The sequence below is a fragment of the Leptinotarsa decemlineata genome, unplaced genomic scaffold, assembly GCF_025532065.1.
Source record: "Leptinotarsa decemlineata unplaced genomic scaffold, Ldec_3_MD MMD2_tig00026328_RagTag_RagTag, whole genome shotgun sequence".
NCBI lineage: Eukaryota > Metazoa > Arthropoda > Insecta > Coleoptera > Chrysomelidae > Leptinotarsa > Leptinotarsa decemlineata.
This window is the reverse complement of record NW_027412688.1, coordinates 1095779-2244327: the sequence shown is the minus strand read 5'-3', so window position 1 is coordinate 2244327 and position 1148549 is coordinate 1095779. Positions and strand designations below refer to the sequence as shown.

The window sequence follows — 1148549 nt, the reverse complement described above, 5'->3', positions numbered from 1 at the left end:
TTCTTATGGAAAGGTTACTCCAATTTTTCGAGTCAAATAGGCTACTGTGTAATGCGCAATTTGGCTATAGACCTAACCGGTCTACTGTATTGGCTCTATGTGAATTTTATGAAGTTGTTGTGGATGCCTTTGAGAGTCGTCAGTTTTGTGAGGCGAGGCTTTACGACCTGTCAAGGACATTTGATACGATACGACATGATTTCTTGCTATTAAAATTGGAAAGATATGGGGTTAGAGGCGTAGCTTTGAAGCTTTTTTAGTCATATTTGGAGGAACGAAAGTATTTTGTGAGTGTCTCCGGTCGGAGATCTGCTGAGTACCCAGTTATATTTGGTGTCCCACAGGGCTCCGTTTTAGGACCCTTGCTATTTATTATATATTTCAATGATTTATGTATGAGTATTAACTCTGATGTGTCTTCCATTTTTTATGCAGATGACTCCACACTCGTTGTGAAAAATTTAAATAAAAGCAGTGCTTTACAGACCCTTAATTGTTCAGAACAGAATGGTTAAGTTTGGTTTCAATGTAATTTCCTTTTCTTAAATGAAAGTAAAACGCAGCATCTCAGCAATAAGTGTATTATATCTAAGAGACATTATATTGAAGGAAAGAAAATGGAAATTGTTTGAGAAAGATTGAAATTAACTTTTTTTTTCTGAACAGAAGCGTACTTTTTTTTATTTCAAAAATAACCGCATCAACCGCGAAGGGTTATTAGCGGAGATCACTGGGAAGTCTTGCTTCTTGTCTTTCATATTCAAAAACTGGGCACTCCAGGATAATGTGTTTCACATTGTTGATTATACCACAAATATCACTCTGCAGCAAATTCATTCTTCATAAGGTGGTGGTGTGTTTGTCTTGTGTGTCCGATTCTGAGACGAGTAAAAATCTTCGTTGGGCCGATTGGTAGTTCTGGAAGCGCCTGTCGGGATTTATCTCACGTAATTTATTTGATTCCATGGCCATCCATCTTTCTTTCTAAGTGTTTGCTATCAGTTTCTTTATGAAATTAAAGTAATCTGAGTGGAAAATTTGTTGAAACAGTGCTGCGGAAGGAGTAACTGTAACATTGCGAGCGACTGCATCGGCTTTTTCATTGCCTCTGATTCCAGTTTGGGAAGGTATCCAGATTAGTTTAATATAGTTTTGATTCTGCATTAGCTTGGATATCCTTTCCTTTATACGGAAAAGCAGTGAATTGTTTGGGTATAACTGTCTGATTCCATGGCGCTGAGAGAATCGGTGATAGTAACAGAGTTGCCTTCCAGTCTTTCACAGTGTGTTACGGCTTGATCTATGGCGTATAATTCACCTGTATAAACACTACAGATTGACGGCAAACGGTAGGCAAGCTCCGTATCTCTTGTAATGAGGGCTGCTCCCACACAATCAGAAGATTTCGAAGCATTTGTGTATAAGTGATTGTACTCTTTGTAGTTGGAGATTATTTCGTAGAAAGTTTTTTGGATAAAACTTGGTGTTATATCATTTTTCCTGTGGGTGGAGAGTTGGGTGTTACAGGATGGGATCTTTATGGTTCATGGTGGTGGAGAGCATAAACTAAGTGACATGACATTATTAGAGACTACAGGATTATTAGGAGTGTTTGACAGTTTTGCGTAGAGTGGTGAATCACCGTTATTACTTTGATTGAACAGAAGGGGAAATCAGTTACTGAAGGTATAGTGATAAGCGGGGTTGTTTTTATTATCAGAAATTCTTGCAGTATACGTCATGGTCATGTATTCACGACGAAGACCGAGATGCTGTTCTCCTCCTTCGATAAGTAAACTTTCCACTGGACTACTACGGTATGCTCCTAAGGCTATCCTAATGGCGATATGTTGAATGACATCTAGCTATTTAAGAGCTGACTCATTTGCAGTAGAGTAGGCAATACATCCATAGTCTATTTTAGATCTTATTAGCGCCCGATATATGGTTAATACAGTATTGCAGTCCGCTGCCCAGTGTAATTTGACAAGACCTCCATTAGGTTCAAACCATTTTGACAAGATTTCTTAACATTGCAAATATGGGCGTTCCAATTCAGTTTGTAGTCAAACGTCATCCCAAGAAACTTTGTTTCCTCAACGAATTCTAACTGCTGTCTATTAAGCGTAAAGTTTGCGAAATTAGCTGCTTGCTGTTTGGAAAATAGGAGGCATTTGGTCTTCGCTGGTGAAAATTGGAAACCTGTATTAAAGGACCATAATTCCAGACTTGATATTCCTCCTGAAGAAGTGATTCCAATGTTTTTATATTTCTGCCACTGACAAATAGGACTAGGTCATCCGCGTATAGCAGCCCCTTGACTGGGGATTTGATATTCTTCAATATGTCGTTGATGGCTATGAGGAAGAAGAAGGTGCCGCTGAGTGATGATCCCTGACGGGTTCCGTTTTTGAGGTACTTTTTCTCAGAGTCTATGTCATTAGCTCTCAACGAAAAGGATCTATTTTTCAAAAAAATTTCTATAAAAGCAAGTAGATTTCCTTGGATGTGCCACTTTTTCATCTGTTCCAATACGTTGCGATTCCAAACTGTATTGAATGCTCGATGAATATCGAAAAAGATGACTATAACCTTGTGTCGATTTGCGAAGGACTCTTGTATGGCTGACTGTAGGCTAAACAGATTGTCTGTTGTTGAGCGGTTTTTGCGAATTCCACTCTGTTGGGGAATCATCAGGTTATGCTGTTCGAGAAAAAACTGTAGTCTAGCGTTCAAAATCTTTTCCAATACCTTACACATTGTGGAGATAAGGGGAAATAGGTCTATGTAAGTCGGGATTAGATGGAGATTCATTCTGTTTCAGAAGAGGCAGTACAATAGAGTTAGACCGAGATGTGGTCTTTACATTGTAGTAATTATAGGCACAGATTAAATATAAATGTGGTCCCAATGAAGGATATAGATCGTCGAATGAGAAATCGAATTGGTTTTCTGTTCAGCTTTCACTGAAAACGGGTGAGTTGGATTTATCAAAGCGGTATGAGAATGAGAAAAATAAGTAGAACTCGTCTTAAGCTGTAAGTTTATTCAACATAAGTTAGGGAAACGCAACATCTGTATAACATTCAACATCTCTTTCTAAAGTACACAACATATACATAACCAATTGTGATTTGATGAGTTTATTGATATGATAGACATAATCATTTCAGAAATATTCGAGACGAGTTTGATTTTGTAAACATCTTTCAAGTGAGGGCTCGTATTTTTGAAAGTTGCTGACAAAACCATCAATATCGTTAAATTAAAATAAAAATATACATGAACATATAACATATACTTAACGCTAGTTTTTCTAGGTTCTCAACATGTACCTAGTAAATAATTGTTTATGTACAAAACAGTTCAAGAACGGCATAATAAATAAATATATACATCGTATAAAATAACATTGATTTCAAGTCCATAGTTAAGCGTCATATTTTCCAATTGAGTTCTGTGGCAGAATTACAAAACGGTTTCGTTCGTGCAAGTTCTAGGCCCGTTGACTATAGAATATCTCGAAGATCCATTTCTAGCATTGGCTCCGGGTTTCACAAAAAGCTCTTTGAATGTTTCTCTGAACTGCCTGGACATGCCGCAGTAGATAGCAAAGTTTATCGGGTAGCTCAAGATAATGAAAAAATTAGTGAATAATGTCAGAGAGTTGGCCATCTCGTAGTTGAGGAATTCAATATAGATGTTCGAAATGACGTGTAGACTCGTTACCACTGCCAGAGGGATTTCTACGATCAGAAATACTGTCACTACGACAATGAGCATGAGGGTGGTGCAGTTTGAATCTCTCAACTTTTTGCACTCGGTTTTTTGATTCTTTTTCGCGGAGAGTAACATGTCCCGCCGCTTCTGAGCTTGCTTCAAGGCTCTGAATAGCAACAAATTTAGAATAACTAGGGTTATGCACGGCAGAAGGTGGACGAATAGTATCCTAAATAAAAAGTAGGTTACGAAGTATCCATCTTCAGTGATGTAGTCCTTCACCCAGTAAGCTATTTCTCTCGTACACACCGGAACGGTTTTGTTGTGCCAAACGATTTCAATCTGAAAAAAAAACAAGAAAAATTTCAGCTTTTGTCAATGTCATTGAGAAACTATTTTTGTCGGACTTATGCGAAAATGCAAAGGTAGGTGAAATGAGTGACATTTGACAGTTTGGTTTGGTCTTCCTCAGTTTGAAGAAACTCTACAATCGCTTTTCCAAGCAATATACATTGATGGATGTAGGAAATCATAATGAATAAAAGAGAATTGAAACTTTCTATGATTATTATCACTTTTATTTGTAACTAACGTAACTGCAGTTTCGTCCTATAAGGACATTTTCAAACTTATACATTAAACTCCAAGCGTTATCATAGTGACCAAATTTCACTCAATTTGTGCTTTATATAATAACAATTTGAATATTATGACCTTCTACCTAGGTAATGACTAATGATTTAGCCGAGTTCAGGTGAAACCTAATTGAAAATTTAAACATCTGGAAAGAATATTTTACCTACTCATCAAATGGACATGAAGTAAACTAATTACAATTTGTGCTTCATATAATAACAATTTACATTCTTGGATCTATCAATCACACATGAGAGAATCGTAAAAGAAAAACGGACAATACAGGAAATGGCAGTCAGCAACGGTTTCTCCACCAGGCGAGAGATGTTGGTCGTTGTCAAAGGTGTAGAGCATTTCTACAAATACGTGTATGGAAGAAGATTTTTATTGAGAACTGACTATGCAGCTCTCAAATGGCTTCTGCAGTTTCAAAATCCCGAGGGCCAAGTAGCGCGCTGGATCGAGAGACTTCAAGAATTCTACTTTGAAATAGAACATCGAGCTGGGACTAGCAATAAAAACGCAGACGGAGACCATGCCCCGACGACTGTTTACATTACCTACAAGCAGAAGAGAAGGAAGCAGCTATTTGTAGAACTACAGCGGTAGATGACAACTGGGAGGACAATAAAATCAAGGAAGAGCAAGAGAAAGACCCAGATCTTGGTTTAGTCATCGGATGGAAGGAAAATTAATCAAAGAACATCATGGCAGGAGGTAGCAGGTTATTCGCCAGCGGTTAAGTCCTACTGGGCCCAATGAAACGCCCTTACCTTAGAAAACGGGGTTCTGAAGCGGGTGTTGGAGTCTGAAGATGGTGGAGAAGAAAGGCGCCAGACTGGGGACCCAGGAACATTTGACGGGAGGTGCTCAAAGAAATCCATAATGGAGTCATTGAAGGACATCTGGGAATAACGAAGAACCTCCAGTAAGTAAGACAATGGTTTTACTGGTTTAATTGTCAAGCCGACGTCAAGGACTGGTGCAGAAAATGTGCTGTCAGTAACGAACTTCGGATACGACCGAAAGCTCCAATGCGCCAGTATAACGTAGGTAGTCCTTTTGAGAGAATCGCTATTGACATCGCCGGCCCGTTCCCTGAGTCCGACCATCGGAACAAATACATCCTGTAGCCATAGACTATTTCAGTACATAGGCAGCCTATGCCCTGCCCAACCAGGAAGCCTTTACCATCGCTAACGATGTCGATTCGGTGTCCCATTGGAAGTGCATTCGGACTAGGGCTAAAATTTCGAGTCCAACCTGTTCCAAGAAATATGTAAACTGTTGGACATTCGAAAGATCAGAACCACAGCCTTACATCAACAGTCCGATGGAATGGTGGAACGAATGAATAAGACCATAAACCACCACTTGCCCAAGATAGTCTCTGACCACCAAAGAGACTGGGACTAGTACCTCCACCTGTTCCTGTTGGCCTATCATGTTGGCAGTGCACGAGTCAACCGGCCAAACCCCTGCCAGTATTATAATGGGCCGAGAGATGCGGCTTCCTTGCGATCTGAAATTTGGGACGCCGCCAGAACAAGACACTGCGGGGGAAGACTATGTCAGCAAGCTTCGGCAGAGAATGGACGACATTCATGAACGAGTCCGTCTGAACATCCGGAGTGCCAGCGATAGGATGAAGGAGGCCTATGACATCAAGGCGAATGCTGGAGGATTCGAAATCGGCGACCTAGTTTGGCTGTACAATGCCGTGGCGATGCCGTGGTTTATTACCGAAGTTGCGGAACACGTGGTCCGTACAAAATCATGAAGAAGATAAATGACCTCGTCTATCGAATCCATAAGCCACTTCGAGGAAAGCCTAGGGTCGTCCATTCCAATACATTGGCTCCTTATGCTGTAATTCACGACCAAGTTCGCGGCCTCAGACCACCAGAGGATGAAATAACGTTCCAGAAGTTCATGTTTTTATACTCGAACGGACAGACGGTCGTACATGGGGTAAGTCAAGATGAGCCACGATACCTTTTCAAAGTTACATTGCGAGAACAGAATCCTGCAGTCGGAGGAATGCTACAGTTGAAGAAGGATCAGAGAAATATTTTCTATTTGATGACCAAAACGCATTCTCGGGATAAACTGTCCTATGAAGATGTCTGCAAGAGTCTTGCCAGACTGAGGGACACGATGCCCGACCAGAATCTTGTGGTGTACGGTAACCATCTTCCACGACTGAGCATGAAGACTGTGGAGTGCTACTTCCATCGAATTTCACAGTGCAGATATGGGGAGTCCTGCAGGTATCGATACACGCCAAGGATGCCATTTCGGGGCGAAAACGTCTTTAAGAAGGGGGCAATGTAACGAATCTGAACCCGCCCCTGACCGATATGCCGGCCAGCGAACAAACACACGACATCACCGCGGAAGAATTCAGTCGGCAACCGCCGGTAAAACTCTAGTTGAGTGTCGAACCGACTACAGATTTCTAGAAAGAACCGTTACATTATATAAGCCCTGCTTCCCGACCCAAGAGGGCAGTTCAGAAAGTGAATCGAGCGACTAAACAGGAAATAAGCATCTAGATGTCTATGAGATTTTAGAAATAAGTAAACATGCTAATATTATGAACAAGGATGGTGGACCAATACCTAATAGAATACTATATATCTTGCTTGTTGAAATATTTTATTTATTAGATTTACCTGACTATTAGATGAGGCAACATTGTAAAATTAATTCAAGACAATCAAGACACAGTTACCTAGCAAAGGTATCTATGGTATGAATGAGAACAATGTAAAATTTATTTTCGTGAATTTATGCGAAAAGCCATGTTTCTAGCAGTTCAATCAAACTTTCATTTCTCTCCATTTCTCAGAATGATATTAGCCTGTTTTCGACGGAATTGTTGAATTAGACTTCTAAATTATCTCGACACCAAATTTTTCTAATTAAAATGTAAATGAGCAATTTTCCGTTGATTTCTCAGATATATAAGGGTGTATTTCACGCATAGCTGAACACAAGAATTAACAGGATGCTGACTACGCGTCAAATCTGTTAGCACTTGGAATAATGTTAAGAATCAGTTTTCTGCTTCAATTTCTTTGCCAGTTTGTTGGTGTCGAGGCTTATAATGGGCCTTAGTTGACAGACTCCTTGAACATTTTATTCGTAATGTATATCACAGGGGTGACTATTCAGAGTTTTCTTACTCCAGTTCATTCATCATTCATTGAGTTCAGTGATTTTTTGATACCTACTATAAGCCCTTGTAAATACAAACTTTCTAAGGAAACTTGTACAAGGGACTATAATTGTAATGTAATTCAATATTAGACACGGTATTAGCCAGAGAGTAAAAGCAACCTTTGAAATAGGCTCAGTTTATAGTCCAGTCATTATAGTAAGTTCACCTCGGAATTCGAGATACCCAGCTGTAAGTCTGTAAATACTTGTATATTGACACCCAAAAAGTTGTCTCAAAACCTACATATGGTAGGGTGTAAGCAACTATTAAATTTTAAGGTCAAAGGTCACAAAAATGGGTTTTTTGCGCTTTTTTTGGAAATATCTCATTTCCTATGGGTTTTTTGCTATTTGTATTTATTATAAATATTGTAGAATACAAAATTCTCTACAAATTTTGTTTGAAAAGTTTTATATACGGTGAACCGTTTTCGAGATAGAGGGCGGAGAGCACGCGGTCACAGCATCACTTCAGGTCAACCGGTGCCTCCGGTCGAAAACGCACCATATATAGTTGATGAACTATCGGTAAATCAATGATTATAAATATTTGTCAATTTTTATCAACTATTATATTAAATTTTATAATTTTTTTCCTAACTTATCCACTTTTTATTCAGTATTAATTTATTTAACAACACTTACCTGCCCATGTAATTGCAGAATTGTTAATGAAAATATAGGAATTATATTTGAATTTTAACCTAATTAATATTTATAACTTCTTACATGATGAAAAAAAAAACAAATAAATTATGAATTAATCTTTTTATCAAAAAATATCATTGAATACATTTATTTTTATTGAAAGTAAAGAAATGGAATAAAGGGTACAAAAACTACAATTTATAATTTTAATCATCTTCTTCCTCTTCATCGTCGTCTTCTGGCTGCTGGTAAATTTCAAACTGGTCTTCATTATCGTCTTCAACGACATTTGTCTCAAGTTCTTCCATGATTTCGGGGTCAAAGGTTCCACCTTCGTTAATGTCGCTCTGATATGGTAGAGCATTGAGACAAGCTTACCCATTACATTGGCCACAAGCTAAAGAGCATTGCAAACCCGCTTTCCTGCATCCGCATCGCGAACCACAACCACTCTTGCAGTTGCAGAAAATTGTATTTAGCAAATCTTCTGGAGCAGGTGGTGAAATTGTCATGATAGGCTCCAGAAAATCGTTTCGCATTGCCCAACCCCATACCTGGGGTTCCAAATCATGTCCTAACCAAGTTTGAACTTGATAATATACACGGTTGAAATGTTGATGAGCAGCTGCACTTGTTGGTGGAATATTTGAAAGTTGCACAGGTTTATTAAGTTTTGTAGACTTGACGTAATGCATATAACGAAGATGATCGAGACTTTTCACAGATTTCGGAGCATTATAGACTGCCAATAAGGTTTGAGTTCCACTCTTTAATAATCTCTGGGCCGAACAATTTTCTTCCTCAAATGCTGCAGCTAGTTCATCCAAATTTGTCAGTTTCTCAAAAACTTTTAAAAATGATTTTTTTCCCTTTTTAAAAAGCACAGAAGTTGTGTCACAGCCACTTAATGCGTGCATAAATAAAATATGTTTTTTAGAATGAGGATAATTATCAAAACTTTTAGTCGAGTATATCTCCGTTTTTACATTACCTTTCCCAACTTTTTTAAAGGAAATTTCTTGTTCGTAAGACAGTGTACGCCCAATTAAAATGACAAGTAAATCAATATCTTGTCCTATTATAACTGCAGTTTTTTTAGACTTTGATTCTTCAATTGCAGTTTCAACAATAAGAACATCCGCATCATCTCTGGCTTGTTTAGTAGTAATATTTGCAGCTTGTAATTTTTCATTTAACATATTAATGAACTTATCTTTGTTATTTCGATTTGACGTAGTGGAAGAATTTTTAAATTTACTGATTTTAAAGAGGCACTAAATTATTTTCTATTTAAAATGTCATTAGTGTAAATGGGAATGTAATTATATTATGATTTAAGTTTTTCTCTTAATTATTTTTTAATTTTTGTAAACGGTTATCAGTATTATTGAATAGATATAGATTTAATGCATGAAGAAAATGATAAAATATAATATAATGATTAATAAAAATTGACAAATATTTATAATCATTGATTTATCGATAGTTCATCAACTATATATGGCGCGTTTTCGACCGGAGGCACCGGTTGACCTGAAGTGATGCTGTGACCGCGCGCTCTCCGCCCTCTATCTCGAAAACGGTTCACCGTATAAAAAATTTTTTCAAACAAAATTTGTAGAGAATTCTGTATTCTATAATATTGATAATAAATACAAATAGCAAAAAACCCATAGGAAATGAGATATTTCCAAAAAAAGCGCAAAAAACCGATTTTTGTGACCTTTGACCTTGAAATTTAATAGTTGCTTACACCCTACCATATGTAGGTTTCGAGACAACTTTTAGGGTGTCAATATACAAGTATTTACAGACTTACAGCTGGGTATCTCGAATTCCGAGATTCTTACCTAATTTAAGCTTAAATGACTGGATTATTAGGAGAAGGAGGAGAGTAGAACCTAAATCCAAATGTGCTGTTTAGCGAAATTATGCGGTAAAAAGGTCATTGACTGTACTAGAATTGTTCTGCCCTGGTACATACATCATGTATCAGTTATTAAAGTAATAAACACTGCCTACTTTGAAAGTAGGTTCCAAAGATTTGCCACTCGATTCATGGGGTCTTCCCATATTCCTTCGATATCTTTTAGAAGGTTTACATGAGGACCTCAATGGAATTACTGAGAAACCTAAACCAATCTTAACGGAGATCGACGAAAAATTGAGCGACAGCGGAAAAGCGCAAGAGTCCTGGCTGAGATACTTGAACATGAACAACTCTAAGATTGTAGACAATTTCGTTGGTCAATTAAAATCTACTATGAAGTGTAAACACTGTGGATTCTCATCAGTAACCTTCGATCCTTTATGGGATTTGTCTCTCCCTATACCACAAAGAACTAGCCAACTGAGTTTGTCACAATGCTTGGATTTCTTCACAAAAGAGGAAACCCTGGATGGAGATGAAAAAGCAACCTATTCGAGGTGCAAGGAAAGAAGAAAATACACAAAGTCCCTTCTAATCCATAAGTTTCCCCGTATTTTAGTAATTCATTTAAAAAGATTCTCTCCAACGTAAGGATTCATAGACAAATTGAATGTTGCCATTGAGTTTTCTTTAGAAGGATTAGATATGAGCAATTATGTAGCAGACAATGTGACTCCTTGTCGTTACAATTTATATGCACTTTCGAATCACAGTGGGACTACTTACAACGGGCATTACACAGCATATTGCAGGCACCCTTATAGTGGCACGTGGAATGAATACAATGATTCACACGTGTCCAAAATTTCACCAAAGTCGCTTATGAGTGAGGAGGTATATGTCCTCTTTTATGAACAGGAGGGAACAAAGCAGCACTTTGAGGTGTTTTTTTTCTCCTCTCTTGTAATAAGCTATATTCTGTTATTTGATTTGTATTTCATGATTCTTCTGATGATAAACATTGTTTTGTTAGAATAAAAATATTTCTCCATGTTGTACTTTGTTTTGATTTGTAAAAATCAATGAAACAACTAATTAGTTGAAATACACTGTACAAATATGGTGAGCAATGAAAAATGTAACTGGAATATGTTGATGACTTTTTCAATTATATTATATATATATATATATATATATATATATATATATATATATATATATATATATATATATATATATATATATATATATTACATATGTTATAAATAAAAATTGGTGTCAGGTCTTGATGCAAGAAGATAGATCATGGGCTGAAAAAATCCGGGCCTAAGAAAGAAAACGAGTTTTTTTCTGTTCAAAATTGACTTTATTCATCAACGTAATCTCCATCAAGAGACACATAATAATTCCAGTGCCTCTGTAATAATTCAATAAGCCATTTTTGTGTAACGATTTAACTTTTGCCTCAAAATAGGCCTCAGTTTCGACAATAACCTATTCATTCGAGCGAAATAATTTACAGGTGAGCATTTTTTTGAGGTCTGCGAATAGCCAGTAATCGCTGGGAGCAAAATCTGGTGAACGCGGTGAATGTGCGAGCAATTCAAAGTTCGATTCATGTAGTTTTGCTATTATTTTGATTGACTTGTGACACGCTGCATTGTCTTGATGCGCAGTAGATCAGCCGGCGGAGTGGGGCGAGAGCCCATTAACATCGAGGAACTCGAGTAGAGAACATCGTGTAAGTAGGATATGATTTGCAATTATATAACATCAATTATCTTATCATTATTTTCCACCAGAACAAAAGGAGGAATTGGAGTTTCCGTTCTCTACTGGTAAATGTGTAGTTGTCAACACTTGCCGAAATTTTTTAAGCCAAAATTCTTTTCCCGATTGTACTTCCTGATAAAATTTTGCAGTGGACAGTTACCATCTTTCTTTATCGTTCGCGCATTTCGGAGGAACAGCTAGATTGGCGAAGCTGCACGTGTATAAAATTGATATTGGAACGTTGCAATATCAATATACGATAAAAGAATAAGTTGATATTCTTTACTTCATACGAATGTGTTTCTAAATTAATATCGAAGCTCGCTGTATATTTCTCAAGGGAAAGACACTCGGTTAGAGATGCCCCTGTACACGTATTATGTATTGCAACAAAGCACTTTTGAAACTATCACAAAAATTGAAACAGAGTGTGTCTCGAAGGAGCCATATCCAAACCCACAGGAAAATATTCCGCAAATGGAGACAAATATGTTGCCGGAAATGGTGCATTTGTGCAGTAATGAGAAAACTGTTTTATTTTTTAATATGGAATAGATATGAATTGCTCTCCTGATGTTCCTTCCTCCATAAAATTAATAGCACTACAACGAAACGGTCTTACAGTTCACGGGGATGGTTTTCTAACTCTGTTTCACGTTGTTCATTTTAATTTCAGGGTGAAAATAAAGTAGAAAACTAATTCAAAGTATTGTGAAATACTCACGTTTGCGAAAATTCCCTTTTTTTAAGCGATTTTATTTTTTTTAAGGTCAAAACAAGCACTACAGGAAAATCCCTTAGGTGCTCTAAAAGCGGTACCTGTGCGGAAGTAGCCATTCACATTTGATTTGAATCGCTGGAGAGTACATTCATTCGGAAAAACGTTCTCAGAAATTTTATTTCGTTTAAACGCAGCTCTCCGAATGAAATAGTTTTTAAACAGTGAAGGAAAAAATTCAAAAAAATGTTAAGGCTGTAAGAAATACAAATTTTAAGCTGGAAACCATAGCTTGTTACCGTTGTTGACAGCAATTTGTTTGATAGAACTAGTTTTAACTCAAAATTACTTTTTCGGCAACAGTCTGAGAAGTAACCACTTTCCTGACCCTTTTTCTTTAGTATAGTAGCATTTCTTCGACCTAGTACTATAAGTATGTACTTTCAGGAAGAATCACGTCGTTGTTATTGTAAATATGAAAATCTTGGTAGGTATGGTTTTGATAAATGCGGTTGATCATTACCATAGCAGCGAAATAAAAACTGGCAACTATTTGACGTGAAATTAGTTGATCTTTTAGTTTTTGAAAGTTTGCGTGGTTTTCCAATTCAGCATGTGTTCAAGTTCAGTTAGAATAGCTAGTGAGCTGGATTTTTTGGTATTTCTCAAAATTTCGAAGAATGAACAAGAAACTTTTTTTCTTCATTTGTCAGCGGATGTTCTTGCAATTCTGGAACCCTTAGATACCAGTCGAGATGATGGTAAACGACAAGATGGTATGTCTCTCATACCTTGGAAATACGATAAACCTGTGGTATGGGACTTCACTTGCGTTGACACGGTCGCGGCTTGTCTGGCGAAAAATTGAAACGAAAAAAATACCAAAATCTTGGTTTCACACTTTTGGTGTTTATGGCCCGGAGTCTCTGTTATTCGTTGATGAGCTCGGAAGGAGAATAGGGCAAGCAACGAAAGATCACCGTTCTACCTCTTTTTTGATAGAATGAATTAGTATTGCTATTCAACGTGATAATGCTGCTTCGGTCCTTGGAACATAATTTTGATGAGATCAAGCATAGTCCTCATTTCAGTACGGAACTGAAACCTCTTCGAAACAAGCCGAGATATGTGGATATTCATCAGTCTCCTATCAAGGTTAATTCGCAAGTGATTGCTCCACCTTCTTCTTTTTCAGTGCGGTCAATGGACTTAGGTCATTTTTGCCCCTCAAATATGAGTTGCAGTCCTCGTGGTTCTGGTTCCCTTTAAGTGGATGAGTTTCATGAAGCAAGAGCCGAATCGATCCCTCTACGAAACCCTTCATCACTTGGAAGGATTGATCGCAGCTTGAGAAATGGTTCTTATGCAAATTATGTGAAACATGTTCTTCCTTACGAATCAGTAGACAGTTGTCCTGAAAACTCTGAAAAGCAAATTGGATTAGATAATTTAGGAAACATTTGCTACATGAATAGCATTTTACAAGTGGTGTTCATAACGAATAATTTCAAGAACGAGATTTTAATGATGAACGAGAATGTTTCCTACTTATTCACCAAACTCAAACACCTGTTCATGCAGCTGCAGTTTAGTAAGAATGTATCATCTTCCCCTTCAACCGATTTCCTGGAGTCTTTAAGTCCACTAGATACTCGTTAGGATAACAAGAATATTGTTCAAAAATTCTCGGGGATCTTGCTAAATACTCTTCGTGAGCAAAACAGTAGCAGAATCAATACTACTGACCGCTCTGGATTGACAATTTCAAAGAGAACATTCAAAAAGCAAATTTAAAAAAGTTACATCTCGAACATTGTAATTTAGAAGAAAAACGAGCAATAAAAAGCTTATGTTACAAATACCGAGATATTTTCTATAATGATAAATTACCTCTAACCTTCACAAATGAAATTCGACATAAAATAAATTTAACAGATGAAACTCCAATTTATACAAAAACTTATAGATACCCCGAAATTCATAAACAAGAAGTTAAAACTCAAATTCAAAAAATGCTACGGCAAGGTATAATTCAACCATCAACATCACCCTTTTCAAGCCCTATTTGGATAGTTCCAAAAAAATCAGACGTCTCAGGACAAAAAAATGGAGATGAGTAATAGATTATCGTAAACTGAATGAACGAACATTAGACGATAAATAACCTTTACCAAACATTAACGTTATTCTCGACAAATTAGAAAAAAGTCATTATTTTACCACATTAGACTTAGCAAACGGTTTTCACCAAATAGAAATGCACCCTGATGACATACAAAAAACTGCTTTTTCAACAGAAAACGGACATTACGAATATAAACGTATGCCTTTTGGATTAAAGAATGCCCCCAGTACCTTTTAACGAGTAATGGACAATATATTACGAGGTCTACAAAATGAAACATGCTTAGTATATTTAGACGACATAGTTATTTCCAGTACATCTTTACAAGAACATTTATAACGCCTACAAAACGTATTTGAAAGACTAAGACAAGCTAATTTTAAAATCCAATTAGACAAATCAGAATTTTTGAGAAAAGAAACCAGTTATTTAGGACATGTAATAACGTCAGACGGAGTAAAACCAAACCCCGATAAAATTGAAGCTATTAAATCCTGATTCCGTACAGTCTATCTCGTCTTGTGTTTGTGAATCTGGAAAACTCCTCATTTGTTAACTTTGTAGTAAATGTTCAAGAGGTAGCAAAAACGATTGTGAATTTCTGGAACTTCAACTAGCTAATATGACTAATAACCAGTCCATGCAAAGCTTATTGTTAAATTACTTGAAAATGGAACTTTTCAACAGGTGATGATCGACTGTATTGCTAACCATACGCCAAACTAAGTGACTGTTATAAGAAAACAAGTATAGTTGAGGCACCAGTCAATCTAATAATAACACTGATGATCTTCAAACATGACTCAACCTCTGACGTGAGCACCAAGCTCTTACGAAGGTTCGAAATAGACAAAAACACTTCAATCTAGCAGACCACTTTTATAATATTCATGCAGTCATTGTTCACTGTGGTTTTGGCGTTGAATTTGTTCATTATTACGCCTTGGCAAAGACGAAACGGACTGGTTTAAGTTTGACGATAGTCATGTCACTGAGTGTTCTGGCGATGTATTGAATTTATTAGAACCTTTGGAGACACCCTGCATTTTATTTTATGAGAGAGAAAACTTTGGCAGATCAAGATCTTCAGATGATGTGGTGTTGCAGGTTTTTCAGGGTTTTCCTGCAGCTGAAAAAGCAAATGCGCCACTGGAATCAATGAAGTCGCCTCACATTTTCAATATGTAATTACTAATAAATATGTCGCTTACTGCGTTTCAGCACAACATTTTCCCGGCTTACCACACATGAATATTAGTCAAGAAATGCAGTAAGAAATCTTAAGAGACACTTTTCAAGGCAATACTGTCATTTTGTTCCAAAGAGAGTTGGAATATTTCACAATCGATGACAAAAGACATGATCTCATGTAAAAAAAATATGTGTTGATAAAAATACTTTCATGTAGGTATGAACTTCATTCTAAGAAAAGTTCCAGTACCTATGTTAAAAACACAATTTTTTATGACGACCCAAAAAGTACAATCAAAGAGGAAAGTCCCGTCTTGTTAGTCGTTTTGACACAATAATAAATGAGTGAGAAATAAATAAATAAAATTAAATCAATAAGAAATAGTTATTACACTGCTTTATAGCTTTGTCAGGTGCTAGAAAACGTTGTAATGAACCTATAGAGCTATGTAACTCGTTATGGGTGAATATTGGATATACTGCATTTTTGACTAGTAGGGCAGAATTTTGACACTAACGAAATTAATCGACTAATTGGCGCTTATTTGGAATAAATCGAAATTCACTGATATATCACAGTTTTAAGTAGACTTATAAAAACGGACAAATCTTTTGAAACCACCTAACATGTATTAGGCATCGTTTCAAGTGTTTAAAACCGAATCTCTTACCGACAGCCTTGAGATGAAAGAACAATGCAAGTTTGCGGATGAAAGGAAAAATACTAACCGTTCCATATTCCGTGTCGAAAAATCGAAACCCTTGATGGAGAGCGGCGAAAAACATAATGTTGGCCAGGCACTTGTACACGTTCGGCAAAGTACAGAATTTTCTCGCCAAGGGCGCGTGGCATACGTAGATGTACCTCTGGACTGCCAGGGCCAAGGTCAGCCATATGCTCGATGTGTGGAACATGTTTGGGATTATCTGAAATTGAAAAAAGTTGAAATAGTTTATTCTAAAATTCGAAATTTTCAGTCGTAATTTTAAAATCACAGCTCTAACATTATTTACAATAACTGAGGACATTTGGTGCAAGATTTTTCACTGTAAAACAGCTTCCTCAGGCGAGAATGTTGAATAACTCATCAAATACAACAATTTTATACTCTACAATGGTAGTTACTACCTAAAGTTCAATCAAGTAATTGATTGGATCAATTACTAAGATTATATACAATCTATAATTTACTGAGTTCTAGTCTCCTCTGTTTTCTAATAGTAAAAAGTAATAAATACTCATTTTAAATCCAGAACGCCGATAGAGTGCTCAAACCCAGTTTTGTTATTTCGTTATGATTTGCCATAGACGGATCAGGCGGGCTTATGCTACTTTACCGGGTTCATCCTATTTTTGTATCGCTTACGGGTCGCAAACAAAATATTTTATGAGCGTCGGGGTCGTTTTCTTCCTGCATTGGTGTGCGTTTGTTGAAACTTATAGCTACTTCAATTTTTTATGGATAAATTTCATTTATTTACAAACATCACTTTTATTTGAAGATTTTAGGTGTAAGCAAACATTATCGTGTGTTAGTACCAGATAAATCCGATTAATTTTCGTCGAATGTTATTAATAGAGGTTCTATAATTTCCTCAAATGAATGCTCAATACAATTTTGCAATTTAACGGAATCGACATTCTGAAAGGACGATCAAAAGAGTATTTTAACATTTTTTTATTGTAAATGTAGTGTTTTTTCTAACTCAACCCTTTACTTGAGCCCAAACGAGTTCATTGGCATAGTTCACAATGATGAGGGAGAGATGCATAATAATAATATTCGGTGTTTGTGCCATCTTGTCGACCAGATATTCCATGAAACAAGCCTAATTTGAACATACTAGAGACAGTGGTTTTTTTTGACCGTACTTACATAGTAAATGGCATTTTTTGTGTCGAAGCAACTAAATGATTTACGTTTTTTTCCATACATCGGTTGGGTATTCTTTCCACTTTCCTGGAATGAAAACCTGCATTATCAAAAACAATAACAGAGCTAGGTGGAATGAGGACTAATATTTGCTCTTCTTCTTCAAACACATCGTCATTCCATTATCGCCATAATGTTTTGTCTCAAACATCAAAAAATCTCCCTCAACCAAACGATCAACAGTTCCAATCTGGGTAATAATCAGTATCTTTCCTTTTTCATAAGGTGAGTTCAATTCGAAAGACCAGCCATCTGAAAATGCTTGGCGTATCCTTGAAATGTTTTTGTCGTGCCACATCTTTCTAACGGTATATCTTTTGTTAAGCCAAATAATCCAAATAATCAATTATTCTTTTCTCACGTCAATACTCTCTTATCTGCCTTATGTAATGTCTCCTCCAGCAAATAATTTAATCACCTTCGACTGGGACCCGACTTTCTGTTTTATTTGTCCCAGTTGAAGTTTTCCACAATTTCTCTCTGCCCATCATAGAAAACATACTTTTTCTTTTTTCAAGGTTCCCATTATTCTGTCTAGAGTCAGCATTTATTTCTCAAAATAAAATGAATGTACTGTTCTTCTACTTGCAAGTTTGAATGATGATGATGACTTTGAAACTCACGTCATTTGCGAATACTATTGTAAATCATTCCCTGAGAAAAATAACGCGGGGCGCCGCTGGTCATCTTAAATCAATTGTGACGTGTTCAAGATCGCGCTCGACTCGACTGGTGCTTCGCGATTATTCTCGGTATCGCGTCGCTTCGAGAATAATTCTACATACTTCCTAAGACTTCCATTGCCATATATGAACACTACCTATTCGCATGTCAGGGAAGTCGAGTGGACAGTGCGGTGCGAAGTGTTCCAATAAGGCGATAGACGTTTGAGTATTTGTTAGAAGTTAAAGTGTTTGATTGTATTCGTCAGATTAGCAGCTAAATAAAGTACAGTGTAGACAAACCTATGGGGAAAACGTAACAATACATTTCCATCAAAGTATCAACAATATACGAGGGATTTTGGTGTATGAGAGCGTGATATACTTTAAGAGTAATGAACTTTCCGTTATCGGAGAAAGAACATTTGCTCATTTCCGTTACTGGAAAGAAAACTGAAGTAGCCATGTTAATTCACACAATAAGCATAATTTTCTGGAAACAAAACTGACTGCGACGTGAGAGATTTATCATTAATTCATATTCTTCAGACAATCTTGACGTGATACTCTTTTATAGAGAAAATTGAAAATATCTCAGGTATGCATGATTCAATCAATCAAGCTGTGCAGATATGTGATACATTATTGAGTGCTTTTGATAGAAAGTACTTGTAATTTCAATCGATATTGAAAAACAAAAATAATTTTGGGTATTTAATTTATAATAAATTTAATAATTATCAATGCAAGTATTCCGTATTTTTGTTACTCACCGTATATGTACAAATAAAAGTATTTCGAGATTTGTTACATCAAATCGTACCACATTGAATGTTAAAAATAAATACTACATTTTTCATTTTTTAACCGACCTTATTACGTACGCCTATGGAACATATACTTGAAAATGATTCATTACTCCGCTGCTTAAGAAAATAGACAATAGTAAGTCTACTTTTGAATTCTTTCTCAGGCCTTAATTGTTTGTTCGCTTGTGATGACGGAGAAGTGGAAAGCCAAAAAGCTTCTCCCCAAAAATTATCCCCTCCTAAAAATATCCTCGTTTCAGTTTGTACATCTTTGTCATTCTCCGTTATATTGCAGCGAAATATAACTCATTAGTCTATCTTTATGTCGCTGTGATTCACCCCATGCCTAACGCGGTCTCGCTTCCTCCCCCTGATGCTCTTCGATGCATGCATAGCGCCTAATGGACCTGGTGATTTGGTAACGTCTATCCATCATAATCAAAGCTCGGGTAAACTACAATACGACTAAATGGGGAACTAGCAGATACAGTTATGTAGCTGTGGTAATTGAGACGAGGTTATCCGTCGGGTGACGAGGATCTATGATGAAGCAATTTCTGCGGCACCACCTTGTCGAAACGGATGTGAGAAAAGGAAACTCAGGATCTGAGCAAGTATAGCGCTTGCAAGATTTTGGAAATAATGATAATATGAATAATAATGATTGACCATAACATTTGGTCAGGCTATGCTTCACCATAACATCTGGTTAGGCTGGAGTGAGAACACGGTTGGTCACTTACAAAAGAGGTATACCTATTTCATGGCAACTCCCCCAGTTCCCTTCTCTTCTGCAATTATCCTTTGCGCTCAGAAATACTCGAGGATATAACTGTGGCAACTCCGGACACCGAAAGCACAAGGTCACCCATTTGTTTTATAATGATGATCCTAAACTTTATGCCTTTGTAGAAAAGGATCTCCATCAGTCCTTGAGGGTGGTGGAAGAGTACACGCATGCTATCGGTATGAAATTCGGGATAAACAAATGTGAAACGGTCTATCTCAAAAAAGGACGATGCGGGGACTACGGAGAGGATGTGCAGCTCGTAGATGGAAGCATGCCGGAGAGACTTATACTCACCTCGAGGTGGAACGACGCCACTCACAAGAAGTAACAGCAGTGAAGAACTCTATCCGCAGCAAGTATCCGGCAAACTCCGACAGATCCCGGTCTTACCCTACTCGTTTGGAGTAGTGAAGTGCACTTGGAAGGGGCTGTATCAACGTTGAGACTCGAAAAATGATGCACCTCCATAGGAGTTTGCGTCCCAAATCGTCCGTTCCACGGACTTCCTCCGACAACAGGGGGCCGTGACATTTTGTATTTGTATTCAGTATCATGACAAAATGATACTGAATGGAGCCTTTCGAATAATGAGGAGTTCGGATCGCTTCCTCTGAATTGTCCGTGAAAAAGAGAGAGCAGGAATTGGAACATTTCTCTTTAGGGCTGCTGCCCGAGCGACTGATGAACTTGGTTTAGAGTTGGCACCCGTTCAGCAGAAAACCCATATGCATGCGCAAGCATGCGATAATGCATGGGATTTCCTTCAACAATATTGAAGACTTCGGACCTATCAAAACGCCTGACCTTCGCTTTCTTCAGGTCGAGTGGGCTGAAGTCGAAAAATGAGGGGTTCATCACGGTCTCCAGGATGGTGTCTTCAACACCTTATACTACCGCAAACGCGTGATGGATAATGAGGCTCCAGACACAAGGTGCAGGCCCTTCTTCACCATCAGAGTAAGATGATATTTATCGTGGAGTTTCAGCTCTCAGCGAGACAAAAAGAGGAGGAATATCGAATTGAATATTGAGGTTTTCTATTCAAACTCCACAGACTCTATTCTAATCACCCTGTCAAGATGGTTGTTTTGATTATTGGAGTCGTTGGTGGAATGATGCACTCTCTACCCACGAATCACAAGATCATGCTGGCTTGCCGTACTAAGGCAGAAATCTTAGCCGGAAAAATTCAGAGGGCTGCCATGCTTTGCTCACTAGGCTTGTTTAGAGCACATGATTCTTGGACCCAATGATCACTTACCCTACGGTCTGGAGAGTGGTCACTGGTTGATAACGCTGTCCCACCGTTCCAAATTTATTGAGGCTTCGGAGGAAAGGCCTGACCAGCGCAAACTTAGGTTAAAATAATATTAATAATAATGTTTATCTACCATTTATGACATATTGAGTATTTATGGAAAGTCACGATGATCAATATAGCTTGCGTGGTCAGAGTATTGATACTAGATTCAAGACATTGAGTAAAACGGAATAGTTACAAATGTAAATGTATAGGTACGATTGAAAGTAAGAAAAATTCGAAATACGAATAACTCATGTAGATCAACAGATAATAAAATTGGAAGAAATAAACTTAAAATAATGAGGCGAACTGTTTCTTGTCGGTCACTAATGTTTAAAATACTGCAAGATCGGAGTTCGTTATTGTGTCATTCAAATTGATAGCACTTGCATTTTATCTACCTTATATTTATCGGAGCGATATGTCAGTGACCAAATCATAATTTTCCAGAAGTGGACAAAGAACAGTTATTCTATGAATATTCAACTGATATCCTATGGATATCTCACGGGTATTCTGTGGACAATCCAATGGATATCCATAGGATATCTGGATCTGGACATGAAACGGATATCTTGTGGATACCCGTTAAGTAGTTCATGCAAAGAAGTAACACTTTTAGGCAAAAACTGAAAGAAAAAACCCTATTTCATTTGATATTTATAAGAAATGAATGCCCGATCAAATAATGAATATGTGTTAGGTGTAGTTCTGTAATTGCTTTTCTTATTTTCACCTATAATATTAGTTCAATTCATTAGTATCAGTGTCAGTTCCTCGATGTCTTTTTGATTGATTACTACATGTTTTTTGAGCAGGAATTATTGAAATATTTCAATTGGAGTTGCTCATATTAACGGTTGTAATGTAAGTAGCTGTTAAGAACTGGATGAGTACAGTTATTTGGTACTGAAAAATTATGATCAGAAACAAATTTTATGAAAAAGCAGGACGTGAAGTTCCAAAACTGAATGATTGAGAAAACGATTCTTCTACAGGCTGTGATTTCCGAGTTTCCTAGCATACAGTATACATTTATTTTCTATTTTTGTCAGTCGATATACTCTTAATCTTGTACTCTTCAGGGTCTGTGACTTTAACCATGAAGTTTCAGTAGCAAGTGTACTTCGAAGTCACGTGGCCCGAGAACATTCTCAAACCTTACATTGAAAAACTCTTCAATTTCCATCTTTTTAGTATTTACATGCAGGGAGTGATTTTGAAGATATATTAATAGACAATTCTAGAACAGTCCCGAATTTTCGAGGATATTCGAGAAAATACATTATGTAGAATGTTCGGGAATAGTCTGGACGTTGGAGAACATGCTGAAACATTCCAGGTCATTGTGAAACTTTTCAAAACAATTTCGAATGCTTTTGGAACTTTGAAGATCATTCGAAGCAGTTTATATATGGGAGTAGCTACCAACAGTTGGAGTAGATATAAAGGATGATCCTTACGCTAAACAAAAATACGTCCTTGTCGCAGTGGTTTCCAGACCGCTTGAATTTATTTTCTCAATAGTTTTGATTTTGCAATAATTCCTAAGATATTGATTTGAATTGTATAATATGAAGGGCAATTATAATGCTTATGATAAGCTTAGGGCAACGAACGTATTAATTTGATAAAACTAAATATCGTATCTGTCTAAGTAGCTTTTCAATTACCACATTTCATGTGAGCAAAATTTTGAACAATAAAATAGGTATAGTAAGCTATCCATAATAGATAGACATATTCCATCGCGGACTTCCTTGTGGATCTATGAAAGTTTTGAATTGTTTTATTATATATCGTAGAGATTAGGCAGCGTTTTTTTTGAAAGCTCATGGAAAAGCACCACAGTCCGGATCTAACGAATAAAATCATCATATTTCAACCAACTTACACAAAACATCAATGAAATATGCATATAAACCTTTGTTTTGAACCATTCCGTTCTTTGGTGAACGTCATATGAAAATTAGTCAGTTATTTTTGAGTTTATGGCGTTCAGGCAGACCGACAAACACGGTGGGGACTTTAATTTTTAGTTTGTATTGATAAGTTGTACCAATTCAATTGAATTCTTGGGATTATAGCTTGATGAAATTCTATAACGGTCATGGATTCCTTCGAAGGAAATGCCGGAAAAAGTATAGCTGGACTTCGAGGTCCATTTCAATGCACCTAAAACTAAACATTCTATTAAAGAACTAGTTGTTATCCTTCCACTAATATGCTTTACCAATTTTTTTTATAGGAACATCGAACTCTACATCAAGCTACATCATCAATTAAATCGTCAACAGTATATCTGTCAGTTCTGCGACGTGCCAGACACGATGAGTTAAATCGAGAACCAAAAAGTGCTTTCCGTTTCGAGTGAAGCAACAAAAGGCGAAGGCAAAATTGTTTATTCTGCGGAACGAGTCCAGTTCGTGAAGAAGTGTCCTTTCGAACCGCAACGAAAGTAAAGAGGGTGAGTGCCGCTCATTCGAAGTCAATTAAGTTTATCTCTGAGGAATGGAAAGCCCTGCTCGTTTTTGTTGGTTTAGTTTGATGGAGCGACGTTCTTTGAAAGGATTCATCTAATCAATGGTCCTAATTGATTGTCTATTGTGCACACAATTCGACGGGACAGGCAAAGCAGTTGGCAATCTTGGGGGGGGGTGATTATCAAACAAATCTTTTGATAACCTTTATGATCCAGTCATCTTAGTCAAGATTAGGAAAGTACCCCGGAATTTGAGATACCCAGCTATAAACTCGTATAAACTTGTATTTTGACATCCTAAAAGTTGTCTGAAAACCTACATATGGTAGTGTGTACGCGACTATTAAAATCCAGAGTCACAAAAATCAAATTTTTGCACATTTTTTTGGAATATCTCGTTCCCTATGGGGTGTACACCATTTGTATTCGCTATCAATGTTGTAGAGCAGGGGTCTCCAAACTACGGCCGCAAACGTCTTGTATATACTTGGAGTAACTTTGAAGATGTTTCGATTCATAGTGTCGTTTAATGTTATAGTCTTTGAGAACAGCTATGGTTTCATTACAAATTAAACATAGCGCCTTATTACTGGACTCAATCACAAAATACTGAAAGTTCCATTTTTCTTGGAACGTTCTGGATTCACTGACGATTTTTCGCTTCTTTTCCATACTAACAAATCACACATAAAAACAATGAGTCAAATCAAAATACTTTTATTGACGAGTGTTACTTTATTTCACAATAGACAGTTTCGCTTCCTTCGCCTTTCCTACGCAGACTAACTCGCAGTTGTTTGATCCTGTGAAGTGTGATCTTTAACTCGCAGTTGCGCCGCTAGCCTTTTTATATGCAGTTATTACTGCCATCTCGAGGTGATTGAAATACACTAGCTAGAACCAGAACTTTCTCGAACCAACGCGGTAATTCCAAATATTTAATTACGCCTAATGCCACATAGCGGGTAGCTGAAAAAGATAGTACATAGTACCACTACTCGCCACTAGATGTCGTTAAGTGTCACAATACACAATAATAATAGAAATGCAAAAAAGCATAAGTTTGCTTAGGTCACGCACTTTGCGACTACCTTAGTCTAGTTAGTGGCAGAAATTGGCCCTTGGAAAAAACTGAAAAAATCATTATGGCCCGAAGGCTTCAAAGTTTGGAGACCCCTGTTGTAGAGGATTGGATTCCCTACAACTACCACTACGTGGTAGGAGATCATAATGAAAAGAGAAATGAAAACTTCTATGTCCTCTTAGATACTAAGTTATTTACACGGAATCAGAGAAACGAATCACCACCAACATGAATCTCTCTTGCCCTAAACTGTATGGCCTGATAAAACACATAAAGAGGATAACCCCATAAGACCGGTAGTTTCGTATATAAATAGTCCGGTAAGAGAACTAGGAATACGTCTCAACAAGTTGTTCAAAAATATTACCAATTTCGTCCCACCTCACAGCATTAAAAATTCACTGACTTTAGTAGGAAACATAAGAAACCAAACCACGCCACATAATTCAATTTTAGTTTCATTCGATGTAGAGTATGTTCTCCAACATACCGTACAGCGGGTGTAAGCCCCTCATTTTAGACATATTAGATCAAGCCAAAGTGGACCATATCACTTCTTTTGAAGTTTCAACGGCTTTCGATGTGTGTCTAAATCAGAGCTACATCGAAACAGAGATAGAGAAACAGATAAATTTCTTAGACCTGGCCATTACACACAATCAGAATAAATTCGACTTCAATGTTTTCAGAAAACCTAGCTATACAGACATCACCATCCCAAGCGATTCTTTCCATCCAGACAGTCATGAATTAGCAGTCTACAACTCAATGTTGCACAGAGCATTCGCACTGCCTTTGTCTGCTATCTAGCTAGGGAAATTGATACAATTACACAGATGAAAAGTGATAACTGGACTTATTCCTCCGAGATCTGACTATTTATAGGTCATTCAAGTGCTTTCACCTATCCCCTCTTCATTGGTTTTAGCGGGAGATGACCGTTTGGCGGGAGTTGGCCGTTTTCCGCTTGATTAGAGGTTTCCATATGTTACGTATCTCTACGCTAGCTTGGCTAAATGCATTGTTGGACAACATATACGCGGCTTCTTTGAATTTGCTCCTGAATCAGTGTTCCTCCTTGTGGATGATTTCAGCTTGAGCCCACTTGATGTTATGTTGTTGAGTGCAAACATGCTCTGCTATTCCGGATTTGCTGGTTTCTCCTCGCTGTGTGTGTTTCTTGTGCTCAGCAATGCGAACTTTCAATGGCCTCTTAGTTTCACCGATGTATGATTCTCGGCAATCGCAGAGTATCCGGTAAATGCAATTCTTGGAATCGCAGTCCGCGTTTGGTGGCCTGGTTTTCGTGAGGCTGCTACGGATAGTGTTCCCAGATATGAAGCAGGTCCTGATGTTATACTTGGACCCAATCCTTCTTATCCTTTCCGATAATCTTCTGATGTAGGGAAGTACAAGTACTTGTTGTGGAGGCTTCTTTTTCTTATGGAGCTTAACGTGTCGCTCGAGTGGGAACGACACCTGACCGAAGCGATATTTTCGACAGTGCGTACATTGCGATGATGCAAAGGCCTGACCACATCTGTAACGCTTCAGGTCTCTTTGAATTCCTCTATAACTTTACCAATTTCTTGCATTATAGGTCGACTATGACGACCATAATCATCCCCTAATGCTCGAAAAGTGGCCAAGTTTGAATCAATACATTTGTAGTGAGTTGCAAATATTTTAACGCGTTCTTCGGTTGTTGAACGATCCGTATTCGTGACAAAGCTTTCACTTAATTAATGACACTTCAGATGAAATATATTCAGCAGCTGACAGCCTTACCGGCCGGCGGTTTTAGAACCACTAAATAGATAACTCTATGGGCAGCGATGACGTTGTGATAAGGAAAGACTCCTTACAAAAAACTTGAACGAGTGTGATTCAATTCCCAACATGAGCTTAGTATTCCTGAAACTCTGTTTAGAGCCATGAAAATATATTTCAAATCTTTGTGCCATGTATAGATCTTTTCAGTGGTCCGCGTCTGGAATTAATTCCTGGTGGTTCCCCATGACCTCGATGGTCATTAACATTCTCTAGAATGTTTCGTTGAAGTAAATATGCACAGGTTTCTCGAATGCCAATTGTGAATTTTCCGTGTGATGAAAAACTCTTCCAAGTCAGTAACTTTCACCAAAGAGCTAACTAAATCATCTGGCAAACAACAGATAATCCAGCGCGAAGAAGTTGACAATTCCCTAAGTACTTGGAAAAGCATCACCTGATTGAATTTTCTTGAATTATTTGTGTTTGATGTCGCTCTAGCTCGACGAAGTAGAATATTGACAATAGCAAATTAACAACGCGTGTTTGAGAGTTAGGAACTTCAATGGCTCCAAAGGAAAATTCTTGTATCTAGAGCGCCCGCTACCATTCCAAATAAATAACTCACGTCTCGTTTTACCAGAAAGTGGAAAATCTGGAACTTTAAAAGTTTCTAAGTCTGCTTTGAAACTATTCCAATTTCGATTCAATCGAGAGAGAATTTCCAGCGAAAAGCAAAGGAATAATAGTTATTTATCACAGAATATTATCGAGTCGAATGCAGAGGAAGTGTGGAGTTGGCTGGATTTGTTTTATTTCTCCTCAGCTTCATGCGGTGTGAAACTCGGATATTTCAATATTGTTTTTCCTAGATTCACTATACTGTGCATTTTTTATTTCTTTGTTTTTATCTTAGCAACGACTAGTTTTATACAATTTTAATGAGAACAGTATGTATACAGGGTGTAACTGAATAAGTGTAAAACATTCAAGGAGTTGATTCCTCATCGATAAAAAGATAGGATCCCTCATATAAAGAAACTTCATTGGAGCATCCCTTGTTAAGATCCTTCCCCTTAAAGGGGGTACATAAAATTTGTATAACAATTTTTTTCACAAGCACTGAAAAAGTTACAATATTGAAATTAACCTGACGTTTTGTACTACCAAAAATACACTCAGCAGCCATAAATTTATTTGGTTTACCCCATGGTTGTAAGGGGTGGAAAACGCAACCCCTAAAATTTATTTCCAATGTAACTTTTTGTCTTATTATTTGTTTACCATTTAAAAATTCATTTCCGATAGCCTGTTCCATTCTGAACAAAAAATGTCTCGTGGGTTTTTTGTCCAAAAGAAACAACTACAGAGATACATCGTTATAAATGCGAAAATACGAAACTAATCTATCTAGTAGGTCGCTATTAGCGATAGTGACAATTAAATTGGTAGGACGCTGTCAGTTTGTGAATTTTCGAAATTGAATTAATACTAATTGTGTGTTGTTGTTCTGTTCTTAATTTGTCACTTTAATAATTCACTTGTTATTAAAATGGCATACACAAACGAGGAAATGGCTGATATGCATTACGTTTACGGTCTGTCGCAGGGGAATGGGTTAGAAGCTTCTAGAAGATATGCTGAAATGTATCCTCAACGGCAGCATCCTTCCCATAGAATATTTGCTCGACTTCATCAAAGATTACGAGAATATGGTTCATTCGACAAAAGAACGCAGGATTGTGGTCGCCATCGAGAAGTACGAACACCACAGATTGAGGAAGCAGTACTTAATTTGATTGAAGAACAACTTACTACCAGTACTAGAAAGATTGTTTTCCAGATAAATGTTGATCATATGACGGTATTTCGAATTTTAAACGAGCAACTCTTATACCCTTACCATCTGCAACGAGTACAGGTACTGTTACCGCGAGACTTTCCGAACCGTCTTGAATTTTGCAATTGGATGCTGGAAATGATTAGAAGAAATTGTGACTTTCTGAAGATGATAGAATGTAGTTTTTCTCAGGACAAGATTATTAATTTTCATAATTACCACATATGGGCTGATGAAAACCCTCACGCTATTGTCGAAACTAACCATCAAGAACAGTTTTCTCTCAACGTGTGGCTCGGAGTTATTGGGGATGATTTAATTGGGCCTCATTTTCTACCTCCTCGATTAAATGGTGAGGCATACGTTCAATTTTTAGGAGAAGTGCATCCAGTACTGCTGGAGGAAGTTTCTTTGGGCGTCAGAAGGGATATGTTTTTCATGCATGATGGGGCTCCCGCCCATTTTAGTCAAGTAGCACGTCAACATTTAACTGAAACATATGCAAATCAGTGGATAGGTCGAAGAGGACCACAGAACTGGCCCGCTCGATCCCCGGATCTCAATCCTCTCAATTTCTCTATTTGGGGCCATTTAGAGCATGTGGTTTATCGTACTCCTGTTCGCGATGTAGAGGACTTAAGAAACCGCATCATCGATGCGTGCAGGGTAATCAGAGATATTCTAGGAATATTTGAGCGAATACGTGGCTCAATGCGCCGACGTCTAGACGCATGCGTAATGTCTGAAGGTAGACATATTGAACATTTACTATGATTTCTACATGTGTGTTTTGTTATTAATACATTAGTTTTGTTTATTACCCTTTAATCGTTTAATGCAGGTACTAACTACAAAATAATAATAAATCCAGTTCGTATTTATGACGATGTATCTCTGTAGTTGTTCGTAAAATAATTTTTTGCTGCGAACTGGCTCATTTAGGGCAAAAAACCCAAGAGACATTTTTTGTTTAAAATGAAACAGGCTATCGTAAATAATTTTTCAATGGTGAACAAATAATAAGACAAAAAGTTACATTGAAAATAAATTTTAGGGGTTGCATTTTCCACCCCTCACAACCATGGGCTGAACCAAATAAATTACTGGCTAAGTATCTTTCTGGTAGAACAAAACGTCAGGTTAATTTCAATATTGTAACTTATTTAGTTATCTTTTAGATATCACTCACAGGATTCCTACACAATATAAATAATGAAAGAAGTAAAATTTCACCTACATGGAACACTATCATCCTCCCTGGTAGACACCCGGATGTTTCGCCGCAAGACAGTTGCCTTATTGGCTCTTCAGTACCAAATACGGATACCATTATGAGAAAAAAATACTCAATTCATGAAATTACGAATTGTTGTCACGGATTTGATTGAATCCATCATTTTAAACCACCAAACAGTGCATAGAGTGCTTGAAAAGATGGTAGTCGGTTGGTAGGTAGTTGGGAGAGATGAATACTTCAAAATATTATTTCGAACTATTCATTTGTTTATACATATGTATCTCTCCTCAACACAGTCTTCAGATACGTTTTGATCTCTGTTAGAGTATTGGTACCTGGGATGTTTCTTCCTCGCTTGGGGCTTTGTTCACGAGATGAAGCTGTTACTAGTTAACAATCTTTCTCTTCGACGAAGGTTTCATACACGCAGTCGAGCCGTGCTGAAATCAATCGCGCCTCAAGCACACTGCTGTTTGTATCGGATCTATTCTGCACTGATGAGAGGTAGTACCTCGAAACCGGTCCCTAGGTGATTAACTCGATTGATTTAGCCAGAGATACCTCTGTGAGATCTTGCATAAATGTCTGTCGGATATAATTCAATATCCAGCGCGGTATTAGTCAAGGAAGTAGTTGTTATTGATTTGAAATCCCTGAAAGAATCAATGATATTGGTATGAATAGGTGAAAATAACAATTATATTAAGCAAAAACCCTGAAATTGAATTACAATGAAATAAAATACAAGCAACAATTAAAAATTGAACAAAAAAAAATTAAGAGATTTCAAGCCGAGTTACTTCACGACGTTTCGATTGTTAGTAACGACAATAGTCTGTTGACAATAGTGGTGTTGACTGGACTTATTTCATCGAGAGATGTCCGTTTTCTGCTTGAATGTGAGTTTCCATATGCTGCTTATTTCTACGTTTGCTTGTTGGACCACGTATATGCGGCTTCTTTGAATTTCCTCCTGAACCAGTGTTCCCCCTTGTGGATGATCTCAGCTTGAGATCACTTGATGTTATGTTTATGAGTCCAAACATGTTCTGCTATTCCCGATTTACTGGTTTCTCCCCGCTGAGTGTGTTTCTTGAGCTCAGCAATGCGAACTTTCTATGGCCTCTTACTTTCACCGATATAAGATTTTCCGCACCCGCAGGGTATAGAGCAAATGCAATTCTTAGAGATGATTTTTATAGTGTCTTTCTCGAGACCTTCTTTCGTATCACAGAGCCCGAAAACACGGTCTTCTGGAGTATTGATGATTCCTCTTTTAGTTGATTGATGGTGGTTGGATTCGTGGTTCAGATAATGTCCCGTGTGAGTTGCAGATGTTTCCCACTTAGTGTCGGTCCTCTTCATCAATACCTCTAAGAATGGCAATTCGTTGTGGACTTCCCTCTCCATCGTTGAAGTGATGGAAGGTCTTACACTGTTGATGTGCTTCAGGAAGGTGTCTATTTCTGTGCTCCCATGGTTCCATAGAATGAAGGTGTCATCAACGTATCTCAACTAGTCTCGGGGTTTCTTGTGGGCTTCTTCAATAGTCAGAGTTTCAAACCACCCAATATAAATATGTTGGCTTTAACTGGTGAAAATGTCGATCCCATTGGCAGTCCCTCATTTCGCGTAAAAAATTCGTTCTTCAGTTGGGAGTAGCAGTTTCGTACACATCATCCTAGGAATTCTTGGATTACTTCTATAAGTAAGTTCGTTCTATCTTCCAGGTCTACGCTTTGGATAGCTTCCTCTGTATGAGTTGTATTTCTTCAACAGGAATGTTGGTGTAAAGGCTCTCTACGTTGAATGTTGATCTTGCCCCTAGTAGTTCGTCAAAACGCTTTGAATTATTCACAAAAGATGAAGTCTTTCCTGGTAATTGTTTCATTATTGGCAGCAAAAATCCGGACAATTTTGAGTAGCTGAATCTCTGGAGTTAATGATCGGTTTGAGCGGAACACCCTTCTTGTGGATTTTGTGTAGTCCATACAAGTGAGAAGGCCTACTGTGGTGCGGTGTTAGCGATGATCGCTCCTTTTTCGAAAAATATACACCAAGTGGATTTTTTTTTTATTTTTTTTTATTGTGATGTCCAGTGAGTAAGGTCAGACATTCGTGCTCCCGATTTAATCTAACTCTAACGCAGAAACCTATTCAAATACCTAAAAAGTGAATATATATTGTGTTTTAATCATAGTTTCAAATAGTGTGATAAATAAATAAAGAAAAAGCTGGAAAATGGTCCTCACGCGAGATATTGCCGAAGAAATAAGGAATTCCGTTAACAGTGCCATAAACAAATCGCTAAAAGATCAGGCATTTATAAAAAGTGTAGCAGATAGGGTATCAGAGGCGATCGTAAAAAGTGTAAATGAAAAAATTTCCGAAATAGTAAAAAGAATGTCCGAGATTGAAACCCGACAAACTGAGCTAAATCAAATGTACGAGGAGGACTTGAAGAGTCTAAAGGAAAAAATTGAACGCATTTCAAAGGATAAGATTGACTTGGAACTCAAGTTAGATAACATGGATCAAGAAAACCGGAGTAGTAATTTGCTATTACAACTTATTGAAAAATTATATTGAACACATATACTTGAAAGCTCCATTCTCCAGGAATATCAAATGTATATAAAATGTCTGACAGAATAAAAAATCTCCTTTTAAAAAAAGGATACCTATCACAACACAAGCGCATTTGCGCTTAGGTGAAAGGTCCCAATATATAAAAGGGGATAAGAAATATTTATATATTATTATTATTAATTTTTTGGTATTATTACTTGAAGAACTGACCCAAAATCCAAAAAGTATCATGTCGAATCGATCGACCGTTAACAAAAAAATTTGGTGCAAAACCTTATTATCTACCAATGTTATTCATCGCCTTGCAAATGCAACATTGTGGTTGGTTTTTAAACAGAAGCGAGGAGGTAGTTTTCCGTTTCATTTCTCATCGTTTGGTGAATGTTTCCACCCCGATCCAATTGAGAATATGTCTGGAAATATAACATAACATTCAGAATCCAATTTCCTTTTTCACGTTGCGGAGAAATTTGCATGTTTCATTTTGTAGCATGAGAGTGATAATAGTTTAGATAAAATTTACCCCTCTGATTCAAGAGTAGCTATTATTTTTAATACAACATTAACTCGAGAAAGAGAGTTTTTTTAACGATATATTTAGGTTTACTACCTTTTTTAAAGCCAGTCGATTCTGAATGATATTCAAAACTTGTGAATAATATTTGAGTTTCATTTTTAAGAACTGGAGAATGTTTGTTTCGACTAAAATTTCTTGAAACTCTATAAAAAACTATTTGACGAATGCAGTTGTAAGTAGAAGGTTGCTTCCTTTTCACAAAAATTTTATCCGATTTTCAAAGTCAAAGTCAATATGCTTTATTTTCCAAAGATACATAATTTATTGATAAAACTTGTTCCCAAATAACTAAAAAATACGTCAAGAGAATGAAAACTTTTGCTACTTAGGTATAACCTGAGTTGTCTGCTGAACCTTGCAAATACAGTGTGTAACAACGAAAGCTTAACAGAGCCGTTTTTGAATATAAAAAGTAAGATTTTTAAAAAAAGCTCGGACACGTCGATTTCTAATTAAAGGGGGACACCTTTCAGACTAATCAGATTTTTTGTAGTACGCACCCCCTCAGAGGGGTGCGTCCGACGACCCTTATTTAGATAGGAGAAGTAGGTCGAGTGGCACCTTGTTTCAAAGGTCTTTCGAATACCTTTACATCTCTGTTAAAAGAACATTTTTGTAACGATTAGTTTCCGAGATAATTTGTAGATTTAAAGGTATTTTTATTGAGTTCAACTCTTTTTAAAATACATCAAATTGTTTTTAAGGTACAATTTACGTTCAGAACTTTCATAAAAAAAATAAATTTTTGCTTTTTATGACAACCTGCTAATACGTGTCCATTTGATTTCGTAAAAAAGTAAGAATTATTCGTTTATTACGAGGAGATTTTTTCGGGGGATGGGGTTGGTTACCACCCTTACATTTTAGGTAAATTGAGTGGCACCTCCTTATGAAGGTTGTCTTTTGACGTGGATATTTTATGTTTCTGATAAAAAAGTGGATCATACTAAAAACTTACCTACACAACGAATACAACCTGCAGATTTCCTTGAATGCTGATGACACAGAAAAGTTTAAAAAACTGTTTTAGGGTTAATAAATCCCAGTAATTGTTTTTAAAGCACACACAAAAAAAGGAACACCTAATAAGGGTAACTCACATAGGAAATTTAGAATAAATGTTCAAAATGTGCGCCATTTTGCTCCATGCAACAATAAAGATTTTGTTCGAATTTTGCTCTTACATACTTCAACATCTCAGGAGTTATAACTCGGCATTCATCAATAATTCTACGACGTAATTCATCCAAATTGGCCTGCGTAGCATACACTTCAGACTTCAAGTATCCCCACAAAAAGTAGTCCAGTGGTGTTAAATCTGGTGATCGTGCTGGCCATTCAATTGGACCTCTTCTGATAATCCATTGTCATTCAAAATGATTATTCAAAAAATTTCGAACCTGCTGGGCATAATGGGGTGGTACACCGTCTTGTTGAAAATGGATAAATTCATCTTGACATCTTGGATCCTGTTCAATTATTTCAACTATACGAGGTTGTATTGCCTCTTCAAGAAGTTGTAAATAAGAATCACCGGTTAAATTTCCATCAATGAAAAATGGACCTATAATATAATTGCCTAATATTCCGGCCCAGACATTAAACTTATGGTGATGTTGGGTATGTATTTCTGCGTATTGTCTTGGGTTTTCATCCAACCAATAACGGCAATTGTGACGGTTCAAGCAATCATTTGAATAAAATGAGCTTTCGTCCGAAAAACAGATGTTATAAAACAGCTCGGGATTTTGCATTAATCTCTCACTCATGCCCTCACAAAACTCCTGTCTTCGGTCAAAATCATCCTCATTGAGTTCATGAACGAGTTTAATTTTGTAAGGATGGAATTTGTGGTTTTTAAGGATTCTCCATGCGCTCATATGGCTTATTCCGGCCATTGTTGATAAACCTCTGGTACTTAACCTGGGATTGGCGATGACTTGACCAATCACTCCAATCGCATTATCGTCATTCACTACCCTTCTCTGAACATTTCTTTTCCTATTTAAAACCGAACCTGTCTCCCTAAATTTGTGACCAAATCCAGAAAGTGATTTCTGCTTAGGTGTTTGGCAGGGTTTTCCAAAAAATAAAGCAATAACTGAAACCCTTTCAGCAGTAGTGTAAGGCATTTTTAAACAAATAACAATACACGACCCGTTTAAACAAAACAATCGAACGATGTACTAATGAAAACTGGAAGAAGAGGAGTGGGTATCGATTTTAAAAAAAGGATTTTATTTAACAAAAAACTGCTCGAAATTTTTTTTATTTAGGCATACAAGTTACTGAGTGGTCTGTCTAATGTATTATTAACATGGCAATTTTAACTTCAAATTATCTCGAAAACTAATCGTTACAAAAATTTCCTTTCAACAGAATTGTAAAGGTATTCGAAACACCATTAAAACAAGGTGCCACTCGACCTACTTTCCCTAAGGATCGTCCCTAAGGATTCCCTAAGAATAAGGATCGTCGGACGCACTCCTTCGAGGGGGTGCGTACTACAAAAAATCTGATTAGTCTGAAAGGTGTCCCCCTTTTAATAGAAATCGACGTGTCCGAGCTTTTTTTAAAAATCTTACTTTTCATATTCAAAAACGGCTCTGTTAAGTTTTCGTTGTTACACACTGTATAGCGATGGATTTTAAGTTTTCTGGTAACCAATTATACTCTATTAGTCCAGTCCCCGACAGAGGTTTCAGGAGAAGTTGGAAAAAATTTGAATTATGTTAGGTTAGGTTTAATTTACTTGACAGGCGGATTAGCGAAAATATTTATGGCGACGGATCATTTTGAAGTTAATTAAAAAGATTTGTGGAAGAAAAATAATCACAACTCATCATAAAATTTTAGGCGTGCGAACTTGTCGATTCGTTACTTTCACTACGAACATTCGCGATATTTTTATTGGGGGTATATTTCGCCCGGTAATAAAACGCAACCAGATTCCAAACGGAATTTTTATACGAAGGATCTCATTTCTTAGCAATATTCTGTTTCGATTCCGGGTAATAAAACCTGGGCAACTACAGATTTCGAGATAGCAGACCACGTTTACGATCCTTCACGAAAGGACGAAAATTGAAAGAGGTGAAAGGTCAAATGCGTACATCCATTGATCCTTAAAAAACACCTGCCGCCGTGAGGATTTTTGTGAGAAAATAAGTGATCAAATTTGATGAAAATGTACAGCTTTCAACGAAACGACTTTGCGATATTCTCGCCTGTTTCAGAGGCACTCAAAAGCAACATTCAGTTCACACTCGAAACAGAGATAGAGAAACAGATAAATTTCTTAGACCTGGCCATTACACACAATCAGAATAAATTTGAGTTCACTGTTTTCAGAAAACCTAGTTATACAAACATTACTATCCTAAGCGATTCTCTGCATACAGACAGTCATAAATTAGTAGCCTACAATTCAATGTTACACAGAGTATTCTCACTGCCTTTGTCTGAAGAAAATCTAGCTAGGGAAATGGATACAATTACACAGATAGGTCATAATAATGGTTTCACTATCCAGACACTATCCAGAAGTCAGAAAACAAAGCCATAAATTCACTTACACATTATTATATCCTCAGGTCATACAACGGGAAATCAAGAAATGGGTAACTCTAACATATTTTCAAAAAAAGAACAGAGATAATTGCGGATTTCTTCAGGAAAAACAATGTGGAAGTGGCATTCACACATGCCAGGTTATCTGATTTCCTTTTCAATGCCAAAGTTAAGGTGAACAAGTTGGAACTTCACAAGCATACACATTGCGGCTGCAACCTGTTAAATGATCAAATCGATTTAGTTTACTCACCGGTTTTCAAATTAGCATATCCGCATTATAAATTGTAATTTTCAGGCTCAATCAAAGCAAGTACCTCTATTGTTGGATGGTACTTTAGCAATAGACTTCTAATACATTGATGAACTTATGCGACATTCATTGCACTTTGTGACATAATTATTATTTTTATTTATATTTATATGTATATTCTTTTTCAGTTGTACTATGTTTATGAGAAGGTATATTCTTTTTTTTTTCTTCTGGAGGGACCAGTTTTTGTCACTGGTCCCTTGACGTGGTTGCGTGGAAGAGCGCTATTCTATCTTTCTCAGAAGATAATATATACGATGCCATTTGCTACATAACATCAATCAACCTTGTTCTTTGTAACTGCTTTTTGTGTAGCAATAAAAACATTTATTATTATTATTATTATTATTATTATTATTATTACCTACAGGGGTGACATATAAGGGCTAATGTAATAAACCATTGTTAGTTTAAAGTATAAGTTTAAAAATGTCCTTAGAGGACGAAACTGCAGTAACGTTAGTTACAAATAAAAGTGGTAAAAAACATAAAAAGTTTCAATTCTCTTTTCTTCAATAATTAGTTCACTACTGTACATTTCCATTCCCCTTGTATTCCAAAATAAAAAACATGTTTATACTCGGAAGAGTATATGTACGACACATCAAACGAAAAATCATATTAGAAAACCTCACCTTCGATATTCTGTGAAAGTCACGCATAACATTTTAATTGGTTCACTTTTCGAATTTTCCAATTCCACGCGCCCTGTTTCCATAGTCTGCAAAGAAATGACTATCAGACTGACTTTTAATATAATTTCTCTTTCGAAGAGAGCATTCGGCTGTGGAAAATCATCTCGGGAAGAAAATCGAATACGTTGTTTCAGGAGTGAGAAATTGGAAGCAAATTGCTGTGTAAACATGAACGTACGTCTCTCCTCTGACGTCTATTGCAGCGTCGAGGCACGTTTTGAGAAAAATGAGGCGAACCTGTGGCTATTCGTGTCTTGATGAACGACGATTACCAAAGAAAATGACGGTTATTATATTTTTTGTCCCGAATCGAAATAATAACGAAATATGCTGATCTAGAGTTGCTGCCATTGTTAGAGTTGAAAGTCACCTCTTTCACATTTCGAACGCTGTGGATGTTGTTTCGGATTCAAACTTCTGTTGCTGAATTTTTGATAGATCTTCATTTCATTATATAGAACAACCCCTTAAAACTATTCCAGGGTTTACACTATTTAGAATTTCCTCAGCGGCCAGGGAAATATCATTTGTTGAAAAGTGATTCCTATATGCAGACGTAGGGTACCAATGACGGGTATTAACCTCCCCCACCACTCAACTTTGACCTTGAATGACACACAGCATTGAGCTATGTGCTGTCAATGAGCGTGAGGTTTGACCTTGAAACTCGACTCTCTCTTCGATACATGGCATTGAGTTTGGGTTGAGTCATATGACCTTGAATATATCGAAAGTGTAACCCTGACTCCCTTCCTTGATGAATTATATATAAGCTCAGAATATCATGCTTCCACATTTGTTGACATCCAATATCGTCGAAGGGGGTGAACATATTTGATATTTTTGAACTGTTATATTATCACATTTTGAAAATGGATGATTCGAAATTTGATATTGAGAATATTAATTTAATGATTATTCAACAAAGTGAAGTTTGAGAGCGGAGACTCAAAACATCATTGTTCATCGATAAGGGTAATGAAGTTGAAGAAATACTTTCCACACAATATATTAAATTCATCCGAATAGTTTCATTGGATGAGGAAGGTAATACTTTTTTCAAATCATAGCTTTTAAAACGTGTCACAGACCAATTAACAAAAGACATATCTGTATCTGTAGAGTAGGGAGGGTGAGTGTAGGCCCACGCACTTAGGCCACATGTGACCCATCGTACATCCTCCCGAAGAGTTGTCCTCCTAGGTCATCGTCCATCCTGTCCTTTCCAGGAAGGTAGACAGATCGCTGGAAGACATCTCCTTTATATCGGCAGGTGTAGGCCAAGACTCGCCGAACACACACTCTCTTATTGACGATAACTCCGGGCACTCGCACAGGACTTGCCTGGCAGTCTCATCCTCCTGTTCACACATCCTGCATAGAGGTGTGTCCACTAGTCCCATATAATGGAGGTGTTTCCTTAGTTGACGGTGGCCAGTCAGAAATCCTACTTGTTCTGTCTTCACCAGTTTTTTTATTTCATTTTTTATTTTCATTTTTTTCTCTTTGTGTATTTGTCTACTGATGATTTTCACTCAATTCACAAAATTTGTATTTAACGCGAAGTTCGGCTGTGTTTTCTGTTCTGATTAAATATATGGAGCGCTCCCCGTATCAATATATTCAGTCGGTCGCTGAAATAGCAGCAGAACAAAGGGAATCGATATATAGACTCGCTACAGAAAGCATCTCAGGTGTTTCGACAACCTACTCAATTAATTAAGAAAGTTGCTGGCCAGCTAGTGTTGTGTGATCCAACGGCTTCTTACGATCATCTTCCTGTAACCAGAAGTCTCTCTACAAGCCGCTACTATAGCCGATATATACTCAGGTGAGAACCACAGCCACGTAATCTCTCTCGCTCTTTTTTTTGTGTCCTGAACAAAATTCTATTGGGAACTTTTTCAAATCATAGAATTACAGTCCACTTATCTAATGAAGCTACATGTTTTTGGTCCTTCGAGCCGGATTCCAAGGCTGGAACTGTGTGGAGCTGTACTTCTTTCTGATTCGTTTGCTTTTGTTGAGTCCTCTTTCAACCAAGAAGTTTCTATCGACAAGATTGTAGCTTGTTCAGACTCTTCTACGGCTCTGTATTGGATTCGTTCGCCCCCTCATGGATGACAAACATTCGTTAGTAATCGTGTTAGCCATGTTCAAGAACGGCTTTCGCCAGATGTGTGTTATTATGTGCCCTCTACGGATAACACAGCGGATTGTTCTTCAAGGGGTTTACTTCATTCCCAGCTTGTCAATCACTCATTATTGTGGGCGGGTCCACCGTGGCTATCACAATCAGATGAATTTTGGCCTTCTGCTCTCAACTCAACTCAACTTCCATCACGCTCTGAGGCTGTCTCCGAAGAATATAAGATTTCTCTTAAAGTCCAAACTGAGGACAACTTCCTAAATGGTTTGTTAAAAAATCATTCTTCGTTACCTAGAATTCAACGTATTTTTTCTTATGTCCTTCGCTTAATACACAATGCTCGATTAATTAAAACTCAACGCTCTTTTTCTCATCTCACCTCGATTGAAACCCATCAATCTTTGCGTATTTTCTAAAAAACTTTTGAATTTGGCGAACAACGCACCTTTGTGTAAATCATTCCACAAGCTAAATCTCTTTGTTGATAAAGATGGTCTCATGAGGGTGGGTGGTCGACTCATTCACTCTGGCCTCATCTATGATAAAAAACATCCAATTCTTCTGCCTAGTCGGCACCGACTCACAGATCTAAGAATTGAAAACACTCATAAACAATATCTACATCCTGGTATGCAGACCCTCCACATCCTTCTTCTTTAAAAATTTTGGATTTTGTCAGCCAAGAGAACAATTCGTCGATGTATCACTAAGTGCCTCATTTGTTGGCGTACACATCCCACGGAAACTCAACCTCCCATGGGTAATCTACCTCTTCTCAGGGTTTCTAAACTTAAACCCTTCTCTTGCGTGGGAATAGATTATGGAGGTCCATACTCGATATCAAAATTCATAAGGCCTATATATGTTTATTTGTGTGCTTTGCCACTAAAGCACTGCACATTGAGTTGGTGTCTGATCTTTCCACCGACACATTTATAGCAGCCCTAAAACGATTCATGTCCCGTCGCGGTCAAGTGTCATATATATTTAGTGATAATGCGACAAATTTTGATGGTGCTTCTCGGATCTTCATGGATCTCATGAAAGTTGAGACACAAGAAGAGCAAATTGAATGGAAATTCATTCCACCATCTAGTCCGCACTTCGGAGGGTTATGGGAAGCTGGGAATAAATCGGTACAATCTCACCTTTGTAGAATTCTTGGCGACCAAATACTCACTTATGAGGAGTTTAACACATTACTGATTCAAATAGATGCTATTTTAAATTCAAGACCACTGTGCCCTACCAGCTCCGATACTACCAACGATCTTCTAGCTCTTACTCCAGGTCACTTCTTGACCTTGGAGCCGTTAAATTGACCTCCTGATGATGACCTATCACAATTAGCTCTGAACCGTTTGTCTCGTTGGCAATTAATTCAGAGACTCTCCATCAAGACTTTTGGTCTCGATGGTGATCCTGGCAAGACTGCATCCTTTGATTCCATCCCATCTGTTTAAGGATTGAGCATGGGTGTAACATTTGACTAGTTCCGCAATTGTCGAAGTCATCAAGCCGTAGGTGCCAAACAAAAGACATAATTTTCGAATGGAACATAAATATGATATTTTGGTCCTGTTAGTATTTTCAATAATTTTACCATTCAATTCGTTTGTATTTCATTTGCTGTTCCAAATATTTCGAATCTATTGACACCATTCCAATCAATGGAAGTCAATACTTGTGATATTCATCAAGAATATGGTCACCCACTTTCAAACTACAATAAATGTATAACGAGCGAAGAAATTTTCTTCTGTAGGCAGTCTTGAATCAAACTAGGTGACGGTTTTGCAAATATGGATAGTTGAAAGAGAGGGAATTCAAATGAATATGACAATCTTGAAGTGGCTCAATAAGTTATTAATAAGACCCCGACAGAATAAGAGTTTATAATCAACAAAAAATTAGTTGGACAGATGATTAGAGCAACCAAAGATTTTCACAGCTAAAAATTTTCCACATGAATTGAAGTGAAAAATTGAGAAAGCACACAAACAAAAACAGGAGACAACGTCCTCGTCTATCATCTGATACCGAGAATGACTCGAGAATCTGAAATGGAGCGGAAAATATTCAGCATGCCGTATTTTTCCAATTGGACTTTTTACCCCGTTTGCGAAAACTAGACATATCTTCGGTCACGAAACGAGATTTATTATGAGTGAATCAACAAATTTTCTGCAAAGATAATCCTTTTCGTGTCTTGAATACTGAGCACTCGAGAAATTTTCGAATAATGGTGACGAGCTAATGTTTTAATATGATTCGTTGAAACCATTCGAGTTTACACAGAAGGATGAGTTGTGCTTGGAAACCTCGAATAATAAGTTTTAGTCATGCAACTCCCTAATTTTCATTCTTTGCGAACAGAACATTGTTTCAAATCCCGTATTTGGAGATATAAAAATGGAATAATCCTCTCGATTATTTTCTTTGTTATCTGTTTGTTTTTCTGTTTGTCCTTTGATCAACCTGTCTGTCTCTGCCGTATATGAAATTCTTCATTTATGATTCTTCTCTCCTCAATGGGGTGGTTTGGACGGCAGTGTTGTCAACTGGATGAACTATAAAGTCGCTACACACGAAGCAAAGTTTTGCTATACTACCTCATATTCCGTAACGCTTGTAAATCAGTTCGCGCATGCGCCCAATCCAAAATTGAATACTACAGAACTTACAGTTTGTGTACCCTCCAGATGCACAAAACTGGAACTGTCAGGAATCAGGATCTTGCTCACTTTCAACCGCTCAACTCAATAGATGGTACCTAATTTTCCAAATTTCAGCAATTCATTTTTGTAAGGTGTCGTCTCAACCAAATATTTTATAGCTTGAAATGATGATTTTGGAATTGAATTTATTATAGAAGAGCATTACCCCAAAATCAATAAAAACCGAATAAACATCACATCACAAATTTGTTATGTTCACATACGTAGTCAGTTCCGTTCCCGTCAACTTCAACTGTAGCAGCTCTTTCGCTCGAGTTGTTGTTTTCCAAGGAGCATTGCCACTTGCCACTTTTTTGCCGAAGCGGCCATCGTCAATTTTTTTCCACATCGTATGTCACTCCGCCACACCTTTGCTATAAGCTGTTAGCCCTACTAACTCCGTAATTTGTTTCGGCTCACGCGATAACGTTTTTTTGCTCACGTCGTCTGTTATTTTTCACTATTCTTGGACCCTGTAGTGATAATTCTTTGTATTTGGGCCCTGTATGTTGTCATCGAATAGGTCTTCGAATTGCTCCTCGAGATAGTCCTCAAGCTGGTTGTTTATTTGGTCCTCGTTATGCATTTGATCATTGGTATCCGAATTGTTACTGGAATACGTTATGAATTTTTATCAATTATCATCCGATTCCATCTCATATGTAAATTGTCAAAAAAACGATTCATTTACCAAAAATCAACTGGCAATAAGAGATTTACTGGGCGATGACATAAAAGAAAAATGACAGTGAACGGAGTAGCAGATAAAATATATTCCTGTCAACCTTAATAATATGAAAATGAAGAATTATCCGAATTACGAAATATATGTTATTGAAATATACATTTTTTTACATCTTGTCAGACGCTGATATTACAGCACTAGTATTGTCTAAAAATCAAAGTTCACGCACGAAAACGTTCATGATTTGTTCCCGAAATGGATGGATATGACGAAATGCAAAACTATAACATAGAATATAATTTTGGCTTATTTGGTACAGGAATCTGCAACTGCCAAATCATCTACCTTGTGGAGCATGTACTATGTTGAAACGTACCGTTTTAGTGAAGAAAAATTTAAACATAGTCACTCTCCTAAAGGTTACCGCTTCTTTTGAAAGGAAAAATGTTGGTTGTAGAGTAAAGAAATCACAAGTCTTCAACAAATTCATCAGAGACGTGAATAATGAAACATATATAATGTAGAAGGTGATTCTAACAAACTATTACGATTGTGGGATATAAAAGTATCAACTTGATTTGCTTTTTTTTTTAGGTAGCAACAATTATTGGGTTAGCCGGTGGGTGTAGACGATAAGAACTAACAAAATTGTCAATCGAGCTGATAAAAGATAAGAAAGACATGTTGCTTGCCAAATGCCAAAACTTTTGTTGTAATTGCGTAAGAAAACCTGATGTTGTAAATACAATATTTATCTTTACGGCCGGATTATTCGCGATTTACAAAAAAGGAAAATGTTTTAATTAGCCTGTTGGTGTTTTGGGAATCTCGGATTAAATCTCGGATTACAATCGTAAAAATTACGCAGGCCTCAGCATTTGGCAAACTTTAGCAACTTTAATTGTTTATATTGGAGGAAACATCACAAATTTGAAGAGGCACGGTAGCTGGAATTCTACTAATGTCGCTAAAGGATATATAGACTTACACTTAGAAAATAATTGAAACTGCCAAGACCATTTGAAAATTATCAGACGAAAACCATCAATGTGAAATGGTAATTTCAATTTCTTGTTCAGACTTCAACGAAAGGCATTTAAATTACTCCACTGTTATTATAAATAACATGTTATCATAAATAGAAACTGAAATGTTTCTGTTAGTATGTATCTTCTGTGTAAATTTCAATATAAAATATAAATTGAAATATTCGAAATTTTATTCTACAAAGAAATGTAATAAAGAAATTAATATGTTATCCTACACGGTTGCAGAAAAAATAGTGTACGTAACACGCACGAAAACAGATTTTTAAACTTCCAGGGCACTCGCCTATGGTTCGAACTAGAATTTTGTGTACTGCTCTACAAAACAGTATTTTCCGGGCTTATTACGTAAATTACTATTTCATGTTTTGTCATTATTTCACGTAACGTAGAAACTGTGGTAAATAGAATTTACTTGACTTCCATTAAAATTTTTGATGTTTGAATTAATAATTCAATTTTCATTCTCATTAACTCGAATTTCATCCAGTTAACCATTCGTTTTGTTTCAGTTATTCGGAATGAATTCCAAAGGGAGAAAAATATTGTTTTGGGAATTGGAATGTCGGCAACATAAAACACTCAATTTCCTGCTTTTGATCTTGCATTGCTTTGAAGCAATTACTGGTTCACTACATTCTATGGAAAATATTCCGGGAGCATATTTAGGTTTAGGTACGCTACTAATTATTGTCGTGATTTTAATTTTTCGTCATGGATAAATTTCATGAATATTTGAGATCTGGATAAGGGTGCAAATATGTTTAAATTAGAAGTGTTGAAAATGTGATACTGAAATTTTGTGTTTAATAACTCGAACATCCCCTTTTGCTAAAAGAGTCGCTACGTCGATGTTTGGGAGATACAGAAATCTCGAAAAACTTGACTTTCGATGTGTAAATGTGTGTAACTTGTATATTTTCAGTAGAGATATATTTTTGTATCAAGATGGAGAAGTATAAAGCCAAAATTTTTCTTTCCCTAAAATGATACTTTCCTAAAAATATATCCCTTTCGAATTCAACAAGATTCCTATAGCTGGGATTGAAATTGCTTATTTTTAAAATTGTATTGACGTGTCTAAAAACTGTGACAAAAATTAGTATTATTATTATTATTGGATAATAGTTTCAACTGTCAACAACGATAATAATTTACAAGGTACAGCTACTGGACTGATTCATGGCCGGTGGGAGAAATCTTAGATATATACTTATTGTATTAAGGGAGGGACTTCTCACCGGCCAGGACTCAGTCCAGCAGCTGTAGATATTATCCACTATAATATTTTGAAAAAAACTGCGAAAACAAGCTTTTTGTCAGGTCTATCTCACTTCAAGAAACAATAATGAGCGTCATTGGACATTGTTCTTCTTTGGTGAACCCACCAGTAACATCGCTCGTTTTTCAAAATAGACAGATTTGGATAGACAAATAATAATATAAGCACATTCATTAAAAATAATCAAGACAGCCTCGGGTAGATCAGGAGTACTTAAGATGACTTGTGGTTCTTGCCCAAAAACTGATATTGGTCAAACGGGAAGAAGCTTTTACCAAAGAATAAAAGAACATCTCAGTAGTCTTGAATATGTAGACAAATTATACATCTGAAAATCTTTTGACAGAGGGTTAAGGATATAAAGTAAAGAAAAGGTTTGGAACTCAATCTTTTGTAATTTTAGGGAAATAATAGATTTAAGAGTTCTGAGAATTCACTGAATGACCAAAAATAATTGAGTTCTTCCACTTTTCTATGAAGTGAGCAGGCGAAAGGTTATTTTAATGAAATTGTTAATATGTGAAGCACAGATTGATTGATCAATGGATGTGCTGGAAAGTTGGTATGATGCATGGTATGGGGCATGCACTGCGTGCATCGCACGCAGTGGATGCAAAGATGCTGTTGACGAAAAAAGAAGAAAAAATATTTCCAAAATAATTTTGGAAGATCTCAAAGTCACCATCTTGAAAAGGGAAAATCATCAACAGCTATATAACATAGCGTTATCGGAGCGTTCCGAGAACGAAATTGCGAAAAAAACGGTGATATTTGAAAAAAATCAAAGTATTGTTTCATCAAGGCAATGCATCGTGACATGAATCAATGTAAACGAAGAGAAAGTTGCATAAATTTGGCTTCGAATTGCTTCTGCATCCACCGTATTCTCCGGATCTAGCCCCCAGTAAGTCTTTAATGTTCTCAGACTTCAAGATAAAAATCTGATGGAGAGGTAATCGTCGAAACTAAGGCTTATTTTGGTGCTAAAGACAAATCGTACTTCAAAAATGGCATCGAAAAATTTTATGACCGCTGTAAAATTTCGGAATCTTTGCTAGCCGCAAAGCGACCAAAGTGCAATTGACTTCTTACTAATAAATTCCGCATCGCATGACAAAACGTAAATAAATTCACAAGGTATAATGTATATTGTAGAAAGTATTGAAATATTCAGAATCAGAATAACAATAAGATTTTGATATCTGTTTTTAAAATCGCCGCCATTATCATCACGACTATATCAGATTTGCCATTAAACAGTGTAAAAATACAGTGGTAGGAGGTAGGTATGGTGTTAATTTGTATTCGGCATACCTAAAGTAGAAGTTATTGTTACGAACTTCCTGAAATTAGAAATTCCATGGGAACCACCAAAGATACTATAAACTTTTTTCGGGAATCAGTTTTGAGGAGGAAGTTGATACCTAATATTTCTAGACTTTGCGAGACAAGATGGAGTGAGAATCACAAAACCATCAAAGTTTTTCAAGAAAATCTTCTAATAATTCTGGAAGCCTTACAAACATTATCTCAGGAAGGAAATAGTGCAACTCGGAAAAGTGCCTTTCAACTGCATGCGGCTACTTCCAGAATTTCTTTCATTCTCAGGATTATGTTGGTAGCCAAATACTCGGCTTTGATGAAACCCGTTGTCAACGTACTCCAATCTGTAGCTTTGTAGGTTTTTACTTTCAATTCAAAACCACCGTGAAAATCCGGAAAAAGTAACAGACGAAATTATAAAGGAAGCTACTGCTGGTGCGGAGAAAGTCGGACTGGAGGAGGGCATTACATCAATGCCCTGTATTACGGGGAAACAACGTCATAGAAACAATCATACAGCAGAAAGCCTTACAGAATATTCGGAAAGGTCTTCAGTGATACCATAGTTGGATTCAATTATCACCTCCCTTGAAGTACGTTTTGCTGAAGAAAACACGCCATTATTCGCAGATCCAAGTTACACCTGGCGCAGATGCAAAAGATGACAACTGAAAATCTGAAATTGTGAATCTATTGCCCAGTTTTATGACTTACCGAACATAAAGAATGAAATCAAACTTTGGCAGCAATTGTGGCACGATGGGCTTAATCTAACAAATCTTACACTTGTTGATGTCTTGAAAGAAACAAATTCCTTCTTTCCCGAAACGGAAAAAGCATTGAAAATTTTGATCGCTATACCATACACGACCTGTACAGTAGAGCGATCCTTCAGCAGCCTCAGAAGACTGAAAACATGACTAAGAAGCAGAAGATCACCTTAATGGTCTGGCCACGGTGAGTGTACACAGAGGTATAATAAATAAAAACCTGAATAATTTTAATTATAAAGTGGTTGAGAAATTTGCAAAAAATCCCCGCAGGTTGTGTTTTAAAACCCTTTCGCTGCGTCAAATGAATGCATACCGCTGACCGATGCGGCAATGGTTTTTCAAAACTAAACTCGATATTGGTTTAACCATTGTTTTTTATATCTGTATTAGAACCGACTTTAATAAATTTGTCCTGAATTTTTGCAAGACGCGCATGTGTGCTGTACGCAGTTTTCGAAGAATTTCTTTTAAAAATGCGGAGGACGCATTAGTGCGCTTGATAAACATTCTTGTAAATCAAATACAAATTTTTTGATACAAACTCAAATTTTATTCATAAAAACAGGAATATAAAACTGTAAAATGAAAATATGCAAATTATTAACTTTTTTTGTGAAATGATGTTTCTCTATATTGAAACATGATATTCCTTGAAACAAATGCCTAAGCAGAGGCCAGTGTTAATCGGGATATTCTACACAATTCTTCACGAATCATCTTTTTATTGCCAATCCGACATTTTTTTCTAAGAGTTTTTCCATGTTCATTACGAAACTCAATTTTTTAAGGTATGTGGGTTACACCTGAAAAAGTTTCTGCTTCTTGACATTTTTCTGGTAGGTAACAACTTTTCAAGTAGTGACAATCGAAACTTGTAAAATGATATTTTCCTATTCTTTCCATGGTGCTTATTATAAAATTTATGAGCATTTTGCAAATATAGCTGAAACATATGCATGCCAATTTTTTTATATCAGTCTTATTATCTGCCTGTCGGCAGATAATAAGACATTTCAGAAACATTTTCAATTCGAACTTAAAATATTAATTTCAAACCACATATTTATTATGTAATGTATCTTCTTACTGTTATCTACATCATATTCGTCCTCATACTCATCATCTAAATCTGAATTATATAAAAACTGCATCATTTCCTCAACAGTCAGTTTTTGTTCATTTTTCACTCGCACAGTCTTACGTCTTTTTACACCTGAAGGAAGGCCCAGCTTTATTTATATCATCCATTATAATGCAAATACAAACAATTAATTTTATAATCACAATGAACAGACTCGAAACTAAAAACCTAACCTAAACATTAACTATGTGAATTACTGAGGCGCGACGCCATCTATAAACAGTAGTTAGCTTTAAAAAAATGCGGACAAAGTTTGCTCAATCTCCTGAAACTGCGTCACATTTTAAATATTGGATAAATCCTGTGTAAATATACACAGGACGCTCAAGAGCGCCATACGCATTTTACAAAGAACTGAGAAGGCGCGCATGTGCGCTTCACGCAGCGAAAGGGTTAATTATATATTAGTTTGTTGAAATAAATAATTATTACTGTGTTTGAAAGTTTGATTTAGTTATTGTACTGTTGAGGGCTTGTAGAGTTTTATACATTGCTATCAGAACCGTTCTTATTACAATCGCCAGCGAGGCAAAGACTTTGAAAATTCAACGTTTTATGCTTTCGACTGTACCAGGCAATAATATTGCCCCATTCCCCCCCTCCCCCCTTAGTCGGCGACGCCCTTATTTTCTTCTGTAAGATGATTTGAATATGTGGAAATTGTTTTCTTATTTGCATAGCTCATATGATGATCCTTGATTCGATTCCTGAATGTTCTGCCATTTTGACCAATATTCACCTTAGGACATATTCCACACTTTAATTTATATACCCCTGATTTCTCGAACTTGGAAGTTTTGCCTTTATTATTTTTTGCAAATCAAATTGTAGTTTAATTAAATTCAAGGTGTACTTTAGTAAATTACTATGGACCTTCATCAAGTAAGGCCAAATCACCAAATCAATCATAAAAAAAATTAAGTCAGTATGAAAATGATTTGGGAAAGATATTGTATAGCGAAACACGTGTCGCGGTTTTGCAAACTGTCCACTGAAAATCTCCCAATGAAGTGTAATTTGAATAGATAAAGATGTTTATAAAGTATTTGCCGATTCCATCTCATACGTGAATTTTCATCATAACGATTCATTTGTCAAAAATCAACTGAAAGTAAGAGATTTATTGGGCAATGACATAAATGAAAAACGACATTGAACCGGAAAGACCGTCAATTGCCAATGAAGGAATCCAGTGTCAACCGCATTTATCTTTTTTCCTGGCGAGCTTGAAATGGGATGTCAGAAACCCGGATCGTTCTTTTTTTGCACGTTTCTTATTATTGTACGAAAGCGCAGAGAAGAGAAGATTTTATCTCTTCCAGTTCAGGTTTATATACGCCGGTGTCATTTATACTTTTCGCTTAGAAGGGGCGATTTCCACGTTAACGGCGATGCCATATAAAAGAAGTTATTCGAAAGAGAAGCTTCCAAGAGATGATACGGCATTTACGGAAATCTACACGCCTCCTTGAAGTATCTTGGAAGCTTGAATAATGTGCATTTTAGTTTTCGGATAGAAAGGATTGAAGGCGTCTCAAATTTCGATTGAATACATTCTTCTCAGATCTCCTGATGAACAATTCAGGAGACCAGAATATATTTTCATGCTCAAGAGGTTTCTTCCCATTTTATGCAATGAACAGCCATATTACTGAACAAATTTATTATTTTATAAACAACTGATAATAATCGTCTTTATTGTTTCACAGCTGTAGTTACATACAAATATTCAAATAAATTACAGTGCTAGTTGCTGATATAACAAAAGGCGAAGTTCAACTTAGTTAGCACAAGTGCTACTGAGTTGTTCTTCCACTCAACCTCAAAAAGATTATACCTAAGCTAAGACAAAAAGAAAGTAGTACATGAAAAAAAATTGGGATTTTTCAAATATCTATTAAGATGCTGGAGAAGATGTCCATTACTGAGACTTCTGTATCTGTATCTGTAGAGTAGGGAGGGTGAGTGTGAGCCCACGCACTCAGGCCACACGTGACCCATTGTACATCCTCCCGAGGAGTTGTCCTCCTAGGTCGTCGTCCATCCTGTCCTTTCCAGGAAGGTGGACAGGTCGCTAGGAGACATCTCCTTTATATCGGCAGGTGTAGACCAAGACTCGCCGAACACACACTCTCTTATTGACGATAACTCCGGGCACTCGCACAGGACATGCCTGAGAGTCTCATCTTCCTGTTCACACATCCTGCATAGAGCTGTGTCCACTAGCCCCATATTATGTAGGTGTTTCCTTAGTTGACAGTGGCCAGTCAGAAATCCTACTGTAAGGCGTAGATTTTTCCTGGTCATCGCCAGATATTTCTTCGGCGCCAGCTTCCCAGGGTCGCCCAAGGTGATCCTGGCAAGATTACATCCTTTGATTTCATCCCATCTCTTTGAAGATTGAGCATGGGTGTAACATTTGACTAGTTCCGCAATTGTCGAAGTCATCAGGCCGTGGGTGCCACTGGGTCCTAAAATTCTTAGTCCAGCCGCTTCCTTGCCTAAAGAGTCGGCAATGCGATTACCTTTACTCCAGTCGTGCCCTTCAACCCACCTCAGGATAATGTTATTATCTACCGAGGCTTTGGCTAAATCTTGGTTGCACTCTAGTGCCAGCCCTGAAGTAACACGCTGTTTGTTCAAGGCTAAGGGTGCTTGTCTGCTATGAGTGTAGATTGTTATGTTTTTGCCAGAAATTCTTTTCTTGGTTATTTCTTTTGTGGCGATTGAGATACCAGCCAGTTCTGTTTGGACCACGCTGGTATTTCTTCCCATTCCCCACTTAATCCTTAGGCTTAGTGATCTGGAGTACACTCCACATCCTGAGCCTTCTTTAGTTTTTGAGCCATCTGTATAAATTCGTATTGCATTTGTAGCATCTGACTCTGTGTTCTGCTTAATTTGTATTTTGTAAGGTTTATTAAACACAAACCTGGATTCAATTGCATCACTTTTTGCCTGCAGCAGAGGTTGCGCAGTAAACGCTTCCCGCCATAGGCCCAGCCTCAGTTGACCCATTCCTACTTCGAGGTTTACACCACACGTGCGCAATCGTACCATGGCCATTAACGCAACCTCCTTAACGTACAGATCCAGAGGGGTCAGACCCGTGATTAATTCCATTGTCGCGGTTGGTGTTGTTCTCATGGCTCCTGTGATGTTTAAACAAGCCAGTAGCTGTATTTGATATAATTTTTGGATGGCCGTTGCTTGTAGAACTTTCGGTCCCCATGCAATGGCTCCATACATTAAGATAGGTCTTATTATTGCAGTGTAGATCCAGGCGACTACACGGGGTGAAAGATCCCATGCGCGTCCCACTGTCCTCCGACATTGCTCATAAGCCACGTATGCTCTTTTTGCTCTACTCTGTAGATGAGAGTTCCATGTTAGCTTCTTGTCGAGGATAGTACCAAGGTATTTCACGTCTTCAAAGAAGTTTAGTTTGCTTTTGAAGATTTCGGGAGGTTTTAAGCCCATTAAACTTCTTTTCCTGGTGGAAAGGACCATCTCAGTCTTCTTGGGATTGATCGACAGTGAGTGTTCCTTACACCATGTTTCTATTAATTTGAGCCCATCCTGCGCTCTATCGCACAGTGTGTTTACAAATTTGCCGGTCTGCAAGATAACTATGTCATCTGCGTATGCAATTGTGTAGAATCCATTTTTGTTAAGGTGATTAATTTGGGTATCCAGAACTATGTTCCAGAGAAGGGGTGATAAGACCCCTCCCTGTGGACATCCCCTCATGACCAGTCCTTTTACTGTGATGTCTTCTACATTAATACTTATTGCTCTGCTAGAGAGCATCTGGAGTATCCATTCTCCTACTACCAAAGGTACATTCCTGGAGTGTAGTTGCTGGGTAATTGTTGGAAAGGTACTGAGACTTATTCTGGTCTAAAAATGATGAAAAATGTATAGGGTTGAGCAGTTTATACTTAAAGTTGGCTATCGAACAGAAGGAGTTTGAATCTTTTCCGCAAAACAGAAAGTTCTGAATTTCTTATTTCTTTTGGTAACATGTTGATTACTTGGCATATGTTATAGCTTAAAAATCGCTTGAAAAATTCAGTTTTAAAACTAGGTGGGGTAAAAGTACCCTTAAATCTGATGTTCAGATTGTGAACATCAGTACAAAAAGTGATTTTCCTGCACAGATAAGGCGGCGTTTTTGTTTGTATAATTTTGTTATATAAATTAGCAGCATTCAATATTCGTCTATTTTCCATTGTGATCCACCCCGATTTCCGTAACTTATGGGATATTCTTTGATATTTCCTAATTCCTTAAATGAGCCGTAGACACGAGTTTTGTATTTTCTGTATTTTCTGAGCATACTGTTTGGTTAAACATGGATCATATAATGTATCCGAGTAGTTGAAGCGCGATAAAACCAGTGCATCACAGAGAGTTGTTTTCGTCTGTTTCGTGAGTATGTGTCTGTGTCCATAAATAATTTTCAACGAAGAATATGCCAGTTATATTTGTTTGTTTGAATGTTTCTCAAACCACAAGTCAGAGTCGATTATAACTCCAGATTTTTGCATTCATTTGTGGATTATAAAGGAACATTATCAATCGTGATTGTAAGAGATTCACTTGTTTTCTGGCGATTCTTTTTTGATCCGAAAAAAATGATATTCGATTTAGTGGCATTTAGTGGTAGACAGTGATCTCTTGCTAACTGAACATATGACTCGAGATCATAATACATGCGTTTTTTACACTTCGAGGGAGAAAGCTGTGATTTCATTTGTGGAAATTGAATGAGATTGAAACGGATAAAAAATGTTTTGTTCGTTTTGATGTCCTGTGTTCATGTAGCTCCATATCTCTACTGTCTCGTCGTATGAACTGATCAATAGAAAATGTACTTCACACATTGATGCTGTTCAGTTTTTTTTGCCTCTTTTCAAGTCATTACTATAAGATGTTTCCGACCAATTTTTCTCAAATTGAATCAAAGGCGCTGCTGAAACAGCCTGAAAAATTTACCAATTAACCAAGTATTTAGCAATAATAGTGTTATTGAATCAATTGAGAAATTTCGTTCCGAGGATTTTAGCCTCGAAGAGGATTCCCGAAGTGGTCGAGCTACAGTAATTCAGGACGATGATCTGAAGACCCTGGTATAGACTGATCCATCATAAACGTTTATGATTTTTATCAACAGGCAACGTCTTTCTTCCATACAATGGTTTTGATGATATCACAGCCCTATTTTTTACCTCATTCTTGAATTTATACATCGATGACTCTGAAACTATCGTCATATGTGAACAGATTTCCATTCCTTGAAGCAGTTCTGACATACACGTTTTGGTATGTTCTTCAGTTTTCTCAGCGATTCGATTTTCGTACTCGTCAATCGTCGCAAAACGTCACAAATCTGGTGAATACGGTGGGGCATGATAACGGTGCTGTTTTTATCGAAAAACTTACGAACAAGCATTATGATGATGCAAAAGCCATGAGTGGTTTTTCTTCAATGTCGAATGTTTTCTTCCTATTGCTTCTCACAAGCGGTACATAACTTTAGTACTCCTTCATTGACCGTACGACCATGGCAAGAACTCCTGATGCAGTACGCCATGATAATCAAAGAAAACAGTGAGCAAAACCTTGACATTTGATCGAACTTGGCGTTTTTTTTGGTCTTGGCATTCCTGGGCTCTGCAACTGGGACGATAAGACTTTGGTTCCGATGTCATAACCATGGACATGATTTGTCACCAGTTATAGCTCTTTTGAACAACTCTGAATCCCACTGACGACATTCAACAACTTCTGAGTGACGCTCATGCGACAGTTTGGCAGTTTTTTTGGTCAAAATTCAGCAAGATGTGCCCGGGGCGTCCAGGCCGAGCATTGATAACCACATCTCGACTTTCTGTAAGAAGCTTGTACCGGAAAGCTTGTACAGTTGGAAGGACCCATACCCTGAATCGCTACGACCAATCAGCCTTACATCCTTACTGTTGAAAGGACTTGAGAGGATACTGTGTGTGTCCGTCCAGTATTCTCCCTGAATAATCCCCTGAGTAACCACCAATATGCTTATCAAACCAGCAAATCGACAGATTCAGCATTGAACAACCTTGTAAAGAAAATATCCCAATCCCTTGACAACAAGGAGATTGCGGACGCTGTATTTCTTGATATTGAAGAAGCATTCGACAATGCACTACCTAACTCTATAGGATCATCTCTGGCTGGGAAAGGTATAGAATCGGCCATAACTGGCCGGATCTATGCCCTGCTGGTAAACAGAAACTGCAACTACGACTCTTCGAAGCGAGGTCATTAGGTTCATGGTCGCCAGAAGCGCCTTGGTCCCTCAAGGTGGGATACTATCTCCCCTTCTGTGGTCGCTCCTGATGGATAGTCTGCTTGAAGCCCTCTATAGAAGGAAAGTAAATCTGCAAGCTTATGCAGGTGACCTTGTCATCTTGGCAAGGTCCACGTCAAGATGGCTAGCTTGTATTATCCTCCTAAGCACGATGGACGTTGTTCACAGTTGGTGCCTGAGGAAGCAGATGTCTATCAACCCCAGCAAAACTGTGATAATCCCATTTACCAGGAGGAGAAAATTACACGACCTAACGCAACTTTCCCTCATTGATGAGGTCATTCCATTCGGAACATGGGTGAAATATCTTAGCTGTCCTTGATGAAAACTCACCTGGAACGCTCACTTGGAAAAAGTTTTACACAAAGCCAGACTGTCTCTATAGAAATGTCGTAGGATTTGTGGTGAAACTTGGGGTTAAGGTCCCAAACAAATCCTTTGGATTGCAATTGCCTGGTGGCCGAAGGCTTTACAGAAAACGGCCCAGGCGAAGCTCTGTGACAGGCTTGTCTGGCCATCAGTGGTTCCATCAGTACAACATCGTCAGCGGCCATAAAGATCCTTCTAGATCTACCTCTTCTCCACATTTTTCTGGAGAGAGAGGCGAGATGGACTACATTTAGACTTGTGCACATTGCCAATGGCACAAATCAATTCAATGCAGAGTGCAACAGACTGCTGGTTGACACTGGAAGTCACAGTATTCTGGAAATGACCTCTGACTTTATACCTCCAACTGTCAACTACGAATTGCCTTATAAAGTACTATTTGTGAGTAGAGAGGATTGGATCCTCCAGGAGAAGGAAATATCAAGAGCAGATAGTTGTTGGGTCACAGACGGATAAAAAACACCTTCCGGTTCTGGTGCAGATATTTTCAGTCGCAGACCCAGGACAACGATATCAACCTGCCTAGGAAGTATATGACTGTATTTCAAGCGGAAATTGATGATATTGAATTGTGTGCGGAGAGATTTGAAGAATCCAACCTCATACATAAGTCAATAAAAATATTCTTGAACAGTCAAGCGGCGTTGGAAGCTTTTGGCTCCTACCGAGTAACGTCTAAATTGGTAGCAAATTTTCAAAAAAGACTCTCCCCGATAGGACGATTCAACAGGTTGTCTCTGGTCTGGATTCCTGGCCATACTGACCTGGAAGGCAATGAGGCTGCTGACTTTCTTGCAAAGGAGGGTGCGACAAGCAGTTTCATCGGACCAGAACCTGTCATTGGCATTGCTTTAGGCTCTGTCAAACAAAAATTGAACACCTGGATGACAAGAAGAGTTATGGACTTCTGGCAGAATCTTCCAGGATTGGCTCACTCCAAGGCGTTTGTTAACCCTTCGAAGCTTGATATCAAACAGTTGTTGGATCACAGTAGGGATGAACTACGATGTCTAACAGGTTTCTTACGGGTCACTGTCATTTGAATCATCATATGCAGAGACTCGTGTGTGTCGCTTCTATTTGGAAAATGATGAAATAGCGGAGCACAAACTTTGTGCCTGCCCCGCTGGAGACCGCATCAGGTGTTTAGAGTTCGGTAGAGCCGTACTCTTATCATGTGACCTGAAAGACCACTCAACAAACGAACTAATCGGCTTCGTTAAGAAGCTGGGTTTATTGGGTCGATCATAGGTGTGAGCCACAATAAAACCTTGCGGGTTGCGCAGTTACCGTATGCCTTTTTCAACATTTCAAGTGTTTCTGAGAACTTAGTTTCATGTTTTACAGTAAATTTGATGCAAATTTTTTGATCCTATTTTGTCGATAGCAGAAAATCGCCAGACACTTCTAATTTTTATACGTCTCACCATCAAACTGAACATGTTATACAGCTGAAACTATGAACAAATGTTGGAAACGAGTGTACCAACATATAGAAACGAAAAATCGCTAATCGAATGTATGAAATTTGAACATTCACCGTACATATTCCAATTCAAAACAAGAGGGTTTTACACATCCACCCCATTACTCCCCTTCCACTGATATTCAAGTCCCACTCTGTTATCATCCAAATCTAAATATCAAACCACATTTTCCATTTCTATTCTCGGTATATCCGATCGAGATAATTCCTCGGGGATATTACCGTTTCCCGTTTGAGGGCTAATGGAAAAAGAAAAAGGAGGGATGATAGGCTCACATCTACGACTGTGCTTGACCTTTAGTCCTTAGTTAAAAACATGGATGGCCTGAAATAGGCATTATTGAAATATCCGACAGTTTCGACATCCGATGCCCAGGTCTTTATTACCCGAAAATGCCCTTCAATGTTATCGGGAATCCATTCGGAAAGAAGTTTATCTTCTGTTCTTTTTCCGGAGTTTTTCTTTAGGTGCCCCAATGTTCCTGATCAGAAAAGTCAGCCGTTCGGTCGGATAGCGCCCGGTTAGTCATTAGTTCGGATTAACTTGTTTTGGAAGAGAATGGAACTCTTGGAAGTCTTTATAATCAATTGAATACATCAATGGAAATCAATCAAATGTGTATCATTATATGTTAGGAATCACACGTTAAAAGGTAAGACCTCGTTAATCCTTAGCTCGCACAAGTTTCGACTTCTGAGGGTTGTCGTTCGTAGGGGTGCGACAGCTGGTTAACGGAAAAACAGATTTTAAACAGATTATATATATGAGGATTTGTGTCTCAAAATACGTTAGTTTACTTTAGAACTCGCAGTGTATCACACAGAATAATTTCTCCACTCAAAAGTACTAACACGATATTCAGTACACGAGTTCCTCGATGTTAAGTCCATACTCAGAGGTGCAGCCTAATTTGCCAAGCTGTACTAGATTATTTAGGCTAGCCGTACACTGCCAATTTTTGATCTCGGTGATTGAAATGATCAAAAATGATATCTTTGAGACTGCTTGAGAAACATATAGGGTTCATCCATTGATTAGCACAGGCTGACAGATATATATATTTTTTTGTTTGACATACTGAAACTTCAAAAAAATATTTTTATCTATATCTATAGTGTTCCATTTTGGGTCCTAATCTGACTGCTTCAATAAATACTTTGATGTCTAGCGATTTATTGCTGCGAGCACAATATTGCAACTTTGGCAACTGGTGAATCAAGAGCAATTTTTCAATTACCAATTTGCGGAAACGGCAAAAATTGAGTCCTCAGGAAAATCGAACATATTGAAGTTTTTCACTTGTCGCCTTGCAAGAAACAATGTTTTATTTTCGTGAAAAGTTACTCGACTGAAGTTAACAGTGAGCAGTTGGCCTTATTCATCTAGACTAAAATGACGCTGAACTGAAGGACGAATTCTTTACGCAAGATGGTGGGCAACCAATGGGATCGCCGTCTTCACCAGTTATAGCCAACCAGCGGCGGCTCGTCAAAGGAGAGAAGGGAGGCTTAGCCTCCCCATGAAATTTGAGGCTATTCATGGCAATAAATTGAAAGATAATGACAAATAATTATGATTATTTTTATCCTAAAAGCTTGGGTATCATTACTTTACCATTAATTTTTAATATAAATACATAATATGCCAGATGAAACACTATCATTCACTACGTAGTACGTACCAGACTGTATCCTGCATCAACGAACCTCGAACGCACCGCCCACGAACGAATAACGAAGAAACCATCAACCCGAAATAATAAATACCATACGTTGATACGTTGCAAGGGAGCCAAGCCTCCGACTGCTTTAAAAAATACAAGCACCGCGAGACCGATCCAGCCAGCGACATACGTCACGGTTTGTAATTTCAGTTGCAGAAATTATAGCGTTAGAGGAGGCTAGCCTCCAGTTGGTCTTCGTTAGTGTACGACTGCGTTTTGATTCGGACGGGATGCCGTGACGGACCAGGACTGAAAAATATTTCGGTAAATCGTTTTAGTGTTTCTTGATGATCAGTTTTATATGTGTAATTTACGGCAATATACAATTTTTGTTTGCATTTATGCAAATATTACTTATTTTGCTCTAAATAGGTGCGGTACCCCAAAAAATTTTCGCGCCTCCGGCGGGCTTTTCTGTGTGTATATAGTTTTTATGACTTTAGCCTCCCTGTTCTTCAATGCACGAGCCGTCACTGTAGCCAACATATATATGGAGTGGTTTGAAACTCTGACCATTGAAGGAGCATACAAGAAGCTCTGAGTCTGGTTGACGACACCTTCACAGTATGGAACCATGGGAATACAGAACTAGACACCTTCCTGAAGAATATTAACAGCGTAAAATCTCTCCTTCACGATAGAGAATGGAGTCCATAACAAATTGCCAATCTTAGACGTATTGGTAAAGAGGACCGACACTCACACGGGACAGTATCTAAATCATAAACCCAACCACCATCAATGAATTTCATTAGCTTGGACGTCCATTGTCTCATTACACATAAAATTATTTGAAATAGCTGAAAATAACAATTACCTATATTACGTGAAATAAAATACAAGTAAAAAATAGAACAATTCGACAAAAAATATTAAGAGATTGCAAGCCAAGTTACGTTTCGGTGTTATCCACAATTATATTCAGGTGATGACTGGACTATACTTTCATTTATCTCCTCTTTTCGCTTCAACGGTTTAGCTTGGCGAATTTCCTCCAGTGTTCCTCCCTGTGTATGTTGGGTACAAAAATGCACTGCTATTCCGGATTTGCTTTTGGCTGTGTATGTTTCTTGTGATTGGCACACACAGGGTATCAGGTAAATGACATTCTTGGAATCGCAGTCCGCGTTTAGTGGTCTGGTTTTCGTGAGGCTGCTACGGATAGTGTTTCCGTATCTGAAGCAGATTCTGATGTTGTACTTGGACCCAATTCTTCTTTTCCGTTCCGATAATCCTCTGACGTAGGAAAGTGCAAGCACTGGTTGTGATGGCTTCTCTTCCTTGCTAGGCTCTTGCTGTCTTTTTGCCAAAGTCTGTTCCACCATCGCCTTGGATCCAAGTACAACATCAGAATATGCTTCAGATCCGGAAACACTATTGGTAGCAACCTCACGGAAACCAGGCTACCAAACGCGGACTGCGATTCCAAGAATTGTATTTACCGGATACCCTGTGAGTGCGGAAAATCATATATTGGTGAAACTGAGAGGCCATTGAAAGTTCGAATTGCAGAGCACGAGAGAAACACACAGCGAGGAGGAACCAGCAAATCTGGACTAGCAGAGCATGTTTGGACATCAAGTGGCCCCATGCTGAGAGCATCTACAAGGAGGAACACTGGTTTAAGAGAAAGTTCAAAGAAGCTGCTTATATGTTATCCAACGATGCATTCAGCCTAGCCAGCTTAGAGACACGCATCATATGGAAACCTGTGAACTGGTGAAGCGGAGAGAGGGAAGGGGGGCGGAGAGAGAGAAGGGGGGATAGGTAACCTATGAGTATAAATAGTCATCTCTCGGTGGAATAGTCCAGTCATCACCTGAAAAAGAAGATACTAACAATCGAAACGTCGTGAAGTAACATTTCATTTTGATTTTTTTTACTCAGAGGTCATTTTTATCTTTAAGCCTGATTATTTTATTGGTTTTATTGTATGTTCATTTCACGTTTTTGTAGTAAATCTGGAACGGTTTTACTATTATTATATAAACATATCCCACTGAAACATCTACGGGTTTATAGCCGAGTCACCAGTAAATTAATACGTCATTATCTGTCTATCAACCCTTGGTAACCCTTAAGTTATTGCCGTATTTGTTTTATCCAAATAAAATTTGGCAGCTGCTGTCACCAGATGCGAGTTTCTCCACATCAAATTTTGGATGTTAGGCAAGTCCGAAAGAGGTTTGAATTTTGCATCCTGCAATAGGAGGAGGTCTTTAGTTGCAGAGAAAAAAGATCTTAAAACATTTGCAGACACTTCCTTTCAAGAGGTTACTATGGTAGATTTTGAAATAAAAGCCTGCTTGAAATCTTTAGAAGACACTATATTCAATAATGAAGGAAAAAAAATAACAAAATATTCAAAAAACAAAAGAAATCAAAAAAACAATAACCATAACCAAATCTCGAGAAAACTCAATTATTGTGCCTTCGCCGGAAATTACTATAATATACGAGAGTGAGGAAATACTCCAACTAGGCCGATGATTTCTGACTGCTAAATATTTATAATTTATATTTATATTAGGTCCACTCTGTATACAAATTTATCATAGCTAACCCCTTTCCAGAATAATAAAATGGTGAGTACACATTTATATTCAACTCACCGCTGCATTTTTCCTGCTCGTCCCCTACTGGAACTTTTGCACTACACGCTCATTTATTCCTACGTCAGAATAAAAGACGCTAATCGCCTGTTTTTGAAGATTATGAAAAATTAAAGATTCCACCCAGAAAAACTATCTCCCAAAACAAAATACCGCTCTCAATCGACCGTCACGAGAACCCTTCAAACTCCCAAATTTTCGAACCTCCTCAAAATTCACGAAGACTTACTTCCCGAAAAAAAAACTTTCGCACCACTCTAAAGACCGCTGCCTCAGGCGAAGAGCTCCCAGAACTCTTCATCATTTTTCCTTTCAAAAACCAGGAAGAAATCACGAGTGCTTCGTCCCCCCTCCTGTTTCTCAAATCGTTCTTCGTAACCGTCGTCCACGTGCAACGTAGGCCATTAGAAAACATATCTCGATGATTTGACAAAACTTTCAATGCTGGGATATTGATATGCACGTAATTACATCTTGAGCTACGTGACAAATAAATCTGACTTTTCAAAACACTCCGATGAATATTGTTTAAATAAACACTCTCGGTCCTGCCGTAATTTACATTCATGAGAGACAGATCCGGCGTTTAAAAAATCTAAATTGAAGAAATCTGTTTCCTAACGAAGTTGGAATTTATATTACCTAGGTACATTGCTTTCGATGGGTATTACATTTTATTGCTTGATATTTCAGCTATTCATTCTAATTTTATTTATTCTTTCCTAGATTTCGAGTTATATCAGAATTATAAATGGAATTCCGAGCTAGAATAATTTATCATGAAATACTGTTACAAACTTTCGAGTAAAATAATGCTAGTGTGCGGCTACACGTGAATTGAATGTCAGGAAGAAAAAACGGCTAACCTCAAAAAGCTTGGAAAATAGGTTTGCTGGAGTTTACTACGACCATGTAAGCATACTACTGATCACTCAGTGTTTTTTCAAAATATTTATTCGAAGACGTAAATCCCTCGTGTACCATCCATGCTTCCGTCGACGAGCCATGTTTTTTCATTCACAATAATATTGACAAGTCCTCACGAATTTGGATCGCTTGATGTTCTCGTCCTTCACGCGTTCGCGAAACAAAATATTTACAAAAGGATATTCGATTCCGCGATAATCAGTTGAATTAGGAAAATGTCTCGTTCGACTGACGTCGATGGAACACAAACTTGAATTTTGACAGACTCGTTAGAAAAGTGGAGCGGATGAATTAAACAGGTCTGGTGTTATTTTTGGAAGGAATGTTCCAGAGTGTCTGATCGATAATCTGTATATTGAAAATAAAAGGGTGCAGATTCCATTATAGCTCTTTCAGACACTTCGAATAGTAACACACAACTTTTATGAATTTTTCCAAAATTATTTCTTTGATGTCGTGCCTGCCTACCAACGTATCTTGTCGGCGTGAAGTCTAAATTGATCCTTGATAGTTCGTATTGGACCATCTGGCGTGAAATGAATCTACTGAAAACACTTTGCCAACACCAGAACAAAATTACGGTCTCTCGACGCGCGTTTGGCTAACCAAGTTTGCGTCCTCAGGAGATCATTATGACTAAATTTTAGTACTATGCTAGTGACCAAACTATTATCACCCATCTATCTGTTATTGTTCCTATGCTGAACTACCTTTTTTTAATACCTCTTTTTCATTTAGAATTATTACGTATAATACCAAACAACGGGCTTTTCTAAGTAGGACCTTTGCCGCTATTCATAGAACTCATTTCACACTTTTCGATTTCCAAGCTTTCGAAGGTATCCAGAAACTTGTTGTCATGTACCGGTATCAACAATTTTAACATTTCTCACTTATTCTGTGGTCGTTCTTTATATTATGGTGTCATGTTGTGGGGAAATTCAACGCATGCCAGTAAAGTGTTTATTATACAGAAAAGAGCGCTGACAGTTATGGCTAATGCTGAATACAGAGATCATTGCCGTCCGCTATTTGTCAGGTATGGTATCATGACAGTGCCTTCATTATATATCTATCATACTCTTCTTCACATTCATAAACATAAAGACATATTCACAACCAGTTCGGATTTCCATACTTACAATACAAGAACAAAATACATTTTACTTGAGCCTCGATATCGTCTAGATAAATCGGATAGGAATTCCCCCAATATTAAACTTTATAATAAATTGAGAAGACAAGAAATCTTGACAGGATGAAATTTAAATCTGCGATAAATAAAATCTCTTTTATAATACGGTTTTTACTCTGTTAATGAAATATTTGATTAATGATTACTCTATATAGCCAGCTAGTCTAGACATTAAGGTCAAACCCTCTCATTTATTTATATATAATGTATATGTGTGAATTTTGTGTGTTGTAATGTTATACAAATAACTGAATTAATGCCAGAAGTATACTTGTTTTTCTAATCTGAATGTTAGATTACTATTTATATTTTAAATCTTTTATTGTAACCTACTACTAAGGAACTGACTTGCTATACAGGGTGTTCCTTAAACACATGCTAATATTCAAGGAGGTAATTCTTAGACCCATTTTAAGGAAAAAACGTCCTATGGACGTATGTCCTAAACGCCTCAACTTTTGAGATACAGGGTGGCAAAGGTTTCAAAAATAATCAGTTTTTTAATAATAAGAGAGATAATTTTTTAGACATCTTTGGCATATTTGGTATATATGTTCCATGCCTCAAGGCGCATTTTCAGATGTACAATTTTCTTAATTTTCTCTGCCAGTGGCGTACGTACGAGTTTTGAAATGTATATTTTTGGCGAAAAAAATACTACGCCACTGCTTTATCTTGAATTAAAAATTATTTTTAAAATCTCCATACATTTTTGAGTACATTTGATTTGCTGGGTTTTCTTTCTCCGACGCATGGTTTTCGCTCAAAAAATTAAAAATCGCTTTACTTAAGGATAAATTCCTTAAAAATCTGATGCGGTATCGTGCATCGACTGAAAGCAAACTAAGAGATCAGATTTGTTGCAAAATAATTGAGGATCTAGAAGGTATTTGTTTGTTGTCAGATGCACTGTTCTCAATTAAAATTACGTCATAACGCAGCACCGCTTAATAATTTTTGAAAACATAAATTTAGTTATCCTGGAATAAATGACTTGTAGTAGAATTTATTTACTGCACCTCTTGGAAATATGGAGTTTGTCGATATGTGATTTCTTTTAAAGATTAAAAGCAGAAAAAACAGCGTACCCACCATAGCAATAAAAAACGAATTCTCTCTATGTACAAACGTCAGTAGCTAATATTGATGTTGGTTTAAAGTAAGGTGTTGGTGTTAAAAACTGTCACAGCGCGTTTTGATTGATTTTGAAGTGTTATTGAAGTTATTTTGGTAGTCCGCTGTTTTTCTGAATATCAGTAAATATGGTAAATTATACGAATGCGGAAATGACGCAAATACATAACGTATATGGCCTTGCCGATGGTAATGCAACAGAAGCCAGGCGCATTTATCAGGAAAGATATCATAATCGTGCCTTACCAGATAGCCGAACCTTTTCAAATATTCATCGTCGACTTGGGTAAACTGGTAGTTTCAAGAAAGGGACTCCGGAAGGTAGACCTCGTGTAGTAAGAACTCCTGAAATTGAGGAAGCGGGGCTGCAAGAAATTGAGGAACATCCTGAGACGAGTACGAGGAAGATCGCTAGAACTCTGGATATTTGTCATCAAATTGTTTGGCGTATTTTGGTTGATTTTTTGTTATACCCATACCATATTTCAAGAGTGCAGGCATTACTCCCCAGAGATTTTCCACAGCGTGTGAACTTCAGTCAGTGGTATCTATAAAGTATTGCACTAAATCCGCAGTTTGAGACACAAATTTTGTTCACAGACGAAGCAAATTTTTCTCGGAATGCCATTCAAAATTTCCATAACAATCATGTGTGGGCTGAAAAAAATCCCCATGCAATAACCGAAACCCATTTCCAACACCAATTTTCGGTTGATTTATGGGCAGGAATTATAGGTGATCATCTAATAGGCCCATTTTTTCTACCAGGACGCCTTGATGGTCGTTTTTATTTACACTTTCTCGAAGAAGACTTACCTGGGTTATTGGAAGATGTGCCACTTGCGTTAAGGAATCGAATATGGTACATGCACGATGGCGCCCCTGCTCATTTCAGTGTAATTGTCCGAAACCATTTGAATACAGTTTATCCTAATCGTTGGATAGGTCGCGGAGGACCTCAGCAATGGCCAGCAAGATCCCCCAATCTCAACAGTTTAGATTTTTTTCATGGGGTCACCTTAAAACTCTTGTGTATAAAACTCTCGTTAATACTTCAGAAGATTTAAGAGAGCGAATAGTTGCCTCGTGTGAAACTATACGAAATACGCCGGAAATATTTGAACGGGTGCGTAATTCCATGCGTAGAAGGGAGGAAGCATGCATACTAAGTGCTGGTGGCCACTTCCAACAATTTTCATAATCAGTTTTGGTATTATTACTAATTAACAAATTTGTGCTATTCGTTTAGACTTACTGTCACAAAATAAAACTCGTTTTTGTGAAAAATCAATTTTTTTGCAGATTATGTTTTCAAATATTATTAGGGAATTGGTAATGCGTTATGAAGCAATTTTCAGATTCTCATTCATTTTAGAATTGATCTAATTTCTTAATTTGCTTTCTGTCGATTTTTATTTTTCTGAGTGAAAATCATGCGTCGGACAAAGAAATACCAGGAGATCAAATTTTCTCAAAAATAAATGAGGATTTTAAAAATGATTTTATTTTGAAAAGAAAGCATTGGCGTAGTACTTTTTCCCCAAAAATATTCAATGCGAAACCCGTAGGGATGCCACTGTTTGAAAAAATACAAATTTGTGTACATCAGAAAATGCGCCTTGAGGCATGGAACATATGTACAAAATATGCCAAAGATGTCTACAAAATTATCTCAGTTATTATTAAAAAACTGATTATTTTTGAAAACTTTGCCACCCTGTATGTCAAAAGTTAAGGCGTTTAGGACATACGTCCATAGGAAGTTTTTTTCTTAAAATGGGTCTAAGAATTACCTCCTTGAATATTAGCATGTGTTTAAGGAACACCCTGTAAATGTACCTTTGTTTTATCTATTCACAGACCCCAAAAAAATGCCCACCGGTTAAAAATTCCGCTCGAATGAAGAGGTGATTGCTGAAACTAAGGCCTATTTCGAGGCAAAAAATGAATCGTTCTACAAAAGTGGTGTAAACATATTAGTACGGCGCTGGAATGGTTGTGTGGCTGTTGATGAAGACAACGTTGATGAATAAAGGCAACTTTGAACAAAAAAACACATTTTCTTTCTTAGGCCCGAGACTTTTTAGCCCATGTGGTAAGATCAATGACATCTCTCTTTACGAAGACGCTATCTGCGGGATCCACACATAACTCAATCATCGAATATTCAAGAGGCTCTCCAAGATGATCAGTTGCAAAACCAAGGTTCGACATCGATCGCTGACGAGATTCCTCCTCTGTCTTTCCCTTTTTTCGTGAGGGGAGATGTCATCGATCTTACATGTCTTCGATTTGGTCACGAAGAACGAGTGAACTTCTATACTCACCTCATGCATTACGTTCCAGGTATAACACAACCTGCCTGGTCCCAGAGGCTTGTAATGGTTGCCAAAAGTGTACATGTATATCAGCCACGGAGCCGGCACCAGCAGCGTGAACATATCACAGAGGGCCATGGCCATCAGCACCACATTCGTCGGGGTCCTCATATGCCTCTTGCTCAACACCACGACAATGAGAGTATTGGCAACGATCGTTATGACAAACAAGAAGGGCATGACGTAACCATACAAGGGCACTGCGTAGCCGATGGGCATTTCCTCGGTGATGTTGATGTAACTAGGTGTGAGGTTGGAGGCTGGAGTTGCCCATTCCAAGGTGGCGTTGAAAGTGGTGTTTTCCGCCATCGTTTTTGACACTCGACAGTTAATCAGGGAAATTACCGGAGAGGAATTTGTAGTTCGTCATCGCGTTCAGGGCATTTTTATTCGGTTTATTCTAGATTAATCAGGAGACAGTTAGCGTAACGTCGAGTTTTAATTGAGATTAAACGACCTGAATCGCTGGATTATTAGCGTGGAACGAGGTAGTTTAATTCGAGATAATCGGGTTACGCGGAATTTTAATCACTTTCCTTTCAGGTCTTTCTTCCATGTATCCGCTCTCTGATGCTATCTGAAACAAAACAAAAAAATTACAGGACTCCTTCGGGATTATGATTCATTTTTAATATAAGCGAGTGGTTCGAAGAACTATTTCAGAGTACGAGGTGAGCAAGGTGAAAATTCTACAGAAATTTTGTACAAAATCAGATTTTTGGAAATCGGTTTTTAGCTCACTGCTATTTCATTACCATACAATAAATATGTCGTAGGGGTGCGACAGCTGGTTAACAGAAAAACATATTTCAAACATATATATTTACGTCAATATGAAGGAAACCGATGCCTGGATTTTTATGGCATTGAATTGAACCTGGTTACTCTCACGATTACAATTTGTTCTAATGAATGAAATATTTATTTCCCAGCCTTTATTGCACAAGCTTGCGCTTGTCACTTGATGAAAAAGCTATTGGAATGAGAATAATGAACAGAATTCATTGAATAATTCCATTTATTACATTTTTATATCATTTGGTAATTGTATCAAACTCCTCGATATCCAATAATATTCAATTTGCTATGTCAAAATCACTATGAAATTTCACATTTCATTTCGATCTCATTGAAATGAATGTTTTTTGTTAATCCATTCAATTAATCATTTTGTGTCAGAGTGATTATATGTGAAATGAATCCATACATAATTACATGGATTTCCAAATGAATATATTCCTAGGTGAATAAATTGCATGTTCTATACAGGCTGATTCACGGTGGATGGCACATTAGACGTTTCTGGTGAACCAGACAACGGATCACTTTGAAAATTTAATGGAGGGCATATTCGAACATTCTCTAGCCAACTAAAATGTTTTCGACAATGCGGTGTTGCCGATTCTATTAGAAAGCAGTAGCAACTTTGATTTTTCAAATGGAACACTCTATATATAATATTATTTTTGGAATCTCCAACAATTGCCCGACAACTTTTCTCAATATTTCCCTATACCTATCTGTTACCGTTTTCGAAATAAAAATTAATTTCAATTTTTTTCTTCGAAAATCATGACTTCTAAAAATGCCGATATCTTTAAGTTAAGAAGTACTATGATATTGAAATTTGGATACTTGGACACTTCCCACACGTCAGCCTAATCTCCGTGACTTCAATACAGGGTGGTAAAAAAATACAGTTTTTTAGTTTGCTTGAAAAAGTTGCTGAAATTTAATTATTTTAAATGGAACACCCTGTATATTATTAAAAATTCGGAAAGCTGCTGAAATTTGCTTTCTTTCTATGTATATCATACCTATACCTAACTAGTCAAGTTTCGGACTTATGAACATTTATTTGTGAAAATGTCCCTTCAGAATGGTATTTCCATTCGGTATTTGGTAAGCAGGCCATGATTACTATTTGACAGTAGCGTTGTGACATTTTCTTAATAATATCGACATTTTCGTCACTTCAGAAGTTGCAAATATCTTCAAAACTATGGAACAAAACTATTCAAACGAAGTTCTTATGAATTTGTTCATTATTTTTGGACAGTGTGACAAAATTATCAGCAGAACATGTAGAAAGTTCAATGAAATGTATCCGAATCTACCGCCAATGAACCTCAAGAAATTTATACGAATTCAGAACAATTTCAATATGTTTGGATAAACTTTAAAAAAGCACCAAGAAACTTGAAATATTGATATGAATAATTATAAAAAGTAAAACAATCATGTGGAATATTTCAAAATATGTTCGAATCGCTGGCCGTTCACTTCCAAGCACTTTAAAATGCGGGTGTTGACTGCTTTCGTGGTGGCAGATCTGATTTCATTGGGATCCAAATCTTCAAATGTTTGGGCAATCCTTTCTAACAATTCATCTCTCGAACGCACGGGTATTTTTTAAACTTTTTCTTTAAACATTTCCCACAAATAAAAATCTAATGGATTGAGATCGGGTGATCTCGCTGGCCAATTCCGTGGTCCCAAGCGCCTCATCCACCGATCGTCAAATAGTCTATCCAGTTCTGCGCTCACTTCTCTTGTGCAATGTGCAGGAGCTCCGTCTAGTTGGTACCAACAGTTTCGATGATCTTCGAGTGGCAGATTATCCACGAAACTGTCTACAGTATTCTCCAAAATATTCAGGTAGCTTCTGGATGTTAATGACTCCTCGTATATCACGTACCTCAATTTGTTGTCCATCAACATGCAGAAGACATTAAAACTAAATTTTTCTTGAAATCCGGCTTCTTTTGTGACGTGAGGATTTTCACTGGACCAATAATGACGATTTTTTCTATTGAAAATCCCTTCTCTCGAAAATTTCGATTCATCAGTCCAAATAATTTTATTTAAAAAAAGTGGATCTTCTTGAATGCGTGTCAACAACATTTCACATAATTCTACTCTCTGTTGAGGATCTTGAGGCTTCATTGCTTGAATTTTGGTGAATTTATAATCATGCATTTTATGTCTTCGCAAGATTCTTTGAACCGATGAATATTTTATACCCAAATCTTCTTCAGCACTTCTTATCGATGACTCGGGAAATGCGTGAAAATATGCTAAGACATCAATCTGGTTGTCTTCGAAAGTTACGGGTCGAAGCAAGTTTCTTGGTGCTTTTAAAGTTGATCCAAATGCATTGAAATTGTTCTGAATTCGTATAAATTTCTTGAGGTTCATTGGCGGTAGATTCGGATACATTTCATTGAACTTTCTACATGTTCTGCTGATACTTTTGTCACACTGTCCAAAAATAATAAACAAATTCATAAGAACTTCGTTTGAATAGTTTTGTTCCATCGTTTTGAAGGTATTTGCAACTTCTGAAGTGACGAAAATGTCGATATTATAAGGAGAATGTCACAACGCTACTGTCAAATAGTAATCATGGCCTGCTTACCAAATACCGAATGGAGATACCATTCTGAAGGGACATTTTCACAAATAAATGTTCATAAGTCCGAAACTTGACTAGTTAGGTATAGGTATGCTATACATAGAAAGGAAGCAAATTTCAGCAGCTTTCCGAATGTTCAATAATATACAGGGTGTTCCATTTAAAATAATCAAATTTCAGCAACTTTTTCAAGCAAACGAAAAAACTGTATTTTTTTACCACCCTGTATTGAAGTAACGGAGATTAGGCTGACGTGTGGGAAGTGTCCAAGTATCACCTAACTCCAAACCAAATTTCGATATTATAGTACTTCTTAAAAAGATATCGGCATTTTTAGAAGTTATGATTTTCGAAGAAAAAAATTGAAATTAATTTTTATTTCGAAAACGGTAACAGATAGGTATAGGGAAATATCAAAAAAAGTTGTCGGGCAATTGTTGGAGATTCCAAAAATAATATTATATACAGAGTGTTCCATTTGAAAAATCAAAGTTGCTACTGCTTTCTAATAGAAGCGGCAACACCGCATTGTCGAAAATATTTTAGTTGGCTAGAGAATGTCCGAATATGCCCTCCATTAAATTTTCAAAGTAATCCGTTGTCTAGTTCACCAGAAACGTCTAATGTGCCATCCACCGTGAATCAGCCTGTATATACCACTAGAGTGATCGATTCATGGATGTGCTTGCATATCAATTGAAAGTTGGGTAATTTTGCATAATATATTGTTGCACAGCCAACCTGGAAAAAGTTGTTTCAAGAAGAGAGGATGGACAGTAATACATGGAATGCAAGATCCCAAACATAAAAACAAAACTTAAAAGGCATGGTGTACAGGGCGTTCCAAAGAAAACTTGACTACCCCTGTAAGTCAGCAATTGAACGTGTAATCGAAAATTTCAAAGAACACGTCAATTTTTTGATTTCTAGAGGGACTAATTCCGATATGAAAATAATACCCGAAACTTCATCCCTTGCGGTCAGCAATTACTGTCCCTATTTTTTTCAATAGTTGACCACTGTCACTTCTTCCCAAATTATTATTCAGCCATCCTTGTTCACTGTATTCCAATATGGTTTATTCTGATGAAGAAAGATCAGAAATTGTTGCAACCTATTATCGGAATAATGAATGTGCTAAAGCTGCTGCAAGAATTATTGATACGAATCATCCATACCACAACTTGAGCTATCAATACGTTAAACAGTTAAACACAGAACTTCAGGTTCTGTTCACAACAGAGAACATGTCTTGTCTTGTCAGAAATGACGGAGTTGAAGTTGCAGTTTTAGGACATGTACAAATGGATAATCGACAATCTATCAGACAAGTAGCTAGAGCGTCTGGTGTATCAGCTACTAGTGTTTTTCAGAAGATGATCCTGATCGTCGACTTCAGTTTTGTGAGGTGTTCCTTGAGAAATTCACCAATAACCCAAACCTATTACGAAAGTTCTTTCATGTTGGACGGTGAAGTGAATAAACATAATTGTCGTTACTGGAGCGATGAGAATCCCCATTTGGTGATGGCATTCTTGATAATCATATTGTTGGACCATTCTCATTGAAAGTAATCTCAATGGAGACATATACTTAAATCTATTACAAGACTGTGTAGATCCTATGATTACACAAATTTCAGAAAATGGTGACATTTAAAAAAAAATTAAATAACATTCCAGCAGGATTGTGTACCCCTCCATTTTGATGTTGGGGTGAGACAGTTTTTGGACGAACGTCTTCCAATGCGTTGGATGGGCGGTCCACCGGAGTGGTCAGCTAGATCAACTGATTTCACACCGATGGACTTCTTTCTGTGGGGACACCTGAAGTCAAAAGTGTACTCTATTAAGCCTACAAATCTAGCAGACCTGCGACAGAGAATTGTTTGGGAACGCCGTTTGCTGAATCCGGACATCTTGAATAATGTTATACGGAACGTTTTCAGAGTAGGGTTCATTATTGTATGGACTCAAGTGGATGTTATTTTGAACAAATTATTCGTTAATTTTGTTTCCAACGATATTATTTGTCGTTGATTTCCTCATTGAAATGAAAGACAGCGAATTTTCTGTTTTTTCTTTAATAAAACGTTCAACATTTAATTTATCAATAACGAATGAACCAATTTCAAAAAAATTACAGAGGTAATAGAGGGACAAGAGACCTTTTAAATGATGAATCACTCGATTCCCCCATGCCATTGACAGAAATAGGGGGGTAGTTGCTGACCGCATGGGGGTGAGGTTTCAAGTATGATTTCTATATCAAAAATAAGATAAGATAAGATAAGATGAGATAAGATATTTATTGACCTTTGAAAATTACAAAATTGTTTATGTGATAAATTCACAACATAATTGTGTAGGTACGTCAAGACTGAGGTGTAGATATAAAAATGTATATAAAATTTGTGAAGCTATGTAAGTAAAATTTGTGAAGCTGTAAAAGTGAGATAATCCTAGAAACTAGGCTTTATGTAAGATAGTACGTTAAATAGACAGTACTAAATATTAAGTCCATATATAGGAAAAAACATCTTCAATATTATAAAGTGGATTTACAAGAAATGATTGTTTTAAGTAGTGTTTCAATTTTTTTGTAGTGAATGTCTTCCAATCCACCGGTATAAGGTTATATAGTTTAATTGGTAGATAGTCAGTCTGCTTCATTGTTTTAGTGTAGTTCACTCGAGGTAGTCTATACAATTCTTTATTGCGGGTATTCTACTTATGAATTTCACTCCTCGTAGTGTTCGCATTTTTGTTTTGGTGTATCCACAAGATGGCTTCTGTAATATATATATATACATGAAAGTGTTAAAATTTGCATTTTGATGAACAATGGTTTGGCATGTTCACTAGGTCTAGCCTTAGACATAGTTCTAACAATTTTTTTTTGATTTATTAATAACTGGTGGCACGCTGAGCTTGTGCCCCATAATAAAATCCCATACATTAAGTGGCAGTGAACCATACCGTAATATACAGTTTTCAGCACTTCAATTGATACTATTTCTCTGAGATTTCTAAATAAAAATTGACTTCTGGACAGCTTTTTTTGCAATTTTTGCAATTTTGCAATTTTTGCAATGTGTTCTTTCCAGTTCAGGTTGGAATCTATGTGAAATCCTAGTATTTTGACTTCACCTCGTGACAGTGTCTCACTTGACATTCTATCGATCTCTTCTAAATTCCTGCTTCTGATTAAAAAAGTTGAGTCATCTGCGTACATAAATACATCTGCGATGTCTAAAAAGGTTGGCAGATCATTCATATAGACTATAAACAACAGTGGCCCCAGGACTGAACTCTGAGGTACACCATGTTTGATTTGTATGGTTCTGGAGGTCACATTATTGTAGGATATGTATTGTTGTCTGTCCGTAATGAATGTTTCAATGAGTCGAAGAGCTGGTCCACGTATCCCGTATTTATAAAGCTTTTCTAATAGGATGCCATGTGAGACACTTCTTATGCCACTGTATACGATAGTGATATCATCAACAAGAATAAAGTAGAAAACAAAAACTCCAACTCCATACGGCCACTGGTAAGGTTACATATTGAAAAACTCTGCCGTGGAAAGCCATCCTTTGCAAGTCCACCGTAAATTTCCGTTTGTTGTAAATAGCAGCTATAATCTCCAAGGAATTATGTCCTTGGATAGACAGGCAGTTAACCCAAATGACACGCGAAGATTCAATTCATTTTCTAAAGGTCAATGACGATCAGTAAGGGTGAAACTCGCATTATTTGGTTGTTATTCGAAGTTTCCCTAGATAAAGAACAGCTGCAGAGAATATTTTACATTCAACGGATGTCGCGACAGATATATGAGTACATTGCCTTGAAATGTACAGATTGTAAACATTCCGCAGAATGTATTGCCCAGAAAAATTGCTGTAAAAGTATCTTTGTTGACTTTTCATGAAAGAGGAATTGTCCAGTTATCCTGAAGTATATCTCGTTACTGAAGGAATCTTGAGGAAACTGTGTCGTTTTAAATAATAAAACAATTTGCATTTTTATGTGCATACGTTATTTGGTCATCTTTTCTTGACAGCAACATTTTCTACATATTTTGAAGTTGAGGGTATATTCACCCCAAATTTCTGGAATATGGTAAGAAGTAATATGACCGAAGTTTCTTACATACTTACTTCGAATATTTCAGAAAGAATATATGGTAATTTTATATATTTTTTCGTAAAGAGTATGCAGTATGAACGAAAAATAGTCGGTCGTTGTAAATAAAACTAGAATTATTAGTGAACTGATGAACACTTTCATTTTATATTTGGAATAAATTGGCCCATTCATGATAATTACAAATCGCAATTACAAAAAGTAGTTTCCTCAGTTGGATCGGTACTCCACACTAATTTACAATACAATATATACCAATTATTGACTTTAATTATTAGAGATTACTAATTGGTAACAGATAAATATAAGAACAGGTATCCAGCAAGTACAAATCAGGTAAAAATTATAGTCATCTACTAATGATTCGAATAATTCTGAGAAATTTTTCATAAAAAGATTAACTTCTTGTTAGCCGTTTGATAAATAAATACTTCAAAAAGGCAAGATACATAGAAATATGATGCAATATTTAATTTTTTTCAATTGGAAGCGTGTAAAGTATCAAGTTAGAAAGAGAAAACCATTGTCTTTTAAAAATTCGAAAGTAGAAATCAATTTGGCATAGGCCGCTGAAGCATCAAGTCAATACAGTTGCAGGTGTTTTTAAAGTAATGATTTATGGAGATGAAAAAAAAATTGTCATCTTTATATGAGTATAATTGAAGGAACAAGTTATTTAGATGACCGCAAATGAGTTAACATTGACAATGTCTCAAATACGAATGAATTTGACTCGAATGATTCACAATGAAAAAACTAATGTGCTTCATTTAGATTTCACAATAAAAAAATTGATGTGAATAATTCACATTAAACAAAGAAAAAACTGATGTTAATCATCGACATTTCATAATAGAAAACAAATGTAAATCATTTAAGTGGAATTCATTCATATTTACCCTTAATAGACAAAAATTGGGTCATTCATAATGATTTGCAGTTACTCAAATAACTTTCTCCAACTATTCTTATAGGTTAGGTTAGGTATTTTTCTGAGGAATACTTTCAAATATGAAATTATTTTGAGTCAATGCAGTGAACAGATGGAATGTATTTGCATAAAATCAAACGTGGGTAGGAATAACTTTATAGCTATCGGTATTGTTTATAGGCCACCTAATTCGAACTTAACATTATTTTTAGACGAAATTGAAGGAATATTCACCAATATATATTCAAATTACACAGATATAATATGTTTAGGTGATTTTAATATCAAAATGTTAGATCGCAGTTCAAATAACTCAGAGAGGTTTCAGACGGTATTAGAAATATTTAATTTCTGGCAGGTTGTTTCGGAAAGGACAAGAATTACAGGAACATCTTCTTCACTGCTAGACTTGATAATTACAAATATTGATAAACTTATGATGCACTGTTTGGAACCTTTGGTGTAATAATGAATATTACAGGAGTTTTTTCCCAACACCAAATCGTTATTTTTAACACCTCGACACGCGTTTCGATCACCAAGTAATCATCTTCAAAGAGGAAGATTAAAACTGGAAACTAATGCGAGCTAGCCCTATTTATGCTATATAGGTATCCCATACAGGTAAACCATCCAGGCGTACCAACCATACAGGTATTATTTTACAATATATGTTTATATAAAACAATTTTCAGCTATATAAAGATTAATTTCACAATATTGCCTATCTAAATTTATTTTTGCAATGTGTCCTTATGTATTGATCAGTAAACCCAACAACCCAATGAACTGAAACCATTCCATAGACTTCAGTTCATTATCATCTTTCCTTTTTTTTTTCTTTTCTTTCTTCTTTTCTTCTCTTCAAGCCCTGATTCATTTACTTTTGTACATTTTCGGCATTGGTGGAAGAGCAGACGCGAATGCAAATTCGCGGTCTGAACCAAAATATATTTGCAATCAAATACAAAGTGTTTTTATTTTTCTCTCTCTTGTATTTCGTTTTTTGTTATTATCTTGTATTTTGATGGGCAATAAACTTATTACTATTATTATTTTTTTTCACCATAGTGTGCGCTGGTCAGGCCCTATCCCCCGAAGCCCCGATAGATTCAGGAGGGCGTGCCAGCATTATCAACCAATAACCACTCCCCACACCGTGGGATAAGTGATCATTGGGTCCGAAAATCATGTGCCCTGTGCAAGCGCAGTGAGCCAAACAGGACAGACTGCATCTGTGCCGGTATGATTTCTGCCTTAGTGCGGCAAGCCGGTATAATTTTAAGATTCGAGAGTAGAGAGGGTATCATTCCACCAAGGACTCCAATAATCATCTTGACAGAGAGATCTGAGAGTCTGCGGAGTTCGAAGAGAAAATCTCGATATTTTATCCGTTTTTCCTCCTCTTTTCTGACGACATTCGTCTCGCCAGGAGATGAAAACTCCACGACAAATATCGTTTTGCTCTGGTGGTCGAGAAGGACTACATCAGCCTTATTAGCTTGTATGAGCCTGAGAGTGGGGAACGAATAGTTCCAATGAATAAATTCGGCACTTCTCGTTCCCCACAACGGATTCAATATCCCCCGGAGCGTAGGGCAACACCGGTGTCTCGTCAATACCGTAAGAGTGCCGTAGATGGTAATATAGCACTCTTAGGGCCGCGTTATGTCGATGGATATAGGCATATGCATATGCTGGACATGCTGATAGCAATTGCATTAGGGTTTCGGGCGCCTCGCGGCAGGCTCTGCATCTAATGTCTACCGCGACTGCGGTAGACTAAGGTGTTGAAGACACCATCCTGGTAAGCCATGATGAACCCCTCAGTTTCCGACTTCAGCCCACTCGACCTGGGAAAAGCGACCGTCAGGCGCTTCGATAAGCCAAGGTCTCCAATGTTATTGAAGAAGACCCCATGCATTGGCTTATCCTTGTGTCTCCGCAGAAGTAAGGTGTTCTCTGCGGCTTTTATATGAGCTTTTTGCTGAACGGGTTCCATTACGGGTTATTATTATTATTATAAATAGATAACAATTTTTTGATGAGCCTCCAATATTTATATTATTATCTCCCTAGTTAAGTAACTCCTTTAGGACACCTATAACTGTACAGAATTGATACTCCAGCGGCGTAGGCTAAGTTGATCTCTTCTTTTAATTTCTCAAATGACAACTGTTTCAAACCTGATTATAAACACGTTTTCCATAAAAAAAATCGATATAAGATTGTATCATTGCAACAAATATTGTAGTTTTCACATCATTTTCTATTTATCTTGTCTTTTTCAGGTATTTGTTCATCATATTATCCGGTTTACTTGTTTGACAAAAATTTTGGGATTTCATATTTCAACAATCAGTCACCATTCTCATTGACACTGTAAGTATTAACAGTTCAAAATATTGGGATTATAATGTTACAACAGTACATTCATTCGTCAATTTATATTTTTTCAAACGCCAGCGTCTTCTTTGGTTTGTACGATAGGTTGCATTTTACGTTTCGGGATTTGACAACCCTAGTGTTACAATCTGGCAACTGACAGCTCTATCGTAAAGTTGGACATTTTTGAGCTTATACGTACTTTACAACTTTCGACGTGGATTAACTCAGCAACAGTGCAAGGATGAACTTGATTCAATTTTTGGCAAGCTCCATCAAGAACCAGTGTTTATCGATGGTATGGGAATTCAATCGTGGTCGTAGTTCACTCCACGACGAATTTCGACGACCAAAATCAGTTATTGTTCCGAAAACCATTGATGAGATTGAGACAACCTTAGGCATTAGTGGGACCAGCATACATTCAATATTGCATAAACATTTGACTGTCAAAAAAATTTGTTCGCGTTGGATCCCACACAATTTGTAAATCACTCAAAAAATACGATGGCGGTGCTTCGAAACACGTCTATGACATCGTGACAGGTGATGAATCCTGGATTTACGCGTATGAGCCCGAAAGTAAACAGCAATCGACCATATGGGTGTTTCAAGACGAGCCAAATCCAATAAAAGTTGTTCACGCCCGAAGCACTTCCTAGCAAATGGTCCTCTGTTTTTTCGGAAAAACTGGACATGTCGCAACCGCACCACTAGAACAACGCAGAACAGTCAATTCTGAGTGGTACACAACCATTTGTTTGCCAGTTGTCTTCCAATAAATCTGGAAAACCAACCGCCGAAGACGGATCACTCTTCACCACGACAATGCGAGCTCTCACACATCGGCTCAAACAACTGCATTTTTGAGCACCCAAAACATCGATTCAATGAGTCATCCGCCGTATAGTCCTGACTTGGCACGGAATGACTTCTTTTTATTCCCGCACGTAAAAAAGGAACTGAGAGGTCAACATTTTTCGACACCTGAAGAAGCGGTTGCTGCAATCAGAATGCATATTTTGGAAGTACCTCAATCAGAGTGGCAAAAGTGCTTCGACAATTGGTTCAAACGCATGCAAAAGTGTATAGATCTTCATGGGGAATATTTTGAAAAACAATAAAGTATTTTCGATGATTGATATTTGTTTTTGTTCTCTAATCCCGAAATATAAAAGGCAACCATCGTATACATTCGTATTGCTTTGTAGCATCTGACTCTGTGTAGGTACTGTTTCATTTGTATTCTGTAGGGTTTATTAAACACGAACCTGAGTTCAATTGCATTACTGGCTGAGTATATTAATAATAACAAAATGTTTGTTATCAGGATGTTATTTACACTCTTCCGACAGAAACATACAACTATCTATCTGATTCGTTGTTGATGAAAAAACATTAAACTAACCAACCTTCCAAAATTGCCTTTTGAAGCTTTTAAATTCAGTCCTCTCAACAGTTGCTCCGTACAATACGGCGATTTATATCACGAACCATTTGGTATAATGCCACATTTTCTGTGATGCTGAACACGACAGATAATGTCATAGGAGGTCAGACAGCTTCAGTGTCCGCTTCTGGAATCAGGTCAGCGCTTTATTGGAGGAGGTGAATGTATCGGAGAGCTCCAGTTTCGGAATGAAATGCTTGAAAGTATACCCTTCTTTCTCATAAATTTTCTCCCAGCTGCACGAGACAAAAGGGTGTCCGGATATTGTTTTTTAATCTTTAATAAGTATCGATCGAGTTCAGAATCTCCTTCTTGGTTGAACTGAGTCAGGAATACGGAATTCTGAAAAGAGTGCAACAGAATTTCTGATTGTGAAACCGAAGGTATGTTTCTCGAAGTTGTTTTGTAATTCTCATCGTGGACGAACAGTTTCTAGACGGTTTGCACCAAACGGACTCGCCTGCAACTAATTTCGTTTTCAAAAACAGTTCGGCTTCAAAAACAAAATCGAGTTCCACCAAACAGACAAAGACTAGTTAGAGTCGCGTGTTTTGTTGTGACTGATTTCTATCGTTTCTACGGAGGAAAATTAAATCTCATTATTGTTCGAAGTAAACAACAATACAACAAATCAATGAAAATAGCTTAGATTTAAATAATGTTTCCACATAATGTTGAATTTCCACTAAACGGACAAAACAACAACTTGAGTTGTCAAAATAACAGAAAATTTCTAAGAATTTGTGTCGCAAGCAACTGTTTCTGTCAACAATGAAATGTTTCGTCGGCAGGCGGGAAGATTATTATTATTATTACATATAAATAAAAGCAGAGGACAAAGTCCTATGTGAGCCTAAAAACGAAGGATATCAACAAGTTAATACAATGCATGCAAAAAGAAAAGAAAAATAATTAATATATGCATAGAGCCGATTAAGCAAATAAGCAAATGTCTATTTCGTTTTTGAAACTGTTCACTGAGTCGGAATTCATAACATCGTTGGGTAAGTTATTCCATGTTTCGATAATACGATTCACCATAAAAATTGTAACCGTAATCGTTGAAAACAAAAAGTTCTTTCTGATTAGCATAGTTATACTTAGCTATACGGAAAGATATGTCGACATAAAACGACTTGCTGGACTATATGTGAAGAGCAAGATCACTTGCATAAACAACGAAGAGGAGCGCGCCAAGAACAGATCCCTGGGGAACTCCACTTGTGACTTGTCTGTGCGAAGAAAAAGAGTGACCCACTTTGACCGTGAAAGTTCTATCTGTCATGTAGTTTCCAATCCATAGGTTTAGTTGGCCTCGAATACCGTGTGTGTCAAGTTTGTGCATTAGGTCGAAAGGTTTCGGTGTTTTGTCTGTGTTTTGTGAACTGTGGAAATGTTCGGCGACATTATTACTTTATTTTTACCCAAATTTCAATTATCGGCACTGGGTAGGCTATTTTTATTGATTTTTGAATTGTTGTTCATCATTTAAAACAAGAATGAGATTGAATTTGCTAGTCTCAAGCGAGTCCGTTTGGTGGAAATCCGTATTAGCGAACTCAGTTGAGGAAAACAAAGACAAAACACCGAAAACTTGATCATTCCGTCTGCCAACGGGACATTTCATTGTTGATGAAAACGTCGACCGCGACACAAAGTCTTGGAAATGTTTTTATTTTTTTATTATTTTTGTTTTGCCGAAATCGATAGAGTTGCTGTTTTGTCGGGAATATGTCCGTTTGATAGAAATCCGCCATTATGAATTGATTTGAAATTCAAGCATTATGAAAAAGAAAAAACTACCTACCCAATGACTAATAATTTTACAAGCAAAAAACTCGTTAATACAGTTTATTGTATGATTTTCACTATAAAGGGTTTTACAAAAACCACGACACGTGTTTCGCTCAAACGTTAATCATTATTAACGCTTGTATAGCTTAAACGTTAATTTTCATTAACGTTTATATAGCGATACACGTGTCGCGGTTTTGTAAAACCCTTTATAGTGAAAATCAAATAATGAACTGTTTTAATGAGTTTTAATATGGATTTCCATCAATTATCGGCCAGTTAGTTCTATTCAATTAATTTCACAAGCGTTCAAGTATACAATAATTGAAAATTTAAACATTATAACAAAATCCTACCAACTCATTAATTGGACATATAATACACTAATTACAAATTTTCACATTAGAAAACAGATTCAACTGAGGGGAAAAACTCATTCATCCTACAATTTCTAGGCATTACAAAATATTGAGTTTCAAACCTCCCTAGTCCAAATGTAGACTCTTGGTGGGATTCATGTTCCTCTGCAGAAGATAGTTAGCAAATGTGGAATTGGCCTTCACGTTCAAGAAACCACTCTTATGTTCTTTGATTCTTTGGGAATATGTCCTCCCCGTTTGACCAGTATAAAGTTTGGAGCAAGAACCACAAATCAATTGATATATATGTTGTCCTACGTTCTATATCCTATGTCCTTTGCCATTTATCATATAGACTATGTCATTTATCATATGGCCTATGTTCCATATCTTATGTCCTATGTCCCATATCCCATATCCCATGTTCAATGTCCAATGCCTCATGTCCAAATGTCCTATGTCCTATGTCCTATGTCCTATGTCCTATGCCCTAGGACATGATGACATTCAGTTCCCTCGAAAAATTATTTTCTGGATATTGAAATATAGTCTGTAAAGCATACCATTGAATGCCGCTACTTTATGCTGATAGGGTTTGTGTCAAGGAATTATGTATGATAGTGTTCATATAAATGGTTTGTGAAAAATTGCAAAATCGTGTTTATTATTTATTTCAGTTTCAATTTCAAAACTGATAATCTGCATTTAAGGCACATATTCAAGTCACCTAAAGCTCGTCTGTTTTTTAATATACCGCTCGACTACACAATCGTTGTACACGGTGACATTCAGTTGTTTCTGGAGTACAACATTTGAAAAGGGAGTATAGTTCATTGAAAAAACAATTGAAAATCCATTTCGGAGAAGCTAACGAAGTAACACAAAGAATATTCAAATTGTGGAGCATGTACTATACATTGAAAAGTACCATTTGAGTGAAGAAAAATGTAAACATAGTCATTTTTCCAAAGGTTATCGTATTTCTTCGAGAACAATTGGTTATAGAGTAAAGAAATCAGACGTCTTCAACAGCGAGGACACCAACAAATTCATTAAGGAAGCAAATATTGAAACAAATCTAATGCTTAAGGTAATTTTGAAATATTACAATTATAGGATATGGAAGAATCAACTTAATTTGCTTTAATTCTAGGTGGCAATAATTTTTGCGTTAGTCAGTGCGTGTAGATGGGAAGAACTAACAAAAATGTCAATTGATATAATAAACGACAAGAAAGAGATGTTGCTTGTGAAAATACCTGATTCCAAAACACATATTGAGATGAATTTTGTTGTAATTGGCATAACAGATCATTCGTCAATTACAAAAGAAAAAAATGTTTGATTCCGCTTGTGGATATCCACAGTTTTGGGAAACTGGAATTGGAAATTGTATAATTTTTAAATTTGCACAATTCTGAAAATGACACAGGCCATAGCATTCGTCGAACTTCTGCGACGTTATTTGCTGATAATGGTTGAAACATCACAAATTAAAAGAAACACGGTGGTTGGAAGTCTACCAATGTCGCTGAAGGATATATAGACAAGTAAAGTACAAACAACATTGAAATTGCATAAATTGCATGACCATTCAAAACTTATCAGATGAAAACAATCAGTGTGAAACGAAGAGTTTAATTTCTTGTTCTGATTTCAACATAAGGCATTTGAATATTCAAAGCATTTCAAACAAATTGAATCCTTTCATCAATCATGAATACTACTATAAATAAGAAATAGAATGTTCTGTTCGAATCTCAATATTCAATACGAATAAGAATAAAAATGTTCGAAATTTTGTTCGACAAAGAAATATAATCAGGAAATGTATCTCATTGATTTGTTATTCTACACAGTTACCGAAAAAATAGCACACATTTTTTCGGCAACACGTCCGAAAACAGTTTTTTCGGACTCGTAGAATTCCAGGATCTCCTACGGCTCGTCCTAGAATTTTGTCTAACCGTCCAAAAAATAGTATTACCGGACGTGAATAACTATTTCATTGACTTTAAATTCACCTTCCAAAGTCTTTGCGATTGAATGTGATTTGATGTCATATTTCTAACAAAATCATAATGGAAATGTAGCTGATATAATCCTTAATTAGACATGCAAGTTAATTTGTAGTTGGGGCATATTCATTACGAACATAGACATTTCCATAATATGACGTATGTATGGTGAAACGTGTCATTTTACCAGACATTCAGGGTAACAATATTATTTGCTGTTGATTTTGTGCAGATTTGAAACAGCTCATTTGGTTTGTTAATTACATTCCTGTTGAACACGGAAGTATAATATAGAATTTAATCGAATGTTTACTACGGATTGATCATCTGTATTTGGCAAGTGGTTTTAACAAAAGTTGTTTGTGTAGTATCTGATAAACATGGAAATATCAAATTACAAATAAGTGAAAATCACAAAAATCTGGCAGAGTCAACCAATATTTGTTGGAAAAAGGAAACTATGACATCGTCCAACAAATGGGGAAATGCCTATTACAATACAAAACTATACCTCAAGTTCTTGGTTTGTCCCAAAAGTTACGACGAATCGGTTACAGAAGTTATATAGAAATAACTCAACTACTAATAAAATCTATTTTGGCATGAACAGAATCAAAGAATACAGCGAAAAAGACCTTGTTCGTGTGAATAAAGTTATATAGGAGAAATTTCAAGACTACTGGGATTAGGAAGAAAGAACATCGTGAATATATAAAGAAAAGACAGATAACGGGATCATAGTTGGGGAAGAATATCTTCGAATCAACTGGTGGTCTCACGATACCTGAACTACTGTACATGCTGTTTTTAACAGTGCATTGCCTTGGGATGTGTGGGTTGAGCAAACCGGCCATCGGATGCCTGATTCCACGTAGCCCCGCTGGATACGTGAATGACAGAATCACTTGTGGTTCTGTTTGGTGGAACTCGATTTTGTTTTTGAAACTAAACTGTTTTTGAAAACGAAATTAGTCGCAAGCGAGTCTGTTTGGTGCAAACCGTCTAGGAACTGTTTGGCCACGATAATAATAACAAAACAATCTCGAGAAACATACCCTCGGTTTCACAATCAGAAATTCTGTTGCACCCTTTTCAGAATTCCGTACTCCTGACTCAGTTCAACCAAGAAGGAGATTGTGAACTCGATCGATACTTATTGAATGACAGAATCACTTGTGGTTCTGTTATTTTCTAACTGAATGGCATTCCAACGATGGCTTGATCCCAAGGTGTGTGTATCCATGCCGAAAGAATGAATGACACTGAGCCTATCAGCTGTCTCTACGGAACCTTCAAGATACCGAGCGCCCTCTCGTCGTAGCATCGCCCTGTCACGGTAATGCGGGGCACTGCCGTGATTGACCTTCTTTCCCTAGCTACTCGTGAGACCTTTATGAACAGAGTGAACTCAAAAATTATTTCTAACGCTGAGTCTATAGAGGAGATGGATGTAGAGTTTACGACTCCAACTGACCTCTCTGTGAATTTAGTTCAGGAGCGAGAGCTTTTCAACTCCCCAACTCCTGATCCAATAACTGAACCTAAAAAAATGGTTTGGTGGTGCAGCCAGGAAACGACTGAGTCATCTCCTCAAGAGCGGGGTACCTTATAAAACCTCCTTGCACCAAATTCTTGAGCGGCGGTTGCACGGTTGAATCCAACGCATCGTCAGGTGTAGCTGACGATGCGTTGTCGCGGGAATCAAGGTGGGAATCTTGCGCCTTGAATGGCCGACTACCTCATTCACCCTCATAACAACCCAGGTGGGGTGTGTCAGACCCCAAATTGAAAACTTTTTTTAGAAAAAACTAAATTTCAAATTTTAGAACTTTCCAAAAAATAGCATTCTCTGAAGTATATTTGACTACAAAAACGATAAAAAACCGGTTTTCATAAAGATTTATTATGAAATATTGAATAAAAACAAAAATTATTGAATTTTTCTTAAGTAAAAATCACATATATTTCAAAAAACTTTCAAAATAATACAAACAAAGAAAAATATATTTTTCTGGCAGAAATCAACTGCAAAAGAAAATCAAAATTTACGCTGTTTGTTTCTTTAGAAAAATTTCACTATGCGTTCAAGTCAGCACAATTTTGGCAAAAGCTCCTTACATGGTCCAAACATATGAATAGTCCACACGTCTCACAACAATACTTTGTCTTTCTGTCTCTGCTTCTCGGGCAAATTTGACAACGTCCTTTTCCACCAATATGTCTTTGTGGAGTTGGTTCAGCAGGTTCCCCAAGAATATCAAGTATTTTCATTCGTAAAAGCTTGGTTAGTGTGGATTATTTTTTCTAACTTCAACTGTAGGTTTGATAAGTTCGCGTCCTTCCAAAAAGAGACGTCTTTGTAGAGTATAATTAATGGTGTTGAACTTTTATACAGTTTGGCTATTGATCCTCAAAGGCCATCTCCTGCAATTTCTGGCAACGGTATATCGAGTGATCCAACGAAAAGTATGCACCTTGCTTTTCTTCTTTTTTTGTAACTTAACGCAAAAATGCTCGGACAGGTCAATTTTGCTTTTGAGAGGGACACATTTTAGATGTATTTTTCTACCCGTGCCTTTAACCGCCTAGCGAGGGTGAGTAACAACCCTAAAATTTTAAGTAGAAAGTGGGGTCGAGTGATATATCATTTGAAAGGGCACACCATTCTCTTTCCAATGATACCTAATTTGTTGTATTTACTTGAATAGTTATAAAAAAAGCAAGAACATTTACTCGATTTGAAAGGGTTATATTTTTAGGAGTGATTAATTTTTTGGGAAAGAAAGTTTCTGGCTTTCTACTACTCCATCTGATACAAAAAAAATGGATGAGAGAATCTTCCAAAGAAAGGAAGGATTAATCAATTTGAAAATAAGGAGGACTTTCTTTCAGTTTGTGTCTGAAAGTTACTTCTTTGCATGATCTACACATCCAATTTACTCGATATTTTTGGTGTTAATGAAAATGCGGATAAAACGGCATTTTTATCACTACTACATTCCTCAATTTCTCTCGTGCGTTTTTTGGTTCAAATAACAACAGCAGATAAGTGTACAAAAAGAATTTAGGCAAACGTTCATTGATTCAGTTCGGTTGCTTTTGAAATTATTTCAACTGTACTGTAAAAATGGTTTATTCCATTCCTGAACGAGTTGAAATTTTTAAACTTTATTATCAACATAATAGTTGTGCTAGACTTACTGCTCGCCTCTTTAATAACAGTCATCCCGGGAAAAATGTGAATGATTCGTACGTTGCCAAGTTAGTCCAAAAGTTTGTCGATACCGGATCTGTCTGCAATGTGAAATACCAGCCACGGAAACCGATCAGAAATGAAGCAGTGGAAATCGCTGTTTTGGGACATGTAGAATTGGATCATACTCAAAGTACCCGTCAGCTTGCTGCAGCCTCAGGTTTCTCCCGTTCGTCCATAATACGGATATTAAAAGCCTATAAATTTCATCCGTACAAAATTAAATTAGTAAAGGAACTCAATGAAAATGATCCTGATAGAAGGCTGCAATTTTGTGAACAACTGAGCCAGCTACTAATTGATGATCCGCACCTATCATTCAACACGTGCTTTTTCGATGAGAGTACATTTTTTTTAATGGAGCTGTGAATAGGCATTATTGCCGTTACTGGGATGACAGTAACCCACACTTATTCCGAGAGGTCCATACCCAGTACCCTCAAAAAATCAATGTCTGGTGTGGCATATTAGGTAGTCATATCGTAGGGCCACTTTTTATTCCTGGGAATTTAACTGGTGAGGTCTACCTGAACATGCTTGAAGATACAATTGATCCTCTCATAACAGAAAAACCTAATTGAAAATGACCAAAATCATAATGATGATCGGCTTCATTTCCAGCAAGATGGAGCACCTCCTCACTATGTTGCTCCGGTAAGAGAGTTTTTAGATGACCGGTTTCCTTGACGGTGGAATGGAAGGAGAGGCCCCATCGAATGGCCTGCCAGGTCACCTGATTTATCGCCTTTACACTTTTTCCTTTGGAGACACTTGAAAAATAAATGTTTTGCTACGCAGCCCGAGTCCATAGAAGATCTTCGCCAACGAATTATAGCAGAGTGCAGAAGTATAACACCTGATATGCTACAGAATGTTAGGAATAGATTTGAACAAAATCTGGCAGAATGCAGAACTTGATCGAAGACAGTGATTTTTTTGATGTTATTAACCAGAATGGCATTTAGTTTTAAAAACTTCATTTGTGTAAAATTACTAATAAATCAATTCATTTTCTTGTCTGAGTTGTAATGTTGTTTATAGGCTTCGATTTCATTTTATTTGTTAATTTGCAATTTGTCAAGAATATGTCCCTTTTTTATATATGTTTTCTTATTGAATATTTATGTTATTTGTATAACTGTATGATCCCTCAAAAGTGTGCGATTGGAATATGATATTTAAGCAAAGATTAGCAAAGAAAATTTAGTTCTCTATCACGTTTTGTTTTTTATCACATGCTTTTTCAGGATAATATTTATGATTTGCAATTGCTTCAAATAAACCAATCATAATAATGTAATGTATTATTTAGTTTCTTTCCTTATCATTTATAGCTGTTCATATTACAGATGAGATACTTTGGATTCAAGTAACTAAATATATCCAAATGAGAGGGACAGTTTACAAACAGAAGCATAAGTTCATATTTGATGAAGTAAATGAGTTTGATTCATACAAATAGAAGTGTTTCAATGAAAAATGCTTCTCTTCAAAGAAAAACAATTAATTTCTCATACGGATACATTTAAATAATGTTCCAAGTAAACATATCATTCTCTCAAAACCCAAAACAGTTTTACTTCGAGATTAATTTTGCTCAGACTAAAGAATGCATATTTACTTCTCTTGAGCTAATGTGATTATTACTATTGAAATGTATGCACAATCTTGGTGGAATATTTTTTTTTTACTTAAAAGAAGCGTTTATTCAGTCCATTTGAAATAATGATTCAAATTCAACTTGAGAGAATATGTTTCTCAGTTTGAAAAAATATTTCTTCATGAATATAGGAGAGCAAGATTTCTTTAAATGGAGATAATTTTCTTCACTTTGAGATTTTCATTTATACTGTGTAGAGAAACAGTCAGCAGGGGTCGCAGGTCAAAACACGATCAGTTGGAGCTATTTATATTCATCCACCGAATTATACACACGATAATATCATTTAGAAGAAACACAGATTACTTTTCATCCCGATATTTCCAGGGGATCGGTATCTGCGCGGAACAATTGATTATATTTTGTCGTTTGAAGTCTTTACACTCAATATTTCTTTATATTTCCTCTTCATATTCAAAATGATGGATGAATATCATTATATCATTATAACTTTCCAATAAAATAAACACGATGTCAGTTTCTGTCTTTTTTCCATATATTCTACTAACGGTAGGACGGCAGCCGGTGGGTGCTTTGCTTCATTTACTCAATCGACCGCTGTGTGAATCGGTGGTTCAAGCCGCAGGCCGGACAATATATTTTCACTTGCTATCGTTCAACTCGTGTTAGGAATCACACGTTAAAAGGTAAACCTCGTTAAGCCTCAGCTCGCACAAGTTTAGACTTCTGAGAGTGGTCTTTCGTAGAAAGGCAACAGCTGGGTAATAGAAAAACAGATTCTAAACAGACAGATTTTTTTTTTGAATCAACATCAGTTATTCTGAAATATTCTCAAAATACAGTTACTATTTTTTATAATTTCATGGTGTTATTTAGATGCGTATTAAACTTTATCGTTCACTTTATGAAACATCCGAACAGAAATAGTTCGTGTTATCTACCCGTAGATCAAATATAAAATGTTTATAATACCCTAAATTATTAATGGTGTTCATTATGAATTTTATGTAACCCAACTCAGCTGAATCAATAACACGGTTAATGTTCGTGACCAATATCGAGTTCAATATATATATCATGTCTGGCTATAAAACTGATCAGGAATTTGTGATGATTGCGGGAGAAATTATGTATAGTCAAAAGTCATGGAACTAAAATATAATCGAACTTCAGTTAAAACAACTGCCACTTTATAATTTGAAAAGAAAAAAATTACAAATACTCACGTTTCTGAAAGTTCTCAGGTCTAGGCGTTATTTTTTCCGATATACGAAAAAAAGTCTGTTTTTCATTTGGAAAATCTTGGACAGTATCATGATGACAATTTCACATCACGAACTATGTTTGGCGCAAACTAACCTGAATTACAGTTCATTTCTTTCATGTCCCCTCCCTTTAATTTTTTGAGCAAGTCAACTAAAAAAATTGAAATTTGGGATAATTCAATTAATGCATGAATAAATATTACTGGAGTGTTTTCCCAACACCAAATCGTTATTTTTACACCTCGACACGTGTTTCGATCACCAAGTGATCATCTCCAAGAGGAAGATAAAACTAAAAAACTACTCAAAACTAAAGCTACTTATACTAATCAGGTACATCATGCAGGTAGGTAATCAGTAATACCACCCATACAAGTGTACCACCCTAAATTAATTTTACAATTGGCCTTTCTATTATTTTACAATATGTCCTTATGTATGTTTAAATGGTACAGCTATATATAGAACAATTTTCAGCTATATAAAATTAGTTTCACAATATTGCCTATCTAAATATATTTACAATGTGTCTTTTTGTAGTAATCAGTAAACCCAACAATATTATTTCAACAAGCTATATAGTATGCTATTTGGTATTGGTCCGTTATCGCTATTCATAATATTATTATGTTCACTTATTTCTACACTTTCATAGGCATCTAGTTGCCTGTTGTTGTTAACTTGTCTAACTAATCTTAAAGAACTGAAGTCTATGGAATGGTTTTGTTGCAAAATATGATGGGCGACTGCTGATTTTTCAGGTCTTCCATATTTTAAGTGTGCTATGTGTTCCTTATATCTCACTTTATAGATCTTTCTGTCTGTCCATAATATTTTGCATCGCAGTCCTTACATTCAATTTCGGAAATTCCAGGCTTTTCCGAATTCTCGACTTTGTTTTTTGGACTTCCCAAAAGGCTCTGCAGTGTATGCCTTGTTTTCAATTTGGGATAATGAAATTAATGCATGAATACTTTATTTTGAAGTAAAATTGACAGATGAAAATTTCAAGATGGCGACTGGACGCCATCTGGAAAAGGGGGTTTTGTGACACATCTTTTTGAAGCTCCTGACAAATGCTTTACAACCCTAAAATATAATATCAAAATCTTCAAACAAAATGGCGAAACTTTTAATAATTGCCTGAATACATTGTCATTTAACTTCATGATATGAGGTAATAAGCGTGAGGTCAGTTCAGAAGATACTCCAAATGGTTGTCTTGAACTTCTTGACATATGAACAGCCTATCCGATATATCACGCCTAACATTTTCGGATACGGTATCGTCTATACATCTACAAATATTCATTATTCTCTGCCGTATATCCAATATTGAAGCAGGTTCAGTTTCGTACACTTTTTGCTCCAAATAGTCCCAAAAAAAGTCCAAAGATGTCAAATCTGGCGAGCGGGCTGGCCATTCTGTAGGACCTCGACGACCAATCCATTGATCGGGAAAAGTAGTATCCAAATAGTTTCCTACTTGTCTGGAGTAATGTGGTGGTGCTCCATCTTGTTGGAATACAATATCCATATCGAATTCATCAGGATTCGCTTCGACAATTTCAGTAATGAGAGGGTCAACAGTAGTTTCCAGCATATTCGAATTGAGTTCCCTTGTTGAATTTCGATCAATAAATAGAGATCCTACAATATGGTTTTCCAATATTAACCCCTTCTCAACACGGTTTTAGAGAAAAATTCTCCACCGAAACTGCTACAATTGAACTGATACTATTTATTTATGATGGATTAAATAGTAAAGATTCTGCGATAGGTATATTTTTTGATCTTACATGTGCATTTGACACTTTAAACATCACTTTTGTGGAAGTAAAGCTGGAAAAACTTGGAATTCGAGGAAATATTCAAAACTGGTTAATTTCATATCTATTTGATAGGAAAATTATAGCGAAAGTTAATAATGTGTGTTCCTCAGAAAAGGACACCTTTCTAGGAACACCGCAAGGTAGTGTTCTTGGTCCCATGATCTTTCTTCTTTATATAAACGATTTAACAAATTTTTGTATCTCGAGGAAAAGTTTTCTTATATGCTGATGATACGTCCATTATATGTAGAGGGAAACACTAGATGCAATTAATGCTTCATATGCTGTCATACACGAATTTGAGTCGTGGTGTTTCAGAAACAGGCTAATTATTAATTATGATAAAACCGTATGTATGTTATTTGAATCTAAAACAAATTCAATCGATTCAAAAAATATCAAAATTCACAAAAATAATCATGAGCTGAAAATAAGCAATGAAACAAAATTTCTGGGAGTCACCCTAGATGAACTCATTGCTTGGACTCCACATATAAATAAGTTATGTTCTCAATTGAGTTCATCATGTTTCGCCATTGATACATTAAAATATGATTTAGACAAGGAGTATCTGATAAATGTGTACTACGCAATATTTCATTCTAAGATTGCCTGCAACATAATTGTCTGGGACCAAAGTGTTGATGTGCATAGAGTGTTTGTGATACAAAAACGAATTTTAAGAACAATTTTTAGACTGAAGCCAACAGAAACTTGTAGGGGACTCATTTAATAAAAACAATATATTACCAGTAGTGGGAATATATCTTTATAAATTATTGAGTTATATCCATATCAACAAAAGTAATTTGAAAACAAATGCAGAATTTCACAATTATTCCACTCGAAATAATTCAAACCTCCGCATTGCTAAATTTAATTTGCCTCTCTATAAAAAATCGCCTTTATATGCAGGTGGTGACTTATATAATAAAATACCGACTGATTTTAAATCAATTAAAAGTCCTTCAGAATTTAAAAGACAATTAAAATTATTTCTCTGCAGAAACTGTTTCTACAGTATTGATGCATTTTTAAACTACCAGCAATCTGTTTCCAATATTTAATTCCAATTAAAGGTAGTTGCACTATTTTTATATCTTAAGTTATTACCCTTATTATTATTTGTGTTTGATTGTATTGTACTATTTTTTGACACGTTCTATCCAATCTTTTTTGGCTAACAGAATAAATTTGTATTCTATTCTACTCTATTCCTGCACAAACGTTAATTTTTTCTGGATATTGGGTATGTGTTTCCCGAAAAACTTGACGGTTGGAATCACTTTAATAAGGGCAATTAAGTCTGTGAACATTGCCGTTTGAAAAAAATGTACATTCTTCACTAAAACAAATATTGTGGAGATACGTAGGATGCCTTGCAAATGTTTCCGTCATGATTTCGCAGAATTCTGTTCTTTGATCAAGGCCATCTTCAGTTGATTGGTGTACCATTTTAATTTTGTATGGATGATACCTAAGTATTCCTCTTCAAAAGTCTCCACGCAGTAAAAGGAGACACCTCACAAACAGTAGACTGTTCAGGATTTATTACCATCTCACCAATCATTTGCACTTGCTGTTCTTCCGGAACGGATGACCTGGGGGTTTTTGTTATGTACACTACCGGTAGTTGTGAATTTGCATACAAGTTCTCTCAAACAAGACGATTCGGAAAATGTTCTTTGAAAATCCTTTCGGTCTCGTGATAGTTATGCGTCGCACCGTAGATAAAAATCGCTTCAAGTTTTTCTTCCAATCGACCATTTTGGAGATTGTTGTCGTGGTACCTTTCTACTGGTAAAACCGAAAACTAGATGAGAATATTCTAACAGAACAATGATGTTCATTGTCATACTGATATACTACATTTTTGTCCTTTTTATAAACAAAAAACAACTTTACAAACCTTATCGGGTTGTTGAAATTGCCATATGGCAGATAAAAAGAAATATTTCTAGAAATATCGACATTAATGTGTTTGTCTTCAGGAAATGATTGAATGTTCCGCCATTTTGTAGTAGGTGAAGATATTGACTTCATATTCTAGGGTTGTGAAGAATTCGTCAGGAGCTTCAAAATGATGTATCACAAGATCATATTTCTATTAATTTTTTTCCCAGATAGCGCTCAGTCGCCATCTTGAAAGTTTAATCTGTCAACTTTACTTCACAATAAAGTATTCATGCATTGATTTCATTATCCCAAATTTCAATTTTTTGAGTTGACCCGTTCAAAAAATAACATGGGGGGGACATTAAATAAATGGAAAGTATGAACAATATGTGACGGGAATTTTCAGTATGCTGGACACCGTCATATTGATATCATGAAGAATATGCATAAGAAAAAAAAAAGGTTTCACTACGCACACATCATTTTCACTCAACCAAAGCTCAGGAAATGTTTATTGAAATTCACACAAAAACTTTCAGTGTTGTTCTTTGGTATCCATGTTGAAAATTCAAGAAAATTGTGAAAATCTATCTATTTTATCTATCAATACTAATAGAAATGTTGAAGTTTGTGAGGATGTATGTATGTTTGTTGCTCTTTCACGCCTAAACGACTGAACGGATTCAGATGAAACTTTACATAAATACAGATTATACATCAGAATAACATATATAGGCTACAATTTACAAAGGTTTTGTGTGATTTTGGTCATAATATAACGATAAGTATTAGGCAAGTCGAAAAAACTCTTGCTCCCTGAGAACTATCTTGGCGTGCGCTGCCTATACCGTTGGAGTTACATGCAGATAATGTACCGAAAGATTGATTATCTTGAATAGTTCTGAATTACACGTCGCAACTACTGTAAGATGACGGGCGACGATGCGCGGGAGTAGAGGTGCGGTCTAAGCAATGAAGCGCGATCTCCGAGAACGCGGGCAGACGCGTGAGAGCAGACGTCGTTGACGGTTGTGATAGTTTTGCGAATTCCTCTATAAGTGTCATAATTCGATTCTTGAAGCTATTCATTACTTAATGCTGTTGGCATATTTTTTCACTTCCTGTATTTTGAAAGTAAAAATATTAACTACCAGCTGTTGCCTGCTCTTATATTAACGTACAGCCGAAGTCTAGAATCTAGAATCTTGATATATGCAGGTAGGTTCTTTGTACAGCATCAAGCATCAAGAAAGGCAATAAGGAATTTCCTCCCTCAAGGGGGAAAAATGGGGGTCACAAATTGTATTGAATTTCGTCAGTTTGGAAGTTGGATACCGGAAGTTTTGGGTCATTGAAAAATATTGTAACTATTTGTTTAAAATGGTATGTGACGAAACTTAATGTGACAAACCAAATTCTACGCGGGGAAGCCGCAGGCAACAACTAGTTCAATAATAATTCATCTCAAAATTTGAACGTTGCTGGAAAGTTTTTTGTTTTTGAATATTTACCAGGAACAAAACAAAGTAACAATTTGAAACTAGATCATCTTGAGAATTGCACAAGAACGAGCATTGAGATATGCAAAACGCGAATCAATTCCTTTTCTTCCGAGCAGACTTGTTTTCTCTCAATTTGTATCCTCTTCAAGTAAATCTGAAAGAAATTAATATGGAACTCAATCCGATAATGTGTAGATACATTTCTTGTCCAGATTTTTCTATTTATGTAGAAGAGAAAGCAGAACAGCACTATGGATAATATTTATAATTTTCACGGCTTGAGTATATATATATTTTTTTACTATATGGCAGTTATTCAACATTGAAATCAAATATATCAAAGAAATCGCAACATTTCGCAGATATGTTTATCCACGAAATATGATTTATAGCTCATAACTCATATTTTGTTTATGAACTGCCGGTTGGTTTATATATTCCTGTAGAGTATTTCATTATTGAAATTTGATATCTTAAAATCGACGATATAACAAGTTTGTAAGTCACCCGAAGGCTTATACATTGTATGTTGTATTAGTCGGTTTTTACGAAAACCCTTTATAGTGAAAAATCATACAATAAACTATTGTTTTAATATGGATGTTCATGAAGTATCGGCCAGTTCTATTCAATATATTGAGCAATAAAACCTGAATGAAAATACAATACAATGAATAAAATAAACGAAATACCAAATAAAAATTACTACAGAGTAAAATTAAATATAACATTCAAAGGATAAATAAGCAATAATTAAAATAAAATTAGAAAAAAAATCAAACCAAGTTACTTTTCGACGTTTCGATTGTTAGCATCCACAATCGTCTTCGGGTGATGACTGGATTATTACTTCGAGACTATTTTAAGGTCATTCGAGCCCTTTTCTTATCCCATTTTTTCTCTTTCCACTTCACCGGTTTGGTGGAAGTTGACCGTTTGGCGGGAGTTGGCAATTTTCCGCTTGACTATGGGTTTCCATATGTTGCGCATCTCTACGCTAGCTTGGCTGAATGCGTTGTCAGATGCATCTTCTTTGAATTTCCTCTTGAACCAGTGTTCTTCTCTGTGGATGATCTCAGCTTGGGACTACTTGATGTTATGTTGATTTCTCCTCGCTGTGTGTTCTTCTTGTGCTCGGCAATGCGGACTTTCCGGTAAATGCAATTCTTGGAATCGCAGTCCGCGTTTGGTGATCTGATTTTCGTGAGATTGCTATGGAAACCAGACTACCAAACGCAGTGGTATGACATAGAGCTAACACTGTTTTGTTCAGTGTTGTAGACTTGAGTATGGTTCCGAACTAGATCATACAGATTTCACAAACTACACCTAAACGATTTGATCTCCACAAACTTCATTGAAAAAATATATCACAACATGTTTAGCTTTTTCAAGTGATTAATGCTCATACAGAAAGTGATCATACAGATCATACAGTTAAAAGAGTTTTATCAACAGGCACCTTCGTGAAAATACTGTCAGCATTGAAATTTACCAAAATATTATCAGCTTGTAGTGTTGAATATTACTGATGTTTTTTCCAACACAAACCGTTATTTCAACACCTCGACACGTGTTTCGATCACCAAGTGATCATCTTCAAGAGAAAGGTCAGTTTGACCTTCCTTGGTTCTCATTTTACCCCGTTTTAACTTAGCAAACCCCTTTTCAACAGTTGATTTTCCTGGTGCGGAGTTCGAATGTTGTTTGTCGGGGCAAACCTTGGCTTCAACAGTATATTTTCCGACAGATAGCAATAATTTATCAACACACGGATTTTTTTTTATCCATTTTCTTAAAGCTAACGCAAGTTGCTTCACTCAAAATGTTCTGTTACACAAACTAATAGTCAGCTGTAAAATGTGTACACGTGTCATTTGAAAGTTGAGGTTAACTAAAAATCATATGAATTTAATTCTAGTAGCGCCATCTGTGTGATAGCCTTCGAACTTTGAGCCCACTTGATACAGTCCACTGAACATAATTCAAAATGTCTGAAATTCAGGTTGCTGGTTTTTGTTATGGCAATCTACTTGTGAAGAGTACACTTTTTTTTAGATTCTGTAAAATTCAATCTAATACATGCAGTTCATTTTTGGGAGAACATTTACCAAACAACTTACAATATTCTACGTAAAATATTGTACGTACCTAATCATCATAGTCGCCGAACCATAACTTTAAATCCCTTTGAGAGCTGAACTAACGAAATCGTAGATTTGAAAACATGTGAACGAAAATTTATATCTATAATCTTGCATATAAATCATTCCAGTATACGTACAAATGTAAACTGCTCGTATTGTCCCGGACATAATATAACAAAACTAGAACATTACAACACGTACGGGGTATTTTCCACACACGGAGACTCCGCAAACCAAATTACTGGAACCACAAATGGTAAGTTGAGACATGGATTTTCCGGACAAGATGAAAAAGGTGGAATCATGAAACGCAAGAGATATGAAATGATATCCTTGCTTAGAGCAGAGCGTATACGAGTATGTATGAATTATTACCCAAATAAAGTTGTCTGAGTAAATGAATAAAAGATGAGCGTTATGTATCCAGTAATAAAAGACACGCGGTGACACTGGAGTGTCTGATGTATTTTTCATTACATCGTGATGCATTTTTATGCAATGCAATCTTATAATGGGAAACGAAAGTCTGTTTTGTGATACACAACTGATACGGAAAAATCAAAATATCGAAATGAATTCAACAAGGAAGGTTTCAACGTAGTCAGATTAGGTATAGTGTTGGCAAAATTCATGGACATTGAAATTATCGAATAAAACAAATTCGTATTGAAAAAACTGATTTACGAAAAACATTTTTCGTAAGTGCATAAATTGGTGCCCTGTATTGTGAGTCACTTGAAATATCTAAATGCAACTTATGAATTCAGTATACCCCTGTATAAGGATTATAAACACTATTCCTCGTAACATTATTTTACGCTTGAGAAAGCTATGGTATAGCGAAACACGTGTCGCGGTTTTTGTAGAACCGATTATAGTGAAATTAATTCTGGAGTTCCACAAGGTTCTGTGTTAGGTCTCATTCTTTTCTCATTATATTTTAATGACCTCACCAAGGTCAATATTTCTGGGAAGTTCACCTCATTTGCAGATGACACTACTATACTTTCGAATAATAAAAACACTTGTGAGTTGCACAAAATAATCTCTGCCGACTTAAAAAAAGTCAGAAATTGGTGTGATTCAAACATTTTATCTTATAACTTGACTGAAACAAATTTAATATCATTTAGATGCTCAATCACTTTGAAGACAGATCACTGGAATCTATATATATCACTAAATTTCTGGGAGTGTTCATTGACCAAATTTGTGGATCATGTTAAACAACTCACTAGAAAAGTCTCCTCTGGCTTTTATGCGTTTAGTTTGATTTATAAAGATTTGGGGTTCAGCATTGCAAAAATGGCGTACATAGATTCTCACTTACGCTATGGAATACCGTTTTGGGGAGCATGAAGTCCAACTCCATTCAAAAGTCTACTAATTTTACAGAAAAAGACAGTAAGATATATAGGAAACCTTAAACCAAGAGACTTCTGTAGAACCTTCTTCAACAAACATAATATTCTAACGGTAACTACATTATTTATACTGGAATCTGTGAGTTTGATAAATGAGCATATATCAAATTTTGCTGCATCCTCTTCCCATTATAATACCCGAAATAGCAGCCATACTCTGAACCTCACTGTGCCAACTAAAAATATCACCAGACTCCATATTTTACAACGGTGAAAAAATGTACAATCTATGGACATAAAATCTGCCAATATAAATGACTACTACTTCAGGAAGTTAGTCAAACAATTTCTATCTGATAGACCCTATTATACTGTGGATGAATATTTTAACGATAGCTTTTAATTGACTCACTCATATTTTTTTATCTTTATTTATTAAGAAGCTCCTAAGTTGTTACTTTTTATGTCTACTCTTTTATAAACTTTACTGTTACTCTTTTGTGTATACATATCTTTTATATTTTTATTTTAATTTCATTTGGTATGTATTGCATTTTTTCAAGTATCTACTACCCAAGTTTTGCCTACAAGATTATTTTTTATGATAATGAAGCATATTATCATTATTATATTATCATACAATAAACAGTACTGGGTATTCATAGGGATTTCCATTAAGTATCGGCTTGGTACAATTTCAGTGCTTGCTAATGAGCAACTGAGGCATATCAATATATCTCTTCCGCCAACTTCCCGAAGAATTTTGGTAAACCTGGCAACGTCGCTTGATATGAACATGACATTATTGACAGGTGACAGGGATGTGTGAATGTCATTTCACAATACGTTCTCTGCTTTGTAATTCGCTTTAACTCCATCAATAACTATGAATATCTATCTTCTCCATTTATTTGATTCATAGGTGAGTACTGTTTATGAACACTTGTTCAAGTTGTCATGTATTATTACCGTTGAAGAGAAGTGGTAGGCCGTGGTCGAATGTACCATATGTTTCGTCTGTCTGCAACATCAGTGGCATATGCATTGATTGCGAGGACGAAGGTTATGACTCTAAATATTCTACTTTGAACAGATGAAACAAAGTTCACAAAGGCATGCAATAGAGATTGGGAAAGTTTTATGATCTCAGTGTTGTTAATGGTGTTGTCAAATATCAGGTGAAACTGGAATCACTGGTGTAGAATGAATCTAAAAACAACTACTTTTACTAAACTCCAGAACTGTAACGTACTTTTCTCGAAGTGCTTTTCACTAACCAAGTTGGAGTCTTTAGGAGATAAGAAAATAGGCCGTTGACTTTTGAGTTTGAGGTGTTTACATGACAGAATGGTACTGGATATAGTATGTAAAGTCACCAATAGTTCGGATCCCCTTCTCTGCATGGTCAGTGACCACGAAAGAGAAGTAATTGGAACATTTCTATACCGAGTTCATCAGCTGCCCGAGCAGCTGATGAACTCGGTATAGCTGCCCGAGCAGCTGATGAACTCGGTATAATTTTGGCTCATCAAAGCGCCCGACTTTTGCTTTCCTCAGGTCGAGTGGGCTGAAGTCGGAAACTGAAGGGTTCATCATGGCTTGCCAGGATGTTGTCTTCACCACCTTATTCTACCGCAGTCGCGTGATGGGTATAGAGATTCCTGACACAAGGTGTACGACCTGCCGCGAGGCGTTCGAGACCGTAATGCACTTGTTATCAGCATGTCCAGCATATGCGGTCTCGGCCTATATCCATCGACATAATGCGGCCCTAAGAGTGCTATATTACCATCTACGGCACTCTTACGATATTGACGAGACACCGCTGTTGCCCTACGCTCTGGGGGATATTGAATCCGTTGTGGGGAACGATCCGTTCCCCACCCTCAGGCTCATACAGGCTAATAAGCCTGATGTAGACCTTCTCGACCTCCAGAGCAAAACGATATTTGTCGTGGAGTTTTCAGCTCCTGGCGAGACGAATATCGTCCGAAAAGAGGAGGAGAAACGGATAAAATAATGAGATTTCCTCTTCAAACTCCGCAGACCGTATACAGACTACTCTGTCAAGATGGTTGTTCTAATTATTGGAGTCCTTGGTGAAATGATGCCCTCTCTACTCTCGAATCTTAAAATCATACCGGCTTGCCTCACTAAGGCGGAAATCTTAGCCGGACAGATGCAGAAGGCTGTCATTCTTGGCTCACTGCGCTTGCTCAAGGCACATGATTCTCGGACCCAATAATCACTTACCCCCACGATGTGGGGAGTGGTTGTTAGTTGATAATGCTGGCGCGCCCTCCCGAACGTATCGGAGCTTCGAGGGATAGAGCCTGACCAGCGCATACTTCGGTATAAAAAAAACAATAACATACTTTATTATCATTAAGAATGAATTTTGTGGACAAAGCTTGTGAAAAATAGGTTACTCAAATTTCTGTTTAATTCAAGTGATTGAAACTGATGAACAATTTGCGTAAATTTCCGTTGAGTTGTGAAACTGGCAACTTTACGATCGTAGTACTTATTACGTCATGAATTGGCGGCACAATAGTCATGTTTGAATGTCTCACGTAATTGAAGGGGTTTCGAACGTCGTTCAATCGAATATTACATAATAATTACATAGAACAACTAGATATAAATTTCATTTCATGCTTATAAATTGAGATAAATTGATGCGACATCTTCTCCAACGTCTCGACCTAAGCTCCACCAGCTCCAAATATATCAACAAGAATGATGAACTCATTCGGGTAAAGAATGTCTGGCGATCCTGGAGAAACTTTAATCGGCCAGTCCCCGAAATGTCCTCAACGATTCGATTCGAAGTTTCACTTCCTCCGACGAATTTCTCCGAAACTTACTGGATGAAGTAATAGACTTGTTTTGTCGGCTGCTCGGAAGATGTTCCAGAGCAGTTTCCAAACCGCTACTGTAGAAATACGTTACGGTGCACGACACTTTTTGTGTGCATGCATAGCAGAAGAAAGACTTTGGTTTGGTTGTATTCATTATTCAGAAACCAAGTTAGCTTTCCTGATTTCTCCACTTCCTCACTTGTATCGTGACCATATCTGCCGCGGTATAAAAACCTGCGGACCACGGCCAATAATTTCGAAAACATCGTATAATTTTTTAGACACTGGCCATGAAAGGTCTTATGGAAATGGGTTCGTGATTACAAAGGTCGTATAGCATAAATAATATATATTTTATCTGTGGTTAATTATATGGCAACATAGAAATTTGGATACAAATAGATTAAATTTGACTCTACATGACACATATTGCATTTCAATCACGTTTTCATACTCATATAGTACCAATGATATATGTGAGAGGGAGCTATAGCTTCCCCAAGCGCTTTCATACTCACAGCGTTTTCATATTCATAGCGTTTTTTACTCATTGAGTTTTCTTAACCATGGCATTTTCATACTCAAAGTGTTTTCATACTTAGAGTACTCATACTCATGATCAAACTCATAGAGAACTCATACTCATGTATGGAATAGAAAGTTATAGCTTTCTCAATCATTTCTCACTCATAGTATTTTTATATTCATGGTGTTTTTTACTCATAGAAAATGAAACTCTCGGGGCGGTATAGCTTCCTCAAGCGTTTTGATACTTGTAGCATTTTCATACTCCTGGCGGGGTACGAATATAATGAATATATTCTGAAAATGAAAATGCTTGAGGAAGTTATAGTATTCTCGAGAGTTTTTATACCCATAGCGTTTTCATACTCAGAGTATAAAAACGCTCGAGGAAGCTATAACATCCTCAGGCTTTTTCATACTCACAGCGTTTTTATATTCATAGAGTTTTCATACTCAGAATATCAGAATGCTTGAGGAAGCTATAGCATCATCAATAAGTTTCACACTTATAGTACTTTCATACTCACAGCGTGTTCATATAATAGCGTTCCCATATCCATAGCGTTTTCATACTCATAGCGTTTTTATACTAAGATTATTAAAACGCTTGAGAAAGCTATAGCATCCTCACGGGTTCTCATACTCAAGAGTTTTCATACTCAGCGTATAAACTCGCTATAACATTCTTGAACGTTTTCATACACATATCGCTGTCATACCCATAGAGTTTTCATACTCGTTGCGTTTTTATACTCAGATTATGAAAACACTTGAGGAAGCTACAGTATCCTCAAGCGTTTTTATACTCATAGTTTTTTCATACTCAGCGTTAGCGTTTTCATACTCAAGAGTATGGACACGCTTGAGAAAGCTATGGCATCCTCAAGCGTTTTTATACCCATAGCGTTTTTATACTCAAGATTATGGATACGCTCGAGGAAGCTATAGTATCCTCAAGCGTTTCCATATCCATAGTGTTTTCATACCTATAGCGTTTTCATACTCAAGAGTATGGACACGCTTGAGAAAGCTATAGCATCTTCAGTGGTTTGCAGACTCATAGCGCTTTCTTACTCAAGAGTATGGACACGCTTGAGAAAGCTATAACATCCTCAAGCGTTTTTATACCCATAGCGTTTTTATACTCAAGATTATGGATACGCTCGAGGAAGCTATAGTATCCTCAAGCGTTTCCATATCTATAGTGTTTTCATACCCATAGCGTTTCCATACTCAAGAGTATGGACACGCTTGAGAAAGCTATAGCATTCTCAGTGGTTTGCAGACTCATAGCGCTTTCATACTCAAGGGTATGGACACGCTTGAGGAAGCTATAGCATCTTCAGTGGTTTGCAGACTCATAGCGCTTTGATACTCAAGAGTATGGACACGCTTGAGAAAGCTATAGCATCCTCAAGCGTTTTTATACCCATAGCGTTTTCATACTCAAGATTATGGATACGCTCGAGGAAGCTATAGCATCCTCAAGCGTTTCCATATCCATAGTGTTTTCATACTCAAGAGTATGGACACGCTTGAGGAAGCTATAGCATTCTCAATCGTTCGCAGAGTCATAGCGCTTTCATACCCATTGCGTTTTCATACTCAGATTATAAAAACGCTCATGGCATTTTTTATTATATGTAAAATCACTGTCGTTTATTTGTACGTCAGTCTTCATTAGTTATCACATGTTTCTCGAGTCGGATTCTTTTTTATTTCGAAAGGAACTCAGTTCGTCTTTTTACAGTGACTTTCACAGTTGTTTGGTAAAATAACAGTTTTGAAAGCATCGTGTTTTCGGTTCTACTATTTTTCGATTCGGTCGAAGACGCAAACAAGGAATAACAAACTTTGGGTAAACACATTCAACTTTGAATGACAAACTTGGAGATTTGCCGTTCTGAGAGAAATAATGAGGTCATTATACACGATCAAAGCGAACTTAGATCAAGAAAGTCATGATATTCATTTTTGGAAAATTGATTTCACTTGAGGATTATTAAAGTATGTGGTTTGATCGCCTATGAAATATTCGCGAACAAAAAGTTTATGGAAAAAACTTTTTTCGCTTTTCATTTTTCTATATAATGAATAGAATATAATAATAAAATCTGTCGAGGAAGTTCAAAAATGAAGAGAATCAGTGAAGAATGATGTACCTATGTCACAGCTTTCTTCTTATATGTCTGTCTGTCTGATGCGTTTTCCATGTTTATTTTTGTTATCTTCTTGTTATCTATGATTTAAAATCATGTTTACTTTTGTGGTCTTTTCTGGTTCTCAATCGTTTCTTCTCAATTTTGATTGGGACAATGAGCGGATTAACATATTGGCTGTGGGTAAACTGTTATATGAATCAAAATCAATTAAAAGAGCGTATTTTCAACTCAGTAGATTAGATTAGATTTCTTTATTTCCTTCATTATGACGAACATTTACATTTCGTATAGGAATTGTCAAAGCATATACACATATTCAACATAAAACAAGTAAATAAATAAATACGAGGTGAAACAAATACAAATATTCAGATAAAATATGAGTAATTATGAGGCAAAAAGATTAAAATATTCATTAAGTTTTGGGAAACAATGGTCGAAGAAAAACGACTTCAGTCTATTTCTGAATTTCGTTGGGTTTTTGGTGGTTTTTATTATATTTGGTAATTGATTGAAAATTTTAGGTCCCAATAATTTATCATATCATATCATATCACTTTTCGGGGTGAAATCGGTTTTGTTCGTAAACACATAGACGCATAACTCAAAAATATATATACACACTAGAGTTAAAAGTTTATATATTTTAAAAATTATTTGCAGGAATCTCTGAGAAATATTAAATATACATCGAAGTATTGCTTTTTGTGCAATAAAAACATTCTTGCTCATTGTTGAGTTGCCCCACAAGCAAAAACCGTAACGCAACCTGGATTCAACCTGAGCATAATAAACCTTCATTAGTTGGTCTTTATCGAGAACAACCCTCAAATTTCTGAACATATAAGTTACTGAGCTTAACTTGGATACTAGCTGATCACAATGGGCATTCCAATTTGAATTTTCATCGATATGTATACCTAGAAATTTTGCAGTGTGAGTACTTTGCAGGTTTGTGTTATTGATATTCAGATCAAGTGTTTCGACTTTGTTATGGTAATTATGAAAAAGAATTACTTGAGTTTTTTTGGTATTTGAAACTAGATCTTGATTTTGAGATATCTGGAAGTCAGAGTCATAACATTTTCATATTTATTAAGTAAGACATCTGTTCGTTTATCAGATATAAGTAACGATATATCATCTGCATAGGCATGAAATAGGGGGTATGAAATTTCTCTATCTATATTGTTTATATACAGTATGAAGAGAATCGGTCCCAGGATGGATCCCTGTGGCACTCCAGCCTGAACCGTTTTCATTTCGGATGTGGAAGAACAGATATTATCATTATTTCTCTCTCCTTAGAAAGTTTCTTACATTTTTTGTCAAAAGTCAAAACTTTTTTTTCCTAAAAACTAATCTCCCCTGAAAATATACTCCTATATATTTATTTATTGAATAGGTATGACCGATAATTATCGAATGCTAGAATTGATTTTGTCCTCATTTGGAAAAAGTTTTAAGAAATCTCAAGACGTTGGAGATCTGAACAAAATTAACTGGACTACAAGAAAACCTCAAGAAAGTGATAAGAAATTGGCAGAAGCAATTAGGTTCGTACCCTTAATGGTTTGATCGATTATTTACAGACATCAGTTTATGTTCGAAAAATCCTCCGAATTGGATCTAAGTAGGTCGAGTTAACGACAAAAGGAATTAAATTGGTCGACTAGCGATATGCTTTGGGCAATATGACTTTTCTATGGAAATATTATCAAGAAACTTGATGTCAAGATTATTCAAATGGATTTAGTTCAAAACGGCCTATAAATTGTTGAGTTGATTAAAATATTCTTGTCACTTATGAATGCGTTTGAAAATATTCTGACTAGTTCCAAGGTGCTATTGAATATTCATCGTACCATGATCTTAGAATTCACAATGCCAGGCATTGTTGAATTTTATTTTTTAAATAGATAATATAAAAAAATCATCATATTGCTGAATGAAGGATTGAAAACCCTTGAAATGAGGTATTACACGCATCCTCGTTGTGAAAATTTAAAGTATTATGTTGTAAAAAAGTCATTTTTAATATAATTTATTCAACTAGGCATTTTATGAACGTCTAATAGACCCACTGACTTTGGACCTATGAACGCACTGTATATTTCACCCTGTGATGTTGATTGAACAACGCTAGCGCTGATAAGAGATGATAACAATAGTAATAATACCAAGGTAAAAAAAATGTACACAAAGGAAAATACAATGGGTTTGGTGAAATCCCGAAGCGGAGTTTAGGAGACAAGCGTGTGCAACACGACGAATCCTGCTCTTTCATTCAACTCCTTTACAATATACAATAACTTGAATTTTTGCAGTTTATGCGAGACTTTAGTTGCACGATATCTGTTTTTCATACAGCCAGTTACGAGCCTGAAGCTCGTAACTGGCTGTTGTAATGAGTGTAGATAGAAAAACTGAACGATCTCTCAAACAGTGCCTTGCTGTGGTGGGGGGGGGCAGTTATTGTATTTTTGTGTCGGATATTCACTTCATGTTCATTTTGACGAATTCGAACTTCATCATAAAGATACTGCGGTGATTTGTTACTGTTTATATTCTGAAATAAGGTTAAAGACTGCAATAAGAAACGATTCATTGACAGCCATTGCGACTGAGAAAGCTTATGACATAAATGCTGGAACTTACAGATGCCACAGATGTAGCGTAAACAAGAATTTTGGACTTTTTGTATCCTGCACGAATCGACAAGAGACTGAAGTTCAATTTTCTTCGATCTTGTTGAACATGGAAAAACTTCTTCCGAAAAATTGTTCCAGAAATCATATGACAAACAAATTGAAACTGTTTCATAACTCAGTTCAGTGTCATTGCTGGAATAAATGTATCCTTGGAATTTTTGAATTTCAAAAAGGATAATTTTCTTAAAAAAACTGGAAAACAGTTGTCGTTTGAAGTGTTCAGAAGAAAATATTTTATACACTACGGAATTTTAAGTATTTTCGACTATATTCATTATCATGTGGGTTGAAAAATTAGTTTTTCGAAAGATTGATGATAGTAAAGAAATGTATCCGTTCAAGATGTTAATATGAAGTACCTTGCTGGGAAACCTTTGCGGCTGAAAAAATAATGACCTGTCACAATATTTACATAAAATTTAGTGCATATGAATCAGCACTCAAGTAAATTCAGTTAAAATAGGAAACAGTTTTTCTCTTCTCTGGCATTTATTCAAATACTATGTAGTTAATTGTTCAAACTGTGTTTTTTAATAATACTGAATAGCAATACAGTGTGTCCCTGAATTAACAATATTCTAAGACTTCTGAAACAGGTCAATTCTTCGATATCATTTAATTTTTTTTAAATCACAGTTCAATAGGTGGTTAACATGCCTACAAATAATGACAACCCTAATAACATATTTATGTTTGATGTACGTCTCGTTCGTGAAGTCCAGGAAAGTCCCACAGAGGTCATCTTGAATAACTTTTTTCGAGATCAATTCCCCCAAAACCAAACTGATATTTTTGCACTCGACGCGCGTTTCGCCAACAAAGTTAGCATCCTCAGGAGAAGAAAACTGATACCTAGTCTAGTCTGGTTAGTCCTCGTATACTAAAATTTGTTACCTGAGGTTGTATACCTGAAGTCCAATATGGAATTTCTTGGTAATTAACTACCTGCAAGTTCTTAGTAATTATTTCCTTCCTAACAGAAGATTAAAAAGCGGGGTAAACGGGATGGGTCCGTTATCGCTATTCATGCTGTTCGCAAGCTGTTCTAGGCACTCCTAGAAGGAGTGCCTAGAAGATGACAGTACGACCAGTTGTCGAAAGCGCTCGCAGATAATATATATATATATATATATATATATATATATATATATATATATATATATATATATATATATACACAGGAAAAGTGTAGGGATATTTCTAAAAATGCCAATAATTTTTTTTTAGATCGCTTTAGGAAAAAAAAGTTGACGAGTGATTATTAAACGAATGTAACTTACAACAAAATGTATTAAATGGTCAAAAATACTGAGTGCGATTATATAAGCAAAACAAAAAAAAATATGGCTCTTCTTTGGCACCCCAAAAAAAATCATAATACAAAAAAAATTGGAATCAGTACAAAGTATGGCCTCCACGCTGGTTTATTACGGCCCTACATCTATCGTGCATCGACAAAATGAGATTGTCAATGTCTTGTTGAGGTACATTTGCCCATTCAGCGATTAAAAGCTCTCTGAATTGAAACGTTGTGTGAATGTTCCCCATATGCGGAGTAATTCTTCGTTGAAGCATGTCCCACACATGCTCGATAGGATTCGGGTCCGGTGATTGTGCTGGCCATGGCAATACATCAACTCCTTCGTTGGTGAGCCAGTCAGTCACTTGACGCGCGACATCTGGACGAGCATTATCGTGCATTAGGTGGAAGTTTTCACCAACAGCACCAGCAAACGGACGGAAGATAGGTAGAAGAATGGTGTCGAGGTACTGTCGAGCTGTGAGGAAGCGTTTTGGAAAAACGAGATCGGTTCTGCTGCCGATCATGATTCCGCCCCATAGCATTACTGTACCACCTCTGTATGTGTGGACTTCCTGGACGTGTCTCAAACGTTCATTATTTCCAGGTCGTCTCCGCAGTCTTACTCGACGAGAATCTGGATGAAATCCATATCTGGATTCGTCTGTGAACAAAACTGGGGCCCAATCATTTGCATCCCAGTTTTGATGTTCTTGACACCACTCTAATCTTCTACCGCGATTGCCTCTCGACAAAGGTGGACATCTAAGTGGTCTTCTGTTGTGGAGATCTGCTTCATGCAGTCGATTTCTGACAGTATTACGACCAATAGTGCGTCTGCTGCAACACGTTAACCAACTCAGGTGCTGTGATTGTCGGTTGTCTTCTTGCGGTTAAGACCAAAAATCGGTCTTGAACTGCAGTTGTAGCGCGTCCTCGCCCTGGATGTTGTTCGGCTGGACTGCCAGTTTCACGGAAACGCCGCCACAATCGACTGATAACACTTTGGGAGACCCCTAAATGAAGAGCTACATCATTTTGTCACATGCCACCTTGAAGAAGCCCTACAGCTCTATTCATCTCAGCCAATGGTGAGTGATGGCGTTCCATGTTAAAGCACAATATTTCCAGTTCAATTGCTGAGCAAGAACTGCATAGAATGTACAAACTCGACACTTTCAGATTATTCATTTTAGCCGAAAACCTACAGTTTGTAAAAAACTTGATGAAAGATAAGTTACCATTTTTGCAGGCTTTGTTCAACCCATAGAAATCTACAGGTTGGTCGAGTGTACCAATTTAATCGAAATTAAACGACCTCATGCATTTATTTTTATATTTAGTATGTTATAAAAATATCCCCAGACTTTTCCGATGTATTAACAAAAACTTCTTTATTTTAGGTTTGAGGAAGCTATTCTATAGCGAAACACGTGTCTCGGATTTTGTAAAACACATTATAGTGAAAATCTTGCGTCAGTAAACTGATGCGAATGTCACCATAAATTATTTTTCAAATTTGTTGTGCTTCCATAATTAGGGAATGGATCGATTTAGTCTGTTTTGTTATTTTACTCGTATTTTAAAATTAGTCTTGATTTTATCAATATAATTAAGCTGAACTTGGTTTCACCTCTGCTTGTTTTTCATTAAAAGACCAACACTTTATCAAAACAATGATTATTTGGCAGGCAGCTAAAAGATAACCCTGTGATAAGCACAAAACAAATACTCGTTACTTGCAGGTCTCTGTGCTAGTCGTCGATCTATTTCATCATGACGAAGAACACGTTAGAAAACCTACAAGCCTGGTCAACAATAGTTGCTGACACAGCTGACTACGAGGCCATAAAGAAATTCAAGGTAACAGATGTGACTACAAATCCGTCGATCATTCTACAGGTTGCAACTCTGCCTCGTTACGAACATATTCTGAAAACAGCTGTTAAATTAGGAAAAGAGACTGGAAGAACACTGGAAGAAAGAATTGAAAATGCCTTCGACATGGTCCTTGTGCTCTTTGGGAAAGAGATTCTGAAAATAATTCCTGGAATAGTGCACATTCAAGTGGACTCGAGATTGGCGTTTGACACGGAAAGCTGCATCCAAAGAGCTTTGAAAATCGTGAACCTGTTTGCTAAAGAAGGCATACCAAAAGACAAAGTCATGATAAAAATTCCTGCTACTTGGGAAGGCATTCAAGCAGCCGGAGTCCTGGAGAACAAACACAGGGTGAATTGCAACCTAACAACGATGTTTACTTTGGTACAAGCTGCAGCTGGTGCAGAAGCAGGTGTGACTTGCCTGTCGCCTTTTGTAGGTCTTATCGGGCAGTGGTACCAAGAGCACGAAGGGGGACCCTTCGTCCAAGACCAACACCCGGGAGTAACTGCCTTAAGTAATATTTACAACTACTTCAAGAAATTCGGATACAACACCAAAGTATTGGGGGCGTATTTCCTGAAAGTGGAAGAGATCAAAGCTGTGGCTGGTTGTGATTTGGTGACAATACCACTCGAACTGCTTGCAGAACTTACTACCAGCAACGATGCCGTGCCTAGAAGAATCGGTGGAGATTCCGCTGTGCCACAGTTTTTGGAGAAAATGGAAGTATCCGAGTCTAAATTCAGACAGATGATTGACGAAGATCATATGGCGTCAGCTCTTCTTTCTGAGGTGGTGAGAAAATTTTCGACTGACTGCGAAGAGCTGGAGAATATCATCAAGAAGATGTTGGTTGCCTCAGTAGTTGAATAATTCAGTATTCCGAAGTCGAAAATTCGAAATGTTTTTATTCGTGACATGTTGTTCGTTGTTTGGCTTATATCAAAAGAGTATGTAAGATAATCACATAATTATAATCAATTATAATTACAATATGCTGTTGCAAAAATGAGAAGGACATATTCTACGTTGATTTGAATGAGAGATACCTGTTTTTTTTTTCTAAAAACGTATTGATCATTATAACTATGGGTATTGTGATTTTTTTTTTTAATTATCATTCATTGAGCACGAAATGTTAGCTGGAGAAGCTAAAAAATGTTACACTCATGCTAAAGTAATATACAGGGTGTTCCTTAAACACATGCTAATATTTAAGGAGGTAATTCTTAGACCCATTTTAAGAAAAAAACTTCCTATGGACGTATGTCCTAAACGCCTTAACTTTTGAGCAAAGTTTTCAAAAATAATCAGTTTTTTAATAATAACTGAAATAATTTTGTAGACATCTTTGGCATATTTGGTACATATGTTCCATGCCTCAAGGCGGATTTTCTGATGTACACAAATTTGTATTTTTTCAAACAGTGGCATCCCTACGGATTTCGCATTGAATATTTTTGGGGAAAAAGTACTACGCCAATGCTTTCTTTTCAAAATAAAATAATTTTTAAAATCCTCATTTATTTTTGAGAAAATTTGATCTCTTGGTATTTCTTTGTCCGACGCATGATTTTCACTCAAAAAAATAAAAATCGACAGAAAGCAAATTAAGAAATTAGATAAATTTTAAAATGAATGAGAATCTGAAAATTGCTTCATAACGCATTACGATTCCCTAATAATATTTCAAAACATAATCTGCAAAAAAATAAATTTTTCACAAAAACGAGTTTTATTTTATTTTGTGACAGTAAGTCTAAACGAATAGCACAAATTTGTTAATTAGTAATAATACCAAAACTGATTATAAAAATTGTTGTAAGTGGCCACCTGCACTTAGTATGCATGTTTCCGCCCTTCTGCGCATGGAATTACGCACCCGTTCAAATATTCCCGGCGTATTTCGTATAGTTTCACACGAGGCAACTATTCGCTCTCTTAAATCTTCTAAAGTATTAACGGGAATTTTATACACAAGAGTTTTAAGGTGACCCCATAAAAAAAATCTAAACTGTTGAGATCGGGGGATCTTGCTGGCTATTGCTGAGGTCCTCCGCGACCTATCCAACGATTAGGATAAACTGTATTTAAATGGTTTCGGACAATTACACTGAAATGAGCAGGGGCGCCATCGTGCATGTACCATATTCGATTCCTTAACGCAAGTGGCACATCTTCCAATAACCCAGGTAAGTCTTCTTCGAGAAAGTGTAAATAAAAACGACCATCAAGGCGTCCTGGTAGAAAAAATGGGCCTATTAGATGATCACCTATAATTCCTGCCCATACATTAACCGAAAATTGGTGTTGGAAATGGATTTCGGTTATTGCATGGGGATTTTCTTCAACCCACACATGATTGTTATGGAAATTTTGAATGGCATTCCGAGAAAAATTTGCTTCGTCTGTGAACAAAATTTATGTCTCAAACTGCGGATTTAGTGCAATACTTTGTAGATACCACTGACTGAAGTTCACACGCTGTGGAAAATCTCTAGGGAGTAATACCTGCACTCTTGAAATATGGTATGGGTATAACGAAAAATCAACCAAAATACGCCAAACAATTTGATGACAAATATCCAGAGTTCTAGCGATCTTCCTCATACTCGTCTCAGGATGTTCCTCAATTTCTTGCAGCACCGCTTCCTCAATTTCAGGAGTTCTTACTACACGAGGTCTACCTTCCGGAGTCCCTTTCTTGAAACTACCAGTTTCCCCAAGTCGACGATGAATATTTGAAAAGGTTCGGCTATCTGGTAAGGCACGATTAGGATATCTTTCCTGATAAATGCGCCTGGCTTCTGTTGCATTACCATCGGCACAAGCAATTGCTTGGGCCTGATAGACCCGAAGCGTCCACTGCAGGCTTTTAAACAGATCTGGAGAACATTTGTGTTTTAGATGATTGTTCACGTTCAATGTTTTGGACAAAGATTTCATGTTCTTGTGGTATTTTTCTGTTTTATTCATTTTCTATTGGTAGAATTGAAATATGTGATGTAATAGTACGAATAAAAAAAAACATTATTATATTATATTATCATATTATATTATTATAGGTGATAAATTGAAAAGTTATGATATAAAATATCACTCCCATTGATCACAGTTATCTTCAATGATATTTTTTGTATTAAAATGGAGAACCAGAGTAAAAAGTAATAGTTGTTAGATAATGGAACTTCATTACTGGAAAATTGAAGTGATTTCCAAGACATGGAAGCTGCAATCCTCCTATTCAAATAAGGAACCTTACATAGGCTCAACTTAATTTCGCATACGATGAAGGATATTCAGATCTACCAGACAATTCCCAAAGAGTCATAAACTGAGTTAGCGTTGACGAAGCGTTGGGGTGTCATGCATATTTTTAATAAAACCTTTTTTGCCTCGTAAGCAGACAGCTTGGCAAAAAGAAACCAATAAGGAAATAGACGTCTCAGGAAGCGCCCATCTCACTTCTGAGATGAATAACAAACCTGCATATTCCACACGATGAATCCCAAAGTTATGAAAATAAAGTGCGCGGGACAAGTTTACCCCGGAGGAAATATTTGAACGCGAGAGACATGTGAAAATCCGGAACTCAACCTTTATGACTTGAGACGAGAACATTTCTTTCACGGGGAAAGTGTATTATTGTCGGGTGTAGATGATGTTCCCATTATTTGATTTTTCGATGTTGTCTTCAGTGAAGAAAACGCCAATTTTTTAAAAGAAATCAAAATGAGGCAAAATACATACGTATACGGTTATGAATATTTAGAAACGCTTTGTTTTTTGATCAAAATGTGGTTTATTCATCAACGTCATCTCCACCAAGAGCCACAATCATTCCGTCACCGTTATGACCTTTCAGTACCGCGTCGAAAGAAGGTATTTTTGTTCTTTTTAGAAAGAAGCGTTTCGTCTGCATCTGCAGTAGACATCTTCAGTGGTGTAGACAATGACTGCAAGAACAAAGTCGATATAAGGTACCTATGCGGCCGAATAGGTACCTTGTTACGATCGGAGTTTCAGGAGCAGGTTCATTCGTAAGTACAGGGTGTTAATTGAGTATGTTCCACAAATTCAACAGACAATTCTATAGGTAATTTTAAGACGAAATGTTCATATGAACATGGGTCCATGGGTCCATGGGTCCATGGGTCCATGGGTCAACAGGGTGTTGAAATAAAAAAATAGTTATTCGTAAATATCTTAAATATCCGTTACCTAATTTTGTTGTAATTTGGCAATGGTATTTATAATATTAAGGAGCTAATTTAGCCCGAACGTGATTCAGTTTATTGAGTCCAGTGGCGTCTCGAGCGGGATTTGAACGAATATTTTTGACTTAAAAATGTAGGCCACTGACTTTTGTGCAATTTTTATTATTTATTTGAATTAGGCAGTTATATATACAACTTTATAGTCTCATGGATTTTTTTCGTATCTTGCCTAGTTTTTAAGAAAAAAAAGTCGACCTAATTGCATATCCCTGGACCTCACAAGGAATAATATGGGGAATTAGATGTTTCTTTCGGAAATTATTATTTTTACAATTTTTCATTACTAATTATGTAACAATAACAAAAAATATTAAATAACATTAACATCTAGACTAACGAATTACACTGAAATAAGTGTTGGAAATGGCCTCCTTCGGCTTCAATACAACCGTCTAGCCGTCGCATCATTGAATTTCTCACTCTTCTGAAAATACCATAAAAAATAGCCAAGGGTTGGATTGGAAAACGATTGCAGCATTTAATAAATAACTTGACAGTTGTTGTCAACTTTATAAGCTTTTAATTTATAATTGTTATGAAAAGTGTGTTTAGTGGTTATTTTTCGAACCATTTTTGTAAAACATGGTTCAATTTACTAAAAATGGAATGGCAGATATACATTTTTGTAATGAAATGGCTCACGGAAACTCGAATGCCGCAAGACGCATTTACCATGAAAGATTTCCTCAGCGTGTAGTGCCTAACAGAACTTTTGTATGTCTTCATGCACGACTTTCTGAAACAGTCAGCTTTAAAAGATCGATGGTTGTCATTGAGAGGCCTGCAATGGTACGAACAGTTCAAATTGAAGAAGCTGTTTTGAATGAGATTGAAGTAAATCCTCATACCAGTACTCGGACAATAGCTGAAGAACTGAATATTACCCATGTCACAGTGTGGCAGATTTTAAGAGCCCAGCAGTTATATCCCTATCACATGCAACGTGTGCAAGCTCTATTGCCCAGAGATTTTCCTGTAAGACTAGCTTTTTCTAAGTCGAATATTGTTTACAGATGAAGCTTGTTTTTCTCGCAATTCAATTAATAACTTCCACAACAATCACATTTGGCTCGAAAACAATCCACACGCCTTGATAGAAAATAATTTTCAAGAACAGTTTTCTTTTAATATTTGGGCTAGAATTGTCGGTGACCATCTCATTGGGCCTTACTTCCTTCCACCTAGACTTAATGGAGAAGAATACCGAAGGTTTTTAGAATGTGTGTTACCTGGACTTTTAGAAGAAATTCCAGTAATGAAAAGATTCCGTATGCGGTACATGCACGATGGTGCTCCACCACACTTTAGTGTAGTGCCACGGCAGTTTTTGGAACTAAATTACCATAATCGCTGGATTGGGAGAGCAGGCCTACACCCTACTGTACCCTAGTTCATTTGATATCACTCTAATAGCATAACATCCATAACATCCACTAGATACTCTTTTAGAGTATGGGATACATGTTCTTCAAAATTTAATTCATTGTCTAAGTGAATGCCTGAGAATTTAGTGTGCTGTTTGTTTTCTATGTAGAGGTTATCCAAATTCAAATCGTCTAGTATTCATTGGAAAGTAACTAATTTTGTTTTGTTCAGGTTGACGCACAAGGAATTCGCGTTACACCAGGCTTGAATTTGTTGAATATCTATTTTAATCATATTTGATAGCTGAGTAATTTCTTTATTACTCCATATAATAGTGGTATCTTCAGCAAATACAATAAATTGTCTTACGATGTTAATGGTTATCAGGTCACTTTCCATTTATTAAAAACAACATCGGTCTTAAAACAGACCCCTGAGGCACTCTATGTTTTATGTCACTGAGATCAGACTGATAATTTGATGTTCGAACAACCTGTCGACGTCCTATCAAAAATGAACCAAACCAGTTCAAATTTGTTCCTCTTATCCCATAATGGCTGAGCTCCCGTAGCAGTGTCTTATGATCAACGAAAAAATGGCATCTGTGGCATTTTTCGAACTTTCAAAACCGAACTGAAGGCTAGATAGCACACTGTTCATTGATAAGAAGGACGTTAGTCTTTTTTTCACTGATCTTTCAATAATATTTGAAAGGGTCGATAATGAAGAAATGGGCCTGAAATTTGTAATGGAATAATCATAGCTATTTTCAAACATGTGGGAAATATACCATACCTGAATTATTTATTAATGCATTCAAATATTTCTACAGACACTCCATCCATACCCGCCGAAATTTTATTTTTGATTTCATTGATTTTCTGTATAAGCCCATGTACATACGTATCTGTAAAAATAAAGTTTTCAACAACATTTATATTTTTAATGTACTCCAAGTGGTTACAGCTGGCTTTTATGTTCTCTTTTAGTTTTGCACCAATAGAGCAATATGAATCATTGAGTTCTTTTGGAGCTAGGTTACTTTTGATGAGATTGGCCTTATTTTATTTCTTATCTTCTTATATTTCTGAGGCCTTCGACTGTGTGTGGCATGAGGATTTTCTGGCCAAACCCCGATGCTATGGCTCTTCAGCTTCCTCAAAGAATGTTCCCTGCAAGTGGCCGTCTATGGATATCTGTCGAATACTTTCAAAATCAACGCTGGTGTTCCCCTGAAACCCACATTGTTTGCAACCCTCTTTCTATTCATATCGACGACTTATTGAAAAAAAACAAGAATCCAATATATCACTTTGCTCATTTGTCTCATCATTCCATTTGGATTCCAGGCCATCGGGTGCGGATGCACATCTCCAACAGCAGCAGGAGGTTGTATATCTTGATGAGGATCTAGAAGTGATTTCGAAAATTGGTGTTGATGAGTTTGTTGGAATGGACACCAATATGTCTTGGCACACTCATGTCGCTGGAATTGCAAAGGCTGCTTTTGAAAAGCTCGGAAAACTGTTCCGAATGAGAAAACTGTACACTCCTCAGCAACTGTTGATGCTTTATAAAGCTCAGATCAGACCTTGTTTAGCTCCGCCCCGAACCTGCTGGAATTCATTCAGAAAAAAGCCACCCACCTGATTGGAGATGCGAACAATATTTGCAACCTTCATAGTCTGGAACATCGTTGAATGGTTGGAGATTTGTCACTCTTTCGTAGATACTTTCACAAAAGGTTTTCAATTGACTTGCCACATTTGATTCCACCAAGAGCAGTACATATCAGGAATACGAGACGAACTGTAACTGCTCATCGTTTTGAGGTTCAACTCAGTACATCTCAAACTTCACTCATCAAGAATTCTTTCATTTGGATAAATGCTTTTATTTGGAATACATTTCCTGAGAACGTTTTCCAAATGTATTAAAAGAAGTCCAATGTGAATCGCTACTTTCGCACAGGCACCGCTCTTAGAACACCTCAAGAATGTTCATATAGTGCTTGTGTTTTGTCCTCGAAAAATATATGAAAGTAGTTCTTCTGAAAATATTTTTCTTTCGTGTAATTCAATGTTTAAAGTAGTTTCGCGAGTTCAGTATTTTCAGTTTGTGTCTGAAATTTACTTCTTCGCATGACAAGGTGCACACAAATGTGTGTACTTTGTGAAGAGTTCATTTCGAAATTATTTGCTTCCTTCCTTCATTTGTAAGACTTTCACATAATTCCATGTATAAAGATGGAGAATTGAAAAGCCGAAACCTCTTCGTCCCAAACAATTTCTGAGTGTCATCATGACCTTTCTACCAACACTTGAATATGGAGTACCACAAGGAACGGTTTTAGGTCCAGTACTATTCTGTATATATGTGAACCAATTATTTTCTATAGGATCTTCAGGTGAAATAACTAGTTTTGCAGATGACACTGCGGTTTTCTACTCTGGGGAAACCTGGCTTGAGGTCAAAGAACAAGCAGAAAAAGACCTGGAAATGATTAAAGATTGGTTTGATTACAAACAACTTTCCTTAAATTTCAACAAGACATTTTTCTTACTTTTCTGTAATTATAAATCTTCCTTGCCACAATATCAATTCATAACTATTCAAAATACATTCAGAATATCTTCAACGACAAATATAAAATACTTAGGAGTTTTAATAGATTCTCATTTGAGATGGAACTTCCATATAAATTATTTGGTGAAAAAATTAAGAACTATTCTTTATAAGTTCCGCCAACTTAACGACAGATTGGATCTGAAACAAAAAAAAATAGTTTATTATAGTCTGGTACAAAGTCATTTGACATACTGCCTAATAGGATGGGGAGGAGTATCCAAAACTTACCTGTATCCATTAAACGTAATACAGAGGAAATTCTTAAAACTAATGTTGAACAAGTCTCTCCGCTATAGTAGTGACAAGTTGTATGAGGAATCTGGGATGTTCGACCTAAGACAATTATTTTATAAGACACTTGTGCTAAATCAATTCAAGGAAAAGAGAAAACTAAGTCGGCCGAGCCATGAGTATATCACACGTCACAAAAATAAATATATTATACCATATGCATCCAAGAATGTAGGTCAGAGGTCTTATAATTTTCTGGGACCAACTGTATTCAACTCCCTACCAGATAGCATACATTCCCTAGAATCATTTTCACATCTGAAAAAAGCGGTCGATAAATTAATTAGAAGCCAACCTCGTGAGAAAATTGGTCAAATATTTGATGATGCCATTTGAAATGTTCTATTCGAATAAAAAAAAAATTACTCACCGTTACGCTCTCGCAAGACAATTTCCAACTTGTAAGAAATTTTATTTACACGTCCCATGTGATCTATTTCATCCTTACACGTGTCCAATTGTTTTGTGATCCGAATGATTTTTCTTATACATGTGATTCATTTTATATATAAAAGTCTCGGATGTTCTTATGATTGTTATAATGGTTATTTTAATCTATTTTATTTATACCACATATGATTACTTACACGTCTACAAAGTTTTTGAATATTCTGTATATATTTATTTCACCCTTTTGTTAACCTTATACTCATTATTAATTTTAGTATCTGAAGTTATAAAAATTTATTTACACCACGCACAAGCAACACCTGTTGCTTCTGTGGGTTTCCCAATGTTTATTTGCAAAATGTATAGCCTTATTATGGTTGCTGTTTTTCTTTTGTGTAAATAAACGATGATGATGATGACTTCAGAAGAAAATGACATGAAGTATTTGATAGCTTTCTAGATATATCCTGTGCTTTACATAGTCATCATAAATACCTCATTGGGATCAATCAACCACAAACTCATTTCAGTTTCGAGATAATTCTAAATGTTGAAGCAAAAGAAGTTTGAACCGCTCGTAGTTTGACACTACAAACAGTAACGTCATATCGTGAGATTTTCAAGACCTTGAAAAATGATTTCATCGTTCAAAAAACCACGATCACCTTTTCTATGTTGGATGAACATGAAAATCAGGCAGATTTATCTGAATGTAAAAAAAAAGTGAAATGATAGCAGAGCTCCAGTTTTGATCAATGAAAAATATCTAAAAATACACGTATTTCTTTAAACAACTGAATTCCGGATATTTATATGACAATATTCTGTCGGGAAATTATTAAATTCAGCGTAAACCATCCAAGGATTGGAAATTCCCTCTGGGCGAATACTTTATTTCATTGATGTTCTCTGTTTTGGGAATAATTCATCTCGCATTCGAAATACAAGCACATTGTTCCCAGAGGCACGGTTGCTTCCCAACCAAGACAAAATCAGGACAGGTTGATTGTATTATCTACCAGTAAGCACATAAATAAGTCTCGTTTTGCTTTGCTCGACGAAAGGACAATGCATCAGCCTTTGTTTTATCAACCAGGTTGAATTTAAATGAATATTTTTGAAGTTCAATGGTTCTGTACAAATCTTTCGTCTACCATTGTTTAGTTATGATGTATAGACTCAGGCATGCTGGGGATTTTGATGGCTAGTCTGTTTCACTTTCACAGTCCATGAATAAACATTGATCAATGAAATATAAAAGTACCGTTCAATTAACCATTAGTGACTGAAATTTGAAAAAAATCTGCTTTTCCATCAACCAGCTGTCACCTCCCTACTAACGACAATTCTCAACAGTCGAAACTAGTCGCAGAGTGCCAAATCTGGTGAAAACGGTGGCTGAGGCATGATTGCGGTGTTGTTCCAAAGTGTATTCACGTAAGAAGTTTTTAGTTGTTATTTCAGTTCGAATGAAATTATCCAATTTGATCAAGCATACTATGTATTTATCACAATGAACTCACATGTTCTCGTAAATGTAAAAAAAGTCATAATATCTCAAATATGACATTCGAAATCATTACATGAAGTTTTTGAGGGCAAATCGGAATATCTTCGGCAGAGGAAGTATCTATGTTGGAGCGCATGATGGCCAATAACTAGAGTTTATTCAATTCAAACCCATTCCACGTCCCAATCTCCAGATTGCAATTTTCCGGTCATGAATGTAATGATGTGGCGTCACGTCGGTGAGAAATTGCACTGAGAAGTCTCTATATTCTTTATCGATTCCAGTTTAAATTTCACTAGTTCGGACTTCAATTGTCTACTATATAAAATGATTTGAATTACATGAAACAACTAAAAAAGAAGAATTAAAAATGAGTAGCTGAAATTAATAATTATATTAACCAAAATAAACCTGAAATGAAATAATAGCGAAATGAAATACAAGTAAAAATAGAACAATTGAATAAATAAAAATAAAGAAATGAAAAAATGAAAAAAGGAAGAAAATAAAAATAAAAAAGTGAATAGATTCCAAGTCACGTTAGTTCATGACGTTTCGATTGTTAGTATCTACAATCGTCTTCGGGTGATGACTGGACTGATTCCTCCGGGAGATGACTATTTATAGGTCGTTCGAGTACTTTCACTTATCCCCGCTTTCCATTTTCCGCTTCAGTGGTTCCGTGGGAGATGACCGTTTTGGCGGGAGTTGGCCATTTTTCGCTTGATGATGGGTTTCCATATGTTGCGTATTTCTACGCTGGCTTGGCTGAATACGTTGTTGGACAACATGTAGGCGGCTTCCTTGAATTTTCTTCTAAACCAATGTTCCTCTCTGTGCAAGATCTCAGCTTGGGACCACTCGATGTTGTGTTGATGGGTCCAAACATGGTCTGCTGTTCCTGATTTGCTGGTTTCCCCTCGCTGTGTGTGTTTCTTGTGCTCGGCAATGCGAACATTCAATGGCCTCTTATCCTATATTGGTGAAACTAAGAGTTTTCCATATTTGCTCCGGCATCCACGTACACCTCGGCCATACCTTCGCCGAAGGTATGGCCGAGGTCAGTGATTCTACCATGGCTGTAGAGCGGATGAATGCGATACGAGTAAAGAATAAATGGGTGGCTGTGATTCAGAGAATGATTGAGACAGGGAGAGAAAGAGGGGCACAGACCCAGTTCGTATGGCGCAGGGGCCATCAGAGCGGTAACCTGGGTGATAAGAAGGCACATGAAGAGGCAACTCGAAGCCTCAACGTTGAAAGTGTCACTTGGAATGTGAGGACAATGGATAGTTAGAATGAGGAGAGGAAAAGGATAAAACAGCGCATTATGGAAGAATGGCAGAGGGAATGGGAAGACGGAACGACTGGGCGGCTGTTATACAGATACTGTGGAACAGTCGGATTTGAATCGCTCAATGTGTCGAGGAAGGCTGTCCAACTGTTCAAGGGGCATGGAAACTTCCCGGGTTACCTAGCCAGGTTCAACCTGGGACCTGAGGTTCAATGCCCCTGTGGTTATGGGAGCTTGAAACGGCAGAGCACGTGCTTGAGAGATGCATGGAAGGAAAGAAAGTCGGATGGCGCGAATGGAAAGAGCGACTCGAGTGAGAAAATGAAGGAATACACTTCAGGGGGTGAATGGAAAGAAGAGGGAATGGATTCACGTTGCGAATGAATGGATAGAGAGTGTGTGTGAAAGGAAACAATGAGAGGCAAACTGCCGAAAATAAAACTTGAGAGAAAAGCTGTTGAACGGTTCGCTCCCCGGTCCTGGTATGGACTTGGTGTGAGAACCCAAATTGTTGTTAGTTTGTGGACGCTAGACAATGTAACATGTAGGTTATGACACACAGGACAGTATCTGAATCAGAAATCCAACCACCATCAATCGGCTAAGAGAGGAATCATCAAGACTCTACTAGACCGTGCCTTCGGGCTCTGTAATACAAAGGGAGGTCTCGAAAGGGAAATAGGTATCATCAAAAACGACCTTCAACGGAATGGTTACTCCAGAGTGATGGTAGAACAGACTTTAGCTAGAAGACAGCAAGAGATACACAAGGAAGAGAAGCCTCCACAACCAGTACTTGTACTTCCCTGCATCAGAGGATTATCGGAAAGAATACGAAGGATTGGGTCTAAGTATAACATCAGGACCTACTCCAGATCTGGGAACACTATCCGTAGCAGCCTCACGAAAACCAGGCCACCAAACGTGGACTGCGATTTCAAGAATGTCAGTTACCGGATACCCTGCGAGTGCGGAGAATCATACATCGGTGAAACTAACAGGTTATTAAAGTTCGCATTGCTGAGCACAAAAAACACACACAGCTAGAAGAAACCAGCAAATCCGAAAGAGAGCATGTTTGGGCTCATCAACATAATATCAAGTGGGCTCAAGCTTCAATCATCCACAAAGAGGAACACTGGTTTAGGAGAAAATTCAAAGAAGCCGCGTATATGTTTTCCAACAACGCATTTAGTCAGGCTAGCGTAGAGATACATAACATATGGAAACCTCTAATCAAGGGGAACACGACCAACTCCCGCCAAACGATCAGGTCCCGCTAAAAACCAATGAAGCGGAGAGAGAGAAAGAGAAAAGAGGGGATAGGTGAAAGCACTCGAATGACCTATAAATAGTCGGATCTCGGAGAAATAAGTCCAGTTATCACTCGAAGACGATTGTGGAGACTAACAATCGAAACGTCGTGACATAACTTGGTTTGAAATCTTTTCATTTTCATTTTTAATTTTTTGTTAATAATAATTTTCATTTTTTTAATTTTCAGCTTTTATTAATATTTCAATTTTCTTTTTTGTTTGTTGTTTGGTTTTATGTTGTTTTTTTGTAATTTCAGTTTTTTTGTTCAAATAAAATTGTTATTTTCGGTTAATTTTTTTAATATTTTTTCCGGAATTTCAAATCAATTTATATTTTATTAGACAATGGAAGTCCGAACTGATGAAATGAAGGTTTTTGTTAAAGTGTTGTTGATAAGCCCTGGGCCCTGGATAACGTAACGAGTAGATTGGGATCGTTATATTTATCAGCCTTTTGTTTTTGATAGCCTGCTATTCATTGAAGAATATATAGGAGATCATTATTAGCTAAGTATACTTTTAAAAAATGTAACAATTTAAGTTTTTGTTGAAAGTTTATTGTAATTATGTTGATTTAGGATATAAATTGAAACCCCGCTGGTTTCGTCCTTTCGTGAGGCCGACGTTATGCGTCGACTGCACGATGGGGGGGGTGAGTTCAGAGGAGTAGGGGTTCCCTTGACAGCCAGATCAGCGAAAGGCGATGGCGGTATTCATGTTTCCTTCATCTACCGGGGCGTAGTGCACCAGGAGTTCATGTCACATGTTCGTATGTCAATAAGAAGTAGAACACTGATGTTATGCGTCGCTTGCGAGAAGCAATACGAAGAAAACATCCGGTATTGTGTAAAAAACAATGCATGGGCTTTGTATCACTGTAATTCACCTGCTCGTATTCGTACGAGCAGATGTATTACAGGTGCTTGTTCGTAACTTTTTGGTTAAAAAACACACCGTATTCATGCCTCAGCCACTGTGTTCACTAGATTTGGTACCCGCAATTTTTTCCTGCTAAATATTTTTTAAGAAAATAAAAGTTCACGTTATTTTTTTTGACAGATCTCGTGTATACTGTCAAATATAGAAAATAATCATGAAATAATTCAGATTCATTTAAGTAAATACATAAATTGAAAGATATTCCAACCTCACTTCAATATTTTAACACAAGAACACTCAGTATTCAGAATTCCATCTTTTATTATTTCAAGTTCATAGACATCAAAATTGATCCGATCACAGGATATGGAATATAAAACAATCTCCAAATACGCAAACTTGGCATAGATTGCATGCTGTGCATTTTACCTCTGTACAGTGACCGGATCAAAGTCGCAATGTCAGCGTATAGTTCTTTATAAATATTGAGGGAGGTCAAGATCATTAACAGACAACAGACAGTATTCAGTATTCATTTGAGTATCGATTGATCATCAGCAATGCAGCACATCTCCTTCTCTTCAATCCTGCTGGGTGGCAGTATGATGTAAGTTTCTTGGTGTTTTAATGTATTTTCTTATTAACATTTGAGTGTGAGTTTATTTAAAGTATTTTTACCGTTTTCTTCTACAATAAATATTCAATTGAGTTTTAAATGAGTTCTTTCATTATTTTTGGATGAATGAATGAATGGGTGAAACAGCAAATAAAAATCCTCTCGTTAATAGCCAAGCGAGAACTGAGTTGCGACAATACGAAAGTAAAGTGGATTCATGAGTTCCATCCATTTACACAAGAAATTCAAGTGATATCCAATTAAAGAGGTATTGAACAAGTTTAGAACAAAATCTGTTATTCCGTAACGCCTCTAGAAATTATCATAAGTTGCCATTATAAATGAAGAATTGTGCAAATTTAGAGAAAGATTGAAAAATGTATTAAATTTTTTTACTGAATATCATTGAATTCTGAATAATAGTTTGATAACTTTATTGAAATATTCATTATAGCTCTTTTCTTCTTTCATCATATCGACTTTATACAGACATTATTTGGAAATGCTATAATTTCATAATTAATGAAACCAATTAGTTATAATGATCTGTTCGTATTGTTCTATTTGATATTGGTATTCAGTAGCTTTATAGTTCAATAAATTCGAGTGCTCCATAAAAAAACGTTTTTCAGCGAGTCTAGGTGGGGTTTAACGATCAGAAAGATGTTATACTGTCTTACGATCTCTTAGAAACATTCTGAAACAATTTCTGATTCATACGCTCATTTCGTGATTCGGCATTCATCCACGTCAGCCATTAATTTTAATGTAAATGTAAATGAAGTCAGGTTGCTCTCGACTCCTGTAACAAACGACAGATTGGCAATCTACCTAGCGACAGAGAGAACCTGCACTAATCACAAGGTAGATTGCCTTCAATATTCCTGGAGACAACCACTTGGGAGTCGCATCGAGGAAAATTTTATTCGGACACTCAAGACTTGGAATGGAAAGAGGAAAAAGGGAAGTGCTTGGGAAAGTATGACTGGCAAATTGGGAAGGACAGATAAGGAGGGGAATTTTAATGTAAAGTGAACCAGTCGCATTTTGTGTCGTTTTCAGAAGATTCAAACAATTCGTAACCTTATTGTATTATACTTGCTATTTTTCATTTTCAGATTTCAGTAAATTATATGAGGCGTGCGTTTCCATAACTAATTACATCCTTGTTTCACTAAAATTGAGAAAATGGCGACAATACCTTCTTTGACAGCTTTGACACATAATTGTAGTGGATCAAATCTGATTACTTTCAGTAATACCTACTATGATATTAAAAAAATAGTACGTTTCCAAAACTAGCTACATTCTTCATAAACACTGTTACAAAAGTGTGTAAATCCACTGCCGTAAGTGTTGTTTACAAGGTGCGTCGATCCAATAGTATTATGTTAAGGCTGCCATACACTGCAATGTTGCCAGACAATTTTAACCGTGGCGAGTAAAATTGTGCGTGCAAAATTGCAGTGTGTGGCGTAGTACTGACAATCTTATTCGGCAATTTGAATTACGGTCGCCACCATAATTTTACACGTACGTGTCAACAGGTTCGTGCAAGTCGACGTGTGTGTGGGCATAGCAATCTTAACCGTCATTCATCGACAGCGAAAACTCGTTTAAAAAGGGTGTGTTTCTTGCAAAAATACTTCAAACATGGATACAAGAACTTGCAGCAAAGATTTTGTAATAGAAACTGGAAAGTAAACTGCAAAGAATATAGCAACAAAATAATGAAAAACAAAGCGTACCAGGAATTAGTGACGAAAGTACAGCAGGTAGACCTTGATGCGATGAAGGAGACTGTTAAAAAGAGAATAGATTCCATGAGAGGATCAGTAAGAAAAGAAAGGAAGAAAGTAATAGATATAAAAAAATCCGGCGTAGGAAGTGATGCAGTATATGAGCCACATTTGTGGTATTTTACACATTTCCAGTTTTTAGAGGACCAAGAAGTTTCGCGTCAGAGCCAATCTAATATTGAAAGTGATCAGGAACTAGCAGAACAGGAACATTTACAACAGGTGATAATAAAAATATATGGGGTATTTTCTATGTTTATGTAAGGAATTGTTAATTTTTTTGGAAAGAAACCGAATATTAATTTGTTAATTGTAATACCAACAAATTGAACAGTTATTTGGGTTTTCACAGTTTGAAAATGTTGGAGATAAAAAAACTGGTTAAACTGAAAATAAGGTGATTTCAAAGAAGTATAATGACAAAATTGTTTTTATAGACAAAGAGCGAAGCTAAACAATGTGGTAACGTTGAAACTAAGATTGTTTGAAGGTGCTTGACAATGTTTCTGTATAAGAAGAAATGTTTAGGACTTCCATTGTCCAAAACGGAAAGGCATGAATTCTATGCAAGAACAGATGAAATTAAATTACTGTGAAATTATGAAGTGCTGAGAATGAAAACTTCTGAAATAATTAAACGACATGTTGAAAATAGAATAACTAAACTACGTCTTTTTGTAACTTCAATAAAGTTAACAAATTAATATGTGAAAATTGCTGTCTTTTTAGCAGCCAATCTTTGGACCACCTGCGACGTTTTTTTCTATTTTACCTTTTTATTACTAATGCCGCTGCCACTGCCAGTTTATGTGCTCGTTTCATCGTGTCGCTGTCCAAACTACCTGCGAACTGGCTTTGTGACCTGACAATATATGAACGCTTCGTCCCTACAATTTTGCACGCACAATTTTACTCGCCACGGTTAAAATTGTCGGGCAACATTGCAGTGTATGGCGGCCTTTATTCATTGCATGCTACAGTTTCAGAACTTGGTAGATCCTGTTCCTTTGTGCACGGTTTCTTCACTGTTTACGTAAACATACGATTTTTGTCAGTAGTTGTTTGAAAGTGAAGCAGTCTTGTTGTGATTTAGTGTGTTTGCGGTTTAAAAATAAAGCTAAGATTCCAGAGCTCCTTGGGAATAAAGTGCAGGTCAAAAAAGAAAAGCTTTCCGATGTCGATACACTGTTAAAAAATATTATGGTCGTGATTGGAGAAATGCCGCAGAAGATGATTTGTCATTTTATGAACGTGTTCTTACTATTATACCAGATGATGATAATAATTCTGACGCAAATGTTGTTCCAGAAGAGTTGAATATTACAGAAGATGAGGACTTGCAAATTTAACCTCTTGAGGGATATAAGCACATATGTGTACATTTGGTTCAAAGTCGATTTATATCATAATATTATTGGTTCAAATGTGCCCGGAGGCAACAGTTTTGGCGGTTTGCCTTATTTCTTCCTTATTACGCATATGCAATATGAGTCAGATTCGCTTCATACTACCTGTTGCCGGCTAGGAGGGTTCCTGCATGTTTTGAGGTTATATTCACCAATTTACCTCTTCATTTCATCAGCAACATAATTGAGTTTTGGAGAAATAAAAATAGGTAAGTGTTTCGAGAACTTGTTAGCTAATTATTCATCATTAGAAACATGTAATTGTGTTGGTATTTTCAACCGTATGCTCGATGGAGTATATGGCCGCATATGTGTACATTGTGCAAATGTGTGCTGAATGTATAGGTTTGAAAAAATATCAGGTATTGTATATAATCTGTTTTTATTCCAGGCAGGAGATCATAATGAGTGACGAAATACCTGTAAAAACATTTTATGGAACGAGTAAAGGGTCTGTTCGTATTTTGGACTCTATTCAAAATCCAAATAATTCCGTTGGACGAAATTGAATTCGTGGAGAATGATTATTCAGATGATGATTTTGATGTATCATTTAGTGTGCCTCACCGTCCTACTGAAATCGAAGATGATGTTTCAGAGTCAAGTGAAGATAGTGAATATGATTTGCCACTCAGTGAAATAGCTAATAGATACAGAGTTAGTTCCGTTTCTGCAACTGATGCTATCCAAGAACCTCTCATATGGTATTCTGGGAAAGACAATGCCCATAAAGGGAAGGCACCAATATTTCAAGGTCAGCACCTCATCAATGTTACGGGAGATACACCATATGCATTTTTCTCAAAACTATTTCCAGAAGAAATATTTGATCTCACAACTAAAGAAACGATACGTTATGCGGTCCAATCAGAAAAACATTCATTCAATGTCACTGTGAGTGAAATGAAGCATTTTTTTGCCATAAATATTATCATGACGTACATAAAGTATCCGGCATATCGCATGTACTGGTCTTCAACTCCAGGCTTAGGTTTTGACCTTATTGCTAATGCAATGTCTTTGAAATGATATGAGGAAATAAAGCGATACCTACATTTTCTAAATAATGATGAGATACCAGAACATAATAAAGATTGCTTCATCAAGGTACGACCCTATCTGGATATTTTGGAAAAGTCATTTGCTGGTGCTGCTACACCTACAGAATACATGGCAATTGATGAGATGATCATTCCATTCAAAGGAAGAAGTAGAGCCAAGCAATATATAAAATCCAATATTCAAATCCAAAGTGGTATTCCTTATACTGGCATTAGGATTATTTTCGAAATAATCTAAAATGGTTTGATCATTCCTATCATTCCTGTTTCGTCTTTGTACAGGATTAATTTTTTTAACATAATTTCTGATACTGCACCAGTTTCATTGAATATTTTATTTATTTTATTTATCGTACCGCAGTTAATACGAGAACGACCTGGATGTCTCTCATTGAATACTCTACAAACCTCTCTAGCACTTCTAACGTCATCTCCCGAAAAGCGTACAATTTCAATTTCCTCTCTTACGCTCAATCTTGCAGCCATGACACAAAATAATTCGAAGAACTGTAAGGTGAATATTGTTGACAATAGTACATTCAAATCTTTCTCAAGTGTCAAACTGTAATATCATTTCCATGACAACTAAGATTCAAATTGAAATATTAGGTGAAATATCGTAGTATGCCCTGAAACTTTATCAAACATTTCAAATTTTGTCCCAAGGTAGACCTTTCAGTACTTGACATTTAAAAAAAAATTATCAAAATCGGTTTACAACTTCAAATTTTAGGGGGGTGTTTCCATTAAAAATGGGTCACACTGTATATATATCATATGATCATCATATGATAATATATATGATGATGATATTATATACTCTAAGCTGAGATGGCCAGTATCCTTGGCTCAATACTATGTCAAATAGGTGTGATAGAGGTTTTGAAATAATATTTACCATGCATTTGAGAGTTTTCGGACTTCTATTTTCAAATCCAGGTGCCTTATTATTCTTCAAGTTCAAAATCAAACTTTTCACTTCGTTCTCAGAGGTTTCTTCAAGGAAAAATGAGTTTGGTAGTCGTTTCTCACTATTCAATTCTATATTTGAGATATTTTTCGCTAATTTTCTACCGATACTTGTGAAATGTTTAACGAAAGTATTCGATATTTCTCCAGCTTCTTTCATTCCTGTTTCATTTGAAAATGTCCTTATAGGACGAAACTGCTGTAATGTTAGTTACAAATAAAAACATAGAAAGTTTCAATTCTCTTTTCTTCATCATGATTTCCTGCCACGTAGTAACGGCTACATCCATCAACTCTCGCTTCTATTTATTTTTTTTTGTAATATTTATTCTTTGCTTGTTTCATCATGCCGTTTGATTTATTTCTGTAGTTTTTGAATTGTTGAAATATTACGAGGCTATCTTTATCACGTAGCCATTCTTTGTACATTTCATTACGCGTGTTTATGGAAAAACTTGGTTATAACTTTCCAGGAACCACTGACAAAAAGCCATGCGGCGTTCAAAATCTCCTGATTTGAGTTGATGAAGTCTTCTGGTCCTGTATGGCTTGAATTTATATTTTTTCGAAATCATCCTGTTGGCCGCCGTTCGGCCTGTTGATATTTTCAAATTGCGTGTTGAAGAGCGCCTTTACTGCTTAAATCAAAATTTGGCAGCTACCAGTAAAAATTTGCATTCTGTTTTATCGCCTCATCGTCCAAAACCAACTTGATCAAATTGTGGTTTCAAAGTCTACATAAAAAAAAACCTGAAAGCTCTGTATTTCAAAGATGATTCCAGCAAAACATAAAGTGTGCTATATTTCTGGAAACGTAATTTTAAGCTCTATTAAAATATGCAGGAATATATAGGGTGTCTCATCCATAACTAACTATTGATATATTATTTGAAAACGTAAGTTTTTAAACCATTGAATTCTACGGGGGAAAGTGCTTTGGAAATGTTTTCATAGAAACAAGAAATTTCTGACAGAAAAGAATTATAGAAACTTTCTGAAAATGCACATTTTTGAAAGTTTCTCTTCAAAAGTGTTCAATTTGGCGCACTCTGTACACCGCTGTACTTAAAAAAAACTTTTGTCTATTACAGAAAGCATATAATATAGTCTGACATTTGCCAAACATATGAGGCTACAGATATTCACCTGAGGAAATTTTCAACAGTATTTTCTATACCTATTTGAAAAAACTGAAAATGATTTGGTATTGATGTTTCGAGTGGAAATTCCATTCTGTATCAAGTTTCATTGCAAACAGTCACATTTGAGAAGATATATGTTTCGATTATCACCCAACCTAACACCACTTCAGTAACTCATGAATGAACTTTAAGTGAACCACCTCATCGAATTGAGCCACGTGTACTGGTCCAAGTTTATTGCTAGATAGCACGTAGGAGATGACGTCAACGTAGACCACGAAATGTCAACGTGCTGTTCAACGGTTGATTGCATAGAGAAATTAAACTAGATTCGACAAAGCCTGATCGTTTCGATCGACACGTGATATATTTTCAATCGAGAAGGGTATATTAATGTTTTTGTCTAGTATTTACCCTGTCCGGGTGAATTTACTCTGAAAGGGTAGACTTGTATGATTTTAGTTGACATCAAAGATTTTGGTTGAGTGAAAATTAGTAAGAATAATTGGAATCTCTTGTGTGAAATGAATTTACAACAACAAGTCATTGTACAAGGTGTGGAAAGAGATTCAATAACAATAAAATAGGGTATTCCTCAGAGATCCATACTGGGACCACTTTTCTTTTTGATTTATGCTCACGATATAAAACCGTATCTTCATTTCCTTACGATGGTACACATATTTGCATATGCAGACGACACCTTTTGATTGAAGCAAACGCTTCCATAGTACTTCCAGAAAAAACTGAATCGGTCTATAAAAAAGTAATTACAGGGGCTACTAAAAATCATGTACCACTCAACATCTATAAAACAATGTAAATGAAATATTCGTTAGGTTATATGAATGACACTCTCAGTATATTTAAATATGACGAATTGGACGTTACATCCTGCTCAATAACAAAAATGATCGGTCTCACTGTAGATCACAAACTTACGTGGAATCCACATAGTGACCTACTCTCAGATAAATTGAAAAAAAAATGTTAGGCACCAAGATTCATGCGAAATCTCTGCAGCAAGGAAGTTTTGCTGAGTGTATACATACTATGCGACCATCAATTCTCACATAATATACGGAATTCTAAACTGGGAGATGGGAGTTTTTATACTCCAAAATCATTGATGATCTAGAACAGGGGTCTCCAAACTACGGCCCGCGGGCCAAATCCGGCCCGTCAGTTTCATCAATCCGGCCCGCGACAGCCAATGATTTACTGTCATCAATCTGGCCCGCGACAGTTAAAGATTACCTAATTGTTGTTACTATTGCTGTGACAAGTTGAAGAAGAAAACACAGAATGATAATTACTCGGTTTTATTTTCTTGCAAGGTTTAAGTTTAAGCATATTGATAACAAACAAGTAATTGAAATGAATCACAGTAAAACAAAAAGACTAATGAGATTTATGTAATTGTGATTTTCATCCGACAATACTTGGTAGTTGCGGATCAATTTTACTTGTACCAATTATCAAAAGAAATTTAAGATGCTCATCGGTTAATTGAGATCTGTAAACATTCTTTGTGTACTTCATCTTGGAAAACGTTTTCTCACACAAGTAAGTAGTACCAAAAACAGAAAATAACCCACGAGCAAATTTATGCAAATTATCAAATTGTTCCAGTGGAAGACTCTTATAAAATTCCAACGAAGATGAATTTTGATATTTGTTCTTAAGCATATCACTGCACCGTAAATCAATAATTTCCATTTGGACTTCCGGAGACAAGGTTTCAATGTCAGAATCAAAAGGATTTTGAAAAAGCTTAATTTCATTCGCAATGACATCAAAATTTGAAAAACGAGTATTAAAATTTATCTTCAAAGCACTCATAGTTTCGATTGCAAAATTGACGGGAAATTCAGTCTCTGTAGTGTGGCTGAATATTTCACATGTTTCAAAATGTGTGAAACAGTTTTTACGTAATTGCGATTGAAATAGTATTATTTTCTGCCTGAAGGATTCGATATTGGTGTATAAATCAGGGAGAAGCTGATTTTCTCCTTGCAATCTCAAATTCAGTTCGTTCATATGATTTGTCAAATCGACATAGAAGGCTAACTTCCACATCCATTCACTATTTTCTAAATCGGCAAAAGGGCGCTGCTTATCATTTAAAAAAATTTCGATCTCTGCTCGAAGTTCAAAAAAGCGCTTAAGGACTTTTCCGCAACTAAGCCAGCGTACGGCAGTATGATATGGTAAATCATTTTCTCCAATCTGTTGAATAAACTCGCGGAATTGTCGGTGATTCAGCCCAGTGGATCTGATGAAGTTAACAACTGATATGACTGGTTTTAGAACTTCAGACATATCCAAACATTTTCCGCACAAGGACTGTTGATGAATGATACAATGTAAGACTAATGGTTTTGAACAACCATAATTTTCTACGGCCTCTGACAAAAGTGTAACCACTCCTTTATTTTTACCATACATATTTTTGCTTCCATCAGTTGTTACAGATTTCAAATTTCACCATCGAAGGTTCTTTTTATTGATGGCATTTTCAACTCAATATCAAGAAGTTCTTCATATACTTCATAGCTTTCATCAACTCCGCGAATAAAAATCAACACCTGAGCAGTATCTGACACATCCGTTGACTCATCCAATGCTAGAGAAAACCGCTCATGGTCTCCATTTTTGTCAGACAGTTGAGATGATATATTTTCTGCGATGTCTTGCACCCTCCGAGCCACGGTGTTTGCTGACAAACTGACACTTTTAAATAAATTCACCATTTCGGGGCATATTTCTTCGGCTACTGCAATCAAGCATTCTTTTATCATTTTTCCATCGGTGAATGGTTTGCCACGTTTTCCACACTAAGAGCCACACTAAAACTGGCGCAGTATTCCCTTTGGTGAACAAAGATTGCTGCGATTTGAGTCCGCGTTTCAAAGCTTTAAATTTTTCCTTCCGCAAACTTCCTGTATACTTGGAGTAACTTTGAAGATGTTTTGATTCATAGTGTCATTTAATGTTATAGTCTTTGAGAACAGCTATGGTTTCATTACAAATTAAACATAGCGCCTTATTACTGGACTCAATCACAAAATACTGAAAGTTCCATTTTTCTTGAAACGTTCTGCATTCACTATCGATTTTTCGCTTCTTTTCCATAGTAACAAATCACACATAAAAACAATAAGTCAAATCAAAATACTTTTATTGACGGGTGTTACTTTATTAATAGACAGTTTCGCTTCCTTCGCCTTTCCTACGCAGACTAACTCGCAGTTGCGCCACTAGCCTTTTTATATGCAATTATTACTGCCATCTCGAGGTGATCGGAATACACTAGCTACAACCAGAACTTTCTCGAACTAACGCGGTAATTCCAAATATTTAATTACGCCTAATGCCACCTAGCGGGTAGCTGGAAAAGATAGTACATAGTACCACTACTCGCCACTAGATGTCGTTAAGTGTCACAATACAAAATAATAATTGAAATGCAAAAAAAGCGTAAGTTTGCTTAGGTCACGCATTTTGCGACTATCCCAGTCAAGAAATATAGTTAAGGGCAGAAATTGGCCCTTGGAACAAACTGAAAAAATCATTATGGCTCGAAGGCTTCAAAGTTTGGAGACCCCTGATCTAGAATGGCAACAGTCATGAAGAGATTCCTTCAAGAAATTGAGAATTCCCACTCTTGCTGGTTTATTTTTACAGGGTAAGTCAGAATAAGACCGACAAACTCCGACTACAGATTCCTCACCTCATTTTGAGATGAAAAGTCTCTATCAAGGTCTCTAAAATAAAAAAGGAGTCAGCAGCCTCATAGCCGCCCAGGTCAGTGTGGCCAGGAATCCACACCAGAGACAATTTGTTGAGTCTTCCTATTGAGGAGTGTCGTTTTTGGCACTTTGCTACCAATTCAGACGTTGCTCGGTAGGAGCCGAAATTTTCCAACGCCGCTTGATTGTTCGACGGGGGTTACGCCTGTACCAAAAATTAAATATCTGCTTTCAAAAATTACTAAAATACAGGGGTGTTTTCATCTTCAGTGTGTTATACTACATATGGCAGCTGTATCTCCAGGACTCCATCCGCTATTTGAGAATAACCTCAAGTTATTTTCTGAAATTGCCTTTTGTAGTGATACCATGAATTTCCAAAGTCATTGGACAACATTACAAACTGGCGTTGCTGAAATGAAAGTGAATATCATCTATGTATAACAACACTGATTGAGACAGATGCAAGGGCTTTATCTCAAATTCGTATTCTCCAGATAATAAAGTACTTGATTGAAGCACTACTAGATCTGATCAAATACTGGCGTCATCCACATTTCCGACTGAAATTGAGAATATTTTAGATATAACTGATTGAACCAGTTGAGCTGTGAAGGTATTTAAAAGTGTTTCTTATAGAAAAATTACTGAAAATTTCAATTGAAACTGAAGAAAACTAAAGACATAAACTTCAAATATTCAAGCCAGTAGTGGATATACTTACACAGTAGGTTGAATGGACTGACGCATATCAGAAAACAACTACTCCACTGGCTAATACCACGAACGGCGTTGGATTATATCCGACAGGCGCCGGTGCAGGAATCTTCACAAAAAATTTCCTGCATATGCAATTGAATATGCGAAATTGAAGGTCCACTCTTTCAGTTGTATTGCCAATTGCATATGCAGGAAATTTTGCTGTGAAGATTCCTGCACTGACGCCTTTCGGATACAATCCAACGCCGTTCGTGGTATAAGCCAGTGAAGTAGTTGTTTTCTGATTGGCGTCAGTCCATTCAACCTACGGTGTAGGTATACCCAAGACTGGCTTGAACATTTGAAGTTAATTTTTTTAAATTTGCTTACTGCCAGTCTTCAAGCATAGTCCACTGACTAATAAGAATGAAACTGAAGAGTAACAATAATTTTGGGTGTTTCTAATTTCTATATTCCATATTTTTGTTTCTCACCTCATACATACAACACTGAGTATGTTTGAGAATGTTTAAAATTGATACATTTTCTGATTTTCAACCGACTGAATTATGTACGCCTATGAAACAACCACTTGAAAATGATTCATCACTCCGTTGCTTAAGAATATACTATAGTCATCTGATTATGTTACCTTAGTTCGCGAAACGCACTTCAGGTGAAAGTATGATTGAACTGGTTAACTGAATTTTTTTTTGACAACCTAGAAAATGAAATCCACACCAATTGGCTGATTAACAATTTTTCGTACTGGTACAGATACTCGTATGTAGATGATATTTCAGTCTGTTTACTGGTGAAGCAGTGAACAGGCAGATGGGTAAGTTCATTGAATTTGTAAGGGTTGCCTTTTATATTTCGGGATTAGAGAACGAAAACAAATATTAATCATCGAAAATCACTTTATTGTTTTTCAAAATATTCCCCCATAAAGATCTATACACTTTTGCATGCGTTTGAACCAATTGTCGAAGCACTTTCGCCACTCTCATTGAGGTATCTCCAAAACATGCATTCTGAATGCAGCAACCGCTTCTTCAGGTGTCAAAAAACGTTGCGGGAATAAAAAGAAGTCATTCGGTGTCAAGTCAGGACTATACGGCAGATGACACATCAAATAGATGTTTTGGGTGCTCAAAAATGCAGCTGTTTGAGTCGATGTCTGAGAGCTCGCATTGTCGTGGTGAAGAGTGATCGGCCTTCGGTGGTTGTGTTCCTCATTTCTTAGAAGACAACTGGCAAACAAATGGTTGTGTACCACTCAGAATTGACTGTTCTGCGTTGTTCTACTGGTGCGGTCGCGACATGTCCAGTTTTTCCGGAAAAACAGGCGACCATTTGCTACCCATACAGTCTGCTGCTGTTTACTTTCAGCCTCATACGCGTAAATCCACGATTGATCACCTGTCACGATGTCATAGACGTGTTTCGAAGCAACGCGATCGTATTTTTTGAGTATTTCCTTCGACAAATCGACACGAGTCTTTTTGAACGATTGACAAACTGTGTGGGATCCAACGCGTACAAATTTTTTTGACAGCCAAATGTTTATGCAATATTGAATGAATGCTGGTCCCACTAATGCCTAAGGTTGTCTCAATCTCACGATAAGTCACATGACGATCTTGCAATATCAGTTCGCGCACAGCATCAATGATTTTTGGAACAACAACTGATTTTGAACGATCTTCACGGAATTCGTTCTGGAGTGAACTACGACCACGATTGAATTCACCATACCATCGATAAACACTGGTTCTTGATGGAGCTCCATCGCCAAAAATTGAATTGAGTTCATCCATGCACTGTTGCTGAGTTAATCCACGTCGAAAGTTGTAAAAAATAATCGCACGAGGCAGATCAAACTGATCTTCCTCTTGAAGATGATCACTTGGTGGTCGAAATATGTATCGAGGTGTTAAAATAACGGTTCGGTGTTGGGAAAACTCCAGTAATATTAATTTAACGTTGGTTTGCTGACTTCAAACGTGGTCGTAGAGACACCGATGATGCAGTAGCAGTGGACGTCCAAATGAGGCAGTAACACCAGAAAACATTAAAAAAAAATCACAGAATCGTTTTGAATGATCGAAAAGTGAAGTTGCGTGAGTTAGCTGACATTGTAAAGTATTCAATAGAACGTGTTAGCTTTATATTGCATGAGAAGTTGACTATGAGAAAGCTTTGTTCAAAGTGGGTGCCGCGCGAGCTCACTGAATGATTTAGTTGACACTGGAATGTGCTTCTGGGATTTTCAAATCGGAGAATAACTCCGTTCATATTCCGGTTTGTTTACCTGTTTTATTTATGAAAAAGTATTTTTGAACGCTCGCGTTCACGATATCCACGAAAATATATTTATATGATAAGTAAATCATATTTTATTACAATCAGGGCGTATGCCGTTTCTCCATCTCCATAAAAAATACATTAGAGATATAAAATTTGCTAGTTTATGAGTCGCCATGACGTATTCAGGCTCCACGGGTGTGATTGTGGACGTAGAAAAAAGCTACAAAAATATTTCGGGAAGGACTTTGAATATTTAAGGTTGAAAAAGTATTTCGGTGTAACATAAATGCCCAACTTGACAGCCTGACATTGATATATGATACGGAACTGTTAAATGACTCGTTTTTACGTTGAGTTTCAGGGCAGTTTTTTTTACTTTGCATATGGCAGTGCAAAATTCAAAGCAGTACATATTATTTATTTTTGAAACCACTCATAAATTTCATATTAATTATGGCTAATTTAGTGTTTTCTGAAATACAGTTCTACCTAGGTTTCAACAATCTGAGTATAAAGATTGATATATAATGAAATTTACTTGAAACCACATACATTTTCTTGATCTCATAAATATTATGGCGATCCCGGTATTTCTTTTCAAAAAATTACCTCCTGATAACTTTTCAAAAAATTAAACATTATTACATTTTCTACCTCTTTGCTGATCCGTTGATGGAATTCAACGGAGCAGCCTTATGGATTAAATTCAAATTTCAGCTATCACCAATCTGGTATGATGATGGTATTCGTTATAAAAAAAAGTCTGTTCTAATTCATGAGAGGTTATATAACGCTTTTTTTTAAGCTGATCCCACTATTGCTATCACTGAAACGCTAAGACCTACCAGGTTGGTTAATTTGGGCCAAAGTTTCCTATTTCGCAAGAACTAGAGTCATTTTTTTCAGATCGAGAATATCAGTCGTTTTTGAAACTAGTATTGCCGAATTTGGTTTTTTGACTCTACCGCTCCCACTTCGAATGATACAAAAAAACTCAATGGTATTTTCAGTACTGTTTAATATTTGTTATAATCTGATGTAAACCAATTTGCAATGCAACGTTTGGTTCATAAAAGTTCATCATTAACTTAATTATTTTAAATGTGGACCACTAGTTTTTCTCAACGATTTTATTAGCCACTCTAATAAGAAATTCAGCTATGTATTAAAATGCATAGTTGAGGTTGCTTCCAGATTTTGTCTACAGATGGCGCTGTGGGACATCCTACTGAATCAACTGCATACACAGCTTATAACTGGTTGGTTTGTTTATTCGGGATATCCACTTGGTTCAATCCATCTAAATTGACCCTCCCGGTAATAACAAGGAACCAGAACTCACAAACCGGTCTGTCGGTGGTCATACCGACCAAATGAAACTCGTTTCAGCTTTATATATATGTTATTTCTTCGAGTAAAAATACAAAATATGAATACATTAACACATGATTTTGCACCAGTAATTATTTCAATTCAAATAACTCTACAGTGATACACAATCATTAAGAGCTCTAATTTAAGAAAACATCTCCAATTCAGAAAATCTATCAAATCAATTAGAAATGAAAGAAAAAGTAGAGGACCCAGATTTGACCCCTGGGGTACCCCTGATACAACAAGGTAATCAGATGATGTTCAACCGTCATAGCATACTGAACTCTGTCTCTCAAGTATGGTAAATAAAGCATCAATTCATTCCAAAGTTTTCCAGTTTTACAAAAATGAATGTTAACAGAAATGTTTGAAGTCATCTAACGATACATATTTGGAATTACAATTTAGAAAGATATATTCGTTGAAAGTGAATATATGAAGATGAATCAGAAGATGATATATGGTGTATTAACAAAACTGTTCGTTAATAATTAAGGGCTAGTTTTTTTAACAAAATTGTTCGTTAATAATAACACAGCATAACGGTAAGTTTGTTCAATCTGGGGGTTAGGTTAGGTTAGGGGGACCTGGAAGATAGAACAAACTTACCGATACAAGTAATTATGGAATTACTAGGATGCTGTGTACGAAACTGCTACTTCCAACTGAAGAATGAATTTTTTACGCATGATGAGTATTTTTGATAGAGCTTGAGGACATAACAAAAAGTGCAAATTAGAACTGGGGCATTACTTTCAAGAGGACAAAATATGTATAAATTGATGAGTACTACAATATTTTCCATCGAAAATTGCGTTCTTGTATTCAAACTGCATATTTTTTGAACGATGACGAAATTTCTCAAAATGAAATGTTTTCCCAGTGTGAATAAAAGCATTATGAAAGTTTCAATAGAGCTACGGTCTGCTCTGTGTTTTATTTTTCCTTGTCGTGCCCAGTTCCATGCAGGTGCCTCATTTGGCGAAATCTACCTTATATATGACCCATGTCTGTCGGTAACATCTCTCGTGTTATTCTGTTCCAGACGATTTGGTTTCTCCGCATTCACCTTTGACAATATATTCGGCATGTTTCATTTCGTGAAAGGATGAAGGAAATTTCGATATTTCATTCAACTCTAAAACGAATCGGAAGTTGAAACTTTCTGCGAGCTTTCTTGTACTATAGACGTTCTGTTATAGATCTTTATAGAGATTGTATCCTTTTTGTCACGTCCATGTGCTTCAAGGATTCGAACTCTCTTTGTGTGCAGCACGGGAAATTGGCAATATCCCGACCGATTCATAGAAACTCATTTGTGAGCAATGCATAAGTTGTCAATGTCATACACCTGCCTCAAAAGTCACCTTGTAATCGATTGAGAATTCTGGGATTTTTAGAGATATTCGAAACCAAATATGTTAACGACGATCTGAATATACATTCGTTTTATTCTGGCCATATTAAAAGTTAGGTATTTGTGATTGCTCGTTTATATTCAGAGGTATAAAAACCAGGATGTAATTATCAGAAAAAACTTGGCACGCTACTTTTGTCAAAATCATGAAAGTGCTTCTGTTTATGACGTTCGCATTTCAGCTCGAAGCTTTCATTTTCATCAGCCGTTAAAGATGAAAATCATGATTCTTTTTTATTTGAACAAATTAACTTTTTTGTTTTATTGAGTTTCCTAACTAATTAACTCCCGACTTCGATGTACCTTCTATTTTTATCGTTACACTGATTACTTTTCATTTTGTCGCAACCGTTCCTTCGATTTGTATTCAGTATTATCTTAGATTTTTTATGATAGTTACTTCAATGAGGTATTAACTCCAAGTTGAATCGAAATACTTGGTTAATGTTTTTGGGAAAGAAAGTTTTTGGCTTTCAAGGGTTCTTGATACAAAAAAAGGATCAGGGAATCTTCCAAAGAAAGGAAGGAAGTAATCAATTTGAAAATAAGTAATTCTATAAATGGATGTGTAGATCATGCAAAGAATAACTTTCAGGCACAAACTGAAAGAAAGTCTTCCTGAAACAGCTACTTTCATATAAACATTGTGTAGACATTTCGTGTAGAAAGAAAAAAAATCTTTCGAAACAAATACTTCTATATGAACACTGAATTATACAGAAGATACTTTTCTCTACTCAGTTTGTATTTCAAACATTCATTGTGAAATAAAAATTAGATATCATTCACATGAGTTCTACTTTAAATGAATGATAACAAATTACACTTACATGGAACACTGTCATCCTCACTGGTATACATCGATGTTTCGCCTTAAGACACTTGCCCCAAGGCTCTTCAGTACCAAATTGGATAACATTATAGAAAATACACACAATTTATTCACGAATTACGATTTTTAATGTCACGGAATGAGCTTGATCTGCTTATGTCATCGATGACATCGTAATGACATTCATTCACCTATTTGATTTAATCCCAGCCAAGAGGAATCTTATTTGAATTGAAGGGGTTATATTTTTAGGAGTGATTAATTTTTGGGAAAGAAAGTTTTTGGCTTTCTACTACTCCATCTTGATACAATAAAAGGGATGAGGGAATCTTCCAAAGAAAGGAAGGAAGTAATCAATTTGAAAATAAGTAACTCTATACATGGATGTGTAGATCATGCAAAGAAGTAACTTTCAGACACAAACTGGAAGAAAGTCCTCCTGAAACAGCTACTTTCATATAAACATTGAATTACACGAAAGAAAAAAAATCTTTCGAAACAAATACTTCTGTATGAACATTGAATTATACAGAAGAGACTTTTCTCTATTAAGATGGAGTAGTAGAAAGCCAAAAACTTCCTTTCCCAAAAATTAATCACTTCTAAAAATATAACCCCTTCAATCCACTTGCTTAATGATAATACTACACGGTTTAAAACAAAGTCGCATGCCGCTGTCTTTCCGTATGTATGCTTACGATAGGTTGCCTTTTATGTTTCGGGATTTGGCAACCCTAGTCTCGCAATCTGGCAACTGACAGCTCTATCGTAGAGTTGGATATTTTTGAGCTTATACGTACTCAGAATGTTTTAACATAGGCGCGCAATTTGTGTTATTTACAGTAACTTAAAAAGATTCATCTCGGCCCAAAAATGGAATTGAATCGTGAACATTTTCGTGCGATTATTTTTCACAATTTTCGACGTGGATCAACTCAGCAACAGTGCATGGATGAACTTGATTCAATTTTTGGCGATGAAGCTCCATCAAGGACCAGTTTTTATCGATGGTGTGGTGAATTCAATCGTGGTCGTAGTTCACTCCACGAAAAATTTGGTGAAGGTCGTACAAAATCAGTTGTTGTTCCGAAAACCATTGATGCTGTGCGCGAACTGATATTGCAAGATCGTCATGTGACCTATCGTGACATTGAGACAACATTAGTGGGACCAGCACACATTTAATATTGCATAAACATTTGATTGTCAAAAAAGTTTGTTCGCGTTGGATCCCACACAATTTGTCAATCGCTTAAAAAAAGGCTCGTGTCGATTGGTCTACGGAAATGCTCAAAAAATACGATCGCGGTGCTTCGAAACACGTCTATGATATCGTGACAGGTGATGAATAGTGGATTTACGCGTATGAGCGCGAAAATAACTAGCAGCAGGTGTTTCAAGGAGAGCCAAATCCAACAAAAGTTGTTCCGCACGGAGCACTTCCAAGCAAATGGTCGCTCGTTTTTTTGAAAAAACTGGACATGTCGCAACCGTACCACTAGAACAACGCAGAACAGTCAATTCTGAGTGGTACACAACCATTTGTTTGCCAGTTTTCTTCAATGAAATCAGAAAAACCAACCGCCGAAGACGGATCACTCTTCACCACGTCAATGCGAGCTCTCACACATTGGCTCAAACAACTGCATTTTTGAGCACCTAAAACATTAATTTGATGGGTCATTCGCCGTATAGTTCTGGCTAAGCACCGAATGACTTCTTTTTATTTCCGCACGTGAAAAACACATGGTTCTAGATGGTCATGCATCACAAATGTGATGCATGAACATCTAGAAAAAGTACAACAGGACGTTGAATATTGGTGTTTGATAGATAAGGGTCGAAAACATTGGCAAAATATTCAAAAAACTGTTCACGCTGCATCCATCCACTGTCACTTTTGCCAATGTTCCAATTTATAGGCGCTGCCTCCAAAACTGATTTAGGCAAGCGATCATACTTGAAAATTATTAATGAAGGAGCCATTTGACCTGCAGCGTTTACTGTTAGTAAAGTTGTAACATTGTCTTTCTCAGACGTTGAAGTTATGTCATAGGTGTTTCTTCCCTTTTCTCCCAAAATCAGTGCTCCTTTTGGTGACAAAAACAGAGCGGTTTCGTCCATATTCCAGACTCGTTCTGGATGACTAAAAACTTCAATATCTTCAAATGAGTTCTTGACTTCGGCAAACCAAGCCCTAATCTTTTGTTCGGTAACCGCAGCGCAGGCTTTGTTAATATATTCCGAGTGTTTTTGGCTTATTTGAAGATGACGTTTCAAGAAGGATTCGAACCATTTCCTTCCTGGTTCATTGTTTTTAAAAGGAGTTTCTAACGGGTTCTTCTCCAATATTTGCTGAATAGAATACATTAACCCTTCCTTATTAACTGGAAACCTATGGCTTGCGTTGGTCAATATCCACCTTTCAAGTTGGTCTTCAATGTCCTTCCCTAAACACGAATTCGTTTTCAAGGTACTTTTTATTAGTAGTTGTCTAACGTTCTTACCTAGAAAACATTTTTTGACAACTTTTTCCATCTTGGTCGAAGTTTTTCCACTTAATTTATCACGCGAGGTTGTTCTAGGCACCCCAAAACTCTTGCTGGCCTTTGCCACCGCCGTTCCATCTTGTTCGACTGCTTGAAGTGCAGGTGCAAGTTGTTTTTCTGTGTATTGATGATCAGGACCTTTATCCCTTTGTCCAAAATTATGGTCCTTTGACCTTTTTTTTTGTCGGTGTTGTCGTAAATTTTATTTCGTGTACAAGTTTCCTAAAAGTTTCTTTACCCATTTTTGGGACCAATCCATGATCGCTAAGTGCCTCCAGAACTATTTGTAGTGTGGGCAGCTCATTTCTGAAAAAGAAACTGTGAATAGTTCTGCGTATACTGGTTTTGGCTTCTTCATCAACTGTGATATTTTTTTTCGTCCGCTACTAGTTTTTGGCGTTTGTACGTCCCCATGAATTTCTGCTTCTCTTAGTATTTTGTAAATCGATGATTTTGGTACACCGGTATAATCAGAGCACATATCAACTAATTTATCTTTTGTAATTGTGGAACTTAATGATGTAGAAATGCCCGGTTGGTTATTCGGAGGTACACACGTAGAATTACAGCACATATGCACAAAGTCATCTTTTGGTGGCTGATCATCTCTTTCAAGACAGTGAAATACTCTCAGTACAATTTGTTTTTCTCTTACTGACCGAGACTCCGACCGTTTTACCTTTTTCGACGTGGAAGGCCCGACCATGTCTCCCGTTTTTTGAGTAGTTTGAGAACGGTGTAGAAATATAATTATGTAACGCTTAAACACTTATTAGCACTATTATTTTCACCAATTGTTATCACAATACGTCGATTGCTGACTAACTTAACTGTAAAACGTACGATTCACGCTGTATATTTCACAAACCAATGATACGCTCATGGCTGCAAGTAAATTAGTGAGGACTGCAATGATGAGATGGAAGTTACGGTAAAGTAACAAAGACAGAAATATCGTTGCGTACAGCGTTGCTACTAGTTGTAATAAATATCTAACACTATACAGAAAATAATGAATTTTAACTGATCAGTAATCAGGAAATGTAATAGTATTACTCATTACAAGCTCATTACTGATTTTTGTCATAAATAATACCTTTTAATCGTATTAGTATTGTGTATTATCTATAATTTGCCACAACCTCCAACTCTACTGCTTACTATATTTTGATTCTGCTATAAACTGGTAACGTAAAATTTAGATATGACAACGCGCTTTACTCTCAATCATTATTGGTTTTACTATAGTACTTATTTCAATAGATTCATTGGTATCTCAGTACTTAATTAAAAGCATGAATCTCATTCAATGTCAGATTCAGTATTGTCATTCCTTACACACAGGCAGATCATTTTGCCTCGTAAGATGTATTTTATTTGTTCACCGTTCATTTCTATATGTACATGTATATTTACTGTAAACAATCTTAAAAAAGTGAATAAATACATAGTATAATATTGGGACGCCTGAGGATGCTTTCGTATAGCAAAACAAATGTCAAGGTTTTGAATACGTTCAAGTGAAAATCTTATATTGATGTATTGTTTTGACTACTTCATGATGTACTAATGTATTTCCATCAAGTATCGGTCATGTTTCTTAACATGAATGGTGTTCAGATGGTGAGGAACGATTTTTACTAATAATATCAACTGATAATCAGTACTCTTTGAGTTTGTCAAAAACACCCAGATGCAGAGCAAAATTTTGTATTTTTTGAATCATCCAGTTATAAATATTCAGCCAAAATTACTGAATTAGAAATTGCTAATGTGATAATTCCCTAACGAAACATTCATAAGATATTTCCTGAGGTTGATGGAAAACTTCCGCATAAGATCCTGAAAGTATAGTATTATTTTCCATTTCCGTGTTCGCAGAAGTTCCAGTATACTATCAAAGCGGTAGTGAATCTAACAAATTTCGACACGTACTAAACCGTTCTTATTTCACAATTGATTCTCCACTTCATTTACATCCATTGTATCCAGAGACAAGGAAATATCGTTTCGTATTGTAAATTCCCAACCCTTACTCTCGCCCTTAAATCTTAATATACCCAAAACTTGATAAATCTCCAAGATCTTATTTCATCATCAATATCAGGCGTGGCTGTTAAAATTTATTAGAGTTCCCGAACAAACCATGTACCCTAATCAAAATGGATAATGCTATATATACTCCAGGGTACTTTCAGTTATTCATCAAACTGACGTCAATTTATCGTTCGAGATGATGCCGAAAAGAAAGCTTCATTATTCATGGAAGAATTCATCATTTGTATCTGTCGCATATGGCCAGTCACCTTAGTCAAAATCACTCAAAATTTGAGGCAACCGGCTATAAACTCGACTTGACATCCTAAAAGTTTCACAAAACCTACATATGGTAGGGTGTACGCGACTATTAAAATCTAAGGTCAAAGGTCACAAAAATCGATATTTTGCAAAAATTTTGAAGCATTTGAGATACTGCTGAATTTGGGACGATTTGCAGAAGCATTTGAAAAAAAACTGTGCGGTTCGAAGATGAAATTCAAATTTTGCTGGCAGTCTATAATGCTCCAAAAACGTTGAATAGTATCGATCATCTTCGTTATGCAATTACGTTGTGCTTTCAGCAATGGTGGTTCGTTGAAGCACCAATAATGAGTGAAACACACTTTGAATGATTCTAACTACTATTATTATTATGAAACAACTAGAAATACAAATCAATTCAAAGAACTAAGATTTTAAAAAAAGGAAAGAAGAAAAAAAAAGAGAAGGGAAAAAAAACACATCAAAGGTGCTGCTTCGTTCCCTCCTGTTCATAAAAGAGGACATATGCCTCTTTGCTCACAAGTGATTTTGGCGAAATTGGGAACACGTGTGAATCGTTGTATTAATTCCACGTGCCACTATAAGGGTGTCTGCAATATGCTGTGTAATGTCCGTTGTAAGTAGTCCCACTGTGATTTGAAAGTGCATATAGATTATAACGACAAGGAGCCACATTGTCTGCTGCATAACTGCTCATATCTAATCTATCTGAAGAAAAGTCAATGGAAATATTCAATTTGCCTCTGAACCTTTCCGTCGGAGAGAATCTTTTCAAATGAATTACCAAAATACGGGGAAACTTATAGATTGATAAGGACTTTGTACATTTTCTCCTTTGCTTGCACCTCGAACATATAGGTTTTTCATCTCCATCCAGAGTTTCCTCTTTTGTGAAAGAATCCAAGCAATGTGACAAACTCACTTGGCCAGATCTTTGTTGTATGGGAAGGGACAAATCCCAGAAAGGATCAAAGATTACTGATGAGTGTCCACAGTGTGTGCACTTCATAGTAGATTTTAATTGACCGACGAAATAGTCTACAATCTTGGAGTTGTTCATATTCAAATATCTCTGCCAGGACTCCTGTGCTTTTCCGTTATCGCTCAATTTTTCGTCAATCTCAGTTAAGATTGGTTCAGGGGTCTCAGTAATTTTGTTGAGGTCCTCATGTAAACCTTGTAAAAGATATCGAAGGAATTCGTGGGCGTCTTGATGGGCAGAACCCATGTATCGAGGGGCAAATCTTTGAATCTGATTTTTGAAGTAGACTGTGTTAATTACTCTATCAGATGAATCTTCTGACCATAATTCCTTGATAACTTCTGCGAACGATTTGACTAAAACATCTTTCATACTAGAAATACTAGTATTGATATCTTCCATGTATGCATCTTTTTTTAGGTATTCCAGCAACCATCTCGTGTTTGATAAACATTGGATTATACTGTTCATGAAACAGGTGTTTCCAAGATTTTTTAAACCATTGAACCCAAGAGTTTTGATTGAAGAATGTATCACCGATCTATTGTTGCAACTTACGTTTGCCACTACTATCTTCTTCTGAGTAAACACGGATAGGATGATTCACCCCTTCATTGAACTGGTAGGATAAAGAATTCGAAGCAGAACTGCTCAAAACTGAATTAGATATTAGTTCGGCCAGAGGACCAAACTCAGCCTCTTTTAGAGTTCCCACTTCCTTTTCTGTCAAAGCTTGACGGTTTTGCGGCGAGTCTTCCACCAAACTGCACAACTCCAGTTCTTGCACTGTCTGTACATGCCAATACATTTTGTTCATGGGAAACATTGATAATTCACTTAGGGTTTTCAATTGAGGAATTGTACCTAAACATGAAGCTGCATTTCCTCTTTGAATCAGAATGCTAATTTTTTGAATCAAGAAAGGGGTAGCTCTTGGGTCATTTGTTTCTTTGGATATCTAACTACTTGAACTCAACAAAAATGAAAGTTATTCGTACTTTTCTATGCGTTTTATTCAACTGTGGCACCTAGCCACAAAATGAACTTATGGTTTCAACATTACTAAAGTTTATATAGAAAAGCTATGACATTGTCAAAGGCAAATAGATAAAATACGAGAAAAACTCTTATTACGCTTAGATAGAGCAATCCGACGTTTCTATTTGGAGAACTGCATTTATGTGGAATAAACTGTCTGAGAATTTTTCCAAATGAATTCAATCTCCAGCGAGTCAAATCCAACGTGAATCAATTATTTCGCTCAGGCACCGCTCTTAGAGTGCCTTAAGGATTTTCCTGCAGTGCTTGTATTACGTCCTTAGAAAACCTACAAAGTAACACAATATTAGTATTTTGGACAGTTTGAAATGCAATTTTCAGGGGATTGGAAATTTCAATTCTTATTCCAATTTTTCCATCTTGAAAACAATGTTTTTTTTAATGTGCGATGATTGAAAAAAAAAATTAAACGTCTGTCATGCCATTCCGTTAAAGATCATTCAACAACACATTCACGCAACTTTTATATCCTTCACTGTATTTCACAGTTTAGAAACACCTGGAGTTGAAATTTCTATATGCCAGGATGACAGAAACGAGGACGAAACGAGTTTTATTGTTCCGCGGTTGAGTTTCAATTACCCTCAACAATGGTACCCATTCAATAAAAATTGTTATTGGACAGGAGATTGAATCTCGTTCGGATGATGGGAATGGAACTTTATGGTTGTGAATATGATTAGTGCTGGACTAAAAAAAAAAGTGTTGAAAAATTCTGGAATTGTATTCGATAATCGAATTTGCCAATTCCACAGCATTCAATGTGTTGTGACTGTTCTGGATAGAAAATGATGAGAGCCTTGTATTGTGACTGTTCTGGATAGAAAATGATGAGAGCCTTCGAATAAAACATGAGGTTTTTTATTGGCATTGACCAAATTTTGCAATATTGATATATAGAGTGTGACAATTTGCGATGGAATCGGCCAGTACTTGATGAAAATCCATAATGTATTCATGAAACACTTCATTGGGAGATTTTCACCAATCAGTTTTACAAAAGCACAGCATGGGTTTTGCTATACGGCGCTTTACGGCTGCTTCAGGCATTTCTAAGTTTCTAACTAGATTAGATTAGATTAATATGGGGCTTCTGTGCTGAACAGCCATTACACTGCGACCTTTGCAGGTCTATTGTGTGTGCCCTCATGTATGCTAGAGTTCCTTGTCTGGGCCCGTCCTTGTAACTAGACTCCATAGGCCAGACCTCAAGTTCCCCATATATTGAGAGGGTTGCGGTTTTTCCTCTACTAATGTTGCAAACTTTATCCTTGACAGACCTTCGCAATAGCATAGTATGTGTACGGAGGTTTCCTCATCCTCTTGGCAAAGCCTGCATAGGGCTGTGTTCTAACTAAGTAAAATCTACATATTCAATGCTTCATAGGTTCAGCGCATAACTTTAATGTCCCCCCTCTCACCTTTCATTTTTTGAAGGGGTCAACTCACAAAAAAGGAATTTGGGATAAAGAAATTAATGCATGAATACTTCATTTTGAAATGAAATTGACAGATGAAACTTTCAAGATGGCGACTGGGCGTCATCTGGGAAAAAAATTGAATAGAAAGGGGGGTCTTGTGACACATCATTTTGAAGTTCCAGACGAATACTTCACAACTCTTGAATATGAAGTCATTATCTTCACCTACTACAAAAAGGCGGAACACTTAATAATTTCCTGAAGACAAACACATTAATATCGATATTTCTAGAAATATTCCTTTTTCATCTGCCATATGGCAATTCTAACAACCCGATGATAATAATAATAAAAATAAATATGCTTTATTGTCATAAGGGCAACTTGTTGACAAAGCTTGAGCAATAGGACAATTTATATAACTTATTAATATAAGTAAAATCGCAAGTCATAGTAGATAATAAAGAAATTTCGTTCAACTAGTAAAATAAGAACATAAGCTCGAGCAATAAGGACAATTAAATATAACTAATCATTCACTCTCATTAATTAGCAACAGAGAATAAATGAAATTCCCGAACAAGAACTGGGTTTGGATATCGTCTCCTCGAGCAGAAATTCAAGATAAGTTAGGACAATGCTAAGGCTAATCTGAAGTATACGATACGCATTTTCTTCTGCTTCCTCTCGTACGTAAACAACGGAATGGCTGTATCTTTCAGTTTATGGGCTTTACTTATTTGAATGAAGGAACATAGCGCTGATGAGATTAGCATCACGAATATTACAACACCCAATTCAGTTGTCCCTTTTTGTGCGCCCGTGAAATAAGTTTGGCGATGGGTTATTCCACTGAGACCATCAATAATAGGATCTCGAAAACAACAAAGTGATGTTGGAGGATTGGTGAGATTTAGGTTGTAGAGAAACATTATATGAATTTACAGAAATAGATGCATCTATTGCTCTACTTTCAACTGTACTGAGTCTACTTTGAACTGTAATATATCAGTGAGTCTTCAATTTAATCGAAATTAGGGGGTAATATTCGACCATAAATTAACATTTGGTTGACATATTTCACGAAAAGTTTCAGATTCTTTGAGAGCTTATGGTTTCACTGTTAGAAATTGCAGAAACTTTCATAGTATTAAAGCTATGAAGCGGTAGTATTTCACATACATTCTATGAGATTCATAACATGGCCATTGAAAAAGTTTAAAGAAAATTTTGTAAATTTCTTAATTTTCAGAATAGAGGGTTCTTACCCTGAGAGAGGTATTAGTAATGATGTCACATATGAACGTTTGGAACTTTTTAGTTTAGGGTTTAGAGCATCGCAGAAAATGTGCATCGCTCATATTTTTATTCAAATTAATCAATGAGAGAGAGTTGACTGTCCTAAATTTTGGAACAAATTAACAACTTCAATGTACCACAGCCAGTTTCGAGATCTCCCTCTATGTTTAAACCTCTTAGAGCTAGAACTAACATTATGCTCAATTCTCCAATATATATTATGTGTATGAATTTCAATAGCATTTGATCCCATTGTAATATATTTTACACTAACCTTCATAACATTATTAGAATTACAAACGTTTACTTGAAGTAGGTGGTTAGAATTAGTATTCTTTTTTTCATTTTATTTTTCGTTGTTCATGTGGAGTATTGTGGATATGATTTTATATTGAACTGTGAATGGGTAACTGTTGGACAATATTATTATTATTTTTTCACTGTAGTGTGCGCTGGTCAGGCCCTATCCCCCGAAGCCCCGATACATTCGGGAGGGCACGCCAGCATTATCAACCAATATGACCACTCACCACACCGCGGGGTAAGTGATCATTGGGTCCGAGAATGAAGTGTCTTGAGCAAGCGCAGTGAGCTAAGAATGACAGCCTTCTGCATCTGTGCGGCAAAGATTTCTGCCTTAGTGCGCAAGCCGGTATGATTTTAAGATTCGAGAGTAGAGAGGACATCATTCCACCAAGGACTCCAATAATCAGAACAACCATCTTGACAGAGTGATCTGGATAGAGTCTGCGGAGTTCGAAGAGAAAATCGCGATATTTTATCCGTTTTTCCTCCTCTTTTCTGACGATATTCGCCTCCACGACAAATGTTTTTGGTCTGGTGGTCGAGAAGAACTACATCAGACTTATTAGCTTGTATGAGCACGAGGGTGGGGAACGAATAGTTCCAATAAATTCGGCACTTCTCGTTCCCCACAACGAATTCAATATCCCACAGAGCGTAGGGCAACATCGGTGTCTCGTCAATACCGTAAGAGTGCTGTAGATGGTAATATAGCACTCTTAGGGCCGCGTTATGTCGATGGATATAGGCCGAGACCGCATATGCTGGACATGCTGATAGCAAGTGCATTAGGATCTCGGGCACTTTGCAGCAGGCCCTGCACCTTGTGTCAGGAACCTCTATACCCATCACGCGACTACGGTAGACTGAGGTGTTGAAGACACCATCCTGGCAAGCCATGATGAACCCCTCAGTTCCCGACTTCAGCCCACTCAACCTAAGAAAAGCGAACGTCAGGCGCTTTGATAAGCCAAGGTCTCCAATGTTATTGAAGAGACCCCATGCATTGGCTTATCCTTGATTCTCCACAGAAGTAAGATGATCTCTGCGGCTTTTATCTGAGCTTTCTGCTGAACGGGTTCCAACTCGGTGACAGAGTTGTGGTTACCTCGTTCAGAGTCGAAAACTATATCGAGTTCATCAGCTGCTCGGGCAGCTGCCCTAAGGAGAAATGCTCCAATTCCTGCTCTCTCATGGTGGCGGACCATGCAGAGAAGGGGATCCGAACTCCTTTACAGGCTGTATCCAGTACCATTCTGTCATGTAGACACTCCAAACTCAAAAGTCCACGGCCTCCCTGTTGTCGGGGGAAGTACAACCGTGGAACGGACGATTGGGATGCAAACTCTTATAAAGATGCATCATTTTTCGGGTCTTTACGTCGAGTTGCTACAGCTACTCCCGAGTCCACTTCACTACTCCAAACGAGTAGAGTAAGATTGGAACGGCAAGCATATTTGTTGTAGCAACTTTGTTCTTCCCCGACAGTTCCGATGACCAGATCTGTCGAAGTTTCTGCTGATACTTGCCGCGTAGAGAGTTTTTCACTGCTGTTACCTCTTGTGAGTGGCGTTGTTCCACCCCGAGGTAAGTATACATCTCTCCGGCATCCAGATGGTGTAGGATGCTTCCATCTACGAGCTGCACATCCTCTCCGTAGTCCCCACACCGTCCTCTTTTGAGATGGACCATTGCATATTTGTCTGCGCTGTTGGACACTATTATTATTATTATTAATTTTATTATTATTATTAATAACATAGCCACAAGTCCAATAATTCCGTCAGCAAAGAAATTTTGTGTTCGATTTTGTTGAAGTCGACGAGGGCCGTTTTTGTCTGGTCTTGATTGGTAAAGATTGTACCGTTGAGAAAGTAATCATAGTGTTCGAAAAGATAGTAGTCATTTGGCGAGAATTCTGGGCAGTATGATGGCTGAGGCAGAACTTCGATGCTCAATTCGTTCAACTGTTGGACGGTGATTTTTGAAACGTGCAGACGCGTGTTGTTGTGAAGCAAGACCTGTTCTATTGACAAGTGCCGGTTGCTACTAACGCAATTCGGTACAGTTTGTCGGTTTTCTCACGATACGACAGTGCTGTGATGATTTAGACCGGTTCCAGAAAGTTATAGTGGATCACACCAGCCGCTGATCATCATACAATAACCATAATCATTTCTGGTGGGCTTTTGCCTTCGTGAAGTGCATGGGTGGCTCACCGGTGTCCAACCACTGTCTTGAACGCCTCCTGTTGTCGTAGAGGATCCACTTTCCATCACATGTGACAATCCGATACAAAAAAAGATCGTTCTGGTTCGCGAAAGCAAAGAAGAACTAACCTCGAGACGTTACAATTTCTGTCGATCGTGGGGCACCCACTTCTTGAGCTTTCGGCCTTCTTAACATGATTTGAACCATCAAAAATCGCATGGGAGCTGACGAACAGTTGACTGAATGCAAATTGCAAAGAACTTCAACGAACTTCAGGGAAGCTATATCAGCAGTGACGTCAAAATTTTTGAATTTTTTTCTTAATGGGTCTGCTGGGTCCCAAATTGCCCTTATTTTTGTACACAGAACTTATTACGCCTTCCTCCCTAGCTAGGCTACCCGGCTGGAATATCAAACACGACTGATTAGGTTGGATAGACGCCTGGCGTACTTTTGGATGATTTCTGGAGGTTAGATGGTAGTGGGGGCCACTGCGGCTATCGTCGTTCTGTTACTCACGTTTATAAGTAGCAGGATGTTCGCCAGGCAGTCATCTACCATCCTACCAACCTTCCTGCAGTGCGGCCCTAGCTGTCTGAACCACTGTGCATGCTGTTTTTGGCGAGAGCATTGGCTTGGGATGTGGAGGTTGGGCAAACCGGTCATCGGATGCCTGCTTCTACGTATCCCCGCTGGATTCGGGAATGACACAATCACTTGTGGCATCCCAACGATTGCTTGATCCTGAGGTGTATGTATCCGTATCGAGAGGATGAATGACACTGAGCCTATCAGCTATCTCGACGGAACCTTTGAGATACCGGGCGCCCTCTCTTCGTAGCATAGCCTTGTCACGGTAATGCGGGGCTCTGCCGTGATTGACCTTCCTTCCCTAGCTACTCGTGGGACTTTGATGGACAGAGTAAACTTTATTTCTGACGCTGAGTCTATAGAGGAGATGGATGTCGAGCTGACCTCCCTGTAAATTCAGATCAAGAGCGAAAGCTTCTCAATTCTCCTACTCCTGATTCAATAACTGAATCTAAAAAAAAAGGTTTGGTGGAGCAGCCAGGAAACGACTGAGTCGTCTCCTCAAGAGCGGGACACCTTATGAAACCGTCTTGCACTAAATTTTTGAGTGGCGTACGCAGAATCTGTCTCAGGTGCAGGAATAAATATCCCGTGAGCGGGTTAGCAAACGTAATGATTCATCAAAACCAGAGGTGAAAAAGCCCTGTACGATTGAATCTAGGGCATCGTCAGGTGTAATTGACGTGCAGAAAACCCTCATTTGCAGCAGAGCACATACTTTGTGCCTGCTCCGCTGGGGACCAAATCAGGTTTTTAGAGTTCGGCAGAGCCGTACTTCTACCATCCGACCTGAAAGACCACTCAGCATAAAAACTAATCGGCTTGTTAGGAAGCCGACTGTTGGTCGGGCGGGTTGCGGTGGAGAGTCGAATAGACCCACTCACTTTTAACCTAACCTAACCTAACCTAGAGAAGCTGTGGTGGATATTTGAACTATGTTATATTCCACACATAATGGCATCAATAGGTCTTTCAAACGAACAAAAAAATTTTATGATATTTCATATATGTGATGCCCTGTTTGGAACTTTTGGTGTAGTAATGAATATTACTGGAGTTTTTTCCCAACAGCAAATCGTTATTTTTAACACCTCGACACGTGTTTCGATCACCAAGTGATCATCTTCAAAGAGGAAGACTAAACTAGTAACTAACGCGAAGCTTACGCTATTTATGCTATATAGATATTCCATAAAGGTAAACCATCCAGGTGTACCACCCATACAGGTATACTAACCTAAATTAATTTTACAATTTTGCCTTATCTATTATTTTACAATATATGTTTAACTGTTATAGCTGTATATAAAACAATTTTCAGCTATATAAAAATTAATTTCACAATATTGCCTGTCTATATTTATTTTTGCAAAGTGTCCTCATGAAGTAATCAGTAAACATTATTTAACAAGCTATATAGTATGCTCTTTGGTATATGTCCGTCGTCGTCATTCATAATATTATTGTGTTTACTTATTTCTACACTCTCATAGGCATCTAGTTGCCTGTTGTTGTTAACTTGTCTAACTAATCTTAATGAACTGAAGTCTATGGAATGGTTTTGTTGCAAAATATGATGGGCGACTGCTGATTTTTCAGGTCTTCCATATAAATTCTTTATTCAGCAATGAAACTGCTAATACAATACATCTATAATCAAATACGACACCACAATGTGTTAGTCCACTAAACTCAGGAATAAAATTTCAATGTATGAATACTACAATAATTATACAACATCTACTTAAAATATCACAGTTGTTAGTCAATATAAAACACAAATAAAATACAAATATAGAATACAAAAAAAAGTTTATACAGTTAAAATTTATATTATATAAAGACTAGTTCATTCCCCCAATAGATGACTCTTCAACTTTCTTTTGAATAATGCAAGAGTGCTACATTCTTCAATATTTTCGTTCAAACTATTAAAAGCTAACATTCCTGCATGGTAAATGGATTTCTCAGTACACTTTTTATTTTTAACTCCTACATATATGTTATTACGCGTTCTTGTATTTTAGTAATGATGATTCTCATTCTATTCAATATGCCTACTCAGGTATGTCGGTGATAGGTGATTATTCATTTTATATATCATTATCATTGAATAGTAATATATGAGATCTGTCACAGCCATCCATTGCAATTCCTTCAGCATTGCTTTGATTGGTGTCTCTCTTGGTTTTCTTAATATAATCCTCATGGCTCAGTTTTGCTGTTTTTGTAATCTATCGATTTCATTTTTATTGGCAGTATATATTATCGACGCACAAAATGTAAAATGTGGTAATATAAGTGTGTTATATATTATAATTTTTGTAGATTTTGTAAGTGTTGACGAAATCTATCCATATTTTAAGTGTGCTATGTGTTCCTTATATCTTAATTCAATAGACATTTTTGTCTGTCCATAATATTTTGCATCGCAGTCCTTACATTCAATTTCGTAAATTCCTGACTTTTCCGAATTCTCGGCTTTTGGACTTCCCAAAAGGCTCTGTAGTGTATGACTTGTTTCAAAAACCACCTTCATACCTAGTTCCTTGAAAATCTTTCCAAAGTTCTTCATATATTGGTGGTATGGAACTGAGATGTATTTATATTGGTTTTTGTCCTTTCTGAAAGTCGAAATTTTGTTCATTCTTAACCTAAACTTCTTCTTCCTTATTATGTCATCTACAATATTTCACAAATAAAATACTGATTTCATTTTGTAGAAACCTCTATCGGCTCATTTCATTAGGTTTCACAATCAACCTGAAAAGTATTTATAAGGTTTTTTGCCCCGAACAAATAGTATTACACGCAATCAGAACCCCTCGTGAAAAAGTCCAGCCGAGATGATTGCATTATCTGTCATTGATGTTTTTGTTTACGCCGTTTGCCTCCATTTGTCACCGAACTATGCCTGGAGAATAATTAATGAAAGCCTGTCCTCCGACAAGAAAGGATTGCGGTTTGCTCGGCTGTAATTGATTTCATTCAAATTCCAACCCCAATAAAACGCCCCCGTGGATACATATTGAGGTGTAACGAGTGCAACTTGATATATGATAATCGGCAGCTTTCGCGCAATATTTAAATTGATCTGGAATCAATAATGCAAATTAATTCAGGGCTCGGCATTTGTTTCGATAATTCATAATATTGGATATTTACGAGGATTCATTGATTTCTAGTTAGTTTCCTGGAAACAAAATGTAATAAATGTTAATTGTCAATGCAAACTTTGATTTGCCACAGCTGTTATAGCAGGGTTTATAATACTTTACCGGTCTATCATATTTTTGTATCGCGAACAAGAGATTTCTATGAGCGTTCGGGTCGTTTTCTACTTGTAGTGGCGTGCATTGGGGTATTTCATTGAAAATACTTGTTGAAACTAATAGCAATGTTTATTTCTGTCTGTTCAAAACCTGTTTTTCTGTTAATCAGCTGTCGCCCCAATAAGAACGACAATTATTATTGTTTGAAAATCTAATTCAAGATATTCACATAATAATAAGTATCTGGTTGTTTTAGAGGATTTGTTCGTTTCATAAAAGTTGAAATCATTAGTGTGTATGATTGAAACGATCTTCAATTTGTACTAAAGGCGTTATTTTTGAAGGCTTATCATTTATTTTCATGAAGAAAATGTTTTATATACACACGTCATCAAGATAATGATCTTATACATGACAAATTCATGATTGAGCTACTGGTATAATCTTTAATTCAAAAACCAAGGAAAAAATCTGTTACTTTCGAGTTGTTTACATAGCATCAATGAATATATGCAGACATCGCTTCCAACTGTTTACTATTAAACTCCAACAGAAATCAAAATTATTCTGAAGATTGTAACACGGAGAGATACACGTTTTAACGTTTTGTCTCTTTCCAGCCTATTACTATATGATGTGATTTTCGGCAGATTTTTCTCTAGGAATTCAATTGAAGCAAAGCGCAGCAGAAAGGGGCAGAAAAATTAACCAGGCATTTGGCAATGATAGAGTTGATGAACGCAGTGTTCGACGTTGGTTTGAGAAATTTCGTTCCGGAGATTGTAGCCTCGAAGATGAGCCCGTAAGTAATCCAGGGGGAGCTTTTGAGGGCCCTGGTGGAGACTGACCCACCACAAACGGTGCGAGGAATTTGTAAAGAACTGGGCGTTAGCTCCCGTCCGTTTTTTGATGGTTGAAAACGTTTTGGAAAGGTCAAAAATCTCGAAAAGTTGGTATCTTACGAATTTCTGTGGACTGTCACCACAGAAATTTTCACGTCTCGAAGTATGTTTTTCTTTGCCTTTGGGCAACCAAAACGGATCGGATCATCACGTATGATGGAAAGTGGATCCTCTACGATAACAGCAGCCATTTAAGACAGTGGTTGGAGACCGATGAGCCACTCAGGCACTTCCCAAAGACAACAATCCACTAAAAAAGAGCATGATTGCTGTATGGTGGTAAAAAGATGATGTGACTCCCTATAACTTCTTGCAACCTGCCAAACCATCACAGCAGGGTCCAATTGTGAAGAAATCGACAAAATATACAAATAATTGCATCTGCAGCAGCTGGCGCTTGGCAATAGAAGAGGTCGGCATACTCCCCAGACCTCTCACCAACCAACTATCATCATTTCAATCACTCCGATAACTTTGTCACCGGAAAATCCTTCGACAATCAGGACCAAGCAAAAATGGTCTTCGTTGACTTCATCGAATCCCGAGTACAAATTTTCATGCTGACGGAATCAATCGACTGGTTTGGCGTTGCCAAAAGTACACAAATTCAAATGGCGCTTATTTTGTACAAATTTAATGATTATTTACTGAGATATTACAGTTAGAATTGGACACATAAAAACGGACAAAACTTTCAGAACAACCTAACTAAAAAACCCACATTCGATACGGAGAACATAATTATTGAACACCAACACGGTGTTCATAATAGTGGCAGATCTACCACTATGTATTTATTGCCTCATCAACATTTTTCCATCAATAACATAGAGGATAAACACCACGTTTACTCTATTTATTCTGATTTCTCTAAAGATCAATCAGGGTCAATCATTATCTCCTCATGTCTAAGTTTCTAGTATTAGGCATCAATGGTAACATGTCAAAATGGATAAAGAGCTGTATGTTAAATATTCTGGTTCCATATCATCACGAATTTCTGTAACGTCTGATGTTCCTCAAGGATCGCATATGAGCCCAATAATCTTCATTCATTTTGTGAACGATGTATCGGATGTCGTACAAGTTTCAGACGATCTCAAACTTCATAGGGTAGTAGATAACTTTTGTGATGCAGTACTGTTACAGCTAGACTCAAATAACTTATCTCGTTGGTGTGATATGAACATTTTTCAAGTCGTCCTGGAAGGCCAATCAATTTTTGGTGTTGCTGTTTCATAATTTCATAATTTGTATTACTTTATATTTAATTTTTTTTTCATTTGAAAACAGTATGCTTCATATAAATATGAATAAATGTTAGCAAATAACTTTCTCAAGAACTGAGAAACATATTGTACATTTAATGATAACCAACAGCGTTCGGGACTTGTGAGTGTTGTTTGCTAACAAGGTAACCATCAGACGTCATATTGATCAATGTTTCCAAATTATTCAAACTATTGGGATTTGTTCAACAATATAGAGACACATTTTTATAAATACCTTCAAAATATTGTATTGTTATTTGGTAAGCTCTGTCTTGGAAAGTAATTGCGTGATACGGAGTCCTGTATATCAGGCAGATATATCTAGGATTGAGGAAGTACAAATTAATTTTCTGATGTATTTCATCAGTTTGGACTTCCATTGTCTAATATAATATAAAATAAATTGATAACCCCGAAGAAATAAAAAAGATTAACCGAAAATAACAATTTCATTAAACAAAATACTGAAATTACAAAAAAATAACACAACAACCAAAAAAATGAAAATTTAAATAATTATAAAAGCTGAAAAAATTGAAAAATTAAAAATATTATTAACACAAAATGAAAAAATAATGAAAATTAAAAGATCTCTAACCAAGTTGCACACACAATGTTTTGATTGATTGAAATCTTTCAATTTCCATTATTTTTTCATTTTTTGTAAATGATATTTTTAATTTTTCAATTTTTTCAGCTTTTATTAATATTTCAATTTTCATTTGTTGTGTTGTTGTTGTATGTTATTTCTTTGTAATTTCAGTTCTTTGTTTAATAAAATTGTTATTTTCGGTTAATCTTTTTGATTTTTTCAGGGTTATCAATTCAATTTATATTAGGTATCTTAGACAATGGAAGTCCGAAACACCAGGAAACATTGTTAACCACCTTCAAACAAAAATAAATTTCTGAGAGCATATGCATCTGAGCTCAAATATCAAAAGCCCGATTATGAGTTACTTCGATATTCTGCCACTTTTGAATTTATCTACTTTGGAGCACCGTCGAGGTGAAATTGATTTAAGACTTCTTCATAAAGTTCAGAAAGTTTCAAATATTGATATGAACTGTCCATTGTCCATTGTAACGCAACTGATTGACTTCAATGTGAATTCAAGAAAAACCATAGTGTCGAAGTTGTTTAAAGTTCTTCACCATTTTACTAGCTAGGGCTTAAATGAATCCATTACTAGAATGCTTAAGCTAGCAAATAATAATAGCATGTATATAATAAAAATAATAGCTTTATTCGTACATAAATACATTAAATATTACAATAATTTGAAACAGTGACATTAAGAAATGCAGTACAAACAAAGACAGAGAAACCGACTAAAACCAAAGTTGTGCGTGTTACGAAATGCATAATTAATGAGCTGAATTGAATACATAAAATAGTTAGAAGTATATACCAGATAATTAAGTTACGGTATAATGATAGGTATATTGATTTCATTCATTCTTAAATTCTTTCAAAAATCAGGTTAAATGTATTGACCTACTATGAAGTAACTACTGATTAATACTATTATTAATTCATTTATATTTTATATTCTTGGTATTCTATATTATTGCTCAATTGTCTATTTCACTCTCACACTATTTATATGTTTATTATAAAATGGCAAGTCCGTGAATAGATGAATAAATTAATAAATGAGTAGTCTTAATATTTTGACACTTATCGACGCCAAAGTAGCTAATGGAACTAGTCCCGTCAACTTCCTCTAGCCGGGCTACGATTTCCGTTTCCGATTTACGCGAAATTTTGTAATTTTCCCCTCAATCCGATATGACCTCCAACCCCAATAAAACTCCCCCACTGGAACAAGGTATAACGAATGCAACTTGATTTATGATAATCGGCAGATATCGCGTGATATATAAATTGTGACGGAATTAATGACAGAAATCAATTTCGAGTTTGACATTGTTTTGCTAGTTCGGTACGTGTATCGGATATTTATATCCTACTGTGTTTCCAATTACTGATAACAATGTCACGCTGATGAGTCGAACGTTTGGAACATTTGGAACAGATCTTCCTCAGCTTTCACGGCTGGCGTCAATGTTTTGATTGGCTTTCGGATTTTGCGATGGTTTTCTTTGGTTATAATCTTGACGTGTCAACTGCTGCCGTGTCATTTATAGTGCTGATTTTTTCGCACTTTCTGTAATGGCGGGAAGTATGCGCGTATCCGCCATTATAAAAAGTGACAGCTTCAGTTACAGTTGACATGTCAAGAAGAGTACTTCGACCACGCGACTGAAAATGACTGCCGCAGTTGCAGTTGAAACGTTTGGATATTATAACCGAAGAAAACCATGGCAAAACCGGAAATCACATAAAATAAATCTTCCTCACATGCAAAATCGAATGTATTAGGTTGTTTCAAAAGTTTTGTCCATTTTGATGTCACGTGTGATGGAAAGATGATCCTCTACGACAACAGGGGAGACCTTCGGGACAATGGCTGGATACCGATGAGCAACCCAGGTACTTCCCAAAGGCGAAAACCCATAAAAAAACCATGGTCACTGTAAGGTGGTCAGCGGCTGGCGTGATTCACAATAACATTTTGCAACCAGGGCAAACTATCACAACAGAGACTCAATCGTGAGAAAATCGAAGAAATGTACCGAAATACCTGGTTGATTCACACTCGACCAAAAAAACCCAGCTTCTACACGAAGCCGATTAGTTTGTATGGTGAATATTCTTTCAGGTCACATGTTGAGACTACGGCTCTGCCAAACTCTGGAAACCTGATTCAGACTGGAGGCAATTTGTTAAGTCTTCCTATCGAGGAGAATCGTTTTTGGTAATTTGGTACCAATTTAGACGTTGCTCGGTAGGAGCCAAGAGCTTCCAACGTCGCTTGAATGTCCGAGAATATTTTCATTGACTTGTGTATGAGGTTGGACTCTTCCAATCTCTGCACACAATTCAATAGCGTAAATTTCTGCTTGAAATACAGTCGCATAGGTTCCTAGGCAGGTAGATAACTCTGTCCTCGGTCTGCGACTGAAAACACCTGCACCAGAACCGGAACGTGTTTTTGATCCATTTGTGGACCAACAACTATCTGCTCTCAATATTTACTTCTTCCGGAGGATTCAGTTTTCTCCACTTGGGAATAGTACTTTATAAGGCAGTTCGTAGTTGACAGTTGAAGGCATAAAGTCAGAGGTTATTTCCAGAATTATGTGACTTCCAGTGTCAACCAAAAATCTGTTGCACTCTGCATTAAATTGATTTGTGCAATTGGCAATGTGCACAATGTGCAGTCCATTTAGCCTCTCTCTCTAGAAAAATGTGGAGAGGAGGTAGATCTAGAAGGATCTCCATGGCCGCCGACGGTGTGATACTGATGGCATTGATGGCCTTTTCACTAATGGTGTACCGGTTTTTTAATTTTCGAAAAAATCTAGATATTTTTAGGCTATATCTGAGATAATAACTGGAGTGTCAGTCTTATATGAGGCGAATTATATTTATACTGATAAATGACTTGAGTCATTTATGTAAAATCTAAGTAATATCGGCCCCAAAACTGACTCCGGTGGTACGCCCAGTTATCTCTAATTCCTCCCACTCTATAGTGATATCTTTTTTCCTGGAAGTGGAAAACAGTACTCTTTTGTTTCGGGTCACAAAATATTCGTTTTCGGGCTTTGGTTCCATCTAGTTGACTTGCAGTGAAAGCTGCAGTGAATGACAGATGACGAATCTCATTCGGCGGCAGTTGTCAAAGGTAGGCTTTGCCTTGTAAATTGAAATGAAACTAATAATAGACGAGTTGAACAACAAGTGGAATGTCAATGGAATTTAAACGATACAGATAATGAGGAAGATGGGTGAAAAAAGTGCGAAAATGACAAAATGAAAAAACAGTTTTTCAACCAAGTTACTTAACAACGTTAAGATTGTTAGAACCCATTAATGTCTTCGGGTGATAACTGTTGGTGTGTTCTGTTTAGAGAGTATAGGGAGGTTCTTATCGAGTTGAGTATGGAGGGATGTAGAAGAGCGTAGCTAACTCATGTTTCTCCTCGTATGTAAAAGCATAAAAATCTATATGTTCAGGAGAATTTTCACTGAAGTACAGGAAATATTTTCTCAAATTATCACAGGATACATTTTCATAGCCTTGAAGGAGTGTCTACCAATGAAATAATTTTTCATTTGCTTTCTTCAACACAGCCGATTGCTGTGCTTTCGAGAGCTTTGGAAGAGGTACACCAGTTGCTCTCCACTCAGACAACGATTATTTTGAATGCGGAGTGAAGTAATGGATCTATGTTTCATCTATTGTCATATATCGACGCAAAAAATCGAATTTTTCACATTTGAACATGACCAAACACTGCTCAGAATCGTCGTTTTCGTTTTTGGTCAACAGTAAGCTCGTGCAGCACCCACTTTGAACAGAGCTTTGTCATAGTCAAATGCTCATGCAATATAAAGCCAACAAGTTGTTTTGATATTTTTACAATTTCAGCTAACTCATGCAACTTTACTTTTCAATCATTCAAAACGATTTTGTGGATATTTTTATGTTTTCTGGTGTAACTGCATGATCTGGACGTCCACTGCTTTCTGCATCATCGGTATCTCTACGACCACGTTTGACGTCAGCAAACCAAGGTTTAATTTTTGTTTCTGATGGAGCGGAGTCCTTATCACACTTTTTAAGCCATTGATTCGTTCAAACGTTATTTTTCCCATCAAGAAGCAATGAAAAATCAAAACATGAAAAAATGTTTCATCCATTGTTTTGAATAAACAAAAATAGTATCACTCTTAGCACAATAACTCACAAATTTATGAGTGAAACATCATGAAATTTCAACAGTTTTCTTTTGAAGATTAGTACTAACTGGAAAAGCGATGAATGCAGTCAAACTTGCGCCATATATGTGTTACGCCCAAGACTTTTTAGGCCAGGTAGTAGCTTCACGGTAATTACAATGAATCTCTACGTTGAATTCTGGGCGTAATGAATAACTAATGTTTCATTGTCACAGCTTCCATTATATCACATTATACGATTTGATTATGAGAAATGAACGGATTTCCTCGAGAGTTGCGGAAACCTCGAAACAGGATAAACATTAGCAGTTCGTAGAAGTTGTCACCCCATGCCATAACCATTCTAACCATAATTCAGCCGCGCCTTAGAATTACCAAAACATATCATAAACAACAACATATTCGAAGTCAGTTGTAGAAGTTATACAAACTTAACGCCCGTTTGTACCCTCATCCGCAGTAACTCTGCCATTGTAAGGCTCTAATCGTTGAAAAAGTTTCCATTATTTTCTGTTAGCAAAGATTGGATGATAGCATCGCAATAATATTGGTTACAGTGAAACGTGAACGGAATATTTGAACAATTATTATATAATCTTCAGTTTCCATACCAGATTTGCTCTTATCTTGTCCTCTGTTTGACACCCAGATATTCCTGACTTCCTCAAAGTTACTCAGGAAAAACTCAAAATTAATTAAACTGATGATATGAATTGTTCAATGGTTGTTTCAAAAGTTTTGTGCGTTTCAATGCCATGTATTTTTGTAGCTCCATATCTCAGTAAATTTGTCGTGGCATATATTGGCCACTCTATACATTGATGCTGTTCTTTATTCCAAATTTTGATTTTCTGCCTATTTTCAGCTCATTGCTGTATGATTTTGTTGAGCGATTTTTGGCCAATTTTCATCTATGAATTCAAAGTTCGATCTCCCTCTTGAAGATAATCACTTGGTGATCGAAACACGTGTCGAGGTGTTGAAATAACGGTTCAATGTTGGGAAAAACCTCTACTAATATTCAATTAGTTATTTAGTCGAAAGAAATATTACACTACATACATCCGTTGTTACCTGAAATTGAAATAAGGACTGAGGAAACCAAAATTTCAAGAAACGAAAGGTATCTAGCATCTTTTTAACCATCAGTTTATAGAGGCAAGTATAGAATCTTGTTTCTGGTGGGGGACATTTCATTTAGGTGGGGGTCAAAACAATTTTTCCTTGTCTTTTGAACTCGCACTTCCCTATTTGTACTACTGCAAGTGTATAAACATTTAAGTATACAGGTTGCTATGGACAACACAGTGCTTTTATGCAGTGGCTGTCTTCAGAAGGTGTCAGCTTTCCATTGTTAATGAATAAAAAACCATTTCCAATGATATATAAGTGAGTCTAATAGGTGACTCAAAAAACTGCAGACTGAAACCTGTCTTTTTGTAGAACAAACAATTAAAATTAACTATTCAATAAAGAAAAACCAACATGAAAGTTGAATAAAATCCCTTCAAAAAAGACTCTTTGGATTCTCAAGGTGGTTTATGAATATTACAGATTGTGCTTCCTCTTGAAAGTCAAACAGATGTGTCTGTGTTTGTGTTCCAATATTTTTTTAGAATCTGGAATACAGAATACAGGATCTCTATACTCCACATTTCGTTTCTGTCATGAAAGCCGTGGAAGTAAATTGTTTCTTCGTAGATTCATGAATTTTAAATTTAAATAGAATGAATTTCACTACGAATAAATTTCATTTTTGTGACTGAAGAGCAATTTGGCACAGAGATACTTCAATTTGCAAACCTTCCACAGAGTTATTGACAAAAAAGTGAACCGTTGTGTACTAACGAAGTCGGTCCATATGTTTTCCATTACAATTTCCAAAGAGCCTCTTGAAGGTCATGCAATTTCCTTTGAAAACAATGGTAACTGTATTCTCCAGCCACTCAAACGGAGAGGGAGAGATGAGAAACGAAATTGGATTCATTTTATTTGTTTTCATGTCTTGTTATTCATGCGAACATTCATACAGTTACTCAGAATCCCCGTTTTATGATCATCCAAGCAATAAAGAAATGTCGCAAAGTGTCGTAGACTGGAATATATTTTAATTAATGTTAGGATGTTTATACAATTTTAGTACGACAACAGTATTGCTTGAAGGTTGTTTTTTGTAGGGAAAAATCCCGCAAAATCCTTATGAAATTTGGGTTTCAGTGGATTTTTTGAATTCTCAATATGATGTAGTCCATGTGCTTCTCAGGCAATGTTACCATTGGGCCAACCCTAAAAAATGAGCAGTTTTGCTGCTAGGGGTCGTTAAAATCACCCCTTTCTCAGAGTAAATCGGAAACGACATTTCCACCAGTTTCATTGAAGATAGTCTTGCATATAAGTATACTCTTTAAAAAAATCTTCCCCCCTCTTCCCCCCACCACCTATTACGAAACGCAAAAAAATTATATCTGGATTATTCTGAATTGCAGCGTCGGATATTTGAATGTGTTTGTAGTGGAGGTGTCCCTGAAGATCCTCCATCTTCTCCCTTCTAGGGTCGAGGAGATCTAAGTTTTCGGCAACACTTCGTTAACTTCAAGTGTTGCAGGTAAACTTACAACATGCCAAGGTCGCTTCATACGTCCTTGGTAAAAACGTCAAGGACGAATTAATTCCCCTTGCTTTCCTACAGGAACCATGGCTGAGTAACCCGACTGAGCTACATTCCTTCGAAGCTTGATACCGAACAGTTGTTGGACTACAGTAGGGATGAACTATGATGTCTAACAGGCCTTCTTACAGGTCACTGTCATTTGAATCATCATATTCAGATACTCGGATTGATGGAAGACAGTGTGTGTCGCCACTGTTTGGAAAATGATGAAACAGCAGAGCACATACTTTGTGCCCGCCCCGCTGTGGACCAAATCAGGTTTTTAGAGTTTGGCAGAGCCGTACTCCAACCATATGACCTGAAAGACCACTCATGATACAAACTAATCGGCTTTGTTAAGTAGCTGGGTTTATTTGGTCGAGTGTGAATGGGTGTGAGCCACAATAAACCTTTGCGGGTTGCGGTGGAGGATCAAATAGACCCATCCACTTTGGACCTAACTCAACTTAACCATTGAAGCCTTTTCTGGTGTTCCCCAGGGGAGCCATTGTGGACCATTTATTTTCAATATCTTTATTGATGATCTTATTGCCCACATTACTGATTCAGAGGGATTGTTATTTGCTGATGATCTCAAGCTATACCTTGTGATTCAATCATGTATTAATTGTCTGAAACTTTAAGATGATGTGAACCATTCAGCCAATTAGTGTAGGAATAACTGCTTCGAACTAAATCTTAACATGTGTTTCAATCATTCTCAGGCACCAATCACATATGAATACTGCATAAACTCTTTGACCTTGAATCAAGTTGATGAATTTGGAGATCATGGTGTTATATTTGATGAAAGTCTCATCCCATATGGATAAAATAACTTTGAAATCACTTAAACTTCTTGGATAGTATGATTACAAGCACAATTAAAATCATGTATTGTTCATTAATTAGGTCACATTCACAGTATGCATCCATTGTGTGGTGTCCCTCTTACTTAATGTACTAAACGTCACTAGAAAGGGTTCAAAAGTAGTGCTGCCTACAAAATGGGCGTTCAAATGGACCAGCGACATAACTACATTGATATTCTTTCTACACTACAACTAACCAAATTGAAAAACACGCGGTTTCAGGCTTACCTTATATTTCTATTTGAATTATTGTCAGGCCAAATTGTCAGGCTAATACCTCAGAACTCGATTATTTACTCACTCCTTGGATGTCTTCAAAAAGTCTGCAGTCAATTATGTGTTTAGTCTATAGATTCATGCTTGTTATTTATTTTTGTTATATATATATATATATATATATATATATATATATATATATATATATATATATATATATATATTTGGTATTTATGTTTGTTAGTTTTTAGTGCTGTTGTTAGTTATAATTGTTTTACTTAGCATTTGGTTTTGAAGTTGCTTTTTATTTTATATATTTCAATACTCGTACGAATTTTGTAACTGTTTTTGAATTGAAGTATACCTACTTCTATACATGTATATTTAACAATGTTGTAACTTAGAGTTTTCCCGTTAATACCGAATAATAAAATAAATATAGCATTGCGGACAAGTTGCAAGATGTTGTGCAATAATTGAAAAAAAAACGCAATCGTTTTATCTAGGAAAAAATTCATATCAACCTTATTTTTAGAATGATATAGACAAAAAAGTATAATATACACAGAGCCACCTACACTTTCAATTTATTTGACATTATCTTACATTCAAAAAAAGATCCACACCTTCTTCACAGTCTGCCTGTCATTGTTCGTTGCAATTTTCTGGTTGTATAAATTCACAATAGAAGCCACGTATGAAGAGCTCCATGAAAATCAATACAGGTAAGTTTTTTATCCTTAACCATAGTAAATATTTGAGTATGACGATAAAGATAAGGATTCCTTCATATATACGAGTATGTTGAATCATTATCATTATCAATTTCAGAGATATTTGTACGTAAATATGGTTCTAATTTATATCTGTCGTAGTTTCCATGTACTATATGGTACACTAAATGAATTGCATGTGTACTTTGTCGGCTGGTTTCAATCCATTGGAATCTGTTCATTAATTCAGATAAGAAATAGCAAATAATAGTTTATTGCCCAGGGTTTGTATCAAATATAGAGTACAGCTCAGTGAGAGAATTTTTAATGTTGTGACATGTGACGAAATTCGTAAGAGAACTAGGAATACGGCCCAACGAGTTGTTCAAAAATACTACCGATTCCACGTCACATCATTGAAAATTTGCTCACTTTAGTAAAAACAATAAGGTATCAACCCACGTCACATTATTAAATTTCAGTTACATTCGATGTGAAAAGTATGTCCTCTAACATTTTAAATATATTAGATCAAGCCAAAGTAGACCATGTCGCTTCTTTCGGAATTTCGACAGCTTTCGAAGCATGTCCAAATCAGAATCACAGTCCAATAAGAAATTTTGTAAACAGGATTCAGGTTTACTAATGGCTCACCCCTTAGTCCACTTTTAGCAGACATATTTATGAACAGCTTGAAGACCACTATAGTAAATTCCCACCTCATCTGTTTCAAAGGTATTACACGGCAACTGAACTAATTTGTGACATATTTGAATAATCTTAATAGAAACTTACAGTTCACATTCGAAAGAGAGGCAGAAAAACAGGTTAATTTCTCAGACCCGACCATCACACATAATCATAAAAGAACTGAGTTAAATGTGTTCAGAAAACCGAGCTATACAGACATCAGAATCCTAAATGATTTTTCTATCCCGACAGTCATGAATTAGCAGCCTACAATTCATTTCATCAGTTCGGACTTCCATTGTCTAATATAATATAAATTGATTTGAAATCCCGAAAAAAATAAAAGATTAACCGAAAATAACAATTTTTTTAAAACAAAAAAAACTGAAATAACAAGGAAATAACATACAAGCTACAACCAGAAAATAAAAAATTTGAATATTAATGAAAGCTAAAAATTAAAAAATATTATTAACAAAAAAGATGAAAAATAAAAATAAAAATTAAGAGATTCCAAACTAAGTTACGTCACGACGTTTCGATTGTTAGTATCCACAATCGTCTTCGGGTGATAACTGGACTTATTCCACCGAGATCTGACTATTTATAGGTGATTCGGGTGCTTTCACCTTTCACCTATCCCATCTTTCCTCTTTCCGCTTCATTGGTTTTAGCAGGAGATGACCGTTTGGCGGGAGTTGGTCGTTTTTCGCTTGATAAGAGGTTTCCATATGTTACGTATCTCTACGCTAGCTTGACTAAATGCGTTGTTGGACAACATATACGCGGCTTCCTTGAATTTTCTTCTAAACCAGTTTTCCTTCTTGTGGATGATTTCAGCTTGAGCCCACTTGATATTATGTTGATGAATCCAAACATGCTCTGCTATTCCGGATTTGCTGGTTTCTCCTCGCTGTGTGTGTTTCTTGTGCTCAGCAATGCGAACTTTCAATGGCCTCTTAGTTTCACCGACGTATGATTCTCCGCACTCGCAGGGTATCCGGTGAATGCAATTCTTAGAATCGCAGTTCGCGTTTGGTGGCCTGGTTTTTGTGAGGCTGCTACGGATAGTGTTCCCAGATCTGAAGCAGGTCCTGATGTTATACTTGGACCCAATCCTTCTTATCCTTTCCGATAATCCTCTGATGTAGGGGAGTACAAGTACTGGTTGTGGCGGCTTCTCTTCCTTGTGGAGCTCTTGCTGTCTTCTAGCTAAAGCCTGTTCTACCATCACTCTGGAGTAACCATTCCGTTGAAGGTCATTTTGATGATGCCTAGTTCCTTTTCGAAACCTTCCTTTGTATTACAGAGCCCAAAAGCAGGGTCCAGTAGAGTCTTGATGATTCTTCTCTCAGTCGATTGATGGTGGTTGGATTTCTGGTTCAGATACTGCCCTGTGTTGCCAAACGAAAGCCTTCAATTCAATGTTACATACATTCTCTTTACATTTATCTGCTAACTATCTAGATAGGGAAATCAAAACCATGGAACAGATAACAGATATAATAGAATAATGGTTTAAATACAGACACAATGCATAAGTTAGTCAGGAAACAAAACCTCAAATTTACATTCAGAATAATATACCTCCAGTTCAGACAATCAGAAATCAAAAAAATTGTAACTGCAACATGTGTTGGTGAAAGATAATGGCGGGATTTTGCAGTGTTTTCAGCTGATAAAATGTTAGGCTTCATTTTAAGGAATGGTAGGGAATTTGCAGATTCAGCAACTCTGACGTTACTTTTAAACTGTTATGTGCGCAGCAAATTAGAATATGGGGTATCAATATGGTATCCCCATGAGAGCCAAATGAGTTCTATGAAACGTGTTCAAAGGAAATTTTTGAAATATTTATATTTGAAAAAATTTTGTATTTACCCAGACCGTAACATTGATTACCCTATACTTCTCAATGAAAGCAATTTCATCTCACTGAATACTAGACGTGTCATTCTAACAATAACGTTCCTGTATAATTAATTCACTACATAATAACATAAGCTGTAAATTCCTGCTAGCAAAAATTCCGTTTACTGTACCTCGACTAAATAGTAGGCACTTGAAGGTATTTTACTGTGATCGTGCTAGAACAGACATATTAAAGAGATCGCCTGTTTCAATCATTCGCAATAATTTCAATCTGATATGTGGTTCATGTGACATTAATGTATCTCCATTATCTATTATAATAAATTGTATTATGACATTTACTTACAATATGTAACATTTTTTTTCTCTCTTGTAGTATCTAATTCTGCTAACACACACATGTGAATGTACATTTCTATGACATTTAGAACTTTTCTCTTTATTTCACATTTATCCAGTTTATACATTTCCTGTTATTGGGTGTACTTATACCTGTTAGAAATAGAGAACTATCTATCTATTTATGTATCTATTATACGAAAATTATACTATATATACTATTATAAAAAGTAGCCACTCTGTATGTCAACAGCATTGTCTTTCTTTATTGAGTCTATTCGGTTTCATCTTCCTAGTCTACGCCAAAACTCATTCCGAGAACTTCCATCTTCCCGAAACGAGCGAAAAGTGGCTTCTTTCTAATTTTACCTTGTACCTTGCATCGAAGGAAAGTATCGGTTATCAAATTCTCAAGAGAACGGTGTTGTGTTTCACCAACTCCTCAGAAAAATGGAGAATGATATGAGGACGAAATGTGTCAGAGAATTCTTTCTTGAGACATTGCTATTCATACATTCTGATGTCGTGGTGTGAAAAATAATTCGACACGGGGGAAATGTGAGATATAAGCTACTAGAGCGTCGTTGGAAATCGAAACAGAGTGGCGGGTCTGGAGTTTGAATAGGAGTCATCCATCAAAGGTTTTTCATATCATTGGCCAGCTTGTCTTCACGCCAAAGTAAAGTAAACTGAAAGTAAATTGAAGTGAAGTAAGTTTATTGACTACGTTACTTACTCAAATATGTTTATAGCAAGTCATTTACAATCAAAATGAATCATAAATTTTGGACATCACAAACAATTTGAAAAATTACCTAAAATATTTTGCAGTCAGAAAAAATATCTACCATACAAATTGATGGATGTGGGTCGCCACAGAGCATGCCTCTAGAAATTCTACCACAAGTTTAATCAGTACTTTCAGTTAAGGTGCTCTTTCGAATTTTGACCATTGAACGAAAGTGCTGTAGTATTAGCGCATCTAACATCATAATGAAGCACAATTATTCAGAATCTGCTCGCAATTGAATAAACTGTTTGAAAGGCAATAATAACTCGAAATAGTAGCGAATAACATATGAGAGATACTGAATGTAGATGAATGGAATACTGAATACGTGTGAAGAAAGATCGATAAAAATCACATTCAGTTTTACATCACCAGCATGGAAATTCCGGAGATAAAGATATCAAAAAGGCAAGTTACGTAATTCTTGGATTGTAATTGGGCTAGCTGCACTTAATGGAAAAATTATAATCAATAAAAGAGGATTTACGTTTCTTCAATTAGGTTTCTTTTTGGGAAAATATTACATCAAATTCCAAACAGTGGGAAGCGTTGAAAAGAGAAATCGATGAATTTAAAATGAAGTATAGGTTGACCCCTGATCCTGAAATTTGAGGGTTGCATTTCACTCCACGAATGGGGTGGAAGCGACAAGGTTATTAACAGTCGCGAAATATTTCCCGTTAGATTTTCTTTTAGAGAAATTTGCCTTCTTTCCGATCACCCCGTTAAGATGTCAAAGATGTAACTGACGAGTTAATTAGAGATAATTTGTGATGTCAAAACACGATTCTCTTTAAATTCTGCACGATTCAGTACAATGGATTCTTGACAGCGATATGACAGAGCATCGCAGTTACTTCGAAATCACGTAGTCTTCATTTCCACCCTTTGGGAATATTCGAACATGAAATATCATGATGAGTAAAGTTTGTTTTATGAATTTTGATAAGAGGAGAACCCAATTGAAGTTTCATGACTTGGATATAGAATGTACACAATCGAGCAGAATAAACAATTCGGAATGAAGAAAAACAAATGATCCCGAAAATAATTGGAAATAATTGGAAAGCAAATGGCAGAGGAATGTCGCTTCAAACATCTGAATATATTCGGTTGTTCGCTAAGTAAAAAGAAACGATACAGTTTAACAATCCTGGTTATACGACACCCGCAGAAAAAATGGTCATGTTATTCCCCAGACACTAAAATCAATTTTCCAACACTCATATACTTATGTGGCTCCGAAACTGTATAATACTGTTTCTGAGTAGATTCGTACTTTTTGAATGACTCACTTGTTGAAAAGAAAAATGAAAACTATTCGTTTTTTCTCAACCTATGATAGTAGTTTTCGATTTTGTTGACAGAAAAAATACTTGAATTCAATGTACATATAATTACTATTATTTCAATTAGGAAACCACACACTATATCGATTTATTAACATTATATATTTTAATGTGTTTCAATTATCATGCCATTTTTTCACTAGTATATAGGTATGCATGTATTAATGTGTGTATGTAGGTAGAGGTATAATCATCATAACTTGTCAACTCAGCCAGTGTTCAATATATTTCCATTAATTCAAAAGTTTCACATTTATTTCACATTTTGTAACTGAAATTGCCACTAACGATAGGTAATCCTCTCTTAAACTCTCATATATCTTTTTTACTATTGGTAATTTGATAGGTTTAACCTTATATCTGTATATTATATCTGTGTTTCACCACTTTCTTGGAACTGTATTGTTCCTGTTATGCGAAGCAAGTGCTTTTGCACTTATCGTCATTTTTCTTTATTCACCTATTTTTTTTCACCGCAGTGTGCTCTGGTCAGGCCCTTTCCCCCGAAGCCGCGATACATGGGGTAAGTGATCATTGGGTCCGAGAATCATGTGCCCTGAGTAAGCGCAGTGAGCCAAGAATGACAGCCTTCTGCATCTGTGCGGCTAAGATTTCTGCCTTAGTACGGCAAGCCGGTATGATTTTAAGATTCAAGAGTAGAGAGGGCATCATTCCACCAAGGACTCCAATAATCAGAAAAACCATCTTACCAGATTCATCAGGATAGTCTCTGCGGAATTCGAAAAGGAAATTTCGATATTTTATCCGATTTTCCTCCTCTTTTCTCATGATATTTGTCTCGCAAAGAGCTGAAAACTCCACGACAGGCTTGAATGAGCCTGAGGGTGGGGAACGAATAGTTCCAATAAATTCGGCAATTCAACGGATTCAATATCCCCCGGAGCGTAGGGCAACACCGATGTCTCGTCAATACCTTAAGAGTGGCGTAGATGGTAATATATCATTTCAGGGCCGCGTTATGTCGATGGATATAGGCCGAGACCGCATATGCTGTACATGCTGATAGCAAGTGCATTAGGGTCTCGGGCGCCTCGCGGCAGGCCCTAAACCTTGTGTCAGGAATCTCTATACCCATCACGCGACTGCAGTGGACTGAGATGTTGAAAACACCATCCTGGCAAGCCATGATGAACCCCTTAGTTTCCGACTTTAGCCCACTCGACCTGAGAAAACCGAACGTCGGGCGCTTTGATAAGCCAATATCTCCAATGTTATTGAAGAAGACCCCATGCATTGGCCTATCCTTGTGTTTCCGCAGAAGTAAGGTAATCTCTGCAGCTTTTATCTGAGCTTTTTGCTGAACGGGTTCCAACTCGGTGACAGAGTTGTGGTCACCTCGTTCAGTGTCGAAAACTAAACCGAGTTCATCAGCTGCTCGGGCAGCTACCCTGAAGAGAAATGCTCCAATTCCTGCTCTCTTATGGTCACGAACCATGCATAGAAGGGGATCCGATCTCCTGACGACTTTACAGGCTATATCCAGTATCATTCTGTCATGTAGACACTCCAAACTCAAAAGTCCACGGCCTCCCTGTTGTCGGACGATTTGGGATGCAAACTCCTATAGAGATGCATCATTTTCCGGGTCGTCGAGTTCATACAGCTCCTCCAGAGTCCACTTCACTACTCCAAACGAGTAGTGTAATATTGGAACGGCAAGCATATCTGTTGCAGCAACTTTGTTCTTCCCCGACAATTCCGAAGACCAGATCTGTCGAAGTTTGTGCTGATACTTGCCGCGGAGAGAGTTTTTCACTGCTGTTACCTTTTGTGAGTGCCGTTGTTCCACCTCGAGGTAAGTATACGTCTCTCCGGCATCCAGATGGTGTAGGATGCTTCCATCTACGAGCTGCACATCCTCTCCGTAGTCCCCGCATCGTCCTCTTTTGAGATGGACCATTGCACATTTGTCTATCCCGAATTCCATACCGATAGCATGCGTGTACTCTTCCACCACTCTCAAGGACTGATGGAGATCCTTCTCTCCAGAAGCATCAAGTTTAAGATCATTCATATAAAACAAATGGGTGAACTTGTGCCTCCGTGTCCCGGGGGTGTCACAGTTAAAACCTCGAGTATTTCCGAGTAATGAAAAAAGTGACCTACTTGCAAGAAATTCAACAAAGAGTGAAGCACCCCCTGTACGAATATAATTGTCCAATCCGATTTCAAAAAAAAATTGTGAGGAACATTCTGATAAATACTTGGCAACAAAAATGGAACACCAATGGGTCAAAGCTGAAGGAAATAAAGTCGTCAGTAGGACAATGGAAATACATACCAATGCCTAGGAAACATCATATCATCCTCACAAGACTTCGTATAGGACACACAAGGCTCACCCATGGGCATATCATAGACAAAACTGAAGAACTACACTGTGATATTTGCCAGACAAAAAACACTGTTGAACACATTCTCCAAGAATGTCCATTGTATTACCAACAAAGAGAGGACAATATCGCGCAAATCTTTGGAGAATATAGTGCAGTCGAAAATGTGATAAACTTTTTAAAACAAACTAATCTCTTAAACAAAATTTAGTACCGTTACACAGTATCAATGTATTCACTAACAATATGAATGTCTTTAATAACTGTAATAGTTGATGAGACAATAAATGAAGCTAATTAAAAAAAAAATTCTGAGCGAAACGGATAATGGCAATAGTGAGATGCAGAAGAGAAGGGGACTGAGGGAATCACCCTGAAATACACCCCTTCTGAAAGTAACCCACCCTGTTTGGACTCTTACTTGACAAGATGTTTTGGTGAAGCGCGTTCGCCAAAATAGTATCAGTTGTTCAATGCATCTCACTATTTTGTTGGGTACCGCAAGGAATCTGAGCAAATGCACAAATTGTTATTATTATTATCATTATATTGTGTGAAACCTTTCAAATGAATGAAATTATTATTATCATGATATTAAAAGTAGTCAGATCCACCGTACTTTCGTATCCAATAAAAAAATCAGTGAAGGGAACTTTCAGACTCAATGAAATATTTTTGAAAGATTCAAAAAACTTTGGAAAATACGTTTGTGTACAATTTTTGGGAAATAGAAAATAAAGAGAATGGTAATGAGTATATGATAAAAATATAGAATAGATTATTGTGGTGAAAAGTTCTGGTAAAGTAAATCATGAATATTGATCAGTATACTCAACTGTTTCAAAAACTGAATCTCCCATTTTTTCATATATTGTTTATTCAGTTTGACTTTTTCTTGGTGTGACTTCATGAAACGATAGGAACACAAAAGTATATTTCTTCCTTTTAAATTTGTTCTTTAATTACTAAAAAATGTATTTGTCTGGGGCAAAATGATATATCGTTAACTTTGTTTATTTCAAAAGACAGGGAATTCGAGAAGTTCCACTCTTTCCAGAAATCAAAATACTCTCAGAAACTCACTCTTAAGTTCACGTCTGAAGATGAAATGAACATTTTTTAAAATTTTTCCCAATTCATTTTTCATTAATTTTTTGAACAATCTGTCAGTTGAAAATAATTTTTATTTCAGGTACTGCAAAATATCATTTTTGATATAAAAACTAATACTGTAACTACTTTAATTTGAGTATATGAAATCTGTCTCAGATGAAAAATATGTAACATTCAATAAAAAATTGATTTACGTGTAGAATAAAACATCAATGAGACACACTCAGAGCAATTGCTTTTACTGATGGGATCCAATTTGTTTGAAATACCTTTTACTGAAGTCAAAACAAGAAGGTAAAGTTTACCTTTCACATTGATTATAATCACCTGATAATTTTAGAATGGTTCTGGAAATTTCAATTCTGTTTGTAAGTGAATTGCCTATATATATCCTTCAACAACATTGGTAGATTTCCAGCCACCGTGTTTTTCCAAACTTGTACGTTGTCCACCAGTATCAGCGAGTAACTTCCATGAAGTTCGACAAATACTATGGCCTGTGTGAGTTTTAGGATTGGGTGAATTTTTAAATTCCGCGTTTCCTAATCCGAGAATACCAAAACTGTGGATACCAACAGGCTGAAACGTGTGAAGAGAGACAGACCCATTTGAAATATTACAATATTGAAAAAAGTCACAATTCATTTATGATTATTTAGTTTCATTTCGTTGCTCTGGTAGCAGTAAAATAAAGGTATCATTCTTATTGTACGAACTTTTTAGTGGTTAGCATCATTTTGAAATGTTAGTATAGGTATTTTCCAAACTAGCACTTTCTAAACTGTTGCCTAACTTACCCAGTTCGTATTTTTCATCAAAATTTTGATTCCCAAATTCGTGAATGGCCAAAATAATATAATTAAGAAAAATCAAAATAATCTATGTGAGCTCACTATGTTATTCAACCGAGGAATCTTAATACTTGTTTGTGAAGCATTACTCGCATATACAAATAAATCATTCCTCTGAAACGGTGGCATTAAAACTGGAATCAATAAATTGCCGAAAAAAGGTCCATCGGTACATCAAACGAATATTATATCGCCAATAAAAATTTCCTGGAAAGTCATATAACATAAAAATTACGGGTGATTCTTGAGTAGTATTTTCATTATGGCCGTAAACTGATATTCTGGCGATGATGATTGTTGAAAGAGTTTTCAAGAAGTAAAACTCGGATTCATTAAACTTCACAAACTTTGATCGTTGACTTGCAAGAACAATGGAATCTATTTTGAGACGAAATGCGACCCCATGCAAATTTCTCTTTTATGTGAGTGTGCCCTAAAATTTTAACGAAGCTACTCGGTTTCATCACAATTGAATAATTCATCACCAAACTATGAATTTTGAAGTACGGATTCATTAATTGTGAGTCCTCTGATGTTGATACCCCCTTTATTACTTGTTGATTTTTCTGGTGGGTTGGATAGGGCGAGTCAAGTTCGAATATCACATATTTCAGTAGCTCCATATATCAATGGTGTTACGAGGGTAGTCTGGAAAGTTTCCTGTTATGTAATAGTTGTTTGAGAGAGTTGATATGAGTAGATACAATTATGTCAAGTTGATTGTCTAACCTCATCCATAGAAACCTTATAAAAATCCCATTGGTATTTATGTTTGATTTTAATTGTCAGCTGTTTGATGATATGGCCTCAGCCATAGTTCTAACAATAAAAAAAAAAGTATTAATGATGGCACGCTGAGCTTGTGCCATAAAACCCCATACATTAAGTGGCAGTGAACCATACCGTAGTGTACGGTTTTCAGCACTTCAAGTGATGATATTTCTCTGAGATTTCTAAATATAAATGGACTTCTGAACAACTTTTTTTGCAATTCCTGAACGTGTTCTTTCCAGTTCAGGTTGGAGTCTATGTGAAATCCTAGTATTTTGACTGATGAATCATTTGATGTATTTTTTTAAAGTTATTTCTTCAGTTTTTTTTTCATTCAAAGATAAAATAATTGCGTTGAAATAAGCTTCACCTAGAGACAGTGTCTTACCTGACATTCAGTCTATCTCTTGTAAATTCCGGTTTCTGATTTAGAAAGTTCAGTCGTCTGCGTACATAAATACATCTCCGATATCTGAGAAGGTGTCCCCAGGACTGAGCCGTGAGGCACACCATGTTTGATTTGTATGATCCTGAAGGAAGGATATGTATTGTTGTCTGTCCGTAATGAATGTTTCAATGAGTCGAAGAGCTGCTCCACGTATGGTGCTTGATGACCGCCGAATTGAATTAAGAGAGATAGCAAAGTTTATGAACTTGTCAAAAGGACGTGTTTGAACATATTTAATTATTATTTAGGCATAAGAAGGCGGTCCGCGCATTGGGTGCCGCGTTTGCTCACGTTGAGCCAAAAAACATGTTCGAATGAACATTTCCGACGCTCTATTGACGCAATAAATTTTGGCACCGATTAATTACTGTAGATGAAACTTGGATACACCAGCATATGCTCGAAACAAAAATATAGTCCCAGCAGTGGACTGCAAAGGGGAAATCAACTTCAAATAAAGCAAAAACCTGCCAAAAATAGTTATGTAGTTATTTCAATCGATTATCTTCAAAAAGAAAAAACCATTACAGGAGTACACTACGCATCATTACATGACAAGCTGAAAGTAGAACTTGCGAAAAAACGGCCACATTTGCAGGAAAAATCCTGTTTCACCTGGACAATACATCGTCTCACACCTCAGCGGTTGCCATGGCGGAAATCCACGAATTACAGTTTGAACTGCTTGTCCATCCGCCTCACTCACCAGATCTAGCACCAAGTGACTTTTTTGTAACATAATCGAAAAATTGTGCCCGGAGTAAAGGAAACTAATGGAACCGCACTGACGGTTTTTTTTCACGCCTGATTTTGAAACCGCGACCGTGCCAAAATTTGTAGTTCATAGAACTATTGGAGCGCATACATTTGACGCGGCAAACGCGGCGGTTCTGTCATTATTCGGCACACCGCCATGAAGGGTCGTCGCTCTTCTGGTGAAATACATAAGCAATATTTTTTATTCATTTAAGTAATGTGTGGACGTTCAATTTGCAAAATTTTATCACTGGCTACTGACATTCAATAGTAGTTGAAAACTTTCTCATAATGTTTTCTTTGATCTTGATACTTTTTGTAAAACAAACCTTTCTTAAATCTTCTGTTATTCAGTGGATGAATCCAATACTTGCGAAATTTTTGATGACGTTTTCCTTTTCTACTTCGCACTATTAGAGCTAGAGCAACAATATATATACATCTCTCTTGAAATCCCCCTTCAAACTGGCCAGTTTCACGGTTTTTAACCGTAGTGTGTGCTACTGAGGTGGTTTTGCGGTTTACCGCTTGCGGGAAAAAACCGTAGTGCGGCCTCAGCCTTAGGTCGGAAATTTTCCAGACCACCCTCGTATGTTGGCAAAAGCATAATGATTCAAATGGCGCTTATTTTGATTGAAGTGAATAAATATTCACTGAGATATTATTGTTTAAAGTAGACTCGTGAAAATGGACAAACTTATGAATTATTGCTTTCTTTGCTGTTCTCAATAAAATAATTTTTTATCACTGACCATCATAAATCTGAAATTCCACGAAACCCTCAGTCGAGCATTTCGAATAAATTTTGTTGCGGTGAGGAATGTTTTTTCTTCTCCATTGCTATTTTTCTTTCACAAAACAAGCATTTCCCGTTCTGGACGTTGCAGAACAGTTGTTTCCAACTAATCATTCACAGTACATTAAACGAAAAGTTTTTTTATATCCTCTGTGAAATATGCCTGTATAACTGCTCAACTTAATACTTATTTATATTTGAAAAGCAAATCCGCACTTCCATAATGAGGAATGCGAGATTCATGAGACTAAATGTCGGATTCATGTGCGATAAATCAGATAGACGCTTCGCAATATCCGTTGAGAGTTGAAGGATTTTGAGTTATATGTTCAAAGTTGGAAAAATGTGGAGCAGTCGGTTAAAAAAATGAATGAATAAGGTTGTCAACTATAAAAAAATTCTGTGGATGAGCTAGTATTTATTATTGAGATGTTAAATAATTTTCTTGGAAAGTATGTTACTTCATAATAATAATAATAATAAATGTGTAACGCAGGACTCGATACAATATAAGCGTAACCTCTCTATGACCTGGATCGATTACCGTAAAGCATTTGATACAATTTCGCATGAGCTCATCTTGCATTTGTTCAGATGCCTTGCGGTACCCGACAAAATAGTGAGATGCATTGAACAAGTGATACCAGTTTAGCGAACTTGCTTCACCGTAACATCTGATCAAGCAAGATTCCAAACTTTCAGAAGGGGTGTATTTCAGGGTGACTCCCTCAGTCCCCTTCTCTTCTGCATCTCACTATTGCCATTATCCGTTGCGCTCAGAAATACTCGATGGTATAACTGTGGCACCCCCAGAAACCGGAGGCACAAGGTCACCCATTTGTATTATATGGATGATCTTAAACTTTATGCCTCTGGAGAGAAGGATCTTCATCAGTCCTTGAGGGTGGTGGAAGAGTACACGCATGCTATCGGTATGAAATTCGGGATAGACAAATGTGCAATGGTTCATCTCAAAAGAGGACGATACGGAGAGAATGAGCAGCTTGTAGATGGAAGCATCCTACACCATTTGGATGCCGGAGAGACGTATACTCACCTCGGGGTGGAACAATGCCACTCACAAAGGGTAACAGCAGTGAAAAACTCTCTCCGCGGCAAGTATCAGCAGAATCTTCGACAGATCTGGTCATTGGAACTGTCGGGGAAGAACAAAGTTGCAGCAACAAATATGCTTGCCGTTCCAATCTTACTCTACACGTTTGAAGTAGTGAAGTGGACTCGGGAGGAGTTGTATCAACTAAACGTAAAGACCCGAAAAATGATGCATCTCTATAGGAGTTTGCATCCTAAATCATCCGTTCCACGGTTGTACTTCCCCCGACAACAGGAAGGCCGTGGACTTTTGAGTTTGGAGTGTCTACATGACAGAATGGTACTGGATACAGCCTGTAAAGTCGTCAGGAGTTCGGATCCCCTTCTCTGTATGGTCCGTGACCATGAGAGAACAGTAATTGGATCATTTATCTTTAGGACAGCTGCCCGAACAGCTGATGAACTCGGTTTAGTTTTCGACTCTGAACGAGGTGACCACAAATCTGTCACCGAATTGGAACCCGTTCAGCAAAAAGCTCAGGTAAGAGCCGTAGAGATCACCTTACTTCTGCGGAGACATAAGTATAAGCCAATGCATGGGGTCATCTTCAATAACATTGGAGACCTTGGCTTACCAAAGCGCCTGACGTTCGCTTCTCTCAGGTCAAGTGGGCTGAAGTCGGAAACGGAGGGTTTCATCATGGCCAGGATGGTGTCTTCAACACCTCAGTCAACCACAGTCGCGTGATGGATTTAGAGGTTCCTGACATAAGGTGCAGGGCCCGAGGCGCCCGAGACCCTGATGCACTTGCTATCAGCATGTCCAGCATATGCGGTCTCGGCCTATATCCATCGATATAACGCGGCCCTGAGAGTGCTATATTACCATCGCACACCGGTGTTGCCCTACGCTCCGGGGGATATTGAATCCGTTGTGGGAACGGGAAGTGCCGAATTTATTGAAACTATTCGTTTCCCACCCTCAGGCTCGTACAAGCTAATAAGCCTGATGTAGTCCTTCTCGACCACAGAGCAAAACGATATTTGTCGTGGAGTTTTCAGCTCCTGGCGAGAGCCAGGAGCACAAAAAAAGGAGAAAAGCAAAGTGCATACTTTTCGTTGGACCACTCTGTATATTAAATCACAGCAAAGTTCCATTGTAATATTCATCAAGATTGTAGTACGCTTTAGTTGCAAGGGCATCTTTAACAAGATTTCTGAATTTTTTATAGCTTTTTTTCTTTCTAATTTCGTAAGTAAAGTTTTCTATAATTTTGATAAATTAAAGAAAACTTTATCTGGCTTGTTTTTGGAACAGGAAGATGTATTTTATTTTCAGTTACTTGCCGGGTTATGTAATTTGTATGTTCCGGACCTCTAACCATATTAAGTTTTTTGTAAATCAGGCAAACAGTTTCCAGTGCGAAAATACAAGTAACTGTAAGATTTTTTCCCTCAAAAATAATGGTTTGCATGACTCACGCACTTGCATAACTCACCACCTTGCATTAGTATCTAACCGCTCGCTTTTGCAAAACGAACACTGAATGAAAAAGTTGTTGACTGCAAAATCCCTGGAAGGCAACACCATATCTCAGGTGGGACTTAATCAGGGAATGATGTACCATTTTTGTTGTAGATGAACTCGGTTAATTCGAAACTATTCGAAGTGCATAACATCTGATGCCAATTTTTTATTCAAAGCTGAAATATTTGGATCAAATTTCAATTTGTTATCCATGAAGATTCCCAGGCATTTTTGGGTTGGTTTTCATTCTCAAGAATTTGTCCATTCAAGTATAAATTTGTAATATTACAGCTGAAGGTGAGTAGGTTTGTTTTTTTTAATATGGAAGCACAAGTAGTTTGCGCCACACCATTTTTTCATAACTTCTAAATCCCTAAAAATAGTTTCTTTCATATTAGAAGTATTTTTTCCATGCCAAAGGAGCGTGGTGTTATCCACAAAGATCGTAAAAATTCCTTGGATTGAGAGAGTAACAATGTCATTTACATAAATAAGGAAAAGAATCGGGCCCAGCATTGATCCCTGTTTTCTGATAGGCGCATAAATTGGGCTGAATTTGACCAATGTCATGTGTTATATTGACTTTGAGGACTGCTGTGGTTTCTGGCTTATTCGCATACACCTGTTACTTTCGCTCGTGCATAATATCCAATATAGCATGAGTTATGTGGCCCGTCCTGTTGAAACCAAATGTTGGTGTCTAAATCATTCAAGGCAGACCAAAACAATGGTAATATTTGTGTTGAATGCTACATCTGTGCATGGTGATTTTTGCAAAACATAATAAAAAAAATTATCAATTTGACAGATGTAGCTTCAACAAGATGGCCGTTATCAATTGTCAAAGTCGTTGGGAAATTATTGGGAAATACTTTTTTACATCAAGGAATGCATATATGATGCATTCCTTGATGTAAAAAAAAAGAAAAATCCCTGAAATTATTTTACTCCTACTGAAGTGATAACAGAAAATGTAGAGAATGCTTATCCCTTCTGTTGTGGCAGTTTGAATAAGTCCATGTTTCGATATTTATCTGGATACGAGTATGTTGATTTTCTGTCCTCTCTGTTTTTCAATGTCCCATCTCCACTATTCCAGTGGTTTTACGTTCCATATTGAATTCGATTTTTATATTGAGGGAGTTTACGTGTGTGTAAAATTCTTGACTTGAGAAATTCACATCACGGAGCCACATATTTGTTTATAGAAGACAGTACCCCACTGAGAGTTCGTCGATATCAGAAAATAAATCAGAAAAAAAACATTTTTAGAACAACAGAACAAGTTTGCGTCGTGATAGAGGCCGAATTTCACTTCTAAGTTAGTCTTATTCACCTCATCACTGGGGCAATGATGATACTCTCTTCAATTATTCAATTTTCAAAGGCGTTTAGGAGTCTGTTGTCATATACCAATTTTGAACATTTTTCACTCTGAAAAAGTGGTTAGTTCGGTAACAGGTATAATTTTTTCTTAAAAAAATGAAACAAACGTTTGTTTGTTGTTGCAATGTTTTTTATTTTAATTTTTTAAATATCTATCTGATATGTCTGATGGTTTTTAAAATAGTATTATCATCAACACGAACAAACTACTTTTCGAGACCTGAAGAAGAATTTGATTAAATTCGAAACGTCGGTAACAATACAATTGATTTTTTTAAGAAAAAATTCTTCCTGTTACCCAACCAACCCCTTTTTCAGAAAAAATATCGGTTCACTGAACTAGTTAACTGAATTGTTCAGTCTTCCTGCAGCCGTTCTACAAAGAATGTTGGACAACACTGGTCTATGTAGACGAGTATGTGGAACATGATCTTTGAAACGCGTTAGTTCACGCGTTTCAAAGATCACGCCTTAGATCACGCGTTAGTTCACTTGGTTTGACCTACATACTTTTTCTGTCACAAACCTCACTGTTCATTTCGTAAATCACTTGCTTTTTTCCATCGCCCTGTCTTTCTGGTTTTCCAACACTTGTTGGAGTATGATAGCCGTTTTGAAAGCCACTTTTACGTTTACTTTTTTTACACACCAACTGGTAGTTATCGAATAGAGTAGCAGTTATTCTCAATTAGATGAGTGATTCTCACTAAAGTTCACCTGAATTCTGCATCAACACACATCAACTTTGGTTCTGCCACCCTGTTCCGGCTAAAATCCTCTGTAATTAACTCGACCTGTTTGATGTGAATAATGTTCCCTTCATCATGTAAATATCCTTATCCCTGATAACTGCCTACCCTAGCAAATGGTTGTCGGAGTTGCTTTGTTTCCTGTTCCCTTAAATATGGAGGAAACTTTGTTTGACATCTGTCTGGGGTTGGTCGACAATGAAGTATTACCTAGAATAAGAGATTTCACCAGAGCCAAACGTCCGATCAAATGGTGGGGGCATTGTTTTTGACAGATTGTTTTGAGTAAAATTGGATATCGTTCAGACATGAAGTGTTTATCTGAAGAAAAGTGGGAAAGAGCCATATTTCTATGAACAACATTCGACATCATTTCTCCAAGTCAGAGGGAGGTGTATGGAAAATATCAGTAATGAGTCGGTTGGTGTGAAATTTGATAGTTCTACCAAGACAGTAAAAATATATAAACGCCTAAAATGGAAAATATTTCTGAATGGAAAGGGTATATTTCTAGGAAAGATTGATTTTTATGAAAGAGGGGTTCTACTTCTCCATATTTATACAGAAAATGTGGAAATTCTTCATGAAGATTTAACTTAACTTCATTCACAATAAAAACAGTAAAAGAAAAAATATATATATCTGTCTGTCTGTCTGTTTAAAATCTGTTTTTCCGTTAATCAGCTGCCACCCCCTCTCTGCTGCCACGACAACTCTCAGAAGTTGAGAAACTTGTGCGAGCTAAGGACTAACGAGGGCTTACCTTTTAACGTGTGATTCCTAACACGGAATATATATATATATATATATATATATATATATATATATATATATATATATATATATATATTTATTAGAAAGTGCAATTTCTTGAGCCCTTGTATGTATTTTTGATTGATTTTCTTGGGTTATTGGTCACATGTTAAAATAAATTATACGAAAAGAAAGACTTCAATTAAACGTTTCGCCTCTGGCCAGAGGCATCTTCAGTAAAATTCTTTTTTCAATCAGTGAAGGTGGGTAACATTTTTCAGTAATTAACAGCTGGAAGATAAATAATAAAAAACATATTAAATTGGGTGTTAAGGATTCAAGAAAGGAGGGTTACATACCTTGGCAAGTATCGCATAATTCATTATTATATTTGGGTTTTTTTCACATTATCATTTTAAAAATTCATGTTATAGTTGATGGAAAACGGTGTGTCAAATATATATATATATATCAGTGCGTGTCTCAGTTCTGCAGGATATTGAATATAAAATTTTGTTTTGCGATTGGGTCTTTTTTTTTACATTTTGTTGGAATGTTTATTTGCTATGTGTAGGGGTAATAGGGGTAGTTTTATTATGAAGTGTGGTAGAATTGTTAGGATATTTTTGAAGTTGAAGAACTGTGTGGTAGATTTGGCTGAGGTTGTTGATATCTGTTCTATTGTTTATAGTGTTTGGTGATTTTTTAATATATATCATTTCTTTTATAGTTATTTTATCATGGTTGTGATCATACGCTAAAACTTTTGGTGCCATTAAAATTTGAGTTGTGGTTATCAGTAACAATATGCTTGTTTAGAGCAGTACTAGAAGTTTTCATATGTGTGTCCATTTAGTCGGTTATTTAATAATTGTGACATCATCCCAATGTAAACTTTATCGCAGTCAAAACATGAAATACTATAAATCAAGTTGGATTGTTTCATTACAGGAACTTTGCTTTTTAGTGACGTGAAAAGTTTTTTCGTTAGGTTATAAGATTTGTAACATGTTTGTATGTTTTGTTTTTTAAGGATATTGACTATATTTTCTGATAAGCCAGGAACGTATGGTATGGCGGTGAAGGACACAGGATTTTTATTTATAATGTGTTTTGGACTGATTGAAGACTAACTGAGAAAAAACCAAGAAAGTACTTGATAAAAATGACTGCATAAACGCAAGCGAAACATAAGTGGAACCACCTATTGGTGTGACACCCAAGTCATCTTGCCAAGTTTTTATGTCAGTATTGGTGGTTTGACCAATCAAGTGACAACTGAGGTAGCGGAAATTTGGGAAGCTAACCTGAAATGCCATCGGAAAACAAATCCACATGTTTCTAGAAATGATATAAAATCTAGAAAGGTTAATACAGTCAAGCTGATGGAAAATAATTCCATGAAAATCAAAAAATGAATAGATAAGTACTTTTCGATCACTCCCATATTGATTTCAATTCAAGAGCCACCGGTAGACAGCTGTTTCAGCCTATTGGGCATCGTCAGTACATACATGACATAAAAACTTGTCAAGTTGACTCGGGTGTCACACCAATAGGTGGTTCCACTTATATTTCGCTTGCGTTTACGCAGCTATTTTTATCAAGTACTTTCTTGATTTTTTCTCATTTTGTCTTTTGTCCAGGACCGCCTGCCCGGTACTGACGCTGCCCAATAGGCTGAAACAGCTGTCTACCGGTCGGTGGCTCTTGAATTCAAATCAATATGGGAGTGATCAAAAAGTACTTATCTATTTATAATACAATTGCATGGAGTGAACAAGTGATTGAGGATAAGTGCAAAGTACTTGTTTCATTGAAATTAAGAGATAAATAGACAATAAAAAAGGAAAAATATATGTATAAAAATTATATAATGATAAAATTTTATAAATATACAACTCTTAAACTAATATATAAAGTCAGCTAAAATTCTATAAAGAATACACAATTCAAATGATTCAAAAAAGTTCAATGACATACATTGATTTTGTCCCACAAGGGTTCAAATAGTTAGGATAACATTTTTCTTTTATTTTCATTTATATATTTCTTCAACTTTTTCTTGAAGTTTTGTTTACTTTTACATTTTTTCAGGCAGGGTATTATAAATTTTTATTGAAAAATAAGAGTATGCTCTTTGAGTTGGAGATGGAGAAGTAGAAAGCCTAAACTTTTTTATTCAAAAAATAACGCCGTTACGCCACGTAACGGCGTAACTTCCAGTCATTGGAGATTATCTCAGAATGTATAAACCTCTGAAGTAGCTAACCACTTGCGTCAGCGAAACGTCGGGAAGAAATTCGAGAAATCCACGGCTTTCAAACCCGATAAATAGTGTCACTGATAACTTTGACTGCGGAATCCTTAACCATTCTGTCATTATATAATTCATTCAAATATATATTGAACAATATAGGCCCTGAAACTGTACCTTGTGGAACTCGAAATTCTATTGTTTCAAAGTCACTAAGATGGACGTTCATCTTTACGTATTGATTTCTATTTGCCAAATAGTTTTTCAACGTCCCAAACTTACTCGTTGTATGAATTTGAGTAGTTTTTGATAGCAAATACTTCAGCTAGACAAATATGCACAAACATGGATGACTTCGGTCAAGTGTTCGATAGATTTTTGTGGTTAGTGCTTCAATTGCATCATCCGTGGATCTAGCTTCTCCAAGTCCATATTGTCTAGGCGAAATAATTTCATATTTGTCCAGGAGTTTTTAAATTCTTACTTTGATTGTGGATTCCAGTAATCATCCGAGATTAGATATAAGATATATCAGCTTATAGTTATTGCAGTTTGGTTTGTCACCGATTTTATACTGGTTCGATCAAGAAATTTTTCGAATGATTTGGCCAGTAGCGGAGCTTCAAAATTCGATTATAAAAGTGGTATAGAGGTTCAGATATGATATTCCAATACATTTGAGCATTTTGCCCTAATGTTGTCAAGTCCCGGGGCTCTGTTCATTTTGAGTTTTGAAATAAGGTTTTGGGTTACAGTCTGAGTCGTTTCTTCGAAGAAAGTTGAATTACACAACCGATTTTTTTCAAGTATACATGTTGTGTTCAATTTTGTTTGCCAAATTTTCACCAATTGTAGTAAATTGTTTAACAAATATATCTGATATGTTTTCTGCATCGTCTATGATTCCACTAGTTTTTGTTTGCAGTTATACAATTTCATATTCTATATTTCAATTGAAAAGGGAATATTTTTAGGAGAGATTAATTTTTGGCTTTCTATTTTTCTATCTTCATACAAAAAAAAATGTGGGAATTTTACAAATGTTTCTAGTTTTTCCTGATTGCTTGTATCGATTTGTCAATCTTTAGTTTGTTTCACCAACGTGCTCAATTTGTTTCTATATGTTCTGAAAGATTTTTTTTTTTGATAGCTTCTATCAATTTGCCAATTTTCATACAAATCATTTCGCTTCTCTATAGAAGATATTATTGCACCTGTATCCCATTTCATTTTCTCATTAGATGCTCCCGATTTGACAAATTTTTTATTTCCATGTGTTACTCATTGGATCTCAATAATGATGATTTCAGTTTCATAGTCTACATCCCCAGTATTATAAAATTCATATTGATTTTTTCCATATCGGCTTTTAATTTCTCGTAATCAATAATTCCTCTATCTTTCACTTCGCGATTGATTTCAAACTGAAAAATAATTTTTCAGTTTGCATTTTGCATTTTTCAAACATTTGGGTCCTAAATTGGAGCTTAGTGGAAAATCTGGTCTAAATATTGATTCGTTGTTATTCTTGAAACAAATATTGAATTACGATCATTTGCTGAGAAATTAGTGAGGGAAAAAATAGTGACATATATTTGATTTTTTTGGCATTTGGAATATTGAGATAGGGATCAACACATTTTTTCTATAGGCAAAATTATCGAATACAAATTACTAATGAAATTTGTCAAAAATGTTTCGAATTCATGTAGTAGCTTTAGGAGGTGAACACCTTCATCCAGCTGTTTTTTTTTTAACTTTTTTCTGATTGTGGGAGGTCAAAACACTCGAAAAAGTCAAGCAAAAAGATTTCCCATAAAAAGTATACAATACATGGATTTTCTCATCAACAAACATCGAAACAAATTCAAACTCACCTTCAAGAAATTTCCCCTAACACCAATTCGGAAAATTCTGTGTGCCCCGACAAACCAAGTTGGAAAATTCTGCCCGAACCAACCGCAATCTGAAAAACTTTCTTATTTCCACCAAATTAATGGGACACGGGACCGCGTCGCTGAAACTTTCGAATAGAGAAGACGTCGCGACGCTGCTGGGGTGGCGTCCAACCGCGACGGTAGTGCGCACCGAATTGATGCCTAGAGGAGTTTCCAGTTTGCGGGAGCCGGAGCGAAACAGGTGGCTATCGGAAACGGAAGGATAACAAATTGCGTTTATCTTCGAGGCAAGAATGGTTTTAATCAGTTGACCGATGAGGTAATGTTTAGAAAATCGAGAGGTTTGTTGTTAGAGATCCGAAGAAAACAAAGGACTGCGAGTGATTTGAATTTGACTTGGTATCTTTCCAAGACATTTTCTTTCAAATTGTGATTTCCTGTACAGGACGGTTCATCGAGAACTTAACCCTCCAGTAGACGCGTGGTTGAGAAGGACGGGAGCAGTCGCGCGGATCTCAATAGTGATCCAATCAAAATATGACGTATTTTCAACTCTTTGTCATGTGTTGTAACTTTTATGTTCGTTTTATCAACAATTTCATCCATCCTCATTGAAAAGTTATAATTTTGTGTTAATTTTTTTTATTAATTTGCGGCAAATAACATATTTTAATAAACTTTGTAATTCTTCAAGGAACAATTCAAACTTGGTGAACATTGCTTCATGAATTCAAATCTTATGGTGAAAAACTTGAATATATTACACTGAATAAATGATAGGTATATAATTATAACCAAGAGTCTTGATGCACAGTTTTTATATCTTGAGAGACGTACTTACCAGAAGAAATCTCCTTTTACTTTACAATTCCCTAGCTGAATCTGTAATGACCTACTGTATTACAGCATGGGGTGGGGCCTTGAATACTACACTTGATTCTCTGCAAAAAACACAAAATATTCTTCTAAGAATTATTCTGAAAAAAAATAAACGCTATTCCACTGACATGCTATACCAAGAATCACAGGTCTTGAATATAAAACTGTTATTTACTCACCAGTGTTTAAAAAGAATGTACATCAGACACGAAACATCTAACCAGAGAAAAACTGGAATAACCAGATCCACTAGTAATTTGAATCTCAGTATACAACTTTTCAGAAAATCTTTAACGCAAAGATCTTTCTTTTTCTTCGGCCCTAAATTCTTCAACTGCATTCCGATTGAATTGAAATGTATTCGAAAACTAGAACAATTCAAAAAAGAAACATATTCTACAATTTTCAAACAAATTTTATAATATAATGAATAATAATTTAATATGAACCTTACCTTTAAAAACTATCTGTTCTCCTCTGTAACTGACCCTGCTTGAAACGGTTTGGAATCCTCACCATTTGAAACTTATATTATATAATTATTTGTTATTTTTCAAAAAAAGAAAAAAATTCATTGAATCTATCATGTTAATTTTTCTACTAAATTTTTTCTCTACTCAATGCTTAGTTATTATCATAAAATGTACACTTTTTTAGAAAGCCTATAGATCTAGTACATGGCAGAACAGATAAACATATCTAGGCTAAGTTACTGGATCTGAGACTTTTGAAAAACACGATATATTACATGTAAATATATAAACTGTACTTCAATATATCAATATATCAATATCAAAAATTTCATTCATGCCGGCAATTAGCGCAAACATCATGGCTATGTGGAGGGCACACCCAGTTATGACATATCGCGGCGCTGCGTCTTGAATTTTTGTTTCGGGCTTTTCCACAAAGGTAGCATCTTCTCATGGTACCTGATGGTACCATGAGCTCTTCAATTCCAAGAAGGACACGACCTCATCTTCTCAGCTCCTTTGACAAGGTTTCAATTTGGGTTCTTCGTTCTATTTAAGGTTTTATAAGCTGCCATGCAATCTTTTCTATAAACTCTATTTTCACTAGTTTTCGATATCCTTCATTTGCAGAGTAAATACAAGCTGCATTTAGTGCTGCAATATCAAGCAAGTAATAAAAAATCACTAAAGGCCAGCGTCTGCAGTTGCGGCTGATATCGTACTTTGCACACAACTGATCTAATAAATCAACTCCTACTTTTGTTGTACTGGAGGTTTTTCCCAACACCAATTTTTTTTTTTTTTACACCTCGACACGTGTTTCGATCACCAAGTGATCATCTTCAAGAGGAAGATAAAACTAATAACTACTCAAAACTAAAGCTACTTATACTAATCATGATGTACCTGATTTATATATAGGCATATATTTATAGATAGGCAATATTGTGAAACTAATTTTATATAGCTGAAAATTGTTCTATATATAGCTGTAACATTTAAACATACATAAGGACATATTGTAAATAATAGAAAGGCCAATTATAAAATTAATTTAGGGTGGTACACTTGTATGGGTGGTATTACTGATTACCTACCTGTATGATGTACCTGATTAGTATAAGTAGCTTTAGTTTTGAGTAGTTATTAGTTTTATCTTCCTCTTGAAGATGATCACTTGGTGATCGAAACACGTGTCGAGGTGTAAAAATAACGATTTGGTGTTGGGAAAAAACTCCAGTAATATTCATTACTACACCAAAGGTTCCAAACAGTATATCACAAGTTTCTTCGGACAGTAAGAGACAAGAGTCATATTTTTCTGGAATCCAAAAAGAGAGGTGTTCGGCTTTCTCTCTTTGCAGGGTAGGGACTCCTTCAGAATATTGGTTTTATTTTTTCTGAGTGTTCCTACATAAGACAGTGTTTTCTAAAACAATGAAAGAACAAGATCAATACTGGAAAACCAATTATCGCCAGTAATATTACGGCCTGATCCCTCTACTGGCTTGACTAATCTCAAGACGATTTCTTTGGCAGAATTCTCAATACAGTACGGTCCATCCGGTTGCTTTCCACAGTACACTTCCAAATTAGATGTGTAAGCAGTTTTTGCATCAACGAGAGCAAATATTTTAATTCCATATTTTGCAGGCTTGCTTGCTTGTCGAAACTGACAATCTCCACGTAAAGTTAGAAGTTGTTCGTCCACAGTCAAATATTCCCCTGGAGAATAGTGTTTCTTGAAGTTGGGAATGAATTTTTCTAGAACATCCCTTATTGGGGACAATTTGTCAGTGATTTTTCGATTTTCCCTATCACGAATATCATCCATTCTTATGGCACGCATGAGAAATCGAAATCTTTTGACGCTCATGGACAAGTAGCAGGCTTCGATACCACTACCTCTTGAATTATCCCAAAGTTGGCATACATTCTGTCTGCTGCACCTGAGGGCTCCAATCAAGAAGAGAATTCCAATTAGTGCATCTCTATCTCTGGTGAACTTCGATTTCCGAATTGTGATGTACGTGTTCTTACATGTAGTTATTATGCGAATGATTTCATCATCTAAAAATAACTTCAGGCAATCATATTCTGAATCAGCTTGTCTTGCAATGCCCTTCGGTCCTGGAATATGGGTGATAATATTATGTGAACGAGTACGCACCGCAGCGTTCAGTTTATGTTTACCCTGGTTTTCCTATTTTTTCCCAAATAAAAAGGTCTTGGTATGGATTCGCTCAGGAATTGATCATCATTTTGCATACTTGCAGGGTCAGCTTCTTGGTCGGACTCAGAATTGTGGTCACTGAATTCCAGATGATCGATTTCACCATCAGATTCGCTCTCGAAGTGATCAGAGTTCGGAGCTTCCTCAAACCATTGCAATAGCAAATCATTACTATGGGGGTCGATATGCCCTACTCTCACACTTTTTGCCATCTGCTGAAGTTGAAAAATAAATTATTTCATGGAAAGAACAAGAATATGATAATAATAATAATAATAATAATAATAATAATATGTCTTTATTCATCGTAATAAAAATAAACAGTAGAAAGATATGATGAAACATAATATGATGAATGGGCGAGGTTCAGCTATTATAGCTGCTTTCAAACCTAACCTTTCAAACTATAAAAGAATGCATGGTATCGTAAATAAATAATAAATTATTATAAAATAAAATAACTATAAAATAACACAAAATGATAAAATCGCGATATGGTAAAACAACATCTGGGAAATCGAAACCTATTTGATAAGCATAAGGACAGTATTGTGGTAACTTATTGACTCGTTGACATTAGAGCTTTGAGTCTTTTTTTAAAGTTCTTGAGAGGTAACTGTTTGAAATCTACAGGTATGGTGTTATACAATTTAGCTGCCATGTATGAGAAACTACGTGTAAAAATAGCCGAATTATGATTGGATATAAACACTGTTATTGTTGAAAGATAGTGAAATGAGTTTATCACGAAGATAGGGTGGAGTTACGGTTTGCAATATTTTATGAGTGAACGTGAGAAGGTGCAGTTCTCTCAGGGCATTAAGTTTCAGCCAACCTGAATTGTCAAAGGATGAGCTTATGTGATCGTATTTACGGATTCCATACGAAAATCGAATACAACTATTTTGTATTTTCTGAAGACGCCGATCATCAGTTTGTAGTAAAGCTGGTCCGTAAATGCTATCACAGTAGGCCAGTCTTGAGAGTATCAGAGACTCACAGAGGCTGAGTTTCAAGTTTTTAGACATCACAAGTCTGTTAGGATATAACTGCCTCAAAATATTGAAAGAAGACTTGCATACATAATTAACATGTTTTGTGAATCTAAGTTCGGTGTCAAGCCATAAACCTAAATTTTTACTTGCCTCTACAAAAGGGATAGCGTGATTATCGATGTGAATAGATAGAGATTCACGCACCGTACTTCTTCTATTTTTTGGTCCGAAAAGCATAACTTGCGATTTATTTGGATTGAGTTTTAAATTGTGTGCACAGAATATATCAAATAGCGATTTAAGATTTCTATTGATGAGTTTTACGACCTCTTTGGTTTCATGAAAACTGAAAGACGTATATAGTTGAGTATCATCGGCGTAGTGGTGAATTTTGCATGTCTGTATGTATTTATGGAAATCACTTATGTAGAGAGCAAAAAGAAGTGGTCCCAACACTGAACCTTGTGGTACTCCATATCTCCTGACCAATGGAGTAGATTGTTCACCATCCAGTATGACATTTTGAGTCCGTTCTGATAAATATGTGTCTAAAAGAGTTACTGCGCTGCGAGAAAAACCAAAAAACTGAAGTTTTTTACACAAGATAAAAGAATCTACGGTGTCAAAAGCCTTGCTGTAATCAAGCAAAATGAGACAAGTGAATTTTTTTCCATCGCATGACTTGAAAATATCATCAGTGATAAGGGTCAGTGCTGTTGTTGTACTAAATTGTGGGCGAAACCCCGATTGCACGTCAGAAATGAGATTTTTCTCCACAGAGTAGTTGGAAATTTGATCCTTCATTATCATTTCCAGTGCTTTCGACATATTAGGAAGTAGGCTGATGGGTCGAAAATCAGACAATTCGGTGGGATTGCTACATTTTGCTAGAGGGGTAACTCTGGCATGTTTCCATATAGATGGAAATCGACTTGTTGTGATAATGGAATTGAAAATAAATGTAATATGAGGCAGTAATTGAGGTATCACCAGATGTAACATACGGATAGAAATTTTGTCACAACCTACAGAACTACTTTTGGTTTTATTTAAATATCTTCTGACTGTTTCACTATCAATAGTTTTGAAGGAGAAATCATTTTCAGATATCTGTGAAGCATATCTCCCGCAAAAATCAATTTGATAGTCTGTTTTATTTACAATGGGTGCATTTGTAAAATGTTCGTACAGGAGTACTTTTATCACGAAGTATACTGAGCAATCTAAGCGTACTCCTGGTAGCCCTCGTGTTTGACTTTCTCAAGACATGATTCAAATATGCAGCTTTTTCACGTCGCCAGGTGTCCTAAGTCTCTTAAATCTTTGAAAAGCTTTATTCTTGAGCTTGAGCATCTGTTTGATATTGTAAGTGATCCAGGGAGAAGGCGGCTTGGTTGCTCATATAGTACGGTGAGGAGCATGAATATTGAAGAGATATATCAAATTGGTATTCTAGAAAAATAGCATATCCTCAGCATTGTCCATTGTATAAATTGTATTCCAATCAACAGAATAAAGATCATCATTGAAGGAGGTGATATCAAAGTTTCTGAAATCGCGATATGTTACATATTTCACATAATCAAATTTCAGTAAATTAATTTCACAAGTAAACGCCATATGATCTGAGATCCCTTCTTAGTCCACAACATCTGTTGATACAATATGTCGTGGATTATTCACGATCAAAAGATCTAGTAATGTTTGGCTGACATTAGTTACTCTAGTTGGTGATTTTATTGAATTGAACCAAATTGAATGACTCCAATACATTGCTCAATAACTCACTCTTTCTATCATGTGTCAATAAATGTTTAGATCCCCAACTATAATGAGCATATCACTATCGGGAAGATAATTTACAAAATAATCTTCTAGTTCTCTTAGACAAGTTGTAATGCTGGCGGAGGGAGGACGGTAAACAACTGATAAGACGATTGACCTTCGATTCAGTTTGATACTTATCCAAAGTTGTTCCAAATATGGACTAATATTTGAAGGCAAAAGTGTGAAACTAAACTGATTTTTTATGTGGAGAGCAACACCACCTCCCAATCCATCCCTATCTGCATGTATAAATTTATAACCTTTAATTTCAAACCTATCAAGATCACTACGTTCATTGAGCCATGTTTCTCCTATGGCAACAATATCATTATCACAGTCCAGAATATGTTTATGCAAAATATCAAAACCGGTCGAGAGAGATCTAACATTAACATGTAATAAACTAATATTTTTCAGCATCAATAATAAATTTATAATCCAGCGAAATATCAAACAACAGTAGACTTGAGAGGAAATAATTGACATATGTAATTTAAATGAAAATTTTTTGACAAAAAAATTATCCTATCAAATTTGTCTATTTCTAGTCATGTGTGTCGAAATAACCAATGAAATCATCATTACACTGATAACTACCCATGGATAGTTTTCACGGGTAGTTATCCCTTATGTCATGACATTGCTAAGCAACCAACACAATAAAGTTGTTTGACATTTCAGTAATTCAATTTATTTCGAAAATGTCACTTCCTCGCTTTGGTGTTCAAAATGATGCGGCAATTGACAAAATCATTGAAGAAAATACACCAAAAAATACTGTCAATAGTAAAAAATACACTTGGAAAATATTTATGGAGTTTTGTGACGCCAGAAAATATGAATTGGATGGAAATCGTACTCTCGAAGAGCTTGCATTAATACTCAAGGATTGGGCGATTAATATGAGAAAAAAGGATAGCACAGAGTTTAAGGAGGCTACTGTTAAAACCGTATGGAATATAACAAGCAAATTATTACAAGAAAAGTATTACAAGGAGTATAATATCATGCTAGACCCCTTTAAAAGTGTTGCATTCAAACAAGCGCGGAATGCACGCGACGCAGCACGAAGAAATTTACAAACAGATCCCACTAAACGCAAAACAAGCTCAGTACCATTAACTTCAAATGAAATGAGTAAAATTATAAACTTTTGGGATGAAAATACCCCTATAGGACTCCTACGCAAATTTTATCACATAGCAGCGGTGGAATTGGCTTGGAGAGGTGGTGAAGGTGCTGCTTGCTTAGTTGATTATTTTCATATCGAAAAGGACAACAATGGATCTCCAACTAATAGGATAGAATATAATCCAATTATCAGTAAAACCTGCCAAGGGGGTACAAAGAACTGCGCCTCTAGCAAATGGTTAGTTCAAAATAGTGATAACGCCTTCGGCGTCGGGATGTTACCAAATAACGTGCTTTCGAAAACTGTGATAAAATTATTTCGTTAGTTATCAATGTCCTTGGGATATTATAGCTGAGAATTGTTCAATGTATAAGAATATCATCTACTTTTTTTCAGTCGTTGATCGCGTTCTGGTCCTCTCAATATTTTTGTTGCTAATTATATTATGCGGCAGTGGTTGCTTCTTACTAGCTCCTAACGATGACAATTTACTGCCAGTAGCAATACTCGGTGACTCTAACATCTCTAATATCACAATTCATTACTCACCTGAGATCGTCACGTAAGTACTCTCGCGGATTATAATGGTGATCCAACGAATATGCGAATTTTTCACAATGTCTCACAATTGATAAATATTTCATTTATTTATAATTCGTAACCAGTAAATTCTGAAATTCAAATTTTGCTTCAATCGAAATAGAAAGTAATCTTCAAAAATAATACTCACTCATCACAAGTGTGACAATATTACAATATTTTACAAATAAGTATATGAGAAATTCCAGCTGCGTGAGATAATTTCGATTTTCTGACAATTTTTTATTGCACCATCAGTATTACAACGCGACGTAACGTAATCAAACACTAATTAATAACTTGAGATTTTCATCAGTGACCATGAATCTTCCGGAAGGTGTTCTGAAGGTTATTGAAAACCAGCACTCCTCATAAACAAGATTGGGGGTATAAACTGTTTAATGTCCCTTCTTTAGTGTCAAATCGAAATAATCTCCATCAACTAAGTTTATTGCCAATAAAACGCCGTTCCAGTTCTTTGTATCATTATTTTCTTGAAAGCTTTCAAATATATTGAGAAAGTTGTATTTCAACTCGGATGGAGATAATGAGCTTTCCCAAACTCTAAAGAAACGTGACAAGGAGACTTTGGAGTGTGATAGATGGAAGAATATAAAAAAACTCGTTATACTTTCAGTTTGTTATAATTGCATCCACTGAATAGTTAATTAAGTCTTAGAAGTAATTATTTCTTAAAATTTTGATTTAGAGTAATTCTTGAAACCTCGATTTTTTTCGAAAAACTATCTTCAACATTGGAAATGATGATGTACTATGAAGATCTGTCTGTTTGTTTTTCCGTTAATCAGCTGTCGCCCCCATACGAACGACCACTCTCAGAAGTTGAGAAACTTGTGCGAGCTAAGGACTAACGAGGTCCTACCTTTCAACGTGTGATTCCTAATACTGAAAGCGTTTATGTTTGGAGCCTTCGCATACGACTTACGTCATTTCAAATACATCATTATTATTTCTCAAATGTTCCAAGTTCGTTTTTGTTTGATTTCCAATATACGACTAGATAATGGTAGCTTCAGTAGAAATCAGTTCTTCCAGAAATAAATATCAGTCACCATGATGTGTTTTTTAAAAAATGTCGAGTTAAAATGAATTTCGAAGTAAAATACATTTTGAGAAGACTGTCGACCCCTCACGCCGGTAACTAGGCTGGATGTCAACGGCCATATCAATTAAACAAGAAGGAGCTGACTTCAGGGTGTAGGTTTTTCGTGTCGGTATGCTCTTATCATTTTTCCCTAATGCGCCAAAAGAAATATAACTTCAAATAAATTTCGGTAGAAATATATCCAGAAAGATAGTACCAGAAAAGAAACCTGTTCAGGAAATCAAATGAAAATGTTTGTAATCAAGACAGCTTCGGTGAACCTAGAAAAATTCAAGTAAGATAACTTATCTGGAGCAGTACATATTTTTTATATTACTCTCTGAAAAAAAATGGATATTTTTCAAATGAGAGTTTATGCTTCCAAATAATCTTGTCAAATCGCTTCAGAGCAAGAAACTCCCAAATCTACAGTGATGAGCTCTCTGCGACTCCTAGACGATCTAGGACATATTATTTACGTCGGCCTACAAATCGATGTTACGGTAGTTCCTCCAGAATCATCAACATAGGGCAGAAAACTTTTCGACCCAGGACACCTTCACCAGGTCGTATTGCTCGCTTGAATTATATATCGATTATCTTGAAAGGTGTAATTGGAATGTTCTTAGTCGAACTCAAATAGATGGTTTTCGTTGACCTTAATATCGATATTACGTTGGTTTCTCCAGAATTCCCAACATGTGACAAGAAATCTTTCCAATACGACCCTGGACACCTTTCCTGCGTATTGTTATACGCATTCCTTTTGAAGACGTTTTTCAAGTGTTATTGGCTGAACATTGACAAATGATTTGTTTGTTGGCTTGTATATCGATATTACGTTGGTTTCTCCAGAATTCTCAAGATGGGTCACAAAACTCTTCAATACAACGCAGGATAATTTTTTTCATAGGGATTATTACCCACTTCAACTCCATACTCATTTTCTTTGAAGACGTTTCTCAAATGTTCTTAGCCGAACTTTGACAGATGATTTTTGTTGGCCTGTATATTCATATTCCGTTGATCACTTCAATTCTATACCGATTATAAAAAACTAATCAATACAGTTCATTGTATGATTTTCACTATAAGAGTTTTACAATAATCGCGACACGTGTTTCGCTATACAATAGCTTCTTCAAGCATAAACTCAGAGTTACTTCTAAATTACACCATTTTATACTTTAACCTAGTATTCGTTTATCTGAATAATAAACCTACCTGAAAATGTCAGGTATGAATTCATTAACAATATCAATACATTTTTCGAAAATATACTTGTGAATATACCTAACTATTTTTACTTGCGAATGAACAGATTCAATAATGGCGAATTATTCAATTCAGTTTTATCGTTCATAAACTGTTGAGAGTTTTTGTATTTGTTTATTTCCATACTCTACAACAGGTTGAGTTTCAAACCTTTCTCCTAGAAATGGAGGGGTTTGTATTCATGGTTGAACTCATGTCCCTCTGAGATTAAATGACTGGCATATGTGTAATTTATTTTTCCATTCTGAAAACTATGTTTGTGTTCCTTTATGCTTGCTTTGAACGTTCTTCCAGTTTGACCTATATATAACATCGGACATGACCCACACGATAATTTATACACTCCGAATTTTTCTGAAACTGAACTTTTATCTTTGTTATTTTCAATGTGCATGCCTAAGTTGTTGGTTTTGAAAGCAGTTTTTACACCTTTGCTGTGCAAAAAATCTGAAATATTTGTATTGGGTTGGCCTAAGTAGGTTGAGGACCTATAACTTTTATCCTCTTCTCTTCGAATTGGTTAAACTTCTTTCAAAGCTTGAGTTTTCTGGTAATAAATAATGTATCAGACCGCTATCGTAATCATTGTTGGCGGCTATTTGCTTTATTATATTCAGTTCTGAATTGAAATTCGCTTCTGACACTATGGGTGAGTGTACGAATTATGAATGATAATATCTGTATGTGCTGGTTCACGATAAATTGAAAAATCATGTTTATTGTTAACTTTTGTTATTGTCGAGCCCAAAAAATTTATAGATTCGTCCTGTTCCATCTCCATTGTCAATGTGATAGAACGGTGGAGATAATTGATGAACTTCAAAAAGCTTGTCAACTCTCTGTTCGTTCCCGTGAAACATACCACGATATCATCCACATATCTATACCAATACACGAAACTTCTAACCAGTGGGAATTGATGCAGATATCGCGTTGATGTGGACATGCTACGCCAATAAACATATTGCTACAGAAATTTTAAAATCTGAAAAGATGCGTAACGGTAAGTTCAATTCGAAGTTGAAATTAGTGAAATCCATGAAAGAGAAATCGGCAGAAGATACGCGAGCTGATAAAGGCAAAACGGTCATAGCCATGAACAAAGAAAAATACGTGGAAAAAACTTTAGACTTTCTGAATGCTGGCATGTACGATAGTCTCAGAAACGACCCCACCCATTTATAATAGAAAGAAGTCAAGAAAACTTTGAAAAATATTCATTGTGTCATAGATGAAAAGGAAAAACTCCGATAGTTAGTCATGAACCCACAAGCACCTAAATTGTATTCGTTGATCAAATTACACAAAGATAACTACCCGATAAGACTGGTAGTTTCTTTCGTCACAGCTCCGTTAGTTGAAATATCCGAAAAACTCATTGCAATTATTCAAAACAACACCAATTTCAAAGCAAAGTTCATTTTGGGGAATTCATACCATTTGATCAATGAAATTCAAGATATCACACTCCCGGATAATGACAAATTGATTTCATTCGATGTAAAGAATATGTTTTCCAGTATCCCTCCGAATGAAACGATTACTGTGGTGGAGAATTTATTGGACAAAAACTCTTATCAATCCGGTAGTGAAAAATCAAATATTAGACTTGCTTACGGTGTGTTTGTTACAGAATTACTTCCAATTCAATGAAATGTTTTACTCGTCCTGCCAAGATTTCCAACCTGGCAGAGATTTTCATGGACGATTTGCCAAGTGATCAACCTGTTACCAAAAGAAATAAGAAATTCAAAACTTTCTGTTTTTCGGAAAAGATTCAAACTCCTTCTGTTCGAAAGCCAACTTTAAATATAAACTGCCCAACCCTATACACTTTTCATCATTATGAGACCAGAATAAGTCTTAGTAATGGACGTCCTCTCCAGCATCCTAATAGATATTGGACCAATCCCAATTTTTTTTTATGTATTGCTTTTTTCTTTGTTTCAGCTTAGGTAGAATTTTTTTGAGGTCGAGTGGAAGAACAACTCAGAAGCACTTGTGCTAACTGGGTTGAACTTCGTCTTTTGTTATGTCAGCAACTAGCTCTCTAATTTATTCAGATATTTGTATGTAACTATAGCTATATTAATAACTATATTAACTTTCAGTTTATGCTTGAAGAAGCTATTGTATAACGATACACGTGTCGCGGTTTTTGTAAAACCCTTATAGTGAAAGTCATACAATAAACTGTATTGATTAGTTTTTCAATATGAATTTTCATCAAGGATCGGCCAATTCTATTAAAATATACCGATTCTCTAAGAAGATGTTCTTCACCAAACTCACACATATTGTTTTTGTTGGTCTTGATATCGATATTACGGGACAAGAAATCTTCCCAATACGACCCAGGAGACCTTTCCTGGGTCGTACTGCCCACTTTAATGTTAAACGCATTCCTTTTGAAGACGTTTCTCAAGTGTTCTTGGTTGAACTTTGACAAATGATTTTTTTGTTGGCTTGTATATCGATATTACGTTGGTTTCTCCAGAAATCTCAAGATGATACAAGGAACTTTTCTAATAGAACCCAAGAGGCCTTTTCTAGGTCGTTTCTGCTCACTTCAATTCCATACCGATTCTCTTTGAAGGCTTCCTTCTGATATTCTCAGCCATACTCACACAGATGGTTTTTGTTGGTCTTATAATATCATTCACAATTTGATCCAGGAGACACTCACTGGGAGATGTTGCTCGCTTCAAGATGTGCAAAAACGAGAAAAGTGTAAACATTTGAATGATACCTTGATCGACATAGAATTAACCCTCACCCTTCGTAAGAAAAAGTCCTGCAAAGCATGAAAGAACCCGGTAATATTTCGTTTTTCCTCATTTCCATCGGTTTTCTAGGAGAAGCAACTGCAGAAAATGAATATATAAGTGAGGGTTTTCAAATGAACTTGAATAATTGAAGTATCGCTTTCGGTAATGAAAAAAAAAATCAATATCGAGTACCGTTCAATGGTTCAGTTTATTGAAAAGATTGGGATCGGAGCCGTCTGTTTCTATTGACATAATTCGTTTGACGAGAAAGAAACCAGCTATATGATTTTGAATTGATACAAGCATTAAAAAATGTAATATCATCTTTGATGTTTATTCCGATTGCGTGCCGTTTTTCAGTTGGAAAGAATTTGAATATTTAGGGTTTTTATTCCGTGTCCATTGCGTCTCAGTTTACGGTTTATCTGAATGTATAAGCAGGGGCGTACGTAGAGAAAAAACCACTGGAGTTAAATTGCAACCGAAAAAATGTTCTACCTCAAAAATTGAATTAACTGCTGAACTATCAACTCGAATTATAACTATCGAGAAGTATTGAATAGGCCAAAATAGTACCTACAAATTTCCATTCAAAGTTATTTTATATGTGTACGGAAATGGGAAAAATGATGAAAAATTTTGAGCAACTGAAATCTCGTTGAAAACGAGCAAAGGGACAATTTTATGTCAAATGAAACCATGATAAACATCACTCTGGATGATCTGATTATTGTTTCAGACGATGAAGATGGTGGTAATCTATCCGGAATGAAAATATCTCCTGATGAAAACCATGATAGTAGGCAGAAAGTCATATTATGATCTTTAGGCAACCAATCTCCGAGCATATTATATGAATTTCATGTATGTATATAGTTATTATCAATATTGCAAGCGAAGTTTTTTAAATTATCTACCTGCTACGTTTCATAATCATTTTTAGTAACTATGCATTCAATTATTTTAAGTTCATCCATTTCCTCTTACACTTCATTGATCTCTAATGAGAATGTACGTATCTATTTTTTGCCATTATATATCTCACATTATATTTCAATTATTTTTCACCTACACTCAAGAAAGACTATGGGTTCTCGTTCTCTACTGGTATATGTTTTATTATAATAAGAATAATACGTCTTTATTCACCATAAATGTACAATTATAACACATAAAAAGAGGAAAAAGAAATGAACTTTCAGTATAAAGGTGAATAGGTGGAGTGTCAGCCAAGGCTGTTTTTCTGCTCAACGTGTAATAGCAATAATTAAATAACAATAACAAAAGTAAGTTGAGGTACCAGTCATAATATCAGAAACTTTATGCAACCGCTGTAGAAAATTCCTTTTTGTAGTGCCAAGATCGGGAACGGACAAAAGACTAGACAGTTGAGTAAGTCTTCAGTGTTTTATTGAGTTTTTTATTGTATAAGATATAAACTCACAGGGTAGTTGATTGTAATGTTGAGGTGCAGTATACGAGGAGCGGCGGGTGAAAATTAATGTTTGGGAACTAAGACTGAATTTTTATTATTTTTTCATTTTTTGTTAATAATATTTTTAATTTTTCAATTTCTTCGGCTTCTATTAATAATTTAATTTTTATTTGTTTGGTTGTTGTTGTATGTTATTTCTTTGTAATTTAATTTTTTGTTTAATAAAATTGTTATTATCGGTTAATCTTTTTGATTTTTTCAGGGTTATCAAATCAATCTATATTATATTAGACAATGGAAGTCCGAACTGATGATTTACACCACGAAACATTGTCAACCACCTTCAGATGAACTGTTCCGTGTGGTTAAACTATTTATTGTTGAGAATATTCTAAACCTCGTCAGTAAGTAATCAGGTTGACGAGATATCAAAATTTTATGTGTGTTCGTGCAGTGTTCTGAATTTCTCAACTGTTAACTATTCTGGTTCTTTCATGGCTGAAGATATACGGTCATATTTCCGGATACGAACGAAAAACGTACATGGCCGATGAGAAGACCCTCCTTCAAGATGTGCAGTAGATGTGCCTAAATATGTTATCAGTCTGTTAGATCATTCGAGCCGTAAACGTTAAATTCCAAACAAAAATTTCTATTTCGTTTCCTAATACTTCCTTTGTCACCGACCGAAACTTTACGCAGATACGATTTCTCACACCGGCCACGACTGAGTTCGGTAGCTGTAGACACTTATTCTGAATACGCTGTAGACAAAAAGTAGGTAGATAAATACTGTCGCAATAAGAAATTTTCGACATGATCAGTATTGTCTGAGTTTGAAGTTTGTGCTGAGCAGATCACGATTTGGAAACAGCTGCCTGAGGACGTTCTAAGAAGTTTGGTTCAGATTGCTGACATGTTCATCGAAGCAAAGTTCTTTATCGAACAATAATCCTGAGCTCATCTCGGCCAGGGAGGGAAGTATTTTATTTTCGATGCGAACTTGAAAAGTGAAGTTGATGAGCTCTCTGTTTCTCTTGGGTCCAAACATCATTATTGTAGATTTATTAGGATTGGGCTTGAGCTTATGGGCTGTAGAAATGTCAAAGACGGCCTTGAAGATCCCCATTATTTATGACTAGGCAGAGGAGAAATCACGAGGCGTAAAAGAGAAATATAATTGAGTGTCATCAGTATCGTGATTTTTATTGTATTTCTTTACAAACTGATAAAAATCGCAGATATACAAGCTGAAAAGTGAGGGCCCAAAGATAGATCCTTGTGGTACTCTCTTTGGTGCCGGTAGAGTATCCGATACTGCAGATACTTTCCTAAGAGTGTTACTTCTTTCAGAGAAAAACCAATGTAGACAAGGTTGTCACGTAAAATCTTGTGATTAAGCCAAATTTCATCCCCCAGTTATAATTCCTGTTAAAAGTAGGTACTGGACAGTTACTATCTCCCTTTATCGTTCGCCCATCTCAAAGGCACAGTTAGATTCGCCAAGTTGTACCGGAACTTGTCCACCTCTCATTCACGATCGCAGAAACAAACTTTTGAAAATCAAAACCGGGAAACGGACCCTTGTTTGCCTTTATAAGAATTCGAATCACCCATTTATTCATGCATTGTTCACATTCCGTATCTCTCCACCGGGGGGTCGTTGATGTAATTCATAGAGAGCCCTGCATGAAATTTCCACGTCGCGATCCCATGATATATCTCCGAGCAAATATTTCACAACCATAAAGCAATGAATGAGAGAAAGAATCCTGCAAATTATAGTTTCGGGCCACGGGAACCACTTTTTAAAAAGACTTTATTTAGATTTACAGACTTTATTGTACAGAAGTTACTCTGACAATCGTACTAACAGAACTGACTCTTCCTTCAAGATGGCTAGCTTTTATAAGTTTATTATAACTTAGTCAGCATTTGATGAATAAGCATAAAGTAGGGTTTTATATACATAACTCCTCCATCCCTAAGATGAAAATAATACATTAACATTATTTTCATCAACATTTTCTAAATGAATATTTTCTTGTTTATTTTTCCTTTTAAAACATTTGAATTTGTTCTTATATTTGGAATATAAAATAAAATATGTAATAAGTATTATAACTATGAATATACAAATATACATTAAAGTATAAGAAGTGCTGTCTTCTTCTAAGGCTTCTAGTCGATGTAATTGGGTTTTTTCAGCAAGGTCCTGAAGTCGGGTTAGTTCGTCGAGGTTTACTCTTTCAGGAACTTTCATAGGGTTATTCTCAGGATGTAGCTGGATAGTATCTATTTCGGGTAACTGTAGAGGGTTTCCTTGAACGGAAGTGGCGTCGTTGGAATAAACTTCGCCTCTAACAGTGAGGTTACATTTATGTGGGATATGGATCAACTGTGGTTGTCTGATATTTTCGTATCCATGCTCCTTACAATTTTTCTCAATCATGATCTTATCAATGGGAATAATAATCATGTAGGCATCGTTGACAGGTTCTATTATGTCCTGGTCTAATTGAATTTGAATCGTCTGGCATTGATGATCGGTTTTACCAATTAGTAATTTCGGTAAACAATCTTCTTTTGAAATTTGGTTGTCAACATGGTATATGCAGGTATTTTCAATTCTCGTACAGGGTTCATCTTCATAATGATGGTAAGTCGAGTTAAGAATTATATAGGGTTTTAAAGGAACGATAGCTTGGTTGAGTATTGGAATTGGGAACAAATGGAAGTAATCATAAACATTTTCAAGAAGTATCGGAAAATGAATTGCAAATATAATAATTCCATTTTTATAATTAATTTCAATTTTTAGTAATTTATTATACGACTGAATGTTTTTAAAGTTTGGTAAACTGCCTTTGTAAAGGTTTGACATTATTTTTAATAATTCTTCGATATCAGATAATGGTAATATCGTGCTATGAATAATGTTTAATTCTGCAAATAAAATTGAATCTTCAATGTTATTAAGTATTGATAATATAATTTGACAATCTATTATCATTGTATCAAGAGAATTTTGAAGTCTTAAGAATAGCGTGAACTTATTCAGATTTAAGACAATACTTTTTATTTGTTCGTCAATTAATTGTTGGTTTTTAACAATCTGCTGTAAGCTATTCGTAGTTTCATTCATAAATTTTCTTGTGATAGTTAGGTAATTTTCTAAATCATGGTGAAGCATGTTCTGATTCTTTTCCAAAGAGAAAATTGCTTTATTATATTTTTCTGCATCTTCATCATCTAAAGTACCAAAGAGCCATTTACTTGTTCTGCCTACTATATTAATAAGTGCCCTTTTCGATCGATTATTTTCTTGAGGTTTAATATTGATTAATTTCACTTTGATTGTGTCTAGCAAATAATTCAGATGATTATACATGTGGTGTAGTTGTGGGTATAAAGGGTCTTTGATCAAGATAAATTCTGCGATTGTTTTTGTATTATTATTTAAGATGTTTAGGGGAGAATCAAATTGTTTTAAGTCAATGTATTTTATAAACGTATGTTTTTGTGTAGTGGATCTTGCTTTTCCAAGGGAAAAGGGAAGGATAGGGTTATTTATCCTCGTCATTATTATGTCTTGTCCTGTCGTCGCAAGGATTCCGAGAAGTAGAAGGTATAACGTTGTCATCTGAAACAATTTGTTTCTTAATGATTTTTCTTTGTGGCTTTAACTTACTTTTATGGTATTTTGATTTAGAAGTTTCAATTTTGAAGTTACTATCTTTTTTTGGTTGAATTTCCTTATATAAGGGCGATAATTTATTTCGAGGAGTTTCTTTAAGAAAAGTATTTTTATCAATTTCAATTTCTGGGGGATCATTTCTGTTGGAATTTACTTTAGATAGGTTCTTGGCTTTTTCATTGTTTTGTTCTACTATTTCTTTTAATATTTTCATATTTCTTGAATGTTTTTCTATATAGTTTGAGGTTATCTTTTCTAACGTTACATCATAAGGGCTCTGGTGTTCTACATTACCTTTAATAATTTGGAAGGGTGTGAATTTAGTTGCGGAATGGACAGTATTATTATATCCTAGAATCGCATACAACATTTGTTTTGTTATTGGTCGATTAGGAAATTCTAATTTTAAGGTTCGTATTTCCTCAATTAGAGTAGAATGAAAACGTTCTACCGGACTATTACTGTTCGGGTTTTTTGGGGTGATGTAATGCAACATAATTTTATGGAGTTTGCAAAAATCTTCAATCAAGTTATTTTTAAATTCTGTGCCAGAATCGCAGGTTATTTTATTTGGAATACCGTAATGAGATATGAATTTTAATAAACCATCTAAGATGTCTGTCGCATTTAGTTGTATGGGGTATGCTTGTGCAAAGCGCGAAAAGCTGTCAATAATTGTTAGGAATTTTAGTCTATCAAGTGATAGAACATCAACATAAATATGTTCAAACGGGTATTCTCCAATTGGTGTTGGGTTAAATTTTATGACATTAGGGTGCCTTTCGTATTTTGATTTTTGACATGTTACGCATGTATTTACGTAGTTTGTTATATCTTGAATCATATTAGGCCAATAGTATACTTTTGATAGAGACAGTTTTGTTTCATTTATGCCTCTATGTGTAGTTTTTGTTTCATGATGGTATTTAATTTTTTCTTGTTGTTCATTTTTCTTCAAAATGTCTTTCAATAGTATATTACTTTGAACAAGTTTAAAGGCTGAGTTTCTAAAATGTTTTTGGATTATCGGAATTATTACATTCTTTAATTCCTCTTGAAATATTATACCATAAACAGTATTAGGTTTCAAATATTCTAAAAAGATTTTTACTATATCGTTTTCAATGTTTCTAGTAGATATTACGATTTTTAAACGTGTCTTATCAAAGGGTTTAGTTATACTTACTTTTGGTGAAATTATGTCGTTACTTTGAACTAAGAATATTTGATTTTTAAATTTATTTAATGGTTGCTCTGATATTGGGATTTCTAAAATTGGGTCTTCTTGCGAAGAATGTTGTGTTTCATTTGAGTGTTTTATTTTCGGTTCTTCTTGTTGGGCTGGTACGACTATTATGTCTGAAAGTATTTTAATCTTCTTTTCCTCTGGGAGTTTTTGTTTTTCTTTAGCTGGTTGAAAATGTCCTGTGTGGTAATTTTCGGGTTGGGGTTCTTCTCTTGATTGATGTTTTTCGACTTCTTCATTGGCGAGTTCATCTATTTCTTGCACTATTTTGGCAATTTCATCAATCTCAGGGTTATCGTTTTCATCTACGCAATATTCTGCGAAATCTTCTAAACGATCTTCTTCCGTATCGAAATTTCCTAGTAAAGAATAATTTTCTAATGGATGTAGTTCAATTCTGGATAGGGCATCAGCAACAGAATTCTTTTTTCCTTTTCTATGTATGATGTTATATTCATACTCTTCTAATCTTAGGCGCCATCTTACTAATTTTGAAGAGGGGTCTTTTAAATTGAATAACCATTGGAGTGGTTTATGATCGGTAACAATCGTAAATTTTCTACCAAAAAGGTAAGGTCTAAAGTATTTGGTAAAATTGACAATTGCCAATAATTCCTTTTCTATAGTTGAATAATTTTGTTCTGCGGGATTTAAAGTTCTTGAGGCATACGCGATGGGTTTATCTTTACCTAGAGGGCCTTGTGATAACACAGCTCCAATTGCTACGTTAGAAGCATCGGTTGTCAAGATAAAAGGTTTACTAAAATCGGGATGTTGAAGAAGAGGTTCATTAGTTAAAACTTGTTTACATTTTTCGAAGGTTTCTAGGAATTCGGCAGAATGAAGGATTTTCTCTCCTTTTTTTAGACATTGAGTTAGCGGTTTTGTTAATTGCGCGAAATCTTTAATAAATTTTCTATAATATCCTAGCAAACCGAGGAATGATTTAATATCTCTAGCAGTAGTTGGTATGGGAAAATTTTGGATTGCTTTTATTTTATTCGGATTGGGTTTTATACCGTGGGGTGTTACAATATGTCCTAAAAATTCTACATTTTGTTTTAAGAATTCCGATTTGTCTAATTGTACTTTCAATTTAGCTTCTCTTAATACTTTAAAGACTTGTTTTAGATTAGAGATGTGTTCCTGAAGGGAGGTCGAAAAAATTATTATATCGTCCATATAGACGAGACATATTTTGTTTCTTAGGTCTTTCAAAACGTAATCCATAACGCGTTGAAACGTCGCTGGAGCGTTCTTTAATCCAAACGGCATTCTGACATATTCGTAATGGCCGTGTTCTACGTTGAAGGCTGTTTTGTCAATAGAATTTTCTTCCATCTCTATTTGGTGAAATCCTGAAGTTAAATCTAGGGTAGTGAAGTAGTTACATTTCCCTAGTTTATCCAGTATGTCCTCGATATTAGGAATGGGGTATCGGTCATCAATCGTTTTTTCGTTCAATTTCCTATAATCAACGACAATTCTCCATTTTTTCTTTCCTGAGGCGTCCGCTTTCTTCGGTACAATCCAAATAGGGCTACTCCAAGATGATGATGATGGTCGTATTATTCCGTCATTCAACATTTTTTTTATTTGTTTATTTACTTCTTCTTTATGGCAATGAGGAAACCGATAGGATTTAGTGTGTACTGGTATTTCGTCTGTCGTTTTAATTTCATGTTTTATTTTGTTTGTGAAAGAAAGTTTAGTATTCTCATCATGAAATATGTCTAAAAATTCTTTGCAAACTGTTAAAATTGCGTTTTTTTCTTCCGTGTTCATATGGTCGGTCCTAATTTTACTTGTTATATCAGTTATGGAATTATTATTATAATTTTCAGGTAAGGCTTGTTCAATATTATAAAATTCAAATTGTTCTTTATTTATTTGGTTGGATGGGAACGGTTCATTCATTGTTATAGAGATAGTTTTATTAGTTTTATTAAAAATTTCGAAAGTTGCGCGATAATTTTTGGCATAAGTTATTGTTTCAGGTACGTATAGTTTATCAATAAATCCCTCTGGAATTATTATTTCTCCTTCACTGATATCGACAGGGTATTTCTTTATTAAAGTTTCATATGGTGGTATTTCGATAGTAAAAGAAGTTTCGTGAGGCTGTCTATAGTAGAAAGGGATTTGTACAATTTCATTTCTTAAGATTTGATTGCTAAAATCGATATTTAAGTCAAGATTTTTAAGTTCTTTTAAACCTAAAATTCCATCAAAAAATTCATGAAATTGGAATAAAATATATTCCGTTTCATAGTTGCTTTGAAATTCTTCAAAAGCTGGGATAATAGCTTTATATTGAATTTCTTTTTCACCTAATGAAGTTTTTAACTGAGAGGGTTCTCTAAATATTCTGTCTGGATAATATTTTTCTACAATAGATGGTCTTAACATGGAAGTATGACATCCGGTATCAATTAGTAGTTTAATAGGGGGATTTTGGATTTGTATATAAGGTAATCCATTTATAGAGCCTGAATAAAGTTCTATTATACCGTCTTGTTTATCGGAGGCGGTTTGTAAAAATTTTCGTCTTCGTATTCAGTGTTTGAGTTAGTTATTTCAGTCGTTTCTTGGGGAGTAAAGTAATATTCATTTAATTCATCAGTTAATTGATATTGATCTGGAGGGTGTTGGTCTTCAATTGGGTATTGGTCTTCGACAGGGTATTGGTTAATGGGGTAACCTAGTGTCATGTCGTATTCATTGTCATCATTATGGTTGTAAAGTTCTTCACTTATAAAGGTTTGTCTTGGGGGTTGCCTAAAAGATCGGTTATTTGCTGGGTGGTAAGGCATATTTGATCTACTAACCGTAGGATTTCTAGAAGTAGTCGACATTGGTTGAATGATTCTAGTATCAGGTTTATTTGTTGGTTTAAACACATTTTGGGGTGGTCCAAACACTTGTTTATTCGTTAAAAATTTATGTTGAACTTGTTTAGGTTGGATATTTATGGGTTGGCTTGGAAATTGTGGTTTTTGGTTAAATTGTTGATAATTATTAAAAGGTCTATTTGGCATTTGACTAGTAGAAGGTGTAGGATTTCTAAAGTTAGTTTGTTGAAAATTTTGTAAGTGTGAATAATTTTGTACAGGGAAATTACTATAATTTGGTTTTATTTGTTTTGGTGGGTGTTGTTTTTGAACGTTAGTGCTTGAGCGGTTCTGAAAAACCATATTTTGTGTTTGTCTAAAATTTTCATCTTCCAAAACTAAATTCATTGCTTCTTCAAGGCTATCTGGTTTTTGAACAATTACTTTATCTTGTAATCTAATAGTTAAATTTCTCATAAATACTTTCAAAGACTGTGATTGATATTGACGAATATATATCGCTTTAGTCTGTGGGTCTATAGCGGCAATAGAATTAATTTTAAAGATTAATTTACTTCTCAGTACTTGTATTCTTTTCGCAAAATCGAGGGGGTGTTCGTTTCTATTAGGGACAAGTGTAAAAAGTTGTTGTTCAAGGTTATCTAAATTTTGTCTATCACCAAATGTATTTCTTAATTCATTTCTTATTGAAATCCATGTGTTTAATTCCGTTCTTGCACCAATCAATAATTGTGCTCTATCTCTGAGTTTACCAATAATAATACTCAAGATACACTGATTTAGTGTATCGTCAGCGCTATAATATTTATTATGAAATTTGTCAATTGCATTTATAAAAATTTCGAGGGTGTCTGGAGATCCATCATACAAAGGTATGGTGTCAGAATAAATTTTAAATAAAGTATAATTAATTTCGGTGGACATATTTGAAACGGATAGAGAGACAAGCGACTGTACTAAATCTTCAATTTCAGGATCGGTCATGTGTTATTGTCGCGATCTTATCGGAAAAGATTGCTCAGCGAATCTATTCAAGATAAAAGTTTGCTTTCTTCATTTATTCAGAAAAGAATCACGGTAATAATATTGCGAAGTTTATCACAAGAATATTTCTGAAGCGTCGTTGTGTGTGTGTGAAATTAATACTCTCTTTATATCAGCGTGTGATATAAATAGATTATTTTCTGTCTATTAAGCATATGATATAAGTAGCAGCAAGTTATTCTTTAGCTTCTTTGTTTTACTATTTAGTGAACACTATGCATTTATTGTTTGCTATGAGTGAGGAAAGAGAAAAATGATTTGAATGTATGAAATTTTGATTCGGCGTTTTTCACTTAATTGCTTCAATTTAAATCAGTATTTAAATTGTCTTTCTTAATCTACGTGACTTCTATAGTCCTGTCACCAATTTCAATTGCTATAAGAGAAAATGATGTCTGTTTTCGTTTTTTTTGATTATAATAATCACTTTTCCGAAACTTCCACAAATATTTACGATAAAGATTTTAAGGAAATTTTGGAATCAGGTAGGAAAACTCGACTTACCTCGATGGTGTGTCAGTATTCTTTCCTGGAGGACTGTAGTAGCTGAGTCTGACGATCCGGTCCTTTTTGTGGGTGGTTGGTGGACGAAGCTGGTTTTTTTGTAGTGGACAAACAGTTGGTACTGAAGAAAATTCAGGATCGATTTTCTTCCACTATCCTACCGACTGCGCCAATTATAGTTTCGGGCCACGGGAACCACTTTTTAAAAAGACTTTATTTAGATTTACAGACTTTATTGTACAGAAGTTACTCTGACAATCGTACTAACAGAACTGACTCTTCCTTCAAGATGGCTAGCTTTTATAAGTTTATTATAACTTAGTCAGCATTTGATGAATAAGCATAAAGGAGGGTTTTATATACATAACTTGCATGTGATTCGGCGATTCTTTATTTAATCCTAGTTCGAGGATAAAATGAGAGGTTTGTTGATCTCGCAAAGTCATAAACTTCCGCGAAAAACGCTGAAAATAGTGAATCTATTATTCTGACAATGAACAACTACGTCTGAGGTCGTTTTTGAGTTTTGGTTTGTTTGTTGGATATTGCAGATTATTCCACCGTGGACGGGTTCATGTTCCAATGAAATTTTGCAGACGAGGCTTGTTTGCTGTTATATGATGCAAAAAAAGAGATCACTTCTTAACTGAAATGCTTTTGTATTATGAAATTATTTCTTCTATTGATGAAACTACTCAAACGATGGAAATATTTAAATTTGGCGAATGCGCCAACGTTTGTCCAAATTTTTTCGCGGTCAAAGATGTAGAGGGATCCTTAGATTATTAGACCGTTATTTTTTATCAAAAATGTTTTAAGGCATGCTTTTGTATCATGCAATTATTTCTTTTATTGATGAAACTACCCAAACGATAGAAATATTTAAATTTGGTGAATGCGTCAATGTTTGTCCAAATTTTTCCTGGTCAAAGGTGTAGGGGGACCCTTTGATTATGAGACCGTTGTTAATGAATCAACAATGTCTCAACTGGAATGCTTGTGTTTTATGCAAATATCTCTTCTCTTGACGAAACTATTCAGACGATAAAAATATTTAAAAATGGCGAATGCACCAATGCTTGTCCGATTTTTTTGCCGGTCAAAGGTGTAGAGGGAGCCTTTGATTATTAGACCGTTATTTTTTATCAAAAATGTTTTATGGCATGCTTTTGTATTATGCAATTATTTCTTTCATTGGTGAAACCACCCAAAAGATAGAAATATTTAAAATTGGTGAATGCGCCAATGTTTAACCAAAACTTTTCCTGGCCAAAGGTGTAGAATGAACCTTTGATTATTATACCGTTATTTTTTAAATAAACAATGTCCCAACTGGAATGTTATATTTTATGCAAATATCTCTTCTCTTTCTGTTAACTATTCAGACAATAAAAAAATATTTAAATATGGTGAATGCGCCAATGCTTGTCCGAATTTTTTGCCGGTCAAAGGTGTAGAGGGAGCCTTTGGTTATTAGACCGTTGTTTTTATAAACAATTTCTTAACTGGAATGCTTTTGTATGATGCACTTATTTCTTTTACTGATGAAACTACCCAAACGACAGAAATTTTTAAATTTGGTGAATGCGCCAATGTTTGCTCAAACATTTTCCTGCTCAAAGGTGTAGGGGGACCCATTGATTATTAAATCGTTATAAATGAATCAACAATATCTCAACTGGAATGCTTGTGTTTTATGCAAATATATTTTCTCTTGCTGTAACTATTCAGACAATGAAAATATTTAAATATGGCGAAGGCGCCAATGCTTGTCCGAATTTTTTGCCGGTCAAAGGTGTAGAGGGAACCTTTGATTATTAGACTGTTATTTTTTATGAACAATGTCTCAACTGAAATGCTTTTGTATTATGCAATTATTTTTCTTCTATTGATGAAACCACTCAAAAGATAGAAATATTTAAATTTGGCGAATGCGCCACGATATTTTTTATGAACAATGTCTTGACTGGAATGCTTATGTTTTATGCAAATATGTTTTCTTCGATGAAACTATTCAGAAACTAAAAATATTTAAATTTGGCGAATGTGCCAATGTTTGTTCAAATTGTTTCCCTGTCAAAGGTGTAGAGGGAGCCTTTGATTATTAGATCGTTATTTATCACAAACATTGTCTTAACAGAAATGTTACTGTATTATGCAATTATTTCTTCTATTGATGAAACTACTCAAACGATAGAAATATTTAAATTTGGTGAATGCGCCAATGTTTGCCCAAATTTTTTTCCGGTCAAAGATGTAGAGGGATCCTTTGATTATTGGACCGTTATTTTTCATCAAAAATGTTTTATGGCATGCTTTTGTATCATGCAATTATTTCTTTTATTGATGAAACTACGCAAACGATAGAAATATTTAAATTTGGTGAATGCGCCAATGTTTATCCAAAATTTTTCCTGGCCAAAGGTGTAGAATGAACCTTTGATTATTATACCGTTATTTTTTAAATAAACAATGTCTCAACTGGAATGTTTATGTTTTATGCAAATATCTCTTTTCTTGCTGTTAACTATTCAGGCAATAAAAAATATTCAAATATGGTGAATGCGCCAATGTCTGCTCAAATTTTCTACCAGTCAAAGGTGTAGAGGGAGCCTTTGGTTATTAGACCGTTATTTTTATAAACAATTTCTCAACTGGAATGCTTTTGTATTATGCACTCATTTCTTTTACTGATGAAACTACCCAAACGACAGAAATTTTTAAATTTGGCGAATGCGCCAATGTTTGCTCGAAATTTTTCCTGCTCAAAGGTGTAGGGGGACCCTTTGATTATTGAATCGTTATGAATGAATCAACAATGTCTCAACTGGAATGCTTGTGTTTTATGCAAATATCTCTTCTGTAACTATTCAGATGATGAAACTACCCAAACGACAGAAATTTTTAAATATGGCGAATGCGCCCATGCTTATCCGAATTTTTTGCCGGTCAAAGGTGTAGAGGGCGCCTTTGATTATTAGACCGTTATTTTTTATGAACAATGTCTTAACTGAAATGCTTTTGTATTAGGCAATTATTTTTCTTCTATTGATGAAACCACTCAAAAGATAGAAATATTTAAATTTGGCGAATGTGCCAATGTTTACCCAAAATTTTTTTCCTGGCCAAAGGTGTAGAATGAACCTTTGATTATTATACCGTTATTTTTTAAATAAACAATGTCTCAACTGGAATGTTTATGTTTTATGCAAATATCACTTTTCTTGCTGTTAACTATTCAGGCAATAAAAAATATTCAAATATGGTGAATGCGCCAATGCCTGCTCAAATTTTCTACCAGTCAAAGGTGTAGAGGGAGCCTTTGGTTATTAGACCGTTATTTTTTATGAACAGTGTCTTAACTGAAATGCTTTTGTATTATGCAATTATTTTTCTTCTATTGATGAAACCACTCAAAAGATAGAAATATTTAAATTTGGCGAATGTGCCAATGTTTACCCAAAAATTTTTTCCTGGTCAAAGGTGTAGAGGGATCCTTTGATTATTAGACCGTTATTTTTTATCAACAATGTGCTGAGGAATGCTTTTGTATTATGTAATTATTTCTTTTACTGATGAAACTACCCAAACGATATAAATATTTAAATTTGGTGAATGCGCAAATGTTTGTCAAAATTTTTTCCCGGTCAAAGATATAGAGGGATCCTTAGATTATTAGACCGTTATTTTTTATCAAAAATGTTTTAAGGCATGCTTTTGTATCATGCAATTATTTCTTTTATTGATGAAACTACCCAAAAGATAGAAATATTTAAATTTGGTGAATGCGCCAATGTTTGTCAAAATTTTTCCTAGTCAAAGGTGTAGAATGAACCTTTGATTATTATACCGTTATTTTTGTTTAAGCAAATATCTCTTCTACGGATGTAATTATTCAGACAATAAAAACTATTTAAATATGGTGAATGCGCCAATGCTACTTCATTGATTCTTCTTTCGGGATTGTTTCCCCTAACTACCTGAAAATTCATACTCAATCAACGTGAATACTTCTAAAGTCGCCCAGTATCTAGAAACATTTCTCAACTCTCCAAGGTGACAGTTTTCCACCGTGTATATAGCTGTTTATTCATAAAAAGACACCAACTAGATTATAAACACTGACTGTGGCATTTGAGAAAACCGCAAAAGGAAGAGATAAAAATAAGTTACTCTTCCACTCCGACATGTAAGCTGTATTAGCAGATCTGTTGAATACAACTACATTCAGCTTACTTTCTTGATTAATTTCACCATGACGAAAATGATATTATTGTTCATCTTATCGATATCCGTCGGTGGAGAATCAAAACAGTTTTCGAGGTGTGAATTCGTCAACGAGTTGATAAAACACGGTGTACAAAAGTGGCAGTTATCAACCTTAACTTGTATAGCTATGTGGGAGTCTAGACTGTATACCGGATATGTCGATTATGAACAAGGAAAACATGGAATTTTCGGAATAGGTGATAACAAATGGTGTGCGCTAGCGAAACATATGGACAGTAGCTGTGAAATTAATTGCAGACGTTTGAGAGATGACAGATTGGATGATGATATTGATTGTGCTCTTCAGATTTACCAGGAAACCAAGGAATCGACAGGAATGGGGTATGGCGCATGGGATACTTATTTGAGTCATTGTGCTTGGGATAACGAGAAATATGTTAAACATTGTTATTGATTTTTTTAAGGTATTTACCGTATGTTACTCATTTCATTTGTATATTTGCCGCAATGCTAACAATGAAATATTTTATTTCATATAAAAGTGATTGAAATAATAAAACCGCAAATACTTCATTACCCGATGGAAAAAATCTTGTTGACAAAGCTAGTGGATGAAAGATAAAATAAAATATATGAATGTCCTATGACTCTAAAAATGTAAATGTACTCCCTGTACTCCAAATGAAAGACTCGAAAGTAGGTTGGAAAACTCTTACGAACCTGAATGTCTGCTCAAGTTCAGAAAATTCTATTCCTAAGCATTAATCTAACCCAAATTTTATGAACGAGTTTTTTCTACCTATCTACTAAATGTAACCAGTAACTGTGACGAAAAAATAATATTTTTCAGTAAATCAGTTCAAGATCCACAATATGATTTTGTATTCAGTTTGATCACTATTGAAGAGATCAACAATATCTTGCGTAATATTTGGACTTAAGCTTTTAGAACATATAGTGTAAACGCGGAAATGTTGAAATGTTGCAGTCTTTTCATAGATAGATATATTGCCCACATAATAAATTGCTGCATTGAAAAATCATATTTTCCTGTTGTATGGAAGAGCATACCTATTCAAAAAAAAAATCTTAAATGTTCTGCTGATTTGAGAATCATAAGCTTACTTTCAGCTCTATCTAAAATTTTTGAAAATTTTCTTTATTCTCAAATTTATGATTGATTCATTTCAAAAAATTCACTTCCTGATTGTCAATGAAGTTTCAGACCTGAAAGAAATACTGAGACGACTGATATTCAAACAGCCTATGATCAAGGTTTAGGTTTTTTTTTGTTACTTGACTTTGCCAAAGCTTCCGATACCATTATTCATGATTTGCTTTGTTCTAAATGGAGATATCATGGCTTTGATAATAAATCAGCGTACTTAATGTGGAATATCCTCCTCAGACGTTCTCAGAGAATATTGGTTAATGATACGAACTCATCCGAACTTGATATTTTTTCAGGTGTTCCGCAAGGGTCTATACTGGGCCCATCACTTTTTATTATATATACTGCAGATATTTCAAATAGAATAGAAAACTGTAAAGTTCAATCTTTCGCAGATGATACACAGCTTTAGCTCAGTTTTCGAACTGAAAATTTCAAGTCTGCAGAAGAAATGATAAACAATGAATTGAATAAAATCAAAGTACCTAGCATCAGAACAACACAACTTGAAACTCAATTCTAAAAAATCCAGAGTGTTATATTTCGGTAGTAAAAATAATATGAACTTCTTGAAGAATAGTTTGGAAATCTGTAACTCAGCCAGAAATCTTGGTTTAGTATACAGACATGCGTTTTTCTCAGCACATAAAAAATTTTATTCGTGAATCTTCCGCATCTCTGAAACTTATTTACAGTAATCGTCATATTCTCATCTTCAAAATGAAGCGAACGTTGTGTGAATCACTTGTCCTGAGTTACTTTTACTATTGTGATTTCCTTTATGGACCATGTCTATGAAATATGAACATATTTCACAGAAAATTGTTGAATGCAACTGGCTCAATATGTACAATAGAAGACAGCTCCACATCACAGCATTGACCAATAAATTCATTCTTCGAGTCAAAATACATTCACAAAATATCAGATACAAATCATCCCTGACCATGCCTCAGCACGAAACTGCATTTTTTCAAAGGTGTTTGTCTTGAATACCATCCAAATGTATAATAACACTGGTTTACAGTGGTTTTGTTGCCCTAGATATAAGATTGATTTTGGGTGTATTCATACTCACAATTCATGAAATTATCAATGGTTTTGTAAGATTTGTTCTCGTTTTCTTTTGAATATTTATTTTCATTTTACATTACAAAAATTCGAAAACAAGAAACAAAATAACAGATGTATTTATAATCTCAGTTTTATTTGGAAAAAATATGATATTTGAAGTAAATAGTGAGGAAAATTTCGGAAACATGTTATATTTCCATGAAACGCCTTTTGAGAGCTTTTCTTTTATAATTTTTCAGAGGACAATCTCTTTTTGAAGACCAGCAGTAATCGGCCATCATGTGACAATCCCATCGACCCTGATATCTTTCTTCCATTACTTTTAGATCCTGGTGGAAACGCTCTCCCTGCTCCTCACTATAATTTCCTAAATTATCTGGAAATTTATCCAAATGGTTGCGAAGATAGTGAAACTTGATACTCATATCTGATCCTAGAATCTGAAAGTTTGTCAGCATATTTTGTACAATTTCTACATAATTTGGTGCTTTATGGTTACCTAGGAAATTTTCGACTACTAACACAAAACATTCCCAAGCTTTACTTTCCGGAACAGTCATAACTTTAATAAAATCAGTGTCTTTCATCAATTGCCATATTTGAGGACCATCAAATATTCTACCTTTCAACTTTTCCATACAAAGTTATGGAAATTTTCTACGAATATATTTAAAACAATCTCCTTCCTTGTCCAAAGCTCTTAGGAATTGTTTTATCATTCCTAACTTAATATGCAATGATGGAAGTATAATTTTGGCTCTCTTATTACATTAGCTCTACCGACAGTTAAAGAATTTCTTTCAGGCCAAACATCTTGTTCCCAATAACGTTGCTTTGCTCTACTGTTCCACATACAAATGAAGCAAGGGTATTTCGTGTATCCACTTTGCTGACCAAGTAAAAAATTAACCATTTTTAAATCCACACAAATCGACCATTGATGCTCCGAGTAATTGATTTTTTCTAAAACTAATTTGACATTTTCATATTCTTCTTTGAGTTTTGTAGAATGGGCAATTGGAATTGATGCAAATTTATTTCCATTATGCAGTAAGACGCATTTTGAACTTCTTTTACAGCTATCAATAAAAAGATGCCACTCAGTAGGTTTGTAATCTTTCAAACCCATGTCCAGAAGCAGTTTCGCAATATTATTACAGTATACCAATCCTTCATTTTCATCAAAAAATTGTAATAGCTCACTTTCTCGCGTTCTGTACTTTGTAATTGTAACTGTCGGTGCCAATTCTGATCCTTGTTTTGATAAATTTAGATCACGTATTAAATCACTGAGTTCATTTTGAGAAAACAACTTTGGCGTAGATGTTTCACCCTCCCATTCACTTCCACTGGTAGACTGATTCGATTTCTGTGAATTTGGCAATATCATTGTTTCTGAGGGCATGCGAATCACTTTTGAAACATAAATAGGCCGAGGGAGATTTTCACTGTGTAAAACAGGACATTTTGTAGACTGTAAGTCTGGATATCCCATGATTTATCTAATGTGTCCATTTAAAAACCGAAATATTCAGCATAAGTTTCCTTAACAAAGTCTGTAATATTTCTGTTTTGTTTTTTGATATATAAATACCACAAATATAACAGAATAAATCACTACTATATTTGCACTTCCTTACTGACAAACTCATGTTCAAAAAGACAAGATAAATATATTAGAACGGACACTCAACAATTGAAACAAAATATTAACATATAACAACTTATCCAGATTTCCGTGTTAGTACTTTAATATTTTCAAATAACTGAGAAGTGGGGATCACGTGATGTTTGTACGCGCAAAGAAGTTGCGCAGAAGCCTAATCATGACTGAGAAGCCTAATCATGACTGAGAAAATAAATTTTTTCTACTAACAAGCCGATTATTATTAAAAATACAAGATACGTAAAAAACATGAAAAATAGAGCACATTCAGTACTTTCATAAATATATTCGTGATTTAGGCACTCGAAAACATAAACATTTGCAAAAATATCCAGGGCAACACAATTTTTTTTTGTAGAGCTGTGTAATCTGCCTAATGAATTTAAATTATATAATATAATTAAGTTCAAATATAAATTAAAGCATCATTATGGACACCAAACTAAAGTATAACAAACTTTGAATAACAAACAACAAACAATGGTTGAAACAAACATACACATGCTAGGTTAAAAACCTCGTCAAACTGTAATAGGGCCTACTACTCAAAATTTTCTTAAGTATTCTTCTGTAATGATTGGTATCAATATTTGTCCCTTTACAGTAATTCGGCAGATGATTATACATCTCCACATCTTTGTAAAATAAGGAGTTTTCGACCAGAGAGTTGCAAGGGATTGGTAATTTTGAATTGTTTTGTATTCTCTGACGAGTTGAATAGTGAAAGGTAATAACCTCAAGTTTCTCCAGATATTTATCAATCAAACAAAGTGTCTCCAGAGTAGAAAGAGCAACAACCGTCAATTTTTTTCATCTACGAACAGTTGGCTGTATAAGTCACGAGATTTAGCTTAACACAAGTAGCGTATAGCTCTTTTCTGTAATATACTCCAGTAAATTGAGGCTACACATACACCAAAGAGGTTTATCCCACCTTAAGTGAGACTCTATCAAAGCGTGATATGCTGTTTCCGAAGTATAAACTCCCAGTTCCTAAGCAATAACTCGCAGTGCATAACAGCCGGTGAAAATTTTGCTTTTCATCATTCTGATGTGAGGATCAAGTTCCAGTCCATCGTCTACATGGTGTTTCGAATTCGATCCTTAGCATTGGGATCTCGGAAACTATGAGAGATACGAAGATGGTTGATTCGGAGCAAACTTACGCATTCATTTGACTAACAATATGCCGTTGGGAAAGTTCTGAAATTCAGAGTACATTCGGAGATATCCGGCTTTATTTTTCGGAAGATTCGAAAATAAATTGCATTTCCACATCGCCACTTTTTCCTTGATACATAATGGTGTTTTCAGATTTGCTATTCGACGTTTCTTTTTCCGGCCACCATCATCAATTTTATTTTTTCCAATGAGCGCTATATTGGATTTTCTCTGTTTTGAATAGATTCAAATTTTCATTTTTCAATGATGTACCATAAGTTATCATTCTTTTTCGAAAAATTGGAGATATTGAAAAAAATTAATTCTCATCATAATAGGCTTTGTTGACATTTTGTTATTATATTTTTGGCGAAAAATGGCTTTACGAATGATACAAATACGATAGGAACAGTGTTAGGACATCGAAATTGTATTTAAACTTGTATTCCGAAAGACGACAACCACATCAGACTATGTTCAAGTTATTGGATCAAAATCTCACCAAGTTTGGTTCGTTTGAAAAGCCAATGAAAAAATACGGAGACAGAATCAACAATGAGAATTTGATAAAAGAGGTTATAGTGAGCCAAAAGTAGATCATCCAAATAGTCTTCGAATATCGACATTAAAAACTGGTGATAGGTTTCTCCATTCAGAATTCCGTCAAATAAATGGTGACCCAAAATTCTATCTTTGTTAATTCTTGCCCACACGTTAATACTAAATCGCATTTGAGGTCGAATTTCTCGGAGAGGTCGGAGGTTGTTTATGCTCCAAATATGTTCGTTATTTCGGGTGAATATCCTACAATTCGTAAAAATGCTTCAATCTGTCTAAATTATATCTTCCAGGAAAACAGGCACTTATAAAATTTCTGAGATATGTGTATTTTGTATAAAGTTTCTTTAGTTTCCTGGTCCATTCTGTCTCCGCATTTTTTCCTCGGCCTTTCAAATGAACCAAACTTGGTGAGATTTCGATCCAATAACTTGTCTCTAATCAGGCGAATGACTCTTCTGGATGGAATCCAGCCGGAGCAAACCCTTCTGCCACACACGGTCAACGGCCTTAAAAATATCATGCGCAACAACTCTTGACTCTATATGTTTCTCAATTGCGTTATTCCAAATATGGGTGACGTACGCCTGTTGATTTTTGTTTACTTTCACATTTCACTGTAAAAATGTTCATCACAAAGCGTTCTATAAACTGGGACACGTATTTCGTTATAGAATAGCTTCCTCAAAAGAGAATGTTCATTTGTTCGTAAAAAAACTTTGAGAAATAAAGTCGATAAGTGATTCTGAGATAATTGAAAGTCGGATTGATTTTTTGTATTGCATATTCCAAGTCCTATTGAATTGGGAAAAAGGATGAAACAAAGCAGGTCAATTGTGAGCCAAATAAAAGCTTACAACATTTCGTATAAAAAACAATTTCAAGTCATTCAACAAACCCAGTGTTTTGTAGTATTTATCGATATGGTTATGGTGGAAAGTGGTGTAAACATACAGATATCAGCTCCAATAAAACAGCCGCTTCCGGCTATAGATAAAACACACTTCGCAGTTGAGATGTCCGGAAACGAACCCGGAAAGATAATGCGTACCATTTCTCGCACGCGATTTGTTTCTATAGTTGTGATAATACGAGTGTATGCATGACCGTCATGATTTTGATGTTTTATCGAGCGTTGCGAATGACCCATTACCCGCATTTTATCACCTCTGAATGCCAGTTTGGATTACGGAGGCGTTATCACTGAGCGAGCTGCTATAACTCAGATAAATGCTGTAGTATCTAGGAGTGAAGTGATGCATATAATGGAGACTGGGAGACTTTTTCAGTTGTCACTGTTTTTCTAAACAGACTTTTTTGTTTGAAAAAAATATTCATATGAAAGGCAAAATTTCTAAATCAAAAATTGATTACATATTTACCAACTGCACCAACTCAATAACCAGGGCATATACAGTGTCACCATTAAAGTGCGCACCATATGGGAAACATTTTTTTCGAAAAGTTTCAATGAAGTTTAACTTCCGCACTTGTTTGTGCTTTGAATTTAATTTAAAATGATGCGGCCAACTGTGACCCACTGACGTTCAGTGTTCGTCAAATTCAACTTTTTTTTTTTGGAAAAAAATGAAAAAGTGCATTTCTAGATCGAATTTAACAAAAAGTTACTTGAAAAAGTTGTGTCTACGGCAATTTTATATCCATTTGCCAAATTTTATGCAACTAGGATGAAGTTAACGTTTTGCTCATTTTTGACAAATATCCCCTTTATTTTAAAAAACAAGTTCGGTTAATTGTCATTATTTCATATATACATAACAAACTCATCATGGAGTTTAACTTTTCTGATACATTTTTACTTATACGGACATTTTTAGAGAGAAATTGAAAATTTGCTATAAAAATTTCAACATGACTGGTGCAAAGTTTCAATCACTTGGCTATTTTCTTAAACAAACGTCAGTACCATCAATTTTGAAAAAGCAGACACAACTCAAAAACTGCAATAAGTATTAATGAAATTACTAGAGTTGAAATTACATTAAAATTTCAAAATTCAGTATTTACAGATTATTTATAAACACTAACTAGGGCGGTCAACGTTTTCAAGATATTTGAAATTTTTTTTGGGGGAATTTTTGTTAGTGATGAATATTATTATTTTTGAAAACAAAATTGTCTGTTGAAAAACATTTTTCATTGCTTGAAAACGCATTTGTTGATTAACTATTGTTTTTTGCTACTAAATATGAATAATAAGGAAGGATTTCTTTTTCATTCGTAATTTCTATTTCCTTTTGATATTCCGGAAAAAAAACTTTTTTTTACTTATATTTTTTCATGTATTTAATAAACAGTTTGTTTTGAAGAAATTAGTTCTCAACATATATTTTTTTAATATTACCAAAAAACAAAAACAACCATGTGTCACTTTTTGTGAAAAAAAAGAAAAATAATAAGAAAATTGTAAAAAATAGGGATTGTTTTCACAGAATCACAGATTAATCATGCTAAAGATTGATTGCAATTAATAAAATCCAGCAGCAAAAAATTTGAAGTTGTTGAAATTGAATCTACCGATTTATTTGAATTTTCTTTCCTTTGATATTGAGGACCAAGGACCCTGACGGCCGTCAATTCAAATGGGGGGAAAATATATGGTTGCGGTATGGAAACGAGTTGGAATAATCGCCTACAAAGATAGTTTGGACAGGGAAGGTGAATTATAATATATAAACATGAAAAGAATATCCTAATCCTAATATCTGATAATATCCCCATAATATCATAGCAACCTCTGCCTATTTCTGAACAAAAGAAAGATGATTTAGTGTCTTTGTTGCCCTTGGTACCAGATTTTTTTTTTAGATTATCAAGGACGATTCATTCTGGACGAATAAAATGAAACCAAAGTTGGAAAATTTTTACAACAGTTGCCTCCTGCCCTAATTGATAGATCCTAGATACCCGCGGAAATTGGAAATTCGCAATCCACCACGTCAGTAAACATACCGTTGAAAAGTCTAGTTCACAAATGCTTTTTGGGTCAAAACTTTTTGCCGGCTCCTAAAAGTATGGTTGAAGTGTCATTCGATTCAGAATTTTTTTCTGTTTGATGATATAGGTGCATTTTCGAAACTAGAAGGAATTTTATTACGACCAATGTAGGACAACCTTTGTTGAAAATGAAATGATTCTGGCAATAGCCTCATGATAATAATAGAATAATAAAACATCGTTCACCATTGAAAATATTTAAACGATTAATTAATCTCCAAACGTAAAACAATTACGTATTCGAGTCGCAACAACATTAACTTGTCGATTTGCGTAATGAATATATCCCTCAAGATAGAAGGAGGCGTCCCTTGTTCAGTATGTCTGTGATTGTAAAAATACGACCGCCTACCATATTCTCAGACATTTACCGTTGGATGCAGTTCGAGGGTCCAGTTGCAGGTATGAAGCGCTCTTAAATGTCGATAAAGGGTGATTTATTGCTGTTTGGTTGGATCAAATTTTGATGCATTTCAATTATATTTATTTTCTCGTCACATTAAGGTTCCACGAACTTTTTTTCATCGTTAATCTCACGTCAACATTGTTAGTGTGAGGATAAAAATTCTACAAACGATATGAATTTAAAATGCCACCCTGGATTTACCATCAAATAATAACGTTGCATATTCATTAGGGTTAAAAAAAATGCTAAGCCACATATTTATGTTCGAGGTTCGTGATATCACCCAAATGGCTGGAGATTTCTGGTTAATCTGTCATTATACAGACATAGATTATGAATTACATGAAAAAAAACTCGATGAATGTATCCTGAGTTACAGTACCCAGCTTTCGAAACTGTGGATGAAGCAGGAGCAACTACTTACCATTTTATATCAGACAAGAAGAGCATTTTATTGTTAATATAACATGTAATCCTCTTTCATTTCGAGACAAAATAAAATAATTCGTTATAATATTGTTCTTCTTTCTAAGGTCTGCAGAAAAGTCCGGGATGGGATAAGTATATCTTTAAAAGATGGCTATCGAAGTTATCGAAGAATCAATGATCAATATACAGGTCGTTTTTTTAACTGATCTCACTAATGCTATCTCGGAAACAGTAGGACCTACGAGGATGGTTGAATTGGACGGAAGTCCTATTCTGGGGAACTAGAATAATCGTTTTCCAGATCAGGAATATCACTGGTTGTTTTTGAAATATTCGTCGAAAACTGAAATTGTCGAATGTCGTCTTTTGGCAAACAAACTTGCATTTCAGTTTCATATTTGTTATAATCTGGTGTGAACTGATTTGTAATGCGACGTTTCATTCATTAGATTTCATCATCATAAATGAAGACCTCTAGTTTTTTTCTTCGATTTTTGTAACCACTGTAATAACAATATCACCTATGTATTACAACATGTATTTTCCGGCGTTTGTCTTCAAAAATAATTTTAAATAATAGTATTATAATGGAGAGAATAGAAATGAAACTTTATATGTGTTCTCCACTTTTATTTGTAACTGACGTTATTGCAGTTTCATCCTATACGGATTGTTTATTGTATATGTTTGAAAATGTCCATATAGGACGAAACTGCAGTAACGTTAGTAACAATTGATAGTGGTAAACAACATAGAAAGTTTCATTTCTCTTTTCTTCATTATGATTTCCTACCACGTATTAACGGCTACATCAATACATTTATTTAATAGTACTATAGTCTCAGAAAAGTAGAAACCAATATCAACCTATATCAACTACACATAGATAGATATATAGATAGATAATATAATATAGATAATATATTTTTAGGTTGTTTTTACAACATGAGATATGTCAAAAAAAAGAAAAACAAACAACAAGTACAAACACATCAACAATAGTCAATTTCACACAAAAGTTAAAACATATTGGATGGATACATATTAAAAACAGTACATACAGGCTGATTCACGGTGGATGGCACATTAGACGTTTCTGGTGAACCAGATAACGGATCACTTTGAAAATTTAATGGAGGGCATATTCGGACATTCTCTAGCCAACTAAAATATTTTCGACAATGCGGTGTTGCCGCTTCTATTAGAAAGCAGTAGCAACTTTGATTTTTCAAATGGAACACTCTGTATATAATATTATTTTTGGAATCTCCAATAATTGCCCGACAACTTTTTTCGTTATTTCCCTATACCTATCTGTTACCGTTTTCGAAATAAAAATTAATTTCAATTTTTTTCTTCGAAAATCATGACTTCTAAAAATGCCGATATCTTTTAGTTAAGAAGTACTATGATATCGAAATTTGGTTTGGAGTTAGGTGATACTTGGACACTTCCCACACGTCAGCCTAATCTCCGTTACTTCAATACAGGGTGGTAAAAAAATACAGTTTTTTCGTTTGCTTGAAAAAGTTGCTGAAATTTGATTATTTTAAATGGAACAGCCTGTATATTATTGAAAATTCGGAAATCTGCTGAAATTTGCTTTCTTTCTATGTATATCATACCTATACCTAACTAGTCAAGTTTCGGACTTATGAACATTTATTTGTGAAAATGTCCCTTCAGAATGGTATTTCCATTCGGTATTTGGTAAGCAGGCCATGATTACTATTTGACAGTAGTGTTGTGACATTCTCCTAATAATATCGACATTTTCGTCAATTCAGAAGTTGCAAATACCTTCAAAACGATGGAACAAAACTATTCAAACGAAGTTCTTATGAATTTGTTTATTATTTTTGGACAGTGTGACAAAATTATCAGCAGAACATGTAGAAAGTTCAATAAAATGTATCCGAATCTACCGCCAATGAACCTCAAGAAATTTATACGAATTCAGAACAATTTCAATGCATTTGGATCAACTTTTAAAGCACCAAGAAACTTGCCTCGACCCGTAACTTTCGAAGACAACCAGATTAATGTCTTAGCATATTTTCACGCATTTCCCGAGTCATGGATAAGAAGTGCTGAAGAAGATTTGGGTATAAAATATTCATCGGTTCAAAGAATCTTGCGAAGACATAAAATGCATGATTATAAATTCACCAAAATTCAAGCAATGAAGCCTCAAGATCCTCAACAGAGAGTAGAATTCAAGAAGATCCACTTTTTTTAAATAAAATTATTTGGACTGATGAATCGAAATTTTTGAGAGAAGGGATTTTCAATAGAAAAAATCGTCATTATTGGTCCAGTGAAAATCCTCACGTCACAAAAGAAGCCGGATTTCAAGAAAAATTTAGTTTTAATGTCTTCTGCATGTTGATGGACAACAAATTGAGGTACGTGATATACGAGGAGTCATTAACATCCAGAAGCTGCATGTAGACAGTTTCGTGGATAATCTGCCACTCGAAGATTATCGAAACTGTTGGTACCAACTAGACGGAGCTCCTGCACATTGCACAAGAGAAGTGAGCGCAGAACTGGATAGACTATTTGACGATCGGTGGATGAGGCACTTGAGACCATGGAATTGGCCAGCGAGATCACCCGATCTTAATCCATTAGATTTTTATTTGTGGGGAATGTTTAAAGAAAAAGTTTACAAAATACCCGTGCGTTCGAGAGATGAATTGTTAGAAAGGATTGTCCAAACATTTGAAGATTTGGATCTCAATGAAATCAGATCTGCCACCACGAAAGCAGTCAACACCCGCATTTTAAAGTGCTTGGAAGTGAACGTCCAGCGATTCGAACATATTTTGAAATATTCCACATGATTGTTTTACTTTTTTATAATTATTCATATCAATATTTCCAATTTCAAGTTTCTTGGTGCTTTTTTAAAGTTTATCCAAACATATTGAAATTGTTCTGAATTCGTATAAATTTCTTGAAGTTCATTGGCGGTAGATTCGGATACATTTCATTGAACTTTCTACATGTTCTGCTGATAATTTTGTCACACTGTCCAAAAATAATAAACAAATTCATAAGAACTTCGTTTGAATAGTTTTGTTCCATCGTTTTGAAGGTATTTGCAACTTCTGAAGTGACGAAAATGTCGATATTATTAGGAGAATGTCACAACACTACTGTCAAATAGTAATCATGGCCTGCTTACCAAATACCGAATGGAAATACCATTCTGAAGGGACATTTTCACAAATAAATGTTCATAAGTCCGAAACTTGACTAGTTAGGTATAGGTATGATATACATAGAAAGAAAGCAAATTTCAGCAGCTTTCCGAATTTTCAATAATATACAGGGTGTTTCATTTAAAATAATCAAATTTCAGCAACTTTTTCAAGCAAACGAAAAAACTGTATTTTTTTACCACCCTGTATTGAAGTAACGGAGATTAGGCTGACGTGTGGGAAGTGTCCAAGTATCACCTAACTCCAAACCAAATTTCGATATCATAGTACTTCTTAACTAAAAGATATCGGCATTTTTAGAAGTCATGATTTTCGAAGAAAAAAATTGAAATTAATTTTTATTTCGAAAACGGTAACAGATAGGTATAGGGAAATATCAAGAAAAGTTGTCGGGCAATTGTTGGAGATTCCAAAAATAATATTATATACAGAGTGTTCTATTCGAAAAATCAAAGTTGCTACTGCTTTCTAATAGAAGCGGCAACACCGCATTGTCGAAAATATTTCAGTTGGCTAGAGAATGTCCGAATATGCCCTCCATTAAATTTTCAAAGTGATCCGTTGTCTGGTTCACCAGAAACGTCTAATGTGCCATCCACCGTGAATCAACCTGTATAGAGACTGGCTTGAACGTTTGAAGTTCATTTGCTTCAGATCAAATAGTTGTTTTTTAGGGCGGCTTTCTCCTGTGAAGTCTATACGATATAAAGTGACTATACAAAGTTTTTATTTACCTCTATGGCAGAACACTCAAAGTGCAATTCAAGTGAGTTGTCAGAGAAATATGGGATGAGTTTGCATTTATTTGCATTATAAAATTCTGATTTAACAAAAACAGCAGTACCACCATGTTCACTTTGGGTTCTACAAAAAATGGATACTAGATCATAACCTGCTATCTTTGAATTGAAGAGTTCATCTGTACACATCCAATGTTCAGATACACAGACAAATGTTGGTGTATGAGTTTCACAGTATATTTCAATTACATTTATTTTATTCAGTAGACTTTGAGTATTCACATGAATCAACTGAAGACTGGATTCCGTTGAACTGTTCAAACTGTTCTTAGAGTTTAGGGCGAAGCTGGTTTCTGAAAATTTTCAACTTGTCTGCGGTTATCCAAGAAACATTGACACTTCTTGAAATTAAAGCGGCTAAAGCAAATATTTTATGGCCAGAAATTTGGGTCATAGACTTGATCATGTAGCTTTGGGTCGAGTCCAACCATGAAGGCTTGATTATCAGTTCTGGGATTTTCAATGTTGAGCTTTTTTACATACACATTAGTGGTGTGGGCATGTTGTTGATGTATTTTCTAATATTGTCTGCTTCTATTTTATCTGGAACTTTAGAAATAAATAACCAAATTTTTCTGACATCTTCTATTCCTTGTAGGTTTTCGTCTCCTTGACCACTACCAACTTCATGGGCTTTTTACGCTTAGATAACTCTTTTCCAAGTCCTCAATGTAAGTAGAGTTGAACGCCCATGCACTCCAGAGGGTTTTATATGAATATGGAAAAAATGCTCATATCTTTGTAGGGGGTTCATTTTGAAATTGAATGCTTTCTCATTTCCTTCGGAAGCATCTCTTCGGAAAATATACCCCTTTTTGATTTGAACAACATATATTCATTTCGGTGATGGCAGTTCATTAATTCCAACTCACATATCTACTTAAACATTAGCTGTCAATGCAAATTTTTGCCGGCACCAAGAAGTTTCTCATTTATTACCAGAGCCTTGTTGTCAGTCGCTCCGACTGGAAAACCGTGCCCTACTAATTATTTCTTCACATAAAGAGTAATTCATCAATCCCCTTCTCTCTATCAACACGTAATCAAAAACTCATTTTCGCAATGCTCTAATCAAACAGAAAGCCGTTTTGTCCTGGATGAAATGACGAGAAACAATGTAACGACGATTGAAGTCCACTCAACTGAGCTATGATAATTTCAATTCGACCTTTTTCAGTTGAATGGAAATGTTCTTTCTCCACTCAGGATCTATCTATCTCTGTATTTACATAATGCTATAGCTGCTAAGAGAACAAATGGTTCGTTTTCTCGAATATATTATGACAACGAGGGACCTATTAATGAATTTGATTGTTCCGCAGCATTGTGATGGTATTCATGGATGAATGCTCATACAGGGTGTAACTGAAAAAGTGTAAAACATTCAAGGAGGTGATTCCTCACCGAAAAAAGATAGGATCTTTCATATAAAGAAACTTCATTGGAGCATCCCTTGTTAAGATACAGCCCCCTGAAGGGGGACATAAAATTTGTATAACAATTTTTTTCACAAGCACTGAAAAAGTTACAATTTTGAAATTAACCTGACGTTTTGTACTATCAAAAAGACTGCGAACTGAACCAATCCGCAGCAAAAAATCGTTTCATGAACCACTATAGAGATACATCGTCATAAATGTGAACTGGATTTATTGTTATTTTGTAGTTAGTACCTGCATTAAACGATCGAAGGGCAATGAACAAAACTGATTTATTAATAACAAAACACACAACATGTAGAAATCATGGTAAATGTTTAATATGTCTACCTTCAGACATTACGCATGTGCCTAGATGTCGGCGCATTGAGCCACGTATTCGCTCAAATATTCCTGGAGTCTCTCTGATTACTCTGCACGCATCGATGATGCGGTTTCTTAAGTCCTCTACATCGCGAACAGGAGTACGATAAACCAAATGCTGTAGATGGCCCCAAATAGAGAAATCGAGAGGATTAAGATCCGGGGATCGAGCGGGCCAGTTCTGTGGTCCTCCTCGACCTATCCACTGATTTGCATATGTTTCAGTTAAATGCTGACATGCTGCTTGACTAAAATGGGCGGAAGACTCATCATGCATGAAAAACATATCCCTTCCGACGCCCAAAGGAACTTCCTCTAGCAGTACTGAATGCACTTCTCTTAAAAATTTAACGTATGCCTCACCATTTAATCGTGGAGGTAGAAAATGAGACCCAATTAAATCATCCCCAATAACTTTGAGTCATACGTTAAGAGAAAAATGTTCTTGATGATTAGTTTCGACAATAGCGTGAGGGTTTTCATCAGCCCATGTGTGGTATTTATGAAAATTAATAATCTCGTCCCGAGAAAAACTACATTCGTCTGTGAATTCTATCGTCTTCAGAAAGTCACAATTTCTTCTAATCATTTCCAGCATCCAATTGCAAAATTCAAGACGGTTCGGAAAGTCTCGCGGTAACAGTGCCTGTACTCGTTGCAGATGGTAAGGGTATAAGAGTTGTTCCTTTAAAATTCGAAATACCGTTATATGATCACCATTTAGCTGGAAAGCAATCTTTCTAGTATTGCTAGTAAGTTGTTCTTCAATCAAATTAAGTACTGCTTCCTCAAGCAGTGGTGTTCGTACTTCTCGATGGCGACCACAATCCTGCGTTCTTTTGTCGAATGAACCATATTCTCCTAATCGTTGATGAAGTCGAGCAAATATTCTATGTAAAGGATGCTGCCGTTGAGGATATATTTCAGCATATCTTCTAGAAGCTTCTAATCCATTCCCCTGCGATAAACCGTAAACGTAATGCATATCGGCCATTTCTTCATTTGTGTATGCCATTTTAATAACAAGTGAATTATTAAAGTAACAAATTAAGAACAGAACAACATTACACAATTAATTCAATATCAAAAATTTACAATCTGACAGCATCATAGATTAGTTTCGTATTTTGGCATTTATGACGATGTATCTCTGTAGTTGTTCCTAAAATAATTTTTTGCTGCGAACTGGTTCATTTTGGGCAAAAACCCAAGAAACATTTTTGTTTAGAATGAAACAGGCTATAGGAAATGTATTTTTAAATGGTAAACGAATAATGAGACAAAAAGTTACATCAGAAATAAATTTTAGGGGTTGCGTTTTCCACCCCTTACAAATAAATTTTTGACTGAGTGTCTTTTTGATAGTACAAAACGTCAGGTTAATTTCAATATTGTAACTTTTTTAGTGCTTGTGAAAAAAATTGTTATACAAATTTTATGTACCCCCTTTAAGGGACTGTATCTTAACAAGGGATGCTCCAATGAAATTTCTTTATATGAAAGATCCTATCTTTTTTTCGATGAGGAATCACCTCCTTGATTGTTTCACACTTATTTATTAAAACCCTGTATATGAGGAGTTTGAGAACGATTGGAAGGGAGAAATAAAAAATAGTTCTCCATCGTGAAGAGAGTGTTAGAGATTCGCCGACGTCATACATGAAACCCCTATAACAAAACCAACCTATTTGTCCAGCATTGTTTCGTCGGGGCAAAAAAATATCTGGAAAATCGAGAAAAAATTAGAGGTGAAATCAGGCCATTTGACCGACAATTTGACCGACAATATTCAGCATGATCAAGGAGTTAGAACTTCCACGGGCGGAGACGACTGTGTCAAAGCTACTTTGCAGGTTGTTTGTGGTCTACAGGTTTTATGCCTTTCGTTTCGTCTGCTATTGCGGTAGACATCAAAGGCGATTCGGTAATGGTCAAACTGCTGGAGTTATTCTCAAAGCAAAACCTATAATGCTGATATTTGTCCCCGATTTTATATAATCATAGGAGGGGGTGGCTACGTTTCTCTTATTCAGATCTACGAGTCTTGTTAATGTATAATTGAGGATAGGTAGCCAGATATTATTGATGTTCATTGCATTGTCCTTTCTATTGCTACTATTCCTGTGGCAAATTTTGGTATGAAGCGTGTGGTAGCGAAGTTCGTTCCGAAGTTGCTGAGTTTTGACCAAACAAAATACCGTATCGTGAGCATCGCCAGAAAGTGTTGAATAACATCAGTGGCGATCCAGATTTGCTCAAAATGGTCACAACTAGTGACGAATCATGGATATATGGTTATGACATTGAAACTAAAGTTGAATCGTCCCAATGGAAGAGACCAGGAGAGCCAAGACCAAAGAAAGCACGCCAAGTTTGATCTAATGTCGAAGATTTGCTCACTGGCTTCTTCGATTACCTCAGCGAAGTGCATCAGGGGTGTCTACCAATGTCAATGACAATGAGAGTATTTTCTTGAAGTTAAGTTCCGCTCGCGAGAAGCAATACGAACAAAATTTCTAGTATTGTGAAAAACCAAAGCATGGCTTAAGCATCAAGATAATGCACCTACTCACCGGTCATTGCTTATACGTGAGTTTTTGGAAAAAAAACAACACCGCAATCATGCTTCAGCCACCATATTCACCAGATTTGTCCCTCTGTGACTTTTTCCTGTTTCCTAGATCAAAGAGATGCATGGAACGATGGTGTTTTGCGACGATGGATGAGAAAACCGCTGGCACAAGTGTATTATATCTGAGTGGAACTACTTTGAAGAAGAAATTGAAGAAGAAATTGATGAAGTCGGAAACTAAGGGGTTCATCATGGTGTCTTCAACACCATCCTGGCAACCCGTCCTGGTGTCTACCGCAGTCGCGTGATGGGTATAGAAACTTAAAGCTCCCATAAGAGTGCTATATTACCATCTACGGCACTCTTATGGTATTGACGCGACACCGGTGTTACCCTACGCTCCGGGAATATTGAATCCATTGTGGGGAACAAGAAGTGCCGAATTTATTGAAACTATTCGTTCCACACCCTCAGGCACATACAAGCTAATGAGCCTGATGTAGTCCTTCTCGACCACCAGAGCAAGACGATATTTGTCGTAGAGTTTTCAGCTGCTGGCGAGACGAATATCCTCCGAAAAGAGAAGGAAAAACAGATAAAATATCGAAATATTCTCTTCGAACTCCGCAGACTCCATTCAGATCACTCTGTCAAGATGGTTGCTCTGATTACACAACACAACAAAGTTTTTGTTTCGGGGTTGAAATTAGATGATTTTAATGTATTTCCACGTGTTAAAACCGAAAGTGACCATAAAAATTATATATTAGCTCTTGTTTTCAAGATATAGTATCATTATATCATATATATGTATATTGAGTTTTCAACAAATGAAATATTTCATCACCAACAGTTGGTACACATGTTTGTTTACATAACACCCCTCTCATCAGCTGTTCTTAAGTAGTAAACATAACCTATGTGAGTTTGTCAATTGTACGCACGTGGTTGCTATTAAAATTATCGTGTGAAGTTGATTTTTAAATTAATTTAAGTGCTGATCTGAAATGCCTCGAAAGTGTGTGAATTCTGTCCATAGATTTTGCTATATATGTGGTGAAATAACATTTAAGGCTCAGAAACGTAAAATGACACCTATCGTTAAGACAGCCTATGAACATTATTTTGGTGTGAAAGTTGGGGACCAAGATAAATCATGGGCTCCTCATATATGTTGTAATTGTTGTTCCGTCATATTGCGAGAGTGGCTGAAAAATAAAAACCGAGCAATGGCTTTTGCAGTACCTATGGTCTGGCGTGAGCCTACCAATCATACAGACGACTGTTATTTCTGCTTAAATCCTCCCATTAAGCAAGGTTTATCTATGAAGAAAAGAGGAACGGTTAAATACCCTAATCTCCCATCTGCTCTTCGGCCTGTACCACACTCAGACAATTTGCCAGTCCCTTCTCCACCCCAAAACTATGAAATTTTAGAGGAAGGTGATGAAGACTGTTCAGAAGGAGCAACCCATCCTTCTACATCCTATGACCCTGATTTTGAGGTAAGCGATAGGTCTAGTGATCCGCACAGAGTTAGTCAAGCAGAGTTGAGGGACCTTATAAGAGATCTTCGCTTGTCTAAGGAAAAGGCTGAGCTGTTAGGGTCAAGACTACAACAGTGGAATCTTCTAAAACATGATGTTTGATGGACTGCTTGAATTTGGATCACACTCCATCTGAATGGAGACTGTTTATAGACTCTTCAAAACTAAGCTTAAAAGCTGTACTTCTGCATAATGGAAATCAGCTACCCTCTATTCCTATAGGTCATGCAGTTCACATGGAGGAAACGTATATAAAAATGAAAACACTTCTCCAATCAATCAAATATGAACAACACAAGTGGCACATCTGTGGTGATCTGAAAGTCATTGCTATACTCCTAGGAATGCAATTAGGGTTCACCAAGTACCGTTGTTTTTTGTGTCTGTGGGACAGTCGGGATAGAAAATCTCACTATAAAAAAATGAACTGGCCTACACGAGACCTAAACCCTAATGAGAAAAATGTAGTTTACGAGCCTCTTGTAGATCCTAAGGATGTTCTCCTTCCGACATTACATATTAAGTTGGGACTAATGAAAAACTTTGTGAAGGCCATGGACCAGGAAGGACAAGCTTTTAAGTACTTGAGAGCAAAGTTTCCCAGGTTGAGTGATGCTAAAGTCAAGGAAGGCCTCAAATACGTGAAATCGTAAATGATCCTGCTTTTGACATGATTTTAACAGGAAATGAAAAAAGAGCCTGGGAAGCCTTTAAGGGGGTTGTACATGGGTTTTTAGGTAACAAAAGAGATGATAACTTCACAGCATTGGTTAAAGAGCTTCTTCAAGCTTACCACCAACTTGGATGCAACATGTCCTTAAAAATTCATTTTCTTCACTCTCATCTTAATTTCTTCCCACAAAACTGTGGAGCTGTGAGTGACGAACATGGAGAAAGATTCCATCAAGACATTGCCTTAATGGAACAGAGATATCAGGGCCGTTGGAATGAAGCAATGCTTGCAGACTACTGCTGGTCTGTATGTAGGGATGCTCCAGAAGTGTTTCATAAAAGACAAGCTAAACGACAGCGATCTTACAATCAATCGGATGGACTGAATTGAAATTTGGTGGTACAAACTTCTTTTATTTGTCAAAACACTAAGAATAATGTTTTTTTTTTATTAATTTTGTACTTGAAATATTCTAAAAGAAACATAACAATATTGTTTTATGTACTTTCTCTTTTCACGTATAGTATAACTACTCTTTGAAATTAAGTACTGTGTATGTCAAAAACCAGAGCTAATAAAAATTTTTCATTATTATTTTCGTTTTTATCACCCCAAAATTAGTAGAAATTGACTAATTTAGTGTAGGAAACATTCAAAAAATATTTTTTTGTTGTGTTGTGTTATTGGAGCCCTTGGTGGAATGATGCCCTATCTACTCTCGAATCTTGAAATCATACCGGCCTGCCGCACTAAGGCAGACATCTTAGCCGGACAGAAGCACAAGGCTGTCATTTCGTGGCTCACTGCGCTTGCTCAGGGCACATGATTCTAGGACACAATGGTTCCCACGGTGTGGGAAGTGGTTGTTCGTTGATAATGCTGGCGCGCAGCTGAAGTGCAATTATCTTCAGTTGCTTAAGTGAATACAAATTGAATTGAATGTGTCATAGATTTTTTTCTAACTTCAATACAAGATTTGTTCTTGCTGTGCGTAGGTATTGATACGAGTTGAATGGGTTTTGCTATCAGTAAAATTGCGATAGTAGAGACATACCCAGTCTGTTGAGTTTGGCAGCAGTTTGTACGAAAAAAAATATTTTCTAAGGAGATGAATTGGTTGCTGTCTAGAAAAATTTTGTTGATAAAATGTTTTAGTGGATTTTGAAATTTTTTTCGAACCTTTTCGAGAGTGTATACATGAAAAAATGGAACGGTTATGGCGCATTATATTAATAAAAATCATACAAATGAGTAATAAAAAAATCTGGGGGCACTTATATTCGCGAATCTTTAACAATGTCTCTTACTCGAGAAAGCTATTGTGAAGCGAAATATCCGTCGCGGTTTTGTGGAAAAAACTCATTATTGAGTTTTGATATGGATTTTTATCAAGTGTCAATTAGTTCCATTCAATCCGTAAAATACAAAGTTCAAAACTATTCATAACCAGAAAGTAGAGAAAATTTACACCATTTCACTGAAATGTCTGTTGCTTTTTATTTCTCTGTTGAATTTTCAATTGCAGAAAGCAAATATGTGAATGAAGGTTTTCCTATTTTCCGAGAAAATAGAGTCGCCCGTTACAATTTGCATACAAAGCGAGTTACATGTTGCTCTGGTCCAGCTGTTGAATAATTGTCAGTGAATTAATATCTCATTTTGCTACTATTCCCACCCCCAAAGACTTCGTTTATCCAAACTGTATTTTGTTGTTACTAACTCTTGTGGATGGGTTCAAGTTATAATTGCTACATTAACAATGAATTCAAAACGGCGAGTGTGGCAATTTATCATTTATATCTAGTTAACAACTTAAATGCGTACCAAAAAACAGTGACAATTAATAACGTTTATTTCTGACCGGGATATTAGAAGCTTATATCGGCATAGTTATGCTATCAATAAAGAGGGTCATAACTCCCTTGGGACATTATAGATTTTATAATTCCCTCTACCTTTCACAAGTAAAAATAAATAGAAATGAAAACTGAACCATATTTTATTTATTCACGTCATTACAAATAATAAATGTACAATTTTGAAATGTTCCCTGAAAATTACTTCCGCCACTGGAAACAATTTCTTCTTTTGTATGGCTGGAGCTTCTGTTCACTACAGTCGAGGTACCTGCCTCTTCTGATGACAAAGTAGACAACATACGCGCCGTTTTATTTCTCAATTCGATGATATCCTCGAAATACCCCTCCGCCACCGTGGAACTTTTCCAACCTCCGTGTCTTTTTAAGTTAGTCATAGTTGCTCCTGCATTGGCTAGAGCAGTAGCAGAAGTGCGACGAAGGCAATGTCCCGTATAGGAAGATGAGTTTGGCAATCCTAAATACATTGCGATTTTGCTGGGGATTTTCCCAAACATGTTTTTTCCAATTGGCTGAGATGTACATTAATTTTGTCGGAAGCTCAAATAAAATCGTTCAATACCTTTAGGACGCAAAGACATATAAAGTCTTAATAAAGGCAAAGCGGAGAACTCTTTTTCATCCACAACTGTAAATTTCTTCGATACACCAGTTTTACTTTCCGGTACGTTCACCACCATAACGGAATCCCGGTCCTCTATATCCGATATCTTCATATTCAAAAGTTCCTGACTTCTGCATCCTCCAAAATAACCCATAATCAAAACAACCGATAACAAAAAAAAGAAATAAATACACACAAAAAGGAAAATAAGAAAAAAATTACCTTATGCAATAAATGAATATCATTAGGAGCGTCCTTTAGGAATCTGATAACATCTTTAGGAGATAAAACAGCAGACTTTTTCGGCTTATAACTCTTACTCTTCCGTTTCAAAAAAGCCTGTAGTTCATTGAACTTGGTGATATCTCGTTTCTCATGTATAGTCACCATCGATTTTAGTATTGACCATTTAGTCCATAAAGAATTCGGACTATACGTTTCTGACTGAAACGAATAAACACAATTACTACCAAATCTACCGAAAAACATAGAAAATTCCTTACCAGTTCTTGAAAATATGCCAGAAATACAGTTTCAGTGACATCTTTTGGCATAACATTTTTCCGTGTCAGCCAGTCCAGATATATCTTGTATTCTTTTTGGTATACGGCTTCACTTTTCGATGGAATTAATGATTCTCTTGCTTGTTCAGCTTTTTTCAAAATATCCTCCATTATATTTGGGGTAGAAAACACGTTTTCACCGCAAACACAGCTTGATAACAAAGTTCTGTTTATAAACAAGTAACTTAGCGACAACCTAGCAACAAGAAAACTCTACTATAATCAACGGTACCTGATTCAAATATACCGGGAAGGTAATGAATTGGTACATTTTTCCGTTTCAAAAATGAACAAAATTTTATTGAAATCGGTCAGAAATAAAATTATCTGTGTACCACGGGAACTAATGAGCCTTAATAAACTCAGGCAATTGCTGTCCCTCGGGCCAGAGGCCCTCGGGACGCAAACTTTGCCATCGGTAATTAAGGCCCACCTAATTCCCCCGATACATAAATAACTATTATGTGTTGACAAACATTTCGATAATAAGCGGTAGAAGTCGTTTAGTGATTACTTTAATAAGCGTATAAAAGTATAAAAATGGTTCACAGAATTGAAATGATTATAATTTATGAAGAAGTTGGAAAGTGCGCATTATGTGCGGCATGTCTTTTTGAAGAAAGACATCCAAATTGTAATGTAAGTCACAAGTATGTGTTTGTTTTGGTGAATGAGTTTTACGAAACTAGTTCAGTAACAAATGAGAATAACCCATTATTTCTTGAAGAAAACTTAACTGGCAATCTATACTTGAGTATACTTGAAATGCTTGAAGGAACTTTCAATCCTATCACAACTCACGAGCTAATGAACTTTTGCAGAAGGTTCTGTTAGATTTCTTGCAGGACGGTGATCCACTCCATTATTTTCTTTCCATTCGACAGTGGTTAAACGACAGATTTTCGGATAGATAGATTGGCAGAAGGGGAGCAGTTTAATGGCCTCCGAGATCACCAGATTTAACACCCTTAGATTTTTTTCTTTGGGGGCATCGTGAATGCGTTGTTTAAAAAACACAACCTTCTGACATTGAAGAACTCAAAAAAAAAGGATTACAGCAGCATGCCAGTCAGTTCCCAGTAAAGTTTTCCATAATGTTAGAGGTAAGTTCGAAAACAGAATTTGTTACTGCTTAGAGCAAAATGGCCAACATTTCGAACACTTTATAAGATAAGCGTAAGTAGATTTCATGTTTGAAATGTCTTTCTGGCAAATTAAATTTCATTTCGTAAAAGGCAATAACCAATAAGTAAAAAATCCCACGCGTAATACATTTATTTCTGTTATTCAAGGGTTGGAACAGTACCATCTACTCTTCTAACCATTTTTATTATAAATCAATACAATAATTCATCTTAGAAATTGCAAATTTTAACTGAATGTATGAGTTTAGAACCCTATTTTTCGGAATATGCTCATCAAAAAATTATGAGACAGGAAACCATCGGAAACAGAATTGAACGCCAATCAAAATGATGTGACACTTAACCCCCCTTCCTATTTAAAATTCTAAGGGTAACATCTACCCCTCTTTGGGGCTGAACCAGGGCTACAAATAGTCCTTGAAAGTGTCCCCGTTGACAATTCAATTCCCGTTTTTTTTCGTCTGCTGACGGTGACCTTAGCAATTCAAGATACGAAAAGTTGTTCCATCATATTTATAGATACATGCTCAAATCTCAAAATGTTTCTATAGACAAAAATCTGATCTGATCAATTACTGAGTCTAAACGAGCCCAAATTCCTTCACCTCCAAAACGTAACGAAGATCTACAATAACAACCCAGAAATTCAAACATCATCCACTACATTCTGCCTAATGCCTGGAAAGGACAGGATGGACGATAACCTAGGAAGACAACTCCTCGAGATGATGTACAATGGGTCACATGTGGCCTGAGTGCTGTGGGCTTACACTCACCCTCCCTACTCCACAGATACAGATATATGATATGTTTGAGTAGAGAAGGTTAACATGAAATACCTTTCAAACAAACATCAACCCTTCATTCCATTCGAAATTCAAGGAATGAATCGCACAAACATTTCTGATTGTCATCTGAGAGACATTTTCCTTGCTTCCATGGTTCCAGACTGTATATCATTACTATTGTCAAAGTCTGATAAACAAGAAATATTTCTTCAGTATCTCTACCAACTCGATCAATACAACCATCATCTCTTTGTTTGCAGACCTATGCTCTGAGACTTCGGTGAGAAATGAGAATCTGAAGGAGTCGGTCAACTTATATACCTACAGTAATCCCCTGCCAAGGTTCACCACTCCGTGAACTGAATTGAAAGGGTGTTGTTAACCTCCCTCATACGTAAATCTCGTTTTTCCCACACATCCAATTTTGTCGCCAACTGAATTCCCATTCGAAGAAAAACAAATTATGCAAACAGCGGTTAGCGGTGGAACGTTTACTTCTGAGGCAAACAACGTTTTTGGTATTGAGTCTTTGGAAGTACACTTCGAATTTGAATAAGTCAGATGTAATTAAAATCTCCAAGGAGTAGAAGATGTGAATTGGGGATGTTTCGGAGAGGTCCTGTTCTCTGGAATAATTCAGAATTTGAATTTTCCATTTATTTTTATGTTTAGGAGAATCGGCCATAAATTGAAATGGAAGGTGAGTACTTTCATCTGAAATGTTTTTTTCTGAGGGGAGTTGTTGAAGTATGAAACAAGTTCATTATGACAATGTACTTTTCAATTAAGTCAAAGGTTATAATTGTCAGACTGTTTAGCTTCATTAATAACAGTAGCATGGAATCAACAGTTTTAGATTCCTTGAAAGCAACAATAAGGACATTGGAAATCTCTGGGGAATGGTTAGGAACATTTTTGGACTCAGCCAAAGCTTTTCATCAAGTTTCACATTCGATATTCTGCAGAATTATTTGTTTCAGAGAACTCAATATGTTTGGCGGGAAACGTTTTATTGACTGCTGGAGTCATATCACCCAATTACTCAACCAGTGATCAGTTAACTTGCCAACCGACTACAAATCAGGACTTTCCACGTCACAACTACAGCCTACGGCATCGTATAAATAGACAAGCATTGACAGGGATTACTTCAACTGCGTTGAAGTTAGTTGGCCATCAGATACTCCCCCAGAATGTGGAAGCATGCGATCGCCATTATGATCCCAAAACAGGGTCACAAACAGCTGTTCTCACAGAACTATCGCCCTATCAGTCAACTCTCGTCGACGGCTAAGCTGGCTGAAAGAGTCGTCCTGCAAAGGCTCAACGTTGAAGTTGAGCACTTGAATGTTCTGCCTAACGAAAAATTCGGGTTCAGGAGAGAACACCCCACCGAGCTACAGGCTCTGAGACTGGTTGAAAATACTATCGAAGAGATAAATAGCAATCGTAAAGTTCACATCGTCTTATTAGACATCTCGAAGGCCTTCGACCGTGTTTTGGCAGGAAGGCCTTCTGCATAAGTTAATCGCGTTCGACCTGATCCGGTGGATTCGGGGAATACCCGGATCAGGTGGATTCGGGGAATCTCTGTCTGACAATAGAGAGATCCTCGCTGGAGTGCCTAGGGGACTGTGGCATTCCACGCTGTACTCACTTTATACCAGCGACCTTCGGAGGTCCGAGCGTGTGAATGTTTCTCTTTACGCTGATGATACGACTCTCCTCTCATCTTCCATGGGTTGGGAAGCTCGAGATCATCTACATGCAGCATGCAGTGGACGTACCCGAGTGCTGGTACTTCGATTGGAAGATCCGAGAGTGAACCTTGACAAGACTCAGGCGATAAACATGGAAAGAACGATATCTTCTTCGGCTGGGAAAGTGGGAATCTCTGAAAGGGAGATCGACTAGCAAGCGCGGGTGAAGTACTTCGGCCTTCTAATAGACCGTAGGCCCACCTAGAACCCGCACTTCAAATCCGTGAAGGCGAAGATCGAGGGAGGATCAAAAGTCTGTATCCTTTGATCAATAGAAAGTCTAAAATGAGCCTGAAAAACATTATGATCTACAACACGATTTCAAGCCTGTCATTATGTATGCTTCAGGCGTCTGAGGACAACCGGCTCCGAGTAATATCTCCAATCTGGAGAAACTGCAGGATAGGTTGATACGGATGATTGTGAATTCTCCGTGGTTCGTGCGGAATGAAGCCATCCGCAGAGATTTTCAGCTGCCTTTCATTCAGCAGTCCATTCAGTCGAGGAATCGGCAAGTTTTCGATGGTGCGGAAACTCACGATAATCCGTTAGTTAGGGAAGCTATACCGGGTGTCAACGAATCTATTAGACAAGTCATAACTCCTAGACTATTAGGTGTATCAAAACGAGATTTGGTACAGATAAATGGTATGTGGAGAGGAGAGTTTTCACATATTTTTCACTTTCCGGTCACTTCCGGTTTCAGCGGAAATGGCTCCGGTTCTGAATTTTTAAATGGAACACCCTGTTTATTGTAACATTTTTGGATTTCTGGGACAATTCTGGATCAGAAACTGACATTTCCGGAAGTTTTTCAGCCTACTTGATTTTTTCAGAGTCACTTTTAAAATTGCATCTAGGTGGCCATGATCGGACGTAAACTAATCTATGGACCTCAGGTGATATCAGAAAATTGCAATAGCGGAGTTTTAGTGACTAGTGTGTTGAATATGAATGAGACAAGTTTACAAAATAACATTTTCGTGTCTAACTATTATTTTTCAAATGGCGACCATTTTTTGACAAGCACTTTCCGAAAAAAGGATTTTTTGACAAATCTAACGATACTAATTTATTTGCGATTGGATTACAAATAAGAACATAAATTAAATATTACCAAGGAAAATACTCGATACAAATTCATTTACTTTTGTCAAGGGTGCCATGGATAGGAATGATGCATAATATTTTGCGGTTATTTCCATCAAGTCCACTTTGGAGAACAAAACGCTCACCTAGGTTATGACAGTGACATAAGCTTTATGAGCAGAAAGTAGAAGTTTCTCTTGATTTTCGTTAATTTTAGTTTAATTTTTCGTCGAAATAATGTATACTCAAAGTGAAAAAGTGGATATGTTGTTATTGTTTGGAGAATGCCACAGAAATTCAAGGAAAGCTGCTGAGTTGTATGCTCAGAGATATCCCAATCGGCAACACCCATCTCATCAGTATTTTCCCTATGTTGAGAGTCGTTTTAGGCAAGAGGGAAATCGAGACGCAGAACAGAGGTTTGTCATAAATGAAGAGACTGAGATTAACGTTCTTGCTATGGTAGAAGTTGACAAAACGGTTTCTTTAAGAGAAATTAGTAGAGAAATGCAGATAAGTCACGAATCAGCAAGAAAAATACTGAAAAAGCACGGATATCGAGCATTTAAATATCAGTTACATCAACATTTGTATGCTGACGACGGCAATAGAAGAGTAGTATTTTGTGATTGGTTGCTTCAAAATCATAGAGTTAACCCAAATTTTATCAACTTCATTCTATTTTCCGACGAATCACGGTTTACAAATAATGGCATGTTTAATAAGCAGAATTGTCGGTACTGGGCCCAACAAAATCAACATGCAATGAGAGAGGGCAATTTTCAAGAAAGGTTTGGCGTCAATGTCTGGGCTGGTATCGTTGGAAACAGAATAATTGGTCCAATATTGTTTCAAGGTCAGTTAACAGGGGTTAGATACTTGGGTTTTCTTCAAAATGAAATCGAGGATCATCTTAATGATATGCCTTTAGAAGTTTTACGGCAAATTTACTTCCAGCAAGATGGAGCACCACCCCATAATAGCAGAGACGTACTTGATTTTTTAATAGAGCATTTTAATAATAGAGTTATTGCAACCAACGGTCCAGTACGGTGGCCTGCCCGCTCACCGGATCTGACTGTGTTAGATTTCTTCATTTGGGGATATGTAAAAGAAAGGGTCTACTATGCAACAGCCCCAGCCACTCTCGAAATCTTAGAAGAAAGGATTCAACAGGCATTTAGAAGTATATCGCCTCAAATGTTACAAAACGTGTTGAGAGAAACAATTGAACGAGCTGAAATGTGTCTTGAACAAGGAGGGATGCACTTTGAAAATTTACTATAGTGGAATTTTCAAGAACTTAGGATATTGCAAAAAATCTAAGTGCATCGCTGAAATTATTAGTTAAATTTGTTAAATTTGTTGATCCAATCGCAAATAAATTAGTAACGTTAGATTCGTCAAAAAATCCTTTTTTCGGAAATTGCTTGTCAAAAAATGGTCGCCATTTGAAAAATAATAGTTAGACACGAAAATGTTATTTTGTAAACTTGTCTCATTCATATTCAACACACTAGTCACTAAAACTCCGCTATTGCAATTTTCCGATATCACCTGAGGTCCATAGATTAGTTTACGTCCGATCATGGCCACCTAGATGCAATTTTAAAATTGACTCTGAAAAAATCAAGTAGGCTGAAAAACTTCCGGAAATATCAGTTTCTGATCCAGAATTGTCTCAGAAATCCAAAAATGTTACAATATACAGGGTGTTCCATTTAAAAATTCAGAACCGGAGCCATTTCCGCTGAAACCGGAAGTGACCGGAAAATGAAAAATATGTGAAAACATTCCTCTCCACATACCATTCAACTATACCAAATCTCATTTCAATTCTCCTAATAGTCTAGAAATTATGACTTGTCTAATAGATTCGTTGACACCCGGTAGACTCTGCTGTAGACGACACCTCCCGATACAGAAGGCCCCGACACTCTGTTGAATGAGGCCCTCGTATCCTCTGTTAACGAATGAACAATTTTCTCATCTAGACACTCCAGCCAGAAGAGAGGTACTGATATCTCAGGACATTCATGCCACCATCTTGAACTCAGTTGTGTACCATTTGTCCCTCTGACATACGCCAACGGCAAGGGAAGGGAGCCAGGCTCCATCTCAACTAAATCGAAGATAATCGAACAGTGGGATGACTTCAGTTTCATGTTTACCTACCAGATTTCCTCTCTGTTCGAGACAGAGGATGCTTATGCTGATAACGGCCGCCCTCAAAGATGACAGGTGGGTCGTGGTCGCCCCCGGACGAAACTTCTGTTTACTATGAGCTGGAGGATCTTGGCTGAATGCGCTTGAACCAGAAGCAACGACTATAGAAATTAGAAACAGAAAAAGAGAAGTTCATCCACCAAGCAAAACACATGAATATGGCAAGTGGAACCCGTGGGTTGGGCTACCTATTGGGTACGTCCCCAGGTGGCGGATAGGGGAACGGCCAGGGGACTGGAGGCCCTGTCCGGTCATTGGCAGAAATAAGTAGGATGAGGGGAACTAAAACCCCCCCCAAAACCTCGCCAAAACATGCCACCGTGGACCAGCCTACACAAGCTAAGCCCGGCCGTACACGGACCACATATTTGCAGTTGAGGCAACCACAAAATTGTGGCCACGTTGACTGCACTTCGCGGTTGACCCAACCACATTTCTGTGGTCGACTTACGGTTATATAAACCGCACTTGCAGTTGAGACAACTGACATCTATATTTCGTGGTGTCAGTGCCAGTTTCAAAATGGATTTCGAAGAAGCACTACTACTTCTTATTTTGGGGAGAAGGAGAAGACGTAAAAAAGTACGATCGCTTTGGTACGATCGCTCCGGCAAGACGAAAAAGATTTTTCCGAAGTAATGCACATTTCAGAATGTGCATTACTTCTTTTGATGAATTAATTAGAATTTTGAAATCAGAAATTGAATGCTGTGAACCAATATGAGAAAAAGTACAAGACGGTGTACGCGGTTGGTCACGACTGCAAGTTTGTGGTTAGTGTACGGCGGATGCCGCGATGACATCTCAACGGAGATCAGCAGCTAGTTGACTGCAGAAGCCCGTTTTGACTTTTGTGAACGTTTGTATACGTGTAGTATAGTACTTCTTATGGGCGGCTTGAGTTCGCTGGAACGAGGCTGCAAGTGTGTGGTCGATCCGACCACAAAATGTGGCTCGTGTACGGGCTCTCTAAGATGTAAGGAATCGTGTCGACAGCTGAATGACTGCAGGGTGATATGCAGTTACGAACGATCCCCTTGGGAAACTGAGCGAAACCCCATTGTAATTAGCCTACCACCCCAATCTACCGCTTGGAATGAGGCTGAACATTACCTCCAACAGCAAGGGCACTTCCTGTGGCGGGCGCCAAGAGCTCCGCCTTGAATAAAGGCAAGGAACCGGCTGCCCCTGCAGGAAAGCTTCCACACTTGTGCACGTCCTCGGAGGGAAACCCAAGAAGGTTGAAGAAGCCGCGCAATGACAGTAATGTCGCTGTACCTTCCAAAACCTTCGTGGAGGCCACCGTAAGATAACTCAAGGTTGTCAAAGAGAGTGTGTGTTCGGCGAGTCTTGGCCTACACCTGCCAATATAAAGGAGATTTCTCCTTCTGACCTCTACAGATACCAAAGATATGGCAAGTGGGATCTTGCCGAACCGTCGTGATAATGTCAAAGACGAACGGATATACACCTGGAATGTGATACCATCCGTGGAGGACTACGCCATACGTGAATGCCATTAAGACTACAATAGATAAGAACTTTGAAAAATCCCCAATACCTACAAGTGAAATGGGTTTATTCGATTTAAGCATATTCTGTGATGATTTGGCGTGGTTAACTTTTCAAACTATAGAAGATTGAACACCTACCAAAACAACAGTAAGATAAACTACAACCACCTTCAAACAAGGTAAATTTCAAACTTTTAATATCATTTAGTGTACACAACCCACATTCATCTTACTTTTCGAATAGTCCACTATTCCTTGACGAAATTATGATCACAACACGGCTTTCTCCACGAAAACGTGTAGTGAAGATAATTTTTGAACCAGTTTCTCGAATTACCCGATTTCACCATTGCATATTTCCATTACTCATTCTATTGTCATTTTTTTTTTCACATTTTCACATTATTTTCGTGACACAATTGTACTATCACTAACATTTATTATCAATAAATCATTAGAAAAGGGTGTCTTTCCTGAAACTTTCAAACTATCGATTGTTAAACCAATCTATAAAAATGGCGAGAGGAGTGAAGAGACAAATTACAGACCAATATCCCTTATTCCTTGCTTAGCCAAGATATTAGAAAAAGTTGTGAAAGTCAGGCTTAATAAATTTCTTTCAAAATATAAACTTTTGTCAAATTCTCAGTACGGTTTTCGTGAGGGAAAATCCACGCAAGACAATTGCCATTGTGTCAAACAATATTTATGACTTCCTAGATAAAGGAATTCCATCGATTGGTGTATTCCTAGACTTAGCCAAAGCATTTGATACCGTGGATCATTCCATTCTTCTGGACACACTTGAAGATTTGGGAATAAGGGGTACAGCACATTCGTTTTTCAGAAGTTATTTGAAGAACAGAAAACAGAAAGTACGAATACAAGATAGTGAAAGTGAAGAACAAGAAATTACATGTGGTGTACCCCAAGGCACGGTATTAGGGCCTGTACTGTTCTTGATATATCTGAACAATATTTTTCAATTGGAGAGAAACGGAAAGATCGTTAGCTTTGCGGATGATACCGTCATAATATATAATGACAATAATTGGTATGAACCTAAATTAAAAATTGAAAATGACCTGACAGAAATAAAATTGTGGTTTGATCATCGCTTATTGTCAATCAATTTCAACAAAACAGTTTACTTACCCTTCAGTAGCTTTGAAAATGCACTCCCCACCTTTGATATCATGATCCAAAAGAAATATAAAATAAATCAAGCCAAAAATATCAAATACTTTGGTATTGTATTAGATTGTCACTTTAAATGGGACCAACATGTGAGATTTCTGACTCAAAAGTTACGCTGTATCCTGTATAAATTCAAACAACTGACGCAATATCTCAATATCAAGCAGAAAATAATGATATATAAGAGTTTAGTAGAATCTCATTTGAATTATGGAACCATTGGTTGGGGGGGTCTTTCGAAAAGTTATTACAATATACTGGAAATCTCGCAAAAACGGTTCCTCAAAATTCTTCTCAATAAGAATAGAAGATATTCTAGTGACTTGCTGTTTTGTGAAGCTGGTGTTGATGATGTTAGACAATTATATTACATACAAGCAAATCTGAGACAATTTATATACAAATCTGAGTTGATAATGCAAAACCATAATTACTCAACTAGGCATAAATATAATTACAAATCACCCCTTATGTATAAGTCGATCGGGCAAAAAAGCTATCTATATCTTGGGCCTAAGTTGTTTAATACATTGCCAAATGATATTAAAAATGAGGTCTGCGCACACCGTTTCAAAAAAACTCTCAAACATTATGTACAAAATACAAGCGGAAACTATTTTCATGAAATTATAGAGAGTTAAATCAAATAGGCAATGGATTAAAATAAATAGAATAAAAAAAAGTATAATAAAAGTAATGACATTTTCACCTTTGAATTCTTCAATGTATATATTTTAGTATGTTTTTGCTTTTAGATTTTAATTTTAGATCATTTTATTAGATGAACTTATACACTCTGTGTATGTATATTTCGTTTCAATTAGTAATGTCTTATGTGTTTCTTTTAAAACTTACAAACAAGTACTTGTACTTCGTAAGCTGTAAATTTATTCACCGTTAGTTTTAGAAATTTGTTTTGAAATTACAATTTTGTACTATCATCCTTGTACTATTATCCTTGTGTGTGAATAAATATTAATATTATTATTACAAGTTCGACACAGAAGTTACGCATTCAAGTCACACTTATTTTGAAATGCGAAATGAAACTACCAAAATTCTGTTCAAGTTTCGCCAACAAACTGTAATTGGTTGAAAACGCTGCGAGTCACCGACACGAAAGAAATGGCATGTTGTCGAACAATTTTTATAAGGGAAAATATCGCATCTAGCAGTCTGAGCATGGTTTGGCACGTGCAGAGGAAAAATTTATTTAAGTACATTTTCTCGCATTCGCTATAAAAACGAATAGGTTGGAGCTGCAAATAATTCATTTCTTTTTAAATTTCACGACTGCTTTACATGTTCTTGCCGATTGTATCAGACGAAGTGTTTCTCCCTCTGGTGTATATCTCTCAGTTATTTCTCTTTATTTTTTGCTTGATTGCATGATATAGCGTGAAAATTATAAATGAATGAATAATTGCACAGTTGAGTTGAATCACTTTCTAGCTATTGATTTCGTACTTGTTCGATAAAATAAATGTCGAAACAGTTCATTGAATCAACAATAAATTTTTACAAACTAAGTTGAAGCAATTTCTTCATATTGTGTTTGTGAAGCAAGACGTCGGATCTAGTAAACAACTTAATCATAGACATTCTCAGCAACATCTCAGCAACAAGCGGAAACATTCTATTATTTTTGTTGAGAACAATAAAATCTTCCACGTGCTTCGAGTCTAGACTAGAGTCTTCCTCATCGATATAAAAAAGTGCGTCAGCGCGACGTAAGTCTGTACAGTCGAGCAATCGAAGCTATACGGTCGGCGAAGGATTCTAGTTGTACTGAGAAATAGTGTATGTGAAGTATAGTGGTTATGCAGGTATTGTGCATTTGTGTGTGTGTCGTGCGCTAGTTAATTTGCAAATGAAGTTGATAGATCTTCAATCGCACAGTATTCAAAAAGAATCAAAAAGGTTGACGCTCTTACATTTTATACACAACATTGCGAAAGTTTGTATAACTATCCTGAATTAAAAAAGCACGCATTCTATGCACGTTTAGTACTACTTATTTATGTGAGAAGATGTTTTCCGCCATCAAAATAAATAAGAACAAACATAGCACAAGACTTACGAACGAACATCTCTAATCTATTATTGAAATAAGTAAACGAATATGATACCTGACACCAATGAGCTTGTCAAAAACGAAAGAAGTCAGACACCTGGATCCTCAAGTTCAATATAGTTACCCTCTTTTATAACTTTGATATAATTTTTATTAACCGTATGTTATATACTAAATAACTGAATGAATAAAATATTATAATAATTCAGTACAATTTTTTATTCGAATCTGGTCCGATATTGAAGGAGCATTTGACAATGCACTTTCATCGTATCTGGCTAAGAAAGGTAAACAAAACTGCAACTATGACACTTCAAGGCGAGGCCATTAGGTTCAGGGTCACGCCCTCAAGGTGGGGTACTATCTCACCTTTTGTAGTTGCTCCTGATGGATAGTCTGCTTGATGTCCTCAACAGAAGAAAAGTAAATCTGCAAGCTGATGCAGGTGACCTTGTCATCTTGGCAAGGTCCATGTCAGGAACGGTAGCTTGTAATATCCTCCAAAGAACGATGGACGTTGTTCATAGTTGGTGCCTGAGGGAGCGGATGTCTGTCAACCACAGCAAAACTGTGATAATCACCTTCACCAGCAGGAGAAAATTGGATGATCTAACGCCACTTTCCCTCAATGGTGAGGTCATTCCATTTGGAACGGAGGTGAAATATCTTCCACCTCCTTTGTCCTAGATAAAAAATCACCTGGAACGCTCACTTGGAAAAAGTTTTACACAAAACCAGACTGTCCCTATGGATATGTCGAAGGATTCGTGGTTGAACTTGGGGTTTAGCTCCCAAACAAATCCATTGGATTCATGTGATGTTTATCCGACCAATGATTACTTACGGTACAATTGCCTGGTGGCTGAAATCTTTACAGAAAATGACCCAGGCGAAGCTCTCTTCTTCCAAAGGAAATAAGAAAGAAAGTAATGATTTTCAGAATAAACAATCGTTAGGTGAAATGAAGATTGAAGTTGTTCAATAAAACATCAACCAGAAAAAGCAACTGTGAAGCGAGATCAAATCTCCTGCTAGTTGCCACATTTTTCTTCCTCGTGTGAGAGAATGCATCCTTATTGATTGTGATTTTAATTGAAACAAACTACCTCCGGATATTTTCAGTAGGTTAATCTTTAACGAGCGCTTCTCTGTTTTTATTCTCGGGAAGAACGGCGCAATGCCTCTGATACCTGTGCGAGTTTTATTTCTTGTCCTCCATCATTCATTATTCTCCCAGTTCCAGATATAAGACACGATCAATCTTACTTTCCAGGCTGAAAATTGAGCGTAGTCAGGTAGTTGAAGATTGATTTATCCGAAACTGATTCCACGCACCGAATTCAATCGGTGAACTGTGATATTTCTGAAACTTAACACAAAGTTGCGATTGAGTTCATAGATTAATATTTTGCTTCAGTCATTTCCGCCAGTTCAGTAACAGACTTTGTAATTGGAAAATTTGAATAACGATCAATAACATCAAAGTCCTGATATGAAATTGAAAATGGGAATCCATTGTTTTCGCAATAAGTTCCCAAAAATTGTTTGACGATTTTGTTTTATTCCTAGGAGAAGGATGTATACCAATGGAAATACTACATTTCAAAACATTGATTGAATTTTGTTCACTTCGATAATAATTAGTTTATATCTGTGCTATGAGATCTGTTAAATGAATACGAAAGTAGCATTTTTGTACAACTGTCATTGAAAGTGTCATTTTTAATGTCACGAGTATTAAAAGAAGATATTTACAAAGTAGCCTGTTAAAAATATATTTAGTGTTAAAAGTATCTTCAACAAGATTTTTGTCGACCAAATGGCAATAAATAAAACATAAATATTCAATTTCTAAGGAAGTTTTATTATGACCAATAGATATAGGTACAATTAAATTCTGTTAGAAATGTATTATATACATTAATTGAATTATTATTATTATTATTATATATGAACATTCACATGAAAAGTACAATTGGAACAACTGCTGATATTAATACTTTTCGATGTTGAAAAGCCTTGTAATATATATATATTTGAACTATCTGAGTTGACAATTTCATGGGCATTAACATTTAATTCTTGAAGTGAAGAGAACGATGCTGTAATGCTGGAGCTAATTGTTGGGATTATTTTTTCAGCAAAAGCCTTTTTAGTTAACTGACAAGAGATGTCGAAATGTGTTTCTATTGACATATTAAATGTATCTATTTTATTATGAAAATAGGACAGTTGTACAAAAAACTTTGTATGATATTTGTGTTAATAGTAAGTTTTATTCTGTTCGTGAAACTGCTCAACTCGCTATGCTCGTTTGGCAAACTTTTTCATTCACAAAATAAAAGTAATACAAATATTTATATCAGGTAATGATTGTTTTATTTACTATTCCGATTCTAGTTTTCGAAAGACATTCACATTTATTTATTATAAATTGTTTAGTTTGGTGCTCTATGATATTGCCTTATTGTCACATTTTTGCATTTTATTCACTTTTCTGGCGTGACTGTAGCTAGCGCATTATGAAAGTTGTTTTCACATCAGCAAATTTAAATGTAGTATCATGCTCCACAACATTTTTTTATATCAGCCCAAATCAATTCCATGGGATCAAATTCGCAGTGATATGGTCTTAATCTTAAAATAATTTTCTTTAGAGCTTCAGTCATTCCATCAATGATGCATTTCTCACATAATTTCTATGCCCATTAACTAATGCTAAAAACAATAGAGACGAAACTTTGGTGTCGGATAAATTCAGGAGTATACAAGTTGACTTGGACTCTTGTCCAGAGCTGTATATTGGCCAAACAGGGAGAACATTTTCCCAAAGAATTGAAAACCATAGAAATAATTTTGTAAATAGTAAGACCAACTCCACATTTGCGAACCACCTTAAGCGGAAGGACATGAGTTCAATCATGAATACGACGTGTTACATTTGAAAGATAAAAGTTCGAAACTCAATGTTCAAGAATGTTCAAAAATCAATAATTCGGATAACTTACTGAATGACCAATTAGAATCAGATGACTCCCCGTTACTGAATTAATTTTTCAAAAGTGGAAACTGGTACATAAGCTCAGGTAATTCAATTCATCACAAACTCAGGTACACATAAAACATCAAATGGCCAGGTAAAACTCAGGTACTTGGAATATAGGTACTTCAAAGTGTAAAATTAGGTATGTAAAGCATTGAATATGTAGAATATAGTTAGTAAAGACACGCCCGAAGAAGCCATTGTATGGGAAAACACGTGTGGCGTTTTTATAAAACTGTTTAGAGAAAAGCTCACAGTGCAGTGTTTTTTGAATACGCAATATGCTGTAGTTGAGATTTTTTCCAGTTTCCTAGAACCAGTTTCCCAGACCAAACCAATTTTTAAAAGATTTTCCATCCATGTCTTCGTATTGTTTTGGATTCAAAAGCCTACAGTGTCTCTGAAACTAACCCGTCATCACCTCCAATATAGCAAACTATCAGCCTATTTTCTTTCCCAATAATCGAAAAGCATTTCCAATGCTGTAATATAAACCAAGACAAATAAACCAGCTCAAGATGGCAGTCATCCTGATGATGCCGTGCAATGAAAAGTCTGAATATCATATCGATACAATGTACATTCAGTTATTTCTCAGCCGAATAGATACTAAAACTGTCAAATATACATATGACAGAAGTGGAAGAATGAAAATTATCTTATACGATTATAATTTACCTGATGGTGTTTTCAATCGTGTAAAAATGCTCATCTTGAGGAAGTGACAGAATTATCAACTCAAATTTTTGATTTGGTATGTCTGGCATTCACCCAATTCTCGTCTACGGAATAAATCTTTCTATTTTCATTGCTGTAGGATTTGATTTTTTTAATGATTAACTACCCAGGTATTTTTATTCATTTATTTATTTATTTATTCATTTATTTATTTACGGCAATGCCTTTTTTTACAAGATAATCAACAAGTTCATACATATGTATTTAACAGTAATATAAGCTAGGTTTAAAGAAAAAATATATAAAATAAAATAAAAAAATCGTAAAAATAATGAATTACCATCTTTTTTCACAGTCTTTTTGAATATTTTCAAAGAAGAATTAAAAAATTCTAAATCTACACTGTATGGATTTGCAATTCTCAAAATTCTACCTATAGATTCATTCCGGCCATAGTTGGTGCGACAAAAGGGTACTTTGAAGATAATCGAATTTCTTGTTCTCCTTGGATTCACATTTAAAGTTATAAGTTCGACAAGTTCCGGGGAATTGATGCTACCATTGATTATTTTATGAATTAGTGTAAGGTCTGCTTCTAATCTTCTATGAGCCAGAGTATTCAAGTTAAGAATGTCCAATATAATTTTATAATCATAATCATCAATATGATATCCCAGTTTATGTGCAGAGTACCTTGAACACTCATTTTGAACACTTTCAATCATATCAATATCCACATGATATGAAGGGCACTAAATTGTGGAATTGTATTCGATTATATTGATCTAACAATTGAACAATATATGATTTTTATTGAAATGAGAGATAATTCATTAGCAGATATAAGAATGAAACATTTTTAACGCTTTAGAAGTAACATTTGCAATATGGGCTTCAAATTACATTTTTGGGTCGAGAGTGATTCCTAAATATCTGACTGTGTTTGTTGTTTTCAGTTCTGATTGATTGATTTTGTATGGCCAGTTAATGGGATTTTTGTTTCGAAAAAAAGTGAATTTTTGACATTCGTCTACATTTAATTGCAGTAGATTTATATAACACCAGCGAACACAGTTAGATAAATCGTACTGTAATAATTTTGAATCAGTTGAGTCATGAATAACTTTAAATATCTTCAGGTCATCAGCAAACAAAAGAAATTCACTATAAAGAATAACATCTTTCAAGTCATTTACAAATAAGTTGAAGAGCAATGGCCCTAAATGAGAACCCTGTGGTACACCCGATGAAACTGTGATTGAGGAAGATACTGAGTTACCATATTTTACAAATAGTACTCTGCAGGCTAGATAATTTCCAATCCATTTCAGAATGTTTTTTTGAATAGCCAAAGCGTTTAGTTTATGCAACAACAAATTGTGGTTTACTCGGTCAAATACCTTTGACAAGTCTGTGTAAACAGAATCCACCTGGTGTCTATTTTCGAAGGCGTTTATTATACAGTGTTGATAAATTAGCAGATTTGTGCTGGTAGATCTACCACTACTGAATCCATGTTGTTGATTAATGATTATATGTCTACAATCCCATGTTAGTTTTTTTGTAATTAGGCTGTCTAACAATTTGGGTAATTCTGATTGATTACAGACTGCTCGATAATTTTTTATATCATTTTGTGATCCACTTTTATAAATAGGTTTCAAAAAACTGTTTTTCCAATAATCTGGAAAGATTTCAAGGAAATATTGAATATCACGTGAATTGGTTTGACCAGGGTAAAAATACATTTTTTGAATAGGAGTAGCGGAATTCCATCAGGACCTGTAGACAATTTCCAAGGTAATGATATGACTAGATTTATAGCGTAATAGTGTGTTTGAAGATGATTGACTATGTTTTTTGATGAATTTCATTAGTTCGAACTTCCATTGTCTAATATTATATAAAATGATGAAGAAAAAAATACTGACACCTGCAGAGAACCTTCCTCAAGAAGCAATATACAAAAATTATCCGACAAACCATAGCATCGAAGTTTGGCCAGCAAACCCTCATACCACACACGGTCAAAGACTTCTGAAATATCAAGTGCAACAGCTCTTGACTCTCCATGTTTCTCGATTGCTTAATTCTAAATATGAGTGACATACAATAAAAGGTCGCCTGTTGATCTTATTTCCGACAGCCATATTGATGATCGCTCGAGACATGTTTGAGTATCAAACAAGCATTTGAACAGTACACTAAAAGTTTCGGTATATGCTCGAGATGCAAACACACATGCATGTACTTACTATATATTTGAATGAAACACTCAAACTACAAGTTATGGTATTTAAAAAGGTGCAATTCACCCGTGGGTTGGGCTACCTATCGGGCGCGTCTCCAGGGGGCGGATAGGAGAACGGCCAGGGAACTGGGGGCCCTGTCCGGGAATCCAATATGTGGCCTTACGGAGGGGATCGCCGGACTCCTGGTCAGTTGGAGAAATGGATAGGGTTAGGGGAACTAAAACTCCCCAGAAGCATAAGCGAAACATGCCACCGTGGATCGCGCCGACAACTGAATGACCGCAGGGTGAAATGCGGTTACGAACGATCCCCTTGGGGAACCGGGCGAAACCTCATTGTAATCCTCTGGTAATGTGGGCTCTGCCACATTACCAGAGGTATTGGACACTAGGAAAATATAATAGATATGTCACCAACTGAAAACTAACAAATAGAAAGGTTGAAGCCATTTTAAAATTTCACTTCTGCACTCATGAGACTGTTAAATACATTGTTTATGTTTCGGAATTTGATATTTTTACTGCAAATGGAATTTTATTGACAAATATATAGCCTATTATTAACAAAATTTAAGCGCGCCACTCATTTATAAATGTTTTCGGTAAAATTATTAATTATACAAAAATTCACTCTGTCGACGTATTAATTTTCTAGTCGCAAACTTAATTCACTTCATTCTAAATAATATAATGTTATAATATTTATGTACTCTTCAGCTGTAAATATCACTATATGTGCGGTATTTCATATTTTCAACTCATCTAATTTCAGTATCCCGGATCGCTATCATTACAAATGACGTCGTTCTATAAAATGAATTGGTATCAGTAGCAAGCATTTCAACGTATTTTAGCTACTATGTTACCCCTATAAAACTGTTAAGAAACACTTAGTTCTGGGAGTGATGGTATTGCGGCAGAGTCGGACTACTTTTAAAGCTTTAGGTTTTTACAAAAGTGCTAGTATGAATAAAAGATTTCTCACATATAGTTTGGATAAATATTATCTGTCTTTAATTTTTTGACTAAAAAGTTTCTTTCATAGATTATAAAGGCTAAACGACGGGTTTTAACCATTATCATAACCTTTTCCTGATTTTCGCAAGAAAAAATTGAAGCACTAGGTTAGGTGGGATAATTTAAAGTGTTTTATTAGTATTTCCAATATACAGGGCGACTCAAAAAGCTTCCAGAAAGTTTTTTTATGGAACATAAGGAGTTACTTCTGAATACTGTCTGTGAAGCATACTTTGTTGTACCTGAATTTGTCATCATTTAAAGAGTTGTAACACGAAACTGCTTCACTCAGAACAAAATATCCAGGTTTCCTAAATAGATAACTAAAAACTGAAACTGCAAACCCTTTGTATTTTACAGTCTTCCAAATTGTGAATAATAAGGTTGAGTTACTAAACCCAATGCCTTGAAAATATTGAATTTACTTATGGGGTACCTATATTCAATAAAAATCAAATATTTAGAAGTTGCTGAAGAACTAATTTCCACCACGACATCGATGGTGCCCCACTTGAATAACTTAACAAAAATATTCTTACTAAATACAACTAAAATTTTGAAGAATTTTCCGAAGCTGTGATTAGGAATAGATGTCAGCTGGTTGTTTTTAAATGCTGCATTTTATTCTTGGTGGCAGCAAATATATATTAGCAAAAGCAATTTGATTTTATAACAGTTATGTTAGTGTTGTGGAATTGTAGTAAATATACCATACTATAAAATAGTTGGGAAATTATCATTGAAGTGACAATATGGTAATGAAAATAAAATTGTGTCTGAAAGCATTTTAATAAAATAATTTCATTAAAGCTACAAAAAACAGTTATAAAATAAGCTTGAAATAGTTTCATAACTATCATAAAATGTCGCAGAAAAGTGTTATAAAACTGCTACAAAACAATTCACTTTTATAGGAAAATAAGTTTTATAATTTAGTTGTAAAAACGTTTCTGTGACAAATTCCTGACTATTTTATAATGGTTTTTTAATTTTATTTCATAAACATTTCTTTGACAAATTTATAAAACACTTTTATTGCCTACAACTGTATTGTGTTCACCGATCATCTAATACAATCAAATAGCATTTTGGAAGTAATTATAAAATACTAATAAAATAAAACTGTTGCAACACCATGGAATTATAAAACAACTTTGCTGGTTGGGATATAAGGTGCAATTCAAACAACACAATTTAACGCAATGAAATGAAAGCAACGACGATGCACTTTGCATCTGAGTACGAATCTGCATCAACAGTAAAGAGCATTTGTAGCAGTTTTCATCAACTGAAGACGCCAACTAAGTTGGCGGGAAGAGTTTCGCGGTTTTGATGTTTGAAAAAGGTGCTTGTTGCAGAACATGGACACTTTCTTGGAATCACCGGTAGGTTTGTCCGTATCAGCATCTCCACTACTTGATAATGACTTCGGATGAGAATGATTTCAAGGTGAAAAACTCGAAAAATATTCCAATAGCAAGATAATCCAAATACTCACGAAATAGAATAGATTCGGGAACATCGTAAAAAGCGAATTATATTCCGTATGCCGCCCCCTCGCTTAAGGAGGACCAAACCCGTCGAAAAGGGATAGAACAATAAGGAAATGAATTCGGTTGACTTTTTACTATAATAACAGATCCCCCCATTAAACAAGGGTTTAGCTGCCGACGCAGTAAAAATAACGGAAAATATAATGCTCTTCGGGCTATTTGCCTTCAATTTAGTGCGTCCTCGCAAATTTTAACGTCGAGTCCTTCCAAAATGTCACAGCTCATAAGTGGCGTAACCCAATTTATGCCGCAGACTTTAAACGTTATCCAGGCGTGTCAAATATTTCAGCAAACGCGATATTTTTATGAAATTTCAGGCTTAGAGTAAACTTACTGACATGTAAACTCATGTCAGTAACCTTCAACTAGACTTTGATACTTTGAAAACGTTGCCAAAATACGTGAGGACAATATTACTCATTTTGGAATATTTAGGAAGTGAGTTGTAATCCTCAGTTCTGATGAAATTTTTTTTCTGGCTGTTTTTTGGGTGTGTAACTTTCCACAATCTGGAAAAAAAACATGTGCGTCTCGGGACGCCTCACAGAAGTACCTCAAACTAATTTCACTTCAACTATTCAATATTGGAATTGTTTTACTTGAGAAATGCTTAGGTTATTACCCTAATTTTATATTTACAGGGTGAGATAGACAAACTCAGACTATCGATTTCTCACGTCATTTTACGATAGAAAGTTTCTATCAAGGTTTGTTCTAAAATGCATCATCCCCTCTGAGATACAGGGTTTTTTAATATCGTAAACCAGTGGCGTAGTTACGATGGTATGTGAACATATTTTCCTCCGTATTTTCTTTGAACAACTGAATTGAATGAGCATCTGTATAGTAGGGGGGGGGATAGGCCCACAGCATTTAGACCCATTGTACATTCTCCCGAGGAGTTGTCCTCCTAGGTCATCGTCCATCCTGTCCTTTCCAGAAAGGTGGACAGGTCACTGGAAGACATCTCCTTTATATCGGTAGATGTAGGCCAAGACTCACCAATCACACACTCTCTTATTGACGATAACTTCGGGCACCCACATAGGATATGTCTGACAGTCTCATCTTCATGTTCACACATCCTGCATAGAGGTGTGTCCACTAGCCCAATATTATGGAGGTGTTTCCTTAGTTGACAGTGGCTAGTCAGGAATCCTACTGTTAAGCGTAGATTTTTCCTAGTCATTGCCAGATATTTCTTCGGCGCCAGCTTTCCAGTGTCGCCCAAAGTGATCCTGCATCCTTTGATTCCATCCCATCTCCTTAGGGATTGAGCATGGGTATGACGTTTGACTAGTTCCACAATTGTCGATGTCATCAGGCTGTAGTGCTACTGGTTCCTGAACTTTCTTAGTCTAGCCGCTTTTCTGGCTGAAAAGTCGGCAATGCGATTACCTTCACTCCTGTCGTGTCCTTTAACCCACCTCAGGATAATGTTACTATCTACCGAGGCTTTGGCTAAATCTTGGTGGCACTCTAGTACTATCCTTGAGGTAACACGTTGTCTGTTCAAGGCTAATAGGGCTTGTCTGCTATCGGTGAAAGAAATTCCCTTGCTGGTCATTTCTTTTGTGGACATTGAGATACCAGCCAGTTCTGCTTGAACCACGTTGGTATTTTTTCCGATTCCCCACTTGATAAATGATCATTTGACATCAGTTAGGCTCATTGATATTTGATCTAAAAGTCAAAACATCCCATTTGCCTAAAAGTGAAGGTTTCTGAGATATTTGCGAAAAAACTGAAGATATATCCTGAGAATAGACATAATATCCTGTGTGCAATAATCGCATGATGCATAACATAACATAACATAACATAACATAACATAACATAACATAACATAACATAACATAACATAACATAACATAACATAACATAACATAACATAACATAACATAACATAACATAACATAACATAACATAACATAACATAACATAACATAACATAACATAACATAACATAACATAACATAACATGATATAACATAACATAACATGATATAACATAACATAACATAATATAACATAACAAACATAACAGTACACAACACAACACAACACAACACAACACAACACAACACAACACAACACAACACAACACAACACAACACAACACAACACAACACCACACCACACCACACCACACCACACCACACCACACCACACCACACCACACCACACCACACCACACCACACCACACACACCACACCACACCACACCACACCACACCACACCACACCACACCACACCACACCACACCACACCACACCACACCACACCACACCACACCACACCACACCACACCACACCACACCACACCACACCACACCACACCACACCACACCACACCACACCACACCACACCACACCACACCACACCACACCACACCACACCACACCACACCACACCACACCACACCACACCACACCACACCACACCACACCACACCACACCACACCACACCACACCACACCACACCACACCACACCACACCACACCACACCACACCACACCACACCACATCACATCACATCACATCACATCACATAACATAACATAACATAACATAACATAACATAACATTACATTACATGTAATTACATTACATTTCATTACAATACATTACATTACATCACCAAAAACATAATGATTGGAAAATATTTTCCTAGAAAATTCAGTATGAAATGACTTATGAATTAAAAGTACTAATTTTCAGTTTTTTGCAAATATCATAGGTTTTAACTCCCATTTAACAGGTTGCTTTTGTCAGTTGATGTTTCAAAATGTATGGTCACATATCGGTGAATTTACGAAATCGATCCGTTCGAATAATATTACGAATGAAAAAACGGAGTCTGTCGGTCTCATTGTGATTTACCTGTTCTATGTTATGGATACTCCTAACGATAAAAAATTATCAAGAGGTTGAAAATAATTATTTCTGCCCAGGATGTTGATTGAGTATGTACCATTAATTCAACAGACGATTCTTTAGGTAATTTCAAGACGAAATGTTCATATAAACATGGGTCCGCAAATCCTTCGTTCTCAAGATACAGGGTGTCAAAATAAAAATAAAAAAAAAGTTATTCCTGAATATCTTAAATATTCTTTACCTAATTTTGTTGTAATTTGGCAATGATATTTATAACATTAAGGAGCTAAATTAGGTCGAACTTGATTCAATTTATCAAGTCCAGTGGCGTCTCGAGCGGGATTTGAACGAATATTTTTAACTTAAAAATATACGCTACTGACTTTTGTGCAATTTTTATCATCTCCTTGGATTGAGCAATTAGAAATACAACTATCTTTTTTGTCTCTTGAATTTTTTTCGTATCTTGATCAGTTTTTAAGAAAAAAAAGTCGACCTTATTGCATATCCCTGGACCTCACTCACAAGAAATAATATGGTGAATTAAATGTTTCGTTTGGAAATTATGATTTTTACAATTTTTCATTACTAATTATGTAACAATAGCAACAAATATTAAATCAAAAATTATAACTTCAAATTATCACGTTGATGAATGAACCTTGATCAGTGCACCAAGTTTGAATTTTTTTCTTCGGGAGTTTTATAGTAAAAAAGTATTAAATTTTTTTTTCGTTCTTTTGACACTGTATCTCAGAGGGATGCATTTCAGGACATGCCTTGATGGAAACTTTTCATCTCAAAATGAAGTGGAGAAGCTGTAGTCGAAGTTTGTCGATTTTATTCTGACTCACCCTGTATATATTAATATAATAATGTAAGGTTATTTATCAATGAAATCTATTGTCAATTGTTTCATGTATATACATATATTATAGCTTCCATTAGCTGATCAATACTTTTGTATGTATACATAATGATATGTATATGTATGTATACATAATGATACTTATAGTGTACATACACAAAATTAGTATCATCATTTTCAAGCCATCTTTCACATAATACAAGAAAATGACGTGTTTGCTGGTTGTATTTCCATAATAATGTCAACAGTATATGTCTAACGCACACTGAACACTGATTGTCTGACCAACGAGAGAGGAGGAGCCTGCCTTCCGCTGACGTATGCGTGAGAGAAAGGGAAGCCAGACAAACTGCCGCCGTTACGCGTTAGGTAACGAAGCAGTTTACTCTCCCATTTATAGTTACCAAAGCTGTATCAATAGAAAATCTGCTGAAGTGTTATGAAAGGCGACCGAATCTGGTGCATATTATCATATGCACCATTTTAATTGACAATATTTCACATGAAGAATTAAATGGAGATTGAACCGAATTGTGTAATATCACAATATTATTCCTTACACGGATGGAATTTGAAAAACTTACATATTCTATTGATACGAGTCATACATGTAAATCGGTTTTCCAAGAGATGCAGATAATAAAAGTTCAATACGAACTGAGTATCGAACCGGGGACCGGAAAACAGTAAACGACAAAAACGAGTAACAAAACTTTCCATTATCGGCTTCGACAGAGTTGAAATTATCCTCATTGAAATTCGAGTAACATTATATTTTCCTTTCTTCCGAGGGATAAACTTAGTTCATATTGCATAGACACGAAGTTTGCAAACCCCATTTGAATGAAGGGATACAATTTATAACTATATTCACGGTGTAACGAATGCATTTCCTTTGCGGCTATATTAGATTTCATTTCAAGTGGACCAAGAAAAAGTAGATTTATGAATGGTTGTTCCTTAAATTCAACCATGTTAATTATTATTTTCGATCATTCTGCTGATAATTATATTCCTTAAAGACCTAAAAGGAGAAACTTCTCTCAAATAATTTATTTGGTAATGGGGGATTAAAATAATCTTTGCGTTTCAACTATATATTATAAACATCTGTTTCTTATCTTTCTATTTTTTTCAACTAGACACGAAGAGGTATAACCATATGATATATGCAAAAGAAACTGCTGAATGTTATTAGTTCGGACTTTCTTTGTCTGATATTATATAAAATGATTTGAAATCCCTGAAAGAACTGAAAAAAAAAAATCAAAAATGAATAACTGAAAATAACAATTATATTAGGCAAAAAACCTGAAATGAAATTATCACCTGAAGACGATTGTGGATAATAACAATCGAAACGTTGTAAAGTAACTTGGCTTGGAATCCCTTAACTTTTCATTTTTTGTTCAATTGTTCTATTTTTACTTGTATTCTATTTCACTATCATTTAATTTCAGTTTTTTTTGCTTAATATAATTGCTATTTTCAGCTATTCATTTTCGATTCTTTTTTTTTAGTTCTTTCAGGGATTTCAAATAATTTCATATATTATCAGACAATGAAAGTACAAACTAGTGAAATTCATCGTGAAACATTGCCAATCACCTTCAAACAAACGTAATTTTCTGTTGCTAATGTGGAGCTATTCCACTCGAGATAACGTATGATATAAATGTTCTTTCATATACAAAAAATCTCAGGCAGAATTTTTTGAGTCTCGAGTTTATCACGTAAAGTTGATCAATGTCTAGACTCAAAAGTCGCAGTAATTGGCGTATAATAGAACAAGGGTTCCTTCAATTTTTAATTTAGCAGCTGTCGATTAGCGAGTAATATTTTCAGTTGCCTTCAGTTGTCTCAAAATCGTTGACTATCAGGCTGATTACCTGTGGTTTTTTAGAATACACATATAAACAATGACTTGGTATCCATGAATTTAAAAAAAATGCAAAATTTTCGAAACTACCACACTCACAAGAATTTACTCATAAACACAAGCAAACAACAACTTGTTACACAATTTGAAAAAAAAGTGCAGTATTTTTTAAGTAACCGCACCCACAACAACTTACTGGGAATTTTTTCTGCAGAAGTTCTACTTCATTGTTTGTGGAATCTGGGACAGATATAACCACGTTAAAAAGCATGGTGGTTGGAGATCATCAACAATAGCCGAAGGTTATATTGAAGGCTTTGTAGCTGCGAAAACAAATGTTACTGAAAGACTTTTACGGGATCCCAAAAACAGAATATCGTCGGTTTTAGCAGTACTTCACAAATGAATGACAAAGGGCAAAACAAAGGGCCAATGTTGGAGAATTGTTCGCATGTTACTATAAATTACCACAATTTCATCTACTTTCATTTTCGCAGTGATCTTTGTTAAATTCGTTAGTTCTGTGTTTTGATTTATTTATTTATTGATGTTGGAGTTGAAATTACAGGGAAATTCAGAATTTTGTCGTTTTTTCAATAAGTATCTGCCTTCATTCTTGTTTGAACGGGAGCCTATGTGAAGTATAGAATAGAGTAGAATAGAATTTATTTCACTACATTACATACAAAAATGTTTGTAGCAAGTCAATACAATCAATTGAATTCAAACGCCGGGGCACTAGAATATAAGTAATGTATAAATAAAAACATATAGATTATAAAAGTTCGATAATGTTACTTAGTTGTCAAAGTAATCAAGTCATGGAAGATTCACGTAAGTGTTTCAGATATTCATCTACAGAGTAGAAACAATGTTTCAAAAAAATACTTTTTCAGAGCTTTTTTGAACATGGACAAACTAAGATTTTTATACTCCTTGGGTAGGTTATTATAAAGCGAATAATCAAGATTATTTTTTTGAGATTTATTTAATCGAAAATAATTCGTTCGAATTTTATCGGCACGCCTGGTATTATAAGTGTGAATATCCGACTGTTTTAAGAGACAGTTCGACTTTTTCTTCATTTCAATAAGCTCATTGAACAAATATATACTTGGTAAAGGCATTATTTTCATCTGAATAAATATGGGTTCGCAATGATCTCTAAAACCGGCATCTGCAATAATTCTCATTGCTTTTTTTTGTAGTTTGAAAATTTTTTCAGCACCAGTAGAGTTACCCCAAAGAAGGACACCATAACTGATAAGGGAATGAAAAAGAGAAAAATACGTTGTCATCGGCGTGCTGAAGCTGACAAAATTTTTTTTTGACGAACGATGAAAAGTGTAGTACATAATTCACTTTTAAGCTATTCAACATGACATACCCAGCTGAGAGTGCTGTCCAAATATATATCCAGTAATTCAACACTGTCAACATTATATGTGGCGTTGCTGCTTGAAAAATGAAGACTCTATGATTTTTCACTATTTAGTTTGAGACTATTTGCCGAAAACCAATTTTCAGCCCTTTCATCCACCTCTTTGGATATTCTTGTGAGTTCTGATAGTTTTCTATCTGAATATATAAATTTCGTATCATCGGCAAATAGTACGGTGCTGAATGGTTGCATGAATTTACTGATATCATTAACATAAATTATAAATGGCAGGGGTCCTAGTACTGACCCCTGCGGAACGCCATACTTTACATGTTCAAATTTTGAAACTTTGTTGTTTATATTAACGGCTTGATATCTACTTGACGGTTATGATTTCATAAGGGAAAGTGCAACTCCCCTCACTCCATAATAGCTTAGTTTTTCTAATATTATTTCATGAGAAATGCAGTCAAAGGCCTTTGAAAGGTCACAGAGCTCAATTGCTGTGAGATTACCTTGCTCAAGACCCTTGACTACATTAGTGACTACGCTAAGAACAGCCTGAGCTGTAGAACAATTTCTGCGAAAATTTTTTGCCAAAAAAATTATCCTATCAAATTTGTCTATTTCTAGTCATGTGTGTCGAAATAACCAATGAAACCATCATTACACTGAAACTTTTTTGCCAAAAAAATTATCCTATCAAATTTGTCTATTTCTAGTCATGTGTGTCGAAATAACCAATGAAACCATCATTACACTGATAACTACCCATGGATAGTTTTCACGGGTAGTTATCACTTATGTCATGACATTGCTAAGCAACCAACACAATAAAGTTGTTTGACATTTCAGTAATTCAATTTATTTCGAAAATGTCACTTCCTCGCTTTGGTGTTCAAAATGATGCGGCAATTGACAAAATCATTGAAGAAAATACACCAAAAAATACTGTCAATAGTAAAAAATACACTTGGAAAATATTTATGGAGTTTTGTGACGCCAGAAAATATGAATTGGATGGAAATCGTACTCTCGAAGAGCTTGCATTAATACTCAAGGATTGGGCAATTAATATGAGAAAAAAGGATAGCACAGAGTTTAAGGAGGCTACTGTTAAAACCTTATGGAATATAACAAGCAAATTATTACAATAAAAGTATTACAAGGAGTATAATATCATGCTAGACCCCTTTAAAAGTGTTGCATTCAAACAAGCGCGGAATGCACGCGACGCAGCACGAAGAAATTTACAAACAAATCCCACTAAACGCAAAACAAGCTCAGTACCATTAACTTCAAATGAAATGAGTGAAATTATAAACTTTTGGGATGAAAATACCCCTATAGGACTCCTACGCAAATTTTATCACATAGCAGCGGTGGAATTGGCTTGGAGAGGTGGTGAAGGTGCTGCTTGCTTAGTTGATTATTTTCATATCGAAAAGGACAACAATGGATCTCCAACTAATAGGATAGAATATAATCCAATTTTCAGTAAAACCTGCCAAGGGGGTTCAAAGAACTGCGCCTCTAGCAAATGGTTAGTTCAAAATAGTGATAACAATGCTTGTCCTGTCAGATTATTCATTAAATTATTATCAAAACGAGGAACAAATATCAAGACAAATAGACTATTTTTAAGGCCAAATCGTCACTGGAAGACAGGAAGCGATAACTGGTATGACAATATGCCTCTGGGTAGAAATATAATCAACGGATGGACGAAATCTTCTGCTGAAGCAATTGGCTTGGATACGAAACAGAGGAAAATAACCAATCACTCTAATAGAGCAACTGCAGTCAGTCAACTAGCTAAGAGTTGAATTCAAGAACAGCAGTTGTTGAAAATTACTGGGCACAATAATGGAAATTCCATAAAACCTTATTTGAATATTGATCAGGAACATCATAACCAAATAATCAATAGTATGCGTGGAAACACCTATGCAGTAACCGAGGCAAATACAGCAAGATCAACGGAATATAATTATACGAATTGTTCTTTTAATAACTGTGTGTTCAATAAATAATTTTGTTCGAATTGCAAAAAATTTTCTCACCGAATATCCCTCGAACATTGATAAATAACTCATAATTTTATCACAACTTCCTCAAGCACGTTATTTTAGGTAACATCCCTCCGCCTTCGGCGTCGGGATGTTACCAAATAACGTGCTTTCGAAAACTGTGATAAAATTATTTCGTTAGTTATCAATGTCCTTGGGATATTATAGCTGATAATTGTACTATTTATTTCATCGGAGTCTAAACATTTAGATTTTTTTAGGAAGATTATTACATCTCGAACGTCTTCTTCAGTGACTGGACCAAGAAAAAACGAGTTACAGGGCGCTGGAAAGTTTCTGAAGTTCAGAACTTCTTCCTCTGTCACGATTGGAAGAGACTTTATGATGTTTTCAGCAACACTAGCAAAGTAGTTATTGCCATAGTCGGGGGTTATATTTCATGTAGAAGTACTGTTTTGATCATTTCTTTCAAAATTTATCACTTGCCAGCATGATTTTGATTTATTTCCCGATAAACGTATGAAATCATCATAGGCTAATCTTTTAGAATTTTTTAGTTGAGTTTGAGTAATAAGTAATAGATATGTTAAGTTAATCAGTTACTTTTTAACGCCTAGGCAAAAATCATTTCAATGCCTAATGCCTTCAGAAATCTCAATTATGATCGATGGATTTCAGTTAAACTGCTAATTGGAGAAAAATAGCGTTTCAACTATTACTTCATTTCGTAATACTAAGAAATCTAATGTTTCTGATCAAAGGTTTATTTTTAGTTTACCTTTGTAGTTGAATACAATTACCTACGCGACGATGGAGGTTTATTAAGGATAATAGGTGTTGTTTCGAATAAGTCAGTCGAGGAATTATTCAAAGGCAGAGAAGGGGCGATTACCGCCACCCAATTCCGAATTTGAGAACTAATCCAACTCCCAGAAAACCCTTCAAATGTTGAATTCATCATTGTTTGGCGGTAAACTAATGGTTACTAATTGTATTCTGAGCTGCGATTAATTTGAAATATACCGTAAACACTTCGGGCGTATTAGCCGAAGCCAACTAAATTACATGTCTCCGTGGAAATATGAATGCGAGTTTAATACTGGATTTCACGTGAAATTCTGTGTTTTTCAGGGCAGGCGTATTGAAAATTAATTTGTTTCAGTTTGGTCATCATCGATACAGAATTTACGCACAAATTCATACCAGGTATGATCAGAAAATAACGGGAATTTTGAAATTTTACTGGTTTGAAGAGTTCCATTGTCATTATTTTATAAATATGTTTGTGTACATTGTCTTGAAGTATGATGGAATTTTCAGATGTACCCAATAAAACAAATGAAAATTGAGAAGCTCAGAAATTCATGAATAACTAGCGATATATAGATAGATAGACAGATAGATAGTTTGTTTGACTATGTATATGTAATAAACATTTGTAGCAAATCAGGTGATAAGTCAAACATTTCAAATTGAATAATACCTTAATACAATAAAAAAAAACATTAACACTACAGTATAACGAAAACACAAAGCACCAAAAAGGGGAACAATAATTTTTTTTAAATACATTATTACAAGCAGCACTGTATAATAAAATACAATAAATTTTGAAAGATATCATCACACGCACTTTCTTAAAGATAAATCCGGGCATTATCATGGAAGCAGCAATATATTTATCTATACTATAAATGCCTTCAACAATGAGAATTTTTTATGCCTTTTTTAAAACGTGTCTGTGATAAGTTCTGGACTGCACTGGGCAAGATATTGTATAGATTAACATCTAAGGAATTCTTGGAAGATTTCTGTAGATTGAATTTAGCAGGTCGTATAAAAATTAGCACCACGTGTTTTATAGTCATGAAAGTGGGAGTTAGTTAAAAGAATGCCCTTGATTTTATGTACCTCCAGCAGTGACTGAAAAACGAAAATCGATGGAAGAGTCATGATTCCCAATTTTTTGAACAATGGAATACATGTGTCCTGATATTCAGCATTAGGAATTATCCTTATTGCTTTCATTTATGTGTTACAAATATCTTTCCAGCAGAAGTAGATTAACCCCAAAGAAGTGTTCCGTAGCTAATGAGTGAATGGAAAAAGGCACAGTAGACAGCAAGAAGAGTGTCAATAGAAACAAATTCTCTCAATTGCTTCAACAAAAACAGATATTTGGATATTTGGATATTAATCAAGGATGAAATGCTTCAGAGAAATGTTCTATCTGATCAGCAAGAATGGGGAAATTGATGCCCATAGCATGATTATCAATGAAACAAAATTAAAAGAACATAAAAAACAATCAAACAAAATGAAATTGACTATTTTCCTAAAAGAAATGGGAATGCTGCCAATAAAACGAAAGAGACATGGAAAATAATCAATTGTTAACTAGGGAAGGTAATGCATTTCCACGCTAAAAAAAGCACTACTTTAAATTTCAATTCAAACTGCCCACTTGAGTTATTTGCTCACTTCTTTTCAAACACTACTACATCCATTACAGCCACCCACTCTCTGGTATCTGTAGAGTAGGGAGGGTGAGTGTATACCCACAGCACTCAGGCCACATGTGATCCATTGTACATCCTCCCGAGGAGTTGTCCTCCTAGGTCGTCGTCCATCCTGTCCTTTCCAGGGGAGTAGACAGGTCACTAGGAGATAGCTCCTTTATATTAGCAGGTGTAGCCCAAGACTCGCCAAACATACCTTTCTTGGCAACCTTGAGTCTCACGGTGGCTTCCGCGAAGGTTTTGAAAGGTGCAGCGATATTACTGTCGTTGTGCGGCTTCTTCAATCTTCTTGGGGTTCCCTCCGTGAAGGTGCACAAGTGAGGAAGCTCTCCTGCAGGGGCAGCCGGTTCCTTGCCTTTGTTCAAGGCGAAGCTTTTGGCGCCCGCCGCAGAAAGTGTCCTTGCTGTTAGAGGTAATCTGCTATGTCCAGCCTCATTCCAAGCAATAGATTGGGTTGGACATTTCTGTTCATCCCCAGCCACCGCCTTAGATTGAGGTGAGCACTTCTGTCCAGCCTCGGGATTGGTTTTTGTTTCTGTTGTTTGTTTTTGTGTTTGTTTATTTCATGGTCCACGGCTGGTCCACGGTGGCATGTTTTGCAAATTATTCAACGGATCAACCTGAAAATTCCACAATATGCATAAGTCAATATGACCTACACGCCTAAAATATTTTAGACGAAGCGGCGTTGTCGCTTCTACTATAAAGTAGCGGCTACTTTGATTTTTCAAATAGAACACCCCGTATATAATATCATATTACGATTCATTATCACTTTGTCAACAAATTCATATACTATTTCCCTATACCTATCTATTACCGTTTAGAAGATATAAATTAATTTCGATATTTTTTTACCCAACATGAACTTTTATAAATGCTGATAATCTTGAACTCTGTTGCACGAAAACGATCAAATTTGAAATGGAGTGGAGTGATACTATGAGGATCTTCACTCCGAGTCATATTTTCATTTGCCTCATACAGGGTCTTCAAAAAATGCAGATACATTGATCTCATGAAAAAATGAGTGGAACTCAATTTTTTCATAAGGAACACCCTGTATATTTCAACATTTTTGAGCTCTACATCCAATTTAAGATTAACTTTGTTCAGATAATACTATTTCTATTTTGAACCGTTTTCGAGATAAACTGTTTCTAACGGAAATTGACATGGTTTCCTTGTTCATCACTCATTTTTGTAAAACAGATTTCGTTTGATGTTTCTCAATTAGTCACAGATAATACAATGAAAAGATAATTATTAAAATACTCCTCAACCATCGAATGAAACAATAGTTTTATTAACGCTGAAACACGAACCGAAAATAATAAACCCATAAATTTATGAGTTAATTTAATCGTCAGTGTATTTCAGAATATGTTCAAACACATCTCCACCTCTACTTAAACAAACATGTAATCTCTTCAAAAGATTGTCGTGTTTAGCGCTTCTGATCAAATCTGGAGTCAAACTATTGAAAGCAGTTGTAACTCACGATTTCATATCTTCCATTGCTGTTATTGGAGTAGAGTAAACCATATTTTTAATGAAACCCCACACGAAATAATCTAATGGATTGTCATCTGGTGTTCTAGGAGGCCAACAAAAAGGTCCATTATTATTACCAATCCATCTGTCTTCAAAGATTTCGGTTAAAGCTTCTCTGACTGAATGAGAATAATGGGATGGAGCACCATCCATTTGGTACCATAAACGTTCTCTTCCTGGTCTATTATTTAAAATCATTTGAATTCCATTCCTCAGTAAATCTTCATTTTTTTATGCATTCAAATTATCATCATAAATCTCGATATAAAAAATTGACTCATTCTCTATGGCACAAAATACATTGAATTGCCATCTTTCTTGAAAACCCCTTTGGAGGACAACATGGGGATTTTCTGGCGCCCAATAATGACTGTTGTGTCTATTGAAAACTCCATTTTTTGTGAACTTGGCCTCATCTGTCCATATGATATTGTCAAGGAAATGTTCATCCTCTTGAGTCTTGACAAGTAACCATTCAAAAAATTCCACTCTACGAGGTAAATCAGTCTCTTTCAAATATTGGACACAGTAGAACTTATAGGGATGTCATTTATGCTTATTAAGAATTCGACAAATTGTCACGTAGGGTATACCTATCTCCCTTTCAGCCTCGTGCAGAGAAGCATTTGGAAATGCATGAAAGTATCCCAAAACTGTTATACCATTGTCATCATCATCCACTTTACGAATGATTTTTGGACGGAAGCTTCCATTCAACCTACAGTTTTTTAGTAGTCGATTTATCACATTATCATTCGGCTTCGGAAGTTGTGGATATCTTTCATGAAATATGTACTCGGCATTTTCTACTTGCAATTCTATTGCACTCACCATAAATTATTAATAAATTCAAGAAATCTTCATTACTGTAACCTAATCTTGACATTATTCTATTATAATTGGTAGCTATCACAATCAGTCAAACCCACCAACGAAAGTCTGACGTTAAATAATTGGTTTACTTATTTTTCCAAAGCACACTATTAAAAAATATCAATGTGTACTGTTGTACGTTAGAGACCAATACCTCAATGTATACAAATTGTAACTTTTTCTAAGGTAGGTACATACCAATTTCGAATTGACTGATCTGAGACAGTTAAAAAACTGGATCAAAAAGAAATATTACTAAGCATAAAAAAAAATGTTGAATATCCAAAATAAGTGATGAATTCAAAAAAACGAGCAAGAAAACCACGTCAGTTTCCGTTTGAAACAGTTTATCTCGAAAACGGTTCAAAATAGAAATAGTATTATCTGAACAAAATTAATCTAAAATTGGATGTAGAGCTCAAAAATGTTGAATTATACAGGGTGTTCCATTTGAAAAAATTGAGTTCCTCTCATTTTTTCATGACATCAAAGTATCTGCATTTTTTGAAGACCCTGTATGAGGCAAATGGAAATATGACTCGGAGTGAAGATCCTCATAGTATCACTCCACTCCATTTCAAATTTGATCGTTTTAGTGCGAGAGAGTTCAAGATTATCAGCATTTATAAAAGTTCATGTTTGGTAAAAAAAATATCGAAATTAATTTATATCTTCTAGACGGTAATAGATAGGTATAGGGAAATAGTATATGAATTTGTTGACAAAGTGATAATGAATCATAATATGATATCATATATGGGGTGTTTCATTTGAAAAATTGAAGAAGCCGCTACTTTATAGTAGAAGCGACAAAGCCGCTTCGTCTGAAATATTTTAGACGTGTAGGTCATATTGATTTAAGCATACTGTGGAATTTTCAGGTTGATCCGTTAAATAGTTTGTCAGAAACGGCTAATTAACGCTCATCATGAAAAGCCCTGTATACCACTCATCACATCAATTAACAACCACTATGCAAAAACGTCTTCCTCAAATCAAACGTTTTGTTCAATAACAACCTGTTTCTATGTGAAATATCAGACAGTCTTGAATTCGCCTGGACGATAATAATCCGCTGATGGCCTCCATAAATAACCCCTGCTCAGCATGGTGGTTAAATAATTTGGTGAAATTGTTTTGTTTACTTCAATCCTAATCATAATATCATAATATAAGACTGGCTCTACCTAGCAAGTCAATATTTGCCGGAGGTCTTCCTAGTCGCTTCGGGGAACTGAAATTATGCCATTCTTGTTAACGAAATCAAAATTCCATGAATATGTATTGCATGTAAGCTGTTGATTGTAATAGACTGTTTTGGACCGGAAACAATATGCAGAATGAACTTCAGGAATAATTACCTGACGAGCAAGCAGACGTGAATCTGAATCTGATCTGGAGGAAATTTTTTCAACCCTGTGAGGATAAATAATAATAATAGTAAAAACGGCTTTTATTGATGCTTCCATACAATTACAACCAATCAAATGGCAAGATTCAATACCTACGGATGATAAATCATCATAGAGATTGCTCTTACATTCAACAAAAACGGAAAAAAGTATGTTGTCAAGAATAGGGCAAATAATATACAGGCTGTAACATAAGTACGTTTAAATATTCAAGTGACGTATTCCTGAGACAAATTTAAGAAAAAAAGTCTCTATGAACTTGTGTCCGAAAATGCTTCGTTTCGGAGATACGGGGTGTTGAAATTGATATTTTGTTCGCTTTTTGAAAATAACTCTTGCAAAAAATAAGTTATTTGCACGAAATTCAGTAGCCGGGTTTTTTTGACGTGGAAAATCATAATTTCTTATTAATTTCCACGTAACATCTAGGGGGCACTGCATACGCTGTCATTTTTTGTTTCAAATCGCCCTAACTTTTGGTACTTTCCATGAAAAACCCTAATTCCCACACCTTTTCCAAGTAAAAAAGGTACACTTCCTCAACAACACTGGAGATGATCGTTTTCGAGATATTTACATTTTCTAAATCGATGCATATTACTTATAGCTCCTAGGGCGCTAAGCGAAGTTGCTGAGAACATTGCAAAAACTAAGTATGTCGTGGATCTCGTCAAAATAAACAAATTTTTTTTATAAAATGTTCAACAAAGAATGATTCGTTTTCGAAATACAGATTGTTGAAATTCTTCAGAAAATGGTAGGTTTTTGTCATAAGTTTTTTGCAGTTTCAGTTATTTTCATCAAACTCTATACGCATTATAGCCGTACAAACTTTTTCTTAACTCTGCATTATCGAACTGCTTATTCTGCTTGTAATAAAACAATTCGGAGAAGTACTATGTTATTTATTAGGAAAATTAACATATAAAAATTGAACGAAACCACTATTACAACAACTGTTCTTAGTGACAACCACCAAGCTTCTGCTCTCCTCATCAAAGAATTCCGCACCCGTTGTAAAATGCCCGGAGTGTTTCTTATCGTTTCGCAACTATGATGTGATCCCTCAACATTTCCTCGTTTTTAGGTGTCCCCAAAAGAAAAAATTGACGGAATTGAGGTCCGATGACGTCGGAGGCCAATGCTCAGGGTCCCTTTTTCCTATCCATGTTTGGGGATATGCTACGTCTTAGAAAATTCTTGATATCACTCTAAAATGAGCAGAAGCTCCATCGTGTTTAAACCAAGAGTGATTTCGGAGACCAATGGGAACATCTTCCATAAGTTGGGGAAGCTTGTGTTCCAAAAAATGTAGACAAGCATCTCCATTCAAACGTAAGGGAAAATAGTGCCTAATTAAATTATTCCCAATTATGCCTACCCATACATTAAAAGAGGATCTGTCTTGGAAATGAGTTTGCGTTATCGCATGTGGGTTATCTTCCGCACAGATGTGGTTGTTATGGAAGTTGATGATATCATTTATTGAAAAATTAGCCTCATCTCTGAAGAGGATTCTCGATAAAATTTGCGGATGTTGTTCAACTTTTCTTTGAAGCCATTGAGCAAATTAGATACGTGGTTGGAAATCACGTAGCGTAGGTACCTGGACACGCTGAATATGATAAGAATATAATTGCTGTTCCTTTAAAATTCTGTAAACTGTCATGTGACTCACATTTGAAGTTTGACTAAGTTTTCTTGTACTTGTCTCTGGATGTTCACTAATTTCTTCGAGAACCGCCTCCTCCAATTCTACAATTCTTGTAGTCCTTGGCCGTCCTACTGCAGAATTTGTTTCAAAGCTTCCAGATTCGGAAAGTCGCCGGAAAAGATTCGCAAATGTCGCTACACAAGGAGTCACGCGTTAGGGATACCTTTCCTGATAGATGCGTCTGGCCTCGCTTGAATTTCCGTCAGTCAAGCCAAATGCAAAAACCATATCAACCATTTCAGCATTCGTAAAGTCGGGCATGGTACAAAAATCATTTATAAATTCTGAACTGTGAATTTGTCAATTAATAGTTGAAAATGTGACAGTGAACTCCTATTTTTATGAACAAACTTTCATAGCCTACTCGATTTAATTAACTCAATTTGCAAGCGGAAAGTGACAAAATTTAATGAAATCAAATTTGGATATAAAGTAATATGCATCGATATAGAAAATTGTAAATGTAAATATCTCGAAAACGATCACCTCCAGCGTTGTTGAGGAAGTGTACCTTTTTTACTTGCAAAAGGTGTGGGAATTAGGTTTTTTCATGAAAATTACCAAAAGTTTACTGTCAAAAAAGTTAGAGCAATTTGAAATAAATAATAACAGCGTACGCAGCGCCCTCTAGATGTGACATGAAAATTTATACAAAATTATAATTTCCCACGTCAAAGAAACCTCGGCTATCGAATTTCGTGCAAATAACTTATTTTTTGCAAGAGTTATTTTCACAAAGCGAACAAAAAAATTCAATTTCAACACCCCGTATCTCCGAAACGAAGCATTTTCGGACATATGTTCATATGAGACTTTTTTTCTTGAAATTGTCTCAGGAATACGTCACTTGAATATTCTAACGTACTTATGTTACACCCTGTATACAGAGAAGCACAAAAAAATAAAGTATATCTTAGATTAATGAAGTAATATCATATGATAAGGATAGTAATAATTGTAGGGAACTGAATATATTTTTATTTATGATTTCATTAATGATTTTCTATGGCATTTTGAACGAATTTCATGAAATTGAAATAAACATATGTTACAATCAACATGAAGCATTGTCAACTACCGAATATCAATTCATTATACCAAGCACAAAGCACTGCTCGTTACGTGCATCGAAGTCAACAAAACAAACATTAACTCATGCCATTTAAATTTATTTCAATCAATACGATGTTGGTAATCACAAATAAAAGGTTTCTGAAAGCATACGGAATTGCTGGATGTGATACGTCAACAAACTGCTGGAGAAATTCATTTCGTAAACTCATTCGCAGACTGAACCTGTTGTCAATATTGAATGAGCCACGGATTGGATGGGTGTCTGGAGAATCATTAAAATGTTCCCTTGGTCCAGTCATCTTGGTCAAAATTATGTAAGTCTCCCGGAATTTGAGTTATGTAGCTATTAACTCGTATATACCTGTATGTTGACATCCTTAAAGTTGTTTCAAAACCCAAATGTGGTAGGATGTACGCGACTCTTCAAATCTAAGGTCAAAGGTCACAAAAATCTTTTTTTGCACATTTTTTGCGAATATCACGTTTACTATGGGCTTTTTGCTATTTATATTTAATCAACATTGTAGAGTTTATGATGTACTATTTGGAACCTTTGGTGTAGTAATGAATATTACTGGAGTTTTATCCAGTGTTGGGAAAAAACTCCAGTATTATTCAATATTCTAGAGGATGAAAACCCCTACAACATTTGTTTCAAACAGAATGGAGAATACGCCGTTAGAGCATCATTCAAGGTCAACCAGTAGTCCTGGTCAAAAACATATGAATACATAATTATCAGGAATTTTCATTTCTTGATAACTATTACATCACATTCATTAAATCAATATCTATATATTCAATAACACTTATAACCGCTTCTTAAAATGAAAAAATTATTGAAAGACGAACTCCAACTACATTTCAATTATATTCTCAAACAGAAAAAAATATTTTCAAAGGCATTCGAGAACCTGCCCAATTTGGATCAATTGCAGTAGTATTTGAAGAAGAAAACTTCCCGGTTCGAAAATTATCTGAGAATTGAATTCAAATCTTGTTGGAAGTCTATAATGCTCCAAAACAATACGTCAAGTCTACGAGCCAGTGCAGTTATCAAATATTCCACCAACAAATACAGCAGCTCACCAACATTTCAGTTGTATTTACTACCAAGTTAAGAGTGGATTGGAGAAAGCTTTGGATCGCCAGGAATAGGGTTGGACGATACGTAACAAATTCTTGGAACGTATACCGACAGTTTCAGCACATGCTCCAGTGGACTTACCCAACATAATATTCGGCAACTGCAAGAGTGATTGTGGTTCGCAATGTGGATGCAGTTTGTGGCCAATGTATCTGTATCTGCAGAGTAGGGAGTGTGAGTATAGACCCACAGCACTTAGGCCACATGCGATCCATTGTACATCCTCCCGAGGAGGTGTCCTCCTAAGTTCTCGTCCATCCTGTCCTTTCCAGGAAGATGAACAGGTCATTTGGAGGCATCTCCTTTATATTTGCAGTGGTAGGCCAAGACTCGACAAACACACTCTCTTTGGCAACCTTGAGGTGTCTCACGGTGGCCTCCGCGAAGGTTTCGAAAGATGCAGCGACATTACTATCGTTGCGTATCTTCTTCAACCTTCTTGGGGTTCCCTCCGTGGAGGTGCACAAGTGAGGGAGTTTTCCTGCAGGGGCAGTCAGTTCCTTGCCTTTATTCAGGCGGAGCTCTTGGCGCCCGCCGCTGGAAGTGCCCTTGCTGTTGGAGGTTGAGTGGGGGAGAAAGAGGGTACACTTATAGTTACTGCCACTCCTGCCACCTTTGTTCTCTTTCTCCTTCTCGCCCCGACACCGCGAATGCGCTTACGCTTTGGCCTTTATACTACATCACGAGGTGATCTGCTATATCCAGCCTCATTCCAATCGATAGATTGGGGTGGACATCCCTGTTCATTCCCAGCCACCGCCATAAATTGAGGTGTGTATTTCTGTCCAGCCTCGGGATTGGTTTTTGTTTTTTCTTTGTCTGTTTTTGTTTCATTCATGTGTGTTCCCATGAGTAGCAGGGGAAAAGTTGGTCACTCTGGCAGAGCCCCGCATTACCAGAGGAAGGCTGATTACAATGAGGTTTCGACCAGTTCCCCAGGGGGAACCTCAGCTTGGATAGGCTGATCCACGTTGACATGTTTTGCAAAGGCTTTTGAGAAGTTTCAGTTTCCCTAGCTCTACTCATTTCTGCCTCTGACCAGGAGTCTGGCGACCCCGTCCATAAGGCCACATTGGCTTCCCGAGCAGGGCCTCCAGGCCCCTGGCCGTAACCTAACCCGCCACCTGGGGACGCGCCCGATAGGTAGCCTTACCCACGGAGTGGCCAGTGTAATGGAAATGCTAGTCTCAATGCTTCACCAAGTCAGAGCGATGTCAATGGGGACAGAATCTTTCATCCCGAAATCATGAAAGACCTGGAGATAAATGTGTTGAAGACGATAAAGAAAAGGAATTTGAAATACTACAGCAATCGAAAGACGACGATGAAGAAGAAGATAATTTGAATGATAAGTTGTAGTTATTCCCAAAGTTCTTCTTGTATTGGTGGTATGGAACTTAGATACATTTATCATGAAGGTAATATTGAGGTCAGGAATGAACGAAATATCGACTTTTAGAAACGACGAAAACCAAGATGAGACACAGGTATAAATAAGAATCACATTGTATGTATATTTAGTTTAGTCTTCCTCTTGAAAATGATTACTTGATAATCAAAACACGTGTTGAAGTGTTAAAATAACGGTTTGGTGTTGGGATAAAACTACAGTAATATTCATTGCTATACCAAAGGTTCCAAACAGTATATCACAAATTAATAATTATTTCATGAACGATTTGATGTTCACAAACTTAATTTTTGAAAAATATCACATGCATTAGCAAAACATGTGGTATTTTTTTTAAATTAAGTTTATGGGAATCAAATCGTGAGGTATGAAATGAAATTTACTATGGATCTTCATGGAATAACGGCCTAATCAATCAGAAAAATGATAATTATGTATTTATCGATGACTAATGAACAATTTTAAATGGAGTGTTTTTGATCGCGACTACCGGCGACTACTGCCCTCTATCTCAAAAACCATTCAACGTAAAAAAATGTTTGAAAGAAAAGTTGTAGGTAATTTAATCTTCTACAATACTGATACTGAATACAAATGGTGAAACATCCATAGGAATCGGGTTATTTGGAAAACATGTGGAAAAAACCATTTTCTGTGACCTTTGACTTTAGATTTCAATAGTATGGTACACCCTACTATATGTAGGTTTTGAGACAACTTCCACGATGTCAAAATACAAGTTCATATGACTTCATAGCTGGGTATATCAAATTCCGAGGTGAACCCACCGAGATAACTGGACTATCTGCTTGTTTGCTTCAGATATGAGGTTAGATAAAATCTCAACGTCGAAACACGTCTGCGAGCGTTTTTTAATTTCATAAGTTGCGACAGTTTTACCCACGCTTTACATAAATGAGAAGCGTCCAACTTTGAGAAAAGACATGTTGATGTAAAGGGTGGAAAAGAGCGCATTGTTATGTCCTTGGATTTATCCTACATAACCATACCACTCATTTATTGATTTTAATGGTTCTAGACGTGACGTGACGTTTATAGTGGGAAAGGTTTGTTGGTTTACAGGATGGAATTATTTCAGGAATATAACGTTTTGAGTATAAATAGATCCTTCTTCAGGAAACTTTTACAATTGATTTTATGAAATATATTTGACACAAGCTTTATCACTGTTGTCGTTTGATGAAAATCAACTGATCGAAATAACAAACACAATTATACAATGTTTTTTATAAATCAATATCTGACCATTCCTCTTGTCGGAAGGTCATTTGTGAAAACCTGGTCAAAATAACTGAAGGAAATGATGAATTCTAATATATTTGGTGAAACATCAATTATTCTATATCATCAATTTAAACTTTGACTTTGATGTCACCTTTAGAAAAAATCACGGAATTGAAAAGAATATTAACTGTAAATCCCACAATGATAAATGAAGGAACGAGATATTATCATTCATTGTTTCACATCATTATCGATCGTATCATCATGTGATACGTATGTCATGAAAAGCACTCTACATGTGGTTCATATACATTTTTCATGCTATATTGACAATACCAGAACCTGTGCGGTGTAATTCAGACATTCGAAACTGATTTTCATCCAAATACACACGATATTTTCCAAATATTTACTTTTTTGCTGGTTTTAATGCCTGACGTTTCTTCCACTACTACATTATTACAACGATTATAGCGATCATACAATTTTTTGATACCATTTATCGAAATGGTTTCAAATACTATCACGGTTTGTATTTGGTCTCAAAATAGGTGACGATTACCTCTCCATCGATGCAAAAAAATTTTTCAGAGAGCATTCTCTTGAGGTCTAAGAACAGGGATTAGTCGATGGGGGCCAGATATGGAGAATACGGTGAATGTTTTCATCGATTTGTGACACGGTATATTGTCTTGATGGAATAGCACTTTCTTCTTCATCAAATGGGGCAGTTTTTTCGTGAAATGATCCTGCAAAAGCTCCAATAATGATATGTGATAATTGTTTTACATGTTTTTTTCCTATTCAAGATAGTATATGAATATTATACCATGCGCATCCCAAAATACTGACACCATAACATTGCCAGCCAAGTGGTACATCTCTGCACATCTTTTTTAGACTAACAAAAGTTGCTTCACTCAAAATGTTCTATTTCACAAACTGACAAAATCTCACAAACTCACAAAATTTCTACCCTTTGCAAGATACGAAAATCAACTAACCAACTATAATGAATTATTGGGAAAGAAAGTTTTTGGCTTTCTACTACTCCATCTGGAGTGGTAGAAAGCCATAAACTTTCTTTCCCAAAAATTATTCACTCCTAAAAATATAACTCCTTCAATTAATGTAATGAATTAATACTGAATAACTACGGAAAAAAATAGAATTCTTAAGAACAGACCATATTAAATACCTGGGAGTCACAATTGATTCACATATCAGATAGAATGAACATTTCAAAGAAATAACTTAATCATTGAGATGTTTATTGTATAAATTCAAGTACTTGAGATCCGTTCGCGATATCAATCACCCCAAAATGATATACTATGCATTGGTACAATCTAGGCTTCAATATGCCATACTCAGTTGGAGTGGCATATTAGACATCCACCTGAAAAAAGCTGTGGTATTACAAAAAAAATAATTAAAATTATGTTCAATAGAAAGAATGACTATCCCTCTAATTATATTTTTGTAGATTCAAAGATACTTGATGTACGACAGTTATATATGTATAATATAATATTGTATATCTTCAAAAATAAAACATCTCTTCAGCAAATTGGTCATTATTAAATACTTCCGATATAACAAAAGGTAATGTACAGCTAAACACAACAAAAAAGCAACACTCTCACAAATACCACAGTGCAAACATTTTCAATTACTTACCTGATCTGTATAAAACATACATTCATAAAATATATATATATATATATATATATATATATATATATATATATATATATATATATATATATATATATATGATGCAACTAATTTTCCTTTATTTTGAGTATTTCAATAATAAATTCTACAAGAAGGATTTGAAGCTTTATATCTTCTATTATTTCGTCTAGTGTGAATAGGTGTGAGTCATAATAAACCCTTGCGGGTTGCGGTGGACGGTCGAATGGACTTACTATCCTTGGACCTAACCTAAGTAATCAGGTTTACAAAATATCAAAACTTCAGGTGTGTTGATGCTGTCAGAATAAGTACGATAGCATGAAAAAAAGATAAGTGTCTTTAGTACAAGGTATCTCTCGTACATGGTATCGACCGCACTTTGTATTCTAAAACAACTCAAGGAAACTTGACAAGCATTTAGAATTGTGAGCTATTCATAGATAAATAGTGAAGTTTCCTAGATAAACAATACCTAACACAGATACATATTTCGGAAATAAAGCACCCGGTATATGCATGCCGAAGTGTTATCTTTCTGAAACGAATGTTTTTATCTTTATTTTTTTATAATTACTTTTTAGATAGCGGCGTGTGATTTCCCTACAAAGGAACCTACAAATATTTAAAGTCGCTGTGTTCGATTATTTCGGTGCTTTCTGTTTGTTTGCAAAAATTTATATAATTTCATGTGTTTACCTGATGTCTGCTTTTAGAAAAATATGGAGCTGTTAGGTGAGTGACTCAAAATTCAATATTTGCTGATTGTTTTCACCTCGTACCTCGACCTTTTTCGAAATATCATTTTTCCGATGTAGCATATGTTGAGTTATACTTTATATTTCGTAATTATCATATTTTTTAGAGAATTTCGTGAAAAACTTACTGAAGAAAAACATCATTCAGAATTATAAAGCCAAGAAGAACGACGTTCGACAGTTTTACATTGAAAATTACCGAAACAGAGCAGGATGTAGTTTTCACATTTTTTACCAGCATTTGTGGCAGTTTTGGTACATCAAAAATAGCACAAAAAAGAATTTCTGCTTTGATGAGGCATGGATCAAATATTTTGAAGAACAGATAGCAAGTGAGTTGTTGTCACTAGTTGTTACTAGTCTGATTTTCTTAAGACAGCCAGTGTGTAAAATGTGATTCATGAATGTCAGAAAACAATTATTTATTTTCTAATATTAGATTGTTTAACAAAAGTTTTGTCCGTTTTTATGAGTCTACTGGATTCTGTAACATATCAGTGAATACAATTTCAGTTTAATCGAAATGAGTGACATTTCAATCAGTGCATTTTTGCCAACGTGACACAAGTCGATCAATTCTGTCAGCTTAAAGATTGGGTGCCCGGGATTCGGTGAAGTCGACGAAGGCTGCTTTTGCCTGGTCCGACCAGAAAGTTATCGAAGAGATGGAACAGTAAAAAATGTCGAACTGACAACTTGCTGAATTGCATTTGACACACATGTTATGCAGAGGTGAACGTTTCAGAACGTTTTGCAGAATATGCGGGTCAATAATTAAACTATTGACCAGTTTAGAGAAAAAAATTGTGGAGTGACAATCACGACGGCAACTCAAGCTATTCATAGCATGTCTAGCTAACAATGCATCATGTGGAAGTCCAATTAGTGGATAGATCTTGTCTGTTGTATAGGAGAGAAATTTGAAGAAACGACGTTTTACTGATTCATCTTTCCCTCTATACAACTGAAGAGCATAGCATAAGGTTTTCGATGTAGATGGATCCGAGAAATCGTGCAATAAATGTATACATTCTGTTTGAAGCAGACAGAGTGCTTCATTGTGTGGTTCGAATGAAAGTTTTGTGTCGGAGATAACACCTAGATTGGTGAATGTGAGAGCTCGTTGAAGTGGAATATCGTTTATCAAATATTAATATGGAAATAGATGATTTTCAGTACGTACATCATTACATTTCATTTACTCGAGTTTGAAGGAAGATTGTTGCGGAAACAGCATTGCTCAACACGTTTCAGATTGAGGGAGAGTTGAAGACTTTCCTCGATGCCATTGATGATCCACGTATATCAAACAGTTGATGTCAATAGCCTCAACTATGTCGTTTATGAAGGCGTTGAAGAGAAGTGGACCTAGGTTGCTTGCTTGTGGAACACCCGAGGTAGCTGCATATTCCACAGACTCGAAGCCATTGGATAAAACATAGTGACGCCTGTCAGTGAAGTATGCTTAAAAAAGTTGGATCAGGGTCAGAGAAAAGCCATACCTGTACAATTTCGATAGTGGTAATCCGTGATCAAGTCTGTCGAACGTCTTAGAGAAGTCCGTATTTATATCAGTCTGGGATCTCCTATCAATAGTTCCAGAAATATATTGGGTGACATTGAAAAGGTTGGTAATTGTCGAGCGACCGTTCATGAAACCATGTTGAAGTGCCTGAGTGTCGAAACACTGTCATGAACGTCTCCTGTTGTCACAGAGGATTCACTTTTCATCACAAGTGACGATCCGAACCAAAACAGGATCGTTCTGGTCGCGCAAAAGTATAGAAGAACATACCTGGAAACGGGATAGTTTCTGTCGACCGTTCAAATCGGGGGCCACCCACTTTTCGAGCTTTTTGACTTTTCCAATATGTTTTTACCCATTAAAAACCAAATGGAAGCTGACACAGAGTTCTTCTGCCATCCCACACACCATTTGTGATGGATCATTATTTTTTCGGCTGGGAAAGTGATGTCGACTCTTTTTTGGGATAATTATGGAATTATTTCAAAAAGAAAAAACCATAGTGCATACACCGCATCATTACTTGACAAACTAAAGGCAGGACTTGCAGGAAAACGGTCACATTTACGGAGAAAAAAAATTACTGCTTGACCATTCACCTCACTCCCCAGATCTAGCCCCAAGCGACTAATTTTTGCTCCCTCATCTAAAAATTGCGCACGGAGATCAACACATTTTTGTCAAATGAAGAGGTAATCACCTTAGTGAAAATTATTTTGTAGAGTACTATTTGAACGGGTTAGAGAGATGAAATCATCGCTGGAAGAAATGTTCAGAGTTGAAAGGGAGCTTTTCAGGCCACCTTCGTAACATCACCCTTGACGATCACCCTTGTTTAAATAATAACTCATATATTCCTAATCCCAGTATATCAGCTTCGATGATTTTCCAGAAAATTTCAAAAATTCCCCCCAAACTCAGTTCATGTCCTGACGGAATTCCAAATATTTTCCTAAAAAATTGTATATACTTACTCCATTACTCATCCTCTGTACCTTCTTTTCAAGAATTCCTTAGATCAGGCAGTTTATCCAAATCATTGGAAACACAGCTTTATTATTCCAATTTTCAAATCGGGTGACGAGGAAAATATACAAAATTATCGAAGTGTGTCCAGCCAGTCATCTATTCCAAAATTACTTGACAGTATAATTTCAGATCAACTCAACTTTTCATGTAGGGAAAGATTGATCAATAACCAACATGGCTTTTCTCGAAATAAGTCTACTGTTTATAATCTTCTCATCTACGAGCAAAAAATATTGAATGTCTTGGAGAGTAGAGGTCAGATGGCATCCATCTGACCTCTACACACCATATACACTGACTTTTCTAAGGCTTTTGACAGAATAAATCACAATATTCTATTGAAGAAAATCGGAAATTTTGGTTTTACAGAACATTTGGTAAATTGGTTTGGTAGTTTTTTGGCTGGTCGTTCACAACAGGTTAAAATTGGAGGATGCAAATCGAGTGATATATTAGTAATATCTGGAGTGCCACAAGGATCACATTTTTCACCCCTGTTATTGAATATTTTTGTGAATGACAAAGGATGCTGTTTAGAGAATAGTGAATTTTTGATGTTTGAGGATGAAATGAAGCTTTTCAGATCGATAAAATCATACAACGACCAAATTCTCCTTAAAGATGATCTAGATAAAGTTTATGAATGGTGTGTTATAAATAACTTATTTCTTAATGTAAATAAATGCCATTTTATTACTTTCTCAAGAGTTGGTAGGAAATTCGATACATCATACAACATAACTGATCATCACTTAGAATACACTTCCTCTATAAAAGATTTGGGGGACATTTTTGACGAACAACTCAAATTTGTAAACTATATAAACTTAGTGAGTGTGAAATAATCCAAAACACTGGGTATTATTTTACGTCATCGTTCAGGATTTTCCATTGAAGCATTAAAGAGGATTTATTTAGCTCTAGTGGTGTCTAAGTTAGAATATGCATGTATCATTTCGTTTCCATTTTACAATGTGCACTGTGTGTCTCTAGAAAGAGTGCAATATAAATTTCTGAGATTTTGTTCTTTCAAGTTAGGTCTTCAAATACAGTACCATGACAACTCGAGTATATTACAAGAAATGGGGCTTAAACTATTGCAAACCAAAAGAATTCATGCACATCTATGCTATGCATTCAAGCTGCTCAATGGACTAATAACTTGTCCTGAATTACTTGAATCTGTCAACATTCATGTTCCAAACAGGAATCTTAGACACAGCCATTTATTTCATACACTTTCATAATACAAATTATGGCAATCATACACCTTTGGAAAGAACCCTAAAGTTAGTAGATGACAAAAATATCAATATTTTTGGTGTCTCTTATGGTCGTTTTAAACAATAATTGAATAATTTAAGTTTGTAATTGTTTACATCAGGTAGCAACAAAGTTAATTTCAATTCTATATCCTAAAGTATTTTATAATGTTATATAGTTGTGTGCTGCAGAAACATTCCGTAGCGTATTAGTTTATATATTACATTTTTATATAGTTTTTTTTTCTGTGGAATTTTTACGCTGTAATGGAGTTTATCTCGTATGAATAAAATAAATAAAATAAATAAAATAAATAAAATAAATAAAATAAATAAAATAAAATAAATAAATAAATAAATAAATAAATGAATAAAATAAATAGATAAAATAAATAAAATAAATAAATGAATATAATAACTTGGTTAGCGAAACACTCGTCAAGAGTTAGTATCTTCGTCTTGGTTGTGGTGTTTTCCATAGACTTTTCATTAACTTCATCATTTCAATTTCTTATTACAGATGAAGCTGCTCGAGAAAGAGATGCCCAGACGGAACGATACATAAATGAACGCAGATGTCTTCTGTGCGATGTCAATTTCGAAGATGAGACATCGCACGAACTCCACTTACAGTGCGACAGACATAAAATTCGACTCGAGTACGTCAAACACAAGGAAAGGTACGTATTTCATTACAGAGGCATAATAAAAAATGTGAAAATAAATCATTTCATTACTGATTGTCCGATGTTTTCGGTTTATTAGCCGTGGTCTGTGTATCGCAGGTTGCGCATCGCCTTTGATAATGTCTGCCACAGTAGTAGACGAAACGTCGGGTATAAAACCTCCAGACCACTGCTGATGAACCCTGAAACACCGGAAAATTTGTTTTCTGTTTTGAGTTATGCACCTATGATAGTTGCTAGTTTATAGCATCATGAAAGATTTAACAAAAATTATTATTTTCAATATTGAAATATTTTCTAGGATCTCTTTCTCACCTTGCTAGTTTTTTTGGTGGATATTTGTACTCGTTTTCTTGTTCTTTTTATTTGTCAGAAAATAATCGCATTGCGGTATTTCTGAATCAAGGGTAATGAAAGTTAATTTTGCTGTACTTCAATTTCGAGCTTTTTCCTATTTGCCATTTATGTATTGAGTTTTCAGAAATATACTGACAATTCTATAATTCATAACTACACCTGCGGCACGACAGGAGTGGAGGTAATCGCATTGCCGACTCTTCAGCCAAGGAAGCGGCTGGACTAAGAATTTTAGGACCTAGTGGCACCTACGGCCTGATGACTTCGACAATTGCGAAACTAGTCAAATGTTACACCCATGCTCACCCATGGGATGGAATCAAAGGATGTAATCTTGCCAGGATCACCTTGGGCGACCCTGGGAAGCTGGCGCCGAAGAAATATCTGGCGATGACCAGGAAAAATCTACGCTGAACAGTAGGATTTCTGACTGGCCACCATCAACTAAGGAAACGTCTCCATAATATTGGGGCTAGTAGACACACCTCTATGCAGGATGTGTGAACAGGAAGATGAGACTGTTAGGCATGTCCTATGCGGGTGTACGAAGTTATCGTCAATAAGAGAGTGTGTGTTCGACGAGTCTTGGCTTACACCTGCCGATATAAAGGGGATGCCTCCCAGTGACCTGTCCACCTTCCTGGAAAGGACAGGATGGACGATGACCTAGGAGGACAACACCTCGGGGCATATACAATAGGTCACATGTGCCCTAAGTGCTGTGGGCCTACACTCACCCTCCCTACTCTACAGATACAGAACTACACCTGCTTTTGATGAGTTTTGTACAATTTCTTCAATGCCAACAATCACTAGAAATCATGTGAATGTGTATAGTCCGCCAGGACTATACACATGCCCTTACTTAGTCCGCTAGGACTATACACATCCGTCTTCCAGGCGGAAGTGTATAGTCCTAGTGCTATCTTGTGGTGTGCAAAGTTCAATCAATATTTTAACAGAGAGCAAGAGCGCACTAGGGGCTCTGACAAACCCGAAGGTGACATCAAAACTAGTCTGGAATGCCATGAAGAACTGAATGAACTTGCAAATAGGAACAAATCAACTTTGTACTGGGTGCCAGGGCATTCAGGAATCACAGGTAATGATTAAGCTGATGAATGCGCTAGACACGGATCATCAACTTCATATATAGGTCCTGAACCAGCTCTGGGGGTACCAAAATCATTGGTACGAAACCGATTAGGACATAGACCAATAAGAAGCACACAGATTACTGGACAGAAGTACCTGGCAACAAACACAGTAGAACCTTCATTTGGGAACCGTCCGAGAAAAGTACCGAAGAACTACTTCAATATAGTAGGGATCGGCTCTGAATAATTACAGGGTTACTAACCATTCATTGTCCGCTTAGAGGAAACCTGAATAAAGTGAGGCTGTACAACGGAGACCTCAGCTGCAGATTATGCAACGAAGGGACAGAAACACTGAATCACAGGAGGCAGGCAATATATGGACGTACAAAATTACGTCCGGATGACGAACATCCAACACGGAACCTGTACAAACTAGTACAGGGAACGGGACTGATGGAATGGGAGAATAAACGCAATGAGCCCAAGAGGCTGCAGTGTTTTCTGGAGACTTGGACTAAATGGACAAGTCAGACAGCTCCCAAGGAACCAAAAAAAAGCATCTCCCTCACAAAGATCATCTATGAGATCGACAGAGAACTCACTCCCCGAATATCAAAGATAAACGAGGCTCCCAAAGACGGTCAGTTGCAAGGCCAAGCTTCGACTTCGACCGTCGACAAGATTCGTCCTTTGCCTTACACTTTGTCGCGTTATTGATACTAGATTGAACCAACAATGCTGAATGACATTGTGGTCCAGCCTAGTACTACTTATTAGACCTATCACCGGTCGGAACAGCACTGTCTCGTGATGAATCATGAATGCACCGTGTGTTAGCTTTGGTTTTTGAATATATTAAACACATACTTTAGCAGGATGAAAATGATAATTGGCAGTATTTCACTTCGAATATTTCAGGATTATCATAAAGTAGTATTCATGATAATGAATCATCGATACGACTCATGTTCGTCTCCTTATATTTTCGAAAAGATAACGAAAATGGTTGTTATCTATTTGGTGCATATCGACGAGTTGATAGTTGATCCGATTGTTGATCGAAAGTACATACACTGTCTGTTCAAAAAATTAGGTAGTTTTTCAATTTCCTCTAGAAATATTTATTTTTCCATCAATTTCTATTTTGTCTTCTCCAAAGTAGTCCTCCTTAGATGTAATACACTTTTGCCAGCGTTTTTCCAATACTCTACGCAGTTCTGATTTGCTCTCTTGGCGTTTTGGTTTTTATCTCTTCAGTTGTCGCAAAATGCCGTCCTATCATGGATCTCTTCAATAGTCCGAAGGGGGAAAATCTGGTGAATACGGTGGCTGAGGCATGATTACGGTATTGTTTTTGGCCAAAAAATTGCGAACAATCAATGATGAATTAGCAAGTGCCTTATCGTGATGCAAAATACATGATTTATTTTTCCACAACACCGGAAAATGTCTTCGCATTGCTTTTCGCAAGCGGTGCATAACTTCATGATAATTCTCTTTACTGACTGTACGACCATATGGCAAGAACTGCTGATGTTCTACGCCATGGTAATTGAAGGAAACAGTGCTTAGGTTAGATCCAAACCCGCAACCCGCAAGGGTTTATTGTGGCTCAAACCTATTCAGACTCGACCAAATAAACCCAGCTTCTTATCGAATCTGATTAGTTTGTATGGTGAGTGGTCTTTCAAGTCAAATGGTAAGAGTACGGGTCTGCCGAACTCTGGAAACCAGCGGGGCACACACAAAGTATATATTCTGCTGTTTCATTGTTATTGAGGTAGTCGGATAGTCAAGATGCAAGATTTTCATCTTGATACCCGCTACACCTGACGATGCCTTAGATTCACTCGTGCAGGGTTTTTTCGCCTCTGGTTTTGGTGAGTCATCACTTGAGCGCGAACGGTTGCTAACCTGCTCATGTGGGGTTTGTTCCTCCACTCGAGACAGATTCTATGTACGCCGCTCAAAAATTTTGTGCAAGGTGGTTTCATAAGGTAGCCCGCTCTCGAGGAGACGACTCAGTCGTTTCCTGGCTGCACCACCAAACCTATTTATCAGGTTCAGTCATTGGATCAGGAGTTAGAGAGTTGAGAAGCTCTCGCTCCTGGTCTAAAGTCACAGGGAGGTCAGTTGGAGTCGCAAACTTGAAATCCATCTCCTCTGTAGACTCAGGTCAGGAAGAATTTTTAGGTTTACTCTGTCCATAAAAAACAGTGAGTGGTATTTGGTCGAATTTGGCGTGGTCCTGGCTCTCCTGGGTTCTTCCATGAAGACGATTGGACCGATATGCCAACATTCTCAGCAACTTCTCTAATGGTGGTTCTACGATTTTCTATAACAATTTTCTTCAGTTTCTGAAAATTTTCATCATTTTTCGATATGCTGGGGCGTCTTTGGCAGGCGTCGTCATTCACATCGTCTCGACGTTTTATGAAAAGCTTGTACCAGTTGTGAACATTTTTCTAACTCGCAGTGTAATTACCTTTTGCCACTGTCAACATTCCAAGTGTTTTTGAACACTCAAGTTATGATGCGAGTTATTTAATTATTTTTTTTCGACAGCAAAAATTCGCTGAACACATAAACCACTTAGAGCTTGTCAAATCGAGAAAAAGACTTGAGAAATTTTTCTCTGTCTCTTCTTTTTCTCTCACTCTCAGTGTCTTCTAACATAAGAAGATCTAGTGGAAGGGACCATAACGGAATTTAGAAAGCTCTTCCTACATTTGACAATCTGTATAACTTTTATACCTCTGACGAACAAACCAAACATGCTAAACAGCTGGAACTATGAGCATGTTCGGGGCGAGTGTAAGAACATTTAAAAATAAACAAAAATCGCTAGTCGTAGCCCGCTTGATTTGAACATTCACTTTATTTTTGCACAGTCCACGTATATGAGATGAGGTACTGAATATCCTGATAAAATTAAAATTCTGTTGAGTGACTGATTGAAACTAAAATTAGAAGTGATCATATACCACTCCTTTATCAGGAATATCGCAATCAAAAGTTTACGATTTTAACTAATTGTTTCCGGGAGTGGCCACACATTCTATGAAACATTCTAATTCTGAATGAGATTTTCAAAACCATTGTAAATAGTGACAAACGTGAAGGCAGTTTTTAACCCTCACCTATACTGGTTTCATTACAACAAACCCTGAAAACCCAGATAGCACAAATACGTCTTATGGACGTTTTTGAAACGTCCCGCTTGGACATTCAGGACATCCTCAAAACGTCCATTTTACGGACGTGGACATCTTATGGACGTCCTTGTAACGTCCATTGTTAATAATCAGGATGTCTTTAGGACGTCCATAATAGGACATTACAGGTCTTCAAATGGACATTTACAGAATGTTTTTAGAACGTCCATTTGAGAACATTTCATGGACATAATCAGAAGCTCAAAAAGATGTTCACAGAATGTTCTATTTCTTTCTGTCATGCGTTTCTGTAGGCTATAAATTATTTATTTTTTATTTATTACGTCATGTTATGCATGACTTCGTGTTTTATGTATCAATTTTGGAATTGAAAATCACATAATATAATTCCTAAAACTCCATTCTCGAGATATCAATGTTTGAAATTGTTGAAATTGTTCTTTGATATGACCTATATGACCTTGATACCTATATGTTGGATAACTTCACTCACAGTTGGCATTACCTTCAAATGTTCTACTGCTTATTGATGATTTAATAATGTTATAACAACGTCTTGCTGACGTTTTTTATATATACGCCGTCTTATATAATCATTTCATTATAATATATCCCGATTTTTTATTGTTTCTCATGAAATAATACAATGCGAACGTGAATCCAATGGAAATTTAATGAATTACCGAGAATGGATGTTCTACGGACATGTATTTCTGGACATTTCGAGGATTTACTAAACTAGACATACTTGAAACGTCCAGACTTGGTCCTGGACATTCAGACGATAAATGGACATGCAATGGACGTCTTTAAAACGTCCTGTACTATCTGGGACTATACCATAATGTGATTGCCCATAGATTTTCACCATCATATGCTTTTCAACAGACACAAAATCAGTATTTACATAATTTGAACCTTCATCAATCAAAAACCTTCTCCGACCCGAATAACCCTAACCCCACTCAATGGACCACCCCAAAAATTCTCATTGATACAAACATTAACCAGTTCATATAAAATAACTAGTACTATGTTGCTGTATCGCTGCTGTTTCAATGTTTTGACAGAATCAGAATCAATGAGCTTAGGCGTGCGCAGCGTTATAGAACAGTGCTTTCAAAAAATTGTTCTACAGCGCATCTAGTGGCGAGTTACAGAAAAATTGATAGCCTAAAAACCTTCTCTATGGAAAACTGCTTGTACATGTCAAGTTTCATCACGATCGGTTGAGCGATGTGGAAGTTCATCACTTACCAACCAACCAACCAACCAACAAACATCAATTTTTATATATTAGATTCATACGAAATACAAGGAGTTTGACCCAATCTAAACAGAAGACGGCGTAGGAGCCGCTTTTACCAGCCTTCAGTCTAGTTCATCATTCAAACTTCCCCTTAGAAGCTCAGTGTTTACTGGGGAACTTTACGCCATATAGAAAGCATTGCAGTTCGTAGAGAAGAACAACTCCATTAAATTTTTATTTATGTCAGATTCTTTAAGTGCCCTGGTAGCAATCAACCAATTATACTCCAATCACCCCATCATTCGTCGTATAAAAAGGTGATCAGTCATAAAATTTATATAGGAAGCAAAAAGGCTGACTGGTTGGCTAAAGAAGCCACTACCAGTCCTTTAAACAGTACAAAAAGCTATGTTGTCCATACAAATCTGAAACTCTCCTACAAGAAAATCCTCACTGAACTATGGCAAGATCAATTGAATGGGTCTTGCAGTAAACTTGCCAAAGAAAATCAAGTGTTGACCATATCTTAACAAAGTGTGTGCTGTATTCCAACGAAAGACTTACTCATGGCATACCGCCTTCAATCAACAAAGCATTAGGACCTAAATGTAATATTGAAAATATTGTAAAATTTTTAGGAAATGTCAACTTGTTCAACCTTATACCCTGCAACTGATGCATTGTTCAGTCGCTAATAACCCTGAAGGTTGATGCGAGTTCAAATAAAGTTGATAAAAAAAATTCTCTTGAGTTTCGTTTGATTTCTACACATCTGTATCTGAGTAGGAAGGGGGTGAGTGTAAGCCCACATTACTTAGGCCACATGTGACCCATTGTACATCCTCCCGAGGAATTGTCCTCCTAGGTCATCGTCCATCTTGTCTTTCCAGGAAGGTGGACAGGTCACTTGGGGACATCTCCTTTATATCGGCAGGTGTGGGCCAAGACTCGTCGAAGGCATACTCTCTTATCGACGATAACTTCGGGCACTCGCATAAGACATGCCTGACAGTCTCATTTTCCTGTTCACACATCCTACATAGAGGTGTATCCAATAGCCACATACTATGGAGGTGTTTCCTCAGTTGACAGTGGCCAGTCAGAAATCCTACTGTCAAGCGTAGATTTTTCCTGGTCATCGCCAGATATTTCTTCGGCGCCAGCTTTCCAGGGTCGCCCAGGGTGATCCTGGCAAGATTGCATCCATCGATTCCATCCCATGTCTATAGGGATTGAGCATGGGTGTAACATTTGGCTAGTTCCACAATTGTCGAAGTCATCAGGCCGTAGGTGCCACTGGGTCCTAAAATTCTTAGTCCAGCAGCTTCCTTGGCTGAAGAGTCGGCAATGCTCCTGTCGTACCCTTCAACCCACCTTAGGATAATGTTATTATCTACCGAGGCTTTGGCTGAATCTTGGTGAGACTCTAGTACTAGCCCTGAGGTAACACGTTGTCTGTTCAGGGCTAATGAGGCTTGTCTGCTGTCAGTGCAGATTGTTATTATGTTTTTGCCAGAAACTCCTTTCCTGGTTATTTCTTTGTGGCGATTGAGATACCAGCCATTTCTGTTTGGACCACGCTGGTATTTTTTCTCATTTCCCCACTTAATCCTTAGGCTTAGTGATTTGGAGCACACTCCACATCTTGAACCTTCTTTGGTTTTTGAGCTGTCTGCATATATGCGTATTGCATTTGTAGCATCTGACTCTGTGTTCTGTTCCATTTGTATTCTGTAGGGTTTATTAAACACAAACCTGGGTCCAATTGCATCCACACATATCCTCGTGATCATTTTTACTTCATTATATCCTAAATGATGGATTTTGCTTTCAGAACGGTCATCAAATCTTCAGACGAATTAGTCCTCGAAATTATGGAGACTTGTACTGAGAAAAAGTCATCGTTATCCATTGAAACTAGGCCAAAGACAAACATTGAGGTTAAAATGAATTTAATGAACAAATCGTCATCTGTAATGACTATATTGGAAGTTTTTCAAATGAATCCACATGTGACGGATATCACACTCAGTACGCAAGTCGAAAGAGAGATTGTTTTGGCGCCTTCCCAAAACACCGTTGTTTCTTTAAATGGGTATTTTGAAAATAGTGCCTCGTTCACCTTTCCTCTCATTATAGTAATCAAAAATGGAAATGGCACAAAGGAATTCATCGTAAAAGAAATTGTGAGTAAATATGATTATTTTTTGTTGAAGTTCAGTTTATAGTTTTGGGTTTGGGATTTCGTAGAGTAGGAATAAAAGTTAATGAAGAAATTGGTACAGACGATCTTATATACATTTGATCTTTTGTATACTCCATACCAGAAGAAACAGAAGATATCACATCAGAATTTGAAATGTTTGGAATGTAAAATCATGGAAGTTATCAGAACCTGTTTCCAATAGTATCACCACAAGACCTCGAAATGTTGATGAAAACATGAAGAAACATGATTTCGTTGGATTAGTTGCTCGACTGCATACTCTTCGGAGTATATCAGGCTATTTTTCCACAAGGCAATTTTATTCTGAAGACATCCTTGTCGCATCAGGCTGTGGTCTCCTATGAAAGCGACCACAAGCGATGTCTAGCTTCTTCCGACAAGTTACGCGACAAGTTACGCGACAAGTCTCGTGACAAGTTACCGGGGAAGGCCAGGTAACTTCACCGGTAACTGGAGGCCCTAAGGTGTCTAGGCTAATTGCCATTCCTCTCGAGAAACCATTTGCCTAATTTTTCCTGCCTTGACCGTCGTTCCAGCAGGTAACCCCAGATGGAGGACCAGCCGAGAGGGCTAGTATTTGTGGTGAATTAGACTATGCCTCTTATGGTGGTCAAGCAGATGGCTAGCTCCTTGCGGCAAACCTTCGCGAGTAGGCCTTTCTTGGCAACTGAAGGCCCTAAGGATCCCAGGCTATTTACCTCCCGATGACCCCGTTGCCCAATTTTCCCTACCTTGTCCGTCGTTCCAGCAGTTAAGATGTCCCCCGAAAAGCGACCGGTTAAGGGTGGTAGACTTTGTGGTGGGTACAGCAAAAAAGGTCCAAGGGCTATGCCTCTTATGGTCTGTAGGCTGATGGCTTGCTCCTTGGGCCGTGACTCCGCAAGAAGGCCTTCCCAGGTCAATGGAGGCCCCATAGGCTCAGGGTAATTTCCACTCCTCCTGATGAGCTATTTGCCTAATTTTCCCTACCTTGATAGTCGTTCTGGCAGTTGAAGCTTTTTCCCGAAAGATGACCAGCCAGATTGCTAGACTTTGCGGTGAATTCCAGGGTATGTTAAAGAAGGTCCTGGAGCTATGCCTCTTATGGTCCATAGGCCGATAGCTAGCTCCTTCCGCCAAGCTTCCTCAAATAGACCTTTTTGGTAACTAGAGGTTCTAAGGGTCCCATGCTAATTTTCGGTCTCCTCGATGACCCAAATGCCTAATTTTTTCTACCTTGATCGTCGTTCCGGCAGTTGAGGTTTTTCCCAAAAGGCTACCGGCCAAGAGTGCTAGACTTTGTGGTGATTCCTAGGGTGAAGCATATAAGGTTCTGGGGCTATGCCCCTTATGATCCATAGGCCAATAGCTAGCTCCTTGCCCCAAGCCTCCTCAAGGAGACCTTTCTGTTAACTGGAGGCCCTAAAGGACCCATACTAATTTTTGTTCTTCTCAATGACCCGTTTTCTTGATTTCCCCTACATTGAACGTCGTTCTGGCAGTTTTTGTTACCCTCGAAAACGGACCGGCCAAGAATGCTAAACTTTCTGGTGAATCCTAGGGTACGGCAAAAAAGGTCCTGAAGCTATGCCCATAATGGTCGAAAGCCAGATCATCTCAAATATCTAAGCTATAAGCGACTGCTACCACCGTAGGGAATTCCTTATGCTGTGTTTGAGCAAGAATAGCCACCAATACGTCGCGTATTCTTTTCGATTTTATTGAATCGAATTATTGAATTGAAGAATTGTTAACTTTTTTTCGTGAGGTTATCTAAATCGATAAAGTGTGGCAGTTCATTCGTAATCGCGAACTTTCGTATCTTTTCATCGTATTGTTGAGTTTTATTTGATTTACATATTCATTTGAGTTGACTAAGCATTGATACTAGTTACAATCATAATCATAATATTGAATTGAAATTTCATGGCTGTAAGTTTTATCGCCGTTGGGAAGAAACGTTTCGTCACTGTTAAGCTCCGTTTGTATGTATAATATCTACAGATATATTCAAGTTGAAAAGTTCCCAATTTTTGGTAATACTTTGAGTCGCCTCAAATATTCTACCTACTAGTGAACAATCTCTATAAAAAAAATGACATTTGTTTCAGCCAATCGAAGTTATTTCAGAATTCTCACATCTGAAAGGAAATTCAAACTATACTTGGAAGAGGGTCAAAAATATACCAATTCCTCAAAGAAAAGAATCAATAATCCCAGGGATAAAACCGGATCCGTAAGTCAACGATATTTTTTTCATGAATTGAGTTATTGACAAAGAAAAATTCAAAATGGATTCAGTATTCTTAGATGGAAAATAGGGAAATATCATAAATTTAGTGCAAGAGATCACTCCTCAACTTGACAATGACGATTGACTATATTTTTTCTTGAATATTCATTGAAAAATAAACAACGAACATTAAAGAAATTGAAAGAAATTCGAAGCTTCTCTTCCTTTTTTTTGAGTTCATGATGAAGAAATGCTAGTGATAATAAGAATAATGACATACAAGTGAGGCCTGAAGGGCGATAAGAGGTATCGACGCCTAAGACAGATCCTTACTTACATTAAATTCAAATGCAAATATATATAATCGTATTTTTATTTCTTTGAAATAAGTTTGCTTTTCTATAAAATAGAATCTAATATCTATGTATTTTTCATAAAGCTCTCATTTATACTTATGTGTGGTGTGTTATCTGATTATTGAATCCGTGAATCAGAAAAAATATCAACATCTACAAAAATTTTTGTTTATTTAGATCTTTCCATATTTTTTCTACGTATAAGTTGGAATGATATTTGATTACTCTTTCACATAATTCACAAATTTCAACAACACATTCATAGGGGAATCAAAATACCTAAAACACCTACCTAATTGAAGCATAATTGAAGTTGTTTTTATTAGAAAATAAGCAATCAATGCACTGATGACAATGTGATAATCTCTAGACACTTTTTACTAAAAATCCCACTATATAAATAGTAACACGCTTGCCAACTTCAGACAAATTGGCTGAAATCAAGAAATTTCAACTAACTAGAATCTTCAATAACTAGATTATATTCAATATTATTTGTAGTTTTACTTATTCGTTGGATGGCAGATCAACAATTCAATATAGATATTTGTTGAAAAAATTTCCACTTAAACTATCCCTCAATTCCAAATAGCTCAAAATTTTTTTGTATATACTTTTGGACTGCTGGATTAATATTGCACCCCCCCATCCTGGCTGAAATTGTAAATTGAAAGATATTTCAATGAATTAGCATATACGCGATTTATGAATCACGACTGACACGCTTGGATTTATCTTACCATAAGTTTACCAAACTTCAGTCGTCACATCGCGATTTTAGTGCTCATTTTCTTGATTTCTACCTCCATGATATCAGTATACTTTTTTTGTCTCGAGTTATTGGCAAAAATATATTGATAATGAATCTACTTTTCTAGGATAAATTTTATGGAAATGTAAATTTAGTCACTTTTCAATTTGACAATAATAACTGATTATATTCCTTTCTATGTTCATTGAGGAATAAACTGTAAACATTGGTAAAATGGAGCCAAATTCGAGACTTTTTTTTGCTAGTTCCTGATGAAGAGATACTATAATAGTGATAATAACAATGATGATATATCTGTTTCTTTCAATTGCAGGTGAAAATATATGTGAAAAAGTTGAGTGCAAATCGGTAATTATGAAAAATGAATCGTTTCGTATGTAGATTTTTTAATTTTAGTTGAGATTGAATAAGTATCTATATTTTCATTCGAAAGATCAGTAGCAATATCAAATACACCTAATAAATAACTTGAATACAGCCTGAACAATTATTTGTAAAAACAAATTTCTCATTTTCCTGTTTCTATTCGCTTCCTAGCAGTGTAGTTAACAAAAATACTTTTTACATACACCAGAATAGAGACAACACGTTTTTCCACGCCTGACATTACGACGACGTGAACAAAAATATTGGCTATTTACAGGTATCCCACGTATTACAAGGAATCCTTTCTTCTGCAACCTTTCAAAATATCGCCTTCTTTCGAACTGCAGCTGACGGACCTGATCAATGCCTTTCCCGATTTCATCAAGAAAGGAATTCCCCTATCACAAAATCGTCCCTACGATGTATATTGCTCCATCCTGAAAATCTGCCCAAGGATTACTAAGGATAATTATCATGCGACGTTATCCAAGCTACTGGACATTGAGGAACATCAAATGAAAATTGACATCAGAGACTTTGATACAAAATCCGAACTGACAGTTGTGAAAGGAGGTTCTTTGTATAATCTGAAGGTAATTTACATACGAATTTATTTGGTTCATTATACTTTTGATTTGATATTATTTAATTTTTCCATATTATATACTATAGTTTCAACTCGATTTTCCAACAGTTGGTTCAGTGAGAAAATTCTGTAGACAAATTCTGGATTGCCCCTAAAATTGTACTGTGTGAAACACCTCCCTCAATATGCTTTTCCCAAAACGTGAATTCACATAGGCTACCTTCTGTTTAAGAGTATGCTTGGCATTCTGAAAAATGCATTATAAAAATTTTTGACATAGAATCGATTATACACACATCGGAAAAGTCTAGGGATATTTTTATAACATACTAAATATCATAAAAATGAATGCATGAGGTCGTTTAATTTCGATTAAATTGGTACACTCGACCACCCTGTAGATTTCTATGGGTTGAACAAAGCTTGCAAAAACGGTAACTAATATTTTATCAAGCTCTTTACAAACAGTAGATTTTCGGCTAAAATGAATAATCTGAAAGTGTCGAGTTTGTACATTTTATGCGGTTCTTGCTCAGCAATTAAACTGGAAATATTGTGCTTTAACATGGAACGCCATCACTTACCATTGGCTGAGATGAATAGAGCTGTAGGGCTTCTTCAAGGTGGCATGCGACAAAATGATGTAGCTCTTCGTTTGGGGGCTCCCAGAGTGTTATCAGTCGATTGTGGCGGCGTTTCCGTGAAACTGGCAGTCCAGCCCAACAACATCCAGGGCAAAGACGCGCTACAACTGCAGTTCAAGACCGATTTTTCGTCTTAACCGCAAGAAGACAACCGACAATCACAGCACCTGAGTTGGTTAACGTGTTGCAGCAGACGCACCAGGTAACCATTGGTCGTGATACTGTCAGAAATCGACTGCATGAAGCAGATCTCCTCAATAGAAGGCCACTTAGATGTCCACCTTTGTCGAGAGGCAATCGCGGTATAAGATTAGAGTGGTGTCAACAACATCAAAACTGGGATGCAAATGATTGGGTCACAGTTTTGTTTACAGACGAATCCAGATTTGGATTTCATCCAGATTCTCGTCGAGTAAGACTGTGGAGACGACCTGGAAATAATGAACGTTTGAGACACGTCCAGGAAGTCCACACATACAGAGGTGGTACAGTAATGCTATGGGGCGGAATCATGATCGGCGGCAGAACCGATTTCGTTTTTCCAAATCGCTCCCTCACAGCTCGACAGTACCTCGACACCATTCTTCTACCTATCGTCCGTCCGTTTGCTGGTGCTGTTGGTGAAAACTTCCACCTAATGCACGATAATGCTCGTCCACATGTCGCGTGTCTAGTGACTGACTGACTCACCAACGAAGGAGTTGATGTATTGCCATGGCCAGCACAATCACCGGACCCGAATCCCATCGAGCATGTGTGGAACATGCTTCAACGAAGAATTTCTCCGCATATGGGGAACATTCACACAACGTTTCAATTGAGAGAGCTTTTAATCGCTGAATGGGCAAATGTACCTCAACAAGACATTGACAATCTCATTTTGTCGATGCACGATAGATGTAGGGCCGTAATAAACCAGCGTGGAGGCCATACTTTGTACTGATTCCAATTTTTTTTGTATTATGATTTTTTTTCGGGGTGCCAAAGAAGAGCCATATTTTTTTTTAATTTGCTTATATGCGCACTCAGTATTTTTGACCATTTAATGAATTTTGTTGTAAGTTACATTCGTTTAATAATCACCCGTCAACTTTTTTCCCTAAAGCGATCTAAAAAAAAAATATTGCAATTTTTAAAAATATCCCTAGACTTTTCCGATGTGTGTATTTTTGATATCTTTGACAGATCGGTTCATTATTTCATCATGAGTCACTGTCAACTATAGTTTCGACTTGATTTATGAACAGTTTGTGCTTCCATAAAAAAATACTGCATCTGCACAGCACAAGATCTTACCTTTACTAGCCTGTGAAAGAATTTCGTAAATGAATTTTCTGATTGCTCTCAAAACAGTACCATGTTGAACCCCTCCCTAAGTATTTTGTTGCTAAAAACGTTCCTGGCAGTGTTGAAAAATTAGCTTTGAAATTACTCACAACCTCATTTTGCATTCCGAAAATTTTTGATATCGATTATATTTTTGTTATGGTTGACACTTCGGTCCATCAATTTTATCGTGATCCATTTTCAAGTATAGTTTCAACTTCATTTCTAAACAGTTTCTGCTTTTATAAATAAAATTTATCTGCAAAGTAGGAGATCTCGCCTTTACTGTCCAATGAACGAATTCCGTTAACAGATTTTTGATTACTCTCTCATTATTTTGTTGCTCAAATCGTCAGTTTTTATTGTCTATTTTCTGTTGAAGAGTTAGCTTTGGAATAACTCACGAAAGTAACCTCATTTTGCATTTTGAAAACTGCATTCTGAAAATTTTTGATATCGCATGAAATATACTTTGTTATTGTTGACATTTCGATCCATTCATTTTATTGAGAATCATGAACATGAACAATTTGTTCTTTCATGAAAAAAAGTGTATCTGCAAAGCACAAGATCTCACCTTCACTAGCCAGTAAAAAAATTCCGTAAACGATTTCTGGATTGTCCCCAAAACTGTACCGTGTAGAACACCTCTCTCAATATTTTTTGCTCAAAATATCACACTGTATTCCTCCTGTGAAATAAATCACGGAAATAACCCATATCCGCATTCCGAATATTTTGGTGTCGCTGCAATAATTTTTTCGTTCAATAGGTTCCAGGTCTTGCAGAAGCTCGGCCATCTCTTTTGGTACACGATTCGGTGTACATCAGAGAGAACAACAATGATTCATACAAATTTCAGGGAATTGTGCATAAAGTTTTGGAAACATCAGTGAACTTAGGATTGAATCGCAAGTAAGTGGTGAATTATTTTTTAACACGCTTTCATTATTAGCTTAACCTGTATGTATGCATGCATGTATGTTTGTTTGTTTGTAACTCCCAAGCTCGGGATTTGACAGAATTATCGACATTATTGCTTGATCCATTCGCAGGCAGATGGCGCTGTACGTAAACTCCTTGATCCGGAATACAAAAATATCAATGGTCACTCTTCTAAACAATATACGGTTTATTGATCCTAAAGTTTAGATAAAATAAATATACTTCAAAAAGACTAAAAAACATGATTTTATAAAATACGAAACTGAAAAATAAATATAGTTTAAAAAATGAAAAACACGATTTTGAAGAACATCAAGCTTAAAAGTTGAAAATATTTTTTTAAATGAGCTTAAAACAATAACGAACGAAATATTTTTTGTACATCAAGCGCCTGTCGATGTTCTTTAAAATCGTATTTTTTAGTTTCTTAAACTATATTCAGACCTCACAGGATTCAGACCTCAGCATAGTACCACCATGGCTCTTCTGTCAATTACAGACGATATTTTTCAAGCTGCAGATGAACAGAATCTGACCTGTTTAATACTTCTAGATTACAGCAAGGCATTTGACACTCTAGATAATCTAGATCATGAGATATTGTGTGACAAACTTGTCTACTTCGGTTTTTCTCGGAAAGCAGTGTCTCTTAGAAAACTATCTGAAGAATCGTACGCAAAGAGTTGTTTTGAATGAAGTTATTTCAGATGCTCTACCGGTATTAAAGGGAGTGCCTCAAGGATCTATCCTTGGGCCCTTGCTTTTTAGCTTGTATATTTGTGACTTGTATCTGTCCGTAAAAAAATGCAATATACATCACTATGCAGACGACACACAGTTATATTTCTCTTTTTCGCCTGGCGAGTCCACGTCTGTGCTCTGTTATATATTAATAACGACATCCAAGCCATCTTTGACATTTCTACAGCCCATAAGCTCCAGCTCAATTCTGACAAATCCGCAATAATGATGTTCGGAGCTAAGAACAACAGAGAGCTCACCAACTCTACTTTTCAAGGTCGCATCGAAAACGAATTACTTCCCTCCGTGGCCGAGATAAAAAATTTAGGATTGTGGTTTGATCTGGAACTTCGGTTTACTGAATATGTCAACTACCTGTACCAATCCTCCTATAACGTTCTCAGACAGCTTTTTCCCAATCGTGATTTGCTCAATACAAATTTTCAATTCAGACCATGCGAGTCTCCGGTTATGTCAAAAATTTCTTATGGCGACAGTATTTATGGACCTGCTTCAAAGCAATCGGATGCTCTCCGACTACAGCGTATTCAGAATAGATGTCTACGTTTCTCGTTTGGTATACGGAAATACGACCATATATCCACAGCAATGCAAGAATGAGGATGGTTAAATGTTGAGAAACTTAGAACTCTACACCATGCCATGATGGTTAAATCTCTGAAGAAGCTAGCCACTCGCGCCAGCGAAACGTCAGGAAGAAATTCCAAAAATCCACGGCTTTCAAACTCGAAAAGAAATGACACTGAAAACCTCAGCCGTCTAAACCTAAACAATTTTGACTCTACACCTTCTTACCAACACACATAAAGTTTTGAAAACTCGACAACCTGATTACTTACTGAATAGGCTTAAAATATTTTCTACGATTAACAGCTTTACTACAAGGAACAGCTCAGTTCTGGTCATTCCCAAACACAAATCTTCCATCTTCACCCGCTGCTTCTCGTATAATGCACCCTGCGAATTTCGATCATACACCATTGAAAACTTTGAAAAAAGACTGAAGACTTACCTAACTCTTCAGCCTCTTATTCGTTCCCGACCTTGGCATTTCTGAAATGAATATACTAAAGTAAAAAATAACTAATTTTTTGATATCGTAACTCGACTTGATTTCTTTTTTGTATTTATATTATTTAATTATAGTTTCTCCCAGGTTGAGTTGAAAAACAGCCTTGGCTGATACTCCGCCTATTCACCATATACTGGAAGTTTTTTGTTCCTTGTTTTCGTTCCTGCATATTGTTTTATTTCATTTTATTTTTGTTTATTCCATTTGTATTTTAATGGTGAATAAAGACGTATTATTATTATTATCATATCTATAATGTAAAGGTGGTTGACAATGTTTCGTGATGTATTTCATCAGTTCAGATTTTCAGTGTCTAAGATGATATAAATTGATTTGAAATCCCCGAAAGAATGTATAAAAAATTAGAAACATCAGCTGAAAAAAATAGCGATTATATTGCTGAAATTACAATTGAATAAAATACAAGCAACAATCAAAATATCAAAAAATATTATCAGACTGATAACAGTTATCGCATGAAAATAATCAACTCGGTCAAGTTATGAAAGTTCGTTACATTTTGAGCGATTTTTGTTGATAAAATCATTAATGATATTGTCGTAAGTAATTTTGTACATTCATTCTGAATCTATGCACAAAAGAGCTAAAGCGTTTGATTTTCCTTGGCTCAAGGTCGATCTTAGATAATTTTTTACCTCTTTAAACAAGAAAAGCTTCTCTCAATTCGTCGCTGATGTACATGAGGCCATACGAAGGGCTATGTCCAAGTTCGGATGAACGTTCACAAAAACGAAAATAGACTTTCTTATGATGTAGAATCTCATTTTACCAAAATGCTTTGCAGAGATATTTATGTGTTACGGGCAACGTGATTAACTGGGCTTTATTAATAAGGACCGGCCATTATTAATAATGGTGGGCAAAGTCATTAATTTATCACTTTGACCGGCCATTATCAATAATGCCCGACGGTCCGTGGTCCATGTAATAAGTCAGTGTTTAAGATAGCTTGAATTTATCACTTTGACCGGGCAGTATTAATAATTCTCAACTTCTAGCCGGGCAATGTGATTAATTGGTACACGGCAAACTCCGTCATAGCCAATCTCAAGATTCAGTAGAATGAGCAAATCAGGATATAGAAAAGATGGTATTTACATGGTTGGAGACAAATGAAAGCACGAAATGGTCGGAAGGGATAAGATTCGTGCAGTTCATGAAAAATAGAGCTTACCACTACGGCATCGATCGCAGTCCTTACGAAATTATGTTTGGTTGCAAACACAAAGTAGGTTTAAAATCAGTATTGCCCTCATTTGAAGGTTTACCGTAGATAGTGAGTAAAGATGACCTTGAGGCAATGTGAAAAGATGGTGATTCAGGTGAAGGTCAAAACTCAGCCGCTGTTACTGGTTCTATTTATGTTACGATTGAACCCGAACCCAGTTCCAAACTGGAACAACAATCTGATGTTATTCCCAGAAAATCAGCAACCTACTGTTGACATAATAAATGAAAACCCTCGACCAGATGATCAACAGACTTCTGAATTGGAACAACATTCTACCGATAGTCTACCAGAAAATCAGCAACCCACTGTGAGTGTGGGCATAATAAATGAAAACCCGCAAGCAGCCGATCAACAGCCTTCTGCCAATGTGAGCAATGATAATGAAAAGGCTGCATCTTTACTCAACGCAAAATCAAACGAAATTAGGACGGCTCGTAACTCAGCTAAAGAATCACTTGATAAGCAAGCCGAAAAAATTTGGCGCGTTCAAATGCAAAATTTCCTATTGCAGAAATACGCCAAAGCGTTCGAGTAAGGATACCAGATTTAGATCGAGCCAAGACGGATACTCGTAACATAATTGATAAGTATAATTATATCTGTCGAAAAAAAGAAACTTCACAAACTTGGAACTAAACACGGTATTTTAAACCAAATGTACTCCAGAAATGAGTTTACTGTGTGTAAAGAAAAGTTCATTTCGATCGACGATGTTCCAAAAGTTGATGTAACTCTTCGAGAACGTGCTCGAAGAGACTCTCATTTTGACGGACAAGGCTTCCAGCATTGTAACTGTAGTGGTGACTGCAATACAAAATGTTGTAAATGCAAGAAATCAAACATTCTTCGCAATTCTAAATGTCACAAAAGCTCATCTTGCAAGAATGAATAATTCTAAACTCAATAACTTTCTTGGGCAGTCCTTGATTATTAAATATTCCTGTTGATTTTTGTTTACTCATTTCAAACTATTGTTCTTGAGTCATATTTTTATCGAAATAAAAGTAGGTTGCTACTGATGTAACTACTTTTTTACCTATTTATTTTTTAATTAATATGTTCAAAAGTTTATTTTTTGTTAACTTTTCATGAAAATTTTGTAATTTTTTTTATTTTATAAACAAAAACATTAGGTACAGTTCACCTACTTCATTACCTTGCCCAAGATAGGGTGGACATTATTTATAATGGCCGGAAAAAGTGATTATTCTTGCTGTTTTAATCACATTGCCCAATTGCGTCGAGCATTATGAATACAGACCGGCCATTATTAATAGTGTCCGGACTTATCTAAATGTCCGTAACATATGCATTCCCAAACAAACTCAGTCTTATTTGAAGATGATTGACAATGTTTCATGATGAATTTCACTAGTTCGGACTTCCATTGTCTACTATATAAAATGATTTGAAATCCCTGAAACAACTAAAAAAGAAGAATTGAAAATGAATAGCTGAAAATAACAATTATATTAACCAAAATGAACCTGAAATGCAATAATAGTGAAATATCATACAAGTAAAAATAGAACAATTGAATAAATGAAAATAAAGAAATGAAAAAAGAAAATAAAAAGTGGAGAGGTTCCAAGTCACGTTAGTTCACGACGTTTCGATTGTTAGTATCTACAATCGTCTTCGGGTGATGACTGGACTGATTCCCCCGAGAGATGACTATTTATAGGTCGTTCGAGTACTTTCACTTATCCCCGCTTTCCATTTTCCGCTTCACTGGTTCCGTGGGAGATGACCGTTTTGGCGGGAGTTGACCATTTTTCGCTTGATGATGGGTTTCCATATGTTGCGTATTTCTACGCTGGCTTGGCTGAATACGTTGTTGGACAACATGTATGCGGCTCCCTTGAATTTTCTCCTAAACCAATGTTCCTTTCTGTGCAAGATCTCAGCTTGGGACCACTCGATGTTGTGTTGATAGGTCCAAACATGGTCTGCTATTCCTGATTTGCTGGTTTCCCCTCGCTGTGTGTGTTTCTTGTGCTCGGCAATGCGAACATTCAGTGGCCTCTTAGTTTCACCAATATAGGATTTTCCGCACTCACAGGGTATCCGGTAAATGCAATTCTTGAAATCGCAGTCCGCGTTTGGTGGCCTGGTTTTCTTGAGGCTGCTACGGATAGTGTTACCGGATCTGAAGCAGGTTCTGATGTTGTACTTGGAACCAATTCTTCTTATCCTCTCCGATAATCCTCTAATGTAGGGAAGTGCAAGCACTGGTTGTGACGGCTTCTCTTCCTTGCGAGGCTCCTGCTGTCTTTTAGCCAAAGTCTTTTCTACCATCGCTTCGGAGAAGCCATTCCATTGAAGATCATTTTTAATGATGTCTAGTTCCTTCTCGAGACCTTCCTTCGTATTACAAAGCCCAAAAGCACGGTCTAATAGAGTATTGATGATTCCTCTTTTAGTCGATTGATGGTGGTTCACATACTGTCCCGTATGAGTGGGTTTTCGGTATACAGATGTTTTCCACTTAGTGTCGGTCCCCTTCACCAAAACGTCTAAGAATGGCAATTTGTTGTGGATTTCCTTCTCCATTGTGAAATTGATGGAAGGTCTCACGCTGTTGATGTGTTTCAGGAAGGCGTCTGGTTGAGTATTCCCATGGTTCCATATTATGAAGGTGTCGTCAACATATCTCAACCAGACTCGAGGTCTCTTGTGTGCTTCTTCAATGGTCAGAGTTTCAAACCACTCCATATATATGTTGGCTATGACTGGTGAAAGTGGCGATCCCATTGGCAGTTCCTCATCTTGTGTGAAGAATTCGTCCTTCAGTTGGAAATAATGGTTTAGTACACAGCATCCTAGTAATTCCATGATTACTTCTATAGGTAGATTCGTTCTCTCTTTCAGGTTCCCGTCTTCGGATAGCTTTCTCTGTATGATTTGGAGTGCTTCTCCGACCGGAACGTTGGTGTAAAGGCTTTCTAAGTCGAAACTAATTAGTTGATCTTCCCGTGTGACCTCAATTGACCCTAGTAGTTCGACAAAATGCCTTGAATTCTACACAAAAGACGATTTTTTTCTTGTAATGGTTGTATTAAGGGAAGTAAAAATCTAGACAAGTTATGAGTAGCCGAATCTATGGAGCTGATGATCGGTCTAAGCGGAACGTCCTTCTTGTGGATTTTGGGTAGTCCATACAAGTGAGGGGGCTTACTGTGGTGCGGTGTTAGCGATGATCTTTCCTTGTCCGAAAAATAGACTTGGTGTTTTTTCAAAATCTGGTACAACTTCCTTTCGTTTGATGCAGTAGGGTCCCGTACGATCTTTGTGTATCGTCCCTTCTGAAGAACCTCTTCTATCTTCTGTTCGTAGAGAACGGTATCCATTACCACAGTAGCGTTTCCTTTATCTGCAGGTAGGATCTTGATGGTGTTGTCTCTACGTGGGCCGTTCAGAGTTCTACGTTCTTCATTGCTGATGTTAGATGTTGGAACTGGTTCTCGATCTAGCTGTTCTCTAATTTTACATCTGAACTCTTCTGCCTCGGTCTGGTCAATAAGGGAATTGGTGAATTCCACTGCAGTAATTATCTCCAAAGTGGGCACAGATGTTGGCGTAATGGCGAAATTTAGGACTTTTCTCAACAAGGATTCCTCTATTCCCGTGAGCGGGCGGGAACTCATGTTGATGACTTTGGCGGCTTCATAGTTGTCCTGTTTTCGGTCTGTATTTGGGCATTGTTTCCTCACTAACTTCCCCCACTTTCTGTTGTGGGTATTCTCCATGCGGATCTTCAAGCACGTGCTTTCAATCTTGGCAAAGATTGGTCCATGCTCATCTTCCAATGTCTCTCTTCTTCCTTTTTCTTTCTTTATTTTTATTTATCCAATTGTTCTTTTTTTACTTGTATTTTATTTCACTATTATTTCATTTCAGGTTTATTTTGGTTAATATAATTGTTATTTTCAGCTATTCATTTTCAATTCTGCTTTTTTAGTTGTTTCAGGGATTTCAAATCATTTTATATAGTAGACAATGGAAGTTCGAACTAGTGAAACTCAGTCTTAGTCATCAGAATACACTTCTGAGGACAGAGCCTTGTTTGTAAGGGTCGATGATGACAATTCGCTCATTTCAGTCAGAAATGGAAACTTACCATTGAAATTGTAGTACGCCTTCTTCCTTGTTCCTAATTCAGAAACGAGTCTGTCAGTGATGACGAGAAATGTATCAACCCTAAAAGTATCACTCGCTGAATGTGCAATGACATACGACAGAGGAAAGTCATTCGCAACATTTGTTGCAGACTTCTATCTGTAAACAGAAAACCGTCATGCCAAAATCTTTTCGATTTCCATGATGTAGCAAAAAAAATCGGTCCCCAAATTTGCCGCCCCAGATATCTGCCACCCTAAGCTCAACCCTTCTCAGTCTGCAACTAATCGATTGAATAAGCAATATTAGTTTTCATAACATCTAATATTTTCCAGTTTTTCGTTTTTGTTTTCGAATTAGTATATCAAATGCAACACGTGTACCCAGTAATTATCAGAAATTCCGCCTGTCTATCTGCTTCGAAACCAATTATTTCTGTAACAGAAGCGTTCGTGTGAATTTAGACGGCATAATTACTTCAAAGTTAATATTAGGATTATCATAAACAGACTTTCACATCGACGATTTCATCAGAGAACTGCATCCACTCCATTTGATGTTGTTTGACGTTGATTTAGTATATTTCACAAGGAACGAGGAATTGAGTTTATTTTCCAACTTGGGATTATGTAGAATGGCTGTGAAAGAATACCTGAATGAGACAGCAATTTTCTTTCTAGGGCATTTATTTTCTGAATTACACTCAAAAATATGCAGCAGAATAATATTTGTTTATTCAGCTAATGCATGAAACGAAAAGAGAAAGTAGTTCTACAAAACAATTCATTGATGATATTATTTCGTCTGTCGCACATTAAAAAAAAAATCGGTAATGAAAATAGTGAATACAACTTTTGTATTGGAAACTAGAGATTGAAATCATCATCATTCATCAAGATAGATATCCAAACCAAATATCAACGTTAGATTATCTTCGAACAATTAATTGAAACGCACATAATCATTATTGCAATTATTGCAATCAATTAGATGTTAGTCGCTTACAGTTCAAACACAAAACATTATTTCATTTGAAGTGACACAAACTAAATGTTTCTTGAACGTATGACGAGTCATTATGAAATGAATTAATGAAATTATGGTACCTCAATCACTGATTCAGACGTTAATAATATCTGAAATTTTCAATTATTGAAAACTGTAATAACGAAATATCTGGGATATCTTTGATTCTACAGTCTATTTTCTTCGAAATAAGGTGTTCAACTTCCAATTCTATTTGGATATCAACCGTTGATGTATATCAGGAATATCTGTCATATTTCTACAACCACTGATCCCTGTATAAATAATCTAACAGCACTCTATAATTTTTCATTTCCATTGACATGTATCTTCAACGAGATTTTGTAGCTTTCGGTAACTACTAATTGAAACTTCTTCTTGCAGGTTTTCCCAATCCTTCATTGATAATAAGAAGTACTTCATTGAATTCGGTTTTAACAGACGTTCAATACGAGTGGAAAAACAAGCAGTTCACCTCGCAAAGGAACACGGAATCATTCCATATTTTTATCCAACACATCCAGAATCTAACCAGTCGGATTATTCACACGAGTAAGAAACATGGACGTTATGATGTCACCATTTTATTAATAACTTGATTTATTTTCAGTATTGCTTTTTATTACATTGTTGGAGAATTTTTGAGCTTCCACAATATGATGTGGATTGCCATCATGTATCGATCAGTTTCATTCAATGTTTAACAAAAAGTGTTAAGGATTTTATACAAGATGTCCTACAAAGTTGGTTGGACAAACGTTTTCTATTTTGGGATACTAGAATAATTTCTTTCCAGAACGAGAATATCAGAAACTGTTTTTGAATTATTCGCCAAAAACTAAAATTGTTGAAATTATTTTTTGGGCTCTACCGCCTCCATTTTGAATGATATAAAAGGAGGCAGAGGAACTTTCAATACTGTCTCATATTTTTCATGATCTGATATGAACCAACTCGTAATATGACTTTTCGTTCACTAGATTTCATCATCAACTTTATTTTTTGAATATGGACTTCTAGTTGTTTAATCGATATTTGTAGCCACTGTAATAACAAATTCAGCTATGTATTTCACAATGGATATGATTTCTGACGTTATTCATTAAAAACAAGGTATTCGGCTCAACTTTTGTCAATATTGACGAATTTAAAAAACAATAAGAAGGGGTTGCATGGCTATAACTCTACAAGTCCTGGAAAATTGTGATAAAAATATTGTTTTAGAAACGACGTACGCTAATTTGAAAATTTAATGAGATATCGTGAACGACAAAGATGGTTAGGACTATTTTGACATTATATTTTTTCTGTTTGTTAATTACTCAGTATATTACATATCCTTTTGATATGTGGAATTTATATACAGCTTTGAGTTCTAGACCGGAAACATATATATGTACCTACTTTATTGAGATAGCTCAGAAAATAATTCATTGTAATACATAGCTGAATTTTCATTAGAGTGGCCACAAAAATCGATGAAAACAACTAGAGGTTCCTATTCGAAAAATAAAATTGATGATGAAATCTAATGAACAAAGCGTCGCATTGCAAATTGATTGAAACAAATATGAAACAGCATTGAAAGTTTCTCTGCCTTAATCTCAATTCATTCGAATTTGAGGTGGTAGAGCCAAAAAACGAAACTCAGCAACTCTATTTTTGGCAAATTATTCAGAAACAACTACTGATGTTCTCGATCTGAGAAAATATTATTCCAGTTTCCCAAAGTAGCAAACTCCTGTCCAATTTAACCATCCTTGTAGGACTTGTACGTACTTGTAGGTCTTGTACGTCCTTGTAGGTCTTACCAATAGTGGCACCAGCTGAAAAAATGTCCTGTGTATACTTATCTTAACGCTTCGGAGACCAAAAAGTTACTCATTCTTCAGAATTAGAACACCAACTATACCTTACAATTTTCTATTACTGAATTCATCTTTTTTTCAAACTTCTTCGACAGATATCGATGGAGATTTGGAAATAATAGTTAGCAGAACAATCTGAAAAACAATTGCAATAAGTTTTTCCAAACTGTAGAAGTTTGAAAATAGCACGATTAACCTCCAATTGGAACAGGCATATTCATATGATGGAGTTGGCTGATACTTGATTAAAACTGTAAAACTATTTAGTGAAAATCTTACAATGAAGTGTTTTTTGAATACGACTGGCATATTCATGAGAGATATTCGTTTTTGGGAAAAGAAAGGTTTTAGTTTTCTACTTCTCCATATTCATTGAAAAAATGTGGCATACTTCCGAAGGGAGGAGGAAAAATGTGTACACCATGCACAGAAGTTTATTTGAGGCACCAACTGGAAGTAGTTGTTTCAAAAGTACTTTTCCTTTCGTGTAGCTCAATGTTCATATGAAAATGATTGTTTCGGAAGGACATGTTTTTCAGATGGCATTCAAAACTTCTTTACCTGAGCTACACAACTTTGTATATAATTCATCATGAACGTAATGGTTTTTTTTCTATGGAAGTTTCTCACATTTTTTTGTATAAAAATGAAGAAGTAGGAAGCCAAACATTTCTTTCTCAGGACACGACGATCATAATATGACCAATGAGAAAGTTAATGACAAAATTATCGACAAAAATATGTAATATGAAATACATATCTCTAAACAAACATTTTGGCTGAAAAGTTGGAAGGCTGACATAAAAAAAGTCATTCGATGAAATTTGATTTTGTTATTCGATATAGTTACTCGATAACGTTTCTATAGTATGAATTGTCTTTAGCTTTAAAATTATCCCCACTATCAACGATTTTCTCTTCATTGGCGCGAGATTTTTCCAGCGAGCGTTCTCTTGAGATTCGAGAACAGAAAAAAGTCGCTGTGGGCCAGATCTGAAGAATACGGTGGATGTAGTCCAAGTGCAATTCATCTTTTCTATTGATTTGTGACACGGTGCCTTGTCTTGATGGGACACCTCTTTCGTTTTCTTCGAATAGGTCAATTTTCCGTGATTTCTCCCTTCAAACGCTTCAGTGACGCTATGTAATAGTCGCTGTTGATGATTTTTTCTTTCCTTGCCGACTGCTGCGTCTTTGCACACTTTAGAGTCGGTTTACCATATGCAGTCCACTCAGATGACGATCGTTTTAATTCTGGTGTGAAACGATGGATATATCGATGTATAAATTCGGGTTTTTTATGGTGGAACAGCTTCAAACACTACTCAAAATCATCAACTCGATATTGTTTGAATGCTTCAACAACACATATAATTCGTTCCCATCAATTTTCTTCAAACTAACAAACGTTGCTTTCCTCAAAATGTTCTATCTCACAAACCAATAGTCCGACAGCTGTGAAATTTATACACGAGTCATTTAAAGCTCAGGGATAACTGAAAATCATGTGAATTTGATATTAGTATTACCATCTGTGTGAAAGTCTACAAACTTTTCAGCCCACTTAATATTACAAAAATCTATGGCAAACTCCATTGACAACCCTTCAAGAGAGTTGTATTATTGATGTGAACTAGAAGGTTGCCCAGTCTCCCCATGTATGAAGTTCTCCGTTAAAATTTCTATCATTTCAGAATATGGAGGGTAAAAAAGATCAATGAATAACTCTGGTTTCCTTCCAGAAAATGATTTCAAATTATTATTTCAGTATTGTGTTCTTCAATCGAGATTTGAATGAAGAACAAAAGGCAGCAGTGCGGAATATTCTGGCCCCCAAATCCGTGCCGTATATAATTTTTGGACCCCCAGGAACCGGAAAAACTGTAACAGTTGTTGAAAGTGTCCTTCAGGTTAGTTTCAGAATATAAATTCAGAAAATTCAGGCAGAGTAATGATAAAAATTCAAGTATGTGCTGCCATTTCATCGTTTCATCACATGTGTTAACGTAGCACTACAGCTATCCCCTATTTACGAAGTTATACAGGGTGTAACTGAATAAGTGTAAAACATTCAAGGAGGTGATTCCTCATCGCAAAAAAGATAGGATCATTCATATAAAGAAACTTCATTTTAAGAAATGTACCCACTTAAAGGCGGTACATAAAATTTGTATAAAATTTTTTTTCACAAGCACTGAAAAAGTTACAATATTGAAATTATTCTGACGTTTTGTACTACCAAAAAGACACTTAGCCAATGATTTATTTGGTTTACCCCATGATTGTAAGGGGTGGAAAACGCAACCCCTAAAATTTATTTCCAATTTAACTTTCTGTCTTATTATTTGTTTACCAATTAAAAAAATCATTTCCGATAGCTTGTTTCATTCTGAACAAAAAATATCTCCTGGGTTTTTTGCCCAAAATAAACCAGTTCGCAGCAAAAAATTATTTTACGAACAACAACAGAGATACATCATCATAAATGCGAACTGGATTTATTATTTTGTAGTTAGTACCTGCAGTAAACGATTAAAGGGTAATAAACAAATTTAATTTATCAATGACAAAACACACAACATGTATCAGACATTACGCATGCGTCTAGACGTCGGCGCATTGAGCCACGTATTCGCTCAAATATTCCTGGAGTCTCTCTGATTACCCTGCACGCATCGATGATGCGGTTTCTTAAGTCCTCTACATCGTGAACAGACGTACGATATACCAAATGCTGCAAATGGCCCCAAATAGAGAAATCGAGAGGATTGAGATCCGGGGATCGAGCGGGCCAGTTCTGTGGTCATCCTCGACCTTTCCACTGATTTGTATATGTTTCAGTTGAATGCTGACGTGCTACTTGACTAAAATGGGTGGGAGCCCCATCATGCATAAAAAAACATATCCCTTCTCACGCCCAAAGGAATTTCCTCCAGCAGTACTGGATGCACTTTTCTCAAAAATTGAACGTATGCCTCACCATTCAATCAAGAAGGTAGAAAATGAGGCCCAATTAAATCATCCCCAATAACTCCGAGCCACACGTTGAGAAAAAACTGTTCTTGATGGTTAGTTTCGACAATAGCGTGAGGGTTTTGATTAGCCCATATGTGGTAATTATGAAAATTAAAAATCTTGTCCCGAGAAAAACTACATTAGTCTGTGAATTCTATCGTCTTCAGAAAGTCACAATTTCTTCTAATCATTTCCAGCATCCGATTGCAAAATTCAAGACGGTTCGGAAAGTCTCGTGGTAACAGTGCCTGTACTCGTTGCAGATGGTAAGGGTATAAGAGTTGTTCCTTTAAAAATAGAAATACCGTCATATGATCAACATTTAGCTGGAAAGCAATCTTTCTAGTACTGGTAGAAGGTTGTTCTTCAATCAAATTGAGTACTACTTCCTCAAGCTGTGGTGTTTGTACTTCTCGATGGCGACCACAATCCTGCCTTCTTTTGTCGAATGAACCATATTCTCTTAATCGTTGATGAAGTCGAGCAGATATTCTATGTGAAGGATGCTGCCGTTGAGGATACATTTCAGAAGCTTCTAACCCATTCCCCTGCGACAGACCGTAAACGTAATGCATATCAGCCATTTCCTCATTTGTGTATGCCATTTTGATAACAATAAGATAAGAACAGAACAACAGCACACAATTAGTATTAATTCAATTTCGAAAATTCACAAGCTGACAGCGTCATACCAATTCAATTGTCACTATCGCTAATAGTGACCTAGTAGATATATTAGTTTCATATTTTCGAATTTATGACGATGTTTCACTGTAGTTGTTCGTAAAATAATTTTTTGCTGTGAACTGGTTTATTTTGGGCAGAAAACCCAAGGAGACATTTTTTGTTTAGAATGAAACAGGCTATCGAAAATGAATTTTTAAATGGTGAACAAATGATAAGACAGAAAGTTACATTGGAAATGAATTTTAGGGGTTGCGTTTTCCACCCCTTACAACCATGGGGTAACCCAAATAAATTACTGGCTAAGTGTCTTTTTGGTAGTACAAAACGTCAGGTTAATTTCAATATTGTAACTTTTTTAGTGCTTGTGAAAAAAATTGTTATACAAATTTTATGTACCCCCTTTAAGGGGCTGTATCTTAACAAGGGATGCTCCAATGAAATTTCTTTGTATGGAAGATCCTTTTTTTTTCGATGAGGAATCTGCTACTTGAATGTTTTACACTTGTTTAGTTACACCCTGTATATCATAAATAAACTTCCAACATTCTTTTTTTATTACATTCTATGATCTGTTGTTACTTCCCAAGTCATACTGCAATATCTGTGGGATTTGAAAAATGTGTTCTGGAAGTTTGAATGAAACCATTCATATTCCTATGACTTGATTGGTTATGATTTTGGAAGCAAACTATTTATAACCTCTAGACGGTTTTAGCTCTTTGTCAATGCCATAGATGGCAACATTGAAATATTTGTAAATGTTAACTTATATTTGGGCAATTGATTCCAATTTGTGGTGTTACCTCGTACAACTGATTATACCTATAGTGCGTTGAAAAAGCGCTGCCTGGTGGAACACGAAGACTCAATTTTTGAACTATGATTCGATATAATCGTCTTTCAATATTGCGATTGATTTTTTGACGGCTTGGCTCTGCAAGTGATTCCCACAGGCAACTTTATTTATCTTGGATAAGCAAGGCTGGCTTATATATTTCAATTCAGAAACCTTTTGATATGGAGACTATATTGTGAAAAAATTGTTTTTGATGAATGTAATGATACTTCAGTTGGTCATTCATTTGGAGCAGACATGCCTTCAAGGAAGCATTTCTTGAAAACGATAGCAGGTTGATCAGTTTTGAGAAGATTTGTCAATAAGGACTTGGCTATAGAGTTTCACGTAGAAAATATTTTCTAAATAAAAACCCATAACTTCAAGAGTATTATGAGTAATATATGCGTGAAATCACCAGGAATTGTTCAAGACATTTCTCTATTCTATATGAAAATCAAACTCTTTCTGGCGAAATAGGAAATTCGAAAAAAAAATGGTATTCAAATCTGTCCTGGAGAATTCAGGTTCTTTCAAAAGTATTGGCACGCACAAATGGAGCGTGGGATGGCGAAAAAACTATGCGCCAGCTCCCATGTGGTTTTTGATTATTTCAAACGTATTGGGAAGATGAAAAAGTTCGAAAAGTTGGTGGTTAATCAGCTGTCGCCCCCATACGAACAACAACTCTAAGAAGTTGAGAAACTTGTGCGAGCTAAGAACTAACGAGGTCTTACCTTTTAACGTGTGATTCCTAACACGATTGCGCAAACATCCCAGCTTCAACCAGATAAATTCTCTCAAGAAAAATATCTGGTCGAGGCGGGAATTGAACCCACGGCCTTCCAATCGTGAGTCGGGCGCACTACCCCCGCGGCCAATTCCTGATCATCACGTGTGATGAAAAGTGGATCCTCTACGACAACAGGGAACCCTGGCACTTCCCAGAAATGAAAACCCACCAAAAAATATCATGGCTACTGTATGGTGGTCAGCGGCTGGTGTGATTCACTATAACTTTCTGCAACCGGACCGAAGCACCATAGCAGAGTCCTATGGAGCCGGTACTGGTCAACAACAACGTCAGTCCGCACGTTTCACAAACCAAACGGATTGAGCTCCGTAGTTCTGCATCACCCATCATATTCCCCAGATCTCTCACCAATCGACTATGAGTTTTCCAAACACTTCAATAACTTTTCCACTGGTAGAATTTTTACCAAACAAGACCAAGCAAAAACGGCCTCCGTCGACGTTATCGAATCCCGAGCTTCCATTTTTTATGCCGACGCAATGAATTGACTTGTGTATTGTTGGCAAAAGTGTACTTGCTGATTCAAATGGCGTAAATTTCGATTAGGTTTTCACTGAGATATTACGGTCCAAAGTAGACTCATAGAAACGGAGAAAACTCTTGAAACAACTCAATATAACCGAGTACATCGGTCGGTCAGTAACCAAGCGATTCGACGTGGGTGCTTTGTTCACTCACTCGAATTGACTGCCGGGTTGGTCGGTGGTTCAAGCCCTAGTCTGAACGATCGATCTTCACTTGCTGTCGTCCAACCCGTGTTAGGAATCACACGTTGAAAGGTAAGGCCTCGTTAATCCTTAGCTTGCACAAGTTTTGACTTCTGAGGGTTGTCGTTCGTAGGGGTGCGACAGCTGGTTAACGAAAAATCAGATTTTAAACAGCTTTTTAAACATCACAAGTTTTATTTTGCATTTTCTACTTAGTTTGTTTCCTCTAGACCTTATCAATGAATTATAGTCCGTTCATAATTTGTTGATAGCTCACTGCAAGTTTGACCCTCATTAGAGAACTGAAATACAGAGAGGACAGCTAATATGATATAATAACACCAAACCAAACTAAAACTGGCAGTTGTTTAAGATGTTTTCGACTAACCCACCTTGTATCTGAAGAAATACAATACAGCTATAAAACTTTTAATTCGATTATGTAGGTATTTTGAGTGGAAATGAGTGACCAGTGTCGTAGAGTATATGATTAAAACATTAGTTACTTCAAATAAATAAATATATTAATATTCTTAAACTGTAGGTACTGTAAACTGTATTTTTGTTTTAAAAAAATTTCTTTATTTTATTCAAAAATAATAAGTTACTTGCAATTTGTAAAAGATACATTCATTTGATTAATACCTATTTTTAAATTATATAAACTACGATTACTTACAAAACTATTCAAATTCAAAATAAACAGGATCATCTTCGGAATCCGAGTCGTCTTGCAGGTTAATAATTAGCGGTTGTGTCTCTACAGTCGCATCAATTATATTGTCAAGATCCCACATTTTTTGTTCTTCTTCTATTGCATGTCTTACTGCATCTCGCCAATTTTGTTCTGTAATATGTTTTAAAGACTCATATAACAATTCACGTACAGCTTGTATTTTATATGACGTATTTTTTCTAGCCACATAGCTTTTCATTTGTGCCCAAATGAGTTCAATTGGATTCAATTCGCAGTGGTAGGGTGGAAGTCTAAGGACTGTGATGTTTCATCTTTCCGCCATTTTGTCAACTACGTATTTCTTGAACTTAGATTTGTGTTGCCGGGCAATTTTTAAAAGTTCTGCTTTAACCATTCCATCTTCGTAAGGCAGGGACTTATTCCGCAGCCAGTCAATGATATCCTGTTTTTTCCACGCAGTCGTTGGAAGTCTTTCAACTAGTCGTGAATGATAAGGTGCATTATCTAATACTATAATTGAGTTTGGTGGTATATGTTCAATCATCTGCTCAAAATACTCTTCGAAAACATCAGCTGTCATCTCCTCGTGATAGTCTCTTGTGCTTTTGGATTCAAATTCCAACAAACCATGCTTAGCAAATCCTTTTTCACTGCCAATGTGAGAAACTATTAATCTACTGCCTTTACCAGAGGGTGGGGAAATACCATTAGACCAACCTTCCATAAAGGCTTGCCTGGAGCTTGATATATTTTTATCTGTCCAAATTTTTGTGAGAGTATGACCTGCGTTTACCCACGTTTCGTCCTGATAGTAAATTGGCCTTCCTTCAGACCGAAATTTTCGTATAGATCTTAAATACTTTCTTCCCCAACATATTATCTCTTCCCGGTCAATCAAAAGTGATTTTCGGTCTGATTTCTCCCACCGGAAATTAAATTCTTTTAAAACTTGCCACAATTTGGTTCGTCCGACATGAGGCAAATCCGGGTCGTCTCTAACTTCTTGTAAAATTTTGTTTTAGTTGGGTATTTCTTTTTTGTAAAAAAAATCGTGAATTTTCCTTCGAATACCATTTTTGGCAAATTCATCAATTTCAATAGGTTTTCTCCCCCTCTTTAAGTATTCGTTTGTATTTGGGTTAGCTATACCTTTTTTTTTCTTTCTGATAGGAACCTATATATTGTTGACTCCCCTACGCCCGTCATGTTGGCACAACTCTTGATTATGTTCTGAACAGTGTTTGTGGGATTCTGAGAAACCAGAGCATCGTGAACGTTCAAAACAATAGTCTTCTCTCTTGGTGAATAGACAGACTTACTGACTGTACGCAACAGTACCGGTGTAAAACTTGATGATGTTGATGATGATGATGACGAAGCCATCGCAAGCAATCAAACAAAACAAGCAGGAACGAAAGGTACGTATATGTTTGTAGGAATATGAAAAAAAGTTACTCACGCACTGCACAAAATTCGCAAAATAAATATTAGAGACGTTAATTACTGCCGTAGACGCCGAAACACCAACGAGCCGTAAATTAAATGCGATTAAAAAATGTACTAAACCAAAAATTATTTTCGTTCGTAACAACTTCACCCTTTCAAGGCAAGTTTCGAATATAAACTGAAGCTTTATATTTAATGAATAAACACCTCAGGAACCTCCGCCTATGATTTTACGAGTTTTACGACCGTTTTATGACTTGGGCCCTCATTTTGTGCTATCGACAAATTATGAACGGACTATAGTTGTTTTGGTCACAATTGAATATTCTTACCTACATATGGAAATTCGAAGATCCTATGCACATATATTTGTTCATCAGTCTTTCATATGACTTCTACAATATCATAAATTTGATCTGAATAGGATAAAATATCATTATTATTATTGCAGATTTGGAAAAATGAACCGACCTCCAAAATCATGGTTTGCGCCCCTTCCAATGCAGCAGTCAATGAGGTAGCTGCTCGGTTGGTTGATAAAATACCCCAAATGGACATTTTTCGTCTCCTTGGGAATATTTATGGCCACTCAGCTGACAAGAAAATGGATAAACTCAAACCGATCATCAATGTTCAGGCTGACGGCACATTTTACATGCCGTCTATGGACCAACTACTCAAATACAGGGTGTTAGTGAGCACTATAGTAACAGCAGCAAAGTAAGGAACTATTTTACGATATGACTATACATCAATGGCGATGAAGTGGAGGCGATGATATCTTCCCTCACGTAGACTCCATCTCCAACTAAATTTTTCAATATCAAAGAAAAACGAGGCTCCCAAGAAGTGACTCGTCCTTCTGACTTTCACTGCAGGGCAGCTAGTTGCAAACTACAGCCCAAACACAACTGATTAATGGGAACAATCTAAGACACGCAAAGTTTGGTATTATAGACCTGCTGAGTGGGAAGATCTTCAAGACCATTTCCGAAATTTCCCCTGACTGGATGTTTGTTTCAGGTCTAATGATCCATCAACTTGTGCTTCTGAAGTCACGGAACTTATTCTAACATCCATGGCTGCATATATTCCTTTTTCAATGAAACGAACTTCTGACGGCAAACCTTGGTTCAACAAAAATTGCGAGCAAGCTGCGGCCTCCAAAAATATCGCCCACTGGCAGTGGTAGCAAAAATTCCGGTGCCGAAAACCGTACTAGGTTTGTTAATGCTCGCAACAGCTGCGAACTCAGAATAAATGAAAACAAAGAACTTCACAATCAGAGAATTAGGGATAAACTGCTTGCCAATCTCAACGGGTCTAGATACTTCTGATTGGTAGCTAAAGCTGTTGATCAAAACTATACAGTGTCACCGATAAAGTCCGCATCAAATGGGAAACTTTTTTATTTATCGTTTTATGTGAAATTTGATTTTGGCAGTAGATTTTGCTTAAGAAATGATGTCAAATGGCGTCTACAAAATAGGTCACGTGATTTCCTTAACCTGTCAAAATTGACATTTTAAAAAAGAAACATCGAAAAATGACATTATTCTTCAAAATATTCAAAAATATCAAAGGATAAAAACATTTTCTTTTGTAATTTTATACCCACGCACCAAGTTTCAAACCCATAATGAGTATTTTATATTTTCACTATTTTTCCGCATTCCTGCTTTTTCTACTTATCAAAATTTAAGCACACCTGTACTCATTTATTTCAACTAAACTCGTCACCGAATTCCTTTTTTTGTAATATAATAATATTTTGAGAGCCTCTTTGATGTTAAAAACAAATTTTGAAAAATAAAAGTTGTCAAACTTGATGCAAAGTTCATCTAGTTTCAACGTGGCTTTCCAAACTATACAGTACTTGAGTTTTTTAATGAGCAAATGGCCTCACAATATGAATTAGAACAAAACGGAACATTAGGAAACAATATCTTAGAGTGTTTATTGTTTTTTTAACAAAAAATACAGTGGAATTTAATCTTAATTAAAAGGAACTGAAAATAAACATGTACCTATACCTAATAGCAAAAAAACACGAAAAAAAGACCAAAAAAACCCCACAAAAAAAATCTAGTGGGGTTAAATCTGGCGACCTAGGCGGCCATATTTGCTCCATATTTCGCCCAATAACTTTGCCCCTAAACATTTCTAATAGTTTCTCTTTGACTTGTCTTGAACTATGAATAGAAGCCCCGTCACATTGATACCACAGACTGTGTCTTATTTCAACCGGCATATTGTCTACTATATCACTGATCTCAGTATTTAGAAATTGCAAATAATCCTGAGAAGTTGAATTGTGTCTAAAAGAAAATGGTCCCATTACCTGATTATTTAAAACACCGCACCACACATTTGTTTTAAATGAATATTGGTCCCGACATTCTATCACAAAATGAGGATTTTCCTGAGCCCACCACCTACAATTCTGGGAACTGACTACGCCGTTCGATGTGAAGGTAGCTTCGTCGGTCCATAGGATTTTGTAAGGAGATTTTCTGTTTAATTCTACTTCTCCTTGGTACCAGAAAGAGAAATCTAGTCGAACATCAAAATCTCTTTCCTTTAAGGTATTTATAAATTTGGGTTTGTAGGGTTTGAATTCATTTTTATTAAAATTGCTCTTACGCTTTCTCTTTTAACGCCAGTTCTATCTACAATATTGGTAATACTTGATTTTCCCTGTTCGATAACATCCAGGTAGACAGCCAACTGAACCTCATCATTATTGCGTGATGGACTATGACGTTTTTTAAAAGTATTTTCAACTGAACCAATCAGTTTAAATTTTTTTAAAATCCTACTTACAGTGGATTGCTGTACATGTCTACCAGGATGTCTTGCGTTAAAAATATCAGCCACTTGTCGATGCAATGTGTTTTCACCACAAATTAGCACAATTTCAATTTTTTCTTGTAAAGATAACATATTATTTTAATTTTCTTACATTACATTGAACTAACGGGCATTAATTTATTCAGTGACAGTGACGTTTTCTAAAACACATTATGTAGTTTCATATTTTTTCACAGCCTACCCAGTTTTTTTAAATTAGTGTTGTTAGCGGAGTAGGTAAATGTAAATACTATGAGTTTTTTTATTTTATTGAATGGGCTTCAAGAATCACGAAATGATATTTCCTAATGTTCCGTTTTGTTCTAATTCATATTGTGAGGCCATTTGCTCATTAAAAAACTCAAGTACTGTATAGTTTTGAAAGCCCCGTTGAAACTAGATGAACTTTGCATCAAGTTTGACAACTTTTATTTTTCAAAATTTGTTTTTAACATCAAAGAGGCTCTTAAAATATTATTATATTACAAAAAAAGAAATTCGGTGACGAGTTTAGTTAAAATAAATGATTTAGTACAGGTGTGCTTAAATTTTGATAAGTAGAAAAAGCAGGAGTGCGGAAAAATAGTGAAAATATAAAATACTCATTATGGGTTTGAAACTTGGTGTGTGGGTATAAAATTATAAAAGAAAATGTTTTTATCCGTTGATATTTTTGGATATTTTGAAGAATAATGTCATTTTTCGATGTTTCTTTTTTTAAATGTCAATTTTGACAGGTTCAGGAAATCACGTGACCTATTTTGTAGACGCCATTTGACATCATTTCACATAAAACGATAAATAAAAAAGTTTCCCATTTGATGCGGACTTTATCGGTGACACTGTATAAAACCCATCGCTAACTCAACAGATGGTTCAATTACAATAGCAGCCATAGAAAAAGCGAATGTACTAGCTGAACAATTTGCGTCCCACTCCACAGTCGATTTATTGGAGAAGGCACCACAATGTTTAGTCTGGCAAATTTTGAAGCAGCTCAATATCAACAAGGCGTCTGGTTCTGATGATGAACCCGTCATTGTTCTTTGAGTGCGCAAATGAACTCGCATCAGTATTTTGCAGACTTTTTAACCTATCTTACAAGAAAGAGGTTTTGCCTTAATGTTGGAAGATTGCTTTGCTATCAGTGATATCAAAAATCTCAAACAAAGCCGTGAACCACCATATCCTTAAATATTTGAAAGGCTTCAACATCTTCAGCGATCATCAATATGGCTCTCCGAAACAAAGCAATCGAGAAACATGGAGAGTCAAGAGCTGTTGCGCTCGATATTTCTAAGGCCTTTTTCCTTGTATGGCATGAGAGTTTGCTGGCCAAACTTTGATGCTATGGCTTGTCGGATCATTTCTGTGTATGACTCTTCAGCTTCCCGACAGAATGCTTCCTGTAAGTAGCCGTTAATGGATATCTTTCGAATACTTTCATCATCAACGGTGGTGTTCCCCAGGGATTCATATTGTCTCCAACCTTTTTTTATTGTATACCAACGACGTATTGGAAGAAACCAAGAATCCAAAATATTGCTTTGCTGATAACAGCACACTTGTCTCTTCATTCCATTTGGATCCCAGGACATCAGATGCGGATGCAGCTGGAGTGTGGGGACGGCTTAAGAAAGTTTTCTCTTTTCGAGCGGAGACGAAATGGCATCCTATTCCCGTCCTGGCATGTGCCAGTCCGTTGCCTGTCTTACAGAGCTCCCCCACCCCCACCCATAAGAAACTATAGAAAGAGAGGAGAGAGAGGACGTCATGTTTTCGTCCTGGCATGTTCTCGTCCTGTCGCAGTGTGCTCCTTGCATTAGGCTTGTCATTTAAGGGCAGTTGGGTCCAGCAATGTATTTGTGGTTCTGTCTAGCACTACTGATGAGACCTATGGCGGGTCGAAACCGCATTATCTAGTATTGTGTTCGGGACCTGGTTTTCAGCTAGTTGCTTGCAGTGAAAGACATTTGACGAATCTCGTGGAAAGTCGATATCAAAACCTGGCTTTGCAGTTGACCGCCTCAGGGAACCTAGTTCATCGTTGATCTTTGGTGATTGAGATATATTATGGCAAGTCGAAACAGAGCTGTCTTATGTAGAGTCAAAAATGCTTTTTGTTTGGGCCCTGGTTTATAATTAATAATAGCGAAGTTCATTTGTCAAGTAAAAATACATGTTATATCCAGTAGAATGAACGACCAAAAAACCTGTTTCGAAAATATTGACGAAATGAATATGATAGAAGTTTGGTAAAATGTTGGAATGAATCAGTGATAAACCTCTCTTGAATAATTTTGATATCATTGATTTCTAATTGTTTCAAGTCTGACTAGCTTTCTTCTTGGTAACTGGTAACTGCAACTAGTGGATGTTGGCCTCATCATTGGATGTTACTGAATCATTCGAATATATGTTGAATTACAAAAGTCCCAGCACTGTTCCTTGTGGAACACCATATTGAACTTTTTTGTATTACTCATCTGGAAACAATTATCCAGGATTGTCAACGGAGGCGTTCCGGATGGACACTTCAGTTACGTCTTCATAGACGAGAGTGGGTATGCAACAGAAACCCAAACGCTTATTCCAATCGCTGGAATTTTGTCGAATGCAAAAGGAAAGGGGAAGGTTAATGGAAAAATTGTTCTCGCCGGAGATCCCAAACAGTTAGGCCCACTTGTGCACTCAAATTTCGTCAAATATTGTGGATACGGTAAGTAGATTTTATTTTTTAGCATTACTCGTGCAATGATTTGAAAATTTGTGATTGAATTTACATGTAATGCACTGTTTGGAACCTTTGGTGTGGTAATTAATATTGCTGGAGTTTCATCCTAATACTAAACCGTTATTTTCAACTCATCGACATGTCAAACTGATTACATATTCAACATTGTCCTTATGTATACCATAGATACCTTTACTGAGTACAGGTGTCCTAATTTTCCTGAATCAATTTTACAATTCAATAGAAATCAGATCGACTGAACGTTTTATCTATTCCACTAGTAGGTGACTTCTATTCTAAAAATTACGAAACTTTTATAAACTTTTTTGGGCAATATTCATATTTTAGTAGAGCATGTGATATCAACTTCGTGTTACTGCAGAATATACATTAGAACAAGGGTCTCCAAACTACGGCAGGCGGGCCAAATCCAGCCCGCCACTGTCATCAATCCGGCCCGCGACAGCCAATGATTACCTAATTGTTGTTACTATTGCTGTGATAAGTTGAAGAAGAAAACACAGAATGATAATTACTCAGTTTTATTTACTTGCAAGGTAAAACTTAACGACAGAAATGATGACAAAGAAAACTTAACTTAAGTATCTAAGTTTGAGCATATTAATTACTAACAAATAATTGAAGTGAATCACAGTAAAACAAAAACACTAGTGAGATTTATGTAATTGTCATTTTCCACCGACAATACTTTGTAGTTGTGGATCAATTTCACTTGTACCAATTATCAAAAGAGATTTAAGATGCTCATCGGTTAATTGAGATCTGTAAACATTCTTTGTGTACTTCATCTTGGAAAACGTTTTCTCACACAATTAAGTAGTACCAAAAACAGAAAACAACCCACGAGCAAATTTATGCAAATTATCAAATTGTTCAAGTGGAAGACTCTTATAAATCAATAATTTCCATTTGAATTTTCCGGAGCCAGGGTTTCAATGTCAGAATCAATAGGATTTTCAAAAAGCTTAATTTCATTCGCAATGACATCAAAATCTGAAAAACGAGTATCAAAATTTATCTTCAAAGCACTCAAAGTTTCGATTGCAAAATTGACGGGAAAATCAGTCTCTGTAGTGTGGCTGAATTTTTCACGTTTCAAAATGTGTGAAACATTTTTACGTAATTGCGATTGAAATAGTATTATTTTCTGCCTGAAGGATTTGATATTGGTGTATAAATCAGGGAGAAGCTGATTTTCTCCTTGCAATCTTAAATTTAGTTCGTTCATATGATTTGTCAAATCGATATAGAAGGCTAACTTCCAGATCCATCCACTATTTTCTAAATCGGCAAAAGGGCGCTGCTTCTCATTTAAAAAAATTTCGATACAATGTAAGACTAATGGTTTTGAACAACCATCATTTTCTACAGCCTTTGACACAGGTGCAACCACTCCTTTATTTTTACCATACATATTTTTGCCTTCATCAGTTGTTATAGATTTCAAATTTCTCCATCGAAGGTTTTTTTTATTAATGGCATTTTCAAGTCCCTTAAAAATATCTTCCCCAGTTGTCGTGCCGTGAATACTATCAATATCAAGAAGTTCTTTCATAGCTTTTATCTACTCCGCGAATAAAAATCAACACCTGACAGTATCTGACACATCCGTTGACTCATCCAATGCTAGAGAAAACCACTCATGATGTCCATTTTTGTCAGACAGTTGAGATGTTATATTTTCTGCGATATCTTGCACCCTCCGAGTCACGGTGTTTGCTGACAAACTGACACTTTTAAATAAATTTACCTTTTCGGGGCATATTTCTTCGGCTACTGCAATCAAGCATTCTTTTATCATTTCTCCATCAGTGAATGGTTTGCCACGTTTTCCGATTTCAAGAGCCACACGAAAACTGGCGCGAGTTGCAGACTCTTGTTCAGTATTCGCTTTGGTAAACAAAGATTGCTGCGATTTGAGTCCGCGTTTCAAAGCTTCAAATTTTTCCTTCCGCAAACTTTCTGTATACTTGGAGTAACATTGAAGATGTATCGATTCATAGTGTCGTTTAATGTTATAGTCTTTGAGAACAGCTATGGTTTCATTATAAATTAAACATAGCGCCATATTACTGGACTTAATCACAAAATACTGAAAGTTCCATTCCTCTTGGAACGTTCTGCATTCATTGTCGATTTTTCGCTTCTTTTCTATACTAACAAATCACACATAAAAACAATAAGTCGAATCAAAATACTTCTATTGACGGGTGTTACTTTATTTCACAATAGACAGTTTCGCTTCCTTCGCCTTTCCTACGCAGACTAACTCGCAGTTGCGCCGCTAGCCTTTTTATATGCAATTATTACTGCCATCTCGAGGTGATCGGAATACACTAGCTAGAACCAGAACTTTCTCGAACCAACGCGGTAATTCCAAATATCTAATTACGCCTAATGCCACCTAGCGGGTAGCTGAAAAAGATAGTACATAGTACCACTACTCGCCACTAGATGTCGTTAAGTGTCACAATACACAATAATAATTGAAATGCAAAAAAGCTGAAGTTTGTTTAGGTCACGCACTTTGTGACTATCCTAGTCTAGAAATATAGTTGGGGGCAGAAATTGACCCTTGGAACGAACTGAAAAAATCATTATGGCCCGAAGGCTTCAAAGTTTGGAGACCCCTGCATTAGAACATTTCGAAATATTTTCCAAAATCATCACTTTGGAGAAGACATTGTCAAAAATTCACCCATAATGGAAAACCGCAAGAGGGTAGGTTCTTAACTCATCGAATGGGCCTTCAAAGAGATATTAATCAAGTCAACTTTACTATTCAATGAAAGGATAATCTAATAGCAATTCCTACTCCCATGATCTTTATTACTTCGGAGTTGAACAAGTTCAGACCAGAGATAACTCTTTCCAAATTTTCATATTGCTACCGATTAGAACCCAAAATGATATCACGGAATGGTTTCTTTAATTATTTCCTCGAATCTCAACTTTATGGAAGTCCTTGATTTGAAGGATCGGATCGGCAATTATTAATTAGTCCTTACGCAATTTGACGTTACTTTCAATCAAGAACAGTGAAACGATTTATTATATGCTCAGTCGAAGCCTTAAGTTCAGTGAACTGTCACTTGGAATTGGAACACGACCCTTGTCTTGTTCATTTGTAGCTACAGCTACATACAGAGTGATTCACTTTAAAACATATACGAACAATGTTCAAAATTGAAATTGAATGTTTTTGCTTCACAATTTCTCACCGTTTTTGTTCACATACCCTACTTTTCCTGAACTTCAGAAGTTCCCTTTTCATCCCTCTCGTGAACTGTAGAACGGGTTCTACAGCAGACAGATCAGGAGTATATAACGCGGGCTAAGAAAGAAAACATATTTTATTTCATTTGAAATTGGCTTCATTCGTCAACGTAATCTTCATCAAGAGCCACACAATCATTTCAGTTCCGTTCTAACATTTCAATACCCCTTTTGTAGAACGGTTCATATTTTGCCTCAAAATAGGCCTTAGATTCATAACCTATCCATTCGAAGCGGAATTTCTCACCAGTTAGTATTTTTTTAAGGTCTGCTAACATTCAGTAGTCGATGGGAGTCAAACCTGGCAATATGGTATACGCGGGAGCAATTCGAAGCCCATTTCATGCAATTTTGCCGTTATTCCCATTGATTTGTGACACTGTGCATTGTTTCGATAAAGCAGCACTTCCTTTTTATCTAAATGGGTAGTTTTTCGCAATTTCGACCTTCAAACGCTCCAATACTCACTATGTAATACTTATTGTTGATGATACTTCCCTCCTCAAGATAGTCAATGAATATTACACCACGCATATGCCAAAATACCGAGGTCATAACTTTTCTATCCGATTTTTGGGCTTATGAGCACTTTGGACGAGGTTCGCCAGTTGCTTCCCTCTCAGATGAGGATCGTTTTGATTCCAGAGTGAAGCGATGGATGCATGTTCCATTCATTGTCGTACATCGACGCACAAATGTCGGTTTGTTATGTTTAAACATGGCCAAACACTGCTAAGAATCATCAAGACGTTCTTGTTTTTGGTTAACAGTGAGCTCGCGCGGCACCCACTTTGAACAGATCTTCCTCATAGTCAAATGCTCACGCAATATGAAGCCAACACGTTCTTTTGATATCATCATAATGTTAGCTACCTACCAACGACCTGACGACTTCGACAATTGCGGAACTAGCCAAACGTCACACCCATGCTCAATTCCTAAAGAGATGGAATGGATCAAAGGATGCAGTCTTGCCAGGATCACCCTGGGCGACCCTGGGAAACAGGCGCCGAAGAAATATCTGGCGATGACCAGGAAAAACGTACGCTCAACAGTAGGATTTCTGACCGGCCACTGTCAACTAAGGAACACCTCCATATTATAGGGCTAGTGGACACAACTCTAGGCAGGATGTGTGAACAGGAAGATGAGACTGTCAGGCATGTCCTGTACGAGTGCCCGAAGTTATCGTCAATAAGAAAGTGAGTGTTCGACGAGTCTTGGCCTACACCTGCCAATATTAAGGAGATGTCTCATAGTGACCTGTCCACCGTCCTGGAAAGGACAGGATGGACGATGACCTAGGAGGGCAATTCCTCGGGAGGATGTACAATGGGTCACATTTGGCCTAATCGCTGTGGGTCTACACCTACACTCACCCTCCCTACTCAACAGATACAGAATATCAGGTTACTCACGCAACTTCGCTTTTCGATCATTCAAAACGATTTTGTGAATTTATTTTGTTCTCTAGTGTTACTGCTTCATTTCGACGTCTACTGCGTTCTGCATCGGTGTCTCTACGACCACGTTTTGATTCGGCGAATCAACGTTCAATTCACAACACAACAAAGTTTTTGTTTCGGGGTTGAAATTAGATGATTTTAATGTATTTCCACGTGTTAAAACCGAAAGTGACCATAAAAATTATATATTAGCTCTTGTTTTCAAGATATTATATTATATATATATATGTATATTGAGTTTTCAACAAATGAAATATTTCATCACCAACAGTTGGTACACATGTTTGTTTACATAACACCCCTCTCATCAGCTGTTCTTAAGTAGTAAACATAACCTATGTGAGTTTGTCAATTGTACGCACGTGGTTGCTATTGAAATTATCGTGTGAAGTTGATTTTTAAATTAATTTAAGTGCTGATCTGAAATGCCTCGAAAGTGTGTGAATTCTGTCGATAGCTTTTGCTATATATGTGGTGAAATAACATTTAAGGCTCAGAAACGTAAAATGACACCTATCGTTAAGACAGCCTATGAACATTATTTTGGTGTGAAAGTTGAGGACCAAGATAAATCATGGGCTCCTCATATATGTTGTAATTCTTGTTCCGTCATATTGCGAGAGTAGCTGAAAAATAAAAACCGGGCAATGGCTTTTGCAGTACCTATGGTTTGGCGTGAGTCTACCAATCATACAGACGACTGTTATTTCTGCTTGACTCCTCCCATTAAGCAAGGTTTATCTATGAAGAAAAGAGGAACGGTTAAATACCCTAATCTCCCATCTGCTCTTCGGCCTGTATCACACTCAGACAATTTGCCAGTCCCTTCTCCACCCCAAAACTATGAAATTTTAGAGGAAGGTGATGAAGACTGTTTAGAAGGAGCAACCTATCCTTCTACATCCTATGACCCTGATTTTGAGGTAAGCGATAGGTCTAGTGATCCGCACAGAATTAGTCAAGCAGAGTTGAGTGACCTTATAAGAGATCTTCGCTTATCTAAGGAAAAGGCTGAGCTGTTAGGGTCAAGACTACAACAGTGGAATCTTCTAAAACATGATGTGAAAATATCTCAGTACAGACAGCGTCAAAAAGATTTGCTTCCTTTTTTTGAGAAAAAAGAAAACCTCGTAGTTTGTTCTGATGTTAATGATTTGATGGACTGCTTGAATTTGGATCACACTCCATCTGAATGGAGACTGTTTATAGACTCTTCAAAACTAAGCTTAAAAGCTGTACATCTGCATAATGGAAATCAGCTACTCTCTATTCCTATAGGTCATGCAGTTCACATGAAGGAAACGTATATAAATATGAAAACACTTCTCCAATCAATCAAATATGAACAACACAAGTGGCACATCTGTGGTGATCTGAAAGTCATTGCTATACTCCTAGGAATGCAATTAGGGTTCACCAAGTACTGTTGTTTTTTGTGTCTGTGGGACAGTCGGGATAGAAAATCTCACTATAAAAAAATGAACTGGCCTACACGAGACCTAAACCCTAATGAGAAAAATGTAGTTTACGAGCCTCTTGTAGATCCTAAGGATGTTCTCCTTCCCCCATTACATATTAAGTTGGGACTAATGAAAAACTTTGTGAAGGCCATGAACCAGGAAAGACAAGCTTTTAAGTACTTGAGAGCAAAGTTTCCCAGGTTGAGTGATGCTAAAGTCAAGGAAGGCATCTTTATTGGGCCTCAAATCCGTGAAATCGTAAATGATCCTGCTTTTGACATGATTTCAACAGGAAATGAAAAAAGACCCTGGGAAGCCTTAAAGGGGGTTGTACATGGGTTTTTAGGTAACAAAAGAGATGATAACTTCACAGCATTGGTTAAAGAGCTTCTTCAAGCTTACCACCAACTTGGATGCAACATGTTCTTAAAAATTCATTTTCTTCACTCTCATCTTAATTTCTTCCCACAAAACTGTGGAGCTGTAAGTGACGAACATGGAGAAAGATTCCATCAAGACATTGCCTTAATGGAACAGAGATATCAGTGCCGTTGGAATGAAGCAATGCTTGCAGACTACTGCTGGTCTGTGTGTAGGGATGCTCCAGAAGTGTTTTATAAAAGACAAGCTAAACGACAGCGATCTTACAATGAATCGGATGGAGTTAATTGAAATTTAGTGGTACAAACTTCTTTCATTTGTCAAAACACTAAGAATAATGTTTTTTTGTTAATTTTGTACTCAAAATATTCTAAAAGAAACATAACAATATTGTTTTATGTACTTTCACTTTTCACGTATAGCATAACTACTCTTTAAGATTAAGTACTGTGTATCTCAAAAACCAGAGCTAATAAAAATTTTTCATTGTTATTTTCGTTTTTATCACTCCAAAATTAGTAGAAATTGACTAATTTAGTGTAGGAAACATTCAAAAAATATTTTTTTGTTGTGTTGTGATTTATTATTTCTGATAGAGCGGAATCCTTATAACACTTTTCAAACCATTGCTTTGCTTAAACGGTGTTTTTCCCATCAAGAAGCAGTGTGAAATTGAAAACGAAATTGTTTTCGATCCATTGTAGTGTCACTCATAGCAAAATAACTCACAAACTTATGAGTAGAATATCATAAAATTTCAACAGCTTTCTTCTGGAGGTCAGTTCAATCTTCCTTTTGAAGATAATCACTTGGTGATCGAAACAAGTGTCGATAACGGTTTGGTGTTAGGATAAAACTGTATATTTGTGAAACGAAGAGATTCTTTTTCCCAAGAATAAAAGAGCATAATAGTTTTTTCAATGTGAAATATTTGAGATGAACTTCCAGGTATTGAAATCACTCATGCTGCTGTCTAGTTTGATAGTAAGTTGCTCAGCATTTTGGCATGTCAACTGCGGACCTTTCTAACACATGCAGGAGAAGTTCACGAATCTTTACTCGAAACAGTAATAGTTCCAATATTGAGCCGTGAGGCACTTCAAAATTTCTATCATCCAATTATGATCCTCAATTTTGAAGTTCAACTAGTAGCGTATCACGGCAAACAAACCAGTCGAAATATTCATTGAAATCATTTGTATTTTAGCAAAGTCGATGATTGAAAGATTGCTGGACACGTGTGATATATATGCAAGAGGGACAGACGAGTCATATGACCCGCGTTTCGTGACGAAACTCATCAAAAATTACAGGTCGCACAAAATCATTCTGGACGTACCAAACAGGTTATTCTACCACAACGAACTGATTGCTGCCGGCGACGACTTCACCAAATGTTTCATCGGATGGGAGCATTTGAGAAATGAGAATTTCCCAGTGATGTTTCAACATGTGGAAGGCGTTGACGAAAGAGAAAAGGATTCTCCTAGGTAATGATTTTCAATTTTTACAATTCATAAAGTATGTTACGATAATTAGGATTTTCTCTGAGACTGATACTATTTTTATAGAATGATTTGTCTATAGCCACAACGATTATCTCTTCATCGGCGCCAAATTATTTCCCAACGAGCATTATTCTGAGGTCTGAGAACAGAAAAAGTCGATAGAGACCAGATCTGGAGAACACAGTGGATACGGAAGCAATTCGAAACCCAATTCAGGCAATTTTGCCATCGTTTTCATTGATTCGTGACACGGTGCATTATGCTAACAAAACAGCATTTTCTTTTTCTTCAAAAGGCGCCGTTTTTACGCGATTTCGTCCTTCAAACGCGTATCTCAAAATACTGATAACATAACCACGCCAGCCGACTGTTGCGTCTTTGCACGCTTTGGAGTCGGTTCACCACGTGCTTTCCACTCAAATGACAATCGTTTCGATTCTGGTGTGAATTGATGGAGCCATGTTTCATCCATTGTCAGATATCGTTGCATAAATTTCGTTTTTTTTTTTGTGGAACAGCTCCAAACATGTATGTATGTATGTATGTATGTATGTATGTATGTATGCATGCATGCATGCATGCATGTATGTATGTATGTATGTATTTATTTATGTTTTTTTCAATAATAAATCGTCGTTTTTCCCGTCACAGAAAAAAATTGTGTATTATACACGGGAAATGTATACTTGTATACTAAATAACTATTTCGTTCGTTATTGCTTCAAGCTCATTTTAAGAAAATGTTTCTAACTTTTCAGTTCGATGTTCTTCAAGAGCGTATTTTTTTAGTTTGTTAAACTATATTTATCTCAGTAACAGCGCTATTTTTGCTTTTCAGGAGGTCATGAACGTCTCATGTAGGTACTTAATGCTCGATACAGCGGGAAATATTTATATTTACAAAATGAATTGAACTAAATAACTGATTGAGAGGTTTCCCAAACAAGAAGACCAATGAATAAACGATTAAACTGAAAAAAAACTTCATAGAAAAGATAACAAAGATGAGCGAATCCGTTAGAAATTCGCACGACAACGATAATATTCATCCTTCCTTCAATTTTGAGTTAATTGCCTGTCGATTCATTAAGCCACCCAGTCATGTTCAAAATCTTCTAATTATCAGAATTTCTACCCGATATCAGATCGTCGAGTGTTGATTATTCTGATGAATTGAGTGAGTCTAAAAGCAAACGAGAAAAATGTTGAAGTATCATTCGAATTTTTCGCGTTAATGGCTCTTCGGTCAAATTGAACGATTTTGCTAACGTATAAATTGTTTTCCATTAAGAGATTAATTTTTATCAATTAAAATCGAGAGGGTAGCTCTTGATGAATACTTCTTGAAAATTTGCTAATGGTTTATTACACTGTTCCATATTGGAAGTTGTTTCAGTGAAAGCGATATTTTTGTTTGCCTTTCTTCTTCTTCTTTTCTTTTTATGATTCAAAATCTATATAAATACAAAACTTTTGTGTTGGATATATCAGTATTATTTCAGTTGACTTGTGGTTTTTGCTCAAAACTTTATATCTACCAAACGAAGAGAACTTTTTCCAAAGAATGAAAGAGCATAGTAGTAGTTTCTTCAATATGGAAGCAAATTTTACATTTGCCAGCCATGTTTTGATAGAAATGAGTGTCCATTCCAGTGAGTTTGTTTTGTTCGTGAAATTCTTCTGAAATGAAGATGTACATCGGCAGCCAATGTCTAGAATCCAAATGGAATGACTAGACAAGGGTACTGTCGTCAGAAAAGTATTATATTGAAGTCTTGGTGTTTTCCAATAAGTCGTTGATATACAATAGACAAAGGTTTGGAGACAAGATGGTTCCCTGGGGAACAACGGTATTGATGGTGAAAAAATTCGAGAGATATCCATCGACAGCAACTAGCAGGTAACGTTCTTTCGGAAAGGTGAAGAGCCATACAGAAAAATGATACGACAAGCCATAGCATCAAAGTTTGGCCAGCAAACCCTTATGTCACATACGGACAAAGGTGTTTGAAATATCAAGCGCAACAGCTCTTGACTCTCCATGTTTCTCGATTGCGTTATTCCAAAACTGGCTAACATACATAATCTCAGTAGATGTATTAAAAACAATAAAGACAAAACTTCGTTGTTGAATAGATCAGGAGTATATAAGCTGACTTGTGGCTCTTGTCCAAAACTGTATATTGGACAAACTGGAAGAACATTTTACCAAAGAATTAAAGAGCATAAAAGCCGTTTTATGAATAGAAAGACCAATTCCACATTTGCAAACCACCTATTAGCAGAAGGACATGAGTTCAATCAGGAATACGATGTGTTACATTCAGAAGAGAAGAGTTTGAAACTCAATCTTCTAGAATGTTCAGAAATAAATAGATTCAGGAATTCGGGTAATTTACTGAATGATCAATAAGAATTAAATAACTCTCCGTTACTGAATATTTTTTCAAATGTGGAAAATGGAACATAAGTTCAGGTAATTAAATTCATTACAAACTTAGGTAAAAAATCAGGTACTTGAAATTCAGGTACTTAAAATTCAGGTATATATAACATTTAATGTGTAGAATTAGTTATTAAGACACGCCCGAGGAAGCCATTGTAGGTATGGCGAAACACGTGTTGCGTTTTTGTGAAACTATCTAATGAAAATCACACAATAAAGTGTTTTTAGAATACGTCTACGCCTATTGATCTTTGTTTCCGAAAGTCATATTGATGATCGCTCAAGATTCCAAAGCCTTCTAAATATCCAAGGATATATTGGTTCACGGCTTTCTCTATGATTTTTGATATCACTGAGAGCAAAGCGACTGTTCTATACTTATTTGGAATAAAATATTTCGTTTAATTTCAGCTTTTTCAATATCCAGGAAATAGAAGAAGTCGTAGGATATCTGGGAAAATTGGTGGGAAACCGTGTGAAAGGAATGCAAATCACACAGGATCATATCGGTGTTATAACTCCTTATAAAAAACAGGTAAAGTTGCTGACTAACTGAATGTTAATTTACACTTGTGCCTCGAAATAAAAAATGGAAATCGCAGATATATTTCAGAATATCAAATCAGATTGATGTGAAAATTTTAGAATTTTAATAATATTTATTAAAAAACCTACAAGACTACCAGTTATAACGTTGAATTGAGTGATTACTTTATTTTATTCAGATCATTTCACAATGGATTCAAATGAATACTCACTTGAAAAAAAACAAATGATTGCCGGAAAAAAGTCAGCTTAAGAACATGGAATTGTTTAATTTAATAGTTAACCTCTTTTAAATAATTGAAAAATAGTTAATATTGATTACATAAAGTCCCCACTAACAAGTCTGCATCTCGTGAAAAAAAAAACCATTATTTATTAATTTCTCATATGAATTGATTATCCATATAAGTTGGTTTATTAACTACAATACCTACTTTATTTGTCAGAATACTCCCCCCACTAACTTTAACTTCAAAAAAGTGACTTTCTTCTTCATCAAAGGAAAATTATGACAAACATTTGAATGTTGTGCATAGATTCGCAAAGATATACGAGGTCAGTCAAAAAAATAAGGTGAATTTCTCAAAAAAACGTTCATTCATCAATTTCTATTTTGTCCCTTTCAGCGTTTTTTCCAATCCATGGAACAGTTCTTATACACCCTTTTTGGTATGTCCTTTAACTCTTTCAGCGAGTCGGTTTTCACTTATATATCCATGATTCGTCATTAGTTATAACTAGTTATTTTTTTGTCAAAATTTAACAAAAGTGGAACGAACTTTGCTTCCATACGCTTTGTAGCGTGTGGATTCTCAACAGCTATATTGTGATCATATGTTGGAAACGATTGTACCAACATAATAAATTAAAAAGTGGCTAATCGATCGTATGGAGACCGCGAAATTCGAACATTCACCTCGTATACTGTCATCGGGTTGTAGGTGAAACTTAATTTTCTTTCGCAGGAAATAAATGGCAAACAATTGAAAATAACGTTTCTCTATTCAATGCAAAAAACAGGTAGTGAGTTGACGTGGAATTTAACGGGTCCTTATTTATTTCGAGACGATAGGAACGGAAGTATCCTACTATATCTACATTCCTCCTTGTTTGTATAAGTACCTTTCACTCTTTTTCATTCATTATCATACTTTCAAGCGTTTCTTGTCAATCGAATATCAAAAATGTAAGTATTGAAGAGATTTCAGACATCAAAAAATACAGTTTGTTCAACATCTGTTTAAAAAATCTGTTCAAAATATTTTTTTCCGGTAACCAGCTGTCGCACCCTTACGAACGACAACCCTCAGAAGTCGAAACTTGTGCGAGCTAAGGATTAACGAGGTCTTATCTTTTAACGTGTGATTCCTAACACGGGTTGGACGATAGCAAGTGAAAATCGATCGTTCACACTAGGGCTTGAACCACCGACCAACACGGCAGTCAATTCAAGTGAGTGGACAAAGCACCCACGTCGAACCGCCTAGCTACCGACCGACTGGCATGACATGACTGACATATGTCGGTACTCGCTCTTAGGTTTTGTTCATTTTGTATCCACTTCGCCCAAAAAAAAATGACAATTATAAAATGAATCCTAATATGCGATCTAAATGTTCATGAAAAAATTAAGACATTTGAAATGTCTCTACGAATAATACACTTTTTTGAGGAATATTTTCTATAAAAGTTTTCGAAGAGGTGCAAATTTTTTAGTGTTACATAAAATATAAAAAATATTTGCAGAGAAGTTAATATTTTATGATGGAATTGAAGTTTGATAAAATGATATACCAAGACATTTGGTGAGACAGTAAAATACACTTTTCTGATTCAATATCTTCTTCTTTGGTCTATCAATTTTTGTCATTTGCTGATTCTGAATTTTTTCTTTCAGGCTGAAAAATTACGAAAAGCGTGCAGCATAAAACAATGGAACAGTCTGCTTGTGGGATCAGTCGAACAGTTTCAAGGAAAGGAGCGGCTCGTAATAGTAATATCGACGGTTCGATCGAAAAACGCCAACAAATTCGAAGAGATAGATAAAACGTGCCAGTTGGGCTTCCTGAAGAATCCAAAGGTGAGAGTTTTTTCACGAGACGAGACAGATAATTGCACTCTCAATAGAGTTCATTAGGGGTGTATCTCTATATCTGTAGAGTTCCCTCTGTGGGGGTGCACAAGTGAGGGAGCTTTCCTGCAGGGGCAGCCGGTTCCTTGCCTATATTCAAAGTGGAGTTCTTGGTGCCCACCGCAGGAAGTGCCTTTACTGTTGGAGGTGGAGTGGGGGAGGAGGAGGGTGCACTTATACTTGCTGCTCTATTTCTCCTTTTGGCTTCGGCGCTGCAAATGCGCTTACGCTTTGGTCTTTGAATTACATCACGAGGTGATCTGCTATGTCCAGCCTCATTTCAAGCGGTAGATTGGGATGGAAATTTCTGTTCATCCACCTTAGATTGAGGTGAGCACTTCTGTCCAACCTCGGGATTGGTTTTGGTGGTTTCTGTTTTTGTGTTTGTTTTATTCATGTAAGTTCCCGTGAGCAGCAAGGGAAGAACTGATCACCTCTAGCAGAGGTAGGCTGATTACAATGAGGTTTCGCTCAGTTCCCCAAGAGGATCGTTCGTGATCGCATATCACCCTGCGGCCATGTTTCGCAAAGGCTTTTGGGAAGTTTAGTTCCCCTTGCCTCACTTATTTCTGCCACTGACCGGCGACCCCGACCGTAACACCACATTGGCTTCCCGGGCAGGGCCTCCAGTCCCCTGGCCGTTCTCCTATCCACCACCTGGGGACGCACTCGATAGTTAGCCCAACCCACGGGTATTAGGTTGATAATTCGTAGCTTACACGAAATGAACCCATCATAAAAAAGAGTTTACAGACAGGAATAGATCTAAACGTACAGCTTGAAGAATAAATCTGTTCTCTGAATATAGGATGCGCAGTAGGTCAGCCGGTAGAGTAGAGCAAGAGCTCATTCACATCGAGGAACTCGCGTGGTGTCGTCGATTTGAATTGTGAGTTATTTATCGTCTTTGAGAATGCATTTGAGTAGTGAACGAAGTTCTCGGTGGACAAAAGGGAAAAATTCTGAACAACGTATTGAGATTTATGCCAGCGGAAACAACAGCAGATGAAATAAAAATTTTTCTCGCGAAGGTATGAAGTTATAGTGATAATGAGTGAAATTGTGACCAATATTGTATTTTGACTCTGAAGGTACAAGAACGAGTAGCTGAAGCCAAAGGGGTTTGCGTGTGAACTGTACAAAAAATCAAATCAGAGATGGAAAAAATTGAAAATGTTGGGAAAAACACATATTTTCAACACCAAATGGAAGAAGATGTTTGAAAAATTCCAAAATTGTGGAATGATGCATGCATGAATAATTTCCATATCAAAGAAAATCGAGTTTCTATGCTTAGGCAACTTCATGAAGTCATCCTCTGAACATTAATGTACATGTGATCATCACAACGAGATGACCTTTCCTATTAGTCAGTGGGCTTGAAGACAGGCAGTAAACATATCTGAAGAAATCAACTTTGAATGTTCAAGCCTGTCTGGGATATACCTACACGGTGGGTCGAATGGATTGAAGCCTATCAGAAAACAACTACTCCACTGGCTAATACCATGAATGGCATTGGAATATATCCGACAAGCGTCAGTGCAGGAACCTTCACAGAAAATTTCCTGCATATGCAATTGGCAATACAACTGAAAGAGTCAACCTTCAATTCTGGAACGGGCACACTTGCAGAACAGTTTCGGGCTGTTAGCCCACTCGTCAGTGCAAGGTAGTATCTATCATCAACATAAAGTCGATGATTTCCGGTAATTGAAAATTGAATTCCATCAGAGTATCATTCCCCGAACAACAAACAACAGGTTTGTCATCGCCTCATCTGCCTGTAAACGAGGTAACCAACCGCATATCCGAAATTTGCCCAGTTCCTCGTATAAGAAAAAAACCATTTCACACATAGTCGGTGGGCATACTAGAAGACTGGCTATAAATTAAATCATCATATTTTCGCCAGAAATTGAGTTGAAAATTCGCACCAAGACACTTCAAAGTATCATGACGTCGCTTGTGACGTCACGTTCGAGTACACTACATGTAAACACTAGAGGCTCGTCTATAAATTTGATGATAACTGTTATTAAATATAAATTCAAAAGTGTATCGGTGGTGTGCAGTCCATCAATGTACTAATACATCAATATAAACTTCGAACAAGTTATTTGTATTCGTCACATACAAAGAAAACGAAATACTTTACTCAAATTTGCAAAACGAGATTCAACGGGAATATTGCTCAGTACTCAGCTTTTTAAGTAAAAACGTATGTATCAAATTTGTAGATGATGAACTAGTATTATCTTGGTCTAAGATTAAATTCAATAATCGACAAACTTTTTTGAGGTTAGGTTTTATCTTTCGTATTTTTCACTCTTGTTAAGTTACCTTTTAGTGTGCACCGTTTTACTTCGCGTACATAACATATTTGCACCATTGCCGTAAGATGCCCCAAAGGACCTAAAATAACTAGATCAATGTGTAAGCGTGTGTTATGTACGTCGTTTTAGAAACTTCATTTCAATAGCATATCCTCTAATATTAAACTAAAAGTATCTTTCAAACGCTTTGGACTCATTTTCATTATATGTTTTGAAAGATTATTGTTGTACTTATATAGAAGTTTCAACATTTCTCAATTCTGCCGAACAAAAGTCTTTGTTCGATGCCAGAAACTCTCCCAGCATCAAGCTGTCGATTCTATACTCTGTCCATCTAAGCAACATAGTGCTCCAAAACACTATCATGCATAGTGGACGTGATCTCCCACACAAGGCTGCTTGTACAGAGTCGCACTCAGGAACGACCGAAATTTTGTATTTTTTAATAATGTGCGGCTGGGTATAGGAATTTTTTTAGGTGAAGTATAGCAACACAAATTTGCAGTTTATTAAGCCGTATCAGTACTTGGGTTACTTTGTTTGTTGGATGGATATAGTTTAGACACATTACCGCTGTTTGCTTTTGTAAATCATGGTTCCACGGTTCACATTATTTCAATTTTGATTCAACAACACAAATAAGGAAAACAGTCACTGTAAACAATATTAAGTCGTGAAAAAAATAAGAAAAAAACCAGCGACGAGTGTTACTCGTACTAATCTGAAGAAATGAACTTTAAACGTTCAAGCCAGTCTTGGATATACCTACACGGTAGGTTGAATAGACTGGCGTCTATCAAAAACAACTACTCCCCTGGCTAATACCACGAACAGCGTTGGATTATATCCGACAGGCGTCAGTGCAGGAATCTTCGCAGAAAATTTCCATGTACAATTTTTCATATACAATTGGCAATACAACTGAAAGAGTCCACCTTCAATTTTGGAACGTGCACACTTGCATACCGGTTTCGGACGCCTTAGCCACTCGTCAGTGCAAGATAGTACCATCATCGACCTAAAGTCAATGATATTCCATAATTGAAAATCATCCCCCCATGCCCTCTACCGGGTTGAGTGCCCTAAAGTAGAAGCTTCCCCCCTCAGCTATTTAGCGAGGAGAACCTACTACTCCACTCCATCCACCCCTGCTCTCCGAGAGATCCTTAACTTACTGATGGGCACTTCAGGAAGTTTGATATCTGACCACTTTTGGTCGAACGTCAGTCTTTAGGTGCAGTGGGGCCCCCAAAAATTAACCGGCGGCTATTGTTATTAGCGTCGAGCGAATTGAAAATCGAAATCCTTTCAGAGTATTTCATTCCTCGTCTTGAGTTGGAGCGAACATCAAAAATATCACTCCATCTAGTGGACGACGTACTAACCAACTGCATATTCCATCGATGACGGTCACTATCTTGCACTGACGAGTGGCTAAGGAGCCCGAAACCGGTCTAGAAGTGTGCATGTACCAAAATTGAAGGTCGACTCATTCAGTTGTATTGCCAATTGCATATGCAGGAAATTTTCTGTGGAAATTCCTGCACTGACGCTTGTCGGATATAATACAACGAAAACAACTACTCCAGGGGAGTACTTGTTTTCTGATAGGCGTCAGTCCATTCAACCTACTGTGTAGGTAAATCGGAGACGGGCTTGAACATTAAAAGTTCATTTCTTTAGAGATGGGTGTTGGAACAGTTTTAATAATGATAATAATAATAACTTTATTCGTGTTTTCGATCATTTACATGATATTAGATATGTCATAAATAAAGAATATGAAAATTATATAAAATAATAATAACGGTCCACAGTATAACATAGATCGTACACTTAAGATAGACACTTAACTATATACATATATAAAAAATAAAACAAACACAGATACACAATATCTGGTTTGTTGAAGGAGATACACAAAAATGTTTCATACAAAAGTTTTAGGAGTTTATGAGAGCTATATTTTGATATAATTTTTAAATATACAGGGTGTTTGGTGTAGGTGCTACAGACCAAAATTCTATTTTCTTAAATAGAACGCCCTGTATATCATTACATATTCAGATGCTACGTTAAATTCTGATATCATTTCATGTTTGGTTTTTGAAATTTGGTTACGGCGTTGTTGAGTTATTGCTTCAAATGTAAAGTCTTGAGAACGACTATTATTTTTAAAAATATCTCATACAATTATTCTCTCTGCATCAGATCACATGAAAATTATTCAAAATTTTGGGTGTTCGAAGTAATGGTTTCAATTTTGAGTTGTGGAATTCAGTCAGGAATCATTTTGAATATGAAACAATTGCGAAATTGAAAGAGGTGTATTCGAAAACAAATTTTTAATTGATAACAATGTAAATAATATAACTTGATAAATCATTGCATAAGAATGGTAGGTACCTAGAAATAAGTCATAAAAATTGTTCAAAGTGATGCCCATTAGATATTATACAGGCTTCGAAACGTCGAATCACTTCTCTCGTACAAGTCGCTCTTATAATATCAGGCGTAATATCAAGCGGTGATAAATCTGGAGAACGAGCCGGCCACCGAATTGGACCCTTATTACCAATCCATCTATTTGGGTACGTTCTATCCAGATATTCAGTAACAACCTGTGAATTGTGAGGAGGAGCACCATCTTGTTGCCACCAAATTCCTTGTCGTTCTGCTATGGGAATATCTTCCATCAACTGGATCAAATCATTTTCTAGAAAATGTAAATATCGCAATCCATTGAGATTTTCATTGAAAAAGTAAGGTCCTATGATGCGGCCATTGAACAATCCACACCATACATTACTACCCCAAGTAGTTTGAAAATTACTTTCGCGGACCCAGTGGGGATTTTCTTGAGACCAATAGTGACTGTTATGTCGATTCACAACTCCATTATTGTGGAATCCCGATTCATCGCTCCACAAAATTTGACTGAATATGTTAGGACTTTCATGTAATATTACCTGAATACAAGCAATGAATTCAAGTCGTCGTTCAAAGTCCGTGGGTTTCAAACCTTGTACCAACTGAATTTTGAATGGGTGGTATTTATTTTCTTTCAGAATTCTCTGTACATTAGATTTACTCACACCGACTTCTTCTGCAAGAGTACGGATAGAAACATGTGGATGAATAATAATATAAGCCAACACATTGATCTCTAAATCTTCAGTTCTAACAGATCACGTATGATGACGATGCTTTATAGTAGAAGGAAATGACCCAGTTCGCAATTTCTCTACAACTCTCGAAAAAGTAATTCGTGACGGAATGGGTCTGTCTGGAAAACGTTCTTGGTATAGACGTTGTGCTTGACGGCAGTTTTTCTGACATTCTCCAAAAATTAATAACATATCAATGCAATCACTTGGACTAAACGCGAAAGGCATACTGGAGTTTTCGCACAAACAACACAGTTACTGTTTTGCAAAGAATCACTGAATCGAACTGACAAGTAGATACATTTCAACAACATTTGTTACTATGGCATCAACAAGCATAAGCTACTTGATGAAATTGTGCAATATAAAGCAATTCACCCTCAAGTTAGTCACATTCTCAAGAATTTCAATATTATATTCAACTGATATCGATATCGTATCGTAGAGGTGAGAATGATGGTTTGTATTCAGTAGTAGTCTAGTTCAATTTAATAAAAGATATAGACTGGATTCGTGTACGAGTAAATAAGTTTTTTTGAAACTTTATATTTAAGGAAAAGTGCAATAACTCAACAACGCCGTAACCGAATTTCAAAAACCAAACATGAAATGATATCAGAATTTAACGTAGCATCTGAATATGTAATGATATACAGGGCGTTCTATTTTAAAAAATGTAATTTTGGTCTGTAGCACCTACACCAAACACCCTGTAATTATATTTAAAAATTATATCAAAATATAGCTCTCATGAACTCCTAAAACTTTTGTATGAAACATTTTTGTGTATCTCCTTCAACAAACCAGATATTGCCTGTCACATAAAATGTGGGACACCCGGTATACATAAATATACATAAAAGTAAATTCATCTTTAACTAGGGTGAAAGAAATGCAGTGCAAGCAATAATCATCATAACAGAGTATCCCTTTCTAAGAATTCTTCTACGTTATAATATTCCTTATTAGTTATTAGCTCCTTTATTTGTTTTTTGAATGGTATAATATGCAAATCTTCAATTTTTTGAGGCAACGTATAGAATAATATTATGCCATTATATGCAAGTGATTCCTTGAATGTCGATGTTATGTTTTGGGATAGTTAATAAATATCTATTTCGTGTTGCATAGTTATGAACTATCGATTCATCTCTCAGATTGATACCGAATTTGCCGTTAGAAAACGTTGTGGTGGATCGATAATGCATCATATCGTGATGAACGAATCGAACAAAAAGCTGATATGCAATCATGGTTATCAGAGGGAAATATTTTCTTTGGCTTCAGGGTAAAGTCCAAAAAAATCGAGGAATTTTGTCTGCCCTACAAAAAATACCGTTCAAAGAATGGTGAACTTTTTCTAGACTCATTTATTTTTGAGATTGTTAGAATCCAAAAAAAAATCGAGAAATTTTGACTGCCCTACAAAAAATTCCCTTCAAAGAACATATTACCCTCAGCAAAATTCGACAATTTTTTCAGATTTATTTTATTTTTTACAGAGATTCAACGTGGCTCTGACGAGAGCAAAAGCTTTGCTAATCGTAGTTGGCAATGCGAACGTTTTGAAAGCCGACACAAACTGGTCCAGTCTGATCAAATATTGCGTGGACAATAAATCGGTAGCTGGAAAACCGTTCCAAATATGATGCAATTTAGAATTGATCAGAATGAATGGAAAGAGGAATTCAGTGAAATGAGTCGTTTTTAATGGATTGCTCTCAAGTGTTTTGTACTGTATTATTGTTCGTATTTATTAACAGTGATTTTTATTGTATATTATCGTTTATGTCAGATCACTAGTTTAATATATTCATGAACTTTTTGCTCATTTTATTATTATAATAATGATTCACACATCATAAAAACTACAACAGCACATATATAACAACTTGTTGATGTCAGAAAAGCCTTCACGGGGCTGGCCTATAAAGAGTTTCAACATTGATTATATTGAAACATAACTGACCACTCTGACACTGTAACAATGAGTTCCGCCAGCCGATTGCAGTTAAATCTGATTGGCCAGCGTGGGACGGCTTGTTTATTTCAGCCAATAGATGCAATTGTGCGTGGTGATCATGCTATGATCACGTATTCATCTTTGTTTGGATTGCTTTCTTGTTGGATAGATATAGTTTGGTGTAGTATCACATCCATTCGATGGATTGATGATTTTTTCATAATGTTCACATTTTCAATACCTGACTTTTCAAAATTACATCACATAAAGTCATCATCTTTGAAAATATGAACTTCTGAAAAATCACAAGACAAATTTTTCCTCTGTTATCCCTATTTTTCAGTTTTTTCCACATTTCTTCAAGGGTTGTCCTTGTACTCGCCCGAACCGAGCTGAAGGGTAGTTTCATTTCAAATAAATAGCTTCGAGGGAGTGACCGTGCCAGTAGAGAAGACAATATATCCTGCGCAAGTTAATTCCCTTAATAATTCAGTGTGGTGAATTATTTCCCACGAAAAACCCCATTTCCTGAAAAAAGAACAGCTGGCACACCATCTTAGAGGCGTCTTAATAAACTTTCCTTGGTATACGTCAGGAAAATGGCCGCAAAAGACAATCGATAAATTGAAAATGAAGCTGGGGAATCGAAAGAAATGCTAGCGGGAGTATATAAATCGTTTATTTCTGATTTCCAGGTGGAAATAATTGAGTGGCCACGATTAAGAAGCTCGTTTTGAAAAATCTAGCATTGTCAAGAGAGCATTTGAAGGTTTCCTATTGGTTTCAAATAATGGAATGGTGAATTAAAGAGGTATATTTTTAGAAGCGATTAATTTTGGTGAAGGATTTTGGCTTTCTACTTTCCCTTCTATATGCAAAAAATGAATGAAAGTTCCTGATCTTGTAATGTTATATAGATTGGTGCAGAAGAGGCAATTTAATGAGTCATTTGTTGTTCAGTGTCAGCTGCGATGACGAAATTTTCGTTACTTTCCTCACAATAGGACTCTGCTGTGATGGTTGGCCGGTGACCACCATACAGTGACCATGGTCTTTTTTGGTGAGTTTTTCCTTTGGGAAGCGCCTGGGTGCCTCATGGGTGTCCAACCACTGTCCTGAATATCCCCTGTTATTGTAGAGGATCCACTTTTCATCATACGTGACGATCCATCATACGTGACGGGGGGTCAACTCCCGCCCGTTTGACAGACGAACCTTTCAAGATGGCGACTAGGCTCCATCTGGGAAAAAAATCAAATGGAAAGGAGGGTTTTGTGACACATCTTTTTGAAGTTCTTGACAAATGCTTCACAACACTTGAATATAATGTCAATATCTACAACTACTATATAATGGCGAAACTTTTTATAATTGCCTGAATACATTGACATTCAACTACATAATATGAGGTAAAAAGCTTGTGGTCAGTTCAGAAGATGCTCAAAATGGTTGGAACAGTAACGTCAATATCTCTACAAATATTTATTATTCTCTGCCGTATATCCAATATCGAAGCAGGTTCAGTTTCGTAGACCTTTTGCTTCAAATAACCACATAAAAATAGTCCAAAGGTGTCAAATCTGGCGAGCGGACTGGCCATTATGTAGGACCTTACGGCCAATCCAACGAGCGGGAAAAGTAGTATTCAAATAGTTTATTACTTGTCTGGAGTAATGTAGTGGTGCTTCATCTTGTTGGAATTCAATAACCATATCGAATTCATTACGATTCGCTTCGACGATTTCAATGATGGGAGGGTCAACACTAGTTTCTAGCATATTCAAATACAGTTCCTCTGTTGAATTTTGATCAATCAATAGAGGTCCTACATTATGGTTTCCCAATATTCCTGCCAAACGTTAATTTTTTCTGGATATTGGGTATGTGTTTCCCAGAAAACGTGAGGGTTGGTGTCACTCCAATAATGGCACATTTGTATGTGAGCATTGCCGTTTGGAAAAATGTACATTCGTCACTGAAACAAATATTGTGGAGATAGGTAAGATGCCTTGCAATGGTTACCGTCATGATTTCGCAGAATTCTGTTCTTCGATCAGGGTCATCTTCAGTTAATTGGTGTACCATTTTAATTTTGTATAGATGAAACCTATTCCTCTTCAAAAGTCTCCACACAGTAGAAGCAAACACGTCATAAACATTCGCGATGGATTAAGTAGACTGTTCAGCTCTACTAGTGAAACCGAAAACTAAATAAGGATATTCCAGCTGAACAAAGATGTTCATTGTCATACTGAGATTTTTTGATGTTTATATAAACAATAAATAACTCAACAAACCTTGTCGGGTTATTGGAGTTGCCATATGGCAGATAAAAAGGAATATTTCTTGTCGCCATCTTGAAAGTTTCATTTCTAAATTTTTCTTGAAAATAAAACATTCATGCATTAATTTCCTTATCTCAAATTTCAATTTTTTGAGTTGAACAGATCAAAAAAAAGGGGGAGGACATTAAAGAAATGCACTGTATATGGAGTAGTTTTGAACTCTGATCATTGAAGAAGCCCACAAGAAACCTCGTGTCTGGTTGAGATACGTTGACGACACCTTCATAATATGGAACTGAACTAGACGCCTTTCTGAAACACATCAACAGCATAAGACCTTACATCACTTTCACAATGAAGAAGAAAGTCCACAACGTACTGGTGAAGAGAACAGACCCTGAGTGGAAATAATTTGTGATATTGATGACTTATTTATTTTGTGGAAAGTCATCTTCAATTAGATATAGGAATAAAATATTTTGCCCAATTTCCACTTACTTAATGTATTGATATTATTAAGACCAAGGTTTCGGTTTTTACACCATTCTCAAGTGTTCTAACACTACTGACCTAAATAGAAATATCGGAGTATATATATCTGAGAGTAGGTAATAAGATATATACCTACATTCATTAATACCAACTACATAAACTCCAAACTGTGATGAATTGCGTTGTCATCCTTATACATTCAAAAGTGGAGACCTACACAACGAACAAACAGATTTGTTTCCGTAAAAAAATTTATGGACAGATGAGGCAACGTTCTCTTCAAATGGAACGGTAAGTTCTCAGAATTGCCGATGGTGGGCCCAAGAATATCCCAATTTCACAGTTGAATGTGGTGATCAGTATTCCTTTAAAACTAATGTTTGGTGTGGGATACTTAACGACCAAATAATTGGACCATTTTTCTTTGGGTAAAATTTATCATACGTTGGTTATCTCAACCTTTTAAATAATGAGGTTAGTGAAGTTTTAGATAATATGCCTTCAAATATTAAATACGACCTATGGTATCAGCTTGATGGCGCACCAATACATCACACGGTTGCTGTAAAACAGTCCCTCCAACAAATGTTCCGAGGCAAAGTTATTGGACGTAACTGGGAACATTATTGGCCACCTAGATCACCCGATTTGACGCCTTTAGACTTTTTCTTGTGGGGTTACCTGGAACAAAAAGTGTACCGAAGTAGACCATTTACTGACATACAACATCTGGAAAATACCATTCGCGAGTGCCGTGCAAATATAAATCCCCGATTCATTAAAAATGCAGTTACAGATGGTGCGCACTTTAATGGTGACACTGTATATGTATATACCGAAAACCCACTTACACGAGACACTATCTGAACCATGAATCCAACCACCATCAATCGACTAAAAGAGGAATCATCAAGACTCTATTAGACCGTGCTTTCGGGCTCTGTAATAAGAAGGAAGGTTTCGAGAAGGAACATATTTAATGGAATGGCTACTCGAAAGCGATGGTGGAACAGACTGCCTAAAAGACAGCAGGAGACTCGCAAGGAAGAGAATACGTCCTTGCACTCCCTACATCAGTAAGGATAAAAAGAATTGGGTCCAAGTACAACATCAGAATCTGGTTAAGATCTGAAAACACTATCCATAACAGCCAGGAAAACCAGGCTACCAAATGCAGACTGCGATTCCAAGAATTGCATTTACCGGATACCCTGTGAATGCGGAAAATCCTATGTCGGTGAAACTAAGAGGCCATTGAATGTTCGCATTGCCGAGCACAAGAAACACACACAGCGAGGGGAAACCAGCAAATCAGGAATAGCAGACCATGTTTGGACCCATCAACACAACATCGAGTGGTGCCAAGCTGAGATCTTGCACAGAGAGGAACATTGGTTTAGAAGGAAATTCAAAGGAGCCGCATATATGTTTTCCAACAATATATTCAGCCAAGCTAGCGTAAAGATAGGCAACATATGGAAACCCATAATCAAGGGAAAAATAACCAACTCCCGCCAAACGGTCATCTCCCACTAAACCGGTGAAGCGGAAAAAGGAAAGCGGAGATAAGTGAAAGCACTCGAATGACCCATAAATAGTCATGTCTCGATTTTATTTTCAAGTTTTGTTCAATTGTTCTAGTTTTACTTGTATTTTATTTCACTGTTGTTTCATTTCAGGTTTTCTTGCTTAATATAATTGTTATTTTCAGCTATTCTTTATTAATTCTTTTTTTTTAGTTCTTTCAGGGATTTCAAATCATTTTATATAACATTAGACAATGGAAGTCCAAGCTAATGAAATTCATCAACGAATTACGTAGTAACCTTACCTCTTCTTGGATATTTATTTTTCTTCACCTACTTCAGTAGATCCAATAAGTTTTCCGAAGACTCTGCACGTTTAACTCCTGAAATTAAATTTATAGAGCTCCATGCGTCAACATAATCTTATTTTTGTAATTGCTGTTTTTTGGCAGCTACTCCGGCAGAATACGAGAATTGATAAAAGGTTGATACTTGCGAAAGCTTTTACGCCTAAAGTAATATTCTGTTCAGGCGGGCAGAATTATGGGGAAAATATCTTCCTCTCGCCAAAGACATTTTAAGTCCCAATTTACATAGAAATACGACGTTGGCATATCATACTCGCCCTGGACCGAAAAATATTTATGCAATATGAAGGAAAAAAATTTTGATGACGTTAGGAATTCGTGAGTTCATAAAGTCTCGAGCTCATCGATAAAGGGTATGGTGATTACAATAGTTCTTATCTGAGAAATATTTGAGTGATATTGGTGGTTCCTCTAAATCAAAAAAAGAGTTCCTAAGTTCAAATAAATTCAGCTCGTGTTTGAAGAAGAGTTTGAGGAGTAATCTTCGTTAAGTGGTATGTATTGGAAATTATATCTTTGAGTCCACTCGCATAAAATCCGGCGTTCCCCAAGGGTCACATTTGGGTCCACTACTCTGCAACGTTTACTTTAATGATATTTCAGAATGTGTCACCTTTTTTGAAACTTCCTCATATACGCTGACGATCTGAAAATATTAAACACAGTCTCTAATTTGAATGATTATCTGCTGATACAAGAAGACCTTGACAGGTTTGTGAAATACTATGAAAATGAGGCACTCTACCCTAACCTTCGCAAATGCTATCTTAATGCATTCGGTCGAAATAATGCATCACATTTTGGCTACCATCGTCTTCAAAAATGTAATGACGTAAAGGACTTGGGGATGATATCTGACTCTGAATTGATATTCGATCATATCTCATATTACTACGTATGTACATAGCTCTGTGAGCTTTGTCTCAACTATTTGATATTATATCATGTATGTATATATAAATTGAATCGGAATCTTTGAAAATAAGCTCATAGATTACACCAACAAAAATATTTTAGAGACTCACCGAGTAACTGTAATTTCGTGTATCGAGAATTGAACCTCAACAGTATTTATTTGAAAGTGGTTTACAATGTTTCATGGTGATAAATTGATGGTGGAACAGACTCTAAACAGAAGACAACAAGAGCCTCACGATGAAGAAAAGCTGTCACAACAAAATTATTATACCCCTTTCAATTCAAATGAAACACTAATTCTGTGAACTTCTATTTTTCCCCTTGGAGGTGGAAATTCCTGATTTCCTTTCTTGATGCTTATTCACGCTATACAAAGAACCTACCTGCATATTTCAAGATTTTAGGTTCAGTAGCTTTGGTTGTACGTTAATATAAGGGTGTCGGTCAATCGATAGGGACCTACTTATGCAATATTGAATAGCATCAGCAAAAAACTGAAAGGTTTAGAATGAAATGCATTGGTAATACCACTAATCCTACTCCTACTGATATAAATGCTTTATGAGGATGGATGAATGTAGGTAATGTGTGTGTTTACGGTCTTTACATGTTCACACTTGAACAGCTCATCGGATTCAAATGTTAGTTGATATATGGATATACTACAACAATTTTCAATTGAAGGTGATTCATTAGCCACGTCGCACTTGAAGTGACCAACTCTGAAAATTGTTATAGTATAGATCATGACACATAGGGTAGGTTCCCACTATAACGCAGGTAAAACAGCGAGGAATAGTTGGTATTGAATAAATGGCTACCTATTGAATGTCTGACACTTATTTTAATGTACAGCCGAAGCTACTGAAGCTACAATTTTGAAATATGCAGGTAGATTCTTTGTATAGCGTAAATAAGCATCAATAAAGAGAATCGGGAATCTAAGGGAGATAAATAGGTGTTCAAAGATTATATTGAAATACGTCAGTTTTGAAGTTGGAAACCTGAATTTTTGGGTTAATGACCATCCAAATTCTACGCGAGAGAAGTCGCGGGCTTCTCTCAAAGGTGTATTTTAAAAAAAGTATCCAATTCAATTGTATTTATGGCTCAGTGTTTTGCATATTATTTTTTGATTTGCGTAATACTTATCGTTATATTACAGCCAAAATTACACAATATCTTTGTGAATTGTAGCACATATGTTATTCTAATGTATAGGATCTATTCATGTTAAGTTTCATCTGAATCAGTTTAGTCGGTTAGGCGTGAAAGAGCCACAAACATACATACATCCATATTCCCAAACTTTCACATTTATAATATCAGTATAGATAGATTTACTGAAGTGAATTTCTCAATATTTCCAGCCACCTGTATCTTCAACAGACGAATTCCAAGACTGCTTCCATAGTACAAATAACCAAGTAGGAGTATAACAAAGTTTTAACGAAATGTCTGGAAAGATAAACTTTCCTAATCGGCTCAAAAAGTCAGACGAAACATTTATTACCTTCGAAGTTTTGTATTGGAACGTGCAGTCTGAAAGCGAAGGGATGTATAAAATTGCGTTTTTTCCCTTCGTTTATTGTTGCCTTATCCATTTTGTGAGGAAAATAAGTCGAAACCTTTGAGAGTTATTCAAAAAAGTATATCGGGGATCACATTCGATTTACATCACGGTACGTAGGATAAAGAACTTTTCATGAAATGATATTCAAAGAATATTAACTTCCACTGCTTTCGGAGAGGCTGAAAGAAATCGGGGGCGTTCAAATATTGTTACGGTATGAACTTTTCAATTATTTATTCATTTATTTATTCATTTATTTATTACCCAAAAAGGCTATTTCAGCCTAATTACTTGGATAAATAAGGTGAATTACAAATAATAATAATAATAATAATAATTTATTGGAACTATTCAGGCTCATACAAGCTAATAAGCCTGATGTAGTCCTTCTCGACCACCAGACCAAGATGACATTTGTCGTGGAGTTTTCAGCTCCTGGCGAGATGAATATCGTTAGAGAAGAAGAGGAAAAACGGATAAAATATCGAGATTTTCTCTTCGAACTCCGCATACTCTATCCAGATTACTCTCTTAAGATGGTTGTTCTGATTATTGGAGTCCTTGGTGGAATGATGTTTTCTCTACTCTCGAATCTTAAAATCATACCGGCTTGCCGCACTAAGGCTACGAGAAAAGCAGGCTGTCGAGTATTTTGGAATAATAAAAGTGTAACGGTTTCGTGTCCTCGAATTACTCTGTGATTTGAAAGTTTTATATCTTTCATAAATATAATTTGGCTTTTTGTAAATGAGAAATTCATGTGTATTGACGGGTAGGTGAAGCTACCAGGTTTTAGCAATCGGTAACCAACCTAACTCCTCGAACTTGGGGAATATATGGTCGAATTTTCTCACACCATTAGAAAGGCGAATGGAATTGTTTTGTATTTTTTGTTATCGATTTACATCAGTTTGTATCAAAGCAGGCCCGTAGATTATATCGCAATATGCTAATCTAGACAATATGAGGGTTTCGCAAAGTTTCAACTTCAATTTGGAAGTCATAATATCTCTACTTTGATAGAGTTGGCGTAAGATATTGTATGAGCTACGACAAAGTGAATTTATATGTTTGTGAAATCTCAGATCATCATCTAGCCATAAACCCAAGTTCTTGCTTTCTATAATTGTTTGTAGTAAGTCTTGTCCAAGTTGGATTTCAATTCTTTCTTCAATTTCTGATGACCAATTCTGTCGTAGTTGGTGCTAATGCTTGACGCTGATAATTGTTTTTATTATTGTCATTGGAGTCTGGTTTCATTCCACTTGAAATATATGTGTATGTCTGCTCTTTTCAGATACACTTGGGATCAATTTGATATCCAATACCAACAATCAAGCATCTCATGTACTTCAAAAATGTCAAAAATTTCATCTCAATACTGTATCTTTGAATTTTTTGGATAATACCGTATTTATTGCAGCCTTCGGCAAAGGCCGATTCACAAAAATTCACTTCCGCTTTCTCCCTATTTGGGAATCAAACTCCTCATTCCAGGACATTTTATTCAATTATCGTCACTGCGAATATTGCTTCATTGAAGTACTAATTCATCTTAGTCAGAGTTTTTGATTCCATGAAAGAATGAAGTTTTCCTCGCGAAGTTTTGACAAAGTAATTTTACTTTAATAATTCACCAGGATGGATTATATCACTTTGATATTCATGAGTTCAGACTTCGTTTCAAAAGACAAGACCAATACTAGATTAATTTCATCCTTGCTCCGAAGTTTTGATGAAATTTCATTATATCTCATTATTTACCTTTCCAGAGGCAATATTTCGATGGGATGCGTATAATGAGCAAGAAAATATACAGTATTCGCCAAGTTTGGCTGTATTGTATCATATTGATTTTTTCATTGACTTGGAAATTTGTTTCGGGCTTGGGAATCCACTTTCTCCCTAGTAAAAAACAATTCTATTGAAACTATTTTTGTTATCACATATAGTCAGTGAGCATATTTGAATACTGGCTATAAATCAAACCATCTGAAGGAAAAATTCGTTCAAGGCCAGTCTCAACTCCCTACTGACATAGACTCACACCACAGACTGACACCTATCAGCTACTTTCCTGGCTACTACCACGAAGGACTTTGGATTATTATATCCGACAGATGTCAGTGCAGAATTCTTCACTGAAGTTATTCCTTCATATGCTGTTGGCAAAACAATATTGGAACAATAATTGGAACAAACTTGCAGACCGGTTTCGGGCTGTTTGGGGACTCGTCAGTGTCTATCACAGACAGGCTATAAAAAGCATATGCAGGAATAATTTCAGTGAAGAATGCTGCACTCACACATGTTGTATATAATCCAAAGCCCTTCGTGGTATTAGCCAGGGAAGTAGTAGTTTTCTGATGAGTGTAAGTTCATTAACTTACAGTGTAGGGAATTGAGACTGGTCTGAACGGATTATTCTTTTAGATCAGGGGTTTCCAAACTTTGAAGCCTTCGGGCCATAATGATTTTTTCAGTTTGTTCCAAGGGCCAATTTCTGCCCTTAACTATATTTCTTGACTAGAATAGTCACAAAGTGCATGTTCGAGAAAGTTCTGGTTCTAGCTAGTGTATTCCGATCACCTCGAGATGGCAGTAATAATTGCATATAAAAAGGCTAGCGGCGCAACTGCGAGTTAGTCTGCGTGCGTAGGAAAGGCGAAGGAAGCGAAACTGTCTATTGTGAAATGAAGTAACACCCGTCAATAAAAGTATTTTGATTTGACTTATTGTTTTTATGTGTGATTTGTTAGTATGGAAAAGAAGCGAAAAATCGACACTGAATGCAGAACGTTCCAAGAAAAATGGAACTTTCAGTATTTTGTGATTGAGTCCAGTAATAAGGCGCTATGTTTAATTTGTAATGAAACCATAGCTGTTCTCAAAGACTATAACATTAAACGACACTATGAATCGAAACATCTTCAAAGTTACTCCAAGTATACAGGAAGTTTGCGGAAGGAAAAATTTAAAGCTTTGAAACGCGGACTCAAATCTCAGCAATCTTTGTTTACCAAAGCGAATACTGCGCCAGTTTTAGTGTGGCTCTTGAAATCGGAAAACGTGGCAAACCATTCACCGATGGAGAAATGATAAAAGAATGCTTGATTGCAGTAGCCGAAGAAATATGCCCCGAAAATGTTGATTTATTTAAAAGTGTCAGTTTGTCAGCAAACATCGTGGCTCGGAGGGTGCAAGACGTCGCAGAAAATATATCATCTCAACTGTCTGACAAAAATGGACATCATGAGTGGTTTTCTCTAGCATTGCATGAGTCAACGGATGTATCAGATACTACTCAGGTGTTGATTTTTATTCGCGGAGTAGATAAAAGCTATGAAGTGTATGAAGAACTTCTTGATATTGATAGTATTCACGGCACGACAACTGGGGCAGATACTTTAAGGTAGTTGAAAATGCCATTAATGAAAAGAACCTTCGATGGAAAAAATTTGAAATTTATAACAACTGATGGAGGCAAAAATATGTATGGTAAAAATAAAGGAGTGGTTGCACTTGTGTCAAAGGCTGGAGAAAATGATGGTGGTTCAAAACTTCTAGTCTTACATTGTATCATTCATCAACAGTCCTTGTGCGGAAAATGTTTGGATATGTCTGAAATTCTAAAACCAGTCATATTAGTTGTTAACTTCATCAGATCCACTGGGCTGAATCATCGACAATTCCGCGAATTTATTCAACAGATTGAAGAAAATGATTTACCATATCATACTGCCGTACGCTGGCTTAGTTGCGGAAAAGTCCTTAAGCGCTCTTTTGAACTTCGAGCAGAGATCGAAATTTTTTTGAATGAGAAGCAGCGTTCTTTTGCCGATTTATAAAATAGTGAATAGATGTGGAAGTTAGCCTTCTATGTCGATTTGACAAATCATATGAACGAACTGAATTTGAGATTGCAAGGAGAAAATCAGCTTCTCCCTGATTTATACACCAATATCAAATCCTTCAGGCAGAAAATAATACTATTTCAATCGCAATTACGTAAAAAATGTTCCACACATTTTGAAACATGTGAAATATTCAGCCACACTACAGAGACTGAATTTCCCGTCAATTTTGCAATCGAAACTTTGAGTGCTTTGAAGATAAATTTTAATACTCGTTTTTCAGATTTTGATGTCATTGCGAATGAAATTAAGCTTTTTCAAAATCTTTTTGATTCTTACATTGTGTGTTGTGTTTTTGTAAAACTGTGTAGGGAAAATCTCACATCAATCACCCACATAATCGTACACTTGAATATTCACATGACATTAGGGACACTCTGTATATTGAAACGGAACTGATTGAACTTTTATATATCTCATATATTATCGCATGAGATAATTTCAACAAATTGTAGGTAGTAGAATTTCTTCTGCAACAATTATTCGGCAACATCTTCTACTCGTACAATAAACGTGTTGTAAACATTTCATCTGTGTCGAAATCTCATTTTGAGTTCCCAGAAAGCATAAACCAGCTGATTCAACTTGATAACCCTCACTCATTTCCTAACAAAAAAAAACAAATGAGGGTAATTTTTCTTTTAAATCTGAATGAGAAGCTGATTGCATCTCTGCATCTCGAGACGGCTCACAAAAATGTAACTGATGAAAAAGAAATATGGGAAATGGATAGAAATCACAGTGATTCAAATACTCCCCGTCTCATAATAAGATAAATTGTCGATACAGGAAAATATGGAACTCCCCTGCTTCTCTGATACGTTTTCCAAGATCCGTCTCTCTCATGTTATAAATTGGCCTCGACAGATTTAACGAAGTTATCCAACATAGCCTTCTTTGAAAACTGAACGGATTATTCAAGATCCAATTTATATTTTGGCGATAAAAAGAGCTACTTCAATGTCGATGAACGACTGGAGGTAGGTTGGACGTGAATGGAGTTCTGAAAAAGTATTGAAGGAAGGGAGATCAGAAAAACACGAATTATTTTTTCCATCGTGGGCCTCATCTCTTTGAGGCGTTCATCAGTCCAAGAAACGAATAAAAATGATTACCACAGTATTAGGTATTCGCAGATTTTCTTTGTTATTCAAATTTTGATTGATGACTTGTTCATTTTGTGATAGTTCATGATCACTCTAATGAAATTTATAAAAACATTTATGTCTGATTTCCATTGTTTAATTTATATTTACGACCACTTTCGGGTTTTAGGCCATTATCAAATTTGAAACTAACGTGGAATGAGAAATTTCACTGAAGGTCGAAAGTAGTAATACTAATGCAGTTCTAGATATAGTCTCAACCTTTAGCAGTAGGGGTGACGTATGTTCGAAAAGAAATACATTTAAAATTTGTTTTGTTCCGTTAACCAGCTATTGCGCCCCTACGAACGACAACCATCAGAAGTCGAAACTTGTGCGAGCTAAGGACCAACGAGGTCTCATATTTTGACGTGTGATTCCTAACACTGTTTGGACGATAGCAAGTGGAAATCAACCGTTCAGCCTGTTATGTGAACCATCGACTCACACATCATCCAGTTGACTGAGTGATCAAAGCACCCACGTCGAACCGCCCAGCTACCGACCGGCTACGTGAATAGTTGGCGGGTTGACTGTCCTTGTTCATCTTTCACTGCCTGAACAACTGTGGTATACCTAACTACAGAGGAGATGGATGTCGAGCTCACGACTCCAACTGACTTCCTGTAAATTCAGATTCCAAATCAGGAGCGAGAGCTCTCCAACTCCTGATCCAATAACTGAACCTAAAAAATGGTTTGGTGATGCAGCCAAGAAACGACTGAGTCGTCTCCTCTAGGGCAAGGTACCTTATGAAACTGCCTTGCACCAAATTCTTGAGCAGCGTACGCAAAATCTGCTCTAGGTAGAGGAACAAACCCCACATGAGCAGGTTAGCAAACATTTGAGCTCAAGTAACCAGTAGCAAAAAAGCCCTGAACGGGTGATTCTGAGGCATCGCAAAAACCCTCATATGAAAAGGTTGTTGCGGGTATCAAGGTGGGAATCTTGCACCTTGACTATCCGACTACCTCATTAAAGATGAAACAGCAGAGCATTTGTTTTGTGCCTGCCCCGCTGGGGACCGAATCAGGTTTTTAGTGTTCGGCGGAGCCGTACTCTTATCATCTGACCTGAAAGACCACTCACCATACAAACTAATCGGTTTCGTTAAGAAGCTGGGTTCATTTGGTCGAGTGTAAATAAAAAGCACGCCAAGTTCGTTCAAATGTCAAAGTTTTGCTCACTGTTTTCTTCAATAACCGTGACGTAGTGTATCAGGACTTTTTGCCACATGGTCGTTTGGTCAATAAGGGTTATCATCTTGAATGTATGCGCTGTTTGCGAGAACCAGTACGAAGAAAACGTCTGGTATTGTGGAAAAATCAATTCATGGTTTTTGAAACGCGATAATGTGCTTGCTCACTCGTCATTACTTGTTCGTAATTTTTTGGTCAGAAACAACACCGGAATTATACCCCCAACCATTGTATTCAGCAGATTTGCCCCCATGCGACTTTTTCCTATTCCCAAGATTGAAGATACCTATGAAAGGACGGCGTTTTGCGACGATTGGGGAGATGAAAATCGAATCGATGAGAGAGCTCAAGGACATACCAAAAAGTGCATATCAGAGCATCCTGTGTATGTTCATGAACGAATAAAGCTTTCAACGATACGCTGGATGGAATAAATATCTGGAAGATGAAAGGAAGTATTTTAGCAATTCGAAATGAAATTTCTATGGAGTCATTGAAATAACGCAAATTTGTATTGAATAAATGTATCGAATCGAATTCGAAACCAGCAGAACTGTGTGCATTTACCCTGCAAATAGAATGAACTCAATAAAGGATGCACTTTCATCTAGTCAATTTTATGTTTGCTTTGAAACAGTTAATATCAAAAATAGGTCAAATGCTTTGTATTTCAAATGGAAATTCATTACATGTTTTCCACAGAGAAATTCTCATTTTTATTTTGCCAATTTGTATAATCGTTTCAGCAGTGTCTGTTTGTAGTTATATGGAAATTAGTTATCGCTTTCCAAAGCACTTTTTTCTTTGATCTTTGGAAAATTCCAATCATTTTCTCTTTCTCTCTCTCCCTGTTGTTCAATAGTCGTTGCTTCCCAATGATGAGTTTTGGGAAATAAAGAATTTTATTAGTGACAATAATGATATCTACAATATGTGTTTTCCTGACGAATCTTCGTTTTATTAGACATAGTACTAGTAGTTTTTTTCAGGCGAGTGGAAAAATATTCGAGAAAGACCGGATTTTTACCGACTAAAAACTCACTCGTGAGTCAAGCAGGCTACTCTGGAACCGTCCTCTGGCATTACTTCAAAACAGCAGACTATAGTGATGGTTCAGGGCTATTCCTTTTTCTTCAGCACTTCATCATCATTCATTTTGTTCGTTTCTTTTCTTTGTCCTGTGAAATCTACCAGGACTTCATCCACATATCTATACCAATACACTTAACTTCTCACCAGTGAGTTAAAGTTCAATTCAATGCCACAAAAACCCAGGCATCACTGTCCAAAAAGAGACAATTCCGCTTTCTGTTTCGATGAGTTTGTTGGGGGTTGGAATGGACACCAATATGTCTTGGTACAATCATGTCGCTGGAATTGCAAAGGCTGCTTCTCAAAAGCTTGGAACACTGTTCCGAACCAGAAAACTGTACACACCTCAGTAAATTCTGAAGCTCAGATAAGACCTTCTTTGGAATATTGGAGCTCTGCCTCTAAGCGTACCCTGAAGCTGCTAGATTCAATTCATAAAAGAGCCATTCGCCTATCATATGCAACCTTGATAGTATGGAACATCGAAGATAGGTTGGAGATTTGACTCTTTTGTATAGATGCTTTCAAGGGAAGTGTTCAAGTGACTTGGCACATTTGATTGCACCAAAAGCGTTTTGAGGTTCAACTCAGTACAACTTGAGCTTCACTGCTAAAGAACTCTTTCATTTGGAGAACTGCGTGTACGAGGAATAAACTTCCTAAAAACGTTTTTACAAATAAATTTAATCTTCAGCGATCCAAATCCAACGTGAATCGCTACTTTTGCACAGGCACCGCTCTGAGAGCGCCTTGAGGATTTCCCTGTAGTGCTTTTGTTCTGAATTTAAAAAAGATCTGAAGTATGTGCAACACATATCGGTTGAAGAACGCAGATGATTACAATTCAAATCTTCCGTATGATATTTCAGGCAGATATGGAAAAAATATATCTCATTAACATTAACTTTTTATTTCCAACTGTTGCTGTCAATGATGTACCAGCATCATTGTCAGTAAAATTTCAATTGAATTTTTCACACCAATTTCAATAAAAATATTTATTTTCTGTTTTATAATCAATCTGTTTATAGCGATATTTGAAAATTCACCATTCTAAAACTCCAGGTATATATTTTTCTATCAGGCTTTCATAGTACGGCCACAATTTTTCAATATCTGGAACGTCGGCACTCTTGGTATACAAATCATAGGTGCTGAAAAATTCAAACATAATTCAATACAGGGTCTGAGCAGTCTTGAAACGAAAATATAGAAGTTGGAGAATGGACAACGAAGTATTGTGTTTGATGACTTTGGATACTACAAAATGATCTTAAAAAAGCATACCAGTAACAATTCACACATTGAAATAAAAATTACGTTGACTGTTCAAAAAACAAGGTGAATTTTCAAATTTCGCGCGATACGTACATCCGATTAGCGATTTTTTTATGTTGGTAGAGGAATGGTTAGGTTACGTCCAAAGTGAGTGGGTCTATTCGACCCTAAACCGCAACCCGCAAGGGTTTGTTGTGGCTCACACCTATTCTCACTCGGCCAAACAAACCCAGCTTCTTAAGGAAGCCGATTAGTTTATATGGTTGGTGGTCTTTCAGGTCAGATAGTGAAAGTACGGCTATTCCGAACTCTAAAGACCTGATTCGGTCCCCAGCGGGGCAGGCACAAAGTATATGCTCAGTTAATGAGGTAGTCGGATAGTCTAGTTGCAAGATTCCCACCTCAATACCCACGACAACCTTCCCATATGAGGGTTTTTGTAAAACCTCATTTGAGCGCAAACGTTTACTAACCCGCTCATGGGGGGTTAGTTTTCCCACCTGGGACAGATTCTGCATACGCCGCAGCTTTCGCTCCTGAACTAAATTTACAAGGAGGTCAATTGGAGTCGTAAGCTCGACATCCATCTCCTCTGTCGACTCGGACTTGAACTAAATTCACAGTGAGGTCCGTTAGAGTCGTGAACTCGACATCCATCTCCTCTGTAGATTCGCTCCTGAACTAAATTTACAGAGAGGTTCGTTGGAGTCGTAAACTCGACATCTATCTCCTCTGTTGACTCGCTCCTGAACTGAATTTACAGGGAGGTCAGTTGGAGTTGTGATCTCGACATCCATCTCCTCTGTAGACTCGCTTCTGGATTAAATTTACAGGTAGGTCAGTTGGAGTCGTAAACTCGACATCCATCTCCTCTGTAGACTCGCTCCTGAACTGAACTCACAGGGAGGTCCGTTAGAGTCATAAACTCGAAATGCATCTTCCATAGACACTCGCTCCTGAATTAAATTTACGGGGAGGTCAGTTGGAGTCATAAACTCGACATCCATCTCCTCTGTAGACTCGCTTCTGATCTAAATTTACAGAGAGGTCAGTTGGAGTCGTAAACTCGACATCCATCTCCTCTGTAGACTCGTTCCTGAACTAAATTTACAGGGAGGTCAGTTGGAGTCGTAAACTCGACATCCATCTTCTCTGTAGACTCGCTCCTGGATTACATTTTACAGAACTCGACATCTTTCTCCTCTGTAGACTCGCTCCTGAACTGAACTTACAGGGAGGTCCGTTGGAGTCATAAACTCAAAATGCATCTCCCATAGACACTCGCTCCTGGATTAAATTTACAGGGAGGTCAGTTGGAGTCGTAAACTCGACATCCATCTCCTCTGTAGACTCGCTACTGGATCGAATTTTACAGAACTCGACATCCATCTCCTCTGTAGACTCGCTTCTGATCTGAATTTACAGAGAGGTCAGTTGGAGTCGTAAACTCGACACCCATCTCCTCTGTAGACTCGCTCCTGAACTTAATTTACAGAGAGGTCAGTTGGAGTCGTAAACTCCACATCCATCTCCTCTGTAGACTCGCTCCTGAACTAAATTCACAGGGAGGTCCGTTGGAGTCGTAAACTCGACATCCATCTCCCATGGAGACTCGTTTCTGGATTAAATTTACAGGGAGTTGTGAACTCGACATCCATCTCCTCTATAGACTCGCTCCTGAACTAAATTTACAGGGAGGTCCGTTGGAGTCGTGAACTCGACATCCATCTCCTCTATAGACTCGCTCCTGGATTAAATTTTACAGAACTCGACATCCATCTCCTATAGAGGAGATGGATGTCTATATAGAGCTAAGTCTATAGAGACTTAGCTCTATAGACTTAGCACGGCAGAGCCCCGCATTACCGTGACAAGGCGATGCAACGACGAGAGGGCGCCCGATATCTCGAAGGTTCCGTAGAGACAGCTGATAGGCTCAGTGTCATTCATCCTCTCGCCACGGATACACACACTTTAGTATTAAGCCATCGTTGGAATGTCATTCAGTTAGGGAATAAGAGAACCACAAGTGATTCTATCATTCCCGTATCCAGCGGGGCTACGTGAAAGCAGGCATCCGATGGCCGGTTTGCTCAACCTCCACATACCAAGCCAATGCACTACCAAAAACGTACAGTGGTTCAGGCAGTGAAAGATGAACAAGGAGAGCCAACCCACCTGGTAGAGGTATGAAAATTAGAAGTATTTTGTTTGTTCGGCGATTTTCTGCGATCGAAAAAATAGATCAGAACACTTTGCATCAATTTTGTGTGAAAAATGGAATAAACATGGAATGAACATCGCTCAGGAATTGTTGAATGACGTCGATGGCGACCCAAATTTGCTTGAAACGGTCATAAGTGGTCACGAATCATGGCTATAAAATCGAAACCATAGTCCAATTGTCCCTCTGGAAAAGCCCAGGAGGGGGGGCTACTTTGGTAAATAAAATATTTAAATATTTTTGAGAAAAGTGAAATTACACTTCATTTTTTGAACAGGCAGCGTATTTACTGTTTGGGCATATTGAATGGAAACTAACATTGAAATATTTTATGTATCTTGTCGGAATTTTTTTACAATACTCTTTATATGTCTGAATATGCGATAAATGACTATCATTTATTTACATAGATTTGATTCCTGAACAATGAAACCAAAGAGTTGATAATGTCCATTCTTCTGATTTCTCTTCGAAACGCGTTAAAACTATATTCTGGATATTCAGTCGGACCGACGTCTTCTACATAGAAACCATCGACTTACTTGAATTTGAGAACCCACTTTTTGGTTTCTTCATCTTCTGGAGCGAGGAGATGTTGGTAATCGCCAGAAGAGTGCCATGGATAAAAACTGTGGTATCTTATCATTGCGAGAGCTTGAGGAGGTAGCTTCGTTTTGTTGTGCAACAACATTCTGTATAAGTACTCGTCATGGCCCCAAGACAGAATCAAGTTGTCCAGTCCACAGTTTGGTTCGTATATTCCATATTTTGTACTGTAATGATACTACAATTGGGTTTGATGGCAACATTAGCTTTATCAGGGTCAAAACCAATATATGTTTGGGATAATTGAGTAAAATACGATATTTTTAGCGACATTCTTTAGGTATTTTTACCTTCCACAATCTGAAAAATATCAAAATTGAAAACTCAGTGATTAGTGAAAGACTTTTCACGAATGTACCCGTAGATATAGTACAGTACAATTCCATAATAGCAGGCACTGAATTTTCAGAAATATTATTGCAATAAATCAAAGGCACTGTTGTCAAGGTTATGATTCTATAAATTTTATCATCATTTCTCCTCATCTAGTTAATATAATTTCCGTATGCCACTGCAAGAGAGAAATTAAGGCAGAAACGTCAGTTATTTTAGAGAATATAGTTCCTACTATTTTGGAATTTCAGTAAAGAATACTTCAAATTGTCAAATTATACGAGAAATTTGGGCAAATTCGGATATGTGGTTGGTTACCTCGTTCACAGGCAGATAGGGCGATGACAAACATGTTGTTTGTGGTTCGCTTTAGCATAGTTCGAGAAATTTTGCTCTGAAGAATTTCAATTTTTACGAAACCGGTCTGCTGATATCCCGAAACAAAAATTCTACGCTTGAAACTAAGCAAATGGATTGCTCTTAGATATTTGAGTGAAATCCATCCAGAATCTCGAAAGGACGGACTTATGTGATCATACTTTCGGATACCGTAGGAAAATCTGACACAACAAATAAGTGTTTCACAGAGACTCAACTTCAGACTTTTTAATAAAAGGTGTCTACTTGGAAAAAGTTGTCTCAATACATTGAATGACGTTTTACATAGATGTCTCACATGCTTCGTGAATCTCAAGTCTGTATGTAACCACAAGCCCAGATTTTTACATTCATTCACAAAAGGAATTATGTTATTTTTGACACGGATCAACTATGCCTCACACAAAATATTTCTTTTACTTTTGGGACCAAATAACATGATCTAGGATTTCTTTGGATTGATAGTAAGAATATGCGCACAGGATACATCATATAGAGTTTTAAGGTTTTTGTTAATATTTTCATTTGCGAGTGTAATATCTTTAAAGCTGAATGTATTATACAATTGAGTACCATCGGCGTAGTGATGTATTTTACCAAAACTAACAATTCATGAAAGTCTCTTATATAAATTGCGAAAAGGAACGGTCCCAGAACTGAACCTTGCGGTTATGGACAATAAAGAAGCATCCAAGGTATTGAATGCTTTACTGTTATCAAGTATCTCACAATCAACTTGTTATTCACGAGTTTATATAAAAACATGACCACAGTGATTTTTTCATCCATTAGAACCTCCAAGTGAAATGTAATTATAAGATATTCTGATCAGTGAGCTCATTTTTCATAGGATAATGATAATTAATAACGGTGCAGTTTTCTAGGAACATTTCTTGGAGTTTACTCACTTGTATTTAGGGTTTTTTCCATCAATATTATTTTTGAACGATGTCTCTCTATACACAATATTATCGCTCCATTCACAGCCAACGACAAAAGTATCTCCCACAACACACCATTGTGGTTCATCGAAAAATGCCAGGACCTGAAATTTCAATAACGAATTATTACTCTTTAGTAAAAATACCTTGGTACTATCCTCGACAGGAAGCTAACATGGAACTATCATCTACAGAGCAGAGCAAAAAGAGCATACGTGGCTTGTGAGCAATGTCGGAGGACAGTGGGACGCGCATGGGGTGGTTCACCACGTGTGGTCACCTGGATCTACACTACAATAACGTGAGATGTATTTTTTGTGTTCAGATTGAGAATTGGGAATTTTTCTCTTCTTTTTCAATGAATTTCTTCATGGGTTCGCTGTTGGTGATGAAATTAGAAAATTATTTCATTTCATTTATACCCTGTTATCAAATTATGTCTTTCGATTCGTCAATATTGATGGAAGTCGAGACAAATACTTTGTCTTTGATGAAGAAGGCCGGGAAATACGTATATTGTAATACATAGCTGGATATGTTATCACAGTGGCTACAAAAATCGATGAAAAATCTAGAGATCCGTATTAAAAAAAAAGAAGTTGATGAAGAAATCTAACGAACGAAACTTCGCCTGCAAATTGGTTGATATGAATCAGTTACAAAAGTTCATCTGTCTCTTTTTGTATCGATCGAAATGGAGGTGGTAGAGTAATAAAACGAAATTTGACAATTCTAGTTTTTGGTGAATACTTCAAAAACAACCACTGATAACTCTTGATCTGAAAATAGATTATTCTTTTTCCCCAAAAATAGCTAAAAAAAAAGGCATGTCTACCTTTCCAGCATCGTGAATTAGTCCGGTTAGATGAAACCAATCATCGTCCGGATAGTCCTTGCGAATCCTTTCTGCAGTTTGGAAAGCGTGGACGATATTTGGGATGTTGACGTCAGGATCACTTTCATCTACCAAGTCATTCAGTTTCTCCAGAGCTTCCCTCATTGTATATTTGAGGTGGTTAAATTTGGTATATTTTTCAATCTTCGCTGAAACAAATATGAACTGTTTGGTAAATCTTGATGTTTTATAATCTGTTGAAATCTGTTTTCCCGTTAACTAACTGTCACCCCCCTACTAACGATAACTCTCAAAAGTTGACCTATAGATTAACGAGGTCTTACCTTCTGGCGTTTGATTCCTAACACATCTTATTAAGAGAGTCATAGTTACGACCGCACCGGGGGGCCTGGGGGGCCGGTTAGGCCCCCCAGACGCACCCTGGCGTTGGATGCGATCGGGTGTGGAGGGGTGGATTTTTGGGAAATCCTTGCGGGTACCGCCCCTCACCCCACACCAACAGTATTTCGCAGGTCTTCCTCCCGCTCACCGAACCCGGAGTCGCCTCCTTACATCTACTTAGTGTGGCTAACCAAGAGACAGGACCATCGGCAGCGTTCGACCGAACGTTCGTACAAGTTAACTAAGCTCTTCTTTCGCCAGAGAATGCTCGCGTGGCACACCTGGCCCCGCCAACCATGCCAAATCAGTTGGGAATATGGTCCCGGAAGTGGCCGGTCGGGGTCCTAAGCTCGGATACTAGTAGCTCCGTCCAACCGGGGTCCGACACCTCAAGCGTCTGCCTTGGTGCCCTCCAAGACTAGACTCGGATACTAGAGCCCGGAAGGACCGCGAGCCCCGACACCTCGAACGCTCGGATCCGTACAGAAGCAGGCGAGGATCACGAAACAGCATAAGCCGTCCAGTGCCTCGGTATGGGGCTGCAATGCACCCATGAATTGATTACCGCAACCCTGTATCCCTTTACCCGCTAGTGGAGCTGCTGCCCCTAAGAGGCCAACGCCAGTTGGAGATGAGGCTCGCTACCTACCCCCTAGAACTCATGTTAGGAAAGTTCCCTCTCCAACGTTTGATGAGTAACCGTCGAGGACTCTATCGAGCATCCTCTACCACACATCATATGTCGAAGATGTCGCGCCCATTACCCGTGTAGGTGCGGGATAGGGCGGTTCATCAACAACTTTTGGGTGTACGCCGTGTGGTCTGCACCGCATACCCTTACGTTACCCCGAGGGGCACTCATGTTAGGAAAGTTACCTTTCCAGCGTTGAATGAGTAACCGCCGAGGGCTCTTGCGAGGCACCTCTCCCACACATCTAGCTTGAAACCGGCCAACGCCTGTTACCCGCAGACGCGGGATTGGGTGGTTGACCGATAACTTTACTGGGTGAGTGCCGTGTGGTCTGCACCGGGGGACTGTCAAAAACCCATAAGAGAGAGACAGTGATCCCCCGCCACTCACCCCGAGAACAAATTTTCAAATTTTCATACTACAAACAAAGGGCGTGAAAATGATGAAACTGATCATAATCTAATTCATGTGATCGGATTGACCGTATTAAGGTTTTCAAGTAAAACATTTCATTGTGAGGTTTCACTGTACAATAGCTTTCCAGGGGTGTTCATACTGTCTAAATTCTTGATTATAGTATATAATACATAATATTTTCAAAAATATTTTTTCAATAAAACGAAAATATCGTTGTTAAATTTGTGATTATATATATTTTATCATCGTTTTTCCTCATCTGTTTATTATAATTTCCGTGTGCTACTACAAGAGATAGATTAAGGCAAAAACATCAGTCATTTCTGAGAATTTAGTGCCTACTATTCTGGAATTATAATAAAGTGCTTCATAAAATATAACGTTTTGAATCACATGATCTTCTACCAACTCAATGATTAATAATTTCACCAACGTTTAGGTATGAACTGAATACAAATTCAAACATTTTGAAAACAAATTGTACCAACTCATCGGATGAAATAATTCTGAATCCAATGTGACCTTTTGCGCAAGATGGCGAACTGCCAAGATGGCGGACTAGCTATTTTGGATGCAAAACTGCGACATGAGTATTGAATAAAATAATTTACTGAAAAAAAAACACAGCAATGAAATGATATTATTCTGCATTGAATACCGACCACCTAAAGATGATGGGCTCATTATTGTTTTTGCAGTCACATGATATGAGTATGGAATGGAAGAGTTTACTGTAAACAAGACAAAAAATTGAATGAAGTCTCTCTAAACTCAACGAAGCGGATCACCCAAGATGATGGACTAGTTATTTTTACGTACCCTCATGACAGGAACAACAAAACAAGGTTGAAGGAAAAAAATTAAAATGGCGGAGACATCCGTCATTTCGATTTCAAATATAACTCGGCAGAGGTAAGGTTAGGTTAGTTGCTCGAACAAATGTTGTTGGAACCGACCAATGAATAATGAATCGTAAAATGAAATGAAAATAATAGAAATATGTCCGGTGATGAATAAAAAATGAAAAACAAATCATTAGTATAAAAATCGAAAAAACAAGTTTTATTTGCATGCCCTAAAAACAAAAAAAAAATACGTTACACATTTTATATGATATACAAGCTTGTCGCAAGTTCACTCCCATTTTTTTGAAAGAAATGCTAATGTCAAGGTTGAAAATAAATTAATTCCGCCACAAGCTTCATACCATATAAATTGAATAATGTAATTAATGTGATTAATTATTCCGTACTACCTTACAATGTGCTTTTGTAGGGAAAAGGGATTAATATCAGTCGACCATTCATTTCTCAAAAAAAGATAATACGTATGCCGTATGGTCTTCGACACACATATTCAACGCTACCATCTATATACATTTATAATTGTCTGCTTTTTGTAAAGAAGAAGGAGTCTGAAATTGAAACTTATGTAAAGTGCCACAATTACTCAACAAAAAATGGAAATCTAATTAAACTGCAGCAACATCGTACAAGATTGTTTCAAAAATCACCCTCTCTAGCAGGCTCCAAGTTATTCAATTGTCTGCCTTCAAATATAAAGACTATCCCATTATTGTCTACTTTCAAACGGAAAGTTAAAGAGTACCTTTTAGAGATATGTTTTTATTCATCAATGAGTATGTAAACGAAGTGAGTGACACTTCATTTAATTTGAATTTGCCGCGTAATAACTTTGATGTATAGTTTATCTGTGAACTCTTTGGAATCTATGGTTCTGTGGGTCACATGTCTCCATGTGATGAATATGTAGGTTAGTTATGTTGAAGAAGATATTGCAATTCAAAAAATTAATAGGAACTGGTGAAGCAATAGCTTTAAATGTTGTTTCTCTTTTCAGGTTAGTTTGAGATTAATTAATGTTGGAGAATGTTTTGTTGAAAATGTAAAAACTGGTTTATGTAATAAAATCCTCTTCTCTTTTCAGAGCAACTCAATTTTGGTTATACTTTTACTGTTCCACAGAATATCCAAGGATAATTATAAAACCCATTAAAAGTATTTTGAGTATACTTCCAAATAATTGTTATTAATGTACTGTAATCTCTATATATTATACATCTACATGTTTTTTTTTTCCACCGTAGTGTGCGCTGGTCAGGACCTATCCCCCGAAGCCCCGATATATTCGGGAGGGCGCGCCAGCACTATCAACCTATGACCACTCCCCACACCGTGGGGTGAGTGATCATTGGGTCCGAGAATCATGTACCCTGAGCAAGCGCAGTGAGCCAAGAATGACAGCCTTCTGCATCTGTGCGGCTAAGATTTCTACCGTAGTGCGACAAGCCGGTATGATTTTAAGATTCGAAAGTAGAGAGGACATCATTCCACCAAGGAATCCAATAATCAGAACAACCATCTTGACAGAGTGATCTGGATAGAGTCTGCGGAGTTCGAAGAGAAAATCTCGATATTTTATCCGTTTTTCCCCCTCTTTTCTGACGATATTCGTCTTGCCAGGAGCTGAAAACTCCACGACAAATATCGTTTTGGTCTGGTGGTCGAGAAGGACTACATCAGGCTTATTAGCTTGTATGAGCCTGAGGGTGGGGAACGAATAGTTCCAATGAATTCGGCACTTCTCGTTCCCCACAACGGATTCAATATCCCCCGGAGCGTAGGGCAACACCGGTGTCTCGTCAATACCGTAAGAGTGCCGTAGATGGTAATATAGCACTCTTAGGGCCGCGTTATGTCGATGGATATTGGCCGAGACCGCATATGCTGGACATGCTGATAGCAATTGCATTAGGGTCTCGGGCGCCTCCCGGCAGACCCTGCACCTTGTGTCAGGAACCTCTATACCCATCAAGCAACTGCGGTAGACTGAGGTGTTGAAGACACCATCCTGGCAAGCCATGATGAACCCCTCAGTTTCCGACTTCAGCCCACTCGACCTGAGAAAAGCGAACGTCAGGCGCTCTGATAAGCCAAGGTCTTCAATGTTATTGAAGAAGACCCCATGCATTGGCTTATCCTTGTGTTTCCGCAGAGGTGAGGTGATCTCTGCGGCCTTTATCTGAGTTTTTTGCTGAACAGGTACCAACTCGGTGACAGAGGTGTGGTCACCTCTTTCAGTGTCGAAAACTATACCTAGTTCATCAGCTGCTCGAGCAACCGCCCTTAAGAGAAACGCTCCAATTCCTGCTCTCTCATGGTCACGAACCATGCAGAGAAGGGGATCCGAACTCCTGACGACTTTACAGGCTGTATCCAGCACCATTCTGTCATGTAGATACTCCAAACTCAAAAGTCCACGGTCTCTCTGTTGTCGAAGGAAGTTTAACCTTGGAACGGACGATTTGGGATGCAAATTCCTATAGAGATGCATCATTTTTTGGGTCTTTACGTCGAATTCATACAGCTCCCGAGTCCACTTCACTACTCCAAACGAGTAGAGTAGGATTGGAACGGCAAGCAGCAACTTTGTTCTTCCCCGACAGTTCCGATGACCAGATCTGTCGAATTTGGGCTGATACTTATCGCGGAGAGAGTTTTTCACTGCTGTTACCAAAAAAACATTATTATTACTATAATTGATGGGTTTGATTTATTTTGAAGTCAATTTTTTTTTGGAGCATATAAATGAAAGTTTGTTTCGAAATTATACTTCTCAACATCAATTTATTTATAATGAGAAGTATCAGAACTGTCTCTCTCCAAATAATTTAGATATGTTCAAAAATGGTGTTCAACAGTTTCAAAGTAGCTTATAACTTCAAGAAATGAAACTAACTTATCACTTCTTGTTATTGTTAACCATTTCCTAACAACAATAATTTCTAATAATAAAAAAGTTTGTTTAAAGATGTTACAGATCCTCACCTTTCACAAAGTCGAAAGTTTGGTTTGTATGCATATCCGTGTAGGTCTTCCTCACTCTTTCTTTGATAGGATCATTTTCATCTACAGAGTAGTCTCTGAATTGTCCAACAGGTTTCGAAGCAAACAACGGCTCTGGCCTCATAAGTTCAGATGGGTCTATTAGAGAAATTGGGTTCGTATTCTGAAAACATAATAGCAACTCAGCCGAATGTATAGATTTCAAATTGAAAGTCATCCTATGTAAACAAAATGTGAGTGAGGGCGATGACATCATCGATAACAAGTAGATTTGTTTAATTGCCCTTCATTATTTTGTTTGGTAACGATGAAATTGATAATAAGGGTAGATCTTACTTGAAGTGATATGAAGTTCCAGGTAGATTTTGTGATTATTGAATTATGTCAGTAGACATGAACTCGAAATTATCTACTCTAGTCTGCAAAATATATAGGTTTTGAGTGTTTTAATAAAATGGATTTTGAAGAAAATTGTTATGGAGAATCGTCAAATCACGTCGCATGACCTTCGCTCAAGAATTGTTGAATGATCATGGGTGTTGTGGAAAAACAATTCATGGCATTTACAACTCAAGCACTTGTTTACTCATCATTGCTTGTTCGTAATTTTATGGCCAAAACCAACACCGTTATCATGCTTCAGCCACCGTATTCGCCAGATTTCACTCCCTTTAATTTTTTTCTGTTTCCAAGGTTGGGGAGACCCACGTAAAGAAGGAGATTAAAACCAAATCGCAGAAAGAGCTCAAGGAAATATCAAAAAGTTCTTATCATAACTGCTTCGAAGATTATAAAGGACATCGGATGAAACATAAGAAACAACGACATAAAAACATAGAAAAGTAAAAAAAACGGGAATCGTATGTATGTAGTTTGAGAAAAACAAGTTATTATTGATATACGCAAAATGGTATAACTTGCGGAAATGCAGTTACGCTTCGAAATTTGTCTCAACAACTCAGCATCAATGAACAATTCTATTTTATTAAAACACTCAAAACTCAAATCATTAGGAGACTAGAGCAGAAAATTTCGAGTTCATGTCTATTGATATAATTCAATAATCACAAAAACTACCTGGTACTTTATATTATTTCAAGTGAGATCTACCCTCATTATCAATTTCATCACTAATTATCATTATATTTGAAGGGGACAAAATACAAAATTGATGAATAAATTAATGTTTTGTGGGAAAAATTTAAATTCACTTTATTTTTTAAACATACTTCGTATACAGGGTGTAACATTAGTACGTGAAAATATTCAAGTGACGTATTCCTGAGACAGTTTTGAGAAAAAAAGTCTATAAGTCTATATCTCGAAAACGGTCACCTCCAGCGTTGTTGAGAAGGTGTACCTTTTTTACTTGGAAAAGGTGTGGGAATTAGGTTTTTCCATAAAAAGTACCAAAAGTTCACTGTCAAAAAAGTTAGGGCAATTTGAAATAAATAATGACAGTGTACGCAGCGCCCTCTAGCTGCTACTTGAAAATTGATACGAAATTATGATTTCCCACGTCAAAAAACACCGGATACCGAATTTCGTGCAAATAACAGATTTTTTGCAAGAGTTATTTTCAAAAAGCGAACAAAAAAATTCAATTTCAACACCCCGTATCTCCGAAACGAAGCATTTTCGGTCACAAGTTCATTTAGACTTTTTTTTATTAAAATTTTCTCAGGAATACCTCACTTGAATATTTTAACGTACTTATGTTACACCTTGTATACTGTTTGAATATGTTTAAAATCTGTTTAAAATTTATTTTTTCGTTAATCAGCTGTGGCCCCCATACAAACGACACCTCTCAGAAGTTGAGAAACTTGTGCGAGCTAAGGACTAACGAGGTCTCACCTTTTAACGTGTGATTCCTATCACATTTTATATTTCAAATATCTAAATGTGTTAATGTGTTAGTTAATACGCGTCTCACAATTTTGACTAGTCTGATATATTCTTTATGAAGAGTGTGTATTATTATTTACTTTGTGTTTGAATATTATGGATGAAGTAAAATATTTTTGTATGAAGATGGAGAAGCAGAGAGCCAAAACCCTTTTTTTCCAAAAGTTGATCCCTCCTGAAAATATAATCCTCTCAATTCAAATAAAAATTTGTTTTATATTTCTATTTCAATTAGGAAGTGGATGACATTCTAAGCTCTCAGGTTTTTTATTCTTTTCTTTCTTTCTTTGTAGATAAGATAATTGTAGAAACATATAAAAATACAGTGAAAGTAATATAAAAAGAAAAACATAACTTACTTTTCTTTATGATTTGAAAATTCACTTAGTGAATAAAAATGTCTTTAATAAAAATGTCTTTAATTGTTTTTAAACTTTTTGTTATCGGGAATATCTTCAATTTTTCCTGGAAGGTGGTTGAAAGCCATTGCTCCGGCTTATCTTGGCGATTTTTTGTATTCCGTAAGATTACATTTTCTATTATGATGCTTGTATCTTCGGCATACATGAATGGCTTACCATGTTCAATGAAACGGGGCAAATCATATATAGGTACATATACATATATATAGGTACATAGATACACTATGTATGTATGTGTATATATCTGTATACATATTTATTCATATGTATAAATAAAACAAATTTCAGTTATATTAATGTATTACATAAGTTTTCGGTATAGAGGTCGGTACAGAGATCATAACATGGAATACTAGATTTGTATATTTTTTCAGTGTGATTAAAAGTTATTATTATTATATTATTATTAGATAAAAATTTTTGACTAGTAATAGTCTTCAAAATTTGGATGTTTAGAATATAATAGCATGATGTAGAAGTTGTTAGTTAGTTATTGAGGTTTTATGAATGGTAAATGCTACAACCAACTGATAGTTTCATCACATTCAATAATGATATTATGTACATATACACTGACCAGTTATGGAAGATATTATTTCACTTATGAAAGTGAAAGTAAATTACCACAATAGGCACATTTTATGGGTGACACTGAGTATTTGGAATTTGTGTAATTAAACATTCGTAAATATTTTAATTTCTTGTAGTTATAATGCATACAAAACCATAAAACAGAAAAATTCCATTGAAAATATTCTGATGGACCAAAAAAATACACCAGTAACAGAAAAACTGCGTTCTATTATTCGCAAAAAGGAAGCCAATTAACAATCTCCTCTCAACTTACCAGAACTCTCATTTTGACGAGCTTTCTCAACCACAGTCACGAATCAAAAAGCGATGAGTTTTTAATTGAAGGAAACGATTTGTTGGTATCGCTAAAGAAGATTAACGATATTTTATCTTAGCAATTTCGCAAATGTCATTCAAAGGTCAAGACTAATTTCAATTGAACGAGTCATTGAAATAACCTCTGATCAACCCACAAATCGGGCGTGTTTTTCAGTGGATGATTGTGAAATTGTGGCGTCAATCAATACTAAAAATAGTTTTTTTTAAAATGTTTGTTTTTTTTATATTGTTTGAAATCAAAACGAATGCGTTGTAGGACTCAACTGTCCTTGAAAGACAAGCCTGATGTGAATATGTAACGTTGACGACGTTCCTCACCACCAAGACAGTTGACTAAAAAAACTGGGTTTGGTTTTTTGCAAGTATCTCATTATTATGAATTATGAATTATAATGTTTTTAAAAAACATCATAATTCATAATATAATTGATCTAAAGTGAAATTAATAAGCTTATGTTATTGATAAATATACGTCGGTTGAAAAGTTATAAGATGATCAATGATGTTTTTCAATTTCGAACCTGACTGAGTAAATCGTGGGTGTAAAATTGAATAGTAAAAATATTTTTTATTTTTCAAACAGGACCTGAGACCTTTTAAAATTTGTTATTTACCAATTATGTTGTTGATTAACTGATGCATAATTAACTAGATAATCATGATAACATTTTATTGACTACGGATTATTTTTCATGTATTCATCTGGTAGGTGTTTTAATTTTTTCAACTCTTGATTTTTATATTCAATAGATTAAAAAAATTGGACATATTTTGAACCATGTAGGAAATTATAAATATTGATCCTACAGTTCCAGAAGGTTAGATTTTTTTTGTTGAATTTTCTTCTCTTTTTGAATCATTTTTCGAATTCAAAAAATATGAAATAGTTTGTGAGATATTTGCACAATACCAAAACCCATATTTTTTCAGTTAATTGCAGATGCAATTTTTGCAAACGGTACTTGATTTTTTTCAAAAAACATCTACGAGCTAGTCCGAATCGAATGTTATTCGGAGGCGGGTAAAAAAGTTTGACTTGGAAGGCAAGGTATTACTAAATACCAAATTATTGATTTTGAGGTGTTGTGGTACTACTTTCGATAATATGGAATAACGTAAAACTAGCCAGAAAGGTCAAACATGTATCTCTGATATTGCATTAATACAATTACTCAATACTTTATCTCACCTGATAAGAAGGTCAACATTTTCCATCACAAGCATAATGTGACGCTACATCAGGTTGACTAATAATCAATAAATAATAAACTCGTAAATTATTGAGTAGCTCGTTTCTGTTTATTTACACAAAGACGAAAACCAAGTGAAGATTATGAAGCATCTGCTTTGAAAAACTCACTTTACTTTTCAATTGACGTTTTTGTGTTTGCTGAAAAGTAGAAATTATCAACAATTGGTGAATTAATATTGATATTTTCCTTAAACAAATGAAAATAAAAGAAGAGGAGATGGAAATCGAATAGCCGAGAGAGCTCAAGGACACACCAAAAAGTGCTTATCAGAACTGATTCGTTATTATTATACCTGAAGGGGACTATTTTGCAGGGAACAAAATAGAAATTGATGAACAAATGAATATTTTTTGAGAAAAATCAAAACTCACCCCATTTTTGGAACGAAACTCGTAGATCATGATTAAAATAGGTACTATAATAGATCTTTGGAAGGCACCATCACAACAACGAAATCGTATTACTTGTTATTACACACTGTAAACTACTAACTAGGTAATTTTTCATGATATCCAAACAATAAGTATATTCTTTGATAATACCAAGAGGTGCTGATAACTGATTGTGTCAAATGCCTTGAAATAATCTATCAAAACCAAACACACAATTTGTTACTATCCTAACTGAGATTCGGTCGAAAACCAGACTGACAAATATATAATATTCGGAAGTCATTAAGATAATGACCCGTCTGAAGTTTAACGACTGCACAGGGGAAAGGTTATTCATATTTTGTGGATCAGTTGTTTTTGACAGGGAAACAATCTATCACATTCACAATGGAGATGGAAAAGGACGACTCTATAAATTTGACAATAACAAAGGTTAACAACAAACATGATTTTTCAATTTATCGTAAACCGGCACATACAGATATTATCATTCTCAATTAGTCCACCCACCTGTATCAGCACAAAGTAGCAGCTTTCAACAGTATGCTCCACAGACTTATGAATATGCCCTTGTGAGAGGCGAATTTCAATAAAAAACTGAACATAATAAAACAAATAGCCGTCAACAATGATTACGATAGCAGTCTAATACATTCTTTATTATCAAAAAAGTTATACAGCCACGCTTTGAAGGAAGTTTACCCAATTCGGAGAGATGAGGATGAATGTTACAGAACCTACTCAGGCCAACCCACTATGAATATTTGAAATTTTCTGTACAACAAAGGTGAAAATATTGCTTTTAAAACCAACAACAAATCAGGCATGCACATTAAGAATAACAAAGATAAAAGTTCGGTTTCAAAAAAATCACGAGTCCATAAATTATTTTGTGGGACATGTCCGATGTTTTATATGAGTCAAACTGGAAGAATGTTCAAAGCCCGCATCAAGGAACACAAAAATAGTTTCCAGAATGGAGAAATAAATTCCACATATGCCACTCATTAAATCTCACTCATTTAATCAACCATGAATTCAATCCCCTACATTTCCTGTAGAAAGTTTCGAAACTCAACCTGTTGGAGAGTATGGAAATGAACAAATTCAAAAACTCTCAATATCTAATGAACGATCGAACTGAATTGAATAATTTACCATAATTGAATCTCTTTATTTCCAGGTAAAGATACTTGAGTATATTTACGGTACTTTCGAAAACAAATATTTATATAGTTACTGAATTCATACCTGCCCTATCCAGGTAGATTCATTAATTAGGCGAACGAGTAGGTAATAGGTTAGAGTATGAAATGGTTGTACTTTGGAAGTAACTTTTAGTTTTTGCTTTAGGAAGCTATAGTGTAGCGAAACACGTTTTTGTAAAACCCTTTACAGTGAAAATCATACAATAAACTGTATTATTTCATCAGTTCTGACTTCCATTGTCTAATATAATATGAATTGATTAGAAATCTCTGAAAAAAAAATAAAAAATTAACCAAAATTAACAATTTTATTAAAACAAAAAACTGAAAATCACTAGGAAATAACATACAAGCTACAACCAGAAAATAAAAAATCGAAATAATAATGAAAGCTGAAAATTAAAAGAATATTATTAACAAAAATGCAAAATAAAAATGAAAATTAAAAGATTCCAAACTAAGTTACGTCACGACGTTTCGATTGTTAGTATCCACAATCGTTATCACCCGAAGACGATTGTGGATACTAACAATCGAAACGTCGTGGCGTAACTTGGTTTGGAATCTTTAGATTTTTATTTTTCATTTTTGTTAATAATATTTTTTAATTTTCAGCTTTTATCAATATTTCAATCTTTTATTTTCTGGTTGTAGCTTGTATGTTATTTTCTTTTAATTTTAAGGTTTTTGTTTTGATGAAATTGTTATTTTCGGTTAATTTTTTTATTTTTTTTCAGGGATTTCAAATCAATTTATATTATATAAGACAATGGAAGTCCGAACTGATGTCAACCACCTTCAAACAAACGATAAACTGTATAAATTAGTTTCAATACGTACTTTCATATTCTATTCAATTAGAGAAACCGTCTGTGATTTTTTCCGAAGCGCTGCCAGAAAAAGTTTTTTCAAACCCAGTTAAATTCTATATGTCGCTATATGTATTGCTTTTTGAAGAATGCTGTCGCAGTTTATATAAGTTAATTGATGATGTTTCAAACTATTATATTTCCACTATAGTTGTAGTTTTTGTTCTGTCAATATCATGTATCAGACCTAATCATTCACCGCTTTTACTAACCATTAACAAGATTCACCAAGAATACTTATGATTAACACTGTGATACTGCAGAGGAGTCACTAAAGTATTTGGAAAAGTCTTAGCCAAGTTCTTGACACTGTTATTTTTGTGTCTTGAAAAAAAGTCGTTACTGTTCACTTAGAAATACTATTATTGTTTCAGTACAAAATCAACTGAATGCAGAGGATTGATTATCCGATGGAATGCATAAACGCATAACTATGTTTGCGGCCTTATTACTAAACACTATATTGATAAGTACGGAAGGAAAATCCTATTACGTCATTTACTTCCAATTATGAATGAAAAAGTAAAACTGAAACGTTTTAACCTATGATAGGTGCTAAAACTATTATGCGTTCACTTGTTTTCAAATTATTATCAACAAGCTACATCATTACCACGTCTATCAACATAGTTTTTCATTTCACAAATATTTGTTTTGTTTCATGTTTCGGAATTTGAGTTTTGTCCATTAATGAGCATTTTTTGGGTCTACTCCGATAAACCAAAGTTAATTCCTAATTTTGGCTTATTTTATGGAGAAATCTGGAACTGTCAAATCCTCTACATTGTGGTGTATGTAGTATATGTTGGAAAGTTCCATTACAATGTAGAACAATGTGAACATAGCCACTTTTCCTAAGGTTAGGTTAGGTTAGGTTAGGTTAGGTTACCGTCACTTTGCATCTCACCTAACCCGATTGTATCAAGATTAATACAGAAACAATTCATTTTCGGTGACGATCTAACCTATAACCTCCTTTATAACTGAAATTATTCCTTCATCATTTCTCGACGGTGCGGATTTAAAATGTTCTACTTCTCTGAACTGCACCGGTATGTAAAATTTATGATCTCATTCCTCACGGAGGTGAATTTATGCGCTACGAATGTTGTCATCGTTCTGAATGCTCATGTATTAAAAACAGAGATCTCTGTTCTTTATTTCCCGCCAGTGACTGTCTCATATATATCTACGGTAAACGAGAATCCTTCTTTTGTTGTACAGGCGCACCCCCAGGATCGATTAGGTGGAGCGGAATGACGATGGCCATTTTGGTGGAAATCTGAAAGGAATAATAGGGGATACTGTGACATGTGGCTGCTACAATTTCGGGGAATGCAGTATATTCAATAGAAACAGTACAAAAAAGTAATGCACAACTTTTTCAAAAACTCTTCCTTACGAATAGTCATCGATGATTCTTTTCTTGATTTGATACACTTTCATCACATGAGAACTAAAGAACTGTCTTTCGAGATGCGTTTTGCCAACCAAGTGAGCATCATCAGCAGATACAAAAACTAAATGTTAGAAACGAAAAATATGGAAAGAGACAGCTACAAAGGTTGCAATCCAAACAGATTTCAGTAATATCCTGTTATTGAAAACCAGAGCCCAATCACAGATCATTTGAGATTCAATACCTCGTAGCACTGTTTCGACCTAGCATAGGTCTCATCAGAGTTGCTAGGCTGAACGACAAATGCATTGCTTGACTCAACTTTCCTAAATGGATAGATTTCAGGCAGAAATTTGCTGAAAATTTTCTCCTGAAAGTTTTCTCTAATTTAAAAAAAGTAGGAACTAATAGGCTGTTTGGAATGGGATCTTTATCATCGTTTATATTCCTCGTGCCGCACTTTACTATTTCCAGGCTCTTGAAACCATCCAAAAGTTTAGTGTTATGTACTGATCTCAAAATTAAAGACACTTTCAGTTATTCTATAGCCGATATCCAAGACGTGTTGAAGTGCTGGTAGTCTTCCTATAGACATCGAATTCTAGATCCCATCTAGATCACTAAGACTTCCAAGAATGGTAACTTCTCTTTGTTTCAAATAAGTTCCATACGTTAGCTCAATATTTGTGGATCTTCTGCCAGGAGTTCTCTCCTTTAAATTCATTTGTGTTAAAAATCGCAAATATGGGGTCTTTCATTATCCGCTTCATATCTGGATTGGTATCGTCCCAAATTCGTCAATTTTGTTTGTTCGCTTTTCTTTGAAAATTTGAGTAAGTTGTCATCTACTGTAGGTGCAGGGTGTTTGACAGATTCAGCTTCAATAATGTGGGCGTTCTCATAGAAATATGTACTGATAACGCCGCCAGTCCAAAATCCACCTCAAACAGTGACTTTTTTGGGATACATTGGACGCTCTTGGATGTCATGTGGATTGGTTACGTCCCAAATTCGACAATTTTGTTTGTTCACGTACTCGTTCATCTATAAATGGGCAATATCGCTGAAGATAGCTTTTCGTTGAAAATTTGAGTGAGTTGTCATCTACTCCAGATCCTAGTCAGCGAACACACCTCGTTGGCCTGTGAGCGACTGCTTTGAATTCTCCTGCACACTCTCACAGACAGCCGCGATGTTTTCAGCAGATCTTACGCTTCGTCTACGTACGGGTGTTTGACAGATTCAGCTTCAATAATATGGCCATGTCGGAAGACCCTGTACATTGTCTACATATCGAATACGTGTCTGTGGAAAGTAATATAATAACTACTTTTTTGTTTCCAATTCAAATGTGCTCTTGAACAAATTTCATCCTCCATTGCTGTGCTTTCATGACATCTGTACAAACGGTTTTCAACTGGAAGCAATTATGTTCCATGAAGATTTTACCTTCCATAATTACAAGTAGTTATGTTCAACCTAGTTACTGTAGATTTTCTCAATTAATATTGCAACTGATTTTGACTTTCCAAAGATAATGTATTATTTATGTTAAGACCTTACGCTTCTCTTGATTACCTTTTCAAATTCTCTCACAGACTTGGTTATAAGGGATATTTGGCAATGCTTTGTTGCATGTAATCTATTATTATTATTTTTTCAGTATCAATGATATTATTTATTGAAAAAGCGAATGGTTCTAGTTTTTGCTTCGACATAATGAAATCTGGCGACTTTCTCATCTTCCAAATTAGGAATTATATCTCTGTCTTATTGTTTGTTGGTGTCGTGAGTGTAAAAAGGAACTGGAATGTTTCATTTCTACTATTTATGATCTGCAATCCTATTTAGTTCTTGAGCAAATTTTGCATATTGCTAAAGTTGAATTCATTAGATATAGCGTTATTAGATATATTGTATCACCGTATTCTTCAATATATTATTAATATTTCTGCTATTAATTGTCACATGTCAAGAATTCGGCATGTGATGACAAACAAATCAGTTTTTTAAGAATGTAATAGCACTTTTACAAAGGCACCGCTCTAAGAGCGCCTTTTCATGTAGTGCTTGTGTTTTTTCCTTGAAGAAAAAAGGTGCCAAAGAAAACCAATATGTTTCGGTACAACCAAAACGAATTCATAAACTTTTCATTTGACCGTCAAACAGGATAACCCTGTATAAATCAAGGTTCCTATGTCAAAGATTAAACAGACATAAAAGGACATGCACATCGGAATACGTCATAAAGCTCATCCCCACGTAGAAAACGCTTTCATAATGTGAAACCAGGTGAATTATTAACTTGGATATATAATACTCCTTCTTTGAAACGCCTTTTTTTCTGCTATGCCACTATCGTCGAGAGGTCTTTGAGTGTATGATCTCAAGATTTTTCCTGAAGCTTTCAGCAAGAGTTGAGTGGAGGCAACTCGCCTCGTCTGTGCATTTATTAGATCAGTATGCAAATATACTGCAAGCGTCAGCTACAAGTCATCAGTAGAAAATCTCTCAATGGAAAGGTATTTTCAAGAAAATGAATTATTTGTAATTGAAAGGAAGATAATGATAGCAAATACATTGTCATCTCATGTTATATACAGGGCTTGCCAATGGAATCGGCACGAGACATTTCTATCAGGGAACACCTTGTGCTACATCTAATGTTTTAGGACATTGACATACTCCAAATTTCAAAACTCCTTTGATATCTGTCGACCTGACCTCGGATGTTATGAACTGTATCATAGTAGCGAATATCATTCAGATTAGAGGAACACAAACTCGCACCTCAGCCCGCTCTATACGAGCATCACTTCGATGGTCATAACATCTTCTTTAAAAGTTGCAACAGATTGCCAGTATATAGCACCAGAAAACCAGAATCATATGGGCAGCAATCAATATTGATAACATCGGCACTCTGAACAAACGATATGACGCACACTACCTATCAGCTGCATTGGAAACCACCATATCCAAAACCAAGTCCAGTGCACCACCAATAGCAATCACACCACCCCGAACAATAATCAGCTAATTACCCCACCATTCACCGACCAATGAGAACTCTCCACGCCACAACCACAGTCTACGGCAACGTATAGATAGACAACCATCGACAAGAATGGCTTCAAACCGACATGTTTCATGACCATCTCCCAACAGTGACCATAGGCTACTTCAATGCGATATCGCGTGAATGTGACCGTAGGAATGAAAGCCAAAGAGGTCGGAAGCTTGCACTTCGAAGACACTACGGTAGTTGCTCCAGAGGCCCTACACTTCACCCCCAAACGGGTCCCAGACATACACAACGTCATCATATTGGAGAACATCGCTTTCTCGGAGATGGACTCGCTAGACGAAGTGTTATCTGACCACATTCCTATCCTTTCCACAGTAGGAATAGGTGAAATGGAATCAGAGAACTCAACGAACTTTACTCGAATGCTACCACATGGCTGTAACAGGCGATCCTCCAGTTCATGAAGAGAACCGCTCGGGAAGACCCAGCCAAGCGCTTCAGTCTACAGGACCAGATAGCACCGGAAGTAATGAAGCTCATCAGGATCAGAAGACATCAGGAGAGAAGATACCAACGAACACTTGCTCCAATGGACAAAAAGTGAAGGCACAGAGCCGCAGAATACTGCAGCAAGGTCTGCGTTCACTTCCAGACTAACAATGGAGAAACCATCTGGCAGAACTCAGCACCGATGATCAGTCTGCATAGAAAATGCAGAAAGTCCTGAGGAAGGGCTGCCGAAAACCATGCCTACCAATTTACGGTTGGCAAAGTATCGTATATTCGAATCAAGAGAAAGCAGAATCATTTGCTGACAATTTCGAAAGACAACAATTCAAACAGACGGCACCCAGAATGAGACGACGCTCGATCCCTGGATCTCACATTCCTCAAGGAAGTAAGAGGCATCGCAAGAGGCCTCGCTACCCGGAAAGCCCCAGGCTCGGATCAAAATCTACTCGGGAGCTGAAAGCCCTACCCAGGAAGAGTATGGTGGCCAATAAGGTTGACTACATCTATGAGCAAAGTGGCAGAACGCGTCATACTGAAAAGACTGATGGACCAAACCAACGAACTGAGAATCCTACGGGATGAACAGTTCGGCTTCAGGTCAGAACCTGAAGCAGAGGTACCACGCCGATATTCCTAGACCTCTCCAAGGCTTTCGATAGAGTTTGGCACGACGGATTCATGGCTAAACTGATGATAAGACTAATCGATTCTTTTTAAGCAGACCGATAATGCCAATGCAGAGTAGGACAGGAACTCTCCACCAGGTGATTTCTGGAATCAAGAGTCCCACAAGGCGCAGTTTTATCATCACGCTTCTTATCAGTTTACACGGCAGACGTGCTCAAGCCAGAAAAAACTTCGACAAGTAGGTGTTATATACGTACGACATTGCTCTACTGGCGAGATCCCTCAACCAAGCATCAGCTACAGGATACTTGCAACAGCAAGCAGGCGGATTAAAAAGTGGGCCAACCTCTGAAAGATCAGTATCAATTCTGACAAGAATCAGACGATACTATTAACCTGGGGGAAGGTGCATCCGGAAGGACACACCGTGTTCAACGAATAGGAGATTCCGTGGACTATCAGTGAGATACCTGGGAATCACCCTCGTCAAGAAACTAACATTCAGGTCCCATATCCAAAAGAGGTTAATTCTTGCGAAACCTACTCGACAAAAAAGCTACCCCATCACAAAACGCAGAAGGAACATGAATATCCAAGACTATCCCACTCTACATCATTTTGTATACCCCCACTGTCTGGAGCCAGGGCGCAGAAACATACAGATGCCAAAGCCAAATGTTTATGAACACCTGGAGCCCAACTGCGACTCTGCGCTGGGTTGGACTCTACGACGCACTGAATAGAGACGACCCCAGATTTAGTGAGATACTAGCAGAACCAGAGTCCACCTCCGAGAGTGACCGTCTAGCGGCTCAGGTAATTATTAAGATGTTATCACAATTCCATAGAAACAGGGGGCCATCAGGCATATGTCAGATGTCAATCCTGCTGAAGTGCCAAACAGCAGGTTGAGGACCACTCGGAAGTGAGTGGAGGAAGATGGAACTGAGAAATTAGATTCTATACACCGAAATCGTTTGAGAACAATTTATCTCAGGGCATCAACATCCCCGGGGACGTGGTGGAATGCTTTCAGGTACAATTTCAGCTACCAAGCAGGTCACATGAATATCGTGAGTGGGATCTTGCAGAAATGTCGTGATGATGTCAATGACGAATAGATATACACTCAGGATGAAACTTAAACACATGTTGATATATGCATATATGTATGTATATATGTTTATATATTTTTCAATTTATAACTTGACAATTATGTGATCACTTACACTGAAAACTTTTGGCTTTACCTTTGTTTGTGAGTTGAACTTATTGACAGTAAAGCAATCAATTGATAAATAAAATACTTTCTCTAGAAAATACAGAATTCAAAATGTGCAAATGAGCTATATATGAACTAAAGATATTTGAATAAGATCATACAGCCAATACCATCTTTTTGCTGAAAAATATTCACTCCAGAATCATGAAAATATTTTGCAAGACGTCTTGAATTCTTGATATGCTTTAACGCAGAGATTCAACCATCAAGAGGGTGAATGCACTGTCAACAGTTCATTCAAAGTTTACAATGACTTGGCAAGGCGCATTTCAGAATAACCTCTTGCGGATTAATGCTAAGACTTTAAACTATCATTGTTGAAACTCCGGAACAGCTTTAGCCTTACACATAATAATTAATGGACTTGGTCGGGGAAGTGTTTCATGGTAACACGTTATCGTCGAGAACAAGCAGGATCAAATAATCAACACAAAGTTTTAGCCAGGGTAGGACTGTCACAAAAACGAAAATGCTTCAAAATATATGACATTGCAACGTCTACCTAACTAGCTACACTAATATGAATGTGACAGTTTCTGAGGATGGATGTATGTAGATATGTATATATGTTTGTGGCTCTTTCACGCCTAACGAATCAACGGATTTAAAGTAAATACAGTGTATATATCAGAATAACATATATAGGCTACAATTTACAAAGGTTTTGTGTAATTTTGATCATAAAATGAAGACAAAAATTCAATGAAGTAATCCATGGACTATTCTAAGGATATTTTGTTCCTTGGTGATTTTCGATACGGCGCTTTGTTTCGAAGATATGGAGCGAAAAAGAATTTCAACAATAACAATTTATTACAAAAAATTACATGTATTGTTTCTTAATCTACAAAAATTGTTGAAAATGATTAATCCCTCCCCCTCGTATGCAAGAATCAAATCTCCTTTTCATCCCGAACTCTTCCAAAAACACCATGAATGTTTCTGATTGCGTTACATCCAGCAAACTGAATGTCTGCAGCCGTTTGTAGTGATCGGAATGTTAATAATAATAATAATAATACTTCATTTTCCATGTAGACAATATACATTGTATAGGAATAGTCAATGAAAGAAGTAAAAATGAAGACAGAGTATAAGAAACATACAAGTAGAAAACATCACCTTAAAACTAAAATACTAATCTAATCTACTAATCTAAAAATTCATTCAATGAATAAAAACATTGTTCAATTAAGAAACCCTTCAAATTCCTCTTAAACATCACAAAATTATGTTCTTCCCTTGAATGATCGGGCAGCATGTTGTTTTTGCATCCTTCAACCTGCCTTAGAAGATGGTGCAATAGTTGGTGTCTTTGCTGTAGCAGCAAAAGATACCGGAGTTCTTTGCACATCAACAAGTTCTTGGTTACAAGCAACTGTCAAAACAGATCCAGAGCATTGATCCTTAATTGATGGACCTGCCAAAGGAGATGTATATCCTGGAATTATAGCCAGACCATCACACTGCGCATCTTCGAAATTCTGAACATTTGGGTCTATATTTTCAGCGATTTGTTCCGATTCTTGTGCCATCAGCAACGCTGCCAGAAAATCTTGATCAGTGAGAACATTCGAGTTCAATGGATAAAATCCCGTGGCTCGAATTCAATCGCAGTTTTAGCAGTTTGAAGGTCTTCTTCGGTCCAAGCCGCTTTAGCGGTGTTCCTGTGACGATTTCTTGACATATCTACGGTCGTTTTCTAATAAACTTTAAATTAAAAAAAAAACATACACAGTTGTTGAAAATTTATTGCACCTGAACAAAAATTAGATCTGCGCTATTGCAAATGAAAAAACGCACTTTACTATCCTAAGACGGGGGCTCACTGTTTGCAACGCTGTCTGTTAGAGGTCTCCCCTCCTCGCGCTTCACGCAACGTGTGTGTTGCTGCTTTCCTCATTTTTTTGCCGCATGTTTAATAAACACCCTGTAAAAAATATAAAAAAAGAAAGTAATGCAAATGATGAAATCACGATTATTTTGTGAATGTACATATATATTGCAGCTACCATAAGCCAATTGTTAGTTTTGTAGGAATGAATAATGACACTAATAATGTACAAACACAAAATTAGTATCATCATTTTCAAGCCACGTTTCACGTAATAAAAGAATACAACCTGCTTGCTGGTAAGATTTTTATGATACTGTCAACACTACATGTCTAACGCACACTAAACACTGATCGTTTGTCCGACGAGAGAGGAGGAGCCTGCCTTCCGCTGACGTATGCGTGAGAAAAAGGGAAGCCAGGTAAACTGGCACCGTTACGCGTGAGGTAACGAAGCGGTTTACCCTTCCATGAGAAGTTATCACTTCAAAAATATATCGGTCAGACTGAACGAGCCAGTAAAACTCGTTTTAAAGAATACGTAGCACATATGCGATTTCAAAGTCAGGTGAAGATGCCAACTTGGTTGGTAAAATGCGCGTCTAGAAGAGGATTGCATTTATGGTGATTGGGGAAAGTACTTGTTTCGGATATACACCTTGTAGGTATTTATGATCTCGCCTCGTCAATAACAAATTTCCTCCTGATAATGAAGTTTTTTTTGTCGACGCTAATCAGAGAAAATTAGAAAACCTCCCCGTTTCTTTGAACCCCAGACCAGAAATTACACAAACCATCACTGTTCAGGACATGACACCCAACACAAAAATCTCTGGAATTAATTAGTAATAGGAGTGTATCATCCGCGCTCAAATAAATTTCAATTAGTCCTCTGTTGGCATAGTTCTGAACCGAGAGTTTCAAGTTTGGCGGAATTTGAAATAAATACCTTTATACACTTGACGGTGCTAAACACACAATTAGACTCGACGTAATGAGGTAATTTCTTGACATGATGAATTGTTTCCTTGAAACTGTATACCTATGCGGAGAAAATATATGTTCCTCCTGATGGGGGTGATATATATTAAATTATTCTCCAGTTGTTCCAGTTTAATGGAAGGTATCTGTTATTATTATTCAACATTTTGTGTGGTTTCACTTTGTCAACTCTGTGTCACTTTAGTCATTTGTTCTCCAAATCACCCATCATCCTCTCCAAGTCTTCTCATCAGCATAATATTGATGAGAATATTTTCTCATCATTACATTCTCATTAGACTTGACGTGATGAGATAGTTTCCTACCATAATGAATTGTTCCTTGAAACTGTATACCTTTCCGGAGAATGATATATTTTCCTCTTGATGGAGGCTATATAAATTGAATTTTATTTTTTCTGGATTCTGATGATGAACTTAAGTATTTTACAGATTTGATGTTACTTATATTGGATACTGTTGCGCCGGAAAAAGAAAATAAAAGAAAGGAAGGTTCAACAAGCAGGAGATAAAGCTCATACAAAATTTTAAAATACTAAGAACGTTACTGATTGGAACTATTTTAAATTACTGAGTTTCAATAAGGTTATGAGTGGTAACCATAATAGTAAGATATTAGGAAAAAAGAAATAGAAACTTTTGTTTTATTCAATTTTACGTATTATTGATTGAGGGGTAAATAATAAATGGATATTAAAATGCTATTTGGGTTCTTGTAGATATATAAAAAACATATGTGATGCACTGTTTGAACCCTTTGATGTAGTAATGAATATTACTGGACTTTTTTCCAACGCCAAACCGTTATTTTAACACCTCGACACATGTTTCGATCACCAAATGATCATCTTCAAGAGGAAGATTGATCCTCCTCTTGTGTTGGGAAAAAACTTCAGTATCATTCATATAAAAACAGTTTATGTAGAGGCAAATTCCAATAATTGTGATATTCTGAGAATAGTCTAAATATTCCAAAAAAAACAGTAATTATATATTGTTGTGAATAATGAAAGAATATTATTCCATTTCGGTTCTTATAAATATAGTCAAAGTAGATAGTGAAGAAATTAATTTGGGTAATCCGATTATTCTGAGAGCGAAATTCTAAGAAAAAACAACATAAATTTCATTGTGAATAATAAATTAAATTTAAAATGCCTTCAAATATCACGACGAATGAATTAATAATGATAATTTTAGGCATACGATAAATAATTATTTTATCTGAACCCAACAAAAAATAAATAATAAGTTCAATAGAAATAAGTCACAATCACTATTTTCTTCTTCAGTTTCGGAACTAAAATCTTCACCTATATTTATAATCAGATTTTCCGTAACTTCGTCAATGATAGGTTCTGCTCCCAAAAATTTTTCTTTCCATTATTTTGCGTGATCACAGCTTTTTTTCCACTCTTCAGCACTAAATTCGTCCAAAAAAGTTGCAAATGTTGGACATCCCTAACAAAGAAAGACAATTTTTTCCCACGTATTGCTTTAGAGATGCCCATACTCATTCAATGGGATTCAAATCTGGGTGGTAGGGAGTTGATCATAAGACACTATGGCGATGTTCAGTTGAAATTTCATCTATCTCGAACGTTTCAAAATTTGGCTTATGGAGATTAATAAGGGTGTACAAATCAGGTTTTACTATATTCGTGTCAAAAAATATTCTTAGACCTTAACCATTCTATCATATCTAGTTTTCTACTGTTAGAAGAACCATTCTATCATATCTTGTTTTCTACTATTGGAAGTCGATGCTTTATCTTTCTGAACATTGTGTTAAGGCGCAATATCAATAACCACGACTAAATTTGGAGTTAGGTCCATCAAAAAACAACTACTCCCCTGGCTAATACACGAAGGGCAATGGATTATATCTGGCAGGTGTCAGTGCAGGATTTTTCACAGAAGAAATTTCTGCGTATGCTGTTGGAGATGAAATTGCCTGAACTGATTTTCAATTATGGGAACAGGCACACTTGCAGACCGGGTTCGAGCTATTTGGTCCCTCGTCAGTGCAACATCAACATGAAGTCGATAGTTTTCCATAATTGAAAATCGAATTTATTTCAGAGTATCATTTCTCGAACAAGGCTGAAGCGAACGGTAAACAACATATTTGTCATCGCCACATCTGCCCGTAAACGAGGTAATCATATCGGAATGGCCCAAGTTCTCGTATTGGTAAAAAAAAACACATTTAGTAAGGGGTCATACTTGAATCGTGGCTTGAACCAGGAGAGTGGTTTTCTGATAAGTGTTTGTCTATTAACCTACAGTGTATGTAATTTGAGACTGGCCTGGACGAATTATTCTTTTGTATGATCTGATTTACAGCCAGTCTTCAAGTATGCCCCCTTACTATATGTGAACCAGTCTTTTTTTTAATCATAAACGAATTCTATTTTGATGCCGTATTTCATTAGCTCCATGTAATAGTTGTGGGTAGAGACATAAAATGTGTGATGAAAACAACCCTTCGAACCAAACCCTAAACCCTGAAAAGTTTTCACTGATTTCATTTCAAGATAATACCTAATTTCAAGATAACGGAACAGTTTTACGTTCACCACAAACTTTCGACAATAAAACAGAGACTATTTTTATGGCCAAGTATCAGTCTCCAGGCCAGCGTCTGCCCGTCTATATAATAGTTATAAAAAATTTATTGAAACTAGAGACGTGGATGGTTGCGAAATTAAAATAGCCGCACATTCAACGCTTTCAGGTTGATTATATCAGTGGTTTTATAGCTGACAGTAACGTGATGAGGAAACGTGAACTATTTAAAGTTAATTTTCTGAAACAAAAATGGGTAATCAACAACTAAATGCACAGGAAACCCAATCCTCAATTATCAAAGATAAATGAGGCTCCCCAAGGCGGTCAGTTGTGAAGCTTCGCCTTTCCTGTACTGCAAGGCAAACTAGTTGTGAGATAGAGCCCGAACACAACGCATATTCATGACTCTCAACACCAGACAGCGTAGTTTCGTCCCGCCATACGTCTCATCAGTGGTGCTAGGCCCAACCCATTGATGGCGTCTTCGTAAGGGAAGATGTCATGGTCCTCACTTAATTTCAGGCTTAGTCTTTAAGCACAGTTGATTTCAGCAATCATTTATAGTTCAGCCTAGCACCACTGATTGGATTTTGTGCAGCAGTTTCTCTTTTGTGTTATTTTTTTTTTCCACCGTAGTGTGCGCTGGTCAGGCCCTATCCCCCGAAGCCCCGATACATTCGGGAGGGCGCGCCAGCATAATCAACCAATGACCACTCCCCACACCGTGGGGTAAGTGATCATTGGGTCCGAGAATCATGTGCCCTGAGCAAACGCAGTGAGCCAAGAATGACAGCCTTCTGCATCTGTGCGGCTAAGATTTCTGCCTTAGTGCGGCAAGCCGGTATGATTTTGAGATTCGAGAGTAGAGAAGACATCATTCCACCAAGGACTCCAACAATCAGAACGACCATCTTGACAGAGTGATCTGGATAGAGTCTGCGGAGTTCGAAGAGAAAATCTCGATATTTTATCCGTTTTTCCTTCTCTTTTCTGACGATATTCGTCTCGCCAGGAGCTGGAAACTCCAGGACAAATATTGTCTTGATCTTCTGGTTCCCCATAATAGATTTAATATCTCCCGGGGCGTAGAGCATCACCGGTGTCTCGTCAATACCGTAAGAGTGCCGTAGATGGTAATATAGCACTCTTAGGGCCGCGTTATGTCGATGGATATGGGCCGAGACCGCATATGCTGGACATGCTGATAGCAAGTGCATTAGGGTCTCGGGCGCCTCGCGGCAGGCCCTGCACCCTGTGTCAGGAACCTCTATACCTATCACGCGACTGCGGTAGACTAAGGTGTTGAAGACACCATCGACCTGAGAAAAGCGAACGTCAGGCGCTTTGATAAGCCAAGGTCTTCAATATTATTGAAGAAGACCCCATGCATTGGCTTATCCCTGTGTCTCCGCAGAAGTAAGGTGATCTCTGCGGCTTTTATCTGAGCTTTTTGCTGAACGGGTTCCAACTCGGTGACAGAGTTGTAGTCACCTCGTTCAGAGTCGAAAACTATACCGAGTTCATCAGCTGCTCGAGCAGCTGCCCTAAGGAGAAATGCTCCAATTCCTGCTCTCTCATGGTCACGGACCATGCAGAGAAGGGGATCCGAACTCCTGATGACTTTACAGGCTGTATCCAGTACCATGCAAGATGCAAGATGCTTGTGTTGTTCTTTTGAACGGGATAACATGACAGGCTCGGTCATATTTTGACAGTAGGTATCGGTTTGAAATGATTCATAAAGTTTTTATTTTCATGTTCATAAGTTCATATTTTCATGTAAAAATGTGAGAAACTCTTGCAAATCCAAAAAAAACCCCCTGGGATATATGTAACATTGTAGAAATCACAATATTTTTTTTTATCAAATATGACATTTACCATTTCACTTTTTTCAAAGTCAAAGTACCTACACAAAAACATTTTTATGAAAAAAGGTTTATTCTCTATTTTAGTGAATCAAATCCTCATCTCGTATTTACTTAAAAAAGTATTTACTTTTTTACGTTAAAATAAACTTGTCGCAATATACTTCACAACCTTCGATAGCTCAGTTGGTAGAGCGGTGGACTGTAGTGGAACATATTATAGTAGACATCCATAGGTCGCTGGTTCAAATCCGGCTCGAAGGATTTTTTTTTCTTACCTCGAAGAATTTTATTGACATATAACTATAAATATGTTTTTTATATTTCTATCACGATAGGTGAAAAAAATTCGAACAGAAAAATTCCCACAGTATAATAATTTGCCTTCCATGTTTTATGTCTGAATTACCTACAAATGGCTAAAAATGTGGTCGAAAGTTAAATTGACTGCATTATTCGTTGACATTTGCACCAGATCTGCATTACTTTTTCTTCAACGATTTCTGATGTGGACTGTACGAAAAGTATCATAACCTTCAGCCAGTAAATATGAACCACCAAGTTTTCATCGAGTGTATTATCGATGTATCATATCGGTCGGTAGCCAATCGGTTCGACGTGGGTGCTTTGTTCACTCACTCGAATTGACTGCTGTGTCGATCAGTGATTCAAGCCCCAGGCTGAACTATCGATTTTCACTTGTTATCGTCCAACCCGTGTTAGGAATCACACGTTTAAAGGTAAGACCTCGTTACTCCTTAGCTCGCACAAGTTTCGACTTCTGAGGATTGTCGTTCGTAGGGGTGATACAGCTGGTTAATGGAAAAACAGAACCCAGATGGGTTCTGCCCTCTATCTCAAAAACGATTCAACGTATGAAAAAATGTTTGAAACAAAAGTTGTAGAGAATTCAATCCTCTACAATATTGATAACAAATACAAGTAGCATAAAACTCATTGGAAACGAGATATTGGCAAAAACGTGCAAAAAGTCGTTTTTTTTGACTTTTGACCCCCATTTTTTTAAGTTGCGGCCGTCGAATCATATGTGAATTTTGAGAATACTTTTATAATGCCAAAATACAAAGTTTATACAAATTTACAGGTGGGTATGTCAACTTTCTAAAATACAGGCCTAAATCGACCTAAAATGACTGGACAATTAATAATTTTTGAGAAAATTTAAGTTCGCCTTTCAAACCCACAAGCGTAAGGATGTGCAATGCAATTTATGAAACAACTAAAAACTTTGCTAGGATAACAATTTGGGAAAACGAAACACTACACCTCTCGTGATCGTTCCCCCCATCTCAAGTATTTCTATTTAGAAACTTCCAAACTCCACACGTGGTAAACAACGTCTGTTCATGATTTTACATATTCATAGCTTTCATACGATAATGTAATTCTATAAGGAGTAAACATGTCTTAGGAATTTGGTTGACAGAGTTTCCATTAGCAGCACTTTGACGTAGATAGTCTGAATGTAAATGAGAGTGAACGAGAACGGCCAACAACTCATTGGATTGTCGGATGGTAATCGGGTGGTGGAATTCAATGGCGTATCCAAAGGAAGGAAAAGGGGTGAATTATCTTTAAGATCCATAGAACCCATTAATTATATTCCAATCCGAGGTTCAGTGAATGTATAAACAGTTTGGGATTGTGTTGATTTGCAAAGGGACATCGACAGTATTTATGAATGGAGCATCACAAATTGAAATTCAATATTAACAAATGTAGCATCATCACAATAACTCGTTTGAAGGATCCTGTTGTTTTTGATTATACAGGGTGTTAATTAAATATGTACCATAAATCCAACAGACGATTCTTTAGGTAATTTTAGGACGAAATGTTCATATAAACATGGGTCCGCAAATCTTTCGTGCTCAAGATACAGGGTGTTGAAATAAAAATGAAAAAAAAGTAATTCGTGAATATCTTAAATATCCTTTACCTAATTTTGTTGTGATTTGGCGATGGCATTTATTACATTAAGGAGCTAATTTAGCCCGGACGTGATTCAATTCATCAAGTCCAGTGGCGTCTCGAGCGGGATTTGAACGAATATTTTTGACTTAAAAATGTACGCCACTGACTTTTGTGCAATTTTTATCATTTCTTTGGATTGATCAATTAGAAATACAACTTTTTTGTCTCTTGAATTTTTTTCGTATCTTGCTTAGTTTTTAAGAAAAAAAGTTGACCTAATGGCATATCCCTGGACCTCACAAGGGCTAAATGTTTCTTTTGAAAATTATCATTTTTACAATTTTTCATTACTAATTATGTAACAATAACAACAAATATTAAATAACATTAACATCTAGACTAACGAATTGCACTAAATTAAGTGTTGGAAATGGCATCCTTCGGCTTCAATATAACCGTCTAACCACCGCATCTTTGAATTTCGCGCTCTTCTGAAAATACCATGAATAATATTCAAGGGTTGCCTTGGAAAACGATTGCAGCATTTAATAAACAACTAAACAACAAGAGCTTATAAAGTTGTTGTCAACTCTATAAGCTTTTAATTTATAATTGTTATAAAAAGTGAGTTTAGTGGTTATTTTTCGAACCAGTTTTATAAAACATGGTTCAATTTACTAACAGTGAAATGGCAGATATGCATTTCTGTCATGGAATGGCTCACGCAAACTCGAATGCTGCAAGACGCATTTAACATGAAAGATTTCCTCAACGTGTAGTGCCTAATAGAACTTTTGTATGTCTCCATGCACGACTTTCTGAAACAGGCAGCTTTAAAAGATCAACGGTTGTCATTGGGAGGCCTGCAACGGTACGAACAATTCAAATTGAAGAAGCTGTTTTAAATGAGATTGAAGTAAATCTTCATAACAGTACTCGGAAAATAGCTGAAGAACTGAATATTACCCATGTCACAGCGTGGCAGATTTTAAGAGCCTAGCAGCTATATGCCTATCACATGCAACGTGTGCAAGCTTTATTGCCCAGAGATTTGCCTGTAACACTAGCTTTTTTTAATTGGTTACGCAGTAAAATAAAAAGAAATCCAGGTTTCCTAAGTCGAATATTGTTTACAGATGAAGCTTGTTTTCCTCGCAATTCAATTATTAACTTCCACAACAATCACATTTGGACCGAAAACAATCCACACGCCTCGATAGAAAACAATTTTCAAAAACAGTTTTCTTTTAATATTTGGGTTGGAATTGTCGGTGACCATCTCATTGGGCCTCACTTCCTTCCACCTAGACTCAATGGAGAAGAATACCGAAGGCTTTTAGAATTCGTTTTACCTGGAAAGAAATTCCAGTCTTGGAAAGATTACGTATGTGATACATGCACGATGGTGCTCCACCACATTTTAGTGTAGTGGCACGGCCATTTTTGGATGAAAATTACCATAATCGCTGGATTGGGAGAGCAGGCACATACCCATGGCCACCTCGCTCGCCCGAAATAAACCCCTTAGATTATTTTCTCCAGGGACACCTTAAATCTATGGTATACAAAACTGCTATTCAAAATGAAGAGGATTTACGGAATAAAATCATCAATTCATGTGACATAATAAAGAATACGCCAGGTATTTTCAGAAGAGTGCGAAATTCAATGAAGCGGCGGCTAGACGGTTGTATTGAAGCCAAAGGATGCCATTTCGGACACTTAATTTAGTGCAACTCGTTAGTCTAGATGTAAATGCTATTTAATATTTGTTGTTATTGTTAAATAATTAGTAATGAAAAATTGTAAAAATGATAATTCTCAAAATAAATATTTAATTCCCCATTTAATCCTTGTGAGGTCCAGGGATATGCAATGAGGTCGAATTTTTTTTTCTTAAAAACTAAGCAAGATACGAAAAAAAATCAAGAGACAAAAAGTTGTATTTCTAATTGCTAAGTCCAAAGAAATGATAAAAATTGCATAAAAGTCAGTGGCGTACATTTTTAAGTAAAAAATATTCGTTCAAATCCCGCTCGAGACGCTACTGGACTTAATAAATTGAAACACGTTCGAGCTAAATTAGCTCCTCAATGTTATAAATACCATTGCCAAATGACAACAAAATTAAGTGAAGGATATTTAAGATATTTACGAATAACTTTTTTTATTTTAACGCCCTGTATCTTGAGAACGGAGAATTTGCGGACCCATGTTTATATGAATATTTTGTTTTAAAGTCACCTGACGAATCGTCTGTTAAATTTATGGTACATACTTAATTAACACCCTGTATGATGGATGGGGAAGTCCTCCACAGATGTTCTGAGGTTAGAGATCTTGGGATAAATTACAATAGTACCTTATCATTTGCCAAACATATTCAAAATATTGTTAAATCGTCAAATCGAATGTAAGGATTCATTATTAGACAAACTTGGGACTTTACGAATAACAGCACTATAAAATCATTATTCTATTCACTTGTGAAACCTAAATTGGAATTTGCAAAAATAATGTGGTCAGGTGAATATCGGTCCACAATAAATTGCTCAGGTATTTATATTACAAACAATACCGTATTAGGGCTGACTATGAAGTTATCAGATCCAATAAACTTAGACATGACTTCAAAGTTCTCTCTTTAGAAACTATGAGATCCCTCACCATGATATATTTTATGTATAATGTAATGAACAGCAAGATGAATGCACCAGGAATCCTAATATTACTGAGATTCAATGTCCCAATTCAATGTAGAATGCGGAGAACTTATCCATTCAATATTCCGTTGGTGGTTGCAACGAACAGATCCCCTTTCGTGACAATGTCTAATACATGTAGTGTGCTTGTAGATTTAGATTGGACTCTACCTCAGGGAGAATATCGTAAAGCAACATTCGATTATTTCTTGAATACATCTGTTTGATACGGTATACAAATTTATTATAATTAGTATTTTCATCTGTTCGTGAATATGATGTTCTATCCATTAGCTAGTTTACATATATTATTTTTATTATCGTTTTTATTGCACAACCATATTCAATAAAAGAGTACACATATAGTTCATTGCTATTCAACCAAAGTTTTTGAGTAGTTACACCATCGACTTTCATGATCATAATTATTAAAATATAAAGATTATTTTATATTCATTATCTATGTACTTTGTATTTGTATCCAAATAGAATTTTGGTCTATTTGGATACAAATGAATAAATAAATAAATAATGAAAATATTATATGAGGTGACGCAGAATTATTGTTCAAGAATAATCACTAGAATCTTCCATTAATCAATCAATCAATCATATATTTCATTCAGAGTCCCTATTGGGTATAGAACATGTCAATCACAATGAACAATAAAGAAGTTCTTATCCTGAAAAAGAAACATATAGTTTTACAATCAATAGCACAATTGCAAATATAAAAAAAACATATACTAATTCATTATTATTTCATATTGAAATACTCAGTGGGATCGTAAAAAAAATTAATTTGTAAATATTTTTTATGGAGCTTCGGAATCTGGATAGTGTGGTCTCATTTCTAATATTTACGTGCAACTTATTGTGAGCCTTTATATCCGTGGAAATTGGTCCCTTTGACACCAGATCGAGATTGTCAAGTCTGGGACAGATATTGCTGCTAGCTATAGTTTGATATTGGTGTACGTCATTATATCTCGGAAGTGTATTTCTGGTTCTGTAGATATAACATACCACCTCCAGTAGATACAAGTAGACTAATGGCAGGATATTCAACTCTGCAAATAGAGGTCTACAGGAGAGTCTGTTTGACGTTTTCATTATAGCTCGTATTGCTCGTTTTTGTGATAAAAAATACCTTGTGCTACCGGCATTGCTATCCATAGCATTATGCAATACATCAAATTTTACTGACAGTAGTTCTTATCGACATGGTTACGGATACACCTAATTTGATAAGTTTTAGTGGTTTTAATACCAGCAATGAGAAAGTGTACTATAGAATTCTATTATTGATTAATTGAAGAAAGATTTCCTTGCAATTTCATATCCCTGAAAGTAAATATATCCTTCAAATAGACTCTTTCTTCTATTTTTTTATTGAACATCTCTAAATGATCAACACACAGCTATCAGTTTTCACCTATTCAGTTTGAAAACTTGTCCAACTTGTCCTACTCTGTACGAAATAATTTGCGCCTGCGTATAACAAAATTAATTATTCAAAGTTTTCCTTGACCCGATTAGTGTCAATACGAACCCCACGTTACAATAAATAATACTAACATTATGATATTAATTATGTTGCAATTTCCTAATTAGAAGTTTATTTTCCAAGTTTAGGTAAGTTATTTATGGAATACTCTGCCAATTAAATAAATCAAGTATATTTATGTAGTCTGCCTACAGAACTAAAATGCTATAGTGCTAAGAATGTTTTTTAAAACTACCGCTATAAGGACCTTGGAGATCAATGAACGGAATTCAACTTTCCATCTTCCAATCTATACGGCGATCAATCCAAAGAATTATATTATTTCACAGTAACATGCCTAACACACAATAAAAATGGTATTAGAATATATAATGGCGAGTTTGTTGCAATATATCGTTTAAATATTTTAACACCTTGTTTGAATGGTCTCGACATGATTGTTTTTCAAATGTGAGTTGACTGTGGGTGCATTATTTTCGAACAGGCGTTTTCTGTATATGATAGAAATATATCAAGGTTGAAGTCAAAATCACGAACTAAAAATTGACATTTCCAGATTGCTAGTGAAATCTCGAGTTTGAAATTGTAACTTCGAAAGTCAAAATTAAAGAATGAAGTTCAAATATCGATTGTGAAATTATTCGAAATTAAAGTGGAAAAACTGGTTCTGAAGCTGAATTTTGGAGTCCAAGATGAAAATTCAGGGATTGAAGTGGAAATGTCAAGATCAAAATTGAAAAATCGACGTTAATTCGAAATCACCAAAAAGTGGAAACTTCGAGTACAGGTCAAAATTCCGGACTTTAAAAATCCATACTCAGAGTTTGAAAAAGAAGTTTGGAAACCTCTAGGTTTATGTTGAAATTTCCGAAAATTGCATAGAACTCGCCAATACAATACGGTTTATTGTATGATTTTTACTATAAAGGGTTTTGAAAAAACCGGTTGCAATTTCGGTTTTTGTAAAACTCTTCATAGTGAAAATCATACAATATACTGTATTAATTAGTTTTTTTTTAATTCCCAGACTGAATATAATGAAAGCATTCACAAAACGAAGCTTTGTGAAATAATGTATAGTAATGTCTTTGGGCTCTGATTTTATCTATTTGTCTCAGAGTGGAAGTTGCAGTAACTATATTTTTGAATTTAATTACAGAATATCTCTGTCATAATCTCCATCAACAACAACAACAACAATGCCAAAGATAAAGTGGATAAGTTGGAGAAATCTGGAGTTTATAAGCTTGAGTGTCCGGAGTGTAATAGTGTATGTGGGATAATGTAGTCAAAATTTGCAAAAACGGTATGCTGAACATGAAAGGTCCTTCAGACTAGGTATTTATGATTCGACGTTCTCAAACCATTTCTTGGCATGCAACCACAAGTTCCCGAATCTAGACTATACGGAAATGTTGCACTATGGATGGAAGGGTTGCAAACTCAATTATTTGGAATCCTTGGAAATTCACAAGCATAAACATTGCGGGTGCAACCTGTTAAATGATCAAATCCTTTGATTTAGTGAATTTGTTCCATGTTAGAGACTCGCACTGTATAACACCACTGTAGGTAATAATAGAGATACTTAGTTTGATTGAGTACCTGCATTTTGTTTACTGGTGACAATGTGGATATGCTTATTTGAAAACCGGTGAATAAACTAAATCGATATGATCATTTAACAGGTTGCACCCGCAATGTTTATGCTTGTGAATTTCCAACGATTCCAAATAATTGAGTTTGCAACCCTTCCTTCCTTACGGAAATATGCTCAGAAACGTCGATTAGTATATCAAAGTGCCCTCATTTTCATACAAAAAATTATTATACAGTGTGTCTCAAATATAAGATATAACTTCATCGATAATTTTTTCAAATGACAACCCTGTATTTTTAATGACTTTTATTGAAGACTTTTTCTCATGGGGTTACTTGAAGATAATGTTTGTTAAATATATTTTAAAGAACGAGGAATAAAAAATTTAAATTTGGCAGGCATGTGCAACTTGTTGAACCCTTTAATAAAAGTCATTAAAAAAAACAGGGTTGTCATTTAAAAACATTATCGATGACGTCATACCTCATATTTGAGACACTGTATAATTTTTTTTGCATTCGAATAAAGGCAATTTAAAATACTAATCGACGTGTCCGAGCATATTTCCGAAAGTAACACCTTTGATTTAGTGAATTTGTTCCATGTTAGAGACTCGCACTGTATAAGAGCTGTGATCAATCATTGTAAGTTTAATGTATAAGTTTGAAAATTTCCTTGTAGAACGAAACTGCAGTGACGTCAGTACAAATGAAAGCATTATGGTTTCCTACCACGTAGTAACGGCTACATCCATCGATTTATCAAAAAATAACAATACACCATATTCTATTCATCATAAAACAATTAGATTTAATTCATTATAACCTTAAAATCAACAGTTCAAAACTAACTTTTCAAAACGCTCAAAAGTGCAAACTCGTTTCCTTCTTTTTATAAAAGAGGATGTATGCATCTCCACTCACAAGCCATTTTGGTGAAATAGGTGACACGTGTGAATCATTGTATTTGTGCCACGTGCCAGTATAGGGATGTCTGCAGAATGCTGTATAATGTCCGCTGTAAGTAGGCCCAAAAGTGCATATAGATTATAACGACAAGGAGTCACATTGTCTGCTGCATAATTGTTCATATCTAATCCATCTAGAGGAAATTCGATGCAACATTTAAATTGCCTCTAAATCTTTCTATGAGAGAAAATGTATTAAACTGATTGACTAAAATACTTGAACACGTCGGTTTTTCATGTTCATTCAAAGAGTGAGTTGCGAGTGAGAAGTTGATGAGTAAACATCAAAGTTATAGAGCAGTGACAATTTTCAGCATTTAGATACGCTATCGCCTAAAAAGTATTTTAGGACGATAAGCAATGGAAGAACTATTAAATAGAATTCACCAGTTCCGTAGGAACTATTCCAGACACACGGTTCTCGCGTTGATGGCGGCAATACTAGATCGGTATGACGTTTCCAGTATAGAGCTGGCAAAGTCATACAAATATTTTGAAAAGATAATGGAACAAAACATACTAAACCGCAAACCCAAATATTACCAACTCTTCGAAGCCCTGCCAAGCTACGAAGAGGAAAGATACGATCCAGATTTCGACGACCTCCCTTCGGAAGAAGAAGAAATCCAAGATGAAAACATGCCTGAGCCCCGCGTTGAAAAAACAAAAATCCCGGCTACTGAAAAGGTACAAACTCAGCAGCCGAAGAAGAAAAAGACAAAAAGCGACCGAACAAATCCTGGAAATTCCGATGACGTCACGACCAGTACGTCACAGGTACAGGATAAGCCGGAAGTGTCTAATCCGAAGACAATACAGGTAGCCCAAAAGGATAATCCCCCAACAAACATTGAAAACACACCCGAACAGATGGATTTGGATGTAGAACAAAAGGTCGAAGAAGCCCCGGTAACAAACCAGGGGGAAACAAAAACAAAAAATGAGAAACCTCCGCCAATTACCATACGAGCGAAAGACAAATGGAAAAATTTCAATACGATAACCGCCGATAACAAAATCCCTCGACAAAGAAAAGATACCTTACCACACATATTCGGTACAAGCCGAGAAACCGTTAAGAGTTGTTTTCCGGGGAGTCCCAGAAGCCCTGGAAATAGATGATATCAAAAAAGAACTGCAAGGGAAAGGATTTGAAATCATTTCCATCGCTCGTATGAGTAAAGCAAACAAAAAGCCCATCCCCTTCGTACTAGTACTGGTCCCTAGAAACCAGGCTAACATATACGATATTAAGGAAATCCAAAAAGTCCGCGTTACCGCAGAAACACAAAGGCCACGTAATAGAGCAGGACAATGCTACAGGTGCCAAAAGTTCGGGCACACACAGCGGAACTGTAAAGCAGTCCCGGCCTGTGTAAAGTGCGCCGGACGGCACTTGACAAATGAGTGCAAAAGACCAAAAACTCCCTGATGCGGTGCTTCAACTGTAAGGGAGAACATCCAGCTAGTTTTCACGGGTGCCCAGAACGCCCCGAAAATAAGAAAAAGGCCTCAGATGGGCCTACAGACGAAAGACAGCCCCCAAACCCGAGGACAGTCAACCGAAATAGAGTCAGAAGCGGAACCTCATACGCGAGAGGCGTATCAACTAGAGAAAATTCCTGCAACTCTCCCGAAGGTCTCCCAACGGCCTTAGGGCAACTGCGGCCTTAGGGCACGAAATTTCCGGTTCTACAAGCCATGCTCGCCGGAAATATATATATATATATATATATATATAAAAAAAGAACATGTCTTAACGACAAAAAAAGGACAACAGAAGACGCTGCGACTTCTGACAGTTTGCTACAAGCTACAAGAAGGTGATAGAGACTTGTACCTATTACCCTAACATAAGAAAAACATGAACTAGACTAAAGAACAATTAGCTGAAAGGGTAGGGGGCCTTTGGTTCGGATACCTGACTTAATAAAGACAATGCAGGATGTTCATTCAAAAGTTTCCTCTCTTGTGAAGAATATCATCTGTAACTCCTTAGAGAATTTCTTGAATACAAATCAGTTTTATACTCTACCAATTTGTCACCAGATTTTGAATGTCTCACGATGGAGACCCGAACTAGTTCAGTCTTTTGGTGAAATTATTTTAAATATCAACTGAGCTCCATATTTTCCTTAATCCATCATATCTACTATCGATCGCGAAGCAATTCCATTGTCTGTTCGAGTTACAAGTCGCTACTGGTAACAATAAGGTTATCTTTTCTTCTTCCATCCATCATACGTAATTGGAGAATTGCAGAAATATCATCCGAGTTTTCTTAATTCAATTCTTGTTTGAAGTAATAATCTGTCATGTTGTTTTTGCGTTTCTCAATGTTTCATTTTTGAAACGAAACCACCGGGCCGGATAATCTCTCGTGGATGTTTTGTTTGTTTCGCGTTTTTCAATTTGTTTTCACTGTGGATGCTAGCAATTTTCACAGGGTAAGCAATACCTGGAATAATCCGGTGAATTATTCGGGCGATTATTTCTATTATTTCAGGATAAGAAGGGAGTTCTGAAAAATGAAAGAATTAAAATGAATTTTTGAATTATTCATCAAACGGGGTAACATGTTTTCTGAACCACGTTCATAGAATTTTCATTATATACAGGGTGGGGATGATGTTAGTGGTCTTCATCTGAGAAACTCGCATCAGTATGAGGTTGTTTCAAAAGTCTTGTCCGTTTCGATGTTATGTGATTTTGTAGCTCCATATCCCGATGAATATTCATTCCAAATTTTGATTTTTTCCAACTTTTCAGTTTTAAACTATTTGCGGAGATAAAACTGATATGAGTAACTATAGACCTATTTCCTTAATTTCAAACCTCGCCAAAATACTAGAAAAAATTTTTAAAACTAGATTGAGCAAATTCATTAACAAATATGGATTACTTTCAACAATACAATACGGGTTTAGGGAGGAAAAATCTACCCAGGACGTAATTCAGGTCTCAACTGCTGACATATACAATGCATAAGATAAAGGTACTCCATCAATAGCAATATATATAGATCTCACAAAGGCTTTCGATACCGTTGAACATTCCATTCTTCTACGAAAACTTGGGGACATAGGTATAAGAGGTTCATCATATAAATAAATTATTAAAGAATTATCTAACAGACCGAGGGCAAATATTGAAATTCAAAGGGAAAACGAGTCGGAAAAAATCCATTACATGTGGAGTACCCCAAGGAACGCTACAATAATAATAATAATATGTATTTATTCACTTTATTAAGATTGTTTACAGTAAATATACATGTTCATATAGAAATGAACAGTGAACAAATTAAATACATCTTATGAGGCAAAATGATCTGCCTGTGTGTAAGGAATGAGAATACTGAATCTGAGATTGAATGAGATTCACGCTTTGAATTAAGTACTAAGATATAAATTCAAAATAGCTACAAACAAATCAATACACAAAATATATCCACAATCGTGGAAGTAGGTATTTGAATTTATATTTGTCTATGTATTTCTGCTAGTGGTATATTCTTGACAAATAATTCAATCTTTGTCATGAATTTTTCGAGATTTGTTTCGCATCTTAAATTTTCAGGAAGAAAACTGTAGAGTTTTGGTCCTAAATACCGGAAGGATTTCCGCCCAACTGATTTGAGCATTAATGGTATGACGATACTATTATATCGACGTGTAGCATATTTATGGTGATAAGTAGTTATTTCTTTTTTGTTTTTGTGCTGTACAGCAGTAATATTGATGAAAAACAGCTGTCTGGGATCAACTATTCCAGATATTAATTAAGTAGATCGCTAAGGTAGTCGTAACCTTTCCGTAGGATACATCTGATAAATCTCTTCTGCATAACCTCAAGGGAATGAATAGCTGTTTAAATGAAGAAGGTCTCATGAGCGTTTATTATGCATTGGTATATTCCTTCATTAGTCATAATATTATAGTTTACTCGCTACTGGTAGCAGCAGAGTCTTCATAGCACAGAAAAGAATCATACGATTGATATTCCACCTGAGTTTTTGAGAATCTTGCAGAGATGTTTTCAAAGAAAAGAGAATTTCGACATTCACGAGTATCTATTTGTATAAATTATTAAAATTTGCCTACATTCATAAAAAACATTTTATTCAAAATGCGGATGTCCACCTTGAGTAGTGGTGGACACCCGTCAAAGAAACCAATTCAGATTGGAAATTGCCAACTACTCGACCTATAAAAAATCCCCAGAATATGCTGCGGCAAACTTTTTTAACATGCTACATAATGACTCGAAGAATCAGCCAAACCTGTTCAGATTCAAAACAAAATTGAAATGTTATCTGTTATCTAGGGCATTTTATAATATTTCTGAATTCATTTCGGACTGTCAATGAACAGTGTACTACCTACTTTCAGTGTTGCTTGGTTTGGAAATGTTTTCAAAGTGTTTTATCGTTTTATTATTTCAACATTGTTCTGTTTTGACTTATCAATCCAATGTAAATTGGTGTATGATCAAGAAATGTCTATCTATCTATCTATCATATCAGAAACACTCAACGGTCTGTGGCTGCTCATCGTTTTGAGGTTCAACTCAGTACACCTCGAATTTCACTGTTTAAAAACTCTTTCATTTGGAGAACTGCATTCATGTGGAATAAACTTCCTGGGAATATTTTTTCAAATGGATTTGATCTCCAGCGATTCCAATCCAATGTGAATCGCTAAGTTCGCACAGGCACCGCTCTAAGAGCACCTTAAGCAGTTTCCTGTAGTGCTTGTGCTTTGTCCTTGAAAAAATATTGAATTTGTTAAGGACAATGTTAATGCAAATGGTAATTTGAGCTGCATGCTTTCACTCTCAGTCTTTAAATTTGTTTTTTGTCAGTTTCGATGCATAGATACGGATCAGTTCGATAGTTGATATACATTTTAGATTATTATTGATGAAGTTTTCATTGAAAGTTTCCTAATATGACTGATAACGAGTCCGGGCAAAGCTTATTGTTGAATCATTTGAAAATAGAACTTTTAACGGGTGATGATCAACTGTATTGTCAAACATATGCCAAACTAACTGACTATTATAAGACAACAAGTATAGCTGAGACACCAGTCAATCTAATAATAACACTGATGATCTTCAAACATGACTCAACCTCTGACGGAAGTAGTCAAGTTCACATGTACTTTTTTTTGTAACATTTTTCAGCCCTGTCCAAAAATTACGAACAAGGTGTCATTCGATTCGTATTTTTGCCTAGAAAGTTTAAGTAAAGGTATGAAAACGCGCCGATGAAAATTACAAAAGTTATAAACAATTAAGTGAAAAAAAATGGGGCTTCATTTTTTTCTTAATATCTCGGAAAATTTTCAAAATTTTGGAAATTTGAAAAAAGATTTAAAAAGACCAATGAATTTGCATAAAAAAAGTCTCGACTCCCGAAACTGTATCTCGATTATTTATAATTTTTACAGAGCTCTGAAAATAGAGCCAAAAGCGAGTAGTCTGGCTTCCGCGCGTCTTTCGTCACTCTGACATAAAAACAAAAAAAATTATTTGAACATATTAAATGTAAATATTAAGGAATGAAAAAATTCATGTAATGTTGGGATACATCAATAAACAATAATCCGCAGTCAAAAATTTTTTTTCCAATTTCAACGTTAATTATAAATTTGTTAATTAATAACTTTTTCTGAATTGAAAGTTAATATAAAAATTCCTATAATTATCAAACTAATACCCTGGCATTTTTTTCCTTTGGTGAAGTTATCCTTAAAAGGCAAAAGAATAGATTACCGTCGCCAAAATAAAAAAATTGTTATTTTCTATTTTTTTATTGACAATTGAAAATTATAATTTTATAAAAAATACATTACAAAATTTTTATTTTTTAATTTTCCATTGTTTCAATGTCTTATGGCTAAAAACTAATTAATAATATAATATGAAAAATAAAAAAAAAATTGTAGTGTATTTTTTATAAAATTATAATTTTCAATTGTTAATAAAAAAATAGAAAATAACAATTTTTTTATTTTGGCTACGGTAATCTATTTTTTTGTCTATTAAGGATAACTTCACCAAAGGAAAAAAAATTCAGGGTTTTAGTTTAATAATTATAGGGATTTTTATATTAACTTTCAATTCAGAAAAAGTTATTATCAACAAATTTATAATTAACGTTGAAATTGGGATAAAAATTTTTTGATGGCGGATTATTGTTTATTAATGTATCCTAACATTACATGAATTTTTTCATTCCTTAATATTTACATTTAATATGTTTAAATAATTTTTTTTGTTTTTAAGTCAGAGTAACGAAAAGCGCGCGGAAGCCAGACTACCCGCTTTTGCCTCTATTTTCAGGGCTCTGTAAAAATTATAAATAATCGAGATAGAGTTTTGGGAGTCAGGACTTTTCTTACGAAAATTCATTGATCTTTTCAAATCTTTTTTCAAATTTCCAAAATTTTGAAAATTTTCCCAGATATTAAGAAAAAACTAAAGCCCCATTTTTTTTTCACTTAATTGTTTATAACTTTTGTAATTTTTATCGGCACGTTTTCGGACCTTTTCTTAAACTTTCTAGGCAAAAATACGAATCGAATGACACCTTGGTCGTAATTTTTGGACAGGGCTGAAAAATGTCACCAAAAAGAGCTAAATCGAGTACATGTGAACCAGACTAAAGCACCAAACTCTTACGAAGGTTCGAAATAGATGAACACTTCAGTCTAGCAGACCACTGTTATAGTCTTCATGCGGTCATTCTTCACTGGGGTTCTGCTGTTGAATTTGGTCATTATTACGCTTTGGTCAATGACAAAACGGACTGGTTTAAGTTTGACGATAGTCATGCCACTAAATATTCTGGCGATATCTTGAATTTATTGGATCCGCTGGAGACACCCTACATTTGGAGTTTTATCAATACAAATTTTTACGGATTCCTACCTACCTACTGCTACCTCATCAATAGGATCTGTCAATTCCGAAACAATTTTGTAACGACACATTTTCTAGTCAAGTAAATTTCGAGAAACCATAATTTTCCCAAGTGATTGCAAGAAAACGAGTTTTTGCATCCCAGGTTGGTTCTTCGATCAGTTTCTGCTCTTTCTGAAAATAAGCGGATATTTCAAATCGTAACAACCAAGGGAAAGTCCTTTTTCGATTTCTTTGTTCGACCTTCTTTATCCAACAAAGGAAACATGAAAACAACAAAATGCTCTCCCCGTTATTCTCCAGGACAGCTTACTGTCCTGAATACTTCTAACGAGATTTTCTTTCCAAAAAGCTTTTCTAGAATAAGCCGACGCTGATGTTGATGGAAACTAACAACTAAATTAATGTCTTAGGAAACATTTTTCATATTTTCATAACTCTTCACTTTGAGAATCCCAGTCATTAACCGCATTAGCTTATTCGAAGTTCAAGTGTGTAGATATTTGAAAATTCATCAAATCACCATAAAAAATTTATGTGCACTAAATATACCATACTTTTCTTAGGTGATATAAAAATTATTCAGCTCGATTCATATTTTCAGTTTAAATAACTGAAATATAAATATTTTTCATTTTGCACGAAGCTGAGTACTACTCTTACATGGGCTGAAAAGTCTTGAGCCTATTATATAGATGGCGCTAGTGGTATTGTAGCTAGTACTAACCTCCAAAAGAAAGCAGTTGAAATTTTAAGATATTCTACTCATAAGTTTGTGACTTATTGGGCTAAGGGTGATACTTTTGTTATTTTCAAAACAGTGGATTGAAAAAATTCGCGTTTTAATTTTACACTGTTTCTTGATGAGAAAAATACCGTTCAAGAAAAGCAATGGCTTTAAAAGTTTTATAAGGACTCTGTCCTATCAGAAATAAGAATTAAACGTTGGTTTGCTGACTCAAAACGAGGTCATAGAGACACCGATGCAGAACGCAGGGGACGTCCAAATGAGGCAGTAACACAAGAAAACATAAAAAAAATCCACAAAATCGTTTCGAATAATCGAAAAGTGAAGTTGTGTAAGTTAACTGATATTGTAGTAGTAGTTTATTTGACCAGATTATGTAGTTTATACATTTATGGCAAGTTACAGCAAATATATTAGTTAAATTAAAATTAAAATATATATATATATATATATATATATATATATATATATATAATTAAAAGAACAATTTACGTCTAGTAACAGATTATCAATATATAGTATAAAATTTAAAATTTAGACATGTGCAATATATATTAAAATACAATAAAATACAATGAAAGATCATGATTAACCATACTTATGATAGCTCATAACATAACATAAAGTACCTAACTGAGTCCATATAATCATCGGTACTGTAAAAGCAATTGTCAAGTAGGTAGTTTTTAGGACTAATTTAAATTTTTTGAATTCCAATATTTTGACAGAGTGGTGGAGAATGTTATATAGATTCAGATTTAGGGACTTTCTGCGGCTTAAAGATAACCTGTGATGACGAGTATTTAGTAAGTCAACTGATCTGGTATTGTGGTTATGGATGTCGGAGTTTTTTAGTAAAGTATCTTTATTGCGATGTATTTCTAGCAGAACAGTATAAATATATAAAGTAGGCAGAGGCATGATACCCAGACGAATAAAAAATTGATGGCAGTGGTCTCTGTATCCCAGGTTAGCCAAGATGCGTATGGCTTTTTTCTGGCATCTGAAAGCAGCAATTGCGTTAGTAGAGTTTCCCCAAAGGAGAATACCGTACGAAAGTACAGAATGAAAAAGGGAAAAGTAAGATATTCTCATAATATAAGGGTTCGTTACACGTTTTAACCTTCTCAGAACGAAGAGAGCACAAGATAATTTGCGAACAGCAAGGTCAAGATGATTTCTCTAGCTTAATTTGTCATCAATCGTAATGCCTAGAAACGATACATTTGCCCCCTCGCTATAATTTGTATTTGTGGAGACAATCAAATTTTGGGTTTTTCTTTCATTCAATTTGAGTTTATTCTTCGTGAACCAAAGCTCAGCTGATTTTTGTACTGTGATGACGGAGTCTTTCAAGTTAGTGTAAGACTTGCTTCAGCAAATAATTGTTGTGTCGTCAGCGAATAGAAAACATTTAGTAGGTGCCATGGCGTGGCATAAGTCATTTATATACACAATAAATAAGAAAGGTCCCAATATTGAACCTTGAGGGACGCCATGCTCGATTTTTTTGAAATCAGATTTTATATTGTTTAGCTCAACACACTGAAATCTGTTTGTAAGATATGAACGAAGGAGTTCCAGAGTAGTGCCCCTTATGCCATAATAACTTACTTTTTCAATAAGTAGGGAATGTGAAACGCAATCGATGTAAAGATATCACAAGAGCGTATTGGCTTTATATTGCATGAGCATTAATCGCCTTGGAGTGAGTCAATCCTGGAAGATTCTGCCAGAAGTCAATACAACTTTTTGCACCTTCCTTTGCAAGGAAGTCAGCAGCCTCATTGCCTTCCAGGTCAGTAAGGCAAAGAATCCAGCAGAGACATCTGTTGAATCTTCCTATCGAGGAGACTTGTTTTTGGCAATTTGCTATCAACAGGACTACAATGGGACCCTGTAGCAGAAAGTTATAGTGTATCATTCCAACTGACGGGTTGACTGTCCTTGTTAATCTTTCACTGCCTGAACCACTGTGCATGCTGTTTTTGGCGAGTGCATCAGCTTGGAAAGTGGGGGTTAAGCAAACCGGCCATCGGATGCCTGCTTCCACGTACCCCCGCTGGATACGGCAATGACAGAATCACTTGTGGTTTTGTTATTCCCTAACTGAATGGCATCCCAACGAAGGCTTGATCCTAAAGGTGCGTATTCACCAAAAAAAGAGCACGAGCGAGCATGAGCGGGCATTCGTGTATGTTTGCTCGTGTTAGCTCATGATCGCTCGTGTTTGTTCGACATATTGATGTCTCGTCCACACCAGAGCGAATATATTCAAGTTCGTAGTCGTAGTTGATCCATCGAGCAGTGCGTACGCGGTAAATATGTCTAAAGGTGCGTATTCGCTAAAAAAACCAGCACGAGCGAGTATGAGCGAACATTCGTGTATGTTTGCTCGTGTTCGCTCATTATTGATTATTGATGCAGAATGCTTGTTCACTCTTGTTCGCTCTTGTTCGCTCGTGCTCGCTTTTTTGGTGAAAACGCACCTTTAGGTGTGTGTATCCGTGCCGAGAGGATGAATGACACCAATCCTATCAGCTGTCCCTACGGAACCTTCGAGATACCGGGCGCCCTCTTGTCGTAGCATCGCCTTGTCACGGTATTGCGCCGCTCTGCCGTGATTGACCTTCTTTCCCTAGCTACTCGTGGAACTTTTAAGGACACAGTGAACTTGAAAATTCTTTCTGACGCTGAGTCTACAGAGGAGATGGATGTCGAGCTCACGACTCCAACTGACCTCCCTGCAAATTCAGATCGAAAGCGAGAGATTCTCAACTCTCCAACGCCTGATCCAATAACTGAACCTAAACAAAGATTTGATGGTGCAGCCAGAAACAACTGACTCGTCTGCTCAAGAGCGGGATACCTTATGAAACCGCTTTGCACCAAATTCTTGAACGGCGTACGCAGAATCTGCCTCAGGTGGAGGAACAAACCCACCATAAGCAGGTTAGCAAACCTTAGCGCTCAAGTGATTATTCACCAAAACCAGAGGCGAAAAAGACCTTCACGGTTGAAGCTAAGGCATCATCAGGTATAGCTGACGTGCAAACACCCTCATATAGGAAGTTTACCGCGGGTATCAAGGTGGGAATCTGGCACCTTGACAATCCGACGACCTCATTAACGATGAAACAGCAGAGCATATACTTTGTGCCTGCCCCGCTGGAGACCGAATCAGGTTTTTAGATTTCGGCAGAGCCGTTCTCTTACCATCTGACCTGAAAGACTACTCACCATACAAACTAATCGGCTTCGTTAAGAAGCTAGGCTGTGTTTATGGTCGAGTGTGAATAGGCGACAACAAACCCTTGGGGGTTGCGGTGGAGGGTCGAATAGACCCACTCACTTTGGACCCAACCTAATTTAACCATCACATTAGCCGCTGACTACTATACAGTAACCATTTTTTTTTGTTCGCCTTTTGGGAGTACCTGGATGGCTCATCGTGTCCAACTATTGTCCTAAATGTCTCCTGTTGTCGTAGATGATCAACTTTGCATCACACGTAACGATCTGGACCAAAAAAGAAGAACAGACCTCAAAACAGACCGTCTTCATCAAGGTCCTCAAATCCTTGTCCTCAAATCCTGTAGATCTACCACTTCTGGACTCATCTTCGTGGCTAACTGAACCAATGTCGAACAGTGCGTTCATTGCCAAATACCTGGTTGATTTTTAGGACTGTTTCGGCAGTGCTTTAGTTCAATTTGAATTCGTAGAGAAAAATTGGCTGAAAATTGTCCTACATCATATAGTAATAAGATTGAAGAGAAAAAAGATTAATTTCGAAACAATTAACAGCATCAATGTATGTACGACACAGCAGAATAAATATTTATTGAGATATGGAGCAACAAAAACACATGACTTTGAAACGTACAAAACTTTTGGAACAACCTTATAGACTAACCTATTTTGTACTCACATTGTTGTTTGAAATAAGTTTCTGGAAGAAGAAGTAGCTTTTTGTACTAAAACACTATTTACCCAACACTGCTACTTTTTAGCTTCAAGTAATAGCCAAAAATATTCTCGGACAATCAAGGTGCATTGGTAGCTCTTGGCTCCTACCGAGCAACGTCTACATTGGTAGCAAATTGCTAAAAACGACTCTCCTCGATGGAAAGACTCAACAGATTGCCTCTGGTCTGGATTCCTGGCTATTCTGGCCAAGCTGCTGACTCCCTTGCAAAGGAGGGTACTGCAAGCAGCTCCATCGAACCTGTCATTGGCATCGCTTTAGGCTCTGCCAAACGAACATTGAACCCCTGGATAGCAAGAAAAGTTATGGACTTCTGGCAGAATCTTCCAGGATTGGCTCACTCCAAGGCGTTTATTCACCCTTCGAAGCTTGATACCAAACATTTGTTGGACTACAGTAGGGATGAACTATGAAGTTTAACAGGCCTTCTTACAGGTCACTGTCATTTGAATCATCATATGCAGACTGGGACTGTCAGAGGACAGTGTGTGTCGCCTCTGTTTGGAAAATGATCAAACAGCAGAGCGCATACTTTGTGCCTGCTCCGCTGGGGACCGAATCAGGTTTTTTAGAGTTCGGCAGAGCCGCACTCTTACCATCTGACCTGAAAGACTACTCACCATACAAACTAATCGGCTTCGTTAAGAAGCTAGGTTTATTTGGCCCAGTGTGAATAAGTGTGAGTCACAATGAACCCTTGCGGGTTCCGGTGGAGGGTCGAATAGACCCACTCACTTTAGACTTAACCTAACAGCCAAAAGAAGCGGGCCCCTTCCCATTCCATGGAGGAAAATCAGTCTCCTCTCATCCCTGACAACAGATTAGAGAGAATAGTGGACAATTTCTTTGCCTCGGACTAGGAACTATCCCTGCTTGCATAGCTTTTATGCATCCGTCTTCAATGCATATGAATTCATGTTCCAAAATGTTAACACATCGATGGAGAAACATGTACCCTGAAATGATGATTTCATTCCAAAATCTAGGTCAAAAACAAAACCTATTGATAACAACACAATAAATATACAATGCTGAAAGAGACCGCCTCACGTATTCCTTGATCTTCTTTGGAATACAAATTATATTCCAAAGATTATATAAATTCCAAAAGAATTTACTCATGCTTTAGTCGTTTCGAGGTCTGCAATATGAAGGTAAGAGTGATTTTACTTTCAATAGTTGGTTTCTTCGGGTTCGGTGTGTTTTTCCACAGCAATAATAGTACTAACAATGTCGTTCTCAAATTCAGAAGTGTTTCAATTTTTTTCTGTGAGCCAGGACAGTTGATTAATTGATCTTTCAACTGCCACATCAATGGATTACTGGGGCTGCGGAGAGAAATTGATATTATCAATAGGTAGAATTTAACTTTTTTTTCTACAACTATGAATACACTATTTCTGAGGTACGTTTTGTTAAGCTATGTGATGTTATCCAGCAATTGTTGGTGATATCACGTTTTTGAAAAAAGTTCAGGTATTGAAAAAATTCACGAAGAACAAATTACATACCAGTGGAATGAAGTAGCTATCCGAGACAAAACAGTAAACAAGTTTTTCGAATGGCTGATGTCTTTACAAAATGATTTTCACCAATGAACTTGGTATAAAGAATCAGTACTGAATGCAGAACATTTTACACAGAGTGCTCAATTAGTGTTTAAATTAATATCTTACTTTACATATGAAATTTGCACCTGTGGCATGAAATGGATCTATTAGAAACTGTTTCATTAGGTTGTTTGCCAACGTAACATAAGTCAATTAATACAGTCAGCATAAAAAGTGGGTGCTTGGATGCTCGGGATTCGATGAAATCGATGAAAGTTTTTTTTCTGGTTCTCGTTGACGACGAAAATATTTGTGACTTCTCGTTGCCTTTCTGCATTTTATTTATCTTATTTTAGTATCTGAATGTTGCACATTTAGCACAGTACCATGTGCTAAATGTAGTTATATAAGCTTGACGATTACCATACAATGTAATTTTTGTCTAAAAGGTATTATGATTATTATTATTATTATTATTATTATTATTATTATTATGTTTTTTGTGATAGTTAAACAGTTGGATCTAGTTCTGGCTAGCTGAGGCTACATATTGATGGTTGTGCCATTGAAAGCTAAGTAAAGTTTTCGATTAGAATATAAATTCAAAAAGAGTTATTCTCGTGATATAGGAAATTTTTTCCTGTGAGGAAAATGGATAGATAGATAGATTTTATTGATCCTTTTTGCTACATAATGTGTAGACATGGGATAAGTCATAATTGTAGTTGAGTTATAAACATGCCAGTCCTGATGTCGAAAGAAATACGATCACTCATTGCTTACTTCAAGTGTAAATTTGTCTACTGTGTAAAAATCCTTTTCTGATGAATAACATTTCAATTTTTTTTATTGAAGATATGAGGAGACAGTCTTTATATCATTTGGCAGTAGATTGTACATTCGAATGCCGGCAAATTTAGGAAATTTTTCATATTTTGCGTTTGACGTTTTCGTGTTATGATCATATCTTCTCTTCTTATGTTATAGTTATGCATATCTGTTTTTGTTTGGAGAAGTTCTTTATTTTCATGTACAAATGTTAATGTTTTAAAAACGTACAGACTTGCAACTGTCAATATTTTATTTTGTTGGAATATCTCTCTACATGGAGTTCTAAACTTATGATGCACTGTTTGGAACCTTTGGTATAGTAATGAATATTACTGGAGTTTTTTCCCAACACCAAATCGTTATTTTTAACATTCGACACGTGTTTCAATCACCAAGTGATCATCTTCAAAGAGGAAGATTAAAGGTTTTAATCTTCAAAGAGGAAGATTAAAGGTTTTAATCTTCAAAGAGGAAGATTAAAGGTTTTAATCTTCAAAGAAGAGGAAGATTAAAGGTTTTAATCTTCAAAGAGGAAGATTAAAACCTTTAATCTACCTCTTTGAAAATGATCACTTGATGATCGAAACACGTGTCGAGGTGTTAAAAATAACGATTTGGTGTTGGGAAAAAACTCCAGTAATATGGAGTTCTAAAGTCTAAATTAAATATCAATCTCAGCAGCGTTTTTTGTTTTATAAAAATCCTGTCTGATCCAGTAGCTAGTCCCTAGACCTGAATTTTATCATACATACGAGTGAAATTTGCCATAATAAAATGATATCAGTGAATTTGTATCTAATTTGCGCTTAGGAGATTTTATCAGGTAGTATGATTGATTAAATTTCTTGCATATATAATCTATATGTTCTTGCCAAATGCGGAGTAAGTCAACCATTATTCCTAAGAATTTTGTCGAGCTGGCCAGTTCTAAAGGTTTATTTTGGAAACCAAGATTGAGATTATGTTCTCTTCTCGATGAATTCGCAAATTGCATGTATACTGTTTTGTTTTAGTTCACAATGTCTGTTCTTGTTACACCACCCATTAAATTCGATTAGAACAGCATTTATTATTTGTGTCATATCGTCAGATGTTTTACTGGAAAGAATGATAGACTTGTCATCTGCGTGGAGGAATATTTTTCCATGACTTATATTAAGAGGTAGATCATTTACATATAATAAAAAAATTAATGGACCAAGAACGGTGCCCTGAGGGATACATGGTATTATTCTGCTTTACCTGGAAACATCTATTCCCCAAAAAAGAAACAAGTAATTGATTTATATTACCACGAATCCCTAGGTTGAAGAGTGCGCCTACTATAAATTTTAAGTTCAAAGTGTCGAGCACAGACGAGCACAAAGGCAGAATGCGTGATCCAGTCCATGCTGAAATTCCATAATAGTAGGCACTACATTCTCAGAAATATTCCATTAAAACGAAAACATTGTTGTCAGGTTGTGATTCTATATATTTCATCAAATGAAAAAATATAAAGAATCACAACCTGATAACAATGTTTTCGTTTTGATGCAATATTGCATGTTTAGTATGTATCATTATGTCAGAAGCAAACAGCATTACCAGGTTTTTAATCAGCATATTGCTAAAATTATAAATTTCAGTTGAATATAAATATTCCATTTCTTGTTTTATTATTGGTGATGTCATCTATTATCAGTCTCATGAGATATTATTCAGTATTTTTCAATTCTTACAATGGCATACAAAACGTAATTTTATTCTCTGAGTTCACAGAGCTCATATAATATGTCATAATATTTTTCACATACGATCTGATTTGGGTCTTGTAGTACACAACACAGTTCCAAGCTTACAATCACCACTGTACTTCAAAATCAGAATCATGCTTTCAAATACAAATTTGAGCAAATGTTTATTACTTTCAGATCCTACTCAATATCCTCCTGACTCTCAGCGTCGTTTTATGTGAAGTTCCTCCACCATATCCTGCTAGGGGATTTAGACCAAGCCCACAATTTTTCATACCTCCGCCTAGCCAAACACAAACACAATATGGACCACCGCTAGATGTCAATCCAGTAAAAGTGATAGTCAGACCGCACAATTCGGCCCAAAGGCAACGACCTCAAAGTCAAGCGGAACTAGATTTTCTTAATAATTTAAGAATAGTTAATAACCAGCTTGAAGTCACATATGGTGTTCCAAGTAAACAGGAACTGCCCAGTTCACAGTATGGACCTCCATATAATAATAAGCAAGTATCCAATCCTGCAGGCAATAGATTTCAGAACAACATAGCTGCCAACCAACCACAGGTAATCTATGGTCCACCAAACAGAATAGAGCCGCTACGACCTACTGACAACAGGTTCCAGAGCAATATAGTTGCTAACCAACCACAAGTAACATATGGTGCACCTAATAGAGTGGAACAATCACAACCGCAGGTAACCTACGGTCCACCAAACAGAATAGAGCAGCCACGACCTACTGACAACAGGTTCCAGAGCAGCATGGTTCCAAACCAACCACAAGTAACATATGGTGCACCTAATAGAGTGGAACAATCACAACCGCAGGTAACTTACGGTCCACTAAACAGAATAGAGCAGCCACGACCTACTGACAACAGGTTCCAGAGCAACATAGTTCCAAACCAACCACAAGTAACATATGGTGCACCTAATAGAGTGGAACAATCACAACCGCAGGTAACCTACGGTCCACCAAACAGAATAGAGCAGCCAGGACCTACTGACAACAGGCTCCAAAGTAATATAGTTCCAAACCAACCACAAGTAACATATGGTGCACCTAATAGAGTGGAACAATCACAATCGCAGGTAACCTACGGTCTACCAAACAGAATAGAGCAGCCACGACCTACTGACAACAGGTTCCAGAGCAATATAGTTGCTAATCAACCACAAATAACATATGGTGTCCCAAATAGAATAGAGGAGCCACAAAGTCAATATGGAATACCAGATTCTAAAGACATTGAAACATTTGAAAGGACTCGTCAAGTTGAAACACAGCTACAAAAAATTAACGAGTTGAACAACATACCTGCAATCCAATATTTGCCAGTAAGAGAAGCTACCAGTTTCAAAACCTCGAATCTAAATGAAAATTCTGCTCAGCATTTGCCAGTGAGACCATCTACCGATTTCAGAAATGAAGTACTGAAACCGTCACAACAATATCTACCTATAAAAGCTGCAACTAATTTTGGAAACAGCTTTCAGCAATCCCAATATACCTCAACAACTGAAAACTCTAATATCAATGATCGATACCTGCCACCGCAGACCTATAACTCTCCACAAGAGAAAAACCCTGGTAAGGTAACTTTCCTAAATAATTTCGATGTAACTCCCTATCAAGTCCCCAAGGAATCCGGCCAAAGTTTCCAGAATAACTTTCCCACCACCAAAGAAAACCGTGAATCTGTTTCAAATAATGCTGAAGCACCTAGTCAAGCAAATCTCCCATCGCAATACTCCCCCCAAAGACCTGCTGCTCCCAATTTTGATATAACCCAGGTCAAAGTGAAGTCTTGGAGTAAGGGTGTCAGTGGAAATAACAACAAACTAGAACCCGGTTTGACATCAACGAATGAAAATTCTGACCAGAGCGGATTTGTAGGAGATTCAGTTACTGATAGATATTTGCCACCTTCAACTACTCCAAGGACAGTGGTACGAAGGCCAAGCCGTCCAACTGTAGCACCAATTCCTACTACAACACCACAGGAACCTGAGGAGGTGAGATTTTGATCAGAGATATTAGCTCACGGCCTTCAAACCCGGAAAATATTAACACTGAACATTATATTCGTTTTTAAAAATATTTCATGTACCTTGGTGAAGCTTCTTCCCTTCCATTATATTTTTTGATAGAGTAAAGCTACCAGATATATCAATCGTGGTGATATTATCATTAACATATGACAGAAACGTAATAGGGCCTAGCACAGAACCTTTTGGCACACCAAATCTAATTTCCCCTGCTCTCCGGGAATAATTTCTTTTTTCTATGGATATCTTCGGATATTTCATTTTTAAGATTGCCAATGATTGATTTTTGTCAGTCCCAATAACAGGATAGTAGAATATGACATTTTCAAAGTAGGATGTTTTCATTAGAGGGCCGGAGAAAAAGTAAACTAATTTTATGCTGTTGTTCTCCTTCATCAAGCAATTTATGTTTTTCTATTTTTCAGACTACACCATTCAACGACCAATCAGATAATCCAAACGTCGCTATAGCAACTGCTGTTGCGGGACTACCAGGAGATCAACAATTCTATCTACTTCAACCTGATGGTCGTCTTCAAAGGGTGTTGTATCAAAGAACCCGCGAGGCAGGAGATCAGAACTACGAATATACAGCGAATTATCATTTCCAAAACATTCAAGCTGATCCCAACGTAGTTTACTCACCGCTCATCAACTTTGGATAATTTATATGTGATTCCTTGTGATATGTTAGTAGTTATTTCATGAAATAAAAGTGAAACTCTTGTTATCTGAGGGACTGATGATTTCTATGAGATTTTTCTCTACCTTGTCCATTTTGTTTCGACGTACCAAGGTGGTATTTTCCTTTAGCAGACTACAATATCTCTTATTTTCCAGCGTTCAATGGCGAATGTACGTTCGATAGTTTAACTAAAGTAAATCGAAATCATTTACTTAAAATAATTGTCGATTTAGGACAGTTTGGTTTTCCGTTACTTCGTGAGACGTACAAGTTTCAGCGGTTATCTCACTCAGAGTCAGACGATGATCTACATACACATTGTCTTGTTTTTGATATAGTAGATCCACCGTAAGTTGTATGCAACATTTCCAGCGTTACGGCACACGAAGTTCTAATTGCAAGACAAAATTTGAGACAAATTATTTGCTAGATACTTTTATCCATTGTTTTTCAATGCCTTTCGGGGTATTAGCCAGGTGAATAGTTGTTTTCTGATTGGTGTCAGTCCATTAACCTACTTTGGTGGTGAGTCGAGACTGGCCTGAACAAATTGTTCTTTTACTTAATTTACTTAAATAACAAATTGAGAACTCTGAGCAAACTAAATGACGAATGGCACTAAAATTTCGCGCGAGTACAGAAACAGATGTGTCAACCTAGTTAAAAAAATAATTTTGAGATTCCCTTCACGCGGGCTTTTTAAATGATCGATTCCCAATTCTTTTTTGACAGAGTGTAAGCGTAAATTGATATTTTCATGAGCAAAAGTGACACATTGCAAGATGAATATGGAAGACATTTTTTTATGTCACGGAAAGTTGTAGATATCAATCTCATTACCTCTCGTCTAAGCAACAAAAACTTTCGGAAACTCCCTGGCATATTCTGAAAACATGATATCAAAGTTGATGAGAGAATTAACCATAGGAAAGTACACCTCTATAGATCCAAATGTATCCATAGTTTTTCTAATGTTTGAATGAATAATTTACAGAATTACGTATGTTTCAGACTTATTTCGAGTGTAACTATCCTAGGATGAATTTTCTTCACCTTCAAGGATTCAAATGTATCCATAGTTTTTCTAATGTTTGAATGGATAATATGCAGAATTAATTATCTTTCAGACTCAATTCTAATTTAACTATCCTAGGTTGATTTTCTTCACCTTCAAGGATCCAAATGTATCCATAGTTTTTCTAATGTTTGAATGAATGATATGCAGAATTAAGTATGTTTCAGACTTGATTCTAATCTGTTTAAAAATCTGTTTAAAATCTGTTTTTCCGTTAATCAGCTGTCGCCCCCACACGAATGACAACTTTCAGAAGTTGAGAAACTTATGAGAGCTAAGAACTAACGAGGTCTTACCTTTTAACGTGTGATTCCTAATACGGTTGCAGAATCATCCCCGCTTCAACCAGATAAATTCTCTCGAGGAAAATATCTGGTCGAGGCGGGAATTGAACCCACGATCTTCCGATCGTGAGTCGGGCGCACTACCACCGCGGCCAATTCCACAACAAAATGTAATGTAACAATTCTAGGTTGAATTTTCTTCACCTTCAAGGATCCAAATGTATCCATAGTTTTTCTTATGTTCAAATAGATAATATGCAGAATTACGTATGTTTCAGACTTATTTCTAATGTAACTATCCTAGGTTGAATTTTCTTCACTTTCAAGGATCCAAATGTATCCATAGTTTTTCTAATGTTTGAATGAATAATATGCAGAATTAATTATTTTTTAGACTCAATTCTAATGTAACAATCCTAGGTTAAATTTTCTTCACCTTCAAGGATCCAAATGTATCCATAGTTTTTCTAATGTTTTAATGGATACTTTGCAGAATTACGTATGTTTCTGACTTATTTGCAATGTAACTATCCTAGGTTCAATTTTCTTCACTTTCAAGGATCCAAAGGTATCCATAGTTTAACTAATGTTTGAATGAGTAATATGCAGAATTACGTATGTTTCAGACTTAATTCTAATGTAATAATCCTAGGTTGAATTTTCTTCACCTTCAAGGAGTTTCGTAGAGTTTCTAAAGATTTCTAATTGTAATCGGGATAGTCGAGTAATTTATACCAAATCATTTCCAAGGTTGGTACTTCATTTTTTTGGTATATACCATAAATTATTCGCCGAATCACATCTTTTGTAGCACCATCAACGTTTGCGAATTGTTTATTCCTTTATTTTCGTTTCATTACATGGTCAATGACATCCCCTATTTCAATGACTCGAGGAACTGTCGAACGAACTGTCCTTATTTTCAAATTCCGGATCTCTCTCGATTGACACAGATTCCTCACACGTAATGTTATCATTTGTTTCAAAAGGTCTCCAGAAAGCCATATTAATGAAAGTACTCAAAAACACTAAGATTTTCACAAAAATCGGTTTAAAAGATGAGATTGGAACCTTTGGTGTAAAAGTTGAAAACTTTTTCTGGAGATCAATTACCCTTACACCAAACTGATATATTTGCACTTGACGCGCGTTTCGCTAACAAGGTTAGCATCTTCAGGAGAAGCAAATTGACACTGAATCTAAAGACAAGGGTAGCTGTTTATATACCTAAAGTTTTTTGGTCCGATGTGGACTTTGTTTGTTAAATGATGATTATACTAATTGATTTTTCGGTAATTAACTAGTGGAACCACTACCTGCAAATTAATTTGCCCGCTTTTTAATCTATTGTTGACAAAAATATCAGTTTGGTGTTAGGGTAATTGATCTCTAGAAAAAGTTTTCAAAAATCGGTTTGCAAAAACCACTCACTACCTCACCTAACCCCACGAACACACGGCACTGATAAAGGAATATTGTGAAACGGACATAAATTAGTATTCAGCCAGTCCAGCTAGCCGAGCCTTTATTCCTCAACTAGATTTGATAGCACGTTTACTAACTATCTGGGCGACTAGGGGCCACAGGCATGAAATGTTAATAACTGTACCAGGGACGCTGTAAACATAAAAGCACTGGTAGTATATACATTTCCCATTTGCCGGGCAGTGATTATAGACTCCCCTCGTAGAGCTCTTATTTTTATTGCCGTTCCAATTGGGAATGGATAGACTATAACTAATGACTTTTAATAAGTCTAAAATCAGAATAAATGTATTTACGAAAAAATCAATTTTGTTGTAAAGAAGCTTGGTTGCTTTAGGTTATTTTTTTTATTATGGCTCCAATCTGTCGAACAGTTTCCTAACAAAGTATTTATAACAGAGGATATCTAGCACCCCACACTTTTCAACAACAAATCTAATTTTTTGTGAATAGGTTTATTCTGATTTCAGACTTATTGAAAGTCATTGGTTACATCAAGTCATAGGATTTATTATAGATGTTGAACACAATCTTAAATTACTTTTGAATCATTTTTTAGTTTGTGTTGCTATTGAAGGGCATTTCTTTAGTTTTGTTAAAATATTATTTATTTTTCATTTTTTAGTTTGGATTGCTATTTCAAGCCCATTGATTGCTATTTAATATTAAATATGCAGGCATGCGCAGAGAGCGTGGTTGTCTCACTTGCTCTTACATAGAGACTGTGTAAGGAAATTATTTAATCATGGCTATACTGATCGGTATAATGAGATGAACTTATGAAATCATTTTATTGTCACCGATTCTTGATAAATGTATAAAGTTTAAAATACATCTGTCTTTTAAAGTTAGTCAAAATCGAGTCCAAAGGAGTCAGTTACAAACAAATATAAAAGTGAAGCTAATAAAAAGCGTGTTATAAATGTCAAGTGATCTTCCAATTGCAATAATTCCTATTGACATAAACTCTCAGTAAGACTTAAAATTCATTTTATTACAAAAATAAAGTTTGAACAATTGACTAATAAAAAACCTACTTCATCGCTAGTTGAACATTGTATACAGATGTGATTCCCAGCATTTCAACCACGATAATTATGTTGTTGTGTATCTGGAATGACAGAGTCAACAAATTTCCTGAAACAAAAAATGTTTTCATTCGCCACAGAAACTGAAATATAAATGATCAAAATATAAACTTCATCGACATATTTACATTATAATCTCGGGTAGTTCGGGGGCTCTATAAATGAATTTATGGTCATATCCATATTTTTTGTCAAACGGGTGGAACTCTATTTTCCCCTGAGTTGCTGTTCTGCATCGTCTGGCCGCCTCATAGAGCTGAAAAATAGTGAAATGAGATGAAAATAGTCGTTTCTGCAACAGTTCTTTGCCAGAAATCAAAGTAAGTCTAGAGACTGTATCGAGGAGAGATACATACCTATAAGAGAATAAATATTTCGAAAATTAATCTCCAAACATTCATACAGTGCATTTCTTTAATGCCCCCCCTCTTTTATTTTTGGAACGGGTCAGAATAGCAAAATGCATACCTTATAACCTAGTGAAAATGGAACTACATGGTCATCTTCAGCATGTAAAATAAGAATGGGAGCGTCTACTTCACAAATGAACTGGTCAGTTTTGAAGGTGAATCCATTCTCCTGCATCGGCTGAATAACAGTGTAGGAAAACCACGGTAAATTCCGGAAAATCTGCAAATTTTCAGGAATCAGGCATGTTGAAAAATAAGGCTTATGTAAAACATGGGCTAAAAAGTCCCGGGCCCTAAAAAGCCCGTTTTTTTTTGTTCAAAATTAACTTTATTCATCAACGTGATCTCCATCAAGAGCCACACAATCATTTCAGCGCCGCTCTAACACTTCAATACCACTTTTGTAGAACGATTTATCTTTTGCCTCAGAATAGGTCTCAGTTTCAGCAATGACCTCTTCCTTCGAGCAAAATTTCTTACCGGTGAGCATTTTTTGGAGATCTGCAGCCAGTAGTCGATGGGAGCTAAATCTGGCGAATATGGTGGATGTGGGAGTAATTCGTCCAATTCATGTTTTGTCTGACTTGAGATACGGTGCGTTTTCTTGATGAAACAAAACTTTTGTCTTTGCCATATGCTGTCGACCTTCAAACGCTATATAATATTTACTGTTGATGGTATTTCCCTTCTCCAGATAGTCCAAAACCTTTCCAGCCGATTGTTGTGCTTTCGTGTGCTTTGGACGAGGATCACCAGTTGCTCTCCAGTTGCTCGATCGTTTTGATTTAGGAGTCAAATGATGGATCCATGTTTCATCCATTGTCACACATCGACGCAAAAATTCCGGTTTGTTATGTTTGAACATCACCAAACACTGCTCAGAATCATCAAGACGTTATTGTTTTTGGTCAACAGTGAGCTCCATCGTTTTGAATATAATAAAAGTAGTGCCACTCTTAGCACAAAAACTCACGAAGTTATGAGTAGAATATCATGAAGTTTCAACAGCTTCATTTTGAAGGTTAGTTCTAACTGAAAAAGCGGTGAATGCAATGATACCGGCGCCATCTGTGTGTTGGGCCCGAGACTGTTCAGCCCATGTAGTATAAATATCAATAACGATATTTTCATGTGATATACCTACTTTAGCTAAAGGAAATTTACTAATCTCTTCCTTCATGTTATTGAAGGGAGCTTCTAATATCACACCGGCGGGAACTGATCCTTTTCTTTGTAGATTCGCCATCGACTGAATTGCGATGCTAGTTCCCAAAGAATGACCCCATATAAACAAACGGCCAGTAGTTCTATGGGACACCCATTCGTAGATGTTCACGCTGTCTCTCACCAAATTATCTTCAGAAGGTTCTACATTTGATGAATCTCCATAACCTAGAAATATATCGAACAATATCGATTCTGTGTAAGTTTTTCAAACTTTTGGGAATCATTTTGTACGGTGTGGTAGGAAAATGTCATATCAAAAAATCAACACGGCTTCCAAGATATAAAAATCGTGTATAACCAATCTGACTTGTATGTCACAGTTCTTGGCAGATGCACTCGATAAGAGATAACAAGTTGATCTCATTTATTTTGACTCACAGAAGGCATTTGATCAGACTGATTCGGAAATTTTGATTCATAAACCCAATCTATCTGGCTTTACTGCTAATCTGAATGAGCTTTTTAGATCTTATCTATTCAATAGTTTTCAGTATGTTGAAATTGATGGCCATGAATCGATAAACTATTTAACCACATAAGAGGTGCCACAGAGTTCCAATCTTGGACCATTGCTGTTTTTATCGTTGATTAACGACCTATCTCGACCTGGTCTCTATTTATATAATAATAATATTTTAAAATCTAATTGACAGCATACATTGTATGGGATTCGTCGGATACACTGAAATCATTTTACCAAATTGAAATACATTGAGAAGTTAATGAATATAAATCATTTTCATCTGTCAGTTTCAAACAAAAAGTAATCCACAGAAAAAATACACTTGTTTTCGAGCATATAATTCTTCTGACGAGTATTTATTTGGTGTTTGTTTCTAACAAGTTCATTTGAATAAACATAAACGCAAAGTTCAAAGATAAAGAAACTTAGTAGAGTTATTAGCCTGGATTTTTTTAAGAAAGCCACACACGAATGGGTACTAGATACTTTTGCAATTGTTCTGGTGATTCTTTTTTGTACCAATAATACTTCATAAGCATAAGAGGACCAGCCCTAGGAAATTATTCCATATCGTAAGTCTGTCTGTCTCTATTTGTTCATAATAAACAAAAATAAGGTGATGCCCATCTAGGACAGTACCTACATAGTTTCTTAAGCATGTACACCAGTGTATGCCCTGAATACACATGTTGAGTTGAGAGCATTTTTTGTTTTGATAATTGTGAAAGCTGATGAATCTTGTTTTAGTGCTATTCAGAAATAAAACAGGGTACACTTTCACTCTCCGACACTCATCAATGGTTTCAGGTAGAAATTCGTGGGAAATTTTCTGGTGAAATTTCCCGCAAATTTTATGGAAAAGTAAAAAATTAACTGTTTGAAATGCGACCTTTGTCACTGTTCAAAGTTCTCATGCTACAATTTGCTATTTCAAGAGCATCCCTACATATGTGATGCGTGTTCTTTGAAAGGAGTTTTGATGGCTCGATTTGTCTGTCCAATATATTTTTTGTCACAGTCCTCGAAGATTATTTCATATATCCCCGACCTTTCACTTTCCACTATCCTGTTTTTAGGCTTACCTGACATTTGTTGAAGAGAGCAAAAAGTTTTGAGGCTACTTTTACGTTCATTTTTTAAAACGGATAATCGACAAATATAGTAGATGACTTGAATGGGCAACATAAATTCGAAGAGAATTTTCATGAATCTTCGAATAGTGATTTACATTACCCTCATCAGAAAGTCTTATTCTCACATGACACACATAATTTAATTATAAAAATAATGACTGCGACTGTGATTCTTAAGATGTAGTAAATTTAAAAAAATTGGGGGGCGCTAAAAAATAATAAATTCTCAAAGTGGGCGGTAGACAAAATAAGTTTGAGAACCTCTGCTTTAAGAGGTTAAAAAAAACTGTATTCAAGCATGAAATTTCTGATAATAAGTGCTTGTTTCGAACTCATTGTATGCCAGAGGATCCAGTTTTACTTTTTTATTCACCCACTTACTTCTATAATCAAAAGCAATTACATGAAAATGCTTCCGCAGAACTTTGTAAAGCTGCACTCTATGATCGGTCAGTCTGGTACCGGCATTTCCGTGATGATAAATGATGACGTCCTGGCAATTGCCCAGTATTTTCTCGAAATATTCATCAGTTTTGTCGCTCGTACCAACCAAATTTTCGGGTAAAATCTGCCAAACGCCAAGCGTCACGTTGTCATTTGTCGAAAGATAAAAATTTCTTGCGCCATCCAAGCCATATGCACTTGGATGTTTATAGTCTGCGTTGGACGGAACACGAACTGAAAAAATGAGATAACTAGTGAAGTAATCAATATACGAGGTATGTTCAAAAAACGAAGAGAATTTTAATTTTTCTCAAAAAAAATTTTTTTTATTAATTAATATGCCATTAGATGCCGTGTCTCGGCATCTAATGGCCATTGACACGGGGTCTGTGATACATTTGGTTAAATAATAAAACAAAACATAAAAATCAGATTAAATAAAACAGTCGACAATCTTGGAGGAACTGTATCACGACACTGAGCTGGTTGAAAAAGATTTATTCACTCATCAATTTCTATTTTAACGTTTGTTTGAAGGTCAATGACAATGTTTCATGATGAATTTCACTAGACTTCCATTGTCTAATATATACAAAGTCTATTTTTTGGACAAGGAAAGCTCATCGCTAACACCGCACCACAGTAAGCCCCCTCACTTGTATGGAATACTCAAAATCCACAAGAAGGACGTTCCGCTTAGACCGATCAGCTCCAGATATTCGGCTACTCAAAACTTGTTTAGATTTTTACTTCCCATAATAGAACCGTTACAAGGAAAAACATCGTCTTTTGTGAAGAATTCAAGGCATTTTGTCGAACTACTAGGGTCAATTGAAGTCACACAGGAAGATCAACTAATTAGCTTCGACGTGGAAAGCCTTTACACTAACGTTCCGGTCGAAGAAGCACTCCAAATCATACAGGGAAAGCTATCGAAGACGGGAAGACTTATTGAAGTAATTATGGAATTACTAGGATGCTGTGTACGAAACTGTTATTTCCAACTGAAGGACGAATTCTTTACACAAGATGAGGGAATGCAAATGGGATCGCCACTTTTACGAGTCATAGCCAACATATATATGGAGTGGTCTGAAACTCTGGCTGTTGAAGAAGTCCACAAGAAACCTCGAGTCTGGTTGAGATATGTTTACGACACCTTCATAATATGGAACCATGGGAATACTGAACTAGACGCCTTCCTGAAACACATCAACAGCATGAAACCTTCCATCAATTTCACAATGGAGAAGGAAATCCACAACGAATTGCCATTCTTAGACGTTTCGGTGAAGAGGACCGACACTAAGTGGGAAACATCTTATACCGAAAACCCACTCATACGGGACATTATCTGAATCACGAATCCAACCTCCATCAATCGACTGAAAGAGGAATCATCAAGACTCTACTTGACCGTGACATTGGGCTCTGTAATACAAAGAAAGGTCTCAAAAAGGAAAAAGGCATCATCAAAAATGACCTTCAACGGAATGACTACTCCAAATTGTTGGTGGAACAGGCAGAAGCTATTAGACCGTGCTTTCGGGCTCTGTAATACGAAGGAAGGTCTCGAAAAGTAACTAGACATCATCAAAAATGATCTTCAACGGAATCGCTACTCCAAAGCGATGGTAGAAAAGACTTTGGCTAGAAGACAGCAGAAGCCCCGCAAGGAAGAGAAGCCGTCACAACCAGTGCTTGCACTTCCCTACATTAGAGGATTATCCGGTAAATGCAATTCCAAGAATTTACCGGATACCCTGTGAGTGCGGAAAATCCTATATTGGTGAAACTAAGAGGTCATTGAATGTTCGCATTGCCGAGCACAAGAAACACACACAGCGAGGGGAAACCAGCAAATCAGGACTAGCAGACCATGTTTGGACCCATCAACACATCGAGTGGTCCCAAGCTGGGATATTGCACAGAGAGGAACATTGGTTTAGGAGAAAATTCAAGGAAACCGCATACATGTTGTCCAACAACGTATTCATCCAAGCTATCGTAGAGATACGCAAAATATGGAAACCCATCAGCAAGCGAAAAATGGCCAACTCCCGCTGAACCAGTGAAGCAGAAAAAATGGAAAGCGGGGATAAGTGAAAGTACTCGAACGACCCATAAATAGCCATCTTTCGGAGGAATCAGTCCAGTCATCACCCGAAGACGATTGTAGATACTAACAATCGAAACGTCGTGAACTAACGTGCTTGCAATCTCTTAACTTTTTTATTTTCATTTTTATTTTTTTAATTTTTGTTTAATCGTTCTATTTCTAATTGTATTTAATTTCACTATTATTTCATTTCAGGTTATTTTTGCTCAATATAATTTTTATTTTCAGCTATTCATTTTCAATTCTTCTTCAGTTGTTTCAGGAATTTCAAATCATTTTATATATTAGACAATGGAAGTCCGAACTAGTGAAGTTCTATTTTGTTTCCTTCCCAGTAGTCCCCCTCAGATATAAACAGCGTTTTCTCAATCCTAGAAGAAGTTCTGATATACACTTTTTGGTATGTCCTTCAGCTACCTTGGCGATTCTGTTTTTGTCTCATCAATCGTCGCAAAACGCCGTCCTTTCATTGGTCTCTTCAATCATGAAAACTGAAAAAGTCGCAAGGAGCCAAATCTGGTGAATACGGTGGCTGAGGCACGATTACAGTGATGTTTTTGGCCAAAAAATTACGAACAAGCAATGACGAGTGAGCAGGTGCATTATCCAAAAGCTTTGAGTTGTTTTTCCACAATACTCGCTAGCGGACATAACTTCAAGATACTACTCCTTATTAGCCACGACAATGTGGTATGAATCTTGATGCACTACGTCATGGTATTCCAAGAAAACAGTGAGCAAAACCTTTCCTGGGCCCTTTCATTTGGACGATTGACCTTTGGTTTCAATGTCACAACCATATACGTGGGTGAATTAAATATAAACGAGACTTTTCGACCTTCAGGCATAATAGTGGAGGGAGAGCGTTCCCGCTATGTTTGTTGTTGGATTGGTTTGTCAGGAGTAGGGGAAGCACGTGGGCTCGCCTCCTCCACCCTCTCAGTGTCCATCGTGACGATGTCGGAGCAAGAGGTACATTCGCCAATTGCGCAACGCGTTGTAATCAAGTTTCTCGCCGCAGAAGGCGTAAAACTGACCGAAATCTTGAAGAGACTGATTGCCCAGTTCGGGGAAGAGACACTGTCGCGAGCCAAAGTGTTTGCATGGCATAAACAGTTCGTGGGAGGTCGTGATTGTGTTGAAAATGAGTCATGACCACAGACCTCGCGCTAGGATTACAGCGAACAACATCAGCAGTGTTCGAGGGCTTATTGTAGATGATAGACGTCGTACTACTTCTGAAATTGCAAGTGAGGTCGGGATAAGTTATGGGAGCACTTACTTCGCTACACCCGAGTCTAAAGAAGCGAGTATGAAGTGGAGAAAACAAGGAGAACCTAGACCAGTGAAAGTCAAGTCACGTTTGTTGGCTGGTAAGGTGTTGGCTACCGTTTTTTTTACCAGCGTGGATTGCTGTATCTCGATTTTTTGCCCGAGCGCAGGACAATTAATGCGGCCTACTACTGCGACGTAATGAGTAAAGTCCGACTTGCATATCGCCGCAAAAGACGAGACCTATCGATCAAGGAAGTGGTTCTTCTCCATTACAATACTCGCCTCCATACAGCAGCCTTGACTAGGGAAAAATTGGAGCAACTGGGGTGGGAAACATTAGAACACCCTCGTTAAAGTCCAGACGTGTAACCCTGTGACTTTCTTGTGTTTGGCCCTCTCAAGAAAGCTTTGGGAGGCCAAAGATTCGAAGGTGATGCTGAGGTTGAAGCCTACGTGCGCAATTGGCTGCAGACACGACCTGCATCTTTCTACGTGGAAGGAATTGGAAAGCTGCCTATGCGCTGGGAAAAATGTGTTTCCAAATCAGGAGATTATGTAGAAAAATAAACTATATTCTTTTTTGCGTTTAGGATAAAAATAAATTACTAAAAAAAAGTCTCGTTTATATTTGATTCACCTAGTACCCATGTTGTTACCACTTTAAGCACATCTGGATCGCCGTTGACGTTATTATACAATTCCTGAACGATGCTCATGTATCGGGTGTTTTTATCAAAATTCATCAATTTTGAAACGAACTTCGCAGCCACACGCTGCATGCCCAACATTTAAAAAATGCCTGGCATTAGCCAACAAATATGCCGAAATCGTCAGTAACTCAATTCCATTTTTCATAAAAAATTTTATGCAAATTCTTTGGTCCATTATTTGTCGATACCAGAAAATCGCAGAACATGCAAAACACTTCCAAACAGGCTATACAGCGGAAACTGTGAAAATATTTTTGAGACGAGTGTACCAACATAAAAAATTAAACAATCGCTAATCGAATGTATAGAGTCCGCGAAATTTGAACATTCACCTTATTTTTTGAACCGACCTCGTACAGATATATTCGAAATTCAAGAAAAAATTACCGATTTTCAATATTCATTGACTGCTTGCCAATGAAGTTGTGTATACAGGGCAAATATTCAAGTAAGCAGAAAAGAATAGAAGGAGACAAACATTATTGTCATTGTGAAACCTTCTTAAGACTCACCAAAATTTAAAAATACAACATGGCTTTGCAACTTGTAGGAGTATCTAAAAATCAACGGGAATATCACGAATATCACAATGAATATCACAATTAAAAGCTTGAACGTTGTGCATGTTACTCTGAAACAAAAAAATGTATTATTAATTGATTGTTCATGAACATCTGCCTATAACTAGAAAATGTATTTATTTCAAACTAGTACAGAATCTATATTAAACATAATATTAATGCCATACTAATTAAAAACTCAGTTGATGAAAAGTAGAAAAAACATTGTATATCTATTTAAAAGCCAAACACAATAAAACAAATCCCTCATTTGTTGAACTATCTGACTTAAGTAGCCATCTATTGGAAAATGTGGCAATGTTTTTTGTATTAGATAACCTTTATAGGTGGTCCACCTTAAATGATACCGAACGTCGACAGTTTTTTGTATGGCATGGGCAGCGTGCTATAATTATACTACCGACGTTCGGTAACTATTTAATTTTTATACCATTCGAATTGACTTCGTAAACACTGTACTTGAAATGCAATAGCAGGAGAGCCCACGATGCAAAATGGGATTTACTCGAGCGTCATTGAGACATATTAGGTTGCAAAGTTCAGATGATAAAAAGAAAAAATGTTATATAATATAAATCTTTTCATCGGTGGGGGAAGCGGCTATAGATTTTTAAAAAAGTAAAAAAATACTGTTGCATGGACATACTCGAGCGCGTCAGATATTGATAGCAACAATGTCCTACGTATTTTTAATAATGTTGGTATGTTAATCTGATCGTTTGCATGATGTGGGTGGTTGTCCGTAAGGGTTAAAAGTGAAAAGAAAACAAATTTAATCGAACGCGTCAGATTTTCTAAGGGGGTGTTAAGTGCAACAAAAGAAAAGCTCTCTTCAATAACCTGACGACTTCGATCTGACTAGAAACTCGCGGCTATTATTATGATGTGCAAAAAAAAATCGCTATTTTGAAATACTCATGCGCGTCAGATTAGGATATATATGGTTCATCTTTATGTTTTAGACGTGCTGTCTCATAATCTGACGATTATCTAGAGGGATTCGCTTGATCTGACAAAAATAATATTTTTTTAAATTTTTTTCAATTCATTGAACTTAATTAATTGAAAAGCTCAGGAAATAGCGGAGAGAGAGAGTAAAAGATAGAGAAAAAGTGAAAGAGGAATAGAAACTCGAAGAGGGAAATATAGGTATCACACAGCTGCATGCATTAAACTTTATCGACGAATTTTTGTTATTTCGGCTTGCGGAAATCGTCAGATTATATATTTTTCGTTATCCTTGAATTATTTCCTTCACAATATAAAAAATTAGCTACGCTCGAGAATGTCGAAATGACGTTATTTTTTTACAACTTTGCTGCCCTCCCCTTTCTTTACGTCACTCTCAAATTATCAGTTTACTGGAATGTACACTTTTTAGCAGATAAATAACTCACCCTACCTTAATCTGACGTGCTCGAGAATTTCTGATGATCAATTTTTTTACTAATCTGATCCTTTATCCCTCACAGGCGGCTAGTCTAGGTATCCCCCTGTATATTAATCTGCCACGCTTTAGTAAATCCCGAAATCCCCGCTCCCCTATTACAAATTTCTGTTACTCATTAAAATTTGAGAATGAGTCTTCTGTTCAGTATATTCTGACGAATATTGGCAAAACGCAATATAAGCTGCTTTGTTAGTATTTTTACACGATTTCTCTACATTCATTATTCATTGAAAGACGTATAATTGATACCAAAATATGAAAACTCCAAATATAATACATGAAATAATTTCAATGAAAAGTGCACCAAATCTTTATATATTTAAATAAAACCTGAGCAAGTTTCTCGTAGAAAAAACTACAACATTTATGAACTTTGAGGTTTTGAGTATTTACATGTAATCATAGTATGATATATGATATTGTAGTTATACGACGACTGACGTTTTCCTAGTTATGAAGATATTTTCGCATAATTTCATACTTTTCAGCAAATGAAATAAATATTACTTTTATTATTATGAATCAATTTCAAGTGAAACAAATACCTCTCACTTTTTTGCACACAACTGGCCTTTCTGAAATTCTCACTGATAATTCTATACTTTGGAGAAGTTGAAAGCAATTTTCTGAGGCACCTATTACGAATCATATTCGCGTAAAACACATAAAAACTAACTGAAAACTGTTATCATTACGAGTATAATTTCTACGACGACAACCGATTAGAATGCGGAAAAAATAGAACAAAACGATAACCCTTTTATCTCCAATAATATTACAACGGTGTCGTTTCAAAGTATGAAAAATTGAAGGCAGAAAAAGTGAAAAACTTTTCTCTCACTCTTTATCTTATTTTGAAATTATACTTTCAATTTAGTGAATTTGTATAAAAGCTTGTCTTCAAACACGATTTTTTATTCAATTGTTCAATCTGATAACACGCTTGGTTTCATTAAAATCGGCGAAAGTACTTTTGAGTTGTCAATTGAAGAACAATATTTTCAATACGATTTTGACACCCCGGAAACAAAACGAGTTGAGACACACGTTCATATGAACTTTCTTCAATGAAATATGACAAGTCATCACCATCTGAAATTATTGATATTATTTAAGATACACCCTGTAGTTTGGTTTGCCATCGCTTCATGGTAATTTTAAAGTGAATTTCAATGTATATTTCATTTCTGCAGTTGTATAGTGTTTTATAATCATATCCTATGAAGTATATACTTACATGTCTATGCAATAGAGAATAAAAAATACTAAAGGGCAAATACTGCCTATGAGGAGATTGGTAGCTACATTTTTGATGGTCCCACCCATTATACTGCGTTCGTGTAGTTGTTAAACACTAAAATACAAATTTTATTTTTACAAATTGTCACGAAATTGTGAAAAGGATCGCGCAAACCAAAATACGAAGCAATTTTATCAAAACATTTCCGAAAAAACATGTGAAACGTGATTCACTTGACAGAAAGTAGGATTTAGGTTGTTCCTGCAGAGTGTTTTTGGTTTTTTTTTGGAACATGAAATGTACAAGGTGAACCTATGCGACTGTATATGTGTTAATAACAGGTGTATCCAATTAACAAAAAAATATAAAGAATATACAGTGTGTAAAAGCCAAATGGAGTAAATTTATTATTTCGGTTACGGTACATATTTAAAAAAAATCCGCCTTGTCAACTTGTTTTGTATGTTACAGTATTTGTCAGTATTGTCAGTATTTTAATTTGCGTTTGAAGTTCATTAACTTCAAGTCTGACAAATGGTTAGAATAACGGAAATGCATGAAATAACAGTTATACGAATGATTGGTTATGGAGGAACCCGAACAAACAGGAAATAGCTCGCATATTCCATGAGAAATTTCCTAATTTACCGCCCATATCTCAAGGAACATTGAGCAAAATAGAGAAGCAGTTTCGCGAGCTTAGTCATGTGGGGCAGATAAAAAAAGCTTCTGCCAATGCAATGAGTGATGAACTCAAATTAGATGTGATGCTTGAGTTTGAGGAAAACCCACATACATCGAGTAGACAGGCATCCACAGCATTCAATGTTAGCCATACATCGATAGTGAACATATTAAAAGAAAATAAAATGCATTCCTATAAAATGATACCTACTCAGGAGCTCATAGAAGACGATTTTGATAGAACTTATTTTTGTGATCAAATGATTGACATGTTGATTAACAATATCATCAAAATAGAGGACGTTATGTTTTCTGATAAGTGAACTTTGTCTCTTAACGGTCATGCTAATCGGCAAAATTGCCGCTACTGGTCAACGGAAAATCCTCACTGGATGAGAGCAGAACTCACGCAATACCCTCAAAAGGTTAATGGTTGGGCATGGATTGTAGGAAACTCTATCATTGGTCCCTTTTTTATTGAGGGCAACTTGGATGGCGATAATTATTTGACACTACCTCAAAATGATGTCATTCCCAGTTTATCAAATTTACATCCTGATCCAGGAAACCCTCAAGTTCCAGTGAATACGATATGATTTCAGCAGGATGGAGCACCACCACATTACCAAGTTAATTTCCGGTAATACCTCGATACATTTCCCAATCGGTGGATATGGATTGAATAACCAGCACGATCACCTGATCTTGCATCATTAGATTTATTTTTATGTGGATATGTAAAGAGCAATGTGTACAAATCTAAACCTTCAGATTTGAATGATTTAGGTCGGTCACGCCTGATATATGCTAAATAATGTTAGAAGACAGTTTTATTTGAGATTAGGATGTTGACAAGACGTTCGCGGTGCACATTTTGAACATCTACTTCTTCAACATCCATAGTTCTTTTTCGTTATCTGCATTTCATTACGTTTTGCATTAGTTTTTTAATGTACTTTATGGAATTTCGGTAACCACATGATTTTAATTTATTTCATCTTAATTGTTGCAATAAACTTGAAAACGATAACATTTTTGAATATAGAATGAAGAGATCTTTTAAAACGATACATCACAAACATATACTTCCCATTTAAAAAATTGGGGGTTGTACCTGTCATTCGAAGGGGGTTGAATAGGGGTGGCATTTTTACGTTGAAGGATGTCAAATTATAATTTAAATTTGACGTCAGAATGTCATCGTCAATTCTTCCAGGTTTGGAGTCCAGCTCCCCTACCCTTTCGACTAATTGTTGGTCTTGAGAGGGACCAATGGGTTCATGACTGATTGATGACGGCATGAAGTCCTTAGACATCAGTGCCGCCCTTCACGGGATACCCCTACCTGGCTGGGGTGGGATGGATGAGAAAGTTATTCATCCGTTAACGGGGGACATGAGGGCCTCATTCGACAGAGTGTCGGGGCCTTCATCGGGAGGAGTCGTCTACAGCATAATCTGTGGCTTCCCTAACTAACTAAATTTAACGTGTTTCGAGAATGTTTTTTAAATATATACAGAAACCGCGTGTGCGCACATGCGTGCGCACGCATATATACAGTTTTAAAGCAATTAATATTTTCAAATTAAATCGAAATCTTTGTTCAATAAAAATTTTCAAAGCATTGTTAAACTTTATACCTTTATTATGAATCGAATTTTGCCCCATATTTGATTTCAAATTGCCTAAATATCTTATCAAATTACTCTGTTGATACTATCAATTTCAAAAGTCAGATTTGAATGCTTGTGCTTATTTTTGACCAAATGAATGAAGGCACATAATTTGAATTTACATAAGGATAACTTGAAAATACACTTTCAAGTTTGTATCAACATTTTTTAATTGGTTTCAATAAGGAATTTGTTGCCACTCCCCATACTATTATCAGATATTGAATTTTTGAATATACTAATAAAAAATAAATCAATTTGAGGTATTTTAATGGTACAGAATTTCTTATTTTGAATGAAGTTCTAGTTATGGGAGCTATTCACCTTATTATTGTTTCAATATGTGGTCTCCATGATGAATTTTCATCTAGTATGAGACCAAAAAATTTTGGAGGGTATTTAATATTTTCATTATGGAATTTGACTGCATCTCTCAAAACAATTGATATAGACCTGCTTGATATAATCATAAACGAATATTTCTGAGAATTCTGTGAAATTTTATGGCATTGAAGCCATAATGACATCTGATCAACGTCTTTTGAAACATCAATTTCAATTTCTTGTACACTATTTCCATTGTAAATTAAAGTGGTTAGCAAATATTTGTAAATCACCAAATAAATTAAATTCAATGTAGGCAAAGAATTGAAATAGGTATAATAGGTTACCTCGTTCACAGGCAGATGGAGCGACGACAAACCTGTTGTTTGTTGTAGTCTTCAGCTTAGTTCGAGGAATGATACTCTGACGGAATTCGATTTTCAATTATCGGAAATCATCGACTTTATGTTGATGATATACACTACCTTGCACTGACGAGTGGCCAAACAGCCCGAAACCGGTCTGCAAGTGTGTTCCAATAATTGAAAACCTATTGCGGCAGTTGTATTGCCAACAGCATATGCAGGAATAACTTCTGTGAAGAATCCTGCACTGACACCTGTCGGATATAATCCAACGCCCTTCGTGGTATTAGCCAGGGGAGTAGTTGTTTTCTGATAGGTGTCAGTCCATTAACCTACTGTGTAGGGTGTTGAGACTGGCCTGAACGAATTGTTCCTTTAGATGATTTGATTTATAGCCAGTCTTCAAGTATGCCCACTGACTATACGTGAAAGATTTTTTTCCTTTTACGAGGAATTGGGCAAATTTGGATATGCAGTTGGTTACCTCGTTCACAGGCAGATGGAGCGACGACAAACCTGTTGTTTGTTGTAGTCTTCAGCTTAGTTCGAGGAATGATACTCTGACGGAATTCGATTTTCAATTATCGGAAATCATCGACTTTATGTTGATGATATACACTACCTTGCACTGACGAGTGGCCAAACAACCCGAAACCGGTCTGCAAGTGTGTTCCAATAATTGAAAACCTATTGCGGCAGTTGTATTGCCAACAGCATATGCAGGAATAACTTCTGTGAAGAATCCTGCACTGACACCTGTCGGATATAATCCAACGCCCTTCGTGGTATTAGCCAGGGGAGTAGTTGTTTTCTGATAGGTGTCAGTCCATTAACCTACTGTGTAGGGTGTTGAGACTGGCCTGAACGAATTGTTCCTTTAGATGATTTGAGGTATATAAGAAAAAAACGAGTCCAAGTATTGATCCCAGTGGTACCCCACATATTATTTTTTAACTAATTATGTAGCCATAGACATATTTCTACCTATTTGATAAATAATTTGGAAACCTATTATAAACTAAACCTCGGATATCTATTTTATACATTATTTTCAGAGGAATTTTATAGTCTACAGTATCGAATGCTTTCTTTAGGTCTAATGAAAGAACACCTTTTTGGTTCAAATCTAAATCTTGCTGGAATTGGATTATGGCATCTAATACTGTAGATTTTGTGTCACCATTTTTTTGAAATCTGTATTCAATCTGGAATGTGCTGATTTCTCAATAATTTTAGTTGAAACCGGAAAAACTTTATAATTAGGAATCCTTATAATGAGTAATAAAAACAATTAATACATTATTGTTACACAACACAAAAATAGAAGCATACATTGACACAATGATACAATTTATACAAGAAAATAGGTAAAATAAGTATACAAAAAAATCAAAAGTCAACATATTTCTTTAATTTTCTTCTTATTTCATTCAACAGAACCTCAATCAGGCATGCGAAAATTTATGTTTAGTTGAATTAGGTCATACACAAATTGTGGTGTGATTTATGGATGTATTCAACACTCAAAAACTCACTTTGTTTAAATACAATGTAAAATAACGTTGAACCTTTGACAACATTATTTTGGCTCACCTTCTTATAAATCTCCTTTTTGGCAACCAGAGCATCCCTAATATCTTACAGAATACAGGTGGAACTGCAAATAATCATTTTTTATTTTATGAAATACATTTCCATGAGTGCTGAAACGAAATAATTATTTGAATATCACTTGGCTGGGTGTTCTTTGAATACAATATCATACAGGGGGAAGCAAAGGAAAAGTGTCCACCTTACTTTTCAGGTTTTAGTAAAATTCAATGAAAGAATGCTCAGACACGTTGATTTTACTGTCGGAGTGAAGCGATTTTGTGTATCCTAATCTTTGTTAGTTCCAAACCCTGGACCGGTGGGCTTAAGAGAGGTCGAGTAATACCTCGTTCAAAAGGGTACACAATTATCTTTCTTCGCAGTGTTGAGAGCCGTAGAACAATGATTTTGGAAATGATGAAACAAAAAATTCAATCTATTTTAATAAATTACATACCTACTTGCATGAAACTTCAATTTTTCCCCAACCCGATACCTTTATCAGAAGAAATTTCCATACCATATTATTTGCATTTTTTTGTTACAATATTGTTATCCAACCAAAACGCTATTTATAATTGTTCATTGTTCTTGATAAGTACTGAGTAATAAAAATATTTTTGTCTTAAGGTTAGGTACTGATTTGTCTGAATACTAACCTTTTTCTATACAACCAAGCAATGCCAACTAATCGAACATCACTATCAGGGTAATATATTGTGAACTGAACTGATTAATTGAATCAAATATTAATAACGTAAACATTAACCAAAAGTTTCAAAACGTCACTTTTGTCTTCTGATTTGAAAACATAATTATTCAGGTTAGTTCGGTCACGTTAAAAAATAGTTATTCTTTGTTCTAAGAACTCCAAAGCATGGGTTTCTCAGACAAAACAGTTTTGAGTCCTTAAATTTGTGTAAATGTATAATGACAGATTCTGGTAGCAATAAAATAAATATGACGAGCCTCAAGACTTGAAAATTGTTCGATTTGGAGATTAACGAGGTCCTAACTTTCAATTTTTTATAGCTAGCATGGATCAAATATATGGATGGATGTTCATAGTCGGCAGAATGTAATATCAGTTGTATCATAAGACTTCTATCCATGATAATAATTCAACAATTTTCACAAACATGTTTTTTTCTAGGTGCGTTTCGCTAATACCGTATCTTCATCGGTCAGTTTCTTCATAATTCATAAGACTTCAGTTTCAGTTGGGAAGGTGCATTCTCCAGAACGTCAATATTAGAACTGAGTTAATCCCTCAGCTTTCACCAATCGTTATTTTCTCTCCAGTATTCCACGTTCAGCGTTTGATGTCACAATTTGTTGGATACACTTGCGCCCAGTGAGTTGAATATCGTTTTCCAATGATAAACTAGTACACATTTATTGTATTACTATTCTATATTAATATATCAGAACACAGATACACACTGAAATGAAAATAGTACCAGATTTACCAATGGAAAACACTGGCACATAACAGTTTCTGCCAAGTAAATGTCATATTTGTAAAATGAAAATTCATTTTGCTGTCATCTGTTGTTTTGGAATGCTAAGCATTTATATTTAAATTGATATTTTTCATTCCATAACTTTTGAAATGGATATAAGTTCTCAACTCTTGAAAGATATCAATGTTCCTACAAATCAAAGTAAAGTGTACAAAGATGAATGCGTATTTTCATTCGATAATCCAGTGAGTTAAAAAAAAAGAATTGTCAGGCTTAGGTTATATTTAATACTTTTAGGAAACAGATACTGGGCTTTATGTCAGTTTAACAACTTTCATTGGATTGGGTCGCAATCATGTAGAAAGATATTACAGAAAGACCGGCCATGCTGTTTTCCTACATTTGAAAAGAGAAAAATATGAGGTTTGTACAAAAAAAATTGTTTTGTTATCAATGTTAACTTTGAAGGGGGTTAATATCTTCAGTAACAAATACCACATATTTAAAATGTCAGGTTTCATCACTAACACAGGGCGATGGACCAGAGAAGAAGATAACCCGCTTAGCAATAGGGGTGGAGGGAGGATTTGATCCAGATTCGGCGAAAAAGAAATTTGAATATGAGGATTTGTATAGCGTAGTCATTCTTCCAAATTTCACATCTATTCAGTGGCCCAACAATGAACTACCAGAAATAGTAAGTACTTTTTGTATATGTGTCAGTACAAGTAGAATTTATGAAATCAATAGAGTTACTTAAAGCTGAGTATTGATGTACCGCAGGGTTCAATAATGAGAACCTTACTGTTCATCCTTCACCGGAAGTCATTACATCGCTTATGTAGATGATTTTCATACAGTTACTCAAATTGATGTGTTGGAGGCTAAAATCTGCCTCAGACATCATTTTATGAATCTTGCAGTTTTAAATTTGGTGCGTTTGATTTTGAAAAGTCTGTTTTTATTTTCAAAACATCTAGAAAGATCATTATTCAATTTTTTACTAAATCAAATGACTTGTGGCAATTTGGGAATTAGATGTACAGTTTGTAAAGGTGAATCAGTATATTTTTGTCATGTGAGTTGAACCTGTGTAATGAAATAGAATAATTCAAGGTAAAATCTTCAGTCCAAGCAATCATCGATCTACCCTCAGCTAGTAAACTAGCAGAACTAGAAGCCCTCAGTGGAACATGGGATGGAGAATCCCGCATAGTTTCAAAACATGCCTCTAATTTATCACAACTAGACAATGGTAAAAAAATCCCGCCAACGGGTTGGAAATGCGAAAAGTGTGATAAAACTGAAAACCTCTGGTTGAACCTGTCGGACGGCTCCATTTTGTGTGGCCGGAAGTTCTACGACGGATCAGGAGGCAACAATCATGCCATGGAACATTATAATGTCACCGGTTATCCTCTGGCTGTCAAATTGGGGACAATCACGAAAGAAGGGAAGGCCGACGTTTTCAGCTACAGTGAAGATGATATGGTTGAGGATCCTGATCTCATCAAGCATTTAGCACATTGGGGTGAGTCCTTTCTCTTTAAGAAATCAGTTATCTATACCCCTGAAAATCAAAATAGTTTATGAAATTCATTAAGGTCATTACTTTTAAATCCCTATTCTTCAACTACAGTCTTGAGTGTTACAAATTTTATTATTCACTTCGGTCATATTTAAATTCAAGGTATCAACATTGCTAATATGGAGAAGACTGAGAAATCAATGGTGGAATTAGAGCTAGAGTTGAATCAGAAGACAAACGAATGGGCAGCTCTCCAAGAGAGCGGCGGTCCTTTAAAGCCACTTTACGGTCCGGGATTCACCGGAATGGCAAATTTAGGCAATTCATGCTACTTGAACAGTGTTGTACAAATGCTGTTCAGAATCCCCGATTTCGTTCACAAATACTATGATGGAGCAGATGAAATATTTGATAAAGTTAATGGGGATCCAGCTGAGGATTTTGGTGTACAAATGTAAGTGTGAGATTTTTGCTATTGTTTGAGCCGGCTGAAGAATAAATTCTCTTGAAAGATTGCTATTTTAACTAGAAGAAATATGTGTTTATAATAAGACTAACGGTTATTGTGGCTTTTTTTTTGGCTCCCCATTGGATAACTTCATTTTTAAATAAAGGATCTTTCGTTCTTAATGAGATCCTTGAAAAAAATTGGGAATGAAAAATGAATGTCAATTAAATGATCTATCTGCATAATAATCAATCAATACTTAGATTTATTATGTAAAGCACAAGTAAATAATTAAATTACAGTAGTAATAAAATAGATGAATGTATAATGGTGATCAGACTTACAGCTAAGGAAAAAAAGATTTTTTTTAAATTCGTATTCAATTTTTTTTATTTGTTTTCAATCAAGTTTTGTTTGTTGAACATTCATTTTTCTATGTTGTTGATTATACAGCCTTTTATACGTATAATTTTTATTTGTTTGCTCATACAATTTTTTATTGTAAGTCAGTAAAATATTTAAGTTTCTTTTTTATCACTCGCTTGACTGTACTTTGTATGAAATTGACATAGGTTCAAGAAATGATATTTGGAATCTGTTTTTTCGTTAACCAGCTGTCGCACCCCTGCGAACGGCAACCCTCAGAAGTAGAAACTTGTGCGAGCTAAAGATTAACGAGGTCTTACCTTTTAACGTGTAATTCCTAACACGGGTTGGACGATAGCAAGTGAAAATCAATTGTTCAGATTAGGGCTTGAACCACCGACCAACACGTGAGTGAACAAAGCACCCACGTCGAACCCCATAATTGAATATGGTAGATTGAAATATATGCAACAGAAGTAAATACATTTGAGGTATTTTGAAACAATAACAGTACTCCTAGAAGTTTTGATTGAATTTTTAACATTTCGATATGTGTATTCCAATAAAAACTTATTATTTATTACACAACTTATGCAGTCGGTTGTGTCTTGCAGAAAAGGGCTATCAGGTACTTATGTAAAGCGAAATGGTGGAATTCATGTAAACCCCTTTTTCGAAAACATAGAATTCTTACGGTTATTTCAATATTTATATTGGAAACATTGTCAATTATACATAATAATAGGGAGAACTATGAATCTACGGCTACAGTCACATACCACCACATATTACGCAATTGTTTTCCACGACCGAGCGTACCAAAGAACAGTACAATATTTTGAAGGTATTTATAGAAAATTTATCTATGGATCATTGAACAAATCTCAATAATTTGAGTGATTTAGATATGATGTGATCAATATCAACTTTAAACGGTACTTTGCTATCAAACAACACTCCTAAGTCACGCTTTTAGTCAACGTTAGATTAGTGTTTTTGATTTTATATGTATATACAATAGGTTTCACAGCTCTTGAAAATGTTATTTGATAACATTCATTTATATAAAGCATTTTTTTCATAACACCAACGAGATAGTCAGTATGTCTTGATGGAAAGTGTTCTAGTGCTTAACCTGTTGATTATGGAGTACCTCAGGGCTCTATCCTTGGCTCAATTCTGTTCTCTCTATATATATCTGACTTCCATAAAATAATTGATCATTGCACAGCTCCTCATTATGCAGATGACACTCAGTTATATTATCGATTTCCTCCAAGTAACTGGCAGGTGGCAATGGAAAAAATTAACAGCGATCTACAAAAGTTACTGGATCTATCTATAGCCCATAACGTGAAATTGAATTCTGAAAAATCTCAGCTGATACTTTTTGGCCCGAAACACAAAATACAGTAAATTGAAGGAAGAATTGAAATCCAATTTGGACAAGACCTATTAAAGACAATTACAGAAAGAAAGAACTTGGGTTTATGGCTAGATGCTGATCTGAGATTTCACAAACATATAAATTCACTTTGTCGTAGCTCATACGTATCTAACGTCAACTCTATCAAAGTAGAGATATTATGACTTCCAAATTGAAGTTGAAACTTTGCGAAACCCTCATATTGTATAGATCAGCATATTGCGATATAATCTACGGGCCTGCTTTGATACAAACTGATGTAACTAGCTTACAAAAAATACAAAACAATTGTATTCGTCTTCCTTATGGTGTGAGAAAATTCGACCATATATCCCCCAAGTTCGAGGAGTCAGGTTGGTTACCGATTGCTAAAACCTGGCAGTTCCACCTACTCGTCAATACACATAAATTTCTCATTTACGAAAAGCCAAATTATCTTTATAAAAGATATAAAACTTTCAAATCACAGAATAATTCGAGGACACGAAACCGTAACACTTTTATTATTCCAAAACACTCGACAGCCTGCTTTTCTCGTAGTTTTATTTACAACTCTATCAAACAATATAATGCTCTGCCCAGTGAATTTAGACACTACTCCATATATAATTTCAAGAAAGAGTTGAAAACATATCTGAAGTCTTCTGGATAGATAATATATTCATGTTATGCCTTGCTCATATGGTTTTCCCTTTGTCTCACCTTTGTGTATGTTTTGCTATATTTTACCTTATAAAGCTAAATAGATTTTTAATATTTACTTTGTAATTTATAACCTTTGTTTTTTCTTAGTCTCACAAAGATTCATAAACTACTCACTTACCAATGTATACTAGGTATATATTTTTATATAAAACATGCTATCTTAAGTTGTAAAACAGTCTCTGGTGAACTTCCCCCTTTCATTGATTTTTGTATTTACTTCTTCTTTATAAACAATGTATGTCAATGAATAAAGCCCATTCATTATTATTATTATAGTTATTTAAGTCTATCTGTAATAGTTCTGCATCACAAAAGTTATCTACAACCCTGTAAAGTTTGAGATCATCTGCAAACATTGAATAATAGCTGTGGCGTGTGACATCCGACATCTCGTTTACAAAATGAATGAAGAGTATTGGGCCTATATGCCATCCTTGAGGGACACCAGACGTTACAGGAACTTGTGATGATATGGAACCAGGATATTTAACATACTGAATTCTATTATCCAAATAACTCTTTATCAATTTTGACATGTTACCATTGATGCCTAATGCTAGGAGCTTAGCTTAGCCATGAGAAGATCATGATTTACCCCATCAAAGGCTTTAGAGAAATCAGTATAAATAGAGTCAATTTGGTGGTTTTCCTCTAGGTTATTCAAAAGAAAATGTTGATAAAGCAATAAATTCGTAGTGGTGGATCTACTAGATATAAAGCCATGTTGACGTTCATTTATTATGTTTTTCGTATCGAGTGTCAGTTTTTTAGTTATCAAACAATCCAGCAACTTGGGAATTTCATATTGCTTGCTCACTGGATGGTAGTATTTAATATTTTCTCTATCACCAGATTTGTGGATTGGAGTTAGAAAACTTTGCTTTCAGAATTCAGGAAAGATTCCCACCTTATTTTTTGAGCAGAGTTGTAAATATAGTTCTGGTTAATTTGTAAATAATTGGGTTGACCTGTGAATAAATGAATAAATAAATGAAATATTGTGATCAACTGTGGCAGATCGAGAGAAATCATTCTAAAAATTGTGTGGAGGAAGTTTGTCCTGAAATTATTCTTTTTCAAAAACATTTTTGAACTTGCTTCGTCAAGGGTAATTTTTCTGCAGGGCCAAACTTGGATACGGCCTCTTGTCAGGAAAATACTCCGTTCCTCCCTCTCCGGGATCTCCCGTTGATGCTGATCCTCCGGGCATATCTCCTCTGATGTTCAAAACGCTAGTCGGCAGGGGGCACCCAGAGTTCTCTACAAAAAAGCAGCAGGACGCGCAAGAGTTTCTGCTCCACTTTCTGACATTGTTGGAACGCCACACGAAGAACCAAATGAATCCCGGGGAATGTTTCAAGTTCCAAGTAGAAGAGAGGTTTCAATGCGGAACAAGTAAGAAAGTCAAGTACTTGACCAGGTCTGAGATGATTTTGTCGTTGTCTATACCGATGGATGCTGCGGTTAATAAAGAAGAAGTAAGTATAAATTCTATTCGTAGTATATTGAAAGTTGCAAAACAGTTTTATATTGAAGATAACGTTACTGAATGTGAAATTTGCCAGGTTGAATCTAAAGCAATTGAACTTCAAAGGTTCAAAAGCCAGTCTCGATATACCTACACAGTAGGTTTAATGGACTGAAGCCTATCAGAAAACAACTACTCCCCTGGCTAATACCACGAAGGGCGTTGGATTATATCCGATAGGCGTCAGTGCAGGAATCCTCACAGAAAATTTCCTGCATATGCAATTGGCAATACAACTGAAAGAGTCGACCTTCAATTCTGGAACGGGCACACTTGCAGACCGGTTTCGGACTTATTAGCCACTCATCAGTGCAAGATAGTGACCATCATCGACCTAAAGTCAATGATATTCCACAATTGAAAATCGGAATTCTGCCAGGTTAATGAAATTTGTAATCTGTAGGAATATTCTTCAATCTCAGTTATTCTTCGAAAGACATATTTTGGTGCAGGAGTCACTGTTGATTATTTTATTAGATAATCTCAAAAATGAACCTGAATCACTGAAGGATTTGTTGAAGTGTAATAAAGGGCAAACTGAAAAATCTTCCCCAAAAATTCACTGCGTAATATAAACCATAGAACAGTTCAACAGGTCAGTAACTTGTAATCATAAATTTTCTCTTCTAAATAAATAATAATAAATGTCATTTATTGGTGAATACTAAAGGGCCATCGACTGAAGTCTTTCAGCCAGTGTACAATTTTTAAATATTTGCAGTTATTTTTACATATGCTTACATAATAGAGGCATAGCAGAGTTCAAACATCATATGAACAAAATAGATTGGACACAATTTTACTTATCTGACAATCCAAATATCTTAGCTAAATTTTTGTGTGATAACATAACGTATGCGATTGAAGTAGCATTTCCTTTAAAAAAAGAAAATAAAAAAATTCATAAACCAAAGTGGTTCACAGACGATCTGAAAAAATTGAGAAATTAAGTGAAACAAAAAAATGACATTTATAAAATGACGGGGAATCCAGAATCAAAACACTGTTATATTTTAGCAAAAAAAGACTACAGAAAAAAAATAAACAAATCTAAAAGGGAGGTGTATGATAGTGTCCTCACAAATAGTAAAAATGTTTCAAAAACTGCCTGGAAAAGAGTAAATGAGAGCAGAGGGAAATCCACTTTCAGTAGTGAAAGCACGTGCCTTACTGCGGATGATTTCAGTGAATATAGTGCAACAATGGTTGACAATATTATTAAAACAATACCTCCCACCGATCTGAGAGGTGAGGAACTTTTGAAAATTAATGTAAAAACAGCGGTATTCCTGAGACCCACAAACGAGAATGAAATTTTAAAACTTTTGAGAATCTTAAAAAATAGTAGCAGTATGGATGCTTACAATATCAGTGCGAAAATAATGAAACTCGTTCCTGAAATCTTAGCAGAACCTCTTGCACATCTGATAAATATTTGCTTGGTAAAGGGTGAGTTTCCATCACACTTAAAACTGGGGAGAGCAACCCCTATTCTAAAGAAAGGTGATGCTAATAATTGTGACAACTACAGAGTTATAACAATAACTCCTATAATTTCAAAAATAATAGAAGCTATTATCAAGGACAGAATAACCAATTTTTTAGAAAAGGGAAAACTCCTAGATGATCATCAGTATGGTTTTCGTTCTCTCAGATCAACTTCTCAAGCTGTCACTGACATAGTGAACCCGATAGTCAAAAATCAAGATGTAGGGATACATACACGTGCAATCTTATGTGACCTGTCAAAGGCATTTGGTAGTGTTTCTCATGATATTTTGTTGAAAAAACTCCACAAATATGGAATACGTGGAACAGCATTAGATCTCATCGAGTCATATCTAAAAGACAGACAGCAATATGTATCACTAAATAATAAGACATCAAAAACTATAGAAGTCAAACATGGGGTGCCACAGGGCTCAGTGCTAGGTCCCCTATTATTCATCATATATATAAACGACTTACCAACATTTATTGATACTGCTGATGTTTTTATGTATGCAGATGACTCTACTCTTTTGTTACAGGACAAAAACTTAAGCGCAATAGAACGTAAGTCAGAGGAAACATTATTGAAAATGGAAAACTTTTCAAATTCAAACGTTAGTTCCTAAACAAAAATAAAACAAAGAACATCACTTTCACGAAAAATAGGCAAGCGCTTGACGATGAAACAACAGTTAAGCTATTGGGTTTTCATGTTGATGCTCAACTGAATTGGAAAATACATATAAATTAAACTCAAAAAAAGCTATCCAAGGCTATATTTGTTTTGAGAAATCTCAGGGAAGTACTATCTAGTGAAGTATTGAAGACTGTGTACTATGGCATGGTACATTGCCATCTTGTGTATGGGGTTCTGTTGTGGGGAACAAGCCCGGCTTGTCGTCAACTATTGGTGAGCCAAAAGAAGATTATAAGAACCATGGCTAATTTGGGCAACAGAGCTCACGCCAAGCCAATTTTAATTTAAATAAAAATCTTGACATTACCTTGTATATATATATATAATGGGGACAATTCTATGGATACATCAAAATAAAGATAAATATATTTCGGGAACAGATCTTCATGGACATGATACGTAAAATAAAAATCAATATAGAATGTCAAAAGTAAATAAGGAAAAAACAAAAATACAAACTGAATATTTGCCAATGAAACTGTACAAGCAAATACCAGTGGAATGGAAGTATTACACAACTAAAAAATTAAAATACCCACTAAAACAATCAATGCTGCTGAATCCACTATATGATATAAATAATATATTCCTTCATTCATGGTTCTAAATACTAATATTTTTGCATGTCAAGAGTGTGGACTACATATTTTGTGATAACTGCTCATATATGTATAAATGTGACTGATTTTATATATGTAAATATCGAATTTTTCATATACTAACATATTTTTTTATTATTAAATAGTTTTTGTAGTTTGTGCCGTACCTAAACAAAAAACAGTTGTGTGACTACTGTAACATACTGTTTTTCTGTGAAAATTTTCAAAGGTGAATAAATATCTTATCTTATCTTATCTTATCTAGATTTGAGGTACATTATATTTCTGACAAAAAAAAAACTATAAATTATGAGAGTGGAGAGTGATTTGATATTTTCCCAAATACATAATTCCTGTAGGGTCTCCAAGTTAGTTTCATTCTTGGCAAAGCGGTTGCCTAGGTCTGATAGTCTCTTCTTTACAGGCTTCACTTTTGTAGTTCTATAAAGCAGTGCGTTTGAGGGATTGTGTAGTATGTTCTGAGGGTGACGCATTTTAGTAATACTCCTTAGTGTAGATGTTTCAGCTGTTGGAAGATTTTTTTAATGCAGGATTAAGACAACTTGAATAAATTACATATGCATATTCGAGAAGTGGACGACAGATCATATTATATATTTTAGTTGCAGTTTTAGTGTTGATTCCTCTTTTTTTAAATGTCAGACTCCAAAAGTGTTTTCCTCTATTGATGCATTTCTTTTCAATCATTTTTGTATGGCTGTTCAAGTTGATTTTGTGGTCAGTGTTAACTCCCAAGTATTTTACTGATTGCCTGCTTCTTACCATTTCGTTGTTGATGTTCATTGTTGGTAGTCTCCTGAAGGGTCTCAATCTCCATTTATTGAACCAGAACCAGAATGAGTTCTGCTGTTCTATTGCTGAACAGTCGAGTAACACAATTCATGCTCCATATGATCCATGGAGCCTCAAAGTTGATAAACGAAGCAATAAAATCAGGAATTTTTCCTGATTGCCTTAAAATTACTAAAGTGATCCCAATACCGAAAGAAAAAAATGCCGAAGAATTATGTAAACTGAGACCCATCTCAATACTTCCCGTAATCGGCAAAATATTTGAAGCAGCTCTGAAATTGCAGTTAGTAGAACACCTTGAGGTACACAACATCATTCCAGATTACCAATACAGTTTCCGGAACGGAAAATCAACCACGGACGCTGTAATGCAGCTGGTAGATAAAATCGTCGTAGGATTTCAGAAATGTGTCCACACAGGAACAGTGTTCTGCGATCTTCAGGCGGCATTCGATTGTGTGTCACATGAAATTCTGCTTAAAAAATTGGAGAGGTTCAAATTTGAGGAAAACTCAATTAACCTTGTTAGATCATACCTATCGGAACTTAGACAATACGTTTTTTTGAATAATAAGGCATCTGATACCAAAGAAATAAAAAACGGAGTCTACCAAGGTTCGGTTTTGGGACCAGTTCTATACTTGATTTATATGATTGATTTCAAAACTGAAGGTGACTCTGAGATTACGCAATTTGCTGACGACACGTCATTAACGTTCCAAAACACAAATTACGAGGCTATAGTTGAAGAAATGAAAGTAGCAGAATCGAATGCTAATAGATGGCTGACAAATAATAAATTAAAATTGAATATAAATAAAACGCAACATTACTTTTTTACACACAAACAACTGCCTATGACCAAAATGAATCGATTAAATTTCTTGGATTCCAAATGGATCCAAAGCTCTCTTGGGAAAAACATATAGATTTTATTTGCAAAAAATTGGCAACGAGCATTTATATTATAAGAAGTTTAATGGGCATCTCATCTATTGAAACCATTATCACTGCTTATCATTCACTTTTTATGTCCCATGTATCTTATGGTCTAGTACAGTTTGGACTGCAAAGAAAAGTTTTGCGAGTTATCTTCAAACTGGGTTATCAAGAAGACGTTAAAACAACATTTATTAATAATAAATTATTTACATTGCCTTCTCTTTACATCTATTCATGTATAAATTATGTAAAAAAAAATCCTCACTTATACCTGAATCAAAACGATTTTCATTCACATAACACCAGACAAGCACAACAGATTAAAATTGAATTCACAAGACTAAATCGCTGCCGTTATTCGAAAAATTATTATGGTCCTATTTTATTTAACAAACTAACGGAAGATATAAAAAACTTAAATACAGCCTCGTTTACAAATTATATGAAGAATATCTGCCTGGAAAACGACTTTAGGTCGATGCACTGATGAGTGGCTAATAAGCCCGAAACCGGTCTGCAAGTGTGCCCGTTCCATAATTGAAGGTCGACTCTTTCAGTTGTATTGCCAATTGCATATGCAGGACATTTTCTGTGAAAATTCCTGCACTGACGCCTTTCGGATATAATCCAACGCCCTTCGTGGTATTAGCCAGGGGAGTAGTTGTTTTCTGATAGGCGTCAGTCCATTAAACCTACTGTGTAGGTATATAGAGACTGGCTTGAACGTTTGAAGTTCCATTTACTCTAGATTTGTTTACGGCCAGTCTTCAAGCATAGCCCACTGACTAATAAGAAAGTTTATCATTTGACTTCAACACCAACTAATATTTTGAATTTACAATATACGTAGACTGTGATATTTATATAGAAATTGTTCACATCTCATTTCCTTATTTGTTTATTTTTTATTTATTCATTTAGTGTTTTTATGATATTCTTATGGTATATGATATTTGACAAAACCTTATAATTCTATTGTTTTTTTTTATGGCGAATAAAGTATATTCTATTCTTCTATTCTATTGGTCATCTTAGAAAATATCAAAATTCATGATAGTCTTATTTTATATGACACTGACCTTAATGAATTGTTCAAGACACTTCATGAGATTAAATACAAACACGGCCGGATATGATGATATTTCCGTTAAGATTCTCTTGAATTTACCACTCAATGCTCTAGAAACTTTGGTCGCCCTTATTAATACCTCATTCAGAAACGGCTCATTTCCTTCTTCCCTGAAGACTTCCGTTGTCATTCCACTACATAAAGGTGGCGATTTAGATAATCCCTCCAATCTGCGTCCTATTTCCTTAATACCGGCTTTAGCAAAAATAATAATAATCATTTATTGATGCTAATATACAGCAGTATTTACACAAGTCGAAAAAAAAAGAAAAAAAAATACGTTATTAGATAAAAATTTACAATAAATGCATATAAACAAGTATACTTGACAACTAACACTTACAGATATAAAAAAAAATGATGAAAAATGATACACAGACATTGTTAAAAAGAATTAAGTGATTTAATGCATGTCCCTAAATTATTGAGAAATTAGTCAAAGTACGTTTAGATGAATTCTTAAAACTGCACTGTATTATAAGCAAAAACCAGTTTGGGTTTCAAGAGGAAAAAGATACAAATGATGCTATCTTCTCTTTTTTATATGAAATTTAGTCTGAATTGAATGCTGGTGAAGTAGCCGCCGCAATTTTTTGCGATATTTCAAAGGCGTTTGATTGCGTTAATCATAAAATGTTATTAAAAAAAACTTCATAAATATGGATGTAGAGGAGTAACGAACACTTGGTTCGAATCATACCTTTCATGTCGGTGAGTGAGGGCAACGGAACTCGCGGAGAACAGGGCCATTGAATCTGGTGTACCACAGGGTTCTGTGTTAGGCCCTATTCTGTTTGTTATATATGAATGACATATCTATGATTAACATATCTGGTAGTTTCACTCTATTCGCGGATGATACCAGAATATTGTGGAAAGAAAAAAACTCAATGGAGCTAAATAAAATAATATCATTCGACTTGAAGAAGATGAAGAGCTGGTGCGATGCAAATTTACTCTCTCTAAATGCATCCAAAACGAATATAATATCATTCAAATGTTTGCTTGATGACATTTCAATAGACGCTGACGTATTACAAAATAAATTAAACACAAAGTTTCTCGGTGTATTCATTGATAATAGGCTGAAATTTGATGAGCACCTTAAACAACTGAAGAGTAAGATCTCCTCAGGATGTTATGCAGTTAGAGTGGTTTCAAATGAGTTGGGTTTCCATGTCGCAAAGACCGTTTACCATGCACTTGTTGAATCTCGACTACGTTATGGAATACCTTTTTGGGGAGCATGCAACTCATCCCTTCTCTCTTCTGTATTGATATTACAGAAGAGGGCACTAAGATGTCTCTGTAAAGTTAAACCCAGAGAATCGTCCAGGAATTTGTTCACTGCCAATAAAATGTTAACAGTCATCGCACTTTTTATCTTAGAGACAGTTTGCCTTATTTATAAACATAAATCGAAGTTCAACTTTGCTTCTACTCCTTATGCTACTCGCAATAGCAATAATACCTTTAGACTTCCCATCCCAACTTCGAATTTAATCAAGGATTCCATATACTACAATGGTGGTAAATTGTTCAATCATTTACCATTAGAAATGAGATCTGCAAATTTAAGCAACATTCATTTCAAAAAGGCGGTGAAGAACCTACTTGTGGATAGAGCCTTTTATAGTTTGGAAGACTATTTCAGCGAATCCTTTTAATAATATATTACTAATATTTTTACTACTATTGTACTTTACTTTACTTTATACATGGTGGTATTTTGTTTTTTATGTACAGGCTGATTCACGGTGGATGGCACATTAGACGTTTCTGGTGAACCAGACAACGGATCACTTTGAAAATTTAATGGAGGGCATATTCGGACATTCTCTAGCCAACTAAAATATTTTCGACAATGCGGTGTTGCCGCTTCTATTAGAAAGCAGTAGCAACTTTGATTTTTCAAATGGAACACTCTGTATATAATATTATTTTTGGAATCTCCAACAATTGCCCGACAACTTTTCTTGATATTTCCCTATACCTATCTGTTACCGTTTTCGAAATAAAAATTAATTTCAATTTTTTTCTTCGAAAATCATGACTACTAAAAATGCCGATATCTTTTAGTTAAGAAGTACTATGATATCGAAATTTGGTTTGGAGTTAGGTGATACTTGGACACTTCCCACACGTCAGCCTAATCTCCGTTACTTCAATACAGGGTGGTAAAAAAATACAGTTTTTTCGTTTGCTTAAAAAAGTTGCTGAAATTTGATTATTTTAAATGGAACACCCTGTATATTATTGAAAATTCGGAAAGCTACTGAAATTTGCTTTCTTTCTATGTATATCATACCTATACCTAACTAGTCAAGTTTCGGACTTATGAACATTTATTTGTGAAAATGTCCCTTCAGAATGGTATTTCCATTCGGTATTTGGTAAGCAGGCCATGATTACTATTTGAGTAGCGTTGTGATATTCTCCTAATAATATCGACATTTTCGTCACTTCAGAAGTTGCAAATACCTTCAAAACGATGGAACAAAACTATTCAAACGAAGTTCTTATGAATTTGTTTATTATTTTTGGACAGTGTGACAAAATTATCAGCAGAACATGTAGAAAGTTCAATGAAATGTATCCGAATCTACCGCCAATGAACCTCAAGAAATTTATACGAATTCAGAACAATTTCAATGCATTTGGATCAACTTTAAAACCACCAAGAAACTTGCCTCGACCCGTAACTTTCGAAGACAACCAGATTAATGTCTTAGCATATTTTCACGCATTTCCCGAGTCATCGATAAGAAGTGCTGAAGAAGATTTGGGTATAAAATATTCATCGGTTCAAAGAATCTTGCGAAGACATAAAATGCATGATTATAAATTCACCAAAATTCAAGCAATGATGCCTCAAGATCCTCAACATAGAGTAGAATTTTGTGAAATGTTGTTGACACGCATTCAAGAAGATCCACTTTTTTTAAATAAAATTATTTGGACTGATGAATCGAAATTTTTGAGAGAAGGGATTTTCAATAGAAAAAATCGTCATTATTGGTCCAGTGAAAATCCTCACGTCACAAAAAAAGCCGGATTTCAAGAAAAAATTAGTTTTAATGTCTTCTGCATGTTGATGGACAACAAATTGAGGTACTTGATATACGAGGAGTCATTAACATCCAGAAGCTACCTGAATATTTTGGAGAATACTGTAGACAGTTTCGTGGATAATCTGCCACTCGAAGATTATCGAAACTGTTGGTACCAACTAGACGGAGCTCCTGCACATTGCACAAGAGAAGTGAGCGCAGAACTGGATAGACTATTTGACGATCGGTGGATGAGGCGCTTGGGACCATGGAATTGGCCAGCGAGATCACCCGATCTTAATCCATTAGATTTTTATTTGTGGGGAATGTTTAAAGAAAAAGTTTACAAAATACCCGTGCGTTCGAGAGATGAATTGTTAGAAAGGATTGCCGAAACATTTGAAGATTTGGATCCCAATGAAATCAGATCTGCCACCACGAAAGCAGTCAACACCCGCATTTTAAAGTGCTTGGAAGTGAACGGCCAGCGATTCGAACATATTTTGAAATATTCCACATGATTGTTTTACTTTTTTATAATTATTCATATCAATATTTCCAATTTCAAGTTTCTTGGTGCTTTTTTAAAGTTTATCCAAACATATTGAAATTGTTCTGAATTCGTATAAATTTCTTGAGGTTCATTGGCGGTAGATTCGGATACATTTCATTGAACTTTCTACATGTTCTGCTGATAATTTTGTCACACTGTCCAAAAATAATGAACAAATTCATAAGAACTTCGTTTGAATAGTTTTGTTCCATCGTTTTGAAGGTATTTGCAACTTCTGAAGTGACGAAAATGTCGATATTATTAGAAGAATGTCACAACGCTACTGTCAAATAGTAATCATGGCCTGTTAACCAAATACTGAATGGAAATACCATTCTGAAGGGACATTTTCACATATAAATGTTCATAAGTCCGAAACTTGACTAGTTAGGTATAGGTATGATATACATAGAAAGAAAGCAAATTTCAGCAGCTTTCCGAATTTTCAATAATATACAGGGTGTTCCATTTAAAATAATCAAATTTCGGCAACTTTTTCAAGCAAACGAAAAAACTGTATTTTTTTACCACCCTGTATTGAAGTAACGGAGATTAGGCTGACGTGTGGGAAGTGTCCAAGTATCACCTAACTCCAAACCAAATTTCGATATCATAGTACTTCTTAACTAAAAGATATCGGCATTTTTAGTAGTCATGATTTTCGAAGAAAAAAATTGAAATTAATTTTTATTTCGAAAACGGTAACAGATAGGTATAGGGAAATATCAAGAAAAGTTGTCGGGCAATTGTTGGAGATTCCAAAAATAATATTATATACAGAGTGTTCCATTTGAAAAATCAAAGTTGCTACTGCTTTCTAATAGAAGCGGCAACACCGCATTGTCGAAAATATTTTAGTTGGCTAGAGAATGTCCGAATATGCCCTCCATTAAATTTTCAAAGTGATCCGTTGTCTGGTTCACCAGAAACGTCTAATGTGCCATCCACCGTGAATCAGCCTGTATACTGACGCTCCTATTCATATGTACGAATTGAAAGATTTTATTTATTTATACATATGTCCGTTTATTTTTTATTTTTTAGTGTAACAAATTATAATATAATATTGACTTACCATATGTACCTAATGTACCAACAAACGGTTAATAAACTATTATTATTATTATTACAGTATGCATTCTCTAGGAAAGAGAAAATGGTTGGTTTATGTTGCATACAAATTGATTATATTGATTTCTTTCAGGAGAATTTACATTAAAACATATGATTATGATAGTGCTTGCACTTCTAGGTTTCTGCATATGAGGCAAGGAAAGCTGAAGCGGAAGCTAAAGGCAAGAAATTGGAACCCGATTCTATTGTGCGTCCGAGAATCAAGTTTTTCTCTTGCCTAGAATCATTCACCCAGTCGGAAGTTATAAACAACTTCTTCAGCTCAGCAGTCAATGAAAACGTTACGGCGAGAAAGTATGCAAGCGAATGTCCTCTGTTTTTCAAATAAAAACCAGGTTATTGTTTCAGAACGACAAGGTTATCTTCGTTCCCGGACTTTTTGGTGATTCATTTGAAGAAGTTCACGTTACGCGAAGATTGGGTGCCAATTAAATTGGACGTGTCCATCGAGATGCCTGATGTTTTAGATATATCTCCATTACGGGGTGGAGGACCGCAGCCAGAGGAGGAACTTCTTCCTGAACCTCAAGTTCAGCCCGTCCTGCCCGCTATGGACGAAAATGTATTGTCCCAACTGGCTGACATGGGTAAATATCGACAGTTTTCAGTAATGATCATCATACTTGTTGTGTACCAATAACGAGAAAAGATATCACAACTTTCCTGAAGATATCTGAAGAAATTAACTTTAAATGTTCAAGCCCGTCTCAGATATACGTACACAGTAGGTTGAATGGACTGACGCCTGTCAGAAAACAACTACTCCACTGGCTAATACCACGAACGGCGTTGGATTACATCCGACAGGCGTCAGTGCAGGAATCTTCACAGAAAATTTCCCGCATATGCAATTGGCAATACAACTGAAAGAGTCGACCTTCAATTTTGGAACGGGCACACTTGCAGACCGGTTTCGGGCTCCTCAGCCACTTGTAAGTGCAAGATAGTGGCCATCATTGATCTAAAGTCAATGATATTCCATAATTGAAAATCGAAATTCTTTCAGAGTATTTCATTCCTCGTCTGAAGTTGGAGCGAACATCACAAAATGTCACTCCATCTAGTGGACGAGGTACAAACCAACTGCATATCCGAAATTTGCCCGATTCCTCTGAATAAGGAATGTTCGCTCCAACTCAAGACGAAGAATGAAATACTCTGAAAGAATATCGATTTTCAATTATGAAATATCATTGACTTCAGGTCGATGATGGTCACTGTCTTGCACTGAGGAGTGGCTAAGGAGCCCGAAACCGGTCTGCAAGTGTGCCCGTTCCAAAATTGAAGGTTGACTCTTTCAGTTGTATTGCCAATTGCAATTGCAATGGGGAATGTTCCTCAATTTGGGTTATTACAGTAAATGCAAGTTTGAATAAAATAAAGTTGAGTTTAACTAATGGGTTTTTCAAATTCACTTCGAAAAATATTCAAATTGATGTTTCAAATGTTGGGTTTTAATTTTTAAAGGGATTTGTTTCTAATTCACATATTGGCAACAGTGCCTATATCAAGTTGAAATAATTTATAGGTACCTGGATATTCTACTTTAAAAAAGGAACATTATCTTTATAAATCAACAATTAAGGCAAAATATAAATTATAGTTCAATACCACCTCCACAAGCCACATTAACAACAGTTGTTTTGTTATTTATTTATATAGAGGAAGATAGGTTAGGTGCACAAAATGTCATATGTCACAGAATGTCTCGGAACTCGGAACATAAGTAAACAGAACAGCACGCCTCTGAAATATGTCATCTTTGTTTGTCTCATACAGGTAAAAGATTCAATGTCCTTTATTAGCTCTAACCGATGTTGCCAAATTGTGAAATAAAAACGAATCCCTTTAAATGTTGAATGCATTATTTCATTCCTCTTTTTTTAAGTATTTAAATAATTTTTTAAAGAATAAGGTTGAAATGATAAGTTTAAAATGCGTTGTTTTAGAGCTCTTTCATGAAAACCACTTGATTTTCGTCAGGAGGAACATTCTCCCATTACATATGACAAGGATTTTCCTGTAGTGCTTGTGTTTTTTTAAATTCCACTAAATTTTATCATTATTTTCATTCCTCAATTTTCTAGGATTTCCTCCCGAAGCATGTAAAAGAGCAGTTTATCACAGCGGTAATTCTGGCATGGAGGCAGCCACTGCTTGGATCATGGAACACATTGCTGATTCAGATTTTACAGATCCGTTCGTTCCGCCCGGTATGGAAAATTCTCAGTTCGTGCCAAATCCCGATTCGCTGTCTATGATCGTTTCTATGGGATTCTCCCTCAGCCAAGCGACCAAAGCACTCAAAGCGACTGATAATAATGTTGAAAGAGCGATGGACTGGATATTTTCTCATCAAGAAGAACTCGAATCTGTCTCTTCTCCGGCCGCTCCCGAGTTCAGGGATGGAGAAGGAAGTAAGTGATTTGACAGTTGCACGAAGTGTGTATTGTTGTTATTTTTCGATGATATTGAGTTGTAAAATCGCATAGTTGCATACTGAAAGCTGTTTAACTGATTTTTCAATAATAATAATAATCTTTATCAATCCCAAGAAACAAGATAGTTTATATCAGGGATAAAATTTAAAATAATGATTAAATAAATTATTTCAATATTAAATATCAGTTAAATATACAGCACATAAATACATAAATACAAACACATATACATACATATATAAATTTTCAAATTATAATGGTAATTATCTCAATATGAGTATTCCAACAAAGAATTTCATCAATGTATAGTCCTAAAAATTTTGTGTTTTGACAATATTTAATCATTTTGTTGTTAACAGCCAAATTGTCTTTGTTTGTGATTTTGTTCTTAGTTATCAACATTAAAGAACATTTTTCATAATTCAAACTCAGTTTATGATAATTTAACCAAGAAGTTAGCAATATAATGTAATTTTTCATGTTATTGTAGACATCTTTAGTATCACTAGAAAAATAAAGCAATGTTGTGTCATCCGCATATAACTTAATATTTACTTTCAACAATAATTTTGAAACAGAATTTATGTAAATCAAAAACAAAACTGGACCCAAAATAGACCCTTGTGGAACACCACAGGTGATCATTTTCAAAGAACTGGCATTTTTACTTAGACACGCAAACTGTTTTCTGTTAGACAAATAATTTTCAAACCATCTATGAATAATTCCTCGAATACCAATACTATTCAATTTTTTCAATAAAATATTATAATTAACTGTGTCAAATGCCTTTCGCAAATCGAGTCTCCCACGTCAAGCCGTCATCTAGGTGCAAGCTAAGGAATTTCACATTTTCACTATGTTTTAAAGATGAATTTGTTATTTCTCCTGTTCGCACAAGAATACTATGAACATGTATGTGACCAATCGGACTAAAATACATCAAATCTGTTTTAGAGATGTTTAATTCCAGACCATTAGCAATGCACCAAGTTTTCATTTGACTAATGTAATATGTTTTTTTTTTTTTTTTTTTATATTGAACTCCATATTTGATTGAACAAAATCTCTAAAATAGAGTTCATGAAATTGCAAAAGCTACAATGACATTAGTATCGAGCGGGATAAGAAATATGTATTTTTTTTCAGAGTACAAATTGATTGGGTTCATTTCACACATGGGAACTTCTACCATGGTGGGACATTACGTGGTTCATCTTCTGAAAGGTGGCCAGTGGGTTATATTCAACGACAGTAAAGTAGCCTTATCTGAGCATCCACCAAAAGACCTGGGCTATATGTATCTATACGAAAGGTTGTGATTTTTTATAACAAGTGCTCTGATTATATATTATTGTAGCTTAATTAATTTGCAACACCAATAAATTATTTGAACTGGTAGTTTTATTATTTATCTCGACCAAATGGCAAAACAATCCTTTACAAATTACACAACACAACAAAAAATATTTTTTGAATGTTTCCTACACTAAATTAGTCAATTTCTACTAATTTTGGGGTGATAAAAACGAAAATAACAATGAAAAATTTTTATTAGCTCTGGTTTTTGAGATACACAGTACTTAATCTTAAAGAGTGGTTATACTATACGTGAAAAGTGAAAGTACATAAAACAATATTGTTATGTTTCTTTTAGAATATTTTAAGTACAAAATTAATAAAAAAAAAACATTATTCTTAGTGTTTTTTCAAATAAAAGAAGTTTGTACCACCAAATTTCAATTAAGTCCATCCGATTCATTGTAAGATCGCTGTCGTTTAGCTTGTCTTTTATAAAACACTTCTGGAGCATCCCTACACACAGACCAGCAGTAGTCTGCAAGCATTGCTTCATTCCAACGGCCCTGATATCTCTGTTCCATTAAGGCAATGTCTTGATGGAATCTTTCTCCATGTTCGTCACTCACAGCTCCACAGTTTTGTGGGAAGAAATTAAGATGAGAGTGAAGAAAATGAATTTTTAAGGACATGTTGCATCCAAGTTGGTGGTAAGCTTGAAGAATCTCTTTAACCAATGCTGTGAAGTTATCATCTCTTTTGTTACCTAAAAACCCATGTGCAACCCCCTTAAAGGCTTCCCAGGCTCTTTTTTCATTTCCTGTTAAAATCATGTCAAAAGCAGGATCATTTACGATTTCACGGATTTGAGGCCCAATAAAGATGCGTTCCTTGACTTTAGCATCACTCAACCTGGGAAACTTTGCTCTCAAGTACTTAAAAGCTTGTCCTTCCTGGTCCATGGCCTTCACAAAGTTTTTCATTAGTCCCAACTTAATATGTAATGGGGGAAGGAGAACATCCTTAGGATCTACAAGAGGCTCGTAAACTACATTTTTCTCATTAGGGTTTAGGTCTCGTGTAGGCCAGTTCATTTTTTCATAGTGAGATTTTCTATCCCGACTGTCCCACAGACACATGTGAACTGCATGACCTATATGAATAGAGGGTAGCTGATTTCCATTATGCAGAAGTACAGCTTTTAAGCTTAGTTTTGAAGAGTCTATAAACAGTCTCCATTCAGATGGAGTGTGATCCAAATTCAAGCAGTCCATCAAACCATTAACATCAGAACAAACTACGAGGTTTTCTTTTTTCTCAAAAAAAGGAAGCAAATCTTTTTGACGTTGTCTGTACTGAGATATTTTCACATCATGTTTTAGAAGATTCCACTGTTGTAGTCTTGACCCTAACAGCTCAGCCTTTTCCTTAGACAAGCGAAGATCTCTTATAAGGTCACTCAACTCTGCTTGACTAATTCTGTGCGGATCACTAGACCTATCGCTTACCTCAAAATCAGGGTCATAGGATGTAGAAGGATGGGTTGCTCCTTCTAAACAGTCTTCATCACCTTCCTCTAAAATTTCATAGTTTTGGGGTGGAGAAGGGACTGGCAAATTGAGTGTGGTACAGGCTGAAGAGCAGATGGGAGATTAGGGTATTTAACCGTTCCTCTTTTCTTCATAGATAAACCTTGCTTAATGGAAGGAGTTAAGCAGAAATAACAGTCGTCTGTATGATTGGTAGGCTCACGCCAAACCATAGGTACTGCAAAAGCCATTGCCCGGTTTTTATTTTTCAGCCACTCTCGCAATATGACGGTACAAGAATTACAACATATATGAGGGGCCCATGATTTATCTTGGTCCCCAACTTTCACACCAAAATAATGTTCATAGGCTGTCTTAACGATAGGTGTCATTTTACGTTTCTGAGCCTTAAATGTTATTTCACCACATATATAGCAAAAGCTATCGACAGAATTCACACACTTTCGAGGCATTTCAGATCAGCACTTAAATTAATTTAAAAATCAACTTCACACGATAATTTCAATAGCAACCACGTGCGTTCAATTGACAAACTCACATAGGTTATGTTCACTACTTAAGAACAGCTGATGAGAGGGGTGTTATGTAAACAAACATGTGTACCAACTGTTGGTGATGAAATATTTCATTTGTTGAAAACTCAATATACATATATATATAATATAATGATACTATATCTTGAAAACAAGAGCTAATATATAATTTTCATGGTCACTTTCGGTTTTAACACGTGGAAATACATTAAAATCATCTAATTTCAACCCGGAAACAAAAACTTTGTTGTGTTGTGTTATTATATATCAGCTTTGAGAGCTATTCCTGTAAGTATGCAGAGGAAGTCATCAGAAAAGAATTCGCAGCATTTCTATAAAGCGCAACATGGCGTTGTACTAGAAAAATTTGCAGTAAACTTTCAGCTGTTCTCAATGAGTGGTTCAAATCAAGATGGGGCAAAGGGATGCAGTTGGTGTGCTACAAGGATCTCTCCCTGGACTGGAACTTCTCTCATTGCGTGATTACTCAATAAGTCATCATCTGAAAAGTGATACAAAATTTGCTGAAGCAGCCAATCTCATAGGTTTATAGTTTGGATTGGATTCAGTTGGTGAAAAAGCCTACGTGGATTGTTCGAAAAATAAGGTAAATGTTCAAACTTCCCGGGTTGCGTACATTCGATTAGCGATTTTTTTTATGTTCGTACACTGATTTCTAACATACTTTCACAGTTTTAGATGTTTAGTTTGTTGGTGTTTTGCGTGTTCGTCGATTTTCTGCCATCAAAATAAAATGGATCAAAGAACTTTGAATGAAATTTTGTGTAAAATAAGAACTGAGTGCTTGAAAACACTTGAAGTATTGTCAGTGGCATACGGTGATTGTACTCTGAGTGAGAAAATTAAGAAAATTGTTTATGAGTGGTACAAGCTTTCGTATAGAAGGTCGAGAAAATGTGAGAAACGATGCTTGCCCTAGACGCTTCAGCACATTAACAACCGATGAAAATGTAGAGAAAGTGAAGAAAATAGTAATGGTTCATGCCACGCAATTTTTTTTTTTTTGTAAATTCTGGGTGTGAAGCGTTTGACAGCGAAATCTGTTCCAAACTTGCTGAATTTTGACTTAAAACGTCGCATGAGCAACGCTCAGGAATTGCTGAATGACATCAACGCAATCCAGATTTGCTTATGAGAGTCATAACTGGTGTTCATGGGTCTCTTCGATCTTGGGAACAGGAAAGAGTCGCAGGAGTCCAAATCTGAAATATACGGTGGCTGAGGCTTGATTACGATGTTGTTTTTCGCCAAAAAATTACGAACAAGAAGTGACGAGCGAGCAGATGAAATATGGTGATGCAAAAGCCATGATTTGTTTTTCACAATCCGGCTGTTTTATTTTTGTATTGCTTCTATCAAGCGGCGCATAACTTCAAGATAATATTCCTTATTGTGAGAAAAACCTGGACATTTGATCGAATTTGGGGTTACCATTTTGTCAATGGCTCTCCTGGCCTCTTCCACTGGGACAATTGGTCCTTGGTTTTAATGTCATGACTATACATCTATGATTCGTTACCAGTTATGACTTTTATGATGGAATTGGCCGATCGTAGATGAACAAGCTTGGTCCGAACACGCTTCAAGATCGTGCATCCCTGGTAAGTGTTTCACAGAGAAACTTTAGTGAGTGGAAGAGAGAAACGTGTGACGTTATCGACGCATGACCTTGAAGTGTGCTGGGGCCAGGTTTGTTCATCTACTGCCGTTACATGATGAAAATCCATAACGTATTGAAAAAAAATGAGATTTTTACTAAACAGTTTAACGCAACACTTGTTTCGACATTCAATACAAGAAGCCGGGAGAACCAAGACCAGAAAAGAACGCCAAGTTCGATCAAATGTCTAGGATTTTTTCACTGTTTTTTTTTTCATTGCTGTGGGGTAGCGCATCAGAAGTTTTCGCCACATGATCGTACTGTCAATAAGGAGTATCATCTTGAAGTTATGCGCCGTTTGCGAGAAGCAATACGAAGAAAACGTCCAGTATTGTGGGAAAAAAATAATGGCTTTTGCATCACGATATTGCATCTGCTCCCTCGTCATTGCTTGTTCATAATTTTTTGGCGAAAAACAATACCGTAATCATGAGTCAGCCACCGTAATCATACTTCAGCCATCGTAATCATGCCACAGCCACCGTATTTTTCAGATTTTGGCTCCTGCGACTCTATTCTGTTCCCAAGATCGAAGATACCCATGAAAGAAGGGCGTTTAGCGACGATTGAGGAGATAAAAACCGCTGAGAGATCTCAAGGACATACCAAAAAGTGTATTTTAGATCTGCTTCAAGTATTGGAAGAAATGCTGGTACATGTGTATTATATCTGAGGGGGACAAAATAGAAAGCCAACATGTATTACTAAAGAACCATCAAAATTTGTGAATATCTGCATTAGCATAGCCGACTAAATTTCGTTCCGGAGATTTTTAGCTTCGAAGATAAGCCCCGAAATGGTCGCCTGACCCTTCGCAAATGCTGCGCGGAAGAACTGGATGTTAGCTCCAATGCGGTTTTTGATGGTTCAAAATGTTTAGGAAAGGTCATGAAGACTGAAAAAATGGTGCCTCACGATTTGTACGATCGACATGTTTCGAGGTCTGTTCTTTGCTTCTGCGCAACCAAAACGATCTTTTTTGCATCGGATCCTCACGTGTGATGAAAAGTGGACTCTCTACGACAATAGGAGACTTCAGGAAAACCATGTACTTCCCACAGGGAAAAACGCACCAAAAAACATCATGGTTAGTGGGCCAAACCATCACCGAAAATTAAACTAATTGAGCGTTGAAGTTCTGCTTCAGCCACCATACTCCCCAGACCTCTCGTCAACCGACTACCATCTTTTCAAGCACTTCGATCTCTTTCTCACTTATAGACTATTTGCCAATCAGGATCAGGCAATATTAATGCTGAAGAAACTAATCGAATTGTGTTAGTTACGTTGACAAAAGTGCACAAATTTGTATAGTTATGTTTTTAAATTGATTGCTTCCTTTCTTTCTTTGGGAGATTCCCACATTTATTGTATCAACATGAAGAAGTAAAAAGCCAAGACTTTTCTTTCCCAAAGAATTGAAATGTTTGAAATTTTATTTTACAAAGAAATATAATAAAGAAATGTGTTTCATTGATTTCTTATAGTTGCCGAAAAAATAGTTTACGCAACACGTCCGAAAACAGTTTTTTTGGACACGCAGATCTCCAGAAGTCGCATACGGCTGGTCTTAGAATTTTTCTACTCTTCCAAAAACACTATTTTCAGATTCATATCTAGCTCGAATAGATAGTAGATAGCGAGGTTTCTTTGAAAGTTATTATTACAACTAATTCATTGTTCCCGTCGTTTTAAGCTATTTTGTATTTTCATTACCAAGTGATTTAAAAACATTTTTTCCATTTCTATGACCGCTATAAAGTATTTCCATATTTTTGCATATATCTACTATAAATATGTTACTTCATACTTTTCAAAATAAAAATATCACTATCCATTTTGTACGTTCCGCCGTGTATAAAAATAACTAGAAACGGAAGTTGAACACGAACACGCTCATCATCATTAAAATAGAATGATACATCTATTATAACAAAAATATATATCTTAACTTTAACCTTGTATAAACTTGTAAAATAGGCTGATTTCTTTTAATAAAAAGACTGCCGGAACTAGAAAATTCAATCTGGCTTAGAGATTTTGGTTTTCTCGTGGACATTACAGAGAAATTAAACGAACTTAATTTGCAGCTTCAGGGGAGAGACAAAGAACTAGCGGAAATGATTTCTGATATAAAAGCATTTATCAAAAAGCCGGAGTTTTGAGAACAAAACCTAATTAACAGCGATGCCAAGCATTTTCCTATTCTTTCGAAAAAATATCTCAAAATCCATTAGAACCCTATGACAACAAATATCATGTGAAAATAATTTCTGCCCTGAAGAATAACTTCAAAAATCGTTTTAAGGATTTCAATGAAATGGCTTTAGTAGCGCAGTTTGTTGTTTCACCCTTTATGGAAATTGATATCCAACAGTTTGCAATTTGTGTTATGCAGAACTTTGGCGAAGACATCGCTGCAACAGAAATGGAAGTCATTGAGTTTCAAAATGATTTAGCCTTTAAATCGTTAGTCTCAAGTACTGAATGTATCTGGAATATTGTAAGTGAAGACAAAAATTCAGTTCTATGCCATGTTGCCTTGAAAGTGAAATCATTATTCAGTTCAACCTATTTGTGTGAATCTTCTTTTTCCAATATGAAATTAATAATAACAAATATCGCAATCGACTTTCAGATGAAAATTTGGATAATTGTATTCGAATGGCTGCATCAAATTATACTGCAAACACATCAACAGCGTGAGACCTTCCATCAATTTCACAATGGAGAAGGAAATCCACAACGAATTGCCATTCTTAGACGTTTTGGTGAAGAGGACCGACACTAAGTGGGAAACATCTGTATACCGAAAACCCACTCACACGGGACATTATCTGAACCACGAATCCAACCACCATCAATCGACAAAAAGAGGAATCATCAAGACTCTATTAGACCGTGCTTTTGGGCTCTGAAATACTAAGGAAGGTCTCGAGAAGGAACTAGACATCATCAAAAATGATCTTCAACGGAATGGCTACTCCAAAACGATGGTAGAAAAGACTTTGGCTAGAAGACAGCAGGAGCCTCGCAAGGAAGAGAAGCCGTCACAACCAGTGCTTGCACTTCCCTACATCAGAGGATTATCGGACAGGATAAGAAGAATTGGTTCCAAGTACAACATCAGAACCTGCTACAGATACGGTAACACTATCCGTAGCAGCCTCACGAAAACCAGGCCACCAAACGCGGACTGCGATTCCAAGAATTGCATTTACCGAATACCCTGTGAGTGTGGAGAATCCTATATTGGTGAAACTAAGAGGTCATTGAATGTTCGCATTGCCGAGCACAAGAAACGCACATAGCGAGGGGAAACCAGCAAATCAGGAATAGCAGACCATATTTGGACCCATCAACACAACATCGAGTGGTCCCAAGCTGAGATCTTGCACAGAGAGGAACATTGGTTTAGGAGAAAATTCAAGGAAGCCGCATACATGTTGTCCAACAACGTATTCAGCCAAGCCAGCGTAGAAATACGCAACATATGGAAACCCATCATCAAGCGAAAAATGGCCAACTGTCGCCAAAACGGTCATCTCCCACGGAACCAGTGAAGCGGAAAATGGAAAGCGGGGATAAGTGAAAGTACTCGAACGACCTATAAATAGTCATCTCTCCGAGGAATCAGTCCAGTCATCACCCGAAGACGATTGTAGATACTAACAATCGAAACGTCGTGAACTAACGTGACTTGGAATCTCTCCATTTTTCATTTTTATTTTCTTTTTTCATTTCTTTATTTTAATTCATTCAATTGTTCTATTTTTACTTGTATTTCATTTCACTATTATTTCATTTCAGGTTTATTTCGGGTTAACATAATTGTCATTTTCAATTCTTCTTTTTTTGTTTCAGAGATTTCAAATCATTTTATATAATAGACAATGGAAGTCCGAACTAGTGAAATGCAACAAGTACGTACTAGTAATATTAGTTATTTTGTTATTAGTTTATTATTAGTACCTATGTTATTATGTATTACCAGTAAAATATTGAAATAAATACATATAATGATAAATTAACTCTGGATTATGTCATTTACGTTGCCTTATGTGGCTTCCGTGTGGATAGCTCGCTGTTTATTCCAAAATTAACAAAGTAGCTCAACACATTGAAGAGGTTGGCGACCACTGAATTAGATTGTTTGGAAATAAGTATAGACGTATTGTCCGCATACAATGTGAGATGTATGGATGGGTTCACTTCAACGATATCATTTACATGTATTAGAAACAATATTGGGCCCATTACTGACCCCTGAGGAACACCTACACTGATGTCAAGATACCCTTGCCAGGGTAATGCGGGGTTCTGCTGTGATTGACCTTCTTTCCCTAGCTACTCGTGGGACTTTTGTGAACAGAGTAAACTTAACATTTTTTTCTGATGCTGAGTCTACAGAGGAGATGGATGTCGAGCTTACGACTTCAACTGACCTCTCTGTAAATTTAGATCAGGAGTGATTCTTCAGAAGAGATGAATGTTGAGCTCATGACTCCAACTGACCTTCTTCTAAATTTGGATCAGGAGCGAGAGCTCTTATATGGGAAGGTTGTCGCGGGTATCAAGGTGGGAATCTTGTACTTTGAGTATCCGACTATATCATTAACGATGAAACAACAGAGCCTGCCCCGCTGGTGACCAAATCAGGTTTTTAGAGTTCGGCAGAGCCTTTCTCTTACCAACTGACCTAAAAGACCACTCACCATATAAACTAATCAGCTTCGTTAAGAAGCTGGGTTTATTTGGTTGAGTGTGAATTGGTGTGAGCCGCAATAAACCCTTGCTGGTTGCCATTAAGTGTGGAATATGACATCATTCAAATGCCGCCTCGGATTCTTACGGTGGCACGGATCCGAGTGGTCCAATTTTCAACGACTCTTCCTCATAGATCCGGCTGAATTTGAGCGATGGCCTGTGTTATGTTCACCTTTAGGGCATCGGTCGATTGTGGTTTATTTGCATAGACCTGCGACTTCAAGAAACCCCAAAGGAAAAAGTCTAGCGGGGTCAAATCGCATGACCTGGGTGGCCAATTCACCCAATTTACCCTCAAATCGTTCATGCAAAATGTCAATCGTGGCGTTTGCTGTGTGGCACGTAGCGCCGTCCTGCTGGAACCACATGTCGTCTAGGTCCATATGGTTCAATTTGGGCCATAAGAAATCAGTTATCATCGTTCTGTAGCGCTCGCTGTTGACGGTGACCGCCTCACTAACGTCGTTTTCAAAAAAGTACGGACCAATTACGCCGCCGGCCCAAAATCCACACCAAACGGTAACTTTTTGAGGATGCATTATCACCTGGTGAACCTCGCGTGGGTTGGTGTCGGCCCATATACGGCAATTTTGCTTGTTAACACAGCCGTTCATCCAAAAATGCGACTCGTCACTAAAGATGATTTTTCGGCCAAAATTGGGGTTCTCTTCCAAACGATTCGAAGCCCAGTCAGCGAACAAACGGCGTTGTCCATGGTCATGAACTTTGAGCTCCTGAGTCAGTTGGATCTTGTACGGGTGTAGGCCCAAGTCCCGACGCAAAATTCGCCAAGTTGAAGTCTGCGAAAGGCCGAGTTCTTGTGCATGGCGAGGAATAGACTGCCTCGGGTTCTGCTGTACACTTTCACGGACCGCGGCGATGTTCTCGGCCGATCTTGCGTTCCTTGAACGTACGGGTGTTGGCTGATTGTTTACTGAACCGGTCGTCTCAAATTTGGCCACCAAACGTTGAAGAGTCGACTGTGAAGGGCCACAACGTCTACCGTAAAATGTACGCAATACGCGCACCGTTTGCGTTAACGAACACTCATTTTGATAATACAGTTTTATCATTTGAACGTGCTGTTCAACCGTGTAACTTGCCATGATGATTTGGCATAAGCAACTGAATACTAAACAAAAGATTTGACAGATGTCACCAAAACAAAATGGCCGCCACGGGGCGCCAAAATCTACCCGCGCCAATTGAAAAACCCTTTATTTGAAACGAGGAAGTTTCTGCCGACCACTGGTAATAACCGAAACTGTTACAGGCAACACTATTATTTTCATTCTATCATACAATCGACAAAGGCAACTGCAGGATCTTCACGATCCTTGCGAATTTTTTATCAGAACAACTGTGCTTTTCAGTATCAGACAACAGTTGATCTAGTGAAGTCGTTGTTTTTATTCGGCCTACAATAGCTTTTTTCTGACGACATTATGCGACAACTTACCCATTCTTCAAATCTGTGATCGAGTTTCATAACTGAATACCTCAGTAACTGTCATTTCATTAACTTTCTGGCACCACGCGCAGCAATGAAATGAGGACCGGCAATATATACGTCTCATAAAAAACTATTCTGGTAGTTGTATCAAATTTTTTTGAATACGTTCCAACATGGGGTCCAACAGTAAACGTGATACCGAATTATACCATACATCAGACGATAAGAAAAACATTATCGAGGAGTCAGTGGATCTTTTAAGGTGAGTAAATGATTGTTTTAATAATGATAATAAATCGACTTGATTCCGAAGAGAAGGCGAATTGTCAGCAATTGCCATTTTACATGTTTTCTAACCCACTATGTATTTTATGATAATCGGGATAATAATATTCGAAATTTCAATTCTGGTTCAGTTTTGCGAATGTATATTTCAACTCATCATTCGAAACTACGAGGTCTGGTCAAAAAATCACCTGAATTTTCAGTTTTCTCAAAAAATCAATTCATCAATTCCACTTTTATCCCCAATTTTGGGAATTTTCATCACAATTTTTTCAGGTATATGTGCTCTGATGAAAATATAAATTTTCATTCATTTGTTAAAACCATACTTGACAAGAATTCTACTTCATAGTAAACACTAATTTTTCAAATTGAGAGGGTATTTTTTAGGAGAGATTGATTTTTGGTAAAAAGGAGTTTAGGCTTTCTATCACCTCATCTTTATACAAAAAAAGTAGGTAGGATACTTGCAAAGGAAGGAAGAAAGCAATTAATTTCGAAATGAACTATCCACAAAGATGTCTAAATCATGCATGGAAGTTAGTATCAGAAACAAACTGCAAGAAAAATCCCTCTCGAAACAACTACTTTTCTAATAACAATGAATTATATACAAAAACACTTTTTCCTATTCAGTTTCTACTCCAAATATTTGTTATGGAATTGAATCAGATATCATTCGCAGGATTCCTATACAATATGAAAGAGGTAAAATTTCACTTACATGTCAAACATCCGATGTTTCGGAATAAGACACTCACCTTTTTGCATCTTCAGAACAAATATAGGTAACACTACAAGATAAAGCACTCAGTTCATTTATAAAATTACATATATATATATATATATATATATATATATATATATATATATATATATATATATATATATATATATATATATATATATATATATATATATATATATATATATGTAGGACAACTAGAACACCTCGTTCTTTACAGCATCACCTTTAATAATATCTACCGCAATTGTAGACCAAATGTCAGGCATAAATCCTGCAGACCACGGCCAAAAACCCCGCAAAACAACCTTGAGATAATTATCTATTGCTGTGGAAGTCAACAATCATTGGTTGTGGCTTCATTTATGAAATTCGTACTTGATATGTGTTGTTAAAGAGATTTTTTTCATTTATAATCTGGAACACTATGTCAAAAATAGTTATTAGTTTTGGATAGAACAGCTTTTTCCATAAAAACTTTCTTCCTACTCGAATGCTTCAAATTTTTTTAACTTGTTATCTCAATCTCAGAGCCTACATATTTATGAATCAGTAATTTCAACCGTACCAATTTTCCGAAATTTCCTTACGTGAAGTTCAAATTTTCTCAATCTTTGAAAACTATGAGGCAGTGTATTTTTCCTGAATCAACCAATAAAAAATCTCTCATACGAACTCAATCGGGAGATACAGCATATATTATTACATAAGCAGATTTGACTTTGCGGGATATAATCAGTTCGCAAGGTAATAATAAATAATTATGGTCTGTCACGGTATGTTCGGTTTTCTATAGTGGACCAATGTCAACGTTACAATACATGGAATTAGATGGAAATGATCTGAGATACTTAGAGAAGTGTATAATCCTTTTTGACAGGAGCGGATCTCGAAATTTATTGACAGGGAGGTACAGTTGAGATGAATTTTTCACCATAAATAAATAAAAATTAAGATGTTTAGTGGCAGCTCTTCTATTTAAATAAGTTAAGAGGACTCGTGCAGGAATTTGGTTATCGGTTACAGTTTGGAAATGGACAGAAGTGTATGATTGGCTTAGGCCATATAATTTGCTGCGTTCAAGAAAAGGGGCGCCCGCCCCCTGATTGAATCCGACACTGCTTCTTGATGCACATATGTCTGCCACGAAGTACCCAAAATAGATTGGATGAGTCATATAAAAGTTTGAGTTAGTACATCAGTTCTGAATGATCAAATTCATTGTTAATTAATGATTTTTCTCATACTTATTAACTTTGAGATCACCCTATATGTCATATAGGAAACAAATGAAAGAAACAATCAAAAACATATTTTGTTTCAATAGATATGGAACAAGTAACATGAAAGTTCAAGTATGTATTAGATTGTTTCAAAAGTTTTGTCCGATTTGAAATCATTTGTTTTTATAGCTCCATATCATCTATTATCTATGATATTTCCTTATCCGCCATGGTTTTTGAATACTCATTGGATTTGTGACACAACCATCAATGTCATATTATCCCTTTTTGTTATTTGCTTTACCGGGTGACAATGAAATCATTGTAAACAGCGCTTTCTGTTTCTGGGGTGAGGAATTTAAAATTCAGAAAAAACGTATAGTACTTCGAAGTCTTTTTTCTAATGAAAACAATAGAAATGAACTCATGTCGATAATTTTGAATCGAATAATATAATTTTTCAAATAATTTGTACATGGCTCTCTTTTCAAAGAACATGTGAGCAGTTCCTTTCAAAATGATGCCGTATAGGAACCGTTATCTCTAAACTTAATATTGCAGCACTCGCACAAGTTTCAACTTCTGAGGGTTGTCGTTCGTAGGGGTGCGACAGCTGGTTACTGGAAAACAGGTTTTAAACAGATTTTTATGACGTCATCTATGGAAATATTGTCAAGCATCTTGATATAGTGAGAAGCAAACGACGATTTCTGCTGAATTTTTCAATGAAAACAACTTGAAATTTTTCTGTAATTCACGAACTCATTTGTCAATACCATTTTTTACCTCATTTATCTACCTTTTTCTTAACGCTGCCATGTATTTTCATTTTCGAAAGGTCTGTCTATGTTTGACAAAAAAAAGAACACTATCATTCGAAATTTAGATATTCATGGTTATGGAACAAGAAAAATGGAACATTTTCATTTAAATTAAGCAAAAAGAAAAATGAATTATTGTGTTCCTAATCATTTCGGCCTCACAATATTTAATAATCTCCCAGAAGAATTGAAGTAAATGGGTAGGTAAATAGTTTTGATTCATACATGAGTTGAAGAACTTTTTAATTGAAAATTAATTTCATAGTTTATGTGATTTTATAAAAATTAAAAATTTGTGATTAATTATGTGTGATGTAAATTTTAGTGTTAGTGTATTTTATTTATTTTTATTTTTTTGATGTAAATTTTGTAAAATTTTATTTCAATTTAATGTACTAAGTTACCTACCAATTGACAATTATAATACATGCAAGCCATGTTGAAAAATGGAAATAAATATTGATTGATTTCAAACCTCAATAGAAAGTAGTATTTAACTTCACTTCAACATTAAAATGTAGCTCTTGTACGATAAAAACATGTCAAAGATACTATACGGTAGATTTTTCTGAGCCAGTGAGAAAGTGAAAGTTACAAAGATTCCTGCTTTATCTTGTAAAAAAATGGTTAATATCGAAAATAAAAAATGTATTTTCGCACTGGCACTTTTACTTTCAGTTATCGATACCTACACATCAATTATTTCGGTTTTCTTACATTTTCTACTCCAATTTACAATTATTTTCGCCTTCTATTTCGTCCTTACTGTTTTGAACTCTTGGCATTTTTTCGATATTTCGTTTTTGTTCTCAAGCTTTCAAATTTGTACGTCTGTACAAAAAATTCATCGCCAGGCCTACTTCGTATATTCGTGTCGTTTATTATTTATTATTGAAATCTGACACTTCGATGTGTCGAGGTGACAAACATAAAAAATACAAGAATATTTTCATTCCTGAGTAGTAAATATTGACAGTCTATATAAACAAACATGAATTTTATTCATTATTCTGTGATAGCGATAAGGAACATTTTGCTATTGTTGTTATCGGCGGGTATTTCTAAGAACGATGATCGCTTCCATAATCGGTATTAATAGCTTATTCCACTATACAACCATCGATTCAAAAATTCCAGAATTGGAAATTCCAGTATTAAGTATAATATTTCGCTGCGCCCTTATGACGGCATTTCGGCGCCCTGGGGAACAGCGGCGCACACTTTGGGAATCATTGGGTTCAACAGAATCACTGAATTCAATCGCAAAAATCATTAGTTCAGGAGAAAAACAAGATATTCGAATGAAACTAAGCCGATGCCTTGTACCGCTCTCAAAATATATTCATCAATTTCCGTTTTGTCCTCATCAAACGAGCCCCCCTCAGATTTAATACACTTGTGCCAGTGTTTTTTTCCAATACTCGGAGCAGAGTTTTGATATGCTTTTCTTGGTATGTCCTTGAGCTCTCGGTTTTCATCTCCTCAGTCGTCGCAAAAAGTCGTCCTTAACTCCTGATTCACTAAGTACGTCACAGTAATCGAAGGAACAGTGAACAAAACTTTGACATTTGCTCGAACTTGGCGTGCTTTTTTTGCTTCTGGCTCTCCTGGGCTTTTCCATCGGGACGATGGGACTTTGTTTTCGATGTCATAACCATATATCCATGATTCGTCACCAGTTATGACCCTTTAAAGCAAATGTGGACTTTATTCAACAACTCCTTCTTTGATCAAAAATTCAGTAGTATATGTTCCGAGAGGTAGCAAAAATGTATGTGAATTTCTGGAACTTCAACTAGCGTTTCCCAATATGACTAATAACCAGTCCGTGTAAAGCTTATTGTTGAATCATCTGAAAATGGAACTTTTAACAGTTGATGATCTACTGCATTGCCAAACATGCGCCAAACTAACTGACTGTTATAAGAAAACAAGTATAGCTGAGGCACCAGTCAATCTAATAACAACACTGATGATCTTCAAACAAGACTCAACCTCTGACGGAAGCATCAAACTCTTACGAAGGTTCGAAATAGATGAACACTTCAATCTAGCAGACCAATATTATAATCTTCATGCGGTCGTTGTTTAGTGTGGTTCTGGCGTTCAATCTGGCCATTATTACGCCTTGATCAAATACGAAACGGGGAATCAAATAGGTTCGGTTGGGACGTAGTCAGCAACAAGAACCACCGGAAAACGCGTTATCACAATTTATTTTACAGAGTGTAGGTACATCAACAAGAGACAACCCTTAAAGGAGATATAAATTTAGCATACCTAGCAGTACCCAGCCACCAAACAAGCAGCCAAACTAATAATAATTGTCGATTACATACCTGCATGTAACAAGTAGAATATATAATAATAATAATTATAATAATAGTTATAATAACAGAAGAGGCTGACATCTGGCAAATCAACACCGCCGTGTATAACGTCGTCCAATCGTGTGTCTCGCACGTCGGCGAGACAACACGCGTCTCGTATCCATTGTGTGATGGATTACAGGGCGGCCAACAGGCCTTTCACGCCCGCAGTGCGGCGAATAGCCGCCGATCTACGACGTATCGCGGAAAACCTTAGGTTCCGCGAGAAACCTTCTCGCTTATTTCAAGAGCCTCCACGTGTTGTGGATAATCCGCCGACCGCTGATCAGGTGGAATCCTTCTGGAAGGATATCTATGAACACCCGCAGCCACTCAACTTAGACACTCCAGCCCTAGCTCAGTTCGAAGCTTTCAACAGAAAACTTTGACAGCCTGAGCCCAATGAACTGCGCAATCCGATAACTCCGGATGACGTTCGAAAGGCCCTTGTTGGTTCCAAGAACTTTGCTGCTCCAGGCCCAGATGGGCTGAACACTTAATTATTGGTGGAAAAAACTACCAAGTACCCACCGCCATCTGGCCAGAGTTTTCAACTCATGACTGGATGGAGAGCAGCCGATTCCGGATTGGTTTGTCGAGGGGCAGACCGTTCTTATCCCCAAAAGCGGAGATTTGTCGATTCCTAAGAATTACAGACTTGAATTCGTGTTATAAGTTGTTTACAAGCATCTTATACACACGAATACTCACTGCAGTTGACCGAGTGTTCGAACGGATATATGAGCAGAGAGGGTCGAAGAGAGGAGTCGCTGGATGTAAAGAGAACCTGCTCATCGATAGATGTGTAACGCAGGACTCGATACAATATAAGCGTAACCTCTCTATGGCCTGGATCGATTACCGTAAGGCATTTGATACAATTTTGCATGAGCTCATCTTGCATTTGCTCAGATGCCTTGCGGTACCCGACAACATAGTGAGATGCATTGAACAACTGATACCACTTTGGCGAACTCGCTTCACCATAACATCTGGTCAAGCAAGAGTTCAAACAGGGTGGGTCACTTTCAGAAGAGGTATATTTTAGGGTGATTCCCTCAGCCCCCTTCTATTCTGCATCTCACTATTGCCATTATCCGTTGCGCTCAGAAATACTCGAGGGTATAACTGTGGCACCCCCGGAAACCGGAGGCACAAGGTCACCCATCTGTTTTATATGGATGATCTTAAACTTTATGCCTCTGGAGAGAAGGATCTCCATCAGTCCTTGAGGGTGGTGGAAGAGTACACGCATGCTATCCTTCGGGATAGACAAATGTGCAATGGTTCATCTCAAAAGAGGACGATGCGGGGACTACGGAGAGGATGTGCAGCTCGTAGATGGAAGCATCCTACACCATCTGGATGCCGGAGAGACGTATACTTACCTCGGGGTGGAACAACGCCACTCACAAGAGGTAACTGCAGTCAAAAACTCTCTCCGTGGCAAGTATCAGCACAAACTTCGACAGATCTGGTCATCGGAACTGTTGGGGAAGAACAAAGTTGCTCCAACAAATATGCTTGCCGTTCCAATCTTACTCTACTCGTTTGGAGTAGTGAAGTGGACTCGGGAGGAGCTGTATCAACTCGACGTAAGGACCCGAAAAATGATGCATCTCTATAGGAGTTTGCATCCCAAATCGTCCGTTCCACGGTTGTACTTCCCCCGACAACAGGAAGGCCGTGGACTTTTGAGTTTGGGGTGTCTACATGACAGAATGGTACTGGATACATCCTGTAAAGTCGTCAGAAGTTCGGATCCCCTTCTCTGCATGGTCCGTGACCATGAGAGAGCAGGAATTGGAGCTTTTCTCCTTAGGGCAGCAGCCCGAGCAGCTGATGAACTCGGTATAGTTTTCGACTCTGAACGAGGTGACTACAACTCTGTCACCGAGTTGGAACCCGTTCAGCAAAAAGCTCAGATAAAAGCCGCAGAGATCACCTTACTTCTGCGGAGACACAAGGATAAGCCAATGCATGGGGTTTTCTTCAATAACATTTGAGACCTTGGCTTATCAAAGCGCCTGACGTTCGCTTTTCTCAGGTCGGGTGGGCTGAAGTCGAAAACTGAGGGATTCATCATGGCTTGCCAGGATGGTGTCTTCGAAATCTTAGTCTACCGCAGTCGCGTGATGGGTATAGAGGTACCTGACACAAGGTGCAGGGCCTGCCGCGAGGCGCCCGAGACCCTAATGCACTTGCTATCAGCATATCCAGCATATGCGGTCTCGGCATATATCCATCGACATAACGCGGCCCTAAGAGTGCTATATTACCATCTACGGCACTCTTACGGTATTGACGAGACATCGGTGTTGCCCTACGCTCCGGGGGATATTGAATCAGTTGTGGGGAACGAGAAGTGCCGAATTTATTGGAACTATTCGTTGGCTCATACAAGCTAATACGCCTGATGTAGTCCTTCTCGACCACCAGACCAAAACGATATTTGTCGTGGAGTTTTCAGCTCCTGGCGAAACGAATATCATCAGAAAAGAGGAGGAAAAACGGATAAAATATCGAGATTTTCTCTTCGAACTCCGCAGACTCTATCCAGATCACTCTGTCAAGATGGTCGTTTTGATTATTGGAGTCCTTGGTGGAATGATGTCTTCTCTACTCTCGTATCTCAAAATCATACCGGCTTGCCGCACTAAGGCAGAAATCTTAGCCGCACAGATGCAGAAGGCTGTCATTCTTGGCTCACTGCGTTTGCTCAGGGCACATGATTCTCGGACCCAATGATCACTTACCCCACGGTGTGGGGAGTGGTCATTGGTTGATTATGCTGGCGCGCCCTCACGAATGTATCGGGGCTTCGGGGGATAGGGCCTGACCAGCGCACACGACGGTGATAAAAAACAAAAAATAATGAGCTTTATTCATTGACATATATTGTTTATAAAGAAGAAGTAAATAAAAAAATCAATGAGAAGGCGAAGTTCAACCGAAGCTGTTTTACAACTCAACCTAGGGGATAGCATGTATTATATAGAAATATAAAAATAATTACCTAATATACATTGGTAAGTGAGTAGTTCATGAATCTTTGTGAAACTAAGAAAAAAACAAAGGTTATAAATTTCAAAGTCAATATTGCGAATATATTTAGCTTAAATAAGTTAGAATATATAGCAAAACATACACAAAAGTGAAACAAAAGGAAAACCATATGAGCAAGGCACAACGATTATGTCCATAATCGTTGAGCAAGGCATAATATGAATATATTATCTATCCGATAACGTTCGTTATCACCAGAAATCACGGGTGTCACATTGAGTTTACTGACAACTCCAAATGCGAGAAATGTCTCCCAAATACCCACGAAAACTTCTCTCTTGCGGTTGCGCTATGCACGACTACATCGATAAGGCCAGCAGTGCTGTGCCTCAACCAAAGGTACCGGTACCCAAGGCATATTGTCACATCTGCCCCCATTTAAAAGGTCCAAGACTGTCGTTTTTCAAATCACTGCTCGAGGACACAGGAAGAATACATTTTTTAGGTATCAAATATCATCTTTAGATGAAGGATATGAGCAAAGCCCATCGTTATGATTCTCTGTTATCTGCTAAGCTGGAGGCGATCCAAAAGGACTCTCTGGGCCGTTTCTTTCTTCGAGAGGGGCTGTTATTCATCCAGAATCAGGAAAGTAATTTTTTATGCCCTCCTTTGGCCAAGCTAACTGACTTCGTCAATTATTATCATGAATATCATGTTCATTTTGGAGTTTACAAAACTTGGTGCTTTTTGAAAGCAAACTTTTGGTTAGCCAACCTTCATGCTCACGTTAAACGTATTATAAAAGCCTGCGAAGTATGCCAAAAAGCCAGATTTCAGTATTGCCCAGACCCGCTTTAGAGGCGGTATTTTCGGAAAAGCCAAATGACTTTATTTCGGTCAACCTTTTCGCTCCTCTCCCAAAATCCAGAGGTGGTGTGACTTTCGTCTTTGTTATTGTTGACGTATTCTCTAAGCTGGTGACTCTTCAGTGATTGAAATGGGCTACAACGACTAGCATGTTGAATCGGCTAACCCTGCACTATTTTGTACAGATGGGAAAACAGTCTCGAATTTTGAGTGACCATGGAACACTCGGAGAATTTTTGACAGGTGAACAGATACTCTCATGTTGAATTATTCTTTGCCAGGGAAATTTTGCAGAAACGGGCAGAAAGACGTGCAGCTTGTTTTACTTCGAGGCCTTATCTGCTTCTTAAGGCTAACCCAATTTTGTCCGCGGTCCTTCAGGAGACCAAAAAGCTCATGTTGCAATTTGAGGGACCCTTCAAAATCAAGAAGGTTTTGAGTTCTAAGACATACGTACTAGTTCATTGCGACTCTGAGGTGGAAAGAGGCAAATTTCATATTTGTCACTCGAAATGTATTCTTCCTGGGGGGCAGAAGTGACAATATTCCTTGAGTACCGGTACCTTTGGTTAAGGCATATTTTCACAACGGACTGGTTCAAGTTTGACAATACTAGTGTCACTAAGTGTTCTGGCGATGTATTGAATTTATTGGAACCTCTGGAGACACCCTGCATTTTGTTTTATGGAAGAGAGGACATTGGCAGGTCAAGATCTTCAGATGATGTGGTGCTGCAGGTTTTTCCAGGTTTTTCTGTAGCTGAAAAAGCAAATGCACTACTAGAATCAAGAAAGTCGCCCCGGAGCTCCAATTATTTTTTGCTGTTGTTTTATAATTTCAAGATTTGGTTTTTCTGTGATGAATGATGTTTTGGAATAAATAATTAATCTACGGTGAAGTAAATAAGTGAAAAATCCATATTTTGTGATTTTTCAAAGCACTTGATTACGTTGATTACGTAATACTTTAGATTTAGAGGCCCTACTTATCAGTGATTTCAATCCTATTGATTAATCAGGAATCAAATTGTGTGTGAGGACTACAGAGTCTTTCAATTTGAAAATTATTCGTTATGATGTTCTCCAGGGGTTCGTTGTAGGTTCAATTTTCTTTTTATTGAAAGTGATTGGATATCCATATATCAGGTAGATTCACATTATTTGTCGATGATACTACCATCATCTGGCAGAGTGGTGGACCGTGAGTTTCGAAGTGTAATGTACTTTTTTAATATTCAAGAGTTAATCTGATTACCTTTGGACAGTCACTTGATGATTCAAATAGCAGACAATCAAAATGGTAACTACAAAGTATTCACACCTGCCATATGATTAGGACTGACTGTACAGAGACAGTAAGCCAAAATCCATATTTCACCATTGGGAAAAAATCACACCTGGAAATAACTACCGGCAGAGGGAATTTTTGCCTTCTGGAATTGCAGCAGACTTTGAGATTTTGATTCATGCGTTCTAATTCTTTATTGATGTCTCGCGTTACATTCTTTTTTCTGTAAGCTCATTTCCTGTTGATAAGAGCTTGCTTCACGGAAACATGTACATAATTGATTTCGATCTGTTGCAAGATGTGTCTAAACAATTTATTGATTCAATAACAACTGAGCAATCAATTCCTGCGAGTTAACTTTTTGATTATTGTTTTGTGATATCAGTAGTATGATGAATGACGATTGGAAACTATTGTTATCCTAATTGAAAAAGCAAAGTTTCACGCAAATACGTCACACTATTGGACTGAAGTGGATATTTTCCATTGAGTGTTAATCATTTCAATTTAGTTTGATCATGATGGATGATGACTGATAAACAAATTGGAAAAGAAGAGATGAGCACTACTTAACTCAATACTCGTTGGGAAAGTTTTTGAATGATTTGAGGGTGCTCACTTCCTTGCTGATGATTCAGAACTGACAAGTATGAACGCCACCTTTTTCAATTTCAGAAAAAGTGTTGATCCAGTCGGTCGGTAGCCGGGTGGTTCGACGTGGATGCTTTGTTCACTCGTTAGTCCTTAGCTCGCACAAGTTTCGACTTCTGAAGGATACTGACGCGTTGATAAACGACTCCGAACTGATTGCATCTGCGAATAAGACATTTTTAGCCGTGAATACAGAAACTCGGTTGCAATCTTTTTGCCGCGATTGATGAAAACGCGAATAAGGAAACCGTGATGTGTGTTTTGAAAAAATGTTTAAAATATGTTTTTTCCGTTAACCAGCTATCGCACCCCTACGAACAATATAGAACGCGATGGAAGACATACAGAAATGTAGTGTATTTAATGTCTTAATGTTTTTTAGGTATAGGTACATGTTTATTTTCAGTTCCTTTCAATTAAGATTAAATTCCACTGTATTTTTTGTTAAAAAAACAATAAACACTCTATAGTCTATTTCAAAAGAGTGTAGAGTAATAAATCATGAAGTGTCATAAAATTTGCCTGAATTTCGTTGTCGTCCATGGGCGTAGGCAAATCTTAGGATTATTAAACTTAATAATTAAAGTAAATTAAAAATTACAGACATAGATAATAATAAAAGGGCATTTTTGGGAAGTAATTTGGTCTAAAACTAAGTACCTACATGTATTTAGGTAAGTAAAATTTCTTAAAAAAAGATTAAGATTAATTTTAGTGGTTCTTGTAAACTTATTTAATATGCAATTTGGGTTCATATACTTGAGCATGATTTCTCAAAAAAGGGTTAACACTTAGTTCCGAGGTGCCATGTCATTATAATAATCCCTTTTTGACCCTGCCCACCAATCATGCAATACCTATTAAACCCAGGTAATTAAGAAAAAGGGTTTAAATATATTGTAATGGTGTCTTAAACATTCGAGTTATAATAGTAATTGTTACTACACCAATTAAACGTACAGTGATATTGTGATATAGAAATAGTGAAAAAGTTATAAAATGGGGACATTTACTCCAAAGAAAAGAAGTGTAAAAAATTCTCCGTTATCTGTTTGCGAAAAAGTTATAATTTTAAATGTATATGATTGCATAAAACACGATCACCCTAGTTTGTCTGTGCAAGAAAGTGTTGAGCGATGTGCCCGAATGACTGGAATTGGACAGTCCACGATTTTTAAATTATTGCGAGAAAGAAAGATATCAGGCCAGGTAAGTCCATGCAAGAGAAAATCAGGAAGACCAATAAAAATCTTAGATGAAGACACCAAATGTGACATTCGAAGAAAAGTTCATTCGTTTTATTTTAAAAAGGAAATACCCACTCTTGAAAAAATATTTATCGAGATAAGCCAAGATAACGATATTCCTTTGATATCCAGAAAACTTTTATGGAAAACTTTAAAAAGTATGAATTTTGCCTGGGAAAAGCACAATCGAAAGGCACTATTACTGGAAAGTGATGAAATCGTTTGCTGGAGACGAAAATATTTGACAACTATAAAGCAGTACCGCAGAGAGCAAAAGAAAATTTTTTATCTTGATGAGACGTGGATAAACGAAGGTTATATAGTCAAAAAAATGTGGCAAGATAAAAATATAACAAGTTCTCGCCAAGCTTTCATAGAAGGCCTTTCGACGGGTATTAAAGTGCCTTCGGGAAAAGGGAAGAGGCTTATAATTGCTCACATTGGAAGCGAAGACGGATTTTTAAAAGAAGGTTTGTTAAGCTTTGAGTCGTGCCGGACGGGAGATTATCATGAGGACATGAATTCGGATGTCTTCGAAGACTACTTCGGGGAAATGTTAAAATTTCTTTCAGCTGATTCGGTCGTGGTTATGGATAATGCAAGCTACCATTCAAGGCGCTTAGAGAAGGTACCAACTTCAGCTTGGAGAAAGCAAGAAATTATTAACTGGCTGTCAAATAAAGGTATTCAGGTTGAAGCGAATTCAGTAAAGAAGGAACTACTAGCCATAGTAAAACAACATAAATCTCGCTTCATGAAATATGCCGTAGAAGATGTAGCAGAAAAGTATAAAGTAACTGTGCTGCGCCTACCGCCATATCATTGCGAATTAAATCCTATAGAACTTATATGGGCACAAGTTAAAGGATATGTTGCAAGGCACAATACCACATTTAAAATGAAAGATGTCAAGGTATTGTTTGATCAAGCCATTATGGAAATCACATCAAAAAACTGGCAAAAAGCAATCTAGCATGTTTTAAAAGAGGAAGATAAAATGTGGGAACTGGACAACTTGGTCGATCAGGTGGTTGACCCTATAATTATAACACCAGGGGATGATGACAGTTCTTCGGATGAAGACTATACTGATGTAGAATAATTTAATTGAATTGTAAATATACTGTAGCGGGATAAGCAATCTGGACAGAGACCAGTGTATCAGTGACAGTGACACTTTTGCTTAGGTTAGGGTTTAGAATTAAGGGTAGTCTGAATAATTATTTTCTCGGAAGGTTCTCGAAAATTGTACCTAGTAATCTCTAGAACATTCAATTAGGGTATAAATAGAGTGTTGTTAAACGTTGAGGGAAGTTCACAGTTTTAGTATTGTTCAAGTGTCAAATTGTAATAACGTATCCAGTAAAGTTCTTGTCGTTTTTGTGAATAAATTGATTTAAAGTCCCCACAAGTGTTTCAATACGTAAAGTTCGTTCGTGTGTGTTTGTGAGTATTTCCCGATTTCGGTTCGTATATATTTTATTGTTACATTTTATATTTTTTTAATAACACTGTTCTGCTGTATTAAATTTTTATTTCCTTTAATATAATTTTTATGAATGCATATTCTTTTGGCAATTATCCCACTAGCGCGCCTCTGGCTCAGTATTTATCCGTCGATAACAATGGACAAATCCCTTAAAACAGGGTGATACCTACCTGCTCTTTATGAAACGACATAATTTTGCAATGCGGACTAGGGAAGTGACAGAATTTATTGACGGATCACCCTGTAGCGCTTTTGAATACTTAATGAGATTTTATTACTCTACACTCTTTTGAAATAGACTATAAGATATTGTTTCCTAATGTTCCGTTTTGTTCTAATTCATATTGTGAGGCCATTTGCTCATTAAAAAACTCAAGTACTGTATAGTTTTGAAAGCCCCGTTGAAACTAGATGAACTTTGCATCAAGTTTGACAACTTTTATTTTTCAAAATTTGTTTTTATCATCAAAGAGGCTCTTAAAATATTACTATATTACAAAGAAAGAAATTCGGTGACGAGTTAAGTTAAAATAAATGATTTAGTACAGGTGTGCTTGAATTTTGATAAGTAGAAAAAGCAGGAGTGCGGAAAAATAGTGAAAATATTAAATAGTGGATATAAAATTACAAAAGAAAATATTTTTATTCTTTGATATTTTTGGATATTTTGAAGAATAATGTCATTTTTCGATGTTTCTTTTTTTAAATGTCAATTTTGACAGGTTAAGGAAATAACGTGACCTAATTTGTAGACGCCATTTGACATCATTTTTCAAGCAAAATCTATTGCCAAAATCAAATTTCACATAAAACGATAAATAAAAAAGTTTCCCATTTGATGCGGACTTTATCGGTGACACTGTAGATACTTTCACGGGAAGTGATTTTTCATATTCATTCTCTTGAATCAATCTTGAATTGACCCTGTGCCTTGATTAATTAATTTCAGGACACTCTGTGCATTCAATAACTGTTTATTATTTTGCTACTTATTAAGATGGGTTGATTGGTCAACACTTTATTATTTTGAATCAATTTGACATTGGGATGAAATTTATCAAAAAGTAATGGATTTAATGAAGTTTCATTTATTTATAATTGTTTCAATATACACAGATCAGTTGAAACAAATTGTTACTGAAACCTAGACAATTGTAGTGAGCTAGTTGGTATTTTCAGTTCGTAGTGAATTATATCTAAGTGTGTATTGATATAAAAAATCATGAATAGTTAAATTCAAAATGAGGGAGAGGAAAATTGAAAACGACGAAATCAAAAACGAAAAAGATGACCAATTGTGAGTATCCAAAGTATTGCATCAAATGGGCATTTTTACGTTTATTTGAAAGTGATTGACAAGGTTTCTAGATTAATGTTACAAATTCGTATGAAAAGGTGTCAACAGCTTCGAAATTTATGTAAGAACAAATCAAATAAAAATGAATGAAAAATTATTGAAAATGCTGAATATAACCAGACAAAAATATTGTCGAGAGAGAAAAAATTAGTGGAAATGAATAAGTAATGAGTATAAAAAATAAAAAATTGTATGAACGCCATTTTGAAAAAGAATATTATCACCTGAAATGAAAATGAATCAGTTAAACAATCTGTTGCTTGTCAATTCTATACAAACGATGGAAATGGAAGGAAAAATATGGTGAAATAGCTGAAATTCATGATAGAGAAATGATAAAGTGTAACCCTCTTCCTGGACAATGGATTTCAAACTTCCGTTGTCCAAATTTTTCATCCATCGAACCCCTTGAACATCAATCCTTGAACACACTGTATGTCCCCTATTAGTGACTTTCATGAATTTATCAGCAATGAAACCTCACATCGGTAATGCCAACCTGTTTTTTTGAAAAGATAATTTCACTTATACTTCCCCTTTTTTTTTTGATTGTCAGAGTTTATCCAATTCTAAATATCTGGATTTTTTTGGGTGACTGCTATATGTTTTCGAAACTTATGTAGCGTGTGGCAACAAAACCAAAACAAATCGAATAATTTTAAGACAAATTTGTTGGAAAAAAAATGCAAAAACGGGTCGATTTTTCATTTGAGGCAAACATGTTTCTCAATTTCACTAGTTCGGACTTCCATTGTCTACTATATAAAATGATTTGAAATCCCTGAAACAACTGAAAAAGAAGAATTGAAAATAAATAGCTGAAAATAAAAATTATATTAACCAAATCAAACCTGAAATGAAATAATAGTGAAATGAAATACAAGTAGAACAATTGAATAAATGAAAATGAAGAAATGAAAAAAGAAAATAAAAATGAAAAGTGGAGAGATTCCAAGTCACGTTAGTTCAGACGTTTCGATTGTTAGTATCTACAATCGTCTTCGGGTGATGACTGGACTGATTCCTCCGAGAGATGACTATTTATAGGTCGTTCGAGTACTTTCACTTATCCCCGCTTTCCATTTTCCGCTTCACTGGTTCCGTGGAAGATGACCGTTTTGGCGGGAGTTGGCCATTTTTCGCTTGATGATGGGTTTCCATATGTTGCGTATTTCTACGCTGGCTTGGCTGAATACGTTGGACAACATGTATGCGGCTTCTTTGAATTTTCTCTAAAACCAATGTTCCTCTCTGTGCAAGATCTCAGCTTGGGACCACTCGATGTTGTGTTGATGGGTCCAAACATGATCTGATATTCCTGATTTGCTGGTTTCCTCTCGCTGTGCGTGTTTCTTGTGCTCGGCAATGCTATCATTCAATTCATTGAATTCAATGAATTGAATGAGAGGGTGCCCGGTATCTCGAAGGTTCCGTAGAGACAGCTGATAGTCTCAGTGTCATTCATCATTTCGGCACGGATACACAAACCTTAGGATTAAACCATCGTTGGGAAGCCACTCAGTTGGGGAATAACAGAACCCCAAGTGATTCCGTCATTCCCGTATCCAGCGGGGCTATGTGAAAGCAGGCATCTGATGGCCGGTTTGATTAACCCCCACATCCCAAGCCAATGCACTCGCCAAAAACAGGCAGTGAAAGATGAAAAAGGACAGCCAATCCACCGGGAAAGAACTAAGTGTGACAAATGGTGAAAAAAAGAAATTCATCGTTGTGACTCACTGCGTAACTTTTCATTATGGCGTCCTCTTGTGGGAAAAACATTGTCAGCAAGTAACTCCAGTAATGCTTCAAAATGTGAGACGTTTCGAGACCATCTTATACTCATGTATGACAGTCAATAGAGATCAGTTTGAGCATTTATTGTGAATCCAATGTTAATTTTTTCAGTTTTTGTTATCTTTTTGACTTGATCACATTATCTTTCAAATGAACTATCAAATTTTCAACTATGGAACACTTTTCTTCGCTAGAGGACGCCAAAGTGAAAAGTTACGAAGTGATTAGTTTCATAGATGAATTCCCTATAAAATTATATTTTGAAAGTGTCAAACTTGGTAATTTCACTATTTAAATTTTAGGTTGAGAAGGTATGACAGTTAAGGTTATGATAGAAAGTTGAGTTGAATTTGAAGTTGACCTGTTTATGCATTTTTTCTTAACGAATTTGTCATTTTGGTGCCTTACACTATTTATTTTACCTCTTACTTTTTGTTTCTCCAGTTCATTTGACGATTTTAACGTGGGTTTTAATCTCGCCATGAAGGTTGTTTCAGTTTATGAAAGTTGTTTCAACTTTCCACGCTTTTGATGAAATCATAATAGTGATATAATACCATTTGATAAACAATTCACAATTGATGTATTCAATGATTCGATCTAGAGCCATTGCTCCTAAAGGCCCTGGTTTTGAGTGGGAAGATTTAGAACAACAGTATATTAACTTCATGATATTGACTTCAATTTGAAATTGAATGAAATACAGGCCATTTTTTTAGAGCTGATCCTCACTACTGTTATGTTGAAAACGGTAAGACATACAAGTTTTCTGTTTTGGGGATCTAGAATAATCTCTTTCCAGATGGAGAATATTAGTAGCTGTTTTTGAAACATTCACCAAAAACGAGAATTGCCGAATTTTGCTTTATGGCTCTACCGTCTTATTTTCAATGATATAAAGAAAGCATGGAAACTTTTAATACTGTTTCATTATCGTTATAATTTGATGTAACCCAATTTGCAATGTGACGTTCGGTTTATTAGCATACATGTTTGTTTTCAATACGGACATGTATTATAATATATAGCTGAATGTACCAACAACTTAAAGAATTAACAATATTTCACTATCACAAACTAATTTATTTACAACACTTAGCAAATAACGCTTAATTTATTTCCACTATTTGAATTCCTTGTTTACCCGCTCGATTCACTTTCTGGACCATACTGCCCTCTTGGGACGAGAAGCCGGCCTTATATATCGGTAACGATCGTTCTAGAATTCTATAGTCGTTTCGGGAGAAGCCGGCCTTATATATCGGTAACGATCGTTCTGGAATTCTATAGTCGTTTCGTCACTCAACTAGAGTTTTAACGGCGCTTGCCGACTTCATTTCTTTTGCGGTAATGTTAGCTGGCCGACATATCGGTCAGGGGCGGCTTCAGGTTCGTTACAATATGGTTGGCTATAAAAATCGATGGAAAAAACTGGAGGTCTGTAATTTGAAATATAGTTGATGATAAAATTTAACGAACGAAACGTCGCATTGCAAATTAGTCTATATCAGATTATAACATCATTTGGAGTTGAGGCGGTAAAACCAAAAGAATTAAATTCGACAATTCTAGTGTTTGGCAAAATCAACCACTGATATTTTCTAGCTGAAACAAAAAAATCTCTATTTTCTCAAAGTGGGAACCTTTGTTTCCAATTCAAACGACTTCGTAGGTCTTGCTGTTTCCGAGATAGCAATAGTTGGATCAGTTGAAAAAAACGACCTGTATAAATGTTGGATTGAATGTTAGGTTAGCTAAGTGGCTAACCAAAACTATTGCACTGAAAAAAGCTGGCAAAACGAGTTGATAATTCTCCATCTTTTTCTCCTTTCAGAGAAGAAAAGAGTGATGAAAAATCAGATGCTCCCATTTCGTATCTTCGGTTGGTGAGTAGATTTTAAAATTTTCTCGAAGTTTTTTTTTCCATATTCAACGAAAGTCATTTTTGTGGAGGAAAAATCAGTTTTTCATCGACCTTTTTTTGGATATTTGTTACCTTTCACAATCATACTATTAAGGCTTTCCTAATTGCAATATAATTTTCAGCGATAGTTATTCACATAATGGTACTAGATTGACATAAATAAATTACTGTTATATTATAGATATAGAACTACAGACATCTGCAGATCATAGATACTGATGTGGTTAATCTTAGAAGTTTTTATTCTATTATGAACAAACTGTACTAACAGCAGACAAGCCCTATTAGCCTTGAACAGACAACGTGTTACCTCAGGGCTAGTACTAGAGTGCCACCATGATTTAGCCAAAGTCCCTCGTGAGATGGCTTAAAGAGCGCGACAGGAGTAAAGGTAATCGCATTGCCAAGGAAGCGGCTGGACTGAGAATTTCAGGACCCAGTGGCACCAACGGCCTGATGACTTCGACAATTACGTAACTAGCCAAATGTTACACCCATGCTCAATCCCTAAAGAGATGGGATGGGATCAAAGGATGCAACCTTGCCAGGATCACCCTGGGCAACCCTGGGAAGCTGACGCCGAAGAAATATGTAGCGACGACCAGGAAAAATCTACGCTTAACAGTAGAAATTTTGACTGGCCACTGTCAACTGAGGAATCACCTCCATAATATGGGACTAGTGTACACAACTCTAGGCAGGATGTGTGAACAGGAAGAGACTATCTGGCATGTCCTAAGGAAGTGCCCGAAGTTATCGTCAATAAGAGAGTGTGTCTTCGGCAAGTCTTGGCCCACACCTGCCGATATAAAGAAGATGTCTCTCAGTGACCTGTCCATCTTCCTGGAAAAGTCAAGATGGACGATGACCTAGGAGGACAACTCCTCGGGAGGATGTGAAATGGGTCACATGTGGCCTAAGTGCTGTGGGCTTACACTCACCCCCCCTACTCTACAGATACAGATCCTATTATGAAACTTTGTAATGGTTATAAAGTACTGAACTTTACTGACGATTCATTCCCACAAGTCTGGGGTCAATTTAGTGATGGGAAGTATGTTACATACCGTGAACATAATGAGTTAATTCGAGAAAAAAGAACCTAACATTATCCATTCAATTTACCATAATACCTATCTTCAAGAGGACCAGGATTAAGGCACTAGGATCTTTGAAACTCCAGACTGAGGAAGTACTATTGTGGGGGGAAGTTAACTATTTTCGAATGATACTAGATTCTATAATCATCTATAACCAACTTCACGCAGCTTCAAAAAGGCCAGATGCCTCAACGAAAAGAAATGGACAATACACAAGGAATACTGATTCGGTGCTCAAACTAAATGAGCGGGCCAATATTTTCAGGAACAGTGAGACTACACTTGGGGTAGTGATGAGCCCAAAAGACTGGTCTGGGAATGAGCAATGAAAATGCTGATGAGTGTGCTAGATAGGGATCACCAACTTTGTTGAAGACCACAAATTTTAGGGGTATTAGACCACATCAGGAAATACACCAATAAGAAATCCTGAGAAGAGAAGTGGGAAACTTCTTGAACCATAAGGGATCATCTCAGAATAATTACAGAGCAATTCATTGGACAATGTCTATTTGGGGAAATCTTCATAAGAATTGGAGTAGATAATCAAGACCACAGTTCCAGACAAAGCAACAAGAGAACAGTGACAGCTTGTTATGTCTTACGCAAATGTCACTGGGTCAGAAAGACAAGCAAAGGACCTGTACAAAATAGTATGACAGGATTGTTAGAAAAGATGGAGAAATAACACAATATAACTATGAGGAAACAGCGTTTTCCAGAAACATGGAAGAAATGGACAAGTCACATGGCTACCAAATAGTTGAAAATAATTGAAAAAGTGGTGAAAATGGCTGACAGAATCGAGCTAGCACTAAATAATTTCCAAAATCCGTTTTATGAATGATTTTCAATGAAATAACTGGCGATTATAGATGGGAAAAATTTTTGAATGAACGAAATAACATATATTCAGCACATCTTCCAATAAAGTAATTTCAAGGAAATCGGCATTTCATGTCGAAAATTTTCAACGGTATGAGCAGTTTTTTGTCTTTTGCTCACTACGGAATGTTACAGGAGATAAAAATTAAGAAAAACTATTTGTGAATGTTTTCACCATGAAATTCTCAAAACTTGTTTGAGGATATTTGTACTCATATACACAAATCATTGTAAACAAAAATTAATTTATTTTCTGCTCCAGTATTCAGTTGAGGTTGATTCTGTTTTCAATTTCAGTTTCACTTCTCGACGCCACTGGACAAAATATGCATATTCATCGCTTCAATATGTTCGATAATATCTGGAGTGATGCAACCGTTCATGATGATATTATTTGGAGATATGACTGGATCCATAGTAGCCTATGCATCGTCATCGTATGGAAATATTACGGAAGAAGAAAAATCCATTTTTGACGAAACCTTGAGGAGAGATGTCCAATTTTTCGCCGTTAATACTGCAATTATCGGCCTGGTGACCATAGTTACTACTTATTTATCTGTCGTGCTTTACAGTTATAGCTCTGTTAGACAGGTGAGCTATACTACTTACTCATCTTCCGTGTTCTTCAGTTATAGCTCTGAAAAACTATATGAGCTATACAACTCACATATTTATCGAGCTCTACAGTTTAAGCCTCGTTATATAAGTGAACTTTACTATTTTTTCATTGGTGACCTACATTTATAGCTCCGATAGATAAGAGAGCTGGCTTAATCTAAAGATGAAGCTTCGTTAGACAGGTGATATTACGTATATGACTTGCTCTATAGTCAGACTGGTAATTTATAATACTTACTTATCTGTCGTGCTCTACAATTATAGCTACGTTAGACAGGTGAGCTATACTTCTTTCTTATCTGCCGTGTTCTTCATTTATAGCTCCGCTAGACAAATAAGCTATGCAACTCACTTATTTATCAAGCTCTTCATTTTTAGCCTCGTTAGATGATAAGTGAACTATACTATTTTTTTCATTGGTGCCCTACATTTATAGCTTCGATAGATAGGAGAGCTGGCTTAATCTAAAGATGAAGCTTCGTAAGACAGGTGATCTATATTACTTATATGTCTTGCTCTATAGTCAGACTGGTGACTTATACTACTTACTTAACTGTCGTGCTCTACAATTATAGCTCCATTAGACATATGTGCTATGCTCCTCACTTATCTGTCATGCTCTGCCTTTTTATCTCCATTAGAGGAGTGAGCTATATGAGTAAAACTCACTTATCTGTTTCGAACTACAGTTATAGCTCCGTTAAACAAGTAGGCTATACTACTTACTAATTTATGCTCGTGCTCTAGAATTATAGCTCCGTTAGACAGGTGACCTATAGTTCTTACATATCTGTCGTGATCTGCAGTTATAACACAAGTGAGCTATATAACGCACTCATCTGTCGTACTTCACAGTTATAGCTCCATTAGATAGGTGAGCTATACTGCTCACTCATTTGCCGTGTTCTTCATTCATAACTCCGCTAGACAGGTGAGCTATACTAATGTCGTGCTCTGTAGTTATAGTTATGTTAGACATGTGAGCTATACTACTTACCTATCTGTCGTGCTTTTCAGTTATAGCTCCGTTAGACAGATGAGCTGTACTACTTACCTATTGGTCATGTTCTACAGTTATAGCTCCGTTAGACAATTGATTTTGAGCAAGTGAAATTTTCCAGGTTTTCGCCAGACAGTAGTTAAAAGTAATCAATTCATAGATTCATATGACTTCGTCACTCTTCCTAGAAATTACAGCCATAATATCAACATTGAAATTCGGAATAAGAATGAGTTATTCTTCATAGGTTTTTACCCCAAATATATTTTTCATAAGAGCTCTCAAAAAGACATATTAATGAAACTCCTTTGCTACAATTCGAATCACTTGATGATAATAGATCATTTTTCAATTGGAATGATTGGTAACTTGCCTCGAATTTGAGTTATACAGAGGGTCAAATAGAATTTTGACCTCATCTAACCTAAACTATACAGAGTACTCTATAATTCCCTTGATTTTTTCATTTCAAGAGTTGATTATCACTACCATATTTGAGTTCCCTATCTTTTTTGTGGTAGAAATCCTAATATTTGTAATGTATTCTATATTTTTCCAGGTATACGCATTGAGAAAAGCTTTTTTGGAAAAGTTTCTGAACCAGGATATAGAGTGGTTTGATAAAAATAAAACTGGCGACTTTGCAACTACCTTTACACAGTAAGTACGGTTACTTATTTGCAAATGTTATAACTAGGTATTTCGCAAAAATTATTGCATTTTCTTTGTTCAAAAATTTGGTAAAAACATATCTACAATTTTCATATAAATAATACTATGAACAAGAATAAGAATGTCTCTGTTAGTTCCTATCTTCTGTTCGAATTTCAATATTCAATACAAATAAGAATTGAAGTGTTCGAAATTTTGTTCGATAAAGATATATAATAAAGAAATGTGTCTCATTGATTTGTTATTCTACACAGTTGTCGAAAAAATAGTGTATGCAACATGCCCGAAAATGCACGCAGTCTAGTCGTAGAATTTAGTTTACCTGTCCAAAAAATCAGACTTTTTACGTAAATGACAATTATATGAATAAGAACGTGAAAAAATGATAATGAAAAGAACCACGTCACAAAATAGATATGACAGATAGATATTCTTTCAATTTTGTAGGTTTCAAAGATTTTTTATTTACAGGAACATCGCCAGAATTGAAGAAGGTATAGGCGAAAAAATTGGGGTATTTCTTTATTTTGAATCGAGTTTCGTGGCTGGAATCATTATGGCTCTCGTGAAGGGCTGGAAATTAGCTCTAGTCTGCATGGTATCGCTACCAATATCCACCACCATCATGGGATTGATAACAACGGTCAGTATGATACAGCTTATTGTCGAGAAAAATAATCAAAATGGTTTCATTTCGCATTACTAAAATAAGAGCAACAATATGATGAGGTAACAAAACACGATGATGTGGTTCCGTATCTTAACCAATTTTGAAAATCTGTGTGAAATCTGTTTCTTCGCGAACAAGCTGTTACTGCTTACGAACGGCAACCAAGGATCAACGAGGACTCACAGTTTGAAGTGCGATTCCTGTCGCGAATATCATAATCATTTATTAGACAGAAGAACAATCAAACTTTGTCTGAACAAAAAGTATACTATTTCCTGAACCTTATTAATCTATTGGTTGTTCCAAAAGTTTTGTCCGTTTTTATGAATGAATCGAAGAGTTTTTTTATAAAAGTGTATAATCATAAATCCTTATTGGAAAGCGGTTTCGACTCTCGTCATCATCAGTGCTCACCTGAAAGTGAGTGATCTAATTGGAAAGAAAGTTTTTTGTTTTTTTTAAATTTTGTGGTTATGAATTTAGGAAAACTGATTGATGATTACTTACGTGTCATGCAACAGGAAGTATGGAAAACAAGGACATAGTACATTTGTAAGATTTGATTTCCACAAAAAAAGCCTAATATAAATAATATAGATAATGATGTTTATAGCAAAGTCAGTAATTCAATTATTTAGGGCACATCAATCATTACTTTGCCTTAGCAGAAATTGAACTCTTTGAAGAGACTCTAACTCCGAAAAAAGACTTCAGCTTTATTTACAATCTTCTGGAGCTTTATTTTTCAGTTGTGCGTTCTAATTGATAGTTGAGTTCTCATGTTCTTTACATCCCAGTTTCAATTCTCTCGGTGGTTTGAACCAAGTTTTTCCCACCTTCAGTGTAGTAGAATAATTTCCTTCACAAGCAAGCATGATTATTCTAAATTTCTTATTGACTGCTTGGTGAAACTGCATTATCCTCGAACATACTTTCAGCCAACAAATGAGCTCAAACAATATATTTTTCAGGTTTCAACAAAGTTCTTTCAACAAGAAATGGATTCCTACGGATCCGCAGGTGCAATAGCTGAAGAAGTCCTCAGTTCTATAAGAACAGTAGTTGCTTTCGATGGCCAAAAGAAAGAGACAGAAAGATATAACAATCATCTCATCCAAGCTAAGGATAATAACATCAAACGAGGATTATTCAATGCCTTGAGCAACGGTTGTTTATGGTTCTTCGTTTATGCGTGTTATGCTTTATCGTTCTGGTACGGGGTCGGGTTGATACTCGAAGAAGAAGATCTACCACCGGAACAACAGGTGTATAATCCGGGTAATATGGTGTCAGTGAGTATTTCTTGAATTTTATTATTACTAGTTATTGTTTTGACCAAGGAATTTGGTGTTCCTCAAGGATCAATGCTTGGGATCCTACTGTTGATAATCGATGGAGCATAGTTTGCCATAGTCTTCATTTTCAGATACCCTGTGTTATGTGCCCTATATCATTCCATGATGATTCAATCTAAGTTTGCACTGGTTAGGCCCTACCTCCCGTAGACCCGATACATTTAGGAGGGCGCGCCAGCCTGAGCAAGCACAGTGAGCCATGTATGACAGCCTTTTGTATTCGTACGACTAAGATTTCTACCTGAGTACGGCAAGCAGACATGGTTTCGAAATTCGAGAGCAGAGAGGGCGTAATTCTACCAAATAATTCAATAATCAGAGCAAACCATCCGGACAGAGTGGTATGGATAGAGATTTTATCCGTTTCTCTTTTTCTTTTCGGATGATATTCGTCTCGCCAGGAGCTAAAAACTCCTGACAAATATCGTCTTGCTGTGCTAGACGAGAAGGATTATATCAAGCCTATTAGCTTGAGTTTGAGGGTGAACAACGAATAGTTACAATGAATTCGGAACTTCTCTTTCTCCACAACGAATTCAATATCCTTTGTAGGGCAGGCCATCAACGGTGTATCGTCAATATCGTAAATGTAGCACTCTAAGACCCATGTTATGTCAACGGATGTATGGTGAGACCCCATATGCTTGACATGCTGACAACTGCATCAGAGGCTCAGACCGACCGCGGCAGGTCCTGCATCTTGTATCAGGAACCTCTATACCCATCATAGCCCACTGCGGTGGACTAAGTTGTTGAAGGTGCTATTTTGGCAGGTCATGATGAACTCCTCAGTTTGCGACTTCGGCCCACTTGATGCGAGAAAATCGAAAGTTGGGCACTTCGATGAGCCAAAGTCTTCAATGTCGTTGAATAAGACACCATGCATTGGATTATCCTTGTGCTGCCGCAGAAGTGAAGTGATCTGTGCGTTGTTTATATGGGTTTTTTCCTGAATGAGTTTGAACTTGGTGTCAGAGCAGTGCTCATCTCGTTCAGTGGCCCGAGAAAACCGAGTTCACCAGCTGCTTGGTCAGCTACACTGAAGGGAAACGCTCCTATTCTTGCTTGTCCATGGTCACGGACCATGCAGAAAAGGGGAACTCCTGACGGCTTCACAGGCTTCATCCAGTACCATTTTGTCATGTAGACACTTCAAACTAAAAAGTCCACGGCCTCCCTATTGTCGGGGGACGGACAACCTTGAAACGGGCTATTTTGGATGCAAACTCCAATGGATGTGCATCATTTTTCAGTTCTTTCCGTCAAGTTAATAAAACTCCTCCCGGCTCAACTTCACTACTCAAAACGAGTAGTGTGATATTGACACGGCAAGCATAATTGTTGCAGCAACTTTGTTCTTCCTCAGTTCCGATGACCAGATCTATTAGAGTTTGTGCTAATACTTGTCACGAAGAGAATTCTTTACTGCTGTTACCTTTTGTGAATGAAGTTGAGAGTGGTGTATACGTCTCTTCTGCATCCAGATGGTTCAGAATGCTTCCATCCATGAGCTACACATTCTTTCCGTATTCCCCGCACCGTCCTTTTTCGAGATGCATCGTTGCACAGTTGTCTATTCCGAATTTCATAGTCTGCGTTTACTTTTTCAACACCCTCAAGGACTGAGATCCTCTTCTCCAGAGCAAAAAGTTCAAGACCATCCATATAAAATGAATGGGTGACCTTGTGCCTCCGGTTTCCGGGGGTACCACAGTTATACCTTCGAGTATTTCTGAGCACAACAGATTATGGCAATAGTGAGATGCAGTAGAGGAGAGGACTGAGGGAATCGCTCTGAAATACATCCCTTTTGAAAGTGACCCACCCTGTTTAGACTCTAGTCAAACCAGATGTTATGGTGGAGCGGGTCCACCAGTGTGATATCAGTTCTTCAAGATATCTCAGCGAATGCAAGATGTCTTGCGGTAAACGATGCAGACCATAGAGAAGTCACGCTTGAACTGTATTGAGTCCTGCGTTACACATCTATCCATGAGCATTTTTTTTATATCTATCTATAAGATGCTAGTAAACACCAACGGAGTTAGGCATGCTATCAGTATGTAATTCTTTGGAATAGACGAATCTTTTTTTTGGAGATGAGAACGGTCCGGAATAGGTTGCTCTCCTTCCAGCCATGAGTAGAAAACTCAATCGGTGCTTGGAGGTTTTTTGCACTAATAAGTGTCTATCCCATCTCAGTATGAAGCAGCGAAATTCTTGGGATCCACAATGACTCTTTGAACGTCATCCGGGGTTATCGGGTTGCGTAGTTAATTGAGCTCAGGCCGTCGAAGCTCTCTGCTAAAAGCCTCGAACTGCGCTAGGGCTGAAGTGGCTACGGGTGTTCATAGATGCCCTTCCAGAAGGACGACCAGCGGTTGTTGGATTATCCACAACTCGTGGAGGCTCTTGGAAGTAGCGATACGTTTTCTCGCAGAAACTGAGGTTCTCCGCGATACTTCTTGCTCGCCTCACTAGTGACATTTTCAGTGCCCTATATCATTCCGTGATTATTGATGATTCAAATCATCATTGTTATTATTTCAGGTATTCTTCTCTACTCTCATAGCGACCTGGAACTTTGGTATGGGAGCCCCTCTGTTGGAAGTCTTCAGTGCGGCTAGAGGAGCTGCACAAAAAATCTTCTTTGTTTTGGATAGTGAACCAAAAATTGTGAGGAACCAAAACGAGGGGATAAAACTGAGAAAATTTCGATCAAATATCACTTTTCAAAATGTATTTTTTAACTATCCCACTCGACCAGATGTGAAGGTATGTATTCTAGGATTTTAAAGTAGTAACAGTAATTTATTTACATGATAACGATACTTTACTCGATATATTTGAATATGGCTCAGATGGGCAGTGTTGCTAATTCCAAACTGAAATTGGGATCAAATCATTTTGAAGAATATCATGAATGCCAGTCAATCTTCAATTTGTATTACTATCAATAACGAATGGTTTGTTTAGAGTTCTTGAAACCTTGCTGCTGAACAGAAAAAACCTACCAAAATTACTTTTATATGTTTGCACAAATGTCTCTATTTTCTCATCGCACTCATTTGTATTCCTGACACCATAAAGTGTTTTATGTTTTTTCCAGATTCTCCAAGGACTAAACCTTCAGATCAATTGTGGAGAAACCATAGCATTGGTTGGTAATTCAGGCTGCGGTAAATCAACGTGTATTCAGTTGCTTCAAAGGTTTTATGATCCTATTGTTGGAAATGTGAGTAAATACTTGATAGTCAGTGTCACTATTTTTCGAGTTTGAAAGCCGTAGATTTTTGAAATTTCTTCCTGACGTTTTACTGGCGCGAGTGGCTAGCTTCTTCAGAGGTTTAACCATCATGGCTTGCTGTTCGATGACTAACTTTTAGGCTTCGTCAGGCTTTGTCAGGTAATTAGTTGTATTGGTACCTGTACTTGTACCTGCACTTGTACCTGCACTTGTACCTGTACTTGAACCTGGAACATTAACAATCTTGCTGCCTGTTGTCATTCTGTTCGTTATTCTCGAATTCCTTAAAATGGGGTTCCATATTCGTATGAGGTTCACCGCTTCTTCTTTTCTGTTGAAATTCTCTGTGTGTTTGTGGATCTCTATTGCCTCCCGTACCAGTCGGCTATAGTATCTCTGGTTGGGAGCAATTAGTTCTGTGTTTTCAAACAAAAGTATGTGGTCTCCTTCACTAAGCGCGTGTTCTGTCACAACTGACTTGTCCGTTTGGCTTAGTCTGCAGTTCCTTTTATGCTCTTTCAGTTTTGTTCCCTTGGATCTTTTGGTGGTTCCGATATATACCTTCGGTCCGTGACCCTAGGGATAAACGGTAGATATGCGCGTGCAACCATCTGATCCTTTTTCGCTTTTTCAACCATGTTGCTCTTTGGTTTCATGGCTTTCCTGATCTCGGAGGCACTGTATCCATTCGACATCAAGGTCACTTCGAGGTATTTCAGTTCCCTCTCCAGATGTTCTGGTCCACATATTCTCCGAGCCCGTTCCGTAAGAGTGGAGATGACTGCTGGTCTTTTGGCTAGGATGATGGTGCGATAGTGCGTGCAAGTATATATCTGTGTGTGTCGGTTATCGATACACTTTGTTGTGGGTTAGTCTTCTACCACATCGTACTACTAGTACATCAGGGAAAGCTATCCGTTGGTCCTGCTCAATCTCCATGGTGAATTTTATGCTAGGGTGTTGGGCGTTCAAGTGGTTCAGGAAACGGTCTCATCCAAGTACCGTTTCAAAGTCCTTACCGGACAGAAACGGAAAAGCGACAGTCGCCTATTGATTGACGGTAACATCATTTCCGACCCTTCAGATAAAACCAGTGGCGTAGTGTGGGTGTCGGCTGCCCGGGGCGGAATACAATTTTGCCGCCCTCTTAATATATACAGACAAAATAACTCCCAATGAGTTTAATATATATTTCACTACAATTGCTAATACTATCATTGCAGAACTTCCTATTGATAAAGACAACATCTCTTTAATATCGCTTGACAATACATTGGAACCCCGTTCATCAGGTTCGTTTATGTTTACACCTGTTGCCAATTCGGAAGTTTATAATGCTATTCACGAATTAAAAAACTCTAATTGTATCGATATCTATAATCTCAACAGTAAAATAATTAAGGCGCTTTGCGATCTAATTGTAGAACCTCTTACCTATTATTTGTTCAATGCTAGCAAATAAATTAAAAATTAGTAAGGTCATTCCAGTTTTTAAAAAAGGGGACAAGAATATCATTGAAAATCATCGACCCATCTCTATGGGTCTATGTTAATCAAAAACAGGTTATATTTCTATTTTGAAAAACGCAATCTCTTGAATCCTGATCAGTATGGTTTCCGTAAGTCTTGCTCTACTGTACAAGCAGTTGTTCGTGTGGTGGCTTTGAGAATAGTCAGCAGAGCGCTGTAACTCTGTGTGACTTGAGTAAAGCATTCGACTGTGTCTCTCACCATTTACTACTTCATAAAATGAATGAATATGGGGTTAGAGGTGTGGCTCTCTCCCTTCTCACATCGTATTTACAAAATCGAAAGCAATATGTCGACCTAGGAGACAATGGAACGTCTAATTTAGAGCCTATAGTAAACGGTGTTCCGCAAAGATCTGTGCTGGGACCTCTCCTATTTATAATATTTTTTAATGACCTTTCCTTCCAAGTTCTGCCCCATAAATGTGTTGTTTATGCCGATGACACATCTATTGTCTGCTCAGGCAAAAATTGCAAACATTTATTGAAAATCTCTGAACTTGCTGAAATCCAAGCTGAAAAATGGTTCAATGCGAATCTTCTCAAACTTAATATGAGAAAAACCCAGAGACTGATATTTTCTTCCAATAACATGCTTTTGGAAGGAAAAACAGCCCAATTACTTGGTATAACTTTGGATGACTTCCTTAATTAGACATGTCATATTGATTAATTAAATACGAAATTATCCAAATATCTGTTTCTGTTGAGGCAATTGAGAAAATTCGTTTCTATTGATACTTTTCTCGCTGTCTACTATGCCTTTTTCCTCTCGTTCATCAGCTAGGGGACACTTTGGGGTGATTCTACTTCTGCTGGAAAGATATTTGTAACACAAAAAAAATCAATAAGGATAATTTCTAATGCTGAATATCGGGACACATGTCGTCTATTGTTCAAAAAATTGGAAATCATGACTCTTCCATCGATTTTCATTTTTCAGTCACTGCTGGAGGCAGTGACTGAAAAGAGTGTTTGGGAAAAGTGCTTGTTTTGCATTTATTTCACGCGAGAAATTGCAGTTCCACCAGTTCCAAATACAATTTTCAGATCTTCCTTGACGACATCGACATACGAGATCTAAACCCCAGCTGGTTGAAACAAAAAATTGGCGTCGTTAGCCAGGAACCAGCCTTGTTTGCTACTTCGATTGCAGAAAATATCCGGTATGGTAAGTTGACCGCTACTCAGGCAGAAATAGAAGAGGCAGCTAAGAAAGCCAACGCTCACAAGTTCATCTCAAGCCTACCGCATGGTTATCTAACAATCATCGGTGAAAGAGGAGCTCAGCTCTCTGGAGGACAGAAACAACGGATTGCCATCGCTAGAGCTTTGGTGAGGAAGCCTGAAATACTTCTTCTAGATGAGGCTACTTCTGCTTTGGATACCACCAGCGAAGCGGAAGTCCAGGCAGCTCTGGATTCGGTGAGTTGAAAGAAGAAAGTAATTGAAAGTTAGTGACGAGTTGCTATAAGGTTCAGCTCAGAGGTTGTGGGTTTGAACCTTGTCTACCAAGATAACGACTTTCATTTCTATATGTTCGATTAGTGGAATTGGAATGTACTAGGACTCATTTACACTTTTAGCACTCACTCTTTTCACGTCTTATTTTTATTGTATGTATCTATTCACGAGGCAAACCTATTTTTAGATCAGTGGCGAGTGTACAACAATAATAGTGGCTCATCGTCTATCAACCATCAGAAACGCGCACAGGATAGTCTTCATAGCCGACGGAGAAGTCAGAGAGATAGGAACCCATACTGAACTGATGATGAAGGCAGGTGCATATTACAGCCTGGTGAATTCTCAAGGACTGACGGACACGAGTGAAATGCAAGGTAAATGAAACTTCTATCGTACAACCTTATATCTGAGACTGTTTTGAAAGTTCTCCGAACTGGTAGAACAATAGTTGAAAGAACTTTGTCTAACGACTTTCCTCTCTGTATGTTCCATGAGTGCGTCTGGCTAGCATCTGTGCTACTTTCACCGTTCTTTGTTTTTTCTCCAGATGTTGACAGATGTATTGTTTCACCTCCTAGGTCCTAGGTCCTCTGTTTTGGTCCTATTGGATAATCCAACTAGGGTAATTTCGGGTTTATATCCAACCCTTTTTTTGCTTTTATCTTTTTTGCTGGTATCTTTTTGGCAACACTGTTTTTGATAGATCACGCGTGAATCGTGTCTTGTGTCATTGTCAAACTTGTTCAGTTTGGTCAATATTTAAACTATGAATCGACTTATGAATGAACAACGCTTGCAAACTAATGAATTTTATTATTAAAATTCATGCACGGGGAAGAAAGTGCATCGTGCACTTCTTCCGATTCATGGGCAGTTTCGTCGACCTACTGAGGAAGCTGTTCGAAAGCGTGTGACTAAATTTCGAACCAGTTCAAATTATTGGACATTAAATCATCAACACGCATACGTAGAGTGAGGACCGAAGAAAATATTGCGGCTATATCTGCCAGTATTCGTGATGACCGTGAAATGTCGATTCGCCGTTGTTCGCAGCAATTGGACCACTGTTACACCACTACGTGGAAAATTGTGCGGAAGGATTTGGGTGTAAAACCTTATAAGATACAGCTGGTGCAAGAATTGAAGCCACACGACCTCCCACAACGTCTAACATTTGGTGAATGGGCTATGGCAAAGTTGGAGGAAGATACACATTTTCATCGAAAAATTGTGTTCAGCGACGCAGCTCATTTCTGGTTGGATGAATTGCAAGAACTACCGATGCATCCCGAAAAAGTTACTGTTTGGTGTGGACTATGGGTCGGTGGCATCATCGGGCCGTACTTTTTCAAAGACGACAATGGCCGGAACGTTACTGTGAATGGCGAGCGCTACCGTGTGATGATTGACGACTATTCGTTGCCCAAAATGAAAGAATTGGACATGCCTGACATGTAGTTTCAACAAGACGGTGCCACATGCCACACGGAACGCGAAACAATGGCCCAATTAAGAGCCGCAATTAGCCGCCTAGATCGTGTGATTTAACGTCTTTGGATCATTTCTTGTGGGGTCATGTTAAGGCTCATGTCTACAGGGATAAACCAGCAACGACTGACGCTCTGGAAACTAATATTGGAGCATTCATGCGTGAAATACCGGTCGATATGTTAGAGAGAGTGTGCCGAAATTAGACCTTGCGCATGGGCCATCTAAAGCGGAGCCGCGGACAACATTTGCATGAAATCATCTTCAAACATTAAATTATATTGATCGTTCTATCGATTCCAATTAGGATTTCATGAATTTTTTTAAATTTTTTGTGTTGTTTTGAAAATCAAATCCTATACCTTTAAATAATCACCCGATAATATCATATTCACCAGGCCTGTGTATTTCTCCACCCTAGAGTTGTGGACTTCCTAGCTCCTCTATCTTGGTGAAATAGCCGAATTGAATATGCTTATAAGTCGTTCTTCGTTGATCCATCTTGATATAAAATTGAATGTGCTTCGGTGATTCAAATGTAATAAAATTCAAGACTTGTTACTTGCGTCTACTGAATATTTTCTTTTTACTTACCTTGTGGAGTTGACATCTCCGCATGGAAAGTTCAAATGTTGCAATCAAGTACTATTGCTGATGTTACTTCGAAACAGTGATATCTGCTACTATAATATGTCATGAAAGCATTGCTATGGGGCTCCGGCCTCACCCAATTCTGATGACCATGAGTTTATCGAAAGTAGAAGCAATATTTCTGTTCCAAACTATCAAGTTCTGGAGCATTTGGTTTCAAAATTGATGTGCATCGAAGAGGGATAAATACACTTTGGAAATTAATATTTCTAAGGAATAGTGAACAATTTTGGTTCTTTGATTACAGGAGATAGAAGACTGAGTAAGACCTTGAGTTGGTCAAATAAATCTGAACATGTGAATGAAGAAGAAGAAATCGAGGAGGAAGTATCTGTAAGTTATTTTTTCGTTAATTTCTTCAACTCAACACCTTGGTAATTATTTATTTTTTCGAGGAGGAACAAACTCCAAGGCAAGGTGTGCTGATGAAAGTACTTAAAATGTCTGCACCAGAGTGGTACTACATTGCCATAGGATGTACTGCCTCCATCCTCACAGGTGCATCCCTACCAGTTTATGGGCTAGTCTTCGGAGACATAGTGGGAGTAGGTATTTTCGCTGAAGTTAATGCCCTTTTGATTGGATCATTTGTAACACGACGCGACGGCGAGATAAACGTCCAGCGCTAAAACAGCAGCTCAAAACATGAGTACCTGATTCATTCATAAATGCACCAAATGGTTGAATTGATTAATACGACTAATCGTCTCTGATTTTCATATTTCATCCTCGTTTTTGTAGGTTTTAGCTATTGAGGACAACGAAAAGGTCAGATCAGAAACGAATATGTTTTGCCTGTATTTCCTGATACTTGGAATAGTTACTGGACTAGCTACGTTATTTCAGGTAAATTCATTAAATCAACAAATATATTAGACAGATTTACTCAGAAGGAAATGTGGATTACAAAAATGATTGTTGAGAAAGCAGGATCATAACGGTTTACTCTGCCAAATGATTCATTGCAAACCTCACAACTCACTAGAAAAGTTGCGACCTTACCTATGAACGTTTTTTCTCAAAATAATTCCAAAATCATTCTCGATATCATCATGTTAGTTGAAGCCACTCTGTATAATATTTTTGTATACAGTGCGTTAATTTTAAAACTTACAATGGTCTATATCTCACGAACGCAAGCTGATATCGAAAAATGTTTGAAACAGTTTCTAGGATAGTAAGGGGGAACTGAAGTGACATGAAAGAGAACTCACCCCCATCAACCCCCTAGACCCCACCCACCAAAACACAAAAAGTTCAAATTGCAAACTCCTACTTGTGATACATCATTGAAAAGACTATAAAAATACTATCCAATGGTATAAATAATAATTGTACAGGGTGAAACAATAATTGTGAAACTCCGGCTTGAATGAAATATTTAATGAGGTTTTTGTTGTACTGCAAATTTATTAAAAATGTCAATTAAGTAAATGTTCAATGTGGGTTCCATTGTTTTGTAAACAATAATACAGCCTATTTTCAAATTCTTCACGAACTTTGGCAAATGTTGACAAATATACATTGTGTAGGAGCCGTCAGTGATAAAATCTTAGGTACTACTTACAAACTAATGGGACATGTACTCTTCAATAGTATAAAAACTATGAGAACATAAAAAATATTTCAAGCGATATTTGAATTCGGCTTGAGACCTGCTCTCCTTTATATTCATTGGCAAATGGTTGAATATTCGGGGAGCCATCAGATTTGGTGAGTTATAAGCCAGCTTTGTTGTGGCATATGGTACAAACAAATTATTATTTTGACGAGTATTCACATTGCGGATACATCTATTCATCAGAAAGATTTCATTGTCATTTTTATAATACATGTAAACACAGTTAAAATATAAACAAACAAGGCAAAGTTAGAATATTAAAATTAACGAAAAAATTTTTGCAGGAATCCCTAATTGACAATCCTGTTATGGTTCTCAGTATTCTTTTTTGCACTAGGAATACCTCATTCCAACGTGACGATAATCCCCAGAAACATAGGCCATATCTGAGTCTGGACTCAACTTGAGCATAATACAGCGTCAGCAACTGACTAATATTTAACACTTGTCCTAAATTTCTGAGCTGAAATGTTATCGAATTCAACTTCTTCATTGAAAATTCACAATGATTATGCCAGCCTAAACATTGGTCGATATGAAGTCCCAGGAACTTTCGGTGCCTGTCGTTACAGAATCTCCCTTCACATTTTAGTTTCGAAAAACTTCAGCACATTTCTCTTCCAGGTCAGAATCAGACCTATCTGAGACGATAATACAAGTGTCATCAGCGTACATTATTACTGTTTCTTCCGTATTGAGTTTATCAAATCATTTATATAAAACAGAAACAGTATTGGGCCTAATATGGATCTTTGTGGCACCCCTAGGTCCGTACAAATTATATCAGATCTCATTTTATTAACTTCTACAAACTGTTTTCTATGAGAGAGGTAATCCGATAAACAAGACAGCGGAAGACCACGTATGCCATACTTGTACAGTTTATCCTTTAGAATTTGATGATCTACACAGTCGAATGCTCTGCTGAGATCACAAAATATCCCAACAGGGCACTCTCCTGCATCGAGGCATTTGATTATTTCGTTATAGGATGAATGTATTGCTGTTATGGTTGATTTCTTATTTAAAAATCCATGTTGATTTATGGCAAAGACGTTATTATTATCACAGAACGGTATCATTCGATTGAAGAAGGCGTATTCAAAAATCTTCGAAAAGCAAGATAGGATTGTCACGGGTTTGTAGTTTTCCAAGGATTGGCAACAATTTTTTTTATGGATTGGAATAATTTTTCCCATTTTAAGAGGGTCGGGAAATGATCCAGTGGTAAAGGATAAATTCACCAAATAGACCAATGGCCTCATCAAGACTGGTAGACATTTTCTCAAAACAAACATTGGGACCTCATCAAAGCCGGAAGGATATTTATTTTTCAATTTTTTTTGTAAAAGGCTATATAGTAATGGCGCGACAGGCTTGCGTAATTCTTTCTCACAATTCACCAAGTGACGCAGGTTGAGTTTTATAAACAACTGACTTGGGGTGGCCCCACAGAAAAAAGTCAGGCGGTGCCAAGTCTGGGGACTTCGGTAGCCACTCATTGGGACCTCTCCTTTCAATCCATTTGTTCGGATAATCAGTATCCAACCAGTGCCTAACTGGAGCTGCATAGTGAGGAGGTGCTCCATCTTGTTGGAAGTGCAGCAAATCTTCATCTACAGCTAGGTTGCCTTGGTCGTCCCTTTGGATCTCTAATTCATGCATAATTAAAGGTTCGATGGTGTTTTCCAGCATATCGGGATAAATGTCGCCACATAAATTGCCTGGTATGAACAAGGGACCAATTATAGCATCGCCTTATATTCCTGCCCAAACATTCAGTTTTTCAGTATATCGAGTGTGACCTTCTCTGAATCGATGAGGGTTCGCATCACTCCAGTACCAAGAGTTTTGTTTATTTACATTACCATTCAGCATAAAAGTACATTCATCACTGAAACGAATATTTTTCAACATTTTCAGTTCAACGCGAATTCTTTCAGTCTGGATCATCATCGCCTAGTTCTTGAAGAATTTGTGTTATGTACGGGTGAAACTCATGTAATTTCTACACCTTTCTAACCGATCATGCGAAACTCCTGTCACTATAGATACTTGACGTGTTCTCCATTGCAAAATTTTCAAGGATCTCAATTTGGGTTGCGTCATTCAGTAATCTTGGGGCATTCCTTTTTTTATTTTGCACTGATCCCGTTTCTCTGAACTTTTCAGCTAAATCGCGGACGTACACGTGACTTACATTTTTGTCCGCATGCCTTTCATGAAATATTTGAGCTGTTTTTGAATAACAATGGTTCTGGGAGGCAAATATGAAAATTATCTCCACGCGCTCAGGTATACTGTAAACCATCGTGACACTGACAGAACCCAAAAAACAGATCTTTTCAACTTGTTTTGCAAAAACGGCATATTAAGTTTTTATTTAACAAAAAAGTGTTGACGGACACTTTTAAAATAATAGTCCGGGAGGATAAAAAAGTCATAGTAAGCCGGTTGATATTAAAGTTCGTGCAGACTTTGACAATAGGCTGTATTATTGTTTACAAAACAACGGAACCCACTTCGAATATTTACTTAATTGACATTTTTAATAACTTTGTAGTTCAACAAAAACCTCATTAAATATTCCATTAAGGCCAATGGTTCACAATTATTGCTTCACCCTATACAATTATTATTTATACCATTGGATAGCATTCTTTATAGACTTTTCAATGATGTATCACATGTAGGGGTTTGCAATTTAAACTTTTTGTGTTTTGGTGGGTGGGTAGGGAGTTGGTGGGGGTGAGTTCTCTTCCATCTTTTTTCTATCCTAGAAACGGTTTCAAGCATTTTTCGATATCAGCCGTCGTTCGTGAGATATAGCCCATTGTAAGTTTTAAAATTGACACACTGTATAATAGTGTTATGTAACAAGTCCCGAGAATAAAGTTTTTCTGGACAAGTAGACAAAATTCTAGGACCAGCCACTCCTGGAAGTTTTTCATTACACAAAAACAATGACAACAACCTAATCCGGTAAGTACTCACTTCCCAGACTAAGTCGGAAAATTGCTACTTTCTCAAAGAAAAATCGTCCGGGAAGTGGGTTCTTGCCGGACTGTTGCCAAAAAAAAAAACAATTTTCTCTGATCTGTAATCTAACTCAGATGTTCTCTTTCACTGTGGCATGTGAGAAACTGACATTGAGGCTGAGGAAGAAGACATTCGAAGCCATGTTGAAACAAGAAATGGGGTGGTTCGATAGGAAAGAAAATGGCGTTGGAGCTTTGTGTGCCCAACTTTCTGGAGATGCTTCCAGCGTCCAAGGGGTAAGAGAAATCACTGTTCGTGAATTGTAAGTGGTTGACGTTAATGTTTTTCAGGTAGCCGGTGTACAGATTGGCACGTGCATGAACTTTTTATCAACATTGATTCTAACTGCAGCCTTCTCGTTTTATTATGAATGGAAACTGACCCTCGTGCTGTTGTCTTTTTGCCCATTCATATTCTTTTCCATATATTTCGAACAGAAATCTCTGCAGGCGAACGCTCTGAAAAATCAAAAAATGCTTGAAAAATCTTCGAAGGTAATAATTTCATAATTTTATATTGAAGTTCTGCATTATTTTCCAATAAACTTTGATTCAATTAGAATAAAATAATGACAACCCACATGAATACCTACATATAATAGTGAAAAGTAGTATATGTACGTGGCTTCTGTGTTATAACCAAAAAGAGAGAGAGAGAGAGAACGCTTGTCTCTATCTCTTTTGGTGCCGATCCTCAACAAAACTTTTCTTGAATGAGTCAGATTTGCTTGAAAGAGTCATTACTGGTGACGAATCATGAGTTTATGATTATGACATCGCAATACGAAAAAAACGCCAAGCATTGTGAAAAAATCAATTCATGGATTTTGCATCATGATAATTCACCTTCTCACCCGTCATTGCTCGTTCGTGCCTTAGCCATCATATCAACCAGATTTGGCCCCCAACAACTTTTTTCTGTACCCAAGATTCGAGAGACCCATGAATGGAGGTAGAAACCGAATCGCTGAGAGAGGAAAAACCAAAAAGTGCATATCAGAACTGCTTAGAGGTTTGGAAAAACGCTGGTGCAAGTGTATTATATCAGAGGAGGACTGTTTCCAAGGAGACAAAATAGAAAATGATGAATATTTCTTGAGAAAATTTGAATATTCGTATATGTAAGAGTCTACGATGTTATTACGTACAAAGGCTCAGCAATTCTCACTATTTTTGACGTATTCAAAAGACACTCTACTGTGAAATTTTCACTAAACAGTTTTACACAGTAAAGACACGCCCGAAGAAACCATTGTATGAAGAAACACGTGTGGCGTTTTTGTAAAACTCTTAGGAGAAAATCTCACCATGAAGTGTTTTTTTAATTAGTAAATTATGGATTTTCATCAAGTACCGGCCAATCTCATATCTCAATATTTTTGGAACTCATATTGCTGATCAAACTGGATCAAAGGCTTCTTGTATGTGCCCCCCAAGCCACCTCCGGGGTTGAGTGCCCTGAGATAAAATCTTCTTCACACGGTTACTGTGTGCAGAGGCTTGAATCTCGTCCATCCACCCCTTCTCATCCTTCAGTGGACCTCAACCTGCTGATGGGCACAGCACAGCAAGACTAACATCTGACATACTACGGTCGAAAGCCAGCCTTTGGGTGCTTCCACTTTCTAATCTATTATTTTATTGAATCGAGACTTTACTTGAATGTAATTATTGCATGGGGCCCCCAAAAACTAACCGGAGACGAGTGTCTTCAGATCGCGAACAAGTGTTTCTCAGTGTATCTGCAAAAGGAATGAGTTTGAAATCTGGTTAGAAAGTTTTTATACTCACCGGAGCTGCCTGGTAGCGACTCTCGGAGTTGGTATCTGATTCCTTGTATGTACAACAGGACCATGACTGTGTTATTTCCCTGGTGAGAGAGTTCATTTATTTTGAGGACCAGCCAAACGACCTAAGAGGTTCTGTTGCGATCTTTCCTGTAGTTGAAGTGTTTTTCGAAATGAGCTCTATCCTTTCATTCAGGCAGAGAAACCTTTAAATAAATCAAACGAAGAAATGGATCCGTAGTTTTCAGTAATATTCTTTGTTATGCATTTTTTGTGAACGTAAACTATCTCCCAATAACAATAGTAGTGTGAAACTTGCTTGAGGGTGTGAAACTCTGACTAGAATTCGGAAAAATATCTTGGTTTACTGTGACACCACTTCTTCTGAATGAAGACCCATTTTGTCTGTAACCCTCTTTTTTATTGTATATCAACGACTTATTGGAAAAAACGAAGAATTGGATATTATATTGCTTTGCTGACAGCACACTTGTTATTCCATTCGGAGTCTACTTGTGTTTTGTCCTTATATACTCATATTTTCTCAATTCTTCTCTTGATGTTTCTAAACTGTTAAATAGCGTCTTAGCCTATACCAACTGATATTTGGAATGTTTTACAGTTAGCCGTGGAAGCCATCGCCAATATAAGGACAGTTGTATCTTTGTGCTGTGAGTCTGTTTTTTTGGAACTGTACGTACAAGAGCTTCAGCCATATCAAAAAGTTGCAAAGAAGAAATGCCATTTCAGAGGTTTCGTAGTAGGCATTGCCAGAAGTCTTCTTATATTTGCCTATTCAGTGGGTATAGTTTATGGTGCCAAACTAATAATCGATAGGGAGCTGGATTATGCTACTGTTTTCAAGTAAGTATTCAAATTTTTACCTGATATTTCAATGTACCAATTATAGAATGGAAAAAACCGTTTCATTGTACTTCATTATAATTTTTTATAATGAAGGGGTCCAAATCTGGTGGATATGGTGGCTGAGGTGTGATTACGTATCACTTCTCGCAACCGGCGCATAACTTTTGGATAATATTCCATATTGACCGTTTGACCGTGGAGCCAGAACTCCTGATACACTTTGCTACGGTGATTGAAGAAAACAGTGAGCCAAACTTTGACATCTGATCGAACTTGGCGTGCTTTTTTTGTTCTTGGCTCTCCTGGACTCTTCCATTGGGCTCATTGGACTTTGGTTCAATGTCGTCGGTGATTTTTGAGAGGTATAGGATTTGATTTTCAAAACAACACAGAAAATTTGAAAACATTGATGAAATCTTTATTGGAATCGATAAAACGATCAATATATTTTAATGTTTGAAGATGATTTCATGCAACTGTTGTCCGCGGCTCCACTTTAGATAGTCCGTGCGCAAGGTCCAATTTTGGTACACTCTCTCTAACATATCGACCGGTATTTCACGTATGAATGCTCCAATATTAGTTTCCAGAGCGTCAGTCGTTGCCGGTTTATCCCTGTAGACATGAGCATCAACATGATCCCACAAGAAATAATCCAAAGGGGTTAAATCACACGATCTAGGCGGCCAATTGACGAGCCCCAAACGTGAGATAAACTGTTCACCGAAGGCGGCTCTTAATTGGGCCATTGTTTCACGTGCCGTGTGGTATGTGGCACTGTGTTGTTAAAACCACATGTCAGGCATGTCTGATTCTTCCATTTTGGGCAACAAAAAGTTGCGGTAGCGCTCATTTTCACAGTAACGTTCCGGTCATTGTCGTCTTTGAAGAAGTACGGTCCGATTATGTCACCGACATAATCCACACCAAACAGTGATTTTCTCGGGATGCATTAGTAGCTCTTGCAATGCTAGTGGCTGTTCTTCACTGCAGATGCGGCAACTTTGCTTGTTAACGTATCCATTCAACCAAATGTTAGACGTTGTGGGAGGTCGTGTGGCTTGAATTCTTGCACCAGCTGTATCTTATAAGGTTTTACATCCAAATCCTTTCGCAAAATTTTCCACGTACTGGATTAACGGAGGCCCAATTGCCGCGAACGAAGGCGAATCGATATTTCACGGTCATCACGAACACTGGCGGATACAGCCGCAATATTTTCTTCAATCCTTACCCTACGTATGCGTGTTGGTGGTTTAATCTCCAATAATGTAAACTGGGTTCAAAATTTAGTCACAAGCTTCTGAATAGCTCCCTCAGTAGACCGACGAATCTACCCATATATTGAAGCTCAGTGAAGAAAGTGCACGATGCACTTTCTTCACTGAGCTTAAATTTTGATAATAGAATTCAATAATTTGCAAGCGTTGTTCATTCGTAAGTCGATTCATGGTTAAATTATAGACCAAACTGAACAAGTTTGACAAAGACACAAGACACAATTTACGCGTGATCTGTCAAAAACAGTGTTGCCAAGCAAATCCAGAGCGCCGTTGCCGTCATTCCACAATTCCTGAGCGATGCTCATGCGACGGTTTTTATGGGCCAAATTTAGCAATTTTGGAAAGAATGTCGCTGCTACACGCTTCATACCTGAAATTTCTGAAAAAAACTGTATAGCATGAGCCAACCGATATGTTGACAATCTCAGCAACTTCTCTAATAGCGATTCAACGATTCCTCACTTTCTCAGCATTTTCACCGGTTGTTGATGTGCTGGGGCGTCTAGAACGAGCGTCGTCATTCAAATCTTCCGGATCTTCTGTGAAAAGTTTGTTCCACTAGTAAACTTTTTTCTGACTCAGAGTACAATCATCGTATGCCACTGTCAACGTTTCAGCAGAACTGTCAAGTTCTGCTGAAACTGTGAATATACATTCCAGGCGAGTGTACCAACATAGAAAATTTAAACATTGCCGAGCCCGCGAAATTTGAACATTCACCATATTTTCTGAACAGACCTGGTATGCTGATCAAAATCGACACAATATCAACACACCGTGATAGTAAAGGCGATGACATTACTCTTTATGAAGACGCCATGTATGGGATCGATAGCAGACTCAATTCTTGAATATCGAAAATAAATGGGGATCCCGAAGGCGGTGGTTGCAAAGACATGCTTTGTCTCTGACTTCTAGTTTCATTCAACACACTGTGACGTGAAAATGAGTCGAGGACTCAAATCTATTCCTGAAAATTCAACGCAGTTAGATTTTCCAGTTTCATCATCGTTATCCCTGATCTCTTAGTCAGATGTTGGATTATGTTCAATTCGTATAGACATGTATTGGATTTTACTTGCATTGAGGAGTGATGAATGGTTGAATGGCCAGCCAGAGAAAATTCAAAATAGAGTTGACTGTGTTTTTAAGAATATTTTCATCCTCTTCTGTGAAAAAAATAGAGTCATCTGATTCCAAACTCATAAATTTTTAAATTGTATAATGTCATTGAATCATCTGGAATCCCACCTGAATCCAAATTACTGAAAAAACTGTGGCCGAAGGCTTTACAGAAAACGGCCCAAGCGAAGCTCTCTGTTTTACAGAGACAGGCTTGTCTGGCTATCAGTGGTGCCATCAGTATCCACACCGTCAGCAGCCATGGAGATCCTTCTAGATCTACACCCTCTCCACATTTTTCTGGAGAGAGAGACTAGATGGACTGCATACAGACTTGTGCACATTGCCAAGTCGAATCAATTCAATGCAGAGTGAAACAGACTGTTGGTTGACACTGGAAGTCACAGCATTCTGAAAATGACCTCTGATTTTATGCCTCCAACTGTCAACTACGAACTGCCTTAAAAAGTACTATTCCCGATTAGAGAGGACTGGATCCTCCGGGAAAAGGAAATATTAAGAACAGATAGTTATTGGTTCATAGATGGATAAAAATAACTTTCCGGTTCTGGTGCAAGTGTTTCTAGTCGCAGATCCAGGACAGATATATCTACCTGCCTAGGAACTTATGCGACTGTATCTTAAGCGGAAATATACGCTAATGAATTGTGCGGAGAGATTGGATAAATCCAATTTCATACACAAATCAATAAAAATATCCTCGGACAGTCAAGCGGCGTTGAAAGCTCTTGGTCCCTACCGAGCAATGTCTAAATTGGTAGCAAATTGCCAAAAACGACTCTCGTCGATAGGAAGAATTAACAGATTGCCTCTGGTCTGGATTCCTTGCCATACTGGCCTGGAAGGCAATGAAGCTGTTGACTCCCTTGCAAAGGAAGGTGCTACAAGCAGCCTCATTTGACCAGAACTTGTCATTGGCATCGGTTTAGGCTTTGCCAAACAAACATTGAACACCTGGATGGCAAGAAGATTTATGGACTTCTGGCAGAATCCTCCAGGATTGGCCCACTTCAAGGCGGTTATTCACCCTTCGAAGCTTGATACTAAACAGTTGTTGGACTACAGTAGGGATGGACTACGATGTCTAACAGGCCTTCTTACAGATCTCTGTTATTTGAATCATCATAGGCAGAGACTCGGACTGTCGGAAAACAGTGGGTGTCGCCTCTGTTTGGAAAATGATGGAACACCAGAGCCCTGCCCCGCTAGGGATCGAATCAGGTTTTCAGAGTTCGGCAGAGCTGTACTCTAACCATCTGACCTGAAAGACCACTCACCATACAAACTAATCAGTTTTGTTAAGAAGCTGGATTTATTCGATTGAGTATGAATAGGCGTGACCCAGAATAAACCCTTGCGGTTTGCGGTGAAGGGTCGAATAAACCCACTTACTTTAGACCCAACCTAACTGACTGAAGAAACTGATTGATATTTTATGGGGTCTCCAATGAGGTAAAAGTTTTCACAAAACGCTAGTTTTCATTAGTTTCTTTCAATATTTTTTTCATGATAATTTCAGAGTCTGCGAAGTCATGATTTTTGGATCTTGGTCTATTGGAAACGCTATGTCAATAACTCCAAATTTCCAGAAGGGTCTTGTTGCGGCTTCTAGGATAATTGCATTATTGGAAAGAGTTCCTCTCATTCGGAACATCATCAATCCAGTGAATTGTGCGTGGGTAAGTTCCAAATTAATTTTTCATCAGTTTCTATATTTGAACATGTTCATTGAAGAAAACAAAATCCGAACTGGAGGGCCAACGTCGAATGAGTACTGAATATTCCGGCTGCTTTTGCGTCAGTGGTCAGCATCGACTGACTGGCGAGCTACTTGCTCACTCTTCTTTATAATTTCACAGTTTTGGTGTAGTTCATTCCAAACTTACAGGTGAAGACCTAGTGGCTAGTACTGAATCATTCATTGGGGTATTGCCACAAGAAGAAGCTAAGGAGATGAAAAGAGAATCTGCGCGTATCTTCCAGTACGCCAAGCCACCAACATCGAACATCAGCACCAAAAAACTCTCTGTAGATTAAGTCATTGCCACGGCAGTTCCGAACACATGACTGCCAATAGAAAATACTCGATCTACTTGAGCCACCAACCTTCAAAATGCTCAAGTACAACCCTACATCCAAGATACTGATGGAAACCAATCAATACACCAAACATTTTTCAGTTCTAACTGAAGAGAAGTGCCAACTGCGGGATTTTAGAGTCTTACCGCTTAGTCTCTACGACCTTCCTAAGATTCACAAGCAAAATCTTTTCCTTCGTCCAATTTTTAACGCCATTAGTTCATCTACTCATCCTACTGCGATTCACCTTGCGAATCTACTGCAATAATATGTAGGAAAACGATAATCTCACATCAAGGACTTTAAGGAGAAAATCAATAATTTGGTCCTGGTAGATGTCGATGCAGTTTGTCTCTTCACCATGGTCCCAGTCGAAGAGACGTTTAGCAAATTGAACAAATTTTTTCGGAGGGGAATGCAGTTCTTTTTGACCATGTTGTAACAGCAAATCATTGAGGATTCAATAATCCGCTGTAAATTTATTTGCGAACGGCAGCTTTTGGCCGGAAAGCAATATAGGTTCGTTGAAAGATTATTTTCGTCAAATTCAAATTAACATTGGAGTGGGCGCCACCAAAATTTGTTGAATTACAAGTAGCAACCATTTATAAAGCTGAGAAATTAAGTGGGAATAATTGATGGGAACGTATTTTTGTGAAGTTTGGATGTGAAGTAATAGCATAAATAGTAAACAACTGAAATAAAGACCTCTGTGATATAGAAATCGAAGATATTTTTGGTGAAGACTGAGAACTCAATTTTGCAAGATGATATCACATCATAATCGAAACATGCTCACCCATAGTACTATGCATCAGCTCACAACATTATAACATCATAATCACGGTTTTATAGAGATTTATATGTAACACGTCAACTATAGGTTTTTTTTATAAAAATTTGGAATAGGTTCAGAATAACATTATGAGTTAAAATAAATTAAGTTTTGGTCCTTTTTACATAACAGTAAAATAGATGTAGTACACTGTCTAGCTCGACACCAACAAGAACGTTTCCCCCACAATTTTAGAAAAGGAAAAGATCAGAAAGATCTGTTCTTCTAGCCTCTAGCCGAGTTGGACGTAATAGCATATGCAACAGCAAAGTGATTAGATTCACTATTTTCAACATAAACTACTTATTCGCCTGATGTCGTCCTACAACCCTACAATCAAATTTTAGTTAAAGAAAAGCTACCTTTTGTGTTAGGTTTCTAACAGAATATTATCCAATTCATGGGGCTTCTCAAATGCTTACCTCTAAAGAGGATAGGCAACGGTTTATCTATCAAAAACCGGGAGCCTCGTGGTTTGATTGAGCAAAAAACTGGAATGTCCAGGGCTAGTTTACAAAATAGCCAAAATATTATTCTACTCAATTCAGGAAGGACAATTATCAACTTCAGCAGAAAGAAGAATTCAAATCCAAAAACTGTGTCCCTTGGCACATCTGCCTTCGCAGGAAAAAATATCGAACTGAAGCCTCATCCTTGAAAAGAATCGTGCTGGGTTTGACGAATCGAATACCATCGGTCTTCGGACAAATGGAAGGTGAGATATTTAAAAGTCCGCAATAATTGGGAGCTGGCAACTAACCATACACAAAAGTGTTTGAATGATGTCCTGTATAAGCTGACGTCTCTTTTGGATTTATTTCAAAAATTATAGAAAATAAAAGTAAGACAAACTAAACGCTACAATATTCTCAGATATTTTCAGTGGAATAACTGTTTCTATCAACGAATGAATGGAGTCGTTATGAGAAGTACACTCAGCTGGTTGCAAATTTCTACAAGGATATTCTTGGAAAGAAAGAGCTCAGCACTCCTCCATAAAAACCTATCTGTTGGTTTCGCTACGTTCATAACACAGGTCTGCAAAAAAACTTTTCAAAAAATTGTTTTGATTTCGTTGACTGATCTTTATGTAGTTTTTTGCGCTGATTTGAAAACTGACATTCATTTTTATCTATCACCTATGGTTTGCCTACAAAATAAGGATGAAATAATTGAAAAAGTACAAAAAAACGAGGGATTGTAGATTCATTTTTATTATTTTAACATGAAGTGAAAGCAAAAACAATGCAACATAGCTAAACTAAGCATATTAGTGATACACAAGTGTTTGCAAAGTGATTATGTCTTTGTAAAAACGTTTTCTTCTTCCGTCAAAGCTTCTTTTGGCACTTTTTCGGCTGTGTTCTTGTGAATTTTCCCTTTTTAACATCCAACAGTAGTCTGCCATCATGTTAACATTCCACCGACCTTGGTATCTGCGTTCCATTTATTTTATGTCTTGATGGAACCGTTCTCCTTGTTCCTCACTTACAGCTCCTAGATTTTCGGGAAAGTAGTCCAGATGTGAGTGAAGGAAATGGACTTTGACACTCATGTTGCAACCCAACATTTTGTAGTTTTGTATCAATTCAGCAACCAAAGTTTTGTAGTTTGTTTTTTTTTGTTTCCAAGAAAGCCTGTTATAACAAGTTCAATTCTAAGCATTTTTTTCTTTCATTTCCATTTCAGTGACAAAACTTTCATCTTTTGAAAGTTTTTTTATGTCAGGCGCAACGAAGACTCCTTCTTTTAGTTTAGCATCGGATAGACCAGGAAACTTTTCAGAAAGATACTTGAAACAATCTCCTCCTTTGTCTAATGCTTTCACAAACTGTTTCATTGGCCCCAATTTGATATGAAGTAGTGGAAGTAAGATTTTTTTAGGATCCACTGAACTTTGTTCTTCAACATTTTCAACTCCAGAAATAAGACCCTTTCTTATTGGCCACACCTGCTTGACATAGTGTTGTTTCCTGTCACGGCTATCCCATTCACATAGGAAACATGGAAACTTAGTGTAACCACTTTGTTGACCTCGTAACATTGAAATAACTTTCAAGTCTCCACAAATGGTCCACTTATGATCAGAGTAGCTGAGCTTATTAAGAACAAATTCAAGATTTTCGTAGCATTCTTTCAAATGGAATGAATGTCCAACAGGCACACAAGCATATTGGTTCCCATTGTGAAGAAGTACAGCTTTCAAACTTCTTTTTGATGAATCGATGAAAAGTCTTCATTTCTCTGGTTCATACGTTATGTTGAACATTTCCATGACGCCGGGTACATTGTTGCAGAAAACTATGTCACCCTCTTGTGTAAGAAAGGGACAAATTCCCATTCTCTAAATCGGTACCATGAAAATGAAACACCGGAGGCTAACATATGTCTTTCTTTAAGTCTAGACTCTAAAACTTCTGCAGAGTCCTTTGGGAGGCCCAGATTTCGTACTAAATCGTTCGAGTCTGATTGAGAGAAAAATTCAGATTCAATTTACCGCTTATATATGCTATACAGGGTGTAACTAAATAGGTGTAAAACATTTGAGGAGGTGATTCCTCATCGAAAAAAAGATAGGATCTTTCATATAGAGAAATTTCGTTGGAGCATCCCTTGTTCAGATACAGCCCCTTAAAGGGGGTACATAAAATTTGTATAACAATTTTTTTCACAAGCACTAAAAAAGTTACAATATTGAAATTAACCTGACGTTTTGTACTACCAAAAAGACACTTAGCCAGAAATTTATTTGGTTTACCCCATGGTTGTAAGGGGTGGAAAACGCAACCCCTAAAATTTATTTCCGATGTAACTTTTTGTCTTATTGTTTACTATTTAAAAATGTATTTCCGATAGCCTGTTTCATCCTAAACGAAAATTGTCTTCTGGGTTTTCTGCCCAAAATAAACCAGTTCGCAGCAAAAAATTATTTTAGGAACAACTACAGAGATACATCGTCATAAACGCGAAAATACGAAACTAATCTATCTAGTAGGTCGCTATTAGCGATAGTGACAATTAAATTGGTATGAGGCTGTCAGTTTATGAATTTTCGAAATTGAATTATCACTAATTATGTGTTGTTGTTCTGTTCTTATTTTGTTAATTTAATAATTCACTTGTTATTAAAATGGCATACACAAATGAGGAAATGGCTGATATGCATTACGTTTACGGTCTGTCGCAGGGGAATGGGTTAGAAGCTTCTAGAAGATATGCTGAAATGTATAATCAACGGCAGCATCCTTCACATAGAATATTTGCTCGACTTCATCAACGATTACGAGAATATGGTTCATTGGACAAAAGAACGCAGGATTGTGGTCGTCATCGATAAGTGCTAACACCACAGCTTGAGGAAGCAATAGTTAATTTGATTGAAGAACAACCTACTTCCAGTACTAGAAAGATTGCTTTCCAGCTAATTGTTGATCATATGACGGTATTTCGAATTTTAAAGAAACAACACTTATACCCTTACCATCTGCAACGAGTACAGGCACTGTTACCGCGAGACTTTCCGAACCGTCTTGAATTCTGCAATTGGATGCTGGAAATGATTAGAAGAAATTGTGACTTTTTGAATTCATAGACGAACGTAGTTTTTCTCAGGACAAGATTATTAATTTTCATAATTACCACATATGGGCTGATGAAAACCCTCACGCTATTGTCGAAACTAACCATCAAGAACAGTTTTCTCTCAACGTGTGGCTCGGAGTTATTGGGGATAGTTCAATTGAGCCTCATTTTCTATCTCCTCGATAAAATGATGAGGCATACGTTCAATTTTTAAGAGAAGTTCATCCAGTTCTGCTGGAAGAAGTTCCTTTGGGCGTTAGAAGGGATATGTTTTTTATGCATGATGGGGCTCCTGCCCATTTTAGTCAAGTAGCACGTCAGCATTTAACTGAAACATATTCAAATCAGTGGATAGGTCGAGGAGGACCACAGAACTGGCCCGCTCGATCCCCGGATCTCAATCCTCTCAATTTCTCTATTTGGGGCCATTTACAGCATTTGGTTTATCGTACTCCTGTTCGCGATGTAGAGGACTTAAGAAACCGCATCATCAATGCGTGCAGGGTAATCAGAGAGACTCCAGGAATATTTAAGCGAATACGTGGCTCAATGCGCCGACGTCTAGATGCATGCGTAATGTCTGAAGGTAGACAAATTGAACATTTACTATGATTTCTACATGTCGTGTGTTTTGTTATTAATGAATCAGTTTTGTTTATTACTTTTTAATCGTTCAATGCAGGTACTAACTGCAAAATAACAATAAATCCAGTTCGCATTTATGACGATGTATCTTTGTAGTTGTTCGTAAAATAATTTTTTGCTGAGAACTGGTTCATTTTGGGCAGAAAACCCAGGAGACATTTTTTGTTAAGAATGAAACAGGATATCGAAAAAAAATTTAAAATGGTAAACAAATAATAAGACAAAAAGTTACATTAGAAATAAATTTTAGGGGTTGCGTTTTCCACCCCTCACAACCATGGGTACTGGCTAAGTGTATTTTTGGTGTTACAAAACGTCAAGTTAATTTCAATATTGTAACTTTTTCAGTGCTTGTGAAAAAAATTGTTATACAAATTTCATGTACCCTCTTTAAGGGGCTGTATCTTAACAAGGGATGCTCCAATGAAGTTTTTTTATATGAAAGATCCAATTTTTTTTTCGATGAGGAATCACCTCTTTAAATGTTTTACACTTATTCAGTTACTCCCTGTATAATGCAGAAACATCGGACTAAAAAACCATTTAATAAGAAAATTTCAGGTGAAATTTGTGACTTATAATTTTTTCACTATTTTTTCCATAATCTGCACACAAAATACTATTGAAATCACTAGTTAAACATCCTGCAATTTTTTCATCGCAGACCTGTGTTATTTGGAAACACAAAAAATTAATATTTGAACATTTTGTATGCCACTGTCATTCATACGTGCATCTAGTTTACCATGGAAAAGGAAAACGAAGAAAAGCTTCCATTCTTGTTTGTAAGGAATATTACTGCGGTTCTATCCCAACACCAAATGGTTGTTTTTCAACTCCTCGGCACGTGTTTCAATCACCAAGTGATCATCTTCCAGAGGAAAGTTATTGTCTGTAGTGTAGTATGTATGTATGTAGTGGTCAACAGAAAAACTGACGGAAATAGGTCACACAGTTTATCACAAACCTACTCATACTAATCGATATCTCAACAAAAGCTCAAACCATGATTTGTGCCACCAGGATTTGTAAACCACATCATCTTGGAAAACTTCGTCATCTAGACCTAGCTTCACAAGCCAATGGTTTCACAGAGCACAGTTCACAAGAACTCGGCCTTTCGCAGATCATAACTTGGCGAATATTGAATCTGAACTGGGCCTGCACTCATACCAAATTCAACTGACCCAGGAACTGAAGGAACACGATCATATACAACGACATGTGATCTGGAGCAGTCACAATTTGGTGTGGATTTTGAGCTGGCGGCGTCATCTGTCCATATTTGTTTGAGAACGACGTTGGCCAGGCCATCACAGTCAATGACGAGTATATAGGCTGATCATTACCAACTTCTTTTGACCTGAATTAGACCACCTGGACACCAACTACATGTGGCACAGATTATGTCACATTGGATATTCTACACGGACGATTCAAAGGCATAGTAATGTCACGTGGAAGTGGCCACCGAGATCGCGTGTTTGACTTCGTTAGACTCTTTCTTGTGGTTTTCTTCAGTCGCAGGTGTATGCGAATAATATTTCGATAATATCTCACACACACTTTGTTTCATCTGAATTCAAAAATAGAGAACGCCTAATGAAAGACCCTTCGCAACCACCAGTGGTAGCCACCAGGTACTTAAGGTTCCATTCAACAACCAGCCCGAATTTTTTTCTTTTCAATCGTGATTCCCGGCGTGAAGGCCTATGTTTTCATATGCATTTTGATACTTGAGAATTCTTGAACATTCAACTATTCAGTCATAGAATTATAACATAATGAAATCAAGTAATGTAGGCTTCAATATGTTTTGGACTTTTTTCAGGATAATGAGAATATAGAGTATTCTCAAATTTACTTCTCATATCCCACGAGGCCATCTGTATCAATCCTCAATGGACTCAACCTGTCGATACTGGAAGGAAAAACTGTTGCATTGGTAGGAGCCAGCGGTTGTGGAAAATCTACAATTATCCAGCTTCTAGAACGATTCTATGACCCAGCATACGGAGATATTTCTATAGGAGGAGAGTACACCAAGAAGATGGACATCAGCTTCTTGAGGTCTCACTTGGGAATAGTTTCCCAGGAGCCGAACCTTTTTGACAAAACCATTGCCGAAAATATTGCCTATGGTGCAAACTACAGAGATGTTAATATGGACTCCATAGTGAAGGCTGCAAAGAGTGCGAATATCCATAGTTTCATCACTTCTCTACCATTGGTGAGAAAGAGTCGTTACACTTGGTTTACTGAATGAATTTGAACTTGTTGAATTGCAGGGTTACGAGACTAAAATCGGCAGTAAAGGAACTCAGCTGTCCGGAGGCCAGAAACAGAGGATCGCGATAGCCCGGGCCCTGGTTAGAGATCCGAAGATTCTGCTTCTAGACGAGGCTACATCAGCGTTAGATAACGAAAGTGAAAAGGTGAACAATTGTAAATCTAATTTATCGATGCTGTTGTGTACGGGTTTCTATTCCTGACGTTTTATCTACAAGCGCGGTGATCACTATCAAAAGCGATGAGGTATCGGAAGCAGTGTTCTAGTTGTTTCAAAGCTCGAGTCTCTGATGGTGGACATGTAGCTGAGTTCTTATTATTCATTTCAGCTGAACAACGTTTATTAGTAATAATAATAATACCGTCTTTATTATCTTCTAATACATTCAAATCAAATTAATCATGTACAGTTCATTTATTATAAGAAGACAAAAGGCGAAGTTCAATTTACATGATGACAAGTCATCATTCAATTGCTCTTCCACTCAACCTCAAAAATGTCGCCTAGTACGCAAAGGAATAAACAAAAAGAATTTTTGAATATCTTAAAATGTTATGACTATTTATAGATTTGTAATAGGTAGGTAGCTATTGGGTCATTAATAGTTTGAAGATAATAAGAATCGTTTGAAATTGATATTAAAATGATTGAAGTCATCTCGTTTCATGGGCTCGGGAATGTCGGCCTTTATACCTTACATTAAAATTATGCACATCAGTTCTAAAAGTGATTTTCTGGTGTAAGTAAAACGGCACTTTACTATTAATTATTTTGTGAAACAAAGTTGCAGCATGTGTAACACTCTCCTGTCGTTCATATTTAACCAGCCGGTATCCTTCAGTTTATGTGATATTCTTTCTCTTCTTCTTATACCAAAAACCTTCTGTATCTTTTTCTTGAATTGGTTGGTTAAACATGGACCATACAAAACTTCAGCATAATTGAATATAGATAAAACTAATGATTCGCACAAATTCGCCTTCACCTTCATGGGTAGGAAATTTCGGTGTCCATATATAATTTTGAGTAAATAATATGCACGCCGAATAAACTGATTAACCTGGCTTTCGAATGTCAAGTCCTTATCTAAAATGATGCCCAGGTTTTTGGCTTCTGGGACAACCCCAAGTACATGATCATTTACTACTACTTTCACAGCCTTTTGGTCCGAAAACAATAACATTGGATTTACTATAATTTATATTTGAGCAGTGATCACAAGAATTTTTCACAAATAATTTTAAGTCACTATTTGAGTACACGCATTATCTATCATTACAGGTGAGAAGCTATAATACAACTGGGTATCGTCTGCATACAAATGTATATTACAAAATTTTAAACATTTTGCAAGTTGAGATGTGTAGATAGCAAACAAAAGGGGTCCCAAAATAGAGCCCTGTGGCACTCCACATATCAACTTCAAATATTGTGAGCTGTTTCCTTCTATGGTAACCTTTTGTTGACGGTTGGTGAGATACGATCTGATTAGTGATATAGCATTTTTAGAGAGTCCTATATAGCCAAGAATTAATAACATTAAATCGAAGTTAATAGTATCGAACGCTCTACTGAAATCAAGAAGTACCAATACTGTATTATTTTTTTCGTCACGTGCTCTAATAATATCGTCCACTATATGCAACAAAGCAGTTGTACAACTATGTCCTTTACGAAATCCGGATTGAGTTATTGGAAGTATAGAGAAATTGTCAATGTGTTCTTCACTACTTAAAGTCAGACCTCATTTCTTTTGATTTTCTATCCTTATGATCTTGGAAAGTAACTCTTAATTTCCGGCGCTTCCCTCGTGTGATTTGTTCTTCATCTGCAGTGGATTGATTCGCAATATTATTCAATGTTAATACATTACGTCTTCGCTGTGAATGAATATTGCTGACTTTCCTTTTATTATGACAATAATTACTTAGAGGACACAATCATAAACGTCATAATCTCTATTATCTTCGCGCAAAACATGACAACTGTCACAACCTAACAAACCCAACGTCATCAATTTATCAAATCCTAATTTTCCGAATGTTTCAACGGCTAGTCGGACAAAAACAAATACAAAAAATACAAACTTTGCGACTTCAATGTATGAATAGGATTTTTTAATTTTGAGAATAGTTCAATCCTGAAACAAGAACGTTCTGCAGTTGTTGGTAGTTTCATTTCAGAACCCAGGCAATGTTACCACCTGTTCCATCGGTTCCTCCAGACATATATACAGGGTACCCACCAATTCTAGGTACGACATCCTCGCAAACGTAGGTAAATATTCTCGTTTGTACCTCACTTCAAGTTAATCAATATGACCGAATAAAAGAAGGAGAATGCTCGACATAACTTGGTCTACCTAACTGCAAAATGAATAAATTCAACAAAATTAACTATTATAATGGAATATAAATAAGTGTTAGAATTTTGGCTCTGATTGCTCAGAGGAATCCTAGACCTGTGGAAATAGAAAATACAAAATTAAATTATTGGTATGTTACAACCTACAAGTTGTAATTGACAAAAAGGTTCCTTTCCTATTCACATTGGCTCGCAAACATTATAAAATAAAATCTTACAACGTAGGTATTTAGTTATTTCTCACTTCATTGATTGTGTTACGTTTCAATTTAGCACTAGATCAAACTGCTCTTATGTGACCTTTCAAAACACTACGTTACCTTTTAAGATCTTTATTCAAAGGATATTAACAATGTAATTAAGTTACAAGTAGATTTTATTCATTTAACATCATAGTAATGGGAATCTTCCGTTCTATAGAAAACCATACCTGAAATGTACAAGAATATATGTATGCTCCCTGACTAACTGCTTTGACCAGTACTTACACATTCTCCTCTTGCCAATCGACGTTGGAGATCCGAAAATTCCTCGCTAGGTTGAAATAGTTGTTATTGTTTGTTTCTCAGTTTACTTCGCCTATCATTTTTCAGCCGTTGTCTGCCTTATTCTCTATACCTTCCCAAGAATATTTCTTGCATAGATTGTTATTCATCACTTCCAAAAGGATTACTCACATATTAGAGCCATATCGCCTGAAAAACAATACTAGTTAGCTCTGGTTTCTGAATACTGTTTGATATTTTCGGTAAATATTCTGCATAAGATGAATGTTCAAATATTCGTACTGAATGGTGAAGATGTGACGACTTACCTTATATGTTTCTATTCCATCGCATAAATAAGGATTGATAAATAGTTGAAAATAGGTTGGAGTGAATATTTTTGTAAACATTCTATTACAAGGTTAAGAGACAGCTGTTGGTTGACATCTGCCGAACTTTCGTAGTGTCGTTCCGACGACTTACACCGAACTAGTTCTACAGTTGTTCACGGGTGAGGGATTGATCGGTTACTCGAGTTGTCAAGGGTTGTTTTAGGGTTGCATTGCTTTGAGAAGGAGTTTTGATGGGTCATGGACTTGTTGATATTGTCTCAAGTGGCTGTGGAGGAATTGATAGATGTATGATGTTGTGCACATCGCCCCCTTGGTGCTTGTAGGGTAGGTTGGACGCACTGTGGCAACAACTGGTTAGCTGTCAGATGTGGCAGTCTCTTAGTATTCGGAAGTTGGCCTTCGATGAGCTTGGTTCCTGGTTCAAGCGTACCATCAGACTGATTGTAGGATATATATGGTTGTATTTGTGCCATCCTTCACGGGGATTATTTCTACAAGTCAGGATTGTATAGTGGAAGACTGATTGGTCATTTTGGTGGGGATATTTGCAGTCTGAAACTTAAGCTCTTTTGAGGATTTGTGGTGGTTACCGAACTCGTGCCAGGTGGAAGGATTTCCGAAATTAGGTATGTCTGAATCACTGTCGCATCTCTCATGTGGTCTTAGCTATGATATCACTTCTTCAATTCTACAACCTTCGTTTCTCGTCTCTAGATTCATAAGAAACAGAAGGCCCTCAGTCACTCATCAAGTCCCAGTAGGACTTCCGTGCAGAGCACCGCACACGAAGAAACGTATAGAAAACCCCTTGGCCAGGGTAAGAATTTTACCATTAAATGTGTTTTAAATGATTTCAGTAATATTTGCTCCCAGCGTTGTCATTCAAGTGAATATTAGTTTTGAAGAGAGGTTTCAACACTCATTCAATTGTCTTGATTTTTACGGGTCATATGGTTATACAGGGCACCCAAAAATATACTCTTGTTATCTTGCTACTTTGCTTAATGAAAATATACCAGGGGTATTGATTAGTCAAATAGTCCTATTGAATGGGGGTTGAATCTCACCTTGTTTTTATCTGATTCTGATTGAGAATTTTCTTTCGTAGGGTTTTCCTGTTTTCCGGTTTTCCTGTCTTCCGGTTTTCTTGTTTTCCTGTTTTCCGGTTTTCTTGTTTTCCTGTTTTCCGGTTTTCTTGTTTTCCTGTTTTCTTGTTTTGCTGTTTTCCGGTTTTCTTGTTTTCCTGTTTTCCGGCTTTCTTGTTTTCCTGTTTTCCGGTTTTCTTGTTTTCCTGTTTTCCGGTTTTCTTGTTTTCCTGTTTTCCGGTTTTCTTGTTTTCCTGTTTTCCTGTTTAGGTTTTTTTTTTCCTATTTTCTTCTTGGGTCTTATTTGGTGATCTATTACTGGTCCAGCTTGTCGTGCCCTACAGGGTGATCTATCTTGGTGGTGCTACAGGGTGATCCATCTCCGCCGTACTACAGGGTGATCCACCTCCGTCGAACTACGGGGTAGCCCAACACCATATACCGGGTGGCCCAAAAGGAGCACGCAAGTTATAATTGATTTATTTGAATATTTGTGCTATACTGAGTTATTTAAATGATTGTTTGCCCTTCTGTTTATTGATACCTGTTTGATATAGTGTTTGTTTATCGTTTATTGATTAAGAGTTTGTTTATTGATACCTGATTGATATAGATATTTGTGAAACGGAAATTGAGGTATTTTCGTCCTTTCACGATTGCTTGTTGACACCGATGCGCCTACGCCTGAGCTCTCGCGACGCAAACGAGATTGTCTTACCTACCGATACTAGTATTTACGATTTCACCTACTCAATTTTCGTAGTAGTTTTACTTGACGTATTGTAGTTTCTTTTGAGCGTCGTTACTACCGTAATTTATGGCTGATTGAATTCGTGGTATATACACCGCGCTCTTGTATTGACATTTGAACATCGCGTAGTAGTGTGAATATTGCATTGTTGTCTTAGAAGCGTTGTTGGTTAATACATGTAAGTTAGGATTACTGAATAAATCATATTGGGGATATTTATCTTTTATTTTCAATATTAATTGGTAAGTTATTTATATTGTGAGTTACTTAGGGTATCTGGAGGATTAAATTTACCTGGCGCCCATTGAGATCTATTTGAAATTTGCTAAGTTGTTTAACCCACTCCCGTCTCCACTGTTTAGCTCAGCCGCGGATACCCATCTGTCTTATTTGTTACCGACAGATGATTTAGTCTCCTCTTGTGGTTTGTGAGTTGACAATTGAATCCTCCGACATAAAATGAATTTAATGGAACATACTGAGATGAATAATAGTTTTAGATATTTCTTAATGATGCTAATTTAGTCAGCAAAACGAGGGCTTTGAAGAATATGTATTTGTATTGTTGTCCAACATCAAAAATAACATAATGTTATTGATTGTCTGACTGTTCCTTCCTCATTTCAGATTGTTCAAGAAGCTTTGGATAACGCTAGAAAAGGTCGTACCTGTATAACCATCGCTCACAGATTAACAACCATTCAAGATGCCGATGTTATTTGTGTACTCAAAGAGGGATTCGTTGCAGAAATGGGAAATCATAAGGAACTTCTAGAAAAACGCGGACTGTATTATAAATTCTATAAATTACAAAGTGGCCAAATGTAAAATAAAATGAATGTCTTTCCTTTCTCATCTGGAGACTTATTGCAGATACAGTTGTCACTTTACTGAATTGAAAATAAAGTTTCAATGGATGGAGTTGAATTCAATTCCTGAGAAAAATAAAAACTTTCAGATTAGGGGCAAATTAGATAGTGGAACAAGTCCGATTAGCCATAGTTTAGGAAAAATGACGCTCAGATCCGTCGATATTTATTTTGAGCGGAAAATTTGATTTGACATTGATTTTGACATCGACATTGATACTGACAAATATTCTTGAACATAGTGACAGTTACAGTGACCATAAACTGACATAACTATTCAAATAAACACAACAAATTAAGTATCATTGGAAAAATAATTTTGTGCCCTTTCAAATGATATATCACTCGACCCCACTTTCCATTTAAAATTTTAGGGTTGTTACTCACCCTCGCTAGGGGGTTGAGGACACAGGTAGAAAAATACATCTAAAATGTGTCCCTCTCAAAAGAAAAATTGACCTGTCCGAGCATATTTGCGTTAAGTTACAAAAAAAGGAGAAAAGCAAGATGCATACTTTTCGTTGGACCACTCTGTATAGTTATTTCAAGGCATACAGTGATACAGAAGCCAAACAGTTTGGACATTTATATATGCCTCCAAATCCATTTTTACAAAGTATCATTCATCTAGAGACAGAATTTCCTTATCATTTCTATAATTTATGTGCCAGCTTTAAACAATGTTTTCAAAAATCAACATTTCTCACCCTTGTGATCATTTTCCTTAGGATTATTTATTTTCGCTTTTCACAAGTGTAAGAATTTATTATTCTTTGGATTTTGCCAATAGAAATTTGAAAACAAATGTTGCAAAAATCAAAAACTCACCATTGTGAAAAACCTTCAATGGATCAGCATAAGTTTTTGACCTGAATTGTATAATCTTACTTTACAAAATATACGTTTATTTCACCACCTTGTCTTATTTTTCATCAATTCCCAAACAGTTCACAATCATATGAGATATTTATTGTGAGCTCCTCGTAGTAATGATGAAGTCAGATCATGGTCACACATTTTTTGATCAAACCTCGTGCAGAGGTGCACAATAGCTCTCAACCTACACTCTCCTTCCCCGCCACATGCCAGCAAAAAATAGAATCTCAACCCGAAACATCAAAGAGGCCGACGGAAGTGAATTTACTTGTGTTCACTTCTATACGGTGCTTCTGTCTTCTCTGCGTTTCAAAAAGCCAGGAAGAAATCACAGATTCTTCGTTCCTTCCGTTCCTCAAACCGTTTTATTTAACAGTCGCCCGCGTGCGACGGTGGTCGCCAGAAAAACCCATTTTGCTGAATAGACAAAACTCACGATTTCAATGCTGGGATATTGATATGCCCATATTTACATCCTCAGCTACGTGACAAATATATCTGATGGTGCATCTTTTCAAAACACGCCGTTGAATAGTGTTTATATAAACACTCTCGCTCCCTCGGCCATAATTTTACATTGTATCAGAGATAGATTCTGAATTAAAGAAATATGTCTCTTCCCGAAGTTAAAATGTATATTAACATACATAGCTTCCGCTAGGTCTAGATATCACAGTTTTATCCATTTTCATAAAAACGCTCACATCAACTGACTCAAACGACTGTTACATAACAACTGCGCGTCCAAAACATCGAAAACTTTGGTGAGTAACTGTAAACAGATGAACAACGAAAGTCACTAGCTTTCATTTACGAGTGTTGTCATCTTCCTGTTGATGTCGGAAACTTTCCAGACTACCCTTGTAGTGGTCATACAGCTCTTCAATACCATGTTTATAGTACGATTCGTTTTTAGCCTCAACATAGGTCTCAGTTTTGACGATTACCCCATCATTGGAGTTGAATTTCTTTCCAGCGAGCATTCTTTCGAGGTCTGACAGAAAAAAGTCACTGGGAGCCAGATCTGGGGAATACGGTGAATGCGGAAGCAATTCGTAGCGTTGGGTGTGATTCAGGAATAATTTCACCTAGAAGTCAATTTCATGGCTGTCTCCATTATCGCTGTTGTAAAATTCTGTTTTTGCGACCTTGATTCAAAATTCTTTGTAGGAAATGATAATAAATAACTATTTCGTTTCTGAAGAGAAGTTTCATTTTGAGATACCCAATAAAGCATTTTGTTTTTCTAGCTTCGATCTACAGCAGAATTTTAACAAAAACAATTGGTAGCGGTGATTTACGTGGCGTGAACGTAACGAATACAGATACAGCGATCTATTTGAAAAGCAAAGAATGAAGGTTGTGGTGGAAATTTTGCATGATATCTACCTCTACTCCCCAGAATATTCATTAGATTTCGTTATTACCTTTCCAAATGATTATATGGTTTATTACATATTCATGAGAACTCGTGGCAATTCTATATTCCACAAATTATTGATACAGAAATAGGAGTGACTTACGAATAGTGTATCAGTCACTTCAAATAGACCCAGACACTAAGAAAAGAAATAAGGTATGTATATATATCATATGTAACTCAATCTTTCTAAGTGTGTTTACTTCAAATGAACTGTATGAAATTAATTATGAGTGAAATAAAGTAATGTGGTCAATTTAGGTGGTCAGCACATATAATGCGTTGTATGCATCAGTGATGTCATCAGAAATTTTAATTTAGAAAATCGTTGAATTTGTGGAATTTCTTGATACTTTCGATTTAGAACGAGCTCAATGACAAAATTTCTACGAATGAAATTGCAATATGAACATGAAGCCCATTAAGTATAGTGTAAAAATTTGAACATAAAATGTCGGATATCTCATCATCGAATCTTTGTTGAAGAGTCTAAAATTCTACCTCAAATGCGATCGGGGTTCAGACCTGGTTACACTTGTATGAGTGCACTTACAAATATAACGAATGACATTGTCAAAGGTATTGATGAAAATAAAGCAACTGTACTCATCCTTCTGGACTTTTCGAAAGCATTTGCTTTGATAAACCACAGAATTCTCCTATCTAAACTTCACTTCTTAAAGTTTGACCAAAATGCTTGCAAACTTACTACTTCATATTTATCAAATAAACTTCAACATGTTACTTCGAATGATAAAACTTCTAATTTTGCTCATGTATCATGCGGTGTTTCCCAGGGTAGTATTTTGGGTCCACTTATGTTCACCTTATTTACTGCAATATTTCATGACGCTCTGCAGCACTGTAACTACCACATGTATGCTGATGACACACAGATATATAAAACCTTCAAACCAGATTATGTCATGCAAACTAACAGAGAAATGTATAATGACTTACAATATTCAAAAGTCATATGTGGTGAAAATCTACTCAAAATGAATCCTCAAAAGTCATGTGCTATTTTGTTCTGTAATGACAATGTCAGGAATGATATATCTTATAATCTTATACTGAGGATGGGAAATGACACAATACCTTTTAGTGAGAGTGCAAAGAACTTAGGTTTGATACTAGATCAAACATTGAGATTCAAAGAACAGGTTAATATCATGTTGAGAAGAAGTTACACTAGCTTTAAGATTGATTACCCTCATAGACACTATTCTGGCCAAGATGTAAAAAATGCTGTGTGATTCCCGAAATTTTCAAAAGCAAACTAAACTTCTCTGAAGAGGTGAAATACGGTACTATCCTCGACAGAAAGCTAACATGGAACTCTCAGCTACAGAGTAGAGCATATTTGGCATATGACAGTGGGACGTGCATGGGGTCTTTCACCCCGTGTGGTCACCTGGGTCAACATTGCAATAATGAGAACTATGTTAACGTGCGGAGCTATTGCATGGGAACTGAAAGTTCTACAAGCAACGGCCATCAAAAAATTATATCAAATACAGCTACTGGCTTGTTTGAACATCACAGGAGCCATGAAAACAACACGAACCGCAGCAATAGAATTAATTACGGGTCTGACCCCTCTGGACCAGTACGTTAAGAAGGTTGCGTTAATGGCCATGTTACGATTGCGCACGGCTGGGATAAACCTCGAAGTAGGAATGAGTCAATTGAGACTGATCCTATGGTGAGAAGCGCTTACTGCGCAACCTTTGCTGCAGGCAACCAGTGATGTAATTGAACCCAGGTTTGTGTTTAATAAACCCAACAAAATACAAATAAAACAGAACACAAATGCTAAGAATGAAATAGGCATATATACAGGGGGTTCAAAAACCAAAGAAGGCTCAGGATGTGGAGTTTACTCCAGATTACTAAGCCTAAAGATTAAGTGTAGAATGGGAAAAAATACCAGCGTGGTCCAAACAGAACTGGCTGGTATCTCAATCGCCTCAAAAGAAATAACCACGAAAAGAATTTCTGGCAAAAACATAACAATCCGCACTGACAGCAGACAAGCCCTATTAACTTCTAACATACAACGTGTTACCTCAGGGCTAGTACTAGAGTCCCTCTTCTCTCTCTCAACTTAGCGGGAAATGACAGTTTGGCGGGAGTTGGTCGTTTTTCGCTTGATTAGAGGTTTCCATATGTTACGTATCTCTACGCTAGCTTGACTAAATGCGTTATTGGACAACATATACGCGGCTTCCTTGAATTTTCTCTTAAACCAGTATTTCTCTTTGTGGATTATTTCAGCTTGAGCCCACTTGATGTTATGTTGATAAGTCCAAACATGCTCTGCTATTCCAGATTTGCTGGTTACTCCTCGCTGTGTGTGTTTCTTCTGCTCAGCAATACGAATTTTCAATGGCCTCTTAGTTTCACCGATATATGATTTTCCGCACTCGCAGGGTATCCGGTAAATTTAATTCTTGGAATCGCAGTCTGCGTTTGGTGGCCTGTTTTTCGTGAAGCTGCTACGGATAGTGTTCCCAGATCTAAAGCAGGTCCTGATGTTATACTTGGACCCAATCCTTCTTATCCTTTCCGATAATCCTCTGATGTAGGGAAGTACAAGTACTGGTTGTGGAGGCTTCTCTTCCTTGTGTAGCTCTTGCTGTCTTTCAGCTAAAGCCTGTTCTACCATCACTCTGGAGTAACCATTCCGTTGAAGGTCATTTTTGATGATGCTTAGTTCATTTTCGAGACCTTCCTTTGTATTACAGAGCCCAAAAGCACGGTCTATTAGGTCTTGATGGTGGATGTTTTCCATTTAGGGTCGGACCTCTTTACCAATACGTCTAAGAAAGACAATTCGTTGTGGATTTCCTTCTCCATTGTGAAAGTGATGGAAGGACTCACGTTGTTGATGTGCTTCATAGTATGAAGCACATTCCATAGTATGAAGGTGTCGTCTACGTATCTCAACCAGACTCGGGGCTTCTTGTGGGCTTCTTTAATGGCCAGAGTTTCAAACCACTCCATATATATATTAGCTTCAATCGGTGAAAGTGGCGATCCCATTGGCAGTCCCTTATCTTGCGTAAAGAATTCATACTTCAGTTAGAAGTAGCAGTTTCGTACACAGCATCCTAGTAATTCCATGATTACTTGAATCGGTGAGTTTGTTCTATCTTTCAGGTCCACATCTTCAGGTAGCTTCTTCTGTATGATTTGAAGTGCTTCGTCGACAGAAATGTTGGTGTAGAGGCTTTCCACGTCGGAACTGATCAGTGGATCCTGCTCTTTGACTTCGATTTCCCCTATTAGTTCGACGAAATGCCTTGAATTTTTCACAAAGGATGATGTTTTATCTTGCAGTGGTTTGATTATTGGTAGTAAAAATTTGGACAAGTTCTGAGTGGCTGAATCTCTGGAGCTAATGATCGGTCTGAGCGGAACATCCTTTTTGTGGATTTTGGGTAGTCCATACAAGTGAGGGGGCTCACTGTGGTGCGGTGTTAGCAATGATCTCTCTTTTTCCGTAAAATAGACTTAGTGTTTTTTCAAAGTCTGGTACAACTTCCTTTCAATTGTTCGTAGATATCAGTGTCAATTTCAACAGTAGCGTTTCCCTTATCTGCAGGTAAGATCTTGATGGTGTTGTCTGAACGTAACCCGTTCAGGGCTCTTCCTTCTTCATTGCTGACTCACCCAGCCTACTCTACAGATACAGATATTGATCGTGAGAATTTTTCAGATTGTTTCCCTGTATTTTTATATGCACACAAAAACGTCGGATTGATATGACACGTATTTTGTATAATTACTCAGAGTAATCAACAACACGAAACAATCAATGATAAAGTGCATTTTTTGGTGAACAGACGAAACAGCTGTTTCCATTATCGTATATTCAACAGAATTTGTGAGTACATTTGAAACGAAGTAAAATATTTCATTCACATTTTTCCACTATTCTCAGACCTTCTTCAGGCCATTAACTGTTTGTCTTCTTCCTTGTTAGTCGATCGTGATTATCATAACTTTTCTTTTTCAAAAAAATAAATCATTCGGTGAAAAATATTATTGTTGTTGTTTTTATGTCCATCTGGCATCAGCAAAATAATCAGACCAGAAAAACGCAGCAACAATTTTAACAGTCACTTACACGAATAATTTTCAATTTTACGTTTCCCTACTACTTCATTCAGAATATTCTGTCGATTGAGATGAGATTAAAAGTATAAATTGAAACAAAATTTGAATAGAATGAAAATAACGAAAATGGTCATTGATAAATAAATCCGTATGATTGGTCGAAGAAAATTAAATATTTACTGAGATATGAAGCTACAAATACACATGACATCGAAACGGACAAAACTTTCTGAACAACCTATTAGATACTTCACATAGGAGAGTCCAATATCTTCTGTTCTATTAACATTATAATCAATTTCGCATACGTTAAGTCTACTTTGAATTGTTTAACTTTCTATAGAAAACCAAAGTTCCTTTTCTTTTTTAGAATGAAGTACCGACCAGTATTAGGAAAAAATGTTCCATTCCATAGATTGGTAAGTTTATAATACAAAAGGAATTTGAAGTTTCTGCACAATATTGATTGAAACTAATTTTAACCAAAATAATATCCATTTGTATTAGTAGAAGATCTGTTATGTAGTGGAATAATGAATTTATTGTTTAACGTATTTCAAAAACACTTCATTGTGTGATTTTCACTAGACAGTTTTACAAAAACGCAACACGTGTTTCGCCATACAATGGCTTCCTCGGGCGTGTCTTAATGCTTCTGCTTGATTCTTAATGCATTAAGACACGCCCAGGAAGCCATTCATGGCGAAACACGTGTTGCGCTTTTTTAAAACTGTCTAGTGAAAACACACAATAAAATGTTTTTAAAATACGTTAGTTATGGATTTTCGGCCGATTCCATCATATAATTTATTGTTTGATGGTGATGAAATGAGTCATAGCATACATGAGAAAAAAATCTTCACCAAATCTAAGAGAGTTTTTACTTTGATATTACCGATGACAATATTCAAGAGTGAATCATTTTGGGCTTATAATATAAACTTACTAAAGCAAATTGAAAAGTTGCGTGAAATGACCTCTGATGAATCTAACAAGTAACTGACAACATATACAGGGCTATTCAAATTCGTTTCTGTACATGGGGATATCGTTAACGATAAGAGATAGAGTGTCGGTGAAATTATGGCGAAGTTGCGTATTTTAGAGACCTATTCAATGATGTGAAGAAATTGAATATTGCCATTTTGTTTCTGGAGATATACAGGAAAAACCAAAAAATTCCAAATTATTTTTTTGTCTATATCTTCTTTATTCGCAGACTTATTGAAAATCTATGAAAAATTGACTTCGAATATTCGATTATAATTGTGTAAATTATTCCCTTTTAAATTACGACCCTGGAAATTGGTTGACTGAGTTGAATAAAAACACAATAGCAACTTTCACGTCTCCCTATGTATGGTAGAGTTTATCGAGAGTTTTTTTTCATTTTTAGGTACCTATTCATATTATTTCCATTGTTCTGAGTGTTTTCTACAATGAACTTCGAATAAGAAAACCTTCTATGATTATCTGAAACATATCGACAACAAAAATATATTATATGTGTTTTGATAAGCAGAAAAAAAAATGGTAGTAATAATAACATCTAAAATGAACACTATAATCATAATGGAAATTTTAATGAAATAAGTAATTTATATACACAAAAAAAGTTATTGTGCAATATATGTTCGAATTGGAGTCCTTCCATCTCGAGACAAATAATGGGAAAATAAGATGGTCTGCAAGATCACCAGATGTTACTATTTTGGACTATTTTCTATGGGGGACATTAAAAAATAGGATTGACGCTGGCAGAGAGATAAAAAATGTGGAAGACTCGAGATTGAGGATTTTGAATGATTTCGCAACAATGCAGCAAATAAGTGTATTAAGGGCAATAAATAATATGAAAAACCGAGTTTAAAAATGTCTCGAAATGGACTCGAAATGGACTCCAATTCGAACATTTATTGTTCCAATAAATTTTTTTTTGGTACCTATATAAATTACTTCTTTTCATGTTGTTGTTGTTGTTGTTGTTGTTGATGTTATTATTACTATCATTTTTTTTTCTGCTCATTAAAACATATACAATATATTTTTGATGTAGATATGTTTCAAATAATCATAAAAGGTTTTCTTATTCGAAGTTCATTGTAGGAAACGCTCAGAGCAGTGGAAAAAATATGAATAGGTACCTAAAAATGAAAAAAACTCTAGAAAAACTCTACGATACATAGGAAGACGTGAAAGTTGCTATTATGATTTTATTCAACTCAGTCAACCAATTTCCAGGGCCGTAATTCAGAAGGGAATAATTCACACAATTATAATCGTATATTACCGAAACATCACGAAATATAAAAGTGAATTCCATTTCTCAGTAAGGAGTGAACGTTTACGATCCAAAAACTACAACAAAAAATACATGTTTGTAGTTAAAAATTCAAATAAGGGGGTGGCCCAAGTCAGATGACACTCTGTATAAAAGATTCATGGATATATTCTGAAAGCCCACATCAAGTGCCAATAGCAAAATGTGGACAGATTTTCAATATGTCTGCGAATAAAAAGATATAGGCACAAAAATAATTCGGGAATTTTTGGTTTTTTCTGTATATCTCCAGAACCAAAAGAGCTACATTAGATTTCTTCACATCATTGAATAGGTCTCTGAAATACACCATAATTCAACCGACACTCTATCTCTTATCGTTTACGAGATCACCATGTAAAGAAACGAATTTGAGTAGCTCTGTATATGAAAGACTAGGTGCAAGACTAGGTTGTAACAAATTCCATTTCCGTCCAAGTTGAGAAAGATATGAATTGAAAACTGTGGGAACGAACATGAACAGTGACGTAATTTTTCTCGAATTGAAAAAATGTGTTCCAATAGTAAACAAAAAACTCAACGAGTATATAAAAAAGCTACAAGAAATATTGACGAATTTCAAAAATATATTTCAAAACTTGAGATATTTCAAATCGTCTCTTAATTTTTTTTTTGAGTTCACAATTCAAAGTGAGTTTTCCATTCCCAATATAATCAAGACTCATAAAGCATCTGAACAGTTACAATCGATATTGATGCAAAAAACTCTACAATTGAAATATGAGTCGACGCCGATTAATAAATTTTGGAAATAAGTACTAGAATCGAAGTAATCTAAAGATAAAAAGGCTAATTATCGAATTATTTTGGTGATCAAAACAACGTACTCATGTGAATCATTTTATTTGATTTTGAAATTCGTGAAACTCAAACACAAAGATCAGTAATAATTAACCAGCATTATTCATATGTTTCCAATGAATATAGTTTCTGTATTGCATACCTCTTAACTAGGTATTTAATTGCGGCTCACAAAAAATTTAAAATTTTCGAAAATGGCTCGAACTCTCAAGAAGGTTGGCCTACTCCTGATCTATGATCTGCTTCAGTGAAGATCTATACTTTAATGTCAAAGTTTGCGTTGACCAGTGTAATCAATTATATTCCATGAATACCAAGAAAAAAGACTTGGGGAGCTCTCCAGGCCACAAACAACGAAGTACCCTTGATCTTGCAATTCAGTGATTTTTTAAAGTACAGGAAAGTTTTTTTTTCCAGTTCAGATTTGCAACATCACTCGATATACTTTGTATGCTGATAGGTTCTATCTTTTCGTTGGTATCTGCTCTCTTCGAACCATATTTGATCATACTTTATGGTGACTTGACGGAAAATATACTGGAATATATCAGATCGAATAATGGCACCTCAACAGAGAAAGAGCTCGTGGAGAGAAAATTAACGGAAGCAACTAAACACTTTGCTATGAATATCTCAGCTAGTGGTGCTGGAATAATAATTTCCACGTATTTAACATCTATTTTATTCAGTTATGCTGCTGATCGACAAGTAAGTGAAGTTTTCAGCTCTCAGTTTTTATTTTAGTATGTTCAAAGTTTCAATTTCGTATCTAACATCTATTTTAACATCCATTTTATTCAGTTATACTGCTGATCGACAAATAAGTGAAGTTTTCAGCTCTCAGTTTCTACTTTAATATGTTCCGAATTTCAATTTGGAATTTAACATCTATTTTATTAAGTTATGCTGCTGATCGACAAGTAAGTGAAGTTTTCAGCTCTCAGTTTTCACTTTTATATGTTCAAAGTTTCAATTTGGAATCTAATATATATTTTAACATCTATTTTATTAAGTTATGCTGCTGATCGACAAGTAAGTGAAGTTTCCAGCTCTCAGTTTCCACTTTGATATGTTCCATGTTTCAATTTGGAATCTAACATCTAGTTTAACATTTATTTTTTATATTATGCTGCTGATCGACAAGTAAGTGAAGTTTCCAGCTCTTAGTTTCTACTTTAATATGTTCAAAGTTTCAATTTGGAATCTAACATCTACTTTAACATTTATTTTATTGAGTTATGCTGCTGATCGACAAGTAAGTGAAGTTTTCAGCTCTCAGTTTCTACTTATATGTTCAAAGTTTCAATTTTAAAACTAACATCTATTTTAACATCCATTTTATTCAGTTATACTGCTGATCGACAAATAAGTGAAGTTTCCAGCTCTCAGTTTCTACTTTAATATGTTCAAAGTTTCAATTTTAAAACTAACATCTATTTTAACATCCATTTCATTCAGTTATACTGCTGATCGACAAATAAGTGAAGTTTCCAGCTCTCAGTTTCTACTTTAATATGTTCCGAATTTCAATTTGGAATTTAACATCTATTTTATTAAGTTATGCTGCTGATCGACAAGTAAGTGAAGTTTCCAGCTCTCAGTTTCTACTTTAATATGTTCAAAGTTTCAATTTTAAAACTAACATCTATTTTAACATCCATTTCATTCAGTTATACTGCTGATCGACAAATAAGTGAAGTTTCCAGCTCTCAGTTTCTACTTTAATATGTTCCATATTTCAATTTGGAATCTAACATCTATTTCACATTTATTTTTTATATTATGCTGCTGATCGACAAGTAAGTGAAGTTTCCAGCTCTTAGTTTCTACTTTAATATGTTCAAAGTTTCAATTTGGAATCTAACATCTATTTTAACATTCATTTCATTGAGTTATGCTGCTGATCGACAAGTAAGTGAAGTTTTCAGCTCTCAGTTTTCACTTTAATATGTTCCATGTTTCAATTTGGAATCTAACATCTATTTTATCATTTATTTTTTATATTATGCTGCTGATCGACAAGTAAGTGAAGTTTCCAGCTCTCACTTTCTACTTTAATATGTTCAAAGTTTCAATTTGGAATCTAACATCTATTTTAACATTTATTTTATTAAGTTACGCTGCTGATCGACGAGTCACTGAAGTTTTCAGCTCTCAGTTTCTGCTTATATGTTCAAAGTTTCAATTTTAAAACTAACATCTATTTTAACATCCATTTTATTCAGTTGAGCTGCTGATCGACATGCAAGTTAAATTTTAAGCTTTCAGTTTCTACTTCATTATGTTCAAAGTTTCAATTTGGAATTCAACATTTGGACTGAAAAGTTCACAGGCTCACACGAAAAAAATAATTTTGATGAAATTTGATTGTATGATTCAATAGAGTTGCCTCCGAAGGCAATTGTAGCGGTTATACAATTACTCGATATCATTTTTATAGTACAATTTGTCTTTAGCCTTAAAATAAGCCTCAGTTTCGACTATTACTTCTTCGTCAGCTCTAAGTTTTTTTTAGAACAGAAAAAAGTTTTTAGGAGTCAGGTCTGGAGAATATGGTGGATGCGAAAGCAATTCGAAGCCCAATGTCACGTACCAAAATCACAAAACAAAAAAATTATCGTTCTCCCCTAACTATTAAATAATAATTTCTAATGGACGCCCAAGAGGCATACGCAGAAAATTGCATGGTAGCTAATTTGGGTATAGTTCCCAGAGGGAACACACAGATTAGTTATGACTGCAAACCTCAGAAAACCTTTGGTTCGTTTATTATTTTGTGTATCCTTGAATTTCAAAAAAAAGGCACAGACAGATTTGATATAAAAAAATCAACAATATCATATTACCTAAATAACTGAAGTTGTATTAAGCGTTATTACCCATACAGCACTCAATTTTCTTTCAAATGGGGCCGTTTTTCCGCGATTTTGTTCTTCACAAACACCACAATAAGGTTATGTAATAGCTGCTGCCAATAGTTTTTCCCTTTTCAAGATATTTGATGGATATTATAACATGCGCGTTTCGAAATACCGATACCACAGCCTTGCCGGCAGGCGTCTTTGCACGCCTTGGAGTCGGTTTGCCACGTGTAGACCACTCAAATTACGATCGTTTTGAATCAGGTGTAAAATGATAGGGCCTTGTTCTATACATTATCACATATCACATAAATTCCAGTTTTTAGGGAGGAAGAGCACTGCTCAGAATCAGAATCAACTTCACTTTGCGGTCATCCTTGATTATTTTGTGGACTTTTTTGATGATTTCGTCGGTAATAGCTTCTTTGGGGCGTCTACTCCGTGCATTGCCCATTGTGCGGACTTACCTCGTTTAAACTCAGCAAACCAGTTTCCAACGATGGTTTTTTCTTGGTGAAAAGTCCGAATAATGTTTATCAAGTCAAGCCTTTGCTTCAACAGTACGTTTATTCGTCAATAAGAATTTCTTCATCAATACATGAAATTCCTCTTCATTGAGTTTCTTTAAACTAATAAAATTTGTTTCACTCAAAATTTTCAAAATCATACAAACCAATGATCAGACAGCTGTGAAATTTGAACACGTGTGTATATGGTTTCAATACTAGCAGCGCCATCTGTGTGTTAGCTTCCGAACTTCTGGTGTTCAGCAACGTTTCATTTCAATGAAACTTTTCCCAGCTCCTTAGCAGATAACCACTTTTTTATCCAATGTAGGCACTTTTAAAAATTGATTTATTTGTTTTCCAGATATTCAAACTGAGGCAGGTTTTATTGGAAAAGACTGTACATAAAGACATTAGTTGGTATGATACTCATCAAACTGGTGATTTTGCTACTGTATTCACTGAGTAAGTAACTGACAAATGTTTTTCCCATCATAAGCTGCGGTGCGTTAAATTCATCATCACCAAAATGTTGCCTTTGCTATCGTAGTAACATGATGAAGACTGAAATATTGGAACTTGAATGACACCCAATAGTGTAATCCATCCATCTGGCAGAATTGTGAAATTTGACATCCTCAAATATTCTCTATTTATAAAAAACCTGCGACCTGGGTTCTGGTATCTGGTATCTGTGAGTGTAGACTCACAGCACTTAGGCCACATGTGACCCGACCTGGTCATCGTCCATCCTGTCCTTCACAGGAAGGTAAACTGGTCAGTAGGAGACATCTCCTTTATATTGGCAGGTGAAGGCCAAGACTCGTCGAACACATACTCTCATTGGCAACCTTGAGGTGTCTCACGGTGGCCTACTCCAAGGTTTTGGAAGGTGCAGCGATATTAATGTCGTTGCGCGGCTTCTTCAACCTTCTTGGGGTTTCCTCCGTGGAGTTGCACAAGTGAGGGAGCTTTCCTGCAGGGGCAGCCGGTCCCCTGCCTTTATTCAAGGTGGAGCTCTTGGCGCCCGCAGCAGGATGTGCCTTGCTGGTGGAGGTGACCTGCTATGTTCAGCCTCATTCCAAGCGGTAGATTGGGGTGGACATTTCTGTTCATCCCCAGCCACCCAGCAAGTAAAGAGTTGGTCACCTATGGCAGAGTCTCGCATTACTAGAGGTTGACTGATCGCAATGAGGTTTCGCCCAGTTCCTCAAGGGGATCGTTCGTGACCGCATATCACCCTGCGGCCATTCAGCTCCGGCACGATTCCTTACCCCTCAGCTTGGGTAGGCTGGTCCACGGTGGCATGTTTTGCAAAAGCTTTTGAAGGGTATTTGCGACCTCATCCGTAATACTACAATGGCTTCCCGGACAGGGCCTCCAGTCCCCTGGCCGTTCTCCTATCCACCACCTGGGGACGCACTCGATAGTTAGCCCAACACACGGGTGCGACCTGAGTTACCTCAGCATCAAATACTACTGAGACAAAATGTCTAGACCTGCTTCATGCTGTCAGCATAATTCCTGCTCTTCCTCAACAGGTCATTGAGGCACAATAGGAACTTTCTGATAAGCGTTATCAAAATTGAACCATTCGATTGTATGAGTGTTAGAATTGCGAACAATGTGAAGTTTCCAAAGCGGTTACAGTTACTAGCTGGAAAAATTTGGAAATATTGCAACTGGCAAGTATTGTACGTGTACTGTTCAAACTATGAGGTGAATGTTCAAATTTATTGGGCTACAAATATTCAATTAGCGATTGTTTCATTTTTTTATGATGATACACTCATCCTGAACAAACGTTCATAGTTTCAGCTGTTCAGTATATTTTTTTTGATGGTGAGAGGCATAAAAGTTGGAAATGTTTATTTCCAAGAATAAAACACAAACACTGAGTTGAACCTCAAAATGATGAGCAGTCACTTGAACACTTCCCATGAAATTATCTATGGAAGAGAGAAAATTTTCCAACCTTTCTTCGATGTTGCACACTATCAGGGTTGCAAGTAATGTTCGTGTCTTCAATCAGGCGGATGGGTCCATTCTGGATGGAATTCAGCAGCTTCATGGTATGCCTGGGTGCCGAGCTCCATACATGAGAACAATACTCCAAAGAGGTCTGATCTGAGCTTCATAGAACATCAAAGGTGCTGAGGAGTCTACAGTTTTCTGATTTGAAACAGTGTTCCAAGCTTTTGAGAAGCAGCTTTTGCAATTCCAGTGACATAATTATGCCAAGACATATTGATGTCCATTTTAACCCTCTAACAAACTTATCGAAGCAGAAAGCGGAATTGTTTGTCGTGACATTATTATGTCCAGTTTGGAAACATTTATGTGTTTGAAGAAAACTGATGCCTGGGTTTTTGTGGCATTGAATTGAACCTTGTTATTTTCACTTCCATTCGAAATCGCTTCTAGATCCTCATTAAGATATGCAACCTCCTGCTGCCGGTGAAGATATGCATCTGCAGCCTATGTCCTGAATTCCAAATGGAATGACGAGACAAGTGTGCTGTCGTCAGCAAAGCAATTATTGGATTATTGTTTTTCACCAGTAAGTCGTTGATATACGTGTTTGGCGATTTTCTGGTAACAAAAAAAATGTCCATCAATTTTTTTTGAAAAATGGAATTGGGCGCTCAAAAATACTTGAGATGTTGACAGTGACATATGGTGATTGTACTCTGTACAAATGGTACAAGCTTATGAAAAATCGTGTCGAATTACTATTAGAGTAGTTGCTGAAGATGTTGGAATATCGGTTGGCCCATCCATGCAAGTGAATCTTGACCAAAAAACCATCGCATAAGCATCCCTCAGGAGTTATTGAATGAAGTCAACAACTATCCACATTTGCTTGAAAGGGTCATGACTGGTGACGAATCATGGATATATGGTTATGACATCGGAACCAATGTCCAATCGTCCCAATGGAAAAGGCCAGGAGACCCAAGATCAAAAAAAGCAGACCTAGTTCGATCAAATGTCAAGGTTTTGCTCACTGTTTTCTTCGATTTCCGTGGCGTAATGCAACAAGAATTCTTGTCACATGACACTGAAACGGGAAAACTTTTAAAACCAGTGAAGAGAAGCAGATGCTTCCTCGTAACTTTTTTGAACCATGGTTTGTCCTGAAAAACGCATCAATGAAAATCAAATATATGCATGCATTCTTGAGAAGTATAGTCTCAATTACTTCAGAATTACTCACAGAGGATCATCAGAATTGAAACAGTCGACATACAAGAAAGAAGTTTGGGAATCTTTTTCCATTCAGCAAATCTGAAGTGACATAATTTGGGCTGTTTGGGATGATCTTCATCAGTTATTGGTGATTTATCGACAACTGAAATGAGGATTCAGAATTGTTCACGAATATAGATCCAAAAAAGTTGGAAATTCTCTATTTCTGTTTTCAAACTTGATTTATTCAACATATATCTTCTAGCAATCTCACTAATTCACTTTTTGATATCTGCAGAAACGTTGCCAAGTGGGAAGACGCCATCAGTGAAAAATTTGGAATATTTTTATATCATGAGTCAGTATTTGTGGTCTGTCTCATTGTAAGTCTCTTCAAAGGATGGAAACTTGCTCTGGTTTGTTTTGTTTCTTTGCCGCTAACAACTTCATTGATGAGCTGCATTTCATGGGTTCGTATGCACTTGAGAGATATGATTTATTCTTTGGCATTTAGTATCAACTGAAGTGTGTTCGATAGAAAAAAAAAATATAAAAGTTTTTTGAATTTAAGAAGCTTTTCATGTGAAATCGACAAGTGAACTTAACCAAAAATATAAGCATGAATAAAATGATATACAAGTCAATATACAAAACACAAACATACAAACATATAGAAGGTGTAACAAAAAGTTAGGTCATTAATTGAACAACATATTCTGTGATAAGAAATGACTCTATTGGATATAACTTACTGTAACAGCAAACCATTGAGAAATCAATAATCTGCTGTACATTTATTTGCGAACGGCAGCTTTTGGCCGGAGAGCACTATGAGTTCGTTGAAAGATTATTTTCGTCGAATTCAAATTATAATAATAATAATAATAATGAACTTTATTGTCCAAAGAAGAAATCTTGTTGATAAAGTTAGTAAATAAATATAAAAGAATACATAAATATCATATGAATATAAAAATATAGATAAAATATAATGTAAACCTAAGTATAAAAACACTGAATGAAAAACCACAAACAATGGTTGAAACATACATACACATAAAACATGCTAAGTTAAAAATGATCGGTATAGAACTCAATCAAACTGTAATAGGGTCTACTACTCAAAGGAGTCCTTGACCAGAGAGTTGCAAGGAATAGGTAATTTTAAATTTTTTTGTACGCTCTGACGAGTTGTATATTGATGGGTGGTAACCTCATGTTTTACAAGATGTTTCTTAATCAAACACACTGTCTCCAGAATAAAAAGAGATACAACCGTCAACATTTTTTTATCTATAAACAGTTGCCTGCATGAGTCACGAGGTTTAGCTCTGCAAAAGTATCGTATAGCTCTCTTCTGTGATACAAATACAGACCTCAGCAAATTAAGGCTACACACACCCCAAAAAGGTATACCGTACCTTGAGTGAGACTGTACCAAAACGTGATATGCTGTTTTTGCAGTATAAACTCCCAGTTCTCTAGCAATAACTCCCACTGCATAACAGCCGGTGGAAATTTTACTTTTCATTTTTCTGATGTGAGCGTCAAATTTCAGTCCACCGTCTATATACAGCCCCAGAAATTTAGTACACTCTCTGTTCTTAATTATAGCGCTCGCTACAAATAGATAAATTCTGAAGTGAACATTAGAAAGTCATAATATTTGTTTTCGAAATATTGAGGGAGAGTAGATTGGAAGACTTGATTATTTGTATATCATGAGCTATTGTCTCATTGAGTAAATCTATATCTATACCTTTACTGTGCCACAATATAGTGGTGTCGTCAGCGAAAAGAGTGAATGTTCCAGATATACTTATGTTCATCAAATCGTTAATATACAACAGGAACAATATGGGACCGAGAACCGATCCCTGTTGTACACCAGTATTTATTTCAATACTGTTTGAACATTTAATCGTTTTCACAATCTGACTGCGACCATTGAGGTACAACTCAAACCACCGTAGAGTTATCCCTCTACATCCATAGATATTCAGCTTTCGTAGCAGTATTTTATGATCAACGCAGTCAAACGCTTTTGTAAGGCCACAAAATACTGCTGCAGCAGCATCTCCATATTGGAATACACCTCAAACAGGAAAGAGAATATTGCGTCATGTATGCTCTTGTTGCTCTGGATTCCTGATTGATTTTTCCTTATAATGTTATGGCGAAGGAGAAATTCATTGAGCCTTTTCTCAACTAGTTTTTCAATTATTTTTGCCATAGTAGGAATGAGAGATATTGGTCGATAATTTGAAGGATCATCTACAGAGTTACCTTTATATAAATGAATCACTATCGACAATTTCAGAAAGGATGGAAACCTGCCATTTCTGAATGAATGATTGATTAGTGATACAAGAGTTCTGAGCGCTTCTATCGGAAGATTTCCAATAATTTTGATTGAAATTTCATCATAACCAGGTGTTGATTTATTCCTTATATCACCAAAAACTTCAAACAGTTCATCAATATTCGTAGCATCCAATTGAAGAGAGTCATTGATTGAAACATTTTCTAAATTAATCAGTGGATCATTTGGTAATTAACATTGGAGTGGGCGCCATCGAACTTTGTTGAATCAAAAGTAGCAATCATTCATAAAGCTGGGAAATTAAATGGGAATAATTGATAGGAACGTATTTTTGTGGAGTTTGGTTGTTAAATAATAGCGTTATTAGCAAACAACTGAAATAAATACCAGTTTATTGAAGTTATATGAAACAAAAGGCTTCTGTGATATAGAAATCGAAGATATTTTTGGAGAAGACTGAGAACTGCAAGATAATATCACATCATGATTGAAAAATGCTTACCCATAGTACTATGCATCAGCTCACAACATTATAGCATCATAATCATGATTTTTATAGAGATTTATATGTAACACGTCGTGAAATAGGTTCAGTTGAAATAAATTATTAAGTTCTGGCCTTATTGGTCCTCTTCACAAAACAGTGAATTGGATGTAGTACACTGTTTAGCTGGACACCATCCAAGGACGTTCCCCCTACAATTGAAGATAAGAAAGGTTCGTTCTTTTAGTCTCTAGCCGAGTTGGACGTGATAGCATATGCAACAGCGAAGTGATTAGATTCACTATTTTCAACATGAACTACTTATTCGCCTGATGTCCTACAACCCTAAAATTAAATTTTGGTTAAAGCAAACCTAACACAAAAAGGTATCCAGAGAATTATTCAATTTCTGGGGCTTCTTAAAGACTTACTTTTAAAGAAGGTAGGCAACGGTTTATCTATCAAAAACCGGAAGCCTCGTGGTTTGATTTAGCAAAAAACTGGAATTTCCAGGGCTAGTTAATCTCGGTTTTTCATATTATTTATTGCCGTTATTACACTCATTTGCTGCATTATTGCGAAATCATTCAAAATCCTCAAGCCAGAATATTATTCTACTCAAGTTAGGAAGAGCAATTATCAACTTCAACAGGAAGAAGAAATCAAATCCAGAAACTATGTCCCTTTCACAACCGCCTTGACACATCTGACTTCACAGGAGAAAATATAGAACTGAAGCCTTTTCCTTGAAAAGAATCGTGCTTGGTTCTACCAATCGAATCAAATACCATCATCTTGATGATCAGTTTCGACAATAGCGTGAGGGTTTTCATCAGCCCATATGTGGTAATTATGGAAATTAATAATCTTGTCCCAAAAAAAACTACATTCGTCTGTGAATTCTGTCGTCTTCAGAAAGTTACAATTTCTTTTAATCATTTCCAGCATCCAATTGCAAAATTCAAGACGGTTCGGAAAGTCTCGCGGTAACAGTGCCTTTACTCGTTGCAGATGGTAAGGGTATAATAGTTGTTCCTTTAAAATTAGAAATACCGTCATATGATCAGTATTTAGCTGGAAAGCAATCTTTCTAGTACTGGTAGTAGGTTTTTTTTTCAATCAAATTGAGTACTGCTTCCTCAAGCTGTGGTGTTCGTACTTCTCGATGGCGACCACAATCCTGCGTTCTTTTGTCGAATGAACCATATTCTCGTAATCGTTGATGAAGTCGAGCAAATATTCTGCCGTTGAGGATACATTTCAGCGTATCTTCTAGAAGCTTCTAACCCATTCCCCTGCGACAGTATTAATTCAATTTCGAAAATTCACAAACTGACAGCGTCATACCAATTTAATTGTCACTATCGCTGAAAGCGACCTACTAGATATATTAGTTTCTTTTTTTCGCATTTATGACGATGTAGTTGTTCCTAAAATGATTTTTTGCTGCGAACTGGTTTATTTTGGGCAAAAAACTCAAGAGACATTTTTTATTTAGAATGAAACAGGCTATCGGAAATAAATTTTCAAATAGTAAACAAATAATAAGACAAAAAGTTACATTGGAAATAAATTTTAGGGGTTGCTTCTTCTACCCCTTACAACCATGGAGTAAACCAAATCAATTTCTATTTTTTTGGTAGTTCAAAACGTCAGGTTCATTTCAATATTGTAACTTTTTCAGTGCTTGTGAAAAAAATTGTTATACAAATTTTATGTACCCCCTTTAAGGGGTTGTATCTTAACAAGGGATGCTCCAATGAAATTTATTTATATGAAAGATCCTATCTTACAGTTACACCCTGTATAGATTATGTTTTCCTTTGGGTACAAGAGAGAATCAAAGACTTTCTTAGCAAGTGAAAAATTGAATATACAAACTGGAAACTTCTCACTGATGAGGTTCATTGTTAATTCATATACTACAATGTAATCTGTATTGAATAAATGTTATATCTAAAGTACTCTATTTGGCTTTTCTTGATGTTCAAGAAATTCATTGAATTGCTGCATTTGTGTATAAATAATAGAATTTTAAAAATTACTAGTTGAGTTTTTCACTGGGTTTCAATTTCCAGATCTCCTCAAAATTATCACAACAGGAAATGCAATCGTATGCTGAAGCAGGAGCTGTAGCTGAAGAAGCTTTCAGTTCCATAAGAACTGTATTTGCTTTCGATGGTCAGAAGAAAGAAATTGATCGATACAATAAACATTTGATGGATGCTAAAAAGAGTAACACGAAAAAAAACATTTTCAATGCTTTCAGCAACGGCCTCATGTGGCTCTTCTTCTATTGTAGCTATTCGTTATGTTGGTGGTATGGCATCGGTTTAATTCTGGATGAGAGATATCTACCAGAAGAGGATCGTGTGAACACCCCTGGAAATATTGTTACGGTGAGTGCTGATATTTTCAAGAGTGAAAATCTATGATGGAAAAATATCATGGAATTGTCCGATACTTGATGAAAATCCATTATAACGTAAGCAAAAAACACATTATGTGTAGCAGTATTGTAAACTCTCAAGTGGAAATCTCACATTGAAGTGTGGTCTTTGAATACGTTGAAATAGAAAAAAATAATTGTTAAAAAAAATGGTGGCCCAGGTGTTAATTTCAGTGGCAGATTGAGGAATTGAAGATGAGAGCGACTAGAAAGAAATCTACTATGATGATCCACTCCACGTATAGCATCTATTGAAGGATGACGATGTGAAGTGAAATGAAAAAAAAAACAGATTTATTCAAGTTAATTCTGGTTAGTTGATTTTCTCTAAAAGCTGGAAAATCACTCATGCATGTGTTGTGAAGGAATCTGAAAATACAACGTTCAATCAACGGTTACAGGTTCATATCCTTTCGATAACAAACTATGGCGACTCTTCTCTGATAGTCTTATATACCTAGTCGCTTTTTATCATCACAGAAAGAACACAATATTCAAACCACTCACGTGGATTACTGACTTTTCGATCCACAGTTATTTTTCTCAGTATCTAAGTGCAAGGATAGACAATCTTGAGTGAGTAAATGCGATCTATATAGTAACACCTTGCCTCATTCAGAAACATACAAAATATGTAATGAGTAATTTTTGCTGGTATCTTTTTGGCAGCAGTGTTGTTCAGTTTGGTCTATAATTTAACCATGAATCGACCTACGAATAAACAACGCTTGCAAATTATTGAATTTCATCAAAATTCATGCTCGGTGAAAAAAATGCATCATGCACTTCTTCCAATTCATGGGCAGTTTCGTCGACCTACTGAGGGAGCTATTCGGAGGCTTATGACTAAATTTCGAACCCAGTTTACATTATTGGACATTGAACCATCAACACGCATACGTAGAGTGAGGACCGAAGCAAATATTGCGGCTGTATCCGCCAGTGTTCGTGATGACCGTGAAATGTCGATTCGCCGCCGTTCGCAGCAGTTGGACCTCTGTTACTCCACTACGTGGAAAATTTTGCAGAAGGATTTGAGTGTAAAACCTTATAAAATACAACTGGTGCAAGAATTGAAGCCACACGACCTCCCACAACGTCTAACGTACGGTGAATGGGCGCTGGCAAAGTTGGAGGAAGATCCATATTGGTTTCACGTTGTGTTTCACAGACCAATCCGGTCTGTGACATTTTTGACTGGGGTTGCTTTGATGTTCTCCTGCTCAAATTCTCTTTAACTATACCCATTATGTTTGAATGTATTTTTTGGGTGATATAGTTCTACAGGCACACCCTCAGGCTCACCGATACGTGGTGCTCTCTCAACCAACGTTTTAATCACCCCTCGCTTTTGATGTGGCTAGTGGTTCTAATTTTTGTTCAGGTGATATCCTTTATGTTGAATTTTCTCAAGGCTCACTGTTTCTAGAAATATGTATTGTTTTGTGTAGTACATTGAATGTTAGGTTTTGTTGTGTTTCGATTTGTATTTGTTCCTTGATGAGTGAATTATATTTGTTGAATTTATAGATGTTTAAGTTTTTCCAGATGTCCATACGGTTTCCTTTATTGACTTGTTTCAAGAGTTTCATGTTTTCTGAGGATGGAACGTTCACTTTGAGGTTTAAGTAGAGCCTTGAATATGATAGCACAACCAGCTATCGAAAGCGCTCGCATATAATGAATTGAAGTTATGAAGCTTCAAATATATATATATATATATATATATATATATATATATATATATATATATATATATATATATATATATATAAATATATATATATATATATATATATATATATATATATATATATATATAAATATATATATATATATATATATATATATATATATATATATATATATATATATATATATATAAATATATATATACAGCAAAGACACCCTGTACATATATTGAAACCCACAGCTTTGATCGGAAATAGGCAAATAAGAGTGGTAAATTCAAATATTAACATTCTTACATTGAAACGAAAAACTGATAACCGATATAGGTTAGAAAGAAATGTCAGATAAAATTAAATTAACATCTGTGATGAAAAAACGGAAAAGGCATGATAAAACATATATTGAAACCCACAGCTTTGATCGGAAATAGGCAAATAAGAGTGGTAAATTCAAATATTAACATTCTTACATTGAAACGAAAAACTGATAACCGATATAGGTTAGAAAGAAATGTCAGATAAAATTAAATTAACATCTGTGATGAAAAAACGGAAAATGCATGATAAACTAATTGTTATTATTTAAGAATGATGTAAAATTCAAAATTTATTATTGAAAATCACTTCCTCAGAAACTGACATGGAGTGATGCTTTTGAAAAATATTTATATTTACATAAAAGAGATGTTAACTATTGTTGTACGAAACTATAAGAAGGAAATGTATCTAAATTCAAGAGCCAATGTTAAATTAGTAGAATAGAATATTTTCCTGAAAAAGAATTTGAAAATTCGTATATGTGAAAATTGATAGATGGTAACTAGGGGAACGAGATAGATTTTCAAATGTTTTATCAACAAGGGGATTCTTCTTGAGGCAACGAAAGAAACGCCACGCTAAATTTTTCTCTCCGTAAAATTTGAATTATATATTATATGAATTAAGAATTAAACAGAATAGTAGTGAATACTGATTAGTAATAATAAATTCAGTAAAAAAACCTACCTGTCCAGCCAAGTCCAGTAACAAATCCATGAGTTCCAGCTTCACAGAAATATCACACCACACACACACCAGCGTTGGAGGAAAGTAAGGTATTTACTTAAACCATTCATAAAAAATATATGCATATATTAATGAAAAGACCTACGAACTGAATAAGACAATAAAAAGTACTTGAAATCAGAACCAGAAATTGGACTCTGCCGAATTACAGGGACCTGCAATTCATAAACTGACAATTATCACACTTGTATATATATATATATATATATATATATATATATATATATATATATATATATATATATATATATAATTTTTTAATTCAATTTATTTTTACTTTGATAATTAAAAATGTTCTACATTTTTTAATATCAATTGTGTCTTTTTCCAAATTCATTCACAGGAAAATCTACAAGAAAAGTCAAGTTTCGGTAAGTAATTGTTGTGTTTGTGCCTGAATCCACCTGACAGGTTGAGAAATTTCTCTATACACTGAGGTATAGGATTGAAACTCAACATAAGAGTCGAGCCGAGTAAAATTTTCATCACAAGTAATAATAATATTAATAAAAATTAAAAAAATTTAGAAATTTTTTAACAACCCAATATCAAATTCAAAATCATTCAACATTATCATTTTTCATCTTATAATATATATATATATATATATATATATATATATATATATATATATATATATATATATATATATATATATGTATATATATATTTATATATATATATATATACATTTTTTAGAGATAATTTCATTTATTCAACAGATTTCCATAACAACAATGATCGCTTCTTGGAACTATCAAACCTCTGCACTATTCATTGAGTTATTTGCTGCAGCAAAAGGTGCAGCCAATAAAATTTTCTTCATACTAGACGAAGATGAACCGAAAATCAATAAAATCGAAGCTACTGCCATCAAACTAGCAAAATTTACATCAAGTGTCAGATTCGAAGGAGTTAGTTTCAAATATCCGGCCAGACCAGAAGTAGAGGTGAGTATACTGTTATGGAACACGGAATAATGAAGAATATTATTAATAAATCCTATATCCAGAATATTTTGTTTTCGAATATAACAGGGAATGAATCACAAGAACAGTTGGCAATGGTTGATGAATATTACTTCATATTGGATGACTTTTTCTTTCCATTCAGCTTCATTCTTGAATTGATGCCTGAGACATGTACCTGATCTGGTACATGTCTCAGGCAGACTATTTTCTATTTACGAATGAAAAACATTATTATATTCAAGGTATTGCAAGATTTCAACCTGGATATCAAATATGGAGACACGGTTGCTCTAGTAGGAACTTCTGGTTGTGGAAAAACAACCTGCGTGCAACTTCTACAACGCTTCTATGATCCTGATGAAGGAAAGGTAGGATACCTAGATTAAGAGTCAAATGACCCTTCACAATGTGTTCCTGATGAAGCTACTATCAATGCTCGTAACTATCAATAAAAATTCCAAAGTTCACCATTGTTTTGAATGAGCCTGAATACATTCATCTATTGTGATCAATGGTGAATATAATTCAACTATTACAAAGTTTTTTTTCTAGATTTACATCGACAAGAATGATATCAAGGATATTGATATATCTTGCTTAAGACGAAAAATTGGTGTTGTAAGTCAGGAACCCTCCCTCTTTGCCACAACCATTTTCGAAAATATAAGGTTCGGAAAACTATCAGCTACCCAGAGCGAGATCGAAGCAGCTGCAAAGAAAGCCAACGTTCATGAGTTTATAGTAAATCTTCCACGTGGATACGAAACTATCGTTGGAGAACGAGGGACTCAACTTTCTGGAGGACAGAAGCAAAGAATCGCGATCGCAAGAGCCTTAGTGAGACAGCCTGAGATATTGATACTGGATGAGGCTACATCTGCTTTGGATACTACCAGCGAAGCTGAAGTTCAAGCTGCTCTTGAGAAGGTTAAGTTGCACAACTAAATCACATGAAGTAGAACACCAGCGTATCAATATCATCTTTGTTTTTGATAATTCATTCATGAACATGCTGGTCAGTTTGAATTATAATGATTCGGTAGAACTGTTGGTGCCAGTAAATTGAATCTCAGGCTTTCCATTATGAGTAAATGCCTCATTGATAATCTTTGAAAGCGTCACTATGAAAAAATGAACCAAGTGTTTTATACCAACAGGTCAGCGGTGAATGTACAACAATTATAGTAGCCCATCGTCTATCCACAATAAGACGTGCTAATGTTATAATTTTTATTTCCAACGGAAAAGTTGTCGAGAAGGGAACACATTGTGAACTGATGGCAGCTAAAGGAGATTATCACAAAATGGTGCTAGCTCAAGGGAAAAACGAAGAACAAAAAGGTTAGTTTCCACCAATGAAGACACAAAAATTCATTTTCGTCTCTCATTAACTAGGCAACAATGTGTTATCTAATACACATTTAGATAAATTGTAACAAAAATAATTTTCAAAGAATTAATGACTTTTTTGAATTATTCCGAAAATTTTAGTAATGATAGTAATGCTAATTTATTCGTCCTTCAAATATGGCCGTTGATAAATATCTCTCCAATATTTTCACTATAAACGCTGGTGTTCCACATAGATCCATATTGTCTCCAACCAATCAGACAGCTCAAATTTCTTTACCAAAGTTTGATAGAATCACACCTTAAATATGGAATAGTCCGATGGGGAGGGGTTTCTAAAACCTATTTAAAGCTACTTGAAGTAACGCCAAAGCGATTTCTATAAATGCAACTTTTCAAAAACAACAGATACGCAAGTGATTCTCTGTTTAAAATCTGTTTTTCCATTAATCAGCTGTCGCCCCCATTCGAACGACACCTCTCAGAAGTTGAGAAACTTGTGCGAGCTAAGGACTAACGAGGTTTTACCTTTTAACGTGTGATTCCTAACACGGCCACAGAATCTCTCTATGGAGAGTTTGAGATTTTTGATATCAGACAAATATTCTTTTACCACATCGCTACAACTCAGTTCTTCAATAAGACAGAACTCATTAAACCTTCTCATACGTATACTACGAGACAAAAAATGATTATTTAGTGCCTTTCGCTTTGAAATCAATAGGCCAAGAATATATCAAAAATAGGATCAATATTTATCACCAAAAGTATTTAATCTCCTTTCCGAAACACTGCAAAACGAAACTTCAGCATTCAGATGCAGAAAAGATCCAAAACTATTTATAAAACAATCGCCTCGTCATTATATTCGGTCAATAATTGAAAATTGAAAGTAATTTTAGAATACATAATGTTATTCTAAGTGCACTTAGTAACTGTATATCAGTATATTCGAGTATTTTGAAGACCTTAAAGTTCATATTTTTTTGTCTCGATATTTATTATTCAACATTTCACATGTTCACACTTTTATACAGGTCTTTTTTTTAGCTGATACCACTATTGCTATTTCGGAAACGGTAGGTCCTACAAGGACGGTTGAATGAAGAAAAAATTTACCTTTTTAGGGATACAACACAATGGTATTTTCAGATCCATTTTCAATAATATAAAAAACTGATAAACAAACTTTTTGCTTTATTTCATGTGCTTTATAATCTGGGTGAACTCATTTTTCAATGCAACGTTTCGTTCATTGAATTCCATCATCAATTTTTTTTACGGACTTGTATATTGTGTTATACATTTTCCTAGTCATCATAATTACAAATTCGTTGATATATCACAACATCTATATTTTCCGATGTTTCCTCCCGAAACCACATCCTCACTATTTTTTATTAATAGCTCGAATTTCCGATTGTTACTGAAATCCTGAGTTCTCCTGTCGATATGGTCGTTCATTGAGATTATAAATATTTGTATTCACTGAAATCCAACTAAATTTCTGTCAGGGTCGTCTTGAAAAAGAGAGACCAATAATAATCTTTGTATCAATACCAAGCCATTCATAATTACCAAAAGTCTTTTGAAAACTTGTAGCTACCCAAAAATTCCTGTTCAGAAAATGAGGATATCAATAAGAATTAACTAATAGAAATACTATATTAAAAAAGTCATAGATGATTTTCACGAGAAACATGATAAGCGATCATTTCTTTTTCTGAAGTAAGCCATGAAATACATGAATGTGAATGTCAAGTTAATAGTCACACTCAAAATAAAAGTTATTCAATTCGTTGAGCTACTTTAAGTGAGAAACATGAATATTTCCAATGACGAAAAAGTGGATATGCTTTTTGTTTATAAGAGATGTTTGAGGAATGCTACCAAATCTCTGGCAATGTATCAGGAATTGTATCCTGAACGACGACAACCTAATCATAGATATTTTCAACGAATCGAAAATACTTATGGATCTTTTGAAAAACCCTCCGAAAGAAAATGTACCGGTTACTGAATATGGTGGCAATAATGAGATCGGCGTTTTAGGTGAGTTCAAAGAAGATTCAAAAAAATGATAAAGTGACATCATTTTGATTCAGGATTGATAGAAAATAAAAAATTGAGAACAAGGAAGTATCTCTGAGGGAGATTGCTCATAATTCGGCCATATCCACTACGTTTGTACGAAAAATTTTGAAGAAAAATAAATTCAAGCCTTATCGAGTCAGGAAAGTTCATCATTTGCGTTTAACGGACTTCAACAGGAGAAAAGTTTTTTGTAGATGGCTCATTAGATAATTTCGCCAAGACAATGAAATTTGTAAAAAAAAATGTGGTGTACATTTACCAATAACGTATGGTTCAACAGTAATATACATTATCATTGGCGACAAAAAAACTTATGGCTTGTTGTTTTTGATAATAAAATCATTGGCCCCCACTTTTTTGAAACATCTCTGACCGGGAAATAATACTTGGATTTCTTATCAGGGACTCTAATATGAGTATTTCCAACACGACGAAGCTCCACCACATTGCGGTAGAATCTGCAGAGATTTCCTCAATACAACTGTGCCAGGAAGTTGAATAGAAAATAATGATTCTATTGAATGGCCACCACGTTCACCGGACCTTTCTCTTCTGGATTTTTCGTTGTGGGGCTTCATAAAAAACAAATTTTGAAAATATTGAAGAATTGAAAGATAATTTGAACATTTGATGCGATATCACGTGAGACGGTAACATAAAAAATGTGACGTGAGATATTCCGTTATGGTGTTCATTTCCTATCACTTATTATTTCGTTACTTTTAATTTCGCAACTCTCTTTTTGTTAATGTGATGTATTAAGGATACTGTTAACTATGTGTTTCAGTAATACTTTGATATTTGATTTCTCATTGAATGAAAAAAGTTGAATGATAGAATATTGATGATGTGGTTTCGGGAAGAAACGTCGGGAAATATAGATGTTGAGATATATCAATTTGCAATTATAATGACTACGAAAATGTATAAAACAATATACAGGTTCATATTTTAAAAAAAATGTTGATGATGGAATTCAATTACCGAAACGTTGCATTGAAAAATTAGTTCACTCAGATTATGAAGCACATGAAATAAAGCAAAAAGTTTGTTTGTCATTTTATGATATTATTGAAAATGGAGGCGGAAGAGCAAAAAAATAAAATCTGTCATTTTCAGTTTTTTGCAAATATCTCAGAAACCATTGATGATTTTATAGATCTGAAAACACCAGTATGTTGCATCCCTGAATAGGCAACTTTCGTTTTATTTAACCGTCCTTGTAAGATCTACCGTTTCCGAGGTAGCAATAGTGGTATCAGTAAAAAATATGGACTGTATATATAAAAACACATTTGAAAGTCTTTTACATTATTAACTCCTAGAAAGTTCAAAACCAATTATAATATATATATATATATATATATATATATATATATATATATATATATATATAAATCGATTTAATTCGTGAGGTTGCAGTCAATAGCTGGGCTGTTACAAAGAAAACTCTTTGTTATATGTCAAGCTTTCGGTATATTTCACACCTTCGTCAGGACAATAACGTGAGAATAAAATATAAAATGGTTCAAAAACAGGTAGAAAAACATTAATAAATGACAGTTAATAAAAATTATGGCTGACAATGTCAAGTTGACTAGATTGTCAATTGACAATTGACATTGTCAGCCATAATTTTTATTAACTGTCATTTATTAATGTTTTTCTACCTGTTTTTGAACCATTTTATATTTTATTCTCACGTTATTGTCCTGACGAAGGTGTGAAATATACCGAAAGCTTGACATATAACAAAGAGTTTTCTTTGTAACAGCCCAGCTATTGACTGCAACCTCACGAATTAAATCGATTTATAGTTAATCCAGTCACTAATTATTCTGTTATATATATATATATATATATATATATATATATATATATATATATATATATGCAGTATCTATAATTCGTAATTATATAACCTGCCATTAATGTAATGCGAATAAGCGTACATTTTATATGAGAGTGTGTGTATTTGTGTAAATTTATTTTATGGTAGACTGCATTAATAATTATACTCAGTTTACTCTCACAATAATTGTATACTTGATTTTATTGTTAGTAATTTTAGTATAGAGTACTATACTAAAATCGAATAATTTGTTTGTATATACTCATGATGTATATGCCCACACATAAGCAGTACCTACTGCTTCCGTGGTATATTCTTGTTTATTCACAATAATGCTGCATTTGTTAAATTATACTCTGTAATTATTCTTCTTTTGTGAACAAAAAAAAATAGTTCAAACAATAGTGTTCCATTTTTTAGAAATGTCCACAAGTGTTGGAGGAATGACTATTCAGGAAAAATTGCAACAAATTGATACAAATGAAGAACAAACATGTGTGAGTTATACTTTCAGTGAATTCGTCAACAAAAACTCATAATGAATGTTTCATGTATACAGGAGTCAAAAGAAAAAGTTATGGGGTCAATGTCGAAGATTCTCGAAATGTCTCGACCAGAGTGGAAACAAATAGTTTGCGGATGTTTTGGATCCGTGGTAAATGGTATCACTTTGCCACTTTATGGTATTTTATTTGGATCTATGATTAAGGTACGTCTTATGGTACTGTAAATTCACAGGATCTACCAATTCACTAATGATATTTGCTACGCAGAAGTACAAGCACGTCATTGCGCAACCTTCTTTAACACCTTTTCACAACGATCGCGCATAGTCGAAAACCAGGTTTTTATGTAGGTACTTGCTGTATTGAGGATACCTAGGTAATATATCCATAAATACAATGACATGCTCTGTATTGTCATGGCGGACAAATATTAATACGTAGCTATAGTTTTTTAATAAAATATGCTTATTATTGTTCAACGAATCCTATCCAATCTACTGGAGAGGATGTTATCCTGTTCCTGTTGAACTGAACAGTTGTTTCTGTACAGTTCAATGATAAATAAAGGGGAATATTATTTTTTGTTAAACATCAATTATTTAAGTAATCGAAATGTGAAATTAGTGTAAGCCTCAAATAACAAATAAAAATATTGTCGGTAGATAGACAGATAGTATGTGAATATTCACCATTTCAGGTACTGTCCAATGTTGACGATGAAAATGTCATCACACAGAGAAATCGTATTTGTTTATATTCCTGCATCATTGGTGTAATATGTGGATTATCACATTTCCTTCAGGTGATATATCAACAGCTTTTTTTCCCAACCACTTAATGAATATTTTCAGCATTTTTTCTTGTCTTCGGCCAGTGAAAACCTCACACTGCGAATTAGAAAAATGGCATTTCGTACCATGCTGAAACAGGAAATTTCTTGGTACGACAGAACAGAGAATAGCGTCGGTTCACTGTGCTCAAAGTTATCAGGAGATGCATCTAATGTGCAAGGGGTATGATTATAGTGTATTAAAAAACTATTCGATTTTGATGTTTTCATGAAAAGCCTGAAGTTCAAGCATTCACAAGGGTGTAAAGGCTATTTTTCGGGGTTTTTGGCCGGGATCTGCAGGTTTTTGCCTGATGTTTCGTTAACAACTGCGGTAGCCATTATCAAAGACGATAAGGTAACGGTCAAAGTACTTGAGTTCTTCTCAACGCCAAACTAAAATATTGGAATTTGTATTCGGTTTCATATCATCATTGTAGGCGTGGCTTAGTTTTCCTCAATCGAATTGAATGACCTTGTTATTTACAAATTAGAATAGGTAGCCACATTTTACTAATGTTCATTGCCTCTTCCTTTCTATTGAAATTATCTGTTTCTGAATTTCCATATAGAGAGGCAATAGACATTCTGAAATACAGGGGCAATTTCAATAAAAAGAAAGAGACAATGAGCATTAGTGAAATCTGGCTACCTGTCCTCAATTGAAAACACATAAGGAAATTCATTCCGGTTTAGAGAAATTAAGCCACTCTCAACAAATCCACAACTCAGACTGCTTACAAGATTGTGAATGACATACTGGAGGGTCTTGACTTTATGCGACTTGCCCAAAGCTTTTGAATGTGTATTACATGCGATACTCATCGAGAAATTGAGTCATTTTGGATTGAGAGGTACCATTTTGAGTCTCTCCAGCTCCTCTCTGGAAAACAGGTATCAATGTGTTTATTTAATAATGACAAATCCGACATTGAACCGACACAACATGAAGTACAACAGGGTTCGGTACTTGGACCTCTTGTATTCATTGTATACATGTATACATATATTCATTTCGGTAAACTGTATAACTGGCAACTTGGGTTATACAGTTTACCGAAAACCCACATACACCAATCGCTACCTACAAGCAGCATCACACCAACACCCTACCCAGCTACAATCCGTAGCCAACACGTTAATATCCCGCAGTTTCCGCCTAACAGAACCAACAAACAGGGCAACAGAATTGAGGGAGACAACAAAGGCTCTGCGACAAAATGGCTACGGACCAAAGATCATTCAAAAGGCCGTCGACAGACAAAGAAGAACCAAAAAAACATCCACTAGATCGACAAAAGACTCTCCACACGACAGACAATCTGTGACACTACCTTATGTCAAAGGTGTGACCGACAAAATCGGGAGAATACCAAGACGTGAAAACATCCGGACAACCTACAAACCGCACAAAACGATATCCAGTTGGCTGCCCAGACCGAAAGAGAGAATTTCCCTAGAAAACCAAGGAGTATATAGCATCACATGCGAGGACTGTGGTCAACAATATATCGGTCAGACCAACAGACGTATATCTGCCAGAACCCAGGAGCACAAAAACTCGATAAGAACAAAACAAACCTCCTCTGCCCTCTTTCAACACCATCTACAAACAGGTCACAAGATTAATTTTGAGTCCACAAAACAGATAGCACAGGTGCAAAACCCAAGAATTCGACAAATCAGGGAAGCTATCGAAATCGAAAAGCAAGGCCTCATCAACAAAAGGGATGACTCACTAAACATCCCAAGGATTTGGAAAACAATAATTAAAAACAACCACCAAAGACAACTACAAATTGATAATGGACCATCGCAGGTAGGAGAACCGCCAGAAGCCATTAACAACCCTCAGGTAGAAAAACAGGTAGGAGAACCGCCAAAAGTCATCAACAACCCTCAGGTGGAAAAACAGGTAACCAATCCATACAACTTACGCAAGCGAAGCCATATAAAAACACCACAAGAAGAACCTAACATCAGTTACACCTCTCGAAGCGAAGCAGTAACTCGTGGCGAAATGTCGACTATCGAATAGTACACAACGGAAAAAACAACACATCATATTCTACCATCCTTGAATATTAATATATTACTATATAAAAGGGGCGAGCTGCCCCTTTTGAATTAAGTACAATGATAACTTCTACCTGCAAAGTTCAGGCCTCCCAATGGGTTCACCATTGAGCCCCTTATTAGCAGACATTTTCATGGACAACTTCGAAAACACGTGTTTCCTGAAGAATGCCTTATCCCAAAAACACATTTTATTCTGGTTCAGATATGTGGACGATATCCTTGTGGGTTTTGACGGCTCGAAGAGACAGATGAACCAGTTCGTGAACTTCCTTAATACTCTACACGATAAGGTAAAATTCACGGTCGAAATAGAACAAAACAACAGCATTAACTTCCTGGATCTCACTATTATAAAACGAAATGATAAACTTAGTTCAACATCTATAGAAAAAACACCTTCACGGACTGTACAATGCCGATGGATTCTTTCAGTCCATTATCGGCCTTCTGATCTATGATACATAGAGCATTTATGATACCATCATCAGAGGAGGCTTTTCAAGAAGAAATTAAGATCATAAAGCAAATAGTATTTAACAACCATATTCCCGCCAACTTAATTGAAAAACTGATCTACAATAAGAACAATAAATTGATCATGAAGGAACTATACCTAAATCAGGAAGAAAATAAAGAAGGTGAAAAATATGCTAGCATAAGTTATTCAGGAAGCTCTCAGAAAATATAAGAATAATTTAGTAAAAATGTTATTCAACGCAAAACCCAAAAGGGATAAATGGAAAAAATCAGGGGCATATACAGACTAGAATGTGGGTACTGCTCAACAGCTTATACAGGTCAGACAGGCAGAAACTTCGACATAAGATACCGAGAACATGTATTATCAGATAAAAAATCAGCCATATACGGACATCTAAAAGAAACAAACCATACAATAAGTAGAGGAAACATGAAAATTTTTCATACATGTAACAAAGGAAGGGAGAAGAATTTATTGGAAGCGTTGGAAATAAATGAATTGTACAAGGACCCCAAGTTCATAACGCTCAATGACCAACTAGATCTATGCAGCTCGCCCCTTTTGAATTTAGTAATTTTAGAATCCCTCCAATAGTTAGGATCCATCTAATAGTTGTGATATTGGTAACGTGTTAGGTCAGATACCTAGAGCAGATACCTGTCCACACTATTTAAGACGCAACTTGAGAATTTGTGGTAGTTACTTGAAAATTGCCTTATAAGCCGAAACCGGTCGTAACGAATAAATAAACACAGTAGAAAGTAGACAAAAGTATTTTCTTCATTCTATACTTCTTTTGTGTTCAACATTATTTTCATTGCAATATATATACTGTGACCTGCCAAAAATGTATTTATTCATAAGATGGTTGAATAATACTCTACTCTATAAAATCAGAGACGAATCCCAACATTAAAGTTTCTGCGTCGAGAACAAATAGAGCATTTAAGTGTTGTCTCATTGCTTCTGATAATATCTACCGCAGTAGCAGACGAAACGTCAGGTATAAAAACCTCCAGATCACGGCTAATAAATCCGGAAACATTCCACAATTTGTTAGACACCGGCCGTGAAAGTCTAAACATCATTTCATTAGATTAATTGTTGTCAACATAGTTGTAACTCGAAAGAAACTAATTTTCATATTTATAGGCTGCCGGGGTACAGATAGGATCGTGTCTTCAATTTCTAGCGACATTCTTGTTATCCTGCTTCTATCCATTGTACCTCAATTGGAAGTTGGCACTTGTTTTACTATCCTTTTTTCCACTCATTCTCCTTTTTGTGTTTTTGGAAAAAAAAATCATTCAAAATGACGCAAAGGAAAACCAGAGGGTCATCGAAGAGTCTACGAAGGTAAAAACCAGCTCTCTTATTATATGATTGTTTCATAAAAACATAGTTTTACTCTGATTCAACAAAAACAGTTCTTCCACATCAGAACTATAACAAATCTAAAGCAAATGGAACTTCAAACGTTCAAGCCAGTCTCTATATACCTACACAGTAGGTTTAATGGACTGACGCCTATCAGAAAACAACTACTCCCCTGGCTAATACCACGAAGGGCGTTGGATTATATCAGACAGGCGTCAGTGCAGGAATCTTCACAGAAAATGTCCTGCATATGCAATTGGCAATACAACTAAAAGAGTCGACCTTCAATTATGGAACGGGCACACTTGCAGACCGGTTTCGGGCTTATTAGCCACTCATCAGTGGCTTGAACTGGCTTGAACGTTTGAAGTTCCATTTGCTTTAGATTTGTTTATTGCCAGTCTTCAAGCATAGCCCATTGACTAATAAGAAAGTTTTTATTCCTTATTTAGAGGAATCGGGCAAATTACGGATGTGCAGTTGGTTAGTTCCTCGTCCACTAGATGGAGTGACATTTTTGATGTTCGCTCCAACTTCGGAAGAGAAATGAAATACTCTGAAAGAATTCCGATTTTCAATTGTGGAATATCATTGACTTTGGGTCGATGATGGTCACTATCTTGCACTGATGAGTGGCTAATAAGCCCGAAACCGGTCTGCAAGTGTGCCCGTTCCATAATTGAAGGTCGACTCTTTCAGTTGTATTGCCAATTGCATATGCAGGACATTTTCTGTGAAGATTCCTGCACTGACGCCTGTCTGATATAATCCAACGCCCTTCGTGGTATTAGCCAGGGGAGTAGTTGTTTTCTGATAGGCGTCAGTCCATTAAACCTACTGTGTAGGTATATAGAGACTGGCTTGAACGTTTGAAGTTCCATTTGCTTTAGATTTGTTTATTGCCAGTCTTCAAGCATAGCCCATTGACTAATAAGAAAGAACTATAACAATATTCTCGACGCGCATTTCGTCAGCCAAGTTGCATAATCAGTCTATGATTTGTATAGTTCAAGTCAAAATATAATTTCTTGTCTGAAGATATAGAAATCTCATAAACAAACGTCAACTGACTATTTACTAACAAAGATTTATTATCAATTTCACTAAAAAAAAGGTTCATAAAACCTAGACACGACGAATGTCTAAATGCCAATAATCCACGAACCTGCAATGTTTATTTTTTATTGGAAATTATCATTAAATGTTCAATATTTAATTCATGGAAATTGAAAAAAAAATCATAAATTGTATTTTAACTGCAAAAAAACATTTTTCAGTAGTTTTTTTGTTATACTTACTTTGTATACTTATCCATCTAAACCATATCAATAGAGACCTACCTACGATCTCATGCTAAGTACGCTACGTGAATCGCTATTATTTTTGCTGATTACTTATTTCGTTATGTGTGCTCAAGTATCTATGTCATCTTTAACTTCCCGTTTTGTTGTACAATCCAGTGAAGCTGAAGAAAGAACACTTCAAGAAAGGGCCCTTTCAGAAGCAGGAATTTGTGCGAGGAACTCGGTGAGTTCGCTTTATGCCACAATTCTTACAGTCCACTCTTGTTTTCATTTTAATTATTTATTAAGTATTCGAAGACGCGACAAAATAGTTTTCGAGGGTATGCGAAGTAATTTTGATGCAAAAATAGGTCAGAAAAGATATTCACTGTGCAAGACAGGACATCTGGTGCACTGCAAATTTGGATATTGCCACGTTTTACTACATGGGCTGAAAAGTCTCAGGTCTAACACATAGATGGCGCTAATTCCATTGCATTCACTGCTCAGTTAGTAGCAATCTTCGAAAGGAAGAGTGACATAAGACTCAGGCGATAACCATGGGCAGATTGTTATCTTCTGCTGCCAGAAAAGTGAGAATCTCTGGATGGGATATTGACTGGCAAGCGCGGGTAAAGTACCTCGGCCTTCTAATAGATCGTAGGCATACTTGGAACCCGCACATTACGTGCGTTAAAACAAAGACCGAAGGTCGGATAGCTAGTCTGTACCCTGATCAACAGGAAATCAAAATTGAGTCTTAAAAACGAAATTACTATCTACAATACAATGTTCAAGCATGTCATCAGGCGTCTGGTAACAAGCGGCTCCGTCTAACATCTCCATCCGCGGTTCGTGCGGAACGAAGCCATCCGCAGAGATTTGCAGCTACCTTCCATTCAGCAGTCCATTCAGTCGAGGAATCGGCGAGTTTTTGATGGTGCGGAAAGTCACGAAAATCCGTTAGTTAGGGAAGCTATAGATAGAAGACCCCTCACGATATAGAAGGTCCCGACACTCTGTCGTATGAGGCCCTCATGTCCCCCGTTAACGGATGAATAGATTTTTCATCCGTCATACCCAGCCAGGTAGGGGTACCCCGTGAAGGGTGGTACTGCCCTTCGTACCGCCAATATCTCCTTAGTCATGAACCCATTTGTATTTCTGACAAATCAGCTAAAACGGTAAGGGAGCTGGGCTCCAACCTGTATGAACTGAAGACGCTTGGTCAGCACCAAGAATGACACTACTTTTATTATTTTCAAAACAACGGATCAAACTCAATTTCATGTCTTGATTTTACACTGCTTTCCGATAGGAAAAAGTACCGTTCAAGCGAAGCAATGGCTTGAAAAGTGTTATAATGACTCCGCTTCATCATAAACAACAATTAAACGTTGGTTTTCTGACTTCAAACGTGATCGTAGAGACACCGATGATGTAGAATGCAGTAGACGTCCAATTGAGGCAGTTACATCAGAAAATATTTTTTTTAAAATTACAAAATCGTGCACTTGATCAACAACAAAAACGTCTTGACGATTCTGAGCAGTGTTTGGCCATGTGGAATTTTTGTGTCGATATGTGGCAATGGATGAAATATGGATCCATCACTTCACTCCGGAATCAAAACAATCGTCATCTGAGTGGAGACCAACTGGTGAACCTCGTCCAAAGCATCCGAAAACACAACAATCAATTAAAAAGGTTATGACCTCAATTTCTGGAGTGTGCGTGGTGTCGGAAAAACGACCCCATTTGAAGAAAAACAAAGTGCCGCTTCATCATGGCAATGCACAATATCACAAATCAATGAAAACGGTGGCAAAATTGCATGAATTGCAACTAAGGACGAATTCTTCACGCAAGATGAGGGACTGCCAATGGGAATGGAGTGGTTTGAAACTTTGGCCATTGAAGAAGCCCAGAAGAAGACCCGAGTCTGGTTGAGATACCTAGACGACACTTTCATAATATGGAACCATGGGAATGCAGAACTAAACACTTTCCTGAAGCACATCAACAACGTAAGGCCTTCCATCACTTTCACAATGGAGAAGGAAATCCATCCAGACGTATTGGTGAAGAGGACCGACACTGAATTTCTGAACCAGAAATCCAACCACCCTCAATTGACTAAGAGAGAAATCATCAAGACTCTACTAGACCGTGCTTTTGAGCTCTGTAATACAAAGGAAGGTCTCGAAAGGGAACTAGGTTTCATCGAAAACGACCTTCAACGGAATGGTTACTCCAGAGTGATAGTAGAACCGGCCTTAGCTAGAAGACAGCAAGAACTCCACAAGGAAGAGAAGCCGCCACAACCAGTACTTGTACTTCCCTACATCAGAGGATTATCGGAAAGGATATGACATCTGGACCTGCTTCAGATCTTGGAACACTATCCGTAACAGCCTCACGGAAACCAGGCCACCAAACGCAGACTGCGATTCCAAGAATTGTGGATACCCTGCGAGTGCGGAGAATCATACATCGTGAAACTAAGACGCCATTGAAAGTTCGCATTGCTGAGCACAAGAAACACACACAGAGGGGAGAAACCAGCAAATCCGGAATAGCAGAGCATCTTTGAACTCATCAACACAACATCAAGTGGACTCAAGCTGAAATCATCCACAAAGAGGAACACTGGTTTAGGAGAAAATTCAAGGAAGCAGCGTATATGTTGTCCAACAATGAATTTAGTCAAGCTAGCGTAGAGATACGTAACATATGGAAACCTCCAATCAAGCAAAAAACGACCAACTCCCGCCAAACGGTCATCTCCCGCCAAAATCAAAGAAGCGGAAAGAGGGAAGAGGGGATAAATGAAAGCACTCGAATGATCTATAAATAGTCAGATCTCGGAAGAATAAGTCCAGTTATCACCCGAAGATGATTGTGGATACTAACAATCGAAACGTTGTGACATAACTTGGTTTGAAATCTTTTAATTTTTATTTTTTCATTTTTTGTTGATGATATTTTTAATTTTTTCAATTTTTTCAGCTTTCATTATTATTTCAATTTTTATTTATTTAGTTGTTGTTGTATGTTATTTCTTTGTAATTTCAGTGTTATGACTAATAAAATTGTTATTTTCGGTTAATCTTTTTGATTATTTCCAGGGTTATCAAATCAATTTATATCATATTAGACAATGGAAGTCCGAACTGATGAAATGCATGAAATGGACTTCGAATTTTTCCCTTATATACCATATTTGCCAGATTTTGCTCCCAGCGACTACTGATTGTTCTCAGACCTCAAAAAAATACTCATCGATGAGAAATTTCGCTCAGATGAAGAGATTATTGTTGAAACTGAGGCTTATTCTGAGGCAAAAGATAAATTGTTCTACAAAAGTGGTCTAGAAGTGTTAGAGCGGCGCTGAAATGTTGTGGAGCTCTTGATGGAGAGCAAGTTGAGGAATGAAGCGAATTTTGACCAAAAAAAACGCGTTTTCTCTCTTAGGTCCGGGACTTTTCAGCTGAGGTGTTATTTCGATTGAAACCTTTAATGTCTACTACGCATAAATAGCAGTCATTGAAATGTTTCTTGGGCTTGATCCAGATTATAGGGATACCAGAATTCAACCCGTTTCGTTTTTCTTGCCACAACAAACTTCAAGATTCGCACATGATATACCTCATGAGGAACCAATGGCTCATCTAGTTTTTCAATATGAAGTCCTGTTGAATTAGATTCCATTAAGTGATTATGTTTTGTCCTCGTTTATTTATGTTCTATTGATTAAAAAAAATTATGTATAGTTGCTATAAATAAAGTTAATGTTTTTGCTGTAGCTGAAATTCGCCCACAACTTTATCATTCATATAAAAAGTACTCTGTGTTGAATTAGTTCCTACAACAGGTTATGGGCCCAGAGTACCTTGCTCTGCATATCTGAAGAAAGTATAAAGTATTTGCTGCATTTTCAACGAAAATAATACGCTACACGGTTCCGGGCTCTGTTATTATCTAGAAGAGTGTTACAGTTCCGATGAGTGGGAGATTGTTTTTGGATGCATTGAACATCAGAGGTTTTATCTTCAGCTGTCATTTTAAATTTATAGTTTGCAGTTGAGGCTATCACCAATATAAGGACAGTAATCTCTCTGGGATGTGAGCCAGTGTTCCTTGATTTATTTCAGAGGGAGCTCGTTATCTACCAAAAGATGGCACATATAAAATCCCACATTCGCGGGCTGTTCCTAGGATTTGCACGCAGTATTCATTTTTTCACTTATTCGGCAGCTTTCACGTATGGAGTGAACCTTATAGAGACAAAGGAGATAGAATATGATAAGTTGTTCACGTGAGTACCAAACATTTTTTTGTCTTGAAGATATTCACTACCTAGTTCACTGAAAATGATATGAAAGCCCGAGCAAAATATTTTTGCCTGTTTTAAAAACATATTACACTTCAAACAAACATGTCTGAGCTTTCATTGATTTCCATATGGAACCAAAATAAAAAATTGGAATTTAATATGCTTTTTGATCCTTCAAAAGCCAGTTTTTTTCAGTATAGCGCAAGTTACCTTGTCTGGTGCATGGTCCATAGGAATTGCCCTCTCTTTCACTCCTAATTTTCAGAAGGGTTTTTTGGCAGCTGGGAGACTATATTCTCTGCTGGGAAGGGTTCCGACCATCAAGAATATCGTCAACGCTGACAGAAATATTTGGGTGAGTTTATCTTGATGTTATTTTTTTCTCCAAACAATAGTGAGTTTTTTTGCATTCCTCAGAAAATAGTTTCAGTTTAGATGTGTTCTATCAAACATGAGGCGAAAATTCAAGGGACTATCCTTGGATTATTCTAGAGATATTTTGTTTTATATGATTTTTGATAGAGCGCTTGTTTTCGAAGATACGCAGCGAAAAAAATTTCGACATAACAATTCATTACCGAAAATTGTATGTAATGTTTCTAAATCTACAAGAACTGTTGAAAACGACTACCCCCGGCTCAGATGCAAGAACCCAATCTTCTCATCATCAACTCCCGAAGTCTTTCAAAAACACCAGGCTCGTTTCTGATTGCGTTACACCCAGCAATTATCCGATTTCTCAAATCTTCTACATCTTCCACTGGAGTAGTATAAACTAATGACTTCGGGGGGCCTCATAGTAAATGATCCAAGGGGATTCAGTCCTGTGATCGAGTAGGCCATAAGTGAGGTCCACCTCGACCAATCCAGCGATTTCCGTTTGTTACTGTTAAAAACTCTCAAGCCAATATGCTAAAATGCACCTCATATGGATTTTCTTCAGCCCAAACATGGTTATTGCGGAAATTCTTCATGGCATTTCTATAGAAATTGGCTTCATCGGTAGAAAGAATAAGCGTCAGTAGTTGAGGGATTTGAACCAATGTGCGCAAAAGTCATTGACAAAATGCAACTCGTGGTAGAAATTCTGCAGGAAGAAGTTCCTGAAATCGTTGTATGTGGTATGGGTACAACAAATAGTCTCTAAGAATGTTCCAAATCGTCCCGTTACTTAAATTTAAATCATTTATTAATAATAATAATAATAATAATAATAATAAATCGGCTTCATTGATAATACAAAAAAAACAATACAAAGATATATTTGAAAATGAAAATAGTTTACAGGAGATTCTGGTACTCCTTGGCGAAGTCTAGCTCAAAGCTACTCTAACTCAACCAACAAGCACCAATCCATAATGCACGCAAACATACAAAAATAAAAGCAATTAACAGTGATGGTACCACGGAATGAGAACCCTAAATAAAATAATAATTTGTGATTACCTTCTAAAGATAGTTGATAAATAATTTAATTGAATTGATCTGTTGTCTAAAAAGTAAAAGTTGACATTACTGACTATCAAAGATATCATTTTTATATTTGTATTTGAATTTCCTGATATTGAATCTCTTCAATTGCTCAGGCAATGAATTATAGAGTTTTACAGCACCAAAAAGAAATGATCTCTGAAACTGTGCAGTGCGATGTTGTGGCATAGTTAATTTGTTTTTATGTCTGATGTTTCTTGAGTGAATATTTTCACGCAGAATTAGTTTTTGTATTAAAAGAGGAGAATGGGGAAGGGTGATCAATTTATGGACAAAACAACCCAAATGATGAATCATACGGTTTTTCATATTGAGCCAGCGGGAGTTTTTAAAGGCTTCAGAAATTGAATCATACTTACGAAGTCCATAAATTAGGCGGCAACAAGAATTTTGCACTTTTTGTATTCTTTTTTTATCTGAGTCATATAAGTATAGCCCATATATGAAGTCACAGTAGTTGAAATGGCTTAGCACCAAACTATCACAGAGCATTCTTTTTAGAGGTTGGCTCAAAATAAAACGATTACAGTATAACAGTTTCAATGACATATAAGCTTTTTTCATTAAATTTTTAACATGACTAGTAAATCTAAGATCAGTGTCAAGCATGACCCCTAAGTTTTTAGCTGTATTGACAGGAGTCAAGATAGTATAACCTAGTTCTAAACGGAAATTGTTTTCTGCAAATTTACGATTCTTCTGCGATCCAAAGTGCATCATCATTGTTTTATTAGGATTAATTTTCAAATCATGTTCACTTGATAGCCCATTGATCAAATCAAGATCAGTGTTGAAGAGATTTTGTGCCTCAGCACACTCATCGATTTTAAAGTGCATGTATAATTGTATGTCATCAGCATACGCCTGTATTTTACATTTCTTGATGGACGAGATAATGTCAGTAGTATAAATGATGAACAATAAAGGTCCCAAAATGGAACCCTGTGGTACTCCTGATAGAATATCAAGAGGTAAGGAGTGATGACCATCAACAACAACTTTTTGAGATCGACCAAGTAAATAAGACCAGATGAGAAATAAGGCAGCACTATCAAAACCATAATATTTGAGTTTCATGCAAATCAGCTCATGATTGATGGTATCGAATGCTTTCGAAAAATCTAGTAGTACCAGAGTGCTAATCATTCCCTTATCAATTTTTGGACTAGAGGTACCTGTATCTACTATCATGGCGATCACATCCTCTTCTACTCTTACCATTCTTACTGTCATTGGTTTTCCTGGTCCTCCATTTCTTTTCAATACTTCTGTTTCACGAAGTCGTTGATGTTTTTCTGTAGAGCACATTACGATAAGAAAATCGTTCACTGTTCAACCGCCTAGCTTCTAATGAATGGCCATCGGCAAGTCCATAAATGAAATGCATGTCAGCCATCTCCGCGTTACTATAGCCATTCATGATAGAGGACTTCACTCACAAGAATTAATAATAATAATGATAATAATAATCAGAAGGTTTGTTCTGGTTCTGCGAAATACAGGTTCTAGGACGTCACTATCATGCGCAGTTGATATAGAGCGTTCTGGTTTATTGAGGATAATTTTGGACTCTTGAATCCTCTGTTCTGATTTCGACTGCGAAATGATCCTTAACTGTTTTGAACCGTCCCGAATCATTCTTGCTCTCAAGGCTGAACTGTTGAGAACTGTTCCCGTTGCTCATGCGCATTCATCTGGAAATTTGTTTGGGCTATTTGCTAGGATGTTTTTTTATTTATATGATTTGAATAATTGATGATTGAGGGTAGATAACATTTGAACTGACTATAGGGATACGCTACGTAACAAAATGGACATGATTAATAGTATTTTCTCGTCTTCATCTCTTCATATATACGATAGGTGGCACAGTGGTCTCCTCAAAAGCGTTCTGGTTCAAACAAGTAATCCAGTCATTTAAGCTTAAATTAGGTAAGAATCTCGGAATTCGAGATAACCAGCTGTAAGTCTATGAATACTTGTATATTGACACCCTAAAAGTTGTCTCAAAACCTACATATGGTAGGGTGTAAGCAACTATTAAATTTCAAGGTCAAAAAAATCGGTTTTTTGCGTTTTATTTGGAAATATCTCATTTCCTATGGGTTTTTTGCTATTTGTATTTATTATCAATATTGTAGAATACAAAATTCTCTTCAAATTTTGTTGAAAAAAATTTTTTATACGGTGAACCGTTTTCGAAATAGAGGGCGGAGAGTGCGAGGTCACAGCATCACTTCAGGTCAACCGGTGCCTCCGGTCGAAAACGCGCCATATATAGTTGATGAACTATCGATAAATCAATGAATATAAATATTTGTCAATTTTTATTAACTATTATATTATATTTTATCATTTTCTTCATGCATTGAATCTATATCTATTCAATAATACTGATAACCGTTTACTAAAATTAAAAAATTAGATTATTAGAGAGTGGAACTCAAACCTTATTGGCAGTCTATAATGCTCCGAAATCTGTGAAAAGTCTCGATCATCTTCGTTATATGTATTACGTCAAGTCTACAAAACTTAATAAACCTGTGCAGCTTTCAAATATTCCACCAACAAGTGCAGCTGCTCATCAACATTTCAACCGTGTATATTATCAAGTCCAAACTTGGTTAGGACATGATTTGGAACCCCAGGTATGGGGTTGGGCAATGCGAAACGATTTTCTGGAGCCTATCATGACAATTTTACCAATTTTGCTAAATACAATTTTCTGCAACTGCAAGAGTGGTTGTTAGCGATGCGGATGCAGGAAAGCGGGCTTGCAATGCTCTTTAGCTTATGGTCAATGTAATGGGCAAGCTTGTCTCAATGATCTACCATATCAGAGCGACATTAACGAAGATGGAACCTTTGACCCCGAAATCATGGAAGAACTTGAGACAAATGTCGTTGAAGACGATAATGAAGACCAGTTTGGAATTTACCAGCAGCCAGAAGACGACGATGAAGAGGAAGAAGATGATTAAAATTATAAATTGTAGTTTTTGTACCCTTTATTCCATTTCTTCACTTTCAATAAAAATAAATGTATTAAATGATATTTTTTAATAAAAAGATTAATTCATAATTTATTTGTTTTTTTTTCATCATGTAAGAAGTTATAAATATCAATTAGGTTAAAATTCAAATATAATTCCTATATTTTCATAAACAATTCTGCAATTACATGGGCAGGTAAGTGTTGTTAAATAAATTAATACTGAATAAAAAGTGGATAAGTTAGGAAAAAAATGATAAAATATAATATAATAGTTAATAAAAATTGACAAATATTTATAATCATTGATTTATCGATAGTTCATCAACTATATATGGCGCGTTTTCGACCGGAGGCACCGGTTGACCTGAAGTGATGCTGTGACCGCGTGCTCTCCGCCCTCTATCTCGAAAACGGTTCACCGTATAAAAAATTTTTTTCAACAAAATTTGTAGAGAATTTTGTATTCTACAATATTGATAATAAATACAAATGACAAAAAACCCATAGGAAATGAGAAATTTCCAATAAAAGCGCAAAAAAACGATTTTTTGACCTTGAAATTTAATAGTTACTTACACCCTACCATATGTAGGTTTCGAGACAACTTTTAGGGTGTCAATATACAAGTATTTACAGACTTACAGCTGGGTATCTCGAATTCCGAGGTGAACTTACTATAATGACTGGACTAAAGTGTCCGAGACTATTTCGGACTGTTTGAGATTTTTTGTTTGTACGCACCATGTCTTGCGAAGTTTACAAACAGTTTCGGATGTTAGAACCAGAACAAACCTAGAGTAAAGTCTTTCCTATTATCAAATACATAAATGCATAGCTCTAAGATAAATAAACTTACTCTTGTTAAAAGTCTGAAGTGGGAAGAGATATTTCTACATGAGTATGTACAGGGTATCCTAGCAATGAGTCGCAGAACCTTTTTTTGTACCAAGAAAACATCTTGTACTAGTGTGGATCCACCCCAAAGGAGGAGGAACTCATATCGTATTCATGAAGCCACATGAGCATGATATAACATGAGTATTTGTTCACATGTGAGTACATCTCTGAGCTGACAAAGAAAATTAATTTTTCTAATCAGATTATTACAGTGAAATTTCCAGTTTACACAATTGTGATGCCTGAAAATGTTGCTTTGTCAGTGTAACTTAATTTTTTACTGTTAGCTAACTGTTATATCAGAAATATTTTTCTGAACGTGATGATACCTCATGATATGTGTTTTCTTAGTATTGAAGAAAAGTGAATTTGCGCTACACCACGAAGTTATATTACTCAATAATCGTTCACACTCCTCAGCAATAATATCATCTTCTTCATTCAAGATCAGTATGGATATATCATCTGCGTAAATAACAAAGTGTGCATCTTTAGCTGAAGTGTCAATTTCGTTAATATAAAAAAGGAACAGAATGGGCCCAAGTACTGAACCTTGGGGAATTCTCTTTAAAATATAATGCTGAATGCAGTCAAACGCCCTGCTGAAATCACGAAAAATTCCAACCGGGCATTCCCGGCCTCCAAAAAATGAACAACCTTTCTGTAAAATGCTAAGGGGCACTGTAAGTCGACTTCATTTGGCAAAATCCATGTTGATTTACAGACATCAGGGCATTACTCTCAGTAAATTTCATCAATCGTTCCATAAAAGCATACTCAAGAATTTTTGAAAAGCTGGAAGGCACGATAACGAGTCTGTAATTTTCCATTAATAGACAAAATAGACAAATAGACAAAGTCGACACATACAAATGATCATATACGAGACATACTATTCAACAGGATTGTTAGATTCTTCATAACTTGGTAGGTCCAAGTTGATAATTTTGAAATTACCAAAATTGTTCAATATTCTGCTTGAAAATAATCTTGCTTTCAGAAAATGTTAGCATTATCATTTAATCAATTGTTTTTTTCAGAATGACGAGACCGTGAATTACACTGGAGTAAGTTTTTCTTACCCTACAAGATCTCTAGTTACTGTACTGAATTCGTTGAACCTTTCCATTCCTAAGGGCAAGACGGTAGCTCTGGTTGGCCCCAGTGGTTGTGGAAAATCGACCATTTTGCAATTATTAGAAAGATTCTACGACCCGACAGAAGGAAAAGTAGTAGTTGATGGAAAAGACATCAAAATAATGGATTTGAATACTCTCAGATCACAACTTGGTATCGTCTCCCAAGAACCTAACCTCTTCGACAGAACCATTGCCGAAAATATAGCTTATGGCGTGAATCACAAGGATGCTACCATTGATGAAATAATCACTGCAGCTAAGTCCGCCAATATACATAATTTCATTACGTGTCTGCCACAGGTACATCAGTTAACACCAAGCTGCTGATTTATTCACTATCTCAATTTGTAGGCATATGACACAAGGCTGGGATCCAAAGGAACTCAACTTTCGGGTGGGCAGAAACAAAGAGTGGCTATTGCACGTGCTTTGATCAGGAAACCAAAAATCTTGTTATTAGACGAAGCAACATCTGCATTGGATAATGAAAGTGAGAAGGTAAAGAACGAATCTTGATGAATGAACACAGTTACCAAGCAGCAAAATTTTTTTATAATTTCATGGTGCTGCACCAGTTTTATTTTGTTGGTATTTCATTATCACTTCCGAAATGCTAATTGATTATATTGGACGAGCCGTGAATATAATACAGTTGTAGGCAATAAAAGTGTTTTATAAATTTGTCATAGAAACGTTTATAAAATAAAATTATAAATACGTTATAAAATAGTCACGAAATTATCACAGAAACGTTTTTGCAAGTGACTTATAAAACATAGTTTCCTATAAAAGCAAATTATTTTGTAGAGACTTTTTCAAGATTATTTTGTAACTGCTTCCTATAGGTTTAATAAAATTATTTTATTGGAATGCTTTGAAACATAATTTTGTTTTAATTACCATATTGTCACTTTGATGATGATTTTCCAACTATTTCATAGTATGCTATATTCACTACAATTCCAAAACAATCAAATAACTGTTATAAAATCAAATTGCTTCCGCTAATATATATTTGCTGTCTCCAAAAATAAAATGCATCACTTAAGAAGAACCAGCTTACATTTATTTTAGAGGTCGTGTAATGAAGTATAGTTTGTCAAGTTTGATTTGTCTAGCGTCCCAATATCTTTATACCTAATAAGGTCGTGTAATATTTGTCATTGGAAAAAAATTAAGGAAACTGGTTCGTGTCAGACGAAGATTCACGTAACCTAGTGCTTCAATTTTGTTCTTGCTAAAAACAGGATTATTAATGATTCAAATCCGTCGATTTAAGTGGAGCACCATGTTTATATACACTCAAATCACTAGCTCGAAACTACTTCGAAATTCAGCCTTCATAATCGATGAAAGAATCTTCTTAGCCAAAACATCCCTACAACATCCCTATTCAAACAATACGTGAGAAATTGAGCCTTCATTTTTATAGAAATCTATAGCTTTAAAAGTAGTCCGACTCTGCTGCAATATCTGCTGCAAGTCCTAAGACTTTCAGTATGTTGAAATGATATGAGTAATAAACTCAAAAAATCAAACACCGCCTTTGTGGGAATTAGTTCCACCCTTAACCCTAATTCGACTCTACTATTATTTTTTAAATCTTTACAAATCTAACACTGCATATTTTATCAAATTTACCTACGATTATTCTTCAGGTCGTGCAAGAAGCTCTCAATAACGCTAAGAAAGACCGAACCTGCATAATAATCGCTCACAGACTCACAACTATACAGGATGCCGATATCATATGTGTCATGAAAGAAGGTTCTGTTGTTGAAATTGGTACGCACTTGGAACTCCTGGAAAGAAGAGGACTGTACCATAAATTCTATTCTTTATAGAGCGGTCAAAAATGAAAGTTGTTGTTTCTATTAATTTTGGATTAAAAGGTGTCTGTGTATGTTTCATCCAAAATATATTCAATGTTGTTTACATGAAAGTGTATTTCACATGTTTCACACCTCAGACCGCTCCTTTTCCCTCTTGTATGAATGATATGTCGATTATGAAAGCACATCAAAATTCTCAATACAATGTCGGTCGGTAGCCGGGCGGTTCGACGTGCGTGCTTTGTTCACCACTCAAATCGGCCGCCTGTTGGTCGGCGGTTCAAGCCCCAGGCTGAAAAATCGATTTTCACTCGCTATCGTCCACCCCGTGTCAGGAATCACACGTTAAAAGGTAAGACCTCGTTAGTCCTTAGCTCGCAGAAGTTTCGACTTCTGAGGGTTGTCGTTCGTAGGGGTGTGACAGCTGGTTAACGAAAAAACATATTTTAAACATATATTCCGAATATTTATTGATATATTGTAATTTCTCCGTTGTTGTCTGTGTCGGAAAAAGTTGAGAGGTGAGTTCAGGAAACTATAGAGATCAGTTTCATAGTTCATATTCATTTTTCATTATTGAAAATGAATTTTTTGACAACGTTTCGAACTCAATTCAATTCTTCTTCAGGGCCACTGAACCAGTTAATTAATCTATTATTACTATTATAGAAGTAAAACTTCGTAAATGGAAAAATAAATATTTTCGTCATTTCAATGTTCAACAGGTTACAATCAAAGTGCATATTGTTGAAAATGCGACTCGAGAGCTATGTGATATTGTTCACCACTTTTTTTTCTGTTTTTTTTTCATTTTCTTTTTTTCTCTTTGTGTATTTGTCTATTGATGATTTTCACTCAATTTGAAAAATTTGTATCAATCGCGAAATTCGGCTGTTTCCAATTCCGATTAAATATATGGAGCGCTCCTCGTATCAATATATTTGGTAGGTCGCTGGAACAGCAGCAGAACAACAGGGACTTGATATATAGACTCGCTACAGAAAGCATCTCAGGTGATTCGACAACCTATTGAGAAAATTGCTGGCCAGCTAGTGTTGTGTGATCCAACAGGTTCTTACGATCATTCTCCTGGAATCAGAAATCTCTCTACAAGCCGCTACTAGAGCCGACATACATTCAGGTGAGAACCATAGCCACGTAATCTCTCAGGCTCTTTTTTTGTGTCCTGAACAATATTCTATTGGAAACTTCCTCAAATCATTTTGTTCTGCTGCTGTTTCAGCGACCGACCAAATATATTGATACGAGGAGCGCTCCATATATTCAATCAGAATAGGAAACAGCCGAATTTCGCGATTAATACAAATTTTGCAAATCATATATTATACTTACATTCCACTTATCTAATGAAGCTACAGATACAAAAAAATATATGAAATGGTTCAACAGACGGGAATATCCATTAAAGGTGAAAAATATTACTGGAGTTTTTTCCCAACACCAAATCGTTATTTTTAACACCTCGGCATGTGTTTCGATCACCAAGTGATCATCTTCAAAGAGGAAGAGTACAACAAGTCATACATTACAGTGCCTTTTGGGAAGTCCAAAAGACAAAGTCAAGAATTCGGAAAAGTCTGGAATTTATGAAATTGAATGTAAGGACTGCGATGCAAAATATTATGGACAGACAAAAAGATCTATTGAAGTAAGATATAAGGAACACATAGCACACTTAAAATATGGACGCCCATCATATTTTGCAAGAGAATCATTCCATAGACTTCAGTTCATTAAGATTAGTTGGACAAGTTAACAACAACAGGCAACTAGATGCCTATGAGAGTGTAGAAATAAGTAAACACAATAATATCATGAATAACGATGATGGACCTATACTAAAGAGCATACTATATAGCTGGTTGAAATAAAATAATGTTGTTGGGTTTACTGATTACTACCTAAGGACACATTGCAAAAATAAATTTGGATAGGCAATATTGTGAAATTAATTTTTATATAGCTGAAAATTGTTTTATATAAACATATATTGTAAAATAATAGATAAGGCAAAATTGTAAAATTAATTTAGGTTGGTATACCTGTATGGTTGGTACGCCTGAAAGGTTTACCTGTATGGGATACCTATATAGCATAAATAGGATTAGCTCGCATTAGTTTCTAGTTTTAATCTTCCTCTTTGAAGATGATCACTTGGTGATCGAAACACGTGTCGAGTTTTTAAAAGTAACGATTTGGTGTTGGAAAAAACCTCCAGTAATATTCATTACTACACCAAAGGTTCCAAACAGTGCATCAAAAGGTGAAAAAGTTTAGGCCTGCAGAAGTATACCGAATATACATGAACTGGGAAGGAATATCGTGTCTTTGTATATCTGAATCGAGATGAAAGTAAATTCAATTTCGAAAGATCTGCCCCACGGATACGTGGTTCAGACATTTCCTAGAATTCTGTCAAAGAAAAGATAATGCGGACTTTCTCTGATAACTCTTCTATTCTTAACAATTCAACTCCACAATATTAGGTTGTTTTGAAAGTTATATCCGTTTTAATGCGTCTTCTTCAAACTGTTATATCTCAGTGAGTAATAATACAATTCAATTAAAATGAGTGCCATTTGAATCAATGCACTCTTGTCAAAGTAATACAAATCGAATAATATCGCCATTGTTACAACTCTGGATTCGCTGAGGTCCACGAAGGCTGTTTTCACCTGGTCCTGATTGGCAAAGGTTCTACAGGTGAGTTCATCAAAGTGCTTGAAAATATGGTAGTCGATTGGCGAAAGGTCTGGAGAGTATGGTGGTCGGACGGTGATTTGTAAAACTTTTCGAACATGTGTGTTGTTTGTTTGTAGGTAGAAGTAGGTAATCATTTTACGCTTGAGAAAGTTATTGTATGGCGAAACACGTGTCGCGGTTTTTGTAAAACTCTTCATAGTGAAAATTATAAAATGAACTATATTAGTGAGTTTCAATATGAATTTTCATCAAGTATCTGCCAGTTTCATTCAATTCTCGAATTCTGTCGATGCAAGGAAATGCGATTTCCATCGGGTCAATAAACCCCCAAATAAAGGTGGATGCGCCGGAAGAAACCTCGACAGAGCACATGCACTCTTCCTCACAAAAAACCGGCGTGCGTCTCCAAACAATGTTTATCCGATAACCGTGTACAGAGGGTTGCATAGCGCCGGGCGCGTGCGTCTCACGCCTTCGATTCCAATCCTCGACAGCGGACGGGACGCGTCTTGGCAGTGTTGCCAATAAAAAGAAAAATACGCAAGATCTGGATATTTTCAGTATCTTCGCACATTTATATAATTTGAAGAACATACAAGAATAAATCACCCTAAACTTATATGGATTTTCTGAAAATTAGTTTCTGGACATTCAAAAAATTCATTGTTTCTGAATCACAACCCATTGAACATTGTTATAAGATTCATGAACAAAATAGCATTATACATATAGATCAATTCGTTGTGAAACTATATATAGGTCAGCACTGTGTAGCATTTCTTGCACATAAACTATACCAACTATACTTTCTAATAGTAAAAAGTAATGAATGCAAAACGCTAACAAGGTCTACCCAATTTTGAATCACAAACCAAATTTTTTATTGGCGTTCGGGTCGTTTGCAGTAAACAATAACTTCAACTCGAACATTATTCATTATATCCTCGAAAAAAAAACGTTTCAAACAGTCCAATAAACAAGTAGTCTTCCACATTGAAAATAACACACCCACAAAACAATCCCTTATATATAAAAATCATCAGATGGAATAAAAATATTACTAACAAAGGAAAACATTAACTTATCCTGTTAACCCTATGGGTCACAACAAGTCACACATAGACAGGGATAAAAGATCAGGTGTCTATAAAGTAACATGCGGATCATGTCCAAAAGTTTATATAGGAAGGCTTTCAAGCAAGAGCTTTCAAAACGAGAATCTTCGAACATAAAAGAAGTTCTAAACTGAAAAGAACCAATTTCAGACATAAATCCGATATTATTTCAGCTTCTACTCTACAGAGATAATGAGTTTAGCTTGTTCATAAGCTTGCCAAGATATTGCCAAGCTTATGAATTGGTTTTCTTAATAATATTTTCAGAATCCATTTTTCAATTATTTCAACAATCTTCACAATCTTCACAATAGGCCCCTCTCCAAGCTATTATGCCATATATCAGTTGGGTTTCCACTTATGTGCAATACAGCATTAAAAGATGTTTTTCTTACAGAATATTTCTTAAGTATTTAAATTTAGACAATAGACTTCTGATTTTTTGCACTAACTGAGTCCCATTTCAGATGAGTGTTTATCAATCCACCGAGATATTTTATTTCTGTAGCTTGTGTGATTTTCACGATGTTGTTTTCGCATCTAATTTCAAGGGGCTGGAGACTGGGTGAATTTTTGGTATGAAAAGGCTAGGAATTGTGTTTTAGAACGATTTATAATCATAAAATAGTTTCATATTTAGCCAGTCAATGAATGTTTTAAAGTCATTTTATGATTTAGTGATGGGGGAGGTCCAACTTTCAACTTCGTAAAAAACTTGCCGTGTCGTGTGGGTAGCTTATAATTGCCCCTTTCGTGTGGAGATTTAACAGTTCATTGGGAAACAATGTGAAACGAATGGGACCAATTATTGTGCCTTGAGGTACCCAACTCACAGATTGCTTTCTCGAAAACATGATAAATAAATTGTGTTCAGCATACTGTATAGCTGGGTATCCTAATGATATACTCGCATTGAATTCATATTGAGTTTACTAGCCGTGGTTAGCAGTTTTTTCGTCCTGACATTTTGTCTGCACCTGCGGCAGACACTGGTAAAGGAGATACGGCAATAATGGTGATAATCTGATCCATTTGTTTTCAAAACTGTTTTCATCGAACTGTAACTTAGATAGCTTATTTCAAAGTCAAAATTCAAGCATGCGTGCATCCTCCAGGAGTTTATGTTCCGCGCTTTTCGATCGAATCCTTGACATCTCCCTCGCGCGGGTTGGCAACACCGCGTCTTGGTTATGTTGCAATAAATACGTAACAGCATAAAGCACCGCGAACGTTATCATGTGTAATTTTCGAACCATTATCAACGCGTTATCAACCTTGGACTGTAACCCAGACCGCGGCAGTTTGTAGCGCTGCGATGCAGTAATGTCTCGTCTCAGAGCCAACTATTTTAGTCGAAATTGACTGCGTTGGCCGGCCGCGCTAGAACTTTTAGTCCCGCATCCGCGTTTCCAGCGGCCGTTTTCGAGAGAGAGAGTGCTGAGGGGTGTCCGACACCGCTCAAAACAAACCGCCAAAATTCCGCGATCAATCTACAATTTCAGTGATAGTGATAGTGAGATGAGTTACAAGGATCGGGGCTCACCGATACTACTGGAAAGTGGTCTTAAGTCGTTCCTGGGACATCCCGGCCACAATTTCCCTCTCATAAACGGTGAGTCGCATTCAAAAAATCGCCTCGTGTAGCGAGGAGATCGATGATAACGTCGGAAACCGGTCCGTGGACCGATCGAGCATTAAACCACTAGCGGATTGAGATGTTTTAATTAATGAATATCAGTTTCGGTTAACCAAACATTGTCTTAATAATTTCGTATCAATGTAATGGTTCCAGTCACATGTTCAATAGTGGGTTTCGCATGCGCAGAGCGACTTACCTGTGTCACATTACTCTAGGCAGCGTGAACGCTGACGTAAATGGATTTTCTTCATTTCCTGAAAGGGGTTTTGACAAGGGAGAGGAAGGTTTTCAACTTTTGGGCGAATGTACAAAGGAATGACCAACGTTTTGAGCATGAAACAAGTCAAGGAAAACTTAACTTCATTCAAACAGATGGAGCTTCACAATAACCAACTTTCCTGTATTGATAAATGTTGGGTTATGTTGTTTAATGTGTTGAATTGCAAGTTGCACAAGATAAGTTTTTGGAATATTTAGAGAACCCACAAAATGGATCACTGTTCTAGCAGGATTTCCTGATTTATCATTCCATTGGATAATATTGCACAACTTTGAAAATCATCATCTTTTCAAACCATAACCTTTCTTTTCCATGCCTCAATTCTCAAATGACTTGTTCTGATCTCAATCTTCCTGGAATATGCTAGGAATGTTCTACAATTTAGGATATAACCTTCAAGCAGTTGCTTTTGAGGATTGTGGAGATGCTATAACTTGTTTCACAATATAGGATACTTGTTGTGTTTCTCGAAGGCTGTTTAACTCGTCCCAAATCTGCAAGTGCAGTATCATAAGGTTATTTCGGTTTTGATCTTTCCTGACAGAAGTTTCAACAATAATCTTCCTTGTACTAGGAAGATAAACACCCATTTATATTGAAAACACTTTAAAATTTTTTTACTTACATACTTGACAGATAACAGCAAACAACGAGTAAGTTTTCAGAGAAATTGGATGATCGTGAAACCAGTGAAGTTCAGTAGTGTGTTGCAGATCCAGGATGTCTTATTCAGTCGTCGATACATCTGAGCATTGTTCTGATAAGGTGGTCTATATCCTGTTGGGGTATCTCATTTCACCCGACTTCTAACTCATGTCTAAGTGCTGTCAAAGTCTGTGGGGGCTGTTAGCAGTATGCGACCAAGATAGATAGATAGATAGATAGATATTTCACTACGGTATATAGGTACATTAGTAGCAAGTCGGAAGTACAGCATGTAGATGAACATCATAAATGAACATAAAACAGTAACAGTAAATTATAGAGAAAAAACATTATCAAATAAAATATACAGAAAAGTAATTGAATAAAATGTACATACAATTTCACAAAGAAAGTAAATATAAAATAATAAACATAGTATATTATAAAAATTCTTCGAACACTGATGTTGTGGCAATATATTCCTCCGTACTATAAAAACTTTTTTTCATTAGATAGTCCTTGACGTGCTTTTTAGAACTTGGCAATGGTGAACTTATGATACTAGATGGCAGAATATTACATAGATTGACATCGAGTGAGTTCTTAGAGGATTTTTGTAAATTGAACTGGTGAGGTCTCACAAGATTAGCTCCACGAGTGTTATATAAAGATAGATGGTACCGTCATAATGCCTAGTCTTCTGAAAAATGGCCTGCATCAATCACGGAAACCTACGTTCAAAATAATTCTAATTGCACGCTTTTGAAGCGTAAAAACTTTTCTGACATTGGAGGAGTTACCCCAGAGTAGAGTTCCATAGCTAACGTGAGAATGAAAAAATTCATAATAAGCTGAAATGAGAGTCTCTATGTTAACAAAGTTTCTCAATTGTCGAAGTGAAAATAAATATTTCGAGAGCTTCTGGTTTAATACCTCTATATGAGGTGACCAGTTCATAGCATCGTCAAGAGTGATTCCCAGTAAATTGACAGTTTTGCCCACACAAATATTATTATTAGTCGAGAACATTATTTTTTGTGTTTTTTCCTCATTAAGTTTCAGTAGGTTTGAATTGAACCACGATTCAGCTTGTTTTTCTGCAAGTTTCATAGCTGCGAGCAGATTCTGACAGTTGTTGTCAGAGCACAGAAATCGATGTGCCATCTGCATAAATGACACATGTTTAAGGTAATAATCCATAGAAGAGATCGTTGACATAAATTATGAATAAGAGAGGCCCCAGCACAGACCCTTGAGGAACTCCGAGCTGAATCGGCTGTAGATCAGATATTCTGTTATTGCCTAGATCAACGAGCTGTTTTCTATTCATTAAATAAGATGGAGAAAGTGAAAGTGCTAAAGCTCTGACTCCATATTCTTGTATGAGAAACGCAGTCGAATGCTTTACTCAAATCACAAAGTGTCACAGCACTGTGATGACTCTTTTCAAAACCATCAACTAAATCCCTCACAACCCGAGCTACTGCTTGAACAGTCGTGCAGATCTTTCGGAAACCGTATTGGTTAGTGTTTAGAAGATTGTTTCCTTCAAAATAGAGGTATAACCTTTTTTTAGGATTATCTCGAGAATTTTTCCAAAAATGGGAACGATGGAAATGGGACGGTAGTTTTCAGTAAGATTTTTATCACCTTTTTTGAAAACTGGAATGACTTTACTGATTTTGAATTCGTCTGGGAAATATCCTTCGCTAATACAAGAATTGTAAATAAACGTAAGAGGTTCCATCAGATATGTGCATGTTTCCTTTATGATCTCACTATTAAGGTTGTACACATCAAGACAATTGGAGTTTTTTAGCTCATTTATAGCATTGAAAACTTCAGATGAAGTGATGGGTTCGAAAAATAAGGATCCAGATAAGGAAGGTTTGAGACCATTATCAAGTGATCTCACAGAGTTTTCGTTAACTTTGTGTGGTAGTTGACTTACTATGGTTTCGGCAATGGTGGTAAAATATGAAGAATATCCCACACATGTTCGATCGGTGAAAGATTGGGCGATCTGGGTGGCCATGGTAGGCAATTGATGTCGTGTTGATCTATGAACTCTGGAGTTACTATAGCCACATGCAGACTAGCGTTGTCTTGTTGAAATATGAGGTTCTCGATGGTCTCAAGATATGGAAGGAGATGAGGCTCCACTACTTGGTGAATGTAACGAATAGCTGTCATGTTGCCTCTGATAAAGACTGAAGGAGTCCTACTAGCATATGCAATAGCACCAACAGTATGGTAACATGCCTGTCCACATCTAACTGGAGATCTCGTCTTTCACAACGACGCCTTCTTCCTCTTGCTCGTCCATCGTGCATACCCAAACAAAAGCAAGATTCATCGCTGGAAACTACGCGGTTCCACTGTTGATCCCAATTTGTTCTGTCTCTGCACCAGTGCAATCGGATTCGTTGATGCTCGAGAGTCGGTGCCAACACCTAATGGTAATAATAAAAAAACAGTCCGAAACTTCTTATTCGCCGATATACTGTGCGCATTTCAACAACCCTTTCGTGTTCTTCAAACCAATTGATCTACTAGAAATGAACCGATCCCTAAGAACCAAAAGTCTTAATCTACGATCCTCAGGCGCTGTTGTTCCCCTGCGACGACCGGTGCCCCCAGCTCTGTGTTCTTGGTGTTCTTGGGTCCATACCTGATGACATCTATAATATTTCTCCAACTGAGAAACCTGCCTCACGTCAGCCAACAATTCGTCCTGTCTCAAAATTACTAAGTTGAGGAGTAAGACGAAGTCTTCGCACTCGAGACATAGTGTTACGAAACACTTTAAAACAAACTCTCTAACAGTTAAAGCATGAATAAGACTAAAAGTTGGAGAAATGGTGAATGCTCACACAAAAAATTGTTGAAAAACTGCTCAGAATAGCTTCAGATACGGCTCAAATTTTACTGGCTTTTTACTGGCATCAATATGAATACACGTGCAAAACATTATTGAAATTTCCAGTTTGTGCATTAAGAAACTTGAGTTTCTAACAACTTAACCGTGCCACACAGTCCCCCACGGCTCTGAGGATTGATTCTCAACAGCCCCCTACGACTGTGAGGAATCTATTTCATAGACCAAAGCTTCGGAAAGGATACACCGAAATATGCCCCGTGGGATCCAATAAAAACAATAGATTATTGAAATATTTTTAATATAAATGGGTTTTGCCGTGGTCGTCTCTGGTTACAATTTGCAAACGTTCTAACTGCAACTGCGGCAGTCATCTTTCAGTGGCGTGCCAGATCTTTGGTAGATATGTTCTCTCTTCCTTTCTGTTGAAGTTCTCTTGGTGTTTGTGTATTTCTATGGCTTCCGAATACATTCTTGTTGACGACGTTGCTAGCCGGTGTTTTCAAAAAGTATCTTGTGTTCCTCGTGAGACAGTGACAGTTAAGTGCAGACTTCTCGGTCTGTCCCAATCGGCAACTCCGCTTCTGCTCGACTTGACGGTTACTGAACCATTTTCTGAAGTAATTGGTTGAGTACTGAAGCAAGTGCTCGGACTGTAATCTGAGTAGGTACGTTAATAGTACTAAATTGGAAATATTTGGAGCAGATTGAAATAATGAAACAGGTACTGATTATAATTGTGATTCCTTGGTGATTGTGGTAGTGGACGGGGTACTGATAACGTACTTGGATGCCATATGTTATCACAGGCCATTGTACTGAGTCATTAATGTGTGAAAGTTCATGTGGAAGTTTAGACAGAAATGTGAAGTGAAGGCCCCTTTTCTTCGCGCCGGTATCCAGGCCGGATTCGGTTAACCACGTAAAGGGGGCCATATATGTGAATTTCAAAACCCAAAAGTCTCCCGAGGGGAAGGCCACTCAAAAAAGAAGTGCAAGACAGCTGCGCCCCCCGACGGAACTCCTGTCAACTACTGAGGAGAATGGCCAAATGAGCCAGAATGGAAAGGGAATAAGATACAATAATTGTAACAATACTGAAATTCTGAGGATTTGGAGATGTACATCTGCTGAAAAAGTTATCAACGTCCTTTTAGACATCTATAAATAAAAAAGAACTGCAGCGGATTCTCTTGGCTGATTGCAATTTCAACTAATGATAATGTCACCGTTGACGAGTTTCTTCCTCAAAACAAACCGTTTCCAGTTGTAGGCGCGATGAATCGAGCGTCTAAGCTAATAAGCACCACAAACTGTAAAATTAAGTCGTTAAAATAATATTGAGTTGGTTTTCGTGTTTTGTCTATTTTTATTGCGAGCACATGAGTTTTATTTTTATCAGTGCTACTGACGTTTGCGCTTTATCTGCGGCCTCGCTTCTCATCTCAGTATTTTACGCTCAATTCTGATGATTGATATCGAATGTACGGATTCCGATGGAATTTGTATTTCGGTCGGATGTATTTATGGTTCAATAATATTGGGCGCTTCCTCACTATCGGATGCTGAAGCGATGACAATTTTTATTTCACCAGAGAGAAAATACAGAGAGAGGCATCGAAAAGAGAGATACTGACAGTGAAAAAACGTTTCGCAAACATACGGAAGCACATCAAGTTTGTTTTTTGGGATTCGATGCAGAAACCTTGGCAAACCATATTTTCACTGAGCTGAAGTACAATCCCTAATTTCTCAATAATAATAATATTTTGTTTTTTCTTTTGTTTTTGCACAAACATCGTCAACAGAAGACTTTCAGAATAGTAGTAGGACACCGATAAACCACCAAAGGCAAAAACTCACCAAAAAAGACCATAGTTATTCTATGTTGGTCAACGGCTGGTGGAAACTTTCTGCATCTGTATCAAACCATCACAGCAGAGTCCTATTTTGGGAAAATTGAACGTTGAAGTCCTGTCTCACCCACCATACTCTTCAGAACTACGTCAACCGACTACCGTCTTCCCAAGCACTTAGAGAAATTTCTCACCGGTTGAGACTCCTCCAATCCGGATCAGGCACAAACAGCCTTCGTCGACTTCATCAAATCCTGAGCACACAATTTTTATGCTGACGGAATGGATCAATTTGAGTTACATTGTGAAAAGTGCACTGATTTATATAGCGTTCACTTTGATCTAAACAATCTAATAATTGATTTATGTAGTAATGAGTAACTTTTGAAGAACAGATGTCTGTTCTGTAAAAGATACATTAAGTATTCATAAATGTAAAGGGCGTATGTATTGTTATTATTAAAAGCTTTTATTTAACTTGACTTGTATGTATGTTAACAAATCTTGCAAGTTTAATTTGACCCGGTATCCGATCGACCTGAAATTTTGCAGCTGGTCCAGAACCGATAACAATGCATGTTATTCATAAACGTGACCTGATGCTGCTGCCAGGATCGGCTCCGTGCGAGAGATTTCCTCAGTGGTAAATAGGAAGGACACGACATTTTGTGTACGCATTCGTTTATGATATAGGCAGTTGGTAGGCCTACCATGAAATAGATGCCACATCCAGGATTGGCTTCAATAAAAAAATATACGATCATTACGAAAGTCCATCTATAAAACGGAGAGTCCTTCAACAGAAAAACTTAAGGAACGGGAAAAACTATTATTAGGATAAACTATATTCTATATAAATAGGTAGGTAGGTACCTACTCCTCCGGCATACCTTATAGAAGAATCAGTTTGTTATATTTCTCAGTCTATTCATTTCATTGATGGCGTCATTATTACATGGCCGAGTCCCAGTTAATTTCGAACAGTCCTAACAGTCCTAACAGTCCTAACAGTCCTGCATTTTGTGAACTGTACAAGCCCACGATAAAACAATTGGCAACATTTCACGTTCAGCTGATATTTAGCTGGAAATTGCACAGATTTCAGTTGAATAACGTGGATCCCATCTTTGCCGGAGTCGATACGGACTGATGGAATGTCCGTGTCATATCGTTGTGCTCTCCGGAAACAGGGCCATATAATTTCTATTATATGATATCATTATATGATGGCATCTCCAATTCATCCTCCAAGTTTTCCTGCTCAGCTTCTTCAAAAGCATATTGCCAATTGTTAATTGTTTCATGCTGGGCTTGTACAATTCATAAAATGCAGGATAGTAATAGTTTTCCACGTTCCTTAAGTTTTTCTGTTGAAGGACTCCGTTTTATAGATGGACTTTCATATTGACCGATAACTATCGATTGAAACTAAAAAATATAAAATAAAATAATAAGAAACTTTTGAAACAAGCTTTTATTTAAGTGCCCTAAAAAGATCAAAATAAAATTTTAAATCACATTAAACACATTCATTCATGACTTTACAGAATTGAAATTATAATAAAAGCTTGTCGCGACAAGCAATTTTGAAAATGCTTGTCATCCAAAATGAAATGACAATAATTTCAAATCGATAACATTTACCATTGGCAAAATACGTGACTGCGAAACTGCGTCTTTGTCGGAAGCTAGTGTGACATCACAAGATATGTGCCATTGTCCATACAGCGTCCGAACCTTGTCTGATCTGTTATGAAGCGAAGCGTTTAATATTTGAGGTGACAGGTGAACTTTTTTATGGTCACAGAATATGTTTTTTTATCAAATTCAAATTGAAGGGGCTTCTGATGTTGAATTCTTATTTTTTGCAGCAATGAGAAATGAAATTGAAGTGATGTATGTTAGTGTATTGGTGTGTTGGGGTGATAAATAGTGTTTCATTCGCCCTGTTCATAAATAGTTATGAATGAAATAATTTCAATATCACCTCGGAGTAAATTTAATCACACCAAAATAATATTCATAACTGAAACAAATTCTTAGCTATTTGCAAGGCACTATTAAATTCTCTATTTTTTGGTAACATCTACAAACAATTTGGAACAACACTGCTACCTATTTCTCAATCAGAATGACGGCATTTCATTTATTTACTCCAATGTTCTTATCATTTCTTGGCACTAAATTAATTCTACTTCATAGATACGTTCTCCGGAAAGGAGTGGCTTCTCCACACAGGATCTTAATTGAATGAAACCAAACAAGTGTTGATAAAAATACCACGAGAAGGTTTCATATGAAAACACGAGAAAAGCATCCACAACAGAATTGCTTATTACGGGGTGACGAGAACATTATTCATCCAAACAAAGTGATACTGAAAAAAACGATTTTCTGAAACTCAAAAATGGCAGGTTGATCTAAATACTTCAAACTGGACTTGAAACGTCTGAAAGGCTGACTGATAATAATAGTTTTTCTTGTGAGTGTGAGTAAAATCTTTCATATACAAGTATTACGTTGTACAAAGTAGACCAATTTGGACACATTTAAAATGGAACTCCTGTTTTCAAACTAGATAGATGAAAACTGATGACTGTGTATGAAAGTTGAATTTTATGACAAACTCAGTGGTGGAAACCGCATATTGATATCTGTCATCGTTTCTGAGTTACAGCATGTTTTAGGAAAATGTGCATTATCAAAAAGTTGCCTGTAACTTTTTTCCTGTCAAAAATTTCTTGTTTCTGAAAAAATATTCTCCAAGCACTTGTTTACGTAGAATTCAAAGGTGTAAAAAACTCATTTTTTCAAATGAGATATCAATAGTTATGAGTGGAAAACTATTTTTTTCAATAAGACACCCTGTACATATCTGCATAATTCAATTGAACAGTCATCATTTTTCATCTATTCAGTTTGAAAACAAGAGTTTCCCTGAATTTCATTAGTTCGGTTTATTGTCTGATATTATATGAAATGATTTGAAGTCCCTGAAAAAATTACTAGGGTCAATTGAAGTCACACACGAAGATCAACTGATCAGTTTTGACGTGGAAAGCCTTTACATCAACGTTCCGGTCGAAGAAGCACTCCAAATCATACAGAAGAAGATATCCAAAAACGGGAACCAGAAAGATAGATCGAATCTACTAGGATGCTGTGTACGAAACTGTTATTTCCAACTGAAGGACGAATTCTTTATACAAGATGAGGGACTGCCAATGGGATCGCCACTTTCACTAGTCATAGCCAACATATAAATGGAGTGGTTTGAAACTCTGGCCATCGAAGAAGCCCACAAAAAACCTCGAGTCTGGTTGAGATATGTTGACGACACCTTCATAATATGAAACCATGGGAATACTGAACTAGACGCTTCCTGAAACACATCAACAGCGTGAGACTTTCCATCACTTTCACAATAGAGAAGAAAATCCACAACGAATTGCCATTCTTAAACGTATTGGTGAAGAGGACCGAAAATGGGAAACATTTGTATATCGAAAACCCACTCATACGGGACAGTATCTGAACCACGAATCCAACCACCATCAATCGACTAGAAGAGGAATCATCAAGATTCTGTTAGACCGTGCTTTCGGGCTCTATAATACAAAGGAAGGTCTCGAGAAGGAACTAGACATCAACAAAAATGATCTTCAACGGAATGGCTACTCCAAAGCGATGGTAGAAAATACTTTGGCTAAAAGACAGCAGGGGCCTCGCAAGGAAGAGAACCCGTCACAATCAGTGCTTGCACTTCCCTACATCAGAGGATTATCGGAGGGGATGAAAAGAATTGGTTCCAAGTACAACATCAGAACCTGCGTCAGATCCGGTAACACTATCCGTAGCAGGCCACCAAACGCGGACTGCGATTCCAAGAATTGCATTTACCGGATACCCTGTGAGTGCGGAAAATCCTATATTGGTGAAACTGAGAGGCCTTCCGAAGTTCGCGTTGCAGTGCACAAGACACACACAGCGAGGGGAAACCAGCAAATCAGGAATAGCAGAGCATGTTTGGACCAATCAACACAACATCGAGTGGTCCCAAGCTGAGCTAGCGTAGAGATACGCAACATATGGAATTAGTTAACTAATTTATTATTACAATTATTATTTATTTATTCATCTCACCTGCAAAATATTTAATTCATTGCCCGATATATACAAACTCAAGGGTTTATAATATATTATGATCAAGATAGTTTTACTTCATATCTAAATCAACTATTCTATATGAATTATTTCATTTATATCATTCAATTCATGTTATTCAATATATTTCATGTTACTCGTATAATTTTGATATTGTATGTTCTCATCTAATTATATTTTATCTGTTTGTTAGTTGTCTTCATTTACTCATTCCATTATTCACTCGTATTCCATGTTATATATCAATATTATTAGCTCTACTTGATTTATTTCATCTGCGTATTTTTATTATTCTATCTGTTGTATATATTTGTCACTTATTATTTCATTTATATTTTTATATTTACATTTCTATTTATATTTATATATATTTTTATATTTACAATGTTATCATTGTATATAGTTACAACTATACTTTGTGTAACCAAATGACTAGGAAACCTATGCGCAACCTCAGAGTCATCAGTGGGTTCTTCTGATTCGTTTGGTTACATTTTGTGCAAATGTTTAACACGTTGCTAATTTTATTCAATACTTTTGTTTATAAGGGACATTATGTGAATGATCTTTTAAATAAATGTATTATTATTATTTATAATTTTTTCTTCAGATTCATTATTTATGTTCGGTTTGAAAATTGTACAAAAAAAAAATCATGTTATTCAAAGTTCAAATTCGAAATTAGTTGTTTCGGATATATTTTTTCCAGGTTCATTTCTGGAGATGACAGTTGTTTTTCGAAATTCATGAAGAAAAAATCATCCTCATGGGTTTCGAAAAACCTGCAATCAAAATAGACTATTGATGAATGTTCTCTTTAAATATCCTTCATTTCGATATTTAGACGAAATTTCATCTGTAATAAGCCTTAAAGAGATATGATAGTGAATACATTTAGTAAAAACCATTTTTCGACACTCTAAAACTAGTGCACTTTTTCCAACCAGATTTTCATGGTCGCTCACACCCTACTATGTGTAGGTTTTGAAACAACGTGAAGAATGTCAAAATGCAAGTTTACCAAGTTTATAGCTGGATTTCTCTAATTCTGAGATGTTTTCAATTGAGATGACCGAAACATGTCGCTGGAATTGCAAAGGCTGCTTCCCAAAACTTTGGAACACTGTACCAAATCAAACCTAAGTAACTCTTGATGCTTTATAAAGCTTAAATCAAACCTTCTCTGGAGTATTGTTCTCATGTATGATGCTCCGTCCCCAAACATACCCTAAAGCTACTGGATTCCATCTAGAAAAAAGTCATCTGCCTGATTGGAGAAGCGAACCTTGCAACCTTGATAGTTTGGAACATCGAAAAAAGGTTAGAGATTTGTCTCTCCTCTATAGATACTTATATTCGATTCCACCAAGAGCGGTACATATAAGACGGTCTATGGCTGCTCTTCGTTTTGAGGTTTAACTCAGTACACCTCGTACTTCACTGTTCAAGAACTCTTTCATTTGGATAACTGCGTTTATGTGTGATAAACTCCCTCAGAACGTTTTTCCAAATGGAATTAATCTCCAGGGATTCAAATCCAATGTGAATCGCTACTTTCGCACAGGCACCGCTCTTAGAGCGTCTCGAGGATTTTTCGTAGTGCTTGTGTTTTGTTATTTAAAACAAATATTTTGAACCAGACCGATGAATACACGATTTACATGAAAATAATCACTGATTGGTACTCCAAAATATTCTCGTGTCTAAAGTTCCAATCATACTCCATTGCAAAGATCAACGAGTAGAAAAAATGTAACTGTTATTATTAATAACAAAATTGTAGCGGGTTTAGGTCGAAAAAACTGTGACCTATTTTTGTGAGGCACCAAAATTTGGAATTTAACCTTCTCTCCAGTGATAGCAGTTAATCCATGTCTAACAACAACAGATAGAAGTAAACTATATATAAATAAACGTGAGAACTACGATTCTGACTCACATATCTATGAAAAGATAATTGGGAAAATATTGCGTCTTATCTGTGAAAAAATATTTAAAAAATCCATACTGTTAATTTAAAATGAACTGATTAATCGGTTGACAAAAAATTATTTTACTGAGTACGTTTCTTCAGCTGCACGATAGAAAGAAGTGCTGGAGATAGATATTGTAATGATCATATCAATAGTGAATAGGAGATTAGAAAGAGGTACCAAAACAAATTTTGCTACATTGGTAGACTTCCCGCTACCGTGTCTCTTCAAATTCGTGATGTTTTCACCATTGTCAGCAAATAACGTAGCTGAAGTTCGACGAATGGTATGGCCTGTGTAATTTTCACGATTGGGTGAATTTGAAAATTCTGCGATTCTCAATTTTGAAAGTCGTGGATTCCAACAGGCTGAATCGAACATTTTTCTCTGCTGTAATTCACGAATGATCTGTTACGTGGAGTACGGGATGGCCCTGAAGATGAATATTGCAGGTTTTCTTGCTCAACCACGACAAAAATTCTGTTAATATGAGTTTTGAAATCGGATATTTTCTCAAGCTACATGTCTTCCTTGTCATGTTTTAGATCAAATGATATTTTTATTAGTTCTTCTCGTCTACACGCACTAGCTACCCAATAAGTGTTACTATCTGAAATATTTTGTTGAAATTACCTTCAGTATTAGTTATCCTTGATTTTCAAACTAATTTATTATATTTTCTTCTGGTTCTCCCACTTTTCGTCGTGAAAAACTATTTAAACTTGTTCTTTAAGTGTTGTTGAAGTTCAAGTTCATGAATCAATCTTTTTCGAGTGAATCCATGAATCTCATATATTCATACGAAGAAACATATTATTCCTGGTGAGATATATTAAATTATGTATAAACCATTATGATCGTGTTCATTTAGTATAATCTCTTTCAGCTATTCAATTGAATATATAAACTGAAGTTGAAGTTATCTATCAATGTCTTTTTAATACCAATTCACCTGAAATTTCTACTTTCTTCCATAGTAATGGTATCTTTTTGGCAACACCGTTTTCAACAGATCACCTGAGAATCGTGTCTTGTGTCATTGTCAAACTTGTTCAATTTGATCTATAATTTAACCATGAATCGACTTACGAATAAAAAACGCTTGCAAATTATTGAATTCCATTATCAAAATCAATGCTCGCTGAAGAAAGTGCATCGTGAACTTTTTTCAATTCATGGGCAGTTTCGTTGGCCTATTGAGGGAGCAATTCGGAAGCTTGTGACTAAATTTTGAACCCAGTTTACATTATTACCCAGTTTACATATTAAACCACCAACACGCATACGTAGAGAGAAGACCGAAGAAAATATTGCGGCTGTATTCGCCAGTGTTCGTGATGACCGTGAAATGTCGATTCGCCGCCGTTCGCAGCAATTGGTCTCTGTTATTTCACTACGTGGAAAATTTTGCGAAAGGATATGGGTGTAAAACCTTATAAGATGCAGCTGTTGCAAGAATTGAAGTCACACGACCTCCGACAACGTTTGTCTGGTGGTGGTGAATGGGCGCTGGCAAAGTTGGAGGAAGATCCACAATTGATGAACAGTTTATCTCACGTTTGGAGCCAGTCGATTGGCCGCATAGATCGTGTGATTTAACGCCTTTGGATTATTTCTTGTGGGGTCATGTTGAGGCTCATATCTACAGGGATAAACCAGCAACGACTGACGCTCTGGAAGCCAATATTGAAGCATTTCTACATGAAATACCGGTCGATATGTTAGAGAGAGTGTGCCAAAATTGGATCTTGCGCGTGGGCCATCTAAAGCGGAGCCGCGGACAACGATTGCATGAAATCATCTTCAAACATTAAATTATATTGATCGTTATATCGATTCCAATGAAGATTCCATCAATTTTTTGAAATTTTTTGTGTTGTTTTGAAAATCAAATTCTATACCTCTCAAAAAATCATCCGTTATATACCTATAAAGAGAAAACAAGTTCGTAAGTTATAAATTTGCATAAAACCTAGGCCGTCGACCGAAATCCTTCAACCTAAGTTTGAATATTTCCATCATATTTATAAATTCGACAAACCGATTACACGTGACAAAAATGTTTATTTTTGATTTTTCTCTGACCTTACCGCACGAAGCAATGAAAATGTGTGATTTATTGTGAGGATCACCCAAAACATCACCGCTGAGATTTATGGATTTTTCATGGTTATTTTTTCGTTTTATAGAAAAAGGAATTGTGTCGAGGTACTATTTTCACTGTTTGAATAGCTGGAACAAAACTTGAGTTATTTCCATCTATTCTAATAATAAATATGTCTGCGTTGTATTTTCGAACTCATAGCTTCCATTCAACTTCCATAAATTTTGCTGAGGGTGGAATCGACTGAATGTTATGATTTAACCGTTTCTCATTTCTTTGTTTCTCAAAAATCGAATACTTTCAGACACTAGATAGTTTTTCGACTATCAGTGTGACAGAAAATCTCTTCTCTATTCTACAAGATCATTTCACATGATCAATAATAATTTCTTGGCATGTACCTTTCAGTCTCTCTGTATCAAGTTTTGTACGTTTTAATGTCATGAATTTTTGTAGCTCCAATGAATATTAATTCTTCCATGTCGTGATATACAGCGTGACTCACGGTCGATGGTAGGTTAGACGTTTCTGGAAAACGCAAAGCATGATTTTTCTGAAAATTTCACCTCTCACATATCCTTACCTGTTCTATCGATCTAAAATATTCTCAGAATTGCGGCGTTGCCACTTCCATCAAAAAGTCCTAGCAACTTTATTTTTTGAAATGAAACACCCCGTATATTAATACATTTTTGGAATCGCTCTGGTATTGTAATACTTTTTTGTCAAGAATGTCCTATACCTATCTCTATCTGTTTTCGAGATAAAAAATAAATTGTGCTGAATATGGTCCAAAACAGCCTTAATTGAAATTAAGTACATCAGTACTCCCAATTCATGAAAAGTTGATATTTTGATGATAGTTTGGACAAACTCGAAATATTCAAATAACACCAAGAAATCGACTCCATATCATACAGGGCGTGCTAAAATCACTATTATTTCCATTGTGCATAAAAGTAGTCAAAAGTTCATTTTTTCAAATGAAACCTCCTGTATATTACTCGGTAAATTGAAAGATGATGAAAAATGCTTCAAGATGATATATCATGTCCCTATACCTAAATCGTCAAGTTTTCTCAATAAAGTCGCTTCTTCTAGAAACATTATTTTTTTAGAATTTGGATTTAGGTAGCAGTGGAATTATCAAGCTTATAGCAGTTCGGTTACTTTTATAAGTAATTTACAAAGTGTTAAAACGGTGTTTCGAATCATCTTCCAAAATGAATGCAAATACCGATTATTCAAACGAAGTTCTTATGAAATTATTTATTATACACATGAACAAAGTGATCAATTCATTGTCATAACGTGTAAAAAATTCAACCAAATGTATCCTGAATTAACACCAATGAAGGAGAGGAAGTGTGTAAGGTTACAAAATAATTTCCTTAACTATGGAGGCGATCGTAGAATTAGATCAAGATATGCTGCTGAAAACAAAACTAATATACCAAAGTTTTATGAAAAAAAAATACATTAAACCGCCCATAGAGTCGAAGTTTCCGAACATTAAGTGGAATACGGTGTGGAAAGTAATCGGAAATTGTAGAATTCCGTCAAAGTGGAGATCTGCTGTTTACAAAGCGATAAATGGAATATACCCGGTAGGTTCTAAAACTTTACGTCATGGCCTTAGCGACTCCAATTTGTGTTCGAAATGTGACGATATTGACAACATATCGCACCGTATTAAAAACTGTCTAATCTCGAAGGTCCCATGGAAATGGTGCTATGAGCATATAAAAAAAAAGTTTCGCCTGTGTAACGATAGTGGCGATCCAAGAGAGATATTTCAAACTTCCTTCAAAAGGGAAAAAGATACAAATGTGTGGCTTTGGATATACAGTGCTTTACTGTATAACAATTTAGAAAGTTTCAAAGATTTGACTGGTTTTATAGATACACTTCGAAGAAGTAGGTGGAATATGATACAGACTGGTAATATTGTTGATTTTTCTCATAAAATTTATTTCTTTTAATAAATTCTCACACTGTGATAATAGTTAAGTGCTACTACTACTATTGTACTACTTTTATGAATTGAATAAAGTGTTTTTTTTTTTTTAAAAAAAAAAAAAAAAAAAAAAATGGCTGGGATTGAAAAAAAAAACAAAAAAAAAAAACTATGGCTCAAAGTTTCCAGGGAACAAATCTACCAAAAATCAGTCATTTCTAGATAAAAAGTAAGATTTTGTGGGCTAAAACATGTGAACGTACAGACAATAACAGAATAGGATGATTCAAAATAACAAAATTGTAAACAAAATATCACATTTTCACAATAAATGCTGAAAATGTTGTCCATTACATTCTAAACACTTTAAAATGTTTTTTGTATGCGATTTGTGGTTGCTTTTTCAATTTCCTGGGGATCCAGATCTTCAATACTCCGCACTATTCGCCGTGGCAATTCTTCTTTGGTAGGCACTGGAGTACTGTATACCCTTTCTTTTAAAACACCCCATAAAAAAGTCAAGTGGCGTGAGATCGGGTGATCTCGGTGGCCAATCCCACGGCCTTAAACGCCTAAACCAACGATCGTCAAAAAGTTCGTCAAGATTCCTGGAAACTTCCTGGCTGGAATGAGCTGGCGCTCCGTCCAGTTGAAACCACTAATTCCTATATTTCTCTGAAGGCAAATTTTCAATAAAATCGGTTACAGTCGTCCTTAATATTTGGAGATATATCTCTTCATTCAGTGTGTCTTCATAAATAAAACAGCTAATTTTATTGTTCTTCAGAATACAGAAAACATTCAGGTCAAATTTTTCTTGAAAACCCATTTCTTTTGTAACATGAGGATTATGATCAGCCCAAAAATGTTTATTTCTTCTATTGAAAATATCATCCCTCGTAAATTTTGATTCGTCGCTATAAATTATTTTTGACAAAAATTCCCGATCTTCCTGTGTATGAATCAAAAGGGATTCATAAAAATGCATTCTACATTCGAAGTCTTCTGCTTTTAGAGCTTGAACTTTGGTAAATTTATACGGATGCATTCCGTGATTTTTCAAAATTCGTTGTACTGAAGCATGTGATACACCTAAATCTTTTTCTGCACTGCGAATGGAAGCTTCTGGATATGCATAAAAATATGCCAAAACGTTAACAGTATTGTCCTCATTTGAAGTAACAGATTTTGGTAATGTTGAAGGCGCTTTTTACATGGAGCCATAGTTAAGGAAATTATTTTGTAACCATACAAACTTCCTCTCGTTGTTCATTGGTGTTAATTCAGGATACATTTGGTTGAATTTTTTACACGTTCTGTCAATGATTTGATCACTTTGTTCATGTGTATAATAAATAATTTCATAAGAACTTCGTTTGAATAATCGATATTTGCATTCATTTTGGAAGATAATTCGAAACACCGTCGATAACTCTTTGTAAATTACTTATGAAAGTAACCAAACTGCTATAAGCTTGATAATTCCACTGCTAACGTCTAACCTATTATCGACCGTGAGTCACGCTGTATAATAATCGATAAGAATAAAATACAATTTTGAAACTTTCTATGTAGGTAGTAATAGAGGTTAGGTTAGGTTCGGTCCGCAACCCGCAAGGGTTTATTATGGCTCACACCTATTCACACTCAACGAAGTCGATTAGTTTGTATGGTGAGTGGTGTTTCAGGTCAGATGGTAAGAGTACGGCTCTGCCGTACTATAAGAACCTGATTCAGTCCCCAGCGAGGCAGACACAAAATATATGCTCTGCTGTTTCATCATTTTCTAAACAGAGGCGACACACACTGTCTTCAGACAGTCCAAGTGATGATTCAAATGATAGTGACCTGTAAGACATCGTAGTTCATCCCTACTGCAGTTCAACATATGTTTGGTGGTGAATGAACGCCTTGAAGTGAGCCAGTACTGGAAGATTCTGCCAGAAGTCCATAAATCTTCTTGCCACCCAGGTGTTCGAAGTTTGTTTGGCAAAGCCCAAAGCGATGCCAATGACAGGTTCTGGTCCGATGAAGCTGCTTGCAGCACCCTCCTTTTCAAGGGAGTCAGCAGCTTCGTTGCCATCCAGGCCAGTATGGCCAGGAATCCAGACCAGAGACAATCTGTTAAGTCTTCCTATCGAGGAGAGTCGTTTTTGGCAATTTGCTACCAATTCAGACGTTGCTCGGTAGAAGCCAAGAGCTACCAACGTCGCTTTACTGTCCGAGAATATTTTTATTGACTTGTGTGTGAGGTTGGATTTATCCAATCTCCCCGCACACAATTCAATAGCACAAATTTCCGCTTGAAATACAGTCGCATAAATTCCTAGGCAGGTAGATTTCTCTCTCCATCTGTGAACCAACAACTATCTGCTCTCCATATTTCCTTCTCCCGGAGGAATAGTAGAGGTACTTAGCTTCATTGAGTACCTGAATTTTGTTTACTTGTGACAATGTGGATACGCCAATTTGATCGATTTGATCATTCAACAGTTTGCACCCATAATGTTCATGCTTATGAATTTCCCAGGATTTCAAATAATTGAGTTTGCAACCCTTCCCTGCATAGTGTAAAATTTCCTTATCTATTAGATTCGGGAACTTGTGGGTGCATGCCAAGAAATGGTTTGAAGATGTTGAATCATTTTTGCCTAGTCTGAAGGACCTTTCATGCCGTTTTGAAAAATTTCGACCAGATTACACTCCGGACATTTAAGCTTATGAACTCCAGATTTCTCCAACGTGTCCAGTTTATCTTTAGCATTGAAAAGGGAATCAGATAACTTGGCATGTGGTCTGAATGCTGGGCATGTGGTCTAAACGTGGTCTGAAACCCGCAATTATCTCTGTTCTTCACCAATATAAGTTGGAGTTACCTATTTTATTGATTTCTGATTGTTTGATCTGGAGATATATTAATCTGTATGTGAATTTGCGGCTTTGTTTTCTAACTAACTTCTGGAATGCATCTGCGTTGAAACCATTATTATTTCCTATCTGTGTAATTATTTCAATTTTCCTAGCTAGATTATTAGCAGACAAAGGCAGTGAAAATGTTCTGTGCAACATTGAATTGGCTTATGACATCTTCAGCACCAAATCTGGATAACATCATAAGATAAAGCACTCAACATGATTAATTTGGTTCAAGACCAATATTAAGACCATTCTGAATTGTTGTAAGTCTGGCCTTTGTATTTAAACATATAAATTCATCCTCCTTTACTCAAGTCTTGTTATCATTCCAATTGAGAAAAGAACGACAGGAGGTTACACAGTCGTTTCACACCCAGAGAATTTATCAGAGCGATCTTCTCTAGTCCTGCCCAAACTCACCTATAATGAGCAGCGATAAATTAAAAATCGTGGAACTACTTTTGGCCACAGCCCAGGAATTTCTTGTGACGTATTTGCTAACACTGCGATTCCGAAACTCCTAAATAGTCTGACTAATAATAAACAACCCGAAAATAATCTATTAATACCCCAGCCATCCAATTGTGAGTCTCTCCAGTCTACTGGAATCGGTAGTTTAGAATATGACCGCAAATGCTTGTTATTCCATTATATTCATTTTATAAAATTACTACAATTCCAATGTATTGTACAAGGTATTTCCAAAATGCGTGCTCAGGACCTAATTTTATAAACAAAAGGTTATGTGAACAAAGCTGCAGTAATGCATTGTTCCCCTTTTCTTATATTATTTGTAACACATTTTTCAATATATCATAGGTAATGATGTCTTTACTATCTGATGACTCTTACAATGATTTTTGGCATATGTACAAACAGGCTTCAAACCTAACGATATGAAATTATTCAATTATTCTGCCACTTTCCTCATTAATTTGATCATAATTATATATATATATATATATATATATATATATATATATATATATATATATAAATGCATGAGGTCGTTTAATTTCGATTAAATTGGTACACTCGACCACCCTGTAGATTTCTATGGGTTGAACAAAGCCTGCAAAAACGGTAACTAATCTTTTATCAAGTTTTTTACAATCTGTATTTTTTCGGCTAAAATGAATAATCTGAAAGTGTCGAATTTGTACATTCTATGCAGTTCTTGCTCAGCAATTGAACTGGAAATATTGTGCTTTAACATAGAACACCATTACTTACCAAAGTGTTATCAACAACATTTAAGTGAAATATATTCCTATTTACTTTTTATAGACAAAAATTGGAATTCCTTCAAATACAACTCATTTGACATTACTTAAATTCATTTATCAACCTATTAACAAAAATTATACAACAAAACTCTTTCTTCTGGAGGCAACTGTAACTCTTTGATTAATTGCACCAGCGGCAAATGCCAAGTCTACTTCTTCTTCAAAATTTTAATAAATTGACAAGTGATGTGTTTCTAACCTAAGATCACCACGTTCATTCTCAAATTTAAAAATAAAATATATATATATATATATATATATATATATATATATATATATATATATATATATATATATATATATATTGTAGCTTTCACTTAATTCATATGTCTTGTAATTTTACAGTTGTTAAGTGTTTTTATCATGATCACAACGTTCATATTTTAATTTTAACTCAACTCAATTGCGACCAATCTCACTAACATTGTAAGTATCCGTCTGTTAACTTAAGTTCTGTATTAATTCAAAATCTATCATCTTAGCTCCCTGATGATGACAATAACCATTGTCGAAATATTGGAAATATAATGTTATAAGAGTACACTTGCGCTTTGCTGCTATCCCAAATAACTCCAAGGAATTGTTCGTAACTAGTCAGCAAAGACTACCTCTCTCTCTCTATATATATATATATATATATATATATATATATATATATATATATATATATATATATATATATATATATATATATATATATATATATGATGAGCTGTTTTCTCGGGTATCGCTCCGTGTTCTGTGTATTTTCTCCCCATAAAGATTATTTTCACAACGTTTCGGCAAAGTCTCATTTGCCATCTTCTGGTGATGTCAGAACACGGAGCGAAACCCGGAGCGAAACAGCTCATCATACTTTATCCGTAAGAATCTTCGAGTTAACATATATATACAGGGTGTCCCTGGACTTCCTCTTTTCCTCTCGGGAATGTATAGATGGGGTCAAAATATCACCAGTACTTCATATAACTTTTTTTCCTAAAAGTCTTCGTAACCAAGTTACGGGCCCTCGAAGTTACAAAATGAAAAATGTTTTTCTTTGATAACTTTTCAAGTGAATATTCAAAATCATCCAAATTTTGGTAATTGACTGAACAAATGAATTCCGTCGATGAGCTTTCATGCAGGAGTCAGTTGTTTTGCTACAAAGTCAGGAACGGACTACCCCCGATGGTCCACACCCCAAAACTTTGAAATGACAGATATTTTTCAATATTTTTCAACAAAATAAGGTTACTTGGACAATTTTATGAATAAAAGTGCTCGTGTGGAAAGTCGATCGGAGCAACGAGTCTTGATAAAAATGTAGTTCTACTCGACGACATCAAACCCGCTCGTCCACCATTATTTGAAATGAATAATTATCAAAGCAGAAATAATAATGATAACGTTAATTCAACAACATTTATAACAGGAATAATACAAAGTATGCTAAAATGAAGTCGTAAACAAAAAGTACAGTACCTATATGGAATTTTAAGTCACAATTGTGATAGCAGATATTTTTTCAAAAGAAATATCAAGTTCTGTAGATTCGTGGTGTTTTTAAACTAACAAGCTACTCTACTATGAAATATCGAATTCATTCCATATTTTGTATGTACATAATACGTGTGGAATAATCACGTTTCGTGTTGATCAGTTATCTGAATCTCATGAAACTCAACATTCGAATGTTTCAAAATCTTCTTCACAGCGAAACTGTTGAGGAGTTTCACTGATAATTATAATTTTATGGGAGAAATTCTTTAACACGAATCTAAATTTAGCTGAAAAAACGCACATCGGAAAAAATATTTACTATACTAATAAAAAGCAAACAAATGAACTACAAAAACGGCTGCACATGATCAGGTTAAAAATATCCAGGGAATAATTATGTTCCATTTCTTTCACAGATGTTGACAAAAAAACCTTTTAGAAAGTTTTGATAAAAAATGAGAAACTGGAATGCGATTTTGTTTTGTTGAGTGGTGCGTTGTCATATGACTATCATTGTATTGTCAATATTCTATAGGATATTTTGAATTTTTTTGATATGGCCGAACAGTTTACATTCAATGAATATGCAGATATGCATGTATTTTATGGACGAGCATTTTGTAATGCTGCAGAAGCTCGTCGTCTGTATTCCGAGCATTTTCCCAATCGAACGGTACCGTCAAGAGAAACATTCGAGCGTGTCGATCGCAGCTTGAGGGAGACAGGTATGTAATAATTGATAATTAATTTGAGCACGTTGTTTTATTTCGATATTATTGTAGGTACAGTTTTGCCAAAACGAGGTGGTGAGGGCGCTCCTAGGACTGTACGTACCGTTGTATTGGAGGAAAATATTTTGGAAGCCGTCGCTGATGATCCTTCAATGAGCATCAGAAATCTATCAGAACAGTTCCATACATCCAAGTCCACTATTCATAGAATAATTAGGGAACAACTGCTCCACCCATTTCACATCCAGAAGGTACATGCCATGACACCTCAAGATTCTCCAGCACGACTGGAATATGCCAATTGGTTCATGGATAGGCAAAGAGAGGATATGACTTTTATTAATCGAGTTTTATTCACTGATGAAGCAGGTTTCAGTAGAGATGGAGTTATCAACTCTCATAATCTCCATATATGGGCCGAAGAAAATCCCCATAGGATATTGCAAACCAAACACCAACGGAAATCCAACGTGAATGTTTGGGCTGGTATCATAGGAAACCATCTTATAGGACCATTCGTTCTACAGGACCGATTGAATGGAGAACGTTATTTGGAGTTCATTCAGAACGATTTGAATGGACTTTTGGAACATGTTCCATTGCAAACCCGAAGAGATATGTGGTTTATGCATGATGGCGCTCCTCCTCATTTTAGTTTGATTGTGCGTGACCATCTGAACCATATTTTCCACAATAGATGGATTGGTAGAGGTGGGCCATATTCATGGCCATCGCGGTCTCCGGATTTAAATCCATTGGATTTCTTTCTGTGGGGGCATCTATAAAGCCTTGTTTACGCTACACCTATTCACACAAGAGATGCATTGTTGAATAGAATAACATTACATTGTGAAGCCATACGAAACGACCCTGGAATGCTATTTCAAGTACAGAGAGGGTGTCTTCGCAGACTAAGAAAATGTATAGAGAGAGAAGGTGGTCATATCGAGCAGTTTCTGTAGCGGATTTTTCATTTCTGTTTGCTCTTGAGGCTCTTGAGTTTCGTTAGTTGAACGTGTTTGCATTATAAAAATTCGTTATGAACATTTTACCTATCAGTTCCATTTTCCTTAAAACCTAATATTTTCGAATATTGGTAGACATCTCAGGATAAATGTTGTTGAATTAACGTTATCATTATTATTTCTGCTTTGATAATTATTCATTTCAAATAATGGTGGACGAGCGGGTCTGATGTCGTCGAGTGAAACTACATTTTTATCAAGACTCGTTGCTCCGATCGACTTTTCACACGAGTACTTTTATTCATAAAATTGTCCAAGTAACCTTAATTTGTTGAAAAATATTGAAAAATATCTGTAATTTCAAAGTTTTGGGGTGTGGACCATCGGGGGTAGTCCGTTCCTGACTTTGTAGCAAAACAACTGACTCCTGCATGAAAGCTCATCAAAGGAATTCATTTGTTTAGTCAATTACCAAAATTTGGATGATTTTGAATATTCACTTGAAAAGTTATCAAAGAAAAACATTTTTCATTTTGTAACTTCGAGGGCCCGTTACTTGGTAACGAAGGATTTTAGGAAAAAAAGTTATATGAAGTACTGGTGATATTTTGACCCCATCTATACATTCCCGAGAGGAAAGGAGGAAGTCCAGGGACACCCTGTATATATATGATCAAATCTCTATTCTACTTTGCCAAGTTTTCGCTTCTAATGGGAAGCTTCTTCAGGGCCTATAATTTATTGAGTTGTTGGTTTTTTTTGCCATCGAAAAACATTACAATTCATACTTACAGTAAAAATGAGTTAAAAACAATGAATTGAACATATAAACTGACGGAGAAGGTTGAACATGTATAAGATTATTTTGGGTTTGACAAATGTCATACTTTCACATAAATGTGAACCACCTTCTGTACTGTCATCTTCTCAACTGAACTTGTCATCCTGTCGTCTGCCTCTTTATACGGTCCGAACGTCTCAACTCAGGTATTTCCGGTACTTTAGGTAAATTTGCCTGTATTTGTTCTGCATCAGGTACTATTCTTTGTGTTAGATCTTCTCTAGGAATGTGTATGGTTTTGTTTAATAATTGATTTCATTTTTCATAAACCTACATGATTTTTTTATTGGTAGTAAAAGAATAAATACAATTGTCTTTCATTCAGCTGTTCGAACTGACTTCGTATAGACTATGAATTACAAAAATCAATTGAATCGTTTGGTGAAGGCCCTTGAATGGATACTACTTTGGGATTTTTCAGGAGTTCACCAGAAGTTTGAAACCTCCACCATAAATTATAATTTTAGCGAATCATACCAGGACATTTTTCGTAAATCAGGGCCATAGTAAGATCCCTCTGCGCCCTGCAATATCGAAAAGTCACAAGTTTTTGAAAAATTCAAAACTGTTGATTATTGCAATATACAAACACTAGCTAAACTTGAATTTGAAAATGACCTAACTATTGGACTTTCAAGGAGTTGTAGAACTTTATTTTATTTATAGAATTGATGTAATCAAAAAATGAAAAATTGATATAGTATCGAAAGTAAATGGCGTAATTGGCCAGAGGCAAGGCATATGGCAGTTGCGAGCTAGATTTGTAAGTACATGCCTGTTATTTGTTTGTAAATAACCTGAAAAAATGTTTCTATTAGCATGGCTTTTCTTGTACTTGATAAATTGTACTAGATTGAAAGGGAGGTCAATTTTTCAGTTTCGGGTTTTCACTGTTTAAATGAATGTTAACAGTTTTGAAATCTATGGAACAACTGATGAAATAAAATTGTCCGTTTCACTTTCTATCACACTTGACGATCTGATCCAGAAAAGGATCATTTTGTTTACGCAAAAGTGAAGGAGAACAGACTTAGAGAAGTGACAATTCCTGTCAGATCGTGGGGCACCCATTTTTCGAGCTTTCTGACCTTTCCAATTAGTTTTAAACCAACAAAAACTGCATGGGAGCTGACACCCAGTATTTCCGTCATCCCACGCACCGTTTGTGATGGTTCAGTCTCAACCAGGGTCATCAAATCCACGTCCTGGATTACTGTATGTCAACCACTTTGGGGCTCATCTTCGAGGCTTATGATCTTTGGAACGAAACTTGGCACATCAACGTCCAACGACATCACATGAGCTGAAATAATGCGGAACATATTCAGAAAAAAATATAACAGCATCAATTCGAAGAATTCCAAATTCTCTATCTATCAGTATAAACCACGACACAGTAGAATAAATATTCAATGAGATATATAGCTACAAAAACATATGAAACAATTTTGTCACAATTCGATGCTGATGTGACGTGGTATTAGGCAGGTCAGTAAGAATTATTTAACAAGGTTTCCAATTGACAATTGTTTACTAGAATAATTAACGAATGCCGGTTAGTTCTGTTCCTAATAAACTATGTTAACATATGCGGCGTGGTTTTAATGAATGATGACATGTTTTACTTACGCGTGACGATACCGAAGATAAATAGTTATGTTGTGACATCTCAGGTTTCTCGCTGGTCAGTTGGAACACAGAAATGATGAATGTTACACTTTGGACTGGATATTTCACGAAAAATCAGATACACAGGATGTCCTATTTTGATGTTTCCATCGTGATGTTTGCATAGGCAAGACAGTTATCGATGAACGCTCTGACAAGTCGATTTCATTTTCCAAAAATTAATTTCTTGGAGCTGATGTAATACCAGTTGAAATATTTGACTTCTACCAAAGTCCATTCCCGAATTTCAAATTCTCTTTCACAAATTCAAGAATTGGTATTATGAGGCAAATTTTGAAAACCACATATTTGGCATACTTCATAACAATATACAGTGTGACCCACTATTTTCTTGGTTATAGAAAATGATGCCAAAGCCGAATTCTAAATGAAGCAACTTGTCAAGGCAGATTGAAAAAAATGTGATTATCAGATATTTTCAAAATAACTTTCTGATTACTTTAAGAATTGTTTCAATAAATTAATTTTGAATTCAATGGAGACGCAAAAGGCCTCCAAACTGAATTTTATACAAAATTTCAGTTCGAGTGTGTGTGAAAAGCGTTTTTGATGATTTACATAAATATTTCCATAGCATTTTTCCATAAATGTTGTTAATGATAAGGTTCGAAATCTTTTTCCCTCCCTGTGTGTTTGAAAAAAAAATATTGGGCATTACTAATGACATTATTCAGTAATTCAAGATGTAATATCAATTTGTTTAGTAGCATACGAGGACTGTTCAAAAAATAAGGTGAATATTCAAACTTCGCAGGCTACATAAATTAGATTAGCAATTTTTTTACAGAAAACGGCCCAGGCGTAGCTCTATATAATAATAATAATAATAAATATGCTTTATTGTCTCAAGGGCAACTTGTTGATAAAGCTTGAGCAATAGGATAATTCATATAACTTATTAATATAAGTAAAATCGCAAGTCATAGTAGATAATAAAGAAATTTCGTTTAACTAGTAAAATACGAAAATAAGCTTAAGCAATAAGAACAATTAAATATAAGTGATCAATATAAATAAAAATCAAGTTAAGAAAATAATTAAAAAAAAGTTAGCGAATAAACTTAAAAAATAATCAAGTTATATTATAACTTTTCGTCTAAAATCCACACATGATACATGGTCATACCATAACATATACAATAAACATGCTAAAAGGTGTCTACAAGTATTCTTGTAGACTGTAATAGGGCTTATCTACTGAAATTTTTTTTACAGCCTTTCTAAAACGCTTGCCTGTAAAAGGTCGCTACATTATATGTTGATTTGTGTTTTATCACTAAGCATACTGTCTCCAAGATGAGAAGTGCAATGACAGTTGATATTTGATTATTAGTAAATAGTTCTCTGCAAGAGTCTCTTAAAACTTTGTGTTTAATTGTGACACAACTAGAAATACAAATCAATTCAAAGAACTGAGATTATAAAAAAAGGAAAGAAGAAAAAAAAGGAAAGAAAAAAAAAGAGAAAAAAAAACACATCAAAGGTGCTGCTTCGTTCCCTCCTGTTCATAAAAGAGGACATATGCCTCATTGCTCACAAGTGATTTTGGCGAAATTGGGAACACGTGTGAATCGTTGTATTCATGCCACGTGCCACTATATGAGTGTCTGCAATATGCTGTGTAATGTCCGTTGTAAGTAGTCCCACTGTGATTTGGAAGTGCATATAGATTATAACGACAAGGAGCCACATTGTCTGCTGCATAACTGCTCATATCTAATCCATTTGAAGAAAAGTCAATGGAAACATTCAATTTACCTCTGAACCTTTCCGTCGAAGAGAATCTTTTCAAATGAATTACTAAAATACGGGGAAACTTATAGATTGATAAGGACTTTGTACATTTTCTCCTTTGCTTGCATCTCGAACACATTGATTTTTCATCTCCATCCAGAGTTTCCTCTCTTGTGAAAGAATCCAAGCAATGTGACAAACCCACTTGGCCAGATCTTTGTGGTATGGGAAGAGACAAATCCCAGAAAGGATCAAAGATTACTGATGAGTGTCCACAGTGTGTGCACTTCAAAGTGGATTTCAATTGACCAACGAAATAGTCTACAATCTTGGAGTTGTTCATATTCAAATATCTCTGCCAGGACTCTTGTGCTTTTACTTGGTTATACCTTACAGAGGTATCTTACAGCTCTTTTCTGTATAATCAATATAGAAGACAAGAGGGTTGGACAACATGCCCCCCAAGAAGTTATCCCATATCGAATTTCGGAGTCAATTAATGCGTAGTAGGTCGTTTTTGCAGTACTGAAATTCAACCCCTTAGAAACTACCCTCACTGCATAACACCCAGAGGAAATTTTACTTCTGAGCTGTCGGATGTGTTCATTAAACTTAAGCCTATGATCAAACAATACACCCAAAAATTTTGTGTTAGATTTATTTTGCAGAGATAGGCTTGTCTGGCCATCAGTGGTGCCGTCAGAACCACACCGTCAGCGGCCATTGAGATTCTTCTAGACCTACCTCCTCTCCACATTTTTCTGGAGAGAGAGGCTAGATGGACTGCATACAGCCTTGTGCACATTGCCATATGCACAAATCAATTTAATGCAGAGTGCAACAGACACTGGAAGTCACAGCATTCTGGAAATGACCTCTGACTTCATGCCTCCAACTGTCAACTACGAACTGCATTATTCATAAAGTACTGTTCCCAAGAAGAGAGAGCAGAAAGTTGTTGGTTCACAGATGGATCAAAAACACCTTCCGGTTCTGGTGATGGTGTTTTCAGTCGCATACCCAGGACCTATGCTTAGGAACCTATGCGACTGCGTTTCAAGCGGAAATTTACCCTATTGAATTGTGTACGGAGAGATTGGAAGAATCCAACCTAATAAACAAGTCAATAAAAATATTCTCCAACAGTCTATTGGCGTTGAGAGCTTGACTCTTACCGAGTGACGTCTAAATTGGTAGCAAATTGCCAAAAACGACTCTCCTGAATAGGAAGATTCCTAGATTTCTGAATTCCTGGATTCCTGGCCATACTGGCCTGGAAAGCAATGACACTGCTGACTCCCTTGCAAAGAAGGGTGCTGCAAGCAGCTTCATCGGACCAGAACCTGTCATTGGCATCGCTTTATGCTTTGCCAAACAAATATTATACACCTGGATGGCAAGAAGATTTATGGACTTCTAGTAGAATCTTCCAGGATTGACTCAACCCAAGGCGTTTATTCACCCTTCGAAGCTTCAATTCAATTCAATTCATTTCAAATATGCTTTATTGTCTGAAGAATAAATTCTTATTGACAAAGCCTTGTGCGAAATATAAATAACATATACATGAAATCACAAAAGTATCATAAAAGTAAAATCACTGAAAGTAAGTGATAACATGAACTGAAAAGAGACACATAAATGATAACAAACGTTCAGGATATAAGAACATGGCCAATAAAATTAAATGAATCAATTTAAACTGAATTGAATAAACTCAAATCAATAAAATACCGTAGATGTTACAGTTAGTCTTCTCAATTAAAATTATCATCGTAGAATTCTGCTAAGCTATAATAAGGTCTCACAGAAAGCAAGTCTTTCAACTCTTTCTTAAGAGCTCTAAGGTCATTTATGGTTCTTATAGCTTCAGGAAGGTGAATGAACATTTTGAGACCGTTGTAAATAATAGAATCTTTAACTAGGGTCGAAGAAGGCAGCGGTAATTTAAAGCTGAATCTTAGCCTGGTTTGATACATTGGCGCGTCCAAGTTGTTGAACAATACACTATTTTCGAAAGGAAGGCAGATTGTCTCATATATAAATAAGGAGACCACAGTTAGGAGCCTGTTAGAGGCACAAAGAGGCCGACAAGATTCCCTAGGCTTGGCTTTGCGTATGCATTGTATTGCACGTTTCTGTATTAGTAATACTGATTGAAGGCATGTGGTAGAACACACACCCCAAAAGTAAATACCATAACGAAGATGTGATTCAAGAAGGGAATGATAAACCATTCTAGCTTCTACAGATTCGAGCTCAAATGCAGTTACTCGTATTGCATAACATCCAGAGGAGAGCTTCGATTTCAAAGTATCTACATGTTTGTTGAATTTTAAATTACTGTCAATGAACAAGTCAAGGAATTTAGAACTTGGTACGTTGTCAATATGAATATTATTTAGATGTACGGCTGGAATCTGGCAACTATAGTACACAACTTTTTTTTTATAAATTCAAGCTCAAGAGATTTGAGTCAAACCAGTCTTTCACTTTCGTGATGTCATTCTCAACAACTTCATACAACGTATGGTTGTTAGGAGCATGCCATAAACTTGTAGTATCATCAGCAAATAAAGTAAATTTTTCTTGGATGTTTATGGACGATATGTCATTAATATAAATTAAGAATAAAAGTGGGCCCAGTACCGAACCTTGTGGGACGTCGCAAGTAATTTAACCTTCATTTGAGTATGAAGTAGTTTTAACCATCTGGGTGCGATCTGCTAAGTATGATTCAAACCACTCAAGACTTATTCCAGTTATACCGTATTTACTGAGTTTCTGTAAAATAATTTTATGATTCACACAATCAAATGCTTTGGATATATCACAGATGAACGCAGCCACTGTTTCTTTATCATTTATGTTGGAATAAACATTCTAAAGAAAAAATATGGCATCGGAAGTGTTTCTTTGCTTTTGGAAACCAAACTGGCAATCACTTTTTTTTTCATTCAGAAAGCAAAGGAGTCTTGTTTTGACTTATTTTTCTATCAATTTAGCTATTGCGGAGATTAGAGAAATTGGACAAAGACTTGATGGACCATTGATGACTTCTCCCTTTGGCAGTGCTAACACAATCGACTTCTTAAAAAAAACTGGAAAGATTCCTTCTCTAAATAAATTATTTATTAGACTAACTAATATATCGACCTTGATACCAAATAGTTGTTGGACTACAGTAGGGATGAACTACGATCTCTCACAGGCCTTCTTAGAGGTCACCGTCATTTGAATCATCATATGTAGAGATTCGTACTGTTGGAAGAAAGTGTGTGTCCCCTCTGTTTGGGTAATAATGAAACAGCAGGGCACACACTTTGGTTTTTAGAGCCGTACACTTACCATCTGACCTTGAAGATCACTCACCATACAAACTAATCGGCTTCGTTAAGAAGCTGGGTTTATTTAGTCGAGTGTGAATAGGTGTGAGCCATAATAAACCCTTGCTGGTTGCGGTGAATGGTTGAATAGACCCACTCACTTTGGACCTAACCTAACCTATGCGCCGCTTGCTAGAAGCAATACGAAGAAAACGTCCGGTATTGTGGAAAAACAATTCATCACTTGCATCACGATAATGTTCCTGCTCACTCGTCATTGCTTTTTCGTAATTTTTTCACCAAAAACAACACCGCAATCATTCCTCAGTCATCATATTCACCAGATTTGGTCCCCTGCGACTTTTTCTTTTCCCCAAGTTTGGAGAGACCCATGAAAGGACGGAGTTTTGTGACGATTGAGGAGATGAAATCTCCTTCAGGAATCGCTGAAAACAACTTCAAGTATTGGAAAAAAAACGCGGATACAAGTGTATTATATCTGACGGAGACTACTTTGAAGGGAAAAAAATAGAATTTGATGAATAAATAAATTCTTTTTCAGAAGAATTATTTGATGAAAATAAATAACACAATCCATAATAATAATTATGTAGTTTCACATTAAATTTGATTACAAAGCCGTTTCGCTACACGGTAACTCCATCAGTCATATTGTAGATAGTTCGATGTACCAATAACCGATGAAGCTACCTTATAGCTATCGCATTTTGAATAAAATTTATTGAGAAAAATCCATAATTATTATCATGGATAGTGATTTGAATCAATTTATAAGTTATAATACCGGGAAAACCGTTTACTCAGGTGAAGGAATTTTGCGGTTTGAAACAAGTTGCTCATTGTCATTTTTATCAACAACAGAAACCGCAAGAAAAATTCCATATGTTAGGAAAATGAATATTTACTTTTTTTCATACTGGGTGAACTAATATATTGTAACTTAATCTTCATTATTTGTGTTTTCACTTTCGAGGCTATTCTAGTTGACTTCAGATACTCATGATGTCAAATCAAATGTTATGAAATGCAAGAGATTTAAATGTTATCAGAACTCAAAACATATAGAGACTGAATAACCTTGACTAGAACGATATATCAGGATACAATTTTGCAATGATATTAACTAATCCATATCCAGAAATTCATCGATGGAAGAATATTGCATCAACGTTACTGATAACTTTTATAAATGAAGTGAAACACAAAAAAAAAACATATGAAATCATAATATCTATTATTCTAATATTTGGCTCATATCTGATAGAATTTATAATGATAAACTAGACTGCGTGCTGCAAACGCTGTTGATTTGGACCTACGCTGATGAGCCTAAAATATTCAAAATGAAAGAAAATTATAGAGACTGATTAAACTTACGGTATGGGGTGAATTTGATATTTGACTTTTGTTCCAACAATAGTATGAATCTTAACATTGCTAAATGTCATGTACCAGAGTGGACCCAGGTATACCCGGCCTGCCCTAGGGATGACAGTAGTTGTTTGAAAAATATCACTGTATTAGGAATTGAACAATCTATAAAGCATATTTTTCAAGTTTGAAGACGCTGCGTTGTTTAGTATTCGTTTGACAGCCATCAATAGCGAACGTTTTCGGTGAACTTGTGAAAATAGAGAAAATTGGTCGTCGTAATGATAATAATAATAATTTTTATTCGCAATAACAAAATACATGTACTAAATTTCAATCATTCACAGATTTGCAAATTAATTAGTTCAGTCATTTAGGTTCTGGCGAACCTGTCTTTGACAATTAAGCGGTGAAATACTTCATAGCAGAAACATGGTCCATCTTTTGTTTCATCAGGACAATTCACCAGCTCACAACTTGAAAAAATGACTCGGTGGTCAAAGATTTTCCAACGATGAAAAAGTGATTTCGGAAGTTAATGGCTATTTTGTAGAGCAAGACAGTTCTTATTATAAAAACGCTATCGAACTTATTGAACGTCGTTGGAAAAAGTGAATTGAGCTCGTTTCCAGTTTTTTCTCAAAATTTTTGTGTACGACTTGTTGGACCAGGTACTTTTGGAACCACCTTTGTTATTGTCTTTCTCTAGAAAGAAAAGTCTGAAAAAAACTCACCTATGGAATTTATAATAATCCCATTAGTCGATTTATTGAAATGAAATACCTTGGCAATAATTTTGATCAAGAATTCACTTTTGTTTCACATACACTGTGTCCGTAAAGTATGGAACAAATTCATTTTTAGCTAAACAGGTCATTTTAAGAAATAATCCTGAAACACGTCGATTTTTGATGTTAATTTACCGTATTTTAAAATAATAATCTAATATACAGGGTGAATTACGTTCGAGTAATGACGTCACCGTCATTTTTTTTAAATGGAACACCCCCATTTTGTCTCAATTTTCGGATTACTCTAGCTGAGCTGATTCCAAAAATGTATCACATGTTGATTCCAATTGGTACAGGGTGGACAAAAATACAGTAGTTGTGTGTGTGCTAATAAAGTAACGCGTAACATTCTTCATTAGGTAAATTAACAATATTATCAAAAATACTTATTGTCTAGCGGACAGAATATGCTGCAATACATGACTTTATATTAAATGTTTGAACTGCAGCCCTTGCTGTATTTGACAGTAACCCAAACGGTGTACAAATTCTTGTTGAACTTTGTGTATGGTTTCTTGCGTAATATTGTTTATTTCTGTTCGACTGGTGACCTCGCTGGCCATTCAGTAGGTCCACGTCTACCAATCCACCTGTTCGGAAAAATTTCATCTACGTACCTTCTAACATCTACAGCATAATGTGGAGGTGCACCATCCTGTTGAAACCATAAACTTTCATCAAAACCTCCAGTATTACGTCTGCTGGGAAATAAATTACGTAAAGTAGGTACGAGATACCCCCTTAAAAACTCAAGGTACTTTGCCCCGTTTAAATTACCTTCGATAAAGTAGGGTCCAATGATTCGATTTCGTACAATTCCAGCCCATACATTTACCTTTTGAGGGTATTGTGTATGATGCTCATGCATCCAGTGGGGGTTTTCTTTTGCCCAGTATCTACAATTCTGACGGTTAACCTCACCATTTAACGTGAAAGTGGACTCATCAGAAAAAATAATGTTTTGTATCAAGAGAAGGTCTCGGTGACATTTATCCATCATTTCTTCGCAAAATTGGAGTCGTCTATCGGGATCATCTTCGTTTAATTCTTGCACAAGTTTGATTTTATAAGGATGCCATTTTTCAAGCTTCAATAGTTTGTGTACCGTTGTTTTGCCAACACCGATTTCGCGACTAACTTTACGAACAGAAGTGTGCGCATCTTCTTCAAAACTCAGTAAAACATCTAATGCTGTATCAGCATTTGCAGGGGGACGATCTGATTTGCGTACATTTGCAACCGTACCAGTTTCTCGAAATTTTGTTTCCAGCTTACTGACTGTTGAACGCGTTATAGGTCTTTCTGGATATTTATCATTAAACAAATTGGACACTTCCATCTGAGTTCGCGATCTGTCTCCATACCCAATCATCATAAGTATTTCAATTCTTTGTTTTACACTTAACTCCATTTCTACTTCTAATTAAATCCAAGCGCAATCATTCGAATATTCACGAATACCAAAAATATTGTAGTACTAAACTGTCACTGAACATCAATAAATTACTAAACAAATGATGATATTTCACAAAAAACTAGACGACTATGTTTTTTATAAATGTAGATAAGAAATAATTTCTTTCATATTCTGTCTGCTAGACCACAAGTACCAAACATGTTTGGAAACAGCCCATTATTATTACTCTAAACATGTAGCAAACTACGGGGTGTTACATTTAAACCAATTGCCGCTAGACAATAAGTATTTTTGATAATATTGTTAATTTACCTAATAAAGAATGGTACGCGTTACTTTATTAGCACACACACAACTACTGTATTTTTGTCCACCCTGTACCAATTGGAATCAACATGTGATACATTTTTGGAATCAGCTCAGCTAGAGTAATCTGAAAATTGAGACAAAATGGGGGTGTTTCATTTAAAAAAAAGACGGTGACGTCATTACTCGAACGTAATTCACCCTGTATATTAGATTATTATTTCAAAATGCGGTAAATTAACATCAAAAATCGACGTGTTTCAGGATTATTTCTTAAAATTACCTGTTCAGCTAAAAATGAATTTGTTCCATACTTTACGGACACAGTGTATAGACCAAGATGTTTCGTCCGCTAGTCGAATGTTGGGGTTCATTGTGGGAAACACTAGAGAATCCAGAGATATGGAGGTAATAACCACGCTATTCTGTGCTTATGTGAAGTCCAAACTTGAATATGAGGCGATGATCTAGTATTCCATTCATAATTCTCATATACATCAAATTAAAGCTGCCCGAAGAAAGTTCTCAATATTCTTTTTTTCTCGCATTACAGTAGTCAAAGGTCGCCGCGTTACAATGTACATTACATTGTAATGTAATCAGATGAACATCTATCTGTGTTTCATTCGCGTTTCAAATGAAGTTTATTCAATTCGTATGCCGAATTGGAGTTGGAATTTGATGGTATTGCTCAATTATATCCGATAATGAATGATATTGAATAAATAAATTCGAAAGACTTATCTTCACGATAAATCTACCTGACGGATGTGATAGGGAATTGCCCCCTCGATTAGGTTGTTTTCAAAGTTTTGTCCGTTTGAATATGATGTGTTTTTGTAGCTCCATATCTCAAGGAATATTCTACTGTGTCGTTCTGAATTTTGTACCTGTTGAATGAGATTGATTGGCTAAAAATACGTACCTAATTTATGCTTTATATAATAATGTAATTTGACTGAATTATTCTCAATTGGTGCTTTATATAATGAAGCACGAATTAAGAAATAAACATTCTTTGACAGCTCATCTTTAGCCAGAAAGTATCTCTGTTCATTATATGAAAATCCCATCGTTTTTTTAACGAAAAATTAAGTGAAATAAGCGCTTTCCTCTACACCTTTTGTTAGTTTTCTTCTTTTTTATATGTTGGTTTACATTTCATATAGTATTCAATAGGATTATTGTCAAATACATGTACCGTCTTTTGTAGGTAGGTATTTACATTTTTTATGATGCAACTCTTTTGTCTGATACACCCCTCACATTCTGTTTTTTTGTTTATTTATTTTCTATTTTTATGGTAAATGAATTGAAACTGGAAAACTTTTGTCAACTATTCGTTCTTGGTTGAGTGGAAGAAGAACTTCGCCAAGTAGGTAACTGAATATCATTTATTATTATTATTCTAGAGAAAGCTCATCAATGTTAGGCCTGGAATGTTTATAATAAATCTGTTTGTAAATGCCCGTTCAGAAGGGTTTCATTAAATCAGAGCAGTGAGTACTTAAAACAATGAATATGATGTTCTTCATCCTCACTTGGGATTGCTTCAAAAGTATAATTTTGTGAGCAGTGGTGGTTTTAGCACCTGAGCGACGGTATTATAACCCTATTATAACAATAACAAAAAAACTAGTATATAGATGCTGTTCATTATTTTACGAATTTAAATTTTTTGTGACTCTTTTCAGCTTATTAGTACTATACAGATACAGATAATTTATTCATCGTTAAAGTTTTTTACACAATGGTACAAAACTTATCAGACTAGTCAAAACATATATTATTAAAAGTCATAAAAACATTATAGGACTCATATGAGAATATGAAAAACTCACAGACAATCTTTATATACATACAAAACTACTACTAGCATCAAACAGTGGGGTACTCCTTGTTGTTCTGAAGGTATCTTGCCAAAGATCCTATTAAAACGGTTTAGAAATAGAATTCCTTGGTATTTTGGAGAATTCTGTCCCACACTAAGCCTAGAGAATGGTAAGCGAATATTATATTGTTATATGAAGTTGTTGAGCGATTTTCAGCTGATTTTTCTCTACGAACTCAAATTGAACCAAGGAGCTGTCGAAATCCTTCAAAAAATCAATCAGTTATTTGGCAATAACATGTTGGTTTGCCAAATTTCGTTTCTGAAGTCATAGCCTCGAAGATGAGGCCCGAAGTGGTCAACCTATAGTAATCCAAGGAGAGAATTTCGGGACCCAGGTGGTGACTGACCCATCAAAACGGTGCTTGGGATGGAGGAAAAACTTAGCGTCAGCTGTCATGCGGTTTTTGTTTGTTTTTAAAACATATTGGAAAGGTGAAAAAGCTCAAAAAGTGGATATCCCACGATTTGAATGATCGACGATTCGAAGTATGTTATTCTTTGCTTGTGCATAACTTTCTCACCAATTAGGAACAGGCAAAAGCGTCTTTCGTTGTCAACCAACTCGTGTTACCTTGGCAAAAGTGTACTCATTCAAATAACGCTCATTTTGATTAAATTCAATAATTATTCACTGAGATATTACAGTCCAAAGTAGACTAATACAAACAGAAAAAACTTTTGAAACAACCTAACATAAATGACAATAATACCTCTCTCATTCAATCAAATTCAACTGAAATTTGCCAAACATCTCCCTAAGCATGATATCGCTTCAAATCAAGGCCAGATAAGCCGGTTCATAAAGCAAACAACTGAATATCACCCATTTCGTGATTTCAGTAGTTTTGATCCCTGTTATCATAGAACTTCCAATAACACCTTATTATCATGTATCAGTCGGATGTCTAATGTCTGTCTGTTGAAATCAATTATTGTGAACAATTTCTCTCGATTCCGACAGATCATTCTTTGTTTACTTTCCAGGTTGATGAACGATATGTTGTTATTCAGAAATAGGTTATCCATGTACCTACAGGGTGGCAAAAAGAAAAGGAAACAAAGCTGTTATCAGGAAATATGGCAGCTTGAATTTTAAAAATTTCACTTAATGTTTATGTGTGACATCGTTCTTTTATTGGGATTTCAAGGTGGAGAAAGTTTTGGTGAAATTTCTTTTTCGGAAATTTATGCCAATCTTGTTGGTCTTCTTGAGAAAAAAGACAAATTCTGTTCTGTATGTAGAGTAGGGAGGGTGAGTGTATGTCCACAGAACTTAGGCCATCTAACTAAAAAGTTAAAAATATTTTTTTTAAATAAGCTCAAAATAATATCTGACGAAAAATACTAATATTATTGTGAAAAAATCGTGGGCGCTCTGTGCTATATTTTTTGTATATCAAGCCGGCGTCGCTTTTTTCACAATAAAACTAGTATTTTTCGTTCGTTATTGTTTTAAGCTTATTTAAAAAAAGTAACTTTTTAGTTTGATGTTCTTTAAAAGCTTGTTTTTTAGTTTTCCAAACTATATTTATTTTGATTTTCGCAACATCTCGATGCTGGAACTTCTTCCTGTATTCCTTTTGATTTTGTTCAGACGGAATCCTAAAAACAATCATACTCAGTGCAAATTCTGTGATTATCAAACGTGATCATTTGGAAAACGTTGTTCAGGAAAAATTAATTAGGAAACCTTCAAAGTTATGTGCCACTTTCTAATTGAGATTCCAATTCAATTTTCAAGGAGTTGAACCACAGGGGCTGATAATATATCTTGAAACTTTCATACCCGACGTTTCTCTTTGATTTTTCATATTTTCTACAAGGAAAATATAGCCATGAACAAATTGAATTTGTTTTTGGCAAGTTATGGAGTATTTTACAACGACTAGAAGTAAACTCATTCTTGACCTCTCAGAAAAAAATTCTGCTTTGTTCGAAATACAAACAGTTATAACCAAAGAACTGGATCAATGATCAGTTCTAGCAAAGCCAAATACCTTTCAGTAACCTCTCAACCTCTCAAAGTTACGCAATAGAACAGATGAAAATAAATTTTGCATCACTGAAAAACAAATAAGGAGTTAACCACAAAAATCACTGTACAAATTTGACTGAACGCCTCCATCTTGTTGATAGACGAGAACGACGTTCTTCAAAACTATATAACGTGGCAGCCTCAAAAATCATTTGTACAACAATTTGTCACTTCAAGGCAAAAATTCAACACGGTTTTGAGTTCCTGCAGGTTTCTGCCACACTCTCCACTTCAAAAAAACCTTCCCAGAAACAGAAATTCGCACTAGCTCCGCCATTTTTGTTGCTGCATCGTTACGTTTTGCACAAAGTGCATAATATAAATTTGCAGTGTCACATGCACCGACTTTGCGCATGTTTTCAAGCCGGTAACTTCTGCTATCCTGCTAGCAGGATGCACCAGAATGCGCTTACGTCACAGAATGCAATAAAAGTGCATCTGGTAACCTACGTAACTGCCTTGACAAAGCAGGCGCTGTTCAGCAGAGCACGGTGCATGTGCAATGAATGTAGGTCAGTGGAGCAGGAAGGTGGATGGTTTTATGCAAGGAGGAACGGGGATTTTTACCGCGTTTTGGGATGAAACTTTTTTTGACTGTTAATTATCAGTACTGAATGCAGAATTGTAATATTTGTTTAACGACATCACATTGTGGACAATATTTGTCGCAAGTTGTATGAAAAGATGTAAGCTGTGGATATGAAATATGGAAATGCGAAGACAATTAGACAATAAGGTGAAAGTATATAATTACGGAGTATTAAGGCGTCTATAATATTTAGGAAGATTTCACAACACAACAAAAAAATATTTTTTGAATGTTTCCTACACTAAATTAGTCAATTTCTACTAATTTTGGGGTGATAAAAACGAAAATAACAATGAAAAATTTTTATTAGCTCTGGTTTTTGAGATACACAGTACTTAATCTTGAAGAGTAGTTATACTATACGTGAAAAGTGAAAGTACATAAAACAATATTGTTATGTTTCTTTTAGAATATTTTAAGTACAAAATTAATAAAAAAAAACATTATTCTTAGTGTTTTGACAAATAAAAGAAGTTTGTACCACCAAATTTCAATTAAGTCCATCCGATTCATTGTAAGATCGCTGTCGTTTAGCTTGTCTTTTATAAAACATATAACTTTTATATACATATATCTTTTATAAAGATATTTTCACATCATGTTTTAGAAGATTCCACTGTTGTAGTCTTGACCCTAACAGCTCAGCCTTTTCCTTAGACAAGCGAAGATCTCTTATAAGGTCACTCAACTCTGCTTGACTAATTCTGTGCGGATCACTAGACCTATCCCTTACCTCAAAATCAGGGTCATAGGATGTAGAAGGATGGGTTGCTCCTTCTAAACAGTCTTCATCACCTTCCTCTAAAATTTCATAGTTTTGGGGTGGAGAAGGGACTGGCAAATTGTCTGAGTGTGGTACAGGCCGAAGAGCAGATGGGAGATTAGGGTATTTAACCGTTCCTCTTTTCTTCATAGATAAACCTTGCTTAATGGGAGGAGTTAAGCAGAAATAACAGTCGTCTGTATGATTGGTAGGCTCACGCCAAACCATAGGTACTGCAAAAGCCATTGCCCGGTTTTTATTTCTCAGCCACTCTCGCAATATGACGGAACAAGAATTACAACATATATGAGGAGCCCATGATTTATCTTGGTCCCCAACTTTCACACCAAAATAATGTTCATAGGCTGTCTTAACGATAGGTGTCATTTTACGTTTCTGAGCCTTAAATGTTATTTCACCACATATATAGCAAAAGCTATCGACAGAATTCACACACTTTCGAGGCATTTCAGATCAGCACTTAAATTAATTTAAAAATCAACTTCACACGATAATTTCAATAGCAACCACGTGCGTACAATTGACAAACTCACATAGGTTATGTTTACTACTTAAGAACAGCTGATGAGAGCGGTGTTATGTAAACAAACATGTGTACCAACTGTTGGTGATGAAATATTTCATTTGTTGAAAACTCAATATACATATATATAATATAATGATACTATATCTTGAAAACAAGAGCTAATATATAATTTTTATGGTCACTTTCGGTTTTAACACGTGGAAATACATTAAAATCATCTAATTTCAACCCCGAAACAAAAACTTTGTTGTGTTGTGTTTTCAGCTATACAAGGAAGTTGAGCGATATAGAAATTTTTTAGAAGATGAAAAGGTGTTTATAGATTGGATATATACATAATTGCATTAATTTTTCATGTGATTCTTGATATTTTTTGGAACATCCTGTTTGTCCATAATTGCGTAACAAAATTTCGCTTTGAACTTGATTTTGTGAATGGTTGCGCCTAATTATGGGATATTTATGAATTAAGTACTCCTGTATCTACCAACAAGAAAGTAACTGGGTTTATGCGTAAAAATAGACAAAACGAAATGTACTTTCAAAATAATCTATTCATTCAATTTTTTTCCAAATAAAGGAGTGATTTCATTTGTAATACTAAGTAATTACAGTAATTTTCCCAAAAAAAATTTCATGCACCTTAGTCAAAGTCAGAAAAAGAAAAGACACCTCTTTTGTTGACAGGAACAGGACAATCAATTTTTTTCACTTCTTCTTCAGCATCATATGCTTTTCAGGCCAACACTAACACGTTCATTGAGATGGCCACTGACTCCACAAGTGTTCAAATTCAGTAAATTTGTGGTTTCCTCAATGTTTTCAAATACGTTAATAAATTCAATGGATTTTTTGAAAATTTTCTGTTACTGTACCTGCGAAGAGATATTGACATTACTCCAGCTTATAAATCTGATGCGTTAATAGAAGACTTCAATACTTTTGCATAATCCACAGCATTTTCATTGAATGGTTATAGTCTAGTCTTGCGAAAACCACTTTTGATTATATTCGGTTTTGGACTCTCTATAATGAATTTTTCAAGAATTGACCCAAAGTCTTCTCTTTTCAGGCGATTGCCATTATTTTCCATTCGCCAAGAATACACATTTTCGCTCCAAGCATTCTTCAAACTGTGAAATACTGCGAAATCCATAGGTTGAGATATATGGGGGGAACTAGGCAAAAGTGCAACTGAAATTATTCCATTTTCTTACAAAATTCAGTCAGGTGAAGAGATAAATGAGAGACATGGCCATAAAAAAATAACACAACTGCTTTCTTTATATTCGCTTCGATCAAAAATGGATTATGGAGTGTCTTGACACGCCCGAAGAAGCCATTGTATGGCGAAACACGTGTGCGTTTTTGTAAAATTGTTTAGTGAAATTCTCAAAATAAATTGTTTTTAGAATAAGTTAGTTATGGATTTTTACTTTCAGAAAATAACGAATTCGGGACAAAAGTTGAATATTTTGTACATTTTTCTATAATGAGTGAATGATGGTCAATTTATCATTTACATGTTAAATATTTATATTTCTTTGGAAAAATACTGTTATTAAATGATAATAAATACCTAATATTGAGTAATTGGATCAACTCTCATAAACAATACTATATCAATTTGATGTGTATATTTTTCATTACATTTATCTAAATCATTACAACTTCCGACGGAGATACACTTATTCAAAATACTCCACCATTGTTACTCTTTACGAAACAAGCAAACTTTTCAATAGATTCAACTGTAGTTCCTAATAAACACAAGAAATTAATAATCTCCATTTTCCCTTATTGCGTGATACTCCCGGAATATGGGTCACCAATAACAAACTAATGTACATTATTCCGGGAGGCAGAATAGCAACGATATCTTACAAACTGCATCATGATAATTATTAATAACTATATATATTCAAAATAGAAAAATGTTTTTATGATATAAAAATATATAACTTCATTAACGAAAAGTAAGTTACAAATGAACGTTGATTTTAGTGCAATCCCATGTGAATATATTTTCTTAGATTTTTATAAAAAGGAACAGCTTCATTCATAATTTATATATGTATTCAGAAAATGAAAATCATATACCTTAATTATATCGCAACGAACTACGGTTTTCCGTCATTTCAAAACAGAAAACATTTCAATTATCCTGAAAGCAATTTGAAAAGCAAAAATAATTCATCCTGATTTTTTTTTATTACGGCAATGTTACTGGAATATGGGTCACCGGTAACAATCTGAAGTACATTATTCCGTGAGCTACAAAATCAAGGTTATTTAAAAAAAATCATAATAATAATCGAAAATAGCTATAATATTTTCCGTTTATGAAAAGTATTCAGTAATATAATTTATTTATATTGAAAATACTCACACACAACTCACTTGAAGTCTTATGAAAATCAGCCACCTTACTCTTCAATGAATGAATGAAAATCGTATATTTACAAATTATTTACAGTTTTTACAATTTTGTGTGTGTATGTGTTTGTGTAGGGCCTGCTATAGGCTTATGCCTCTTCAGGGTGAGTGAGTTATGTGTGTGTTTTGTGTTTTATGTTGGTGTTTGTGTTGTGTTGTTTTTGTGTTCCAGTTTTCTTGGTTGGTTTTTATGTTGATCCATGTGGTAGTCCGGGTTCATTGCGGTGGTCGGTGGTCCAGATGTTGTGACTTGGTACGGGTTTTTGGGCCGGGGTTTTGCGTGTTTAGGATTTCGGTACTTTCCGGGGCGCTGTCAGGTGTCCGCTATCTGTATCCCAGTGGGAAATCCTCTAGGATGTCCCGGATCGGCTCCGGTGGGTCTTCCATCGCTCCCAGGAGTCTGGCTGGGGGAAAGGGGAGCTTTTTCCTAGGTTTCCTTCGGGATCCTCCACGGGGGATCCATGGCGATGTGAGCGTATCGATGGCATCGGTGTTGTTGCTGCTCATCGTCCTGGTCGCATATCGTCCTCGGAGTTCCTGAAATCTTTGGTCGATTGGTGTAGTATTTATGAGATTGTATAAGTGTAGGGAAGGGTATCGGTAGTGCAGGTTGTGTATGTTGCGTAGTATTCGTCGTTCAGTCGTAAGGATGCGGTGGGACAGTCTCGGAGGAAGCGTACAGTATATCATTGCTTTGTAGTCGAGGACTGGTCTTATGAAGGTATTATAGGTGTGAAGCAGAGTTCTACTGTCGCATCCCCCAAGTTTTCCTCTCAGAGCTTTTAGAAGGTTAGCTCTCTTCTTACTCGTCAACAGTACGTCTGCTCTATATAGCGGTCCACTCGACGACTGACTGACTACTATGTCGTTGCCGAAAGCAATATAAGGTTGTTGTTTTTGCAATAGGGCTCTTTTGCTTCAAGGATAGATATAGTTGATGTATGGTAATGGAAAGTCACATTATATTTTGTGTATTTCTTATTTTATGGCAAAAATCAAAAACTTCCGTAATTACTTACTACTTACTAATAATGTACTTTTACCTTAAATATCCTTTGAAAAACTAAAAACCATGCTTTTGAAGAACATCGAACTGAAAAGTTATAAATATTTTTTTTCAAATAAGCCTAATACAATAACGGACGAATTCTCTGCATTTTCTCCAGTCTGTGTAAAACAGACTATCATATCCCTTTTTTCATAATTCTCATACTTAATTGCGACTGAGTTTGAAAATTGAACGAAAACCAATAATTGAAGAGCGTTTTCACTGCTTAAATCAAAATTTGACAGCTACCAGTAAAGATTTGCATTCTGTTTTATTGCCGCGTCGCGTCGTCCAAACCCTACTTTCAAAGATGACTTAAGCAAAAATTCAAGTGTGCTACATTTTTCAAATGTATCTTCCTGTATATTTCAATATAACTGAAAATATGCATGAATATACCGGGTGTCTCAAAGAAATAGTTTTCCATCAATAACTATTGATATCTCATTTGAAAAAATTAGTTTTTTACATCATTGAATTCTACGTCAAAAAGTGCTTCGTAAATGTTTTTATAGAAATGAGAAAATTTTAACAGGAAAAACATGCTGTAACTCAGAAACGATGATAGATGTCGATATGCGATTCTCGCCCTTGAGTTATTCATAAAATTTGACTCGAAGTCAAAGCCATCAGTTTTCATCTATTCAGTTTGAAAACAGGAGTTTACGTTTAAAGATGTCCAATTTGGCTTACTCTGTACATTAGATATCAGGTTATTAAAAAAGATTTCTCGGTTTGAATATCATGTACTTTTGTAGTTCCATATCGCAATAAATATTTATTCTACTGTGTCGTATTATGCACTGGATCGATAGGGAATTTTCTATTCTATATATTGATGCTATTAATTTTCCCCAATTTTTGCTTCCTTCAGCCAATTTTTCTCTGCGAATTCAAATTGAATCATAGCGCTGCCGAAATAACTCAAAAATCAATCAGGCATTTGACAATGATGGAGCTGATGAACGCACTGATCGACGCCAGTTCGCGAAATTTCGTTCCGAAGGTTTTAGCCCCAAAGTTGAGTTTCAAAGTGGTCGAGAACGAGAATTCGATGACCCTGAAGGAGACCTACCCATCACAAATAATAATAATAATATTTATTTGTGGTTCCTTATTACATAGATAGATAGATAGACATATACTTTATTGTCCAAGAAAATACAATCTTATTGACAGAGCTTGTTGAAAAATCTGGTATCTATAGCACTTCAAACAATAAAAGAATACAATAAATATTCAATCTATAAAAATGATAAAAAAAACTACAAATAAGGCTAGAAACAACATCTACGGGAAGGGTACTATTGATCTTAGTTCTAGCCTTGAAGAAAAGAAAACTAAACAAGAGAAAAAACAAAGAAAAGAGAAGAGAAAAAAAGAGGAAGGAGAGAGAGGGAAGAGGGAGTGAGAACATGTTAAATTTATTACTGAACATTTTTTAGAAGTATAAAATCTATGAAATCAATGGCTATCTGATTGAGCAGCGATGAGATATTTTTTGTAACAGCACTTAAATGAAGAAACTTCACTTATTTTATATTTTTGTGGAATATTATTATACAAACTATATACAGTGTATGATGGAATCGGCCGATACTTGATGAAAATTCATAACTAACGTATTCCAAAAACACTTTATTGTGAGATTTTCACTAAATTGTTTTACAAAAACGCAACACGTGTTTCGCCATACAATGGCTTCATCTGGCGTGTCTTTCAACTAATTCTACACATTCAATACTAAATATATATATATATAGTTTATGGAGTACCTGAAATCAAAGTACCTGTAAACGAAGTACCTGAATTTTAAGTAGCTGATATTTTACCTGAGTTTCTAACGAATTAAATTACCTGCACTTATGTTCCATTTTCACATTTGAAAAAATATATTCAGTAACGGAGAGTTATTGAGTTCTAATTGATCATTCAGTAAATTACCCATATTCATAATAATCAGTTAGCCAACAATTTTTTGTACTGGTACAGATACGTAGATGATATCTTAGTATGTTTTACTGGTACAGATAGGCAATTAGGCAAGTTCATTGAATATGCCAATTCCATCCACCCGTCAATAAAATTCACCACTGAGAGGGAGGTAAATAATTCAATAAATTACCTGGACTTAACCATTACGAAAAATAACAATAAACATGAGTTTGCAATTTTCCACAAACCATCGTACACGGACATTATCATACATAATTCCTCCACACACCCGTACCAGCATAAAGTTGCTGCATTCAATAGTATGCTTCACAGATTATTGAATATTCCACTGTCTGATAGGGATTTCCAGAAAGAGCTGAATTTGATCAAACAAATCGCGATTAATAACGGTTATAAGGTAGATATTGTAAGCTCCATTCTTTCCAAAAAACGACAAAAGCAAGCCATGGATCTGGTCTACCCATATTCAAGATGCGATAACGTTAGTTATAAGACATTGACATATGTGGGGGAACCAAATAGGAATATTGCCCGTTTTATGAAGAAAGAAGGCGTAAACGTTGCTTATAGAACGAATAATAACCTAAGTAAATTTATTAAAAACAATAAGGACAAAACTTTGGTGTCGGATAGATCAGGATTATATAAGCTGACTTGTGGCTCTTGTCCAAAACTGTATATTGGCCAAACAGGAAGAACATTTTTCCAACGAATTAAAGAACATAGGAGTAGTTTTGTAAATAGAAAGACCAATTCCACATTTGCAAACCATCTTTTAGCAGAAGGACATGGGTTCAATCATGAGTACGAGGTGTTACATTTAGAAGAGAAGAGTTTGAAACTTAATCTTCTAGAATGTTTAGAAATCAATAGATTCAGGAATTCGGGTAATTTACTGAATGATCAATTAGAACTCAATAACTCTCCGTTACTGAATATATTTTTTCAAATGTGAAAATGGAACATAAGTGCAGGTAATTTAATTCGTTAGAAACTCAGGTAAAATATCAGCTACTTAAAATTCAGGTACTTCGTTTACAGGTACTTTGATTTCAGGTACTCCATAAACTATATATATATATATATATATATATATATATATATATATATATATATATATATATATTTAGTATTGAATGTGTAGAATTAGTTGAAAGACACGCCAGATGAAGCCATTGTATGGCGAAACACGTGTTGCGTTTTTGTAAAACAATTTAGTGGAAATCTCACAATAAAGTGTTTTTGGAATACGTTATATACAGTGTGACCCATTTTCAATGGAAACACCACCCTAAAATTTGAAGTTGTAAACCAACTTTAATAATTTTTTTTTGAAATGTCAAGTACTGAAAGGTCTACCTTGAGGCGAAATTTGAAATGTTTATTAAAGTTTTAGGGCATACTACGATATTTTTTCTTAGTCGAAAATCGGGATTTTTTATTAGTGGTTTTTTTATTGAAAAAATATATGTATGGTAAAAATAAAGGAGTGGTTGCACTTGTGTCAAAGGCTGAAGAAAATGATGGTGTTTTCCGTTCGTTATTGTTTTAAGCTTATTTAAAAAAAAATTCTAACTTTTTAGTTCGATGTTCTTTAAAAGCGTGCATTTTATTTTTTTAAACTATATTTATTTTCAGAAACTATTTTTTCTCCTGGTTGAATTCAGAAATCAACTGGCTACTATTCATCATTTAAATCCTAAGGAACTCATAACCTATTATACCAGTCAATTAAAATAACTATCCTTTCACTCGAAGTCAGCCTCATGTTAAAATTTTTAAACTAATTTCAATCATTATCGAGGTCACCAGCGAACTCTACATTCGTTAATCAAGACTCTCACAAACAGCACCTTATAAATAGGCAACTATTTATACGGTATCCGCGCTTTGTTTGTTGCATATCTGAAAGTATCAAGAGACTACTTCGGTAAATGAATCAAATGTATAAGGAAGTTCTTATTTAATTCTCACAGATCCTTACTCAAGAACGAAACCACCTCACGCTCTTTTCATTTGAGTGGGATGATTGAATGTCAGGGACTGATTCAAGAAATTTCAGAACTAGTTTTGAAAGAAATAAATGAATCTTGCACAAAGATTGCAAGAAAATGAAGAGGTGAACTCAGTGGCGGTGCGTGGGTATCGGCCCCCCGGGGAGAAAGACAATTTTGCAGCCCTCTTGATTAGGTATTTCAATTCGATGTATACTATACAATTATATATACAGGGCTATTCAAATTCGTTTCTGTACATGGGGATCTCGTAAACGATAAGACATAGAGTGTCGGTTGAATTATGGCAAAGTTGCGTATTTTAGAGACCTATTCAATGATGTAAAAAAATCGAATATAGATGTTTTGGTTCTGGAGATATACACGAAAAACCAAAAAATCCCAAATTATTTTTTTGCCCATATCTTCTTTACTCGCAGTCATATTGAAAATCTGTCCACATTTTGCTATTGGCACTCAATGTGGGTTATCATAATATGTCAATGAATCTTTTTTATAGGGTGTCATCTGACTTGGGCCACCCCCTACTTTGAATTTTCAAATACAGACCTGTATTTTTTGTTGTAGTTTTTGAATCGTAAACGTTCATTTCATACTGAGAAATTGAATTTTATTTTATATTTCGGGATGTTTCAGTAATATTTTATTATAATTGGGTGAATTATTCCTTTTTAAATTACGGCCCTGGAGATTAATTAACTGAGTTAAATAAAATCACAATAGCAACTTTCACGTCTCCCTATGTATCATAGAGGTTTTAGAAAGTTTTATTTTCATTTTTAGGTACCTATTTATATTTTTTCATATTTTCATTGCTCTGAGCGGTTTCTACAATGATCTTTGAATAAGAATACCTTTTATGATTATCTGAAACATATCAACATCAAAAATATATTATATGTGTTTTGATGAGCAGAAAAAGAAATGATGGCAATAATAACATACGAAATGAACACTATAATGGTAATGAAAATTGAAATGAAGTAATTTATATAGAACACAAAAAAATAATGGCGCAATAAATGTTCGAATTGGAGTCCATTCCTTTCGAGACATTTTCGAACTCGGTTTTCCATATTATTTATTGCCCTTAATACACTCATTTGCTGCATTGTTGCGAAATCATTCAAAATCCTCCATCTGGAGGCTTCCACATTTTCTATCTCTGTGCTAGCGTAAATCCTATTTTTCAATGTCCCCCATAGAAAATAGTCCAAAATAGTAAGATCTGGTGATCTTGCAGGCCATCTTATTGGCCCATTATTTGTGTCGAAATGGAAGGACTCCCAATTCGAACATTTATTGCGCCATTAATTTTTTTGTGTATATAAATTACTTCATTTCAATTTTCATTACAATTATAGTGTTCCTTCCAGATGTTATTATTGCTATTGGATCGTCACGTGTGACGATCCGATCCGAAAAAGAATTGTTTTGGTTGCGCAAAAGCAATCGTTCAATCGTTCAAAACGTGAGGTGACTTTTCCAATACGTTTTGAACCATCAAAAACCGCAGTTCTGCCGCCATCCCACGCACCGTTTGTGATGGGTCAGTCTCCAGCTGGGTTCGGGATTACTATAGGTCAACCACTCTATTCAGAATATCATAACTTTTCATATTTTGTGTAGACGTTCAAGATCTGGCAACATTTACTGTCTTGTATTTGTATGAGAATTGTATGTTTTTCATTATCGATCAACTGCATCACCCTTATGTATGTAGGTATATTTCTGACCCTTGCCACATGTGAGGTTCAGATATTTTCAAGTGTGCGAATCAGCACATCTAATATATAAAAATGGATGTTTGTTGGTTGGTTGGTAAGTGATAAACTTCTACATCGCTCAACCGATCGTGATGAAACTTGACAAGTCTGAGTATTTCTCATAGAGAAGGTTTTTAGGCTATCAATTTTTCTATAACTCGCCACTAGATGGCGCTGTAGAAGAATTTTTTGAAAGCACTGTTCTATAACGCTGCGCACGCCTAGGTTCGTTGATTGTGATTCTGTTAAAACATTGGAACAGCAGCGATACAGCAACATAGTACTAGTAGTAAAATGGAATACAGTCCACGAAGGTTGAGTTGTTATCATCTAATAAAGTGAACAATAAATACAGACAGCAAACACTGGAGTTTCTCTTGTTTAGAATAACTGGAGTTCGAATTCAAGGAGATAAACACCAACACACTTCGAGGCTCATCTTTGAGGCTGAAATATCTCGAACAAAATTTCGCAGACCAACATCTAACAGTGCGTTCATTAACAGCACCACATCATCTGAAGATCTTGATAAAGGTTAGATCATTATGACACTTACAAAATGTAAAGCTTACTTAAAATTAATAAAATAACAACAAATTAGGACTGTTTTATTGAAATCAGAAATTTTCATTATAGTAGATATTTCTGCAGGTCGTAGTATGCTTTTGACATGGGGAAATCTTCTACTGCCTTTCTAAAGTGATTAAGATTTTTCAAAACTTTTAAATATTCCGGTAGATGATTATACATTTTCCTAGTTTCATATATAACTGAATTTCTGTAAGAGTTGTTTTTGTTATTGGCATGCTGAAACTGTTGCTTCGGGTGTTTACGTAAGTGCGAGTCAAATTGATGCTTGAAGACTGTTTCATATGAATCAAACATGCTGTTTCCAAAATGAAAATACTAGTTATGGTAAGAATTTTTTGGGATTCAAACAACAATCTACAGTGGTCCCTTGCCTCTGCCCTACACAAGTACCTCATGGCCCCCTTTTGTTGGACAAAAACAGATAATAATAATAATAATAATAATAATCGTCTTTATTGTTACCCAGCTGTAGTTACATACAAATATTTAAATAAATTAGAGAGCTAGTTGCTGACATAACAAAAGGCGAAGTTCAACTTAGTTAGCACAAGTGCTACTGAGTTGTTCTTCCACTCAAAATTCTGGCTACATAAACCCCAAAAAGTTATGCCATATCTAATATGAGATTCAATGAGGGAAAAATCTAGCAATGACTGGATCAATTTCGTTTGACACCACTCTGATTGCGTAGCAGCCTGATGCTAATCTTTTTTTTTTGGTGTCGTAATATGGTCTTCAAATTCAAGTATATCATCAATGTGCATGCCCAGAAACTTAATACATGATTCATTTTGCACCACAACTCGATATTTCTTACGGTTTTTTTTCCTGCAAGGAGTTGATGGAGGTAACGAGTACGGTCCTGTTTTTATCGGAAATAACAATTCCGCGCAGCTTCCCCGGTCGCCATGGTAACGAATCAATCGCACCGCGCTCCACGTGACTTGGAACTCGTTTCGAGACATGTGACCGCCTCCCTCCGACAGATGATCTCGAATCCTAATAATACATTTTGTTTTATAATTGAGAAGTGTTGAATGCATCGTGTTTCGCTTGCTCTAGGCAGATGTCCAAGAAAATGGGAATTTCTGTTGAAAAGGATTATGGTCGTAACTAGCACGTTGTTTGAATTTACGATTTTTATGGGGAACCTTGAAGTGCTCGTCAATTCTGACCACGTTCGACCGTGACCGTGGATATGAAATTTTTTATGGGAGTTTTATGGTTTGTGGACTAGGTTCGTTCTCTACCAGTAGAAAAACTCGACATGGGAAGATATATTTTATTATGAAACAATCTCTAAACTGATATTTTTTCCTCGAGAGATATTAAAACCAGTGTACTATAGTACCATAGGGAGAGATTGAAGGAATCCAACCTAATACAAAAGTCATCAAAAATATTCTCGGACAGTCAAGCGGCGTTGAAAGCTCTTGGCTCCTACCGAGCAACGTCTAAATTGGTAGCAAATTGTCAAAAATGACTCTCCTCAATAGGAAGACTCAACAAATCGTCTCTGGTCTGGATTCCTGATCATATTGGCCTGGAAGGCAATGAGGCTGCTGATTCCCTTGCAAAGGAGGGTGCTGCAAGAAGCTTCATCGGACCAGAACCTGTCATTGGTATCGCTTTAGGCTTTGCCAAACAAAGATTGAACACCTGGTTAGCAAGAAGATTTATGGACTTCTGGCAGAATCTTCCAGGATTGGCTCCCTTTCGAAGCTTGATACCAACCAGTTGTTGGACTACAGTAGGGATGAATCACAATGTCTAACAGGCCTTCTTACAGATCACTGTCATTTGCATCATATGCAGAGACTCGGACTGTCGGAAGACAGTGTATGTCGCCTCCGCCTCTGTTTGAACAATGATGAAACAGAAATGCACCTACTTTGTGTCCACCCCGCTAAGGACCGAATCAGGTTTTTAGAGTTCGGCGGAGTCGTTCTCTTACCATCTGACCTGAAAGACCACTCACCATACAAACTAATCGGCTTCGTTAAGAAGCTGGGTTTATTTGATCCAGTGTGAATAGGTGTTAGTCACAATAAACCCATGCGAGTTGCGGTGGAGGTTCGAATAAACCCACTCACTTTGGACCTAGTCTAACCTAACTAGTCTGTCCAATTTGCAGTACAGCGAATAGTTTGCTTTTGCATCTTCAAACAGTAGAGTTACATATTCAGTCTTTGAGAAGAGTGAGTGAAAGACAATAGTATCGATAATAAAGTCATGGTGCTTAACCTACAATACCTCATTTTAGGCCCGAGGTGTTGTGTGGGATTTGTTGGTTTGACTAAGTACATGTTTAAACGAGAGTGATTTCAGTTGTGTATCTTTAGTAGAGAAAAGTTAGTGATTTACACATTCTTTTGTATCATTTGTTTTCATAATTTTCCTCATTCTATTTCAAGATAGTATCAATATACGCAAAAGAGTGGTACCTGGCCAAGAAACTGAGAACGTAATGAGTACTTTTCAATAACGGGAATGCAAGTGGCTCTCCAGATTATAAAAAAGTTGTTCATGAGGAACCTATGAGAAATATATCTATTTGATTTTCATTCCAATTTTGTTTTGCCACTTTCAAATAGTGATAATGCGTTCCAGATATCAATAATGAAAGACTGGCTGATGCATTGTTGGACAAAAATCAGGAAAACTCTTCTGGTGAGCAAAGTTTGGATAACTTCAAGTAAGTTAAATTCAGTGGAGAACCCATCATACTACTCATTTAAAATACTTCATTTGTGGGTTTAGTTTTTGAAGTGAGAAACCTATATCTCGCTCATTTCTTCATGTAATACATTTTTTCTTTTTCACTGAAATGATATATTTATTATTTTCCAATTAGTGCTGATGAATTCACAGAATTGTCATTTTAGTATACATTTTTTTGAGAGTAGGAACATCCAAATTTAAAAACATTTCTAATATTTGTAACATGAAAATATTTAGGAATATTTTATTCAGTGAATAAATATCTCGAATTTGATTTTTTATTTTTAATATTGGTAGTGTTTCTAGTTGAATATTTCAGTGTGTATTATTTTTGGAATATATTTGTTTATGAATATTATGTGTCTTATTACTTGTGTGGCTCTCGCATAAATAAATATATATATATATATATATATATATATATATATATATATATATATATATATATATATATATATATATATATATATATATATATATATATATATGATGAGCTGTTTTCTCGGGTTTCGCTCTGTGTTCTGTGTATTTTATCCCCATAAGGATTATTTTCACAACGTTTCGGCAAAGTCCCATTTGCCATCTTCTGGTGATGTCTGGTTTTTTCAACTAGACTGATTGGTTCGAACTCTGTGTCTCAATTTATAGGGATGGATGTTTCCCTTTAGCTGCGTTGCTGCCACTACCTGTGTTTGCTCGACTACCTGTTTTGGTCTTATTACCTGAGCTGCCTCTCCTGCCTCTGTTATTGTACCTGTATTGTCATGTACCGAGTTTTGCTTCTGGGGTTGAGCGGTCTGATTGCTTGTGCGAAGCGATAAAACGGATCTCCATGTTGATGGTAATCTTTGCGCATCATCCCTCTTGTTCATATTATTAGGTCGTTTTTCAATTTCGATAGCCTCTCTGATTGTTCGCGAGTAAAAGTTTTCGTTGCTTTCTAGTATTTTTGTGTTATCGAAATTGATGTTAGGTCCTGTCTGTCTGAAGTACGTGTTGGAAGAGAGAAGACGTGGTGACTTTTCCCTTCACTGCTAGTTTGTGTTCATCTTTGCGAATGTTGATTCGTCTGTTGGTCTGGCCGATGTAAGTCCTGTCACAATCATGGCATGGTACTTCATACACTCCTTGTGACTTCAGTGGTGTACTTTTTGATTATTCCCATATTGATTTCATTTTAAGAGCCACCGGTAGACAGCTGTTTCAGCCTATTGGGCATCGTCAGTACCGGGCAGGCGGTCCTGACGACAAAATGAGAAAAACCAAGAAAGTACTTGATAAAAATAGCTGCGGGAACGCAAGCGGAACATAAGTGGAACCAACTATTGGTGTGACACCCAAGTCAACTTGGGTTCATGTGACGACATACGGGACGTTTCTTGAAAACAAGGAAGTAATTCGGAGGGAAGAAGTACCTTTTTCGAACAAGAAGAATTATTCCATCGAAATCCACATCTTCAACAATAACACGGAGGAAGTTAATGTTATAGCGCATGTTCTAGAGGTTTTCATGTGTTGTTTGAGTAGTTTTTTAGTGTTATTCACTTTCTTCCGTAGTAGGGAGAAGGCAAATTAAAGGTTTTGATTGATTTCTAATTTTCATGAATTGGTATGGTTTTTATTACCTTTCCAGGTTTCTACACACAGTTAAACCTTGAAGGGGCGAGTATTGACAGAGGAAGAAAAATAGAGTCATATTTATAAAAAAAGGATAGCAAATGTTTTCCAGTAATCCAGTGCTGATATCATGTTTGACCTTTGAGAAAATATGATTTTCATCAACATTGTTCGGAGTAGAAATGAATATGAAAAAGAATCGATTGTTTCCTTCATAATTTCCAAGGTTAGCACAGAGCGTGTTGTTTATATGCGGTCGAGTTAGTTTGAATAACTTCAAAGTGAAGCAAGCAACATTTCTCTTTCGTATAATAAGTTGCCTAAACATTTTAAGAATAAACATGTTCTTTCCATATTAGCGATGGGCACTGCTTTTTAGTTGCTGTTTCAATCTAATTCGTCTCGACAGTAAGTCGTTGAATGGAATTACTGAAGAAAAAATATCAAGCAAATTCGTCTACTTCTTAAATTATATTATTTCTGCTTCAAACTATATGTTTAATAACTGGTAAATATGAACCGCTCACTTTTACGATTCCTCTTTAAATTTTTTGATTCAACTTCAAATCTGAAAAAAATTCAGATAGAACCAATAAAACTTCCAAAAATTAACTAATTCTTGGCTAGTACAGTGATAGGTTAGTAATGAAAAACAAATAATGTGAACGTCCAATTGCAAGAAAATCAATGGCAATGGCAGAAAAAATATTATTATTTATTTTTTTAGTATGCAAGCCTAATATACGAAAAAATTCACAATTTGAAAATATCTCACAGCATTATTAAACTATTTAAATATATGAATGTAAATATAATGGACATTTGAAAGTACATTAAAAAAAAAACAAAATATACATACATATCTATAGATTGTTAGGTAAGATCACATTAAAGAAAAACCAACAAAAAATAAGCAAAACTCATAAATCACTAATATACGTCTTTAACGATGACTTAAATTGGTTTATTGAATTAGATTCCTTTACAAATTGTGGGAGTTTATTAAATTCGTTTGAGCTTTTATGAAGAAGAAGAATATATTTACTAAAATAGGTAACTCTAATATACAATATTATATAAAACATATTACTAACATTATAGAAATTGAAAATAATTATAAAAAACTTAAAATGTAGATATAGTTCAAAATTGAAAATAAGAAAATAAAAATTTCTAGTTTGAAAAATAGTGACATATGCTATTAAAAATACATACATGAAATATAATGTTCATACCAAATTTAGTGTTAGTTTTAATAATGTGAAATTGTTATTTCTTCTCGTATTGTAATCATGAACTTGATTTTTTCTCAATTGAATTTTTTAAAGTAATTGGGTAACAATTCTATATGCAGCTTGAATATAATGATCATAATTATTCAAATACGTTCCTCAACTGAAAACCAGTTCTGACACTGTAACACCAATTTAATTGCTGTGTTACAGCTATATCCCAATATTAATCGCATACCCCGATTTTAAAGCTTTTACAATTGCGCTATTTTATTTCTACCAAGTAGAAAAAGTAATGTTGCACAATAATCAAAATGAGGTTATAGTAGGCTTTTAAAAAGAGTCAACCTAGCATATATATACGAGATAAAAAGAAAAGTTTTTTAGATATTTTTTCACAAATAAAATCAGCATGACCATTCATTTTTAAATTTTCATCAATTATAAATCCCAAATATTTTATTTCAGTCACAATATCAATGTTAACATTTTTGGTTTTATAAGAGCATTTGCCCAAACAATTTGATCATACTTATAAGGTGATGTCAAAATCAAACTTTTTTTAAACTGATATTTAGTTCAAGTTCATCATGAAATAAAATGGTTCAATGCTCTTCAAAGAACCATTAATTTCAACAATTGCCTGATACAAATTTTGATGTATACAATAAACCAATGTATCATCTGCAAAAAGATTTATAAAGTGTGGTTAATATCATTTACATGAATAATAAAAAGCAATGGGCCTAACACACTACCCTGGGGTATGCCCTGATGTATTATGAGATTTTATAAAAAAATAAATAATGCAGAAGTTATTGAATAACTTCTCTGTTTTCTACTGTGCCGCAGTTTTGCCATAGCATCTTGAGACTCTTGAGAAATTATCCACCACAGCCCCCTATCTGAGACATGTATCTTGACCTAATACATGACGAGAACATCCAGAAAGACACTAGGTAATATGTACAGTGCGGTCCAATGACTAATGGCCCCCAAAATCGTTATTTTGGTTTTGGCTCTCCTGGGCTCATCCATTGCTACGAATGGATTTTGTTTTCGATGTCATAACAATATATCCATGATTCGTCACCATTTATGATCCATTCAAGGCAAATCTGAATCATCAATTTTAGGGTCGCGTCATGTCGATGGATATAAAGGTCTAGACCGCATATGCTGGATATGCTGACAGCAAGTGCATTAGGGTGTTAGACGCCTCGCGGCTGACCCTGCACCTTATGTCAGGATCCTCTATAGGCGACTGCGATAGACAGAAGTATTGAAGACAGTATCCTGGCAGGCCATGATGAATCCCTCAGTTTCCGACTCTAGCCCACTATGGGAATTGGAATAAATGATTGAGAAAACTAGCGGTTTTCATTTGTAGGTAATTATCTATTATTGTGAAAATATAGCACATTCTAGATTCAATTGAAATGAATAATTTTTGGAAAAATAGAGGAGCAAAGTTACTCGAACGTTAGGGTCATTTCTTACGGCACAAATGAGAAATTTTCATGTCATATTATAGAATAGTAATTGTAATGCATTGTTTGGAACCTTTGGTGTTGTAATGAATGATACTGTAGTTTTATTCCAACACCAAACCGTTATTTCATCACCTCGAAACGTGTTTCGATCACCGAGTGATCATCTTCAAGAGAAAGATTAAACTTCCCCTTGTACACAGTACATGAAATAGATTTGTAATTTAAATATATTGGTATTTAGTAGAAGCCTTCTTTTCATATCATAGCACGAAGTAAATTTCGTCTTGTGATATTGAATAATACCATATTAGCGAACACCTAAGCAAATCTGCTCCATTCGAATAATGAGTATGTGCGAATGAGAATCTCAGAACACATGTAATTTACTCTTTCCTATATATTTGAATGATGAGCCAAACAATAAAGACATGTTTTATAATACCCGTTCATTAACTTGATAATGATTATGTTGATTAGGGATAATCATTACAGTTATAGTTGTGGCTGTAGAAAGACCTTCAGGCCCACATACAACTGAACAGTGAAATAATAACGTATTCATTTCATTGAAACTGTGATGGTTTAGGATTATCCATCATTCATTATTATATTTTACTTTTTATCAACAATAATGAATTATAATTAAAATATGATATAATGAAACAGAATTCTCAGTAGCACAAAATGGTAGTACAACTATGAGGACAACTAAAACGTCCATTGTAGCATTGTCTACCGCAGTTGTAAGCGAAACGTCAGGCATGGAGACCTACAGACAATGTCTAACAAAACCGTAAGGTAGCTTCAACACAAATACAAAGGTGTCCTAATAAATATTGATTAGTTTCGGTTCAACGGTGCAATTTTGCAGTTCAACAAGGAAAGAAGTGGCATGTTGAAAGCTGACTGCATTTCATTGTTGGCTCCACTGAATGTCTGTCAATTCATCTAACTCCTTTGTTTGCCAGTAGATGGCGACACATACAATTTTTGGAGGTCAGTTTAAAATTAAGAATTTTTAATAAGGTCTTGATGGTGGTTACATTTTGAAGTTTTATTGGAGGCTCTAATCAATAAAATGGTTCAAATATGTATCTAATATCTGAATAATTTCGACCAATGACAGTGACAGTTATGACGGGTGTAATGTTTGCCAACAATGAAATATAAAAATCGGCCACCACTCAGTCTTTATCGAATAAGGTCAATTGTTTTTTGTTTGTGGCTCAATGGATGTGGAAATGGTTCTGGTTTGGAAGTTTGAACGTTTACATATGTAAAAGACCTGGAACCTCTGGAAGAGTTCAAGGACATATCAAAAAATACACATCAGAATTGATTCAAGGATTGGAAACAACGCCGACACATCTGAAGTGGATTAATTTGAAAGGGACAAAGTAAGAATTGATGAATAATTAACTATTTCTCGATAGAAATGAAAATTCACTTTATTTTTATGAATAGACCTTGTAGGTATATACAAACGCAGAAATGGCATCAACTGGAATCTTGAAGTTTTTCAACGCTTCGACTAATGATTAGCCAAGGAACAATGTTCAATTATCTCGACCCGACTACTTTTGTCTATAAATCAATTTCACTTTCTTCCAGCACGTGGTACTGTTACGGTAGCACCAGAACTTCAAATAATCATTCGGAACCAGAGAAATTGAGTTAACTCAACAGTAACCGTTATGGTGTTTGCTAACTGTAAAAGTCATCAATTTGCTGAATACGATTTTGATTTGTCTACCGAACTCGACAATACTGGGTTAACTATGATGAAGAATTCATCGAGATGCACCTTTTTTGACTTGTGAAACAAGTAATATTATTTTAGAAAAAAAAAGGATTTTGCTTTGAACTCTTCATATTTGTACGAAAACTGGTTGGAAACTTCCAAATGAAAGAAGAAAGCCACTCATTTCAAAATAAACTCTTCACAATTACTTTGGAAGCATTTTTTTCAAAAAGTAATCTCTTCTAAAAATATACCACTATCAATTTGAGTAATACTCATTATCATTCGTCATCGTGATAGAAATGTTTGCCAACTTTTGTTGGATATGAAATTTTGATTGATACTGTAGTCGATGACTACAGTAATGTTAGTCTCAATTGAATAACACAGATTTTTAAATACTGTTTCATAATGTTGGGAAATATATAATAATTATAACGTATACTATATTTCCTCGAAAACTAAAAGTTCAGTACAAAATGAATACATTTCAATTCATGAGTTTGAAATTTATACCAAAATATTCAAGCATACTACATGTAAAAAATGGAAGCTCTTCAATGATTCTGGTAATAACTATTAATAAATAAAGTGATTCTTGGATACGTTGTAAATTTCCATCAAATATCAGCCGATGTCTATATAATGATAAAATTATTCTACTTGTTTATTGCATTATCTGTTCTCATGTATACCTAAACTTCACCTAACTGTTGCAGCTGAGGTTTTTTCTAATCATTCCAATTCAATTTCATCATGTGCAAAAGAAAGTATACAATTTTTTCCATTCCTCAAAAATCAAAATAACGTAAAATTTGTCATATGCTAGAAATAAACAGAAATTTCAAAAATCCATAGTTCCACCACTGGCACAAGCAGATAGTTCAATTGTAACAACAGCCATAGAAAAAGCAAATCACTAGCTGAACAATTTGCGTCCCATTCCACAGTCGATTTTCTGGGAAAGCTACCACCCACTTTTCTCACACTAGAATCCACAATGCCAAAAATTCTTTTTCAACAACGTCCAGTCGGACGAATTTTGAAACAGCTCAATGTCAACAAATCGTTTGGTACTGACATCATTGTACTTGAAAGGTTCGCCAATGAACTCGCACCAGTATTTTGCAGACTTTTCAACCTGTCTTACAAGAAAGGGGGTTTCCTTCTTGTTGAAAGATTGCTCGCGTTCAGCCTATTCCATGAAGGCAAGACAAATCTTCCAAATAACTATAGATTAGCCGCTTTGCTATTACTGATATCGAAGTTCATAGAGAAAGCCGTAAACCATCATGTCCTTAAATATTTGTTGTTGTTTCGTCATTCCATTTCGATTCCAGGACTTCGACTACACTTCACCGGCAGCAGGTAGGTAGGTAGGTTTCAAGTGAGTTGGTCTATTCGACCCTCCACCGCAACCTGCAAGGGTTTATTGTGGCTCCACCTGTTCACACTCGGCCAAATAAACCCAGCTTCTTAACGAAGCCGATTAGTTTGTATGGTGAGGGGTCTTTCAGGTCAGATGGTGAGAGTACGAATCTGCCGAACTATAAGAACCTGATTCGGTCCCCAGCGGGGCAGGCACAAAGTATATGCTCTGATGTTTCATCATTTTCCAGACAGAGGTGACACACACCGTCTTCCGACAGTCCAAGTCCCTGCATATGATGATTCAAATGACAGTCAGTCACCTGTAAGAAGGCCTGTTAGACATCGTAGTTCATACCTACTGTAGTCCAACAACTGTTTGGTTGCTTCGAAAGCTTCGAAAGGTGAATAAACGCTTTGGAGGGAGCCAATCCTGGAAGAAGTCCATAAATCTTCTTGCTAACCAGGTGTTCAATCTTTGTTTGGCAAAGCCTAAAGCGATACCAATGACAGGTTCTGGTCCGATGAAGCTTCTTGCAGCACCCTCCTTTGCAGGAGAATCAGCAGCCTCATTGCCTTCCAGGCCAGTATGATCAGGAATCCAGACCAGAGACGATTTGTTGAGTCTTCCTATCGAGGAGAGTCGTTTTTGGCAATTTGCTACCAATTTAGACGTTGCTCGGTAGGAGCCAAGAACTTCCAACGCCGCTTGACTGTCCGAGAATATTTTTGATGACTTTTGTATTAGGTTGGATTGGTTTACACTGGTACACTGGTTTAAAACACACTTTTGTCTATTTTCCATGATATTTCTTTATTGTTGACTAGTTTCGGCTATCACACCATTTTCAAAACTAACTGATTACATTTAAATCTGAGTAATTTATACCTAAGTTGCTTATCCTATCTTAAATAATTTGATACCTACATTTTGTATACCTGTAATATTCATGAACATAACAAAACAAAGTTTCTGATATAATGTTGGTTTTGGGAACTGGATTATAGATTCAGGAGAGGACTATTATTTAGATCAAGTTGTTCGTTGAGGAAAATAGATTTGGGATTTTTCTTTGACTTGTTTATTTCCATAGATTCCAACAGATTCATAATTTTCCCTTTTTCGCATGTGTGTAGGATCTTTAAATTATCTTTATCTATTTTATGTTTCGAATTTTGAAGATGTTCGTACATCAATGATTTTTTATCCGAAATTACATGTTCATGTTACCTTGTATCAAAATTTCTACCAGTTTGACCTGTATATATGGCGGGGCATTCACCACATTCTAGTCGATATATACTAGATCTCTTCCCTTTGTCTAATTTAGGTTTGGCATTAAATAATCTGTTACCTAAATTTCCGTTGGATGTGAAGGATGTTTGTAGAGTGAATTTTGAGAGATAATTTTTTTTTATATTCTCCGATATTCTACCGGCATAATTGATACTAACATATTTGTGTTCTGGTCTTGTGGAAATTGAATATAGTTCTTTCATTATTGTTTTTTGTTGATATTTCATTATAATGTTGTTAACTAGAGTGGTAGGTATTTTGTTATTAACTGCTATTTGTTTAATGATTGCGATTTCACTTCGGAGGTTTTTGTTCAAAAGTGTGTTTTTGTAGTGTATCCTCAGAGAACATGAATTTCCACAAAATAAACAAGTCGTCAATCAAAGAAGTGTTCAGTGTTTGTTTGGCAAAGCCTAAAGCCTAAGGTCTCTCCGGCTTTAGGTATATATACCACCCTTGTTGCCAACCAACTGGGTGGTATATAGTTCCACGCCAGACCAGCTCTATACAATTTTGTGAGAATAGGTAAAATCATTTCCAGTCCGTTTTGAAGAAGAGCTGGAAATATATCATCCTGTCCGGGAGATTTGAAGGGCTGAAAAGACTTGACAGCTCATCCAACTGCCGGTACTGTGATAACCTTTTTTGCGACGTCCCAGTCGTTCTTTTATGGGCGTTTGGCGCCCTTGAAGATGGGCGGTTAGCAAGAGTCAGATTTCCAGGAAAGTGGTTTTCTATCAAAAGCTCTAACGTTTCTTCACTAGAGGTCGTAAATGTTCCATCGGGTCGTTTAAGCGACGCAATTTCAGAGAGAGAATCTTGTGAATTCTTGTGCTGCGAGGTAAATCAGAGATACTCTCAGAGAACTTCCTCCAAGACTCCCGTTTTGCCTTTCTAATTTCCTTGTTGTATGTCGTTAGAGTAATTTTATGAAGCTCCTAGTTACCTGACTCTTTAGTTCGATTGAATAGTCGTTGAACTTCTTTTTTTTACTTTCTAGGCTTATGTTTCACCAAGAAGGGTTGCGGTTATTTCTTTTGACCCTCAGTGGATAGTTCTCATGATAGGATGAGATCATTGCTTCGCGAAATTGCGTCGCTGCTGTATCCATGTCATTACAACTGTGAATAGTTCTGAATCCGTCCTCAGAGTACGATTGGAGGGAGTTTTTATACCCTCTCCAATCAGTAGATTTTGAGTGACGATTTCCACTATTGGTCTTAGACCTGTTTCAATATCGAAAAGAATATATCTATGGTCTGAACAAGAAGGTTCAGTAGATACAGACCAATGGTGTATCTTGTTGCTCAGAGAAAGTGAGCTGGTGGTTAAGTCTAGTACCTCTTGCCTATTACTAGTGACAAAAGTTGGATCCGAGGCCTCCGGCAACAGGAGGTTGCATATTTTATGAGGATCTAGAAGTGATTTCGAATTGGGGTAAAAGTAACCATGTTCAAACCCACGAGAACCAGGCATCGGTTTTTTCCAAAGAGGACAGAAGGACAAATATCAAGACAGACAATTCCGCTTCGATAAGTTTGTTGGGGGTTGAAATGGACGCTAATATGTCTTGGCACAGTCATGTATTTGGCATTGGAAAGGTTGTTTCTCAAGAGCTCGGAACACTGTTCTGAACCAAAAACCTATAAACACCTCAGTAACTTTTGATGCTCAGATCAGACCTTTGGAGTATTGTTCTCATGTATGGAGCTCCGCCGCTAAGCATACCCTGAAGCTGCTGGATTTCATCCAGAAAAGAGACTTCCACCTTATTGGAGACACAAACATCACTTGCAATTTTGATTGCCTAGAACATCGAAGAAAACGTCAGAATTGTCTTTTTTGTATAGATCCTCTCATGGGAGGTGTTCAAGTAACTTGGCCCATTTGATTCTACCAAGGGCGGTACATATCAAAAATACGCGACGTACTATAGCTGCTCATCGTTTTGAGGTTCACCTTAGTATACCTGGAACATCACTGCTCAGAAACTCTTCCAGTTGTGTGAAATGAAGGACGTTTTTCCAAATTAATTTAATCTCCAGCGATTCAAATCCAACGCGAATCGTTACTTTCGCACAGGTACCGATCTCAGAGTGCCTCGAGGATTTTTCTGTAGTGCTTGTGATTTGTCTTTAAAAAAATGAAGTTCGCAGTTTCCTGAGATCACACCCATCTAATCTGGGATATCCTCGGCAAGAGGAAAGTTTTTCATTATGGATGCATTTCGGCATGGAATAAGTTCTGTGTTACAGCCCACTTCAGTTAACCTATATCAACGTTGTGACAGGAAAGGAAGGAAAAACCTTTTCGAAACGAATACTTCCACATAAACAATGGATTACACGAAAGGATATCTGTTTCAATTCCATAACGAATGATTGGAGTACAAATTTAATGGAAAAAAAGTGTTTTCGTGATATTAAAAGTTCATATGGAAGTAGTTGTTTCGAAAAGGTTCTTCTTCGAGTGTGTGTTTGGAAGAAACTTCTGAACATGATCTACACATCTTCAGTTTTCATCATAGTTGATTGATCTGTAGATATTCAATATTTGAAAATAAAAAATAGCAAGTTTTGTAATGAGAAAAATCGACAGGAACAACGGCTGTTGAACACACAAAACATTGAGCTGATGAACTAACCACCGTATTGTCCGGATTTGGTACCCAATTACTTCCTACGTCAAGAATGAAATGAATGAATGGAATCCTGGAAAACGATTCTTGTCGGCAGATGAAGCGTGGAAAATACGAAAAGATTTTCAATGAGAAATTACTGTTTTTTTTTATTGAAAAGGGTATATCTTTGAAAGAGATTTATTTTTGGGAAGGAAAGGTTTTAGTTTTTTACTTATCCTTCTTTATAAAAAAAAGTAAAAAAGATATTAATTTCAAAATCAGTTCTTTACAAAGTAGTGTCAATCATGGAAAAAAGTGACTTTCAGACACAAATTGAAAAATATTTTTTTCGAAACAATTACTTTCAGTTAAACATTGAACCACACGAATGAAAAAATACTTTTATTAGAACATTAAATTATACAGAAACGCTTTTTCCTGTTCAGTTTCTTCTCCAAACATTTGTAATGGAATTGAATCAGATATCAATCACAGGATTACTACACAATATAGTATGTGAAAGAGGTAAAATTTCACTTCCACTGCCATCCCCAATGGCAGACATTGGATGTTTCGCAATAAAACACTTGCTTTGTTCCTTTCTTCAGAAGATTCCATCTTCTTTGTATAAAGATGGAGAAGTAGAAACATATAACCATTTTTTCATTATCAAGCTTCAATTATAAATAGTTACCAGGTAAGACTCTATAGTTGCTGGATTCATAAAACACATGGAAATACATATTCATTGACCCGTCCTGGTACAGATAGGTACAGTTTCATGAGAAACCCGAAATTAATAATTGTATGCGTGACGTCACATCGAGAAATAGAAAGTGCGTGAAAATTTTGTAATTCAGATACACCTTCGGTGAAACAACGTTCAACAAGCGTATTACTTTTACTCGTTAATGTTTGCTTCTTTAATATAGAAGGTGTCGAAATAATTTGTTTTCAGTGGAATTTATTTCGAGCTCGAATGAAACCTTAATATGAAAAAAATTCCGAAATAAGAATTGGATTATTGCTTACTTTGTGGCCAGTATTTATTCAAAATTATTACTTGAATTTTTTTTTGATATACTGGGTTTTGTGAAGGAAGTTTTTGGTTCCCTTCTTCTCCGTTATCATGGAAAAATTCTGGGAAACTTGCAAAGTAAGAAAGAAACCAACTTTCGTGTGTCGAAATTAATTGTGGAAGATGATAACATCTTTCCCTATAAGGACGCCATCTATCGGATCGACAGAAAACTCAATCCTCTAGTCTTGGGTGAGTTTCTCATTGTACAGGTTGGTATCTTCAGGAATTGAAAACCTGAGGATGGCTACGACTTATGTCGATGAAACATTACGAAATTTAATGAAAAGTAATGACAGTCAACAATCCCAGAATGAATATAATAGAAATTTCCCGCAACAATTATCAACTCAATTATCAATGATAACGAACTATTATTGATTCTTGTGAAACTCTACGGGGCAGAAACTGCGGAAAAGTTTCCGCGTTTCAGGAATTTCCTTTGTGACTCATTGGTGTCCAATTACTGTTGAAGGTCTCCTGTTGTCGAAGAGGATCCACTTTTTATCACACTTGACGATTCGATCCAATGAAAGATTGTTTTGATCGCGCAAAAGCAAGAAAGAACAGACCTCAAAACGTGATAATTTCTGTCGATCGTTCAAATCGTCGGACACCCACTTTTTGAGCTATTCGACTTCTCCAATACGTTTTCAACCATCGAAAAAGGCATGGTAACTGACGTCCAGTTCTTCCGCCATCCCACGCACTGTTTTTGATGGGTCAGTCTCCACCAGGATCCTCAAATTCTCGTCCTGCAAATCGGGTCTGAAATCTCCGGAACACTATCATTGTCAAATGCTTAACGCCATCACATATAAATAAGCTGAAAAGAGGCAAAGAATTAAAATTTGGAAAAAGAGAACAGCATCGATGTATATAATACAAAATTCTCTTTCAGTAAACATATACCAAGACGAAGTGTAATAAATATCCTTTGAGATGTGGAGCTACAAAAACGCATGATACTGAAACAGACAAAACCTTCGAAAAAACCTTATAGTAATTAATTCTCATCCATTGATCCAAATATATCTTGGGTAATGCTGACGACACCACTAGTGGTAGTATGAGATGTTCTAGTAATCATTTATTTGCACAAACAGGACTTTTATAATTCACTCAAGTGCTTTTGAAAGCTAACAATAGGGGAGCCCAAGCAAGGATTTCGGAATTTACTAAAGCGCAGCAGATTAATATACAGGAGGATACCTTGTACCCGGTTAAGTTCTATTCTATTCTATTCTAAGTACCTCCACCAAATATGAGCCCCATATATAAGGCCGCCTATGAGGGATAAAGGATCAGATTAGTAAAAAAAAATTGATCATCAGAAATTCTCGAACGCGTCAGATTAAGGTAGGGTGAGTTAATTACCTGCTGAAAAGTGTATGTTCCAGTAATCTGACAATTTGAGAGTGATTTAAAGAAAGGGGAGGGCAGCAAAGTTGTAAAAAAATAACGTCATTTCGACATTCTCGAGCGTAGCTAATTTTTTTTATTTTGAAGAGAATAATTCGAAGTTAGCGAAAAATATATAATCTGACGATTTCCGTAAGCCGAAATAACAAAAATTCGTCGATAAAGTTTAATGCGTGCAGCTGTGTGATACCTATATTTCCCTCTCCGAGTTTCTATTCCTCTATTCACTTCTTCTCTATCTATTACTCACTCACTCCCTCCCCACTCTGAATTCTGTTGCCATGAAGCCATCACAGGTGATCACAGAGACTAGTCCGTGATGAAGATGAAGATGAAGCTGATGATTAATTAATCAATTAACTGATGGATGTAGCCGTTACTTTGTGGTAGGAAATCATAATGAAGAAAAGAGAAATTGAACTTCCTATGTTTTCACCACTTTTATTTGTAACTAACGTTGCCGCAGTTTCGTCCTATAAGGACATTTTCAAACTAATACAAAATATAAGTTTGAAAATGTCCCTATAGGACGAAACTGCAGTAATGTTAGTTACAAATAAAAGTTGTCAAAAACATAGAAAGTTTCATTTCACTTTTCTTCATCAATTAATTAATTGATTTAAAAAAATTAAAGTTATTTGAGCATTTTTTCAAAATTATTTTCTTATAAATACAAGTATTCTACTTATAAAACATTCACTTATTCATTTGCATGCTATTTCCTGAGCTTTTCAATAAATTAAGTTCAATGAATAAAAAAAAATAAAAGAAAAATTGTGTTTGTCAGATTAGGCGAATCCCTCTAGATAATCGTCAGATTATGAGACAGCACGTCTAAAACATGAAGATGAACCATATATATCTTAATCTGACGCGCTTGAGTATTTCAAAATGGCGAATTTTTCTTGCACATTATAATAATGCGTCAGATCGAAATCATCAGATTATTGAATGAGAGCTTTTTTTTGTTGCACTTGACACCCTCTTAGAAAATCCGACGCGCTCGATTATTTTTTTTCTTTCCACTTTTAACCCTTACATACAACCACCCACATCATGCAAACGATCAGATTAACATACCAACATTATTAAAAATGCGTAGGAAATTAATGCTATCAATATCTGACGCGCTCAAGTGTGTCCATGCAACAGTATTTTTTTCCATTTTAAAAAATCTATAGCCGCTTTCCCCACCGATGAAAAGGTATATATTATATAACATGTTTTTCTTCTTATCATCTAAGCTTTATGACCTAATATGTCTCAATGACGCTCGAGTAAATCCCTATTTTGCATCGTGGGCTTCTCTGCTATAGTGCTCATTGGGTGTTGACTGAGATAGTTTGCAAGGATTCTCCCGTTTTGGTTTTTTCCGGGTTTTCCTGCAGCTGAAAAAGCAAATGAGCCACTGGAATCAATGAAGTCGCCCCGGAGCGCCAATTTACAATATTTGCAACATTAAAAACGTGGGCAATCCAATGGATCAGCCAATTTTTGACATAATGTGATGTAATTAAAAAATGTTTGTTTTGACTTCACTAATTTCTGTTTTAATCTTTTTCAGGTAAGTTCCTGCTCAATAATATGGAAATAATCTAACTGGTAAGCGCATTTAGAGATTATTAATGCTCATGTGTCATTATGCTCAACCATAATAATATTTTTAGCTATGCCTTGGTTATCCGATCCGACAAAATTCAGATTTGAAACTATATTTTCACTTTTTTAAATAGTTTATTGCTAGCACCTGATTCGACTCAAAGTTACTGAAACATACTTCCATCTGATGTACCAACTGATCACAAATAATCAGAAAATAACATACTCAAAAATTTAACATTTCTGAAATAGGCTTTGACGAACCGCACAAATATATACGTGGACAACAACAGGCAACTAGATGCCTATGAGATTGTAGAAATAAGTAAACACAATAATATTATGAATAACGATGACGGACATATACCAAAGAGCATACTATATAGCTTGCTAAAATAAAATAATGTTGTTGGGTTTACTGATTACTACATAAGGACACATTGCAAACATGCAAAAATAAATTTGGATAGGCAATATTGTGAAATTAATTTTTATATAGCTGAAAATTGTTTTATATAAACATATATTGTAAAATAATAGATAAGACAAAATTGTAAAATTTATTTAGGTTGGTATACCTGTATGGGTGGTACGCCTGGATGGTTTACCTGTATGGGATACCTGTATAACTTAAATAGGGTTTGCTTCACATTAGTTTCTAGTTTTAATCTTCCTCTTTGAAGATGATCACTTGGTGATCGAAACACGAGGTGTTAAAAATAACAATTTGGTGTTGGGAAAAAACTCCAGTAATATGCATCAGGAGTTCTTGCCACATGGTCGTACGGTCACTAAGGAGTATTATCGTTGGAGTTTCGTTTCTGATATGGTGGTGGATGGACGTACACGAAGAAGGTACGCGGACGTCATTGTTGAAGATGAAAGTTTTGTGTTGTGCTGTCTTTCAAGTATTTAAAGAGAAATATCAGTCTCATTCACGCCGGTTGGAGGTCTGAGTGGACCGGATGTCCACGTGGGAGTGCTAAAGTGGATTAACATAACTCCCATTCCCATTCACGCCGGTTGGAGGCCGGATTGGACCGGATGTCCACGTGGAAGTGCTAAAGGGGATTTACATAACTCCCATTCCCATTCACGCCGGTTGGAGGCCGGATTGGACCGGATGTCCATGTGGGAGTGCTAAAGTGAATTTACATAACTCTTATTCCCATTCCCGTTGTTTGGAAGCCGGGAAGACCGGATGTCCCCGTGGGAATTGGATTATACGAAAGATATATGTAAAAAATCAAAAAGTCTCCCGAGCAGGAGGCTACTTAGCAAAACATCTCAAGTGTTTTCATAATAAAAAGTTTGCCAAAAAAGGTTTGGCAGCATCGGTTCGGGCAAGGCCGCTGCGCCTCCCCCCCTCACGACGAAACTTCTATCAATTTTGACAGAAGGAGGATGGACAAATGCCAAATGAGAGGGATGCAACGTCCAATAAACCTAGGGAGGAGGAGATAAAGTATTATCTTGAAGTTATGTGCCGCTTGCAAGAAGTGATACAATGAGAACGTCCGGTATTGTGGAAAACCAATTCATGGCTTTTGCATCACGATAATGTACCTGCTCACTGGTCATTGCTTGTTCGTAATTTTTTTAGCAAAAACGACACATTGATTAGGTCTCAGTCACGATATTCATCAGATCGGCCCCTTGGGTCTTTTTTCTGATCCCGAGATTGAAGATACCTATGAAAGGACCGCGTTTTGCGGCGATTGAGAAAATACAAACCGAATCACTGGGAGAGTTCAAGACCGTACTGAAAAATGCATATCAGAAGTTCTTCGAACATTGGGAATAATACTGACACAAGTGTATTATATCTGAGGGGAACTAATTCAGGGAGGACGAATCACGAACCCCATCAAACCACTCTATATCGACGATCCTTCAGCTATATCATATACAGGGTGTTACTAAATAAGTGTTAAACATTTAAGGAGGTGACTCCTCATCGAAAAATAGGATAGGATCTTTCGTATGAAGAAATTTCATTGGAGCATTCCTTGTTAAGCTACAGCCTCTTAAAGGGGATACATAAAATTTGTATAACAATTTTTTTCACAAGCACTGAAAAAGTTACAATATTGAAATTAACCTGACGTTTTGTACTACCAAAAAGACACTCAGCCAGAAATTTATTTGGTTTACCACATGGTAACTTTTTGTAACCAATGTAACTTTTTTTCTTATTATTTGTTTACCATTTAAAAACTCATTTCCGATAGCCTGTTTCATTCAAAACGAAAAATGTCACTTGGGGTTTTTTGCCCAAAATAAACCAGTTTGCAGCAAAAAATTATTTTACGAACAACTACAGAGATACATCGTCATAAATGCGAAAATACGAAACTAATCTATCTAGTAGGTCGCTATTAGCGATAGTGACAATTAAATTGGTATGACGCTGTCAGTCTATGAATTTTCGAATTCGAATTAATACTAATTGTGTGTTGTTGTTCTGTTCTTGATTTGTTAATTTAATAATTCACTTGTTATTAAAATGACATACACACTTGAGAAAATGGCTGATATGCATTACGTTTACGGTATGTCGCAGGGGAATGGGTTAGAAGCTTCTAGAAGATATCCTGAAAGGTATCCTCAACGACAGCATCCTTCACATAGAATATTTGCTCGACTTCATCAACGATTACGAGAATATGGTTCATTCTACAAAAGAACGCAGGATTTTGGTCGCCATCGAAAAGTTCGAACACCACAGCTTGAGGAAGCAGTACATAATTTGATTCAAGAACAACCTACTACCAGTACTAGAAAGATTGCTTTCCAGCTAAATGTTGATCATATGACGGTATTTCGAATTTTAATAGAACAACTCTTATACCCTCACCATCTCGAGAAAATTGAAAATTTAACTCAATTTTTGAACAGACAGCGTAGTCTAATATTTTTTTTATTGACGCCCTGTATATTTTTACAATCATTTTATAAATGTGTATTCGAAAATGCTACACATTCGGTCCATTTCTAGCCCATTTGCCAGCCCAAAATTTTTTCTCTGTTTCCCACAGAAATACCAAACACGAACAGCCATGACCGAACCAACTTTTTTATTGAGATAATTCCCTGTACAAACACATAATTTATGTTCGCCATTTCTTTCCGTCGATAAAAGTGAAAGTCTTGCAGAACGTAGGTGTTCCGTTCCTAAATGTTGTGTAGTTAAGCCATATGTTGAAATCATTGAACAAGATTGCTGGTTTACTTTCATCGCTTGATGGATTCTGTTTTTGGTAGTTGACGGGAATTCTCCGCATAGCGTTCGAAATGGTTGAAAAACAGCTATTTTTGTGGTCGGCTTTCGTTACGTATCGAATTCGACAAGGGAAAGGGAGAGATGCGGTTTTGTGATACAGAAATTATGAAGGCAAATTTCCACCAAGCGGACTCGCTTGAGACTCGTTTTGTTTTCGAAAACTGGAATAAAAAACTTGTTTGAGTTTCGAAAACAAAGTTGAAACTCGAATTCCACCAAACAGACAAAAACTAGTTTAAGTCCCGTGGTTATTTGTTGTGAACTGTTTTCTATAAATTCTACTACACGAACAGCAATTGAATTGCTACATTCTTCAGCTGTCTATGAATTTCATGAATTTCATCAGTTCGGACTTTCATTGCCTGATATTACATAAAATGATTTGAAATCCCTGGAATCCCTGGAAGAACTACAAAAAGAAGAATTAAAGATGAATAGCTGAAAATAACAATTATATAACAATTATATATAATAACAATTATATATAAATTATATATAAATAACAGTTATATTATATTTAGGCAGTTCCAACATCTAACATAAGCAATGAAGAACGTAGAGCTCTGAACGGCCTACGTAGAGATAAAGGAAACGTTACTGTGGTGATACATACTGTTCTCAACGAACAGAAGATCGAAGAGTTTTTTCAGAAGGGAAAGTACACGAACATCGTGTAGGACCGTACTGCATTAATTGAAAGGAAGTTTTACCAGATTTTGAAAAAACACCAAGTCCATTTTTCGGGCAAGGAGAGATCATTGTTAAATGATTTCCAACGGAATGGCTACTCCAAAGCGATGGTGAAACAGACTTTGGCTAGAAGACAGCAAGAGCTTGGCAAGTAAGAGAAGCCATCACAACCAGTGCTTGCACTTACCTACATCAGAAGATTATTGGAGAAGATGAGAAGGATTGGGTCCAAGTGCAACATCAGGACCTGCATCAGATCTGGGAAAACTATCCGTAGCAGCCTCGCGAAAACCAGGCCACCAAACGCGGACTGCAATTCCAACAATTGCATTCACCGGATACCCTGTGAGTGCAAAAAATCCTATATCGGTGAAACTAAGAGGCTATTCGAAGTTCGCATTGCCGAGCACAAGACACACACAGCGAGGGAAACCAGCAAATCCGGAATAGCAGATCACGTTGGACCCATCTACACAACATCGAGTGGTCCCAAGCTGAGATCATACATAGATGGAACACTGGTTTAGGAGGAAATTCAAAGAAGTCGCATACATGTTGTCCAACAATGTATGCAGCTAAGCTGGAGTGGAGAGACGCAACATATGAAAACCCATATTCAAGCGAATAATGGCCAACTTCCGCGAAGTCATATTTCATTTCATTATAATCTCATTTCACGGTTTTTCTGCTTAATGTAATTGTTATTTTCAGCTATTGTTTTTAATTTGTTTATTTTGCATATTGTGGAAGGTTGTACACATAAAAAACAGTATCAAACATTGACTTCCTCGTAAAGCCAGCCTTCCAAAGAATACTATTATTCTACTTTCAATAACTCTGTTGCGATTTTTCAAAAGAAAGACCAATGAATTGAATTCGATACTTCAATATACTTATTTGGGTTTTTTCACCTTCTACAGTCAGCAAAATTGAGGACGGAGGCAGATTTCAGCGTGGAAACGTTTAATAGGCAAAATTATTGAATACGACAAGTTACTGATGAATACATTTCACTTTGTGAAAAATACCTTGAATTTTTATAGTAACTTATTGGGGAAAACTGAAAAGTTAACTGTTTTTTCGCCTATTTGAAGCTCCCTATTGAAATTTTTATATTCTTCGTATTGTGGAAGAAAAACGCCAAAAAACGGTCGATAAAAACCTGAATTCTCCCACAAAAATGACTTTTGTTCAATTTTATACTAATCATACTTATCGGAAATCGTTGATACGTCACTGTATTATTTATATTAGGAAATAAATGAGCTACAAACGAAAAAAACTATAAAACTTGGTTCAATCACTTTTCCCCAGTCACGTAATAGATTTTCAATAATTAACAGTATTATGACTGCACATATTAACTCATGTTTGTTGATTAATAAGCTTAATGGAAGTATACGAACGTATGATTTGCTTTCATTGGTACTCGACTGATTAGTCTTTTATTGTTTTATCTCAACTGAAACGTGAATATTATGAAAAGTTCAAACTGGAGGAAGTATTTTTAGAAGAGATTGATTTCTGTTAATGAACTGAGTGCTTCGCCTCGTAATGTTACCCAGATTGATGCTGAAGAGGCAATAATGCAAGTGTCCGAAACATCGATGTCCGTCATTGAGGATGACAGTGTTCCATGTAAGTGTTTAATTTTAATGTTGTTTCGTAGATTTCAAATCATGTTATTTAATATTAGACAATGGAAGTTCTAATTAAAAAACACCTTCCGGTTCTGGTGCAGGTGTTTTCAGTCGCAGACCCAGGACAGAGATATCAATCTGTCTATGAACCTATGCAACTGTATTTCAAGCCGAAATTTACGCTATTGAATAGTATGCGGAGAGATTGGAGGAATCCAACCTCATACCTCAAGAGGTCATATCCTTAATGACAATAAAGTATCATATTATTATTATTATTATTATTTTAACATTCATAATGTTATTAAAACAACTATAAAAATAAAATAAAAACAACAATAAAAATTAATCGACGCTCCGGGGCGACTCCATTGATTCTAGTGGCGCATTTGCTTTTTCAGCTGCAGGAAAACCCGGAAAAACCTGCAGCACCACATCATCTGAAGATCTTGATCTAACAATGTCCTCTCTCTTATAAAACAAAATGTAGGGTGTCTCCAGAGGCTCCAATAAATTCAATGCATCGCCAGAACACTTCGTGACACGACTATCGTCAAACTTAAACCAGTCCGTTTCTTCTTTGACCAAGGCGTAATGATGACCAAATTCAAAGCCAGAACCACAGTGAACAATGACTGCATGAATATTATAATAGGGGTCTGCTAGGTTGAAATGTTCATCTATTTCGAACCTTCCAAAGAGTTTCTTGCTTCCGTTAGAGGTTGAGTCTTGTTTGAAAATCATCAGTGTTATTATTAGATTGACTGGAGCCTCAGATATACTTGTTTCCTTATAACAGTCAGTTAGTTTGGCGCATGTTTGACAATACAGTCGATCATCACCTGTTAAAAATTCCATTTTCAGATGATTCAACAATAAGCTTTGCACGGACTGGTTATTAGTCGTATTAGGAAAAGCTAGATGGAGTTCCAGAAATTCACATAAGTTTTCAGTACTTCTTGAACATTTACCACAAAGTAAACCAGTGAGGATTTTTCCAGCAAAAGATTTACAAACACAAGACGAGATGGGTTGTACGGAATCATTCAGTCCAGAGCGGCCAGGAGTATTGATTTTGCTATTGTTTTGCTCACGAAGAGTATTCAACAAGAACCCCAAGAATTCGGAACAATCCTCTTGTTGTCCTAACGAGTATCTAGTGGACTTCAAAGACTCCAGGAAATCGGTTGGAGGGAAAGATTATACCTTCTTACGAAACTGCAGCTGCATGAACAGGTGTTTGAGTTTGATGAATTAGTAGGAAACATTCCCGTTTTCGTTCATCATCAAAACTTCGTTCTTGAAATTCTTCGTCATGAACAACACTTGTAAAATGCTATTCGTGTAGGAAGTGTTTTCTAAATTATCCAATCCAATTTTCTTCTCTAGATTTTCAGGACAACTATCTACTGATTCGTAAGGAAGAACATGTTTCACAGAATCTCCATAAGAACCATTTCTCAAGCTGCGATCGATCCTTCCAAGTGAAGAAGGGTTTCGTAGAGGGATCGATTCGGCTCTTGCTTCAAGAAGCTCTTCCACTGAAAGTGTACCAGTTTCACGAGGACTGCAACTCATTTTTTGGGGGCAAGAATGACCTGAGTCCACTGACCGCACTGAAAAAGAAGAAGGTGGATCAATCACTTGTGAATCAACCTTGATAGGAGACTGATGAATATCCACATATCTCGGCTTGTTTCGAAGAGGTTTCAGTTCCGTACTGAAATTAGGGCAATGCATGATCTCATCAAAATTATGTGAAGTAGTGAAGCGAATTATATACCTTTTAGACAAATAACTTCCCAGGCAAGGGGTGGCTAGGCAGACCACCCCTGACCTGGCCTATTTTCTAATATTCATGATTACCCAGTGATATCAAAATCGGATTCAGCGTCCTCACCTAACGAATATCAATCAACACGGCAAGATTCTCGACATACAGTAGAAACGATAATGAAGCAAAAGCTTTTGACGTACCTGCATTTATCAGCGATCCACGCGTCCCTTCACGTTGTTAGAAACGTGATACCGAGGCCCACGTGTAATCTAGTGTGCTCCACGACATCCACCCCGTCATCCCTTTACGCGTCTGCAGGAATAGTCATTCAGTGTTTGCCGATATTTCCTCGTATCCGGTGGTGTATTTGGTGTGACTTGCAGTAGTGACAAGCCGAAAATCATAGTGAATAACCATTATAAATCATTCTTTTGGGGTCGTAACTTTCCAATTATAATTTTTCGTGTTTGATAAAATTATAATTTGTGTGTTATCATCTTTTTTGCCGCAATAGAGAGTTGTGGAGATTGAGAGGAATGGTATGAATGGATAAGGCACAGTTTGTAAACGAATATCCGATTTTTCAAATCCACACCCGCTTTTTGAAAGTCCGATAGAGAATTGTACAACAAGTGAGAAAAACGACATATTTCTCACGAGGGCACAAGTTTCTTGGCACGAGCCGAAGCCGGAAATCAAGCGAGTGAGAAATATGTCATTTTCTCAGGCATTGCACACTGTACTTTTTCTACGGTTGCGTTGTTTTCAAGTATTGAAAATTAAAATACATATACAGGGTGTAACTGAATAGATGTAAAACATTCAAGGAGGTGATTCCTCATCAAAAAAAAGATAGGATCTTTCATATCAAGAAACTTCATTGGAGCATCCCTTGTTAAGATAAAGCCCCTTGAAAGGGCTTAAAGTTACAATATTGAAATCAACCAGACGTTTTGTACTACTAAAAAGACACCTAGCCAGAAATTTATTTGGTTGTAAAATAAATAAAATTGCAAAATTCAAGACGGTTCGGAAAGTCTCGCGGTAACAGTGCCTGTACTCGTTGCAGATGGTAAGGGTATAAGAGTTGTTTCTTTAAAATTCGAAATACCGTCATATGATCAACATTCAGCTGGAAAGCAATCTTTCTAGTACTGATAGTAGGTTGTTCTTCAATCAAATTAGGTACTGCTTCCTCAAGCTGTGGTGTTCGTACTTCTCGATGGCGACCACAATCCTGCGTTCTTTTGTCGAATGAACTATATTCTCGTATCGTTGATGAAGTCGAGCAAATATTCTATGTGAAGGATGCTGGCGTTGAGAATACATTTCAGCATATCTTCTAGAAGCTTCTAACCCATTCCCCTGCGACAGACCGTAAACGTAATGCATATCAGCCATTTCCTCATTTGTGTATGCCATTTTAATAACAAGTGAATTATTAAAGTTACACATTAAGAACAGAACAACAACACACAATTAGTATTAATTCAATTTCGAAAATTCACAAACTGACAGCATCATACCAATTTAATTGTCACTATCGCTAATAGCGACCTACTAGATAGATTAGTTTCGTATTTTCGCATTTATGACGATGTATCTCTGTAGTTGTTCGTAAAATAATTTTTTGCTACGAACTGGTTCATTTTGGGCAAAAAACCCAAGATACATTTTTTGTTTAGAATGGAATAGGCTATCGGAAATAAATTTTTAAATGGTGAATAAATGATAAGACAAAAAGTTACATTGGAAATAAATTTTAGGGGTTGCGTTTTCTACCCCTTACAACCATGGGGTAAACCAAATAAATTTCTGGCTGAGTGTGTTTTCGGTAGTACAAAACGTCAGGTTAATTTCAATATTGTAACTTCTTTAGTGCTTGTGAAAAAAATTGTTATACAATTTTTATGTACCCCATTTAAGGGGCTGTATCTTAACAAGGGATGCTCCAATGAAATTTCTTTGTATGAAAGATCCTATCTTTTTTTCGATGTTTTACACTTATTCAGTTACACCCTGTATAATAATACTTGTATGTCATTAACTCATTTATATAATTTATTTAAAGTAATAATTAACAGTTATATTTGAACAATTTTGTAAAGTGATTCCTGGTAGGTTGTTTTGTTTCAACATGTTTTCGGTAATTGAAATATTAGCTTTAGCTAATGGCCCTGTGAGGCCATTAGCTAAAGAAGCCTCAAATCAAAACCAAACATTCATTTTTCGATAACAATTTAAAAATTTTCAATTCTTACCTTTATCAGCAAATCTTCATCAGGTGCATCTTTTGAAAATTGTTGAATTTCTTCAGAAGTTAATGTTTTCGACTGTTTTGGAGCATATTTTTTAGATTTGCGTTTTAAAAATGCACGTAGTTTCATGGATTTTGATATATCAACACGGTTTTTAATAATTGAGGTACTCCTCAGCATCTAGTACTGAGACCATAATGTTGATGATTTCAATCTTCTTGACAACTCCTCAAAATAAAGTAACAAGGTATTTTGGGAATAAGAATTTACCTTGGCTTTCATTTTCCAATCCATAAAGTTCCTGTAAGCGATTTCATATTTTTCTCTCGATGTGCTTGGTAGAAAATTATTGCAAACATATATTGATTTCTGAACAATTTCTGGAGGTGTATTTTCCAACTCTAAACTTTATATTCCCTTATATTCAATATTTAATAAATCTGAACTGTTTATACTATAACAATCAACAATAAAACTATTTTCGTTGGGTAAGCTGACAGCAATAATTATGCAGTGCTTCTGTTTTGTTGTTATGGAAACGCCGACAATGGGTTACTTGGATATTGCACGCGATTCTTCGGCGGAGCGTTGTCAGGAGAACGTGTCATATCAATCTGACATGTAACAATCAAGACTGACTTGGGTTATCCTGATAACAGTGAGGAATTATTTCTCACTGTAAACACTTTACAGAGTATGAATCAAAAAATGTTCGCAAAGTGGACATGGCTTCATTATATATTTTGTATTGATTTACTCGAAGAAATTTTTTTAACGAATTATATTGGATACATTTTAATTCAGTTTTCGGGAAAGTAGCATTGATTTGAAAAATCGGGCTTCTGTTATTACATCGCTTTTGCAACAGATTCGAGAATGAAAGAAAAAATGTGTTATGTGATGAAATTGTCTGATTGATTCGGCCGTTGCTTGATGAAGATCCATTGTATTTTCACAACTTACATCTAACACTTTGCTCTTCACAAACTTTATTTTCAAAAATATATCACGACATGTTTCGCTATCAAAGTAGTTTTTTCGTAATGAAGATTAGTATGTACTAGTATGTTATTCACTACGAAACAGCTACTGTTACAGTGAAACATGTGATATATTTTTGAAAATAAAGTTCGTGAAGCTCAAATCGTAAGGTGTAGTTTATGAAAAAAGTAATGAAATTGGTCGAAATTCGATGAAAATCCATTATGAAGTATTCAAATATTCAATTGTGAGATTTCTCTCAACGGTTTACAAAACCAGCGCACGTGTTTCACTACACAGTAGCTTCTTCAGGCCTGTTGAATACATGTATGTAAAGCGTGGTTTTGTGGACTATTAAGATGCAATAAAGTAACATTTTAGTGAAATCTCACAATATAGTATCACTTGTCCTATGTCACATTCCTTTCGAATCTTTTCATCATAATTTATGTACTTATAAAGCGTAAAAAACGTCAAAGACACTTTTCTCTGTGAAATGATTCTTCGAGTACAGATTAATCAATATTTTTAAATTAACAAAAAACTGAACATACCATATCAAAATACATTTGACAATAAAATGGTTATTATCAATATCCTACTTTTCCTTCTATGGCATATAAACTGAAAATTCATCAGAAATTATTATACAAAATTTTGGGGCATATTTCAGTACGTAATCTTTATAAAGGGCGTGTTTTTATTCCATTATTGACATGAAATGAAACAAACATGAATTCTTAAATTGACATGAAATTTACTTCAATCGAAAAATAATCTTCTGACATTATAATTTGAATATGACTTATGGCATATAACCGCCACGGCTGGCTCAAACGTAGTCTAATCTGGAGGTCCAATTCTCGATTACTTTTTCCAACATTTGTGGCCGTATATCGGCAATAACGCGGGGAATATTGTCCTCCAAGTGGTCAATCGTTTCGGGCTCATCAGCGAAGACTAGCGACTAACGGAAATAGTCTAGCGGCGTTAAATCGCGCGATCTTGGAGGCCAATTCACGGGTCTGAAACTATGCGGTAACCAAACGTTTTCTTCAATAAACCAGTTGTATCACGAGCTGTGTGACATGTTGCGGGGTTTTGTTGAATCTACAGCTCCTGCACATTATGGTTGTTCAATTGATGAACAAAAAAGTCAGTAATCATTGCTATACTGCGGTTACCATTGACTGTAACGTTCTGACTAGCATCGTTTTTTAGAAAGTAGGTTCAATTCAATGCCACAAAACCCAGGCATCGGTTTTCTACAAAAAGATAAACGCCTCCGAACCGGATATAATAATGTCAGATTAGACAATTCCGCTTTCTGCTTCGACAAGTTTGTTGGGGGTTGAAATGGACATCAATATGTCTTGGCACAATCATGCACAATCATCAGACCTTCTTTGGAACATCAAAGAAAGGTTGGAGATTTGTCTCTCTTCCAACGATTCAAATCCAATGTGAATCGCTTCTTTCGCAAAGGCACTGCAATTTGGAAACGTTGTTCAGGCGTCTGTCTATTTATGTTGAAATGCCAAACCCAACTGAACATAAATCACTTGACACATGACAAAATGGCTGTCAGTTATGAAAGTGTTGCCAACTCAAAGTTCTATACCTCTATACAAAACGTCCATTATATATTTATGATAGTACGATTTTTTTGACCCAGAAACATCGACAATGGAATGTAACTTTTTGAGAAATATGAAAATGAAGAAATTGATTTGTAGCTGATCTCTTATGAGAAATCAAGTGTCAGTACTATGTAGGATATATTTGCACTTTCAATTTCAGTACATTCTAGTTCCATATTTTTCCAGAATATTGTTTTAAATATGAAGATGATCTCAGAATCGTTTCATGTGAAGAGTCTTTGTGTTTTACAAAAAAGTCGTGAAAATACACCAACTAACATATATACGAAAGAACTGACCTACACTTGATGAAAGACACTTAATTGTGAGATTTTTATTCGACATATTAGAAAAACCGCGACACGTGTTTTGCTATAAAATAGAATCTTAAGGCGCTATAACACATTGTGACAATACATTGCGACGTCTGAAGAAGTTATTGTATAGCGAAACACATGTCTCTGTTTCATGAACTGTAAAGTAGAAATCTCACATCGAAGTGTTTTTTCAATACGAACTAACATACAAAATATTCCAGAATATGTTGATACCTTTCACTTTTCGATTGAAATAAAGAGAATTGAAAACCCCAATGTATTTATTGATATATTGATAATGGATTAGACATAATTATACATAAAATGAAGTGTTGATTTAACTGATCCTGTAGCTATGCATTTTCCCCTGGATTTTCCTGGAAAACAAATGGGAATGGGAACGATAGATTTTTATCTCTTCTTGAAAGCTGTATATTTTGTCCATTTCGTTTCAAGTATCTTGAAAACAGCAACCTGATATGGTGATAGTGTTTTCTCTTTATGTTCAAGACATCCATTGCAACTATTTTATTTTCTGTTTCAGTTCGTAAAGATAATTTGTTGGATATTTGTCATATTTTTCAGGACATAATTTGTATGGTGAATAAACTCTACGACGAGTTGTTGCATTGCCTGATTTTTTATAACCCTATTTTGTTCAAGTGTCTTCTGAATGGAATGTATGCAGTGTGTTAGGTTAGGTTAGCTTAGGTCCGAAGTGAGTGGGTCTATTCGACCCTCCACCGTAACCCATAAGAGTTTATTGTGGCTCACACCCATTCACAGTCGACCAAATACACCCAGCTTCCCAACGAAGCCGATTAGTTTGTATGGTGAATGGTCTTTCAGGTCAGATGGTATGAGTACGGCTCTGCCGTACTCTAAGAACCTGATTCGGTCCCCAGCGGGGCAGGCACAAAGTATGTGCTCTGCTGTTTCATCATTTTCGAAACAGAGGCGACAGACACTGTCTTAGGACAGCCCAAGTCTCTGCATATGATGATTCAAATGACAGTGACCTGTAAGAAGGCCTGTTAGACATCGCCACTGTAGTCCAACGACTCTTTGGTATCAAGCTTCGAAGGGTGAATAAACGCTTTGGAGGGAGCCAATCCTGGAAGATTCTGCCAGAAGTCCATGAATCTTCTTGCCATGCTGGTGTTCGATGTTTGTTTGGCAAAGCCTAAAGCTTTGCCAATGACAGGTTCTGGTCCGATGAAGCTGCTTGCAGTACCCTCCTCTGCAAGGGAGTCAGCAGCCTCATTGCCTTACAAGCCAGGATGGCTAGGAATCCAGACCAGAGGCAATCTGTTAAGTTTCCCCATCGAGGAGAGTCGTTTTTAGCAATTTGCCACCAATTCAGTTGTTGTTTGGTGGGAGCCAAGAGCTTTCAACGCCGCTTGACTGCCCGAGAATATTTTCATCGAGTTCTGTATAAGGTTGGACTCTTCCAATCTCTCCAATTCAATAGCGTGAATTTTTGCTTGAAATACAGTCATATGGTTCCTAGGCAGGTTGATATCTCTGTCGTGGGTCTGCGACTGAAAACACCTGCACCAGAACCTGAAGGTGTTTTTGATTCATCTGTTAACCAACAACTATCTGTTGTTACACAGTGTGTTACTGTGTGATTATTCTGCGCCGTTCCCTGATTTGTTACTTCAAACTATGATATCTAAGTGAATACTTATTCAATTCAATCGAAATAGACTCCATTCGAACCAGTAAACTTTTGCCAACGTAACACAAGTCGTACACAATTTTGTACTCGAGATTCACTGAAGTCGACGAAAGCCGTTTTGTCTGATCCTGATTGGCGAAGGTTCTACCGAAGTGACAGTTATCGAAGTGTTATACAAGGTGGTAGTCGGTCGGAGAGAGTGGGTGAAGCAGAACTTCGACGCTCAATTTTTCGACACAATATTCCCGAATTCGGATGTTAACAAAAAACATGTTAGTAGGTACCTAGCAAAATATTTGTTCTAACGAAACATTCCACTCAATAAACGTTATCGTATTTTACCGGAAATAACAATGGATATGATCCATGAAGGTGCATGACTATTGTTTGTTTATTTCCATTCTTCATAAATTCGTTTGATTTGCATTGTTGCATTCCATAAAGGTGGTTTTTCGAGCAGCTCGTGTGGAATTGCTAAACTACTTTTTCCTTTAATACTCCATTTTTTCGCATATTATCACATCTGTACAGCAAATAATCACATTCAAATCTGCATTCTTCAATGCAGTTAGTGGAAGTTATTGTTGTTGCAAACACTTCAACTTCAACTTAATTCCCCCTTCCTTTGACCGAAATGAATAATATAATGGTTTCATCCATTTCATTCATATGAACATTCAATTATATTTTTCATGGAACTCCGTTCAAATCTCCATAAATTCGTTGTAAAATGCACCGACTGAAATAATTTTCTCTTTCAGCAAAACCGTTTTCCATATCCAACCAATAACTGTACAGTTTTTTTCAATTGTTTCATAGTAGTGCTAGGAATCGCACGTTGGAAGGTAAGACCCTTAGCTTGCACAAGGTTCGACTTCTGAGGGTTGCCATTCGTAGGGGGATGACAGCTTGTTAACAGAAAAACAGTTTTCCAGTTATATACATGAGGTGCATTCTTTCGATCCCAACTAAAAAGTTGTACAAAAAGCATGGATCTTTCTAACAGTTCAAAAAAACGAGCAGATTTTTACTCTTCCAGTATGTTTCAAAGTATTCAATGACAAAACATCGATGATACAGTTTGCCCATTCACTTTGAGGTCCTACAACATACTGGATCATCTACAAAATCATTCTTAATTGCATACTCACTTGGTATATTTTACGGCATATATAAGCAAGTCATTGTTAATTTATTTTTGACATCCATCTTTCGTTCCTAATAGTGTCAAGAAACGGATTCGTATGATTTGAATGCCCATTTTGACGTTAAACGAGGTTCTGTATATGTATCTATAGAGTAGGGAGGGGGAGTGTAGGCCCACAGCACTGAGGCCACATGTGATCCGCTGTACATCCTCCCGAGGAGTTGTCCTCCTAGGTCATCGTCCATCCTGTCCTTTCCAGGAAGGTGGAGAAGTTACTCGGAGACATCTCCTTTATATCGGCAGGTGTAGGCCTAGACTCGCGGAACACACACTCTCTCATTGAGGATAACTCCGAACACTCGCACAGGACATGCCTGACAGTCTCATCTTCGTGTTCACACATCTTGCATAGAGGTGTGTCCACTAGCCTGATAGTATGGAGGTGTTTTCTTAGTTGACAGTGACCAGTCAGAAATTCTACTGTTAAGCGTAGATTTTTCCTGGTCATCGCCAGATACTTCTTTAGCGCCAGCTTCCCAGAGTCGCCCAGGGTGATCCTGGCAAGATTACATCCTTTGATTCCATCCCATCTCTTTAGGGATTGAGCATAGGAGTGACGTTTGGCTAGTTCCGCGATTGTCGAAGTCATCAGGCCGTAGGTGCCTCTGGGTCCTGAAATTCTCTGTCCAGCCGCTTCCTTGGCTGGAGAGTCGGCAATGCGATTACCTTTACTCCTGTCGTGCCCTTTAACCCACCTCAGAATAATGTTATTATCTATCGAGGCTTTGGCTAAATCTTGGTGGCACCTTAGTACTAGCCCTGAGGTTACACGTTGTCTGTTCAAGGCTAATAGGGCTTGTCTGCTGTCAGTGCAGATTGCTAAGGTTTTGCTAGAAATTCCTTTCCTGGTTATTTGTTTCGTGGCGATTGAGATACCAGCCAGTTCTGTTTGGACCACGCTGGTATTTTCCCATTCCCCACTTAATCCTTAGGCCCAGTGCCTTAGTGCTTAGTCCTAAAATTCTAGAACAGGCTTACCAACCAACCTTAATTTTCCAAATGCCACTAGTAATGAAGTGCACTCCATTTTTTCGAATTCGTAGTATACACATCAAACTACTAATTTTTTCCAAATTCGGAAGGTTCAGCCTACCCAAAATTTTACCAAATATTTCGATTCCTCGTATCTACACAGCGAAGTCGGTATCAATCAATTAGGTACTTTTTCACTATCTATAAAAAATCATTAGCTCGTGCCTTGGTGTATTTTCACGATCCTTCTTCCCATCTCATACATCTTGAACAACTTAAATAAGGTTTTTGTAAAATACCTTCTACTAATTCTCGTCTCATCTCCCAAGTAGTATCAACCCTTCCAAGCAGTAAAGACATTTTAAAAAACTATCTCGAAACTTCTTCAGTGAACCGAACAGTTTTAAAATTGCGGCATCTACTTGGCCTCGGGATAACTATGGATACATTTCCATGAGTTTTCCGAACCAGGATTGTCCGAACGGTGGACACTATTTCGAAAATGCGGTGAGCAGCTCTTCTTCCTATCACAATTGGTCGCCAGCCCCTTCAAGACAGTGTACATCGTCGTCCTACTACGAGCCCAACGGGGTCCCACAGTTCCAGCGGAGGTTTCTGCATAATTCAGGTTTGTTTTCTATTTTATGCATGGTTGTGTATAATTTAACTGCTCCATAACTCATTTATGCATTCGTTCATCCATCTGTTATGATGAGGAGAAGCCAAGTTATCTATAGAAAAGTCGTACCACGAATATCAATGACTAGCATCAAGCCTCGTCAATGCACGGGTACAATTTATAGTAGACATATAGTTCAAGTTCACGACTCGTAGATTGAACTACAGTAATTATAGATTTTCGTTATATAAAATAGCTTGAACTGCGGATAACTCCTCGTGAACTGCAGATATAAAATTCACCCGCGAAGATTCTCATCCCGTGGGTATATCGGAAAAAAAAATTTACGTTACTTCTGGATGATGTAGCTTCCCAATAATTGAACGGTTTCTTCAAATTCTCGATTATATCTGATTTTCTCTGGCTTCGTACGGGTAGATTGGCTATTTGAAGAGTATTTTGACATCTTCTATTTCAGATGATATGTTTCTCATTGCAACAAGCCCAAACGATTTTAATGAGAATACGTTCACAACCACTTATATGTATCTATCCTCGTTTGGGGTTTTGTTCACGAGATGGAGTTGTTACTGGTAAATCTTCCTCTCAGACGTAGGTTTTATATATGTAGCGGAGCCGTGTTCAAATGAATCAACTCCCAGACCATCTGGGAAGAATCTTCCCTGTACTAACGAGAGGTAATACCTCGAAACCGCGGTCTGCAGGTGATCTACTTGAATAATTTTAGCATGACCTTGCTGCTGGATGAACAATACCTTTGTGAGGTATCTTGTGACGAATATAATTCAATATCCAGCGTTGTATTAGCCGGGGAAGTAGTTGTTTTCCGATAAACGTTCACCAGAGCGTACTGTGTATGTAGGTGGGAGAGATTGATGTTTCGAAATTCATTTCGAAATATTCATTTTCTTCTACAGAAAAGGTTGATGTGAAAAATTTGATTGAATTTATTTTACGTTCAATCTATTCAAATCAGCTATGATCGATATTCTGTTAAAGTACTGAACGTATTTCAATAGTTCTACCACTATCAAAAATGTATGTTACTCAGAAGTAACTTAAGCTACTTTTTATCTCCTAATTCCCCCGGGATAGGAATCTATGCGGTTAAATTTCCTCCAGACAGTTATAAATGAGAGACCATATATATTCTAGTGATATAAAAATTATATATTTTCATAATTTCCTATCAAAATACTACTTATTGATACAAATTGAATTGTCTGACTCAGGGCCGTACTGAAACTAAAAACTAGGGGGGGGAGAAAATCCAAATTTTCCAAACCCCACCAGCAAAAATGAAAGCCGAGGGATCAGTTACTGCTATAATATATTAATTTTCTTACTTACCTATCCAAAGTTTGGCTGAATGCTTATGCCCGTTAGGGTATGCACAAACAAAAATAAATTTTGATAATTATAAAAATAATAATGGAAATTATTCCACTTTGGACCAAGGTCCTTGATCTTCCACCATATCCACCATGTATATGAATTTTCAATACAAATGAAAGGGAACAGCACTTAAATAATATTGTGCTTATTGTTTTTTACTATTATTTTTTTCTATCTTCACGGCTCAAAATTTCCCAACTTTGTCCTAACTTTTCCCAAGTCGAAAAAGCATGGGGGAGGCTCCCTACCCATCCCCCCCATGCCGACGGCCCTGATCTGACTCCAAACGTTACACTGCGTTCTTTATCGAATCTTGATCTCATCACTCAAAACGAAAGATGACAACTTTGTTTTCAGCTTTGATCATAAATATCCAATGAATGTAATTGTCGAACCTAGGGACGTGTTACGTACGAACGTGTTAGGGATCACACGTTAAAAGGTAAGACCTCGTTAGTCCTTAGCTCGCACAAGTTTCGACTGAGAGTTGTCTTTCGTAGGGGTGAGACAGCTGGTTAACGAAAAAACATATTTCAACATATTTTTAACGTATTACTGAAATTGAAATCTTACAAGCTGGTGGAAAACTTAGGAAAAATTAATTTCAATACCTGATGAAATACCCTCATTTCTGATGAAGAACTGTTCGAGTATATTGTTACATCCACTACAAATTATTTTCAATCTAATTCTGAAGGCGGCAGTTTTTCCAGAAACCTGGAATTTTTTTTTGAGTTTGTCCAAGTAGTAAATCGCAGAATGTAAATTTAGTAGTAACTATAGACCAATTTCAGTTCTCAGAGGTGATTAAGTACAACCTCATTTACCTGTCAACCAAGCATGTTATTTTCGATCATCAACTTGGTTTCATGAAATATAGATCTACAATCAGTAACTTGGTTGTTTTTGATCAGATTTTATGTGAAACACTAGACCATTAGGGGCAGGTTGATGTCGTGTACACAGACTTCTCTCTAACTTTCGGTGAAATTAGTCATGCGATTCTCATTCATAAACTTGCTGGTATGGGTTTCAATGAAATCTATATTCATCGTTTGAAATAATATCTTGATTGGAAGAAACAGTGTGTCTGATATAACGGTGTCCCTTCAAATATTTATTCTGACACTAGTGAAGAACCTCAAGGATCTTATCTTGGACCATTATTACTTTCTTCTACTTTTCATAAATGATCTTTACTGCAATAGATTAATGGTTGCAGATGATTTGTAGTTTAACACCTCTGTTATCGATATAGATGACTGTACTAGATTGCAACAGCAGTTGAACATTTTGAATGACTGGGGACGCAAAAACCGTTTCAATTTAAATATTTCCAAATGCAAAGTTTTCTTTACCAGAAGATTCAATTTGCATACAGTATCGATAAAACTATCCCGGATCTACGTGTCCATATCGATGATCAACTCAATTTTAATAATCACATTAATTTTATTGTTAACTCTGCCTATTGGTTTCGTTGTCAGAAATTGTAGGATTTCAATAATAATAGACTGATGGATGTAGCCGTTGTTACTACGTGGTAGGAGATTATTAGGAAAAATGAGAATTGGAACTTCCTTCATTTTTTTACCGCTCCTATCGATTGTTTCATTCATTGAAAGTGGTATAAAAAGGTCGGAAATTAAATTGAAATTATTGCAAATGCAAATAAAAATATAGGATTTTTTCGGAACGATTCAACAACTACATTCATATTCCATCACATGATCATTTTCTCAACTTTTTCCCAACGTATCATCTTTCCAATACCCCAAAACACCCCTTCAATAATGCATAAGGCTCCTTTAAAAAGATTGACTACATTATGGTAATACTCCTTCTATGGGAATGGATTACCGCCATTTACAAAAATAATTTAATTTTCCTAATACGTTTATCAACCGTACGTGTCTCTTGGGCATATCGTTTATAACTCAATCTGTATTTATTCTTTCGAAGAACTACTCACATGAAATTACCAATTTTTCTCAAAGAAAATATGCTGATGTCTCGTCAGGGAATACATGATAGAGCCCCTATATTTTTATGTGGACGGTCGCGCAATCCACAGGGAGAATTAAAAATACAGTAGATTGAAGAAAATAGATTATTATCTTCATATGGCTGCTTGTTGAAATAAAAGCACTACTTATAATCAGAATAAGTTTTCAAAATCCCCATCATACAATAAATATTTATGATATGAGTTTCAAAAGTAAGGTTTTATTTTGTGAGTGAAAAAGTTTGCGTAACGAGCGTAGCGAGTTGAGCAATTTCACAAACACAATAAAACTTACTTTTAACACAAATATCATACAAAGTTTTTTGTACAACTGTTCTGCTTTCATGATAAAAAAGATAAATTTAATATTTCTATAAAAACACATTTTGACATATCTTGTCAGTTGACTATTTTCATGTTATCGCATTTGCCGTGAAGTGGCCGTGTCAGGTGACGCTGAATTACCCGGTTACCAACAAACAGTATTGTTTACAACTGACGCGTTTTATTTAAAGTCACCTTTAAAGTTCTTGCTGGTGTTTAATGTCTTGCATAATGAAAAACAATAGTGAGGAATTTTGTGTTTCTGACTATACTGAAGAGGCTGCAAAAAGAGCTTCAATTGAATTGTTACCAAAAAATCGGCTCAGCAGTAATAATAATAATAATATTGGAACTATTCGTTCCCCACCCTCAGGCTCATACAAGCTAATACGCCTGATGTAGTCCTTCTCGACCACCAGACCAAGACGATATTTGTCGTGGAGTTTTCAGCTCCTGACGAGACGAATATCGTCAAAAAAGAGTAGGAAAAACGGATAAAATATCGAGATTTTCTCTTCGAACTCCGCAGACTCTATCCAGATCACTCTGTCAAGATGGTTGTTCTGATTATTGGAGTCCTTGGTGGAATGATGTCCTCTCTACTCTCGAATCTTAAAATCATACCGGCTTGCCGCACTAAGGCAGAAATCTTAGCCGCACAAATGCAGAAGGCTGTCATTCTTGGCTCACTGCGTTTGCTCAGGGCACGTGATTCTCGGACCCAATGATCACTTACCCCACGGTGTGAGGAGTGGTCATTGGTTGATAATGCTGGCGCGCCCTCCCGAATGTATCGGGGCTTCGGGGGATAGAGCCTGACCAACGCACACTACGGTAAAAAAAATAATAATAATAATAATAACAGGTCTCTATTCATCATAATAAAAAAAATGAACAATAGAAAGATATGATGAAACATAGTATGATGAATGGGCGAGGTTCAGCTATCATAGCTGCTTTTAATCCTAACCTTTCAAACTATAAAAAAGTGCAAGGTATCGTAAATGAATAATAAATCATTATAAAATAACTATAAAATAACACAAAATGATATAGTCGCTATATGGTAAAACAAAATCTGAGAAATAGAAACCTATTTGATAGTAAAGTGTTATAATGTTAAATTATTGACTCGTTGACATTAGAGCTTTGAGTCTTTTTTTAAAGTTCTTGAGATTATGACTACGATATCGCTTATTCTAATTTTTTACTGGTGTAGACTTAAAAACGTCGAAAGAAATTTCAGCGGAACCGTCTTCCTAGTCCATCTAGAAGAGAAATGAAAAATATGGAACTCGTCAACTTTGTGGAGCAAGTTTTCAATGATAAAGTGGAGTGCGCTCGTTAAAAGTGGTATTAATTCCAGCAATTATATCAAAGTAATAGCATTCTTAGAGCGGAAAAATGAAAGTTATAGGGTCAAAAAAATCGAAAACTCTTACATTTGAACAAGTCCAGAGGTTTATACAAGAGGCGCGGGATGAAAAATTTCGGATGATAAAAGTTGTTACTCTTTTTGTAACCACTGAGTTGCAGGCTCTGAGACCGGTCGAAAATACCATCGCGGAGCTAAACAGGAACAAAAAAGTTCATCTAGTCCTACTAGACATTTCGAAGGCCTTCGACCGCGTTTGTCATGAAGGCCTTCTTCACAAATTAATCGCGTTCGACCTGCCTCGGGGCCTGATCCGGTGGATTGGGTCTTTCCTGAAAGACAGAACATTTCAGGTTAGAGTAGAGGGCTCTCTGTCTGACAACAGAGAGATCCTCGCTGGAGTGCCACAGGGGGCCGTGCTCTCTCCCACGCTCTATTCCCTTTATACCAGCGACCTTCCGAGGTCCGAGCATGTGAAGGTATCTCTCTACGCCGATGACACGGCTCTCCTCTCATCTTCCATGGGTCGGGACCTCGGGATCATCTATATGCAACGTGCATTGGGCGACCTCGAGCGCTGGTACCTCGAGTGGAAGATCCGAGTGAATCCGGAAAAAACTCAGGCAATAACCATGGGAAGAACGATAGCTTCTCCGGCCATGAAAGTAAGAATCTCTGGAAGGGAGATTGATTGGCAAACGCGGGTCAAGTACCTAGGTCTTCTTATAGACCGGAGGCTCACCTGGAACCCGCACCTGTTAAGCGTGAAGGCAAAGATCCAGGGTCGGGTGGCAAGCCTGTACCCTTTGATAAATAGAAAATCTAAGTTAAGCCTAAAGAATAAAATCACGATCTATAACATGATGTACAAGTCTGTCATCATGTATGCTTCAGGCGTTTGGGGACAAGCGGCTCCGACTAACATCTCCATCTTGGAGACTCTACAAAATAAAATTCTACGGATGATTGTGAATGCTCCGTGGTTCGTGCGGAATGAAGCCATCCGCAGAGATTTGAAGCTGCCTTCCATTCAGCAGTCCATCCAGTTGAGAAACCGGCGAGTTTTTGATTACGCCGAAACTCACGAAAATCCGTTAGTCAGGGAAGCTATAGATTACGCTGTAGACGACCCTCCCCGATATAAAAGGCCCCGACACTCTGTCGAATGAGGCCCCTATGTCCTCCGTTGACAGATGAATAATATCTTCATCCATCCCACCCCAGCCAGTTAGGGGTATACAGGGAAGGGAGCCAGGCTTCAACCTGAATAAACTCAAGATGGATTACGTCGTATTTTTGTAATATATGGAGCCTGCCGACGTGGAGAGCTGTACCATTTATTGATAGAAAACATTTAATTAATGGATACATCGATGATGGTTCAAATTCCATATACATACACGAAAATAGGTCGTTCTTTCTGCATTGTTGGAAAAACATTGATTATTTTAATAAATACGTTGCATTACGCCCCTCTGTTATCAATCATCGTTTTTTCTGAAATACCCAACTTATAAATATTACTGGAATTTTTCCAGTAATAAGTCGAAATTTCGAGTTGAAAGTCGAAATTTCGAGATAAAAGTCGAAATTTCGAGATTAAAGTCGAAATTTCGAGTTGAAAGTCGAAATTTCAAGATTCAAAGTCGTAATTTCCAAGAAACAAATAATAAAAATATATGGCCCTTCTGCGCTTCCGTAGTCAAGTGATCATCTTCTTCCTAACCAATAACAACCAGATTCACAAACTCTTGATTTTCTTTTCCCATCCCCGCCAAGACTCTCGTCTACACCGTCGAGAGAGAAAGAACAACAACAAAACCGCTCGAGCCTCCCAACACACCAGTAGTTTCCGGTATTTGCGAAACCGAGAGTGTTTCGCCCCCACTCGCAATTGGCCCATTCACTTCGCGGCGGTCTCTGCGACACGTCCAGTCGGTCTTCCGTGTTGCAGAAGAGAGCTCAGGTGAGGTGTTCCGTCAGTAGTGAGAGTGTGACATTGCCGGGACTACGAGTTAGCATGTGTCGTCGGGCATGAGTTTTGTGGTACCGGTGAAAGAGCCGCAGGGCATGGAGTACCAGCTGCCGCCGCCTCTAGCGGCAACCCCCAACCCTCTGGGCCACCAGGTGCCGGTGGGAGTCATGCAGGGAACCCTGACGCACGTTCAGGCGGCCGCCCCCGACGAGTCGCACAGGTGGACGCAGTACCAGCAGCTGTGGAGGCAGCACGTTTATATGAATGGTAGGATTTTTTTGGTTTCGGAGATCATCCCTTGGTTTCGACCTAATAATTAGGGCAATCAGATTCATTCCTTTGAAGAACTTTTTTCGTACCGGTTACCAGCTGGGTTGCTTTTGGAATTATTCAAAAATTATTCAGGTTACTAGGAAAGAACTCAGTTTCATTCCTCAGAGAAACATTTTCTCAGTGGGTAAAAGCAGGGTTCCTTTTGGGATGAATCAGTTAAAGAACATTCTTGAAAGAGGCTCTTTAATGGTTCCTGGTTGAAACTTACGGAGTGGTTGATGATTATGGAAGCCACAATTTAGCCGATGAATAGCCACACATCTACCACACATCTACCGAGCATGATGCAAAATGATGTATAACATTGGCAAATGGCTAATCTGGTTCAAATATGGGCAATCGTGGGTGAAATATGAGGTGAAATATGAGGTTTTCAAATGCGGATAAATTTTAGTAATATTTATTGTATCTTCTTCGTTTCTAAGTGTTCCATGCCGAATCATTAGAATCTTTAAAGGATTTCTTTAGTATCAGTGGTCTAAAAGTGGAAAAGCAAAATAATAAATATAGTTTACATAAATCAGCATTGAATAAAATTGTTCTGGAGGGAGGTTGGTTGGGTTGTTTCTCATAGTTACTTCAACAACTATTTCTGCACTCAGCACGAGGGAAAACCCACTATCACTCACTGTTTCAGGAATATATGGAACTTTCCCTTTGCTTTGATCTAAAAATAATGACATCTGATTTATTCCTTGAAGAGCTTTTGGCAATTGGAGAATAACTGATTGAAAAGTAATTCTGTAACAGTAAATTGGAAGTATAGTAAATTATCCGGTTTCCTAGCATTCTGGAATTCTCCACAATGGGTGGAGATCCTTTTGTTTTTTAATTTTTTGTCATCACTTTATACCTTTTAAGATTCTTAGTTTTTACTCAGTTCTCTCAGATTCATTTCATGAAGTGCCTTTTTCCTATTGGGTACCAGCAACTTCCTTTTGTAGAGAAAAACCAGAAAAGTGATTTCGTAATATCTGCTTTTTTAATTCTATTCCTTTCATGATTCAAATGTGAAAGTCTTTCTCATAATTTTGAACCTGTCAAGACTCGTAAGTTATCCGGGTACCATCTCAATCAAATAGAAAACAATTGGACTCTAGAGGTTACTCCGTTACTGTAAATAATATGATTGATTCTTCAGTTTTCGTTTCTTCTGTTGAGATTCTAATTCTCCTGGAAACACCCTTATAAAGTGGTTCATTATAACGAAAGCCATACTCAGTTGATACGATAAATAACCATGAGATGAATATAAATCTTCGATATTTCTGGATATTTCTCAACAAGTTATGGTACAGAAGAATACATCTAGCTTACGAAAACTTGTATAAAAAAATTTAACGTACAGTTATTTCAACAATTGTTTCTACTGAGAGACTAAGGAAATGGCAGGAGGAAATTAGGTGTTTCCCATCAAGTCTCATATGTTCATGACCAAAAGTTGGAATTCCTTTCATAATCTCATAATGACAGATATAGAGTGTTAATATTTGGTGATTCAAGGTAGTGAAAAAATAAAAGAGATGATGCATATCATTCAAAATACATTCTACTTCATTATATTTAAGAAATTCAAGAAATGATTGTGTCAAACCTTCAAAAGGAAAAATAGAACAGTTGAATGTACGTTTGCCATCTTTGCATCAGTAATTAGAAAACTCAGATTTGAGTATCTTCAAATCTGTAAAGTTTGAAAATTTGTGAAGCAGGAGGTTGGAAACATATTTTTGAAACGTTCTTACAAATATAGAGTCGTAATTTCTGTTTCAAACCTTGTATTCAGTTCCATTTCATTTCTGTTTGATAAAAAAAAACGTACTTTTCTACCTTTCATGCCTAACAGAATGGAAAAATCGAAAAAGATAAATAGACACTTGACTTCTTGAATGAATTTACGAAGAGTAAAAATATATTTATATCATAAATTACTTTCTTGTGCATAAGTAATTCGTTATTTTTTGTGTGCAAGACCAAGTAGCTCAAAATATTTTTAAATCTATTCTGCAACAATTATTTGCAATTTGGCAACGCATTTTTCATTTTTGAACTTCTTGTATTTGGTATGTGACAAATATTTTACTTCTTGAAGAATATTGTATTCATAAAAACTGGCAAATTTTTTTTTTATATAGGTATAAGATGGAGATAATGTCACACTTGATGAAAATTTCAAAAGATGCTAAATAGGTTGGTGAGAAGCGCGTCGCTAAGAATGTTGCAGTTCTGGTGTTCGAGAAAAGTGTTTGTTTTGGAATATCCATGTTGATGAAGCCATTTTCACAGTTATAACTCTATTTAAGTTGCGTTTCGCAGCACAGCAGCTTCCTTAGTTAAACTAGGGTTCGACTGAAGTACAAATCACGTTTTAGTAAAGTTATAAGTGTAAAAATTATTTTATTATCATGAATACTCCTATCTATTCTTTGAGTTTATGTTGCTGAACCCTGTATTAGTGCAAAATTCATCCAATCCACTATATATATTATTTTTGTATTATATAATTAGATTCAACCCACACAAAAATATCGCCTACGCCACTGTGTACCTTGTGTTTTATTATCGAATATCAACAGGTCGCCTAGAACTGCCAACAAGTGAATTCTTAATAGCAAAAACTCGTTGCGGCCGGTCCATGTGTTCCAACGCAATAAAAACTTTGAGACAAAAACTGTTCATTCCATAACTAGGAAAAAATTGACGAACAAGAATAAAAAGTGAGAATAATAGCAGGCTTCTGCTTTTGAGGAATTTTGAGGTGTTTTTAACATTTGTGTTTTGATTTTGATGGCAATGAAAATGTGATTAACTAGTTAGCCAGCGTAGAATTGCACAAATCAGTTTAATGCAGACTGTTTGTTGACATTGGAAGTTACAGCTTTCTGGAAATGACCTCTGACTTTTATGTCTCCGACCCAGGACAGAGATATCTACCGGCCTAGATATGTGACTGTATTTCAAGCGGAAATATACGCTATTGAATTGTGGGCGGAGAGATTGGAAAAATCCTCATACAAAAGTCAAAAAAATATTCTTGGACAGTAATGCGGCATTGGAAACCTTTAGCTTCTGTCAAGCAACGTCTAAATTGGTAGCAAATTGCCAAAAACGACTCTCCTCGATAGGAAGATTGTCTCTGGTCTGGATTCCTTGCCATACTGGCCTGGAAGGTAATGATGCTGCTGACTCCCTTGCAAAGGAACGTGCTGCAAGCAGCTTCATCGGACCAGAACCTGGCTTTGGCATCGCTTTAGGCTTTGCCAAACAAATATTGAACACTTGGATGACAAGAAGATTTATGGAGTTCTGGTAGAATCTACCAGGATTGGCTCACTCCAAGTCGTTTATTCCCCCTTTGAAGCTTAATACCAAACAGTTGTTATACACTACAGTATGGATGAACTACGATGTCTAACAGGCCTTCTTACAGGCCGCTGTCATTTAAATCATCATATGCAGAGACTTGGACTGTCGGAAGACAGTGTCTTTCGCCTCTGTTTCGAAAATGATGAAACAGCAAAGCATATACTTTGTGCCTGCCCCGCTGGGGACCAAATCAGGTTTTTAGAGTTCAGCAGAGCCGTACTCTTAGCATCTGCCTTGAAAGACCAATCACCATACAAACTAATCAACTTCATCAAGAAGCTGGGTTCCTTTGGTCGAGTGTGAATCGATGTGAGCCACAATAAACCCTTGCGGGTTGCGGTGAAGGGTCCAATAGACCCACTCACTCTAGACCTAACCTATGTGGCTACCACATAATAGGTAGATATATACTATCGCTGACTTTTATGTCGAACTATTCGAGATGAACATTCAAAAAATCTCAATGGAATGTTACTAATGTTCCATATTTGCAATACTTTGTAATGATTTTCAGCTCATTGAAAGTATTTTTGTGGAGGATATCAGTGTTTTTCATTAACCTTTTTAGGTATTTCCATATATTTCAAATATGTTGTTTGTTCCTTGTTTAAAACATATTTTTTCCGTTAACCAGCTATCGCACTCCCACAAACGACAACCCTCAGAAGTCGAAACTTGTGCAAGTTGAGGACTAACGAGTTATTATCTTTCAACGTGTGATTCCTTACATCTTCTAAAGAGGTTTGAAAATAAACCAAGTCAGCAAAATATAGGAGTTTTTCCAAGTCTGAAGGCGTCAGATTTCTTGCCTTCGAAAACACAGTAAAATTTTCAGTTCTTGTAGGTAAAAATGATAAAATACTACTGTACTGATTATTAGAACATTTTTGTACAAAATATTTATAATTTTATCAGTCACTTGTCTTTTCTACACCCGTATAGAGTTCTCCATCACAATGTTTATTTTACCAGATTGTGTTAGAAATCCCCAAAATGGTTAATGAATAAATATAGTTTGAAACAACTAAAATACACGCTTTTAAAGAACATCGAACTAAAAAGGTTGAGCTCATTTAAAAAAAATATTTTTAACTTTTTGGTTCGATGCTCTTTAAAATCGCATTTTTTAGTTTTTTAAAACTATATTTATTTTTCATTTTTCACTTTCGTATGCTATAAAAGCGTGTTTTTAGTCTTTTTAAACTAGTTATTTTATTGAAACTTTGGGATCAATCAGCCGTATATTGTTTAGAAAAATGACCATTGATATTTTCCGATTCCGGAGAGGGAGCCTGAAAATCAGCTACCAAACCCAAGGCAGCAGGCGCGCAAAGTAGAGTTACAAATTAGGCAGCAGGCGCGCGTTTTAATAAAAAAAATAAAGTTTTTAGCTTTCTACTACTCCATCTTGATACTAAAAAAAGAAGGATGAGGTAGTCTTCCAAAGAAAGGAAGGAAGTAACTCTATACATGGATGTGTAGATCATGCAAAGAAGTTTGTGTCTGAAAGTTTGGCTTTCTACTACTACATCTTGATACAAAAAAAAAGAAAGAGAAGGATGAGGGAGTCTTCCAAAGAAAAGAAGGAAGTAACTCTATACATGGATGTGAAGATCATGCAAAGAAGTAACTTTCAGACACAAACTTCTTTGCATGATCTACACATCCATGTATAGAGTTACTTCCTTCCTTTTTTTGGAAGACTCCCTCATCCTTCTTTTTCTTTTTTTTTGTATCAAGATGGAGTAGTAGAAAGTCAAAAACTTTCTTTCCCAAAAATCAATCACTCCTAAAAAATATAACCCCTTCAATTGAAAAAAAAATTAAGAAATACATGTAAAGTGAGTTCGAATTATATCAAGAAGGTTAAGTATAGCGCCATCTGCCCGCAAATAGATCAAGCAATAATATCGATAATTCTGTCCCTAGCATTCAAACGGAAATACATATGAAATGAAAAAGAAAGTTACAAACAAAGAACTGACAAATAAACCTACAAACGTACAGGTGAAGCTAATAAAAGCGTGGTTTTATACTGTTTTCAAATGAAGAAATACATGTAAAGTGAGTTCGAATTAGATCAAGGAGATTACGTACAGCGCCATCTACCCACGAATAGATCAAGCAATAATATCGATAATTTTGGAGTTACAAACAAACAAACATACATACATAACAGGTGAAGCTAATAAAAAAAAGCGTATTAATAAAAATAATTTCAATCTTGAATATAGCACAACATTCTGAATACGCTATATATAAATTACGTCCACGAAAGTTATTTCACAATGATGCACAAAAAATTCACAATAGCTCACGCTGTCGAAGCTAATTGAGAGAAAGTTGAACCTTAAATCGAATCACAAGTCTGCTATTATTTGAAGACTGCATCGTTCATGATATCTTTCTTCAATAAATGGAACCGCAGCACACCATTTTAACCAAATTGACCTGACCAATTTACGAAGGTTCACGAAACAAGTTTTGAAACTTTCGATATTGAAAAAATGCATTACCAATTCTTTTCAAATTGGAAAAGAACATGTAGTTTTGATACAGAGAGATTCTCAGAGATACTGTTTTGATCGTTTAGGCGTCTCGTGATTTCAGGTTTTCGCCATTATCTTTTTGATCAAAAAACAGACTTGAGAAAATAATGTTTTCGAGAAAAGAATTCCAGATTAAATAGATTTTATGTGTCGATTCCATTATAGAGATTTATTTTATGGTTTTTCTTCAAAGTAACAATCAATTCGTTCAGTATTAGAGCTGTATATTCGATCCAGCGAAAATAGAAAATTTGGCATTGGTTCTAGTTGTGGGTGTATGCTAGTGTTTTTTTCTGAAACTTCCATTCCAACTGAAGATTTTTTTCTTGAGAGTGACATTTCAACTCTGTTTTAGTTCCACTACAAATATCTAGAGTAGGTACAATCTATCGAAGTTAACCTAATTTGAAAGTAGTTGTTTTGGAACAATTTTTTCCAGTTTTTTTCTCAAAAGAACATCTGTATATGAACTGCACATATGTGAGGAGAGTTTTTAACGATGTAGGTGATAACTTGTTCTTTTCATACTTTTTCATGAATTACACCATTGTTGAAGAAAGAAAACTTCTCAGTTTTGACAATGTTTCATATCATGCCTGTGTCTGTTAGTATCGTCAGTGAAATTTGCGTTGAGTGGCATAATTCTACGTTCAACAGTACGAAAAGTTAATCTATTTTCATTTCCCCAATATGTGTTACTCCGAGACCTATACTGCCTCTTCAAAGTTATATAACTTTGGGGCTACCTTAAACGGTGTCAAAAATAAAAACTTTGCTTCACAACTGACCAAATTTTAGTAGCCTTGAATCAGACATTAAATTTGGCGCTACTTCGAGAAAGATGTGACTGTAATGAAGCACTTACGAGGTCCTACGATATATGAAATGGTTGACAATGGTCTCAGAATGGACTCTTGTGGAACACCAAGATTATTCTGGACATTTGATACGAGGTCCTACGATATATAAAATGGTTGACAATGGTCTCAGAATGGACTCTTGTGGAACACCAAGATTATTCTGGACATTTGATCAATGAACCTTCTAACTTGTTCTAACTATATTCGGAATGAAAACAAACTATCAAATCATATTAACAGGTGTGCTCAAAGTAACGACGGCCGGCTTGGAAAAATTGGAAACCATGAGAGTTGAATTGAAAAAAATTTGCCTATTTTGGTACTCATTCAAATGAGGTTCAGAAATTTACCGAACAATTATGGTAATATTTCAGTGGAGTTACACCGAGACATTCTCCTTTCCGATCTTGATGAAAAGTTGAAATTTGTGTTGATTTCTTGAAGACGAAATGTACCCAATGAAGCGAATACAAATTTGTTGTTTGTCATTCGTATCAGCTTGGTTAGAGGAATGATACTCTGAAACGAATTCGATTTTCAATTATAGGAAACGATCGACTGTATGTGGATATTGGCCACTACCTTGCACTAACGAGAGGCCAAATAGCCCGAAACCGGTCTACAAGTGTGCCCGTTCGTATAATTGAAAATTGATTACAGCAGTTGTATCACCAACAGCATATGCAGGAAACATTTCTGTGAAGATTCATGCACTGACACCTGTCGAATGTAATTCAACGCCCTTCGTGATATTAGCCAGGGGAATAGTTGTTTTATGATAGGTGCCAGTTCAGCAACCTACAGTGTAGGTAAGTCGGGACATGCCTGAACATATTGTTCTTTCGGATAATTTGATATTACAGCCAGAATATGCCCACTGAATATATGTGATTGAATAATAAAATAAAATTTCTAAAAAAAGTAGCATCCTAAATAACGACAGAAATTCCCTAAATTTGAAAAGGTAATCTAGGTTAGCTCTGAAATGTACAGTTTTTCCTTCATCAAATCTCTCACGGTTTCGGATTGTACCACTTTTGGTATTGAGTCTGAATGAATAATAATAAAAATAATAATAATAATCGATTTTATTGCTAGAAAATCAAAAACATATACATATAAATACATATACATATGACGAAGTGAAAAAGAAAAAAATATATACATGTCTGACAAAAGTCAGAGTTCGAGCTTTCTCAGCAGAAGTTGAGAAGAATGCTCTTTTACTCAACCTACAAATCGATTCCAACACATGGTTTTGATGAGCACATCTTAAAATTTCTACTTCAGGTTGAAAAGCTGTATACAAATAAATCCCTAGATAGTTAAATAATAAAAAAAAGAAGAAAAAACCAATGCTGAGATGAAAAATAAATAAACTTCTCTAATAGAAATATTTAAGTTTTATGTGGCAACTGCAAATACATTTAGAGACAGAAAGGTAATGAGTGATTCATTTATTTGTTTCTTTATTTATTTCGTACGCTATTCTTCAGGATGAACCCAATTACAGAATAGGGAGTAACAGTGGCATTTACAAATATGTACTTACATAATATAATTTGTGAATCTATTTAAAAAATAATTAAAATCAGAACTGTCAGTTAGCTAAGAAATGTCTTTTGATTTGTATGATCTGGCAGTTAAATACATCTAGGACATGACTAACAGAATTACAGGTATTCCAGGTGAATTGTGAGTTACAATCGATTCATAATAGGGTATTCCTACAGTAGGATACGTACCTTCAAGTTCAAAAGACATATATTTTAGGAAGCGCTTCTGTAGGGCTTCTAGTTGATTTATATGAACCTGATAGTAGAGACTCCACACGACAGATGCATATTCCAGCCTAGATCGAACAAAAGTGAAATGAAGTAATTTCAGTGTCGAAGATTTTTCGAAATATCTTTTGTATTTCTAACTAAGAATCCATAATTCCGATAAGCTGCTGTTAGAGTAGTGTCAATATGTTTATTGGAAGATAGAGATGAATCAAAAGTTACACCTAGATCAGTGAGTGGGCCAGGACGCTCCATAACTTGATTGTTTATGACGTTGTTGTGTAAATTCAAGTTCGTTTTCAGTGAGTAGGACATTACATTACATTTGGATATGACATCATGTAGAAACGCGATTTAAATTCAAGGCGAGACGTTCGCAATCATTAGAAAATGTTATATTGTGATAAAGTTTCAAATCATCTGCGTATGAAAGGAAATTGACATCAATCTCATCTCCGATATCATTAATGAACATATTGAACAGTAGGGGTCCTAGATTGGATCCTTGTAGTACACCAGATGTGGCTATATATTCGATAGACTTGAAGACATTGAGTACTACGCACGGTTGTAAAAATACGATTTGAAGAGGGTAATTAATTCCATGGATAACCCAAAAGTTGAAAGCTTGTTGAGCAGGATACTACGGTCAAGTCTGTCAAACGCTTTAGAAAAATCAGTGTAGATGACATCAGTCTGAGACTGACAATCAGTACCCTCTGCAATACATTGTGTGATTGTTACAAGATTGATGGTGGTTGAACGTCCTTTCATGAAACCGTGTTGATTGGGGCTAATAATGTTGCTGACATGACAGTAAATTGTCCTCTCAAGAAGCTTATCAAACACAAAAGTTGCATATGATAGAAATTGGTCTGTAATTTTTTATCTCACTTTTATCTCATTTTTCGAAAATCAGCCAGACCTTCGACATTCTCCAAATTGATGGTACAGTTGATGTTTTCAGGCATATGTTAATTAGAGTTGTTCAAAATTACATTGATGATATCAGCAAAATCAACTACACCAAACCGTTATTTTTAACATCTCGACACGTGTTTCAATCACCAACTGATCATCTTCAAGAGAACTGATATTTGTCTTGAAGATGATCACTTGGTGATTGAAACACGTGTCGAGATGTTAAAAATAACGGTTTGGTGTTGGGATAGAACTCCAGTAATAATCATTACTACACCAAAGGTCCCAAAAAATGCATCACAAAAGCATCAATGATTGTACCTTTGCTTTGACATAATTTTGCTATTTACTGTAAATCGAAAATTGTTAATTGACCTGCCTAAAAATGATTTTCATCATTCGATCTAACGCAATTATACTCATATCACTTGCTAAATCACTTCGAAACTAATGGCATTTAAATTGATATAAAACAAATGTAGTAGATCTGTTTAGAGTTGTCACATTCGGAATATGATAGAGAAAAACCAGTGACATTGTAGTTAACTACCGAACACAACTTATCGTCGGCCTTGAGTTGTTTTTTCTTCGAGGATAATTTAAAAGTCTCAAAGAACAGATGCGATGTTTGAAATAGACAACGATCGCGTTACGGTGGATTTCAAGATGGACGTAAAGTCGCATCTTAGAAACGACGAAGGTCACAGACGGATCAGAAAAGTTATTTTAAAAAGCATTACACATTATGCAATGGACTTAAGAAACGGAAGAATGAATGGCAGTATTATCGGAAAGCTTCGAGTAGAAAAAATCAAATGAAGTATGTATACAGGGTGCTCTAGGATCTCTTTTATGAAAATTTTAGTAAAATCTAATTGACGTCACAAATTGAGGTGAACAACTACTCAGACAAGATTATAATTGACTGTTCGTGACGCCACCGCGTCACAGATCGGAAGTATACAAGTTGACTTGTGTGTCTTGTCCAAAATCATATGTCAGATATACCGGAAGAAATTTTTCCAGAAGAATAAAAGAGCATAAAAGTAGTTTGTTGAATGGAAAGACCAATTCAACATTCGTGAATCATCTTTTGGCAGAGAGGCACGATTATGACTTACTGCATTTGGAATAGAAAGGTTCGAAACTCAACCTATTGGAAAGTTCAAAAATCAATAGATCTAAAAATTCCTCTTTATTGAATTCATTTTGCAACGAGGAACTTTTTAATTACGACAGATCTTAAAAGTAAGTATAATGATAGCGAATGGCGAAAATTGTTATTCATTATTCTCCAGTCTTATGAGTTTTTTTCTCATTTACAAATTTGGTGGGTTATAATGTTTCAAATTACCGTAAAAGCACGATACAGAATTTGTACAAACAATATTGTGACCCCTGAAGATGCTATCATACAGCGAAACACGTGTAGCCGATTTGTTAACTTCCAAGTCGAAATATCTCATTTTTCGAATGCGTTTAAATTCCAAACTTCTGAAAATATCAGTGATGACTGAAGTTTTCCTTGCTTTCCATCTATACCCCAAACCCCAACTTCAGCAGTCAATCAGAAATATATTTATTGAATCCAGGCATCAGCTTCATTCAGGATAAGTGAATTTTCCACTTTGCTCAGCACCAAAGTAATCCAGCACTGCATGCTCCTCTTGATCTTCATCAATTCATTTGTTATTATTCTACTTTTCTCCAGCTCTCTCTGTAAAATATATATTTATTTTGAAGTGATAAATTTTCATCGGAGGGTAAACTGCGGCAGGCTCCTTCCCTCTCGTCGGGCAGACGCTCAGTGTTGAGTGTGCGTTAAACATTACACATATACATATACATTATTATGAAAATCTAACCCATAACTACGTAATATTCTTTTATTATGTGAAACTTGACTTGAAAGTGATACTAATTTCAATAAATTGATGGATGTAGCTGTGGTAGAAAATCATAATGAAAAGAGAAATGAAAATTTCTGTTTTTGACCACTTTTATTTGTAACTAACGTTTGGTACTGCAGTTCCGTCCTATACGGACATTTTCAAACTCATAAGTATATAAACTCATAAGTATAAGTTTGAAAATGTCCGTATATAACGAAACTGCAGTAACGTTAGTTACAAAAAAGTGGTGAAAAACATAGAAATTTTCATTTCTCTTTCCTTTCGATACTAATTTTGTATATGTACATTATGAGTATCATTATTCAATCCTACGAAAGTAACAATTAGCTCATGGTAGCTATAATACAATGCACATACGCAAAATAATCAGTGAAAAATTTTATAACTTTTCCTCACACTATCATGATACTATTCATGATACTAAGCTTTCCTCAAGCCAAATTATTTCAGTATTGAATAGTTCAACTCAGATTAGTTTGGAGTTATCACTTCTGTTAGGTGTCCCGAGACGCACACGTTTTTTATTTTTTAAAGGAGATTTCATTTTCCCCGAAAAATATTGAGTCTGCTAACGGTAAAAACATCGAATGAATAAATAACACATATTATTTTCAAGTGACAGTTGTGAATAATATCAGTGTGAATTACCATTTGTACCTTGATTGGATTTCAAGGATACTCATCAAAATAGTCGTAGTAGTTCCTCCCGTTCGGAACTCTGACCGGGTGGTCTATCAAATTTGTGGTGATGATTTCGTTTTCGTACGTATTGGAGATGTGACTAAGACAAAACTTTCTTTGTGGGTTAATCTCTTCACAGCTAATATTTGACACTAACCGAATTTGTACACTTGAATTCTCCACTTTCAGATTTATTTGAAAAAAAAATCAATGCTAATCAGTCAACACATACAGTGCGGACATATGCATATGGTCTTTCAAGAGGGACTTGACAGAACTTTGACAATCAATAATTGCCATTCAATTAGTCTGTTTTGCCAAATCAACACGGACCAATACAGGGTGTAACTAAATAAGTGTAAAACATTTAAGGAGGTGATTCCTCATCGAAAAAAAGATAGGATCTTTCATATAAAGAAATTTCATTGGAGCATCCCTTGTTAAGATACAGCCCTTTAAAGGGGCTGTATCTTTATTTGGTTTACCCCATGGTTGTAAGGGGTGGAACGTTTTGTCTTATTATTTGTTTACCATTTGAAAATTTATTTCCAATAGCCTGTTTCATTCTAAAAAAAAATGTCTCTTTGGTTTTTTGCCCAAAATAAACCAGTTCGCAACAAAAAATTATTTTACGAAAAACTACAGAGATACATCGTCTTAAATGCGAAAATACGAAAATAATCTATCTAGTAGGTCGCTATTAGCGATAGTGCCAATTAAATTATCATGACGCTGTCAGTTTGTGAATTTTCGAAAGTGAATAAATACTATTTGTGTGTTGTTGTTCTGTTCTTAATTTGTTACTTTAATAATTCACTTGTTATTAAAATGGCATACACAAATGAGGAAATGGCTGATATGCATTACGTTTACTGTCTGTCGCAGGGGAATGGGTTAGAAGCTTCTAGAAGATATACTGAAATGTATCCTCAACGGCAGCATCCTTCACATAGAATATTTGCTCGAGTTCATCAACGATTACGAGAATATGGTTCATTCGACAAAAGAACGCAGGATTGTGGTCGCCATCGAGAAGTACGAACACCGCAGCTTGAGGAAGCAGTTCTTGATTTGATTGAAGAACAACCTACTACCAGTACTAGAAAGATTACTTTCCAGCTAAATGTTGATCATATGACGATATTTCGAATTTTGAAAGAACAACTCTTATACCCTTACCATCTGCAACGAGTACAGGCACTGTTACCGCGAGACTTTCCGAACCGTCTTGATTTTGCAATCGGATGCTGGAAATGGTTACAAGAAATTGTGACTTTCTGAAGACGATAGAATTCACAGACGAATGTAATTTTTTTTGGGACAAGATTATTAATTTTCATAATTACCACATATGGGCAAAATCCTCACACTTTTGTCGAAACTAACCATAAAGAACAGTTTTCTCCTAACGTGTGGCTCGGAGTTATTGTAGATGGTTTAATTGGGCCTCATTTTCTACCTCCTCGATTAAATAGTGAGGCATACGTTCAATTTTCAAGAGAAGTGCATCTAGTACTGCTGGAGGAAGTTTCTTTGGGCGTCAGAAGGGATATGTTTGTTGTGCATGATGAGGCTCCCTCCCATTTTAGTTAAGTAGCACGTCAGCATTTAACTGAAACATATGCAAATCAGTGGATAGGTCGAAGAGGACCACAGAACTGGCCCGCTCGATACCCGGATCTCAATCCCGTCGATTTCTCTATTTGGGGCCATTTGGTTTATCGTACTCCTGTTCGCGATGTGGAGGACTTAAGAAACCGCATCATCGATGCGTGCAGGGTAATCAGAGAGACTCCAGGAATATTTGAGCGAATATGTGGCTCAATGCGCCGACGTCTAGACGTATGCGTAATGTCTGAAGGTAGACATATTGAACATTTACTATGATTTCTATATGTTGTGTGTTTTGTTATTAATAAATTAGTTTTGTTTATTACCCTTTAATCGTTTAATGCAGGTTCTAACTACAAAATAACAATAAATCCAGTTCGCATTTATGACGATGTTATCTCTGTAGTCGTTCGTAAAATTACTGGCTAAGTGTCTTTTTGGTAGTAGAAAGCGTCAAGTTGTTATACAAATTTTATGTACCCCCTTCAAGGAGCTGTATCTTAACAAGATATGTTCCAATGAAATTTCGTTATATGAAAGATTCTATCTTTTTCTCCTTAAATGTTTTACACTTATTCAGTCACACCCTGTATAGCTTTCAACAATACGTGCAAAAAATAAATTGTTTTATCCAAATGGGTGTTCTGTTTGGGCAAAGTACGGCGCGCTTCGTCTATTTCAAGGTCGTCATAATTGTCCTACTGAGAGTGGTGGATAAATTTGAGTCCACTGTTTCAGTAAACCATCAACCACCACCCGTACGTAGACGAAACGCAAGATCTGCCGAAAACATCGCCACTGTCTGGGAGTGATCACTTGGTAATCGAAACATGTGTCGAGATGTTAAAATAATGGTTTGGTGTTGGGAAAAAACTCCAGTAATATCAATTCCTTTGATATCTTCAGAGCCTCAGGTATCTCAATCAGTTTCACTCTGTGCAAAATTATGTTGTGGACTTTTTTGATGTTTCCATCGGTAACAGCCTCTTTGGGGCGTCCACTGCGTCCATCCACCTCGTTCAAACTTAACAAAACAACTTCTCAACGATTGATTTTCCTACGGCAAAGTCCGAGTAATGTTTATCATACCAAGCCTTGATTGCAACAGTATTTTACTCGCCAAAAAGCAATGCTTCAATAACATATGAATTTTTTTATCCATTTCCTTCAAACTAACAGAAGTTGCTTCACTCAAAATGTTGTATCCCATGAACTACTAGTCCGGCAGCTGTGAAATTTGTACATGTGTCTATGTGTTCGCCTACGAATTTCTCAGCCCATCAAGACCCCACACAGCAATCTGCTGCGAATACAAAAAATATAAATCACTTTCTGTTCAACTCTGCAGCGTCCACACCAAGGTAATTGCATGAAAAACAAAACGGCCACTAGATAGCTTACCTTTATTGATCATTAATTTTTCATCTACTCTGTCCCATTATTCGTAATGTAGTTGAAGCTTCTGAAATTAATTTACGCAACTAGTTCGGATCAAATTGGATGTTTTCCAATGAATTAATGGAATCGAACAGCAATTGAACATCATGAATTGTGTTGGTAATGGTTGTCCTTCAGCGCTATTCTATTTTCTGAATGATCGGACAATATGAGGTGTGTTAATTTGACCTTAAAACCGAACAATTCTAGACACTGAATTGTAAAACGGATTCAATGTCGAAAGTATTGGTCGTCAAATTGAACGCTGCAGAACTTTTTGTTTTCTCTCAAACGAATCTGTGTAGGAGATGAGCATAATAACAAAAAATAATATTAGGCACGCCTAAAAAAATGTGTTGGAAATTTGTTACAATGCGTATTTTGTTAACCAGCTGATTGCTTTATTCAAATCAAAACCCTCAAAAGACGAGCTACAGATTATAGAGGACATAATGTTTATAGTACGATTTCAAGCACAGATCAGACGAGACATAGTGAGCACTGATCGTTCCAGAGTAGGGATCGCATGCCGCATGCCCAAATTGATTTAATAAATAGAACGAATCAATCAACTACATTTTTTCATTGTGAAACGGAAAGCCTACGAGAGATTTTCGTCATGAGCTAATCTTTCCTGAAAATATTTTCGATTTGAAGGACATAATAGTACATAATTCGTTATGATTCTGTAAAAAGAATGGTGCTGTGCTTTTTTGAAGTAATAAAAATAATCCAAGGGAAATATTCAGTCTTGCTTCTAAAAAAAGGGTAAGATTGATTATATAGATGAATAGGCAAAAAATATTGGATTGACAAGTCAGAAAAAATTTTGCAGGGTACGTAAAATACACACACCGGAAAAGTCTAGGGATATTTTTAAAAATGGCAATATTTTTTTTACATCACTTTAGGGAAAAAAAGTTGACGGGTGATTATTAAACGAATGTAACTTACAACAAAATTTATTGAATGGTCAAAAATACTGAGTGCGCATATAAGCAAAACTAAAAAAAAATATGGCTCTTTTTTGGCACCCCGAAAAAAATCATAATACAAAAAAAATTGGAATCAGTACAAAGTATGGCCTCCATGCTGGTTTATTACGGCTCTACATCTATCGTGCATCGACAAAATGAGATTGTCAATGTCTTGTTGAGGTACATTTGCCCATTCAGCGATTAAAAGCTCTCTCAATTGAAACGTTGTGTGAATGTTTCCCATATGCGGAGTAATTCTTCGTTGAAGCATGTCCCACACATGCTTGATGGGATTCAGGTACGGTGATTGTGCTGGCCATGGCAATACATCAACTCCTTCGTTGGTGAGCCAGTCAGTCACTAGACGCGCGACATGTGGACGAGCATTATCGTGCATTAGGTGGAAGTTTTCACCAACAGCACCAGCAAACGGACGGACGATAGGTAGAAGAATGGTGTCGAGGTACTGTCGAGCTGTGAGGCAGCGATTTGGAAAAACGAGATCGGTTCTGCCGCCGATCCTGATTCCGCCCCATAGCATTACTGTACCACCTCTGTATGTGTCGACTTCCTGGACGTGTCTCAAATGTTCATTATTTCCAGGTCATCTCCACAGTTTTACTCGACGAGAATCTGGATGATATCCAAATCTGGATTCGTCTGTAAACAAAACTGTGGCCCAATCATTTGCATCCCAGTTTTGATGTACTTGACACCACTCTAATCTTATACCGCGATTGCCTCTCGACAAAGGTGGACATCTGAGTGGCCTTCTGTTGTGGAGATCTGCTTCATGCAGTCGATTTCTGACAGTATCACGACCAATGGTTACCTGGTGCGTCTGCTGCAACACGTTAACCAACTCAGGTGCTGTGATTGTCAGTTGTCTTCTTGCGGTTAAGACCAAAAATCGGTCTTGAACTGCAGTTGTAGCGCGTCCTCGCCCTGGATGTTGTTCGGCTGGACTGCCAGTTTCACGGAAACGCCGCCACAATCGACTGATAACACTTTGGGAGACCCCCAAACGAAGAGCTACATCATTTTGTCGCATGCCACCTTGAAGAATCCCTACAGCTCTATTCATCTCAGCCAATGGTAAGTGATGGCGTTCAATGTTAAAGCACAACATTTCCTGTTTAATTGCTGAGCAAGAACTGCATAGAATGTACAAACTCGACACTTTCAGATTATTCATTTTAGCCGAAAACCTACAGTTTGTAAAAAACTTGATAAAAGATTAGTTACCGTTTTTGCAGGCTTTGTGCAACCTATAGAAATCTACAGGGTGGTCGAGTGTACCAATTTAATCGAAATTAAACGACCTCATGCATTTATTTTTGTGATATTTAGTATGTTATAAAAATATCCCTAGACTTTTCCGATGTGTGTATCATAAATCATATAGTGCATTTCTTTGACTCAGAGTACGATCACCATATGCCACTGTCAACATTAAAATTTTTTGGGCAATCAATTTCTTTCTTTACATGCTAAACAGCTGAAACGGTGAACATATGTTCGAGACGAGTGTACCAAAATAAAAATTGAAAAAATTACTAATCAAATGACTAGCCCGCGAAATTCTTTTAAAAGACCTCGTATTGTGTTATTTGATATTTGTATTCAATAACTTAACAGCTTAATAAAGTCACAACAATTTTTATCATTACCTCGAAATCTTCGACAATAATATCATTTCATTCAGGTTCCGTTGTTTCTGTAATAATAATGATAGCCTGTTAGTATTAATGCGTTGTTGATTCATTGCATGTTATAAATGTCATCAGCATAAACATATCACTTCGTTTTCTATGTGTACTTCAAGTCATCATTACTAGAGGTTTTCGATATCGAATGTTTTGAACATGATTTTTTTTTGTTCAGACTAAAAAACCGGAAATATCAATCAGGTTCATTTGTTCTCTTCAAACTTGTCTCACACAGTAATTTCGAGAATTATGTCGATTCTGCCAGAAGACAAATTTTGTAATATCCTTTCAGTTATATCTATAATTTCTCCTGCGAACTCTTGTTGAATTTAGTGAATATTCAAGGTGAGATTACCAAATTTCAGCTAACTTTCCAAATTTAATGATCGGTCAGTTGATATACCTTTATAGCGAACTGACTTTTACTTACCAATGAAATTAATAGCTGTCTATCAAATGAGTTGTATTCGTTCCTCAGAATGTCGCACAAAAGATTATTATTTATATTGAAAGGGTTACATTTTTAAGAATGACTTATTTTTTAGAAAAGAAAGTTTTTGGCTTTCTATTATTCCATCTTGATACAAAAAAATGTGAGAATCTTCCAAAGAAAGGAAGGAAGCGATCAATTTTGAAAGAAGTAACTCTATACATAGATGTGTAGATCATGCAAAGATCTAAAATAGCTAGTTTCATATAATCATTGAATTGCAAGGAAGAAAAATTATTTTCGAAACGAATACTTTTATATAAATTGAACAAAAAACACTATCCTCTACTCAGTGTATATTCCAAACATTCGTTATGGAATCGAATCAGATATAATCAACAGGATTCCTGCACAATACACTATCTGTTGAGTGTGGAGTGTAAGCCCACATCACTTAGGCCACATGTGACACATTGTACATCCTCCAGAGGAGTTTTCCTCCTAGGTAATCGTCCATCCTGTCCTTTCCAAGAAGGTGGACAGGTCGCTGTGAGACATCTCCTTTATATAGGCTGGTGTAGGCCAAGACTCGCCGAACACACACTCTCTCATTGACGATAACTCCGGGCACTCGCATAGGACACGGCTGACAGTCTCATCTTCCTGTTCACACATCCTGCATAAAGGTGCGTCCACTAGCCCCATATTATGGAGATGTTTCCTTAGTTGACAGTGGACAGTCAGAAATCCTACTGTTGAGCGTAGATTTTTCCTGGTCACTGCCAGATATTTCTTCGGCTTTGGCCAAATCTTGGTGACATTCTTATTCCTAACCCTGAGTCTGAGTCTGTTCAAGCCTTGAACAGACATAATACACTAAATGAAAGGTAAAAATTTCACTTACATGGAACATGGTCATCCTCACTGGTAGACATCGATGTTTCGCCGTAAAACACTTGCCTTAAGACAATGTTTGGAATACAAACAGAGTAGAGAAAAGTAGTTTTTTGTAAAATTCACTGGTCATATAAAAGTATTTGTTCCGAAAGAATTTTTCTTTTGTGTAATTCAATGTTTATGTGAAAGAAGCTGTTTCAGGAGGGCTTTTTTTCCAGTTAATGTGGAAGTTGCTTGATCTACACATCGATGTATGAAGTTACTTCAAAAACCTTCTTTCCCAAAAATGTATTACACTTTGCACTCGTTGAAAAGTTTTTCAACACTGCTCATTATGAAAAGGAAAATTAAAATCAGTTTAAATTTTTCTCGAGCTCAAATAATTATCTTGATAAATATGTTAAGAATACTATCTTCTTCTAGAGTGTACAGGACTAGTCCTGTTTTATATACCTATTATGACTTTAACGTTTCGAACATTTCAAATGGCTGAATAATTTTAATAACTGATAAATAGTAGGAAAAGAAAATCTTTGAGATTTTCATAATTTCATTTTGAAAATTTTCTATCATGTTTGATTGACTCCAAAAATTGATGAGTACTGTTCTCATTTTGACATTTCGAGAGGTTATTTGTATGAATAGTTCAACATGTTTTTCATAATGTAGTTTTTCCAACTATTATGCACTAGCGAACCGCCCCGGGTCCGCACAGGTGCAATCTGTTTTTAAAAAAAATTGTTTTATCGTTAACCAGCTGTCGCACCCCTACGAACGACAAGCTTCAGAAGTCGAATCTCGTGTGCGAGGTCTAACGTTTCAACGTGTGATTCCTAACACGGATGATAATATTAAATATAAATTCACCCACCGGAAAATTTAAGTGCATGGAGAAAAAATAGCTGTATGAAGGAACAGGAATGAAAAAGTAATTTTCATATGAAAACGCGCCTCTTTTACCTCCACTGGGAGCGCCCGAGTTGGAATATATGAAAATCCTTTCTTAGTGCACATCTAAGACCTGAGAAGCACCTGAATACCAAAGTTTAGCTTCCTAGGACATACCATAACAGAGAAACAGAGATGAATGAGAGTTGAAGTTACTTTCGCATAGTATAGAAATTAAAATTTTCTATATTGTTGTATGCTCACTTTGGTGATTTTTTCATTTGTATTAATCAAATAAATTATCTGTCTATCAATCTACCTTAATCACTCACTCCCAACTTGGGAAAACAAGAATTGTATGAGCAAATATCAAAATTTGAACAATTTTCCATTTCTCTTGAAAACCTGAAGAAAAATCATTTCATTGATAAAAAAAGGCGCAACTTCTTCAATTCATGTATCTGTTTTTTTTTCTATTATTTTCTGATGATATTTGGCGTGGCTCAGTGATTATTTGATGTATACTATCCGATGAATCTGATTCAATACTTGAATGGTAATTTTCTTCCGGAAAATACTATTTTTTTGTTTTTGTAAGAGTAGTCTGCGAGTCAAAAAACTGTTCTCGAACGTGTTGCGTACACTATTATTTCGGCAACCGTGTAGAAAACAAATTAATGAGATACATTTCCTGATTATATTCCTTTTTAGAACAGAATTTCGAACATTTCAATTCACATTTGTAATAAATATTGTATATAACTTCGAACAGAAGATAGATAGGTACTTGAAAAAACATTTCTATTTTTATTCATATTAACATATATATGAAAATTCTAGCAATTGCTAATATTAAAGTGATTCAATTTGTTTAAAATGCTTGGTATATCTTCATCTATTAATCCTTGAATGATTTTGGAATATCAGTTTTGTTCGTAAGTGAATTGTCTATACATCCTTTAGCGATATTAGTAGACTTCCAGCCACCGTGTCTTTTCAACTTTGTGATGTTTCCACCATTATCAGCAAATAACGTCGCTGAAAAACATTGAATTACGGATGCTAAGACCTGGGTTATTTTCAAGATTGGTAGAATTTGAGAGTTCTGCGATTCTCAATCCGAGATTTCTAAAACTTTGGATACCAATAGGCTGAGTCGAATATTTTCTTTTTCAGTAATTCACAAATAATCTGTTATGTGTGGCATATGAGCATGTGGCATTATTTGCTCCCCTAATGATGTTGTTGATTTGCTCGTTGTTGAAGACTTCTGATTTTTTTCACTATAAGCAACATACGTCCTTTCAAGAAATGTGATAACCTTTGGAAGAGTGACTATGTTCACAGTTTTCTCCACTAAAATGGTATTTTTCAGAGTTCATGCACGGCCAAGAAGGGAACTTGACAGTTTCTCATTTTTGCGCCAAATAAGCCAAAATATAATAGTTTTTCATTTCATCCAATCCCTCTATTCCTTAAACAAATCATAAACGTTTCTGTACCTGGACTTTTCCAGGCAATAATTGTGCTGTAGCAGCAGCTGCTGCATTGGAAATTTCGCTGCTGTAAATGTGAACTAATTTCGTGTAAAACGGCTGGTCGTCGTTATTTCGCTGCTATGGTAATGATCAACTGGAATATAGGCTGGAAAATGCAAATTTCTCAACGAAAAAACGCCTGGAAAGTGGATACTTCCGGGGCCGTTGCTAAGAAAATAATTTATTATTATCATCTACCATTCCACAACTATTTACTATCGAGCACACCCTGTATTTCATCGAAAGATTGTTGCTCGTTGAAAATAGTAGCGTTTTTTAAATACACGTTTTTCTATGAAATTTCTGCTGAGTCACTTTTCCTATAATTTTCTTCTCGTTTTTACTCCGACACATATATTATTGCAAATAAATAATTCTTACCGCTGCGGTTTGTTGTGTGGTTTTCGCATAATTAAACTATGGGATTCCCTCTGTTTACATATTATTTTCGCTCATGTAAACCTAATGCACCATCAATAATTTTTTATTGGAAAGACCAAGATTTATGATTGGAAACCTAGGATTGCTGTTGAAGAGATTGATTGGGAAACTATGTAGGAGTTTTAACATTCTCGCTCCTATTGATTGTTTCGAAGCCTGTTCTGCATTCGGAGTTATAATCCTCTGTGTGACAACTATTTTTCTGAAGCCCACCTTTCTAGCTCTGAGGTATATATTTCCTCAATCAGGAATTATTTTGGAGGCTGTAGAAGTCGAACACACTAACGTCAATATCTTTACAAATATTTATTATTCTCTGCCGAATATCCAAAATTAAAGCAGGTTCAGTTTCATACAGCTTTTGTTTCAAATAGCCCCAAAACAAAAGTCCAACGATGTCAAATCTGGCGATCGGGCTGGCCATTCTGTAGGACTTCGACGACCAATCCAACGACCGGGAAAAGTAGTATCACAATAGTTTCTAACTTGTCTGGTACTCCATCTTGTTTGGATACAATATCCATATCAAATTCATTAGGATTCACTTCGACGATTTCAGTGATGAGAGGGTCAACGGTAGTTTCTAATATATTCAAATATAGTTTCCCTGTTAAATTTTGATCAATAAATAGAGGTCCCACAATATGGTTTCCCAATATTACTTCTCAAACGTTATTATTTTCTGGATATTGGGTATGTATTTCCCAGAAAACGTGGGATTGTGTCACTCCAATAACGGTAATTTTGTCTGAGAACATTGCCGTTTGAAAAAATGTACATTCGTCACTAGAACAAATATTGTGGAGATAGGTAGGATGCCTTGCAATGGTTTCTGTCATGAATTCGCAGAATTCTGTTCTTCGATCAGGGTCATCTTCAGTTCATTGGTGTACCATTTTAATGATACCTATTCCTTTTGAAAAGTCTCCACACAGTGGAAGGAGACACCTCACAAATATTCGCGACGGAATGAGTAGACTGTTCAGGATTTACTACCATCTCACCAATTATTTGCACTTGCTGTTCTTCCGGAATCGACGGATAACCTGGAGGCTTTTTGTTATGTACACTCCTGGTAGTTGTGAATCAGGAAGTTCCCTCAAATATTTTCTTCAGATAGAACGATTCCGAAAACGTTCATTGAAATTCATTTCGGTCTCGTGAAAGTTAGGCGTCGAACCGGAAATAAAAATCGCTTCAATTTTTTTTCCAATGGACGAGAATTGACCATTTTAGAGATTGTTGGCGTGGTACCTTTCTACTAGTAAAACCGAAAACTAAATGAGAATATTCTTATCAAACAATGATATTCATTGTCGTTCGTTCATTTTTTGTCGTTTTTATAAACAAAAAATAGCTTAATAAACCTTATCGGGTTGTTGGAATTGCCATATGGCAGATAAAAAGGAATATTTCTAGAAATATCGATGTTAATGTGTTCATCTTCAGAAAAATATTAAATGTTCCGTCATTTTGTAGTAGGTGAAGATTTTGTCATATACTAGGGTTGTGAAGTATCAATCAGGAACTTCAAAATGATGTGTCACAAGACCCCCCTTTCTATCTAATTTATTTTTTCCTCTTGATGTGGGAAGAAATGGAACATCGTGAATATTAAGGAGACTTTCCAAAAAACATCCAGTATTTGTATTCATGTAGACTATCGCATGTGACATCTGGATGTTTGAAGGTGATTGACAATGTTTCATGATGAATTTCACTAGTTCTGGTTCACATCTGGATATTCAACCCAATTCAATTCAATTCATTACCGTTTTTGCCATATGAAATATGTTAGGTTCGTCAATACACAAGTAGATATAGAAAGGTCATTTATACAAATTATGCAATGGAAACGCTATTCATAAATATAAAAATAAAATTTACACACTATACTAATAAATATAAAATTACAAAATATACACACTATATCAATTTTTACACAGATACACGTATATGCATATACTTATACACGACTGTTCAACAAATTTTAACCAAATCCAGAAATTCATCAATTGCATATATAGAATTATTGGTCAAGAAAGTTTTCACACTTTTTTTGAATTTGTTGATAGAACTGTCTCTTATAGTCCTCGGCAGTAAGTTATAATAGAAACTTACAGCCCATTATGGTGACCGCTTGTAAGATAGATTTCGGAAACTTTTTAAGTGTATGTTATTGTGATTTCTTGTCGAATAACTGTGAATATCCAAGTTTTTTATCGATGTTTTTAATGTTGTTATGAACGTATACTAATATTTTCAATAAATAAATTCCCAGCATAGTAAATATTTTATTTCCTTTAAAGACTGATCTACACGATTCTCGATATTCTAGATTGAAAATCAGTCGTATAATTCTTTTTTGATCAATGAATACACGACTACATTCCGTTGCTTGTCCCCATGTGATAATAGACATAAATAGCAGACATCTTTGCCGAACACTTTGTGAATTCTATAAAACAAACAGTGAATAATAAATTTGTATTCAGTGTTGATAACTATGGTTCCACAGATAACTACAGTCAGTGTGTCTCACTTCTCATGGAAACACCCCCGTATCTTCCGTAATATTCGAGGTAGAACGATGAAACTCTCAGGACTGATGGAAATGCTCAAAATGCACCTAACACCTGAATGGGGTTGGCCAAAGTGATATACACTGTCCGCCACTCGCGATGGAACACCCCATTTTTATGGTAAAACATATTAGGGGGCAAAATAGGCTCAAAATTCCTTCAGATTCGTAATCAGGACTACCAACTTACTACGAATACACTTTTTTCCTGACAAAATTTCAGTCCTGAAAAATCCGAATTTGTCTCACTTCTCATGGAAACACCCCCGTATCTTCCGTAATATTCGAGGTGGAACGATGAAACTCTCAGGACTAATGCTCATGTTTTGATGTCAAAACCAAAAAAAAATCTACTTCAATTATTACGGAAGACACGGAGGTGTTTCCATAAGAAGTGAGACAAATTCAAATTTTTCAGGACTGAAATTTTTTCAGGAAAAAAGTGTATTCGTAGTAAGTTGGTAGTCCTGATTACGAATCTGAAGGAATTTCGAGCCTGTTTTGCCCCCTAATATGTTTTAACGTAAAAATGGGGTATTCTATCGCGAGTGGCGGACAGTGTATATAACTTTGGCCAACCCCATTCAGGTGGTAGGTGCATTTTGAGCATACCCATCAGTCCAGAGAGTTTCATCGTTCTACCTCGAATATTACGGAAGATACGGGGGTGTTTCCATGAGAAGTGAGACACACTGTAGTTATCTGTGGAACCAGAGTCATCAACACTGCATACAAATTTATTGTTCACTTTTTGTTTTATAGAATTCACAAAGTGTTCGGCAAAGATGTCTGCTATTTATGTTTATTATCACATGGGGACAAGCAACGGAATGCTTTTCTTTTATACCATTTTCTGAGTTTGAAGTGGAAAATATTATATGTTGACTAAACAATAAGAAATCGGTTAGTATCGACGAGATTCCGATTGAACTTATAAGAAATTGCAAAGAATTTTCTTATCTCCTTTTCTTGCCAGAATAATAAATCTCTCCGTAGAAAAGGGAAAATTCCCAGATATTCTGAAAGTATCAAAAACAATACCTATATTAAAGGCGGGTGATCCGAAAAATGTTGATAATTATAGGGGCATCTCCATTCTCAGTCCATTTCCGAAAGAATTGGAATTGGCATGCATGAGAGACTCTCAAACGTTTTAGAAAAATTCAATCTGCTGACCCCTTGCCAAGATGGATTTCGTGAAAAAAAATTCTCAGAAACTGCAACATCAGACCTGGTACAATATACAATATACAATAATATTGAACAGAATAATTATGTGATAGAAATATTTTTTGACTTACCTCATTGGGTATTCGAGGCGGGGTGGATGATTGGCTGATTTCGTCCATAAGAAATCGAAACAACTATATCAAAATTGGGACAGAACTTTGCAGGTGCGAAAAAATTGATTTAGGGACCCCAAAAGGGAGTATACTCGGACCTCTTCTTTTTCTCTTGTATATGAATGACTTGTCTAACTTTATCAAAGGAGGTAGGTTGTTCATGTATGCAGATGATACTTCAATAGTAGTTACAGGGGATACTTTCCAAGAAGTTTCTTTTTTTACGTATGTCGGAAGAATTGAAGCTTTTTACAATTTGAGGCGAAAGTTTTGAAATAAATTTCAGGTTTTGAAAACGGATAAAGATTGTTTTCCAAAATTTCGACCACTAAAGAAAGCTAACTATCAATAAACTCCAGTAATATTGATTACTACAGCAAAGGTTTCAAACAGTGCATCACAACTAATTATTAATGATTTAATTTTCATCAATTGATATTTTCAATTTGAATGGGCTCTTCAGTAATTTATAATACGCAGTAAATATTGTCATTCATCCTGATTTTTCTGACCATACACTACAAATTATTAAACCTTCAATTAAATCCTGCTCCATCGATGAGCCCTACTACACTCTCAAACGAGCGTTCAATGACCAAAACATTTATTATTTCAAAACCGTACTGTCCTGTGAATCTTGGGACTTCGTATATCTCAACAACATTGAGTTTGACACTAAATTTTCCAAATTCTACTCCTTATTCCCCAATCTATTTGACAAAGCATTTCCGTTTGTTTTACGTCAAATCAGCAACACCAACCTTCCTAAAGGCAAACCCTGGATCACCAAGGAAATCATCAATGAAGGTATACTTCTTCGTGATGTTTTCAATCTGAACAGAACTCAATGTGATGAAATCGTTATTGAGCAGTACAAAATTATGTTGAAGAATCATAAAAAAAAAGACCATTCAAAAAAAGAGTATTTCAGTAACAAATTCCTGGAAGCTGATAACAAATCTGAAGTTGCCTGGAATATAATTAAACAGAATACAACATCCAATAATATGAGCAATTGTTTTCCGAATTATTTTGAAACTGATGATGGAACTCGGGTTCATGATGGTCTTGTTATTCCTCAAGTCTTTAATGATTATTTCATCGACTCCGTAAATTCTCTAATCAATGATTATGAACCTGGAGGTGAACTTCATCACGATATAAAAACAAACTCTTTTTTACTTCATCCTTTAGACGAAACTGAACTTCTTGATATCATCAAGTCCATATCGTCTAAGAACTCTAGTGGCATTGATGAATTACCAGGTAGAGTATTGTTGTATGTTGCTGAACTAATCATTGAACCACTTACATACCTACCTAATCTCTCTTTCCTTGAGGGTTCATTTCCCTCGTGTCCTAAACATGCTATTGTTGTTCCTGTTCACAAGAAAAATGATAAGCACTAAATCTCCAACTACAGAGGCATTGCATTGCTGTCTTCATTTTCAAAAATTTTCGAAAAATCCTATCTCATCAGACTTGTATCCTTCTGTAAAAAGTATAACCTACTCGCAAAGAGCCAATATGGATTCCAATCTGGTTTATCCACCCAAGATGCTACTCTTTCTCTGGTCAATCATGTTTTATCCAAATTTGAAAATGGCGAAAAATCGCTCAGTATTCTATTTGATTTGTCACGTGCAATTTGATACCATCAACCATCAACTTCTCCTCGATAAACTTTATGATACTGGAATTCGCGGCCAAAGTCTAAAATGGATTAAGACTTATCTGACTGGCAGATCACAATCTGTTAAGGTTAGGCTCAAATCTGGAATATATCATTCTGAAAATCGTAACATATTAATAGGTGTTCACCAAGGTAGTGTCCTGGGACCTACTCTCTTTCTCTTATTCGTCAACGACATCTCTAATATTGATCAACAACATTGTACTGTACAGTTTGCTGATGATACATCCTTCTTATTGAGTTCTTCTTGTGAAGGGTTATCTGACCAGGCTGATATTGCAGTTGCTAATATGCTTAATTACTGCGCCAGAAACGGCCTCGTACTAAATAGCAATAAAGCTAATATAATTGTTTTCTCGCTCAGAGAAATGGACTGCAGTATATTAGTTAGAGCTAATACTAAATCTATTGTGCAGAAAAAATCAGTCAAATTCTTGGGGTTGAACATTGACTCCCAATTATCCTGGAATGATCATATTGACTCTATTTCTATTAAATCATCCAAGCATTGTTTCGTCATTTGGAATCTCAGAAAATGTGTCCCTATAAATATTTTATTAAGTTACTACTATGCCTTTGTTCACTCAAGTCTAAATTATTGCTTAGTCTGCTACGGTAACAGCAGCAAATTGAATGATCTGTTGATTGCTCAAAAAAAGATACCAAGAACCATGTGTTTCAAAAAATATGGTGATTGTTGTAAGCAGTTATTTACTGAGTTACAAATTTTAACTGTGATATCCATGTATATTTTGAATTGTGTCACTTACATTAAGAATCATTACCATGAGTTTCAGCAAAGGGATACTATCCGCATAGCTGCTGGTTATACTCTTAGGCAAAATTATAATCTGATGGTTCCTGTACACAAATTAACATCTGTATCAAACGGACCTCATGTTATGTCTATAAAAATATTCAATAAACTTACAACATTCATTAAGAAAATTTCAAATCCCAATAATTTCAAAAATAGCGTTAAAATTATTCTCTACAAAAAATGCCTCTTATTCACTTGTTGAATATTTTCAAACTGATCTGGCTGCTTGACATCACGATTGTTTGCTTGTCAATATTCTACAGTTTATACTATGTATTTTTTTAATTGTTTTATATAACTATCTCCTACATCTACTATTGATTCAATTTTTTTTTATGTATGTTCCATATTTTATCACTTGATATTTTCCAACTCCAATCTTTACTGTGTATATGACGATTTCCATGCTTGTAAAAAAGTCTCAGAAAAAATAAAGTATTGTATTGTATTGTAACTAACGTGGAGTGAACTTTTCGGTAGATTCTCCATATTGATGTAACTTTGTTCATTTTTTAGATTGTGGTAGATTATACACCCATAAATCTGAAGTATTGTGTCCCCACAAAAAAACCTCTTCCAGCAAAAAAATATCATTTCATATTTTTAAGTAAATTACTTTTGAAAGCCGTTTTTAATCATTTCTCTTGCTTTTTCTGCCTTTGAAATTCAGTGACATCAATCTCGTCCAAAGCTTTTCCTTCCTTCATTGCTTATATATTTTTTCGAGTGCCTCGCCATAGAAATTAGCTTCTGAATGACTTTGTGAATTATTGTTTTTCCTTCGTGACTGTACCGGCAAACCGCAAACTATTAAAATTGAAAGTTTGACGCAGTCGGTGATCAAACCAGTCGAGATATACCAGAATGAAATAGCTGTGTCCCAATCCCGGAAGAAGTCGAAGCAGTTTGGAGAAAGTTTAGCACTCAGCCGGGCAAAGTGGAACCGGTCTCTGTCTTCAAAGGGGGGCGAAATGGCTTTCGACAGTTCTTGCAACTACGTTGCGAAACGCCTACGAACCTCCACGTTGCGCGAGATATACTAGTACGGTGGAATTAGGCCTAGAAAACAACTAATGTTGGCCCACATAGTTGTTTCCTAGGCCTCTTTGTCATCTTTGGACACGAAAACCGCATTTTCTGAAAAAAAAATACATAAATTGTTCAAAAGTAGTAAAGTTTTCTAATTCACGATCCTAATATAAATATTCGAAAAAGCAGTGTCACAATCATTCTGGAAATACTCTCCTCAATGTTATACCATACCATGTTATACATACTATAGTGACATTTGTCTTGCAAATATACTTTCAATTTTGATTTGAAGAAGTTTTTATTCCGTTGCTCTCTCAGGTTTTCGGAAAGATGATTGAAAAACTTTATTATACCTCAATGTGAGGGGCTTTCTTCATAGATTGATGAGGTATGTGCAGGAATTCTGATGAGGTCTCCGTTTCTAGTTGAGTAACCATGGCAATGAGAAACTGTTTGATACATCTCAACATGTTGCATAATAAATAATATTATACATTTGAAAATATAAGTACATGGAACTGTTAAAATTTTATTTATAAAATATGGTCAACCCGATTTATCTGGTTTTAGATTGGAAATGAGTCGAATAATTCTTTTTTAGGAAACAAATATTCTGTTTGAGTTACTGGAGCATTCACTGATGTTGATGTTATAGGATATGTTGCAGTATTGAACATAATTTTTATTTGCAGTATAGCATAGTAACCTGTGTTCACTTTTTTGCTTATGACATCAATATTATTGTCCCAACTCATTCCACTATCTATATAAGTTCGAAGGAATTTCGTAACTTCAGAAAGATAAATGGTGCTACTTTTGATAACCACTCAAATATCAGTCACAGATATCCACCTAGAATGGAAATGCATACAGACTGTTTTCTCTGCATTCACTATTAAAAAAATTTTTTCACACCAATTCATGAATTCTTCTGCTGAATTATTTAGTTTTTTTTGTAACTCTTCAGGACTATCTGCATCAGTGGCCAATGTAGTATTATCTGCATAGAGGACTACTGAATTTGAACTGATATAGTCGGGTAGATCGTTTATGAATAAAAGAAAAATAAGCGGCCCCAAGATCGATCCCTGAGGAACTTCCCGGTCCATCTCATAATATTCAGATGTACGCTCTCCGATTTTAACTGATATTTTCCTGAAGCGCATGTTTGACATCAGCCATGACAAGAAATTTCCACAAAAACCAAGGGAATATAATTTACTTTCGATTACCTCCAGATCAATAATGTCGAATGCCTTCGACAATTCGAAGGAAAATGCTCCCACATAATTGATTTCATCTAATAATACCTTTTGTTACATATTGAGGCATATAGACATGACGAGACATTCATAGTTCTCCCTTTCATGTAAGATTTGATCTAAAAAGATTCTTGGCCATTTTTAAATGTGTTAAAATCGGTTTTTCCGTTAACCAACAGTCACCCCCTACTAACGACAACTCTGAAAAGTCGAAACTTGTGCGAGCTCAAGACTAACGAGGTCTTATGTTTTAGCGTGTGGTTGGACGATGAGAAGTGAGAATCGATCTTCGGCCTTGCGATTTGAACCACCGGTTCGCACAGCGCTCGATTGACAAAGTGAAACTGACCTCCCACTTCAACCCATCAGGCTACCGTCCTACCATAATGTTCCAATTATTCCCGTTTCAGATAGATTCTGAAATTGAAGTATTCCAGGAAAAGAAAGTTTTTGGCTGTCTTCTACTCCATCTTGATACAAAAAAAATTGGGAATCTTCCAAAGAAAGAAAGTAATCAATTTGAAAATGAGTAACTCTATACATGGATGTGTAGATCATGCAAAGAAGCAACTTTCAGACACAAACTGGAAGAAAGACCTCCTGAAACAGCTACTTTCATATAAACATTGAATTATACGAAAGAAAAAAAATCGTTCGAAACAAATACTTTTGTATGAACTTTATACAGAAGATACTTTTCTCTACTCAGTTTGTATTCCAAACATTCGTAATGGAATAAAATCAGATATCATTCACAGGAGTTCTACTATATAGAGTTAGTTAAAGAATTAGTATAGTGTTACTTATTTTCGAATTGATTACTTCCTTTTTTTGGAAGATTCCCAAATTTTTTTGTATCAAGATGGAGTACTAGAAAGCCAAAAACTTTCTTTCCCAAAAATCAATCACTCCTAAAAATATAACCCCTTCAATTCGAAGTATTTCAATTAATCACAAGAGCTAAATTCACATAAAAGTGTTTCATTTGCGAACCAAATCACATAATTTCAATACTTTAAGTTATCAAAAAAATAGCATCCACCGAATCAAGCGGTTCAAAACCTACTAAGTATTTTATAATTTCTCTTTCGTCATTCAGCACTGAGGCAGTCGAAAATAAAGCTGAGTCACTCGAATTGGGTCAACTGTTCTTGACATTGTGGACATAATGAGAAATTGTTGCAAAATATATGTTCTTTGTATACAAGCAGTGAAAGCAGATTCTGTTTGCTGGCCTGGCGAAACTGCCAAAAATTATCTCCATAGATTATCGAAAACGACTCGAATTCTCTCGTTTCAATTCGAAATTTTGTTTTTTATATCACTAATGGGGAATTTAGAGAAATGGTTGATCCAGTTAAAGAACGGAATGTTTTTCATGTTGAAGTTTCATAATAATTGGAAGGTATGAAAATAAAAAATGTTACAGAGAAGAGGTACAGCCCAGAAAACAACTACTTCTCGTGGTATCAGCCAGGGAAGTAGTTATTATTCTATAGGCATTCACCAGATCCTACTTTGAATATTAAGAGACGAATATTCAGACACTTCATTTTAAAATATTAATTTTTTCAATGAACAACGTTGAGGTGTAGTTTTTGAAATTACTATGGATCTTCATCAAGTAAAGGCCGAATCAATCAGAAAATTCAATGAAAGACCCTTTACTCCAGTGACCTACTTTTGGTTATGGGATAAAGTACTTTCCAACCAGCTTTGAAACACCTCTTTCTAATGATTATATTATACATCATCAATATTTGTTTTCAATTTTCCACTTCATGGCTGCGATTTCACCACATTGAATAATCCTAAAAATCAGAATGAATTGAGTAATTTATTGCGGAGGATGAGAGTAATTATCCTTTTAATGAATACAGTGTTTATATGGAAGAAAGTTTCAATTATCACATTCTCATAATACCTAGCCATCCTTTTCTTGATTGAGGGAAGTGCGCTCGAAGGCCATAAAAATGATTATTCCATCGATTCAACGCAAAAAAATCGTAGCGAACTACACTCATTTTGGTTTCCTGATTTCTTTTAATGACTATCGGCTTCCTAATTTTACACAAGAAGCTCTATCTTCCAATTACGATGTAATTACAGTGGAAGACGGAGAAGAATGTGGAAATATTTACAGGTGAAATTGGTATGGTCGAATTTGCTAGAACAAGATTTACATATGAAATTGGTTGAATCGATTATGGTTTTATTGGAGAATGCAGTTAATTGGTGGAATTGTTGAAAGAAATTTGGATTGTTTCATTGAGTTAGGTAAATTATAGCTATTGAAAATGTTCCTCTTCTAAGATTTCATCAACTATTATACTTCAGATTATTGTTGACTTGCTTGTTGACACAATTCAGTAACAATTCAGAAACCCAAATTCCGAAAAGAAAAATTGTGAAAGTGGAGGTGTTTGGCAATCAGTCTATCAAAAACCCGCAGGTGATATGTAGTTATTGAAAAACTAAATACATTAATATTCAACTGGGTTCGTCAATTCTCGGATACTTTCTGTATGGAATCAAATACATTTTTGTCAAGTTTGCGACTCCACCGGATCTCCCTGTAAATTTAGTTCAGGAGCGAGTCTACAGAGGAGATGGATGTCAAGTTTACGACTCCAACTGACCTCCCTGTAAATTTAATTCAAGAGCGAGTCCACAAAGGAGATGGATGTCGAGTTCACGACTCCAACGGATCTCCCTGTGAATTTATTTCAGGAGCGAGTCTACAGAGGCGATGTATGTCGAGTTTACGATTCCAACTAACCTCCCTGTGAATTTAATTCAAGGGTCAGTATCCAGAGGAGATGGATGTTGAGTTTACAACTCCAACGGCTCTCCCTGTAAATTTAGTTCAGGCGCGAGTCTACAGAGGAGATAGATGTCGAGTTTACGACTCCAACTGTGAATTTAGTCCAGGAGCGAGTCTACAGAAAAGATGGATGTCGAGTTAACGACTCCATCTGACCTGCCTGTAAATTTATTTCAGGAACAAGTCTACAGAGGAGATGGATGTCGAGTTTACGACTCCAACTGACCTCCCTGTGAATTTTGTTGAGGAACGAGTCTACAGAGAAGATGGATGTCGAGTTTACAACTCCAACTGACCTCCCTGTAAATTTAATTCAGGAGCGAGTCTACAGAGGATATAGATGTCGAGTTTACGACTCCAACTGATCTTGTTATAAAATTTAATCCAGGAGCGAGTCTACAGAGGAGATGGATGTCGAGTTTATGACTCCAACTGACCTCCCTGTGAATTTAATTCAAGAGCCAGTCTCCAGAGGAGATGGATGTTGAGTTTACGACTCCAATTGATCTTCCTGTAAAATTTAATCCAGGAACGAGTCTACAGAGGAGATGGATGTCGAGTTCACGACTCCAACTGCGATATCTGAACCATTCTCCTCTTTCATCGTGTGTTTTTATTATTGTTAAGGTTTTCTCATCTATGGTTTGCAGGTATATTTCGGATATAATGCTTGATAGTGGGGATGCCATCGCTAGTCCATCTGTTTGTTTATAAATTTTTCCTTCAGATTCAGAATGTGTTAAGGATACCACTCAGCAAGGAAGCCCGAAACAAAAAACGGAAATTCATATACCAAATAGCGAACGAAAACGGAGACAATAGATAAATTAGAAAACAAAATCAAACAAAAAATATAGAGCAAGGATCAAGCCAACCCAACAGACAAAACAACCCAACGATGGACAGCATTCACGTACGTAGGACACCAAACCAAAAAACTAACAAACATCTTCAAGCCATTGAACATCAACATCACATACAAGCCAAATACGAAAATAACACAAAAAATAAACAGCTGTAAAAGAAGAAGACAATGCTCGGACTGCAACAAATTCTATATCGGCCAAACCAAGAAAAAACTGTTCCAAATGTACGATGAACACAAAAAGGCATACATAAACCCAATAGTTTATAAATCAAACCTTGCAACACAAGCCATACAAAACAAACATAACTTTCCCCCACTAGAGAACATAAAACTCATAAAACAAGTCAATTAGGGAAACCACATAGACATTTGGGAAAAATTAAACATCCATAAATTCAACAGTCAAAAATCACTTATTGGGGAACAAGTACAAATCAAAACAAACCAAAACCTAACATTCAATATATTAAACAAATCAATATACACTCCTAGAACGACAGCACGACCAGCTGTCGAAAGCGCTCGCAGATAATCAAATAGAAGTTATAGAGCTTCAAATCCTTTTTGTAACTTACATTAATAGTAAAATATATTCATATGTATATATATCCGTGAAAAAACTACTCACTTTTTTCCCGGGAAAAAAGTAATTTCATAAATAGTGACATTTTGTAACCTGTCATCAGAGATAAAATGTCAATTTTTTTGCCGTCACAGAAAAAATATATTTGCTTTCATTTAATGGCATATATTACTATTTTTCATTTTTTGATTCTTATAATTTATATATCATTGTTGTGATTTGTGGTTGATCAAATATTTGATTTATTCTCCTTTTTTTTTCTGATTGATTCAGCCGTTACTTGATGAAGATCCATTTATAGAAATCATGTCTACTTTCAATAATCATGCGCAATATGACGCACATTCGAAATACACCAAACGATTAGATCTCCATAAACTTGTGGAGTTTGTGGAGATCAAATAGTGAAATTTGATTTATTCGACACAAACATTGGAGAAACATAATTTTATATCGTAACTTAAGCACATACTGTTTATAAATACGAAAAAATGGGCAATTATTCTATGGAGCAACTTTTCAATTAATATATTCTTTCTACTATATTGATTTTTAAAATTTCGTGTTTTTTGTTTCAGGTGAGTTGCCGTGAAAGTGTAGTACAGTGAGTATTCTACATCTGTTAACGAAACTCCCTCTGAGTTAAGATGGTTTTTCGAAGAATATTGAGATAGATTAGTTGTTGAAAGAAATTTAAATTTCTTTTTCGATTCAATGATACCGAAATTGTCAACCAAAGAATCAAAACCATTTTCAAACTACTCAAAATGTAATATTTCAATGAAAACATAAACATAAATAATGCCTTTTTGAAATTACTTTTTTCATGCTCTTTTTCATATTGGATATATCAATCCGACATCATTAAATATTTGGAAGGCTTCAACATCTTGAGCAATCATCAATATGGCTCAGTACCCGGCCTAATTATTTCATTCAAATTTGCGTAGTTCCAGGATGAATTATCCTCAGAAAACGTTTTCTCAAATCTCAAATCACCATCATTTACAATTTTTTAAAAATTGAATTGTTCACCTCTGTATCATCGATTGTTGTACTTAATAAAAAAACCCATTTCTCTGACAATAATCGAGAAGTATTCTTCTGTTTCACTCCTTTTGAAAATTGCATAATTATAATGAGTATTACGTGCATACGTAGTCGAGGATATCTGTAATACGCTACTTCCTTTCTGAATTCTCGTTTGACCATAGAACTGTAGACAATGATGGAACTATTATCAATCTCATTGAAATAATAATACCTTTTTAATGACTTAAAAGCCAACTGAGTGTACTTGTTTTTTATCGAATTTCGCCTTGTAAATATATTATGTCAAATGCTGATTTCGACAATTATGTTCGACAATTGTGAGTCAGTGGATGAAAAAAAAATCAACTTTTGTTATGAAGGAGTGCTTCAGGGTTCCATCTTTGGTCCATTAATTTTTCAATTTCCACCAAATGACATTTCCAATAATTTCAAAACATTGCCCCAATAAATGCTCAGAATATTCAACACTCAAGACAAGTGTACCACAAGGATGTGTACTTGGGCGCCTTCTTTTTTTCACTTCATATGCGGACGATACGTGTCATCATTATAGTTTTTCCTTGATGGCAAATACTGCTGAAGAGCATCGCATAATCTTTGATATTTTCACCCAAGTGAAAAGTTACTTCATTTGGTGTTATAATAATTTGGTTATCGTTCGCAAGTTGGCGTTCGGAAACGTTTGGATCTGGCGTCGACATGTTTCTGTGCACTGGTCCCAGGCAATGAAGGCATACAGGATGATGGGGGGAAGGTCTTGATTAGAAACAGTTACTGCAGTGCACCGACAGCAGACAAGCCCTATTAGCTTTGAACAGACAACGTATAACCTCAAGGCTAGTACTAGAGTGTCACCAAGATTTAACCAAAGCCTCAGGAGATAGTAACATTTTACTGAGATGGGTTAAAGGGCACGACAGGAGTAAAGGTAATCGCATTGCCGACTTTTTAGCCAAGGAAGCGGCTGGACTAAGAATTTTAGGACCCAGTGGCATCTACGGCCTGATGACTTCGACAATTGCGGAACTAGTCAAGTGTTACACCCATGCTCAATCCTTAAAGAGATGGGACGAAACCAAAGGATGTAATCTTGCCAGGATCACCTTGGGTGACCCTGGGGAGCTGGCCCCGAAGAAATATTTGGCAATGACTATGAAAAATCTACGCCTAACAGTGGGATTTCTGACTGGTCACTGTCAACTAAGGAAACACCTCCATAATATGGGGCTGGTGGACACACCTCTATGCAGGATGTGCGGACAGGAAGATGAGACTGTCAGGCATGTCCTGTGCGAGTGCCCGGAGTTATCGTCAATAAGAGAGTGTGTGTTCGGCGAGTCTTGGCCTACACCTGCCGATATAAACAACAAATAAACAATAAACGATATAAACAAATTTCTTCGATATCTCTATTTTAAAAAATATCATAAATGGCCCGATTACAATTTAATACGAACATCACGGCTAAGAAGCGAATTCAAAATATTATCATTAGAACAAAGACGCAATTTGTCAGCCCTGATATTCATATATAAAATAATTAATAATCGAATTGATTCCCCCGAAATCCTACACTTGATTCCGTTTCATGTCCCTTCACGCCGTACTCGACATACAATTATGTTCAATATTTCTGTGTCAATATCTAGCACTAGATCACCTCTCGCAACCATGTTGATATTAGCTAATGAATTCAATGAAATAACGGATATTGATTGGTCTTTACCATATTCCAATTTCCGTAACACAATACTGAATAATATACTGAATATATCTTCGTGAAAATTAAATCTACCTAAATCTGTACCCCAACAGTTCTTATAGTAAGTACGTAATAAAAATATATTTCTTTTTTAAGTTGAATTTACATTGTATGTATTGTTAATAATAGGAATCCATGTAATAAAACTTAACAAGTTTGTATGGATCAAATAAATAAATAAATAAATAAATAAATAAAGGAGATGTCTACTAGTAACTTGTCAATCTTCCTGGAAATAACAGGATGGACGATGACCTAGAAGGACAACTCCTCGGGAGGATGTACAATGGGTCACATGTGGCCTAAGTACTGTCGGCTTACACTCACCCTTTCTACTCTACAGATACAGAGAGAGATAGAAACAGTTACACTTGGAAATCGATGTTACTCCCGCGTCCGATAATGGGGTACAGGTTGTGTTGAGCGGTTTTCCCCAGCCTTAACCTCTTCTGAAAATGGGGCCTGAATGTTACTTTCCAGTCGAGGGTGACTCCCAGGTATCTTGTTTCGTTTATCCACGGAATCTCCTGTCCGTTTAAGACCACGTGTCCTTCCGGCGGTACCTCCTTTCGAGTTAAAAGTATCCGGGTTGATACTACTCTTCCAAAGATTGGCCCACTCTTTCAATCTACTCGTTTGTTGTCGCAGGTATCCTGTAACTAACGCGTGGTTGGTTGATCTCACCAGTAGAGCTGTTCACTATGGGAGTCTGGCCAAATACGCTCGACTGAGAATCAACTTCCTCAAAGAAGAAGAAGCTAACTTCAAGGGTCTCGGTTTTTCGTGACGGTGTACGCGTGGATCGTGAAAAGTTACTTTTATCATTTTTCCACAACTTCACAAATAAATTTCCAGACCTACGCTTATAATGCCTAGATGATTATATATTCAAGAATGTTAAGATGATAAAGACAAGTATTATCATTATTAAATTATGTCTCAAGTTTCTGAGAACTACCCCGTGCCTGGATATAATAATATCTAATTTGATATCCAGTGGAATTGTGTACCCTGATATTATCGTGTTTAGTTTTCCCAGTTAAAACACTAAATTCTACTTGGTTTCTGTCATCCCAAGCAGTTTTTTTCAGAAATTCAAGTATCCAAATGGATTTAAAAGACATATATGCTGTCGTCAGTAACACAAAATATTTGATTCTGTTATAGAACAAAACACAAGCGCAACAGAAAAATCCTTCTGGCGCTCTGAGAGGGGTGCCTCAAACGATAATCAGCCACAGTCCGTCGCGTATTTGTGATATGTATCGCCCTTGGTGGCATCAAATGTGCCAAGTTACTTGAACAACTCCTGTTGCGGTATTTATAGAAGAGAATTGAAACCCAACCTTCCTTCGATTTTCCAGACTGTATCTTTTTGTGGTCTTAAAGTACTCAATTATCATTATTATTATTATTATTTTTATCAAGGTTGCAAGCGATGTTCGCGTCTCCAATCAGACGGATGGCTCTTTTCTGAATGGAATTCAGCATCTTTAGGGAATGCTTAGGGGCGGAGCCCCATACATGAGAACAATACTCCGAAGGAGGTCTAATCTGAGCGTCACAAAGCATGAAAAATTGCTGAGGTGTGCAGAATTTTCTGGCTCGAAACAGTGTTCCAAGCTTTCGAAAAGCAGCCTTTGCATTTTCTTCCAACAAACTTATCGAGGCAGAAAGTGGAATTGTCTGTCCTGACATCATCATGTGGAAACATTCATCTTTTTCGAGAAAGCCGATGCCTGGATTTTTGTAGCATTAAATTGAATCTGGTCATTTTCACTCCAATTCGAAATCACTTCTAGATTCTCATTAAGATTTGCAACTTCCTGCTGCCGGTGAAGATGTACCTCCGTAGCCGATGTCCTGGAATCCAAATGAAATCACGAGACAAGTGTGATGTCGTCAGCAAAGCAATATATTGGATTCTTAGTTTTTCTCAATGAGTCGTTAATATACAATAAAAATAGGGTTGGAGACAATATGGATTCCTGGGGAACACCATCATTGATGGTTTTCTCTTTTCCAAGAGCAACATCGTTGATAGATGGTAGAAAAGGGGTTGAAAATGGTACAGATGTTTTCCAAGGATCTGTATCTCCGAAAGAGAACTATAAAAGCCGAAGAAAAACATTCTGACAAGTCAGAAGCATCAAAGCCTATTGAACGGGGAAAAATCTTTATGGTAATTGGAAATAATTTTGACAATACCAAATGTGATAAACTCTTCCAGTCAAAATCGGGATAAAATGCTAAAATTCTGGTTCCTAGTATTTTTAATGAATCGTTGAAATGACTTGAAATCAATCAATAATCTATCACGGACACAAAGATATCGTTTATAACAAATCAAAATCAAAATTTTTCACCCACCCGCAAAACTTTCAGGGTCGGCCCGACCCTGGAAGTTTCGCGTCATAAATGATGGCCTACTGAACCAGCCATTCTACGGTGAAAATGAAAGTATATTATATCGACGTAAATTACTGTGTAATGATGATAATTTCATCACTTTGTGCCTCCTCGCTACTCCTGCGTTTACTGTTGTCGTCATCACCGTGCAAATGATTTTTAATATGCCATTCCACTTCATAACACCGGGTTTGTTATACTGATAAGGCAAATCAAGTGATTCATATGATTTCCTAGGAGTATGTTGACTTTACCTTTGATTTACAGAAGATCATAAATTATTCGAAAACCAAACCGTAGATTAAATAAGTTTGAAGTACCGCAAGGACCTGTAATTGGACACAATGTGTCAATCTTGTACCAGAAAGTATCATACACCAATTTACATTGGATTGATAAGTCAAAACAGAACAGTGTTGAAATAATAAAACAATAAAACACTTCATTTCTGACCGGGATATTATAAGCTTATATCGTCATAGTTACGCTATCAATAAAGAGGGTCATAACTCCCTTGGGACATTATAGATTTTATAATTCCCTCTACCTTTCACAAGTAAAAATAAATAGAAATGAAAACTGAACCATATTTTATTTATTCACGTCATTACAAATAATAAATGTACAATTTTGAAATGTTCCCTGAAAATTACTTCCGCCACTGGAAACAATTTCTTCTTTTGTATGGCTGGAGCTTCTGTTCACTACAGTCGAGGTACCTGCCTCTTCTGATGACAAAGTAGACAACATACGCGCCGTTTCATTTCTCAATTCGATGCTATCCTCCAAATACCCCTCCGCCACCGTGGAACTTTTCCAACCTCCGTGTCTTTTTAAGTTAGTCATAGTTGCTCCTGCATTGGCTAGAGCAGTAGCAGAAGTGCGACGAAGGAAATGTCCCGTATAGGAAGATGAGTTTGGCAATCCTAAATACATTGCGATTTTGCTGGGGATTTTCCCAAACATGTTTTTTCCAATTGGCTGAGATGTACATTTATTTTGTCGGAAGCTCAAAAAAATCGTTCAATACCTTTAGGACGCAACTGTAAATTTCTTCGATACACCAGTTTTACTCTCCGGTACGTTCACTACCATAACGGAATCCCGGTCCTCTATATCCGATATCTTCATATTCAAAAGTTCCTGACTTCTGCATCCTCCAAAATAACCCATAATCAAAACAACCTATAACAAAAAAAAGAAAATAAATACACACAAAAAGGAAAATAAGAAAAAAATTACCTTATGCAATAAATGAATATCATTAGGAGCGTCCTTTAGGAATCTGATAACATCTTTAGGAGATAAAACAGCAGACTTTTTCGGCTTATAACTCTTACTCTTCCGTTTCAAAAAAGAATTCGGACTATACGTTTCTGACTGAAACGAATAAACACAATTACTACCAAATCTACCGAAAAACATAGAAAATTCCTTACCAGTTCTTGAAAATATGCCAGAAATGCAGTTTCAGTGACATCTTTTGGCATAACATTTTTCCGTGTCAGCCAGTCCAGATATATCTTGTATTCTTTTTGGTATACGGCTTCACTTTTCGATGGAATTAATGATTCTCTTGCTTGTTCAGCTTTTTTCAAAATATCCTCCATTATATTTGGGGTAGAAAACACGTTTTCACCGCAAACACAGCTTGATAACAAAGTTCTGTTTATAAACAAGTAACATAGCAACAACCTAGCAACAAGAAAACTCTACTATAATCAACGGTACCTGATTCAAATATACCGGGAAGGTAATGAATTGGTACATTTTTCCGTTTCAAAAATGAACAAAATTTTATTGAAATCGGTCAGAAATAAAATTATCTATGTACCACGGGAATTAATGAGCCTTAATAACCTCAGGCAATTTCTGTCCCTCGGGCCAGAGGTCCTCGGGACGCAAACTTTGCCATCGGTAATTAAGGCCCTCCTAATTCCCTTGATACATAAATAACTATTAAAAAATATTGTCAAACCAAGCAACACTGAAAGTAGGTAGTACACAGTACACTGTTCATTGACAGTCCGAAATGAATTCTGAAATACAGTAGAACCCCGTTTATCCGAATCGCGTTTAACCGAGCTCCGGATTAACCGATGTTATGTACTGGGTGAGTCAAGCTTGGGATTCTGTGCGCGCTTCCACTATTTAAAAATCTTGGTCAAAAGTTACTAACTCTGAGGACTCTCATGACAGTGAAGAAGATATACCATTGAATAATTTGGCTTCTAAATTGAAAAGCCGTGAAGGTCCCTATTCTGTCAATGAGACAGAGAAAATCATGGAAGAAAGAAGAGAAAAGTTTGTTTGAAGAAATGCGAGCACAAGAGGGTTGCGAGAATGTGATGAGACAAGATGTTGTTGAATGCATTACAGCAGATAACATAGAAGAAGAAGTAAGTATCGAAGAAATAACGGATGCCTTGCAGGAAACCGGAGAAGTCGATGACGATGACGAAGTGGTAGATGAAGAGCCTGCCACTAAGATAACCCATCAAGAAGGTTTTGCTGCTTCAGAAAAGGCTTGAATTTATTTTGAGCAGCAACCAGAGGCAACACCTGCTGATCTACTCCTTCTTAATACTTGGCGGAACATTGCAGCGAGAAAAAGAGGATACAATATGAAACAGAAGATGGGTTCCCCCCATTACCTCGGATAACTGGGGTTCTACTGTACTATAAAATAATATGCCCCAAGAAAGTTTAATACATATATTTGAAAAATTTACCCATGAATATTGTAAAAAAATTAATGGAGGAAAAAAGGAATGGAATACGGTGTCTGTTTAAAAAATAGGTGGATTTTCATTTTTCCCAAGAAAAATTATTGATTCATCAATTTTTATTTTGTTCCTTTCAAAGTTGTGCCAGTATTACCCTAATCTCAGTGGGCAGATGGATTATAGTGATAAAAAACCCATGAGTTCACAATACCGGATGTTTTCTTCGTATTGTTTCTCTCAAGCGGCGCATAACTTCATGATTAAACTCCGTATTGACTGTACGATCATGTGGCAAAATCAGTGAGCAGTGAGCAAAATCTTGACATTTGATCCAACTTGTCGTGCTTTTTTGGTCTTGGCTCTCCTAGACTTATCCATTGGAACGATTAGATTTTGATCATTACCATAACCATGTACCCACAATTTGTCAACAGTTATGATCCTTTAGAGTAAATCTGGATCGCCGTTGATTCGTTCAACAGTTCCTGAGTGATGCTCAAGCAACGTTTTCTTTTCAAAATTCAGTAATTTTGGAACGCACTTCGCTGCTACACGCTTCATGCCCAAAATTTACAAAAAAATTACATGCATGAGCCAACCGATTTGCCGACATCTTCAGCAACTTTCCTAATAGTAATTCGACGATTCTACATAACAAGTTCTTCACTTTCTCAATATATTCATCGAGTTGATATTCTATTCTATTCTATTCTTTTCTATTCTATTCTATTCTATTCTATTCTATTCTATTCTATTCTATTCTATTCTATTCTATTCTATTCTATTCTATTCTATTCTATTCTATTCTATTCTATTCTATTCTATTCTATTCTATTCTATTCTATTCTATTCTATTCTATTCTATTCTATTCTATTCTATTCTATTCTATTCTATTCCATTCCATTCCATTCCATTCCATTCCATTCCATTCCATTCCATTCTATTCTATTCTATTCTATTCCATTCGATTCTATTGTATTTCATACCATTTCATTTCATTGGAGTCGCCACGGCTCGACACTATTCTATTTCAGACTATTCTATTCTATTTTATTTCATAACATTTCATTCCACTCGACTCGGCTCAACTTGACTTGGCTCGACTCAACTCGGTTAGGCTCGTCCTAACTCGACTTGGCTCAAATCGGGTCTATTTGACTCGGTTCTTTTCTGTTCTATTCTATTCTATTCTATTCTATTCTATTCTATTCTATTCTATTCTATTCTATTCTATTCTATTCTATTCTATTCTATCCTATCCTATCCTATCCTATCATATCCTATTCTATTATATTCTATCATTCCATCCTATCCTATCCCATCCTATCCTATCATATCCTATCCTACCCTATCCTATACTAGAATAGAATACTATTCTATTCTAGAATATCCTAGGATTATTTCATAGAATACTATTCTATTCTATTCTATTCTATCATATCCTAGCCTAGGATGAAATAAAATAAAATACTATTCTACTATTCTATTCTATTATATTCCATTCTATCATATTATATTACATTGATGAAATGTTTGTAGGGGTTTTAAGAACCTAATCATAGACGTAACATTGGTGATAGCATCAGGACGTAATAATATTAAATGATAAAACTCCTATCCATCATTGAGTGGAAGTGATTTTTTTTTCATCCAAAAACGAATAAATTTTTATAAATAAAACGTACCTCCAACTGATATATAGTGAACCTTTAAATATTACTGAAACAAAAGCGAAGCACTTCTCAGAAGAAGCATGCCGCGACTCTGGTCATGAGTCTCCTAACATTTGTGATGGGCGGCGAGTCAAACAATAATTGTCTATTAAGTATTCCTGGCATAAAAACTTGTTATCCGTGAACGAGAGATGCTAATATTCCATAACCAGTTTTTGGGTGAAGTGCGGAGCATTGTTTCCTGATGTGTTGCTCGATTCACTTGTTGGTTACGGAAGGAAAAAAACACTGATTTGGCACGAAATGAGCTGAAAATAACTGGTTACTGGTCAGGCCCTGTACGCGCAGCTCCGACCCTTTCGGAAAAGGCAGCTACATCATAAACCAATGACTACAGCTCCATAACCGAGAGAAAAAATGAAAATCTCCTGCATTTTTGATGTAGCCAAGTTGATATGGTTTTAATCCGAGCTGATTTGATGTTTTGATGGGAGAGAGAAAAAGTTACGCCAAGGACTCCTATAATTAAAATAACAGGGCAGCCTGGGTAGCGTTCTCAGATTTTTAGGACAAAATAATAATATTTCATCTGATTTTCTTCTTTTTAGGACGAATATTTAGCTTATCAACTTGTATCTGCCTGAAGGTGGAGAATAATTAGTTTAAAGAACTCAAAGTTAATACAGGAATAGAAAATCAACAAATGAAAATCACGATTTCTACAGATCCCCAAACACCTCCAACAATTTCATCTGTTGAATACCGAAAGAGATGTGCAGTAGATGTGAACATGCAATTCATGCAATTAACTTTCAAAACTTCATCACTAACTGAATACGGTCCTGAATTTGGATGTTTACGGCTCGAATATTCTAACAGACTAATAACATATTTCTACACATCTACTGCACATCTTGAGTAAGGGGCTTCTTCCGGCCATGAATCAGTCCGGCAGCCGTAGAAAGAAGAGAATTACCCTACACTGAATGAATTAATCAGAAAAAATAAATAAAATGTAAGAAGCTATCAAGAAAAACCCCAATAACCAAGCCAAATAAAAAGTGCTATTGGTACACAAACAAAATAAGTTAATTAACGAAACTAGCAAAACAAGCAAAGAATGAGAACTCATAAAAGATAATAAAAAACAAAATAATATTGCAGACAAATTCAACCAATACTGTGGTACATGAGGCAAAACGTACGCATACCAAATAACCGTTTCACATTACTTAAATGGTACAAAAGAAACAGATGAAAATGAAGTCTATGAAATGATCATGGAATTAAAACTTGAGAAATTTCCGACTTCCACTTACATATCTGATGAATATTATGTTTTCACACAGGAATATAAAACTGTTATACAAGAAAAGGGATGGGCTCAAAATAGTCAACCATAGACCGATCTCTCATCTGAAAATTTAGCTGAAAGTGGAAAATTAACGCTAGTAAAGTAATAATTTTACTGAATAAACACAAGATCTTATCACGTCACAATATGGCTTCAGATATAGAAAATCCGCGAGAAAATCGACTGGGGATGCAATCAACAATTCAACAATTAGAATATATGGAGCTATTGTCAAGAAAATTGTAGATCTATGAAAAGCTTTCTACACCGCCTGTCACAGAAAAATGCCTAATGAGTTTCAGCATTGTAGAGTGAAAGAAAATGGCTGAAATTACCGAAAGATCTTTCATTAGACACAGCGGTATACCTTGATGTACCTCAAGGGACAGTATTGGGCCCCCTTTCAATCATCATCTATAGAAACATTTTCTTAGTATAAGCTCATTACGAGCTGATGATAACGAAAGCATCTACCAGTAACAGTCTTTAGCTGATTCGAAAAGGCTTTTATCAAATATGATGAATGGTGTAGATCTAACAAGCTCACTCCCGACTTATAGGAGACTAAATTCTCACCCTTCACTTCACATTCAGCTCACCTATTATGAAGATTCTGAAGAAACTTTGATATTGCAGAAGAGATCTTAATATAATACCTGTGTGTTTCATGTCGTTGTCTTTTATTTAATATATTGAATGTTGCAACTTGCATTCTTCACAATGTAGTTGGTTGGCAAGAGGTCTGGAAGGTATGGTGGGTGGGGTGGAATCGGATCTCTTATGTTGACCATTGCCAGCTGCTGCTGAAAATTTCCACACTGCTGTGATGGTTTGACCTGGTTGCAGGAAGTTAGAGTCAATGACACCAGCCGCTGACCACCACACAATAACCATGGTCTTTTTTGGTGGATTTTCGTCTTTGGGATGTACATCGATGTCCAACCACTATCTTGAACGTTTGCTGTTGTCGTAGAGGATCCACTTTTCATCACACGTGATGATCCGATCCAAAAAAGAATCGTTTTGGTTGCGCAAAAGCAAAGGAAAACAGACCTCGAAACGTGACAGATCTTGTCGATCGTTTAAATTGTGGGGCAGCCACTTTTCGAGCTTTCCGTACTTTCCATTTCGTTTTAGACCATTAAAAACCGCATGGGAGCTGTGATAGCTGAAATCTCCGGAATAAATTTCAGCTAACCAACGTCGAACAGTGCTTTAATCAACACTACCAAAGCCTGTAGCAAGTTATTGTCAAATTTCTGATTGATTTTTCGGGCTGTTTTGGCAACGCTTTCGTTGATTTGAATTCGTAGATGAACAGTAGCCGAAAATCGCTCAAAAACATCATATAAGCTGAAAAGAGGCAAAAAATTAAACTTTGGAAGAAATTAACAGCATCAATGTATAGACTACAAAATTCCCTTTCGATCAGTTTATACCAGGACACAGTATTGAAATTTTATCGAGATATGGAGCTACAAAAACACATGACATTAAAACGGTAAACACATTCCAAACGACCTAATATGTAGCGTTCCACTCAATAACCAATTGAAACTCAAGGCCCAATCAAAACTTTTTGATACCATTATCTATTGAATCAGTTTATATTTTCTCATCATCATCTTTTCATCTTTGATCTACTTCGGATTTTAAAATAAATAGGGCATTTCTGATAACTGATTATTCAGGAGACTATTCGACAGTGATTGGTATCGGTTCTCCTAATCATAAAATAAACATTGCGATTTTTTTCCTTAGATCAGCAGTTATGGAGAACCACTAGAGTTCTTACTTTTTACACATATCATATAGAAACCCGTTATCGCAAGTTTGGCGAACACTTGAAATTTTATCGGACAAAAGTTAATTGATTTTCACTCCTATCTTATGATAGAACAATTACGTTTTCTTTAAATTTGTACTAAATATTAAGATACAACCAGACTCCCAACTCGTGAACTAGGGCACTGATGAACTCACAAGACTATAACTTTAAAACTTTCAGAAATGCCATTCATATCATGATATAAATATAAGAATACAATAACTATATATATATATATATATATATATATATATATATATATATATATACAAATATGAAAGTTATTGAGTGTCTTGATATAGAAACAGAAGTTAATATCGGACGTAGCACTCATGAAAGTGGCAAACCATAGACACGTGTTTCGGGCTTTTGGCCCATCATCAGTATGGTGCAGCCAAGTGTAAGGATGGGCAACGCTTGGTTACCAAAAGATAGAAATACAAATGCACGGAGCCACCAACAGGAGCCAACCGCACATTTGTGGTTTCAGTTGATAGATCTCTCGCATTAGTATTTCTATCTTTTGGTAACCAAGCGTTGCCCATCCTTACACTTGGCTGCACCATACTGATGTTGGGCCAAAAGCCCGAAACACGTGTCTATGGTTTGCCACTTTCATGAGTGCTATGTCCGATATTAACTTCTGTTTCTATACATATATATATATATATATATATATATATATATATATATATATATATATATATATATATATATATTTCAAGATTAAATTTTACAAAAAGGATTTGAAGCTATATATATTCTATTAATTATCTGCGAGCGCTTTCGACAGCTGGTCGTACTGTCATCTAGGCACTCCTCAAACTGAACTTGTCATCCTGTCGTATGCCTCTTTATACGGTCAGAACGTCTCAACTCAGGTATTTCAGGTACTTTAGGTAAAATTGCCTGTATTTGTACTGCATCAGGTACTCTTCTTTGTGTTAGATCTTCTCTAGGAATGTGTATGGCTTTGTTTAATATATTGAATGTGAGGTCTTGTTGTGTTTTGATTTGTACTTGTTCCTCGATAAGTGATTTATGACTGTTAAATTTATGGATGTTCAAGTTTTCCCAAATGTCCATGCGGTTTCCCTTGTTGATTTGTTTTATGAGTTTTATGTTCTCTGATGGGGGGAAATTATGTTTGTTTTGTATGGCGTGTGTTGCGAGGTTTGATTTATATACTATTGAATTTATGTATGCCTTTTTGTGATCATTGTACCTTTGGATCAGTTTTTTCTTGGTTTGGCCGATATAGAATTTGTTGCAGTCCGAGCATTGTATACTGGTATATCCCGTTTTGGTCTTTGTCTTCTTCTTTTTCATAGTTGTTTATTTTTTGTGTTATCTTCGTGTTTGGCTTGTATGTGATGTTGATGTTCAGTGGTTGTTTGAAGACGTTTGTTAATTTTTTGGTTTGGTGTTTTCAAACCACTGAACATCAACATCACATCACTGTCTTTATTTACATCAATAATCAATTTATTTCCACCATCAATATGGAAGAATCCAATCTCCAGAAAAAAACCCGTTTCGCCAATTTTGAATCGTAGATTATTTTAAGTGTAACCGCTAAACAATTCTGTTTCGTTCACATTTCTGAGACACATTTTTCCTGAGAAGATTATTGAGGATTCTTCATTTAGCTGTGTAACTAGAACGTCATTGATAATATTTTTTCAATATTAAAGTCAGTTAGATGATGCGAGAAAAGTTAAACTCAAAGAAACCCCGTTTTGCCAATTTTGAATCGAAGATTTTTTTGAGTATAACCGCTAAATGATTCTTTTTCGTTCACATTTCTGAGACACATTTTTCCTGAGGAGATCATTGAGGATTCTTCATTTAGCTGTGTAACTAGAACGTCATTGATACTATTTTTTTCAATATTTAACGTCAGTTAGATGATGCGAGACAAGTTAAACTCAAAGAAATCCCGTTTTGCCAATTTTGAATCGAAGATTTTTCAATTGTAGCAGCTTAACAATTCTTTTTCGTTCACTTTTCTGAGACAGATTTTTCCTGAGAAGGTTATTGAGGATTATTATACAGCTGTGTAACTAGAACGTCATTCAAAATACTTCTTTTTCAATATTTAACATCAGGTAGATTATAATTAATCAGAAAATCGACCTTTACATTCCTAGGTATTATATTTTTTGTGAAAATCATTGACCTGAATGTAACCATACCTTCTAAATGGTACGTTTCCTGACTTGAGCTCTACCGAGAGTTTCCAAATAAGCATACTCAATCAATTACCAGTAGAGGAATCTATTACCGTTCTCACCAGCTGCTGCAAATTATGGGATTCCAGGACAATGGTTGCAATATTTGCTTAGTTCCTCGGAGTTCGAACAAACGGAGAAAGTGATAATTTGTAATTTTCGCACCAGAAGTGTTACAACCGACAATACCGAGACATCAATGAAGTAACTATTGCACAATTTACTTTTCCGTTCGGGCTTTTTTATTCTCTCACCGAACACTTTTGTTGACGTTCGTCGATTGCTGAATACTAATGATACGGCTATGAGAGTTTTTAGGCATGAGAATATGCGTATACAGGTTGGGTCATGATTCAGAAATGTGGGACTCTAAAAGTCGAATCTAGTTATTATCCCAAAGTATGGTTACTATTTTTTTACACATTTTCTACCCGTTCCACCATTCACATCCTGAGAATAAAGATCAATAGAGAGTCTAGGTGAGTCTTGTAAAAGGTCAACTTGGAAGTTCACCCCAGAAAGGTATTGATTGCCCAATCAATCTAATAATCAGTAGATCGAATATAGTTTCGAAAAAAATATTCAAAACATTCATTATTTCGGTTACGGTACATATTTCAACAAAATCTCGGAAAACGTTATATTTAAATTATAATTTGACAAACTCCAACGGAAAAATGCTACCCCTACCTTCAACCCCCATCGAATGACAGGTACAACCCCAAATTTTTTAAATAGGAAGTATAGGCTTGTGATATATCGTTTGAAAGGTCTTTTCATCCTCTATTCAAAAATGTTATCGCTTTCAAATAAGTTCCAGTGAAAACGATATGGTTTCAGCAGGATGGAGCACCAGCACATTACCAAGTTAATGTCCGGCAATACCTCGATACAACATTTCCCAATCGATGGATAGGAAGGCCAGGATCGATTGAATGGCCAGCGCGATCACCTGATCTCTCATCATTAGATTTCTCTTCATGGGGATATGTAAAGAGCAATGTGTACAAGAGTGAACATTCAGATTTGAATAACTTAAAGAACGAATAAGGCTTGCGATTAGGTCAGTCACGCCTGATATGTTAAATAATGTTACAAGGCAGTGAAAATTTTGAACATCTACTTCGTTTACATCCATAGTTCTTTTAAGTATTCTATATTCCATTACGTTTTGCATTACATTTCAGTTTTTAACAATACAGTAATTCACTTTCTTTATCTCTAGTAGCTTCCATCATTTCTTGTCTATAACTAAGCTATTTTACCGGGCGACTCCGCCAAAATTTATATAACTAGGTACTTAACTAGTCCTACGTTTACCATTACTATTACAATTTCTACTACTACTGACTCTAGATATCCACCTTGTAGAAAAATACTGAGCGATCGTTCGAAACACGCTATCTCAGTAATATATCACATTCATGATTATTCAATCGGAAGGAGCCAGTTATTCTTATTATATCGTTTAATATCACTGTTGATGAATTTCAACGTTCATTAAGTTTCTGATAAGGTAACAAGTAAACAGAGAAAGGCGCTGAACAATAATCATCTGGGTGGTATGAAGATTCATATGAATTGTTCGCATGATTCCATAATTTCAGGTCGCAATTAGCGGTGATGTCATTGCAAATTTGAATAATATTTTTCAGAGTACCGAGCTACTGAAGAAGTTTTCAAGGGAAAGTACAATGAATGATTGAATATTCAGAGGAATTGCTTCATTTTCCAGTATGATTGATTACAACTTCTTTGGGTTTTGCTAAATGAATACCCTCCAATAAATTGAAATATTGAATCTTCTTTTGCCATTATCGGAATTCATTGGAATGGAATCTTAAATATATATCTGTGACTTCTTTTTTGCCCAGCGATTTCGTAATATTGGTGATGATGATATTTTGTATTCGATGAATGTTCTGACACCCACATATTTCAGTACCAACATGTTTGACCAACATAACCACAACTACCGTGTTTCAGTTCCTCGTGTAATCAAAGTGAGTCGTCAAATTTACATGTGTTTTCTTTCTTCATGAACCTGATATATCTAATGGAATACTTGTGATGTAGGACCTGTCTAAGGTAGTCAAGTTACTTTATTTTATGAGTGGAAAACGCGTCATTCATTACATCGAAGGTGTGGTACATCATACAGTCTGGTACTGAAAAATAAACAAACTCACAAAGTATATAGGATACCATGCAAAGATTGTGAAAGTACCTATATAGGTCAGTCCAAACAATACCTACAAAAACGAATACAAGCCCAGAAATATTCGAAAACTGACATTACAGCCTTGTCCTAACATGAAAAAGAAAATAAACATAAATTCGACTTTGACGAAGAACGAAATTCAAAAGTTGGAAATTTCTTTGAAATGATCTACATAAAAAAATACCAATAGTATTATTAATAGAAGAGATGTCAAACACTTCAATCAAATCTAAAATAACTTATTGACATACAATTAACTTTTACATCTTCTCATTGTAAATTACAAAAAGGCTCACATACTATAATGGGAAAGGTCGAACATTCCAATAAATTCAAGGAATAGGAAAAAAACCGATTACAAATTAAACCAATTCGACACCAACAATCTCGTTCATAAATTCAACCACTATCATTCTAAACAAGAAAATGAAATAAGTACAAAATAAAAATCTTGTTCAGATATTTTGAAAGTAGAAATCATAAATGTTTTTTCCATATTGATTTTCAATATTTGATATCATGTAACGAATTATGTTTTTGACCTTCTGGGTTAGGTTAGGTTAGGTCTGAAGTGAGTGTGACTATTCGACCCTCCACCGCAACCCGCAAGGGTTTATTGTGGCTCACAGCTATTCACACTCGGCCAAATAAACCCAACTTCCTAACAAAGCCGCTTAGTTTGTAAGGGGAGTGGTCTTTCAGGTTGAACTCTAAGAACCTGATTCGGTCCCCAGCGGGGCAGGGACAAAGTATATGCTCTGCTGTTCCATCATTTTCCAAACAGAGGCGACACACACTGTCTTCCGGCAGTTCAAGTCTCTGCATATGATGATTCAAATGACAGTGACATGTAAGACTGCCTGTTAGACATCATAGTTCATCCCCACTGCAGTCCAACAACTGTTTGGTATCAAACTTCGAAAGGTGAATAAACGACTGGGAGTGAGCCAATCCTGGAAGATTCTGAAGTCCATAAATCTCATTGCCATTGCCACACCTGCACCAGAAGTTTTCAATGTGTTTTTGATCCATCTGAGAACCAACAACTGCTGCTCTGCTGCTGCTGCTCAACTGCTGCTCTGCTCTGCTGCGCTGCTCTGCTCTTAATATTTCCTTCTCCCGGAGGATCCAGTCCTCTCTACTCGAGAATAGTACCTCATAAGGCAGTTCGCAGTTGACATTTGAAAGCATAAAGTCAGATGTCATTTCCAGAATGCTGTGACTTCCAATGTCAACCACCAGTCTGTTGTAATCTCATTGAATTGATTTGTGCAATAGGCAATGTGCACAAGTCTGTATGCAGTCCATCTAGCCTCTCTTTCCAGAAAAATGTGGATAGGAGGTTGATCTAGAAGGATCTCCATGGCCGCTGATGGTGTGGTACTGATGGTACCACTGATAGCCAGACAAGCCTGTCTCTGTGAGCCAGAGAGCTTCGCTTGGGCCGCTATTTTTAAGATTTTAGCCTATTAGTACAGGGCAGGCGGTCCTCGATTGAAGACAAAATGTGAATATCCATGAAAAGTACTTGATAAAAATAACTGCATAAACGGAAACGATACATAAATGGAACCACCTATTGGTGTGATACCCAAGTCAACTTGCCAAGTTTTCATGTAAGCGTTGGCGGTTTGACCAATCAACCGACAACTGACATAAAAACTTGTCAAGTTGACTTGCGTTTACGCAGTCACACTATGACAGTTTCGAAAAGGAAATAAGCGACTCACATAGTTTAAGCTCTAACTCAAAATGGAGTAATTCTTATTAGAAAACAGCTGTCCAGGAATATTGTAGGAAGTTTGACAGTGATGACTAATATGTCAATGTAATCGTAGATCAGAATCAAAATAGAGCCCTAAAATTTAGCATTCATTGACCTATGAGAGTATTTCGTTGTTGCGTTTTATACTGATCACAGAACTAATACTCTCTCTATCTGTCTCAGTTCCAAGACTCAGGTCCAGAATACTTCTCACTAGTAAGTTTGAGGTTATGTACTATAGATATATCGTACAGTGATTGAAAATCATCATCACTTATTTCTTCGTCCAAACGTGTTGGTCCTGTGATGTTGTAGATGTTACGTCTTCTTTCACACTATAAATATTCAAGTTGTAAAATGAAATTGCAACTACTAAAAAATTATCAGGTTTTCAAAACTTTTCCATCGACCCACGTATCATTAAATTGTATTTCTGAAAAGTTAAGTCATTATTTCATCACATCCATATTCCACGTTCGCTAGATCGTCATCGGATGCCTTGGGTGAACAACTATCACCCACTTCTTTGTGTCCATGTCGGTATTTACCAATCTACGAGTTGCATGCCATCCGGCAGCCAGTAGGCACATTTTCAAACATGTGATTTATCAAATTTTTATAACTGCCTAACTGGATTTCTATTTCTAGTATTGATGGTAATTTAGAATAGATAGCTTCGGAATGAAAGAAAGCAATTAACTTGTTTTGAACGAGTTGCCCTTCAAAGTCAGTGTTTGTGAGGCATTGAGGGTTGCCACGCCAGTGATTATTAGGCGTTCAGATTCTGTAAGAACTGCAATAATAGAAATACTAGTATGAAAATATGCATTGTATGTACAGAGAGAGAAAACTTGAAGAATAAATTCACTAACTCCTCAAATGAACATATTGGAGAAATATGGAGAATGTTACAATGCATTTAACAATGAATTGTAAAATTCTCTGTTTTAATTTACTAATTTTTGTATGATTCCGTGTTTTTTCAGTTATCCAGAAGGAGAATTTAAGGACCCTGGGCCTTCCATGCGTTTTTTGATGGTTTAAAACGTATCGGAAAGGTTAAAAAGCTCAAAAAGCTGATGTCCTATAATTTGAACGATTAACAAAAATCGTCACTTTTCGAGGTCTGTTCTTCTTTGCTTTTACGCAACCAAAACGATACTGTATTGAATCGAATCGTCACGTATGATGAAAAGTGGACAGTTTACGACAACAAGATACGTTCAAGACAGTGGTTGGACATCAATGAAACCACTCAGGCACCTCCTAAAGACAAAAATCTACCAAAAATAGTACTTGATTACTCTACGGTGGTCAGTGGTTGGTGTTATTTACTATAACTTTCTGTAAACTTTCTGTAACTGGGCAAAAACATCACAGCAGTGTCCTGCTGCTGCTTGTGGGAAAATCTTCAAAATGTACCAACAATGTTTGTCAGCAGCAGCTGCCACTGAACAACAGATTAAGTCTGATCCTGCTCCACATCGCTCGTCAGCCCTTTTCACAAATGACCGTCCGTAAATTGAACTTATTGATCGTCTGCCCCATCCAGCAAATTCTAGAGTTATTGCTTCGACTTACAAAACGCAGAATTCTCAGAGTCAGTCACCGACATTCAAAGAGCATTCGATAGTATGGACCATTATTTATTGTTAAATAAACTTAAGAGCAGTTGATTCGTTTGAACTACTCCTCTAACTCATGCAATCATATTTCTGGATAGACCTGATTCGATAAATTTACATCCCATCACTACAAAGCCTCCTCAGGTGTGCCAGAGTGGTCTAACCTGGGTCTTGTTCATTATTTTTATCAACTTTTCTGCAATGGTGCTGTGGTAACTGCTTGAAACTCAACATATCCGAATGTAAATCCGAAAACGCTTCTTCATCACATATAGCTGATAAACTATTGATAACACAAATTTGAAAGTTTGTTAAAGTTTGAAGGATTCCGAGGTCTAGCAATTGAAGGAAACATTTTAGGATTTGCAGACGACACTACAATATTCTATCAAGCATATAATTGGCAAGAATTGAAATATACCGGAGAATCAGACTTTGATACAATGAAAAACTGTCTTAAATACAAGCTTTCAACCATAAATTTGGAGAAAACCCAGAATATGACACTCAGTTGCAATAGCACGAATAAACTACCCTTTTCATGCCCCAACAGGGGAGTCGCACAATTATCCATTGCTTATAATAATGATAATAACTTCTTTGTCAAAGACTCTTTTCAATTTTGCAATTTCATCAATGAATTTCAATTACCTCCCAACCACATTATTATTAGTCTAGATGCGAAAGCTCTTTTCAACAACATTTCTTGCACCACAGCCATAAATAGCATCACCAAACATTGGATTGACATCTCTAAGTGTTGCAAATTAACTCTTTCTCAATTCATTCAAGCAATAGAGTTCTTATATGACTCTACTGTATTTTCCTTTTCCAATAACATTTATAAACAAATCCAAGGCATGCCTATGGGCAGCCCAGTTTCACCCATTTTAGCACAATATGTAATGGATGATCTGGTAGAAGCGTGTATGAATAAATTATCCTTTCAAATTCCTTTTTTTTTAAATATGTTTATGATATTATTCTCAGTATTCCACATAATGGAATCAATGAAATTCTGCAGGTTTTTAACCATTATGATGAACTGGTACAGTTCACTATTGAGGAAGAGGATTCCAACAGAAGTGTTACCTTCTTAGATTCCCGACTAATAAGGCGAGAGGACAATTCCTTAATAACTTAGTGGTATAGAAAACCAGGATCATCTGTCAGATTTTTACACTATAACTCTTTCCATCAGGAAAAACAAAAAATAAATTTAATATTGGGGATGAAAAATCGAGTAGTGTGCACTACTCATAGCAGCCTTCGTTCACAAAATTTAAAAAAACTTGCAGAATTGTTTCTTCAAAATGGCTATCCAAAATCTCTCATTTATAAACTACTCTTCAACAGATCTTCCGTTAACACAATTCTAGATAATAACAATTTGTATGAAAATAATAATTTGCATAATAATATTAATATTACTAACAATAACAATTCCCCACAAATGACATTCTATTTCTCGTTACCTCATCTAGGTAGCCTTTCATACAATCTTAAAAATTTCTTAGTCAATTTGAACATGTGAAATTAGCTTTCAAAAATCTGAAGACTATTAAGAAACTTTTTTCCAACTTGAAAGACAAAGAAGATATAATCAATCTATCCAATGTGGTTTATTCCATCCCATGTTCCAGTTGTGAAAAGATTTACATTGGACAAACTAGTAGAAAATTAAAAGACAGAATCACTTCACACAAGAGTGACATAAGATGTAATAAACCGTCATGTTCCCTTTCTAATCACACCATAAATTTGGATCATGCTTTTTCCTTCGAGAATGTTGAAATTTTAGACTCAGAAAATAATACTCAAAAAAGAACTTTCTTAGAAATGTGTCACATAGTTAAAAATTCAAATACTATCAATTCCAGGACAGACATTGAAAGTCTCAGCCTGATTTATACCTATCTCCTTTGCTTAAATAAAGAAAATAAATTTGATAATACTTAACAATTTCAGAACAGAAACTCCTTACCTTCACTCTCTGTGGTTCATCATTCTACAGTTCTGTGAAATCTCATTGGCAGCAATGCATTGGTCAGAACAAGAAATTCTGCCAAACCTAATGTTTTGTGTCAATCATGTCTGACTACCTGTTGAGTTCAATTTTCAAATTCATTGTTTCATATTATTCATGCAATCATTTCACATTATTGCAAAATTCTGACTGAATATTACATGTTTTTAAAAAATTTTAATCTTGACATACATATATGAGGACCCTCTTTGTTACTTATGTGTTAACTTCATTTTAACCTCACTTTCGTAAGTATGAACACGTTGTCCATACCCGTTTGTTTATTCAATAATTATTGTAGAGTTCCCGATGAAGAGACAATAAACGCCTCGGAAGCTTGAACAGAAAAAAGAGTTTTACAATCTTTCTGCCTCTGACCGCTATACCCGATTCATTCCCTTCGTTATTCCTTAGCTTAGCCAGTCGAGCTAACCTTTCCTTCTATCTATATATATATATATATATATATATATATATATATATATAGATATTGATATATATATATATATATATATATATATATATATATATATATATGACATCTGAAGTTTTCACGGATAGGAATATGCTGAACTGGTTTTTCCGGGTATTTGATCCGGATCAAATACCCGGAAAAACCAGTTCAGCATATTCCTATCCGTGAAAACTTCAGATGTCATATTCAATACCTTAACGGGGAGATGAGGTCAACTAAGAAGAAGAAGAACGCAGGTAAAACTCAACAACGTTTAAATAGTAGGTAGTAGAGGGTTTATGGACTACTCTATTTCTGAACACATAACGAATACCATTTTACCATTATAGTAAGAAGTGAGTTGGGCAAGGTCAACAAATTTCTGAACACGTAACAGCACACCTTGATAATGACAAATGAGATTTTGTCGAAACGTCGGTGAAATTAGAGATAATATCACATATACGGATCAAATACCCGGAAAAACCAGTTCAGCATATATATATATATATATATATATATATATATATATATATATATATATATATATATATATATATATATATATATATATATATAGATATATAAACAGATAAGTACTTTTTTATCATTCCCATATTGATTTCAATTTAAGAGCCACCGGTAGACAGCTGTTTCAGCCTATTGGGCATCGTCAGTACCGGGCAGGCGGTCCTCGATTGAAGACAAAATGAGAAAAACCAAGAAAGCGGAACATAAGTGGAAACACCTATTGGTGTGACACCCAAGTCAACTTGCCAAGTTTTTATGTCAGTGTTGGTGGTTTGACCAATCAACCGACAACTGCGGTAGCAGAAATTTGGGAAGCTAACCTGAAATGACACCCAAGAAGTAGACTTCTTAGCAGCTACTAGCATTCGTATCCTATCAAGGCAGTGTTGTTTGGTGGACAGCAGCACGCCTTGACTTGAAGTGTGATGGATACGTCGTAGTTTGGCAGCTATTCGCCGCACTGCTGGCGTGAAAGGTCTGTTGGCCGCCCTGTAATCCATCACATATTGGATTCGAGACAAGTGTTGTCTCGCCGACGTGATCGTAGCCTCCATCTTGTGTACACGCCGTTCAATCTTCCGAACCGCAAGGCCAGGATTTCGTACTTCCGATTCGGAAAGCGATTGGACGACGCCATACACGGCGGTGTTGATTTGCCAGATGTCTGCCTCTTCTGTCAGAACACTATGAACTACCACATCCAAACAAGCAAGTTCTTGTGGCTTCAGGGGCCTAATTCTGTGGAGCGCCCTGCGTGTTATGATTGGCTCCATTGGTGGCATGTGCGAGTCTCCTCTCCAGCCGTGCCAACGGGTGGTAGAACTGTCACTTCTACCACTTCGTTAGCAGCGTTATATTTGATGGAGAATCAACTTCCTGTGATTGGAACCGTTTCACTGATTCTGCATTTGTCCGGCTAATATTAATGTCTCTGTGCGGCGAATCGACATGATCTTGAAATTCGGTAGTAGAAAGGACATTATTCCACCATTATTATTATCATTACTATTATTATTAACGAATTCAAACTGATTTATATGTATTGAGATAATGATATCGGTTGTGTAATTTACAACGATTTCTTCATAGGCAATTCGACAATATCGAAAGAAATACGACAGACTTGACTGCGGTGCGACGAGGAAGTATACGTTCGAAATTTCACTTTCTTTGCAAGACCGTCACACCGTTCTTGCCTCGTGGTAATATCTGGTTGACCCAGTCACGAGGCCAAGTCTCCTACTTTCGTGAGAGTAGAAATTATGGTACGGTAACACTTTGGAAAATCTCGGTGATTCGAAGAAATTAGCTGTTACGTAATTATGCGAAATCGATTCGTTTGTGGAATTGTATTTCGGTACCGCAACCATTTGAAAAAAAAATAACGGGTCTTTCATTTGGAGCTTCCTATTTTTGAATTTGAACGAAACACAGTGATAATGAGATATTATCGACATTTTTTGTTCGTTTGAAAGACATACTGATGCCATTATTCGTGGAATATAAGATCGTTTTAATGGTCGCCACGGCTTTACTGGGTGGGTCCAATTTTCCATGAAATATGAAAACCCCACAGGAAAAATCTTCACATATAGTATACGGGGGCATACTTGAACACTGACGATGCCTTAGATTCACCCATGCAGGGCTTTTTCGCCTCTGGTTTTGGTGAATCCTTACTTGAGGGCAAACGTTTGCTAACCTGCTCAAGGGGGGTTCGTTCCTCCACCTGAGATAGATTCTGCGTACGCCGTTCATGAATTTGGTTAAAGGCGGTTTCATAAAGTACCCTGCTCTTGAGGAGACGACTCAGTCGTTTCCTGGCTGCACCACCAAACCTTTTTTAGGTTCAGTTATTGAATGTAAATTTACAGGGAGGCCAGTTGGAGTCGTAAGCTCTATAACCATCTCCTCTGTAGACTCAGCATCAGAAATAATTTTAAAGTTCACTCTGTCCATAAAAGTCTCACGAGTAGATAGGGAAAGAAGGTTAATAACGGCAGAGCCCTGCATTGCCGTCACAAGGCGATGCTACGACGAGACAGCGCCCGGTATCTCGAAGGTTCCGTAGCTGATAATAATGATAATAATTAATAATAGTTTCATTTTCTTGTTAAAAAGTACATTGTTATACGTACAGTTACCAGGAAAACGTCTGAGGGTAGGACACGTTACAGAGTATGTTTGTAGTAATCAATAATCTAAAAATATGATTCATATAGGTATATATATATATATATATATATATATATATATATATATATATATATATACCTATATATTTTATCACATAGTTGTGATATTTTGTCATTAAAATATAAAAAAACAATTTAAAATTCGTCAAGTGTGTAGCAATTTTTTTCAATAAGTGCCTTTTTCAGTCTTCATTTAAAAATGTTGAGATTTGGTGATATTTTAATTGATTCTTCTAATTCATTAAACATATTTGGTCCAAGATAAAGAAAACTTTTCTGATAAAGAGCTGTTCTATGAATATTGGGCATCAGTTTGTCTCTAGAACGAGTTGGATAATTATGTTGCTGGGAAGGTGTATAATGCTTGTTTCTATAAACGTATATACACAATTCATAAATATAGAGACCAGCAACAGTTAGTATCTTGAGATTTTCAAAAGCATCTCTACATGATTCTCTTCAACCAATACCGGCAATGATTTTTATTGCATTTTTTTGCAATATAAATATTCTGTCAGCAGCAGATCCGGTACCACAATTCAAAATTCCATATCTCAAGTGGCAGTTTATGGTCGCATAGTATAAGCTCAGAAAAATCTCTTTACTACAAAAATTAGCCATGAATCTCAGAGCATAGCAGTTTTTTCTCAATTTGATACAGAGGGTCTCAATATGAGGAGTCCATGGGAGTTTGTAGTTCAAGGTGACGCCTAACATTTTTGTAGGAGTACAAGATTCAATTGGCAGATCCCCATTCTCATGGATAACAAAATGTTCGCGCCAGTTACTAATTGTGAACTTCATCATCACAGTTTTAGATGTATTGAGTGTTAAGTGATTTTTTTCTGCCCATATGTTTACTTGTTTATGTACATCCTGAGTTCTTTCCTGTAGGGTCTTTACATCAATTTCCTTCACTATGAAATTTGTGTCATTTGCACACGCTACTGTGTGAATAGTTGACAATCCTTGAAAATATTTCATCAGGTCATTTGCATATATCAAAAATAGTATAGGTCCAAGGATTGATCCCTGTGAGACACCCTGCCTAATGGTTGCCAAGTGACTGAGAGTGTTTTCAACACTGACACGTTGCCCTCTATTCTCCAGATAGGATTTCATCAAATCTAGGGCAACTCTTCGTACACCATATCTTTCCAATTTTCCTAATAGCAGGTCATGATTACCGCAATCAAAAGCTCTGGAGAAGTCTATGAACAATCCGCAAATATGGAATTTTCCATGAAGTGCATTAATCACATGCTCATTGAACTCATAAAGTGCTGTTTCTGCACTTTTGTTCTTTGTGAAACCGTGTTGGTTTTCTGAAAAAAGATTATTAGTTGTGAAGAAAGACATTAATTGATTTTTTAAATTTAGTTCAAAAATCTTGGAAATACTTGAGAGTAAGCTAATTCCTCTGTAGTTTTCATAGAGGTTTCTATTCCCTTTTTTATAAATTGGTGTTACTTTTGCTAGTTTCAGACTATCCGGAAAAATTCCATTTTCAGTAGACACGTTTATGATATACATTATTGGGCTGCAAAGTCCATAAGAACATTTTTTCAATAAATTGTTTGATATCTCATCGTGATCACTTGCGTTTGAATGCTCTAAGCTCTTTATCAATTCTATAATTTCGGGTTCCGTTAGTGGACGCAAAAACATTGATTTTTCGCATATTGAGATATTGCTATTAACGTAATCGAAGTCTACATTTCACGGCTGTATGAAATTTGAGAACTCATTATTGAAGTTGTTAGCCATGTCTATGTTTGATACTTCAATACCATCTTGTTGAATTTTGATTTCATTCACCACGTATTCTTTTTTTTTTTAATAGTATATACCAAATGCCACATTGATTTGACTTTGTTGCTGGAAATAGACATTTTGTCATTTACGCGCTGCTTATAACTGGCTTTTAGTTTTCCCTATACGTTTGGGTCACTCTCTTATATACCTCCGTATAATTATTATTAACTTTAGCACATTCTGAATAGAGGTTTACTTAGTGTTTCAGTTCGTGAAGTTCCGGAGTGAAAATGTCAAAATTATGCTTTTTTGTCTCCTTTTGGAAGTGTTTCACCGGAAAAATCAATTCAATATAATATCGAATAATATTGTTGAAACTTTCGTATCCAACCCAATGCACAATGCACAATGCCAATGCCAAAAACAGCATGCACAGTGGTTCAGGCAGTGAAAGATGAACAAGGACAGTCATCCCCCTAAAAAAATCAAATTATCTCAAAAAACAATTCATTCAGGACAGTCTCAACTCACCTATACTAAAGGTGAATGGACTGACACATATCAGAATGATACTACTGACTCCGCTAGCCCAAAATTTACACAAAATAGTGGCTTTTTCGAAATATATTGGACGCTCTTGAATCTCATGTGGATTTATATCGATCCAAATTTGACAAGTTTGTTTGTTTACGTACCTATTCATTCAGAAATAGGCCTCATCGCTGAAGATTTGTTTGTGAAAATTAGGTTCAGTTGCCAATTGCTCCATTTTCTGGTCTTCAAAATCGGATATGTGCGGTGTGTTCTTTGAAACGAGTTTCATTGGTTCGCTTGGTCTGACCTATATATTTTTTGTCAAGATCCTCACAGCTCATTCTATATATCTTCGGCTATTTGAAGTGAACGAGTAGTTCTATTTTAAAATTTAGTTATAGTTTCCACATATAAACTCCTTTTAGGTGAGTAAGTTTATTGTAATTTGTTCATCACTACTTAAAACATTGAAAACGACAACAGCTATGAAGTTTTTGCCAGGTATCTTTCATCTTTGAAATTTCGAAATTATTATATATTTCAGTCTCATTTATTGACATTTTTACTATCTCATTTCTGTTTGGGGAACAACAAGTAAATCTATAATCAAACCTCTGAAAACCTCACAAAACAAAATAATAAGAAACATTTAAAAATTACCATATTTGGAACCAAAATTGAACTTATATAAGGCAAACTCTTTATTGGACTTGAATTCACTCTATAAACTCAAAATTAGCTGCTTCATTCATTCTGTAAAAAATAATACGAAGAAATCAATCTTAAATTTTATTCCAAACCAAACCAAATTTTTGTCACAAATTTTGGAAAAAAGTCAATATGCCATAATGGGATCATTATATATAATTCAATTCCAGAAAAAATTAAGAAGCATTATTCCATTACAGAATTAAAATATCAATTGAAAAAAATCTAATTGGTGGAATTTCATAGTTTGCATTTCATTTCTTTTAAACGTTTACAACATATACTTTCTGTAACCTATTTCATTATTTGACTGAATTTCATTGTTTTTTTTATATAATATGTGTTCAATGCAAAGTATGTTATTTCTGTTATTTCATTACACTTTGTAGTTAGTTATAGTCCGTAATTATAAGCGTTCTTTGTTTCTTGGGACAATGAACTGAATTGAATCAAATTGAATTAATATTCATTGTTACAGTGCCTTGAAGAAGATCTTAATCGAAGTCGAAACATTGACAAAAAAATTGTTTTTTCACAATAATTCGATCATGTTCTATAATATTTACCAAGAAATCATTTCTTTCATCCGCTATGAGTATTTCATATTGGAAAAGAACCACAGACGAAACTATTATTTCGTTTATAACACCTGATCGAGGTAATAGATTTGCGTAAATGAAAAACCGCATGTAGACGAGTTAATAAAAATACTCCTGTCTGTAATCATATGGATTAAGTGGCACGACCTGTCCAATAATTTATAAATTGAATAATGAATTTCACTTTCACTTAATTCGAGTCTGCCGGCCATCACAGCTGTTGATGGTTTCCTTTTCAGCTTAATGAATCCAATGAATATCGAGACATGCCAATATGTATTAATTATCCACTTGCCCAGGTCTCCTTTTGGATTTTTTTGTCAATTTTTCAAATGATAAATATACTGGTAATTCGTTATACGTGGGCTGTTGAAAAAATAAGATGGATGTTCGAATTTCGCGGACTCCGTACACTCGATCAGTGATTTTTTTCATTATTTCATGTTGGACATAGGTTCACAATTTCAGCTATTGGTGAGGGGCATAAAAGTTAAAGTGTTTTACATGAAAGAATTTGCATCAAATTTTGAGTAAAAATTTAGATTTATGTGTTCTGAAACACTTAAAATATTGACAGTGACATACGATGACTTTACTCTGAGTCAGAAAAATGTTTAGAAGTGGTACAATCTTTTTACAGAAGGCTGAGAAGATGAGAATGATGTTCCTGAACATCGCTCAGGAACTGTTCAATGACGTTAAAGGCGATCAAGATTTGACAGTTTGTTCAAGAGACTCAATCGTAAAGACAGTTATCGAACACAAAAGAACATACAAATATTTGAATACCCTTAGAGAAATTATCTACAAAACTCTCTACATCATTAGCTAGGTTTATTTGGTATCGATGACACTGAAAAATTTTGGTGACATCGCCTGTCAATGAAATTGGTTTTTGGAATGTTTTCTATGTGTTTTTATGGTATATCTCTCGCTAACCGTTCGACAGAAACTCATACAACTCTATCTTTTTAGGGGAAAATCAAATGTAGGTTTTCCATTATTAAAAATCAGTTCCAATTCAACTAGTTTTGACAAAAAAAAATCAAATTATTCTGAAAAAATTTGAAAATCTACAAATTTCAAGTGAATTTGAACAACATTGACCTGTTTTTCTCTCGATATATGGCATGAAAAACATTATATGGCAACATTTACTCTCACATGACAACATGTCCTCAATGTTACATGTTCAACAATATTTACTTTCAATGAGGGGAGCGAAAGTCATTTTTCCATCAAACAGATCACTATCACATCAAAAATAGACTTTTGCCCCCATTTTTTGTAACTGTTTGTGGTTTTGGATTTTTATCCGCCGCTTGTTGAAGTTTAGCCCTGACGTTTCTCTGGCGTGAGTGACTCTCATCTTCAGATGTGTTATCTCTTCCATGCAAGGTTGGAGTCTACCTCCAACTCTGGGGGGGAGGTGTTTTGGGGGTTTTCCTGTATTTATTATGAATATCAATTGAAAACAATCATACATTGAAGTTGCCAATTGATGTGAACTGAGTTTTTTTTTTCATTTTAAATGTCTGAAGAAACGTCAAAAAAAAGTTCGACTAGTGTTGGCTGCTGCGTTAGGCCAGACGGAAATAGCTTTTTGAACAGCTTGAAAATGTATTGTTTGTACTCTTTTCCTCTATATTCCTTGTAAATTCACAATTGATTGGTTCTCTCACCAATTTGTAGACTTCCATCGAGCGCAGGTGCTCGTCCACATTGGAATTTGTGTATAAATTAAATTAAGTTACGTAACCATTTTACTGAACATGCGAGCGATCAGTTTTGGTAAAATAATTATTGATCAGTACCAGCAGAAGGTTTCCAAACCCGATCGGCTATATATTGCGTGCATTTTTTTCTTATAAGTGGTCTTATATAACATACTTTCATCATCATCAGGCATTAAATTTGTTAAATGGGCGCGCGACTCAAGCCCTTCGGGACTTTTTATCGTAATTGGTATGTCAAGTTAAATTGGCCAACGCAAGCTTTCTGTGTTGAAGGACGAAGTTTGATCGAAGTGACCTTCAATGGCCTTTTAGCTCCATTGTTTTCCAGAAAAGATATAAATGTTGGATCTTCTCATTTCCTAAAAAATCTTCGAATATAAAACTATTTAAACTATGACTAAAGATGCTATAGACAACCATAAACACCAAAATAATTCCAACAGTAAAGCAGCGTCAACACGATGCCAGTTGAGGAGACAATTGGCAGAGGACAGCTTAAGCAGCGTCAACACGATGCCAGTTGAGGAGACAATTGGCATAGGACAGCTTAGGCAGCGTCAACACGATGCCAGTTGAGGAGACATTTGGCAGAGGACAGCTTAAGCTGCGCTTAACACGATGCCAGTTGAGGAGACAATTGACAGAGGACAGCTTAGGCAGCGTCAAACCGATGCCAGTTGAGGAGACAATTGACAGAGGACAGCTTAAGCAGCGTCAAGACGATGCCAGTTGAGGAGACAATTGGCAGAGGACAGCTTGAGCTGCGCTTAACATGATGCCAGTTGAGGAGACAATTGGCAGAGGACAGCTTAGGCAGCGTCAACACGATGCCAGTTGAGGAGACAATTGGCAGAGGACAGCTTAAGCAGCGTCAACACGATTCCAGTTGAGGAGACAATTGGCAGAGGACAGCTTAAGCTGCGCTTAACACGATGCCAGTTGAGGAGACAATTGACAGAGGACAGCTTAGGCAGCGTCAACACGATGCCAGTTGAGGAGACAATTGGCAGAGGACAGCTTAGGCAGCGTCTACACGATGCCAGTTGAGGAGACAATTGGCAGAGGACAGCTTAGGCAGCGTCTACACGATGCCAGTTGAGGAGACAATTGGCAGAGGACAGCTTAAGCAGCGTCAACACGATTCCAGTTGAGGAGACAATTGGCAGAGGACAGCTTAAGCTGCGCTTAACACGATGCCAGTAGAGGAGACAATTGACAGAGGACAGCTTAGGCAGCGTCAACACGATGCCAGTTGAGGAGACAATTGGCAGAGGACAGCTTAGGCAGCGTCAACACGATGCCAGTTGAGGAGACAATTGGCAGAGGACAGCTTAGGCAGCGTCTACACGATGCCAGTTGAGGAGACAATTGGCAGAGGACAGCTTAAGCAGCGTCAACACGATTCCAGTTGAGGAGACAATTGGCAGAGGACAGCTTAAGCTGCGCTTAACACGATGCCAGTAGAGGAGACAATTGACAGAGGACAGCTTAGGCAGCGTCAACACGATGCCAGTTGAGGAGACAATTGGCAGAGGACAGCTTAGGCAGCGTCAACACGATGCCAGTTGAGGAGACAATTGGCAGAGGACAGCTTAGGCAGCGTCTACACGATGCCAGTTGAGGAGACAATTGGCAGAGGACAGCTTAAGTAGCGTCAACACGATGCCAGTTGAGGAGACATTTGGCAGAGGACGGCTTAAGCTGCGCTTAACACGATGCCAGTTGAGGAGACAATTGACAGAGGACAGCTTAGGCAGCGTCAAACCGATGCCAGTTGAGGAGACAATTGGCAGAGGACAGCTTAAGCAGCGTCAACACAATGCCAGTTGAGGAGACAATTGGCAGAGGACGGCTTAAGCTGCGCTTAACACGATGCCAGTTGAGGAGACAATTGACAGAGGACAGCTTAAGCAGCGTCAACACGATGCCAGTTGAGGAGACAATTGGCAGAGGACAGCTTAAGCTGCGCTCAACACGATGCCAGTTGAGGAGACAATTGACAAAGGACAACTTAAGCAGCGTCAACACGATGCCAGTTGAGGAGACAATTGGCAGAGGACAGCTTAAGCTGCGTTTAACACGATGCCAGTTGAGGAGACAATTGGCGGAGGACAGCTTACTGCTATGAAACTATTGGCTACGTTAAACACCTCTGGCCAATTGGTGTGCCAACTGCCCTGCCACTTGTCCTGAATTCAGCTGTCTCCAGGAGTGACAGAGGACAATTGACTGGACGCAGTGACCCAAAGTCAGTTTGATATTCCTCTTGCAGATGATCACTTGGTGATCGAAACACGTGTCGAAATGTCGAAACAATTGTTTGGTGTTGGGAAAAAATCCAGTAATATGCAAAGAGGTATTGAAACAGCTACTTTCATTTGTAATTTCACCATGGATGATCAGTGAATTACCCAAATTCTGTTCATCTAGACTGCTCACATGTCTATTTGGTATAATTTGCAATTTCTTTGTTAAATTGGTAATAAACCTAGACATCAATTTTTCACGTTCCAATTAGCAGTAAATAAACGTACCTTAGAAATTGCCAATCAGTACATTTCGTACTTCCTGTATTTCTATACGGGCGAGCTCATAAAAGTGGCGTTTTTCGAATCTGCGTAACTTGTTAGCTCAAGAATTTTATGTATGCGTTATCTATGTATTCAATGTGACTAGCAGTTTCACCGTTATAGTTGAAATTCCCCTCTCACTTTCACCAGGAAAGCGCCATTGTGAAACATTTAAACTTGTTGAGATACGGGAATTTTGTTTGAAGTGAAGAACATTTACATAAAATGTTGGGGAGTGTTTTTATAGACACAACAATGTACTTCCAAAAAAACTACTGAATGAACACTTAGTTCTTTCAGAAACTAGGTCATGTATATAACTGGAGTTATACCAGATATTTCAGACAAAACAAATAGGACTTTTGTAACTATTCTGAATGAAAAAAGATAAATACCAGAGAATAAATGTAGGGGATAGGTAGGTAGGTAGGTCTAAAGTGAGTGGGTCTATTCGAACCACCACCGCAACCCACAAGGGTTTATTGTGGCTCACACCTATTCACACCCGGCCAAATAAACCCAGCTTCTTAACGAAGCCGATTAGTTTGTATGGTGAGTGGTCTTTCAGTTCAGATGGTGAGAATACCGATCTGCCGAACTCTAAGAACCTGATTCTGTCCCCAGCGGGGCAGGCACAAACTATATGCTTTGCTGTTAGGCATCGTAGTTCATCCCTACTGTAGTCCAACAACTGTTTGTTATAAAGCTTCGAAGGGTGAATAAACGCCTTGGAGTGAGCCAATCTTGGAAGATTCTGCCAGAAGTCCATAAATCTTCTTGACATCCAGGTGTTCAGTGTTTCTTTGGCAAAGCCCAAAGCGATGCCAATGACAGGTTCTGGTCCGATGAAGCCGCTTGCAGCACCCTCCTTTGCAAGGGCCAGTATGGTCAGGAACCCAGACCAGATACAATCTGTCAAGTGTTTCTATCGAGGAGAGCCGTTTTTGGCAGTTTGCTACCAATTTAGGCGTTGCTCGGTAGGAGCCAAGAGCTTCCGACGCCGCTTGACTGTAAGATAATATTTTTATTGACTTGTGAGTTTGGTTTCATCCAATCTTCCCGCACACAATTCAATAGCGTAAATTTCCGCTTGAAATACAGTCGCATAAGTTCCTAGGCAGGTAGATAACTCTGTCCTGGGTCTGCGACTGAAAACAACTGCACCAGAATCGGAAGGTGTTTTGATCCATCTGTGAACCAACAACTATCTGCTCTTAATATTACCTCCTCCCGGATGATCCAGTCCTCTCTACTCGGGAATAGTACTCTATAAGGCAGTTCATAGTTGACAGTTGAAGGCATAAAGTCAGAGGTCATTTCTAGAATGCTGTGACTTCCAATGTCAATCAACAGTGTGTTGCACTCTGCAATGAATTGATTTGTGCAATTGGCAATGTGCACAAGTCTGTATGCAGTCCATCTAGCCTCTCTTTTCAGAAGAATGTGGAGGGGAGGTAGATCTAGAAGGATATCCATGGCCGCTGACGATGTGGTACTGATGTCACTACTAATAGCCAGACAAGCCTATCTCTGTAAGCCAGAGAGCTTCGCTTGGGCCGTAGGGGATAGGAAAAGTATAACAAATTAGAGGTATCAGAAAAACAGGTAGTTTAATATAGGAACAATAACAAAAACAGCTGTCGCCTTCAAAAATCTTGCCTACCGACAGTGGCGCAAAATATCCCAGTGCCTAAAATCGCACTGTTTGTTGATGCTCGCAACAGCTGCAAACTTAGGTTAAATAAAAGTAAAGAACTCCACAATAAAAAAATTAAGAATAAACTGCTTGGCAATTCCTACGGCTCTAGATGTTTCTGGTCAGTGACTGAAGCTAATAATCAAAACTTTACAAAATGCATGATTCCACCACTAACACACTATAGAAGTGCACTATAAGAAAGACGCAACAATGGAAACAATGTAAGCCGAGCAAAGTTTGGCATTACAGATCAACTGAATGGGAGAGGATCTTCAAGACCATTTCCGAAATTTTTCCTGGCTAGATGGTTTTTTCAGCTCTAATGATCCATATATTTGTGCTTCTGTCACGGAAGTTATTCTATCATCTATGGAGGCATATATTCCTTTTTCAATGAAACGACCATCTGATGGCAAACCTTGGTTCAATAAAAATTGCGAGCAAGCTGTCGCCTCCAAAAATCTTGTCTACCGGTAGAGGCGCAGAAATCCCAGTGCCGATAACCGAACTTGGTTTGTTGATGCTCGCAACAGCTGCAAACTTAGGATAAATGAAAGCAAAGAACTTCACAATTAGAGAATATGGGATAAACTGCTTGCCAATTCCAGCGGGTCTAAATCCTTCTAGTCGGTAGCTGAAGCTGTTGATCGAAACTTTACAAAATCCACAATCCCACCACTAACACAAGGGGATGGTTCAATTGCAACAACAATCATAGAAAAAACAAATCTACTACTAGCTGAACAGTCCTAATGAAATGCCCGTCATCCACTTAAAAATGCGCAAATGGACTCGCACCAGTATTTTGAAGACTTTTCAACCTATCTCATGAGAAACGGGTTTTTCCTTCTTGTTGGAAGATTGCTCGCATTCAGCCTATTCAAATAACTATAGACCAGTCGCTTTGCTATCAGTGACATCAAAAATCATAGAGAAAGTCGTAAACCACCATATCCTCAAATATTTGGAAGGCTTCAACATCTTGAGCGATCATCAATATGGCTTTCGGAAGGAAAAATCAACAGGCGACCTTCTATCGTATGCCACCCATATTTGGATTAACGCAATCGAGAAACATGGAGAGTCATAGTCCGGTCAATTTAGACCTGAAAACAGTAATGAAATAACGAAAATTGCGACAGAGCTAAATTTTGGTGGATACCTTCATTTCACCATAAAAAATGAAAATTTGAAAGTCCCAATCTGTTCCATGAGCGCTTCAAAAGTTATTCGGGGTCAAACATCAAAATTCAAGGTTTTTTGATGTTTTCTCGAAAATTGTAAGTTTTATCAAATAAAAATACTTCGGACCAAAGTTGTAGATCTCAAAATTCTCCACAAAAATTTTTTCTTATGATTTTTTGTAAGAACGACCGTTCCTGAGATATCGCAATCGTAAAAATCGTTAAAGTTTCAGTCACAATACTTATTCAAGTGCATGAAGATTATTCGGGTTGATAATGTTTATGGTTTGATTTCTTTTGATACTTCAATCTGATTCATACTCGTCATAGTTAACTTCAAAAATCATGTCTTCTGCAATTTCTTCTTCGTCTTCTTCTTCCTCTTCTTGCTGGATTTTTATAAATTGTTCAAATAATGATGTATTAGTTGTCTCTTCATCAGCATCACATAAATCATCCTCTGTTGTACTCAACTCAACATTTGAACAAGAGTGACCTTGGAAATTGCTATACGCAAGTGAACACTGTAACCCTACTTTTCTACAGCCGCATTTGGCACTACAGCCTTTCTTGCAATTGCAGAAAATTGTGTTAAGGAGTTTTTCAGGAGAAGGGAGGAGCAAAGTTTTAATTGGTTCCATAGTATTATTCATCAATTTCCAAGCTCAATCTTCAGGGTTAAGTTGATTTCCTTGCCATGTCTGAACTTGATAATATACCCGATACAAGTATTGAATAGCAAATGCCGATGACGCAGGAAGACAAGATAGTTGTACTTGCTTCTTGTTTCAGGTATTTTTGACAAAGGTTAATCACTAAAAACTCTAATAGTAGACGCTTGTAATAAGTAAGTATATCAATTCGAACAAAATGTTCAACACTAAAAGAAGCAGGTACATGAACGACGCCACATGGACAATAGAATAGGTAGCCAGATGTTATATTCAAGGCCATACGGGTAGAGGGGATTTTCGAAGGGACTGACGGTCCTCCAAATGTATATATTTTTTTATAATATATAGTATATACATAAAAGAGACACAAACAGGCATTTTTACTTGCTCAAGTACCTGAATGTGTATATACGTGGCTAATGTGTGCATATTACATTGAACGCGACTTTTACAATTGCGATATCTCAGGAACGGTGATATTTACAGAAAAAATCATGAGGGATATTTTTGTTGAGAATTTTGAGGTCAACAACATTGGAGTCTGAGGTATTTTTTGATAAAACTAAAACCTTAACCTAAAATTTTGACCTTCGACCCCGAGTAACTTTTAAAGCGCTCATGGGACAGATTGGGACATTTGAATTTTAATTTTTTATAGTAAAATAAAGGGCTTTACCAAAATTTAGCTCTGTCGCAATTTTCGTTAATTCAATATTGTATAATGACCGGACTACAAGAGCTGTTGCGCTTGATATTTCTAAGGCATTTGATAGTGTGTGGCTAGAGAGTTTAGTAGCGAAACTTTGATACTATGGCTTGTCGAATCATTTTTGTGTATGGCTCTTCAGTTTCCTGAAAGAACCTTTCCTGAAAGAACCTTCCCCGATGGATATCTCTCCAAACCTCTTTTTATTGTATATCAACGACTTATTGGAATAAACTAAGAATCCAATATATTGCTTCAACAGCACACTTGTCCCGTCATTTCATTTGGATGTCAAATGTAAGCCTTCGATCAAACACGACTCCAAAATCTTTAAACGTGTAACCGTGTTTAGAAGATATAAAAATTCAAAATTGCTGTAAACAATATTCGAAATATGCAAATGTTGAATCGATTCTAAATAAATCGATCGTTTCATTCAAAATGTTGATGATAAAATCTTATGGAACAATTAGCAGTTTTTGCAGTTCAGCAAGAATCGGGTTTTTGCTAGCTTAAAGATACAATCTGGTGAGTCATGGTGAAGTGTTTCAAAATTATTGTATAACTTTTGTAATAACCACTTGTGGAGAAGTCATTTCCGGAAATGTGGGACTTCATTTCGAAAATAATGATTGTGGAAATCGGGTTAGCTAGTTTCATCATTACCTACTGTCATATAAAAAATATCGCAGAACAGTTTGATGTGCCAGGAACTGATGAATCCACCGTGTAGCGAAACACATTTCAAATGAAATTCATTCTAAAAATTCTATAATTATTATCATGGACAGTGTTATTAATTTTCATCAAGTAACGGGTGAGGGTATCCACAGTTTCCTCAAGCCAAACGAGAAGGATGAATCCAATCGCGAATGAATTATGCTCATTATTGCAAGTATTAAAGACGCGTCGAATAATTTTCTTGTGCATCTACTATATCGCCATCCGTCTACATCCGCGTATAAATCCGCCAAACTTCGCACAGCTCGCGTTTTCGCATTCTGGAAATGCGGACACGCTTTTCATTACGTAACGAACTATTTCTGCTCTACTCTAGTGATCTAGTGAACTGTGCTTCGTTTCCTTTTCCTCGTGCGTTCTTCATTATGGCCGTGGTTGGCTTCGATATATCCTGGTTTTTAGCTTCATCAGTGATCGCTCATTTGAATTGAAAAGCTTTCACTTTCCTTTACGAATTTCAAGAGAAGAGTTGTTCTTTTGTTGATTAGCTTTTTGACCAGATATCTCGAATGGTTTGCAGTTTCAAAAGTTTCATCGGTTTTTATGAGTCTACTTTAAACTCTTATATCTTAGTGAATTCCCATTCAATTCTTTAGGAATAAGCGTCATTCGGATCAGTGCACTTTTATTAACGTAACACAAGTCGAATAATGACGTCAGCATGAAAAGAGTGTGCTCGCGATTCGAGGAAGTCGACGAAAGCCATTTCTGCCTTGTCTTTATTGCCGAAGGTTTTACCAGTGAGAATGTTATCGAAATGCTTGGAAATATGGTAGTCGGTTGGTGGGATATCTGGGGAGTACGTGTGAGAAGCAGAACTTCGACGCTCATTTTGTTCATTTTCTGGGCGGTATTTTGTGGAAAGTGCGGACGACCATTGTCGAGTGTTGACTAGTGTCGACTGCTGCTGGCGCGATTGTTGGTACATTTCGTCAATTTCCTCGCAATAGGATGTGATGCTTTGGCCCGGTTACAGGGAGTTATATAGTGACCACGCTGACCAACATACAGTAACCATGGTCTTTTGGTGGGTTTTCGCCTTCAGATAGTGCCTGGGTGGCTCATCGGTGTCTAACCACCGTCTAACCACCGTCTAACCAACTGAACGTTTCCTGTTGTCATAGAGGATCCACTTTTCATCACACGTGACGATTCGATCCAAAAAAAGAACGTTTTGGTTGAGCAAAAGCAAAGAAGGACAGTCCTTGAGGCGTAATTTGCTAACAAAATATTTTCCAACCTGATCAAACTCTCTATCAAAAAAAGCAACTTGACTCGGTGAAAACTGAACTTATAGTGCGTCAACAGGCTGGAGAGCAGAGTTTGTCTATAAAATACTTCAACAATACACCAAAAATCATTGAAAAAAACTAAAATAGGGATGCCCTTCGCTTCATTACCAAAATGTTAGAGGTCTTAGAACTGAACTGACCGACCTCAGTTTAAATGTTATCAATTGTTTGTTTGAAGGTGATTAACAATGTTTCATGATGAATTTCATTAGTTCGGACTTTCATTGTTTGATATTATATAAAATGATTAGAAATCCCTGAAAGAACTAAAAAAGAAGAATATGAAATCAAAGAAGAAGAATAAAAATGAATAGCTGAAAATAAAACAATTATATTAAGCAAAAAACCTGAAATGAAATAATAGTGAAATATAATACAAGTAAAATTTGACAAATTGAACAAAAAAAATAAAATTAAATTAAAAAGTTAAGACATTCGAAGACAAGTTAATTCACGACGTTTCGATTGTTAGTATCTACAATCGTCTTCGGATCATCACCCGAATCTGACTATTTATAGGTCATCTTCCTCTCTTCGCTTCATCGGCTTTAGTGGGAGCTGACCGTTAGACGGGAGTTTGTCGTGTTCCTCTTGATTAGAAGTTTCCATATGTTGCGTATCTCTACGATAGCTGCGCTGAATGCGTTATTGGGCAACATACATATATACGGCTTCTTTGAATTTTCTCCTAAATCAGTGTTTCTCTTTGTGGATGATTTCAGTTTGAGCCCACCTGATTTGCCGATTTCTCCTCACTGTGTGTGTTAACACATACCCGCTGGAACTAAAAATAATTATTTTATCAAAGGCTTATTATTCGGTAGAAGAATATTTCGCTGATAGACTTTGAATTGTCTGCCTGTTTATATTCTTTGTCTGACTATTTTGTATAGTTTTACATTTTGTATACTTTTTCATTTTTTTTTCATTTTTTATCATACTCCTTTATATATTGACATGTTCTACACCCGTAAGGGTGTAGAACATGTCTATGATATTTCAATGATATTTTGAACAGGCAGTCACTAAATCGTTTGGAGCAGACAAAATTTATATGTAAGTTAAAAAAACGTTTTTTTGTCCATAACATTGAAAAATAATGAAAGCTATAAAAATGGAGACTCATTCATGAAATTCGGTAATCTAGTCAACACAATGAAAAAAAACATTTGGTTCATTTGAAAAATACGTATTTCATTTCTTATAATAATGCTTTCATCTCAAATGGATCAAACAGAACATTTCATTTATCTTCTCATAAACAATCGCCTTGTTGGAAAAATTGTGATTTTTTTCATGAAGCGCTAATTTCTACATCGGGAACTCCTTGACCTTCGGCCAAATGAATAATCTGTTGAAAATGTATTTGATTGAATGCATGAAACCGTAATTATTACTTGCTTTTGTTGTGGAATTAACTGACAATCGATATGTTCATTTGAAAGTAAAATTAGAAACATATTCAAAACGTTTTCATATTCCAGAATTGAAAACTAGAGCTATTTTGGTTGAATGTCATTTGTCAAAGAAAATCCCATAAAGTAGCGACCTGTTATATCATGAAGTTTTTTGAGTATAATACACTGAATCACTAATTCGAGTTTTGACTAACCCTAGGTTAGTCAAAAACTTGTCACTGTTACAGAAGAATATAATAATAATAATAATTACTTCTTTATATTTCCTGTTTCAATACATTTGAATAAAAATAATCCTTCAAAATATATTCAAGAAAGGGCGAAGTTCAATTCGCCAGCGGAGAGTGCTACTCTGTTGTTCTTCCATAATTTGACTCTTTCATGAAACATAGTTGAGTAGGAGAGCAAAAACTCATTCTTTGAATAAGGTTTTTGAACTCTTCCTTTCCTTTGATTAGTGTTATCATTTTAAAAGTCATACACAAAAAAACTTACTTGGTATACCTCGAGAAAACTTACATCGATTCATCGATACAAAAAATAATTACTACATTACAAAACTGTGATGGGAGATACTGTGAAAAAAAATGAAAAACAAGAAAAAATAAATAAATAAAAAAAAAGTGTTTTTTCTAAGAAGCTACCTTGGATGGTTCGAATCAACTCTAGTTGGTAAACCTTCTTCATCCTTTCTTTCCTTTCTTCCTTCACTGTTTTTCTTATTTACGTTTTCACTATCTGCAACTACATCTTAGTATTAAGACTAACTGTGACTCATCGAATGATCATCAAACATGTCACAATTGTGGAGTACTGCTTAATGACAGAAGCCGGTTTTGTTCAAATCTGAGATTTTTTTAAGCCCGTTCTATAATTGTCGGTACATAAACATTGTTAGTTATGATCACATGAGTAAACAACTGATATGCATTGATATTGACTAAAGACTGTTAGTATATATGACTGATGTATATAAAGTGATAACTTTCATTCTTTTCTTTTCATATTCTTTCCCTTTTCTTCCTCTTTTCTCTCCACCACTATACAAAGCAATGGTTTATGTGGCTAAGTCTTTATTTATTTGTAATATTGACATTGGTTACTGTAGTTGTTTTTGGCAAATAAATATTATTCTTATTATAATGATTCAATTTTAACATCTATCAATGCAGTAAAAATAATTATTAGTATAGCAAAAAGTTTTATCAAAATGAAGGTTCCGGGCATTTTTGGAAACAGAAGTCTTAGTGAAGGGATGTGATTGTTCAAGACAACCTTTAGGTAAAAGGACATTTGAAAATTAATGCATTTATTTCCAAATCAACAAGAAAATGAATGTCCGCTTAGAGGGACTGCCTCTTATGATGAAAATAATCTTCCCAATAGGTCAAAGATATTAGTTTCTCAGGACTAACTCATAACTATGTAAAAAACGGGCACCTTCACCAAAAAGTTTGTTTTAGTGGCGATCGGTGTAAATGCCTGATTTTCTCATAAAAAGGGGAACAGAAATGTGCAAAAAATTTGAATCCCAGTGAAATAGTGAATAAAACTATGGCAGTGTGTGTTTGTGATTCCTTATTTATTTTATCTATACACAGAAGCTGCACATTGTTTATTTTTCATTCTATTGTACATTTCATATCTGACTGTGAAGCATTCACAAATTGGGATCTGCTACAAACATGCTGATTCACGAACCTAGTTGAATATATATACAATATTTAACTATATTACTATACTATACTTCTCTTCACCTAATAATGAATCTATTAGAAAGTGACACCTAGTTTTAACAATAGTATGAGCATTTTCATTTCAATTACTTTTCTCCGTGCAAGAAATTCTATTTTCCTTGATTTGCCTAATCTGAATTCCAAAATTATGGAATACTATTGCCGATTTTAGGTCTTAACATTCGAAATTAAATTATTACCAATATTATATTCTGTGCTTATTTCCAATGAAGTGAGTATAAATTATTATTTTGTTTCAGGTAAGAGTCTAGAAAGATCGCATTAAGTTCTGCTTCCAAAACAGTACGTATATATAGTCCTAAGCTAGAATATTCTATTTGTTATAAGTAGAAATAAATAATTCGACAGTTGCAGTCTGATTTCCATAGTGAAACGAACGAATGTACAGACATTCAGAATTGCAAACTAAAATCCTGGAAGTTAACTCGAAAAGCTTTATTGTCTTACTCTATACTCTGTTGAAATTAAATATAGTTTAAAAACCTTTAAAAAAAACGCTTTTGAAGAATATCGAACTGATATATTTATTTTTCATTTTTTAGTTTCGTATGCTATAAAAGCAAGTTTTTTAGTCTTTTTAAACTATATTTATTTTATCTAAACTTTGGTACCAGTCAGCCGTATATTGTTTAGAAAAATGACAATTGACATTTTCCGATTCCGGAGAGGGAGCCTGAAAATCAGCTACCAAGCCCAAGGCAGCAGGCGCGCAAAGGAGGTTTACAAATGAGGCCGCAGGCGCGTGTGCTAATAAAAAAAAACTTCTTTCAAAATGAAAAAATACATGTAAAGTGAATTCGAATTATATCAAGGAGTTTAGTTACAGTGCCATCTGGCCGCGAATAGATCAAGTAGCTATAATGTCGATATATCAAGGATGTTACGTACAGCACCATCTGCCCGCGAGTAGATCAAGCAATAATGTCAATAATTCTGTAAAATATAGATTCCAAACTTGAGAGTTACAAACAAACAAACATACATTCATACATACATACATACATACAGGTGAAGCTAATAAAAGCGTGTTAAAAATGGGGTGAATTTTTCTTTGAGAGAGTATTTGTTTATTTATCAATTTCTATTTTGTCCACTTCAACTGAACATGTGTTGACATCACATTTTTCAAAAAAAGTGACACATTTTCCACGACAGCCACGAAGTCAACAAAGAAAACCAAAGTTTTGTTTGACAATCTGCGAAATAGTCCAACGAATCCGATTCATATCATTGAATAATTCTGCAAATATCCTTCTTTTTTTAATTACATCGTTTTTACACATTTATCAAAAAAAATCATGCAACATTTTTTATTTTAACCTGTTAAGACTAACTCAATGAGTTAACATATTCCCATTATGTAAATAACTATTACGAACAATGAATTATTGATAATAAATTATGGAAGCACGTTGTTGTCCATATGACTCGCGTCACTTAAAGCATTTTTAGAAACTCACTAAAAGGTTATTAGCCACGTTCGAGAAACTTTTATAACCGGGTGAATTAGTTATAGTTCGAATTCCATACGTTATTATTGTTTATGGCCGTTTAAATCCATCGTGAAATACCACGGGAGATATTAAGGATACTACTAAGTCCTTAATTACTGATGGAATTCCGCAATGTGGTAAAACGGTAAGAACAACCATTTGCTGAAGGATATAAAAACAATCTTAGATTTATATAATGACCTTCAAGAGTCGACTCCATTTAATCCTATTCTGACATGACCATTACGCAAAGATGGGTGAAGATCAGCAGTTCACTGCGAAGCCATTATCTATGAGATCGACGCAGAACTCAAGCCTCCACTCTGATAACTTTCCATCTCTCTGCAGCTTCCATTGCAAACGACCTCCGAAGTGAAAAGATAGTTGAAAATATTCCGAAAGGCGTAGAGATCAATGATCAATCGACTCTAATCAATGTGGTGGTTAAATTGCAAGAAAATTCATTGAAACAAGACTCATCTGTTTCATGGATGGAAACAAAATTATAAGTGACTGCCAGTGAGATTTCCAAATACAGGAAAATACAACCAACAGCGTTACGTCGACGAAACACAAGATCTGCCGAAAACATCGCAGCTGTCTGTGAGAGTGTGCAGGATAATTCGAGGCAGTCAATTTCGCGTTGATCACAAGAACTCGACCTTCTGAAGACTACAACTTGGCGGATTTTGCGTCGTAACTTGTGCCTGCACCTTGCACATAGACAAGGACATTGTTTTCGCTGAATAGGTTCTGGAGAAGTTGGCAACTGACCTTAATTTCCATATAAAAATCATCTTTAGCGATGAGGACCATTTCTGGATGAATGAGTACGTGAAAAAACAAAATTGTCGAATTTGGAACGATACCAATCCACATGAGATCCAGTGCATATCGGTCCATATTTCTTCGAGAACGACGTTGGCCAGGCTATCACTATCAATGGCAAGCATATAGGTTTATGATAACCAACCTCTTTCGACCTGAATTGGATAATCTGAATACTAACGACATGTGGTTTCAATAGGACTGCACTACGTGGCACACAGTTCATGGCACATTGAATATCCTGCACGAGCAATTTGAGGACATGATCATATCACGTGGAGATGATGTAAACAGTCCACCGAGATCGTGCGAATTGACCCCGTTAGACTTTTTTGTGGGGTTTTCGCAGGTGTATACGAATAAGCCACAAATCAAGGAGGTTCTAAAAAACCAACATAATCCGGTCATCGATCATATTCAGCGTGATTTATGCGCCAGAATCATAGAAAATTGGACGTTTCGAATGCACTCCTGCCAGAGAAGTTGTGACGGATATTTGAACGGTGTTATATTCCACACATGATGGCATCAATAGCTCTCTCAAACGGTGAATTTCGGTGATATTGCACTTTGTTTCATTTAAATATGAAGATAAGAAGCGCCTAATAGAAGACCCTTCACTAGCATGAATGACAAAGAAATAGTGGTAGCTGATACTCGTGTTTTGAGATAACGCCCGGTTTGACCAACATAGTATACTTGATTAGTTGGCTTGTGAATGGTTTTCTTTATTTATTCATTCAATACATCCAGCAGGCCAAAAAACCCATTTACAGGTGTATACAATTAGTAATATGATAATTATACATATAGTAAAATTAATTTTGAATGAAACGAATGAAACGAATCTCTAACGTTGAACGTTAAAAAAATATATCTACACTAGGAACATTATTAACACTACTAGATATAGTAGTTATAGGAGAATGAAAATGATGCGTATTGGAAACCGGAATATGAAATGTGCTACAGAATCTAGATGAAATACGCGGTACACTGAATTACATTTGAGACAATAGAGGCGAGCAATCTATCTGTCTATCTATTTATTATTTTATATGCAAAACACGTATCTCGGCTTTGCCTGCATTTTTTTATACGCATATTTCAAAAATTGTTTTTGAACATTTTCTACACTAGATATGTTTCATGTGGAACGGATTCAAAACGACACTGCAGTACTCTAATTTACTCCTGATCAGTGTTGAGCAAACTGTTTTCAAAGAATGTAAGGTCTTAAATTCCTCGCAGTTGCGTATCAAGAAACCCAGATTTCTCATAGAAGTTGATATTACATCCTGAAAATGATTTGAAAACGTGAGTTTTTGAAACTCACTAAAAGGTTATTAGCCACGTTCAAGAAACTTTTATAACCGGGTGAATTAGTTATAGTTCGAATTCCATACGTTATTATTGTTTATGGCCGTTTAAATCCATCGTGCAATACCACGGGAGATATTAAGGATACCACTAAGTCCTTAATTACTGATGGAATTCCGCAATGTGGTAAAACGGTAAGAACAACCATTTGCTGAAGGCTATAAAAACAATCTCAAATTTATATAATGACCTTCAAGAATCGACTCCATTTAATCCGATTCTGACATGACCATTACGCAAAGATGGGTGAAGATCAGCAGTTCACTGCGAAGCCATTATCTATGAGATCGACGCAGAACTCAAGCCTCCACTCTGATAACTTTCTATCTCTCTGCAGCTTCCATTGCGAACGACCTCCGAAGTAAGGTCTTAAATTATTTGCAGTTGCGTATCAAGAAACCCAGATTTCTCATAGAAGTTGATATTACATCCTGAAAATGATTTGAAAACGTGAGTTTTTGATCAAACAAAACCCCTAGATCGTTTGATTCCCTGATTCGCGTTAAACTTTCACCATCTAGTAGATAGTTGAATGTTACCGGTGATATTTTACGTGTGAATGTCATTATTTTACATTTATTCGTGTTTATTTACAATTTATTACGAATACACCAATTAGTCAAAGAATTTATGTCCTCCTGCTATGTGAAACAGTCTGCTTCATCTTGGATTTCACGATATATTTTCATGTCATCTCCAAATAGTGATTTATGAGAAGTGATATCATGGGCAATCTCATCTTATAAATAGTATGAATAATAACGGTCCAAGATTAGACCCTTGTGGGACACCCGAACTCGCTACAAAGCAGGAGGATTTTATACCATCACATTCAACATAACTACGTCGATCGGATAAATATGATTTCAGGAGCAACTGATTATTAGATGGTATGCCAAACTTTTATAGTTTCTTTAGTAGCTGTTGATGTAACACTCGACCAAACGCCTTGCTGAAGTCCGTATAGATGACGTCAACTTGACGTTATTGGTTTTAATATTGCGAAGATCAAACAGGTTTTCTATTTTTACTTGGACAATTTTCTGTATATTTATGTATATTTTGTGCGATAATTTGTAAGAAAGAATATAGAATAGATTTATGTAATTGAAAAGCCTCAGAGTGCTTATATTTACTCTCATTAGATCATTCCAACATTTTGGTTGAATTGCAGGACACGATCGAGCGTGAAATCAGAAAACGTACATCCAATAATTCGATGCAGATTTATAATAACATTGCATCGTTATACAATTGCATAATCGTGAACCCATATTGTTTCTTTATTCATTGATTACTGAGTACAATTACTTCCTAGTGTTTATTCAAACCACAACACGGAACGAGAAATTTCTGCTTCGCATTTCACCAAAACTGACAACGTTATCTAACCTGGAAATAGAACTTGCAGTCGAGAATTGCTTGGACTGATGTTTCAGGTATATTTCCATGTTGTTTTTTTCTACTGGTGATTTTTAAAAGTGACTATTTGATTGTCATCAAAGTTTGTTTTATAATGATAACACAGCCCACCAAAAACAATTTTTGTCTTGCTGCTGAAAAAAATCAACTGATTTTAGTTAATTCAGCTGTGCTGATTCCAAAAATGCAAACCTTTTTTTTGTATCAGCTCAAGTTTTCGAGATATAACATACTCATCAATTCCTTGAATATTCTTACATTTCTATATATTCCACCACCATAATTGCAATATGTTTATAAACAAACTTAACAAATTCTAAGACAAATGCATACCAATGACTTCTAATTAACGTGTAGTTATTGGAAATGCTTCTTACAAGATGATATGGTTTTTTGTAACAATATTGAAGGACTATTAGAAGTTTAAAGTGTTTCTTTTTACATAATGGCAACAAATATGGAAGAATATCAATTGGGCATTCTACAAAACTGAAAGAATAATATAAAACAATATCGCTGGTGCTAAGAAACATCAAATATGACCAACATCAGTAGGCGATCTGTGTTGCTTTTAAGATGGTGAACTGGGACAACAAAGTGGCTATACAAAATATCCTTGTTTCCTGTGTCTTTGAGATAGCAGGGCTAAGAACCAACACTGGAGTTGAAGAAAATGGCGTTCTAGAGATGCTTCAGTTCAAGGAGAAGCTAACGTAGTTAACGAAGTCGACCGAGAGAAAATAATATTACCTCCGTTACATATTAAACTAGGGCTGATGAAACAATTTGTGAAGGCCCTAGACCAGAATCGTCCTTGTATTGAATACTTGTCCAGCAAAGTCCCTGCACTTAGTAAAGAAAATTTGAAAGCCGGAATATTTGATGGGCCTCAGATACAACAACTTATGAAAGATTCGCATTTTACAGAATCGATGACTGAAATTGACTGTAATGCATGGTGCTCTTTTGTGAAAGTTGTGGAAAATTTTCTTGGAAACAATAAATCGGAAAATTACCGGGATTTAGTGGAAGAAATGCTCAACAATTTTATCAAACACGATTGTCATATGAGTATTAAAATTCATTACCTCCACAGCCACTTAGATCGTTTCCCGGAAAATTTTGGTGACCTTAGTGAGGAACAAGGGGAACACTTCTACCAAGATATCAAAACGATGGAAGAGAGGTATCAGGGAAGATGAGACACTCACATGATGGCGGATTACTGCTGGAGTCTCCAAAGTAACCGTCCTTTCAAAGCCTATGCAAGAAAATCATATAAAAGGAAGTTTTTAGGTGACGCCGAATAACAGATTTGTGCTGCGTTAGGTTACATGAAAAGTGTATCTATGTTTCATCCATTGTCACATATCGATGCGAAAATTCTGGTTTTTCATGTTCAAACATGGTCAATCACTGCTCAGAATCATAAAGATGTTCTTGTTTTTGGTCTACAGTGAGCTAGCGCGGCACCCACTTTGAACAGAGCTTTCTCATAGTCAAATGCTCGTGCAATACAAAGCCAACACGTTCTTTTGATATCTTTACAATGTCAACTGACTCACGCTACTTCAATTTTCGATCATTCAAAACAATTTTGTGGATTTTTTCATGCTTCCTGGTATTACTGCTTCATTTGGACGTCCATTGCGTTCTGCATCACCGTTGTCTCTACGACCACGTTTGAAGTGTGTTTTTTTCTATCAAAAAGTAGAATAAAATCAAAAAATGAAATTATTTAAGTTTTTTATGGTGTACGATCTGAATTCACTTGGCAGGAGACAAAAGGTTTGTGTTCGAGAATACTCACCGAACTGTTACTAATGGAAAAGCTACTGATATTCAAGAAAGCTTTCAATTTGTTCATCATATAATGTGGCATTACGGTGTTTGTGGGTTTGTGGGTACGAAGGCAACTGTTTTGGATTCATTGAAGACGAAGAGAATCAGATTGTAGTTGTAGTGGAGTAACAGAGGCCCAATTGCTGCGAATGGCGGCGAATCGACATTTCACGGTCATTACGAACACTGGCGGATACAGTCGCAATATTTTCTTCGATCCTCACTCTACGTGTGCGTGTTAGTGGTTTAATGTCCAATAATGTAAACTGGGTTCGAAATTTAGTCACAAGCTTCCGAATAGGTCCTCCAGTAGGCCGACAAAATTGCCTATAAATTGGAAGAAGTGCACGATGTACTGTCTTCGCCGAGCATGAATTTTGATAATAAAATTCAATAATTCACAAGCGTTGTTCATTTGTAAGTCGATTCATGGTTAAATTATAGACCAAACTGAACAAGTTTGACAATGATACAAGATACGATGATACCAGCAAAAAAATCACTCATTATGTCAATTTCATCCACCCGTGAATGAAATTCACCACTGATAGGGAGGTAAATAATTCATTAAATCACTTTAACTTAAACATTACGAAAAATAATAAAATAATAATCTCTTATACGGGGATTATCATACATAATTCCTCCACACACCTTCACCAACATAAAGTTGCTGCATTCAGTAGTATGCTTCACAGACTATTGAATATTCCACTGTCTGAGAGTAATTTTCAGAGATAGCTGGGTTTGATCAAACAAATCGCGGTTAACAAAGGTTATAATGTAGATATTATAGATATCATTCTATCCAAAAAAATACAAAAGCAAGTCATGGACCTGGTCTACCCAAATTGAAAATGCGATCACGTCGGTTATTGGACATTGTCAAATGTGGGTGAACCAACCAGTTATATTGTCCGCATAATGCAATTTTAAAATTGATTACTCCCTTCCTTTCTTTGAAAGATTCCTACATTTTTCTGTAACAAAATGAAGTAGTAGAAAACCAAAAACTTTGTTTCCCAAAAATATTTTTACTTATTTTATATTCCGTAAAACACGTCACCCACCGAACTTATAACGTGAAAGAGTGTTTCTTCATGAAACCAGTTCTCGCGAATTGAACGACGCATTTCCTAAAACATTCCCAACTGTCGAACGTAACGAACCTACCAATTTGGCAAACATCTTCGAAATTTCGTTTCAGGCAATTTCTAACAAAAAACCTGTCGCCGAACGATTTGATGGTTGAAGAATTATGGTAAAAAGACCGCCCATAAGAACGAGGAAGTCTCAAATTCTGAGTCTCGCGAATATTTCGTTTCAGAAGACCGACTTTTTTCTAATCTACATTAGGCTAATGTTGGCTTTCGGTTCTGCGAAACTTTGTTGCATGTTGAAATGCTGTTGGCCTTGACAGCATCCCAGAGCTCTTCTCTAATTATAGCTTTTTGTGAACAGCATATGCGGAAATGATTCTCTCCGGTTTCTGTGTTGTAGAGTTTTTGTAGTTTTCACGTGAACGAACAAAACCGGTGTTCACTGGTGATAATTTGGATGCAGTCAATCAATACACATAGTGTGTAAAAGCCAAATTGAATGAATTCATTATTTCGGTTACTGTTCATATTTAAAAAAAATCCCGGAACACGCGAAATGTAGATTACAATTTGACATTATTCAACGTAAAAATGCCATCCCTACCTTCAACCCCCTCAGAATGACAGGTGCAACCCCCAGTTTTTTAAATGGAAAGAATAGGTTTGTGATATATCGTTTGAAAGGTCTCTTTATTCTCTATTCAAAGTTTATTGCACCAATTGAGATTAAATAAATCATGTGGTTACCGAAATTCGATAACATACTCTCAAAAACTACATTCAATGCAAAACGTAATGAAATGTAGCATACGAAAACAAAAACTATGGAATTTAACGAAGTAACGCAACATCCTAATCTTAAATAAAACTGCCTTCTAACATTATTTAGCATATCAGGCGTGACCGACCTAATCGCAAGCGTTCTTCGTTCTTTTTAGTCATTCAGATTTGAAGGTTTAGTTTTGTACACATTGCTTTTTACATATCCCCATTAAAAGAAATTTAGTGATGAAAGATCAGGTGATCGCGCTGGCCATTCAATCGATCCTCGCCGCCCTATCCAGCGATTGGGAAATGTTGTATCGAGGTATTGCCGGGCATTAACTTGGTGATGTGGAGGTGCTCAATCCTGCTGAAACCATATCGTATTCACTGGAACTTGAGGGTTTCCTGGATCAAGATATAAATTTGCTAAACTTGGAATATCATCCTTTTGAAGTAGTGCCAAGTAATTATCGCTATTCAATGGAAAGGGGACCAATGATAGGGTTTCCTACAATCCCTGTCCAAACAATAACCTTTTGAGGGTAATGCATGTGTTCTTCTCTCATCCAGTGAGGATTTTCCGTTGACCAGTAGTGGGAATTTTGCCGATTAGCATGACCGTTGAGAAACAAAGTACACATGCATTTTCTTTCAATATGTTTACTATCGATGTATGGCTAACATTGAATGTAGTGGATGCCTCTCTACTCGATGTTTGTAAGTTTTCCTCAGACTCAAACATCACATCTAATTTGAGTTCATCACTCATTGCATTGGCAGCTGCTTATCATTTGGAGAACTGTTATTTTAGGATTTTCCGTTGATCTAACCATTTATCAGACTTGAAGTTAACGAACTTTAAACTCAAATTGAAATACTGACAACTAATGTTGTAACATACAAAACAAGTTGACAAAGTATTTTAAACTAACGTTGCCACGGTAATGATTAACAGTTTTTTAAAGGATACTATCTGAAAAGAAAATTGCTATGTTTTTTGCTTACTTTTTCATTATCAATACCTCAACATGGAATAAGTTTTGAGTTTATTGCAATAAGTTTCGAGTGTATTTTGCATTTTAAATATTTATTTATTTATTTATTCATGTATTTATTTACGACAATGCCTATTTTTTAAAAGATAATTAACAAGTTCACACATATGTATTTAATAGTAAGAAGAATTAAAAAATTCTAAATCTACATTGTATGTATTTGCAATTCTCAAAATTCTACATGCCTACCTATCTTCTTTTTGGAGATGCTTTAACTTTCGGTACGTATTGAACGAAACCATTCATCAGTATAAGAATCTGAATGGGAAACCGAAATTTGTTTTTCCCCTTATCTTTTCCTTTTTTGCTACTTTTCTAGGACTTCTCTTTACCTATTTTTTTGTCTTTGCTTTCCCTTTATTTTTGTCACAGATCGTTTTAGTCTTGGCCAGTTTTTCTTTATACTCTTTCTTTAATGAGAATGTGTTGGATAGCAAAGAGGATTTGCGTTTACGACGACTGTGGATAGGTTGTTCTCGAGCTTCTCCCTTGGAAAAAGGGCTTATTTTTGAAAGTGAAAAATTTTCAAATTTTCTTTGTATACCAGATGGACCTGGTATCGATAATATTATTTCATTTTAGAATACGAAGGCGAATGGTAGGTACATAAAAATGTTACCTGCCCCCAGGCACGTTCTTTAATATAAATTGAAGTTACTAATAATGGATATCGATAGTAGATAAAACAATATTGCAAATGAAAGGTAGATATATTATGAACCTTCAAGGTTAAAAATTTTGAAAAAATGAAAAATATGTTGCACTGAATCGCAACATTTCAATAATTAGTTATTAGTTACGTTTATTAAAATGTTTTGCTTCATTGTTAGTTGAATTTTGTGAATGTAATTCCGTTATTTTCATTAAAAATATTTACGCTATTTGTTTTTTTTCATCTGGCGGCACTTAATTGTTGAAATCATTAAAAAAATGATATATTGTGACTGTCAGCTGTGTGAGTTTTCGAATTTTTGAGTTGTCATATTAACTTTGTTAATAATGAATATTTTTTCATGAAATTTTGGTCACACCTGTTTAGAGGCACTCTGAATCTAGTGGCGTAGTGATTTTTTCAATAAAAAAATCGCTAATAAAAAATCCCGATTTTCGACTAAGAAAAAATATCGTAGTATGTCCTGAAACTTCAATAAACATTTAAAATTTTGTCCCAAGGTAGACCTTTTAGTACTTGACATTTAAAAAAAATTATTAAAATCGATTTACAACTTCAAATTTTAGAGGGGGTGTTTTCATTAAAAATGTGTCACACTGTATGAGAACGATCCATTTTACGTAGTGACAAAGCTTTTTAGTAATCTTCTGGATTGCATAAGAATGAAAATACAGTGTCGCTGATTATCTACGTCAATGAGAGGGTTTTATATTATTACATATTCACTATATTTCAATTTTCTCTTGTGTTGGTGTGACATTTTTATATATCAATTTGTTATAGCTCGTTTCTGTGACGATTGTTGTAAATGTCGACGTATATATCGCTATATCACCTTGTGATCGTGAAGGATACAATACGTTATTATTATTAAAGCTTATCTATAAAAAAATCATGAAATAATTTTAGCCTGAGCGAAGAATATGATTGTTCTATCTAGTCTCTTATATACATGGAATAAAAACAAATCTTTACGTAGAATAATTAACAGCCAAAAGTCAAAAAAATTATGTGAAAACATTAAGTTTTTGTGTTTCAAGGATACTCGTACTTCGTCTGTTCTCTTTTTTTTTATTAACCCAGTAACGGAGTCAAAAAATTGAATCGACAGAGATCAGTCGAATGACGATCCATTACTCTTTTTCTGGGGATGAATCGAAGACAATTTTGTATTCATTTTGTACTTTGACGATGAATTATATTTTTTCCATCTACGAAATTTATGTTTTGAACTATAGGTGAAACATTATGTTAATTTGCATCACAACATCACACATGCATGTATTTGGTGAAGCTGATACTAAAGATTATTAGATTATCAGGCATTTTTTCTTTGAGAAATTATTATGTGACATTCGGAATTACTTCATTTCCATTGTTCTAATAAATAATAAATGTCCCGCAGTCTCTTGAAATTACTGATAATAGCCGTGGCATTGGCAGTCAAGCAGGTCTAATAAAATGACGGATTTATGAAATTGTCATAACATTTCTGTCATGGTTGAAGTTCTTGCGTTCCCAGCAATTTTATTTACATACATACACACAGTAAATGTGTTCAACCTTGAACTAGATGTCTCATTTCCTCCCGATATTTTTCTGTCGGAGCTTACAAAAATCCACAAACCCGTGATTGTATTTAATTTTAATTTCCCACTTGACTATTCATGGATTCTTCAGATAACTCATCAAGTGTTTAACATAATTTCTGTTCAATTCGCCAGGCTATGAAATGCAGTTTACATTCAATTCATCCTATTTGCATTTTGATTGCCATTCATTCATGGATATGGTAACGGGCTGAAGTTCCCAATGTCAGCAATAAATTCATTAGAGTAGTAATTATCTATTTGTTGAACAAATGTTTATTTCCAGCAGTATTTCAAGTGTGAAATCATGCAATAATCCAGCATATTCCATATACAGATTGGAAATCATAGTTGACAGTAATGAAAAGGTATACAATTCCTATCCCTACTAATATTATAAATGCGGATGTAAGTTTGTTTGTTACGGTTTCACGCGAAAACTTCTCAACCGATCGTCATGAAATTTTGTACACATGTTCTTGGAGGTATTAGAAGTAACATAGGATACTTTTTATATTAAAAAAAAATATGTAAGATAAAAAATTTTAAATTTTATTTTACTGTGAAATATAACAACAACAACATTTGTTGTTGCAATTCAATAAAGCATATTTTGAATTTTCGAAACTTCATGGTATGTAATAATTTTTTAAAATTGATAATTCCAGCCAAGCATTAAAATATACACACATCGGAAAAGTCTAGGGATATTTTTATTACATACTAAATATCATAAAAATAAATGCATGAGGTCGTTTTATTTCGATTAAATTGGTACACTCGACCACCCTGTAGATTTCTATGGGTTGAACAAAGCCTGCAAAAACGGTAACTAATCTTTCATCAAGTTTTTCACAAACTGTAGGTTTTCGGCTAAAATGAATAATCTGAAAGTGTCGAGTTTGTACATTCTATGCAGTTCTTGCTCAACAATTAAACTGGAAATATTGTGCTTTAACATGGAACGCCATCACTTACCATTGGCTGAGATGAATAGAGCTGTAGGGCTTCTTCAAGGTGGCATGCGACAAAATGATGTAGCTCTTCGTTTGGGGGTCTCCCAACGTGTTATCAGTCGATTGTGGCAGCGTTTCTGTGAAACTGGCAGTACAGCCGAACAACATCCAGGGCGAGGACGCGCTACAACTGCAGTTCAAGACCGTTTTTGGTCTTAACCGCAAGAAGACAACCGACAATCACAGCACCTGAGTTGGTTAACGTGTTGCAGCAGACGCACCAGGTAACCATTGGTCGTGATACTGTTAGAAATCGACTGCATGAAGCAGATATACACAACAGAAGGCCACTTAGATGTCCATCTTTGTCGAGAGGCAATCGCGGTAGAAGATTAGAGTGGTGTCAAGAACATCAAAACTGGGATGCAAATGATTGGGCCACAGTTTTGTTTACAGACGAATCCAGATTTGGATTTCATCCAGATTCTCGTCGAGTAAGACTGTGGAGACGACCTGGAAATAATGAACGTTTGAGACACATCCATGCTATGGGGCGGAATCATGATCGGCGGCAGAACCGATCTCGTTTTTTCAAATCGCTCCCTCACAGCTCGACAGTACCTCGACACCATTCTTCTACCTACCGTCCGTCCGTTTGCTGGTGCTGTTGGTGAAAACTTTTTTTTCCCTAAAGCGATCTAAAAAAAAATTATTGCCATTTTTAAAAATATTCCTAGACTTTTCCGATGTGTGTAGTTCTCATATCACGAAGCCGCGGGTAAAAGCTAGTTCATTTATAAAATCAGATCAAAAGGATCGTTTTTGTTGCTAGATGAGTTGTTTTGACATCTTTCCTTCCAATGTTTCTATGTATCATATATATAAAATATGTTGTATATAGAAATGTTCATATGAAATAAAAAATATATTATTACTATTATTTGTGTTGAAAATTGTGTAGCTCAGGGTTCGGTCCTGGAGCTATTGTTTTTATTTATATAAAAAATTCCACAATTTGGAGTGAAAAGCAAATAGGGTCACCAGTCCAGTAAATGAACGAATAACGATAGTTATTTTTCCTACAACCATAACTTATTTTTCTCGTTAGATTCATTTTTGTGTGATTAGTTTTATGATAACTTCACTGTGTTTATAATCGATTCATATCATAAAAATGTGCAATTCGTATTAAAATCTGTACTGAAATCTTTTGAAGATCAAACACTACCAAACACCCAATGAATGAACATCATAGCCTAATAAATGAACAGTAAACGCCCAGTTAATGAACAAATGCCTTATTCATTTGAACACAATCATTATTTTGTTCAATGCAACGTTATTTGATTTTATAACATAGTTTCAATTCAATAATAAGTTCAAAAACATAATGTTTAGTGATAATATAAAATTCAATTGATGTCAACATAGAAAATCCCACGTGTATTATAAGGAACTGAAGCAGAAGTTTTCTTCTTAATTTGGTTTGTTTTGTACCAGATTTGGTACAAAACAATCCCGATTTTCGACTAAGAAAAAATATCGTAGTATGCCCTGAAACTTTAATAAACGTTTCAAATTTTGTCCAAAGGTAGACCTTATAGTACTTGATATTTCAAAAAAAAAATATTGAAATCGGTTCACCATTTCAAATTTTAAGGGGGTGTTTCCATTAAAAATGGGTCACACTGTATGTGATTGGAAACATATCTGACTATAAAACTATCAAGAACGGTGTGCTTAAGGAATCGGCTTTGGAGCCATTGCTATTCATATATTATATATTTATATTTCAATGACTTCAGTTATTTTATGTCACCAGGTTGATGTGTACTCTTCGCTGATGACACAACTGATAACATTCAATTGAAATATCAGGGAATCACCACAGACTACTGATGATATTCTGAGTCACGCGACACTGTTCAAATTAGTTGAAATTAAACTAAAGCAAGGCTCAGAAGCTCTTGTTTACGATCTCTACTACTGACATTAGCGATGATAGCGCCAAACTACTGGAACTAACTCTGGACCGAAATTTATCATGATATGCACACATTGATGGACTGAGTGAGAAGCTGTGTAAGAGTATACTTGCTTCTCGACAGCTGATCAAGGCATTGTTTGCTGAGCAGGAGGTTGCATATCTTAATGAGGATCTAGAAGTGATTTCGAATTGGGGTGACAGTAACCAGTTTCAATTCAATGCTACATAAACCCTGGCATCGATTTTTTCCAAGAAGATAAATGTCTCCGAACCGGATATAATAATGTCAGGTCAGACAGTTCCGCTTTCTGCTTCGATAAGTTTGTTGTGGGTTGAAATGGACACCAATATGTCTTGGCACAATCATGTCGCTGGAATTGCAGAGGCTTCTCCTCAAAGGCTTGGAACACTATTCCGAACCAGAATACTATACACACCTCAGCAACTTTTGATGCATTATAAAGCTCAGATCAGATCTTTGGAGAATTGTTCTCATGTATGGAACTCTGCCCCCAAACTTAAGCTGAAGTTACTGCATTTGATTCAGAAAAAACCCATCTGCCTGTTTGGAGACTCGAACATCACGTGCAACTTTGATAGCCTGGAACATCGAAGAAGGTTGGAGATTTGTCCCTCCTCTATAGATACTTCCACAGGAGGTTTTCCAGTGACTTGGCACATTTGATTCCACCAAGAGCGGTTCATATCAGAAATTCGCGACGGACTGTGGCTGTTCATCGTTATGAGGTTCGACTCAGTACACCTCGAACTTCAATGTTCAAAAACTCTTTCATTTGGAGAACTGCGTTTATGTGGAATGAACTTCCTGAGAACGTTTTCCCAAATGTATTTAATCTTCAGCGATTCAAATCTGATGTGAATCATTACTTTAGCACAGGCACCGCTCTTAGAGCGCCTTGATGATTTTCCTGTAGTGCTTGTGTTTTTTCCTTCGAAGCTTCTTCAAAATTAGATCCAGAACTTCTCTTCTGGAAAACTATTTTTATAGTACCTCCTCAGGATTATTTGCCCATTTCAATTTTTTATCGTGTATATACACATTTTTTTCTAATTCTTCGAAAAATTTTGCAAACAGTAAATATTCTTATAATTCATAGAAAAAATTGTTTAATGCATATAATTTTGACTAATTTCATTCCTATCTTTTAACTGACTCACAACAAACATTGAACATCTATCTATGTATCTATCTATCTGAAGAATCTGTGCTGATAAATCAAGAGTGACTGCAAAACGACTTCTCATTTAATCATATATCATTTGAGTAACATATAATCTTTCCGAACACCACGAACATCACTCAACATAGTCTGAATTATATATTTAATGTATGTGTTATGTATTTCAAGTAATTCATTACCACTAAAATAAACCCATATCTCATCGAATCGAAGGTCGTATAGTGCCATGAAAATCAGATTTACTGGTCACGCCGCGACTTTGAATCTCATGAATTCCCACAAACCATAAACCATTTGAATTGTTACTAGATTGATTGCTTGCTCGTAAAACTAAACCAGCGGTCGTGATTTCCACAATAACATTTCGCAAAAGTTTCGTGTCCAACGCAGTGAGTTACTTGTTATGTTTTCTATGTTCCATGGCTTTTTTCCTTTTCATCGACGGAATTGATCAACGATTTACAACTTTTTCAACACTTCTTTGTGAGATGTCCACTTAACAGTTTACAAAACATAAACAAGTAGTTTTTCAATAGATAATAGCTTCGAAAAATATGTTTTACGTTGATCAGTTCTTGGCCTTTCACGAACGTCAGCCATCAGAAGTCTAAACTCGTGCGAGCGAGCTGAGCTTTAACGAGGTCTCACCTTTTAACCTTCAATTCCTAGCACGGGTTGGACGCAGTTTAAAGTGATCGTCCAACTGTCAGACGCGAACCATCGTTCCACATAGCGGTTCACTTATTTTTCAGCCAAATACCTAACAACCCTACTGAATCCACTCACGAGAAAAAACAGAGTAAGTCAATAGTAATGGCCAAGAATGGAAGTGATTAACTCCAGCTAAGTACGATTTTTTCTAAAAAAGTTTCTTGGTTCCATATCTGCGAAGGAATATTTGTCAACAACGGTTATGAGGTGTATATTATTGACGCCATTCTTTCCAAAAACAATGGAAACAAGCTAGACTTGATTCATAATCAGGTCTAACCAACTTCAAGAAACCATTCAGCATCTAGTTGTTATTTCAATTTTTTTTCCTTCACTGTTTTCACAAAAGTCCTCAAGTATAAGCCTGCTAAGTCATTTTAGTCCTACAGTCTTTTTGAAGTTGTTTTGGAAACTGATGGAATCATATTTTTTTACGTCTTGTTTCTTCACTGTTTTTACAAAAATCCTAAAGAACCTATACTTGAACAACCCCTACTGATTTATTTTATTTCCCCAGTCTATTTGAAGTTGTTTTGGAAACTAATTTTCGTCAATGAACGTTTTTCTTGGCGAAGTTCCTTGACTATAAATCAATTAATCAATAATTCAGAGGTAGATATGTTGTTTATTTACTTACGGAATGATCACTTACATTACTATCCAGACACATAATTGTCATTGTGGGAGCTTTTAACATTTCTTGGTAAAATGTTGCAATATTTATTTATATTGTCGACAGTAATAATTTCAAAATGTGAAGTTATACTTGCCTGTTGGTTGAGAATGTTGTTTGAGAATCTCTGTCAACAGGGAAATATTATATTAGTGATTCTGAAAATATGTTTTTTATCATCAAGAAGTTATTTGACAACTACTCGTTTCTTAAATATCACACTATAAGCTCACATGTTCTAAATACGCCATCACCCGTCAATGAGATTGAATATATATTGTTATTCATATTATGATAATTTGAGAGTTAAAGTGATTGATGTGTAGTGTACCTTTGTCACATCAAAATTATGTTGACAATTCGAACCACCCCATTCAGACGTCTATTTCTAGGTTTTGCTCAGTTCATTCCAGAAGCCATGATCTACTGCGTGATCTCTCCGGGACAAACCTATCGCATACTAACAACTAGGAGGAAAATCGTATGAAAGATCCACAACCTCCTTCACCAATTTCCTTCCAATAAACTTTACGATTCTGTGAAACTCACACTCATCAATTCGAGGTTCCAGGAACTCCGAGGCCAATATGTCAACAGGACACTCAACAACACTAACAGTGCTGAGACTGACATGCTTACCACCCTCTGGAAGCCACGGTCGGGCTCCAGAAGGAAGAAGCTCCCGTTCCCCCGGTCAGGCTCCTAAGAGCTCTAGAGGATTCACCCGAGTTATTCCAGGATATTCCCTGGCAATCAAGTAGAGCCTACAACTTGGAGCGACTCTAGATTTCGAAAACTGCCTCAAATCACACCTCTGGTCTAATTGAACCACGACATTGCCGAAAATCGACCATCTTCTACTGTACCCTGGCTACTGCAACCATAAATAAGGACAATTACTACGTATCGTCAGGACCATGAATCGTAATGTCCAAGAACCAATAGGAAACTCACTATCCCCACTTAAACCTTACCAACCTAGAATTGAGAGCCCGGTTACCTTATTGAAACTTATTAAAACTAACCACTAACACTTCGAAAAGTACTAACTCAGACTAAGGAAACCTTGTAGTCTAAACCCATAATAACCATTGTGAACTAAGCCCTAGCCTGAAGAGGCATGAGCCTATAGCGGGGCCCTAATATACTATCCCACACACAAACTTATTATGTACAGAGTGAGGTTTCCTCGGCCCATTACTATCAGGGAAAACAATTTTTCGAGTTTCTTATTTTTTTTTCGCACTCATATCGATGAATATAGGTAGGTTGGTAGCTGGGCGATTCACGTTCACTCTCTCAATCGACCGATGTGTGAGTTGGTGGTTCAAGCCGCCGGCTGTAAGATCAATTTTCACTTGCTATCGTCCAACCCGTGTTAGGAATCACACATTGAAAGGTAAGGCCTCGTTAGTCCTTAGCTCGCACAGGTTTCGACTTCTGAGGGTTGCTGTTCGTAGGGGTGTGACAGCTGGTTAACGGAAAAACATATTTTAAACATATTTTTCAATACTATCTTTGAAAACTAATGAAATCATGTAGAGAATTCGTTTAAAAAAAGACTGACATTATGTGTTGCAGAAAGTGGTCGCCATTTTGAGCATCTTTTGGACTCCTCTATTCAATAAAAAATTTGGGCGTTATTGTTCATATTGAAAAAAAATTGAGTAAGGGAACGTGAATAAATGAATTTTTTGTAGTTACAACAATTAATAAAACAGGGTTTAATTTGTAAAATATCAGTTTTTCGTGTAGTATAACTTTGATAAAAATATAGTGGAATGGTGAAAGATTTCATATAAATGAGAAAATACGGGGTGTTCCATAGGAAAAAGTTCAATTGAATCTGTTTGAAAATGAATGAAACTTGACCGATTTTACCGAGCACCATATATATATTTTCCGAAAGTTGAGATTCCTGAAATTATCATAGTGATGTTGTTTCCCAACACCAAATCGTTATTTTTAACATCTCGACACGTGTTTCGAACACCAAGTGATCATCTTCAAGGAGAAAGATTTAAACTTGAAACTAATGCGAAGCTAACCCTATTTATGCTATATAGATATCCCATACAGGTAAACCATCCAGGTGTACCAGCCATACAGGTATACCAACCTAAATTAATCTTACAATTTTGCCTTGTTTGTTTATATAAAACAATTTTCAGCTATATAAAAATTAATTTCACAATATTGCCTATCTAAATTTATTTTTGCAATGTGTCCTTATGTAGTAAGAAGTAAACCCAACAATATTATTTTATTTTAACAAGCTATATAGTATGTCCGTCATCGTTATTCATAATATTATTGTGTTTACTTATTTCTACACTCTCATAGGCATCTAGTTGCCTGTTGTTAACTTGTCTAACTAATCTTAATGAACTGAAGTCTATGGAATGGTTTTGTTGCAAAATATGATGGGCGACTGCTGATTTTTCAGGTCTTCCATATTTTAAGTGTGCTATGTGTTCCTTATATCTTACTTTAATAGATCTTTTTGTCTGTCCATAATATTTTGCATCGCAGTCCTTACATTCAATTTCGTAAATTCCAGTCTTTTCCGAATTCTCGACTTTGTCTTTTGGACTTCCCAAATGGCTCTGTAGTGTATGACTTGTTTTAAAAACCACATTCATACCTAGTTCCTTGAAAATGTTTCCAAAGTTCCTCGTATCGTTCGACTTTCAGAAAGGACAAAAACCAAGATAAATACATCCCAGTTCCATACCACCATTGGGTTTACGTACTGATCACTACATAAGGACACATTGCAAAAATAAATTCAGATAGGCAATATTGTGAAATTAATTTTTATATAGCTGAAAATTGTTTTATATAAACATATATTGTAAAATAATAGATAAGGCAAAATTGTAAAATTAATTTAGGTTGGTATACCTGTATGTGTGGTACACCTGGATGGTTTACCATAAATAGGGTTAGCTTCGCATTAGTTACTAGTTTTAATCTTCCTCTTTGAAGATGATCTTTTTCTTTGAAGATGACCACGTTCGACTGAATCACCCAGTATGCGGGAAAATAACTTTAAAATACAGTATTTATCGATATGACTGCAAAAAAATTGATCAGTTAAAAAAATTGTTTCCTCTGATAGAAATGGACTCTGTATAAAAAGCAAATAATAAGCGTTTTCGTTGAAATTCCAGATGAACAAGTGCGGTATAAAATTCTCTTTGCACAATTTCTCTTACCATTCCAAGCCACAATATTTTTATAATATTCCTAGAAAAATTCTAAAAATAACCATATTTCGCGGGACTCCCCGTAGTGGAAATATTTTCCTAATGAAAAATCAGTCTTCATTGTTATACAAAACGAAATGGTTTAACCAACTATTTGAAGAGGACTTTCCAAGATCGTGAGAAAAGGTTTCTGGTACTTTGTGGTGAGTATATATTCTGCAGAGTCAGTTTCAACTGGTCGGTAATTGTTTACATTGAATGAAGAATTACCAAGTCAGTTATCGGAAATCAAACAGGGAATCCCATTTCGATATTTTTTTTATGGAAGTCTATATATAAAAGTCTATATATAGAATGATTTCTCAAGAATACAGATTGATATACGTGGGTTGTTCAAAAAATAAGATGAATGTCCAAATTTCGCTGGAAGCGTACATTTGAATAACAAGTTTTTTATGTTTGTACACTCGCCTCGATTATATGTACACAGTTTCAACTGTTCAACATGTTTAGTTCATTTGTGAGAGCCATAAAAATGGATCAAAGAATTTGCATCAAATTTTGTGTAAAAAATAGGAGTAAGTGCTCAAAGACACTTGAAATGTTAATAATGGCGTACGGTGATTCTACTTTGAGTTAGAAAAATGCTAACGAATGGTGCAATATTTTCACAGAAGATCAAGAAGATTTGAATGACGCCCAGGCCGCCCCAGCCGCCCAGGCCGCCCAAGCCGCCCCAACACATCAACAACCGATGAAAATCTAGACAAAGTGAAGAAAATTGTTATGGAGAATCGTCAAAAAGGTTTCAGAGAAGTTGCTGAGGATGTCAGCATATCGGTTCGAAAGTTGATGAATTTTCACCAAAGACACCGTCGAATGCGTACCGCTCAAGAATTGTTGAATGAAGTCAACGGCAATCAAGATTTGGTTAAAAGGGTCATAACTGTTGACGAATCAGGGGTATATGATTATGATATCAAATCGTCCCAATGGAAGGGCTCAGAAGAACGAAGACCAAGAAAGTTCGATCAAATGTCAAGATTTTGCTCAATGTTTCCTTCAATTACTGTGGCGTAGTGTATCAGGAGTTCTTGCAACATGGTCGTACGGTCGAAAAGGAGTATTATTTTGCATTTATAAGTCCGGTATTGTTGAGAAACAATTCATGGCTTTTGCATCACAATAATGCACCTTCTCACTCGTTATTGTTTGTTTGTAATTTTTTTTTCACACAAAATTGATCACCGTATTCACCAGATTTGGCCCCTGCGGCTTTTTCCTGTTCCCGAAGTTGAAGAGACCCAACGATTGAGGAGATGAAAACGATTCACTGAGAAAGCTCAAAGACATACCACAAAGTGCATAAGAGGTCTGTTTCGAGTATTTTGAACAGAGTAGTATTCATGATGATACAGAAAAACTACTACCTAAATCCGTTTCAGCACCAACTTTTTGCATAACAATATAGTGTTTGAAATCGTAAAGTAAATATTTTTTTCTGAATGATGGGGAATGCAATTTGAATTATAAACAATGTCAGGAAAAGCAGTAAATTTTCTGGACCCTCGGAAATGTTATGCTGATGACTTGATGAAGAACTCGTTATGATGAACGAAAATTTGCTAGGGAATTGACTGAGGAAGATCCGACGAAACATTAGCATTAAAACCAGAATTGAAGTTGGAATAGTCAATCTAACTCATTTGGAATTTTCTTTCGTAACAATTCAATTCAGGTCATTCTCTGTAGTCTTATAGAATTTCGAATATTTTTTTCACGGAAAAGTCAAATTGAACGTTTCGACACGTGTTTCGATCACCAAGTGATCTTGGTGATCGAAACACCATCTTCAACAGGAAGATCAAACTCTTGAAGATGATCACTTGGTGATCAAATAACCTGTCGAGGTGTTAAAATACCGGTGTGGTATTGGGAAAAATCTCCAGTAATATTTACTAGTGAATTTAAAGTAAACATGTTTCCTAATCTGCTGTAATTTCACGTAGTGTATTCAAAATAATCAATGGATAATCATACTTTGATTGTCCATTAATTATTTATAGACTTGATCAATCCCAAACTGAACCAGTCTAAAAATGACCGGTTCAGTTTGGGATTGATTAAGCCTATAACAGTTTATATTAAGCTGTTGAGAGTATGGAATTGTATAAATGTGACATATTTTATAGGTAAGAGTTATCAAAATTGAGCCTATCTGCTGACTCTACGGAACCTTCGAGATACCGGGCACCCTCTCGTCGTTGCATCGCCTTGTCACGGTAATGCGGGGCTCTGCCGTGATTGACCTTCTTCCTCCCTAGCTACTCGTGAAACCTTTATGAACAGAGTAAACTTGAAAATTATTTCTAACGCTGAGTCTATTGAGAAGATGGATGTCGAGCGTACGACTCCAACTGACCTCCCTGTAAATTTAGATCAGGAGCGAGTCTACAGAGGAGAGGGATGACCAGCTTACGACTCCAACTGACCTGTAAATTTAGTTCAGGAGCGAGAGCTTCTCAACTCCTGATCCAATAACTGAACCTATAAAAGGTTTGGTGTTGCAGCCAGGAAACGATTGAATCATCTCCTCAAGAGCGGGGTACGTTATAAAACCGCCTTGCACCAAATTCTTGAGCGGCGTACGCAGAATCTGTCTCAGTTGGAGGAACAAACCTACCATGAGCAGGTTAGCAAACGTTTGCGTTCAAGTGATGATTCACTGAAACCAAAGACAAAAATGCCCTGCACGATAGAATCTAAGGCATCGTCAGGTGTAGCTGTAGGTGGGAATCTGGCACCTTGACTATCCGACTACTTAATTAACAATGAAACAGCAGAGCATATACTTTGTGCCTGCCCCGCTGGAGACCGAATCAGGTCTTCAGAGTTCGGCAGAACCGTACTCTTACCATCTGACCTGAAAGACCACTCACCATACAAACTAATCAGCTTCGTTAAGAAGCTGGGTCTATTTGGTCGAGTGTAAATAGGTGTGAGCCAGAATAAATCCTTGCGGGTTGCGGTGGAGGGTTGAAGAGACCCACTCACTTTGAAAGGCATTTCGCTGAAAGTATTGCAGAAAGTATCTGGAAGAATCGGTGACTTATTATGCGTTTATTATTTAAAAATCTGCATTCTGAAAAAAAATTCGCTGGCTATTTCCAACAAAAAACCGTAAAACAACTGAAATTTTTCAGTTTTTTCAATACTTGGTTGATATCTTCTCTGAACTCTATCTCCGTTGATAAATAATGTTTGTCATTTTTTTTCAGGAAACAGTAAACCAGCTCATCCACACACCCATGGCCACACAACAATCAAAGATTTAGCGGGAAGTATATTAGGAGATGACAAGAATAAAGAAGATGGGGAACTTTGGAATACCGTCGAAGCACAAACAGCTTTTCTTGGGCCTAACCTCTGGGATAAGACTTATGAAGCGGACCTTAAGGTAATCTAACTCCTTCTGCGACTTCTTTGATAGTTAATATTGAAATCGCAAAATTAAAACACTACAAGAGGGGTGTTCTTTCGTTCATTACTTGGTTGTTTGTCAGTCTTCGATATACAGAAGGTCAAAAATATCACCTTCTGTCGATGAATTGAGATGATTGAAGCAACTTGATTTGTTGTTTCGTGAAGATGTACCACAATAGCTCTCTAGGTCTTTTTGTGACGGCTTTTCCAATTTCATATTTGATGTAGGTTTGCTAATGCTCGCAAAAGCAAGTAGAATAAATGGAAACAAAGAGCTTCACAATTAGAGAATCAGGGATAAACTGCTTGCCTATCCCAACGGGTCCACAATTCCACCACTTACACAGGCGGATGGGTCAATTACAACAACAACCATAGAAAAAGGAAATCTACTAGCTGAACATTTTGCGACCTACTCCACAGTCGATTTTCTGGGAAAGGCTTCATGCACTACTCCCACACTAGAATCCACAATGCTTCAAATTACTTCTCGACAACGTCTAGTCAGGCCAATTTTGAAACAGCTCAAAATATCAGGTCCTGATGAAGTGCCTGTCATCGTACTCAAAAGCGCGCCAATGAACTCGCACTAGTATTTTACAGACTTTCCAACCTGTATTACAATGAAGAGGTTTTTTCTTCTTGTTGGAAGACTGTTAGCGTTCAGCCTATTCCCAAAAAGGGCGAGAAAAATCTTCCAAACAACTATAGGCCGGTCGCTTTGCTATCGCTGATATAAAAAATCATGAAAAAAACCGTATCCTTGAATATTTGGAAGGCTTCAACATCTTGAGCAATCGTCAATATGGCTTTCGGAAAAAAAGATCACTAGGCGACCTCTTTAGTAGTTAAATGAAACTATCTTTCACAGGATCTCAAGTAGCTGAACAGTTTTTTTAATCGTTCTTTTTGTAGTACGTGGATTTGGACGAATTTCTTTCGGAAAACGGTGTGTCCATGGACGGAATGGGATCTCACGGGTCTCTAGGTCAACTGAGTACTTCCCAATCACTTCCCAAAAGAGAACGATCTCCTAGTCCCAGTGATTGCATGAGTCCAGACACCATGAATCCTCCATCACCTGCCGATTCAAGTGAGTATGTGAAAAGAGTCAATTTTCTGAATATGAAGTTAGACAGCAATAACAGTGACAATATCATTTTCTGAGCTAAATTTACACATGATACTTTCCCATTGAAATAGTTGAAATTTCTTGAGGATTGAGTACAGAGATATTTATTCCGCCATCTCACAAAGCATTTCCTACATTCATAGAATGTCTTCATTTCAAAAAGATAACTTGGGAAAGAACTTTGATATACATGAAATCCACACTCGCAGTAGGGATCATTTTCACATAACTTTTAGTAGAGAAAATGTACGTCATTTTCAGTTTTTGAAAGAGAACTCTAATCTTTTTTGATAGCAAGATATTCCTGTTTCACAGAGGAGTTTTTGTCCAGGAGATTTTATTGGTTGAAATAGTTTTTATCATTCTCATTGCGAACATGCCTAATCAGAAATTTTAATATTTATGTAGGTAACCTTGATCAATTCTATTCGATAATATTGTGATAACTGGTTCTAGACAAATCATCCCACTTGTTTAAATTGATATGTGTTTTAATTTCATTAATTTCGTACTCGCTTCGGCGGTACATATACGAAAATTGGAAGATTAGCATGGCCTCTGCGCAAGGCCTCCCCAAGTCACAAGTATATACACAGCTGAACTATTCTCACTACTACAAGCATTATTATTTCTGAAAAATTCTGAAAAATCATCCTGCTGATAGATTTCTGATTGTAACAGACTCTTTGAGTGCTATTAAGGGTACGCAACAGTTATATACAGACAATCCCATAATATTATTATTAAAAAATGAACTATACAGGGTGTAACTAAATAAGTGTGAAACATTTAAGGAGGTGATTCCTTCATTGAATAAAAGATAGGATCTTTCATATAAAGAAATGTCAGTGGAGCATCCCTTGTTAAGATACAGTACCTTAAAGGGGGTACATAAAATTTGTATAACAATTTTCTTCACAAGCACTGAAAAAGTTACAATATTGAAATTAACCTGACGTTTTGTACTACCAAAAAGACACTTATTTGGTTTACCCTATGGTTGTGAGGGGTGGAAAACGCAACCCCCAAAATTTATTTCCAATGTAACTTTTTGTCTTATTATTTGTTTACCATTTCTAAACAAAAAATTTCTCTTGGAGTTTTTGCCCAAAATAAACCACCCCTCACAACCATGGGGTAAACCAAATAAATTACTGGCTAAGTGTCTTTTTGGTATACAAAACGTCAGGTTAATTTCAATTTTGTAACTTTTTCAGTGCTTGTATCTTAACAAGGGATGCTTCAATGAAGTTTCTTTATATGAAAGATCCTATCTTTGTTTCGCTGAGGGATCACCTCAAATGTTTTACACTTATTCAGTTACACCCTGTATAGAATCGAAGAGTTGGGAAAAAAGTAATATTATTATGGTTCCCATCGCATATTGGAATCGCTGGTAATGAAAAGGCAGATACTGCAGCCAAAGAAGCGATAGACGATCATAGGTAAAGGATGATCATCAAAATAACTCCATCTGATACGAAAAGATACATCAAGAATATGATAGACAATAAACGAGTGGCAGAGGGAATGGCTCCAGACGAATTCGAAACTAAATGAAATAAACCCATCCGTTGAACCCTGGACACATCCACCAAAAACCAGAACACAGCAGGTAATCCTCTGTCGACTTCGTATTTGACATACAAAATTTTCCCACGATTTTCTTTTATCACGCGAGGAACAAACTATCTGTGATATATGTGATACAGCAGTAACTGTGAAACACGTTCTTCAAATTTGTAGCAAGTATCAGGAAGCAAAAATAGAATTAGGAATACCGAAAGAACTACAAGAAACTCTCAGTGACACTTTAAATATTGAAAATTTCATGTCATTCTTGACAATTATCAATATGTATCATTTAATTTGAATACAATAATCGTGTAATATGAAATGTAACGTAGCGCTAATAACCCTAGTGGTTGATGCACTTATCTTGAAATGAAGAAAAATCATCAAAATCAATTCATGAACTGTGTAAAAGCTACTTTCCGGATTATTCGATCGTGGTCTACAGGTTTTATGTCTGACGTTTCGTCTGCTACTACAGTGGACAATATCAAAACGAAGCCATGCCCACCAATGATGATATGAAACCCAAATTCCAACATTGTAGTTTCTGCGTTGAGAACAATTTGAGCACTTCGACCGTTACCTTTGGTAGTGTATACCGCAGTAGTAGACGAAACGTCAGACATAAAAACCTGCAGACCTCGGTCAAAAAACCGAAAAATAGCTTTGACATAGTTATCCTCGGCCGTGAAAGTTTACACTCTTTACTCATTTCAAGTTTTGATATTGTTGATGTGTGGTAATTGCTATTGACATATTCTGTTCTATATCTGTATTAGCTTATGGAATGAAAAATAAATACAGCATGGCTTTCCGTCTTTTTACGTCATCATTCCCCACAAGTAGATATATTTTCAAATACATGATTTCTTCAATTCCATATACTTGCAAAATTCGTAGAGGCAACATAACTGATCTTTCTGGTGTCACTGGAAAACTTTGTAACAGCAGCTATTGTTCCATCGTTTCTTAAAGATATATTCATAATGATGAATTTCTGAAGTTGCAAGTTATTTTTGTGTAGACACAAAAAAAATTTGAAAGATGTTTCAGGTTAAATGGCTGACAAAAACAGCTCTGTAGTGAGAAATTTCGAATTGAATAAAGGAATGCTTTCTCCAGAAATACGTCCCAATTGCACAAAGTACAATTTTAGGAATTACGTGTCATAAACATGGATGTTTACAGCGATTAAGTAAGAATAATGCATTGAATAGCTGTGGAACTTTGTAAAAGCTGTCTAGAACTTAACTTTTTTGTATAGATTTCATACATTGAGGAAAATAATCTGATCAAAATGTGTATAATATATTGGTGAACCTATGAATAATAATGAATATTACATTCATACCTCAAGAAACTCTTAAAGAATTAAAAATCTGTCTGTCTGTTTTTTCTGTTAATCCGTTAATTCGTTTCTTTGTTTCAAGTTACAATCCTCTTTTGAATAATGTATGACATTTTTTCTACCTCAATGCAAAATAATCACAGACGATTATTTTGGGTTTCATTAGACACGCATTGATATTTTTCAATATATGTTTCAATATCTACATAAATATTGAGATTTTCAAAAACCAATATCTAATTCTTAATGTGATTAGTATAAAAATTAAAAATAATTTTTATTTGCCCTTCAGTTAGTTTGAACCAATCAGAATCAAATATGTCTAACTACATGTTCAGAAAATATATTTTATTTGCAGTGGCGTAGCTGACCTATTCTCAAAAAATATTCAACCCCTCTGTACACTCGTCCTGATGCAGATCGATTCAACACAGGACGTCGGTGGTTATTTATTATATACAGGGTGGGCTATCAAAATCGTATTTCAAACAGAACTGGCAGGAAAAAAATATTTTCAGGAACATACAAGAGTACACTTTTTTTCACAAGGGGGCAAATATTGACCTACGAATCATAACAAACTTTTCAATGATCTAAACGGAGGTATCATCCACTCAATCTTCTATACAGTATTGGGGTCGATTGATGGATAATCTATCATTGCTGTTCCGCTTTCAAAAACTTATTTAAAAAATTATGGTGAGTGGTCTTTCAGGTCAGATGTTAAGAGTAGAGCTCTGTCGAACTCTGAAAACCTGATTCGGTCCCCAGCGGGGCAGGCAAAAACTATTTGCTCTGCTATTTCATCGTTAATGAGGTAGACGGATAGTCAAGGTGAAAGATTCCCACCTTGATACCAGCGACAACCTTCCCATATGAGGGTTTTTGCACGTCAGCTACACCTGACGATGCCTTAGATTGAAGCGTACAGGACTTTTTCACCTCTGCTCATGGGGACTTTGTTCCTCCACCTGAGACAGATTCTCCGTACGCCGCTCGAAAATTTGATGCAAGGCGATTTCATAAGGTACCCCGCTCTTGAGGATACGACTCAGTCGTTTCCTGGCTACACCACCAAACTTTTTTTTACGTTCAGTTATTGGATCAGGAATTGGAGAGTTGAGAAGCTCTCGTTCCTGATCTAAATTTACAGGGAGGTCAGTTGGAGTCGAAAACACGACATCCATCTCCTCTGTAGACTCAGCGTCAGAAATAATTTTTAAGTTTACTCTGTCCATAAAAGTCCCACGAGTAGCTGGGTAAAGAAGGCCAATCACGTCAGAGCCCCGCATTACCGTGACAAGGCGATGCTACGACGAGATTGCACCCGGTATTTCGAATGTTCCGTAGAGACAGCTGATAGGCTCAGTGTCATTCATCCTCTCAACACGGATACACACCTTAGAATTAAGCCATCGTCGGGATTCCATTCAGTTAGGGAATAACAGAACCGCAAGTGATTCTGCATCCACGTAGCCCCACTTTCACTGCATCAGGCAGTGAAAGATGAACTAGGACGGCCAACCCGTCTAGCCCCGCAGGACTAGGAAAACAAGTATTTGGATATTCTTTATAGATAATTTCCTGATCTAAAATTTTTGTGAAAACTAATTTTATGATGAAACTTACCGTTCTGCTGAAAATCGTCAAAACCCCGTTTTTGTGACCTTTCAACTCTAGTAAAATTTTTTCCAGGTAAAGGATTGATGAGAATTTTTTAGATATCATTTATGATGGTGTTTTGATCTATGCTAACACCTTTGAGCTGGGTGCGAATATGTGTACCCTCGGTTGTCTAAATTGACCGAATAAAAGGTAGAACGATCATTTTTTCAACTGAAAATTATTGACGTGGCACAATAATGCAAATACGATTAGCAGCTTTGCCCCTTATTATGCATAAAATACTGAATAATCCTACTTTCCTACAGGCAGTTGGAACTTAGCCTTCGAGCAAATCATTTAAACGCCTAGTCATCAATACATCTTCTGTTGAAATCTCATTGGTATTTGAAATTATTTGTATGAGAAATTTTGTATACCAAAGTGATTCAGCTACGCCACTGTTTATTCACGGGGAATGAGACCAAACATGAAACCTGGGTGTGATTATAAATATTTTCATTTTCAGTAATTTCATGAATCAATTGAGTATAAACTGTTACTACATCTACACCAACTTTTTTCGCTGGTTATTCGTAGTCTCATTCCCCTCTCATTTGTATTTCGGAACTACCGCCTTCAAGATTATGCTAGTCACGCATAATACTCTGTCTCAAATTATTTTATTGACTACGTCACTAGACAAAATGTAAATTGAACTTTGTCCAGTATGAGCGGATTATAATTCGAGGCTTCGCATTGTAGAAAACTTCAGGACCGTACTTTGCAATGGCAGTATTTTAAGTTTTCATTGTTTAATTTTTTTCAGAAGTAATCAATCACGTATGTTTTTTTTCACGCCCGATGTCATTCAATTGAGTTCGTGAGTGAAATTTCGTTATTTCTATTAAATCATAGTCGATAAAAAAGTTTGTTTTACCCAAAAACACCAACTTTTATTTTATTAGTTCGAAGTTCCATCGTCTAATCCACAATATAAAAATGGTTGTGTGTTGGTTGGTCGGTTGGTTGGTAAGTGATAAACTTCTACATTGCTCAACCGATCGTGATGAAACTTGACATGTATAAGTAATTTTTCATAGAGAAGGTTTTTAGGCTATCAATTTTTCTGTAACTCGCCACTAGATGACGCTGTAGAACAATTTTTTGAAAGCACTGTTCTATAACGCTGCGCACGCCTAACTAAGTTCGTTGATTCTGATTCTGGCAAAACATTGGAACAGCAGTGATACAGCAACATAGTACTATCATGATATAAAATGATGTCGGAACTCAGAACTGATGGAATTCAACACGAAACACTGTCGACCACCTTCAAACAAACCTACTTTCATATTCAGTGTACGTTGTCTTGAATCGGTTTGACTTCAGATTATCTGATTAAGTTTTTAGGTCACTGTGTGGATATTCAAAGTGAAAATGAGTATTTTGAACGAAGCAAACTTTTTATCGAGTATGACATTTTCTCAAATGACTGAAATGTCTTTTGCAATCTCAATCGTGCGACACACTGTATGTATAAGCAATGATTTTTTTGATCAGATGTTCGAATAACCTGTTTGCGTATAAATTTACTGAATTTTGGTTGCAGAAATGCAGTAATTGATTCCACGAGGATGGACAAAACTTTCTTTATATTTTTTAAAGTCACCAGGAGCTTTAATTTGATGAAAACGCAGCAAGCTCACTGATATGCTGGTCTTTGTCATTTTACAAGCAACATATCAGTCATTTCTCTTTTTTAGTAGCTAAGTTATATCACCTTTTTTTTATAGTATTCATGAAGCACCAACTAAAGCCATACTAACACGGTCAGTGTAGCCAGGTCATTTCATACCTTGCTGTAGATTGAAACGGAAATAGTAGAAACTGTGTTTCATAAACACATACTACAGCATCCGTAATTTTCACCTTTTACAGTCATTTCATGATATTCATAAAAAGAAAACCCAGTCGTCAGAAGATTTAATCTCTTCAACAGTTCTAATGTGCCAAAACAGAAGATGTGCTGCAAAAACAGCTCACCTGAAAACACTGAAAACGGTGCTCCTCTCGTGTGATTTTTTCTTCGTCCACAGTGGATTGATTCGCAATATTCTGGAGTTTTTTGCATTACGGTTTCATTGTGATCTTCTCATTCAATACCACCGTGATGAACATTGCTGTCTATGTGACACTTGTCACACGATAACTTGGTCGATAACTTGGGTGGTTTAGTCTAGCACCACTGATGAGACCTAGGTGGGTTGAAACAGCGGTGTTGGATGGTGACTCACAAGATTATCTAGTTGCCTTGCAGTGAAATGCAGGGGACAAATCTCGTTCTGCGGTCAATGTCGAAGCTTGGGTTTGCAAGTGGCCGCCTTGGGGAGCCTCATCTTCGACTTTCCAAGATTAAATCTTTCATAGATGGAATATTCGCAGGGTGCTTGTCCATTTGGGGCAGTTGAAAGATTTATGTTTGTTGTTGATTGTTTCATCAAGGCCATAGTTCCTCAGAAGCAAGCACTGACAATTTCTCTTTTGTGAATTCTATTTCGACTTGTTTTTCGTCGAAATAGAAACTCTTCAAGAGTTGGCATGAGCAGAGGAAAAACTCTTGAGTTGATGAATTTTATTTTTTCATTGATTATTTGTGATACGTATATAAATAATTATTGGAGCCAAAATAATCGTTTTGACATTCAATTAATCATAACAGTGGACATGTGTATCATATACATATATCGGGCGGCAACAAAATCATTGTACACGAGATTTGTGAGATTTGAAATTTGGAACAAAAGTATAAATCATTGAAGACGATATAAATGAAACAGTTCAAAATCTTATCCGGTTTAATCAGAAATGGTCCCAAGTCAAGAATTTTGAAAAACACTATGTATATTTTTTAAATTATCTAATATAATTTGAAATGCTCTTTCTAATGATTACACCAAGTGGCCATTACTTTTCAAAATGGCCTCCAAGGAACCATATTGAATATGGCGACATTTTAACGTCATCTATACAGAAATATCATCGTACTACTTGATGTAGGGAAAAACAAATGACGAAGTTTGCTCGGTTTCTAATGAAAAATAAGAGGATTGAAATTTTCTACCAGTTCACATACATTTCATATTTTCCTTCTCAGAATCAAAAATCATGATAGAAATTTATATTTTTCAAAATTCACCGTTGAAGTGTATTTTTTGTTTCACTAAAAATGTCGAAGAAATTATGCGATTCATTTGTCTGTGCTACTGAAAAAGTGAGAGTTTCAAGGTTTTTGAAATTTCTCATGAGTGAATTTTGGAAAATGCCATTGTCTATTGAGATTTTTTGTATAAATGAAGTGAAAAATGTCAAAAAATAATGAAAAGTACCTGAATGAGTGAAAAATCTCAATTCGTGAATTTTTTTTCAAATCAAAGCAAACTGCGTCTCCTTCACCTCACTACATCAAGTTTGACGATGTAGATGACGTCATAGTGCCACCATATTGAACTTGAACAAAATGATTTCTATGCCACTATTTCGAATCGAAATGGGCAATTGCGTTATATAGTTTTAAAAATAATTATATCTTTTATGAAATGGCCTAAAAATATACAGGATTACCATTCAAATTTTCGTTAAATCAGTATATGTATCAGTATATGCTACATTGATAGAAATATCGGCTCCAATGAACTGTTATGTCGTTTCAATTTACAAATAACTCGAAATCAATTCGGATGTGTGCTGGAGACTATAGCTTCCAGTCAGTCCACATCTGGGTTAGGTTTGGTTTAGTAAGGTGAAGTTAAGGTTAGGTTGGGTTAGATTAGGGTTAGGTTAGGTTTACAGGTCACCTTTCTACATCAGCAACCAGAATTCCGTAACTTTTTCTATCGCACATAGTTATCATTCCTGATCAATGAAGCAATGCAGTTTTTTTTTAAGTTATTTAAGTTCAATTTACATATTTGAAAGCCTTACTCAACTTCAGAAAAATCTTAGTTCACCTCACTTTCCACTAACGTATTTTCAATTACATTCATTGCTACTATCGCCTTACTAGATTACGACGATGTTCAGGCCTCAGGAAATTTAGTAAGGTACCGAAGAGAAATTATTATTGTGTGTGAAAGACACAATACTAATGTCTAAAATGTAGTTTTTTCTGAAGCATTATCTATGGCTTCGAGTTGTCGAGACTTCGATCCACGGAAGAGAGCATTTTCAGATGAGGATCTCAAACCGCAGCCCCTCATCAAAAAGTCCCGAAAACAGTTTGTGCCCGACGACCTCAAAGACGACAAGTATTGGGCGAGGCGCAGGAAGAACAATTTGGCTGCCAAGAGGTCTCGGGACGCCCGGAGGATGAAGGAGAACCAGATCGCCCTCAGGGCCGGATATCTCGAGAAGGAGGTTTGTAGACTTTACTGAACGAATCATTACACATGCGTCATCAATACCTGATGCGGTATAACATACTTTAATTTATTCATTGTTATATATTTACCGGTGTCCGGAAAGTTAGACACTCACTGATATTATTATGTTCCATGCCATGTCGATATCAATCCATGATTTTGAATGGTTGTTTTGTGAGTGTGACATGTAACTGTGGTTAGAGACATCGAGGAATTATTGTCGTTTAGAAGTTTGTGTTGATTGAAGTGGTATTAGTACAACGGCATTTTATTAAAAACACTGTTATCCTTTTCTTCTACAAGTAGAAAATCAGAATGGAACAGTCAATTATATGCGAGAGGTTGGGTTCCCAGTCCCCTTCAATATAGAAACGATAATAATGTAGTTTCAAATCTAGCAGAGGCTCAGTACCAAGATTAATGTAGCATAAAAAGGTCCAGCGTCCTTCTTCAACCTTCAATGGTAGAATTTAGAAAAACCCAGATATTGGTGTCCTTTTATATGTTAGCAAAATGCAAAATGCTAGAAATGATCCCTTAGTGGTCATTCGTATTCCTTGTGGGGTATTTATGTGTCGTACTTGAGTTTTTGGGACTGGGCGTTGATGAATGAGTATTTTTTCAACATTAAAAAAAAAGAGGGTAAATTTTCGTTTTGAGGACACCCGGCGATTTTGAAAAAATGTTTACATATTTTGATGCGTAGGTTACGAATCCAAAAAAAATCGGCGCTCTCCCTTATTTACAAAGTTATGGCCCTTCAAAATTCTGAAAAGGGCAACTTTTCAGCCTTCTTTTTCACAAAATAAACTATTTAAAACCACAAGCATTCATTAACTAGGCCACCTTTACACCTTATTATAACATTTTTCCAATAAAAATGTTGAAAAAATGTACGGAGCTGCTTTTTGGTTACATATCTCTTTATTTTACGTTTTCAAGGTTAATTGCATAGTTGGTACGACTGATGCAGTCCATATTCCTAAAGTAATTCAAATGTTTTTTACCTTCATTCTTTAGATCGTAAATTGGTTTTTGGTGGTTTATTACGAATTTGAAATAGTAGGCGACGGCAAATACCAACCGCTTTTTTCTGAAATGTCACTAGTAACTAACCTAAAAATAGAATAATGTCACCAGGAGAAGCATTCGTTTTCAAATTAAGTTTTTTATAGGAAAAATTTTCATTATTGAAGTGAAAAGTGTCAAAGAAGAAGGAATAAGGTGTAAAGGTGACCTAGTGAATAAATGATTGTGTTTTTAAATAGTTTATTTTGTGAAAAAGAAGGCTGAGAAGTTGCCCTTTTCTGAACTTTGAAGGGCCGTAACTTTGTAAATAAGGGAGAGCGCCGCTTTTTTCTTTCGGATTTATAATCTACGCATCAAAATACGTAAGTACACGCAAATTTTTTTTCAAAATCGCCGGGTGTCCTCAAAACGAAAATTTACTGAAAAGAATAAAAATTACACTCGATACAGCTCAATACGTGTTATGGCTCGAAGCAACCTGCCACAATTTTCCATCTCCATTATTTGAAAATAGTGAAAGATCCGTGTTGAAAAATAGGTACAAAATAGGTATGGAAACAGACGAAACTAAAGTACTGACAACACAGGGACATCAATAAAGAATATGTTACTCAAAACAGACCACTGATAAGAATTGCACGTTCTCGTTTATTTATTTTTTTTCAATTGTAAGTAGATGACAGAAAGATAACAGAGTACAAAAAAAACATTTGGAACAAACAGGTAAAGCTTGCATTTGATCAGAGAGAAGCTAACGGTCAGATGTAGCTTGCTTCCAAGACAGATATAGCTACATAAAAATGAGTCGTCTGCTATAGACCATGACATATAAGGATTTCATTTGGAGCACTTATATTGTTTCGGAGATGGCTACTTTGTTTATGTGTCACGTTGATTATTAAAGTTACTTCAGATGAATATTGAGTAAACTAAACGAAATGTGAGTACAGTGAAAACAACAAATGAAACTCGAAAATTATCTACTTATGACAACTGACACTGATGACAAATAAATATAGTTGCCAACATAGAAAAAAATATATGATCCAAACAAAATCCTCTTTATATTCAATATGGTTCATTTGTCATATTTTATACCAATTAACATGTTATTTGTTGTGGAGTTTTAGCGGTTTGAAGTTAGAATATAGAATATAAAATGCGTGGAGTGCTGAGGATTTCTTTGAAATCAATCCAAAATCATAACATAAGGTTACTTTACAGTGAATTCCGAAAATAAAAGTAATTCTTTACTGAAAGTTCAGTCTCTTTGGAGCAGTAGTCACATCGTATGGTTCCGTTTTTTTGCCGATTTACATAGGATGCACGATTTGATAACTCATGTGTAATCTTTCATTTTCCCAATCATAAATTTACTTCTTACCTACTGAATACGTTTTTAATCCTTTAATAATATCCAATTTCATAACACTATGCAAATGAATTTAGTATTGATAGAGACGAAATTTGTTCAGATAGAACGAAATAATATTGACCTAGGTAAAAGCAGCGGCGTATCACTTTACTCATTGAATTAATACAATGAGACTCATTGTATGGCTGAAAAACTTTCTCCCGATGCATACAATGTACCACGTTCCACAAAATATAGAAGATTTTTACTGGAAACTTCAGCACCATATTTTCATTGGCATGTTTCAATCGAAATGAATCCAAAATTCCAACAACAATCTCCTAAAATATAAGCATGATATTGAGGAACACCCAGTCGAATCCTTAAATTGAAAATCTTTCAATGCTTTAGAATGAATTGTTATGAAAGATCACTATAATTATAGTACTTATCATGTAATGCATTAATTAAATATGACAGGGATTTTGATAGTGTGATTTTTCTTCAGTTCGATACTGCCACTAATATTAGTGATTTTTTATTCAATACACAAGACAAACCCTGTTAGAACTGAACTGAATGGTGAAATATTTGTCAACTAATACAAATCCAACTAGCAGAAACGACATAATTCACGAGAAGTAGAAACAGCAAAGTAACAAGTCTAATAGTTATTTTGAGGTTAGGGTATCAGTCCCTTTTTATCAGTTCAAAACATGAGGATTTATAATATTCCAGGATGCCAGTTTGTGGATTCCTTTAGAAAATGAGATAATATTTGCTGTTCAACATCAGAAAACCAATATTTTTTCAGAAGATAACTGTTATTTGAACAATTCCAATAGTGAGGTTAGGTTTGGTTCAGACAACCAATTAGTTCAATGATAGTTTCGAACAAGTCCAATAGTAGTTTTGAGGTTGGGTTGTCGGTCTCTATTCATCAGTTGGAATTATATAAGGTTTTGTGGTAATGCCAGGATGTAAATTCCTTCAGAATTGTTTTGGTAGTCTATATATTTGAAATGTGCGTATATGTGTTTGAAAATAAGCTAAATTTTACATTAAATAAGAGTATTTATCACCACGATACGAGAATGATATCAATCATTATTATAAATCAAAAATTTATAATAATCTTCCTGAATATGTGAAGCAACTGTTATAAAATTTTTATTATACACTAGCAGAATGTTTTAATAATCATTAGATCTGTTCTTCTTCTACCGCCTTTTTGATTTTTAGAATTAACTTCAAATATCTTTATTTTATTGTGTTGACAGTTTCCTATACAACTTTATATTGTCTTAATATGGTATTATCAAGTCCAATAGTAGGGTTAGGTCTGGTTCAGAGAACCAATTAGTCCAATAGTACTTTCAAACAAGTCCAATAGTAGTTTTGAAGGTGGATGATCAGTGTCATCATCAGTTGAAATAATATAAGAATTTGTAATATTTTCGACATGATACTATGTAAATTCCTATAGATTTTTTTGGTTAATAAATAATTACTGTTCATCATCAATAAACCTTAATTTTTTTCAGAACATTGGTCTCCGCCAAGAACTTGAACGACTGAAAAAAGAAAACCTCATGTTACAAAACAAATTGTCGAAGTACGAAGACGTCTAGATAGCAGAAGGAGCTGGTCTCTTTTCCACAATTCATTAGCAGCCGTTAATTTCGAAACTCGATACTACTTAAATCCGGTGAAAAAGTGTTCCTCCTGGAGACAGCCAAACATTTGTATATAAACATACACATTATGTAGTCGTCATGTAGTGTTAAGTTCATTACATCGTAGCAAAATGAATTTATTGATTTTTCGTTTCATTCGGTTCCTGTAGTAAAACACTTGGCTCAGTGTCAAATCTCGCCTGATTTCTTTTCATATTTCAGGTCTGTATGATTCTATATTAGAATCGACCTGGACGTTCATAGTTTCTGCCAAGTGTTTTTCTGTGAGGACGACTTAAAAAGAACTACCCATGTTTGGGTAACAGACCTCTGTTAAATTTGTAGACTAATTATTTGTTGATTGTTTTTATGTTTATATAGTCTATTTTTGGTTGAAGTTAAGTTAGCGTAGTTCTAAGCAACATAGTGAATCCGTAGTATGCTCACAAATTTGCAGAACTAGAGAAAATAAGAGCACAACAGATGTTGCTGTTTTTCGGTTAATTTCTAAGGAATTCAAGTTTATTTCTTTGCTTATTCAAACCAGGAGAATCGTGATGGTGGAAATTTCTTTGGGTTAAAAGTACGATTCGGCATTTCTAGATATTTCTTCAATTAGAACTAGATAGGTACTTAAAGCTGGATGACGTTTATGTTGGCATTTGGATGCCTTGCCCTTTAGCCATTTATTTGTTTAGAGTGTATGCGTAGCTTTAGCGATTCTTTGCCACACACACGTAAATCAGATAAAATTTTCGTTTTTATTTTGTAGAATCTTGTTGACATGCATCAAATTCGAGATATTGAGGTTGATATTAGATACAAATAGGTTGTCAGTGATTTCGAACAGTGATATGAATGTTTGAGAAAATAATGTTACCATAATATTAAGAGATATTAGCGTTAAAAACGACTGCAGTGAAATTGTTGGTGTTGATCTTGAATAAAATTCACGAACTGCCTTAAGGCATGCCTTACAAAGTTTGAATTTTTATATCTGTTGTGAATATTTCTACTGCAGTGGAGTTTCATACCAGTACTGAATACGCAAAAAAATTATTTTCAGTGAACAAATGTTTATATGTATTTACAAAATGTTACTGTTGAACCTTTACTACATTATATTATATTTATTTGTATAATTTTACATTGCAGATGTACCTATACAAACATGGCCTCAAATTGACGAATGTAATGATTTTGTAGATTTTGCAGCTTACAATTTGCAGATACAAAAGTTGCGAAACAATTTTAGGATGAATTGAAGGTGTTCTTATGTAGGTTCTATAAAAAGTACTCTTAAAACTGTAATTGCTATTGTGAGCATTAAATGATGTAAAGTTTCCTTTTGTTTCATTGCTAGAAAAAAAAAAATAGAATGAGCCCTACATACTTTACTGTTAGAGAATTCAAATGTTTTGTTTCGTTTGTTGAGACGTTGAAACAAAATACCTGTATTTACTGGACAGAAAGTTTAGTGTTGCATCGATTTGTTGGTAGATGGTTTTGAAAAACACCAGTAGATGGCGATGCTGTATTAATTACTATAATCGCATTTTCAGGTTGTTTGTGATGCTCTTCTCATTCTCGACTACTGAAGGCTCGTGACGAAATACAAAAGTTACAAGCAAAAAGCGATACCTAAGTTTTTCATCCTACATGCCCGAGGAATTTATGCACAAGATATGACAATTTCTAAATTATAGGTTTTTGCCCAAAATTGTTTTTTCAAATTAATAAATAGTGACTGTCTTGGTGTTCATTACATATTTCAAAAAAACCGGTCTTTTACTGACTGAATATCGTTATTCTAAAAATTAGAAAATCGCTGGTTTCACCTTGCTCAATTGGTGGATGGCAATAACTTCGAAATACTTTCTCCAGTACAAAATTGTGAAAGATACCAGTGAAATTCCAGAGAACAACAAAAAATCGCTTTTGATCGGGAATGACGAAATTATTTGCTGGAAGAAACATTACCTGAGGCAGATTAGATAGTTTCGAAGTGAGAATGGTTTCATTGTCTGGAAAAAACTTGGCTCAATGAAGGATAATACCGTTGTGAAGAAATGGCAAGGGGTAAAAACATTACAAGTAAAACAAAATGATTAATAATAATAATAATAATAATATTCATTTATCCTTTGAGACGTTAACAACGTATAGGACATGTCAGTACAACACGTTAAAATAGTATAAAGGAAATAAACATACATAAAGATAAAATATCTCAGTAGTTTTAAAGTATAAAAATGTATAAAATATAAAGAAAAAAAAACAAGATTAGTCAAAATTGGATGTATAATAAAATCAGGATGAAAGTCTGGACCGCAATCAGCTAAAGTCGTCTAAAAGGAATTCACTGACACTGTAATAAGCCTTAGACAGGAGCAAATTTTTAACTTCTCTTTTGAATGACATCAAACTCATGGTTTTAAAGTGATCAGGTAGGTGATTGAATAATTTTATTCCCATATATTTGGGTGACTGTTCAAATTTAGAGGATCTGTGTCTAGGAATACTTAACAATTTTCCATTTCTAGTTGAGTAACTTTGGTAAGAAGAATTTGTGTTATATTTTGTTAAATAATCGTGGATGTACAGTAAGCATTTAAACATGTAAATACAAAGGAATGGCAGGATTTGATATGATATGAAGTGCTGTTTGCACGATTCTCTCCATGGGATATCAAATAATTTTCTGATGATTTTTTTTTGGGAAATAAAAACCCTATCTTTGTTTGTGGCATATCCCCAAAGAACCACATTGTAGCTTAAATGGCTGTAGATCAAGCTATAATATATGTCCAGCAAGGCATGCAAGGGCATAAAATGTTTTATTCTGCTTAATGTAAGAAAGTTTCAGTGACTTTATTTTGGAATATTCATTTTGTCAAAATGGTTTAGACTTTCACGGCTGAGGTTTTCAGTGACATTGCTCTTCGAGTTTGAAAGCCGGGAATTTTTGGAATTTCTTCCTGACGTTTCGCTGGCACGAGTGGCTAACTTCTTCATAGGTTTAACCATCATGGCTTAGTGCGAAACACTCTTCAAACCCACGAGGAAGATACAACGAAGCCTCAGGTCGGCTAAAGACAGCAGCAGGGGCCTATCGCATACCGTGCACTTGTGGAAAGGTATATATCGGAACCACCAAACGATCCATGGGAACAAGACTGAAAGAGTATAATAGGAACTGCAGACTAGACCAAACGGACAAGTCAGCTGTGGCAGAACACGCACTTAGTGAAGGAGACCACATAATTTTGTTTGAAAACACAGAACTAATTCCCCCAAGCAGGGATACCATAGCCAACTGGTACGGGAGGCAATAGAGATCCGCAAACACGCGGAGAATTTCAACAGAAAAGAAGAAGCGGTGAACCTCAATCGAATATGGAACCCCATTTTAAGGAATTCTAGAATAACGAACAGGACAACAGGCAGCAAGATTGTTGATGTTCCAGGTTCAAGTGCAGGTACGAGTACAGGTATAAGTGCAGGTACAAGTATAAGTACAAGTACAGGTACAAATACAGGTGCAAATATAACTGAATACCTGACAAGGCATAAATACGCTTTACGAAGCCTAAAAGGTAGTCATAGGACAGCATTCCATGATGGTTAAACCTCTGAAGAAGCTAGCCACTCGAGCCAACGGAACGTCAGGAAGAAATTCCAAAAATTCACGGCTTTCAAACTCGAAAAGCAATGACACTGAAAATCTCAGCCGTGAAAGTCTAAACCATTTTGACAAAATGAATATTCCAAAATAAAGTGACAAAACATTCTTACATTACATATAAACGTGCATAGTTTATTGTTGAATCATCTGAAAATGGAACTTTCAACAGGAGATGATCGATTATATTGCCAAACATGCGCCAAACTAACTGACTGTTACAAGGAAACTAGTATAGCTGAGGCATCAGTCAATCTAGTAATAACACTAATGATCTTTAAACATGACTCTAACTCTGACAGAAGCACTAAACTTTTACGAAGGTTCGAAATAGATGGACACTTCAATCTAGCAGACCACTATTATAATCTTCATGCGGTCATTCTTCACTGTGGTTCTGGCGTTGAATCTGGTCATTATTACGCCTTGGTCAAAGACGAAACAGAATGGTTTGAGTTTGACGATAGTTGTGTCACTAAGTGTTCTGGCGATGTATTGAATTTATTAGAGCCTTTGGAGAAACCCTACATTTTTTTATAAGAGAGATAAAATTGGCAGATCAAGATCTTCAGATGATATGGTGCAGCAAGTTTTTCCGGGTTTTCCTGCAGCTGAAAAAGCAAATGAGCCACTGGAATCAATGAAGTCTCCCCGGAGCGCCAATTAATTTTTGTTGCTGTTTCATAATTTCATGATTTGTATTTTGGAAGTGTTATTCCTTATTGAAGAAGAAAGTGAAGCATTTTTAGAAGGCTGGTCTTTCTGTTTAAAGTCATATTTTGAAAAAGGAAACCCACTGATTATCGACAAAATGGTTTAGACTTTCGCGGCTGACGTTTTTAGTGTCACTGTTTTTCGAGTTTGAAAGCCGTGGATTTTTTGAATTTCTTCCTGACGTTTCGCTGACGCGAGTGGCTAGCTTTTTCACAGGTTTAACCTCTGCAAGCCATGATTGCCATCCGATGACTCCTTCAGCATCGGACAGCAAGCCATGATGATGATTGAGCCCACTTGATATTATGTTGATGAGTCCAAACATGCTCTGCTGGCATGCTGTGTGTGTTTTTTTGTGCTCAGCAATGCGAACTTTCAATGGCCTCTTAGTTTCACCGATGTATGCTTCTTCGCACTCGCAGGGTATCAGGTAAATACAATTCTTGGAATCGCAGTCCGCGTTTGGTGGCCTGGTTTTCGTGAGGCTGCTACGGATAGTGTTCCCAGATCTGAAGCATGTCCTGATGTTATACTTGGACCCAATCCTTCGTATCCTCTCCGATAATCCTCTGATGTAGGGAAGTACAAGTACTGGTTGTGGAGGCTTCTCTTCCTTGTGTAGCTCTTGCTGTCTTTCAGCTAAAGCCTGTTCTACCATCACTCTGGAATAACCATTCCGTTGAAGGTCGTTTTTGATGATGCCAAGTTCCCTTCCGAAACCTTCCTTTGTATTACAGAGCTTGAAGGCACGGTCCAGTAGAGTCTTGATGATTCTTCTCTTAGTCAATTGATGGTGGTTAGATTTCTGGTTCAGATACTGTCCTGTGTGAGTGGGTTTTCGATATACAGATGTTTCCCGTTTAGTGTCGGTCCTCTTCACCAATACTTATCAGAAAGGCAATTCGTTGTGGACTTCCTTTTCCATTGTGAAAGTGATGGAAGGGCTTACGTTGTTGATGTGCTTCAGGAAAATGTCTAGTTCTGCATTCCTATGGTTCCATATTATGAAGGTGTCGTCTACGTATCTCAACCAGACTCGGGATTTCTTGTGGGCTTCTTCAATGGCCAGAGTTTCAAACCCAATGGCGATCCCATTGGCAGTCCCTCATCTTGCGTAAAGAATTTGTCCTTCAGTTGGAAGTAGCAGCAAATCCAGAATAGCAGAGCATGTTTGGACTCATCAACATAATATATATATATATATATATATATATATATATATATATATATATATATATATATATATATATATATATATATATATATATATATATATATATATATATATATGAGTGTTACTATATGAGGAATCCATGTAATTTTGTAAGCCTATATGTGAGAATCAACATACTAATAGTGGTACAAGATTCAACTTGCTAGTCCTTGAAGACAGCAGAACTTCTTTAGCGCTATTTCAGGTTTCCAAAATTCAGCGTTAATAAATTATTGTCACCCATAGGTGATTATGTGAAAATCTGTACGAGATATTGAATCAAATTATATGAAAATACAAAATTCAAACATTCATACAGCAAACGTAGAACGTAGGTACACACACAAAATGTCAGAATGCCAAAATGTGGAACGTGCATCAAAAATCTATCGAGGTCGCTGAACTCGAGATTCAGGATTTCGACAAAGAGCAGGGATTCCACTCAGCTTCTGGGTCAACATTCAAATACAGTTGCCCTTCACAATATTGCCAACATTTCCGCTTTAAAAAATGTCTGGCTTAGGTATAGGGTTCAATTAAATAACTCCATTCTTAGTTTATTGAGCTAAGAAACTATGGAAACTCATAAGGAATCTCTTTTCGTTGTTCACCTTTTTCTTATATTGATTTTCTCTTCGCGGCAACGTTGCGACATCTCCAGATCTCTATTATCACGCATTTCTACCAGAATGATTGATAAATTTATCAAAATGTAATACCACAAGACCTAAAAATTTTATAAATAACTCACCATTTACAACAGAATCTTTGTTATTTAGCAATGCCATGATGAAGTCACGAGTCCATAGTACAACTGGTTTCTTAAAAAACTTTCAAATTAACGTTGAATTCCATCCCTAATTCTGATTATATCTGATTTTTTAAGTGAAATATACGTGAATCCAGTATATAACCATACATTTTTTATCTTTTTATCATCATCATCATCATCTTTCAACATGTTACTACGGTTTTTGTTGGTAAAAAAATCCTCTGAAATCAGGATTACTGTACGTCTGACAACGCTGTTTCGCACTCTATCAGCAGTGGAGGGGTTATTGCACGCTTACTGTTTGTCTGCTCAAGCTTTCAAAACGTGGCGCCATCTACGCACCCGCTAAGAACAACCGAACAACGTGACAGTTGCCGTGCGAATATTGAAATTTGCCCTATTTCATTATTTACATAAAACCAAAATGTGTAACTTGTGGTAGTTTTTCGTTGTTGAAAACGTGACGGGGTGTTATTCCTCGACATTTTACCATGTTTCCGTTTTGTGCCAGTGTGTGTTTTCGTCCCCATCAGCGCTGGATTGCCGTAGTTCAACCCTTTGCGGATTCTGCAGCTGAAAAGGTTTGTTTTTGTCACATATATTATTGAAAGGATTTGTCACAATCCAGAATAGGGGTTTAGAGCTTTTCTACGTCATTGAAGCTGTTTATGCTGAATATTTTGATAAACGTTCGTTGGCGGCATTTTCTCGAATTGAAATGTAACCTAACCTACAGTTTCTCAAATTTTCTGCCGCAGTACACCTGTTGAAATATTGGTAATAAAAATAATTACACAGTAGTCGTCAAGACTAATCCAATTACTATGTTCTGTAGAGATATGCGTGTATTCATTCAATTAATCTGAATAATGAGTTTTTTTTCTAGACATGTCATGAATATCTACCTAATCAACATATCTATGACTTTCATTAGGTAAATGAAGTTGAAGTTGAAGAGAATTGCTATTAGTCGAAGTAAATTTCGTGTTAGTTTAATTTTCTTGAAATATTTGATGGTTGGGGGTTAACGAATTTTAAACTTTTTTATGTGTGGAGGAATTATGTTGCCACCTCCACAATAAAGTAGCTGCATTCGATAGTTTGCTTCACAAACTATTAAATATTGCACTGCTGAAAAGTAATTTCCAGAGAGAGCCGAGTGTCATCAAACAAATCGCTGTCAACAACAGATCCAAGGTAGGCACGAAACTAAGAAAAACTAGTGGTGTACTCACTAATAACATCGCTCGTTTTTCAAAAAGAAATGCTTGGACGTGGTTTTACACAACAAACAATTATTTAAGCAAATTTATCAAAAACAATAAAGACAAAACTTCAGTGTCCGATAGATCAGGAGTTAGGTATATCTATTAGTTGACTTGTGGAATTGAGCGTACTTTTTGGAATGGAAAGATCAATTCTACATTTGCAAACCGTCTTCTAGGAGGACAAGAGTTCAATAACGGCTATGACGTGTGACATTCAGAGGAGACAAGTTTGAAACTCAATCTTTTGGAATGTTTAGAAATAAATAGATTCAAGAATTCGGGTCACTTACAGAATTACAAAATAGAATTAAACAACTCCCGGTTACCCAATATTTTTCAAATGAGGAAACTGGTATATTTATCTGATACATAAGCTCCGGTAACTTCATTCATTACATGTTTTTTTAAATGGTTTTAGTGCACTTTTTTTCTTATGTTATTGTTAATTGATTCTTTCTCAAAACCAGGTACCCATTTTCAACATTAATTGACTAGAAAAATTCAAGTACTACAATAGGTATGTGAAAATATATATTAAGCATTGAATATGTACATTTTAGTTAGTATATATACCCCTGAAGAATCTGTTGTATAGCGAAACACGTGTTGCGTTTTTGTAAAACTGTTCAAGGTGGAAATCTCACAAGTGCTTCTTGAATAATAAAGTGTATCATTGGGATTATGAATGGTGGCAAAGTCCCCATTTCAAAAATCCCATTTCTTATCCAGGAAATTTGTCTCTAAGAAACCAATAATACGTAACTAAAATTATTATTATCATCAGATACAAATAAAGGAAGTAACAATTAGATATTTTGTATAGTTCAACTATTGATGGTGCCAACGTTGGTAAAAAACGCGTTTGAGAAGAGTGTAACTTCAAATAAATATAAACTTACATTCCCGGCATGAGGCCCATTAGCTCAGTTGGTTAGAGCGTCGTGCTAATAACGCGAAGGTCGCGGGTTCGATCCCCTCATGGGCCACTTTTTTTCTTTAGATTTAGCAATATTAAAATGAATATTCTTTCAGGTCAATATTAAAACAAATCAAATCATCTAAAAGAACAATTCGTTCAGGCCAGTCTCAACACCCTACACAGTAGGTTAATGGACTGACACCTATCAGAAAACAACTACTCCCCTGGCTAATACCACGAAGGGCGTTGGATTATATCCGACAGGTGTCAGTGCAGGATTCTTCACTGAAGTTATTCCTGCATATGCTGTTGGCGATACAACTGCCGCAATAGATTTTCAATTATTGGAACACACTTGCAGACCGGTTTCGGGCTGTTTGGCCACTCGTCAGTGCAAGGTAGTGTATATCATCAACATAAAGTCGATGATTTCCGATAATTGAAAATCAAATTCCGTCAGAGTATCATTCCTCGAACTAAGCTGAAGACTACAACAAACAACAGGTTTGTCGTCGCTCCATCTGCCTGTGAACGAGGTAACCAACTGCATATCCAAATTTGCCCAATTCCTCGTAAAAGGAAAGAAATCTTTCACGTATAGTCAGTGGGCATACTTGAAGACTGGCTATAAATCAAATCATCTAAAAGAACAATTCGTTCAGGCCAGTCTCAACACCCTACACAGTAGGTTAATGGACTGACACCTATCAGAAAACAACTACTCCCCTGGCTAATACCACGAAGGGCGTTGGATTATATCCGACAGGTGTCAGGAATTTGATTTTCAATTATCGGAAATCATCGACTTTATGTTGATGATATACACTACCTTGCACTGACGAGTGGCCAAACAGCCCGAAACCGGTCTGCAAGTGTGTTCCAATAATTGAAAATCTATTGCGGCAGTTGTATCGCCAACAGCATATGCAGGAATAACTTCAGTGAAGAATCCTGCACTGACACCTGTCGGATATAATCCAACGCCCTTCGTGGTATTAGCCAGGGGAGTAGTTGTTTTCTGATAGGTGTCAGTCCATTAACCTACTGTGTAGGGTGTTGAGACTGGCCTGAACGAATTGTTCTTTTAGATGATTTGATTTATAGCCAGTCTTCAAGTATGCCCACTGACTATACGTGAAAAATTAAAACAAATGTCTGTAGACATTTAGGAGAACTTTATTTATGCGAGAAAAAAGATTTTACTCTTTCTACTTTTCCATCTTTATACAAAAATGGGGAAAACTTCGGAATAAGGGAAGAAAATTTAATAAATTGATAGATGTAGCCGTTACTACGTGGTGGGAATTCATAAAGAAGGAAAGGGAATTGAAACTTTGTATATTTTTTACAACTTTTATTTGTATCTAACGTTACTGCAGTTTCGTTCTATAAGAACATTTTCAAACTTATTCATTAAACTAAAAATACTAGTAGTTTTTTTAGTTTATTTTTTTTAATTTTATTTAGTTTCAATCTCTTTTCTTCATTTCAAAATTTACTATTCACAAAGATGTGTAGATCATGCATATAAGTTATTCTCGAACACAAACTGGAAGAAAAGCCCTTTTCTGTCATAGTCTAGTTCACATGTACTTTTTTTTGTAACATTTTTCAGCCCTGTCCAAAAATTACGACCAAGGTGTCATTCGATTCGTATTTTTGCCTAGAAAGTTTAAGGAAAGGTCCGAAAACGCGCCGATAAAAATTACAAAAGTTATAAACAATTAAGTGAAAAAAAATGGGCTTTAGTTTTTTCTTAATATCTCGGAAAATTTTCAAAATTTTGAAAATTTGAAAAAAGTTTTGAAAAGATCAATGAATTTGTGTAAAAAAAGTCCCGACTCATAATTATAAAAAATAGAATGAACTAAAAAAAACACATAATAACACATTCAAAAAAACGCAATAAATTCAAGAACTTTTTTTCAGTCTGTCTGTCAAAGTTAATTCTGAACTTTAGTGCTGCCAAATATATTTTTTCACAAAAATTATATAGCAATAATTTTTCTAGAAAGTAAAAAAAATAAAAAAAATGGGCTCGTCCGGGATTTGAACCCGGGACCTCCCGCACCCTAAGCGGAAATCATACCCCTAGACCAACGAGCCGATATTGATTTATTATACGAAAATATTCAAGAGCCTGCACTGTATCAAATTATAAAAACTGAGTATTATTGCTTACACTTACAACTTACAAGAATTTGAAAGTTATAAATTAAAGTGTATTTATTTTAAATTAAACGATGTAATGGGGAATGTTCCTCTTGACGAAAATCAAGTAGTTTTCATAAAATAGATCTAAAACAACGCATTTTAAATTTATCATTTCAACCTTTTTTTTTTAAATTGTTTATACTTTGAAAAAAGAGGAATGAAATAATGCATTCAACATTTAAAGGGATTCGTTTCTATTTCACCATTTGGCAACATCGGTTATAGCTAATAAAGGACAATGAATCTGTAACCTGTATGAGACAAACAAAGATGACATATTTCAGAGGCGTGCTGTTCTGTTTACTTATGTTCCGAGTTCCGAGACATTCTGTCACATATGACATTTTGTGCACCTATCTTCCTCTATATGAATAAATAACAAAACAACTGTTGTTTATGTGGCTTGTGGAGGTGGTATCGAACTATAATTTTTATTTTGCCTTAATTGTTGTTTAATAAAGATAATTTTTCTTTTTTATAGTAGAATATCTATATATAAATTATTTCAACTTAACATATTGGCAACAGTCAATGTGTGAATCAGAAACAAATCCCTTTAAAAATTAAAAGCCAACATTTGAAACATCAATTTGAATACTTTTCGAAGTGAATTTGAAAAACTCATGAATTAAACTGAACTTTATTTTGTTCAAACTTGCATTTGCTGTAATAACCCAAATTGAGGAACCTTCCCCATTATAAAAGAACAGCATTAAAAATTATGTCATTATGCCTGTTGCATAGGTGCTGTTGGGGTTATTCAATTTTCCGAAATGATTTTGGGTATTTGGTTAATATACTCAATTTTCAAGTTAGATTTACAGGCAATCACCTCTATCAGTGATTGTCGTTCAATTCTTTTTGGAACTTTTTGTAAATACGATTCGCGTCTCAGTTCTAGTTCTCAGAATATAATATAATTTATCCACGACTTTTATATAATGTAGGTATTCTTTATACGTCACTGCTGTCACAGCTATAATATTAATTTTTTTGTACACATAATTCAAATGTTTCGACAAGTCACCAAAACATTAGTTTCGATATTAATTACATCTCTGCGATTAACTTGACCCATTGCTCAAATATTAGAATAATTCATAACTATAAATAAATATCTTGTAGGTAATATCGATATATATTATTTAAATAGAAACGGTTATATTTTTAGGAGTGACTAATTTTTGGGAAAGAAAGGTTTCGGCTTTCTACTACTCCATCTTGATACAAAAAAATGTGGGAATCTTCCAAAGAAAGGAAGGAAGTAAAAATCAGTTTTAAAATTTATTACTTCCTTCCTTTCTTTGGAATATTCTGACTTTTTTTTTTATCAAGATGGAGTAGAAGAAAGCCAAAAACTTTCTTTCCCAAATATACATCATTTTGTAAAATTAGATAGGTACATGATATTTGTTAAGCTAAATACATAGATTTTTGTGTTGATCATTATGAGATATTATACGATTATTAAAATTTTCGATAACTATGTACTGTTTATAGATGAACAATAATGTATAGTATAAAATATTTGTTGGAATATAATAATAGTGTTTCCAAAAATATGTATGTATAATAAAATTTTCCAACAGAAAAAATTCAACAAAAATGTTTATTAGTCGTAGGTAAAGTATGGTATCCTACTCACCTGTAATGGCTATTATTTTCTCGTTGACTCGTAAACTTCACCTCGTGAATAATAGCCATCATTATACGCTAGTTGAATAAAATACTATTTTTCGTGTCAAAATCTCACATGAATCATAAAATTTAGATATTAATAACTGTATTATTTTTACAACAAAGCTTATGTGCTCGATCCATTTTAGGTTTCGGTGTACTCCGAGAAGTTTTATTGACTTAGACTTAACCAGTGTGAAGGTAGCCATGTGTTTTCATCCATGTGTTTGGTGAAAGAGAGGCGAGCGCGCTATTCCGCCATAGGTCGTTTCACCGCAATTATTCACATGGCTAACCATGGAAATTTTTACATTGACAGACTCATTGCTGGAAACGAACTGACGTGATTGGAAATGATTCAAATGATGATTGAAATCTTTTTTTTTTATGAAATTAACCGCGTTTTATTGAAATTGTACAAACAACTGATAATAATAGAAGCAGAAAAATAATTCCAAAAGGAAATTCGTTGTTAGGAATATTTTTTCTGTCAATTAATTGAATACACCCCCGACTACCCTTAATTCAATTTTCATTAGAAAAAATCATAACTCCTTGCAGAAACACATTGCTGGGAATTTTTTTTCATGAAACCATCGAATTTGGCATGCTTATTAACCCCAGAAGGGTCGCTGATTTTGTCTCACGAAAATACACCTCCTTCTACCCTTAATTCAATTTTCATTAGAAAAAATCATAACTCCTTGCAGAAACACATTGCTGGGAATATTTTTTTATGAAACCATCGAATTTGGCATGCTTATTAACCCCAGATGAGTCAATGATTTTGTCTCACGAAAATACACCCCCTTCTACCCTTAATTCATTTTTAATTAAAAAAATCATAACTCCTTGCAGAAACACATTGCTGGGAATATTTTTTCATGAAACCATCGAATTTGGCATGCTTATTAACCTCAGAAGGGTCACTGATTTTGTCTCACGAAAATACACCCCCTTCTACCCTTAATTCAATTTTCATTAGAAAAAATTATAACTTCTTGCAGAAACACATTGCTGGGAATATTTTTTCATGAAACTATCGAATTTGGCATGCTCATTAACCCCAGATGGGTCAATGATTTTGTCTCACGAAAATACACCCCCTTCTACCCTTAATTCAATTTTCATTAGAAAAAATCATAACTCCTTGCAGAAACACATTGCTGGGAATATTTTTTCATGAAACCATCGAATTTGACATGCTTATTAACCCCAGAGGGGTCACTGATTTTGTCTCACGAAAATACACCCCCTTCTACCCTTAATTCAATTTTCATTAGAAAAAATCATAACTCCTTGCAGAAACACATTGCTGGGAATATTTTTTCATGAAACCATCGAATTTGGCATGCTTATTAACCCCAGATGGGTCAATGATTTTGTCTCGCGAAAGAACACCCCCTTCTACCCTTAATTCATTTTTAATTAAAAAAATCATAACTCATTGCATAAACACATTGCTGGGAAAATTTTTTCATGAAACCATCGAATTTGGCATGCTTATTAACCCCTGATGGGTCAATGATTTTGTCTCACGAAAATACACCCCCTTCTACCCTTAATTCATTTTTAATTAAAAAAATCATAACTCCTTGCAGAAACACATTGCTGGGAATATTTTTTCATGAAACCATCGAATTTGGCATGCTTATTAACCTCAGAAGGGTCACTGATTTTGTCTCACGAAAATACACCCCCTTCTACCCTTAATTCAGTTTTCATTAGAAAAAATTATAACTTCTTGCAGAAACACATTGCTGGGAATATTTTTTCATGAAACCATCGAATTTGGCATACTTATTAACCCCAGATGGGTCAATGATTTTGTCTCGCGAAAGAACACCCCCTTCTACCCTTAATTCATTTTTAATTAAAAAAATCATAACTCCTTGCAGAAACACATTTCTGGGAATATTTTTTCATGAAACCATCGAATTTGGCATGCTTATTAACCTCAGAAGGGTCACTGAAAATACACCCCCTTCTACCCTTAATTCAATTTTCATTAGAAAAAATTATAACTTCTTGCAGAAACACATTGCTGGGAATATTTTTTTCATGAAACCATAGAATTTGGCATGCTTATTAACCCCAGAAGGGTTGTTGATTTTGTCTCACGAAAATACACAATTCGATTTTCATTAAAAAAAATTATAACTCTTCGCGAAAACACATTGAAAGTTCATTCATAACCACCTATACTCTGTCCATCCAACAAAAGGAGTGCTTCAAAACAGAGTCGCACTAAGGAATGACCAAAATTTTATTTTTGAAGCTGCAGTTTTTTCATGTGTTTTCAGGTTGAGTTTAGGGACAAAAGTTAGCAGCTTCTTCAGACGTATCATCACTTGACATTTTAAAAATGTTTAACATTGAAATACCGTATATATACACACCACCTCAGGCGTTAAAACAACTGACCACTCCGACTCTGTGGTGCGAATTCCGCCAGTCGATTACAGTTGATTCTGATTAGCCAGCGTAAGGAGGCGTGTTTATTTCAACCAATAGATTTAGTATTGACGCTTCTATAGAAGGGGGTGTATTTTCGTGAGACAAAATCAGTGACCCTTCTGAGGTTAATAAGCATGCCAAATTCGATGGTTTCATGAAAAAATATTCCCAGCAATGTGTTTCTGCAAGTAGTTATGATTTTTTTAATTAAAATTGAATTAAGGGTAGTCGGGGGTGTTCTTTCGCGAGACAAAATCATTGACCCATCTGGGGTTAATAAGCATGCCAAATTCGATGGTTTCATGAAAAAATATTCCCAGCAATGTGTTTCTGCAAGGAGTTATAATTTTTTCTAATGAAAATTGAATTAAGGGTAGAAGAGGGTGTATTTTCGTGAGACAAAATCAGTGACCCCTCTGGGGTTAATAAGCATGCCAAATTTGATGGTTTCATGAAAAAATATTCCCAGCAATGTGTTTCTGCAAGGAGTTATAATTTTTTCTAATGAAAATTGAATTAAGGGTAGAAGGGGGTGTTCTTTCGCGAGACAAAATCATTGACCCATCTGGGGTTAATAAGCATGCCAAATTCGATGGTTTCATGAAAAAATATTCCCAGCAATGTGTTTCTGCAAGAAGTTATAATTTTTTCTAATGAAAATTGATTTAAGGGTAGAAGGGGGTGTATTTTCGTGAGACAAAATCAGTGACCCTTCTGAGGTTAATAAGCATGCCAAATTCGATGGTTTTATGAAAAAATATTCCCAGCAATGTGTTTCTGCAAGTAGTTATGATTTTTTTAATTAAAATTGAATTAAGGGTAGTCGGGGGTGTTCTTTTGCGGGACAAAATCATTGACCCATCTGGGGTTAATAAGCATGCCAAATTCGATGGTTTCATGAAAAAATATTCCCAGCAATGTGTTTCTGCAAGGAGTTATAATTTTTTCTAATGAAAATTGAATTAAGGGTAGAAGAGGGTGTATTTTCGTGAGACAAAATCAGTGACCCATCTGGGGTTAATAAGCATGCCAAATTCGATGGTTTCATGAAAAAATATTCCCAGCAATGTGTTTCTGCAAGAAGTTATGATTTTTTCTAATGAAAAATGAATTAAGGGTAGAAGGGGGTGTATTTTCGTGAGACAAAATCATTGACCCATCTGGGGTTAATAAGCATGCCAAATTCGATGGTTTCATGAAAAAATATTCCCAGCAATGTGTTTCTGCAAGGAGTTATGATTTTTTCTAATGAAAATTGAATTAAGGGTAGAAGGGGGTGTATTTTCGTGAGACAAAATCAGCGACCCTTCTGGGGTTAATAAGCATGCCAAATTCGATGGTTTCATGAAAAAAAATTCCCAGCAATGTGTTTCTGCAAGGAGTTATGATTTTTTCTAATGAAAATTGAATTAAGGGTAGTCGGGGGTGTATTCAATTAATTGACAGAAAAAATATTCCTAACAAAGAATTTCCTTTTGATATTATTTTTCTGCTTCTATTATCATCAGTTGTTTGTACAATTTCAATAAAACGCGGTTCATTTCATAAAAAAAAAAGATTTCAATCATGATTTGAATCATTTCCAATCACGTCAGTTCGTTTCCAGCAATGAGTCTGTCAATGTAAAAATTTCCATGGCTAGCCATGTGAATAATTGCGGTGAAACGACCTATGGCGGAATAGCGCGCTCGCCTCTCTTTCACCAAACACATGGATGAAAACACATGGCTACCTTCACACTGGTTTAGACTTATAATTTTCTTGACACATGACAGATTGTGTATTTCGATTGTTCATTGGTAGATCTCTGATTGTAGGTAAAAAGTAATATAGGTATAGTCGAAGTAAACGATATTGTGCACTCTTAAAGTTGGCGGCACTCTCAAAGGCCAAAAAACCAATATATAGAAATGACCCAGCTGCGAAATAGTCAACGTGTACTGCATTGGATAATTTTTACTAAACGAGTTTTATGATTGACTAAAGAGTCATAAAATTATATTTGAAGTCATATTATGGTGACGGATAGAAATCAGGGAATGTGGGGATGGTTATCGCCGTCGTGTTCAGTTCAGGAACTGATCGCGATTTGAGTGTTGAAATTTGATTTTGATGCAGTTATAATTACTTAAAATTTTTGTTCTCTGTTTAAAATGTGGCGTTCTTGGACAAGTACTAATAGTAATAACGAGTGTGATAAAAACGCAGACTTTTCCAGTGCAGTGATTCCAATAGCAAAGGTGAACAATGCGAAAAAGAGATACCAGTGAATGAGATTCGGATGCATTTGAATATTGAAACACAGAGAGTATGTTTCAATGTATATAAGAATCTACATATCAAGTTTGGTTTCGTGGGAAACAAACTATTACAAGCAACATCAGATTTGACCGAAATTCCTTTCTCAACTGTACATAAAATAGTGAAACACAAACCTTTTGAACACAAGACGCGATGTGATACAGGATTATCAAAACCTTTAGATGTTCATCAAATAAAATCATTGAAATAAATAATATACGACTGTTACAAAAACAATGAGATTCCTACAACTGAAATCATAAGGAAGAAATGGAATACTTCCGGTCATAACGTGAGCTGATGTGACAAAACTCTTCAGAATTGGATAAAGAAATTAGGATTTAGATTTAAAATAATCAACAAACGTCAAGCAGTTATGGGAAGCAGAAGAATAGTGGAATTGCGTAACAAATACTTAGAACAAATAATCAAATATTGACAAGTCAAGTCAAGTCAAAAACGTTTATTCATCTTTTATGAAATAATTACAGTACATTTTGTTAAGTGTGGGGCCCTGCTGTAGGCTTATGCCACTTCAGGGTTAGTGGGTTATATGTGTGTGTGTTGTGTTGTTTTGTGTATCGATGTCTAGTGTTGTGTTGTTTTGTGTTCCTCTTGTTTTTCTTGTTTTTCCGTTGTTCCGCGGGGTGGTCCGGGTCCGTTGCAGTGGTCATTGGTATTTAGGTACGGGTTGTTAGGCCGGGGCTATTGGGGGTGAATTCTGATTTCGGCTCTTTCCAGGACGCTGCTGTCCACTATCTGATTCCCCGTGGGATATCCTGGATCGGCTCCCGCGGGTCTTCCATTGCTCCAGGAGTCTGGCTGGAGGAAACGGAAGCTTTTTCCTGGGTATCCTTCTGGATCCTCCACGGGGAGCCCAAGGCGTTGTGAGCGAGTTGATTGCATCGGTGTTATTGCTGCTCATCGTTCTGATCGCACATCGTCCTGATCGCACATCGTCCTTCAAGTTCCTGAAATCGTAGGTTGATAGGTGTAGTATTGATTAGGTTATATAGGTTTAGAGATGGATATCGGTAGAGAAGGTTATGTATATTACGAAGGATTCTTCTCTCGCTTGTAAGGACACGGTGGGATAGTTTCTGGAGAAGCGTACAGTATATCATCGCTTTGTAGTCTAGGACTGGTCTAATGACAGTTTTATATTGTGTAGGAGAGTTTTAATGTCGCATCTCTCGAGTTTGCCTCTCAGAGCCTTCAGCAGGTTGGCTCTCTTCCGGACTCTGTCCAGTGTCTCTCTCAGGTCGATCTCCCAGTTGAGGGTCCTCGTAAAGGTGACCCCCCAAGTAGGGCAAGTAGGAGTATTAGTTTTTCTCCTAAAAGTCTGAGATTCAAGTTATCAGGATTTAATTTAGGACGGGTAGAGGTGGTAGGATGTCCGAATAGGATGGTTTGGGTTTTGGTGGGATTCATTTTGATACGCCATTTGTTGCACCACTGCTCGAAATTGTCATGTTTTGTGCTTGTATTTGCAAGCTGCGGAGTGTTGGGAGCAGAAGAGTATAGGTTCATGTTATCGGCGTATTGGAGGATTTTCTGGGTCGTGGGGACGTCGTGAACATTAATAAGAAATAAGGAGAAGGCGAGCCCTGCGGGACATCGGCTTTGGGAGAGAAGGGGTAAGACAAGGCTTCGTCTACTTTGATGCGGATTTGTCGGTTATATAGATAGGAAGCTACTAGTCTGATGAAGTGATGAGGAAGACGTATTTGGATAAGCTTCCAGATCAGGCCGGCGTGCCAGACCTTGTCGAAAGCTTTTTGGATATCTAGAAGGATTGCAATATTGCAAAAAGATGCGTTGATGTTTTGGGAGATGTGGGTATGAAGTTCGACAAGTGCGTTCTGAGTAGAGTGTTCTGATCTGAAACCATGCTGGTGGGGAGGGAAGGTGTTGTGATATAGGAGGAAGTCGTTCAGACGGTTAGTCATTAGTCGTTCCAGCAATTTACCCAGGCAAAATATTGACAAGAATAACTGCAAATTTTTATTTGGACGAAACTTGGTATGACACTCACGACACAGTTACGAAAGGGTGGACTGATGGTTCGAGAATGCGTACACCAAACATGCCTGCAAACAAAGGATCGCGAATAGCATTGTGAATTGCGGAGGAAATAAAGGATGGGTTCCGAATTTTTTGAAATTATATGGAAAAAACTTGGGGACTGCAATGTTGACTATCATAAGAACATGGAAGCTAATATTTTCGAGGAATGGTTTGAAAACACATTGATACCAAATTCGGATGCGAATAGTGTGATAGTTCTTGACAATGCTTGCTATCATTCGCGATAGCTCACCAAAGTACCGAATGAAAATTCGAGGAAAGATGAAATACAAAGTTTTTCAATGGATAACAATTTGTATAATGAAGATTACTTTACCAAAAAGCAACTACTTGAAGTTTTACAGACGAAAACATTTGAAAAAGTGTTTGCCCTTGAGTATTGCTGAAAAGTAATTAACTATATTATTAAAGGGGAGCTATTGGAAGTTAGGTTACACTATATTTTTTCTACCACAAATTTCAAATCTGTAAACTTCATTTAGAAATTGGAAATCCAAATTTGTGTCGTGTATTTGTTTCACTGTGCCCCTTGAGTTCATTTTCGAGAATTTCTCTTCCGTTCATTAGTCAAACGCCCATAGTCGCAAAAAAGAGTAGATTCCAGCAACTCCGAGAGTTTCTCTGATTTCAAAGAGGTCTTTTTCCGATAATTCTCTCGCCCTCCATTATTTTGATTTATATGTAACAAAAAAGTTCCTCCCTCTCACCTACACACTAACGCGCTGACCTCTAGCTTTCAACGTAATTCGCATCTACCGTCCATTTCATTCGGCTTTCATTCGTTCAACATCTATTCAACCATTGGAATGGCCTTTTCAAAAAAAACGGCATTCCTTTCTTCCCTGTTAATTAGTGATGAAATTGTCAGTGGAGCGGGAGGGATGCTGCCTGCATTCACATCCGCAGACTGCAACTGCATTATCGTTAGGTTCTGTATTCCAATTTAATGAAATGCCTACAATTTCTGTTCAGTGGCGGGTTCTCCAATTTCTGCCCCGATAGTGATAATAAAGTCCTATCGCTCTCTCCTCTGAGTGTTGAGTAAGGGGGCTTCCAATTACGTTTGAATAGTTTAATAGTTTCAAATGTTTATTATACATATAGCCAGTGGGCATACTTGAAGACTGGCCATAAATCAAATCATCTAAAGGAACAATTTGTTCAGGCTAGTCTCAACTCCCTACACTGTAGGTTAATGGACTGACTGAAAACAACTACTCCCCTGGATAATACCACGAAGGGAGTTGGATTATATCCGACAGAAGGTAAATGCAATGGACCAAAGAAAGGAGTGAGAGCGGGTATTTCATGAATGAATACTCCTTGGGGTACTCATGATATGATAAATTTGTGTCAGTTTTGTACTAGGGGATTCAAGAGATATTGTTGATATTTTTTTTGATTTGAGAAGAGTGTTGATAGGCTTCAGAGGAGCTGGGAGTTTTGGATCAAAAAAGAAATGAAAATCACGTGAGATGATTTTGGGGATCCCTTCTATCTCCATGTGAGATGTGAAACCCGCCTCCCTCAATCTCAATTTTCTCAGTCTTGGCCCACACCTGCCGATATAAAGGAGATGTCTCTCAGTGACCTGTCCACCTTCCTGGGAAGGACAGGATGGACGATGACCCAGGTGGACAACTCCTCGGGAGGATGTACAATGTGTCACATGTGGCCTAAGTACTGTGCACTTACTCTCACCCTCCCTACTTTACAGGTAGTCGGCACCAGATAGCATACTCATCCACCTATCGATTACGAATTTTCTTCATTTTCACGAATTCACCGAAAACATACGATATTGATGGCTGTCAAACAAATACTAAAAACAACGCAGCGTCTTTAAACTTGAAACATCTGATTGTGCTCTTTCTACTACAGTGACAGTTTTCTAATCAACTACCGCCATCTCTAGGTCAGGCCGAGTACTTGTGGGACCACCATCCAACAGGAATTTTGTCTTTTGGCCTCGGTAGGAATGAGGATATCATTGTTTCTGATTTGTTGATGTTTGTGATTTTTTTTCTCCTCAATATACTCCCTATATTACCTATGACACATCTGCTTGACGTCCGAGTCCAGCATATGATACATATGATGGTTTGAAGGTATTTGATTTGAATAAAAATCACCAAAATTCGTGGACAACTGCAGACACGTGTTTCTGGTTCGTTAGCCATCATTAGTATGATATAGCTAAGTGCTAGGTGCAACTCTTGGTTGCAGGAAATAACACAAATGCACGGAGTCATTATCTGCGGTTTGCAAGTTTATTCTGGTGGTTCTTGACCCAAACTTCATGTTGGTAAAAGGGGAGGAACCTTCTTCAGAAGAATTATAAATATATAGAAGTGATTTTTTTAATGAGAAGACCTATTCAACATTTGCAAACTATCTCATGGCAGAGGAGCCAACGAGTGTTGCCTAATTCCACCACAGTTCCACTTGAGTATTGAGAAAATCCTTGTCCTTTGGCAAAACTGTTACAAAAAAATACAATACTCAAGCAAGAACACTCTAAAAGTTTCCCCTAAACTTTTTCTTCTCACGTTTGAATGATGAAACAGAACCTCACGTCGACGAAAATAGACTTTCAACAGCAGACTTTTTCTTTGTTGTTTCCCGAAAATCTCGGACTGTTGTGGTTGTGTTGTTGTGTTCAAATGTAATTATCATTGTGGTTGGCATTATTTGAGTTTTGCTTCATAACTGAATGGTTATTAGTCCAGTTTTGCTTGTTTCGATGGAAATTACGAAACAGTTTGGCGTATTATATTGCGAGACGAACTTTGCTGGTATACACATAATTGTGTTTGGAGGAATAAAATCAAATTAATAGGAACATTGGTATGAGACCGATATGGCTTTATCTGAATTCAACCATCTGTATAATTAGTTCAAGCTTTGAAACTGGAAAGGGTGTATTTTCTCAGGGATTTTTACACCAATTTTCATGGAGAGAGGATTAAAAATGCAATTAAAATGCTGAGCAATCAATTTCCTCTGCCTCATACTTTCATTAGGCCCTTCCTTAAGATCATACCGCTATAATTAACGCTAGATAATTACAGTTTTGTAGCACTATGCTTTGCACACACTATAAAAAAGCAAGCAATACCGTCTCGAACATACCTAGGTACCTATATGCACAGTTTTTTAGTCGTTAAACATGTTTAGTTTGTTGGTTAGAGGCATAAAAGTTAGAAGTTAGAAGTGAAAGATGGAAATGAGGATATTTTGAGGATGATATTGAGGAAGTGAAAAAAATTGTTATGCAGAATCGTGGAATTATCAAAGAGAAGTTGCTGAGGATGTTGGCATATCGGCATGCACTATAGACATATATTCAGAGTTGATTATAAACTGATATAATATTTCTCAGAAAACAAAAAATTGGTTGAAATAAGTTAGTTTTTGGAAAAGAAGGTTTTTTGGCTTTCTACTACTCCATTTTGATACAAAAAAATGTGGGAATCTTCCAAAGAAAGGAAGGAAGTAATCAATTTTAAAATAAGTAACTCTATACATGGATGTGTAGATCATGCAAAGAAGTAACTTTAAGATACAAACCATTCATTTAGTGTAAAATGAAAGCAAAGTTACACTCCTTCGCTCAAAATAAAAACTTGATTTTGTTGAGAAAAACAGTATTGTTCGACTACATGAAATTTGTAATTATTCAACATGGCTCGTTGGTCTAGGGGTATGATTTCCGCTTAGGGTGCGGGAGGTCCCGGGTTCAAATCCCGGACGAGCCCACTTTTTTTTTTAATTTATATCAGTTGACTATTTATTATTGGTTTCATTTTTAATTTATATTTTTTCAAAAATTAAAAACAGAAAACTTTTGTAAGTAAAAACTAAATAGTAAATTCTCCATAGTAATTCAGAAGTTACTTAATGCCAAAATTCTTATACTTTCAATTGGAGTGTATTTTAAATATACAGGGTGTATCTTAAATGGTCAATTCCAGGTGGTGATTACTTGAAGGAATTACGCGCGAACCCGCCATTACAGAAAGTGCGCGAAAAATCAGCACTAATAATGAGTGCTTCAGTTTTAGTTGACGCATCAAAAAGAGTACCTACTTCGAGATCCAAGATCACAACATGTCCGCCATAGTTAACAATTACTGTCTGAAAAACTTTACTTCGGTTAATTACTATTTTTAGACAGTAGAATGGAGGTACTTCCTATCCACTATGAAAATTTCCATCGCATCGGAAAATGAAGAATAGAGGTGACATACTATTTTTAAATCGTTACGGACTTATTTCAATTTTACTTATTGACCTACAACGAGAATGCCTTCTTTCATGAGAAGTGAGTCACACTGTATACACAAAAATCATTCTGGATCATTATGACTTTCTAAAATGAAATCTCCCAATGTATGCTATTGTAAACCTTTCAGGAAGTCATTGAATAAATGAATCTGTTTAAACATCAACAAGTCTGCAAAAGCACGCTACTGTTTCGTATGATAATGTTTACTCAACAGTTGAGCATCAGGCCCATTAGCTCAGTTGGTTAGAGCGTCGTGCTAATAACGCGAAGGTCGCGGGTTCGATCCCCTCATGGGCCATTATTTTTTTTTTCGATATTCTAATAGCATACAGACATGTTTTTTTCATTCTTTCATGATAGAAATTTCTCTAAACTAATTTTTCTTCGAAATATTGAAATTTGCAACACGTTTTGAACTATAATTAAAATAACTTTCCCCAAATTCTAACGCCACTCGTGACTGTCTTATGAACATTAAGAAAAACTCTTCTACATCCATAATTAATTATCAATAATAATACAATCGACTATAGTTATGATGAATTATTGACAATAATAGAAATATTACTTTAAATGTTTACCTTCTGGGCAACAGTAATGATAGTGATGATCATTAAAAAGTTTCGGATACTTAGTCTTTGACAATTTAAAGACCCTTTTTATGAAAATTGGAACCAAGGCATTTTCATTATGAAGAAATAATTTTATGGGAAAGAAAAGTTTTGGCTTTCTACTTCACAATCTTCATACAGAACTACATATGGGAATCTGAAAATAAACTCTTTACAAAGATATGTAGTTCATGCAAGGAATTAACTTTCAGACATAAACTGGAAAAAAGTCCACTCGAAACAACTTTTTTCATATAAATATTGAATTACACGAAAAAAAAAAAAACTTTCGAAACAAATACTATCATTTAAACGCTGAATTATCTGAAAAATACCTTTATCTCTTCAGATTGTACTCCAAACATTCGTTATGGAATTGAATCAGATATCATTCATAGGATTGCTACACAATATAGTATATGAAAGAGGTAAAATTTTACTTACATGGAACAATGTCATCCTTATTGGTGGACCTCGCTTCACTGCAAAATGTAGTATAGCTCCTCAGTAGTTATGTTTTTGTTTCATTAAAATTTTAGCAGTTCTCACGAGAAGATGAAGAAAATAAATGTAGGTTTAGCTAAATTTCTGAATATCGCACGAATCTCAAAGGACAAGTGAATAAGACATGCTTCTGTAATTTTTGAAGGCGTCATTTGTTATCTTCTATGAAACCAATAAAAATGATGATTTTGACATGAAAGTGAATCACAAATTTTCAGCTCAGATGGTATAAAATATCTACTTTGAAACATTTGACGCATTATATTGTGAAAATGCTTTTACACAGAATATGGGTTACGATTTCAGGCGTTCACACAAAATATTATGTGTTAACGCTTTTACAATATGTTGCATATTTATGGGTCAGGTTCTTAGTTTCTGAAATTATGTTCATCTATTTTCACCCCGATTTTATATCTGTAGTACCTTCGTTATTGAAACGTCTTTTCCTTGGTTGAGAAGAATGAATTGGGATTTTATTGCTTTCAGTTTGAGATGTGCAAAGCAGATATATCTAGTAGGTTTTTGAGGTTCAACATATATTATTCTGATTAAGTTTTCCAATTTTTATACACGAAAAAAAAATACAAAAATATACAGTGAGCACAACGAAGGTCCAAGGTACATACCTTGGGGAACTTCATAACTTACAGATTTGTTATATATGATCTTTTAACGGGTACTACCGAACTTTGAAAATTAATAACGGCCATTCCGTTGAAGCTACATCTGTCAAAAATAATTGTTATTTATTCATTCTGATTTGCCAAATCACCATGGAAAGATATTGCATTCAACAACACGTACAAATAATGAAATTGTTTTACCAAAATAGGTGTTCTGTTCCGGCGCGCTTCTTCCATTTTAAGATCGCCATAATCGTCCTATCGACGCAATGTGGTAGATAAATTTTAGTCCACTGGTTCAGTAAACGATGGACCAACACCTGTACGTCGAAGAAATGTAAGATCTGCCGAAAACTTCTCCGATGTCTGTGAGAGTATACAGAAGAATCTGAGGCAGTCGATTTCGCGTCACACACAAGAACCCGGCCCTTGGTCTGTGACTTGGGCCTGCACCCGAACAAAATTCAACTGACTCAGTAACTGAACCATAGACAATGATTTGTGTTTGCTGAATGGGATCTGGAGCAGTTAGAAATTGACCGTAATTTTCATAAAAAATCATCTAAGAAATTTCGATGATATTTCACACACTTTGTTTTATTTTAATTCAAAGGAAGCGCTTAATTAAAGACCCTATATATGGCTGAAAACCAAATTTTGATTTTATAATTGAGATAATTTCTTTATTATTGTCATTTATCATTTCATATCTTCAAAGGAAAGAGTTTTTCATCAACACTTCTCTTAATTTACAATCTAATGGTAGACCTTTATTACAACGAATCCTCAAGAACAGCAGCAATTGAATGATTTGTTTCATTCGAAACGATCATACATGATCCAACGTTTCGTGAACCGACAAAAGTAATCCACCCGCTCGTATTTCCTGGAAAATCCTTCCGAATAGCCGTGTCATCCTGAAACTGATCAATAGCGCTATCGGCTCCTGGTGGAATTCCAAGTTCCTGCTGAATTTTCCCGTATTTGCAGGAATCGGTTTACTCCTCGCTTTCCTGCTACCCTGTTCGAAAGTGATCGGTAATCGACACAATTTTGATTGGAAACCGCTGTCGATAGACTTCGATGAGCTGCTCCTGCTTAGACCAATTAATTGTCATTCGATACTTCTGGGAATCGAATTCGTGTAAGTTTTGAGTTTCGTGATTCATGTGGTATGACATGCCAAATCGGAGATATGATTGATGAATTTTGACTTGCAAATTTTATGTCGGGCACCGAGATATTTTCATCGTTTTGGGAATCGATAGGTTACAGGTTGGGTATCGATGTTCCCGAATTCGTTCTGCTCTCCTGGTGGATTCTGATCGGAAATATCGTTTCGAAGTTATCGAATTGATGGGAGGGTTAATATTGGTTTGGGACTCGACTCAGATATTGGGGCGGGAGGTTTTTTGAGCTTAATGCAGACTTATGCATTCACAGATAGACTGAAAGCACGCTTTTTTGTAATTGTAGGTTGATTTCTTCACCAATAGGGCTGAATATGAATCTGGACATTTGAAATATGGTTTGTTTTGAAATCACAATTGTCATAACAGTTGGGCTGACATGTTCTTAGGCTAACATAAAAAAAATGATGAAAAATTTGATTTTGATATTGAATATAGTTGGCTTCGAGGGCGATAAACAGATTATAGCGGTCATACAATTTTTCGAAATCATTTTTATAGTACGATTTGTGTTCAGTCTCAAAATAAGCCTCAGTTTCGACCATTAGCTCTTCATCGGCGCTCAATTAATTTCCAGCGAGCATTCTTCTGAGGTCTGGGTACAAATTACAATAAGTTTTTAACAGAATTGTCTTAAGATTAACTGGGAAGGTATGCTGTCCCAAAGTGAACCTTTCCTCGCGTTTCACAACGCGCTATTTAATGTATTTGATGAATCATTAAAAAAAATGCAAAAAAAACTAAGTCAGAAAATGACAACTATGGATTACATCAGGATTGAAAATATCTTCGAAAAATGCACGTACACTGCATAACATACGAAAATTTACTGACAATCTTTACTTTCATGACTTCTTCAATAACTACCGCAGAATATACAAAGTGGTCCAACGAAAAGTATGCACCTTGCTTTTCTCCTTTTTTGTAACTTAACGCAAAAATGCTCGGACAGGTCAATTTTTCTTTTGAGGGGGACACATTTTAGATGTATTTTTCTCCCTGTGCCTTCAATCCCCTAGCGAGGGTGAGTAACAACCCTAAAATGTTAAATAGAAATTATCTTTCCAATGATACCTAATTTGTTGTTTTATACTCAAACATGTAGATATTATTAAGAGAAATAACTACAAATCAGTACTTTGAATTGTGTAATTGACTTAGTAAAATCCAACTTCAGCAAGTGCTGAAAATGTGACCCATTTGCTTCCATACTTTTGTATGCTTCCATACTTTTGTTCAAATCTATTCCTAACATTCTGTAGCATATCAGGTGTTATACTTCTGCACTCTGCTGTAATTCGTTGGCGAATATCTTCTATGGACTCGGGCTGCGTAGCAAAACATTTATTTTTCAAGTGTCCCCAAAGGAAAAAGTCTAAAGGCGATAATTCAGGTGACCTGGCAGGCCATTCGATGGGGCTTCTCCTTCCAATCCACCGTCCAGGAAACCGGTCATCTAAAAACTCTCTTACCGGAGCAACATAGTGAGGAAGTGCTCCATCTTGCTGGAAATGAAGCCGATCATCATTATGATTTTGGTCATTTTCTATTATTTCTGTTATGAGAGGATCAATTGTATCTTCAAGCATGTTCAGGTAGACCTCACCAGTTAAATTCCCAGGAATAAAAAGTGGCCCTACGATATGACTACCTAATATGCCACATCAGATATTGATTTTTTGAGGGTACTGGGTATGGACCTCTCGGAATAAGTGTGGGTTACTGTCATCCCAGTAACGGTTATTATGCCTATTCACAGCTCCATTCACAAAAAATGTACTCTCATCGGAAAAGCACGTGTTGAATGATAGGTGCGGATCATCAATTAGTAGTTGGCTCAGTTGTTCACAAAATTGCAGCCTTCTATCAGGATCATCTCCATTGAGTTCCTGTACTAATTTAATTTTGTACGGATGAAATTTATAGGCTTTTAATATCCGTATTATGGACGAACGGGAGAAACCTGAGGCTGCAGCAAGCTGACGGGTACTTCGAGTTTGATCCAATTCAACATGTCCCAAAACAGCGACTTCCACTGCTTCATTTCTGATCGGTTTCCGTGGCTGGTGTTTCACATTACAGACAGATCCGGTATCGACAAACTTTTGGACTAACTTGGCAATGTACGAATCATTCACATTTTTCCCGAAATGACTGTTATTGAAGAGGCGAGCAGTTAGTCTAGCACAACTATTATGTTGATAATACAGTTTAACAATTTCAACTCGTTCAGGAATGGAATAAATAATTTTTAGAGTAAAGTTGAAATAATTTCAAAAACAACCGAACTGAATCAATGAACGTTTGACTAAATTCTTTTTGTACACTCATCTGCTGTTGTTATTTGAACCAAAAAACGCACGAGAGAAATTGAGGAATGTAGTTGTGATAAAAATGCCGTTTTTTCCGCATTTTCATTAACACCAAAAATATCGAGTAAATGTTCTTGCTTTTTTTATAACTATTCAAGTAAATACAACAAATTAGGTATCATTGGAAAGATAATTTTGTGCCCTTTCAAATGATATATCACTCGACCCCACTTTCCATTTAAAATTTTAGGGTTGTTACTCACCCTCGCTAGGGGGTTGAAGACACAGGTAGAAAAATACATCTAAAATGTGTCCTCCTCAAAAGCAAAAATGACCTGTCCGAGCATTTTTGCGTTAAGTTACAAAAAAAAAGGAGAAAAGCAAGGTGCATACTGTTCGTTGGACCACTCTATATAGATTCACTATGAAGAAAGCGAAGGAAATCCATTATAATAACCAAATCGGTAAGTCGACTAATAAAATGAAAAAAGCCTGCTATCAGTGATATTACGGGAAAATAAAAAAAAACATGTGGGAATATCACTTAGTCCTGATAAAAATCAATGATTCTTATTGTTCGATTACAAAAAACCTTAGTGGTACCTCACGATCCCTTATTAAATCTTGAAGATGTCAGAATTGAGGATAACCTAACATTTTACGATACAAGTATTAGTGAATTACTAGAAATTTTGAGGAATATAAAGAATAAAAATGGTTATGATGGAATCTCCATAAAAATTATTCAAAATCTTCCAATTGAGGCACTGCAAACATTGGTACCTTCAATCAACACCTTTTTCCAGAATGGATTTTTTCCTGATTCTCTGAAAACATCCGTTGTGCTTCCATTATGTAAAGGCGGAGATTCAGATGATCCCGCGAACCTTCGCCCGATCTTTCTCGAAAATTTTGTGAAAATAAGTCTGACAGTTTTCCTACAACACCACAATATTTTAAGCGAAAGCCAGTGTGGTTTTCAAAGCAGTAAATTAGGCACGATGCCATCTTTTCATTTCTTTATGATATTTACTCATAGTTTAATTCTGGTAATGTAGCAGCTGCGGTCTTTTGTGATCTTTCTAAGGCGTTTGATTGCGTTGATCATAAGAACTTGCTAAGAAAAATTCACCAATACGGCTGCAGAGAAATGACGCTCAAATGGAAATTATGTGTGGTGTTCCACAAGGATCAGTTTTGGAACCCATCTTATTCTTATTATATGTCAATGACATTGCAAATTTGAGCATTTCTGGAAATGTCACTCTTTTCGCCACAAGTGATTCTGTCTTTTAGCGTTAAAAAGACGAAATATCGCGCAAAAATGGCTCCAAAAAAAAAGAATGCACTATTTCATCAAAAAAGTACACTGTATCACAAAGCAATGAAAACGATGGCAAAATTGCATGAATTGAGCTTCGAATTGCTTCCGCATCCACCGTATCCTCCAGATCTGGCCCCCAGCGACTTTTTCCTGTTCTCAGACTCAATGCTCGCTAGAAAAAATTTCAGCGCCGATGAAGAGGTTGCCTTTGAAACTGAGACCTGTTTCGAGGCCTAAAGACGAACCGTTTTATGAAAATGAAATCAAAAAATTGTATGACCGCTATAATCGTTATATGGCCCTCGAAGGCAACTATATTGAATAGTATATGCAGCTATTTTTTGCTGATAGGGATCTGTGGAGGAATTATATGACAATATCTGTATAAGATGGTTTGTGAAAATTGCAAAATTATGTTTGTTATTGATTATCGGTAATAGTCAAGTCAATTTATTGAATTATTCATCTTCCTTTCAGTGGTAAATTTTATTGACGGGGGAATGGAATTGACATATTCGACAAACTTGCCTAATTGCCTAGCTATACCAGTAAAACGGACTAAGATGTCATCTAGAATTCTGTACCAGTAGAAGAAACTATTAATTAACTGATTATTGTGGATATATCATTCTCTAGATAATTCAGGAAAATCTCAGCCAGCAAAGGACTCATTATTATGAAGGAAAGAGAATTAAAACTATCTATCTTTTTTACCACTTTTATTTGTAACTAACGTTACTGCAGTTTCGTTCCATGAGGACATTTTCAAAGTTATACATTAAACATATACATAAGCTTATACATTAAACATACACATGCAGTTTGAAAATGTCCTTATAGGACGTGCAGTAACATTATTTACAAATAAAAGTGGTAAACATCATAGAAAGTTTCAATTCTCTTTTCTTTATTATGATTTCCTACCACGTAGTACAGCTACATCTACCAATTTATTACCCATTATTAGTTCTTCGCTGCATGAATAAAAGTTTTCGTCGAATCGGAAATAATTTTGCTTGCAAAATGAATACACGGTTTTTTGTCGGTTAGATTCACAAATCTTTCAAAAATCTTTTGGGTAGAATACGAGTAGATTTCCAATTTTTTAGGCGTGTTTTCTTCTCTTCTAAAATGAAATATTCCTTCAAGTTTTTCTTTTCTATCAGAAGTTTTTTGTGAATTATACCACTGACTTTTTCCGAACATCCGATGAAAGAAAAATCTGTTAAAATCTATTTTCCGTGCCCCCCCCCCTACGAACGATAACTCTCAAAAGTCTAAAGTTGTACGAGCTGAGGACTAACGAGGTCTTACCTTTCAACGTGTGATTTCTAACATCTGTGTCCCGACTATGGAATTCTACGTAATCAAATCTAGATCATAATGCAGAGGATTACCTTCAGATAGACATACAAGGTATCCCTTCTACAATATTGAATTTTTTTTTCTACTTTCATCCATTTCGTTCTTCCGTGGTTGATTGCCAACGGTCGATTCCATCACATGTGATGCAAATGGGTGTTAAATATAAACCCCCTCCCTAAGCCTTTCAAGGGCTCAAGATCCATTTTGTTCAGCATCAACATTATTCGCCTGTCGTTTGAACTTGTTTCATAACGTCTTTCACATTTATGGAGCATAACTGTATTATAAATTATATATGCTCAAAATCCCACTCATGCCTACGTCACAATTACTTGTACATCAATTCCAAGCGTCTGTTGCTGTAGTACGAGCTCACTAGCTGGGTTTTTGATGATGTTCATTTTGAATTAATTACCTCTTTCAACATCCATTATAGGAGTTGCCCTCCGGCGGTATACAATGAATTGAACGTTGTTTCTGTAAAACATCAGCCTCCAGGTCTGATAGAAGATGAAAGGCTGTTCAGTTTCCAACTCGCATTGGAAATTTATCGGAATGAATTTAGCAAAATTTCAATGGTTTTGGTAAAGGGAATAGTAGTGGAACTTTTTCTGTGACGTGAAACTAAAAATAAGGCCAGCCGCACATTGAAAACTTCACGGAAATTAAAGTGTGGAACGTGTCCTAAGGTATGTATTGGTCAAACTGGCAGAACATTTAAGAGTCGAATCCAGGAACATCATATGAGCTATGTGAATAAGAAAACAAGTTCAACGTATTCAAATTATTTTTTATAAGAAAATCATATCTTTAACGAATAATTGGAATTTTCAGACATAGAAAATGAAGGTTTGAAACTGAATCATTTGGAAGCAATGGAAATTAATAAACCTAAAGATTCAAACATTCTAATGAATGAGCAACTGGATTTGAATAGATCACCTTTATTGAAAGTTTCTGAAAATTTAGGCAGATACTTACTTCTATTGTAATTTCTTACCTTTATTCTTTTTATTAGCTCAGCTCAGTCGGTTTGCAGATCATGTAACTCTCTGGCCCAAGGTAGAGTTCTTGGAAAGGTTTTTAGAATAATTGTATCTTTATTTCATTTTTTTTTCAAGAAAATTCAATAAATAAATTGAAATGTAAAAAAACTGAATACTGGTAAAGATACAACTATATGTTCTACCCTAATCTGCGACGAAATACCTTATACTAATGGATAATCAGTCAAAAATATACAAATATAATTTAGAATTCCTCTGTAACTATTCTGTAGTCTTAATTTCTCTTTACCGGAAAGTTACATACGTAAATTTTGTGTTTATTTGATGTTTCGTGATAAATATAGTTAAAAAGATTTTTTTTGCTGAATATTACTGAATTTGCAGTCTGATCGATAATTTATCAATATTATGTCCCCTCTGGAATGAAATTATATCATTTATAATCAAATGTTAATGCACATAATAGTCTACTGCGCACAGGAAAGTTTCTATTGAAGAAGTGGCGAAATATGTGATTGTGAACTTAGAATTTGTTTCTAAGGACCTACTTCTACAATTAGGTCGTTGGATGCTGAATTCAGGATCTCTAAAAATACTAATTCTCAGGTAAGTTTCCATTATGTTGTTGTGAAATTAGTATTCCTATCTCAAATATACTGCTTGCAACAGGTTTTTTTTAAATTTCTGTATTTAATTTCAGATTTTATCGGCTCTTACAAATTTTGCGTGTCGTACCTCTTTGAATCTTTTTTCAACTCCCTTTATTGATTCACCTAACACTCAGTTCTTCACCATGGCAATGAATTTGAAATTTGCCAAATTCCGCCCTTTGATTGATTTACACTTCTTATATTAATGAATCATACTAATATTTATGCAATCATAATAATAATTACCAATTTTGATAACCTTACTTTATATCAGGTTTTCAGTTTTTATAATTTCAATTTTAAAATTGTTACTTCTTGAATTGTTGACACCTACTTTTCATTATACTCTTCTCATTGGTCATTTATAAGTTGCAACATATTCATGTACTGAGTGTTTCATTTACTGGTTAGATAGGATACTTCGAAATCATTTTTGACAATCTTTGTTTTATAAATTTCTAATTTTGATTTTGTTTATTTCTAATCTATTCCAACAGAATATAACCGGTGATTAATGGTTTCATGAATATTGAGCTGTTTGGAACTACTTTGAAACAAACTCTTACTGAAATGGTTCATAATTGAAGTCTTACGCACTACCATTGCCAAGAAAATAAAAATAAGATATTATAAACCAAGGTAATGTATCTAGCCTATATTATTCATAAATAATCAGAATGAAATTTCTGATTTACTGAAACTTTCAACATCAAACTTTTCATAACAATAGTTATTTGGAAGATTTTTGTTAACCTTTTGAGGAATAGGCTGAACGCAAGCAATCTTCCAACAAGAAGGAAAAACCCCTTCTATTCCTTGTACGACAGGTTTGAAAAATGCAAAATACTGGTTTTAACTACGATGACGGACACTTCATAAATACACTTCAATTTATAAGTTCAAAAATCTCACCAAAATACTTCAAAGTGTCATTACGTCACGTTCGAGTAGACTAGATGTGAACACTGAAAGTTCTTCAATAAATTTGGTGATAACTATTGTTAAATGTTGATTCATCAGTGTATCTATGGTATGCGGTCTCTCAGTATACTAATACATCAATGAAAACTCCGAAGTCATTTGTCTTCCTCATTTATACAAAAAAAACGACACGGAATAAGTGGCTTCAGCTTGCAGGAAAAGATTCACTTTGACTTGAGTATTTACTTGAATTTGTTGATTATAGACCAGTAATATCTTGGTCGAGGATTGAATTCAATAATAAACGAACTATTTTGAGGTTAGATTTCATCTCTCCTATCTTTCTCCGTTGTTACGGTGCCTTTTGGTGTGTGTGCACAGATTTCTTTCCGTTTCAAATGTACGTACGTAAATTATCATCGCCATAAGCTGCCCTGGAGGACCTAAAACAAATGAATCGATGTGTAAGAATGTCGTTTCTAGTAAGCAGTTTCAGAAATATAACTTCAATAGCATAATCTCTACTGTTGAACTACGCTTGGGAGTAGGCAGATTGCAACCCTTGCGGAGACCAGCGATGAGACTTGGAAGTAGGCAAATTGAGACCCCGTTGTCAGGTTACAAAACCCTTAAAGCGTGTCACTGCCTGGGGAGTAGGGAGAATGTGTGGTTAGTATAGTTATACATTGTTGAAAATAGCTTCAAAGTCGAAGCCGAAATGTTGAACAACTGAAAACCCCAGACGCGGCTCAATCTGGACTTGAAAATCGTATAAGTTCAAATTTTGTCTTCGTCACGTCAATATTCTCTCCGGATAAAGTATAAAACTAATATTTTACTATAAAAAAGACGTGCTTATTGAAAAACCTTTGTCGAATTTGTATTTTCACAAATGCCGTGAATAGAATTTTCTCCGGATTCATAGAGGAACGTTGAAAATAAGCTTTATTGAAATCGAAGCGCAAATCATGTTTGCGATGAAAGCAAACACATTTTTCTTCCGGCGCTGAAAAGAGATTTATTTTCCTGTAATGCGATAAAATTCCGTCGGGTGATGCAAATCGATGTTTTATAATGAAATGCTCGTGTTACCGAATCTTTTTCAGTTCATCCGTATTGTTGAGCTCTTCAAACTTTTTTTTTGAGTTGTGATTTGAACCGAAAGATAAGAGTCTTATTTCAGTAGAAAACATTTGTTATCAGGGATTTTCACAATATAGCACGAAACATTCCTAATAGAAAAGAATAATGAATGTTCATTATGAATGCAAAAGAATTTCACTAGTTCGGACTTCCATTGTCTACTATATGTATAAAATGATTTGAAATCCCTGAAACAAGTAAAGAAGAATAATTAAAAAAGAATACCTAAAAATAACAATTATATTAAGCAACAATAAACCTGAAATGAAATGATAGTGAAATAACCTACAAGTAAAAATATAATAATTGAATAAATAAAAATTAAAGGAGTGAAAAAAGAAAATAATAAAAAAGTGTAGAGATTCCAAGTCACGTTAGTTTACGACGTTTCGATTGTTGGTATCTGCAATCGTCTTCGGGTGATGACTGGACTGATTCCTCCGAGAGATGACTATTTTATAGGTCGTTGAAATACTTTCACTTTCTCTGCTTTCCATTTTCCGCTTCACTGACTCCGTGAGAGATGACCGTTTTGGCGAGAGTTGGCCATTTTTTGTTTGATGATGGGTTTCCATATGTTTTGTATTTCTACGCTGGCCTGGCTGAATACGTTGTTAGACAACATGTATGCGGCTTCCTTAAATTTTCTCCTAAACCAATGTTCCTCTCTGTGCAAGATCTCAGCTTGGGACCACTCGATGTTGTGTTGATGGGTCCAAACATGGTCTGCTATTCCTGATTTGCTGGTTTCTCCTCGCTGTGTGTGCTTCTTGTGCTCGGCAATGCGGACATTCAATGGCCTCTTAGTTTCACCAATATAGTATCCGGTAAATGCAATTCTTCGAATCGCAGTCCGCGTTTGGGGGCCTGGTTTTCGTGAGGCTGCTACGGATAGTGTTACCGGATCTGAAACATGTTCTGATGTTGTATTTGGAACCAATTCTTCTTATCCTCTCCGATAATCCTCTGATGTAGGGAAGGGCAAGCACTGGTTGTGACGGCTTCTCTTCCTTGCGAGGCTCCTGCTGTCTTTTAGCCAAAGTCTTTTCTACCATCGCTTTGGAGTATCCATTCCGCTGAAGATCATTTTTGATGATGTCTAGTTCCTTCTCGAAACCTTCCTTTGTATTACAGAGCCCAAAAGCACGGTCTAATAGAGTCTTGATGATTCCTCTTTTTGTCGATTGATGGTGGTTGGATTCGTGGTTCAGATACTGTCCCGTATGAGTGGGTTTTCGGTATACAGATGTTTCCCACTTAGTGTCGGTCCTCTTCACCAAAACATCTAAGAATGGCAATTCGTTGTGGATTTCCTTCTCCATTGTGAAAGTGATGGAAGGTCTCACGCTGTTGATGTGTTCCAGGAAGGTGTTTAGTTCAGTATTCCCATGGTTCCATATTATGAAGGTGTCATCAACATATCTCAACCAGACTCTAGGTTTCTTGTGGGCTTCTTCAATGGCCAGAGTTTCAAACCACTCCATATATATGTTGGCTATGACTGGTGAAAGTGGCGATTCCATTGGCAGTCCCTCATCTTGTGTAAAGAATTCGTCTCTCAGTTGGAAATAACAGTTTCGTACACAGCATCCTAGTAATTCCATAATTACTTCTATAGGTAGATTCGTTCTCTCTTTCAGGTTCCCGTCTTTGGATAGCTTTCTCTGTATGATTTGGAGTGCTTCTTCGACCAGAACGTTGGTGTAAAGGCTTTCCACGTCGAAACTAATTAGTTGATCTTTCTGTGTAACCTCAATTGACCCTAGTAGTTCGACAAAATGCCTTGAATTCTTCACAAAAGACGATATTTTTCCTTGTAACGGTTGTATTAAAAATCTAGACAAGTTTTGAGTAGCCGAATCTCTGGAGCTGATGATCGGTCTAAGCGCAACGTCCTTCTTGTGGATTTTGAGTAGACCATACAAGTGAGGGGGCTTACTGTGGTGCGGTGTTAGCCATGATCTATTCTTGTCCGGAAAATAGACTTGGTGTTTTTTCAAAATCTGGTACAACTTCCTTTCGATTGATGCAGTAGGGTCCCGTACGATCTTTGTGTATCGTCCCTTCTGCAGAACCTCTTCGATCTTCTGTTCGTAGAGAACGGTATCCATTACCACAGTAGCGTATTTTTGACAATAAATCGGACTGAAAAGTGAAAAATAAATATAGTTTGAAAAAAAATTAAAAAACAGGCTTTTGAAAAACATCGACCAAAAAAGTTGAAAATATTTTTTCTTTTAAATAAGTTTAAAACAATAACGAACAACAAATACTAGTATTATTGTGAAACAAGCGTGGGCGCTTTGTGCCATATTTTTATATATCAAGCGCACGTCGCTTTTCTCACAATAATACTAATATTTTTCGTTCGTTATTGTTTTAAGCTTATTAAGCTTATTAAAGCTTATTGTATTAAGCTTATTTTTGACTTTTTAGTTCGATGTTCTTCAAAAGCGTGTTTTTAGTTTCTTTAAACTATATTTATTAATTATAATTAGTTATCGGTTCTTCATATACTGTTCATTTAGTTTTTTGTTAATATTCATTACTATATAGTGTAATGTACTTAGCATTTATATTTTGTTCACTCACTATCTTTCATATGTAAAATAAGGATATTTTTTGGATTTATTCTGTTTGTATTCCTATTTGTGTAATAAATAAATAAATAAACAAACTTATCGAAGCAGAAAACGAAATTGTCTGACCTGCTATTATTATATCCGGTTTGGAGACATTTATTTTTGTGAAGAAAACCGATACCTGGGTTTTTGTGGTATTGAATTAGATGTGCCTCCGTAGCCGGTGTCGTGGAATCCAAAGGAAATGACACAAGTGTGCTGTCGTCAGTAAAGCAATATATTGGATTCTTGTTTTTTTCCGATAAGTCATTGATGTACTATAAAAAGAAGATTGGAAACAATTTGGATCCCTGGGGAACACCAGCGTTGATGGTGTTCATGGTATTTAGGTTAGTTTTTGGCGCTGAAAATGTATGGTTAGTGGTATATTCCCTGATAATTTTGTAGATGCTGAGACCACATATGACCGTTTTATTTGCCATTTTGTTTACGATTTCATATTTGAGTAATATTGAATTTTTTCTAGTCTCATCTTATCATTTATTTGATTTTTATGTCGAAATGAGTATTTTTCTATCCTCCACTAACGAGAGGTCAAATCGTCTAAAACCGTTCTGCAAGTGTGTCCGTTCTAATAATTGAAAATCGATTCTGGCACTTGTGTCGCCAAAAGCATTAGCAGGAATTTATTCTGTGGGGAATTCTTCACCGACAATATAATCCAACACCCTTCGTGGTATTAGCTAGGGGAGTGGTTATTTTCTGTTAGGTGTTAGTTCATAAACCTACAGTGTAGGAAGTTGAGATTGGCCGGAACGAATTGTTTCTTCAGATGATTGACTCTGATGTTGGCTGGTGAACGTTTCTATACCAGAAAAGCATCGAAATATTAACATTTTTCGTAATAATTTACGGCACTTCCTCGATGTTACTTTTTCTCGAGCATATGATATCACTAAACTTGAAATTTGTAATGGATTTGGTTTCCAATAATTGCAGTTCTTGCGAATGGACGGCTTTATACAAACAACATTGCTTTAATATTCGAAGGGAAGTGTCTGACTCATTTTTATGATTGCGAATTATGAAGCTGTGGTCTCAGAAACTTTTTTTGATTGAGTTTTGAGTTCCTGATGATATTCTCGCATCTAATAATCTAATAAGAGCAAAACTTACCCAGACTATGATATTGGCTTTTGCAGATCAACATTTCATGAAGGTGAAACAAATTTCGTTGAGAAACAAGTTTATATAAATATATTTTCTACAATGTTTCAAGTAATTATCACGTATGATGCAGTGTTGAACACGAGAATATAAAAACTTCCATAAAATGATAATAATAAGGCAGAAATCTTAGCCGCTCAGATGCAGAAGGCTGTCATTCTTGGCTCATTGCGCTTGCTCAGGACACATGATGCTCGGACCCAATGATCACTTACCCCACGGTGTGGGGAGTGGTCATTGGTTGATAATGCTGGCGCTCCCTCCTGAATGTATCGGGGCTTCGAGGGATAGGGCCTGACCAGCGCACACTACAGTGAAAAAAATAATAATAATTATAATAATAACATTTATTTCACTTGCTGAACAGTATGAAAGCATTACAATAAACATTTACAAACCGAAACAAAGAAGACGTCCATCTATAAATAAAAACAAATATATACAGGGTGTTCCTTAAAGACATGCTAATATTTAAGGAGGTAATTCTTAGACCCATTTTAAGGAAAAAACGTCCTATGGACGTATGTCCTGAACGCCTTAACTTTTGAGATACAGGGTGGCAAAGTTTTCAAAAATAATCAGTTTTTTAATAATAACTGAGATAATTTTGTAGACATCTTTGGCATATTTGGTACATATGTTCCATGCCTCAAGGCGCATTTTCTGATGTACAATTTTCTTAATTTTCTCTGCCAGTGGCGTACGTACGAGTTTTAAAATGTATATTTTTGGCGAAAAAATACTACGCCACTGCTTTATCTTGAATTAAAAATTATTTTTGAAATCTCCATACATTTTTGATTTGCTGGGTTTTCTTTGTCCGACGCATGGTTTTCGCTAAAAAATTAAAAATCGCTTTACTTAAGGATAAATTCCTTAAAAATCTGATGCGGTATCGTGCATCGACTGAAAGCAAACTAAGAGATCAGATTCATTGCAAAATAATTGAGGATCTAAAAGGTATTTGTTTGTTGTCAGATGCACTGTTCTCAATTAAAATTACGTCATAACGCAGCACCGCTTAATAATTTTTGAAAACATAAATTTAGTTATCCTGGAATAAATGACGTGTAGCAGAATTTATTTACTGCACCTCTTGGAAATATGGAGTTTGTCGATATGTGAATTCTTTTAAAGATCAAAAGCAGAAAAAACAGCGTACCCACCATAGCAATAAAAAACGAATTCTCTGTATGTACAAACGTCAGTAGCTAATATTGATGTTGGTTTAAAGTAAGGTGTTGGTGTTTAAAAACTGTCACAGCGCGTTTTGATTGATTTTGAAGTGTTATTGAAGTTATTTTGGTAGTCCGCTGTTTTTCTGAATATCAGTAAATATGGTAAATTATACGAATGCGGAAATGGCGCAAATGCATTACGTATATGGCCTTGCCGATGGTAATGCAACAGAAGCCAGGCGCATTTATCAGGAAAGATATCCTAATCGTGCCTTACCAGATAGCCGAACCTTTTCAAATATTCATCGTCGACTTGGGAAACGGTAGTTTCAAGAAAGGGACTCCGGAAGGTAGACCTCGTGTAGTAAGAACTCCTGAAATTGAGGAAGCCGTGCTGCAAGAAATTGAGGAACATCCTGAGACGAGTACGAGGAAGATCGCTAGAACTCTGGATATTTGTCATCAAATTGTTTGGCGTATTTTGGTTGATTTTTTGTTATACCCATACCATATTTCAAGAGTGCAGGCATTACTCCCCAGAGATTTTCCACAGCGTGTGAACTTCAGTCAGTGGTATCTACAAAGTATTGCACTAAATCCGCAGTTTGAGACACAAATTTTGTTCACAGACGAAGCAAATTTTTCTCGGAATGCCATTCAAAATTTCCATAACAATCATGTGTGGGCTGAAGAAAATCCCCATGCAATAACCGAAACCCATTTCCAATTCTCGGTTAATGTATGGGCAGGAATTTTAGGTGATCATCTAATAGGCCCATTTTTTCTACCAGGACGCCTTGATGGTCGTTATTATTTACACTTTCTCGAAGAAGACTTACCTGGGTTATTGGAAGATGTGCCACTTGCGTTAAGGAATCGAATATGATACATGTTCGATGGCGCACCTGCTCATTTCAGTGTAATTGTCCGAAACCATTTAAATACAGTTTATCCTAATCGTTGGATAGGTCGCGGAGGACCTCAGCAATGGCCAGCAAGATCCCCCGATCTCAACAGTTTCGATTTTTTTTTATGGGGTCACCTTAAAACTCTTGTGTATAAAATTCCCGTTAATACTTTAGAAGATTCAAGAAAGCGAATAGTTGCCTCGTGTGAAACTATATGAAATACGCCGGGAATATTTGAACGGGTGCGTAATTCCATGCGTAGAAGGGAGGAAGCATGCATACTAAGTTCAGGTGGCCACTTCCAACGATTTTTATAATCAGTTTTGGTATTATTACTAATTAACAAATTTGTGCTATTCGTTTAGACTTACTGTCACAAAATAAAATAAAACTCTTTTTTGTGAAAAATTTATTTTTTTGCAGATTATGTTTTCAAATATTATTAGGGAATTGGTAATGCGTTATGAAGCAATTTTCAGATTCTCATTCATTTTAGAATTGATCTAATTTCTTAATTTGCTTTCTGTCGATATTTATTTTTTTGAGTGAAAATCATGCTTCGGACAAAGAAATACCAGGAGATCAAATTTTCTCAAAAATAAATGAGGATTTTAAAAATGATTTTATTTTGAAAGGAAAGCATTGGCGTAGTACTTTTTCCCCAAAAATATTCAATGCGAAACCCGTAGGGATGCCACTGTTTGAAAAAATACAAATTTGTGTACATCAGAAAATGCGCCTTGAGGCATGGAACATATGTACCAAATATGCCAAAGATGTCTACAAAATTATCTTAGTTATTATTAAAAAACTGATTATTTTTGAAAACTTTGCCACCCTGTATCTCAAAAGTTAAGGCGTTTAGGACATACGTCCATAGGAAGTTTTTTTCTTAAAATGGGTCTAAGAATTACATCCTTAAATATTAGCATGTGTTTAAGGAACACCCTGTATAAATATAAAACAAAACATGACAGATACTAAACTGTACATATGAAGGTAATTAAGGTAATTAATAAGGCGTTATATGGGGGCGGTCCGATAAGTACTTGGCCTCACAGCTCGCTCTCTCAAAAGAAGTTTACAATCGTCTAAAATATTCTCGTAGACTGCTACTATCAAAATTTCAACCGAGTGGGACTAGGAGTTCTGTTTTGACCCCGTGTCCACGGATAGAAATATCGGCAAATGAGTTGGTCCAAATGAATTATTTCAATTACTTTTTAACATCGGCTCGTTGGTCTAGGGGTATGATTTCCGCTTAGGGTGCGGGAGGTCCCGGGTTCAAATCCCGGACGAGCCCAATTTTTTTTTCTGTACCTAGCGACTCTCACTTAATTGAATAACTTTTTTCGAGATCAATTGCCCTAACACCAAACTGATATTTTTGCACTCGACGAGCGTTTCACCAACAAAGTTAGCATCCTCAGGAGAAGAAAATTGATACCTAGTCTAGTCTGGTTAATCGCTATATACTAAAATGTGTTACCTGAGGTTGTATACCTGAAGTCCAATATGGAATTTCTCGGTAATTAACTACCTGCAAGTTCTTAGTAATTATTCTCTTCCTAACAGAAGATTAAAAAGCGGGCTAAACAGGATGGGTCCCTTATCGCCATTCATGCTGTTCTTACATTTTGCTATTTCTAGACTATCACATGCATCGAGTAGCCTGGTGTCATGCACATGCTTATTCAGTTTCAAATTGTTTTCACCAATTCTGTGGTCCTTGTCTAGAGCACTGGATTTTTCTATCCTTCTGTATTTCATGTGTGCACAATGCTCCTTGAAGCGGGTTTTAATCGCTCGTCGGCTCTGGCCGATGTATTTGCTGTTGCAATCTTGACAACTGATTTTGTAAATCCCCGACCTTTCTGTGTTTTATAGTCTATCTTTTGGATTACCAAGAAGCTGTTGCAATTTATAAGAAGTTTTATATGCAACTTTCATATTTACTTTATCGAATATCTGTTGAAGCCCTATCGTGTATTGGGGTTCATATGGGATTACTATAAACTTGTTATCACTCTCTTCTTTTTGAAAAGTCGACGATTTACGAAGTGCTTCCCTAAACTTGCATTTTCTAATTATCTTATCAACTATATCTGGGTTAAAACCGTTTGCTTCAGCTACTTACCGAATCACTCTCTTTTCATTGTCGTACTTATCTTTCTTTAAAGGAAAAGTTATTAACCTGTGTACCAGAAATTGCAGTGCCGTCATTTTGTGTTGTGGACAATGATTCGAATCATTGGGAATGTATCTGAAAGTGCCCGTGTCTTTCCTATAAATGTCAAATTCTATTTCGTTCTGTTCGTTCCTTATGACCAATATATCTAAAAACGGCAACTTTCGTTCTTTTTCTATTTCATATGTGAATTTTATACTCTTGTCTCCATTTATAGCGAATCTATTCATGGGTAGGTTTGAGACGGAAGCTGGGAAAGAACTCAGTTACTTCGCTAGGTATGTTGATGACATATTCGCTGTAGTGGATACAAGGATAACCAGAATCGAGAATGTCCTTTCAGTACTAAACAACAGGTGTAGGAGGTTTATATGACAGAGTGATCTGGATAGAGTCTGCGAAGTTCGAAGAGTAAATCTCGATATTTTATCCGTTTTTCCTCTTTTCTGACGATATTCATCTCGTCAGGAGCTGAAAACTCGAGAAGGACTACATCAGGCTTATTAGCTTGTATGAGCCTGAGGATGAGGAACGAATAGTTTCAATAAATTCGGCACTTCTTGTTTCCCACAACGGATTCAATACCCCCCGGAGCGTAGGGCAATAACGGTGTCTCGTCAATACTGTAAGAGTGCCGTAGATGGTAGTATAGCACTCTTAGGGCCGCGTTATATCGATGGATATAGGCCGAGACCGCATATGCTGGACATGCTGATAGCAAGTGCATTAGGGTCTCGGGAGCCTCGTGGCAGGCCCTGCACCTTGTGTCAGGAACCTCTATACCCATCACGACGACTTCGGTAGGCTAAAGTGTTGAAGACACCATCCTGGCAAGCATTGATGAACTCCTCAGTTTCCTACTTCAGCCCACTCGACCTGAGAAAAGCAACCGTTAGGCGCTTGGATAAGCCAAGGTCTCCAATGTTATTGAAGAAGACCCCATGCATTGGCTCATCCTTGTGTTTCCGCAGAAGTAAGGTGATCTCTGCAGCTTTTTGTTGAACAGGTTCCAACTCGGTGACAGAGTTGTGGTCACCTCGTTCAGAGTCGAAAACTATACCGAGTTCATCAGCTGCTCGGGCAGCTGTCCTAAAGAGAAATGCTCCAACTCCTGCTCTCTCATGATCACGGACCATGCAGAGAAGGGGATCCGAACTCCTGACGACTTTACAAGCTGTATCCAGCACCATTCTGTCATTAAGACACTTCAAACTCAAAAGTCCACGGCATCCCTGTTGTCGGGAAAAGTACAACCGTGGAACGGACGATTTGGGATGCAAACTCCTATAGAGATGAATCATTTTTCGGGTCTTCACGTCGAGTTGATACAGCTCCTCCCGAGTCCACTTCACTACTCCAAACGAGTAGAGTAAGATTGGATCGGCAAGCATATTTGTTGCAGCAACTTTGTTCTTCCCCGACAGTTCCGATGACCAGATCTGTCGAAGTTTGTGCTGATACTTGCCGTGGAGAGAGTTTCCGCGGAGAGAGCATCCAGATGGTGTAGGATGCTTCCATCTACGAGCTGCACATCCTCTCCATAGTCCCCGCATCGTCCTCTTGCACCATTGCACATTTGTCTATCCCGAATTTCATACCGAGAGCATGCGTGTACTCTTCCGCCACCCTCAAGGACTGATGGAGATCCTTATTTCCAGAGGCATAAAGTTTAAGATCATCCATGTAAAACAGATGGGTGACCTTGTGCCTGCGGTTTCCGGGGGTGTCACAGTTATACCCTCGAGTGTTTCTGAGCGCAACGGATAATGGCAATATTGAGATGTAGAAGAGATGGGGACTGGGGGAATCACCCTGAAATACACCCCTTCTGAAAGTGACCCACCCTGTTTGGACTCTTGCTTGACCAGATGTTATGGTGAAGCGAGTTCGCCAAAGTGGTATCAGTTTATTTTTATTATTATTATTATTATTCAATCAGGATCAGGCAAAAACGGCCGTCGTCGACTTCATCAAATTCCGAGCACACAATGTTTATGCTGACGGGATTAATCAACTCGGCAAAAGTGCACCGGTTCAAAGTGCGCTTATTCCGATTGTATTGAATATGTATTCACTGAAATATTGCAGTTTGAAGTAGACCCAATAAAATGGACAAAGCTTTCGAAACAACATAATTCTAGGTCAGACATGTTTTGATGTTATATTGCTTTGCAAAAGATTTACTAATTTTACTGCGAAATATTTACTTGAAAAACAAGTTTCAATTAATAAAACGGGATTCAATTAATCCAGAAGTTGGTGTAAACATATTCCAATTACATTTAATTTTCACCTTGTAATTAACTTTTAGTTGCTCAAACAAACTGCGAATCCTTCAACTAGGTACATGAGTATAACCAACAACAAAGTTCAAATTACCCCAAACAAACATATCAGTAATTCCAAACAGACTGATTTACGAACTGATGAAGAGGATTCCACAATGAAACTCTGTGAATAAGAAATTGTCATGATTTATGGAAAATTTCATTTCTGTTTCACGGGTTTGAAAATAATTATTGGACCCGCTGGCGAAAAATGAATCTAGCAAAAACACTTTCTCCACGTCAGAACTGTAACACCAATAAAGTTGGTATCATCAGAAAAATATGTTTATATTGATATGAAGTAATTTCACATGTTGAGCTATAGCCGATCCAACCCCATGGATTTGAAAGGCTCCATACATTCCTAAACTACATCATTTTCTTATATTCCGACCTAAAATTCACTTCCATGCCTAGACATTCTCATCACAAAATCCAATTCAGCAACCTCAATGCTAAGTCCATCTTCCTCCTGCTTAATTAAATTCCGTTTTAATTTCTTTTATACACGGGTCTATCAGACTCACTGACAGCCACAATAGATCCAAGGAAGTAGACGAACTCAAATCCGCCCTTCGCCAAAACGACTATCCCAAGTCCAAAGATCAATCCAATTTCATCCCAAACAGCTCGATGAACAGACTATTTATAGGTCATCTTTCGGAGGAATCAGTCCAGTCATCACCCGAAGACGATTGTAGATACTAACAATCGAAACGTCGTGAACTAACGTGACTTGGAATCTCTCCACTTTTTTATTTTTATTTTCTTTTTTCATTTCTTTATTTTTATTTATTCAATTGTTCTATTTTTATTTGTATTTTATTTCACTAATATTTCATTTCAGGTTCATTTTGGTTAATATAATTGTTATTTTCAGCTATTCATTTTCAAATCTTATTTTTTAGTTATTTCAGGGATTTCAAATTATTTTATATAGTAAACAATGGTAAGTCCGAACTAGTCAAATTCATCATGAAACATTGTCAATCACCTTCAAACAAATGTGAATTAACTGTTCTCAGTTGCTAGTAAAGGGGACATCGTAGGATATGCTGTTGACACCGTTATCTATTATCAAGATTCAACATGGCAGGAACTGAAAAATACTACAGAAATAGATTTCATATTTATTAAAGAATGGTTTGATAACAAACTATTGACAGTCAACTTCGAAAAAACCCACGTTCTTCCTTTCAGTTGCAACAAATCTGGCATACCTCCTTTTTGCCACCTAGAAATAAATATAGATGTTTTTCTACCCGAGGGTTCTACAACGTGAAAACATCCGGACAACCTACAAACCGCACAAAACGATATCCAGTTGGCTGCCCAGACCGAAAGAGAGAATTTCCCTAGAAAACCAAGGAGTATATAGCATCACATGCGAGGACTGTGGTCAACAATATATTGGTCAGACCGACAGACGTATATCTGCCAGAACCCAGGAGCACAAAAACTCGATAAGAACAAAACAAACTTCCTCTGCCCTCTTTCAATACCATCTACAAACAGGTCACAAGATTAATTTTGAGTCCACAAAACAGATAGCACAGGTGCAAAACCCAAGAATTCGACAAATCAGGGAAGCTATCGAAATCGAAAAGCAAGGTCTCATCAACAAAAGAGATGACTCACTAAACATCCCAAGGATTTGGAAAACAATAATTAAAAACAACCCCCAAAGACAACCACAAATCGATAATGGACCATCGCAGGTAGGAGAACTGTCAGAAGCCATTAACAACCCTCAGGTAGAAAAACAGGTAACAAATCCATACAATTTACGCAAGCGAAACCATATAAGAACACTACAAGAAGAACCGAACATCAGTTACACCTCTCGAAGAGAAGCAGTAACACGTCTTCATAATGCCATCTGAGATGATGGCGAAACGTCGACTATCGAATAGTACACAACGGATGAACACCCGGAAAAACAGGGAAATGGGAAATTTTTTTATTTATCGTTTTATGTGAAATTTGATTTTGGCAGTAGATTTTGCTTAAGAAATTATGTCAAATGGCGTCTACAAAATAGGTCACGTGATTTCCTTAACCTGTCATAATTGACATTTAAAAAAGAAACATCGAAAAATGACATTATTATTCAAAATATCCAAAAATATCAAAGGATAAAAACATTTTCTTTTGTAATTTTATACCCACACACCAAGTTTCAAACCCATAATATGTATTTTATATTTTCACTATTTTTCCGCACTCCTGCTTTTTCTACTTATCAAAATTTAAGCACACCTGTACTAAATTATTTATTTCAACTAAACTCGTCACCGAATTTCTTTTTTTGTAATATAATAATATTTTAAGAGCCTCTTTGATGTTAAAAACAAATTTTGAAAAATAAAAGTTGTCAAACTTGATGCAAAGTTCATCAAGTACTTGAGTTTTTTAATGAGCAAATGGCCTTACAAAATGAATTAGAACAAAACGGAACATTAGGAAACAATATCTTAAAGTGTTTATTGTTTTTTTAACAAAAAATACAGTGGAATTTAATCTTAATTAAAAGGAACTGAAAATAAACATGTACCTATACCTAATAGCAAAAAAACACGAAAAAAAGACTCACGACATTAAATACACTACATTTCTGTATGTCTTCCATCACGTTCTATGCAGATAATTGTCCTTCTTGATACATATTTTATTGAGTTGCTGATACTCACAGGGTTTATGTTTAAAATAGAGTTTCTAATAACAGTTTCTAGGTGATTCACGTCACGAAAAGGTCTTTGTTTATAAACGATTTGTTTTAAGTAACCCCACAAGAAAAAATCTAGTGGGGTTAAATCTGGCGACCTATGCGGCCATATTTGCTCCATATTTCGCCAAATAACTTTGCCCCTAAACATTTCTAATAGTTTCTCTTTGACTTGTCTTGAACAATGAATAGGAGCCCCGTCACATTGATACCACAGACTGTGTCTTATTTCAACCGGCATATTGTCCACTATATCACTGATCTCAGTATTTAGAAATTGCAAATAATCCTGAGAAGTTAAATTGTGTCTAAAAAAGAATGGTCCCATTACCTGATTATTTAAAACACCGCACCACACATTTGTTTTAAATGAATATTGGTCCCGACATTCTATCACAAAATGAGGATTTTCCTGAGCCCACCACCTACAATTCTGGGAACTGACTACGCCGTTCGATGTGAAGGTAGCTTCGTCGGTCCATAGGATTTTGTAAGGAAATTTTCTGTTTAATTCTACTTCTCCTTGGTACCAGAAAGAGAAATCTAGTCGAACATCGAAATCTCTTTCCTTTAAGGTATTTATAAATTTGGGTTTGTAGGGTTTGAATTTATTTTTATGTGAAATTGCTCTTACGCTTTCTCTTTTAACGCCAGTTCTATCTACAATATTGGTAATACTTGATTTTCCCTGTTCGATAACATCCAGGCAGTCAGCCAACTGAACCTCATCATTATTGCGTGATGGATTATGACGTTTTTTAAAAGTATTTTCAACTGAACCAGTCAGTTTAATTTTTTTTAAAATCCTACTTACAGTGGATTGCTGTACATGTCTACCAGTCTACCATGTCTACCGATGCAATGTGTTTTCACCACAAATTAGCACAATTTCAATTTTTTCTTGTAAAGATAACATATTATTTTAATTTTCATACATTACATTGAACTAACGGGCATTAATTTATTCAGTGACACGTTTTCTAAAACACATTATGTAGTTTCATATTTTTTCACAGCCTACCCAGTTTTTTTAAATTAGTGTTGTTAGCGGAGTAGGTAAATGTAAATACTATGAGTTTTTTTCTTTTATTGAATGGGCTTCAAGAATCACGAAATGATGTTTCCTAATCTTCCGTTTTGTTCTAATTCATATTGTGAGGCCATTTGCTCATTAAAAAACTCAAGTACTGTATAGTTTTGAAAGCCCCGTTGAAACTAGATGAACTTTGCATCAAGTTTGACAACTTTTATTTTTCAAAATTTGTTTTTAACATCAAAGAGGCTCTTAAAATATTATTATACTACAAAAAAAGAAATTCGGTGACGAGTTTAGTTAAAATAAATGATTCAGTACAGGTGTGCTTAAATTTTGATAAGTAGAAAAAGCAGGAGTGCGGAAAAATAGTGAAAATATAAAATACTTATTATGGTGTGTGGGTATAAAATTACAAAAGAAAATGTTTTTATCCTTTGATATTTTTGGATATTTTGAAGAATAATGTCATTTTTCGATGTTTCTTTTATTAAATGTCAATTTTGACAGGTTAAGGAAATCACGTGACCTATTTTGTAGACGCCATTTGACATCATTTCTTAAGCAAAATCTACTGCCAAAATAAAATTTCACATAAAACGATAAATAAAAAAGTTTTCCATTTGATGCGGACTTTATCGGTGACACTGTATATATATATATATATATATATATATATATATATATATATATATATATGCTGAACTGGTATTTCCGGGTATTTGATCCGTGTATGTGATATTATCTCTAATTCCTAGGTGAAATTAGAGATAATATCACATACCCGGAAAAACCAGTTCAGCATATTCCTATCCGTGAAAACTTCAGATTTCATATATATATATATATATATATATATATATATATATATATATATATATATATATATATATATATATATATGATGTGAACAAAGTTATTATTATTAATATTATTATTGCATTGTGTATTTTTTATGATGTTCGATTATTTTATTTATATACACACGCATTCTCAAATTGTTACAATTTCCACATTTCATTATTTTTTATAACATTTTTAATTTTGTCATTTTTTCTAAATGTTACATGCATATGTTTTTTGTACATAATACCATTCATACATATATGTCATATATGAATAAAGTTATATTATTATTATTATAATTCAATCGCCTTCATTCATCGAATAACAGCTATTTTTTCAGATGCTGTGCATGAATATGAACTGATTTTGTAGCAAAACATAAGTTTTACGTCAATTTCTTGGGGTCGCGGTGTTTATTCCAGTACTTGAAATTTATAACAGCGAAGACACTTCAAACCGGCTCCCTGAAAAGATTCAGTATTGTGCCAAATGAGACATCATCATTTATATTTGCAAAAATAACTTTTTGTCCCATAAAGCGATATTAATCTGCGACTCGAACGAGTGCGGAATATTAATTAGAATTTGTGAATCCTTGTTGGGTTTCTCGATTACTTTTCGATTGTTCTCGCAAAGGAGAGACAGAATGGCGAAACGAAGATTGTGTTTTCAATATTTGGCTTGGCGTTATTTCGAATTAATTTCCTTTCGGATTAATCTCATCAATGGTCCTCAGAAGAAGGCGCGGCGGGTTGCGAATCTAGATTAAAGCGTGGAAATGATGGTAATTATATTAGAAATCGTGAAATATAAGATTTTCGGTCGGATAGATTTGTTGTTAGGCATTATTTTTGAGTGGTTTGATAAAAAATCTTTCATCAGCGAATGCTAATACCATCAGTAACACTACCACTTTAATTATCATCTGTTCTGTATCTGTAGAGTAGGAATATATATGTATATGTATACAGGCTGATTCACGGTGGATGGCACATTAGACGTTTCTGGTGAACCAGACAACGGATCACGAACGAATGAAACAAATTCATAAGAACGAAGTTCTTATGAATTGGTTTATTATTTTTGGACAGTGTGACAAAATTATCAGCAGAACATGTAGAAAGTTCAATGAAATGTATCCGAATCTACCGCCAATGAACCTCAAGAAATTTATACGAATTCAGAACAATTTCAATATGTTTGGATAAACTTTAAAAAAGCACCAAGAAACTTGAAATTGGAAATATTGATATGAATTATTATAAAAAAGTAAAACAATCATGTGGAATATTTCAAAATATGTTCGAATCGCTGGCCGTTCACTTCCAAGCACTTTAAAATGCGGGTGTTGACTGCTTTCGTGGTGGCAGATCTGATTTCATTGGGATCAAAATCTTCAAATGTTTGGGCAATCCTTTCTAACAATTCATCTCTCGAACGCACGGGTATTTTGTAAACTTTTTCTTTAAACATTCCCCACAAATAAAAATCTAATGGATTAAGATTGGGTGATCTCGCTGGCCAATTCCATGGTCCCAAGCGTCTCATCCACCGATCGTCAAATAGTCTATCCAGTTCTGCGCTCACTTCTCTTGTGCAATGTGCAGGAGCTCCGTCTAGTTGGTACCAACAGTTTCGATAATCTTCGAGTGGCAGATTATCCACGAAACTGAAATTGAAATTGTTCTGAATTCGTATAAATTTCTTGAAGTTTATTGGCGGTAGATTCGGATACATTTCATTGAACTTTCTACATGTTCTGCTGATAATTTTGTCACACTGTCCAAAAATAATAAACAAATTCATAAGAACTTCGTTTGAATAGTTTTGTTCCATCGTTTTGAAGGTATTTGCAACTTCTGAAGTGACGAAAATGTCGATATTATTAGGAGAATGTCACAACGCTACTGTCAAATAGTAATCATGGCCTGCTTACCAAATACCGAATGGAAATACCATTCTGAAGGGACATTTTCACAAATAAATGTTCATAAGTCCGAAACTTGACTAGTTAGGTATAGGTATGATATACATAGAAAGAAAGCAAATTTCAGCAGCTTTCCGAATTTTCAATAATATACGGGGTGTTCCATTTAAAATAATCAAATTTCAGCAACTTTTTCAAGCAAACGAAAAAACTGTATTTTTTTACCACCCTGTATTGAAGTAACGGAGATTAGGCTGACGTGTGGGAAGTGTCCAAGTATCACCTAACTCCAAACCAAATTTCGATATCATAGTACTTCTTAACTAAAAGATATCGGCATTTTTAGAAGTCATGATTTTCGAAGAAAAAAATTGAAATTAATTTTTATTTCGAAAACGGTAACAGATAGGTATAGGGAAATATCAAGAAAAGTTGTCGGGCAATTGTTGGAAATTCCAAAAATAATATTATATACAGAGTGTTTCATTTGAAAAATCAAAGTTGCTACTCCTTTCTAATAGAAGCGGCAACACCGCATTGTCGAAAATATTTTAGTTGCCTAGAGAATGTCCGAATATGCCCTCCATTAAATTTTCAAAGTGATCCGTTGTCTGGTTCACCAGAAACGTCTAATGTGCCATCCACCGTGAATCAGCCTGTATATATTGTCAAATTATTTATTCATTTTATTCGTTTATTTATCTATATATTGTGTATTTATTCATGTTTTTACGATATTCGTGTATTTATCTATGTATTGTATATGTATTCATGTTATTACTTTGTACTAGGCGATATCACGCATAAGAAACATTTTTTTCGAAAATATTTCTTTTGTGATGCCTTTGCTTGTTCACCCCTATTTTATAATATTTTTGTTGTGATCATTATGGTGAATAAACTCATTATTATATTATTATTATTATTATTATTTTACTTGTTCGATTTATTTTGTAGGAATTCAGATTGAATATAGGATAAAGAAAATAGCTCTTATTTGATTTCTACTACGATTTTTATTTGTTACGACCGGTGTCAGTTTATTAGACATTTTCAAATATAAGACAAAAGCTATTTTATTTATCCTATATGAACAATAAATTATTTATTGTCCAACAGTAAGAAACATTTTTAGAGAAAATATCAAAATACTCACATCGATCGATTGAATTATAATGTATACACCTACGATTTTTCTCAGATGATTCAGTTCCATCATTATTGGGTACGTATGTCCTTGAAAGCAACGTTAACGTTGGTACGTAAATATATAACATACCTACTGGTGTTTTCCAATTATTAAATGAAGAATTTTTTTGAAAAAAAAACACGCAAAACTACTCTTTCTATAAAAATAGACATATTGTTTAAACAATTTAAATACGTCTGTGTCAACATCAAAAAGTTCCTCAATTTAAATGATTTGATGAAACAACAATATCAAAATCGGAACTGCAGAAAATCTTCCGTTGATTCGTCAATAATGATAATATTTTTCAAGACTATGGAAAGGTGTCAAGTATAATGTTACGTAATTTTACGGTAAATAAATCATTTCAATTTGTTATTAACATCGGCTCGTTGGTCTAGGGGTATGATTTCCGCTTAGGGTGCGGGAGGTCCCGGGTTCAAATCCCGGACGAGCCCACTTTTTTTTTTACCTGACTCTCACTATTAGAGTAAAAGGAGAAAAAAAATATAGATCTATTCATAGATGAATAAATTGCATTTAAAATAATATTAGGGAGCAATGAAGAATGTTGGTTATAGAGTAAAGATATCGGAAGTCTTCAACAGCGGGTAGACCAACAAATATATGAGGGAAGTAAATAATGGAACAAATCTCATGCTGAAGACAATTTCAAAAAAAATATTGCGATTGTAGGATATAAAAGTATCAAATCAATTTGCTTCATTTTCAGGTAGCAACAAAGTTGGCCTGTGCGTGTAGACGGAAAGAACTAACGAATGACAACGAAGATATTGTTGCTTGTCAAAATACCAGATTCCAAAACACGTATTGAGAAATCGTTTGTTGTAATTGGTCAAAAAAAACTGCTGTTGTATATACAATGATATAATCTTTACGGCCATCACATAATGATAATAATAATAGTAATAATATTTATTTCTGTTAGTATAGTCTATAAGAAGTCTATTCGAAAGGCATAAAAACTAAATCGTTACCGAAAGTCGGCAGTTTCTTTGTCATGGGGGCGTGGTATAATTTACGAGGTCTAATCATTATTTTTATGTGGGAGGTTTTATATGTTATCAACGAGTAAATTTATCAGACCCGGTACATTAGTCTTTCATTTAGCTAATCAGATTTTTTATTCAACATGGTTGCAGAAAAAAAAGTGTACGCAACATATCAGAAAATAGTTTTTCTGAATTCGCAGACTTTTGTTTGTTTTTGTTAGAAACGTATCTATATCTATAGAATAGGGAGGGTGAGTGTAAGCCCACAGCACTTGGGCCACATGTGACCCATTGTACATCCTCCCGAGGAGTTGTCCTCCTAGCTCATCGTCCATCCTGTCCTTTCCAGGAAGGTGGAACGGTCACTGGGAGACATCTCCTTTATATCGGCAGGTGTAGGCCAAGACTCGCCGAACACACACTCTCTTATTGACGATAACTCCGGGCACTCGCAAAGGACATGTCTGACAGTCTCATCTTCCTGTTCACATATCCTGCATAGAGGTGTGTCCACTAGCCCCATATTATGGAGGTGTTTCCTCAGTTGACAGTGGCCAGCCTAAGTCATCTGGCCGTAGATGCCACTGGGTCCTAAAATTCTTACTCCAGCCGCTTTCTTGGCTAAAGAGTCGGCAATGCGATTACCTTCACTCCTGTCGTGCCCTTCAACCCACCTCAGGATAATGTTATTATCTACCGAGGCTTTGGCTAAATCTTGGTGACACTCTAGTATTAGCCCTGGGGTAACACGTTGTCTGTTCAAGGCTAATACGGTTTGTCTGCTGTCAGTGCAGATTGTTATGTTTTTGCCAGGAAATTCCTTTCCTGGTTATTTCCTTTGTAGCGATTGAGATACCAGCCAGTTCTGTTTGGTCCTCGCTGGTATTTGTTCCCATTCCCCACTTAATCCTTAGGCTTAGTGATCTGGAGTACACTCCACATCCTGAGCCTTCTTTGGTTTTTGAGCCGTCTGTATAAATCCGTATTGCATTTGTATCTTCTGACTCTGTGTTCTGCTCAATTTGTATTTTGTAGGGTTTATTAAACACAAACCTGGGTTCAATTGCATCACTGGTTGCCTGCAGCAGAGCTTGCGCAGTGAGCTCTTTGTTAGAACAGTATTTTCTAGACGTTTTACGTAGATTATCATACTATGAAATGGTATATAACCTTAAAATGGATAGATGCCATTAGAAAATGAATCCATCGTTGAATCAAGTTTTGTTCAGGAAAAAATGTTGATTATTAAGCTGAAAAGTATCAGGGAAAGTGAATTAAGATATGGAAATGATATGGTGAAAAAATAAGTCAGAAACGTTGCAATTTTCGAAACTTCGGAGGACTGTAATTCTGGAAATGAGGGAGAGCACCGATTTCATCTTTCGGTTTCCTAATCTAAGCGTCAAAACACATATGTACACCTAATTTGTCTTTTAATATTGGCGGGTGCAGCTCTATCCAAAATGGTATCCGAATTTTCATTCAAATAACATTAGTTTCTTGTATTTCAATCTCGGTTTGTGCCCCATCATTCACATTCACTTCCATCACAGTGGATCTCTTCAAGAGATCCCTTCCTTTCACCCACGCCTTGCAAAAACACGGAACAATTCCACAGATCCATCAAACGACGTTAACTGAATGTCTCAAGTTTGAAGAACAATGCAAGGAGAACAAAAGCAAGTGTACCGACTTCCTACTCCAAAGACGAATTTTCTGCGATTCAATTTGTTGCCGGGGTCTCCAATTTAGAATTCGTTGGCCCGTTCCGTTTTAACAACTGGCAAACTATTCCCGAGTAGCATCTCATTTGAGTGAGGACAGAGAATTCTGTGGCAATAGTTTCGATTTATTTCTGTTGGTAAACATGTTTTTTCCTATGGAGGAAGTTTCTGTATTCCGGTTGGGAACTTTTGAATACATCATCGAGGAATGGCACTTAACGTGGAAAGAGGAATCGCTACTTCCCTACTTCTCTAGTTTGTTTGTTACGGTTTCACGCGAGAACTACTCAACCGATCATCATGAAATTTTGTACACGTATTCTTGGAGGTATTAGAAGTAACCTAGGATACTTTTTATAAAAAGAAAATATTTTTTATGTTAGATAAAAAAATGGTTTGTCAAAAAAATCTCAAAATATAGTTTCTTTGTTGGTTAGGTTAGGTTATTTTAGGTTAGGTTAGGTTATTTTAGGTTAGGTTAGGTTAGGTTAGGTTAGGTTGGGTGAGGTTAGGTAAGACTAGAGTAGGTTAGGTTAGGTTGGGTTAGGTTAGGTAATAATTCTTAAAAATGAATAATCCCAGCCAAGCATCCAATTGTTCTGGCACTTAGTTAATGGCATAAATGCGAGCGAAGCCGCTGGTAAAAGCTAGTATGTTATTTTTGGGAAAGAAAGTTTTTGGCTTTCTACTACTCCATCTTGATACAAAAGAAGGATGAGGGAATCTTCCAAAGAAAGGAAGTAGTCAATTCGAAAATGAGTAACTCTATACATGGATGTGTAGATCATGCAAAGAAGTAACTTTCAGACACAAACTGGAAGTCCTCCTGTCCTACTTTCATATAAACATTGAATTACAAAAAAGAAAAAATTCTTTCGAATCGAATACTTCTATATGAACACTGAATTATACAGAAGATACTTTTCTCTACTCAGTTTGTATTTCAAACATTCGTTGTGGAATATCATTCACCTGAGTTCTACTTTAAATGAATGGTAACACATTGCACTTACATGGAACACTGTCATCCTCACTGGTATACATCGATGTTTCGCCTCAAGACATTTGCCCCAAAGCTCTTCAGTACCAAATTGGTTCAAAATAGAAATAAGTAGTATTATCTGAACAAAGTTAATCTAAAATTGGATGTAGAGCTCAAAAATGTTGAAATATACAGGGTGTTCCAATTGAAAAAATTGAGTTCCTCTCATTTTTTCATGAGATCAAAGTATCTGCATTTTTTGAAGACCGTGTATGTGGCAAATGAAAATATGACTCGGAGTGAAGATCCTCATAGTATCATTCCACTTCATTTCAAATTTGATCGTTTTAGTGCAAGAGAATTCAAGATTATCAGCATTTATAAAAGTTCATGTTTGGTAAAAAAATATAGAAATTAATTTATATCTTCTAAACGATAATAGGTATAGGGAAATAGTATATGAATTTGTTGACAAAGTGATAATGAAGCATAATATGATATTATATACGGGATGTTCCATTTGAATAATCAAAGAAGCCGCTACTTTATAGTAGAAGCGACAACGCCGCTTCGTCTGAAATATTTTAGGCGTGTTGGTCATATTGACTTATGCATACTGTGGAATTTTCAGGTTGATCCGTTGAATAGTTTGCCAGAAACGGCTAATTAACGCTCATCATGAAAAGCCCTGTATTAGAGAGAGGTATGTATGTAGGAATGGTTTTTTTTGTAATAAAATGTAGTTGTACAGATTGAGGATGTTTGCAAACAGCTCTTGAGTTTTTTCAAAAATCAACTACATACTATTTCAAATCGAATGACACCTCGAGAAATGCCTGTTTTCATTCAAATTTCGAAAAAGGGCTCACAAGGGGTTGAAGACAACTTCCTGAAACATGTTTTCCTCTTCAATTGAACAAATAACAATTTTCAAATAGTGGATCGTACAAGAATTACGGAAACATTTTCCTCAGAAACTCATAATAAATTTTTCTAACTTTTACTTAAGTACAGTTGACTCCAGAACGTTTCTATACTCCGTCGTTTTAATCAAAAGTTTCAATTCCGATTTCCTTCTCGTGCCAACTCGACTTTATATTCTGTCGTCAAAGCGCGCCCTATAATGACCCAATTGAATCTGAAATCGCTGAAAAGTCCCAGAATTCGACGGTATAAATGCGTATTGCTCAGCAAAAACGGTTAAATCGCCGTGTTGTTGCCAATAAAACGAAATTTTAGATTCATCGAATTCATTTTGGGCGCTTATTCATTTCAGTAGATACTTTTAAAGTGATGGGAATCGCACATCAAAAGGTAAGACCTCTTCATTCCTCAGCTCGCGCACAAATTTCGATTTCTGAGCGTTTTCATTCGTAGGGGGACGACAGCTGATTAACGTATTTTAAACTGTTTTTTCAATAATTCCTGACCTCGTCATATTGACGGGTTATCTGTGAATAATAAGCAAACTGCATGCCTTGTTATCTTTATACCCATGATTCATCTTAGTCTAGGTCACAAGATCCTTCTTACGATATATTTTCTTGTAATACCACAAAAAAAAAACAACCATGTGTCACTTTATGTGTGAAAAATGTTTCTCTACTTTAAAAAAAAATTAATATGTATTTTTTTTCACACAAAAAGTGACAAATGGTTGTTTTTTTTGTAGTATTTAAAAAAAATCGTAAAAGTTAATTTGTATAAACCAAATTGTTTATTAAATAAATGAAGAAAATATGAATTAAAGAACAGTTTTTTCAGAATATCTAAGAAGAATAGAAATTGTAATTTTAACAAAAATCGTTCCTTAATATTCATATTTAGTAGCCAAAAAAATTGTTAATCAACAAATACGTTTTTGAGCAATGAAATGTTATTGTTAAGAAACGATTTTGTTTTTAAAATTATAATATTCATCCCTGATAAAAATCTCCCCAAAAAAATTTCAAATATCTTTCACACAATACATTTGTTTATAATAATGTTTTAAACAAATAGAGCTGAAAATTACGAAAAACCATTTTTATGTAACTTTGAATAATTATAATACGAATAAATTTGAATATACATTTTTTTTTTCATTTTCACTTTTTAACGTCCTTGATTATTAATAACAAAGTGGAATATACTTATTTTTAATTTTTCCAACGGGAATCTTTTTTGAAGGCTTTCAAGAAAAGCTCTAAGAAGTGAACAAAATTTACGGTTCTTAGTTTAAAAATTATCAAGGTTTTCATGTTAATTCAAAACTTGTAAAAATTAGTTAATCAATTTTTTATCGACCTTTTTTTGGGTAATGGTTACCTTCCACAATCTGAAAAAATATAAAAATTATAAATTAAAACGTAAAAGATAGGTATAATTTCTTAATATTTTTTTGATAGGCAAAATTGTGAAATACGACAAGTTACTGATGAATAGAAGATTTTTCTTTGTGAAAAATACTTTGATTTTTACGCACTAACTTATCGGGGTAAACTAAAAAGTTTGCCCTTCTACACTTGTATAAAGTTCTCCATTATAATTTTTATATTTTTTCAGATTGTGGAAGGTAACCATTACCCAAAAAAAGGTCGATAAAAAACTGATTTTTTCCTCCACAAAAAATGACTTTCGTTGAATAGTTAATCAACTAAGTATATCTAATAAAATAATAACGGGAAAATTTTGTTTCCATGGATTTTCGTTCATTCTAGAAGGTATTTGAGTATTTTTTTTAATATTTATTGGGTTAAAATAATTTTTATTGTTCAAAGGTCCATATCGGCGAAACATTCAACAGAGTCATTTCCAATTCGAGGTTGAAACGACGTCGAATTTATCCACTCATTCAAATACGAAATGGTGGCAGCTCATTAGTTGTATAAATAAACATTTATGTAGTATAAAATCCTTCAAACCATATAAATTTGATAATAAACTACATAAAACTGTCAAAAAATATATTGTGTCATCAAAAGCCTAAGAAACTGCCATAGACTCGCGTTTATATAGCTTTCTCTCTTCGATGTACCGAGTGCAGGCTATATCCCAAACAAATGCAAACTCCAACTGTTGTCATTTGCACAAGAGTATGCTCTATAATTGAAATTGAAATATTACTCAATTGCGTGGTAGATGTATTCCCGTTACTTTCAAGAAGTACCACGAATCTGAATAACATTAAAGGGTGTTTTTCTGGGACTGTGAGCTTATTGAGTTTTTCATAAATATATTTTCATAAAACTCTCGTCATAGATATTTGAACGCATCCTCAATTTATTGATTTATTGGGGTAGTGATGTTTTTGATGATTAAAATTGAAATAAATATTTCAAGTGCTGTCTTTTTGGTAGACCTATCTTTACATGAAAATAAAAAATGGATCAAATTTGTTAATGAATGAAGTTTCTACAGAGAAGTTTCCAGTATATACGAGTCACACAGTATAGCATCCAACTTTTTCAATCCTGCAAACAAACAGTAAATAGATAATGTTGAAAACATCCTTGCTGGGATTTCTTTCTTTTCTACGTAATGTCATATAAATGTATAGGATATTGTTTTCTGTATTTTATTGCATCGCGAGTTTCCAGAGCTAATAAAAGTGCTGAGCCATACAGCTTGAAAGACAACAAAGTTATGAAACTACCCGATTTAATAATGCCATTGTTGAAGTGGGCGAATGCTTTTTATGTGTGGAAGTGGAGAATTAACTCGAGCTGATGAGTTTTTGCTGGATATTTTTCAACACCTTAATAAAATACAACAGAAATGTTTCTACCTGTGACTCGGTTATTTTGAAATGTATCGAATACAATTTCTAAACCCCTTTGAAAAGACTGAAAAACACGCTTTTATAGCATACGAAACTAAAAAATAAAAAATAAATATATTTTAAAAAAATAAAAAACGGCGTAAAATTCCTCTCAAACAACATAATAAAGTTTGAGCATTGGTTTGAGGTCTTTGTTTCAAAGTAAAGAGAAAATTTACAGTAATTATTTCAAAAAACAATTCACTACACTACATTCGACGAAGATTCGTCTGATGAAAACCATAATTTTTGCTCAGACTTAATAGACAGACAAATAAGCATACCTATTTATTATTATCTGAGACTGACAACTCTAAGAAGTGGATCAGCTAAGGATTAACGAGGTCTTACCTGTTGACGTGCGATTCGTAGCACGGGAAGATAGGAAGATAGTCCGGCTTTGCTGCTTGAACCACCGGTTCACACAGCGGTCGATTGGGAGACTAGAGCAAATCACCCAAGCCAACCCAACCGGCTACCGTTCCACCTTATTGGAAAAAAAGAAATTAAATAATTGATACGAATACAGGAAACGCAAGGAAGATGATAATATAATTGCTAAGATGACTGCATGCGGTGAACGCGAAAAAGTAGGCTGGATGCATATCAAATATATTTCAAAAACAATGTGAAGTAGCAAAAAGGTGGATAGCAAAATATCAAATAGAGAAAATATTAGTACAAAAATGTATGAATAGAACTATACTATGAAGAACTATTAAGGAGATCACTCCCAAACTCTCTAGAATAGCCACCAAAGCAGTTCTCACGATTAGAATTTTACACACCAGAGTTAAAGATAAACCCCTCATTACTTCTCGAATAAATGTAATATATAGTATATATGTCAATCTTGCAACAAAATCTATGTTGGTCAAACGTCAAGAACTTTAAGCTCCAGAATAACTTCTCACAAAAGCGATTGTAGACACCATCCTGAAAGATGTGCTCTAGCTGAACATGTCAATAAGTTTGACCACCATATGAATTTTAATGCCACTAAGGTCTTAGCTAGTGAAACACATTTAATAAAAAGGTCCTTTCTTGAAATGGCCTTCATTGCATCAACAAAAAAACAGATATTAATCATCTTAGTGAGATATATTCCTATCTTTTGACGTTAGATAAAAATCCATATAACAATGTTTCAATGAATTCACCCAATCTAGCATTAATAGAATAATGTACTTTATACTTTAATCCAAATGTTATTATCTTACATTCACTTTAAAATAAAAAAAGCTGCACAGGTAGAAATTTCCAAAAATAATTCTTTACAAGTCAAAGTTGGTAACAGCTTTTATCACTAGAACCACTGACATATGTCATGTCAACTATCTGTCAATCCCTCCAAATTAATGTTTTGTGAAATTTCGACATGTGACATTATTCTTCCTTCAAATTAATTTTAAACTGTAACGTTTTTCACAAATATTTTATCCAATATTAGACATCCTTTAACCAGTTTTATAAATGTATTGTATCAATGTTCATCCGTCATGTTGTGTCCAATATTTTACATAACCATCGTATGAAACATCCTCAAAAAAGTTGTAAGTTTAACCATCCATAATTATATATGAATATTACTTACACCCTCAAATTGTAGCATCCCTGATGATGGAAACAATTTATTAAATTTCCGAAAGCTTGGACAAACTTTAAAGAGTACTCTTTCATTTGCTGCTTAGCCCCATTATTTGTTGGTTCTATACATATATATATATATATATATATATATATATATATATATATATATATATATATATATATATATATATATATATATATGGGGCCTATGGGGACAATTCTCTATCTCTTGTGCGTGTTGTCCAAATCAAAGTTCAAGGCAATGTTGATCGTTTTTTTTTCGACATTAACGGTATCGTGATGTCTGAAGGGGTTCCAGAGGGTAAGAACTGTCAACCAAACTTACTATTAGTCAGTTTTGGCAACACTACGAGATGGAATTCGTAAGAAACGACGCTACTTGGAGATATTTTTCATGTTACACAACTTAGTTCCAACAATTTTCCGATACGACTGAAAACAATTTCATTCCGAAGTAATTAACCTGAAATAACGGAGTTGGGCAACAGCTTTCAACAGTTGATGCAACGAAAGAATACATATGCACATGCACATTCCTGGCCTGATGCAAACTACATTCCAGAATAGAAAAAATTAAATATTGTTTTAAGAGTTTATTTCACTTCGAACTAGAAAGGGAACTAAACCGAGCAACTGACTTTTTTCGGTCTCAAAATTATAATTCTTTAAACAGTCAATCCTAAATCAGAAATTTTTAGTATTCAGCCTGAAGTTGCCAGCTCTAAAATTTCTACAACAAAGCATTATTTTTATGTGAGGTATTGTGAACTAATCTTGTTTACGTTATTTAGTTTCTCGTTATTCTCAAGGGTCTCCCAATCGGGGTTTTCCACTGGGATTTCTAATATATGGGTCTTTTCTGATCCACGTATCCTCATAAAATTCAATACTCCCGAATATCATTACCTAAGCAACCCATATATTTAATACTATTTCCATATAAATATTGTTAGCTACAAATAGCTAGATTTTCAATTCCTTTATTGCTCCTTGTTCCCCTTATCATGGGACCTACCCGCTATTATGAGATTTTTCTACCTATGTTAATCTGAACCTCTTTCTATCTCTACAATGACCAATCTGACCCCTCGTCTCTAACTATCTAGGTGAAATATTGTATTTGTAAAATCATATTCAGTACGTTTTGAACTTTGTAAGAGTACAGCCTAAATAAATCTTGTCTTGTCTACAGTACATCTTCCCATATTTTTCTTATCCTATCTTTTCACAAGATTTAATATAGCTCTGCGAAGCCTGCAAACTTTTCAACCGATCTAGTAGTGGCTAAAACTCCTATGATTTGTGAATATGTGTCTCTTGTTTAATTTATATATGTTCTTCTGATCTAAGTGTTACATTATATGCTTACTTGTCCTATACAGGGTGTTAATTAAGTATGTACCATAAATCTAACAAACGATACTTTAGGTAATTTTAAGACGAAATGTTCATATAAGTATGGGTCCGCAAATCCTTCGTTCTCAAGATACAGGATGTTAAAATCCTTTACCTAATTTTGTTGTAATTTGACAATGATATTTATAACATTAAGGAACTGATTGAGTCCGAACGTGATTTAATTTATTAAGTCCATTGGCGTCTCGAGCAGAATTTGAACGAATATTTTTGACTTAAAAATGTACGCCACTGACTTTTGTGCAATTTTTATTATTTCTTTGGATTGAGCAATTAAAAGTACCACTTTTTTGTCTATTGAAATTTTTTCGTATCTTGCTTAGTTTTTAAGAAGAAAAGTCGACCTAATTGCATATCCATGGACCTCACAAGGGGAATTAAATGTTTCTTTCGTAAATTATTATTTTTACAATTTTTCATAAAAATTGAACAAAAGTAAGTGGCGTACATTTTTAAGCCAAAAATATTCGTTCAAATCCCGCTCGAGATGCCACTGGATTTAATGAATTGAATCACGTTCGGGCTAATTAGCTCCTTAATGTTATAAATATCATTGCCAAATTACAACAAAATTAGGTAAAGGATATTTAAGATATTTATGAATACCTTTTTTTTATTTTTATTTTAACACCCTGTATCTTGAGAACGAAGGATTTGCGGACCCAAGTTTATATGAACATTTCGTCTTAAAATTACCTAAAGAATCGTCTGTTAGATTTATGGTACATACTTGATGAACACCCTGTATAGTGATATTTTATTGGAAAATAAAGTTTCATAATTATTATTACCGTTAATTCTAATAATTGACAAGTTTCTATCGTCTACATTATTTTTATACTACACACATTGTTGTTTTCATAACTAATGAAGTACTAACGAATTTTATGAAACTGTCCAAAAATCGAAACCTAGATTTACTTTTCAGTTCTTTGAAGCAGTAGCCATGTTTTGTTTTCAACTTTTTGCCCACTTATCTTGGATGAACAAATTGATAATACGCGTGTAATCTTTCGTTGCCCCAACTGTAGCTATAACGCTACAGGTACATCTTGCAGCATTGCTGCTAAAAGCACTAGCGCACAGTGAAAAAACAACGCTGCAATATCGATTTTGAACCAGATAGGTGCGTTTTCAATCAACAGTCTATTTTTGGAGAAGTTATTATTTCCTGCAACAAAGACTTCGTATGTAACTCAATTCGGCTGTAACCCTTTTATGAATAGGGAATATACGACTATGGATGCACTCGAAAAGAAAATTCGTTATGAGGATGTTGCGAAATTGATTGTGAAAAAATATGGAAGAATGAATATGGGAATTGATAGTTCCTGATGTATAGAATGGGCCAAATTGGACACTTTCATTGGAAAACTTCTGTTTTCAAACTAGATGGATGAAAACTAATTGGCTGTGTATGGGGGTCAAATTTCATGACAAACTTAATGGTGAATACGGCACATCGATATCTGCTGAGTTACAGCAGGTTTTTGGGAAATGTGCATTTTGGAAAAGGTGCTGTAACTTTTTTCTGTCAAAACTTTCTTGTTTCTATGAAAACGCTTTCAAAGCACTTTGCTTTTTGTTTTATCAATTTTACAATTCTCATTTCTTCATTGAATTGAATTTCATCAATGGGTTCAAACTTCAAAATATTTGCGGCAAATTCGAAGTGCTTCACAAAACAAGCTCAATACCTAAATTTTCTATACTTGCCAAATCATTATTGGGCTTAACATTATGTTTAAGATCTTTTTTCAAAAATCTAGTTGCCTACTGTGTAAATTCAGATTTTGATCTTGATACTGATCTTGATGGAAATCTCTCAATTACATTCATGGTCATGGTCCAAACGGTCATTACAACCAATGCAGAAATTTACAGTCACCGTAAGTTCTCCATTGGGATCTTCTGAGAACAAATTCATTTCAGTGTTAAATGAATTACCGATAAACTAGGTTTGTTAATGCTCGCAACAGCTGCAAACTTTGGATAAATAAAAGCAAAGAACTTCATACTAATGATGCACTGTTTGGAACCTTTGGTATAGTAATGAATATTACTGGAGTTTTTTCTCAACACCAAATCGTTATTTTTAACACCTCGACACGTGTTATACGATCACCGAGTGATCATCTTCAAAGAGGAAGATTAAAACTAGAAACCAATGCGAGATTACCCTATTTATGCTATATAAATAACCCATACAGGTAAACCATTCAGGCGTACCACCCATACAGGTATACCAACCTAAATTAATTTTACAATTTTGTTTGTTACAATATATGTTTATATAAAACAATTTTCAGCTATATAAAAATTAATTTCACAATATTGCCTATCCAAATTTATTTTTGCAATGTGTCCTTATGTAGTAATCAGTAAACCCAACATTATTTTATTTTAACAAGCTATATAGTATGCTCTTCATCGTTATTCATAATATTATTGTGTTTACTTATTTCTACACTCTCATAGGCATCTAGTTGCCTGTTGTTGTTAACTTGTCTAACTAATCTTAATGAACTGAAGTCTATGGAATGGTTTTTTTGCAAAATATGATGGGTGACTGCTGATTTTTCAGGTCTTCCATATTTTAAGTGTGCTATGTGTTCCTTATATCTTACTTTAATAGATCTTTTCGTCTGTCCATAATATTTTGCATCGCAGTCCTTACATTCAATTTCGTAAATTCCAGACTTTTCCGAATTCTCGACTTTGTCTTTTGGACTTCCCAAAAGGCTCTGTAGTGTATGATTTCTTTTAAAAACCACCTTCATGCCTAGTTCCTTGAAAATATCTCCAAAGTTCCTCGTATATTGGAGGTATGGAACTCAGATGTCCTTTCTGAAAGTCGAGATTTCGTTCATTCTTAACCTAAACTTCTTCTTTCTTATTATGAAATCTACAATACCCCTCGAGAAACCGTTAGAGGCTGCTATTTCCTGTATTGTACGTCTTTCTTTTGTGAACTTATTATGTGTTAGAGGGAAAGTCAAAAGACGATGCACTAAAAAATTCAACCCAGCACGTTTGTGCTGTCCACAGTGATGTGAACTGTCAGGAATATACCTGTACGTGCTTGTTTCTTTTCTAAATATATCGTATTCTAACCTTCCATATTGGCTCCTCATTATCAAAACGTCAAGAAATGGTAGTTGTCCCTTATTTTCTAACTCATACGTGAATTTTATTGATGGACATCTATCATTTAAAATGGAAACAAGTCGTCAATATTCGATTTTTTGGTATCGAATATCGCAAAAATATCATCCACATACCTTAGCCAAATCCTAGGAAAATACTTCGACTTTTCTTTGGTTTCCATTTCGAATCTGCTCATCAACGGGTCTGCCAGGTAGAGGGACAAGGGGTTTCCCATGGTCGTTCCTTCCTGTTGTTCATAAAACCAACCTTCTACCTGGAACCGATTGTGTTTCATACACAAATTAGTAAGAGAAACGAATTCATCGATTTCTTTATTATTGAAATTATTTTTCTCTAGTAATTCCCTGAGGTATTGCAAGGTCTGTGGAATTGGGACGCTAGGAAATAAGGAACTGACATCAAAAGAAACCATGATCTCACCTTCTTGCAGAACCACGTTTTTTGTATGTTGTATGAACTCTAAAAAGTATTTTATACTAAAACTTGGTTCCGCAATAGACAAGGTTCAAATTCCTTAGTGAACCACTTTGCTATTTGGTAGGTAGGAGCTCCAATAGCTGACACGATGGGGCGCATTGATGCGATTGATTCGTTGAGAAGCTGTGTTTATTTGGTCGAGTGTGAGTAGGTTTGAGCCACAATAAACCCTTGCGGGCTGCGGTGGAGGGTCGACTAGACCCACTCACTTTAGACCTAACCCAACCCAACCTATGCTCTAGCGATTCAAATCCAACGTGAATCGCGACTTATGTACAGGCACTGCTCCTGAAGCGCTTCAAGTATTTTACTGCAGTGCTTGTGTTTTATATTGGAAAAAAATAGTTTTATTGAGTTTAAGAATATACCCTCCACATGAATATCTTGGACGGTGACCGAATATAAATCTTATTATTTTCTATTAGGTAAAGAAAATAAAACAAGTATAAATTGAAGAGTTGCAATCTTTTGAATACGTTTCTGCAACAAAGGCTATTAATTTTGTAATTCATGGATGAGTCAATAACGTTATTGTTGAATGACATTGACAGTCGATCAATATTAATTGTGTCATATCAATTTCTCAGAATTTACCTACTATTACCTACTTTATTGTCCAGAAGAAATGGTGAATGAGTGTGTCTAGGTAATTGATGAATATTTCATGAGATTCATGAGGAATTGGTGGAGACTCCTTCGTTGTATCGAAACGTTTTCCAACAAAGGAAACCGTATATCAAGCTGCATTATGTCAATCATCGGTTTATCTTGAAAACGGACGGAAAGCGACACAGAGAGTTTGCAGAAAGCTCGTGATTTATATTCCGTTGACGTCGCTGCTAGCCGGATTTGTACGGTGGAGAAATCAATTCCTCGACAATGCAGTTGTTGTCACTCATTATCATGCGAAAATTAAGCGACCCAGTTTAATACAGTCAACAATGGAGGTACATAGAGAACTGGTACGGGATCGATCAAGAGCGGCATAGAGATATGTCTCGAAAAGTGTGGAGAGGAGTTGGATGAATTCATCCATTATTTTTGTACAGCTCTATAAATCCTCTTGTTGTGTGGTTGTGGTATCTTGTTTCAGGTTTGTCGCAGATGGTGATTGAAGTGCTTGTTCAAATACTCGTATAGGTCTGCATGGGTTGGTTTTCTGTGTACTCTACGCTCCAGTGTGCCACTCTTTCGTTTTTTCACTGACACAGCCAGAAAAGCAATTTTCCCTTCATCTTCTTTCTCCATTGTGAACTAGACTTCCAAGAAATTTTGTCAATTCCTCTTTCCCATGACCACATAGTATCACCAACATATCGCAGTCAGCAGGAGGATCAAACCGGTGAAAGTTCTAGCGTCGTTCGAAATAATCTATATAGAAGTACACAACTTCAGGACTTAATGGACTTTCCATAGCAACTTTTTCGTTTTTCTCATTGAATTCTATATCCCACTGGAAGTATGTTGATGTTACCAATGTTGAAATAAGACGAAGATATCTGGAGGAAAGAACCCGCTGATGAATTGCAAGTTTTTACTAACCGAAACCATTGTAAACAGAGATATGACATCAAAACTAACTAACACGCCAAATCGCGAATATCCTCAATAAAGTGAGCTGAGCCTCTAACGAATTAGTTTCTTTTCCCCACTAGTGACTGTAGCAGACCCGATAAGTACTTGGCGATCTCATACGCTGGAAACTCTAAAGCACTGACGATTGGCCTCAGTTGGCTTGGCGCTGTTATATGTCGCATAAAACACCCAATAGCACGATCTCATATCTTGAAGACCATATAGCACTGACGATCGGTCCCAGTGGGTTTGACGATCTCATATCTCGAAGACCATATAGCACTGACGATAGGCTTCAGTGGGCTTGACGATATCATACTTTGAAGACCATGTAGCACTAACGATCGGCCCCAATAGGCTTGGCGATCTCATATCTCGAAGACCATATGGCACTGACGATCGGCCCCAGTAAGTTTGACGATCTCATATCTCGGAGACCATATAGCACTGACGATCGGCCCCCGGTGGGTTTGACGATCTCATATTTCGAAGACCATATAGCACTGACGATAGGCTCCACTGGGTTCGACAGTCTCATACTTTGAAGACCATATAGCACTAACGATCGGTCCCAGTGGGCTTGACGATCTCATATCTCAAAGATCATATAGCACTGAAGATCTGCCCCAGTGGACTTGACGATCTCTTACTTCGAAGACCAAATAGCACTAACGATCGGCCTCAGTAGGCTTGGCGATCTCATATTTTGAACCATATAGCACTCACGATCGGCCCTAATGGGTTTGACGATCTCATATCTCGAAGACCATATAGCACTGACGAAATGCTACAGTGGACTTGACGGTCTCATACTTTGAAGACCATTTAGCAATAAGGATCTGCCCCAGTGAGCTTGATGATCTCTCACTTCGAAGACCATATAGCACTAACGATCGGCCCCAATAGGCTTGGTGATCTCATATTTTGAAAACCATATGGCACTGATGATAGGCTCCAGTGGGCTTGACGTTCTCATATCTCGAAGACCATATAGCACTGACGATCGGTCCCAGTGGGTTTGACGATCTCATATCTCGAAGATCATATAGCACTGACGATCGGCCGCAGCTGGTTTGACGATCTCATATCTCGAAGACCATATAGCACTGACGAACGGCTCCAATGGGTTTGACGATCTCATATTTCGAAGACCATGTAGCACTGACGATAGGCTCCAGTGGGTTTGACGATCTCACAACTCGAAGACCATATAGCACTGACGATAGGCTCCAGCGGGTTTGACGATCTCATATCTCGAAGACCATATAGCACTGACGATCGGCCCCAGTGGGTTTGACGATCTCATATTTTGAAGACCATATGGCACTGATGATGGGCTTGACGCTCTCACATCTCGTACCATATAGCACTGACAATCGGCCCTAGTGGGTTTGACGATCTCATATTTCGAAGACCATATAGCACTGACGATGGGAACCAGTGGGCTTGGCTACTTCATAAGTTAGCGGTTTTATAGCACTGACGAACGGCATCAGTGGGCTTGGCGATCTCATATTTTGAAGACCATATAGCACTGACGATCGGCCCCAGTGGGTTTGACGATCTCATATCTCGAAGACCATATAGCACTGACGAACGGCCCCAATGGGTTTGACGATCTCATATTTCGAAGACCATGTAGCACTGACGATAGGATCCAGTGGGTTTGACGATCTCATATCTCGAAGACCATATAGCACTGACAATAGGCTCCAGTGGGCTTGACAGTCTCATATTTTGAAGACCATATGGCACTGATGATGGGCTTGACGCTCTCACATCTCGGACCATATAGCACTGACGATCGGCCCTAGTGAGTTTGACGATCTCATATTTCGAAGACCATATAGCACTGACGATGGGAACCAGTGGGTTTAACGATTTGATGATGGGCTTGGCGATCTCATATCTCGTACCATATAGCACTGACGATCGGCCCTAGTGGGTTTGACGATCTCATATCTCGAAGACCATATAGCACTGACAATAGGCTCCAGTGGGCTTGACGGTCTCATACTTTGAAGACCATATAGCACTAACGATCGCCACCAGTTGGCCTAGTGATCTCTTACTTCGAAGACCATATAGCACTGACGATCGGCCCCAGTGAGCTTGATGATCTCATATCTCGAAGACCATATAGCACTGAAGATCGGCTCCAGTGGGCTTGGCGATCTCATATTCCGAAAACAATATAGCACTGACGATGAGCCTCAATGAGATTGGCGATCTCATTTCTCGATGACCATATAGCACTGACGATGGGACCCAGTGCGCTTGGCTACTTCATAAGTTGTAGACTTCAATGCACTGACGATCGGCACCAGTGGGCTTGGCGATCTCATATTCCCAAAACCATATAGCACCGACGATGGGCTTCAATGGGTTTGGCGATCTAATTTCTTGAAGACCATATAGCACTGGTGATGGACTGCAGTGGGCTTGGCGACTTTATAAGTCGGAGACCTTATAGCACTGACGACCGGCCTTCGTGGGACCTATTTTACCAGAATCAATAATTCATCCAATTAAGTTTGTGAAATACTTACTCTCATATAAAATATATTGTAGAATATTTCGATGTACAAGTGCAACTGATGAAGCTACCGTGTAGAATAACGCACCAAGTTTCGTATGAAAATAACCTCATGATTTAATGGGTTCCTAAGGCTGGTCCAAAAATAACGTATTTCTTATGAAATCCTGTTGATTCTACGAGCTCAATTGTCAAAAAAGCATGTCTATTGCCGCCATTACAGACGCATCCCGACACTCGTATCAAGTATTATCAAATAATGCAACGAAACGGTGAATCGGAGGCATTTAGCGGGGACGGTCCCTGTTGGGAAACAGTGCTGCCCTGCGACTTGGGGGGTATCGATCCGGTACGTCGGCCCCTCGGAGCTTTTGCTCCCTCTCCTCTCTTTGCACTAACCGATATTACTGCCTTCTGGATGTATATGCGTCGCTACTTGGCTATGAGGGATGTTTCCGCAGATTAAAAAGCATACATCGGAGCACCGTTCTGTCGCCTTTCTTGAGGAATTGCATCCGCAAAAATGAGCTCGAGCTAAGAATTTCGCTCCTATTTTCCGGTTCGCCACATGAGGCTCGATCTGCGAGAAGGAATCGGTCGTTATTTTCACAATGAGTGTATTTTTAGATATCGAATATGAATAACTAAATATCCGGTCTTGAAACGCCTCTTTTGGAAGGTTGTTTCTTGTTTTTTTGACGCGGTAGATAGATAGATGGCCAATATTGATTTAACAAAACTTTGGAAATGCTCGATCTCTGAAAATTGGAAAGTTTTGATGAATTTGATAAAATAACAGAACATTTCATTGAAATCTTACAGAAAAATATAAATACTTGCACTGCAATAGTGTCCCAGCTAAACTAAGTTTAGTAGTCTAATCAACAAGTTCAAAAACATGAAAAATAGATATAAAGGTCCTAAAAATACGAGCGATAGCTCATTCGATTCGGAATCACCTCTAGAGAAATGTTTTTGAAGGATTTTGGTGCAGGTCAAAAATTGCACAACCAGTACTTGTACTTCCCTACATCAGAGGATTATCGGAAAAGATACGAAGGATTGGGTCCAAGTATTACATCAGGACCTGCTTCAGATTTGGAACACTATCCGTAGCAGCCTCACAAAAACCAGGCCACCAAACGAAGACTGCGATTCCAAGAATTGCATTTACCGGATACCCTGCGAGTGCGGAGAATCATACATCGGAGAAACTAAGAGACCATTGAAAGTTCGCATTGCTGAGCACAAGAAACACACACAGCGAGGAGAAACCAGCAAATCCGGAATAGCAGATCATGTTTGGACTCATCAACATAATATCAAATGGACTCAAGCTGAAATTATCCACAAAGAGAAACACTGGTTCAGGAGAAACTGTATGGAAGCCGCGTATATGTTGTCCAACAACGCATTTAGCCAAGCTAACGTAGAGATACGTAACATATGGAAACTTCTTATCAAGCGAAAAACGACCAACTCCCGCCAAACGGTCATCTCCCGACAAAACCAATGAAGCGGAAAGAGGAAAGAGGGGATAGGTGAAAGGTGAAAGCACCCGAATGACCTATAAATAGTCAGATCTCGGAGGAATAAGTCCAGTTATCACCCGAAGACGATTGTGGATACTAACAATCGAAACGTAGTGACGTAACTTGGTTTGAAATCTTTTAATTTTTCATTTTTGTTAATAATTATTTTCAATTTTTAGCTTTCATTAATATTTCAATTTTTTTTCTGTTATTTCCTTGTAATTTCAGTTTTTTGTTTTAATAAAATTGTTATTTTCGATTAATCTTTTAATTTTTTCAGGGATTTCAAATCAATTTATATTATATTAGACAATTGAAGTCCGAACTGATGAAATACACATGAATTGAAGACTTTTTAAACAATCGATAATATTAACTGCATGATTTGTTGTAAATGGATTTTTGAAACATTACCTGGATTTGAATTGAAGGGGTTATATTTTTAGGAGTGATTAATTTTTGGGAAAGAAAGTATTTGGCTGTATATTTATACATCGATGTATACCAGTGAGGATGACAGTGTTCCATGTAAGTGCAATTTGTTACCATTCATCTAAAGTAGAACTCATGTGAATGATATCTAATTTTTATTCCACAATGAATGTTTGAAATACAAACTGAGTAGAGAAAAGTATCTTCTGTATAATTCAGTGTTCATATAGAAGTATTTGTTTCGAAAGAATTTTTTCTTTCTTGTAATTCAATGTTTATATGAAAGTAGCTGTTTCAGGAGGACTTTTTTTCAGTTTGTGTCTGATAGTTGCATGATCTACACATCCATATATACAGTTATTCATTTTCAAATTGATTACTTCCTTCCCTTCTTTGGAAGATTCCCTCATCCTTTTTTGTATCAAGATGGAGTAGTAGAAAGCCAAAAACTCTCTTTCCCAAAAATTACCTGGATATTTTACCAGGGCCACATTTATATATAGTGGCCAATCATGAATAATTCGTGCCCATGATGTGCCCATAACCCACAAAATCCTCCAATACGCCGACGACACCATTCTATACTCCTCCGCCCCCAACACCCTACGCTTGCAAATTCAAGCCCAAAATATGATCGACCATTTCGAGCAGTGGTGCAACAAATGGCGTATCAAAATCAACCCCACTAAAACCCAAACAATCCTCTTCCGACATCCTAACACCTCCACCCGTCCCAAACTAAACCCGGACAACTTGAATCTCAGACTTTTGGGGGAAAACCTCACACTCCAGGACTCGGTTTCCTACTTGGGGGTCACCTTCACGAGGACCCTCAACTGGGAGCTCGACCTGAGAGAGACTCTGGACAAAGTCCGGAAGAGAGCTAACCTTCTAAAGGCTCTGAGAGGAAAACTTGGGGGATGCGACAGTAGGACACTGCTTCATACCTATAATACCTATATAAGACCAGTCCTCGACTACAAAGCAGTGATATACTGTACGCTTCCTCCGAGACTGTCCCACCGCATCCTTACAACTGAACGACGAATACTACGAAACATACATAACCTACACTACCGATACCCTTCCCAACAATTATACAACCACACAAATACTACACCAATCAACCATAGATTTCAGGAACTCCGAGGACGATATGCGATCAGGACGATGAGCAGCAACAACACCGATGCCATCGACACGCTCACATCGCCATGGATCCCCCGTGGAGGATCCCGAAGGAAACCTAGGAAAAAGCTCCCCTTTCCCCCAGCCAGACTCCTGGGCGCGATGGAAGACCCACCGGAGCCGATCCAGGACATCCTAGAGGATTTACCACTGGGATACAGATAGCGGATACCTGACAGCAGCGCCACGGAAAGTACCGATATTCTAAAACACACACAACCCCGGCCCAAAAACCCGTACTGAATCTTAACATCTGGACCACCGACCACCGCAACGAACCCGGACTACCACATGGACCAACATTAAAACCAACCAAGAAAACTGGAACACAAAACACCACAACACAAACACCAACACAAAACACAAAACACACACATAACTCACTCACCCTGAAGAGGCATAAGCCTATAGCAGGGCCCTACACAAACACATACACTCACAAAAATTGTAACAAAACTGTAAATTTGTAAATATACGATTTTGATTGATTGATTGATTGAATAATTCGTCAGTCCTTGGATAGTTACCATCGACATTTGGAACAGCCTGTATATTGAAATTGGAAGTAGATGGCCGAAGCAAATAAGTTTTCAGCGAAATAAATACATGAAATACCAAAAAAATAAGTGTACCAACAACTAATAACGTGCGTTCAATGCACTGTTTTGATCCTGATGGATCAATACCCTGTATATAAACCTCACATTACTAGAAATTCGTTGAACGGAGAATTCTCAGACCTCCTACAAATCCATCTCAGATAACTCACGTAAATCATTAATCTCACCTTTGAAGATTCCTTTTTCATTCTCCTATCATCAATTCTTTCCACAAATCAAACCATCTTTAGGTACACGTTTGTCCCACTGGGGTTTATACCTCCGTTACAATCTCATATCTCATTCCCGTTTGAACCCCACATTCGCAGTTTTCCTTTTGAGAAATTGCCAAAAGAATTATCGTGAGATAATTCGCATCGTATTCGTTTTTTACAAAAACTCTAAAACTTATAACTGAAGTTGAAAAAGCATATTGGAAGAATGCTTTGTTGAATGTTGAATGTGAAAATAGGGCTAATATAATTACTTTTAGATATTTTGTTTAATAGTTAAACCATGTCCAACAGTATAGTTAGTCTATAAAAAGCAAAAATTTATTTCCAAATAACTGTTAACCAATTTCTACTCTGTCTGTAAAATTACAACTATGGAGATTGCTGAAAATCAACAGATGACTTTCAATACGTCAAATAATTTTGGAAATAATGCGATGAATCAGAACATAAAATGTCAAGCTATCGCAATTGTTATTTCCGAATCATTATACTGTGTTTATCGTGAGATTTTTATTAACTAAATTGCGATTTTATGGTCTGCCTAATGGTTTTTCTTTACGACTTTCCAGCTTCCAGTTTACAGAAGATTATTTTCTATGAGTGGCTATTGATTACATACGGTCGGATACCTTTTACCCTCCACATTGTGGTATAATTTGATTTGATAAGTTTTACTTTTTCATTTTGTTCCTGAATAATTCTTTCATGATTTTTGATGGAATGTTCATCTACTTCTGTATTCATTTGGGAACGGACATTGATGCCGACAGTGGATCATGCATTATTTTCATCTTGAAATGTGATTTATAGAATCCTGAAATCAGCTTGAATGTGAATGATATCTGATTCTTATTCCACAACAAATGTTTGAAATACAAACTGAGTAGAGAAAAGTATCTTCTGTATAATTCAGTGTTCATATAGAAGTATTTGTTTCGAAAGAATTTTTCTTTCGTGTAATTCAATGTTTATATGAAAGTAGCTGTTTCAGGAGGGATTTTTCTTTCAGTTTGTGTGAAAGTTACTTCTTTGCATGATCTACACACACTAGTATAGAGGTACTTATTCTGGAATTTAGTGCTCCCTTCTTTTCTTTGGAAGATTCCCACATTTCTTTGTATTGAGATGGGGTGGTAGAAAGCCAAAAACTTTCCCTCTCAAAAATTCACTGCTGAAAATGTAACCCTTTCAACAGATTGAATCGACCCTTGTACTTGAGGGGCATCTGCATAAAGTTAAATACATGCATCTGGAATATATTTTCAGGAATGAAACTAAGAACATTTTATCACAAATGACGCCTCATTTATGTATTATTACATAATGTATTCGTCCTATTTTTAGTAAAATTTGAGTTCTCCAATAGCTTGTTGTTAGTTCATTTATGGATTGATGAATTCTATTCTACTCCTTTCAAATGATGTCATTTTAGAATACAACTGCTGTCGTGAATAATCATAAATAATAATATATAATAATATATTTATTCACTAGAACAAGTAACAGAGTTGATTAAATAATACATAATAATTTAAGTAGTGATAATCCGCAGAAACATATGCTTGTCGTGAAACAATGAAATAAAATAATGATAGAAAATAATAAGGAATGGAGGTGTATACGTGTTGACGAAAAAAGCAATTACCGTATACAGATACATACATACATACAGATATATACACACATATGCACACATACACATATATGTATAAATGAAGCTATTTGAAAATTATAGTATCGATACTATTTCATTGAAAAAAACTCAGTTTACAATGAAAACGACGACAGTCTTTTGGAAAATATTTTTTATATCGGTCAGTTGGTGGGTGATAGGAGCGCATTCACCAAATATTTGAAATATTGGATGGAATGCATATTCTTTCATCACAAATATATACAGTGTGTCAATTTGAAAACTTCCCACCCTCAATATCTCCCTTCCAGTACATAATATGAAAAAATGGTCAGACAGGTCTACTTTATTTGCAAGGGGGACACTCTGAATGAATATTTTCAACCCTCGGGGTTCAACCCCCTAGGAGGGGTGGATGTTACCCTCAGAATTTCAAATGGAAAGGGGGGTCAAGTGGCACATCATTTTGAAGGGCATTCAATTCGCTTGCCGACGGTGCCCTCATTTATTATTTTCCGATCAGCAGTATCCGAAAATGTAGTTCTAAACTAATAGAAGTAATTAGAATTGGCCTATACTAAAATGCCTGGTTATCAAGTTAGTATGCAAAGAAATACAATTTATTGACTCTCTTATAAGTAAAACTTGTGATGACGGGTCAGCTTTTCAACTTTCCATCAGGGGTAAAATTAGACAAGCCTCAAAAAATTTACATTAATTAGTTATCTGATTTCGGTGACTTTCATTTGGGTTTATTATCGGATTTAAAACTCTTATCCCTTTTTTGTTACTTCTGCTATAAAAAGTATCGTTTTTTGAGCAAAAAAGGTGTTCATCGCATTCAAGCCATTTGGTAGTACTATCATTTCAGTTTCATTTGTTGAGCTGATCAGCGATACCTTAGAAAGTGTATAAATTGTAAGAATGGTTTACACTATCCAAGACCGAATTGAAATAATTTTTATTTATGGAGAGGTGGGCAAGTGCGCACGAAGGGCGGCATCTCTTTTTAATGAAAGAAATCCAAATCTTAATATAAGTCACCGGTATGTGCTTGATTTGGTGACAAAGTTTTCCGAAACTGGTTCGGAGAAGAATAAAAAAAGGAATAACCCCAGAGTACTGAATGAGGATGCTCAAATTGAGGTGTTGGGAACATTTGCTGCAGAGCCGACTAGCTCCTTACGATCAGTAGCAGAACAGACGGGAATGTCACACGAGACTGTAAGGAAAGCACTGAAAATGCACAAATTTCATCCATATAAAATGCAGATTCTCCACGAGCTCCATGAGGATGATTATGACAGAAGAATAGAATTCTGTGAAATCATGACTCTTCGAATCAATGCTTTACCTAATCTTCTGTTCAATATCTGTTTCAGTGATGAATGTTCATTTTTCCTGAATGGCAATGTTAATAGGCAAAATTGTCGCTATTGGAGTGACGAAAACCCTCACAATTTTCGAGAAGGACATACACAACACCCACAAAAAGTTAATGTTTGGGCTGGTATTCTTGGAAATGCCATTATCGGACCTTTATTTTTTGAAGAAAACTTGAATGGTGATCTGTACCTAGATATGCTTCAAGCACCTATCGATCCACTTATAACTCACGAGCTCGAAACTCAAATTGATGCACACGGTAATTTACTGTTGCAGGAAGATTTGTTACATTTCCAACAGGACGGTGCGCCACCTCATTATTTTCGCCCCGTCCGACAATGGTTGAACGAGCGATTCCGGGAGAGATGGATTGGCAGAAGGGGATCAATTGAGTGGCCACCGAGATCACCGGATTTGACTCCATTAGATTTTTTTCTTTGGGGATATCTCAAATCTGTCGTTTATAAAACACAGCCCACTGATATGGATGACCTCAAAGGACGAATTACAGCAGCATGCCGGTCAATTAGTGGTGAAGTTTTCCAAAATGTTCGAGAGGAGTTCGAAAACAGACTGTATTACTGTTTAGAGCAGAATGGACAACATTTTGAACATATTATCAGATAAAGCGTAACAAGATGGTTGAAATTTGTTTTTTGCAATTTAGTATTTTTTGTTTGCACTCGATGCGTATTTCGTTAACTAAGTAGTTCTACATTCCTCTCACATCCACGAATTCGAATATTACTCAAGGGTTGGAACGATGCTACCTAGTACGATGCTCACCTTTTCCAATAGTCCATTACAATCATTTGTTTTGAATACCAACCTGAATACCAAACATCTAGTGCGGGCGAGTTTTAATCATTTATTCTTATTCACTTCTAATCACCGTTCGTTTGGAACGTTATTGTTCAAAAACTGCTCATCAAAAACTAATGAAAAAGGTATCATTGGCAAGAGAATTGAATGCCCTTCAAAATGATGTGCCACTTGACCCCCCTTTCCATTTGAAATTCTGAGGGTAACATCCACCCCTCCTAGGGGGTTGAACCCCGAGGGTTGAAAATATTCATTCAGAGTGTCCCCCTTGCAAATAAAGTTGACCTGTCTGACCATTTTTTCATATTATGTACTGGAAGGGAGATATTGAGGGTGGGAAGTTTTCAAATTGACACACTGTATGAAAGTAGTTGTTTCAGGAGGGCTTTTTCTTTCAGTTTGTGTGAAAGTTACTTCTTTGCATGATCTACACACACAAGTATAGAGGTACTCATTCTGGAATTTAGTGCTCCCTTCTTTCCTTTGGAAGATTCCCACATTTCTTTGTATTGAGATGGGGTGGTAGAAAGCCAAAAACTTTCCCTCTCAAAAATTCACTGCTGAAAATGTAACCCTTTCAACAGCTTGAATCGACCCTTGTACTTGAGGGGCATCTGCATAAAGTTAAATACATGCATCTGGAATATATTTTCAGGAATGAAACTAAGAACATTTTATCACAAATGACGCCTCATTTATGTACTATTACATAATGTATTCGTCCTATTTGTTCTAATCTGGTTATTTTAGTAAAATTTGAGTTCTCCAATAGCTTGTTGTTAGTTCATTTATGGATTGATGAATTCTATTCTACTTCTTTCAAATGATGTCATTTCAGAATACAACTGCTATCGTGAAGAATTATAAATAATGATATATAATAATATATTCATTCACTAGAACAAGGGACAGAGTTGATTATATTATACATAATAATTTAAGTAGTGATAATCCACAGAAACATATGCTTGTCGTGGAACAATGAAAGAAAATAATGATAGAAAATAATAAAGAATTGAGGTGTATACGTGTTGACGAAAAAAGCAATTACCGTATACAGATACATACATACATACAGATATATACACACATATGCACACATACACATATATGTATAAATGAAGCTATTTGAAAATTATAGTATCGATACTATTTCATTGAAAAAAACTCAGTTTACAATGAAAACGACGACAGTCTTTTGGAAAATATTTTTTATATCGGTCAGTTGGTGGGTGATAGGAGCGCATTCACCAAATATTTGAAATATTGGATGGCATATTCTTTCATCACAAATATATATATATATATATATATATATATATATATATATATATATATATATATATATATATATATATATATAAATATATATATATATATAAATATATATATATATATATATATATATATATATATACATATCTTTTAGTAATAAAATATTTCATTATTCACTTGACAATAAACATTATATGGGATTTGTCGAATACACAAAAATCATTTTATGATTTTGATCAATGATCATTTTATGATCATTGATCAAAAGAGAAAATTTCTGGACAGAACACTCAAAAAATGAAGGCAAACTGCGGACACATCTTTCTGGCTATTATCCTCATCAGCGCGGTGCAGCAAATTGCAAAGATGGACAACAACTGGTTACCAAAAATGAAAAACTTCACATATGCATGGTCTCACCAACAGGAGCTAACCGCACATTTGTGGTTTCAATAAGAAGACCTAGCATTCCCAGGCATCACCTAACATCACCACGTGGGCAGCTATAGCTACCTGCGTGACTTTCGGGTCCAGGATATAAATACAGAGATAATGATGTTATTGAGTATGTATGATATGAATCAAAAGGGAAAATTTGTGGACAGAACTCTCAAAAAATGGAGGCGAACCGCGGACACGTCTTTCTGGCTATTGGCCTCATCAGCGCGGTGCAGCCAATTGCAAAGATGGACAACAACCGGTTACCAAAAATGAAAAACTTCACATATGCATGGTCTCACCTACATGAGCTAACCGCGCATTTCTGGTTTCAATAAGAAGACCTAGCATTCCCAGGCATCACCTAACATCACCACGTAGGCAGCTATAGCTACCTGCATGACTTTCGGGTCCAGGATATAGTTACAGAGATAAAGATGTTATTGAGTATGTATGATATGAATCGAAAGGGAAAATTTGTGGACAGAACACTCAAAAAATGAAGGCAAACTGCGGACACATCTTTCTGGCTATTGGCCTCATCAGCGCGGTGCAGCCAATTGCAAAAAATCTGTTTAAAATCTGTTTTTCCGTTAACCAGCTGTCGCACCCCTACGAACGACAACCCTCAGAAGTCGAAACTTGTGCGAGCTAAGGATTAACGAGGTCTTACCTTTTAACGTGTGATTCCTAACACGGGTTGGACGGCAGCAAGTGAAGATCGATCGTTCAGACTAGGGCTTGAACCACCGACCAACACGGCAGTCAATTCGAGTGAGTGAACAAAGCACCCACGCCGAACCGCTTGGCTACCGGCTGACCAAAGATGGACAACAACTGGTTACCAAAAATTAAAAACTTCACATATGCACGCTGTCACCAACAGGAGCTAACCGCACATTTGTGGTTTCAATTAGAAGACCTAGCATTCCCAGGCATCATCTAACATCACCACTTAGGCAGCTATAGCTTCCTGCGTGACTTCCGGGTCCAAGATATAAATCCAGAGATAAATATGTTATTGAGTATGTATGATATAAATCAAAAGGAAAAATTTGTGGACAGAACTCCCAAAAAATGGAGGCAAACCGCGGACACGTCTTTCTGGCTATTGACCTCAACAGCGCGGTGCAGCCAATTGCAAAGATGGACAACTGGTTACCAAAAATAAAAAACTTCACATATGCACGGTGTCACCAACAGGAGCTAACCGCACATTTGTGGTTTCAGTTAGAAGACCTAGCATTCCCAGGCATCATCTAACATCATCACCACGTAGGCAGCTATAGCTACCTGCGTGACGTTCGGGTCCAGGTATATTTTTTGGAGAAGGGTTTCTTGAGGTTTGGATTCTTGTTGAATGAAAGTTTTTTCTTTTTGATGTATATAAAGACGTTTCGTTCTCAGCCTAGGACTTTTTCCAATTATTTTCTTATATTTGAGCTACAATGGAAATTGTTTGTTAGTGGAAGATTTATAATAACCTTATGATACGTATCTAGACTGCTTTGTTGAAATGAAATGATTTTTGACAGTTTTCTTTGTTGTTTATGTGGGAGTTCTTTAATTTTTCAGTCATAGTGATCTTGTTCTTTTGGCTTTTATTCAATTTGCTAATAGAGCCATTAACCAGACTTACAAACGATGTTCCGATGTGGTTTTTGATAGTTTGAAACGCATCGGATAGATCAAAAAGCTCGAAAATTTGTTGCCCTACGATTTGAACGATCGACAGAAATTGTCACGTTTCCAGGTCTGTTCTTCTTCGTTGCGCAACCAAAACGATCCTTTTTTGGATCGGATCATCACGAGGAATGAAAAATGGTTCCGCTACGACAACAGGAGACGTTCAAGGCAGTGGTTGGACACCGATGAGCCACCCAGGCACTTCTTAAAGGCAAGAGCCCAGAAAAAAAGACCATGGTTACTGTATGGTGGTCAGCGTCTGGTGTGATTCACTATAACTTTCTGTAACCGGATCAAATCATCACAGCAGAGTCCTATCGTGAGGTGAGGAAATCGACGAAATGTACAGAAAATTGTATCAGCAGCAGCCAGCACTAGTCAACAGAAGAGGTCCGTTCCTACTCCACGACAACACCCGTCCGCACGTTTCATAAATCACTGTACGAAACTTAGAAGAATTCATCGTCGGAGTTTTACCTCATCAACCATACTTCCCAGATTTTTCGCCAACTGACTACCATCTTTTCAAGCACTTCGATAACTTTCTCACTGGTAAAACCTTCGTCAATTAGGACCAGGCAAAAACTACTTTCGTTGGCTTCACCAAATCCCGAGCACAAAATTTTCATGCTGACGAAATCAATTGAATTGAATAAGCATTCACTGATATATTGCAGTTCAAAATAGACTCATAAAAACAGACAAAACTTTTTTTTATAATTTCATGTGCAAGCAAACCGTAGTTATGGATTTTCTGACGTGAAACTTCGAGTTCCTCGACGTTTTCCATCACCAACATCAAACATTATTTTCCATCAACCCGTTCAGCAGTCCTACGTCGACACCTACGCGGAGAAATTTTATTCAATTATGTTGTCGGTTTTCCATTATAAACGGCCGCTTTGTCACCAGCAGATCAAGTCTCTCCATTCCAGCACAAAGGCTGACCAACCTTGATTGAGTGATGTATGACATCCAACTACCCTTGTTTCGCAGATCTACACTGAAGTGGAGAATCGATATTGGATGTTCGGATTTTATCGCGTAGTAGTGGGAGAAATGCCTATACAACTAATGGCTTTTGGAAAATTACAAAATTTGTCAACTGCACGTTGACACCTACCATCTCCTTTATATAAGGTATTTCATTAAGCGTTTTCTATCTTTTATCTCGGAATTTGTCAATAACGCCATGTGTTGAAGTTTCTTTCGCGTGTAGATTGAATCACTTTCATTATGAATTATGTATTGGAAGATATGGTGCAAATGGTCTATGCTTTGGGGGAAAGTGACGGAAACTGTCTCCTTGCGTCTAGGATTTACAAAGAGAAATTTCCCGAAAGAAGACAATCAGATGGAAGGGCATTTCAGGTTCTAAAAACAAGATCTGAAAGGACTGGTAATGTCAATCAGCGAATAACTTGGCAATGCCGCAATGGAAATTCGAAAACAGAAATTTCTTAGAGACCTAAAAAAATAAGGGATCGAATGACGTATTCATTTACTGGATGTTCTATTTAAAAAAATATAACTTTAGTTGGCCACAATCGGCTGAATCACCCAGTATGCGGGAAAATAATTTTGAAAGATTATATTTATCGATATGACTGCGAGCAATTCGAAAAATTGTTTTCCCTGATAGCAATGGACCGACGGAATCTTGTTGACTCATCCTGTACATCAGAAATACTCCTTCGACTAATTTTCTGAATTTTTTGAAATTTTTTACCGCCCTATAGCTCATTGGAAGGTGGTTGTATATTTTCTGGCTCTCATATATAAAAAAAAATTGTAATTACTGATTTTGGGATTGGCAAGGGTAAATTTCGCGTGGTAACTAACATCTGTCATTATATGCTACTGAGCTAGAGTATTTTTTGTGTATTAAGAACACGGTATGTAAAATGAAAAAACAAGGTACAGTAAGAATCTCTAAATGATGAAAAGTTGTGTGCTGTGGTTTTGTGATTTTGCCTCACATATGTATCTGACATCCCTTTTTTGTAGAACTGTACTGAATTCAGTAGTTGCTGACTGCAAAAGCCCCAAAAGGCAATGGGATTGTTTCATGCTGTGGAAAATGATATTGGTTTGCTTATAGACTGATCGAGTAGGGATATATTATACTTATCAAGCCTAATCAGTGCCATGATCTCTTTATATTTGCAGAAAAAGAACAATTCGAAAAGCAAGAATTTAAATTGGCCGCGTGTCTAGAGCGGAGTTGCCAAGTGTATTGGTTTTTAATATCCAATCACAGATCTGATGATCCAATTTGACAGATGCCTTTTTTCTTGTTATTGTTGTCAACTCTGTGTGAATACAACTGTTACAATTATCTAATTACAGAACGTTTTTTTGTGAAAGGTAGGTCTCGGCGGGTGCCTATTTTGCTGCATATTCCATGTCATTAGTTTACACTCCGAAAAATATTTTTTCAGGTTATTTTTGGATTGAATTTTACGAGGACTGCAACTCTTTTTTTGGGGGCAAGAATGACCTGAGTCCACTGACCGCACTGAAAAAGAAGAAGGTGGATCAATCACTTGTGAATTAACCTTGATAGGAGACTGATGAATATTCACATATCTCGGCTTGTTTCGAAGAGGTTTCAGTTCCGTAATGAAATTAGGGCAATGCATGATCTCATCAAAATTATGTGAAGGAGGAATAGTTCCAAGTACTGAAGCAGCATTGCCACGTTGAATAGCAATACTAATTCTTTCTATAAAAAAAGAGGTAGAACGGTGATCTTTCGTTGCTTGGCCTATTCTCCTTCCGAGTTCATGAACGAATAACAGAGATTCCGGGCCATAAACACCAAAAGTTTCAATCGCTACTGGATGAAACAGATAGTTGTTTCCAAGATTTTGGTATGTTTTCCTTTTCAGTTTCTTGCCAGACAATGCTGCAGTTCCAGCAGACTTGGAACTTTCGGCTAGATGGGAAGCCGCGACCGTGTCGACGATAGTAAAGTCCCATACCACAGGTTTACCGTATTTCCATGGTATGAGAGACATACCATCTGGTCGTTTACCATCATCTCGACTGGTACCTAAGGGTTCTAGAATTGCAGGAACATCCGTTGACAACATAGCTCGTTTCAATATGTCGTTCACTTGGTGATGTCGAGATATACGCCCTGCACTTCTCCTGCAACTCAAACCATTTGTACCTTTCTCATCAACTATACTACCGCAAACACAAGTATGAGAAACACAAATAGATGAACCCATCCCAAGTTCTACTGCTATTCTGAAAGATTCATTGTCTAATAGTGTTCCAAGAGATGCAACAGGTAAAGCATTCAGCCAAGCACCCGATTCCTTGATCATTGCTGCTTTCAGACGAGCCTTATCGTATACACTTGTAGATTCCAGAAGTTTATCAGTTATAATGTTCAGATGAGGTCGGTCCCATACACTTTGTATTTTCATTTTATCTGTAGGAGGAGCAATATTAGTTGCAGCATGCCAAAGTGATTCACCTTCAGAATGAAAAATGTCTTTGATATTGATAAATGTGGAAGGAAGGATGGAATCGATAAGATCGGAAACACTATTGACTGATGACAGAAACGTTGGTAAAGCTTAGGAAGAAGCCGAACGTAGCCCTAATCCGCCAAGGTTTACAGGAAGCGTTGCTTGGAGCCATGAATGAATTATTAAAATGATTGTTTGTAACATATTCCGTCGTGTGGCGGAGTAAATTATCAAATTCGTCAAGCTCTAACTCTAAAGTGGGGGAACATCTGAGGGCTTTTGGAATCGGCAAACAATTTTTCAAAAGAAAAAATGCAACGTATTTTGGAAGTTCATTCAATCTGGTGGTCAGCAATTTGAGTGATTTCCGTTTTTCTCGAAGATGTTCTGAAAGTGAATCTTTAGAGAGAGGAGCACCCAGAAGACTCCATTTAGACTTTTCCAAAATTCTTATGCCAGGAGCCAATTTCAAAGTAGATTCGGAAATATTATTCGGAGTTGAAAGAGTAATCAACTCGCATTTTTCAAAATTTAGTTCAAGTCCAAGATGTTTTGAATAATCAATGATTTTTTCCAAATCCTTTGAAACACTGTTTTCATCGCCAGCTATTTAAATTTAAATTAAAAATTAAACTTAAATTTAAATGTAATCAGTTAGTTTTGAAAATGGTGTAATAGCCGAAACCGGTCAACAATAAAGAAAAATAGTGGAAAATAGACAAAAGTGTGTTTTTGTAGTGTATCCTTAGTGCACTGTTTTTCTATTTGAAATTTCTATCAAGTGAATTATAAATCAAAAATCATGAAACAAGGCCATTGCATATCTCAAGTTCATCTCGATCAAGGAAAAATTGCCCAAGTTTCAACTTCTAAGGGTTGTTATTAGTAGTAGGGCGATAGCTGCTTAACAGAAAAAACAACCCTGGGTAAAAGCAACCGCGGTTCAGAATCAATTCTGAAGTAGCGGGTATGTAGGCAAAATTGTACGGAAAAAGGACATTGACTGGACTATCTAGCAAATATTCTAACGCGACTTCCTGCTTGAAGTGGCAGAGGGTGACGTCGACCATCTCCGCTTGTGGTTTCGTTTCACCCGCTTTATCGTGGGACGGTTGCCATAGAGAAAACCTCTACTCTTAATTAGCACGCATTTCGTTGAAAGGGATTTCTCGTACATAAACGCCTCTGAAAATAGTTGGGAATGTGTAATCGAAACGTTGTAAATGCGTGATGTATGCGGGGGTTTTCAAGTCGGGGAGTCCTGCCGGATATATAAATTAATTGATATCGCCGAAAGTTTTGACGCCACATTATGTTTGTGCATTTCTGTGTGACGATGTCATGATTTTATAATGTTCCAATCTAGTTAGGCAATTTTACGAATAGTTATTTCTGTTCTACGAGTAGTTTATTTTGAGTTGAGTACCTTATTTCACCCTTCACGTGACGTCTACTCACTGAAACTTTTCTAAACTCAGGGTACGACATTGCATATTAGTTTTCTGGCAACATATTTTCAATTTATATGCTTTTATTTCAATCTAGTCTGTAATAAAATCGTGAACACTGAGTGGGGATCTTGCTTTTTGTACTAGTTGATACACGCAATTTGTTGAGTATTTGTGATATTGTTCTGGAGATAATTTCAGTTGATCAAAATTGGCTCAAATGGTTCAGGCTTTCAGTATAACTAATACTATGTTTCGGGTTCGAAGGCGGTCGATTTTTTTCAACATCTTCCTGCCAGTATTGTAATACTGCCAGTATTACAATACTGGCAGTGATACAAGTTCCGATGTGATCAACAGAAATGAATGTAATGATAGTTTACCTATCAATTTCTCCTATAAATCTATACCTTACCTTGGAAATTCATCTTCAAATATCATAAAACTTTTTCATAATGACCAAAATATCAAAATATGACAAAAAAATATTAAAACTAAAAAGAATTTGAATACTAAATTGAAAAATAAAACAGATACTACAAAAAAGTCGAATGTGATTCATAAAATTCCTTGTAACAATAAACTTGGATTATATTGGAACAACATCTAGAATTCTTAAAACTTCACATTAAAGTGATATAAAGCTTAATAAGAAATCATATGCATTAGCTCAACATTCTATAGAAACAGGACATAAACTACATTACTCTAATATCAAAGTTTCGCATACAGAAAAAAATATTTTCAAACGCCTTTGTCTTGAAATGGTTGAAATTAATAAGTCTTCTGATTGTATGAATAAGGAAACTGACATTGATAATATCAGCAGTATATACAGTAACTTACTGAAACTACATCATAAACATAATAATAATGAAAATTGTATCGATCAATAACTCTTTCTTTAGAGTCAAATATTATGAAATCATCATACCCATCATCAGACATTTATGTGAAGGTATGACATTTGTCAAACCCAAAAAAATCCTATACTTGTTTAACTTTCTTCATCAATTTATATATTCGATTTATTATTTTTTACTCATTAGTACTTTATATATGATTTGTAACGTTATTCAGTGGCGAAAAAAATTCACAACTCAATAAATTATAGATCCTGAAGAAGGTTCCCATTAGAAGCGAAAGCTTGGCAAAGTAGAGCAGAGTTTTTATTTTTCATTTTTTGATTGAGAGACCCCGTTAATCCATTTTACTATACATTTCTCTAGTCGCTAAGATTCTCAACTTTATTTATGTATGTATATACAGTGTGACCCATTTTTAATGGAAACACCCCCCTAAAATTTGAAGTTGTAAACTGATTTTAATAATTTTTTTTTGAAATGTCAAGTACTATAAGGTCTACCTTGGTACAAAATTTGAAATGTTTATTAAAGTTTCAGGGCATACTACGATACTTTTTCTTAGTGGAAAATCAGGATTTTTTTATTAGCGATTTTTTAATTGAAAAAATCACTACGCCACTGGATTCAGAGTGCCTCTAAACAGGTGTGACCAAAATTTCATTAAAAAATATTCATTATTAACAAAGTTATGACAACTCAAAAATTCGAAAACTCACACAGCTAACAGTCACAAAAAACACCCTATATCAACAGATATAGCTATGAGAATATTTTTTATGATTTCAACAATAAAGTGCCGCCAGATGAAAAAAAAAACAAATAGCGTAAATATTTTTAATGAAAATAACGGAATAACATTCAAGTTTTCACGCAAATTAATTGAAACTGAGACCTAATATTTCAATTTAAATCTTAGTTGTCATGAAAATGATATTACAGTTTGACATTTGTGAAACATTCAAGTGTACTATTGTCAACAATATTCACCTTACAGTTCTTCGAATTATTTTGTGTCATGGCTGCAAGATTGGGCGTAAGAGAGAAAATTGAAATTGTACGCCTTTCGGGAGATGACGTTAGAAGTGCTAGAGAGGTTTGTAGAGTATTTAATAAGAGACATCCAGATCGTCCTCGTATTAGCTGCGGTACGGTAAATAAAATAAATAAAATATTCAATGAAACTGGTGCAGTATCAAAAATGACGTTAAAAAGTAATCCTGTACAAAGACGAAACAGGAATGACACGAATGATCAAATCATTTTAGATAATTTCGGAAATAATCCTAATGCCAGTATAAGGAATGCCACTTTAGATTTGAATATTCCACGAGAAACTATTCGGAGATGTCTCAAGGCGAAGAATATTAAACCTTTCAAGCCAACATTTTTAAACACACTTCAAGAATCAAGACGCCTGGAATATTGTTTATGGGCCCAAGGGGAATATTTTAACAATAGAAATTTCCTACAAAATATTTTATATACCGACGAAGCCACTTCCACTACAAATGGAGTAGTGTTATCACAGAATTGTCGCTATTGGGCAGCAGATAATCCTAACTGGGTAATAAACTGTGAAAGCCAGTATTCCCAAAAAATCAACGTCTGGTGTGGGATATTGAACGAACAAATTATTAGTCCTTTCTTTTTTGAGGAAAACATTAATGCGCAGAGGTTTCTAGAATTTTTAAACACACAGTTTCGGGATGCTATTCACGAGCTGCCAATCAATGAACGATCAAATTTAATTGTCCAGTTAGATGGGTGTTCAGTTCATTATGCCAGAGCTGTGAGGCAATGGCTTAACGAACATTTTCCAAACCGATGGATATGCCGTGGTAGTCCGTTTATAGAGTGGCCACCCAGATCTCCAGACCTCACAGGTTTGGACTTTTTTCTCTGGGAACTTCTCACACAAAATGTTTACAAAAACCGCTCAAGAGATAGAAATAAACTTTGTGCAAGAATTCGACAGGTATGTGCAGATATTAGCCCTCAAGAACTAAGGAACGTAATCAGAAACATTCGTAAGCGCTACGACACATGTATCGAAATACGTGGTGGATTAGTAGAGGCTACTAGAATATGAGTTAGAATTAATTGTTGCACTGAATCGAAACAATTCAATAATTAGTTATTAGTTAAGTTAATTAAAATTTTTTGCTTCATTGTTAGTTGAATTGTGTGAATATAATTCCGTTTTTTTCATCAAAAATATTTACTCTATTTGTTTTTTTTTATCTGGCGGCACTTTATTGTTGAAATCATAAAAATAATGATATATTGTGACTGTTAGCTGTGCGAGTTTTCGAATTTTTGAGTTGTTATAACTTTGTTAATAATGAATATTTTTTCATGAAATTTTGGTCACACCTATTTAGAGGCACTCTGAATCCAGTGGCGTAGTGATTTTGTCAATAAAAAAATCGCTAATAAAAAATCCCGATTTTCGACTAAGAAAAAATATCGTAGTATGCCCTGAAACTTCAATAAACATTTCAAATTCTGTCCCAAGGTAGACCTTTTAGTACTCGACATTCAAAAAAAATATTAAAACCGATTTACAACTTCAAATTTTAGGGGGGTGTTTCCATTCAAAATGGGTCACACTGTATATATATATATATATATATATATATATATATATATATATATATATATATATATATATATATATATATTCAGGAATCACCCCTCCCCTGAAATTTATATCTAAATCCGCCATTGATATCGACAGTGCAATTATGTGGGACTTTCGAAAATTAAATATTTTTCTTCTTTTTCAGGTAAGGTGTTGTAGATCGTGGGAGTAACAACAGAATGGTCTGGTTCTTCAATAGTAAGTATCATTCAATATTTTAAGAAAAAATGTTTTTTGTGCTGTACAAGTTGAATGAAAAATCACAAGCTCTGCTTGTTCTGAACAGTAAATGGTTACGAAATGAGAAAGATCATTATTTTTGAGTGGGTTGATTTCATATTTCATCAAATCAACCATGAAAGCAACAGATTTTGGTAATATATTGTAAACCATACATATATAATTTTAGTTTCATACCTATGGCACGTGCATAACAATATATTCATCGATTTTATTGGTAGGCAGACAATGAAAACTAATAATGTGGGCCGAACTCGTCAAATTTTATATATATTTCACGAACAACTAATGTTTAAACTGTAATATTTCGATTTTATTGAGCGTAATGTATTGAATCACCTTCAGTTTCCGATCCGGTGATGCATTAAAATTCTCCACATACTGTTTTATACTTTAACAAAATATATATAGTTGAAATTTCAGCTCACTTTCATTTTTTAAATAATTTATTTTTTATTTTAATGTATAAGTGAATTAATTGGATTTGTTCAGTTATAAATACAATAAGTAATTGATTAAATAAACAAGCTGTTTGTATTCCCGAGTTTGTTATAGTATTTTTCTAACAAATATACTTCAACTTCCTATGAAACCAGTAGAGACTTGAACATCATTTTTTCCTCTACTTGGAATAAAAATGAATATCCCATTCAAATACTATCGCAAAATAAAACTCAGTAAAATTCATTCGTATTAATCAAAAGCATTCTCTACAAGCAATAATTAATCCGAAAACCGCCCAGAATGGTAGAAATGATTCAATTGAGCATGATTTCATATGGGATAATGACTTGTTGATGAACCACATCTTCACAATTATAAAGTCAACAAAATCAACCCTTCAAACGTCTGGTTTACATATTCATACAAAATACTAATGAAAGAGATATCGTCAAGAAAGTTTCATTATGAAAAAACGAAGTTTGGTATCTCAACGAAACTACAATGCCCGCTCTCAACGGCGCCGGCATACGAGGGCGGTCCAATAAGTACTTAGCCTACAAAAGAAAAACTATTTTTTTAAGTGGCGATTTACTTCTCAACATAGTTTCCTGTTTCAGTCAATTTTGATAAGTTTGATAAATCAATGAATAAAACAGCACCTACAACTGAAGGTGAAGCTGATGCCAAATTTTTAGAGATTCATATGATACCTTTTAAAAAAGGTAGAAAAATGAAAGTGTTAATCAAAGGGGGGAGGTAATTTACCAAAAGTTCTTGTACGGTTGCATCATGACTTTCTTTCCCGAAGAAACGCACTACAAAAATAATGGGGCAAAAAATTGAACCACTTTTATTTACGGTAATGTGATCCCTATATGCAAAGGGATACGCAGTCTGAACGATCGATTTTCACTTGATATCGTCCAACCCGTGGTAGGAATCACACGTTAAAAGGTAAAACCTCTTTATTCCTTAGCTCGCACTAGTTTCGACTTCTGAGGGTTGTCGTTCGTAGGGGTGTGACAGCTGGTTAACGGAAAAATAGATTTAAACATATAGTCGAAGGAGGGGAATTAATTTGTCAAAAGGTCTTGCTCAGTTTTTATGCATTTAGGTAATAATTGCAATACGAAAATAATAATTGAGGGAACTTGTATCCATAATTCACAACTATCGGTAGTGTACATAACAAAAAGCCCCCAGGTCATCCGTCCATTCCAGAAGAACAGCAAATAATTGGTGAGATGGTAGTAAATCCTGAACAGTCTACTTATTCCGTCGCGAATGTTTGTGAGGTGTCTCCTTCTACTGTGTGGAGACTTTTGAAGAGGAATAGGTATCATCCATACAAAATTAAAATGGTACACCAATTAACTGAAGGTGTCACTGATCGAAGAACAGCTTTGTCAGGGGTTCTTGCACGGTTTTTAAAAATTTAAGTATTAATTATGACTGGAATCTTCCTTGAAAAAACACAGTAGAAGATGGAACAGAAAAATAGAACAAATTTTTTTAAAGTGACTCCTACATGCAAAGAAGATAAATTCCTGTTGGTCATGCTGTATAAATTCGTAGCTTCATAGGACCGTAAACGAAAGAATAACACCCTAGCCTGTAATTAGCGTTCAAGGTCATTCATTCTTGTACGGTTGATCGTTTAACGTCCCATGAATCAATTAATTTGTACGGCATGACCGTACATGAATATTTTTATGTAATAAAACTAATTCCATAGAAGCAGTACCTTTGCATATTACAGAGGAGATGGATGTCTAGTTTACGACTCCAACTGTAAATTTAGTTCAGGAGCGAGTCTACAGAGGAGATGGATGTCGAATTTACGACTCTAACTGATCTTCCTGTAAAATTTAATCCAGGAGCGAGTCTACAGAGGAGATGGATGTCGAGTCCACGACTCCAACTGACCTCCCTGTAAATTTAGTTCAGGAGCGAGTCTACAGAGGAGATGGATGTCGAGTTTACTACTCCAACTGATCTTCCTGCAAAATTTAATCCAGGAGCGAGTCTACAGAGGAGATGGATGTCGAGTCCACGACTCCAACTGACCTCCCTGTAAATTTAGTTCAGGAGCGAGTCTACAGAGGAGATGGATGTCGAGTTTACTACTCCAACTGATCTTCCTGCAAAATTTAATCCAGGGGCGAGTCTACAGAGGAGATGGATGTCGAGTTTACGACTCCAACTGACCTCCCTGTAAATTCAGTTCAGGAGCGAGTCTACAGAGGAGATTGATGTCGAGTTTACGACTCCAACTGTAAATTTAGTTCAGGAGCGAGTCTACAGAGGAGATTGATGTCGAGTTTACGACTCCAACTGTAAATTTAGTTCAGGAGCGAGTCTACAGAGGAGATGGATGTCGAGTTTACTACTCCAACTGATCCTCCTGCAAAATTTAATCCAGGAGCGAGTCTACAGAGGAGATGGATGTCGAGTCCACTACTCCAACTGACCTCCCTGTAAATTTAGTTCAGGAGCGAGTCTACAGAGGAGATGGATGTCGAGTTTACTACTCCAACTGATCTTCCTGCAAAATTTAATCCAGGGGCGAGTCTACAGAGGAGATGGATGTCGAGTTTACGACTCCAACTGACCTCCCTGTAAATTCAGTTCAGGAGCGAGTCTACAGAGGAGATTGATGTCGAGTTTACGACTCCAACTGTAAATTTAGTTCAGGAGCGAGTCTACAGGAGAGATTGATGTCGAGTTTACGACTCCAACTGTAAATTTAATTCAGGAGCGAGTCTACAGAGGAGATGGATGTCGAGTTTACTACTCCAACTGATCTTCCTGCAAAATTTAATCCAGGAGCGAGTCTACAGAGGAGATGGATGTCGAGTCCACGACTCCAACTGACCTCCCTGTAAATTTAGTTCAGGAGCGAGTCTACAGAGAAGATTGATGTCGAGTTTACGACTCCAACTGTAAATTTAGTTCAGGAGCGAGTCTACAGAGGAGATGGATGTCGAGTTTACGGCTCCAACTGATCTTCCTGTAAAATTTAATACAGGAGCAAGTCTACAGAGGAGATGGATGTCGAGTTCACTACTCCAACTGATCTTCCTGCAGAATTTAATCCAGGAGCGAGTCTACAGGGGAGATGGATGTCGAGTTTACGACTCCAACTAACCTCCCTGGAAATTTAATTCAAGAGCCAGTATCCAGAGGAGATGGATGTCGAGTTTACGACTCCAACTGTAAATTCAGTTCAGCAGCGAGTCTACAGAGGAGATTGATGTCGAGTTTACGACTCCAACTGATCTTCCTGTAAAATTTAATCCAGGAGCGAGTCTACAGAGGAGATGGATGTCGAGTCCACGACTCCAACTGACCTCCCTGTAAATTTAGTTCAAGAGCGAGTCTACAGAGGAAATGGATGTCGAGTTTACTACTCCAACTGATCTTCCTGCAAAATTTAATCCAGGAGCGAGTCTACAGAGGAGATGGATGTCGAGTCCACGACTCCAACTGACCTCCCTGTAAATTTAGTTCAGGAGCGAGTCTACAGAGAAGATTGATGTCGAGTTTACGACTCCAACTGTAAATTTAGTTCAGGAGCGAGTCTACAGAGGAGATGAATGTCGAGTTTACGGCTCCAACTGATCTTCCTGTAAAATTTAATACAGGAGCGAGTCTACAGAGGAGATGGATGTCGAGTTCACTACTCCAACTGATCTTCCTGCAGAATTTAATCCAGGAGCGAGTCTACAGGGGAGATGGATGTCGAGTTTACGACTCCAACTAACCTCCCTCACCATTACAAACTAATCGGCTTCGTTCAGAAGCTGGGTTTATTTTGTCGAGTGTGAATAGGTGTAAGCCACAATAAACCCTTGCGGGTTGCGGTGGAGGGTCGAATAGATCCACTCACTTTGGACCTAAAACTCAACCTCTGCATATATAGGCCACGCTTTTGAAAATGGACTTTTTTGTAAATTTGTTTGTTTAGGCAAGATCCCAATCGTAATCGTATCTAATCGTATCTAAAATAATGAAAACCATACCTTATATCGAACTTCAGGGCATACAAATCATACATAGTAAATGACCTCCTGAAAATTCATCATAAACTTGCTGTCTGTATTGGACGTTGGTTTGTTATCCAGTTTATATGTTGATGTGCATATTGTCTTTTCTGAGTACCGACTTCTATAAACATATAATTTTAGTGGCCGTAAGAATGATGCGACTACTTCTGGTTTATTGCGTCCATAAAGCTCTCAGTATCTCCCTATGTGGGGTATAACGTACGGCTGAAGCCAATTATTCTATACACAAGGTTGCCAACCGCAACACGCAAACGATGAGGCTGCCAACGCAAATATGTTTTCTCTGCGAGTGCCTGCTTTTGGATTTCGGTGTTATACTTCAAACATTGTGGTTGCTGCCAGTTGGAGACATTTGTCGTCGAGTTCATTGGCTCCTCGGGCTAACAATTTTCAATTTGATACTCTACTGAACTTTGCTTTCAGAAAGTTCAGTGTAGGAATATACCCATCAAGGAATAATGTAAGTATCATGTTCAAGTCTCAACAGTTCTGAATAATTTATTTTGATTAGTTGATTTTTTTCGTGGTGTGTTCCTTTGAACGATTTTTCGTAGTTGGTCTAGTTTGGCCAACACACTTTTTTTAAGAATCAGACACAAGCAGAGATTGATAAGCACTACACCCCTGGAAAAAAATCCTTGAAAAGCTCTAGAAGTGCCGAACATGTGGAAGAGGCAATTCATCCCCCAAAAATGTGGGTTTATTATAGAAAAATTGTAAACAGTGCAAAATTAATGTGGTCTGTTATTTTAAGATTGTGAAAGATTAAAAACCCATAAGTTTTTTCGTGATATTGTGAACCTTTTACAAATTATTAACTTTGAGACAAAATTCCTATACTTCTCAACGAAAATTGCATCCTTATATGAAAAATTGCGTTTTCAGGATGATCCGAAAGGATAGTTCAATGGAGGCAGTTCTATTTTATTATTCAAGATTGTAATGAACATTCTCAATTTGATGAATATGAAATAATAATTATCGATTCTGATATCTCTAACAAATTTCATGAGAATGAATGAAAAATTTCACTAGATCAGGAAATAACTCAGATTTGTGCAACAAAAGTAAAACACATTATTAATACTAAAAAATGTAAGTCAACATTTTCATGGCCATAAAATATGACAAATGACAATATGACAATATGAAAACATATTGAATGTGGTGGATATTTTTGAGTATTGGTTCAGTAAACGGTCGACCAACACCGCTGTCTGTGAGAGTGTGCAGGAGAATCCGAGACAGTCGCTCATAAGAAGTCGGCTTTTCATAGACCACAGTTTGGCGAATTCTGCGCCGTGCACTCGTACAAAATTCAACTGGCCCAGAAACCGAGGGTAAAAGACCATAGACAACGCTGAATAAGCTCTGGAGCATGGCAACTGACCCTGATCAAAAAATCATCTTCAGCGATGGGGTCCATTTCTGAATAAATGGGTACGTGAACAAACAAAATTGTCAAATTTGGGACGATACAAATCCAAGAATGTCCAATGGACCCCGAAAAAGGCACTGTTTGGTGTGGATGAAAACGACGTTGGTTAGGCCATCAATGTCAACGGCGAGCACTCTAGGTCGATGATTAGCCTGAATTTGATGATCTGGACAACAACGACATGTGGTTTCAACAGGACGGTGCTACGTGCCACACAGATCATGCCACATTGGATATTCTGCACGAGCATGGTCATCTCACGTAGAGGTTTTCTTAAGTCACAGGTGTATGCGAATAACCCAGACACCACAGCGGTAGGTACTGAAAGCCAACATAACCTATGTCATCGGTCAAATTCAGCCTGATCATGCCTCAACTGTCGGAATCGATTTTCAATTATTGGAAGGGGCACACTTGCAAACCGGTTTCGGGCTATTTGGTCTTTTGACAGTGCAAGGTACTATCCATCATCAACATAAAATCGTTGATTTCCTATAATTGAAAATCGAATTTCTTTCTGAGTATCACTCCTCGAACAAGGCTGAAGCGACAAATGACATGTTTGTCATCGCCCTATCTGCCCGTAAACGAGGTACTGATCAACCCCATATTTGAATCGCCCAATTTCTTGTATAAGGAAAACACTTCACATATAGTGTCAAATATGGAGAATAAGCATGAAATAATTCAAATTCATTCAAGCGAATACATTAATTGAAAGATGTTCTTACCTCAACTTCAATATTCTAAAACAAAAACACTCAGTATTCAGAATTCAATCTTTTAATATTCCAAGTTCATAGACATCTGAAGTGATACGATCACAGGATATAGAAATATAAAACAATCTCCAAATACGCAAACTTTGCACAGATTACATCTGAGCATTTTACCTTAGTACAGTAACCGCTTCAAAGTTGCAATGTCAGCGCATAAATGTTCATAAATATTGAGAGAGGTCAAGTATCTACTGATCTTCAGAATAGGTTCCAGCAATAATAATATAATAATAATAATTTATTTGCAGTTTCAAAATACAACCATCTTTTTATAATTTACATACTGCAGTATTGCAAACAAAACAGAGCAGTCATTTAGGTTCTAGTGACCCTGTCCATGACAACTTATTGAGAGCAGAAAACAATAAATGTACGAATATCGCTGAGGTATTCAACTAATCAAAAAATAATATAATAGAAAAAACAAATGAATACAAAATGAGAATTACAGAAGTTATGAATTTTACCCAAAATAAAGAAAGAAACAGTAACCTGACATTTTGTTCAGCTCGTGCAAGACAAACTATGTGCAAGGTATATGTTTTTTATATTGATTTTTTTTTATTTTATTTTTCTTCTTCCACCCTCTTTTCCCTCATGAAGGGTCTATCATTATATGAAAAAAGTTTCTATCCGTTCCGAGAATCCACTTTTTCACATCTTTTTTGAATCTGATTTTATTATCATTAATTCTAATGTTTTCTGGCAATGCATTGTATATATTGGGTGCTATATACGAAAAAATTCTCTGCCCTACCGATTTGTGGGCTTTTGGAATATTGAAATTATCAGCAACTATTGCCCTCGTTCTATAACTATGACATATCTTTTCAAAATAAGTTGGGTTAATCAAAACGAAATTCACACAATGTTTGACATATAACTGTCGGATATCCATAATAGCCAGATCTTTGAATAACTGATCGCTTGAAAAAGTCTTTTTTTTTTGATGACATTATTTTAAGAATTGTTTTTTGGACTACTTCCAACTGTTGCAGGTGAATCCTGCTAACGCCGTCCTACCCAATAATTCCATAACCAAGCAGAGATTCGACAAAAGCAAAATATATGATCTTGAGCTTAGTGATATTTGACGACATAAATAGAATTTATAAAAGATTGATCTCACTTTCTTTTTTAGATTTACGATTTGAATATCCCATTTCAAGAAGGAATCTATGAAGATCCCCAGATACTTCACTGATTTTGTCAGTTTCACATCTTGGTTCTCCAAACATATTTTTTTGTATCTGGGCAAACTTGATTCGTAAGATGCAAATGGTTGAATATGTGTTTTCTCCACATTCACTGTCAATAAATTACGTTTGAATCATGTAGTTGTTTTCTGCAGATCTCGTTCTGCTAATTCTTTAACTTCATCCCACGAATCTGCCACATATAAAATCACAGTATCATCAGCAAATGAAATAATCAGCCTGGACGACTTCAGCCTGGACGACTTCAGCCTCAATAATGAATCCAAATAAATAATGAATAAAACCGGCCCTAAAACCGTACCTTGAGGAACGCCACATGAAACCGACTTCTCCGAACTCAAAATTCCATTTACTAGAACTTGTTGTTTCCTACCTGTTAAGAAGTTTCTGAACAAATCCAACACCACTCCTCTGATACCAAGATGTTCCAGTTTTCCCACCAAAAGCCCAATACAGCCATCTTCTTTTCTTCGATCCTGCTGGATGACAGTATAATGTAAGTTTTTTGTGATTTATTGTATATTTGATTCACATTTTATTGTAAGGTTATTTCCTGAAGTATTTTCCCCGTTTCGTTACAATAAATATTAAATTAAGTTTTTAAATGAGTTCTTTCATCATTTGGCTGAATGATGAATGGGTGAAACAGCGAATAAAATCCTCTCGTTAATAAGCCATGCGAGTACTGAGTTACGACAATAGTAAAAAGGCATACTTGAAAAATGTCTGTAAATCAATGTATCCGATAGAACAATTCATTTAGGCCAGTCTCAACTAACCTACACTTTAGGTAATGGACTGGCCTGAACCAATTATTCTTTCAGATGATTTGATACACAGCCAGTCTACAAGCGTGCCCCCTTACTATATTTTGTATGTACCTACTCTACGGTTTCTATGATACGTATATCTGTATCTGTAGAGTAGGAGGGGTGAGTGTAGAACCACAGCACTTGGGCCACATGTAACCCATTGTACATCTTCTCGAGGAGTTGTCCTCCTAGGTGTTGTTGCGTGCCTTTTTCAACCTTCTTGGGGTTCCCTCCGTGAAGGTGCTCAAGTAGGGGCGCTTTCCTGCAGGGGCAGCTGGTTCCTTGCCTTTATTCAAAGCGGAGCTCTTGGCGCCCGCCGCAGGAAGTGCCCTTGCTGCAGGTGGAGTGGGGGAGGAGGAGGGTGCACTTATAGTTGCTGCCACTCCTGCCTCTTCCGCTCCTTTGATCCCTTTGGCTTCGGCATCGCAAATGTACTTACGCCTTGGCCTTTGTATTATCTCACGAGGTGATCTGCCATGTCCAGCCTCATTCCGAGCGGTAGATTGGGGTGGACATTTCTGTTCATCCCCAGCCACCGCCATAGATTGAGGTGAGCATTTCTGTCCAGCCTCGGGATTGGCTTTTGTTTTTTCTGAGTCTGTTTTTGTATTTGTTCCATTCATGTGTGTTCCCATGAGTAGCAGGGAAAAAGTTAGTCACTCTGACAGAGCCCCGCATTACCAAAGGAAGGCTGATTACAATGAGGTTTCGCCCGGTTCCCCAAGGGGATCGCTCATAACCGCATATCACCCTGCAGCCATTCAGCTGTAGGCACGATTCCTTACACCTTAGCTTGGGTAGGCTGGTCCACGGTGTCATGTTCTGCAAAGTTTTTTGGGGGTTTTAGTTCCCCTTACCCTACTTATTTCTGCCACTGGCCAGGAGCCCGGCGACCCCGTCCGTAAGACCACATTGGCTTCCCGGAGAGGGCTCCCAGCCCCTGGTTCTAACCCCATTCGCCACCTGGGGACGCGCCCGATAGGTAGCCCAACCCACGTATATCTATCGTTACTAAATCTTCAGGATCTATCTTCGTCATTGTATGACTCCAAAAGGTTAATAAATTGTTTATTATTACACACTAAGAAAAAGTGTAAATTTCGCTCTACTCGATTGATATTATCCTTCCTCGAGACGCCCGGTATGTATCACACACACATACACCCTCTCACAATGCGATAATTATTGCATAATATCAGGAATTTACGATTCGGACCACAACAAACATCTTCGGCAGTGCTCGGACGCCATCGGGAAACGAGCGTGCGTTGTAGAATCGGCCGTGACAGGCGGCGTTGCACCAGGCCTAGGAGCCCGGGCACGGCCAACTTGACGCTCAGTGCTCGACTCTCTCTCTTGGCTATCTTTTCGCGAGACTATTCAGCAAATCAACTAACGGATGGAAGTTTGAAGGAAAAAAGCCACGGCCGGTCCGCTTCCGCGAAACTTCCCGTTCTCTTTTCCTCAAGTTTCCGCTTCTTTCTATGCTTCGCGAAGAACTCGGGAGAGTGCATGTGTGTGTTCTAGTGGAACCTTTCGTACATGTGAACTATTTAGGTTAGTTTGCTATGATTTCGTCACCTGTTGTTTTCATTTTATCTGCCGACTTTGGAATTGCGTGTATGGGATTACTTTTATGGCTTGCATGTCGTCGGTTCACGTGAGATGTGATTTTTTTGAGGTTGTCATTATCGCGGTTGTAGTTGTCGTTGATTATGTTTTGGGTCAACGGCCTCGATTCATTTGGTTATTTCTTAATGTTCGTGTACTCTTTGAATCGATGGGTGTTTTGCTCCTATGATTGACCGTTCAGTTTATGCAATCTTTCATAAAAAAATTTCATGGTTCTTCAGAATCGACTAGTGTTTTGAGCAAATTGGCAGCTCAAATTGCTGAAACACTCACTTGCATAACAGAATAACCTTCTATTTTTACTATGCTTCAACCCATAACCAACTCTCTTTCATAAGATAAAAACAGGTTTTTGTTGACTTTTCAATATTCCGTTGAGGCCTTGTTAATTTCACTCACTTTTTTAACATTTTCTTTCGTTTTTGACAAGTGTCTCGTCAGTTTCCTCCACTATTTCGGCACTAAGGGAGCTGATAGACTGATGATCATCTCAAACACTGATCTGATCATTGAGATTCAGAATGTTGTGCCTTCGACAGACCCAGTGTCAGTTTTTCTTATTTGTCCAGGAAATATAATTGCGTTTTCGCCGAAAACCAGTGTGATTTTTCAGATGAGGTTTTGGTGTGAGGCAAAAAATATTTTAGAGGACCAATTCGACTGGATAAACAGCTTTAACGTTCCCTGATTGAGGTCTGTGGAGTTCTTCATATTTTGACTTCCAGTTTCATCCTACTTGAAGCAGAAAATTCATTGACGAATATTGTTTCACTTTGAACAGTCTTGTTATCTTGTTTCTACCTGTGAGTGACGAATACGTAGTTCTGATAATATAGAAACTGTAGTTCTGATAATATAGTAAATGCATAATGATCTCAAAAGCCTGATGATGTTAGATATCTTCCTATCTACGATGCTATTATAGTGGGTCAAAGGATTGCAGACCATCATAAGAGAACATTGAATACCTGACTTGAGTCTATCTAATCAGGAAGGCAAACATGAGCTGTTCTGATGTACCGATCTGTTCAATGTTGTTGAAGGAAACCACATACATTGTCGTTTCCTTATGTAAATGCAGAAGAACTTATATAATATTCCTTCTCCCCTGCTCAACTGGATTTCCGATCACCAGCTGTCTTTTTGACCCCACAGAACTTGTTGATTCTCTTATGTATTAGTCTGTACTAAAAAGTCCAGGTTCTTCGTCTTATCGGGTGACGTATAACTCTGACACCATGCATTAGGGGTGCACACTTCTATGAAGGAACATAAGTCTTCGAAACCTCTTAAGCTGGTGTAACTTCTCCTAAGTCCATTTCATTTCTCTGAAATAACCGAGTTCAAAGTATTGAACATATTCCTAGCATATTTCCTCTTGTGAGAGACGTTGTTCCACCTCAATAGTTGAAGACTAACCGAACCGAACCTAAAAGACACCCTAGAAATCCTGGAATCCTGGAATATTCTGCCAGAAGTCCATAAATCTTCTTGCCATCCAGGTGTTCAATCTTTGTTTGGCAGAGCCTAAAGCGATGTTCTGGTCCGATGAAGCTGCATGCAGCACCCTCCTTTGCAAGGGAGTCAGCAGCTTCATTGCCTTCCAGGCCAGTATGGCCAGGAATCCAGACCAGAGACAATCTGTTAAGTGTTCCTATAGAGGAGAGTCGTTTTTGGCAATTTGCTACCAATTTAGACTTTGCTCGGTAAGAGCCAAGAGCTTACAAAGCCGCTTGACTATCCGAAAATATTTTAGTTGACTTGCGTACGAGTTTGGATTTTTCTAACATTTTCGCACACACTTCGATAGCGTAAATTTCCGCTTGAAATACAGTCGCATAGGTTCCTAGGCAGGTTGATATCTCTCAACTGGGTCTGCAACTGAAAACACCTGCACCAGAACCTGAAGGTGGTTTCGATCCATCTGTGAAACAACAGCTATCTGATCTTAACATTTTCTTCTCCCACAGTTAACAGTCATTCCTTTAAAGAAACCTGAGGTTTAAAAGTTTTTGGATATTTCAACCACGAAAGAGGATTTGAGATAGTCGTTCTATAATTTACCCCCTCTATTGTTTCTATAGTTTTCGGTCCCAGAATAAAGTACTTGTAATATAGAGGAACTACCTCTCCTACTTCTTTAGGTTATCTATTTGAGAATTGGTTGATATTGTGGAATGTTTTAACTTAAGTGAACAAAACCCAGCCAATAAACTTGTTTTTACCAGTAAAAGATTGGAAGGGTTCATGGGAGTCTTGGAAATATAAAAATAATGTAATCTGGTGTCTTACCAGTGGCTTATTGTTCTGTCATTTATTGAAAACAATAATGGATAATTTTAGTTCATTGATTCGAAATTTCTACAAGCCTGTACATTTTTTTCAATATTTTGAACTCTTGCAGTTAACTCCCGTGAAGTTTTCAAATATTGTTTTTATTTCAAATAGGTTTTTCACAAGGTTTTTCATGGAATATACAATACTATGATAATTCTAACTTATTACTTCTGAAATGACCTTAAAACTTTTTGAAAGATTGCATATATCGAAAATTTCAATTACTTTTAAGAAGATCCATATTTTTGACTTTCCTATATGAGCGAATTCTTTCAGTGTTCACACTCTCTACCTGGTATTGCTATTTAAAAATAGATACTCATGTTTAGGTGGAATTTTGAGCCAATATTCTACACAATAGAAATCAAGTTTTTACCTCTGAGCAGATTTTTTTAATGAAATTTCATACTGCCTGACAAAACACGTAAACATCTATGTTTTTTTAGAAATATTGGCTTGTGAACACCCAACTAAACCTGTTTTTTTTTAGTCAGACACTGAAGCTGAAACACTAGTTTTACTGAGTCATAGACACTTATCACACATACCAAAAGTTATTAAAATATGAATATGGTCAACATTATTATTATTAAGTTGCCTACATTCCAGCACACGAAAGAAGCAGATTTCCAGTTCCGAAATCTTCTTTGACATACGAAACCTCTGGAAACACCAATGCGCCAAGTTATTCCGTAAAAAAATGTAAAAAATTTCTTCTCCCCACATCAAAAAGCTTTATTCGAATAAAAAACCACCTGGTTCTCGGGAGAAATTCATTCTCACCGCCAACGCAAGTAATTACAGCCTTTCTTTCTCGAGGAGGAATTGAAACTGATTTATATTACCAATTACTCAGCAAGGCCTTTGAATGAGCCTAAATAAAATTAGTCAACGATTGAAATGGACCGTTCGTAGCCGTTCCTTCTTGGAAAGAGATTCGAAAACGTTTCTAAACGGGAAACGATGCCATTTCTCTTGTCTGGCACATGAGGTAGCTCAGGTTGAAGTTGAGCGAATATTATTGTTAGACTGTTTTGAAGAGATGTTATTAGAAAATTTGGGTTCTAGCTGGGACATCAAAAATCAACTAGAAGAAACGGATCATATAAGTGTAATGTGGATTTTTGTCGAAATATTGGGGAAGATTTGAGTGATGCATATAAAGATATAAGGAAAATTTCACGAAAAATATCAGGACTTATCAATTTGAACTCAATTGGACAGTACGACAATGGTTATAGAATATTCACCAGGAATACCAATTTATCTATTGAATATTTTCTCACCCTCTTCTTCAAAATTGGAGGCCCAATTAAATCATCCCAAATGACTCCAGAGAAAACTGTTCTTGGTGGTCAGTTTCGACAATAGCGTGAGGGTTTTCATCAGCTCATATGTGGTAATTATGAAAATCAATAATCTTGTCCCGAGAAAAACTACATTCGTCTGTGAATTCTATCGTCTTCAGAAAGTCACAATTTCTTCTAATCATTTCCAGCATCCAATTGCAAAATTCAAGACGGTTCGGAAAGTCTCGCGGTAACAGTGCCTGTACTCGTTGCAGATGGTAAGGGTATGAGAGTTGTTCCTTTAAAATTGGAAATACCGTCATATGATCAACATTTAGCTGGAAAGCAATCTTTCTAGTACTGGTAGTAGGTTGTTCTTCAATCAAATTAAGTACTGCTTCTCGATGGCGACCACAATCCTGCGTTCTTTTGTCGAATGAACCATATTCTCGTAATCGTTGATGAAGTCGAGCAAATATTCTATGTGGAGGATGCTGCCGTTGAGGATACATTTCAGCGTATCTTCTAGAAGCTTCTAACCCATTCCCCTGCGACAGTATTAATTCAATTTCGAAAATTCACAAACTGACAGCGTTAATACCAATTCAATTGTCACTACCGCTAATAGCGACCTACTAGATAGACTAGTTTCGTATTTTCGCATTTATGACGATGTATCTCTGTACTTGTTCCTGAAATAATTTTTTGCTGCGAACTGGTTCATATTGGGCAAAAACCTAAGACATTTTTTGTTTAGAATGAAACAGGCTATCAAAAATAAATTTTTAAATGGTAAACAAATAATAAGACAAAAAGTTACATTGGAAATAAATTTTAGGGGTTGCGTTTTCCACCCCTTACAACCATTGGGTAAACCAAATAAATTTCTGGCTAAGTGTCTTTTAGGAAGTACAAAATGTCAGGTTAATTTCAATATTGTAACTTTTTTAGTACTTGTAAAAAAATTGTTATACAAATTTCATGTACCCACTTTGAGGGGCTGTATCTTAACAAGGGATGCTCCAATGAAATTTCTTCACATGGAAGATCCTATCTTTTTTTCGATGAGGAATCACTTCCTTGAATGTTTTACACTTATTCAGTTACACCCTGTATATGAGGGGGACTACTTCGAAGGGGACAAAATACAAATTGTTGGAGAGATAAATATTTTTTGAGAAAATGAAAATTCGCCTCATTTTTTGAACAAACCTTGTATTTACGTCTGCACTGATTGAATTAATATACGAACATTTCTAAAACTACTGTTAGAGAAAGATACTGATTCATACTATAAACAAACGTCATGTACAAGCTGTTATCACAGCTTCTGTCAGTACAATGTTTATTTTTTGAATGCTTTATTTACATTTTTTGTTATATATCCTTGAGTTTTGAACAAATCCTAAAATTCCCCATGTTTTCATAAACCAATTTCTTCAAAAAATGTTTTCTGTTCTATTCAATTCTTGACATGTGTCAACTGATATTAATTGGGAAGTTACGTATTGAAAAAATACGTCAATGTGAGTTCCACTCGACAGTTTACAGGATACACTAAGGCGTTTTTTATAATACGTTAAAATGAAATTTCATCAAGTATAGGTCAGTTTGATTATATTTTCCGAAAATCATTTTTGAATCCAGATGTAAAGATATATTTTGGCTAGATTCTTCATACTAAGAACGTTGTCATATTCAACGAAAGTCATTTTTTGTGGAGGAAAAAATCAGTTCTTTATCGACCTTTTTTTGGGTAATTGTTACCTTCCACAATCTGAAAAAATATAAAAATTATAGTGGAGAACTTTATACAAGTGTAGAAGGGCAAACTTTTTAATTTACCCCGATAAGTTACTGCGTAAAAATCGAAAGTATTTTTCACAAAGAAAAATCTTCTATTTATCAGTAACTTGTCGTATTTCACAATTTTGCCTATCAAAAAAATTATTAAGAAATTATACTTATCTTTTACGTTTCGGAGGCCAAAATCTGCCTCCGTCTTCAGAAATGGATAAAAATTCGAATATATACGCAGTTATTCCTTTTTTTTTTTGAGAGCTTATTTCTTTACTTCTTCGACAGATGTCAAAGAAGTTTTGAAATATGAAATTATGTCAATGTTGTTGATTGACAACTGAAATATTCGATGTAATACAAGGTACTCTCCGATATCAGTTTGTTGCCATTTCGCCACTATCCAAAGTTTTCTTCAAGATGGGTAGCCAAGTACGGTTTATTTCTGAGGAGCTATTCGAGATACAGTTCTCTCCAGACATGAGAATATACCCTGATTCTTTTAGCTTACGTCTCTTATAATTTTTATATTTTTTCAGATTGTGGAAGGTAACAATTACCCAAAAAAAGGTCGATAAAAAAAACGTTGTCATATAATGCATTTCCGAAGTTTTTCGAAATTATAACCAAGGAACAAGTATTCAAACATAAAGTGAAACAACTACTTTTTCAAATTAGCCCCTATACACTCGACGGGTTTTTTTCTTACCTACATTAGTAAAAAATGTTTTATATTTTTTTAAATTCATTATTCACGTGTTTCCATAACTCTTGTTATATGAATGTGTCTGTTTTATAGTTGTTCGAGGGTTGCCGTTTATATTTCGGGATTAGAGAACAAAAACAAATATTAATCATCGACAATTACCTTATTGTTTTTCAAAATATTCCCCCATGAAGATCTATACACTTTTGCATGTGTTTGAACCAATTGTCGAAGCACTTTTGCCACTCTGATTGAGGTATCTCCAAAACATGCATTCTGAATGTAGCAACCGCTTCTTCAGGTGTCGAAAAACGTTGACCTCTCAGTTTGTTTTTTACATGCGGGAATAAAAAAAAGTCATTCTGTGCCAAGTCAGGACTATACGGCGGATGACACATCAAATCGATGTTTTGGGTGCTCAAAAATGCAGTTGTTTGAGCCGATGTGTGAGAGCTCGCATTGTCGTGGTGAAGAGTGATCCGTCTTCGGCGGTTGGTTTTCCTGATTTCTTGGAAGACAACTGACAAACAAATGGTTGTGTACCACTCAGAATTGACTGTTCTGCGTTGTTCTAGTGGTACGGTTGCGACATGTCCAGATTTTCCGAAAAAACAGGCGACCATTTGCTCACCATATCGCTCAATCTCACGATAGGTCACATGACGATCTTGCAATATCAGTTCGCGCACAGCATCAATGGTTTTTGGAACGACAAGTGATTTTGGACGACTTTCACGAAATTCGTCTTGAAGAGAACTACGACAACTATCGAATTCACCATACCATCGATAAAAACTGGTCTTTGATGGAGCTTCATCGCCAAAAATTGAATAAACTTCATCCATGCACTGTTGCTGAGTTAATCCACGTCGAAACTTGTAAAAAATAATCGCACGAAAATGTTCACGATTCAATTCCATTTTTGGGCCGAGATGAATCTTTTAAGTTACTGTAAACAACACAAATAACGCGCGTATATCAAAAGGTTCTGAGTACGTATACGCTCAAAAATGTCCAACTTTACGATAGAGCTGTCAAATGGCAAAGTGCAACACTACGGTTGCCAAATCCCGAAACTTAAAAGACAACCTATCGTATTTTATATATGTATCTGATATGTATTGACTTGTCCAATTGCTTCTTCAAGCTCATTCTAATATATAAATATAATATTATTATTATATTATTATTATTATTATATTTACGAGCATAAAATTGTCTTCTCGGGGTGTTTGAATTATATGTTATTCTACCTGGGCTAAAAAGTCTCGCTAGTCTTATTGCATTCACCTCTTTTTCAGTTAGTACTAAGCTTCAAAAAAAAGCTGTTGAAATTTCATGACACTCTATTCATGAGTTTGTTGTGCTAAAAGTGACAGTACTTCTGTTATTTTCAAAAGTATGGATCAAAAACAATTTCATGTTTTGATATTACACTGCTTCTTGATGGAAAAAATATAGTTCAAGCAAAGCAATGGCTTGAAAAGTGTTATAAGGACTCCGCTTCATCAAAAAAAAAATGAAACGTTGGTTTGCTGACTTCAAACGTGGTCGTAGAGATCCCGATGATGCAGAAAGCAGAGGACGTCCAAATGAGGCGGCAACACCAGAAAACATAAAAAAAACACAAAATTCATATTGCATGAGAAAGGTCTATTCAAAGTGGGTGCAAAACCAAGAACGTCTTGATTATTCTGAGCAGTGTTTGGCCATGTTCAAACGTAACAAACCGGAATGTTTCCGTCAATATGTGACAATCGATGAAACTTGGATCCATCACTTCACTTCATTAAAACGATCGTCATCTGCGTGGAGAGCAATTGTTGAACCCCGTCCAAAGCGCTGGAAAGGCTATGTCCTCGGTATTTGTGGATGTGCGTGGTGTAATATTCATCGACTATCTGGAGAAGGGAAATACCGTCAACAGTAATTATTATATGGCGTTATTGGAGCGTTTGAAGGCCGAAATTGCAATGAAACGACCGTATATGGCAAAGAAAATAGTATATTGTACAACAAGTGAGAAAAACGACATATTTCTCACAAGCGAGTGAGAAATATGTAATTTTTTCACACATTGTACACTGTACTTTTTCTACGGTTGCGTTGTTTTCAAGTATTGAAAATTAAAACACATATACACTGAATAAGTGTAAAACATTTAAGGAGGTGATTCCTCATCGAAAAAAATATGGAATCTTTCATATAAAGAAACTTCATTGGAGCATCCTTTGTTGAGATGCAGCCCCTTAAAGGGGGTACATAAAATGTGTATAACAATTTTTTTCACAAGCACTGAAAAAGTTACAATATTGAAATTAACCTGACGTTTTGTACTACTACTTTGTCTTATTATTTGTTTACCATTCAAAAATTTATTTCCGATAGTCTGTTTCATTCTAAACAAAAAATGTTTCTTGGATTTTTTGCCCAAAATAAACAAGTTTGCAGCAAAAAATTATTGTACGAACAACTACAGAGATACTTCGTCATAAATGCGAACTGGATTTATTGTTATTTTGTAGTGTACCTGCATTAAACGATTAAAAGGCAATAAACAAAACTAATTTATTAATAAAAAAACACACAACATGTAGAAATCATAGTAAATGTTCAATATGTCTACCTTCAGACATTACGCATGCGTCTAGACGTCGGCGCATTGAGCCACGTATTCGCTTAAATATTCCTGGAGTCTCTCTGATTACCCTGCACGCATCGATGATGCGGTTTCTTAAGTCCTCTACATCGCGAACAGGAGTACGATAAACCAAATGCTGTAAATGGCCCCAAATAGAGAAATCGAGAGGATTGAGATCCGGGGATCGAGCGAGCCAGTTCTGTGGTCCTCCTCGGCCTATCCACTGATTTGCATATTATATTTCAGTCAAATGCTGACGTGCTACTTGACTAAAATAGGCGGGAGCCCCATCATGCATAAAAAACATATCCCTTCTGACGCCCAAAAGAATTTCCTCTAGCAGTACTGGATGCACTTCTTTTAAAAATTGAACGTATGCCTCACCATTTAATCGAGGAGGTAGAAAATGAGGCCCAATTAATTCATCCTCAATAACTCCGAGCCACACGTTAAGAGAACTGTTCCTGATGGTTAGTTTCGACAATAGCGTGAGGGTTTTCATCAGCCCATATGTGGTAATTATGAAAATTAATAATCTTATCCCGAGAAAAACTACATTCGTCTGTGAATTCTATCGTCTTCAGAAAGTCACAATTTCTTCTAATCATTTCCAGCATCCGATTGCAAAATTCAAGACGGTTTTTGCTTCCTCAAGCTGTGGTGTTCGTACTTCTCGATGGCGACCACAATCCTGCGTTCTTTTGTCGAATGAACCCTATTCTCATAATCGTTGATGAAGTCGTGCCAATATTCTATGTGAAGGATGCTGCCGTTGAGGATACATTTCAGCATATCTTCTAAAAGCTTCTAACCCATTTCCCTGCGACAGACCGTAAACGTAATGCATATCAGCCATTTCCTCATTTGTGTATGCCATTTTAATAACAAGTGGACTATTAAAGCAACAAATTAAGAAGAGAACAACAACACACAATTAGTATTAATTCAATTTCGAAAATTCACAAACTGACAGTGTCATACCAATTTAATTGTCACTATCGCTAATAGCGACCTACTAGATAGATTAGTTTCGTATTTTCGGATTTATGACGATGTATCTCTGTAGTTGTTCCTAAAACAATTTTTTGCTGCGAACTGGTTTATTTTGGGCAAAAAACCCAAGAGACATTTTTTGTTTAGAATGAAACAGGCTATCGGAAATAAATTTTTAAATGGTAAACAAATAATAAGACAAAAAGATACATTGGAAATACATTTTAGGGGTTGCGTTTTCCACCCCTTACAACCATGGGGTTAACCAAATAAATTTCCGGCTAAGTATCTTTTTGCTAGTACAAAACGTCAGATTAATTTCAATACTGTAACTTTTTTAGTGCTTGTGAAAAAAATTGTTATACAAATTTTATGTACTCCCTTCAAGGGGCTGTATCTTAACAAGGGATGCTCTAATAAAATTTCTTTATATGAAAGATCCTATCTTTTTTTCGATGAGGAATCACCTCCTCAAATGTTTTACACTTATTTAGTTACACCCTGTATAGTAATACTTGTATGTCATTAACTCATTCCATTCGAAATAGTAATCAACACTCATATTTGAACAATCCTGTGAAGAAATTCCTAGTGGGTCGTTTTGTTTCAACATGTTTTCGGTGATTGAAATATTAGCTGCGGTTCAAGTTGAAGCTGATGGGGAAACCTACTGAGCTTCCACAGCATTGTTGTGTTCAGATTCTGATGGCGCTGGAGGCTGAATGGATTCTACTATATTTTTTGAAATTTTCAGTTTGTTAGCTATGAAGTTGTCGTTATAAGACTCAGCAACTTTGCTGAATTTCCAACCCCCATGGCGGTTTAAAGTTGAAAGATCTGCCCCTGCATTAACTAAAATAGTCGCATATGACCTTCGGAAACAGTGACCAGTATATAATTCAGGGTTCGTTAATTGCAAAAATTTCGCTATTTCTCTCGACATGATGCCAAATTTATTCATCCCCACAGGGTGTTTCATACATTTGATATTTTTGTAATTAAAAAAAAATGTTTCATTTTTACATGGTGGAAGCTTCACATATTTTTTGTGAATTTGCTAGTATTCTCCTGTGAGTGTTGATTCTCTAGGAACCTTAGTTTTAGTATATGGTAATTTTAACAAAAGGGCCGAATTAGGATCTTCCATGTCATCAATTTTTAATTTTCGAAGTTCATCACAACGGCATACCCCTGTAAGGCCAAAAGCTAAAGCAGCCTGAAATCAAAAGCAAACATTCATTTTTTGATAACAATTTAAAAATTTTCAATTCATACCTTTGTCAGCAAATACTTTTCATCAGGTGCATCTTTTAAAAATTGTTGAATTTCTTCAGAAGTTAACGTTTTCGACTCTTTTGGAGCATAATTTTTGGATTTGCGTTTTAAAAATGCACGTAGTTTTACGTATTTTAATGTATCCCATCAATTGATCTCCTTTTCCCTCAACCCCCCCTCTTTAAATATCTAGGTGACAAATCGTTTGCCAGCAATTCCAATTCCCATCGAACAAAACCAATATTCGATGAAGTATTGAAACAGCGATTAAAATTGATGTTAATATTACTTGATACAATGTGAATTGGATACTTCCAGATATGCCGCCTGGTATTCGAGGAATTATTATTTTTTATGAATAAATTTAGATTTTATTGGTTTTCTCCAATAATGTGACACATGCCCGCCGACCAAAAAAAGGTGGCCTCCACCTTTTGAAGGAAGATAGAAAAACTAATACATATAAATTTACACCCAAGTATATGCATACATGATTATATATATTTCGAGAAAAAAAAAACAAACATATTATTACAAAAAGAAAAAATAACGTCTTGAAATGAATGTGCACATTCTCACATTTCAATGATCACGAGGAATCATCTCATACACAAATTTTGAACACACTATTCACCCAAATATATTATCCAAGTATACAAAATATGAGTACATCAATTTTGAGTGTTACTTAGCCACGATGAATCTTTATGAGAAAGAGAATGTATTTGAATGAATAGATAACACGAAGAGACGGTTTCGTAAGAATATTAATCTCTTTCATGAATAAATTTAGATTTTATTGATTTTCCCCAATAATGTGACAATATTCAATATTTAATGAATCTGAACTGTTTGTACTATAACAATCAACAATAAAACTATTTCCGTTGGGTAAATTAACAGCAATACTTATGCAGTGATTTAGTTTTGTTGTTATGAAAACGCCGACAATGGGCTACTTGGATATTGCAAGCGATATTGCGTAGCGTTGTCAACATGGAGAACGTGTCATATCAATCTGACATATAACAATTCATGACTGACTTGGGTTATCGTGATAACCGCGAGAAATTATTTCTCACTGTAATGACGGATATTTCTCACTGCGTGAGAAATCTTTCGTTTTGAACGTATGAAAGCGACGAGAAAAGTGGCAGATTGTATACCATCCGTAGAAAAATGGCAAAACTACCTGAATTTAACTTCGAAATGCTTCCTCATCCACCGTATTCGCCAGATTCGGCTCCGAAGTTTATTGCTGAAACCGAGGCCTATTTTGAGGCAAAAGATAAATAGTTCTACAAAAGTGCCAATTTTGAACAAAAAAACGCGTTACCTTTCTTAGGCCCGAGACTTTTAGGCCCATGTGTTACGTCGATATTTTTCATGAACTTCATACTTGGGAAACTGAATTATTTCCAGATATTCTCCTCCAAGTATAGCAAATCGTTATAGTGTTAGGTCAGTCATTCTATCAAATATTGCTTCCGCTTCATTCGTTACTTCCTTATATATCCGTGTTCATTTTTTCTTCAAAAATATATCAAACAAAAAACGTCCGGTTATCAGTCTTTCTCCTGCAACATAAAGCTGATATATTTCGTTCCGTTCACGACCGAAAACGTCGAGGGGAGTATTAAATTGCTAATCAAGATTTTTTTGTTCGTTTTTCGCCCAGCCGTGCGATAATGAATCTCCCGTCACGGGTTTTTCTTGATGGTATTTACCCAGCGGAAAATACACTGGCAGTAAATTAGTGTATCCTAAATCTTGACACGAAACAATAAAAAGCTCCGTGATAAAGCATAATGCACGGTATATGAACACGGTATATTTCGACACTCACCTTGGAGTTGGCAAAGCCATTAATTAGATTTGCTTCGACTCTAAAAGGCTCTCAAGTCTCCTGTTTACTTGTCACATAAATCAAGCACTAGCTTCTGTAACGGGAAACCGATGGAGTATGATGTAGGAGTGCCAAGGTGGGGGTTTTATCGCAAACCGACTCAGTCTAGATATTTCGAAATGAATTTATAATTCATCAGATTTTCGTTTCGAACGAAATTTGAACCTCTGGCGTCTGGCAATCTATTGAAAACACTTTTCCAACACCAGAACAATATCACCGTTTCTCGACGCGCGTTTCGCTAATCAAGTTAACGTCCTCGGGAGATCATTATGACTAAATTCAACCACTACATGTTTGTAAATGCCACCGTTTTTCCATATTCTGTAATTGGGTTCATCCTGTAGAATAGTGTATGAAATAAATCAATAAAATAAATAAATAACTCGACTGTGAATAACTTTATCGTGGTAACGGACTGTTTGCTATCTGAAACTGAGACACATGATCCTGATAAGATTCCGCTTCATCCAAATTATACCACACAGACTTTCAAATCTTGAGTTATTGCACGAACGCTTCTGTGAACATTTTATGTCAAATACAAATTTGTCAGAGCACTAATTCTCCTGGAATTGGAATGTTTGAGGTGTTCTCTTTATTCCAAATGGACTGATACATTTTCTCGCCCACTGGAAAAGTAGTTTCTGCCTTCGTAGCTACCAGCTGGTATATCTTTTGGCTAAGATATTCCAAGTATCTCTTCAAGAATGTTACTGTCTTTCCCAGTGTCATCACTCAACGTTACGTAGGCTTCACAAAGTTTCAAACGTTTTGTCCGTTTTTATGAGTCAACTTTGAAATGTAACATCTCGGTGAATATTCATTCAATTTTTTTTGAAAGTGATTGACAATGTTTCATGATGAATTTCATTAGTTCGGACCATTGTCTGAATCCGCTTCACCGGTTTAGTGTGAGATGACCCTTTGGCCAGAGTTGGCCATTTTTCGCTTGATTGTGGGTTTCCATATGTTGCGTATCTCTACGCTAGCTAGGCTGAACACATTTTTGGACAACATGTATGCGGCTTCCTTGAATTTTCTCCTAAACCAATGTTCCTCTCTGTGCAAGATCTCAGCCTGGGACCACTCGATGTTATGTTGATGGGTCCAAACATGCTCTGCTATTCCTGATTTACTAGTTTCTCCTCGCTGTGTGTGTTTCTTGTGCTTGGCAATGCGAACATTCAATGGCCTCTTAGTTTCACCGATATAGGATTTTCAGCACTCACACGGTATCCGGTGAATGTAATTCTTGGAATCGCAGTCCGCGTTTGGTGGCCTGGTTCTCGTGAGGTTGCTACGGATATTCCTTCGCGAGATTCTCCTTTGTATTACAGAGCCCGAAAGCATGGTCTAATAGAGTCTTGGTGGTTTCTCTTTCAGTTGATCGATGGAGGTTCGATTTGTGGTTCAGATATATCCCGCGTAAGCGGGTTTTCGATATACAGACAGATGTTTCCCACTTGGTGTCGGTTCTCTTCACCAACACGTTTAAGAATGGCAATTCGTTTTGGACTTCCTTGTGATGGAAAGTCTTACGCTGTTAATGGGTTTCAGGAAACCGTCTAGTTCAGTATTCATATGGTTCCATACTATGAAAGTCATCAACATATCTCAACCAGACATAAGGTTTCTTGTGGGCTTCTTCAATGACCAGAGTTTCAAACACTTCATATATATGTTGGCTATGACTGGTGAAAGTGGCGATCCCATTGGCAGTCCCTAACCTTGTGAGAAGAATTCGTCCTTCAGTTGGAAATACCAGTTTCGTACACAGCATCCTAGTAATTCCATGATTACTTCTATAGGTAAATTCTTTTAGGTCCCCGTTTTCGGATAGCTCTGTATGATTTAGAGTGCTTCTTCGACCGGAATGTTGGTATAAAGGCTTTCCAGGTCGAAACTGATTAATTGATCTTGCTCTGTGACTTCAGCTGCCCATAGTAGTTCGACATAATGCCTCAAATCCTCCACAAAAGATGATGTTTTTACCTGTAATGGGAGTGAAAATCTAGACAACTTTTGAGTAGTCGAATCTCTGGAGCTGATGATCGGTCTGAATGGAACGTCCTTCTTGTGGACTACCCAAAACATACTCATTGAGATATGGAGCTACAAAAACACTCGACACAACTTTTAAAACAACTATAGTATATGACATGTAACGACTATGGGCTACTTGATTGCTCGACTTTTTCTCTACGATAAAAGTCTTCTAATTGCTCAGCTTAGGGCAGTGGTCAAGGTGATGGTCGAATGGGTTTGCCAACGCTGGCATCAATCCGATACCAAACTGGACATATTCAATCAACTATTTTTCTAATGGGACTTTTTCCGTTTTCCATTCCACAATATGCATTCCTGTGTATTACTCTTCTGAAAAAATGCAATATGTTTAGAAGTCTACATATCTCCTAGTATCTGTTTTTTCGTTAACCAGCTGTTGCACCCCTACGAACGACAACCCTCAGAAGTCGACACTTGTGCGAGCTAAGTATTAACGAAGTCATACCTTTTAACGTGTGATTCCTATATACTAGGTGGACTTTTAGTAAGGTAAGACCTGGTTAATCCTCAGCTCACACAAGTCTGACTTTTAAAGGTTATAAATCGTGGGGGAGCGACATCTGCTTGATGAAAAAATATTTCAACAGCTTTCACAGAAAAAAACTCTTTTTCAGTTTTAACCATATAAATGATGGATTTGAATGTACTTCTGTTGCCCTTACTGTTGCATCATCAATAAGAAACTGGTAATGTGGTTAAATTTAGTTTGTGAAGGCACCTCTCTATCAGAATGTTTGGATTATAACACTTTTTATATTGCGCGTGTTTTTGTTTGACGAGAGTCAGTTGTTTTCTAGAAATCGAGAGGAATAAATGATTCAAATTCATAGGCTTGTTGTTATTTTCCCCGGGAGATTGACAATAATCGACTATACAGCACAATTAAATTCAACTCCATTTCATTACTACACTGACAATACAACACAAACACTTTAACTGAAACTTCAGACTGATACTCAATTGTCTATCGCCTTATTAGATCACTCCGTACCGCACTTTTAACTAGATTTCCCCTATCTGCCAGTTGGTAGTGTTCATATATCGTGATGGAAGTCCCTGGAAGTTTCTCGAAGCGACGCGATCTCGAATGATCGCGAATCGCAAGTGGAGTTGAGCGCGACGTTGGCCAAGTCATAATCGATTGACAAAGACTAGCGGCGGTCGCCGTTATTTTTTTTGGGGGATGATTTGCAACATTATTTATGAAAACTCATTTTCTACTTCAGGGCTATGCAAATCATACATTTTAAGACCCCCCCCCCGAGATATTCAGTATAGCTTTGCAAGTCTTCTTGCCGCAGCTCCAAACTGTTTACGATAAATAGACCAGGATACTTCTCTATCGAATCTGGCTTCCATCTTGTGTATACGTAAATCAAGTTTTCTATCCGGAGGTACGATAATTCATCAACCTGCCTAGGAACCTATGCGACTGTATTTCAAGCGAAAATTTACGCTATTGATTTGTGTGCCGAGAGATTGGGAAAATCCAACCTCATACACAAGTCAACGAAAACATTCTCGGACAGACAAGCGGCGTTGGAAGCTCTTGGCTGATACCGAGCGATGTCACCATACAAACTAATCGGCTTCGTTAAGAAGCTGGATTTATTTGGTCGAGTGTGAATAGGTATGAGCCACAATAAACCCTTGCGGGTTGCAGTAGAGGGTCGAACAGACTCACTCACTTTGGACCTAACCTAACGATAATTCCTCCGTCATAGGCACATGTTCTTGTCATGTTTCTTCTTCAGTTGACCTCGGTAACAATATTTTCTTTGACTCTCTACAGTACTTTCATTATGTCACCGCATTATGATAAATATTCTAGAGTAATGGATTATTTTAACGACTCGGTTGTTTTTCTGCTTCGCAATTATTTTCTGTACCTATGAAATTAACCGCGGCGGCTTCTCGCAATATATATTCATTTTCCAAGTCGTTATCTGGATGTTTACGCAATGGCATACGGTCAAGTCATGTCAGAACAAATGAATCGGTAACGTTTTCTTTTATCCGATCGACAACAGTAATTTCACCTAAGAGCGCAATAACGAAAATAAAATAAATTAGATTTGTTAATGAAAACAATTCTGTTCAGTAAATGGTGAAGGTCAAAGATTGACGGAGTTCGTTAATGAATAAATTTGAAATGAAATAAACAAGTCCTTGCGAGGAGGGAGATGAATATGTAGTTGTAGAGCTTCAAGAAACTGGGAACAGGTGATTTTTGACATATCACCAATACCAACTGAAGACCAAATGAGATCTTAGTCATTGTCATTCATACTCTGTTTTCTAATACTTTTTTTACTTTTTGGTTGGATGGAAGAGCAAGGTCTGCTTATGTTGCCATTTCTGGTCTGAAATTGAATCCTGCCATTTGCTAGGAGGTTATATTTTTGTTACACTACGCCACTGGATTCAGAGTGCCTCTTAACAGGTGTGACCAAAAGTTATGACAACTCAAAAATTCGAAAACTCACACAGCTAACAGTCACAAAAAACACCCATGAGAATATTTTTTTTATGATTTCAACAATAAAGTGCCGCCAGATGAAAAAAAAAACAAATAGCGAAAATATTTTTAATGAAAATAACGGAATTACATTCAAGTTTTCACGCAAATTAACTAAAACTAAGACCTAATATTTCAATTTAAATCTTAGTTGCCATGGAAATGATATTACAGTTTGAAACTTGTGAAAGATTTAAGTGTACTATTGTCAACAATATTCACCTTACAGTTCTTCGAATTATTTTGTATCATGGCTGCAAGATTGAGCGTAAGAGAGAAAATTGAAATTGTACGCCTTTCGGGAGATGACGTTAGAAGTGCTAGAGAGGTTTGTAGAGTATTTAATGAGAGACATCCAGATCGTCCTCGTATTAACAGGAATGACGAAACAGGAAAGACAGAAATGATCAAATCATTTTAGATTATTTCGGAAATAATCCTAATGCCAGTATAAGGAATGCCACTTTAGATTTGAATATTCCACGAGAAACTATTTGGCGATGTCTAAAGGCGAAGAATATTAAACCTTTCAAGCCAAAATTTTTACACACACTTCAAGAAGGCGACGAAGCAAGACGCCTGGAATATTGTTTATGTGCCCAAGGGGAATATTTAAACAATAGAAATTTCCTTAAAAATATTTTATATACCGACGAAGCCACTTTCACTAAAAATGGAGTAGTGTCATCACAGAATTGTCGATATTGGGCAGCGGATAATCCTAACTGGGTAAATAAACTGTAAAAGCCAGTATTCCCAAAAAATCAACGTCTGGTGTGGGATATTGAACGAACGAATTATTGGTTCTTTCTTTTTTGAGGAGAACATCAATGCGCAGAGGTTTCTTGAATTTTTAAACACAGAGTTTTGGGATGCTATTCACGAGCTGCCAATCAATGAACGATCAAATTTAATTGTCCAGTTAGATGGGTGTTCAGTTCATTATGCCAGAGCTGTGAGGCAATGGCTTAACGATCATTTTCCAAACCGATGGTTAGGCCGTGGTAGTCCGTTTATAAAGTGGCCACCCAGATCTCCAGACCTCACAGTTTTGGATTTTTTTCTCTGGGGACTTCTCACACAAAAGGTTTACAAAAACCGCTCAAGAGATATAAATTAACTTTGTGCAACAATTCGACAGGTATGTGCAGATATTAGCCCTCAAGAACTAAGGAACGTAATCAGAAACATTCGTAAGCGCTACGACACATGTATCGAAATACGTGGTGGATTAGTAGAGGCTATTAGAATATGAGTTAGAATTAATTGTTGCACTGAATCGAAACATTTCAATGATTAGTTATTAGTTACGTTTATTAAAATTTTTTGCTTCATTGTTAGTTGAATTGTGTAAATGTATTTCCGTTATTTTCATTAAAAATATTTACGCTATTTATTATTTTTTTTCACCTGGCGGCACTTTATTGTTGAAATCCAGTGGCGTAGTGATTTTTTCAATAAAAAAATTGACTGATGAGAAAGACCACATACTACATGGGCTGAAAAGTAAAGTTTTCAATTCTCTTTTCCTCATAATGATTTCCTACCACGAAGTAACGGCTACATCCATCATTTCAATAAATTATTTGAGTTGACTTTTGGGAACAATTTTTAGGAAGATAACTTCTCAAATTCGCGACTGATTCAAACACGACTGTAAAGTTATGACTGCTAATCTATGATTGACCTCAAGATAGTGAGTTATGAATCAGTCAACTGTGATTGGTTTAAAGGTGTGAGTTATGGGCGCTCGTGGCTACTAACTCAACAGACAACGGTCACGTGAGTAATTGTTGTTTTCTCAATATTCATCGAGAACGATATTATCCAATTTCTTGGTTTAAAGGACAAAGCATTCAATAGAGTCTACAGATGTGTAGCAATGTTGGGAGAGATGAATTGATTTTCTCTATTGAAGCATAAGGGTTATGGCTTGTCTGATTTATTTTTGTCACGTATTCACATTTATATCTGTACACGATTTCCATGTTAAAGCACAGCATTAAAGATAGCGCAACTGATATTACAAAATCGATAACCTGAGCGTATTATCATCATCACACTTTCAGCAAATGGTGTCAATTTCTCTTACAACCTGACATTTTACAACCCAGCTAATCCAATCAATTACCATATCATCAATACTGCAAACATCCTTCGATAAGCATGTAAACAAACGGAGTATATCCGATATTTTTATCGGCACTACAAAAATAGTGTTACTATGCTCGTACAGTTTACCAACATTATATCGAATGGGGGACTCAACTTGGTATACTTCTATAAATAAGTTTCATTTGAATCTTCGTTGCTTCTCGCTATAAATCCTGAACGTTTTTCAATGTAATTAGCGTGATGGGGTAGACGGAGGATTTTTCATTAAGGAAAGACGTTGAGGAAAGTTTTGAAAATTCGTGTCGTTTCTCAAACAAAATTAAAAGTAGTGAAATTCGTTACATTTGCAATATTGCAGTAAGGAAAAATGTTGGTAAACAACTGTTTCAATGTCATGTGTTTCTGAACCTCCATATCTCAATAAATCTTTATTCTACTGTGTCGTCATATACTGATCGATATAGAATTTTGTAGTCTATATAATGATGCTGTTCATTTTTTCCAAATTTCAATTTTTGGCCTCTCTTCTGATGTTAGGTTAAAAGTGACCCTTCATCGCAACCCGCAAGGGTTTATTGTGGCTTACACTTATCTGTATCTGTAGAGTAGGGAGGGTGAGTGTAAGCCCACAGCACTTAGGCCACATGTCTGCCGTCAATGCAGATTGTTATGTTTTTGCCAGAAAATCATTTCTTGGTTATTTCTTTTGTGGCGATTGAGATACCAGCCAGTTCTGTTCGGACCACGCTGGTATTTCTTCCCATTCCTCACTTAATCCTTAGGCTTAGTGATCTGGAGTACACTCCACATCCTGAGCCTTCTTTGGTTTTTGAACCGTCTGTATATATGAGTATTGTATTTGTAGCATCTGACTCTGTGTTCTTCTTGATTTGTATTCTGTAGGGTTTATTAAACACAAACCTGGGTTCAATTGCATCACTTGTTGCCTGCAGCAGAGGTTGCGCAATAAGCGCTTCCCACCATAGACCCATTCCTACTTCGAGGTTTACACCAGCCGTTACCAATCATACTCCTGGGGGTTGGCGGCTTTGTCGCAATTTTCCCTCGTCGGGGTGCCGATACTCTTATGGTGGTCATTTGAGAGTGCCTTCTGTAGCCTAGAAGCTAGTGGGAAGTCTTCGACTGCCTCACAATAGGCTCCCCAGGCTTCTCTTTGTTTTTGTCTGCAGACTTTTTTGAACTCTCTGAGGTTGGGTTAGTCCTCTTTGAGTCTTGTACGTTTTGCCTTGTTAAAGGTCGTTCTCGCTGTCTTCCTTAGGTGTTCCACCATGTGTTAGTTGTGTCATCTGCTTGGACCATACTCATCGGACAGGATTCCTTATAGGCAATGTCTATTTTGTTATGGATAGATACCGTGTACCTTTCCAGTTCTACATTGTTGCCAGGAGTCAGGACCTTTATTTCCCGCAGAGCTCCTCTCAAGAGTCGATTGTAGAGAACTACATCCGTCCTCTTCGGGTCACAGGATTTTACAGTGGTCCTGAGATCCTGGCTGCGGTGGTCTGACATAGAAATATGGTCCGAGACTTGCCAGTCTTGGATTTTGTTTGATATTTTGGCTGTCGTAAGCGTGATATCTATTAATGTTTGGCTACAGGCGTTAATAAATGTCGGATTCGTGCCTCTGTTCAAGATTGTTAGATCTCTCTTAATTAGATATTCATATAGGGAATTACCTCGAGCGTTGATATCCTTGCTGCCCCAGCTCAAGTGGTGAGAGTTTGAGTCGTAACCCAATATGAGCTCCACTCTCTGGTTGAGGCAGTGATCCACTAGTATCTCCATTTCTCTGCTCGGTGGTATTGTGCCATCGGAGAGGCTCTGTATTTTATAGGAACGTAGACAGCCGTCCCAGGTTGCTTATTGCTTGGTAAGCTGAAAATTTTACCAGTTAGACTACTGAAACCAGTAATTTTAGTCTTCATTATCCAGGGCTCCTGGATCAAAGCTATTTCCTTCCTAGTGGCTCACAGCTATTCACACTCGACAAAATAAACCCAGCTTCTTGACGAATAGTTTTTATGGTGAGTGATCTTTCAGGTCAGATGGTAGAAGTGTGGTGCTACCAAACTCTGAAAACCTGATTCGGTCCGCAGAGAGGCAGGCACACAATATATGCTCTGCTGTTTCATCATTTTCCAAACAAAGGCGATGGTTCAGACGATAGTGACCTGTAAGGAGGTCTATTAGACATCGTAGTTCATCTCTTCTAAAGTCCAACAACTGTTTGGGCTTCGAGTTTCGGAGGATGAATGAACGCCTTGAAGTGGCGTTCGCCACTTCAAGGCGTATCATTCGCCACTTCAAGTGGCCTTGAAGTGGCGAATGACATATCTATTTCTAAAAACTTGAAAAGTCAGGGACCATTCAATATAATGTACCTGCAATCAATAATGCGGTACTGTCAATATACATTTTTGCAGTCATAATCAGTTATATGTAGTTCGAAGTTGAAGTAAAATATATTTTTAATTTGATCGTAGAAAAAGTAAAGTGTGCTACTCGTGCAGATAACCTATGACACACTCATGTGATTGCGGCACTCACGTACCGTGTGGAATAGGTTACTTTCTGCACTTGTTGCACAATATACTGATAATTGATTGACACCCCTCCTACAAAATAACGGAAATATCGCCTAATAACTTCGTATACATCAAATTTTCCGGAATTTTTTATGTTTCCTCAACTCAATTTGAGATAATTCATGACTGTAGTGTGAACACTGAAAGATATTTGAAAAGATTCAAAAATCACCGATAAACTTCCTGAAGACCGAGGGAGTGCAAGAAAAATAATCGACAGTGACTTCGAAAATTGATGCATTGGTTGCGTTTTGAATTTCCGAATTTATTCGTTTGACCCTCCAGCCAGCAAGACCATTGCATACTACATGAATCCTTGTGGCAAGGAAAATACACCAAGTCTTATAATTCTTTCACCTTTCTTCTTTGTTCGTAGAAAAGGAATTGTTTCTTGTCGAACAATCGCTCAATTATTTTTTGTTTGCTCTATAATAAATGTTCATTGAACGGTTTTGTGAAAGTCTCCACAGTTGAAACAAAACTTGTTCTAGAGCATAACTTGCACAATTTTCAAACGACCTATTTGCCCCGTCTTTCAATATTTTATATTTATATACAAACCGGAGGAGTTGGGTTTTTTCTTTAGCTCTCATCCTTCCTAGAATGAATGTTCGATACTGTTATAACATTCGCCTCTTTTAACTTCATCATCTGAAATTATTGTTTGATATGCTGCATATTTTTGGTGTTCATTTAAGGTTGCTTCAACAAGTTCAGTTTTCTTCATTTTCCCGGATTTCATTTCGTATTTTTCACCTTCTTCCTGGCAACCTTGTCTCATTTCCAATATATTCGTTTTTCTCTCATCTTTCTCTCATCTCTCAGATCTTTTGTACTTTTGTACTACACGAAGCTAGAGCATTCGTGATTCAACACCAGACAGCGGTGTTTTGACCCTTCATAGGTGTTTCATCAGTGGTTTCAGACTGAACCTTCAATGCATTATTAGATTTATCTGTTCTCAACAGACAAGAAAATGCGATGACGTCTTCCTTCAGGAATGCACACCTTTCGGATCGAAGGATGACTCAATTCACGAATATCAAGGATAAATGAGGCTTGAGTTTTCTATTCTATAGATGGAAAAGGGATATGTTATCGCCTTTTCATATCACCCCCCACTGTTCAGGTGGATATCGTTTAAGGTGAAAAAAAATTCGACTTGGTGTGTTTCCATGATTTTGTCCACAAGGACATCCTGGAGACGTTATAAGTTCTAACTTCCATTGTCTGAACTGTTGTTACCAGATTCGAAATGTGTGGAAAAACAAATAAAATGAAAATGTTGGTGTTATTGAAAAGTCTAAATACAATCGTACCAAAATATTCGGTTATTCGGGTTAGTTCTTCAACTGAAATAAACTGTAGAGAAAAATCGTAGGAAGTTAATTCAGTCAATCATGTAGAAACAATGAAAAGTGAAATGAAAATACAATAACATGGAATAAAATAAAATATCAAGATGGGTGATAGAAATCTACAAAAAATTAAGCAATTGAAAATGAAAAATATATTTCATACCAAGTTATTTCACGATGTTTCGATTGTTAGTATCCACAATCATCTTCAAGTGATGACTTCCATTACCCGAAGACGAGTATGGAAACAACAATTGAACCGACGTGAAATAATTTGATCGAAAATCTGTTTCTTATTGTTAATTGTTTATTTTTATTGAAATTTTTCTTCATCAATCTTGGTATCTGATTTTGATTTAATTTATTTCATTTCGCTATTTTTCATGTTTTTTGGCAGTGATCATCAAAGGGGGATGTAGTAACGGTCGTAAGGCTTGAGTTGTTGTTCCCAACCTCGAAAATATAATGCTGATATTTATTATCATAGGTGGGCGTCGCTTGGTTTCTCTTAATTGGATTACCTGACCTCGTTTGTGTACAATTGAAAACAGGTTGCCAGACTTTATCGATGTTCATTGTCATTTTAGATGACCTAGGACTTTCTATGATGGCTTTTGTTTACCCAAATATTGGTTACACGTCGTGTTTCTTTAAGATTCGCCCAATCCGGTATGTAACAACATTTTTCTATTATATATAACCTCTCTCGACCCAAAAATCCAATTCATGATGGAGCAAGAAACCCAAAAATCTGTATCCTTCTTGGATATTATATTGAACGTGAAGATGGTACAATGGGTCAGAGAGTGTAAGGTAACCAACACAGACAGACATGTACCTGAACATTAAAAAATGCCTTTAAGAGCAATGGGTACAGTGAAGGATACTTTCAATAGAAAAAAAAAGAGGCAATGAACATTGATACAATCTGGCTACTTGTCCCTGAGATACACAAACAAGGTCAGGTGATCCAATCAAGAGAAATCAAGCTACGCTCACTGATGGTAATATAATACCAGCACCAATTTGGGCACTGTTACCGTTATTACATCGCTTTCGATGATGTCTACCGCAATAGTAGACGAAACGTCAGGCATAAAACCCCGGAAAATAGCTTTCACACCTGTTAAAGTTTACATTCTTTAATTTTATTATGTTTTGTTTTATTTAATTTTCTTTTATTCTATTTTATTTTATTTCATTTAATTTTGTTTCATTTCATTTCATTTCAATGAATTTTCATTTCAGCTAACAATAATTTGTTTTCTTCACAAATTATTGTGACCCGATAATTTTTAGTTCTCTCGATAATCTCAACATTCAATTGTTTGAATTTTACTAGTTCGGGCTTCCATTGTCTACTATATAAAATGATTTGAAATCCCTGAAACAACTGAAAAAGAAGAATTGAAAATGAATAGGTGAAAATAACAATTATATTAAGCAAAATAAACCTGAAATGAAATAATAGTGAAATGAAATACAAGTAAAATAGAACAATTGAACAAAAATAAAGAAATGAAAAAAGATAATAAAGATAAAAAGTTGAGAGATTCCAAGTCACGTTAGTTCACGACGTTTCGATTGTTAGTATCTACAATCGTCTTCGGGTGATGACTGGACTGATTCCTCCGAGAGATGACTATTTATAGGTCGTTCGAGTACTTTCACTTATCCCCGCTTTCCATTTTCGCTTCACTGGTTCCGTGGGAGATGACCGTTTGGCGGGAGTTGGCCATTTTTCGCTTGATGATGGGTTTCCATATGTTACGTATTTCTACGCTGGCCTGGCTGAATACGTTGTTGGACAACATGTATGCAGCTTCCTTGAATTTTCTCCTAAACCAATGTTCCTCCCTGTGCAAGATCTCAGCTTGGGACAACTCGATGTTGTGTTGATGGGTCCAAACATGGTCTGCTATTCCTGATTTGCTGGTTTCTCCTCGTTGTGTGTGTTTCTTGTGTTCAGCAATATAAACATTCAATGGCCTCTTAGTTTCACCAATATAGGATTTTCCGCACTCACAGGGTATCCGGTAAATGCAATTCTTGGAATCGCAGTCCGCGTTTGGTGGCCTGGTTTTCGTGAGGCTGCTACGGATAGTGTTACCGAATTTGAAGCAGGTTCTGATGTTGTACTTGGAACCAATTCTTCATAATCCTCTGATGTAGGAAAGTGCAATCACTGGTTGTGACGGCTTCTTTTCCTGCTGTCTTTTAGCCAAGGTCTTTTCTACCATCGCTTTGGAGTAGCCATTCCGCTGAAGATCATGTTTGAGGTCACACAGGAAGATCAACTAATTAGTTTCGACGTGGAAAGCCTTCACACCAACGTTCCGGTCGAAGAAGCATTCCAAATCATACAGAGAAAGCTTTCCGAAGACGGGAACCTAAAAGAGAGAACGAATCTACCTATAGAAGGAATAATGGAATTACTAGGATGCTGTGTACGAAACTGTTATTTCCAACTGAAGGGCGGATTCTTTACACAAGATGAGGGACTGCCAATGGGAACTCCACTTTCACCGATCATAGCTAACATATATATGGAGTTGTTTGAAACTCTGGCCTTTGAAGAAGCCCACAAAAAACCTCGAGTCTGGTTGAGATATATTGACGACACCTTTATAATATAAAACCATGGAAATACTGAACTAGACGCCTTCCTGAAACACATCAACAGCGTGAGACCTTCTATCACTTTTACAATGGAGAAGGAAATCCACAACGAATTGCCATTCTTAGACGTTTTGGTGAAGAGGACCGACACTAAATGAAAAACATCTGTACACCGAAAACCCACTCATATGGGACAGTATCTGAACCACGAATCCAACCACCATCAATCGACTAAAAGAGGAATCATCATGACTCTATTAGACCGTGCTTTCGGGCTCTGTAACACGAAGGAAGGTCTCGAGAAGGAACTAGACATCGTCAAAAATGATCTTCAATGGAATGGCTACTCCAATGCGATGGTAGAAAAGACTTTGGCTAAAAGACAGCAGGAGCCTCGCAAGGAAGAGAAGCCGTCACAACCAGTGCTTGCACTTCCCTACATCAGAGGATTATTTATCGGAGAGGATAAGAAGAATTGGTTCCAAGTACAACATCAGAACCTGCTTCAGATCTGGTAACGAAAACGAGGCCACCAAACGCGGACTGCCATTCCAAGAATTGCATTTACCGGATATCCTGTGAGTGCAAAAATCCTATATTGGTGAAACTAAGAGGCCATTGAATGTTCGCATTGCGGAGCCCAAGAAACACACACAGCGAGGGAAAACCAGCAAATCAGGAATAGCAGACCATGTTTGGGCCCATCAACACAACATCGAGTGGTCCCAAGCTGAGATCTTGCACAGAGAGGAACATTGGTTTAGGAGAAAATTCAAGGAAGCCGCTTTCATGTTGTCCAATAACGTATTCAGCCAAGCCAGCGTAGAAATACGCAACATATGGAAATCCATCATCAAGCGAAAAATGGCCAACTCCCGGCAAACGGTCATCTCCCACGGAACCAGTAAAGCGGAAAATGGAAAGCGGGGATAAGTGAAAGTACTCGAACGACCTATAAATAGTCATCTCTCGGAGGAATCAGTCCAGTCATCACCCGAAGACGATTGTAGATACTAACAATCGAAACGTCGTGAACTAACGTGACCTGGAATCTCTCAACTTTTTATCTTTAATTTCTTTTTTCATTTCTTTATTTTCATTTATTTTTATTCAATTGTTCTATTTTACTTGTATTTTATTTCACTATTATTTCATTTCAGGTTTATTTTGCTTAATATAATTGTTATTTTCAGCTATTCATCTTTATTTCTTCTTTTTTGATTGTTTCAGGGATTTCAAATTTGTAGACAATGGAAGTCCGCACTAGTGAAATTCATCATGAAACATTGTCAATCACCTTCATACATTTATTTGTTTTTTAATTTTATATGTCATTTCATAAATTTGGAATCTGTTAACACTATTCTAGCTACCGGCAGTAAATTTCACCAATAACCACAATCAGAGGATTTGCTGAGTGACGTCCACTTGAGTGGAACGTAGTGGTATATAATATACAGTATGCGATATAATTTCAGGTGATCCTCAACGCGGGCCACGGCGATGAATCTAAAATGGTAGCGGGGCACATCGGCACCCGCCGCTGGATTCTGGTCGAAGGCCTTAGCTGCCGCTGAGGGATTCTAGTGCGGAGGCGGCGAGTGTGAGAAAGAAAAGATCGCGTCGACGTCGCTGTTGTGCGGCATAGGCAAGGCAGTGGCGTGCTGTCGGGACGGGGATGGGGACCAGCTGACGGCTCAGGGTAGCGGAGGGCGTCAGGGCGGCCGGAGGCGGCGGCAGTGCGGCCTGTGCTCGTTGGTCGCCCGCGCCTTCCGGAGGGCGGTGTGCGGGGCGGCCAGTCGTCGGGGCAGCGGCGACTCGTACCTGGAATTGACGGGAGGGCCACCACAGGACGAGGACAATGCTGCTACTGTAAGTTTTGTTTGTAAGTGTGTGTGATTTTCGAAATTTTTGTCGGGGCAAAGTACGAGGGTGGTTTGAACAGTTTCCGACCTAAGAAAATACAGGACATTTTTTCAGATTTTTTAAATTTTCCAACACAGTCTCTTTTTAACTCTACACACTCCCGTCCAAATAAAATTCGGCGTTTTTCTCTGGAAAATAATTGTTCACGAAGGTGATTGCTGCTTCATTTAATGAAAATCTCTGTCCTCCGAGCGCAATTTTCAGATGAGGGTACAAAAATAAGTCGCTGGGGGCTAGATCGGGTGAGTAAGGTGGATAGTCAAGCAGTTGAAACCTTAATTCGCCATGACAACCGCTGAGGTGTGAGACGGTACATCCTGTAGTAGCTGCGGTCTTTTGTGACCTTTCTAAGGCGTTTGATTGCGTTGATCATAAGATCTTGCTAAGAAAAATTCACCAATACGGCTGCAGAGAAATGACGCTCAAATGGTTTGAATCTTACCTTTCAGGAAGGAATCGAATGGTATGAACAACAGGACTTTCAGAAGAAAAAAAGGTGAAATTTTGTGGGGTGTACACAACCATGTTGATTCAAAATCGTTCGATTGATGACTTATTTATTTTGTAGAAATTCATGTTGAATATAGAATCAAGAAAATACTTTTGTCTAGTTTCTACTGTCTTTATTTATTCGTTACGACCGGTTTCGGCTTATAAGGCCATTTTCAAGTAACTACCACGAATTGTCAAGTTGCGTCGGATACCTGTCCACACTATTTAAGACGCAACTTGACAATTTGTGGTAGTTGAAAATGGTCTTATAAGTCGAAACCGGTCGTAACGAATAAATAAAGACAGTAGAAACTAGACAAAAGTATTTTCTTTATTCTATATTGATTCAAAAGTTTGACGTTGAATTATAATGTATATTCAATTTTTTTTTTTTTAGGTGTTTTTATATTCACATTTTATATTTCTATACTTACATTTATACTTAATTTTCACATGCCTGGTCCACAAGATTTATTCTTAATGACGATGAAATATATTATTATTTTTTTTCACCGTAGTGTGCGCTGGTCAGGCCCTATCCCCCGAAGCCCCGATACATTCGGGAGGGCGCGCCAGCATAATCAACCAATGACCACTCCCCACACCGTGGGGTAAGTGATCATTGGGTCCGAGAATCATGTGCCCTGAGGAAACGCAGTGAACCAAGAATGACAGCCTTCTGCATCTGTGCGGCTAAGATTTCTGCCTTAGTGCGGCAAGCTGGTATGATTTTGAGATTCGAGAGTAGAGAAGACATCATTCCACCAAGGACTCCAATAATCAGAACGACCATCTTGACAAAGTGATCTGGATATAGTCTGTGGAGTTCGAAGAGAAAATCTCGATATTTTATCCGTTTTTCCTCCTCTTTTTTGACGATATTCGTCTCGCCAGGAGCTGAAAACTCCACGACAAATATCGTTTTGGTCTGGTGGTCGAGAAGGACTACATCAGGCTTATTAGCTTGTATGAGCCTGAGGGTGGGGAACGAATAGTTCCAATAAATTCGGCACTTCGGATTTCCCCACAACGGATTCAATATCCTCCGCAGCGTAGGGCAACACCGGTGTCTCGTCAATACCGTAAGAGTGCCGTAGATGGTAATATAGCACTCTTAGGTCCGCGTTATGTCGATGCATATAGGCCGAGACCGCATATGCTGGACATGCTGATAGCAAGTGCATTAGGGTCTCTAGCGCCTCGCGGCAGGCCCTGCACCTTGTGTCAGGAACCTCTATACCCATCACGCGACTGCGGTAGACTAAGGTGTTGAAGACACCATCCTGGCAAGCCATGATGAACCCCTCAGTTTCCGACTTCAGCCCACTCGACCTGAGAAAAGCGAACGTCAGGCGCTTTGATAAGCCAAGGTCTCCAATGTTATTGAAGACGACCCCATGCATTGGCTTTTCCGCAGAAGTAAGGTGATCTCTGCGGCTTTTATCTGAGCTTTTTGCTGAACGGGTTCCAAATCGGTGACAGAGTTGTAGTCACCTCGTTCAGAGTCGAAAACTATACCGAGTTCATCAGCTGCTCGGGCAGCTGATGAACTCGGTATTATTATTATTATTAGTATTATTGTCTTGGTCGTCTACAAATGTGGCTGTTTTTCCGCAAGTTCATACAATTCACACATTTCTGAAGAAAACACTTTCTGTTTCATTTAAAATAAAAAATAGGAAGCGCTTAATGAAAGACCCTATATATGTAGCGATTTGAACCCAACGAAAATCTCTACTTTCGCACAGGCAGTTCTTAGATTATTTCAAAGATGTGGTTGCAATACGTGTGCTTCTCCACAATTAATAAAACTTTGCCTGAAGTTGTGTCAAAATGGATCCTTGAAAACATCCATTATCAATAAATTATTCGATTATCAATACTGTCGTTACACAATCATTATTTCAACATTTTTTTTTATCGAAGTAATAGAGAATTAATTATTGGCCTCCTATGATCCCTTTCATTAAGATCAATTTGTTGCGATAAACAATTCAATTAAAAGAATATTTTATTGCCACGTAAAATTATTTATACATCTGACATAATCGCTGGTCATTATAAATCGACGATGACAGGAATATTTTTGCGATATATATATTCTCACGTCTGTTGATTTCAGAGACGAAGTGAGTCTTTTCGGGCATCTGGCCAAATTCAAATTAAAATGACAGCTGATGTGAGTTATAATGTTTATTGCATTTATGAGCGAAAATTAGGAAAATATGTTGATGTAAATATGGTAGGACATAAAATTTTCCTCGAAAAGTTGGAACAGGTTGAAACGGTCGAAAACAATTCTCAATTTCGAAGGAGGGACATTCCGTGTGGGGGACCCCAGGGATCCATTTCTTGGCCAATCCATTTGTTAGTTTATAATCTAGATATCTATTCAAGAATGTCTATCGGTTGTATTGTATTGTTATTGAAATAACAATGGTAAAAGAACATAGAAGGGTCTGTTTCTCATTGTTTATGATGATCAATTCATTGAAAGAACTTCATTTGTAATAAAATTGTTTTTGGCTATTTTGGCTTGAACTAAGATATTCTACTCTTTCACTTCGTTGGAAAGAACGTTGGATAGTTTGACTTTCAAAACGTTGAAACATACGGTGATGTACAGATGGTATACAAAATTGTGTTTTCCCCTGATGATAAATACTGTGAATATTATGTCGTTGTTTAGGAACACAAGTATTATGAACTTCAAGAAAATAAATGCCGAACAAAGTTAGAATTCTATATCTTTTGAAAAGACTATATGTCACTTCCTAAAATAATTGTTTTGTTACCTATTATAAATATAAAATGTGTAGTCTTCATAGTCACTTGTTTGTATTGTGCTGAAGAGGCAATAAGGCATTCCGAAACATGGATGTCCACTACTGAGAATGACAGTGTTTCATAAGACTAAAATTTCACCTTGAAAAATGAGAATTGAAACTCTCTGTTTTTTACCACTTTTATTTGTAACTATCGATAGTTACGAACAACGGTTAAAAAAAATAAAAAGTTTCAATTCTCATTTTTCATGATAATCTCCTACCACGTAGTAAAGGCTACATCAACCAATTTATTAAAATTTTATCTGTTTCTTATACTATATTGTGTAGCAATCCTATGAATGATATCCGATTCAATTCCATAACGAATGTTTGGAGTTGAAATTGAATAAAAAAAGTGTTTATCTGTTTCGAGAGGGCTTTTTTTTCCAGTTTATGTCTGAGAGTTACTTCTTTGCATGATCATTTCATTTTTAAATCAATTACTTTCTATGAAATATCCCCACATTTTTTGTACAGAAGTAGAAAGCCAAAACCTTTCCCAAAAATATAATTGAAATTTCATGATTTTGACAGTTTTTAACGTCGAATGAGAAACAAATATCAATAATAAAACTGCTCAGAAACAAGCAGCGTTTTTTTTATCATTCTATTAAATCAGCTATAATAATAATACGTATTTCCATTCATTTTTGTATGAAATTTATTCTTTATCATTTTGGGAATAACTTGTAATTTTGGTACTGTTGTCCTTGTAAATTGGAAATAACTTGTGAAAGATTTTTCTGTGAATTGTTTTTTTAACGGCTGTTCACGAATATGAAGTCAAAACTGTTTAGAGACTACACTAAAGTAGAAATTGTTGAAATATCGACTATTTCAGTAGGTAAATCATTTCTGGTACTGAAAATTCTAAAAGTGGCTCCTCATTTTCACGATTTCATTCGCCGACCTTTATTCACCCATTCCATATTTTTTCACAAAATAAATACTTTTATATCATCAATAAACTGGCTCTATTTTTGGAATATCATATCGTCACTTTAGTGTTGTTATTATTATTATTATTTGTTGACAATATCATAAAAAGTTGGAAGTCGAGAAATGAAAATTATGTTGCCAAATTTCAAGAAACTTATAATACATCATGACTTCCTTAAACGTTTTTTTCTAATAAAAAGAAATTAATCACAAAATAAAAATAGCAATGAAGGAAATGCTCATAATGAAAAAATAAATAAATTTAAGTGTATTAGTTATTATAAATGGGGTGATAATTTTTATTACAATAATTATAGGAAATATAAAAATCTACAACTTTTGTGTGAAACATTTTCCACTAAAACTGAAATTTTCTCTGGTTTTTATTTTTTTTTCTTCACAAAGATAATTTGTTTTTCACGATATTTGGTGAAAACTCACCTTTTTGAGATCCTACCATGTTGTGAAGTTTTTAATCAAAATATTCAGTATAACATTTTAATTAGAAATTGAATCGAAATTTTTCAGACTAAAATACCTATGTACATACTAAAAACGGTTTTTTTTAAATTATCCAACAGTGGTATTAGTTCGAGTTATATCTTTCAAATCAAAGAATAATAACATCGTTGCAATATAAGATTAAAAAACATTCAAAGTAATTTGTTTTTCGAGTATTAATTATTAGGTTTCAAATAGTCACGGTTGGAAAGATAATATAACTGCAATAATTTTTTAAATATAAAAAATGATTTATTAGATTTCAGTGACATTTATGGAATATATAATGTTATAATGTAAGTTATTTAGTAATTATACCCATTAAAAATAATTTGGAAGTGGAACACTTTTTTTTAGCGTTGAATGCTTTTCCTAGTGTAGCAAATTTTCAACCGAGAGCACCTGTTCAAAAAATATGTTTGAAATCTGTTTTTCCGTCAACAAGGTGTTGCCCCCCTATGAACGACAAGTCTCAAAAGACAAACGAGGTCTTACCTTCCAAAGTGTGATTCCTGTACATGAAAAAAATGTGTTTCAATGCAGTCGATATTTATTTCATTGAATAACGAATGTTCTGGCTTTCATTGTCTTTAAACAAAAATTCAAATATAAAAGAAAATAATCATCGATGTTTCAATTGCGTATTTCATGTCTACCAACTTGAAGCGATGAGAAATTTTTACGTTATAGCCAGATGTGATGTACTTAGTCCGCTCTATATTTATATCCTTGAAAAATTGCAAAATAGACAACTTTTACAAATAATTTCATTAAAATCATAGTAAAATTATACAATATTAGAATCAATGAAGTATAATCTTAAAATTGTTCGTAACAGATTCATTTTAATTCCGCTAGTGTTTTAATTACCACTATTATCGTTATTGATGTGTTCTCTGAACAATACAAATAATGTTTATTGCTCCTTGTCAGATAAACACATGACTTCATCATCTTTGAAAAACTCCGAAATAGTTTGATTTAATGACCAGGATATTTATAATTCATTTTAATTTTTTTTCGATTTTTTCCACGTTTGTGTTGCTGAATTTGAATAATTAATTGTAATGCAAAACGTAACTAATAGTGGAAAATATAAACTTGTTGTTTTTACTCCTGCATTCTCAGTAGAATCGACTTTTTCTTCTCCTGAAGGTCCTTGTTCATAACTATGTGTTGCAGCTGCAAATCTTTTATTTTTCCAAAACTATTTTGTTTCTCACATTGGACGTTGAAAATGATTTCTACCAGATTGATGATCTTGATAAGTAGCTTTGTTTCTGTTCCTTTGCATTGTTTCCTCAACAACTTTTCCTTTTTAGGTAAACGTGTTTATTTTTTTGTGGATATTGATTCAGTTATTGTCGATATTGGGCCTTCAGACCAATTTTTTCTATCATCAGAAATGAACTGAATCTTTATAATGCAATAACGTTTCATTCATTAGACAAATTTTTGATCTCAAATACAAAGAATTTTCTAAGAAAACATTCCAAGAAAAAAAATCACATTATCATGTATTTATCTCTACAAAATATTAAGCCATTTGCTAACAGGAAATGAGAATATTCACTATCGTCAAACGAGATGGAGAAACGACTTCCACCAAGAAAAAACAGACCGTAACGAGTACAAAGATTCACCACTTTATGCCGGGGCAAAATATTTTGACTTATTACCACAGAGCATCAAAAGTGAAACAATATTTTTCAAATTCAGGGAAAAAGTCGAAGACTTCCTTGTAACAATTTGTTTTTACTCCCTGAAAGAGCATGAAAATATTTCTTTTGTGTAAACATGTGTTGTGAATGATATACGTAATATTCATTATATCAATGATCTTTTGTAAAATGTGACGCATCATATATATTTATACAGTGTGACCCATTTTAAATGGAAACACTCCCCTAAAATTTGAAGTTGTAAACCGATTTTAATATTTTTTTTTCAAATGTCAAGTACTAAAAGGTCTACCTTGGGACAAAATTTGAAATGTTTATTAAAGTTTCAGGGCATAATACGATATTTTTTCTCAGTCGAAAATCAGGACGACGAAGCAAGAAGCCTGGAATATTGTTGATGGGCCCAAGGGGAATATTTTAACAATAGAAATTTCGTAAAAAATATTTTATATACCGACGAAGCCACTTTCACTACAAATGATGTAGTGTCATCACAGAATTGTCGCTATTGGGCAGCGGATAATCCTAACTGGGTAAGAAACTGTAAAAGCCAGTATTCCCAAAAAATCAACGTCTGGTGTGGGATATTGAACGAACGAATTATTGGTCCTTTCTTTTTTAAGGAAAACATTAATACGCAGAAGTTTCTAGAATGTTTGAACACAGAGTTTTGGGATGCTATTCATGAGATGCCAATCAATGAACGATCAAATTCAATTGTCCAGTTAGATGAGTGTTCAGTTCATTATGCCAGAGCTGCAATGGCTTAACGAACATTTTCCAAACCGATGGATAGGCCGTGGTAGTCCGTTTATAGAGTGGCCATCCAGATCTCCAGACCTCACAGTTTTGGACTTTTTTCTCTGGAGACTTCTCACACAAAAGGTTTACAAAAACCGCTCGAGAGATAGAAATGAACTTTGTGCAAGAATTCGACAGGTATGTGCAGATATTAGCCCTCAAGAACTAAGGAACGTAATCAGAAACATTCGTAAGCGCTACGACAGATGTATCGAAATATGTGGTGGATTAGTAGAGGCTACTAGAGTATGAGTTAGAATTAATTGTTGCACTGAATCGAAACATTTCCTACGTTTATTAAAATTTTTTGCTTCATTGTTAGTTGAATTCCGTTATTTTCATTAAAAATATTCACGCTATTTGTTTTTTTTTTTTTTCATCAGGCGGCACTTTATTGTTGAAATCATAAAAAATGATATATTGTGACTGTTAGCTGTGTGAGTTTTCGAATTTTTGAGTTGTCATAACTTTGTTAATAATGAATATTTTTTCATGAAATTTTGGTGACACCTATTTAGAGGCACTCTGAATCCAGTGGCGTAGTGATTTTTTCAATAAAAAAATCGCTAATAAAAAATCCCGATTTTCGACTAAGAAAAAATATCGTAGTATGCCCTGAAACTTTAATAAACATTTCAAATTCTGTCCCAAGGTAGAACTTTTAGTACTAGACATTTAAAAAAAAATATTAAAATCGATTTACAATTTCAAATTTTAGGGGGTGTTTCCATTAAAAATGGGTCACACTGTATATCGAAAATAAATCGTAACCTAACTTGACTCGTGAAATTTATTGTAAATAAGAGTATCTTGTTTTCACAGAAACCTAAAATGAGGTTCTTCTTTGGTTAGTTTCTCATTTCTTCGGAATGGGCAGTGGAGACGGAGCACTTATTGGGTTTTCAATGTTTCTTCGAGTTATTATTATACGTAATTGATAAATGTCTTCGAACCGTATATAACAATGTTAGGACAGACAATTCCGCTTTCTGCTTCTGTTAGGGGTTTAGATGGACACCAATATGTCTTGACACAAACTGGTTGCTGGAATTACATAGGCTGCTTCTCCCTGTAATACTCGTGTTTTGTCCTTTGAAAAAAAATTCAAATGGCAAGAACTATTTCAGATGACTATCTTGAAGTATGTATGGAAGGTCCAATATGAAGAACAACACACTTTTCTGTATTCAATGGGACAAGTGGGTCACTGCACCATATAGAAGTAGAGTTCGGGTCGGCCTCTGGTATGCGCTGTTGAAATACTTTTCCAGAGAAAAGTGATATCACTCACATAAATTGTAGAGAAATGGGCCGAGAATGGAGCCTTGGGAACATTGGTTGTGCCTACAATGTCGGGAGAGAATAAGTTAGCTTGTTTTACACTGAAACTTCCATTTGCCACACAATGTGTGATCCAGAAATTAAACTTGCTGAAATTTTCGAGTTCGGACATCAATCTCTTGCTAGGAAATCTATAGAATGCTTGGCATTGAGAGCCATGCCCAGGAATTTACAAAATGACGAACACAGATTCGTTGCTATATTTTCTTCCTCAAATTCTGTCTCGGTCATTCCTTCACCGTTGTTGACTTCAATGACTTTTGAAGAAATATAGAGTAGATTAGATCCTTAGTACAAAGGGAGGGCATTGCTGGTCGCTCTTCTTCAATATAAATGTCTTTCACGCAAAGAAAAGGTTATATTTTCATAATTATCCCAGATACTTCACTTGAAACAGCTAGAAGCGTATGCAAGGATGTGAAAGAACTAATTAGAGAAGTTGTTATCTGCACAGTCATTGAGTCTGCTCAGATTATTATTAGTGTTATTACTAAACTAATTAAATCCGGAGAATTATACAGATTTCTGGATGAACTCTATCTTTTGTTTGCTAGCTGGGTAGCTTTTGAGTGCTCCTCCAAGAATATAATTAACTTGCTTTTTCCGATATAATACTAGCCAGACTACGAATTTCAATTCAGCAAGAAAGAAAATCCCGAATAACAAGCTCTCTCGGAATGGATTTACAACTTTTAATTGACACTGAAACGAAATCAGAAATAAACTGCAGGTTGAATGCGTAGTTTCCGAACAAAATTGCTATTTACTCGTTTTCATATTCATTGGGTTAATTAAAACTCGAATGAATCTAGTTTGGATACCGTTCGTTTTGTATTCCCGAATTTGAAAACACGTAATTAAACTTTGAAATCAATAGTCTGAAATTTATTTTTAGTGTGTTTTCATAGCAACTTATTTGTTTTGAACAATATTCGACGTTCACTGTGCGTTTTTACGAACAACAATGTTTATTTTGTCTCTATTGGTGTCCTTGAACTAATTTAAAAATATTTTACTTGCGATTCAGTTTTCACTTCAAGGTTGCTGCAAAAACTCAATAATTACCTATTTATTCTGTAGTAATAAGTTTGTTAAACCTGCCGTTCTCTCTGAATGCAGTTTGCTATGGAATTAATCAATATGTGATTATTCATTCTTTGAAAAAATCTGTTTGAAATCTGTTTTTCCGTTAACCAGCTGTCGCACCCCTACGAACGACAACCCTCAGAAGTTGAAACTTGTGCGAGCTAAGGATTGACGAGGTCTTACCTTTTAACGTGTGATTCCTAACATAGAATAGTTTATTGGCTACGTAATACATTTGAACAAACATTTGTAGCAAATCAAAACACAAAAATTTATAAATATGACGTCATATATACAAATAAAACTATCACAATGCTTGTATAACAGAACAGTGTACATAATAATAAAAACAATCAATCAACTAATGTTAAAAATGAGAACAATTGTTACTCACTCAAAGTCACATGAATTATCTATGTTGTATAACATGTATTCATCTGTAGAATAAAAACAGTGATTAAAAAAAATTATTTCAGTTTTTGCTTGAAACAGTAGAAACTGAGTTGTTTTATGTGACATGGTACCTTATTAAAGAATTTCAAATTCAATGAATTATTTTGTGAGGTGCTCAGTCTGTATCTCTCAGTTCTTATCAGATTTCCTGATCTTGTAGGATATTCATGTTGTTGCGATTGTAAAATGTATTTTGATTTATTTTTATGAATCAATGTTTCATATACAAAAGCTGTAGGAAGCGGCATAATTTTGAGATGAATAAAAAGTGGGCGACAATGATCTTTAAAGTTGGCATTAGATATTAAACGTATAACTCTTTTTTGCAATATAAAAATGTTTTTGGAATGACAAGAATCCCCCCACAACACTGAGCCATATACCATGTGACTATGGAAGAGTCCGAAGTACGAAGATTTGACCGATCTGATACCGGCGAATTCCTTCAGTCTACGAATCATAAATGCTACACTTGATAATTCCTTGGCCAGTTTGTCAACATGACATGACCAGTTCAGTCTGTCGTCTATATGAATCTTCAGTAGCTTAACACTTTTACCCGAGGTTAAATACGTATTTGTGGAAATTATAAGATTTTGATTTTTAGCCTCATTAAGGAGAAGTCTATTTGAACTAAACCAGTTACTTGCAGACTTCATGGTGGCATTGGCAGAAACACTCAAATCATTAACACTACCGTGACAGTCCACCAAAGTGGTATCATCCGCAAAAAAAAACATTTTTTAGGAAGTATATGGTAGTATAGGTCATTTATATATAGTATAAACAAGATTGGTCCCAGTACAGAACCCTGGGGCACACCATGTTTGACAGATTTCACATTCGATTTAATCACATGTAATGATACACACTGTGATCTATCCTGCAAATGGGATTCAAAGAATTTAAGGGATAGTCCACGGATACCATAATAGGAAAGTTTCTTAAGCAGAATATTATGCGAAACACAATCAAATGCCTTCGATAAATCGCACAGTGTTGCCAAAAACAGTGACTACGAAGGATCGTTAAATTTTATGCCTTAAGAACAATTTCTACCAATATTTTTGTCAGCAATAACAATAAAAGAATTTCCGAAATAACAATTTTAAAAAGTGTTAACACTAATTTTTCTGCTGTAAGTAGCCAATGCTATTCACTTCCATTAAAACTGAACAATCGCTGGCAAATGGTACAAGTACAATATCATCGATAAACAACAGAAGAATCAATGGACCCTTAGATCCTTGGAGGACACCCAAATCTACATCAGAAAAATTCAAACTTTCAGTCTCTATTACATTTTTTTTTAGGGTTTGCAAAACTGCACCACCATTGTTACATTTCTCCGTGAGTTCGACAATAATTGACCACACTTTACAATTAAACTCAACTTTATTTCACTGCCACACTGACAATACAACACAAACACTTCAACTGAAACTTCAAACAAATACTCAAATGTCTATTGCCTCATTAGCTCACTTCGTACCGAACTTTCAACTAAACTTCTTGGTCTGCGTGTTGGTAGTGTTTATATATCGCGATGAAAGTATCTGGAAGCCGATAGGGAAGTCGCTGGAATTCTCCAGTGTAATAAACACATTGCATAGATGAAGAACATGCTTCGGCCAACCTTTCTTTTTTAATAGTTATACCACAAGACCTCAAAATGAGATAATTGTAGATTGAAAAATCATATGTGCCATTTCCAGTCGTTTTCCCCGATCGAAATTCGTTTCGATGTTTGATTGATTCTCCTATAGAATATACATCATTTGTTATAGACGGCCCTTTTTCCTTAATGAATTGCATTTGACAAAGTTACGATCGACCTACTCCAATGACGGAATTATCGAATTCGCTTGAGATTGAGATTATTTTGAGTTGAGAAAATAAACAGGCAGCAGGTGCCGGAATTGACTGTGTCTGTGAAAATAATCGGACAAGTTGAAAATATTATTATCTCGTGACAGAGTTGTTCTTGAGCGAAAGCTTGCCAATAAACTTGTTGACAAAATCGAAAATACCCACTCAAAAATATGTTAACGTGAGACTGAAACTATTTTAACTAATATTCTGAAACTAATTGCCATCAATTTTGCAGACCGTCGCATATCTTTAACGCAGAAATAGCTCTAGTTGTTTGTTTGAGATCTTTTCCTCGTTCTTTTTAATTTTTTTTCGTTACCAATTTCTTTTGGGAATCACACGTTGAAAGCTAAGAACTCGTTAGTCCTTAGCTCGCACATGTTTCGAATTCTGAGGGTTGTCGTTCGTAGGGGGGCAAATATTGAACACTTGGATGACAAGAAGATTCATGGACTTCTGGCAGAATCTTCCAGGATTGGCTCACTCCAAGTCGTTTATTCCCCCTTTGAAGCTTGATACCAAACAGTTGTTATACACTACAGTATGGATGAACTACGATGTCTAACAGGCCTTCTCAAAGGTCACTGTCATTCCGACTGCCGGAAGACAGTGTGTGTCGTCTCTGTTTAGAAAATGATGAAACAGCAGAGCACATACATTGTGCCTGCCCCGTTGGGGACAGGTTTTTAGAGTTCGGCAGAGCCGAATTCTCACCATCTGACCTGAAAGACCACTCACTATAGAAACTAATCGGCTCCGTTAAGAAGCTGGGTTTTTATTTGGTCGAGAGTGTGAATAGGTGTGAGCCACAATAAACACTTGCGGGTTGCGGTGGAGGGTCGAATAGACCCACTCACTTTGGACCTAACCTAACCTAACCCATTCATCCAGAAATGGGCCTCATCGCTGAAGATGCTGTTTCAATGAAAATTAGGGTCAGTTGCCAATTGCTCCGGAGTTTTAAGCTTCGATTCTTTTGTTAGTTGAATTTTGTACGGCTGCAGGCCCAAGACACGAAACAAAATTATCCAAGTTGTAGTCAGTGAATGGCCGAGTTCTTGTGAACAACGCGAAATCGACTGCTTCGGATTCTCCTGCACACTCTCACAGACAAAGGCGATGTTTTAGGCAGATCTTGCGTTTAGTTGACGTATACGGGTGTTAGTCGATCGTTTACTAAATCAGTTGACTCAAATTTATCCAGCACATTGTGAATAGTCACCCCGGTAGGACTGATATGGTGACCGTTAAATGCACTAAGCGCACGGTACGTTGCTCGAACTGACCACCCATTTTTGTAAAACAATTTTATTGAAATGTAGGCTTTCATGGCTGGCGTCAATGTTTTGGTTGGTTTCCTGGCTTTGCCGTGGTCTTCTTTGGTTGCAATTTCCAAATGTTTCAACTTCAACTGCGACAGTCATCTTCAGTGATGGAGACAGTTAACACCGTCTTGAAACCAACGAAGAAAATATCGGACTATCTGAGAGCAGCAGAAGACAATAGGTATTCACTCTAATTAGCGAGAGTTTACAGAATTCCACGTAACTGTGGTAAAGTCTATCCCTCTGACCCCTCTGGACCTGTACGTTAAGAAGGTTGCATTAATAGCAATGTTACGATTGCGCACGGTTGGTGTAAACCTCGAAGTAGGAATGGGTCAATTGAGGCTAAGCCTATGGCGATAAGCGCACATTGCGCAACCTCTGCTGCAAGCAACCAGTGATACAATTGTACCCAGGTTTGTGTTTAATAAACCCTACAAAATACAAATAAAACAGAACACAACGTCAGATGCTACAAATGCAATACGCATATATGCAGACGGCACCAAAACCAAAGAAGAAGCAGGATGTGGAGTGTACTCCAGATCACTAAGCCTAAGGATTAAGTGGGGAATGGGAAGAAATACCAGCGTGGTTCAAACAAAACTGGCTGATATCTCAATCGCCACGAAAGAAATAACCAGGAAACGAATTTCCGGCAGAAAAACAACAATCTGCACTGATAGCAGACAAGCCCTAGACTAGAACAGATAACGTGTTACCTTAGGGCTAGTACCAGAGTGCCACCAAGATTTAGCCAAAGCCTCGGTAGGTAATAACATTATCCTGAGGTGGATTGAAGGGCACGACAGGAGTGAAGGTAATCGCATTGCCGACTCTTCAGCCAAGAAAGCGGCTGGACTGAGAATTTTAGGACCCAGTGGCACCTACGGCCTGATGATTCCGACAATTGCGGATTCAGCCAAAGGTTACACCCATGATCAATCCCTAAAGAGATGGGATGAAATCAAAGGATGCACTCTTGCCAGGATCACCAAGGCGTCCCTGGGAAGCTGGGGCCGAAGAATTATCTAGCGATGACCAGGAAAAATCTACGCTTAACAGTAGGATTTCTGACAAGCCACTGTCAACTAAGAAAACACCTCCATAATATGGGGCTAGTGGACACACCTCTATGCAGGATGTTTGAACAGGAAGATGAAACTGTCAGGCATGTCCTATGCGAGTGTCCAGAGGTATCGCCAATAAGATAGTGTGCCTGGAAATACAGGATGGATGATGACCTAGGAGGACAATTCCTCGAGAGGATGTACAATGGGTCACATGTGGCCTAAGTGCTGCGGCTCACACTCACCCTTTCTATTCTACAGACACAGAGATCGGTCAGAAGAAAAGGAGCATTAATAGCCTCTTAGTCGAGCACAAGCGGAGTTGCCGATTGTGACATACCCAGAAGTCTGCAGTCGCTAAACATGCACGAATAACACAAGATCCTTTCCGAGAGGCTAGCAACGTCAAACCATTATTCAATATGAATGTATTTAGAAGCCACGGAAATACACAAACACCTAAAGAACTTCAACAGAAAGAAAGAGAGAACATATCTACTAAAGACCTAGGGCACAGCAATGAAAGGCGCCAAAACGAAGCCATGTCACCCAAATCGCGCGGGAAGTACGCGCGAACCCGCCGCTACAGAAACTGCACGAAATATCAGCACTGTAAATGACATGGCAGAAATGAGAGCTTCAGTTGCAGCTGATACGTCAAGGAGAGTACTTCGGCGACGCCACTGAAGATGATTGCCCCCTATTTCGTCTCTCGAAGAATACAGAGAACATTATTAGATGTATTTTAGCTGGAGTCGAGGCATAGAAAAAAGACTTTCGTTTGAGGTAGTGTTTCGGCTGAAAAAAGAAGACAGCTTCGGTTTTCCATTCGACGCTACCCAAATCCAATTTCACCCGGATATTTCGCGACCTTCGCTTAAATGTCGAACCCGAAAAATTCATTTCTCTGAACATCCTCCCAGGGATTCGAACTAGTCGAGATAAGCCCTGGGAGTCTGTTTCCCGTTTCTCCGAGATACAATCTCGAAACAGTCGTTCAGAGAGAAACGAAATTTGGAGCGACGAACTTTGCGGAATTGATTTATCTATTTTGAAAGTCAACAAACCGCGTGGTGGATGAGGTGATGAATGCGAACCTGCACTGACTGACGAAGCTAGCGTGTTTTTCTATCGAGCGGGTGTTGAGTTTTTGCTGTTTGCGTTGAAACCGACTTTAGCATTTGAATTATTATTTTTGGCGGATAATTGATGGTAATATGTTTCATGGAACGTATGTTGCTGACAATGCTGTCGAGTGATACAATGAGCTCATTCAGGCTAATTTAGTGTTTTATTGAAAATTATATTATAAAAGTAAATCATCTCCCAAGTATCCCACAAAATTCTCCAGTTTATATGTCAATTGGAGATTATGGAATCGCTGCTATCGTAAATTCAATTTAATTTTCCTCAAAGTAATGTATATATCAATTCTGGGTAACTGGCATTTTTGAGACAAAAGTTCTATAATAAATAAAGAGTACCTTGGGATTCCAAGACATTTCGGATTTTTCTCTATGAAGTAAATAGATCTTCGCTCAATATTGTTTTTCGAATTCCAGTTTTCAACTAATATTCTAGACAAAGTAGAATCTGATGATGTATCAACAGAAGTCATGTCTGATGTACTCAATCAAACTCTCACTGTCCTCGGGGAAACTTGGTAGTAATTTTTTCCAATACTATCTATATTTTCTATTTCTTTAGAAAGATTTCTTCCACGGTGGTATACAGGGTGTTCCTTGAACACATGTTAATATTTAAGGAGGTAATTCTTAGACCCATTTTAAGAAAAAAATTTCCTATGGACGTATGTCCTAAATGCCTCAACTTTTGAGATACAGGGAGGCAAAGTTTAAAAAAATAATCAGTTTTTTAATAATAACTGAGACAATTTTGTAGACATCTTTGGCATATTTGGTTCATATGTTCCATGCCTCGAAGCGCATTTTCTGATGTACACAAATTTGTATTTTTTCAAACAGTGGCATCCCTACGGGTTTCGCATTGAATATTTTTGGGGAAAAAGTACTACGCCAATGCTTTCTTTTCAAAATAAAATCATTTTTAAAATCCTCATTTATTTTTGAGAAAATTTGATCTCCTGGTATTTCTTTGTCCAACACATGATTTTCACTCAAAAAAATAAAAATCGACAGAAAGCAAATTAAGAAATTAGATCAATTCTAAAATGAATGAGAATCTTAAAATTGCTTCATAACGCATTGCCAATTCCCTAATAATATTTGAAAACATAATCTGCAAAAAAATAAATTTTTCACAAAAACGAGTTTTATTTTATTTTGTGACAGTAAGTCTAAACGAATAGCACAAATTTGTTAATTAGTAATAATACCAAAACTGATTATAAAAATTGTTGGAAGTGACCACCTGAACTTAGTATGCATGCTTCCTCCCTTCTACGCATGGAATTACGCACCCGTTCAAATATTCCCGGCGTATTTCGTATAGTTTCACACGAGGCAACTATTCGCTTTCTTGAATCTTCTAAAGTATTAACGGGAATTTTATACACAAGAGTTTTAAGGTGACCCCATAAAAAAAAATCGAAACTGTTGAGATCGGGGAATCTTGCTGGCCATTGCTGAGGTCCTCCGCGACCTATCCAACGATTAGGATAAACTGTATTTAAATGGTTTCAGACAATTACACTGAAATGAGCAGGGGCGCCATCGTGCCTGTACCATATTCAATTCCTTAACGCAAATGGCACATCTTCCAATAACCCAGGTAAGTAAGTCTTCTTCGAGAAAGTGTAAATAAGAACGACCATCAAGGCGTCCTGGTAGAAAAAATGGGCCTATTAGATGATCACCTATAATTCCTGCCCATACATTAACTGAAAATTGGTGATAAACAATTCCGAGAAAAATTTGCTTCGTCTGTGAACAAAATTTGTGTCTCAAACTGCGGATTTAGTGCAATACTTTGTAGATACCACTGACTGAAGTTCACACGCTGTGGAAAATCTCTGGGGAGTAATGCCTGCACTCTTGAAATATGGTATGGGTATAACAAAAAATCAACCAAGATACGCCCCAAACAATTTGATGACAAATATCCAGAGTTCTAGCGATCTTCCTCGTACTCGTCTCAGGATGTTCCTCAATTTCTTGCAGCACCGCTTCCTCAATTTCAGGTCTACCTTCCGGAGTCCCTTTCTTGAAACTACCAGTTTCCCCAAGTCGACGATGAATATTTGAAAAGGTTCGGCTATCTGGTAAGGCACGATTAGGATATCTATCCTGATAAATGCGTCTGGCTTCTGTTGCATTACCATCGGCAAGGCCATATACGTAATGCATTTGCGCCATTTCCGCATTCGTATAATTTACCATATTTACTGATATTCAGAAAAACAGCGGACTACCAAAATAACTTCAATAACACTTCAAAATCAATCAAAACGCGCTGTGACCGTTTTTAACACCAACACCTTATTTTAACTGCTGCGTTATGACGTAATTTTAATTGAGAACAGTGCATCCGACAACAAACAAATACCGTTTAGATCCTCAATTATTTTGCAACAAATCTGATCTCTTAGTTTGCTTTCAGTCGATGCACGATACCGCATCAGATTTTTAAGGAATTTATCCTTAAGTAAAGCGATTTTTAATTTTTTGAGCGAAAACCATGCGTCGGACAAAGAAAACCCAGCAAATCAAATGTGCTTAAAAATGTATGGAGATTTTAAAAATAATTTTTAATTCAAGATAAAGCAGTGGCGTAGTATTTTTTTCGTCAAAAAATATACATTTCAAAACTCGTACGTACGCCACTGGCAGAGAAAATTAAGGAAATTGTACATCAGAAAATGTGCCTTGAGGCATGGAACATATGTACCAAATATGCCAAAGATGTCTACAAAATTATCTCAGTTATTATTAAAAAACTGATTATTTTTGAAAACTTTGCCACCCTGTATCTCAAAAGTTAAGGCGTTTAGGACATACGTCCATAGGACGTTTTTTCCTTAAAATGGGTCTAAGAATTACCTTCTTAAATATTAGCATGTGTTTAAGGAACACCCTGTATAATATTTACGGTCTGTTTATCTTATCATCTTATCATCTTGTCATCATCGGTCTTATCATCAAAATTCATGCTCGGTGAAGAAAGTGCATCGTGCACTTCTTCCAATTTATGGGCAGTTTCGTCGGCCTACTAAGGGAGCTATTCGGAAGCTTGTGACAGTTTACATTATTGGACATTGAACCACCAACACGCATACGTGAAGTAATGACGGAAGAAAATATTGCGGCTGTATCCGCCATGTTCGTGATGACCGTGAAATGTCGATTCGCCGCCGATCGCAGCAATTGGGCCTCTGTTACTCCACTACGTGGAAAATTTTGCGAAACGATTTGGGTGTAAAACCTTTGGGTGTATAAGATACAGCTGGTGCAAGAATTGAAGCCACATGATCTGCCACAACGTCTAACATTTGGTGAATAGGCGCTGGCAAAGTTAGAGGAAGATCCATATTTTCATCGAAAAATTGTGTTCAGCGACGAGGCTCATTTCTGGTTGAATGTATACGTTAACAAGCAAAATTGCCACATCTGGAGTGATGACCAGCCACAAGCATTGCAAGAGCTACGGATATATCCCGAAAGTAACTGTTTGATGTGGATTATGGGTCTGTGGCATCATCGAGCCGTACGACTTCAAAGACGACAATGGCCGGAACGTTACTGTGAATGGCGAGCGGTACCGTGATTGACGACTTGTTGTTGCCCAAAATGGAAGAATGGGACATGCCTGACATGTGCCACGGTGCCACATGCCACACGGCACGCAAAACAATGGCCCAATCAAGAGCCGCCTTCGGTGAACACTTTATCTCACGTTTGGGGCCCTTCAATTGGCCGCCTAGATCGTGTGATTTAACGCATTTGGATAACTTTTTGTGGGGTCATGTTAAGGCTCATGTCTACAGGGATAAACCAGCAACGACTGACGCTCTGAAAGCCAATATTGAAGCATTTATACGACAAATATCGGTCGGTATGTTAGAGAGAGTATGCCGAAATTGGACCTTGCGCATGGGCCATCTAAAGCGGAGCCGCGGACAACATTTGCATGAAATCATCTTCAAACATTAAATTATATTGATCGTTTTATCGATTCCAATAAAGATTTCATTAATGTTTTCAAATTTTTTATGTTCTTTTGAAAATTAAATCCTTTACCTCTTAAAAAATCATCCGTTAGTATTTTTCTGAAGCCACATGCTTGTCTTCTTCTCCTCTTGGTGGCCTTGTATCTGATTTCGTTCCTCCATCAAATAGTGCAACTTGACTGCTATTTTTATATCCCTTTCTTTCAGGAGATTGGTATACTTACTGCGTAAAAATTCACTTTATTTGCCGGAAATAAGAGATGTGGAATTATAATATTATGTAATATAGACGCGATTGTTAAACAGTGTATAAGTAATTGAATCTTGATTAATATCGACTTCATTACTCAAAATTCGCCCATTATCATCTAGTTTCTCATTCCATCAATCCACTTCACGCTGCAATGTAAACTGGAATTCGCCTCTATACGGCGCAGTTTCCGAAATTAATATAACGGCAAATATTATACCAGTACTTGAATTACATGATCGTCGAGAGGACGAACTAATTCACTTTGCAAATGATGGTGGAACATGAATCTAACAGTACGATCAACAAAATTCCTAACGAGGACGAATTGAAAATTGAACATATTTTTGAATACATGTCCATTATATCAGGATCAGGTAGTCCGATCGATTCCACTCAAGAGAGGAGTTGCAGAAATGAAGCTGAGCCAGCTTGGAGATACGTTGAAATGGATTTCTGAGAACATCGTTGACATCATCCCGAACATCTTCCAAAAAACTAATTTTTGCTTTTGAAATGGTATCTCCAAAAATGTCGCACCCCATTATTTGAACTTTTTTTTTGAGGACATGATTTTACTCCATTCGAGCGCAGTTCTCCAAATGAAAGAGTTCATAAGTATTGAAATTCGAGGTGTACTGAATTGAACCTCGAAGCAATGAGCAGCTGAGCCGCTCTTGGTGGAATCAAATGTACCAAGTCACTTGAACACCTCCCGGGAAAGTATTCATAAAAGAGAAAAGAGAGCCAAATCTCTAACCATTCTTCGATGTTCCAGACTACCAGGGTTGCAAGTTATCTTCGAGTCTCCATTCAGGCGGATGGTTCTTTCCTGAATGGAATCCTGCAGTAACACAGAGTTTTCTTATGAGCACCACTACCCCATCTGAGGACTACGTTGAGCTTTTAGGGGTGATACTGGATTACAAACTAAGTTCTGCTCTAATTTCATTAGTTCGGACTTCCATTGTCTACTATATAAAATGATTTGAAATCCCTGAAACAAACTAAAAAAGAAGAATTAAAAATGAATAGCTGAAAATAACAATTATATTAAGCAAAAGAACCTGAAATGAAATAATAGTGAAATAAAATACAAGGTAAAATAGAACAGTTGAACAAAAATAAATAAAAATAACAGCGTGAGACCTTTCATCACTTGCACAATGGAGAAGGAAATCCACAATGAATTGCCATTCTTAGACGTTTTGGTGAAGAGGACCGACACTAAGTGGGAAACATCTGTATACCGAAAACCCACTCATACGTGACATTATCTGAATCACGAATCCAACCACCATCAATCGACTAGAAGAGGAATCATCAAGACTCTATCAGACCGTGCTTTTGGGCTCTGTAATACGAAGAAAGGTCTCGAGAAAGAACTAGACATCATCAAAAATGATCTTCAACGGAATGGCTACTCCAAAGCGATGGTAGAAAAGACTTTGGCTAGAAAACAGCAGGAGCCTCGTAAGGAAAAGAAGCCGTCACAACCAGTGCTTACACTTCCCTACATCAGAGGATTATCGGAGAGGATAAGAAGAATTGGTTCCAAGTACAACATCAGAACCTGCTTCAGATCCGGTAACACTATCCGTAGCAGCCTCACGAAAACCAGGCCACCAAACGCGGACTGCGATTCCAAGAATTGCATTTACCGGATACCCAGTGAGTGTGGAGAATGCTATATTGGTGAAACTAAGAGGCCATTGAATGTTCGCATTGCCGAGCACAAGAAACACGCACAGCGAGGGGAAACCAGCAAATCAGGAATAGCAGACCATGTTCGGACCCATCAACACAACATCGAGTGGTCTCAAGCTGAGATCTTGCACAGAGAGGAACATTGGTTTAGGAGAAAATTCAAGGAAGCCGCATAAATGTTGTCCAACAACGTATTCAGCCATGCCAGCGTAGAAATACGCAACATATGGAAACCCATCATCAAGCGAAAAATGGCCAACTCCCGCCAAACGGTCATCTCCCACGGAACCAGTGAAGCGGAAAATGGAAAGCGGGGATGAGTAAAAGTACTCGAACGACCTATAAATAGTCATCCCTCGAAGGAATCAGTCCAGTCATCACCCGAAGACGATTGTAGATACTAACAATCGAAACGTCGTGAACTAACGTGACGTGTGAAATTAAGCATCCTGACATTACCATGTTGCTACATTATGGAGTGCCTTCTTTATGTAAAAAAACATAATATATCACAGATTTACGTATCTGTATCTGTGAAGTATGGAGGGTGAGTGTAGACCCACATGTTACCCATTGTACATTCTCCCGAGGAGTTGTCCTCCTAGGTCATCGTCCATTCTGTCCTTTCCAGGAAGGTGGACAGGTCACTAGGAGACATCTCCTTCATATCGGCAGGTGAAGGCCAAGACTCACCGAACATACACTCTCTTTGACAACCTCGAAGTGTCTAACGGCGGCCTTCGTGAAGGTTTTAGAAGGTGCAACGACATTTTTGCCGTTGCGCGGCTTCTTCAACCTTCTTGGGCTTCCCTCCATGGAGGTGCTCAAGTGAGGGCGCTTTCCTGCAGGGGCAGCCGGTTCCTTGCCTTTATTTGAAGCGGAGCTCTTGGCGCCTACCGCAGAAAGTGCCCTTGCTGTGGGAGGAAGGCTGATTACAATGAGGTTTCGCCCGATTCCCTAAGGGGATCGTTCATAACCGCATATCATTCTGCGGCCATTCAGCTCACGGCACGATTCCTTACACCTTAGCTTGGGTAGGCTGGTCCACGGTGGCTTGTTTCGCAAAGGCTTTTGGGGAGTTTTGGCTCCCCTCACCCTACTTATTTTTGCCACTGACCAGGAGTCCGGCGACCCCGTCCGTAAGGACTGGGTCTCCAGTCATCTGGCTGTTCCCCTATCCGTCACCAGGGGACGCGCCCGATGAGTAGCCCATTGGGATTACCATCCCGTTCTATCTAGCTCATTGGTATTACTATCCTGTTCTTTGATTTTAAACATGTTCATACTTCTTGTCTTTAATTATGTTATGTACCTTGTTAATTTTATGTTCATCATGTGAAGTGTATTTTACATTATTTTATTTTATTTTATCTCATGTGATCCATTTAACTATCTGGACGAATGTATACATGTCTAATTGCTTACATGAATTAAATATATCTATTTATTTCTATTTCTATGCTCTATGACCTTCTTTGAAGGTCTGATCTGATATTTATGAAGTTGCTGAGGTGTGTACAGTTTTCTGGCTCGGAACAGTGTTCCAAGCTTTTGAGAAGCAGCCTTTGCAATTTCAACGACATGATTGTGCCATGACATATTTCAAGCCCCGACAAATTCATCGAAGCTGAAAGCTGAATTTTCTGTCCCGACAGAATTATATCAGATTCGAAGACATCCATCTTTTTGGAGAAAACCGATGCCTGGGTTTTTTTGGCAATGAATTGAACCTGGTTACTTTCACCCTAATTCGAAATCACCTCTAGATCCTCATTAAGAAGAAGATGATCACTTGGTGATCGAAACACGTGTCGAGGTGTTGAAATGACAGTTTGGTGTTGGGTAGTATCCGACTGAAACTTCGGTTTCGGTCGAGTTTCCGCAAAAAAACGGATTTCGGTTTCAGTGAGAAACCTGCCGAAACTACAACCGAAATCGAAACTGCATTCAAGAGTTCCCGCGCTGTGATCGGTCATGTTCGGCGCGTTGAATTTCATACAAGTGCTAGTTGTGTGTGCTAGTTACACACACACCGATTTTGGACGGCCGACTTTGTACCGGTCGTCCAAATTCCAATAGTGAACCACATGTGGGAACGGGACCTGGTACACACACCGACCGGTGATCGTCGCCGGTAAAATACCGGTGAGCAGCCGTCCACTGCCACTGTATCGCCTCGCCGACAGTACCGGGAAGTAGTGGCGTACATGACTAAATACACTCTTGCATACTCACCGGTTTTTTACCGATCATTCCAGTCTCGAATGCTCGGTGAAATTGTAGTTACTACGCATTAACTTCGTTTTGGTAGTGCGTGCTAATTACGACAACAAAGCAACTGATTGTTTGACCGATAAAAATCCGGTGAGTGTGCAAGCAATAAAATATCGGCCGATTTTATACTGGCCGTCCAAAATCGGTGTGTGTGCAAATAGCGTGACGAAGACATTTTACCGCGCACGTGCCTAATCATGTAGTGACTCGAGACTTACTTTGTGATTCACTTTGTTTATTACATAAATATCAAGTACCTTTTTTTATCGACCTTTTTTTGGGTAATTGTTACCTTCCACAATCTGAAAAAATATAAAGATTATAATGGAGAACTTTATACAAGTGTAGAAGGGCAAACTTTTTAGTTTACCCCGATAAGTTACTGCGTAAAAATCAAAGTATTTTTCACAAAGAAAAATCTTCTATTTATCAGTAACTTGTCGTATTTAACAATTTTGCCTATCAAAAAAATTATTAAGAAATAATACTTATCTTTTACGTTTCGGAGGCCAAAATCTGTCTCCGTCTTCAGAAATGGATAAAAATTCGAATATATACGCAGTTATTCCTTTTTGAGAGCTTATTTCTTTACTCCTTCGACAGATGTCAAAGAAGTTTTGAAATATGAAATTATGTCAATGTTGTTGATTGACAACTGAAATATTCGAATTTTTTTGTTTTTCTTCAGTGTTGTTGGGTTTTGTATGTGTGAGTATAGATCTCAAAAATTGTATTTATAAAATACCTTGTTCTTGTGGTAAAAGTTACATTGGTGAAACCTCAAGACCATTGAAAGTGCGTGAGAATGAACATCGAGATTATATAAAAAATAGACAATTGACAGGATCAAAATTATCAGAACACATTTTAAAATCAGACGGTGAACATCGGGTGGAATGGAATAGGACAAGAAAGATTACCAATGAGCCTCATTCTAAGAGACGTAAGCTAAAAGAATCAGCGTATATTCTCATGTCTGGAGAGAACTGTATCTCGAATAGCTCCTCAGAAATAGACCGTACTTGGCTACCCATCTTGAAGAAAACTTTGGATAGTGGCGAAATGGCAACAAACTGATATCGGAGAGTACCTTGTATTACATCGAATATTTCAGTTGTCAATCAACAACATTGACATAATTTCATATTTCAAAACTTCTTTGACATCTGTCGAAGAAGTAAAGAAATAAGCTCTCCAAAAAGGAATAACTGCGTATATATTCGAATTTTTATCCATTTCTGAAGACGGAGGCAGATTTTGGCCTCCGAAACGTAAAAGATAAGTATTATTTCTTAATAATTTTTTTGATAGGCAAAATTGTTAAATACGACAAGTTACTGATGAAAAGAAGATTTTTCTTTGTGAAAAATACTTTGATTTTTACGCAGTAATTTATCGGGGTAAACTAAAAAGTTTGCCCTTCTACACTTGTATAAAGTTCTCCATTATAATTTTTATATTTTTTCAGATTGTGGAAGGTAACAATTACCCAAAAAAAAGGTCGATAAAAAACTGATTTTTTCCTCCACAAAAAATTACTTTCGTTGAATATTTTATATTATTGTTCAATTATCTATTTTTCTCTCACACTATTTATATGTTTATTGTAAGACGGCAAGTCCGTTAATAAATAAATAAATAAAAATAAATAAATAAAAAATATATAAATGAACTTTTCTCTAATTTGCCATCTTCGTGTCTAATGATTTCCGAGGTCCCCCTGATAGATATCCTCATCCTGTGGGCAATGTATAAACAGCTATTATGAGAGAGCCTCCATTCACATTAAATTTCCTGAACTAAATGAATTGCCTCTTCTTGGACTATCAATCTGGAATGACTCATTACTCGGTGGGGTAATTGGCGATGCAAATGCAGTACCAACCGCATAACTATCAACAATTTTCCCAACGTGGATGCGAGTATATGATTCGACCGAAAGTTTCATAGTGAAAGCGAATTGGTGTGGACCTCGTTACAGAGACTAATGATGTGGCTTTTCGTTGGAAATTTGCGCTGGAAACGTCCTCGCACATTGAATATGACCGTAATGACGGTTCGATAATTCAATTAATTTTCATCACTATTAATGGACACCAATTCGATACTGAACGACTAATGAGATGTGTTGTACAGGAACGCGATGGCGATGGATTGTATAAATTATGCGTAGAACACATACAGTAACACACAAAATATTACGATGGGTGTTCCACAAGGTACAGTTTTGGGACCAGTTCTGTTCAATATTTATGATTTTTTCTCTGGATACGAAAGGTGAGATGATGGATTTCGCAGTCATTTTTTATAGAGTCAACAACTGGTAAGAACTCAAGAATATGGTTGAGCGAGATATTCAATCAATGAAAAATTGGCTAGAGTGCAAGCTACTAGCAATTAACGTGGAAGAAACTCATTACTTGTCATTCCTTTGCAACTGGTCGATAAAAACCAGCATTCACCTTCTCAAATTTGAAGAGATTATCTACTAGTGACAAATGATGTGCCATTCTGACTTTTTATGTTGAAGATGCTTTCAACATCGCCAATTAGTGTTTTGCTTTGAAGGAATTGATGAATCAGAAATATTCCATCCTATTTATCAAATATAATACCACGTTGTTTAAGACTGAAGATGAAAGAAGTAGAGGTGACACCAAAAACAAAACGATCAACCAGATACCTAGCACTAATAATAAAAGTAACCAAGATGGACGCATAAGAAAAGTGGTTAGAATTGAAGAAGTGAGAGCATACGCTCTATCTAGAATAATGCCAAACGTCAATAGACATTCAACGACCATACCAAAAAGTTCTCTGTGGAACAGTTTTCTCAATTCTTCTACATGCAGCACTTATATGGCGCTAGAAAGGTTATGTTATATGAGATAGTTATGTTGCGGACGATATCTCACATAGCTCTAGAAATTATAACTGCAGTTATGATTGCAAGCAAGTTCAGTATGGGAATGGATCCAAGAGAAAAATATGAATATAATTTTGAAAATTTCATGAGTTAGAGAGAGAAGAAAAATATAACTTCGTTTTCCGAAGATTTCGCAAAAACTTTGAAACCATATCGTCATTATGGGCAATTTACTCCATGCTGAGAACTAGATGGCAAATATTTGTTTTCAAAGGTAATGCAACTCCACTTTTTCCTTCTATACATTCATCATGAAGTTTTTGCAACAGTTTTTGAAATACTGAGACGCATCATAAAGGTTAAAACTGAATTATTCAACTCGGCCAGCCAAGAGCCAGTCATATTTCATTTTCCAGACACCTTCAAAGTAAAGCCTACTATCGTTAATTCTATGAACTATAACAGACAAGCAAAAGAATTTGAAAATATTTTAATCATAATAATATGTTTTTTATCATAAGACATAATCTTGTAGACAAAGCTTGGGTAGTACAAAAATGCAATACCTACCAACTGAAATTAAAATAAATATATTAATGGTGCATGGATACAAACTATGTTTAAATGGAGAACAAAAAATATATGTTCCCACTTGTATCTTACATTAATATACTATTTTAAACTCTTGAAATTTATTTATTCTCACAAAATGAAAATCAATTATGTTAATTACTCAAATCGCAATCAGACATCACATTGGTAATCGCCAGAGTAGCTCAGCGGTAACGTGTATCAGTTCTCACTGACTGACTGAGTGAGTTTATTATCCAAAGCCAAAATCTCAAACAAATATATTGTGTAGTCGAAGTAACCAGTATTGTGCACAGTTAAAGGTGTCGGCGTTCTCAAAGGCCAAAAAAACCAATACAGAAAAATAATGCCGCTAAGAACTAGTCCACGTGGACTGAAGAATTGGCGGTTCATATTGGATAATTTTTACAAACCGAGTTTGATGATTGGCTGAAGAGTCATAAAATTAAATCGGAAGTCATGTTACGGTGACGAACAGAAATCGGGGAATGTGTGGATGGTTATCGCCGTCGTGTTCAGTTCAGGAACTGATCGCGATTTGAGTGTTGAAATTCGATATTGGTGCATTTATAATTACTGGAAATTTATGCTATCTGTTTGAAATGTAGCGTCCCAGGACAAATACTAATAGTAATAACGAGTGTGATAACAACTCAGACTTTTTCCTGTGTAGTGATTCCTATAGCAATGGTGAACAATGCGAAAAAGAAATACCAGTGAATAAGATTCGGATGCATTTGAATATTGAAACACAGGGAGTATGTTTCAATGTATATAAGAATCTACATCTCAAGTTTGGTTTCGAGGAAAACAAACTATCACAAGCAACATCAGATTTAACCGAAATTCCTTTCATAACTGTACGTAAAATAGTCAAAAACAAACCTTATGAACGCAAGACGCGATGTGATACGGGATTACCAAAATCTTCAGATGTTCATCAAGTAAAATCATGAAAAAAACAATATACGACTGTTGCAAAAGCGATGAGATTCCTACAACTGAAATCATAAGGAAGAAATTACGTGACTTGCTGTGACAAAACTCTTCAGAATTGGATAAAGAAACTAGGGTTTAGATTTAAACTAATAAACAAACGTCAAGCAGTTATAGAAAGCAGAAGAATAGTGGAATTGCGTAACAAATACATAGAAAAATTACTATATATAGACAAGAACAACGTCAAATTTTCTATTTGGATGAAACTTGGTATGACACTAACAGTTACGAAAGGTTGGACTAATGGTTCGAGAATGTGTACGCCTAACATGTCTGCAAACAAAGGATCGCGACTAATTATTGTACATTGCAGAGGAAGTAAAGGATGAGTTCCGAATTCTTTGAAGTTATTGAAAAAGTGTATGCCCTTGAGAGTATTGCTGAAATGTATAGACACACTATACTCAGACTTCCCCCTATTTTTGTGTTTTCAATGCCATTGAGTTGATTTGAGTAAAAATAATTTCCAAAATTTGATAAGAAGGTTATAGAGCTAGTTGAAGACAAAGTATCTAATATTACCGAAGAAGACTGGCAGAAAAGGATTAAAAAAAATTTTACTTGAAAAAACTATATGGAGATTGGACACTTCCATATTTCAGTAATTTGATATAATGTTGTCCGGGTTGAACCGCGTCTGTAAGTAAATTTCATCTTTTCGACGTTTCGGCTCCTACTTTGGAGCCATTTTCAAGAATCACTTTGAACTGTACTTACATGACTCGAAGACGAGGTCGCAATCTCCCCTGCCCCCAAGTCTCGTCACTAGCTCTATGGTCGATGTTTTCAGCTCTGAGTGTGGTTAGCACTCAGGGGAGCTGTTGGAATGTAGGTTGCACTATATCGTTTACTTGAACTATACCATTTTTTTCTACGGTCAGTCGTAGAAAAAGTATAGTTCGCAACTCGAGGATAAGGCCAATTATGTCCAGTCGCGAATTATCGCACTGGGCTAACACTTTTTGCTCACAATTTTTCGCTCGTTGGTAATAGGCTTGGTACGGAAGATACTATCAGTTATGTCAGTTAAAGGTGTACGTGTGTGGTGGGCCTAACACAAACGATCCTGTTTACTCACGTTAGCAATTATCTTCGCGAAAACAGCGTAATGAAGTGATAAATGCTTGAAATTTGATACTATTGCGCCGGCCAGTCTACGTACGAGACTGCAGAGAAACTATATGACCTAGTATCCGTTTCATCGCTGCAGCGGCGTAATATCAATTTAAAATCAGTCGCCTTTTAAATGGGATTTACGATACGATGTTTGGATTATACGATAGTCTAGTAGATCTGATAAAGGACAAGGAATCGCAAATGCATTACTATAGAGTAGGTGTGTCATTAAGATTAGATAACAGACAATCTGCTCATCTTCATTATGAACATATCAACGTTCAGTGGAACTGTAAGAAACTGGAACTCAGGATGAACGAACATTCTCGATCGAAATGTGGAGTGTACCCATTTGAAAATAAAATTAAAAAATTGTGATCATACTTTGTATGATGATATTTTCTCAAAGGACATTGTCATTAATTACAAGTTGATACCATGCTATGACATTAATTCATTACAATAAAGTTATAATAGAAAAAGAAATACAAGTCTCCAGGAATCCGCGAGACAAACCGAAATCATTCAACTGCTCCATAAAAATACAGTCCACTCATCGCTAGCCCTTTCCAGAATAGCATCTCCCGTCCATCAATCACGATTCCTTCGTCGGTTTTGATTCAACGACGAAAGGAGAACTTCGTAATGGATATTTGTCACATCGATTACCAATCGAAATAATGGCGGTATCCGTCGGAAAGCCGGAATTGAATGATGTTTTTCGTCCGCTCTCCCCGCAAGATAGAACGGAAACTAGAAATGATGGCTTCGAATTGATGTTCACGACGTAACACGAACTTATTCCTATTTGAATATCGGTGTTGCATTTGAATTTCAAATGTTGGAACCGCGCGATCTTTTTGGATGTTTACAATCCATGCAGTTGGTTTATTAAAATCCGTTATGTATTTTTGATAATGTTCATCTGGGTTCATTGCACCGTAGTCAATTTTTATTGAAATTTTCCATATGTCGCGGATCTTTTCACTAGCTTGTCTGAACGCAGCTTCTCTAAATTTCCATTTCAACCAGTTTTTCTCTCTGGATTATTCCAACTTCGTACCACACGATGATAAACTGTGGTACGTTCAAACGTAAAAGTTTCTTCTCGCTAGGTATTGATCATACTAGCATAGTAGCCTTTTAAAAAACGACGAGCGATATTATCAGTAGGGTCACCAAAATATCGGACAAACCGGAAGAAGGTTTTCCAAAAGTATCAAAGAGCATGGTTGTACTTTTTGTATGGAAACACCAATTGAACGTTTGAGAATCATCTTTTGACTGAGGAGCACAAATACGTTCATGACGTATTGCTTTCCGAAAAGAATAGTTGAAAACGCAACCTTTTGGAATATCTTTAAAATAGGAAAAAAGATAACTTTGGTGAAATTTGTATTCATTATTCTCCAGTATTATGAGTCGTTCCTAGATAGGTAAATGGTATAAGTAATGAATTTATCATGATAGATAGATTTATTCTGAATTCAGACTTATTAAAAGTCATTAGTTACATCAAGCCATAGGACTTATTGTCGATGTTGAACACAATCTTAAATTAATTTCTAATTATTTTCTATTTTTTAGTTTGTACTGCTATTAGAGCTTATATCTTTTACTTTTTTTTAACTATTATGTTCATATGGAATACCTATCTTCGGTAAATTAAATTCTGATATTAGCAAAGTTGGATAATGTTCAACGAGATATTCAATCCCCTTGTTAGGATGTCATGAGAAGTTGGGCACTTATTGGCAGGAATTGTTTAGAGAATTATCATCGCGAGTAGTTTCAAATGCAACCCACGCAGGACTGGTGAATAATGTAAATTTGCATTTATTGGTACCAATTTGGGCAATTGCGAAATTACACCTATTACATATTCATCTCTATGCAAATTGCGGATGATCCAAAGCATGAATAACGCATTGCCGAGTGAATATGTGGCATGAAAGAGAATTTACACCAAAAAAGACTTTTGGCGTTCTTATGAAATAGTACCAGCGAGGTCGTGAGTTTGCATGAGGCCAAAAATCGATTATTTATGTGGGACGCGTTTTGGTTCTTGGACAGGAGTTGAATAATTCTGATGGAAAAACAGATTGAATAGACTAGACCTTTGACGATGTGATTGAATGAGAAACTGAATCTAGCATTTCATGTGTATGTCCCAATGAACAATAGAAAACATAGGTGCTGTTGACTATCAGTTGTTTTATGAAAAATTTAGCAATAACTTTCTTAACAAAAAATGTAATTTTCATATAAAAAAATATATGTTTGCTTGAAGGTTATTGGCAATGTTTCTTGATGAATTTCATTTGTACGGATTTCCAGCGTCTAATAATATATATAAAATGATATGAAATCCAGAAATTAAAAAGAATAGCTGAAAATAACAATGATATTAAGCAAAAAACCCTGAATTGAAATTACAGTGAAATAAAATACAAGTAAAAAAATTATAACAAACCCTGAAATGAAATTACAGTGAAATAAAATACAAGTACAAAAAATATAATAATTAAAAAAGCCAAGTAACTTGGCTTGGCTTAAATGAAATTACAGTGAAATAAGATACAAGTACAAAAAACATATCAATTAAACAAAAAATGAGAAACAAAAAAATTAAGAGATTCCAAACCAAGTAACTTGGCTTGGCTTAAGTGAAATTACAGTAAAATAAAATACAAGTGAAAAAATATAACAATTAAACAAAATATAAAAAACAAAAAATTAAGAGATTTCAAGCCAAGTAACTTGACTTGGAATATCCTAAAGCCTGAACTGAAATAACAGTGAAATAAAATACAAGTAAAAAATATATAACAATCAAACAAAAAATGAAAAACAAAAAATCAAGAGATTCCAAACCAAGTAACTTGGCTTGGCTCACCTACACAGCAGATTCTGGTAAATATCAGCCGGAAAAAATACTTTCCCAGCCAATACCACGACGGACATTAAATTATATACTAGAGATATTTATGCAAGATAACTCACAGAGGTTAGTCTTGCAGATGCTACTCGTTGATTCAGTAGCAGTACCACACTCATCAGTGAAGAAAAATTGGACAAAAACAGAAATTTGCCTAAGACTTGACTGACTTCATCGCGGCTTAACTGCATGTATGAAACGTTCGTCTGAGAGAAAGATTTGTAAACTAGTAACAGGTCCATCTCGAATGAAACTCCAAAAGCAAAGAAGAATAAATTATCTCATGATTATTTCGAAACTTCAATCTCTCCCAACGAACCTACACAGTAGATTCTGGTAAATGCCTGCCGGACAATAATTACTTTCCTGGCTAATACCACGATGGTCATTTAATCACGAGCTCTGTTGAAAAATGAGGTGATTGTAGAAATTAGGTGGATACGTACATTCGATTAACGATATTTTTTATTTTTTATGTTGGTACACTCGTCTTGAATATTTGTTCACAGTTTTAGATGTGTAGCGTGTTTAGTTTGTTGTAGAGTGGCATAAAAGTTAGCAGTGTTTTGCGTCTTTGACGATATAAAATTCTGTGAAAAATCATGCCTCAGCCGCCGTATTCACCAGATTTGCCCCCCTGCGACGTTTTCCTGTTACGAATTTTGAAGAGGCCCATGAAAGGACGGCGTTTTTCGACGATTGAGGAGATAAAATCGAATAACTGAAGAAGCTTAAGGACATACACTCGGGAGAAGAATTTTGACTTGAATAAATTTGCCAAGTGTTAACAACTACACATATATCAGTATTGTACGGGAACCCCAATTCTTCCTTTTGTGCAGGTGGAAAATAATTGAAAAATAACGACTGTATTGATACAATGTACTACACGAGTTCCTCCATGTTAATGAGCAATTGTCCCTCTCCGCCGGATGATCTACTGCGCATCCGATATCCAGCTAAATTTGACCTATACTAAAACCAATAATGATTGAGAGTAGAAGTAAGCCCAGTTGACAGCAAATCGGGGGCGTGCCTATTAATTTTTGAGAGGGTTAAGAATGAAAGAAAAATCCTTAGTAAGTACAATTAGTTAAAATATTCATACATATTTTTTATTTATTTCATTAAAACTTTGCAATATCGTAATTTACCTAATCGTTGTAGTCATTAGGTGGGCCTTATGAAAACGGAGTAATAATCGTGGTAATTATAGTAGGTATCAAATAATTTAACAATATTAATAAAAAACATATATATATATATATATATATATATATACTATTCTCAAGCTTTCGAGTAACTCAAACTCATCGTCAGGGGTACTAGAAAATACAAATTACAAATTTTTGATAATAGAATATAATATAAATGTAAATGTACAAATTTTCGTCTAATCTTCAACTTCAGATTCGTCACTGTTGCTACCGCTATCATCAAAGTGAATTATGATTGGTTCAATATTGTGTTCAATACGGTTGTCTACGTCCCACATTTTTGCTCCTCTTTTAAAACATGCTGCATGCATTTCTTCCAGTCTTCTGCAGAAACAGTTCGAATAGCTTCTTGTGGGTGATGTTGCACGTCCACTAATTTAAATGTTCTGTTTTCTCGTGCCACAGTGGTATGGTGGTAACCTTAAACCTGTAATTCCACGACTTAACGCCATTTCATCCACTGCGAATTTTTTATATTTGTCTGTGTGTAATTTTGTTAGCTGAAGTAGTTCTGCCTTTAAACTATCTTTGTTATATTGAATGTTCTTATTAATTAGCCATTCTTGAATTGCTGCTTTTTTCCATGATTGTTTCGGTAATGGTTCTAAATGTCGACTATAGTATGGGGCATGACGATGACAGACCCAGGTTCCACAAGTTGAATGATGCCTTCAAACCATTTTTCAAACACCTCCGCATTCATCTCTTCATGATAGTCGCCTGTTTTCTTAGATTTAAATATTAATCCACCATTTGGTAAAAATCCACTGTCGCTTCCTATATGCGTAACTATCAGACGACTACCTTTTCCAGATGGCTGTTTTAACCCAACTGACAAACCTTCAATAAAGGCTTGTCGTGCACTTGTTATATTACCATCCTGCCATACTTTTTTGACCGTATGTCCTTGGTTAACTCATGTCTCGTCCATGAATTACATTTTTTTTTGAGCTTCCGAAATTCGTCAATTTTTCTTAGATAGTTTCTTCTCCATGCTATTATTTCTTGACGTTCAATGAGAATGCTTTTCCTGTCAACTTTTCCGTACGTGAATTTCCCGTAAATGCCCGGTTGGTTATTCGGAGGTACACACGTAGAATTACAGCACATATGCACAAAGTCATCTTTTGGTGGCTGATGATCTCTTTCAAGACAGTGAAATGCTCGCAGTACAATTTGTTTTCTCTTACTGACCGAGACTCCGACCGTTTTACCTTTCTCGACGTGGAAGGCCCGACCATGTCTCCCATTTTTTGAGTAGTTTGAGAACGGTGTAGAAATATAATTATGTAACGCTTAAACACTTATAAGCACTATTATTTTCACCAATTGTTATCACAACACGTCGATTAACTTAACTGTAAAACGTACAATTCACGCTGTATAATTCACAAACCAATGATACGCTCATGGCTGCAAGTACATTAGTGAGGACTGCAACGATGAGATGGAAGTTACGGTAAAGTGACAAAGACAGAAATATCGTTCCGTACAGCGTTGCCACTAGTTGTAATAAATATCTAACACTATACAGAAAATAATGAATTTTAACTGATCAGTAATCAGGAAATGTATAAGTATTACTCATTACAAGCTCATTACTGATTTTTGTCATAAATAATACCTTTTAATCTTACTAGTATTGTGTATTATCTATAATTTGCCACAACCTACAACTCTACTGCTTACTATATTTTGATTCTGCTATAAACTGGTTACGTAAAATTTAGATATGACAACGCGCTTTACTCTCAATCATTATTGGTTTTACTATAGTAGTTTGGTAACTTTTATGCAACTAAGATGACCGACAACACACTATTCTGAATCATTCTCAACGGTCGTCGACATTAATTTTGACGACCTGAAAGCCTTTGCGGAAGCAACAAAGAGAATAGAAATGTGTGGTTTCGCATTTCACGAGAAGATCAGTCATCACGACGATGACGTCTCGAATATAAACGACCTAATTAACTAACGTCTTCACAATTCCGCTTTGCTTATTACTTTCTGCTTTCTAATTCCGTTCTCTTTCTACCCATTGGTGGGAATTTTCGTTGAATTGTAATGATGCCGGTTCTACACGTATCCGAAATTTATACGTCCATATTCAAATCAATGCCGAGTGCGGGTCGGAAAGCGGCTTATACGTCAGATTCTGTGAATGGATTACGGAGCTCGAAACCATGTTCTACAACCAGTCCGCAATCTGATTACTCAAACGGAGGATAGTCCAAGCCACCCTTGATTAGGTCGGATTTTCGCTACGTCAAAGGGGGGGGTGTCGACCATTTTGAAGTTTGCGAAATGCCTTGTGAGGTTTCATTACGTTTGTCGCACTGGCCCGTCATGTATAAATAGTTGGAGAAGCATTAGATTATAAATATTCTATACCGGCTGTAAAACACAAGATTATCATTACAAATATAATACAAATCCTGATTTTTATCTATCAGAAACGCCTCAGTCGTTGCTGAGACTGAGGTATAACTTTTGTCCTCATACTCAACGCGCATACCACTGATGATGTATGTCGCAGTAGCAGACGAAACGTTTGGTTTTTATGCTGTAAGCGACCATGGCCGACCAGCCCGGATTTTCACTTTAATCTTCATTATATGATTCTATCTAGCACCGTTTTCATCTGCCTTAAATCTTATCAGTGGCAATGATTGGTTCATGAATTATCGTTTGGACTCTTTCATTTTTAACAGGTACAATATCAAGTGTACAATCAAAGATGATTCATACAACGAAAAACTTAACAGAGCCGTTTTTGAATATAAAAAGTAAGATTTTTGAAAAAAGCTCGGGCACGTCGATTTCTAATTAGAGGGGGACACCTTTCAGACTAATTAGATTTTTTGTAGTACGCACCCCCTCGGAGGGGTGCGTCCGACGACCCTTATTTAGATAGGGAAAGTAGGTCGAGTGGCACCTTGTTTTAAAGGTCTTTCGAATGCCTTTACATCTCTGTTAAAAGAAAATTTTTGTAACAATTAGTTTTCGAGATAATTTGAAAATTTAAAGGTATTTTTATTGAGTTCGACTCTTTTTAAAATAAATTAAATTGTTTTTAAAGTACAATTTACATTCAGAACTTTCATAAAAAAATTTATTTTTGCCTTTTATGACAACCTGCTAATACGTGTCCATTTGATTTCGTGAAAAAGTAAGAATTATTTGTTTATTACGAGGAGATTTTTTCGGGGGATGGGGTTGGTTACCACCCTTACATTTTAGGTAAATTGAGTGGCACCTCCTTATGAAGGTTGCCTTTTGACGTGGATATTTTATGCTTCTGATAAAAAAGTGAATCAACTAAAAACTTACCTACACAACGAATACAATCTGCTGATTTCCTTGAATACTGATGACACAGAAAAGTTTAAAAAACTGTTTTAGGGTTAATAAATCCCAATAATTGTTTTTGAAGCACACACAAAAAAGTAACACCTGATAAGGGTAACTCGCATAGGAAATTTAGAGTAAATGTTCAAAATGTGTGCCATTTTACTCCATGCAACAATAAAGATTCTGTTCGAATTTTGCTCTTACATTATTCAACATCTCAGGAGTCATAACTCGGCATTCATCAATAATTCTACGACGTAATTCATCCAAATTGGCTGGCTGTGTAGCATAAACTTCAGACTTTAAATATTCCCACAAAAAGTAGTCTAGTGGTGTTAAATCTGGTGATCGTGCTGGCCATTCAAATGGACCTCTTCTGCCAATCCCTTGTCCTTCAAAATGAATTTTCGAAAAATTTCGAACCTGCTGGGCATAATGGGGTGGTGCACCGTCTTGGTGAAAGTGGATTACTTCATCTTGACATCTTGGATCCTGTTCAATTATTTCAACTATACGAGGTTGAATTGCCTCTTCAAAAAGTTGTAAATAAGAATCACCGGTAAAATTTCCATCAATGAAAAATGGACCTATAATATGATTGCCTAATATTCCGGCCCAGACATTCAACTTTTGGGGATGTTGAGTATGTATTTCTGCGTATTGTCTTGAGTTTTCATTCGAACAATAAAGGCAATTGTGATGGTTCACGCAACCATTTAAATAAAATGAGCTTTTGTCCGAAAAACAAATGTTATAAAGCAGCTCGGGATTTTGCAATAATATCTCACTCATGCCCTCACAAAACTCCTGTCTTCGGTCAAAATCATCCTCATTGAGTTCATGAACAAGTTTAATTGTGTAAGGATGGAATTTGTCGTTTTTAAAGATTCTCCATGCGCTCATATGGCTTATTCAGGCCATTGCTGATAAACTTCTGGTACTTAACCTGGGATTGGCGATGACTTGACCAATCAGTCCAATCGCATTATCGTCATCCACTACCCTTCTCTGAACATTTCTTTTCTTATTTAAAACCGAACATGTCTCCCTGAATTTTGTGACCAAATCCAGAACGTGATATCTGCATAGGTGTTTACCAGGGTTTTGCTCGTTAAATAAATTTGATGTTCTATTAGCATTTTGGTCGTTGCCAAAAAATAAAGCAATAACTGAAACCCTTTCAGCAGTAGTGTAAGGCACTTTTAAACAAATAACAATACACGACCCGTTTAAAGAAAACAATCGAAGGATGTACTAACTGGATGAAAACTGGAAGAAGAGGAGTGGGGATTGATTTTAAAAAAGGGATTTTATTTAACAAAAAACTGATAAGAAGAACTGCTTGAATTATTTTTTTATTTAGGCATACAAGTTACCGAGTGGTCTGTCTAATGTATTATTAACATGGCAATTTTTACTTCAAATTATCTCGAAAACTAATCGTTACAAAAATTTTCTTTTAACAGAGTTGTAAAGGTATTCGAAGACCTTTAAAACAAGGTGCCACTCGACCTACTTTCACTATCTAAATAAGGGTCGTCGGACGCACCCCTCCAAGGGGGTGCGTACTACAAAAAATCTGATTAGTCTGAAAGGTGTCCGCCTTTAATTAGAAATCGCGTGTCCGAGCTTTTTTTTTTAAATCTTACTTTTTATATTCAAAAATGGCTTTGATAAGTTTTCGTTGTAACAAACTGTATGTTCCTTTAGTGGCCACGTTTCAAACTACGGTTTTATAAAAAATCGTTTCTTTTTCCAAATAATTTTTGCCAAGATCGTTCAGAAATATGTTGAATTAATCATAACTAGTTGATAATTTTTCGTATTTTTTTTTGTATTCAAAAGTCCAGTTTGAAATTGACCACCTGTAATTTTTTGTGCATATTTTCAAATTAGACTCGAATAAAAAATTAATTGACAGGACAATACAAAAATTAAAAGAAACAACAGAAAGGATAGGTAAAAACACTCAAATGACCTATAAATAGTCAGATCTCGGAGAAATAAGTCAAGTTATCACCCGAAGACTATTGTGGATACTAACAATCGAAACGTCGTGAATTAACTTGGTTTGGAATTTTTCAATTTTTAATTTTCATTTCTTGTTAATAATTCATATCATATTAGACAATGAAAGTCCGAACTAATGAAAAGTCCCAGTATGGTGTGTGCTTCTTCTTCCTATCACCCCCTTATCAAATTTTGGAAAATTATTTTCACACCTGATGCTTTTTTCAATTTTTCTCAAATCAACTCGATGGAATTGAAAACACAAAAATAGCGGGGAAGGCATTGAGACATGGTGTGTCGCTACTTTTCAGCAATACTCTCAAAGCCATACACTTTTTCAAATGTTTTTGTCTGTAAAACTTGATGTAGTTTGTTTTGGTATAGTGATCTTCAAAATACAAATTGTTATCCATTAAAAAACTTTGTATTTCGTCTTTCCTCGAATTTTCATTCGGTACTTTGATGAGCTGTCGCGAATGATAGGAAGCGTTGTTATGATAGTCAACATTGCAGACCTCAAGTTTATTTCCACATGATTCAAAAGAATTCGTAACCCATCCTTTACTTCCTCCGCAATGCACAATGATTAGTCGCGATCCTTTGTTTGCAGGCATGTTAGGTGTACACGTTCCCGAACCATCAGTCCACCCTTTCGTAACTGTGTCATGAGTGTCATACCAAGTTCCATCCAAATAGAAAATTTGCCGTTATTTTTGTCTATATTTAGTTATTTGTTCTAAGTATTTGTTACGCAATTCCACTATTCTTCTGCTTTCCATAACTGTTTGACGTTTGTTTATTATTTTAAACCTACATCATAGTTTCTTCATCCAATTCTGAAGAGTTTTGTCACAGCAGCTCACGTTATGGCCGGAAGTATTCAATGTCTTCATTATGATTTCAGTTGTAGGAATCTCATTGCTTTTGTAACAGTCGTATATTATTTTTTTCAATGATTTATTAAATGAACATCTGAAGGTTTTAGTAATCCTATTATTTGGGTGAATTTTCAAAGAAGTTATCATCAGTTAAGAGGTGATAAAATGAATAAATGTGAGCATATACGCTCTAATTACACTTTCGATGTTGCTGTTCAGTATTCAAGCTACATGCATTCACCTCGTCATAAAATTTCTTTGCAGCAGTCAAACAAATCCTGCTTCCAGGAGAAAATTCCCTTCTTCCATAAAATTTCGATCCCTCTTCACAATAAAATGCACTCTCGGAAAATTCATCAAATTATTTTTCAAATCGAGATCCAAATGGATGGGAACAATAGCAACAAATCGCCTGCTTTCATTTCAATATTCTTTTGAAAAGCTCGAAACAATCGGCCGGTGATAAATTGCCATTTGCTGCCCTGTACATTTCCAGAAAAATATCGTAAAAAAAAGAACCGTCAGAAGTAAAATGGCGGTTTTTTGTTTAGCGGGTAAATTGATGTTTTCCATTGCGTATGAAAAATTGTCTACAATTTTCAAGCAATGAGCGGTGAACATTTGTGCATGAGAGCCTTCATTTTAACGTTACCGTCAGTTGCAATTATTTGCAGTAAAAAATCGAGTGATGGCTTCAGACAAAATGGATGGTAAAAAGTAAATAAAATATAATATATTATCCAACGAGTGAGAACTGTGTACTTAAGAATGAAGTTTGCCATTCATGAATCATTCGAGTTAGAATTGGCCTTTTTGCGAGTAGAATATCATACTTTTTCTATGACTCATAACAGCTATCTGAGATTCCAGTCGCTTTCGTTTTGTTATTGATAGACGAACTTTTGAAAACTAACAATTTTTCCGTCACAATAAAAATTTCTAGTGAGGTACATTCGTTTTTAGTTTCGGAGTCCATGGTTTTATTTCTGTTTCTTGCTGGAAACCTAATATTTCAAAAGAATGTGTCGGTTTAATAATTAAGTATGAAGTTTGAGAACATATTTGAGAGTTTACTTGCTTTTGGAAATATTTGGAAGACTACTGTAAAGTTATCTACGCAAAAATACACACAAAAATGCACCTACAATTTTTTTTAATTATTTGGGAACCATAATAAATTATATTGCAGTTTCAATAATATCACATACATTCGTGTCGAATTGATATCCCTTCATTTTTGAAGTCAATAAAAACTAGAGCGGACTAAACTCGGAAAATTGTGAAAACTAGATTAATAACATTGAAAAAATTAGCGTGGTAACCATAATGGAAATAATGAAATTCCTTCAGCTATGCACAGAAAAAACTTTTTCAGTTTCGAAGATGCATATTACTGAAAATTGGTACGCGTTTGGCTCCCTACCATAACACAAGTCTTCAAAAAAATTGAGAGCTGTATTTTCATGTTTTTGTGTGTGCTGAATCACAAAATGAATTTCATTTTTTCATAGAGACTTCTTTCGGTTCATTTTCGTTTATACAAAGCATCTGAAAGGTATCTTCGAAGCGTCCACCAGTAGTCTGCCATCATTATGAAGCTCCATCTTTCCTGGTATCTCTTTTCCGTCTCCTTAATGTATCGGTGAAATCGCTCACCTGGTCCTTCAATCGCATCTTCTAAATTTTCTGAAAAGTAGTCGAGGTGGAAATTAAGAAAATGTACTTTCAAACCCATTAGGCAACCTGAAGCTTCAGATTCTTTCAGCATTCTTTTGACGATTTGTTTATAGTTAGGGACTTTTTCATTGCCTAAAATTTTCTCTATGACCTTTCTGAAGGCAGTCCACCCTTGTCTTTGGGGATCCGTTATGGTTGTGATGAACTGTGGATCAGCCATAAGCCGTCTAATATCTGGTTCAACGAAAACACTTGGAAACTTTTGATTAATTTTTTTCTATCCTTCTATCCTTCGGAAGTGACATTACAAATTGCTTCATCAATTCCAGCTTCATGTGAAACCGTGGTGAAAGAACTTTATGAGGAGGCTCCAAAGTTTCATACAGGACATTCTTTTCGCCAACGTTAAGCTCCTTCGAAAGCCAAGACTTTTGGTCCAGTGATCTGCTCAGTCTCTACTGTCCTTCAGACACAAGAAGCAAGGGAATTTGGTAAACCCAGATCGTTGTCCGAGCAACATGCTCAAGATTTTCAAATCAGATGATCTCTGCAGTTTTTAAATGAGCCTTCTGTTGAACGGGTTCCAGCTCGGTGATAGAGTTGTGATCACCTCGTTCAGTGTCTAAAACTAAACCAATATCATCAGCTGCTCGGGCAGCTAACCCGAAGAGGAATGCTCCAACTCCCTCATGGTCGCGGAGAAGGGGATCCGAACTCCTGACGACTTTACAGGCTATATCCAGTACCATTCTGTCATGTAGACACTCCAAACTCAAAAGTCCACGGCCTCCCTGTTGTCGGGGAAAGTACAACTTCGAAAAGGACGATTTGGGATGCCAACTCCTTTTGAGATGAATCATTTTTCGGGTGCCAATCAGCACCATGGCCATGGTGCCAATCAGCACCATGACAACGGTTCGGGGTTCTTCAACAAACGCGAAGGAGTTTGAGAACATATAAGAGCGTTCGATTGTGAAAATGGTTATTTCAAATTGGACTTTTGTTTTTGGAGATAAAAAAAATGTTTCGTTATTTATTTATTCAATTCATAATTTTCGTGTTTCGCTACCACGGCAATTTTTCAATTGAAAACGATCAACAACTTTCCTTGCTGTTCGTATGCCAGAACATAAGTCTTCTAAAGTTTGAGATCTACGTCTTTTCATCTATCTAATATATTCTCACTACCTCGTCCTGCTCACTATCTTCAGTGTGAATTTCCATCTTGTAATCCAATCTCTTTTTCCCCCGCTGCTCCTGCTGTATTAAATCATGGCATTTTTCATTACGTTATGAATTTTCTCGGAAACTAATATGATAGCTGGAATTTTCTTATTCGGGTTAGCAAATGGCATTGATTAGATATTCTCATTTTCGAGATACTTGCTCAATACCTCTCAATATTTTTTTATTTATAACTCTATATTTGAAGCCCGAAATATTCACAGGATTGGAATAATTGTTTTTTCTAAAGCATAGTTCACACGTTTTGTCTTAAGCCTAGTTCACATATAACTTCAGTTCATCTTCATCAGAAATTATGATTCAGGTGTCATTCTTTTTGCAATTTCACAAAAAATTATTCACGATTTTGTCCAAGTTACTCTAACAAATGGTTTCGAAGTTATACAGAATTCAGTTGAACAAAATAGAGATGTTCGTTTTTTGCAATTATCTCAAGAACTATTGCAGATATTCAAAATTTGAAAAAAATGTTCTCGAAGAGCAGAAAACTCACCGAAAAAAGCGCCCATCTTCCCGAAAGTGTGATACCAATATTATTTATTAAATGTTATATCATTTTGATTAAGCGGGGTCATAAACAAATACAGTTTAACACTATTTTTTCAATCAGGTAGTGAAGAAATTGAATAAAAATATCCATGCATCTTTTTGAGATTGTGAAAAATATAAAATGTCTTTGTTAAAAAATTATTTACACTATTCAAAAGAGTGAATTGAGAAAATTTATTTGTTTATAACAAATTGTCCGTTTAATTAACAAACGAAAAATTCATCAGGTTTCCAAAAGAAACTTAATCATCTCGTAAACACTAAGAATGAAACATCAAATCATATTTTTTATGGATCTTTCATAAACGAGGAAAAAACCAATTGGAATATTCGAAAAACAAAATATTTTTTCAATGATTTATTTATGTTTTTAATTTTTCAACTTTTTGTTGTTCATTGTTCATAAACGGATGGAAAATTTAGTTATGTTTTCAGCAATGTTTTTTTCTGACCATTGTAACAATTCATTTTTTCATATTCAACGACAGTAATTTTTTGTAGAGAAAAATCAGTTTTTTATTGACCTTTATTGACATCTGTCGAAGAGAATAAGAAATAAATAATCAAAAGTAATAACTGCAAATATCTTAGAATTTTTTTGTCCATTTCTGAAGACGGAGGCAGATTTTGGCCTTCGAAACGTAAAGATAAGTATTGTATTATTTCTTAGCAATTTTGTTGATAAGCAAAATTGTTAAATAGAACATTTTTCTTTGTGAAAAATACTTTTGTTCTACGCAGTAACTTATTGGGGTAAACTAAAAAGTTTGTTTTTCTACACTGGTATAAAGTTCTCCGTTATAATTATTATATTTTTCAGATTGTGGAAGTTGACAAATACCCAAAAAAGGTCGATGAAAAACCCATTTTTTCAATTATTTAAATTTCTATTTTCACAGATCTGGAATTCTTCTGAACAGTCTGCAGCAATGCTCCAAAATAATTATAATCAGAATGCCGACACCGAATCAAAGCCCATATTTATATTCATGTTACAGGTTAGGTTGACGCCAATGTCAACTGGCACTCTTCTTCATTTGTTCAGTCATAGAGATGTTTTTCATACCAAATAACGTACAGTGAGACAGATATATCTACTTTCAATAATGTCATACTTAGACCTTTGTGTATACGTTTGTAGGGACTGATAGAACAGGTAGTAATACTGCCTGGGTTTTAAACTAGAGCCGTGTGTGAACGATGACATTTTGCAAGGGTGTTTGCCGTGCTTGGATTGGCCTAAGAACACACAGTGGTGATTTGAGTCATTTTTTTTTTTGAGAATCATTCATCAAGATATATTCTAACTTCTGAGATATTCATGAGAATTAATTCAAAAGCGGATTATATCAAATCATATTTTGAATTTGTAAATTTTAACTAATCGTAGAGTCATCAGGATTTTTTCAACAGTATTTTTTGTGTTACAGTTCTGCCAGGAAGAAGTATAAATACAGCTTAAATCATAAAACCAAGTAAAAGCATAAAAACATAAATGAACTGAAAAAATTGTATACAACAAGGACATAAAAAAATTGAAAACCGACAAAATCTACGAACGTGGAGTACGTTGAATATGCAATACACGTCTTTGGCGTATATTGAATACTGAGCAACTATTCCCCTGGCTAATACCACGAAGGGGAGTAGTTGTTTTCTGACAGGTGTTAGTCTTACCTACTGTGTCGGTAAGGGAAGACAAGCCTGAACGAATTGTTCATTTAAATCATTTGATTTGAAACCAGTCTTCAAGTATGTCCACATACTTGAAGTATTGAGACAAAATTCCATCATTTCTGTTGAAAGAATGTCTGAGAGTACTAGTTTATCCCCTACAAATTCTTTTTAATCTTATATTAAGAACGTCAGTTTTTCCTGAACTTTGGAAAACTGCCAAGGTTTGTCCAAAACATAAATCAAGATCGAAATGAAATCAATAATTATAGACCTATTTCAATTCTATACAACTTTACCAAGCTTCCAGAAGCAATTGTGTATAGTCGTATCTATCAATCCTCTTGGCATATAATATCTGATCACCAACATGGTTTTGTGAACTCTAGATCCACCATCAGTAATTTAGCTGTTTTTGATCGAAATTTATGTGAATCGTTAAACCGTAGAGGGCAAGTAGATGTGGTGTACACGGAATTCTCTAAAGCATTCGATAGGGTCAGCCATAAGTTACTGATTTGAAAACTTTCTTGCATGGTTTTAATGAAATTTATTGTCAACTTTTGGAATCATACTTTAACGGACGTAATCAATATGTATATTATCGCGGCTTTTCTTCAGATGTGTATTTAGCAACCAGCGGAGTCCCGCAAGGATCCAATATTGGTCCCTTATTGTTTTCACTATTTATTAATGATCTGTGCAACTCAATAACTTGCAATAAATTAATGTTTGCTGATGATTTGAAACTGTATACATCTATAAACAGTTTAGATGATTGTAACATTATGCAAAAGGAGATTGATCTTTTACAAAATTGGTGTCTCAAGAATCGCCTCCATTTGAATATATCTAAGTGTAAAATTGTTACATTCAGTAGAAAAATCAATACACTAGAATTTCCTTACCACATCGATAACATTATATTGGAAAGAGCTGAGAATATTAGGGATCTAGGAATCTATTTTGATCATCAACTAACTTTCAACTACCATATTAATCATATTATAAATTCAGCTTACCGCGCATACGGTTCTATAATAAGGAACTGCAAAAATTTTCATAAAATGCTAACCTTGACCTCTCTGTATTTCAGTCTGGTGAGGCCAAAACTAGAATATGGGTCCATTATATGGAATCCCATATACCATCAATACATATAAGCAATTGATAGAGTCCAAAAGAAGTTTTTTTTCTTGCTTTTAGAATGACCGGAACTTATCCTCCAAGAAACTGTGATTACCCTGATCTGCTATGCAGATTTGACTTTGTAGCCTTAGAAAAAAGAAGAAAGCAGGCATTTGTTTTATTTCTATATAAGCTGTTGAATGGCAAATTGGATTGTCCTTTACTATTATCAGAAATTGATATCTTTGTTCCAAGAATATCTTCTAGGCACATCAATACTTTTTTATGCACAAACTAACTTAATGTTGAAATCACCAATCAATCTGATGTGTCGTAATGCGAACAAGGTCTCTACTAACATCGATATTTTTTGTTGCAGTATTTGTGAAATCAAAAATAAGTCTCGTGCGTACCTATAAGTCATTTATGTTTTTTATATCAAAAAGTATTAATTCTTCAAGTACCGTAATAGCGGGTGGCTTTGGCCCATTTTGAACTTTATACTAATATTTGCCGGCTTTTAAAAAACCTGAATGTTATGTGATATGCACAAAATTTGAGTCTTGACCTGTTCTTTCAGTATAACTATGCGAAATTATGTCAAAAAAATCATTTTGTAAGAAAATGCAAGAAAATGGTGTGTGCAAAGTCACCCGCCGGAAGAGGGTGGCATTGTCCCACAACGTATTCAATACGATTTTGAAGCTATTATTACTGACCGAGTCAAAGCAACCCATCAGGCGTTTTCAGAAATACACAGTTAACCAAGGAAAAATTATTTTATTTATTTTTTGACAGAAAGAAACATAAAAATTCAATGAACCAGAAACTCAAATGCGTTTTTTTCTCAACCATCTGAATAGTTGTTTAAAACTGAATTTTAATTGTATTTTCACAAACATGGGAATGAGAATAAGTTGTTATCAAGTTTGGTTGGCTCTCCAATGGCATCCATATCGGCAATATGATGATGTACTCGGCAACTCACTTCAGGCCATCGCCAAGTATTTCCATCCCCCTTGATCATCATCAACACCCATCCGAAGCGGTTATCATTGGTTAAATATCCATCGAATTGTCCTGGTGAGCAATGACTTTCTTCTACAACCATTACATAATCTCCAATAGACAAAAATTCATCGTTTGATTCAGATTCGTCCATGTAGCAAATACTTGAGTCAGAAGCTGATGTGTCTGAGAAATAATAGTCCTGTTTTTTGTATTTTCCTTGTAACTTGTTAGTAGATTTTTTCTGTCATCCACTGCAATCAGCTGTATTCATACTCTCTATGGTTGTAACAGGTTGATTGGTATTCTGGTTGTGCACATCCTCATTGATTGGTGTACTGCTATCGCAAATCCCTTGTTTCAAATCTTTTAATGTGTCAACTTTGTTTTCTTGTTTCTTTTTCGTCTCTAAAATCTGTGTAGCCTTTTTTATTTTAGTTTCATTTCCGTTAGTAGTTTTACAATTTGCTTTTTTTTTATTTGAAGTCTTTGTTTTTTTATCAGGATTGGCAGTTTTTTTTAGTTAGTATATGTTCACTTTTAGAATGGTGAACATATACTAACCTTAATATCCTCAGAAAGCAACTAAAATTGTTGTTTGAAAAGCGAGTCAAAGTCACCCGAAAATCGATAAAAACAGCACCGTCTCTTAAAAACACCTGTTAACACATCTCACTAATTGATTAAGACTAACGCTCTTCACAGGATACTACTAGTTTTATGAAGAATGCCGATTGATTATACAACAGGCCATAGACCTAACAGTATTGATGGTTGCCTACAAAATTTTCCAGCTACGAATCAACTTGAGTAGTTTTGCTCCGCAAAAATATTCATTCTGATCTACATATAAAAGATAGTTCCAGCAAATATAGTGCTTTCAGCATAAAAAGAGTTTTCTAATCCCTTGACGGCCAAGTTCATGCCATAAGTCATGAACACTATTTTTCTTAGCCACGAGAAACTTTTTTCCAAAATTAGTTAAAGTCACCCTGCTGGGCCAAAGTCACCCGGTTTTACGGTATGTTATTTTTGCTCTGTAAATGGGAAACTGTTGGGCAATAAACGCTATTTTTTTCACCGTAGTGTGCGCTGGTCAGGCCCTATCCCCCGAAGCCCCGATACATTCGGGAGCGCGCGCCAGCATTATCAACCAGTGACCACTCCCCACACCGTGGGGTAAGTGATGATTGGGTCCGAGAATCATGTGCCCTGAGCAAGCGAAGTGAGCCAAGAATGACAGCCTTCTGCATCTGTGCGGCTAAGATTTCTGCCTTAATGCGGCAAGCCGGTATGATTTCAAGATTCGAGAGTAGAGAGGACATCATTCCACCAAGGACTCCAATATTCAGAACAACCATCTTGACAGAGTGATCTGGATAGAGTCTGCGGAGTTCGAAGAGAAAATCTCGGTATTTTATCCGTTTTTCCTCCTCTTTTCTGACGATATTCGTCTCGCCAGGAGCTGAAAACTCCACGACAAATATCTTTTTGGTCTGCTGGTCGAGAAGGACTACAACAGGCTTATTAGCTTGTATGAGCCTGAGGGTGGGGAACGAATAGTTCCAACAAATTCGGCACTTCTCGTTCCCCACAACGGATTGAATATCCCCCGGAGTGTAGGGCAACACCGGTGTCTCGTAAATACCGTAAAAGTGCCGTAGATGGTAATATAGCACTCTTAGGGCCGCGTTATGTCGATGGATATAGGCCGAGACCGCATATGCTGGACATGCTGATAGCAAGTGCATTAGGGTCTCGGGCGCCTCGCGGCAGGCCCTGCACCTTGTGTCAGAAACCTCTATACCCATCACGCGACTGCGGTAGACTGAGGTGTTTAAGACACCATCCTGGCAAGCCATGATGAACCCCTCAGTTTCCGACTTCAGCCCACTCGACCTGAGAAAAGCGAACGTCAGGCGCTTTGATAAGCCAAGGTCTCCAATGTTATTGAAGAAGACCCCATGCATTGGCTTATCCTTGTGTCTCCGCAGAAGTAAGGTGATCTCTGCGGCTTTTATCTGAGCTTTTTGCTGAACGGGTTCCAACTCGGTGACAGAGTTGTAGTCACCTCGTTCAGAGTCGAAAACTATACCGAGTTCATCAGCTGCTCGGGCAGCTGCCCTAAGGAGAAAAGCTCCAATTCCTGCTCTCTCATGGTCACGGACCATGCAGAAAAGGGAATCCGAACTCCTGACGACTTTACAGGCTGTATCCAGTACCATTCTGTCATGTAGACACTCCAAACTCAAAAGTCCACGGCCTCCCTGTTGTCGGGGGAAGTACAACCGTGGAACGGACGATTTGGGATGCAAACTCCTATAGAGATGCATCATTTTTCGGGTCTTCACGTCGAGTTGATACAGCTCCTTCCTAGTCCACTTCACTACTCCAAACGAGTAGAGTAAGATTGGAACGGCAAGCATATTTGTTGCAGCAACTTTGTTCTTCCCCGACAGTTCCGAAGACCAGATATGTCGAAGTTTGTGCTGATACTTGCCGCGGAGAGAGTTTCACACTGCTGTTACGTCTTGTGAGTGGCGTTGTTCCACCCCGTGGTAAGTATACGTCTCTTCGGCATCCAGATGGTGTAGGATGCTTCTATCTACGAGCTGCACATCTTTTCCGTAGTCCCCGCATCGTCCTCTTTTGAGATGAACCATTGCACATTTGTCTATCCTCGAATTTCATACCGATAGCATGCGTGTACTCTTCCACCACCCTCAAGGACTGATGGAGATCCTTCTCTCCAGAGGCATAAAGTTTAAGATCATCCATATAAAACAGATGGGTGACCTTGTGCCTCCGGTTTCCGGGGATGCCACAGTTATACCCTCGAGTATTTCTGAGCGCAACGGATAATGGCAATAGTGAGATGCAGAATAGAAGGGGGCTGAGGGAATCACCCTGAAATACACCCCTTCTAAGTGACCTACCCTGTTTGAACTCTTGCTTGACCAGATGTTATGGTGAAGCGAGTTCGCCAAAGTGGTATCAGTTGTTTAATGCATCTCACTATGTTGTCGTGTACCGCAAGGCATTTGAGCAAATGCAAGATGAGCTCATGCGAAATTGCATCAAATGCCTTACGGTAATCGATCCAGGCCATAGAGAGGTTACGCTTATATTGTATCGAGTCCTGCGGTACACATCTATCGATGAGCAGGTTCTCTTTACATCCAGCGACTCCTCTCATTATTATTATTGTATATTATTTTTCAATCTTTCATTAATATCAACGTTAGGGATGCTAAACTCTCAAGTGAACTGTATTCCTTGTTTAATTGGTATGCTTCAAGGGTTTCCTATCCCAGTGTAAGTCAGTTGGTCTACAGTGACAGATGTTGAAAAGAGGTAGATACAGTATTTCTACAAATGTCTGTAGATGGTGTCCGAATAAGAGCTTTCAATTTGGTAACCCTTTTCAGCACTAATAGTTGAATTTCTATAAAGAAAAATCATAAACTAGTTTGTCTCCGGAAATCAAAAGCTTGTCGTTTCAACTGCTGTAAATCAAGAAAATAGTAAAGATACGGTATAAGAACTTGGCGCCCAACGTGGGACGCGACACTTTGACAGCTCACTCGAAAATGATTGTTAATCAACAACAGCATAATTGTTCTATTCTGATCTCTCATTGGCAACAATACAATACTCATTTCCTTGATGATTCAGGACTACCGTCGAAACATTCTGAACTTTCCATCTATCATTCTCAAATGGGTCACACTTGTTAATAGAACAATGGAAGGAAGGAACGATAAAAGTACTAAAAACAAACTTCTCGCAACAATCTTTCCAGTGTGCATTGTCTACGAAAAACCAGTTGGCCTTCTGCCAATTCCTCATGGCGTGCTCTCCATCGCTCTTTTGACGTCATCCGCTAACGTCATTCATAGACAGAAAGGCGCCGTGACGCATTTTAATGCGCCTTCTTATGAATTTCACACGATGTGCATTGATTGTTCGATCCGGCCCGAAACTACAATGAGGCAGGCCACGGCGGAATCGGAGTGTGAGCCGTAATAGTGTGTTCGATGCAGGTTGATGTAGGTCGGAAATTGTCGCAGGAAATTGCCTTCTGAGGAACAATGGAAACGGAACGACGGAAATAGATTCGTGAATCCGTTAATCTTGTTCGATGCGGCGGGTTTCAGGGCGAAGGAATTATTTATTTGTTGTACTCTGTCTCCTAATAGTGAAAAGTAATGGATGCTCATTATATTGGTTGTTTCGGAAGTGTGGTCCACTTCAATGTAGCGCCATATCGCAATAAATATTTATTTTACTGTGTAGTCGTATTGTCGCAACTCCGTACTCTCTGGGCTTATTAACGAGAGGATTTTATTCGCTGTTTCACCCATTCATCATTCATCTAAATACTGAAAGAACTTATTTGAAAACTTAATTGAATATTTATTGTAACGAAACGGGGAAAGTACTTCAGGAATAAAGTTACACTAAAATGTTAATCAAAAACACAATAAATCACCAAAAACTTACATTATACTGCCACCAGGCAGGATCGAAGAGAAGGAGATGTGCTGCATTGATGGAACCTTGAATTTCTCAATACTGTGTCTTTTTGATCTTGACCTCCCTCAATATTCATGAAGATTTATACGCTGATATTGCAACTTTGATCCGGTCACTGTACTGAGGTAAAATGCTCAGTATACAATCTGTGCAAAGTTTGCGTATTTGGAGATCGTTTTATATTTCTATATCCTGTGATCGTATCAATTTCAATGTCTATGAACTTGGAATATTGAAAGATAGAATTCTGAATGCTGAGTGTTTTTGTTTTAGAATATTGAAGTTGAGGTTGGAACATCATTCAATTCATGTATTCGCTTAAATGAATTTGAATTATTACATGATTATTTTCCATATCTGATCGATATAGAATTTTGTACTATATACATTGATGCGGTTCATTTTTTCGCAAATTGTAATTTTTTGACTCTTTTTAGCTTATAATGTTGAGCGATTTTTGGCCAATTTTTCTCCGACAATTCAAATTGAACTGAAATAGCCCGAAAAATTAACCAGGCATTTGGCAATGACGGTGTTAATGAACGCACTAGTTCGATGTTGATTTACGAAATTTCGTTACGGAGATTTCATACCCGAAGTGCCCCTATAGTAATCTAGGACAAGGGTTTTAGGACACTGGTGGAAACTGACCAATCACAAACTGAACGTGGGTCAGCGGAAAAACTGAGCGTCAGATCCCATGCGGTTTTCGATGATTTAAAAACGGTATTGGAAAGGACAAAAAGCTGGAAAAATAGTCACCCCACGCTTTGAACGATCGACAGAAATAGTCACGTTTCTAGGTCTGTTCTTCTTTGCTTTTGCGTCACCAAAACGTGTGATGAAAAGTGGATTCTCTACGACAACGGTAGACCTTCAAGACAATGGTTGGGCACCCTGGCACTTTCGAAAGGCCAAAATCCGCTAAGAAAGACTGGTTTCTATAATCCACAAATGTGTTGAGCTGAAACACCTGCTCAGGAAAATATAACAGAAACTTCTGCTTGATAAGAATCAAAAGTGGACCTGTTTTTACCCTTGAAGGTTAGGATATTTGTTCCAACGTCGAGGTTATCTGATTACCCTAAAAATTATGGAGTTTGACAACAGGGTGGTTGCTATGAATTTATTGTACAGAGGAATTATACTCATTACCAGTATTGAATGCAATTCACTTATTGATATATTTTTTGTGTTCGGCTCTGCCAAACACTTAAAACCTGATTCGATCCCCAGCGGGGCAGGTTCAAAGTATATGCTCTGCTGTTTCATCCTTAATGAGGTGATCGGATAGTCAAGATGCAAGTTTCTCACCTTGATACCCGCGACAACCTTCCCATATGAGGGTTTTTGCACGTCAGCCACACCTGACGATGCCTTAGATTAAACCGTATAGGGCTTTTTCACATCTGGTTTTGGTGAATCATCATTTGGGCGCAAACGTTTCCTAACCTGCTTATGGGGGGTTTGTTCCTCCACCTGAGACAGATTCTGCGTACGCCGCTCAAGAATTTGGTGCAAGACGGTTCCATAAGGTACGCCTCTCTTGAGGAGACGACTCAGTCGTTTTCTGGCTGCACCACCAAACCTTTTTTTAGGTTCAGTTATTGGATCAGGAGTTGGGGAGTTGAGAAGCTCTCACTCCTGAACTAAATTTACAGGGAGGTCAGTTGGAGTCGTAAACTCGACATCCATCTCCTCTATAGACTCAGCGTAAGAAAGAATTTTTGAATTGACTCTGTCCATAAAAGTCCCACGAGTAGCTAGGGAGAGAAGGTCAATCACAGCAGAGCTCCGCATTACCGTGACAAGGCGATGCTACGACGAGAGGGAGCTCGGTACCTCAAAGGTTCCGTAGAGACAGTTGATAGGCTCAGTGTCATTATTTCATGTCATGCCATTCAGTTAGGAAATAACAGAACCACAAGTGATTCTGTCATTTCCGTATCCAGCGGGACTACGTGGAAGCAGGCATCCGATGGCCGGTTTGCTCAACCCCCGCATCCCAAGCCGATTCACTCGCCAAAAACAGCATTCACAGTGGTTCAGGCAGTGAAAGATGGACAAGGACAGCCAACCCGCCGCTCCGAGCAATAAAGGGGTATGTATTTATGCCAAAACCTTGAAAAACGATCTATGAGTTGCTGAAACAGGTCCAAATCAAGCACGTTGAACTGTCGTTTTGGCCTCTCACCCTCCAGCGCCATCTGATGGCCTCGCCGATGGTGGCCCTCATTTCCTTAAAAATTTAAATGAGGTCTTATAACTCGTTTACCATACTGTACCATAACTTTGGTTATATCGTCGATTACGCTAGTTTTTTTCCTGAAGACAATCCGTTCCGCTCACTCGACGCTTTTATAGACGCCAGTATTTTATCGGTAAGGCGCTAACGGGTCCGACGACCATCAAAGGTACATTAAGTTAATGAATAATCGAGACGTTAACTGTTGACTGGGTGCTACGTACTCGACGCAGAGGGTTAAAAACGCCATAACATCACTTAGGTAGATGCGCTTCTCCCATTTCGCGTGGACCAGCCCTGCACTTATCGTAACCGGGAAACGTGACAGCCAACACAAATTACCTCGAAATTTCAGGGCATCGGAAGCCGATTTATATCACTTTATCGACGAACGTTTTATCGCGGGGGGTTTCTGAGCGCAAACGTTCACCTGGGGGTGAGTAAAGGTACAGTTACGGAAGGAAACTGTGGACAAAAAATTAATGAACTGAGCTTTCAATGTTATTTGTAATAATGTATATACAGTGTCATCCCCAAAGTATGCACCAAATGAAAAACTTATTTATTAAGGGTTTCTCGACAAAAAGTTGTTCCTGATAAAAGTTTGTGCACTCCCTAAAACTGAACATGCACCAATAAAATATAGTAAAACACACGTAATATACGAGGAGCCTTCAAATATTTGATTTTGAGACAGGATTTTGAAAAATTTTGGGAAATGTTATTTAGAAAAGTTGTTCAGCATTGAAAAATACATCAAGATTTCAAGTCATGTGAAGTGAAGTTATATTTTTTCACCGACTTTTTTCAAATGGGGACTACGAAAAAAAATTCGTTAAAACGATAAATAAACAGCATCCTGTATATAACGATTTATTTTATGAGCCTGTAATATTACAAATTACACAACTGGGGTGTTGATCACTGTAAATTTTTTTTAAGAGTAAAATAATTTTCAAAGTTTTTGGTGCAAAGTTATTTTTATTTTTTGTTAACACCGAAAATTACTCAAAATTATACAGTTTTGTAACAGAAACTTAATTTCAATAATATCGAAACACAAAACATCAAAATAAAAAAGGTATTTCGATACGAATACCTATTCTATTTTGTGATTTGATATTATTGAATATTAGATCGGATAGTATTAGAAATTCGAAAAGAAGTGCAAGTATACCCACATCTCTTTGTCAACAATTGTGAAAAAGGAAACAAAGTAGAGCTCTATGCAACTATCTGAAATTATATCGATATGCGATGAAAACACAGAGCTAACTTTATCCGAAAGAGAGAGGGAATGAACACAAATGAAGTCTAGCTACCTATACTCAACAATACACGAATCAAACAGAATAGTCCAACGAGTGTGATCAAAACCAAGCTCATCACCAATGAAATTAAATGGGGGACTCAAACAATATACTGAGGTTTCTCAAGAATTGTTTTCTAATAGCGAAAGAAACTCTTATTGACACGCCCGAAGAAGCCAATGTATGTGTGTAGGCGGGCTTAACAAACATTTTTGTTTCACACATGTCTCCATACAAGGAGAAACTCTAAATTCAGGACCCTATACTATGAAAATTTCAAAAATAGATACCAATCCTGAAATGATACGGTGCCAGATCGCTAATGGCAGATAAGATTATTTTCATAAATTATAATTAACACATTTCGTCAATAACTTTTAATCAGTTATTATTGTTATTGTATTTGATTTTAATTCATCCCTTACTTTAGACACTGTGTACATGTGTAGTATAGATATTACTCTAATTTAATATTAATTTAATTATGTGGATACTGTGGTGGATTTTTTTTCTGTCTGTATCCCGAATATATATATATAAATATAAATAAATAACACGATTGGTTGGGCAGATAACAAAGAATGATAGGCGATATGTGACGAATGATATATGGCAGGTCCACATTTTTGTATGTATGTTCATTTTTATATTCAGTGTGTTATTTTTTCATGTTTACTACCTTTTGGATTGCACGTGAATTTTAAGTCTTAAAATCTGATTTTACGTCGAAACGACAAACAATTGAAAGCAATAAATATTCCAGAATACACAGAAGTACCTTTCAGACACAAACAACAAAAAACCTCTCTATAAACAACTACCTTCATGTAAACATTAAATTATACGAAAGAAACGATAGTCGCAACAACAACAACAATGAATTATACCAAAATACTTTTTTCCTATTGAATTTGTACTCCATACATTCGTTATGGAATTGAATCAGATATTATTCACGGGATTGCTATACAACAAGTGGGGAAATTTCTCTTACATAGTACACTGTCATACTCAATAGCGGACATCGATGTTTCGAAATAAGACACTTGTCTTATTACCTGTTTATCGCCAATGAGAATATCTATACAAAATAAAGCACACAATTTATCCATAAAATCTGGAACTTATGTCACGAATGAGTTTAATCTACTCATGCCGTCGATGACAGTATGTAAGTAGATATCACTTTCAATTTAAATCAGTTTTTATGGCTAGTATTGAATCAAATGAGCAAATGAATGTTATTTATGTACTGTCATCGACGACATGAGTAGATTCAACTCATTATTGAGATAAGACCGTAATTTTATGAATGAATTGAGTGCTTTATCTTGTTAAGTTATCCGTATTGGTGCTGTTGACACCAATATGGAGACAAGTGTCTTATTCCGAAACATCGATGACCGCCATTGAGGATAACATTTAAGTGAGAATTTACCTCTTTCATGTACTATATTGTATAACAATCCTGTGAATGAAATCTGAATCAATTTCATAACAAATATTTGGACAATAAACTGAAAATAAAAAAGGTATTTTCCTGTATAATTCAATGTATATATGGAAGTAGAAGAAATATATCCCTTTCAATTTAAAGTAAACATTTCATACCAGCCTGGTTTCCATTATTTTTTGACATATTGCTGAACTTGTAATTTCCTCCTTCTAACTTTATCATTGTTTCATATCGTACCAAAATGGTTGGCATTGTACTAGTCCACCACAAATCGTGCTCTTCGTGACCGTGGTAATTACATTTTACCACCCCTGCTAGGCTATTCCGTTTCATACTTTCAAATAATGGGGGATTAGTTTAATACGGAGAGTCGCTGAGCTTGAAATGGGCGATTCCGCCTCTGCACAAAACCTTCAAAGTTATGTTAACTGTTGCATGAAATGAAAGCGCTAATTGAAAAGTGAGAGATCAGAATTTGCTGCAATTTCAGCTCGGGTGATTCTCTGGGATTAGTGAGCGCGTCCAACATTTACTAGTTGGATTCTAAAAAATTGAGTGGTTCGGTACTGATTTTATTATGAATATTATCGTTCTACACCGTTCTGAACAAGAAATATTCATTAATTCATGATGGATGAACAATTCAACTGATTTAAAAAAAATTATTTCACATATAGAGAGCTACATTAACAGGGAGTAACATGGCCTGCATTTGATATTCTGAAGAAATGATGATTTTCCTGAAAATTGCATAAGTGTAACCCAAGGAATCAACAATATGTATATTTTTAATACTCGTCAAAAACAGGACTATTGAGATATTCAGTGGACGTCTTTTGTTGAACAAGGGATGTACATAGGATATCCCGTGTACATCCATAAGCTACCAACTGGTGCATTCAGCGGGTGTTCCTGATATCTAAAATATACTTCAAGAATATCCAGAGGACGTCTTTTGTTGGACAAAAAATGCCCATTGAATATCCCATGGATATCCATAAGCCTATAACTTGGGCATCCGATGGATATCCATGATATCCGAAATTGACTTCACGGATATTCAGTAGACTTCTTTTATCAAACAAGAGATGTCCATTGAATATCCCATGAATATCCATAAGCCAATAAGTTGGCTTAGGAATATTACCAACATTCAGTTAACGTCGTTTGTTGGACGAAGGATATACATTGAATATTCCCCTTGGAATATTCAATGGGTATCCTTCCATATATACCCACCAACCTGGGCATCCGATGGATATCTATTATATCTGAAATTAACTTCACGGACATCCAGTGCACGTCTTTTGTTTAATAAGGAATGTTCTTTGAATATCATATGGCTATCCATACCCCACCTACTTGTACAAAAATAGACTTCACGGATATTCGGTAGACGTCTTTTATTGAACAAGAAATGTCCGTTGAATATCCCATATATATCCATAAGCCACCAACTTGGACATACGATGGATATCCATGATATCCGAAATGGACTTCACGAATATTCAGTCGACGTCTTTTTTGATGTCCTTTGAATATCCCATGGATATTCCCACCAACCTGGGCATCTGATGGATATCTATGATATGTTAGATTGACTTCACGGACATCCAGTGGACGTCTTTCGTTTGATACGGGATGTCCATTGAATAGCCGCTCATGGTTATCCATAAGCAACCTACTTGGACATCTGATGGATATTCATAATATCCGAAATGGACTTCACGGATATTCAGTGGACGTTCTTTATTGAACGAGGGATGCTCATTGAATATTCCATGAATATTTAGAAGTCACAAACTTAGACATTCGATGGATATCATGAATACCCAGTGGAGGTATTTTAAGGAACAATGGATGTCCAATGAATATTCCATGAATATCATTAACCCACTAACTTGGACATATCGATGGATTTCTATGATACTCGAAATGTAATTTACGGATATCCAGTGGACGTCTTTTGTTGAACACATATGTTGAACACTGCTGTCAGCACTTCAGTGATCTGACGAAAGATCACAAACAACCGTCTAGGTCCTCTGATCTCAATAGTTTAGATTATTTTCTGTGGGGTCCTCTCAAAACATTAGTTTACAGTAGTTGAGAAATCTATTATCTGTTTCCAGATATTTTCTGAAGAATAATAATTGTAATAACAAACGTCTTTATTCAGAAATAATAAAAAAGGGAAGTGTCACCTCACTGTATTTCTCAACACAACTTATAACCCGCATTAATCACACTTATAGAAGTTGGAAGTTTGATGGTAGTGTAGTAAAACACGTTGAAAAACAGAGTTTTGTGGAACAACCAGAACCAGAATTTTATTAATATTTTTAAATCGTTTCAGTCATATGTTGGGGTGCTGGTCTTGATTATTTTACGTAATAAGGTGAGTATAATTTGTTTAGACGTTTGACCTGACCTCAAAGCTGGTGTAATGTGGGTCGGCCCGTGAGAAAATACTCAAGCTTTTTTTGTTCCGAAGAAATACGAGAAACTCAGAAATATTTGAAAATGTTCATATAACATTATACAGGGTGTCATAATTTTTGCTGAATTCCAATCCTCAAAAAGTATAAGTTGTCTAGGAATGACCATGACCATGTCATATTACAGACTGCCACCTAAATGATATTGTCGACTCATAGTTCTATTTTTTGGAATTTCAATTCAATTAATGTATAAACCCAGATTTATAAACGCTCTTTTCCTATCGAATTCCTGCTCGTGTAAACCTGATTTCCGTTTTCGATCGACGACCATTTCATTACGAGGGATTTGCATTTCCGTATGCAACATGCAGGAAGAACACTAACCACAAAAATCAGTGTCGGGTATTCTGCTTTGGTGGGTGGCTAAAATGATGTTATCTTTTAGGTTAACTTTTGTTTTATAGCACCACAGGAAAGTCTTGATGGTTAGGCAACTTTTTTCTGATACTCAAACTCGTCAATTGGGGTCCTATGGTTAAAAATTTTCGATATATATTCAAATAAAATGTACGTTTTATTTGATTTCTGAGGTATATAAAACAATTCGGGAAAATATATTAGAAATTCATCATTTTCGGACTCCGCTGCCAAAAATGTGCGTCAGTGGTTTTATTGTTCACATCTGTTCTCGTCAATTCGTCCAACTTACATAATTGTCAGTGGGTGTGTGACAGACAGGCACAAATATTCAATCATGTTGGGCTGTGTTATACGTTGGCAACCCACTTTCAGATATTTCGGGTTGAAAATATATAAATCGGAATTAATAGCAACCACCCGGAATCCTGGCAGAAAATAACTTGTTTACACGAACCCGGTGGTATTAATAAAATAGTCGCTGCCATTTCGGATCATATTCAAGCTGTTGATGTAGATATAGATTATTTCGAGTATATTTATTAGTCAGCGGCACGGATCCACCGAAAAATATGTCTTACATAAGTCTTTTTGGTCTGCAAAACGTTTTTAATGTTGTTTAAAACTGATATTTCGAAAAATTTGAGTTCGCCTTGTTCCAAAATTGTGATGAGGTGACATTCCCGATTCGTAATTTCATCCAGAATAATTTACGATTTGACCCAGCCGCCCCTGACCGATATGCCGGCCGACTCAGCGAACAAACACATGACATCACCGCGAAAGAATGCAGTCGGGAATCGCCGGTATAACTCTAGAACCGAACCGACTACAGATTTCTAGAAAAGACCGTTACTGATATAAGCCCGGCTTCCCGACCCAAGAGGGCAGTTCAGAAAGTGAATCGAGGAATTCAAATAGTGGAAATAAATTAAGCGTCAGCTGCTAAGTGTTGAGAATGAATTAGTATGTGATTAGTGAAGTATTGTTGGAAATGAATTTGTTGAAGACAGTTCATTCTTTAATTTGTTAGAAGTGGTGTCAGAAGTGGGATTTGTAAAATAAATCTGTGAGCGCTTGGTGGATAATCTTTGTATTGCAATGAAATTGATCATAAGACTTATTTGTTTGAGCAGTTTGACTGGTAATTCGTTGTTTCGCAAAGTGGACAGCACCGGACTACGGAAATATAAACTGATAGACCTTTTTTGAGAAAAATAGTCTTGTGAAAGTAAATGGGTGTTTTTGGGCTCGGTAAAAATAAGTGGACATATACAGTTTTGTGGAAAATTGACAATAAGAGACAAAATTTGTTCGAAGAAAGTGCGCCTAGTGGACTTGAAAGTCCCGAAATTAGTCTCTGGGTTCGACAGGCTGGATTGAAGAATTATGAGAAGCATGTTGGAAACAATATTTAGATCCAGCGGCATCAGGATTTTGGTGTGCAGTAACCATCTTCCACGACCGAGCATAAATGCTGTGGAGTGTTATTTCCATCGAACTTGACAAATGCAGATATGGAGAGTTCTGCAGGTATCGACATACGCCAGGGATGACATTTTGGGGTGAAATGTCTTCAAGAAGGGGGCAATGTAAAGAATCTGAAGCCGCCCCTAACCGATATGCCGGCTGACTCAGCGAACAAACACATGATATCACCGCGAAAGAATGCAGTCGGGAATCGCCGGTAAAACTCTAGAACCGAACCGACTACAGATTCCTAGAAAAGACCGTTACCGATATAAGCCCGGCTTCCCGACCCAAGAGGGCAGTTCAGAAAGTGAATCGAGCGGTTAAACAAGGAATTCAAATAGTGGAAATGAATTAAGAGTCAGTTGCTAAGTGTTGTAAATAAATTGGTTTGTGATTAATGAAATATAGTTAGAAATAAATTTGTTAAAGACAATTATTTCTTTAATTTGTTAAAATATGTTAATTGTTAGCATGTTATGTTAAAACCTAATTTGATAAATGATTACACTGAAAGTGGTATATTTTTAAGAAAGATTAATTTTTTGAGAAAGAAAGGTTTTGGCTTTCACCTCTCCATCTTTCATTAGGCGCTTCCTATATTTATATTCAAATAAAATAAAGTGTGTGTGAGATATCATCGAAATTTTTCATTTGTTCGAAAGACTTGCCACGGCTTCTCTGAATGGAGCGCATGTGACTCGTAGTCACATCTTCAGTAATTTTAATAGAAATTACGCATCCCTTCATGAACAGATCTACCATCGTTTGTTTGAAGGTGATTGACAATGTTTCATGATGAATTTCATTAGTTCGGACTTCCATTGTCTGATATTATATTAAATGATTTGAAATCCATGAAAGAACTAAAAAAGAAGAAATTAAAAATTAAAGAATAATAATGAAAAAGAATAGCTGAGAAAAAAACAAATATATTCAGCAAAAAAACAGGAATTGAAGTAATAGTGAAGTAATAGTTGATTCACTTGGCTTGGAATCTTTTGACTTTTCAATTTTATTTTATTTATTTTTTGTTCTATTTGTTCCATTTTTACTGGTATTTTATTTCACTATTATTTCAATTCAGGTTTTTTGGCTTATTATTATTGTTATTTTTTCTCAGCTAATAATTTTTATTCTTTTTCTTCAATTTTTAATTTCATCTTTTTTAGTTTTTCCAGGGATTTCAAATCATTTTATATAATATCAGACAATGGAAGTCTGAACTGATGAAATTCAGATCTACCATGTTTCATATATTTTTCAAACTAAAATATAAATATTATCGACAAGTCTGTATATCAATTCGCCTTAGAAATTGTATGATTCACATTTGTTAATTATTCTTTTTTTTGTTTCAGAGGGGACATGGAATCACTATCGATGTTGGAGGTGGCAATGTCACCTATATACCCATTACAAGTAAGTTTTTTCGTTGAATTAAAAAATGTATTCATTAAAGCATTCATCAATCATTTATTCATTGAAAAATGTATTCATTCATTCATTATTTTTGCGAAGAAACCTTTTTGGTTTTCTGCTTCTCTATTTATATTTGGATGAGAAATGCACAGAGATAAAAAAAATCAAAAATAAAAACTGTACACTGAAATCATTCACGAAGTTTGTTTTCAGATTCAAACCATGAGGTATAATATTTAGTTCTTGTTTAAATACACTACTCTTAGACTTCACGTGGATGTTGATATTTTTTGATCACAGATATACAGTTGAAAAGAGTCCGTAAACAAACAAACTGTCATGGAGTTTTTCCAGTCTTCACGTCGATTTGATACTGTACTCACCCCGAATGAATTACTAAATCACCAAAGTTTGAACTTCGTTTGAAGGTGAAATTTGTCTACTTCCTCCTTAAAACTTTTCTTTCCCTAACATGATTCAATATCGTCGCTCCAAAACGTCTCTGTCGTTTATATCCCTTTACGAAACCGATTGCTTCCTTTCGCCCGTGTTATTATAGGAAATAATTTACTTTATCTCGCCCCCAACCCAGTATTTCGCAACTTCAAGTCATTAGAGTTGTTTCAGCTGAAAATGGAAATCGATTTCTGGAAGCTTATTGCTTGGTTGCGAAACAAACGGGGGCGGATATGAACGTCTTTTCAAGTTGTCAGGTTGTCAGTTAGATGATTGGATATAAATTGGAAAGTAGCGCGAGCGGTCTCTATAAAAATTAAATTTTTTATGTATCATTCCTTTTCAATGAAGTACGATGTTGAACAATACGTGTTGAAAAAATGACTGATTAAGCAGGACCTTATTCAATTATAACTGATATAGTGGAGATACTTGACTTAGTGACCATAATTATTTCAAGCACCCAGAGAGTAGTCCTCTTAGGTCTCTGTCTACAAGAGCTGTGACAGGGAATATTTAGCCAAGCCTTCAAACTTTCATAGGCGCCAAAACAATGTTCTACTGCGAAAAGAATGGCTGGTGTTCAGTATTCTCAGCTAAACGATTTCGTCCAGCAGCTAGGCACGTTTGATTTACTGCTATTTTTTTATAGACAAAACACCAGCGGTACAGGAAAATTCATAAGGCGTTCTAAGACCGGTGCCTGTGCGAAAGTAGCGATTCAAATTGGAATTGAATCGCTGGAGATGAAATTCATTTGGAAAAACGATCTCAGGAAGTTTATTTCACATAAACGCAGTCTCCAAATGAAAGAGTTCTTGAACAGTGGAGTTCTAGGTGTACTGAGTTGAATCTCAAAACGATGAGCAGCCACAGTCCCTCGCGTATTTCTGATATGTACCGCTCTTGGTGGAATCAAATGTGTCAAATGTTCACTTCCCTTAAAAGTATCTACAGAAGAGAGACAAGTCTCCAACCTTCCTTCGATGTTTCAGCCTATCGAGGTGTGATGTTCGCGTCTCCAATCAGGCGGATTGCTCTTTTCTGGATGGAATCCAGCAGCTTCAGGGTATGCTTGGGAGCGGAGCTCCATACATGACAATAATGCTCCAAAAAAGGTCTGATCTGAGCTTTATAAAGCATCAAAAGTTGCTGAGGTGTATACAATTTTTTGGTTCGGAACAGTGTTCCAACCTTTTGAGGAGCAGCCTTTGAAATTCCAGCGAGAAAACCGATGCCTGTGATTTCGTGGCATCGAATTGAACTTGGTTACTTTCACCCTAATTCAAAATCACCTCTACAGGGTGTAAATAAATAAGTGTAAAACATTCAAGGAGGTGATTCCTCATCGAAAAAAGATAGGATCTTTCATATAAAGAAATTTCATTGGAGCATCCCTTGTTAAGATACAGCCCCTTAAAGGGGGTACATAAAATTTGTATAACAATTTTTTTCACAAGCACTAAAAGAGTTACAATATTGAAATTAACCTGACGTTTTGTACTACTAAAAAGACACTCAGCCATAAATTTATTTGGTTGGTAAGGGGTGGAAAACCCAACCCCTAAAATTTATTTCCAATGTAACTTTTTATCTTATTATTTGTTTACCGTTTAAAAATTCATTTCCGATAGCCTGTTTCATTCTAAACAAAAAATGTATCTTAGTTTTTTTGACCAAAATAAACCAGTTCGCAGCAAAAAATTATTTTAGGAACAACTACAGAGAGACATCGTCATAAATGCGAAAATACGAAACTAATCTATCTAGTAGGTCCCTATTAGCGATAGTGACAATTTAATTGGTAAGAAGCTATCAGTTTGTCAATTTTCGAAATTGAATTAATACTAATTGTGTGTTGTTGTTCTCTTCTTAATTTGTTGCTTCAATAATCCACTTGTTATTAAAATGGCATACACAAATGAGGAAATGGCTGATATGCATTACGTTTACGGTCTGTGGCAGGGGAATGGGTTAGAAGCTTCTAGAAGATATGCTGAAATGTATCCTCAACGGCAGCATCCTTCACATAGAATATTTGCTCGACTTCATCAACGATTACGAGAATATGGTTCATTCGACAAAAGAACGCAGGATTGTGGTAGCCATCGAGAAGTACGAACACCACAGCTTGAGGAAGCAGTACATAATTTGATTGAAGAACAACCTACTACCAGTACTAGAAAGATTGCTTTCCAGCTAAATGTTTATCATATGACGGTATTTCGAATTTTAAAGGAGCAACTCTTATACCCTTACCACAGGTACTGTTACCGCGAGACTTTCCGAACCGTCTTGAATTTTGCAATTGGATGCTGGAAATTATTAGAAGAAATTGTGACTTTCTGAAGACGATAGAATTCACAGGCGAATGTAGTTTTTCTCGGGAGAAGATTATTAATTTTCATAATTACCACATATGGGCTGATGAAAACCCTCACGCTATTGTCGAAACTGACCACCAAGAACAGTTTTCTCTTAACGTGTGGCTCGGAGTTATTGGGGATGATTTAATTGGGCCTCATTTTCTACCTCCTCGATTAAATGGTGAGGCATACGTTCAATTTTTAAGAGAGTTGCATCCAGTACTGCTGGAGGAAGTTCCTTTGGGCGTCAGAAGGGATATGTTTTTTATGCATGATGGGGCTCCCGCCCATTTTAGTCAAGTAGCATGTCAGCATTTAACTGAAACATATGCAGATCAGTGGATAGGTCGACGAGGACCACAGAACTGGCCCGCTCGATCCCCGGATCTCAATCCTCTCGATTTCTCGAGAGGATTGAGATCCTGTTCGCGATGTAGAGGACTTGAGAAACTGCATCATCGATGCGTGCAGGGTAATCAGAGAGACTCCATGAATATTTGAGCGAATACGTGGCTCAATGCGTCGACGTCTAGACGCATGCGTAATGCCTGAAGGTAGACATATTGAACATTTACTATGATTTCTACATGTTGTGTGTTTTGTTATTAATAAATTAGTTTTGTTTATTACCCTTTAATCGTTTAATGCAGGTACTAACTACAAAATAACAATAAACCCAGTTCGCATTTATTATGACGATGTATCTCTGTAGTTGTTCGTAAAATAATTTTTTGCTGCGAACTGGTTTATTTTGGGAAAAAAACCCAAGAGACATTTTTTGTTTACAACCATGGGTAATAAACAAATAATTCTTACTTTTTTACGAAATCAAATGGACACGTATTAGCAGGTTGTCATAAAAAGCAGAAATTTATTTTTTTTATGAAAGTTCTGAACGTAAATTGTACCTTAAAAATAATTTGAATCGTTTTAAAAAGAGTTGAACTCAATAAAAATACCTTTAAATCTTCAAATTATCTCTAAAACTAATCGTTACAAAAATTTTCTTTCAACAGAGATGTGAAGGTATTCGAAAGACCTTTAAAACAAGGTGCCACTCGACCTACTTTCCTATCTAAATAAGGGTTGTCGGACGCACCCCTCCGCAGGGATGCGTACTAAAAAAAAACTGATTAGTATGAAAGGTGTCCCTCTTTAATTAGAAATCAACGTGTCCGAGTTTTTTTTTAAAAACTTACTTTTTATATTCAAAAACGGCTCTGTTAAGTTTTCGTTGTTTCACACTGTATGTATATTAGCCCTATGCAGCTCATATTTTCAGGCAATGCGATATTCAACTTCAATGTTTGCTTTGTTTCTCCTCAATATTCTGTGTGTATTTTGCTTGTTTACTCGACCTGCTACAAGTATTTTTCATATAACGTAGTCACGTAGTCACCCAGGGCTGGGTATCTAGAGATGCATTTTAACTTTCGATTCAAATTGAAATCTATCGACTCGTTCATCACTTCAGTTACAAATCCTAAATATAGCAATAAAGTTTTATTTGAACTCTCTGAAAGCGCTAATAATTGTCACGTTATCTCCTAAATACGGTTTTTCATTATTATCGGTTCAACACCCATTTCTATATATATACACATCGATAATGACAACACGATAAACTAATCGGTTAGTGGTGGCGTTAGTCTTTCGAAAAGCGGAAGTGTTTCCTATAAAAAATCGCATCAGCATGAGTGGAAACCTTAATAAAGATGGGAAAATTTGCAGAAAACGCGAACGATTGAACCTGATCGATTGGCGTGCCACTCTCGATTGTGAGGATCCTTTGGAACCGATAAAGGAGGGTAATTTGTAATTTTTACGTTCGGAATTCTGTAGCTATAATGTTATGTATCTCTTTTTTTGCAAACTCTGCAAAAAATTTATGAAAGTGTGTATACAGAAAAAAGAAAGAGACTTCGTGTTTGTGGGTCATATAAGCAAGATTTCAAAATTACATCTTCACCATCGTTTTCCAAATAGAAAGAAAGGAGTTACGGCATTGCAGTTCGAAATAGAAGCTGAGGTTTAATCTAAATAATGATAATATTATTTCAGATATTTCCCAGAGATATCGAATACATACTGTTGAAAATCTTACCCTAGAAAAAAAAACGCCAGCCGCCGCTGGTTATCGTGAATCAATTGTGAGATGACCAAGATCGCGCTCAATTCGATTTGCGTTTCGCGATTGTTCTCGTTTTCGCGTCGCTTAGAAATACTTCCAGCAACTTCCCTATGGCCTTCGAGAATAGTTCTACCGGCTTCCGAAGACTTCCGTTGGTATATATAAACACTACCCACTCGCATATCCGAAGTCTAGTGGACAGTGCGGTACGAAGTGATCTAATACGGCGATACACATTTGAATATTAGTTTGAAGTTTCAGTTAGAGTGTTTGCATTGTTGCAGTGAAATGAAGTACAGTGTAGTTAATTATTGGTGAACCCACGAGGAAAAAGTAATAATACAATGAATGGTTAACTGCAATCATAATTAAAAATCAAAAATTCATAATATTCGAAAGTTTCCTGTTCCAGAGTATCCACTTTTCATCATACGTGATGATCCGATTCAAAGAAAGGTCGCTTTGGTTGCGCAAAAGCAAAGAAGAACAGATCTCGAAGCGGGACAATTTCTGTCGATCGTTCAAATTATGGGCACCCATTTTACAAGGTTTTTGACTGTTCCAATATGTTGAGTAATTGAGCAGAGCATGAATGTGAAGTACTTGGGAATTGTGGTGAATACTGGATCATTATTCATAGACCACCACAAGGGAACAATGAAACAACTGAATGGGTTAGCGGGTAAGTTAAGAAGATGGATCGGAAGGGATGTTGGACTGAGGAGAGGATGTATTAGACTAATCTACGAGAGGGTAGTGAAACCTGCGATTATGTTTGAGGTACAAGTGGTGGGTGGTGAATGGGAGAAGAAAGAATGAGGACAGAGTGAAGGGAGAGGTAGGCTCGGCGTACCATCGGGAAGAACATGAATGGGTTCAGGGGAATGAAAGAATCCCCGGACAAAGTAGTGTGAACGAGGCAGAATTGATAGCAATCGAGAAAGTGATTGGAATATGGGATATGAATGAGAGCGTGGCTGTGATAAGCGATTCTGCCATGGCTGTGGAACGGATGAAAGTAAGAAGAACGAGCGAGGATACAGAGAATTATTGAAGAGAGGAATGCAAGGGGAGCGCGGACTTGTTTAATCTGGAAGCGCGGCCATGGAGCAATAATCTCGGAAACAAGAAGGCTCACGAAGAAGCGACGAAAGGCATGGGGAAACTCGATGTCACATGGGACATAGTGAAAATGGGTAGTAAGAATGAAGAGAGAAAGATAATCAAACAACGGGTCAGGACAGAGTGGCAGAGGGAATGGGACACGGGAGAGACTGGGCGGCTGTTCTACAGATTCTGCAAAACAGTCGGTCCTGAATAACTGAATCTGTCACGCAAGGCCACCCAGCTGCTCACGGGACATGGTAATTTTCCGGGATACCTTGCCAGGTTTAACCTGGGCCCGGAACTGCCATGTTTCTGCGGCTATGGCGAGCTCGACACGGCAGAGCATGGGATAGACAGATGCATGGATGGAGATATGACTGGATGGCGTGAATGGAAAGAATATAAGGAGCAGTAAAATGGAGAGATAGCATTGGCGCCAATGAACTGGGGGGTAAGCAATGGTCTCCCCAACTATAGCGGTCATAAACATTGTAGTGCTAGCTAACTTATGTACATAATTATTAGAAGTTATGTTTATTTTGGTTATAATGATGGCATAATGCATTAGATATAGTTCAGAGGCTTACTAATTGTAAACTTGTGATCATAATTGTAATTGCTCTTGGGAAATAAATAAAAAAGGGGTTTTTCGCCTCCACTGGAGGGTGAGTTCGGAGAAGTAGGGGTTTCCTTGACAGTAGTGACGATAGATAGAAGAATTGTAAGGCTTTCAGCCAGGGCAATAGAAAGCGATGGCACTTTTCATGTTCCAATATGTTTTAAACCGTCAAACACCGCAAGGGAGCTGACGCCTAGTTCCTCCGCCATCCCAAGCACCGTTTGTGATGGGTCAGTCTCCACCAGGGTCCTCAAATCTTTGTTCTGGATTACTGTAAGTGGACTACTGCAGGGCTCATCTTTGAGGCTAAATTCTACGGAACAAAATTTTGCAAACCAACGTCGAACAGTGCGTTGACACTATCTTTTTTTTGAGCTGTTTCAGTTGCGTTACAAAATTGTTTAATAATCAGTATATATCACGACACAGTAGAATAAATAATTATTTAGATATGAAGCCACAAAAACACATACCTACCATCGAAACGGACAAACCTTTTGAAAGAACCTAATACTTCACTAATACTTGAAAATATCACAAAACGTTCATATTTCTGATGGGGTCACTAATAATCATCATTGTTATCCAAATCCATTTTTTTCTTTCATTGATCAAATTCTTATAGTGTCACTATCATTATAATTATTTATGAATGCTGTTACCAACAAGAAAACTTCAAAACTTCATTCAACTCCCAGCTTATGGTCGTAATGTTTGAAATTGATGCGACTCGCTATTCAGAAACTTTCTGATCCTGTCTCCCCAGGTTAATCTATTCATCGCTGTCGTCTTGGGAAACCGCTTTCCCCATTTTGAACGAATATAATGATCCGGAGGATGGGCGTGTCCCTTTCCATTTCTCTTTAAGAATTCAGGGAGTTTGAATTTAATTAACTTTGCATTTCCCACTTCGGTAATTTCCTTCCATTAGTAGAACTTCATGGAGGTCTCCGAACTCATTGCATGGCTTGGCGTGGTCGTCGAATGGGTTTAATAAAATATCTGAAAATTTGGATGCTATTGAATTATTTAAATATATGGGGTGGTTTTCAAAAATTGAAAATTATATTTTATCGAGAAGTTAAAACTCTTATCCTTTCCAAATATTCATCTCATACCCTGTACCGTTTCCTTTCCCGTTTCTTGATCGAGAGCAAGAAAGCGATACATGTGCCCAGTTGGAATGACTAGCTCTTGATTTGCGGAGGAAAGGGCGCAGGTCGGTTCTTGTTTCTTTATGGAAACTCAATCATAAGTGCTGAAAAGGGTTACCAAATTGAAACCGTCTACAGATATTTCTAGAAATACTGTACTTCTTTTCAACACCTGTCACTGTCACTGTACAATGGAATAGGAGACACTTCAAGTATACCAATAAAACAAAAAATACGGTTCACTCGAGAGTTTCAACAGAATTTTGCATCCCTACCCTTGAAATGAATGAATGAAAATAATGTCTCAGTAATGAACATAAATTGTTACTGGATATTGAAATTAAAGTGTCGAGGTTCTGAAATTTTCTACTCTTTCCAATAGTTGCCCTAATAGGAAATATAACAACGTACCGGGGCTTAGGTTAGGTTAGGTTACATCCAAAATGATCCTATTCACAGTTTTAGGAATCCTAATATAAAATATATAGTTATGCATATATGAATAATTTATATAAATATATAATTTCACAGTGCGTCATGTATTACAATTTGATATATTCTAATAATAACTTTTTGAATACTTTCATCAGGTAACTTATTGAAACTATCTAAACATTTAAAGAACAATGAATTCATTCCACTCTTACAGTTTGTTCGGGATCTATAAAATGTAATACATGTTCTTGTGTTATATGAAAGAATGTTAATATTTCGAACTAAATATCTGCTAAGATAGGCTGGTTGAATCCCACTCGTAATTTTGAAAATGAAAATCATGCTCAAATAATACAGTCTTTTATGTACCGACTGCCACTGTTGAGTATTCAACATAGATTCAATAGGGGTATACTGGTTGCATCTCAAAATGATTCTCATACCCCGATTTTGTAGTTTCTGCAACTGTCCCATTTAATTTTGGTTGAATAGATACATCGGTGTGGCACAGTAGTCAAAGTGTGGCCTTATTATGCAGTTGTAACATGTTAGTCTAGCAAAGGTTGATAAATATTTTGAAATTCTAAAGAAAAAATACATTTTCTTACATATCTTTCTAATGGTTTATTCGGCATGCTTATTCAAATTTAATTGATGGTCTGTAATAAATCCTAGGTACTTAATTTCATTTACAATTGTGAGTTGATTTATTGAATATGCTGATATCAACTTTGTTAGTATCAATCTTTCTTTGATTCGAATTTGTTGTAACAATCATTGCCTTAGATTTATTGATTTTCAATTTGACTTTATTCACTTCTAGATATAATCCAATGTTCTTCAAAGATATATTGCTATTTTGTACAGCTTCTTTTAAATCACAGTTTTCCGTATATACAAGGGTATCATCAGCAAATAAATTAATATGGTGTGAACCAGGTACATAGTTGATATCATTTATATAAATAATGAATAGCAGTGGTCCCGAAACACTACCTTGTGGTACACGTATGTCATTTATAATTTGATCAGACAGTACATCACAAATTTTAGTCCTTTGATTTCATATACTGCCAGTTCCAGTACTTTTTCTAGGGTTGAAAGATTGTTTATTGGACGAAAATTACTTGCATCACTTATATTATTTATTTTCGGAATTGGATTCAGTGTACTAACTTTGTACTGGTTTGGAAACAGTCCCGTGTACAAGGAAGTATTTATAAGGTTCAATATTATATGCCCAGACACATCGAAAGTTTCTTTTAGGAATTTACTATTTATAATTTCACTTTTATTCACTTTATCAAGAGAAAAAACTATCTTACGTAAAGTTATCATGTTTATTTTTTTTAAATTGACTCAACCTAATGTTTATGGGTTCATAGTCATTCAGTGTCCATATCTCATCACAATATATACTATTTTCTATCTCAATTACACTGTTTACAAAATATTTATTGAAATTATGGGCAATCTCTATTGGATTATCACATATTTTTTTACCATTACTATTTTCAAACATAATTCTCTTTATATTATGACTAGTTGTTTTAGACTTTTCCACATAATTTTTGGATCTTTTTTATTTTCATCAATTTTATTTTCAAAATATATTTTTTCTTTTTTAGAATATTAACATAGGTGTTTCGTGAGTATTTATATTGTTGCCATTTTTGTTCTCTTTCAGAGGTTGCACATTTTTTGAAATTCTTATAAGCTATATCTTTTTCTCTTGATAATGAAAACATTATCAACAATTAACTGGTCATAATATTTCCTTCTCCTGGAGGATCCAGTCATCTTTAGCCGAGGCTAACTCCTCGTCTGATTTTTGAGATCCTGTGTTCTGGAAATCTCTAGCAGTAACCACCTCAAATTACAATTCAAAATTGGAATAAACGGTTTCTTTGTGCCTTTGCAAATAATATATGTATAATGAAAAGTGGAAAAATGCAATACCACACCCCAAATAAAGATTTATCGTCCATACACTCTACTCCAGTTATTGTTCACGTGATTTATATGTATCACGTGTATGCAAAAAAGGTGAAATTTAAATAAATATGATAACGAAAATATCGTCGAAAAGAATACAAATTGATATAATGAATCGCCTGTCATAAGACTAAGAAAAAATTGTATGGAATCATCTTCAGCTGAACACGAGAAGTTTATTAAGGTACCTACCGACCTTTTTTTTCATGAAAGTGGAAGTTTTTTGAGTCACGATTTTCAATCAATAATCGAGTGTAGAGAGGAAATACAGAAAAAATATTTTGCCACTTTCGAAAACTTCAAAAACATTGTAGTGCCATCTTTCCGCTAGTAGTAAAAGTCCTATTGAAATGATGTATGAATAAGGATCTAATCGAAAAGAAATCTTTAAATGTCCAACCCGGGTCGGATATGATTAATTGTGCACAGGGTTGCTACTGGCTATACAATTGTACGAATTGATATACAATTCAATATTTTTTCGTACATGCATAACGAAAAGCATACATTATGACTTATGTTGGTTTCGCATTGATTCGAACGAGTCTACGGTTATATATTTCAATCACTTCGTCCTTCGATAGTCGAGAGTAATCTGTCTATCTCTGTCTTCCGTCTCATTATGATAGGCCTGTCCCGCGTGTCCGTCTATCATAGAAGTCATAGATCACGATAACAGAGCACAAAGCACTCAATTTTCAGATCAGTTAAATGTCAAATCTGTCGGAAACCGCTGACGCTAAAAGAAAAATAAATCCACAGTGAGAAAAGAGAAAAGACGAAGTTTAAATGAATATTAATGAATGTTAGTTGGTAGTTCACCTTCACCCCTATTGATTTTTGTTTTAGAAGACTTTGTGTTGTCATTTGATTTGATACATAATATAAGCTAAAGCTAGATTAGTAGATGTAGAATTTTCTATTAATATTAATGCAAAAAGTAATGAAATCAAAATATTTGCAATAACCACTTCAAAATATTCACATTTCACATACGATGGAGTGTCTGCGCATGAGCTAATCGCTCTATTCCATATTTGCATCATGCGGGAAGCTGTCACTTGTCAATTATTCTGATGACAGTGTTGGCGACCATTGATGCTATACAATTATAGCGAGAAGCACACATTTTCATCTGTCATTTTCGTACAATTTTGTTTTCCTTGGAGCAGCACTGATTGTGCATCATGGTCTTAGCTGGTAAAGCAGAACCTATGGTGTAGGTGTTTGCGAGAGATGAATAATTCGAAATTTTATGTCGAAATATATATTTTCTCGATCCTACAACGTAATGTTGAGTCTCACATACAAAAATTAAACATTGGAGCTCCTCCATTGTGGGATTCAGCTTGTGGATCTTTGATTAATATTTTGGTGCGTGAAAAAATATTTTTGTTATAGTATGACTTAAGATGAAAGCTAAATCTCACCATGTAGGATATTAATAGTTGAAAGTTACACTCTTATATTATTAAGGAATTATTTTAATTACCTTTTAGTTCAAAATTTATCGAATACCGTCACTAATCTCGATGAAATTGAAGTTTTCAACGATACACCTCATGTGAGACATAGATTTTTGAACAAGACATGGAACGGTTTGAAGGAAAAGCGATAAACACCTTTGAATTGGAAGTTTTATCTTCCTCTTGAAGATGATCACTTGGTGATGGAAACACGAGTCGAGGTGTAAAAATAACGATTTGGTGTTGGGAAAAACTCCAGTAATATTCAAAATTGTTATGGATAATCGTCGAAAGACTATTAAAGAAGTTGCTGAGGATGTCGGTATATCGATTGGCTCATGTCATGAAAGTTTTTCGTAAATTTTGGCCATGAAGCGTATGGCAGCGAAGTTCGCTCCAAAGTTGCTGCATTTTGACAAAAAAAAACCGACGTTTGAGAATCTCTCAGGAACTGTTGAATGACGTCAACGGCGATCCAGATTTGCTTACAAGGGTGACGAATTCAGGTGCAGAATATTATGAATATTCACACTGAAATACTGTTCAAAGATTATTTGGTAACATAATAAGTAAAAAATTCCCATACACAACCTTGTGGTTTTATTGGGTTCTCTCTATGTTTATTACCCATTATCTAGGACAAACAATTGATTGATTTGTTTTTTTTTGTATTCTTTCTGAAATCGCATACGATATATTTGGAAATTCCTTCTGTTGCTAGTGAATAACCATATCATTATTATTATTTTTTACCGAAGTATGCGTGCGATAATTCCAATTTTCCACATCGGAAATATGGCAACAATGTTTCTTTTCTCGGTAAATATTACTTCAATAAAATTTCTGCGGGAAATGCAGGTCTTACGAAATATCTGCCATTTATTTTTGTTGATTTATCAGCAATACGTTGCATACAGTCGTAAATGCACGTCACCTACTTATTAAAAATTGGTTTTCTTTGACATTGTTTCATTTTGTCTGCGGCAACAGAGATTTTTCAATCGAGGTGTGCTTAAAGGTCAGTTTCTATAATATTTTCTGTTGCAGGAAGTTGAATAATCATAATACACAGTCTTATGAACGGTTAGTGACAGTATCCATTACTGAAAGTTCAGTTTTTATGTTGTTTTATATTCTTATGAAACAAAAATATTCCCATCGACATGAAAATCAGAGCATGATTAAAATTAGGATATAATTCCTGAGTCTGTCGATACTCACAAGGTTTGTGTTTAGAGGAAATTCGTGGTTCAGCCTAGTATCATTGATTAGATCTATGCCGGGTCGAAACAGCGCTGCTTGGTGTTAAAACACACACAAACGAAACAAACTCGTTGATTTTCTGAAGATTTTCTTGTCCAAAATAATTCTCCAGAATAATCTCCAGAAAATCAATAACTTTGTTCCAAAATACCTATTTTATTTATATATATGTTATATATATATATAAATAAAATAAGGAAAAATTGTGGACAGAACACTCAAAAAATTAAGGCAAACCGCGGACACGTGTTTCTGGCTATTGGCCTCATCAGCGCGGTGTCCGCGGTTTGCTTTCATTTTTTCGAGTGTTCTGTCCACAAATGTTCCCTTTTGATTTATATCATACACACTCAAATAAAAGATGATTATATAAATTAGAGAATAATGTTCTCATATAACTCTTCTGAACTACCACACAATAAATCTTTTACTGATATCCGAAATTTATAGTTAGGTATATTCTCTAAAAATTTAATATGGACGGTAAATGTAGGTAAATATCAGTTCATGTTTGTTAATCTAACAGACTGTAAAATTAAGATTCCAAAGACTGTAAGAATTTTATATGGTTCAAGCAAGGGTTTGCAGGAGTCTCAACTTTTGGCAATGCATATGAATCTTATAGCTTTTATATCTTATAAGTTATTCTCACTGCAAAACACCTTTTTTATTGAGGGTTAAAATATGATCGGTGAATTGAAGTTTATTGCCGATTATTACCTCTAAAAACTAGCTATGTTTTCAATCATCTTGTCTGCGTCCTTTGTTGTTGATGGTATGGTGTCAATGAATCAGCAAATTGATATTATGTGAGAATTACATAAAGTTTTATTTCGCCCTAATATGTGGTATATAGATAGAAAAGTATCGGTCCCAGTATTGAACCTTGTAGTACGCCATTTTTTATTTCGTTTCTTCCTGTGAAATGCTTCTTGAACCATCCAACGTGAAAGTCATGACAATAACCAAAGACAATTGTAATATTCCGCATGCTTATCGATGTAAATTATTACATCCATCTGTATTTCGAAACCGACAATAGTAGGTACGTCGAGTAAGCACATTATAATCTGTAGATTCCACTGAGTTTCTCTGTTTAATGGATCACGATACTCGTATACTATAATCGTAACGCAGGAGGCAGTGCATACAGAAGAGGGGTTAGGTTGTTGACTCGTAATTGTTATGAAGAAAGTTGGTCGCCGGTACGTTCACACAACACAATTCACTTTACGGCCATTAGGCATTTAATCCTCAGCGTCATGGATATGATTTCTTTTCTAGTAATAACGGTCGGCGTTCGAGAAATTTAATAAACGGCTTTGTTGAGAAATTTGACTGTTGGTGAGGGGTATTTTGTTGCTGTTCGGCGAAATTGTTTTCCTGTGATGTGTTTACTTCCCAACGACATGGTCTTCCGTATCTTGGTGTGCGTGGTGACGATTGGATAAGATATTTGTAGGCCGACATCTCTAAATGAAGTGTTTGAGTGAAATTGTCGGCCTCCATTTCGCAAAGGAATATGTTATAGGTATGTACAACTGAATACAAAGTCCAGGGAAATGTCAGGAGTAGATCGATAATTTTTCGCCGTAACGTTTGTTTTGTTTTGTGAAGTAGATACAATAATTTAGTAAAACAACTCAGTGCCCCGAGAATCTGAATTTTTCTTATTGTAACGTACAAAACGTTACATTCGAAAAAATTAATTTTACAGATGTCATTTAGTTCAAAATAAAAGCGGCGTTGCCAGATAATAATAAAGCCTTCGGAACACCCGAATAATCGAATTTTATCGTCGAAACGTTTGAAATTAAATTTTATTTGATGATCATAATTTCAGTTTGTTTTGTGAAGTATATAAAATAGTTTCGTGAAACAACTCGATGTTTCGACAACCTAAATTTATCTTCTGATACGTATGAAATCAACTTCAAAAAATTCAATATAACTCAGTGTCGTATGTCAAACCGAGCTCGTGTAGTTCAAAAATGAAAACGGCGTTGTCAGCTCGTAATTAAACCTTCGAAACACCCTAAAACAATCCAGACAGTCAACATTCAAAATTAGCTTCAGTAAATGAATATACTTTGTGTCGTATGTCAAACTGATGTCACGTAGTTGAAAAAAAGCGGTGTTGCCAGATCACGAAAACAAATGGAAGTTTTACGGACTTCAAAATTTTATTGAGATTTGATCGGATGGCATAATTATAACGTATGTTTGTTCGAAATCGATAAACTGAAGAATTTCTTTCAAAAATTCTTTCATCTCTAGAAGGCTGCATTAGGAATACTACAATAATGTTACACCCTAGACCCTAGACGGCAAACATTTGTCTAATGGAAGTCAATTATTTGGCCTGCGCTTGAGTAGAGTAACTAGTGTAATACAGAAAGAGACAGATAATCTTGATTTATTGACCAATAACTTCAAGTTTTCACTGACAAAACACGAGTACAAAAATTGTAACCTTAAAAATTATCTAGAATTTCAAACACAAATTGAAAATATTGCATACTCAATACAGATATACGCCTTAAACAAATATTGAACACGCTTGGGAAAGCTTTGTATTGTATAGTGGAATACATGTCGCGGTTTTGTAAACTGTTGAGTAAAAATGTCAAAATGAAGTGTTATAAATGTATAAATGCGATTATCCTACGAAATAATTTTACACGCTCCTCTCGCTTACTTTTTGCTGTACGAAATTTGAAATTAGAAACGAAAGTATAGAACATTGGTACATTTTTAATGAAAAAATAATCGAAAACCTATTTCGGTTTAACTGGAAATGAATTTCAAACAGAATCATGTATATTTTCAGAATATTCAATATAATATGAAATACTCTATTTACTCAACAAACAAGTGTCCATTTCCTTACAAAATAAAATCAAAATAAAGTCGATGATTTTCGATAATTGAAAATATTAGTGAAATTTTCTTCCTTATACGTGTAATTGAGAAAATTTCGGATATGCGGTTGCTTAGGTACCTCGTTCACAGGCAGATGGGGCGATGACGAACATGTTGTTTGTCGTTCGCTTCAGCCTGGTTCAAAAACTGATACTCTAAAGGAATTCGATTTTTAATCTTTCAGATAATTTGTTTGAAACATGATCATTGAAAGGTATCATCTCTCCTGTACTACAAAAAAGTGTCAGATTCTAATCATGCGGTTCATTTTTCTGTGCCAGTGAAAAAGTGCATCATTTTATTTTCCACAATAAATATATTATAATAAGATGAAGTAGAAAGCTTTAAAACTTTCCCTCTTTTATCATTACCGTTTGTGTTATTTTTGTCTTTCAGCAACAAATCTGGTGATTCTGTTGGCCAGATTTTTAGCCACCCCTCTTTTTTTAAATAGCAGATAGTTTTGCCTGATCCCTCTTTGAAAATCTTTCACAAGTGAAAAAGAAAGATAAAACAGTTAACGTTTCAGTTGAATTTGAAAATTGCTTCGCTTCGATGTAGAATTATCCTTCAAATAGCGTATTGTTTCCGTCAACAATACTTTCAGTTCAGGAATTTTGAGTAAGTTTCTGATGGAGTCAACAAATGTTTTATAAATATGTCAATACAAAACGTCGCTTTGACAATTCTTTGTTTTTCTCAAAGTTTTCGTCGCCACTTTGCCACGAATATGGCACAAAGTGCCTGAGAGAGATAGAAAAGAAATATCTCCAGAAATATCACCGATTATTTCCTTTCTATATACATAAAAGCACGATGATTCATTCATTGCATTCTGTCATTACGATCGAACCAGTTGAGGTAGCATGAAGTGCGAGCTAGAAAGAAGTCTGGGGTGCATAACACCAATATTGCTTCTATATTTAACCTTAGTGAGCATGCAGGTTCATCGATACTCGGTTGAAAGTCACGTTTACGTCTCGTTTTCATTTTGGTTTCAGTGTTGATTGTCGCGTTTCTATGGTTGTTTAACTACATCGACGATAAGGATTTCTTTGGGTTCGCGTTTTAAGTTACCTGATTTGTTTGTGCTCGTACCAAAAATATTGATGATAACGGTGAGTTATGAGATTAGTGATGCGTCTATAGAACTGTATTCTGTCTGGCCCTATAAGACGGAGGAAAATCTTCAATCTGTACGAAAATGAAATGACATTTAATTCATGGAATAAATGGATTCAACCAATTCCATCATTCAAGTCAGTTATAATTTCATAAGTTCATAATTTGTCGATAGCACAAAATGAGGGCCCAAGTCATAAAACGGTCGTAAAACTCGTAAAATCATAGGCGGAGGTTCCTGAGGTGTTTATTCATTAAATATAAAGCTTCAGTTCATATTCGAAACTTGCCTTGAAAGGGTGAAGTTGTTACGAACGAAAATAATTTTTGGTTTAGTACATTTTTTAATCGCATTTAATTTACGGCTCGTTGGTGTTTCGGCGTCTACGGCAGTAATTAACGTCTCTAATATTTATTTTGCGAATTTTGTGCAGTGCGTGAGTAACTTTTTTTCATATTCCTACAAACGTATACGTACCTTTCGTTCCTGCTTGTTTTGTTTGATTGCTTGCGATGGCTTCGTCATCATCATCAACATCATCAAGTTTTACACCGGTACTGTTGCGTACAGTCAGTAAGTCTGTCTATTCACCAAGAGAGAAGACTATTGTTTTGAACGTTCACGATGCTCTGGTTTCTCAGAATCCCACAAACACTGTTCAGAACATAATCAAGAGTTGTGCCAACATGACGGGCGTAGGGGAGTCAACAATATATAGGTTCCTATCAGAAAGAAAAAAAAAAGGTATAGCTAACCGAAATACAAACGAATACTTAAAGAGGGGGAGAAAACCTATTGAAATTGATGAATTTGCCAAAAATGGTACTCGAAGGAAAATTCACGAATTTTTTTACAAAAAAAGAAATACCCAACTTAAACAAAATTTTACAAGAAGTTAGAGACGACCCGGATTTGCCTCATGTCGGACGAACCAAATCGTGGCAAGTTTTAAAAGAATTAAATTTCCGGTGGGAGAAATCAGACCGAAAATCACTTTTGATTGACCGGGAAGAGATAATATGTTGGAGAAGAAAGTATCTAAGATCTATACGAAAATTTCGGGCTGAAGGAAGGCCAATTTACTATCAGGACGAAACGTGGGTAAACGCAGGTCATACTCTCACAAAAATTTGGACAGATAAAAATATATCAAGCTCCAGGCAAGCCTTTATGGAAGGTTGGTCTACTGGTATTTCCCCACCCTCTGGTAAAGGCAGTAGATTAATAGTTTCTCACATTGGCAGTGAAAAAGGATTTGCTAAGCTTGGTTTGTTGGAATTTGAATCCAAAAGCACAAAAGACTATCACGAGGAGATGACAGCTGATGTTTTCGAAGAGTATTTTGAGCAGATGATTGAACATATACCACCAAACTCAATTATAGTATTAGATAATGCACCTTATCATTCACGACTAGTTGAAAGACTTCCAACGACTGCGTAGAAGAAACAGGATATCATTGACTGGCTGCGGAATAAGTCCCTTCTTACGAAGATGGAATGGTTAAAGCAGAACTTTTAAAAATTGCCCGGCAACACAAATCTAAGTTCAAGAAATACGTAGTTGACAAAATGGCGGAAAGACGAAACATCACAGTCCTTAGACTTCCACCCTACCACTGCGAATTAAATCCAATTGAACTCATTTGGGCACAAATGAAAAGCTATGTGGCTAGAAAAAATACGTCATATAAAATACAAGCTGTACGTGAATTGTTATATGAGTCTTTACAACATATTACAGAACAAAATTGGCGAGATGCAGTAAGACATGCAATAGAAGAAGAACAAAAAATGTGGGATCTTGACAATATAATTGATGCGACTGTAGAGACACAACCGCTAATTATTAACCTGCAAGACGACTCGGATTCCGAAGATGATCCTGTTTATTTTGAATTTGAATAGTTTTGTAAGTAATCGTAGTTTATATCATTTAAAAATAGGTATTAATTAAATAAATGTATCTTTTACAAATTGCAAGTAACTTATTATTTTTGAATAAAATAAAGAACTTTTATCGCAGGATCGTATGAAGTATATATATATCAAAAGGGCTCCACGAAGTTTAAAATTTATAGGCCAATTATATATCTTTTATTCCATTATTCATGCCAACGGAGATTGGGAGAAAATTTGTTAGTTATCAATTGAATAACTTATTGAAAAATGGTGATAAAACTTTTTTTTCTATTGGACTCGATTCATTCAAGTGTTAAGAAGATACTAGATTTTTTTTTTAATTTTTGAAATGACATTTTATGTTATAAAAAATTATTTCTTTTGATAAACTCTCTTTAGCAGCAGCGCGCGCATGCTGTAACAGCCGCGCGGAACCCTATTTTCAACGTCAAATTAAAATTATAAATAATGAAGATAGACTTTCGGGAGTCGTGACTTTTTTATCGGAAATGTCCTTCTCTTTAACGAGCTTTTTTCAAAATTGCTCAAATATTAATATTTTTTGAGTTATTAACGAAAAACTAAATACCATTTTTTCAATCTCATTTTGTTAATAACAATTCCAATTTTTTACCTGCACCAAAATCCTTCAAAAACATTTCTCTAGAGGTGATTCCGAATCGAATGAGCTATCGCCCATATTTTTAGAACCTTTATCTCTATTTTTCATGTTTTGGAACTTGTTGATTAGACTAATACACCTATCCTCACAAACTTCAGCATTTATATTAGTATAGATTAGAATGAGTTAATTTTGGTAGACTTTGCCAGTAGTCTGAAACTTTTCCTCCAGATATTGTATGTTTCTTTGTCAAAACATAAAACAATGCCAGTGGCAGGTTCTGCTTCAATGACATTGATTTCAGCGTCCTTTACAAGGTAGTCAGAAGCTTGATAACCTTCCAGACCAATGTCTGATGGAATCCAAAACGGATAAAAATTGTTGAGCAGGTTTCCGCCAGAAATACAGTTTTATAGGTTCCTAGGAAGACGGATATTTCTGTTCTGGATATACAACTGTATACACCAGAATCTAAAGGAGTTTTTGATACATCTATGGACCAGCTATGTGCTCTAACTATTTTTTTCCCTGTAAGATCCAGTTCTCTAGCCGCGACTATGAGTGTTTAAGGCAGCTGCAGCTACTACACTATGCGACACTCTGCATAAGTTTAGTTTGTTCAGTCAGAAATATTTTCAATTCTGTATGTTGTTCATCTAGCCTCTTTTTCCATAAAAGTGTGGAGAGGAGGTAGGTCTAGAAGGAGGTCATGGTGGCTGACGATACGGTACACCTAACACTGGATATATCAAGACCTATAAATGATAGAGCTTTACCTCGACCGTTTCTGAAAAGCTTTTGACCCCCAGGCAATTGCACCATATCTGATCATTGGTCATCCACTGTAGAAACAATACTTTCCACAGATCCGTCAACATGTTCATAGGTTTATCTGCTTTTCCGTAAAGACCTTTTCCAAGTGAGCATTCCAGGTTGATTTTTAATCGAGGATGAAATGAAATGACCTCATTATTGAGGGAAAGTGAAGTTAAACCTTCCAGGTTCCTCCTCCTGGTAAAAGGGGTTATAATATATTATTGAAGATGGTGAGATAATAAGGTGCAACTGCAATATGAGGTAAAGAAATCGGAAGTCGGGCAAAATAAGTTATTGGCCAAACGTACGAACATTTTTTGTAGTAAACAGAAACAGGATACTATTATACGAGGTGATAGTCAAACTAATTACTCGAGAACGAAATTTTTCTTGACTATCAACCATTCTGGAAAACTCGTATGGAATCTACATTCAGTAATTTAGTTGCTAAATTTGAGAACAACATTCAAATCCTAGTGGTTGAAGTAAATATTGTATTATTTTATTGTTTCATCGCCAATAACTGGTGGAGGTTATTTACATATAAACTCGACAATATCATTTGTTAACTTATTCCAATAGTTCTGGGTATAATCATAATATCATATTTGTTTATTTATGTGTGTGAATTTAAAGACAAAAAATTCTAATCGATCAATAAGGAAAATTGAAAACCATATAAAACATTGCTCCATCCAATAACATCATTACTCAGTATATTCTTTCAAAATGACGATTTTAATGAGTTTCAACTACAATATTTCCAATGTCATATTCAATACATTTGATTGATGAACAAGAATATCTGAGTGAGTTTTGCTGTTTTTCGATTAGATAATTTCCTTGGCTTTGTTTACAAATGTTTTTCTATCTTTGACTTTTGCAATAACATGTTTGTTTCTACCACATACTTATACATCAGGAATATTAGTCAAATGAGGACAAGATAGCCAGCTATGAAGTTTTATGAACCTTTTTTTTTGCCATCCCAAAACTTGTCTCAAAACTCATTAATCGTGGGTTGTCCGTGACTACAGATATTCCAAGGTCAAAAAATCGTTTTTTTTTTAATAATTATTGCAAATATCTCGTTTTGTATGGCGTTTTATGACAGTTTGGAATAAAATATCTAGAAAAGATCCGCAGTTCGAGTACTTTAATTACAAAATCAATAATTCCAGTACAGTTGGTTCAGAATTAAACATCAAATAGGTAGTATAAAAAAGCTCAGATAGTAATGAACTCAGCATTAAGTATAACTAAACAGATATATGACATTAGACACCTACTAGTGTGCATTACGTTCGGGTTGAGGTAGTTGTTTACTGTAACGTGTTTTATCAAATGTAATTCCTTATCAAAATTCCCGATTTCCATAGAGATTTTCAACAAGGAATTGAATTTGATGAAACAAATTGCAGTAAACAACTACCTCAACCCGAACATGGTTTATCACATCCATGACAAAAAACTTCTCAAACAAGCTGTTACACAAGTATACCCCTAAATTAAAAAATAACGCTATAAAAAAAATCTGTTTAAAATCTGTGTTTCCGTTAACCAGCTGTCGCACCCCTACGAACGACAACCCTCAGAAGTAGAAACTTGTGCGAGCTAAGGATTAACGAGGTCTTACCTTTTAACTTATGATTCCTAACACCAACAAAACATTCACATATAGAAGAAAATCATCGGTTTAAATGAAATATAAAGAAAAATTAGTAAAAAATGGACAAAACTAACGAATCGAGGGTCTATAAACTAACGTGTGGATCATGCCCAAAAGTTCATATAGGAGAGATTTTGAGAATTTTCAAAAAGAGAATCGTCGAACATAAAAGAATTTTCGAGCTAAAGAAAACTAATTCCAATAAACGCAAATGTTCAAATTTTTTCAAACGACCAACAGCAAGTTGTTCATTCACCATTATTGAACGTGTTCTCATCAAATAAAAAACATATTACCTGTTTTCCTGGAAATAATATTGTATTTTGGAAAAAATTTTGGCTTTCTACTTCAATGTAATTAAAATGTACATGAAAAAATTTAATATGTCATCAATATAGTAAACTTAATAGTCTCCGCTAGTTATTGCAATATATTACTAAAGATCTTGAATTATAAATATCAATAATAAATGTTTCAATATAAATTCCACCATCGTTAGAAAATTAATTTATCAATAAATTTTTTGGTAATCCTGTTAATAACAAATGAATCAGCTGATTTTGAAATACAATTTTATCAGATTTTATGAAATTTATTCTTCAAATAAGTGTTTTGGTGCATTATTTTTCATAAGAATTTAAAAATTAAAATTTAATAATAATTAAGACCAAATATACGCGGGTCTAATGCACACTCATGAAATATAAAAAATTACTTGATAGTGTGTCGTAGTGTGATTTTGCTTTCTTTGTAGGAGGCTGCTTACTTTCACTTTCTAAATTATCACTGTCAGACATATTTCATTTTCAATTATTTTTAAAAATTATTTATTCAGTAAAACAGGTTATGTAAACTGTAGTAAACACAACTTCATACACTATAGGTATCCCGAGCTCAGTGTGGCGAGAGAGAAAGCATAATACCAAACCAGTGAGGAGAGAATCGCACAGTCGCTTGCGCATGACGAATCGTCGCCACGGCATGCATCGCCACGCTATCAACCGGTTTTACATGCGGCTATAGATGTTTCACATCAAAACACTCATCTCTATTCAGTTCGTATTCCAAACATTCGTTATAGAAATGAATCAGGTATTACTCACAAGATTGATACACAATATAATGTTTGAAAGAGGTAAAATTTCACCTACATAATTAAAATTATGACTTTATGTCACAATTGAGTTGAATCTACTGATGACAGTATGTAATGACATTCATTCGCCTTTCTACTTCTTCACCTTTTTTTGTATAAATGTGTAAAAATGGAGAAGAGGAAAACCAAAACCTTTCTTTCCCAAAAATTAATCTCTCCTGAAAGTGTACATACCCCTTTCAATTTGAACATTGTATTAATTTGTGCTTTCTAAATCTACTTATTTGACCAGATTCAGCCATTTACCTAATAAGTTAACTACTGTTATCTGAAAGACATTGTAAAATAGTTTGATGTACCAGTGACTGATGAAACAACCGTGTAGCGAAACGCTTTTTAAATAAAATTTATTGTGAAAATGATATAATCATTATCAAGGATGAAGTTGGAAAATTGTAGAAACAATAAATTCATCAACCTAGTGAAAATAGCTTTGAGTTGAAGACTGTTCAAAACTATAAGCGTTATAATTTCTCCATTATGAAAGGAGCTTGTTATACAGGAAAATTTAGAGAATTACGTGCTGATACCTTAAGATTCAAATAAGAGATCTAATGTCCAAGCTAATATACAAAGGAAGTAACATATAATTATGTTGCCGAGAACTTTTTTTCATTGTTTCATTGTGAATTTCAAATAGTTGAAAATAGGTGAACTCTGAGAAAACATCAGTATTATTTTATTTTTGAAGAAAAGGGGCCTTCTTGTTGCCTGATACAGTTTCTTTCAGAACATCAATGGTGTTTTTCTGTAATCTAATTCAACGATTGGGTGGCATTATCATACAATGTAATTTCATGTAAAAATTCTGACAAGACAAAATGACGGCGTTCTTCGAAACATTCGAAATGAGTTTATCTTGAATCGTGTCGTAGCAAGATATGAATGAACACGTAAAAATAGAAACGCCTCAGTTCATCGATCCTTTTATACGCATGGTAAGTAGGCCAATATGTAAAAGTAAAAACGTGACCGTGAGAAAACCATCATTATAAAACAAGTGTTAATCGTTGTTTGATGTCGGTGGTGTTGACATTTGAATCTATTGTCATTGTTGACAAAAAAATGACGTTGTGTGCAAGGTAGATCCGCTTTTAGTTCTCGAAAGATGTCATGAAATCTACTTCCAAGCAGGTGGTAAGGATAATGTGCAATATATTCAGAACAGTTGTATATGCCCGTCCTCCTATCCGTCAAGAATAAACTGTATAACAATCAGTGACTACCTCTATATTGCTTCATACATACTCAGAGGCATAATTAATCAACCGCTCACCTTGTATTTCCACTAATATTCAGAAACAGTCAAATTTATATCACATTTCATGAGAGGGTATGTTGTAAACTACCCTTAAGGTAAAAAAAGGGTAAATTTTCGTTATGTGGACACCCGGCGATTTTGAAAAAATTTTTGACTGTACTTACGTATTTTGATGCATAGATTACGAATCCGAAAGAAAAAAGCGGCGCTCTCCCTTATTCAAAAAGTTACGGCCCTTCAAAGTTCAGAAAAGGGCAACTTTTCAGCCTTCTTTTTCACTAAATAAACTATTTAAAAACACATGCATTTATTCACTAGGTCACCTTTACACCTTATTCCTCCTTCTTTAACACTTTTCACTTCAATAATCAACATGTTTTTTATAAAAAACTTAATTTAAAAACGAATGCTTCTCCTGGTGACATTATTCTATTTTTAGGTTAGTTACTAGTGACATTTCAGAAAAAAGCGGTTGGTATTTGCCGTCGCCTACTATTTCAAATTCGTAATACACCACCAAAAACCAATTTACGATCTAAAGAATGAAGGTAAAAAACATTTGAATTACTTCAGGAATATGGACTGCATCAGTCGTACCAACCATATCATTAACCTTAAAAACGTAAAATTCAGTGATATGTAACCAAAAAGCATCTCCGTACATTTTTTAACATTTTTATAAGAAAAATGTTGATTATTGAAGTGAAAAGTGTTAAAGAAGGAGGAATAAGGTGTAAAGGTGACCTAGTGAATAAATGCTTGTGTTTTTAAATAGTTTATTTAGTGAAAAAGAAGGCTGAAAAGTTGCCCTTTTCTGAACTTTGAAGGGCCGTAACTTCTTAAATAAGGGAGAGCGCCGCTTTTTTCTTTCGGATTCGTAATCTACGCATCAAAATACGTAAGTACAGTCAAAAATTTTTTCAAAATCGCCGGGTGTCCACATAACGAAAATTTACCCTTACGACTTCTTGGAGTTGGTTTGGTAACCCATCCACGATATTCTGAATATCCAATTGGGGGACATTGTGCCACTCTTCTACCACAGCCGGCTTAAGTTCTCCCAGGGCCATAGGGGCTGGTACTCTACCTCTTACACGTCTTTTGAAGTTGTCCCAAATGTGCTCTATCGGGTTGAGATCGGGACTGCGTGCCGGATGATACCCCCTAGTTAACATAAAACATACGGGGCGACGAATGATATAAGTGGGCGGTAAATTGTGCCGGTGAGTGTATATTTAGTAATTTGTGAGCTGAAGGCCACTTCCACCGCACTAACAATTCGAGATGTATAGCTATAGTCTACACGAAGTCAATCCAAACAGCAAGTTAATTACTTTTACTCTGCACTACTCTTTACTACTAATAAATAAAAATTCCTGTAGGTTATACCACGCCGCCCATGTCATACAAAGAAACTGCCGACGTTCGGTAACCATTTAGTTTTTATTCCATTCGAATTGACTTCGTATATCCTATACAAGAAATATCGCTTCCAACTCCCAACACACATGTTATTTTCTTCTCTTTTTTTCTCTGTTTTTTTTTTGTTTTGATTTCCTAGTGCTTCAATAGTTTTTCCAAATTTTTTTTTTGTTACTTCTTTTGTGCTTTACCAAAACGTAAAAGATATCGGGGTTACATTTCATCAGAAACTATATTTGCTGATCATGTGAGACAAACTGTTTCGTCAGCTAACATAATGATCGGTTTCATAATGAGAAATAGCAAGGATCTTGGCAACATGGATATAATGAAGTTACTTTTTTAGACAGATATGTTCAGTCAATATTAGAATATGCCATACTTCTGTGGTATCCTATATATATGACTTACTCAGCTTCCATTGAAAGAATTCAGGAATAATTTCTCAAATTCATCCATTTCAAACTGTTTGGTATATATCCTAAGAGACGAATCATACAATAACATTATATACAGTTGACTTCCAGCAGATAGCTAAAAGAAAAAGAAAGTTTTTGCATGTCATAAATGTATTACTCCTAATATTGCAAATCACTGCAATCATAATATTCCATTATAACAAGTTCGCAAACTTTCTCTATTCAATCTTTATTGTACACAATGTTAATCCAGTAATTAAAGAGAAAACTATTTTTACACAGTTAATTTCTCATCAATTGGCTTCATTTATCTGAATATCCATTCAGTAAATCCATTCCTAAATCAGTTTTCTTCAACAGCCAGGATAAATTATAAAATAAACCCGGTATTTATAAATTATTTATTATTTTATTGTTTTTGATAATTGCTGTATTATACAGGGTGTTCCTTAAACACATGCTAATATTTAATGAGGTAATTCTTAGACCCATTTTAAGGAAAAAACGTCCTATGGACGTATGTCCTAAACGCCTTAACTTTTGAGATACAGGGTGGCAAAGTTTTCAAAAATAATCAGTTTTTTAATAATAACTGAGATAATTTTGTAGACATCTTTGGCATATTTGGTACATATGTTCCATGCCTCAAGGCGCATTTTCTGATGTACAATTTTCTTAATTTTCTCTGCCAGTGGCGTACGTACGAGTTTTGAAATGTATATTTTTGGCGAAAAAATTCTACGCCACTGCTTTATCTTGAATTAAAAATTATTTTTAAAATATCCATACATTTTTGAGCACATTTGATTTGCTGGGTTTTCTTTGTCCGACGCATGGTTTTCGCTCAAAAAATTAAAATTCGCTTTACTTAAGGATAAATTCCTTAAAAATCTGATGCGGTATCGCGCATCGACTGAAAGCAAACTAAGAGATCAGATTTGTTGCAAAATAATTTGGAATCTAAAACGTATTTGTTTGTTGTCAGATGCACTGTTCTCAATTAAAATTACGTCATAACGCAGCACCGCTTAATAATTTTTGAAAACATAAATTTAGTTATCCTGGAATAAATGACGTGTAGCAGAATTTATTTACTGCACCTCTTGGAAATATGGAGTTTGTCGATATGTGATTTCTTTTAAAGATTAAAATCAGAAAAAACAGCGTACCCACCATAGCAATAAAAAACGAATTCTCTGTATGTGCAAACGTCAGTAGCTAATATGGATGTTGGTTTAAAGTAAGGTCTTGGTGTTAAAAACTGTCACAGCGCGTTTTGATTGATTTTGAAGTGTTATTGAAGTTATTTTGGTGCTGCGAGAAATTGAGGAACATCCTGAGACGAGAACGAGGAAGATCGCTAGAACTCTGGATATTTGTCATCAAATTGTTTGGCGTATTCTGGTTGATTTTTTGTTATACCCATACCATATTTCAAGAGTGCAGGCATTACTCCCCAGAGAATTTCCACAGCGTGTGAACTTCAGTCAGTGGTATCTACAAAGTATTGCACTAAATCCGCAGTTTGAGACACAAATTTTGTTCACAGACGAAGCAAATTTTTCTCGGAATGCCATTCAAAATTTCCATAACAATCATGTGTGGGCTGAAAAAAATCCCCATGCAATAACCGAAACCCATTTCCAACACCAATTTTCGGTTAATTTATGGGCAGGAATTATAGGTGATCATCTAATAGGCCCATTTTTTCTACCAGGACGCCTTGATGGTCGTTATTATTTACACTTTCTCGAAGAAGACTTACCTGGGTTATTGGAAGATGTGCCACTTGCGTTAAGGAATCGAATATGGTACATGCACGATGGCGCCCCTGCTCATTTCAGTGTAATTGTCCGAAACCATTTAAATACAGTTTATGGATAGGTCGCGGAGGACCTCAGCAATGGCCAGCAAGATCCCCCGATCTCAACAGTTTAAATTTTTTTTTATGGGGTCACCTTGAAACTCTTGTGTATAAAACTCCCGTTAATACTTTAGAAGATTTAAGAGAGCGAATAGTTGCCTCGTGTGAAACTATACGAAATACGCTGGAATATTTAAACGGGTGCGTAATTCCATGCCTAGAAGGGCGGAAGCATGCATACTAAGTGCAGGTGGCCACGTCCAACAATTTTTATAATCAGTTTTGGTATTATTACTAATTAACAAATTTGTGCTATTCGTTTAGACTTACTGCCACAAAATAAAATAAAACTCGTTTTTGTGAAAAATTTATTTTTTGCAGATTATGTTTTCAAATATTATTAGGGAATTGGTAATGCGTTATGAAGCAATTTTCAGATTCTCATTCATTTTAGAATTGATCTAATTTCTTAATTTGCTTTCTGTCGATTTTTATTTTTTTGAGTGAAAATCATGCGTCGGACAAAGAAATACTAAGAGATCAAATTTTCTCAAAAATAAATGAGGATTTTAAAAATGATTCTATTTTGAAAAGAAAGCATTGGCGTAGTACTTTTTCCTCAAAAATATTCAATGCGAAACCCGTAGGGATGCCACTGTTTGAAAAAATACAAATTTGTGTACATCAGAAAATGCGCCTTGAGGCATGGAACACATGTACCAAATATGCCAAAGATGTCTACAAAATTATCTCAGTTATTATTGAAAAACTTATTATTTTTGAAAACTTTGCCACCTTGTATCTCAAAAGTTAAGGCGTATAGGACATACGTCCATAGGAAGTTTTTTTCTTAAAATGGGTCTAAGAATTACCTCCTTAAATATTAGCATGTGTTTAAGGAACACCCTGTAGATCACTATTTCATGTACATATTTTGTATTTTTGTAAGAATGCATTTGTAATTGTATATTAAGTACTATTCGATTGTACAACTTAGGTTAAATGAAAGAATATCCTTAGGTTTAACTTCGCCTATATCAGGTACAGAAAGGAAATAAAAACGATTTATTATTATTAATATTATTATATAAAAATGGGGTAGAGAAACTTTCAATGACACAAACTTTATATTATCACAAATGCAACTTTCCACCTCAGCTGTCTCTAGCAAATCGAGTTCTTGAAATTATCCTTGTTTGACCAATATTCTTTTGATGAAAATATGTATTCCAACAAAAACAAATCACTTTGCGTTAGAAATTCAAACCGGAGTTTTTGGAAGTACCCATCAATCAACTTCCATTATTTTTGCAATATTTGCAAACCGTTAATATTTTGAATTTCAATTGTTTCAGCTCCGGTGGAGGTGCCATCGTTGCCGCAGCTTTTTTCCAAAGAAGACTGGGTCCTGTTGGATGCGATGGGATCATGTCCGACTGCGACCAGTTCTGGAAAGTTCCTTACGATGCACAAGAGGCGGCGCAAAAAACTCACTACTCGATCTTTAGTACAAGATCATGCAATACTTGATGACATTCATCATGGCCAGGTTCAGGTAAGAACAGTTTGGTAGTAATGGACGTCTCATATTATTCAGAGCATTCAGAAAAATGTACAATACACATAATAGGCATGATCACAGTGAGTAAAAATCTCCAAAAAGCTGTATTCACCTAAAAAATATCCCATTGATGGATTTCAAAAGACGCATCTTCAAGTATTCCATTATTGTGAGCGATATTCATAATATTTTAGTAAAATCTAACTATAAAATACGGCAAGCCATTGTATCTTGAACGCCAATCAGAGAGAATTACGTCACGTTAGAGTAAACAAACGAATATGTCATCTTGTATAATACAACAGTACGAGTAATTTTCTTATTAGTCAGTTGTCTATGCTTGAAAACAGGCAGTAAGCAAATCTAAAGAAATGATCTTTAAACGTTCGTGGTATTAGCCAGCGGATATGCGTCAGTCCATTCAACCTACTGCGTAGGTATATCCGAGACTGGCTTGAAAGTTTAAAGTTCATTTCTTTAGATTAGTACGAGTAATACTCGACACTGGTTTTTTTCTTATTTTCGTCACGACTTAATATTGTTTACAGTGACTGTTTTCCTTAGTTGTGTTGTTAAATCAAAAGTGAAATGATGTGAACCGTGGAACCATGATTTACAAAAGCAAACAGCGGTAATGTGTCTAAACTATATCCATCCAACAAACAAAGTAACCCAAACAAAGAGAGATGCGTGATCTAACAATGATCACCACTCAAACAAATAAGGAAACCTCCTTTCGCTGGTAAATCAAATTTAACTGCAATCGGCTGGCGGAATTCATTGCTACAGTGTCCGAGTGGTCAGTTACGTTTCAACGGCTATGCTGTGTACATATACGGTATTTTGAAGTTTAAAATTTTTAAAATGTCAAGTACTGATACAAAGACTTTTGTTCTTCCGAATTCAGAAATGTTAAAACTTCCATATAAGTACAACATTAATATTTCGAAAACATATAACGAAAATGAGTCCAAAACGTTTGAAAGACACTGTTAGTTCAATATTAGAGAATATGCTATCGAAATTATATTTCTTAAACAACATACTTACCACACGCTCACACATTGATCTAGTTATTTTAGGTCCTTCAGGGCATCATACGGCGATGATTTACATGTAAAACGCGAAGGAAATCGGTGCACATTAAAAGGTAACATAACAAGGGTGAAAAATACGAAAGATAAAAGCTAACCCCAAAAAAGTTTGTTCATTATAATTTAATCCTCGACCAAGATGATACCAGTTCATATTCTACAAATTTGATACATACGTTTTTACTTAAAAAGCTGAGTCCTGAGCAATATTCTCGTTGAATCTCTTGTTGCAAGTTTGAGCTACTTTTTTCGTTTTCTTTGTATGGGACGAACACAAATAACTTGTTCGGAGTTTTTATTGACGTATTAGAACACTGATGGACTGCACACCACCGTTTTATATGTAGTGTACTCGAACGTGACGTCACATGCGACGCTATGATACTTTTGTTGCGAATTTTAAACTGTATTTTTTGCGAAAATATGATGATTTGATTTATAGCCATTCTTCAAGTATGCCCACCGACTATATGTGAAATGTTTTCTTTTCTTATACGAGGAATTGGGCAAATTTCGGATATGCGGTTGGTTACCTCGTTAACAGGCAGATGGGACGATGAAAAACCTGTTGTTTATTGTCCGCTTCAGCTTAATTCGAGGAATGATACTCTGAAGGAATTCGATTTTCAATTATCGGAAATCATTGACTTCATGTTGATGATAGATACTACCTTGCACTGACGAGTGGCCAAACAGCCTGAAACCGGTCTGTAAGTGTGTTCCAATAATTGAAAAACTATTGCGGCAGTTGTATCGCCAACAGCATATGCAGGGATAACTTCCCCTGGCTAATACGCCCTTCGTGGTATTAGCCAGGGGAGTAGTTGTTTTCTGATGGGTGTCAGTCCATTGACCTACAGCAGGGGTCTCCAAACTTTGAAGCCTTCGGGCCATAATGATTTTTTTCAGTTTGTTCCAAGGGCCAATTTCTGCCCTTAACTATATTTCTAGACTAGGATAGTCGCAAAGTGCGTGACCTAAGCAAACTTACGCTTTTTTTGCATTTCAATTATTATTGTGTATTGTGACACTTAACGACATCTAGTGGCGAGTAGTGGTACTATATAGTATCTTTTTCAGCTACCCGCTAGGTGGCATTAGGTGTAATTAAATATTTGGAATTACCGCGTTGGTTCGAGGAGGTTCTGGTTCTAGCTAGTCTATTCCGATCACCTCGAGATGGCAGTAATAATTGCATATAAAAAGGCTAGCGGCGCAACTGCGAGTTAGTCTGCGTAGGAAAGGCGAAGGAAGCGAAACTGTCTATTGTGAAATAAAGTAACACCCGTCAATAAAAGAATTTTGATTTGACTTATTGTTTTTATGTGTGATTTATTAGTATGGAAAGGAAGAGAAAAATCGACAGTGAATGCAGAACGTCCCAAGAAAAATGGAACTTTCAGTATTTTGTGATTGAGTCCAGTAATAAGGCGCTATGTTTAATTTGTAATGAAACCATAGCTGTTCTCAAAGACTATAACATTAAACGACACTATGAATCGAAACATCTTCAAAGTTACTCCAAGTTTACAGAAAGTTTGCGGAAGGAAAAATTTGAAGCTTTGAAACGCGGACTCAAATCGCAGCAATCTTTGTTTACCAAAGCGAATACTGAACAAGAATCTGCAACTCGCGCCAGCTTTCGTGTGGTTCTTGAAATCGCAAAACGTGGCAAACCATTCACCGATGGAGAAATGATAAAAGAATGCTTGATTGCAGTAGCCTAAGAAATATGCCCCGAAAAGGTAAATTTATTTAAAAGTGTCAGTTTGTCAGCAAACACCGTGGCTCGGAGGGTGCAAGACATGGCAGAAAATATATCATCTCAACTGTCTGACAGAAATGGACATCATGAGTGGTTTTCTCTAGCATTGGATGAGTCAACGGATGTGTCAGATACTGCTCAGGTGTTGTTTTTTATTCGCGGAGTAGATAAAAGCTATGAAGTGTATGAAGAACTTCTTGATATTAATAGTATTCACGGCACGACAATTGGGACAGATATTTTTAAGGGAGTTGAAAATGCCATTAATAAAAAGAACCTTCGATGGATAAATTTGAAATCTATAACAACTGGTGGAGGCAAAAATATGTATGGTAAAAATAAAGGAGTGGTTGCACTTGTGTCAAAGGCTGTAGAAAGTGATGGTGGTTCAAAACCATTAGTCTTACATTGTATCATTCATCAACAGTCCTTGTGCGGAAAATGTTTGGATATGTCTGAAGTTCTAAAACCAGTCATATCAGTTGTTAACTTCATCAGATCCACTGGGCTGAATCACCGACAATTCCGCGAGTTTATTCAACAGATTGGAGAAAATGATTTACCATATCATACTGCCGTAGGTACGCTGGCTTAGTTGCGGAAAAGTCCTTAAGCGCTTTTTTGAACTTGGAGCAGAGATCGAAATTTTTTTAAATGAGAAGCAGCGCCCTTTTGCCGATTTAGAAAATAGTGAATGGATGTGGAACTTAGCCTTCTATGTCGATTCGACAAATCATATGAACAAACTGAATTTGAGATTGCAAGGAGAAAATCAGCTTCTCCCTGATTTATACACCAATATCAAATCCTTCAGGCAGAAAATAATACTATTTCAATCGCAAAATGTTTCACACATTTTGAAACATGTGAAATATTCAGCCACACTACAGAGACTGAATTTCCCGTCAATTTTGCAATCGAAACTTTGAGTGCTTTGAAGATAAATTTTGATATTCGTTTTTCAGATTTTGATGTCATTGCGAATGAAATTAAGCTTTTTCAAAATCCTTTTGATTCTGACATTGAAACCCTGGCTCCGGAAGTCCAAATGGAAATTATTGATTCACGGTGCAGTGATATGCTTAAGAACAAATATCAAAATTCATCTTTGTTGGAATTTTATAAGAGTCTTTCACTGGAACAATTTGATAATTTGCATAAATTTGCTCGTGGGTTGTTTTCTGTTTTTGGTACTACTTATTTGTGTGAGAAAACGTTTTCCAAGATGAAGTACACAAAGAATGTTTACAGATCTCAATTAACCGATGAGCATCTTAAATCTCTTTTGATAATTGGTACAAGTAAAATTGATCCACAACTACAAAGTATTGTCGGTGGAAAATCACAATTACATAAATCTCATTAGTGTTTTTGTTTTACTGTGATTCATTTCAATTATTTGTTAGTTATCAATATGCTTAAACTTAGATACTTCAGTTAAGTTTTCTTTGTCATCATTTCTGTCGTTAAGTTTCACCTTGCAAGAAAATAAAACGAGTAATTATCATTCTGTGTTTTCTTCTTCAACTTATCACAGCAATAGTAACAACAATTAGGTAATCATTGGCTGTCGCTAACCAGATTGATGACAGTAAATCATTGGCTGTCGCGGGCCGGATTGATGACACTGGCGGGCCGGATTTGGCCGGCGGGCCGTAGTTTGTAGACCCCTGACCTACAGTGTAGAGAGTTGAGACTGGCCTGAATGACTTCTTGCTTTAGATGATTTGAAATATGATGTACTTTGTAATTATAATATATTTCCCAACAGGATAGAACATTATTTCAAAATATGTAATCATGCCTATTCAAGAGACCATATGTAGTAGAACTAAAGTTTCAAGAATTCGAAAATTATGTATGTCAAATTAACATATCCATGAAAATAACTATACAATTCTCAGAAGAAAATTGTATTAGGAATGCGTTTCGCTATAGAGTAACTTCATCAGTTGGAGTGGAAAGTCAAACTATTTTACAATGTCTTTTGTACAACAGTAGGTTATTAGAAAACTTGATTAGATAAATGATTAATTCTGGTAAAACATGTATATTTTGAAAAAATCAATTACAATATATTACTTCTAGGATAAAAATCACTTGATTTCTCGAAAATATCCATTACCTAGTTCAGATGTAGGCAGTTCTACCTCTCAGGGCGTTTATTACAGAAAATGGTTTGACTAACTATTATTTAGTCTTATTTGTTTTTTTTTCAGAAAATTCTAGACCGTTGTGGCAAATGGGCATTCAACGCCTTTACTCTAGAAACCGTTGCCGGTGGAAGATCACTGCCCGTTCTATGTGTTCATCTATTCCACTGGTACGGCTTATTGGACTACTTCCAGCTAGATGTCGTACAAGTGTGGAAACTCTTTAGTAAGTGCGTTACTCATATACTATTCTTAGAAAACAAAAATGATCAAACAATCGTTGAAAGATCTGAACTACTTTAGTACCCCCTTTTCACAATTAATCATGTACTAAAACGCGAATGATTTGTCAGGTGAAACAATGGTTCGAGCCGAGAGGTCGGACGGTCGATTTTCACTGCTGTTCCTCCAACCCGTGCCAGGAATCGCACGTTAAAAGGAGAGACAATAGCAGCAGTGTTATGTGATCTAATAAAGGCATTTGACTGTGTTCATCACAAGATGCCGCTAAGAAAACCTCAACTGTATGGTTAGACTCTCACATGGTTCGATTCATATCTCTCAGGACGATATCAGATGGTTAAAACTGCGGAACTTTCGAATTGGAGGGAAATATCGTCAGAAGTTCCCCAAGGATCTGTTCTCGGCCTCATTCTTTTCCTATTATATGTCAACAACCTCACTGAAGTCATGATATCTGGTAAATTCACGCTCTTTGGAGATGATAGCACTATACTATGGAAAGCTACTATGGAAATTACATGATATAATATCTACAGACTTGAAAATTGTAAGAGTGGTGCGATGCGAACAAATTATCTTTCAACACAGAAAAAACACACGTATTACCCTTCAGATGCTCGATTGGTGAACGTGTGTTTGGCAAAGATGTAATTGGAAATAAAGATCGTTCTCAATTCCTAGGTGTGCTCATAGACAAAAATCTTAAATTTGATAACCATGTTAAACAACAACAATTGTATGAAAATGATTGTAAAATATGTTTTATATTAACTGAAACATCAGTTTTCTGTTTAATATTTCAGTTTTATGTATTTGTTTCAGCTCTTATAGAAGAAGGGTACCACAGTACGAATCCTTATCACAATTCCATTCATGCGACTGATGTAACTCAAGCAATGCACTGTTTTTTACAAGAAGATAAGGTAATTACGTTTTAGTTTTATTATTTAATGATGGTCAAATCAAATTATGATTACAGTTGGGCTGAAAAGTTTTTTAGCTAACATAGAAAAAACTTTTTGGTAAAATTTGATTTGATTATTCAATAAAGTTGCCTACGAGGGGGATGCAACGATTATAGCGGTCATATAATTTGTTGATACCATTTTTATAGCATAATTTGTCTTTAGCCTCAAAATAGGCCTCAGTTTCGAAGATAACCTCTTCATTGGCGCTAAATTTCTTCCCAGCGAGCATTCTATTGAGGTTTGAGAACAGGAGAAAATCACTGGGAGCCAGATCTGGAAAATATGCTAGATGTGGAAGCAATTTGAAGCCCAACTCATCCAATTTTGCCATCATTTTCTTTGATTTGTGATACGGTGCATTATTTTGATGAAATAGCACTTTTTTTTCAAATGGGATACTGGGATACATGCTGTTGTTGTTGTCGTTCACCTACTATGGTGCGTCGTGTTGGGTTTCTTCGAACACTAGTTACACACGTTTTTTATCTTTGAAACGGGTCAGCTTCCTCTAAGCCGGTGCTAGAGGCGCTCTCTCAACACTCATACGTCAGGTGCTGCCCTCTCTTCTACACGTTGAATGTCAAATCGACAGTGCGCATGCGGCCACCGTACGAACTTAGTATATCTACTAATGGTTGCCTAACATCAGAAGAACCTTAGAGTAGCCTCTTTGAATTCCTGTGCAATGCAAAAATTAATATTAGCAATACAATTTTCTGCACCGTATAACATGGATTAGATTATGATTTTTTGACGTGGTTTAAGGCATACCAAAACTTTTCTTTGTGAAAAACCATTTATAGAGACCAGTTCTGCATCAACATCTTCAGATACTGTTTCTATTGTACATCCTGTTATCCTCAATGGCGTACATTCGATGTTTCGGAATAAGATATTTGCATTATTGTCTCTTCGGCGCCAATCTGGGTAAAATGACTATATAAAGCACTGGATTAATTCATAAAATTACGACTTTATGTCGTATTGATCTCTCCAAGAAATATACCCCTTTCATTTTGATCAAGATTCCTATAGCTGGGAATGAATGTCATTATGTACTGTCATGAATGAATGACATTGTTCCATGTAGGTGAAATACTATATTTTTTATACACCATATTGTTTAGCAATCCTGTGAATGATATCTGATTCAATTCCATATGAATGTTCGGAAAAATAGTTTTTTGTATAATTCACTGTATATGTATATGAAAGTAGTTGTTTGAAGAGGGCTTTTTGTGTCTGAAAGTTACTTCTTTGTGAACAATTTATTATGAAATGTATTGCTTTCTTCCTTTCTTTGAAAGATTCATGCATTCTTATCTCTGTATAAAGAAGGAGTAGTAGAAAGAAATAATATAGCTATTGCACCTCAGAAAGTGCATGGTAACTTTATGTATATAACATGACTCATACAATACTAGTCAGTCATATAATAATAATATTCATTGATCACTGTTGATACAAAGCTTGTATATGGCAAGTCGCAAAAGAAAAGTAATAATATGTATACCTAAATTTAAAAACAATGATGTTGATACAGTATAATCACTTAAAATTATTTTAATCATTATTATTCAAATTAATGGATATTCTCAGGTATATCGAAACTAAGCTCAAAGATTGTTTGAATTATTTGTGAAGAAGTAACTAATTTGAAGGTTTTATATGACAATATGATTCATTATCGTTCACGTTTTTTGTAGATCAGACAACACGTTACACCCTTAGAAGTTATGGCCGCTCTCATCGGTGCCGTTGCTCACGATTTGGATCATCCGGGCGTGAATCAACATTTTCTCATATCCACTTCCAATCATCTTGCCATTTTGTATCAAGTGAGTATTTACGGACTGAATAACCATAATTCAACATCATTAGCTGTTGAAACTTTCATTAAGGCGTTGGAAAAATAAACGCTGGTGAATTGTATAAAACATAAATTTGCACCGAAGAATTTTTATTGCGCCAGTTGAGAAAATGTAAATATACTCCAAGTACTGTTTTAAAATCGTTTTCTGTGGAGGATGAACTGCTTTTATGTGAATTTATGTGAATAGTGTTTCCATTCACCAATGTCCAACTAGATTTTTTTTATTGATAGCTTATATTCATACGCGAATGCAAGTCACTAGAGAAGTAGTCCAAAATATTGATTTACTGAAAAAAAATCATTTTCTTTTGTACCTCTTTTTAACCGTTCCATTCAATATATTCTAATATTCCACTGATATTCTTTCACACAAGTTTGTGTGATATCGGTAATGGAAATTAAAATATTGCATGTTTATATGTCGGCAATTGATCAAAATACTTCAAACTTGTTATGAATGTGTATACTTTTTTGCTTATTCAGCAAATTCATACTTTGGAAGAAAAAAAAATGGGCTCCGGTGATATTATCCGGCTCTAAGGACCAAAAATTCCTTTCAAAACTCTTTTTGAAAAAATCCAGTGGAAGTAAATAGAAATATAGATGGATTACTTCAGGAAATTGCAAAATACATCATCTCAAATAATTTATATTAAACTTACTGAAGACTTCTAACTGGATTATAAACTTTGTATTTGAATTTTCCGAACTTGAGACATTGAATACATATAAATTCATTGACCTTCATGTCATTCACTTTGTGTTGACACTGAAGTTTGTTGTTTCAAATATTCAGGTCGGAGAAGGCAAAACATCGTATTTGACTATCAAGTGAAACAAACCCAATTCTTGGTCACGATAGCAGATAATTCAAACAAGTGAATGTTGAATTGCAAGAATCGAAAAATTAGAGAGTCTGGATTTCACAACCTTCAAGAAACGTTTTTTTTTTTCTCCTTCTATCTGTCTGAGTTATTTTACGAATTTTCAACTGCAGCAGATACCGATTAAGCAAATTGATGTGCCAGAGTTTCCAATCTGAGTAATGTAGATATAATCTCAGAGCGAAATGTTGAGACACAACTTAAAACAATCTCAAAACTCAACAAACACCAATTTTCAATTATTTCCACAGAATAAGTCGGTATTAGAAAATCATCACTGGCGATCGGCGATCGGTTGTCTGTTGGAGAGCGGAATGGCCGAGCAATTGAGGCCTTATCGGACTGATCTGGAACAACAAATACGTGATCTCATTTTAGCAACGGATATTAATAGGCAGCAAGAATTCCTGACAAAATTCAAAGTAAGTTCCGATGTTTTCCTAGATCCCGGTAGTCACATGAATAATTTCAATGTTGCTGGCAACTATTACAAACATAAAAGATAGAAACTGTTGTGCTAGAATAGTTAGGAACGTGCCTATTTTTGTTTTAGAATTAAAGCTTACCAAATGTAGGAAGAGCTTTCTGAATTCCGTTATGGTCCCACCCACTAAATGTGCATTCATTAGAAGATTATGAGAGAGAGAGAGAGAGAATTTTCAAGTCTCTTCCTAGATTGGACAAGCTGTACTCAATTGATTAGCCAATGGGTATTTCTGACTTTCTGAAAACCATTATACTAATTCCAATCCATTAATTTCAGTTGTACCTACTGCTGGTTGAATTATTAAATACTGAGAATAATGTAGATTTCATAGAAAAAGTGGGCAACAACTTCTTCATTCCTTTTTCTTACCAACTTGATCTGTTGAAAACAATTCCAGAATGAAAGTACTGTCTCTCGACGCGCGTTTCGCGTCTTAGTCATGTCCTGGTGATACATTTCATTGAAGGTTTAGACCTCATTTCCAATGTATGTATGTACACAAAATTACCATCATCATTTTCAAGCCACTTTGTACGTGATTGCTGGTTATATTTTTATAATACTGTCAGCAGAACATGTCTAACGCACACTAAACACTGATCGTCTGACCGGCGAAAGAGGAGGAGCCTGCCTTCCTCTGACGTATGCGTAAGAGAAAGGAAACCCAGACAAACTGGCACCGTTTCGCGTTAGGTTACGAAGCGGTTTAACCCTCCCAAAAATGTGGGAATTTTCCAAAGAAAAAAGGCTATTAACTTCAAAATAAACTCTATACAAAGATGTGAAGATTATGCAAAGGAGTAAACTTCAGGCACAAACTGGAACAAAAAATTCTTGCGAAACAATTACTTTTTGGCATGATCTACACATCTTTGTAAAGGGTTTGTTTTTGAATTATTTGCTTTCTTCCTTTCTTTGGAAGATTCCCACAATTTTTTGTATGGATGGAGAAGTAGAAAGACGAAACCTTTCTTTCTGAAATTTTGATCTCCCACAGAAATATACCCCTTTCAATTTAGACAATGTGATGATGGTGTCGCATTCTGAGAAGTTTGTAACAAATAGCATTTTAAATCAACCTTTTTTCCACAAAAGCGTGCCTTTTGCCTTCTTTGTAAAGTAGAAAGGTAACCGGTGGAACCACCCGCCGAAGAACTGACATAGAACTATCAAAAATAAATTAATTTGAAAAGGCATGTATTTATTTGCTGGTAAGATGTACAGCTGACTGTAGAAGCTGAGACACTGTTCATCAATTGACTCACCACAACAGTATATTGTTCCAGTTGCTGATGTGTCATGTATGTTTCATTCATTTAATAATGTACTAGATCAGTTATATGTATAGTTATTGTTATAGTCTTGACCTAATATATGAACCAAGCTTTTATATATTTACACTTCATCAGGGACTTGAATTTGTGCTGATGTTTTCAGAAACACTTAGACGAAGGCACTTTAGATTTAAGGCAGCCCGAACATAGACAGTTTATCATGCAGATCGCGCTAAAATGCGCCGATATATCGAATCCGACGCGGCCGTGGGAAATCTCACACAAATGGAGTATCAAGGTGTGTGACGAATTCTTCAGGCAAGGGGAGTACGAGAGAAAACTCAATCTTCCAGTCACTTCCATTTGCGACCAGCAGTCGACGTCCGTTGCTAAAATTCAAGTCGGTGAGTTTTCATGAATTGTTTTGTATTTTACTTAATTTGAATTTGAATGAATCTTCTGCAGCTTAGCAAATATAGATGTGCCTCTGAAATGAAATGAGACATGGTACAGACTGTACATTACCATCGGAAAAAGAATTCAGCAAGTTTTCAAAATTAGACATATACCATTGCTCTTCCGCTTGCATTAATCCTAATACGTTGTTGACAATTTCTCTACCTTGTCCACTGAGAACTCTGTTTTTCAGATCACTGTTTGAAAGCATTTTCCAAGACAACAAATAACTCACAGTTCACCTCACAGACTAATTTTCCCACTTGTTGTACCAACACGTTGTTCACTACACTAGTTCCTCGATGTTCATGAGCTCTCGCCTCACTCCGCCGGCTGATCTACTGCGCATCTAAGATTCAGTGACATAGCTAGATTTGTCAAGCTGTGAGTAACGTCGTTCATCATCAAAAAATCTTGGATTTGAAATTGGACAACAAAATTCTGAGATTCAAATCGGAGTTCCATACTAGAATATTTTTGAACTACGAATTTCATTGAATTTAAACTTTCAGTCCGGAATGTTACTGAATTCCAACCTGAGTATGTATTTTTGACTTCTATCCTGGAACATTGATGAATTTCGACTTCAAACACAGATTTTCAAAGTTTTTGAAGTTATAGTTTTTTTGGCGCGTTAGGGAAAATGATAAGAACAAATATGTTTACAATGCGCGCGCACACCGTCACGAAAAACCGATACCCTGAAGTTAGCTCCTTCTTCTTCTTTAATTTGTAGGGCGGTTGCTTCTCATTCCAGCGCATTTGGCCAGACTCCTGTCCATAGTGAACAGAAGCTTATTCTGGAGGCGCAGCTATCTTGCTCAAGGCAATGCTGCCACTTTTTCTTTTATAAAAATACTTCATTTTTCTGGTAGGGGGCCTCCAGTCGTCTCAATATGACTTTCACAAATAACACATCTATTATCGCACTGACGACCTCGTCGAATTCGTCGACATCCTGCCTGGTTACTGGCGTATGGTGCCGCCACTTCACTCAAAATATCTTTTGGTTTAATATTTATTCGAACTTGACTTAATTTTTCGAAAAACACACCACTTTTGGACTCCACTCTGACCACGATATCCACGTACGATCTTTGAGGACGGTCGTTATCGGCACAACCATCCTCTGGTGCGATCGTAGAGGAAGTCCCTGGAGTGATTTGTATCAGTACGAATAAAATATATATATATATATATATATATATATATATATATATATATATATATATATATATATATATATATATATATTTAATTTCATTCAATTTTAATATATATATATATATATATATATATATATATATATATATATATATATATATATATATATATATATATATATATATATATATATATATTTAATTTCATTCAATTTTAATATATATATATATATATATATATATATATATATATATATATATATATATATATATATATATATATATATATATATATATATATATATATATAAATAGACATAAATATGTATTTTTTCAAATAATACATAGTGGTGTCTGATAATTATCAACAATTTATTGATTTAAAGATAATTTACTGTGATTATAAGTGAAAAAAGGTATTTTTACTTTGAGTACGTTTGTAGAATTTTAGGGAAAATTAAATTATTCCAAATAGGTATTAAATTGAATTAAATGTTTCTTTCTCAAAGTAATCTTGAAATTTTAAGTAATAAAAATCAACGCCAGGTTGTCCCATACAACATGGCGATAGTATCAAAATAAATTTCAATAAATATTTGGAAAACATGAATAAAATTAAATCAATAGTTGAATAAATCACAGCGACACATAATTTTAAAAAACCAAGTATAACTTCTTACGTGCCTACATAAGTACACACATACACTCTGTTTTATCATTGATACTTAACTCACAATTCAGCTGCGATATAATATATCCAGACCTAAATCGAAAATTTTTTGTGGCCTATTATCTAACGTGATATTAGTGGATTCCAATGTTAGTAATAATAAAGATGGATATGCTTGTATATATTTATTTCTCAAAAATATGTGTATTCAACATTTTGCTTTCGCTTCCAGGATTTTTCAAATTTGTCGTCACGCCGCTATTCTCCGAATGGCACAGGTTTTTGAAAAGCACCCTGTCGACGTACATGATGAGAGTTCTGGAGGAGAACAGGAAGCGATGGGAAGCTCAAGAAAACGCGGAACAGGCTGAAGAAACTCAAACGGAGTTATCGGACGCTGAAGTCGAGGGAAGTGACGAAGAGGAACCTGCGAAACGTTCCTTGGAGACACCCAGCATACAAGATTTTATACCATCTCCACCAAGGCATGTAAACCATACGATATTCTATGGAAATTCAGGGGATATAACTTCTTATTGTCATTAAATACTTTACTATTACAGGGAAATGAGAAGACAATCACTAGCGGTGCCGACGCTAGAATCTTTGGGCGTAAGAAGACACTCTGTGCCAGTCAATATGGAGCAGTCACTGCCAAGGACGATTTACAGGAGAGAAAGTCTGCCTACTGGCAGGGGTATCACATTCAGCCGAACGCCAGTCAGCCCTCAGACTGAATCCAGAGCTTCCAGTGGCCTTAGGGAAGAAGACGAACTGCTACGGTATGCCTCCCAGTCGTCTGAGATATCATCCAGCAGCCCTCATCATTCTTCCGGTGAGTTTTTCCTTACTTGTGAAAATTATTTCAAACTTTGACGCCTGTTCCATGGTATTCCATAAATTTTGTCAAAATTCAAGATAGACAATTTGAAGCACTATTATTCAATCTCTTCTGTGTCCTATATATTGAATATTGCCTCCATTCAGTTTTCCAATTGATCCACTTCTTCAAAGAGATCTTCAAGTTTATCTGAAAAAAACAATCATTCCATGAGTTATTGAAAAATAGAATAATCAATAAGTGGATATTCTTTTCAAATATATGTTTTTCAACATTTCCGGGGTCAAGACTGAAAAAATTGAAAAGTAATAATGCATCTTCAAGAGGAAGATTAAACTAACTCGTGTAGTTTAATCTTCCTCTTGAAGATGATCACTTGGTGATAGAAACACAAGTCGAGGTGTTTAAAAATAACAGTTTGGTGTTGGGACTAAACTCCAGTAATATTCATATTGAAAGTTCACAAAATTGAATAAGTTGCCTTCTAGGTGGAATCTCTTGAACAAAAGAATGTGGATACTCATTTTTATCTATACTTTGAAATATTTTTCATTACTGTTTCAAAGACATAAATTGAATTGACGTTGATATGATTCAAACGTGAGAAAGAGTAAGTTACTTTCTAGTAATTCATGAAAAATAAATTGAAGACAATTCTGTGTCTCAATAGACGAGTTAATCACAAGTTCAGCTGGAATCAGTGTCCTTAAATCAACTACCTCAGTTTTTCTTTTCAGCCAAATCTGTCAATGACCTTTATTTTAACTGCAATACAAAACTAATTATCCATAGAAAACTCCAAGTAAGTAAAAATGGCCAATAAAAAAGTATAAGTCCCTTGTGTCAGATTACACAGAAAGGTTATGACATCATTATTCCCTAAAGAGCTCTTCATCATTCCAAACGTAAATTCAGTCCTTGAATATTTTTCAAATGTCTCACTTTCGTTGAAACTACTGTTTTGATATACATAAATTTGTCTCATGCCCACCACGAATGAAATCAAACAAATATTGATGTATTATCTGTTGTGAGCTCCTTGTTCTTTGCCTCAACACCTTTGACCATATCTACCGCAGTTATAGATGAAACGTCACATGTAAACACCTGCAGACTACGGCCAACAAAACCAAAAATGGGCTTATTCAGGCTCATTTAGTTTTTTATTGAAAATTATATAGGTAATATAAAAGTAAATCACCTCCCAAGTATCCCACAAAATTTTTCGGTTTTTATGTCAGTTAACAACTGAGCAAGAGCAATTGAAAATGTGATATCGCACGCGGTACATCCTGTCGTCACACCAGGCAACGAGCTTGGAGCGGTGGCAACCGGGCCTGTAGTTGGAGGATATGAATCGCTGCCATCGTCGGATTTTGTTTCATTTGCTGACTGGTTTGAAAACACCACGTGTTACATATTCACGCAGTTGATGCGCTGCAGTAAACAACACACAACTTGCTCTCTACGGCTTCAGTACACGTATGTATTTCGCTTATCCGCCAGCACTCCCTTGTCGCCGAATCAGCTGATGTGACGTCAAGTTTGACCACGCCCCATTTCGGTGAACGCCACATTCAACTATTAATTTGAGGGGGAAGATAAAGAGTGATAATTCAGATGTACTATTTGATTTTATTTGACTATTGGCTTCGCCACAATAACCTGTCTCTCAACTTCACATGGAATAAGTATGCATGCACATTATTAAAACACTGCAATTTCTTTTCGCAATTTTCACAGAGGATAATCCAGAGAGGCCTTTGAGCGCTGAAAATCTATTGCCTGAGCCCAGCATAGCTTCCATGACAAGTAGCGCTGCAGTCGGGAGACTCACGTCTGTGTTACAAGGCGGTCCCACTCCGCAGACTAAGTGTCTCACTCGGCAGCAGACTTTCCCTCCTCCCCAACCGTACGTGAGAATGAGGTACATGTCAGCGACCGCTGAGATGAGCACTTGCCCTGAAACTCCACATGAAGGTTAGTCGGAATTGAAATAGATTTAGTTTTGTAGATTTTCCAATTCATAGCGTGGACTTGATTTGAATGGTTTTTCTTATTTTTTATAGGTTGTTTCAAAACTTTTGTCCGTTTTAACGTCATATGTTTTTGTAGCTCCACACCTCAAAAAAGAATTTTCTGCGTCTTTTCAGCTTATTACTGAACCTTCGCCAGTACCAGGCAAAAAACGGCCTTCGTCGACTTCATCGAATCCCGAGCCCACAATTTTTGTGCTGACGGAATTAACCGACTTGTGTAACGTTGGCAAAAGTGCATTGATTCAAATGGCGCTTATTTTGAGATATTACAGTTCGAAGTGGACTCATAAAAACGAACAAATCTATTGGGCGTGACTATAGACACGCCTAAAGGAGCTATTATATAGCAAAACACATGTTCTGTTTGTTTAAAACTTTTAAGCGAAAATCTCAGAATGAAGTGTTTCTTGACTATGTATGGAGTTTAATCAAGTATCTGCTTACTGAAATTTTATCCTATATGTGATTACTACTTCAATTTTTTCTCTTAGTAAGAAAACTGTCAGTCCAAAAAACTATCCAGTTGAGACACATTTTGATAACAACGTGGGAGATGTAAATTATGAGTTATTTTCACTAAAGGCCAATGTTTTAGTTTGCCTTCTATTCCTCGTTGTTTTTACCAACATTACAGTAAATTTGTATTCCCTTATAGTTTCCACTAACACTATAACCATTTTTTTTGTAGGAGACAGTAGATCAAATTCTTCCCACGGCTCACAAGAAAACATATCAAACTCGAATAGCATCCCCCACTATACGATACCTTCCATAGCGGTATTGAGTCCGAACAACAGCCGCCCCCCGGACATGCTGCTTCCGGAGGCGCTACCTTCGACGTCGCCGCCACAAAAATCTTCCCTCGGGAGTAACAAGAGAGAAACCGAATCCAATGACAAAGACAAAAACGCCAAGATGGTCAAGCTGTCCGAGCCCGGGCAGCGCTACGAGAAAGAAAATGTTGATCCCAGGAGAGTACCCACCACGGTAAGTTCACCAGAAGTTCAGAATACTACAAAAATTTACCCATTTGGGTATTGTAATTTTTCGTAATTTAGATAATGTTTGTAATGGAGGACTCTATATAGATCAGTTAGGAATTGATGGGAATATAAAACCCTGTAGTCCAACTAACTAATCTTAGTTAGACTAACCACAGTCTAACTAACCTCTCAGACTAACCACATAGTATAACTAACTAACCTCTGTGGAGTATCTTGCATAAATGTACCTGAACTTACGGTGAAGGTACTTTGGGATGTTTCGATATTTCATTTCGCAATATTTATTATCTTATATGTATGTATTTTTCATCGATACAGTCTTCAAACGTATTTTGATTTCTGTTAGAGAATTGATAGATATAAGATGTTTCTTCCTTGGGGCTTTGTTCACAAGATGGAGCTGTTGCTAGTTGACAATCTTTCTCTTAGGCGAAGGTTTCATAGATGCAGTCGAGTCGAGTTGAAATTAATCGAGTCCCAGGCACTCTGCTATTTGGGTCGGATCTTTTCTGCACTGATGAGAGATAATACCTTGAAACCAATATATCGGTGATCTACTCGACTGATTTTCGCATAATCCTGCTGCTGGATGAACGAGAAACATCTGCAAGAATAACCTCTATGAGATATCTGTCTGATATAATTTAATTACAGTGTAGTATTAACCAGGAAAGTAGTTGTTTTCCGGCAGTCATTTACCAGAACTGACGGTATAGGTGTACGAGACGAATGTTTGGAGATTTTATTTCGAAATATTCTTTTTCTTTTATCAGCACATCTTGTTGTTTTAGAGTCTGGCAAGAAGGAGAGGATCTGCACCAGTCACACTTCCTGTATCGAAACCAGAAGAGAAGATTCCTCCCGCGGGCGGGGGGTTGATTCCTTCGGACGCACAGTCCTTGCGCAGAGGATCAGTGCCAATCGAAATTGCTCACTACCGTAAGTATTACTACTGAGTGAGACTTTCCCATTCCTCAAATGCACTTTCGCAGATCCCATCGATGACGAAAATCTCATGAACCAGCCTCTCATCACACCGGTAGAAACCACCAAGTCGTTTTGGCAGTACCAGCGTCGCGGTTCGGCTCCGATGGCTCTGCCGCCAATATCCGGCGGGGGCGAAAGACGCGACCAGCTGACGAGGCACACCAGCCTGAACGGCAAGTCGAGCCGCAGAAAAAAACAACTGAGGAGACGCAGCTCGGGCGGGCCCGAGACCGTCTTTCTTCCGGAATCGCATTCTGAAGTCATTTCACGACTTTTGCTACATCGGAGACCTGAGAATCCTGAAGCGCTGCTGGTTCGGCGAAGGGGATCACTGCCAATCGAAGTCCTGACTGTTGGGCACTCTGGTGGGTATGATATTTTTTGAAATCTTTTTAGTTTCACAGGGGACTACGTGAAAATATATTTATTGTATTTTTGAAATTTGTCTTTTTTACCCTTCAACTAGTCATCAGAATGTTAGACACTTTCAAATTATTTTTACGTCACCACATTAGCCACTCCCAAAATTATGTTCATGTTAAAACATTAGTCACTCCCAAATTATCGCCCCACCGCGACATTAGTCACTCTCATAATAATATGCACTCCCAGCACACTGGCGATGCGGTAATTATTTTCACGTCGGCATAACATCAACATTACTCTCTCTAATTGTTTTCATGTCAGTGACCGTAGCCACTTCCAAATTAGGTGCACGTCGATGAACCATTAACGACTCAAATCATTTTCACGTCGGCAGACCATCAGTCATTCCCAAAGTGACTAATGATACGCCGAGACGTGATTATAATTTGGGAGTGACTGATGCTCCGCCGAAACGTGATTATAATTTGGGAGTGACTGATGGTACGCCGAGACGTGATTATAATTTGGGAGTGACTACTGCTCCGCCGAGACGTGATTATAATTTGGGAGTGACTGATGGTACGCCGAGACGTGATTATAATTTGGGAGTGACTGATGGTACGCCGAGACGTGATTATAATTTGGGAGTGACTGATGCTCCGAGACGTGATTATAATTTGGGAGTGGCTGATGGTACGCCGAGACGTGATTATAATTTGGGAGTGACTGGTGGTACGCCAAGACGTGATTATAATTTGGGAGTGACTACTGCTCCGCCGAGACGTGATTATAATTTGGGAGTGACTGGTGGTACGCCAAGACGTGATTATAATTTGGGAGTGACTGGTGATACGCCGAGACGTGATTATAATTTGGGAGTGACTGGTGGTACGCCGAGACGTGCTTATAATTTTGGAGTGGCTGATGGTACGCCGAGACGTGATTATGATTTGGGAGTGGCTGATGGTACGCCGAGACGTGATTAGGATTTGGGAGTGGCTGATGGTACGCCGAGACGTGATTATGATTTGGGAGTGGCTGATGGTACGCCGAGACGTGATTAGGATTTGGGAGTGGCTGATGGTCCTCCGAGGCGTGCCGTGATTGTACGCCGAGAAGTGCTCATAATTTTGGAGTGGCTGATGGTACGCGGACGTGATTATGATTTGGGAGTGGCTGATGGTCCTCCGAGGCGTGCCGTGATTATAATTTGGGAGTGACTGATGGTACGCCGAGAAGTTTATGATTTGGGAGTGGCTGATGATCCGCCGAGGCGTGACGTGATTATAATTTGGGAGTGACTGATGGTACGCCGAGCCGTGGTTATAATTTTGGAGTGGCTGATGGTACGCCGAGACGTGATTATAATTTGGGAGTGACAGCTGGTACGCCGACGTGATTATAATTTGGAGTGACTAATGATCCGCCGAGACGTGCTTATCATTTTGGAGTGGCTGATGGTACGCCGACATGGTTATAATTTGGGAGTGGCTACTGATATGCCAATGTGAAATATATTTGGGGGTGGATATTGGCCCACCGACGTGAACATAGTTTCGAAATGACTTAGGATCCCACATGAACATATTTTTGAAGGTACTAATCATCCAATGTGAACTCCATTTGGGAGTATTCAATGTTCGCCGATGTGAATATAATTTGGGAGTAGCTAAAAATCCTTCGACGTTAACTTCATTTGAGAGTGACTAATGATTCGCCAGTGTGAACATAATTTTGGAATAACAATTTTTCACTGATGTGAACATAATTTAGGAGTGGATACTGATCTGCTGACGTGATTAATTGATGCTCCACCAAAAAAATAATTCAAGGATGGTTAATGTTTCACTGACGTAAAAATAATTTGAAAGTGACTAGTGTTTGATGACATGAACATAATATGTCAATGGTTGATGTTAGGGGCTCATGAAATGGAACTAGTTACAACGGGTCATGAGAAACAAGAAAGTTTTACTTCTCATTTTTCATGAACGAGAATCTGTTATTATATGTAATGTGGTTACTTAGAAATAATTAGGGAGTATTTACTGTCCGACAACGTGAAGTGATTAAAGGAAAATAATTAAGGAATGCCTAATGTTTCTCGACGTTTAATATTTTTAAAGTCTAAAATGAAAATGTTTCCTTTTTATTTGAATAAATACATTTTCAGAACCAGGGAATTTAATACACTCTTCCTCGAACAAACCCCAGATTTTGATCAATATTACAAACTTTAATTTAACGTTGATATATATAACGAATAGTGAGATGATTATTCAAACAACATTATTCATTTTCCCCCGTAAGTTCACCTACTACCCATCTAATAGATTTGAATTAATTTCATGGTTATGACGATTCCCCTTGCAACATTATCTTTGTGATTGAAAGAAACTCGTATCTTTGATGAGCAGAATTTGAGCTTTTATCAACCTCATGAGTAGAGCCTTCAAAGGGGAATCGTCATCGCCACTTTCCTTCAGGATCAACATTGTTGAGCTCAGAAAAGTTCAATCATTACAACAATGACTTGGTCTAGAACCAACCAGCGCTTTACTGCTCTGGTTCGTCCAATACTAATATATTTACTTGTTTCAGTGTTTTGACGGTTACCCCTGTCGCCGTTAGGGCTCTGGACATCACCGTCCAATGTGCAATAAGGACCAACATTCACCGACTGACATCCACCTTCATTAGTTAGCTCATTATTTATAATCATCAAACTGAAAGCCAAATAATCATAAATGTTCTAGTTGTCACTATGATTGTTAGAATTTTTACGTTATGAACGTGCAGTACGTGTGAAGAATAGTTTCTTAGAATTTCTTCGACGGAAAATTGGAACGTAGTTTCGTAATTTAATTTATTCTTCAGTTTCTTTGTTTGTATTACTTTTTTTATATACATATAGTTCATGTGTGAACGTCTACGATTTTTTATGTACCTTATTTTTGTTCTGTTGTTAAGTTTGTGATTTTTTTGTGCAATTCGAGGACGGTTTTTATATACATATAAAAGTATACTTGAAAATTTTGTATTGAATCGACTACTATAAACCCCAACTTTTTTTGAAGTTCGATTTTAGAATTTGCAAAGATTTTACGTATGACTTTGGTCAATGATGTTTTTATTTGGATTTCAAAGTGACGAAATCTTTGCAAAAAAAAAGATACATAAGTTATAATATCATATACTGACCCTCATAACTCAGTAATAGAAATAATTGTTGAATGTGATTCATTTTGTAATGTGCTGTATACTGTATGTATCGTAGTAGATTGTTGCGGAATTTAGAGAACAAATCCAAGACTTGAAAGGGGTCTGCCAACCCTTCAAAACGCAGGAAATTCAAAGAGCTGGAACGCTGTTCAGATCACTTTGAATTTTCTAACGGCGGGTAATCAAAACAATCTTAGGATAATAATGAACCTTACCAGTCGCAAACGTTAATTCCTCTAAGTAATTGAATCACACAAACCTTTTTTGTTTATCGTCATCAGAGGTACACTGCAGAAACAGGCAACTTTTTTCAATCAAGAATGGGTTGTCAGGCAATAGTGCGTCGAATTCTAGACCAACAATGAATGAATCATTTCATATTTCCAAAAACCAACACTTTTTTCCAATCATCACTGAAGACACCAACTTTGTTGGTGGAACGCGCGTCGAGGAAGAGTACTGCAGTTCTGGTGTTTGGAATTCTCCAGATCAAAACTTGAACGGAATTGAAATGAGTTGCCTTGAAAATTTCTGATACAGAATTGAAAAACCGCACATAGGTACAAAAACAGATTATTGTCGAAATTTTTCAATTATTTATATTTATTAGGATATCAATATTGAACAAGAATAAATATGCCAATTTCTTTCAAAAAGTCGGCATTTTCATTTGACATTTCAAACCAACTGTTGAGTTCTGCAAAATACTACCATTCTTTATTTTATCGTCAGTATAAACCTAAAAAATATTAAAAACAGTGTTTCACTGGGTTTAATGTTGAGGCTATTTTATTTCACCACTTCATCAATACTACAAAATATTTCATTAGTAGTAAAAATATACTATTTTCAGAAAACAGTGCTCTGCTGGAGACCACAAAGTTTATAACTTAGGAGTGACTAATAGTCTGTTCATTACGAATTGGCTGAAAGTCCGTTGACGTGATTACAATTCAGGAGTGGCTAATGATCCACCAAAGTGCAGGTCACAGAAAGATCTTCACCATAAACCTTAGTTTCTAGTTTCTTTAAAAATATCAGTTCATAACGTTTTTATCCATGGTAAACGAAACAAGAATTATCACAAATATCAAACCACTAAACTGACCGGTTTTTCAAACTAATGATTACAGCTGGCGAAAAGAGTGTTTTTTATGGTTTCATGTATTACCACTTTATTTCAGTTTTCCTATACACATTTTCATCACTATTTTTTCAACAGTATGGTATTTTTTAATTGAGACAGAAGAGTAGTTTCTTCAACAACAATGAAAAAATGGTTCAACAAGTAACAATTTGATACAGTCAATTTTTAACGTGTGAAATAATGCATTGGTTTTGCTAGTTGCATTTCAAACAGTAGCATCATTTTATAATTGGCAGTCATTTATGTATATTGCTCATAAATTACTGTTATCCAATATTCCAGCTGGAAAAAATTATATATAAACAGATCTTATTCAAAATTATAAGGTTTAATTGATTTCTCTGGGAACTCTTACTGTAAGAAAATGTATAAAATGAATCTGTTTCTTCCATTCACATGATTTCAGTTCTGTATTGGAGAATTGACTTTGCTTTCGTACTGCAGTATGATGATATCATTCAGGTGATCGAAAATGAAACAAACTACAATTTAGGACCATACAGTTGAACTAACAGGGTTAATTATAAAAAGTGTTTTTAAAATAAGACTGCTAGAGAACGACATTTAGGGAGGTATACAGACAGGAGCAGATAAAGTCTACAACCTATTGTTACGCTTAAATCTGAGTTCAACATGAGTACTCATCGTTTGTGAAATGGTTGAATAAATAAAAATTCATGTTTTCAAATTGCTTTTATTTCTGCATCAACGCTATTTGCCGAGTTTTTGACCGTGGTCTGCAGGTTTTATGACTGAAGTTTCGTCAACTACTGCAGTAGACATTATCAAATGTGATAAAGTAACGGTAGAAGTGCTCGAGTTGTTCTCAACATAGAAACTACAATGCTGGAGTTTGTGTTCGATTTTATATTATCATCGGTGGTAAGATACATATTTAATCTTTTATGGTACACATATTATACGTAAGACAGGTCAATGTAAAAAACATAAAAGCTGAAAATCGAAGGTGATTATAGAAACGTACAAACACTCATAGGGATACAGTGGATCGGCAAGCGCAGTGAAATTAACTTTAAAAGTAGTATAAAAAAAAGAAAAACACTTTTCTTTACGATTCAAAAATTCACTGAGTGAATAAAAATTGTTATCCAATGAAAATTTCTATATCTCCATCTCTAATTTTTTCTGGAAGATGGTAGAAAGCCATTACCCTGGAATATATCATCGTTTCTCTCAATCGGATCAAATGACCTTGTTTGTGGACAATTGAGGACAGGTAATCAGATTTTATTAATGTTCATTGCCTCTCCCTGTCTACTGAAATTATCCTTGTGTTTCAGAATTTCTATTGCCTCTACATACACACATCGGAAAAGTCTAGGGATATTTTTAAAAATGGCAATAATTTTTTTTTAGGTCGCTTTAGGGAAAAAAGTTGACAGGTGATTATTAAACGAATGTAACTTACAACAAAATTTATTAAATGATCAAAAATACTGAGTGCGCATATAAGCAAAACAAAAAAACAATATGGCTCTTCTTTGGCACCCCGAAAAAAAATCATAATACAAAAAAAATTGGAATCAGTACAAAGTATGGCCTCCACGCTGGTTTATTACGGCCCTACATCTATCGTGCAGCGACCAAATGAAATTGTCAATGTCTTGTTGAGGTACATTTGCCCATTCAGCGATTAAAAGCTCTCTCAATTGAAACGTTGTGTGAATGTTCCCCAAATGCGGAGTAATTCTTCGTTGAAGCATGTGTCCTACACATACTCGATGGGATTCAGGTCCGGTGATTGTGCTGGCCATGGCAATACATCAACTCCTTCGTTGGTGAGCCAGTCAGTCACTAGACGCGCGACATGTGGACGAGCATTATCGTGCATTAGGTGGAAGTTTTCACCAACAGCACCAGCAAACGAACGGACGATAGGTAGAAGAATGGTGTCGAGGTACTGTCGAGCTGTGAGGGAGCGATTTGGAAAAACGAGATCGGTTCTGCCGCCGATCATGATTCCGCCCCATAGCATTACTGTACCACCTCTGTATGTGTGGACTTCCTGGACGTGTCTCAAACGTTCATTATTTCGAGGTCGTCTCCACAGTCTTACTCGACGAGAATCTGGATGAAATCCAAATCTGGATTCGTCTGTAAACAAAACTGTGGCCCAATCATTTGCATCCCAGTTTTGATGTTCTTGACACCACTCTAATCTTCTACCACGATTGCCTTTCGACAAAGGTGGACATCTTAAGTGGCCTTCTGTTGTGGAGATCTGCTTCATGCAGTCGATTTCTGACAGTACACGATCAATGGTTACCTGGTGCGTCTGCTGCAACACGTTAACCAACTCAGGTGCTGTGATTGTCGGTTGTCTTCTTGCGGTTAAGACCAAAAATCGGTCTTGAACTGCAGTTGTAGCGCGTCCTCGCCCTGGATGTTGTTCGGCTGGACTGCCAGTTTCACGGAAACGCCGCCACAATCGACTGATAACACTTTGGGAGACCCCCAAACGAAGAACTGCATCATTTTGTCGCATGCCACCTTGAAGAAGCCCTACAGCTCTATTCATCTCAGCCAATGGTAAGTGATGGCGTTCCATGTTGAAGCACAATATTTCCAGTTTAATTCGCCACTTTCAGATTATTCATATTAGCCGAAAACCTACAGTTTGTAAAAAACTTGATAAAAGATTAGTTACCGTTTTTGCAGGCTTTGTTCAACCCATAGAAATCTACAGGGTGGTCGAGTGTACCAATTTAATCGAAATTAAACGACCTCATGCATTTATTTTTATGATATTTAGTATGTTATAAAAATATCCCTAGACTTTTCCGATGTGTGTATTATTGGATAGTAGTTTCGAGTCTTATCGAGTGTTTCTGTGTCTTCGAATGAGATAACGTGACTACCTTCTTTGAAAGCATGTTTCGGCGGCGACAGGATTTGTCTGAGGGGACAATTGCTCTTATGTTCAGAGAGACGGGTATCTATATTTCTTTTTGTTGTTTCAATGTAGACCGGCCCGCAGCTTCACAGGTGCCTCGTGCCCTCCAAACCAACGTTTTCATTACCCCTCTCTTTTGTTGTGGCTGGTGGCTAAGCTTTTTTATCCAGGTACCTCCCTGTCTGTGTTGGTTTCCTGTGAACTCAATGGACCATAGAGTGTAAAGGAAACCTACACACACACAATAAAATTTCCAACTATCAACCACAATAAAGGAGGGCATAATTGAAAAGTTGGTTGAGAGGGCACGACGCATTTATGAATCAGTCTCCCTGAGAAATTCGATCACATGAAAAATGTCTTCAAAGGAAATGGGTACAGCGGAGTTAAATTCTGGCGGGCCACACGACCCAGAAGAGTAAACGCCAAAGTCACCCCAGCTAGGTTAGTCAAGGAAAAAAGCTTTTCTAACCTATTCTTTAAATGTTACAAACCGGATTGGGAGAATGTTAGAGAAACACGATGTAAAACCAATATTTAGTACAACAAAAACTAACAGACAAAGTCTCAGGTCAGCTAAGAACCCTAGAGAACCTTTAGCAACACCCGGGACATACCAGATTCCTTCTAGCTGCGGGTCGGTCTACGTTGGAATCACGAAAAGAATTGTAGGCATCCATATCTTTCTTAACACAAGAAAAATTGTCATCTCTGACGAACCGACATATCAGCTGTAGCCGAAAATACTCCACTCAAGAATATAGACGCAGTAGAAATTAGGAAACAAGTATTTCGATAAGAAAGAATTGATAATAAACATTAATAAAATCCGGCTACCTGCCCTTAATTGTACACTTACAAGGTCATTCAATTCAATCAAAGCCATGCCCACCGATGATTCATCACCTACTGCAGTATTAGACGAAACGTCAGGCATAGAAAACCTGCAGGCCACAGGAAAATAGCTCTGATTCAGTTATCTCCGGCTGTGAAAGTTTATACTGTTTTATTATTTCATGTTCTCTTCCCGATCTCCTTTTGTAACAATTATTAGAACCAAATTAATGTTTAAATTTTTTTTAAACAAAAAATTGCCTTTGTGGAAAACAGGAGTTTGGGGTAATTGTTGGAAAAAACATTAAATTTTTTCATTCCTTCCCTTGGGAGCAGGTTTTCATTCTTCAATCATTCGAAAAGTAAAAATATATCCATGTTCCGCAAGTTATACTTCTTGTTCTTACAAGGGATGTTCTGAGGATTCCCAAAAGAAGTTCATAAATGTCAATGTATTGTTAATAATTCCAATTTGAAAGTAATGGGAGTCCTAAGTGACTACTACTCCATAAGATGCTCTTCAAAAATGTCTGAAAGATATCCTGAGAACGTATAGGTGAGTAAAATACATTTCATATGTCCATAAGATATCCTTTGTATATTCGTGGTTAGACTAGATTGTTAAGAAATGTGCAAAGCAGTTCACGTGATTGTTCTTCATTTTATAATAAGGAGCCAACCGATTATTTTTTTCTAGTGCAATTTGAGAAATTTCAGCCAAACTGCATTTAATTTGAGTCATCAAATTTCCCAAAATTCAAGGAAGGGCTATGATACGTCCGCCTAAGGCATTACTAAAAATATGATAGAACTGACAGACACTTAATGAAAATCAATTATAACGTACCCATTCAAAAAACACACCTCAATGTAAAAGTTTACAAAACGTGTTGCGCGGTTTTGTAAGTTTTCAACGGGAAATTTGAAATGTCAAATCACACATTGAAATGCATTTTTTGAATGTCAAGGCAATCCCTGTAAGGGACTATTAGGTTCAGCAAACTGTGCTGGAAGTGAAAATACTAGAGGCAATTGTAAAAAATTAGCTGAATGTGAAGGAATGTTAGGAAATAGGGAAATATTCGAAGGAGCCAATCGGACATTTTCTGGGATTTGAAACCAGGGAGTTTGAAGTTTCAATATTGCAACTTCAAGAAATATTTAATATTTCAATCATTTGTAAAAAAGGTTGTGTGTGAAGTGCTTTTACTGAGGTAAATTCAAAGTCAACTTTTTTAAAAGACTTCAAAAACGAAACATTGAAAGGGATTCGTTTCTATTCCTCCATTTTGCAACATCGGTTATAGCTAATAAAGGACAATGAATCTGTTACCTGTATGAGACAAACGAAGATGACATATTTCAGAGGAATGCTGTTCTGTTTAATGAAATTCTGTGCACCTAACCTATCTTCCTCTATATAAATAAATAACAAAACAATTGTTTATGTGGCTTGTGGAGGTGGTATTGAACTATAATTCATATTTTGCCCTAATTGTTGATTTACAAAGATAATGATCCTTTTTTTAAATTAGTTCAACTTGAAATAGGCGCTGTTGCCAATATGTGAACTAGAAACAAACCCCTATAAATATTTAAACGAAACATTTAAAACATCAATTTGAATACTTTTCGAAGTGAATTTGAAAAAGTCATGAATTAAACTCAACTTTATTTTGTTCAAATTTGCATTTGCTGTAATAACCCAAATTGAGGAACAATCACCACTATAAAGATATCGATTTATATATTCTTCAAAGTTGGACTTGTAGGCTTCAAATGAAATTTACAATCATAGCACTTTCAACAGATTCAAATTATTTTAAAGTTCTCAAATCAACATAAAATACAACGATCAAGAGTAAAAAACTTGTTGCAATATATATTTTTGTAAGGAACAAAATAAATTCTTTACAAGGTAAAATTTTGCTTTGATCTAGTCCTCAGCGAAACTACAATATTATTAAAATAAGGTAGCATTAGAAAAGGACAAGAAATTACACAAAAAATGTATTCTACTTGCATCCTGTATATTTTCCATGAACACAACAGTTTCCCAATCACTAGACACCCTTTCACCAACTAAGTTGGCATTTTCAGAAGAGGTTTTCTCCATCTCCTGAAGACGCCAACTTGGTTGATGAAACGTGCACCGACGTGCAGTTCTGGTGTTTAGAAAAGTGCTTGTTTCATATTTATTCAAAGCCAGAGGTTGAAGTTTCGCCTTTTATTGAATATAAAGGTTCTATTAGTTTGAGAAAATATCCTCAGAAATTAATACTTGAATAAGCATAAATTAACACAAAAGGGATTCAATCAAGTGAATACAATGAAGAAATAACACTTCTTATGGAAATTTTATTACTCTGTACATTGTGTACAGAACACAAGATATAAAATAAATTTAACGATTGGATTTTGCCACACGTTCCAGTTCATCTTTCTTCTTGATAGCATATGAATTTGAAGAACCCTGGAATAAAAAATAAAATCAGTCTCAAGCCAGTTTACCTCTGAAAAAATATATGATTCAAAACTATAACTTCTACGAATCAAGTCAGTTCAACTACGGAGAATGAACAAAAAAATGTGTTCTCATTTGAAGTTGTTGCAAAAATTATGGTAAAAAACTTCACAAAGAAATCAATTACGGTAAGTTTTTGCATTTATCTAGTCCTTAATGATACTACATAACTACCGAAAAGTTGAGCAGCATAGGAAAGGACAAGATAAAAAAAATACAGACTTGGTATAAATTTGTCGCAAAATGTATTTTTATGAGCAGCAATCAAAACATCTCTCATAAGGTAAAATCTTGCGTTGCTATAGTCCTTCGCGAAACTACAGTACCAGTTCAAAAGTAAAGTAGCATTAGAAAGGACAGTCACCCAAAAAATCAAACGTGCTTACCTTCGCTGCGTTGATGAGCTCGTCAGCCAAACATTCAGCGATAGTCTTAATGTTACGGAAAGCGGCTTCTCTAGCTCCAGTGCAGAGCAGCCAGATGGCCTGGTTGACCCTTCGAAGAGGCGACACATCTACAGCCTGTCTTCTTACCGTACCCGCCCTACCAATACGGGTAGAGTCTTCACGAGGTCCAGAGTTGATGATGGCAGACACCAAAACCTGAAGAGGGGAAGGAAGATTAGAAAGTTGTTTTGGGGAAAACAACATACCTCAAATTTAGATTTGTGCATCAGATATGTGAATAAATTATCAACAGAAATAATTCTGAAGAGGTGTCAGAAATAAAATCTTTATCATCACGTAGGAAATAGAGAAATATTTGGTTGAACATAAAAGTCGAGATTAGAAATTGCGACAAAACATCTGAATTATGCTATAAATACCACAAGAATTGGTTCTGAGGTCATTGCCTAACAAAATTGTCAAGCTAATATCCCTTGAAATATTCAAATTGGTTTGTTTATTGACCGATAAAAATTTCTATGTGAAATAAAACTTCTTTCTAAAATAACTGACCTGGAACCTTGAACATTAAAGGACATTCGATTTGAAAACTACCATAAACTGAATCTTTTAATAAATAATAACTGTAGAAACCCCAAAAAAAGTTTTGAATGTTGTTTGAAAAAATTGATAAGTGCTTGGGATAAACGTATATGAATGAATTTATTTTATTTCACGAATTACCTGAAGTGGGTTTTCTCCTGTAAGAAGATGAATGATTTCGAAGGCATGTTTGACAATTCTGACAGCCATCAGTTTTTTGCCATTGTTACGACCATGCATCATAAGAGAGTTTGTCAACCTTTCAACGATGGGGCATTGTGCCTTGCGGAACCTCTTAGCGGCATATCGACCAGCGGAATGGGGTAGATACTTTGCGTTCTTCTCTTTCACAGCAATATAATCCTAAAAAAACTTGATATTAATAAAAAGGCCTTACAGGAGGTGTTTGTAAATAGGCGTATAATTCATCAGAACTATGTATAAAGTATCAACAAAAAAATTCTGAAGAGGTGTCAGAAAATTTGTATATCATCATTGAATCCATAATTGAGTGAAAAGGGGTAATTTTTCATTGTGTAGGTTCGTCAGAAATTATGAATTTGTCATCAGCTTACTCATTCTGACCTACTTTCAGTGATATGACCCAGTGAAAATCTAAAGAGCAATCTGTATTAAGAAAATTTTACAATACAGTTCGATGGGTAGAATTGGAATAGAATAAATTTAAGAAGAACCTTTTTTCACACCAGAACAAAAATGCCATACCTACTATTACTAATATACTATCATAATATACTATCAAATTCATTATTATCACAACGGAGTCTCTCAAACATTCGATAAATGAAATTTTATTGCATATCCATGATAGTGGTATGAAAATGCATAAGTTACATGAATTTTTCAAAAATTAGTGCGAACCCATGAAAACTTATCCAAAAAAAGTATCACTGCTCTTAAAATTGTATTCTCAACTAGCTGAAACAATTAATTTGAAAGAACAATTCAAAATATATAACACACGCTTTAGACTCTATCCATGCAATCATACTGAATAGCAACATACCAAGTGAGATCTGATAGCATGGATGTAGTCCAGAGGAATATATATAGAGTAAATCAACGTACCTACCTGAAGGGACATATCAGACACTTGAACATCATCGCAATTCCATCTACCAAACAATTTGATTTCAGGAAGTTCGGCGATCTTGGGGGCCATAACGGTGTTCCCCTGGATTTCGTTTGACCAATCCTCATCCATATTGATAGATTATCTGCAATAATAACACTTCATCACATATTTGTGCACTAAATTCACTAACAGTTTCATAAAATGTTAATGTAATTTCAGATAATACTTTCATTTCAACAACGATTTTTCAGACAAGAGGTGTCAGAAAATATAGTAAATCATCATTTTAAATTTGATTAAATTTCGAAGGGATATCGTGGGGTAAACAGGCCTCATGTTTTCGATTTGAACATTACAGTAATAAATTCATGTTGAATTTGTTTAAAGACCACGTGTTGTTAAGTACATTTATTGCTTAAGGAGAAAATCAAACCTTACGTAAAGTAAGATGAAGGATGAATTTGTTATTAGAGATATTTAAAATAATTGAATTTGTTTACAAACTTACCGTTTTTTCGGCCACACAATAAGTATTTCTTCAACAACTACAATTCACGTCCACTCTCACAAGACGTGAACCGGAAAAGACCATTTGCAAGGAAATGAATAAGAGAACAGACAACTGACATGTATTTTCATAGTAGCCAACAGACTTTGAAAAGTTCATCTTCCAGATGCGACATCTACCGGACATATTGAAACTAAACCAGATGGTAAAACAAAAACAAAGTCGTGTCTGCCGTTTCAATATATTATTGAGGACGCTTGTGCTTCCCGTAAGTGAAAATAATTTTTCTTTCGCATCAGTTTATAATGTCTATAATAAACGCACTAAAACATCACACTAAAACATCACTCTCACAAATTCACAATTGAATATTTCGGAAGACAAAAATGAACAAAACAATGAACATTCAGTTATTTGTTATTTCGATCAGTTATTAGCTATTCGAGTACGGTCATCATCGATAGACATTCTCATCTGGAGAAAAGCTCATCGTACTGATTTGTCCGTCAGAAATATTACAATTAAAACAAACGGTAAACCAAAGTTCTGCCGCTTATTTTTTACAAACCGTTGTGGTTTGTCACAGGCGGATGATCACAAGAAAGAAATGCTCGACTCACTAATCTATTTCAAGCAGATTATCGTTAATTATATCCCCGTCTCAAATATGTATTCTGGACTAGATGCGCTGTCGAATATAAGAAAATGGTACAGTACAAAGGGTCTAACTACTTTTCAGCTCAGCCTGAACCTCTGAAAAAACCCTGGTTTCATAATTACAAATCCTTTCTTCGAAAAATGATCACTATTGTGAACAAAGCAATGAGCAATTGAAGTTTGACAATGGCACATCTCCACAAGTTGGAAATTAAAAACCATGTGACAAGATCCGTGTCATGCATCCCAAAAGATCACTTTCAGCCTCTTTCATTAACTGATATTATGCGCAGGTAACCTTACTATTATAACCTCATTTCTATTATCTCTCGACCTGAAACTATGATTGACAGATGCCTAAATCTTAGTGAATGATATCACTGTAAAGTTGACAGATAGCAAGTGGAAATCTCACACTGAAGTGTTATTTAAATATCAAGTAGTTAGTGAATAGTGCCCGGCTCTTCAATTCACCATTTATATTACAGACCTCACTTGACTACTGAATGAGCAGAACACTTTTTGATCGGATAGTCCCGGATAGATAAGGCAATCACATGAAGAAGAAACGTTAACGAAACGTAATTCATTTTATATATTCACCAAAACAACGAACTCGAACATATCTTTCAGGCTCAACTGTTTAGTTTAATGTCCCTATTTATTGAACACACGAACATACTGGCACCCTCACCCGTAATTTTTTTCCCTACAAAGCACGAGCCAGAAAAAGCGTTTTTTTCACCAATCTGATGAACGATGTAAATCGCGACAGCTGAATAATGAAAAAGCACGTTTTGTTCTTTTGTTTCGTGATCACGAAACACATTTTATTCACAAATTTAGTTATTTTGTAGATAATTCGTGAGCAAAAGAAAGCGACCTATGAAACATGATACTAATCTGATTTTATTCTTTTTCAATTTTCGCTCAAAAATCCAACTTCGAACATAACTAACGAATAACTAAAACTTGAATGAGATTAGTGCCAACAAAACGCACCTAAATAATAAGTTCCAGTGCTAAATTGAATCCCACCGGTGTAAAAATAAAAACGAACTTCTCTCAAAACGTCAAAATTGATAGATTATTGTGGATTGTCAAATTATTTGTTGATTCCTCATCAGTTTTCATAATTATGGATTAATGACAAATTCCGCTCACAGTTTTGCACTTTTTCAGATCATCTTAATGATTCTTCATCTTTCGCCTTGCCCCGTTCAAGTAAAAAACTTTCCCGTTTGAACTGACATGACTCTGGAGGATCCTTTTTTTGTTGTTAAAGAGTAAGCTAGTTGTCAGCTTCAGTGAATCCTCTGCATGTTCTGTATTACTGAGAGCATTTTTATTTTCCAAGTCGATTGCATGAAAAACTAGGTAATTGAACCAGTAATTTTATTCAAGAAGGTTTTATTGCCCCTTCAAGTTTCACCTTCAAATATCTGAAAAGAATAACTGTAATATAGACCTTCATACAGTTGTAAAGAAAGGCAAACTTCTAGTACACCCAGACAAGTTACTTGTCTTATGGATGGATGTACTTTTTAGCCCGTGAAACGTGAAGATATCTAATAGATCGATAGATGTAGCCGTTACTTCGTGGTGTGAAATCATCATGAAAAATGAGAATCAAAACTTTCTATGTTTTTATACCACTTTTATTTGTAACTACAGTTTCGTCCTACAAAGACATTTTCAATTGTATTTGTTTGAAAATGTCCGTGTACAACGAAACTGCAGTAACGTTTGTTACAAATAAAACTGATATAAAAACATAGGAAGTTTTAATTCTCATTTTTCGTGTAGATCCCTTTTTTTGTAGACAAAATCATCAAATACTACAAGAAAAAGTATATTGAATTTATGCAGGGTTAAATAAAAGTTTTGCCTTTCTACTCCTCTATCTTTATACGAAAAAATGTGGGAAACCATGATACATAGTCGTCGTACAGTTTAATTTGAACTTGATTACTCCCTTCCTTCGAAAGTTTCTCACATTTTTTACTTAAAGAGTAGAAAGTGAAAACCTTTTCCAAAATCCAATCCATTCTTAAGATATACCCCCTTTCAATTTGAAAAAGTTTGCCCATCTCACACTTCTGTAAAGTTCTCTATTACATTTATTTTTCGCAGATTTTCGAAGGTAAAATACCCCCGAAAGGTCAATAAATACTAGATAAATTATACTTTTTTATTTGGTTGATGCTTTTATAGTTTTACTTATCTTTCATCAATTTACATTGATACATAATCACTGTTTACAGTGAAGTCTTCAAAGCATTGAATAAAACAAGAGGATTATACCTCAGATGGACCGAGTTCCAAGATGACTCTCTTTGCATCACAAAAGACGAGGTAGAATGGACCAACACTGAACTGAAAAATTCATTGCGTAGCATCGAATGGGACTTGGAAGATTTGGAAGATACAATTGATATCCTTTTCCTCATTAAATTAAAACTCGCAAGTAAAAAAATCCACATATTCCATATTTAAATGATCTCAACTATCCTGTGGGATTTGAATTTCATTAGGTTTATGTTGACAAAAAATTAACATGGGGTAAACATGTGCAATGAAAAAAACTTCACTGCAGGAGTTCTGCAGGGTGACCAACACAACAACAAAAATATACTTATATGTTCTCTTTTCTAGGGGCACTTGTTAAAAAATTCACAGACTGGTCAGTTTTTTGAGAACATTATCTCCTTTCACGAATGAATTGCACCCAAATAGCAAAGAAAGAGGGTTAAATTGTATCCCATTTAGAAGGCAACTGAATCGCGTTCTTTATTTTTGCTTAATCATGATAGACAATTTGATAACTGTTATTTCCTAATTTAATATGAACATCCTGCTTGGAGAATGAAAGTTCTATTTGGGTGTTATTTTTAGTAGAAACTAAAAACCGAAAAAAAGTTACCCATTGATTTTGAACGATACTCTCTCGGCTCAAATCCGTTTCTAATGTTATTGGGTATCTTTCCATGTTGAATACTTAAAAACGCGTTTAACATTGAAAAAATTCAATATATTTATATCAGTAGGTCTAACGGGCCATTCAAAGGCACCTTTCCTTCCTACTAACCAGGAAGGCAAAGAATCAAAAATATTCTTACACAAAGTTATATTACGGAGGTGTCCAATTTCCTTGAAAATAGAGGCGAGAAAAGTGACAATTAGAACATTTTTGAATGGATACTGTTGATAGATATAAGCTTCTAATATATCAAAAAAATCAAGTGAAATCCTGAAACCACTATTTCAATGGGGAATGTTCCTCAATTTGGGTTATTACAGCAAATGCAAGTTTGAACAAAAAAAAAGTTGAGTTTAATTCATGAGTTTTTCAAAATCACTTCGAAAAGTATACAAATTGATGTTTCAAATGTTGGGTTTTAATTTTTAAAGGGATTTTTTTCTTATTCACATATTGGCAACAGCGCCTATATCAAGTTGGAATAATTTATATGTACCTAGATATTCTACTTTAAAAAAGGAAAATTATCTTTATAAATCAACAATTAAGGCAAAATATAACTTATAGTTCAATACCACCTCCACAAGCCACATAAACAATAGTTGTTTTGTTATTTATTTATATAGAGGAAGATAGGTTAGGTGCACAAAATGTCATGTGTCACAGAATGTCTCGGAACTCGGAACATAAGTAAAACGAACAGCACGCCTCTGAAATATGTCATCTTTGTTTGTCTCATACAGGTAACAGATTCATTGTCCTTTATTAGCTATAACTGATGTTGACAAATGGTGAAATGGAAAGGAATTCCTTTAAATGTTGAATGCATTATTTCATTTCATAATTTAATATGATCCTGACTTATTTTGTTAATGTAACTAATTTACTGGATGTCTAATATGAACCCCGAAGATGATATCATATAGCGAAACACGTGTCGCTATTTTGTAAACTGTCAAGGGAAAATTTCACATTGAAGTGGTTTTTTGAATACATTCATGGATTTTCATCAAGTATCGGTCAGTTGTATCATATTTTTTATTCAAAATCAGTTTAAACAGCTCTAATGAACGACCACACATAGGTCTTCATTATACAAATGATTGTTTGAATGAAAACAATTTGATATCCACTCTGACGCCAATGAGCAACAACTATGAAAGCCCAAATTGTGGTTAGAACAATTGAATTGCTTACAAAACCCAACAGTAAAGCACCATTATTACTCTCTATCATTCTTTTGCTATTATACAATCCAAATACAACTATAAAATCACTATCTCAATGAATATCATGCACAAACAACAATGTCAACATGAACTGGTGAAATTTGTAAACAGTAAAAATCAATCATTCGGGAATTCCGTCAACATAATTATTTGGAAACACTAAACGATTTTTGAAGCATACTGCACTAGTTTAGATTCTGGAATGTTTGGAGTCAAGTTTTATTTCATGAAAAAGGTCTTAATTTTGGATTACTAATTGGAACTTGGTGATAAAGTTTAGGTCAGTCTTGGTGGAACGCCCAGCTCAAGGGATTGACCTTAGAATGTTCCCAAACACAGACTTTACTGGTAAATAACTGGTTCCACTTTAATTTTACGTCCATGGGTGGGATCACATTATCTTTAACTTACTCAAGTTGCATGTAAATACACGAAAGACAGAAACTTTTCATATATCAGTACAGAAGTAGAAGACCAAAAAGGTTTTCATCTCTCTCTTAAGAAATACTGCCTTTCATAATTGCTTATCAAATATCGATACAGTTGAGAAGGAAAAACAAATCACTACACAGGATTTCGATGCGTTTTTTTATAGATAGAGTGATTCAAGAGGAAGGTTTATATGTATATAAGATGCATAATATAGTAGAGAAACACTAATAATTTTAGAGGTTTCTAATGTGATGTCGTAAATAAAAACATTTTTGTTGCGTTTACACTGCAAACAATGGCTGAACTCTATGAGATAGATGAAAAAATGTACTACAGTATTGTACACCTTAAAAAGGTCTACAAAAAGTCCGCGATGATATATATGTCTATCTCTTAGGGATAACCCACAATAACCATTTTTTATCCTCGATAAATAATGGCTTATTTACGAAGCGATTGTAATCAATACTCTTGTTGAATATATTTTTTTTTATAACTTTTTTCGTCATTTTGTTGTATGTACAAATCTATTGTGATATTTACCTTTCCTACTCTGTAACTGGGCCATGGTCTGTAGAGTTTGTCAATAAAATAAAACATTTAAAAAAAAATTGAAAAAATACAGCATTTAATCTTTATCCAATTGAGTACCTCAAATAAATTGTGCATTTAATATAGATCAATATGGCCCTTCACAGCATAACTTAAATAAATATTTTCGATGATATTACAGATATAAAATGCAGGGACGTAGCGGTTGCGGCGGTATAGGCCGGGGGGCCGGCTGCCTATTAACAGCGCGTCGATGGCCGGCCTTCGCCCTATAGCACTTTATGATTAGCAGCGATCGCACGCGTTTATATGTATATTGTTCTCTCATATAACTTATGAGAAATATTTGAAATAATAGTACTTGAATGAACATTTCAATTCCTTAACTTACCACACATATCGTTGAGAAAAATCCTACCAAGTTCAAAATAGATAACAAGGAGATTACTACAAGGAAACATTTCATTGATTCTACGAAAAACGAAGTGAAGGTGAGTGAATTTTACATGTTTGTTTTTAAACTTTTTTTTTTTTTGAAATTATTTATACACTTTATATTATGTAACGATCTAGTTTCCCCTCTGATGCAAACGTCATAATGAGCTATGTATGATTACATTCAAAACTTGTTGCAGTGTAATCCATTTGAGAATCGTGATAAATTTGTTTTAGTCTTCGTGAGGAACTAAATCAAAATGGACAATGGTCATTAATCCCACAACGAAAAATATAATGTGGAATTCTAATTGCTGCATATTAAAAATGATTCCTTTTCAATCATCCGACATTTTCATAGTTTCAGCAGTGACTGTTCATCTGAGAATATATTGATTATCTTAGGGAAAATTTCTATATAAATAACCTTATTATGAATTGAAGGGGTTATATTTTTTTTTATTATGAACTTTCTAAGATCATAAATATTAATTATTTATTCATTTATTTATTTATTTCACGAGCCATGAAGATAGAAACGGACAAGGTCCGTTACTGTATCTCCTAATTATTGTAACAAATACTATCGATATGTTTACATATCTATAGTTTTTGGAAAAGAAAGGTTTTGGTTTTCTACCTCTCCATATTGATACACAAACATGTGGGAATCTCCCAAAGAAAGGAAGGAAGCAGTCAATTTTAAACATCAACTCTATGCAAAGACGTGTAGATCATGCAAAGAAGCAACTTTCAGACACAAACTGAAAGAAAAAATCCGCTCGGAACAACTATTTTCATATAAACATTAAACATTGAATTACTTTCGAAACAAATACTTTTATATGAACGCTGAATTATAAGAAAAACACTTTTCTCTATTCCGTTTAACGTGTGATTCCGTGTTAGGAATCACACGTTAAAAGGTAAGACCTCGTTAGTCCTTAGCTCGCACAAGTTTCTCAACTTCTGAGAGTTGTCGTTCGTATGGGGGCGATAGCTGATTAACGGAAAAACAGGTTTTAAAAAGAACAGATTTTTTTTTAAACATTCGTGATGGAGTCGAATCAGATATCATTCAGAGGATTCCTACACAATATAATTAATGAAAGAAATAAAATTTTACTCGCTTACATGGAAAACTGTCATCCTCACTGGTAGACATCCAATGTTTCGCCGTGAGACGCTCCCCTTATCGGCTCTTCAGTAGCAAAAATGGATAACATTATAAGAAAGACTACTGAATTCGTTCATAAAATTACGTAATTTAATTTTTTTTTGTATCAAGATGCAGAAGAAGAAAGCCCAAATCATTCTTTCCCATAAATCAAACTCTCCCAAACCAGACCTTTCAGGTCAAACTTTTTTTCTCAGCCTTCGAAAATATATGAACGAGGTTTCGTATAAACAATTAACTGAAGAAAAAATGTGGCTTAGTTTTTTGCAAATAAATTGAAATTTTTTGAAAATGTAATCCAACGGCATTTTTGTAAAATCAAGTATAAGCTGGACGAACTGTAATATTCAACCTTATAAGGTCTTTCTGGATCTTATAACAATCAGCTGGATTGCTAACAGTGTGATAAAATTATAGGAATGTAAGCTTTCACGTCTGGCGTCAATATTTTTATTGGTTTCCTGATTGGTTGACTGGTTATTATTATTATAAGGAAAATTCACAATATTTAAAGCCCGACTTGATATTATTCGGGTAAATGATAAAAAATAGTGGCCCTAAGTGTGACCCCTGGGGTACCCATGGTAAAACATTTAATTTTTCAGAATGGAAACCTTGAACACTTAGAATTGTGACCTATTTTTTAAATAAGAATATATCCATCTTAATAGGTTTCCATACAAACCTCAGCAAGCTAATCGAGAAGGAGGTTGTAAATACAATTGCAATCCTACCATGTATAACTTACATATCGCTAATAACCTTGTGGTTGATGAGATTTTATTAAATAAAGAATGAATAACTATCGACTAAAATTAATTCAAATCAAAGATGTTAGGATGCAAGGAAATGTTGAATTCCATATAATAATAAAAAAAAAAGAATGGGGACATATGAGTACAGGCACTTTTTTCTACGGTACATACCTTGTTACTTAGAAAGGTCCTGAATGACAAAATATAACATGTTGTTCCTATTGAGATTGGTGTGATTCAAAGTTCTTCAAGGTAGCCAGTCTGGGTTTTTTTCAGTATATGAAGCAACATCACGTTGTTATTTGTGGATAATCTGAAAAATATAAGGAAATACCTAGATATATAATCTGTAAAGTACATTGCATATCAAAATTTAAACTAGGCCAAACACTGCAACTATAAAAAGCAATTCTATATAGAACTTCAACAAAATATGTTTTGAAAAAGTGATATTCTTACACGAAAGCAGTATACATTTCTATTGAAAGCACTTCCCCAACAATAGAACAAAACTACGGTCTCTCAACGCTCGTTTCGCTAACCAAGTTAGCATCCTCAGGAGATCATTGTGAAAGTGTTTTCAATAGATTCATTTTTCGCCAGTTTCTAGCACGAACTATCAAGCTAAGATGGCTTCCAGGTCAAGGGAATCAAATCTATACCGTAAGTACACAACAAAAACTAGGTTAATAGGTGCAGATACTTGGTTCTTAAAAACATGTCTACGGAAATAAGTCTTTCCAAATTTTGTTCAGCCATAATGATCTCCTTTGTTCTGGTGTTGGAAAAGTGTTTTCAATAGATTCATTCCACGCCAGAGGTTCCAGCAGTATGAATTTCTTTGATTTCGTTGTGTATATTCATTCCTATTGTAGCCACCTGTAAGGGTCCCTTGTCCAGGGAAACGGACAAAAGATATAAGCTGACCATGGGGTGGTACAGTCGTTAACATCTTCCGAGGTTGACACTACCTTCATGACGAGGCAACATATCATCGTAGCGCAGAAGGAGGATCCAATCTTATAAACTACGAGAATGGATTGACTAAGGAGTGAGACCGGAATGGCAAGAGATTTTCAAGCACGGTCAGCAGGAAAAGGGTTATTTCCTCCAATGGGACTCCATGTGTATTCGAGATGACCTACTCACTCGAAGGAAATGGAAAAACCCGGGAGAAGAACCCAAAAATTCCAGATAATCCTTCCAAAGACGTGTATTCCGAATTTACTCGAACAGCTCCACGATGGTGGCACTCTAACGAGAGTGCGTGAGTGATACTATTGGGTCAATTGCTGCCTAGACGTGGAGGAATGGTTTAAGTGCTGTGACCTGTGCTCCTCGAAAAAGGGTCCAACGACAAGGCAAAGAGGAAGGCTGGAGAAGTACCTAAGTAGGTGCCCTTTCGAGAGAATCGCGGTTGACATTCTGTGGCCACTTTCTATGACCACATCCGGTAACAGGTCCCTTATGGTTATGATGGATCATTTTTCCAAATGGCCTGAAGTAGTAGCCCTACTCAACCAGGAGGCTAAAACGGTGGCAGAAGCCCTGCTCCAGAACGTAATTGCCAGACCGGGAGTACCCCAGGAGTTATACTCGGATGAATCGGTTTTGTGGAAGGAAATGATGACTTTGTCGGGAATAAAGAAGACAAGAACAACCGCTCTTCACCCAAAGTCCGATGGAATGATCGAGAAGTATAATCGCACCATAAATAAACTTCCTCTCGATGTTTGTGTCCGAAAACCAAAGAAGCTGGGATAAATTGGTTCCTCTTTTTCTGTTGGCAACATGACGCGACAGTTTACACACTATCCGTGTTGTTAACTGGTCGAGAACTGAAGCTTCCGATAGATTTAGTATGTGGCAGCTCATACAATGAATCTCAAGAGATACATTTTTAAGAGTATGTGAACGACCTGAAGCCTGGAAATTATACAAAAATTTCCCAGAACCGAGTTACAGCTTTCTAGAGACAGAATGAAGATAAGATTTTACAAAAAGTCGATGTCGGTGGGCTTCAAAGAGGGCAACTCCAACCCCAACGTCGTAATCACAAATTGCAGAGACCATAGCAAGGACCTCACTTGGTAACCAAAAATATAAACGATCTGGTGTACAGAATCTAATTATCACCTCGAAGGATGGGTCATGTACTTGGAATGTTGTTCAGGACGAACAACCTCAGGGAGGGGGGGTACTGTTGTAAACCATACCCCGACTTGCGCTTCTCGATCGTTCTAAATGTAGTGTCGTTTTCGTGTCGTTTCGAAAGACTTCCACAGACTTTTCTATCGGCTTCCATTAAGATAAAATAAACACTACCAACAGTAGATGGGGAAATCTAGTTGAAAGTGCGGTACGAATTGATCTAATAAGGTGACAGACATTTGTGTATTAGTCTGAAGTTTCAGTTGAAGTATTTGTGTTGTATTGTTAGTGTAGCAGTTAAATAAACTTCAGTTTAATTGTATAGTTTAGTTAATTATTGTCAAACTTTCTCACAAATAGTATAAAAGACTCCTATGAATATGTGATCGTTTTTACAGCATTCGACTCGGTAAATCACTCGATTTTATTGGCCAAATTAGATTTCTACGGAGTGAGAGGTGTCTGCCTGGACATGATGAAGTCATACCTTAACAAAAGACATAAAATTGTTAATCTAGGAAATGCCAAAAGTGAAAAGAGAAAAATATTAAGAGGAGTGCCACAAGGGTCAATATTAGGGCCACTTCTGTTTCTAGTATATATCAACGACCTACTTCACGTGATGGACTCGTCAGGCATAGAAACTATATTGTATGCAGATGATGCAACCTTGGGCAAAAAAATATATAAAATAGATGATCCTCATATGATCCATACTGACATATTAGAGAAAGCTCGATCATGGTTCACACCAAATGACTTGATTCTCAATGAACAACAAAACAGAAACTCTAACTTTTGAAACAATTTGCTTAAATCGAGATAACAAAAATTCCACCAAATTTTTGGGAGTACAAATAGATTCCAACCTGAAATGGATAGATCACATAAATAACATGTGTAGTAAACTTAGTAAGATGGTTTTTGCTATCAGAAGAATTAAAAAAATAGTAAATCAAAGTGCGGCACTTGCAACATATCATTCTCTTTTTCATTCAGTCCTTAGGTATGGTATAATCAATTGGAATAAGGCATCAAAGGTACATCTTAATAGAACATTTGTCATTCAAAAATCTGCAGTAAGAAGCATAATCTCTGCCAATTATGATGAAAAGTGTCGACCAATATTTGTAAAACTTAAAAAATAATGACCCTATATTCAGTTATTGTCTATGCAAATCTGCTTCTTGTTCAACAAAGCTTGTTGAATGAAGTTGCTCATGCCAACATGATATAAGAAATAAATCAAACCGTGTTGCTACAGCTAATAGGTTGAAAAGAACAGATAATATAGGAATTAGGCTATACAATGCCTTATCTGCCGAATTTCGTAACTTGCCATTTAGAAGATTCAAAAACTTATTGAAGAAAATATTAACCAAACATGCTTTATATGAAATTGATCAACTTTTTGAAGTTATCCACTTTTGTGGTCACCTCCCGAACTTACGTTAGCTATGCGTTTATAATTTGTAAAAGCTCATGGCTTTACATTTTAGCCAAGTCTTATAAGATTGGAATTTTATTTGAATTGAAGGGGTTATATTTTTAGGAGTGATCAATTTTTGGGAAAGAAAGTTTTTGGCTTTCTACTACTCCATCTTGATACAAAAAAAGGATGAGGGAATCTTCCAAAGAGAGGAAGGAAGTAATCAATTTGAAAATAAGTAATTCTATACATGGATGTGTAGATCATGCAAAGAAGTAACTTTCAGACACAAACTGAAAGAAAGTCCTCCTGAAACAGCTACTTTCATATAAACATTGAATTATACAAAAGAAAAAAAAATCATTCGAAACAAATACTTTTATATGAACAGTTAATTATACAGAAAATACTTTCCTTTGCTCAGTTTGTATTTCAAACATCCGTTGTGGAATAAAAATCAGATATCATTCACATGAGTTCTACTTTGAATAAATGGTAATAAATTGCACTTACATGGAACACTGTCACCCTCACTGGTATACACCGATGTTTCGCCTTAAGACACTTGCCCCAAGGCTCTTCAGTACCAAATTGAATAACAGTATAGAAAATACACACAATTCATTTATGAATTACGATTTTTTAATGTCAAGGAATAAGCTTGATCTGCTTATGTCATCGATGACATCGTAATGACATTCATTCATCTATTTGATTAATCCCAGCCAAGAGGAATCTTATTTGAATTGAAGGGGTTATATTTTTAGAAGTGATTAATTTTTGGGAAAGAAAGTTTTAGGCTTTCTACTACTCCATCTTGATACAAAAAAAGGTATGAGGGAATCTTCCAAAGAAAGGAAGGAAGTAATCAATTTGAAAATAAGTAACTTATTATTATTATAAATATAATATTAATTAATTAATGGAGTAGTAGAAAGCCAAAAATTTTCTTTCCCATGGAATTTTATCTTGTTAACTTGTATTTTTTTTTTGTAAATCTAATTTATCTACAAACATTTTTAAAAACTATATTGACAAATCTTACCCTCTCAAACCTATTTTAGAAATTGTATTGACATGTCTAAAAACTGTGTGTTTCTTGAGACTAATAAAAATTATTATTATTATAAACCCACGGGGAAAACGCAACAATATGAAGGCAAACATCAACACTCTATTTGCGAAAGATTCATTCAACTCAGTTAATATATAAAAAAAATCGACAATTACTACCAATTTATTATGGAGACTAATGAATAACCATGCAGAGTTACAGCTTCTCATTACCTAAATTTATTTTTTAATTGTCGTTACAGCACTATTGTTTTTAGAAAATTTTCAAATGTTTAGTTCAATCCTGAATGTTGTATATAATTTTTGAGAAATATAGAAATGATGCTTTATATCCTAAGGAATAAAAGTATCCAGTGAAAAAATATGAATATCTCAAGTAATTCCTCTGGTAATTTTTTAAGAAATATTGTTACTCCAGTTTTTTGTTTCAGTTGATGAAAGAAAAAGTAAGCATGAGTAGAAATCGAGAAAGGGATCGCATTGCCAGACAGGTAAACTCCCTAGCACTCCCTATATTTTTTTTTGTAATTATTATATCATTTTCAGCCTCTATTAGATAATAGCCCTGTGAGAATCACCAATTCTCACAGCTCTACAAAGTATTCAAAGCTGGAGAATGATCTGGACAGTCCGCAGCGGCAGTTTTTGAATGAAACTCTCAATCAGCAGCAGTACCTGACCAAGCAGCAGGAAGAACACTTGGAAGCGATTGGTGATTCATTGGGATCGTTGAAGACAGTTTCGAGGCATATACGAGTTGAGTTAGATGAACAAGCAGGGTTAGTATAAAATGTTTTTCGGTCAACAACTACTGAAACATTTCTTGCGTTCTTTTGAAGAAAACAAAACAGTATTTCACCCTCGATTCAAAACCTTACCAGATGAAATTTCAACATTTTTTATACCACCCATTTCAAAGTGGGCCGCAAATCAAATATAAATGATGAATCAGTATATTCAATTATTGATAACTGCCAGTTACGTTCAAAAAGCTTGATAGTTACTGATACATTTGTTTTTTAGAAGTTTTTGAAGTCTCTTGGTATATTAGTTAGGCAATATGAGATTTTCCTTACGATTACCAATGAAAAACTTAGTTTGAATAATTTTTGCAGGAGGTTAAAGGATTGCAACCCCGAGAAAATAAGTATATCCTTATATTTAGTTAGTTTAGTCAATCTCCAAGTTCAAAATTTAGACTTTATTTTGGTCTCAATAACTTTTAACTCAAAGATACATCTTTCAGTTCCCTTTCCAGATGTTCTGGTTCACATATTCTCCGAGCCCGTTCCGTGAGAGTGGAGATGAGTCCACTCTTTTGGCTAGGATGGTGGTTCGATAGTGCGTGCAAGTATCTATCTGTCTGTGTGGGTTTTTGATACACTTTGCGGGTTAGCCTAGTACCACATCGATCTACTAGTACATCTAGGAAAGCTATCTGTTGGTCTTGCTCAATCTCCATGGTGAATTCTATGCTCGGGTGTTGGGAGTTCAAGTGGTTTAGGAAACGGTTCAGGGCGTCTCTTCCATATTTTCAGATGACGAAGGTGTCATCCACAATTCAAAAGTGTCTATCGCCTTTCCTTCAAACCGTTCTATGAAATAATTTATACTGGGCTAAGTGGACCCCCCATCGCAACGCCATCTAGTTGCTCATAGAAGTTTCCCCCCATTGAAAGTAACTTCCTGTGAGACATGCTCCAAAGAGTTCGACGACGTTATTTGGGAACATGTAGGCTAACCCCCTCAGAGAATCTTCCAGTGGGACATTGGTAAACAAAGACACCACATCGAATGGAATGGAAGAACTGTTCAGAAGCCAATACAAAAAAATTGTGTCAAATCCACTGTTAAGTGCTTAAATAATCATTTGTTTATATTTCTAAAAGGAAATTACTCTTCCATGTTCCACGTTAAACAAAATTCACTCACACTTAAATGTTACAACCACTGTTGAACATGTAAAACCATATGACATTACGAAAAGTAATGGAGGCTGGGATTTATAGTATGTTGGACAAGCAAGCTGTAAAACTCTTTAAAAGGAACTCCTGTCACCTGGCAAGTGTATTGATTTATCCAGTCCAAAGCAATAATGATTCAAAATCTCTTTATATGGTTATAAATACCTTCCAATATCAATCAATCAATCACTGTACTTTATTGTCTAAGAAAAAAAATCTTATTGACAAAGCATATGAAAACAATACTATTACACAAAATAACATACACATATATATACATACACATATATAACACATATATGCACATACATACACATATATATATATATATATATATATATATATATATATATATATATATACATATATATATATATATGAAATACAAGTTATCAAGTAATTATAAAGAAAAATAAAAATAACAGGTGCAGACAAAATAAAAATATAATAAAATATAATAGTCGAAGTTATGTAAAATTTCCAGAACTGTAAAAAGTTCAAAAAATAAAACCTAAATCAGAAGCTGGTCTCAAAGCCTGTATTCAAAATATTCGACCAAGCTGTAATACGCTTTTAAGAGCAAAAGTTCTTTTACACGGTTACGGAATACCTTGTAGTTCACTATACTTTTCATTTCGGTAGGTAAATGGTTGAAAATCTTCCGACTCTCAAACAAAACAGAATGTTTTGTTGACGTTGTTATTGGAATAGGCAGAGGTATGTCGTGAATTTGACGGGTAAAGTAGGTATTTTCTGATCTATAGCATTCTCTTCTTTTAAATATGAGACTTACTGTTTCCAAGATAAAAATGCAGTGTATAGTCAGTAATTTATTATTGATAAATAGGGGTTTGCAATGGTCCCTAATATTGGCTTTGTAGATGAATTTCACTGCTCTTTTTTGCAAAACGACACCATATCTCAAGTGAGATTCAATTAAAGCGTAGTACGCAGTTTTACCAGCAGTTGCTCCCAGTTCTTTAGTGATAACTCTAATGGCATAACAGCTAGATGAAAGTTTTTTGTTCAGATATTTTATATGATCTTCAAATTTCAGAAGGTTTTCAATCCAAATTCCCAAGAATTTAGCAGATTGTTTATTTTCTATCATATGAGTTTGAAGGCAGAAATTTCCGTGCACAAATTTAAATGATAGAATGTTAGTTTTGCTGAAGTTAAAACATAGTGAGTTTGAGTCACACCAAATCAAATCTTACTCATTCATTATTAGTTTCGATTGACTCAATTCAACAAAGTACAAAAAATAAATTAGTTGTTGAAGAAGATCCTTGTCAGAAATAAAGTTCTTTCAACTTTTTTATACTTTTGTTGTAAAAAAACTGTCATTATATTATTTTTATCACTTTGTAGCAGGGGAGCCCAAGATGCAAAATGGGGATTTACTCGAGCGTCATTGAGACATATTAGGTTGCAAAGCTTAGTTGATAAGAAGAAAAAAATGTTTTTTTTGGGAAAGAAAGAAATTAATTACTCCTAAAAATATAACCCCTTCAATTCAAATAAGATTCCTCTTGGCTGGGATTGAATCGAATAGGTGAATGAATGTCATTACGATGTCATCGATGACATAAGCAGATCAAGCTTATTCCGTGACATTAAAAATCGTATTTCGTGAATGAATTGTGTGTATTTTCTATACTGTTATTCAATTTGGTACTGAAGAGCCTTGGGGCAAGTGTCTTAGGGCGAAACATTGATGTATACCAGTGAGGATGACAGTGTTCCATGTAAGTGCAATTTGTTACCATTCATTTAAAGTAGAACTCATGTGAATGATATCTGATTTTTATTCCACAACGAATCTTTGAAATACAAACTGAATAGAGAAAAGTATCTTTTGTATAATTCAATGTTCATATAGAAGTATTTGTTTCGAAATAATTTTTTTCTTTCGTGTAATTCAATGTTTATATGAGCTGTTTCAGGAGGACTTTCTTTCAGTTTGTGTCTGAAAGTTACTTCTTTGCATGATCTACACATCCATGTATAGAGTTACTTATTTTCAAATTGATTACTTCCTTCCTTTCTTTGGAAGATTCCCTCATCCTTTTTTTGTATCAAGATGGAGTAGTAGAAAGGCAAAAACTTTCTTTCCCAAAAATTAATCACTCCTAAAAATATAACCCCTTCAATTCAAAAAAATGTTATATAATATATACCTTTTCATCGGTGGGGGAAACGGCTATAGATTTTTAAATATGTAAAATAATACTGTTGCATGGACATACTCGAGCACGTCAGATATTGATAGCATCAATGTCCTACGTATTTTAATAATGTTGGTATGCTAATATGATCATTTGCATGATGTGGGTGGTTGTACGTAAGGGTTAAAAGTGAAAAGAAAAAAAATCAATCGAGCGCGTCAGATTTTCTAAGGGAGTATTAAGTGCAACAAAAAAAGCTCTCATTCAATAATCTGACGATTACGATCTGACGCAAACTCGCGGCCATTATTATAATGTGCAAAAAAAATTCGCCATTTTGAAATACTCAAGCGCGTCAGATTAATATATATATGGTTCATCTTTATGTTTTAGACGTGCTGTCTCATAATCTGACGATTATCTAGAGGGATTCGCTTAATCTGACAAAAACAATATTTTTTTAATTTTTTTTTTCAAATTCATTGAACTTAATTGAAAAGCTCAGAAAATAGCATGCAAATAAATAAGTGTATGTTTTGTATTGTATTGTATTTATAAGAAAATAATTGTAAAAAAATGCCAAAAAAATTTAATTTTTTATAATCAGTTGATTAATTAATGAAGAAAAGGGATATGAAACTTTCTATGTTTTTTACCACATTTATTTGTAACTAACGTTACTGCAGTTTCGTCCTTTATAAAGATGAAACTGTAACGTTAGTTACAAATAAAAGTGGTAAAAAACATAGAAAGTTTAATTTCTCTTTTCTTTATTGTGATTTCCTACCACGTAATAACGGCTACATCCATCAATTAATTGATTAATTAATCATCTTCATCACGAACGAGTCTCTGTGATCAGCTGTGATGGCGCCATGGCAACATAATTCAGAGTGGGGACGGAGTGAGAGAGTAATGGATAGAGAAAAAGTGAATAGAGAATAGAGGAATAGAAACTTGGAGAAGGAAATATAGGTATCACACAGCTGCACACATTAAACTTTATCGACGAATTTTTGTTATTTCGGCTTGCGGAAATCGTCAGATTATATATTTTTCGTTATCCTTGAATTATTTTCTTCAAAATAAAAAAAAAGCTACGCTCGAGAATGTCGAAATGACGTTATTTTTTTACAACTTTGCTGCCCTCCCCTTTCTTTACGTCACTCTCAAATTGTCAGATTACTGGAATATACACTTTTTAGCAGGTAATTAACTCACCCCACCTTAATCTGACGCGCTCCAGTATTTCTGATGATCATTTTTTTTTTACTAATCTGATCCTTTATCACTCACAGGCGGCCTTATATATGGAGCTCATATTTGGTAGAGGTACTTAACCGGGTACAAGGTATCCCCCTGTATATTAATCTGCCGCGCTTTAGTAAATCCCGAAATCCGTGCTTGGGCTCCCCTATTATTGCTTGTGTGAAAGGGAAATAAGAAACAAATTCGGAGTTGAAAAAACTTACATGTTATGACTTTTCAGAATGTTGGATGAATTTGGGACCGAACTTGAAAATACTGATTCCAAATTGGATTCTACAATGAAAAAGGTTGCCAAAGTCTTGCGATTATCCAATGGTGAGTCTAATTCATAGTAATAAAGGAACGTACAGGGACAGATATGACAAATATATTTTTGAACTCAATAAATCACCAAAAATATTGAATTTCTCAAAATCATCAACGTGGTAAGTTTAATAGTCAAACCTGAAAATGTTTAAAAAATTAAATAAATTTGAAAGAAAATTCAATTTAGTTTCGATTATAGTATTTTAATTTTTCATTATTCTCAATATTTGTGTTATTTTCTTAAAAGATTTTGTGTATGAATGTATCAATAGTTGTTGATTTGTGTGTTGAATTTCAGGTGAAAAATACCTCGAAAAATCCCCATATTTCAATCTGTCAAACTTCAAACGTTCTTTTAGACTGTTTCAAAAGTTTTGTCCGTTTTTATAAGTCTACTTCAGACTGTAATATCTCAGTGAATTCTTATTCAATTCAATTTAAATAAGTACTATTTGAATCAACGCACTTTTGCCAACGTAACACAAGTCGATTCATTCCGTCAGCATAAAAATTGTGGGATTCGGTGAAGTCGACGAAGGCCGTTTTTTCCCGGTCCTGATTGGCGGTGAGAAAGTTGTCGAAGTATTTGAAAGGATAGTCGTCGATTGGCGAGAGATCTGGGGAATATGGTGGCTGAGGCAGAACTTCGACGCTCAACTCGTTTAATTTTTGGACGGTGATTTGTGAAGCGTGCGGACGGGCGTTGTCGTGGAGCAGGATCGGACTCTTGACCAGTGCCGACTGCTGCTGACGCAATTTTCGGTACACTTCGTCGATTTTCTCACGAAAGAACTCTGCTGTAATGATTTGGCCTGGTTGGCCAGCCGCTGACCACCATACAGTAACCATAGCCTTTTTTGGTGGGTTTTAGCGTTTGGGAAGTGCCACCACTGTCCTAGATGTCTCCTGTCGTAGAGCATCAAATTTTCATCACACGTTCTGATCTAAATAAGAAGATCGTTTTAGTTGCGCAAAAGCAAAGAAGAACAGATCTTGAAACGTAACAAATCCTCGTCCTGGATTATTGTAGGTCGACCACTTCGGGGTTCATCTTCGAGGCAAAAATCTCTGGAACGAAATTTAGGAAAGCAACGCCGAACAGTGCGTTTATTATCACTATCATTGCCAAATGCCTTGTAAATTTTTCGGGCTATTTCAACAGTGCTTTGGTTCAATTTGAATTCGTAAGAAAAATTGTCCGAAAATCGGTCAACTATAGTAAAAATAAGCAAAAAAACAATCAACACATGACATTGAAATGAACAAAACTTTTGAAACAACTCAATGATGATAATAAACAACCTAATCCATATTTTTATTTTTAGATGGAAGACAGTGGACTGTCATATTCATTTTGGTAGTAGTTCTGATAATTGTGATATCTTTATTTTATATACTGTGATTATTTTTATCAGTCTTGTCAATTGCATTGTTAGTGAAAACGTTTGTTTATAAGTACAAATTAATTTTTTACCAATCACATTTTTTTAATGGCACATAATATCTTTTTTATGTTAATATTGTACTAGGTATTTTTTAACATAGGTATTATTTATTTATTTTCATTATATACAAATGAAACTAGAATGTTTAAAATAAATAACAATAGGATACATTAGTTTTGGGTGGAAATATGGAAACCTCATTCATGAATTTGTATTCAAAGTTTCTGAATCATTTCAAATGGAATGTTTCCAATAATTCTTTGAAAATTTTTAAATTTTTCTTATTTTTATCTTCATCTTACTGATTTTTTTCCTCTGCAGGAATGTCCTTAGATTTGTGGGTGATATAATTTTTCCTTGAATATTAATTAAAAAAAACTTTTCGCACTAATTAATTATTGATGTTACAACTTCTGTTCCATTATTAGCAAAATTGTGTCATAACTTTTCCCTCTCTTCGCCCTTTTTTACTTTTTTCTTAAATTTTTGTTCCGTAAAGGATTTTCTTTTCCCTATTTCCTTCGTGAAACTATATTTTTCTTTTTCCATCTGATTGTTTTCTTGAACTCCATCAAATAACTTTTACTTTTCATATTCTATGCTTTTCCATATTTAATAGAACAATTTTGTTTATGTTTTGGTCGTTTTCCGGGTTTTGCCATGATCTTCTTTGGTTACAATCTGCAATCGTTTCAACTACGGCAATCATCTTCAGTGGAGTGGTCTAAGTACTCTTCTTGATGTATCAATAGTTAATAAGTATCAACAGTTGATACCAAAACAATGACACCAGCCGTGAAAGTCTACAAGGTCTATTTTTTATATAACTTATAGAAAAAATATTGGCAAACTTCATCATATGATAGTGAATTATTATTTGTTTCTGTGAAGAGCAAGTTTAGAATAGAATCCATATTTCTTCTCAAACTAATACATAATACCTTTTTCATCGACTGAACATGTAGGAGAATAAATTTCTTTGAAAAACTGATATCTTTGCATATAATTAATTCCAGTAGAAGTTTCAGGAATCAAATACATTAGAGACTAATCAATATTGATGGTAGTTTCAAAGATGTCATGAGAAAATATCTCTGCTAGTCTTCTGCTAGCTTTTTCAAAGCGAAGATATCATTTGTTAACAAAATACTGGTTAACCATAGTCAAGTAATTTCAATAACCCATCAAAAAAGCTGAAGCGGCTCCTAATAAAAGCTAAAAGTTGTTGCAGAAAAAATAATTTTAAGTATTGGTACTGTTGTTAGGTTGTACGTTTTGTTGTAATTTTTTGTGTTCATTTTCATGTGACTTCACCAGTTTTTTTGGTCTCTTCAACAAACGAAACCAACTTTTCCAAATCAAAAATCTTTGGATATTCCCAACGGAGTTTTTTTTTAATTCTGTCAAGTTTTTGGGAATTATTGAGAAATTGTTATCATAAGTGTCATTTCATAATGTTGATAAACTGAAATTTGTTAGCCTTCAGGTCCAAAAAATGTTTCACCTTGAAACCTTTTAAAAAAAATCTGTTTAAAATTGGGTTTTCCAAAAAATATGCTCCAAATAAGATTTCTATATTTGAGACAAGGACCCAGGAAACTGTAACATGTGCCATAACACAATTACGAGTATAAATAGATATTTATTTTGCCATAAACTGGTTGAAGAATTATATAACTACAGGGTTTATCATAAGTTGTGTGATGGATATGGTTGATATTTGATAAAAATCCATGTACTGTTGAATTTTTTAGTTAATTATCAATTCCATCATCATCAGAAAAAATTCAATGCAGAAGAAGCATTCAAAGTCAATCCTGAATCAATTAATTTCCAAGCATTCCAAAAGAACGAGTTTCAAAATTTTCTCCTCCAATTGTAACACATCATGGTCGTTGGCCATCTCATTAAAAAACTACTATGCTCTTATACTCTTTTGAGGAATGTTCTGCCAGCTGACCGATATGAAATTTAGGAAAAGAACCATTTCAACTTATATTCCCCTGATCTTTGTGACATTAAAGTTTTGCCTTCATTGTTTTTAACAGTTGTTATTTACCCTGAAAACAAATTTAAAAAAAGGCCGATGTGTTTTTTGGGTTAATCAAAAGTAAGTCGGTGATCAATACCACTAAATTTCATATTTTGAAGCTGGAAAAACCTGGTTGGTGCTATGAGTTGTAATATCAATATTAAACTTACAAACTAGCGATTTGCAATCAATTATACCGAGTTACATAAAAAGAATTGGGAAGATTTACTCAGAAATCTAATAAAAAAAAACAATTCGTTATCAAAACTTTCGTCGCTTGTTTTTTAGAAAAGCGAAGCAAGTTGAGGCTTGCATTCATAAACTTTTCATGAAGTATGACAGTTGCAGGCAAATCGTCCCTTATGATACACCCTGTATAAATAATAGATCAAATTTCATGACGATAATTATTGAGGTGTTGGTGAAAATGTGAACGTTGATTATTTGGAGAGTTCTTATGATCTGGTAGAATTTATATTGTGTTGCCTCAAAGTATGTGAAATCTGTTGAGGGTTTTCAGAGGATCATAATTTAGTGAAATTTCGGATAAGCTGCACCCGTTAAAAAAAAGAGTACTTACATCTTATTTCACTTTCGTTGACGTTTTTCAGTTCAATAATCAACATTTTTCCCATAAAAACTTAATTAATTCACGGAGCTGCTTTCTGGCGATAAATCTCTTCATTTTACGTTTTTGAGGTTAACGTCATAGTTGGCATCACTTATCAAAATTTCAATTCCAAATCAAGTGTTTTGCCTCCATTATTGAAATTTTCAATTGTTTTTTGGTGCCATTTTATGTGGAGAATGGATTCAAGAAGTGAATTAACATTAACCTATAGCAAAATGAACCAAGTCGTATGCATTGCGGAATAATTTTGATAGTTCAATTTTGTACTATCACTATTATGCAGGATGTTGTCAGACCTCAAAGAGAATGGCCAAACCATATTATTCAGGTTTTGTTATCAAATACTTTCAAATATAGTGAAAGGGTAAAAATATGCCAGTTTTTCTATCTAAACAGAAACAGAGCTCCAATGCTTTTGTACAACTTTTCAGTTAGGATGAAAGCAATGTACCCCGTCTATAACTACTAAGAAACAACTATTGGTTAAACGATGGAAATAGTTTCGACAAATATAATTGAATTGTATATAAAAAATGGAACGGAGCCCTGAGGAACACCGTGAGTTATAGGCTCTAAGTTAGAAATGCTTCCATTCGAGCTAACGCACTGCTTTCTATTTTTTAGATGATTCAAAAAGTTTCAAAGGTTTCCTTATGATACCATAGCGCTGAAGCTATGGAAGTCGGTGACAGTTACCAACCGCTATTCCGAAATGTCACTAGTATATAACCTTAAAATGGAGTGATGTCACCAGAAAACGAATCCTTTGTTGAATCAAGATTTTATAGAAAAAAATGTTGATTATTGAACTGAGAAAGTGACAAAGAGGTGTGTAGGTGATCTGTTGAATAAATACTTGTTTTTGAATAGTTAGTATTGTGCAAAAAGAAAGCTGAAAAGTTGCAATTTACGGAAACTTTATAGGGCTGTAATTCTGGAAATTTCCCTGGTGCAAAGTCCAAATAATGTTTATTAACCAAGTCTTAGGTTCAACAGTATTTTTTTCGCCGAAAAGCAATACTTTTTTAAAAAACGACATTCCTTTTCATCCATTTTCTTCAATTTATCAAAAGTTGCTTCACTCAAAATGTTCTATCCCACAAACTAATGTTCCGTCAGCTGTGAAATTTGTATACGTGTCATTTGAAGATTGGGGTTAACTAAAAATCAGATGGATTTCATACTAGTAGCGTCATCTGTGTGTTAGTCTACGAACTTTTCAGACTACCTAATACTCCCCTGGCTGCAAAGCATGTTGCAGGAGGAGAGGGTGGATGAAAGAATGATTGAAGTGTATGTGGATGCTGGAGCAAGAATGGAAGACGGAAGAATAGGCATAGGCTGGGCGTATGAACAGAATGAGAATGAATGGGTATTGGGGAATGAAAGGATCCCCCGACAAAGCAGTGTGAATGAGACAGAACTGATAGCAATTGAGAGAGTGAGTGGAATATGGGATGTAAATGATGGCGTGTCAGTAATCAGTGATTCTGCTGTAGCTGTGGAACAAATGAAAGTACGAAGAACAAAGAGCAAGAGTAGCGAGAATCCAACGAATTATTGAAGAAGGAAATGCAAGGGGAGCACGGACTAGAATAATCTGGGACAGAGGCCATGGGAACAACAATCCAGACAATGAAAAAAGCCCATGATGAGCCGGCAGACGAGATGGGCAAAGAAAATATTACCTGGGATATCAGGAAGATGGACAGTGAGAATGAGTAGAGGAAGAGAATCAAAGAATGCACCAGGAAGAGTGGCAGCGGAAATGGGAAGCTGGGACGACTGGGCGGCTGACCTACAGGTTCTGTAGAGCAGTTGGGTATGACTAATTAAATCTGACACATACGGCTGTCCAACTACTCGCGGTACATGGTAACTTCCCCGGATACCTTTTCAGATTTGACCTGGGCCTGGATTTGACGTTATGGGGAGCCTGAAACGGCAGAGTACGCGATTGAAAGATGCATGGACAGCGACAGGATTAGACGGCGCGACTGAAGAGAAGACATGGAACGAGAAAATGGAGAGGTCACATTAAGAGGAGAGAACGTAAGGGGGAACTGATGGATTCGATTTGTAAATGTAGTGAGGAACGAACGGGAAGGATAACTGGTAAGCTGCTAGCTCACCGCTGCTGATGAAGGGATGGCTGAACTGGGCGTTTGAGCAATAGTCTGGGAGAGGATACTAGGACTATAATAAAACATAAGGCATTAGTATATGTGATCTATGCCTATATGGTAATCACTCATTTGTATTTATGTATATAGTTTATTTATGAATTTTTATTTTCTATTAATTATTAGGGTTACAAGTTTATTTTGAAGAAAAGGTAAAATTCCGAACGTGTTAGAACAAGGAATGCTAAATAAAGAAGGGTATTTTCCACTCGTTGATTCCTCCCTTCGTGATAGCGGGAAGGTGCCTAGTTGTAAGGCCTTTGGACGAGGACAATATAGGCAATGGCATTATTCAAGTGCAGCTTATCCAAAATTTCACCTATTCCTGAAATATAATTTTATGTTTTTGTCAAAAATTAATCTACAGACTAACTTTTAAACGTGATTTCGAACCATTTGTTGGTTTAACTTCTGCGGGAGCTCATAGACTATGCCTAATCCAAAATTTAATGATTGTCCTTGAATATCATTTGAGATGTTTAATTTTTAGTTATATGGTCAAAATACTCATTCCCAATATAATTACTTAAAAAAACTAGGGAACCAATTCATCACTAACTAACTTTTTTGAATTAGAATTTTCGTTCAAGTTGACATGAACTGAATCTAAATGTAACTAGAAGTTGTTGCACTTTATTTTTTCAGAATACATGCATTGTGTCATGGATTAATTGGTGTTACCAGTGCAATATAGAAAGACTTGAGTTTGAGAGGTTGAAATTTTTTCCGATTCTTATCCATAGACACAGTGTTTATCGTGTGTTGTGTAATTAGGTTTATGAAATTATATGAGAAATATGTAGTACTCTCCTTTATTGAACATGTAATCTATTAGATCCTGTTATTTATATTGAGAAATAAAAAATAAAAAACTTATTTATAGCAAGTGAAATTGTTTTTCCTTAATCAGAAAGTTCGATTTTATTAGATAAATGATTAATTCTGGAGAAACAGGTATTTTTCCTAAAAACGATTACGATACAATGATAAACTGAAAGGGGTATATTTTTAGGATAGATTGAAAAGTTTTTGCTTCCTACTTCCCTTTCTTTATACAAATAATGAGGAAATTTTCCGAACGAAGGAAGAAAGCAATTAATTCCAAAATAAACTATACAAATATCTGTAGATATCATGCAGAAAAGTCTAGACTTAGGTAATTATTTGAAATAGATTGCTTCTTTCCTTTATTTGGAAGTAGAAAGCCATAACTTTTCCCAATCTCTCCTAAAATTATACCCCAGGAATTAACAAAGAAGCAGAAAATCAAAACGATATCAATAAATACCTACTCTTGGGGTAAACGTTCTTTTTTTGGACATAGTAATATATTAGTAGCAACAAAGTTTTTCAACCTTATATAGTTAATATTTGATATCTATGAACATTGTGAAATAATGGCTGAGTCACACACCAAATCTTTTACTTTAAGTTCTCACAATGTAAATCAATGGGAGCATTCATACACCACACTTTTACTACAAAGAGTGATATATGCTCCCATTTATTTACATTATGACAAATTAATTAAAAAGTTTGGTTTATGAACCAGCCATAAGAACTTAGTTTAGATGGACATGTAAATTCAGTATAATGATGGAAAGTTCTTCACAATGAAGAATAGTGTTGAGAAAATTCAATTTTGAAAGGTTGGTTTTGACTTACCTAAAAGTCCTTGATCAAGATTATTTTATCACTAATATTTTGGGCAAAAACATAAGCTACACCAAATAAAAAATTCAGAAAATCTTTGCAGTCGCACATTTTATTAAAACAAATAGTATTCCAAACATGACACAAACTCGAGATTCTAATTTGTCATTGTTGATGACAATCAAGGCTCACTAGAAAAATTCAGTTACGTTTCAAAAAGTGCAAAATTGAGATTATTGAAAAAGCTTTTCAGAATAAAATAAAAAACGTTATTCATAATTGAATTAACATATTAGAAAAAATAATTGATCTAGGACTAGGATCAAGTAAGTTATTGTCTTATACAAAAATGTGAGTTGATATTTACCTTCGATTTCGCGTGTTGACGTAATTCCTTCTGTTGCAGATTAGTCACTACTGTTTGTAGACTGATCCACTGATCTGTCACATGCAAATTGTTTCTCACTTCCGAACTAAATTCAAAACAGTGATAACTTAGAACTAACCATACCTATTTAGAACTGACCAGTGACCTGTCATTATCACAGCAAGTATCAAAACATATATACATAGTGAAGTGTATGGTTTTCCTAAAAAAACGTTCCATGACTAAATATACAGAATATTTTATATTTGTTTGTTTGCTGAGAAATTTTCAGCTGTTTTACTTTGTTCAAATAGGTATCTTTGTAAGTTGAAATTATTCAATAAAGTTTTCCAGCAAGTAAATGATATTTGTTCTTGTGAAAGGAATAGGGAAAGTGTACTATCTATCATTAATTAATACTTTATTCTGATGAAGGATTTCAAAAATTGCAGCGTTTGTTAAAACTTAGGTTAGATAAAGATGCATAGAAATATTATCTATGCATCTTTAATTAGATTATCTATCCAAAAACAAAGAACAAGTAACGTTTTTCCCTTTCAGTTTCAATGACAATTTTCAGGTGGTCTAGCTTGGTTACAATTGTAACTAATAAATATAATTTATTCAAAAGGCTGTAAAAGTGAAGTAGGCTGGTTTCACTTGCTTGCACCAAAGGCGTACTCCAGATCTCAACTAGAGGTTTGTTTTTTATATATTTTAACAGTTCGAAAATATTATTGGACACTGACAATAAACAAATTGCTAATAAAACGCTCCAGCTTCGCACGTGTGAAATTAAGAGTTGTAATTTCATTGTGAAACATCTCAAGTCCTGTTATCACAGAATTTCTTCATGTATAAAAGCTTTTCGTTCGCGCGGATGACGGGATATATAACCAATTTCCCGCGTAGATGCCGATCCCTTGGTATATCTAGATGAAAAGTAATAATAATAGCAATATTTATTCACCAGAGAAAAAAAAAACAATAGAAATGACATAAATGTTTCTGTCACTAGGTGTGTAATACCTGAATTATTAACTACAGGAAGCAAAACAGGGAAACAAAAATAAATAAAGGTCGTTTTTTACCTGTTCCCACTGTTGCTGTCTCGGAAACGATAAGACCTAAAAGGTCGGTTAAATTGAAGAAAACCTAATATCTCAGAACTCAAAAAGATTGGTACGTCATCTCCACACATCTTTTGAAAATTCACTGTCAAGTAGGTACGTGAATAATCATTTCGATTTGTGTGAATTTGTGAGGGAAATACAATGAATTTTTCTAATGACGAGAAAGTTGATATGCTGTTCGTATACGCGAGATGTTTGAAAAATAGATCTCTGGCTATCTATGTAAAATTGTTCCCTGAGAAACGTCAGCAATCTCAAATATTATATTTTCATCACATCGAGAGGAGTTTACGGAATCATGGTTCATTTAAAAAACCCTCGAGTAAGAGTTGTACAGTAACTAATAGGGGTGGCGATACTGAAATTGACGTTTTGGGTAAGTTCAGAAGACATTCTCAGTGATAATAAAAAATGATATTTATTCAATTCAGAATTTGTGGAATACCGAAAAACTGAGAACAAAGAAGTATCACTGAGAGAGATTGCAAATCATAGTGCTATATCGACTAAAAGAAATAAATTTAGACCCTACAAAGTCAGAAAAATCCTCCATTTGCATTAAACGGACTATGATAGGAAAAAAATATTTTGTAGATGGCTACTTGGATAACATCGTTAGGTTAATGAAATCTGTGAGAAAATGTTATGGTGTCATAAGAGTAGATTTACCAATAAGGTTTTAACAGAAATATCCATCACTGCTGACGACAAAAAAACCCTTCCTACATATTTTCAAAAGAGATTAGAGGTTAATATTTGGCTTGTTGTGCTGGACACCAAGATTATAGGTCTCTACTTTGTGAGACACCTTCGAGGAGGGAATTATATTTGGAATTTGTCGGAGACTACAGTTGACTTGTTGGAAGATTTGCCTATGAATATTCTGAGAAAATATTAGTATTTCCAACATGATGGAGATATGAGCCACATCGCAGAATTACCAGATTTTCGTATTTACTGAGATTTTCTCAATACGACTATGCCAAGACGATGGATAGGAAACAATGGTTCTATTAAATGACTACCACGTTTTCCTGACCTGACCCTTCTGGACTCTTCATTGTGGGGCTTCGTCCAAGACAAGGTATTCGGCTTAACTTTTGGCAATATTTACGAATTGAAAAAAAAAACAATAAAAATACTATTGCAAATGCGGATATTATGTGTTCGAGGAACAATGGACGGCAATTTGAACATTTGATGAGATATCGTGGACAACGTAGATGGTTAGGAGTATTTTTACATTGATTTTCCACACTGAAATGAAGGAATTATGAGCCTTCCATGTGTTCGGAAAAGTGCACCAAAAGTCCGATGATATCTGCTGTCGACTGTGCCAATTCAGTCGCTGAAAAATATAATCCTCGAGGTCCCGCTTTACAGAGCGTTAACGGTAGACGAAGCAATTTCGCATCTATAAATAAATTGCTGATTCATAAGCATAAATGACATTATCCATTTGTTTTTAGACGGTCAATGCACCGCTCGGATTTTCGAATTCAGGGTCGTATTACTGAAGGAATAAAGGGACATTTTTCATTATTTTCGAGATACCATATCACAGAGAATGACAGAAACATAATCTTTCCAAGCATTTTTAAAATAAAGCGTCGGTTGCTGTGGTTAATGACCGACATGAAATTTTTTAATTTTTTTCACAAGACTTTGTCAATAAGATACTAATCTTCCGACAATAAAGCATATATTGATTGATTGATATGCACTTTTCAGTGAGAGGCATCACGAAACGTCAATTCAGAAATATAATCTTGTGGAAAAGTTGAAAGGAGGGATCATGATCTGTTGGAGGAATCTAGACGTGAGACGTGTGTGGCCAATGTAAAGTATTTTCACTAAGACTTGTTTCCTGCGAGTCAGATTTTTTGAAAGTCTACAGTCTACACGGCTTGATGAGGAGTTTTTGAGTTTTTAAATTTTTCTCTAATTAAACTCTAATCCTGCTGTCAAAGATCATTAATTTATGGTTTTAAGAATGGCTTTATATCTTCAGAGGCATAATCTCAGCTTCTTCGATAACTGCTTCAGTTGCAAGTCAAGCAGCTCGACTGGTATAATCATTTTCATTTGATCCTATTCCTATATATCTACCAAGGTTTTCAGAAATCACTAATAGTGTGAAGAGTGGCTAGAATTATTATTTGCGTTACTGGATCTGCCAAAAATATGTGAGTTAGGATTCAAACAGCGCTCAGAGAGTTTATGCATATTATGAATTGTTCTCTATCTCCAAGTAACGCAGAGCTTGCCATATTCAATACAATTCGGCAGTGTGAACACTAGGAATCTGTCTAACTAGGTGTGTAAAATGCAGAGCCTACTCCAGAGCTCGTAACCTCATATGTTTCGAGATGAACTCTTGGGAGATTTCTTGAAATTTTTCACAAACCTAATATCATTATTATATTTTTGATAGATCCAGTCTCAAGTCTCGAACCATAGCCGAAATGCCCACAGTTTGTTATTTGTGAAAACAACCATTTTGTTAGTATAAACCGATTGAAATCGTAGAAACTCTTCAACTAACAACATACAAACAATGTAAACTGTTAAACGATAGTAATACGTCATCAATCGGTCTCAAAATTCAAGAAATTGTCGAAGACTCACGTTAGTATAGCTATCTTATTGGAAGTACCGAGTGGAACTCATTATTCAAACAAGAGCTCTCGTTGATTGAAAGTAAATGTTAACTGCTTTGAGTATTACTGGAGTTACTTGATCAAAGGAAGATCAAGCTATTTACAGTTTGATCTTCCTCTTTAAGATGATCACTTGGTGATTGAAACATGTGTCGAGGTGTTAAAAAACCGGTTTGGTGTTAGGATAGAACTCCAGTAATATTCATTACTACACCAAAGGTTCCAAACAGTATATCACAAGTTGATTGCTTTGTCTCGCTTTTTCACTTGAAGGAAAAAAAAAAATAATGTTAGATGCTCGATTTCTTCGCCATTTAGTCGCGTTTTGTTTTTTTTACTATTGCAATGTTTCCATAACATATTATTATGATCAAAAGGTTTGTAAGTACCGTGAGTATTAATAGATGTACTCGTATATGTCCTCAGGCAACTCACAAATCGTCGAACTACAGGCTTTTGGGTTTTTTGTATATACACTTGAGATAATGAATCATTACATATCCAAAATCAATATAACACCTATAACCAACGACGTCGTAATATAGACTGGCCTTTGAAAAGAGACCATTGACTCCAACAACTAAAAAACGAAGAAGAAATTCAGATAAAACGTGTCACGATATTTTACGTGTTGATTTGTCAAATGATCCTGTGACGCAGTAGCCAAGACAATGGGAGATAATACGTAAAAGTGACGTTACAGGCAGTCCACATTAATATGGCGATGCCTATTATAACTATTGTTTGACACTTTATTCTTGTAAACGTTTATACGGTTTGAATTCTTTTATACCAGTCAAATAGTTATTTTTGTAAATAAGTTGTGGGGCATTCAACAACGTATATAATCATTCACTTTCAACATGTGAATTGGTATCGTTCCAAATCCGACAACTTTGTTCAAGTACCCATTCATCCAGAAATGGGCTTCGTCGCTGAAGATGATTTTTCGATGAAAATTAAGGTCAGTTGCCAACTGCTCCAGAACTCATTCAGCAAACACACGTCGTTGTCTATGGTCGTTTATCTTCAGTTCCTGGGTCAGTTGAATTTTGTACGGATGCAGGTCCATGTCACTACCCAAAATTCGCCAAGTTGTGGTCTGCGAACGGCTGAATTCTCATGAGCGACGCGATGTTTCCGGTAGATCTGGCGTTTCGTCGACGTACGGGTGTTGGTCGATCGTTTACTGAATCAGTGGACTCAACTCACGAAAGAACAAATATAAGGAGTATATCAACTATAATACTCTCAAAACAGATATTGAAAATGAACAATGGACGGATATATATATACCTAACGCACAAAATGTGGATGAAATGATGGAAAGATTCATAAACACTCAAAATCCATAAAAATTAAAACTAATAAAATCAGAAAAGCTTGGATATCACAAGAAATAATAACACTTACAACTGAAAAAAATAAAATTTATAGACAGTTACGGGAAAATCCTGATAACGTCACTATCAAAGAAAGATATAAAGCACTCAAAAACAAAATAAGACAAAAAATTTACATTTGCAAAAAAGAGTACCTACATAAATAAAATAATAGAGAAGAGCCCGAACACTTCCAGCGGTCTATGGAAAGCAGTCAATGAAATTTGTCCTAAAAAAATACAAAATACAAAAATTGAATGAAATTATCACCTCAAAAAATAAAATTGCATATCACTTCAACAACCATTTTATTAATTTAGGTCAGATATATGTACTATGAACTTGTGCAATCTCAGGTTTCTTACGGAATCTTAGGTTGGGGAGTTGTAACAGAAAATATTATACATAATTTGAGTATCATACAAAAATGGATTCTGAGAATAATGAAGAGGAACATAAGATATCCCAGTGACAAGCTATTTTCAGAGACCAATGTTCTGGATATAAGACAAATATTTTGTCAACGAATTCTAATGTATATCTGTAAAAATAAAATCAAGTTAACACCCATCGACCACCGTTATAAAACTCGAATAAAAAGTAAAAACATGAAAGTTCCAACCTGCGAAAAAACAGCCGGTCAACGCTCAGCAGAATATCTTGCACCATGAATATACAATTTACTGCCACAAAACCTCAAGTCTATCAAATGTTATACCTCTTTTAAATACCATGTAAACAATGGATGAACACTACAGATAGAAACTGATAGAACAGATAGAAATATGAAATTAGTTTACCTGTGTAAATATTTAAATATATAATTGTTCTAATATTACTGTTAATGTATTATTGTTGTATCCTATACTATATAAATATTACCATCTAAATCACGCACAAGCTTTAAAGCTTCAGTGATGTTTCATGCCTACTTTCAAAGTTGGATAGCCTTTTTTGTATTTTCCTATTTTTGAAAATAAACTTTATCATTATTATTATTAAATCTATCAACCACATTGCGAATAGGCGAAGCGCGCAGTAAGTATTTTGCCCGAACAGAACACCCATATCCGTCCATGGTAATTTGGTAAAACAGACTGAATAAATGACAACTAATTTGACAGATGACAGATATAAAATCAACAAGATGGCCGTTAATAATTGCCAAAATTCGGAAGTCCCTGTTGACAGACCCTATAAAAAGATCCATTGACGGCAATTCAAATGATCATCATCATCACAGTATTTTAAGCCCAAGATCATCTTCACTTTTTGCGCAGACCATCTGAGAAGTCAAATAAATATTGAGAGATGGAAAAAAGCAATTATTTAAAACATTTGTAACTGGTAAGCGTCAAGGTGCACATTCCAAATATTTCCCTGCGAAAGATAAACGAATTCGTTGTATACGTTGCCGTCTGGCGGGAGGCTTTTGCTCCCGAAGATGCTTCAACAAATGCTGTTTACATGGCAGAATTCTCAGAACATAATAAATTAATTTCATATGCATGTGATGCCACAGCTTGCCGGGTCGTAATTAATGGTTTCGAAGTCTTACGAAAAGAAACATTCGGTGCAGATAATCGCATTCGATGAACGAAGACGAATGAAAAGAATTACCCAACATCTGATCATAAGTCATATTTCTCGGAGTCGCTGTTTATGATCGAGGGAGTAACTCTTGCACAGCGTCGGTACCATATTCAATTAGCCATACTTTCAATTCTGATTCTCAGATCAATATTCCCCTGTTGCGTGTCCTTGAAATTTGATACTTTTTCACTACTCAATTGACTCCTGAGAAAAAAACAAACAATAGCAATGGAGTACAAACTTTCGATCAAAGATAACACATCATTATAAGATTTTCACTGGACACTTTCCAGAACCTCAACAATCACAAGACGTGATTTATTTTCAATTCGTGGATCATATGACCTTCTACCAACGTAATGACTAATAATTTTACATGAAATCATGTTAAAACTAATAAAAAAATTCTTAATCATCTCATAAGAAAATATTACTACAGTCATCAAATGGACGTGATAAACTAATTACCATTTTCTACATAAGAAAATAGATTCAGAAGAGGTGAAAAATTCAATTTTATAAGGTGATTCAGTCAACTTTTTGAATCCCTCAATCATCCTAAAAGATTGAGTTTCAAACTTTTCTCCTTGAAATGTATTACTCCAAATTTGTGGTTGACTCATGACTCTCCGTCAGAAGATGCTTTGAAAATGTAGAATTGATCTTTACATTCATACTTCTGTGATCTTTGAATCTTTGGAAACAAGTTCCCTCTGTTTGGCCAATATATAGTTTTGGGTGAGAGCCACAAGTAACTTATATACTCCTGATCTATCCGACACTGAAGTTTTGTCTTCATTGTTAAAAAAAATTGCTTGAATTATAATTGCCATATTATGTCAATGTCCTGTGAGGCTCAAAATAATTTCTTGAAGTAGAATAGTCCTGACAAATGGCTTTTTTATCAGGTTTTTGGAAAAAATTAAATCGATAAGTTTCGACTTCCATTACCACATATAAACATTACCAACACGCAGATCGGGAAAGTCTATTTGAAAGTGCGGTACGAAGTGATCTGATAAGGCGATAGATATTTGAAGTGTCAGTTGAAATGTTTGTGTTGTATTGTCAGAATGGCAGCGAAATAAAGTTAAGTTTAATTGTTCATTGTAGTCAATTATTGTCTAACCCATATTTGGTGTCAGAAGTGGAATAATTGAGTGGAATTTTTTTGTTTTATGGTGAAACAGGAAGTATCGATTACGAAAATGTGCGAGGCTTCACAAGCGGGCCTGGCAGAGAATGAAAATTGCCAGAATCGAGGAAGAAGTTTCTCTATAGCGTGCTGTAGAGCTGTCTGAGTTTGCTGTCTGAAGAGAAAGTATGCAAGGCCACCCGCTTCACAAAGAAAGAGAACGATGTTTATGTCGAACGGATTTAGTTCAACATCGGTTCGATACTGGCGATGACAAGCCGATACGCCAACCACCGAGAAGACTTCCCTTCGCAAAGCAGGACGAAGCTTGATCACTCGTTTAGGACATGTTGGGGGAAGGAGTAATCGAGGAATGAGACAGCCCCTAGTAGTCACCTGTTTTGTTGGTAACTAAGAAAGATGAATCGACGAGATTCTGCATAGACTACACGAGGCTTAATGATGTCACCAGGAAGGACAATTACCCTCTTTCCAGTATAGATGACACCCTGAACATCTTGGCTGAATTCAAATGGTTCTCAACATTAGATCTTGGATATAATGCGGATATTGGTTGGTGGCGTTTGCTCCAACGATAAAGAGAAGACTGCCTTTTCCACCGGCAATTTGAGTTCATGCCATTTGGATTTCGCAATGCTCCTGCAATGTTTGAACTCTTGATAGAGTTGGTGCTTAGATGACTTACCTCTAAAACATGCTTGGTGTATCTTGATGACATTATAGTGACCAACAACATGGAATAGGAGGAGTACTTTCTCAGATATAGATATAGGCTATCAATTATACTATTGTCAATAGAAAATTGAATGACCATTTCAATTTGAATTTCTTCTATCAATTTGCCATTAGTGCTTTAAGTACTTTGGAAACTGCACTGAAACCACAAGGCTTCAATGAAAATAGGCAACAAAATAAAATAGGTCTATCATTTTGTTAACATAAAAACTTGATATCACTTAGAAACCTAAATACAACGTAAAATATAATTTCTTTGTTTTCCTTGAGTTTTGCAACGGCACCTTGCGGCAATGGTCTTCTCAAATAGATAGCAGAGGACTCATGATTGTACAAATATGAGTTCTGTGATTTGGGTGTAATTTTTAGTTGATTTCTTCTTCCTCTTTTATATTTTTATAAAAGACTAAACATCTGAACAAGTGGTTCAAAATGTAGGTCGGTCCTCACAACAATGAAAAGAATGAAATTCACCATTTTCCAACTAAATCCTCACAAATAAGGATGTTTTCCCAACCCTCGAAAACCTACCACCCCATCAAATTATCTGATTTTCCCCGGAGTACAAATTCTGTTACGCCATAAAATCCATCCACCTCTTGAATGAAGATGTTCGGCGCATTATATTATCATAAAACAGGATTGGAGATCACGTCGAAAACCCAACGAGAACAACACGAGTCGGCTTAAATAGGTCACGGAAAAAATCAATACGGCGTTAAAAGAAAACGAGAAAAAAGGCGCGGGAGGAACAAACAGCCATTTCTCGCTCGTACTGCGAGAAAACACAACAAAGATGGACGCATTCGTGCCGGAATGTTTATTGGAGTGTTTCTTTTGTATCAGTAGCAATAAAGGCATCAAAACAGTTCATTCATCGGCTCTCAGGCAAATAGATAACTAAAACATCAAGTTGTGAAACTGGAGTGGAGTAAAAGAGCAATGAGATAACTTCTAGATGATCAGAGGCGGTGCCTGACATGATGAAACCGAGGAAGAACAAAGAATTGAGTTGAATATTTCTGTAAATTTTTAGATAATATATTCAATACTTCCTTTGCTAACATCGCGACGGATATTTACAGAGACGTTTTCTAAACTCAAACGGTTTTACATTTTCAGGACTTATAAAGTCGAAGTACATAACGCTCATCTGAGGAAATTGGTTGGTTTTGTTGCTTCTTATAGGAAGTTAAATCTTTGACAGACCAGTTCTTGAACTAACTCTTCCGAGAATCTCTCTAATGTTGCTGTCGTGGTTTTTACTACTCAACTCTTTTCCAAATTAACAAGTCTTTACATCCTATTTAACTTACCAGTAGAGGTCGCTTGTTTCTTCTGTATTTATAAAATCGAAAATGAGTATTTCACCATAGATTCAACGACCACTGTGTATAGTAAATATTTCCTGTCTGTTTTCAGTCCCCATGTCTTTCATTAGGTTTCTGCTTCTTTAGAATTCACTTCCAGATTCATCTAGAATCTTTTGCAGATGCCAGATATTCAGCTCATATATCTTCACCTCGATGTAGGTACGATGTAGGTAGGTAGATAATACTAGAATTGGTTTGGATGGACTTAAGTCGAGCCCTTCAGAATCTTGTCTTAATATTCAGGGCCAACTTCCTGTGTCCTCTTATTCCAATATTCTATGTCTATTATAGTTATTTAAAAACGTATAAATATATAAATTGTGACCCAGAAGAATTATTAACTCACCCATTACAATGGGTGAGCTCTAGAGGGCAAATATTTGCTACCCGTACCAATACTGTTTTATCGATACCAATCTACTTCATCTTGAAGCTTTCAGATTATCATTGTCACGAGGCAAGATCAAGTGATCAATTTTAACGTGGAAAACCTTCACACCAACGTTCTTGTTGACGAAGCACTTCAAATCATACAGAGGAAACTTTCCGAAGAGGAGGACCTGGAAGATAGAACGAACTTACCTATGGAAGTAACCCTGGACTTACTAGGATGCTGTGTACGAAATATGCGATTTCCAACTGGAAGACGAATTCTTTACGCAAGATGAGGAACTGCCAATGTGATCGCCACTTTTACCAGTTACAGCCATCATGTATGGACTGGTTTGAAACTCTAGCCATTGAAGAACCCCCGAGTCTAGTTGAGATACGTTGACGACACCTTCATAGGATAGATTCATGGGAATATAGATACTTTTCTAAAGCATACCAACAGCGTGAAACCTTTCATCACCTTCACAATGGAGAAGGAAGTCAGACAGATTTTTTAAACAGATTTTTTAGTCGTATTGGTGAAGAGGACCGACACTAAGTGAGAGACATCTGCATACCGAAAACCCCAGTTACACAGGACAGTATCACGAATCCAACCATCATCAATCTACCAAAAGAAGAATCATCAAGACTCTAGTGGATCGTGCTTTCGGGCTCTGTAATACGAAGGAAGGTTTCGAGAAGGACCCAAACGTCATTGACGAAATGGTTACTCCAAAGTGGTGGTGCAAGAGGTTTTGGCTAGAAGATAGGAAGAGCCGCACAAGGAAAATAAGCCGTCACAAATAGTGCTTGTCCTTCCCTACATTAGAGGATTGTTGAAAAGAATAAGAAGAATTGGGTTCAATTACAACATCAGAACCTGCTTCAGTATCGCGAAAACCAGGTCATTAAACGCGGACTGTGATTTCAACAATTTTATTTACCGAATACCCTGTGAGTGCGGCAAACCCTACATCGGTGAAACTAAGATGCCATTGAAAGTCAGCATTGATGAGCACAGGAGAAGCATACAGCGAAGAGAAACCATCAACCTTAATCAGAACTTCATATTTAGTTGACATAATGTATGTGCGTCTCTATACTGGGATTTTATGGCCCAGCGGCACTATCTAGTGTCTAATCATGAAAGTTTTGCTTGCCAGGCACTGGTTTTAACTGATGAACTAGTCAATACCAAATAAAAAACAAACCAAGAACATGTAATTTCCTTTATTGAAAATGACTTTCATTCAGTACTCGTACAGTACAGTACCCAAATTTCCTTGTGAATAAAGTAAGAGTCGATGTTGTCAGAACCCAACAAGGTCCCGACTTCACTCTCAACTAACTATAAATTATCTGTCCCAACGCGCCCCCTGGCGGGAATTTTCCTGTCTGTGACGTCGCGCGTCGAGGTCCTGCCAGAAGTGAAAAGGACACTGAACGAGCAAAGAGAGAGAGAAAGAAGGACGCTCTCGACAAATCGATTTAGCACAATGGGATAATTTCTCTCACATGTTTCCTACTATTCATCACTTCGGCGAAGACGGAACAGAAATTATTTCATACAGGATGATGGATTGTTGTAGTAATATTGTGACAGAAAGAAGAAAATGAACGAAAAGGACGTTTCAGACCGAATGGTGTAAAAAATACAGTGGGGTCCGATTTCATAATTTTTTCGGAACTTCTAAAGCGTATTAAAGTTACTTACTGTGAACTTTTGGTCTTAGTATTTTAACGAAGTTGATAAATAATGATAGTTTTCAGGAATACAACTGGAACCACTACTATTCGGTTTACGTTTCGTCGAAGAATCTACGTGTGATTCACTTCATAGAAATTCTGCAATCCTTCAATATCCAACAAACAGACACTGGTTGGATGGAAGAGCAATTTCTGCCTTGATTCGTCATGCGCAGACGTTGAATTCTGCCATTTGTTAGGTTAGATTAGTATCCTTTGTACTGAGTAACCTTTCAATAAAAGCATTTATTATTATCCTTGTCAGCTTTGACGTAGCATCCCTTTTCACAAATATCCCAGTATCCGAAACTTTGTCCCACCCCAAAACAAAACATCAAATCCCACAAGATACGATCAACTTCATCAATATGTGCATGTCCAGCACATATTTCCGTTTCCAGGATGAATTATATAAACAAGTCAAAGGCGCCCCAATGGATCTCTTCTCTCTCCAGTCCTTGCAAACCTCTACATGGAGGACTTCGAAACCAGAGCCATTGACACGTCTCATCTCAAACCCACGTGTTGGCTCCGATAGGTGCTGAACCACATCAACTCCTTAAACCCCGACCTAAAGTTCACAATAGAAGTTGGAAATAATAACTCACTCTCTTTCCTAGACGTTCTCATAACAAAGTCCAACATCTTCTTGTCACACACGGTCTACCGATAACCTATCCATACTAACCGCTACCTCAACGCCAAGTCCCATCATCATCCTGCCCAGCTGAATTCCGTTCTGATTTTCCTGATACATCGTTCTATAAGATTCACTGACAACCAGAAAACTATACGAAGTCACAGCCGCCCTTCTTCAAAACGACTATACCGTCTTCCAAATACAAAGATCCATCCAACGACAGCAAACACAAACCCCACCCCACGAGTTACCCGAGGAACAGTCCAACCAGACAAAATATCCTACATCCATGGAGTCACTGACAAAGTGAGCCGAGTTTTGAAAAAACATAACGTAAAGACAGTATTCACAGCCAACAACCAAATCTCCTCTATGTTAAGAACACCCAAGGTCACGATACACAATGAAGCACAGGGCATATACGAAATACCATGTTCAGACTGCCGCAGAACTCACATCGGCCAGACCAATAGAAATTTCCAACAGAGCCTATGAACATGAACTAGCTGTTAGCAAATCAGATCCAGCATCATCTATCTTCAAATACCACCAGGAAACAGGCCACACAATAAGGTTCCAAAAAACCAAGACCATTGCTACGGAGAAAAATCTTTAGGCCAGGATAATTCTCGAAGCAATCGAAATTGAAAAACGCCCCAACCGCTTTAACAAGCGAGATGATTCGCAGAGACTACCACAAACATGGAGGACATTGCTGTCACGCAAGATACCTGGAAATAACTCAGGTACCCGGTCAGGCGAACCAGATACCTGCTACAACAACATAAATAGGGGCCCCGAACAACAGAGTGACCAGTGCGAACTTAGAGTGGAACACAGCAAGCATAGAGCTAATAACGAAACTTGGGGACTTGGGGACTTCGTTGCACAGAAGACGTTCCAAGATATCCTTTGCCCTTTGTCAAATGTGAGTTGATTCAAAGAGGATACTTTCTAGCTGAATTATCTTCTCTTTCTCTCTGAAATAACCATTTTCCATTCATACTGTATGAGTTGATATTCTGAAACTTTTAAAATAAGAAAGTGGTTTCACTAGATATATCCGATATATACAGATTTTGTTTTATTTTCAAAATTGTTTTCTTCCAACTCTCCACACTTCTATTAGCAATGTTCTCATCTCTGTTACCCGTCCAAATGGTACTAGGCGTTTTTCTCTGCAAAACAGTTCACGAAGATGATTGCCACTTCATTTTCCAAAGAGAGCTAGCCTCTGAGCGCAATTTTTAGATGAGGGAACAAAAGGAAGTCGCTTGGGGCTAGATTTGGTTAGTGAGGCAGATTGTCAAGCAGTTCAAACCGTAATTCGTAGATTTTCGCCATGGCAACCTCTGAGGTATGAGACGGTTTTAAGGTCCGCTTTCCCCATTGCAGTACTCTATTTTTGTTTCGGGCGTATAGTTTCATCTACAGTAATTAATCAGCGCCAAAAGTCGGATTTTTTGCGCCTAAACTGCACCAGCAGAGCGATAAAAATGTTAATTCGAACACGTTTTTGGTCTAACTTGAGCAAACGCGGCACCTAATGCGCGAATAGCTTTCTCATGCTTAAATATTGATTTGATATGTGACAAACACGTTCTTTTGACATGCTTAGAACCTCTTCTATCTCTTTTACTTCAACTCGGCGGTCGTCTAGCACCATTTGGTGAACTTTGGCGATGTTTTCGTCGGTAGTTGCAGTTTTTGGACGTTCTGAACGTTCATCGTCTCCCAAGCTATTACGGCCACTTTTAAATCATCTGCCCAAAATTTCACTGTGATAGATGATGGTGCAGAGTTCCCATACACAGAATCCAACTCATCTATGATTGCCTTTCAAAAATAAATACTTAATGACAGTTCAATTTTCATGAAAACACTCACATCAATTCATTCAAAATGGCGAAAAATTGGTAAGTAACTGTCAACTGTGAACAACGAAATTCACTAGTGGCCGGATAGCCTTAGTTGCTGAGGCCATTGAATCGAAAATAAAAAAAAAAGAAGAAGAAATTCACTCGCTTTTATTTACGAGTGCTGCTATCTTCATGTTGAGGTCGGAAACTTTATTAGAATTAAGAGAATGTAACTATTTTTTGAAAGTCACTCAATTCAAATTAACTACTAGAAAGTAATTTTTTTAACAATAATTATTTAATGCTGTAGAATTTATAGACAGTATAATTTAACAGAGACGGACTGGCTATCCGTTTTCCTCATTTATCGGAATAATCACTTCAATTTACATATAGATAGAGGTATTTTTCAACCTGAATGCATACATATTGCGTGTTGAAATTAATCAGAGATTGAGGAACTATCTGGCAACTCGATCCCCAATAGCAAAGCAATTATTATAAAATCAGCGATCAGGTTACATGGCAGCAAAAACATTCCGACATTTTTCTAAACTTCTTCCTCGTGAAGAAGAAAACTCCACATCGATAATTACAGCAATTTGTTTCGAATCCGGGATCTAGTTACGTAGGTATACGTATGATATGTTTACAGCGAATTTGCACGAACCGACAAGTAAATTTTAATAAGGCGAAAGAAGCAATAATTAGGATATGATCCTTCATGAGGCTTGTAATTAGCGACGTTAAGATCATTTGTCGAGATTTTTATAAACAATTTGCGTGTATTTGAACGATTTCTTGGATGTGTGTGCTAATTAGATAAAGATCGGCTCACGATTTTTATCTTGACTGTAATTGTGGGATCATTACCAAGAAAATTATCCCCAGTCATTCATGCAATTCATGCAAATTTGGGGCCGATTTTCCGCGATTTCGTCGTTCAACAACGTTATTCAATAGCCGCTGTTGATGGTAATTTCTTTTTCAAGATAGTCGCATCCCGAAATACTGATACTATAACTTAATAATCCTACAGTTGTAAAATTTGTACACGTGTCTTTTGAAGGTTAGGGTTAACTAAAAATTATATGGATTCAATACTAGTTACACCATCTGTGTGTTAGTCTACGAACTTTTCAGCTCCCATAATATTTGTCATTAATTAGGTACAGTCCGCTTATGTATTGACAACTTTCCGTAAGTAATTTGATTAATCGTATCTTAATTGTTCATAATTTATTCAATTATTTCTAGCATAGTTCCCTGAGAAAAACCGAGAATTGCAATGTGTGTATAGTTTTCCTGGATCTGAGTGTAACTTATAACTGTTTGGACCAGTCTCTCTAGTGAACCAACCTACAAAATCTTTCGCAACCTGGTGGCAAACACCCAAGGTTTTGCAAGCAAAGTTTTCCACAAAGAAGTATACCTCTGTAGGTCCTCTGTTGGTCATTACTTATGAAACAATTTTTGGAAACCTTCAAAAATACTAGCATTAAAATTTTTAATTATGCTAGTATTTGAATTCTATAACATTTTCTTGGAGTGAGCCAATACTAGGGGGAACATGAATTTGCACAAAATAAACAAGTCGTCAATCAATAAAGTAAACAAAACTTTGACTCTGAGTAACAAGCACTTTTCTCAATCACCAGAAATGCAATACTTTTCTCGACGCTCGTTCCACCAACCAAGTTGGTTTATCATTCAAAAACAACTCTCCCTTGGACAGACAGTCTTTGGAAATCTCAAACGTCTTCTTGCGAGGGAACGAGATATATTTTTTTCCCCAGCAATGGCATAACCACATCGCATGCTGAATCGCAATGTATTATGCTAATTCATCTTTGATCAGATGCAAGATAATCAGTATGCGGTTGTGTTGCGGCGAAAAATTATCAAGTAAATAAGGCCGTATGACGTGGCTCACACTGCGCTAATGATGGATATTTCTGCTCATTTGAACGACATTCTGCCGTATTTAATTGATATAATGAGAGACCCGGAGGCCGGATCTATATTTGGAAAATGCTAGGAATTTCTACCAGTTTTCCTAGTCATCAGTTAAAGATATTGAAATAATATACCAATTAAAATACATGTTTACAGTTACTATTTTGAAACACAAATTTTTGTTGATGATTTCGATAATCGAATAAGAATACAAATGCAATCTTTGGTGCAATATTATTTCTGAATTAACTTGATTTTTCGTCTTCAGGAACGTAAAGTTCGGTTTAACATTAAAATATGTTAATATTAGGCACATATTGAAAATGAATATCATTCAGGCAATATGGAGGCATGTCTAGTATTTGTTTGAAAGTGTTCGACAATGTTTCATGGTGAATTTTATCAATTCAGACTTCCATTGTCCAATATCAAAATCTATGAAAAAACAAATTAAATTAGAATGATTAGCTGAAATATCAATTATATTAGGCAATAAGACATGAAAAAAAAATTCAATAATACAATTAGTTTCATTATATTTTCATTTCATGTTTTATTGCCTAATATAATTTGATATTCCAGCTATTCTTTCTAATTTAATTAATTTTTTCATAGATTTCGAATCACATTAGACAATGGAAGTCCGAACTAATAAAATATCTAGTATTGCCAATTGGAATCCCAGAGAATATATAATAAATACAATCATAACATAGACCTAAAAATAACGAGTCCTTTGGCATTAATAGTATTCTTGTGATGCACTCTTTAGAACCTTAAAATAACCAAACCGTTATTTCAACACCTCGACACGTGTTTCGATCACCAAGTAATCATCCTCAAGCGGAAGTTAATCACTTGATATTGTGGATGAAAAGTAGATCTTCTGCAGGAGACGTGCAGGAGATCGAAGAGCGACTCAGGTACTTCTCAATGACGAAAATCCCCCATGGATGGTGGTCAGCGGCTGGTGTGACTCACTATAACTTTTTGCGACCGGGCTAAACCATCACAGTCCTGTTGTGAGAAAATCGACGTCAGTGGCAGCTGACACTGGACAAGATAAAGGGGTCTGATCCTACTACCCACAGACTTCTACCAACCGACTACCATCTTTCAAAGCATTTTGACAACTTTCCCACTGCCTAAACATTCACCAATCAGGACAGTTCAAAGTAAACTCATAAAAGCTAACAAAACTTTTAAAACAACTTGATACTTCGCCACAATCTATGAGCAATATCGGAGGACAGTGGGACGCACATGGGGTCTTTCACCCCGTGTGGTCACCTGAATCTATACTGCAATAAGACCTATGTTAACGTACGGAGCCATTGTATGGGGATCGAAAGTTCTACAAGCAGAGGCCATCCAAAAATCATATCAAATACAGCGATTGGCTCGTTTAAACATCACAGGAGCCATGAGAACGACACCAACCGCGGCAATGGAATTAGTTACTGGTCTGACCCCTCTGGATCTGTACGACAAGGAGGTTGCGTTAATGACCATGTTACGATTGCACACGGCTGGTGTGAACCTCGCTGACGAGTCATCCTGATTTCATCCAGGTTTGGAGACCAGCTCCCCTACCCTTTTGGCTGATTATTGGCCTTGTGAGGGACCAATGGGTACACAACTGATAGATGACGGCATGAAGTCCTTAGACATCAGTGCCGCCCTTCACGGGATACCCCTACCTGGCTGGGGTGGGATGGATGAAAAAGTTATTCATCCTTTAACGGGGGACATGAGGGCCTCATTCGACAGAGTGTCGGGGCCTTCTATATCGGGAGGGGTCGTCTACAGCATAATCTGTGGCTTCCCTAACTAACGGGTTTTCATGAGTTTCCGTTTTTTCGAAAACTCTCTCATTTCTCGACTGAATGGACTGCCGAATGGAAGGCAGCTGCAAATCTCTGCGGATGGCTTCATTCCGCACGAACCAAGGAGCATTCACAATCATCCTAATTAACTTATTTTGCAACCTTTCCAAAATGGAAATGTTGGACGGAGCCGCTTGTCCCCAGACGCCTGAAGCGTACATGATGACAGGCTTGAACATCGTGTTGTAGATCGTGATTTTGTTCTTTAAACTCATTTTGGATTTTCTGTTGATCAGAGGGTACAGACTGGCTATCCGACCCTCGATCTTAGATTTAACGTACATAATGTGCGGGTTCCAAGTGAGCCTACGGTCTATTAAAAGGCCGAGGTACTTTACCCGCGCTTGCCAGTCAATCTCCCTTCCAGAGATTCTCACTTTTCTGGCCGGAGAAGATAGTAATCTTCCCATGGTTATCGCCTGAGTCTTTTCCGGGTTTACTCGGATCTTCCAATCGAGGTACCAGCGCTCGAGGTCGTCCAATGCACGTTGCATGTAGACGACGCCGAGCTCCCGCCCCATGGAAGATGAGAGTAGAGCCGTGTCATCGGCGTAATGTGAACCTCGAAGTAGGAATGGGTCAATTCAAGCTGAGCCTATGGCGAGAAACGTTTACTGCGCAACCTCTGCCGCAGGCAGCTAGTGATGCAACTGAACCCAGGTTTGTGTTTGATAAACCCCACAAAATACAAATAAAACAGAACACAGAGTCAGATGCTATAAATGCAAAAGGGATATATAAAGACGGTTCAGGATGTGGAGTTTATTCCAGATCACTAAGCCTAAGGATTAAGTGGGAAATGGAAAAATACCAGCGTAGTTCAAACAGAACTGACTTAACAAGGGCATTTGATACAGTCGAAAGGTCTTTCGTCTCAGAAAAACTAGAAAAGTTAAGTATTCGTGGCTGCCTTAATGATTGGTTTCTCTCTTTCCTCGAAAACAGAAAGATCATAGTGAAAATTGATGATGTTTTTTAAATGAATTTGATATGGATCTTGAAACCCCTCAGGGCAGTGTCCTAAATATCTAACTGAAGCAAAAGTTCTCATGTATGCAGACGACACATGCACAATAATACCAGATCACTCATAACTCGCACTTTCAGAAAAACTTACCAGAACACTAAACCAATTCAAAGATTGGTGCTATTGTAATAGATTGGTGTTGAATGTTTCGAAAACGGTTTGCATTGAATACCATACAGCTCAAAAATTACCATCAGGTTGCTCAATGTTATTAATTAATACTTTAATCAGTACATCGAAGTCTACAAAATTTCTGGGAACCATATTCGACTGTAATCTATCTTGGGAGGCACAAATTAGTAGTGTCTGTAAAAAAAATGAATCGGTGTTTCTATCTATTGACCGTTTTGAAATCTATGCTAGATAGGGATACTATTTTTCGTATGCTTACTCTGTGATTTCCTATAGTATCATAGTATGGGGGCAAGGGCGTGATAACCAAAGGGTGTTTGTATTACAAAAAAGAATATTGCGATTAATTTTTGACCTACCTTATCAAACTTCATGTCGCGATGTATACAAAAACCAAAAAATTCTTACTGTTACTTATATTTACTTATATAAATTACTGAGCCATATCTACCGAAACCGAAATAAACTGCCAAAAAATTTTGATATTCACAACCACAACACAAGGCATAAAAATGACTTGTTGCAAAAAAATCGGACCACACTTTCCCCAAAAAATCACCTCTGATGATTGAAGCGCCTTACTTCAATAGGCTTCCTTGTAATTTAAAAAATAGTAACACGTAGGTTAAATTTGATTTGATGACTTCCTTTCTAGCAGTGTTAACTGTGTTCATAGTGATGTCTTGTATACTTATTTTTATGTGTCATTGAGTAATATTAGGGTTACATCCTCAACAATGTATTATGTCCATGTATGTATGTGTATATACCCTATTTTGTCAACCTAACCTGTAAACTAGTACTTTAGGAGTAACTTTTTTTTGTAGTAGGTGTGTGGGTTTTACACCTCACCAGACACGTCCAATCCATTGTATAAAAGGAAAACGGATTTAATAAAATTTGATTTGATTTTGATTTGATCTCAATCGCCACAAAAGAATTAACCAGGAAAGGAATTTCTGGCAGAAACATAACAATCTGCACTGATAGTAGACAAGCCCTATTAGCCTTGAACAGACAACCTGTTACCTCAGCTAGAGTGCCACCAAGATTAAGCCAAAGCCTTGGTGAAAAATAACATTATCCTGAGGTGGGTTAAAGGGCATGACAGGAGTAAAGGTAATCGCATAGCCGACTCTTTAGCTTAGGAAGCCGCCGGACTAAGAATGTTAGGACCCAATGCCACCTTGATGACTTCGACAATTGCGGAACTAGTCAAACGTCACATCCATGAGCAATCCCTAGAGAGATGGGATGGAATCAAAGGATGCAGTTTTGCCAGGATCACCCTCTGTTACCCTGGGAAGCTGGCGCCTAAGAAATATCTGGCGATGACCTGGAAAAACCTACGCTCAATAGTAGGATTTCTGACTGACCATTGTCAACCAAGGAAACACCTCCATATTATGGGACAAGTTGACACACCTCTATGCAGGATGTGTGAATAGGAAGGTGAAACTTTTAGGCATGTCTTGGCGATCACCTGGTGATCAAAACACGTGTCGAGGTGTTGAAAATAACGGTTTGGTGAAGGGAAAGAACCCAGTAATATTCATTAATTGGATAGGTAAAACTCAGGTAGGTACTTCAAATGGTAAAATATATATTGAAGATGTAGACTTAGTAAAGACACACCTGAAGAAGCTATTGTATATCGAAACACATGGTGCGTTTTTGTAAAACTATGCAGTGAATATCTCACAATGAAGTGTTCCTTGAATACGTTATGGATTTTTGTCAAGTATTTGCCGCTTCCATCACAGGCAACTTTTGAAAAATTAAAAGTATGCCCAGAACTCTTCTCGTTAATTTTTTATCAGAGTTTCGGCTCTCGAGGAACGACGCAAAGCTCCAAACTTTCCCGATAGATGCTCTTATCCAAGAGATGGCTATTAAAATTTTCAGCATGAAATATTTTCTCGTGAAAGGCATCTTATATTTTATCGTGACGGGTGGCCACGACGGCCTGGCACCATTAAAAGCGTTCTGTATCTTGCTCTCGGAAGAGTAACAATACTCATATTACGGCGATACACCCGTTTCTCTTATAGCCGATTTAAAATTAATAACGTGTTTACTCGTTACCACCGTTTCATTTATAATAGCATGACTTGAGGAGGTAACTCGAGTGAAAAACGTGCCGTAATTGAGATGGATGCGTTTGAATGGACGACGGACCACCTTCGAAAGTGAATCTGGGGTAACTGTCATGTTTCGATCAATAATGAACACTACAACGGTGTCCAAATAGGTCTGATTGAATATTGATTATCCCTATATGTTCTAAGTAACTCACGAATCAGAGCATTTCAACCGAAAAGAACGCAGACCATGATGGGTTGAATAAAACAAGGCGTCTTTGTGATGCTGTCAGAATGAACCAGATCATTTTGATAATTTGATGGATGTAGCCGTTACGTGGTAGGAGATCATCATGAAATCAAAACTCCCTATGTTATTATATAGTATAACAATTTTCAATTGAAGGTAACTTATATACAAATTGAACTGAGAGCTAACGGCAACAATGTTAAATGTTAGAACTAAATTTTACCGGGGTCATTTTTATTGTCTAAGCATCGCCATTTTAAATAATTGAAAAGATTTAATAATTTTTTTTTTTAGCAATATTGTAGAGAATTTATAAAATTATTACAATGTGTTGAAACAACGATAAAAATAAAATAAATACAACAACAAAACTTAATTGGCGCTCCGGGGCGACTTCATTGATTCGCTTTTTCAGCTGCAGGAAAACCCGGAAAAATCTGCAGCACCACATCATCTGAAGATCTTGATCTAACAATGTCCTCTCTCTCATAAAACAAAATGTAGGGTGTCTCCAGAGGCTCCAATAAATTCAATGCATCGCCAGAACACTTCGTGACACGACTATCGTCGAACTTAAACCAGTCCGTTTCTTCTTTGACCAAGGCGTAATAATGACCACATTCAACGCCAGAACCAGAGTGAACAATGACTGCATGAATATTATAACAGTGGTCTGCTAGGGTGAAATGTTCATCTATTTCGAACCTTCCAAAGAGTTTCTTGCTTCCGTTAGAGGTTGAGTCTTGTTTGAAAATCATCAGTGTTATTATTAGATTGACTGGTGCCTCAGCTATACTTGTTTCCTTATAACAGTCAGTTAGTTTGGCGCATGTTTGACAATACAGTCGATCATCACCTTTTAAAAATTCCATTTTCAGATGATTTAACAATAAGCTTTGCACGGACTGGTAATTAGTCGTATTAGGAAAAGCTAGATGAAGTTCCAGAAATTCACATAAGTTTTCAGTACTTCTTGAACATTTACCACAAAGTAAACAAGTGAGGATTTTCCCAGCAAAAGATTTACAAACACAAGACGAGATGGGTTGTACGGAATCATTCAGTCCAGAGCGGCTGGGAGTATTGATTTTGCTATTGTTTTGCTCACGAAGAGTATTCAACAAGAACCCCAAGAATTCGGAACAATCCTCTTGTTGTCCTAACGAGTATCTAGTGGACTTCAAAGACTCCAGGAAATCGGTTGGAGGGAAAGATGATACCTTCTTACGAAACTGCAGCTGCATGAACAGTTGTTTGAGTTTGATGAATAAGCAGGACACATTCCCGTTCTCGTTCATCATTAAAACTTCGTTCTTGAAATTCTTCGTCATGAACAACACTTGTAAAATGCTATTCATGTAACAAGTGTTTCCTAAATTATCCAATCCAATTTTCTTCTGTAGATTTCCCGGACAACTCTCTACTGATTCGTAAGGAAGAACACGTTTCACAGAATCTCCATAAGAACCATTTCTCAAGCTGCGATCGATCCTTCCAAGTGAAAAAGGGTTTCGTAGAAGGATCGATTCGGCTCTTGCTTCAAGAAGCGCTTCCACTGAAATGGTACCAATTCTACGAGGAATGCAACTCATTTTTTGGGGTCAAGAATGACCTGAGTCCACTGACCGCACTGAAAAAGAAGAAGGTGGATCAATCACTTGTGAATTAACCTTGATAGGAGACTGATAAATATCCACATATTTTGGCTTGTTTCGAAGAGGTTTCAGTTCCGTACTGAAATTAGGGCAGTGCATGATCTCATCAAAATTATGTGAAGGAGGAATAGTTCCAAGTACTGAAGCAGCATTGCCACGTTGAATAGCAATACTAATTCTTTCTATCAAAAAAGAGGTAGAACGGTAATCTTTCGTTGCTTGGCCTATTCTCCTTCCGAGTTCATGAACGAATAACAGAGACTCCGGGCCATAAACACCAAAAGTTTCAACCGCTACTGGATGAAACAGATAGTTGTTTCCAAGATTTTGGTATTTTTTCCTTTTCAATTTCTCGCCAGACAATGCTGCAGTTCCAGCAGACTTGGAACTTTCGGCTAGATGGGAAGCCGCGACCGTGTCAAGTAAGATGATTCCATAAAATTTGCCCCCCGTAACAAGATAGCTTCTGCATATCGATAGGATGTACGAGCAAAATACTTTATCATAGATTTTAATCACATTCACACTTTATTGTGAGATAATTAGTTGACCTAATCATTACACTCAGCTATAAATGTTCGTTAAACTGTCATTAATTAGTTCCTACAATATCATCAGTTTCTAGGTAGATAGTAATATTTCAAAAAATATATATAATTCAGAATGTATGTAGAATTCAGTTTATTAGTGAACACACTTGAAAAAGCTACTGTGCAGCGAAACACCTGTTGCGGATTTGTTATTCTGTTCTAGTGAAAATCTCACAATGAAGTGTTTTTCAAAATACATCAACTTCAAAATAGTTTTTGAGGTAAGTAAACAACTGACAAATAGCTGAATAATATGATTGAATTTTATTATTTTTATAGTATTAATATGGATGCCGTAGCAGGTCCAAGTAATGTACAAAGAAAGCGGAAGTTTATGTTATTAGAAGAAAAACAGATTGTCTGTAGAGTGTACGAAAATTTAAAAAATACACTCCGTACACTGGAAGCTGTAGTTCATTTTCAACGGACATATCCGTGTCGACAATTGAACGCATTGTACGTGAAAAAAAGGTGACTGGGATTGTGCAAGCGTAGAAAGAAAATTGAATTGGACGAGTACCAGAAAAATTTTGTACGCTATACCATTCATTCTTTCTTTTTTGAGAATAAAGCGCCAACCTTTGAATCCATTAGGACAAAGGTAATGGATACTGATCTCATTACAAAAATGAGCAAAGAGAAGTTAAGGACAATAATAAAAGAAGATTTAAAATTTCTATATGCCAAACGATCCCGTAAATCTGTCTTAATAGAAAGAGAAGATACAGTATCATGGCTCTATTAGAGGAATGCGTTCTGCTCACAAAAAGATGTATTATCTGGACGAAACGTGGGTGAATGCTGGTCTAAAATCTGGCAAGATATTACTGTAACTTGTTATCTTCAAGCATTTGTGGATAGTTCATCAACAGGGTTACGCGGAGCAACGAGCGAAGGGCAACGACTAATTGTCGCCCATATAGTTAGCGAGAGTGGCTTTTTAGACGACAGTGCACTAATTTTTTTATAAAAAAAACGGGGGATTATCACGAAGACATGGACGGACGCCCAACGCTTTGAAGGATGGTTTGAATCCCTTCTTTCACGAGTCAAGCCAAATTCGGTAATAATAATGGATAACGCTTCTTATCACATCCGATTAGTAGAACAGTTGTCAAATATGACCACCAGAAAAGAAGACATGCAGAGTTGGTTAGGACAAAAAGGAATTACATTTTCCGAGGACATGGTTAAGACCGAGCTTATGAGTGTCATTAAACAGCATCGTGACAGATATCGCCAGCATGTGGTGGATACAATAGCTCGTGGTGGAGGCATCACCATTTTGAGACTTCCTCCTTACCATTGCGAGTTAACCCCGATAGAATTGATCTGGGCTCAAATTAAGGGTTACGTAGCTCGTGAAAACGTGACAAAATTTCCAAATGTCCAAATGTCCAACGTTTATTAATACTCGCAATGGAACGGATACGGAAAGAAGATTGGGCTAATGCTGTGGCCCAGCCACAGAGAATAACGAACAGGACAACAGGCAGCGATATTGTTAATGTTCCAGGTTCAAGTGCAGGTACGACTAAAGGTACAAGAGCAGGTACGAGTACAGGTACAAATACAGGTACAGATACAACGGATTACTTGACAAGGCTTGAATTCGCTTTACGAAGCCTAAAAGGTAGTCATCAGACAGCAATCCATGATGGTTAAACCTCTGAAGAAGCTAGTCACTCCCGCCAGCAAAACGTCAGGAAGAAATTCCAAAAATCCACGGCTTTCAAACTCGAAAAGCAATGAAACCTCAGCCGTGAAAGTCTGAACCATTTTGTCATTCAAATTGATGTTTCGAATGTTAGGTTTTAATTTTTGAAGGGATTTGTTTCTAATTCACATATTGGCAACAGCGCCTATATGAAGTTGCAATAATTTATACGTACCTAGATATTCTACTTTAAAAAAGGATAATTATCTTTATAAATCAACAATTAAGTCAAAATATAAATTATAGTTCAATACCACCTCCACAAGCCACATAAACAACAGTTGTTTTGTTATTTATTTATATAGAGGAAGATAGATTAGGTGCACAAAATGTCATATGTTACTCGGAACATAACCAAACAGAACAGCATGCCTCTGAAATATGTCATCTTTGTTTGTCTCATACAGGTAACAGATTCATTGTCCTTTATTAGCTATAACCGATGTTGCCAAATGGTGAAATAGAAAAGAATCCCTTTAAATGTTGAATGCATTATTTCATTCCTCTTTTTTAAGTATTTAAATCTTTTTTTAAAGAAAAAGGTTGAAATGATAAGTTTAAAATGCGTTGTTTTAGAGCTCTTTCATGAAAACTACTTGATTTTCCTCAGGAGGAACATTCCCCATTGTTTGGTATCAAGCTTCGAAAGGTGAATAAACGCCTTGAAGTAAGCTTATCCTGTGGTTGGGACAAATATGTTAACCTAACCTGACCTAACCTAACACGTGTTAATTATTATTTCAGTCACTATGGATCATTTTGTTAAAAAAATAAGGAGAATTTTCGTTTTTATCAAAAAATATTTATTCATTTATCCACTTCTATTTCGGTGCCTCTCAGATATAATACACGTGTGCCAGCGTTTTTTTCAATCCTCGAAGCAGTTGTGATATGTACTTTTTGGTATGTCTGTGAGCTCTTTCAGCAATTCGGTTTTTTTCTTCTCAATCATTGCAAAACGCCATCCTTCCATAGGTCTTGTGAACAGGACGAAGTTGCAGGGGGCCAAATCTGGTAAATACGTTGGCTGAGGCATGATTACCGTGTAGCATTTGCCAAAAAAATATGAATAAGCAATGACGAGTGAGCAGGTGTATTATTGTGATGCAAAAGCCACAACACAGTACGCGATATTTTTTCTTGTGCGTAGTGCATCAAGAGTTCGTGTCACAAGAGATTTGAAAACACAGAACACTACAGGTTCTCTTGTCATTGTTCCATGTCTTCTCGATTTTTATCTCTTAATATACTTTTGACAGTTGATTCTCCTCATTCAATTCAGTTCGGATATCTATCAATATAATTTGTTCTCATGTACCGTTTGATGATTTTGATTTTAATGTGTGGGTGGTGTAAACGCTCCAAGCCTCTCATAGTTCAATCTTTCATAGATATGATGTGATAAACTACCATTATTTTTACTGCCTTTAAAAAACATTTTTTTCATTATTATTAACATGTCATTCATTCATTGGTAACATGTGACAATTTTTTTTTCTCCATTATAAAATAAAATATTTTCTTCTCCATGTAAGTATCTTATACTTCATTACCTATATTAACTATTGTTATGTGTTTTTTTATTGTAGAATTTTTATTCATTAACTGATGAAGAACCTATATAGGTTCGAAACATGTACTGATTGATGGTTTTACCGTTCTAACATCTGAAGGTATAATCGAGATCTCTGTTGAAAAAATTATATAAAAGTTCAGGGAAAAAATATTTGCATTATCAATACTTTATTTTCATGAAAGAATAATAGTGATGAATTTCATCAAATAAAACACTCCAGATTGGAACTTTAACGATTCTGAAATAGCCGCAGCGTTAGGTATATACAACTTTGTAATTGAGTTCAGCGCTCCGAGTTTATATCCGAAGAACTTACGATGTAAATATGTAATCAATATTAATAGCCTTCCATAATAATCAAAAACAATCTTTCAATTACTATCATTATCCCAATAAATTATGGTTCACGGAAAATAACAGTAATTTAAGCAAAATTGGAATTAAACTTTGGATAAAAATGGAAATACTATACTTAGTAGGTATAACATTTTAACAAATTTGACCGTTTTCGATTTCATCAAAAGAAATTGCTCACCCAGTATAAATAATATAATGTCTACTGCGTGTCTTGAGAAATATTATTTTGGTTCAACAAAACTGAAAATAAAATACCGACTTTTCAAAGACATTTCCTTTATTTAGCAGTGTTTCAAATTATTAGCAAATATTCAAAATCTGTCGGAACTATTCAAATCATCTTCTAATAAGGAAAATCTCGAAAATGTTATAATGACATTGCTAAAGAGTGATGTTGATCAAAGATAAACCATCTCATCATTTATTTTAATTATGTGCGATATATTTCTACTGAATAATTTTATAATATTCACTACAGATATCGTTGACACCAACAATATTTCTGAAACGATTTGAACGTCAAGTAGGAATTCATTCATAAACACTCTCCAAAAAGATGTACGTTACACCTCGATCTATTTTTGGGACTCATTAACATCGAGCTGTCACAGTTTTTGTGTAATTTAAGTACAGTTACCCTAGTGTTAAAAATAAAAGTCCTTTGTGATATGAAACTCGAACCTTAGCTTCCATTTTTTGTTTTTTATTGGTTGATTTATGATATCCTCAAACATGCCTTCAACTTGTATCTGGTTTATTTTTATAGGAGAATTACAGTTACATATATTAAAATGCTTTTACAGGGTATTTATGACTGGCACATTGTGGGATTCTTCATATTTCTACGGACCTTAAATTTTCAAAAATAATTTCCAATTATTTTCTCATTTTCAACAAAATGCTTTCATTGAAATTCAGTGTGGCATTGAAGTTAGGCAGGAGCTTCCCAACATTTTCTCAAAATACACTTTTCAAAACAATTATGAGCTCGTAATTTTTTTCAACAGTGATAAAACCTATCATATGTTATAGTATTTTGAAATAATTTTTTGTTGTGAATTGTGTATACGTGAGAAAATTAAAGAACTACCAAAATCAAACTGAAAACCCTTCCATTATTGAAATAGAAAGTAAACAAATAGTTGTTTTTGTGTTACAATTAATGGCACAGTATTTTGTGTTTCCTTCTCGAACAGAAATCATAGTTCGGATTCGCCAGGGCATGGTTCTTGTGAGCCTCTTGAGGTTTTCCCAGGCAAACACTCCCACTTTTCTGGAAGAGCGATTTCCAGCTCATCCAAAGTGGAAGATTCGTTTTAACGCCTTCAAATGCTTATTCCCAGTTGACCCCAAAAATGTTCGATGTGAATCAGGTCCGGGCGCTAGCGGGCCAGCCCAAAGGGGTGATATTGTGGGCCGTCCCCTTGGAGCGTGAAGACGGCCCCATTGTGCATAAAAACAAAATTGTGCCCTCGTGCTTTTGCTTTGTGACGTATCTGGAAATCCATCATCTCATTAACGTACTTTTGGGCGGTCAGAGATCCGTTGCGGATAAATACAAGGTCTGTACGATCCACCTCCAAATGGGACCCTTGAAGATAACCAGCAGAGAATAAAACGTTCATTCGTTCTTCTGTATACTCCGGTCCGACCATTATTATCAAAAAAGTAAATTTAAAAAGAGTACTTTACGCCAATACTTTAGCTGCCGACGTCTATGTGTCCAAGCAAACTGCATTCTGTCTCTTTTGTGACATACCGTAAGCCGAGGTACCTGGACTGGTATTATGGATCTCAATCTACTTCCCCGAAGTCGATTTCGCACAGTCTTGTCGGAAATTTGGATTCCTGTTTTGTAGCTCCCTGGCTGTTGAAAATCTGCCTCTGCGGGTACTTAGTCGTAAATACCTGTCCTCTTGGGCTGAAGTGGACCTTCACCGCCCTTGACTTGGCCTTCTTATATAATGAAAAAGTTTTGTATAATTGGAAGTGCTTGTATAATCGAAAGTGAAAATCTGGGTAAGTTTTGAGTAGCTGAATGTCTGGAACTAATGACTTATCTAAACGTCATTGGTCACGTTTCATTGATTAATATAATTGATATTTTAGCTATTCATCTAATTTTATTTGTTTTTTCTTATATTTCCAATCATATTAGAATCATATTGAACAGTTGAAGTCCTACCTTGTAAAATCCATTATGTTTGATGTTTGGCAACGAAAGTAAAAAAATTCTGAAGGCTTACTTGCATATCTGTGTTTGGTCTCGAAGGAATTGTGTTATGGCTCTGATCAACTTTGATTGGTCATTTTGGCTAGTTGCTTTTGTGAATAATCATAGAAAAACAATATTACCCCATAATTCAAATCAGGCCCTAGCGGCTATTGAAAAATATTATTCATAATTGCAAACCCATTGCATATTGCAATGCCAGTTGAACGATTGCACATTATTTTCCTTTCAACAGTCCCATTCGTTAGTGGAATTGCTTTGTAGCCTCAGGAAATAATTTCGAATTCAGATTTACTGTGGCATTGCGTCGTTCAAATTTGAATATGAAAATACGTTGATGATTGTGTGATGGGTGCAATGGTTTTCTTGAAGACTTTGAACTGCCCTGGGAATAGGCGATATTTCAGAAATAATAGTGAAAAATAATACCCGTAAACTTAAAATTTTTTCGGAAACCACAAAAAGCCAAAATGTATGTTTTTAATAGAAGTATCTTCTCATGACCTCCCCCGACTATAAAAATTCCCCATCTGTAGGTCACCGTCGATTATTTTTAATGTACGCCATCTACGTAATGTGCGAGAAGTGGATGGTGTACACATGTACTTGGCCCCAAGAAGCACTGTTGTGCGTTCGAATATTCCTCTTGATAGTACCTACCGTCTTTCCTCGAGTGAAATTATTGTTGTACAATGCATTTCAGAGTTAAACCACTTGGAAGTCATTTGATTTCGAGGCTACAAATAAATCGAGAAATACATCAATTTGAGTTTTCTGGGAGGAACTTCCAACGTAAAACTCAACAACCTGTTAGTCACCCCCTCCTCATAATAACCTACATGTGAAAAAAAGTCGATCGATAGTTTATTTGAAAGTCTGTCAGCAGTTTTACCGATTTTGCCTCAGTGTTTGTGATGAGGTTGCAATTTGAATATCTAAAAAATATTCGTATATATTTTTCCAGTAAGTGACAAGCGTATTTCAACCAACTCTATAGAAATAGATCTACCTGGTTACCATTATTAAGAAGAGACTGGGGATACAAAGGACCACCAGGAACAATTAACGATACCCATTCGTAAGTAGAGTAAAGTAAAAATAAAAATAAAAAATTTGGCAATCCAGATCGATCAACCTTTGTGCTCGAATATCGAACGGAACGGATAATTCTCTTGTCGCTTGTTTACGGTCGGCGTATTTCGAGATTTTCCCTGTTTATTCCCCAATGCAATTTTGTTTTTGTTGTCTTAGGGCAAAAACAAACAAAAACTGGGTGTGTAATTGTTATTAGTGTGCTAATAAAATTGATAAGATAATTCAAAGTCTACTCAATTTGAACGCATAATTTATGACCACGACAAGTAACTGACTTATTGGAACCTTCAGTGGTTTCCCAATCCAAAAAAAGCACGAAATGTTGACTCCCCCACAAAATATATCCTGACAGACTCCACGAATCAATATGCTCACAGCCAGGCTACACTTGGAGCATTGAAAGCGACCTTCAAAGTAGTATGGAAATGATGTGAAGAAGTTAGACCAGCTGCTGGACCAGAATAGATGGATTCTTTGTTGGATTCCAAAATATCAAGGAATCATAGGCAAAGAAAAGGCTGATGAGTGTGCCAGAAACGGATCATCAACACCGTATATAGGTCCTGAACTGCTTGTGGGGACATCGAAATCTTTGACATGGTATCTGAACCAGAAATTGGTTAATGAAAAACATCAATACTCCTACTTAGCAGATGAATGCCGGAACATATAAGAGAAAACTTTCATGAAGGGATCATCTACAATAGGAATAACAGAATTTCTTGAACAAAGAATGGCACAATAATTCTATTAGACTGTTTTCCAGAGACTTGAATTTATAAATTCACCTTGATTAAAACTTTCTCAGAGGACGGTTATTTTTTGAATAACTGAAAACTTCTCTGATACGTGTAAAAAACGTATTTTCATTCACATATTCAAAGACCACTCATCTCCATCAATGATTTTTCTGGGCGGCATCCGTTCTATGGAAGAGCACCATTATACCGTTTTCTTAACATAGAAGAGCAAACATTGCCATTTTTTTTGCCAACGCTGCCCTGGTCGGAACCTTTTCCCCGAAGTTCCGATACATTTGGAAGGACGCGTCACCATTATCAACCAACGTCCACTCCCCACATCGTGGAGGAAGTGATCATTGGGTCCGAGAATCATGTGACCTTATTGTCTCGGGCGCCTTGCGGCAGATCCTGCACCTTGAGTCAGGAACCTCTATACCCATCACGCGAAAACTATGTCGAATTCATCAGCCGCTCGGGCAGCTGCCCTAAAGAGGAATGCTCCAATTCCTGCTCTCTCATGGTCACGCACCATGCAGAGAAGGAGATCCGAACTCCTGACGACTTTACAGGCTGTATCCAGAACCATTCTGTCATTCCAAACTCAAAAGTCCACGTCCTCCCTGTTGTCGGGGGAAGTACAACCGTGGAACAGACGATTTATTTGGGATGGAAACCCCTATAGAGATGCATCTTCTTTCGGGTCTTTACGTCGAGTTGCTACAGCTCCTCCCGAGTCCATTCACTACTTCAAACGAGTAGAGTAAGATTGGAACGGCAAGCATATTCGTTGCAGCAACTTTGTTCTTCCCCAACAGTTACGATGACCAGATCTGTTGGAGTGAGTGGCGTTGTTTCACCCCGTGGTAAGTATACTTCTCTCCGGCATCCAAATGGTGTAGGATGCTTCCATCTACGAGCTGCACATCCTCTACGTAGTCCCCGCATCGTCCTCTTTTGAGATGGACCGTTGCACATTTGTCTATCCCGAATTTCATCCCGATAGCATGCGTGTACTTCTTTCACCATTCTCTAAGACTGATGGAGATCCTTCTCTCCAGGGGCAAAAGTTTTAAGATCATCCATATGAAACAAATGGGTGACCTTGTGCCTCTCGTTTCCGGGGATGCCACAGTGATACCCTCGCGTATTTCTGAGCGCAACTGACAATGGCAATAGTGAGATGCAGAAGAGAAGGAAACTGAGGGAATCGCCCTGAAATATACTCCTTCTGAAAATGACCGGCGCTGTTTGGACTCTAGCCTGACCAGATGTTTTTTTAACCTGGCCAAGCCCTATCCCCCGGAGCCCCGATTCATTATTATTATTATCATTGTTGAATGACATAGGATGCTGAACCGACAAACAAACCCGACATATATTTTTTTCCATTTGAAATGGTTAGTACATATTCGAACGTAACACTGATGTTGAAGAGTTTTTTATCGATATGGGACCGGGCCCACGATGCGGCACGCACCTGCTGCATCGTGAGAATATTGTTGAAAGAGGCTGATGAAGGCACAAGGGGTTGTAGACCCCAAGATGAACAGCGTCGGATTGAGATTCCTTTCGAAAGAAAATCGAAAGTGACAACAAAATATTAATGAGATATAGAGATATATCTGAAACGATATTTTTAAGTTCCAAAAAGTTCTAGGGACTGAGTTCATTAGCTTAATTCTGTTATTTTTGTGGCCAGCTCCAAATTTCACACTGAAACGCTTTTACAAGTCATGTTATCACGGAATGGGCGACATCTAAGTTCGATAATCAGAGCGTTAAAATCGAGGAAATGAGGAATGTAGTCACAAGTATTCAAATGATTGTCGTCTCATGCATTCGTTAGAAGACTTTCCATCATTGCCAGGAAAAAAATGACTAATATGTTGAACATTTATTGAAATAAACTGAATGAAAGTTTCATTGACATCATGATAATTGTCATTTGTCTGCAGAATTTTCAAAAGAACATAACAGATGAGCTGAAACATTTCGTAAAATAACATGGAGAAAAAATTGATTTTATTATTCATTATAGTTGCCTACAAGGGCGATACAACTATTATTGCGGTCATACAATTTTTCGATACCATTTTTAGAGTACGATTTATCTTTAGCCCCAATATTGGCCTAATTTTTAACGATTAACTCTTGATCGGCGCTAAGTTTATTTCCAGCGAGCAGTCATTCGAGGTCTGAGAAGAGAAAATAATCGATGGGGTCCAGATCTGGAAAATATGGTGGATGCGGAAACAATTTAAAGCCCATTTCATGCATTGCCATCGTTTGCACTGTTTTGTGGTACGATGCATTGTCTAGATGAAACAGCACTTTTTATTCCGAATAAGGTCGTTTTTCTGCGATTTTGTTCTTAAAACATTGCAATAACGCAATGTCAATGCGTTGTTGTCAACGCGGTGTCAATGGTTTTCTTCTTTTCGAGATAGTCGATGAATATAATCGACGCATAACTTTGGGTTGGCGGAACAGCTTCAACACTGGTCAGAATTTCACCTCGTTTAAACTGGGAGAACCACTTCACAACGGTTGATTTTACTTGTGCAAAAGTCCAAATAATGTTTATTCATCCAACTCCTGGCCTCAACAGTATTTTTTTCGCAAAAAGCAATGCTTTATTAATGCTTTGTTATCCATTTTCTTCAAACTATCAAAAGGTTTTTCACTCAAAATGTTCTATCTCACAAACAAAAAGTCCGTCGGCTGTGAGATTTGAACACGTGTCACATGACGGTTGGTGTTAACTAAAAAATCATTAGGTGTGTTGGGGAGTTCGTAGTCTCAAACACAGAAACTACTACTAGTATTGAATCTATATTATTTGTATTATTTTATATGGGCCAAACGGAGAGCACCGTTTACCGAAAAATGAAATGAAATGAGAGTAGTTTTTTGAATGTTATAACCAATTCCATATTTGAAAACCTTTTTCTTGAAGAGGGGTCAGAATATGGTTCAACCACGACTATGGTGTATTAGATTTGGAAGAGAAAAAGTTGAAACACAATCTTTTGAAATGTTTGGAAACCAAGAATTTTAGGTGTTTGAAAAATTCACTGAATGATCGAATAAAATTGAATTCTTTCCTTTTGTTGAATCTGTTATCAAATACGGAAATTGGTAACTTGTTTAGTACATTTGTTTGAAGGTGCCTGACAATGTTTCGTGGTGCATTTCATTAGTTTGGTCTTCCATTGTCTAATATGATAGAAATTGATTTGAAATCCCTGAAAGAAAGCACTCGAATGACCTATAAATAGTCAGATCTCGTAGGAATAAGTTTAGTTATCACCCGAAGACGATTGTGGATAGACAATCGAAACGTCGTGAACTAACTTGACTTGGAATCTCTTTCAATTTTCATTTCTTGTTGATTATTTTTAATTTTCAGTCCGTGTTAATAGTTCAATTTTTGATTGTTGTTTGTATTTTATTTCATTGTAATTTCAGCTTGTTTTTTTTCAGCTGATCTTTTGAATTTTTTATAGATCCTTTCAGGGATTTCAAATCAATTTATATCATATTAGACAATTGGAGTCCAAACTAATGAATTGTTCATTACATGTCAATCAGTTGTTGAAATTTCTTTTATAATGTTTCAATTTTTGATAGTTCATACGTGAGCTCTGGTGAAATTATTAGTCCTCAAGCAGGAAGTTCCTAAATTTCATTAGTTTATACCTAGACTTTGTCTACCGCAGCAATAGACGAAGCGTCAGGCATAAAAGCTGGAGACCACTGCCAAATTACTCGGAAAATAATTTTGACACAGTTACCTCCGGTTGTGGAAGTTTACACTCTTTGATTTACTTTGTTGTTCACTCATTTGTAAAAATATTTAATTCTGTCCGTGTTCAATCCACCAGAACCCCGCAACTTCTCAACCGAATGTATTATTCGTTCGCAACGACCGAATCCTGAGAAGAATCTCACACTCAATACAGTTTATTTACCGAGAAGAGTTCTGCACGGAGGCCCATTCTATGAAGCCATCGATAACGAGTCCGGGGATTCGTGAGCACGGAATTTCTCATGGGTGGACGCCTTCTGCAGAGCAACCGACCGCGAGGACGCCCTCGAAGTAGGCACCCACGTCGTTCACAGTTCGCTTTGCAATTTGGCGATCGACCGTAACGAGCCACTTTCTGCCACTGCTTCGATTAACGATAACTTCCATTTTTTCTCGTTTCCTCTCTCTAGGGGATATCTGGCGGAATCATTCTTCCGAAAATTGTAAATTTCTTGAATCAGTCCTGACTTTTCGAAGATGGTAGATAGATAAAAAGATAGACCCATTATCAATAGATTAATTCGGGTTTGAAGGTCGTCGATCTTCGGAATTTCTTACTGACGTTTCGCTGGCGCCAGTGGTTAGCTTCTTCAGAGATCCATACATCTTGAGTTTATCTACGATTACTGGGTATTCCGACCAATACAATTGTATGTATTCCGACTGCGTGAAGCATATTTAGGTTGAAACAGATAGTTTGATATGCCAATTCCTATACCTGAATTAGATACATTGTCAATAACATTCGTTGACCTTTTCCAACGATTATGGACATACAGGATTGCTTACTTACATATATCGCCACGTTAAACAAGCGCCGAGCAGATGTGACGTAACATGGTGACACTTTTAGTAGCTGCCATAAGACTGTGTGTTATTGTAACATTTTTTGAGGATCATTTTCGGACAGTATTACATTGTTTTTGTATGTTTTGATTGAATTTTTATTTAACTATACCTATTAGGTTTCTGAAACTTCGAGTTTGTTATTGTGAAAGGCGTATTTTTAGTGCTTTTGGGCATTTTTTAAACTGGTGTAACGAGTAGACGCCATATAAGACTCTGTTATTTTCTTTCGTCTTGAAGTTTGTTTTTCGCCACTGTGGAACTTTTTTTTTGTTTTTTGAACATTTTCTTAAGTAAAAGCAATAATTGTCTAACCATTGAATAACCTTGTAATTTTTAGTTAAAATGCCTGGTCGTATTTGTGCAGTGTCAACTTGCAAAAGCAATCGGTTGACTTTGAAGAAAAGTGTTACTGCTGTATTATTTCACTCTTTTCCTATTGCTAAGGATATGATTTGTACAACTTTGCAAAAAGAATGGATTCGTCGCTGCATAAGAGGGAATAAATTCACTCTCAAAAATGGATTTGTTTGTTCTAAACATTTTACAGAATATGATTATGAACGAGACCTTGAAAATGAACTGTTAGGTGAAAACTTATTCTATTAATTTACTGCTTGAAATGAATGTTTCTTTTTAGTTTGCCTTTGCGTCATAAATTGAAAGAAAACTGCAAAAAGAGAAGGTTTTCCTTTAAATATTATTTTTGAATTTTACAAACTGAGAACAATTATCAGAATGAAATATAATAACTTGAAGGCTGACGAAAATAGGTCATTTGAAAAAAAATTCAAACAATTCTGATGATAGGAAAATAATTGAAAATTAAATAAAGTAATATTAGTCCTTTGAATTTATTTTTCCACATTCATGCAAAAAAAAATTAATTCAAATATATTTAGTGGATAACTAACTCTAATGTAGTATTATAATATATTAAATTGTAGATTTATCAATTTCATAATTTGAGGAACAAAGTTCAAGTTGAATTATTCTATCTAAATTTCCCATTTTCTTAATAAAAAATAAAAATCGTATCATGTATTTTCTGTCAGATGAATAAAAAAAGTTGTTACAACTTATAGACGATTTATTACGTATATATATATATCGCCGGGCAGGCGGTCCTCGATTGAAGACAAAATGAGAAAATGGTTTTTCTCATTTTGTCTTCAATCGAGGACCGCCTGCCCGGTACTGACGATGCCCAATAGGCTGAAACAGCTGTATACCGGTGGCTCTTAAATTGAAATCAATATGGGAATGATCAAAAAGTCTATTCATCTTTTGATTTTCATGGAATTATTTTCCAGCAGCTTGACTGCATTATATATACATATATATTTCGATATTAAGTTCTACAAAAAGGATTTGCAGCTTTATATCTTCTATAAATTATCTGCGAGCGCTTTCGACAGTTGGTAATACTGTCATCTTGCATCTTGCATCTTGCTCATTACATTTTCTATATTTTTGGGAAAGAAATCAAATCACATCAAATTTTATCAAATCCGTTTTCCTATTATACAATGGATTGGACGTATCTTGTGAGGTGTAAAACCCTCACACTCACTACAAAAAAAAGTTTCTCCTAAAGTACTAGTTTACAGGTTAGGTTGACAAAATAGGGTATATACACATACATACATGGACATAATACATTGTTGAGGATGTAACCTCAATATTACTCGATGTTACATAAAAACAAGTATACAAGACATCTTGATATGAATATAAAAAATCATAAAGCACAATAAACACTATGAACTCAGTTAACACTGTTTTTTGCTTTCTACTACTCCATCTTGATACAAAAAAATGTCGGAATCTTACAAAGAAAGGAAGGAAGTAATCAATTTGAAAATAAGAAACTCTATACATGGATGTGTAGATCATGCAAAGAAGTAACTTTCATGTATAAAGTTACTTATTTTAAAATTGATAACTTCCTTCTTTTCTTTGGAAGGTTCCCACATTTTCTTGTATCGAGATGGAGTAGTGGAAAGCCAAAAACTTTCTCTCCTAAAAACTAGCCACTCCTAAAAATATAACCCTTTCAATTTAAACAAGACTTATTTTGTATATCTTTTTGACGAATTGAAAGGCAAAATAGGGACATGTCAGGAAATACTGGGTTTTTCAACTCTTTCATCATTGTAAATTTTATGCATGGGTTGTCATCAACAGTTTGCAAAATTTTCTTTTTACATTGCAAAAATGGAGCATTAATTTTTTTCGTCATTTGAAAAATGCTTGATATGCTCAATTATGGGAAAATCAAGTGGAATTTTATTGAATTCCTGCTTCTAAGATCGAAAACATAAACACACTATAAAAAATAAAGAAACATAAGTCATGAAATCTGAAAAAGCTGCGAAGAGCGATTTTAAAAAATGATCGCGGACCAATAATAACTTTCATTCGTCAGAACCGTTATAAGACTTTTCTTTGTCTTCGTAGGCCGGATGCTGCACGAGACAGATCTAAATTTATAAATACGAAATAAGAACTTTGTTTCCTGCGGCCCGGCGCCCGAATTACACAAAGTAATTAGTTCTGTTCTGAAATCATGCAGACTTTCAAACAAACACTAACATTTTAAGGCTATGAAATTCGTTTTATAAAACTCAACAATTTGACAACCACTTCTCACACTTAATTCTTCCCGAGCTTAGTGGATCAAGAACTTGAAGACTAGATCAAGGAACAGGAACTGCTTCTGATAGCTGAGGTACGAATGAACCATTACCATTATTATTATCGAAAGGTGGATACTGAAGAAGGTCGTATGTTGACGACTATGGAAACACATAACTGGCACCTTTTTGCAAGACTTTAACAACATGAGACTTTCCATATGAGCACAATGAAGAAGGAAGCTTGAAAGGAATTACCGTTACGTGATGGTGAAGGACCGACAACAAGCAGGGACGGTATATAAAATACGAATTCAATAACTTTCAATCTACTAAGAGAGCCTGGATGAAGAACTAGATATTCTAAGAAGCTAGATGACACCACAAGAAAATACGCCACAACCAGTGCTGTCTCCTTTCCATTAAAATGACTATCGAGGAAGATCAGAAGCCACAAAACGTTAGAAGCGTCTACAAGAACTGCTTTATCAGTCAGATCTACCGAAAGCATACGTTAAAGATGTTCTTGTGGAGCTACATAGCAATCGAGCAGGTAGACACTTTTGAACCAAGAAGACTCTAATTGAAAGTTCACGACCACCTCTACTGGCTCACTGCCATCAGAATGGCACCAGATGTGATCTGACAGAAATGAAAGAGAAAGCCGTCCTGACTGTTACAAACTTCTACAAAACTCAAAAGTTTCACCAGGCTACGCTTACGGCTCAAAAGGACCAGCGCAAAATGATGAAGTTTGAGGAATTATTCAAACATTACCTTGTTCTGGTGATTCTGTTTCACTCTATCGACGTTAAAGAAAAAAATATTCAGAGGAATTGGGGAGGCATTTATGACTGCAAGGTAAGTTGAAAATCGTGCAGGTTGAGAGTTTAGTTGATTGTCCTGGATGTGATTCTTCACATTGAACCAGAAGAGAGAACAGCGACGATTTTGAACAGAATAACCTAGAGAAAGGAATAATGTTGCCAAAACCTAATATTTTGGAGTTCCATTCCAAATTTTCAAGTATTCATGACTAAAATTCGCTAGGACTTTACGAATCTTTCAATAACTTTATAAATGGTTACAATGGTTCCGCATATTTACTCGAATACTCAATGAAAATATTCCTTTTGTTTGTCGATGAAATCTAGAAGCTTGACAAGAAAGAAAATAATAGTTAGGATATCGGGCAGTTGTGCAGAAATTGTATTGAGAATCGTTTGTGGAAACCACAGACGCCATGCTCTGCCAACAGCATAAATTGCTGGCGTCAACGTGAACATAAATAAAACTGTAGAAATAAGTTGGTATTTATCAATACATATAATATATTATTGAACGAGCGAGAAATGTAGATATTACTCAGTAACTATTCAAGCGAATAATGGTAATTTTTTCGGAGATACTCATTGAATACTACACTTTTTCTATGTCTCATAACAGGAATATTGTAAAATAAGATTCAACCATTTCCACTGCCCGAGTCCACAATTTTGTTCCTGTTTTTCCTTAGAAACTATGTATTTCAAAACGAAATGTCAGTTCAATAATCAAGTTTGAAGTTTGGGAACATATGTAGGAAATAATTGAGGCTTACTTGCGCTTGAGAATAATTGAAACACAACTATAAAATAGCAGTCTCAAGACGAGTTAGTTTGGCAACAGGATAAATTTTTCTTAAAAAAATATTTTTTGTATTCGAATTCAATTGAATTTTTTCTCAGGACTCTGTAGCATAGAATTTTCATGAACATACCTCCCAAAACTCATAACTGTTTCAATTTTAAGAGGATCATGAATTTTAAATTGAATTATTCACCGATAAAGTGTTTCTTCGTGTTGAAAATAGAACTATTTCAAAAACTTCGGACATATTAGATACATATTATTAACGACATTTATATTTGTATTTTATACCTTATATATCTGACGTTTTGAAAATAGTTATATTTCAAATACGGGAAAACTCTTTTTCGGTGAGCAATTCAATCAAGAATTCAGGATTTCTCTTAAAATTTAAATGATAATAGTTACAAGTTTTGTGGGAGGTGTGTTAATGTAAATTCATTGTTACAGAGCCCTGAAGAATTCAATTCAATAATCAATGCAATCATATCATATCTAGGTTAGTTTAAACTCGCCCAGAAGATGACACAGTCTGTCGAAACCGCTCTTAGCATTAAATGTTAGTGTTGTGTAAATTGTGAAGTATTATTTTCACTCTATTCATTTGATCAATGTCCTCCTCGAGTTTGACTTTCGAATAATCAAATCTAGATGTCGCTGATTCCGTAATCTTCCTGACTCTTTGAAATATTGTTATTGTCAATCTCTGCGGTACGTATAATAGAACGAAACGCACGAACATTCTGAATAAAATCGGACTACGTAAAATTTGATTCTCATCGAAAACAACTGAACTCTCCCTACGAAAGACAAGTCATGATTCCTCGATACCCACCACTGCCTTAGCCCTTCTTCACCCCGTTGGCTCGGCAGAGGAAGCCCCGGAGGGACAAAAGACAGGCACATTCATCATCATCACGGTTCAGACAAGCCCCTCCCCGGCCCCCCAACCGACCACGAGATCCGCGACACGATAACAACGATGGGCTGCTACGTTCATCTCGAGATAATGTAGGTTTCTGTATGCCACCCGCTGCATCTCGTTGCACATCTATCGTTCGAGACACGATGGAAAGACGTCAAATAATAATGCTGAAGCGATGAAAAAATATCAGTTCCATCGTTCTGGCAGTTTGTAATTTCGCATGTGTTTGCGGTTTGGAGGAAATGAAGCCGTGTCGTTCCATGCGGGCTAAAAGATTTGTTAACGTTTCATCAGAATCAATGGTAACAGAAAGTGAAAGATTTTTAAACAAAGGTCCGCCGCAGTACAATTTTTTCAGATATCCATTACTTTTTGCTGAAAATCTAATACTTGTAACCCACTGTTTTCTGCGTTAGTTACTATATTCATTTGTCATTAATGTCAGTTGTCACCTTAGTTATTCTATGCAAGTGCTCTCAGATTATCTTCGTTAACAACTTCAAATGAAACTCAAAAAAAGAAAATATCACCAGCAACACATCCTAGAACTGATCCTAATGACAATCATATAGGTTAACCAAGCCAAAAAATGATTCAAATGAAGTTGTTTCATATAGTTCATTGACAGTTGGTCAATAATTATTTATTTTATGGTTATTTTTAGAGGTTCCACAAGTCTTCTACTAAGTAACTGCTCTTTCCACTCTTAATTTATAGTTCGAGGAAGTTCTGGTTCTAGCTAGTGTATTCCGATCACCTCGAGATGGCAGTAATAATTGCATATAAAAAGACTAGCGGCGCAACTGCGAGTTAGTCTGCGTAGGAAAGGCGAAGGAAGCGAAACTGTCTATTGTGAAATAAAGTAACACCCGTCAATAAAAGTATTTTGATTTGACTTATTGTTTTTATGTGTGATTTGTTGGTATGGAAAAGAAGCGAAAAATCGACAGTGAAAGCAGAACGTCCCAAGAAAAATGAAACTTTCAGTATTTTGTGATTGAGTCCAGTAATAAGGCGCTATGTTTAATTTGTAATGAAACCATAGCTGTTCTCAAAGGATATAACATTAAACGACACTATGAATCGAAACATCTTCAAAGTTACTCCAAGTATACGGGAAGTTTGCGGAAAGAAAAATTTGAAGCTTTGAAACACGGACTCGTTTTTCAAATTTTGATGTCATTGCGAATGAAATTAAGCTTTTTCAAAATCTTTCGATTCTGACATTGAAACCCTGGCTCCGGAAGTCCAAATGGAAATTATTGATTACGGTGCAGTGATATGCTTGAGAACAAATATCAAAATTCATCTTTGTTGGAATTTTATAAGAGTCTTCCACTGGAACAATTTGATAATTTGCATAAATTTGCTCGTGGGTTGTTTTCTGTTTTTGGTACTACTTACTTGTGTGAGAAAACGTTTTCCAAGATGAAGTACACAAAGAATGTTCACAGATCTCAATTAACCGATGAGCATCTTAAATCTCTTTTGATAATGTGTACAAGTGAAATTGATCCACAACTACAAAGTATTGTCGGTGAAAAATCACAATTACATAAATCCCATTAGTGTTTTTGTTTTACTGTGATTTATTTCAATCATTTGTTAGTTATCAATATGCTTAAACTTAGATACTTAAGTTGAGTTTTCTTTGTCATCATTTTTGTCGTTAAGTTTTACCTTGCAAGTAAATAAAACCGAGTAATTATCATTCTGTGTTTTCTTCTTCAACTTATCACAGCAATAGTAACAACAATTGGGTAATTATTGGCTGTCGCGGGCCGTAGTTTGGAGACCCCTGGACTATAGTAATGACAAATGATGAAACAGCAGAGCACATACTTTGTGCCTGTCCCGATGGCGACCGAATCAGGTTTTCAGTCTTCGGCAGAGCCGTACTCTTACCATCTGCCTTTTAAAGACCACTCATCATAAAAACCAATCGGCTTCGTTAAGAAGCTGGTTTAGTTGGTCGAGAGTGTGAATAGATGTGAGCCACAATAAACCCTTGCGAGTTGCGGTGGAGGGTCGAATAGACCCACTCACTTTGGACCTAACCTAACCTACATGTAGTGGATCGCGATGTTTTGGAAATAAAGTCCCTTTGAATAATGTTTTTTATCTCTAACAGCATTCTTCATTTCAACGTAATTTGTAGGTGATTGAGATTCTCAGAGGTGACAAATCATTCACATTTTTTTGTTAGGTCGGAATTTGCCATTTGAAGGAGGTTTCATTGGAAAAGTACTTCTTTTGGCGATCCTGAATGTTTCCTCTTGGTCTTATCTCAAGATATGGAACACTGTTCAAATCACACTGTACCTATAAATAGCAATTAATGTAAATACGTCATATCCCCTTTGAAGGCCAATTTACACCGGATGACTTCTTCGACGAACCAAGTGTCAAACACGGGAATCCATCATAGAACGAAAATAGTACGATTTCCGGGATAAAACTACACTTTTCCCGAGCATTTCCAACGCGAATAGGAAAACCGACGGATGTCGGCAATCGACGGAAATGAAGTGTAGTTATTCCACCTTCTCTTTATAACTCTGTCACCAAATCACAAGTCGGAGATGGTTTATCTCTTCCTGAGTATTCTTCGAGGGACAAAAAGAGATGGATGTTGGAGATTTCTTAGTGAAATTAAATGAGCGAGATTAATATTCTCCGATAACACTTTAATGGGAGTAAGTGTTCAAGATACGGATTATTTTCTATACAAATTGCCTCTCTCGCGGCAGGTGCACCACAATAGAATGGACACTATGAATTACTGCCTCGAGAAGAGTAGCTTTTTCAGCGAGTCCGATAGCCAATGATTTGTAAACGTTGCTAATACAGGATACTCTTACATCGAAGCGATTCTTTCTAGAAGAACCATTGTTAGTGAGAGAAACTATCAAGGAATAATTACCAGACAGGAGTGTTCGATATAAATAACTACAAAAGTTTTCGGATTTCCATTATTCAGGTCAATATTGTAAATTTTGCCCTCCAGTCCAAAATAGAGGAGAGTAACCCAAGATGGGACGGTCTCCCAAAAAGGGACAATTATATTTTTGCACAATTCAAACACTGTGGTGACATCTAGTGGTGGAGCGCGAAAGCTTATATAACCATACTTCTGTAAGTGGCATCATATGCATTCAGTCCTAGTAGTGTCAGTTCCACGGCCGGTTATTTGTTTTCGGGGTTTTTATAAAAATATTAGCAGTCTGCAAAACACTGAATAACGTTCTAACGGTAAGTTTCTATGAAATTCTATAAAGACAGGTTGAAAGAATAACTAATAGAGACATTACAGTAGCCGGAATTTTTAGGGCTACTATTTTCCAGAATTGTAGGTTAAGTTTTTAAAAATAATGTGCTAGTTTCTTGATATGGGACGTTAATAAGTTTTCTAAGACCATGTTCCATCTTGAGACACCATACCTAAATTTGTTAATTTTATTTTCACTGTCTATTTCAGATGCCAAAAAGAGATAAGTATTATAAAAGAAAAAGCGATGGTGGACGCTGCTCGATTCAAGACATGTCAGAAGCTGTCCAAAAAGTTCGAAATGGAGAATTGAGTATTCGACAAGCCGCAGAACGGTGCCTAAAAGTACTTTGCAAAGGAGAGTTACAAACAAAAATGAGGTTGTGACAGACAATGAAAAATACCTAGGACGATTCAGAATAATTTTTTCTGATGAACAGGAAAATGAGATTGTGGATTATATTTTCGAAATAGTAAAGCTATTTTTTGGGATCACTTATAAGGAACTTCGTCAACTGGCGTTTGAGTTTGATTGTGCGAGGTCATATGCCAGAGCTACCGGTTTTAATGAGAACGCAGTACAAAGTTTTTTTAATAATCTCGACAACATTTATACGAAGTATAAAGTGACTCCAGATCGAATATGGAACGTCGATGTTCAAAAATTGCCAAAAATTCTTGCTCAGATAGGCAAAAAACAGGTAGGTGGACTGACAAGCGTCGAAAGGGGACAAAGGCTGGATGAATCGAGATGTATTTTTACAATACATGAAATATTTCGTTGAGCAAACCAGACCCTCCAAAGAAACACCAGTTGTTATAATCTTGGACGGTCATTGCTCACATACAATGAGTTAGATAATGATAATGGTGTAATCTTGTTATGCCTCCCGCCTCACTACACACATAAAATGCAGCCATTAGATGTTGCCTATTTTAAATCGTTCATGTTTTACTATGAGAGCTATCTCAATTACAAAATTACCTTAACAAGATTGTTGGAATATCAGACTCAAAAAGAATCTCGTTGGAAAAGACTAAAGAAATTAAAATTTCACTTGTATGCTTTCAGCATTATCGGTTTGAAGCACAATCCGAAGTTAAGCGCCCAATTTTTAAAAGGGGACAATCTTTAAAAAACTTTGTACTATCTGAGGTCAACCTGCGAAGTGCCATTCCACCAAAGAAGATAGAAAGTGTCCAGCAGCTTATGGAAAAGCAATTTGGAAAGGAGTGGAAAAGTGACGAAACTTTTTTGTGGTACAAGAATCTGTTATGTAAAAATAATCAAGTTGAACATACTGAGGATGTAACTCAGGAAGAAGAAGAAGAGCTAAGAAATGAGTGTGACTGTTTAGAAGAAGAGTTTGCACTTCATCTTTAAATGCACCGTTGGCTTTGTTGTTAGTTAACTAAGTGCCATAATGTTTCTGTTTGTATTAGTAGTAAAAATAACACTTTTGTTAATTTTTGCTAATAAAGTTGTGAGCAAAATCAAATGAATCCAGTTATTTCAAGCAAAACCAAATAAATCCATTTTTGTTTTTATTTTATTTTGTACTAAAAATTACTTTTTTAAATTTATATTATAGCAAAAGTTTTATCATAATTTCTATAATAGTGTTTGCTATCAAGAAAAATTATCAAACTGAAAGGCATCGAAGAATAGTTGTGGTGATACTTTGTATTCTGCAAAAAGAACGGTGAAAAGTTGCATTTTTCGGATTTTTGTAGCATTGGGCTGTAATTCTGGAAAAAAGGGAAGGCACCGATTTTATAGTTCACTAAATTTCTTTATATATCAGTCTTTCATATAATATGATGTTACAAATGTTAAGAGTACGAATCAACGTGAAATAATAATTGTTTACAATTAATCTACCTTTCGTTTTTTATCTTTCTTTGGAAAAAAAGTGACTATAAGAATACTGTCAGATTAAATACTGACTCTCACCTTTGTTTTGAAAAATATAAACTCCCACGAAGTGTATCTAAATGTTCCCACTCATCATAAGCAACTTATCATTCGTGCGAAAATAATCGAATTCGCTATAACCAACTCAGATAGATGTTGGACGTCCGACCTGGACAGTAATTGAAGAAGATTGATCGATTGCTGATGCTTATCGGTTGTAAATCTTCGCGATACGATTTAATAATTCAATTATTTCAGATGGTGTAGATTTCTTGATGAGCTCTACCAACGTCCAGCATGAAAACACCAATGAACACACCGAATACGGAGCCTGAAAGTTACTGAGGGCGCATTTTTTTCGAATGGTCTAGATTGTATGGAATATATGTACGAAGTGTTGTTACTGCTCGAAAGAGATGCAATATATTGTGTCGAAAGAAGTAACATTTGACAGATAATTGTTACTTTTGAATGAGTCGCACACAAAACGCAGTATTTCGCGCCAAGAGGTTGGCACCACTGGCTGTTTTGTCTTCCAAAGTGACAGTTGACGTATCAAAAGTGACAAGTGATGTGTGAAAATACTCTTCAAACGTCGGTTTTGATACATACGTTAACTCTCAGTTATGATACATCAACTGTCAGTTTTGATGCGTCATTTGTCATTTCTGGTGTGTGAAGTATCAGTTGAAAGTTTCTCAAAATGTAACAACATAGGTAAAAACGTAAAATGGTAATTTCAAACTTCAAAAAGTAACAATTTTTCACTGAAGAAACGCCAGGAACAATATAACAAACGTTTAGTGAACGTGAATCAAGGAGGAGATGGTTTTAGCATGGCAGGCCTATTAGGCCTATTAGGCCTATTAGAAGTATTTTTAAGTATTGAACGAAAGTCACTTTTTTACACGTGTAGAAAGGACAAACTTTATAGTTTGTTCCGAAAAGTTAATGCGTAAACACGAAGAAAAATGTTTTATTTATTTATAGGGGTTAAAATGGACACCAAATTTAAAGATTGAACAATTCATCTTTCAATATTTTCATCATGTATGGCATTTGTATAAACCATTACAATTCATCAATAAGGTTGGTATTACTGAATAAATATTAACAAGTTAATCTTTCCCAAAAACTACTTTTCTTCTAGTGCCCATTACATTATTTATATTGAAGTCGCAATACGAAACACTTTGACAATATTCGAAAAATCATTATGACCTTTTCCAGTTATATTTATGTCGACCTTCACCATGCCCGATATCAACGATAAAAAAGTTGTTTTGTCTGCATCACAGTATATTTCAACTTTCAATTTGTTAATTAGGGAACACCTGCAGCTTCAATTCATTAATTGGCACTTTTTGTAACAATCAACAACTATTCTTTCGTTGATATTATCGGATGGATAAATACTTCAAATTTCTGAGGGAATTACCAACACATAGTGTGATTTCTTGAATATGATATACCCTTGATATTTCAGAGGCACTGAATTTCGAGAGCAGAAACTGATAATATTGAAGTTGAATAATATATTTTATTTCTATTGATTAATTGTTGATTTTGTTCATTATTTGCGGATTTGCTCAGTTGAGTAAAACTTAACAGGAAGCAACTCGATCTGTTGATAAAATTCGAAGTGACAACAAAATACCCATAAATAACAAATTTATTGATACTATCTTGAAAACTTCAAAAATTATTCTCCCTACCATACATCAATCAAAGAATTTAGTAATATGTTCTATGACTAGCAACAATGAATAAATATCAGAAACACTACTCCTAATTCAATGCCATCTATTGTCTATTACAGGAATCACTCTATGAAACGTCTCATTGAATCATCTGATACTTCAAAGTCGTCTTTACTTTAATTAGTTCTGATGACTTCCTAATTGATCATGGAAATAATTCACATATGCATATGGTTTACTCTGGTTTTGACGACGATCAATTTGGTTTTTATGCAAAGGGAATAATTGATTGTATCAAAATTGTGTTTTGTTCATAGGTCGTACTAGGTATTGACTCGCTGATAGGCTTTGATTTCCGACCAAAATCACGTTTTTATTGTGTCACGGTTTCAATTTTCTCGTCAATATTTTTTCACAGCTAGACATTTGTTTATATGAATCTGTTAGATCTTGGATGATGAGGGAATACAGAAACTAATTTCAAATCAGAATCTAATGAAATTTAGTATTAAAATCTGGTCCCTGTCTGCCCCATCAACTTCTTGGAGTGTGAATTCTATCATAGATCCTTCTTGAGGTGACTCACTTCCTTGTCTTTACCGACTCATCTCATGCAAAAAAGCTATACATGATGGTGGTTAAACCCACGATACCATACGCATCTCTGGTGGCCAAAGATGAAGCAGGCGACCGCCATCAACAAACTAGGCAAGGTGCAAAGACTTGCATGTTTGGGAATGACGGGGGCAATGAGAACTACACCAACAGCTGCATTGGGGACACTCCCAGGATGGTTCAATTCAGACTGGAACACTCACCGAACTATAAAAGATAGGACCGAACAGAAATTTCGGAACAAGTGGAGGAGCACATATTGAATATGTGCACGGACCACATGACACCGAAGTACACCTTCAACACAAACTTCACGGCCAAAATCATAAGCCGTGTCCGAAAACATGTTTGGAAAAAACACCTGGTATACAGATGGAGCGAAGACAAAACATGGAACGGGAGCTGGAATATACCGAGCGGATAGAAACTTAAATTACAGCTATCCACTAGAACTATACACATCCGTCTTTCAGGCGGAAGTGTATGCTATCTTGCATTGTGCAAGGCTTATTAAATTGACACCTCAAAGAAATGAACGGATCAATATTTTTACAGATAGTAAGAGCGTGCTAGGGGCTCTGACAAACCCGAAGGTGACATCAAAACTGGTCTGGGAATGCCATGAAGAACTGAATGAACTTGCAAATTAACTTTTTACTGGGTGCTAGGGCATTCAGGAATCACAGGTAATGATGAAGCTGATAAATGCGCTAGACGCGGATCATCAACTTCATATATAGGTCCTGAACCAGCTCTGGGGGTACCAAAATCATTAGTACGGAACCAAATTAGGACATGAACCAATACACAGAGTACACAGAGTACTGGACAAAAGTACCTGGCAACAAACACAGTAGAATCTTCATTAGGGAACCGTCCGAAAAAAGAACCGAAGAACTATTTCAATATAGTAGGGATCGGCTCAGAATAATAACAGGGTTACTAACTGGTCATTGTTCGCTTGGAAGACACCTGAATAAAATGGAGCTGTACAACGGAGACCTCAGCTGCAGATTATGCAGCTGAGGGATAGAAACAGCTCTACACATCTTATGTGAATGTGAGGCACTGAACCACAGGAGGCAGGCAATATATGGACGTACGAAATTACGTCCAGAAGAATATGACGAACATCCAACACGGAACCTGTACAAACTAGTACAGGGAACGAGACTGATGGAATGGGTATCATGAGAAGATGAGAGAATAAACGCAATAAGCCTGTACCAAACTTTCACTCAAAAGGGAAATTTTCAAAAATGTATCTAAATGGTACAATGCAGACGGCAGCTCTTCGTCGGTAGGCACTATGGGTTCGTTGGCACTATGGGTTCGAGCAAAATTTCAGTAATTTAAAGGTCAAAGGAAAATGAGATGGGCGCCACTACAACTTTTTATAATATCTAGTCAAAGAGTACTTACTTGGAAAGTTGAGCAACCAAATAATGACTACTTAGATGGTATACCCAGAACTATTAGAGACTTGACCATAAGATGTTCGTAAGTTGATGAGTGTGAATCGACAAATAAATGAAACATAAACACATACAATTTTACTAAAATTTGGCTCTTCACTGGTCCAGGAACAGTTTTTCAAAAGAAATTAAAAATTATGTTTCTGTTAGTGGATACTCAAATTATACTCAATTATCAGGTGGATTGTGTGCCATTTTTAGCCACACAGTACTGTGGTGGTTTTACATATGGTTGAGATACATAGTTATACCTGAGTATCAAATTCAGATTTTACAAATTAAATAGTTCTTAATATTAATAAAACCTGTTCACTGGAGCCGTGGTAGGAGTCAACGGTGGAATTCTCCTGGATGGATTTTCAGCGGGGTCCAAAACTTCCACAATTCAAAAGGTTTTCATCAAAAATCATACGAAGCGTATCCCGATGATGGTTTGTCTTTCTTCCCAAAATAATCCGTTCCAAAAACGGTTCCTCAAAAAATTGTCTCTCCTTCAATTTACATTCCTCCGAAATAACGAAAAAAACTATTTTTCCAAGAACGATCCTTCCATAAAAACTATTCTTCCAACAAAAAAATCTGTCCTCTCTAAAAACTTTCTCTTGGCGAAGGTTATTTTTTATTTACCAAAAGTCGTGGGGAGGCTATGGACTTGATCTCAACGGCGTAACCCTGTTCGGGAAGAGCGTCAGGGTGATCGTCCGATGGAGTCTTGTGGGTCTAAATAAAACTTTGGAAGAAGTAAGCCAAAACCAGACAAATTCTGCCCTTCTTCCGTAACGACCGCTGCTCTCCACCATCAATCAACTCACCTCCTCACCGACTGAGTGACTCGGAGTGACTAACTTCCAGTCAGAGAATTCTTCCCCTTCCCATCTCCCTACTCGTGAAGATGGTGCAAACTGCCATTGTTGACACGTTCCACACCACTCACCCAGGCTGAATGGGTAAAAATCCCAACGCGTTCAGCTACATTCGGTCAGAAACCGAGGTGTCTACACTGCCTCTTGGCATCGTTAGCCATCTAGGACCACGCCAACACGAAAACAAACGAACGAACTCGGGTCGCCCCGAAAGTTGGACATCTGATCTAAGAGAATTGTCCGAATTGATGGTAGGCAAGCAACTTTACCACCATAGGTCTCTACAGAAAAACATCTAAAATTAACAAAGTAAAGTAGCGAAAATTTAATTGCTACAAGCCCAAGACGCTGCAGTGTTTTCTGGAGACTTGGACTAAATGAACAAGTCAGACAGCTCCCAAGATACCATAAAAAACATGCAAAAAACATGATTTCAATTTCGCATCCAGAATTGTTTTTTGAAAGAAAGCTATTTCCCAATAGACTTGTCAAATCCTCCACTTCCTACCGCACTGATGTGCGAACAACTTTACTCCTCTCGCACTGGATGAATGAACCCGATTGCTCGGTTACAAGCTCCTGCAAGTGCGTTTCTCGAGAGTTACACCACTTAATCAATTACTAGTCGGCAATCAATCAATCTCAATATCGGCTTAATTAGAAGGAACAGGAATATCTTGATCGAAACGAAGCAATTGTAGGTATTCTGTAAAACGAGTTAGGGAAAGAGAACAGAAAATACGCCGAATGCCGTGATTCTTTGGAAGAAATGAACTTCAGAGAAATATACGAGGTGAAACTCAGCTAATTGGCTGGAAAGTCCCGGGCCTAAGAAAGAAAACGATATTGAAATGTTAGAGCGCCGCTCTAATTAGTTGAGTATATTGTCCCATGATGAATGAAACTTCAGCTGACATATCTGTAAGTTTTGCCTTCTAGAAACATCGAAAACTGTCCAAAATATTCGGGAGTGTTCAAAACGAAAGCATTCCACAACTTTCCACCACAACATTTCAGGACATCCTGAAATAATTTGGAATGTGCGAACTCTTACAATTTCCCCATTGGTTGAAGTGAAATATTATCAAACATATGGTTTGATGATAGTTTCGGTCATCCATTTGAATTGTACAAAAGTCAAAGTATTCTTTTTGTTGGAATATGAACTGAATTGCAACGTATACTCACCCTGTATAGTTTTATGTGGTTGCTAAATGTTGTTATTGAAAAGTTCAGTTTGTCAATTATTTTTAACTCGAAGTTTGACTGTCACGTCTATATTTGTATTCCTCAAGTTTATTAAAGTTCTACTTCAAATTTGCTATTTCACTACGATACACAGTTTCAAGTGTAATCTATAGCTATCCGCTAGGACTATACACATCCGTCTTTCAGGCGGAAGTGTATGCTATCTTGCAGTGTGCAAGGCTTACTAAATTGAGACCTCAAAGAAATGAGCAGATCAATATTTTTACAGACAGCAAGAGCGCACTAGGGGCTCTGACAAACCCGAAGGTGACATCAAAACTGGTCCGGGAATGCCATGAAGAAGTGAATGAACTTGCAAACAGGAACAAATCAACATTGTACTGGATGCCAGGGCATTCAGGAATCACAGGTAATGATAAAGCTGATGAATGCGGTAGACGCGGATTGTCAACTTCATATATAGGTCCTGAACCAGCTCTGGGGGTACCAATATCATTGGTACGAAACCAGATTAGGACATGGACCAATAAGAAGTACACAGAGTACTGGACAAAAGTACCTGGCAACAAACACAGTAGAATCTTCATTAGGGAACCGTCCGAGAAAACAATCGAAGAACTACTTCAATATAGTAGGGATCGGCTCAGAATAATTACAGGGTTACTAACTGGTCATTGCCCGCTTAGAGGGTACCTGAATAAAATGGGGCTGTACAATGGAGACCTCAGCTGCAGATTATGCAACGAAGGGATAGAAACAGCTCTACACATCTTATGCGAATGTGAGGCACTGAATTACAGGAGGCAGGCAATATATGGACGTACAAAATTACGCCCAGGAGAATATGACGAACATCCAACACGGAACAGGTACAAACTAGTACAGGGAAAGAGACTGATGGAATGGGTGTCATGTAAAGATGGGAGAATAAACGCAATGAGCCCAAGAGGCTGCAGTGGTTTCTGAAGACTTGGACTAAATGGACAAGTCAGACAGCTCCCAAGGTACCAAAAAGAAACTACAACACTTTTCAAACGGATCCGACGCTTGTGAATTTTTCAGTTATCCATGTGAAACCTTCATAGTCACCTTGAATAAAAATAGATTCGACTTTCGTCATTGTGATGACCCAGAATGCAGTTTCATAAGAATGAATAAAATTGTAGATTCCAATAATGCACCAAAAAAGTGGTTGTAGTTTATGCCTTTCACAATTAGAGAATTTCTATATTCGATGTCTGATCTTTACGATTCGTTTTCATGAGTCGACTTCAAACTGTAATATCTCAGGGAAAACTTATTCAATTCAATCGAAATGAGCGACATTTCCATGTATAGAGTACAAAATTCTCTATCGATTAGTATATACCACGATACAGTAGAACAAATATTTACTGAAATATGGTGCTACAGAAACACATGCCATCAGAACGGACAACTTTTCAAACAACCATGATTTCCAATAAAAGTTATAGTCTAACTAAACGATATTGTGCACTCTTGAAGTTGGCGGCAATCTCAAAGGCCACAAAAACCAATACATAGAAATGAACCGGCAGCGAAGTAGTCCACGTGGACTGTAAACTTGGCGGTTTGAATTGGATAATTTCTGCTAACCGAGTTTTATGGTTGGCTGAAGAGTCATTAAATTGAATTTGAAGTCACGGTGATGAATAGAAATCAGGAATGCGTGGATGGTTATCGCCATCGTGTTCAGTACAGGTCAGTGTTTATTGAAATGGATTGGCTCATCCACGGCGATGGAGTTATGATGTTTGCGTAAATTTCGTTCTTTCTGAGAAGGATAATTTGGATTTGTTGTAGTTTACGATTCGGTTGGCATGGAATGTGGTTTCTTTGAGGGACAAAATAAGCACAGCGTATGACAAACTCAAGATCTTTCTCCATGTATTGTTCTCATGATACTGTTCTCTAATATCGTTTCAAAAAGTGTGAAAAAGAAGCAGAGCAAGAAATTTGCCTGCAACTTTCTAATTCATCTGCCTTTCCCATTTTGAATAATGAAATTGCAAGTGATTCTATAGTTTTACTATTTGCATTATTTGATCCAATTCTGTGATAGTCTTTTTGGCAATTTGATATTTGTTTATATTAGGCGTAGAGAAATATTTCCATGGAGTGCAAAAAAGGCAGAATATTTTCCTCAGTTTTAACCCTTCCTCGATAAAATCCTGCGATATCTAGGTTCGTTCTATAATACGTATATTACAATTGAAAATGTATTGAATATAGCCATAATAATAGTAATATTCATTTCATTGCTTGAAAAGTACAGTTGAAATAAATCAATGTACAAAAAACAAAGAAAATATCAAGTCCAAAAGTAAATATAAAAAACATATAAATGTAAATAACTACATGTAACCATACCACAAAAGTCAGTCAAAATAATGTAAACAACACAATAACACAAACAGTGTAAGAGTATTGATAAACATCCATAAGTAATAGAAGTAACAGAAGTATAAATGTAAATAGTTGTAGACTATATATAAAAGTCAATATATTATAAATAACACACATTTTCTCCAGTATTCTGTAATTCAAAGCAGAATATTTGAGAGGAAACACTATAACCAAATTTGCTAAAGCTGGAGTTCTCAGGTTAGTCGACCAGTGATCTTGAATGGTGTAACAAGTCCTTTGAATTAGCAATTATTCCAGCTGGTTTTTGAAAATAATAATATTTAGGGAATTCTTAAGAGTTATTGGAAGCATATTATATTATTTACACCCACGGTACTCTACGTTTCTTTCATACAGAGGAATTCTATGAGCGTTTGGTAAGAATATCTCTTCAGAACGAGTATTGTGGTTATATTTTGGAGGAGAGGACTAAAAACTGTATTTAGTTCTGTAAACATATGCACTAGCCTGTAGTATATAAGCGCTGGCAACTGTAAGAATTTTCAGCTGTTTAAAACCATCTCTACATGAATCTCTGTGCTCTAGCTTAGCTATTATTCTAACAGCATGTTTCTGGAGGAGATATATCCTTTTGACAGAAGCACTCATACCCCAGTTGAGAATACCATATCGGAAGTGTGACTGGAAGTTAGCATGGTACAATGTTAAGACTATACTAGAGCTGCATTTGACAGGAATCTAATAGAATGGAAGCTTTTTTTCAGTTCATCACATGATGTATAAATATGTTGATTCCACATTGATTTTTTCATCTAGAACACGTCTGCTGAACAATATGGTGTTAGTTTTAGATTTGTTGAGTTAAAAAATGTTTTTTTCAGCCTACAAAATGATTTTGTCATATATATCCACAGCAGGTTTTTGTCTTCAACAATCCAAATATGTGTATCGTCAGCATAACTTGTAACGAATGCCGAGTTCGTTTTACTTATGAGCGAAATTAGATCATTAGCAACTAACAAGAGAAAGAAATGGCCTAAATTCGAACCCTTTTTAAGTTACACAGTTCTCCACATCATGACAAACTACAAACGTTTTATTTTTTGTCGATTCAATAAGATTCCTGAAAATAATTTTTTGATGAAGAAAGGTTCTCAATTAGCAAAACATTTCGTTCACCCTGAATATATCCATTTACTATCCAATTAGTAAAACGTCAGCTACGCCACTGCTGCACGATGATATCTTATTCAAGGAATAATTACGGCAGGTCATGGTACAACGAGAACAAATAACAATTTTTATTCATTGCCAACTACCTACTTTACTATATTAAGGTGCTTACAAATTGTAGTCTTTTTTGATTTCGTTTGTTTTTGAAGGTTTTGTACCGCCGAAGTTTATGTCATCCTTGTTGCTCTCGGCCGTCGATGAAATTTAAAGAATTTTCATGGCTTTTTTACTTTCGATTCTTTTTGTCGTCGGACATAATGATTCGTTATCTGCGTGATCATTTTTTGTTTTTGGATGCTGGAGAGGCTTTCACGGAGAATGACATCCTAATTTTGATCTCGATCACCCGTTTGATGAAAAATATCCAAAAGCAGTATATGCAGGATTTTTCAAAGAAATATCGAGTTGTACTACTAGAAATACCTAGTTCGAAAATATTCCCAAACTATAAAGTGCATTTCTTTAATGCCCCCCCCTTTTATTTTTTGAACTGGTCGACCCAAAAAATTGAAATTTGGGACAATAAAATTAATGCCCGAATACTTCATTTTGAAGTGAAATTGATAGATGCAACTTTCAAGATTTCGACTGGGCGCCATCTGGGAAATAAATTGAATGGAAAGGGGGGTCTTATGACAAATCATTTTGAAGCTCCAAACGAATATTTCACAACCCTAGAATATGAAGTCAATATCTTCACATACTACAAAATGGCGAAACATTTAATAATTTCCTGAAGACAAACACATTAATATCGACATTGTTGAATGTTTCCATCAAACTGATTTTTTGATGTTCGCATATGATCTCAAAGTTTTCATGCCAATAAGATCACTATATGATTCAACACTAATGCAAGATGACCTAGATAGATTGGTTACATGGTGCTCCGAGAATAATTTACAGTTGAATATCGCAAAATGCTGTGTTTTATAAGTTTTTACAAAAGAAATAAAAAATTTGATACTTCTTATGTAATTAATGGCCATGGATTATCTTATGTTTCGTCTGTGAAGGATCTGGGTGTTTTTTTGATGAACAACTTCAATTTTTAGACCACTTGAACTATATTGTGGTAAAGGCGGCAAAATGTCTTGGATTTATTCTACGACATGGTAAACATCTGTCCCTTCAAGTCTTAAGGATAGTTTACTTGTCTCTAGTAGTATTAATATTAAATTATGGCTCAATGATATGGTCTCCATTTTATGAAAATCACAATCTTACTCTTGAAAGAGTTCAAAACAAATTCCTAAGATGTTATGCTCATAGAATGAGTATACCTGTTATCGACCATGATTATAGCAACATTTTAGAAATCCTTAATCTCAATCTGTTGAGAAAAAGAAGGGAAAACTTTGATCTAATTTTCATATACAAGTTACTGAATGGCTTAATTGTTGCTCCTGAAATTCTAGAAAATATTAATTTCAATGTCCCAAACAGAATTCTGAGGTCCAACGATTTGTTTTACTTACGGTTTCATTCTACAAATTATGGCTTACATAACCCTGTTGATCGTACACTTCGACTTATTAATGAAAGAAAATTGGAAGTAACTGGTATATCTCTCAGCAAATTCAAAAACAATCTCTTAACTGCATGGTAGTATTATGGAATGTATTTTATAATAACTTACGTTAATGTAATGTAGTATATTACTTTATTATATAATTGTTGATTTTATTCGCAAATGAGGGGGATCCCGTAAAATAAATAAATAAATATCAATATTTCTGGAAATATTCCTTTTTATCTGCCGCATGGCAATTCGAACAACCCAATAGGGTTTGTTAAGTTACTGAGGATACACTACAAAAACACACTTTTGTGTTTGTGTGTGTTTGTGTTTTGTTAAGTTAGTTTTTGTTTATGAAAACGTCAAAACATCATTGTTCAGTTAGAATATTCTCATTAGTTTTAGGTTTTACTAGTAGAAAGTTACCATGTCAACAATCTCTGAAATGGTCAATTCTCATCCATGTGTAGAGCTGTTTCTGTCCCTTAGTTGCATAATCTCCAGCTGAGGTCTCCTTTGTACAGCCCCATTTTATTCAGGTGTCCTCTAAGCGGACAATGACCGGTTAGTAACCCTGTAATTATTCTGAGCCGATCCCTACTATATTGAAGTAGTTCTTCGGTTCTTTTCTCGGACGGTTCCCTAATGAAGGTTCCACTGTGTTTGTTGCCAGGTACTTTTGTCCAGTACTCTGTGTACTTCTTATTGGTCCATGTCCTAATCTGGTTTCGTACCAAAAATACTAAGTGCGCATATTAGCAAAACTAAAAAAAAATATGGCTCTTCTTTGACACCCCGAAAAAAAAATCATAATACAAAAAAAATTGAAATCAGTACAAAGTATGGCCTCCACGCTGGTTTATTACGGCCCTACATCTATCGTGCATCGATAAAATGAGATTGTCAATGTCTTGTTGAGGTACATTTGCCCATTCAGCGATTAAAAGCTCTCTCAATTGAAACGTTATGTGAATGTTCCCCATATGCGGGGTAATTCTTCGTTGAAGCATGTCTCACACATGCTCGATGGGATTCAGGTCCGGTGATTGTGCTGGCCATGGCAATACATCAACTCCTTCGTTGGTGAGCCAGTCAGTCACTAGACGCGCGACATGTGGACGAGCATTATCGTGCATTAGGTGGAAGTTTTCACCAACAGCACCAGCAAACGGACGGACGATAGGTAGAAGAATGGTGTCGAGGTACTGTCGAGCTGTGAGGGAGCGATTTGGAAAAACGAGATCGGTTCTGCCGCCGATCATGATTCCGCCCCATAGCATTACTGTACCACCTCTGTATGTGTGGACTTCCTGGACGTGTCTTAAACGTTCATTATTTCCAGGTCGTCTCCACAGTCTTACTCGACGAGAATCTGGATGAAATCCAAATCTGGATTCGTCTGTAAACAAAACTGTGGCCCAATCATTTGCATCCCAGTTTTGATGTTCTTGACACCACTCTTATCTTCTACCGCGATTGCCTCTCGACAAAGATGGACATCTAAGTGGCCTTCTGTTGTGGAGATCTGCTTCATGCAGTCGATTTCTGACAGTATTACGACTAATGGTTACCTGGTGCGTCTGCTGCAACACGTTAACCAACTCAGGTGCTGTAATTGTCGGTTGTCTTCTTGCGGTTAAGACCAAAAATCGGTCTTGAACTGCAGTTGTAGCGCGTCCTCGCCCTGGATGCTGTTCGGCTGGACTGCCAGTTTCACGGAAACGCCGCCACAATCGACTGATAACACTTTGGGAGACCCCCAAACGAAGAGCTACATCATTTTGTCGCATGCCACCTTGAAGAAGCCCTACAGCTCTATTCATCTCAGCCAATGGTAAGTGATGGCGTTCCATGTTGAAGCACAATATTTCCAGTTAGTTTAATTGCTGAGCAAGAACTGCATAGAATGTACAAACTCGACACTTTCAGATTATTCATTTTAGCCGAAAACCTACAGTTTGTAACAAACTTGATAAAATATTAGTTACCGTTTTTGCAGGCTTTGTTCAACCCATAGAGATCTACAGGGTGGTCGAGTGTACCAATTTAATCGAAATTAAACGACCTCATGCATTTATTTTTATGATATTTAGTATGTTATAAAAATATCCCTAGACTTTTCCGATGTATATATATATATATATATATATATAAATAGAGATTTTATCGAGTGTGCATGATATAAATCAAAAATTGAACAATTTGTGGACACAGCACTCAAAAAAGGGGGTCAAACCGCGGACACGTGTTTCTGGCTATTGGCCTCATCAGCGCGGTGCAGCCAAGGGAAACACGGATTTCGGCAAACAAGTGTTTCCCATCTTTACACTTGGCTGCACCGCGCTGATGAGGCCAATAGCCAGAAACACGTGTCCGCGGTTTGCCCCCCTTTTTTGAGTGCTGTGTCCACAAATTGTTCAATTTTTGATTTATATATATATATATATATATATATATATATATATATATATATATATATGTATATATATATATATATATATATATATATATATATATATATATATATATATATATATATATATATATATTTGATGAGCTGTTTTCTCGGGTTTCGTTCCGTATCCTGTGTATTTTATCCCCATAAGCATTATTTTCACAACGTTTCGGCAAAGTCTCATTTGCCATCTTCTGGCCATGTCTGAAGTTTTTCAACTAGACTAGTTGCTTTTTTCCAATTTTTGTCTGGAAGTTACTTCTTTGCATCATCCACACATCTTTGTGTAGAGTTTATTTGTGAATTAACATCATTACCACAAATAATCCATAACTATGAGGAATATTGCCAAAACGATCACAACATTGAGATAAATATAAAATAATCAAAGCTCTGCCATTCAACGAACAGTAGGCTCTCATTATAACATGAAATAAACCGATTTTCTTGTCGTGAAGCTTAATGCATGCCCCTACGCAGAGCTGCTAGTCATCACCGCGGTCGAGAGAGATGACGAAGAGAAGAGAAAGATTGAAGAAACAGCTGCCTACTCGTTCATGTCTCGAGGCGCAACTGCTACTCTGACTCAGATTGTTGTTCCTGCTGGTAAATGCGGTGGAGCAGGAAAATTACACGTTGTGTTCCCATTTGAAATTGATAGAGAAATTATGAATCAGCGTGGCTCTGAACGCACGGAAAGAGGATGGGGACTTGTAATGGTATTTTGCCCAGCAGGCTGCTACCTACGAATATTTTTGACTTCAACTGAACGATTTTTTTAATAATTTTGTGTGATTACTGTTTCAAACGAAACCATAATTCTTCAACCTCAAGATATTTATTTATTTATTCATTGATGAATTTCATTAGTTCGGACTTCCATTGTCTGATATTATATAAAATAATTTGAAATCCTTGAAATAACTTAAAAAGAAGAATTAAAAACTGAAGAAGAATAAAAATGAATAGCTGAAAAAACAATTATATTAAGCAAAAAACCTGAAATGAAATAATAGTGAAATAGAATACAAGTAAAAATTGAACAAATTGAACAAAACATAAATAAAATAAAAAGATTTGGAAAAGGTGAATACACTTATTTGAATTAATGAATCGAAGAGGTTTTTTGAATTAAAGTGTATAATTTTTAAAATTCTTGCAAAGCGCTTTCGACTTTCGTCATCATCAGTGTTCACCTGAAAGTAAGTGATCTAATTGAAAAGGTAATTTAGTGAGAATTAAATTTTTAAAAAATTTTTAAGGTTAAGAAATTTGGAAAAATTGTTAGAGATTACTTACTTGTCAGTCAACAGGAAGTATCAAATTAAGTACATTGCACAGTTGTAATATTTGACTTATAATAATATAATAATAATATAATATTTATTTACCAAGATATAAATAAATATAACAATGGTGAATGAATAAAAGAAAGGAAGACCCACAAAAGTAAAACTTGTGCGTGGACAGAATATTAAAATGTGTAAAGTAAAACAATAATAATGATGATGCATATAGAGAACACTCCTAAGTTGGACAATATTATATTAACAATGTAATACTAACTAATACTTATTGTTGTGAATATAAGTTTCTGTATCATTCTACGTACAATAATGGATATCAGTTTCTTCGATGATTTCCATGAATAAACGGGGAGACCCACAGAAACCTAGGTTGTGCGTGGGGTTTTTTCCTGTTTAATCATAAATTTTGTTGTTTAATGTAGCGGTATTTTATAATTTTATCAATATTGTAGTCAACATAGGGGAAATAACCTTTTAATTTTCAACTAATTGTTCTGTACTCTTAATATATCGTGAATTACTTTTCTGTCTAGATTAAATGTGTACGATTTTAGTTTTTTTTTTGATTAAAGTGATAGAGTTGATGTGAGTGATGAGATCCTTTAAACTTGTATGTAAGAAGTTGAAAACCCGAGGTGCGAGGTAAGTATAACATCGTTGTCCTACCGCTTTTTTTAAGGATTTCGTACGAATATCAGAATTGCTTTTTTGTCTTGTTGTGTATTTATGTTCTAGTGTTTTCAGTTCGTGTTTGTTTCTGTATAGGTTAACTAAAATGCTATAAAAAAATGATTGTTTCAAATCGAAGCATTTTGATTCTTTATATAATTCGTCTGTAGGACCTATATGGTCTCTTGAATATTATTTTTATTTTCATTTATTATATAAAACAAAATAGGCTTATAGCCAAGAAGTAACATTTTTGGATTGAGGCCATGTGGTTCAGTCAAAGTATCATATGAAGAAGGACAACTTGAGACAGAATGTGTCAAGTGTTATGTTAAAATAATGGTACCAACTTGAGGAGTGATCCATTATGGATTTGATTAATTATGTAGAAGAAAAATATTGAATAAATTGCATTAGTAAAATGTGATTGATTAATAATTCATAATCCTTTTATGAAGGGGAAGGAAATCTCTGTTTAAGTTTACTTGAGTATTCAAACAATGATCATTGTTGGAAAGTTCTTTATAAATCTCCAACTCTTCAAACAAGTCAAGTCTAAAGAAATTTTTATTATCTATTTTATGTAATATTGGAATTTCTATTGGGACTAAAGTTGTGATTGTGGAATTTTATATGGTGGCCAAAAGCAGATTTGTCGGGTTTTTTAAATCTTCATTAATACGAGTAAAAAGAGGTCTACAGGTTCTACCAATGTAAGATGCCGAACAATCAGAACAGTCAACGAAAGTCGAAAGCGCTTTGCAAGAATTTTAAAAATTATACACTTTAATACAAAAATCCTCTTCGATTCATTTTTATAAATGAAATAAATTAAAAAGTAAAGAGATTCCAAACTAAGTTAATTCACGACGTTTCGATTGTAGTATCCACAATCGTCTTTGGGTAATGACTGGACTTTAAACCAGTGAAGCGGAAAAAGGAAAGCAGAGAGATGACCGTTTGGCGGGAGTTGGCCATTTTTCGCTTGATGATGGGTTTTCATATGTTGCGTATTTCTTCGCTGGCCTGGCTGAATACGTTGTTGGACCAATGTTTCTCTTTGCGTAGATCTCGGCTTGGGACCATTCGATGTTTTTTGATGAGTCCAAACATGCTCTGATATTCCTGATTTGCTGGTTTCCCCTCGCTGTGTGTGCGATTTTCCGCACTCACAGGGTATCGCAGTCCGCGTTCGATGGCCTGGTTTTCGTGAGGCTGCTAACGGATAGTGTTTCCGGATCTGAAGCAGGTTCTGATGTTGTACTTGGATCCAATTCTTCGTATCTTTTCCGATAATCCTCTGATGTAGGGAAGTGCAAGCACTGGTTGTGACGGCTTCACTTTTTTTCGGGGCTCCTGCTGTCTTTTAGCCAAAGTCTGTTACACCATCGCTTTGGAGTAGCCGTTTCGTTGAAGATAATTTTTGATGAAGTCTAGTTCCTTCTCGAGACCTTTCTTCATATTACAATGTTCGAAAGTACGGTCTAATAGAGTTTTGATGATTCCTCTTTTAGTCGGTTGATGGTGGTTGGATTTGTGGTTCAGATATTGTCCCGTGTTTTCGGTGTTTTCGTGGGTTTTCGGTATACAGATGTTTCCCAATTAATGTCGTTCCTCTTCAACAATACGTCCAAGAATGGCAATTCGTTGTGGGCTTCCTTCTCCATTGTGAAAGTGATGGAAGGTCTTACGCTGTTGATGTGTTTTAGGAAGGCGTCTAGTTCAGTATTCCCATGGTTCCATATCATGAAGGTGTCAACGTATCTCAACCAGACACGAGGTTTCTTGTGGGTGTCTTCAATAGCCAGAGTTTCAAACCACTCCATATATATGTCGGCTATGACTGGTGAAAGTGGCGATTCCATTGGCAGTCCCTCATCTTGTGTAAAGAATTCGTCCTTCAGTTGGAAATAACAGTTTTGTACACAGCATCCTAGTAATTCCATAATTACTTCTATAGGTAAATTCGTTCTATCTTTCAGGTCCTCGTCTTCGGATATCTCCCTTTGTATGATTTGCAGTGCTTCTTCGACAAACGTTAGTATAAAGGCTTTCCACGTCGAAAGTGATTAGTTGATCTTCATGTGTGACTTCAATTGCCCCTAGTAGTTCGACAAAATGCCTTGAATTCTTCACAAAATACGATGTTTTTCCTTGTAATGGTTGTATTAGACCATTCTAGACAAGTTTTGAGTAACCGAATCTCTGGAGCTGATAATCGGTCTAAGCGGAACGTCCTTCTTGTAGATTTTGGGTAATCCATACAAGTGAGGGGGCTTACTGTGGTGCGGTGTTAGCAATGATCTTTCCTTGTCCTTGCTTAATATAATTGTTTTTCCAGCTACACATTTTTATTTCTGTTCTTCAATTTGTAATTCTTATTTTTTAGTTATTTCAGGAATTTCAAATCATTTTATATAATATCAGACAATGGAAGTCCGAACTAATGAAACTCATCATGAAACATTGTCAATCACCTTCAAACAAATATTTGTTCATTCATTTCATACACTATTCTACAGGATGAACACCATTACAGAATAGAGAAAAACGGTGGCATGTACAAATATGTACTTACATAATATAATTTGAGAATCTATATAAAAAATTATTAAATGAAGAACAGAACTGTCATTCAGCTAGGAAATGTCTTTTGATTTCTATATTCTGGTCCTAGTTTTGACCCTTGTGGTACACCAGATGTGGCTAGATATTCGATACACATGAGACCATTATGTTTACGGTTGTGAAAATACGATTTGAAAAGAGTAATTGAGTCATTGGATATCCCATAATTCGAAAGCTAGTTGAACAACGGTCAAGTCTGTCGAACGCTTTAGAAAAAACAGTATAGATGACATCAGTCTGAGATCGTCAATCAACACCTTCCGCAATACATTGAGTATTGTTACAAAATTAGTGATGGTTGACATCCTTTCATAAAACCGTGTTGATTGAGGCTAATATTGCTGCTGACATGACAGTAGATTGTCTTCTCGACAGACAGTAAATGATCTGAAATTTTTTATCTCACTTCTATACCTTTTTTTTTTTGAAAATTGGTCAGACTTTCAACATTTTCCATGTTGATGGCACAGTTGATGTTTTCAGGTATATATTAATTATAGTAGTTAGTGGTGAATACGGGATATAATACAGATATAGATATAGAATACAGTTGAAATCACTATATCTCCTGCTTCTTGACTCAAAATCTCGGACTTCTCATTAATGAACGTCATCAAGTCTTCCAAAAATCAAAAATAATTTTGGCAGTGATCGTTTAAGGTATAAAGAATAGAGAAATTATACCTTATCAACAGTTATAATTGTCTGTTCTGGAAAAAATATCACGCAAAACCTGGAATGCTCTGTTTAACCTCAATGTTCGTAAAAAAAACAATATTTATCACCCAATCACTCCTCGAATTCTAATGAGATAAACAACCATTTTGCTCGATTCGTACAAAATGTTTTTAATAATTGTGATTAAAAAATTTAATTCAATGGCAATAATTATTTAATCAGGCAAAATAACCAATTTCTCATTTCGATTTACTACCAAAGAAGCTGTGCATGGAATCTTAAATAGTATTAAAAGACATGCTACAGGAGTAGATAATATTCCAGTCAGAATGATGAAACTTTGTAGACCGTTTATAGATAAATACATTACACATATCACCAATTGTTGTTTTGGGCGTTCATATTTTCCAGACTTGTGGAAAATTGACGTTGGGGAACCCACTCTCAAGAATAATGATCCAGCAACTCATTCTGATCTCAGGTCATGTGTGAAATATTTGGAAGGGTTATTCATTTACAAATTATTAATATTAAAAAACCATATTGCGATGAGGTTTTAGCCCTGCAAGATATTGTTGAGGTACTTTTTAAGGGAATTATTAGTACTCTGGTTTTACTAGATTTTTCGAAAGCATTCGATCATGAACTGATCTGCATGAAACTCAAACATTTTGGTTTTGAAACTATCAAACATATAAAAATTTACTGAACATTGTCTACGCAATTTTTCTGCATTGTCAGTGGACTCTGGGACAGATTCAACCTCATTGAAAAGGCATGGGGGATGGAAATCATCAACTGGTGCCGAATGTTATATTGAAGACTCTGAAACAGCAAAAACAAATGTTAGTGACCTGTACAATATGTTTTAAACCATCAAAAACCGCATAGGAGCTGACGTACGTGTTCTTCCGCCATCCCAAACACCGTTTGTGATGAGTCAGTCTCCAACAGGGTCCTCAAATCCTCGTTCTGGATTACTGTAGGTCTATTTCGGACTGTTACGGCAGCGTTTTGGTTCAATTTGAATTCGCAGAGGAAAATTGGCTAAAATTCGCTCAACGGCATTATATGGTAGTAATTAACTGAATAACAGTAGAATAAATATTTATTGAGATACGGCGCTACAAAGACATAGCCAATCATCGTAAGTTTTGTGTAGAGAAGATACTTCAACACTTTTAAAAAACAACTTGATTCAACAATGGATTCATTTTCTGGTGACTTCCCTACATTGTGAGGTTATGTACTAGTGACATTTCTGAAAAAAGCAGCTCCGTCAATTAATGACATTTTCAATTGAAAAAATGTTCATTTTTTCAGCTGAAAAGTGTCAAAGAAGGTAAAATAAGATGTGCAGGTGATGTGGTGGATGAATACGTGTGTTTTTCTATAGTTCGTTTCGCGCAAAAAAGAAGGCTGAGAAGTTACAATTTTCAGAACTTCGGAGACCTGTAACTTTGAAAGAAAGGTAGCGCACTGATTTTTTCTTCCAGGTTCGTAATCTACACGTCAAAATACGTAAGTAAACTCAATTTTTTTCTTAAAAATCGCCGTTTACAGGAACAAATCCTTTCAAATTTTAAGATATCTTATGTTCATCCATACTATAAATTACAATTAAAACGCATCAAGGTAGTGAATTATAATTGTTTCCTCACTCAATTTCATCCAATTATAAACCGAGTAAAACAA

The 1148549-nt window shown here is 36.1% G+C and overlaps 14 protein-coding genes, 2 long non-coding RNA genes and 7 other non-coding genes across 44 annotated transcripts; 16 read left to right on the top strand and 7 right to left on the bottom strand.

The window, feature by feature from the left end:
• Positions 1-3026: 3026 nt before the first annotated feature.
• Positions 3027-190423, bottom strand: SPR (Sex peptide receptor). Of its 2 annotated transcripts, none has more exons than XM_074181915.1 (4): positions 190201-190423; positions 66822-67449; positions 16633-16830; positions 3027-4062 (listed from the first exon to the last, which is right to left on the bottom strand). In XM_074181915.1, exons 2-4 carry the CDS (start codon positions 67179-67181, stop codon positions 3469-3471), a joined length of 1152 nt encoding a protein of 383 aa, XP_074038016.1. In that variant the 5' UTR covers positions 67182-67449; positions 190201-190423; the 3' UTR covers positions 3027-3468. The 2 variants fall into 2 exon arrangements, with proteins under 2 accessions (XP_074038016.1, XP_074038015.1); XM_074181914.1 differs by lacking the exon at positions 190201-190423 and adding an exon at positions 96893-97208.
• Positions 109588-110568, top strand: LOC111512890 (probable transaldolase). Its single transcript, XM_023169049.2, has one exon. It carries the CDS (start codon positions 109588-109590, stop codon positions 110566-110568), a length of 981 nt encoding a protein of 326 aa, XP_023024817.2.
• Positions 190424-286236: 95813 nt separating the features above from the next.
• Positions 286237-350686, top strand: LOC111506603 (putative helicase mov-10-B.1). Its single transcript, XM_074182516.1, has 15 exons — positions 286237-286398; positions 286529-286753; positions 290758-290917; positions 298640-298991; positions 301123-301247; positions 303016-303331; positions 306067-306209; positions 314855-315022; positions 318107-318248; positions 324991-325259; positions 329894-330108; positions 337935-338217; positions 341093-341216; positions 343125-343307; positions 350364-350686. Exons 1-15 carry the CDS (start codon positions 286386-286388, stop codon positions 350508-350510), a joined length of 2865 nt encoding a protein of 954 aa, XP_074038617.1. The 5' UTR covers positions 286237-286385; the 3' UTR covers positions 350511-350686.
• A 15633-nt stretch (positions 350687-366319) lies between these two features.
• On the bottom strand, positions 366320-382358 carry Miox (Myo-inositol oxygenase). Of its 2 annotated transcripts, none has more exons than XM_074182010.1 (6): positions 382174-382358; positions 377290-377470; positions 371932-372140; positions 371064-371200; positions 369381-369611; positions 366320-366490 (listed from the first exon to the last, which is right to left on the bottom strand). In XM_074182010.1, exons 1-6 carry the CDS (start codon positions 382201-382203, stop codon positions 366382-366384), a joined length of 897 nt encoding a protein of 298 aa, XP_074038111.1. In that variant the 5' UTR covers positions 382204-382358; the 3' UTR covers positions 366320-366381. The 2 variants fall into 2 exon arrangements, with proteins under 2 accessions (XP_074038111.1, XP_074038112.1); XM_074182011.1 differs by lacking the exon at positions 382174-382358 and adding an exon at positions 380485-380644.
• Positions 382359-398565: 16207 nt separating this feature from the next.
• TRNAY-GUA (transfer RNA tyrosine (anticodon GUA)) lies at positions 398566-398658 on the top strand. Its single transcript has 2 exons — positions 398566-398602; positions 398623-398658. It is a non-coding gene; the product is annotated as a tRNA-Tyr (tRNA).
• A 21192-nt stretch (positions 398659-419850) lies between these two features.
• Positions 419851-425667, top strand: LOC111511340 (uncharacterized). Its single transcript, XM_023167359.2, has 3 exons — positions 419851-419922; positions 423063-424904; positions 425363-425667. Exons 1-3 carry the CDS (start codon positions 419917-419919, stop codon positions 425600-425602), a joined length of 2088 nt encoding a protein of 695 aa, XP_023023127.2. The 5' UTR covers positions 419851-419916; the 3' UTR covers positions 425603-425667.
• A 3772-nt stretch (positions 425668-429439) lies between these two features.
• Positions 429440-446060, bottom strand: LOC111511337 (lysophosphatidylserine lipase ABHD12). Of its 8 annotated transcripts, none has more exons than XM_074182500.1 (9): positions 445902-446051; positions 445700-445843; positions 445246-445355; positions 437848-437966; positions 433169-433465; positions 431109-431356; positions 430023-430184; positions 429683-429810; positions 429440-429603 (listed from the first exon to the last, which is right to left on the bottom strand). In XM_074182500.1, exons 3-9 carry the CDS (start codon positions 445278-445280, stop codon positions 429549-429551), a joined length of 1044 nt encoding a protein of 347 aa, XP_074038601.1. In that variant the 5' UTR covers positions 445281-445355; positions 445700-445843; positions 445902-446051; the 3' UTR covers positions 429440-429548. The 8 variants fall into 8 exon arrangements, with proteins under 8 accessions (XP_074038601.1, XP_074038597.1, XP_074038594.1 ...); XM_074182496.1 differs by having other exon boundaries at positions 445246-445309; XM_074182493.1 differs by lacking the exon at positions 445700-445843 and adding an exon at positions 440604-440720 and having other exon boundaries at positions 445246-445309; positions 445902-446048.
• A 709-nt stretch (positions 446061-446769) lies between these two features.
• On the top strand, positions 446770-466956 carry Usp5 (Ubiquitin specific protease 5). 2 transcript variants are annotated; one of them, XM_074182491.1, is made up of 10 exons: positions 446770-446950; positions 447003-447128; positions 447238-447402; positions 447822-448236; positions 448396-448687; positions 452302-452656; positions 463233-463408; positions 463463-463701; positions 465202-465531; positions 466705-466956. In XM_074182491.1, exons 1-10 carry the CDS (start codon positions 446855-446857, stop codon positions 466875-466877), a joined length of 2367 nt encoding a protein of 788 aa, XP_074038592.1. In that variant the 5' UTR covers positions 446770-446854; the 3' UTR covers positions 466878-466956. The 2 variants fall into 2 exon arrangements, with proteins under 2 accessions (XP_074038592.1, XP_074038591.1); XM_074182490.1 differs by having other exon boundaries at positions 447220-447402.
• Positions 466957-476869: 9913 nt separating this feature from the next.
• Positions 476870-535657, top strand: LOC111515852 (ATP-dependent translocase ABCB1). Of its 3 annotated transcripts, none has more exons than XM_074182687.1 (20): positions 476870-477100; positions 495820-495871; positions 498192-498488; positions 500075-500175; positions 500659-500830; positions 501829-502149; positions 504763-504987; positions 505322-505447; positions 508039-508413; positions 508640-508829; positions 510842-510927; positions 510993-511139; positions 511336-511440; positions 515329-515490; positions 515545-515748; positions 517663-517904; positions 521853-522012; positions 529306-529704; positions 529763-529909; positions 535430-535657. In XM_074182687.1, exons 1-20 carry the CDS (start codon positions 477012-477014, stop codon positions 535628-535630), a joined length of 3801 nt encoding a protein of 1266 aa, XP_074038788.1. In that variant the 5' UTR covers positions 476870-477011; the 3' UTR covers positions 535631-535657. The 3 variants fall into 3 exon arrangements, with proteins under 3 accessions (XP_074038788.1, XP_074038787.1, XP_074038789.1); XM_074182686.1 differs by having other exon boundaries at positions 476967-477100; positions 510990-511139; XM_074182688.1 differs by lacking the exon at positions 476870-477100 and adding an exon at positions 491942-492128 and having other exon boundaries at positions 510990-511139.
• LOC141485634 (uncharacterized) lies at positions 529917-535015 on the top strand. Its single transcript, XR_012467316.1, has 2 exons — positions 529917-533592; positions 533681-535015. It is a non-coding gene; the product is annotated as an uncharacterized lncRNA (long non-coding RNA).
• A 6121-nt stretch (positions 535658-541778) lies between the features above and the next one.
• LOC111510198 (ATP-dependent translocase ABCB1) lies at positions 541779-585415 on the top strand. 2 transcript variants are annotated; one of them, XM_074182079.1, is made up of 21 exons: positions 541779-541856; positions 542460-542508; positions 545649-545939; positions 548963-549063; positions 552086-552257; positions 556673-556993; positions 560522-560749; positions 561013-561138; positions 561323-561697; positions 561928-562111; positions 566487-566563; positions 566626-566775; positions 567270-567374; positions 567424-567585; positions 571114-571317; positions 576698-576939; positions 577153-577312; positions 583381-583407; positions 583477-583779; positions 583831-583977; positions 585138-585415. In XM_074182079.1, the coding sequence occupies exons 2-21, from the start codon at positions 542461-542463 to the stop codon at positions 585321-585323; spliced, it is 3609 nt and encodes a 1202-aa protein (XP_074038180.1). In that variant the 5' UTR covers positions 541779-541856; position 542460; the 3' UTR covers positions 585324-585415. The 2 variants fall into 2 exon arrangements, with proteins under 2 accessions (XP_074038180.1, XP_074038179.1); XM_074182078.1 differs by having other exon boundaries at positions 583381-583779.
• Positions 585416-590409: 4994 nt separating this feature from the next.
• Pdp1 (PAR bZIP family member Pdp1) lies at positions 590410-801923 on the top strand. Of its 4 annotated transcripts, none has more exons than XM_074182530.1 (5): positions 590410-590762; positions 786239-786417; positions 787359-787536; positions 796263-796516; positions 800449-801923. In XM_074182530.1, the coding sequence occupies exons 1-5, from the start codon at positions 590669-590671 to the stop codon at positions 800533-800535; spliced, it is 792 nt and encodes a 263-aa protein (XP_074038631.1). In that variant the 5' UTR covers positions 590410-590668; the 3' UTR covers positions 800536-801923. The 4 variants fall into 4 exon arrangements, with proteins under 4 accessions (XP_074038631.1, XP_074038629.1, XP_074038628.1 ...); XM_074182528.1 differs by lacking the exon at positions 590410-590762 and adding an exon at positions 683389-683777 and having other exon boundaries at positions 796275-796516; XM_074182527.1 differs by lacking the exon at positions 590410-590762 and adding an exon at positions 683391-683777.
• On the bottom strand, positions 724646-725949 carry LOC141485474 (uncharacterized). The gene is made up of 3 exons (XM_074182268.1): positions 725512-725949; positions 725315-725452; positions 724646-725257 (listed from the first exon to the last, which is right to left on the bottom strand). Exons 1-3 carry the CDS (start codon positions 725680-725682, stop codon positions 725105-725107), a joined length of 462 nt encoding a protein of 153 aa, XP_074038369.1. The 5' UTR covers positions 725683-725949; the 3' UTR covers positions 724646-725104.
• A 5392-nt stretch (positions 801924-807315) lies between the features above and the next one.
• LOC111517926 (uncharacterized) lies at positions 807316-1046072 on the top strand. Of its 5 annotated transcripts, none has more exons than XM_074182171.1 (15): positions 807316-807542; positions 992960-993020; positions 1022543-1022742; positions 1027827-1027986; positions 1028826-1028926; positions 1030678-1030809; positions 1031980-1032150; positions 1033653-1033893; positions 1036011-1036263; positions 1036342-1036613; positions 1038363-1038599; positions 1039347-1039645; positions 1040454-1040601; positions 1040655-1041018; positions 1043617-1046072. In XM_074182171.1, the coding sequence occupies exons 1-15, from the start codon at positions 807453-807455 to the stop codon at positions 1043717-1043719; spliced, it is 2832 nt and encodes a 943-aa protein (XP_074038272.1). In that variant the 5' UTR covers positions 807316-807452; the 3' UTR covers positions 1043720-1046072. The 5 variants fall into 5 exon arrangements, with proteins under 5 accessions (XP_074038272.1, XP_074038274.1, XP_074038275.1 ...); XM_074182173.1 differs by having other exon boundaries at positions 807317-807542; positions 1040655-1041014; XM_074182174.1 differs by lacking the exon at positions 807316-807542 and adding an exon at positions 930577-930652.
• TRNAI-AAU (transfer RNA isoleucine (anticodon AAU)) lies at positions 809142-809215 on the top strand. Its single transcript has one exon. It is a non-coding gene; the product is annotated as a tRNA-Ile (tRNA).
• Positions 811183-811254, bottom strand: TRNAP-AGG (transfer RNA proline (anticodon AGG)). Its single transcript has one exon. It is a non-coding gene; the product is annotated as a tRNA-Pro (tRNA).
• TRNAP-AGG (transfer RNA proline (anticodon AGG)) lies at positions 823572-823643 on the top strand. The gene has a single exon. It is a non-coding gene; the product is annotated as a tRNA-Pro (tRNA).
• On the top strand, positions 824398-824471 carry TRNAI-AAU (transfer RNA isoleucine (anticodon AAU)). The gene has a single exon. It is a non-coding gene; the product is annotated as a tRNA-Ile (tRNA).
• On the top strand, positions 842953-843024 carry TRNAP-AGG (transfer RNA proline (anticodon AGG)). Its single transcript has one exon. It is a non-coding gene; the product is annotated as a tRNA-Pro (tRNA).
• Positions 854343-854414, top strand: TRNAP-AGG (transfer RNA proline (anticodon AGG)). The gene has a single exon. It is a non-coding gene; the product is annotated as a tRNA-Pro (tRNA).
• Positions 1036701-1081337, bottom strand: LOC111517930 (uncharacterized). Of its 2 annotated transcripts, none has more exons than XR_002723878.2 (3): positions 1081139-1081337; positions 1062638-1062779; positions 1036701-1036808 (listed from the first exon to the last, which is right to left on the bottom strand). It is a non-coding gene; the product is annotated as an uncharacterized lncRNA (long non-coding RNA). The 2 variants fall into 2 exon arrangements; XR_002723877.2 differs by lacking the exon at positions 1081139-1081337 and adding an exon at positions 1080784-1080982.
• On the bottom strand, positions 1051471-1054399 carry LOC111517929 (small ribosomal subunit protein uS7). Its single transcript, XM_023174231.2, has 5 exons — positions 1054250-1054399; positions 1053739-1053883; positions 1052787-1053008; positions 1052043-1052258; positions 1051471-1051605 (listed from the first exon to the last, which is right to left on the bottom strand). The coding sequence occupies exons 2-5, from the start codon at positions 1053868-1053870 to the stop codon at positions 1051537-1051539; spliced, it is 639 nt and encodes a 212-aa protein (XP_023029999.1). The 5' UTR covers positions 1053871-1053883; positions 1054250-1054399; the 3' UTR covers positions 1051471-1051536.
• On the top strand, positions 1055966-1080010 carry Syx6 (Syntaxin 6). Its single transcript, XM_074182175.1, has 7 exons — positions 1055966-1056192; positions 1057171-1057345; positions 1060501-1060590; positions 1067552-1067611; positions 1067667-1067899; positions 1072742-1072836; positions 1074153-1080010. Exons 1-7 carry the CDS (start codon positions 1056158-1056160, stop codon positions 1074227-1074229), a joined length of 765 nt encoding a protein of 254 aa, XP_074038276.1. The 5' UTR covers positions 1055966-1056157; the 3' UTR covers positions 1074230-1080010.
• Positions 1081338-1148549: the final 67212 nt, after the last annotated feature.

What these genes read in the sequence shown, in the direction of transcription:
- SPR (XM_074181915.1), bottom strand. Translation starts at nt 67,181, where the DNA reads ATGGCGGAAAACACCACTTTCAACGCCACCTTGGAATGGGCAACTCCA. An exon ending in CCTGGAACGTAATGCATGAG is followed by an intron (nt 16,831 to 66,821) that starts GTGAGTATAGAA and finishes TTTCAATTTCAG; the next exon opens with ATAATCCCAAACATGTTCCA. An exon ending in TCGACACGGAATATGGAACG is followed by an intron (nt 4,063 to 16,632) that starts GTTAGTATTTTT and finishes TTTTTTTTTCAG; the next exon opens with ATTGAAATCGTTTGGCACAA.
- LOC111517929 (XM_023174231.2), bottom strand. Translation starts at nt 1,053,870, where the DNA reads ATGGATGAGGATTGGTCAAACGAAATCCAGGGGAACACCGTTATGGCC. An exon ending in TGTCTGATATGTCCCTTCAG is followed by an intron (nt 1,053,009 to 1,053,738) that starts GTAGGTACGTTG and finishes AAGTTTTTTTAG; the next exon opens with GATTATATTGCTGTGAAAGA. An exon ending in CAGGAGAAAACCCACTTCAG is followed by an intron (nt 1,052,259 to 1,052,786) that starts GTAATTCGTGAA and finishes TCCCCTCTTCAG; the next exon opens with GTTTTGGTGTCTGCCATCAT.
- LOC111511337 (XM_074182492.1), bottom strand. Translation starts at nt 440,015, where the DNA reads ATGATTCGTAATAGGTGCCTCAGAAAATTGCTTTCAACTTCTCCAAAG. An exon ending in TGTTGTATTTTTAAATTTTG is followed by an intron (nt 433,466 to 437,847) that starts GTGAGTCTTAAG and finishes TCATTTTTTCAG; the next exon opens with TTCGTGTTCCGTCCAACGCA. An exon ending in CATTTTCACTAGGTTATAAG is followed by an intron (nt 429,811 to 430,022) that starts GTATGCATTTTG and finishes ACTATTTTTCAG; the next exon opens with CTCTATGAGGCGGCCAGACG.
- Syx6 (XM_074182175.1), top strand. Translation starts at nt 1,056,158, where the DNA reads ATGACTCTGGAGGATCCTTTTTTTGTTGTTAAAGA. An exon ending in CTACGAAAAACGAAGTGAAG is followed by an intron (nt 1,060,591 to 1,067,551) that starts GTGAGTGAATTT and finishes TTTTTGTTTCAG; the next exon opens with TTGATGAAAGAAAAAGTAAG. An exon ending in AGTCTTGCGATTATCCAATG is followed by an intron (nt 1,072,837 to 1,074,152) that starts GTGAGTCTAATT and finishes TTTTATTTTTAG; the next exon opens with ATGGAAGACAGTGGACTGTC.
- LOC111512890 (XM_023169049.2), top strand. Translation starts at nt 109,588, where the DNA reads ATGACGAAGAACACGTTAGAAAACCTACAAGCCTGGTCAACAATAGTT.
- LOC111511340 (XM_023167359.2), top strand. An exon ending in CACCACAGGAACCTGAGGAG is followed by an intron (nt 424,905 to 425,362) that starts GTGAGATTTTGA and finishes TCTATTTTTCAG; the next exon opens with ACTACACCATTCAACGACCA.
- LOC111515852 (XM_074182686.1), top strand. Translation starts at nt 477,012, where the DNA reads ATGGGGTCCAACAGTAAACGTGATACCGAATTATACCATACATCAGAC. An exon ending in CCATTTCGTATCTTCGGTTG is followed by an intron (nt 495,872 to 498,191) that starts GTGAGTAGATTT and finishes TTTCAATTTCAG; the next exon opens with TTTCACTTCTCGACGCCACT. An exon ending in ATGATCCTATTGTTGGAAAT is followed by an intron (nt 505,448 to 508,038) that starts GTGAGTAAATAC and finishes TACAATTTTCAG; the next exon opens with ATCTTCCTTGACGACATCGA.
- Usp5 (XM_074182490.1), top strand. Translation starts at nt 446,855, where the DNA reads ATGGATATAAGTTCTCAACTCTTGAAAGATATCAATGTTCCTACAAAT. An exon ending in TGAAAAGAGAAAAATATGAG is followed by an intron (nt 447,129 to 447,219) that starts GTTTGTACAAAA and finishes TTAAAATGTCAG; the next exon opens with GTTTCATCACTAACACAGGG. An exon ending in GAGGATTTTGGTGTACAAAT is followed by an intron (nt 448,688 to 452,301) that starts GTAAGTGTGAGA and finishes ATTTTTCTGCAG; the next exon opens with GGCCAAACTTGGATACGGCC.
- Miox (XM_074182010.1), bottom strand. Translation starts at nt 382,203, where the DNA reads ATGATCTACGAGTTTCGTTCCAAAAATGGG. An exon ending in AGTTTCGTTCCAAAAATGGG is followed by an intron (nt 377,471 to 382,173) that starts GTGAGTTTTGAT and finishes TTATGTTTTCAG; the next exon opens with AATACGAACCCAATTTCTCT. An exon ending in GGAAAAAACCCTAAATACAA is followed by an intron (nt 369,612 to 371,063) that starts GTGAGTAAACTC and finishes GTATCATTACAG; the next exon opens with TACAAAATATGGAATATACG.
- LOC141485474 (XM_074182268.1), bottom strand. Translation starts at nt 725,682, where the DNA reads ATGGAGGATATTTTGAAAAAAGCTGAACAAGCAAGAGAATCATTAATT. An exon ending in TGGCATATTTTCAAGAACTG is followed by an intron (nt 725,453 to 725,511) that starts GTAAGGAATTTT and finishes TATTCGTTTCAG; the next exon opens with TCAGAAACGTATAGTCCGAA. An exon ending in ATATTCATTTATTGCATAAG is followed by an intron (nt 725,258 to 725,314) that starts GTAATTTTTTTC and finishes TTTTTGTTATAG; the next exon opens with GTTGTTTTGATTATGGGTTA.
- LOC111517926 (XM_074182171.1), top strand. Translation starts at nt 807,453, where the DNA reads ATGTTTCCGTTTTGTGCCAGTGTGTGTTTTCGTCCCCATCAGCGCTGG. An exon ending in CAGCCCTCATCATTCTTCCG is followed by an intron (nt 1,036,614 to 1,038,362) that starts GTGAGTTTTTCC and finishes CAATTTTCACAG; the next exon opens with AGGATAATCCAGAGAGGCCT. An exon ending in ACTGTTGGGCACTCTGGTGG is followed by an intron (nt 1,041,019 to 1,043,616) that starts GTATGATATTTT and finishes TACTTGTTTCAG; the next exon opens with TGTTTTGACGGTTACCCCTG.
- LOC111506603 (XM_074182516.1), top strand. An exon ending in TACGTCAAACACAAGGAAAG is followed by an intron (nt 290,918 to 298,639) that starts GTACGTATTTCA and finishes TTTTGCTTTCAG; the next exon opens with AACGGTCATCAAATCTTCAG. An exon ending in CAGTCGGATTATTCACACGA is followed by an intron (nt 315,023 to 318,106) that starts GTAAGAAACATG and finishes TTATTATTTCAG; the next exon opens with TATTGTGTTCTTCAATCGAG.
- Pdp1 (XM_074182527.1), top strand. Translation starts at nt 683,570, where the DNA reads ATGAGTTTTGTGGTACCGGTGAAAGAGCCGCAGGGCATGGAGTACCAG. An exon ending in GCAGCACGTTTATATGAATG is followed by an intron (nt 683,778 to 786,238) that starts GTAGGATTTTTT and finishes ATTTTTTTTCAG; the next exon opens with GAAACAGTAAACCAGCTCAT. An exon ending in CCGGATATCTCGAGAAGGAG is followed by an intron (nt 796,517 to 800,448) that starts GTTTGTAGACTT and finishes AATTTTTTTCAG; the next exon opens with AACATTGGTCTCCGCCAAGA.
- LOC111510198 (XM_074182078.1), top strand. Translation starts at nt 542,461, where the DNA reads ATGAAGTACCGACCAGTATTAGGAAAAAATGTTCCATTCCATAGATTG. An exon ending in CCCCTGGAAATATTGTTACG is followed by an intron (nt 556,994 to 560,521) that starts GTGAGTGCTGAT and finishes TTTATTCAACAG; the next exon opens with ATTTCCATAACAACAATGAT. An exon ending in TGGATAATGAAAGTGAGAAG is followed by an intron (nt 583,978 to 585,137) that starts GTAAAGAACGAA and finishes ATTATTCTTCAG; the next exon opens with GTCGTGCAAGAAGCTCTCAA.